At 36.1% G+C, this 941812-nt stretch overlaps 8 protein-coding genes across 13 annotated transcripts; 3 read left to right on the top strand and 5 right to left on the bottom strand.

Moving 5' to 3' along the window:
• The first annotated feature begins 107289 nt into the window (after nt 1-107289).
• On the top strand, nt 107290-627036 carry LOC145668039 (mite allergen Der f 3). Of its 3 annotated transcripts, none has more exons than XM_081735512.1 (10): nt 107290-107769; nt 269570-269732; nt 391093-391290; nt 496836-497015; nt 557784-557860; nt 583438-583538; nt 606407-606506; nt 615224-615392; nt 617578-617735; nt 624568-627036. In XM_081735512.1, the coding sequence occupies exons 2-10, from the start codon at nt 269600-269602 to the stop codon at nt 624721-624723; spliced, it is 1272 nt and encodes a 423-aa protein (XP_081591638.1). In that variant the 5' UTR covers nt 107290-107769; nt 269570-269599; the 3' UTR covers nt 624724-627036. The 3 variants fall into 3 exon arrangements, with proteins under 3 accessions (XP_081591638.1, XP_081591637.1, XP_081591636.1); XM_081735511.1 differs by lacking the exon at nt 107290-107769 and adding an exon at nt 210080-210194; XM_081735510.1 differs by lacking the exons at nt 107290-107769; nt 269570-269732; nt 391093-391290 and adding an exon at nt 430978-431847.
• On the bottom strand, nt 147548-148108 carry LOC145667518 (uncharacterized). The gene has a single exon (XM_081734992.1). It carries the CDS (start codon nt 148106-148108, stop codon nt 147548-147550), a length of 561 nt encoding a protein of 186 aa, XP_081591118.1.
• Nucleotides 148205-149059, bottom strand: LOC145667517 (uncharacterized). Its single transcript, XM_081734991.1, has one exon. The coding sequence runs from the start codon at nt 149057-149059 to the stop codon at nt 148205-148207; it is 855 nt and encodes a 284-aa protein (XP_081591117.1).
• Nucleotides 149675-150163, bottom strand: LOC145667516 (uncharacterized). The gene has a single exon (XM_081734990.1). It carries the CDS (start codon nt 150161-150163, stop codon nt 149675-149677), a length of 489 nt encoding a protein of 162 aa, XP_081591116.1.
• LOC145667515 (uncharacterized) lies at nt 150384-152234 on the bottom strand. The gene has a single exon (XM_081734988.1). The coding sequence runs from the start codon at nt 152232-152234 to the stop codon at nt 150384-150386; it is 1851 nt and encodes a 616-aa protein (XP_081591114.1).
• A 28739-nt stretch (nt 627037-655775) lies between the features above and the next one.
• On the bottom strand, nt 655776-742769 carry LOC145668037 (cyclic AMP-dependent transcription factor ATF-2-like). 4 transcript variants are annotated; one of them, XM_081735506.1, is made up of 10 exons: nt 742375-742769; nt 734731-734792; nt 720363-720456; nt 712080-712225; nt 694963-695312; nt 682851-683169; nt 679062-679133; nt 676940-677067; nt 664209-664396; nt 655776-657030 (listed from the first exon to the last, which is right to left on the bottom strand). In XM_081735506.1, exons 2-10 carry the CDS (start codon nt 734779-734781, stop codon nt 656144-656146), a joined length of 2235 nt encoding a protein of 744 aa, XP_081591632.1. In that variant the 5' UTR covers nt 734782-734792; nt 742375-742769; the 3' UTR covers nt 655776-656143. The 4 variants fall into 4 exon arrangements, with proteins under 4 accessions (XP_081591632.1, XP_081591633.1, XP_081591634.1 ...); XM_081735507.1 differs by lacking the exon at nt 742375-742769 and adding an exon at nt 742090-742334; XM_081735508.1 differs by lacking the exon at nt 742375-742769 and adding an exon at nt 741903-741975.
• A 37253-nt stretch (nt 742770-780022) lies between these two features.
• On the top strand, nt 780023-825564 carry LOC145669142 (nucleoredoxin-like protein 2). The gene is made up of 4 exons (XM_081737487.1): nt 780023-780122; nt 807460-807627; nt 819168-819301; nt 824917-825564. The coding sequence occupies exons 2-4, from the start codon at nt 807469-807471 to the stop codon at nt 825050-825052; spliced, it is 429 nt and encodes a 142-aa protein (XP_081593613.1). The 5' UTR covers nt 780023-780122; nt 807460-807468; the 3' UTR covers nt 825053-825564.
• A 39783-nt stretch (nt 825565-865347) lies between these two features.
• On the top strand, nt 865348-938208 carry LOC145668036 (UPAR/Ly6 domain-containing protein qvr-like). Its single transcript, XM_081735505.1, has 4 exons — nt 865348-865708; nt 888097-888144; nt 911894-912040; nt 926801-938208. Exons 1-4 carry the CDS (start codon nt 865621-865623, stop codon nt 927010-927012), a joined length of 495 nt encoding a protein of 164 aa, XP_081591631.1. The 5' UTR covers nt 865348-865620; the 3' UTR covers nt 927013-938208.
• Nucleotides 938209-941812: the final 3604 nt, after the last annotated feature.

Raw genomic sequence — 941812 nt, 5'->3', positions numbered from 1 at the left:
TTAAGCAACCTTCGTACTCACTCTTGTGAAGTTCTCAATAACTTGATGATTGTTGGTACTTTCGAAGAATGCTGCAATGGTCGTCTTGAATGTTGAGAGTCCTGTGGTTCTGACTTCTTCGGCCAACTCCGATGTTCTTGTATCTCCGGAATTCTGCTTCTGTTGCCTTTCATTATCATTGGAATCAGCACATTGGATAGTATTCAGAATTACACTGATAGTTTGTTTGATAATTCTTTTTATACTGTTATTACTAGTATAGTTCCTAATGATTTTTTAAGCGTGCTAAAGCGCTTAAGAAAACCACTTTTTTTTTTTCTATAGCTTCCTGTAACGTGCTGGTCGATTGATAGAGCGATAAAGAATCTTGGGCTTCGTCTGTAGTCATGCTTATAATCTCGCATTGATTGAGATGGTGTGGTTTCCTCACTGATGGCTTAGCCTTGAATTCTTTCATTGAGTAATGAGAAGGAATTTATGAACAATTTCAGCAAATCATTTTTGCTAGAAATCAATTCTTGCTTCCAACTTACTTACAAAAATAGAGTCCGTTTGAAAAATGACGTTAAGAATAATTTCCATAGACGTAAGCTCTCTTTAGATCTGTATTAGTGTCTTTTCTTTTATTATGCTAAAAACAAATCCATTGCATTGAGACAAGAGAAAATTTAGACAAAATTCATGTTGTTAAGCATCTGCTTAGTAAAGAACTTTTATATTTAAGTCATCCACTTGAGGAAATTAAGGAATTATAATGTGAATTAGCTAGCTTGAAAATACATTAAAATGGAATGTGTGCTGATATATTATTTTGTCAGAGAATAATAAAAAAAATATCTACGAATGAAACTGTCTTTGAACTAATTTTATCCTGCACAGTATATGTATCCTGCAAAGTATGCAAAATGCTTAAAGGTTTGGATCGTTTTAATAAATTATTACATTAAAACATTGCAAATATTCAATTAACTCATTTAGAATGTACAAGAAATAAAACATTAAATTACTGAAAAGCAATAAAAATAATTGATTGAAAATGAAACTAAACACTAATCCATAATAATTGAAAATTGAATGAATAAATGTATTTGAAAAGAGTGTTTGTGTTCTTGTCAATTTACTGTATGAACACAAAAAGGTACACATGTTAAGAATTTTAAAAGTACACATGGCAGTTTGTCACATTCTAGTTATTCAGCCTTTAACAAAACAATAAAATTTACGCCTATTTTGGTAATTCTTTCACTTGTCTCCAGATCTGGTACCATAGCAGATGATGATTTGCAACTTAGACTGGTGGTGTCTTCTGACGAGCAGAGGAAAGCTAAAAATAGTCTCTGTGTGTTTGTGTGTAAGTGCGGGACAAAACATGGGATAAATGGACGGATGGCAAAATATAGCCTCAAATGCAGATAAAGGCCAAAAATCTTAAACGTATAAAAGAAAGAAGTGTAATATTCTTATCTAGTGATGATGTGCTGACTTTTATTATTATTATTATTTTACTGTACGGTAGTGTTAAACTATTACCTTGTCTTTTGGGAATCCATTATAAATATGCTAAGACAAACATTCGGGAAGTTTAACTCCCAACAAACTGTGAAATTGTTGGAGAATAAGTCATTTTGAGTGAGGCAGTTGACATGATATAAAGCGTATGTTAACTGAAAGTTCGATTTTCATTACCTACAAACATTTTTAAGTGAATCGTGAGAGCTAATTGAAGAAGTATCTGCTGGTAATTCCGAGTAAAGTAAAATGTTATACTTTTATTAATCGAACAATATTAAAATTTCACATAAACTATCCGCATTCCGTCTTTCGCTTGTGTTGTGTACTTAGTAGGACAAAAACTAAATTTTAAAAAAATAATACAAACAATGTAAAACTTTTATACCTGATAGATGAAATAAATATATAACTTTCTGCTATCCCTTGCAAATCATAACTTTTCAGTTTTCTTACTTCTTCGTCCATCGTAATCTCTTACATCTGAATTGGATCACTTGGATGCCAAGTAGTGTTACTCCAAAATTGAAATTATCCAGAGGAAAACTTTGAACTTCAACATCTCATGTATATCGCATGAAGTGAATATTATTCACTATCAGCGTTAGAAAATAAACTTTATAATTAAGATCTTGGTTGCAATCATGAAAGATATATGAATATTTCAATAGATATTGAATTCAATGTTCACTCCTGAAAATTTTCCATTTTGGCATTCAAGTGGTCTATTTTTTTTTTTTTTTCGTTTGATGTTACACTAAGATACGGTGTTAACATATTTTACATCCCCGATTCAAAAGAAACTCGCAAAGCTCCTTCGTGGCTAAGCGGTTAACGTACGCGCCTTTGGCGCGGGAGACCCGTGTTCGATACCCGGCGGGAGTTCATGTGGTTCAAATTTCACGTTAATTAGTAGGTCCAATCTCATATAGCTTCGCTGCTGAAAGTAACGTTAAACTCAAAATCAACTCAACTCGAAAGAAATTTGCACCATAGAATGTGTGCATCTATAAGGTATGCTCATGTTGGATCGAAAGTCCCAGTACATCGGTCACGGTAAACGGAGACTGATCGTAGTGTCTGTAGAGGGCATGCTGTTACTAATATAAAGGTTCTTGAATAACAAGACGAATGTAATTAAGTGTTGAGCATTCTGAGGATGAGGCCAACTAAGGTATTGTGCAATTAAGTATTTTCGAGCATAGCCATATTCTGAGACAGTGAGAAATCGGATGTCGTATTGGAAAATACTGTGGTACCAAAGCGAATGGAAGAGAACGGTATTCAGCAATAAGAGTAGTTTGTATCCTAGATACATAGATGATTCTTTGGGCATATGTAAACTTGCAGATGAAAGGGAAGAGTTCAGTGTGTTCTTATTCGTCATATAGGACCGACATTTGATCTCACTCTTTGCTGGTCTTCATTCAGAGATACATGATTAGTACGATCTGCATTCATGATGTTGTCAAACCTGCCCTCCGATCTTATTTGGGTACTTTGTGAGACCACATCTTTCCGTAGCATATCACGCAGCTCCTTACCGCCTTGTGAATCCAGAGTGCTCTACTCGGTATACATCTTCTACTTTAGCCTTCTAGGTCTCCGGATCTAAGTCTTACGAAGTACGTATGGAGCATAATGGGACGGACCATGACCATTAGCCAACTCCTGAAATGGCGGTCTCTCAAGACACGACATAGCCTTCAGCATCTAATCGGCTACGCACGCGAAGAGTTGTAGGGTTAGTTTCTTTAGTTACACGTTCTATTAAGGTGAGTACAGGAACATGTTCAGGATGTGCCATGGGTGCGTGAAAAAAAGTACCACATAACGTTGTCATTTTCTTGTGTAATAACTTCGGACCATATCCATGAATTTCTACTGGATGTTCTTGAATGCGGTTGAACCAGGGTAGTTCTATATTTCTCATATATTTAATTTGATTTTATCTAATGAAGTCTTAACTCTTTGTAAGAAATTTTATGACGACTCTCTCACCATTTGATTACAAATTTCGAATATTGCTTTTTCTTCTTCTTTTCCTATATTCTTAGAAAACAAGTTAGTATGTAGGTTGTATCTACTTCATCATTCTTCATTTCGCAATATATTCTTGATCAGGGGTGTAGCCAGCAGGTTTGTGTAGGGGGGCCCGTCGTTTTTTAGGGGGGGCCAGCTACAATTTACAAAGACAAAAAAATGTGTTGCTGCTAGTGTTTTTGAGGCCTGAAAGAAAAGAAAATTTGGTTTCCTTCTGGAAAACTAAAAACACTATTTTAGCTTATTATTATTATTATTATTATTATTATTATTATTATTATTATTATTATTATCCATAAATTATATTCAAGATAATTTTTATTATGCTTAATCAAGAACTACTGCCCGGGACCAAACGCTATACTTTTGTGCATAACTAGAAAGGTAACCAAGAAAGTTCTGTCCCTTTTCGTGGAGGTCTGTGTTCAATTGGACCTCACACCGTGAGTTGAATGCGAGTGGAGATAAGGCGAACGTCAGTTGTTGGTGTGGGTATATCCAACATACTACCTGGTTGTGGCAATTCAGACACACCGTGAACTTGCGTAAGACAAAGGGAACATGGGACATCCAGAGAGCGTCATAAGAGCATGTATGCTGAACGAGTTCAAATGGAGGTCAAACGCCACTGTAGCGGGACAGAAGATATGCCAGATCTTTGGTGAGGGTGTCGTGACGACGCGGACATTGCAGCGATGGTTTAACAAGTTTAAGGACGATGACGAAACACTCGAAAACACCACGTGCCAGAAGACCAACACATGTACAAAGAGGAACTGGGACTACAATTCAGTGTGTGGAGAAACCATTCGGCAGCACATCTATTAACTTGTGAAGCACTACAAGTTGGGTCGATGGGTCTCTCATATTTTGACTCCGGGCCAGAAGGCAACGCGGCAGTCGCCTGTGTTTATTTACTGTTTCGTTGCTATTTCTGGACAGGGCGTTGACATGTGGTAAAAAAGTGTGTCCTATACGAAGCTCCACCGTGCCGTCATCATTGGTTAGCATCCCATGAACCGATTTCAAAACAGCCGAAACCAGCACTATACCAGAAGAAGGTCCTTCTGTGTGTTTGGTGCATCGTGCATCGGGAACTGCTACCAGCTGGTCAGAGTATCAGTGCAACTGTGAAGTGTCAGCAGTTGAGCTGAGCTCAACAAAAACTCAAAACTCTGGAGCCATCACTTTTGAATTGCAAATGGGTCCTCGTTTACGGGACAACACTAAGTCCCACGTGGCTAGGATGACTCAGGAAACCATTTTTCGCCTTGGATGGGAAACAACATTGCAACCACTATATTCCCCGGGTATTGCACCGTCCAATCATCACCTGTTCCATTCTTTGGACAATCACCTTAGAAGACGCCAGTTCAAATTCCTAGTAAAAGTTCAAAAATGCACCTGATACTTTCTTCGTTTCACGGCCCACCAAGTTCTACCGCGATGGATTCCATGGCCTTCCAGAACGTTTTCAGAAGGTCGTCGATGCTGATGGGGATTATTTTTGATCTTCCAGGTTAGGTGACATATCGATGTTCGAAGGTGGTGGGTGAAAAAGCAACAAAATTTTTCTTGGTTACCTTTATATTTAAATTTAAGACCTTGTATACAGAACCTATCTACACAAGATTGATTTTCTTTGAAATTTCGCTTAATTTCTTTACGGTTTCCTGACAAAAATATTTATTATTCGTGACTAAAAAAACAATTATTTTATTACACTGAGTAGAAATAAAAGAGAGAGCGAATTGAATCCAAATTGAATAAAAACATTGTTTCTCATCAAATTTTCCATCCTCTATGTCTTTTAGAACACTTGTTAAAGCATATAAAAATACTGTACTTACAAATCAGTTTAGTACCTTTGTTTTATGGCTGTATTTGTAGTACCTTGTTAAAATGTTTGTCTTCAAACTGTCAAATATAAATCGCAGTAAATTGTGTAATCTGCTGTCACAAACAACATCCTATTTTTCGATCGGTATAAGGAAGAGATACTATACTATTTTTCGATCGGTATGGAAAAACAATATTTCTCCATACTATTTTACTATAAATTATTAATTGTCAATAAGCTTTGTTACTTTTAAATGAATGAAGTGAGATAATTTTACTATGATGTTTTAAAAGCTGGTCATTTGGGGGGGCCAGGAAACCATTTGGGGGGGAGGCAGGCCCCGATGGGCCCCCCCTTGGCTACACCCCTGTTCTTGATCTTGTTAATATCGCATATTCGTTGAGATTTCCTTTACTTTGTTTTCTTTTCGAATGCTTGAATGCGCACAGCATACAGTTTATTCCTTTTGTCACACTGCGCAGCGTTTTGTTTCCATCGCCTGTAGTTCGCTCTCAAAAGACGCATTTACATATCGTCGTAGTAGTTTTCCTTTGCTACCTATGTACGAGTATTTCTATTGAATTTACCTCCTCGTACGTTCATCTATCCTTTCCCTAGTCACCTTTACGTCTATTGTATACTTCCTGTCTTTGTCGATTTCCCTTCTTAATTAGCATTTAACCTTCTACACATTATTTTACATTCTTCAGTGGAACTTTACACATTTTTCTTTCTCTAGTTCTTAGAAGTTTCTTCTAATACCTATGTTTCTTAGTTGTGCTACGTTCGTGATGCCATATCTTTATTCACAAAGTTCAAATACTCCCACAACTAGTTAGTTCCTGTATTTACTGTCTCGTAACTTATATATTTTTCTTCAAAATTTGAAATAAATCTGTTTTTACTTCTCCATACTTAAACTTTTTAGTATCAAACTTGCTGTTAACTCCTTTTCTTTCTAAATATATTTTACAGTTAGATTTTACCTCAGTCAGCACAAGATTATGATCTAACAACTTTCGCATTTTTTAAATATTCGCGTTCAACAACTTTGTCTGGACATAACTATAGTCATATATGCTTCCATGCTATCCATTAATTGTAATCTTTCTCTACCTCTCGTTTAATTTCATTATATCACGGCACTCAAAAGATAATTCCTTCACAGAAAAGAGTTTCATATACAAAGTAATACTATTTCTTAATAACAAATATAGCATTAATTTATTCATGCTATTCTTTACTCCTTCCATATAAGTACTTTCAGCATTCATCTATTTCCTCTATAGAAAATTTTGTTTCGTAGCTCAGGTAACTAATAGTAAACTTACGATATCAGGGATTTAGAACTGACAAGCCGTCCCAGGATTTTACAAACTTAAAGTTGTACAGCGAAAGGATAATGAGACTAGGACCTGGGTTGCTTTGTAAATGAAAGAGAACATGCTTAAATTAGATGCAGATAGTGATTTATTGAGGATGAAAAAGGGTGAACGTTTTCAGTGGTCCTCCAGTGATGACTCGTCTGATAAATAGTTGTCCTCTCTCTCTCTGCTTCATTTCCTATGATCAGCTGGCTCAAATGGAAGTCCGGCGCGAATATATAGAAAACATGGATTTCAGCGACGATGAACTTTATCCAAATACGAGCGCTCTCTTAGATGTTTAGACATTCTTATCAGATATAAGAGAACGTAACAAAAAGACATTACCTTTTCTTGACTAGGGTAAGATTCCGACTTCTAGACTCAAAATCATGGCCCGCGCGATTTCATCCTCGTCGTATCAAATCTAAACTTTAACTCCCTCGTCTCCACATCATTCAATCGGTTTTGTCTGCCACTTCGATCATTCGCTTCTTAGTTCAATGGATACTACGTTAATGATGAAAGTGCAAGTTGCGTAGATTAACCTCAAACAAAGCGATTATTGGATCGTGAACAAAGGAAACAATCAGCAGTTTTATTAATTGAGAAATGCACATACAGAAACCACTCAGCAGAAAATAGAAATTCTTTTATATCGGCAACGTAACTAAACTCTTAGTTACATTGAAAGGAAATGGAAACTAAAATATAACTTTAATATTAATCTGATGGTTAGAATTTTCTATTCATAATTTCAAATAAATATTGTTTATCATTTTCGCAAAACTAAATCCAATACGTTGTATTCAAAATTTGTAACTATTATTTATTTATTTATTTGCCATCAATACAACAGGCATAAGCCCAATTGTAGTGTTGATGTATTACATAATACATTTACAATAGTTTTCTTAAACATAGAGTTCATATTACATATGTCTATTTCTTTGTGTTCGATACTTATTTTGTTATAAGTAGAGCACATTCTCCACATTGGTGATTTGAATAACACGTTGGTCCTTGCTTTCTTGCAATAGAACAGGCCAGAGTTATTAGGACGAGTTTTAAGTGTGGGGACATGAAAATTTAGTGTTGATATGAGATCCGTACAATGAAACTCGTTTTGTACTATTTTATGGAGAAAAATCATATCTATCACATTTCGCCTTTGTTCAAGTGTAGGGATCCAGAAGTTGTCTATTAATATTAGATAATTTTCATAATATGGATAGGTTCCAGTTCTCTTGTACGTCAAGTATTTGATAAATTTAGATTGGATCTTTTCCAGTTGGTGTCGCTATTGCTGTTGTGGTGGGTTCCAGATCACAGCAGTATATTCCAGTTTTGATCGGACGTAGGAATAATACATTTTTGTTAGTGTGGTAATATTGCTTAATTCCTTTCCAGTTCTAATTATGAACCCTAACATCTTGAGAGATTCATTAACTATGTTCTATATATAGTTATTAAATGTCAGTTTCGTATCAATTGTAACTCCGAGATCTTTGACTAAATTTATTTTATTTAGTAAAATCTGATTCATTGCGTAATTAAACTTTATTTGACTTTTGTTTCTGGCAAAAATAAAATGTTACATTTGTTTATGTTTACACTAAGTTTGTTAACAGAGCACCAATTAGCAATATTTTCCATGTCACGTTGTAAATTGAGACAGCCATGGATGGTCTTTATCCTACCGTATATTTTGAGGTCATCAGCAAAAAGTAATTTGTTACTTAAGAATATATGATCAGGGAGATCGTTAATGAATAAAAGGAACAATAACGGACCTAGATTAGAGCCCTGGGGAATTCCAAAATAGGCAATATAATCGGTTGATTTATATTCTTTGTAGATAACAGTTTGTTTACGATTATTTAAATATGATGAAAAGAACTTGATCAAGGGAGAGGAAAAATTATATTCACCTAGCTTATGCAATAGTACTTTGTGATCGAGTCTGTCAAACGCCTTTTCAAAATACATATATATTATGTAATATATATGTCTTTCATATATACTACATCAACTTGACATTCTATCCTCTAACGAATTTGCTATAAAAATCTGTGATAAGTGCAAGGTTGGTTGTTGATTTGTGTGGGATAAAGCCATGTTGATATGGTGAGATTACGAGTAGGATCTGGTCAATTATCCGTCGGTATAGGATTGGTTCAAATATCTTTGCAAAAGTAGGGAAAATTGATATAGGTCGGTAGTTATTTACTTCATGTTTATTATTGATTTTTGGTATTGGGCAAACTATAAATGATTTCCATTAATCCGGAAAAACGCATGTTATCAAAGCGAGGTTGAATGCAATTCTTAGCAGATAAGTAAATGCATCTATATATCCCTTTATAACATATGGAAGTATTCTATCAGAGACAACAACAGTTCTGGGCTTTAATTTTTTGATTGCTATTTTACTTTAGATTGAATGATTTCTTCAATGCTAAGTGACCCTAGTTTTTTATTTACATAAGTTAATAAATTGTTTGTAGGAATGTTAGTGACACCTGTATCTGGCACATATACTGACGAGAAATATTGTGCAAAAACATTGGCTATTTCATCATTATGATTATAATCAGCATGCACGGCAGTGCATGGCAGCCAAGTTCGGCGAAGAAAATGAAAACTGGCCTGCACTGCCGTAATCATGTTATACACGAACAAGAGTTTTGGGTAAGATCGCCGATATCAAGGCTCTGTAAAAACGATTCTATTAAGACTAGAAATATGAGGTTTAGAATTTAAGGAGATATCAGCGAGATGTACTCATATACCAAATCTCGCATTACTAGTTCAACCATATTCGAGTACTGAACCCCTAAAATATGCAGTTTTCAGGCTCACTGACTCACTCATCAAATTGATTAGATACTACCCAATGAGATAGAGGCGTGAAACTTTGCATAAAGGTACCATATAATGACTTGAGCATGGAAAAAGTCCGAAATGTGAGGAATGTGTTATGGGTAATTTTTATAGGCGAAAAACTGTCCTTAGCCAAGCAGAAATTGGTTCATTCTCTCACTCATCAAATTGATTAAGTACTTCCCAATAAGATAGAGACGTGCAACCTTGCATAAAGGTACCCTATAATGACTTGAGTATGGAAAAAGTCCGAAATGTGAGGAATGTATTATGGGAAATTTTTGATGGGTGTAAAACTGTTCTTACCTAAGCTAAAAATTGTTTCACTCATCAGATTGATTAGGTACTTCGCAAGGAGATAGAGACGTGAAATTTTGCAAAAAGGTACCTTATAATGACTTGAGTGTGAAAAAAGTCCGAAATGAAAAACTGTCCTTAGCCAATCAGAAATCGGTTCTTTCACTCACTCATCACATTGATTAAGTACTTCTTAATGGGATAGGGACCTGAAACTCTGTACATGGGTACCTTATAATGACTTGAGTATGAAAGAGGTCTGAAATTTAAGGAATGTGCTATGGAAAATTTTTTGTGTGAAAACTGTCCTTAGCCAAGCAGAAATCGATTCACTCATTGACTGACTCAATCATTATATTGATTACCTACTTCCCAATGAGATAAGAGGCGTGAATCTCTGCACAGACTTGAGTATGGGAAATGTCCGAAATTTAAGGAATGTGCAATGGGAAACTTTTTATTGGTGAAAACTGTCCTTAGCCGAGCAGAAATCGGTTCATGCACTCACTCATCACATTGGTTCGGTACTTCCCAATGAGATAAGACGTGAAACTCTGCATAAAAGTACCTTATAAGGACCTGAGTATGGAACAGTCTGAAATTTAAGGAATGTGGTATGGGAAATTTTTTATAGGTGAAAAATCGTCCGTAGTTACCAGGTACTTCCCAATAAGATAAAGATGTGAATGTCTACATAAAGGTACCTTATAATGGCTTGAATATGAAAAATGTCCGAAATTTAAGGAATGTGCTATGAAATTATTTTATAGGCGAAAAATTCTCCTTACCCAGAGATCGGTTCATTCACTCACTCATCATTGATTACGTCTTTACTTCCTAATGAGATAGAGACGTGAAACTCTGCATAATGGTACCTACCTTACATAATGACCTAAGTATGGAAAACGTTCCGAATTTAAGTATTTTTTTACGGGTGAAAAATGTTTGTAGCCATTAGGTACTTCTTAATGAGATAAAGATGTGAAACTCTCTATAAACGTACCTTATAACGGCTTGAGTATGAAACTTGAGGAATTTGCTATGGGAAATTTTTCATTGGCAAAAATAAAATAAAAATTGGGAACGATGCCGTTATTCAACACATCATGTGCATAGTGATAATGTTGTCAACCGTCCGAGTGGTCGAGTGGGTGCCCTCCCGGCTGGTCTATTGGCTATCACGTGCGCCTTTGGTGTACGGAGTCCCGGGTTTGATTCCCGGTGGAAGAGCCTTCGGAATTTTAGCTGTCCTCGATGTTTCTGTGTTCATATCCCTGTCGTTTTAGGTTAATAGGAAAACGAGCTAAGCTCACTGAGAAAAATCTGTTATCTGGACAGCGTTATCTTGTACAGATATACGGGATCCTTATAGTGTAGTAGCTTAACGACTGGATCATGCAAAATGTGATACCAACATGCCACTTTCAGGGATAATAGGCCTATTGATAAGAAGTAAATCCTGATATAGAACCACCTCGGCGGGGGTCTTGTTTTAGATATATGACGTCATCAATATGGCCGCCAACGAATTTCGACTTAACTGAGTTTAAAAATGTATAACTCCATTATCATTCAAGGTAGAAACTTCGTTTCTCCTTTATTTTGCAGAGAATACATTGTACCTCTATTGTCATTATAAATACTTGCCCTATATTGCCGCCATTTTTAAATATGGCGTCTCAAACTGGAAAAATGTTTATTTTCAAAACGATTTTCTATGTTTTATAGTAAATAACTTTGAAACTGCTATGATTATGGAAAAATACTTTGAAACAATCGTCAAAGGCCATTTTAATAGCTTTCGAACGCGACCAGAATCATTGATGTATCTCAACAAATAACTGAGATAATCAATTTTTTGTAGGACTAAATGTCGAACTTTGGTGAATAATGTTCGAATGTATCCGAAGATGTAGTTATATGGCATTTGTAATTCCATTGGTCCTTTGATAATAGGAACATAGTACCGCTAGCAGTATGTTCCTTTTAACGTGGAGAATAGCAAATCACAAGTGTTTATCTTCTGTCCGTGCTGAAAACCCTTTATAACGTCATAAATCCAACATGGCCGCCGCAGTTTATCTCCGGTATGAGAAGTGGGAATTTCTCGCCACAGAAAAATAATAGAAACATGCAATAACAGCCAATCTCTTTCTTTGGATGTGAAGAATCTTGACATAACATGTGATTGGCTCCCCTTTGTGTCTAGAAGCCAGTAAATGACGTCATAAACACAGTATGGCGCCATGGTTTACATACGGATTATGAAAATTATTTATTTCTCGCATTAGAGAAACTGTAGAAACGTGCAACAACCACCAATATTTTGTTTCGTATGTAGAATCATAAAGTAACATAAGTTATTGTCTTTTGTTTGAGGCGAAACGCGAGTATATGACGTCATAAACCCAAGATTGCCGTCGACTCTTAAATATGTGTTATTCATAATATTATATGATTTATTTTTCTCGGCCCAATTCAAATTTTGGTACACGGCCATGAACCTTGAATGACTTCTCTTTTATTTGCTGGACAGTATTCGGTCGGCGAAATTTTCCTCCTATTGTAGTGCATTGGATCATATTTGTCCCTGGATGTTGCCCTGGATCATCCCTGGATGTTGCCCTACCAATTACGCCCGTTGGACGTCAGTATTCGTAAGGTCTGGAAGAATTGAATGTACGAAACACACAAGTATATGATGATTTCAGAAAGGTAATTTTGGGAGAAGAAAGACAAACAGTAAATATTCGTACATGTCCCACGACCAGTTACATGAACAATGTGATAAGGATCTAAAATGTGAAGGAGGTGCCATCGGTCTATTTGATAATAAAAGTGCTCTTCTGCGTTGGATGGTTTCGGGGTCAGTGATTGCCGGATTACTAACCGAATTTGAGAAAGAGGCAGGAATAAGTGACGATTCAGATTATCACAGGCATCATGAAGATACAGACGCTTTTTTCTCTAGGTTCAAAAAACATGTGAAAGCTTTAATAAATGCATGTGAAGATGATGACAGAAATCCATTTGCTCAAGAAAATGGTACCCTAATATGCGTTGCCACATATGCTGTTATAAATGAGAAAGCAGATTAGTCTGTCTTCAAAGCAGAAGAATTGGGAAAGCAATAGTACAAAACATTTGTTCGGAAACGGCTCATCAAATGCCAGACGCCTTTAGGAGAACCGATTAAAAGAAATAAACTTTCACTTTTCCACACATCGCAAAAAGAAGGAATGAAGAAAGGACTCAAGGAATCAATTTTAAAGAGTGACTGTAGCCTGTTTTCTCGCTTATACATAGCTTGTCAAAGTCTAGGTGGAGACATCAAAGATTTCTTTGCTCACGAAAACCTTTCGTATCCTCCGTCACTCTCTTCAAATGGTCAATTGCGCAAGGGAACAAAATCAGATGTTATTTCTTGCTTAGAACCACTTGGAACATCACAATACGATGTACTTAGTGTATCGTGTTATATTTGATGGAACAGTATTAGCTCACATGCTGAAGCCTATTCCGGGACAGACGTTTTCTATGTATTCATTTACACATTTCAACACATTTCAACCATATTTAGAAAAGTTTGCGAGTGATGTCGTCAGAATGGACATAGTCTTTGACAATTATGATTCGACAGTCTGAGAAAAAAAAAAACGAGACCAACGAGGGAAAGAACTAAGAATACTTGTGAAAGACTCCACACTCACTCCCAAAAAATGGGCATGGTTTTTGAATAATTCTGAAAACAAAACTGATTTATTTCGACTTCTGTGTAAACACCTACAGAACATAAGTGATTCAGATGGTAAGAGAGAGATTGTGTAAGCATGTGATGGTACCGCATCAGCAAACTCTAATATGGACGTAACAAGCCTTATGCCCTGCAAACAAGAAGAAGCAGACACACGCATGCTCTTGCATGCATTACATGCCAGCAACCACGGACATAAGAATATCTCAATTAAAACTGTCGATTCTGATGTTGTTATTGCCGTTGCTTTATGCTTTGAGCTCAATGTATCACACTTGAGGATTGAATATGGGAATGGTAAAACTAAGAGATCTATTCCTGTCCATGAAATTGTAGCAAGCCTAGGAAAGTCTCGCTCAAAAGCCCTGCTCTTTTGGCATGCATTTACAGGGTGTGACACAGTGTCCGTTTTTGGTGGTCATGGCAAGAAGACAGCTTGGCAGGTGTAGCAAGCATTCCCTGAAATAACGGATACATTCATCAAACTTTCAGTAACTCCTGCTGAAATTTCAGCTCAGGACTTTGCAGCTCTTCAACACTTCACCTTACTTCTGTACGGTCTCTCTAGTTCTTTACTAAATGTTAACAACTGTCGACAAAGATTAATGACGAAAAAGAATTGTTCTTACGAAGGGATCCCACCTACAGAGGCAGCCTTATTTCAACACTGTCTGCGAGCTGCCCTACAGGCCGGGTATTACTGGTCTCAAGCTCTCCAGAAAATGCCCATAATACCTACAATTTGTAAATGGGGTTGGAAGAAGGTGGATCGTGGTTATTATCCTCTGTGGTCCTTACTTCCAGAATTTTCTGCGCACTGTAGAGAACTTATTCGCTGTGGTTGAAAGACTCTTTGTCAACATTCTTGCAAGTGTCAAAACTTGGGGTTAGTGTGTACTTTATTGTGTACCTGCGATGGGCAGTGTGATCGAGAAGATCATTTTATTGTGAGTTGATCTTGTCTAAATAAGAAATGTGATTAACAAAAATTACTTCCCCTAGTTCTCTGAAGTATGTTTCAGATGATAATCACTACTATATCACTAATATTTTCTCTTCTAAATTCTTAGCATATTTAATTGTATAACTGTTTATTGTGTTGTCGCTGATATACTGTTAAATTTATACATTGAGTCTGTTTCATAAGCATTTTAATAAAAACTCCAGAAATATCAAATTCAGCTGGGCGGTGGTTTGAAAATATGACGCCCTGTGCCTCGAGCTATTTTGTAAAATAATATGAAAAGCATAATTTTCAGAAAATTACATTCTCAATGGACTGATTAAAAATGTTTTAAATGTAAAATATATCTTTCGAAATGCACAGTTCCTATATTCCTTGGAATTTTCATTTAGCGCAAATACTAGTGCAAGCCTTATATTTTCATATAGCGCATAATACTTTGTTTACTAACATTAAAACTATTCACTTTCGGACAATTAGTATTAAAGAAAATATATTTCAATTTTTTTTTTTCGAATAATGCATAATTTCAGCTTTGTTAGTTTTTCAGTTTGATGCATAATATAATATTCAAAATACATACAGTGGCTACTTTGTATAACGATGTCATACACTTAAACAAGACAAATACTAATCTTTGGGCGCAAACACGATACACCTTTGTGTTACTTCATGATCCAACTTATTTAAGGATAAAAAATAGTGGTTTTGCACGTTTCTATCACCTTTCTTAGGTGAGAAAGGCATAGTTTTCTTCATGCATATTTAAGAGTCGACGGCAATCTTGGGTTTATGACGTCATATACTCGCGTTTCGCCTCAAACAAAAGACAATAACTTATGTTACTTTATGATTCTACATACGAAACAAAATATTGGTGGTTGTTGCACGTTTCTACAGTTTCTCTAATGCGAGAAATAAATAATTTTCATAATCCGTATGTAAACCATGGCGCCATACTGTGTTTATGACGTCATTTACTGGCTTCTAGACACAAAGGGGAGCCAATCACATGTTATGTCAAGATTCTTCACATCCAAAGAAAGAGATTGGCTGTTATTGCATGTTTCTATTATTTTTCTGTGGCGAGAAATTCCCACTTCTCATACCGGAGATAAACTGCGGCGGCCATGTTGGATTTATGACGTTATAAAGGGTTTTCAGCACGGACAGAAGATAAACACTTGTGATTTGCTATTCTCCACGTTAAAAGGAACATACTGCTAGCGGTACTATGTTCCTATTATCAAAGGACCAATGGAATTACAAATGCCATATAACTACATCTTCGGATACATTCGAACATTATTCACCAAAGTTCGACATTTAGTCCTACAAAAAATTGATTATCTCAGTTATTTGTTGAGATACATCAATGATTCTGGTCGCGTTCGAAAGCTATTGAAATGGCCTTTGACGATTGTTTCAAAGTATTTTTCCATAATCATAGCAGTTTCAAAGTTATTTACTATAAAACATAGAAAATCGTTTTGAAAACAAACATTTTTCCAGTTTGAGACGCCATATTCAAAAATGGCGGCAATATAGGGCAAGTATTTATAATGACAATAGAGGTACAATGTATTCTCTGCAAAATAAAGGAGAAACGAAGTTTCTACCTTGAATGGCAATGGAGTTATACATTTTTAAACTCAGTTAAGTCGAAATTCGTTGGCGGCCATATTGATGACGTCATATACCTAAAACAAGACCCCCGCCGAGGTGGTTCTATATCAGGATTTACTTCTCATTAATAGGCCTATCATCCCTGAAAGTGGCATGTTGGTATCACATTTTGCACAATTCGGCCCTTTTATGCTGCTAAGCTACTAGACTATTATGTTTACTATAGAAATCAGTACTTAGCATACGCTATCCATATGCTACATACATACTGTCCTCTTTAACGCTTAGATGTGACACCATATCGTTGCAGAATGTCTGACATCTAAAAGTCTTCTGTACATTACATACATATACATATACATCACATGTACATATACATCATATATACATATACAGATAGACGTATGTGAGATCCTGACCGTCTATATACACTTCTTCCATTCGTACGGAAAGTACGTTTATTCGGAATACTTATACGGAAAGTAAGAGAGACCGGGGCACATTTGCCAACTTTTTTTAATTGCATGTGTGGTATTTTACCTGAAACCTATTTAGAGGTAAACAGGAAATCATTATATTCCTTATACCTTTATGAACGAAGTGGAACAGGCATTTTTTCACAAAATGAATATTGAGTTTCACTACCAATGTATAAGTGTGATCATGTGAAGTTGGAAAATGTGCCCCTATGCGGGGCAAGTTGGCCAACCTACTAAAACTATACAGGAAAAAGTGTTCCAGCTACTTCACATGCTAAAACCCAGGTAATAAATCATTGCTTTTACTGAAAATATACCTTTTGTTTATTGCTTGGACAGTATAGAGAAGTGAGATTATGGTAGGTCTAATCAACAAGTTAACAAAAGTCATCATTGTCTGAATCACAATGAACGCGAACAAAAAATACATCATCTCCATTTGTACAGTTTTCGTGTGCCCAGTTGTTGCATTTTGTGTACCTCACCCACTTCTCCTTTGCCTGAGAGCTGGAGAAAGCGTTCAAAGCAATAAATGCATAAACAATCTTCATCACTCGAATTAAAATTTTTTACACAATAGACTATATGGTCAATGGCAAGCACGTATTCAGTATTGTTTTTGGGGGAGGGATAGGGCTACAGGCGCTTCGATATTTCGAGGGGGTTGTTCAGACGTCATTTTTGCAACACACACAAACACACACACACACACACACACACACACACATATATATATATATATATATATATATATATATATATATATATATATATATATATATATATATATATATGTGTGTGTGTGTGTGTGTGTGTCAGCATAGAATAACATTAACTTTTTTTACGTTCCACCTGGCTGCGTGCCTGGTCACAGGCTACGTATTTTGTACCATACATTATTATTTCGGAAATTTCTTTACACACTAGGCCCTACATGCATTTGTTGTAGTCCTATAAAATTAGAGAAACTGACTGAGACCGGAAAAATATTGGAATACGTGCCCCGTATGTTGTTGGTAAACCTGCCCCATCGCCATTTTTGAATTTCAACATAACCTTGACGAGTAATGGTGTATATTATTTACAAAACAAACACATCATTACGTAAAGAAAGAACACCATCTTTAGCACATGCAATGTCAAAGCAGTACGTTTAACACTACTACATATATTTTTAGTTTTAATGCAGACCTGCTACTTTACTCATTTTCGAAAAAATGATTTCACAAGATCTCCTGCCTACGTCAACACAGCTACTCAACTGAAACTTGCGTAGATGGCGTGCCAAGCATTGCTGCTTCAACCAGTCCACCCGCAGGAGCGATCTACCGGATCCTTTCAGAACTAAAGCCAGTTGGAAAACGTGCTCCGGTCTCCCCTATATATAAAATATACTTTTCAGTTATACGTTTAGTGTACGTTAAGTTCAAAACCTACAAGATTTACACAGATAACTTACTTTTCTACGTACGCCATACTTTTCTTCTGAGTGTGTGAGTAAAACAAGTGAAACCTAGTAATAAGTACTTAAGCATGTTAATGAGGCACGTTCGGTGAATCAATTAACTTTAAAAAAATAAAGTGGGCTAAGGCGCGTACATACTGCCGTAAATTTCGTGGTTGGAAATCCAGACAAGGAAAGGTAATACTTTTTTTCCTTTTTTCGGTGTATATTTTTTCCTATATTGCAGTCATTGGTATTAAATAGATATTGAAATTAAATTGATAAGAGAATGTAGAGGTGGGGGATATTTAGAATTAATGAAGTTTTGCAAGAAATGAGAAATCGAATTGTTCGACTTTTATATGAGATATGTTGGTTTCAAATATAATTAAGTTTACAAGCTATTTGAAAGGTGTATATCATTGGAAGGGAAACCCGAGGCATGAAACAGCGCAACATGCACGTCGTGTAATGAACTCTATAATTTCGTAATGTGGAAGGGTAGAGAACAACTAAGTATGTTGAAACACTAGCCATGTCTGCTGATATAGCATTAGGATTCATCATCAAGGGGTTTTGGGCCCTGTTGATACTCTGTGAGCGATCGTGATTTTGTAGCTCAGGTAAATGAATTAGAATCTCGTTTGGACATAACTCTCTGACAGATATTTAATAGAAGAAATCCTCCCCGCTGGCTTAGTGGCTAGCATGTGCGCCTTTGTTATACAAGGTCCTGGGTTCGATTCCCGGTGGGAGAGCCCTTAGGAACTAATGTTGAATGTGACACATTATGACTCCTTTAAAAATGTAAAATTCTAAATTTAAATCGAACAATATACCACAGTTGAGAATCCCAATATACGATATTGATGTATTTGGTGAACTACAAAAAGAAGTGAAATCTGAACAAAAATACCAGAGGTGCAAAAAGTTCAGCCAAGTTCGTCACCCTCAGAAAGTGTTGAGATGAGAATGGATGAGCCAAGTTCCTTGACCACTGCATCTGAAACGAACACTGAAATTTGGCGCGAGGTGTCAAGGGAAATGATGTTAAGGAGCCTTAGGGATAGTGGTGGTGGACGTGGTGGGTTTGGGGTCACCACCAACCTTAAGAATATCAACTTCGCTAAGTCGCCAAGGCACATATACAGTGTACTGCAATAAGACTGGTGGTTCGAAACCCAGACCAGGAATACTTATAATCCTCCACAAGGTGTAAAGGAAAATTATGTTGACAAGCCTTAGGGATAACGCTTGTGAACGTGGTGGATTTGGGAGCCACCACCAGCCTTGGGGTGAAATGTCCCGGATGTGAAACTAGGAACAGACATCTTGGTGTATTCGAATATGTTAGACACCTCGCGTCAAGTTCCAGTGTTCGTATCAGATGCAGTGGCTAAGGAACTTGGCTCATCCATCCTCATCTCAACACTTTTTGAGGGTGACGAACTTGGCTGAACTTTTTGCACCTCTGGTGTTTTGTTCACATTGTGAGGGCAGGATACCTGCACAACACTATTATGGTAATATTGAACGCTTATAACTATGCATTCCGAAAAGCTTACAAGACGAAATTTCCGAGCTTCATCATGCAGCTACAATGTTGGGGATTCATTCACTCTGGTACCCCAGTCTTTTCCAATACGACATCCGATTTCTCACTGTCTCAGAATATGGCTATGCTCGAAAACACTTAATTGCACAATACCTTAGTTGGCCTCATCCTCAGAATGCTCAACACTTAATTACATTTGCCTTGTTATTCAAGAACCTTAATATTAGTATCAGCATGCCCTCTACAGACACTACGATCAGTCTCCGTTTACCGTGACCGATGTACTGGGACTTTCGATCCAACATGAGCATACCTTATAGATGCACACATTCTATGGTGCAAATTTCTTTCGAGTTGAGTTGATTTTGAGTTTAACGTTATTTTCAGCAGCGAAGCTATATGAGATTGGACCTACTAATTAACGTGAAATTTGAACCACATGAACTCCCGCCGGGTATCGAACACGGGTCTCCCGCGCCAAAGGCGCGTACGTTAACCGCTTAGCCACGAAGGAGCTTTGCGAGTTTCTTTTGAATCGGGGATGTAAAATATGTTAACACCGTATCTTAGTGTAACATCAAACGAAAAAAAAAAAAATAGACCACTTGAATGCCAAAATGGAAAATTTTCAGGAGTGAACATTGAATTCAATATCTATTGAAATATTCATATATCTTTCATGATTGCAACCAAGATCTTAATTATAAAGTTTATTTTCTAACGCTGATAGTGAATAATATTCACTTCATGCGATATACATGAGATGTTGAAGTTCAAAGTTTTCCTCTGGATAATTTCAATTTTGGAGTAACACTACTTGGCATCCAAGTGATCCAATTCAGATGTAAGAGATTACGATGGACGAAGAAGTAAGAAAACTGAAAAGTTATGATTTGCAAGGGATAGCAGAAAGTTGCAATTAGTTTCCGTTGCATAAAGTAGATGAGAGCTTTCACAGGGAAGGAGGAGTATACAGTATCCGTTACTTAAAAAAGGCTTTTCAAGTACTTGAACTGGGAAATCTGAAAGATGCTTGGGATGAAATGAAAGATCAGATACGGTACGAACTCCACATAAACGCACCATTAAAAGTTGGAATACAAGAAATAACATAATATAGTGATTTTGGAAGAGAAGTTCGACAAAAATTTGACTTTCAATGACACTTATTATCTAGAAAAACAGCGAAGGAGAGTTTGATCAGGAAAGAGTTTAATTTGATATTAACTAGGACTAATATATATTTGCTTTTTAAATGTTATAGCTGAAATTACAGACTCTCAATAGAAATTAATATGATGTCAGAAAAGGTAAAGAGAAATTATAATTATAAGGTGAGATTAAAATAAATATTAATAAGATGAAAGCAGTAGTGAATAGAATTATTGAGGGTGTGATAATCATAGAAATCTGAGCAAAGAAAGTAAAATAATGGCAAATTTTCTATACTTAGATAGTTTCATTATTAAAGAAGATACGAAATGTAAATGATGAATAAACAGCAACGTGCAAAATAGTGAAATATTTTTAAGATGATTGTAATGATAATGATGAGAAGGACACTATGTGGGTTACTGAATAATAAAGAGTTGCAACGAGAAGTTAAGTGCTGAATACTTTGTTGCATGTAGCAGAAATATGAACATTCCGAAAAACAAAATATATTTATAACCGCCACCAGGTTATAAAAATATTTTTTGTGGACGCTCTGTATATTTCGTAAAGACAGTGATTATTATTTTCGATTTCCACTTTATTCAGCGACGCATATAAGTTCTTTCTTCGGTGGTGTAACGTTGCATGCATACACATACAACCGTGGTCCCGTGATTCACTTGTCTACAGGTAAAAGTCAAACCTTGCCCAATAACCAGACACAATTCTTTCCTTTACCTGCATACAAATCAATCACAAGCACACTTGACGGGATAACCATTCCCCGATTCTTGTTTTGGCATTGCAGAGTAAAACCACTGAAAATAATTATTATTTTTTGCTGGTGGCGATTAAGCTTACTTTTTTGACTAGGAAATATAGGTAAACTCTCAAAATTCAACTGGAACAATTTATTACAAACCAAATATATATCTAACAATAACAATAAATGTCCAAACCCCGAAGAAAATCGTTTAAATTTTTCAACTTCTTCAAAAACTTTCCAATAAGTAATAACTCGAAAGATTAACATTAAATTTCCAAAGATTCAAGAAAATATCTAAAACCGTAAACATTAATTTACCTGAAAAGTATTATTACTTCCAAAAAATTCAATATTTCCCGTACACATAGACTTACTGTTCCCAAGTACTGAATTTAACCTCCTTTACGGTTCTCATTGACGAACTGTTTCCTAGTATTGAAAATTTATGGTACTCATTGACAAACTGTTTCCAAGTATTGAATTTTAACTTATTAATGGTACTCATTGACAAACTGTTTCCAAGTATTGAATTTTAACTTATTAATGGTACTCATTGACCACCTGTTTCCAAGTATTAAATTTAACTTATTTTTCCCCCAAAACTTACAATATTTCTCTCGTAGGTAAGGAATTACCAGTAATACGTCCACTCTAGTGTTAACTCGAATATTCATCTATAAAAAATTTCACCTTAAAAATTTCGCTCTGTAAAAGTTTAAGCTCTGTCATATTAAATGATTGTTGGGATCCGAACCCGGCATGCGAGATCCGAACCAAATATAATGGGATCCAAACCTAAGAATTGGGGATTTTATTCACTGTTCCGGGAAATAATGAGAGGGCGAATAAATTTCAAATCACCTTCCACTACCAAAAGAGGTTAAATAATTCGTCCTCCCTTCATTCCCCAGCACAGTCCCAAGTTCAAGCCCAATTCTTCAATTTGGTAGAATAAAGCACTCTACTTACCAAACCAACAAAATTTCCAAGCATATACTATTATTTAAGATATTCTTTTAAAACACTATTCAAAGCTATTGCATTCATAGAACATTAAGCCAATGAATAAAGAAGTCCACACTACGTTTCCGAAAATGAATTTTTAGGTTGTCCCATACCAAACAAAATTTAAGTTAATTCCATAATACTATTAACGACTAACCCTTACCCTTTCGAATCTTCAAGTGACCGAGTCACCAAGCGCTTCCACCCAGCAGGCTGCTGCTTGCTAGTGCTGCCATCTCTTGACATGCGAGGGAACTCCTCGCAACTAGCACTTATAACTGAAGTGGAAGGGCATCTTACGAGTAGAAGCCGTATTACTTAACTCCTACCTTTACATTTAATATACAATATTTCAGTACCATCACAAATCTCTTTTTTTATTTCTTCGACGAAAACGCTAATATACGTTACATATAGATCCGTCTGCCCAAAATTTATTTACAACCTTCAAAAGTATATGCGTTAAGGAGAAGAATCATGATCTTAATTATAATTACAAATTCCATGCATTGCATGCTTATACAAAAATTTTTTCAACTTACAGTCTCCATCCATCTATACCTTGAGGACGTGCTTTATTACAATGGTGAGACAGATCCGCGTACATATGTGTATCCAAATTCGGGTAAATGTTGGAAGATCGTCTTCCCTCATTCATTCGGACATATCCACAAAACACATTAGGACCAAGACCACGGACAGCTCCTGCAGGATACAAAAATTAAGCGACACAAACAATTCATACAAACATATCATATACAGATAACAAAATAAAATAATCTTCCCTACAATTTTTTTCTGAATTACCTTACACATTAACCTTTTAATCTCTAACCTGATTCACGGGTTGCGCATTTCTTGGTAGAATATATCGTTTACAATGCTTAACATGTCTTTTTATTTTGACCTGGGGGTTGTCCACCTTCTCCAACCACAAGGTATTCATAGTCGGTTGACCAACTACAAAATAAGGACCCTCCCAAATTTCAGCAAGTTTAGGGTTAAAGTGTTTCTCCAATGATGCTTTCATGAATCTTTTGGTCGAAACTTGATCACCAACTTTAAAGTTAACTGGCAAATGCCTCTTAGAGTAGGTTTTTTCACATCTTTTCCAGGCGTTCTCTAAATTTCTTTTTATGATTTCATACTTCGTATTCTTGTCTACTTCGTCGTCTAATATACCCAGATCTACTAGCCACTTGACATCAAGCGGGCTATACATGGTTCTTCCATAATAGATATCACATGGAGAGACACCCGTAGTTTCATTAAGACTCACATTGATAGAGAAAGCGATTTTCGGTAATAATTGGGCCCAATTTCTTTGATTCTTATCAATGTACGCCTTCAATATCCCTTTCAAACTACGTATAGTTCTCTCACAAATATTCGGTGATGGGTTATACGGCGAGGTTTTTATGTCCTGTATCCCTAGGCTATACAGGAAATGTGTAAAATACCCTGATACGAAATATGTCGCACAATCGCGAACCACCTTAGAGACAAACCCAGTCCTTAAAAATATATCCATCAATTTCTTACATATAGCTTGACTAGAAAGTTTCCTTAAAGGTTCTAGAAATACAAATTTACTACAGGCATCAACAACAACTAATACATATTCATATCCCTGACTACTTGGCCATTTCCCGGTAATATCAATAAAAAACGTGTTATTTGGAGCTTTAACCTGTCTCGTATAATAATTCCCCTGAGGCAAGGTGTTCCTATCGCGTATCTTTTGGCATTTAGGGCATGATCTTACAAATTCATTGATATCTTTAAACATATTCGGCCATGTCATACGTCTAGCTATGGCGGCAGTTATCTTTCTTACCCCTCTATGAGCACCACTTATCAATTGAGAATGGAAATAGTCTAGTATAGTTGGTACTAAACTTTGTGGAACTACTACTCTATAACCATCCCCAATCTGGCTCTTCGTTTTCTTTAACAAGATACCATCTCTTAAAATATATGAGTCTACACTTTCTTTCTTTTTTATTTTACCTATGATTTCCTGAAGATCTTTATCGGTTTGCTGATATGTTTTTAAGGGTTCGTTTAACAACGGCAATTTCCAAAAATTTACAAAACTTAAGTTGACATTTTTACCATTATTCTTTATAACCTCAGCTGTATTAGGTTCATTAGTATAAAATTCTACATGATTTCCTATTCGTGACAGAAAATCTGCTGCTATGTTAGTACTCGTCCTAATATGGAGAATTTTGAATTTAAATTGACATTTTTTCCATTAATGTACCATATTTTCTTTGCCGTTTGTGGTTATGTAATAACCAAGATAAAGCCTTCGAATCAGTGTAAACTACAAAGAAATTATGCAAATAATATTCAAAACGTTCTAAAGCCAAAGATAAAGCCTTAGCCTCTAACTCATATACATCCTTCCTCCAATCTGATGGTGGTATGGCCTTTGAAAACATGTGTACCGGCATTAAATCGCCGTCTTTATTATACTGAGATAATATAGCACTGTAGTTTTTCAAAGAAGAATCACAATGGATAACAAAACTCGAATTCATATCCGGAACCTTAAGGATTACCTTGTCACAAAACGCATCTTTAAGTTTTTGAATGGCATCATCGTGTTCTCTAGTCCATTTAAATGGAACCTTTGCGGAACGCATCTCCTGTAAAGGTGCAATGAGTTCAGCAAAGTTATGTACAAATTTAGAAAAGAATTGAAAAAATGCACACACCCTATTCAAGCCCTTCCTATTCTTAGGCTTTGGTAGATTTTTATAGTTTCAAGTCGGTTCTCATCTATGGTCATCGTTCCACTTTCAAATTGAAACCCTAGATATTTTATTCTAGTTTGAAACAAAAGAGTTTTGGAAGGTGATACAGTTAATCCAGCTTCCCTGAACCTACTTAGAACTTCCTCAACCAGTTTTTTATGTGATTCCAAATCAGGTGTAAATATTAACACGTCATCATAAAATATCTTTAAGTTATCCCCAATTAAGACGTCTAATATTTTTGACATCAAATAACTCAAAACATGTGGTGAAGTTGATAGACCCATCGGCAGGCGCCAAAATTGATACATCTTATTTTTAGTTACAAAAGCTGTTACCTTTTTACTATCCTTAGTGAGCAAGCACTGATAAAAACTTTTCTTGAGGTCAATTTTTGAAAATATATGGTTATTTGATATACTAGAAATAACATTTTCAAGATTGGGTGACGGAAAATTACGTGTACTTATTTTCTTATTCACAGATCCATAAGCCACGACTAATCTCTTACTGTGGTCTTTATTTTCTACTAAAAAACACGGACTAGAAAATGGAGAAGCATTAATCTCTTCTACCACCTTTTCTTTAATCAAATCTTGAATAAAATTATCCATTTCCTTTTGTTTATAGTTTGGGACACTATATGGTTGTAACTTAACAGGAGTATTATCTGCTAATTCAATTTGATAATAGAAATTCTCACACATCCTAAACGATTGGTAATAACATCTGGAAAGGAAGTTACTAGATTATTTACATAAGTTTGTAACTCAGGATCTTTATCTAAAAGTTCCGAAGAAACTTTATAATTACTTTCTGAAGGTGCTGCATTCTGCCCGGAATCAGTAACCTGAAGCACCTCATGGTCCACATAGGTTTCCAATTCAGCAGCCAATTGTTGCTCTCCAAGCGCCTGCTGTTCTGATCTGCATGTCTGATTTTGCAATGGTTCTAGGGAATCGAGCAGCCTCCTCAGCCCCATTCGAGCATGCTGGAGTGGGATGGACTACGCTATCCCTAGAAGATAAAAAGTTTGTCCGAGGAGTAGACTGTTGCAGGTTAGATGGGGGATTTATAGGAATTATTAACTTCCTAGCTCGAATTTTGTAAAGTCGGTTGGTTGGTAAAATCTATTACTGCTTGATATTTTCGATGGAAACTATTTCCCAATAAGAGGTCAAACTCTGAAGATGGAACTATATAAAAGTTTTCAGAAAACTGTTGAAAACCCATCCGAAAATATAAGCGAACTCGTGATTTAACTGTCACTTGTTCTCCAAGACCTACAACTTGTAAACTAACTTCTACTTCTCTGATTTTACACTGTTTTTGCAGATTTCTAAACAATGTTTCACTCACAAAGCAGGACTCACTCCCCGTATCTAGGATGGTATTGACTAATTTCCCTTTTATATATGCAGGCACGACCAGAAAATCTCGATTCCTTTTAGTCTTTTGTGAAGAATTTACTGTTTGGAAACCAGTCATCCACCAGTGACCCATGTTCCGAATTACTACCAACAGCACTGTTCCTTTTTCGAAAATGTTTATTTGAATCCGAAGAACTAGTCACAATATTTTTCAGAATGGCACCTGTTTTACCTTGAAATTGTTCACTACCTGATGACGTATGAGTATTGTCACTAGCAACCTTTACATTTTGATTCTGTTCATGATTTCCGTCCAAATATCTACCTTCTACCAAATTTGCCGGTTTACAATTTACACCAGGTTGACTAATTACGTTACAAATTGCCGTTTTATTCGTTATTTCCTTATGGGGATTTTTATTTACACTACGCATTACTGGTCCGACAGCATTCCGCAGTTTGTAATAATCATTACTATATCTATACATGTTATCAAAATGTAAAGCTGCGTCCTCAAGTTGTTCAAAAGTCATCGGTACCCCCCTACAGTTGAAAAATTTATGAACAACTGGACTAACCATATTACAAATTAAATTACAAATAACTGGTTCTTCGAAATTCATATCCAAAACATGTATCAATGATAATTTCTCTTCCACAAATTCATACAAGGTTTGATTTCCCCTCATAACTCGGTAAAATTCTAAGCGCATAAACTGCGTTCTAGCCAAAGGTGAGGTGAATTTAATGACAAGTTGTCTACAAATATCACCCCAAACTGAACCTGTACCAATCATTGACTGTAAAAGGTAATTAAATTCCCCTTTAGTACGCGCTAAACTAGCTATTAAAATTACATCACACGGTAAATCTTTACTACGCACAATTTTGTCAAGTTTCAAAATGAATTGGAATGATAATTCTGTATTTGTACCGTCTACCAAAGGTAATTGATTAGTCTCGGCCAATAACAATTTATACACCCCTTCGGTTGCTAATTTATTAAAATCAAAATTTAAATGATCAGAACGCATATTATATCTGTAAATATTTCGTCTATCTAAGCCTGGAACAGAGGAAGAACGTATCCGTGGCCTCCCACGATTAGGTTCGACAAAGTTACTATCAAAATTCGATTCAACATTCCGAAAACGCGACGCATATAAGTTCTTTCTTCGGTGGGAATTGCTTCTTTCCCACACAATTGGACAAAGAAGTCTTTCATCGCTTTTTATATATATATTTAAAACATTGCTTTTGGTGAGAACATTTCAGTTAGTGACGAACCATTTCAGTGTTTCTCCCTGACTTATTATATGCACATATATTATTATATATAATAATATATATGGTTATTATGGTTATTTTTAACTATTACGTTATCCGTTGTGTTGTGTTGGAGGTGGGAGCACCTTGGGGAGAAGGCACAGGGAACAGTGCAGGTATTCAAAATCAGGATGTAGAAGGAACAACATCAAAAACTATTTTGAGCTTGGAATTACGAAATTTATAAGTGTATTACTACAAATAACTTTGAATTAGAAGACAATATTTAAAGTAAATCGTTTTAAAGAAGAGAAAGTATTTGGAACGATGTGACTGGGTGAAAAAAAGCAGGTTGGACTGCGGGACAGATAAGTAAAACAAACTTCTAAGAAGATATTTACTCAAGCGCGAATCGCGGTAAATAAGGCCTACGGCAAAGATATAATCGTACGATTAGAACATGAATAATTACAAAGTGTTAACAATGTTCAGTTGATATATATATATATATATATATATATATATATATATATATATATATATATATATAAATTTCCGTATATGCATGAAACCTTGTGCTTTATTTGATCACCTGTGTGTATGAGAATGAAGCGTTTTAAGTAAACTAGTAACTATGTGCTTTGTTCATAAGTGTATTTAAATACTTAGTGATAATGTTGTAAATACAACTTAATATAGTGCCCTTACACTGAGTTACACGAGCACGTTTTAGTCCCCGAATTCTGGGAAAGTTGGTTGGAAGTGATGGTAGCGACAGGTTAAGTTAGTGGGTGCCACTAGGTGTATCTGTGCGCGGGTCCGGTATGCAATAAAGACGGTACTATTGCATGGTGGATTCGGGCGGGGTGTAGCTGGGGGAGCCCGCAAGGTGAAAAATAGTGCAAGGCTATTAAGACGACAATGTTCCTAACCACTGAAACAACAGCACTGTATTATCACCCACTTATATATTAACAATAAAGTAACGGAATGCATCAGTGTGTTAGGAACAAAATACCGCCAGAAAATGGCTTTCCCGAACAGGAACGAGCAAGCACTGAACCCAGGACCGCCACAAAATGGCGCCCGAACAGGGATTAATGTAACCTTTAGTTACATATATTGTGTTTATGTGTAGCTTCGTGTGGGTTAAATATTGAGTTGGTTTAGTATGCACTAACGGTATTTTTAGTATTAGTATTATTTTTCATAATTGTGTGTATTTAAATTGTCAACATGTCGGAGAGTGAAAATCTTAATTTACAAACATTGCTTCAGGCAATTAAAGAATTGTCAGTGAATGTAAATGAAAAATTTGAAAAATCAAACGCAGACTTAAGAGAAAAATTTGAAAAATCAAATGCGGAATTACACGATAAGTTAGATAGAATTACTGAAGAAAGTTAAGTCGGTTTCGTTTCTATCAATTAGAAAGTTACTGAAGAGATAGAGAATTTACGTTCCGATTTTGAGGGAAAGTTGCAAATTGAGGTAGATAAAGTAAAACGTTCTTGCGAAGAAAGTTTTGCGAAATACACAGAACAAATACAATCCGAAATCAATAAATGTAACGTAGAATTAGTCTGTTGTCGAAAAGTTAAACGTTACGGAAAAACGAAATGAATTTTCAAAATGTATAAACGCTTTTGATGACTCTTTAATTGCGTTTAATCAAAGACAAAATAAGTGTGAAATCAGAATAGGTACATTGAATGGTCAACTAGAATCTCGAGAAAGTCAGGTAGATCGTGTGCGTAGTGAACTAGTTGAAAAGACCGATAAATGTGAAAATTGGATGTCAAAACTTCAGGAGGTAGTTGAATCTAGTATTACTGCATGCGAAACTACGGTAATATCGCAGAAATCAGTGGAAGAAACGCAGGCTGGCATTAGTAGTAGAGTTGAGGCTATTGTTAACGATGTAGAACAAATAAAACAATCTCTTGTAGAAAGTCAGGTAAAAAACTTCCCACATTCTAATCACATTTTTCCGAACTTTCGAGTTAAAAAAGAAAGAATAGGCGATCACATCGACAAAGATAGGTGTAGGGGTACTTCAATGTATTCTGATTCTGGTAGTAGTACTCTTGAATCTAGTGTTCTAATGAGGAAGGTAAATCACGTTCTTTTCAAAACCGGCGGAAAAGATAAAAAACAGAATTAGATAGGAAAGTTTCTGTGAATCTTAGAGATTTAGAAGGATTTGAAAATTTTCAGGCCATGAGAACGGAACTTTTTCCAAAATGTAGTCGCGATAAGTTCAAGATCAGGCTTCAATTATGAATATTCCAAGTAGCCAATACCTAGATATTATAAAGTTTTTGCTTACGGGATTCGCGTACAATTGGTATATTAACAATTGTTCCTCTTTCGATACGTTCAAAAAGTTCAAGAAGAAATTTAAGGCTGAGTTTGAGAACGAACAAGTGCAAGCAAGTAAGTTAATGGTGCTTCAAAATAAATCGTATGATCCGAAAACAGATGGAAGTGCGTACAACTTTGTCTCTTATAGATATAATAAAATACAGGAAATCAATCCTGATATTAGAGAACCACTTGCTATCAGTATGGTACTGAATTTAATTCCTCCTTATTTCAGACGTCAACTCACTACTCTTACCACTTTAACTTTGTCGACCGTGTTACAAGTTATTCAGAAACTGGAAGCCATTCCTAGATCTGATACAAGAGGGGGATCTAACTATAAGTTTGCGAAAATTAATCACGTGACATCCAATAATAGTAATTTCAATGAGAATTAGAAGAAACGCAAGAATAATGGAAACGGTAATAAATTTTCACGTGAAAATACTCAGCAAAATAAAAATAACAAGCGTAAACGCGGATTTAAGAAAAACAAACGCTATAATAATAATAGTGATGAAGTACATTCTGATGCGCATTCTTGCAGTTGTAGTCAGGAAATCCCACCTAGAGTGAATTCCCCAGTGGGTAATTAGTTTTATCAGTCCTCAAATGGAAACAATCAACCTGTAAATACGAATGGTAATGTTAGAATGCATTCTCCTAATGGCCAAATGCCTGGAAATTCACCTGGTTTTCCAAATTTTGTAAATCAAGGAAATTTTAGGTCTCCAAGACCTCCTTTCGTAAATTCTACTCCTTTTAATTCAAATGGACAAGTTCGTTTTCCGCATCCAAACTAAATTCTCCCTGTGTGGAGGGTGCTCATCACAGGGAAGTCAGTAAAAGTTTTGGTAATAACGTAAATGCACTCACTAATGGTTGTCATACTGTATATGTTACTATTGAAAGGAAACTTTTAAAAGTTGTACAATGGGACAGTGATGAAAGTTCATCCGAGGATGAAGGGGAAAGTAATAGAAATTGTAAACAAACTGTTTCGTCACAGGCTACTGCAGAAATAAAGGTAAAAATATTTAATGAAGAATTTTACGCTTTGTGCGACTGTGGAGCATCTGCTAGCCTGCTCAGCTTTAAATTGTGGAAATCTATTTCTGCCATTGTTTCTAATGCTCAATTAAAAACCTCTTCCCGTATTGTAGTTGTTGATTATTCTGGTAAAAGAATGAAATCAGTAAAAGGTGAAATTATCCTCTGTTTAGAAATTGGGCCTTTGGTGTATGACGTAAGGTTTCTGGTTGTAAATGATTTAAATTGTTCTTGTTTGTTAGGCCGAGATTTTCTTACTTTAGCAAATGCAAAGATAGATTTTGCTGAGAAAATAGTTTTGTTAGGCCACGGCCAGCATGTCGTTAGGGTACCTATGAAAAAGGGAATTGACAGAGTCGATTGTAATTCGCTTCCTTCTGGAAATAGCAACCAAGTTAAAATTTTGACAAGGCAAAAGGGAGAAGATCAGGAGTTTGAGTTAGTAAACAATGTAAAAGTCACTAATTTTGATGGTTCAGAAATTTCTTGTGAAAGTGAGTCTGAAGAAGTTAGCCACCCTTTGGAAAGTAAATGTCCCGTAATAAAAAATTTGGTTAAGCAAAAACAACAATGTATGACTGAATGGTTAAACGAAATTAATGAAAGAGATAAAATATACGAGCATTTACGTGAAAGATACCAAAATCCAGTTGTAAATAATGAATTTTTGAAAGAGTTGAATTTCGATTTAGTACAGGAATCAAAATTTTTGTATGAGTTGTATGGAAAACAGATTAGCGATATTGAAAACGAAATAAAAGAATCTCGTGGTATGTACAAAATCAATTGTATAAATCAAACCAATCCAAAAACTGTAGTAGAAAATAATAGTCCAGAAACTGAACATTTTCCTTCTGTAGGTGATATTAAAGAAAAAGTAAATTAAATTGTTGATCTTGATAACCAACAAAAACAACAACTTTATAATTTGTTAATTAAACATAGATGTGTGTTCAGTGATGTGCCAGGTAAATGCAATCGTTTCGAATACACTATCGAAGTTGACACTGGTAAACCTATTTTTAAGAGACAATATCCTTTACCATTTAAATTTAAAGATAACAAAGAAAAACAAATAAAGAAATGGCTTGTAAACGGAGTCGTAGAAGAGTGTGTGTCTATTCACGCTCATCCGTTGTTATGTGTAGCAAAAAAGAATACATCAAAACTGCGTACTGTGGTCGATTTGACTTCCTTAAATAAGCATGTAAAACTTAAACAGTTAAAAGTAAACAAGATTGATGACCTCTTATTAAAATTTCAAGGTGTTTAATTTGTTAGTTGTCTTGATTTTGTTAAATCCTACTTGCAAGTCAGTTTGTCTGATGAATGTAGACCTTACACAGCCTTCTACTGGAACGGCAAGATGTATCAATTTACACGTGTTCCTTTTGGATACTTAAATGGGTCTGTAGCATTTATGAGTTGTTTACAAACAGTGTTAGTTTCCGGATTGTATGATCAATTGGTCTGTTATGTTGATGACGTCTCAGTACCGACAATGTCTTTCAAAGAACAAATTTGTTTGTTAGATAAAATATTTACTAAAGTACATGAAGCAGGAATGACGTAGAATCTTAAAAAATGTTCATTTTGTAACACAAAATTTAATTTTTTGGGTTTTAATGTAAATTCTCAAGGCATAACAAAAGATTCATCGTACGTACAATGTATAAAGGATCTTCCACGACCTAGAAATTGAAAGAATTACAACAAGTACTTGGTTTGTTTCAATGGTGTTCTAAATTTGTTAGTAACTTTGCACATAAAGCTAAACCTTTGTTTGCTCTTTTGGGAAAAAATAAATATGGAATGATGAGTATAAAATTAGTTTTCAACAATTAAAACATAATTTAACTCAAGAAGTATTGTTAGTTCATCCACATTTAGATCATGATTTTTATATCATTACAAATTGTAGTTCAGTGGCTTTAGGAAATATTTTGTTTCAGGAAATTAATGGCAAACGCCCTATTCTTTGGTTTCATAGTAAAACTTTAAAACAAGCTGAAAAAATTACACAACGACTGAAAAAGAGGCTTTATCGATTGTTGTTGCTTTAAGAAAATGGGGTCAATTGTTGTATGGTAGACACACAAAAATTTACACCGATCACCATTCTTTAGTGTACCTTCATAACATAAGAAATTGGAATTCACGTTTAGCGAGACGGAATATTGAAATTCAAGGATTCGAAGTAGAAATAATTTATATCAAGGCTAAAGATAATCAGGCGAGTGATGCTCTCTCACGGGTAATATTACAAACAAAAGTTGTACAACATGAAATTAATAAATTTGAGGTTTCGCCGTCATGTTTTGGAAATCTTACTGTTGAAGAATTAAGAATTAGACAACAAGAACATCCAGAGTATAAAAAAATAATTCAGTTTTTGCGAAATCCCAATGACCCGTATGTAAAAGTGAAAAATAGAAACATTGAAAGTTTTTATAAGTAATGATGTTTTGTTAAATAGAAACTATCATTTTCCAGACTCTTGGAAAATTTGTATACCTCCTTCCATGGTTCCCGAAATTGTTAAGTACTTTCATGAACAAGGTCATTTTGGTGCTGAAAAAACAATTGCATTTATTAAAGAGGTGTGTTATTGGAAGTCATTAAGAAGAGACGTTATTGATTTTATAAGCGACTGTATGGATTGTAAATTGACAAAAGCTGAAACATCACCTCCGGCTAAACCTTTGCAGACTGTAGCAGTAAAAAACATACGAGATATGCTTTCTATTGATATTTTAGGGCCGTATCCAGCTTTTCAAAATGGAAATAAGTTTGCTTTGTCAGTGTTAGATGTTTTCAGTAGATATTATCTAATGTTTCCTATGAGAAATGCAACCGCGAAATGTGTTTTAAAATGTCTAGAACAATATTATTTTTCACTTTTGGGTGTTCCATTGTCAGTCTTAGTAGATAATGGTAGTTGTTTTGTTTCTAGTAAATTCAAGGAAAACATGAAAGAATATGAGATTAAAATCCATTATCTTAGTCCGTGTCATCCAAAGAGTTCTATTGTGGAGAGAATCCATAGGAAAGCTAATCGTTTATATAAATTGTTGTGCCATGATAATCATGTAACATGGGAGAAGTATATTCCCCAAATTGTTATTTTGCTAAACTATTCTGTGTGTAGTAGTTTAGGAGTAAGTCCAGCAAGTCTTCATCTCAATGTAAAACCGCAATATTCTGTATTTCGGCATTTTGGAATAGTTATAAATGATGAATATGATGAAAATGAACCTCTAAATTGGGAAAATAGACTTATAATGGCTGATTTTCGCAGAAAAGAAAACATTAGAAAAAGAAAAGAAAAATATAATAAAACATAAGAAGGCAAATATGTTATAAAAGAAAACGATTTGTTTTTTTTTTTGCTTCAAAGTCATCTTAGTTCAGCTGTAGATAGGAAAATTAGCAAGTTTTTTCATCTGTACAAGGGACCTTTACTTTGTAAACAAAAGGTTACAGATAAGGTGTTTAAACTGATGGACCCACTCACTGGTGAATCCTTAGGAACTCATTCAATAGATCGTATGAAAGTTTGGAAACCCACTTCTAAAACTAAACAACTTTGGTTAGAACTTCCCAAAAAACATGTACATGAAAAAGAATTAGAGTCCATAACTCCAAATTGCCTAAATGTAGAATCGTGTGAACCTGAAACAACAATTCATGTGAATTTTAATGATGTTGTGAATGTAGATTTATCTGTATTTAACCGTAGCAAGAGTCGGAACGAAAACATCGAAAAGTTAGTGAAAATATTGATAGAATGTGATAAATATTTGAAATATTTAACAGATGAACTTAATTGTTCCAGTTATGCTTTGTCGTTTACACTAAACCATCTTGTAAATCCTAAACTTAGTAAGTTGAAATAAAAAAACATATACTTCGATATGTTTATACAATCTTTTTGGCGTTAGTAGGCGTCCGTGACCTACTATGTGACTTCCGGACGGCCGAAGCCTTTTATTAAATAAGGAGAAATATGCCAAATGGCTTCCCAAGGCATGAGACGAGGTTCCCTTCCATTTTGGGTAATTTTATATTTGTTTAAAGCCCGAAGTAGGCTATTTTCGTATTATACCCCTCTATATTCTTTTTAATATTAACCTTTTATTCTATCTTTTAACCCTCATCTCGGGGAGGGCAAACAGATAACAATAACGATAATGTGGGTGGTATCTTCCAAATTTAGGAAGGCAGGCACTGTTAAAGTGTAATGGTCTGACAAACCATCCACTGCTCGGTCCATTTCAGGTTAATTTCTAACCGGAATTCAATAAATGTAGAGTATTACAATTATTAGTATTGTTGTAGTTGTAAGTGTGATGAGGCATTTAATATTTTGAAAAGATTTACTTGTCTTTTTATTGCAATTTGATTTATATGTGATATTTTCGTGTTATGTTAGTACCATGCAATTGATTCTTATGTTAATTAAATTTAATCGTAAATCTCTCGAAATATGATATTGTTTTATTGATAAAAGTTTCATTCAGTTACAAATTAGTGAAATATATACATGCAGTTATGCAAATTTTACTGTTTCAAATGGTGTATTGAAATAATTTCGTTTTATGAATATCATAGAAAAGCATTATTCATTATGTAAAAAAACAATTACAATCGAGATAGGTTATATATGTAATTGTGTTATGTAATAGTATTAAGTATCTTGTAATGCATTAATAATTATTTTAAATGTTTGAGTTAGTGCATACTAAATAATAATACATAATGTTAAATAATACTAAATATTATTAAATAGAATTAAACAAAAGTAATAGCATGTTAAATTTGTAATATCATGTTATGTAGGAAATAATGTGAATGAAAACTATTAGTGAATGTTGATGTGTTTACTATTATACTCGTTTGAAAAAAAAAACATTGAGACTTTATGGCCCTCGTCAGTTCCGAAAACCGTCGTAAAATGGCCCTTGCGTTTTTAATCGTATTTCCGAGTGAACTTTAAAAACTTGTATACATAACCCGAAGTTAAAGACTCGGGATTAACCCTTTTAAAATCAAGGAATAAATGATTTTTAAGAATAGTTTAACTATCTCGTACACTAGTGCAGTGAAGTGATCAGTGTTGCAGGGTTCTGTTTATTTTTCAGTTCCTTCAAAATAAACGTCTTGTCGAGCGGATATATAACATTAAATGATAACTCATTTATTATTAGTTAAAAAAATAATAACTTTCTAAGTAAACCTCGTATAAAGGCAGTTCTAAAAAATTTCTCTTCGCTAACAAAAAACTGTATATATATGTGTGCGTCTTTGCGACGCAGAAACTCCTTTCGCTTCTACAAATATGGTTATAAAATTTACTCCCTCTGCATTCCTAACCACAGTGCTTCATGGTTATTTTTAACTATTACGTTATCCATTGTGTTGTGTTGGAGGTGGAAGCACCTTGGGGAGAAGGCACTGGGAACAGTGCAGGTATTCAAAATCAGGATGTAGAAGGAACTTCAAAACTATTTTGAGCTTGGAATTACGAAATTTATAAGTGTATTACTACCAATAACTTTGAATTAGAAGACAATATTTAAAGTAAATCGTTTTAAAGAGGAGAAAGTATTTGGAACGATGTGACTGGGTGAAAAGAAGCAGGTTGGACTGCGGGACAGATAAGTAAAACAAACTTCTAAGAAGATATTTACTCAAGCGCGAATCGCGGTAAATAGGGCCTACGGCAAAGATATAATCGTACGATTAGAACATTAATAATTACAAAGTGTTAACAATGTTCAGTTGAATTATATATATATAAATTTCCATATATGCATGAAACCTTGTGTTTTATTTGATCACCTGCGTGTATGAGAATGAAGCATTTTAAGTAAACTAGTAACTATGTGCTTTGTTCATAAGTGTATTTAAATACTTAGTGTTAATGTTATAAATACAACTTAATATAGTGCCCTTACACTGAGTTACACGAGCACGTTTTAGTCTCCGAATTCTGGGAAAGTGGGTTGGAAGTGATGGTAGCGAGAGGTTAAGTTAGTGGGTGCCACTAGGTGTATCTGTGCGCGGGTCCGGTATGCAATAAAGACGGTACTATTGCATGGTGGATCCGGGCGGGGTGTAGCTGGGGGAGCCCGCAAGGTGAAAAATAGTGCAAGGCTATTAAGACGGCAATGTTCCTAACCAATGAAACAACAGCACTGTATTATCACTCGCCCATCCACTTATATTTTAAGAGTAAAGTAGCGGAATGCATCAGTGTGTTATAAACGAAATACCGCCACAAAATGGCTTTCCCGAACAGGTCCGAGCAAGCACTGAACCCAGGACCGTCACAATGTTCTAATAAATAAGTATAGTGTTATTTATTCTAGTGTGTTTTCGTTGTCTGTGTGAGTGATGTTTGCGTGCGTTATGGTCTGGATGACCGTTTGATCGTCCGTGAGGTTTACGAGACGAGACACCCGAACCTCTCGGCGCCTAATGCTCATCTCATCATTGAGACCGACTAGCGATTTGGGAACAATTTGAAACTATTCTTGGAGAGGTTCTTCATCGTCCTGTCCAGGTAAGTTCCAGTCTCAGGGGAATACTTATTGGTAGGACCACGAAGCACGAACAGCGACCGATTGATTACACGGATTGGTTACAAATAAATGTCCGCCCAAACAGAACCCTCGAATTGAAATGGTTACAAATAAATGACGCCGGAACTACAGACCCGAATCGAGACCGTTGGTGCTCGAATACCCATAAGATCAATATTTTAATATACCATTTCTCTTTCAGCTCTGTACCAGCAATTTGAAAAAAAAAAAAAACTTCTCTTTTAGATGATTTTAATCATATCGTGTTGTGATATTATATTTTATTCTATTTGTATGTTTTAAGCTTTATCTTGTTCAAGATGCCATACACACAAGAAGAACTAGCTTTATTAAATCGGAAACTAGATTTACTCTTACAAAAAAATGGGTTTAACTAATGAGGATATTAATAAATAAGTAGAAGAAGTGAGAAAGAACCGTAATCAGTTGGTAAAAGTTAGAAATGAAAAGAAAGAGAATTTTGTCGAGCCAAAAAATGAATCGGGTCAGAGTTTGGACACCGTACCGAAAGAATGTTGTGAAAACGACCAGGAAATAGTAAATACTGAAAACAAAACATCGGAATGTGAACCCCAGTTACAGTCAGATGTTCCTACTGGATACGAAACACCGGGATTTGAGCCTCAGTTAGTGCCTGATATTCCTAGTGTAAATCAAACATTGGGATTGGAACGTGAGCTAGATACTAACACTCCTAATGAAAAGGAAACGCAGAAATCTGAATTCCAACAAGAGACAAGTATTCTAAACCAACCTCATAACAAATCTGACAATGATTTTACTTATTCAGAATCTAGTGAAAATTACGAACATATGATTGTAGACGACAGAGGTCGTAAGCGCACAAAAACTACCACAAACCACAGAAAGAAACAGCGTATACGAAGTTATAGTTGTAGCAATAAGCAAAGATACCAAGACCAGATGTTAAACAATACAAAATTTAAAGGGAATCAGAACCAAGATCGCACACGAAAGAATAACAGATACAAAAGGAGTCGTAAATCACGGCCACGTAACCTCAGTTATCACAAATGAGACAGGAACCGCAACTTGTGTGACAACATTAAGCATAGATTTGTACATAGAGGTAACCGCTGTAGGAATAGACGAACAAACCATAATTATCAAGGTAGAAATAGTAATCTAAGGGAAAGAAAAAAGTAACCAAGACTTTGTATGTTGATACAAATTTTTCTCCTAGGAGAGCGACTCATTTCTAGGCGATAAACATTTATTCATATTTCTTCCTTTTTGCTTTTAGTTTTTGATCAGAACTCCTGGATACGAAAAGAAGAACTACGCATTTCTTTTAAAACTCCTTTTTGCTTCCAGTTTTTAACTGTTCAGCAAAGAGCAGATAACACGTTTTTCTTTCTTTATTTTGATAAGATAATCGCTGTATTTTCGACTATCTGTTTATGTCGACGAATAGCGAGCGATACACAGCTGATTGATTCCTTTTCTTTTTTCTGTCTTTGCTCACTGCCGTATCTCATACATTCAACTATTTATTAATGTTGCAAACCTTATTAATAATTTCCTTTTAGTTTAATGTCATTATTTTTTTAGATGTTTGAATTTAGGATTTTTAGTAAAAACGCATTCTACATACGTAGAGAAATTGCATTATCCAAAAGCAATTTGAACTAGTAGCGCAGTTCCGTATCACTAGCTAGTGGGAAGATATTTTGGCGTTATAATATAAGGATTACATGGCCTTTCATGTAAAAAAAGTGCGGGAAGACAATCTCGACATCATATTGTAAACGACATTATTTGTAGAGCCCTCGTTTCAGCGGGAGTTCCTTCAATAAAAGAACCAAATGGTTGTTGCCGCTCTGATGGTAAAAGGCCTGATGGCATGACCTTGGTACCGTGGAAAAATGGAAAAGCACTAGTCTGGGATTTCACATGTTCCGATACGTTTGCTCCTTCCAACTTACCCCATTCTTCAATTCAGGCAGGTCTCGTCGCCGCTCACAGAGAATCAGACAAAAGACTAAAATACTCAAACCTATTGGACAAATATTGGTTTGTAACAGTAGCAATAGAAACCAGTGGGTCTTGGGGTCACGAAGGATTTAATTTAATTAATGAAGTTGGTCATCGAATAGCAATCAAAACTGGTGACCCCCGAGCTACTGCATTCCTTTTCCAACGTATCAGCATCGCCATCCAGCGCGGGAATGTGTCATCGATCTTAGGCACATTACCTCCTGGTAAAGAACTGGACGAGATTTTTCTTCTATAACACACAATAAGACGGAAGGAGACATATCCGAGGAGGCTGACAACCACTTTGACTATGTTCATGAAGAATGTTTTGAATCCAGTTTGGATAAATATACATTGTTGGAAGTCATGGCTAATACCGGGAACTGTATTAGATCGAATAGACTACAACATAGAACAAGTCCAAGTGCAGGTACAAGAAGGACTTCAGCAGCTGCAGAAAGCAGAGAAACATCAGAAAAGAAGTCGGAAAATGATGTGTGTTCTAGGAGTGGCAGCTTTTACAATCTTCTTGATGGTGCTGTTGATTGTGGTGAAATTTTAAAATGTTTTTATTTTACTAATTGTGCTTTGAACAAGACTGAAGAATAATTAATGATTCATTTTTATTGTATTTTAATTTTTTAAAAATTCTTTTTAGAATCCGTTCCCACTTTCCAAATTTTTAAACATGTTATCATACGTATGACTCACAATTAATGTTTGATTTTCTTTTTAGAATTCTTTTTTTTAAAAAAGTAAGTATCAAGATGCCCAGGATAAGAAAATTTTTAGTTGTTAATTATATTTACATTTGTATATTTGTAATTGAAACTTAGTATGTAATCTCATGCGTAGAATATGGAATTTTACACTTATAATCAATGTTAAATTTCTTTTTCAGTGTTAATCTCAGATTTTCGTTTTCATTTTGAAGTGTTTACAGTAATTTTGTTGAACCTCATTTACGTCATTTACCCGATTTTGACTTATTTGAATTTCCAGGATGTGACACCATATATTTCGTTCGAAGAGAAAAGTTTAGAAAGGAAAGTAGGCTAAGCCTGAAACGAGTGAAAACGGGCATTTCCTTGTTGGTTAATAGTATGTGCAGGAATGTCATGTGAATAGTATATCTTCCGAACGAAAACAGTAATCTTTTTATTCAAGAAGGAATTATATGAACAGATATTCTGAAGGTGAACGGTCGTTTTTCTCCCATATTGATATGTATGTGGAAATATGTTTAACTTCTATATTTTCTTGTAATTTCTAATTAACATTCTTTCCGTCTTCTCTAGACCCCTGAACGACCGTAGGGAAACTTCTTCGGGTAGGATATTGTATGGGGGTGAATATATTTTTTTAGGGAGGCAATATTTCCTGGAATTGCAGATCTCTTGCAAAAATGGATGTGGCTAATCCATTGAATATTCTATAGCTAACTGTATTTTCACCATCAATCGCAAAATATAGTTTTTCATTTCTTTTCTTCCTTTATAGTAACCCGTAACTAAGCATGTGTATTCGTACGTTGGATTTTTTGAGTGTGTTTTGATGTCTAGTAACATTTCAGCGAATACTTTAACGTTTATGATTCGTAACTATATTGTGTACTTGTATGATAATGTGTTGTAATGTCTATTTTTCATGTTAATTTTGAGAAAATTGTATTTTAGTTCCAGTATGTCCTAGAAACTATTCGAATTCGATATCGATTCCGAAAATAAACTTATTTTTTTTCTTTTCAACAGCATGAAGCCATAACATTTTATGAAAATTACTTTCTATCAATTATTTCATATGCTCGATGACTTTGAATTTTAATGTGTTAATAAAACCATTTTGAATATTTTTGGCGGAGATGCCTAAGAAAGTTTAACTGTTATGGAATGACAACTGTTTTGTAGGGAACTTAATTTTTTGTTTCAGGCTGACCAGAAAGTTGTAATGTCGTTGACTATATTTTTTGTTTTTATCCCATGTTTTTCTTTTAATAGGTCTCATGTATTTTGTCTTGCAGAGACATTTTACAATGCTACGAGAGCATTTGTATTTTGTGTGTTTACAAATCTTTTCTAGGTGGAAGACGTACCTTATGTTCCGGAGAACATACATGTGTTTTACTGAATATTAAAATGTTGATATTTCAGTTATGTATAGAAACATTTTGTAAGTGCCTACGGTTGCAGGCCTTTTCACGTTTCTAGTTTTGCATCGCAGGAAACGATTGCATATTTTATGTGTAAGTACGTGTAGTATTACACATTTTTCCCACCTATAGTTTTGGTCAATTCATAACGTAATGACCGTTTATTTTCAGGAATGTTTGGACTAGTGAGTCAACTTGCTTGATTCAGACCTTCGAAAAACTTGGATAAACACTGTATAGTTTTCAACGCTTTATTAGTAAGTTCTTTTGCAGATAGTAGCCACCTATTCTAGTAACCCTACAATGTTTACGTTTTTGGAAGTGAACAACAACCATTATTCTAGGCCTAAGCTAATAATAACTTTGTTTCTGAACGAAATCATTTGTTATATTGAGCATTATTGAATTAAAGTCTCGATTTTCACATGGCCAGCAGATGTCACTTTGATCTTATGACGTGCCAAATTTTCTTCATACATGTCAACGAAATCACGATGTTTTTCTTGATATATAGAATCATGCTTGTTTGTTGGAATTACTATGAACGTCATTTTTGACACTTAAGTTTTTTTTTTCTATTTTGGAAAAACGATTTTTCGTCCTTTTCGCTAAACAACACAAGGTACGATTAAAAAAACGAACATACAGGTGAAAACCTTATTTTGTTTCTATATTGTCAGTTTATTATGTGTTTACATTTTCATTCATTTTACTTTTTCAATGATTTTCATACTTTTCAAATATATTATAGTAATATTGAAACTTTGACAATAATTTTAATATTTTAATACGTTTAACACGTTTGCTACTTGGATATTCATTCACATTTTAATATTTTAAATATAGATATCAGTATATTCTAAAAGGAGACACTTACTAATTTTCATTGCAATGTTTGATAATTTTTAAACCGATATTTTCATGAATAGTTATTGAGTGTATATATTTACTTCATATAATATCAAATAAAGTGATCGAAACGTAACACTTAAAACATTTTGCGAAAAATATTTATTAGTGTTTAAATAATAATAATAATAAGAATTTAAATAGCCCTATAAACGCTTTCTGCGCACTTTCCAAAGAAAGAAAAGAAAAGAAGAAAGAAAAAGAAAAAAGAAACCATACAGGTGTTGAACCATATTTCGTTTCTCACACCAGTGTTAAAAAAACTGACCTTCACCCTTCATCAACTCGTCGTTGGAGAACCATGGAGGATACTCAACACAGGAAGACAGCATGGTTTCAACATGTGAAGAAACGGAAGATAATGAAACCCAACTGCACCAATCGTTCAAGAGGATCTTATCACTTCATGAAACATTTGGATTCTATATAGTTCATGCAGGAACCTCATCATGTTGTAGTGAGTGGACAAGTTATTTAACTATTTTAAATAGACCTTGTTCAGGTGAAAAACCATTCATCGTTTATGCACGTGCCTCACACCATATGACAGTGTTGCCAAGTAACTGATTTTAAATTTTTGGTGAAAAACCTAATTTTATTTGAATCTCATTATACGGCCAAGGAATCTCATCCTGTCTACGTGTGCACTTAACAGATCGTTCTCGCTCGGACACCAAATCTATAACCGCAACCAGGTTATAGAAATATTTTTGTGGACACTCTGTATATTTCGTAAAGACAGTGATTATTATTTTCGATTTGTACTTTATTCTGCGACGCATATAAGTTCTTTCTTCGGTGGGAATTGCTTCTTTCCCACACAATTGCACAAAGAAGTCTTTCATCGCTTTTTATATATATATTTAAAACATTGCTTTTGGTGAGAACATTTCAGTTAGTGACGAACCATTTCAGTGTTTCTCCCTGACTTATTATATGCACAGTATATATTCTATAGTTATTGGGAACTGAATTAAGTGCTTTCTTTAATCGCTTATGAAACATTGCAATAGATTAGAACAGACTAGACCAGAACAGGTATTCAAGTGACCATAGTGGCACCAATTGCGTTGCTTTGCAGTCCCTTATCTGTACTTTCTCATGCCCGAGTTATCGCTGTGTCTCGTCCATTGTAGGCAGTTGACTAAAATTAACATAAATTATTTTCCGTATTCTGTTTGCATGGGCATACAGGTGCTTTAACTGAGTGGTTTTTAGAATGAACTGCCAACACTCTTCAGTCGAGCATAGCAGCCCGTACCCTGAGCTTTGGTACTCAGGGAATTTGACTCCGGTACTGTATGCAGCCACCACGCACGTTGCGTTGGGAATCAAGTATTAATTTGCGTTAAGGGGCACAAGCTATTAGCTGGTGAAGGACGTTTTCTTACGGCTACCCCCAACTAGTGAAGTCCCAGGTTCACAAACCTTGTGCGTACATGTCAGTTATATACGCGTCCTCCAACATCAGCATTCTACTTTGGAGAATTTCTTGTTTAATTTGCTGAAGATTCATCTTTACTCTTCAGGATTGTTTGGCGCAGCAACTGGATCGTGGGATTGTCCAGGCAACTTTTCCCCAGTGCTAATCCCCTAAGTGCGTCAATGATGTGAGAGGCAGTCGCAGTGAAATCTGAATTATAATCATATATATGTAAAGGGCTACAGCGCATTAGAACGGCAAAGTGTGATTTTAGTGATGAAAATTATTATACATATTCTGTGTTCAGTGTTGTGTTCATTCCTCTTCGCTATTTTTTTTATAACAGTGTTCTAATAAATAAGTATAGTGTTATTTAATCTAGTGTGTTTTCGTTGTCTGTGTGAGTGATGTTTGCGTGCGTTATTGTCTGGATGACCGTTTGATCGTCCGTGAGGTTTTCGAGACGAGACACCCGAACCTCTCGGCGCCTAATGCTCATCTCATCATTGAGACCGACGAGCGATTTGGGAACAATTTGTAACTCTTCTTGGAGAGGTCCTTCATTGTCCTGTTCAGGTAAGTTCCAGTCTCAGGAAAATATTTATTGGTAGGACCACGAACCACGAACAGCGACCGATTGATTACACGGATTGGTTACGAATAAATGTCCGCCCAAACAGAGACCTCGAATTGAAATGGTTACATATTTAGCTTGAGTTTCCGAAATTTGCATGTTGAGAAGAATGAGAAGAAATAGCCGATTGGAAAGATAAACCAACAAAGCACATTAGAAATGATAGGGATGAAATAATTGAAAAGATATTAGGACATTCTTGGAGTAAAATAGTAGCGTGGATTACGTGGTAGAAAGTATGCTGAAAGGAAAACAAGGAAGGTAGTGAGATACAAAATAAATGGATAGTATAAATGATACATCACACACATCAAGACGAAGTTCCCTAAATCTTAGTATGTAGAAACTTATAAATATGTAGCAAGTGACCTACCAGTGATAGAAGAATATACTAATTAATTATACTTTAGAATTCCACTGGTAGTTTGTTTAATAGTCCATTTTATACAGATGTTACTAGTGTACCTCCCAATGATTTTCTAAGCGCGCTGAAGCGTTTAAGAAATAAATTTGTTTTTCTATCGCTTTCTGAAACGTGCTACTTGATGTGATAGAGCGGTAAAGAGTCTTGAGCTTGTTCTGTGGTCTTGTTTATAACCTCGTATTAATTGAGATAGCGCGGTTTCCTCTCTGATGGCTTTGCCTTGACTTCTTTCATTTAGTAATGGAAACGAATCTCTCGAACAGTTTCTACAAACCATTTTCACTAGTAAACAGTTCTTGCTTTTAACTTATTTACATTGTCCTTTCAGGAAAAATGTAATCGAGAATATGATTGGACGAAGAGGTGGTAATGACGTGGAAATTTAAGTACCTGGGATCAATACTGTAGGGTAATGCAGGATAGAAGATGTAAACAGCAGAACTAGCAGCGGTTGGACAAAATGGAGAGAAGCAGCAGCAGTATTATGTGATCGTAGGGCACTTATGAGCTTTAAATAAAAAATTCACAAAAGAGTAGTGAGACCTACCATATTATACGGAGCGAAATGTTGGACGACGAAGAGAGAGGAACGGAAGTTGCATGTAGCGGAGATGAAAATATTGCGGTGAACGTGTGGAGAAATTTTTAAAAAGAAAACGAAGAAGGGAAGAAAATTGATGAAAGGCGAAACTCTCTCCCTCTTTTCTCTCCCTCTCGAAGAAGAAAAAGAAGAAGAAAAGGAAGAAGACGACACCGATGAAAAGTAACTTTTTCTTCTTTTTTTTAAAAAAAAATAAAGATAGAGGAGAAAAGATGTGGGAAGAAACTTTATTTCCTTCTTCTTTCTCTCTCTCTCTCTCTCTTCATGCTTGCATATAGAGGGCGGCCCAAAAGTAGGTATAGAGACCTACAAAGGATGACATTTTAGTTTATTAAGATAATTAGTTTATTTGCTTCTGTTTGTTCCAAGCTTAAGGTAAGAGTGAAAAGAGATTAAAAAACAAATTATAAAGAAATTGTAAGTCACTGCTTGTATGGATAACAATAAGTAGATTATATAAAATGCCATGAGCCGGTCACTACGGGACTGTATACCTGCTTTTGGGCCACCCTGTATATTGTGCCATACAACTAGTGAAATTAGACAACCAACCATACAGTGAAGTAAATAGGGCTGCCTACATTCGAGGGGTAACAAGCTTACAAAAACAGTCTTCGTATATATATATATATATATATATATATATATATATATATATATATATATATATATATATATATATATATATATATATATATATATATATATATATATATATATATATATATATAATTGTATGGCCTATAAAGCGCGGAGGTTCAATGCCGCGTTCACAAAAGCTCTCCACTGACTTCTATCTTTAGCTAACTGCATCCAGTTTCTACTTCGTATTCCAATCTCTGCGAGATCCATCTTAATATGGTCCTCCCATCTGCGCCTAGGTCTTCCTAATGGTCGTTTTCCGATTGGTCTTCCAGTCAAGACTTTGAAAGCGTTTCTACTTTCTTCCATTCTAGCTACATGAGCCGCCCATCTAAGCCTCCTAGACTTGACGACCCTAACAATCTTGGGTAAACCATAAACTTATGTAGTTCCTCGTTATGAAGTTTCCGCCATTCCCAATTCCCATTCCTCTTGGGTCCGAATATTCGTCTCAGGATCTTGTTCTCAAATACTTTCAGTCTATGTTCTTCCCTCAGAGTAAGCGAACATGTTTCGCAACCATACAGAACAACAGGCATAATTATCGTTTTGTATATTTTAAGCTTCAAATTTCTCGACAGAATTCTCGACGACAAGAGTTTTTGAACCAAATAATAACATGAATTCCCTGCTTTTAGTCGACATTTAATTTCTTCGTAAATATGATTTTCTTCTGTTAATATTGATCCTAGATATTTGAAACTATCCACTTTATCAAAAGTATTGTTTAATATTTTAACGCATCCATAATTTGCTGTATTACGGTCCCGGCGCACTTCCAAGTATTTAGTTTTCTCTGCATTTACTTCTAAAACCATGTTTCTGCAAGCGTTTAATAAGATTTCTGCTTTTATCTCTATTGTTCTCCTATCATCCTCTATTAAATTTACATAATCAGCTTATGTCATAACCTGGTGAATAACCTTCAACTGTAGGCCTGAACGGTAGGAACATCTTTGATTTTCCTTATAACGTATTCCAGAACAAAGTTAAATAATAATGGCGACAACGCATCTCCTTTTTTCAGGCCATTTTCGACATGAAAGCTCGTGGACAAAAATTTTCCTACCCGGACTTTACTTTGGGATTCATTTAAACATATATTAATTAATCTAATTAGCTTTCTCGGTATTCCAAGTTCTGTAAGAACATTGTATAATGTTTCTCTTCTAACCAAGTCGTACGCTTTTCTAAAATCAATACATAGTTGATGTTCCGGGGTATTGTATTCCCACTTTTTTTCGAGTATTTGGCGAATGGTAAATATTTGATCGATAGTTGATCGATTTCGTCTAAATCTACACTGATAATCTCCAATAATTTCATCTGTGTATGGGGTCAATCTTGCTAATAGAATATTTGAAAGGATTTTATAGTATGTTGACAGAAGAAAAATGCCTCGATAATTATTACAGTCAGTTTTTTCGCCTTTCTTGTGAATTGGAACAATGATTGGTTCTTTCCACTCTTATGGCAATTCTTCCTTGTTCCAGATAAGAAGAATGAGTTTGTGTATCTTGTTCCACAATTTTTCTCCTCCAGCTAAAATTAACTCAGCCGGAATTTTATCTAGACCCGGAGATTTGTGTTTCTTTAATTTCTTTATAGCGGTTTCTACTTCTATTCGGTTGGGTTCTGGAATATACGGTTCTGCGGTGTGTATCTCCTTTCCTCCACGCACACTAGTTTTTGGTTGCGTGTTTAGCAAATCGTCAAAGAAATCTTTCCGTCTTTTGAAGATGCTATCCGTATCAGTGAAAACTGTACCGTCAGATTTCTTTAATATATATGCACGAGGTTGATAGCCTTTCTTAAATTCGCTGATCCCCTTATACATGTCCCGGATGTTTTTAGTTTTACTATTATCTTCAAGTGCCTTAATTTTAGCTTTCAGATTATCGCGTTTCTTTGTTCTAAAAGTTATGGAAGTTTCCCGCATGATATCTGCGAAATTTTGTGTAGTTATTTCATTAGGATTTTGTAGCTAGCGTAATTTTGCGTTTTCTCTTCTCTGCTAGTTTTATGCATTCCTGGTCGAACCATGGATTGTTCCTACGTATTTCCGCGTGTCCCAATTTTTCTTTTCCTGAAATTTTAGTGCTACCTCTAATTTCAATCCAGGTATCCTCAACACTAGTGCACTCCGAATCTTCTAAAACCGAGAATCTATTCGAAACTTCAATCTGGTATTCCTCTCTTACCTGGCTCGCTTCTAATTTCTTTAAATTGAATCTCTCCGTTTTCGGCCAATGCATATTACCTTTATTCAACGATAATCTCTCTCGTATTATCGCTGCTACCAGGTAGTGATCAGTGTCACAATCAGCCCCTTTAAACGACCGGACAACAATTATGCTACCTTGCTTTCTTCTATCTACTAACACGTGATCAATTTGATTGTGTGTTTTTCCGTTCGGTGATGTCCAAGTGTATTTATGAACGTTGCGATGTGGGAATTTTGTACTATTCACGATTAGGTTTTTGGATGTTGCAAAGTTCACGAGTCTAACACCGTTGTCATTACTTTCTTTATGCAGACTTTCGTTCCCTATAATCGATTTGAAAATATCATCTCGTCCTACCTTCGCATTGAAATCCCCTAATAGAATTTTCATATGGTATCGGGGAGTTGGTCAAATATCCGTTCCACTTCGTCGTAAAAACTGTATTTTACATCGTCATCCTTATCTTCAGTTGGGGCATATACATTTAAAACAATAATATCACACCACCGTCCCTTAAGGGCAATAAAAGAAAGTCTATCAGTAACAAATTCAACCCGTTTAATTGCTGGTAATATTCGTTTGTGAACGAATATATATATATATATATATATAATACATCTAAGAATTATATTGATTGTATCATGCGAATCACTTTCACCGATACTAGAAGACAAAAGTTAATTTCATATAGCATAAGAGACGTGGAAGTTATCTGGAAACCAATTACTATTTATCAATCTACATTTTTGATCATAATGAGGTGAAAGGAAAAGAAAGAAAAAATCCCAAAAGTGCGAGTTAAAAAAAATTGCTAAGGCATTTTTTGTGTTTGAGCGATTACTTTATTATGTGATCAAGCCTCATGACAAAAGGTTTGGTTAGGATCAATCGGGAGCAAGTATTTCTAATAAAGTCTAACCAAAATTTCTGAATACTGTATTAGCAAATGTAACCAAATGATTAGTAATCAAAGCTGATCTAATTTGTTGATCAATTAGAAAAAAAAATGTTTTAGACAATCTAAACTACACTTGTAGTTTGCATTTAGCAGAAATCAGTAGATCCCAAAATCATCACTAAATAAGGTGTCTTCCGTCTAGTTACCGTCTTCCGTCTGGTTACATAGCTAAATCTTCGATTCCAACTAATTCACAAATTTTCCTCTTTCGTTTAACAGATTTAATGATATATGCCAAATAATAATTTCAAACACATCAATACGAACATTAGGAATATAACTAAGTCATATAGAAACCATTTTAAAATTACATAATCTTCATTTGTCGAACGTTCCTAAAGAAGCATGCACACCGAAGCAAATGATAGAGAATACGAGCAACCAAACACTCCGAGAACACTCGTAGATATTCATTACCACTTCCTAATGCGACCTGTGCGTCGGTTACACCAACGATAACATCGTAATTTGAATCTTGATACTTAATAGACGCATAAAACTAAATTGGAGTGTATTCGGAAGAAACAAGTCATATTGAAAAGTGAAATACCGATATGCCTGAAACGGAAACTTTTTAAGCAATGTATTCTACATGTTTTGACTTACAGATCGAAGACTTGGTCACTTACAAAATCAGACGTTATCGTCTTCAGACTACATGAAGAAGTATGGAGAGATGTATACTCAGAATAACTCGGAAAGAGAGGAAAATATACATGGATCAGAAAGGAGGAGGAGTGACAGGAATGACAAGTATAATCGCAAAAATAATGGGATTAAAAAGACTGTGTGGGAATATATTGGAAGAACTGATAGCACGTGGACCAAAGCAATCCATGACTGGATACAAAGAGACAAGATGAGAACTAGAAAACATCCTAATACGAGGTGGTGTGAGGAAAAGTCAGGAGTATTGTTTATTAACTTGTAAACGGATGCCTAAAACAAATGGCTGTGGAGAAATATTAGGGATATCTTCATCCAGCAGTGGATCAACAACGTTTGACAATTAATAATCTTATTAGATACAAATAAGCCTATGTGAAATTTATTAAATCACTGGTAATTATGGAGACAATTCATTGTGTGTGCAATTAGGGGTCGTCCACATATTACATAACTCGCCAAAGAAGGGGAAGGGGTTTACGTCTTAGTTATGTAACGCAGGTTTTTTATTTTTATTTTTATTTATTTATTTATTTTTGCTGTATTTGCTATTTTTATTCTCAGGTTTATATGCAATATTTTAAACAAATAATTTTATTCAGTTCTTTTCTCTTTTATAAAAAGCAAATAAATATTTCTATTGTTTTGGAAAATTGTGAACATACACCCCATATAAATTAAATCATGCAAAAGGGATTCGAAGACGCTACTCGACACCTGCATGACCAGTGACAAACCCTGCGTGTATTACTATACAATAAAACCGTTTTGTGGCTATAACAGCATTGCGTTTACGGCACATGTTCTTCTTGAGTTAGTTGTTAGTGACCGTAACCAGCGCTTGAAAATGCCCTCGCGTTTCCACTCGTATCGCTATTTCTGAGAATATTTTTTAAAACTTTTGATTTGAATCATTGCCCACTCTATTCTTCTTACGGGTTTCGGATGTGAAACAAACGAAGGTCTTTTTCGTGAAATAATATTTTACGCGACCGAATGATCCAAGGTTTGCAGAGCAAAATAAGGCATTAGAAACCCAATTCGTCTGATATTCATCTCGTATTGATTTTTTTTATTTGAATATTTCTGGAGAAATCAAGTTTATTTGCATTCTGGGACTGATTCAGGACAAGAAGAATTTGAAAAGGAATAAACTGAAGTCCATAGTCTAAAGGAGAGGCTCGAAAGCTTGTTCACAAACTAGATGTCCTTGCTCCTTCACGTATGCAGCCACTTCGAATCTGTGATTGGCGAGGGAGAAAACTTCTTAAACTTCTTTGCATCGTGACACTGGCGAACTTCAAATACACGAAGCATCTTGAGTCTCGAAAAAGGAAAGAAAAGTCGATGTAAGTCTTGATCCTGTTTCACCTGCATCTTCCGGCAGTATTTCCTCATTGGCAATGATCGATTACCTAAAATTATGTGTGCGATATCCTTGGAAAAACAACAGTATGCAATTTCGAAGAATTAAAACTGGTTAATTAAAGAACCTTATGGGTTAAAATATTATTGTAGTACTATCATTTTCTAATAACTTCAACGAAAAAATTAGTCATTCGATAATAAATGACACTAATTTTTTCGTTGAAGTTATTTACTTGTAGCACCTACACAAATGAAGCACTAATGTTAGGTATTGATGCACTAACAAGGGAAAAGAGGGAGATTATATATCGAAGTGGAAGATGGTTTATATACCAATTGAAAGCACTAATGACACCTATTACGAAACTGTAATAAAAATTTTCCGAATGCATATACTGTGCGAGTTATATGAATATACAGGGTGTCCAGAAAATCTCCTTCCACCCCTAGAAATCGCAAACGATGAGACAGATGCCAAAACAGGGCAACACGTGTTGGTTCAGTTTAGAAGTACAACGTATCAAAGCAAAAAGTGTTGTCTCAGGGTCACCCGCGGGGTCCCAGGCGGGTCCAACTCAAAAATTGCAAAAGGTAAGGGGGTCAAGTAAGATATCGTTGGAAACCTGTTCGGAAATGAAAGGAAACGAAACAAGTATTGACTCTCTAAAATTATCCTGTGCAAAATGGCGACCGATCAAAATGTGAGCAAAAACGTCAAGTAAAAAGTCTATGGCCACCAAAAAAAGAAAATTAAACGATGAGACAGATGTCAAAACAGGAAAACATGTCTGTCATCATTTCAAAAGTACAATGATTGACAGTAAAAATATTTTCCCAGGTTCCTCCACAGGGTCGCAGGCGGATTCCTACTGAAAATTTTCAAATTGCAACAGGGGTCAAGTAGCACATCGTTTAATGTTGTTGTTAAATGAAAGTAAATGAAACAAGTTTGGACGCTCTACGATAATACTCTGCAAACATCTTGGGCTTTAGTTCTTTTTTCTGTAGTTGGGTTTTAGTTTATTTTCACTTTAATCTTGTAATCAACGTAAAGGAAATACCCCTACTGTGAGATTCTGCTCTTTGGGCCTAGTATTATTTAAATAAATAAAAACATAATAAAATAAAAGCAAATTAAGAAATAAGAAAAGAAAAGGCATTTGACATTTTTGAATATAGAACTGAGTAGTTAACGTATAATGTACAACCATGAACATAAATAAGTAAGAGATTGGAACCATAAGAAATAAAGATTCTTACCTCTACTTATTTATGTTTATGACTGTACAATAATGGCACTTATGCTCGTTGTCTGGATTATCAATTATAAAATGATTTTTAAAAAATGCTTGCATCAGGAACAGAGAATACCTGCAAATGTCTCACAATGACAACAAGGGCCGATTGCAAAATGGAAAGTGAGTGCACTCGGAGAATCATAATGAAGATTTACATTTTGACCGGAGGCCATTTTACACAGGGTAATTTTAGAAAGTCGAGACTTGTTCCGTTCTGTTTCATTTCCCAACAGCTTTCCAACGATATGCTATTTGACCTTCCATGTCATTTGAAAATTTTGAGTAGTACCCCGCCCGGGATCCTGTGGAGGACCCTTGGACACACATTTTTACTTCCAATCATTGTATTTTTGAAAAGATGACACATGTTTTCCTGTTTTGATCTGTCTCATCGTTTAAATTTATTTTTTGGTGGCCATAGACTCTACAATGACGTTTTTTGGTGACATTTTGACCGACCGCCATTTTGCACAAGGTAATTTTAGAAATTCGAGACTTGTTCCGTCTTCTTATTTTATATATATATATATATATATATTAATTTGTGTTTGTGTTGTGGTTTCGTTTAAAAATCTCTTCCTTCGCCTTGTCCTTCAAACAAAAATGAATGAATAATAAAATAAATAAAGCAAAAAAAAAAAAAAAAAAATGCAACGATCATAGCACTGTTTCCGTTAAACTTTCAGGTGCCGAAATTGAAAGGTTGTCATCTGAGCAATCAAAGAACGTCATCTTTCATTTCCCAACAGGTTTCCAACGATATGCTACTTGACCCTCTTACCTTGTGCAATTTCTGAGTTATACCCCGCCTGGGGCCCTGCGAGTGGCCCTGGGACAAAATTTTTGCTTTGATATGTTGTACTTTTTAAATGATCAAACACGTGTTTCCTTGTTTTAGCATCTGTCTCATCGTTTGCGACTTCTAGGGTTGGAAACGGATTTTCTGGACACCCTGTATATTCATATAACTCGCACAGTATATATATGCATTCTTGAATATTTTTATTCCAGTTTCGTAACAGGCGTCATTAGTGCTTTCGATTGGTATATAATCCATCTTCCACTTCGATATATAATCTCCCTCTCTTCCCTTGTAAGAAGCACTAACGATGCACTAGCAATAGCGTTGTAAAGGCCTGAAAAAAACGGAAATTTTGTTTTTCCCCGAGGTTGAGAAAAACGGAAAAAATGGGAAAAATTGAAATTTTCGAATATTTTACTACATTATGCTTTTAAAATGAAAACTATTTTATATTTAGTAGTTTACAGTTAATAACATTGAGTAGTTACGTTTCTTGTATTAGAATAGGGAAATTTTGTGGCAACAAATAAATTTGCACCACTCCTTTCAAGTTAGCACCGTGATAGAATGGAATTATGGCTACAAAAGATACAAAAATAAAATCTTAGTTAGATTAATTAACATAGACGCATTTAAATTGTCTTAAGAAATCTTACAAAGTTACCGTTTTTTGGCAGGGAAGTGTTTAAAAAAAAAACAGATCCAGAATCATTTTAGTTAATACCAGTATGTTAAAATCAAATATATATATTATAGAGATACGTATCTTCCTTGTGCTGTGTAAAATTTCCTTGAACCCATTAAAAAGATCTTTTGTTCGGAAATATTGGCAAAACCCAGAAAATATAATTTAAAAACTATTTCTTCACCTGATGCTAATCTTATTTTCTGTAACCTGTCTGCAGCTTATATCCAACGTATTTCGCTAGCATGAAAAATACTTAAAACAACAGCTTTTAATTTTACTTTTTAGTTTTCTATCTGATAAAAATCTCTCTTTATTATTTGTATATTTTTCGAACAACTCAAAAAGAGAAATATTCTTATTTACATATTCACACACACACCGCACAAGTACGTAAATTTGAGCAGCGACAAATATATTAAAGAATTTAACATGTGAAACTTCCGTTCCTTATTATTTAAAAAACTAGCAGAATACCCGTTCTCCGCACGGGGAGAATACGTTTCATTTTGGGTATAAAGGGGACCAAAACTGTCACCAATGAACTTAGGGACCCCCAAAACTATGAATTCGACACTCGTATCAGTCATTATCAAATACTTTTACATGTCACCCTTCCCTTTTTGGAGTACTAATGGGGGCTGGATTTGGATTTAAATGGCATCAGAAGTATCACTGTTTATCTCAGTCACCCCGAAAACTACGGATTCGACACTAATATTAGGCATTTTCGATCATTTTTATATATTTACCCTTTCTCCCTGTCCCAAGTTGTGGGACTGAATTTGGATTTAAACAGTATCGGAAATGTTAATGTTCATCCCAGGACCCCAAAAACAATGGATTCGACGCAAATATCGGTCATTTTCGATCATTATATATGTATATATATATATATATATATATATATATATATATATATATATATATATATATATATATATATACAGTGGCGGATCCAGGATATGGTCAAGGGAGGGGCTAAACCATAGTTTGCCGTTTTATCCAGTGTAAAGCAGGATTGAAGTCCATTTTATTTAGTGTACACCTGACCATCAAGGGGGGCTATAGCCCCTATAGCTCCCCCTTCGATCCGCCATTATATATATATATATATATATATATATATATACAGGGGCGGATCCAGGATATGATCAAGGGAGGGGCTAAACCATATTTTACCGTTTTATCCAGTGTAAAGCAGGATTGAAGCCCATTTTATCCAGTGTATACGTGAGCGTCAAGTTGGGGGCTATAGCCCCTATAGCCCCTCCCTTGGATCCGCCACTGTATATAAATATATATATATATATATATATATATATATATATATATATATATATATATATATATATATATATATATATATATATGTATATATATATGTATGTATATATATACCATCTCCCCCGCCTCCAAGTTACGAGGATGAAATGTGATTTAAACGACATCGGAAGTGTAACTGTTCATATCAGCGACCGCAAAAACTATGGATTCGATACTAGTATCGTTCATTTTGGATTATATTTGTACATCTCCCCGCCCCAAGCTGTGGGGATGTATTTGGTATTTGGATTTAAGCGCCATCGGATATGTCACTGCTCATCTCAGCGACCCCCCGATTTGACACTAATATCGGCCATTTTCAGTAATTTTTGTATATCTCTTCGTACCCAAGTTGCGTGCCTGAATTTGGATTTAAACGGCATCGGAAGTGGTAGGCTACTGTTCATCACAGCAACTCCAAAGAACTATGGATTCGACACTAATATGGGTCATTTTCGATCATTTGTATATATATATATATATATATATATATATATATATATATATATATATATATATATATATATATATATATATATATATTTAATATATATATATTTAATATATATATATTTAATATATATATATCCTCTCTCCCGGCCCTAAGTCACGGCGCTGAATTTGGATTTAAATGACATTAGAAGGTCACTACTCATCCCAGTGACCCGAAAACTATGGATTCGAAAATAATATCAGTCAATCTCGATCATTGTTTTATATATCATCCTCTTCCCCTCCCTAAAGTCGCCGTTGAATTTGGATTTACACTGCATCGGAAATGTGACTCTTCATCTCAGGGGCGCTGAAAACTATGGATTCACATTAATATAAATCATTAATATAAATCATCATTTTTATATATCTTTCCCCTCTTCGAATTTACGGGGATAAATTTGGATTTAAACGGTATAGAAAGTGTCACGGTTCACCCCAGCGACCCCGAAAAATATGGATTTGACAATAGTATCGGTTAGTTTCGATCATTTTATATATATATATATTTCCCCTTCCCGCTCCCCTAAGTTGTGGTCCTGAAATTTTATTTAACAGCTTCGGAAGTGTTACAGTTCATCTCAGCAACCCCGAAAACTATGGATTTGACACTAATGTCGGTCATTTTCCATCATTTTATATATCTCCCCTCCCCTTCCTCCAAGTTGCAGTGCTGAATTTGAATTTGAGCTTCATCGGAAATGTCACTGTTCATCTCAGCAACCCCAAAAACTATGGGTTCGACACTAAGATGGGTAATTTTCAATATATATCCGCACTTCCTTCTTCCAAGGTTCACCTTCAAAGTGAAATGGCAAAATCCATCCCAGGTCCGAACCTCTTCATGTTGAAAATTTTTATCGACATCAGTCTGGTAGTTCAAGAGTTGTTAAGTTAGAAGTATAATCACTTTCTTTTTTATATGTATAGATAATTTGTTGCACTAGAAAGTAGGTATTTGTTTACATACAAAATTTTGTACATAAAGTTTATATTAAAATCTGTATTTGAATATTAAATAATTGTAATTATATATCTTAGCGCATGAGTATTAGTGAAATTTGCCTACTGCTCTTTGTATTAAGAAGTAATTTGAAATGAAATGAAAATGTCTTTATTGAAACGTGCGAGGTTCAGCCATGGTTGCTTTACCACCTAACCCTTGTCAAAAGAATACAATATTAAACATTACACATCAAAAGGAACGGAAAAAATAAAAAATACAAGTAAGAGAATAAATCAGAAAATAAACAAGTCACATATGGAATAAAATGTATCGATATTGTTGGATTTAGCTAAGTTGATACATAAAACTGTACATGACGTAAGTGCCAGAGGCGAGTCGTTGGGATTTCATCAAAAGTGATTTTAATGAATTTCGGAATGAATTAAATGACTCTATTTCCGTGAGGGCTTTTGGTATCGTATTCCATACTCTCGGACCTGTTCTAGAAAATGATATTTACACTATCTTCAGCTTAAGTCTTGGTATATTGAATTTCTCACTGTTACGCGTAACGTGAGAGTGAATATGTGACCGCTTTGTAAATTTACAATATAATTATTGTGGGGATTGAGTTTTAAGGATTTCATATATCAGACAACAATAGCGCAGGCATCTTCTTCTTGACATTGTTAAAATATCGTTTCTATTTAATAATGGTAGGTAAAATTAACCAAATTTCACCAGATCAAAGAGCACATTAAGAACTCAGTTAAATTCAAGAGCCCTATTTGTTGCAACAGAAACGCTTCATGATGGTATAAGTGTATGCAATTGTAAAAGTTCTATAATTAATGCACAACTAGGAGTAAACGACTAAAAGCCACATAAAAGAAATGAGTGCAGACTATTAATTTTCATGAATATTTCCAACAGTTTTATTTTCGAGTGCCTCTTTTTTCTTCAATATTCAAAACATTCAAATTTCACACGTTCGAAAAAAAACGGTTCCATCACTAGTAAAACTAACCTAATGCAAAGATTTTTGTTATTTTCCCAATTTCTCCGGAAAGAACTTTTTTTTTACCAGCAGGTTCAAAATTTCCGGAAATTTTACAACTCCTACTAGCGATTGCACTAGAACTGATGATTAGTGCTTTTGAAATAGGTAGGAATTTGAAGCTAGGATTAGTTCCCCATGTATTTCTTATGGGAGTTTCGTGACATGTAATTGTGTATAACTACACTAATATTGAAGCACTAACAAAACTCTTAGTGTTTTCTATAAGCACTGACGATGCACTATCGAATGGCACCAATTTTTTCGTTGAAGTTTTTTTTACTTGTAGCACATACACTAATGAAGCACTAATGTTAGATATTGATGCACAAAGAAGCACTAACGATTCACTAGCGATTGCACTACGACAGATCATTAGTGCTTTTGAATTTTGGGGGATTTGACACAATGAATAATTTCCCGTCTATTTCTTATGGGGGTTTCGTGACATTAAATTCTCCATAAGTACACTAATAGTGAAACACTAACGAAACTGTTACTGTTTTCTAGAAGCACTAAGGATGCAGTAACGAACTGCACTAATTTTTCCGTTAGTACTTTAAGTAGGGGGTTGCAAGTTGACGCTGGCCCCCAAAGGTTTTTTACTTCTAGCATCTACACTAATGAAGCACTAACGTAGTAGTAGGAATCTCGTTAAAGAGACCGTACTAACGATAAATTAAGTAATTGTAATGGGTTTCATCATGTTTTACATTGTATAGAAAGTGTCGTGTTGTTAATTGCTACATGGTTGAAAGTAGGTCTTGATTTCTAAAATGTGTATGACATTTGTGAGATGTTATTGACCTTCGATGCTTGCTGTGGCCTGCAGGACCATGGTTCCTGAAGAGTGCCCCTGTGTAGAGACCTCCTATAGCGCTTGGGCACTGAAAATGGCCTCCAGAAGCTTTTTGAGGGTTCGTATGCCAAAGTATACTTGTTGTTAAAGTGTTCCCTGACTTTCCAGGTTTGATTCTAAGTACAGTATAAAAATTAGTTGTTAAAACTTGATTCTTATGTTCCCTGTAGCCCTGAGACTCCAAATGTAAAAATGACCCCTGTAGGAGAAGAGGAAGAGAATCGCCCTCTGCCCTCTTCAAATTTGAACACTCGGTGATCGTACTAAAATGGGGATCGAACTCGGGATTTCCAGGGCAAAGGCGCGCACGCTAACCGATTACTCACGGAGGACATTGGATATTCATTTATTCGAACACTCTGTGTGCGCTTGCTAAAATGGGAATCGAACTCTGAATGAGTGAGATTAGAAATTCTGTTTCGTAGGAATAAAAATTCCTACGCCAAAGGCATGCATAATAAGGGCTTAGTCATCGCATGCATAATAAGTGCTTAGACCCCATTGAGTGGCATTAGAAACTATGTTACGTACGAATAAAAAGAGTGGGGATCGAACTTAGGATTGCTAGGGCAAAGGCGCGCACGCTAACTGATTACTCACGGAGGAAATTGGATATTCATTCATTCATTCGAACACTCTTTTCTTCGTATCTTTTATTTTCTCTTAATTTACTCAATGAACATTCAGGTATAGCACGATGCGGACCAATCTTCACATACATCAATTTCTCAAGACTTCACGAGACTTATTGAAAGCTAACAGGAAAACTTGCTGTTTTTGAGTGAAAGTGTCTCTGTATGCGTGACGTCAAGGCTTTACGTCAGCCACCACCTAGATCACATTGCCATGTGGCTGGCATTCAATATGCATTACAGGAAACATGTATGAAGCTTCGCTTTGCTGCCAGTGGCCTCTTGTACTTCACCCCCTTCCTCTCTTTGTACTTGTGAACACTCTGTCTATGTGGTTGGCCTGGTTGAGGATGGGAAAGCCGTGGCGCTAGTATGCAGACAGATTTCACCTTCCCCTCTTTATACTTGTGAACAGTCTCTGTGTGTGATTGAGCTGGGCGATGTGGGGCTGAAAGGGATGCAGCGAGTGACTCTGACTGAACTGGATGGCCAACTTTCCTCTTGGTAGAGAGATGATAGAAAATTGTTGTTTGTTGAAAAATAGATGAACATAATTTTTTGTCTTTAAAAGCATTAAGAAAATGACACTATCACCATTTGTAATCAGCACAATTGAATGGCCATGCATTAGAATGAAATCCTATCGCACTGTCAGAACATGAAGTTTAGCTGCGAATCTCAAATTCAATCTATGAAAAACATGTCCGCAATAATACAGAGTACCATGTAGATTGCATCTTGAATTTTTTTTCAGATAAGATATAAATACAATCTCTTATTTGCGTAAAAATTTGTAATATGTGAAAAGTCTCGTGTTGTATGAAATAGTCTATGACTTTTTGCAGAGAAAATGTTAAATAATGCTGGATGAATGATCTCCCAATGTCCAACGTAAGTTTTATAAACCCTGATCTTTTTCCCTTTTTCATTATATTGTGATATTAAGCTGTGTATATACTATGCTAATTACGTGATTAAGCTGTTATTTTCTTCGTCTTAGAAGATACATGTAAGTTGTTCTCTTTTTCTACTTTATTTTATCGTCTTCTTTTTTGTATGAAAAAGGTTAAGAGTGAGTTTACAGTGTTCCAAAATGGTGGGATGAAAAGCGGGAGGACAAGGGAAAGCTCCGGGAAAACCCACAGGAACAAACACATTGTTTTCTACAAAGTTAGCTTGTTGAAAACTGTTATATTTATTTTTCTTTTCTATGAAAAGGCGTTAAGAGGAACTTGTTACGATATGATAAATAATAATAACTTCTAATCTTTGAGATAATGCTGGAATGCAAATGTAGGAGTAAATATTAGAACCCCGGGAAAATCCACGGACAGTTATTTTATGGTACAAACCTACATTGTTGAGAATTATTTTATTCTTTTCTATGAAAGGACTTTAAGAGGGAGTTTACATTGTATGAAAAATGATGGAATGGGAACGTGGAAGGATATGGGAGAATACTGGGAAAAACGACAAGGTCAAACGCATTATATACTATAAACCTACATTGTTGAGAAACAGTTTAGCACTTATTTACACAATAATAAGTTTTAATGTTCGAAAAAATTATGGAGTGATAATGTAGGAGTAAACGGGAGAAACCTGCGAAAACAATAGGGGAAAACTCATTGTATACTATAAACCTACATTGTTGAGAAGCAGCCAAGCTATAAGCTTTGAAAAATTGATAGACTGAAGAAATTGATAGACGGAAGAAGAAAAGGAAACGGGAGAAATCAGGAAAAACATACGGACACAAACGTATTGTGTACTATAAACATTGTTACTGAAAACTGTTATATTTATTTTCTTCTTTTCTATAAAAAAGGGGTTCAGACTAATTTGTTACGATGTGATAAATAATAATAAGTTGGTCTGAAGAAAACGGGAAGAACCCCGAGAAAACTCATGTTCATACAGAATTTCTTGTTGTTTTTAAAATGTATAATTTATAAGATAAATGCAGAATTTAGGAAGTAAGAGTTGAATTATTGTTATATGTAGTTTATTGCTCAACACCATGGATATACGAGACGTGGACCTATACTTTTTACCGGCCATTTTTAATTTGTTAATAGCTTACTACATAGCCTAGAAAAAGAAACTATTGGTAGAAAAAAGCAAGCAAAATATTTTTGTATATTTTCACAAGAATTTGGTCGTAGCGATTTTACCGACAATCCAGGGAGCATAATCCAGCATGTCAGGGTACCGAACCCGATTTTTACATCTCAGGCGTGATCCACGGAACGTTTTGCGCACGCAGACCCTCATTTGCGGACTGCACGTGAGTTTCTAACTTTAAAAACACGATGGATAGACGCTTTTGCTCGGGCTTGAACCTGGGTTTCCCACGCTAGAAGCCCAAACGATACGCGCTATTGCTGGCGTTTTAACGCCAAACGCACCCCAACAGAGACCAACCTACGGCATAGATGCTGACGCTGGGATTAGAACTTAAATCTTCTACTGCAGAAGACACGATGGGTAGATGCTTTTGCCGGGGTTCAAACTTAAAATTTTTGACGGAGATGTGTATAATTACCATTTTTTGTGTTTACGGAGTGATTTCAATTTTTGTTCATTTGCTTCCCGAAGGAAGTTCAGATTATGTACTAGGGTCACCCCTCCGGTATCGCTATGTACCCCCAAAACCTTTGAGAGGAACGGAATAAATTTTTATGTTAGGAGGTGTTCAATATTATAGCTGAAGTAAGAAAACGTTATAAACCTTTTCGGGATCTTATGGTACAAGTTGTACCATACGGGTGTACATTGCATTATAACTCTCCCATTTGAGATTTTTTGTCCGGGATTTATTTTCATGTCCAGAGGACTATAGAAGACGTTATGTGTGTTTTCACATCTTCCTGCGTCGAGACATAGGAGGTGATGACGTCATAGTTTAAAGAATATATATTTTCTTTTATTAAGCCTATGTTCATTATTTTTGGCGGCCTTATTTTCGCACGTAGAAGATTGAAATTTTTGCACAAACATTCAGTCCACCGAGTAGTATTTAACAGATTTTTCAGATTTCTGCGTTAACGGAAGGGGGTCCAGGGGAAAAGAGGGATATGTTTTTTTTAACCAAAAAACCCTTTTTCACTATTTTTACGCCTGAGATAAATGATGGATACACGTAAATGTTACCGTCTGAAAGGCAGTTCTATTCTCAAGAGAATGATGTGGAAACCGCGATCCTAGGTTAATTAGGGATTTTTCAGGGAATTTTTATCAAAATATCCTTCTGTATAGGGGAATATGTTTGTAGGGGAATATGGGGCATTGTCGGTATATTTTTTGCGGGCTTATTTTTGCACCTAGAAGATTGAAATTGTGCAGAAACATTTAGTCCACCAAGTAGTATTTAACAGATTTTTCTCAGATCTGTGCGTTACAACAGGAAGGGTCCAGAAGGGCAAAAAGTTGAAAAAAGGGATATTTTTACCAAGATATCCATTTCTTCGGGATTTTCTCGCCTTAGGTACATGGTGTAGACATGTGAATGTACCGCCTAAAAGTCAGTTCTATTCTGAAGAGAATGATTGGCGGATTATAGTTCTAGGGTAAATAGAACTGAGATCAAGGTTTTTGCGGTAATTTGGGGATTGTGGGGATTCTTGATAAAATTTTTCCCGCCCTTACTATTCAAGATAGAAACTTGAAATTTGGCACACACATTCAGTCTACCGAGTACTATTTATCAGATTTTTGAGATCTCTACGTTCACACAGGACCGTTCCAGAAGGGCCCAAACTGTAAAAAGAACGTTTTCCCTCCGAAATTTTGCCTTTGATATCACTTTTTCCTCTCTTGGTGTATGGTATAGGGATGTGGGACGATTGGAAAACCTGTTTCAATCTGTAGAGATTGAGGTTGAACCATGATCCTAGGATAAATAGTGACGATGCAATAGTTGCTTGACTGAAAGTCTAAAAAATATCCCAAAAACACAAGATCCAGAAAGGGTTAAAATTAGTTTTCTGATAATTATTCGAACACTGTTTTTTACGGATTGATTTCAATGTAATGCCATAAAGAGAAACTGTTTCAAAAATACTAAAATGAGTGAGCATAGTAATTATTTACTGATTCGCTTGTGCAATCTCTGCTTTTGTGTTCTTTCGTTTTTTTATTAAAAATTCAGATAAATTATACTCCGAAAATACTAAAACCTCGTAATAAATTATTCGAGCACTTCGTGTGGACCAATAAAACTGTGTAATTCCATGAAGAATGTTATAGCACTACGATTGGTGCCGTTGATAAGAACTAAATGATTTTTCAACTTGGGCTATTGTATGCAATACGCGGTGGGGGAGCCCCGAAACTGGTGGTACGACATGCAAACCTCTATGATTATTAAATTCGTGTAATTGTTTAAAATGCTCATTAGGTATGATACTTTTTAAAATTGTCATTTATTTACAATAAATTTATATTGTATAGAAGATTACTCACCACAATATGGAGATTCCACGCACGGACTCCGGACCTGAACAACACTTTACAGTAAACTGAACAGAAGTTCAAAAATTTGACACCAGATATCTCTACTAGTAGCAGTGTTGGCATACATGGTGGAACGTGTCGGCATACATGGCACGAGGTGATGTATTAGCTATTTATCTGGCTTTGATATTTCGTTTTACACCGTCATAAATAAAAGATCAAATAGGACTTTCGTCTACCTTTTTAAGCAGTTGTTTTTAAATATATATATAGAATTTTAAACGAGATAATATTTTTATTGAGATCCATTATTATTATGTTACAGTGAGTCAATGTTTTCTTCCGTACATATGAACGCTATGATCAGGCTCAGAGAAAACTTACGTATTTATTATCTTGTGGGGAAGGTCAAGTAGACAGAATAAAGAATACGGAGTTCTCATACTTTTTTGATTTTGGGACGCTGTTTCGGAACAATGCTTAATCCCGTCTGAAAACATCATAGTCGTGACCGCTCAAGAAAATCATAACTTGAGTAATAATAATATAAATAAATTAACTAATGAAGATTTAGCATTTTTGGATGAATCAGATGGGATTGATAACCTAAATTCCGTTGAAGAAGATATGTGGAGATTGGTTGAAAATGAGGACGAGGCTGTGATTACACCCACGCAAGAGGTCCAGGGACAAAATCCTGTATACAACCCCCTCTTGAACATTTTGTACAAGATGTGGCTATGGGAACCAATCTGATACTGAGCCTGGCCTGTCATGTACCCCTGTTCCAATATTGGTCGGGTATGGGAGTAATTATAGTAATAGTACAAGTGGCACTAGTACTAGTAGTAGTAACATAATAATAATAATAGTGAGATGCAAAATAAATAGTATCTTCGAAGTTGTGTGAGAAAGCAGAAAAATTTTACGAAAGTTTCAACTTACGGGCCATGAACTCGCCGTTAGACGTGATGGTAATGAGAAAAACTTTGATAACCCATAGGCCTATATTGAAAGTTTAATTGATTTTGCGTTGGAACATGTGATATCCAATGCGCGTCCAACAGATTTTATCGGGCTATACATAGATAGCAGTAACAGTATATACAACAAGCCTGTGTATTTTCTACGGAGAAGAAAGGGCGATTTCTCTGCTAAAACGGTCATCACCTCAGTTGAACGTGTATTAAATTCAAATGAGTGGTTGCTTTTGGGGCATGACGTACTGTTTCGGTTCCATGTTACCGAGAGCATTTATGAAAGGAGAAGAAATGAAACGAGTACAAGAAAGTATCAGGTCTATTTGGAAAAGCGTTTAATACTCATAGAAAACAAAAATATTTATTGCCTTCCCCTTCCAATTGTTTTGTGGCAAGTAAACCTCCACGGCACAAAACATGATTTGTACAATTCAAAAAGAAAAAAACATTGTTACATGGTTTGTTAAAGCAGAAGCTCTCTGTGAGAAGGCATGAGTTAACGTTAAAACTAAGGGAGGCTGTGACATTACAGATGTTGATGCCTTCCAATGTTATTTGCAAAGGGAGAATCAAATTGTAATTTATGAGGAGCATGAAAAGAAAAACCGGGAATATATAGTTCGTTACCCAGGACAGCCAGCAGAAATTAAGATTTTTATTTACTATCAAAGAGGTGGTACTGTAGGCCATTTCGAACCTATTCATAATATTAAAACATTCCTCAATAAAAGGAAGTATTGTTATTATTGTTTGGAAGGGTATAATAGTCAGTTTTATTAACACAAGTGTGAAACTCAATGTTCTCTTTGCGAACACAAGCACGAACGTGATTATACTAGTCACAAAATTAAATGTGATGCATGCAATAGGGTTTGCAGACGGTATATGTTTTGGGAATCACGTGAAGCGTAATATAGCGGGTAGATCTGTTTGTGATAATGTTAAGGTCTGCGTTGATTGCGGTGTCATGTTTGATAACAAACGTCGAAAATCTGTTCACGTGTGTGGTGAACATTTCTGTTCGACATGTCGTATGTATGTTGATATAAACCACACATTTTTATTCGGAGACAAATCCCTGTACATATTAATAAGTTTATGTACATCGCCTATGAAGGAGAGACTGTTGAAGGCGCCGAATGCGCGCGGTAAAAGGGAACACGAAGTTGTGCTTGTGTGTTGACAGCATATCTGTAACAATTGTATAAATAAAGGTATTGATGATGCTCTTAAAACATGCGGTGATAATGTTGGAAATCGTTCGTTTTTTTAAGACAGTGACGGCGTTTATTAACCATGTGTTAGTAGAGCGCAATGTCATTAGCAGAATAGAAGCCATAGTTCATAATACTTGGCGTTACGATGGTCTTTTCTGCCTTAGAAATCTAATAGAATAGCAGCATCTTATTCGTAATGTACTTATCCAGGATGAGAAAATTTTTACATTTAACATCGGCAATCGTATTTTTTCAGAGATTCTTTTCTTTTCCTTGGTGTGAAATTATCCAAATTACCCAAAAATTTACTCCTTAGTAAAAATTTCAAGAAGGGAGGTCTAACATATTTGTTTAATACAGAAGAAAATCAAAATTATGTTGGTCTCTATCCCACGCTTGAGGTTTACGAACCTGAGTCCCGTTCAACTGAAAGAAACAATTGAAAGCCAGGTACAAAGAACGGGCGCTAAGTGGCGAGGAGTTTAACCTCGAAAATGAAATGCTCTCTTATTGTGAGAATGACGTTAGAGTTCTTGCAGAAGCGATCATCAAATTTAGCGACATTATCGAAGAGAAAACGAATGGTTTACAATGTATCATTACTTCATCCAACATTGGAAGTCTTTCGATGCGAGGGGAGCGCGGTGGCTCAGTTATAGAGCGTTCACCTCCGGTGCTTGGGGTCCGTGGTTCGATTGCAGCTCGCGTCGTGTGGTGGACAAACACCGTGCTCGTGGGTTTTCTCGGGGTTCTCCCGTTTCTTTCCAATTTCTTCATTAAACCATTTCACTCATCTCTCATTATCACCGTCTCCTTTAGCCTAACCGGCATAAGCGTGGGACGCTAACAAAGATTTCATTTCCTTTTCTTCCGATGCGTGCATATCGTAGCTTGCACTTACCTGAAAGTACTATTCCCGTAATTCCCGCGTTGGGTTTGTATCATAAGTTAAAGTATAGTACGAAGGTTATGTAATTGCTTATGTATATGGACGAACAATTAGGGATAGAAATCCACCATGCTGGCAGATGTGGGGAAAAGTGTATTGGTAGGTACAAGTTGGTTGGATGGCACGAAGGACAACGCTTCCTTTGACTTGAATGGGTACTTTTCTACAGTTGTAATAGGTGTTTCACTTTTAACCGCGACGCCATTTTACATGACGCTCATGACTCGTACAATACGATGGAAAAAGATACAAACAAACAATGCTGTGCCGTACCTGAAAGGTATAGGTATAAACTTATATGAAGTGTGGGAATGTTCTTGGGATAACAAGGTAAAAACGTATAACGAAGTACAAAGCTTTATTAAAGAACGTTGTACTAATTTGCCTGATTTTCTTATTCCCAAGAATTGTTACAACAGCGGGCGCACTGTGTTTCGTTCTTACGTCAATTGTGGGGGTAATGACGTCATTAATTATTTAGATATCACAAGTTTATACCCGTGTGTGATGGCATGTAAACCTGTGCCGGTTAATTCACCTAAGATACATACGGAGCCGGATTTTCCAAATGCGGAAAGTATTCATGGTGTTGTGAAATGCACTACATTGCCCCCAAAAGACATATTTTCCAATTCTGCCGTACGTTTGGGGAGGCCGATTACTTTTCGGTCTCTGTCGTACATGTATGGAAGAGGAAAAGTACTAACTATTGTACTCATAGTGACGCTAAGTGTGCTCTTAAAGGGAAATTCTACACTTCGGAGTTGCACCTTGCTCTTCAAAAAGGTTACAAAATACACTAAATATGGGAATTCGAATTCATGGGTCCTGAAGAGAGGAATTCAGGTGGTTTGTTCGGAATTTATGTGAATTCCTTCCTTCAGATGAAGCAGGAAGATTTGTTTTCCCGCTTATTATAAAGCTTAAGAAGACAAATAAAGATATATCGAGGAATATTTTGCCTATGCCTGCATTTAAATTATGATAACATTAGGACGAACCCGGGACTGAGTCAATGTGCAAAACAATACATCCACTCATTTTATTATAAACGGGGACAATGCACTGATATGTCACATTGTGTAATCGTTAGTGATGAAGTAACGTTTCTTAGGTATTTAACAACGGCACGGTATGAAATTTCAAGTGTGGTCCAAATTAATGATAACCATTTAATGATGACTTACAGAGACATTGAAACTTAAACGTTAGTTTTCCAATGTGATACTAGCCTCATTTATTACTTCGTGGTGGGCTAGGCATGAACTGTACGAACTACTGACGACAGTGGGACCAGACAGATTAATCTACTGTGACACCGACAGTATCGTGTTTTTCAGGAAAAAGATGAGGAACTTTTGTTATCGCTTGGAAACTATATGGGTGATCTAACAGATGAGATTCCAGAAGGCTTGAAGTTTACTACATTTGTGGGATTAGGGACCAAGAACTAAACTATGACGCTAATTAATGTCCAAGGGAATGTTCGGGATATAATCAAAATTAGGGGGATTACACTGAATGAAAGGACCTCCCAAAAAATAACTTTGAGACTTTTTTTATAAATTAGTGTCTGGACAATTAGAGTTCACAGTAATAGAAAATCTAAATAGTATCGTGCGTACACCAGGGTTCTGTATCTTTAGCTGTACAGAGACAAAGACACACCATGAACTTAACAAAATACGTAAACGTATTGACGAACATGGCGTGACTGACGATGAACCTATACGAAAACTTGCAACTGTATTTTACGGTTGTAGACCCGTGAACGAGTGAATGTGAGCTTATGTACGTCTCTTTTCGTGCTGTGAACCCTCAAATTATTTATTGTTAGTTTTTTCTTAATTTATTTTTAATTAATGTGTTCTTTTTGTTGGTTCGTTTCTTACAGAAATTCGTTATTTATGTATTGGATTGGTTTCTGTGAAACCTCGAGATCTTTTAAAAATTTCAAGCTTTAATATTCTTATATTCCAGTGATTTTTCTTATTATTTCTTTCTCTGAGTGTGTATAGAAAGCAAAAGCTCTATTGTATGTTTTCATTCGAGTTAGATGTTAGCGTTTAAACATCCCTCTACTATTTTAATCGCCGGTCCGTCAAGGGTCGGAAAAACATGTTTTGTAAATTTATTACTTAATGAACGTGATTAATGTTTGGCATAAAATTTAATGATATTGTATGGTGTTATGGGGCAATAATACAAAAATTAAATGCACATGAAAAATACGTTTTGTAGAGGGAATATCCGACATGGGTAATTTTCAAATTAAATTCATTTTTAATACTTGATGATTTAATGTGAGAAACCAATGATGATGTTGCTAATTTATTTACATCATAAAAAGTTGATTGTAATATTTATTATTCAATATTTATTTCCAAAAGGAAAACATGCATATGATATTAGAGTAAATGCACATTATATTATAGTATTTAAAAATCCTCGTGATAAATTACAAATACAATATTTAGCTAGCAAATTATGCCTCGTTATAGTAAGGAAATCGTGAATGTGTTCGAAGAAGTAACACGTGAGTCTTACACTTATTTATTATTTAACTTAACACAGAAAACACACGATGCATTGCGAATACGTACAAATATTTTTCCTAATTAAATCGTGCACATGTACGCTAACTTAAAAGGTATACATACAATTTTTTTCTCTTTAGTCTAAGTCAAGACGTTGAAGGTGAAACAATACTACATCATGCTCCGTGCTCTGTGCAAATAAAGAGTACAAAAGAAAACAAATTTTTCAAGATGCTTCAGGGAATTTAGTTATAACAATTTCTCAAGTAGCTGAAAACACAATAGAAGGAAACATCCCTTTAAATTCTAGTCAGAAGCAACGTTTACGTAGACACAAAAAGATCTTACGTGCTTTATCTCAACAGCGTACGGAATTAAAGAAGGAGTTGTTAGTACAAAAAGGTGGTGCGCCGCTTCTACCATTAATCTTGGGACTACTTCTTGCAGCAGTAGGCAGTAGCATATTAGTCGTTAATCAAGTCAGAATTACGAAAAATGATTTTAGTTCCTGAAAATGCTGTACATTAAATTCGATCCAATCTTAAATCCATACATTCAAATGAATCACATTTAGATGAAGAAATGAATAATATTTGAATACGTCATGATCTTAGTGTACAACAAAAGTGGAAATTATATCATCAAGCTTTGCATCGTTATTTACAGTATACTTCATCTTCACATAAACCTATAACATTAAATGGTATTCACCAAGAAGAAGAAAAAGAAAAATCATAATTAACTTTCCAACATGATAACAATACTTTTATTTTACCATTTGTATTAGAAATGTTACAATCAGTACTGAAATCACTACGTAGGGAAACAGATCTATTATTAAAACAGTTGACAAAATTCAGTGTGATAAGTCTGGTATAGTACGTATCCAAGGAAAATAATGCCAGGTTCAAAAATTATAAATTTAGAAAATGATGTTGTTCGTACAAGAAAATATTCAAGAAATCCTGTAGGTATAAATGAATTTAAAAATTTATTAGATCTTAATGTTCCTAAAGAATTTATTGGCAAACCTATTAGCACACCAGCATCAAAAGCAAATAGTAGTAGTAGTGATGGTAGCAGTAGTAAAAGACGACGTAGTCGTAAAATAAGAAAATAATCTAGTTCTGTAGCAGTAGCCAATTTATTTAAACATTGGAAGGAATATAGTATGTAAAAATGGCAAAATTATCAAATGTATAATATTACTCTAAGACCGATTCTTTATCAAGTATACAAACATTTCATTGTAAAACAAAGTTGTCTAAAAGGAAAATTAAGAAATGGTTAGCTGCTCAAGATGCTTATACATTACATGCACCAGCTCGTAAAGTATTTCAACGCAAAAAGTATTATGTTAGTGCACCAAATGAATTATTACAAATAAATTTAGCAAATTTGCAAAATATTGCAAAGTATAATAATAAATATAAATATATATTATGTTCTATTGATATTTTGTCACATTATCCATATTGTGTTTTTTTAAAAACAAAGAAAGGTCCTGAAATGGCAAAAGCAATAATATTTTTTTTTTAAAAAATCAAGTTACGCGTGTTTAACATACAAGCAAATTTAGGCGGTGAATTTGATAATCGCTATGTGAAACAATTGTTTAAGGAATATGAAATTAATTATTATAGTGTTCATTCCGAAGTTATATATGCTTTAGCAGAACAATTTATATGAACATTAAAAGAAAAATGTATCGTTACTTTACTGCAAAGAATACTTATCGATATATTAATGTGTTAGATCGAATTGTAATTAATTATAATCATTCATATCATTCAAGTACTAAAATGGCACCTGCACAAGTAAATGATTCCAATGTGAATCAAGTGTGAGAAACATTACACGGAAGTAGATGAATAAAAAGAATATAAGTTGTAGATTTAGTCCTCGTGATTATGTTCGTGTTAGTATGAATAAACATATTAGAAAAAGGATATTTACGTAAATGGTCACAATAAATATTTATTGTAGATAAATGTATTAAATCAAATCCTGTCACTTATAAATGAAAATATTGGAATGTTGAAGAAATTAAAGGAATATTTTATGCACAAGAATTACAAAAAGTAATTATGAATTCAAAGAAAACTTCTTTAATTAAAATGTATTGAAACGTAAAAATGGGTGGATGTATGTAAAATGGTTGGGATATTTGTCAAGTATGAATTCGTGGATTACAACAGATTCTATTCCGTCTGCAAGATGAATTCAAACTTTACACACGACTTTAATGTTACTCTTCCTTTAAATGCAAGTAGTAAACTTTTGGTAATAAAACTACAGTTTCGCTTAGAGTTAAAGTAGCACAATCTATCTATTTTTAGTGATTTGGAATGGGGTGTTAATTAACACAAATTAATATTCTGTGGAGTTTTTATAATGTTGGTGAAAATGAAGAAATTATAATTACTATGGTAACGATGAGAAAGTTGAACGTCATAATGTTCAAATAACAGCAGGATATTCTTCTTCTATTGAACATATTCTTCAGTTGATTCCTGATATTGTTCGTATGTTACAATATTTACAAAATAAAATTGGTATCAAACATTCTTTAAAATTAAAAGATCAATGTATGATTGACACTACACCAAGATCACAACATATTTTTGGATTTATTATTGAAAATACACTTGATATTAAAATGTTGTATACACAAATGTTAGAAATGTTGATTTGATATTAAGACGTGTAAAATTTCCATGTAATTTAGATTATAATATTCCCAATGCAATAAATGTCTGAGTTGATATTGTAAAACAACAACAAAATAAGGGCTGATAGTTCAAAAACTTAGTGTCTATAACGTACAACACGGTCATGTAAAATCTTTTGTGTTTCACACACCGCATTATGTTAAAGTTGAAAAGAAATATTTTGATATGATAAAAGTAACTTTAAAGATGAACGCGAATTAAAATTTCTACTTCATTTTGGGGCTTCCAACTTGACACTTCACTTTAAACGAAAACGATTTCTGAAAGTACTGATGATAGTTTTTACATTACATTAGTTTCAAACTCTAGTACAAATATATATCCTACAATAGTCCAACACATTTTATTAATCAGTTAAAAATAATATACGATTAACAGAATTCGATTGGTACGTGGGGTTAAGTGAAGTACATATTCCATTAATATGTTATAATGTTACCGAAGATGAAAATTTTATATGGTACAGATTTTAAAATGCAGAGCTTATGAAAATTAAAGATATTGTTGGATATAATCCAACCATTCATCAATTAATAGATGAATTAAACACAGTATCAAGATTAATAAGATTTTTTCAAATATTGTACATGTCGAATGTCATGAACGTTTAAAATCAGTTACATTGTCACCTACATTCGCTTTACAATTAGGTTTTTCTGAAAAATCGAATCTTGCTAAAGAATGTCGCGGATTCAAACAACCATACGTAGTTATTGGATATCCACATAAAATTTTTATTTATACAGATATATTAAAATCTGATACAAAAGCACCATTATTACGTATAGCAACAATCTCTGATATTAAATACGGAAAAGTACAAACAATTACCTTTGGAGATATTCATTATATTCCACTTGCAAAGTTTTGTTAGGGTTATTTCATTTTGCTTTACCATTTCTTAAAGAAAGTGTGAAAACTGTGGGGCGTCAGACTTTACAAACAAGTACACATGTTGCAGGCGATGTATTGGAAAATCGTCCATTTAAAGAATCTGTTCGCGCACGTGAGAAAGAAGCTGGTGATAGCTTAAAGGCAAAAGCCATTAATAAAGTTGGACAGTTGCTAACTGGTAGCGGTAAGAGACGGTGACGCAAAAGAAGGGCTCCTGCAATTGCAAAGTTTGGACCACCAACAAAACATAGACATATAAACGATATGTTTTCATAATGGCCCTCCTAAATTCAGATAGTTCTGAATGTTGTACCAGTAAATTTGATTTCTTTTATATGCCTATGACACAAGCAGCTATTAGAGCAACTAAAATGCTGAATATCGTCCTATTTTTACATTAACCTCAGAAGGGCCTATTGAATTTGTTATTCATGGAGAAGCAGGGGACTTTATTCATCCTGCATATCTATATCTCTATGTACGTTCTAAAATTACAAATCTGATGGTACAAACTTAACTGAAGATGATACTGTTGCACCAGTAAATAATTTCCTATATTCATTATTTAGTCAAATTGGTATTTGGTTAAATTATAAATTAATTAGTTGTTCATCAGGATCTTATCCTTATCGTGCATACATTGAAACATTATTAAATTATTCTTATGATGCTTCTCAAACACATTTATCGTGTGCCATGTGGCATAAAGATACTGCAAAACATTTTAATAAAATAGATAATACAAATGGTGGTTTTGAAAAACGTGCTTAATAGGTGAAAAATAGTAAATCTTTTGAAATGCACGGACGTCTTTATACTGATTTTTAAGTTTAAATCGTATGCTTCCAATAGAATAAGTTTACGAGTAAAATTACACTGCAGTAAACATAACTTTTGCTTAATGTCTCCTGAAAATACAAGTTATAAATTTGCACCTGAGGAAGTTATTATTCATGTACGACGCATTGATATAGCTGCAGATTTAGCTATGCAATTAAATACGCGAATGGTTTCGAAAACGTCCAAGTTACCTCTCACAAGAGTAGAGACAGGATCTTATACTATTCCTGAACAAGTAAAGTCTTATAACATTGATACTTTCTCCTAGGTAATGTTCCTAAAAGTCTGGTTATTGGTTTCATCTCCAACACAGCCTTCCATGGAAAATCACACCTTAATCCCTATGAGTTACGAAACTTTAACGTTAACAAACTGCAATTACACGTCGCCTCAAAGTCATTTCTTCCTAACCCCCTCACACCTGATTTTAATAATGATTTATACTTCTAAGTTCTAAACTCTGATTTCAGATACTGGTATATATTATCAAGATTATTCACATACTGTTGATGAATATCCTAATGGTTATGCTCTGTATGCTTTTATTCTGTCTCCAACAGGAATTTTAGATGAGAATACATGGGATGTAGTACGTGATTCCCCTGTAAATTTAAAGATATCATTTTCAGAAACATTAACTGAACCTTTTACATGCATTGTGTGTGCACAATTTGATTCCTTAGCACAAGTAGACAAAGCTACAAATATTTAGATTGAACCTTCTAATTTATTCAGTTGAGTATAATGAGGGTTGTTGTGCACTTCCCTGCTTTCCGCAATAATGATGATAAATTTATTGTAAAGGAGCTAGCAATTGTAAATCCTGACGTTCCCTTTTTGAAAACTGGATTTTAAATTGTCATATCCTTTCAATAAGTTATTTGAGCCGATCTTACTACAAACAAGTATCTAAGTGAGAATGTGTATGGCACTACCTGGCACGAAGGCGATGTAGAGTATTCCCATCTTAAGGAAACATATTGTTCAAATACTACAAGTGTTTAAACTTACGGAATAACTAGAAAGTGTTTTCTTCAAAAAATTCTTAAAAGAAATGTTACAAATTTAGAAGAATTAGACTGTCCAAACTATACTGCATTAAGTTTTTACGTTCACAATTGCGTGTATAATGAACATCGTTTCGGACAGTAGTGTTCATGAAGCATTACTGTATAGTGAATATGTAAAAGTCTATGATTACGTTTTACATGTGAATAACACTTATAATTACATACTTACTACAATTAAGCAAAATAATCTTCATCATTTATAGTGACGAATTGTTAAAAGTGTTACTAGCTGATAAAGTGATTGGTGCAAGTGTTAGTGGAATTCACTCAATTGATAGACTTCCTGTAATGGTAGAACTACCTGCTGCAACTGTAATTAATCTTGATACATCTCATTCAAGTGGATTTTATTGGGTTGCAGTGTACATGGATGAGGAAAAACAAGGATATTAATTTGATAGTCTTGCTATGGACATTCCCAAGGAATTAAAAAAGTTTTAATCAAAAAATAATAAAATATATTTTTCAAATAATCAACAATGTCAGGGGGATGATTCTGTGTTGTGCGGATATTTTGTTTTATTCTTTTTACATCATATTATTCGTACTCAATCATTTCAAAAATGTTTTAAAATGTTTAACAAGAAAATTTTGAAAAAGAATGATGATACCGTTCATAAACATGTAAACAAAATTTAAAAAGAAGACACAAATGTTTATATTTTTATTATATATGTTTACAATATTTTTATTATATATGCAATTTTTAATTACATTTAAAAAAATTACAATATCTTTTAAAATTACATCCCTGATTTTATTTACAATTCCTAAGAAAAAACAATACAATCGTAATAGTGCATCAGTTGATGCGTTGATCTTTCATATTTCCGTCAATTAATCAACTGTTGTGCATTACGATATGCACATCGTGATTTCTTTACGATATTTGTGTGAAAAGAACAATATTCATTAAATGTGTTTTCACACAATTCATTTAATGAAGGATAATGTTTTATTTTAAATCAATGACTTATCTAATGCAAATATTCTCTTAATCCAAAGAGATTTCTCTAAACCTTTAAAATAAAAGGTTTAATTCTTTGCACATAATTGATATACAAGGCTTCATATGAATGATACAGTATATCCAGTTTTGCTATCCCACTTCAAACCCTGTAAATTTAATGATAACCAATCAATTTATTTTTGGCAGCCTAATGAGAATAAATTATATTCTATTGGAGATTTTAGCAAGCAATGGAAATCTACTGTATCTTCGCATGCGGTTACACAAAACTCAAGAATAATAAATTCGTTATCACACATTTTAAAATCTTCAATATCAATAATATATTGATTTTCATATGGTGAAATTTCATTTGGGCGCTGAATGAAGAACGGTATAATTTGTCCAACAAATTCTATATTTTTGAAAAGATCACAAATTCTACGCATAAAACAAATAAATGAGATTTCACTATGTTCTTGTTCAAACACTTCAAAAAGTTCACTACGAGTTTTATCAAGAGATAAGTACTTCGCTGCAAATGTTCCAGTTTTATGAAGATGAGTCCAATCATGAAGAATATTTAATTTTCATACCACGCATTTAATTGGATTATTATTACGTAAGTATAGTTTTATTGTTTTCAATATACAATTGACATTAATATTTTCAGCAGTACATATCACACATGAAACACTAGCACTATTCGAATACTTTTTTCAATCCGGAATGTCCGATTTCCGTCTGTCTTTTCTTAATAAAACGTCCAGTAATTCCGGGTGATAGTCTGTATCGTTTAATATTTCCATATATGTTTCATAGAATTTTTCTCTTGTTAATATTCCAATACATGCATACAATATATGCATATAATGTAGCATACAAATAAAACACATCTACTTCAACACTAGGGCTTGCTATAATACTCCAAGCTCGGGTATCCAATGGCTTTAGTGGTACGTTCATACAATCATGAACATAATCACGATGGAAACCTTTTCTACAAACGTCGCATATTAATGTGTCGTTGAAATCTTATTTTTGAATAGCTTTCTTTATACTTTCTCGGTCCACTTTTTAACTATTACAACAGTTTAAACTCCAAAATCTCGATGTTCGTGATAATACAGACGGAGATGCTTGTTGGGTTTCTAAAACTGTTAGCACTGGTGATTCTATAGCGTTAATATCAAATTCTTCATATGACCATGATTCGTATATTTCTGATTCAGCATCAGATGATGATGTTTCAATATTACTATAGCAACAAAACTTTTTATCATAGGACTGCATGATGTATCTTTATATATTTTTCTCTTGTAATGTATATTTAAAGTATGTATGTATTTTCATACCCACAAGGTAATCATGTGTTCACCTTACGCGGCGCCTAATTTTATATTGCGTCGTCAGTATTCTCTGATGTCAAACTTCTTTTCTATTGGCTATCACGTACCCTACGCTACCAACTTTCACTTCCGTCCATCCATCCGGGTTCCAAAAGCCCGCGAAAACTTCAGTTTGTCTCCTGACTTCAACCAAGAAGAATCTACAACGATCGTGTTCTGTATACAGTATATGAACCAGCATCAAGCATATGAAAAAATGAATAAACAAATGTTCCTTGCCTATTCCCCTTCTCCTTTCCTTCACATTTTCTCCTCCATGGTTATGTGCTTACTGTGCACGTTCTTTACCTGACAGTCCCGGGTTCGATCCACATTCTTTTTATTCGTACCATAGTTTCTAATGCCACTCAATGGGGGCTTTTCCATGGCTAAGCACTTACTGTGCACGCCTTGGACGTGGGAATTTTTATTCCTACGAAACAAAATTTCTAATCCCACTCATTCAGAGTTCGGTTCCCATTTTAGTACGCTCACACAGAGTGTTGAGAATTTAAACATTTTGAACCATTTGAAGAGAGCAGGGGGCTGCATAAGGACCAAAAGTTTTAATATAATTATCAAATGGTTATTGGGACCATTTTAACAAGGAATATGCTACACATACGAATCCTCGCAATGCTTCTGGGGGTCATTTTGAGGGCTCAGGGGGTATAGAAGGTCCATGGGGACCCAGAGCTACAGGGATCATAAGAATCAAGGTTTTTACTGTACCTAGAATCAAACCTGGAAACTCAGGGAAACCTTTAACAACGAGTATGCTTTGGAATGCAAATCCTCAAAAAGCTTCTGGGCGAAATTTTCAGGGTCCAGGCGCTATAGGACGTCCCTACACAGAGGCACTCTTCAGTAATCATGGTCCTGCTGGCCACATCAAGCATCAAAGGTTAATAACATCTCCCAAATATCATTCACATTTTAGAAATAAAGACCTACTTTCAACCATATAGCAATTAACAACACGACACTTTCTATACCTTCTAAAACATCATGATACCCATTACAAGTAGGTAATTTACCGTTAGTGCGGTCTCTTTAACGAGATTCCTACAACATACTACTTAACGTTAGGTTTTTGTGCACTAAGAAGCACTAACGATGCACTAACGAATGACAGTAATCTTTTCGTTAGTGCTTGAATTGGGGCAGCATGAACTTGGCCTCCCCAAAGGTTTTTCACTTGTAGCCCCACACTAATGAAGCACTAACGTTATAGATCGGTTCATCAAAAAGCACTAACGATGCACTAACGATTGCACTAGAAGATGTCATTAGTGCTTTTGAATTTGGCGGGAATTTGACGCTATAAAAATTCCCCCGGTATTTCTTTTGGAGAATTTCGTAACTTATAATAAGCTAAATCTACACTAATAGTGAAGCACTAACGGAACTTTTAGTGTTTTCTAGAAGCAGTAACGATGCACTAAAGAATTGCACTAATTTTTTCGTTTGTACTTGAAGTGTGAACCAGCAATTACCATTGTTTTAATTCTAGAGCTTAAACTAATGAAAGAAACGTTAGAGTTGGTGCACCAGGAACCACTAATGATGCACTAGCGATGCACTAACGAATGGCACTAATTTTTGCTAGTGCTTGAAGTGGGGGAAAATCTGTACTTGGTCCCCAAAGTTTTTTTTTATTTGTTGCACCTACACTAATGAAGCGGTGTAATGTTAGGAGTTGGTGCACTAAGCAGCACTGACAATGCACTAACGATTGACATTAATGTTATCGTTAGTGCGTCATGTAGTGAGGGCAAATTCACGGAATTCTTAGAATAATCTGTTTTATCACTCGGCTCTCAATTCCAAACCACTTATTCTCGGATATATATTTAATTATTCTTGGATTGATCTTTTGTAATGTGTTGATTAAGGCGATATTACATTGCCGAAACTGTTTCCCAAGTATTATTAATATACATTTCCTCCTCTTTTCACTTCGGTTTTCTTAATGTTGAGAATATGACCAAAGCTATTGTGAATAAGATAGAAGTTTGGGTGCAATGTGCATTTTTTATATACTTTTGTTAGTAACTACGCAATTAATAGACAATGTGGTATGATTCAATACATGTAAGGGACAATTTACAAATCATGTAGGTAATATATACCGTAGATCTAAGAAACTATACACATCATATTTTACGAAATATTTCTACCATATCTTATGTTAGTAGTATTTGAAACTAGGGATGCGCTCGAGTCGAGACATGTCTCGAATCTCGACTCGACTCGACTCGAATTCGAGTCGAGATTCGAGTCGAGACACTCTTTGTAAAATTCGAGACGAGTCGAGACAAACGTATTTCTCGACTCGAATTTTCGAGTCGAGACTCGAGTCGAGTCGAGACAGCTGGTAAAAATCTCGACTCGACTCGAATGTCTCGAAAATCTTTCTATAATTTTTAATATTATTTTGAAGAAAGTACTCGCTCAGAAACACTCGGCACGAGAATTTCGGAAACTGCAGGACTTGTCAGGTGTTCGAAGAGTGCTGTGGTGATTGTCTTCAACAAGTGGCGAAACCAAGAGGAAAAGACGTCCAAATGTCGAGGGGTTGGGCGCCCGCTACTTCATTAAAGATGTGGAGAATAAGAACGAGGACAGAAAAAGAGAAAGAGAACACTGACCGTTGGGAATTATCCCTTGTTGAAGCGATGGTTGGAGTAATAAAACCAGTTAGTATTTCCGCTGTTGTATTGTTGATTTCACAGAAATGTTCAAAAATAAGCAAAACGTGACTCTGCACAAGATGTTTACTGTTTTTTTTTATATACCCATAGTTTTATTATTGTCAACTGAACCCTGAGTGTCTGGGATGTTTCTGTCCCTTCTCACTTTACAATTTGAGAGGGGAGGAGGTATTATCATCAGGGTACCACTAGTAGTACACCGCTAAAAGAAATGCTTTAGTGCTGCGTCGGAAGCGGCATGTTTTGTATATATTTCTTAAAATGTTATCCATTCATAAAGTATAAATTCCCCCACCCTCCCCTCATTCTGTTTCCAATACAGAGAACCGACTCTTTAAATGAAGAACGAACCCTGAACCTTCCCGAAAATGCTAAAATGATTGATGCGTACAAATAACAAATCTGTGGATGAATCAGAAAATGCAGATACATGAGAAGATACTTGATGCAGTGCAGTCCAACACATGTAAATAGATTTGAAGTGTTCATATTTGTGTATGTGTACGTGTGTATGTGCTTGTTTCTGAGTATTTATATGCGCGTGTGTCTCGTAATTGTTATATTAATATCCACTGGATTAAGTGAAAGTATAAAATGGATTTGATGACTGCCAAATTGACGTCACATTGATAAGTCATTATTTTTTAAATATTAATAATATTAAATTAGATTATAGTTTAGCGTCGTTTTTAGGAGCAAAGCTCTACAAGACGTGAACGTACGGTTTAATGTCGGATTTGAAACACATGAGCTCCTACCATGAATCAAACCTCGTTCGAGAAAGGCGCATCGCTAACAACATAGCAACGGGGAGCTAAACATTTAGTAATATGTATATTAAGTTGTAAAATTATATTCGTTTAATTTTCACTAATATAATCTTCACAATGTAAAGCATTCGCTAGACACGTTATCTTGTTTAAAAACTGCCTATCTCTTATGTTTCCGTCTCGGGGTTGGACTGCGGGATGATAGAAATCCGAAAGAGATGTTTTTATTATATTTTGTACAGTAGATCTGCTCCTTCATAATCTCCGTGTTTGATAAGAATGAACTTCCCTGGCTCACGAAAATGTATACGTAATATAACAAACCATGCACATTAAATGCCAGACTAATATAGCAAACATTGAAGATGTTCTCCTAGAAAATTTTCTTCGGCCGTCCATGTCTGGAGGTACACAGTTTTGCAACTCAGTGGATACGATGTGGATGTATTCAAAGTCCACTGATTTACCCATCAAATTTAAATTTTATAAAAATATTATCAGTGAATACTAACCTGAGGAGAACTATTTTTTTTTAAATTCGAACGCAAAAGCAGTTTTTTTTCCACCAGGTCTCGGTAATCATCCGGTACGAAAACTGAAGTTTGTACAAGTGTTTCCCCAGCAATTTCTTTGAGAAAGGGGTTCTCCAGGAGCGTTATTTATGACGTAATTCCTGCGTTTGTTATATACATATATAGATATAAATATAGATATACTGTATACATATAAAGATATGTAGGAGCGGGTCTTTAAAATTAGTTCGGAAAGATAATATGAAAATCTGGTATAATTTCCAGGAATCTATCTAATCTAATATAAATAAAATAAACAGTTTGTTTGTGTGTTTGTCTGTCTGTATGCGGCCTGGGGACCAGACGAGTGGACCGAGAGTTACCAAATTTTGGTCAGGGGTACCTTGGCCTAGGCCCGAGATCAAGACGAAAAGTTGTTTTCAAATTTCGAACCACGGGAGTCTCATGGGGAGGCGTTTACGGGAACCGGCTTGGGAACCAGACAAATTGACCGAGAGTTGCGAAATTTTAGTCACGAATACCTTGGTCCAGGCTCCAGACCAGAGTTAAACGATTTTGTCAAAATTCGAACCAGGGGGGTCTCAGGGGTTGTTTACCGGGACATGTAAAAGTAGTATAAAATAACAGATATTAGTGTTGAATTCATAGTTTTCGCGGTCGCTGAAAGGAATGGTGAAACTCCGATCACATTAACTTCCAAATTCATGCTATGCGGCACCGGGTCGGGGGTCAACGGGAAGGGGGAGTTGAGATATCGAGACATATAAAAGTAATCCATAATGACCGATATTAGTGTCAAATCCATAGTTTTCGCGGTCTCTGAGATCAATAGTGACACTTCCATTAGCGATGATTTGCAAATTCAGCTACAATCGCATGTGGGCCGGGAGTCAGCGGGGAGGGGGGGGGCGAGACAAGTAAAAGTAATCCAAAATGACCGATATTAGTGTCAAATCCATACTTTTCGCGGTTGCTGAGATGAATTGTGACACTTTCATTAGTGATCACTTGCAAATTCAGCTACCATTGTATGCGGGCCGGGAGTAAGCGGGGGCGGGGATACCGAAACATGTACAAGTAATACAAAATGACCAATATTAGTGTCAAATCCATAGTTTTCGTGATCGCTGAGAACAATGGTGACACTTCCATTAGCGATGATTTGCAAATTCAGATACCATTGTATGCGGGCCGAAAATCAGCGGGGGGGGGGGATATACCGAGAGATGTAAAAGTAATCCAAAATGATCGATTTAGTCTCAGATCCATAGTTTTCGCGGTCACGGAAATGAGGGTAATACTTCCACAGGCCTTGACTTCCATGCGAAGAATGGGTATATTTATCTATTTATCTAATATATATTGATCAAAAAAATTAGGGAATCAGATGAAAACACATGTAAAACTTCTTACGAATAATGTGATAACACTGTATCTTGTCCAGTTCAGATTAAAATCCTGAAGGCCCAACGTGCAAACGAACCGTTTGAAACATCTGTGCACGTGATCAGTGACGTGGCGCTAACAGATATCATTTTGTAGTGTGGCGCTGCCAACACATTCCAGCTCCAGGATACCTTTGTTCTCATTGTGTTTAGTGCGTCACAAATCTACGTAGTGAAATTGCGCAACAACGTGATTTGCCAGAATCGTTGACATGGCGAGCTGTCTGCAGGTTGGAAGCTGGTCAGTTACAGCGGGAGGTGTCACATGCCATAGGAGTGGCACAAAGTGTGATTTCCCGATTGTGGAATCGATTACAAACAACTTGAAGTGTTCGAAGAAGACAAGGACAGAGCCGTCCACTAGCAACCAAAGCCAGAGACGATCGTTATCTCTTGTTAACAGCCCGTCGAAACCGGCGTCAGAATACAACTCTGCTCCCGCAAGCCTTCCGAACAACAACAGGACGCACAATATCCACTCAAACGGTCCGCAATCGCCTTCGAGAAGGTGGTCTCTACGCACGTAGGCCTATGGTGTGTGTCCCATTAACTGCACGACACCGTTTTGATCGAAGAGCGAAGGCAGAGGAACATCGTGGGTTGGGACGCAATGAATGGGGCAATGTTTTGTTCTCTGACGAGTCTCGATTCAGTGTGGAGCCTGATAATCGACGTGTTTTCATCTGGAGAGATTGTGGAACACGACAGAATCCCATGTTTGTGCGAGAAAGATTCCAGTATCATGGTGGTGGACTGATGGTGTGGGCAGGAATCAGCATTGGTGAGCGTACTGAGCTCCACATCATCCGAAATGGCTCTTTGACGGCTCTCAGATATAGGGATGAGATCATGAAAACTCTTGTTCTTCCCTATGCTGGTGCCATTGGTGATTCGTTCCTTTTCATGGATGACAATACTCGTCCTCACAGAGCTCGGTTAGTGGATGAGATGCTGGATGCTGAGGGTATCGCTCGGATGAAGTTGCCAGCATGCTCTCCGGATCTCATTCCAATTGAGCATGTCTGGGATATGCATGGCAGACGAATTGCCGCTAGGCCAGTAAATCCATTAACCATTCCAGAGCTGGAAGTCGCTCTTCTGGATGAGTGACACAACATTCCCCAAGAACTCATCGATAATCTGATTGAATCCATGCCACGCAGGTGCGAGGCTCTGTTGGCTATTCGAAGTGATCATATGACATATTAAGGAACAATCAGTGTTGTTGCCTTGCCTGTTTGTGGGCAGTTCGAGAGGTACACACATAACCGTCTTGTGTCATGAGCCATGTGAACAAGGTTTTCCGTGCCCCATTTTTCTAGTGTATCTTAAAGCATTCCTTCTTGTATGATATATATGAGTCAAACACAAGCTTATTCATACATTATCTTAAGGTCTTGTGTGATGTTTCAGCTGAACCCCTAATTTTTTTTAGCATTATATACAGTATAGTGCCGTATCCAGGATATGATCAAGGGAGGGGCTAAACCATAGTTTGCAGTTTTATCCAGTGTAAAGCAGGATTGAAGCCCATTTTATGCAGTGTATACTTGAGTGTGAAGAGAGGGGGGGGGCGATAGCCCCCTTGGATCCGCCTCTGTATATATATATATATGATCGAAAATGGCCTCGAATCCATACTCGCTGAGATGAGCAGAAGATGCCGTTTAAATCCACAAATTCAGCCCCATTAGTACTCTAAGGGGGATGGTGACATGTAAAGATAATTGAAAATTATTGGTATTAATGTCAAATTCATAGTTTTGGGGCTCCACAACTTCATTGGGGACAGTTTTGGTGCCCTTTGCGTCCAAAATGAAACGTATTTTCCCCGTGCGAAGAACGGATATTCTGCTAGTCTGTAATAATAACTAACGGAAGTTTCACTTAATATATTTCTCGCTGCTCAAATTTACTCACTTGTGCGGTATATGTGTGTAAAGTAGAATTAAAACCTGTTGCTTTAAGTATGTTTCCGTTAGCGAAATACATTGCATATATAGTAGGACGTCGATAATCCTAACGTCAAAAATTCGAACGCGGTCCCTAGAAGCTTTTTACATTTTGTCTTAACGCTAGCGAGAAACAAACAATAGCGTGTCCATCGACGTTATGTGAAGTCAGTGTTTTTACAAAAGTTCATTTATATGTAATTGTTCGTCATGTATTTTTATTTTTAATTTTTTCTTAGGCCTATAAATTTTAAGTGTGACTTACAAGAACAGTGTTATTTAGAGTACAAGCAGGTTCTTCAGAAACACTAAATGTAAGTAGCCTTACGTACGGTATTGTAATTACTGTATGTACTGAATAACCACTGTATCGATAGAAGAACATACCGTACAGTATATGTAAGCCTAAATGTCATTTTCTTCGTCATTTTCGAAAATCCGAACAATTTTTGAAAATCCGAACTACCTGTGGTCCCAATTAGTTCGAATTTTCGATTTCCCACTGTATATGTTGCAGACATGTTACAGCAAGTAAGATTACTAGTAGCAGGCCAACAAATAGTTTTTAAACTATATTTTCCTGTTTTTGCCAATATTTCCGAACAAATTATTTTTTTCTAATGGTTTCAAAATTTCCGGAATTTTACATAGAACAATGAAGATATCTGTATGAAATATGTTTGATTTAACATATTAACTAAAATGATTCTGTGATTAGCAAAAGTGATGATTCTGATAATACCCAAATTTTCCGTTTTTTCCCCAGCTCGGGAAAACCGTAAAAAAACTTTTTTTCACAGACCTTCACAACACTAGTCTGAACACACAGTGCACCGAACACTCCTACCGATGGCGAATGTTAACACGTCGACATCGGCAACTACAACTGAAATGAATACGTTACCATCGCCACTAGAGCTTGGCACAATGGCAGAGCGTTGCATTATCTGATGAATCCCGATATCATCTTCATCATGACGATGTGAGGGTGCGAATCCGTCGTGTTCCAAGGGAACAGCTCCTTGACAACTGTACTGGGGGGGCGGAGACAAACTGGCTGCGGTTTAATTATTATCTGGGGAACATTCAGGTGAGCATCCATGTGTCTATTGGAGCTCGAGGAAGGCACCATGACGGCCGAGGCGTCACACGCTTCTTGCAGACTACGTACATCCCTTCATGACGGCCATGTTTCTCATCGGTAGTGGCATTTTTCGACAAGATAATGCACCATGTCACAAGTCCAGGAGTGTGATGGAGTGCTTCGAGGAACACAGGAGCGAGTTCCAAGTGATGTGCTGGTCCCCAAACTCTCCGGAGCTGAACCCAATCGATCACATCTGGGATGTGATTGAACGTGACCTGAGGGCGCATCACCCCCTCCCCGGATTTTACGGGAAATAGTTGACCTGTGTGTGCATATGTGGTGCCAACTCTCTCCAGCGACCCACCGAGGAACATTGCGACCACGCCAAGACGCGTTGCCGTTGTTATTCGTGCCAAAAGGTGGACATACTAACAATTAGGTAGGTAGTCATAATGGTCTGGGTGATGTGTGTGCATATTTTAACTCGTATATTTTGTCTCGACTCGAATTTCGAGACGTCTCGACTCGAATTCGAGTCGAGTCGAGACAGAGACTGTCGAGTCGAGACACGAGTCGAGACAGCAACATATTTTCGAGTCGAGACACGAGTCGAGACAACATTTTCTCGAGTCGAGTCGAGACAGGCTTAAATCTCGACTCGACTCGACTCGAATGCATCCCTATTTGAAACTGAATTTAATCCTTGTTATAATTTTGGTTAAGATGTTAGAAAACGTGAGGCAAGGCTGTGAAGAATATGGGATAAAAATAAGTTAGAAAGAAAAAACCATGGTGATTCAAACGAAGGGATTTTTGTCAAATATAGAAATAGGAGGGAAGAAAATAGAACAGGTGTCTAGTTTTCGATACCTGGGTATTATTACTAGTGATGATATGAGGTGCGAACGTGAAATAAAAACAAGGATAGGAATAGCGAAAGAAGCCTTTAGGAGAAAGAAAAGATTATTTTGTGGGACCTTGAATAAAGAATTGAGAAAAAGACTTTAAAATGCTTCGTGTAGAGTATTGTGCTTGTATGGATCAGAAATACAGACACTAAGCAAAAACAACTAGAAGCTGTCGAAATGCGTGTGTGGAGAAGAATAGAAAGAATTAGTTGGGTTAAGTGGAAAACGAATGAGAGGATATTAGAAATGGTGGAGGAGAAAAAAACAATTTTAGATATTATTAAGAAGAGGAAGAGAGACTGGTTGGGACATCGGGTAGGAAGGAGTTGTGTCGTGAGAGACGAGCTACAGGGTCTGGTGGCAGGAAAGAGAGGGAGGAGTCGAAGGACTATTATTAAAGGACGAAATCAAAACAGAGAAATCGTACATGAGGACGAAAAGGTTAGCGGAAGACCGTGGAGCATGGAAACTTCTCAGCTGCAGCAAGTGACTTGCTAATAAGGGCAGAATACCTATGATGATGATGATGATAATTTTGGTTCTGAAAGATCTGTATACACTATCTTTTGGAATACTGTAATATATTGATTCTCAATCTCATCTAGATTTTATTTAGATACTCCACATTATTTAAGTAAGTAAACTAATATATCGTTTCGAAACGAACCTAGTCTAAGTAAATGTTTAAAGTTCTCGTCTAGTAATTGGGAGCTCCTGAGTAATAATTTCGAAAATCGGTTAGCCTGACTGAATGTTTTTCCAGTGTTTTCCTCAATCCCGCCATGTGAATACTAGATGCATCTTACTTTATGCCCTAGCCAACTCCTTTACGAAGTTCCTCTCCACATTCTATTGTTAGCGTTACTATCGTAAATGGCCTTCCGGATGCATCTAGACTATTGTAATAAAATATAATAAACTAGAACTCTGACATTTTTAGAAAAGATGAATGACATCTTTAAACACTTTTTGTGCATGAAGATATAACTTTCCCTGTAAGATTAACGTGTCTTTAGCAGCAATGAAAATGAATCTTTTACGAGTATTTCATTTCAGTAAAAAGTCGGAAAAGTTGTGAATCTAACGTTAGACATTCAATTATGCTAATTTGGTGTGCAAATGACTAGAGCACTTCCATACATAAACGGACAGCTCACAATTTTCATGTAAAACAAATGCAGAAAGAAGAACGGAAATTGGTGAAAGTTGTCGGTATGTGTTGTTTGTCAAAGACCAACATCGAAAGTTGTTCGTTTGCAACTATATATTCTTTTTACATACCAATCACGACTGTCATTTCACTTGAGATGAAGCTTTGCATTTTGATTATGCATTTCTTTCGTGTGGAAGACCTATTGTCTCAAAAAGACTTCAGTCTTAAAGAGCGTTATTGAACTTTCGGTTACTATCAAAATAGTTCATTCTTTTCGAACTACAAGTTTTGGTCTATCTCCTGCTAGTAATCCTCACACAACTTCCGTCGTCTCTAGTTATGTTTTTATTGTTAAGAACTAACTTTTGCTCTCTTTCCTTTCTTTTACTCAGACGAAAAATTAGGTTACTGCTATCTGTCTTACAAAAGTGAAATCCTTCTTGGATGTCTTAGTACAAAAAAGACTTAAATGTTAGCTCCAATTAAATGACAGGTAATTGAAGATTTGACTTACATTAGTGTGTTTAAAGATGAGTGAGTTTGACTTATATACTTAGAGGACTTGATTTAAGTTTAGCGTTCCTTTCAGTAGCGAGGCTATATAAGACGTGGAGCTACAGCTTAACGTGCGATTCGAACCACACGAGCTCCGACCGGGAATCGAACCCGGATCTTCCAACGCTGGATATATCAGGGAAAATTCTGAAAGTATAATAAATATTTCTGCAAAATTGTTAAATCTCTTTTTCCTACAGAATCCACTTGCTCGTGAATATTGGAAGTGTTTGGCCAACATTGATATGTGTCATATCAAATAAACAGTAAAATATAATAATTTGGATAAAATTGTAACAATTACATTAAATAAATTTATGAAATAATTGCGAAAAAAATAATAAATATATTTGAAATATTTTAATGAATATAATCACCGTTCGGACAATTTAATCTATATTTTAGAATATTCTTTTATGATTGAACAGAAAGCTTTCCTGTTTGGAGTTTTGAAACCCTATCATCAGTTAAGAGTTGTGAGATTTAAATCGCATAGACTCCAACTGAAAACTGTATGCAGATCACCTGTATAGAATTTGAGAACGCTACCATTTGGCTGCGAGAAAATTGAAGTATTTTGAAGTTTGAAAAAATTAATTTATTTCCTGTATACATTATCCAGTAACTAACTACAAATATACGAGTACATACAGTATATACATATACATATATATGATGTTACATATATATATATATATATGTAACATCATAGTCATTCCACTGCTGGATGAATCTCTTTCCAGTTCCTCTCCCCAACCATCTATCTTGAGCAATTGTTTTGTATGTTTGTCCACAGTGCTTCTAGATTTCGCAACACTAGCTATTATGAGGACGTTTCCTATGTTATTTCTTGTCTCTTCTTATTCAGTCAAGGACTACTTCTGTCCATCGATCATCTTCCAATACGTCCAACGATTGTTACTTCGGTGTCTTTATTTTCATGATAATATGCGTGACTCCTGTCATTTTTCTAATTCATGTGACTCTTTGAGGGTGGTTCCTAAGATGCATTTCTCTATGCTTCGCTGTGTAATCTGAAGACGGAGAATGTCTGATTTTGTTAGTGTTCACGTCTCTCATTCATATGCCAAAACAGGCAAAATTCGTTTGTAAAAAAAAAAAAAAAAAAAAAAAAAAAAAAAAAAAAAGCCTCGGACAAGGACTGATAACTTGGCACGACCTCAGCAAAGGAAAATGGACATGAGATTTGGAACATGGAATATCAGGAGTCTTTATAGGGCAGGCGCGTTAAATTCCGTAACGAGTGAGTTAGAGAAATACAGGATGGACGTAGTAGGAGTTCAGGAAGTTAGGTGGGAAGGACATGGATCTGAGAATTCCGGAAATTTTACGTTCTTTTACGGGGAAGGAAATAAAAATCACCAGTTAGGAACAGGGTTTTTCGTTCATAAACGTATATTACCAGCAATTAAACGGGTTGAATTTGTTACTGACAGACTTTCTTTTATTACTCTCAAGGGACGGTGGTGTGATATTATTGTTTTAAATGTACATGCCCCAACTGAAGATAAGGATGACGATATAAAAGACAGTTTTTACGAAGAAGTGGAACGAATATTTGACCAACTCCCGCGATACCATATGAAAATTCTATTAGGGGATTTCAATGCGAAAGTAGGACGAGAGGATATTTTCAAACCGATTATAGGGAACGAAAGTCTGCATAAAGAAAGTAATGACAACGGTGTTAGACTCGTGAACTTTGCAACATCCAAAGACCTAATCGTGAAGAGTACAAAATTCCCACATCGCGACGTTCATAAATACACTTGGACATCACCAGACGGAAAAACACACAACCAAATTGATCACGTTTTAGTAGATAGAAGAAGGCAATCTAGCATAATTGATGTCCGGTCGTTTAGAGGGGCTGATTGTGACACTGACCACTACCTGGTAGTAGCGGTAATACAAGAGAGGTTATCGTTGAATAAATGTAATATTCATTGTACGAAAACGGAGAGATTCAATTTAAAGAAATTAGAAGAGAGCCAGGTAAGAGAGAAATACCAGATTGAAGTTTCGAATAGATTCTCGGCTTTAGAAGATTCGGAGTGCACTAGCGTTGAGGATACCTGGATTGAAATTAGAGATATTATTAAAATTTCAGCAAAAGAAAAATTGGGACACGCGGAAATACGTAGAAACAAACCATGGTTCGACCAGGAATGCATTAAACTAGCAGAGAAGAGAAAACAGGCAAAATTACGCTGGCTACAAAATCCTAATGAAATAACTACACAAAATTTCGCAGATATCAGGCGGGAAACTTCCAAAACATTTAGAACAAACAAACGCGATTTTCTGAAAGCTAAAATTAAGGAACTTGAAGATAATAGTAAAAATAAAAACATCCGGGAAATGTATAAGGAAATCAACGAATTTAAGAAAGGCTATCAACCTCGTGCTTATATATTAAAGAAATCTGACGGTACAGTTCTCACTGACAAGGATAGCATCTTAAATAGATGGAAAGATTTCTTTGACGATCTGCTTAACACGCAACCAAAAACTAGTGTGCGTGGAGAAAAGGTGATACACACCGCAGAACCGTATATTCCAGAACCCAACCGAATAGAAGTAGAAACCGCTATAAAGAAATTAAAGAAACACAAATCTCCGGGTGTAGATGAAATTCCAGCTGAGTTAATTTTAGCTGGAGGCGAGAAATTGTGGAACAAGATACATAAACTCATTCTCCTTATCTGGAAAAAGGAAGAATTGCCACAAAAGTGGAAAGAATCAATCATTGTTCCAATTCACAAGAAAGGCGACAAAACTGACTGTAATAACTATCGAGGCATTTCTCTTCTGTCAACAACCTATAAAATCCTTTCAAATATTCTGTTAGCAAGACTGACCCCATACGCAGATGAAATTATTGGAGATTATCAGTGCGGATTTAGACGAAATCGATCAACTATCGATCAAATATTTACCATTTGCCAAATACTCGAAAAAAAGTGGGAATACAATACCCCAGTACATCAAATATTTATTGATTTTAGAAAGGCGTACGATTCGGTTAGAAGGTAAACATTATACAACGTTCTTATAGAACTTGGAATACCGAGAAAGCTAATTAGATTAATTAAGATATGTTTAAATGAATCCCAAAGTAAAGTCCGGATAGGAAAATTTTTGTCCACGAGCTTTCACGTCGAAAATGGCCTGAAAAAAGGAGATGCGTTGTCGCCATTATTATTTAACTTTGTTCTGGAATACGCTATAAGGAAAATCAAAGATAGCGACCAGGTCCTAGCGTTGAACGGTATTCACCAGGTTATGGCATATGCTGATGATGTAAATTTAATAGGGACTGATAGGAGAACAATAGAAAGAAATGCAGAGATTTTATTAAACGCTTGCAGGGACATGGGTTTAGAAGTAAATGCAGAGAAAACTAAATACATGGAAGTGCGTCGGGACCGGAATACAGCAAATTATGGATGCGTTAAAATATTAAATAATACTTTTGATAAAGTGGATACTTTCAAATATCTAGGTTCGACAATAACAGAGGAAAATCATATTCACGAAGAAATTAAATGTCGACTAAATGCAGGGAATTCGTGTTACTATTCGGTTCAAAATCTCTTGTCGTCGCGAATTCTGTCGAGGAATTTGAAGCTTAAAATATACAAAACGATAATTATGCCTGTTGTTCTGTATGGCTGCGAAACATGGTCACTTACTCTGAGGGAAGAACATAGACTGAAAGTATTTGAGAACAAGATCCTGAGACGAATATTCGGACCCAAGAGAAACGGGAATGGGGAATGGCGGAAACTTTATAATGAGGAACTACATAAGTTATATGGTTTACCCAACATTGTTAGGGTCTTCAGGTCTAGGAGGCTTAGGTGGGCGGGTCATGTAGCTAGAATGGAAGAAAGTAGAAACGCTTTCAAAGTCTTGACTGGAAGACCAATCGGAAAACGACCATTAGGAAGACCTAGGCGCAGATGGGAGGACCATATTAAGATGAATCTCGCAGAGATTGGAATACAAAGTAGAAACTGGATCCAATTGGCTAAGGATAGAAGTCAGTGGAGAGCTTTTGTGAACGCGGCATTGAACCTCCGGGTTCCATAGGCCATAAAGTTAGTTAGTTAGATAATATTACGCTTTAGACATATTGACATTTGGCTTTTTAATATCAAGCTGCTCCTGCCGAATGTACTTCACCCTAACTCAATATGTCTATTAATCTCTTCTTTTATATATTGTCGTCCATGAATATCTTCTGTTCCACATATTTGTAGGTATCCATTCCTTCCAATTCCATATTGTCAATTCCCATTCCTGTCTTCTTTCAAAGTTGTTGAGCCTTGCTTTATTATAGAGAATAGCTGAAAAACGTATACCTATACACTAATTGTAAATAACCCTCAAATAGATTGACGGAAACGTCTTATTTTTAATAGTGTTAAAGTTTAATGTTATGTTATTTAATTGCAATGTGTAATAAACAACTTATACTAGCCATGCGTTCAAAGTATCGACCGTTAGCAATAATATACCGGCGATTCCCCCGAACTTCTGTAAGAACTTCCGACTCCAATGTGCCAAGTTCGATATCTGCACCAAAACGTCCGAAGGTTGTTCGTAGGTCATGCAGTGTACGCGGTTTTTGTCCATAAACAACATTCTTGACAGTCCTCATAAGTAAAAGTCTAGAGGAGTGAGGTTTGGGAAACGTGGGGGATACTCGACAAACCCTTTTTACCCATCGATCGGGTAGATTTTCATTGAGAAATTCCCTGACAAGATGGTGGTAGTGGAGTGGAGGGCCATCTTGTTGGAGACAAAAACTTTCCTCAACGTAGAGATCTCTGATGGCAGATAAAATAAATGTTTCACTGGTAATTGCACTGTCCAAGAAGAACGGCCCAATCAAACTACCCACACTACACATTCACACACTATAAATTCATGGTAATGTCTACGTGGATCTCCGGATTTACAGCGTACCAGTACGCAGTCAGTTTACTGTGCTATTAAGTTGGAATGCGACCTCATTAGAGCACACAATTATCTCTGCAAACGTTTCATCTTTGTCCACCATGTTATGAAACCACTCACAGTACGTTAATCTACAATCTTCGTGGTCCTCCTTTATTGGGTGCAGCAATCTTGGAATATTCAAACAAAAATAATTAAACAAAAGTATTTTCAGTAAACTAAAAATGCAAAACGAACATTTTTTATAACTACAAAAGTTTTTTTTAAAAAAATGAAAGATCTGAAATAAAAACATTTTTAATAAACCTACAAAATTATGCAACGAAAAGTTGTTTTTCATCTGTAAAAACTTTCAGTTTAAAATCTTAATTAAAATTTTTAGCAAAATAAACACTGTCAAACAGATATATTGTAGCAAGAAGATACTTCACGGTTAATCGTAAAACTTTATCTATTTGTGTATATTGGACTAACAAAATATACAACTTTCACCTATTTGACTACGAACAAAATCAAATCACTTTAAATATTGTTACATGCTTTGCGCCTTTGAAAATTTCGTTTAGTTACAACTTTCATTTGTTCTTGAAGTATACAATGAATATAAATAAACAAAAATACATTCAAGAATTTCTACATTGCTAAATATTGTTTTTTTTTTCAGTTTGTTCAAAAGTTTGCTTGCTTAAACTAAAATTGTCGTTCAGAGAAATTATGATCACCCAATCAGATTGCCCCGATAAGTAAAAGTCTAGAGGATTGCGCAAAAGATATCAAACCACCAACGACCACAATGCAAACTCTAAAGATCAAAGTGTGAAAAATTGTTGTATATAAATTGGTTTTAATAATTACCAATATGGTCTTTATCATTCCGTTTTAATAATTACCTATTGGGTCCTGAAGTTCAATTTCAAGTCTAAAATTTAAAATTAACAGAGGCCGGGTCAATTTGCACCGACAACCATAGACTATGAATTTTGATTCAATCCCTAATATTCAAAATGTGGAATTGTTGTATATAAATTGTTTTTTTATAATTACCTATCAGGTTTCAAGTCCTAAATTTCGATAAGTAGGTGATAATAGCACATGTATTAGAATACAAAAAAATAACAGGACTCATCACGTTACAATTCATAGCAGTGTCATAAGTTTTGCTATTAAAGAAGAGAAATATAAAAATGCGACGTCAGAACATTTCTTGCTATAAACACTAATGCAAGATCACTTCAAGTATATTCGAATTGTGCATTGAAATAGACTACACAAGACAGTAATACTTGACGTCAGAACATTTTTACATTTTTGTGACGGGATATTTTTCATCATCTCGTTTATCGTCTAATTATTATTATTATTTTCTGCCAAATATTTGAAATAGCGTTTATTGAAATCAAAATTGGAACTTATGCATGGTTGTAAATAAATGTTCTGCGGTAGATCAAAGCACATTTATCAAATATTACAAGGTGGAGTTCTTTAAATTTGTCCTTCAAATACAAAGCAATACTTCAACAGACTTCATATAAAACTGCAAAATGTATTTCTCAAATTCGTAGCCACCAAAGTTAATCCCTAATATTAGGGAACTGTATTTTAGTTCAGGTGTGCGAGTGCAGGATACTGACTACCCTGAGCAAGAAGTATCACTCTCTTGGACCGAGTACTCCGTAATTTAAAAATTAGCTCAAAAACCTTTATACAAGGTACCATAAAACCAATTATTGTTATATAATGATGGAGCTAACTATGTACAGCCAACCGCAAAAGTATCTCCCCTAACTGCTCTAATTCCGTTACTTGGGGTCCAGATAATTTGCAAGTTTGTTAAACGCCTAGACAGATGCAACCCAACTTACACGTAACTTTTCTCGACACTGACAAAATGCATAGCACTGATCCAGGTGTTTATGTATGTAAAATTGTAAAGAAATGATTAACGAAACAGCTCTCCATCCTAAGATGAATCTCTATGTTTTGGATCGTGTTGTCCAATGAAAACCCTATATTAATGTCAATATTGTTGTATACGGAATGTATTATTTTATTATATACTGTATATTGAAATAAAAATACTGACAACGCATGAATCAGAAAATGCTTGAAAGTGGATTAAAATACCAAATCTAGAAAAACTGCTGGAAATAAGTTTGTAAATCATTGCCTCCACTGACAGACCTTCTCCAATTCTCCTCATTCCAACTTCTTTTTCTTTCTGGAGAGGAGATCTTGCTTGTCACACTGAGTATGCATTGAAATTGAAATTGAAATGTTTGAAAAAGTTTGGACATGGCGCAAATTCGAATCTGTGCCCTCAGAATAGATGTTCAATGCACTAACCACATATCTACCGCATCACTTCATCTTCCACCTAAATTATTAGTCAGTTAAAATCGTTGTAAACAATCACTTACTCGAGATTTTCTTCTTTAACCGAAAAACAAGATATACAGACGATTATCTTGAAGTTTTGCTAGCGTCTACTATTAGTCCAATGTTCTCGGAATTGCTGCCAGAAAGAATGTTGCTGCGCTGAGCTTTCGTTAGAATACAACGGAACACCTTCAGAGCTATGAGTTGGAGTGTGTTGGTCGTACAATTTATATTGTAGTCTTAAAGAATTGCTTTGTTTATATTCGTTGTTGTTATTAGCCAATAGCGCGCTGTAATGTTGCCGGTGGAAACTGTTCTCTGTTCTCTGATTGGTTGATGGTTTTTCGTACTGAGAAGCTGACGCCAGATGTCAGATAGATGATAACCTTCCTCTCTGTTGATGGAGGACTTCTGTGTACGAATGAATAGAGCTTCACGTATTTTTCTGTCCCAGAACTGTTTGCTTTTCTTTAGAACTTCAATTTGGTCCCACATCGCCGTATGGCTATATTGTATGCAGTGTTCGGCAATTGCAGATTTTTCAGGTTGTTTCAGTCTGGTGTGTCGCTGGTGTTCTTTCATTCTGTCTTCAATATTCCCTCCCGTTCCGCCTATGTAAGTGGTGTTATATTCATACATGATTCTATAGATGTTTGGTGTCTTTAATCCCAATGGGTCTTTTCGGGTTGGTAGTAAACTCTTCATTTTCGGTGGGGTACATTGTACAGTCTTGATGTTCAATTTCTTCAGTAGTCTTGCTAGTTGATTGGAGGTTTTTCCCATGTATGGAATAATGTAATATTTTCCTTGTCTGCCGTATTGTTCTCTTTTGTGGCGCAATTTCTGTTACTGTATTTTCTCATGGCAGTCTTGATCCGTTTCGACGAATATCCGTTGAATTTAATTACCGTTTCCAGGTGAGAGTTCTATACTTAACGAACGCAGAAGACATACCCTTCACCTTCGATTTGGTTTCTCTCTTCACGAGGGTACCTTTAGAAGATTCTATTAAACTCCTGGAATCCCACTTCAGCAAGGATATAGTACCCCTCTTCACACACTCTAATGTCTACCTTTTCAGTTACTACGGCAGTTTCTATGAACAAAGCGATGTAGTGGCAATGGGTTTTCCTCTCTCTCTCCAGTAATAGCGAACTTCTATATGGAGCATTTTGAGCACCAAAGACTGAAAGCGACAACATATAAACGTAAGTTATTTTACATATATGTAGACGACATATTCGTCATATGGCCCCATGGCAGAGAGAAACACGACGAATTCTTGCATCATCTGAATTCTATAGACCGTAACATTCAGTTCATAATGGAAAGAGAAACAGAAGGAAGGCTCCAGTTCCTGGACGTACTAGTATACAAGAAACAGATGGAAATCTAGGCCACTCAATCTACAGGAAACCTACGCACACTGATCTCTACCTCGATAGTATCAGTTCTCATCACCCTGCATAGAAGGTGAGGGTGTTAAATACTCTAATTCACACCAAATAGCAGATGCAGATAATATAAGTATAGAACTCTCTCTCACCTGGAAACAGTAATTAAATTCAACGGATATTCGTCGAAACGGATCAAGACAGCCATGAGAAAATACAGTAACAGAAATTGCGCCACAAAAGAGAACAATACGGCAGACAAGGAAAATATTACATTATTCCATACATGGGAAAAACCTCCAATCAACTAGCAAGACTACTGAAGAAATTGAACATCAAGACTGTACAATGCACCCCACCGAAAATGAAGAGTTTACTACCAACCCGAAAAGACCCATTGGGATTAAAGACACCAAACATCTATAGAATCACGTATGAATATAACACCACTTACATAGGCGGAACGGGAGGGAGTATTGAAGACAGAATGAAAGAACACCAGCGACACACCAGACTGAAACAACCTGAAAAATCTGCAATTGCCGAACACTGCATACAATATAGCCATACGGCGATGTGGGACCAAATTGAAGTTCTAAAGAAAAGCAAACAGTTCTGGGACAGGAAAATACGTGAAGCTCTATTCATTCGTACACAGAAGTCCTCCATCAACAGAGAGGAAGGTTATCATCTATCTGACATCTGGCGTCAGCTTCTCAGTACGAAAAACCATCAACCAATCAGAGAACAGAGAACAGTTTCCACCGGCAGCATTAGAGCACGCTATTGGCTAATAACAACAACGAATACAAACAAGGCAATTCTTTAAGACTACAATATAAATTGTACGACCAACACACTGTAACTCATAGCTCTGAAGATGTTACCGCTGTATTGTAACGAAAGCTGAGCACAGCAACATTCTCTCTAGCAGCAATCCCGAGAACATTGGATTAATAAGTTATATAGACCTTCATCAATGAGCAGAATTTAACGAAACGTTCTTCAAGTTGATTCTACGTCATCGTTTTCAACGATGGTCCCGATTTACATTACAATTCTTCATAACATTAACTTCTAATTTCCAAAGTACAAAAGATGGCAGACATTATTTTCGTATGGGAAATCGTCAATCATTGCCGAATTTTTTTAGATGCCTTATCCTTATTTCAGAAGGTTGACTCCAACCTTTAGTGTACACTAATATCCTTTGTACATAATAGCTGGAAAGTAGAACTGAAAAAAAATCAGCAATGAATAACAGTTTCCTATGCATCCATTACAAAATTTGATACGTTTTTGCAGTCTACGCCACTACACGTTTTGCAATCTTTGCTTGCATATACATATTACTGAATGCTTAAATTACCCTCTTATTCATTTTGTCTACGTGAAATTTGTATATTACAAAATTTCATGTTAGAAGTAAACTTATTTTAATCCTAGCTCCACATCCTTCAAGTTCAAAAAGTAAAAATTACTGAAATATTAAAACTATATAAACAGCCTGCGTTGTACTGTCAGCAGCAAAAGTATCTCCCCAGTTTCTGTTATATTTCATTAGGTCGGATCCAGTACTTTTGCTGTTTTCAGAAACGCCTGGACAGATTCAATGCAATTTACCTCTAACTTTTCAACCAGGGTGCAGTTCGTATGCCTTAGGACTGGAGTGGCTTTTGCTGTGGAATTGGTGTCTTCACTTTAAGGTTAATCTCTATCGTTTGGAACATGTTGTCCAATAACTGCCATATATCAGTGGTATTGCTATTCGTTGTGAGAATAATGTATTATTTCACAGCATTCTGTACATAAAAAACTGGTCACACATGAATTAGAAAAATGGTTGAAATTAACTGAAAATATCAAATCTGAAGACTGAAGAAAATAATTTCTTAAATCTTTATCTGCATTCATGATCCTACTCAAATTGAATGATGATGAATATGATTTCTAGGCGACCAAACACGTTAGACTGGGATGGATTAACGGATATTAAAAGTCACTTTCTGAGTATATAAAGGCGATAAAACGGTAAATCCTTTGAAATCCCGAATTTGATTCTTGAAATGAAATGAAATTTTTGAGTTTTACGTCCCACGGTTATGCCGGTTAGGCTAAAGGAGACGGTGAAGATGAGTAATGAATGAAATGGTAGAATGAAGAAAGTGGGAGCAAACGGGAAAACCCCGAGAAAACCCACGCACATGGTGTTTGTCCACCACAAAGTTCACTTGGTGGGAGCAGGGTTTGAACCCGAGACCCCTAGCACCAGAGGTGAACGCTCTATCACTGAGCCAGAATTTGATTCTTTCCACGATAATCATATTTATTCTCCTGCTTCACAATAAGTAAGTCACGACTGAGCTTGCGGCGAATAATAGGGACATATAGCTTTTGCAATGTTTAAACGTAGTTTTCGCACACCTTATAATTTATTTTACGTCACAATAACTTAGGTGAAACATAATCCTTGAACTGATGCGGGTTCGGAATGATCGTTCGTAATAGTATAATGAAGCAACAATACAACAAAAACAAACACCTAAATAATAAAATTTGATGAAAAATTTAATTGACACGACGGAACTCGAACCCAGGTCTGCCACTTGTACTTTCTTAGATATCACGACGCTGTAAGTCCTTTGTGTAAGGATAACAAGTTAAAGTACTAACTGCGGAAACAATACGTTTACTAAGCATATTTTATTCTTGAAAAATCTCGAAATCTAACTAATGTTCCTGAACCCGTAAATATAATTTAAATACTACCGAAGTATGTCATCTTTTCTTCTTTCTAGAGTACCTAACCTACATTGAAACCTGAGCCTTAAGTTGAGGAACTTTCCGACACATTTTCCTCACTGAGAAAGGACTATTTGACCAGTTTTTCAGCTCGGTTTCAATGATCGTCTGTTCATACAGACCTTAGTATTTGGACTCATTTACATGCAAGGTTTTCAACTAGCTAACAGCTTTTGTGCATCTTTTCCTAAGTTGTTTACGTAGGTAAGTGGTTATTACATCGACCTTCTACCAAATTGGTCTGGGTTCAAATTCCTGCCGCCCCGAAATTTTTATGTGCTTCATTTTCAATTTAATTCATACTCTGTGTGATTTGGAAGATCTCCTCCGCAGAAGGAAGAGATGTTGGAATGACAAGAATGACAGGGAATTTGAATAAGTCTATGATTGGAGTAGTGGTGGACAAAAAGCAGATTTTTTGGTTCCCGTTTTTTTTTTTTTTTTTTTAGAAAAACCGGGTTTAAAATTTAAAAAACTGTTTTTTACACAAAACGGATTCGGTTTTCTTCAAAACCGGTCTGGTTTTTACAGAAACCGATTATCGGTTTTCTCTAAAACCGAGTCGGTTTTTCACCGGATCCGGTTTGGTTTTTTTCAAAACCGGTTCCGGTTTTCTCCAAAACTGGTTCTACTTCTGACCAGAATAGTGCTTCATTGTTCTCCGGCAACCATAGAAATAGTTTTATGTGTTTTCCAAAACAGTTTTCACCGAAACTAGTTTCGGTGAAAAACCGAAACCGATTTTAGGAGTAAACCGAAATAGAAACCGGTAACTATTTTTTTTATAAAAAAGAACGGTTTTGCAAATCAATAGATTGGAGATAAAGAATTACAAAGTTATTTCTTTCAATCGTTCCAAATTTGATATTTTCAGAACTAAATCTAACTCATGTGTGATCAATGTTTTTTTCTTTCTTTCCACATACAGGATATTGTGAAGTTATACATTATGCATACAACATATTATAATATTATTGATATATAGCACTCATAGAAAAAGTGGTGGGCACAAAAACCGGTTTTTCGGTTTTTGAAAATTTTCTACAAAACCGGTTCGGTTTTTCACCGAAACCGGTTATCGGTTTTCTCCAAAACCGATTCGGTTTTTTACCTGGTCCGGTTTCGGTTTCCTTCAAAACCGATTCCGTTTTTTTTTCAAAATTTGTTCTATTTCTGACCAGAATGGTGTTTCATTGTTCTCCGGAAACCGAATCAATTTCCACAGAAATAGTTTTATGTGTTTTCGAAAAGTTTTCACCGAAACTGGTTTCGGTGAAAAACCGAACCGGTTCTGGAGAAAACCGAACCGGTTCTGGAGAAAACCGAAATGTCGGTTTTTCGGGTTTCGGTTTTTATAAAAACCGGTTTTCGGTTTTTATAAAAACCGGTTTTGCCCATCCCTAAGAAAAACACGCCTCAAACAACAGAGATTTTTCTCAAGCTTGAGAAGCTTTTCGTGCACCAATTCCACAGCAAAAATCGCTCTAGTTCTTCACAGGCATAGCAACTGTTCCCTTGTTGAAATGTTAGATGTAAATTGCGTTGCATCTGTCCAAGGGTTTGTGAGAACAGAAAATGTACTGGTCCCGATCTAATGCAGTTGTATCAGTGAGGGGAAGATATATTTGCTGCTGACTGTATAATACAGAGGTTTACCATAATTTCTTGACACTAATCACGGATACTTTTTTAGAACAAGGTTGGTGTGTGGTTTGAGAAGTAAAAAGGGCCAAGTTTAAATTCGAAAACTGTTTTTACTTATTTTATATACTTAAAGTACGTTTTGTTTACAATTAACCTGGGCGATTGAGTGCAAAATAACTAAAAATTCACTGAAACTACAGCAGAAGTGATCATCAACATGACATTATGATAATTACCGGAACTTTAGGTATAATATTTTTGTTGAAATTGATAGATCTAGTAGACTGATTCGTTCGGTTTTAGTGGTGGTGCTCTTTCATAGCGTCCAGAAGGAAACGCTCAGCCATTGTTGCAGAACGTGCTCCGAGATAAGAAGGCCCCAGAGAGCTAACAGGGAGCATTATATATAAATCAATTCGTGTTCCATTGTTGTGGCTTCTGGGATTAGGATCAAGCTTTAACTATTAAATCTTGAGAATAACATGTTGATTCGAGGTCCCCAAATTCCATTCTGCACTGGAGCGACGGCACTAGGGATGGTTGGAGTGGAAAGATCGAATCATGGTAAGGTAAGATGTACATTTGAAATATGGATTTGGAAAAAAAATGATAAAAGTACCACAGGTATTTTGAACATTGAAGAGCTACATATATGTTTCAATGCTTCATACACTTGGCACACAAATTTCATTTAATATTGATATATTTAAATAGTGGCTGAAAAATTCTTCGAATAATCAGCCTAGTTAATTCCACATTAGTGCCGTTTGTACGAATACTTGCAAATTACACAGCGCTATTCAAGTGTATCAAAATTCATGTTGGTATGAAAATTCATAACAACTGAAAGCGGAAGTTAGGGGAAAAGGTGCAATAGTTAAGATGACAAACTGATTAAGACGTTGTTAGAGGCTGTTATACAGTATTAGGAATGTAATAGAAGGGAGGAAAAATGAACACTATACTTAGAAGAGCAATACTAAGAGGTTAACAGGAGACCCCAGTGGCTGAAACTCCTAACTTGTAGCAAGTGGCGTAATAGTCTATTATTATTATTATTATTATTATTATTATTATTATTATTATTATTATTATTATTATTATTATTATTATTATTATTAATAATAATAATAATAATAATAATAATAATAATAATAATAATAATAATAATAATAATAGCAGCAGTAGTAGTATTTGATTGTGACTGATACATAAGTTGTCTTCATAGTACGTAATATGCCACACTAAAAAATCCGTTCTTCGGACAGCGGTATATTATACAAATATACGGAATCCTCTTCCTTATTACAGAAAGCAATACGGAGCATACGTTATTCATATGCTACATATGCACTGTCCTTAGATGTTACATCATACCGTTGCAGGATGTCTGACATCTAACAGTTTTCCGTATATCACTTGTTTTTTTTCTTTCTTTTGTTAGCATGTCCCTGTGTAAAATGGCAAAGTTATGCTGTATCTGGGAATTTGTTCAATAAATAAATAAATATACGTATGTTACCTTCCGCAGCTATATGTTATATACGTCCATTTGTATGTGAGATCTTGACTGCCTATATTGTTTCGTACGGAACGTACACTCATGTCCAAAATTATTGTCGAGTATCTATAAATATGTTGTAGGAACATAATTTGATAGCGAATTCACCCGGTATTTCTTGTAATGTTAGCATGTGTATAATCGGCAAAGACATGTACAGGGGAGAGACAAAATAAAAAAAAATCTAAAAACACTTCATATAGGGCACGTAAGTTTGGCCCTCCACTGTATAACACGTGTTGCGGTTGCCGATCGTTTTTTGTTTTCAATGTGTGATGTGGACCTCCTTCTTCCGTCAGCAGTAACCAGTTCACCTGTGAGTGTCGTGGTGGGAAAATGGTGCGGTAAAATGAGTGACCTGACAGACTTCCAAAGAAGCACAACACAACAGTTGGTTCCCGTCTGGTTAGAGCTTCAGTGACAACAGTGGCAAACATTGTGGGGGTATCGAAAGGCACTGTGTCCAGTGTCACGAGGGCATACACAATTCATGGGCAAACGACGTCTGCAAAGCACAACAGTGGTCGAAAGACAATCCTGTCAGATAAGGACCGGAGGACATTAAAACGCATTGTAGCAGTTAAAAAGAAGACCACTGCAATGAAAATTACGTCTGAACTCAATTTCGGCCTACAGAACCATGTTTCATCGAAAACAGTGCGACGGGAACTTCATAAAATGAAAATTCATGGGAGGGTCGCTATCGCCAAACCCCTAATCACAACAGTAAATGCGAAGAGGCGTATCCAGTAGTGCAAGGACCACAAGGCGTGGACTCATGGGCAGTGGAAACACGTAATGTGGTCCGATGAATCGACCTTCACCTTGTTTCCAACAGCCGGTCGTGTTTACGTATGGAGAACACCGTCGCAGGCCTATGACACAGACTGTCTGCTTCCAATTGTAAAGCATGGGGGTGTTTCTGTTACAGTATTGGCAGTGATATCGTGGTTTTCCGCAGGTCCCATCATAGCCCTGCATGGAATGATGAATGCAAAGGCGTATGAGGCTATTTTTGGGGACCAGGTTCTACCCATGGCTCAAATATTGTTGCTTGATGGTGATGGTATCTACCAAGATGATTTGACACCCTGTCACCTGCAAAAACGGTGAAATCATGGTTTGAGGAGCATGGTCAGGAGCTATCACACCTCCCCTGGGTCCCACAATCACCAGATCTGAACATCATTGAGCCATTGTGGTCTGAGTTAGAAAGACGTGCTCGGCCTCATTACCCTCCACCAGCATCCCTTAAGGAACTGGAGAATGTTTTGGAGGAACAATGCTAGAATATTCCACACATTACGATTCAGGAGCTGTATACGTCCATTCCACGTCGGATCCAAGCTGTTTTGGACGCAAATGGAGGCCCCACACCAGACACCATACTAGGTATGATTTTCACACTTTTGCAAACGTTTTAGATTTTTTTATCCATCCCCTGTATGTGGAAAATTTAATGTCAAAAGTGCAGTAAATAAGAACAATAAAACGAAAATAAAATTTTCTTGTGCATTTAGCAACATTTTGTTTTACTCATTCTAATTTTCGTATTTATAAATCTTTTCCTATTAAGTTTACCACAAATATACATTTCCCGATTATACACATAGTATTAGTATTAAAAGTATCCTGCAAAATCGCTACCAAATTATATTCTTACAAGAAGACAGTTATAGATATGCGACAATCATTTTGGACATGAGTGTACGTACAGATAGGACACTTATACAGAAAGTATTATAAAACATGCGTTTTCAGTTATACGTCTGCTGTACGTTAAATTCAAAAACTACTGGAATTATTCATTTTACCTACCTTTTTAAGTACGAAACCTACATTTTTTTCTGTGTAGCTGCTAATACGTATATTACTTTATTATAGACCACTTCAACAGTAAAGTAATATTATGTTCTTAAATCAGAAAACTAACAAATTTTTCAGAAACTAATTTGTGAAAAAAAATTCCATCCCTAGAACAGTAGCCTGAATACTAATACAGAGGAAAGCTCACTCTACATGGTTAGGATATTCGTCTTTGCTATGAGAAACCTGGGTCCGATTCCCGGTGGGCGATAATGAGGTTCGGATCCTACATTAAGCTGTCAGCTCTATTCTGCTCAATGGGATGCAAACTGCAATAACATCAACCACTGAGACAGAAGATAATTTGGGAGTGGGAAGATAATTTGGAGGGGAAATAATTTGCTTACCGCAGATTTGCACCACCATAGCGTGCGTGCGCTTTCTAAACTTTATGATTTCGGTATTCAATGTCTTACTGTCACTTCATTTTTTAAAAACAAACTAGATTTAAAATTTATATTCGTGTAGCATAACTTGGTAAATGTAATTCAATTATGATAAATATTTGACTAATGCAGTCTTTTAATGTAAGATACTAATGCTTTCCTACAAACATCTAATAAATCATTCCAGTTAAAAATTGCTTATGGGTAGCTGCTATGCTTTATAAATAAAAAAGAGGAGTTCTGCAGATTTTTTCTTTTAACCAATTGCATGGAAACGTAGATCATTAATATTTTCTAAATAAAGAAGAAAAAACTTTCACACCTATTTGCTTGTTTCTTAAGTCCACATCTGGGACACTGAAACATTTCCCCTCCCTTCGTCACCTCCTTTGTGCCCCTTTCATCTCTCTAAGATTCCACAGCTGCTGAGGCAACCCACCCACCCACCTAACAACATCATACTCCAGTCCACTCCTTCCTTCCATAGCATAGACCCAAATAAGAAGTATAACCAGGAAAGCAAGCACCGTGCTGTTGGGTACAGATGACCTCCTATTGCCTATCGCCAGTAGGATGGTTAGGAGTCAAATAGCGAGCAACAAAAACTCAAACTACATAGATTTAGAAAAAGAAAATATACTTAAGGCAAAGAACAAAATGATAATTCTTTTCAAGGTCATTGAGGAACGAAATCATCCTTAGTTTTGATATTCGTATACAAGAAACAGGATGTAGATTTCTGGAACAGTTGAAAATCAACCACACACTCACACACACCACACATACACATAAGTTTATACATATATTGGAAGTCACACACATACATACATATACATATATATAGCGTATCAATGGTTCTTTCTTATTTTTTTAATCTTTATTCTTATTACATCAATTGCAGCATGGTATCCAGTTCCATACATTATTGGCCGCAGTCGAGATTTGTCCTGTGAGCAGTAATGTTGTTGATAGTGATGAAGTCCCGCTGATGGTCAACTGTTTGTTTATTATTATAATTCGTCTTCGGGACATCACTTTCTCTTTCCCTTCCTCTTTCATCTTCCTCTGTCTCCCTCTTTCTGTGTGTGTGAGTGCTCCCCTACTTTCCTTACTACCATTCACCACTTCCATAAAATAGTTCTCAACTTAGTCTTTGAGGCTTACGAGACATCAAAAACTTATTCCGCGTTTTCAGTTCTCGTCATCTCCTCTTTCTATTATCATCAGTAATCTATTTACTAGAAATTATAACTAGTTTCACATCAACACATTTCTCGGTTATAGTGTATGGTGCTCTTCTTAGGTAATTATTAAACGTGCTGTGTTATCAAGCAAAATAGTGAAAGTTAATGTTTGTGTATTTTAATTTGAAGATCTATTAGTGTTTCTCACAGTTGATTCAAAGGATCTCATCACGTCACTTTCAACAAGGTAAGTCAGGAAGCTATATTAAAATATTTTTACAAATTACGCATTGACTTTTATGGAAATGTAAATAAATTTAGATTGACACATAGTGGAGAACTATTTGTTCTAGTTTCCAAGTACAAATTCCATTGTAACGAGAAAGAAGGAATTTATTAATCCAGTCGCTATATATAATTAAAAAAAAAAAAACTTTAAAAATTGCACCTACGCATCATTCTTTCCTAAAGGTCGAAGGTCGAAGTGAGACGGTATGTGGTGGTATGCCATACCGCCTCTGGTTTCTCACTGCTGAAGCCATACCGCCTCTGCTTTTTCAGTGATCGAGACATACCGTCAAGGGAGAGTAGATGTCAAAAACCTTCAATAAATCCATTTTTATACACAGTGATTGACTAATAGCTTTGCACGTAAAATGATTTTATTTCTTGTATAGAAACAATTTTAAGTTGACAACACTGACTTTTTTGTTTATCTTTTTCCTACCCTTTGTTTTCAAAATGAGGTGTCTTCAAAGAAGTTTATCTAGTTTATATTTTGATGTGCCATATTAAATTGTTGCTTTCGTATGTATGTTTGTGTTCTCTTGTCTTAATTCATATGAATGTGTTTTGAACATGAGCGGATTTGGTATTGTCTGCTATGGGAGCGATTCTTTGGAACACCCCTCAGTCGAGTTGGGAGTCCGGGAGCTTTCCCACAGAAAATTATTAATATAAAAAGTCGGTTTTTGAGCATTTCCATGTATAATTCTCTATAATACAACATAAGGGAATATTTTAATTGTTTTAAAGAAAGTTGTTGAAGAGGGATCAAAGTCCCCCCCCAGTAACTAAAAAGAAGCTCTCCAGTGGTTTTCAGTCATTATGTAAATTGAAATACAATATTTTAGATAATACTGACACACTGTATTTCAACATTTAGATAGACAGTATGTGTGGTGTGTGACGACAATCAAAATCGTAATAAAACATACCGCCTCTGCTTTTTCCCAAATTCGAACACTGGGCAAGACTATTCTCGTCTGTTGGACTTCGCGTGCGAAGTTATGCGAAATGTGTTTCCTCGATTATTTTTCCATATTATAACATTTAATTGTACCGTATCCCTATTCGTCGTTATATTATTTCAATGTTTGTAAAACGATATTGGGACAGCTTATGGAAAGTTATAGTTTGTTCCTTCCCTTCGTGTAAACTGTGACATGTACTTCCTACGACAAAGGTATAATAGTGTATTCTACGAAATTCGGAATAAACAATATTTCAAAGAAAATCTGATTAATAAATGTTCATAACAAATATTGCATGGGAACTTTACTGCAAAGCATGGATGTAATGTTAGTAATACAGAAGTAGAGAGCGTATATTCACCTGATATTTTGATATTCCATCGTATACTTACTTCAAATTTACAAAGTTTGCGGGTATACGTTGAAAAGTAAGTATATATTGTTCTTCTGTGTTTCATGTTCTTTTAGTTATTTTAGCTTTACAAAATAAAGAAAAAAATGTATTGATGGACGATTCATTTATTTGTTTTGACTTTATTTCCAATTGGGAATAAACCCATCATAAACAAGTAAATTGTTCATCAATACAAATCAGGAAACGATCATTAGGAAGAAGACCTAGGTGCAGATGGGAGGACAATATTAAGATGTATTTCGTAGAAGTAGGAATACAAATTAGAAACTGAATCCAGTTGGCTAAGGAGAGAAGTCAATGGAGGCCATAGAAGTAGTTAGTTTTGAGTTTATTTCTGTATAGAAATCTTTGTTTTCATCCTTTACCATGGTAGTCAGATGTTTCAGTTTCATGCTTTATTTTCTATCTCTGTATAACAGCTCAGTCATATAACAATAAGGAACATTTGTGAGAAAGAAAGGGAGAGAGGTACAACTTGTTTCAGTTACTTCGTGGAAGCTGGGGGTTGTCATCACCAATATCTAATTGGAAATATGTCACTACAAAATTCTGATACCAGTGTAATTAAGCATCACAAACTAAGAAAACCAGAACACCAATAATGAAAATCACAAAGTGAAGGTATGCTTAAAGCAGGTGTGGCAGGCGCGTCAACCGGCAAGTCGTAAGAGAAAGCCTGCGTTAATTTGTACGTATCGTTGTTATTGTTTTATGATTCCCTCCCTCGCTACCGCGCTAGTGAATAGATAAGCAGACCACCAGTGAGTCCTAAAAGGCAAAGTAGCCCTCAAATCTAAAAAGGTTGACCAGTCTTAGAGTAGAGCAATTATTCTAATTTGGCAGCATCTCGAGTACATATGTTGCTGGAAGTCTGACATCTTAGCCTCAGTTTTATCCCGCCGCTAATCGATTATCTGGAGTTGCTTTTAATTAAACAATATAGGCCAAATCTGATTATTGGATGAGCTCCTTCGTGGTTAAGCGGTTAGCTGCATGGGAGACCCGGCCGGAGCTCATGTGTTTCGAATTCCACGTTAATCAGTAGGTCCCGTCTCATATAGTCTCACTGCTGAAAGGGACGTTAAGCTTACAATCAACTCAACTCAACTCAACTTATTATTGGATTATACTCAATTAATTCAACCAACACTAAATGCTCCTTGTAGGCTTATTCTCCTATTATCGATTCAAAATCGAGAGGCAATTTTAAAGATGTCGAAAAGGAAGGCTGTTACAACAATATACTGTGTAATGGCACAATTAGTTTTAGGCGACTTTACGGTTATATGTTGTCCTAGAAAAATATTTATATTTTAGTTCGTAATTCGGAAGTTGTTATGTTTTACTTAATTTACTTTATGATCGCTTCCAGTGTGGCTTTTTAGCCTCAATGTGTCTGGTAGAAAATAAAATCCTTTATATTCTATTTCACTTTTCTCATACAATTCCAAAAAATTATAATATATCATTATTACCCAAATAATTCATTACTTCCAAAATACTTGTGATTGGACCTCGCGGTTTATCTTGCTGTCTCCCACCGAATTTTTACGGTAGAACTGTTGCCACTAGGTTCCCATGACGGTCAAATTCGTCATGTTCGATCAATAGGCGTTTGAATGGACAGTCGGCTAAGGCAAAAAATGATGTCAGTGCAAATGACTCAACCAGAGATGAATTTAATAAAACTATCTTTTCATGGAGTTTACAGAATTGAAATTGAAGTCCTTCATACTCAGTGAAAGAAACAACACATTATTGATAATAAGTGGTATGGTTACAATTAGTGCCCTTTGACTGACTGTGGTGTCCAGAAAAGCACCAGAAAAATGATTAAAAAGTGAGCAAGACGAACGAACACCAGAAAAAAATTACATTTAACGCGAAATACATAAGAAGAGAGGAATTGAAATACTTCAACTCATAATTTAGAGAGAAAAGAAATCATTGTTTTTTTATTTCAATGAAAAGGGAAAGTAAGTTTCTCGTCCGTTTTCTATGAACTACTTACAACAGAAAATCTAATAGAAGCCGTGCTTCTCACATGTGCTCCGATTTATGGATTTCTGGAATCTTTACGTTTCACATTTTAAGACCCTAAAGTTATACAAATATACTTCTTGAACATGGGGTAAATTCATACTAAATCAACGATAGTTGCTGACAAAATTTGTTATTTTTTATATTTATACAGAAGGTTGTCCTGTATTTAAACAGTTGAAAACATTAAGATTTTATAAACCAATTTGTATATCAGCGTAAGCCTATTTTGCGCTTTACAAAGGTTTGCGGTAAACGCTGTGACTCCGTTACTTTTGAAGATATTAATTTTTAACAAACCCAATTTGAAAGAATTAAATGTACATCATGTTATATTTACTGAACGCTTAAGTTTACTATACAACAAATACTTTAACAAAATGTTGGAAAACGAAAATGGCGATTTCTGAAATTAAAAATGATTTTTAAACAAGAATTTTAGGAAAACTAAAAATTGATCAAAAGATTGCGATCTTGGCCAATAATTAGTTTTTGGATCAGGGGCCACAACATTTTTGAACGGCTCCTAAATCAAGCTTTCGTATTTTCTACTGAATAAGCACATCATACTGAGTTGAGTAAAAGTTTGGGTTTGGCTGCACTATATGTAGTTCTTCAGATACAAGGCCTGCAAGAAAATTTTTGATTGAAATATATTGCATCTTTTGATGTAAAACTGAAACATCGTTATCTTTTCTAGTCTCTAGATATAGACTTCATGGTATAAAAAGTTATTACCGGTACCTAAAAACTTTGATACCCGAGAGTGTAATTCTTGTTTACTTTTGAGTCACGATAGATAGCGGCGTAACTAGGATATTTGGATGCTGAGCCATTGCCTCTGACTCCTGAAAATTGCAAGAACCTTCTCGCAATAGAATTACAAGACCTCGTTATAATATATATATATATATATATATATATATATATATATATATATAGGGTGTTCGGTTATTGATATTCGTAACCATTATCATATATGGAAAGCTGGAACATTGTTATGTTATTAGAGTAAGTAGTCAGGAAGAATGCTCATTTTTACGGCTTCTAATGAAGCTAAAAACCGGATTCAAATTGGAGATACAATACTATTCCCTAGCATACAAGAGTTCTACATTTCTATGCAAGAACACTAATTACAGTTCTGAACAACAGATGGCAGTAAAACTTGAATTAAAGTTTTCGTACAACATACTACACAAGAATGTCCGTTGCAGTAGGGTGTCGAAATCATAAATAATTACTTCTAATACATAAACAATAGTTACTTCTAATGCACACAGATAGAGACGTAACTCTACTGGCGTCAACCGTCAAAGTAATTATTTTGCGCGTGCAGAAAATGGTCAATCATATCACCATCCTCCTCAATGCACTTTGCACTGCGCGTCCGTACATGCAGTGTTGCCCGACAGATGTCTTCTCGGTGCTCTTTGACGGTGTTGAATGTTTCTAGAATGATCTGAATTAACTCTTCTCGTGAGTTTTTCACGTCCTTCAACCACCCCCACAAGCAAAATTCTAAATGTGTAAGATTTGGGGAGCGGAGCGTCCAGTGAATAATCGACCTCCGTCCTCCGCGACCCATCCACCGATGAGAGAACTTGGAGTTAAGATATTGACATACAGCTTGTGTTGCTTGAGATGGAGCGCCGTCATGCTGGAAGTAGATGGACACCGAGTTTGAAGAGACATCTTTCAACAGTACTGGTAATTCATGTCGCAGGAAATGCAAATAATATTCACCAGTCAAACGCTGGGACAGAGAAAAGGACCAATGATTTGATCACAGATAATTCCCGCCCGAACATTTACAGAAAATCGTTCCTGATATTGTCTTACTGTTATTGTCCTAGGATTTTCGTCACTCCAACGATGGCAGTTGCGGGTGTTGTTTATCTCATTCCTGATGAAAGTTGGCTCATCGGCGAACAAGATGAATGGCAAAACATTAGGATGCTTCTGTACCTATTGGGATAAACCAACACCTAGTTCACTGTCTCCTGGATGAAGATCTTGGACTTTTTGAACATGGAACGGATAAAGCCTTTCTCCTCGCAGTACATCATGTACATACGTACGTGGAAGAGGAAGTTGATTAGAAAGTCTCCTAATGCTGGTGGTTGGACTTCGCTGTGCAGCCTGAATAACGTTGTCTTCTTGTTGAGGGGTGTATTTTGAGGCTCGTTCACATGTTAACTTCACGGTGAGAAGCTCACCAGTTCCCGCAGTTTAATATACATGTGTGTAAAGACCCGTGCAGTATGGACTCTGCGGCGAGAAATTCTTCGTTGGTATTCTTCTACGGCATCTTTGGCATTACCATCACGAAACCTGTAGGCGTACATCATATCTGCATATTCAGCTTGGTTGTATTTGAACAGCATTCTATTACAACACTATCTAACTTCTTTCACAGTCTACACACAAGCACTTTGCACTCCCTCATGGTACCGAAACTCCTGCTATCAGTTGCACACACGAGAGACAAAACTATTATTAAAGGGCCCTTTCAAGTTAATGAGCTGCGGTGCGCCATTTACAGCAGAAAAAATAATCCGAAAACATTTCGAGAGAATTGGGTATAACAGTAGCAAGTGTATGTGAGACAAGCAAAATGTTTGTGTGCATTAGATGTAATTAATTATGATTTCGAAAACCCTACTGCAATTAGTTGTTCAGAACTGTAATTAGTGTTCTTGCATAGAAATGTAGAGCTCTCATATGTTAGGGAATAGTATTGTGTCTCCAATTTTGCATAAAAACATTCGTTTATTAATATTCGTAACTATTGTTGTCTATGGAAAGTTCGAACATTTTGTTATGTTATTAGAGTAAGTAGTCAGGAAGAATGATTTTTTACGGCTTCTAATGAAGCTAAAAAGTTGACACCTCACCTGAATCTTTGGTATACAGTATCATTTTCGTCTAATCAGATACTTTTCCTATAGCGAAAGGGGTTCCACTCAAGAACAGTGCAAAATTGTTGTGAATTTTATAGGGAAATTCGAAAAATTCCCTATGTTACTTCCCTCTTCTATGCAATACTGGGACAATTTGTATACCATCTGCAAGCCTGTTTCATTAGCTTTCAAATGATATGTAATATATAACATAATCGCAACTACAGGGTGTGCTACAATGTTTCAAACGAAAATCGGCAAATGCAAGAGGAAGAAAAGTTACCTCCACCCCTATCTCCGGAACGAGAGGGAATAGACCCTATGTTTACATAAGCATTTTTTGCTTAGAATGCTCTCCCCTATCAACTCCCCAAATCTTTGATTTTCCTCACCAAACACCCTGTATATTTACCTCCAAAGAAGAGAGTCATTTTTTTTTTTAAAGTAGAAAATATTATGTGAGACATTTCAATCAATAGGAGAGGGAGGGGTAATGTAATTCATAATTACCTAGTATGATAAACAATGAAGATACTTTCTCTCGATGAATGCAGAATTAGTATATATATTATATTCAAATATGATTATATATTATATCAGGCGCATACCCAGAAATTTTCGTTGGGAGGGGTTCAAAGTTTGGGAAGTTTAATGCTACAATATATTATGTCTACATAGTATTGCACCTATGTTATTCTGCATCCAAAAACACAATAAGTGTTTATTAAATATTGGCACCTACATTCTCAGAAAAATATATAGTACTAGATTTTTTTTTAAAGGAAGAAATAGGACAGACAAAGTGTACGGTCATATCTTTATGCTACAACAATAATAAATAAGTATAATGTTATTCAGAGTGTACGAGTATAGTCTATACGTAGTTGAGGGAGTTAAAGGGCCAGTCCGGACATTAACTCTCGTAAAGCCTGCCCATTTTTAACGAAACTTAATAAGTGTCTTCCTTCAACATACAGAAATACCCCTATTATTGTAAGTTGTAATCCATAAGGAGGTAAAAACCAGTAAAATGTACTCCATGTTGCAAGTTTGCATGGGCATATGCAAAACAATTTTCCAATATCAACGACTTAAATATTATTCGATTATGATAAAACATAGTGTACACTTTTATATAGTATCATGAATACTACAACAGCTTGCGACTAAATTCGGCCTAGAATTCATCCCCACTTCAATTGAGAACAACCCATGTGTTCCATGATCATTTTCGTTAAAAAAATGTTCGATTTTGGCCTAATATTTAGTACATTTCCTTAGAGGCTTCCCAATCATCCCTCTTCAGGCAACTAAGACCAATAAAATATAAAGCAGTGGGTTTACCTTGCTATCACCCTTTCCCCGCGTTTTCTGTTAGTTTCACGATAAATTTTCTAAACCATTCGGTTTTGATACAATATTCTGTATATTTTCTTTAACTTTTTTCGGAATATCCAGTGCTAGGGATGAACATCAGTCAAAAATGAAGGGTAAATTCAGCCTCCTCGTGTGGGAGGGATTACTTTTTCTCTTCCCATTAAAAGAAACAGTGTCAATGGTAATTTCCGTTAAAACTGTTCGATTCCGGTGTAATATGTTGCACATTTTCTTTAAGGTTTTCCAATCATTCGCTCAGCATGGAGATGAAATTAGTGAGAAATAAAGTAGGGTTATCTCTCCTCGCCCGATTGTTTTAGTGTTACACGATAACATATTTACAATTTCCGTATATTTTTGTTTGGCTCTTTTTCGTAATCCTCAATGCTTCAGATTAAAATCAGTCAAAAATGATCGATGAATTTAGTTCTCTATCGTCGTGTGGATCGTCCCCCCCCCCTTCCCATCCGAATAAAAAATATGATCAAATATATATTTCGTAAAAATTGTAGATTTTCATAGAATATAGCGTATATATTTTGCACTTTGCAATTATTCTCGCTAGTTGGATTCAATGATGGCAATCTCCCCAGGATTTAAAAGCTCATCTCAAGAGGCTAAAAATCCCACTTTGTCGTTGAATTTCCCACGTAATATGTTGGCGTACTGATTATAAGAAAACACACAATATGAAAAATAATAATCAACTGTATATTACTCACTTTTTCAAACTCTGAGTATTGAGTTTTCCATGATATAAAATAAATTGTGAATAAGTTTTCTCCTTAATCGAAAACAAGCATAATTTGTTGTCAGAAATAGAGTTGGCTCTACAATATGTGTTCCTTTGTTCTTGATTTCTGCGCAAACCACATGTACTTTGCAGACAACAAACTACTTCGAGCCAAAATTTGAAAATTAGCATTGATTTCACATTTATTACTGACTCATTATGCCTATTTTTCAACCCCAAAGGATTTTGTTAATTATAAATATGGCCAATTTCCAAAGAAAAAAATCCCTTTATTTCTTTCCGAAAAATTAATGTCAACATTTCCCACAAAATGGGATTTTTCCCACATGTTGTCATCACTGCTTGGATTTAAAATCAATCGAGAACGAGAGGTCTCCTCTCATAGGTTAATAATCTAACTAACTAACTAACTCTATAGCCTTTGGAACCCGGAGGTTCAACCCTTTCGGCATCCGGGGTTTTTGGGGTATTTTTTAGACCTTCAGTCAAGCAGCTACTGCATCGTCACTATTTAACCTAGGATCATGGTTCATACCTCATTCTCTTCAGAATGGAGCTGGCTTTCAAATGGTACTACTGGACATGCTCATACCATATAGCAGAAGAGGGAAAAGTGATGTCAAAGGGAAAATTTCGGAGGGAATTTTTTTCACACTTTGGGCCCCTCTGGAACGGCCCTGTGTGAACGTAGAGATCTCAAAAAAATCTGATAAATAGTACTTGGTAGACTAAATGCGTGTGCCAAATTTCAAGTTTCTATCTTAAATACTAAGAGCGGAAGAAATTTTACCAAGAATCCCCGCAATGCCCCAAATTACCGCAAAACACCATGATCTCAGGTAAAAAAAATTCTGAGGCATCTCTATTTACCCTAGGACTATAATCCGCCAATCATTCTCTTCAGAATAGAACTGCCTTTCAGGCGGTACCATCTACATGTCTCCATCATGTATCTAAGGCGGGAAAATCCCGAAAAAAGGGATTTTTGGTCTAAATATCCCTTTTTCAACTTTTAGCCCCTCTGGACCCCCCTGTTTTAACGCAGAAATCTGAAAAAAAATCTGTTAAATACTACTTCGTGGACTGAATGTTTGTGCACAATTTCAATCTTCTAGGTGCAAAAATAAGCCCGCCAAAAAAAAAGATACCGAAAATGTCCCATATTACCCTATACAGAAGTATATTTTGATAAAAATTCCGTTACACATCCCTAATTATCCTAGGGTCATGTTTCTCCCATCATTCTCTTCAGAATAGAACTGCCTTTCAGACGGTATGACTGACGTGTCTCCATCATGTATCTAAGACGGAAAAATCCCCCCCAATCTTTTTTTTTTTTGGTCTAAATATCCCTTTTTTCAACTTTTAGCCATCTGGACCACCCCTGTTTTAGCGCAGAGATCTGAAAAAATCTGATAAATAGTACTAGGTGGGCTGAATGTTTATGCACAATTTCAATCTTCTAGGTGCAAAAGTAAGCCCGCCAAAAAATAATGAACATAGGCTTAATAAAAGAAAATATATATTTTAGAAGTATGACGTCATCAGCTCCTATCTCTCAACGCAGGAAAGTGCGAAACCATACGAAAGGTCTTCTAGAATGCCTCTGGACTTGAAAAAAAAAAAAAAAAAAAAAACCGGACGAAAAAGCTCAAATACGAGAGTTATAACGCATTGTACCATGAAATACCCGTATGGTACAAATTGTAACATCGGATGCCTTAAAGGTCAATTCCGCGTTCACAAAAGCTCTCCACTGACTTCTATCCTTCGCTAACTGCATAAGAGTTTCCACTTTGTACTCCAATCTCTGAGAGATCCACCTTAATATTGTCCTCCCATCTGTATCTAGGTTTCCTAATGGTCATTTTCCGATCGGTCTTCCAGTCAAGACTTTGAAAGCGTTTCTACTTTCTTCCATTCTAGCTACGTGACCCGCCCACCTAAGCCTCCTAGACTTGACGACCCTAACAATGTTGGGTAAACCGTATAAATTATGTAGTTCCTCGTTATGATGTTTCCACCATTCCCCATTCCCGTTCCTCTTGGGTCCGAATATTCGTCCCATAGGTCTAATAGGTTAATAGTAAATATTATTGTATCATGATATGATCAAACAATAATGATGTATGTGTTTATTGAGGTATTGTATTGTTTATTCCACATAATTCCCATTTTTACTGTATAAGTCAATCAAATGTGAGATCCCACTTATATTCTTCCTACGAAGATTTAATTAAAAATTATGTGATAACTTTCGTTAAGAATACAATTTCGTCGAATATTGTCTAATCTTTTCTTAGTGCATTCCAAACGCCGCAGTTGTTAGCAGCTGAAATGGAAAGATCGTTCTTCCCAATTTTATAAAATACATTTTCCTGAATATTTGTTAAAACATCCGATTTTTAGAGAACAATGTATGTTTTGTCGGAGATTAGAGACTTATCCCTATATTTTGCATTTGTAGTAGGATTTCTTCTGATCAACACTGAATTATAATTATTTTAGTAATGAGGAATTACACCATGTATGTAGGCAAGTTAAGTTTATTATTATTATTATTATTATTACAATGATTTTCTTACTTTTCCTTTTCACTTCTCTATTTGTTAGACACACATCTTGCAACTTGAATTTCAAGGATTTCTATACTAACTAGAGCAATTGAATTTTCTAGAGATATGTAAATCCAACGACAATATAATATTTACATATGTTTTGCTCTTACCTGTCCTTTTACTGTAAAGTTTATGTACTTATTACGAATGTATTTGAATTGCTTATATGTCTAGGGAACGTCAGTTAATTGAAGTGAGCATTAGCGAAGCTTCTACTGTTCGACTCCATTGCATTTGAGTGACTTGTCCCTCTGTCCAATTTTGATGGAAGTTGGTATGTGCCTTCGTTCCATTAGGATAAATAACCTTGCTGTTTGGAGTTGCAATCCATCAAGTACCCTTTGGGGAACTTTTGGTACAATTTGTACCATATGCGTCTTTTCATGGTACATTGCGTTATTTCTCTTCTATTTGAGCTTTTTGGTCCGTTTTTTTTCAAGTCCAGAGGCATTGTAGAAGACATTAAGTATGGTTTCAGACCTTCCTGCGTCCAGACGTAGGAGGTGATGACGTCATCAGTCTAAAATTTATTTTTTTAATTTACTAAGCCTATGTTCAATATTTTTTGGCGGGCTTATTTTTCCACGTAGAAGATTGAAATTTTGCACAAACATTCAGTTCACCGAGTGGTATTTACCAGATTTTTTTTCAGATTTCTGAGTTGAAACAGGGAGGGGGGCAATAGGGGCAAAGGGTTGAAAAAAGGGATATTTTTACCCCCAAAATCCCGTTTTTTCAGGATTTTCCCGCCTCACAAACATGATGAGGACACGTGAGTCATACCGTCTGAAAGGCAATTTTATTCTGAAGAGAATGATGTGCAAAACATGACACTAGGGTAATTAAGGATGTCTCAGGGAATTTTTTAAAAAATCCCTCTGTATACGGGAATATGGTACATTGTCAGTATATATATTTTTGGCGGGCTTACTTTTGCACCTAGAAGATTGAAATTGTGCACAAACATTCAGCCCACCGAGTAGTATTTATCAGATTTTTTCAGATCTCTGCATTAAAACAGGGGGGGGGGTCCAGAGGGGCAAAAATTGAAAAAAAGGGATTTTTAGACCAAAAAATCCCGTTTTTCACGATTTTCCCGCCTCACATACATGATGGAGAACGTGAGTCATACCGTCTGAAAAGCAGTTCCATTCTGAAGAGAATGACGGTCGAATTATTATTCTAGGGTAATTAGGGACGTCTCAGTGAATTTTTTTCAAAATATACTTCTGGTAACATAGGGCATTTTCTGAATTTTATTTTGCGGGCTTATTTTTGCACGTAGAAGATTGAAATTGTGCACAAATATTCAGTCCGCCGAGTAGTATTTAACAGATTTTTTCAGATTTCTGCGTTAAAACAGGGGAGGTCCAGAGGGGCTAAAAGTTGAAAAAAGGGAAATTTAGACCAAAAATCTCTTTTTACGGGAATTTCCCGCCTTAGATACATGATGGAGACATGTAGATGATACCGCCTGAAAGGCAGTTCTATTCAGAAGAGAATATGGGCGACACATGACCCTAGGGTATTTAGGGATGTCTCAGGAATTTTTTTCCCTGAGATCATAGTGTTTTGTGGTAATTTCGGGCACTGTTGGAATTCTTGATAAAATTTCTCCCGCCCTTAGAATTCAAGATAGAAACTTGAAATTTGGCACACTTATTCAGTATGTCAAGTACTATTTACCAGATTTTTTTAGATGGCTACGTTCACACAGGGGGGTCCAGGGGGGCCAAAGTTCGAGAAAAAAATTTCCCTCCGAAATTTTCTCTTTGACATCATTTTCCCCGCTTCTGGTATACGGTATGAGCATGAAAGTGGTACCATTTGAAAGCCAGCTTTATTATAAAGAGAATGAGGTATGATCCATGATCCTAGGATAAATAGTGACGATGCAGTAGCTGCTTGACTGAAAGTCTAAAAAATAGCCCAAAAAGCCGGGATCCTAAAAGGGTTCGTTCCATTCGGATAAATAACCTTGCTGTTTGGAGTTGCAATCCATCAAGTATAATGGAGTAAGAGGAATAAAATCCATCCACGTTGTAAGTTCACGGATTGCAATATTGACCACGTAAAAATAATTCGATTATGACAAAACTTAATGCATATTTTCTTTATGCCATTGTGAATATCTACCTACTAGGGTTAAAATCTGACAAAAGTGAACTAATTTTTCTTAAATTAAGTTTGATTTGGCATAATGTGTTTACATTTTCTTTGCGGTTTCCCGATTATTTCCTCTGAAAGGAATTAAATCTGTAAAGAATAAAGTAGTAAATTTGTCATTCTAGGCCTCCTCTCTGATATCGTTTAGATTTCCTCGATAAATTTTCTAAAATACATCCGGTTTTATAGAATAATGTACATTTTGTTTGACTTTTTCCATAATCTCCAGTGCTTGGGATTAAAATTAGTCAAGAACATGTGGTAAATTTAACTTCCCAATGAGATGTGTGCCCCCCGCCCCCTCTATTAAAGAATATGTTTCAGATCTTCCGTAAAAATATTGTTTTCATGGGATATGTTGCATATTATTTGAGGCGTCATAATTATTCAGACTACTTGGATTTAAAATCAATTGAAAACTAGAGAGTGAACTTCCCAAGTTTTTTTTTTTAATCTCTTTGATAACTAACGTAAATATTATTAGTTTTAACGCTATATAATGTATTTTGGATTTTTTTTTTTTTTTTTGTTTACATAATTCTCACTTTTGAAGATGAAGTCCAGGACTACTTCCCCCTGATAATTTAAATAAAAGATCTGTGATAACTTTCGTAAAATATACAATTTTGTCGAATGTGTACTTTTTCTGAGAATTTCGAATTGTCTCAATTGATTGGAATTGAAACGACGGAGAACGTTCTCCTCAATTTTATCTGACATAATTTCCTGAATATTTAGTAAACATGCCCAGATTTTCATAGAACACTATGTATGTTTTATCTCAAATTAGTTTGGGGTTGAAAAAGAGAGCGGGATTACCGCTCACTTCAACAGTATACAGTTTCTAACATTATTCATTACTTCTAATTAATTCAGTGATAGTTCGAGAACTTTATGTGGCACCTCTAACGGAAAAGTTAGGAACTAATGTATTTCACACAAACAAGTTAAGAAATTTAAAAAGTAAAGCGTTGATTGCATGATTGCTTCCCTAATATCCATAAAATCTTTATCATTCACCCTTACGAAGAACGCCCAATGCTTTCACAGTTAGTCTCATTTCTACATTTAACCATACCAATATGCATATGCCGGATATTTAGCATGAAATATCCCGTACTTACAAACAGTCGAAGATAATAGAACCAAGAAAGAGTAGAAAACGGAAACGGCAGAGAGTGCGTTGAACGGAGCGCTGTGATTTCCTCATAAGACCCCTTTATGTGTCCCCAGCTTCACCCGAAAATGTTAAATAGCAAGATATGCAAATTTTTACGTCATTTAAACAGGGACGGCGCCAGGAACGCTTGATGGGGTGGGCGGAAAGAGGCGGACCTAGTTGCTGGGTGGGCGGACAACGAAAATGATAACTGGGCAATGTAGACATTTTTTGACAATAATTAAATTTCAATTTTTATACTCTTTAGGTAGCTAAGGCTCAGACCGAAATAGGGGAGAAACAAGGAAGTGGAAAACAGCTGTGTTGGCCTTATAGAAGGTGCCATTCCAGCATTCACCTGGTAAGACTGAAGAAATGCAGGACTTAGGATGGGCTGCGGGAGTTCGTGGCAATATGCTCGACCTACCGAATTCCTGCGTGGCACACACACTACCTCTACTTTCAGCTTTTTAAACAATAATAACGGTGTGTTCTGTGTAGTCGAAGAAGTTCAAGACTGCTTTACCTCCTCTCCCTCCAAGAATGCACATGAATGCATAGAAATAAAAGAAGGTTCAAACAACGCAGACAACGCAGACTCTACTTTTCGTTAATAACATAAAATACACAATAAGTAGGTAAAGTAAAACAAGGATAAAATAGGCTGCTGCAAACATTTTTATCTTTGAAGTATTTATTACAAGAAAACAAGAGACAAAAAATATAAATGAGTAACTTCAGAAGCAATGCTGTCGTCTTCGCTCTCCCCAACATCTAGTTCATTTTCACTTTCCTCGAAATCGAACACTTCAAATTGCGAATCCTGGTTGTCACATGTATTTGTATTTCTTGTCTTTTTCCCCATGAAGCAGAAGGATTATCACTAACATCAACGGATAAAAAATCGCGCTTCTTTGAACACGAGAAAAACACCGAGCTTGAGAAGAAATCGCTAAATTTTTTCGACATATTAGCTGAACAAGCACCGACCGCCAAGAATTCTGAACTCAACAGAGATCAACTCAACAATGCTATAATAAGGGTTTTTACAAATCTGTTTAATGCCACACGCGTAAGACATGTGGTACATTGCTGTAAACAATTGCAAGTTGGAACCCTCTTATAAGAAGCTATCGCGCCAACACAAAGCAAGGGCGCCGATTTCTCTGTAAACGTTTGAGGGGGGGGGGGCATTCAGATGCAGAAGGCATGCATGAGAATTTTAAGACAAATTGAATTCAAATTATGCCAAATATTGTATATTCATAAATAAAATGCGGGGGCGCACATGGGCTTTGGGGGAGCCCTGGCCCCCTTGGCCCCCCAGGATCGGCGCCCTTGACACAAAGCACTACTCTCCTCCCTCTCTTTCTCAAAATGAGACAATACTGGCCAGCTCTGACCATTATTTAGTTGTCTTTTTAAAAACCACTTTTTTTTTTTTTCAGTGCAGCACATACAAACACTGGCGTTTCAATAGCACGATTGTGCGTGTGTGTTAAACTTCAATTCATTAATCACGACTTTTGGCATCATTATATTACTACAAGTATCTGTCTTAAAATCAATGTCCATTGCAGAGTAAACAGAGTCATAGAACCTATTACATTACAATCGAAAGTAATACCTATTGCTTGTGAAGTACAGGATGTCACCTTCAGTGCCGGATTTGCGTATAAGCTAAACAAGCTATAGCTCTCTTGGGGGCCCCAAAAATTTTAAAGAAAAAGTGGCTGTAATGTTATTTCCAAATAATAAGAAAAAGCAAATAAGATAAAACGCACATACAACAACGGTGTTCTGTACTGTTATGTATTAAGCTCTCATGAAGCAAGTAATAGGGCCCTGTTTTCCAACCCGCCTGCAATGGGATTTCTGTTGCGCAGCCCCGCTTATAACGGAACCCTCGTTTCCCAGCTCCGCTTGTAATGGGGATTTTGTTTCAGAGCCCCATTTGTAATAGGGACCCTGTTTTCCAGCCATTACACTTAGCTACTTTAATAAGACTTCACAGCATAAGTGATACAGTATCTTGTATGCGGATAGAACTCTAATGCTACCCTTTCTTGTACTATTTGGAATTCGACAAGAAATTGAGCCTGGTAACAGTGGATGCTTAAGAAAAAGGCATAAAACGACAAGCTCGCGAAATAATAGTAAAATATAAAGGAATTACAGCCCTAAGCGGCAATAATCTTTACATCGCGAAATTATAGCTATTTTATTTCGCTGTACGTAAGTATGAAAAATTGTTTGCAACTTTCAGAACTTGGCACTGATTTTCATAGTGATCTATAGAGTTGAGTTGATTTTGAGTTTAACGTCCCTTTCAGCAGCGAGGCCACATGAGACGGGACCTACTGATTAACGTGGAAACCGAACCACATGAGCTCCCACCGGGAATCGAACCCGGGTCTCCGACGCCAAAGGTGCGTACGCTAACCGCTTAGCCACGGAGGAGCTTATATAGTGATCTATAGAGTGCAATAATGAATCACTAAAGGCAGGGGTGGATCCAGGGGGCGATCGCCTCCCAGAATTGAATATGTTTTTATTTTAAAAATAAAACCTATCCTAAGAATTTTTACCTTTGTATTATAAACGTAAAATAAATCCTATTGACTTCGAACGACTGCCCCCCCCCTAAACATTCAAAATGGATCCGCCCCTGACTAAAGGAAAGAATAGGAGCACGAATCGTAGTGATTTCATCCATTCGTTCTAGGCATATGAGTCGTTCGTTTGTATATATTAACAGTATTTTATGTATTGTTACGTTCAGAACTGCCCGAATTTACCTTGTGTAAGTTAGTACGCAACAGGCTGAATCCATTAGGTTATCGGCATTAGTTACTACCAGTGGCGTATTTACGATTTTGTTTCGGGAGGGGCTTTGCTAACTTTCGGTGGGGCTTTGCCTGGAAATGTGAACATTCTGCAAGATATTTCATTTACTTTACTATACTAAGTGATTTCGGGGGGGGGAGGCTTAAGCCCGGAAGGCACCCCCTACATACGCCACTCGTTACTACATAGCAAGGCAAGGTACCAACATCTTTTCACGTCGCAGTAAATATATGCTACCTACATTTATAGGTCTTATAATAATTTTAGTGCAACAGTTAGGTTTTTTAACGATGTTTTTATGATTTTCAGCATTACTTACATATTTTTGAAAGTTTAGAGTAAACTCACGATATATCTATCATAATCTGGATTTTAGTTGCCCTTCTCCATTTTTAACCTTCTAAGTTCGCCTCTGGTTCCAGCGAATTTGTGTCGTATTACACCTTGTGTAATCTTCGAGGGTTGCATTCCATTTTGAGTTACTCCAGTAACCTGACCTGGAAAAAGCTCACACGATTAGTTGAGCTTCAGGCAGTAATTACCAACCCTGGATGATATTTAGACTGTATTTACTTACACGGATCCCTGGAAACGTTTCAAACTTTACCAAACTGAATAGAAACAACTTGAAATGAGAAATGATGCGGTGTCCACATATTGTAGAAGTATGGCGTGGAGCGTTGATCATAGTTGGTGCAAAAAGATCGGCAAGGGACTTTATTGGTACCAAATTAAACTACCGCTAATTTTACAAATTTTACAGTTTTTCTGTAATGTATTCAAAACAGTAAGTTAACGAAATATACACGAAAACGTATTTACTTAATAGATATGTATTAGATCCATAAATTACCATATAGCATATATTCAAACAGAAAAGGCGAAATTTTGTCGCTGAAAAAGAATGCTAGAAATAAATTGGCCCCATTATCTTCAATAGCTTAGGGCCCCATCAAACCTAAATCCGGCACTGGTCACCTTCATTATTCTACTTCTGTTGCAGGGGTGTCATTTCAGACTTCGCTTGAGGGGACAAGAACACCAACAACATAAGTCTTCCACAGTTTGCACTAGTATATTGGTAGACAATCGATAAAGTATATGTATTCCTCAAAATATTGCGGGGGGCAATTGCCCCCTCCTGTCCCCCCTTAATGACACCCCTGTTCTGTTGGGGTGGGCGGATGGGTGGGCGAGGCCATCCATCGGGTGGGCGGTTGCCCACCCCCGCCCACCCTTAGCGCCGTCCCTGCCCACAGTTCATGTCCCACATTACAGTTTACCTTGAGTTACTTACATTTATATTGAATTGCATGCGCCAAACTAACAAGCGACCATAATGTTTTAGTACTACAATAGTGTCGCGAAGTGCAACATAGACTATATTGCATACTCTGTTGTTACACTGCTTTCGGTTGACAGTGTGATGTCGGGTGCCATCATTTTAACCAATAAAGGAATGATCGTCAGGCAGCATCAACCTCGAGATATCGTTGTCGTCAGCCAGTGATTCATGCCATGATGGTGTCCAAGTCAATAAGTACAGTTTTATTTCTGGTAGACTAAAGAAATAAAAGACGAATTAACAGAGTTTGAGCTTACATTCTCGAACGTCCTGTTTACTATTCAGTTTAGCCATGTCGGTCCCGGCGTTCCCCACAGGGGACATAAAATATGACGAAATTATTATTTCTCTACAACTTTAAACTCAGACTGGCAACATTGAAATCTGTTTATAGGGGACGATCATAGATAGATCACCTTCAGTAAACAGTTTTCAATCTTGCCAGTTTGATTTTGAACAGATAAAGAAATAATAATTTCGTCATATTTTATGTTCCCTGTGTGGGACGTCGGGACCGACATGGTTAGACAACAGTGGTTAAACGCACATCAAGTGAAGTTGTTATTTGGTACAATCTATAGAAGAGTATTATGTGCAGAAGGATACTTACGGAAGTGTAACTCAACAATTTGAATGAAACTTTGCATACTTGTAGAACATCAAAATAATCGACACATATTTTTTAATTTTGACAATGATGCAGATTTAAAGGTATAAACCACCCTTTGAATGTTCGGGGTGATCTCCAAGCATAGATACAAAATAATCATTTAATGTAGAAGAAAACATACTGCCGGGAGGGTTAGGAAAGTTAATTCAAAATCTGACATCAAAATTACAAAATTCAAAATGGCGTATCCAACACTGAAAAAAAAACTACTTATAGACACAGTAGGGCACTGTACACATTACCTATACTCTTTGAACACCTACAGATGACACATATTCACCTCTTGTAGATACTGTGTTGTCCAAGTATGTCCCAGATGTATGTACAAAATGTGCAAAATGTATGTCATCACTTTGTTTTCGAACTACTTGCCGAGAAGAAGTATTTCAACTATGTTATACTAGATACTATTTCTACAGACTGAACGCTTTTGGACACACAAAGCACACTTTATAAACACAAACTTGATATATATCTCCCTCAACATCTGTACTAAAAGTGTTTAAATGCTGTTTTATTTTTTACAGTGAATATCATGATTAGGATTATAAAAAGTATTCTTGCTTGAATTGCGCTGCAGGGATTACTGCGAGAAGGTTGCAGACCGATTTGAAACCCCTTTCTGTACTTATTTTAACGGGATGCTTGATTAAAGTGAGTCTCTGCACCTCTCACTATTTGGGGTGCTTATTTAAATTGAATACCCTTGCCTTTCTCCATTCGGGGTGCTTATTTATAGTGAGTCTCATTGCCTCTCACTATTTGGGGTGATTATTGAAAGTAATTCTTCTCGCCTCTCACTAGTGTGGGTGTTTATTTATAGTGATTTCTAGTATATTTGGGTATCGTGTTAAACCTTGAAGAACGTAATAGAAGTAGAATCCAGCCTATCGATGCGTTCTTCTTTAGGTTATGGAGAAACTCTTTTGAGACATTTTTCTGACATTATCCTTCTCAACAGCTACAACATAAATTTACATCTCCGTAATAATATAATTAAGATCCAATCACTGATTCATAATCAGTTTTCTTCTCAAAGATCTGCAAGTCTTATTAGGTATGCATGCTACAAAAGCGGTTATTTGGAAGAAAAAACATCTTTTCATTTGAAAGTCCCGTAACATTTTGTTTCAAAGGTAATGCATCATTTTGCGATTTGTGCACAGTTATTGCCGTAATTAACTGCGTGTGGTGTAAACAATGTTTATGCTCTCACACTTTTTTTTTTTTTTTTTTACGGAATATCATTACTGTAAAACTTTTCTAAATAAATTTATAATTATAACCATGGAACATATATGAAGTACCGACATAGTGAGAGACTAGGGGACTCAATTTCAATAAGCACCCTGACTAGTGAGAGGTGAGGGGACTCATTATAAATAAGCACCCCGAATAGAGTAAGGTGCAGAGATGCACTGCAGAGCAATTAATTCAAGAAGACTTTGGATCCGCTATTTTGAATTTTGTAATTTTGACGTCATATTCCGAATTAGCTGTCCTAACCCCCCACCCGCCAGTATGTTTTCTTCTACATTAAATGATTGTTTCCTGTCTATGCTTGGAGACCATCCCTAACATTCAAAGGGTGGTTTCTACCCTTAAACCGAAGTACTACGCCTATACACACCAATACTAAAATAACTGAAGATTACAGGCATCAGTAGTGATTCAAATAATTGATAAGAATAAACATATTAAAATATATTGACATTGGACGTAGCTGCAAGATGCTATTATAATTCAATTTTTCAATCGGATCATTAAAATTCGGGAAATTACCACAGATTTTTCTCGTGTAGTGTTGTAAAAAAACGTTTTTTTTTCTGTGAAGTTTTTTTTCAATAAAAAACATCGTTCTTTTTCATGTTTTTTTTTCAAAAGTCTGTTTTTTTTCTGGCAACTATTATTTATTGATTTATGTTGCAGATTACTGAAATAATCAACAGAACTTGAGTCGAAGCCTTCGTAACTTACAAATTGTTTGTTTCTTCGAACCTATACGAGCAAAATTGTGTGATTATTCCTTTCGGTCCCAGGCCATTTTTGGCGTTTTCCTAATTTTCCAGTTAGTGACTTATTGCTCAAAAACTATTCATTCGATTGATATGGTTAAGGCCTTGTTTTTAAGAAAATGGATGTGGCTATTTTTTGGTGTAAGTTGCATTGCAGTGTTACCAACGAGTGGGAAATTATTGAGGGAAATGTAGGAGTGAAAATTTACAAAAAATCCCTAACCGAATTTCAAAATTTTTTTTTGTATCTAGCACCACAGCTGCTATATGGGTTCAAGTAACCTAAAGAAATCTTTGGTGTGTTGACAAGGTATAGTGAAATCCTGAAGTCGCTGGCTTCCATTCAAAGAGGGAAAGAAAAAATTCTGTCATACACATGAAATTTTGACACTTTTTACGCCTAAGAGGCAAAAACCAAATATGCCAAGGTACAGCTTCTCTAATTATCCTATTGAAACTTTTTATGGTGCGTTCTGTAGGGCAAAGAGGAAGCTTTCAAGTAGTGGTACGTTTGTTTCAATGTAGCCAGTAAGAGGGTAATAATAGAGGGGAAAAGGGAAATTTTCCGAATTTTTCACCTAATAGCGGGAATTAATTGTTTTGGCTGGAAACGCTGCCACCAGACAGACAAAAACTATCTGAAAATAAACCGTAGTACTCAAAGAATATATCCTACAAGTATCATGGCGATATATAACAAAGTAAGCATGAAATTGAAAAAAAATCTCATTCTACCTCAGAAGTTCACCATTTTCTTACCATTTCCAGAACATGGTTTATTATAAACCTCAACTGTACTTCCCCTAATTATTCTAGTGAAACTTTTTATGGTGCGCTGTGTAGGCTAAGGATGAGGCTGTTAGACACTGGTACATTTGTTCGAATGTAGCCAACAAGAAGGGAATAATAGAAATAAAAAAGGGAATTTTTCCCAAAATTTGCCCCTAAAATCTGGAATTAAAATATTTTGTAGCTGGCAACACTACTATCAGACACACACAAACTATCTTAAAATAAGCTTTGGTATCCCACTAATATATCCTACAAGTTTTGTGATGATATCTAATAAAATAAGCATGTCAATAAAAAATATCTCATTCTACCTTAAGAAAAATCACAGTTATCTTTCCAATTAGAGAACAAGGTCCACTGTAAACCTCAACTGTACTTCCCCTAATTATCCTATTGAAACTTTCTATAGTGCGTTGTGTAGAGCAAAGAATAGACTTCCAGATACTGGTACGTTTGTTCCGATATAGCCAACAAGGGAAATAATAGAGACAAAACATATAATTTTTCCAAAATTTCCCCCTAAAATCTGGAATTAAAATTTTTGTAGCTGGCAACACTGCAACCAGACAGACGCAAACTGTCTTAAATTAAACATTAGTACACCACTAATATATGCTACAAGTATTATGGCGATATTTAAGGAACAAAGCTTCTAATTACCAAAAAGATATTACGGTAAACAGAAAAGTAAGAAAAAACTAAAAAAATCAAGGGCTAGAACCTAAATACGAATTTTACGTGCGTCCCCTAATTAACCCATTGTAACGATCTGTACTTTCGTTTGTTAAATAAGGACAAATGTTCGATTGGCGTAAGTTGACTTGCACTCGAACGTATAGGTACGGATTTATAAACAAAAATTTCTAATTTTTTGCCCAAATATAGGAGAATTTTAATTTCCCTAATTGGCAACACTGCGCGCAGGCCCGTCCAATTGATGTCAACAGTTAGGTATCTATCCGAGGTATCTACCTGGCAAGTCTTAAGGATATATTTCTACAACGAAGGAAGCTACAAGGGAAAAAAAGGTAAAGGAAATTCGAAATTAGAAAATTCTCGATTTTTTTACTGGGGTAAAATTTGAGAAGGAAATTCGACACCAGAAGAAAAAGAAATTAATATGATAAACTATAGTCCAACCACATTTTGCAAGAACAATATCCCGATATCTTAATTAGTGTCCACACTGGAGCGGATTAAACAAGTGACACACCTGTGTGTGCCATTTTGGCCACCTGGGCCACCGAGTACACATTTGATTACATTTTTTTGACTACTAACTCGTGTTGTTGTTGTAGTTATAGTCTCGACTAATAATAATATCGTTGTAAACAATAACTTTATAAGGAAAATTTTCTCTCCTTTTTACATCTTAGTTCCAACACTGTTGGTGAGAAATGTAGAGTGTTTCAAAATAAATTTTGGGGTTTTAAGTCTTCGTAGTACTTACTACATTTTACGTACAATTATGAGCAATGCATCAAGTAAAAGAGCACCTCAAACAGTCTTTACTACAAGTGTTCAATGTGAGATTCATTCATCACACGGCACACATCTAGTCGATAGGCGAGAAAGGCCCATAAACTTTCCGCCATATGGCACAAAACACATTCAATTTAGGGGTTTCGTTTATAATTGTAAGTTAATTGTAGTAGATACTACAAAGTTTCAAAACCCTAATATTAATTTTGAAACACCCTGCATTACTTCAAATTGAGTCGGGGGCCGCGGTGGCTCAGTGGTAGAGCGTTCACCTCTGGTGCTTGGGGTCTCGGGTTCGATCCCAGCCCCCGCCAAGTGAACTTTGTGGTGGACAAATATCGTGTGCGTGGGTTTTCTCGGGGTTCTCCCGTTTCCTCCCACTTTCTTCATTTCATTCATTACTCATCATCACCGTCTCCTTTAGCCTCACCGGCATAACCGTGGGACGTAAAACTCAAAGATTTCATTTCATTTTTCAAATTGAGTCATCCTATATTCAGGTCCTAGTCAATTTGTCGCCTCGTGCAATGGCATAATTTGCCGCCTCCCCCTTTCTCCAGAAAGAACAAATCTTAGAAGTCATGATTTTAAGTATGCTACTCCAGCATGAACAACAAAGGTGAGGGTAAGTGCAGTCGCACACAGAAAGGCTTAAATACTTACTAAAAATGCAATTCCGTTGTGTATGTTTCTTTTTCTTTAAATGTGAATCTATTATGATAGTGAAAGATAAAGCAAACATACCTGCAGAGGATAGATGGTAATCCTTTTTATAGAATTCACTATCGAGCTTCAATCTCAATGTATCAGTTTGCAATTCCAGTGCAACTACATCTTTTATCTTTATTTCTTGATTTTTCTTCTACATCTCCTAACATTTTATTAAAAAAACTTGTTTCTATCTTCAATGATAAGGAACTTGCTTCTGACAAAAACAAGACTACTTTCATATCAAAACTGTGATAACATACGAAATGGAACAGATATTCACTACTATTCGAGAATTGAATTCTTGCATTTGACAACAATCAAGCAATTTGTGCTCGGATTTATTCGACCATTTGCTTTAGCATTGTCCATGTGGTCTTAAACTAATGCAACCTAAAAACATAATTTATGAATGTAGTATTCAAATAGAAGGTCAGCTTAGTAAATGTAACTACCATCATCATGAAGTATGTTTCCAACAAGAAATATTTAATTTAAATAATATACTTATGACAGATTTTGCCGGACCATCCAAGCTTGCCGTTCCACGCAAATGCACGTGTTGCATATATACAGTGGCGTATTTAGGAGGGTTTCCCGGCTTAATCCCCCCCCCGAAATCTTACTTACTATAGTAAAGTATGTGAAAATTCTGCAAGATATTACCTTTACCATATTTACCTTTAGACAAGTTATTGGAATTTTATACTGTTCGTAACATTATTTTCGTACTTATTAAAGGCCTGCTTTCACGAAAAAATAAAATTTCATTTCTACTTTTATTTCTTAGTTGATATTGATGAAAACTGCTTAAACCCGAATAGTTAATAGGTATGGTATTCATGTAAATTGTAAAATATTTGTAGCGTATCAGTATCTAGCGTTTAATTTATGTTGCATTTTACGGTGATTATACCTACATAAAATATTCAATACTTAAATAGACGTAAGATGCATTACAAATGACTATTTGAAAAAAAAACGAAATTTAGAAAAAAACGAGAGGCAATGTTTTTTTTTTCTTAAAAAAAACGTACATTTCTGAAAAAATACGAACCGTTTTTTTTCTATTTACAACACTATTCTCGTGGTAAGCATTATCCAAAACCAATAACTAATACTCCAATGAAATAAATAGAGAATAAATATAGTATTAGGAATGCAAATTAATTCGCTAATCGATAGTAGTTCTCAATTAATAACAGAAAACTGTCTTTTCAATAAATATTTGAATTTACTTTCAAATTATATATTTGCTCAGCGAACTATTGTGGAAAATAACTATAGTTTTTTTCTTTTAATCTAAAGCATGACATAAGAAGAAAATGAAGAGATGAACCACGATCGAGATTTTAATCCGAACACACATTAGCTAGATCCCCATTTCCATTTGAGCTACCATTTCCATAAAGATTGAACGCATATAGTATGTCTTCAAGATTGAGTTGTCCATCATTTTCCGCTAATGTGGTTAATTTTACATCAGTGAAAAAAAAAAAAAAAACAATATAATGTACAGAGAATTTTCAAATATATTAGTTGACACAGACTGATATATGATTAAGGAATTGCTTTTGCATGTAGCTCTATTCATGTGCAAGATAAGACGTGGCGCAGGTCAGGGTCAGCTATAAAGGATCTATATATAAATTTCCTTCTGACAAGAATACAAAACAAAAGCAAATAACAGAAGCATTAACTTACATAACATAGAACGAATATACAACAATCAAACACTTACTGAAATGTCTTAGATCAAATTTATGCTGACGAAACTTTTTGAGCCGCTATGATTTTCCTGCTGTTTAGATAAAAGAGTTAAAATTAAAATGTTAATGAAGAATTTTTTATACGCAAAGAGTTATATTGTTCGATATTTATTCAGTTAGTTTGTCCATTTTTACTCATATGGGTTTAAGATCTGAAAGTTTTGTGTTCTAATGGACTCTCCACTAAGGGTACTTACAGAAAGGCATTACGAAGAATCGTCATGACATATGGGTCAACATAAGGCAAGTCATATTTGGAAATTTCAGACTTAGTCTCTTTTTAGTGTTGCCACGAGACGAGACGAGACGAGACTTCAGGCTGTCTCGTCTCGTCTCATGCTAAGCATGTCTCGTATCGAAAAAATGTGCTCGTCCCGTCTCGTGTCTCGTCTCGGGAGGTTCTGTCCCGTCTCGTCTTGTCTCGTCTCGTTTGTCTCGTTTCGTCTCGTCTTGTCTCGTAAAGAATATAGCAGCATACCATGGGAACGAAAGTAAAATGTAGCAGGCTGCACCATGCTAATCAAGATACAACTAAGTTACAAGTATTACCCAGAACACACAAGACAAGAAATGTCACGGTAGCTACATCGTGAAGCCTTCACCTCTGGTATATGTGGTAGTCGGTTCGATCTCGGTTCGTGCCATGTGAGCTTTGTAGTGGACAAATATTGAGTGTGTGTGCGGACCGCGGTGGCTCAGTGGTAGAGCGTTCACCTCTGGTGCTTGGGGTCTCAGGTTCGATCCCAGCCCCGCCAAGTGAATTTTGTGGTGGACAAACGCCGTGTGCGTGGGTTTTCTCGGGGTTCTTGCGTTGCCTCCTACTTTCTTCATTCCACCATTTCATTCATTACTCATCATCACTGTCTCCTTTAGCCTAACCGGCATAACCATGGGACGTAAAACTCAAAGTTTTCATTTCATTTCATTTCATTTTTCGAATGTGTGTGTTTTCTCGAAGTTGTCTAGTATCCTACCACTTTCTTCATTCCACTAATTTTCCCATCATCATCCATTCGGCCAAAGTTGCCTAAAGGTCTTAGAAAAAAATTCAAATAAGGTCACAAGGCAAGGACAAGTAGTTTACAAGATAACATATCTCTGCTGTTAGTTGTCTGAGGCTTCTCGACACTAGCTTCTTTTTTTTTAAATTCTGAAACATTGAAATTTGTTTCACCAGTTTCAATACACGAATATGCAGTAAATTGCTCATAGGTACGTCGAAGATGAAGACACTAATGTCAAAGAATGTTTACACGACAAGCAAAGTTCGATGTAAAGGCGTCACCATCCCCGACAGTATCGTATAATATCAGCCCACTTGCTTTATAGTGTCTGTATATATATGTATATATATATATATATATATATATATATATATATATATATCGAGAGAAAGAGAGAGAGAGAGAGAGAGAGAGAGATGGAAAGATATATAGATAAATAGAGAGATAGATATGTGTGTACACTTTGATTTCGTATGTTCACAGTGTTAACCCATACCAATCCAAAAACTAGTTTCCATTTTAGCATGTTTAGATTTCTTGCAATTATTTTTTTTTAAATGCTCGGAACCAAATAATTTTATTGAGTAACGGAAAGTATTTGATTGAAATTTTATATGTTACTGCACAGTAAGCTCTACTTAAAGTGCCATAGTAATGGGAGCTGAACGACACATCGGACGAAAGAATGCTTGCGGCCAGTCTTCACCTCCATGGTTCAAATCTGTTCCCATAACCGCGGGGTGTGTGCTACTATGTGGTGGTTGCCCCGTTTATGTAACAAACTCATGACAGTACACCCAGAGTAGCTAGTGGTCTAAAAAGAAAGTTGATTTTTGGGTGGGCATTTTGGATTAAAGTTTCTTATATTGTCGTGATTTATTCGCAATCATACAACGTACATCTTCATACCAAGCCGAGCGGTCTGCGGCGATAGACCATCGGCTTGAAGGCCCCGGGTTGAGTCCCGGAAGGGTCATGTGTATGGATTTTAACAGCGTTTGTTTTTTCGTATTGTGTCAGGGGGGGGGGAATCGTACGTGATAAAAGGATTTCAGTCTGAAAAAATTGGAGATAATATCCTCCTCAGGATACTTTCATTGGAATAAGGAATTATTAAAAATATAAGATATACATTTTATAGCAGGTTTAAAAATATGGTTTGGGTATCCTATTTCTTTTCTGTTAATTATGCTCTTCAATGTTCGAATTTTGATCGTTCTCATGATATTTTCTGCTTTCAACGGAGTTCCATGAATATTATACCAAATGTTCTTTACAGTCTGCAACAAACCATTTTTGAAGATAATTCAGGTCCTACTGAATATTATTCACTAGGAAAGGGAAGTATTCCCCTCCTCTCAACATGGAAGCAGATTGCAATTTCGCACTCTGGTCAGATCAAACATTTACGCGTAACAAAACGAAGGTCCCCCTATAAAACCTCTTCACTTAAAGTGTTATTATTAGTATCATAAATTTGCTGAAAGCAAACAATTTGAACGGTTCGTTGATAATATCTTTGCTTTCTTTGTCCTTCGCCCGCCTTCCAAACGAAGAGGTGAATTTTACAACATGACTGCTGTATAATAAGCGAGCATTGGTAAAATGATAAAAGTGTGTTTTTATGTATATATATATATATATATATATATATATATATATATATATATATATATATATATATATATATATCTACATGTGTGTGTGTGTGTGTGTGAGGAAGGGAGAGAGAGAGAGAAGACAAAATTTTAGTTGCAAATAACATACTTCAATTGCCGTTTTCGGTTCATATAGCAAAAAGAATACCGCCACCAGAGAATAAAGACAAGTGTAGTCTGTTCTGTTATCTTCCGCCATCTCAGCCAGAACTTTCAACTACAGCCTGTAATGAGTGTAGACCTTACCCAGTTTTCAAATTGAATAGATGGTGGTGGTAGTTCGGTTTCTTGACCTTGTAAAAATCTTCCCTGTCTTTGATTTTGTTTGTCATCATTCCAGCCAGAAATGAAAAAATTAGAATTAGTTTACAGCAAGGGGAATTGGGGACAAGACATTAAGGATGATATTCCTGGAAGCTCATGTATCACGATTGTTTCATTCAATAGACAGAGGATACTTTTCTATGAAGGCTTTTCAACATGTTTTCTCACAAAGAGGATTTTGCTTTTGCAATATATATGACCACTGGCAATTTCAATCTTGGCCATTCCCGCCAGCGTTTTCATTTTCGAGACGGGACATGTAGTCTGTCTCGTCTCGTGTCTCGTCTAAAAGGGTTCTGTCTCGTGTCGTGTCTCGTCTAGTGGCAACACTATCCCTTTTGATTTTCGATGGGTTTTCAGTTTGATTAAGTCCTACTCCTTAAGGTGGAAACTATGATTCTCAGCAGGTTGTTTTCTTTCTCTGTGAGTCCACTATTATGTATCAGTTGTCTTAAATGAATATGAACAAGGGTTTCGTTTCAAAGCTTTAGTGCTGAGCAAGATAAAAGTAGCTCAGTTGGACGTTTCTCTGATGATACACATACCGAGTTGTTCAGCACGTCTTGTATCTCCTTTTGTAGTCTTTACTATTGGATATTATCGTTGTTACATTTTAGTCTTAGCAGCCCTTTAATAGCAAAGCTTTTATAATTACTTCTGCATATCCTAAAAGTTAGTTTATTATATGCCTTACTGTTCAGTGATATTAAGTTATTTTTATTACAGTTATTTTCCTCGAAACGTACAGTAAAATACTTTCTACATGAAACGTTAGTGTAACGCTTTGGTTTAAAATTTTGGTATTTGCAGAGGTGTGTCCTGGAGGTCCAGACACCTCCCAAAATCCCGACTTATCTGTAAGTTTTGCCTAATTTTAGGAAAATTTAAAAAGTTTAATACCGGAACGTGGATGTTCAAAATTTTCGAACATGAGAATAAAGAGATTCTGAAAAAAAAAATCGAGAATTCAATAATCAACCTCTGAACTGATTGTCCTTCTAATTATAGTAAAATCTATCTATCTGTTCCACATTCATCTGATAAACTTAGACATGTGACCAAATAATGGAAAATTATGATCGATATATCTTAAAACTTCTCAAGTTATTTGTATATCAATTAATAGCATACTCTGATTGCATAATAATAATAATAATAATAATAATAATAATAATAATAATAATAATAATAATAATAATAATAATAATAACTAAACTACCAAAAGCACCCATTTTATTTTTTAACCATATCATGGATGTGCTACTCAAAAGAGTTTTAAAAGTTTGATAGTTGTAACTTGCGAGCAATGACACAATTTGTAACAAAACTTAAAACTATATTTCTGTACATAAAAAATAATAATTACAAAAATAAAATAAACGCCCTCTTTATTTTTTAACCATACCACGTACATGTTAAGATGAATGTTAAAAGAAAGTTTCAAAAGTTTCATAGTTGTAACTTTTAAACAATGGCAATTTGTAAAAACCCTAAAATTTGCTTTCTATGCTCATTAATGTTTGACAGTGTAACCTTTTGCAAGGTTACTTAAGATCTACTGAAAGAGCAAAAATTAGGCTTTCATTTGACGCTTGGATGACCCCAATAACTTCAAAAATAAGGAAGTTATGCTAATTTAGTTCCATGATGCTGAGTGCCAAAAAGCAAAATTTACATTTTTCACAAATTTCTCCCCAACCCATTTCTCATCCAAAAAATCGGAAAAAATAATTTAGCATAATTTCATTGGTATTTATGTATGAAAAAAATTTTGAAGAGAATCTGAGACACTGAAGCACAGTGCTGTAGGTGATTTGACATGGAATGACCCTATTAACAAAACTCCAGCTGTTAGTTATATACCATAGTGCAGGCCTCCATACCAGAAAATCTACTATTCCTCATCGTCACCACTGAGTGAGTTTTGAATATAAACTTTATTTTACCTTCTGGAATTCAGTTTTCTGCAAATCATTCTTCACTGTAATCCTGACCTTCGCAAAATTTATCGCTTGAATTATTTTCTTCCATTTTCTCCCTCATTTTTTTTTTTTTTTTTTTTTTTTATTCCATGAATGAGGAAAAACTTTTCCGGTAGATTTAACTTCAAGACAATCTTTTCTCTTTGACATTGCTTCACGATTCTCAAACTGTGTTAATGGGATCCTTTCTTCTAATTTCTCTAGTCTTTACTCTTTATTTTTGTCACCTATATTTGACTTTTTCACTTTATTCTGTGCATTTCTTTCACTGAATTCATGGTATTCTACTTTATCGTCCAACAGAGCAGCAGCACTTTAACAACCAAATAATGAACATAATGCCATATAATTATTTAATAATGTAATATATTATTCAATTTTTTAAATTATATTTTTCTGTGGACATTAGTAATTTATCATTACTATAAATCATGAAAACTTACTTTACTATTGAAACTGGACAGAAGTTCGCAATACTTTCAGATTATTTGAAAATTATTCAGTTTTATTTTTTCACGAGTGTTTTGAAATTCTATGAACCTCCTTGACGTAAATACTGTATACCATAAAACATTTACTATAGCTAAATATACAACAAGCAGTATCACGGTCGAAGTATGCAGAATCAGATGGATTAAGAACAGTCTGAATTACATCTCAGACATAAAATGTGAAGAAATTCCATAGTCTAATGGTAATAAAAGAGAAAATACATCGAGAATAGATATGGGCACGAGTCGAGTCAAAGGTAACTTTCTTGAGTCGAGTTTCGAGTCGAGCCACTGTCTTGAGGTCGAGTTTCGAGTCGAGTTTGATAAACGGCTCGCTTGTTCAGCTCGTATTAACTCGTTTTGAAGTCATTGCCTGATTAGACTAGAGAGTGAGACCATGAGAAATGTAAGAAGTTATGTTTAATATTTTTAGTGTTGATTACGAGATTATACGTTTAGTGTTGCTCGCATCTCTTCTCGTTTCGATTAACGAGACGTCAGTGGATTTTTATAATGTGACTGCCTCACATGTCGTGATCACCAATTTAAGTATATAGTTCTTATCATCAAGACTGAGACCTGCACGGTAGAAGTTTCGAACCTAAGCAGAAGCCCAACCCGGGTAGTGAGCGAACCAGCTCAAACCTGCTAGGTTAGGATGAGCCACCGACTCGGTTCAGGTGAGCCATTGGCTCACCGAGTCGGTTGGGTGAGTTGTTGGCTCGGCTCGATAGTGAATGAGCTATCAGCCAAGCCTCTCGAGCCATTGACAACTCTTAATCCGGGCCGAACAGTTTTGAACATGTTTGGCCGGCGCCCTATAACTTTTAACAATTTTTGGCTCGAACCCGAATACTTGTTCCTCTGGAACTTAAACCCAGAACTTCGTGAACGATGTCCTTGCCTCCTAGACTTCACGACTACCGAGGACAGCAGTCAACTAGTTTTTAGTATTCAGATACAAACCACCTGTCTTTCATATTTATACACGGTGTTGTTATATTATTATTATTATTATTATTATTATTATTATTATTATTATTATTATTATTATTATTATTATTATTATTATTATTATTATTATTATTATTATTATTATTATTATTATTATTATTATTAGGAAGAAGAAGTAGTAGTGGTTGTATCAGTAGTATCATTGATAATAATTGTATTGCCTCTGTAGGATGCTTGAAGAAAGTACTTGAAACTACACACAGCATTTGGCTCGATTTGGCTCGACTCGACTCGAACTCGAGTCAAATTCGAGTCGAGTTGGAAGAATTTTTTCGAGCCGAGTTCTCGAGTCGAGTTCAAAGATGTGTGTTTCGAATCAAGCGAACGAAACTACTGTATTTACATGAAACTACAGGTATTTACAAATATCCAGTAGATTTCACCTTTAAAATAGCATATCATTTCCGTGACACAATACTGCAAACAAACAAACGTTTACTCACAACTGAATTCTCAAACAAAACCACACATATATGAGTAGTGACCACACTTGATCATCGTTTGTTTGGATTTTTTTTTTTTTTTTTTTTTTTTTTTTTTTTTTTTGCAGATCAACAAACTCTTCTTTCGTTGTGTGAAATACGTCATTAGTAACATTTGATAAATAATCTTGAATTTTTTACCTTTTCAGAAACTTCAGATGAGTTTGCCACATGTATTTTTACTTCATCGCCTATTTCGTATTTATCTTGTTTGTCATAAGATGATTTTTTTTCTGTCACTCTTCTCTTGTGCCTCCTGATAACTGAAAATCAGCTGAAAACTGCATCCTTATGTTTGCACTCTGTCCAACACATAAAAAATGTATTGTATTACTTCGAATTATCCTAACAAGAGCTTCAAAAGTTCAATTTATCAATGATATTTTACTGTTGTTTACAGTAGAACTTACAAGAAGAATAAACGTGTGTTCGAATTATCCAATATTTTGATTTATCCAAGTTTGAATTAATTGAATGTATGTACTAGCCGAAATAACCGTTCCTCTTACGGGAAGGATAAGGTTTATGTAAAATATCATATTTGAAGGTAAAGAAATGAGTGAAATAAATAAAGCAGAGCAACACCTTGGGCGTTGCCCCTGCCAATGAATGTAATATGTAAATAACGAAGAACAACATCTTCGACCTTACACCTGCAAATATGAGTGTAATAAATACATAAATAATGAATAGCGACGCTTTCCGCCTTGTCCCTCTCAAAATGAGTCAAATAAACAAATACTTTCGGCGGCGTCCCGTCAGTTCCTGGAATGGCTACTATGTGTCTTCTTGTATAAACCTGGTCTCAAGTATCATCGGGTCTGTCACAATTCATTTTATCGCTTCCGAAAACTATGGATTCTTCACTAATATCAGTCATTTTGGACATGTTATTTTTCACGCCCCCTCAATCCTCCATGACGATTGGGGCTAAAGTTGCACTTAAACGGCTACGGAAGTGTTACTATTCATCTCAGGAACCCCGAAAACTATAAATTTGACATTCCAGAGTCTCGTATATTTATTGTTATCTCCATTTATCCATACATTTTCACCCCCGTAAGTGTCCCCGTGACAAACTTTAGAAAAAAGGACTTTGTTGCTGATTATATCTGGCGAAGATATATCTGGATACAAACTTTACTGGCTCTAAACTACTTCTTTCTATGAGAAAAGCTGCTGACATTTGTTTAACACTTGATAAATATTGTTAAATTTTCGATCCTTTTATTATTTAATGTATACACTAGCTGAAATGCACCTTCTTCACACGAGGAGAATACATGTATATGAACTATTTGAATCCTCTTCCTGTTAGGATATGTATTTAAATAAAACTCTAATAATAAAAATTCATAACATGCTTTACTTCTAGCATAAATTTGCAAACATTCTACCCCCATAGAGTACGCACTTTAATCAAAATGATATCGTAAAAACTTATATTGAGGTGGATAAGAACTGTGTTCCAAACTGTATTCATGCTATAAACTGTATTTCAGAAACTACTCAATTCAATGTAATATGCTTAGATTTCTCAAAAGCTTTCGATAAAATTGACATCCATCTGCTTCTGCACAAGCTATCCAACAGATTTAATCTTCATGACAAATTACTGATCTATGCAGCGTGTTGTTCTGCCAGATGCATCATACAAATTTGACCCAGTTCTTTCTGGTGTTTCCTAGGACCACTGCTGTTTCTTTTTACGTGGATGATCTCCCTTCCTTCCTTTCTTTACCACCTACGAACACTCTTCTCTTTGCTGGCGACTGTAGCATTTTCCATAAAATTTCTTCCATAGAGGATGCCCTACGACTTCAACAAATCCTCGGTAAACTTGTTGATTGATGTGCTAATTCGAAGTAAAACTGAACCATCAAAAACGCTTCTGTCTTAGTATTTCTTTGAAGAAAAATAAAATTTATCATATATATATATATATATATATATATATATATATATATATATATATATATATATATATATATATATATATATATATATATTGTATTAACAGTCCTATTGAAAGAGTTGCAACACATAAAGACCTCGGAATATTATTCGATGACAAACTTACATTCTGCTGATCACATCACTATTACTGTGAAGAATGCTACGAAAATGCTGAGTATTCTTTACAGATTTACTGAAATTCACGATCTCAAATCACTCAGTATTTTCTACAAAATTTTTGTATCCCCTAGAATTGGATATTGCTCACCGATATGGAATATGCCCTGAGCTTAAAATTTATCTCGCGTTGATTCTGTTCTTAACAAAGCACAGCCCCTAAACAAACTTAATATACAGACTCCGCATACTCGACGCATGGTGGCAGACTTGCTGTTTCTTCATAAAGTTATCAATGGAAAAACTGACTCCCAATTATTGGTTTGTGTTCTCAATTTTCGTGTATCTTCTGACCTTACTCGCAGTCATAGGTACTAACATATGTAACTCCGAGACTATCAATTATACAACGTTCTTTATACTTCAGACTGCCATCATTGTACGTATAATAATTTACAGTGAAACCTGTCAACTTGGCCACCTGCTTATCTTGGCCTAGTTCGTCTTGAACCTGCATTTTCCCCATAAGACATTCGTTACTTACTACTCTATAAGTTGGCCACCTGTCTATCTTGGAAGTTGGTCACACTGAAGCAATGTTTACCCTATGATGATAATGATAAATTTACCTGTGTATCTTGGCCACGCAAAATACAGTTTTGTTATTTTTCTTAACTTCCATTCCCATATGAGAGGCAGGTGTTCTGTATTTGTGACTGGACACAAAGAAGCATAGATTCGCACGATTTGTTCTTGGAGGTCAATGGCCAGAACACTACCCTCATAAAGGGAAGGTGTGAATAAGAAAAAGCACGTACAGGAATTCAGGAAATGGTTGTACGTATTTGTTTACCCTATCTGTTTTGGTAAAATCATTAGCTATATCAACTCCTCTCATCAGCGAGGAGCTTTAGTAATTCCGGAAAATTCTCAAGGTTAAAACTAACCATCTCAATTGTCAACTATTGGCACCTGTCGGCTTGTCAAAAGATAGTGGAGTTTTTGAGGTATGAATTCCCTGAAGATTTTCTCAAAACACCTTTTGCTCCGAGGGAAACACTTCTAGCTCATTAACAAGACGTAGTTAACTACAATATTAGAATGTGCATATCTGCCAAAAAGAATAAAACAAATAAATCTAGAATGAACCACCATTCAGTAACAACTAAAAAGAAGTCATATAAATTGCATATGAATTTCTCAATTTATAACTTAGCTTTTCTTGTTTTCAATCTGAAAACTCAGTGTGTTATAATAACAATTCCAATAAACTGCGTACATACGCTTCTATTTCATGGTTGTTTGTGTTATTGTGTTTTCAATCCGAATAATCCAATGTACCAGACCAGTTTTCAGGAAGAGAAAGGTATGCACATATATTAAACATACTAGAGTAATATTTTCTAGTACTGTATATTTTTATGATTACTCTATATACATTATTTTATAAGTAGCTATCGTGCCACTGATTATTAAAATTTTACAATCAAATAATACTAGAAATCCTATTCTAAAAATACACAAATCACACTTATTTTCTGTAAGTTGGCCACTTTTCGATGGAACCGATGGTGGCCAACATAGACAGGTTTCACTGTATCTTCAGATATTGACATTTTTGACGCTGAAAGTCATTTTAAAAACAAACTAAAGTCTCTGTAAACGTAGTCTTATATATATATATATATATATATATATATATATATATATATATATATATATATATTGTTCTTATTGTTTTTGTTATATAGGATAATTGTGAGACAGTGATTTTGGGGGTAATTTTGAGACACCTCAGTTTGGTCATTTTTTCCAGAGGTGGTTTTTTTGGCTTTAGTTATTGAGAACAATCTTTTTCTATCCATGTAGCACGATTTGATCTTTTACATCTTAGAAACGTGATGTCAAGTCGATTTTAAAAACGTGTTGAAAAATAAAAGTTATTTCAACTTTTGACATATTACTACAAACTTTTGTGTAAATCTTTGAAGACTGGGAATGTTGGCAAGTTAGAGGTATTAAAATGTAGCCAAAAATAACAGGTATTAAGTCCTACGATGTAAAATGTTTTTGGCCAATACAAAATATGTCAGTGACATCAGAAATTTGAGGTCAATTTTTGAATTTCTGGGGTAACCCTGAGACAGTTCAATATTTTCATTTTTTGCTGTTTATTACTACTTAGTTTTCCTTACCAATATTATTGCCTAATGTTACAATAATTACAGCCTAAAACAAAGTGTGTAAATTTACTGCACTTGTTTTGGTGTGTGTGTTTTGTAGCCAAAATGTAGCTATGGCTACAATTTTTTTTATAGTGAACTTGGGTTATGTGAGCGTTGTTCATAAATATTTGTGTACATTCTTTAAAGTTACCTTCTTTTTATATGTATAAGATTAATCATGTAAATGTTTATCATATGCAGCGTATAGTGTGAGGAACAAAGTAAAATTTGTTTTATTTTATTTTGAAATTTTTGAAGGTAAAACTATGTTATTTAACTAGTCCTTTTCACAGCATTATCAGAAAATGCCAATCTAACTGCTGATGTTTAATATTTATTACAATTTCTTTGTTTATAGTAAATAGTCAATAAAAATGTCCACAATATTCTCCGTAAAACAACGGTTTATACAAGTGCTTGTAATAAAACAATATTCACAGAGTTTGTATGAAGTCTTAATATTCCACCATATCTGGCAGAAGGTAGAAACCCTTGTCTCATAATTACACCTTGTTTCATCCTCATAAGTGCTTTACAAACTGAGAAAATCGTGTGTCTTATAATTACCCTGGGGTGTTCCAAAATTACCCAAGCCGGAGTGGGAGAATTAAGCTGTTCAAGTTTCGTGAGGTTCCGTCCAATAGTTTTCGTGATACATCAAAATTTGATTTTTTTTTGTCTCATAATTAGCCCAGTGCACTCTACTTTGTTACATTGTTTCAGTGTAAAATGAACTTAGATCTCTATCTGAAACAATTATTAATAAATAAATAAATAAAAGTTATTTTAAATGGGTCAGCCGTTTTCTATGCTTCGAAATCTATGGTTTTGGTATTATTCTCTGTCATTTTGGATTTTACTTTTCAGACATTCTCACCTACCAATGCGAACTGAACGTGAACTTGAATGGCAATTGCAGTGCCAGTATTAATCTCAGTGATTCCGATGTCTATGGATTCGACAATAATATGGTTCGTTTCCGATTATTTTTACATGTCACGTCCTTTCCACCTCCACCCCCCTCTGCGGGTGCTAGGGTTGTCTTGGTTGAACTTGGACTTAACAGCGTCGTGAGTGTCAGTATTCATATCAGTTACCCCGAAAACTAAGGTTTCGACAGTAATAGATACATGCCCTTTTCCACTATTTTTATATGTCGCCCTTTTTTTACAGCCACCCCTATCAGAGTTTTAGATGTCTTACTCCATATTGCGGCCCATACACGTAAACACATGCCTGAAGAAACAGCCTCACTTGCATGAAAAATGATAAAACCACAGGCAAGTTGATCGTGTATGGCCTCGTTCATTCATGTTGAAAGTTTTCAAAATCTTCTGAAAACATGCTTGATGTTTTTGCCGTTCTGCATGCATGTTTACCGTGTATGGGCTCGTTCATGCAAGGTGGCTGTTTTATATTTAGGTCCGCCAATCACGACAGCGGAAGAAATCACGTGACTCTCTCCTCCGTCGCATGCCAAGGTCATTGAAGATGGATGATCTTCGTTATTCCTGGAGCATCAAAACATAGAGTGTTTGAGCTTCTTACCAAACGACGGTTTGTCATTTTAAAGCTTTTATTTTAAATATATGAAAAACTATACAACTACAGAAAATTCTGATAAATATGTAAAATGATATACTCAGTTGTCTACTATCCTCAATTTTGAATTGTTCTCAAGTTTCTTAATGTTTTTAGATGGATAATTTTTCACTCGAAGGATGTAAGAACTCTCTCACACACAAAGCTCTTGTCGCGTCTCTCTCTCACACGGCTGGAGGACGCTAAAAACAACCCCCAAGAAAGGGAGTGGGCGAGCGGTAAGCATAGGCCATCTATTGCCAAAAAAAGAAAACTTTCTCACACTACAAATACACAAAAAACGAAAAGAAAAAATGAACAAATTGCCCATGCACAGGCTCGAACATACCGCCCGCCTTGAAATGCTACATTTCAAAAACACAAACAAAGAATTTTATATTTTCACTATTTATACAACGTAAACAAACATTCGTCGCTATTGCGAACAAGTTTTTCTTTTTTCACTAGCTTCTCTATTCATTTCAAAGGGAAGCACACACAACTTTACAATCGGACGTTTAAGTTCGCCGGAGGCTGTTTTTACTGTTACTGCTCGCACTAGTCCATCGGTCCCAGCATGGACTTCCGTGATTCTTCCCATTTTCCATTGCTGAGGGGGGAGGGAGGATTCCTTTAACAATACCATGTCACCCTTCTGGACGTTTTTCCGCGGAGCCAACCACTTAGGTCTTTGTTGAAGGCGTGACAAGTATTCTTGCACCCACCGTTTCCAGAAATGGCGAGTCAGCTGTTGAACTAATTGCCATCTTCGAGGGTTGGATATTTTGCCTTCAAAAGGATTCCTGTCAGGAATGGCAACCAAACAATCTCCAATGAGAAAATGAGCTGGTGTTAACACGGAAAGATCATTGGGATCGCTAGATACTGGTGTAAGGGGGCGAGAGTTTAGTACTGCTTCGATTTGAGATAGAACAGTATACATCGTTCTCTTCGTAACTCAACGTAACATTGCCCACAACTCGTTTCAAATGATGTTTGATCCTCTTCACACCTGCTTCCCACAAGCCACCGAAGTGCGGGGTAAGGGGAGGACTGAAATGCCAAGATATCCCCTGTTCACTTAAATACGCTGAAGTTGTTTCGTTTCCCTTTCTGTGCGCACTGGAACCTAAAAGCTGTTTTAACTCTTTGCTAGCGCCGACGAAATTTGTCCCCCAATCACTATAGACATCAGTGGGGATCCCTCGACGGGAGACAAAGCGCCTAAATGCAGCTAGGAAACAATTAGAAGTTGCATCCGACACAAGCTCCAAGTGAATAGCCTTTGTAGAGAGGCATACAAATATAACTATATACGCCTTATGCGACACTCTCCTTCTTCTCAAAGCGTTCTTAAGAAGAATGGGGCCCGCGTAATCGACACCTACTTGAAGAAAACTTCGACTAAAATTCACTCTGGCTGCTGGTAGGGAGCCCATCATTTGTTTCTCTCCTTTGGAAGCAAAACGATGACACTTTACACATCTTCGCGTAATCGCTCTCACTAGATTCCTAGCTCCAAGTATCCAATACTTTTACCTCAGGCTAGCTGTTACCAATTGAGGGCCGCCATGCAATGTAGCCTCATGTTCGTGTTGAATCAACAGTTCACTTAACTTATGATTCTTTGGCATTAAAATGGGATGTTTGTGATCTGTGGCGATCTCTGCGTGTTGTAATCGACCTCCCACTCTCATTATCCCGTCATTGTCAATAAATGGACTTAAGCACAAAATAGGGCTCTTGGGGGGTAAGGATTTACCGCTCTTTAAATGTTCTAGTTCTCTAGCAAATGCTTCACTTTGCGTTTGTTTCACTAAGCATAACAATGAAGCTTTTAGCTCATTAGCCGTTAATGGCCCACTTTGTCTTGGGGAATTAGCCTTGAAATTGTTGAGGAATCTTAGACACCATGCTAAAACACGCCTTGACCTCGTGAATGACGAATAACGGTTTGTGATGTCATCCGTTATAGTAGAATACATAGCTGTCACACACTTTTGCCTTTCTCCCATCGTAGCGTGGGGGTCGAAGTCCGGACCCGGATCGTCGGATAGCACTGGCTGTGATAGCCACGAAGGACCATTCCACCATAAGTCATGACACAACAATTCACTCGGATTGATTCCCCCCGAAGCGCTGTCCGCGGGGTTTTCTGCACTATTTACGTGACGCCAGCGAGCCGAGGGAATTAAGCTTTGTATCTCGGAGAATCGATTTGCCACAAAAGTTTTCCACTTGTTAGGCTCAGCTGCTAACCACGAAAGCACTATGGTGGAGTCACTGAAGGCAATTATATCTTCTATCTTGAGTAGGATAGCCTTTAACACAGCGCTAAGTAGCTTTGCTAAAAGCACAGCAGCACACAGCTCGAGTCTCGGTAGGGTCATTGTTTTTATTGGGGCAACCTTCGTTTTTGCTGCAATTAATCTGCTTTCCACGTGACCATCTGCGCATTCTGCCCGCAAATAGGCGACACTAGCGTAGACCTTTTCAGAAGTATCACAGAAACCAATTAATTGACACTTGACTGTATTTACTGGTACGATACAGCGCTCCACGGTAAGTTCGCGTAATAGCGGTAACTCGCAACGGTATTTGCACCATACTTCACAAAGCTCGACCGGAAGTGCGTCATCCCAGTCCAACTTGTTTTTCCACAAGGTCTGCAACAATATTTTGGCTTTAATGGTTACAGGAGACAACAAATTAAGTGGATCAAATAATTTTGCTACTTCGGACAGTATAATTCGCTTCGTCAGCACTGAGTGGGGTTTTGAAGGGCACACTCTAAAACCGAATTCGTCCGCGGAGGGAGACCACTCGACACCAAGCGTATTAAGTGTGTCGTCAGTGTCAAAACGAAAGGGCACGCATATGAGGTGGGATAGCCTCTAACACTTCAATCTCATTTGAGGACCACTTCCGCAATTCAAAACCTCCTCTTCTCAGTAGCTCGATCAGTTGTCATTGAAGCTTGATGGCTTCTGGCACCGAAGCCGCCCCTAAAGGAGGTCATCCATAAAAAAGTCACGCTTGACCACTGGAGCCGCCAGGGGAAAGTGCTCACCCTCATCTTCTGCCAGCTGTTGTAGACAGCGTGTCGCTAGGAAAGACGCACTTGCAGTACCATATGTTACCGTCCGTAAACGAAAGTCCTGAATGGGCAAATCCGGCGACTCACGCCACACAATTCTCGTGTAATCTCTGTACACCTTGTTTACTAGCACAGCACGATACATTTTCGCCATATCAGCACACAGGGGAATCTTGTGGCCTCGAAATCGCAGTAATAGTGGCAATATGTCCTCTTGGGGTTTGGGCCCGATCATAAGCTTATCATTTAATGACACACCAGATGACGTTTTGGCACTAGCGTCAAACACAACTCTTAATTTTGTAGTTGAACTACTTGGCTTCATCACTGCATGGTGGGGCAAGTAGCAACTCTTCTCTGGGGAAACGTTTCTCTCTCCTATTGGCACGATCTCCATGTGACCTAGATCAAGATATTCCGCATAAAATCCCGATATTGCTCTTGTAGGACAGGTGACTTTGCAAGCTTGCGTTCACTGTGGAAAAGTCTTCTAACAGCAATGTCTCTAGATGCACCGAGAGTCTTTACACTATCCTTGAAGGGTAGTCTTACCGTGAATCTTCCGTGTTCGTCCCGGTAGTATGTGTCTTTGAAATGTTGCTCGCACCTTTTCTCCTCTAGTGTGAGGTGTTTCTGGCTAGCGGAAGCTCTTCTATTTCCCAAAACCTCTGCAAACTGATTTCAACCTCACAAGCGACATGGTGAGATGTAACTGTAACACTGCGTCCAGCAGAAGCTATGCTCCCTGCGACGATCCAACCGAGAGCAGTTTCTATCGCTACGGGCGATCCAATGGGTCCCACTCGTTTTCCACTACACAATAATAAAGGAAACACGTCTCCACCTAGCAATATATCCACAGGGCCCACCACATTGAACGTTGGGTCCGCGAGCTTGATACCGCTTAAGTGATTCCACAAGCTTGGGTCCGGAACTGGTGCCTTTGGGAGATTAGATGTAACCTTGGGCACAACTACTGCTCTGGTGCTGAAAGTTTCGCTGTCATCACCTACCGCTTGAAATTCTAAATCCGTCACTGCACGAGAAGTGCCCACACCTGCACCCGTTATTCCAGAAATCACTATTTTCGTCTTATGTTTAGTTAGTCCCAGCTTTTGAACACAATTTTCTGTGACAAATGACGTCTCAGAGGCGGAATCGAGCATTGTACGGAATGAGCGCCAAACATCGTTTCTGTCTTTCACCTTTATAATTGCTGTTGATAACAACACATGCGGAGTGTTTCTCTCGGCTGCAACATGTGAAGAAACAGCTTGTTCTCCGTCAGGTGACACCGACGTACTTCGGGGCTCACTACGCTCATAATGAAGTAATGTGTGGTGTCGCTTATGGCACACACGACAACTAGATGAGGAACACTGGGTACTTTTGTGAGAACCGCGTAAACAATTGAAGCATAGCTCTTTACTCTTCACAAACGACACACGATCTGCTACAGAGCGTTTTTGAAAATCAGGGCACTTATGGAGAGAGTGTTTAGCATTACATAACTCACAGGGGTTTAGTTCACTCTGGGTCACTGTATGATGTGTCACTGCTTGCCTCTTTTCTCGTTGCCTCATTGTATCACTCGACGTCGTAGTCTTCCCTCTGCTGTCGCTAGAGACTGCGAGCGCGCGCGCGCGATGATCCAAGAAGTCCGTTAATTCTTTAAATGAGGGTTGCTCATTTGATTTTTGCGCTAGTTCCCACTGCCGACGCGATTCGCTATCGAGTTTTTCGGTAGTGTGGTACACGAGAATAGCGTCCCAATGCTCTACGGGTTGCTCCATCACTTTTAACGAACGCGTACACTCGACCGTTGTATTGATTAATTTACGCAATGCAGTAGCCGATTCCTGCTGAATGACCGGTTGCGTGATTAACCGCTTTAAAATCGAATTCACGATTTCACGCTTGTTTTGATAGCGAGAGTTCAGAATGTTCCACGCTTCCTGATAATTAGTATCAGTAATTTGCATAGCTTGGATTAGTTGCGCGGGTTCACCTTTTAGACTTGTTTTCAAGTACTGCAGCTTCTGAGCTCCCGAGAGCTTCTCGTTGTTATGCACCGATGCAGTAAACAAGTCCTTAAATGATAACCACTCGAATAAGTTCCCACTAAATGTTGGCAACTGTAATTTCGGCAGTTTCATTTCACTACACGCTTGAGTTTCACTATTGGGAGGGGATTGTGTTGTAGCTTGCAGATCCATTAGGGACACACTTAGTTTTACAAGTCTAGTTTCCATTTCTGCGAGCTCTTCTTCTTCTTTTTTAAATTCTTCATCGTTGGAAACTGCAGCTATTTCGTCCAAAAGTTGAGAACAGTCTTGTTGTAACTCGTTGACCTTCCCGCTATGAACCAATATGGCGTTCGCGTCGTTCTGAGACAGCAGGCTCACTGCCTTTTCCTGTCGAGTAATTTTGGCTTTCAAAGTACGTTTTTTAATATTTAAGTTCTCCATTGTTTTAGAATGTCACACACACTACAGAACACACACTCACAAAAGTTCACCAAAGCTGCACTTTTTGCTTCATCCGGCACTAAAGGAGGACCATGGTTGAGCTTCTTACCTAACGACGGTTTGTCATTTTAAAGCTTTTATTTTAAATATATGAAAAACTATACAACTACAGAAAATTCTGATAAATATGTAAAATGATATACTCAGTTGTCTACTATCCTCAATTTTGAATTGTTCTCAAGTTTCTTAATGTTTTTAGATGGATAATTTTTCACTCGAAGGATGTAAGAACTCTCTCACACACAAAGCTCTTGTCGCGTCTCTCTCTCACACGGCTGGAGGACGCTAAAAACAACCCCCAAGAAAGGGAGTGGGCGAGCGGTAAGCATAGGCCATCTATTGCCAAAAAAAGAAAACTTTCTCACACTACACATACACAAAAAACGAAAAGAAAAAAATGAACAAATTGCCCATGCACAGGCTCGAACATAGAGAGAGAGAGAGAGATGCGTTACATGACAAGGGATTCTGTGCATGCATTTATTCAGGTATACAAAGAAGTACCATGTTTTTGGAAGGTAAAATAAAAATTAAAAAAAACTACTGTGTGGGGAATGACGTAAAGAATTCTACATTTGAAGATCTAGAAAAGCTGAGAGAATTTCAACCTCACTCCACACTTGATAGTTGTTAAAAGGAGGATAAATACGTTGCGCTCCAACTACAGAAGAGAGCACATCAAAGTGAGAAAAAGGAAATTAAGTGGTTCTGCCGCTCATGAAGTTTACATGCCAAAGTTATGGTACTACAAGGGTGTAGCCAGCAGGTTTATCTAGGGGGGTCGTTTTTGAGGAGAGACACCTACAATGTACAAAACCCCAAAAAATGTGTTACAGCTAGAGATTTTGAGGGCTGAAAAAACGGATTTTTTTGTTTCCGTCCGAAAATCTAAACACACTGTTTTTTAAAGCTTTTTTCTTCAAAAATATTATGTACCAGGTAGTTTTTATTATACTTAACCAAGAACTACTTCCCGAAGCAAACGTTATACCTTTGTGCAAAACTATTTAAATCCAAGTCCTTGTACACAGAACCTATCTACATAAGACTGTTTTTTTTAATTTCATTTAATTTCTTTAAAATTTCCTGACAAAAATATTTATTTATTATTCGTGACTAAAAAACATTATAATTATTTTATTAACAGCTATATATCACTTCCTGTTTTACACCAAGTGAAAAAAAAGCGAATAAAATTCAAACTGAAAAACTGAATTAAAACGTTGTTTTTCACCATATTTTCCAACTGACAAAAAAATTTGTTTTTTAAAACACTCAGTTTACGGCGATAGTTTTGTAGCAGTATTTATAGTACCTTGTTGAAACGTTTGTCTACAAACTGTCAAATATAAAACAGGGGCGGATCCAGGACGGACTTCTGGGGGTCGATGGGTTATAATACTGCTACTTAGAGCTACCTTTAAGAGCTCCAAACTCTGAGATGGGTTTTATTTATATATAAAATAAGAAATCTTCATCTTCTGGGGGTTATCGCCCCTCTGGATCCGCCTCTTATATAAAATCACAGTAAATCGTGTAATCTGCTGTTACAAATAAGTATATGTATATATATATATATATATATATATATATATATATTTCGAAGTTCATTTGTTTTTTATGAGTTTATGTTGACACAAATCTAAAGAAAAATTACACAAAATATTATAATTTGTGTGGAATAATTTAGTTCCATTATCTAAACCATTTCCATCCAATTTGGACATGTTGGCGTGGGAAACCCGGGTTCGATTCCCAGCGGGAACTAATGTGGTTCGGATTCCACGTTAATCAGTAGGTCCACGTTTCATATAGCCTCGCTGCTGAACGGGACGTTAAATTCAAAATCAACTCAACCAATTTGGAAATGATCCGCACAGGAGCACTAGATCAATCGATTGTAGTAGATGTGGTAGCAACCTGTGCATTTGGTCATTCCTTACACAGAAGATACACCATATTATTTTTCAATCGGTAAATAATTTAACGTAAATTATTAACTATATGTAAACTTTGTTATATTTAAATGACTGGAGCGATATAATTTTAGGATGATATTTTAAAAACTGGTCGTTGAGGGGTTCCAGGAAATCATTTGGGGGGGACTGGCCCCGACGCCCTCCTCCTCATGGCTACACCCCTGTGGTATTACGATTAACCTTAATTTTTATCGGATTAGGAAGAAACACGTGTAAGCAAAAGTAACCTAGATGAATACAGCAGTGATGAAGAGCCTGATGAGTCATCTCCACAGGTAATTAAAATAAAATATTGCAACTAGTTTTATTCTCACACTTATTCCTGTGTACTGACATGTAGAATTAAGAGACCTCGATGGTCACTACTAGTTGTTAGCAATCATATTGTCTTACCATTCGACTCTTCACGGTCTCCGTCCTCCACATTTCTCAAACAACTTCTAGTAAGTTGAACAGCATGTTGGTGCGTGTATGGGCAAAAAATTCTTCCAACATACATGATGAGACAAATCTTTCATGCATGTTGGTCATGCAAGTGTGTACATGTATGGGCCGCATATCATTTTAACCAGATTGTAAATCATTGTACATCAATTTAGGTTCAAATTGCTCCAGGCGTTTCAGTTATGGCAGAACGTGCACACACACACACACACACACACTATCTATTAATCTCTTGTATATATGTACGAACAACGCCTTAGGCGTTGTCCTTCTCAGAAATAAAGAACGTAATATAAGAAATAATGAAAAGTAACGTCTTTGGCGTTGCCTCTGTAAATTTCAGCTGGCATGTCCGTTCTTGCCTAAACTTCAGCTGAATGTTATCGACATTGACACTTAATGGTTAAGCTACCTTGAAAAGTAGGGACTGAATCGAGACTTTAACGATATTGGAATCATGACTATTCATCTCAACGACTCCGAAAACTATGCATTCGACATTAACATGGATCGCTTTTGGTTATTTTTGCTTATCACGCCTATCCTGCCTCCTTGGGGTGATAATGTGGGCTGTGTGGAAACAGTTTCGATGAATTTACATCAAAATTATCTGAAAAGAAACTGAAACTTCATAGCTTTACAAGACGCGTATACGTTATATGCACCAGTTTGTAAATTTTTTGAACGCAAAATGTGTTATGTTACTGCACCGAATGGATTTAGCAGATATGCAAAATATTCCAAACTACGTATAATAATAATTATAAATATATTTATTATGCTCTATTGAAATGTTTCTGCGAAATGCGAATCGTGTTCAGTTAAAAACAAAGGTTTTGAAATAGTAAAAGCAATAACATTTTTTAAAAAATAAATTTTCCTTGTTTAACGTACAAATAGATTTAGGTGGCGAATTTTATAATCAACATGTAAAGTGTTGTTTAAAAAATATGAAATTAATCATTATAGTGTTCATTCTGAAATTAAAAATGCCTTACTAGAACGGTTTATAAGAGCATTAAAAGAAAAAATGTATCATTATTTTATTCTAAATATGCTTTCTTGGTGTTTTAGATGAAATTGTGGAATCGTTCATATCATTTAAATATTAAAATGACAAATGCAGAAGTAAATTATTCAAATGTTAATCAAGAATAGAACACATTACAAGCAGATAAATAAAGTGAAAGAGTTTAAGTTGCAAATTTAGTCTTGGTGATTCTGTTCGTGTTAGTAAATACAAATAAATTAGATAAAGAATATTTACATGAATGATCACTAGAAATATTTATAGTTGATAAAAGTATTAAGTCGAATCCTGTGACTTATAGAGATTTAAATGGTGAATAAATTAAAGAAATATTCTATGCACAAGAATTACAAAGGTAATTATAAATGTAAACAAAAATCATTTCATTGAAAATGTACTTAAGCGTAAAAAGGGTTTGCTGTTTGTTAAATGATTAGGGTATTCATCAAGTAAGAAGTCGTGGATTAGATCAAATTCTGTTCGGTCAACAAAATGAATTCAATCTTTAACATGACTTTCACATCACTCTTCCTTCAAATACATGTACTAGAATTTTGACAATACGTAATTTAGGGCTAAATTAGCACAACTTATTGATTCAAGTAAAGCAGAATGAGATGTTACGTTAACAGAAATTAACCGTGCGTTATCCGCACTAGAAAAGTTTCAATATTACCCGCGCACGGAGTTACAGACCGTGTTTTCCTTTTATTGGTAAAGTTGGGTTATAATGAAACACAAACGTTGAAATTTATGGCAAACTTTAAACTTACATAAAATAGCAATTATGCTAGTGGTAATTACATGTTTCACGTAACTACATGCCTACAATAATAAGTGTACACTCTTATAGACCTTGTAGTTATCTTTCAGTGCAATGTCTTAATACAAAGAGACGCACATATCACAAAAGAAAGACAAGTGCAGATTTAATTAGAAGAGAGAATGGAATCGTGTTTTTTCTTAGAATTACATTTAATAGTTAAATAAATGCTAACGAAAATTTAATTTAATGTCTCATGTTAAGTCATTTAGGCTAGAGGAGCCTGATGACTAATGCAAGTAAAAGCTAGTTAAAGTAAAATTTTAGTGATCTACTAACGGGAATCGAATCCGGGACTACATTTACCAAAGACACATTCACTACCCACGAGACCAGCAGGAAAGGTGACAACAACAGTATACCGGCTCACAGGTCTTACTGCTTTCATGTCACGAAATTAGTACCAGTTTCATCAGTGCTTCCGAATAACAAGTATAATATAACGTTTGTTCCAACATCAACAGCTAAGAACTGGCTCTGATAAGATCCTCTTTTTTTTCTTTTCTTTTTTTTTTTTTTTGTAAAAACGGTGTTCATTTCCAGATAGGAGCTCAAGTGATTCTGACCCAATGTTAAGCTGTAGGTCCATGTCAAATGTAGCCTCGCTGCTGAACGAGACGCTTAACTCAAATCAACTGCAATAACTTACAGATATTCTAGAAGGAACTGTGTAGATCAGTTTCTTCATAAGAAAATTTTATTCGTATCAAACAGAAAAAAACATGTACAAGGCGCAATCAAAAACCACGATGAATGCACAGTGCAATCTACCCATTTCAAGTAGTAAGCCCGGTAGCGTGAACCTTTGGTACAGTCAGTGTTGAGTTTGAACGAGCTGTGACATGTTTGCTTCCAGAGGCAGAAGAGTGAGGACGTATGACGTGTCGCGCGTCAATATTAAGTTTTGTTCTAGGCTGCAAGACTGTGCCAAAGAAGCTCATGAAATGTCAAACTCAAACTCAGTGTGTGGCGATGAAGCAGTGGTATTGAAGACTGTTTACAAGTAGTATGAGTGATTCAAAAGCGGCTGAAGTAGGTTGAAAACGAGCAACGATCAAGACATCCTTCGACGTCAAAAACAGATGAAAACGTGCAAAAGTGGCACAAATGATTTATTTAAACAGAACATTTGAGAGCTTTCCGAAGAACCAAACATCACGGATGAGTCTGTGTAAATCATTTTAACTGCCGATTAAATGAACAAATGCCTTCCTTCTTCACTACGCAAACGTGCCGCACCTTGCTTTTGATCCCCGAGTTTTTGGCCGAAAAATATTCCTTTCTGTTCACATTCGCTGTGCTCTCCAGATATAGCACCATGAACTTCTGACTCTTCCTAAAAATTAAGACCATGCCTAAAAGAAAACGTTTCGATACCATTCCTGACATTGAGAAGACCACTGCAGAACAGCTCAACGTCCTCCCAAAAGAATCCCTTTAGAAATGCTTCCAGTCATGGATTCAACGTTGGGATAAGTGCATTGCTAGCCAAGGACAGTACTTTGAAGAAGATTAAATCAAATTTCATGTAAGCTTATTACTTTGTTTCTAATAACATTATTTACCGTATATTTTGATCGCAAATCATATGCATAACAACAAACATTCCGTTAAACTTTCAAAAATAGTTTTTAAAACTTCCAAAAGTGTTTGATGTAATCACTCCCTTCAAAAATGGGATCTAACAAGCAAACTAGGCCTTTTTAGCATTATTAAATTGGATCAGTTGTTACATTTGCTGATGAAACGTTGACGTTCTCTGTTCTTCCAGGAATATATGAAAAGGAAAACAGCTCTTAAAATCCGACATGTAGTAACAATATTATCCACTATGTTGATTTATAAACAAATCGGGAAACAAGAACTGGTGTAGTGAACCCTTCCAGGATATGTCGCTAATTTTGTGAATTTGTAACGACAATATTATAGCAATGGGACGCTACACTTAGCTTAAAGTTCTTAATACATTCCAGATTCTATCGAGAATCGAACTCAAGTTGTATATTTCAAAATGAAAAGTCTCTATCTATTCAAACAATGTTTTGGCATACTGTATTAGGACAAATATCTTTGCTAACTTCCAACTTATACTTCATTGGAGTTTGTTTTAATATAAATCATTGTTAAATAGGCCTATGTCACAGAATTGGTTCATAATGTTTGTCACATTATCTTCAACATTTTTAAGTATAAATGTATTCGTTTTTTCATTTGTTTTTGTAATGAAATGTAATGGTATAGTGAGATTTTGAACTATGTTCTTTGTTTTGTTTAAAACTGATTATGAATATTATATTTCTAAAGAAAAAAGATTTTAGTTATATTTAGTACCCGAAATAAAGATGATGGAAGTCAACGTGCTGACTACACACAAAATAACTGAAATACATTTCGTTGGCCTTAACTCTTTACGGATAAAAATTTAGTTTTCAACTGTAAACCTATTCCTACTTTTTATTAATAGAAAAATCTAGAACGGTGCTTGTTAAATCCTACTTGATCCTCTTCACTTGACAACAAAAAAAGGATTGTAGAATGTCAAATCACACCTAAAATTGGAATGATATTTTTCCTTTGGTTGTTGTCCTATCTGATCAATGAAAAAACAAAAGCAAAGCGCAACGAAGATTCGAATACCGGATGTGTGGATAGACTCCCGTCCGGATCCATGAGCCAGGGAGTAATATTTAAGAGAACTCATATACTCTGTAAATATATGGCTAATGTTTCTTCTTTTCATTAAGTTTTATGATATTTCTATAGCATCTTTTATGAACTCGATAAAGAAAGATAATACATTTATCGATTTTGTTAAGAATTAGGCCTTTAAAACCTTTAACATATTTAACTAAATCGCGAGGTGGTAGAAAGATACGAGTTCCTATTTCATTCTGATACTAAGGGACAACAGATACTATCCCGCGAAAAACATGCATTTTCTTTTGTAACAAATAATACGTGTATGTACGTGTCTCATTACCTTTACAATTCAGCATCCATACATATAAAAGAGAAAGTTGTCTACAGGGTAAAGGGAATATACCAGAAAAAGCATTGATCAACATTGCCACGTGTGACGAGAAGTGCCTCGTTTACTGCTGCCGAGAAGGCCGCAAGTTCTCCACCCCAGGTTTAGCTGATCTGCGATTCTACGAGAAAATTTTAAGGTTACCTAGTTCCACGGTGTTTCTGAGGAGATCAAGAGACTTGCTGTTGGTCAATGGCCACGGACCTTATTTATCAGTGTTGTATCACCGACAATAAATTTCACGTTTGTTCGCATATCAGATGAGCAGAATGTCCCAATTTCAGCTCGCACAGGAAACTGATTAGGAATTGTGTGTTCTTCATGGTACACCAGCATACCACGCTGTTCAACGACACAATGCTTCCTTCGTTATTGGGCACTTCATGTTTTACTGAACATATAAGAAGTAGACATTAGTAACTTGGCATCGTTTTATCAATTGGTTGCATTCCATCCAAGAAGCTAATGAATCCGTTAGATCCTAGGTGCGAGGGGTCCTGGATTCGATACGTAGTAAAAATATATATTGATGGGAAGATGTATAAAACATTATTCTGACTCTACGGTCTCCTAGTCTCCCTTCGTTTCATAAAAAAAAAAAAATACTGAGATGGTATCATCCATCAATCCTAGGTGACCTCTTTGCCCAGACAATACGTATACTAAGGAACATCTCGATCCTAGACGTCTAATATCCTAAAATATTGGATGCCTGTGATATACTACAATGCAATTCGGAACATTTTTAGAATTACAAGTAAATCCCAGCAAAGACATATGAAGTAGTTCTAACCTATACATCTTACATTCTTATATTTAAATGAAACAAACTCTTTAATGTGCCATCTTGTGCCTGTGTCATTTAGTAAAAATAAGAAACGTGGTTAATAAAAGTGAATGGCTATGAAATGACTGGTAGAATGAAAATGTGACACGAATCGGAAGAATTTGGAGAAAAAATACAGATACAGTATTGCCCAGCACAAATTCCCACGATATGGGTTCGAAGCAGGGAATACACGCACCAGTGGTGACATCTGATCCATCGTGGCTCCCAAAATGCTATGTTACACTTTTTGGATGAAACGAAGGCCAATATGTTCAGTTAGTTGGCAGAAATTGTCACACATTTATTATTTTATAAATAAGCATCGCTTTGGTCAGCGATTTGTATTTTTAGTAAAAGTTATTCAAGGTAGCAAAGCTAGTATGAATCAGTTAGTTACGAAAACTCGATTTAGGGGCCGTTCAAAAATTTTGGTTACGAAAACTCGATTTAGGGGCCGTTCAAAAATTTTGGTTACGAAAACTCGATTTAGGGGCCGTTCAAAAATTTTGTGGCCCCTGATCCAAAACTAATTATTGGCCAAGAGCGCAGTTTTTTGATGATTTTTTTGATCATTTCTAAAATTCTTGTTATTTTGTTTTTCCAGAGACATTCTGGACATTACCGGCCTCTGTGGTCTTAAGCCCAATACGGGAAGAATGGAAGCCACCTGGGTTCTGTATATTGGGTAACATCCCGGCATTTGTCTGTGTGAATGGGGAAAACACAGAAAAACCTCACTCAGCAAGGCTGGTCTGAAAAAGTTGTTACACATTTTCGATTGAGTGTCCCCAACAGGAATCGAACCCGGGATCACTAGGACCAAACACGAAAATGTTAGCGACTACATTACGGGAGGCCACGCACATCTTTTCGATTTATCACTAAGGTATATCTCCAATCCTTGTCTCCCTGTACTTGTGAGTATTTTTATTCAAAATACTTGAATGTTTACTTAATGTTAACTATTTCCGATTGTTTAAAGTTGACTTCACAAATGTTCTTACTGTCTTTGAGGTTAACCTTGCGCTGCTCCTGCTCCACATTCAGTGATACATTAGTAGATTTAGGAATGAAAATAATTGCTAAATCTTTTTATCAAACCTTGATCCGATTTGCTGTTCTGCTAAATTTGCGGCGGCTACAACTATGAATTCACGCAATTTTTTATCTACAGTGGTGTATATATATTGTAGACTATTGTATATATATATATATATATATATATATATATATATATATATATATATATATATATATATATATATATATATATATATAGACTACCTACTTCCAGTACTTAGGCCTCATATGATCTATTAAGCATAGGTCTGGTGTTTACTTTCTGTCTCTAATTTTGGTGGCATTCTCAAGGTATTCCCTAATTTTTTAAGGCCTACGCTTGCGTCCTCCTTGCACCACACCCAACTGTATAGTAATCACATATAAGATTAAAAATCACGAAATGCAACTTTTCATCGCAATTCGATCCAATATTCTTTTCTTGAGCTAACGTTTTTTCAATTTTTTTCAACAAATTTTTGACTGGAGAACATAGAGCCGAAAAGACGTGTTTCTGTACCCAGGTTGCTCTATACTTTTCGCCTTAATTTGGTGCCAGAAATCACCCCTCAAAAGGTATTCCGAATAGCCTGTATATTAACTTTGAGCATGCTATATACAGTACTATCATGCACCTCATTTGCAGAGTAAATGCAGAATTATAAAATCCATCCATGAATGGAATTTTAAAGCTGCAGTATGTTGAGGATGAACGATTGTCTTTGTCATGAGTGATTGAAGTGAAACCGCACTAAAACGCGAAACGTAACATAAAATATGTACGCCTTTTCAGTGATCTCAATTTGTAATTCTAAATGTTGAATTAAGTCTTTCTTCAAAGTATAAAGTTTGAAAATATCCTAGTGTTGAACGTTTGAGATCAAGTTATGTGGGTAAAAAAAAAAAAAAAAAAAAGCACTATTCAGATTACACTGATTTTAGAAAACTACGTTGCATTTTCGGCAAATAATAAATCTTAAAGCTAAGAAAGAAAAATCTCTTTTTCTTTTTTATTGAAGTTTAGTGTCCCTCTTCAGCAACGAGGTTATGAGGAAACCGAATAATGCAACGCATTTATTTTCAATGTTTTTACATGGGAATCGAACCTCTGAACGTTCGCACATACACACATATATATATATCGTGGAACAGCTACTACATTCATATTTAGAGAAAAAATCTATTGCTATTGCAAAATATGGATGATGAAAAAGGTATAAATGAAGAAATCAGAACAATGTGTAGATGCACTTAAGTATAGCTATAAATAGGTATGAAGTACTTGGAGCGGTATCGCATGTACAGCATACATTGAGTAGAAACCAAAAGGGATGGGTATTCCACAGTTAATGTACGAAAATTTAGGTCAAAAGGAATCGGATAACTAAAATAAATAAGGATGGCAACTTTAGTTTCGTAGTCGTTACGAATGAGTGAATTGAGGCAGGATATGGGTTGGGTTCGATTAGGGTTAATGAACGACCATGGCAGTGAACTTATATCTGGATATGTATTGTTTCCGAGATGATGATCACGCACCATGCAAGAAGGGTACATTTACTAAGTATTATCGAAGCTAAGAGTGGTATGTTGTCAGCACATCAGTATGCGAGGCTTTTATATTGTTAGGCTTGTAAATTCATTGTTTTAGGGAAAGGAGAAACACCATGCTTTGGATCACTTGACGAATTTAACAACGATAGACTTGAAAGATATAACACATTTGATACATCTTGTCACGGCAGCACATTCTGGACAGGAAGCGGTCAATACAATCGAAGTGAAATCACTTTTGACAAAAGTGAATTGGAACGGAAGTAGGCCGTTCACAATGGATATCGTAAAGTAAAGCGTAGAAGAAGAAGCTAAGAGACAAAACTATAATTACAGTTGTTTCTTTATCTTAATAAACCTTAGCACTGTTCGAGTTCTCTTCTTTTGTTAATATCGTTTGCAGGAAATTTAGGAACGAAAGCAATATTGTCTAGCAAGTTGTGTTATTTAAACACATTTGAAAGAATATTGAACAGAAAAACTCATAATCTCTCTCGATATCTCTTTTTCGTTGTAGAGCTAGGAAATCTGGTTGAAGTTTCAAAGCAAACTAAAACTAAACTCAGTGGCGCAACCTTAGAGTGCTCAAATCCCAAAGAAGGTTCTCTTGAAATCGCCCCCTATCCCTCACACACAAATACACTCACAGATCCTAGTTACCATACGAAACATACGAAACAGAGTAGAATTCTCTAAACCAGTGGTTCTCAACCTAATTCCTATCACGACCCCCATTTTAACACACCCTTTTCCAGTGACCCCCTTTATAATTTCTGGTTCGTAATAAGCTTGTATGGAATTTTTAATGTATCCATTGCGAAGATCCCACGATATTAATCTATTTCTGAGGCCGCGGTGGCTCAGTGGTAGAGCGTTCACCTCTGGTGCTTGGGGTCCCGGGTTCGATCCCAGCCCCCGCCAAGTGAACTTTGTGGTGGACAAACACCGTGTGCGTGGGTTTTCTCGGGGTTCTCCCGTTTCCTCCCACTTTCTTCATTCCACTATTTTCATTCATTACTCATCATCACCGTCTCCTTTAGCCTAACCGGCATAACCGTAGGGACGTAAAACTCAAAGATTTCATTTCATTTCATTTTCATCTATTTCTATAATAATACAATCCATTTCTTGTATATCGTGGATACAATAACTTCCCTAAAAGCGAATAGATTAAAACCAAATTTGCTCAGTTCGTTCATATTACAAATATCGAATCCGACCCGTCATACTGTTTCAAAATGGGAGCCGTTTGAAAATTTTAAAACTTCATAACTTCCTTAATTTTGGGTCATTATGATAAAAAAAAAAATAAAGCGATTTCTAATTTTCGTTTTAAAAGATTTGGACAGCTGTCGAAAAGTATCTTAAATGACTTAATAATGTGTGTCACGAAGATTGAATTGGACATTGCCTCACTAGTGAAATCACACCATGCTCAGATATCTCATTAGCTTTCAATTTTAATTGTATTTCAATAAGCAGGTTTTGCTTTATTTGTATTTTTCTGGTATCTCAATATGCAGTTTTCATTAGTTTATATAGTATTATCTTTTAAATTGATTTTTAAAGAACTCTGTACGTAGTGCAAATGTTTAGTAAACCTACTTTTGTTTTTCTTAACAGTAAGCCATGTATAAAAATAAAAATATGCCTATCAGACAAAAATTCAAAATAATATTGAAAAATATATTCCTTATTAGATTTCAATTATATCTATCTTTTCCGCTCATCTTCGCGACCCCTATGAAACCCTCTCGTGACCTCAGATTGAGAAACCGTGCTCTACACTATTGCCCTAACTTATTACAACTAGCAAATTGATTAAATATACAATTGGTGTAAAACACGTGTTTAATGAAAATAATAAATTTTCTTGGCAAAGAAAAATTTAGAGTTAAATGCTATAGAAATATACACTGATCACGGCTGAATTAGAGACACCTGCTTAATACCGTGTAGCACCTTCCGCTTTAATAACGGCTGCTACCGGCCGCAGCATTGACTCCACGAGGAGCCTAAACTGTTGTTGTGCATCTCAAATCATATCTGCTGCAAAGTCTCCCACAGAGTTGGTCGGAAGAGGCTCCACAGTCCAAAGGCGTCGTTCCATAGGTCGCAGATATGTTCGATGTTATTGAGGTCCGGTGAACGTGATGGCCAGGGAACGGTTGCCAGATCAGAGGAGTACTCATCAAGTCAGTCTACTGCCACCCTGGAGCGGTGGGCCGGCGAAAGATGAGGTCCATATCCGTATGTTGCAACCAAGCAAATCAAGGGACATGGTCATCCAGAAGATCACCTGTAAGGGAACGTGTCACACGTGTTAGGGGACCCATATCACCCCACGCAAACATGCTCCAAATGGGAATACCACCACCACCGGCCTGCACAATTCCCTGCTGACACGATGGATGCATTACTTCGTGCGGTTGGCAACTCAGCCGTACCCATCCATCAGCATATACCAATGTGAAACGTGACTCATCTGTTCAGGCAACTTTTCCACATTTCCACGGTCCAGTGCCGGTATTCCTCTACCTATCCCAGACGTTGTTTCCTGTGTTGTGAGGTTAGAAGGGGTACTCACGTGGGCTGATGTCTTCTGTACCCCATGGCTATTAGGTGGTTGTGGATTGTGTGGCTGCTAACACGGCATTGTTATCCTGCATTGAATGTCTTCGCGATTTGGCGCAATGTGGCCTGTCTATCGTTGTTACGATGCGGTCCAGTCGGCGGCTAGCCCTGTCGTCAACACGCCGATCACCGCGACTGTTTTTCCGTGCGGGCGCGATTTCACCGGAAGCCTGGTACTCACGATACATTCTTGACACAATTGCCTTTAAAATCCTAGTCCTGGAGCCACTTTTGAAATCGAGCCACCTAGTCATCTTGTCTTTACGATTTGACCACGGTCAAATACACTCACCGTCTTGCTCATCACACACTGTACTGACACCGATACAGAGAAGGGAAGCACACGGGAGTAGTACATGCACGAAGCGCTTCATTCACATGCACTCACATTCACGTGTAGCACCTTTCGCCTTGATAACGGCTGCTACCGGCCGCAGCATTGACTCCACGAGGAGCCTGCAGTGTTGTTATGCATCTCAAGCATTATATGCTGCAAAGTCTTCCACAGAGTTAGTCGGAAGAGGGTCCACAGTCCAAAGGCGTCGTTCCATTGATCGCAGATATGTTCGATGTTATTGAGGTCCGGTGACCATGATGGCCAGGGAACGGTTGCCAGATCGGAGGAGTACTCATCAAGTCAGACTACTGCCATCCTAGAGCAGTGAGCCGGCGAAAGATGAGGTCAATATCCGTACGTTGCAACCGAGCAAATGACGGGACATGGTCGTCCAGAAGATCGTAGTACCGTTCACCTGTAAAGGAACGTGTCACATGTTTGGGGACCCATTTCATTCCTCGCGAACATGCTCCAGATGGGAATACCACCACCACTGGCCTGCACAGTTCCTGCTGACACGATGGATGCATTACTTCGTGCGGTTGGCAACTCAGCCGTACCCGTCCCTCGGCATATACCAATGTGAAACGTGACACATCTGTTCAGGCAACCTTTTCCATATTTCCACGGTCCAGTGCCGGTATTCCTCTACCTATCCCAGACGTTGTTTCCTGTGTTGTGCGGTTAGAAGGGGTACTCTCGTGGGCTGATGTCTTCTGTGCCCCATGGCTAATAGGTGGTTGTGGATTGTGTGGCTGCTATCACGGCATTGTTATCCTGCATTGAATGTCTTCGCGATTTGGCGCAATGTGGCCTGTCTATCGTTGTTACGATGCGGTCCAGTCGGCGCCCACCCCTGTTGTCAACACGCCGCTGACCGCGACTGTTTTCCCGTGCGGGCGCGATTTTACCGGAAGCCTGGTACTCATGATATATTCTTGACACAATTACTTTTGAAAATCCTAGTCCGGAAGCCACTTCCGAAATCGAGCCACCTAGTCATCTGGTCCCTACGATTTGACCACGGTTCTTTGTCTTGTCCATCACACACTGCACTGACAGTGATACCGAGAAAGGAAGCACACGGAAGTAGTACACGCGCGATGCGTTTCATTCACGCGCACTGGTGGAGTCTCTGCAGGGCGGTTTCTGCAATAATCCTGCTGTCTCTAATTCAACTGGTGATCAGTATATATGATATTGTCTTCACTTACAAAGTAGATGATTAGTTACTACAGATATTTTTGTTCAAAATAACTATATAAAACTATATATTGAGAAATCAAAATTTTGTGTTATATTATGACATACTTCCTAGTTTTTTCTTTTATTCTTTTATTTTATTTTAGTTATTTGTTATTTATTTTTGATTGCGATAATTTCTATAGTGTCGATTTCACCGTCCAATTAAAAAAAGAAACAATCTCGAAAGATTAGAGAAATGGATTTTGTTATTATCGGATAGTTTGCTTTAATCGATGAAGGTTTATATTTCAATTCGAATTTCTCTTAACTTTTACAAATTTCATTTGATTGTTGAGAGCAAGTTGTTGTATGGGAGAAAATATGGAAATCTTGAATGCTGCTTCGACATGCGGGTGGATTTGCCAGTGTATTAAGAGGGACATAATGAAACTTATGAAGTCTCCATTTTTGCATCTACATGTATTGCCCCCACCTTTCTGGAGACCTAGATATATCTTTGCAGTACAAGTCCGTTCCAACGCTTCATAGACACTGAAACACTGCGCTTTTGTCGTCCGTCGTCTGGTACCATTGTTCCGTAATTGGTCCTTCACAAAACCGAACACAGGGTAGTTCCAGAATGAAACTATACAGAGGATGGGAAGAACTTTTTTCATTTTCCCTATTGAACGTAATGTAGGCGTCAATTATGGTGCTTAATGATTCTTTTCTTTTAAGGTTGTTAATTGCGCAATAGATGACGAAGATCATGATACCTAACGGCGAGCACATATGGTTCCGCCAGGTTCGAGCAATGAGTCCAAAATGTACCTACCTACCTACGGCCTAGAAAACGGTGCCCATAATTTTGCCAGTAGACGGCACTGTCTGACTTTTCTTTTGGTGTAGAGAGTAATTCCATACTCAGTCTCTTTGCTTCCAATTTACAGTAATACAACCAGTTTTCATTGTTGGTCACAATACTAACTAGCTCATGGCCTATAGAATCCGAAGGTTCAATGCCACGTTCACAAAATCTTACTGTTGACTTCTGTCCTTAGCCAACCAGATGCAGTTTCTACTTTGTATTTTTATTTCTACAAGATCCATCTTAATATTGTCCTCCCATCTGCAACTAGGTCTTCCTAATGTTCGTTGTTCGATTCGATTTCCAGTTAAAACTTTGAAAAACGTTCCTACTTTTTCCATTCTAGCTATATAAACTGTTCACATGAGCCTCCTAAACTTGATGAACCCAACAATGTTTAGCAAAGAGTATAAATTCGCAGTTCCTCTTTACAAAATTTCCATTCCCCATTCCAGTTTCTCTTGAGTCGGAATATTTGTATCAAGATTTTATTTAAATAATATCAGTCTACATTCCTTCTTCAGAGTTAGCGACCATGTCTCGCAAAAATAGAGCACAACAGACATGATTATCATTTTGTAAGCTCCAAATTCCTCGACACAATTCGCGATGAGAAACTAAACTCTGGTACTTAGATGATGGCACTATAGCAGGAGATCCTGACACAGTTATAAGTGAACTACACAATATTCGAACCATGGCAGCAGACATCGGACTACACTTAAATTTTATGAAGTGTGAAGTAGGATTTTTAGGAATTTCGCAAGATCAAATAGAAGTGTTATATTCACAATTTAAAAATTCAGCACCGGGAATACAACTTATCACAACCTCGTCAGCCTTTCTACTTGGTGCAGCCCTTTCACCTGAGGTAACACTTAATTTGTTAGTCGAGAAAACTAAAAAGTTAGATTTTTTCTTGTCACGTCTGACCCTAGTCTCGGCACATTCAGCTTTTTATCTCCTTCGTGCGTCGTTCTCCATACCAAGAATAATCTATTTTTTACGCTGTTCTACTTCTTGGCGTGAAGTAGATTTACTAGAGAAGTTTGGCACCGTTCTGAAATGTGGACTGGAATCGTTACTCAACTGTAACCTAAATAGCAACGCATGGATATAGGCCTCCCTTCCAGTTGATTCTGGAGGTCTTGGTATTCGTCGGGCTGTCGATTTGACGTATCCTTCATTTTTAGCGTCGTTCTATGGCTCCCGGCATATCATTGAGATACTCCTCAACCAACTGAATGAGCCTCACATAGAATCTGATGTGTCTGACTGGTCTAACCTAGTTGGTTTAAGCCCTCCTGAAATAACGGGCAGAAGTTCGCAATCAATTTGGGACAAGCCAATCATCAAATTACATCAATCAGTGTTATTACAAGAAGCAGACAGTCAAGAGGATAAGGCTAGACTTCTCGCCTCCTCATCAGCAAATTCAGGTGCTTGGCTACAGGCATTACCTTCACACACCCTATGACTGCACTTTCCCTAGTTTTCGTATTGCAGTTGCACTTCGCCTAGGAGTAGACATCTGTGAATCACACAACTGCTCTAAATGTGGTGCATCAGTCAAGCAGAATGGTCTACACGGTCTGTCTTGTATAAGTAGCTCCGGAAGACATGTAAGGCATTCGAACGTGAATGACATTATCTGGAGAGCACTCACATCGGCGGAAGTTCCATCTGTTCGTGAACCTGTGGGGTGTAACAGATCTGATGGCAAAAGACCAGATGGCATGACGCTGATACCATGGAAGAGGGGAAGGATTCTTCTCTGGGATTTCACCTGCTCTGACACTTTCGCGTTATCTAATCTCACTCTTTTTTCATCTCGAGAAGGAGCTATTGCAGCCCGCAGAGAATGCGAGAAAAGAAGAAAATATAAAGATCTGCTCAATAGATACATGTTCGTGCCCGTAGCCATTGAATCGAGCGGCATTTGGGGCCTCGAAGGGCTCAGTTTCATCAAAGAAGTAGGCCAACATATAGCACACGTTACTGGTGATAAGCGGGCTACTACTTTCCTGATACAACGTATCAGCATAGCAGTTCAGCGAGGAAATGTGGCTTCCATTTCAGGTACACTACCTCCTGGAAAATTATTAGAAGTTTTTCTTTTATAACTAACTATTCAAAATTTGCTGTTTATCTTGTATATCTTTTAAAATAGGTATAAAGGTCAAGATGTATATTTAATATATAGTAGAATAAATGTGTTATATGAGATTTTAAAAAAAATATATTGGTTAGATATTTATTTTTATAAGTGTCTCACAGTGTGGGTTCCTGTCACCACGGCATGGCGCGTCCTCAGGTTGCGGATCGAGGAGAAGGCCTCTAGATATAGAGGTTAGCTGCGAATATACTGAATAAGCAGTCGCGGACAGACGACTAGGAGTGGTCCTCCAGCTTGGGGGTTTGGGTAAGGCTAACACCCTCATCCTGTAAAAAAAAGGTACTTGTTCAGAAACATTCACAAAAGCCTCGGACAAGGACTGATAACTTGGCACGACATCAGCAAAAGAAAATGGACATGAGATTTGGAACATGGAATATTAGAAGTCTTTATAGGGCAGGCGCGTTAAAATCTGTAACGAGTGAGTTAGAGAAATACAGGATGGACTTAGTAGGAGTTCAGGAAGTTAGGTGGGAAGGAAATGGATCTGAGAATTCCGGAAATTTTACGTTCTTTTACGGGGAAGGAAATAAAAATCACCAGTTAGGAACAGAGTTTTTCGTTCACAAACGAATATTACCAGCAATTAAACGGGTTGAATTTGTTACTGACAGACTTTCTTTTATTACTCTTAAGGAACGGTGGTGTGATATTATTGTTTTAAATGTACATGCTCCAACTGAAGATAAGGGTGACGATATAAAAGATAGTTTTTACGAAGAAGTGGAACGGATATTTGACCAACTCCCGCGATACCATATGAAGATTCTATTAGGGGATTTCAATGCGAAGGTAGGACGAGAGGATATTTTCAAACCGATTATAGGGAACGAAAGTTTGCATAAGGAAAGTAATGACAACGGTGTTAGACTCGTGAACTTTGCAACATCCAAAAACCTAATCGTGAAGAGTACAAAATTCCCACATCGCGACGTTCATAAATACACTTGGACATCACCAGACGGAAAAACACATAATCAAATTGATCACGTTTTAGTAGATAGAAGAAGACAATCTAGCATAATTGACGTCCGGTCGTTTAGAGGGGCTGATTGTGACACTGATCACTACCTGGTAGTAGCGATAATACGGGAGAGATTATCGTTGAATAAAGGTAATATTCAATGTCCGAAAACGGAGAGATTTAATTTAAAGAAATTAGAAGAGAGCCAGGTAAGAGAGAAATACCAGATTGAAGTCTCGAATAGATTCTCGGTCTTAGAAGACTCGGAGTGCACTAGTGTTGAGGATACTTGGATTGAAATTAGAAATAGCATTAAAAGTTCAGCAATAGAAAAATTGGGACACGCGGAAATACGTAGGAACAAACCATGGTTCGACCAAGAATGCATTAAACTAGCAGAGAAGAGAAAACAGGCAAAATTACGGTGGCTACAAAATCCGAATGAAATAACTACACAAAATTTCGCAAATATCAGGCGGGAAACTTCCAAAACTTTTAGAACAAAGAAACGGGATTTTTTGAAAGCTAAAATTAAGGAACTTGAAGATAATAGTAAAAATAAAAATATTCGGGACATGTATAAGGGGATCAACGATTTTAAGAAAGGCTATCAACCTCGTGCTTATATATTAAAGAAATCTGACGGAACAGTTCTCACTGATAAGGATAGCATCTTAAATAGATGGAAAGATTTCTTTGACGATTTGCTTAACACGCAGCCAAAAACTAATGTGCGTGGAGAAAAGGAGATACACACCGCAGAACCGTATATTCCAGAACCCAATCGAATAGAAGTGGAAGCCGCTATAAAGAAATTAAAGAAACACAAATCTCCGGGTGTAGATGAAATTCCGGCTGAGTTAATTTTAGCTGGAGGCGAAAAATTGTGGAACAAGATACACAAACTCATTCTCCTTATCTGGAACAAGGAAGAATTGCCACAAGAGTGGAAAGAGTCAATCATTGTTCCAATTCACAAGAAAGGCGACAAAACTGACTGTAATAATTATCGAGGCATTTCTCTTCTGTCAACATCCTATAAAATCCTTTCAAATATTCTGTTAGCAAGATTGACCCCATACGCGGATGAAATTATTGGAGATTATCAGTGCGGATTTAGACGAAATCGATCAACTATCGACCAAATATTTACCATTCGCTAAATACTCGAAAAGAAGAGGGAATACAATACCCCGGTACATCAACTATTTATTGATTTTAGAAAGGCTTACGACTCGGTTAGGAGAGAAACATTATACAACGTTCTTACAGAACTTGGAATACCGAGAAAGCTAATTAGATTAATTAAGATATGTTTAAGTGAATCCCAAAGTAAAGTCCGGGTAGGAAAATTTTTGTCCACGAGCTTCCACGTCGAAAATGGCCTAAAACAAGGAGATGCGTTGTCGCCATTATTATTTAACTTTGTGCTGGAATACGCCATAAGGAAAATCAAAGATAGCAACCAGGGCTTAGAGTTGAACGGCATTCACCAGGTTATGGCATATGCTGATGATGTAAATTTAATAGGGGAGGATAGGAGAACAGTAGAAATAAATGCAGAGATCTTATTAAACGCTTGCAGGGACATGGGTTTAGAAGTAAATGCAGAGAAAACTAAATACATGGAAGTACGTCGGGACCGTAATACGGCAAATTGTGGAGGCGTTAAAATATTAAATAATGCTTTTGATAAAGTGGATACTTTCAAATATTTAGGATCAATGTTAACAGACGAAAATCATATTCACGAAGAAATTAAATGTCGACTAAAAGCAGGGAATTCGTGTTACTACTCGGTTCAAAATCTCTTGTCGTCGCGAATTCTGTCGAGGAATTTGAAGCTTAAAATATATAAAACGATAATCATGCCTGTTGTTCTGTATGGTTGCGAAACATGGTCGCTTACTCTGAGGGAAGAACATAGACTGAAAGTATTTGAGAACAGGATCCTGAGAAGAATATTCGGACCCAAGAGGAACGAGAATGGGGAATGGCGGAAGCTCCATAACGAGGAACTACATAGTTTATACGGTTTACCCAACATTGTTAGGGTCGTCAAGTCTAGGAGGCTTAGGTGGGCAGGTCATGTAGCTAGAATGGAAGAAAGTAGAAACGCTTTCAAAGTCTTGACTGGTAGACCCATAGGAAAACGACCATTAGGAAGACCTAGGCGCAGATGGGAGGATAATATTAAGATGGATCTCGCAGAGATAGGAATACAAAGTAGAAACTGGATGCAATCAGCTAAGGATAGAAGTCAGTGGAGAGCTTTTGTGAACGCGGCACTGAACCTCCGGGTTCCATAGGCCATAGAGTTAGTTAGTTAGTTAGTGTCTCACAGTTCATTTAACTTATATAGTGGTTTAAAGATCCCGCTTTGAAAAAAATATGTCTGGATTAACAATTGAAAACTCTTTTACAATAGATTTTCATCATTACCTTGAAATATGGAGAAGTGAACAAGAGTCATTTTACTCTCATTTTACTCAACTAATTAAAATTAATTATGTACTATCGGTATATATATATATATATATATATATATATATATATATATATATATATATATATATATATATATATAATTTCTCTATCAATTTCTGTTAAGAGGAATAACTTGTGCGCATACACTGCTTCAGTTAAATTATCTATAAATGGAACTTTTAAATTTACAGGTGCATACGCACAACATCCCATGTATTATCATCCAAAGTGCCAATACGGGACGAAATAAACTCATAAAGAGAATATCTGTATGGATAATCATCAAAAGAAATAGTATGTTAATAATTTTGGTAACATATTCCTGCACCTGAAATGGGAGTGTAGTAAGTTTGGGGATTGGAAGGGGAAAATGGAATATTCATAATTCTATCAAAAATGGTAATGTAACGATAAGTCTATTAACGGTAAAATAACGCTAAAATTTTTTATGTAATGTACGTATGAACTGTTGTATTAGTGCACGTTTAATGTCTGAATTTACACATTATGATATATTAAGATTATGTATCTTAAATGATTATAAAATTCCGAAAGTGATTGTAAAATTCCTTAAGTTTGTACGTTAATTGAAGATAACTTGAAATTTTCGTGATTGGTTTATCCGTTTCAGGACCTTTATTTGTTTTCAAGGAACATAGTACACATCTTGAAATATATCTATAAACGTAAAATATGTTTATTATTATGCTTTCAGTATTTTGCATCTTTGCTAAATCCTTTTGTAATGTTTCATAACTTGCACTAACATATTATTTTACGTTAAAAAAATATTATGTGCTGGGGCAAGCAATGTGTATGCATCTTGTGAAGCTAATATTTCATTTTCTTCTTCGTTAAGTTTGTCTTACGCTATAATGTTCCAATACATGAATAAGAATTAGGATTTGATTAATCATAATAGCTATATTTTTAATAATTTTATCATGTTTTCTTACATTACATAATCTTTATAATGTTTTAAGAAATTATATACTTCCTTAAATGTACCTGATTTTCTTGTTTCCTATTAATACTATTCTTATTAAAACTTTAATGGTTTATGTATTAATATATTCTTTAGGATCTTTAAATTAATTTAGCTAATTTTGAAGTTCGTTAATTGCTACTGAATGTTTGAAATAATTACGTGTACAGACAAAATCATTTGTTACATATTTGAATAATGTTTGAACCCAGAATGGTAGTATACGTATTACACCTGGTTTCTCCAAAAATTATCTGAGCTTATTAGTTGCTTTAATAAAAGATCTGTTTTCCTCGAAGTGCTTTAGGTACTGATTCTTAAATGTGTGGTAAAGAGGGTAAAATAGAATATGCTTCGTATAAACGTTTTTCATCTTCAATTGTAATGCGCCACTAAAATATACCTGTGCATAGCGCATTACTAGATGTTTGTGAACTACAATTTGGATTTTAATCCGTATCTCAGAATTTTAAATTTGGATTGCAATTGGTTTTTGATCTGCATCTCAAGATGTTAAAATTGAAATTACAGATAATTAATAAATTGTTTTCGAAACGAAAAAGATGTATACGTGTATTAGCATAGTGATTTAGAAGTTGGTGCATATTTTGAAAAATATCGTATTAATCTTTGAAAGCCGAGTTTGAAAGATTAAAATAACATATCAGGTAAAACAGTAAATAATTATAAAATTTTATTGAGAAGGAAGGAATATTTAATAAAATGAATTGCTAAAGTTTAAACTATTCGGTAGAGATTCTTCTCTCTCCCCTATCATCTTTTGCCACCATATTATCTTCCAAATGATTTATTTCGGAATATAAAAATAACCAAGTAATTCCAAATTTCATGTGTAATGTTAAATTCTACGACTATTTGAAATGTCAACTTAGAAGTTTTCTAATAAATTATGCAATAGCATTCAGTTACTAGTATATAACTCTCTATCTGAGCATACAGAAACAGAATTGGAATATCTTTAAACTTAATGATTATTGTACAATTTACGGACCAATTGACTCAGAGTAGATAATGTTTGCTTAAAGTGGTAGATATGGAAGCTTCGTAGTATATGTACGTCGATATATGTTATTTAAAAATAATAAAATATAATTTGGTATTTATTAACGTATAAAGGAAAACGAAGTATTTGCTGAATGAGTTATTATGAATGTATTAATAAAATGGTAATTGTGTTATTAAGTAAAGAAGAATAAGAAGTTACTAATAAAAAGATAAAGAAAATATATATAAAGGATCGGTCGAATGAAGAATAGTGAATAATAGTAATAACCGTGTACTTCGTTTGCTTCCGAAACATACCTGCGTTTAAAACATTAAAGGTTTTCTTCCAAATCGAAGAAATATAAATTTGAATATTTAACATTTTTAATCTGTATCTTACTGAGTCTGTAAAAGTCCGTTCTCCTTACTGTTCAGAAGAAGGATGCATGATAATAAATACCGAGAAGAATCCAATTAAATTCTTAATTTTGTCGATGAATTTGTATCTGTATCATTGATGATAAACAGATTTAACCGAAATTACGTTACTTGAGTTTTAATTATAACTATTATAATTACAGATTGTATATTAAGGTCAATCATTAATACATTTTTATATACTTTGGTACTACACTATTCATACTTTCACAAACGTTAACTCTCATGTCCCCTAGAATCTGTTCATCTCTAAGTTTCATTTTCCCTAAGCCATTTGAGCGAGGGTGGCGATTCCGTTGCATCGGGCCAAAGCTTAGCTCAGTTTTCACGAAGGAATCTCGGATGTTTCATCGTAGAACTGCGCTAACTAAAAAGGAAGCTGTTTCAATCGAAGAGAACCTAAGAACTGTTTCGAAGTCATTGAATTGCAAGGAAGTTGGGACCCAAACTAACACCTTATAGACGTCTACTTGCAGAACACGATATCGTTTAACAGTTAATACAGAGATTCCTATCCAGCTAAAATCAATATTTAACATCTTGTAAAAACAGTACACTATAATATTACCATGTAACTTGGCAACTTCCAACCAGAGATTGGAAGTTGATGTGGTGCATTACACAATAACATGTAAAATAATAGGTTTTTGTAAAGATGATTAAGTATAATTTAAATGTTGTTATAAGGCTTGTTGATACAATTTCCACTTTTGTTCCACACTAAGATCATGTCGTTTCAAAATATTATTCATTTCTTCATCTAAACTGATTGATATATTTTTTGATTTTACAGAAGATTGAATTTGGTAGAATGTGTTTTCAGGAAGTAGTATCATTTTACATTGTCCACCACTTTCGAAAATACTACTTTAACAGCTGTACTATTACTTCCGAAAATACTGTTTTCAAAATAAATGGCTAGAACTTTACCAGAAATACACTTGTGCGGTTATATTAGCCCTGAAACAAATCATTTCGGAGTTACTGTTTGTGAAAGTTCCTTAATTATGCTCTTAGGGGCTAGGTTCGCGTTTAGTGGAGGCGGGTGAGAATTTAGTTGCAAAATTTGATTACTATCTCAGAATACTGATGCGAATAAAATCATCTTAAAATTTCGAAAACTAATTTTAAAGCAGAATTTATGTTGTGCAAACTTTAGAATATTTTCTGTAAGCATTATGTAATTGGTGGTTTTAAATCAATAATTCACTGAAGAAAAGTAATATTTGGGGCATTCAGAGCACAATGGATCCAAATCCATTTTCATTAAGGTTCAGGTTTGCTCAACAAATGAATTATATTTGAAAACGGAATATCTTCGCAGTCAAGAATCCAAAATAAATATAACTAACACCACGTGAAAGGGTGTGAGATAGTTTCATATAACAGCCGCTAGACAGGGTCATCAATGGGGCAGGGGGGGCAGCTGTTCTCACAATGAACTTCAGATTTTGGGGGCAGTAAGGCAGTTTTAGAAACCTTTCGATATGTAAAGTCCAACAGAACTAGTTTGAGGTGCTTACACCGAATAAATACGGAGGAAATACAGATAATCAAAACTGGAAAGTTAATCCAAATGATGCCCTTTTTTCTTCCCGTAAAACTCATGTTAAACGATTCCAAGTTGTACGGGGTCTGACCAAGTACATTCCTGAAGGTCCCCTCGGGATTCGTGCAAAAATTGATTCAAAGGCAAAGTTCTCCGTGGCCCAATGTGTATTGCACTAATTTAAGATACCCATTACGGTAATTTGCATATTTATGGACCTTCATATATCCGGAATTCAATCATGCATTGTATAATTCATGGACATAAAATTGCTTTTAGTTTCTTTGGAAGTCACTGGACATGAATGTGGGCATATGCAAAACAAATTGAATCAAGTACTGCTTCTCCGACATGTTACGCACTACGGCCGCCATCTTGGATTCAACTTTCAGTTTTTCAAATTTGAATTGGTGCAGGTGATACATCAAATTAAAGTAACTTTTTTCTCGAAAATTCGTTGGTGTAGTGAGTTTTATCGTAGCTTGTACCGTTGGCAATGTATTGCAAGTTAAATGTCAAACACTTCATGAATATTGAACCAAATAGATGTATTTGCAGAGTCTGGTGTGTATATGTAATCTTTTACTTGATTTATCGTTGATGAAATATTCTCTGAATGTGCATACGTGCAGATACGCAGACGTCAATACGAAAACGGTAGTTCTTCACCCAAATCTTGTCATATCTGGATTTGCATTAGGCATTTTGACCGTAATACAATATTTCCTTATTATAGTATATCTAATATGAAGTAATAACAATCACTCACAGAAGTGTATGATTATGACACCTACGTTATAAAGAGTTTGTTTATATCTACAGTATTTTTCCAGTTAGAAATTGTTTTGCATTGTCAACATCAAAAACGTAAACATAACTAATATTGCTCTGCAATGTCTATTCGCGAAGTACCTGGAGGGATTTAACAATAATACCTTCCAAACGGTACTAGCTACTAGTAGTAAACAGTAAAGTACACTATACCAGTGAATTTCCGAGAAAATTGTACATGAATTTGATGTATCGCTTGCATCTATTCCCATTTGTAAACCCGAAAGTTAAATCCAATTGCAGATCCAAGATGGCAGCCGGAGTTGGTAACATATGTCAGAGAAGCAGTACTTGATTCAATTTGTTTTGCATATGCCCACATTCATATCCAGTTACATCTAAAAAGAACTAAAAGCAATTTTGTATCCGAGCGTCATCGTAGTGTATGATTGAGTTCCGGATATATGAAGGCCCATGATTATGCAAATTACCGGTATGGGTAGCTAAATTTAGTACAATATACATTAGGCAGCGGAGAACTTTGTATTTGAATCAACTTTACACGAATCCCGAGGGGACACTTCTCGAATGTACCTTGTGAGAATCAACATGTAAGCTACTGTATCAACGAATGCCTACGATATTTTAATTTCAGAACCGCAATTCAACAAAGAACTCTCGTACAAGTAGTCCAACCTTCGACTACAACACTTTCTCGCGAGTTAACTAATAAGCATTTAAACAATACAATAAACGTTAAAAACAAGGGAAAAAAGAGACAAAATAAATTGTAGATCACCACATTGACCTGCCGTACCCACCAGAAATCAAAACGTTCACATTGGAAGAAAATAGGCTTCTGATTGGGGAGCACTTTTTGACAATTTTCTTTCTCTGGTAGATTTTTTTAGAAAAATAAAATAAAATAAAAATAGATATGTTTAAAACAAGTCTTAAAAATACATGTGTTTAAAACAAACTGTTTAAAACGTATATAAAATTTGTTTTAAACAAAACCAAATGTTTAAAACAAGTTTTAATTATTTGTTTTAAACACGTTGTTTTAAACAAAACTCTGATTTAAATGTCAATTATTACGTTTCTCATATTAAATAAATATTTTGTATGCAGGTTCTCCTTGATAATGTACTTTAGATTTAGGATATTTAGATTTTTCTCCTCATAAATTTCTATTTGATACCTCTTGTTCAAATAACATTGAAGGAGTTAACATCCTTAAGTCAGTGTTTTAGTGTTAAATTAATACGTACTCAGAAATATACTTTTGGTGCTTAGTTAACCCATGTTTTACGTTCTTCTCGTTTTAGGTTATGCACATGATGTTTATAAACATCAAGTTTAACTTGTCCTCATACGATAGCTTGGGAAGAAGTAATATATCCTCAGTCAGTGTATATTAAATGCTTTTTCAAGAAACTTCCTCTTGGTGCATACTTATTTACAACAGCAGTCTTTCACATCCCACGATAGAGGTCTGCACGGACCAGATTTTTTAACCCGATCCGGCCCGTGAATTTATAATATGAGATCCGACCCGAGTCAAAAATATATGTTTCCGCCTTTAGGCCCGAGCCCATCAAATGAGCCCGATATAAGCTCGAATTACAGAAACTTAATAATTCACGCAAAATTGTATTTTTTTATTTACAACAATTAGAGATTTAATTTTGCATTTCACGTTTGTAACATTTGTTTTCCACTAATACATTTGTTCTCCTTTTTGTAGTTTTGTAATATTTTCGACATCCATTTTGTTGCGATTCTGTTTTGGCAAGATTAGATTTCTCTTTTTACAAGTGTATTTTTTGTGGAAAATTTGAGAAAGAAATGCTTCCGATATCAGCAAAACAAAGAAATAATAATGATAATAAAACTAAAATATAAAGTAACATTGTCTTGTAGAAGAAGAAAATAAAACAACTTATTTTCAATGCTTTTATTCCCTTAATCCAGTGTAAGGAACAGTACTTTTACTCACAGATGAGCTAAGCATGTTTATTTCTGTTACCTTCTGTTCTCTCCACTACACAGTTAGCGTTACTCTAAATTGCATAATGATAATCAGAATTTTAGTATGGGCGTCTCAAGTTACAAATTTAGATATGGTTTTAAAATTCTCCAGAAAGAATGCTCTGATAAATATCGTTGTACAGTATATTTACAAAGTTAGGCCCAAAAAGGACCGAGAAACATGCTTGTATATTTAAAATTTTACTTCTCGTTTTATAAGTATCTTCGAACAGTTCTTCCGCACATTAAGCACACTAGTGGATGTGCTAGGTGGAGGTAAACTTTCTCGTAAGGCTGTAGTTCCCTGGATTGTTGCGTAGATTCAACTAGAGTGTTATCCAAAGTATTTAAAAACTGATCTATGTCTTTCATGTATTCGAGTGTTCTATTACATTCGTTATTATTTATAGAATTTTGATTTGTACCCGTATCTATTAAAATGCTACAAAAGCTATAGAAACTTTTTTTAAACAAGGTTAGACCGTTCAAGGGGTACGCCCTTTCTTCGGGAAGGGCATGAAGGGAAAACAATGGGATATGTGTTAAAAAGGTGAGGGCTAAGTGATTTAAATTTTATTTCTATTTCTATTTTTATTTCATTCCTTTGGAGTTTGCATTTATTCATATAGTTTGGTTTTCATATTATGTATTCAGGACATCCATTTCATATTATCGTACTATGCAAGGAAAGGCATCATTTAGGTATCCATAACCTGCAAGAAATTGAAACTAGGAGTTCATCCACGTGATAATGAGATGATAGATGAATGCAGTGCAATTGGACAGGACAAACACAGGGAAGATGTTAATATAGACAAATGCAGGTTAGCTTCTATTCTGTGGCAACTAATGATCATAGATGAGCCTCTGGAACCACAATGATGAGTATTAGAGCAGAGATGGATAAATGTGCCGTGATAAATGTTGAATGTGGTAGATGGTAAAATCTTGTTTAGTAGGATCATTGTCATCAAGGGTGTTGGAGTACATTGTGAGAAGATGTTGAAGAGGGGTATCAAGATATTGGGGAGGTGTGTCTAGCAGGATGTCTATATGGATGGTGTCAAGAATAAGGGGATTACCTGATTGAATGCCTTCGGTTATGCATTTGGAGCGTGTTTGTTCTAGATGTTGAAGAATGGTAGGAAAAGTAATTCTCTCGTACAATAGTGTTGTAGGGAACGGAAGGCGAATGCGAAAAGCTAGTCGAAAAGCGTGGCGTTCAATGATTTCTAGGCGTTAATACAGTTTTCCGGGGGCAGATATCTATGCAGTATGGCCATGAGTGAGTTCCGGTTGGAGAAACGGTTTATATGTTTAAGAACAGTTTGTGCATAAAGGCCCCATGAGGTACCTACTAAGCTTTTCAGTAATCCTAGTCGTTTAGTGGCTTGAGTTTGGATCTCCTGCAAATGAGGCTTCCAAGTCAGTTTACCATCGAAGATCACTCTGTGATATTTAACATGGGAAGTTGGCAATAGGGGAGTGCCTTGAACTGAAAGACGTAGCAGGTTAGGATTTCGACGGATTTTTGAAGGACTTTTTTAAATAATGAGGGTTTGGGGTTTTGAGGCATTGACGGAGAGCTTCCATATGTTACACCATTTGATAAAAGCGTCTATGGCAGGTTGTAGAGTGCGATTAATATGTTGAATAGATTTTCCAAGAGTCAAGAAAGCGGTATCGTCAGCATATTGGAATAAATGAATATTCGCCGGTAGGGGTGGCATATCGGTCACATAAAGTATATACAGTAACGGTGAGAGACCAGAGCCTTGAGGTACTCCAGTGTATAGAAATATGGGATGAGATATGGTAGAATTTATGAGGATATATGCGAGTCTATTGGTAAGGAAGGAATGTATAAGGCGGACGTAGCTAGTGGGTAAATGAAATTCGTGAAGTTTGAAAAGCAACCCTTGATGCCATACTCTATTAAACGCTTATTCTAAGTCAAACAGTAGAAGACAAGATGGGTGAGAAGAATTATAATGAATGATGATGGTGTTACTGAGAAGAAGTAATTAGTCATTCAGACTAATGCCAGGGCGAAAGCCTGCTTGATGATTAGGAATGAGATTATGAGCTATTAGATGAGCATGGAGACGTGTAACAAGATTTTTTTCAAAAATTTTACTAAGGTAAGAGGTCAGTTGAATAGGTCTATATGAGGAAACGTCATGAACTGGTTTGTAGGGTTTAATGAATAGAAGAACCTTGGAGACTTTCCAATCAGGTGGGTAGAAGTCTGTGCGTAATATGAAGGCGTAGATAGATGCTAGGATCTGTATAAGTACTGGGAGAGCCACCTTGATGAGCTTATACGTGATAAAGTCAAAGCCCGGAGCTGTTGAGCGCTTTCGATGTATGATCGCTTGGATATCTGCAGGAAGAATTTCAGAAGTAACGTCATTGTCAGGTTTCAAAATGTGTGTACAGTCGGGTTTTAGAAATCGATTATGTGGGTCACAAAATCGTGCGATGCAACGATAGATTGGCCTATTGACCAGTTGAGGGGGTGGAATGAAGATTTGCTGGAAATAAGTTGCGAAAGCATTAGCCTTCTCGAGATCGGTGTGAAGAGGGTGGTTATTGAGCATGATGGGATAAGAGGGTTGTTAGAATTTTCCAGTCAGTAATTTGAATTTTTGCCAACATTGAGTAGGATTGGATTGAATAGAAAGAGAAGTACAGGCTCGCCTCCACTGTCGGCGCTTATAGGCAGAGAGATAATTAGAGACCATTCTGTTCCATTGGCGATGGACGCGAAGCGCTTCAGGATTTCGAGTTCGTTGATAGTCCCTAAAGGCTTGTCGTGATGCGGTGATGATTTGACGATAATGAGATGGGATAGATGGTTTATAGGGGAAACGCGTCTTAACAGGTATGTGATCTTGAGCTGCTATTAAGATTGTCTCCTGAATTTTGTCGGTAAGATGGTAAAGTTCTTGTTCAGAAGTAGGAGCAAGTATGGAATTCAATACTCTTGTAATATCTGATTGATAAGCGTTCCAGGCAGCATGCTGATAGTCATAGTATTTGATAGCCTCAGACTGTCGTGTGGGTTGTATAAGTGAGGCTATATCGATCAAAATTGGAGCGTGATCACTACCGAAAGGCGGGAGAACACGAATGTTTGCGATATGGAACGTAGTAGAGGTTATGATGACATCAGGGGTTGTGTAGCTGATTGATCTCGAGGCAGAAGGACGATCTTTAATTTCAGCAGCCATGTGATTTTAGACATATGTTATGAAGTGGGTACTTTCTCGATTTGACCGGCTATGGAAGTTAATATCTTACATAATGATATAATGACGAAAGTGATTGTTGATGTAAGGAAAGAAATCATAGGGATTGGATGTCCTGGACGAACATATAGCCTATAGTAGCGACTGTTATGGTTAGGGATTTAAAGTAGATTGTATTAAGATTATGTTCTGGTAGAGCCCGGAGGAGATTGTGGGGTAAAGTATGAGTGCGGACAGGAAGATGTCTGTAGCAGCCTATTGCTGTTCCGCCTTGCTCTCGTAGGATATTTCTGGTACAGTCAGAACGAAATAATTGATACCCAGGAATATTGAATGATGAAGTGGGGTAAGAAATGTTTCATTGAGTGCAAAGGCACATATTTGTTCTTCACGTAAGAGTTGTTCAAAAACGAGTTTGTGTTTTGAGATGGATCAAATATTTAAGAACAAGAAGGTGAAAACCATAAATCTAAAAGTCCAAGTCATGTTGAGGTTCAATAGGGTGGAATGTGAAGTGAATGTGAGGTCCTGAGTAGGTGGCTTGAAGCTGGACTTTAAAGAGAGACTTGGCAGCGGTTGGAGTAGGATATGGCTCTAAGAAATGGATGAACATTTTGAAGAACTATGGTAGTAAATCATAACATGTCTTCTATGGTGATTGGGTCTCTGATGGAGTTATTAGTAGGAGTTGATTCATCGTTTGTATGGACAGATACAGTTAGATTTGGTTTATCTGGCAGAGGTTGAAGTTTAGCCTTACATTTGTAGGAATAGGTAGCATGAGTTTCGGAGGAGGTGTTGCATTTGGGAGCGGCTTGTATATTGAGGCAGGATTTGGTATTGTGATTGCCAGTGCAGTATCCACAGATAGGGGTTTTGGTGCATTGAGCAGTGATATGTTGATTGTATTCTTGGCAACGTGCACAGCGTTGTGATAAAAGAGCTGGAGCTTTTGAAGGTTCTACTCGATGTCTTTTAAAATAGATGGAAATTTTGCTTTTTTTACGTCCCACGGTTATGCCGGTTAGGCTAAAGAAGACGGTGATGATGAGAGATGAATGAAATGGTGGAATGAAAAAAGTGGAAGGAAACGGGGGAATCTCGAGAAAACCCACGCACACGGTGTTTGTCCACCACTACAATAGATGGAAGCACCAGAAAAAAGTAGTTCATAAATGGTATCCTTAGAGTTGGTGAGCACTTGTATCATATAGTTAGGTCCATTTTGTCCGATGATTCGAATACATTTTGTGATTTCATGTCCAGCATAGAGTAGTTCGTCTTCGATTTCTACATCAGTGTTGTCTGGAGGCACACCTCGAATGACGACTGATAGTTGTGGAGATCGCCGAGGAATAGGTCGTTGTTTTTTGGAGAAAAGTGAAAGGCGTTGAATAGTAGCCTGTGGACCAAAGAGGCCCTATTTCGAAGTTTTGTAGCGAAATTGACGTCCGGAGATTTGAGAATAATCCCATTTCTGGTGAATCCCATTATGTCGGCAATATCTGCTCTCGGTATATATTTTTGAAGTTGAAGATAGACAAGTTTGGGTGTTCTAAATTTAGTATCGTATTTCGTGAGCACGAAATTATTGATGGTAGGTTTGTGAAAAACAGATCCTGATTGTTCATTAGGAACACGTTCAAAGTCCATATCCGTTAGTTGGTCTGCAGTAGAAGATTGGTTTGGTACCTGATAAGAGTAAACTGAAGACCTTGAGCGTGCCCTTTTTCGGAACTTGCTGATTTGTCAGAAGATCCTGATAAGGTTCGTAGTTTGCGTGAGAGGTCGGTGAAATGACGTTTTCCTTTGGGTTCAGGTTTTGTTGAAGGTGGTCGACACACTCCTGGTAGATTATGCATGGTTGAAACAAGAGAATGAAGTTTCAGTAGGAAAACCGGGCACTCAAAGAGTGTTGCCCGTGTAATAGGTTGAGGAAGCGGAGCTTTTCGAGGCAATCGTATGAAATAGATGCTAGGGGAAGCCCAGTGTTGCCCTCACTTGAGGCAGCAATACGTCCTCGCGGACATGTCGGTCAGTGCAAGCAACTGGCCCTCCATAAAAACAGGTGAGAAAACGACTATATGATAATGGCAACGGACTGCAAGGGGATGTGGATTGTCTGTAACAGAACAATCCTCCCTAAATGAACAAAAATTCTTGTAATAGATGCTCGCAGGACGTTAGCAATCGTTCCCAGACCTGTGAATCGATCTGTGATGTGTACAAAAATGCCTGAACTCCAACCTCTAACTTTGGATTTCAAAGCTTTGACTTACGGTTATTTGTGATTTAATGTTTAACAAAGACAATATTTTAAAGTATGTGTACTTTAAATAAATTATTTAAACATCTCTTTATACAGTTTAAGTTTTAAAGCTATTGTTCAAAGCCTTTGTATTTTAATGAGTCTTCTTCAAAATCAATGCAAATGAATTGTGCTGCCATCTTTTGAGTCCTTTTAAACTATATGTTTATGGACATTTGTATGTTTGTGGCCAATCTTTCGACAATGAGATCTCGGAAACTACAGACTGTAGAAAGATGATGTTTTCACTGATCGATTGCAAATTTCATGTAGATTATCCAGTTCTAATTCAATATTTAAAAAACATGACCACTATATCTTTATCACATTTTTACGCGTGCACTGGAAGTGTTGAAATTAAAAAAAAAAAAAGTATCACATCCTACGCATTATACATTCCAACACTACCTTGTTGTATATAGGGGTTGTATATGTTTCAGACGTTTGTTTTATGTCCAAATAATAATAAAAAAGGAAGGATAACCATTTCTCCAGTCTAACATGAACCTTTATTTTTGGAGTGTTTAGCCCAATGAACACCATATATAACTGACATTATAACTAATTGTGTATGTAATGTATTTGCTTATTACAAATGCAAAAAGAGAGAATACACTTGTCATACATGAACTAGAAACTCCAACCGGAAGTAAGCTAAAATCTTGCAACGGTGCGAGATATTGAGTAAAAATAATCGAAAAAATCTCCCCTTTATGATACCCCTTGGCTTTTTTTCTTTTTATCAATACGTCTTTCACTAGTGTCTGTAAAAGTACATGTACAGATGTGAGGAATGACAAGGAGATTAATGCTCTATGTGAATGATGCGCTGTGGAGAAAGCGCATGTTCAGCTAGTTTAATCTAAAAATGTAAGTTCATTAATACTGATGTTCTATGTATTATTCCTACTGAAGTTATGGTTTTCTTCAGGGGTAGAGATCTTCACATACTACCCAGGTACTTCACAATTATTCCGAACAAACTGCGAGCATAAGAATAGAACTCATTCAATTCATTCTGCTATATTCTATCCCACTATACTTTCCCGCTATTCGTTAAATTTACTAAACGTGTGTGACCTAACTCATACATATATTGATCCCTATTAAAATCCATTTATAATACAACCCAAAATGCCTGCAGCAGATAAACTATAATCTAACACCACTTCTAAGTATACTTTGTAAAATTGAGATAGAATTTTTAATAAATTGTCATAACGGTCAGTATGACGTTCTTCTTCCTATTGTGGTTTCATAATTTTATACCAGGTTTCACAAGCTTTCTTCAATGTATTGAATGATCTAATGAATCCCTACAAGTACACTTCATCGATTTTATTCGTCGTATGATCTTTCTGTTTTTATATCATCCATTAATTGTAGTCTCCTTCGCCCCCCCTCTCTTTCCTGCCACCATACCCTCTAGGACGTCCCTCATGATAGAATCTCTTCTTAGACAATGTCCCAACCAGTATCTCTTCCTCTTCTTAACAATATCTAAAAGTGTTCTTTTCTCCCTAACTATTTCTAACACTCACTCATTCGTTTTCCGCTCGACCCAACTAATTCTTTCTATCCTTCTCCACACCCACATTTCGAATCCTTCCAGTCGTTTTTCATCTCTTTTACGTAATGTCCACGTTTCCGCCCCATACAGCACAACACTCTACACGAAGCATTTTATGAGTCTTTTTCTCAACTGTCTATTCAAGGTCAATCGTTCCAATCACCATGGTTTTTGTCTTTCTAACATTTATTTTCATCCCATATTCTTCAAAGTCCATGCTCAGATTTTCTAACATTTTGTTATTTCTTTTTTCCGATTCTGCAACAAGCGCCATGTCTGCAAATCTTATGCATCTAATCATTCTACTCGCTACCGAAATGCCGTCATCATCATGTAAACTCTTTTTCACTATCTCTTCTAGATAGACATTAAATGGTGTTGAAATCTTATGCATCTAATCATTCTACTCGCTACCGAAATGCCGTCATCATCATGTAAACTCTTTTTCACTATCTCTTCTAGATAGACATTAAATGGTGTTGGCGAGAGGCAGCATCCTTGTCGAACTCCCCTTCCAAGTGCATTCTTTTCCGCCAGTTCTTCCTCTATCCTGACACTTACTTGTTGGTTCATGTATAAGTTTCTTATGAGTCTTCGATCTTTCCATTCCAACCCTATCTTCTTTAGAACTCCCAACAACAATTTCCAATTCACACGGTCAAAAGTTTTCTAGATCGATAAATAACCATTACATCTCTTTCCCTTTTTCTATAAATCTTTCACCGATCGCCCTTAATAATCCAATAGCATCTCTTGTGCCCTTACCTCTTCTGAACCCGAACTGCTCCTCCTCAACTTCTTCATTTGTTCTTCCATATAACCTTCTGTTCAGCATTCGGAGCAAAATTTTAGCTGCATGAGATATGAGACTAATAGTTCTATAATCCTCACATCTCTTTGGGTTCGATTTCTTAGGCATCGGTATCATGATCGTCTTCAGGAAGTATTTTGGTCACTCCCCTGATTCATGTCACTCTCCTGATTTATGTATTTCATTGCATAGTTGGAACAATTCTTTCTTTTCCTTGTCTCTCATATTTTTAATGTATTCGATTGGTAAATTGTCTATCCCGGTTGCCTTTCCATTCCTAATCTCGAATATAGCCTTTTCAAACTCATCCCAAAGAATACTAAATCCTTTATCATCCTCGCCTACTTCATTTTCTACTTCAACATTTAGGCTACACGGTCTATCCCTACTCTCACATAAGTCTTCAACGTATTCTTTCCACCTTCCTATGACCACATTTCTGTCGCTGACTACCTTCCCATTCTTATTTTCTACTGCCATCATAATACCCCCTTGTTTGCTCCGAAATTCCATAGATTTCACCTCCTTGTACATTTCCTCATATTTCCCAACTCTTTCTAATTCTTCTGTCCTCGCATTTTTTTTTTTTTGTAAACTCTTCCCTCGCTCTGTCTGTTTCTCTCCGTAATTCATTACTCAACTTTCTGTATATCTTTTTGTCCTCTTCCGTATCACGTATTCCATTCCCTCATTTTCTGCAATATCTGCTCTGTAACCCATGGTTTCTTAGCCGTTTTGTGTTCGCGTTAACCTACTGCTTCTTCTGCATCTGTTGTAAGCAAAGTTTAATGTGTTCCCACTGTGCGTTACTACCTGTGCTTATTCTTTTCTCGTTTGAATATTTTTCTTCGAATTTTTCAACGAAAAGATTTCTTATTTCCTCGTTTCTCAACTTTTCAGTATTCAGCATGTTGTTGCCTACTTTTCTTCTGCCTACATTTTTCAGTTGAATATCTACTTCATCCAGCACAAGCTTATGATCAGAGAAAATATCAGCCCCGGGAAGGGCCTTCGCATTCTTTAAGCTATTCCGGTACCTGTCCTGAGTCATAACATAGTCTATCTGATTCTTCCGCCCTCTAGTGATGATTTCCATGTATATCTCTTGTGCTGACTGAACAAAGTGTTCCCAACTACTAGTGAATTCTGTCTACAGAAATTCACTAGTCTCTCTCTGCTTCTATTTCTTTCGCCTAAACCATATTTGCCTACGATACTACCTTCCTGTTTTCCCCCACAACTGCATTGAAATCTCCCATTACAATTACGCATGCACCCCTTTTCTCTCTATCTATAATTTCTTCTATTTTCTCATAATTTTCCTCTACTTATTCTGTTGCATGCGAAGTCGTCCGTGTATATGTCTAGCATCACTAGATCCTTCGTTTTTCTTTTAAGTCCTAACATCATAACTCTATCATCAATTAATTGTACTTTCACTACCTTCTCCTTTAAGCGCTTTCCAAGAATTATTCCTACGCGATTATGACTGCCCTTTTCATTACATGAGTAAAACATTCTATATCTTTCGCTGTTCAACACCCCATTACCTTCCCATCTAACTTCACAAACTCCTACCAAATCTAGGTTATTTTGTTTCATTTCTTCTTTAAGATTTTCTAATTTTCGTCCCTGTACCACAGTGTTACTTGACCCCCTTACCATTTGCAATTTCTGAGTTGGACCCTGCGGGTGCCCCTGGGACAACACTTTTGCTTTGATACGTTGTACTTTTAAAATGATCAAACACGTGTTTTCCTGTTTTGGCATCTCTCTCACCGTTTGCGATTCTAGGGGTTGAAACGGATTTTCTGGATACCCTGTACATTCATATAACTCGCACAATATATACATTCGGAAAATTTTTATTACAGTTTCGTAATAGGTGTCATTAGTTCTTTCGATTGGTGTATAAGCCATCTTCGACTTCGATATACTGTATAATCTCCCTCTCTTCCCTTGTAAGCCCAGCCGGAAAGAAGACGTTCTTTAAAAAACAAATTAAACTGCACTAGAGAAGTCTGAACAGACCTGTACCAAAACAGTACACTTCATCCAAACAAAACAGCTCCACTAAGAACAATGTAGTGGAAACATGGCCGAAAACTGCAGCTTTAGCAAAGCATACACAAATCAATCAACACACTACCTCGATCATCTCCGTCGTCAAAACACCTACTTTCACTTGCGTGATCGAGGGTGTTCTTACTAGTCTGATATTGCATGTGATACAAGCTGAGCTCACAACAGAAATAAGTCGTTCACAATCTCGCTGGAACTCAGTCAAATTTATTTCTGAAGATAATCCGACTTGGAATAGTCCAAACCAAAATCTCTAAACTCATAGCTACTGGAGTAATACTTCAGAGGAAGTGTTATATAGTCGATCAATCAAGAAAGCACTTCGTTCTATCTTGTGTGTGAATAGTTACCAACACAATCATAGCCAACGGTTTCCTGGATCCACTGCATTGTTGGCTCGAACAGTCAAATATAGAAATGCAATCAACCTTTAAGGAACAAATTCTGTGCACATGTGAAGTTGAAAGACATCACATAGAAAGGGGAACTATCCAAAACTTCCACTTCTTCAAAAATGGTTGTTCAACGAAAAATAGTCACTTCTACGGATTTCATGCACGTGTCTTGCCCTCTACAGAGCCATATTTCCACTGATCAAAGTGGAGAAACCGACGAAAGGCAACCATGAATCATAGAAGATCATTCAGGCTTAAAACCAACCAGTCAGGAACCGACACCAGTTTCACCCAAATATTCAAGAAATCATTAATTCTGTTCTTAAACAGAAAACTTCAGTTAAATTTGAAGATAACAGTTGGACCCTACCACAGAAGGAACTACATATAATGTTACAAATGCCAGAGAATTGCACATAGAGGCCGTGTCCAACATTGGTGTATAAAATGAGCAGAACCATATTAGATATCCCAATGTTCCATGTTCCATGAAAATCTGAGAAATAAAGGCGTATTGTGTCAACTATCAGGGCAACCACCCTCCCAATTTTCAGGGCTGTCTGCAAATTCAACGACGTTTGAAATACCAAACGAAAAACCAAAGAACTATTTCAAGCTGCAAAAAATCCCACTTCAGTTCAAAATCCCGCATCCAGCGCTTGAGTTATCAAAACAAGATGTGAGACAAAACTTTAATATTATAAAGGTTTGCTACCCCTAGAAAAGGTTGAAACAGCTATTCAAAACATTCTTCTACCGCTCCACGATTGGAATTTTGGTTCATTATTAAACCTCTAGTGTAAGGGAGACCGGGGCTGGTTGGCAGCAGGGGCTGGTTGACGAACTGAATATAATTCCTCCGTTAATTAATATGATGCGCTATTGCTCCTATCATAGAAGAGCGACCTGTGGATGTTGCTGTCATTTTAATACGGAATTTGTAACTTGCGGAAAAGGACTTCTATTAGATAAAGAGTGTTTTCGCCAGTCTGAAGTATTTTTTTCCGCTACATCGCAGAATCGTCACTTCTTTGAGTACAGAGGTACCAATATAGCATTAGTTAGATCTGAACTTAGTTTTTATGAATATTCAAATAATAAAACGTAAATCCAAACAATTACTGAGTAATTACGACTTTCTTTCATATGTGCTTGGGTTTAGTTGGCGTATAGCATTTGGGGCTAGTTGACAAGTGCGCCAACCAACCCCGCGTCGAATTTTATATTTTACTTTTATTGTTACGTTCGTTGTTTTATTGTTATGTTGTTTACAGTTCTATCAATCTTTTACTTCCATGTTATACAGGGTGTCCAATATATAATGCAACCCGGAGTTTGAGATAGTAGAACTTTTGAACCTGAAGCGATAGACAAATAACGGTATACCAAAATGAAGCTTTGTTCATACATATATTTTAAAAATAGGAAGCAACGATTGAAGTACATTAGGAACAACACAGTGTTGCCAGATGTAACCGAAGGTGTAAGTAAGTTTTTTGCAAAACATGTAAATTGACTCATAACTCATATGTATGGATGTTCTGTCGTTAATTTTAGTCTTTTTGTAGTTGGAGTAGCTTGTAAACTATGGAGTAGAAAAAAAGAGTTTTTCATTTCCACATATGACTAATCGGATGAGGCCTCAGTAAGGGGGAAAGAGGGAAATCTTAGTTTTCATAAATTAACACTCTGAATTGGCAACATTGCTGATATTTCAGTACATCAAAAGATGAGTTAAGGATCTGTCTACATTATAGAATTCCTGAAAACAATGGAAAATAAACTTTGAAATTATCATGATAAAACTTTTACTTTCATGCACCCGGCGACACTGCTACTATCAGGAAACGAAAAAATCTTTGAATTTTACGTCCCACGATTATGCCGGTTAGGCTAAAGGAGACGGTGATTATGAGAAATGAATGAAAATGGTGGAATGAAGAAAGTGGGAGGAAACGGGAGAACCCCGAGAAAACCCACGCACACGGCGTTTGTCCACCACAAAGTTCACTTGGCGGGGGCTGGGATCGAACCCGGTACCCCAAGCACCAGAGGTGAACGCTCTACCACTGAGCCACCGCGGCCCCCCTATTAGGAAACGAGTTATCAACTCTATAGCAATGTTGTAAGTGCCCCCTCTTTTGATTCAAACATTCGTTCACACGTTTCACCATATTGGCATCAACTTTACGAAGAGTAAAAGTGTTAATGTTCTCAATGGCACTGAGAATGTTCGTTTCCAGGTCTTGTATAGTTCGAGAATTGTTCTTGTATACCTCTTGCTTTACTTAGCCCCATAGAAATGAATAGCAGTGTTGCATGTAAGTAAAAGTTTTATCATGATAATTTCAAAGTTTCTTTTTTATTGTTTTCAGGAATTGCATAGTTCCTTAAGACACCTTTTGATGCACTGAAACATCAGAAATGTTGCCAATTCAGTGTGTTAATTTATGAAAACTATGATTTCCCTATTCCCTCTTCCTGAGGCCTCATCCGATTAGTTATCTGTGGAAATGAAAAATTCTTTTTTCTGCTCCATAGTTTCCAAGCTACTCCAACTAAACAAACTGAAAACTAACAACAGAACATCCATACATATGAGTTATGAATCAATTTACATGTTTTGCACCAAAAAAAAAAAAAAAAAAAAAAAAAAATTACACCTTCGGTTACATTTTGCAACGCTGTGTGGTTCCTAATGTACTTCAATCGTTGCTTCCTACTTTAAAGAAATATACATGAATAATCATTATTTCTTGCTTCATTTTGGTATAATCATTATTTGTCTATCGCTTCAGGTTCAAAAGTTTTACTATCCCAAACTCCGGGTTGAATTATATATTGGACACCCTGTAGAATAATATGCACATACTGGATTACTGTCAAAATTTCGAAATGGAGATAAGACTGGATTTTGGCTTTACTATCTCTAAAACGCAAATGAAGACCGTATCCGGCTTAATGCCTCTCTGTGTGTGTGTGTGTCTGTCCATAAATATTTCGCTAACGATAACTTGTGTAAAATTGAATCAATTTAGTTGAAATTTGGTACATATGTTTATGTTAATGCCGACACAAGACCTATAGTTTTGGATGAATTTGGGACCATTAGGCTACTTCCGGAAATAAAGAGCGCGTAAGTGTATTAACATGGAAGCAACTATGTGGGTCACCATACCGATTAAAAAAAAAAAAAAAAAAACACCTATTTAATTTGTTTGCAGCCACAAGGTCTAAAATAGTAAGAAACTATGGAAGATTTCTGCATTGTGTTCTTGGATGCATACACCAAGAGCCGTCCAGGCGAGAATTGGAATCAGTGTGTGTCTTGTAGAGCATGGGGGCATGTAGAGTTCACGGATGATTAGCCATTGTACACATGCCATACCTGAGACTCTAAATTTTCTGAATAGACCCAATTCTCAGTGTCAGGCATAAGTTGTATGTGCTCTTTTGTTACAAAAATATAGGCCTAGCTATTGTTTACTCTTTCTTTGTGAAAAGTAGGAAATAAACTGCGTTTCTCGATAATTCAGTCAAAAAAATATCTAAGTTTCTCTTAGGTACTTTGTTAACAGCAGGAAATAAACTGAGTTTCTTAATAGTTCAGTTATTTTAATTACATTTTGAAATAATATGAAGAATTAGCCTACATCAAATCTTATCTCAACTGACGTGGTTTGATAATGTAGTTTTCGATGTCGTGACAACCAAGCTAGAATGAAAGAAAGAAGTTTTCATATTTCATAATGCTGATTCCTTTAAATGTTGTGAATAAAAGCCATTTCAAAATTCAAACAAATAGCTTACTTCATTGCAATATATATATATATATATATATATATATATATATATATATATATACACAGTGGCGGATCCAAGGGGAGGGCTATAGGGGCTATAGCCCCCCCCTTGACGCTCAGGTTTACACTGGATAAAATGGGCTTCAATCCTGCTTTACACTGGATAAAACAGCAAACTATGATTTAGCCCTTCCCTTGATCATATCCTGGATCCGCCGCTGTATATATATATATATATATATATATATATATATATATATATATATATATATATATAAAATTTAGAAAAATCACATTTATTACTAATAAATCCACTTGTAGCATACCCTATATATAGGCTACATTTAAAAAGTATGTTAACTGGCTCCACAATGCGAGCAAACCAGCTCCTTACTAGGGGCTGGTTGTCATACTCTATTTTAAAAAAAAAAGAAAAATTTATTTCTCGAAAACCGTAAGCAACAATACACAAACAAAATTGGATTTATTAGAGAATTATTAGAATTAAACTTTGGTCTGGCCATACTCGCCAATTACATTGCAATTACATGCATTATCTGCTCATAAAAAATAAAGAATGAAAAGTTCGCCAATCAGTCCGGTCTCCCCTAAATATCCCTCTTCAAAGAGTCCGAATATGATCCTACCACACTGAAACTTATGTTGACATTTCTACTCTAATTTCTGGGCAAACTCAACGAAAAGGAAAAAGTTAAGTAATGTTATAGTGGAGCACACTCAAGACGATTGATATATTTGATGCTCTTTCCAGATACAATCACCTCATGGCCGAGTACAACAACTAATCAGAAAACATTGCGTCCATTTATTAGATCTTACGCCGGTCATCAAGAATTGTGGCGCAGAGGATCCAAAGTAACAAACCCTTTTCACAGTATTTTGTTTTTCTGAACGAAACAATGTTCCTTTTCAAATGACATATTGAATGAATCTTTCTCCGTGCTACTTTCAGCTCAAAATTTTCACACTTCTTGCATTAAAAATGGTCAGCATTCAGAATAGTGTGACAAAAATAAAATTGACAGTTAGAACCCTTGTACTTTCCTGATTTAATGCCATACTCTGATTCAAATAGGGGCCGCGGTAGATCAGTGGTAGAGCTTTCAACTCTGGTGAATCGGTTCGATCCCAGCTCGCGCCAAATTAACTTTGTAGTGGACAAACACCGTGTGCGTGGGTTTTCTCGGTGTTCTCCCGTTTCCTCCCACTTTCTTCATTCTAGCATGTCCTTCATTTCTAATTATCACCGTCTCTTTTAGCCCAGAAGGTATAACAGTAGGACGTAAAACTTAAAGATTTAATTTTCATTTTTTTTTTATTTAAATACGTGTTTTCAACTGTATAGAAAAAAAAACAGAGAAAGGAAAACACGAAAAACGAATTCTATTGTCACTCAAAAACAGTATATCTAAAACTATTTTCTTGAGGATCAACTTTAAAATTTTCAGAGGAAGACCTCACACCTTCTTAAGTCTGAATGGTACTCTGTACCTGCTGATCCCTCGATTATCAATTGAGAATTAGAGCACTGCCATCGATTTTCAAAACCGGCGCTCGTATTAAAAACTTTTCATTAGCAAACAATTGTAGCATTAACAATAATCAGACAAGTCCTGTACTGTAGTTGCAATCAGTATTCATTCAGGCTGAGAGTGAGAAGCAATACCTTTCAGGTGAACTGATACACATCCAACAGCTACGCTGGATTCAAGATCTTGAGTGGACCTTCATTTTATAGTGCCGGTATTTCACAAGGTCTCAAGTAAAAATAAATAAATTAATGAATTACTACCCATAACAATAATCTCAGAGAAGCAATAAGAAGGCGAAAGAGGTTTACTTTCATTAAAATTTCCCTAACACGTGATAGACCCTCTCTGTTTACCTGTTTTACGTGCGGCTATCGTAAGTGTTGGAAGTGTCCACATTAAGACAGAGGCAGAACCGGAACTTCTGACCTCAAAAGCCCTGTCAGCGTGTCTGATTAAAGAAGAGACTGCCATGATGATCATCTGAAGCCACAAACAACATTCTGGTATACCAGGTCACCGGGCGAAAGTAAAAGCTTCTCCTCTCGTTTGCTTTTACTAATAATCCAAGAAGAGAGAAGGAAAAAGAACATTAGAGGAATGAACGACTGCGAGAGAGGAGAGGAGAGAGTCATCGTTTTAACCTTCACCTTAACCCAGGTAACAGACATCGCCGTCACAGGAAGTTCGACAGGAAGGGAGAGTGAAATACATAGCGGTTTATTCTCTCACAAATGATTTCTAGCTTAAAATACACATTTTTCCTTCTACCAATAAGGAAGAAGCCCCTAGTGACCTAATAAAGTATCAAATGGCCTCAAAACACGTTTTCATCCCGATAATTAATGGATATTTTTTTCCTCAAATAACTGGAATTTAATATTGTTACTGTCATGGACACACATTTATCAATGGTTTCAAAAGATTCCCCATTGAGATATGTTTTTAAACTTGGGTGGAGGTAAAAGTAATGATTGGAAATTATTGGTAACCCAGGTTCGAGGACAATTAGAAAAACGCCCGGAGAGGGTTATTTTCGTATCTCCGGGGGAAATTTCCCTCCGCGCCATCCCTGAAATCATCACTAGCCATCATATTCAAGTTCATATATATATATATATACACGTATATGAACTTGAATATGATGACTAATGATGACAAAGGCCATTACATGCAATCTGTCATTTACTATAATAAAGTCCGCATTCTATGGAGTTCCTAACAAAGTATGTATATATATATATATATATATATATATATATATATATATATATATATATATATATATATATATTTTCGAAGGAACTCCATAGAATGCGGACTCTATTATAGTAAATGACAGATTGGATGTAATGGCCTTTGAGTGAGGCGTCTTCATTTTATTCAGTTTAATCCTATCATGTCAGATAAAGCTAAAGGAGCAAACTTTCCTTAGTTTACTCAGCAAAGTGTTTCAAATGCGATGATTCACTTTGTTTTCCGTGAGTTTTCGATCAGTGGCGTTTAGTGAAATAGTTTAAAGTCAGAAAAGATAACCACACAAACCATTTCAGTCGGAATCAATATTGACTTTAGACATTTTCACCTGGAGAAGTAATGTGATCATGAGGATATTATTTTCTTTAAAATTTTGATTTTCTACATGAATTACACACATAGTGTACCCATGAATTATGGATTTTCTGTCCTCCGTGCTAATAAACCAAATCAAGTTTTTTTTTTTTTTTTTTTAGAAGAAATTACAAAAATATGCCACTACAAAACTAAAAATTGCACATATTTTATTCGTTTATTTATTTATATTAACGAAGAATTTCGTGAGGTTTAGGGTCATTTACATGATGGTATGAAACGCTTTAATATATGAATTTTAACACACAATCAACTCTATTACGAATCCAATACGAAGTCGTTTCTCCCAGGACTACTCTATTGAGGAAAATCTCAAACGTTACATCAAAAGGTAATAAAATAATTAGAAAGAGACGAACTGAGAAAAATCAAACATTCAACTAAAATATCAGAAAACTACATCCAAGTAAATGTTCCATGCAGTGCATAAATAGAAACAATAGCACATCTACCCGTCAAACACATGGCGTCCCAAAGGAAGCTAGAAAATTCATGCAAAAGTCTATGAGAAACCGGTCAGAGAGACAGAGAAAGAAAGAAAGAAAGGCAACAACACAAATCTGCCCAAAGGATGAACCTACACATTAAAAGAATGGGAAAACATATGCTCTACATAAAACATGAGTTTTATTTTTCTTATCAGATCTAAAGTGTATTGAGCTTTTGGAAGTTAAAATTGAGAATACATTTAATGTGATTTAATACTAGAACGGCCAAAGGAGGACAGAGATTTTGCGATTTTCGTTTGTTTACTGGACTGTTAATTTTGAATAGACTATATATATATAAACTCCAACGCTCAACAGTGGACAGTTTGTCCGCCACAGCGAAATTTTGGTTTAATGTTATAAGAAGTAACTTATGCGGGTCCACTTAGTTGTAGTTCGACATCTTCAAATTTGAATTTTTAACTAGCTCAGGATTTTGCCCAATTTTTGTCCATTTTTATCCAACCAAAAAAAAAAAATGTGCCACTCAAATTAACAAAGAAGAGCCATTTCAGAATTTAGGCCACTTCGATCACCTGTAGTGTGATATCTTCAAATTCGAATTTTAATTAGCTCAGCATTTTGTCTAATTTTTGTACATTTTTGTACCACCAAGAAAATATTTTGTACCATTCAAATAAACCAGGGATGATCAGTTTTAAATTTGGCCACTTCGATTACATGTAGTGAGACATCTTCAAACTAGAATCTTTTTCTAGCTTGGCGGTACAAAAATCTACAAAAGTGGCGAAAATTCTAAGCTAGTTAGAATTCGAATTCAAAGATGTCACACTACTGGGGATCGAATGGCCAAAATTTTGAAATGCCCTCTTTTCATGTAGTTTCTCATAGGAGCATATGTAACATTTATTTTGTCATTCTTTAATTTTATGGAACTCCTCTCTCCAGGGATTTTTAAACGCTTTCCACAAAAGCAATCTGAACTCAACACTGTACTCGTGTCTAATACAAAGAGCGTACTTCTGAAACAAAAAAGACTATGCTACTGATATAATTTTAATTTTTCTTTGTCTCCTTTCTATAAATTAAAATTTACTGTTGCCTTAGATACTAAACTAGAAAAGAAAAATGAAAGAGATAAATTAAAAAAAGAAATGCGAATTCATTCAACATTCAGGTATTATTGGAAGTCAATTTTAGTCTTCAAACTATGTTATATGTAAGTATCGAACAGCTATGTCCTTCTGTCCGTCGTCTGTTTGTCAACTGGTGTCAGAACACACACGGTAAGAGATGTCGAGGAGTACGTTTTTTAAAACTGGAATATCAATTCAGTGTCCCAAGAATAGATCCCAGCTTACCCCTTAACTCTGGGCTTCAAGGTTCACCAGACAAATCAGTAGTCAAAGGAGCCACTGGTCACAGACGCGACATTTCAAACACACCACTGGTTATGCAAGCCACATTTGTGCAGTAGTACGAAGATGTTTCACGGACATATGATAGTTAGTACTTTGTAATTACTATGTGGTTGTAGTTCTTTTAATATTACTTGTTCAATTGCATAGAAATTAGACTGAAACAATTATATAACGACCTTGAAGAGAATAGATAATAATATTATAATCTTAATACCAGTTCCTGTGTTACAAACATGAAATGTATGAAGAAATTCATTCATTAGTATATACCTGATCATACGATATGATAAAGCGTATACCAACTTTCACTAGCAATAAAAACAAATTATAGTTTAAATTATGTCATATAGTAACAAATATAAGGATGGTAAACATATTTATTTAAAAAATGAACAGTTTCACCAGAAATTCTTCTAATGCACTGTAGGGGACATATTTAGGAGCCTTCTTAACATCGATGTTATGAACAATATTAGGCCTACAGAATCTCATATTCCCGTGTGTTACATATTCATATATCTTTTTTGTCATAGCAAATGGTGGTGCAGGTTGAGTTAAAGTAGGACTATGCCATAAGAAATGACTACTCACATATTAAAATTATTTCACTACTTATCGATCTACTAACTAACAGTGTTGGGAAGTAACGTAACGCAAGTAACGCGTTACTTTTTAAGTAACGTTTCCTAGTAACGCGTTACTTTTTAAGTAACGTTTCCTAGTACCGCGTTACATTTTTTCCAAAGTAACTGTAACGGTAACGCGTTACAAATTTTTAAGTAACGTACCTAGTTTGCGTTACTTTTTTCGCGTTACATTTCGGATGAGTAACTACAATATATGTAAATATTTTTTTTTCGGAAACAAATGTTCCTTTCCTATAAGCGAATTTCTGAGAATGGAGCATAAGCGTTGTAGGTGACCGACAGTCAGTCACTGGCACACAAAGAAACAGATAAGATCATAGTGAAACTTGTCTTTTTTCGAAGATGTGAACAGCCTCAGTCAAATCACGCGTACTGATTGCAAGCACCTGGAATATTTTGTCGTAGATTCTGACAGCTCCAAATCAATATATTCAGTGAGTGAATTACGAGTACAATGGTACTGGTAGTCTATTTTACTTTGATAGGTGTTGTTTATTATAAAGATGGAGAACGAAAATATTTTATCGTTCGAACATTTGAAAGAATAATTTTCTTAAAAGCTGAAGATGGTGGTGGACAGGATTTAAAAGTAAAGTGGTGCACCGGCAGGAAATATTTATCAACAACTAGGTTGCCATAATTAACGATATACAGTAAGGGGTTAATACGAATAAACTGTTCTGATGAGCAGGCTATCTCATTACTAGAAAATAGTTTGTTGATGGTATGTAATATTGGAGTTCTTTCAGATCAGTTTGCGTATCTTAGAGTAGCGTTGACTATAGAGTTTGGAACAACTAACTTAAAAAAGCATGTATCGATTTTAAAGTTACTGACAAGTTTTGATTCACCCCCCAGTTCATGTGTTCTCATTTTATTAGTTGTAGTGCAATGTTTCTCTATATTCTGTATTTTTAATTTTACATAACAACATTGTTATTATTATATAATTAGTTTAGCAGAATAATAGTAAGCAACCATTTTTTCTAACGCATAGTTATGGGCACGAGTCAAGCTAAAACTCGACTCGAATTCAAGTCGAGTTTCGAGTTGAGTCAAAGGTAATATTCTCGAGTCAAGTTCCGAGTCGATTCACTGTTTCTGGCATCGAGTTTCGAGTGGAGTCGAGTTTGATAAATGGCTCGCTTGTTTTAACTCGTTTTGAAATCATGGCCTGATTAAACTGGAAGTGAAAGCCATGAGAAATTTAAGCTAAGCAGTAATATGGAATATTTTAGTGTTGCTCACGAGAGGGCACAGTGCTCCCACCTCGTCTCGTCTCGATAGCGAGATTCCAAGAGATTTTTTTAAATAACAAGTTCACTCGGCTCGGCTCAACTGAGCCGATGGCTCGAGCCGGCTCGGTTGGGTGAGCTGTTGGCTGCGTGGCTCGGCTCGGTTCGGATCGATAGTGAATGAGCTGTGAGCCGAGCTGCTCGAGTCGTTGACAATTCTATACCCGGGCCTGAGCAGTTTTGAAGATATTTGGCCAGTGCCCTATAACTTTTAACAATGTTTGGCTCGACCCAAATACTCAACCTAGACCCTCAACCCAGATTCAGAAGCTCGTGAACAAAGTCCTTGATTCCTAGACTTCACGACTATCGTGGTCGGCAATGAACTACTTTTTTTTAGTATTTTAATACAAACCCCCTATCTTTCATGTTTATACTGCCTATGTAAAATACTTGAAGAGAGTACTCGAAACTACACACCGGGTTTCGCTCGACTCGACTCGAAACTCAACCCGAATTCGAGTCGACTTGCAGGAAATTTTTCGAACCGAGTTCTCGGGTGGAGCTCAAAGATATCTGTTTCTAATCGAATCGAGTTTCAAAGAAAACTCGTTCGAACTCGCTCGTGCCCGTCTCTACGAGTAATGCAGTACAGCATTTTAATCAATGTTACATTATATGAAAATGTTCATATAGCTGTCAAGTAAAAATTTGTCCTTGCATTTACACAATGCAATTCAGAACGTGCAATAATAATAATAATAATAATAATAATAATAATAATAATAATAATAATAATAATAATAATAATAATAATAATAATAATAATAATAATAATAATAATAGCGGTAGTAATAGTAGTTAGGAAAATTGAAGTAATAAGATTTATTGACATATTCAAAGTTCCGGACCTAAAAGTAACGCTTTAGTAACGCGTTACTTTCGAAGTAAAGTAACAGTTACTTTTTGGAGCAAGTAACGCGTTAGTAACGCGTTACATTTTAAGAGAAAGTAAAGTAACTTGTAACGCGTTACATTTTTACAAGTAACTTACCCAACACTGCTAACTAATTATATATTTATAGTAATTAGTTAGAACTTTTCTATACCAAATAGAGAAAATGTCCTGTCGTTCAGTTTTATTTCAAAAGGAAACAAAGATAACTAGTGAGAAAAATTAAGTTTCGAACATCCATTATCTTAATGGAAGCTGGAAACTATTTGATCAATTTACTTATCATTTTCTACTTCTTAGTTTAATGTCTATATCCGCTCCTTGTAGAAATTTGTTCCTTATAAACACATTTTGTTCTCAAGAAGGGATATCATTTATCTACTGAAATTGAAAGTGGTAGAAATTTAGTAATACTTTCGGTTTTCATATTTATCTCCATAGTGCAAAACGTGTAAGAGATGGCGAGAAGTGATTTTTGATATCGATTCAACACTACAAGACGAGGTTCCATCTTCTGCATTAACTCTTCATTCAAACCAGACTTCGCAATTTTAATCCATAAAATTGTAAGATGTTAAAAGTAATATAACATGATCGTGCTCAATGGGGATTACCAGAATTTCTACAGTACTTTTAACAATGCATATTGAAGTTTTTCCATTCGGGAAACTCTTCTGAAATCATGATTGTCAGTAGCTTTAGGGGTTTAGACCAGTGGTTCTCAAACTTGTTGTTATTGCGACTCACATTAAAATAATAAAAAGTATTTTGTGGCCCACTTACTTTTATTCAAATTCACATTGACATTCTACGTAATGGTGATTTGTTTCAAAGCAATTAAATTTTGTAAATGATATCTCTAATTCCAGTTCGTTCAATAACAGTTCGTACGAGTGATTAACATGGAATTTAAGGGAGATGATGTGAACATCCCGAGCGACAAAGGTTACAAAGTAGAGCTCGACACTTAAATTTTAATAAATCAAAATTTAGTTGGTTTCTTTTAAGTCTGTCGTAAATAACTGACTTTCAAACTAAATTGCAATTTATGAATATAGTGGTCCTGTCGGTACGAGAATATCAGTCGGTGATGATCGACCAAGTGTAATGTAAATTTCTTTCTCAGTATCATACAACACTATACACATGTCCAAAAGGATTAAAGTGTTCCCATAGAAAGGTAACACAGAGTTAACACTGCTCCCGACCAATGCCCTACCCCGTGAAAGATTTTGACTCACCTACTCTCTTTCCGCCCTAACCCAGTATCTCTACTGACTGTATAATAGGGCAGGGCTCTGAGTAATCACTTAGTTTTCAACTCATTGTTTTCTGAATTGTACTTCACAATATATGATTCTGCATCAAAATAAAATTTTCACAATTAAAAGGAAAAAATTCTCGCGACTCACTAAAAAACGGTTCGCGACCCACCAATGGGTCGCGACTCACTTTGAGAAGCACTGATTTAGACTAAAGATGACTCAAAACAAAATTATATCAATAGACATTTTAATTTTATTAACAACTATTTTATTGGTATTGACATCAAATAACATTCGTTAAATACAATATAATTTATAATAAATAGTGATAAAGTTGTAAAAAGCAATTCTGAGGTCGCGGGACACACCTGGGCCGCGGTTTTCAGGTTAAAGGTTGGGCCTGATTTATATGAATTTCTCTGTATTTGATGATCAATTAGTTTCCATTTTGTATTTCTTCGTCTCTTTATTTCTCTTCTTTCCTCTTTTTCTTTCTTAAGTATATATAAACTTATCACTGTCATATAATTTCTGGATTGTTTTATTCCGTGCTCCTATCAATATTTGAATTTCTGTAGCATATACTTAAATTTCGTGTGAATTTCCGTGCACACTTTAACGTGTTTGTAATATAATATATAAAATTGAAAGTCGTCGTGTTTGTGACTTAATAATTCTTGAATCATGCGATAGATCTAGATCAAATTTTCAACATAGACGAGGTTTGGGCCTCGGAGTAATTCTGTTATTTCACTTTGACGGTGCAACATAGGAGAGGGCGAGTATATATATATAACTCTTGAACTACGAGATCGATCTCGATCAAGTTTGTCACATAGATGAGCTTCGAGATTGGAATGTTTCTTTATAATTTCACTTTAATGGTGCAACGTAGGGGAGGAGAGGGGAGGAAGATATTTATAAATGGTCGAAAATGACCGATATTGGTGTCGAATCTATAGTTTTGGAGTCGCTGAGATGAATAGTAACACTTCCGATACCGTTTAAATCCAAATTCAGTCCCGCAACTTGGAAGAGGGAGAGGTGCAGATATATAAAAATGATCGAAAATGACCTATATTAGTGTTGAATTCATAATTCTCGGAGTCTCTGAGATGAACAATGACACTTCCGATGCCGTTTAAATCCGAATTCAGCGCTTTATGTCCAAAATGGAACGAATTCTTCCCGTGCCAAGAACAGGTATTCTGTTAGTAGTTAATTGGAGCTTTCAAATATTAAGATTGACATGTCCATTTGTTACCAGTATATTTGTTTTTTCAAGTATTTGCTTTTCGAAATTCGACGTAACATCATATACGCATTAAAAGCAAGGAAAGAAAAAAATAGTAGATAAACTTAGACACAGCAGTGTAATATTATTAGATTTCTAAACAATGCTATGCATAAATGTCGCAAGCCTTATAGAACGGCTTTGTCTGTTGATAGGTATCAGAGCAAAGACGGTAAGAGATATCGGGATGCGGTTTTTTGCAATCGATTCAACTTTACAAGAGTAGGTTTTATAACATTGTACCAAAACCAAAAATGGTTCAAACTTGGTACTTCCGCTTTCAAGACTGATTTATATAGAGCAAAAATGGCAAAGAGATACCCAGATGCAGTTCTTTGTAATCGATTTCGTTTCCCATAAATGGATTCTATCTTCTCCCATAGCCATCTATTCTATTCGAAACTGGTTCAAAATAACGATTTCCGGCTTGAACCTTTATCGTTATAAAACGAAAATGGTAAGGCATAGCTAATAATTAGCTTTTTGATATGGATTGAGTATCCGAGGAACAGATTTTATTTTTGATATTATTGTTGCAAACAGTAGGTAGATATGTACTACTTCAAGTTTGAGTGTTGAATTCCATAGTTTGGAAGTCTACTTTAGTTTCACATTGTAAAACGAAACTTAGTTGTTGAAATATATGATTGTGAACGTAAATACGAAGTACTTACCTATCATCTTGAAAATGTATATCTCGGTACAAAGTGAGAAGTTAATGTATTTTCTCGAAATCAATCCATATTATTGAACTATCTACAAAATTTTTCTGCGAATCTATCTGACGAATTTTTCTGCGAATTATTGGCTCGAGGGGCAATTATGATATAAATTATATCTCTGACTTTAGAACCCTGTCAAATTGTTTTAACTTCTAGCTTCTCGGTGATATTTCGACCAGTTTCTAACTCTTTGCTTAACCCATGTTGTTAGATTAGTAACTTTTTCGGAATGTGGAGGGGCACACAGAACTCCGTAGGGAAAAAGCAAAAGGTCTATCCAGAAATCCAAGTCATTACTAACTGTGTTTCAATTTAACGGCCGATTGTTTGCTCTTGGATACTTCATGGCGACTCTTTGTACTATGAATGGCTAAACCTCTTTGGCTGTGTTTATTTACATGGGCCTTATTTACATGGTGAAAAATAAATTTAGGAATTTCCTTGGACGAGCCCCGTAAAATGGTTCCATATGGGACCAAATTAAGCCAGGAGAAAAATTAGATACATTGAATAATTTTAAATAGTGCCTCAAGCGACCTAAAGTTTTGAATGCGTTTACAATACATAGTATATTGGGAAAATCCGGAATAAACCCTTTAATATAGAAACGGCTTAAGGAAATGGAAAAAAATCTTGGATAATGGAACTAGAGGGAAAGACCAACCTAATCTTGTATAGCATTGTCATCGTGGCCATCTTGAATTCAGGTCAAAATTTTTAAATAGGAAATGGGTCATGTAACAAATCGTTTTGAGGTAGCATTTCACCAGAAGCACAAATCTGGTGTTATTTTCAAGTTACCTATATTCAAGTAGGAGTTATTACGTATGAAAAACAAAATGCTTCGATGTTATTTCATTGTAGTCATAGACCACAGATTTGAACGAATTTTGAAATTCTTTTACATAAATTGAAACAAACTGCTTGTTTCGCTATAAACTACAAATGAGTTTCCATCCAGATTATTCATAAACTATTATCAGGAAAAAGAAAAATTATAACTTGGAAGAACTTGAAATATCCCTTATTTATGTAGTAGCTTTATGGTAAGTTATGAATCTCATTTGCTACATAGTTCTCTTTTGTCGCATCTAGGAAAAGATTGTCTGTGGGCCGTCACTATCTGGAAAAGAAACTGTTTCTGGTCCTCATTTTTCGTAAGAACGTGGTTGTAATCTTCTATTAGTTACACTCCCCTTTCTGCTGCACCGTTTGTTACGTGGATGAATTTAACTATTGTCTTTCCTTGAAGATAGTCATTATTATTTGGCCATGAAATGGGATCACACTCAACAAACCCTTTGGGTATTTTAAATCTGTCGAGGAAAATTTGTTGTAACAAAATCACTGATTCCTCTTTTCACAAAATTTTTTATGGTATCATCTCTTGCGCCAAGCCTCTTTGCTGCTTCACGGTTTACCCTTATAGTTTTAATTCTTTCAACCGTTTTTTGTTTTACCATTATGGTAACTCGATCATCAAAAAACCCAAATGTTACGTATTCCTCTGTGAAGTACCAGAGATGGCGTGAAAATTTAGAAAGAGCCATTTCATATAATTGTCTATAACTGTACAAATCTTTCAAAATTGCAGGTCTTGTAATTGTGAGTGGGGTGTTTGATCACATTTAAGCCAAGTTTGAACATATAGTCGTATCAGAAAATGCATACTCTTCGAAGACCCCTTTCAATTTGCTTCGTTAAACGAAAATGTTAGCGAAAGAGAAATATTTTTAAACAGTAAATTGCTTTTCCCATCCATCTTGCAAAGAAAACTCCTCGAGGGGGATGCTACCCAAGAATATGATGGCCAGTTCTAAAAGTTCCCTGTAATCTTCTCTGCAGTGTCCTGTTTCTACAAGTTTGATAGCAAAATTCAACACTTCCTTTCTTATATCAGAAATATTGTTCCTTACATCATCATCATCAATTCCTGGAATAAAGTTAGTGCAATTTATTTTAGACCACTCGTTCTGAAAACTTCAATAGGGGAACGTCGGTCCAAATGCAAACGAAACACAACACTTATCAAATACACATTTTAAAACTAATTCATAAATAGGGTGCCTACAAGGAAGGTATAGAAGGTTATTTTGGAGCTTCTGCTCTAGCAAAATGCAAGCACCGTTGACATGGCCCATATTGCAGGAGGTAGTGTCACAATAAACTGCCTGCACGAACTTTACCAAGTTCCAATCTTCAAGCGAATACGCTATAGTAGAAGCAATATGTTCTTCTCTTGATGATGACAAAATGTGAGCACCAATTAGCCTACATGACCATCTCCTGTAATAATTATTGATAACCTGTCGGCAGTCTCTCTGCCAGTAAAATTCGGCAGCAGTTTTCCGTCCCAATGCACAACTAATGCACTTGATGCAATCTGAAATTGTTTTTTGTGGTTCTGTGCAACTTCGCTACGGATTTTCTCTCAGCATCAGTGAATGGAAGACCTATTTATTACTAGTCCCTCTCCATTATGGCCTAATGCTTCTGTAGTCGCTGTAAGAATATGTATTGCTGCTCTATCAGTGACCTTCTATCGATCAAGAGCAACACCAGCCTTTGATTAATAAAATTAGTTTTCCCCTTTTACATCTCTTGGAGAGTCCGGGTATACATGCATCCCTATTTACATTTTCTCTAACATTCTCAACAGTGTTTTTCTCTTAATTACTTGAACGGTTCCATGTCTTTTAATGTATTTCTATAAAATTCAAACAATTCATTTTCAGGAGTGCATTTTGTTTCGCATCCCTCTTTCTTTTGAAGCCGTACATATCCCTTTGGTTCTTTTCGTGCCAAAATCATGTCTTTACTTTTAGTCGTGTAAGGATTATTACCTCTGAAAAGGAAAAACCTCACAGGTAGTAAATCTTACACTACTAAAGCTATCTTTAAAATAGTGTCAGATTTGTGCTTCTAGTAAAACGCCACCTCAAATCGAAATGTCACATGACCCTTTTTCTGTTTGAAAATTTTGACCTGAATCCAAGATGGCAGGTTTCAAGATGGCCGCTATGACAATACTATATAAAATTAAGTATATTTCTTCCTTTAGTTCCATTATCCAAGGTATCTTCGCATTCCTTTTAGCCGTTCATAATTACAAGAGTTTATTCCAGATTTTCCCATATACTATGCGTTGTAATCAGATTCAAAACTTTAGGTCGCTTGAGGCACCATTTAATATTATTCAATGAAGCTAATTTTTCTCCTGACTTAATTTAGTCCCATATAAACCATTTTAGGGGGTTCGTCCAAAGAAATTCGGAAATCAAAAATTAAGGACCACCCTAATATATATATATATATATATATATATATATATATATATATATATATATATATATATATATATATATATATATATATATATATATATATATATATATACGCTGAAACATGTATCTGTACCAAATTTCATGTTTTTACCCTTCACAGATTCGGAGATATAGACATTTTACTATAGTTTTCACCTGCATTTGCCCATTTCCCTTCAAATTCCTTCCTTAGCGGTACCTTACGTCAAAACCCTATTCACTATCAAAATTTCAAGTTTCTAGCTTAAGGGATTTGGTCTGGGCTTTAATCACGCAGTGACTCACCCACTCACTCAAAAGTTCTTTTATAATTAGAGATTGCTGATGACAAGTACCAGCTCCCAACTTCAACTCACCACACCCTGTTGCACTGCTTGAAGAAATAATAGAGCAAATAATTAACTTGCAACACTTATTTGTACTAGCTTAGGAAAATTTAATGTTTCGATTTAATTTTTTTAAATTAGTAGTATCTGTTTAGAAAAAAAAAGAATTGTACAAACAGATTATTTTATTTGCTGTCAATAGCTTGATGCCGTTAACTTGATGAGTTGAACCTTCGAGAGAAAAGCCTTAAGGAAAGCAGATTCAACTAGTTTTGAACCTTCCTTAGAAAATGAAAGTGCATGCCTTTTCCCGTATATTTTCAGTAAAGAAAAAAGGAAGACTAAAGTAGTGTGAGGGGAAGATAACGAGTATCCATGGTGGAGAGTAGCCTATATTAATACTCTTTTCTACCAGGTAGAAGATAACCAATAGGGTCGGACGATTAGAAAGAATTTCTTACATTGAGGTTGTAGCCAATGATTAAATGACTCTTCTACAAGACACCAATAAAATTTTGTTTTCAAACAGGTGAAATTTCTAATTCATATACACTATATATACTGGTATATAAAATATAGGAAGAAGATCAAAAGCTTTTATTTCCGGTACTTTGAAAACAGTACTCAGTTCCTTCTTCATATAAGGCACTAGTGTGGATCAGACTATTCACTTAACATTGTTAAGGTATGTGCATTTAGTTTAAAATTATTATTCTTATAATCAAAATTAATCAAACTCATTTGGAGCTGTTGGTGACGAGCAGTTATGACTAGACCAACGGCACGTGGTTGGAAAATGTAAGGCACTTTTTCATAATAAAGTTTCGAATATTTTCATTTCCTCCCCTGATAAGGAAAACTTTCATTTCGTCCCCTGTGCAGTTTGAATATCTGAAGTAGTATCGTCTACTATCACGTACTCTCCGCTGGAGGCTACGTGATTCAGTTTTTACCATGTCACACTAAGTAACACCTCACCAACCTTTCGTCCCATTTCGTAAGATCTTCCTTAAACTTCTATATTAATATATAACTATATACGCGAATAGTTCATAATAATAACTATTTATTAAGTTGTAAATAGTTTTCTGTAAGTATTCGATTTATTGTAGGCCTGTACATACATCGTGTTGTATGCTCATCACAATATACAAATCTCATAAGTTTTTTTTTTTTTTTTTTTTTAAAGAAAATGAATTTATTCTATATCTACAAAGCATTCAAATGAGCCTAAGTACAGGTATATCTAGTAAACAGAAGGATCAAATTTAAAGTTAATTTGCTTTAGTAAGAAATAGAATTTATCGTATAAAAATATTCAGAAGTTTATCGTAGTCAATAATTACGGTCTGTCATCGACGTCGAAACCTGGGATTCAATCTCATATATTGCGGCCTGATATCTTGACGTGCTATTGAAAATATTCATGGCGTGGGAGAACCGGGTTCGATTCCCGGAAGGAGCTCATGTAGTTTGGATTCCACGTTAATCAATAGGTCCACGTCTCATATAGTCTTGCCGCTGAAAGGGATATTAAATTCAAAACCAACTCAACACAACTCATTGAAAATACTCAAATCTTCCAGTGATAATACACATGTTGGCCATTCGACTGGATAATGAAATACGGATGTTATTCTGCACACTATAAGTTATACATGTAATATTATAGTAAAATATAATTCCAATATATTTGGAGGCTATTAATGAAGGGAAATACACAATATTTTCCATATCCTGTCTTTCTTCTTTTTGCCACTCCCATATAACAACCGAAGCTTCCCCTTTAAAAGAAAGGAAAAAAGAAAATATTTTTTTCAGGTCATAACATTCCTAGGAGCTAGGAAAAGGTGTAAAAGTGAGTTGATTAATTCGAGTTTAACATTTTTTCTTAGCTCTGAAGTTATATACAACCTGAAAGCATGTTTTAACTTAGGGAGTAGGAAAACAACTTCCATTGGGGATCTCCTGAACATAAGAAGAATCATAGTCTGGTCTCATGTTCTCTCATGTTTGTTTAACCTCCGTACGCCTATATGGTTAGGGTACACGTCTTCGGTACGGGAGACCTGGCATCGATTCTCCCGAGAACTCATTTAGTTTGGTCTCATGCTGAACGGGACACTAATTTCCAACTCAACTGAATTCAATGGTTTCATATATCATATATGTGGGATGTATTGCTAATTGTTGCATCTTTCTTTTCTTTCCGAAATAAATTACATTGTCTAAGAAGAAAGAACGGATATGATATTAACACAATTAATAACATGATGGTGTATTGATTAAGAATTCTTGTCTTCTGTGAAAGCTGGTAAGATTCAGATTTCATGCCAATATGTAGAATCCCATGTCTTATAGTTAGTGCATGATTAGACGCTGGCGTGCAAGTATCCATTGCTGAAGGTTAGTAGAATCATGGGTGTCATTTATCATAGCATTATGTAATGCGAATTCTGTATAACTAATTAAATTTGACAATCGTCATTTTACAAAATTGGAAAATGCATAATTATGAGCAAACAGTTTGTTAGATTTCATTATAAATCCAAATCCTCTTTCTCTTTTACACAAGAAATGGTCAGGCTTCTTATTCATGAAAAGTCTTCCAAGTATGTTTACAGTTTTGAAGTTTGGAGGGCAGGTTTGGAACCCAGTAGCCCTCATTATGGGTTCGCCTCTGTCAAGGAAGCATAGAAGATGGAATTGTTGTTGAAACTTCTACTATATTATTAACATTTGCGACAAAATATCATATATATATATATATATATATATATATATATATATATATATATATATATATATATATATATATATATATATATATATATATAAAATACAGGAAGTCCACATAAAATCTCCCTGATTAAAGATCAGTTTTTTTCTTTGGCTATATATGCACTTCTATATGGGCCCCGTTAATAGCTCTCAGAAAGTCCAATCGATATTCAACTCCCGCCATGTGTTGTGTAGGATGTTCGATGTGATCGAGTTGATGGCTTCTTCAATTTTGTGACGAAGAGCAGGAATATCACATACAGGTGTGGCGTAGACTCTATTTTTGACATAACCCCATAGGAAGAAATCCATAGGGATTATGTCGGGAGATTTCGGTGGCCAAGGAGTGGGTCCATCGCCTCTAATCCATCACTGTGTAAGCTTTAGGTCTAAAGCCCTACGAATATCTAAACAGCAGTGAGGTGGGGCGCCATCTTGTTGGAATATCACGTTTGGTCACAAAGGGAGTAGCTGAGGAAAAGCAAAGTGTTCAAACATGTCCAGATAAACGGGACCAATTATTGTGTGCTCCATGAAGAAAAATGGTCCGATAATTCTGTCGCGTCCCAAAGCACACCACACATTCACTTTCCCGCTACCTCTGATATATTCACGAACAATGTATGGGGGTTCGGAACAGCAAATGCACAAATTGTGACGATTCACATTGCCTGATGTGTGGAAGGTTGCCTCATCACTGAAAATCACAATCCCCAAGTAATCGGAATCATCCACGATCTTTTCCAGAATCTCCATTGCAAACCAGGTCCGTTTTGATATGTCATTGGGCTATAGCGCCTGAACGATTTGCACCTTATATGCATACAAACGCAATCTTTTATGGAGCAACTTATTGACCGTTGAACGTGGAATATTCAGCTCGCGTGACTTCTGCGAACTGACTTTGTTGGGCTTCTAGTGAAGGCCTCCCTGACATCATCCACAGTTTCCTCAGACGTTCGCGCTTTGCGCGAGCCAGGCTGTCGTTTGATACACCGCATGGCTAGAAACTTTTCAAATTATGTTTTAATCGTCTTGACGTCTGGTGAGTCCCGTTGGTACTTTCGTCTGAAGTTCCTTAGCACGGTAACTGGTGATTTAGTCTCAGCCAACCACATCACACACACTGCGCTCTCCCTTGTGCTGATTTCATCTTTGTTTATGCACACCTGCAACAACTAGCAAAAAATCATGTTAACTTTATTACAGAACACTGCAACAAATAACAACAGTTAACAATCAGCGACAAAAAAGTGTTGCTCTTGTTGCTCTTCAGGATGCAGCAAACCGTTATTCTCTTGCACTAATAGTTTCCATGCAATTAATATTTGTAATCAGGGACGTTTCATGTGGATATCCTATATATTATCGATAGATCATATTGAGCTGGGCAAAATGATCTGGGTGAGTGCAAAAAGTCATGTGTACAAGAAAAAAGTAGTTTTGGACAAAATAGAAAAAGAGGAATTTGTTTGTAAACCTGTCGTACGAGAATCATGCCAGTTTTTGAGATGAAATTAATACTGAAATGGACCCTCATTGAACTCTTTACTATGACTCTACCAACACGACAGTACACTTGTATACTGTAGTATGAGTAATGATATGTACACTCATGTCCAAAATGATTGTCGCATATCTATAACTGTCTTCTTGTAAGAACACAATTTGATAATAATTTTACAGGGTACTTTTAATAGTGATACTACGTGCATAATCGGGAAATGTATATTTGTGGTAAATTTCATAGGAAAAGAATCATAAATACGAAAATTAGAATGAGTAAAACAAAATGTTGCTAAATGGACAAGAAAGTTTTATTTACGTTTTATTGTTTTTATTTACTGAACTTTTGACATGAAATTTTCCACATACATGTTTCTGCCGACTATACACATATTAACATTGCAAGAAATACCGGGAGAATTCGTTATCAAATTATATTCCTACAACAACATATTTATAGACATGCAACAATAATTTTGGATATGAGTGTACATCCCAAAATTATTATTAACATTTAAACTTCAGCATTTGTTTCCTATCATGTGTAGAATTAACACATATATCAACGAACAGACTACATCGAGTTGAACAAAATGACATGTTTCATGGAAATTCTCATTCGTAGTTTGCAAGAGAATAAAAAAACTAACTTTTTTTGGCGCTAAAAGTCTGTCCTTTGTTGCCAATAATAGCTGACAGTTTTACTTGCCTATAATTGCTCGTTCTTCAGCCCATTATCTTTTTCCCAAATTGCATACTGGCTTTCCATATTTTTTATGATCTTCCTCATTTCTTGATCGAAGCCAATACTTTATTATTTTTAATGTAATCTACATCAAAAGCGTCCATCTTTTAAGTTGCAGAGAAAACCAAAGAGCTGTCTCCTAATCACAGAGAATAACTGGATGGTATAGCTCGACAGCAATCACTCGACGACTGAGACGTCGAAATTCGAGGAAGTATAAAATAACGCAACATCATTAACGTCTATTTACAGCAGTTGATCTATAATGATTCAGTTTTATCGTTATTGCTTTCGTCATTTCTCTATATGATGGTTTATCACGGTATATTTAGCTATAATTCTAATTGGCTCAGCGATCAAGCCAATCTTGTCGTACTATATCTTCAATCAATAATATTGTTTCCTCAAAAATAATACCGGATCGTTTCTATACACGTATATCCTAAAAGGCACATTACGGCTTATCTATTTACACAAATATAAAAACAGTAGCGGGGTAGGGCTTATTCTCGGAGGAGGGCTTATATTACGACAGGAAAAGACGATAGTAGTACGAACAACAACAATTTTTATCTAAGTTTCTTAACCCTCGGACTACCAACGGGGGGAGAGTATTTGGTGCCCATCTCAGTTTATTTTTTGTAATTACTCTTCTAATCGTTTCTTTAAAATTGTAAGAAAATATGTTATTGCTCAACATGTTTAGCTAAAGTGTATGCGTTACGATAGTTCAAATTGAACATATGTGTGTCTCATAAAATTTGTTATTTTAAGTTGTTGGGCATAAAGTACCCTCCTCCTTGTTGGTAGGACATGTGACTGACATTTAGTAGTCTCTCTCCTAGATGGCACTATAATAAGTAGCAGTATCCCGCCTTTTCTGAATTTTTCGGTTAGTCTTATCCCGTGTACTTTTCATTTTGAGAGTTCCACGTTAGTGTGATTCATAAATTTGCTATTTTAAGTTGGTGGGCACCAAGTTGCTCTCCTTCCCCGTTGATAGAAGATGTGACTGACATTTAGAGTTGTTACTCCTAGATGGCAGCATAATTAATAGCTGTTAGTCTCATCCTGAGTACTGTTCACTTCAGTCACTGTAGATTTTTGTGAGAGTTTCTAATTAGTTTCTTTTACGAGATATATTTAATCTTAACAAGTGGGCACAACATATACCTAGGTAGTGAAAGATGTTAATAAATCTCAAAGACAGTGTCATGTAGGATTATTTCGTTTTCAGAAGTTTGGCATCTATGGTTTATACGATTATGTAAATAAGTTATGCATAATCATCATTATTTAAAGATTTAGATACTACTCAATAGCCTGAAATAGGTTCTGCTTTATTTGCAATGTATAAAATTATAATATTCAAATATGCGTTGAAATTTCGTAATCTCGCATGTTACTACAATCTAAGTTTTAAAATATGATTGTATTCGTTAGAGTATTTGGTAACTCTAAGTAAACATACCATGAAAATAATTCCGATATTTAGTGAAAAACGACCAAACGTAGCCACTTTAGAAGGAATGATCGATATATTGTACGTAGGGTAATGCAGGTGTTAGGATACGAAATGAAACCATTAGCTGTCAAAATTTGGTGGAAGACGAACACTGAATCCTTTTTATTTTCCTTTAACAAGAAAAACAAATGAGATGCGTTGATTTATTAATTTACATTCGAGCTGTACATGAAGATAATAAAAAGAAAGAAATAAATAAATAAAGAAAGAGAGAGAGAGAGAGAGAGAGAGAGAGAGAGAGAGAGAGAGAGAGGAAAAAAAGAAAAATAAAGAATAAAGAAGTACAAATATAGCAGAGATTTGCTACTTGGATTGCCATTTCTGCTTTTTTCATGTGAGTTTTACCTTTCTGTTGTACGTCTTACTATGTGAAATTATATGTGATTATCACATACCGCTGAAAATCTTCCTATTTTCTCCCTAAAATCTTGGCAGCCCTATTAACAAGGTCTTTGTCTATAAATTAAATAAGATATAACTAAAATAAGTGGTTTGTAAGATTCAAGTGAGATATGTTTATTCATTGATTAACATTGAATGCGAAATTAAGGGGGAAACTGATAATATAATAATTTCATCAATAATTGATAATTCAAAAATTGAAAGTAGACGTAATTCTATGATATAGCGTTTCAATTAGATCCGTAGCAATGTTGTGACACTCTATATTTGGTATCCCTTCCCTTTAATATGCGTATTTGGGAGATATATTTGGTTTCGATGATTTATGTAATAGTGTTACATACAATGAAGAGATCTTCATTGTAACATACAATAAGCTTACAATGAAGAGATTTCAAACAGAGTTTAATAAATTGCGAAATCAATAATGTATCCAGAATTTTATTTTGGAGGAAGCAATATTATATGACTCTGTGTCTTAACAAACCTAAAGGTGAAACACTGCAGAACAAAAGTTCAACTGACGATAGTATTCTGGTACCGGCCGAACTATCAGCATTCTCCAATTTTTGCTTTGCATTATCTCCTATCTTCTTGGCCAACCAAAAGTGTTTCTGTGAAAATCTATCAACTGACGTTTTCTATATTCCGTGACTCTCCCATCTTTGACTCAATTTAATTTTTTTTTTTTTTTTTGAATCATGGTGGAAATTGGATGAGACAAACTAGGAAAGAAGATTTATAGGCAGAAATGCGTAGAAAATTCTTCTATGACAAAAGGACTGAAAAAGTATTTGGCCGGACTACGAGGAGAAATGGACATTTCAGATGGTAAGAAAGGATTCACAGAAACATTGAATAGAACTATAAAAACATGAAGCAATGCTACTAAAAAGCCAGAAAAAATATGAAAAGAAACACGTTGTCTAATAAAAAAGGGAAAAGAAGTGAAAAAGAAGTGAGTAAGAGACATAGAAATTTCAACTGTATTTTTATGAGAAGGAATACGAGAAGAAAAAACGAACATTAATGTTAGAGCATAAGAATTGGAGGTAATGAAATCAATTGTGCTGAGAAAAGAGGATGACATACACAGTCAACAATCCACACCAAGTTATATTCTAGTGGTGAAGCAGAAGTGAAAGAAACTGTAGAAACAGCATAGATAGGGCCTGTTAAAATTTGGCATTTTCGCGATTTTGGACAACCCTAGCTCTGAAACTATGCACTTTTCACCATAGGTCCATATGAAATTTTTCTCTTATTTTGATTTGAGAAATCACCTCTTACAGTTTGTCGGTATAGTTCATTAATCCCCTGTGCATATATATATATATATATATATATATATATATATATATATATATATATATATATATATATTGGGTTAATCTTTATAGGGTTTACAACTTCAATCAGTTATTATTCTTTATTGGAACCCATACAGACTTGATTTAAATGTCATTATACTGCAAACATTTCAAGTTTGACTCACGTAGTGAGTAGTTGTGGAGTGAACACACGCGGCGCCACCGGTCAGTCGAAGTCGAAAATGCTAAGTGCGACACAGATGAGAAAGAGCTAAGTGCGTGTTTTGGTTTGAAGAGACGAAGTCAGCAATGAGTGTAAAGCGTACGTTTCGCACACAATACGGCAAGGAATCACCCAGCAGACCAACAGTGTACAAATGGCACCAGACATTAGTTGAAACAGGTTAGTTTGTGCGACACACAAAGGCTCCAGGGCGTTCACTTGTGACTGTCGATGTCGTGGAAGCAGTTAGGGAGAGTTTTGTCCGCAGTCCTCGTAAATCGAAACGACATGCATCACAAGAAACTGGTATCCCTCAGACCACTATTTGGCGTGTATTGCGTAGACGTTTCTCCATGAAGATATACAGACTGTCCTTGGTTCAAGCACCGAGTGAAACGGATAAACATAATCGACATGAATTATGTTACCATGTTGGATCGCATTAGTGGTGATGAGTCATTTTTGAACAATGTGGTATTCAGTGACGAATCATCTTTTTACCTTTCCGACCGAGTCAACACACACAATTGTCGTATTTGAGGCACGGAAAATCCATATGCGCACGTGGAGCTGGTTCGTGACGGCCCCGAAGTGAACTTGTTTTGCGCTTTTTCCAGAGCAAAGATGTATGGACCATTCTTCTTTGCTGAGAGCACTACCACCGGCATCGCCTATCTTGATATGTTCCAGAACTTCCTTGTTACACAGTTAGATGAAAATGACCACGATGGTCGCTTATGGTGGCAACAAGATGGCGCCCCGCAGCAATACCTGATAAAGTAAATGAATTTCTTATCAGAGTTTCCCAGATAAGTGGATAGGTCGCGGTGAACCAATTGCCTGGTCGCCACGGTCTCCAGATTATCTGTCATTTGACTTTGTTCTGTGGGGGTTTGTGAAAGATAATGTGTACCATTCCCCTACCTGATAATGTTTATAAACTGAAACATCCCCATACCGTAAACGTCGCCAACACTTAGTGGCCCACTTGCCAGTAAATGTCGATCCTCGCTATAGAACATATCGAAGGATTGCCGCTAGTGTGCCACTGGCGGTACAATTTCGTCAAGTGGAAAGATATATCTAGAGTCGGGTTGTCGGACCGTTTTGCTTCGCGCTACTTCGATTCGTCACGGAGAATCGCGAAGGGACCAACACGAACTATCGTTAGCCATGTGCATGCGGTTATTATTATATATTATTTTTTATTGACGAATTGTTCCTAAACTCAGCTCCAGGGATCAAGAGTAATCCTTGCCTCTAACTCATAAAGTGAAAAATCTTGAGATGAGTGCGTATAATTGTATGAATTTAGATGACAACTGTCGCTGATCATTAGAAAGTGAATATGGGAGAACCATGAAATAAAGTAAATAGACGCGCGTCATTTTGTTATAAAATTACATAGAGAGAGGATTTTATTTGATCCCAAACTGTTATCGTCGAATATACACGGTTACAGGAGCACTATATTAGCCAAATTAAAAAGACCTCAACGGTTTACCTATCTACAAGCGAAGTTTTCTTCATCGCCTCCGTGACGAAATCGGAAGAGCACGCGCCTAGTAATAAAAAGGTTGGTAGTTCGCGCCCACCCTGGGGTACTCTTTTTTAAGTGTCTTTTAGACTCACCTTCATGTAAACAAATCATGCATTTAGGCTACTTAGCATATTTTGGGAGAGTAATTTTCTTGTTCTTTGGCGTTTCGTCGCGTCTCTGTCGCTGGTAGTCTAATTTTAAAAACGGAAGTGGGGCCCCCGCGGTTCCTCGCTGCGGGGCCGTCAAATTTTGGCAAGATGTCGGTAGTTGCCCATCGATGGTCCACTGATGCTTACGGCATGGGGATCGCATCACAACAGCCATCTCGGACGTTACCCCCGAAATGCTGGCTACTGTTTGGCAGGAAATCGACTTTCGTTGGGACGTGTCCAGGATGATCGCAGGTGCACACATTGAGCCATAATGGATTTGTCATTAAAAAAAAAACGAAGTGTTTTGCAGTATAATGACATATAAACCAAGTCTGATTGAAGTTGTAAACCCTATAAAGAATCACCCTATATACAGGGTTTGTCCGGAAAGTAATAGGACTGAGTCGATTTAAAAAAAAAATATTGAGCCAATCGTTACAATTCTTTAAAAACTTTCAAAATAGGCTCCTTCTGCGTCGATGCAGTGCTGCCAGCATTGAAGGCGTCACGGAAGTCATTCTCCGGAATAGCCTTGAGAGCCGCGCTGCAAGCTGCTTGGATCCCCTCTGTCGTCTCAAACTGCTTGCCTTTCATCGGGCGTTTCAGGCGAGGAAACAAAAAGAAGTCCGGGGGCCACATCTGGGCTGTAGGGCGGCTGCGGAAGCGTTGGGATGCCGGCCTTGGTCAGGTAGCTGTTCACAAGAAAGGCGGCGTGAGCCGGGGCGTTGTTGTGGTGCAGCTTCCAGTCGGCTCCGATGGCTGGTCGGACCCGATTGACCCTTCGTTTGAGTCTCTTGAGCACTTCCACGTAAAACTTGGCATTGACAGTTTGTCCAGGAGGAACAAATTCATGGTGGACAATGCCTTTGATGTCAAAAAAGACAATGAGCATCGTTTTCACTTTGGATTTGCTCATTCTTCCATTTTTTGGGCGAGGAGACGCCGGCGTGTGCCACTCGGAAGATTGCCTCTTTGTCTCGGGATCATACTCAAAGATCCATGATTCGTCACCTGTGATTACGTTATTCAAAAATTAGGGGTCACTTTCACACATGTTCTAATTTTCTTGGGACAATTCCACTCGCCGCAATTTCTGGTCGTCAGTGAGCACTTTTGAGATAATCTTCGCGCACACCTTGCGCATGTTCAAATGCTCCGTCACAATTTCATGAACCACAGTTTTTGGTAAATTTAACATCTGGGCAATTAAACGAACACTTAGTCGACGGTCTGAGTTCAAAACTTCGCGCACACGAGTCACATTGTCGGTGTTTGTCGAAGTCGAAGGTCTTCCAGCACGGTCTTCATCGGCGACCTCTTCCCGGTCCTCCGAAAAGGCCTTGTGCCACCGAAACACACCACTTCTTGCTAAAGCATCATCTGGGTAAGTCTGCTTGATCAGAAAGCTGGGGTCAAACGTCTCTGTCGCAGATTTACCGAGTTTAACACAGAATTTAATCGCGTACCTTTGCTCTAACGAACTCTGCATTTTCGGCTTGCACCACTCACAGAAACGCGTCGCTCGAAAAAGCCTGTCCTGACTCTCCGTGTGCTCGGAGACAACTGACCAGCCGCTCGTTCGTTAGCTAGGAACGCCCTCTACCGGATCCAGTCGGTGCGCGCACGCTCCGAAGTACAGTCATGGCGGAATAAAATCAGTCCTATTACTTTCCGGACAAGCCCTTTATATATATAGGGCCTAAATTCAGACGTTCGAAAATTTTTCCGCCCTTTGTTTTCAAGGTACAAGGTTGAAATTTTCATACATATTATGTACATAATAACGTACTTTTAAAAAAAAAACGAAATCAGATCTCTACGTGAACTCAGGGACAGAGGGACAAAGTATTTTGATGGGAATTTTGAAAAAATATCCGGTTTTTCCGGTTAGGTGAATGATACGGACATGTGGGTGGTACCGTTGGAAAGAGCTCGTTACAGTGAAGAAAAATGGCGTTTCAACCATGACTCTAGATCTAATGATGCAGTACATTTTTTAAGTATATATGTATATATATATATATATATATATATATATATATATATATATATATATATATATATATATATATATATATATATATATATATATATATATATGAAAAAATGGGTCACCTTCAGACTTTTAAAAATTTCTTCTGACCTTAGTTTTCAAGATACAAAATTGAAATTTTGCACGTGTTATTTACATAACCGCGTATTTTAAAAAATATTCAGGTTCCTACGTGAACCCAGGCCCGGGCCAGAGGGGCGCAAAAATTTCGATTTTTTTTTTAAATCTCCCAATTTTTTCCGATTTTCCCGTTTCTGGTGTATAATACGGACAAGCGAGTGGTACCATTGGAAAATATACTCTATCTTGAAACAAGCGAGATATGAACCATGATCCTATGATATACAGTAAGGAAACAGTAGCTGTTTTAGTGAAAGTCTAAAATTTATCTCAAAGAGTGGAATTCTAAAAGGGTTAATTGTCCTGCAGATTTCTCTGTTCTTGTCCCTGTTGTACTTGATTAACTAGAAGATTATAGAGAAAACTGTCTTGTTTGAGGCAATATATATATATATATATATACCTTTCTAGATATGTAATCGATGTAATAGAGTGTTACCTGGTTCTGATCCGGTGGAGGGACATCTTAATAATTTTTTTTTGTTTAATTCCATTAGACGAATGGCAGATTTCTTAAAATTTTCTTATACTCTGTGGAGATCTCAACGAAACATGCATATATATATATACAGTGGCGGATCCAAGGGGGCTATAGGGGCTATAGCCCACTTGACGCTGAAGTATACACTGGATAAAATAAGCTTCAATCCTGCTTTACAATGAATAAAACGGCAAAATATGGTTTAGCCCCTCCCTTGATCATATCCTGGATCCGCCCCTGTATATACATATACTACGAATTACTGGTACTGCATGTCGGTCACAAAAAAGACACTAGTGTAGAAGTGGCTGAAATATATTGCAGGAAGAAATTATGTTTAGTTGATAAAACTAATCCCAGACTGAATACAAAGATATAGAAATCAACCAAGAGGTTTGAATATATCAAAAAAACACAGCAGAGTAATAGGAGAGACTTGTCCAATATAGATGTTTATGGAGCCCCTTTATACCAAGTAATAGAAGAGGACAGGTAAGTAAGTAACTATCATTAAAATTTGTGGAGAAAAGTTGAAGAAACCTTCTACCTGTAGGATTGACAACGATTGTTAACATTATATTCTTAGGTGTAGCCAGAAAAATTCGATGGGGAGGTATATATCACAAGTTTAATAATAGTAATAATAATAATAATAATAATAATAATAATAATAATAATAATAATAATAATAATAATAATCGTTCTACTGTGTTTCGTGGAATACGTGTTCACTTCTAAAAGGGGGGGGTGAAGAAATTCTCCATGTTATTTAAATGGGTCTGTGTTTGGACATATAATCTCATGTTTTAGGTACTTGGAATTGGAATAAAAACTTGAAATTCGGTATGCTTGTACGTTTTCGTTAGCGTTAAGTAAGTAAATCACCAAAAATAAAAATTTTCATCTTTGGAGTGGTTTTATGGAGAACTGAAAAATCTATCATCTTATTTGTATGGGACATCATCTACATCTCAAAATGTTTAGGCACTTCCGGCAGGGTTAGAATGATGAAATTTGGCATGATAGTGGCCTTCCAGGACTAATACATAGAAAAGTTGCCAAAGTGAATATTTTTAGTTTTTAAGTGGTGTAAAGAGGGGGATAAAGAAATTCCCATGTTAGTTAAATGGGCATTTTCTTAAGATACAAAATCTTATTTTTTAGATACTTGAAATAGGAAAAAAGACTTGAAATTTGCTAGAATTGTGGGTTTATGAGGTGTGTGGCATAGGCCGAGCAAATGCGGGAATCTGGCGGCTGAGCTCCCAGCTAGCCTAAGGCTAGTCTCTCTCTCTCTCTCTCTGGGGTAGACCTTTGAAATTTGCTTTATAAATTTCTAATAATGCTTTTCACACCGGATTTTTTGCAGTTATTCAAGCATGGAAGCATCAAAGAACATGTTTCATGGGCACTTTGCAGTCACGCATGTGAACCCTGGTGGCACTGATGTCACAAACTTTGACTAAAGAAAAAAGAGGATAAATTTTTAGACTTATTCAAAAAAAATCCTGACAATCCTATTTATCGTAGGATCATGATTCGACCCTCCTTTTGCTCGGAATGAAGCAGTGATTCAAACTGTACCATGTGTCCTTATTATGTACCTGAGACGAGAAGATCCCGCTCATTGCGGGAAAAATGGATTATTTCAGGAAAAATTTCCTCTTTTGAAAATTTCTCTCCTCGGGTACATGATAGGGACATGCGAGTTGTACCGTTTGAAACTTAAAGCCATGCCGAACAAAACGAAGTACAATCATGATCCTAGGATAAATAGGAATTGTGTTTAAAAAAAAAAAGTTCCCGAATTTTTGAATTTTTCCCCATTACATATTTTTAGTCAATTTATTTAGTAAAGTATTTACAATATTTTCATTATTTATCCTAAAGCTTTGAGTCGTACCTGAAATAAATCAGCCTTTCGAACAGTGACACTCCCATGTCGGTATCATGTACCTGAGGGGGGAAATCCCTAAAAAGAGAATTTCTTCTGAGAGGGGCGCAGACTTTGAAAGAAAGGGACTCTTTCAGAAAAAATCACGTTTTAGCGAATCTTTCTCCTCAGGTGCATGATATCGACATGGGAGTGGTATCGTTAGAAAAGATGCTTCATTCGGAAGAGAACGAGGTACGATTCATTGTTCTACGATAAATAGAGATGTGTCGGGGAATTTTAAAATAATATCATGTTCTCCGTCATGATAAAAATAACGTGAGATTTTCTTCACACACAGGCAAATGTTTTCTCGCCCTTAGTTTTCAATATATGAGACTGAAATTTTCCATATTACGTAGTACTTTCCAGGTGATTTTGAGATTCGAGCGATAACACAGGGGCGCCTAGAGAGACGCGAATGTTGTAAAGGGGATTTTTACAGAAAAATCCCCTTTTTAGGGACTTTTCTCCTCAGATACATGATACCGACAACGGGGTAGTACCATTAGAAAGGATGATATTCATGGTCCTAGGATAGTCTTGATGTTAAAGCTTATTGGATAAAAATTGACTGTAAATATATTATTCAAAAACGGTTAGAGAAAATCGGTAAATCTGCTAAAGCATCAAGACTATTTCTCCTATGACCATTCTTAGTATCTCATTCTTTTCATAATAAAGCAAACTTTTTGGTACAATTAGCATGTTCCTGTCAAGTACCTGAGATGGGAAATTCGCGACAAACGGGGGTTTTATTTTTTTTAAATTTCTTTTTCCTCACTTTGGACTAAATTTCCTGCTTCAGGTATATAACAGGGGAAATTGAGTGGTACAATTGGAAATACTGCTTCATTCCGAACAACGTCCAGAGGATAACGTCCAGATAAATTAAACCCGAGATTACATGCTAGATGTCTGTGCCCTCAAATTATGCCACTCCAAATCATAATCCGGGAATCGCCATAACAATCTCGTTCTACAAAATCAGAAGAGTCATAACATGTCTCTGGTTCCCACCAGATGTATTGACGTTGGGAATCACTGTGTAACAGACAAGACCGAAACTCATTAGTGATATGTTTCTAACCCGACTGTTCTTAGACTAGGCTAGATACAATGTTAAGCCGCCTTGTGGTGTGAGTTGAATGACTCAAGCTGGATGTCTTGCATAAAGAGATACCTAGCCAACGTATAGTTCTCTGTTTGTGTCTTCTTTATCAGTGATTCATGAATATAATACGTATAAATACGTTAAATTTGAGTTTGATAAGAGTTTACGCCATTTAAGACCGACGCCACTTGAGGTTCATACCTGGCTTGCCGAGAAATAAAACTCACCTTGGATCAAGTTGTGAAGCCATTCAATTGCACAACGAACATTATTGCCTTTATGTTAAGTTTAGTGTCCTTAGTACCTATGATATTTTTTTGCGTACAACACCTGAAAAGCTGACTTTTTACTCATTCTGATGGGGCAGAAAATTTCATCCATATTTTGAGAGGTTGTGAAGATACGGGTTGTAGAATTGCCCATTGAACTCAGTCCTGAAGTGATTTACGCAACACTAAGCCCTTATGGATCTATTTCTAAAGTACTCAATGAACAATGGTATGATAAATTACATTTTCCTGTGTCTAATGGAATTTGTGTTGTGTATATGACTCTAGAAAACATATTTCCTCTAAATTGACATTTCAAGGTCATCTTGCTACAGTTATGTATTCCCTACTTGCATCAACTGTAGCAGTAGTACATATGTTTATAGTCACTGTAGAAAACGTCAGCCTCGTAATCTACCTGTCCGACATTCATCTGGTACTTTACAGATCACTGAGTTGTTCGTCGAATCTTTACCCCAAACTCCTCAGTATTCAAGCTCTACTTCGTCTTGTCCTAACACTGCCTCGTCAGAAGCTGTAGATACGACCGAACTTGAGCCAGGTGTTCCTAACATACAAGATGTGCAACTTTTTCCCTCCTTACAACCACCTGATTCACAAGTGTTATCCCTTGTTATTACTAGTGCTATTATGCCACGTTCTGATATTTGTCCCAGTGTAAGTCCTCCTGAAGTTTCGAAGAGTCCCCTGCCTGTTCCTGTGCCTCCTCTCCCTGTTACTTCAAGTCTACCCCTCAATAGTGGAGACGTGTCTGCTAATTCAAGTGCTTTCCTTGACAAGTCTATAAGTACTGATAAGTTACTGCTACCTACATCCGAAGAAACAGCTGGCAGAAACAAAAAACGAAAAGTGTCGGCAGCCAAGAAAAAGTCACGTGATCTTCGTGCACTTACTTCAGACGGTGCAAAGTCTTCTTCCGAAGCTACAAGTGAATGTCAATTTCCTCCGAAGGTTACTTCAGCAGTGTCTACTCAATCATAATGTTTATGTTTTTGCAGTTTTCTCTTCGTATTGATATGAATGACTTCCCCGTTCCTCGTTCCCCAAGATGTTGTTTACATATTGGTGTTTGTGCATTCCCCTAGTCTCTTTTATTCCGTATATTACGTTTCCCTTTCATTTTGCAACACTCATCTTTAACATATCTACCAGCGCTCTCAAATTTACTGCTTTACAGGACGTTTCACATTGTCACTCCATTGATGTTTGCTTCTTACAGGAAGTTGGTACTGCATCTTTTGTGAATATTCAAGGCTACAATGTTTATAATAATTTCACTTACAACGCTTCAAGTACAGCCAATCTTGTTCGTCAAGGTATAAAGTTGACAATGTTTTTTACCTTCCATCCGATCGCTTAATTAGTGGTGTGATAGGTGATGTCAAAATTTTGAACTTGTACCCACCCTCGGGAAATAATCAAAGAGCTGCCCGCAAGGAATTTTTGGAAAGAGTTGTTGCCCAGGAACGTGCCGGATATTTTATGTTGGTCTCATTATCGGGGGTGATTTTAATTGTGTTATACATCAATCACAGCAAATTCCGATGGGCCGCGGTGGTTCAGTGGCACAGCGTGCGGTCCTGGGTTCGATCTCAGATCGCGCCAAGTGAAATTTGTGGTGAACAAACATCGTGTGCGTGGGTTTTCTTGGGTTTCTCCCGTCTCCTCCCACTTTCTTCATTCCACCATTTCATTCATTTCTCATCATCGTCGTCTCCTTTAACCTAACCGGTATAATTGTGGGACGTAAAACTTAAAGATTTCATTTCATTTCATTTTTCACAGCAAATTCCGGGCTACAATTATTGAGCTACTGTGCACAGGTTTGTAATAGGCCTTTGTTTGAAAGATTGTTGGCTTACGTCACATGCGGCTTCCCCAGGTTTTACCATTTTCACGTGTACAAGCTCGTCCAGGATAGATTGTTTTTCTTGTTTCTCAACCCCTGCTTCGCGGGCTACATTATATGCAAATTTCCCCACGTGTGCTGCTGATCACTTTGTACCACATTTAAGTATTATGTTTAACGTTAACAAAATACCAAGAGGCAGAAGTCTGGTATCACAATACATCTATTCTTGTGGAACAATTATATGTACAAGAGTTTACAAATACCTGGCACCGAATCGTTCAGCGGCGTTCTCCTCTTAAAAGTATTGCTGACTATTGGAAATGCAATGTTAAACACACGCTTCATTATATGTCTATTTCCTATTGCAAAGATGTGCGGCATCCATTGAAGAGGTGAAGGCAAAACTATTAAAAATCCATCGTCGTCAACGAACGGGACTTCATATTCGTAGTAAAACTCTATCCATGGATTCCGATGAGTGTTGTAACAGATGAACGACACACATATAACCTTTAAATTTCCCCCACTACCCACAGTCCTGCGAGAACGGACGTCACCCCAATTCCCCCTTTAGAATACAAGAATTTTAAAAGGAGAGAGAAAGGAGAATTCCACTCCCCCACGGCTGAGAATAATGACGACGTGGAGTGCGAGGTTCAATACTGGAAAAGGCTTATACTGTATGCAAAGTATCACTATTAAGGTAATCAGGAGAATTTCTACAACTACTTGAAAATGTAAAAAGTTTTCGAACAAATGGAAAATTTTATTATAACAAATCCGAAACGTGATATATATATATGTAAATATAGAAAACATTTAACAATTTGTAGCAAGTAATAATAGCATTAATAGAAATCTCCGTTAGCAAGCAAAATTATTTTTCCAAAAAGGATTTTTTCCAGTAACAAAATGTTTTCTGAAGTTAATATTATAACCAATAGTAATTCCAAATATAGAACTTACGAACCTATACAATAATTTCATCAAAATGTATGGAACTCAAAGTTACTGCCAAGTGGCTTTCATTGGAATGAAAATGTGGGAGGAAAAGATTCCTTAAATATGGGTCAATATGCATGAATTACGAGCAACAGCTCAACTGTAATTCCATAGACTACTTTTTTTCTTTCCTTTTCAAAACGGATCTAAGACATATATCATTCATTTAAAGCCTCTATTAGCCTAAATATTTCCGTATTAGCAATATATTCAACTTCCTGACTAGCGACTTTAAACTAGTTTATCAAAGAAAACAAGAATCAACATGTTTTAACTAAAGCATAAATCTGCCTACACAAAACCATTTACATTAACTGTTCGGTTAACTATTTTTACTTTTCTTTCTTTTTTCTTCCGCAATATTTTTAGAAATAAATGCTTCCAAATACACTGAGTAATAATGATATCTTCTGAATAATAACAGTAGTCAGGATCAGTTATAATTTTCAAAAGAAGTTAATCAAACTATGCGATTATACGGAAAGAATATAATTTAACGACCCATTATTCATTCAAAGGACCAACACACTCACCTCAATTTTATACACTGCGAAGAGCTCCCGTCTTAGAGCAACAACCTCGGTTGCAACGTGACGTCATCCCGAACGACACGACTCGCGCAAAGCAACCGAAGATTATGCAGTGCTTCCAACTCCAAGAGAAATAACCAACTTAACAGTAAGCTGGAGTTTCATCTCACAAATTTTCCTTTACAAATTTTTCATTTTATTATGAAACTTGGGTGGGTTACATAATATCCGAGGGTCGGTCAAAAAAATCCTATCCATAACAAATCTCAAGTTGAGTAATAAAATATTTTCAATACATTACCAAATCTTCCATAAATTTTGAGATGCTAACGCCTTCTTTACAAACTTCTACATTACTTTTCCAATTCCTTACAACAAACACACACAAAGAATGATGATGAGGTATTTACAGAATGAAAAGGGTTGACCTCTCACTTTCTCGGACGAGGCATTCCTGAAGGAATAAAAAAATATATACACAAAAATTTGTTCGAACACACATCCTAATATATATATAAGTACAATATTGATAATTTATTTAACCTCAATTCTCACATCAAATCATTTTTTTTCTGTGTTACCTTATGGGATAGGATGATTAACTTTTCTTGGTGGAAAATATTTCTTACAAAAACGTACATGGCGTTTTATATGTACACATGGTCTTTCAATATTTTCTAGCCAAACTGTATTTGGTGTAGGTTTAGAAATAAGGCGGTATGGGCCTTCCCACTGAGGGGCGATCTTTGGATTGAAATGTTTCTCTGCTGAAATTTTCGTGTACCTTTTAACCAATACTAAATCATCAATGTTTAAATTAACAGGACTATGTTTTTGTGTATAAACCTTCGCACTATGTTTCCAAGCGCGTTCAATGTTATTATTTATATTGACTAATTTTTGCTCTTTATCCTGGTCATCGTCTAAAAGATCTAAATCTATCAACCATTTGACATCTAATGGATGGTAAAATTTCCGTCCCATATAAAGTTCACATGGACTAATCTCAGTAGTTTCATTCGTACTTATGTTAATAGTAAAAGCAATTTAGATAGTAATTGGGCCCAATTCTGTTGAGACTTATCAACATAAATACGAATTAGATTTTTAACCTATTTCACCGTACGTTCGGCTCTGTTCGATTGAGGGTTATATGGGGAGAATTTTACACTCTGTATACCATAGCTATACAAGAATTTCAAGAAGTAATCACTCACAAAATAAGAAGCTCCGTCGTTTAGGACCTTACCAGGAAAGCCGTATCGAAGAAATAATTCCTGTAACTTATTACAGATGATTTTTGAGGTTAGTCGTCTTAAAGGTTCTAAAAAGACAAAACGACTATAGGCGTCAGTGACAATCAGGGACGTAGCTAGGGAGGGGCACGGGGGGCACCGGCCCCCCCAAATCTTGGTTTGGGCCCCTCAAACATTTATTTAAAATTATGTTACAAATTGTTTTTATCCGACAATAAGTGAAAAAATTATCCATAGTAAGCTGAAATTATTCGTACTTCTAAGAAAAGGTTATTTTTTAAACCCATTTATAGGCTATTTCTTAAACATTAAGTGAACGGTAATATGAGTATAAGATCAGTAACTTTGGGGCTGGGAGTCGTCATTTTTAACATTGCTAGGTTCTTCCAGCCCATAGTGATTCCAGCCTTATAGTCGCCTTGAGGTACCAAGGGCTAAAAATCTATGCGAATGCACTTTTTATAACCGACTAACAAGTAAAGGGTCCAAATGGATGAGTTGAGATGCAGGATGAGACACAGTGCACCTGATAGAGTATGTGAAAATATTTTTATATGCAAAATTATAATGGCTGAGCGCCATAAGGAACGGCTGGGGAGGGATCAAAGTTGGTGGGAGAAGGACTATGTTATGCTATAGAAATATATCAAATAAACTGTTGAATCGTAAAAATAGTGGAAGATAGACAATTCAAACAGTGGTAGTTTCACATATTGACAAGAGAAAAATGCTCAAAATAGATCAGGAACCTCCGCCGCTATTTTGAAATCCGTCATTTTGAAATATGTGATATTCTTTGAAATAGAAAGGTAGTCATGTGATATGTCAATTAGGGCCAACATGTTCTCAAAAAGTCAATTATGAAGTTTAGTGATCGTTATCTGTACATATTTGAAAAATTTAGGACTATCCTTATAATTATTTATAAAAATTTAGAAGAACGAGTTTGTGAACGAGTTTATCAGAAAATTCTGCAAGAAAAATATATCTGATTGGTGGCATTCAAGCATGTCATCCTAAAACAAATCTGTTCTTGATGAAGGAGGCAATGGAAGAGTTTGCTTCGCAATTCAAAATAGATTTTCCTGAATATGAATTGATTATTGTAAAAATTACGTGGAATCTCTCATGGAGAAAAAAATTACAAATATCTCGGGCCTGCGAGCTGTTCTGCCCAAGGCAATTTCCCCCCAAATTACGAATTTGCTGGAGATAGTCTTGACGCAACCTGTGTTATCAGCTTCTTGTGAGTGTTCTTTCAGCGTGCATAAGATGCTCAAATCCAGTGGCGTATTTACGATTTTGTTTCGGGGGCTTTGCTAACTTTAGTCCTGGAAATATGAAAATTCTGCAATATATGTAATTTACTTTAATATTGTAAATAAAATTTCGGGGGAGGGCTTAAGCCCGGAGCCCCCCTAAATACGCCACTGTTCAAATTATATCTTCGTTGTAAGTCTGGTCAGGGCAGAACATCAGCATTAGCCGCACTTGAAATAGAACAAGAGATAGCCTCTAAGCTTGAAGAAGATAAAATTATTGACATAGACCTATTCAGATGCGCTACAGTTTGTGTCCAGCAGGTGATTTGTAAATGCAATGTGGCAGAACCTTGTCAGATGGATGCAAGAACAACATAAAAAATGGTGGTGTAATATTAGACCAATATTTTACCAATTATTATTTTATATGTACTTCATTGATTAGATTTTTTTGTTTACGGACGTTCAAGTATTGTAGGCCTCTTTAATATTCATATTATGTTTGAGACGCACGGAAGACGTTAATAATTTTGAGAACAATAAAAATGTACTAATATAGGCCCTATATGAAGGAACTCCAGATCTTTAATAAATGCTAAAGTTTGTTAATGCTTATTAAATTTACACGATAGTCAGTTGAAATTATATTGAAGTTTATTAGTCTAGTATAGGCTATAATGTTTCTTTAACTATGTAGAATACTACATTTTAACGCAAAAATATAAGTCTTGAGAGCCTGTGTGATCAGTTTAGATAACCTCATGGAAGTCATGTCACCTTTTTAGGGTAGTTACTGTATTACATGTTACCTATTATTTACTATATTACTTGTAACTATTTTCTCAAGCTACAAAGTATATAAAGGTACAAGGCAAAAATGTACAGTATATACAGGGTGTTTCAAAACAACACCGACAACGTTTGGGAGGTGATTTCTGACACCAAGGTAAGACAAAAAGTATAGACCAACCTGGGTGCACAAATGCTTCCTTTCGGAGTTATAGGCACCTGAAAATGAATTTTGAAGGTCCATAGCTCAAAAACTATGCGACCTACCGTAGTCGGTTCAAGACTTCACTTAAGAACTAGTATTTGCCCTACCCACATATCTAAGTTTCAGAATCCTGCGGTACTTCCACAACAATTTTTATAGAGGGAGTTTGGCTACGTGCATATAATCTGAATTGCTCACGAACTACATCTACTGTATATAAAAATTGTTGTGGAAGTACCACAGGATTCTGAAACTTGGGCATATAGTAGTTCCTAAGTGAAGTCTTGACCCGACTACGGTAGCTCCCATAGTATTGGAGCTATGAACCTTCAAAGTTCATTTTTTTTATGTTTTCGGCAGCCTATAACTCCGAAAGAAAGCATTTGTGCACCCACGTTGGTCTATACATTTTGTCTTACCTTGGTGTCAGAAATCACCTCCCAAACGTTGTCGGTGTTGTTTTGAAACACCCTGTATAAATGTTTCAAAGTATTTATATGAAGTATTGTGTTTTTTAATGTTCTAGTTGGATATCCTTGCATAAGTAAACAACACTATTAATACATATTTTTTTAAAATTATTGTTTCATTATCGCATTTCGTAGGAGGGTTTCACTTTTCTCTTCTAATCCCCCAAAAAGAGTAGTAAAAGTTTAATTTAAAACAATTTATTGGTGAGTTCTCCATACCATGTTTTCGTGTTGATTATCCGCGGTTGTCGCGCCACCCGATTCAGCGAATTATCGTGAGTACACAATATAATACACACACACACACACACATATATATATATATATATATATATATATATATATATATATATATATATATATATATATATATATGGCTTATTTCATTTGCAAATATGGCCCCCGCAAACTCAGAACTCTGGCTACGTCCCTGGTGACAATTAAAATATATTCAAATCCAGAACTACTAGGCAACCCGCAATATCAATAAACCAAGTATAATTTGGGTGCATTACCTTTTTTGTAAAATATTGGCCCATAGGTTTTCGATTAGAATCTTTACAGGTTTGGCACAAATGACAAGATTGTATAAAATTCTTAATATCAGAATATAAAGTAGGCCAGGTATACTTTTCCGCGACTTTAGCAATGGTTTTTCGATATTCCATATGCCCACCATGAATTATTGGACAATGAGAATACTCAATAATCGACTGAATTAAAGAATTAGGTATTACAATTCTAAATCCATTATTCCCTTTACCTTTAGTCTTTTTAAACAAGATCTTATTTCTTAATACATACGGATAAACTTCTTCCTTTTGCTCTAACCTATTGATAATATCTCTTAACTCAGGATCCTTCCTCTGGTGATCTGTAAGAGGCACGTTAAACACAGGATTTTGCCAAAAATTAATGAAAGACAAATTTACTGTTTTATTATGATCTTTTATAACTTCAACTGTATTATCGTCTTTTGTATAGAATTCTAGATGGTTTCCAACCCTTGAAAGGAAATCGGCTATACTATTTATTTCTGATCTTACATGGACTATACGAAATTTAAACCTCGAGATTTTCACTAACATAGTTCCATATCTCCTTTGTCTTTTATGGTTATTAAGTAACCAAGTTAAACTCTTACTGTCAGTATATACTACAAAGGGATTTGCCAAATAATACTCAAATTTTTCCAAAGATAAAGAAAGAGCCTTAAGTTCTAATTCGTATATGTTTTTACTCCAATCAGATTGTGGAATTGCCCGACTAAACATAGATACAAGTCTAAGATTCCCTTCCGAATCATATTGGCTGAGAACCCCGGAAAAATGACGCAAAGAGCTATCACAATGTATAACGAAGTTGGAATTCATATCTGGGACTTTCAAAATGACCTGACTACAAAAGGCATCTTTTAATTTTTGTACGGCTTCATCATGAACTTTAGTCCATTTAAAAGGCTTTCTTACAGATCTTAATTCTTGAAGGGGAGCAATTAACTCTGAATACCCATAAATAAATTTTGAATAGAACGAGAAAAATGAACATATTCTGTTCACTCCTTTTCTGTTCTTTGGTTTGGGTATCTCCTGGATAGCTTTAATTCTTTCAGGGTCTATTGACATGTTGCCATTTTCAAAACCAAACCCTAAATATTTTATACTAGTTTGAAATAGACAGGATTTCTTTTTTGAAATAGTAATTCCCCAATTTCTTAGTCGAGATAATACCTCCTCTAATAGAGCTTTATGACTCTCAATAACTTTGCTAAATAAAATTATGTCATCAAAATATATCTCTAAATTCTTACCAATTAACCCTTCAAAGACTTTTGACATCAAATTACTTAAAACAAAAGGTGATAACACTAAACCCATTGGTACCGATTTATATCGATAGATTTTATTTTTTGTCACAAAAGCAGTAATATTTCTACTCTCTTCAGACAGAGGATTTGGTGAAAACAGGATTTACAATCAAGTTTTGAAAAAATATTATTATCCGAAATACTAGATATTACATTCTCCATGTTAGGAGAAGGATAGCTATTTACCATCAGCCTTTTGTTCACTTCTCCGTATGAAATTACAAGACGCCTGCTTCCGTCTGAATTTGTTACTAAGAAACAGGGCGATGTGTAGGGAGAATAATCTACTTCCTCTATAATATCGTCTTTTAAAAGCTGGGCAATAAAAGAATCTAATTCCTTTTGCTTATGCGTTGGAAGTTGAAAGGTTGCAATCGAATGGGAGTTTTATCTGCAAGTTCAATTTTGTACGTAAAGTTTTTTACTCTACCAATTTTATTCCCTATAACATCTGAATAGGAAGTTAATAAGTTATTAACATATTCCTGTAAATTAGAATCACATTGTAACAATTGATCAGGAACCATATAATTACCTTGAGATTCCTCCGGTTTAGTCTCCGGTGGATGTAATATGGACTGATCAAAAACGAATTCCACTCCTGGGTCAAACGTGGTGTTAACTCCCTTGTCTCTGGTTACTGATGTCGATGGAGTCGAACTCTGATTAGAATTACCGAAAGTTCTAGGCTGAGGTGTAGCTTTCGGACAACCGAGGTCGCATGGCGGCTGCTTTCCACTCACCCCATTCCTAGAAGTATATGCAGAAGCGAGAGAAGTCTGGGCACACAAAAGTTCATCAGCTCGGATCATAGGAACCACTAACTTTCGAGCTTTTATATTATATACATTACCGGCAACGTCTATAATGGCATTGTACTGCGTGTGAAAGTCATTTCCAAGTAGAAAGTCAAACTCATTAGAGTCCACGATGAAGAAAATTTCACTAAATTGATGTCTTCCAATTTTAAAATATACTCTTACTCTCATACCCACTGTAACCTGTACATTCCCCAAGCCGATCGTTTGAACGTTCACCTTTCCTGCCTTTATTTTACACCTTTTTCTAAGTTAATCATAAAGATGTCGAGCCAGATAAGAGTTCGTACTCCCAGTATCAAATAAGCACTTAAAACGCATACCCGTAATGTAAACAGGAATCGCTAACATTTTTTCCAATTTACTACCATTTTGTTTTACGTCTAAGTTATTTTGAGTTAAGTACTGAGATTCTAAATTATGGTTATGAGAAAATCCTGCCTTATCAAAATTTTTATAGTTAGATCGTATAGAATACATAGCTGGAGAAACTAAATTTTTATGCAAATTTCTTGGTTCACGAGATGCAACACTACTTGCTGTTTTGTGTTCTTCGCTCCGATAAAGGAAGATGATTTACGGGGTGGTACCAAGTCCCGTACGCTACTACCTTGATTACGTAATCGATAATAGTCTTTCCTATACCTATGCAAAGCATCATAGTGTTCTGCAGCTAAATACAATTGATTTAAATCGATAGGCATACCTCTTTCAGCTAGAAATTGAAGGGCAGAAGGCGTTACCTTATTAGCGATTAAACTACAAATGGTGGCTTCATCAAAGGACATATCAAGAACGTGAATAATCGATAATTTATTATCTACGAACTCATATAATGAATGATCCTCCCGCATGGGAACGTAGAAAAATAGTCGCATGAATTGTGTTCTACCAATAGTGGAAATAAATCGCTCCACTAAATGTCTACAAACTGTTTGCCAAGGGAAAGCGTCCCCAATGAACGATTGTATAACCTCTTGCATTTCTCGTTTTGTACGAGAAAGACAAGCTACCAACACAAGATCTAAAGGCAAACCCTTTCCTCTGACAATACTATCAAGTTTTAATAAAAATTGAAATGTAGACTCAGTATTGGTACCATCTATTATAGGTAGACTATTAATATCATGAAACAAAGACTTATAAATTCCCTCCGAAGCAAATTTCTCAAAATTTAAATTTAATGAAGTTGCCATATTAAATGGTCGATTTCTATATTTATTTTGAAAGCTCTGACTCCCTCCTGCTCTTAAATTAGGCGAGGAATTCGCAAACCGTGAACTGTGTCCCACATTACTTTGTGGATTCACGTTATAATTTTGATCCTGAAATGGTCCACTTTGACCACCTAACAAAGGTTCGTGAGGATTCACTTGAATATGGGCGGAAGGCCTTGAATGATCAAACATAGGATTACTAAATTCATAAGAATATCCAAGAAATTCATCCCCACTAGAACTTGAAGAATCCGAAAATCTATACTTTACATGCGTCTCCTTTGATAGTGCCATCTTTACAAGCACACCACAAAATATTGAGCACAAAGAAACCAAAAGGATACTTACTACTATTTTTACAACCTTATCAATAATTATTTGCTTATTACACAATGACCTACTAAACCATAAATTTTGTATCCGACCCCGGCAACATTGTATTAAGTATTTTACGTCAACATTCATATACAACATTTATATTAACTCAACAAGAAAGGCATAATATAAAGAAAATATGTTATTTAATTTAGAGGTTAATTTGACCAAAGAAATACACATAAATTTTAGAATATAAAGGAAAACTCTTTTGGCAGGACCTCCCCGAACCAGACCTCGAAGCCAGCATAAATTTGCCCTTCCAGGGCAGTGTATAAAATTTTATTTAAAAATTATATATGTAACGGATGAACGACACATATATAACCTTTAAATTTCCCCCACTACACACAGTCCTGCGAGAACGGACGTCACCCCACTTCCCCCTTTAGAATATAAGAATTTTAAAAGGAGAGAGAAAGGAGAATTCCACTTCCCCACGGCTGAGAATAATGACGACGTGGAGTGCGAGGTTCAATACTGAAAAAGGCTTATACTGTATGCAAAGTACACTATTAAGGTAATCAGGAGAATTTCTACAACTACTTGAAAATGTAAAAAGTTTTCGAACAAATGGAAAATTTTATTATAACAAATCCGAAACGTTATATATATATGTAAATATAGAAAACATTTAACAATTTGTAACAAGTAATAATAGCATTAATAGAAATCTCCGTTAGCAAGCAAAATTATTTTTCCAAAAAGGATTTTTTTCCAGTAACAAAATGTTTTCTGAAGTTAATATTATAACCAATAGTAATTCCAAATATAGAACTTACGAACCTATACAATAATTTCATCAAAATGTATGGAACTCAAAGTTACTGCCAAGTGGCTTTCATTGGAATGAAAATGTGGGAGGAAAAGATTCCTTAAATATGGGTCAATATGCATGAATTACGAGCAACAGCTCAACTGTAATTCCATAGACTACTTTTTTTCTTTCCTTTTCAAAACGGATCTAAGACATATATCATTCATTTAAAGCCTCTATTAGCCTAAATATTTCCGTATTAGCAATATATTCAACTTCCTGACTAGCGACTTTAAACTAGTTTATCAAAGAAAACAAGAATCAACATGTTTTAACTAAGGCATAAATCTGCCTACACAAAACCATTTACATTAACTGTTCGGTTAACTATTTTTACTTTTCATCCTTTTTTCTTCCGCAATATTTTTAGAAATAAATGCTTCCAAATACACTGAGTAATAATGATATCTTCTGAATAATAACCATAGTCAGGATCAGTTATAATTTTCAAAAGAAGTTAATCAAACTATGCGATTATACGGAAAGAATATAATTTAACGACCCATTATTCATTCAAAGGACCAACACACTCACCTCAATTTTATACACTGCGAAGAGCTCCCGTCTTAGAGCAACAACCTCGGTTGCAACGTGACGTCATCCCGAACGACACGACTCGCGCAAACCAACCGAAGGTTATGCAGTGCTTCCAACTCCAAGAGAAATAACCAACTTAACAGTAAGCTGGAGTTTCATCTCACAAATTTTCCTTTACAAATTTTTCATTTTATTATGAAACTTGGGTGGGGTACAGTGTGTGTCTGTCAATCATGTATTGCGTGAGCGTCAGCCCTCTAGGTCTCAACTTATTGAAAGTATCACTACTGAAAATGGAGAATCTCGTCACTAAGTTTTCTGATATACAAGTTATCATCCGTTGATACTACCAACAATTATTCAATTTGTATGATGTTGTTGCAGCACCACCCATTGACTACTTTGCCCATCTGCTGCACAAATTAACGGCGGAAGAGCAACCGCATACCCAACCATTTTCTTAGGAGGAAGTGAAGCAAGCTGTCCTCATAGCTAAGAATTCTAAAACACTTCTCATCGATGGACTAGGTGTAGAGTTGTGTAAGACCATTTTTCATTTAATGGGGTCCCATGCTTACTGAATGGGTGAATTTGTACTGCAAGTAGGCATTTCGGGAGAATCCTCTCGGACTGCTGTGATTGTGTTAATTCCGAAGAAGCTTATCCTCGTACAGTGGCGGACTATAGACCTATATCTTTACTGACCAGCGTTTATAAAATTATTAGTCGATGTATTAGTGCCCGATTACAAACTGTTCTTGCCCATCTTGTTGGGCCTATCTAATATGGTGTCCTGCCACATAAACGTGCTCAAAATATTCTTGCTGCTATACGCGACACCATCACCTACCATGAACATATTGACCAATCTGACGCGGCCTTAGTTGCCTTGAACTGTTCTAGTGCTTTTGATTAAGTGAACCATATATACTTATTTTCTTGTCTACAAGCCTATATATTCGGAGATATCTTCTGTAATTGGATTAAGCTGTTAAACTGTAATTTGATAATTAAACTCAAAATTAATGGATATCTCAGTTCTGCCTTTCGCATTAGTAATGGCATCCAGCAGGGCGGTCAATTGAGCCATCAACTTTTTATTCTAGGTTTAGGGCCATTTCTATATAGTGTCCGACATGCCGTTCATGGTGTCACTATAGGTAATACTTCTATGTGAGTTTACTCACTTATGGACAATATTACATGTTTCACGACTGGTCACGCCGGCTTAAATGTTTTAATATAGCACGTAAGGCTCTACGAATCAGTATCCGGAGCCAAGCTTAACCCTAATAAAACGTACGTAATGCCTCTGGGTAAGTCAACCACTATTACTACTACTTCCATTAGTCTGCTACAGCAGTCAGTTAAAATCTTGGGAGTGACTTTCAGTTCTAGTGTGTTACTAATAATGTTGGTCTTGCAGTCAATCGCCTAACTTATGTCCTTGACCAACAACGATTTCGTAATCTTAGCCTCTTATCTCCTCTAGAATGTGGGCGTTTGTATGGGTTATCTGAATTATATTATATCGCCCAAGAACTGCCTTTTTCTGTCATCTAGCAAAAGTCAAGGTTATTGTGGGTAATTCTCTGCGGAAACCTATGATTTTTCGTGTATCCTACCAAATCTTGTGCATCGGCTTCCACAACGGTGGATTAAATTTGAAAGATGTCGAATTGCAGAGTAAAATACTATTTCTCCAACGATGTATACATTTACTCCAGGAGCATCCTGATCATCCTACCACTCAGCTGTTCATGAACTTATTACACCGTGTTCCATTAAAATGTTCCTTCTATCTTGGACATCTCCCACCTCAATATACTTATCTGAAACCGGTTCTGTATGAGGTTTGTTATCAACTGTTGAATAATGCATTAGACGAAGTGTCCTCTGTCAAAAAACTGTATTCAGCACTTGGCCAACCTTGTACTCTCATTCCTTATATCGTTGCTAAGCATCCCCATCATAATTGGCAACATACCTAGCGTGTTTTACATGTTTCTTATTTAACCTTATCGTGCAAGATCCGTGTGGTTTATTGTGATGCATCGCATTGATGATACTGTAGCCCGACGACATTTACTTGGCTTTAGTGACTATGATCTTTCTGTTTCTTGCAATGTAAAGGACACTATTCAACATGGTCTTACACAGTGTGGTGAAGCAACAGTGGTGTTTCCCCAGTTTTGTCATGTGGCTCACATGTGCCGCACTACTCCCACGGCTCTTTCAATAGACTTAATTCTTTTTCCTGACTTTACACTTTTTCCGAGAACTAAGCTGTTAATTGGTTGATTGGCAACACTGTTTTATATTTGTTAGCTGAATCTCAGAAACTTGTTTATACTTCCTATACTATGTTTCTATATGCACATCTAAACCAAATTCTTTTTGCCATGCGCAATAGGTTATTTGAATTTTTTTTAGAGTGCTATATGCATAATGTAACTTTTCCTGTGCCTGTCAAATTGTATCATCTTCCTTATTTTGATTATTGGCTTGTACTAATATTAAATTGCAATTAAAAACCGAAATCATAAGGTCGCTGGTTCGCGCTCACCCTGGTGTACTTTTTAAAAGCTTTTTCTAGTGTTTTTTTTAGACTCACCTTGATGTAAACAGATCACGCATATAGGTGATATAACATATTTTGGGGGAAGGAATTTTGTGGTTCATTGGCGTTTCGTCGGTCTGTACCGCTGGTGGTATAATTTTTAAAACGGAAGTGGGGCCACCGCGGATCGTCGCTGCGGGACCGCCAATTTTTGGCGAAATGTCGCTAGTTGCTTCTTACGACAAGGGGTATGTGCATTAGAATTCTCCGAAACCTCCTACATGGTCGCCATTTTGAATCAAAGATAGCGGATTTGTAAAAATCAACAACATTCAGAAAGTATTATGAAGATCGACGATATAAATGTCAAATTAAAGGTTTCACAGGTAAACACATATTTGTCCACTAATATACTCTAAACCTATTCACTTGTCCGCATTTTGAATTAGATATCACACAACGGGGAAAACAAGCAAACCATCATTCTATTGAATGGGAAGTTATTAACAATTATGTAAAAATAATGGATTTTCAATTGAGAAAGACATGTGTAATTCAAACCAGTATAAATCAATTTAAGTGCTCATATTTTTGAAATCAAGACGGCGGATGTTGTGACTTTGAATGTAAATCTGAATAATTCTTTATATGATTTTTAAATACTGTATTGTTTTTTAAATTATAATCATTTGAATTGAAAAAATGTTACCAACAACATATGTAATCAGCAATTGTATTCAAATATAAAGAATTAATTGGCTTAGTCCTTGGATTTGTATAAAGTTTGGGTTTTCAATGGTTCTCTTTGGCTTTCACTAACTATCTAGTAAATTTCAGTGTCAATTAATTGTTCTATCTCATCAAATTCACTGCTATCACAATCACTTGTATTATCATCACTGAAGTCATGCTCCTCTTCAGGTTCAGGTTTCTGCATAAACATTTCGTTCGAAAGTAGTTGAGGTCTATCATACCAAAGAGGTTCCCATGATCCACTCCTTTACCATCCCTTTTCCTCAGGATTTAATTTCGCAATTAATGGTTTCATTGATCTTTTGCAGATTATACAATTAAGTTGACTCTCTTCAGATGCTCTTTGGGTCTGTAGGAAGATTCTGCATTGTTGTGTTTCACTTTTGGTTTTTGTGCAGACGGATTCGAGTTTTGACGTAGTCTTCATCCTCTTTCCCACCATAAGGAACGTGCTGGATGAATTTCTTTCCAATTGCCTTTACTTCGGGTGTAACATGAGGCTCTTCTCCAAATTTATCTAAACCTTGCCTTATTTGTTTTGTGAAGTAACCTTTTTATTACTGCAATTTTCGAAACTTTAAAAAGAAATGATGTCACATCAGAGCCCGTAATAGCTTTCACAGACAATATAGATTCAGACAAATGAGGTTCTAAAGGGGATCTGATCTTCATGACATTAGCGTACCTGTTATGATCAAATTTGAAAAACCATTGATAAACATTGTCTTTTTCTTTGAGTCTGTTATATCATTGATACTAATGACTAACACATCAGTATTTTTAGAGAAAATCACAACAGGTGTCGCTTTGAAAACTGTTGAAGCATGCAAAATCAGCCGAGTATCTCCCTCCTCGTGATAATTTCCTTTCGTAAGTTCATAAGTCCAAGAGTCCTAACAATTTGTGACAACTACTGAATATGGCAATTTTTCTCGACTTGAATTCTTTTTAAAAATTCTACCAAGAATTTTGTAAGGTCAGCTTTGTTCTCACTACTTCGAAGAAAATTTCTCCACTTTCTCCTTTGAGGCATGGGTGTTTAGCGGACCCTGTATGAACTCGTGTTTCAGCCTCTCCTTCTCTTCTTCGTGCGCATTTTTTATGCTTTCCTTGTGGCATACATCAAAAACAATGTGGACAACAACAGCCGAACCTGAGTCTGGTGGAAAACATGATAAGTACTGCCAGGCCATATTCACCCCAAGTTCTTTTCGCCTGGTCATTATTATTGGTTGCCATACTAACAATCAGCCATGTGACATTCCCTGGAGCACGATATTCCTCAGCTTGTCCTCCTTATATCAAAAAATTCGAAATTGAACAGCTAAACTGAATGATATATAAGCATGTAGTAAATTTATTTGTCTACTACTTACATAAGAAAATGAAATATTGAAAAGGATTTCAATAGTTGTTTGATTAAATATTCAGTTGACTTTGATGAAAAAGAATGTGTATGAAAAAATATAATTATTTTACGAAATTTTATTGGATTCTGGTCTATGGAATGGAAATTTGTAGAATTGGAGTATCAAAAGATGGAATCAATATTTAAAAAGCCGATGCTTTTAGCGTAAGATGTATTAGTAAAGAGGATTTATAGACGTTTTCTTCGAGTTTGATTGTTTTTATAATATGAATTTAACATCACTAAAGCCTTCGGATTTAAGTACGAGAGATGACATTTTAATTATTGAACTTATGTTTATCAACATAGAAACCCTTGATATCTTTACCTGAAAAAGTTTTCAACCTTGCCGGCGGTAAGCACGCAGTCTCCGCCACCTAGAACAAAGCTTTTCCAGCCCAGATTGGAAAAGACGGAATTTCAGACATATGAAAGAGAATTTTTACGCGGACCACATAATTTATTTTCGCCGGTGATAAGCTGAGTTTCCCGTCACTTGATTCATTGAGGCAAAAAGACAGAGAGAGTACGACTTGTGAAATAGAAGAATGCCTCCAACACCCTCACCAACAGTGAGTAATTCCCCGGTTTAGAACTGGGAACTGGAGGATTCTTTTAACTTGCTGGGTGAGTGTACAATTGAATGGACATAGCTGGGTTGTATTAATGACCATATAACACATTGGAAACCGGCGTCATATGTATTTGCTTCGCATATGGATTTCGAGATCCCAGTTAGTGGACGTATGATTGTATTGTTTGGCATGTGGAATATCTTGAACGAAAAGCGATAGGGTCTACATACAATAAGAAGTTGAAGTGCACGAAGAATTATTGGGAATATATAGAAGAAATCCAGAATATACGTTTGTGATACCAACACTTAGGCGTACAAGGAAACAATTCTGGAGGAAAGAGCTACTACTTCTTATAACTGGAACCTCTACTTACTTTGGTCGTTGTGTGTACATTTTCGTTGAGACTTCCCAATTATGTTCTCTGCATGGAGTGAAAATCTTTAAATAATAAGGTAGCGGATTTACCCTTCTTCCTCCCTGGGGTGCTTACTTAAAACTCACTTGGTCTTCATACAATATTATGTATTTTTTAAATTGAACTCTTTTGCGTTCATGAATGAGCGGTGAATTTAAATTTAGTTCACTAATGTGGGATGGATACTTGATCTCTTTCTGCCTTTTTTCCACGATTGAAATATGATCCATGATATCTTTCGTAAAACTATTGTGTTGTAAGCAATATAGCACATATCTTTTGAGACTTCACAATTATTCCCGCTAGTGGGATTTAAAATCAATCGAGAACGAGAGACTAACCTATTCGATTTTTACACAATATGGTGTGTTCGTTGAGGTTTTCATAATCTTTCCTGTTTCGAATTGAGTGAAATACGAGGACTCAGTTAATCCCCTCCCATGATTTTAAAAAATAGTTCTATGGTAACTTTTGGAAAAGGAATCGATTTTAATCGAATGTCCATTGAGAAGTTCCAGCCATTTCAACTGCTCAGAGTGGAAATGGGTCAATAATAGGAGGTGTATTTCCTCCAATTTTATATTATATATATTCATTTAAAATTTTGTTTAAAAACACGGAGTTTTATAGAATGTAGTGTGTATTTTATTGGAAATTAACTTACAATCGTCAGTAGAAAGTAGAAGGCCACTACTATGAGCGAATTAGTGTGAGTAGAGGTCATCCAAATACAAGACAAATAGCAGGGGCCTAGTACACTTCCCTAAGGCACCCCTGACATCACAGGTCGAGGGTTAGAAGTCGCCTAGGAGAGAAAAACTCTCTAGGTCCTTCAAGTAGCTTGTGATTAAAGAGAACAATTTACCATGTATATTAAACCTATTGGAAAGCTTGTACAGAAGATGAATGTGACTGACAAAATCAAAGGCCTTGGAGAGATCAAAGTAGATAACATCTAATTGAGTATTGTTATTCATATATTTTAGTGCACAGGAAAGAAGAGTACTTAAGTTTATGAGACTTGAGCTGTTCGGTAGAAAGCCGTGCAGAGAAGTGTGAATGTATGATGAGGTGAATTTAAGTAGCCTGTCCTCGAGTTTTTCTTATTGCAAATAACTAATATTACAGAAAGAAGAGATATTGGCCTATAAAAGGGTACATGATTTTTACGGCCAGATTTATATATTGGGATTGCATGAGCTAGTTTCCAACTAGTGGGGTAATACCCTTCCTTCAAGGATATATTGAATAAAATGGATAGAGGAACAGCAATAATTAAAGTAGTTTTGCTGAGAAAGAGAGAACCAATGTTGTCGGGTCCAAGTGATCTATGAGGAGATAGCAATTGCAAGAGAGCCAGAACTTCGTCGGGGGTAGTAAAGGGGTTGGACAAGGTGTTATAACATATGGGGCGGAGAGGGGGAAGATGGGTTTTAGCGGCATGGGAAGTAATTATTAAAGAGGTCCGGTCTTTGACCATCACTCACTTCGGTATTCTTATCTTGAACTGTTGCCGGTATTCCGGGACATTTCGATCTAGATTTAATTAGAGTCAAAAGTTTCCCTTCTTCCCATGTTCCTCCTCAAAGCAGCAACTGTTCCTGCTGGGTCTTCTCTTAGAGGTGAGATAATTGGTGAGGTACGGCAGGTATTGTGGGGGTTGCAGATGATCTGTACACTCTCAACTGCACGGAATTTATGTCCCGGTCATGGTTCGCAGCCCACGTTAATAGTAAATTCCGTCCTTCGTAACTATCACTTTCCATAACTACTGAGACACGAAGTCAAAGAACTCAAACTCCGCTATTGATTCCAAACTGATTCAATGAGTTGCGCCTCAATATACCCCCAACCCTGGGTGCGGCTTTGATTAAAATTAATGATGTTCTTGCATTAATTTTACTTATTTTAACTATATTTTTAAATTTGTCGTAAATTTCAATTATGTTGTTGTTGAAAGATACCCTAAAATTTCAATAACACATTGTAGGTTATAAACCATTCCCTTTGTCAGTACACCTTGTAATGCTATTTATTTTAGCTATTATATAATTTTATGATTCAAAAATCTTTTTTTTAAAAAAAATCGGTGTTTAATTCCAATCTTTTTTAATGAAAATGAGATTTATACATGCGCAACGGATCTTCTCAGTAAAAAAATAAAACCGTAAAAAATCAACAAATAATCCAGGAACTTGTGGTGAAGTCACTCCACGCGAGAGATTCGAATCGAAATTAACATATTTGATATATATATATTTAATACAATTAAATACTATATTCCGATGTTTTGACAGTTTATTGTTTAATTCAGTCAACAGACTCCTTCCATAAATCATTTAACATAAACAAACATGTAACATAAGCGCAAGAAAAAAAAATCCAATGTATCCAAGAGATAATTCCATAACTGACTTATTTTATCTACGCCTCATACGGCCTCAAGTGTGATTTTATTCCAGTACAATTAGTTATTAAACAGTCAGGCAGGGTTCATATATTATGCTAATTTCGGCGCTTGCATTAAACATTTCAATTGTAAATTCATAATCACCATATTGGTCGACCTCTTAATTAATCATTTCCGACATTTACTTACATCGATATACACATCTTTCATATTAATAACGTACATATTTTCTCTTAACAACTCATTATTACTAAATATCTATATGAATATCTTATACTAAAGAAAAGAATAATAAAGACAGTGAAATATGATGGCCCCCTCTAAGCTAATATACACCTAGCCATGAGATGAGGATGATAAGAAAGTAGAAAAAAATCCACAACAGTGCAAGCCTTCTCAAGATTACAATATACCGTACATCTATAGACAAGAACCTCTGCCACATTTGCTTTGATTCGAAACGATTGAGAAAATACGCTCGGGTTTGGAACCCAGCTGATAGATAACTTTTATATCTTCATCACGTTCATACGCGGTTTGAAGAATGAAACCAACTAATTGAGGTAGAGGCCGAAAAAGAAAGAAAAAAAACAATTTGAGGTAGAAGCCGAGAAAAGGACGGAAATTAATATAAACAAAACTACGAACAGGATCTGGAAATACAATACCAGAACTACGTAAAAAAAAAAAAAAAAGGTTCTCGGTTTAGCGACTTCATAGCTTGAGATGTAAATATAAAATCTAGATTTGGAATTTAAAGGTAATACGACGTACAGATGTGAATTTAAACTTAAGGAAAAATTATCATATGTTGCCTAATATCGAACTCATGGACTTTCTTAGTTCTGCACTAAAGTAATATACGACATGGAATATAAATTATAGTAAACATGACAAACAATTTTTATTATTCAATGTATTATCATTATTATGGATTTCTTTATTTTATTTGTAAAGCTATCGAACTCGAGACCACTGCTAAACTGTATTTATCTAGGGACATAAAGGACAAGTTAGAATAAGAAGGTAACATAAGAGGTTTACACTGAATTTAGCTAATTATTTATATCGAAGCCAAATTAATAAGATATCCCCCTTTTTCTCCCTTCCATTCTGGTGTGTGCGACCAGCGACAAGGTTTAATGACAACACATCATAACCTCTCTATAACCAAAATAAACAACTTGTATTCCCATGATCTATCTTCCAAAACGTACTTGCAAAAGAATTAGTTCATGTCTTATTGAAAAATGTTAATACTTTAATAGTATATTCAATTTGTATCAATCTTTAGCTTTCACATGGATCACTTAGGAGTAAATACCTAAGTCACTGTCTTTACCTGATCGTCTGGTGAAATTCTATGCTCGACGATTCGTGAATTATCCATTTATTAGCTACTGTTCTGAAATTAATATCTGACATAGATTAATTTTAGAGTATTAACATTCATATCCCCTCTTCTTCCAACACAAACACACGTTCTTACACCTAATTGGCTATTATTATTTCCCGATTACATAATTTAATGATTTCTCGCACACCCATTGGCTAGTAACAACTTCCGGGCTGACTTCCGCTAAAATTCAATCATGTCGTCCTTCCTAATCAATAAATGTAAACCATAATTACAAATAATATATCGAAATTTTAACTTGAACGATTATACTTCATTCAACCAGTAAATATTGTTAAAATTTATGTAAAATGCTCTATAAAACTGAATTTTATAAGAATTATACCCTTTATTTGTGCCAAAAGCTATATTTTATATGGAAATATACATGTGTATACTCCTATATACATATGAAAGCAAATTAACACAAAAAGTGTTGTTTTTTTTATAAGATGATCCATGAGTTTTCATCAGTACACAATTCCATCCCTAATTTCTGTCTAAGTAGTAATATACTGTATAATTATCCATAGTTACTTTGTCATAAACAAGGGGGGGAGTTTGAGGGGCACCTTGCCCTATGTCCGTATAAACTTTAATTTATATCCAAGTGTTCTGCCATCTCCAATTAGTATACAGTAACAGTATTTTTTTCTTGTTTCAGCCTAATTATATATAAAAACAGAATAATTAAATGTACAGCAATTTTATTATTGTTTATGCGGGCATAGATTAACAATGCGTACGCCCGCCTTATTAATATGTATTTAATGATACGGCCTACTGTTAAAAGTGGGTCGTAACATTTTTCCCGGCGGCTAAAAGAAAAAAATCTTTCATTGAAAGTTTTTTTTTATTTGAATTCTTTTAATAATTCTTGTCTTTTCTCATCGGAACAGTCAAATAGCTTTATATTAGAAAAATTCTGACTGGATACTTCTCTCCCTTTTAAATCTTTTAAACAAACCAAGTTTCTACTCACTTTCGTCACAACAAAAGGACCATTATATACCGGCATATACTTAAGTGTTATTTTTTTATATGCATCTGAGTGGAAATGGGTTTTTACCATTACCAAATTTCCCTCAGAGATTTGTACGGGTTTTATCGATTTTGAACATAGTTTTCGAACTCTTTTAGTAAACATTCGAGGAACCACTTGTATAAATTTATGTGTAATTTTGTCTTGCTGCAGTTCTACCGGCCATGGAAAGTTTTCTTTGAATTTATGACTAGCTGAGAACGACAGAAAAATCTCCGCTGGCGTGCAATCAGTTGTACTGTTATAAGAATAGTTTAGTAGGTCCTGTGCTGGTTTTACCACCTCTTTCCACTTAGCATGGTTCTCCTGGCACATTAGTCTAATTATCCGATTGAGTTCACGATGCGAACGCTCTACGATGCCATTACGTTTTGCGTTGTATGGAGTTGTTAAAATATGTTTAATTTTGTGTTTTGAACAGTAACTTTTCCACCTGTCTGAGAGGAACTGGGGGCCTTTGTCTGAGATTAATTGGTTAGGGTATGGAATAACATTGAAATATTCTTTTTCTAACGCACGAATAATTTCGGTAACTTTGGAAGTTCGTAAAGGAATATAACAAACGATTCTAGAGTAGACATCTACTACTGATAAGATAAAGTAGTATCCATAACTACATGGAAGTTTCCCAACCAGATCCACACATACCTTCTGGTGTGGTTTAGTGGCTTCAATATGCAAATCCTCTCTTGCTAAAACTTGATTGGAGAACTTAGTTTTAGCACATAGTTCACAATTTGTAATATATCTAGTAAACGTTTGTCTTTGTTTCTTCCAAAAGAATAAGGTCTTCGCTAGTTTTGTGCATTTGTTGACTCCAAAATGCCCCGTATTATGTATACATTCTACGACTCGATTGATTAACGAATTTGAAATTAGTAATAACCAAGATGTAGATTTAGCCTTTCGTACAAAAACTAAGTTCTTTTCTACTTTTATGTTCTCACACATCGGCGAATTCTGCAATTTTCCTTTTAACTGCTGGCAATAAGGATCATTAGTCTGACTATCTGAGATTTCCTGGTAATCGAACCAAGTGTCCGAGTCATAAGTTATAAAATTTACCCGGTACTGTTCCAGACTATCCGACGAATCAGGAGTATTCCTACTCAATATATCAGCAATTTTGTTGTCGGTTCCCTTAATATGCTCAAAACTTAAATCAAAACGTTGTAGCTTCAACAGCATCTTTGTAGTCCTAGTATCTAGGTTTTGGAGGGTGAAGGCATAAGTGACTGCACTATTATCGCAATGAACCGTGACTTTTCGTCCTAAAATATAATAATAAAAGCGTTCACATAAGAATAGAACGGCTAATAATTCCAGTTGGAAGATGGAGTAAGAAACTTCATGTAGCTTTAGCTTCCGACTGGCGTACTCGATCACGAGGATCTCTCCTGTTTCATCGTACTGGGCCAAATATCCAGCCAAATTTTCGATACTAGCGTCGCAGAACAAGTGAAATGGCTTTGTAAAATCTGGTTGGCTAAGCGCTGGTGGTTCACTAATAAGAGTTCGCAGTTGTTTAAACAATTCAATTTGTTCTGGAGTTAAACTATATTTTCTATCTTTCTTTAACAGATCAAATAAAGGGGCCGTTAAAGAAGCAAAATCAGGAATAAATCTTCTTCTCCATGACAGGAGTCCAAGAAAAGATCGTAACTTCTTTTTGGTTGTTGGAATAGGGAAGTTTTTAATAGCTTCATTCTGTTTCGGATTAACTTTCAGTTCTTCTCCGTTCACGACATGACCTAAAAATAGAATTTCTTTTTGGAAAAATTTACATTTTTTGAAATTCAAAGCGAAGTTACCAAAAGTGAAAATTTTGAATACTTGTTCTAAATGGGTGAAATGATCTGAAAGACTTTCTGAGTAACACAAAATGTCATCGAGATATACTATTATAAAATTTCTTGTGTCAAGCCCAAAGTACGAATTCATCACATTCTGAAAAACACTAGGGCTTGACTTCAGACCCATTGGAAGAACGCACAGGACATATTGACGGCCTAAATATACGAAACTAGTACATTTATATGAGTCCGGATGAAGTTGTACCCCATAGTGACCCATTGTTGCATCCATGGAGCTAAAGATGTTAGCTCCCGCAATCCTTGTAATGATCTCATTAATGGGTTCTACTTGTGACCTCGGAGTAATATCTTTTACGTTTAGAAGCCTTAAATCAATTACCGGCCTAACGCCCCCTGAAGACTTTCGTACACAATGTATGGGGTTCCGGTAACTGCTAGGACTTTCCTTAGCGATGCCTAGTTTTATCCATTTCTGAATCTCTGCCGCAAATTCAGTTTGCATAGATTGAGGAACAGGATAAATTTTGCCAACAACTGGTTCATCATCTGTCAATTCAATTCTGTACGGTTCACATTTAATTGGCTTCGGGTACTCACAGAAAAGGTGTTTATATTTTAACAATAAGCTCATTAATTTAGATTTTGTTTCCTCGTCTAAATCATCACGCTTTTTAATATAATCTTTTAGCTCTTGCTCCGAAATTTCACCATAATCGTTCTTTTCAGTAAATGTAGTAGTTCGTTCTATCGAAGGTTTACTGTATATATTTTTACTTATCTGAACCAATAACACTTTTGGATAGGCAATGTCTAACTCCACAAACTCTTGATTATTATTTTGCAAAATCAATTTTTGATTTCCGGTATCTAAAATAACATTAAATTTCCTGAAAAATGGTGCTCCTAGTAACAAATCTGCTTTCATATCCTTTACAACAAATACCGACACATTAAACAAATTATCCTGTATACTTAAAGTTAATTCTATAGATCCTTTTATTGTAAAGCTGTCCTTCCCAGCAAATGCACTTAATTGTATTCTGGACACTGGTCTTAATTTGGCCGATCGAAAAGAATTTTGTATGGTTTGCCAAACATTATAATTTAGGAGGCTTACCTCCGATCCAGTATCCAAAATACAATTTAAATTTATTCCCCCTACCTCACAATTCACAGTTGGAGACGGAGAAACTTCTAAATTCTTTATATTATTTTCCTCTTCTTCCTTAATAACAAATCTAGTAAGAAATTTTAGAGGAGTTATCTCTGCTGGTATATCGGAATCTAAATCGTCCTGTTGTAACGGGGAGAGGAGTTCCGATGAGCAGACGCCGTCTCCCCTTAAGGGCGGCTGCTCGAGATGTTTTCCGAGGGTTGATTATTTCCAGCCGACAAATAATTAGAATTATTCGAATACATCGCCGCGGCTGAATATGGAGGATGTAAAGACGAAGTCACAGAAGTTATTACGGGTATGGGCATGGGCGAGTTAAACAGAGTAACCGCAGGTTGCTAACTGAAGTTTGGTTTCATCCCATAAATATTAGGAGATAAATATGGTGGTGGTACATTAACACATCCCGCTAATGACACTGGAGTAGATCCACCATGCGGACCAGGACCCCAACTTAGTTGTGGAGAACTAAACCGTCTCTGCTCATTCCAGTTCCTGCTGTTACGGTTCCCATTATAATTTCGATTGAATTTAATATTTTGTCTATTATTTCTATTATAACCACCATTAAAACTCCTTCTTTCATCATTCCTACTTGTTTTGATAGGGTCAGTTTGGACAGCATTATCTGTCTTAGTACGCTTGTTTCTATCAACGCCTACCTGCCTAACTGTAGGTCGTTTTATTGACGGTTTTAATAGATTAAAATTTTGCCTTTCCAGATTTGAAGGGTGTCCCTCCATGTCTTCAAGTCTCATGGTTAGTTCTTGAACACTATTCACGGCTCCTAACTTGAAGATCTTTGCTTCTTCAGCAGGTAAACAATCGAGAATCAAATCCTTGAGCTCCTGATCTGATGGAGTACTGACCACGGAATGATAGTTGTCGATTAGGAACCATACGAACTCAGATAATGTAGAGAATTTTGATTTGTCATACCTCAAGGAATAAAGGCGGCGCTTCTGCGCTCTCTCCACTTGCGGAGATATATATTGGAGTTTGAAAAGTCTGACAAAATCTCTGAATGTTCTAATTTGATTTTATACACTTCTATACCAAGTTTTAGCAGAAAGTTCTAAGCAGTTATTAATAATATACCTTTTATCCTTTTCCCTAAGACGATACATACCCATGGTTTGTAATAAATCTTCTAGAAAGATTCTAGCTGATTTTGTAGTTTTCCCATCGAATTTGGGAAAATGATGTAAATTCCTTAGATATTCTCTCGATTTTCTTTCCGTATCACTGTCAGACGATGTATTTCCCTCTGTACTACTTTCTCGAATTCTTTCGCTTTTAGCCGGGCAACGATTTACTCTTCGCGCTCTACCTCGCCTACACCGAAATCGGCGTTTACGATTTGAACTATTATTATGGTTATTATTGTTTGCTTCTTTTTGGTCAGATACAGACATAGTGGCAACACTGTCACTATGTTCCCTTTCAGTTAGTAAAGACTTTAGTTGAGTTTCATTCTCACTTCCGCTCGAATGTCTCCATCGCTTCGGGTTTCTCGGAGAGGAACCTAACTTCATCCTCCCTTCCCCATTACACCTTTCGTGTCTGTCTAGGCGGTTTGTAAGTTTGTTAATCCGTTCACCTAACTGACAGAATTTTTCATTACACTTTTCAGAATTTCTACGAATAGTAACAGCTGTGTCCCGTTCAAAACCCTCTATTCGCTCAAGCATTTTCTCATTCGTTTCCTTCATAATTTTACAATTTTCTTTCGTCAAATTCAGATTAGAGCTACAATTTTCCTTAAAAGTATCCACCTCTATTCTTAATCTAGACATATTTTCAGTTACAGTACCTAATCTACTATCTACATTTTCAATTACGGTCACAATGCTGTCATTTAGTTCCTTTTCTACATTTACTAAGTTTTCTTTCAACTTTCCTACATCTGCCACGATATTGTCTAAATCTTCCGTACATTTCAATCTAACTTCATTTAAGTTTTCAGTAAACTGAGTTTTTACCAACTGAATATCTGACTTTACGATCGACAACTCATTTGACACTTTAGCATCTAAGTCTAAGATAGAAGATTTCATAGAACTAATGTCTGATTGTACGAGTTTAAAATCTGATTTCATAGAGTCAATATTCAAAATCATTTCAGAGCTCATTTCAGTCTTCACCGACATTATTTCAGTTTTAACGGATGCAATTTCAAAACTCATATTAGTTTTAACAGAGTTCACCTCAGTACTGACTGACTTAAGTTCAGTTTTAACACTATTCATATCTCTCGATATGCTTTGCTGAAATCCTTCCATCATATTTTTAAGAGTTTCCAATAACTGTTCACCTCCAATTTCCACTTCGGGAACGGACTTTCTAGTCGCCCGTTTAGCTTTTCGTAAAACTCTAGTACTACTCTGACTACTTTCAGGAGCATTAGCATCAAAACCTAAGTTAAGTTCATCCTGACCGGAGACACCACTCTCTTCTGGCAAACTAGTTTCAGTAGCTAACACGTCTTCCATTAATACGCACTTCAGACACAACCAATCGCCATTCTTTTGCTTAATTGTTTCGAGTTCTAATTCAGATAGCTTAATACATGTCACGTGATAATATAGTCTACATTTATCACAACAAACAGATTCGCCACTGTTTGAAATACGTTTAGCACCACAACATACATGAGCCTGTGGCTCGACGTCCATTACGTTGAAATTAATTAACATTTTTTTTACAGATTAATCGCTTATCGCACACACCCAAACTGAAAAGATAGGAAAAAGGGGTAATATTACGTGGAGTGATATATATTACTTAATAAACATTTAATCTCTCCGCGGAAATAAGCAACCCACTATAGAAGTTGTATACTTCTAATCCTGAAAATCTGGAGTCGCCAATTTTTGTAATGCTATTTATTTTAGCTATTATATAATTTTATGATTCAAAAATCTTTTTTTTTTTTAAAAAAAATCGGTGTTTAATTCCAATCTTTTTTAATGAAAATGAGATTTATACATGCGCAACGGATCTTCTCAGTAAAAAAATAAAACCGTAAAAAAATCAACAAATAATCCAGGAACTTGTGGTGAAGTCACTCCACGCGAGAGATTCGAATCGAAATTAACATATTTGATATATATATATTTAATACAATTAAATACTATATTCCGATGTTTTGACAGTTTATTGTTTAATTCAGTCAACAGACTCCTTCCATAAATCATTTAACATAAACAAACATGTAACATAAGCGCAAGAAAAAAAAATCCAATGTATCCAAGAGATAATTCCATAACTGACTTATTTTATCTACGCCTCATACGGCCTCAAGTGTGATTTTATTCCAGTACAATTAGTTATTAAACAGTCAGGCAGGGTTCATATATTATGCTAATTTCGGCGCTTGCATTAAACATTTCAATTGTAAATTCATAATCACCATATTGGTCGACCTCTTAATTAATCATTTCCGACATTTACTTACATCGATATACACATCTTTCATATTAATAACGTACATATTTTCTCTTAACAACTCATTATTACTAAATATCTATATGAATATCTTATACTAAAGAAAAGAATAATAAAGACAGTGAAATATGATGGCCCCCTCTAAGCTAATATACACCTAGCCATGAGATGAGGATGATAAGAAAGTAGAAAAAAATCCACAACAGTGCAAGCCTTCTCAAGATTACAATATACCGTACATCTATAGACAAGAACCTCTGCCACATTTGCTTTGATTCGAAACGATTGAGAAAATACGCTCGGGTTTGGAACCCAGCTGATAGATAACTTTTATATCTTCATCACGTTCATACGCGGTTTGAAGAATGAAACCAACTAATTGAGGTAGAGGCCGAAAAAGAAAGAAAAAAAAACAATTTGAGGTAGAAGCCGAGAAAAGGACGGAAATTAATATAAACAAAACTACGAACAGGATCTGGAAATACAATACCAGAACTACGTAAAAAAAAAAAAAAGGTTCTCGGTTTAGCGACTTCATAGCTTGAGACGTGTAAATATAAAATCTAGATTTGGAATTTAAAGGTAATACGACGTACAGATGTGAATTTAAACTTAAGGAAAAATTATCATATGTTGCCTAATATCGAACTCATGGACTTTCTTAGTTCTGCACTAAAGTAATATACGACATGGAATATAAATTATAGTAAACATGACAAACAATTTTTATTATTCAATGTATTATCATTATTATGGATTTCTTTATTTTATTTGTAAAGCTATCGAACTCGAGACCACTGCTAAACTGTATTTATCTAGGGACATAAAGGACAAGTTAGAATAAGAAGGTAACATAAGAGGTTTACACTGAATTTAGCTAATTATTTATATCGAAGCCAAATTAATAAGATATCCCCCTTTTTCTCCCTTCCATTCTGGTGTGTGCGACCAGCGACAAGGTTTAATGACAACACATCATAACCTCTCTATAACCAAAATAAACAACTTGTATTCCCATGATCTATCTTCCAAAACGTACTTGCAAAAGAATTAGTTCATGTCTTATTGAAAAGTGTTAATACTTTAATAGTATATTCAATTTGTATCAATCTTTAGCTTTCACATGGATCACTTAGGAGTAAATACCTAAGTCACTGTCTTTACCTGATCGTCTGGTGAAATTCTATGCTCGACGATTCGTGAATTATCCATTTATTAGCTACTGTTCTGAAATTAATATCTGACATAGATTAATTTTAGAGTATTAACATTCATATCCCCTCTTCTTCCAACACAAACACACGTTCTTACACCTAATTGGCTATTATTATTTCCCGATTACATAATTTAATGATTTCTCGCACACCCATTGGCTAGTAACAACTTCCGGGCTGACTTCCGCTAAAATTCAATCATGTCGTCCTTCCTAATCAATAAATGTAAACCATAATTACAAATAATATATCGAAATTTTAACTTGAACGATTATACTTCATTCAACCAGTAAATATTGTTAAAATTTATGTAAAATGCTCTATAAAACTGAATTTTATAAGAATTATACCCTTTATTTGTGCCAAAAGCTATATTTTATATGGAAATATACATGTGTATACTCCTATATACATATGAAAGCAAATTAACACAAAAAGTGTTGTTTTTTTTTATAAGATAATCCATGAGTTTTCATCAGTACACAATTCCATCCCTAATTTCTGTCTAAGTAGTAATATACTGTATAATTATCCATAGTTACTTTGTCATAAACAAGGGGGGGAGTTTGAGGGGCACCTTGCCCTATGTCCGTATAAACTTTAATTTATATCCAAGTGTTCTGCCATCTCCAATTAGTATACAGTAACAGTATTTTTTTCTTGTTTCAGACTAATTATCTATAAAAACAGAATAATTAAATGTACAGCAATTTTATTATTGTTTATGCGGGCATAGATTAACAATGCGTACGCCCACCTTATTAATATGTATTTAATGATACGGCCTACTGTTAAAAGTGGGTCGTAACAACCTGTTACGAACTAGAAACTTAAATATTTGATAAAACATGGCAGTATTCGCTACCTATTCGTACTGCTTCTACCGTATTTTTACGTGGAAGAATTGGCAGTGCTACAAGAGCCAGACGTTGAGCTGATTAGACCTTTGATATTTAGAGCTTGCATAACTAGCTGATTCTTGGGTCTTGTGTCGTTTAGGACTAATGAAGTTTAAGTTCAATATAGTTTAAATCTTTTGCAGTTTAGGGCTAGTCCGCATATCCTATCATGCCAGATATTCATTAGTTGCTATCAATGTCTCACATAATTCACTTAATTCGTCATCATCAGCAGCAGCATCATCACAGGTGTTCTGCCATCATTGGCAGTTCACTTGCTCCAATTGAGAAAATTCCATGCTTCACGGTATTCCGCTAACCTTTTCGTCTTTACGTACGATTTCTCTGTTTTAATATCGTTCGTTAATTGTAGTCTCCTCCGCCCTCTCTCTCTCTTTCTCCTGCTACCATCCCCTTTAGCACATCCCTTATGATACAGTACCTTCTTACCCACTCTCCTCTTATTAATAATATCTAAATCATTCATTCCCCCCATCATTTCTAACACCCTCTCATTCGTTTTCCACTCGACCCAGGTATTTCTTTCCATTCTCCTCCACACCCACTTTTCGAAAGCTTCCAGTCGTTTTTAATCATTTTTACGTAATGTCCATGGTTCTGACCCATACAGCACAATATTCCACACGAAGCATTTTATAAGTCTACTCAACTTTTTGTTCAAGATCCAACAAAATAGTCCTTTCTTTCATCTACAGGCTTCTTTCCCTATTGCTATCATTATTTTTATTTCACGTTCACACTTCATACAATCACTAATAATGCTACCCAGGTATCGAAAAATAGTCACCTGTTCTATTTTGTCCCTTCCTACCCATATATTTGACATCGATCCTTTCTCCAGTCGCCATGGCTTTTAACTTTACAACATTTATTTTCATCCCATATTTTTCACAGTTCTTCCTCACGCTTTCTAACCTCTTACTGATTTTCTGTTTAGATTCTGCAACAAGCGCCATACTATCTGCAAACGGAATACTTTTAATCACTCCTACTGAAATGCCGTCTTCATTTTGTATGCTCTTTTTCACTATCTCTGGTAGATAGATGTTAAATAATGTAGGCGAGAGGCAGCATCCCTGTCGAAACTCCCTTCCAATTACACTCTCCCCTGTTATTTCCTCCCCTATTCTAACTCTTACTTGTTGCTTCATATATAAAGTTATTATGAGTCTTCGATCTCTCCATTTCAACCCAACTTTCTTTAGAACTTCCAACAACAATTCCCAATTCACACAGTTCAAAGCCTTTTCTAGATCAATAAATAAAACATACACCTCTTTGCCTTTTTCTTAAACTTCTCACCGATCACCCTTAACAATCCAATTGCATCTCTTGTGCCCTTGATTCTCCTGAACGCGAACTGTTCCTTTGTTCTTTCATACAACCTTCTCTTCAAAATTCGAAGCAAAATTTTTGCTGTATGAGATATGAGACTAATAGTTCCATAATCCTCTTCTCTTTCGGTTCAATTTCTTAGTCATCGTATCATGATTGTCTTCAAGAAGTCTTTTGGCCACTCTCCTGTTTCATACATTTCATTGCAAAGTCGGAATAACTTTTTCTTGCGCTTGCCCCATATAATCTTAATGAATTCGATTGCTATGGCGCTTTAAATATCCTCTTACTTTTACACCTAGAAGACTGAAATTTTGCAAAAACATTCAGTGCACCTATCAGCATTTTTCAGATTTGTTTGATCTCTGCGTTAAGACAAGGACGGTCTAGAGGGGCAAGAAAGAAAGAAAAAAAAGAATTTTTAAACAAAAATCCCTTGTTTCGCTCTTTCCCGCCTCAGATACCTGATGGAGACGTGTGAGTGATACCGTTTGAAAGGCTCTTTTATTCTGAACAGAATGATATACAAACTATGATACTAACAAGGCAGGGTACCTCGGTGTAACACGCCGATTTTGATAAGATTGCACAGACATACAGATCATCAAAAAAGAAGCGACACGTATTTTTTTATATCGGCCAACAAGCGTATAGAAAGGGTCAAATGGGGGCATAAAAATGGGGTCAAAATGAGATTTTATGCTATATAGCGAGAACGAGAAGAGATATCGGGAAAGGTTAAATGTACGAAATACTACCCATAGTTGACGCAAGCCATTGAGGTAGAACTTACCCATGTGAAGAAAGCAGAACATCCGGAAATGGACCAATAACATGTACAACATATTCATAATGTGCTACAGAAATGAGTGAAGAGGGTGGCAAGGAGCAGGAAGAAAGAAAACACGAAAATGTAAAATACGTGTTTTTGCTTTGGGTGCATACGTTATCCATATGCGAAAGAGACGCAAATTTATCTCACTGCACGAAGATTCATCTCTACAAGCATGAAGGATGCAAACGCCGTTCGTATAGGCAGCCAGTGAGACAATACTGCACAGTGGGTTGCATATATTGTGCAATGGGAGCAACGGTGAGATACATATTGGAAACGGGAATGTTTGTAGCTAGTAACACACACACAAAATGCATTGCACAGTAGAATGTAATAGCAGGTGGTCCACATGTAAGATAAAGAGCAACAGCAATATCAGTTCTACGCATGAGTATCTACATTATATCATGAAAATACGCGTACATATGTACGTACAACATAAAAGTCAGCAGAGGTGTATGCTGAAAACAAGACTCTCACTCCTGATAAGTAGCACAAAAATGATATTTCAGGAAGAAATCGTCCAAACAAAAACAGTATTTGCACCACGAACACTTGATGATGGATGGGTTCTGGCACTCTGCTTCTTCGCAGACCAATGACGTCAACTGATGAAAACAAAACTCCACTGGATTTGGAAAATAATCTGGTCGTGATGAAAGATATCCAGAACAAAACCATGCGTATTGGAATAGATGTATGTACCGTGGAGATGAAAGTTGATTATGCACAAGGGATTGAAGTTTCAGTATATTGTCTCTGCTGTATAGATTGATGTTGAGTTGCTGAAGGCGTACCGCATCAAATACTTTGCGTACGAAGTTCTTCCAAATTTTGAAACCATACACATCCAGAGGTTGTATTAACCCAGGTGTGTGTGTAGGTATCGTCATAATGTTGCACTGCTTGTCCTGTGGCATTATTGTTGCCAAGTCGAATCGATCATAACCCGTACACGAATCGACTAACAGTACCGTTTGCTCATTGACTTGTGGAAGGAACACTGATTAGAACCACGTCTTAACGATCTGTTTTGTCACTTTCCCAGATGATGATGCACAAATATATAAGTTTTGTGGGCGGAACATTGTTTGCTGAATCCGTGGCCCAAACGTACCATGAAGTTCTTTCAAGACTATGAGCATGGACGACAGCAATCTTCCACTGGCAGATATAACAGGCTGTATTGTGTAGCTATGTGTGATGGCAGGTAGAGATTGCATTGTTGCTGTAATATGCTTCTCGCCTCGCAAAGCCAGAGAGCGTCCAGAGTGAAATTCTAAAGCAAAGCCACTCTGATCTGTGTTATATACGTTATCCTCGCCATGAGCAGTAATGAGTGATTGTACATTTTGGACGAAGGTTTTAGCGCTTTCGTGCACTTGTGTGGCCTTCGCTGTAATGCTATGTGTTACAAATTTTGTAACTTTGCGTGAGACGATACCGTGACGTGTTTTAAAGCGCCATAACCATTTCTTCGAAGCTTTGAAATTAGCAACGGCTGTTGTTTGGTTTGCTTCTAACGCCCAACGTTGCAAGTTTGTGTCATGGACAATTAAATGCCGCTGTTTTGCTGTCGCAAATTTTTCATACACAGTTCGGTCTATCACGTTTAGCTTTTCACGTTTGGTTCCACCTTCTGTGATCTGTTTCTCCCATCTATATAGATCTGTTCTGCATTTGACACGCTTGAAGTGTTTCTGTACAGATTTCCAGGACATCTTTCTCTTCTTCCCTCGTTTCCAAAACGATACTGCCTTCCGCTTGTATCCCATGTCCACAATATCTCTGCTCTTGACTCCAGTTGTATGTACGTTGGAGGTCGTTGGGCCATCCCACTCACCCATCTCATCTTCACTTGCCATACTTGGGATGTCTGATCTATTGCTGCATAATAGGTCTTCTTCAATCTCAACATACATGTGCCCATTCGTCTTGAAACTTTCTAGGATGTTAAAAATATAGTCCTTGAGCTCCATTTCCGTTACCGTTCGTGGTGTCCGGACATGTTGTGTTGCCTGATATGCCTCCACTAGCATATCCACCACATTCAGGGGATTCACATAGACCATCTTGCGACCACAAACGTCACAAGCCCACTTACACCTCACCTGAATTTTGTTACACACGCACAAATACGCACAAGCACACACCACCAGTTACACAACAATCAAATACCACTCCAGCTACCACACTGTCCAATGTTCACCACTAGGTCTCACAAGCAGTTAAACGTCGCCTTGCTTGTCTTGTTGAGAATAGTACCTGTGAAAGACACAAATGCACATACACTTTGCTGGCTCTACACCTCGCGTTTGGCAACTTTGTATACTCAAACCAGCTCGTATTGCATACGCCGCGTCCAATACTCTCACTGTTAAAACTGATTTTGTGTACAACGTCAACTTGCTCCTTCTTTCCTTACAGTACCTGCACCTGTCATAATGTGCTACGTCATCTGACCTCGTATTCCTTCATCTATTAGTCGTTTCTACCACTCAACTTGAGGTTTTGATCTTATATGCAACCCGCTGTGCAGTACTGTCTTGCTGGCTGCCTATACGAACGGCGTTTGCATCCTTCTTGCGTGTAGAGATGAATCTTCGTGCACTGAGATGAATCTGCGTCCCTTTCGCAAACGGGTGACGTATGAACTCAAAGCAAAAACACGTATTTTCCATTTTCGTGTTTTCTTTCTTCCTGCTCCTTGCCACCCTCTTCACTCATTTCTGTAGCACATTATGACAATGTTGTAAACGTGATTGGTCCATTTCCGGATGTTCTGCTTTCTTCACATGGGTAAGTTCTACCTCAATGGCTTGCGTCAACTATGGGTAGTATTTCGTACATTTAACCTTTTCCGATATCTCTTCTCGTTCTCGCTATATTGCATAAAATCTCATTTTGACCCCATTTTTATGTCCCTATTTGACCCTTTCAATACGCTTGTTGGCCGATATAAAAAAATACGTGTCGCTTCTTTTTTGATGATCTGTATGTCTGTGCAATCTTATCAAAATCGGCGTGTTACAGCGAGGTACCCTGCCTTGTAAGATAAATAGGGATGTCTCAGGAAATTTTTACGTGAGATCCTGTTTTATACTGGAATCCTAGGTATTATGGAGACATTATTTTTTGGCGGGAAATTTTGCACAAACATTCAGTGCGCGAATTAATCTTTTTCAGATTTGTTTCATATCTCTGCGTTAACACAAGGGGTTCCATAAGGGACAAAATGTTTAAAAAAGGGATAATTTTTTTATTTTTTTTTTTTTATTTTCACGCCTCAGATATACGATGGAGACATGTGAATGGTAGCGTTTAAAAGGCTATTCTGTTCCAAAGAGAAGAGGTATGAACCATAAACCTAGGATAAATAGGGATGTCTAAGGAAATTTTTACCTGAGATCCTATATACGGGAATCTGGAATATTGTGGGGATATTCTTAGCACATTGGTAAATATTTTTTACCTTACTTTCCAAGAAGGAAAGCCTGAAATTTTATACACACATTTAGTATACATTTGCTATTTTAAGTTGATTTTGAGATCTATACTTCCAGAGGGGACCAAACTTAGAAAAAAAGTTTTTTTTTACCAAAATCCCTATTTCCCTCAAAATTTCCCCGTTGGGAACGTGTTAAGCTCATGTGGGTGGTACCGTTTGAAACATTATTCTATTCTGAAGAGTATGAAGTACGAACCATGATTCTAGGATAAATAGGGATGACTGAAAGTTAATAACTTACCTTTTAAAAAAGCCAAAATTTAATTATTGGCTAAATATGACGCTGTTTTGGAGCAACTTATCAGTGGGCCTAAGTTATCTGAGAAGTATCTTAGTCCAAAGTTCAAAATTAAATAATTGAACTTCTGTTCAAAAAAATAAAAGACGGCATATGAAATGAGATAAGACCTGTGGAGTTTTTCTCTATAATTACGGACACTTCTCGCGATATTCCTAACTAGGAAAGGTCGCGGGGTGTTACTCTGACCTCATATCGATACTATGCTCAATTGATTTGTACATATGAAATAATGACGCAAACGGAGAAATTTCTAATATCAGATATTAGGGAACTGTATTGCTGATGTCATTTTTCGATTATTACACATGACAGTAATCGCTCGAAGGAAGAAGTGGGATCCTGAGGCTATGCTCCAGGCTTTTGCTGCAACGCATATCCCATGAGCAACCATTCTTCCATAAATAGAATCATAGATGAAATGTCTTCTTCAGACGATTCATTAAGGCGGATAACGAATGTGTGTTTTGTTCACAGCCGTATAAACTTCACAAATGTGATGAATGATGGATAATTTAAATGGGCACACGAGCTATGTGTAATATCAATGAATTGTCTGTTGGTAAAGGTTTTATTCCTTTTTTCAAACAGTATTTAATATTCGGCACCTTTCCTATATATTATTATTATTATTATTATTATTATTATTATTATTATTATTATTATTATTATTATTATTATTATTATTATTATTATTATTATTATTATTGTTGTTGTTGTTGTTGTTGTTGTTGTTGTTGTTATTCGCTTTTTCTCCATAAATTATATTCCAGGTAGTTTTTATTACGTATAACCAATAACTACTGTTCCGAACCAAACATTGTACCTTTGTGCATAACTATTTTAGTTTAAGCCCTTGTACATAGAATCTGTCTACATAAGACTGATTTTCTTTGAAATTTCAGTTAATTTCTTTAAGATTTCCTGACAAAAATATTTATTTATTATTCGTGACTAAAAAAAACATACTTATTTTATTATCAGGTATATCTCATTTCCTGTTTTAGGGGCCGTCCACATATTACGTAACGCTACTTTGACCAATGTTTACCCTATCCCTCCTCCTTGTCACACTTCGTAACGCAAGGCCGAACCCCTCTCCTTTGTTACGTAGTACTTTTTGTTTTTTGTTTTTTCATCAATTTTGAGTATTTTGGGGGTTATTACAGTAAAAAACTATTTTAAGTAGTAGAACTTTTTATTACAAAATGCTTATATTATTGTGAATATATTGTGTTATTACAATAAAAAAAAACTTTTAAGTGGTAGAACTTTTTATTACAAAATGCTTATATTATTCTGAATATATGTGTGTAGCGTTTCTCGCCAACAAATCAAAGTATTAGAAAATGGTAGACCCGTAATATTATTTTAACTCCATAATGTTCTTTAATTAACCAATCCTAATTCTTCAAACTACTGTCGTTTCCCCAAGGAGATCGCACCCATCATTTTAGGTCACTAGTGATTGGCAAGGAGCAAGTACTACGGAAGATGCAGTTAAAACAGGATCTAAAGAAATAGCATCGACCTCTACTTCCGAGATCGAAAATGCTTCATGCATTTGAAGTTCGCCAGCGTCAACCATGCAAAGTTCTGTTGTGTTCTGTGAACTTTGGACTTCAGTTTACCACTTTACAAATTCTCTTGTCCTAAATCAGTGCGAGAATGCGAATAAACTCGATTTCTTTAGAAACATTCAATTCCAAAAATAATAATTAAAAAATAGTGCGACATTAATATCCGACGAATTAGGTTTTTAATATGTTTTGGTCTGCAAATCGTGGATCATTCCGTCGTGGAAAATACTATTTCACGCAAAAGAGTTTCTTCTGTTTCACATGCGAAACTTCTTAGCAGAAAAGAGTGGGTAATGATTCGAATCAAAGTTTTCTCAGAAATAGCAATACTAGTGGGAACGCGAAGGAATTTTAAAGCGATTGTTACGATCACTAACAACTAACTCCAGTAAAGCGTGTGTCGTAAATGCAATGCTGCGATAACCACAAAACGCAGTTTTATAATATTGTAATACACACAGGATTCCTCACCAGTCATACTGCTGTCTAGTGCGTCTTCGAATCCCTTCTGTATGATCCAATTTACATAGGCTATAATTCGCAATTTTTTAAAATAATGGAAATATTTATTTCTCTCTCTCTCTCTCTCTCTCTCTCTCTCTCTCTCTCTCTCTCCATATATATATATATTAGCCCAAAAGTAGGTATACAGTCCCATACTGATCGGTCATGACATTCTGTATCATTTACTTATTGCTATCCATACATGTATTGACTTAGTTTCTTCCTTATCTATTCCTAATTTATTTTCACTTATACCTTAAGCTCGGAACAAATTTCAGCAAATAAATTCATTATCTTAATAAATTAAAATGTCATACTTGATCGATGCTATTGCATACATATTTTTGGGCCACCCTGTATAAAAATGATCGAAAATGACCAATATTAATGTCGAATCCATAGTTTCCGGAGTGGCTGATATGAACAGTGACATTTTGGATGCCGTTTAAATCCAAATTCAGTCCCCATTAGTACTCTTAAGGGGAATGGTGACATGTAAAAATAATTGAAAATTACCGATTAATTTAAATCCAAACTGAAAATCCGAGTAATGTTGTTATTCACCAAATTTTTCATCTGATATGTTTCTTAAAACACTAATTACAGCATATAAAAAATGTAATGCAGTTCTACTTACAAATCAGTTTAGTACCATTGTTTTATGGTAGTATTTATAGTACCTTGTTAAAACGTTTGTTCTTAAACTGTCAAATATAAATCGCAGTAAATTGTGTAATCTGCTGTCAAGAAAAAAAAGTATACCATACTATTTTCCGATCGGTATAAGGAATAGATACCGTCCTATTTTTGATTGGTATGGTAAAATAGTATTTTTCTATACTATTTTACCGTAAATTATTAATTATATGTAAACTTTTTTACTTTTAAGTTACTGAAGCGAGGTAATCTTACGATGAAGTTTTAAAAGCTGGTAATTTCGGAGGCCAGGAAATCTTTCGGGGGGCCTGGCCCCGATGCCCCCCCCCCCCCTTCCTCTGTGTCTACACCCTTGATCGTCATTGAACTTTTCGGTGTTGCCATCCGGTATTTGTCTCCGAAACGATTTGCCAAGCGTGCGAAATTCAATGAAGAACGTCATGTTAATCACAATTAATCTTGTGACAATCTCTATTGTGATGTTCTTGCTAACTGTAGATGGAAGTGCGACCAATGTTTACTCAATAGGCTCTGTCTCGAGTGTATGTTTTATTTTGCCCGGATCAGCTTTCCAACAAAAATTTTGCACTTTACACACTGGAACATAGTATCATGTGTGGAAAACTAAAACCAGTTTATTGTTAAAATTGAGTTAAAGCAAGCAAGTTATCCACGACAGGCTGCACTGACAGTGAATACGAATTGTAGTAAAACGAAATCTTTGAGTTTTACGTCCACGCTTCGGTGTTTCAATACCTCATCTCTTGCCATGTTATTATTATTATTATTATTTATTATTATTATTATTATTATTATTATTATTATTATTATTATTATTATTATTATTATAGTTATCAGCAAATTATGGGATTTTTCAGCAATTTCAGCCGCTTTTGGGAAAATATTGGTCGAACTCGAGGGAGTATTTGAAGATATTCAGGGCAAAATAGACAGAAAAATAAAAATAATATGAATGATTAGCCGAATGTGCGCTCAAAGCTGTGGACAAGCTGGCTTTTTTCTGGAGAAAACCAATGTTTGCATATATCGTCGTTAGCCGATTGTTTGTTTTGTTTTAGCTACATTTATCGCCAAATAACGTAAAACATTCCCAGAAGTTTAGTCGCAATTAAAATCCGTTGAAAATTTTTAAAAACATTCTAGCGATGTGATATTGAAACACCGTCTTCTACAATAAGCAGAGGTCGACTGGATTTGGAGTCCCGTTCACCTTAGTTCCGCATCAAAACGTTCCGAAAAAAAGTCACTGTTCGAACTGAAGATAGTCACACAGAAAAGTGACATTTGAATGACAATACAGTCAAATAGAGGTGGCAAATACTTTTTATCACCCTATCGACCCGGTGTGCCAAACAGAATGCAATTTGCAAGTTGTATGACGTTATTACTCTTCACCTCATTCCTAATAAGTGCCCATATCTTGCAAAATGCGCACGTTATTACCTCACCATTGTAATGGGCATCCAGGAAAACCGGTGGATACCAAAAATAAAGCGTGTATCTAAAGAAACAAGTCACTTCAAACTTATTACAAAGTCTGTTCAATTTTGAACTTTTAACGCTCATAATTCAAATACCGTACGCTTGCGATCGAGGATTTCTCCGTTTGCGTAATTGTTTCATATGTAAAAACGAGTCAATTGAGCATAGTATCGATATGAAGTCAGAGTAACACCCCGCGACCTTCCCTAGCAAGGAGTACCAAGTATGTCAAATATATCGATATGTTACTATTGAGAGGGACCCATCTGGAAAGCTCTTAGGAATCAAAATTAATGAGAGTTTCCCAATAATACGGCTGTTGGATTAGAAACAGAAATTCTGAAAATGTTGCAGGAAAATGGACTCTCATTGTCAAAATGTCCTAGCCTGGGGTATGACGGGACGACAAATATGTCTGATATTTATGAAGGTTTAAAAACGAGAATTCAATCAAAACAAAAGAACGCTAAGTTTTTACTGCGCTGTACATAATTTGAACTTATCCCTGAATGATGCTGTATCATCTATGCAGGAAAACAAAGATTTTATGGTATAGTTGAGAGACTCTGTGTTTTTCAGTCAGAGTATTAAAACATAGAATTGCTTTCAACGTCTTCATATTCTTACTGTTGGTGTTCAAGGTTTGACTCATTGAGAGCTTTACGTTGTGTATACTCAGTTATTATGAAAGCCTTAAAAAAATTTACGCTTCAGTCCAAAAAAACTAACGAAGTAGATGAGGCGAATGATTTAAGGAAACAATTAGAAAAGTTTGAATTTGTTTTTCAAGTTGTTCTTCATACTAAAATACTTGAAACTTGATTTCAAAATTTTTTCAGACCAATTATGATCTTTACCAGGCATCAGCACTTCTTCAGAATGCTACTGATGCTCTGTCTAATTACATAAATAATTTCCAGGATCCAATGTTGTCAGCTACTGAACTTGCAAAACAATGGGCTTCGGCGTAACATTTGAGAACAAGAGGGTTCGAAGAGTTCAGAAACATTTTTATGAATTAGTTCAGGATGAGAGTTTGACAAACCCGGAAAGACATTATCTAATAGCTGTATTTGATAGTACCCTAGATATCACTATACATTAAATCTAAATTAAGTTTAAATCAATCAAACAACTGAGTGAGCTATTTATTGTACTAACTCCCCAGTTCTTGTCTTCCGCTTCAGATGAAGAGTTACATAGGAAACCAATTCGCTCGTTTTCTACGTATGAAGAGGGCCTGAGAGAGGATTTTGCATATCAAACTTAAACTTTAAAATTGGTGTTACACAATGAGATAAAGTTGAAAACAACAATTTCGGAACTAGATTATCTCCTATTAATAGATAACTATACTTTGGCTTTCAGCATTCCAGACGTATGCACATTTTTTTTTATTTCTGACCTTATCAGTGACTATTTCTGCAGCGGAGCGTATCCAATAATTATCTACTGTATATATTTGTATATTTATAGTATATGATAGTATGTTTACTGTATATATTTGTTCATATGAAATTTCTCTTTTATGTTCAAGGTTCTTCGTTGTGCGTTGCGAAGGTTCACAATGAAACAATGTCTTCCCAAAACAATGCAAGTTTTGTCTTTGTGGATGGCCTCCTTCTTGGTTTTTACTCACACTGAGATCCAAGACAAGAAGCAGGCATTCTATCTGCAGAATGTAACAAGAGCCATTTTAGGTAAGTAAACGAATATCTAGGAGTCTTAAATCGTAACAAATTAATTAATACCCAAAGTATTACTTTTAGGTAAAAATAAAAAATAAATAAATAAAGAGAATTATTTTAACTTTTTGGGGCGCAGAAATGACAATCAACTTTTTCAGCAAAACTCGTGTTTTATTTCGTTTTACAGAGGTTATAATGAAATTATTTCCGAAAATTGCACATATTTTGTCCAAGACGCGTGAGAAAAATGACCATTTCCGGTGGTTAATGTGAATGACCACCACCCATAGAACACACCATTAGATATTACTGTCTATGGTACTCATGAAAGCAGTTTTTCTTGTTCAAGCAAAGCGCAACCTTGCATGCGCTGCATCCCCATAATGTTCTTGCAGGCTTCTTCTTGGTGCTGCAGAGTGCACATCGCCGTGGTGTTGTATTCGAAGGCTGATGCCTATTTTCCTGAAGATGAATTGCGGCATCAACTACTGGCTTATGTTTCTTGATTGGAACAACTAGTTTCTTCACACTTGGATTACCTAATTTTGGACTACTAGCCAAAGTACATGATTAATAATAATAATAATATAATGATAATAATAATAGTAACAATATTTATAACAATAATAATAATTGACAATTATACTGTTAAGATGAACATTTATTATTATTATTATTATTATTATTATTATTATTATTATTATTATTATTATTATTATTATTATTATTATTATTATTATTCGCATACTTTTGAACTTGCACGGCGAAATTACTCCATAATATGATATTTCTGTAATTTTTCCTGGATTTATGTTATTTTGTTTATTAGTGGGCACTATTTTTTCTTCAGGTCGTCAAATAAATAAATTTCTTTATGCATTTTGGTGCAAATAACATTACAGGAAGAAGCCGGTTAGTTCCAAAGATCGGATCTGAAGTTTGTAATATTTGAGTTGTAGTTTCATGTCAGCATGGTAATGTAAGGGTAACTTAGCGGACTTACGAATAATATAGCTAACGAACATAGGTTCGAATCCTGTTCATACCGAGTTGTCTTTACAAAGTGATCGTAAAGAATCGACTTCTCATACTAGACGAGCAATCCTCAAGAATATCGAAGCAAGCACCTGTATCATGATAAGAACGATTTACGAATGTTGGTTGGGAAAGGGCAAGGAAATTATCAGGACATTCGAAATCTTTCATTGATCTGCAGTATGCACGTGTTATCGTTCTCAGAAAAAACTCTAGACCATTTGTTAAACAAAGTTTGGGTAGAGCAATCGGTGGATAGTGGTTTCGTGCAAGACTTCCACATGGAAAATCTAGGTTCGATTCCCCGCCAGGTAGTATCATTTTTTCCTTATAAAATAATGGCTGCAACTATGCGAATTGCAACGTTATTTCCGCAGTAGATGAAATCGACACGGTGTTTGGAACAGATAAATCTTCGGAGATGACAAGAAATTATCCTCATCTTTGGTTATTTCAAAACAAGATTTTATTTATATTAGTTTGACACAAAGCTTGTTTCCATCCTATAATTCAATGTGTTTTATTCACATTTCAAATTTGAAACATGCAAGGTTTCTACAAATATCTGCTACATCTATAAGGAACATCCAATTTTCCTCTTGGACATTTGTAACTTTTCATTATGATACAGTTTAAACTTTTAACATAGGGTGTTTCTGATTGAAATTTAGCAGTAAAATAGCACTCATTCATTTTTCTCCCTTTCTTTTTCTTTTCTTTTCTTTTTCTTGTCCTTTCTCTCTTTCGTTCTTTTTGTTCACTTTGCATTAGTAGTCTGGAATGGAAGGTATGACTTACGATTACTAGTGGGTTTATTACAATGTATTTCGGATCAGTACGTCCAATGAACGCTACCGAATTTACAACAGAACCACGAGGAAACAAAGCATGTGTTAACCTTTTGAAATTATCCTAGATGTGTCTCGGAGACCTAAAGTTCTACTGGAAGTTGAGTATTTTATTTGATCACCAAGTTTCATATTCATTTTGAAAATGACTTAATGAACGTTTCGAGCATCCTCTATATATTCGTATTATTATTATTATTATTATTATTATTATTATTATTATTATTATTGCTTCATTTCTCGGATCTAGGCCTGTATAATATGTCAATATATCGATATCATCGATATCGATATTGACATATATCAACATTCGATATCGCAAATATATCGACATTGATATATCAACATCCTAAATCTTCGATATCGCTATTCGGGGGGCGAGTTATACATGGCCCCTAAGATTGGTGAAGAAATACAACTTAATTTTTACAATAATGTCTTCCAATGACAATTCCTTTATGTAAATAAATGTATTTGCACATTTGCTGTAATTTCTTAGCCGCTATAGAATTTTTCTGTTCCCGAAAAAGAAGAAACAAAAAACCACTTGTCGAAAGTAACTGCTTCGAACTTTGACGTAGAATTTATCATAAGAATTTATCATTTTTCTGTTTCTCTCCCTCGGAAATTTCCATCCCTTTTCGTCTTTTGGCCTTTGGGATTGCTCATTGGCAAAAAGTGCACACATAACCGCTATATGCAGACATGCTCTTAGGTAGAGTCAGAATTTTAAAAAGGAAAAGAGTTTTTAATAATAATAATAATAATAATAATAATAATAATAATAATAATAATAATTATTATTATTATTATTATTATTATTATTATTATTATTATTATTATTATTATTATTATTATTATTATTATTGTTATTATTATTATTATTATTATTATTATTATTATTATTATTATTATTATTATTATTATAACAATTGGGTTTACAACTAGGGTAGCATGTCTCTATCTTGTACGGGAGGGCCGCAAGTTCGCTACGACACTGATGTTCCTTATTCTCTGTTTGTCTCTTTCTTTTCGTGTGGAAGTTTGTTGTTGTGCTGTTAGGATTTTATATTAAGCCTTTACATTATTTAACCTTTTTCTTTTTTATGAGATTTTTTATGGAAAAAGGAGAGAAACTGCTTTCTTCTGATATATATTTCTTAACATTCAACTTGTTTGAATCATTTTGCAACTTTTTATGTGATTCATTGCCCTCACGATAAAAAAAGTCGTCATTCTTAACAATTTATTTTATTCTCTTATTTGCAGTTTGCAACACTAATATATTTGTAACTAAATTGAGGTTTGGTCCAACGCCTTTCTAATTCTTAACTACCCTAACGACTCTGTTGTTTGGGTTGCCTGCTACTGCAGGAAAGGGAGAATTGCAGGTAGTAATGCACTTTTGGAATCATTCAAGTTCAGTGTATACATCATTCAAGTGAGAAGCAGTGCTTAAAGTGACATGAGATGAGGTGATGGTATGAAACAAACATGACCACTTGGAGCATTAATTCTGACAGAACCCTAAAGAGCATCTCTACTCCTGACACATTTGCATCATTTTTACGTGAAAAATCTGTAGAAAGACACACACACACACACAGAGAGAGAGAGAGAGAGAACAAATATGTAAATATTTAACTCCCCATTATCATGAGCCTAACAGAAATAAATATTTTTAAAAAGTATTCAGTGAATATTGTTTTCCGTTTATTTGTGTTTTCTCTTCGCCTCGTTTTCAAGGCTCTGTAGACACTCTCGTTTCATCTCTAGTATGTAGTATTCAATGATTCTTTCCAATCTCATTTCCATTTTCAAAAGCTCTGGTCTTGTGTCTTCTCGTGGTCAATACTATTTTTTTTTTTTATAATTGAAAACACAGGTGTCCAGACAATGTGAAAATATTAATTTTGAATTTAGAAAAGAGTCTTGTCAATGCAGGGCCGGGTCTAAAATCCTGCTAACTACGCGTTCGTAGGAGGTGCCAGATGAAGAGGGCTCTCAAACTACAAGATGAATTTTGTGTTTGAAATGTGAATATTTATTAGACAAAATGAAAAATTTTCTAAACAGCTTCAAATAAATATTTTACAGACTGAGTTAAAACACCCCTTTACAATTGCAACAAACTCGACATCAAAATTGGCATCAATGTCACACTCACAAGCAGTGTTGTAAAAAATAAAAGTTTTTTTTCTGTGAAGTTTTTTTCAATAAAAAACATCGTTCTTTTTCATGTTTTTTTCAAATGTCTGTTTTTTTCTTAAAACTATTATTTATTGATTTATGTTGCAGATTACTGAAATAATCAACAGAACTTGAGTCGAAGCCCTCGTAACTTACAAATCGTTTGTTTCTTTGTACCTATACGAGCAAAATTGTGTGATTATTTCTTTCGGACCCAGGTCATTTTTGGCGTTTTCCTATATTTTCAGCTAGTGATTTATTGCTCAAAAACCATTCATTCGATTGATACGGTTAAGGCCTTCTTTTTAGAAGATGGATGTAGCTATTTTTTGGTGTAAGTTGCATTGCAGTGTTGCCAACGGGTGGGAAATTATTAAGGGAAATGTAGGGGTGAAAATTTACAAAAGAAATCCTAACCGAATTTCAAATTTTTTTGTATCTAGCACCACTGCTGCTATATGGGTTCAAGTCACCTAAAAAATCTTTGGTGTGTTGACAAGATGCAGTGAAATCCTGAAGTCGCTGACTTCCATTCAAAGAGGGAAAGAAAAAATTCTCTGTCATACACATGAAATTTTGACACCTTTTACACCTCAGAAGCAAAAATCAACAGATATACCGAGGCTACAGCCTCTCTAATTATCCTATTGAAACTTTTTATGGTGCGTTCTGTAAAGCAAAGAGGAAGCTTTCAGGTAGTGGTACGTGTGTTTCAATGTAGCCAGTAAGAGGATAATAATAGAGGGGAAAAGGGAAATTTTCCGAATTTTTCACCTAAAATCGGGAATTAATTGTTTTGGCTGAAAACACTGTCATCAGACAGGCGAAAACTATCTAAAACTAAACCTTTGTACTCCAAGAATATACCCTTCAAGTATCATGGCGATATCTAACAAAGTAACCATGAAATTTTTAAAAAATATATCTCATTCTACCTCAGAAATTCACCATTTTCTTTCCAGTATATTGTTTATTATAAACCTCAACTGTACTTCCCCTAATTATTCTAGTGAAACTTTTTATAGTGCGCTGCGTAGGCTAGGGACGAGGCTGTTTGACGCTGGTACTTTTGTTTGAATGTAGCCAACAAAAAGGAAATAATAGAAACAAAAAGGGAATTTTTTCCAAAATTTGCCCTAAAAATCTGGAATTAAAATGTTCGGTAGCTGGCAACACCACAATCAGACACACACAAATTATCTTAAAATAAGCTTTGGTATCCCTCTAATATATACTGCAAGTATTGGGACGATATCTAATAAAGTAAGCATATCAATAAAAAATATCTCATTCTACCTTTAAAAAAATCACAGTTACAGTACCTTTCAATTAGAGAACAAGGTCAACTGTAAACCTCATTGTACTTCCCCTAATTATCCTATTGAAACTTTCTATAGTGCGTTGTGTAGACCAAAGACGAGACTTCCAGATACTGGTACGTTTGTTCCGATGTAGCCAACAAGAGGAAAATAATAGAGACAAAACAGATAATTTTCCCGATATTTACCCCTGAAATCTGGAATTAAAATTTTCTGTAGCTGGCAACACTGCTACCAGACAGACGCAAACGATCTTAAATTAAACATTGGTACACCACTAATATATCCTACAAGTATTATCGCGATATTTAACGAACAAAGTTTCTAATTACCAAAAATATATTACGGTAAACAGAAAAGTAGGGGAAAATTAGAAATATCAATGGTTAGAACCTAAATACGAATTTTTCGTGCGCCCCCTAATTACCCCATTGTAACGGTCTGTACTTGCGTTTGTTAAGTAAGGACAAATGTTCGATTGGCGTAAGTTGACTTGCATTCGGACGTATAGGTACCGATTTATAAACAAAAATTTCGATTTCTTTGCACAAATTTAGGGAAATTTGAATTTCTCTGATTGGTAACACTGCGCGCAGACCCGTCCAATTGATGTCAACAGTTAGATATCCATCCGAGGTATCTACCTGGCAAGTCTTAAGGATGTCTTTCTACAACGAAGATATCTACAGGGAAAAAAGAAGTAAAGGAAATTCGAAATTCGAAAATTCTCGAATTTTTGACTGGGGTGAAATTTGAGAAGAAAATTCAACACCAGAAGAAAAATAAATTTATATGATAAACTATGGTCCAACCATATTTGGCAAGAATAATAACTCGATATCTTATTTAGTGTCCACACAGGAGCGGATTAAAAAGTGACACACCCCTGTGTGCAACATTGGCCATCTGGGCCACCGAGTATACATTTAATTACATTTTTTTGACTACTAACCAGTGGCGGCCGGTGGATTGTGGTTTCGGGTGTTGTAGTAACGAACGATCGGAGTCAGAAGATATAAAGTGGACTCATTGACTAATCAGCAGAACTTTAGATGCAAATGCTATGTGACATGTTAAATAAAATTCTGTTTTTAAAAAATAAAAAATGCAAAACATTTAATCCGATTAATCACCTTATTTAATTACTAAATGCATTCTTCTTTCTTTGATTGGAACAAATCTGCCTAATACATGCTGGTTGAACTCTTGTATTCTTACTGCCTGGTCTTTTTCGATGGAAAGCATAACCAATGGTGATAACCTTTCTTGGGACGTTCAATTTCTTGAAAGTGTCATTTTTTTATGTGAAAAAAAAAACTTTTCTTCTTTTACTGATGCCATAGGTACAATTAATATTAATTTCAGAAGCTTTATAGATTCACTAAATATTTTTTGTAGATTATTGTGAACAATTCATTCTAGCAAACTCAGTCCCTGACAGTGATCCGAATTCCTCTTCAGTGTAGACTGAAGAGAGTTCGTAGCAGAGATTAATGTTATAAAAAAATGTACATTGAACACGCTTTATTCACAATTTATCTAGGAAAATTTAAAATAAATTGTGGAAATGTAAATTTCCTTTCAAGGAATTTTATACATTTATTAAGAGTGGAAAAGGACTTCTTAAAGCAATTTCCTATGGTTGAAGTAGAGATTATATGTTTAAAGAGTGAATTTCATTTTCCAAATCCACAATTGTCACGTAAAGATTATTAAACTTTTGTTCATCTGTTTCAATAATTTTAAAGAAATTGTAGTTACTGGTAAATACAATAAATTGATCAATGCTGATTGATCAATTTTAGTTTCTCATTTATAGCACAATGTATCTATTAAGCTTATTAGTGAATGTTCTAAGGACATACAAAATATATGTGTTAATGCACTTTTGTTCACGATAGTACATTTCCTTTCCATGGATAGGTCCGAACAGAGATACTTCACGCTGAGACCTATATCATAGAGAATTTTGAGGAAGTGCATTTTTTTTATTTTACAGTTGGCAACCCTACTCATATATCAACACACACACACACATGTGAGTAAAAGAAAAAACTACATTTTAAATCTTCCGTCTTGGTTGTTACGCAATGCACGATTAACACAATATACTTCCACATGAAGTGAAACAATGTTTATAAATGTCATACGTTTTGGAAAGCAACCTTGAAACCCGCCAGTAGGAACAACATGTTAGCTGGGAGGGATCCAAAGTATTTGAAGAAGGTCCAATACGTCTACCCAATAACGAACCTGTCTTATACTGTATCCGAAAAGATAAGTAATTCTTAATTACTGTCACCTATATTTTTAGAAAAAATGATAGAACGATTATTTCTATAAGAAAAGAAAGAGTACATGATGAGGCGTAAAATAAAATATCTAGCGTACATCAATCATTTATCTGTTAAACAAGTATAGCTCGTTAGGAAAGTCTATAAATGTTAGTCAAGTTTCGAAATTTTTGGGAAGTCCGGACCCTGTGAACCCCCTCGTGGCTACGCCTCTGAGCATTGCTAACTAGTCCCAAATTCAATGTGGCGTTTCCCACCAAACAGTTTTATCAAGACTATAATATATACTTATTTTATAAAAGAAATATGTATATACTAAAATACTATCCACAGAGGGGGGGGGGGGGATTCTACATATCGACTTATTAATATTTGGTTCATATTTTACCGTAGAAGAAACCTTCATTATCTCTATAAGCTAAGAATTAACTTGCAAATGCGGATCTACTTTCATTTGATTTCTGCTCTACTACATATTTTCTTTCTTATTTTGTAGTTCTGCTATCCTTTTTTTTTAATAGTCATTATATTGATTTGCTTCAGTATAAGTACCGTAATTTAAAAATATGAATGCATAAAAACAAATTCCATTTGTTAATTGCTAGTGAAATAAAATTCAGAAAGCTTACTTAGTGCGAAAAACCTTCTCATTCACTGGAAACCGTGCTGTGTTGCAGAAGCACTGCAACGACCAGACCCTCTAACTTCTGAGATAGGGGAAAGGAGACTTAATATTTGCTCCAATTCCCGCGCTGAAGGAATCTGGTCGTTGTATGCTCGCTGCAACACAATATAAATTAGAGACTCTGTGACGGATTATTTTTCACTTTTTAAAACGGATTAACGAAACGGACAGTTACAGAAGTAAAAAAAATACGTTATTTAAAGTATATATGGGAGTATTAGAAAGTATTTTTTCTGTTCTTTACTACTATTGCTAATAATATTTTTTTCTTGAAATACTTTGGTCGTTGCCCAACGCTGCAACACTAACATTAGCCGCCACTACTACTAACCCGTGTTGTTGTTGTAGTTATAGTTCCGACTAATAATAATATCGTTGTTGTAAACAATAACCTTATAAGGAAAATTTTCTTTCCTTTTTACATCTTAGTTCCAACACTGCTGGTGAGAAATGCAGGGTATTTCAAAATGAATATTGGGGATTTAAGTTTTCGTAGTACTTATTACATTTTACGTAAAATTATAAGCAATGGATCAAGTAAAAGAGCACCTCAAACAGTCTTTGCTACACGTGTTCGATGTGAGATTCATTCGTCACACGGCACACATCTAGTAGATAGGCGACAAAGGCCCATAAACATTACGCCATATGGCACAAAACACATTCAATTTAGGGGAGTCTCGTTTCAACTGTACGATCTCCTGAGGATTTGCTGACGTCCAGATGCAAACATTATGAGTGTTCACATTAGCTCTTAGGTGAAAGATCGATTTATCACTGAAGACGACACGATCTAGAAAATCTTCATTGTTATGCAGCAATATTTTACTTGCGAAATTGGCACGTAAACCGTAGTCTGTAGGCTTTAGACCTGTAGTAACTGCAAACGATAAAGACGTAGTTGCAAGCGTCTCCTTAATATTCTTCACACAGACTGTAGCACTGTACAGATTTAGTCTTCATTAAAACACAAAAAGCTTTCTGCTCTCTAGTCTCCATCTTTGCTACTTGCTGTTTCTAACAGCAGACAGAAGAAATAATGCACGTACAATTATGTCCAAAATTATTGTCACATGTCTATAAATATGTTATTGTAAATATATAATTTGATAACGAATTCGCCCGGTATTTCGTATAATGTTAGTATGTGTATAATCGGCAAAGGCATGTATGTGGAAAATTTCATGTGAAAAGAGCAGTAAATAAGAACAATAAACACAAAAATAAAATATTCTTGCCCATTTAGCAACATTTTGTTTTACTCATTCTAATTTTCTTATTTATAATTCTTTTCCTATGAAATTTACCAAGAATATACATTTTCTGGTCATTCACATAGTATCAGTATCAAAAGTACCCTGCAAAATTATTATCAATTTATATTCTTACAAGAAGACAGTTATAGATATGCGACAATCATTTTGGACATGAGTGTACATACATGCGTACAAAACTTTGAGTTGCTCTTTCATTTGATATAATATTTATTATTGTCTAATAGATACTACAAAGTTTGAAAACCCTAATATTAATTTTGAAACACCCTGCATTACTTCAAATAGTGTCATCCTATATTCATGTCTTTTATATACATATCATCAGGGCCGGTCCTAGTCAATTTGTGGCCCCGTGCAATGGCATAATTTGCCGCCTCCCCCTTTCTCCAGAAAGAACAAATCTTAAGTCATGATTTTAAGTATGCTACTTCAGCATGAACAACGAAGGGGAGGGTAAGTGCAGTTGCACTCAGAAAGGCTTAAATACTTACTAAAAATGCAGTCCCGTTGTGTCTGTTTTTTCTTTAAATGTTAATCTATTATGTTAGTGAAAGATAAAGCAAACACGTTTGCAGAGGGAAGATGATAATCCTTTTTATAGAATTCAATATCGAGCTCCAATCTCAATGTATCAATTTGCAATTCCAGTGCAACTAGCTCTTTTATCTTTATTTCTTGAATTTTCTTCTACATCTGTAAACATTTTTTAAAAAAAAAACTTATTTCTATCTTCAATGATAAGAAACTTGTTTCTGACAAAAACAAGACTAGTTGTCATATCAAAACTGTGATTACTTACTAAATGGGATATTCACTACTATTCGATAATTGAATTCTTGCATTTGACAACAATCAATTTGTGCTCGGATTCATTTGACCATTTGCTTTAGCATTGTCCATGTGACCTTAAACTAATGCAACCTAAACATAATTTATGAATGTAGTACAGTGGTTGTTCAGCCTACGTTTGGCCGATTTCGTTTCTTTCCCCTCCCGGGCAGAATGTACTCACCCGCCCTGGCTCGTGGCGTTCTGCAGTGTTGTGCAGTGGCTTTCTGGGAACGGAGTTGTTTTTACGCGCAGATGACAATAACGCAGAAAACAGGACCATTGTTGTGAGTGTTGTGTTAGATTTGTTTCCAAGTGTGTGGGTTCCACTCTGTTACCAAAATGCCGCCCAACCTAAGCCGGTTTTGGGAAGGCTATGTTGCGGCTCTTTATGACGCCCACTTTAGTGTTTCTGTCATTAGAAAACAATGCAAGAAGAATGGTTGCAACATCAGTTTAAGTTGAATAAAAATGTTATTAAAAAGTACAAAGGCAACGAAGTTCCACCATTTGGATCACCAACGAAGTTGCCTAGGAAGCGGGAATGCACCAAGGCCACCTCCACCATGCAGAGGAAACTTCGCAAAATGGCAATGCAAGAAAATCCGCCAACACAAAGGCGTATGGCTAATCGTCTTGACGTGTCTTTGGGGACTGTAAGCCGGACGTTACACCATCAACTCAAGCTGGAAAAAGTCATGAAAGCTCGCGGCCATCTTCTCACGTATGCCCACCAGAAGGGACGAAAGTGTAACGCCCGGAAGCTGTACAAAAGGCATCTGGCAAAACAAATGTGGATGTACGTCGTAACGCTCGATGAAGCATGGATTTACCTTTCCGACTGCGGCAAACCGAGAGCCATCATGTACCGAGAGAAAGGCGCCAAGAATTTCAGAAGGTGGGTCCGTGTCTGTAAAGAATATTTCCCAAAAGGGTTCATGGTCATTACTGGCTACTGTTACCGAGGTAAAATGAAGATTTGTAGGGTGGCGAAGAACTGCAAAATAAATTCGCAGTATTTTCAGGAGCAGATCATGCGGCCGATCTACGAGCATGAGATTCCAAGAATGTACGGAAATGATGCCAATCTGGTGCGCATTCACATGGACAAGGTCTTATCACATACCTCACGAACGTCCCTCTCATTCTTCAGGGAGATGGAGGTGGCAAGGGGTATACAGGTGACAAATTTCAATGAGATACCTGTTAAATCTGCAGATGCAAGTCCTATGGACTATTGTGGATTTGGATTGCTGAAGCGGGATTTGGGAAAACGACGTGTGACAACTGTGGGAGGACTTTGAAAAGCTGTGCAAAGGGAATGGGACAAGATTTCCCTCCCAGTTCTTCAGAGAAGCCTATTACAGTGGAAATTACGCTGCCGGGCTATTGATAGGAACCAAGTTAAACACATCGAGCACTTACGGACCTGGCGCCATGGATTCTTCTAAATTTTAGGTAATTCGAAATTGGCCAAATGTAGACTGAACAACCTCTGTATTCAAATAGGTCAGCTTAGTAAATGTAACTAAAATCATCATGAAGTCTGCTTCCAGCCGGACCCTCCCAACTTGCCGCTCCACGCAAATGCACGTGTTGCATACATGGTAGAGCCGGCTCTGCATATCATATATATCTAGTCGACAAATTATTTATATATGATATTAGGAAAATACTAGTAGGCAAATTAGTATTAGTTTTTACCTTTAGACAAGTTCTTTGAATTTTATACTGTTCGTGACATTATTTTGGTACTTATTAAAGTCCTGCTTTCACGAAAAAACAAAATTTCATTTCTACTTTTATTTCTTAGTTGATATTGATGAAAACTGCTGAAACCCGAATTGTTAATAGGTTTGGTATTCATGTAAATTGTAAACTATTTGTAGCGTATCGGTATCTAGCGCTTAATTTATGTTGCATTTTACGGTGATTACACCTACATAAAAATATTTCATACTTAAATAGACGTAAGATGCATTACAAATGACTATTTGAAAAAAAAAAACGAAATTTAGAAAAAACGAGAGGCAATGTTTTTTCTAAAAAAACGTACATTTCTGAAAAAATACGAACATTTTTTTTATTTACAACCAGGGGCGTCATTTAGGGGAGGCAGGAGGGGGCAATTGCCCCCCCCAAGAGTTTGAGGAATGCATATACTTTAACCGATTATCTACTAATATACTAGTACAAACGTGAAAGTCTTATGTCGTTGGTGCACTTGCCCCCCTCAAGCGAAGTCTGAAATGACGCACCTGTTTACAACACTACTCACAAGTGATGCTAGTTTGAGGAAAATTTGCACGGCGCAGGAAAGATTTTTTAAAGAGGAAAAAGAGAGATTTTAGGAGTATGAGATAAAATGAAAGGAAATTTAGCTTTTCAATAGATGTTCTATTAAGCACTACAATAGTACGACTAAAGACAATGGCATTATTTCCACAATCTCACCATATGCACAATATACAAATGTAACTCTTCGTTTCTTTTTCAACGATCCTTCTTCGACCTTGCTAGAGAATATCATTGCCAAATATGTCTTTGAAATGGGAATGAATCAACAAACAAAAGGAAGTCAACTGGAAATGTTGCTTGTGGATTGGGTGTCATTATTACAGTTGAAGGACATGTCTTCAAAGGTGCTCAGCATTGTCATAAACAGTGACCACGCATAGTGCTTCAGTTTAATGGCCACAGTTAAAGTTTGAGAGAGGTCAGCATAAATGAAATGCACATTATCGAAGGTCAAGCGACTAGGCTTTTGTTGTCGATTGGTCTACGGAAGAGGGCGAATACTAAGGAAAGACGAGCGGTACAAATGGAATTTTTGATCATTTCTGAGGAAAATTTTAACTTAAGTTCCTAATATCCGTGTCTTACAATCGCTGCCCTGCTCATTTTGGTAATGTCTATTAGTCCATTTGTTATTCGCCAACATTTTCGTTTCTATGCTGAGTCGTTTCGTATTTTTTTAATCTATAATGATATTTGTTTTCACTTTTCAATAGTATTTTGTATTTCATGTAATAATAATGCCCAACGCTAAGAAACCAAGTGAGCATTTTGTCGAAAAGAAAGCTATGAAACTTGAAAGAAGATTAGAGCCAAGCGAAGACTTAAAAAAAAAAGTTTCTTTCGACTTCTGGACAAAATTTCGAAAGTGATAATAATGTTGAGGTGGGGGAGTTGTCAATACCAGTTACTGTGAACGAAGCATTTGCAAGTCAGCAAATGTTTGAAACTATAAGTTTATTTTACTTGATTGTAGTAATTAAATGGAATAGATACAACCTTTTCGATTACGGGTCTAAGTTAAATTTGGTGTACTTGAAAATTTGTTTGGGTACAATGTGTTATCGCGCAGTAAACGCGTATATAACTCGAAACGGTAACTATAATCGAAGTTGAAACTATAATCGAAAGGTCATTAGGATATAGGTAACACATTTTTTCAGAACTCTCACTGTCAATCACGGCAGCGTATGCATATTCTCGTTGTATTGTAACAGTGTAGCAATCATTATCAATCCATTCTCTCATATTACATTTAAATAGTCGCGGTAGTTCAGTGATAGAGCGTTCACCTCTGGTGCGTGAGACCCTTGGTTCGATCCCAGCTCGCGGCAAGTAGGCTCTGCGGTAGATAAACACAGTGTGTGTGGGTTTTCTTAGGGTTCTCCATATTTTCTTCATGTCACTCATTTATTCTTATCATCTCTCCTTTAGCCTAAACGACACTACTTTGGGACGTAAACTCAAACATTTCATTTAATTCTGTTTCAGTTTATCGTTCCAAGATTGTGCTCCAAGGTCAAGGGAGACAGTGATAGAGCTGGATAATAATGGTGTAATGAAAATATGGACATACGTTTCTTGTCAGTTTGTGCATGAATACGGGTCTGTGCACTTGTTTTGTGTAAGTAAGAATATTGGACCGTGATGAGTCAGAGGTGGAACTCGTCTCCGATGCATGGGATCCCTGGTTTGATTCCAGGTCCGTCCGGCTGTGTGAGTGAACGTCGTATGTGTGTTTTCTCGGGATTCTCTCACTTTCTTCATTATACCATTTTCGCTCATTATCATCATAACGTCTCCCTGAGCTTCGTAGCATAATCGTGGGACGTTACACTCAGCGGAAATTATTGTTGGAGTAGACGGATAGTTCTTAAATCTGAATTATCAAGAAGTTGACATAATGTTGGAAGAAATGAGAAAATCTTGGATAAACCCACATCGATAAAAAGGAAAATTCTTCAGAAAGTGGACAGTGATAATAAGGAAAATGTTCAACTGTCTGTTGCAATAGGCATAAGTAACACACTTAAATACAAGTCTTCGTGGAATTTTCTTACTTCGAAATGAAAATTTAAATGTGTTATAGTTTAAACAATATAACTGTAGATGTTTTTTTAAATATAAATTCTAATACTAATAGTTTGTATGTACTAATAGTTTGATTTTTTTTTCGGAAGATTATATTTTGTTTATACCCTTTTCCTTCTCCTTCTCGTATTTGAGAACCTTGTTTCTGTGCACTGTTTCTCGCTTTTGAGAAAAACAATTCTCAATTTTTCTGAGAAATGTGTTTCTCAAAATTCAGATTATATGTCTCATTTCCTCATATGTTACTTTCTTAATTTTAAGAAAATATGCATTTTTTCTCAAATTTGAGAAAGCATTTGCACCCTCAGAAATGAGACATGATTCCTCGCATGTGAGTCATTATTTCTCGAAATGATTTGAGAAAATAGAGATCTCACTTTTAAGAATGTATTACTCGGTGCACAGGTAAGAAACGAATGTTCTGAAATACGAGGATTTTTTCCTCAAATTTAAGAAACCATTTTTAACAGTGCACCAGCGCAGGTTTTCCGAGAGTCTGGATCCCTCAAAAACCTTTTAATTTTTAAGAAAACTTGGACAGTTTCAGATCTCAAGAATGATAAAAATGGACTAGCTTAGATAGCTATTGAAAATGACATACTCAATGAAATGAATACAGATGCAGTAATAAGAGATTTTTGTCAAATTGAAACCCAGAAAAGTGTCTTGATAACACGAACTTTTCAGTAAAAAAGAAAGCGAGAAACGAAGCTACCATAATCGTATCACTAAAAAATACTATGTAAATATGTTTTCTACTCTTTTATTATCATTTAGGAGGGGGCGCTTAAATATTGTTGGTTTATACTTAAGAATTGTCTAGAACCGGCCCTGTGTCAATGACAGGGAAAGTTCCTGGTTAAAATTTTAGGTGAGCGGTGGGTAATTGCCCGCACAAACGTTGAAAGAATCAAAAGCACAAATTCTGCCATTGAATAGGGTGAGAAGGATTTACTTTCGAAACATCAGCAATGAAATCTTTGATAATACAAACATATTTGATGACTCAACGCTACGTCGTACTTATTTCTATGTGTAAAATCCGTTTTTTTTTTTCTACACGCAAATTAGAATTTAAATCAGTTATTTTTACCGGTATGCCATACCGGCCGATTTTCTAACTTTCGAATGTAGAACCGGCTCATACCGGCTCACTTTAGGCACTGGTTAGAAGAACACTAAGAATTCGAAAGAAAGAGAGACACATGTGTAATTCATCTATTTTGTCTCAGCACAAAATAAACGCTGGAAAAAAGAATTTAAATGAAAAGAAGTCTGTAACGTATCTCAGCACGGGCGTCTCTGGCGGGCTGGGGGGGCAGGGGGGACGCGTCCCCATCAATATTTTGTGTAGTTATGAAATGGATTAATGCTGTAAAGTATTTAGTTTTTAATATGGAACGAGTAAAGACAGGCAAAAGAAACGAAAGATATATATGTTCTCAAGTATTAATTTGATGTTATTAAAATGTCCATCTGATGTGTGCCACTTTCAAAGAAAGTTTTTTTTTTTTTTTTTTTTTTTTTTTTTTTTTTTTTTAATGCTACACTGCTTGGTTAGTCAAAGTAGTCTCTGTTGCAGCCACTCAACCAGCAACGATGCAAATAATGTGATCTTACTTAACTACGCTCGCCTTGTTTGAGTACAAACACACGCCCTCTATAGACACTACGATCAGCCTGCAGTTTACGGTGACCGATGTACGTATATCGCTCAAATGAGGAGACGTATACGGGAGTAAAGTAAAATGTGTTTCCACCAGTATCTTATTTTCACGTCACACAACAAAAATTGAGGGTTAAATATGAAAGAGATTCTGTGGACGATGAAGTTGAAGAGTTTAATTTGGGAGGAGACAACATAAAGAGGCAATTAGTTTCCATTGAGTAAAATAGGTGAAAGCCGTTTAGACAAGGGAAGAAAGAAAGTGCATGTAGTTTTCATTGGTTTAGAATAGTTTTAATTGGTTTACTTTGATAATTTGGATGAAGATGCTAAAGAAGCTTGGGAGAGGAGCTCAAAGGTTCGGAAGAAACACACAAATGAACCAAGCATTCAAAATTGGAATGCAAGAAATGATATAGAATGGTGAATAGAAAGAAGTATTTGACAAAAAGAAAAAAGTGCTTCCTTCCAAGTACTATCATGTAATATATAGAAGAGTAGCGAAAAATAGTATGACAAGGAAAACACGATTATAGGAGGACGAATATGGTTAAGGACTATCATAAATACTCTAAAATAAAATGGTTGTTACAGCAGGATATGAATCGAGAATTCGCACGATGCCTGACAACACAAAGAAAGGCTCTGATGGTAATATAAGTGAAAATAAATATGAAAAAGAAAAGCAGCAAGAAAAGCTAGATGATTGAGGCTGTGATAGATGTCTGAGAAAGGCAGTAGAATAGGTGCTTATGTTTAATTTGCTTTGATTTCAGTTTAGTTCAGCGTCGCTTTTAGCAGCGTGGCTCTATTTAAGACGTGGACCTAGCTTACGTGAAAGCCGAACGACATGAGTTCCTGCCGGGAATCGAACACACGTCTCCAAAGGCACATACGCTAACTGCTTAGCCACGAAGCTCTGCATATATTTAAATACCTAGGTAGTATTATTAACGAAGATATTAAATATAAACTTTAAATAGAAACAACGGGGAAAATGGAGAAAATCTTTAAGGTTGTGATTATTAAGGTGAGAAGCAAGATACCAGGAGTCACTTAATGAAGAGTTACAGAAAGGACTCAAACGAAGAGTATCGGATTGTACGAAGCAGAAACGTGGCATTACGAGAAGACCAAAAAAAAAAGTAACCTAGTTCTCGAAATATCTGCTTTGAGATGAACGTAAAACTTGGAACAATGAAGCAATGAGAGACACTGGGAATAATGAATCAAATGAATATAATTGGAAGTAATTAAAGAGATATTAAGACATTGTCAGAGAATAAATTATATTCCGAATGACGTGTAGAAGATATGATAGAAAAAAAACAAGGGTGGTAGGGAAAAGTTAAATTGATGGATAATATTAAAAGTATAATTTCTTTGTCAAGGCGAAGAAATATCTAAGAACCATATTGTATGTAAACTTAAATTTGTGGCAAGTAACCTACAATAGAAGATAATTACGGTGAATTTTATTGGTAGATATAGGAGGAGGATCCCGTTAGCTCATAATACAAGTATATTCCCATGTACTTATCGTTTGACATATATTTAGTTGGGGTCTGCTAGCATTCTAGTCGTCCCCCCTCCCCCCCATTTTAAGATGCCAGAGACGCCCATGTATCTCAGTTATATCTTCTAGGCTAATGGTAACGGATGACAAATGAAAGGCTGCCTGTCCAAGTTAAGAGTGTGTGAAAATGAGAAAAAAAAAGTTTGATCCAGATTAGGTTTTTGACGACTGAGCGTAAGACAGTTCGGCGGCCAAGATCATGTATGATGAAAGAGAGTACAAGGGTTTCTTCACATGATAACAGTGATTCGCACAAGTTACATGAATTAGAGGTCTGCACGGGCCGGAATTTTTAGCCCGGGCCCGGCACGGCCCGGCCCGTGAATTTATAATATGAGGCCCTACCCGAGTTCAAGTTATGCTTTAAAAGTTTTCCAGAAAGAACGGTCCATTAAGTATCGTTGTACAGTATATTTACAAAGTTAGGCCCGAAAAGGCCCGAGAAATATGATTGTATATTTTAAAATTTACGGCCCGAGCCCGGACCGGACCGACGTGATATATGCTTTGTAGGCCCGTGTCCGGCCCGCGGGCTCGTCATGAGCCCATGCAGAGCTCTAACGTGAATATAATTTAAACGAAAGTGAGCTGCATTAAAATATTTCCTCCTCGTAATACATAATTCCGTGGAAGATAATAATTCCTAGCACAGAAGCAATGAAACTCGACGAAGCAAACTGTTGTGCGTGTTGACAATGATACAAAGAAATATAGTTTCAAACTAAAGATTTATTTTGTTTCGTACAAAGTAGGATAATTGTGAAATACTCAGAAGTATATTGTGCAGTATTTATGCAATGCAGAATGTGTACACGAGACAGCTGTGAAAAATAACAGTTCACAGTCTAATATTGTTGATCGTTGTCGTTGACCGCACTTCAAAGATGTCATCGGCGAAGCGAATTTTTCCTCATGCGGCCAAACACACCTGAAATTTCGGATTTGACTCCCGCAGCTGTATTAACTCAAGCAAGTTCTTCGGCTGTCGAGGCTGGTGTTGCATACGCAAGGCCTTTCATACCCCCCCCCCCCTTCCAAAAAATCAAGAGGCGTGTGGTAGGGTGAACGAGACGGTCATAACACAGATCCTTTCCTTCTAATCCAACGATCTGGGAATGTTTCGTTTAGGTAAGTATGCATATTCCTATCAAAATGTGCAGGTGCATTGTCATGCTGGGATCACATCTGCTGTTTTATGCTCAACGGCACATGTTCTAACGATTTTGGGAGAATATTACGTAAAAATAAAAGACACGTACTTCCATACAGGCGGGCCGGTAATAAATAAGATCCTATCACAAAATTATCCACCATACTGCACCGCACGCTCACACTAAATCTCTGTTGCTGATTGATCACTAGAGTTGCATGTGGATTTTTACGCCCTACACATGCCTACTGCTAGTTTCAAGATGGTCTCTGGTCATTCCTGTATGCTGTCTTCAAATTCAACTGTCCACATGGTGCGATTTTCTCCGATTTCACGTAGGGGAAATTGAAAAGGCCCTATTTCTCGAAAGCGAATACGGAGGCGTAGAAAAAAATACAGGGAAAGTTACTCTCCCTTGAGGGTGACGGTCACGATTATAATCACCTCGCCTCTGAGCTATTTCCTCTTGCCTCTCCGTAAATGAGGAGCATACCTGCCAACTCATGGACAGGGTAATCTGACATTGTGCAGGCACGTACAGATTAAATCAATTTTACTTAAACGTCAACGTCTACACTTTTACATGACCGTGAATAAATGGACACAACCCTCTACCGTTGAACGCAACACTTACTATCTTGTTATACAGCAATTCCACACGTAACACCAGAGCATCGGACTACGTATATCACTCACAAGTTGCGTAGATGCCTACTACATACAGCAACGCTAATTGACGCCATTTCAGAACAAAACTGTAAGACAGCCTTCTGCGAGCCACTCGAAATTGACATACAAAGAACGATAGTTCCGTAGTGTGCGACCAAAGCATCACGCCCTTAGTGAAAATGCTGTTAGCTACGTACGTGCTGCTACGTGTGTGCAAAAGTGTCACATTCTCTTTCCTCCGTGTTTAGGTATACTATCCAGCTCCAAAATAAATTAGAACGTCGAGAAAAGGTTTTCCCCTATTTTTTGGATGTAATTTCAACCAACGACGCTGACTTTCCAAAATTTATGCGGGTGGATATCAATATCGCGACATGTAATATGTTTTCAGGCGAGTCTCGACATTTTTTGATAGATTTCCCTATAGTTAAAATCTTATGAATACTGTCATAAAGGACTGTGGTCGATTCTATTCACAATATAGTTCCATTTCTTTATTATTGTGATGACTGCTTTCGACTAGGCCAAAAACAGACAAGGAAGGAGGGAGTGTGTTGCTTGGTTTTCTTTGCAAAACATATTCGAAACAAATGAAAACTTTAGGGCAAAAACCCGTTAAATCCAAAAAGTGAAAGTTTAAAGGAGATAGCTTCATAAGGGTTTCTCGTCGTCCGATTTTCTTCAAACTTAGCACATAAGTTATATACTGAACCGAAAATAAATCAACACTTTTTTTTTTTTTTTGTTTCTTTCGGAAAATTGGTTAAAGGAGGCAAGGGTCCCCATGACTAAAAAGGCCACATTAAAGAAACAAAACTCTTCCGATGCAAAGATGACTTCAAAATAGGAAATATGGGTTTTGTCGTTTTTGCGAGAAAAGAGTTTCAGGGGCCAATGGCTTCCTTCGAAATGACAAAGGACCACGCACAATCCTTACGCAAATTAGATTTCGGTGGAGTTGCTTGAAACCGTGATATGTTGTAGATATTGTGTACCTGAGGAGAAGTCTCAATGGGCACAACCAAAATCACTGACCGTTTAGCCACTACAGGGCCACTTTTTTTTAAAGCAGCCGAAGATAGTGATAATATGTATTTTGATTAAAATGACTGAAACTGTGATATGTTGTAGATATTATGTTCCTGAGAAAAAATCTCAATAGGCAAAGCCACCAATCGCTGACCGTTTGGCCACTACAGGGCCACATTTTTGAAAACAGAGAAGGAAACGGTATTCTGGATTTTGGTAAACATGTATGAAACCGTGATGTGTTGTAGATATTGTGATCCTGAGAAAAAGTCTCAATTTATACAACCATCCATCACTGACCGTTTGGCCACTGCAGAGCTTAAAAAAAAAAAAAAAAAACAGAAGGTAACAGTATTCTGAATTACGGTGAAATTGCTTGAAACTGCGATATCTTGTAGATATTGTGATCCTGGGAAAACGTCTTAGTGGGCAAAACCACCAATTACTGACCGTTTGGCCAGTACGAGGCCACTTTTTGGTAAGCAGTCGAGCCGAAGATAATGATATGCTGGATTTTGTCAAAAGGACAGAAACCGTGATATGTTGTAGATATTTTCATCCTGAGAAAAGGTCTGAATGAACACAACCACAAGTCACTAATAGTTTGGCCACCACAGGGCTACTTTCTTGAAAAGAGCCAAGTATAACGATGTTCTGGATTTCTGTAAGAATGAGTAGATTTGATATGTTGTAGATCTTCTCATCGTGAGAAAAAGTCTTAATGGACATAACCATCAATTGTTGACCGTATGGCCACTATAGGTCCAGATGTTTGAAAACAGTTGTGTATAACGATATTTTTGATAACGGTGTAAATGAATGAAACTGCGATATGAACCTGAGAAAAATTGTCTAGTGCTTTCCAGGGTTTTCCTTTGTCCCTCAAGATGAACATCGGAATGTTGTCTATGCTTAAATGATGTTAGTCGCTACTCTCCCCATGCTTTTTCCGGGTTGTTAGATAGGACTTTCTATGGCTTCATACAATTCCACCAGAATTCCAGAACATCGTTACCTTCTGCTGTTTTAAGAAATGTGGTTCCGTAGTTGCCAAATGGTCAATGATTGGTGGTTGTGTTCATTCAGACGTTTTCTCAGAATCACAATATCTACAATACATCACGGTTTCAACCAATTCCACCGAAATGCAGACCTACCTTCTCCTGTTGTCAGAAAACGTGGTCCTTAAATGGCCAAACGGTCAGTGATGGATGGTTGTGCCCATTGAAACTTTTTCTCAGGATCCAATATTAGCAACATATTATGACCAAGCAATTCCGCCGAAATTCAGAATACAGTTACTTTCTACTGTTTTCAAAAAAGTGGCCTCATAGTGGCCAAACAGTCAGCAACATACAGTAAAACCTGTGAACTTGGCCACCTCTCTAAGTTGGCCACCTGCTTATCTTGGCCAGGTTCGTCTTGAACCTGCATTTTCCCATAAGGTATTCGCTATTTGTTACTCGGTAAGTTGGCCACCTGTCTATCTTGGAAGTTGGCCGCACTGAAGCAATGTTTACCCTATAATGATAATAATAAATTTACCTGCGTATCTTGGCCACGCAAAATACAGTTTTGTTATTATTCTTAACACTTTCGTATTCCCATATGAGAGACAGATGTTTTGTGTTTGTGACTGGAGACAAGACAAATTGATGCCCACGATTTGTTCTTGGAGGTCAATGTTCAGAACACTACCCTGATAAAGGGGTCGTAAATGAAGATGTGAATAAGAAAAAGCACGTACAGGAATTCAGGAAAAGGTTGTACGTATTTGTTTACCCTGTCTGTTTTGGTGAAACCATTAGCTATATCGGCTCCTTTCATCAGTGGGTAGGTTTAGTACTTTTGAAAAATTCTCAAGGTTAAAGCTAACCATCTCAATTGTCAACTATTGGCACCTGACGGCTTGTCGAGAGGTAGTGGATGTTTTGAGATATGAATTTCCTTAACATCTTTCTCAAAACATCTTTTGCTACGAGGGAAACACTTGTAGCTTATTAACCAGAAGTAGTTAACTACAAAATTAGAATGTGCGTGCGTATGTTCCAAAAAAAATAAAAGAAATACGTTTAGAATGAACCATCATCAATAAATGATGTGCCATTTTTCGAAAAGTATCTACAGAAAATGTTTGTCACTGTAGAAAAAAAAACACATAAACTGCATACAAATTGTTCAATTTATAATTTTGCTTTTCTTATTTTCAATCTGAATAACTCAGTGTGCTACAATATCAATTTCAGTAAAATGCGTACATTTTCTATTTTTTAGTTATTTGTGTTAATGTGTTTTCAATACGAATAATTCAGTGTATTAGTGTATTGTAGTACTGTATTGCAGTAATTCAGTGTATTACAGGACTGTATATTGTTATGATTACTCTCTATATATTATTTAAAAGTAGCTGTTGTGTCATTGCTTATTAAAATTTTATAATCAAGTATTACTAGAAATCTTGTTCTAAAAATACAACAATTATACATATTTTCTGTAAGTTGGCCACCTGTCTAACTTGGCCACTTTTCAATGGAACCAATGGTGGCCAACATAGACAGGTTTCACTGTATCGCAATTTCAAGCAATTACACCAAAATACAGAATACCGTTACCTTCTGCTCATTTAACCTTTAGAGGACAAACGGCTCAAAGGTTGAATCAGCAGTTTAAACCCCCATCACTTCGCTCCTAATTAACCTAAAGAGACGATTTAGGTGTCTGTCTCTTTAGGAAGGATCAAACTTTCTAACGGTGTGCATTTTGTCTACATCGGGAGTCCAGCAGCAAAAGGCTAGGGGGAGAAGTTGGAAGTACTAGTTCCCCCTCCTTCAGAATTTGGGGGAGGAAGACTCTCCCTCCAAAGAAGCTACAAGCATAAAAAGTGGTATAAATAAAGATAAATAAACATCCTAACTAATGATAAAATATGTATGGTCATTCTTGCGCACGACAAATAAGTGTTGCCAACTTCGAGAAAATGTGTTTTTATTTCAATTTTTTAAATTTCTTCTTTTTCTTTTACGGGTTGGGCACGAGGGGCACAAAAGTTATCTCGTTGGGATCTGTGTCTCATAAGCTTTCAAACGAGGTATGGCTTATATCTCTGTGCCAATTAAAGGCGCCAGGGTAGACCAAAATATTTCAAAAAATATGTACACTGAGAAAAATGCGTTCTCCGGACAGCGGTATATTGTACAAATATACGGTATCCTCTTGCTTACTACAGAATTGAGTACGGAGCATACGTTATGCGTGTGCTACATGGGCACTGCCCTTAGATGTTACATTATACCGTTGCAGAATGTCTGGCATCTAACAGTTTTCCGTATATCATATGCATATACTTAAGTTACATTCCTCAGCTACATGTTATACACGTCCATTTGTATGTGGGATCCTGACCGCCTATATTGTTTCACACGGAAAGTACGTATAGATGAAACACTTATACGGAAAATATTATAAAACATGCGTTTTCAGTTATACGTCTGCTGTACGTTGTCCAAAAACTACAGGAATTACTCATGTAACCTATCTTTTTAAGTACGCCACCTACAATGTTTTTTCTCAGTGTACAGGGTGATTCTCGTAGGAAACACATTCGGAATTTTTTCTCACTTGGTATTGAACTTTCGCCCTTCTCTTTTTTACATGATTGTACCCAATGTCTGGCGTACAATTGAAAATATTTTTTCCTGTGTACAACAATAACAGTGTTGCCATTTTCTTTAAAATTTCGTCTTCTTCTTCTTCTTCTACGAGTCTGGCACGAGAGGCACAAAGCTAGCTCGTTGGAATCTGTGTTCCATAATCTTTATAACGAGGTATAGTTCATGTCCCTGTGACAATTAGAAGGGATACTAGGGCCGCCAACGTAAAGGTCTACAATTTTCTTGAAATCCGTATCCGTCCTGTAAAAAAAAAAAAAAAAAAAAAAAAAAAAAAAAAAAAAAAAAACAATGGCGCTATAGTGGCCAAACGGTCAGCGATCGGTGCCTGTGCTTATTGAGAATTTGTATAACATATCACAGTTTCAGTCATTTTAATCGAAATCCAAAATATCACTATCTTCGGCTGTTTTGAAAAAAGTGGTCCTGTAGTGGTCAAACGGTCAGTGATTTTGGTTGTATCCATTGAGACATTTTCTCAGGTACACAATATCTACAACATATCACGATTTCAAGCAATTCCACTCAAATTTAATTTCCTTAAGGATTGTGCGTGGTCCTTTGTCATTTCTAAGGGAGCCATTGCCCCCTGAAACTCTTTTCTCGCAAAAACGACAAAACCCGTATTTCCTATTTTGAAGTCATCTTTGCATCGGAAGATTTTTGTTTCTTTAATGTGACCTTTTTAGTCATGGGGACCCTTGTCTTCCTTAACCAATTTTCCGAAATAAACAAAAAATACACGTCGATTTATTTTCGGTCCAGTATATATGTGCTAAGTTTGAAGAAAATCGGACGACGAGAAACCCTTATGAAGCTATCTCCTTTATACTTTCACTTTTTGGACTTGACGTGTTTTTGCCCCAAAGTTTTTAATTATGTTTTAGAGGTTTGAAATGTTAATGTTTTAATTGCGTATTATTTTTTGATAATAGGAAGTCAGAAATATTTATTTTATTTTGATTCTACCAAAGTAAAAATCTTGGGGGTGCGGCGCAGGGAGAGGAAGAGGAAAAGCCCCTCGAAAGTATCTCTGAAAGAAAATTTACCTTTCGGTTAAATCAAGTATATTGTCCCAGTGCATTCCTATGTATCGTTATGCAACGTGTACATCATCTCGTGTTTCGTCCATATTTGTTGTTTCTCTGCACAGAAGTATCATATTCCATGGAATTACATATTACGAGGAGGAAACCCTTTAACGCAGCTTGATTTTGTCCCATATGTATTCACGCAATATTTGGGAATCCATGTGTCATGTGGAGAATCCCTTGCACATTTGTTGATCACATATGATCTTTGCATATTTGGATACTACTACACGTTATGTTTCTTTACATGCCGCATGACTGTCCTATAAACAGTCATTTTAAACCTAATCTGGATCAAAGTTATTATTTTCCATTTTCACACACTCGCAACTTGGATAGGAAGCCTTTCATTTATCATCGACACCATTAGTTTAGAAGATATAACTGATATGTTAAAGACTTCGTTTCATTTAAATTCTTCTTCCGAGAGCTTATTCTGTACTGAGACAAAATAGATCAATCACACATGTGTATCTCTCTTTCTATCGAAGTCTAAGTGTTTTTCTAACTTGAACGATGTACAATTAGTTTTGATTGTTGAAATCGGTACTTGATTGTTGTTCCTTTATTCAACGTTTGATAAAATACTCAAAGGAATACTACAGTTTCTTTGGGAGTCACCCTTGCGCCGCCACTGCACTATATCCGATTGTACACTATTTGTTCTTGAGTTATGGCTGTTTTACATTTTTTTTTCGACAAATTTTGAGGGTAATCAAGGCGCCGGAAGGAGGCAGTTTTACACTCAGGTTGGTGTATACGTTTCGTTTTATCTCGGTGTAGGAATCACCTTCCGACGATTGTTGTATTTATTAACTTACACCCTGTATATATGTATGCAGGCGCCATTTTATGTAGATATTAAAACCACCAAATTTGTTTAGTAACGTAAATATCTAAACTCTGAAAACGTCTTTACTAGAGAAACACTGTTTAGTTCTTGTAATTTTTTTAAAAGACAAAATGAAGCTAAATATATACCAATAAATCAATATATGTAGATATATTTCAGAAATACAATAGACACTGATTATTGGAACACTGCTCTAAAAAAAAAACACAGGAAAAATCAAATTTGTAAATAAAGAGCTTTAAACAACTTGAATTGTTTAAACTGCTCTTAGCTTCTGAAACTTTGTTCTGGCAATAAATTAGTAACAACAGGAAAAACTCCAATATTATCTTAGCAAATCGACCTACATGTTAATAGCTTTACTGTCTTTATTTCTTTTCTTTCTTTTTTTCCTTTTTTTTTTTAAAGTGATTGTACTCTTTACCTGTTCTTTGCCAATAGCAACTGTGAGAATGTATAATATAAAACTGGTATACAGAAGAATTTATATATATATATATATTGCGCAGACTGCTATCAACAGTCTATATCAATTTACTATACCGAAGAACAACTATAATGTGATGTTTCACAGGACACACTGTACCCTTCACGGGTTCTTTATCAACAGTAACAATATGTATTCATTGTACAGAACTGTCCATGCTAAGAATAAATACAACCGTTTATCTTTGATGTGTTTTTTTATCTTGTCGCAATAGCGCCTTATGTAAAGAGCACACTGTACTTGCCACGGGCTCTTTAGCAATAACAACTATAAAGGCATTCGCAGACCGCGCGACTTCGTAATGTGGAAGACGCGACATTTTTTTTTTTTTTTCTATTGCAGGCTTGTCGCGGGGTAATGAATTCCCATTTCTTACAATGAATGTGGCGCGGGACCTTCGCACACTACGCGACAAGCTTGACACTGTCGCAGGCTTGTCGCGGGAACCTGCCACCTGCGACAAGCTAAGACCTTTGCATACTATGCGACTTTGTGTGTCGAAGTCGCGCGATAGCGCAACAATTTATCTTTTCAACAACCAGATACTCATTCTGAAAAATGAGCTCAATGGAAGCTTTCGATAGAGATACTGGATGTTGCATTTTGTTCTTTCTTACATTTACCGAAATTCGGTACCAAGCCAATGAACCGTTTGGTGGAAATTGCAACATAAAACTACATTGTTTATCGTTTCTCATTACTATATCCAACTAGACTCTAAAAATAGTACAAATGACCAGATATTCCCAAATATATTTTACACATTCACAAACTCCGATCTCCCTGTCAATATGTAATTTTATAACATTTCGTTATTTTTTTATATGTTCTGTGTATTTAATGTATGAAAATATGAAAAATAAAGTTTTATAAGCACTTAGGCATAACGCTGATGCCTCATGGCACTCCATAATGAAATTTATAAGGAGAGGCTGCGAGGTATGAAGGTAATATCTCGTAGTCAGTGGCAGATTTAGCAATATACTGACTAGGTTCCCTATTTAATCCGCGGGTCAACGGGGACCGCCAACTCCAAGCTACATACGTACCCTTATTGATGCGCTTACACTTTGTCGTTAAAGAATATAACAGATTGTTTGGTACGGCAATTGCATACAAACCATATAAAGTGCATCGTCTCCTTGTTCTGGCTAAAAAAGAAAAAAAGTGTCACATTCCGTGACACGTGTGCCGAATATCAGCAACGCGGTGTCTGTCGCTCGTCTTCGACACACCAAATCGCATAGTCTGCGAAGGGCCTAAGAATTTATTATTAAAAACTTGTACCTTTATTTATAATGTGATGATTCGGAGAGCGCACCGGGACATGTCCCGGTGGGCCAGCACGGGCCTGGGTACTAGCATCGCAATGCCACAAATCAAGTTGCGCAATTTTCTTCTACAATAAATCAATAATAATAAAAATTAACAATGAACAACTTATATTCTTTTATTAGCATACCATTCTGAATTGTTCAAAGTATTACACAAAGTTCAAGAAATATTACAAAATTAGTAGATGTGTTAGTGTACTACTTTTTGATGCTGTAAGGTCGGTCACCTTTTCATTCGAAAAATTCTCTAACAAGTCCTTTTCAGGAGACATCAACATAATGTTTCCAAATGTTCCTGAGGCATGGCATTGCCTAACCTAGTTGTAATATATTTCAGTTCTGAAAAATTTCTTTCACATCTTACTTGGCTTATGGACAAAGTCAACAGAAATTTGTATGCTAATAGCAAACCTGGAGAGCATCACTGTATAAATTATAATTCTGCAATATTTAAAAGCAGCATATTGGACAATTTTTTTAAACACGTTTGGCACTCGTATTTCTTATGAAGAAATGTTTTTTTTTCTAATCCTGAATCATTTGCGCTATCAGCATAATCAGTCGTTTCTTCTCAATTGTACTCGTCATCAAGATTGACTTTCAACGATTCTCACTTCCTTTTAAAGTCCAATAGTTCTTTTACAGAATCTTTCGGAATTTCTTTACTGATTTCTTTCATAAAGTTCGTAAGTTTATCGAAACTCGTGTCTGAAAGTTCTGGTACTTGATTGAAGTTTCTAGGGTCCAAACACGACAAATCAACCCATAAAATATCTTGCGTCTTGAATCTTGAAGATATACTGGAAGTCACTGCATCTGATGTTGTGTTGAACACTTCAATGCGGTACCTGGTCATTGGACCAGAAGTTGCTTCATCTTCACATTTATAGAGATACACCCTTTTCCACTTGTGAAAGCGAGTTGTCGGCAGGTCAGTAGAAAAAACGAAATCACGTGCTAATTCTTCAAATCTATTATTGACTCATTCTGCAAACCTTAATGCTGCATTTTTAATGGATTCAAAACCGGCTTTCTGCTCCTTCAGTTGGGACAGAGTAGTCTGCAGCATTCAATATGACTGCAATACATCAACATCCTGTGTGTGGAGGTAGATTGACGGGACGTCACTTGAAATATTCTCCTTAACATATTTGCTGTCAGATTTGCTTTGAACTTGAGAAGACGTTCTATGTGCTGTGTCTTCCAATCTATAAGCTGTTTCATTTCATTTTCCTCTTTTATCAATGAGTTCCACCACTTCAACAACTCTTTGCAATACCTGTCTGTTCTTCTCAACCTGATACTGCTGTTGTTTTAGTTGTCCATGAAGAAATCCTTTCCCAACACCATGTCCTCTTTTGTTAGATATATAAGCATCCATACTGGGCTGCAGGCCCGTATCCAGGGGGCTCCTGGGGGGATACATTTTCGCTGTCGCCCCCTAAATTTTTCACGGTAGGCTTGCAAATGAACTATAATATGGTTAGATCGGGGCCCCTACATTTTTGGGCTTCCTACCGGCCTGCTGGGCTGGTGTATTTTAGAAGAGTCGTGTTCTCTTATTCGCTCATAAGCATTCATAATATCACATGAGAAACCTTTAACAAATATATTGGTTCTATCTGTAAAATAAGCTATGCACACTCAAGAAAAAGAGGAAGAAGAAAAAGAAAAAGAAGAAGAGCAGGACAACATCACAGCTAAGCTCTGTTGATAACATCTGCTCGTTAATAAGCAAACTCAGGATTAAAAGGTATGTTTTCTTTCGGTTCATGGGGATGGAAATTTTAAAAATCTTGAGGATATCATTCTCCTGTGGACTGTGTTGGATAAAGGTCTGCAAGTAACCACCGACGAGTACAGTGGTCTAACATGTGACGAACCTGCAGAAGAGTTCGCTGAAACAGTCAGATTGCACCCGCATGGAATAGGAAAGTAATAGAAGTTAAGTAAGTGAGTACCCCACACATTGTCGGCAGCCAACAAGGAACAACGAGTGATTTCCTGTTTATCCTTGCTCACTCGGCACTTTAACCAAAACATCTTTGATCTCTTGCTAACTGATGACAAAACTTGGGTCCTCTATGACACTCTCAAGTGTTCCAGACAATGGTTGTCGTCTGATGACCTTGTTCCTCACACCTGAAGAAAACCTCTGCACCCACGAAAGATTGTACTCTCTGTATGGTGGAATTGCCAGCAAGTAGTGCATTACGAGCTCCTCCTAAGTGTCAGACCATTAATACTGAACTCTACTCTCAGTAATTGAAATGGGTGCATTGAGAAGGAAGACCAGGCATTGGTGAATCACTAGGGAGAGCTGTTCCTGCACGAAGCCACATGTGGCAAAGAGGATCCGGATTACCGATCAGTAACTTGGCTGGAAAACTTGTGCTATGCACCATATTCACCGTATCTTGCGCCAATAGATTATCATCTGTATGATTTCTTCGAAAACCACCTCCATGGGAGATCTTTCGCGGAGACATACGGAACGCACTCAGAGACTTGTTTGCATCCATGACCGTAGAGTTTTATCACAAGGGTATTGTGCAACTGCGGCAACGTTGGCAAAAAGTGTTGGATGCTAATGGTGATTATTTCGAAACCTAAAGGTCCGTACCGACAACTGTATTGCTCTTTGGTTATCAATACTCTAGAACGGCAAACACTTTTATGGTTACCTTGTACTATACACATGGTAGGATGAGTAGTTTTTCAGACAGTACACACCAGGCCCGTAATCAGTTTAAAACTTCGCGAGGGAGGCCATGTTTAAGGAAAGCTAAGCAATCGCAAATATGTATCGCAAGAAAGTAGAAGGAAAAGTCAGAAGAAATATTTCAAAGTAAACAGCATCACATACTACTACGTACGAGAATGCACAAGAGCATACAAAAAATCTCCATTCATGAGATACATAAATGGGGAGGAACTTACGGGCCATTTTATAGCAGGGATGAAGCCATTTTTTCATTATCTGTTCTCAGGTATAAAAAGAATTAAGATTCCTTGAATAATTTTGAACACAACCTAACCTTTACTATTAATTTCGTTAATGTACTTTCACTTGAACTTCTTAAAAAAAATACTATCTACAAGGCCGACTTGCCAAAGCAAATATTATTCTACTCTATAGAAATGGCTTCGAAGTGTTAATCCTTTGATTTTCATTTAGTACCAAGTTTCATGGATATACAGCAGGCTCGCCGCTCACATCATTTCTTCCTCCTTCATCCCTCCCGAACATAGAACACCTACAAAATCTTAAGCATTTAAAGCAGATTTAAAAAAAAAAAAAAAAGAAAGAAATGCCTTCTTTCCCTTGGCCTTATTATTAGAGACTTCATAATTAGTTTCATTACTAAAACTACTCCAGGTTTGTGAGTGTGACTTCCATTTTTTATAACTACACAATCTTATTAAACCATAACAATTTGCGGTGCGATGCGAAATGTGAGTACAACACCCTAGTTTTTTTTTTAAAATAGAAAATGCAATATTAAAGAATAGTTATTAGTTAAAACCTACGGATATATTTCATGTAGGAGTCTATATGTATGCGTGGAAAGCCAAAGAATTGAACGGAAACTTTAAATATTGTCAAGTAGTATTATAAGAATACTGTTATGGTAATTTCAACTCCAAAATAATATATAACAAGTTATGCTTACACAAAGACATCGGAAGTGTTTGTGTTTACGGTCGGGATGGGAAGCCAGATTAAACATTCAGGTAACCAGAAATTCAACCGGTTTTGTACATATGCACCTCACATGAAACAGAAAATTATATATATATATATATATATATATATATATATATATATATATATATATATATATATATATATATATATATATATATATATATTACTACACCGACTTTCTGGATTTCAAGCGTGTTCTGTTCAGTTCAAAATTTACTTCGTATGCTGCATCCAGGGACGCTTGGAAAGGGGAGTGCACCGGGCGCTGCCCGATAGCCGGGTGGCCTTATCCGCCCCTGATTGTATTCACCAATAAAGACTGGACAACGCTCCGGCGAAAATCTTTATGAGAACTTTATACCATGTCTAGCTCTTTATGCATAATAAATGCATTCACAACGGAACAATCCAGAAAATGAAAAAATAGTCTGTGCCACCAATTTTTGCGTTTCCGATCTATTCATAGTCTTCTTTCAGATGATCAAAATTATCAACAAGGTTCACATTTTTATTATAGTCATAATCATGCAAAACTTTTAGACAAGAAACATTTATTTTCCTTCCATCTTTTTGTTTGCTTGTGACACTAATGATTTGACTTCCACAATCATTTCCATATTCATCTACATCACTTTCTGTACAAGAGGGTATGTCTTCTGAAACGAGATCTATTTCTCTCACTGTAAGAATTTTGTGTGCCACAGCTTCTTTATAGAACATTCACTGTTCGTGTACGTGGTGGTTCAACTTTCACATACAAAGTACATAAAACGATAAGATTACTTGTTCTTATAGCAAGAATGTAAACCTTACTATCACAAGAAATATCCCAATAAGGAACGAAACACTTTTATAATATTATACTTGCATGAAAGCACAATTACTAGCCAGAATAAAAAGGAAATGTGCAACATGTGCACAAAATATGTTTTCCCGCAAAATCGTAAATTTCATCACAAAGGCATCGTGACGCCATCTAGTGAACTAACAGTTAGAAACGGTTAGTCTTGAAAACCGCTCACATGTGGTAAAAAGACGCTCAGTAAAAAAGGTGATTAGTGTAAGTAACCACCACTCTTCAAAGAATTAACTATACCTAAACAAAGCAACAGACCATAAGCGACCAGGGTCTACCACTTGACTTGTAACAGTTTTGTCTGTGGAGTGAAGTGCGGTCAGCAAATCGGCTCCCTTGCAGTTAATGTTGGCTTTTTAGACCAGAGTTTGATACTTTTTCGGAAAATGAAATGAAATGAAATCTTTGAGTTTTACGTCCCACGGTTATGCCGGTTAGGCTAAAGGAGACGGTGATTATGAGAGATGAGTGAAATGGTGGAATGAAGAAAGTGGGAGGAAACGGGAGAACCCCGAGAAAACCCACGAGCACGGTGTTTGTCCACCGCAAAGTTCACTTGGCGGGGGCTGGGATCGAACCCGGGACCCCAAGCACCAGAGATGAACGCTCTACCACTGATCCACCGCGCCCCCTTACTTTTTCGGAATATCCCCCCTATCGTTCTCGCGACGCCGGGTGGACGCCATAATACACAAAACCTTCTGGTGAGTGCGAACGGTTATCCATCTTTCTTCTGAGCACAACCGGCTCTAGTTAACCTTGCTGATCTCACGGGAAGTCAGGAAGTGGTATTCCAGTGCAAGGGAATTATTTTACCTACATAGTTATTTTTTAAAAATAGATTCATTTTCATAGGTTACAATTATAAATGGACAGCAGAACAGAACGATAAAAAAAAACTGACTACTGCAAGTTAAACCATTTTGATTTATTTATTTATTTTTAATGTTAATATCATACAAGAAATCTCGTTATCAATTAAAATCTTCTATTCATCTATTTCTATACTATGGAAGATATAACGTCCTTGTCTTCCCGCGAAAAGTTGTAGTGACGTTTATAGGGTGACCAGCTTGGTTACTCGTGGCTCGCTGAACTCAGTACACAGTTGGTAGTGATTGGCTGCCCTCTTGCCACACCCTCAGTGACGAGCAAGTACAAGCGTGGGAAACCAACGATGTTATACCTTCTGGACTTTGGGGACGTGCAGTTTTCGTTTTAACGATAACATCGAAAACTTGAAAAAGGCAAAGTAAAGTATATAGATATATCTAAATATATGAGAGAAAGCCGTTTTTGGTGTTTTTAAATCGCGAAATAACGCGATTTTGGTACTTTTTTCAAAATAAAACACCGAGTGCACTGCATAAAGCGATAGATTCGCGAAATCGCCATGATGGCTAGTAATACTAATAAAATAACACAAGTTTTCTCTGCAACAAAATGTGATTTGCAGAAGACCATGAGTCCTGTTATTTTTAGACCAGTTGGTTAGTGAACGTTTACCCTTGAGATTTTTCTACCTGTGCTCTTGAAGCAGTATCTTTGCCAGCTTCCACCGTTGATTCTGAAAGATATTTTTCAGAATACAACTCCGTAGTTACGGAAAGGAGGCAAAACCTTAAAGAAGAAAATGTGGAAATATTGACAATTTTGTCCTTTGAAAAATAGGAAACATCGCAGGAACTATATAACTTTGCTATTAAATTAAAATGTGTGTTGATATGAATTGCGTTTTAAATAACTATGTGAATTGATTTTTTGAAATGAAGAAAATGTTAAGAAATACTGTGTTATGAATTGCGTTTTAGATAAGTGTATTGTGAATTGATTTTTTTTAAGTGAAGAAAATGATAAGAAACAATGCAACGTGGTTTTTAGTCGATGTAAGTGTTCAAATGATACAATAAATAAATCCAAATGTAGGGGGGATATCGTGCCATTTTTTCTCAGGTGGTAAGTCCAAAAATATAATTTATTCATTATTAATTACATAATATTACGAAGAATATGTTATAATGTAAAATTACGACCAACTAAATACGGTATATAATATATTACATGTACATTCTTGCACTTCAGTAGTTACGTACAAAATAGACTGCGGAACTTATGAATTCTCCAAAACAGAAATGAACATTTTCAGGTACGTTTTAGTTTTAATCATGGTGTTTATATATATATATATATATATATATATATATATATATATATATATATATCCCTTTGGGGATCTTATGGTACATTTTGTGCCATACGCGTTTTTCATGTTACATTGCGTTATTTCTCTTCTATTTGAGCTTTTTCGTCCGGTTTTTTTTTTTTTGTTTGTTTTTCAAGTCCAGAGACATTGTAGAAGACATTACGTATGGTTTCAGACCGTCCTGCGTCCAGACATAGGAGGTGCTGACGTCATAATTTTGAAATAGAAATTTTCCCTTATGAAGCCTATGTTCATTATTTTTTGGCGGGCTCATTTTTTCACGTAGAAGATTGAAATTTTGCACAAACGTTAAGTCCACCGAGTAGTATTTACCAGATTTTTTTTGTTCCGATGTCAGTGTTAAAACAGGGGGAGAACCAGAGGGGCAAAGGGTTAAAAAAGGGATATTTTTACCCCCAAAATCCCGTTTTCCAGGATTTTCCCACCTCACATACATGATGGGGACACGTGAGTCATACCGTCTGAAAGGCAGTTCCATTCTGAAGAGAATGACGGTCAAATCATTATCCTAGGGTAATTAGGGACGTCTCAGGGATTTTTTGAAAAATATGCTTCTATATATGGAAAAATGGGACATGTTCGGTATATTTTTTGTTGGCGGGCTTACTTCTGCACCTAGAAGATTGAAATTGTGCTCAAACATTCAGCCTACCTAGTAGTATTTATCAGATTTTTTCAGATCTCTGCATTAAAACAGGGGGGTCCAGAGGGGGAAATAATTGAAAAAAGGGATTTTTAGACCAAAAAATCCCGTTTTTGACGATTTTCCCGTCTCATATACATGATGGAGACACGTGAGTCATACAGTCTGAAAGGCAGTTCTATTCAGAAGAGAATATGGGCGACACATGATCCTAGGGTAATTAGGGATGTCTCAGGATTTTTTTCCCTGAGATCATAGTGTTTTGTGGTAATTTGGGGCATTGTGGGAATTTTTAATAAAATTTCTACCGCCCTTACTATTCGAGATAGAAACTTGAAATTTGGCACACACATTCAATATAACAAGTACTATTTCTCAGATTTTTTTAGATGGCTACGTTCACACAGGGGGGTTCAGGGGGGGCCAAAGTTCGAGAAAAAAATTGTTCCCTCCGAAATTTTCACTTTGACATTTTTTCCCGCATCTGGTCCATGGTATGAGCATGCAAGTGGTACCATTTGAAAGCCAGCTCTATTCTGAAGAGAATGAGGTATGAACCCTGATCCTAGGATAAATAGTGACGATGCAGTAGCTGCTTGACTGAAAGTCTAAAAAAAAGCCCCAAAAGCCTTGATCTCCAAAGGGATATATATTTTCTAAGCAAATTCGACAGTAATATCAGTGACTTATACTGGTTTGAAGGCATGGGCTACCGCAAACCTTGTATATTATTTTATTATTCTGAAAAATAATATGTGCATAACAATGAACAAAAAGTGGTTCGTATGATTTGTTTGAACTTTTGTTTTGAGACCATTAATGTTTTCGACCGTAAATGAAATTCTATCATACATTTGTGCAGTTAAGTTCTCGTGGATTGCATTCGTAAAAAATTAATTTTTACCAATGTCACATCCCTCAAGAGTCGCCTCTGTTACTGACGTTGGTTGTCATTCCGTACCAGTCTTCGCAAAAATTCTGAGTATAACAACGTAACGCAGACATACAGATATTCATTATAATTGATATATCCATTATCGCTACCTAAATCTGAAATTTTGCGTTGTGTTAACGCAAGCGGTTACGGAATGTGCCCGGCTATCCCATATATTATTTTTCGTTCATCAATTTGCATCACGAAATATGTAGACCTATAGTGATTTAGCTATTTGGTCCTAAATCCATTCGTGTATTGATTTTAGCCTTACAAAAACGTTCTATAATCAATTTACTTTGTAATAGAAATAAAAATTGATAATTTTCTTTGTAGCATTTCATTTTCTCGCTAAATAGTCTATTACTCACAATGCTCACCAGAGTAATAGAAATTAACACATTCTCCAATCTACAATACTGTCTACGGGTCTCCTTTCGTAATGGTTGGTGCAAAATCAGCGGATTCAACTCAATGCAAATAACGCAATAAGTAATAACTACAATAATACGAATAGCAAAGTAAAACACAAATTTTGCATTGCGTTGACGTAAAGCGCTACGAATTGATTCACAGATAGATCCATAATGGCTGCTATGTTATTGTTCTTAACTTCGACTTACTCGCCCCGTCTACATAAACCGCTCCACAGAGAGGAATCCTTCTTCGTTGCCGTCCCGTGCCTCACTATTATACTATTACGGAGGAACCTACGTGGACGCGCAAGCAGTTACTCCTGTACATGTTTCTCTCTGGTGGTACACGAGTGCGGTTTCCCAGGAGTTGTCAAATCATCTACGAAAGTGAGAGGGATTGCGTTCTAAGCGTTAACGACTGCCTTAGTACGTATTCACGTTTGCGAAAATGTAGAGAAACTAGTACCATGAAAAAATATAATAAACTATAAACGTTTTATTTTAAATTAATTTATATGTGATATATTAACTTCCTTTATTAATGTTGCAGAGCTACCGCCGGTAGCCTCGGTTGCCCATAAAATACGCCACTGAGTAATATACTCCTTATTAGTCTGTAAAAACCTTCAATGCTTTAAATTAAATCAGGTAGGAATTAACTAAAAGACACTTTCATTACATTACAGAGAAATGAAAAGTGTTATTTTCTCGGTAAGAAACAACTATGTCATGATTTCTATCGGGAAGAAATTCTATCTGCACCGAAGAAGTATTGTTTCTGGAAGTTTCCAAAGTATTCTAAAATCAATTATTGTAATACCTGATTTGCTAAAATATTTTATAGACGAACACTTTCAAGACAGTCATAAACCAAACATTTAATTATATATACATAGAAATATATCGTCGTTGTTTCCACGAAGTGGCGAATTTATTTGTTCCAAAATATAACGAACTGGCGAATGTACAAAAATATGGTTTTGAGAAAATTGAAGTTAAAAAATGGAAAATTTTATTCACTAGTGAATCTATCTAAAACTTTACATAAATGAAAGATATTAATAGAGATTAATGAATCATATCTTAAAATATAGTTCATGATACATTTGCCTTACAATTGACATTGTCAACTGAGATTTATTGCTTTGAATCTATTCGCCGGTTCGTGAAAATCTTTTTTACAAATTCGCCAGTTCTTCGCTCGTTTGAATAACACGGTTTTCATAATCGACAATGGCAAAATCATATTGTCTGCAATTTGAAGTCACTAGTGACGTAAATTTCGAACATCTAAAAAACAATTATTTCAATTCAAGTGCCTACGTTAGAACTGTACAGAGTGATCATAAAGTCCCGTTACCGCATATCAACATATACATAGATGATCGCATTGTATTAATATGAAATAATGGCAGCGGACACGTTTCAGGTATTTGACTATTTTTTACTATTTATTCCTAGTGTCTGTGTACACCAGTGGAGGTTTCTCTTAATGTTTGCATGTTTGTACAAACTTCCTTCCAATATTTTCATTTTTTATTTATGCTAAATCACTTTTCGTCTTATTGTCAACATAATCTTTCCTTAAAGAAGTGCGTTTGAAACGGGGTAGCTAGTTAGTAGCTTTGTGCTTGGGAGTTTGACAAACTCCCCAGCTGGGCTACTGCGGGGGTTGCGAGGATCCTTATAGTGCCTCGTAGGAATCTATATGTTTGCAGATCTTTTGCAAGCAAGTCTAATAACAAAAACAACTTTTCCAAAACAAACGCTTTGGAACTGGAAATTCTCCACCGTCCCTCCTCCTGCAGTATTGGTTGTCACAGTTCTCGCCTGAAGGGGAATGGTCCGCTCCTCCAAGTGGTACACAGAGGAGGAAAAAAAGCCTTGCGTCTTTCCTAAATACGAGATTGCCAAGTGGTCATAACTATTGGTTCTATCAAGCAAGTAAGTTCAAGGCAGCTGTGGAGACAGTAAAGGCGACCCCGTGAAGAGTGAAGACAGATTGAGGGTATCAATAGTTAATGCACTTGTGTTTCAATGATTAGAAGTTTGGTAGCATAGAGAGAATGTTTTCCTTTTCATACATGTGTGTGGGTGAATGAGTTGGAGAGCAGTTTTTAGAAAAAGAGGGTTAATGGGGGGAAGGGGTGAGATTTTAAAGGGGACTGCAATCTCTGTTCTCAACTCGACTGACCAATGTCCAATATAGGAAACCCTTGTCTTTCTTTACTTTCGTCTTCCACCTACTATCACCCACGCCTTTGGCTGCTTAAATAGGGGTAGCACCCCTCTTACTAAAAGGCCTTTGAGGGGGAGTATTTGGATGGTTTCTTTTGACGCAAAATAAATCACACAGGAAAAAAATCATGTATTTGGAGTCGGACAGGAGTATGTTCACGATCAAATTGTCGTATCTGTTCGTACTTTGTAGTGTTGTGTGTGTGTGTGTGTGTGTGCGTGTGCCAGTCTTTGTTGTTCATTGGAATGGTTGCTGTAATTCCATAATTACGTATCTGTTCCTGATATACATGAAGTGACAATGAATTCTGTAACGTCTCTGTTGAATGATACAAAAAGAACTTAAGAAGCAAAGCTACTTAATAAACATCTACAAGGACGTTCAATCTCAACTTGTACGAACAGCATGAGTGGTTATGTGGATGTGAAATTAAAAATACTTTATATTGTTTTCCATGTTTGTTGTTCGGGGCAGGGGAAGATGCATAGAGTAAAAATGGTGTTGTGGATATCCAGCATCTTCACAACAAAATTTAAAAAAAAAATGAAAATTCGTCAGCTCACATAAAACACGTTAATCTCACTGTGTTGGGAAATGTGAATATTGTTGCTCAACTAGATGCTGGTTATAGTGGTCCATTAGAATTACAATCGAAAGTGACGGAAAACAAGTACGTGCTCAATATAATCAATTCGGTTTTGTGGCGTCTTCGAACTGGCTTTAAGAGGATGATGAAACAGACTCTTCTTCAAATCCATGCGTATTTAGTTGATTAATTAATTTTAGCGCTGAACTTGAGAGCGCTCTCAATCGTCATTTAGAAAACTCAACAATTTTTAAGGATACGTCAAAAATCATACAAAATGAGCTTCTCCATTGCATGCTAGAAGTATACCATGAACAAATCGCTATTATTGTTATACTAACTATTATTATTATTATTAACATTATTATTATTAAATTTTTATTTATAATAACATTAATAATAATGAAAAAACGAGATCATATCTTGTGTACCACCTAAAATTCAAAGCACGAGCCGCCACTGGTGTACACCATCATTTTCATAACAGAGTATGATTCTTCTCCATGTGAGATGTGAAATTCTTCTCAACATTGCTGGCGTGTTTTCAATAAATTCATGTCACACAGCATCGCTAATTTCGTCAACTGTCGAGAAACGTAAAAGCTTTTTCAGGTCAGCCATCCTGAGTGAGGTTTTCCTCATTCCCACCAGGCAAAAGCCGAAATGGTACCTCACATATAGGTTTCAAGCCGCTTGGTTCCTTTCCCAATTCTATCTTCGGATAGTGTGCTCGTCGAGGGACGTCATTCCTCATATGTGATTACTAACATGGGCATGGATGCTGAAAGCCCAGAAATCTAATTCCTAACCTAACCTAAAACATCGTAACTTTGTGACGGTTTCATTAGGATCTTTTGCAAAACCTTCGTGCCAAACATACTCGTGTCCGTTCTTAGTAGCAGCTTCATAGATTTTGAGATTGTAGGTTGATTGCTTTCGTCTACGATGCCCATGCTTGGTACGGGGTAACTGTATTACCTGTTCCATATCAAAGCAAGTAGCGACAATCTTTGGATCATTTGATGCGCGTTGTTTTTCAAAACTGTTAAGTTCTCTTACTCTAGACTTTTGTTGAATGTATCTGTGAAACTTATCTGTCAGTAGCTGAATTTTATTTACGTCTCCTTTGCGAATTATTTCACATGTGGTGTATAAATCCTTCCTTGGTGCACTAAAATTCAGTTTCATAGACGCAAACACTGATCTGTACAAAGAGTACGATGTAAGATTATTAGGAAACTCTGATATCAAAAATCGTACATCTTACAAGAGACATCACTTAAATGTCCGGCTCCGATTTCAATGATTTTTTTTCTGATAGAGGACATGTATGCATTATTTGTGATGACAGAAATGTTTGCCATGGTGCATGTTTTCCCCCTCTCTCTCCATATATATATATATATATATATATATATATATATATATATATATATATATATATATATATATATAATTTTTAAGAGTTGTGATGTGGTTATTAGAGATTAGTGCAGAAGTCCCTTACTACTCTTTGTAAACGGAGTGTTAATGAAAGAACAACCATGTAGATATATATAAGGCCTAGGGCATGGTGGAAAGACTACAAAGGTGGATGCAATGCAGTCTTGTCGCTCTGGCGCATGATGTCATCTTGGTCGCAAACGTGGCCAACGAGAGGCAGGCAGATGAACTTTTAACAAGCGCTTGCTCGCTGGTATCTCACACGCAAACTTCTCTTGTATTTGTAGTGATATCCAACTACAGTCGGCGAGAGCTATCTTGGCAGTGACGTCAACGCTTTCAGCTGCAAGGCTACCAACTTACGCTATAGACTGAAAAAGTGTGACGTTACCCTTTAACAGCTTTGTGTTTGAACTCACCCAAGGAGCTCTCATTCTTGACAGCTTGATAGTCTTAATCGGTGCGTGTTTGTCATACATATATAGAGAAGGTTAGACGAGAGAAAGTCAACCTTTTGGTCAATGTTTCCGATATCCTGTATAAGAGACCAATCAACATTTGCTAGGTCCTTTTCGGATTCAGTTCGGTCGAACATGGAAAAATTTCTTTATGTGACGTACTGAACTTTATCGCGTGCTTTTACCAATCGTGCAAATGTAAGGCAGTGGTCTGATTTACCTGTCGGGAACATGACATGAGATGTATGTATCAACAGCTATAATGTCAAGAAGAGTTTGCGAGTTTTCAGTGATTTGAGTTGGATCAGTTATTACCTGGGATAAGCCGAAACTATCAAATATGGATTTTAAGAATATTGTTTCAGATTTTGTTGGGTCTAAGAAGTCACAATTGCTATCACAATTGCTGTGATTTCTTGGAATAACTAAATTCGCCACTTCGTGAAAACAACGACGATATATACATATTGTAAAGTTTTGTCCCATATAGGTATAGGTAGAGCATTTAATAAAAAGAGTGCCCGGAATCGATCTCCCACTACCAGTTTTATTATAAAACTTCTTCACTATAAAAGCATTTTTACAAAATACTACACTAATAATTTCTCTGATATACATGGTTAGTTATATGTTGTCTTTAACCGTAAGGTCGCAGACAGGATATCCACAGAGCCCCGTAACAGGCTAAGCAGAGGGGAATTAAGGAACCAATGCTCCGTAGCAAGCAGAGGCGGGTTAAGTGGCCAATAGAGCCCCGTAGCAGGCTAAGCGGCTGAGGTTAGTATTCCCAGAAAGAGCCCTGTAGCAGGCTAAGCCAGGAGATAGGATAGGCGTAGTCCCGTAGCAGACTAGAGGCCTGGAGTTAGGTTACTCCTAAAGTCCTGTAGCAGACTAGAGGAGGGTCACCAGAAAACTGGTACTGAATTCAGACTTCAGACTTCAGACTTTTCTTAGAGGTTTTTTTTCTGGTTGCTTTAAGTACCGGGCCTAAGCCCTTGCCTTACATTTGTGTTATTGATTGTCGTTTGGTTTTGCGTGCGTATTTGTTGTGAGAGAGGACGCAACTGTCCCGCTCCTCTTTTGCTGTTCCTATGTTAGATTAGTGGTTGGTGCTTTAGGGGTGCGGCATCTTGTAGATTCGTTTTCTTGGGTTTGCCGTTCCTATGCTGGCTATGTGTTGGTGTGGCGATGCACGGACTGTCCTCCAGAAGTTGGCTGATCGGTGAGTTTGGTAGGCATGTAGAAATGGGAGTTCCAAATTTTCATGTATAGCTCTAGGCGAGTGTCCCTCGAGTGTCCTGTGATGGCTCTGGCTACTCTGTTCTGGATGACTTGTAGTTGTCTCAGGTGCGTGTTTGCTGCGTGTTGCCATGCAGGGTGGGCATACATCATAACGGGACGAATGCTCATCTGATAGATGTGGCGTTTGGTATTCAGGGTGAGGGATGGGGAGAGGAGTAGCGGTAGCAAGGCTTGGTGGCGTTGGCTGGCTTTCTTGGCGATGGAATGTATGTGTGTTGCGAAAGTTAGCTTCCTGTCCAGTACTATTCCGAGATATTTGGCATCTTCTCGATTGTGGAGGGGTGTTCCAGCCATGGTGATCCTGACATGAATCCTTCTTCTGTTTCTCGTGAAGTTTACTACTGAGGTCTTCTGTTCGCTGATTTTAATCTTCCACTCTTCGGACCATCGGTGGAGAAGTTCGGCGTGTCCGCTAAGGTATTGTTGAGCGTATCTAATGTTTCCATGGCTGGCAAAGATTGCCGTGTCGTCTGCAAATGTTGCTACCGCTGTGTTGGGGGTTGTGGGAATGTCCGCCGTGTACATGGCGTAGAGGGTTGGGGATAGGCAAGATCCTTGGGGGACTCCTGCTAGGATAGGTCTGGAGGGTGTTAGGTGTCCTGCATGGGCAACACGAAAGGTTCTTCCATGTAGAAAGGATTTGATGATTCTCAGAAGGTAGTGTGGAGTGCCCTGGAGCATCATCTTGTGAAAGAGGCCTTCGTGCCACACCTTGTCGAATGCTTTTTTATGTCGAGAAAAAGCCCCAAGGTGTGGCCTCCCTCGTTGAATCTGTCACATATCTTTTCTACCACCCGTACCAACTGCTGTTCCGCGCTGTGCCCTTTCTGGAAGCCAAACTGGTGGTCCGGGATGACTCCGTGGTCCTCGCTGAATTGCTGTAGTCTGCTCTGCACTACTCTTTCAAACACCTTGCTGGTGTGTGACAGTAGGCTGATAGGGCGGTAGTTGACCGTGTTTGTACTTGTCGTTCCTGGTTTGGCCAGCATGATTACTTTTGCTTCTTTCCAGGCTTCTGGGAAGTGTCCGGTTCTCAATATTGCGTTGCATAGTTTACAGAGTAGGACCAGGGCCTTTCTCGGGAAGTGCTTCAGTGCTTGCGGCGTCACTCGGTCTAGACCTGGAGCCCTATGTGCATTGATCCTCTTGATGATTGCTTGAATCTCCCGCAGTGTTGTGAGGGCTTCTGGAGGAGGTGGGTCTTCTGTTCGGGTTTGGTGGTAGAATCTGTGTACTGCTGCAGTGGTGGTTGCTGGCGTGTTGGTAGCGTTGATCTGGAAGGTAGTTTCCAGGGTCTCGGCGAAATGTTCTGCTTGTTCTTCTGGTTCTTGTATTATTCCTTGTGGGGTTTGTAACGTGCTTGTTCTGGAGTTGGCTGCTGGTCTTGTGATGCTTTTTACTAACTTCCAGAATTGCCTGCTGGGTGCCTCTAGCTCCTTGAGGTGGAGATTCCAGTTTCTGATTTTTATTCGAAGGAGCCTTTTCCTGACCCTGGAGACTAGATGGCTCCATAGTTTTGTACTGAGGTATTCTGGTGTGTTGCCACTGCTTCCGGGCCCAACGTTTCAGATGGATCAATGCTGCGGTGCGTCGTTCTTCCGGAGTGGTCTGGTGTGTTGGATGGGCCGTCCTTGTGGTGGTAGTCGCAATGGCGAGGGCTGAGTTGATGGCTGCGGTGAGGGAAGCAGTGGTGACCTCTATGTCTTCGGTTGTTTCTATTGTCCGGCGTTTACCTATCATGTCGCTGAGCAAACATCTGTAGTGGTCCCAGTCTGTGGAGCGCAGGGTTGGAAGAGTTCCAGCTGTGAAGTGATAGCTTACCGCTATCGTTTACAGTACTGGAAGATGGTCCGAGTCAAGTCCCTGGATTACTTGAGGCTCGTCTAGGATTGTTAGGTTCGCCGTCAGTAGCATATCCAATACATCGGGCATCCCTCCGTTCCGCGGATAGTGGGTGGGTTTCGTGGGAGCCGTGGGAGTGAAATCTATGGTGGTGAGGGCATGGTGGAGGATCCTTCCATTTGCGTTTGACACATTGGAGTTCCACGCCGGATGCTTGCTATTGAGGTCTCCCCCTAGTAGGATCCGGTGTCCTAGCTGTCGCAGGGCTTGCAGATCTATTGCGTTGAGATTGTTGTTGTGAGGCTTGTAGGCTGCTATTATTACTATCGGTCCGTTTGCTCCGTGGAGGGTGATCCCTGTACCTTCCAGGGATTGTAGAGGTGGTAGAGGGAGAGGGTCATACGGGATACTATCTTCGACTAGAATTGCGGTTCCTCCAAGGGGTCGGTCGGGACGGTCTGTACGGATGGTGGAGTAGTTGCGGATTTTTAGGGTTAGGTGTGGCTTTAGATGGGTTTCTGACAATAGGGCTATGTCCACATTTTCTCTGCGAACGAAGTCCTCCAGGTTGATTTTCTTCTTCAAAACTACCTCAAACATGACGGTGATTTTGCTGAGTGGGTCTGTCGTGTCTTTCACCTTCCGGAGTCCTACTTGCAGCTTTTCTAGCATTGAACGGAGATTGAGGCCCGAGAAGAGTTCTCGGATCTCTTTGAATGTGTCTGCCAGCGATGGTTCTGTGCGTTTGTCCTCGGTGTCTTCTGCTCTGGATTGGGAGTTGTCCTTCTGGGTTTCTTCATTTTGCTTGGTGTCTTGGGTGGAAGGTCTCTTGTTTTTCTGGTTGGTGTTGTTCTTCTCTTGAGGCGTAACTGCACCTGCGTAGGATGTAGTGTTGTTTCTTCTACGGTTGGGTTCAGGTTTTGAGGGAGGGTCTGACAGCTAGTGGTTGGGTTGGCTGTTTCCTCTTGGCTTTAGCCGCCTTGAGCGTGGGACAGACCATGTGATTGGCGGGATGTTCGCCTCCGCAGTTGCAACATTTGGCCGGAGTGTCCCTCGTTTTCTTCGGACATTCCGTGGAGAGATGGGAGTCTTCGCACTTGATGCAGCGAGGGGTCGCCCTGCACGTTTGCGTGGTGTGCCCTACTCGTTGGCATCGGTAGCATTGTAGAATTGACTGTCCTCTGTATGGTTCCACCGCCACTCTGTAGCTCAGCAGATACTTGAGGTCGTATATCTTGTTGTTTGATGGGTCCTTGGGTAGAGTCACAAGAAATAGTGGGAAGAGGGGTCTGTTACCGGAGGGGTCACTGCGTCCCTTCATCTGAACAACATTGGTTGGGGTGAACCCTTGGTCCTTCAGGTCTTGTAGTATGTCAGCTGTTGGGGTGTCGAGTGGCATCTTCCGTATGACTACTTTGATTGGTCGCGTTTGCTTAGGGAGTTCCGTGGCGAATGACTGCCCTGTCTGGATGCAGAACGCTTCCATCATTTCGAAGTCTCGCCAGGTGGTACAATGGATTTTTATGTATGCACTTGGTTGTAGTATTTTGAAGGAGTCCTTGCAGTTTGCAGTTAATGTTTTGATGAAAGTGTGTCTTTTTTCGACATCGTATATGAAGAGTGGGGGGATTTTTCTGCTGCGGACGGCGTCTTCTGGGGTTTCGTCTTCTTCCTGGGGAGAGGTTTGGCTGCCTCCGGTGTTGGGTGGGTCGCTTGATGTGTCCAGCGCAGAGAAGGAGTTCCTGAATTCGACGAGTGAGGTAATGCTGTTTTCTGGTCGCCTTTTCGCTTTCTTCTTGGGGTGCTGAAACTCTCCTGCACTATCGGTTGGGTCGTATTCTTCGTCGCTGGACCCTGCCATCTCAATGGATTGTTCTTGGATCTGGGAAACTTCAGCGGGGTTGGTTGCGCCGGCTTCTATTTCATTCAAGTGATGGGTGGGTGATTTCTGAGCCGTGACGGCTTGGAGTTCCTCCAGGCTCAATTGGCACTAATTTGGCCTGACGGGTTGTTCTGCGGCGTTGAATAGAACCTAAGTTACTAAAGCTCATCGCCTTGAGTTCTTTTGCCAGGCTTGTTTCCGGTCCTGCGGGTGGTTTCCTGACGGGAAACACCTGATTGGTATGCGGATCACTGTTTCTTGGGGGGGGGCGACTTGAGTATTTTGCTTCATTTCTTGACTGAAGCTCTGCGTTGCACTGTGGGGGTCCGCCACTGCGGTTGTGTTCACTGGTTGTTATCACTTTCATAGCCTGGGGGCTCTGAAAAGGGCCGGGCCGTTCACCTAGCACTGTTCGTTTCTGTTAGTTTTGAGTTTTGCACTGCGGGGGTTAAATGTACATATACATATAGTCACTATTGGGTGCACTGTTTTACTGTTTCGCTTTTGCGTTGTATCGTGGCACTTGTAAAGGCCGGATGTTCCCCTTTAAGTAATGGAAGTTTTATCTCTGGGGGGACTCCCTTCAGTATGAGGTCCTGGCTCTTGTAAGGGCCAAACGTTTTTCGCGATACTTGAGTATGAGTCTGTTAGCGTTTGATCTTTATTAAAGATTTTCCTAACTGCCTCTCAACTTTACTTTTGTATCACTGGGGGTAATTGTCTTTATTGGGGAAATTTGTTCCTTATTTCCTATTTTCAGTTTGTTCCGGGCTGTTGCCCGTGCTCCGGTGCACGGGATAATGATGGCTGGAAACAGAAACAGAAAAGCTAGAATACAGAGGGCCCCTTAGCAAGAAAGCTCGCCCCGTGAGTGAAGCACCAACCTATATCTACGTGCTCCTCCTGCATGCGTTAGTAAACCTAAAGCATGTGTCGGTGGGTGTCTTGCGCGGTTTCTATCTATACGGAGACATTTACACGCGAATCTGTTAACTGTGTAGATAGAAAGAAGGGTAAGAAAAAGATAGGAAAGCGCGAGAAGTTTTTTCACATCTTGTGATTTGATAGAGGGATAAAAAAACCTGGAAACCAGAAAAAAAAACAGTATCGGTCATGCTGCATGCAATAGGCTATTTACATGGCAAAACCACACTGAGAAGGGGTATCAAAAATCCATGTAAACTTGTCTGTAGTAATAAATTAATAACTTATCTGTTTAATTACAACCTATCTTAAAATCTGTTAAGTGTTAATACAAATCTGTGTTGTCTGTAAGGGGAAGTGTATTGTTAGTGGGACATCTGTTATTTTTTAAGCATGCATATCTGTACTCATTGTCCATGGACTCGCCAGGTCGTCATCGGTTTGCATCAGTCACAGTTGCGTTGATTACCCCTGCTCACTGTATCCCCGTACTGCTCCTTTTGCTTTGCTGATTGGCTGTCTGTTGTTGGGGTTCTCTTCACAGTATCTGCGTATGTCCTGCTGATGTAAACTTTTCCTGATATAGTTGTGATAGCGTTTATTGTGTTTCCGAAAATTTTTCTTGGTGCTGCTTGCATGGCTATGGTGAGGATTTTGTGCTGTTGTTGGCTTGCAGTTGAAGTAAGAATGTATGATATCCACGTTACTATTTTGTATGTGGCTGTTTCAATTTCTTCTTTTATCCATTTCTTCATACTATTGTCCAGAGTTTCTGCTATGGTGGGGTCGGATGAATCTGCTAGGGTGGGTTCGGATGTATCTGCTGAATGCTGGTCCTGAAAAGAGCCTGTTGGTTTTGGTTCGTCTTCTATTGTAATAAGTGGAGGTGGTCTTCTTGGTTGGTTCAGCTTTGGTCTCTTTGAGCAGCCACTGCCACCAGTACGGTGTGAGTCGCTGATGCATGTGGCACAAAAGATGTTTTTTCGTGGTACCTTACACTCTTCTTTGTGTTGTTTTCCGCATCGGTTGTAAACTCTCTCTACTTTGCACCAGTACTTGAGATGTCCGTACTGGTAGCAGTTATGGCATGGCATCGGCCTAGGGAGCGTCCTGGAAGTTTCTACAAGGTAGTGTTTCTGGTATAAGTTTACTCCGGTTTGTAGCAGACGATTTACTTGCTGTGGGTCATCAGAAAAAATCTTAAGTAGTGGGGTTGGTCCTTTGTCTGTTCTGATTCTGGTCACATTGCGGATGTTTAGTTTTTGTCTCTTGTGTTCTGCTTTAATATCCTGTATTCCTAGGTTGGTGGGTACACTTTTTACAACACAAGTGAAGGTGGTGTCATTTCTTCTGGTTTGCTTCTTCATGTTCTTGGTTTCTTGAACAGCTGAAGATGTCTCTTTGTTGACCGTGAAGCCGACTGCTTCTTCTGGAGCTTCATGTACATTGGAATCTCTAAGTGTGGATTTCTCGCCTTCGGGTGTTTCATTTATTCCTGGAGACTTTTGACATTTCACTCAGTTGCCTTTGTTGTCAGCACCTTATAATTAACGCTGATCAAGGCTCTCATCATAGTGAAATGTTTCAATAGCCTTGTTTATATTATCTTTATTTGGGATAAGGATTAAGGAATTGGATGTGGCGAAACCACAGCCATTCTACAACTACATTAACAAACAAACAACAAAACAAAACAAAACAAAAGAAAGAAAAAAAAGAAAAAAAACATTAACATTGTTTCTAGTCTTCTTTGCTGATGTTACCCTACTGTGCTCAACTCTAGTCTAATTTGTCCTTTGTCCGTCTTATCTGTCTTGCATCTTTTGGTCTTTATTGTCTTTACCTTCTCCCCTCTTCCTGATGTCTCTTCCTGTTTTCTCCTTTTGCTGTGTTTCACCTGTATGAAGATTTTTCCCTGTATGTTATTTCACTATTTAGTATGGTTTTCACCTGTAGTTATATTTTTGCACATTTAATTAACACTTATCACCATCTAACCTATACTTGATGATTTTATACTGTTTTTCACCTGTATGAATTTTATACATTAACTTGTATAACAAAGCCATTTCTCCCTCCCCAACGACAAACACACTTCACATCACATCACTTCTCTCACTACACTATTAGCTCTAGTGGCGTTTAACGAGTCCCGCATAACGATGAATGGGGCTCAGGGTCCACTCAGAGTACTTAGTGCTTCACCTGATCCAGAGTATCCCTCCTCATCGCCCATCAGGGCTCTTCCCATTTACGCCCTTCACCACATTCACACTCACTCTCTTTCACGCTTCAGCCGCATCCGGAACTCCCACCTGTAGCTTAGCCACGGAAGATGCAACTGATCCCACTTGGTGTTCCTCGGTCCGTGCGGAGATCCTGCACTTCCAGGAGCTGATGCTCCGGTCCTGAGGGCACCTCATTCGTCGTCTTGCACGCATTTCACACAGTTCACGCACTCACTTATCCTGAATAAGTATTTATCTTAATAAGTTTCTAGGTTATTTGTCAGTTGTTTCTGGCCACAAATGCCAGTCTTCTAATTTCTGAATATTCTGTTGTTAATGATTTTAGAATTTCATATTCCTCCTTGTTTCTGATTATTTGGTTAATGCCCTTTACCCTGATGAGTTCCCTTTTTTGCTGGTCTATTATAATTCTTGGACACCATAGAATGTGATGTTCTGGTGTGCCTCTTTCGCCGCAATCACAATTTGGTGTAGGTTTTCTATTTATTTTGTATAGTTAGTCCTCATAGGGCCCATGTCCACTGATGAAATGAACCATCCCTGTATTTACGTCCATATGTTGCATTTCCATTCTATCCTTTATCGTTGGTATTATATTCTTCACCCTAGCAGAGTGTGTTACCTGCGTCCATTCTTCATTCCATTTTTCCATAATTATTTGTTCAATATCCTGTTTTGTGTTTGTTTCCTTTCCGACGATTTCTTTTATTCTGTCCAAATTATTCTTCTTATGGTAGTACATCATTGCTCTCTGTCGCACGCATAGGTGCAATGGTTTTATCCCAAGTATTACACATAGTGCCATATGGGAGGTTGTACTGAATGCACCTGTCATTCTTAGCATCAGGTTTCTCTGTGGGCGATTTATTTTTCCTAATAGTTTTTTGTTTTCTCTCAAGCGGTGCTCCCATATGCTTGATGCGTAGCACATTGTTGCATTAACGATTGCTTCCTGGTACAATTTAAAAGTTTTTATGGGGATTTTATACTTGTTTGTTGCAAATGTCATTAATTTGTTGATAACCTTTTGTCCTTTATCTGTAATATACTGTATATGAGAGTTAAAGTTCAGTTTGTCGTCGATTTGCACTCCTAAATATTTAAATTCAGTTACTCGTTCTATCTTTTCTACGCCAATTCTTATCATAGGATTTCGTTGTAGATTTGCTCCTAGGATCATATATTTTGTCTTTTTGGCCGAGACTGTTAGTTTGTTTTCTAGGCACCAATTTTGTATTTCCTGAAGTATTTCGTTTATTTTTCTTTCAATTTCATTTCTCGAATTTCCTGATGTGATAATTGCTATATCATCTGCGAACGCAATGACTCTATCTGTTTGTATCATCCGATTTAGTTTTTCTAGGCATGGTTGTAATTGAATATCCCACATTAGTGGGCCGAGTATCGAACCTTGTGGGCATCCTTTTCTTGCTTCCACTATATGATCTTCTGTTTCTGTAGGTATTCTAATTTTTCTGTTTGTAAAGTAACTTCTAATTAATTCGAGGATATTATTCGATACTTTGATTCTTCTCAAGTTTTCAATAAGTGATGGTATCCATAGGTTATCGAACGCTCCTTGGATATCGACAAATATTGCTACCGCATATTTCTTTTCTGATCTGCTAGTTTTTACTTGTTCGACAAATGATGTTAATGCATCTTCTGTTGAGCAACCCTTTCTAAATCCAAATTGCAGCTTATCGTTTGTCATGTCTCTTGTTCTTTTTATCCGCTCTGCTATTACTTTTTCAAACATTTTACTGACGTTCCTTAGTAAACATATTGGCCGATATGATCCTACTTCTGATGGATTTTTTTCGGCGCTTTTAAGGAGTATTATTAATCTGGACTCCTTCCAATTGTTTGGGAATTCCCTTCTTTTTAGTAATAAGTTGAATAGTCTCGCCAAGTACGGAATCCATACGTCTTTGTTCTTCTTATAGACTTCATTTCTTATTCCATCTAGACCTGGAGCTTTTCCTGTCTTTAATTTCCTTATTATTTCTTCTATTTCTTCGTTTGTTACTAATTTTTGGTCTGTGTTATTTGTGTCCTCTCCATTTTCCATGATTCTTCTTCTTAATATTTTTTGTCCCTTTGTGTCCTCGTCTTCCTTGTCTTCCGGAAAAAACTTTTTTGACAGCATATTCAATGTTTCCTCTTTTGTTTGTGTGTACGTTCCATCTGGTTTTTTAATTGTACATAGTATTAGCGGGTTCAGCTTTTGCATTGCCAGTTTATATGGGGTTCCCCAAGGGTCTACTTGGATTTGCTCATATAGAAACTTCTCCCAGCTATTCTTCTTTGCTATTAAAATCTCTTTTTCGTATTCTTCCTTTGTTTTCCTATAATCTTCTAATCTTCTTTGTCTTAGTGTCTGCGAGATTGCCATTTGGTAACTCTTCCTTTTAGCTCTTACTTTTTTCCTCAATCTTTCCAATCCCAAATTCCAAAATTCTCCATATCCTCTTTTTGTTGTGTTTTCCTTCGTTGCTTTTCTCAATGCTTCTATTGTAGATTTCTCTATTGTTTCAATAAGGTCATTGGTATCCTGTTCTTCATTGATGTCTGGTAGTTTTAGTTTCTGTTTAAAAATTTCCCAGTTTGTCTTTTTATTGTTAATTAGTATGGGTTCGTTTTTTCTTTTTGTTAGTTCTATGCCAAAAGTTATAACCTCGTGATCGCTAGTTGTTTCTTTTTCATGTACTTTCCAATTTGTAAGTTTAGAACTAAGGTTTTGTGTTGTTAATGTCACATCTATATGTGAAGATCCTCTTATTCCAACAAAGGTAGGTTTATTTCCTGTGTTTATTACTTCCAGTGCATGTTGTGCAATGAATTCTTCCATTTTTTCTCCCTTGTCGTCTGTTACAGTTGATCCCCACATTACTGATTTGGCATTGGAGTCCATTGATAATAATATATTCTTCTCATGGTGATTACCTAGAATGGTATTGAGTTTATCTAAGAATAAATTTATATTCATGCTATATTGAAAATATGCGTTTATGTTCCAAAACGTATAGTTTCCGTATGTTATTTCAGTAACTAATATCCAGTTGTCGCTGTATTGCGTGATTTTCAGAATTTCCACATTGTTGTTAAAAATTACCGTTGCTACTTTCGGTTCATCGCCTTCCGTTATTATTCTTGATTTTACTGGATATGCTAAAAGTTTCCCATTTACCATATAAGGCTCTTGTATATTGAGGATATCAATACCGTTTGTTTCTGCAAATCTTCTTAATTCCATGGTGGCAACCTTTGCATGTTGAGCATTGTTTTGTGCTATCTTCAATACCTCTTTGTCATCCTGCATATTTGGTATGTATGTACATATCCGGTCCGCTCTTTGTGCAGTCTAAGAAAACCCTGCCATGCACATTTACTAGTTGTTTATATACGTTATCCAGGCCCCAATAAATACCTCTTCTTTCAAATACTTCGTCTATTAAATCTATTAATTCCCATCCATTTGCTGGCAAGTCGTACGTACGCAATTCCATTCTATCAACTTCTTCCAGCGCAGGATACGTTATCGTTCTAGCCTTTGGGTGAAGATCTCTTATTGTTTGTCTTAAGGCTATTGTCAGTATGTTTTTATCTTCTAATTTGGCGAGTCTGTACATATGGTTCATATTGGTATACAGTGGTTTTGGATCTTCAAAATTTGCTGCTGAATCTTTTACAGTCGAATCTATCTTGTTATCTTGAATCGGTTCTTCTTTTGTCGGAAAAAGAAATTTCTCCTCTCCATGTGTAAATGACTTTTCTATATGTGGGATAGTTCCTAATTTTTGTTCTCTATTTTTATCCTTCCTATTTTTTGCCCTGTTTTCAAGTAGATGCTTAAATTCTCTTTTATTGTTATCCTCTTCTACCAAGTCTGTCTGTATGCTCTTATTCTTGGTTGTTATTTTCCCAATTTTCATTTCCCAATATTTCCTCTTTAGGAATCTTTCTAATCTTTCCTTGTCTCTTTTCAGTTTGCTTGGTGGTTTTTTCCTATTTCTCTTATTTTTATTTATGACTTTATCCATAATTTATTTTACTAATTATCTTTTCTTTTGCATATCTATATGATACACATTCGTCGGAGTTTGGTGTCTGACATCTTTTGTGTCTTAATAAGCATGGGACACAGTTATTTTTGTCCTTTTCATCGCAGTCTTGACTAAGATGTCTCTTGCTACCACAGTATCGGCATCTTGGTGAGTCTTTATCTGTACAGTACTTTGCTATATGCCCTAAGTCTTGGCATATGTAGCATTTGGGAACTACTATGAAGTCTTTGATTCTATTTGCTTCATAGTCGATATAAATTTTTTCCTTGTTCAACAGCAAGTTTCTTATCTGTGGTGTAACTTCTATAACAAGGTGGCATCGTTTTTGATTCTTTTTCCCGGCTCTGAAGCGTGGTTTTATTTTTTTCGCTTCTTCTTGATATTCTTCTTCTAAGTTCTGCTCAATCATTGCCGCGATTACTTCCTCGTCCTTCATGTCTGACGGTATGCTATATATTATCATTAGTGGGTTTTTCTTCTTGTTTTCTTCAAACTGAAAGTCTCTTTTTATTTCCTCTTTTGACGTTATTTTGTGCAAATCTTCTTTCGTGGCTGTTTCGAGCACTACAATGTCTCTTGTTGTTTTAACTCCTGTTATTTTTAATTTTTCTTTCCTCGGATCGATTACGCTTGTTAGTCTCTGCGCCGTTTGTCTGGTAGTTTCACCTTGGTTGGGTTTTATTATTATCGCCGGTTTCGTTTTTGCAGAAACCTCCATGATTGTTTTCTCTCGGTCGGTTATCTTTCTTGTTCCTTTTCTTACTACTTCTGTCCATGTTGGTGAATTTTCTTCGGTGTCCATTTTCTCTTGTTTTTCCTCCATTAGCCTCTTATTGATGTCCTGTAGCTGTTGTAGGATTTGACCCGGTTCAATGTTTTGATTTACTCTAAGTTTTTCTATCTGGGTTCTATAGACTTCTATTGCTTGTTGGTGTTCAATTGTCTGATTTCCAAACCTTTGTTGCACCTCTATTAATTGGTCTTTGAGCTTATCATGTTTCTTTTCTGCGAAGAGCAGTTCTTCTTCCAATTTTCTTATTTTTCTTTCCTTTTCCCTTAGCTTGTCTAATGTTTCCTCATTGGTTTTGTTTAACTTTAGATTTTCCTCCTCCAATCGTTGGTATTGCCTCTCTTTGTCTTGCTTTATCTCTGATTTTTCCAATTTCAATTCCTCAATTTCCTGTTCCAATTTAGCATTTCTTTTTATTAGTTCGTCAATTTGTTTCTTCTCTTCTAGTCTTGTACCTCTTGGTCCTGTCATTACTTCCATCTCCATTATTAATTTCTCTTTTAGAAGCGCCTCGTGTTTCTGTTGTATTTGTTTATTAGTTTCATTTAGTGCTTCTATTTTTCCCATTAGTGTTGCTCTGTCGTTAACCCAAGTCAATACCCGTTTTTTCAATTTCTCCAGATGTCCTCTTCCAGTTTTCTTCCAGTCGAGTAATCCTTCGAGGTATGCCATTTCTTGATCGGCCTGGGATATCGTATCAAAGCTTGATTCTTCAGTTGTTTGTCGTTTTAGTTGTTTCTCCTCGGGTGTATTTTCTTCGCGGCTCCTTTTTCGTTGATCCGTATCTTCCATCCTAACTATCCTAACCGAGGGATTTGCGGGTGATTGATCTCTCGTTGGCGTATTTGTTGGTGATCTGTACATCTTGTTATGTTTATTGTGTTTTTTAAACAAATGTTTTGGCCGGGAGCCATGGTGCCTTATACCAGAGGGCCTAGCCAGAACCAAGTGTGGGCACTAGTTGTGTAAACTGGGTGCGTGTAGGAGATGTAGAGGTAATTTACCCCTCTAGGATGTTTAGGGACGTGGATGGGAAAGGTGACTACGTGGCCTATGGCCCCGCCATGCTTCTGAAAACAAGGATTTGGGAAAGGGAGAGTGACAGGGAAAAAGGGAGAAAGCAAGGGGGTGGGGTGGGGGGTCGAGGTCGATGACCTCACCAAACGCCCGGAGACGAGGACTCGGAAAAAAAAAAGTGGTGGGGTCGAGGTTAAAGAACCCTGCCAAACGTCCGGAGACGGGGACTGGGGGGGGATGCGAACAAAATTTGGGGGGGGTCGAGGTCAATGACCCCGCCAAACGTCCGGAGACGGGAACTCGGGGGGGACGGGAGGGCAGAAGAAAAAAAAAATTTGGGGGGGGGGTCGAGGTCAATGACCCCGCCGAACGTCCGGAGACGGGGACTCGGGGGGGGGCACACATTTTTCCTTTTGGGGGGGGTCGAGGTCAATGACCCCGCCAAACGTCCGGAGACGGGGACTCGAGGGGGGGCAGAAGAAAAATTTGGGGGGGGCGAGGTCAATGACCCCGCCAAACGTCCGGAGACGGGGACTCGGGGGCATGACAAAATGGGGGGGGTCCGAGGTCAATGACCCCGCCAAACGTCCGTAGACGGGAACTCGGGGGGGGGGAAGGGGGGGGGGTCAGTGACCCATCACCAAAATCCCAAGCGTCCAGCCCTCATAGTTCCAGCACCATGGCCACCCAAAGCTATTTAACTCTCCATGCTATACATGCACATGCACTACCAGAAAAATTTTAAGTCCAACACTTGTGAAAATTTTCTGTTTTTTACCTTGTATCCGCCACTGTCACTTCCAGTACATATGCACTCACACTGGTTCAACACACTAGTTCATTCACACTACTGTTCACTCTACACAGGCGGAAATGCTGACTTGTAGTTTTTACTTTTTAGAGAATCTTTCTTCCACGTTTTAATGTTCTAATACATTTATATGGGAGAATTATCCACGAATTTTTGCTTATAACTTTGGAACCACTGGTCCTTTTTGTATACTGTTTTTTGTGTATTGTTCTCCAAACATTCACGGTTTTTTTGGTATGTCGCTCAGCCCGGTACACCTACTTTTTCCCACCTTTTTTAACTCTCGCCGCGGAGCACAGAAACGCGTCTTTCCACTCTGAAAGTCTGGACTGTTTTTCCCTGGAGACTGTTTCTTCTGTTCATCTGTAGTTTGCTCTTTGTGGGCGTCTTCTTCTATGTTGTAGGCTTCTTCAAACAAGGGCTTGATGTGAGCCTGGGAGCCGAATTCAGTTGGTTTGAAGAGTCGCATGAACAAGTCCCTAGTAACAAGGTTGGGGAATGCAATAGTAACTTCTCTGTGTCCAGACTTCTTGAACTTTATGTCTGCAAGGTCCATCTTCTTTGCTACTAGGTTCTTGATGTCCCTGGTTGAGTTGTATCTGCTGCTTATGTTGGCAAGCGTTAAGCTTATGCCGAGTAGCTGGGCGAGGTCTAGGTCGGCTTTCTCGTAGGGATCTACTTCTATTTGCTCCGTGTGGTCACGCACAGTGGGTTCCTTCCTTGTTGGAGTCTTCTTTCTTGGACGCGGCATTGTTAATATCACTATCACTTCTAGGTATTGTCACTAAACACATGGTCCTGATAAGGGCCACACTTGCTGGGTACACTTCACGTCACTATGTCACAGGTTGGGAAGAATGGTCCTTGAAAGGGCCTTTTAGTCACTAATTGCTAGTGTTTTTGCTCCTCTAATGCTATCCCGAGGAGGTAGTATTGGGTTCCCGTCAGCTGACTGTCGCCAAAGGCTGTACAACCTATATGGCCAGCGCGAAGCTTGACTCACAATAGGGTGTCTAGCCGACGGAAAGCAATGCCTATTTCCACAGGAAGCGGTGTGTGTTGTGAGATTTTTCTTTATTAAAAATAAAGCAAGCACACTCTTCTCTAAGAAGACTCTTTGCAGAGTCGTTGTGTATCTCAGTGCTGAGCTCTCTTTCCTGTTGGTGAGCACACCTCAGTTAACACCGCAAGGTTTACTGGTGTGTCACGCCGTTGTCTCTTCTTCTCTCGGCTTCAATCTTCATAATGACGCACATAACTCTTCTCTGCCGCACCTTCAGATGATAATGATCGCTGGAAACAGAAACAGAAAAATTAAAAATAAGGACGCCCCTCAGGACAGCCCGCGTCCTGACAGAGAGTAAGGCATCAACCATCTGTCTACATGCCTCTTCTCACATGCAGTTAGTAAACTATAGCATCTGTCGGGTGGGAATGTATGTCGCGGCTTCTATCTTAAACGGAGACATTTTCCGCGGATCTATAGTTGTGTAGATAGAAAGAAAGAAGGGTAAAGAAGAAGATAGGAAAGCGCGAGAGAAGGTTTATTATGTTTTGAGAGAGGGACAAAAAACCTGGAAACCAGGAAAAGAAACCCTAAATCGGTCATGCTGCATGCATAAGAGATTTACATGGCAAAACCACATATGAAGGGTGGCAAAAATCCATGTAAACATGTCTGTAGTATTGATAGTTAGTTATCTGTTAAGTTAAATCCTGACTTGTTGTTAATTTTACACAAATCTGTGTTGTCTGTAGTGGGGTATGTTTGTTAGTGGGGTCTGTGTTATTTTTTGAACATGCAATGGCCTCTTCTTGATCCAATGTCGGTGCTGTGGTCGTCATCTGTCTGCAGAGGTAGCGGCTGGTCATCTCCCTACATCCTGGGTGTGCGTGACTTTCGCGTTACTTCCCCTGCGTTGTTTCTTAGTGGCTGCCTGCGGCCTTGTGATGTACAGCTGCCCGTTTGTTGTTGGGATGATGTTGATCGTGGATTGGAAAATTTTTCTAGTTGTATTGGAGATTGCTTCAGCTATTATGTGCCTGCTTTCTGGTGGAGTGGTGGAAGTTAGTATTGATGTTACCCAAGTTATGATTTTATTTGTCGCCTTTGCTATTGCGTCTTCTATTTCTTCCATTGTGGGTGAATTTGTGTTTTTTCGCTCTATATCTTTCTTTTGTTTTTCATTCTTGTTTGCAGCCTGGCTCTGAAAAGGTTTGTCTTTTGTAAAATCTTCTTCTGTGATTACAGTGGCTTTCTTCATTTGGGTTTGGTTTTTTGGACGTAGAGGGCAGTCGCTATTCCCCGTCCTGTGTCCAGTCATCTTGCAGGTTGCGCAGAATTTCTTGTTTAGTGGAAGGTCACATGGGTTGGTGTGCGAGTTGCCACATCTATTGCATACTCTATCGTTATGACATTGGTGTTTCAGATGCCCATATGAGTAACAATTCCAACAGGCGATGGGGCGCGGTTGATTTCTTGACTGCTCAACTTTGTAAGTTTTGTTTTCTGTCTTCAATCCGTGTGTGATTAATTTGTTGATGTCTTCTAGTTTGGTGGAGAATAGTCTTACTAGTGGAGTTGGTTCATTGGCTGTTTTTATTCTCGTTATGGATGTGAAATGAACACCTTGTTTGCGTAGTTCTTCTTCGAGTGACTTTACTTCTTGGTTAGGGCAAATCCTTTAATCACACACGTGAATATGGGTTGTTTTTTCGTCTTCTTTTTGTTCTTGGGTTCTTCTCTCTGTGTATCCTCCTTTGACGTTGTGTTGGCTTCTGATTGGTTGCTGTTTTCAATAAAGCTGGAATCTGATTGGTTTTTCTGGTGTAAGGTGCTTGGTTCACTGCTGCTTCCTGATTGGTTGTTCTGTCGTAGGTTGCTTGGTGTGCTGTTGTCTTCTGATTGGCTGCTATGCTTCTGGATACTTAGATCACTGCTACACTGTGATTGGTTGTTCTTGCCGTGATTGCTGGGTTCTGATTGGTTGGTAGCTGTACGTCTTTGCTGGTCCTGGTAAGAGCCGGAGGCCTGATTTACAGTATGTTTAAAGTTGGTTTCCACCTGTGTGTGGTGGTTTTTCACCTGTGTTTGAGTGTTTTTCACCTGTATGTGAAGGGTTTCTTCCCTTTTGGATCCGGCTCTCTCCTGTGTGGGTCTTGGGTTTTCCACTATTGTTGGTTGCTGTTCTAAAGCTTTCTTGTTTTTGCCTCTTCTACGGACTACATGAAATTCTCCGTCTTCTGGGTTTGGATTTCCTGACGCCGTCTCGTTTGGAGCATTGTTGTTGCTGACACTGATTTCTTCCTCTGGGGGCGCTTGTGAGGTCTCTGCCTCGTCATGGGTACTATCTGGCCAGTTGAACGAAGTATCTAGCACAACATGCCTACCAAAATCTTCTGGTTGGAATGCTTTCAGGAATAATTACCGTGTGGCCATATTTCTGAAGGACACTTTGATTTGTGTTCCATCATCTACCACTAGGAAGTCGTTGACTGTATCACTTATATAGTATTTGGCAGTGAAAACTCGATTTGCTATTGGCTCCTCAGGTTGCGCGACTGCGACCAATGAGATTGCTGCTTTCTGAACTGGTGTCTCGGCAGCGCACAACTTCGCCGAACAAAACTGTTGATGAACGTCAATATGGCGCCTTAGTCAACTTCACAAATGCAGTGAGGATTCAAACCCAGAAAGGACCAGCACCCTTACTCAGATTGTTCTCAGAAGATATCGTTCAAATAAATAAATTGATAACCCACGGAATCTCCATAGGGACGACACACCACAAAGTCGAAACATCCAGAGCACCGCCACGGCCGATGCCGTGTTACAAATGCTACCAATATGGTCACCAGAGAGCTCTGTGCAAAAACAGAAGAGTGTGCCATCGTTGCGGGAAGGAACACGAAGACACCTGTAGCAACCCAATTGACAGCAACTTCTGTTTAACCTGCGGAAAAGCAGGCCACAGAACAGGGAACAGCAATTGCCCAAAAAGACCACGTCAAACTCGAACAATTGCTGTGAAAATACTAACTGAAGACCAGATTACTCAAAAAGAAGAAACTGCAAAACAGCAAGTTTTAGGCGATTGCCCTAGTAAGGACCAGAGCAGCAAACAAGAAGAAAGAAGAAAAGAAGAAACGCCCAGAGTTACCACTCAAGAAGAGAAAATTGCTGAAACCCTCCAGAAACTTATTGATGATGCCATGCATATAGTCACGAACAGAGTTATCAAATGGATTACTTCAGTCTTAGCCTTGACAATAGAACCGACAAACCATCAACGACTAAACAGAGCAATACAGGAAGCCACAAAGAAGATCTACCGGCAATCCTTCAACCCCATTTTAACAACAGATGGGCAGTTATACGTTCCTTCTCTGCAGCGCATCACTGGAGCCAACGCAGAATAAAAAAAAAAAAAATTCTGCAGACAGATGACGACACAAGCACCGACCAAAGGATCAAGAAGACGGCCAAACTTGCATGTTAAAAAAATAACAGTCTTCCCTACTAACAAAACACCTCCCAAATACAGACAACACAGATAGCTAACCATATACAGATAGGTTTTAGAAATTTAAATTAAAAGTATAATATAACTTAGTAATTTATTAATACAGACATTTTTACATGGATTTTCACCACCCTTCTCAAGTGGTTTTGCCATGTAAATACTATTGCATGCAGCAGACCGATAAAGGGTTTTTTTTCCTGGTTCCCAGGTTTTTTGTCCCTGTATCAAACACAAATAACTTCTTTCGCGCTTTCCTATCTTCTTGTTTACCCTTCTTTCCTTCTATTTCACACATTGACAGATGCGCGTGTAAATGTCTTTCGTAAAAGATAGAAGCCGCGGCATACACCTACACCCGACAGATTCTTTAGTGTACTAATTGCATGTGAGGAGAGGCATGTAGATAGATGGTTGATGCCTTACTCTCTGTCAGGGCGCGGGCTTTCCCGAGGGGCGTCCTTATTTTTAACTTCTCTGTTTCTGTTTCTGTGCGTGCTTTTGTGCTAGCTACGTCTAACTACGACATGCAGCATGCATACAGAGACACTAACACTGCACTTTTCACGCACTAACTGGTCTGTATTGATCACAACTGTTCTTAGGCACTTTCACTGTAGTTTATATGAGTTTATGAAACGGTTTTTCAATAAAGAAATACTTTATTTCCACTGAAAACACTAAAAAGATGGAGAGCACAAACACACGCGTTCTTCGCTGCTTGTATCACATCTGAGTACGGTACTGAATTGCCTTTGTCCATCCAATTTATAGGGTTCCTTGGGTGGCGCTGGCGCTGCTGCTCCGTAGGAGAGGCTAGAAGCCGTCTGCAACTGATTGTAGATCCATCTGGTGTGAATTCTTCTTGTCGAACCACGTGGTGGTGTTTGTAAACACTGACATGTAGAATTGATTGTTTACAACATCACATGGGATATTACAATATAAATACACAGACATATAAATACACAGACATCATCACGGGTATTATATCATTATTAACAGGTCACTTGCTTCAACTGAGATGCTTCATGTTCCACGGTCTTCCGGTAACCTCTTCGTCTTTACTACGATTACTTTGTTTTGATATCGTCCATTAATTGTAGTCTCCTTCGTCCCCTCCCTCTCTTTCCTGCCACCATACCCTCTAGCACGTCTCTCATAATACAGTTCTTTCTTATCCAATGACCCAACCAGTTTCTCTTTCTCTTCTTAATAATATTTAAATTGTTCTTTTGTACCTCACCATTTCTAACACCATCTCATTCGTTTTCCATTCGACCCAGCTAATTCTCTCTATTCTTCTCCATACCCACATTTCGAAAGCTTCCATCCGTTTTTAATCATTTCTTCTTAATATCCAAGTTTCTGACTCATACAGTATGATATTCCACATGAAGCATTTTATAAGTCGTTTTCTCAACTCTTTATTCGAAGTCCATACAATAATATTTTCTTCTTTCTAAAAGCTTCTTTCGCCATTCCTATCCATGCTTTTATTTCATATTTATACTTCATATCATCACAAATAATACCTGGATACTAATACCGAAAACTGGTTACCTGTTTTATTTTTTCCTCTCTCACTTTTATATTTGACACCGACCCCTTCGGTCCAATCACCATGGCTTTTGTCTTTCTAACATTTATTTTCATCTCATACTTTTCGCAGCTCTTCCTTAAGTTTTCTAACATCTTATTAATTTTCTCTTCAGATTCTGTAACAAGCGCCACAACAAACCATATACACCTAATCATTCTACCTCCTACTGAAATGCCGTCTTCGTTTTGTAGGCTCTTTTTCACTTTCTCTTCTAGATAGGTATTCAATATTGTTGGCGAGAGTCAGCATCTCTGTCGAACACCTCTTCCAATTGTATTTCCTCTGTCATTTCCTCCCCTATTCTAACACTTACTTGTTGCTTTATGTATAATCTTCTTATGAGTCTACGATTTTTACATTCCAACCCAACCTTCTTTAGAACTTCCAATTCACGCGGTCAAAAGCCTTTTCTAGGTCAATAAATACGACCTACACTTCTTTTTTCTTTCTATAAACCTCCCGCCGAAAACCCTTAATAATAGAATTGCATCTCTTGTTCCATTACCTCTCCTGAACCCGAACTATTTCTCCTAAACTTCTTCACTTGTTCTTCCATGCAACCCCTCCTGTTCACAATTGAAAGCTTTTTTTTTTCAGCATGAGATATGAGACTAATAGTTCTAGAGTCCTCTCATCTCTTTAAGTTCGATTTCTTAGCCATATTGATAGGAAACATTTAAAATCCACTTCTGGAGCATGTTGAACGCAATATTTGTTACTTACTATGAGTTCGTATATGGAACACATTGCCAAAGGACAGGAGTTTTGAACTGTGCTCAGTGTTTGAAGATTACATCCCTTTGATGGGCACCACCTTGACGAGAACACCACCTAATAATCACGTTCACCATAGTTTGGTGCAAGGTTTCGCCAGGGATGACTGTTATCTCCCTCTGGTATAGTTAGATCGGGAGATTTGGGTGGTCAGTGGATATCAGTGAATCTGGGGATGATGCGTCCCAGGAAGTTTCGTCGAAGGGTTGTCATTGATACTACTGCAGTTATGACTGGTGGCACCATTCTGCTGCATTCACGTTTCCCTTAGGCCAAGCCGTCTCATTTAGGGTCTAGGTCAAAACCCCCACAGCCAAAACCCCCACACTCAAGAAATGTCAAAACACCCACACAAACGGTCATAACCCCCACACAAATGGACAAATCTCCCAAACGCACGAACGGTCAAAACCCCCACAGCCAAAACCCCCACACTCAAGAAATGTCAAAACGCCCACACGATCGGTCATAACCCCCACACAAATGGACAAATCTCCCAAACGCACGAACGGTCAAAACCCCCACAGACAAAACCCCCACACTCAAGAAATGTCAAAACGCCCACACAATCGGTCAAAACCCCCAAACAAATGGACAAAACAGCCAAACATAGCAACGGTCATAATCCCCACATAAATGGACAAAACTCCCACAAAATCGGACAAATCCCCCACACTCTGAAATGATCGTCATTTCACGTCTTTGTTGCGGCTGTTTATGACGCCCAAGAAGAATAGTTGCAACATCAGTTTAAATGGAATAAAAAATGTTATTAAAAAGTACAAGGGCAATACATGAGTATGGGGTTTTTCTCAATTTGTGTGGCAGTTGTGACTATTTCTGCATGTGGGAGTTTTGTCCATTTGTGTGGGGGTTTTGTCCATTTATGTGGGGATTGTGACCGTTGCTATGTGTGGCTGTTTTGTCCATTTGTGTGGGAGTTATGACCGTTGGAGGTTATGACCGACTACCAGTGTGGGGGTTTTGGCTGTGGGGGTTATGACCGTTCGTGTATTTGGGTGATTTGTCCATTTGTGTGGGGGTTATGACCGATCGTGTGGGCGTTTTGACATTTCTTGAGTGTGGGGGTTTTGGCTGTGGGGGTTTTGACCGTTCATGCGTTTGGGAGATTTGTCCATTTGTGTGGGGGTTATGACCGTTTGTGTGGGCGTTTTGACATTTCTTGAGTGTGGGGGTTTTGGCTGTGGGGGTTTTGACCGGTTCCCCTCATTTACGGAATTAAAAAGTTTGCAACATTGTGTTATAGTGCTCAGCGGTGACTGTGACGGTGTCATTATGTTCGTTCTATCACAGGCATGACTCATTGTACACTGCACAGTGATCTTCGTACTGTGGAATGACGTTTCATGCAATTGTTGCGGATTTTGTCTAGCGTAGAATCGACTGCTTCGTTTATTGACACTGAAGTGAAATGAGCTTCGTCGGACGTGATGAAGTATTGCACACAAAGTCATCAACTTTGATGATTACCCAATCACACAATGTAATCCGTTGAACTTTATCTTGGTAGAACAATTTATGCACCACCTGTAGCTTGTATGAATACAACTGTAAGTCCATTTTTAAATATTCGCCGCACAGTGTCACGTGGAATATGCACTGACGGCACAATTGCCGAGTTGGCTTCTTTAAACTTTGGTGTCTGGCATTGGACATATATTTCATGTTTATTGCACTACATGACGATCGAAGTCTCCCATACCATATTTCATGTTTATTGCACTACATGATGATCGAGGTCTCCCATAGCACCATTTTTTGTTCGTGTTTGCGGTGTCATAAAAATTGTGAACAGCAGTAGCACCATGACCTTTCGAGATGGTGCTACTCGTTTCTTAAAATATTATTTAAAACGTCGTTGTGGTTTGCAAATGGACCTTCCAGTAGTGAAGAAAGCCTTCACGACGTGTGAAACTTCAATGGCGGTCCACATCACGATGATTCCCTGCAATAATGAAAGATACATGTATCAGTAGCTCCCATTCTTACATTTCCTGTTAAACTATATGAAAATATGCAGGAATGTTATTGCTCGCGGTAATCAAAATATAAGTATGGTCCACCTGATATCAGGTGTATCAAAAGTTCTGGGCCAAATGCCAACTCAGTTATAAGTGTAGGTAAATGGAAAGAGAGGAAAGTAGTTAGAAACAGGTGGCTTTTAACTAAAAATGAGGGAGCTTTAACAATTACACTTGCGATTTGAAATCCACATAGTTAAGGCATCCTATGTAAAATGTAAAAGCAACGCTTCCAGTCAAGTAGACTGTTGAAACGGAACATAAGGGCACTCAATAATGATACGGGGAACGTGCACTTTCTGGTGTGAAGGAACGAAAAATACTGCAAATTCATTTCCCAATAATACTGTATTATTGATATAGTGAGAACCCCTATATATATATATATATATATATATATATATATATATATATATATATATATATATATATATATATATATATATATATAGATAGATAGATAGATAGATAGATAGATAGATATAGATATATATATATCGGACCGTTTATCTTCGTACGCCATTCTAACTTTTAAACTAACAAATGAATAACTCTGAAATCCTGTAACGTGAAAGTATCTACAAGCAAGATATCGTTTAACATACCCCACGATATCACCAGGTTGACAGTGTTGCCAACTCAACATATTTCAGTAACTCCCATTCTTTATTAAATTACAAAACAAATGAAATGAAATCTTTGAGTTTTACGTCCCACGGTTATGCCGGTTAGGCTAAAGGAGATGGTGATGATGAGTAATGAATGAAATGGTGGAATGAAGAAAGTGGGAGGAAACGGGAGAACCCCGAGAAAACCCACGCACGCGGTGTTTGTCCACCACAAAATTCACTTGGCGGGGGCTGGGATCGAACCCGGGACCCCAAGCACTAGAGGTGAAATTTTTTCTCTACCACTGAGCCACCGCGGCCCTTTTATTAAATTACACTACATCAGGTTGTTAAATACAGAGTGCCAGAGAAGTTCCTAATAATTTCTGGGAAGGAGCACTTGAATTCAAGTGAAGTGTTTATAATATCAAAGAAGACACCGTAAGTGATAGAAAGCACAGCAGCTCGACATGATCGCCCTATATCTGCAAGCAGAGTTGCCATCTTTTCTAGATGCACTTGTACAAACGCTACAACATTGGTTGGGTAATTGTACGCAACGGTGGTGGTATGTGTTCATGCAGGTGCGCCACAGCGCCAAATCCCCAATCTTGACCTTGTACAACTGATTATTGATGTGACCTCGTACCAAAGAATCCAAGAGTGTTAGATCAGGCGAGCGTCCTTCCCAGAAGCATGATAAGCCTCATTCAATGTAGCGCCCTGGGAACGTTTCCCTAAGGTAATCACTTACAGTGTGCGCAAAGTGCGGTGAAACGCTGTCTTGTTGAAAACCACAAAATCCAGAATGTTATTGGAAAACAATTGGTGCTGCAGGAATTACTAAAGTAAGTCCAGGTACGATGTTGCAGTGATTTCTTGCCTCTGGAAAAAATAATTTACCGTAAATGCGCTCCTAGGTGATGCCTAACCACACATTCACCTTGCGAGTGTTACGTTTTAATTCCATGACAATGTTTGGTTGTTCTTCAAGCCATAATCTGGTGTTATGGTAATTGATGAGGTCACAAAGTGTGAAAAGAAGCCTCAACAGGACGTGTACCATCAAAGTTCCATTGCTGACTGCTCGATTATGTCGTGACACATGACCATGTGTGCCGCATAGTCCCCGGTTGCCGTATGATCTCCATGGTTTCCTGCGACATCGATGGCCGCCTCGTCATGAATATTTTTCGTCATGAACACTTCCAGTTCGCTGTACCAAATCTGAAATTTTTGTTCTATGGACTTCTCTATGGTAACGTCGAAAAAAAAACGTTCTTGGAACTCAGCAAAAAGCAGTCTATTGAATCTCCACCTTACGTAATATATGCATTGTTGTTGGACCATCTTTAAGATTATCTCAACAAAAACAAAAATTAGTGTTTTCTCAGAAATGGTTAGGGACTTCTCGGACACCCTGTATTTCAAATCTAGGAGTCAATCAAAGCGCATAATATACAGTATGTTTATTGTTGCAAGATAGAGACGCTAAAAAACCATACACATTCAAATTTTGGAGGCCTCTGCAGCAGTAGTAACGCATGTCATACGGACGGGACAATTCACATCCGAAATACTTTAATATATATGACGGATTTCAATTGAATAGGAGCAACGTTATAAGGGATTAAATATTTAACTGTTTTCAAAATCTTTTATTTTGAGGAACTTCTTCGATATGTTCATCGTCCAATCATATAGAGATAGGCCTAGTTTTTAATAGGTGTAAAGATCATAATGTCGTTTACAGAAATTTTATATCTCGAACCGTTCTTGAGGTGTGATTAATGTTGTAAAAGTTCGTAACATCGTTCAAAATCATGTAATTCCGATATTTTGTTATTACACTTATCAAAGAGTGTTCTATTATTATAGAAGCAAAGTAAATCAAGAAAAAAGTTCCTGCAAATTTACCATTTTATGAAATATAGTAATCTTTACTATTTTGTTACGTATCTCCGAAAGCATTTAAAATATCGAATTGCTGTAAGTGGTATTATGATCTATTTTTATATTCAAAACTATGTACGTAATTGACTATGACACTTATCAAGTAAAGTGCCTTGAAAAAGTTAAAGTTTCAATTTCTTGTAACTTTGTCATTACTTGTTCGAAATATATGCAATGACTTTGACTTTAACTTACTTTGGATATGTATTGCCTCATTCGTCTCATTTACGTCACTGTTGTAGATGCCTAAAATAAATACTTGTTTTCTATATTTGTGATACTGTAGCGTCTGCAACACTGAGAACATATTTGGTGTTATAAGTTGTTGTTTAGCATACGTTTCAAATAAGTAATAACCGACGTAGTGCCAATTGAAAAAACAAACTTATTCTGCATTGATACCCTGTTAATCTGGTTGCATAGCAGAGTATGTCGGACAATGTCCCCTTTTGATGTTTGCATGGTTTGAAATTTAGCCTTTTGTACCCATTAGGTTAAAATTAGGGATGGGCAAAACCGAAATTCGAAAAAAACGACATTTCTCTTTGCTCCAAAAACCGGTTTCGGCCTTTTCAAAACCTGTTCGTTTTACGCCGAAACTGGTTTCTGTGAAAACTTTTGGAAAACACAAAACTATTTCTGGGGAAACGGAATCGGTTTAAGGAGAATGAAACACTATTCTGGTCAGAAATAGCACCAATTTCGAAAAAACGGAACCTGTTTGGAAGAAAACCGATAACCGGTTTCGGTGAAAAACCGAACCGGTCTCGAAGAAAACCGAAACCGGTTCCGGTGAAAACCGGTTTTTGACAATTTCAAAACCCGGTTTCGTTTTTTCTAGAAACCGAAAAACCGGTTGTTGTGCCCACTACTAGTTAAAATACTGTAGGATGGACAATTTATCTAGAATATCCGTGATAACAGAGAAACCAAAAGATGGAGAAAAGAAAATCTTTGCATGAAGCAATAAGGAGGGGGACATCGTTTTACCTATTAAACAAAGCACCCAGTGAACAATGTTGCCATCCCAGTATAAAGTTATATTTTTCAAATGACACTACGTCAGATTATTAAATATTTCAAATCAGCATATAAAACGAAAACTTCAAATACAACATTTATTATTTAGTGTTGCAAACTAATGATATTATAGTATCACAAAAATCCAAAGATTGGAAGCCTCTATCACACATACAGCACAACGGAAATAGACAAGACAATGCACATCGGAAGTACCTTATGCATACTGTGGATACTATGGTCATGGTGTGACTTGTTTTAAATGAATAGCAACCAAGTTAGAAGGGCTAGAAAGTCTATTTTTTTTCGAAAGGTTTTATTTCGAAGGTATCATATCTAATTACTTGTGTACTTAGCAATTGGCAAACAAATCATTTTACCGTTTACAGCTCTTCGATATCTCAAACCGTTTCGGAGATATGATAAACATTGATAAAGTTCGCAACATTGCTGAAAATGGCGTATTTCTGGAAGATATTTAAAATGATTGTTGCTTTCCTGCTCTTTTATAGCATTGCAGGAATAACTTTCAGTAGCTGTAATTACAACAAGTTCTCGCAATTACATAATTTAAGCAGTGTAGCAAACTTCAGCAATGTTTATCATATCTTTGAAATGGTTTGAGATATCGAAGTGCTGTAAGCGGCAAAATAATTTACATATTCATTGCAAACCACACAAGTAAGTAGATATGATACTTATCTAAGCATTTCCTCGAAATAAAGCATTTCAAAAAAAAAAAAAAACATATTTTCAAAACATGTCATACCATGACAATAGTATCCAACGCTAAGGTACTTCCAATGTGCATTGTCTTGTCCATCTCCGTTGTGCTGTATGTGTGATAGAGGCTTCCAAACCTTGAATGTTTGTGATACTATAACAACCTTAGTTTGCAACAATGAATAAATAGGATATTTGAACCCTAGGAACACCAGGGGGGGGGGGCTCGGAGACCGACAAATAATTTTTGTTACATTTTATAACATTTCTAATTGCATGAAAATTCTGACAAAAATTGATATTGTCAAGTTTGACCCCTTTCATCATAAAACGTACTTGCTTAATTTTTAATGTTTTGTTTTTTTATATTCATAAATAAAGCGCTGTGGGCTTCAGAGGCACCTCCTTGGTATTACTAAGGGGCTATTCACCACAAGTGCTGCTATATTTCAGTGCTTTGACAACTGTTTTGGTTATATTTCTTTCATTTTCCTTTGAAAGAAATTTGGTATCACAACATGCAGGAGCACTCTGAGCTATTATTCTGGTACAGTATTGCCAACTGCACATTATAAAAATTTAGTATTTTTTGGCACCTTAATATTTTATTTTCTATTAGTTTATTCCTTCAAACTTGCTAACTCCTAAATATGTCACTTTATATTATAATCACACATACACACACACACACACATATATATATATATATATCGGGGATGCAAATAAGCAACAAAGTTTTACTAACCCAAGGAAAAAAGCTACTAGTCCACATCCCACAACAGAAATCATTTACTTACATTTGGTATGATACTAAATACTCGCCCGCACCGATGAACCACTCGCCCCGGGCGAGTGGTTATTTACATGCCTGATATATATATATACAGAACGAGAGGGAATAAAGTTTCAATAGTGATTGGAAAGAACTATACTGCTGCACCACTGGTATTATCAAGTATTTTAATTATAGAATCTACAAGCGGCAGCCTGCAACACTGACTGAAGACGCATATTTCATAGTAAATTGTCAGTTCGTTTTCTGTAGCTGTGACTGTATGTGGGAATCTGCAGCAGCCATGGAACAATGGCAAATTGTGCCCTTCGTCAAATTTCAATTGAGAAAGAACTTAAAGAATTTTTAAATGAGTCTGACATAGAAGGTAGTGAGTTCGAATATAGCAAGATGAAAATAACCCCGTCAGATTTTGATGCAAAAGAAAGTTTATTTGATAATGCAAATGGAACAAATAAAAGCAGTGGTACGTTTCTTGCAATGAATCCCTTGTAATATTCATGATGTTGTATTGATGTTAGTTTACAAAACTGATAGACAAGTCGTAGCTTGTTTGCTTACGTTTTACATGTTCATTCCATAAGTGCAAAAACCTGACATTGTGCTACTAGAAAAATTGTAACTTATGTTGTGTTGGTAACACTGCTTCTCTGGTGACATTCCCTATAGTGTGCAATAAGCCTCCCTCAAACTATCTATAGTTTCGCGGAAACAAAATTTGAAAGAATTTCGCCATTCCAAGGATAGCAGGGATGGAATTATAAAAAGATTAATCCCGAATTCATTGGAATGCTGAAGTATACCCCACTCTTTCCCATTCTGCCCCACTTTACTGCGCCACCATCAAAATGGTTTTAGAAGTCGCCTTTGTACACATACTACACTGTACTAAGTTGCTATTGATCTGTTTGATATTTTTTTTCTACACAAGCAAATAAAATAAATGTCATAGTTACTGACATAAATAAAAAATGGTAACTTAAACAACTGCACACACACATAGTTGGCAACACTGTACTTAGAAACCTAGTAATAATAGAGAATAAAAATATATGATGTCTTAGACATCCCAAGTTTATATCAGACAAGATAAATTATTTTCCGTGAGAAATAATGACATTTACTCTCAGAGGCCCCCCTGTTTGTGTTCCATGTAACCCAAAAATATCTTGGTGTTCCTAGGGTTAAGGTTTTGTTTGATATGTAATAATATGACGTAGTGCCATTTGAAAAAAACAACAACAACTTTATACTGTGATGGCAACACTGTTCAGTGGGTGGTGTTGTTTAATACGTAAGACATGTCCCTCCTTATAGTAGGGCTGTTCCGATAATCGAGTAATCGATAACAATTCGATAAAATTTCAAAACCGTTTCATCGATAAAGAATTTTAATTTTATCGAATTATCGAACTTTCGAGACTCTCGAAATGTTTGAGACTCTCGAAATGTTCGGGACTCCCGAAATGTTCGAGACTCTCGAAATGATCGGGACTTTCGAAATGATCGAGACTCCCTAAATGTTCGGGTCTCTCGAAGTGTTCGAGGCACTCGAAATGTAAGAAACATTAGACAACTTCGAGACACTCGAACTGTTCGAGAATCTCGAATTGTTTGAAAGCAGCAAATACAAAAATATATCAATATGATCGCATTTGTCGAGTCTCTTGAATATTTAGAAAAGTTCGGGATTATCTGAGTGTTCGAAAGAGACTATGTATTCGAGGTTATCATAGTTGTATATAATATATATTACATATATGCAGAGTGTTCATCTTAAAACTTCTTTCCTTAGCAATGTAGTGAAGGAAAAGTTTTTCCCCACAGATCTGTACAAGGTTTAAGCAGTCTGTCAGAAGAGGGAAAGAGGAAGAGAAAACATGCATCACCCGAATGGAATTGGAATCCAAGACAACATTCGTTTACTAATAGTCACTTTTCCGATTGCGCCAATGACGGGGCAGGCAGAAAAATAATTTTACATATGATTTCGACAAATACAACTTTGCAATAACTTATCAGATGAAAAAAGTTGTTTGACTAGTTTGACTGCAAGAAGAAATGATTGGAGAGGTGAAGGAACCGAACTGTTCATCACTACTTTTGATAATACCCGAAACTTTGATAATACTCTAAATGTCGATAATACCCGAAACTTCGATAATACTCGAAATTTCGATAATACCCGAAACTTCGATAATTTCAAATACTCGAACGGTTTCGAGTAACCGATGACAACTCGATAAATTTTCACTCCCGAAGTTCGATAAGTCTTAAGCCTTATCGAACACCCCTACCTTATAGTTGTTTCATGCAAAGTATCGCTTTCCTCCCTGTTTTCTTTTCTCCGTTATTACGGATGTTCCAGATAAATTGTCTATCCTATATATTTTAGAGTGTCCCTTAAATAATGTAATTTCGTGTTACGATACGCACACCTGTGAAATGTATTGTATGTGACCTAAAACAGGCATTAGTGAAATAGCAGCTTCGTACGAGAACATTAATCTGTGCCAATGTGATGACAAAGTCATGAAATGACGTTTCCACATTATAGTATAATTTAGAATGTCCAACCGTGATAACGGATAAACCAAAAGAGACAGAGAAACGAAACTTCGCACGAAGCAACTAGAGAAAGGAGGACACCTTCCCGTGTATTGGCGAACATCATGGGATGAACTTTTTTTTAAATTTTAGAAATGTACTTTGCACGGACATAAGAATATAACCCAGGATTTTCGCATTTCTAAATACTTCAGTCACAAGAATCCATTTATGGTTAGAACTAGAAACAGTATTGCCAACTCAGAAGAAAGAGTTGCCGAACAATACTTTATATTTACAAAAGCTACATGTAGGCCTATGACGGAGGGCTTCCATTGTGCCCGTGTGTATTCTCTGTTTAACAGTTCATGCTGGTACCCAATAGTAGGGTCTATCTTTCTCCTTTCGGAAACGAAATATCTTCAGCCAGTATCCTTTCAATTGCTTCTCTCAATTAGACTGTCAACGGAGCTTTAACTCTACTATTCTCTTGTAAACCGTCGACATTTTCAATTATTAGGCATAACAAAGGTAAACCTGAAATGCATTTTTGTTATTTTCGTAATTATTGTTTAAAATAGAAGCACAAATAATTAAATAATACTACAAAAAAGAAGTAAAAACATGTGTATTTAGTATTTATATGCAACACAATAGTATATATAACACTTCACTAACAATATTTCATAGTTCAGCTCAAATCATTGGTCTAAATTAATTTCTTGCGAAGTGCGTCCCCGATGAGAAACGTGTGGCATATATATTGTATTGAAACGTGTGAGAAACGTGAGATTTCATGGCTTGTTCAATGTACATTTTTTTATAACATTAATCTCTGCTACGAACTCTTCAGTCTACACTGAAAAAGAATTCGGATCAGTCAGGGACTGAGTTTGCTAGAATGAATTGTTCGCAATAATTTAGAAAAAATATTTAGTGAATCTACAAAGCTTCTGAAATTAATATAAACTGTACCTATGGCATCAGTAAAAGAAGAAAAGTTTTTTTCACATCAAAAAGAATTGACACTTTCAAGAAATTCAATGTCCCAAGAAAGGTTATCACTATTAGTTATGCTTTCCATCGAAAAAGACCTGACAATAAGAATACTAGAGTTCAACCAGCATGTATTAGGCAGATTTGTTCCAATCAAAGAGAGAAGAATGAACTTACTAATTAATTAAGGTGATTAATCGGATTAAATGTTCTGCATTTTTTTTATTTTTTAAAAACAATTTTATTTAATTTAACATGTCACATAGCATTTGCATCTAAAGTTCTGCTGATTAGTCAATGAGTCCACTTTATATCTTCTGTCTCTTATCGTTCGCACTGCAACACCCGAAACCACAATCCACCGGCCGCCACTGGAGCATATTCTTTAAAAACTTGAAGTGCGTATCTCTACAAGAACTTGACAACAAAATTTGCTACTCGTATTTGTCTCTAGGATATTGTTTTCCTCTTTTTTTCTTGATAAGAAATCCAATACTGCCGATCTTGCTACAGTCCAATCCTCTTCTTTGTAATAGAATAGGAGTCCGCTCTTCAACTCGTTTAGTTCTTCTTCTTTTCCTCTTAATTGGTCGACGATGTCTCCGTTGATCTTCTATAACTCTTCTTCCAACTCTTAGGATAAATACACAATCGAAGATACCTCGCGATCGAAAAAAAAAATTAAATCTTTTGAGACTTACGTCCCACAGTTATGCCGGCTAGGCTAAAGGAGCCTGTGATGATGAGAAATGAATGAAATGGTGGAATGAAGGAAGTGGAAGGAAACGGGAGAACCCCGAGGAAACCCACGCATACGGTGTTTGTCCACCACAAAGTTCACTTGGCGCGAGCTAGGATCGAACCAGGGACTCCACGCAACAAAGGTGAACGCTCTACCACTGAGCCACCGCCACCCACTACCTTGCGATCGAGGTTGAGGTATAAGTCGTGGTCGCTATCTCGATAATGGCACAACACATGGATTGAAATGGGTAAGCGCATGCCGGAGATTTACGCTACATAGCGACCTAGAGGTCGACGGCGATGGTGAATTAGTGGTCGTGATGATAAACAAATGAGTTTGTTTTTACATTGATGTTCAGGGGAAACATCGCTGTGGTTCGTGTTCTCATTGGTTCTCCCTGAATCGCTGAACGGAATATAATCTTCATTTGTTCAGAATTTCGTCTTCAGAGGATACCATCTATGCTCAAGATTTTTTGCTGCACTTAAAATTTGATTATGAAAGATTATTAGTAGAACTAATTAGGAATGTTCTAGCAATATGGGATAAGAAGCACAAACAACATCATAATAGACACGTTTTAAATACAGAATGGAAGAAAATAGCAACTGAAATGAGAATATCAGATAAGTTATTTATGTTTATTTGAGAATTATACTGTAGCATATTATTATATAAGGCAGTGGCGGTTACACGGAGGGAGCTTTCGGACTGAAGTTCCTAAATTCAGGAATTTGTGAAGAAAAAAGAAGCTAGTGTTAATCATATCTTCACGTCTCCACAATTCCGCGATTAATTAAAAAGAATTTCGTCTAAATTCGTTACTGATATAAAGTAAAGGAATGCCTGTAAAGACAGGCACGTATCCATAGGGAGGCGACGTCAAATAATGAAATTGCAGTGACGAAACTTCATTTGGCGAAGTTAATACCCCTCACCTCGAAACTTGAAGACTTGCCTGTTTTTTATTTTTATTTTACTGGAAAATAATTTTTTTCCTGAGTGCTGAAAAAAGGCATTTCTTCACAGAAAATTGAAAAACGTTTTCCATTTATTGATAGAGATGGACAAGAGATGACACTCAAATATTTTTGTGAAACAAGAGACAAGACTTTGGCGCTTCTCATGTCTCGTTTCGCGTCCACACCTATTTATAAGCAGTTTGGTTGTTTCAACTTCAAAATGTTATTTTGCAGTGATTTAAGCACCGACGGAATAATTTCACACGTGTCACAGTAATGTTTCTCCTCAAACTGAGAACTTACAGCGAGGATGCGACCTCTTCGCTATGTGCGGCCTTCATCCATCTAGACCTAAACATCGAGGTAGCGACCGCGACTTAAAACTCGGCTGCGAGATATCTTCGGTATGTCTTTACCCTTAGAATTTTGCTTCCGATGCAAGAGATCTTTCAGTATGCTCAGTTTTAAATGGTGACGTACTCCATAACTCCGAGAATTCTTAACATTCCCTGCTTGCATGCGACTCTGAACGTTGAATTGCCCAGACACAATTCGAGTTCCAAAGGGCCTTGGTTTATGTATCCTGTCACGACTGGTGAAAGAAGATAGAGGTAACTTGGCCAAAATCACCATGCTGACCAGCTGATTCCTTGTTCCCTGTTCTCCGTTCTTTGCGTAGGAATAACATTGCCAAACGTCCACAGATGATTCCTTATATGAAATGAAAATATGTTCTAATAAACAAGGTCGGAAAAATGAATCCTTTCACTTATAAATCACTAAAAATGCGAGATATCCCTTTTAAACCGCCCTGCTTTGAAAACTATGGGACTTATTTCAATCGCTTCAAGGAATAGCATTAGTGTTTCAGAACCCTCCGGCGTCAGGAAACGAAATAATACTCAATTAGTACTTAAAAGTGTACTCCGTACCCCGACTTCCTTGATATAATTCATTTAGCTTGTACCGGAGGAGGGTAAAACATGGATAAAGGAGAGAGCACACACTAGTTTCTACGTTATTCATTGAACCGCTTGCGACAGGTCCCATAGCTTCCAAACCAGGGCCTTTTGGAACATGATTTTTCGAATTTTCGTTTATAATTCTGAAACGACGCATTTTCCACCCATATTTGTCAGAATTTGTCTTCCTTCATTTCGGATAAGGAACCGTCTCCAGGGGTTCCGTTTACCTCAGCCTATATATTTATATATCTTGTAAATTTGTATGTGTATGTATGAATGTAAGTATGTGAGAATGTATGCATACTAGCAAAGACTATTTGATAAAAGATAAACGTCCCAAGAAGTTAATTTCGGACACTTGGAAACAACAATTTTCATTAGAATTGAACACTAATGAGAACTCGCAAACTACTTGTTAAAAATAAAGGAAACGCCACGATTACTGCAATGTTATTTACTGTATTTTTGATAAGGACAGATACGTTGTTTCACTTCACATATGTATGTTGCAGTGCTGGGCAAAATAGGTAAGCAAACCTATTTGAAATACAAAATACAAAATAGTATCACAAAATGTATTTAAAATACAAAATACAAAATAGTTTTCAGAAATGTATTTAAAATATAGAACACAAAATACGTATTTCAAATACATTTGCAAAATACAAAATAGGTATCACTAATTTTATACATAGTCTGCAAAATGTTTGTATTGATTATAGTTCATATAAAAGTTTAGACATCAAACACATCTATTTTCTTTGCACTAACCAACATGAAACACTTCCATTAGACCGACATCAAACACGCTTCTTTTATTTAAGGAAATACTTATTCGCTTTCACCAACAACTGTTTCTCGAACATTTTGTCACTCATTCTATGGATCTCATGAAAGTTGCTCAACATCTGTTGAACTTGGCACACATGTATTGAACTTTCCAAATAATTTGTGAACAAGCGGGTATTTCTCCAGTACAAACAATGAAGTATCTGAATCCTCAAGGCATTGGAGACATTGTAACTGAGAAGCATTGGTTGAGGCACGGATATTCTCCTCGTGATCGCTGGTGTCCGATTCGAACAAATAAGATTTGTTATTAAGATCACCTGCTTTTTCATTTGATGGTACAATCTTCTCAGTTGAGTGTTCATGGCGAATCTCTTCCACAAAGGCATCTTTCACAGATCTGTTTTCCTTGAAAACACTTCTAAGTTTAAAAAAATGATGAGTGATAGAAGAATGGATAACATCATTTACTGATAACTCCAAGGTTAAATATTCATGGAATATTTTTTGTCTGTACCCTTTAACAATGCCTTAGCTACCGGAATACAGCACTTTAATGAACGGAGTTTCAGTTTTTCCAGAACTTTTTTCATGCGAATATGTTCTGGGGTGAGCTCACTATAAAAGATAAATACAATTGAGTGCACCGCAAGCCCACTGTATCCAAGCTCGTCCGAAAGTCGGTTACTAAACGATAGGCAATCTACAATGGTGCCGCCAGGTAATGTTTATAACTGTTAGTTTATAGTATTCTGTGTGCAGGTTTGTAAACTGCGTAATATTTTAGTGCCAAGATCAGACCTATTCTGTATTTTATATATTATGGAAAATAACAAAATACGCTGCAAAACCTATTTCAAATATAAAATACAAAATAGTTTTTGAAAAGGTATTTAAAATATAAAATATAAAATGGTATTTTGTATTTTAAATAGGAATTTGAAATACATTCATTTGAAATAGGTCCCAGCACTGATATGTTGAAAGAAATAAACGTGTGAACATAAAACAACCTGAAGATGAAATTAAGTGTTCAATTTATTTTTTTAATTTTAATTTTTATATTTTATATTATTATTATTATTATTATTATTATTATTATTATTATTATTATTATTATTATTATTATTATTATTATTATTATTTTGTAGCTTATCAATATTCAATCTGAAGTAGTAGAAGTTGAAATAGAATGGCTGAACTAATGAAGCAGTGAGAAGCTTGAATAATTGATCATGTTTACTAAACTTCATACTTCACATCAGTGGCGTATTCAATGAGGAGTCCCACGAAATAAATTTGTTAGTTTTTCGCATTCCACGTACAACAATAATCCTTCTTACCATTTCTATGAATTTAATTGACTTTCCATTTTCTTATGCTCTTTGTTCAGAAATAATACTGTATTTGTCAAATTTCATTCCATGTAAGAACTGCGTTCTTGTTGTTTTCTTTCTTTCGTCCATTCTATACTTCCGTTTCTTTTTCTTACTTATGATCTTCTTTCGTTTCTCCTGCCATACTTTCGACCGTTGTGAGTTGTGATTCAAGTCGGCCGTTGTCAGTAACGCCAAAATTAAGAAGAGATCAACATAACAGGACTTTAGTTATTATAGCAAAAGGATATTTACATCGTTTAGCTATAAAGAAAGATAAAAGTTTGAATTTAAAGAAAATCAAGAGGGGGAATAAGTAGCCCGGGAAATTAGGTAGGCTAAGAGGATGCTTCTTTTTTTATATATGAATAGAATAAAGGTTTAGATTCTCTGCTAAATTTTTGTGTATATCATATCACATAAGATTCACCAGCCTGCAATTCTTGCCATTAAAACTTCAATTTATAGATAAATTAAAATATACTTAATTCTCAAACTCAGGTGGGCAATTGCACTCCCTGCTTCCACGTGTTGTGCATAGCTCCCCGAAAATATCCTAAATACGCCACTGCTTCACATTATTTATTTCTGCCAATAATAACATATTTGATGGAAATAGTGATATAGGGTATAGTCAGTTACATTGTTATCGATTCATATGTACACTTCTGTGGCAAAGAATAGATTATTTCAAAAGTCTCAGTTGTTCACAAAGTTTGATATTATGTATAGATTCCTTTAGTAAATAGTATGTTGTACTCCCTTTAATGTGTATAGCGAACCTTCTGATGATGTTACCAGATTTGCATATTGTCTAATAATAATTTATTCCTAATGAAAGCTTTCCTTTAGTATTATATTTGTTTCATGTGCAGAATTAGATTAGGAAAATTTAGATTACCAAACTAGTAATGAATCAAGTCCTGGCCACCACCTTGCACATACGTGTCCTACAAATGAGTATTTCATATAGCATGTGACGCGGTCGTTTATGCTACATCTAATTCACAAAATAAAATAAAAATACCATAAAAAGTTTACAAAGTAGATGCTTAAAAATAATATATAGAAATGTTGCTAGGGGAGCATTGATGAAATTACGACTGACTTTAGGTTTACTTTGAACGTTGGATGGAAGCTCGCTGACCTGTAATTCACGGTGCGTTGCTATCGCTAAGGATCTGTGGAAAGTGAAACTGGAACAATACAAAGGGAGACTTACAGGAATTATTATTGCCTTGGTTCCTTTCTTTCTTTCTCTCTCGCACTTCTCACAGACAAAAGTGAGCTGCAACACTCTTATATCTTTTATTTCAACTATACATGTATATTATACTTACAGACGCACCCACGGGGGGTATCCACCAGCTCTGACCCCCTCAAAACTTCCTAACTTAAGATAAATTTATACACTTTCCCAATAAAAGTATACTTGTTTAGCAGCGAAATGATCGATGTAGCATAAAAATGTGATCTTACACTTCATCTCTTTCTCTTATCATCACTTTTCTTTGAAAATGTAGGTGGAAAAATCTTACAATTACTTATCGTCTTTTCGGGTGCAGAATAATATCCACTCAGTACTACACAGACATAGTGGCTTGTAGTATTGGAACCCCTCCGAAGCTTCAACTCCTCCCAACAAAAATTTCTGTGTGCGCATCTGATTACACTGCTAGGTTACGATAAATAACTTAACATTAATTACAAGAATGGCTTAAATGAATGTATACACCTGTAAAGTATGTTGATTATTTTTTACCACATCTTTACCAGTTATCTTTTGTTCGGAAAGTACATCAGAAAATCAATATACTCACGTAGTACAATAAATCAATCATTCTTCTTACCTAACATGAGACAATCAAACGAACCTTCTCCCCCACCCTTTTTTTCGGAATTTCATAAATATAAATATTGCTTGGTATTCTTCTTACTTCTAATCATAACGTACACACAAGTTTAGAATTTGTATAAATATATGTAAATAATTAATGGTAACTTTCATAATTACACTATATACAATATTTTAAGATACTTTATTACTATACTGGAGAATGTGCGTTTATCATACAGTAAAAATAAGGCTAATTGAAAATATATGAAAGATATGTACAATTCTGTTCTGGTTTCAAAATAATTTTTGATGTAAGCTTGATTTGACTGGAGTTACATAAATTCTCAGATAAATGATACGAACTATGTTTTCTTTTAATGTATTTTTCAAGTTTCGAAACTTAGACAAATCGATTTCTTTAACGAGATATTCATATTATGTATTGCAAATATATATAAAGGTAACCAAGGAAGTGCTGTCGCTTTTTGTGGAGGTCTGTTTTCAATGGGCCCCCACACCGTGAGTTGAATGCGAATGGGGATAAGGCGGAGCTCAGTTGTTGGTGTGGGTGTATCCAAAATACTACCGGTTGTGGCAGTTGAGTTACACCGTGAACTTTCGCAACTACAGAGTGAACATGGGACCTTCACAGAGCATCATAAGGTCGTGTATGCTGTACGAGTTCAAACTTGGGTCAAACGCGACTGCAGCGGGGCGAAAGATTCGTCAGGCCTTTGGTGAGGGTGTCGTAACTATGCAGACAGTGTAACGGTGGTTTAACAAGTATAAGGACGGTGACAAAACACTCGAAGGTGCACCACGTGCTGGAAAACCAACACATGTGTTCAGGCAGCAATTGAGATGAACAGTGGCCAGACATGTGAGGAACTGGGACTACAATTCAGTGTGAGTGGAGAAACCATTCGCCAGCACCTTCATCAACTTGGAAAGCACGACAAGTTGGGTCGATGGGTCCGACATGTTTTGACTCCGGGGCAGAAAGCTACACGAACAGACACCTGTGCTCCTTTGCTGTCTCGTCTGAAGAAGGAGCCATTTCTGAAGAGGGTGTTGGCATATGATGAAAAGTAGGTCCTGCACAAAGCTCCACGGCGCCGTCATCATTGGTTAGCATCCCATGAACAGGTTACTAAACAGCCGAAACAAGCACTGTACCAGAAAAAGGTCTTCCTGTGTGTTTGGTGGAGTTCTGGCGGCATCGTGCATCGGAAATTGCTACCAGCTGGTCAGAGAATCAATAAAACTGTGTACTGTCAGTAGTTGTGCCGTGTTGAAGAAAAACTCAAAATTCTGCAGCAAGAACTTCTGAATCGCATAGGGGTCTTCCCACTACTGTACAACGCTAAGCCCCACGTGACTAGGATGACCCGGGACACCATTCTACCTCTTGGATGGGAAACACTATTGCATACTCCTGGACTCCTGGACATACTCCTGGACATTGCACTGTCCGATTATCTCCTGTTCCATTCCTTAGACAATCAGCTTAGAGGACACCAATTCAAATTCTAGTAGAGGTGCAAAATGCGCTTTATACCTTCTTCGTTTCACCAAGTTCTACCGCAATGGAATCCATGGTCTTCCAGAACGTTGGTGGAAGTTCGTCGATACTGACGGGGACCATTTTTGATCTTCTAGGTACGTCTTAGGTGACATATTGATGTTTGTACGTGGTGGGTGAAAAAGAGAGAACTTTTTTGATTACCTTTATACTCTATGAATTTTGTGGTTGATGCTGAGAGCTCCAGAAGAAATTGATAATAATACTCGTAATGTAATGCTTTGTAACCATCCTATGTGACCTTCGAAGTGGAAAAAAAATTAAACTCCGTTTAGAATATATAGAAAGTATTCAAATAGTACTCATTCTAACTGGAATTTCTTGTAAAGAGAAATTCTGACCAAAGCGTTACTATCTAATATATAATAACATTACAGTTTCGGCAAAGTATATTTGCCTTCATCAGGATAATTTGCCTGAAAAGACAAAGATACTTTTCCGAAACTGTAAGGCTATTTTTTGTTAGATAGTATATGCTTTGGTCAGAAAAAGTATTTGTACAAAATTTCAACTACCTAGAGCAAGAAAATGTTCTCCCCCTCTTTCCAAACTCTTAGTTCTGAATATCAGAAAATTCCGTCTTATTCACGGCAAAAAGTCTGAGGAAAGCATTAGTGCAATTTTTCATTTACATACGAGAAATTATTTTTGAATATTTTCTGAACTCCGTAAAAAAGTTTCAAACTCGCATTTCCCTTGAGGGGACTGATTTTTTAAATTCTGTCTTATCCACAGCTAGAATTCAATGATAAAAAATGTACAAGATTTCAATTCTTGCTCCCGACCGTTCAATGACGAAAAATCCTTCAAGATACCTTTTTCCTTTTAAGGTTAACTTTTAAAATAACATTCAAGTTTAAGGATAGCATTTATAAAATTTCAAGCTCCTATACTCAACAGTTCAAGAAATCTGGTACAGGACGAAGGGAAACTTAAACACCCATCTTTTATCAGATAGAAAGCGCATTTTCTTAAAGCCGAGACTTATTATTAGCCTAGGGTTCACTGGCAACAATTGAAAAATTTCAGGTTTCTACGAGTAACAGTTTCGGGGATACTTTTGTCATCTCCCATGGAAAGGATATATTCCTCAAATTTTATTTCCATACTAGGGTTCGAGGAGGACATTTGTAAAAACAATTTAAAGTTCCTACAGCTAACAATTTACGATCCGATAATCGGATAAATAATTTCATATCCCGCCAGGGGCGTCATTTAGGGGGCAGGAGGGGGAATTTGCTCTCTCCCCAAGAGTTTGAGGATAGCATATACTTTAATCGATTGTCTACTAATATACTAGTACAAAACGAAAAAGTCTTTTTTCGGTAGTGCTCTTGCCCCCCTCAACCGAAGTGTGAAATTACGCCCCTGTAATCCCGCACCCTCCTTTCCCGTAGTGTTGCATTTCCTAAAACTTCGTGTTGTAGTCAGCCTTGTGTACCAGAAGAAGATCTGTACAGAACTTCAAGTTCTTACTTTTAAATGTTTACAAGACCTGCTGAACGACGAAAACTACATTCAACAGTTTTCCTTGTCTTGGGTCGCATTTCGTATACTTCTGCATTTAATCGAAACTTTTATACACACTTTTAATTTTCTACTTCGACTTCGGTTAGCGTACTGCGTCTTTGGCCGCGTGGAAGAACTGGTTCGGTTCCCGGCGAAAGATCATGTAGTTCGAATCTTACATTAAGCTGTAAGTCCACGTTTCATATTCAAAATATCAAATCAAAATTCTATTTCGAGTTGTTTCACAGAAGCGATCAACAACAAAAATATTCTGAAGGCCCCTTTCTCCTATCAAGCGTCATATTTCGTGAAACTGTTTTACTGCCAGTTTGTGGTACAAAACTTGCAAAATAAAAAATTTTTATATTAATTTCCTATTAGTTTTGGGAATCTTTTAAATTACAAAAATAATTCAAGTACCGTCCCTTAAGGACCATATTTCGCAAAATTCTGCCTTATCTACAAAATTCTGTCTACTCAAGGAGAATATTTATTCGATAGAAAACTTCTACGTGTACTGGTTTCGGATATTTGGTTAATGTCAAAAGGAAGTCTGGATGACACTTCACAGACCGCCGTATCTACAGCCTAGGTCCCAATGATTTTTTTTTTTTTTTTTTTTGAAATTTCAACATTTTACATCGAATGATTATAATAAATGCAAATAAATGAATAAAGTTCTCCTCCTTCTGTTTAGGAATAGTATTTCCTAAAATACCATGTTATTTACAGTCTACGCCCAACAAAAATATTTATTCAAAAATTCAAAATTCTACGCCTAACAATTTCACACATCTGTCGATGAGTGACTCAGTGCATTTATTCTTGTATATATACTAATGGGGATAAGGCGGAGCTCAGTTGTTGGTGTGGGTATATCCAACATACTACCCGGTTGTGGCAACTGAGTTGCACCGTGAACTTGCGCAAGTACAGAGTGAACATGTGACCTCCACAAATCGTCATAAGGGTGTGTATGCTGTATGAGTTCAAAGTGGGGTCAAATGCCGCTGCAACGGGATAGAAGATATGCCAGGGCTTTGGTGAGGGTGTCGTGACTACACGGGCAATGCGGTTTTTTAACGAGTCTAAGGACGGTGAGGAAAAACTCGAAGATGCATCGGGCAGCAATTGAGGCGAACCGTGGCCAGACAGGTCAGGAACTGGGACTACAATTCAGTGTGAGTGGAGAAACCATTTGGCAGCACCTCCATCAACTTGGAAAGTACTACAAGCGGGTCGATGGGTCCGACATGATTTGACTCTGGGCAAGAAGGTAACGCGAGCAGACAACTGAGTTCCTTAGATGTCTCATATGAGGAAGGAGCCCTTTCTGAACAGGGTGTTGACATGTGATGAGAAGTGGATCCTGTACGAAGCTCCATGGCGCCATCATCATTGGCTAGCTCCTATGAATCGTTTTCTGAACAGCCGAAACCAGCACTGCAACAGAAGAAAGTCCTCCTGTGTGTTTGGTGGAGTTCTCGCGGCATCGCGCATTTGGAACTGGTACCAGCTGGTCAGAGCATCAATACAACTGTGTACTATCAGCAGTTGAGCAGTGTAGAAGAAAAACTCAAAACTCCGGAGCTAACACTTCTGAATGGCAAAGAGGCCCTCCTATTACAGGACAATGCTAAGCCCCACGTGACTAGGATAACCCGGGACACCATTCTACCTCTTGGATGGGAAACACTATTGCATCGGCCATACTCTTCGAACATTACACTGCCCACTTATCACCTGTTCCATTCCTTAGACAATCACCTTAGAGGGCGCCAGTTCAAATCCCTAGTAGAGATGCAAATTGTAGTTGATGCCTTTTTCGCTTCACGGCCCACCAAGCTCTACCGCAATGGAATACATGGCTTTCCAGAACGTTGTCAGAAGGTTGTCGGATTCTGACGGGGACTATTTTTGATCTTCCAGGTACGTCTTAGTTGATATATCAATGTTCGAAGGTGGTGGGTGAAAAAGCGACAGAACTTTCTTGATTACCTTTATAGGTACTCACACAAGTATATGAGGGCGCCCGAAGAAAATTTTCAAGGGGGTGGCATTTCCATGGTTGCTATATTACGCTTGGTATTTCTGGTATTTATTATACGTAGTTTGCTATATTACGTATACATTTTCGTGAACCAGGGGGGAGCCCGGGCGCCCATGAGGTAAATGAATACCTGATTGCTTAAATTTCATTATTTGAGGTGAATATGATTTGAACTTCCAAATAGATACATGTGGACAGATAGGAACCCAATGAACACAGAACACTTCTCCAGATAAAAGTCAGTTGTTAACTTTGACCTTTGTGGCTGAAATTAATACTGCTCTTTTAACCCTTGAAGATAGGACGCGAAATTTGATATACCGGTATACAATTTTTGATACACATAATATGAATGTCCCGTTTTACTATCAGGAATTTTGAATTTTCCTCCTTAGGGATAGAATTTTACGAACTCCGATCTTAGCTACACTGTCACTCTATTCTGAAATGTGAACTCTGTAATAAATATAGATTAATTAAATGATGGTTATTTTAACACAAACCTTCATTTATTTGTTTCTGTTATGTAGCTTTTATTATTATTCCCGTGAGGACACTAGGATGTAACAGCTTTCCCACAGCGACCATCCTCAGCGAGGTTATTCCTAGGTTTTCTTTATTCAAACCAAGCAGATATCGCTTCCTCTCTTTCCGATTCCTTTGTTCCTTGCACCCTTTCCCAAATAGTATGCTCGCAAAGGGATGTGATCCCTCAAATGTGAAGGGCTTAAGATTATAGATTGTAAATACATAACATATTATTTGGATGACAAGTAGCATGAGCATGAGGAAACATGTCCCAGTCACATTAATTATGTAATCATTGTTTTCTTCATGGATGTTAGCTGGTGTGTAAAAGGGTTTATTAAAATCCTTGGTATTTGCGTGTGAGAATACATGTCTTTTGTTTTTAAACATAAAAAGAAGCCAACAAGCAGATCAAAGAAAAGGATGTGAAAATGATGACAACATCGTCTCAAACCTTGCGTGTAAATGTTGTAAAACTCATGCATAAGTGGCGCTGTTTCTCATGCAATATATGTATTGCAAGCAGTTGTCATTGCATATGCCAGTGAAAGTGGCAACCAAAACAAGGTTAATTGACGGATACTGAAGATAAAGACCACTCATACACACCTCCATATTAAATGGATGTCACATTGCTAAGGATTTTTAAAGGAAATTAAATTCATGAGCATTGACTAATTTCCGGTTTTGACAACGATGAATATATAGCAGAGTTGAGATTTTGAGGACAAAATTTAATCTTACAGACAGAATCTTACAGACAATAGCATTGTTTAGAATACAATTATTATTATTATTATTATTATTATTATTATTATTATTATTATTATTATTATTATTATTATTATTATTATTATTATTATTATTATTATCATTATTATTATTAATCATTAATTGAAACCATCAAAACCTTAACAAACCAAACCAAAGTATGTTACTTTTAGAAGACATAAAGAAAATGTTGAAAATCATTTCCTATATTAGTTACTTGTACTATCCATTTACTGAAGCAGAATTTATTGTTTTAAGATTGTACTGCATTTCTAAACATCAATGAAAAGTGTCCACTACACTAATTTTAAAACATCAACTTCATTGATCACTGCTCGAATTAGTTTTAGTTATTCATTGCACCAGGGGTGTAGCCAGCATGTTTGTGTAGGGGGGGGGCGTCGTTTTTGAGGGGGGGCCAGCTACAATGTACAAAGCCAAAAAAATGTGTTGCTGCTAGTGTTTTTGAGGAATGAAAGAAAGGAAAATTTTGGTTTCCTTCTCTAAGACTAAAAACACTATTTTAGCTTATTATTACTATTATTATTATTATTATTATTATTATTATTATTATTATTATTATTATTATTATTATTGTTATTATCCATAAATTATATTCAAGATAGTTTTTATTATGCTTAATCAAGAACTACTGCCCGGGACCAAACGCTATACTTTTGTGCATAACTATAAAGGTAACCAAGAAAGTTCTGTCCCTTTTCGCGGAGGTCTGTGTTCGCGAGTGGAGATAAGGCGAACGTCAGTTGTTGGTGTGGGTATATCCAACATACTACCTGGTTGTGGCAATTCAGACACACCGTGAACTTGCGTAAAAACAGAGGGAACATGGGACATCCACAGAGCGTCATAAGAGCATGTATGCTGAACGAGTTGAAATGGAGGTCAAACGCCACTGTAGCGGGACAGAAGATATGCCAGGCCTTTGGTGAGGGTGTCGTGACGACGCGGACATTGCAGCGATGGTTTAACAAGTTTAAGAACGATGGCGAAACACCCGAAAACACCATGCGCCAGAAGACCAACACATACAAAGAGGAACTGGGACTACAATTCAGTATGTGGTGAAACCATTCGGCAGCATATCCATCAACTTGTGAAGCACTACAAGTTGGGTCGATGGGTCTCTCATATTTTGACTCCGGGCGAGAAGGCAACGCGGCAGTCGCATGTGTTTACTTACTGTTTCGGAGCCATTTCTGGACAGGGCGTTGACATGTGATAAAAAGTGTGTCCTATACGAAGCTCCACGGCGCCGTCATCATTGGTTAGTATCCCATGAACCGATTTCAAAACAGCAGAAACCAGCACTGTACCAGAAGAAGGTCCTTCTGTGTGTTTGGTGCATCGTGCATCGGGAACTGCTACCAGCTGGTCAGAGTATCAATGCAACTGTGTACTGTCAACAGTTGAGCTGTGCCCAACAAAAACTCAAAACCCTGGAGCCATCACTTCTGAATTTCAAATGTGTCCTCGTTTACGCGACAACGCTAAGTCCCACGTGGCTAGGATGACTCAGGACACCATTTCTCGCCTTGGATAGGAAACAATATTGCAACCACTATATTTCCCGGGTATTGCACCGTCCGATTATCACCTGTTCCATTCTTTGGACAATCACCTTAGAGGACGCCAGTTCAAATCCCTAGTAAAAGTCCAAAATGCACCTGATACTTTCTTCGTTTCACGACCCACCAAGTTCTACCGCGATGGATTGCATGGCCTTCCAGAACGTTTTCAGAAGGACGTCGATGCTGATGGGGACTATTTTTGACTATTTTCTTCCAGGTTAGGTGACATATCGATGTTCGAAGGTGGTGGGTGAAAAAGCAACAAAACTTTTCTTGGTTACCTTTATATTTAAATTTAAGACCTTGTATACAGAACCTACCTACACAAGATTGATTTTCTTTGAAATTTCACTTAATTTCTTTATGGTTTCCTGACAAAAATATTTATTTATTATTCGTGACTAAAAAAAAAAAAAAAACAATTATTTTATTACACTGAGTAGAAATAAGAGAGACCGAATGAAATCCAAATTGAATAAAAGCATTGTTTTTCACCAAATTTTCCATCCTCTATGTCTTTTAAAACACTTGTTAAAGCATGTAAAATATACTGTACTTACAAATCAGTTTAGTACCTTTGTTTTATGGCTGTATTTGTAGTACCATGTTAAAGCGTTTGTCTTCAAACTGTCAAATATAAATCACAGTAAATTGTGTAATCTGCTGTCACAAAAAAAGTATCCTATTTTTCGATCGGTTTAAGGAAGAGATACTATACTATTTTTCGATCGGTATGGAAAAAATATTTCTCCATACTATTTTACCATAAATTATTAATTGTCAATAAACTTTGTTACTTTTAAATGAATGAAGCGAGATAATTTTACTATAATGTTTTAAAAGCTGGTCATTTGGGGGGGCCAGGAAACCATTTGGGGGGGCCCGGCCCCGCTGGGCCCCCCCTTGGCTACACCCCTGCATTGCACACAATTTTGCCTAACTTTTAGGGGCATGTTCATGAGAGAAATTTCAGATATTTCTCTAAGTTTGGTCTGGTCTTCTCTTTTTAGCTACAATCCCCATACTCGTTTTGAACTAGAGTAGACCGGGCTAACAATATAGCGACGCGACGAACGATTGCCTCTAGTGTGCCATTGGCAGCAGGGTTTCTTCGAGTCGAAACAGATATCTAGATGCGGGGTGTTGAATTTACCACCGGGTAGCAGCGAGGACTTCATTTTGACCCGCGCTCCTTCGATTCGTCACGAAGAATCGCGAAGCGATCGACATGAACTATCGCCAGTCGTGTGCATGCAATTATTATTATATATTATTTTTTCCTGACGAATTATTCTTAAAATTAGCTCCATGGGTCAAGAGAAACCCCTGCCTCTACATCATGAAGTGAAAAATCTTGAGATTAATGCATCTAATTGTATGGATTTATATGACAAATGTCGTCGGTCATTAGAAAGTGAATATGGGAGAACCATGAAATAAAGTAAATAGACGCGCGTCATTTTGTTAGAAAATTACATGGCGAACGCATTTTATCTTATCCCAAACTGTTATCGACGAATATACACGGTTAAAGAAGCACTCTGATTGGCCAAATTAAAAAGACCTTTATCCCTCTATCTTTTTTCTTCATCGCCTCCGTGGCGAACTCGGAACAACAGGTAACTAGTAGTCATATGGTTGGTGGTTCGTCCCTACCCCGGGGTACTGTTTTTGTTTTTTAGACACCTTAGTGTAAACAAATCTCACATATAGACAATTTAACATATTTTGGGGGAGTAATTTTGTGGTTCATTGGCGTTTCGTCGCGTCTCTGTCGCTGGTTTTTATAATTTTCAAAATTAAAGCGGGGCCACTGCGGATCGTCCCTGAAGGGCGCCAAAGATGTCGCCAGTTGCCCGTCAGTGGTCCACCGACGCTTACGGCAGGGAGTAAGCGGTTGCTTTTTAAAAAGTGACCTCATACTGGCAAAATCGTTACTGATTGATGATTGTGTCCATTAAGACCTTTTTGCAGGATCAGAATATCCCTGTTTCAAGCAATTCCACGGAAATTCAGAATACCATTACTTTCTGCTGTTTTAGAAAACGTAGCCCTGTACTGCCGAAACGATCAGTGATTGATGATTGCGCGTATTGAGACTTTTTCTTGGGATCACAATATCTACAATATATCACGGTTTCAAGCAATCCCATCGAAATCCAGAATATCGGTATTCTCGTCTGTTTTCAAACAAGTGGCCTTGTAGTGACACAACGGTCAGTGATTGGTGGTTGTACCCAGTGTGGATATTCCTCTTGATCATAATACCTACAACACATCACGGTTTCAATCATTTTCACCGAAATCCAGAATATCGGTATTTTCGGCTGTTTTAAAAAAGTTGCCCTGTAGTGATCAAACGGTTAATAATTGTGGTTGTTCTCATTAAGACTGTTTATAATGATGGGGAGATCTACGAGATATCACCATTTCATTTATTTTTATCGAAATTCAGAACATCGTTATACTTGGCTGTTTTCAAAAAGTGACCCTGTAGTGACTAAACGGTTAGTGATTTGTGGTTGTGCCCATTGAAACTTTTCTCAAGATCACAGCATCTACAACATATCACGGTTTCAATCATTTTCACCAAAATCCAGAATATCGGTATTTTCGGTTGCTTTCAAAATGTAACCTGTAGTGGTCATACGCTCAGTGATTGATTGGTGCTTTGCCCATTGAGACTTCTCAGGATCACAATATCTACAATATATCACGGTTTCAGTCATTTTCACCTAAATCCAGAATATCTGTATTTGCGGCTGTTTTCAAAATAGTGGCCCTATAGTGGCCAAACGATCAGTGACTAGTGGTGATGCCCGTTGAGACTTTTTCTCAGGATACAATATCTACAACATATCACAGTTTCAAGCAATTCAACCGAAATCCAATTTCCATAAGATTGTGCGGGGTCCTTTTCAACATAATTGGGCTTCGGGCCTGGGATGGTTTTTATCATTTCACTTTGAAAATAGAAAATAGGGGAGGGGAGGAGTGATATATATATATATATATTAAAATTAATAACTCTTGAGCCACGAGACCGGTCTCGGTAAAATATGCCATATAGATGAGGTTCGGGCTTGGAATAGTTTTGGTCTTTCAGTTCTACGGTGGTATATAGGGGAGGTGAATGGGGATGCATATAACAATTAAAATGACTACCTTTGTGACTTAATAACTCTTGTACCACCATTCAGAAATCTCGATGAAATTTTCAGCATGCATGAGGTTTGGGTCTGGGAGTGCTCTTATTATTTCACTTTGCGGTGCAACTTAGAGGAGGGGAGAGGGAGATATTTAAAAATGATCGAAAATGACCGATTAGTTTCGAATCCATATTTTTCCTGTCACTGAGAAGAACATTGACATTTTCAATTTAGTTTAAATCCAAATACAGCCACGCAACTTGAGGAGGGAAAGGGGATTTATATGAATGTGTATGAATATGTATGTATGTATGTATGTAAATGATCGAAAATGACCTATATTAGTGCCGAATCCATAGTTTTTCGGGGTCGCTGAAACAAACGGTGAAACTTCTGATGCCGTTTAAATTCAAATTCTCCCCTTTATGCCCGAAATGAAACGTATACTTTCCATGCGAAGAACGGGTATTCTGATAGTATATAAATAAATGAAAGTGACTATGTAACTCCGTGACTCTTGAATCAACAGACAGATCTTGATCTAATTATTAACAACGATTAGGTTTGACAGGGACGGATATATATATATAGGGAAAAGTTGCTATAATCGCACAACCGCGAAATCGCACTCCCATCCATATTACAGAATCGGCTGCTGATATAAGCCATATATTGAGCGCAAGGAAAAGCTAAATATATTCCCACAGTCCTTCAGTAAGAAGGAGTGCGCATATGGGAAGCGGAAGGTGATACCAACAGTGGAAAATTTTGGGCCATTGGGATAGAAGATTTTGACGTTTGTCGTAAGCAAATTATAACAAGATGTGTTTTGTTTTATGAATTTTGCAGTGCTATTTAAAGTTGTTAAGAATTATGAATGATAGTAATATTCTTGATATCTTTGTGGGTAGCCTACAAAGAAATACAAAAATGTAAATTCGAAAAAAGGTGTGTTGTTCATTACAGGGTTGCTGAAATCGCACGGGTGCGATTTCGGTAATTATTTACATTATGCTTTTATTTTTGTCTTGTTTTAGTACTAAGTTGATTTCAAAATGGCAAAACAACAATATGGAAAAATGAAGTGCAGAGGACATGATTCGAGCTCTCAAAGACTGGTGATAAGAAAGGATGTTTAAATGAAGTGTCAAGAAAATATGAAATACCAAAAAAGACCTTTCGAGGTGAAGTTCAGAGGGCACACGTCATACCTGGACAGATGCAGTAAATGGAAGCACACAGCTATTCCTTACGAGCCTGAAAATGAATTGGTGGATGTAATATTGGAGTTTGAGGAGATGATGTTCAGTCTTACACCATCAGATGTTCGCCGATTAGCATACATTTTAAAAGCGAATCCTCGTCTGCGTAAACCTTTCAATAAAGAAAACAAAATAGCATGCAAAAATGGTATTATGGTTCCATGAAACGTCATCCTATGTTAAGTTTAAGGCAAACAGAAAACGTTTCTATCGCTAGGGCAAGAGGATTTAATAGGGAAAATATGTATAATTTTTTGATATTTTAGAGAAACTAATTGATGAAAATTCACTTAGTGCTACACGAATATTTAATGTTGATGAGACTGGAGTATCCAGCGTGCAAAAACGGTCACCAAAAATACTGACTCAGAAAGACAAACGTCAAGTCGGAGCAATTGAAAGTGGAGAAAGGGGAGTCAATACCACTCTAGTTTGTTGTGCAAGTGCTAGTGGGATCTATGTTCCTCCGATGATCATATTTAAGAGACAGAGAATGCATCCATCGTTGAAAACAGGTGCTCCACCTGGAAGCATGGTTGAGAGTACCGAGACAGGTTACATGAATAGTCCATTTTTCGTTAAGTGACTAAAGCACATTATCGACACCGTCAAGGCAACAACTGAAGAAAATCTTTTGAATCTCCTTAATGGGCATACAACGCACTCAAGAAACTACAAGGTAATTCAGCTTGCTAGATCACACGGAGGTTTGCTTCTTCAATTGCCCAGACCTACCACATATTGCCTTCAGCCTCTGGATATCGCAGTGTTTGGGCAATTTCGAATGCATTATGATGAAGCTGTAACAAAGTTCATGCGAACTCATCAGTCAGCATTTCGACAGTGTGATGTTAGTGGCTTAGTTTCAGACGCTTACGCAAAAGCAGCTATTGTTGGTAATGCAATTAATGGTTTTAAAGCAACAGGAATATAGCCCGTCGATAGACATATCTTCATATATTCAGATTTCGTTCTGGGTGCATTTCATCCATCAAGTATCCGTACTGAAACATCTGAAATCGAGAGCAACCTTGCTGCTGACAAACATTAAGATGTAGATGTTAGCCTTCCTCAGTCTAGCAGACGTTGCAGTGATGCCATTCACGAGAAAGAAAACAGTAACGACCATCAAGAGCAGGACGTTGCAAGCAATCTTTTCCAGTTCATCCGATCCAGGAGCAAAATTCCAGTTCATCTGCAGAGCCCAGCACAGAAGAGACAGAAAACTCACAAGACACAAATGTGACCACTGAAGTGAATAAAAAGCTCACAACGATTGTTCATCAACTAAAGCGTTTGCCATCGACAACAACGAATGATACAAAACGTGCAAAGAGCTGAAGTGTTCACATCAAGTCCGTATAAAAATAAACTTATGAGCACAGTGAAGAATCTTCTAGATACTAAGCATACGACATCATTTGCATAAATTGTACCTGGATAGAGAGCCAATTTAGGGGACCCTTCCCTGGGAAAACGAAAAAAATGTTCGCGAAGATTAATCCGTAACGCATTGGCTTCTTTTGAACTTGTATCACACTTTGATATTCATGTTCGTATTTATGTTCCTCCCTCCAAGATCTGTATAATTTACTTGTGTTCAAAGAAAGCACTCTTTATTCCTTACATGGACTTATGGGTATGATAGCATTTCTTGAACTTGTGGTTATGACACTTACCAAACCAAGGAATTTTCAGTATTCTAAACAGCAGAAGAATAATTTGACATCAGCTTCTCCTTTTTCATGACCACAAGCTTTTCTATTTCATTCGCTGTTTGGTGTTATGATTGGAAAGGCTGCACGTTGCATATGTTTTTTTCTAATCCTGGATCACAGAAACCTGCAGTTAGTTGGTTAGTCTAGTATGCAATAACGGGGAGGGAAAGAGTAAGCATACAAGACCATAAACTGAAAACAACTGCTGCTACGAATAGTACTCTAATCCTGACTAAATAATCCTCTATTAAAGAAAAATATCAATAAGTTATTTTCTTATTATATTGATTCGGTTCTTATTAACAGGAAAATTATACACTTTCTATATTGTTTTATTAAAAAGAAACAAAGATGGGATGGGATGGGGTTCGATGTCAAATTAGTAGAAGACCTAATCCGCTACTCTACCCACCTAACTACGGGGATGTCTGTAGGTTTATATTCTGTTTTAGGTTTTTGTTGTCTTTTATAACCATGGAGAGTGTCACTTCCAACCTCAAGACAAGAGTTCTCCTGTTTGTTTCTATATTTGCGTACGAAATCTTGGTAACAGACCTAATTTATATTTGCACACAAACTAGATACTGGGTTTAAACCAATACATTCAATATTTTACTCCACTTTCTAATTCCTTGCTCCAGTTTTTTTTTTTTTTTTTTTTTTTTTTTTTTTTTTTTTTTTTTTTTTTTTGGTAACTGTCAATTTCCCTTCGCAATCGTGCACTGCTACTGCAAAAATCCCTCAAAAGTATGATTGCCAGGATAGAAAAAACAGTATAATTTTGTTTTTTGATTATATTTTTATTATTTTATTATATATTTTGGAAATATCTCTATAAATTGACTGGTTTCAATGCATGTTATCGCTTGATTCAGTGACGCGTGATGACATTTGTGCATAGGAAAAAGATCTCTCTAACCTACTTAGTGATACAACAGAACTAACTACGAGTTGTTTTCAGTCAAATCAAGTCATTTCGTGCCTGAGTTTGCATGTAAGTGTTGTTTTATTTAAAACAAAATGTTTAAAACAAATGATTGAAACTTGTTTCAAACAATTTATTTTGTTTAAAACAAATATTGTATATGTTTTAAACATTTTGTTTTAAACACGTGTACCTTTAAGACTTTTTAAAACATATGTTTACTTTTATTTTATTTTTCTAAAAGAAATCTGCCAGAGTAAAAAAAAATTCAAAAAGTGCTCCTCTTTCACAAGGATATTTTCTACCCTGTAAATGTTTTGATTTTTTGTGGCTACAGCAGGTCAATGTGGTAATCTACAATTTATTTTGTCTTTTCTATCCTTTGTTTTTAGCGTTTATTCTATTGTTTTAATGCTTATAAGCTAATTTCCGAGAAAATGCAGTCAAAGGTTGACTACTTGTAGAACTAATATTAAAAATTAAAAATAAATAAAAGAATTAGCATGGAAACAAGTTTTTGTGTTGTGTTCAGAAAACAAAGTTTGTTTTTGCTAAATTGCGATTCTGAAATTAAAATATCGCAGGTATTCGCTGATACAATACATGTTGTTCTCTCTCTCCGTACAACTTGTAATCGTTAACACGAGTTTCACGGGAAGGAAAGAAGACATCACTTGGAGCAAATTTTCAAACTCTATCAGATAAGAAAACAACCATACGAGGTCGTTGCAAAAATTTTAAGAAAGAAATATTTGGTTTAGTTCAAAGAATGAAGAATGATTATGAAAAATGCAATGCTGTGAAAAAAAAACTATAAACCCAAACAGATGGTAGGTGTTGATCCGAGAAATGCTTCTGATGATTCTAATGTCAGTGATGTGATAGAGATGCAACCGAGAACTTCAGGCAAGAATTAGTTTTGTATCACCATGTTTTCATTATACTATGAAAATTTTATTTCGTCCCCCTCCCCCACTTCCATTCTAAATTTTCTTAAAAATTTTACACCTTGTCATAGCTTGTATTGAAGGGATCAGACAAGAAAGCGCAAGGTATGGCAGTGGCCCGCGTAACTATCCCTTAAAGCGTGATACTTATTGTCACATCATTGCCGAACGTTAGTGAGGCTCCTGAGACGACCTGATCTACATTTGTTAGTCTGTGTACCACGCTAGGGGACGCAATTTTTGGTCTTTTAACGTTAAATTTTGAGAGTAGAGGTAAAAGACGTCTGGAATTTGCTGTATAGATTTTGATTGCGATCCGACGTAAAATTTCAAAATTAATGTCTCGGATCTAATTTTATGCATTCTCAACAAACTTGGGTTGCAGGATAAATTTGGCTTCAACTTAGGTTTTTTAAAAGTACTTTTAGATATGAGGAGTTCAGACCTCGAGGGATCCAAGTTCATTTTCGAAATGGTTCATTTTTGCTCAGCAAATGTAGTATCTTCGTAGCCAAGAGCCCGAAATAAATGAAATTAAATGGAATCTTTGAGTTTAACGTCCCACAATTATGCCTGTTAAGCTAAGAAAGACGATGATTAAAGCAAGTGAATGATAATAAAACTGTTGATAGAATAATAAAATGGGAGTACCCCCGAGAAAACTCAGGAGCACGATCTTGTCCACCATAGACCTACTTGGCAGGGGATCGAACCAGGGACCCCACGCACCAGAGGTAAGCACTCTACCACTGAGGCTCCGTGATCCTCTCGGAAATAAATGAAACAAAAACCACGTGGAAATGTGTGGGCTAGAGTTTCATAGGACAACGGCTAAACAAGGGCGTTGATGGAACAGAGAAACAGTGATAGATTGTGTGAAATCTTCATCGTAGGTAGATTTTAAAATTTATCTAAAAGGTTTATTACAACAAAGAAAGTACTTATGAGAGTCACTGGGAAGAGGGTGTAATAAAAGTGGGTCGTGATATGAAATAAGTTGAGAATTACTGATCTATACTGAAATATTATGTACCCAACACAGTGTAGTATTAACCAGGATGAAACAAATGAAAACTTCGGTTGCAAGTAAAGAGCAAAATGTCATAAATAAGTTATTACACGATTTGGAAATATAGGTTTAAAATCAGGTTTTAAACTGTTCAAAATGTTTAAAACATGTTTTTTTTTTCATGTGTGTTTTAAGACACGTTTAAAATATTTTGAACATCATTTTCATCTTTTAAACACATGTATTGTTCTTTTTTTAATGTTTCTTTATAACACTGGTAAGTAGGACCCAACCTTCAAAACCTTGTTGTTCCATAAGATTGGAAAGCAAAACAAACTCAATTAGGACCAATGGTTCAATCGTACCCATTTGTAAAATTAAAGAAAATATTTTGAGATTAAATTTCTTAGTAATGCCTGCAAATTACTTGCTATTACTGGGAAAACATCCAGAAGCGTTTCTGGTATTACACTTTTCATTCGGCTCGCTGGATAATTAATAGCTCTAGTTGTTAACATTTGGCATTTTTATTTTCAGTTTACTGAGTTACTATTTGTTTATATTTAACATTTTTGTTTTGAATTTACTCACTCACCATACACTTATGCAATTATTCAAGGACTTGGTTATACAGGCAAGCGATAGTCCCAGGTAGCGACATGTATTAGCGTAATTATTATTATTTGGAATTTAGCGTGACGCATAGACTGAGACGTTTGCCATTTAATATTAGGATATGTCCTCTATATATACTTAGATAAGAAGTTGGATAATAAATATATAATTAACACTAGAAGGACCGGATGGGTCAAAATGACCCATCACCATATTTTAATATTCCACTGTAAAGGTACTTGAAACACTAAGTGAATAATATTTCAAATACGTTTACAGTGGAATATTAAAATATGGTGATGGGTCATTTTGAACCATCCGGTCCTTCTAGTGTTAATATGTAAGGATAAATAGGATAATATAATAGGATGAATTAATATGTAAGCTTGGGCAGTGGACCTAAGATACATTATAAGAATTTAGAAAATATTTTATTTTGTTTTATTTTGTTAACAAGGAGATTTTTCGAGGTTCATTTGATAATAACATGGTGAAAGATGTTAGTGAATTATAGCCCACTATAGTAGAGAGATGTCCTTGTGTGACCTCCCTGAGGCGAAATCATTTTTAATTGAGGCTTTTCACGCTGTAGTATGGCCTTTCAATAGTGCTGTGTTACCAAATTAGACCTTAAAAGGGTTGAAATTCCCTATATTTTGGTTATTTATAGTGTAAATTAGACAACATTGTCACCTATAATTTTAATTAGATTTTGATATCAAACTCTTATCATTTAATTAATTTTTAATCAAACTCCAATTAATTTGATATTGAATTATATGACGCGTGTAAGATGTTTCCGCTGGCGCCATTACTGTCTGGTCCCGTCGCGGCTTTTTTTTTATAGACTTCCGCCTCCGCTTTGTATAACCGCCCGCCCGGTGCACCAAGCGCTAATGCCATTTGACGGCTCTTTTACACTCTAGGCCACGTAAGAAGAGAAAATTATTATATACCTTTTCATTTACCTTTGATGACACGCCGCTACTTTGGTGCTGCCTATTTTCCTGGTTGTTTGTTGTCGCCGCTGCTTCATTGATGTTGGCAATCTTCTTTATGAAGTAGAGGAACTTGTTGCACGAACTCAAAGCGAAGAAATATTGCGATGCCGCATTTGAAATTTCCGGTTTTAGAGTATACTTATAACCTCGGTTGAATATTTTGATTCAGATTAATATTGAATTTAATAAATAATAATTAATTGCGTGAATATACGAATTTGATAATGTAATTTTATGAAAAGTATAAATATTGTGCACTTATGTTTTGAAGAAAAGATTTAAAAAATACGAAATATATTATTGCAATGTGAATATTTTCTATGATACGTGGCGCTTACATGTACACTATTCAAAACTAACTATGCTTACAAGCTGACGTTGCATGCTGGTACTTGCATGTCGCTCTTTTCCGGAAGCATGCCTTATTTGACACTGATTGCAGACACAGCATTTGATTGTAGGATATTTGCTACTCCTTGCAAGTCTGAACCATGTTCTTCTACACAACATTTCGGATTGATAATACAGTTTGAATTGGAATTTCCGCTTATTACGATTTATTATTATTATTATTATTATTATTATTATTATTATTATTATTATTATTATTATTATTATTATTATTATTATTATTATTATTATTATTGATCGAATTATGAAAATACGTATTATCTTACGTAAATAAGATTGGAACTTAGGCTCTTTGAATTACTACTCCGTCATGATATTTAGTGTTTGTCATGATATATATGGCTGGGAGAGAGAGTTAGTTTTTGTATGTTACAGGAAATTATTATAAATATGTGATTGCGTTTTTACTATATGAAACTGGATATAGAAATACCAGTACTTAACGTGTAGATGCGACCGTTTCATTGTATGCCCTAAATCGATTCCAAGATCCGCTTCTCGTTATCTTTGTGGTGCCCACGAGACGAGACGAGAAATAAGGTTTCGTCGTCTTGTTTCATCTCAATTTCCGAAAAGTTCTTCGTCCTCTTGTCTCAATTCTCCGCAACCTTCGTCTCGTCTCGTAATATAAATGAATCGTTAAGTTCGAAAACCAGCCATCTCCATTGAAATCAATTTTACAGGACAGACAAAAAAACTAAGTGATTCAATATGCATCCGACATATAGTTCTGTTTTCATTTTTTGATCGTAGAATATGGATGTTTGCATATTACATCACTTTGATGTGATAGTAACCCGTTTTGTTTAATTAAAAAATAAACTTAAAAATTGAAATGACTTGTTTTCGTTTAAGAATCAGAAAAATAGACTTTACATTATATTAAACAAATGAAAATATTTTTAATTCTTCACTTACAGCTTGAAATAAATCCATTATATATGCCACAGATTACATGGATATGGTTATGTCTGTCACTGTAATAGTATTGACAGTTGATGAAAAGCTAAAATGAGTCTGTAAGTTACATCCTTTTTGTTCGTGGATTACAGCAGGTAACAAACTCAAACAGAGTGCAGATTTAGAAATCCTCTTCTGGATCATGACAATCTGTAGTGGGCCACAAACAAATTTGTTCATAGAAACTCATGTGGAATGACTTTGATCACTTTGTTGATGTCTGTTATTTTCTTCTGGCTTATGGCTACTTTTTCAGATTATGCTTCCTTTACTAGTAGTGAAGCCGCTTTCAGGGTACTTTTTTAAACAAAGCAAACCTGAATGTGCATAAACCACCAATGAAATGAGATACTTTAACTTCACCAGGAGTCTAGCTTTTGTAACTAAAACTGCTGTAATTAGGCACCTGAAATTGCTGTTTCTCATTTCCTGTTTTTTTATAGGAATTTGTTGACAAGACAGTTTGTTATAAATCTCCGACAACCAGCTTTTGAAATCAAGTATCATATTTGTTCTCACCTCCTAAACAGTAAACTTTTGTCATATGGTTGATGATTGTATCAGTGTGACATATTGTTAAGGAATGTATAGGCCTACGCGTATATGGTCTTCCCTTTGGATTTTTCTCTTCACAACCCCAAATTCACGGTCACAAGGTTGAATGAATGCTCACGTGGTAGCAGAAAGTGGTGAATGGCATCAAAACGACCAGTCAGAGACATTAAAAATCTCATGACCGTGTAATTTCGATTCTGTCGAATGTGGTGCCATCTGCTAGCATATTTCCAAGTTTTGTTCGAGAACAAGTCATCTCCAGGATGTATCATGTTTTCATACTAAATATAGATTTCAATGTACAATATTTTTTATAACTAGTGGGGAGAGATGTCTCTTTTTCAGCCTAAATATGTGTCCAAGCCTGTTGAGTTGGAAAGTGCAATAATCTCAATTTGGTAAAAATGTGGAGATCACCGGTTTTCGAATTCATTGATTCAAATATATATAGAGTAGACTCGTGACTATGCAGCCTAGTGTGGGGAAAGGGCAGGCTAGATAACAAAAATGCCGCAGTTCAATGATTATTCATTTCTGGGCCCATCCATAACATTAGAAACACATTGTAGAGACCGCCCAGGCCCTCAAGGAGAACTGGGCCCGGAGCGGTACCACCAGTAAGAATTTTTTAGTGTTTCATATTAATAACACTACTTCTATCACTTGCGTGGAAGGTAAAAGCTCGTCCAATAGTTGCTTCCCCAATCTTATAATTATGTACGAAATTCATAAGGTAATACAAACATGGCAAACACAATAAAAATGATTTAGATGAATTCTCTAAGAGTCACACCGATAGCATTGGCCTGAACTAGGTACGGTGTGGTTTATGATTCTAAGGTTAGAGGATAAGACCTAAACAATAAGTCAGTCGTTCAATCTGAGAGTGGCGCAATAAAGCATCGAACCCGGGAGGAAGTCATGACATAAGACAACAAAAACGATACTGAGAAATTACTTGCCCACCATATTATCACATTATATAAATTTATAGTAAATTAACACATAATAAATTAATAGAAATAAAGTGGGCCACTCGGGTGGAAATAGGAGACACCACACAGGTCTCGTACAACAAAGGAAGTGATTTCAAACACATCCCGCTATCACTAGTTACATCAAAAGGAGAGTGTTCAAGCAAATTAGCAATTGAGAATGTATGTTAATTGAACAGTTTGGACAAAAGAACTTTATCAACGTAATTAATTAAAATAAGAGGCTTAAGAATTATTCATTTACACATCAAATAATAAGCCAATTGAGGAAGCGACTCCACTTAATCATTTACAAATTTAGATCACAACCACCAGATTGATGAACGCAAGGACAGGATTGACGGTAACGTTATGAAAATCAATATTACGAATACAAGATCGCCGTTAAGAGGCACCTTCCTACCAAAACAATCCTAAACTATTCACTGGTGACACACAACACAAACTGCGAATCGAATCACAACACTATTATCGTAGACGAAATTAACTCACACACTAAGAGTTGATTCTTGAAGAAGGAGACTGGCAGTGGTTATTAGTAGCCCGAGCGAATTGACTAAAAGATGTTTAGTTCTTACCTGTAGGTAGATGCGGAGACGTCAACTGCATGCATCTTAGTCGAGACAGAATGTCGGCGTAACTTATCCAGGTGATGTTTCTCGATGTAGAAAGATATCCCCGGAAGTCAACAGGACTCTGATGCACTAGGCAACTTGCAGAGATCACTCTCATGACGGCCCACCGGAAGGAGGCTTATCACTTAATTCACAGCGTGTGGTCCAAAGTAGAGGTGTAACCTAATACAAGCTTACGATGAGGTTTGGGATTTAAATACCGGTCTGTCTGAGCAATGAAGATATTAATACCAGAGCGAATGTGTTTCAGAAAGATTTATTAGAGAATCCAATTTCTTTACAAAAAGTAATTACAGGAGTGTTGTAGAACTATTGGTAAGTCACAAAATAAGATCAAAGTTCACAGGTTTCCAAAGATCAGTTAATTTAGGCGTCGGTGTGGCATTCTGGTAGAAATCAAAGTAGACATAGTGAAGGTTGTTAGATGCGCACAAAGAATCGGTGCGAAGATAAATCACTTAAGTTGCGAAATAGTTCAGAATGCTTAGGGTGGTAGTTAACAAGTAAAACGGTCCTCTGAGTGGACCAGAGGGGATTCAGTACTTACAGCCCAAACGGTAATAAAAGTCCACTTGTCAGAAATGGACATGGTAGCTGCAACCTCACAATTATAGAGTTAGTACAACACAATTTACAATTTCACGTACTTAACAAGGCCAAAGATGTCGAGGAATTTAACAATCACACCATTATAAGTACATGCCTAGACAGAGGCATAAGCCCAACGTCTTATCTAAGTAAAATGCAAAGTATCTTATCCCTGCAAGAATTCCAGAGTCCTGCCTCGCGTGGAGGGAGGGACTAAAGCACGACTTAAGTGCTCATGGCGGACGTCGTTGGTAATGACCTCGAGAGATCTCAGTTCCGAGATTTTATGTGGATCGAATTTAGGTGTGTCAGTATTGAATCAGATGGTGCAATAGTTAGTGGTGATTCTGTACAATTTGGTTGGCTACGGATGGTTTGGACCACTTGGTGAAATCTAATTGCCTGGGAATGATCTCATAAGACGCAGGATAGGCTCGCGTCGATTCTAGGGACTTTGATAATTTTCCAATGCTCACACGCTCACAAAGATACGCATAGTAAAAATAAAATGAATACAGACATGGGTTCCAACTATAACCAGTTGATATTGCACAACATTACACCAGAGGGGATGACGTTTAGTCACCACCAGTGTTCAGTTCAATGGTTAGACTCAGCAGCTATATCAAGGCGTATTGAGTCACCGTTAAATATAGATTCTTATTTAATATTCGGAGTAATACTCTAAGAGAAATTGGTAACATTGGTATCAGGGTGGTGAGTAATAGAGACATATAAGGAATAGACTAACCCAAGTGTTAAGGTCAGGAGGTCGCACCATCGGTTGTACATGGCAAGATGATTCACAGTAAAACAGAGAAGTTATTTTAAAAGAGATGAAAAAAGAATCTTATTATATCATAGTTGGCCGTAACGCTTGGGAAGAATGTCTGAAACGGAAGGGAACTTCTTAACATCTGTGTTCTTTCTACGTTTTTTTAAGAAATAGAGTTATTCCACAGAATTCGTAAAAGGAGAAAAATTAGGAATAAGTCTTGGTGAAACTGATATAACAACTGCTTTAAGTAAATTTTAAAATCGTATGTAGATGAGAACTTGTCGTGGATGTACAGAGTTTGCAAAAATACCACAAAAAGTTTGGTCGAAATTTTAGCCACGATAACATTTTTTATATCAAATCACGCTTTTGCTATATTTTCTTACCTGCTAGTACAGAAGTTGACTAAACATGATCTATAGTGTATATTACGGTGGCAACCAGTTATATGGGGAAATTTCGAAACTTAATTTAACAGAGTCTCACCCCCTAAATTTATTCCTTTTGGTTATTTATGCATGCGTGCAAAATAACATGAAAGTATTTTAATATTTAAAGGTCGCTCAACGCGCTCAAACTTATAGCTACTTTTACGTTCTTAACAATTACATGCGAAACTCAGCGTATCTTAACCTGGATCAGATCAACTTTTTCTCTTTGAGGTACAGTTTTCACACTTACATTATATGCCCTCCGGATGTATTAACGACGTTTTGTAAAGTTTGGTGGTAAAATGTTTAGAGATCTCATATATAGGATGCGTGACAAGTATATTGCATTGGGCGCTTGTGACGTTATTTGACTGCCGGAGTGGATATTCCATTGACAAAGTGAGAAGAAAGAAGAAAAGAAAGAGATAAGATAGAGGAGACCAGGAAGAGAAAGGAAATGGATAGGCTTTCAGCAAATAACTCAATCAAAAATGATGATGATGATAGTAACAATTTAAACGAAGCTGCCAAAAATCGCGACGACTCAGATTATTCAAGTCCTACTTTCCGAAGACTGCCCGATACAAAGAAGCGAAAGTTGTGTCGACCAACCAAGGACGCCAATTTATCTGTAAATTTTGGGGGGCCCATTCAGACGCAGAAGGTATATATATTAACATTTTAAGACAAATTACACTCAAATTATGCCAAATATTGTGTATTCATAAATACAGTCGGGGACCCACATGAGCTTTGGGGGGCTCGGGTCCCCTCGGCCCCCCAGGATCGGCGTCCTTGCGACCAACCAATATTATTACACCAGAGCTGTCTTCAGCACTAGATCGTGTAAAAATGTCATTCACGTTCTAACTGCTACAGCGGAAGCTTTGGGCCACAGCTCACGAGAAATCTGTGTAATAAGGAAGCTACTAGAAGAGCATACAGAAGGAACCGCGAGGAAATCGCTAGTGAAATTGAAGACCTGAATTGCAGAACATCCTAAGTCCACCGGAGTACTTTTGTGATTTTAGAAGAAAGACAAAATTATCCTTGGCATGCTATTCTGTTTAGCTGAAATTATGTTGTATTTTTTTTTTTTAAATTGATTTAGATTTCCTTTTATACAAGTGAATAGCCCTCAAAACATTGATGCTAATATAAAAAACAAAGAACGCAACATACGAAGAAAAAGAGTTTACTTGGCATGTTATGCAATTCAGGTCTTGATTTGTTCGTCTTTTTCATCTGGTGGTCCACTTACAGTGCATTGGGATGAGAACTTTTTACCTGCTCTCACTTCTAAAGAATCAGTTAATCGCATAGTGGTTCTCATTTCTGGGAATGGTCACACGAAACCATTAGGAGTGCTTGCTATTCGAAATGGAAGTGTTGCCTCCCAGTCGGAAGAGTTTTGATATTGCTAACTTAATCACACGTGTGCACAATAGCATGTAACACGGGGTAATAAGATTTAGCATGCACCCTGCTGAAACAGAAAATGCAGAAGGATCTGATTGTATGCATCACATAATGGAATTAATTGTGGCGAGTGTTTGAAATGGTTTTCGGTGCTTCAATGTGTCTTTCAACGTTTGTCTGAGGCATGGAACTCAATTGGCAAGCTGAAGTTCGACACTGAAATGTAGAATCAATTTGTCGAAGAGGTTTTGACCTCAGTAAAGTATGAACTGATTTCTTTTTTTCAAGCATCAACTGACGCACTATCAACCCAGAGATGATTACAGAGAACTTTTACAACTTGCTCTCATATTTTTTGGCGAAACTTTTCCAGAAGGTATAACATTCTACGTTCCTGGAGCCTACCATCATGCGAAATTGATTTATTGCCTGAACATATATCTTTTCCAGTGAGTTTCATCTTACATCTCGTGAGCTGAACAGACCTCACGACTTCAACATATTTGTCGTCACAGTGTAATTGAAGGCATGATATTCAACTCTTGCGGTTTCAGCTCCAAGACGCATTCATTCCTACAAGAATGTCAATGCAAAAATTGCAGAAACAGCAATGCACAGTTTAACACGATATCTGTGCTATTTGAGAAAATCACTTATTGGCCTCACTTTCATTGATCCTGAAGTCCCCGCAGCAGTGAAGAAAGACACGTTTGCAGCGTTATTTAGGGATGGAAGTGAAAGAGAAAGACTAGTACGCTTAAGATATGAGGAGACTCGAAGGATGAAGCTCTTAGTAACTTCGTTTCCAGTAACACCAGGAAGCTGTTTGAAGCACTGGATATCTCCACGGATATTTTACTAGGAAACCCTGTAACATGGGAAGCGAACGGCACTTTCGTTCAGGCACTTTCGTTAAAGAACGTGGAGCTGTGAATGTTGCAAATGATCTGGCAGAACGAGGAATTGCGTTGATTCAAAACTTCAATGGAAAACTGACCAGTTAGGAAGATCAGGCTCAATTTCTTCTTCAAGTTGTAGAACAGCACAGAAAGAAATTTCCTCAACCCAAGTAAATTCATTCTCAGTCAAAGCGTCTCTTGGTTCTTGTGTTGAATATACTTACGAAAACTTAAGTACTGAAAAATATACATTCGTAAAACAAATATTACTAAAGGATGTTTCCAATCGTATTTTTCAGTTTCCTAGTATTGATATGTGAATTTTTACATTTTAGTAGTTTTAAGTAAATTTATGGATGCATTGAGCGACCACTAAATATTGTTTAATTGTTTTAAAATTTTTGTAGCAAACATTTGAGACTAAAATAAATAAAATTTCATCCTGAGACCACTAAAAATGCAAAAGTGAATTTTCGTTGACACCCTAGTGTATATACATACAACTTTAAAATAAACAAAACATTAATATTGATAAATGATTTCACAAGTGTGAAGAGGTAGGCCTAAAATGTCAAACCTTACAGTTTTTAATTTTTGAAAATGTTATTGATAGGTGATTGCTTCTCCTTGCCAGTGACGCGTTTTTATGAAAGAGTTTACAAGTCATATAGATTTTTTTTAAAAAATCCTAATATTTAGTTTTCATATCCTTATCTTTCATTCTTATATTTAGTTTTTTTTATAATTGTAGTCATTTTTTCTTGCACATTCTTGTTGTTTAAGTCTTTTATTCTGTATGTCGATGGATTGGATTGAATAACTTCAATAATAACAAATACTTCTGTCAACTAATTAAGTGTCTATTCTTTCTCAACCTTCAGATTTACTTAGATGAATATAATCACCAATTTCGTATTTAGGTTTAACACGCTTTGACAATACTAACACCTGTCTTATCTTTAACTGGAATAGCAAACACATATTTAGAAAACACACCAATCATCGTTACTAAATAATTATAACCTTTATTTAATTTAGAATTACCTTTTAATACACCACTATCCACCTCCACAAGATCAGCTTGCCATAAATCATCAATTTCTTTTGTAATAATATTCAATCTCGTAGAGTTTTTCTTGTAGGTTGATGAATTTCTTCTATAACGTCTTCTCTAGTACGTATAGAGCCTTCTTCTAGTCAATCTTTTTTACAAATTGAGTTTTATTAATACCACATACGATACATACACTTTCTTTATATATATATATATATATATATATATATATATATATATATATATATATATATATATATATATATATATATATATATATATATATATATTCATTCTTTTCTAATGGTATCTTTCTTCGTATCTGTTGATTACTTACACTTAACACATATATGTATATCATCATTATTATTTATTATGTAGAAAATCGTTACAGTTCTCTTTCTACGTATATAATAGCAAATAATAATTATCCTTCTTCCATAGCTGATTTTTTGTCTGCTTGAAACGTAGGTATATCGCTCTTTCTAATGTCAAAATGGAAGATAGAATATAATTTAGATTATAATTTAAAATATATTTAGAAAGCATCTGTCAAGGCTTAATTCTATATGCATTAGTTTTCCATTATAGAAAAATTTGTTACCATTAGACAGATTAAATATTCTGATGATTGGATTTTTAACGTTCTTAATTCTCAATCGACATAATAAGTTTATAGTTTCTTTCTCCATAATTAATTTACTAGAATCTCTCTTTACCATTTGAAAGTCTTCTTTTGTAACGAACATCTTAGTATCAATTTCATCTTTCTTTATACGTATATGTGTCTCGTAATGTTTTTAATACATCTTCAATTTCTTTTCTATCGGTTTCTACTTGGCTGCTAATATTGTGTTCTATTGGTCTAAGTTGTCTTACGTTAACAACATTACTTAAATTCTCTAATAACTTTAAGTGTTCTTCACTAATGTTAACACCAGCTTTCCTACCTATTACATTACCAAATATACTCATATTTATTATATAGCAAATGTCCATTTTAAATGCTTAAACAATAACTTTACTACTTCTGTTTGCTTATTAAATTTTTTAAATTCCATATCAACATGCACATTATGCTACCTTGATAGACAATACAAGATACTTAACACTGATGAAAACAGTTCTGTTCAAAAAATAAAGGTTGAAAAACCCGTAATACAATTCTTCAAATTCGTTCATAACCGTCTCTTCTATATGTTGTAAATTTAATAATTTTTCATCTATAAAGTGAAAATGTATTAAATAAACATAATATTTTCAGTATTTATGTTTCTTTAGTATTTTAAATATATCTTGCACTGACATTTGATCTTTTGGTATATTTATAAATTCTTCGTCTAACATCGTAAACACTCTTTTGGTATAATTGTACATATCTTGTAAAGCTTCTAAATCTTTTTGTAGTATTATACCATGATTTTCTTATATTCTTTCATGTATATAGTTGATCATATCCAATATCATTTTCCCGTATCAACTGTTCAAAGGTAACTATTAGATACAACCTTCATCTGGATAGAAAAAACTTAGTGATAAATATGTTCCATAGATCAATAACATAATTTGCATTGTTTTTATCGTTTATTTCTCCATTACTAACATATTCACAATACTTAAAATAGTTATAAAATCACTTATAATAATTTTATCCTGATGATTTTCAAAATATTCTTTTATGCTATTATAAATGGCTTCCATATTTATTTAACAAAAAAGCTTTTATGGAAAGAAAACGACAAAAACACAAACAAAAATTTTAGTCATTTTTGTATACATTACACTATTAAAAGAATAACTTTGATTTAAAAGATTTAAAACCTTAACAAATAGATGCCCACAAATGACAGAATTAATGTCTTGTATACGATTATCATTATAAAATAAGTTTTTAATTCCAAGATATTGTATTTAGGGATTAGGTGGTACTACTCCATAAGAATCAAACATATATTTAACTTTGTTATCATAACAAATAACATATCCAATGCTTTCCAATGTTTTCAGATTTATCTAAATTTACAACACTACATTCATTCTATACGGTCCTTAAGTAATTCATCACTCACTAACACCCCTTCAAAATGTTCTATCTTTATTACTTATATTCTATATTTATTACTTTATTACTTATATAACTTAGCACTCTGTGTCAAAGTTGGTTAATGATTTTAGTTTTGACTTTCTCCTCCATCGTGTTTTGTTTCCATTGCTAAATTGTATCGTTTTTGTACTTCTAATTATTGTTTATTCTTTTTCGTACCAATTGTAGTTTTAGCAATCGCTGCTGATCCTTCTGCTAATGAATCAACTGCTCCTAATGATGCGAGAAGTGTGGTTGTTATAAAGATAAAACCTTCAAAATGTTATTTGGGTGAACACTCAATCTTTTCCATTTGTGATGCAGTTAAAGTTAAAAGGCCTGTGACACATCCATAAAGTGTCTGGGCCACAACAACCGATTTTGATGAAACTTGGTAGACTAATAGGACACCTTGCAAAACTAATGCAACTAGCAGAAATTTGTCGTAAAAGCTATAGTTTCTGAGGTACAGTCGATTCATTAAGGAGGACATTTGTCGTGATATCTTGAGAACGGCTCCACCGAGATCAAGCAAACTTTGCAAGCCATAGTAGATACATGATAGCTTTAAAACGAAATTTAAAGGAATTGCCTGCACCTACGCAGAATGCGCAAATAATTGTGGGCATGTGCATATCTCGAAAACGTGAAGACTGCGATATATTTTTCTCTTGCTTAGTTTGAACTATATGACGAGTATAACATAATGCAAGAAGAAAACTAGAATCAAAGGTGAACGTTTAGAAGCAACTGAGGTGAGAAGATGTTGGGGGTGGTCTGTCCCCGGATACCCCCTTTACTGATGTCTTTCAACAGGCTGCGACAATAGTTTATCCTTACGCTCTCTTAATACTGTGTTACTGTTGCGCAACATTGATGACTTGCAGTACTTGATATCACTATGACCTGAATATGGGGACTATTAACGTTAACTATATGACTTCTACATAGGTGTAATGGAAATGTACGACTGAGAAGCCAGACAAAGTTCAGTAACTAAAGGGGGTATCTGGGGACAGACCACCCCCAACATCTTGTCACCTCAGTTGCTTCAAAACGCTCATCTTTGAGTCTAGTTTTTTTTTCTTACATTATATTATACTCGTCATGGAGTTCAAAATAAGCAAGAGAAAAATTATCACAGTCTTCCGGTTTTCGAGATATGCGCATGCGCACAACTATTTGCGCATTCTACGCAGTGCTGCGCAGGTACAGACAATTCGTTTTAATTTCGTTTTAAAGCTATCATGTATCTACTATGGCTTACAAAGTTTGCTTGATTTAGGTGGAGCCATTCTCGAGATATCACGCCAAATGTCATCCTTAATGAATCGACTGTATCTTAGAAACTACAGCTTTTTCGACAAACTCGTGCTAGTTACATTAGTTTTGCTAGGTGTCCCATTAGTCTATTAAGTTTCATAAAAATCGGTTGTTGTGGCCCAGACACCTTGTCCTTTACACAACTGACTGTAGTGTGTAAATATAAACAATTACAAAGAGACTCTCGTTCACAAGTCACCGCTACATTCAGATAAGTTCAAAATGTATTGTTTTATCATAACACAATAGCTTCTAAGGACTGTGTTTATTTGTCACGGTTGGAAACCCTTTTATTGTTGTTACTGTCTAAATAAAACATATTTTCAACGATCAGTTTCATTGTCATACCCAAATAGGAGATTGGGTCGTGTTTTACACTGTGCCTTCCAACGTTTTTTTTTTTTTTTTAACGTGGTTGGTAAACTACATCCAGTTTGCTGTGTGTATGATCTAGTTCTGTGATGGATGAAGAACCACAGACTTCACACATAAAATATTCCACTAAAAAATCGTTAATAAGTAAGGGGTCTGCTGTAGGAGCAGATCGGGTAAGATTAGGTAAGATATCACACAATTGCTTCAACTACATTTTGAAACGGATTGGCAGGATAGTCCTTCGTTGAAATTCTACATGGATATCAAATGTGATGATACCCTTAGAGAGGAAGAAATAGCAGGAAATGATTATGCCGGAGGAAGAATGGAAGATTTGGTATATACAACATAAGTACGAGATGATGGTTTAAACACGTAATCATCTTTAGAAACTGATGTTTATCATGCAAACACACTTTGATCACGCGATCTTTTTTAAGTTTAGTTCTATAAAGTTTTAAGAGGAGTTGTCGTTTGCTTTTAATAATGTTATCTTTTGCTTTGAAGAATGTTTCAAACCAGTCATTGATTTTCATAAGTCATTCTATTTAGGACATTATAATAAATAAATAATTAAATTACATCATTACAAGTTTTTTTGTTTTAGAAACGCCTCGTCTTCATGACAAAATGGTTTAGTACAGTTCCAAAAGTTATTTTGTCCTTCAAAGAGTTCCAAACGAGTCTTGTCCAAATTACTTTTTAATGTTTCCTGCAAACTATTGCACAGTGTTTCTTCAATTTTTTATCAAGCATTTATTTGGAACAGTTCAATCATTCTGCAAAATATAGTACATATTAGTGAAAGTTTTCCGCTCCAGATCGTTTTTTTTTATTTCTGGAAAATTCTGTTTGGTGGACAAGATGTCGTTTGGAATTGGACGACTCATATTTAAAAGAATTTCTTCCCTCTTTAATCTTTGGAGTGAAGTAAGTGCTATGGAAACCTCCTAATCGTATACTTAAATCATTATTACTGTTATCTAATTCATAAAGTAACTTCTTTTTCAAACAGAAGTAGTACTAGCCAACTTATACACTTTAGCTATTTATTATATAATAATAAATAAACTCCATTGTTCTAGATAATCACAATATCATTTTAAAACACATTTTTCTGACCAGAACAAAATGAATTATTTAATAACTATACGATTTTTGTTACAGTTTCAAAGACCTAACGTCCTCTTCATCAGACATTGAGGAAAGACAGATGACAGCAAATCTTATATCTTCCTCAGTCGTTAGTTAGCATATTCATTTATATAATTTTAATTGTTGTCTTTATATATATAAATTCTAGATTTGTAATATGTAACAATATCATATAATTACATTGTTAATACATGTTAATTGTCAATGCAATTTTACAATTCTATTGATCTTTATATAAAATAAAATAAAATAAAATAACAGAAATTTGGAAATATTCAAATTGCACTAATAGTCTTGTGCATTTTTCCTTTCTATCACTTCTAAAATTTCTTCCATTGCTCATGTATATTTATACCACTTGTCCAGTTCATTAAGTTCTCCTCTCGTTCTTTCTTTATTCTTCTCGCTTCCTGCAACAGTGAAACCTGTCTATGTTGGCCACCATCGGTTCCATTGAAAAGTGGTCAACTTAGACAGCTGGCCAACTTACAGAAAATAAGTGATTGGTGTATTTCTAGAATAAGATTTCTAGTATTACTTGATTGTAAAATTGTAATAAGCAATACTACGACAGGTACTTTTAAATAATGTATATGAAGTAATCACAACAATACACAGTACTAGAGAAAATACTACAGTATATTTAATATATGTGCCTCTTATTTTCTGAAAACTAGTCTGCTACACTGAATTATTCGGACGGAAAACACAATCATACAACCATAAAATCGAAACATATGTACGCAGTTTATTGAAATTGATATTGTAGCACACTGAGTTATTCAGATTGAAAACAAGAAGAGCAAAATTATAAATTCAATAATTTATATGCAGTTTATATGATTTTTTCGGCAGTGACAAATATTGTCTGTAGATACCTTTCGAAAAGTAGCAAAGCAGTTACTAATAACAAATTTATTCATGGTGGTTCATTCTAGAGTATCTTTTATTCTTTTTTGCACTTATGCACATTCTAATTTTGTAGTAACTACCTTTTGTTAATGAGCTACAAGTGTTTCCCTTGGAGCAAAAGATGTTTTGAGAAAATCTAAAGGGAATTCATATTTAAAAACCTCCGCTACTTTTCGACAAGCCGTCAGGTGCCAATAAATCACAATTGAGATGGTTAGCTTTAATCTTGAGAATTTTCCGGAATTACTAAAGCTCCCCACTGATGAAAGGAGCCGATATAGCTAATGGTTTTACCTAAACAGACAAGGTAAAAAATACGTACGACCCTTTCCTGAATTCCTATACGTGCGTTTTCTTATTCTCCATTTCCTTCACTACGCCTTTGTCAGGGTAATGTTCTGGCGATTGACCTCCAAGTACAAATCGTGGGAATCTATGCTTCTCTGTCTCCAGTAACAAATACAGAACATTTGGCTCTCATACAGGAATACGAAAGAGTTAAGAAAAGTAGCAAAACGTATTCGCGTGGCCAAGATACGCAGGTATATTTATTATTATCAACATAGGATAAACATTGCTTCAATGCGGCCAACTTCCAAGATAGACAGGTGGCCAACTTACAGAGTAATGAGTAATGAATGTCTTATGGGAAAATGCAGGTTCAAGACGAACCAGGCCAAGAAGAGCAGGTGGCCAACTTAGAAAGGTGGCCAAGTTGACAGGTTTTACTGTACTTCCTAATAATCTCTCTTTTTTCTCTTTCTAAACCTCTAGCCCCTTCCCAATCTATCCTATTCTTTCACATGTTTGTAAATAGCATTATTTTCTCTTTTCATTCAAACATAATCTTTATGTTGTTTCAATCTGTCTATGAGCCTTTTTCCCGTCTCCTCTATGTATTTCATGTCACACTCACTACATTTCACTTCATAGATAACTCCTTCTTCTTCCTCCTTTTCTTGCTGGCTTTCCCTCCTTTTCTTTTTCTTCCTCATACATCTCAACAACGTTTCTCCTCCTTTTCTATATGTCGTAATACCTCCTTCTCTTAATAACTTCTTCTTTAGGACTTCCGTCTTTTATCCTATGCTCTGAATTCCATACCACTTCTTATTTTCTTCCTCTTCTTTCTTTTTTACATTTTCTTCTTTTTTCTTCCTTTTTATCTGTTCTATTCTATATCCATTATTTTTAAGTTGTTTATAGAAATTTTCCAAATCTTTCTTCTTTCCCTCTTCTTCACTATTGAAGTTCTCTATCCTCCTTTCCATGTTCCTAATGAAGTTCTTTTTAGGAAGATATAAGATTTGCTGTCATCTGTCTTTTCTCAATGTCTGATGAAGAGGACGTTAGGTCCTTGAAACTGTAACAAAAATCTATAGTTATTAAATAATTCATTTTGTTCTGGTCAGAAAAATTGTGTTTTAAAATATATATAATAAATGAATGACTTTGATTACGTAAAGATATTCCAGAAGAAAAAGTAATAAAGTTAATAGAAGATATCATTCGAAAATGAGAATATAGTTTAAAGAAGGAAAAGAAGAAATTACGTTTTGTTAAATGTACGCTCATGTCCAAAATTATTGTCGCATGTCTATAAATATGTTGTAGAAATATAATTTGATAACGAATTCGACCGGTATTTCTTATAACGTTAGTATATGTACAATCGGCAAAGACATGTATGTGGAAAATTTCATATCAAAAGAGCAGTAAATAGAAACAATAAAACGAAAATAAAACTTTCTTGTCCATTTAGCAACATTTTGCTTTACTTACTCTAATTTTCGTATTTATAATTTTTTTCCTATGAAATTTACCACAAATATACATTTCCCGATTATACACATTGTATCAGTATTAAAAGTACTCTGCAAAATCATTATCAAATTATATTCTTACAAGAAGACAGTTATAGATATGCGACAATCATTTTGGACATGAGTGTACATATTGCAGCTTAATCTCTTTATCAGTATTATTATCTGCAACAACTGGGTTTATTAATGAATTTATTCCTGTAATTGTTTATTCAATTATAACATCTCTAGCTACAGGAAGTGCTGTAATAATTGGGTTATCACTTAAATTAAACATTAGCAAGAAGAAGATGAATGTAAAGAGATTGTTTATTGTATTAACTCATTTAAAGAACAATTAGAAATGATTATAATATTAAAAGGAGATATGAATGAAGAATGTATTGAAAGTGTTGTCACTAAAATTAAAGAAGCATTCAGAATATCTTCCCTATAATAAATTAGCAAAGTTAAAAAGACTGTTGATTGGAGTATAAAGGTAATTTAAGAAAAGTTTAAAAAAAAGAGATGGAGAACATCTCCAATGATGTACTTTATCTTAATGTAGGTCCGTCTGATTGTGGATAAAACTTTTCTCTTATTTAACTTTCTATTACTGTTAGTTTTGTTAAATAATAATTACTTTATATATGTATATTCTAAAAGCATAAATCAGTCAAAGTATCAACAATTGCAAAAAACGATTTGAAGAAGCAGAATTAAAATTCAAGAAACAAAAAGCAACATTTTAAATCAGTAATGATTCAATTGTACCTATGGATGAATGTCAATATACTAGAGGGAAAAGGGATGTAATTAGAGGGAAAATGGATGTAATTGGAGGGAAATTGGATGTAATTAGACAGCTCTGAAAAGAGCTTTTTAGGTTTGACTAGAAAATTATTCACGGTTTTATTCAAGATTAATATGTTATGTAGTCCCCATTAGCTTCTATGACGGCTGTTTATCTCGTTGGTAAAGACTTAGTTAAACTGGTGACATAGCGATGCTCTTCTTTCCATGCATCAAGAACAAGCTCCCATAAATCGTCAGCTTTCCTTGTTGGATTATCAAGCCAATTTTCTTGCAATGTTCTATTAACTTCTGCTTACAGGTTTTCCATTGGATTCAAGTTAGGAACGCCGTGGACTAATTTAACATTGGATTCATGTTGAAATCAGGCCTCAAGCAAATGGAATCGTGAACTGAGCTACGACCTTTTTGAATTTGTACAATGCCTTCTTAAAATGTATTTCTTACAACTGCCAGCAAACCATATTCAATCAACCTCTATACGGTGTAACTGACCTACTCCATCCTTACATTACCACTCCCAGTAGTGAACAGTGACATGCGCCATTCGATGTGTACGAAGTATGTACTGCGGATCATATCGTTTCCCTACGGGTCTATAAACACCTTTGGACCATCATTCGATGATACAAACATTTTCTCGTCTGTGAATATTACTCTATGACAGTTACGGCATACTATATTTGCCTCAGCAAATGTTTGTCAACTGCTTCTTACACACATTTCAATAGGCCTGAAGACCGGCATCTTTAGAGGCGTCGTCGAGCAGTACTACAAGAACCAGGAAAACAAGATGTCAATACTAACTGTCGAGAAGTATTTGAAAGGATTTTGACACATGAATATTAATCAAGACCTGATCTTAATCCTGGGCTGAGATCCTTTGTTGACCGATGCAACTGTTCCTTTATACTTCCGTCACCAAGTGTATGCTGTAGCTCGAGGAATACCAAGTTCTTCAAAAGCTACAGTTACATTCAACAATCTTAACGAATTCAACCAAAGCAGGGAATTACTCACGAATCGTTTGACAATGTTGTTCCGTGGTGTTTGGGTATCTGAGTAGTAAACTTTGCCAACAGGTTCTCTTCATACCAACTATGTATTCGTGGTGAATCGCCCGCTAGCATTTTTCCCTCAAGATGTAGAGCAAGGCTATCCAACTCGGAGATGATTGGTACCGAATGCCACAAGGCTGTGGTTAAAACCATTTATTTGAATGATATCATAGATTCAAGAAATTGCCAAGGAGATCTTCACAATTATAGCGTATGTTATGAAATCAAGTTCTAACCGTAAGTATTACAGGTATGCAAATTTGAGGCAGAAGAAGATAAAATAGAAATTACAATGGCTGAGCAAACTAATACCTTTCGTTATTCAGGAGAGATTTAACAGTTCAATTAAATCAACTTCTCCAACGGGTAGTTTAAAATAACGACTTGTCTAGTGTTGTGACTTGATGAATGTATTCGACTTCGCTTATTTTGTTTGGATGGTTGGAGTTTATTATGCCTTTTCAGCATTTAGGCTATATGACATATAGCTCTACAGTTTTAGGTAGAACCCGAACCAGCATAATGGGTTCAAATTTCAAAATTGTCCTGCGAAATTGAATCCGGAATTTTATACACAAAAGACGCGCACCAAAGTGACTATATCAAAGCGAAGCAGAGATGCAGTAGGTCAGTGGGACGTGGGACAAATTAATTTGGTAGGTTGCGTACCCAGAAAGTCATCAAGGAAGAGGCCCTCTCTCTCTCTCTCTCTCACACACACACGCACACACACACATAAATAAAACTTAGAGGCCGCGGTACCTCAGTAGGAGATTGATCACCTTTGGTGCGTGGGGATCCAGCTCGGGCCAAGTGGCTTTTGTTGTGGACAAACACCGCATGCGTGATTTTTCTCGTGGTTCTCCTATTTCCTCCCACTTCATTGCTTCTATCATTGCATTCATTATCATCAACGTCTCCTTTAGACTATAGAACATAAGCGTAGGACGCAAAACTAAATGATTTTTAGAAAACACACTGATTAGCAGTTTTCTGTTTCGTAGCATCTGCTTCATTTTTAAGTTGAGTTAATTTTGAGTTTAACGTGCCATTCAGCAGCGAGGCTATATGAGACCTACTGGACCTACTGATTAATCTGGAATCTGAACCACATGAGCTCCTTCCGGGAATCGATCCGTGTCTCCCAATTAAGGCGCGTATGGTAGCCGCTTAGCTACAAAGGAGCTCTGCTTCATTTTTGAGTTCTTACTCATTGTCTAAAGTGAAATATTTTCCTATTTTGGAATGAAAATTCAGCTTTTAATCTTTTTAACTGTCCTATAAAAGGACACCATGGTCATAGCAAATAGATAAGATATTAGATAGTTACCATTTCAGTTCTTGATTTTCACATCAACCCACTTTGATCTACATATTTTACAACTAATACAGCTAAAAGTTGACTCTTCTGATATTTGCAAATATTTCGTGCATATGAGGACGAAAAATTTTATTTGAAGTTGTCATCTATTTTGAGTATGATATTTTCACCCTTGCAGTTCCATTTGAATATCCATGAGGGTAACTACGAGTACAAGCATAGGAAACAACTCTTTATGTGTCGACGAGGTGCTTTTGGTCATTAATTCTCTTGTTGTTAATAATCCAACGATTACCTTGAAGTACGTTATCTTGTGGAGTATTTTCTTTCCTTCAGCTACATCGGTGCTCAATTTTAACTAGAATCTTAGTTGATGCAACGGACATTACTTTCCTAATCATTTATAAGTGTCAAATAGTGAATTTTGTCCATTTGTTTGTCTATAAGAGTTGAAGGCTTGAAGGCTACCTTTCATTTCAGAAATCACTGGCGGTCTACTTATCTGTTCATTTACTCCTAAAGGGAATCACGAACAATAACACTGATTCACAAAAGTTATGACACAGACCAATGAAAGCAACCTCTCACGCCTTTCATTCGAATAGTAGCCCGCACTCGACCTTTTGGACCTCTGCTGCTGTAGAAGTTCATTCACACTTAATACATAGATATCCGAATACATTGCCTTTTGTTTCTTTTTATATGACGCTTATTCTTCTTATTCCATGAATTCGAAGATATAGTTGCTTTAAAACCCAATGAATATATGCTAATTTATTTAAGATACTTTTACGTAATCTTATGGTCGAATTACATTGAAATATTACAAGGGCTGTTCAATAAGTTTTGAGCAAATGGTTATAATACTGTTATTATTTACAATATTATGATGCAATTTTAGGGCAACATATTTTGATCCTTTGGCTACAAGTTCAGTTTTGGCAGGGAGGGGGAATTGTCCACAGACATGAGTTTCACGTTTTTCATTAGTATATTAGTACACAATTTATTTAAAAGTATGTGTGTCTCAAACTCAGGAGAAGCAATTGCCCCTTGCCCTCTCAAATGCCGCTCATGTGTAGAAGCCTCCAAAATTTGGATACTTTTGTGTGTTTGTGATATTGTAATGTATTTAGTTTGCAACACTGAGCTAGAAGTATTTAATTGGATTTTTTCGTTTGACATGTGACTTTGAAATTTCTAATAATATGGCGTAATGCCATTTGTAAATATAACTTTACGTTTGGTTGGTAGCACTGTTAACGTACTAGTATTGCAGAGTACGTCAAACAATATACCCATGCCGATATTTGCATGTTATAAAATTCCATAGTTCTATTTGTCTTGGTTTCTACATTATCACAGGTGTAACTTTTCAGTGGACAGTGTCGTTTACACCATGATAACATTTTGTGTCATGCTTCAGGAATAGAGTCCGACTTCCTGGCCAATAATAATAATTCCCGTCGTACACAATTATCCCTTATTGGTAAGTTCTAACTCCGTGTGAGTTTTTTTTGTTTCCTATACTAAAACCAATACTAGAAGGGGGACGATTTGACATGATTCAAGACATTCAGGATAACATGGCGAGGATGCTCCGGCGCATTCCACAGCAGCCCGTCTTCCACGACGACTTCTAGCGATGACGGCAACGTTGGAGACAGTGTGTAGGTGAAACAGAAAAAACTTTGAAGGATACACAAATGGCTGGTAAGCCATACGAATGATTGTTTACTGCATCAGTTCGGGAATGAAATGAACAGTTCTTGTAATTCGATCTTGAACTCAAGAATATTCGATTTAGGTGTTTCTTTATTAGGCGGAAGTTCATTTTCATTTTATTTTACTTTCGTTGTACTGTGTTATTTTTAAAACTCTGATCAGCTGCTTTTCTTGAAAAAGCTAGATTCTTATTTATTTGCAGAATAAATTAAATATCAATCTTCTTTGGCATGGATCATTCTGGTTTGTTGCTATCACTCACGGTCTTAATTTGCTGATATGACATACTCATAGCTATGAATAAGTACAAGAGATAATTAGGTAATACTACATGTAATGCTTAGTGATATTTTAAGTATACATATAATGCTAATTTATAGTGTTATTTGTTTCAGCTGAGGACCTTGAATTGGGAACAGAGATTCTTCAAACGTATGAAATTCTGGCAGCGAGTCGGAACACTACTCTACAGGCAATGACTTTAGCGGAATTGGAAGAAGCAGCAAAAGATAGAACGAGAAATTCCGAAACTTTACAAGTTTTGAAAAATATTACCAAGAATTCAAATAAAACAAGATTTTTCGAGGAATTGTGTAAGTTTGGACTGTTATTATTTTCTTATTGTCGCAATACGAAGAGTTTCAGAGATAAAAGCAATATCAAATGCCCTTGATGTTTTATGATGGTATTTCTCTTTGTTTCTTAATAATCAAAAGAAGGGTGAATAGAGATATTTAATTAAGATGTGATATAATACCATAATACATTTTGACATCCGAATACTCAATAGAAAATTATCACATTAACAAAGTAAGGAAATCGGGGAAAGTAGAGGGCTAGTGTTACAGTCTGAGTTCAAACTATTCGTGTGTTTAAAATTTCCATAGCAGTAAATGCAATTTTTGTGATAAATGCTGCTTTGATATCTTTAAGTCCTGACCAAAAGTTCTTTTCACAGCAATCACTATCCAAATCTCCTTGATTACTTTTACTCTTGTAAAATAGACTCATGCTGTACCTATAACTACTCGCCTTATTGGGATAGAAGAGGCCTCTCTCTCTCTCAAATTGGTGAGTAGAACATGCCATTCGATCCAGGAATGGTACCTGAGCAAAACATTTTGCACGAAACTGAGTTCGACACGGTTTTGATTTCCTGGTTTCCAGGGGCATCTAAAATTGCATTGGACTTTGCCTAGTTTTGATTATACAGTGGGATTCTATATTCTGTGCTACTTCAACACCAAAAGGTAAATTATATTACCTTAACGCTCTGGCCCGACATTGGAAATGCCAGTAGCCTCCTACTTAACAGTAGATGTAACTGGGAGATGGAGTTGTACCCCATCACCCTCCTGGGAAGGGTTTCTTACGTGAAACAGGTATGTTTAGAATGAGTATTCACCAAATGCATGTGGATCATCTTTAAACTTCTGCCCATCTGCCACGAAAAATAAGTGTGGTATACATTTCTTCAAAAATGTACCTGTAACAACTTTTACATCCTACACTCTTATAGCTAGCAAATTTTGTTTGAGTATTTCTATGGCTGTATATATTGTATTAAAAATGACTTAACAATGCTCATGATATGTGGTAATTTACTAGTTCGGATGCAGCTAGATCTTGGCTTTGACAAAACTAAATTAGGAAGGTCTGCAAGAAAAGGCATTCCGGAACGCCTTACTTATCGTGTGAAATGAGGTAAACGCGATGCAAATGAGATAAAGAGTATCAGTTTCATATCTGTATAATAAAAATAGCATATGAAGAATGATCTAAGAGAGAGGATAATATTTAAACGAGCCTTGTGTTTAAACAGAATATATATTGTACTAAACAGAGATATAATCACAACCTATATTTCTAGATAGTTCTGCCTTTACGGATACATTTTTCTTAACGTTTTGCTATTTTTTTTATGCCGTTCTCGTAGAATAAAGCTGAGTGGGTAGCCAATCAGTTGCTCACGAAGGTTTCCACTTGATCGTTGGTCGCAAATTGCTCGCCCACAAGTGCTTCTTTGAGTAATCCAAACAGGTGAATATCGCATGACGATAAGTCTGGGCCGTGCGGTGGATGCTGAAGCGTTTTCCAGTGCATTGCCACCAGTTTTTGCTGCGTAACACCTGCTTTGTGGGGTCTAGCATTGCCGTGGGGGACCAATACCTGGCGGATGGAACAGCCTCGTCTTTTGCGTTGATACGGCAACTTAACTTGATTCACGAGGCCACAGTAGTACGTTGCGTTCATGGTCGGACGTTCGTGTAAGAAATTCACCAATACTATCCCCTCCAGTCCCAAAACACCATGGCCAACGCCTTCCTCGCACACAACCGAACTGTGGCTTTCACTGAGTTTCCTTCGCCTTTTCCTCCGCCATTCCAGGCTGACACACTTGAACGCCGGGATGTGATGATGCACCTATGTCTCGTCATTGGTAACAATGCGATTCAAAAACACTTCCCCTTCCACGTCAAAAACACGTGTGAAGCATTCGAGCAATGAGAAGTCTTGATCATCTTGGGAACCCACCGAGCTGTGATTTTGCGGAAGCCGAACTGCTTTCTGATTATTGATTGCACGCTTTCATAGCTCATCATAAGTTCCGCCGTAATTTGACGCACGATGACACGTTGATCCCGTTCGATAAGCTCACGAACACGTGCCATGTTGTCATTAGTCACACTGGTGCGAGGACGACGGAGGTGAACTTCACTTGCAACATGTTCACGGCCTTACTTGAATTCATTGCACCACACTTTCACTCCTACCCACAAAAGGGTATCATTCCCGAACTGGGCTTACAGTCTGTGACAAATTTCGGCCGATTTGACGTTTTTCTGTGTGAGGAACTTGCCAATTATGCGTTGCACAAGAGACACTGGTACCCTTTTCTCACTCATCGTGAGGGCTACTAAACGAAGCATGCGACAAGCTGGCTGTTCTAGTTTCTGACCCTTGGCAGCTCCACCTACCGACCGCACCTGCCCAATCAAACCCAGCTACCCATTCCGACGCTTAGCCAACCAAGGCTGGTTCATTTTTGATCCATCTACGTACAATATCTAATCTATTGTCTGAACAACAAACCTTTTCCACTGACCTGATAGTGTTATCCCGCTCTTCAGTCCTCAAAGTGCAGGTGTGGGACTTCATTGAAGTGGCCAAAGCAAAGTGGAACAAAAAAAAATGCACATTTGACTAGAGCCACTTTTTCACATTCAACACCACATCTGCATTCAAGCAGTACAATATCAAACGCCACAGTAATTACATTTTCAAGTGATGATATTGGTATATCAAGATCATAACCTGCCTTTTGCCAAGCACATTGTAACATAGGCTTGTACTTCGGTGCAGAAAGTTGATTGTATAGCTGAGAGTAAAATATGATGATGAAATGACGATCGTGTAATTTTACTTGTGGCTTTTTACATTCTAGTGTTTCAAAATCAACATTTCTTCTCACCTAGAGTTTGTATTATCAAAAGCATACATCAGGAGGTTGGTAATATTTTGTCGTCTTCGCTGGTAATATCTTGAGCATAACATCCTTGTTCGGAAAACTTCCATTTGACACAATATAATTTTCATGGTTTGATTAGGAATCACACATCAATAAGCTTCTCGCATCGTCATGTTCGTGCTTACCAAGGACGGTAGTTAGAAAACTTTTGCAATTTCGTCGCTTCAAGTTTCTTTGAAACATTTGGGCTAAAAGCGCCTTGTGGTTTATGAAAACAGATATAGAGCTTGTTAGCTCATTTGCCACTCATTGATAAAGCCACATCAATTATATAGCTGTGTGTAGAACTATGCACAGAAAGCAACACACCAGCTGCAGTTTTCTCGCTTCTGTGAAGCTAGGCTAAAGGAGACGATGATGATGAGAAATGAATGCAATGGTGGGATGCATAAAGTGGGAGGAAACGAGAGAACCCCGAGAAAATCCACGAACACGTTTGTCCACTACAAAGCCCACTTGGTGGGATCTGGCATCGAACCAGGAACCTCATGCACCAAAGGTGAGTGCCCTACCACTGAGCCGCCGTGCCTCCTTGATTTACTTGAGTTGAGTTGAGTTGATTTTGAGTTTAGCGTCCCGTTCAGCAGCGAGGCTATATGAGACATGGACCTACTGATTAACGTGGAATCCGAAGCACATGATTGATTTACTTGAAATAAACTTATAGCGCCAACTTTAGATACAGGCTCTGCCTATGTTTCAAATGAAATGAAATGAAATCTTTGAGTTTAATGTCCTACGATTATGCCCTTTAGGCTAAGGGAGACAATGATTAAGGCAAACGAAGACGATGGAAGAATTGGTGGAATGATAATGTGGGATGAAACGGGAGTCCCACGGACACAATGTTGTCCATCATAAACTTAATTGGTCGGGATCGAGCTAGGGTCCTCATGCACCAGAGATAAGCTATGAGCCACCGTGCCGCCACCTTGGCCTGCCATTCAAGATCACTATACCTATACAGCGTTTCTTCATGCATTTCTGCGACATCCCCAGGCGCGCATACATAAACTTTTGTTGGGAGTAGTTAAAGCTGGAGGGTGGGGTCCAATATTACAAGCCACTACTTCTATGTCATATTGAACGGGTATTATTTGCACCCGAAAAGATAAATAATTGTAAAATACTTCCACCTACAGTTTCAGAAAATAATATAGAACTAGATTGATTTTATAAGAGAAAGAGTATTAGATGAAGTGTAAGATCAACTATTCATGTTACATCAATCATTTCCCTGTTATTACGAGTATAGGTTTATTGAGAAAGTGTGCATATTTATGTTAAAAAGCTTTTTGGGGGGGTCAGGACCTGGTGACTCCCTGTAGGTTAGGCCCTGGTCCTGCGGTATTTGTGAATTATTATGCTATATAACATATTCGCGAACTTCATATCCTAGACTCTGATTATGTTTCCGTGTTCAGCATGCCCCAATTTTTCCTCTTATAGTTTGACAACATTCTTACGATTAATTTGCCTCATGATACTGACATACACTATTATCCAGAACCAAACACTCCAAAAGAAGCCCTCCTACGGCAGATATACTATTTACTCAACTAAAGTAAATATTTGTTCGTGCAGGTACAATAAGCCACCATCGAATGATGCTAACAGATAACAGCTGTATTTGCATGGGAATGACTCATACCACTAATTTTTGGATCAGCGATTTATAATTTAAGCACATTTTCGTCCGGTTCTGAGCGTCCGATGTCACTCACATCCCTTGTTAGATTTTTTTTTAAGTCTCAAAACAGCTATAATCAATGCGCTCATTCGTTTTGGAATAGGTTGTACATCATTCACGAATTAAACCCACTGGAATTTAATCAAGTTTCGTAATAACTATTCATCTTATGATATTTTCCTTGAAAGCTGATTGCATTCAAGTAATAATTGAATGTATATTTGAACTGTAGGATTTACAGTTTTACATTAGTTGAAATCTGTTTTTAAAATAATTAAAAAGGAAATGAAATCTTTAACTGAACATCCCACATACATGCTCTGTAGATTAAAGAAAGGACTACACGGACTTGCGAATTGAAACCTTGTTTTACAGCATAAATTGGAATAGGCGTACTTACTTAATTTCGGTGTGCAAATTTCAGATCTACCTATCATTTTTCGTATCACGTAAGGATATTGTATCATATGCAGATGAATTACTTAATAGCCTACTGCTTTCTAATAAGTATTAAGTACCAATCACGGTATCAAATTTGCGTAACACTGACTTACAACAAAACGTAGTGGAAACAGGTATAAAACATTTAATGAAGCTTGAAGTTGTGCGCTGTGTCGACTTGGGTTATCTTGCACTAGGCACCAACAGTAATCATTATCGATATTGATATCTCATTTCCATCCCTGTTGTGTCTTGATGGAACCTCTCCACCCTGTTCTTCACTCAATGAACCCAACCTAAGTGAAAAGCAATGAAACTGAGAGTGGAGAACTTCAAACTCTTGTCACATCCCAATCCATATATTTTCTGGAGCATAGTTTCTTACATTGTTTACATCGGTGACGTTTGACATTGCCCAGAAAGTTGTTGACAACATCGTTAAACGAGTTCCATGCCTGAAGCTCCTCGTCGTTCATGGCATTTCTGAAGCAGAATCTTTTATGACTTAAGCCGAATCTAATGACCATAATTTTAATAGACTCTCGGCTTACACCAGAAATTTGGTTTCATTCATAAAAATTTAACCTTTAGAGGCCAGTGCATTTTCAGTGTTAGATAAAGATGATACCGAGTTCATTATAAAACTACCCTTCTTACCCACGATTTCGCCAGGTGCCTATGCCTATGCCTATGGACATTTCTTAATGCTCTTCAAACATGGAAAATATAGTAATATTTCTTACTTGAGCGGTTGAGTGGCCGCAAACTTCTTCCCAATTTTCTTTAGAATTATGTGTGCATGGAATTATGTGCGCATAGATATGAGGGGAAAACTTGTATACCAATACACGATTTTTCCTCATACCTATTCCGTCTATCAATACAAAACTTGGTACACACATTTCTTATTACCTATAGTATATTATGAGACACATTTGGACTGTGTACTTTTACGAAGGCCGACTCCAGAGGGGTCAAAAGTTGATGGAGGGATTTCTAGAAGGAATTTTCCCGACATTCTGCCAATTTTCCCTGTTCAAGTACGTTACGGGTGACAATACATAGCACCTCTGGAAAGTTTGTTTCATGCTAAAGAAAATATATAAACCATTACTTTCCAATGAACAGTTTTGATACAATAGCTATTTCACTCCGAGTCTACGATTTTCTTTATACTAAAAGGGTAATGGGCCACAGGGGCTTACTCGGTTGTCCATGGCACCTAAGTTTTTGTACATGATCATACCTTTGTTATGTTTATTAAATGCACTATCTTTGATTCGGATGTCTGGATGACAGGTTCATGTCCTTTCCTTGTCAGTAGCCTACAAGCAGGAGGATTTCGAAAATTGAATCAAATATCGTGTTAGATGTTGAAGCAAGAGTATGAGTAGCGTGTAGAGCAAGCTACACGAAAGGTTTCTCCCATGTTGTGATCGTGATACAGTATCCTGTAGCTGTGTCCACGCAAACAAGGGAACGCACGCGGTAAACCAGTGGAAAATTTCGTTGAAGTTTTAGAAGGATTAACTTCCTTGAAGGAAAATCTGGTGACTTAACTGTAAAAGTCCAGGTTACAAAATACTCATGTGAGGACTTTTCTAAAATCAAAAATAAATTAGAGTCACCTGTGGCGTCCAGAGGGCAAGGGAATCCAGTCTAATTACGAAAGTTGTAAGGAAAAGAGATTAAAGTTTCCACGGTAGGGTTAAGTGCATGGAAAAGTTAACACTTTTTCTTTTTCATTATAAGAGTTATTTACAATATCTGAACATGAATCTTCCAAGCTCTGAAAGGAGATTCGTCCAATCCCTTGTGCACTGAATGCGACATTTATCACCTTTTCTCTGTGTGCACCTGAAACACAACAAATAATAAGGAACAAAAGTATTCGTTTTTCATTAATCATCCTAAACAAACATGTAGATACTGGTTTCATTCCCAGTCAGAGTTCATGTAGTTCGAATTCCTCGTCTCATATAGGGATGTTCTAGGACTGAAAGGGATGTTAAATTTAAAAAAATACCTAACCTTCTAATCTAAACCACATGAGCTTCTGGGAATCGAACCCGAGTCTTCTGCGCGTATTATAGCACTTGACAAGCTTCAAAGTTAACCCTATGCGTCAAAAGATATTATTGTTATTGTTATTCTTATGCTTCTTCTTCTTCTTCTTCTTCTTATTATTATTATTATTATTATTATTATTATTATTATTATTATTATTATTATTATTATTATTATTATTATTCAGAGATGAAGTGAATCAGTGTGTCGTGATCCACTGCGACCCACACTGGAGGAAATGCATAATCTAGCTCTGTGAAAGTCCAAAATGAAGTTGTTTGGAATTGCACCCATTACCTGTAATGAGTTACAAAGGCACCACAGATGACAGGAATAACAATATTAAAAATATTACGTTCTGCAGAAAAATGGGTTTGCTCTATAAAAGACGGATTGTGAGACAGCAGCAGGCAATACTAATAGTTGTCATATTTAGAGGGTCAAAGTTAACCCATCGTCCTCAACGTTTGCTCGACCGTTAGGAATCGAGAACTGCTGCATTGGCTACTGTAGGATGTACTGTGACTGAAATACAAATTGACTGAAAAATTAAACGAGTTTACCACAATTAGCACACGTACAACATTGGAAGTTGCTGTTCGTATAAAAAGTATGTGATATTGTAATATAATGGAAAATAATACAGATATCCACATATATTCATCTCGAAATATGTTTATATGCAATAATAGTGACATTAGCCACAGAAAACTGCAATCTGATTATGTGTTTAATCATTTCAGAAACAATGTCCATACCCCGGGGAGAGCTGTTTCATATTTGGCGTGAAGAAAGAACCCTAACTACCAAAAATGCTACAGTTGCAACATCTGGAGCAGACTGGGACTGGAGAAGATAAACACAGATGAAAACGATTACACTCAGTAGCAAGTAAACAATTTTCATAGCAAAGTGTATGTAAAAAATAGCAGAAATCGAATCGTGTATTGAAGGCCTTTTTATCTCGAAAGTAAGTGGCTGGATAACAATGTCAGCTTTGTGCCTCAACAGCAATAAGATGAGGTTTCTGAAACGATACTCCGCAAGTTTGGTGCATCTCTTCTTCCAGACAAACGTAAACTACTTCGGGCTGGAAACGTTAATTCTTTTGTTGAATGTGTCCAATAACGAGAAATATTTCTCTTCTTTGCTGATACAGATAGTTGTTCAAATTCCTTCGGTTGCCTTCTGAGTGTGCTGCAGGTTGATGACCCTGGTTCTGTGCAACGATACTCCTGCGGCGTGGACCACCAAATTTATATAACGACCAATTTTATATAAGACGACAAAATCCCAGTTCATGTACATTTATATAACTACAAGGCTACTGTTTCATCAAAAAACATTTTACACACTGCATATCAGATATTACCTTTTATTGCAGTATGGGACATATTAAACATTTACACCTTAAAAATTGTACATATAGTCTTCACAAGATGGGTCTTCAAATATATATATATATACTGTATATATTCTTTGTTGCTATGACAATTAGAAAAGAAATTACATCTATATCTTTTCCTCTTTTCATAATCTTCTTCCTTTCTAGAGCAGCTTGTGCATAATTTGAAAGTACTTCTGTCCACAAATACAAATACAGATATAATAAAGAGTGATGAAATATAAGTATTGTTATATATGGCGCCTTGAATTAAAGGACCTTTTAAAAAACAAAAAAAGAGAAATCCTGGACCGTTAACTAAAATATTACATACACAGGTTGTTCAGTCTACATTTGGCCAATTTCGACTTACCTAAAAATTTAGAAGAATCCACGGCGCCAGGTCCGTAAGTGCTCGATGTGTTTTTCTTGATTCCTAACAATAGCCCGACAGCGAAATTTCCACTCTAATAGGCTTCTCTGAAGAACTGGGAGGGGAATCTTGACCCATTCCCTTTGCACAGCTTTCCAAAGTCCTTTCACAGTTGTCAAACGCCGTTTTCCCAAAGCCCGCTTCAAGAATCCAAATCCATAATAGTCCATAGGACTTGCATCTGAAGATTTAACAGGTACCTCATTGAAATATATCACCTGTATACCACTTGCCTCCTCCATCTCCTTGTAGAATGCGAGGGACGATCGTGAAGTATGTGACGAGGCCTTGCCCATGTGAATGCGCAACAGATTGGCGTCATTTCCGTACATTGTTGGAACCTCATGCTCGTAGATCGGCCGCATGATATGCTCCTGAAAATACTGCGAATTTATTTTGCAGTTCTTCGCCACCCTACGAATCTTCAGTTTACCTCGGTAGCAGTAGCCAGTAACGACCATGAACCCTTTTGGGAAGGATTCTTTATAGATACTGACTCACCTTCTGAAGTTCTTGGCGCCTTTCTCTCGGTACATGATGGCTCTCGGTTTGCCGCAGTCGGAAAGGTAAATCCATGCTTCATCGAGTGTTACGACGTACATCCACCTTTGTTTTGCCAGATGCCATTCGTACAGCTTCCGGGCGTTACACTTTCGTTCCTTTTGGTGGGCATCCGTGAGAAGATGGCCGCGAGCTTTCATGACTTTTTCCAGCTTGAGTTGATGGTGTATCGTCCGGCTCGCAGTTCCCAAAGACACATCAAGACGATTAGCCATACACCTTTGTTTTGTCGGATTTTTTTGCATTGCCATTTTGCGAAGTTTCCTCTGCATGGTGGAGGTGGCCTTGGTGCATTCCCGCTTCCTAGGCAACTTCGTTGGTGATCCAAATGGTGGAGCTTCGTTACTCTCGTACTTTTTAATAATATTTTTATTCCACTTAAACTGATGTTGCAACTACTCTTCTTGCACGGTTTTCTAATGACGGAAACACTAAAGTGGGCGTCATAAAGAGCCGCAACATAGCTTTCCCAAAACCGGCTTAGTTTGGGCGGCATTTTGGTCACAGAGCGGAAACCCACACACTTGGAAACAAATTTAACACAACACTCACAACAATGGTCCCTGTTTTGTGCGTTATTGTCGTCCGCGCAGAAAAACAACTCCGTTCCCAGGAAGCCACTGCACAACACTGCAGGACGCCACGAGCCAGGTCGGGTAACTCCATTCTGCCCGGGAGGGGGAAGGAATGAAATCGGCCAAAGGTAGGCTGAACAACCTCTGTACTTGTTACTTGAGTTTCCGATATATATATTAATTGTAATATATATATATATATATATATATATATATATATATATATATATATATATATATATATATATATTACAATTCATATAAACATATATTTCACTTTTATAGCAATATTATATTTATATTTTATCTTAACTTCTTACTTAATTTTATTTCAAATATATATATCAACGTCGGTAATATAACGGTACATTCGGATTACGGCGTAGATGTTAATTAATTTTAAGGCCATTGATACATAATATAAGTTGTAGTTTAACAAAATTTATATTGTTAGCGGGCAAGAAAAAATGCGGAGAGGATATTACATTTACATAATTGCTATTTTACATAAGAAAGGGTCAAATATAGAATATAGTTAAACAAAATATAAATTAAGATTAAAATATCGACAATATTCATAACATAATACAATAATTAACATTACAACAAGAACTAACACCAGTAAAGAGATTATCATATTAAGAATAAATTCAGAGGTTATGTGTCATCCATGTTAACTTTAGTCACAATCTCAGAAAGAACTAACGTTTTATCTAATTGCATCCATTTACTTTTGGTATACTTTGAAGGATGCCATAACTTAAGTTTATCAATATTACGTAAACCCAAAATTCGAAAAGTTTAGGATTAATTTGTTTGATTGAAATAAAATACAAATAATAAACGAAATTATAACGGTATTTACAGTGAAATAAAGCAAGAATCGATTAAATATATTCTTTCGGACGCCACAACGTTAGGTTAGGTTACATGACCAATGAATTCGTTAAAGTTGCATTGAAAGTCATAAACCAGAATACAGTCTTGCGCGTTATTTACTTCTACAGTTCTTTGTTTCTTACTTTGAGAATTTGTACCATCTATGGAATTTCTACGATTCACTTCGAGGGAAATTGGATCTAGTGATTACATGCTTCTTAAGTGTAAGTAATCGTAATACACTAGGATTAGGTTGTTACACGATTACTATTACTGTTACTACTAAGGTTAGGTTCGGTTATCTTACCGGTAAAATTAGGTTCAGTTCTCATTCGGTTTACTGGGAGGCGAGATGTCATGTCTCCTAACAGATCTGTACCTATTCTTTCCACAATATTCACGGTAATTTGTTTACCACGGTTTTTGTTTCCTCTGTTATTGGGTTCGGTTCATTACCGGTACACATGAATTTAACATCACCTTTTACATTGGGATCACACTTTAATCTCACATGGATGTTTCGAATTTGATTTCGCTTTAGGTTAAAATGGTTCAGGTTAGTACGATATTGCAACATTGATGTATTTTCAAAATTTTGCAATGTCATACTTAGATGATTGAAGTCAACGCACTGCATCACGTTCTGTAAAAGCACCATCAGATTGTTTATTAACATCATTTTGGTCTTTTCATTGAATGAACATTTCAACAGTTTCAACTCAATCACCAATCACTACAAGCATTGGTGAGAACACACGTTCTCTTTCGTAATTTCACGAATATTGGAATCAATTTTCTTCCTGCTACATGAACCAATGTCGGGTACATAACATTAGACGGTTCTATTACCATTACTTCATCTCCAGGATTGATATCATGCTGAATATATCGTGAATACAAACAGTCAATAGCATTCACTAGACGAAGATGACCATAACTTTTCGCACATTGATACATACCAAAATCTTCATTACACGTAATATCAGTAAGGCAATCAAAAACATTAGAACGATGAGAGATGTTGGGATAATCTGATCCAACCAATACCGCAGTATGTTTTTGCGAACATTCAGCAAAGTTCATCCATACATTTAAATCAATGATGTCACACTTCTTCGTAGATGCAAATTCAGGATCTGTATTTTCTGTGTTTGTGAAAGGTTCAGGTTCACTTAAAGCATTCATGGTAACCTGTGATGACATTTCTTTGGTGAATCTACGTATAATACGTTCCATTTTAAGGTCGCTTTGTTCAATTCGCAGAGATTCGTCTGGTCGATTTTATTATCAACTTGTTTCATTTGTTCCATTTGTTGATCCATGCGATCACCAAAATCTTACTTAAGTTGGTTCATTCGATCCGTTTGTTGATCCATGCGATCAGCAAAATCTTGCTTTAATTCTTTAATGAAATCGGCTAGGTCAGAAAAGTTCATTTCCCTGTTACCATTTGATTCCGTTGCATTTCCAATGTCAGGACGACTCATTTTGATATTTCTGAAAATTTTTGTGCCACTCCTTAATAAAGTATACTCCGTTTTGATATTTCTTTTCACAAAATCACTAAGTAGCCTTAAAGTCAATCTGCACACATGGACTTTATTATTTAGGAGATTGTCTATTTAACTTCGTACGAATCTCCTAAGGTCCTGGCGGCAAACTACCAAATATACAACTACAATCCTGCGGCGTGGACTACCAAATTTATATAACAACCAATTCTATATAAGACGAGCTCCCGCCAAGTGAACTTTGTGGTGGACAAACACCGTGGTCGTGGGTTTTCTCGGGGTTCTCCCGTTTCCTCCCACTTTCTTCATTCCACCATTTCATTCATCTCTCATCATCACCGTCTCCTTTAGCCTAACCGGCATAACAGTGGGACGTAAAACTAAAAAATTTCATTTCATTTTCTATATAAGACGACAAAACCCCAATTCATATATATTTATATAACTACAAGGCTACTGTTTCATCAAAAAACATTTTACACACTGCATATCAGATATTACCTTTTATTGCAGTATGGGACACATTAAACATTTACACCTAAAAAATTGTACATATAGTCTTCACAAGATGGGTCTTCAATTATATATATATATATATATATATATATATATATATATATATATATATATATATATATATATATATATATATATATATATATTCTTCGTTGCTATGACAATTAGAAAATAATTTTTTTTGTAATCTTCTTCCTTTCTAGAGCAGCTTGTGCATAATTTAAAAGTACCTCTGCCCACAAATACAAGTAAAGATATAATAAAATGTGATGAAATATAAGTATTGTTATATCTGGATCATCTTGTTGCTGTTGAGGCACAAAGCTGACATTGTTATCCAGCCACTTACTTTCGTGATAAAAAGGCCTTCAATACACGATTCGATTTCTGCTATTTTTTACATACACTTTGCTATGAAAATTGTTTACTTGCTACTGAGTGTAATCGTTTTCATCTGTGTTTATCTTCTCCAGTCCCAGTCTGCTCCAGATGTTGCAACTGTAGCATTTTTGGTAGTTAGGGTTCTTTCTTCACGCCAAATATGAAACAGCTCTCCCCGGGATATGGACATTGTTTCTGAAATGATTAAACACATAATCAGATTGCAGTTTTCTGTGGCTAATGTCACTATTATTGCATACAAAAAACATTCGTGAACTGCATATAAACATATTTCGAGATGGATATAGGTGGATATTGTATTATTTTCCATTATATTACAATATCACATACTTTTTTATACGAACAGCAACTTCCAATGTTGTACGTGTGCTAATTGTGGTAAACTCGTTTAATTTTTCAGTCAATTTGTATTTCAGTCACAGTACATCCTACAGTAGCCAATGCAGCAGTTCTCGATTCCTAACGGTCGAGCAAACGTTGAGGACGATGGGTTAACTTTGACCCTCTAAATATGACAACTATTAGTGTTGCTTGCTGCTGTCTCACAATCCGTCTTTTATAGAGCAAACCCATTTTCCTGCAGAACGTAATATTTTTTCTACTGTTATTCCTGTCATCTGTGGTTTCTTTGTAACTCATTACAGGTACAATGGGTGCAATTCCAAGCAACTTCATTTTGGACTTTCACAGAGCTAGATTATACATTTCGTCCACTGTGCGACCCACCGTGTCCCACTGATCCACTCTGCATTGTAGACAGCATCTTCTGAACACTGGTGAATTTGTCTACGTTTTATTTTCAATACTGCTCTTTTCCTTCCTATTCTATTTGTATTTATTTACTTTCCTGAGATGAGTACATGTGTAAGTGTAAACAGAACTACAAGCACTTTTAGATATTGATATTTGTAATTATAATAATAGAAATAGACTTTCAAGACACAACTTGTGCGATTTCAGAGGCGCTCACTACAGGAAAAAATACAGTTTTGAATCGCCTGTAATATATGAATTATTTCATAAAAATGAATGTAACTATGTTTGTGTGATCAACATGGAAAAATTGCAAAGATAAATAAAATAACTTTTGGTATACAGTTAGACCCCGATCCCAACTCGGATATTATCATATCGTTTTCATTATAATATATATTCTAAGGGAGAAGTGGAAGCCCGATTTTTTTTTAAGAAAAAAACAGTATTTTACGAGCTGTTCAACTTAGGATGCTGAAATTCAGTACATTAACTCTTTATTTAAAATAAACAGAATGCGTCCTAGATTTTTTTAAATTCTCTTTTATGGGAGGGCACTTCCTATATATGAGAAGTTGGTAGTGGGTTGATATGTAAAAATAATCGAAAACGATCGATATTAGTGTCGAACTCATTGCTATCGGGTTCTCTGAGATGCATAGTAACATTCCCAAAGTCGTTCAACTGAAAGTTTAGCTCCCATCGGTATGGAAGGGAGAAGGGCGGAAATCAAAAGTAAAATATTCACATTGACCGAAATTAATGCGAATCCATAGTTTCCGGGGATGGGGTTTGGTGGTTGTGGATCACAGTGGGTCAGAGTGGTCATGATGGATGGTGGGACAGAGTGGGTCACGGTGGGTCGTATGCCTTTAAAATTAATTAGCAATGTTACGTATACGATACGTGAAGAAACTTGGTTTGTATGGCGTGATACTTTTTCTTTTACTACTGAAACTGGTAGTGGTAGTAGATTTCTACCACTTATTGGTTTCAACAGAGAACCAGAAATTGAATGTTTTCTTGGGGAGCTTGATTGCAGAAACTGTTTCACTCCATCTATTCCTGTTTTTAGCATCCAGCAATCACTGTTAAAGTGGTTGATTTTATGCTATTTCTGGTTTTAATAGAGAGACTGTAGTGGAGATGGAATATATTCTTTGAACGTTTAATTAATTGCAGAAAACAGCTTCTCGCTATTTGTGACCGATTTTACTCTATAACGATCAACGTTAAAACCGAAAGTGGTTGATTTCTGCCATTTCCGGCTTTAGTAGAGAGATTAAAATACATTCTTTGGATGCTTAACAGATCACAAGAGATTGCTTCTTGCTATCTACTGTATTATGGTTTTTGTTCTATAGCAATCAACGAATCAACTGCTCTCATTTCTGCCATTTCTGGTTTCAACAGGTGTTAAGATAAAATATGATACTACTATCTGTTAACCAATCTCTGCCACTTCAGGTTTTAGTAGAGAGATTAGATTAGAGGTACAATACATTCTTTAGACTCTTAATTGACTACAGAAAGCCGTTTCTTGCTACCTATCATCGTTCTTGTTCTATGGTGATCAAAGTAAACACTGTAAATGATAGCTTTCTACCACTCCTGGCTTGAAACCAAAAAGGAACTCGGTTCCTAACTATTGGCTCTCTACATTTTGAGTAAATTTGACAGTAATCTATCAGGTAGATCTTGAAGCATTTTGTCTCCCGGACAGGGTAAATATATAAAGGAGCTTGATAAACAAAATTCCTTAATTTAATTCTGTTTTAACTTAAAACGGAACAAAATCGCAGCTGTTTATAGGATTTCGTTTAATTTGATCAAGTAAGCCTGGTGGGATGCAAATGATGCAGCAGCTACCTCAGAAAATGCGAAGGTATCGCTTTTAAAACAAATTTCATCTTCGACAGATCTGCGTTAGTGGCAAGTAACATAAGTACTATATTCTTTTACTTACACGTCACTTATAACTAAATTCCTAATTAAAATATAAATTTGGCATACATTTCACTTGAATTGCAACTAAATGGCTCTCCTTCGGTATAACTTTGGTTTGTATCGCCCCAAGCAACAGTAAAATAACATACAGAAGTTTTGAAATTTCGCAATAAAAATGTTCGTGTCCGGATTTTATTCACTTAAACTTGGGAACACTGCCTCAGAGGGAAACAAAAAACACTTTAGGCATGTCCTATTATGTCTAAGATATTATGTGTTTATTGTTCCAATTGTACCTGAGAAAATATGCAATATATTTTTATTCGTAATAAAAAAGTAAAGCATTACATTTCGTAAAATGGAAGATAATTTATAGATTTTACAACTGGAGTGTAGGTACAATCTATACCTACTCTGAATTGCAATCAAGTGGCTCTTCTTTCGTTAGAACTCTACTTTGAATGCTCCCAAAACCCGAGAAATAACAAAGGGAAAATTTGATATACTCCCGATGATTTTATATTCGTTTCCTGGTCAACAACAGCGTAAGTGTTTCATTTTGTAGTGTTGATGGAGAAACTCTCATTTCCAGCCATTACCTCTGCCGTACTCTACCCGCGCAATTTGCACGAATATGGGTAATATAGTGAGGCAATTTGCCGCACCGTGCAAGGTCATGATTTGGCGCTCTCTTTCCTCCAGAAAAAAAATCTAAAAAGTCACGATTTTAAGTACGCTACCCCATCATGAACAACGAAGGGGAGGAAAACGGCATTGGCATTCAGAAAGTCCTAAACACTGTAAATACACTCTCGTTGTGTCTGTTTTTTTTTCTTTCTTTATTTGAATAATAATCTACTATATTAGTGAAAGATAAAGCAAACACACCTGCAGAGGAAAGATGGTAGGGTGGTTGTGCCAGTCTTCGACCACCTCCTAGTTGCCGACCACTTTTCACTTTAAAACCATATATTAGGCTTATTTTCCGATTAAAAAGCATGCTTTTTCGTTATAATTGAATTGCAGCTTATTCTGAACCAATCACAAAGATACTGTCAAAATAGATTGCATATGCATTCGGTAATAGCCAATCAAATGTGTGCCTACGGAAGACGCACTGAGTTTTCGACAACTTTAATCTGTTGCAAATGGGAACGACAGCGCCCTGTTTTTCGTGCTTTTCCATAGTTTTATCTCACCAGGTAAGAAATGCACATATTATTCTGTTACATGGAACTGTAGAGCACATTTTAGTAATTAAGTTTTAGTGATAACTGTAAGGTATGAAGAATAAATCAATAAAATGTAGTGGTCGGACAATGACTTATGAAATATTCTTTGTTAACAAGTGTTCGACCACAGGGTGGTCGAGCACTGAAAAATTGTAGAAATATCAATAACGATTAACTTTCGATCCATCTGCATGAAATGAGTGCCTAGTTACCAATTCTAAAGTTGTAATGGAATACGAAAACATTTACTAGTGTTCGACCACTACTTTTCGTAATACCTTTGTACTGGTCGAAGATTAGCTGTTTCTTTCTCAGTGTCCGACCATGCTTTGCGTTTGTATTTTCTCGCAGAATTTCTTGATTCAAACAGTAATTCAGTGATCAATTTACATTTGTATAATCATCTGCTGAGTCTTACCGTTAATACATGAATATTCACCGAATGGCCGTGGCTCAGTGATAATGGTGAGGAGGCAATCCACTGAGGGTTCGAATCCCTCTCAGGAGCAAAGGTATTTTAATTGTCCTCGATATTTCTGTGTTCGTGTCCCTGTCAGGATTGGATTACCTCCAATTGGCTCGAGGAGCATTCAGGCTTAATGTCTCGGCTGAGACGAACTTTGAAAAAAATAGTAAAGCGTTGGCTTAGCATTCAGAAGGTCCTCGGTTCGATCCTTGCGGTCGACCATCTTGACTGAGTTCTTTCGGATTTTTCCTCAGTCACACCAGGCAAATGCTGGGATTGTATCTTCAAAATAGGCCCTGGCCGTCTAACTTCCAACATCCTCTCCCGCACCCTATCCCGGTCGGAACCTAGATGCTTAAAGGCCATAAAATAAATTCAAATTCAAGTAACTGAATATTCATGTAGTTTCCCAACATTTTCATGGAAAATTAACGGTACTGTTAGGGTATGACATTTAATTTGAATAATAAATTTATTATATTTGGTCTAATTCGTTTAATACTGAACTACACTATTCTCGCTTTGCGTTGGAACGCATTCAAATATTGTTAGCGGAATAGCTACTATCAGCTTACGTCTGGAATACATCTGTTTTCCTTGCATGTCCTTAAGAATTTTTGTTTCTTTCAGAGATAATGAGTGAGTAGGCCTAAGCTTAAACTGCCAGCTTATTCAAACGAGGATCTACAAAAAGCTCTCGAGGCTTGTCGCAAAAAAAAAAAAAAAAAAAAAAAAAAGCGCTCCATACGAAAGGCATCAGTAATCTATGGAATTCCTTGGGTAACGCTGATGGATAAATTTCATGGTCACAGTCCCAAAAAGCGAAAAATAGATCCAAAACCATACCTAACACAGAAAAAAGAAAAAGGATTAGCAAACTGGCTCCTTAATGTAAGCAAAAGGGCTTTCTACAGAAGAAATACGATCTTCTGAACAGTGTTTAAAAAAATGTCGATTCAGAAAAACGCAAAACGCCGTTCAAAGACAATCGAGCTGGTGAAACCTGGTACTACACTTACTTGAGGAGACACCCACAAATCGTGTCCCTAAACATCGAACAAGGTGCGATACGATGTAACCGAGGGAAACATTCGCTTGTGGTTTTAGGACCTTGAAAAATACTTCAAACAAACGGGACAATCTGATATTCTAAATGATTCCGAGCGAATTAATGCTGATGAATCCAGCTTTAAACTGTGTCCCAAATCAGGAAAGGCGTTGGGGTGCAAAGCGTGGAAAAATACGTACGAGGTGAAGGGCAACGAGAAAGAAACATTAACACTGTTTTGCACTTTTTCCGCAGCAGGAGATATTGTATCCCCGATGGTCGTATATCTGTATGTAAGACATCTTCCAAAGGACGTCATCAGTGCAGTTTCTTCAGAGATTTTCATAGGCAGGTCAGGTCAGATAGCGACTGGATGCGAAGTGAAACACTATGAATGGATAGCAAACGGCTTCCTAAAATGGGTGAATGATCCCTCTATTAAGAAACCAGTCCTTCTGCTAATCGACGGCCACAAGACTCACTTGGCAATGGAAGTCGGCGAATTTTGTTCCAGCCATGCTATAGTACTGTACTGCCTTCCACCAAATAGCACACATATTCTTCAACCCTGCGACGGTATCAGTGTTCAAATCATTTGCGAGAGTTCTACATGGAAACTGAGTAAAATGTTACACGTGTTATTTCTGCACCACTAATTAAAAGAAAATGAAAATGAAATGAAATGAAATCTTTGAGTTTTACGTCCCACGGTTATGCCGGTTAGACTAAAGGAGACGGTGATGATGAATAATGAATGAAATGGTGGAATGAAGAAAGTGGGAGGAAACGGGAGAACCCCGAGAAAACCCACGCACACGGTGTTTGTCCACCACAAAGTTCACTTGGCGGGGGCTGGGATCGAACCCGGAACCCCAAGCACCAGAGGTGAACGCTCTACCACTGAGCCACCGCGGCCCCCACTAATTAAAAGAGTGATATACAAGGTAGCAACACAATTAGTAATTAAAAACTAATTTAGAAGATGGGGTTTCTACTCCTTCAACTCAGAGAAGACGAAGCATGTTTGGTGCTGCATTCCACTGAACCTTAAATGAATTTGGTGGTCCCTTTCTTGACAAAACTATCACAAAATTACTTAATCTCAGCGACTATTGTGCGAAACTGCGAAGTGATACCTGAAAAACTAATGATGTAACACCTACAGATGCTATTAGTTTGGTAAAGTTATGCTTTAGCCTTCATACTGTAATTAAAACCACATTAACCGAGTAGTGGTCGATGACTAAACAGTAGGCGGTCGAACATTAACGAAAAATGGTCGAACACTAAAATAAATCGGTTACTGGTGTTTCTCCGACTAATATTACATAAATGGTATAAGTTATCTCAGTTTTGGATAAAGTATAGATAAAATATAGTTTTAAGAACACATGTGAGCTACTTGCATCCTCCTAAGTTGTTCCATTGAGTGAAAAACGATTAAGGACCATAAGAAAATGAGTTAGGTGGTCGAAGACTGGCACATTTACCCTAATCATTTTCAAAAAACTCAATATCGAGCTTCAATCTAAACATATCAGTTTGCAATTCCAGTGCAACTAGCTGTTTTAACTTTATTTCTTGATTTTCCTTCTACATCTGTTTTTTTATTTCTATTTTTTTTTTTAATGTTTCCAGCCTCAATGATAAGGAACTTGTTTGTGACAAAGACAAGACTAATTTTCAAATCAAAACTGTGATAACTAACTAAATGGAACAGGTGTTCGCTGCCGTTCGAGAGCTGAGTTCTTGTATTTGATAGCAATCAAGCAACTCATCGTGGGATTTGTTTGACCATTTGCTTTAACACTGTCTGTGTGACTAGTGTTATCCAAATATGATTTATGAATGTAGTATTCGTAAAGATTCATAATAGAAGGTGAGCTTAGTAAATTCAACTACTATCATCGGGAAGTCTGTTTCCAACAAGAAATATTTAAATAATGTGTTTATGATAGATTTAGCCGCCCTGTGCAAATGCGTGTTGCATGTATGGTACAGCCGACTCTGATAGTGCTAACATGTTATATTTTTCCTAGTTACTATTACGACTAACTAACTAACTAACTAACTCTATGGCCTGTGGAACCCGCAGGTTCAGTGCCGCGTTCACAAAAGCTCTCCACTGACTTCTATCCTTAGCTAATTGGATCCAGTTCCTACTTTGTATTCCTATCTCTGCGAGATCCATCTTAACATTGTCCTCCCATCTGCGCCTAGGTCTTCCTAATGGTCGTTTTCCTATGGGTCTTCCAGTCAAGACTTTGAAAGCGTTTCTACTTTCTTCCATTCTAGCTACATGACCTGCCCACCTAAGCCTCCTAGACTTGACGACCCTAACAATGTTGGGTAAACCGTATATACTATGTAGTTCCTCGTTATGAAGTTTCCGCCATTCCCCATTCTCGTTCCTTTTGGGTCCGAATATTCTTCTCAGGATCCTGTTCTCAAATACTTTCAGTCTATGTTCTTCCCTCAGAGTAAGTGACCATGTTTCGCAACCATACAGAACAACAGGCATGCTTATCGTTTTATATATTTTAAGCTTCAAATTCTTCGACAGAATTCGCGACGACAAGAGATTTTGAACCGAATAGTAACACGAATTCCCTGCTTTTAGTCGACATTTAATTTAATCGTGAATATGATTTTCATCTGTTAATATTGATCCTAAATATTTCAAAGTATCCACTTTATCAAAAGTATTATTTAATATTTTAACGCCCCCACAATTTGTCGTATTACGGTCCCGACGCACTTCCATGTATTTAGTTTTCTCTGCATTTACTTCTAAACCCATGTCCCTGCAAGCATTTAATAAGATCTCTGCATTTATTTCTACTGTTCTCCTATCATCCCCTATTAAATTTACATCATCAGCATATGCCATCACTTGGTGAATACCGTTCAACTGTAGGCCCTGGTTACTATCTTTGATTTTCCCTATAGCGTATTCCAGCACAAAGTTAAATAATAATGGCGACAACGCATCTCCTTGTTTCAGGCCATTTTGGACGTGAAAGCTCGTGGACAAAAATTTTCCTACCCGGACTTTACTTTGGGATTCACTTAAGCATATCTTAATTAATCCAATTAGCTTTCTCGGTATTCTAAGTTCTCTAAGAACGTTGTACAATGTTTCTCTCCTAACCGAGTCGTAAGCCTTTCTAAAATCAATAAATAGTTGATGTACCGGGATATTGTATTCCCACTTTTTTTCGAGTATTTGGCGAATGGTAAATATTTGTTCGATAGTTGATCGATTTCGTCTAAATCCGCACTGATAATCTCCAATAATTTCATCTGCGTATGGGGTCAGTCTTGCTAATAGAATATTTGAAAGGATTTTATAGGATGTTGACAGAAGAGAAATGCCTCGATAATTATTACAGTCAGTTTTGTCGCCTTTCTTGTGAATTGGAACAATGATTGATTCTTTCCACTCTTGTGGCAATTCTTCCTTGTTCCAGATAAGGAGAATGAGTTTGTGTATCTTGTTCCACAATTTTTCGCCTCCAGCTAAAATTAACTCAGCCGGAATTTCATCCACACCCGGAGATTTGTGTTTCTTTAATTTCTTTATAGCGGCTTCTACTTCTATTCGATTGGGTTCTGGAATATACGGTTCTGCGGTGTGTATCTCCTTTTCTCCACGCGCATTAGTTTTTGGCTGCGTGTTCAGCAAATCGTCAAAGAAGTCTTTCCATCTATTTAAGAGGCTATCCGTATCAGTGAGAACTGTTCCGTCAGCTTTCTTTAATATATAAGCACGAGGTTGATAGCCTTTCTTAAATTCGGCTATCCCCTTATACATGTCCCGAATATTTTTATTTTTACTATTATCTTCAAGTTCCTTAATTTTAGCTTTCAAAAAATCACGTTTCTTTGTTCTAAAAGTTTTGGAAGTTTCCCGCCTGATATCTGCGAAATTTTGTGTAGTTATTTCATTCGGATTTTGTAGCCAGCGTAATTTTGCCTGTTTTCTCTTCTCTGCTAGTTTAGTGCATTCTTGGTCGAACCATGGTTTGTTCCTACGTATTTCCGCGTGTCCCAATTTTTCTATTGCTGAACTTTTAATGCTATCTCTAATTTCAATCCAAGTATCCTCAACACTAGTGCATTCCGAGTCTTCTAAAACCGAGAATCTATTCGAAACTTCAATCTGGTATTCCTTTCTTACATGGCTCTCTTCTAATTTCTTTAAATTAAATCTCTCCGTTTTCGGACATTGAATATTACCTTTATTGAACGATAATCTCTCCCGTATTATCGCTACTACCAGGTAGTGATCAGTGTCACAATCAGCCCTTCTAAACGACCGGACGTCAATTATGCTAGATTGTCTTCTTCTATCTACTAAAACGTGATCAATTTGATTATGCGTTTTTCCGTCTGGTGATGTCCAAGTGTATTTATGAACGTCGCGATGTGGGAATTTTGTACTCTTTACGATTAGGTTTTTGGATGTTGCAAAGTTCACGAGTCTAACACCGTTGTTATTACTTTCCTTATGCAAACTTTCGTTCCCTATAATCGGTTTGAAAATATCCTCTCGTCCTACCTTCGCATTGAAATCCCCTAATAGAATCTTCATATGGTATCGCGGGAGTTGGTCAAATATCCGTTCCACTTCTTCGTAAAAACTATCCTTTATATCGTCACCCTTATCTTCAGTTGGAGCATGTACATTTAAAACAATAATATCACACCACCGTCCCTTGAGAGTAATAAAAGAAAGTCTGTCAGTAACATATTCAACCCGTTTAATTGCTGGTAATATTCGTTTGTGAACGAAAAACCCTGTTCCTAACTGGTGATTTTTATTTCCTTCCCCGTAAAAGAACGTAAAATTTCCGGAATTCTCAGATCCATTTCCTTCCCACCTAACCTCCTGAACTCCTACTAGGTCCATCCTGTATTTCTCTAACTCACTCGTAACAGATTTTAACGCGCCTGCCCTATAAAGACTTCTAATATTCCATGTTCCAAATCTCATGTCCATTTTCTTTTGCCGAGGTCGTGCCAAGTTATCAGTCCTTGTCCGAGGCTTTTGTGAATGTTTCTGAACAAGTACCTTTTTTTTACAGGATGAGGGTGTTAGCCTTACCCAAACCCCCAAGCTGGAGGACCACTCCTAGTCGGCTGTCCGCGACTGCTTATTCAGTATATTCGCAGCTAACCTCTATATCTAGAGGCCTTCTCCTCGATCCGCAACCTGAGGACACGCCATGCCGTGGTGACAGGAACCCACGTTACACGGACTATTACGACTATCAACACAAAATTTATAGGATACCTTTTTCGACAGAGACATGCCTATATAACCGAATATATTATAAACGCGGGAATTTTGAAAGGAAATTCAAAAGTTGCTTCTTCTCTACATTGTGTCCAAGCAAGCCCATATCCAGGGGTTCTAGGGGGCCGCCCCCCCTAAATTTTTGCCGGCTCCCCTAAAATTTTCACGGTAGGCTTGCAAATGAATTATATGATGATGAACTATAGTATGGTTCGATCGGGTCCTCCTAACTTCAGCCGGCCCCCCCTGCATTTTTTGGCTGGCTACAGGCCTGTATCCAAGCATAATCAATATATATAATAAAAGTAAGTGTGGTTTGTCCGTGCGTGCCACAAAGGCTCCGAAACCAAGACCCAGAGCCCCATGGGAGTTATATGGTATTGTAGCCCTGTATCTCCCATCAATGAAGAAGGTTTTAGTTTGCACAAGCAGGGGTCCTAGAGGGAGAAAACGCCCTAGCAACGGTGTTACTGTGCTAAAAAAAAAAAATGCGTTAAATTTTAACAATGCATTTCTTTATTTTCAACTTCAATGTTGTTTTTCTTTCTACACAAATCATTATTGATCAAATATTCCAGAATGTTTTAGAATTATCAACAATCTTGGAAAATGTTACAGACTGTTGTAGAAGTTTTCCAAAGGTTCGAGAATGTTCTAGAATTTTCAGGATGCTCTAGAACCTTCTAGAATGATCCAGGATGTTCTAAAACGTTCCAGAATGTTCGAAATTGTTGTAGAATGTGCCAGCATGTTATATTATTTTCCTATAGTTTCGAAAATCTAGAATGTGTACCACTAGGAAGATACGCATTAAGAATACGGGGTCATTTTTTATTAAAGTTTACAGGTATCATTATTATTATGCTCAGGTTCTTCTCAACCTATTTATTTATTTATTTATTTTGATAGGAAAATAGTGGGGTTATGTCTAGATGATGGGAGCCAGACAACAGAACTTACCTTAACCTAACCTAACCAAATCCGAGCTACTACTACTATTTTTACTACTACTAGCACTATTCACTACTACTACCAACTACTACTACTACTGTTTGTACTACAACAACAACTACTACTACTGTTTGTTCTACTTTTACTTTTTCTACCACGATTACTACCAACTACTACTATTACTATTTGTACTATTACTACTACTTCCACTAAAGGCTGCTTCCCATATCTAAACACAATTATCTCTATGTCGCCCCTGAAGTTTACCTGTTCCAGGTTGTGTCGCCATGCGCCAACACAAGAACAGTCTATATAGAGTAGCGACACTATTTCCACAAAGAAACGTATTTCAGAATTACGGTAAGAATTACTTATTCAGAAGCATAATTAACTAAAATTATAGATTACTGGGAAACAACTTTTCCGGGAGATACATTGACAAAAAGTTAAATATATGTCAGTTTCATTTTCAAATTACTTAATGCTCTTTGGCACCAGTGTGCTCAGATAGCACCAAAGAAAGTTAACAGGCAGCGATGGACCGGAGTCTCAGCAGTAAGATTAGCATTCAGCATCACTATAAATAAGACACAAGGACAAACGTTAACATATTGTGGCATTAACTTAAAAGAATCATGCTTTTCTCACTGGCAGTTATATGTAGCTTACTCTAGAGTGGGAAACCCAAAGAATTTATATATCTACTCACCAAACAATAAGATAGCAAATGTAGTTTATAAGTAAGTATTGTAATAAAATAACTTAATTAAGTATGAAATAAAATGAAAATAACATTAAATACAAACCAGACTTTCCATTCACTACAATTTTCATCATTCGAATTTAATAGCATTATTGTTGTTTATCTTTTTAAATGAATTTCCGTTCACCAAATTTTCCATTCTTGCATAACCGTGCACTTCATACATAAAAATACGAAACTTATTAAATAGTCACAAATCACTTTATAGCGAGTCACCTATATCCTATAAACATATTTCCCCCGTGCGAAAAACGGGCATTTCAGCTAGTATATATTAAAACTAAGCTCACTTGTCTACAACTCAAATGACGTATATATTATACCTACACTCCCATTAGAACAATGGCTTATCTAGGCCGGGGTCGAGGGCGACTAAACTACCCCTTCCCAGTTTTTTGTGACAGAAAGAATTTAAGCTATTATTTATATAATTTTGGAAGTTTATAGTAAACTCATGGTATACCAGTACCTATCATAGTCTGGGCGCTGGCTCCCCTCCAGATATTACCTTCTAGATCCGTCACTGAATTAGAATAAATATTATCTTAGACTTCGCTAAATTCAATTTCATACCTCTACTTTACAAGTGAGAGTGTACAGTATTTTTTCAGATACCATTGGAGAAACACAACATTCACACAGTACGTTTAAAATATAATGAGGCATCCTTGAATTTTTTTCTCTCTGATGCAGTGTTCCCAGATTATAACCGAATAAATAAGGAAACGAAAATTTTGTTGGAAAAATTTCAAAACCTTGCTGTTTCAGCAGTATTCAAACTAAAGTTATACCAAGGGGAAGGCCTTAATTGCAATTCAAATGAGATATAACTCGTATTTTTATTTTAATAAAGAGTTGAGTTGTATACGTCTAAGTAAAAATCTGAGGAAAATTTTAGGGAGGAGGCAAGTTTTAAATTTTTTTCTTTTCTTTTTTTTAAATAGCAGTTGAGTTGCGAACATTTTCACATGCCGAATACAGTTAAGAAGAAAATATTAATGTTTTTTTCTGCCTCATGCGAGCGTTTACTTGTGAGACAGGTCTAAATCTTAAATGAACCAGGTATATTTATTTTCAAGGTGAGGAACGATTTCTGGTGTTTTTCATGGTTAAATCAAAATACGAATGGTTTCTCTAAAAATCAATCTATAGTTCGCTGAAGAGTAGAATTTTTGTACCCCCAACTCGATCTTGAACATCCAATGACCTTTATCCACTTAAATAGCAAACATTGATTTCATTTATTATTATTATTATTATTATTATTATTATTATTATTATTATTATTATTATTATTATTATTATTATTATTATTATTATTATTATTATTATTATTATTATTCGAAGTTTTGCTTCTAACTCCTTTTATATGATGCGGAGGTTAAAATAACAATATTTGTTTCAGTGCAATTAGCGTTAGAACTCAGTGCATTTAATATAATAAACACTGCAAACTAAAGACGAGCCAATTTCGAGCCGACATAGACGAACAATTGCTTTCTAGTTTCCTCGGTTCGTGATTGAGGTCAGAGTTCGAATCTCACTACAAGCAATTCTGCTTTTTTTTAAACGATTTCCTTCAGCTTTATTTTCCGTTTGTTTTCTTTAAATATATAGCTGATTTTTGCTGATTTGTTTTTTTACCAGTTTTGTTGTTAGTGTTTCCAATTTAAAATATTTTCTATCAGTTCAATTTTTTTAAAGGGAAAATATAAATCAAAGATGTAACACTAATTCAATCAGAAAGAAAAATATATTATTCGTTCATTAATGAATTGTTAGATGTTAAATTTTGCAATTCTAAAACTTTTTTGAAAGCCTAAACCTGAAATGAAACACTTATTTCCGAAAAATCCATATACTTAAGTTCATATAGTTATTTCGTACCTGTAACATTTGCGAAAATAGATGAAAAATCGGCTCCTTTAAATAGGGGGAATGAAATAAATAATAAAAGTAAGAAAGCCGTTCTTCAGCGAGATCAGATAGAGCACAACACGCAGGAACGGAATGAAGTTGAATGTGCTTAAAAATAGATTCACACGACCTCCTTGGAATTTAGGATAGCGAAATTTATGAACAGTATAACGGTTGGCAGACACCTCATAGAAACATCACTTTCTAACTGGAAGAATCTCGGCTTCAACTGATTTACTGATAAATATAAATAACTATTGTGACATTTTTACATTTTTATTAGTATTCAGAGGCAGGTTTAATAACCTTTTTTGTATCTTTTTGTGAAAAATATGTTCCTGTAGTAGATACAATGTATACCACATCCGCATAGCCGTAGAGAAGTTTCTTTTGAGGGACGGGAAATCTAAATATTAAAAATGTAATATGACTTGGTTGTAAGGTTAATCCATGCTAAGTGATCGAGGAAGAAGAAAATTTTCTGCTCGACCTTTTGAAAAAATCTAATTTTTTCATGAATGTTTATCCTATATCAGGGTACTTCAAAACCACAATTAATTATTTTTTACAACATCTCACGGCGACGCAGCGGCTGCCGTCATTTTGCGTCTTTTCGATTTTAGGCGTTTACGTTGTTTTGAATATCTCAGAATACCATATACAGTGCCGTATTTAGGGGGCTATCGGGCTCAAGCAGCCCCGAAATAAATTTATTATAGTTTTTCACATTCCACGTACAACAATATTCCTTCTTACCATTTCTATGAATTTAATTGACTTTCCATTTTCTTATGCTCTTTGTTCAGAAATAATACTGTATTTGTCAAATTTCATTCCATGTAAGAACTGCGTTCTTGTTGTTTTCTTTCTTTCGTCCATTCTACACTTCCGTTTCTTTTTCTTAGTTATTATCTTCTTTCGTTTCTCCTATCATACTTTCGACCGTTCTGAGTTTGACTCAAGTCGGTCGTTGTCAGTAACACCAAAATTAAGAGGAGCTGTTAAACGAAACTGGTGTTCCTCACCAATTTGCACAGATATCAACATAACAGGACTTTAGTTATTATAGCAAAAGAATATTTACATCGTTTAATTATAAAGAAAGATAAATGTTTGAATTAAAGAAAATCAAGAGGGGGAATAAGTAGCCCGGGAAATTAGGTAGACGAAGAGAATACAGAAGTAGTTCCTTTTACTTCTATAAATAGAATAAATTGCAATGAAATAATACAATGCAGAATGCAGTGAAATAATACAGTATGTAAACAACAAATTATAATATCAATTATATATGACCAGTGGCGTTTCTAGGATTTTGTTTTGAGGGGACTCTGCACAACACGGGGAAGCAAGGGGGCAATTACCCATCTGAGTTTGAAAATTAAATATGTTTAAAGTTATGCATAAATTGAAGTTTTAATGGCAAGAATTGCAGACTGTGAATCTTATGTGATATGACACATACAAAAAATTAACAGTGAATCTAACCTTTTGTTCTATTTATACACTGTTAAATTATTGTATGTATCAATATCACATAAGATTCACAGTCTGCAATTCTTGCCATTAAAACTTCAATTTATGCATAATTTAAACATATTTAGTTCTCAAACTCAGATGGGCAATTGCCACCTTGCTTCCCCGTGCTGTGCAGAGCCCCCTCAAAACAAAATCCTAGAAACGCCACTGATCATATATTATAATTGATATTATAATTTGTTGTGTGCATACTGTATTATTTCACTGCATTCTGTATGTAAGAAGAAAGAAAAACACTAAATCGCACATGAGTTAGCAAATGATTGAAATCAACTGAAAATATCAAATCTGGAATGACCGATTGAAATAAATTTCTAAATCATGGACCTACTCGTTTTTTCCGTCATTAGACATCTCTTTTCTTCTGCACAGGAAAAGATCTTCCGTATCACACTCAGTATAAACTGAGATTGAAATAGAAAAACGTTAAAAATTTCGGAGCTAAGGGGCTGGGTACAAAACCAATGTGCTAGCCACTTGCTTACGCGGATCATTTATATGATGCTCCACTAAAACTTCTAGCTAGTTGACGGGTAGTCCAGATACTGAGCTTTGTATGAAGAAACGATCATTGGCTGAGTTACTCAGCACTTTCTTCTTCAACTCAGAAACAGGTCAAATAGACCTTTCTCAATGAGGAAAATGTGTTGAATTGTTCCTCAAGTTGAGGATGAGGTTTTAATGTTGGCTCTACAGCCTAGGAAGAAGAAAAAGTGGCAGACGTTATTTTGTACTTACTTAAATTGTATTAAGACGTCCATACTTAGGTTCGAAATATTTTAAAGCACAATATGCTTAGCAAATATATTACATCCATAAGTAATACTTTAGTTTATTACCTTTACGCAAAGGACTTGGAGTGTAGGGAATTCATACGAAACTATAAAGCGGCAGACCCGGGTTGGAGTCCGGACGTTTCAATTAATTTCTCTATCAAATTTTATTGTTTAGGTAATTGCTTTTGTAATTCTATTGTTGCTTTATTATTATTATTATTATTATTATTATTATTATTATTATTATTATTATTATTATTATTATTATTATTATTATTATTATTATTATTATTATTATTATTATTCCAAACTCCTATCACGTTATAGATTCTGTTTTACATAAATTATTGTGGCGTAAAATAAAATGTGACATGTTGCTAAAGTGCGTTTATATTGCAAGAACTGCAATCCATAAATATTCGCCAAAAACTCAGTTTTATCTGACTGAAAAATTAGTTTGAAGCAAGAGAGGGGGTATGACGATCATCTTGAAAAGAAAAATCGAATGCGAAACTTCAACGGATTTACATGTTTCACAGCCTCTATACACCAAAATATGATTTTGAATAACCGTTTGTCCCTCCCAGTTTAACGTGTTTACTTGCCTAGAAATCGTACTGTTGAACAAATCCCCATGAAATTTTAAACCTAAGGCTCTCTATAAGAGTTTCTCAATTTTTTATTCAACCCCAGAAATAAAGGAAGTTTACGCTTTGTGGTGAGTGTTTTTTTTTTTTTTTTCCACAGTTTCTCAAATATGACTCGTGCGATTTTGTTGATAAACGAATGTTTCCTTACTAACCTTAACAAATAATATAGGTCATCTCTTACAAAGATTCAAAAGAGGTAGTTTAATTTTAAGGGTGAGCCTTTTTTCACATGAAGTTCCCGAAAATGCCTTATAATTTGATTCCTTATTTCACAAGAAAATGTTTCGTTAATATATGCAGCCCGTAGCTATTATTTATTTCTTTGAAGTGGTATGAAACTTCGACTTATTTTCACTCGATTCCCTAACTTCAGTTGTGGGAATTTGAAAAATTATAATCGATTTATTCCATATTAAATATATGTTTCCTTTCAGAGAAAAAACAAATAATACTTGGCAAGGATTGAGGGGCCTCCACGTATGCTAATTATTATTTGGATGCTCTGAAATTCACGATTTACTCCCCGTATTCGCAGTAAACCATACATAAGGGATACATAAGAGAGCAACATTGATGGAAGACAGGGTTATTGACATATAAATTGTTTACCTGGCTCTTTTGATTCACGGTAAAGGTACCGTGAGCAATGGTACCCTGACAATACAAGTTTTATTTCATCACTCCTATCTCGTTTCTCCCCTTCTTTCTCATACCCAATTCTCTCCATCATTGTTATAGTATAATCGTCATACCTAGGCCAGTTTGAAAAGCCTTTTAGAGTTTGCAATTCATCAGTCAACCCCTTCCCCCACCCTTTATTTTCGAAGTTTATTTTTTAATTTTAAAAAGCCTGAGTGAATATCAGATCGATAACGGAACGAAGATATAAGAACAAAATCTTTCATCTCCCAAGTGGCATCGAACACGGGCCTCCAACTTAGTAAACAGACGTCTTACCGCCTACGCTACTACATCTACTTTCAACATGTTATGCGTATATTTTCTTAGAAGATAATATTACTCTTGTTCGTGGGAATGGCAATTGGGCAACAGTAAGACCATAGTAATTTAATAAAATCACATTGTTCAAGAGATGGTCCATCCTCCATTTCCATTTCAGCCCCCTTCCGCCCCGTCCACAAAAAATCTTGGATATCAAGTTTAGAGTGTTCAACGATTTACATAAGGTTGAAAACTGACATTAAGACAGGAATACTTGTTTTGAAACGTTTCTTACATTCATCTGCTGCTTCTTTGAACTGTACTGCACCATAGATAAGTTCTCCAACTCTTGCCTTCTTGCGAATCTCACTATTTAGGCCTACTTTCGATTTTTATGTGTTGTTCTTCGCAGAAGCAATATGTCTATTTGCTTCAGTCTATCCAGTTTCAGGTTAAAATTTTGTGTGAAGTATTTCTGATTAAAATGGTAAGTAATAATAGTAACCAGATACTTAATATTAAATAATACGCATAGTTTCAACTCAGAATACGTATGTGAAAGATGTTTGACTACAACAGACGACTAATGTGTCTAGGGAATTAGCTCATATGAAGATGAAGTTTCAGAACTTCAGAATTATTGATAATAATAATAATAATAATAATAATAATAATAATAATAATAATAATAATAATAATAATAATAATAATAATAATAATAATAATAATAATAATAAAGTAATGACAGATGGAAGAAATTAATTGACGGGACGGAAGTTGAAATCGAATTTCTTATATATGATACCGTTATGCTACAAGTCCTTCGTGTAAAGTTGATATATTTTATTCGTTTGAATTACGATAATACTGAAAACCAAAAATTAAGCAATCAAAAGAAAAAAAATTGTTAAATAAAAGGATATTTTTATCCGAGATTTTATATAAAGATATTAATGCAGTGAAATAATAGTGATATAAGACTAAAATATAAACGTGTTCCCAAAGGCGATCAAATTAAATTATTTGAAGAATAAATTCATAGTTTTTTTTTTGAAGATATTGACGTAGCTAATAAGATTACATTTTATGTAGATAATAAATAAGTAAATAAGATAAAAAACGAAACTATTACTTTCGAGAAACTATAATATAATATATAAATAGAACTTAAACAAATGCTCACATATAAGTAACGCAGTTCATGTGCTCGCCAGAATCAGTAAATTCTCGAATAACAAGATGGAGTATCGTCAAAAGTGTTGCCACAGTTCCTTGACATTATTTTGAAGGGGGGGCGCACGGTGGCTCAGTGGTACAGCGCTTGCTTCTGGTGCGCGGGGTCCCTGGTTCGATCCCCGACCAAGTAAGTTTGTAGTGGACAACAGCGTTTTCGTGGGTTTTCTCGGGATACTCCTGTTTCTTTCCGCTTTCTCATTCCACCAATTCATCCGCCATCAGTCATCGATCTCTTTGCCTAAAGGGCATAAGCGTGGGACGTTAAACTGAAAGATTTCATTTCACTTCATGGTTTCGAAAAAACGTTTGATTCCGTTCTGATGTCGCACAGAAGAACAAGAAGAAGGCTAAAAATCGGCTGTTTTTTTTTAAACATCATTACTAATTATTTTAAAATGCTGAACTTAACATGAGTACCTGTCTTCTTCATCAATTAGTTTAAGAAGCAACCGTCTGATTTGCGACCAATTGTTTTATCGCTGCTATCTTCGAGCCTTGAAATAATACACACCCTTTCGTCAATAACTTCGGAACGAGTGGAATTGGTCAATCTGATTCTTTGTACAACACTGAGATCAATTTATTCGCAAGTTATCACCAAATAATTGTCGAGGTTGTATGTACATTTTTTTTTTTTTTTTTTTTTTTTTTTGCAGGTAACTTAAAATGTTCCGGAAATAACTTCCATTCACTAGGTTCATCTAATGTCTTCTCCTCTTGCTTAACAGAAAGATTTCTATGTTCCAATGTTTGTAATGTCAATTTGTTCGAAGCTTGTTCTTTTCTTGAAACCGAGGTAAAAGAAAATGCATTCGAGTGGTGTCTGCAAAATTTCCTGCTTCGTTCAAAACATTATCTAGGATTGCTCAATAGAGGAGACTTAAGACTATGTTGTCTCGAAAAGATAAGCCTTGTCTCCAGTGGCGGATCTAGAAGGTAAAAACTGCGGGGGGCAGCCAGATCCCAGACTATGATAGGTATATTATGAGTTTACTATAAACTTTCAAAAAGGTATAAATAATAACTTAAATTATTTTTGTCACTCAAAAACTGGGGGGCTAGCCCCCCCCCCCCCCGACCCTGGCCTAGATCCGTCACTGCTTGTCTCATCTCCAAGAGTTCTGCCTCGTCTCATTTCCAAAACAGACAAAGCAAGATGTGTCGTTTTGTCGCTTTTCAGAAAAGTGAAGCAAAGTAAAACTCATAATAACAGAAGTAATAAATGAATATCACAACACAACCTTCTAGCTCCCAATTCAATGATAAACCGTATAATACTTTATATATATATATATAATGAAATGAAGGTCTCGGATGGAAAACATGGCAAATGACGGATTCAAGTTTTAAGATATTGAAGCTTGTGTGTATATGTGTGTGAGAGGGATATATACAAACTCTCAATTTAACATTTTAATTTTTAATAACAAATGTAATTCATATAGATGTTTACTATTATAATAAAACTGCATTCCATGCGATATATTTTTTCTGGCAGCGCAGTAAACTATCCATTTGAGAAATAGCACAATTGTCACGTATCCTGTTTTCCTCCTAAGCCCCTTAAATATGAAAAAAAAACTCGTCCGAAGAAACCCCACTACTTCAGTAAACCGTCCTTTGTGAACTTGATTTTATAGCAAATCAAAAGTAAATAACTTTTAGTTTATATGTTAAAGTACCTGGCTTGGAGGAAGTATTGTTAATCAAGTGCTATTAAGATTGGTAACGAAATATTTACTTGTGAAACATAGACAAAATCTTGTCGAAATAAAAATCCTTGCAGTAAACTATTCTTTCTGAATTTTTCTAACATAAGCGGTTATATTACGTTATATCGGTAATGAAAGTTTAGTTTCTAACATACAAACAAAATTATTAGAGCAGTTTGGAGTATATCGGCTTTGAGTTTGGAGTATATCGTATTTGAATAATTATGGATATTCAAATACGTAAACTCTCTATGTCGAAACATTCCAGATGAAAGAGATTTTCTTTTTATACATTCCAACCTCTCCCTCACTTCGACTGTTATGATTTCAAACCCTGAATTTGAACCGAACCAATGAGCATGATTTGTAAGCATCACAAATATATATAGATGTTACAAAATAATCCTGGAGCATATATTTTTTTAAAAAAAATCAACTCCTGCACTCTTCACTCATTATAACTGCGTATATGCACTGTAGATCAATGGGAAGCTTTATAGGAAATATGCGCCATATTGCTTAAAAAGCCAGTATATATTTGTTAAATGAAAATTATCGTGCAAGTGTTCGCAAAAATGATGGAGAGGAAGTTGCATTGTTGATGACTTTAACCCTAAGCAGTTAGTATCATTGGAAAACCCCAGAAAAATATACACCATATTGTATCAACATAGAAGGTAAGTTATCAAGAAAAACACATTTTCTTCTGAAATCATTTAAATAAGGAAACTTCGAAATTTGGAGTTTTGTCCCTTGACTGATTTCAAGCGCAGTCGATAAGCTTCTAATAGTGTAGTTTCTATTATACATTTAAAATATTTTTATTATTATATCTAACTGTAATTAGTTCCTGCACTGCAATTAATCTTAAACTCTGATTTGACTTATGTCTCCTCTGGCTATATTAAAATGTGTTGTTTACGTAGGTTGCGAATATAATATATTAACTTATTTTTTAAATAATGCTAGCACGGAGCCTAGCCCCTAAAAATTTGCACCCTATATTTGATGTATTTACTGGATTAAATTAAAACATATGATTTTCAAAGGTACCAAAGGAGCTTTGAAATTTAGCATATAATCTATGTACTTAAATATTCTAAAGCAGAACAACACCAATGAATTTATTTTCAAATGTTGCGTGAGGGTAAAGCTCAAGACTTATTAACATCCCCTCGTACAGCATTCATACATAAAAATGGTTTCATGTACCGCTTCCCTCCATTAATTTCTATGGAAGAAGTGCTTTTTGGACTATTATTACTGTGTAGCACTTTCTACTTGTAATTCTCTATCTTTCTATTTTATTAGAAGGTATTATTTTATTTAATTGACAACTGAGGTGGCCCCACGTAGTATAGTAGCTAATGCTCTCGCCTTTGGTGCAAGGGTTTCGATTCCCGGTTGGGGCACTCGGTCGAAAAGATGTAACAACTTTTTCAGGCTAGTCATCCTGAATGAGGTTTTCCTGGGTTTTCTCATTCACACCAGGTAAATCCCGAGATAGTACCTAACATACAGGTCACAGGTCGCTTCCTTTCTTCCCTATTCCTTTTTTCCTTCCCCTTCACTCGCCGAGGGATGTCATCAATCATACGGGCTTAAGGACACAGATATCGGTAATGCCCAGAAATATGTGTAAATAAATAAATAAATTGACCACTGATTGGCCTCATAGGAATGCAGCATTATGCCTTTTAAAAAGAGGGAAAACTAAAATCCACTTTTCGGGCAATCGTTTGAATAATCATTTGAAATGACACAGACCATAACAAGTATAGATAGTCAAATATTTGATAAAATATCGTGCTATTATGGACATGGTAGAAGGTAAAAGAGACACGATAGAGAAGACTGCAATTAGTTAACGATATTAAAGTCAACAATTCTTACGTCAAAATGAAGAGACATTCGAAGGGTTGTAGTGCATCGAAGCTGCTAAGTCGTTGCAAGTGCCTACCGTTTATGGCAGGATACTTACGGTGAAAATGATAACAATGCATTTCTTATGATTTTCTATTAAATTCTTTTCCTTTGGGGTGGGAGTGCTGGGTTCGATTTGCGGCGGGAGCTTATGTGATGTACTCAGCAGGTTTCGTCTCATATAACCTCGCTGCTGAAAGGGATGTTAAACTCAAAATTAACTCAGCTCAACTCAATTGACTTCTTTTGTTTGTTTTCCACTTGTGTATCATCTAACTGCCACTAATTTTCTTTATATCATCAAACAATTGTAATTAATACTTTCATACAACCCAGTTGCCAAAAGTAGCGTAATGTTCGAATTTCGTAAGCGTAATTTCGCAACGTTTGAAAAGTAGTGTAATTTTTATTACTACTCTGTCTCACTAAGACTACAAAAGCTTCTTAACTCTTTTGATTTATTCAACATTTCTTTGTAAAGTATTATTAACAATAGTAATGTTTGCTGCTGAAATTCTCAAATGAAAAGTAGAAGCAAATAGCTGTAAGACTCAAATCTTTCACTGAACTTCAATTGCTTTCCCTTATACGTCAATACAACTCAATTCACTATAAGAAATATGGTTTGGCATCTTACTAATGAAAAAAATAGAATAGTTAATGGTTGAATTAGAATAGTTATAACTTTGTGTGGGAACATAAAGAGTTTCCTTCAGATTGAAGGTAAGGTGTGCCCAACTTAAGAACTCACTATACTGAGATATTTAATATAATATAAACACATAACTTTAAAACAAATAAACCCCTTTCCGTTGGTGTAGTGACTGCGTCATGCGTCTTTGGTGCACTGGTCCCGAATTCAATTCCCGGTTGAATGCATTACGATTGTTTAGATTTCACCTTAAACTGTAAGCCCATGTCTCATACAGCTTTGGTCTGAAAAGGGCAGCTAAACAATAACCTGTGTACCGATATAAAAATAAATAGTTAATTATGTAAGTAGCTATTGTAGCAGTATGAGTATTATTTCCTTTATACGTATGTAAGAAAAACATTTTATGACCCTTACAAAAACACTTTAATGTTTTGTATTTGCCTTAATTGGAAAGTTCAACATTTATACATGTCCAGTGCATAAGCATACTTCCTCGTACGGTATAGTGCATATTGCTCAAAGATCTATTTTCAAAACACGTTCTCCAGATTCAAAGTGAAAGTATTCGTACGGTATCAAGTTCATTGTAATAACATTATGATACATATGACGTTGCTAACAGAAAAGTCTTTCTCAGAAACTTTGGCGATCTTCCATATTTAAAATGGAACAATAGAAATATGTAAATATTCAAGTATACGAACAGTCATTGACTTCTTAAATATTACAAGTACAAATATTCAAATCTTGTGATAGCATTATTGATCTGTGCATTTTAAGCTAGCTTTAGGCTCTACTCCAGAGAGTGATGGACTACTTTTACTGTTGCTTAAATATAATTTTAATTTTCCAGATGGCGAACTACAAATAGAAAAGTATTATTGATAACTATGTGATTACACACTTATAGTAGATCCTTGTGAGTACTTCTTTAATAGATCAAACTCAACAACCTATAATGAGCTATAATTATTATTATGCACCAAAACTGTGCTCCTACGAAAGTTACGGTTCTTATACACTGTAAATCAATTTCATCACATGCATTTTCGATACGTCATCACAAACCTATTCACCAATTAATAGCTCTGCAGCACTCTATATTTAAATCCTTCATATAAACATTTCTTAGAAATACTTCATAATTCGCAAAATGTTTACTATCAAAAATCTTAACTGAAAAGTAATCTTCTCTACCCTACCACTTTTTTTTTGTTTGTTTTTTGTTCTTTCGCGTTACAAGACCCTTTCCCTAAGCTTCTTCGTGGCTAAGCAGTTAACGTACGCTCAATTGGCATGGGAGACTCGAATTCGACTCCCGGCGGGAGCTCACGCGGTTCGGATTCCAAGTTAATCAGTAGGTCCCATCTCGTATAGCCTCACTTTTGAAAAGAATGTTAGACTCAAAATCAACTCAACTCAAGGACAATATAATTGTGTGGAAAAGAGAGCCAACGTGGTGAAAGAAAAGCATCTTCACTTTCGTAATTGCTGAATATAAAATATTTGAGCTTAAATGGATTACATCTTGATGCTGAAATTGTATACAACAAAAATCTAGATGTATATTTTTTTGTTCATTTTTGGAACGTAAAATAAAGGCAAGTGTCAAGGTTAATAACTTTCACTTTCATGAGCAAACAGAATTAATCAATTTCCATATTATGTTGTTTGAGCTTAATGGTCTTTACATCCCTAGTTTATTATTATTGTTATTTATGAATGTAATGAAGTTATAGGAATTCTTCTCTGGAACAAACAATACAACACAGTGACTGGGAAATTTTTATTTTCTAATAACAAATTAAAATAAGAAAAAAAACAATATTATTGAATATCGTCCCTAGCATCTGTGCTTCGTTACATGAATCTATCGTCTAGGGAGGAATACGAACTCTCAATGTCCTAGGGTTGCACGGTTGCTTAGTAGTAGAGCGTTTACTTCTGGTGGTGGAGTCCCTGGTTCGATCTCCGACTAAGTAAGTTTGTGGTAGACAACATCGGGGTTTGCTCGGAGAACGTCCGCTTCCTCCCACATTTCATTCAATCTATTCTTCCATCATTATTCACTTGCCTTAATCATCCGTTTCCCTTAACCTTAAGGACATAATAGGGGACATTAAACTGAAAGATTTCATTTGGTTTCTTTTTTCTAAACGTCCCACCAGGATCACATGCAAGAATTAGTAGTAAACATGGATACATGAAGGCCCCGTTATTTAATTTCTTTCAGATTATTTTAGCCCTTTCTTTTGTCCCAATTACGGTTAACAACTGTACAAAAATATTTAAAATAAACAATATCTAGTAGAGAACAAGAACAACGAGATGTACATAGGAATGTCTTTGCGAAACTGTTTTGACCTCTTGGAAAGAAGTATTCAATTTAACCATAAGCTTCTATAGTATATATCAAGGGAGGTGAAGAGGGAGAAGCGGTCGCTAATTGTGTACAACTTTCACCGTTTGCTACCAACTGAAACGGATATTCTTCCGAGTGTAACGGACAACACAAGCAACTAAGGGGAAGGGAGTGAGAAGAAATCCAAAGCCACCGTCAAGGAACAGTGCAAGAAACACTTTTGACAGGGCAGGACATCAGAGTTCTCAGTGTGTGAATAACAGTGTACAGTGTTAATGGAACATCAAGTTACTCGGGTTTGCCGGCTGGTTGCCGTTACAAGCGTTGAACTCACGCACCTCTAAAGTTAAGTTAGTGCTCCACACACATGGTTCAATCACTACAAATAATGGCAATCATTCGATGAAAAACCAGAATTTATAAAATGTTAATGATCACTGTGTTTGTGTATTTCTGAAAGAATAATTAATTTCTATCTGTAATTTGTGAATAACGAAAATTTTAAAAATGGGATTTTTCAGAAGGAAACGACAAAGTTGTTGCTCATCATTTTTTTCCATTACAACAATACTTGTACGCTCCTCTATAGTATTTTTGTATTACATTAGTTGTTGGACTTCAACTAACGGAGTTCGATTTCCTGACGACCAAAATCCAATGCGAATTAGTTCTTCTCAAACAAGATCTTTCGAGGTCGGGCATTATAATCCTAATAGCTTAAAAGGGTCACTTTTAGATACAGCAAGTGGTTCGATTGATAGTAGTGAATTGATTCTATCCAATCATAAACTTCATGGTGCGGGTGGGGATATAGTGTCATCTTCCATTGATCTTGAATCAAAGAGATTGCCATCGTCATCAGTGAATGTGCCAGTTTTAACGCCTCATGATCAAAAGCTTCTGCTCCAACTGCTGAAGAGGAATATGAGTCAATCGCCGTACGAAGATCCAAGAGGTTTTCAAGCTGGTCTCAGCGAAATGCTCGGAGAAAGTAAGTGGTTTTACTTTCTTTACATCATCTCTTGTTTTTAGAAAAAGAACAGTAGTATTTGTTGCTACATTATCTTAATTTGTTATCATCTGTCTTGAGTTTCTGGAGCATGAATGTCTCCAAGAATGTTTATGTTCATACCCTGCAAAGTAAACAACAGTAAAAACTCCTTGACTTAATCCACCAATCGAAGAAAACGAAACAAAAGAAAATTACAGACATTGAATCTATAAATTAAGTAGTATAATTTCAATGTATTATCCCTTTAGGAATTTCTGATTTAAACGAAGTGTCGTCTTAAGTTTTTTGTATGTGCATTGACAAGCACATGTACTCCGCATATACAAATTGCAAAATGCGATGCAACTATGTATTGATGTACGCAGAAGTTCGCGTCAAGGGGTTCCCTCAAGATCCCGAGAGCTTGCCTCCCACGTTATTTCAGTTGAACTGAGTTCAGTTGATTTTGTGTTTAACGTTCCTTTCAGCCGCGAGGCTACATAAGACGGGACTTACTGATTAACGTGGAATCCGAATCACATGAGCTCCCGCCGGGAATAGAACCCGGTCTTCCACGCCAACCGCATACGTTAACCGCTTAGCTACGAGGGAGCTCTCCCTTGTTATTTCATTATTTGTATATACAGGGTGTTTCAAAACAACACCGACAACATTTGGGAGGTGATTCCTGACACCAAGATAAGACAAAATGTATAGAACAACCTGGGTGCACAAATGCTTCCTTTCGGAGTTATTGGCTGCCGAAAACATGAAAAATTGAACTTTAAAGGTCCACAGCTCTAATACTATGGGATCTGACGTTGTCGGGTGAAGACTTGACTTAGAAACTAGTATGTGCTTTATCCAAATATCCAAGTTTCAGAATCCTGCGGTACAATAATTTTTATAGAGATTGTTAGTGAGTACTTCAAATTATATGCTCGTAGCCAATCTCCCTGTATAAAAATTGTTGCGTGATTACCTTAGGATTCTGAAACGTGGATATTTGGATAGGGCACATATAAGTTCCTCAGTGAAGTCTTGACCCGACTAGGGTATTCCCCATAGTATTATAGTTATGGACCTTTAAAGTTCATTTTTTTTATGTTTTCGACAGCCTATAACTCCGAAAGGAAACATTTGTGCACCCAAGTTGGTCTATACTTTTTGTATTATCTTGGTGTCAGGAATTACCTCATGAACGTTGTCAGTATTGTTTTGAAACACCCTGTATATTATATACATGGGGTATTTTAATATGGTAAATGTTTGTTTATCATATTATCTTGCTTAAAAAGGGAGGAGCAGATAAAACTGAAAACTCTTTGAGTGGACAAAATTTCAAATGACTTTTTAGTTTAACGTCCCACGTATATGCTCTTGAAGCTAAAGGAGGCAATGATTAATGAAAGTGAATGATTAAGAAATTAAATTTTTCGTCCTCTTCTACCGGGAATCGAATGCGGGAGCACATCCATCAAGTGTGCATGTTCTAGCCGCTAGACCAGTGGAAGTGCTGCTTGCATACGCCACTGCATCTATGTATAATCTAAGTTTATGACCGAAGTGAACTATTTTTGCAACACAAAACAGTATATCATTTTTTTTCCCTTCACGATAGAACAGTTGTCTCAATCTTCATACAGTTTAAGTTCAGCTATAAATGGCCTATAAATGGCCCCTTGAAAACTCGATATTTCCTTTTAGTTTCTACAGACTTTTTTTTTTTTTTTTTTTTTTTTTACTGGAGGTTGGCTATAGAATTGACGATGAAAGAGAACATGTATCCTTTGGAACGTTATTCCATCTGGAAATAAAGCACCTCGAAGAGCTTTCCTAGATGCTCTTATTTTTCAGACGCTAGATCACTAGAAAATGTACAGTAATTTATCAGTACCCTGTTTCCTGCCCTTCTATTTTTGCACAGTTATTTTTAGCTTTATAAAGCTTCAAAAGTGATACATTTAGTTGTTTCAAAGCAATGACCTAGATGTATTCTGTTTGTAACACACTCATCTTTTATCATTAACATGACCAAAAGAGAGTGTCGCTCGATTTAGAACTTTAAAGATCGGAAAGTGAGCTGGATTCTAGCAGAATTTGGCGAAAAAGCTACAATATAAGCTACAAAGTGAACACTCATGTGAAATTAAGTTATTGTGCTTTTGTCATAAGAATGAAGGTTCACTTCATTGATTGCATAATTAAAATTCCTCAATTCTTAATACGTTAACGAAAAGCTCTGTATGGACACATTCAAAAGTAGCTACTAGCTTAGCTGATTTATAGGATGACAAAGTTATATACATTTTATTTTTCTTTACCTTGCTTTTCATGACCATACCTATTTACGACGCACAAAAGACGTTTATTGTCATTACTTACTGTCAATGTAAAACAATAAAGTAAATAACATAATAATAATAATAATAATAATAATAATAATAATAATAATAATAATAATAATAATGCCTCCGCAGTTGAACATGCTGTATACAAAACTTATAAACTGCCCGTGAATTTAAATTTGTTACATGTATGTACACCCATTCCAAAATTATTGTCGCATGTCTAAAAATATGTTGTTGTAGGAATATAATTTGATAACGAATTCTCCCGGTATTTCTTATAACGTTAGTATGTGTATAGTCGGCAAAGACATGTATGTGGAAAATTTCATGTCAAAAGAGCAGTAAATAAGAACAATAAAACGAAAATAAAACTTTCTTGTCCATTAAGCAACATTTTGTTGTACTCACTCTAATTTTCGTATTTATAATCCTTTTCCTATGAAATTTACCACAAATATATATTTCCCGATTATACACATAGTATCAGTATTAAAAGTACCCTTCAAAATCATTATCAAATTATATTCTTACAAGAAGACAGGTATAGATATACGACAATCATTTTTGACATGAGTGTACATGTAACCGGATTCTTAATATTAGGCACATATAATGCGATGTGGAAACACTTAAATTAAAAGAAATCTTTGAAATCATTTCAATTAAAATTTCATTTCACAGTTTAAAAACTGAAATTACTTTGATTAATATTTCAAATTTATAATTCAAAAGCTGTCTTAATTTAAGCTAGCATAGTGAGCTTTACCATTTGACTCAACGGGAGTTTCTGTCTATTTCACCATTAACTCTCGTGAAGCTCGTCTGGTTTGCTTGACGCTTGGTATGTCCTTCCTTTAACCTTACGAAATAGTTTATTATTGTTTGTGGTTGCAATCCATCAAGAATAAGTCTTGTTATTTCGCATTGCTGTGATGGTTATCCATCGAATGGTATGGTTTGAAACTTAAGTTCGTCCGATATTTATCTGTCTAAGGTCGCGTTTGACAAATTTCTACACCAGTAGAAAATGAAATGAAATCTTTGAGTTTTACGTCCCACGGTTATGCCAGTTAGGCTAAAGGAGACGGAGATAATGAGTAATGAATGAAATGGTGAAATAAAGGAAGTGGGAGGAAACGGGAGAACCCCGAGGAAACCCATCACAATTTTCACTTGGCGGGGGCTGGGATCGAACCCGGGACCCCAAGCACCAGAGGTGAACGCTCTACTAGGCTTATAGCGACAAGCAAGACTTACAAACTTTAATAATAGTAATCTTACACCAAAGGTTTTTACTCCTACTTCACATTTTACTAATTCTGATCACCATTTATAAACAGGGCCTACCAAGGTTGCCCATGTTGTGGTTTGCAAGGGGGGGCAAGTATAAGCGACATTTCAAATGTAGTCTCAAATTTTGCGGTAACTATTCTAAAAAATCAATTGGATTTCCCATCTTCCGAATCACAATTTCCTCTAAGGAGGGGGGGGCAAGCGCCCCACCTTACCTCCCCTGATGAGCGCCCTTGTGGTCTACAATTACATTTCACAACCTCTGATTATATTGTACAACAAATATTTTAGGTTTTCGGAGTACATTAACTTTCTAAATAATATACATACAACTAATCAATAATAATCAACACACGCACTCTCTATGACTACTGTTTATTATATCTACTCTTGTCCTTCTTCTCACAATATTCATACGACAAGAATCGAATAAAATCCATCCCATGTAGTAAGTTTCCACATTTCGAAAGAAAATATTTCTAGAGAGCATCCCGATCATCGCCATTGGGTGCGGTTGAAATCAGTCAAAAGTAAGAGGGTAAAAGAGGATTGCTCTTGCTCAAACAATATTTGAGTTTCATTATTCAAATAATATGATAACTCACTAAGTTTCTTTGAGAACTTTCATCAAAACTTTTTGATTTTGGTGTAATCTTACGAAACATTTCTTCTAGACTGCCCAATCGCCTTACTGCATGGGGTTAAAGTCTGTCAATAAAATAAAAGATAATCACTCCATTTAAAAAAACATGTTTCATGATAATTTTCGTAAAGAAGAGAAAAGAAACGTTTTTTAATGAAATGTGGAATACATGCTTCCCAGGCTTTCATGTTATTCTCAATGCTTGGATTTAAAATCCACTGAGCATGAGGGAATGAAATTAAATCATCCCGAGATTTAGGAAATACGTCCTACGATAGCTTTCAGAAAAATGATTCTACTTTCATTAAATGAATACGGCGTACTGTGTATATGCTTTATGAAGTATTCCCACAATCTTTAGTGCTTGATGTTGCAAAAAGTCATTAAAGAGGTAATAAATTACATCCAAATATCAAGGGGATATTGTTTGACATACTCTATGATACCACCAGGATAACAGTGTTGTCAGCCCAAACACTGGCACTGTCATATTATTACATATTTCAAATCTACATGTTAAACGAAAACTGACAATAAAATATTTGTCATTCAGTGTTGCAAACCAGGGAAGAAAAAGCATCACAAATATCCAAATTTCGGTGACCTCAATAACAGTAATAATGTAAGGAAGATGGACATCGCAATACATATCTAAAGTATCGTAGTATCGAATACTATGACCGTGATATGAATAGGAACAAACATTCAATGGCCTGGAAATTTTAACTTTCTTAAGGTATGTCTTTATTTCGAGAAACTGCTTAGATAAGTACCATATTCAATTCAATAGATCTGATGGTGTTCAATAGATCTGAAGATCATAATACCGTTTACAGCAATTTGATATCTGAAACAGTTCTGGAGATATGGTAAATATTGCTAAAGTTTGCAACACTGCTTACAATTAGTTAATTCGGATAACATATTGTAATTATATCTATCAATCTATTGCTGCAATGTTATAGAAACAAAGATAGTTAAGAATAGTTTCAAGACGTTCCCACATATACTCCACTTTAAGCAAAATATAAGATTTAACGATTATAAAATATATAAAATATAAGATCATAGTCTCTCTCTTAAATAGTTTGAGATATCAAATGGCTGTAAACGCCATTATGATATTTATATATATTAAAAGCTATCTAAGTAATTGGATGTGATACTTATCCAAACACTTTTTCGAAATAAAGTATTTTGTAAAGACGGATATCCAATTCCTTGTAACTTCATTTCTACTTGTTCGAAATACTATGTGAGATGGTAACCGTAATATTCAACACTTTCGTCCGTGTTATTTACGTTATTACTAGAGATCGGATATTAGGCAAAATGCCTATTCTTTAATATTAAAGATATGATCAAAAATAACGTTTTAAAGTTTATATGGGAGGTTATAGTTTCAATTTGTCAATTTTATTTTGCCTACTTCGTCCGTTCCTGTCTAAATAATTGCTTTCGTTTTTAACGTTGCCTATTCTAAACATTTTGTTCGAACTAGGACTTTATTGGAGAAAAATATTTAATTTAGTATTGCAGGAAAGAATTCTGCCTCTTCCGAGAAATACCGTATAATTTTTGTTTGTAGTGATAAGATGTCTTAAACTTTGGAGCGCTATCTCATCTGATAAAGTGCTGTAAAACTTTGGACTACTGTGTGTAAACTTTGGTAAGTGTATAAAATTTCTACTGTCATGTGTAGTGATAAAGTGCTGCAGAAAATGTATTTACCAAATATACATGGAATACATGTCAGCTTTCGTTTTTATATATACACAGTAAAACAAGATATTAACAAACCGTTATGTTTCTATATTCTTTGAACAATATCTATTACTTGAATTTATCTTTTAATTGTACTGAGTATTTATCTTCATAATTTCGAGTTACATTTTAGTGCCTATTTTAATGCCCATTTTTAAATTTTGTCTATTTGCCTGCCTATTTTCCAGGTTTTTAATGCCTGAATATCCGGTCTCTAGTTATTACTGTAGAACCCTCCAAAATTTCAATCTTTGTGATAGTATAGAGTCCTTAGTTTGTAACATCGGAAAATAATCCTGATATTTTAAGTTTCAATTGTACATGTAGATTTGTAATATATAACAACCCGATGTAGTGATAATTGAAAAAAAATAATTCTGTGTTGGGTTGGGACCAATGTTAATCTGGTTGTACTGTAGGGTATGTCAAACAATGTCTTCTTGTCAATATTTCGTGATGTTAAATCTAATAATTTTATGACCATTAATTAAAAGGTGACAAGGATGTATCAACATAAATAGTCAGTCCATCCTATATGCAGTATATACATATATTGTGGACCATATCTTGATATGTCCTTGTTATTTTTAAATGAATAGACAAAAAACGGTGAAATTTTATTCTATGCCGATATTCACAGGGGAACATTATTTAACACACTGCTATTTTTCAAATGACAGTACATCAGCTTATTTTATATTGCAAATCTTCAGTATATGTTAAACGAAAGCATATTGGTTATTGAGTGTTTCAAACGATGGACAGTAATGTACCACAGACGTGCAAAGCTTGGAGCCCTCTACAACAGTAACAAAGCAGCTGAGAGCGACGACGCAATGCATATCCAAATACGATAATCATGATATAAGATATTTCAAACGAGTAGTTTCAAGGGGTTGAAAATTTTACTTTTCCCAAAAGACTTTATTTCGAGAAGCTACTGAGATAAGCACCACATTCTATCAGATACATAGTTTTCAATACATGCAAATACCATAACGTCGTTTTAGGCAATTTGATATCTCAAATCAATCCGGAAATATGGTAAACACTGGTCAAGTAAACAGTACATAACTTATGTAGTTCAGAAGACTTGTAATTACAACCACCAAAAACTATTGTAATGTTATAGGAGAAAATAAAAGCAACAATTGTTTTAAAAAAGTTCCCACAAATACGCCATTTTAAGCAGTATAGCAATCGTTACCGATGTTTTTGATATCTTCAAAACCAAGAGCGGACAGAGGCCGGGCAACCCGGGCGACTCCCCGGGGCGCCGCACTCAGTGGGCACCAAAACGTGCCTCAATAAGTAAATTTTATAACGTATTTTCTGCTCACCTTTTTGGTTTATATTCTTGTAAAGTAGCATCAATTACATCATTTTTTTTTCATTCCACCATGGAAGAAGAGAATTTCATAGTACTAGGGGGGCTGTATCAACAAATGCAGACATGACATATAGAAGAAAGAATGGAGGGGGAGTTGGTGTTGTTTATAGCGTGCCATGTTCTATGTAAACTTTTCTTAGGCAATGAATGTTATTGGATTTTATATATGTTACTCTTTTAAAGTGGTATTTATCATAACATGGAAACTTTATTGTATAATATCCAGGTCCTAATCAGAAAAAAATGGGTGTAGTGGCAAGTATAGAATTACTATTTGACAAACACAAATGCAAAGCTAATTTTTGCATGAACTGACGTAAACTTATTCGTATAAAATTTGAATTCATTAAAAGCAATTCGACATACCATTGTGTGCCGATCCGATCAGAGTAGGGTTGGTAACTTTAACTGGAGCCAAAACCATACACCTCAAAAATATTATTATTATTATTATTATTATTATTATTATTATTATTATTATTATTATTATTATTATTATTATTATTATTATTATTATTAATTGAATCGTGAATTATAAAAACAACGCACAAAGTGGCAACATATGTAATGTTGAGCAATTCGTAAACGCCAGCTGAAATTCAGCGTGATGCAGTTACCAGCTGATTTTAATTTTCTACGCACGACGTGCGAAGTAAAACAATCAGCTTATGCGTGTTTTAAAAATTTTAATTGATTCATAACTTCAACTACAACATTTCAATAACAATTAAAAGTAAAAGTTAATAAAGTAGACTTCAATAAATTGTGTTCGATATTGCTTTTGTTTATACATATCGGTACATAAATAATAATAATAATAATAATAATAATAATAATAATAATAATAATAATAATAATAATAATAATAATAATAATAATAATAATAATAATAAACACAACTTACAGAACTTGGAATACCGAAAAAGCTAATTAGATTAATTAAGATATGTTTAAATGAATCCCAAAGTAAAGTCCGGGTAGGAAAATTTTTGTCCACGAGCTTTCATGTCGAAAATGGCCTGAAACAAGGAGATGTGTTGTCGCTATGAAAAAAATCAAAGATAGCAACCAGGACCTAAAGTTGAACGCTATTCACCAGGTTATGGCATATGCTGATGATGTAAATTTAATAGGGGATGATAGGAGAACAATACAAAGAAATGCAGAGATCTTATTAAAGGCTTGCAGGGACATGGGCTTAGAAGTAAATGCAGAGAAAACTAAATACATGGAAGTGCGTCGGGATCGTAATACGGCAAATTATTGATGCGTTAAAATATTAAATAATACTTTTGATAAAGTGGATACTTTCAAATATCTAGCATCAATGTTAACATACGAAAATCATATTCACGAATAAATTAAATGCATGACTAAAGGAAAAGAATGGAGAAGATCCCAGCTCCAATATACAATCTCATGTAATACTACATCTTAATGTTTATCAATAACGAAAAAGTACGTTATATTGTAATAGAATTATGTAGTATATAAAGATAAGAAACTAACTCTTTTATATACCAAAAATAAAATAAACTGAATAATATGATGTTGCAGCATATAAGAATATACCAAAATCTAATACAATAAAACTTGTTCATAGCAGAACACGGATACAGCGAAAACTTGCCCATTATTAACAAATTCTATGGCCCCAGCCAAGAAAATAACCACATTAATATTTTTGCATAATAGGTTTCTACCCAACTCGGAAACGAAAATCTACAAATTGAAGAATTTACTAGAAACTACGATTCTAAGGTGGAAATATTCTGAGAATAATCCACGATACAGAAATTTATTTTTAGAAAATTATACACTTTTCACGTATAACGGTTTTGAGTCTGTTCGAATAACGGTGCCTCGGTACCTATGGCTTACTGACCAAATTTGTTCTCAAGTTTAAACAGTGAACATCATTGCTACGCCACATGTCTGATTGCTATTTAATAATAAAGTTATTGAAGGTAAAGAAAAAGACGAACTCTTTATACGGGTAATGACTACGCGTTTCAAGCACGGAAAATTTCAAATTTATGACGCGCTAAAACGGAAATATAAGAATAACGGATAAATGGCTGTAAAGAAATGATCTAATTAAGAGCAAAACCAAAGAAAACAGGCAATGAAGAAATTACAAAGTCGTTTGGATTTTTTATTTTTTATTTATTTTTTATTATTATTATTATTATTATTATTTATTTTTTTTTTTTTACAAAACATGTAAAGTGGCATATAACAAGTGTATAGAAATTCTGTCGTTAATTTTCAGTTTGTTTAGGGGAGTAGCTCAGCATCTATAGCAGTGAAACAAGACTTATTCGTCTCTACCAGTAGTCAATCAGGAACCAGGGGGAGCCAGGAAAATCGTTGTTTTTATAAATTATTACTGTAAATTGGCAACAATGCTGATGTTTAAGTAGCGAAAATGTGTTTTAAAACTGTGTACATCACGTAATTACCGAAAACAATAAAAAATATACTTGGAAATTGTCATGAAAATAATATAACTTACATGCACCTGGCAAACTTTCCTATGCAACGCGATTACATTTCCTGCTTGGAAAGAAATCCTTATATATCTTTAGCTCTTTTGTAGCTTTTTCTTCAGTGCCATTCTCTCTCTGAGTCAATAGCTTTAATTACTTAAGTTTCCAACCATTAGTACTCTTTACCTTCAACTGTTCATCACTCTGAGAGAAAAATTCTGGATCGCATGTTTGACATTACAGTTTTTAAAGTTTCTTGGCCGGTAGACGCCCAGACATTATATAGGGATACCAATGTGTCAGCTAACTTAACATGTAAAATTTATAGGAAATTCTACAAATTTATATCAGAACAAATTCATATAAGCCAAGGCACGTAAATTTGAAGTTGATTAAATTCAAGGTCCGTAATCACCTGTCCTTCTAAATACATTTCTGATTGAATAAAATAAATCTGAAAAAGAAAATGGTTAGATTTTATATTGCAAAACTCAGCTATTAGTATCATATGATGTAAAGAGAAAAAAATCTAAAAGAGAGAATTCACATGGTCTTTGAAACTAAGATGTAATCAAAAGTTTGTCTGGTTTCTGTGTTGTGTTATTTATCTGCATTGCTATAGACGCGTGAAGAAAATAAATATTATTATTGTGATTAGTAGAAATATTAACCCAACTGATTGTATTGTAGAAAGAAAAGGCATCGAATACTAGACTACATGAAGTCATATCACAAATGCTGAAAAGGCAAGTTAAACTACAATCAGTAGATTTGGTGTTATTGCTTCTATTTTATACAAATAATGCTAAAATCATGTTGACTGGAACAGGTTCTAATTTCGATCTCGTTGTTCTGTTTAATCAGAAATGGAAATGAAATGAAATCTTTCACTTTAACGTCCCACGATTATGCCGTTTAAGCTAAGGGAGACGATGGCTTAAAGCAAGTGAATGATAATGGAAGAATTGGTGGAATGAGAAAGTGGGCGGAAACGAGAGTACCACGAGAAAACAGATGGACACGATGTTCTCCACCACAAACTTAATTGGCTGGGGATCGAACCAGGGACCCACGTAAGCGCTCTACCACTGAGCCACCGGCCCCCTATTGCAATCACAAACTATAAATATGCTACGTCAAGTTTGAGTATTGAATTCGCACATTTTTTTAGTCCATCGTAATTTCACACTACAAAACGAAACTTACTTATTTGGTAGATGCAATTACAAGAAGCTTTAGGAATTACATAATTACATAGTTAGAATTATATAATTAATATCTAGTTTGAATCTAATCGTTGCACATTATCTGGTCTAAAGTCTAAATTCCCTTAAAAAAGAGCATGCAAATTATATCTATCGAATAAATTCTAACACATCATTGATTAGCAAAAATGTTGTTGTGGAAACTAACACAATATTACAGCATTTATAACTAAATCTAAATCAGAAGGTATTATTATTATTTGTTCGACAGAATCACTCCTTACTTATAAAGTTCTGACACATACAAAATTCAATAATTTGACTGTATAATTTGTACAAAGTCGAAAAAGATTATTTTCCTCATTTAGAGTTTCAGCACGAAGACTTGATGAGACGTATAAGTAACCTATAGTTTAACATGGAATCCGAAACACATGAATTCCCACCGGGAATCAATCACGGGGCTCCCGCACCAAAGGTACGTGTTTCAACCACATATCCACAAAGAAGTTCGAATTCTATGGTCTGATTGTTTTTGTAACCAAATGGTAGCATGCGTCTTCGGCGCGTTTGGATCTTGGATAAGATTTCAATGTATGGTGTTGTGTATTCAATGGCGTATGCAAAGGAAAGTTTCGAGTTTTAACCCTCTGTGAACAAGATATGAAAAGTAAGTGTTCAAAAATAGTGAAGCGATATGAACTTGATGAAATATGGAGTTTGATGAAATTATATGTACACCACTGGTGCTGATTCATGGTCGTGAGATAATTGATGGGCTACTTTAAGATATAACGAACTCTAATTGTGATGTAACATTAGAGAACTAAGTTGCAATAATAGTTACTATAAAAACTTACATATTTAAGTTGTCAGAGATTCCACTCAGGGAAGATCATAAACTTTCGGACATGTACCAGATTTAGATTGTGTTGCACCTCAGATCCGGACATTCTATATTTACCTTCTCATTACTATAATGAGACATCTTTCGGAGCATAATACATAATTATCCATTGCAATAGATCAGTAATTACTAACTGTACATCCCTGCTTATCATTGACTATTGTAACCTTATTATCTCAGCAATGTTAAGAAATGTCCAGTACTATTGAATCTAGTATCTATTGTATCTAGTATTGAATCTATTGTATCTAGTACTATTGACAGGAAAACTTAACATGGTTTCTCCTAAGTCTTCCAGAGTTCCTCATGGCAAAGCGGTTAGCATACGTACCTTTGGCGAGGGGGACCCGTGTTCGATTTCGGCGGAAATACATGTAGTTCAAATTCCACGTTAAACTGTAGGGCCACATCTCATACAGTATCGAAAGGGGCGTTAAACTCAAAATCAAATTTTAAAAAATCCTAAGTGTTCCAATTTCTAGGCAATTAAGTTTCTGAAGTTTGAGATTTCAGTTTTCAGCAGTGAAATCATTGGGCCCGCAATGCTGGGAGCCGCGGCAAATAGGGCAAATTTAAGTTTCAAATATTAACTTTTTGATGCTACGATGCTAAAATCCACTACTCATGTTTCATATTATTTCACACTTTTTCTTAATATTCCTCTGTAGTGGGAACAGTAATAATAATAATAATATTAATAATAATAATAATAATAATAATAATAATAATAATAATAATAATAATAATAATAATAATAATAATATGCATTATTTATGTACTGACAAGTGAGTACTGTAGTAGTAACTGACTAGACTGACAGCCGAAGTAAGAATAAAAGAGTGTTTTATAGTTGTATAAATTGTAGAGCCTTCATGAACATGGGAAGAGAAGAGCTTTCTGACATTTTCACTCGGAGGGAAGGAGCACGCATCCTTAGTTCGCTACTGAGTGAAACTAAAGGCATTAGAATAGAAAATTCAGGGACCGTTTATTTAGAAAGTGTCTTATTAAAATGTACAGTTATGTTGAATGCTAAGTTCATTATTTTGGACTAAATTATAAAATGAATTATATTTTGTTTCATTGCAAATTATTTATTTAACGGTTGAATAACTTAAAACTCTCAAGTCATTGCTATTTCAATAGTACTAGATAAAATTAACATTTCAGATAAATCTGAATAAATATTTACAATGATAAAATATCTTTATTACATTATGCTGACAACAAACACCACCTTCAAGCCTAACCTACGGCCATTAATCTGCTTTCCTTAGTTCTTTTATGAATACTTGAATATGAGTTGCTTATGTTTATATGAAAGTCAAAGGACTTAATGCTGCAGTATGTTGGTGTTGCTACCTTCAAAACATTTAAGTGTAACGTTTAAAATTGATGTTTTCAGACAAGGCCATGGATGCACCTCGCACAGCAGTGTGAAGTTGCTAGAAAAGTTTATGAACCTTGGTTTTAAAATAGAGATTTATACTGTGGTACTATGCAACACTTGCTGCAAAATACTTTAATACAATATAATATTAACATATCATTTAAAAAATGTTTGGTTACTACACTAGCAATAGAACACTGCTCGAAAGAGACTCATCACATTCCTATCAACAATTATCGCTACAGAAACTTCTCAAGAATATCGTAGGCCAGGAACTTGATGTACACAATACTACGAAATTTCGACGAAAAACTCTGGATAAATTTAAAAAGTTGCACACAAATGCCCCACATGGCGCATTCAATAACGCCCCTTAAAATGTGCAATTTACACGTTTCCAGTTCGAACTATTTGTTCATTTTTTTTTTCATTTTTATGTACTTACTATTAGTGTACTTACTTATGTACATCTTGCATCTGTTTCTGTGGGAAAGCTATATCTCAGTTGTACTGACAGATTAGTGTCAAATCAATAGAAAATAAGCGGAAAATATATTCACTTGAAAGAAACTCATAAATAAATACTTGCATGATTACTTTTCATTATGGAGGAGAAACAGATAATAAAATCAACATTTTTAAAAATGTAAAATTAATTTTGTTAAACAATAAGATGCAAGCAAATTATTACTTACTAGTCTTTCATTTTATTTTAAATATTTAAATCAATGTTTTACTCAGACATGTTAGGAAGAGAAATCTGGTCCCCAGAGTTGTAGATTCCACTCTGGCTTCCAAATTGTGAACACACAAGTATAACGTGTAGGTATATACCTAGAAATAGTATTTCTCTGAATCAGAATAAAATTTTACTTACAGTTTATCTCTCTATTTTAAACCTTTCGTTAGTTTTTTTTTTTCATTTTCCACAAAAATTCATATTTTTCAATCATATTATCGTTTCTATAATTATCATTTTCCGTCATGTTACTAAGAGAATGGTTGCTAAAATTCCCTCCAAAATTTGATATTTCCTAACAGACTGATAAGTAAGCAGTATGTAAAAGCAGACGGAGGGACAGAAAGTAATAAGTGTGTTCATGTGGTGCGTTTGTGATTTATGAGGTATAATGCTTGGAGTTATAAGCATTTTTATGTTAGAGTTTCAAGAAGTATAAGAAATTCAATTGAATAAATCATTGCAGTAATGCCTTATTTAAAGATGATGGAAAACACACTTGGTAAAAGCGAATTAACCGGGAAGGGTATACCAGTTATATAAATAAATGAGGGTTTTCGGGTTTTAGTCTCCTCTCCCACCTCTCATTTAGCAAGATTTTATATAAAATATATATATATATATGCACCAACATATTAAGATATGTACACAAAATTCCTGAAACGATATGAACTTCAACCCTATTCATGAAATACTGTGTACGCCACTGCACTAGACAATGATAGTACTCTTCGCTCGCTCATCTCTGCCGAATGGGGTCTCTGGCATTATTCCAGCTCTTGCCAAGTGGGCTTTGTGATCGACTATCACTTGTGCGTAGGTTCTGTCGGCAGTTTCGTCATTCCACCGTTATTATCCATTTCATCATCACCATTTATCTTATGCATAATCATGGAACGTTAAACTAAAAAAGAAAAACTCGTAGCGTTCTTTGTCCAACAAGTAGCACCTTTCTGTAAAGATAGACCTGTTCCAAAAAGTTTTGATGGTATGTTGATATTGAAAGGTTTCACAAACGAATTAAAGTGCAGGCAAAAATTCAGAAGACAAACTTTTCTGATAGTTTAAATGGGATTTATGTCTACTAAAGCAAAACTACACAATGGAAAATATTACAATTTATGTGCAATAGGAAAATACTTTCAAATATCGAACACCAAAATTACTTTTATACCCAAAACATAAAAGGTGTTACTAATATATTCCTTGTCATATTCAATTATTGGGTACATAAATTACCGTTCAAAAAATAGCTTCACTAGAAGGAAGAAAGAATTACTTATCATATTCAGGAGGTTTATACTTGCGATGTCTCCTGGTACATACTATCCCTTGGTTAAGCAACATCCCCTATGCAGCTATTTTGGTTTGAAGAAACTTTGGAACTAAGGTTTTCAAGAACTTTACGCTTGACTGCTCAAAAGAAATCGTAGGCTGTATTTCTACATACTGTAGATATGAATTTGACTACAAATTCACAAATACTGAAAAGAGCATAAGATGTAGTTTGGGTAAGGTACATACTTTGACCGATTCCTTTTTCTTTTTAAAAAGACATCTTATAACTGCAGCAAAACTGAAAACGGTTATGATTATGATCTACCCTTTGAACATTATATTACGATCCTAAATCGAAAAGATTGGATAAAACACTGATTTAAATACAGTCGCAATCTAAAATATAATAAAGAAATAAATCAAATCATTAGTGATAATAATTTTTGGACGTTATAAGATGAAATTTATAATGCTGATAGAAGCTTAGACCTAGCAGAACATCCGGAATATTCAGACCTCATAGAACATTTAGGATTACCCGATGATTTGGGGGAGAACTTTTCTTTTCTAATCATATTCACGCTTTCATTTCCACTATCGAATTTGTCAACATTCCTTATTCTTTTCTTTTTTATTTCTTTTAATTGTAACTCTCATTTGTTTGATTTTCTATTATCATTATTAATTTTATTTAGTGCAATTTACGGGCTTCCAAACTACGTTACGCGTGTGACGAAATCTTATAGAACGACTTTGTCCGTCGTCTGTCTGTCGAAAGATATCAGAACAAAAGGGGTAAGAGATATCGAAATACAGTTTTCTGCATATCTATTCAGTGTCCCAGGTATAGGTTCTATCTTCTCCGTTAACTCTCTATTCAAGTTGAAAGTAGTTCAAATTAGACATTTTAGGTTTCAACATTTACTGCTATAGAATAGAAATAGTAACTGATACCACAAAGCGATTTATTGCAAACGATTTAGATTCTTAAGGTAACATATCATGACTACTTACAACACTCTACCGAAATTAGAAGTGGTTCAAATTTACTATTACTTACAGTTTGAGACCGATTTCAATACAAGAAAAGCGTTAAGATATATTGAGATTCGTTTATTTATTTATTTTTTATTTTATTTTATTTACTTTTATTTTATTTTATTTTATTTTTCAATTGATTCAGCGTCACAGGTATAGGTTTCATCTCCTTCTTTAACCCTCTACTCAGACAGAAAGTGGTACAAATTAGCTATTTCTGGTTTCGACATTTACTGCTACAGAACAGAAACCGTAATAGATACCGTGAAGCTGCTTTCTACAGACAACTCAGCACTTCAAGATAATATATCATAGCCATCTACAACAACCTACCAAAACTTGAAGTGGTTCAAATTTACTACTAGTTCCGGTGTCAATACTGATTTCCACAGAGCAAAAACGGAAAGATATGTGGCGTTCTGCAATCAATTCAGCTTCACAAGAATAGCTTTCATCTTCTCCGTTAACTCTATATTCAAGCCAAAAGTGGTTCAAATTAATCATTTACAGTATTAATCTTTATCGCAATAGAGCAAAAATTTTAATATAATAACGACAGGCGGTTTTCGCCAATAGATTCGGGATCTCAAGAGAATATACGGGTATCTTCACAACCTCCAACACTCTACTGAAACCGGAAGCGGTTAAAATCTACTACTTTCGGTTTTAATACTGATTTCCATAGAACAAGAACAGTAAAGATTTCGCGATGCAGTTTCCTACAATCGATTCAGCTTCCAAAGAATAGATTTCATCCTCTCCAAAAACGCTCTACGTGAACCGGAAATAGTTCAATTTAACCATTTCTGGTTACAACATTTATCATCATAGAACAGAAACGAGAATAGATAGCAAAAGGTTTTTGCAACCGGCACAGTGTTTGGAAAGTACATGTCATTGCAACCCGAAACACTACCGAAATCGGAAGTGGCTTAAATTTACTAGTACTTTCCGTTTCACATCTGAATTTCGTAGAGCGAAAATTGTATGAAATATCAAGAAGTGTTTATTGCAATTGATTCAGCTTCCCAAGAATAGATTATCTCTAATGTTAACCATCTATTCAGACCGGAAGTGGTTCAAATAGCAATTTTCGGATTCAACATTTATCACCACAGAACAGAAACAGTAATGCATAGCGCATAATGACTTTTCCATACAGATTCAACGTACAAGGAATAGGTTCTATCTTTAATCTTATTAATCTACTGCAACCAGTAGTTATAGATTTACTACTTTAATTTGAGTATTAAATTCTTATAGTTTGGAAGTCCACTGTAGTTTCACACTGTGAAATGAAACTCATTTATTATTTTTACTTTTACTTTCAGAACCTTATCTCTATTTGTTAATAATTTATATTTTATCGAGAACAAGTTTAGACCATTGGCTTTTATGGTGAGGGAGACAAATAGCCTTGCTGTTGGCATCCTATTATGTTTCAAATCAATGAAAATAGTCCCACATTTATTTAAATCTGGAATGATTCAGATATAGAAGATTTTGTACTACTACTTAGAAGGTATAATCTTAGGAATAGATTTTTCTAGGTATAAATCTAGACTCGTTATATTATACTCATCTAATAGTATGCATGTATTTTGGTATCTTCCTCTTTAGTTGAAGATTATTATGGGTTTACGCAATTCTTAATATGCTGATTTCCTTTCTTGGAATGGAGATTTGCGAATGTAAATCCCACGAATCTATTACAGAAAGCTCACAGGTACTTTGATATCTGTTCGAAGAAAGGATTCCACACGGTGTCTATAGTGATCGCGAGGACTTGTGAAGCTTGACCTAGATTTACTAATTTCACCACCCAATAAAACGCAAGGGTGTGTCCCAGTCGTCAATCTCTCCCATGAAATGTTGCCAGTGTCATCTCTCGTGCTATACAGAGAACATCTCCTGGGTCGTCAGACAGCCATTATATTTATTTTGTTATTATTATTGTTGTTGTTTTGTATTTTTGCTGTTATTACTGTTACCATTTAATTCGAATAATTGTTAATCTTCGTATTCTAGTTCTTTAAGTGCTGCTTTTTGTCGCTCATTTACCATGTCTTCTAAGTTTGACAGTGTTGTTGGTGCACTTGTGCTGTTTCACTTTTTCTCAAGAAGCAGCTCCACGAATCGTACCGAATTCTTCCGATGCATCACATGTGAAAGAAAGCAGTTCTATGATTCGTTTAGAGCCTAGGCTTCACGAGTTGTCACGGTCATTATAGATAAAGAAATGAAAACTAGAGGCGAGCAGAAGGTGTAAATTTTTGGTTCCTCTTTACCAGAATGACATAGAGTGCATTGCATGCCTATAGACAATATGCATTCGCTGCCACCTTTCTGAAATTAAACATATACACATCAATTTACACTCGACATGTTGTCTGCTTCTTTCAAACTACTAAGGCCCTCTACAGCCTACAGGCACATTCTGGGGGTGCGAATTGGGTGTTATATTCGGGATGTTTCTAAGAGCGTTTCCACCCGTGTATATATTCCATTTAAAAGAATAGAGCGTGTCTGTACATAATTACTGTATTTTTATGTTTCTTTTTCATAGGCGCTCTAGATAATGAGATTTAGATTGTGGTGAAGCCCTTGGAATTCCTTTTTCTTTCTGTTTTGCCTTCATTCATGATCTTCGTACCACCAATTCACAATTCACACCACTTATCGTCTGTCCCTATCGATTTTTATGTGCTCATAAACATCACGAAATGGAAATATAAAATTTCTAGTTTAATGTAGGCCGAAGAGGGCGAATTTTTAATAAAAGGAAGAATGGATGAAATGAGCATATGGGAGAACCCCGAGAGAACCCACGGACACGATGCTGTTCACAAACTGACGTGGTTTGGGATCGAACCATGGACCCCTCGCTCCAGAGACGAGCTTTCTACCACTGAGCCACCGTGCGCCAGTAAACATCATGTATTAACGATAAAAGAAAACAATTATTAAGTCGCTGACCCAGACAGTGTAATTGTCTCTAAATAATATAGGAACTCAATTACGTAATTGAGACATCGCTGTAACAGTGAACATGACATTACACAATATATATATATATACAGTATATTAGAAGAAATACTTACAGAACGTAACGCATTGATTTATCAAGTGTGTTCTCTTACACACACAAAAAAATAAAATAAACAAGAAAGTTGAACGCACGACCGAACAAGTAGCGTCCACCCAATATAAAGTTGTAACATTTCTTTCTCTTCTTCCTATTGCCTAGCGCAGATGTTCTCCTTAGGTGAAGGAATTTAGAGCGACACATGTGATCTCAAAAATACTGCTATTTTTTTCTTCTTGTGGGTTATGTAATGTTTCTCGGAAACAAACAGTTTTTTTTTTTAAGCAGCTATTTGGAGCTTTTGTAACACATATCAAGATTCTTTTAACACTGCCAGTGGTAAATTGTAATGGACTTTTTTCTCCTAAAATTTTTGGTTGTGCCAATTTATTTATTTACTACCTGAAGTGCCCATTCTTCGCACGGTAAAAGGAAAGATGAATTGAAAATAGTTGAAACCAGTGGCGTACACATCATTTCGTGAAGAAGTGGTTGTACCAATTTTATTTTCTTTCAGAATAAGCGTGAATTTTGCATATGTATCATAACTAGACTTCGGATTTTTGCATATTTGCATGTTTTTTCCTGATGTGATATTAATATGCTCTTTAAACAGAAATTCGTTTCAGATGTTTTGGGGTAAAAGAGCAGAGTTTTATAGTGCATATATTTGCATATTTCGGAGGTTAGTGCATGTTTATGTCATTACTGCATATAAATGCATATTTAAAGGAACGACCAAACTGATAATTTTTAACGTCCAACAACTTTCCTCATAAATGGAATTTCAAGTTTCTAATATAAATAGACTCAAGATCTTTAAATGGTTCATTGTTGTCAGTTTAGAATATCTTCCAAGGCCATGTGAAAGGAGAATAAAAAATTGGTGTGTGATTCATCCTCTCGGCAATGATGCATGACCGTCACCTTTTTGGAGGAAAACATAAATATAAATAAACATAAACTTTACCGAGCAAAGTAGCTCAAGTGGTAGAGCGTTGGCTTCGCATTCGGGAGGTCGTGGGTTCGAATCCCGCTGCCGACCATCCTAACTGAGGTTTTCCAGGGTTTACCTCAGTCCTACCAGGCAAATGCCGGGGTGGTACCTAGTAAACAGGCCCTGGCCGATACCTTCCCAAATCCTTTCCATTGTTATTGTTGTTGTTGTTATCCAGTGTAAAATGGCCTCTGAGCTGTATCTGGTGATTGTTAAATAAATAAATAAATAACGGTGTCAAATCACCTACAACAAAATTTCGACGTCACCCATCTCGGAAGTTAAAGTTGCTACTGTTATGTGTGTGTGGATTTGAAATTGTGTAGTACTGTGGCAGTATAAGAATACCAAAAGAAAAATCTGGGTCCATTTAGTTGTAGTGCGACATCTTCAAATTTGAATTTTAACTAGCTCAGAATTTTGTTCAATTTTTGCCCATTTTTTCCACTCAAGAAAAAATTGTACCATTCAAACTAACAAAAGAGGGCCAGTTCAAAATTTCGGCCATTTCGATCACCTGTAGTGCATCTTCAAACTCGAATTTTAACTTACTCAGAATTTTGTCCGTCCACCCAAGAGAAAATTTGCACCATTCAAATAAACGAGGGAAGGACATTTCAAAATTTCAACTACCTCAGAATTTTGTCCATTTTTCTCCACCCAATAAAGAAATTTGAACCATTTGAATAAACAAAGGAGGGCCATTTCAAAATTTGTCCACATCGATCACCTGTAGTGTGACATCTTCAAACTTAAATTTTAACTAGCTCAGAATCTTGTCCAATTTTTTGTTCATTTTTGTCAACCCAAGAAAAAAATTTGTACCATTCAAATAAACGAGGGAGGGCCATTTCAAACTTTCGGCCACTTCGATCACCTATAGTGCGACATCTTCAAATTCAAATTTTAATTAGCTCAGAATTGTATCGAATTTTTGAACATTTTTGTACCACCAAGAATAAAATCTGTACCATTGAAACAAACAATGGACGTTTATTGATTTATTTCAATAGTACAGAATTTGGCCACTTGGATAACCTGTAGTGAGACATTTTCAAATTCGAATTTCAACCATATTGGTGATACAAAGTCTACAAAAAATAGGGAAAATTCTAAGCTAATTAGAATTTGAATTTAAGGATATCACACTGCTGGTGATCGAAGTAAAATTTTGAAATGACCCTCCTTTGTTAATTTTAATGGTACAAATTTTTTGATGGTACAAACATGTACTGAAATATTACAAAATTCTGAGCTAATTAAAATTTGAATTTGAAGATGTCGCACTACAGGTAATCGAAGTGGCCGATCTTTGAAATGACCCTCCCTTGTTTATTTTAATTGTACAAAATATTTTGTTGGTGGTACATGAATGCACAAAAATTGAGCAAAATTTTAACCTTGTTGAAATTCTAATTTAAAGATGTTACACTACGGATGATGGATGTGACCAAATTTTGAAATGGCCCTCCGTCGTTTATTTGAATGGCATAAAAGTGTTTCTTATTTAGAGAAAAATGGACAAGAATTGACAAAATTATGAGCTAGTTAAAATTCAAATTTGAAGATATCGAACTACAGGTGATCGAAGTGATCAAATTTTGAAATGGCCCTCCTTTGTTAATTTTAATGGTACAAAATTTCCTTCTGGGTGGAGAAAAATGGATAAAACTTAGACAAAGATGTCGCACTACAACGAAACGGGCCCGAAAAATCTTGAAGTTATCTTCTGAAACAATGGATTGAAGTTGAGAGACATTAACAATTCAAGAAGAAAATATTTTTTGCAAAGTATATGCTAAACAAGTAATATTTTCAAAGTAAGTAAGCTTGTTTTCAGAAGAGGACATTTCTATTTTGTTCGACAGCAATACCTCAATCTTTAGCAGAACTCAATATTTGGCCTTCTTATATTTTCATAGCAGTTTCAAGTTTAATTAGGAGTTTATACGACTATGAAACAACCCAGATATGGGTGACCTTTTTGTACTTCTTGCATACTCAACAGAGTTCATCCGAAAGAAACCGTTGAAGAATGAATTTCGGGAAGAAATAAACAACCCTTTTGAAAATGCGCTCTAAATTAATTAAACATCGTTACACTGACAAGCCTAGCAAGGTCTAATGTGTGGTACCAGGGCCGGCGCTAGCAGTTTTGCCGCCCTGGGCGGTACTTTCAAATGCCGCCCCTTTAATCCACAAACCTTATTTTGACAGAAGACATTCAGGTATTAAGAAAAGTAAGATACTATATTTAAAACCATATATGAAAAGGAAAAGTAAACAAAAAATTGAACCACCTCTCTCGAATGCTTTAATATTTAAACGACTCCATACATGGCACAATATTCAGTATGATCGATTTCGCTGTACGTGATATACAGCAGGGCATACAGTTTTTTTTTTTTTTTTCAAATATATGCTTTAGTCCGACTAAGAATTTTAATTTTTAAGCTTATTTTATATCAAAAGGTGTTTCCAATAGAGTGTGGAGCAAAAAGATAATATAGTGAATCAAATATTACGGCAAAAGTAAGTAATTAGTTTAAGACTTATAATGTATTGAAACACAATAGAAATACACAAATTTAACATACTTTAATTGAAAAAAACTTTTCCTGCTTTGATATGAGCAAATTCCTTTATCACATTCGCGTAGTCCAATGTTTCAGCCAATTAATGTTTCATTGATATCATCACTAGACCACTTAAACGTGTTTGAGATGTGGAAGAACGTAGATAGTTTTTAATAAGCTTAGAGTAAGTTTCGAAAAATTTCTTTCTCTACTTTGCGCGGTTACTGGTAAGGTAAATAAAATCATAAATGCAACACTGGCATAGGGAGCAAAGTAATATTCCTTAATTAATGTTAGTCTCTTTTGGTGAACTTGTATTCTTAATTATAGCGGTTAATAGTTTCAGTTCGTCTTTCAAATCACTGGGGTTAATATCTTTTGATTCTTCGCGTATTACAATGCAGGCACTTTTCAGACAAAAGTTCAGGTGGCATATCATTCAGATTACTCATATCGTAAAGAAAATCGAAATACTCGCTGTGATGTTTAAGTTGCTCAAACCTTTCTCTTAAATCTAACAGAATCACGTCTAGAAGTTTGTAATAAAAATCGATCTTGTATCTTGTTTGTGGATCTTCAATAGCTTCATCTTCTGCCTTCTATTGAAACTGTCTTTTCTTTCGACTTCTGAGCTTGCACTGTATTACCTATCCATGGATCATCCATATCTAATGCTGATGCCAACTCAATCGCATCAACTAAGTAAGATTGAAACTTTGCATCATTTCTGCTCCTCTGAAAGTTCTCAGATTTGTTTTAAGGAAACCCTACTGGATCAAACACATGAGAATCAATGCGTTGGATACTTTTGTTTACTATGTTTATGTGGAGTGAAAAGTCATACCACATAACGAGTGAGTAAAGAAAGTAAAGCCACGCAGCTGGTTTCCTATACACAGAGCATCATGGGCGATCATTCTATCTATTATATTGTCGTTACTTATTTGAAGTAAGGTATCATAAATCTGTATTTGATATCTAGGTGGAGTCAGAGCATCAACTCGACTCTCCCATCTTGTGGTGCTGAATGGTTTTAAAGTGAGGCTGCTAATATGTTCCTTTAGTATGGCCCAACGTTGAACTGACGCAGAAAAGAAGTCAGAAACTTTTTTTTAACTATATATAAAAAAAATTGAAACGGTGGACTGAGATGATGTGGCTGCATCGTTAACGACAAAGTTTAGTAAAGGAATATAGAAGGCTTGGGAACTTATTTTTGCTTTTCATATTGGAACTATTGTCATATCTTTGGCCCTTCATATCTTTGATAGAAGTTCATTTCTTTTAGCTGTTTAATTATTACTTCTGTCAATTCTAGCTAGACCAGTGATGTGTTTTACTGGTACGAAACCAAGAAAGTATTCGCAAATTTATTTTTATAAGCCATTCTCCATTACTGTATGTAATTTGTACAAAACCTTTGCTCTGTACCAGAAATATCTGGTGTACAGTCTAGCACTATAGTATAATATGTTGCAGCTCTCAACAAAAACAGTATTTTACTTTCAATTTACTCACTAAGAATAGGAATGAAAAAATTTTGGACATCTTTTCCTTAGTAATGGTGGTATTTATTTTGCCCTCCCATGGTTCTTTTAATGTGTTCGGCCATGATTTGTATTGCTTAAATATAAAAACAATTATATATATATATATATATATATATATATATATATATATATATATATATATATATATATATATATATATATATATATATATATATATAGTTGATAAGACATGATGATAGACAATTTGTAAATTGGTTAAAAACTCGCTGCTAGAACCGAAATGTCTCTAGGTGCTGTAGGCTAGAACGGCCTGTCTCAAGTGTGAGTGTACCTTTTGCGTACTTGGAGTGGAGCGTTAGAATATTGCTGAATAGAAAAAATATAAAAGACACTTGACAATCTTATCCGCCCTAGCTGAAAATCTTATCTACGCTGCTGCAAGGGAAATCTTGAACGAGATACCTGTGGCTAATAGTTTGATGATTGAAAATGAGGGGGAATGCTCTGAATTTCCTGAATGTGAGTGAAGTAAGTTTAATTACATTCTCAGGGAACACAATTTTATTTTTTCATGTGGGCCTATTACGAAGCATTATATTTTAATAGTATTCCTTTCTTTTTCAAATTTTGCCGCCCACTAGACGTGCCGCCCTGGGCGGTGGCACGGCTCGACCCCCCCTCGCGCCGGCCCTGTGTGGTACTTAATGGTAGTTAATACGGACATATTTGAATTGTGAATACTTCTGTTCCTAGTTCCTTGAGACGGTCAACGTAAACCCCAAAGGATCGAGAATATGATTCATTCGTTGGACGAACAGCTGTAGGAAGGAGGGTAAGAGGAGGAGACTCTTTGAATTAAAAATGTATATTTTAATATTGTGTCCTAGAAAAAAAAAAAAGATGTGAGGATGGAATTCAAAACCCGAAACTTCAATTATCTTTACTTTGAAATATAGAATGTTCAGCGCTCCTTACCGAAAAGCTCTCTGAATTTGAGATGATACTTTTCGGTTGGTTGATTGATTGATATGTATTTACGTCGTTCGTCAAAAGCGATGCTTTACAGAACGAGAACTAGAGTTTAAAGTTGGATTTGAACCACTGTAGTGCGTTCGATGTTCACTCACCGGGTGTCAAACCACAGAACCTAATGCATCAAAGATCAAAGGTACGTTCGCTAGCTACTACATCAACAAAGAACTGTGACTTTTGGGGTTCAACCCGGAAACATTCATTGTGACTTTTAATGGCATTTCATCTTTTCTTGGGAAATATATATATATATATATATATATAAGAAGTCGTCCTGATCTTCGTACAGGCCAAAACGCTTAAGCTAAGAACTTGAAATTCGGACAGTAGATTAGATTTGTGATCTAGGGTATCACTAAGGAAGGATTTGGGAAATTCAAAGAAAGGAGGGGGGAATGGAGTGGAAATTATTTTAGTAAGATGATCGTCTCTCCGAATCCCTTAAGGTTAGAAACTTGAAATTTGGATCTCTCATTTAAAATAATTTGATACGCGTTTCAACATGTTTTGATACTTTAGTAAAATGGAGAAAAGAGGTGGAAAGAAAAAGGGGCGGGGATTACAATTATTATAATAAGATATCAATATCTAAGAATCTCTGAGGATTAAAAACATGGAATTTGGTATATGGACTTCTGATTTAAAACACTTCAATACGTATTTCAGCGTTTTGGTATTATTATTATTATTATTATTATTATTATTATTATTATTATTATTATTATTATTATTATTATTATTATTATTATTATTATTATTATTATTATTATTATAAGATGCCTATATCTCGGAATCCCTTACGGCTAGAGGCATGAAAGTTGCTAGTTTGATCATTCATTTAAAATAATGAAACATGTATTTGAGCATTTTTTGTCACTTAACGTAGAAGGGCAAAAAAAGAGGTGGGGGTTTACGAAAATACCATGTGTGGTGTTTGAATTTCGCGAGAGCGTTTTAGCTCAATCTAATTCTATATGAAAGACACAGGAGGGAGAACGCGAAATATTGTGCCACAGTAGCACATAGAAGCATTTGCTATATTATGCGAAGCTCTATTCCGAAGGAATTGAGGGTCTGGGAGTGAAATCCCACCTAGGCGAAGGCTACTAGGCTATAATATATTTGTATTGTTGTGGTAAGCATAACATGTTTCTAAAGCATTATACATGTTTCTAAATGCTGCTTTTAAGAAACTACCTAATAGAGCCAATTACCAACCCCCTGTTCCTAGTCTGGTCTAATGCTTTTCTCTTTGCATACTCAATTATACCACTGCATACGGTGCCCATGGTCCCGGGTTCGATTTCCGGTGAGGGTACATTTGAACGAGAAAGGTGGTTCGGATTCCACTATAATCAATAGGTACACGTCTCCTTTAGCCGTCATGTCATTACTGTAGAACGTTAAGCTCAAGCAACAATTCAAAATACCCTATGTATAGAGGTCTACAGTTTTGTAATAGTGTCCTATATTTGTCTTCTTGCTCTCTCCTGTTTAAGTTAAAAATTCCTGAATGTACCAGAAATTGAATTCCTTACACATTCATGTTTAAATGAATCAATTTAGTACAGTTGGGAGTTTTTCTTGAGAAATGAACAATTCCATGGACACATAACATCAAGGTATATCAGTGACTTCCCAACTCCTCGTGAATCCTGGGTTGTATACCAATCATAGAAATGTTTTTTTTTTTTTCATCTTTCATACATCAGAATTTTTTGGTAAGATTTATGTAGCCGCAATCTTAACGCCCACTTAAGAAAATGTCAAAATGTTAACAAACGGAAATCATGGTGAAATATTGAGTTTCGCTAAACGAAACCTAACGGAAATCCAACATCTTGCCCTTAGGGAATGTTCTTCGCATAGCACTATAGATCAAAGAAAAGGTTCCTCTCAGAGAGACATTGAAAAAAAAATGTCATGGATAGAGGTCAACGACCGGAACATACCCCCGCATTCTATTGGATAATGAAACTGATAGATTTATGTCAAGCTTCATGTTTTCTTGCGATCACTTTAGTGAAACAAAGGGAAGCTATATTTATATACACAAAGGAGAAATGGGAGAGGCTTCGTGGCAGAAAACAGATGACAGATAAATGCTATCGTCAATATGGTACTTTCTTTTGTGTAAGTACTGTGCAAGACAGCGCATCTGATATATCACGGTGAATAGTGTGAAGTGAATCATGACACCGCCACACCTCCGAAACGGAAGTGCATATGTAATTTAAATCTAGAGGAAGAATATACTTTCATTTAAAAAAAAAAAAAAAAACTTACAAATTCGGGTCACAAAATATAATCTGGAAATCAGGTTTACATCACCCATCCAGCCCCAGATTTATACGTGTCTTATTTTTGCAAATTAAAATCTGGCCACCTTGAGGCTATGCTCATCTTCCAGGAAGCGAACCGCGCCCTGCAAACGATACTTCTGGATCCGCTAGTCCACCGACTTTTAAGAGTAGTAAAAGAAGTCCAGCATTAATAAATTCAATCCGTTTAATTGAATTATTCGTTTGTGAAAAAAAAAGTATCTTCCTAATTGTTAATGTTTATTTCCTTCCCAGTAAAATTTCCGGACTGTACTAATCCCTTTCCTTTTCATCTAACTTCCTGAACTCCCAGTAGATCCATCCTACATTGCTGTAACTCACTCGTTAGGGATTTTAACGCTTCTGCCCAAGTTATCATTTCTGATCCGAGGCTTCTATAAATGTTTCTGAACAATTGACTTTTCTGCAACATGAGGTTGATAGCCTCGCGCCAAACTCCCACCACTCCTTGTCGTCTGTCTGCGAGCACTTATTCAGTATATTCGCAGCTAACCTTTATATCTAGAGGCCTTCTCCTCGATCCATAACTTGTGGACACGCCATACTGTGGAGACAGGAACCCACATTACATGAACTTGTTTTATCAATAACTGAATAAATATCAATATAAGTATTTTCTCCGATTACCCCCTCCTCAAAAAAAATTCATACATTGTACAGAAATAATATGTTGGTAAACTAATAGTAAAGCAGAAAAGGAGACGGTTGGAAGTTGATTGTTATTTCCGATCAAACTAGAGTTACGATGACAAATTGAAAAACAAATGGATAACATTAAGTTTAACGTCCCGTTCAACAGCCAGGCTATATGAGACGTGAATCTACTGATTAACGTGGAATCCGAACCATATGGGCTCCCACCGGGAATCGAACCCTGGTTTTCCACGCCAAAGGCGCGTACGCTAACCGCTTTGCCACGAAGGAGCTCTAAAATGGATAGTGTTACACGACCTTACAAAGAACATACATTGCATTATGTTATGCATTTCACTAAATGTATTCTTTCTGCTTTTGAGTCTAGAACAAAACACCAACAAGAGATTAGTCACAATTCAGTTGCTTTAATGTACACGTGCGCTGCTTCACAATGCTGAAAGTTTATTCGGTTTGGAGTTTAACGTCCCTTTTAAATACGTGTTACACAATGTGTATAAATATATACAATAATAATATGTAAAGTAAAATTGTTCATTTTTAAGTGTTTACGGATACTTCAGTATAATGTATTCCGGACGATGTGCTGTCATTGTGTATCATTATTTTCAAGTAAGTTAGACATTCTAACAAAACATATTACTATTGCTTGGTTATAAGGTTAAATGATTAACGTCAGCACACTCAGTTCGGGAATTTGGTTCGATTTTAGGCGGAAGCTTGTAAGGTTCAGATTCAACTTTAGCTGGTAGCTCCACATCTGATATAACTCTGATGTTGCAAAGGAATACTCGAATGCAAAACAAGTTAGTGTGAACATTTTAGAAATAGCTGCTCGTTTGGCGGGAAAAAATCGGAAATATCAGTCCGCTGCGAAATAAATAGTGTAAATCACGCTACCAAAAGTTGTCTGGAAAAGAAAATACTTTCAATTGCTGAAAGGAGAGTGACATCTAACACTTCCCAAGTGTAACACTCCGATTTTGATAAAATTCGGCAGGCAGATACTACACATAAAATAAACGAATACGGGTTTTTTACTTTCTGTGGGAAAACGGTTTTACAGGGCAAAAGCCACCCAAAGTTTTGAAAGTTGACGCCCGAAAGGCAAGAAGAAGTAGACCGAAGTGAATGAAATTGTGTGCAGATATTGTAGACGTAAAATGAAGGAATACGTGTTTCGTATTTTCCTGAAAATAAGGGTTGGGTGGGGCACGGACCCCTCCAAATATTTGTTCACGAAATATCAAAAGTGCTAATAACAGTATATCAGAAGTACCTAAACGACATGAAGAACTGCAACGAAACTTTGCGTAGTAACAATACGTAAAAAAAAAAAAAAAAAACGAATATATGTTCTTCATTTTATGCGGAAAAACTGTTTTAGGGGGGCGAAAGCCCTCATCCAAAATTTTGAAAGTTGACGGCTGAAAGGAAAGAAGAAGTGGACCAAAGTGTATGAAACTGTGCACAGATACTGTAGACGTAAAATGAGAAAATGCGTGTTTCGAATTTTGCTTTCTTTAAAAAAATAAAAAAAAATGGGTGGGGCACAGGCCTTCTAAACTGTTGATTACGAATTATCAAAAGTGCAAATAAGTATACGTCAGAAGTTCCGAAAGTATATGAAAAATTGCAATGAAACTTTGCGTAAGGACAATTCGCAAAAAATAAGTAAGTAAATAAATAAATAAAAAGAAAAAATAAAAATAAATAAAAATAAACACTGTTTTTAGTTTGTGCGGAAAAACAGTGTTGGGCCAAGGCCCCCTCCGAAGAAAGTAAATATCACCGTAGTAGCGCAGGAAGTAGACCGAAGCGAATGAAATTGTGTGTAGATATTGTATATGTAAAATAAGGCTTCTCGTGTTTGCCAAGTGTTGCCATCCGATTTGTTTCGAATTTGGCACATGAACAGTAAACAGGAAATAAACTCGACTCTTTTTTTTTTTTTTTTTTTTTTTGTCTATGCGGAAAAAGATTGTGAGGGTTAAAGGCGCCTCCCGAAATACTATAAAATACGCTATACTATTTGTGCTTACTGTTGATGTGCTAAATTTGAAAAAAAAAAAAAAAATCAGATAGGGACACTTGTTGAACACGAGAGGTCTTATTTTACATATACAACATCTACACACAATTTCATTCCCTTCGGTCCACTCTTTCCTCCACCCAACGCTTCGGTTCACTCAACTTTCTCTCCCCCCCCCCCAGGAAAATACGAAACACTTATTCCCTCATTTTACGTCTACATTATCTGTGCACAATTTCATTCAGTTCGGGCCACTTCTTGCCTTTCGGGCGTCAACTTTCAAAATTTTGGATGGATGCTTTTGCCCTGTAGGGCCGCGGTGGCTCAGTGGTAGAGCGTTCACCTCTGGTGCTTGGGGTCCCGGGTTCGATCCCAGCCCCCGCCAAGTGAACTTTGTGGTGGACAAACACCGTGTGCGTGGGTTTCCTCGGGGTTCTCCCGTTTCCTCCCACTTTCTTCATTTCACTCATTATTCATCATCACCATCTCCTTTAGCCTAACCGACATAACCGTGGGACGTACAACTCAAAGATTTCATTTCATTTTCATTTTGCCCTGTAAAACCGTTTTTTCATAGAAAGTAAAAAAAGAAAAACAACACGTATTCGTTTATTTTAAGTGTAGTATCTACCTGAAGAATTTTATGGCGTATGCAAAAAGAATTCATTGTATTTGGGAACTAGAATATATGTATTTCGTGCAGTGGATAAGTTTTAATGCTGTACGTGAGTATTATGTATCCCAGAAAGGAATAGACAATGTGAAGTTTTTATGAATCCTACTTTAACTTCCTTTATTAAAAGATATATCGTAATACAAACAATATCTTAAAGGAGCAGAATAATTTTTAAATACGTGTTACATGATCTGTATCTAAATTCATAAAATGCCTATACCTACTTGAAATGGTGATACTAATAGTGCGTCTCCTATTAGAATTCCATTACTGAGGATTCTAGCTCCGTAACGTCTGATCCCTCATAGAGGTTTCACTTAAATTCAGGATAGATTTAAATAAAAAAGAAGAAAAAGAAGAAGAATATATATACTAGCTGAATGTCCTGTTTTTGGAAGGGAAGAATAGGTTCATAGGGAAGGAAAGTATATGAATCGCTTTGCTCCTTAGGAAAGCACTTCAGTGGACGTGTAACGATCAAAATCCGATATTACTCCTTCCACATCCACCATCAACCTCACCCTCCACGTCTTCGGCGTTGCCATCTCCATGCCCTCGTTAAAAAGAAAGAAACGAACGAGATAAAAAAAAAGAAAAAAAGAAGCGCAGTGCCTTCAGCGTTGCCGCGTCGATTCACAGGCCATCTGACATGGACAGGAAGAACAAGAGTTATGCAATTTTCTAAAATAAAGAAATTAGTAAAACAAATAGCGATAAGTGTAACACAGATGGCGTTGCCGTCTCTACGTCTTCGTTGAAAGTAAATAAATGAATGAAATAAATAACAAAGACAACGCCTTTGGCGCTGCATCTGTCTATTCGCTGGCAATGTCGAGTGAACTGAATAACGAAGACTAACGTTTTCACCATTGACCCTTTAAAAACAGTAAAATGAATAAAGTAAATAACGCAGAGCAACACCTTTGCCCTCTGTTAATTCCCTGGAAATGCCACTGTCGATTCTCAGAACCCCTGACGTGCATAATCTGAGTATCATCATCACGAGTGTCACCAATTATCTTAGCGATTTCAAAAACTATGATTCAACACCAATATCGGTAGTTTTTGATTATTGTTACACGTGCCCAATTTCGTATGAGGGATGATAGTAGTGCCTTACCTCCACAGTTAGTTATTCCACATTGTGAATGGTATGTGTACTATATATATATATATATATATATATATATATATATATATATATATATATATATATATATAGTAGATGCCACCATCCTCCTTTAAAACTGAAATTTTCAAAAGCGTTCGGACGTGAGTGTCTTTTAATGAGGAATTTATATACAAGTTTCATCTTTCTAATTTGACAGGTACATAGGATACTAAATTTTTCGTACAAATCAAGACCCTGCGCTTCATGTTAGGATATGCACTTTAATGAATTCAATATTATATTATCCTTGGGGGACCTCAGGTCGTAAGTATCATTTCAATTGATTCGGTAGTTATTGCCTGATTCTACCAAACAGAAATTCACATTTGCTTTTACATAGTAGATTTCAAATGTGTCATACAGGGAAGAATACATGCTTAAGATAAATATACTTACTCCAAAAAGATAGAATTTCTTAATATTTTTCAGAGATAAGTTTATTTTATTGCTAGCTAAAATACCCGTTCTTCGCACAGGTTGAATAGGTTTGTGTAAAGTATCTGAACCCCTTGCTCGCCTTAGGATACGTATAGGGGATAAATTTGCACTTAAACGGTGTCGACAGGGTTACTATTCATCTCGTGGATTACAGACTAATATCAAACGTTTTCTATTATTTTAAAATATCACTCTTGCCACCACAGCTCATACCGATTTGACTAAACTTGAATTTCGGGAGTGTTACTAATAATCTCAGCTACACCAAAACTGAGGATCGGACACTAATAATATTGGTCGTTTTCAATTATTTTTAAGTGCACTAAAGTCTCAGTCAGGCTAGGGTCCAGTTATCCAGGGTCAGGTACCAAAAATCACCAAAATTGTTAGTGGCCTGAAAGAAGTTAGCCGTCAAACACATTTTTATGTGTTATACCCGTATTCCCTTGCCGAAAATGTGCTAAAAGCATAAGATAACTCAAGGTATACCCATGTACCAAAACTAATAAAAAGCAGTGCGGTCATACACTGTGACTTTAATTTTATATACATAGAAGAATGCCTTTGCGCTCTTAAAACGGGAATTTACAAAAACACTGGGTGACAGGCCTTATTATTTTAAATGAAGAATTTATGTACTAATTTCCATCTTCCAAGTTGAGAGAATTGCGAAATACTAAATGTTTCGCATAAATTTTGAATTTTACGTACGCATTTTAACCAACATGACAAAAACCTAAGTTAGGTTATGGTCCAGTTACATACCGCAAATCATCAAAATCAGTCCAGCAGTTTAGGAGGAGTTCACGAACAAATATCGTTACATTCATTTATATATAGAGTACATATATAAAAGACGTCCCTTAAAACGAGACTTTTATAACGCTGAAGCAGGGTCCTACTATTTTAAATGAAGAATTGATATACCAAGTTTCGTCTTTCTAATTTCAGAAGATCGTCAGTTACACAAATTTTCGAATAAAATTTTCAACATTCCGCTCCGCCTTAATACATGTATATGTATTTTAATCAAAATAATAATAAAAGTTTTAACCAAGTGACAAAAAACATCAAAATCGATCCAGCGATTTAGGAGGGTTTAGGAACAGACATCGTTACACTCATTTTATATAAGCAGAGTCTTTTAAATTCGAAATCCAAAGGGAGACGAAAAGGTTCCAATTACACAATATTCGATCATCCACAAATATGCATGGTTAAACACCTAAACGAATGAAACTACTGTATCTAGATGGGAAAAAGATAATAAGTAGTACACTTTATCTTTAACGAGCACAATTTTGCGTGGAACGATACCCCAAGCAAACGAGATTTAGTCACACATGAATTAAGCCACACGTATCATAGAAAACATAGAAACAGTACATATAGAACATAAGTATAGTACAACATACACTAAATTATCACACACTGTCACATACACAAGTAATAATATTAATTATTTGTTCTCGCTTAGTAAAGTTCATGATTATCGTTTGATTTGAATTGATTGTCTACACTGCCGACGAAATGTTGTTTCATTTATTGTCTGTATAACGTTTGGTTGATACACGCCGTTTCTTTACTTCAACACCGATCTCGTCTTTTTCTTTTTCATCATCAGATAGATTGTGTTTTGTGCCACTTGTCCCCATGGTTGCCTCTGGATAACTGAAAACCGCACACTTTTGTCTGCAGACTGTCTAACACTAAAAACTCCTGCACTGTATTACTTCGAATTATCAAAACAGGAGGTTCAAAATTTCGATTAATCGACATGCAGTTTTCAAGGAATTTGACTTTTTTTTTGAATTATCTAATATTTTGAATTATCCAAATTCAAATAAACAAGGGTCTTCTATACATAGATGGATTCACGTGTTTTTTTTTTTTTTTTTTTTTTTTTAGTTAAAAAACTAAAATCTGGGATTGAAAGCTGGAAACGTATTGTTCAGTTATTCGAGAGTACGATTAAAACCTTGTTAATAATTAACGACAATATAAAACCCAGTTTCTCCTCAATGACAGAAGTACTGTGACATTATATTGTTACGTAGGATTTCTTCCGGAATAAGATGGGTTACAACATTAAGAGGTACAATAGGACAATTTTATCATCATAAAATAAATCAGATATCAGATCCAAAATCGGTTAAATTCGATGCGGACTTCAATAGCAACTAATAGAGTTCGAAAAGACCTGCTTCTGTCCAATCTACTAAGAGAACAGAAAAGTAACAGCGCGCCACCAGATAATGGGAAAGATACTCTAGGTGTAGACAGTGATCAGTTTACCATTCTAAATCCAAGATATGTAGATATAATTATTATAGAATCCCGTTTCTAATATTGAGTCACAAGAATAATGTCATAGGGTTAAGCATCGTGATGGGCATATCTCTTGATTATAAAATTACTCGTGAAAATCAAGCATAAGTTTATTGCAATTTACGCTATTTCCAGGCACTCAATAATCAGACAAAACTTTTGATATTTATAACACCATATAGGTATTATCTATCAATAACAATAGGAGTAAATGATGCATTTCCTTTGATATGATGTCACAATGTTGAGGCCAGGCTCGTCAGATCGCAAGTTTTACATTTTTCTGACACACTTTAGGTTACGGTATATGTTTTAATTTCCTTCGTAAAACGATTGTTCCATTTTTTAATAAATTAAAGAAATCATAGTCCTGGACATTTTCAAAAGGTTTATGTACGATTTTATTGGTGCATTTTTTTAAATTACGGGAACTTATTTCTCACACACTCTTAATAACGCAGTCAAATGATCTAACTTCGTATTTATAGAGAAAATACAATAGGCTGCGGTTTTACATCCTATCTAGCCAGCACTCCAACCCGTATAATCAAAAATAATTTAGTTTATAGTCTGGAGGAAATCCATCGAAACTAAAAATTTCAGTATGTCTAATGTTTCTCGGTGGCTTTTACCTAATTTGAGGGTGCTGAGTCTGAATCTGCCGGGTGTACAAATGTACACCTTGAGCGTTTTGAGTAATTCAATACGGCTGCCAATATGGCGGCTGTAAAAGTGATAGGAATATTTTTGCATATTTTCTCAAGATGGGTATCAAATTATATCTTTTTTTGGTTGCAGATTCGAATATTAATGTCAAAAATATTATGAAATTGATACAAATCGAGATATTCAATATGGCACCCAATATGGCGGCCGTAAAATTGACAAGAATATTTTTGGAGTATTGTATCGACATGGGTATCGAATTATATGTTTTTTGGGTTGCAGATTTCAATAGTTACTTCAAAAATCTTATGAAATTGATAGAAATCAATATATTCAATATGGAATATTCAGATTCGCGACCCTCGAGCTAGGTACATACTTAGAACAATATCTGATACACTGAAATTTTGGATTGGGTGTTGATGCTTTCTCCGTCACCGCAACTCACCTTGTTTGCGCTCCAGAACATTTTTTCCACATTTTGGGCTTCTCTATATATTTACAAAACCATACCTTTCTGTGTGAAAAAAAAAGAAAGAAAGAAAGAAAAAAAAGAAAAAGAAAAAGAAAAAAGAAAAAGCTTAGGTTCGAAGATTTTCTTATATTTTTTTGTTGGACATTTTCTTAATCAAGAATTATGTTGCTGCCCACATTAATGCGAAATATGTATATTTACAATTCAAAATGCCGATGTTTCTATGTTACTCCGCAACAAAATAATAAATATCACAGATAAGTCACTTGTCAGTCTTCGTCAGAAGAAGTATCCATGTTTTCGTCTTCTAGATTCCTAGTATTTTGACGTGTTAAGATATTCTGGCATCGTTTAGAGGCTTCACAATTGCAGAAGTCAGTGCAGCTATTATGATTTGCCATACAGCCACAACGTCCTTTACACATGTTTTCAGAAGAACAGCCGCAACTTACCATCTTCAAGATGTCTTTCGGCGCCATCACAGTTCCCGGTGGTACAGTAACTGGTTCCAATGTTTTGTTCAGCTCATCACGATACCACCCAAAATGTGTCGGATCCATGTCTGGTGGGTCTGGTTTATCTCCTTGTTTCCAAATACAAGCCTGGAAATGAGCTATTTTTACATTTTCAGAGAATGCCTCCATAGTTGGGGCAAGCTCTTCAATTTCGGCATATGTACGGCAGTCTTCTTTGGCAATTTCTTCAGCCAGACATCTCTTCTGACATCAGACATGGTAGAGCCAGATATCCTACTACCATAGCAAGAAGTTATAAGCTCAGTTGCCTCCTGAATCACATCTTCAAGTAGTGATGTCTTATTTCCAAGCTTTTGAAGCTCTTTCCCACTTTGTAGTACTTTCATTGCCTTCTGCTTTCCATTGCCATAAAGAGAAGGAACTGTATCGCAACCAGAAAGAGAATGAAGTGCTAGTAAGTTTGAAACAATATCACGGTGTTTGGGCACAGACAATCCAATGTCAATAACTCCTCTCTGACTATGAGTTGCCTCCATAAAAATGTTACAAGTAAGTTTTTGTGTGTGGTAGTGGTGCATCAGGAGGAGGAAGAACATCCGTGTCATCACTAATTATATTTATTGTACAATTTCTGTCCAGCTGATTGGCTACCATCACTACTTGTGTGATAATTATGACATCAGCCTCTTCGTGAGTGTTTTTCATATCTGGACGTTTCTTGATACAATTAGCAGTTATTTCTGTTGTAACATCTTCTGGTCCAGTGATGAATAGGCTTTTGGTAGAATCTGATGGCAACCCTTCTGTCATTAGATACTTGCAGATCAGCTGTACTAGTTGTACCTTATTCTTCGTAACATTCAGCACAACATGTTGGGAGGGCAAGGACATGTTGAAAGACAATTCATGATACCTTCTACATGTTGATCCTGTTCTGACGCTTTTTACTCCTCCTTTGGTGCTGTACTCCTTGTATTTGTCAAATATCAGGTACACGTTGTATTTGTTCAATTTTCAAGCACATATGACCGATACAATTTTATGAAGTCAAGAACAGTTCCGTTAGATGGCCAGTTGATCACCCACAAAACAGCACAACCATCAAGTATGATAGCATCTTCGTGCTTGTACGATCTCATAGATTTCTCTACATTTAACATTTGTTTCAGTTTTGACTTACTTTTGCAGAACCTGAGAGTCCCATATTCACCAAACAAAGATGTGGGGACAGCGGCAAGCTCATATGAAATCACTTCTTTAGCATCAATATCTCTTGTAGATGTGAGACACATTGCACGCGTGTACAAGAGTTCTGTGTCAATGACACCAATACTAGCTGTTCTTTTGACGTAATCGCAGGAAACATTACAAACCGTTTTTGAGATTGGATCGTGAAAACCAATTGGTACTTTTTCTTCGTAAGAACCCAACGCCTTCTCACCTATCTCAACAGCATTATCAACATTCACTTTCTGGGAACAAATTTTCCCTGTCACAATATTCACAATGGTGTTTGGGTGATCATCGGTCTTCAGAGGATCTATACAATGATACAGCTTTTCCTTTAACTTAATTCGGTCTGCAGCATCTCCTTTTACTCGAGATGGCATTTCTTCCTTATGCTCGTAGTGATTTCCATATCTCGTCCAGCATTTCTCATGACATAAATGTCATTTACTAAACGACTACAGGTGTGAAGGCTAAAAGCCCATCGCTTCACTGCTGATGGATTTAGTGTAAGTCCGATTATTCCTCCTTGTCGTAAATTAAGATATTTACGATTTATTATTACTCATGTCAATAAATATTTTTTTTCAAAAATAGGTTTCAGAAATGACAACAAAAACTTCTTTTGCGGCCGCCATATTGGGCGCCATATTGAACATCTCGACTTGTATCAATTTCATAACATTTTTGACATTATTATTCGAATCTGCAACCCAAAAAACATAATTTGATACCCATCTTGACAAAATATGCAAAAATATTCCTATCACTTTTACAGCCGCCATATTGGCCGCCATATTGAATTACTCAAAACGCTCAAGGTGTACATTTGTACACCCGGCAGATTCAGATTCAGGACCCTCAAATGAGGTAAAAACCGCTGAAAAACATTTGACATACTGAAATTTTTGGTTTGGTTCAAAAGTAGGGTTTTTCCTCCAGACTATTAAGCATGTTAGCGTCCGTTTTCGATCAATCGTGATATATTCATGTCAGAAACAGAAGGTACTGTGAACTAATAAAAGCAGAATATGCTGATATCAGAAACAGAAACTATTATGAACTAATAAAAGCAGAATATACTGATGCCACGAACAGAATCTGCTGTGAACTAATAAAATCAGAAATCCAAGTACTTGTAAATTTCGATATGTCTACCAAATAGTTTTGAACTTATAAAAAAGGATGTGGACTGTTAAGAAATGCAATTATCATTAAAACACAGTTGAAAGGGAACGGATTTGTGTGATTATACTTCATTGGTTGAATTTGTGTGTAGCATCTCTTTAAGCAGCGAAGTTATAGAAGGGAGCCTATTGCTTCACGTGGAACATTTGCCATATCTCGCACCAGAATTTATTATGTACTTTCTTGTGCTTCAGGTCGTGCAATTGTCTTTAGTAAAACTGTTCCAGTTTCGAATCAAAATTATTACTGTGTGAAACTATTTATGTTTATATGTTCATTTACAATATTACACATCTTCCGTTTTCTTTTTTCTTAAAAATCATATTGTCTTATTTTTATCTCTCTAAAAAAAAAAAAAACTTGGCACACCTATGTTACATATTGCTTTCAATTAATTACCTAACATCTACTCATTATTAACGTAAATTGCGAAATAAATATGTTTATTATGTTGTATCGCATCAAAGAATTAGAAAGTAAAATAAAAGTGCCAATTACTAAAACAAACAAGTAGTCTGTTTATATTCAAATTGTTACATGGGAATAGTTAATTATTACAAATGCAAAGAAGCACATACGCAGACGCATTAGCATTAAACGTGTCTTTTTTTTTTCTTTCGTTGCAGTTGTTGATTTCAATAAACAATTTTGCGTGTTCGGTGCTATTTCGTGGATGAAGTTCAATAAGCACGAGTTTTCTTTCTTTTTAATCTCTCGTTGCCGTTGAGAAGGAGAACAATGAAAAACAAGAAGACTTTCAAAGGGGTCAGTGATTATGAAGTTCAGTGTTAAGGTCAATAAAAGTTCTTGTAATTGTGGCTATAAACTGGTGATTGAAGACAGAAACAGGTATAATACATGAAAGTGTACCACGCAGGACAACTTCCGTTCATTGTTTCCAATCTTAATCAATTTTGTTGTTCTCTTACTATTCCCTATATATTCAATCCCTTTATATTGTGTTACACTATGAGATCACTAACCATAGATTGTCTTTACAATTACTACAGAGAACTACATACAACGAGCCTACATTGTTAATTATGAGAAGAGCACTTTTCACTGTTCGAATCATTATGCAAAGAATTATTAGTTTATTTAAACAATTATTCCTCATTCCAATATTCATGCGAGCTCCTTCGTGGCTAAGCGGTTAGCATACGCTCCTTTGGCGTGGGAGAACGGGCTTCTATTCCTGGCGGGAGCTCAAGTGGTTCGGATTCCACGTTAATCAGTAGGTCCACGTCTCATATAACCTCGCTGCTGAACAGGACTTAAAGTTCAAAATCAATTCAACTCGAATATTCATTCGTTTATTTATTTATTTTTATAAAATACACCGTTGAACAAAACTCACGCGTGAAGGTTTCACATGCTGTATCACTCGGAACTCGGAAGTGGCAATGATTAGTGGAACTTCAACTATACATAGAAAGTAGTGCTTAAATAACAGGAAGAGACACGTGATTACCATAAAAACACACTTTTGTAGAGAAACAATAACTTTTACTGAAGTCACTGCGACTCATGATGCACCACAGATATAACCACAAAGAGTGAAATGGTCCTACACAAGTACGTGATTATCACGGACAGCGAAGCACGTTCACTAGGTTGGTAATGATTTGTTGTGGCACGGACTTCCATCCCTTCACGAGCGCTGTTGACAACTGCCGGACGGTCCTTAATGTATCTGGACGTTCTACAAGACTTCTCCCTATACTATCCCACACATGTCGATGGATTCAAATCGAGGGAAGGTGCAGGGTAATTCATTTGCCGAATATCCTCTCGTTCCAACAGCTCCAACACCTGCGCTGTTGGATGCGGTCACGCATTATCATCTATAATGATGAAGTTGGGGCTAACTGCATCTCTGAAAAGACGCATGTAGAGAAAGAGTGCAGTATCACAATAATATTGACATGTGATTGTACAGCCGTAAAAAATTATTGAAGCTCAGTATGCTCATGTTACATTATTCCTCCTCACACAAGAACACGTGGACCACCAAAAGATCATGTTCAATAATGTTTCTGGGTTCACTGCGTAATCCACCTCTCGACAGATAAATGTGCGTCTATTATCACTATTTAGAATGACTCTCCTTTCATCGAAGAAGAGAACGTGAATCAACTCCTTCTTACCCTAGTAATAATGTCTTTGTATCACCGCAAACGCTGCTGACGATGTACGGGTGTAAAAAGAACACAACATATGGCCATCCCTTCATGTAGTCGACGTGCTACTATGAAGCGTGAAATTGGGGACCTTCTAGTCCTAATAACTGTTTTTGCGATTGAACCCGCTATTTGACAGTGGTCTCTTCTTGATTGTTTCACAATGTAGCGGTCATTCCCTCCTGTAGCTGAGCTTGGTCAACCACCTGCTCTCCTTAGTACAGCATGATCTGTGGTTAGGAACGGTCCTATGCACGTGAAGCAAAATTGTGAATAATACTTAACTTTCTGGGCAAACTCGTCACACTTGGTCCTTATACCAGTTTCCTGATTATTCTTCCCGGTGTTAAGTCATCCAAATGTTATCTCCGGGCCATGTTGTTGTCAGTAACACCACCACAATGCACCAACACTCTCTGACCACCAACAGCTCTCTGACTGACACACACAGTTTCATCTCTTTCATTTAAGTGCTTTAGGTTGGAAAGCGGACCCATTTGTCGCTACGGTCACGGTTCCGTCACGTCATGTAATGTCATGTAACGTCTTGTTCTGTGTGTTTGTGTATGAAACCTCTGGCAACATGCTCTCGGGCTTTCATTCATTTCTACTCACTACACTTTGTTTTATGTTAGTTTGTCTGGTTTGTGGTTTGTTCACATACGCTTTGTCCTTCAGGTAGCCCCAAAGAAAATAAGCAAGCTGGGTGAGGTCAGGCGAACGGAAGGACCAATTTATGTCAGTAGTCGAAATCATATTTTGATAGCAATCACCATTCACCGTTATTGTATTGGATTCTTGGTAAGTGATGCGTGACAAACCTAATCTTTCACTTAATGGCTTTGTTAACAAACAAAATTGTTGGTTTTGGCGCAGTGAAAACCAACACGCCATGCATGAGCGCGAGCTGCATTCTGTGAAGTGTACTGTTGTGGTGTGACATGACGTCAGAAAGCATCATTGGGCCATACTCTTTTGAAGATGATGAAGCAAATGTAATAACTTTGATTGGTGATCGACATCGAAAACATGATTGAGACTATTGTGCGTCATGCAGTGGAGAACATGCTTAAGATGTGATTTCAACAAGATGGGACCATAGCACACACGATACGGTCCTCAGTTAGGCTTCTGAGGACCATTTTTGGCCATCGCATCAACTTGAGAAGCACTGACATAAACTGGCTTTCCCGTTCGCCTGACCTCACTCCACTTGATTACTTTCTTTAGAGCTATCTGAAGGACAAAGTGTATGCTAATAAATACAAACAATACAGCAGCTCAAGGACAATATTCATGCAGAAATACAGGCACTTGGAGCAGAAGTGTAGACGCTTGTCATGAATCAATACTTCACATGGCCCATATTTGTGAAGCTCATAATGGGTGATATCAATAAAAATAAGTAACTACTCCTGAGAAGTCCTGCTCGAGAATCGGAGTAACTACACCTGGAGTAATCTCCTCCCTCAATTTCGTATCAATAAAACAAGCCACTACTCAGATCTAGTCTGCTCCAGATTTATGAACGTTTACTCGCGCTTCCTCTGCACGCAGCACTCAGTCGTATTAAATAAAAGAAGTAGTTACTCATTTCTCCCATCTGTTGGGCTGTCATTTCGTTGTGGGTAACTTCTGGCGCAGTATCCTAAACGCCATGGAAGGGGCAAGTAGCAACGACGTTTCAATTAAAGTGCATTTGTAGATATTATAAAAGTTCCAGTGGTACTTTCAAAGTCACAGTTACCAGAAAGTAAACGAAGGAAAGCCGAAGCTTTGAAGGCAATTACAGTGAAATGCAACGAAATATCAAATACATCTACAAATGAGACATAAATACAAAAGAAAATCTTTAATATCCGAGCGAGCATTAAAAAAAAAATGAAAAATAAAACGGAAAACAAGAAAGTAATACTGAAACCACGGGAACGAACCTCTTGGAACTGATGGATGTTGACTGGAATCCAGCAATATCAAGATTAGCACGACAAGTGCATATCACGTGTTGTCCAAGGTCTTGTCCAAGATTGTTTGGCTTTAAGAACGAAATCAGACACGTGGTCCCTTTGTTTCCATTTTTAAATAGTCCATCCACTCTCGTCGTAAAGCACGTCCATCTGATTGCGTTTTCCACACCATACGTGTCCCCTTTCACCTTGGCATAAAAAAATATACATTCTCATGTATACACCCTTCCTATCAGCGTTGAGTTGAGTTGATTTTGAGTTTAATGTCCTTTTCAGTAGCAAAGCTATATGAGACGGGACCCACTGATTAACTTGGAATCCGAACCATATGAGCTCCCGCCGGGAATCAAACGTGGGTCTCTCATGCCAAAGGCATGTACGCTATCCGCTTAGCCAAGAAGGAGCTCTTCCTATTAGCGTATTCGTCTCCAAAATACTAGGTTTCTTATTGCCACGTGTTTATAGTCAAGTGTTCCGATAGCACCCGGAAATGTATATTGTTCTTGCCACTCTGCCTTTGCTGTTTGAATATTACACACACCTCTGGAAACAACCAATTTTCAGATTTCGCAATAATCGCATCCATTACACTTGTAGTAGTCATAGACACAGTACTTTGAGCCACAACAGAATCCCCTGACATTCAGACCTGGAATCCCGGATCACTCACGTAAAGCAAGAAAACCCGCATCTTTTCATCATTACGTAGTGCATCACCCCAAATTTCCGTTGATTCTCCTAAAAAAATGTTGTGCTAACTACTCTACATTTTCTTTTACGAACCTATGTTTTTTTGTAATCTCCATTTGCAACATTTCTGTCTGCCATATTTCGCACGGAGTCACCTATTTAGCTTGCTCCACAAATTTGGAGAAGTTACTAGCATCACAGTAGAGTCTTTGATTTTTATTGATATCAAACGCGGAGTAGTTACTCGGCTCGAGAATAGAGGTGTGGTTACTTCAAAAGGGCGGGGCTTCTTCGAGGTCAGCCGAGACAACTAGTGCTCAGTTCTCTTTTTATTGATACCAATGCGAGTAACTACTTCAAAATTGGGCGTAATAAGTAACTTCTCCGTTTTATTGATATCACCCAATGACTGACACTTAGGCCTACCTGAGATTATGTTCTACACGTAACTGTAAACCATCTTCCATCCTCCGTCTTTAAGTCTGTGAAATATCAATGGTAACTAATGATAAATAAAAAAGTTATTCACAGTTATAACTCCTTTGTGACTTTTTGCCCACCCTGTAGAATGCTTTATGGGGTGGACAGATAAATCAATGAAATGTATGATTTCTCTATCATAGAGTCCTAAATGGTAAACTATCCAAATTTCGGCTTCAGTATCACGAGTTCTATTATTTGCTTTGTGTAGGCTAAGCAAAAATGTCAGTGCTTTTCTTAATGTGTAATCTTAATCCCCAATGTTCCCATATATCATGCAGCGTAGGACGTATGGGTGCGTGGTGTGGAAAGAGCCCACTTCAGTAAATCCATTCAATGTGTTACCTGTGTGAGCAATTCATATTCCTGCAACATTTGGAAAGCGAATTTTACAAAGTAAGTCGGGTTATGGAAAGGCTCTTTTAACAACAGCTGAGATTAAACGAATCCTTTTCTTATAGATAAATTAAAGGAAGTGCATATGGTTAACAAAGTAATGAAGACATTTTAAGAAAATGTAACTTATCTGATCCTACACCATGGGCCAATCATTAACCTGTAGAACAGCTTTCATTGATTGTGGAATCGAGTGATATCAGTTATGAATATTTTTTCAGATAATTATTATACCATTCCTCACGCAGTACCACACTCAGCTATGAGTGCGCGGAAGGAGGAGAATGTAAGCTCTTGAGGCTGAATTTCCGAAGTGACCATTGATGGTCAATAATGTTGAGGTCTGGGGATTGTCAATAATGTTGAGGTGGACCAAAGTATGTGTTGTCGTTATGCAGTGTACACGAAGTCATGTCGCAAGAGCTCCAGCAGTGTGAAGTGGTGCATTGTCCTTTTGGAAAAAATTGTCATTGGTCGGAAGAGAATGGAAGGATCATCTAAATGTCAACATAATCACTAGCAGTAATGCACCCTGTGAACGCACCCACCCAGAGATATCAGGAATTCGCAGCTCATATCATTACAGAACCGCCGCAATATGTCATTAGGAAGGAGTCTGCTCGGAGCAATTACTTCTATGTGCGTCTCCGTCTGTTGTTGAAAATAAGGTAAGAAAAGGGCCCTTCAGACCATATTAAGCGTTTCTAATCACGGGTGGTTCATTTTGTATGTTCTTGGAACCATCTTATTTGTGCTAAGTGATGTTGGCAGTGATCAGTGGTTTGGAAATTGCAATCCCGCATCGAATGTTCAGGTTATACAATTCATATTTGACTGATTGTCACAATAAGTTGTTTCAGGTGCTGATTAAGTTCCTCAGTCACTTCTGTTCCATTCGCTTTACGGTTCTTAGTGTACTCGGTAACTCTTGATAGTGGAGCTTCTCTTTCGTCTACTACTCTGTGCCAATGTTATTTTCCCAGGAGTTCTGTGTGCTGTCATCACATTGGATACTGTTACTCGCGACACATTTAACACAGTGGCCACCTAAGGTACACTTGAGCCAAGTAATCCTGGAGCTACAATTTGGTCTTTTATGACTGAAGAGACATCTCTCTCATTACATAACCATCATTTGCTCTTTCCAACACACGCTCTGTTTTACCTCACCCTCTCATTACTCTACAGACGATCGTCTAACACGCTACTGACAATGGCCAAGGGCTGCAGATGTATAATCATCGTTACCACCTCATATGTGTTGAGACCATGTTTCTATTTCATTTTAATAACCATTTGAAGTTTCATCTCACAAGGGAACATCTTATATTGATAGTAATGTTGCCAAATCAAACAATGTGCAATCGATGGAAGAGTGAAGAAAAGTGAGAAATCCAAAGCTTTACGGGCCGACACCCTGAAACACAAGAGATACAGAGGAAAGAAGACTCTAGAATCATGCAATCTAGAAGATAGCAATGCAAAAGATACATTGCCACAGAAAGAACTTCAAAATGATTAAAGTAATCAAAATGATATTTACACAATAGTATAATAAGCTAACATTGTATCCACAGATATGCTCAATAACATCATATGTAATGCAGTGTTGCCAACTGAGCACAAAACGAAGTTTTATTAAATGTCATGGAACACAAATTATAACATCTAGAAAATCTAATTATGATTAGAACCACACCTGTGAAATCGTGATGTACAGTGTTGCCAACGTTTGAAGATAGGCCTATATGAATTCCTATATGAATATCGGATGTAGAAGAGAACATACAGTACACGATTCTAACTAGTTAAAACCAAAATATGAGATCACAAACAATAATATAATCACTGAAGCACGAAAATAAGGGACGAAGCACAGTGTCGAAGCAGGTTTGCCAAGTGGAAAATCAGAATAGTATCAAGTATCAATTATCAAGAATAGTATCAAGTATCAGATCGAATCAAGTATCAAACACAATACACAAAACTGAAATGATACATGCTCTTGGATTGACAATTGATTAGCAGGCTCACGTTTCTGATGCATGTAATATTGTATCACCTCACACATTATTGGTAGTCAATTTTTCAGTGTTGCTGTTGATAAAGCGCTCCGCAGTGTGTTGATAATGTATGTAATCTTCTACATCCAAAATTCATGTAGGAATTTATATAGGCCTCTCTTCAAATGTTGGCGAAACGATACATCATGTCTTCACAGATATGGTTCTAATCATAATTAGATTTTCTACAGGCTATAATTTGTGTTCCGTGCCATTTAATAAAACTTCATTCTGTGCTCAGTTGGCAATACTGCATTACATATGATGGTATTGAACATGTCTGTGGGTACAATGTTTACTTACTATACTGTTGTGTAAATACCATTTTGATTAGTTTAATCATTTTGAAGTTCTTTCTGTGTCAATGTATCTTTTGCATTGCTATCTTCACATGATTCTAGATCCTTCTTTCCTCTGTATCTCCTATGTTTCAGGGTGTCGGCCCGTAAAACATTGGATTTCTCACTTTTCTTCACTTCTCTATCGATTGCACATTGTTTGATTGGGCAATGCTACTATCAATATAAGATGTTTCCTTGTCAGTATTGATCTTAAATTACGTATTAAAATCGATATTGATAATTAATATTATTGATAATTAATTAATAATATTAAGATTAATATTATTAATCTTAAATTAGATGTTAATATTATTAACGGTGATGATAATTATGTTTAGAAATGTATGCTTATTTTATTATTGTACCGTGCGGTTCACATATTTGACTGATATGTATCATTTTCAATGACGAAAAAAAGTGAAAGCTATCATACCTGGTCACTCATAGCAATTTCCGTTTGCAGTCACATGCTTTTGCTCAAATAGCGATTATATTCCATGACTAAAGAAGGCTGAAATCTGCCGTGTGAAGAAGTCTCCAACCGCATGTTGCCCAGCCATCAGGGAGGTTGCTCCCTACAAAGAATAGATCGAGATGCCAGAAGAGGGATAATCAATGGGTAGAACGTAACGGTTTCATACTGCAACTTATGGAGAGCTTGCATCGTGCTTTAAGCTACATGTGTGCATGAAACATGAGAACACATCTCTATGGTTATTACTAGATGCCTGCTAATAACTTTACTGTACATTCAATGGTGTTTAACAGTATAACGATCCGCAATGGCGATTTCGCCGTACTTGATACAAAATGTCTTCAGAAAATATTATAACGAATGAACTTTAGAAACTTTAATATAACGGCGAAATAAGTTGCTACATTTTATTCGGTTATTAATGAAAAATTTACTTTAGCCAACTTCGTTTTTAAGACAGTCATCCGGAAAAACTTCACGCCCTAGAGTAAACTGCTCCTTATTATTATTATTATTTTTAATAACAGATGACTGATGTGATGTTATCAGTTTATTAATTAAACATCTACTTATAAAATATGAAAAAAAAAATCACCTGTCATTCATGAAAAATCGGAAAAAGGAGCTTCTCCAGGAGTAAACTACCTCTTGTTATTTTTTTCCAGACAAATGCAAATTAATTAACTAACATTGTGGCCTATGGAACCCAGAGGTTCAATGCCGCGTTCACGAAATCTCCCCACTGACTTCTATCCTTAGCAAATTGGATCCAGTTTCTACTTCGTATTCCAATTTCTGTGAGGTCCATTTTAATATTTTCCTCCCATCTGCTCCTAGGTCTTCCTAATGGTCGTTTTCTGATTGGTCTTCCAATTAAGACTTTGCAATCGTTCCTATTTTCTTCCATTTTGGCTACATGACTCACCCACCTGAGCCTCCTAGACTTGATCCTATCAATGTTTGGTAAACCGTATAAATTATGTAGTTCCCGTTATGAAGTTTCCGCCATTCCCCATTCCCGTTCCTCTTGGGTCCGAATATTCGTCTCGGGATCTTATTCTCAAATACTTTCAGTCTCTGTTCTTTCCTCAGAGTAAGCGACCATCTTTCGTAACCATACAGAACAACAAGCATGATTATCGTTTTATATATTTTAAGCTTCAAATTCCCCGACAGAATTCGGGACGACAAGAGATTTTGAACTGAATAATAACACGAATTCCCTGCTTTTAGTCGACTTTAATTTCTTCGTGAATATGGTTTTCATCTGTTAATATTGATCCTAGATATCTGAAAGTATCCACTTTATCAAAAGTATAATTAGATATTTTAACACATCCATCATTTTCCGTATTACGATCCCGACGAACTTCCCTGTATTTAGTTTTCTCTGCACTTACTTCTAAACCGATGTCCCTGCAAGCGTTTAATAAGTCCTCTGCATTTCTTTCTATAGCTCTCCTATCATTTCCTATTAAATTTACATCATCAGCATACGCCATAACCTGGTGAACACCGTTCAACTCTAGGCCCTGGTTGGTATCTTTGATTTTCGTTATAGCGTATTCTAGGACAAAGTTTAGTAATCGTGTTGAAAGATGCAATCGCCATCCCCGAATTGCTCTTCAACAGTGGGAAGCAAGAAGGTGCTTAAAACTCAATGTAGGCTTGCGCTGTAAGAGTGCCACGCAAAACAACAAGGGATGTAAGCCTCCTCCAAGAAAAACACGACCACACCAGATCACCACCACCTCCGAAATTTACTCTTGGCACTACACACGCTGACAGATGATGTTCACTGGGCATTCATCATACCCACACTCTGCCATTGGATCGCCACATCGTGTACCGTGATTCGTCACTCCACACAACATTTTTCTACTGTTCAAGCGTCCAAGGTTTACGCTCCTTACACCAAGCAAGGCGTAGTTTGGCATTTACCTGCGTGTGGCTTATGAGCAGCCGCTCGACCATGAAATCCAAGTTTTCTCACCTCACGCTTAACTATCATAGTACTTGGAGTGGATCCTGATGCAGTTTGGAATTCCTATGTGATGGTCTGCATAGATGTCTGCCTATTACACTTTACGACTCTTTTCAACTGTCGGCGGTCTCTGTCAGTGGACAGTTGAGGTCGGCCTATACGCTTCTGTGCTGTACGTGTCCCTTTACGTTTCCACTTCACTATCACGTCAGACGCAATGGACTTAGAGATGTTTAGGAGTGTGGAAATCTCGCGTACAGACTTCTGAAACAAGTGACATTCAATCACCTGACCACGTTCGAAGTCCGTGAGTTCCGCGGAGCGCCCCATTCTACTTTCTCACGATGTCTAATGACTATTGAGGTCGCTGATAATGAGTACCTGGCAGAAGGTGGCAGCACAATGCAGCTAATATGAAAAACGTGTGTTTGGGGGGTGTCCGGGTACTTTTGATCACGTAGTGTATATAAATATATATATAATCATTCGGTACTCTGCCGTTATCCCATGCTCCACAGTCTTCCGCTAACGTGTTCGTCTTCACGTACCTTTTTTTCTGTTTTAACATCGTCCATTATTTGTAGTCTCCTTCGCCCCCTCCCTCTCTTTCCTGCGTCCATACCCTCTAAAACGCCTTCAATTTCCCAATCAGTTTCTCTTCCTCTTCTTAATAATATCTGAAATTGTTCTTTTCTCCCCTGCCACCCTACCATTTCTAACACCCTCTCATTTGTTTTCGGCTCGACCCAGCTCATTCGCTCTATTCTTCTCCACACCCACATCTCGAAAGCTTCCAGTCGTCGGCCTGTAGCGGAGTTCTTACACAACAATAACATCCCTGTAATGCACTGGCCTGTAAAGAGTCCAGACTTGAATCCTATAGAACACCTTTGGGATGTTTTGGAACTCCGACTTCGTGCCAGGCCTCACCGACCTACATTGATACCTCTCCTCAGTTCAGCAGTCCATGAAGAATGGGCTGCCATTCCGCAAGAAACCTTCCAGCACCTGATTGAAAGTATGCCTGCGAGAGTGGAAGCTGTCATCAAGGCTAAGGGTGGGTCAACACCATATTGAATTCCAGAAGTACCAATGGAGGGCGCCACGAACTTGTAAGTCATTTTCAGCCAGGTGTCCGGATACTTTTGATAACATAGTATATACAAATGGTGATCAGAAAAATGGAAACACCTGAACGAAATTGCTACTTACCAGATTAATATGGTGTCGGGCCACCTTTCGCCTTCAGAACAGCCTTGATGCAACGTGGGATGGAGGCATAGAAGTCGTGAATGGTAGCAAGTGGAATTTTACACCATTTCTCGTGCAGGGCATCGGCCAGTTCTGTGAGAGAGGATGGAGGTGGAAATCGTCGCCGGAGTCGTGTTTCCAAGACGGACCACAGATGTTCAATTATGTTGAGATCTGGGGATTGGGCAGGCCAGGGGAGGTGTTGAAATTCATCCCGATGTTCCTCAAACCACGCTGCAACAACGCCATTAATGGGTGCATTATCATCCTGAAAGATGGCGTCATTGTCCGGGAACAACATCCGGACCATAGGATGCAAGTGGTCTCCTAAAATTGCGACATAATCGTTGGCAGTGATTCGTCCGCTAAGTGTGACCACAGGACCCAATGAAAACCATAATATGGCGGCCCATAACATCACCGATCCGCCGCCATGTTTCACAGTTGGGCGGAGACACTGCAGATCATAAGCTTCTTTGGGCGTTCTCCACACATAGACACGGCTCGTGGTTGGGAATAGGGTGAAGGATGACTCATCCGACCATATCACATGTTTCCAGTCCTCAACGGTCCAAGTTGCATGGTCGCGGCATCATTTGCGGCGTGCGAAAGCGTTATGGTCCCTGATAAGCGGTTTGGCCCGTGCAACACGATCCCGTAAGTTCATGTCATGTAATTCGAGGCGGACTGTGATTGTCGAAACACGGTGGGGGAGGTGCTGATTGAGTTCCTCCGTCACTTGCTCCGCAGTGGCATGACGGTTCTGCGTGATAATGCGCTTTTATACCCGGCGTGACCTGTCACTCATGATTTTCTTCCGCCCACTGTTCCGCTTCCCCGATGTGGTTTTCCCGTGTGTTGTGTAGGTCGTCATCACCTTCGACACTGTCCCACGCGACACACCTAACACAGTAGCCACTGCCGTCACACTCACTCCACATAACCGCGCACCAACAATTTGCCCTATTTGAAAATCTGAGAGGTCTCCCATTTTACACTACCTCCGTCTGCTGCAGCCACTGGACACTGCTGTTCCACTGCGCCTGACGTAGTATGAAGACCGACCTAACACACCACCACCAGCGGTCCGGCGCTGCGGGCGCTACGACACCACTGCCAACCCATACATCTCCATACATCTGACGTGTTGCCAACTACGTGTGTTTCCATTTTTCTGATCACCATATATATATATATATATATATATATATATATATATATATATATATATACATATATATATATATATATATATATATATATATATATATATATATATATATAGGCCCATATATCAGATTTTGGCAAAGTTCTGATAAATTAATAATAACAATTAATCTGTAAGTTTAATTGTTAGTTGCAATTAAAAATTGAAATAGTGATGGTCAACTGTCAATTGTAACTTGTCATTGATCAATGAGGATCAATTTCTATTAGTCAATCAGTGTAAAGTAATTGCAATTAAATTAAGAAAATCAGTGTAAAGTAATACAATTTAAAATTAATTCAATTGCAGTTAATTTCCACAACAATTACTTTCAATTGATTGATTAATTGCAATTGTTTTTATTTAATTAGTAGCCAACACTATAGTAGCGCATATATATTACATCGTACAGCTGTTTTCAAGTATACATATATATATATGTATGTATGTATGTATGTATACTTGAAAACAGCTGTACGATGTAATATATATATTACTTTGCTAAGGTGTTAAAGGTGTTAAAGAAACGTCTAAGTTTTTCGAGTTACAAAGTGCAGCTAGTGAACGCTATTAGACCGTCGGATAGACCCAAACGATTCTGTTTGCTATAGATGTTTTTCAGAAGATTGTGTTTAGCTATGAAGCGACATTCCATATCTGTGGCATGTTCATCACCATAACGTCCGAATATGGATTGCTGAAAGTTCTCGTACCTACGTCGAGTACGAACGTAAGACATCTATAGTGAACGTGTGGTGTGGCCTGATGCATTGTAAAGTGATAGGCTCATTTTTCTTTGCGGAGCAGACTCTGAAGGAAAATATCTACCTTGACATGTTGCAATTGTATGCAATACCACAATTTTTAGAAGGTGTCATCTTTCAACATGACAGCGCTCCTCCACACTACCCCGACATTGTTCATAAGTTTCTGGATTCAACATTCTCCCAGCAGTGGATAGGCAGAGGTTCTGTCAAGGCATGGCCACCATGACCCCCGGATCTCAGTCCTTAGACTTTGGCAATGATAATACTTCACTTCATAACTTAGTCACTCAAGTTGCGGTGGCTGATAAAGCGAAGGAGAAAATTCTCAATATTTGCTTCATAGGTGATTAAATATATAATACGTACAGGTACGTTATGTTGAGAAGACTACTTGCATCTGGGATACTATACGCCACATAAAATTTGGCGACTTTGCTGGGGTGTGAAATCTTAAATTTCGTGTTGTATTTACTGCAAATATCAGTGTAGAGGCAAAAAAAAAAAAAAACCTGCAGAAATTCCTACGATAAGTAAATAATAGAAATGTATCTTCTTTATGAAAAATATTATTGCTAAAAAACACTACTGTCATTTACGTTTACTTATATCTAATTTGCAAGTTAACACTTCGACATGCAGTGCCCGCGGTGGCTCAGTGATTGCCCTCCCCGCTGATCTAGTGGCTAGCATGTGCGCCTTTGGTGTACGAGGCCCCGGGTTCTATTCCCGATGGGAGAGCCTTTGTGATTTTAACTGTCCTCGATGTTTCCGTGTTCGTGTCCCTGTCGTTCTAAGTGATTGGAGAAGCAAGTTAAAACGAGTAAAGCAAGTAAAATTAGTAATAAGAAATTCGAGTAAATAAAAAAATGATAGAGCGTTCACTTCTGGTGCATGGGGTACTGGGTTCGATCCCAGCTCCCGTCAAGTGAACTCCGTGTACTGGGTTTCCTCGGGGCTCTCTCGTTTCCTCTCAATTCTTCATTCCACCATTTCATTCATTTCTCATCATCACCGTCTCATTTAGCCTAACCGGCATAATCGTGGGACGTAAATTTTAAAGATTTCATTTCATTTTTTATTTCACTTCGGCATGCAAGTCATGGCAGGGAGCAAATTCTATTTTTATGCTATGGTTATTGAATTTATCGGCATGGAAAACATACTCTTTGGACATGAATATTGTTACTATAGTATCCTTATACTCGAGACGCAAGGTGTGTCATTCTGCATGCTATTTTGCAAAATGGCGGTGATTTTCGATTCTAATGTACCTTCAATTAATAATCTTGCTTCAAGGACTAGGACACATAGAATTCTGGTAGATTCGCTTCATTTTTAGGTCTTGTAGGATGTTCCATTTGGATACTTTAAACCATATGAGTGTTATCAGGTAGCCATTTTAAATGACGTCATTCCTGTAAGTGTGAAGGTGAGGAGTGTCCACCCAAGATATTTAGCCTTCTTATGCATCCAATTAATGAATCCAACAATAATTTCCTCCCTGCAATGACTTGCATACAAAAGTTTTACTGGTTCCAGGACTACGAGGAAGCGAAGAGATGGTTGTTATTCAGCTATTTCATGTAATTACCTTATTTCAAATATGTGATACAGTCATGACAAGCGGACAACTTAATACACACACGTCATCTTATCTTTATTATTAATTGCTGACTTGAATTGCAATTAACAATTAAAATTTCAACTGCTCCATTGAAATTAACACGTAAACGTTTCAATTGTACCTTTTGGAGTAATAATTAATAATTACAACTTTTAATTAACTTAATTGATCATAACAATTGACTTAAATTTAATTGCAAATTTTATGATTGAATTCAATCACAATTGATCATTTAACTTATTAATGTCACACACACACACCCATACATATATATAGTAGGTATACAGTCCCGTACTGATCAACTCATTGCTTTTTACATCATTTCTTATCAGGTAGACTTAGTTTCTTTATTATGTGTTCTTAATTCTTTTTACTTATATCTTAAGCTCGGAACAGCCGAAGCCTCCTTCCTCAAGGTATTTTTTCTTCTGCAATTTCCTCTATAACAACGAACGAGATTCCTCCATATCTCTAATTTCTCGATTTATTGATAGTCTGCATGTTATATTTTAATATTTTATAACGCATGCATGAATACTGTCTTTTCAATAATTATGTGTCAACTATAAGCTGTAAATTAAGAATTTTAACTGAAGCTATTAACATCGAACTCATAAAATAAATTCCGAAGAGATGTAACCTATTCCTATTTTTTAAATGAGAAAAGTGAGTGATTTAGAATGCAGTTTTATGCAGGTCTGATGAAAGTAATGTTGCATTTGCCGAAATTGTTACAAAAATATTATTAATTCATATTGATATTTTGGCCTGTTTTGTTTTGTTAATATTATGGAATATTTCCAAAGCTATAATGAACAAGATACAAATATAAATTTGGAATATTCTCTGTAGTGTTCCTTTGACAATATCTTCCTTAGATTGACCTTGGATACTTGAAACCCTTTCTTCTTCCATCTTCTGAACAACGTATCAGAAAACTTACCGTTGCAGTTTAAAGAGGCACGCTGGCTCAGAAACGCTTGAATTCGATATTGATACTGGAACATACTACTAAAAAGGAGCTCTAGCTCTATAGCCATAAAGTATAATAAACACAAGCTTACAGTCACAAATTACATTTTTTAAAGAACCTTTTTGTTTTCTTCTCAGTCTAGTAGCCAGAGTGCGTGCTTTTAGTTCATCGGATTCCTTATTGAAAGTACTACAGTCTTGACATCTCATTTTAAATGGAGGTATCGTCTTATATACCTCCTTGCTAATGTGGGATAGAACGTAAATACAACTCAATCAATCTTTTTTTAATTTCGCTCCCTTGTACTTCATCTGTTGTATTTTGGAGGACAATATCTAAAAAGGGGCCAAAGTAGTACCAAATCAACATGTGGAAAACGTAAAACATTTGCAGCTTAAGTATTATATTCTTTCTTTAGCATTTGTGAAAATAGTTACGGAAGAAATTTAACTACTGAATATGATAAAGTATATTAAATAGATTCTATTTGTGTTGGCGGAAACAATATATTTAACGACGTCTGCTTACAGTTTGAAGGGCGTCATCCCGTACAGACTTCGCATAATTGGGGAGCGTAATAGCAATAAGGGTCTACATATTCCTAGGGGGCACTACGACAAGGATATCAGTATTTAAATATGAAATAGTAAATAGCATTTAAGATTTGAATAACCTTAAAATCAGTTTTAAATTAATAGATTATATATATATATTTGAGCCAAGAACTCTTTAAAAAGTCAACAAAAGGTACAGACCACCGCAATAATTTTTTAGCTCTGTTACTCTGGAGTCATTACTGAAAGATTTATTTGTAATATTCGATGAAATATAGAAAACTTTTTGGAAAACTTCGTTCGAAGAAAAATAACCCCCAAAAGTACACTACCTTTCGTAGATTTTTCTTTAAAATTACTTATTCTGTATTTAGTGTTATAATGAAACATTTATTTATGAAACACGAGCAAAAGCGCCTGGGTTTCTTTTTTCTTCAGAAAATTGTTCCAAAATAAAACACCCAAGAGTAAATTATTCCTCGTGGATTTGCTAATAAGAAATGATATCCTGTATTGTAAGGGTAAAATGAAACATTCAGGAAATATGAACAAAAGTCCCGGAGTCGTTTTCGAAAAAGCTTTACCAGAAGAACTTACCCTTAAGAGTAAGCTACTCTTTGTGGAATTTTTCTTTCAAGACAAGTAAGTTATATCCATTGTGAAGTTATTAATGAAGTATTTATTTCTAGCAAATGAAAAAAAAATCGTTTTTGGTAAAATCGTACGGAAAAAGCAGTCTCTAGAGAAAACTATTCCTTATGCATTTTTCAAAACAACTCATTTACGCCATATTGACAGATTATTTATTGAATATTTATTTATAAAATATTAATAAAATCCCCTGAGTCGTTTTCGGGAATATCGTTCGAAAAAAAAGTCCCTTCGAGAGAGAACTATTTATGGATTATTTTCAGGGCAGAAGGGTTGTGATATTATTAATGAATCATTTATTTATGAAATATGAACAAAATACCGTAGCCTGAGTCGTTTTCGAGAAAGCCGTCCGAAAGAAAACAACCCAGTGAACTACCCTTTGTGAACTTTTTCAGGAAAAATGAGTTATTCCGTATTGTCGACTTATTAATGCTATATTTATTTGTGAAATATGAGCAAAATCGCCTCAATCGTATTTGAGAAAATCGATTTAAAAATCTTCCACAAGTTCCCTTCTGGATTTTCCCAGAGAAATAACAGTACAGATTTATTAATGAAATATTGATGAATTAAATATAAAGAAAATCCTTAGAGCTATTTTCGAAAAAATACAATTTTTAGTATTTACTCCTTAGTAAACCACCCTCATTTTGAGAACGAAAGAAAATTCGAAAAAAGAAAACAACTCGAGAATCTCATAGAAACATAAGTACATAAGTGTAGCGGGGATACATTGAGCGGTACGGCTTCTAGGAGAATGAACATGTATCCAAAAATTCGTTTTCAGTTACGTAAGGGCCATTAAATATGTTGAAATTTCGAAGTCTTTTTTTTTTTTTTTTACCATCATCATACTTTTTTCCCTTTTATTCTCCCTCAAAAGTAAAACCAATATCCAAATCAACAAAATTTGATTGGAAAAGATATCTGAAATTGTTTCATGTAACAGTATATATATATATATATATATATATATATATATATATATATATATATATATATATATATATATATAATGTACAAAATTATTACGTCCCTCTCCAAATAACCAATGATCTTAGCTTGGGCCAGGGCAATAAGTCATCATATATTTTATTTAAATAGCAAATAGAAAATCACAAGCCCTAAATGACATTTTAAATTTGCTTCATAAAGTCACGCTCTTTTAATAAGAAAATTCAATTACAAACAGTTACTAATCAATATAATTATATACTGGATTATACTGTTCTATATTGACTAATGTCTGAGGAAGAATTCCTCTAGTTAATGGATGGGATAAGCTGGCTCACAATGGTCGCTATATATAGCAACTAACTACTTTCGATATATATATATATATATATATATATATATATATATATATATATATATATATATATATAGGCCTATATATATATATATATATATATATATATATATATAGGCCTATATATATATATATATATATATATATATATATATATATATATATATATATATATATATATAGGGTGGCCCCAAAAATTGGTATACAGTCCCGCACTGATCAACTCATTACGTTTTATATTATTTCTTATTGTTATCCATCAGGTAAGCTTAGTTTCTTTATTATTTGCTCTTAACGTCTTTTTGCTTATATCTTAAGCTCGGAACAGCCGAAGCGAATAAACCTATAAACTATAATGTTATAAAACCTAATAAACCTATAATGTTATACTTGATCAATGCAGGGGCGGATCCAGGACGGACTTCTGGGGGGGGCGGTCGGCGGTAATACTGCTACTTTTAAGAGCTCCAAACTTGTTATGGATGGGTTTATTTATATATAAAATAAGAAAGTTTCCTCTTGTGGGGGGGCGATCGCCCCGATCGCCCCCCTCTGGATCCGCCCCTGGATCAATGCAGGGTTGTATACCTACTGTTGAGCCATGTACAAACTTTCTTCCTATACATTTCCGGATGCAATCTCGAGCTTAGGAGTTCAAAACTGCCACCGAAGAATGGCTATATGAGACGGTACTACTAGCAGTTATTACACAAAACACAATTGGAATCATTGAAGACTTTTTCAAACTGTGCACGTACGAGAATAATTACAAATATCACAATTATTAATTGAATTTATTGCAAAGATAATTATGTCTCAATATATACTGAACTGTAATGAAATATGACTAGTAAATCTGGAACGTACTTTCTATATGTTATTTCATCAAGAAATATATCTTTTGTCGAATAGCATTTAAAACTCTTTGTACACACTGTGCAGGCAGTGTCACATTTGTTTTACCGCTAATAAAAGAATCACGGCAGAACGTGCATTGAATATAATATGCATGGCACACTTTAATATTCACTCTTTTTAATTCTTAAACACAAAACTTATAGAAAGTGATCACTTCATGTATCACCTCTCCACACACACGCACAAACACAAACACACACACACATACACACATACGTACATACAAAATAAAGTAAAGAAACGTATATTGTCTAAATTATTAACAAAAGCCAGTGACTATTGTAGTAGAAAGAATCGTGTCAATTCTAATTTCGTTATAAATCAAAAGTTTTTGTATTTATACAGTATAATGACAAAAATTTTGCAAAAAATATTTTAGCCCTACTATTTAGGGGAATAAAATTTATTATTATTATTATTATTATTATTATTATTATTATTATTATTATTATTATTGGAACATTCCATGTGAAATCAGCCAATAAAATGACAAAATCTGATCTGATCTGATTTTTCTAAAAAATAGTGCACAGCTTTATTACAGTGGAAGATGAAAAAGTCCCAAATATTACCCCTTTCCTCCTGAAAGTGTCCCCATACAGTGTGTTCAAAAATTTCAAAAAAGGCCATTTTTTCAGTTACAGTGATTATTAAAAATTGTCAATAAAATGGTTAATATGTGCACTAGATAAATGAAACAGACACCATTGGAAAACTTAAATATTGCTCTACAAGTTGTACTATATTCAAAAAAGCTGTACAATAAAATATAGCACTTCAAAAATTCAAATTAAAATTTGAATTTTGAACTTCGCACAGAAATGTCCCTCTGAATTTGTTCAAAATTGTCCAGATTGTAGTCTCATATGTGTACTAAACACCACTAAGTTGCATTTTGGGCACTCAATGGGATCCGATTCAAAATTCAACATAAATCAAACATTACAAGATGTTGACATGTGAATATCTGGGTTCCGATCGATAACCATTTGCCTGTAGCTATTTACCTGCAGCATTAAAGGAATTTATATTCAACTTCATTTGTTTCTTGATGTATGTATTTGAATTTACACAATTATTCACCTTTCGAGTTATTTAGAAAGGTATTACGTTTCCGAACATTACTCAATATAGGTCTTTATTCTTGTTGGTCAGTTTGGATGTTTCTAAATTTGTATTGGCTACATTGATACATGTTATTTTCATTCCTTTCTTTACGATTATTGTTATTATTATTATTATTATTATTATTATTATTATTATTATTATTATTATTATTACGATTATTATTAGAAGCTAGAAACTTTTTTTTAAAAAAAATCGCTTTGTTTATCGAGTTTCAGCCAAAAATTAAAGATGGCTTTTCTCCAAATATTTGGATGGCGAATTTTTGATACATTACTTCTTACATTACAGTGCACAATTTGGCATAAAATAATTTATTTCGCAATAGTTCCGAAAGAAGTCAAAATTTTATCTTCACTCACTCTACTATTACAGGTGTGTGTTCAAAAGTTTTACTGTGTTTTTAAAGATTTCAAATGACCTTAAGAAATATTTTAGCTTTCACTTTGGAGTCTTTCGGTGAACGTTCCTGTACTTCTAGAACACTATTGGTTCTGAAGATATGCTGAGGTATCCTGTAATTAATTGAATTCATTTCATTCCAACTGACCAACTTTACTACCTGAAATCAGGGTTGTGTTAAAAACAACCTGGACATGAAAGCTAACATATTTCACTACACATTTCTTCTATTTATCTAAATTTTTTAAAGAATGTACATCACTGATCCCTTGGGAAATGTATCTTACTCTGTTTTAATGTTTGAGTTGATTTTGTGATTGGCAAAACTGGGTGGGGTTTTCTCGTTTGTCCCACTATCCTCCTTCCATCATTTCATTTATTTCATTATCACTGTCTCCTTCGGCCTACAGAACATAAACGTAGGACATAAAACTGAAAGGTCTCAAGATCTCTATTGTAATGTGATGTAAAAGCTGCAGAAATCAGCTTCATGCCATGTTTGTATATGTAATGGAATAAGTGTACACATGTCATGTAGTGCAGCAATTTGGTACTTATTGTTATTGTTTTTTAAATAATGCTATTCGTTTTGGGCTATTACAAATAATTGGAGACAACAGCGCCGCTAGCTGGTTCTGGTAACTGGAACAAATTTTAACATCGCAGACCAGACCAGGACAGTGGAATTTAACAATTCTATACGCAGCGCAGTAACTCGGTCATATTTTCAGCATGGAGGACAATCAATCTTATGTAAAAGTGGGAGAGGAGCCACGGAAATCAATGCTTGCTTAAGAATGCTTATATATATATATATATATATATATATATATATATATATATATATATATATATATATATATATATATATATATATAACACATTGTCTAGAATAAGCACATTAAGTAGCACAAATCATTTTGTGAAGGCAGGGAATGTTTTGAGAACGACGATAGGAAAAACTTCCAAACGCATGAAGATAGTCAAAACTGTGGAGCCTTCTTGATGACGATAATTACTAAAGGCTTCAGAAAATGAGCACTATCTTCGGCATCAATGAGAAGACTATTAATCATAAAGATCTGAGGAAAACAAACTTTTGTACCATACATTCTGAACGCTGGACAGAAGTAACAGTCAGTGCAAGCTGCAAGGAAGTCATCATGACAACGGATTATTCGCCAGATTTCTTCAAGTATATACGGAGGTGCAAAAACTAGCAACATCTACATACAACATAATAAGCAGAGTAACATCAAAATTGTTTGTATAAAACAACTTGACATTAATGTTTTAGTAAAAACTTACGACTTGTGTATTCGAGCTTCGTTTTTATCAGTCTCATTCCATTGTTTCAAAAAAATGATGTTAAGGGAGTCGTCCCTCCGATGGTACTAAAGTTCTTCTATTCGACCCAGAAACAATATGTAATTTGGATTATCACGTTTAGATTTTATATCACAGAGTCATGTTTAGATTCAGCCACCTACTACCTCGAAGTGACGACTTGTGTTTCTTTTATACATCTTAGTTTTACCTAATGTAGCAACTAGCGTCTCTAGGGAAGCATGTTGTAAACTTCTATCTCTTGATTTTTTATGATTAAATCGGTGCATTAACTTCCAACTTTGCAAGTTTGTAGATTTTCTTTGCAACTGTGAACTTTCGCTTACCTTCTTTGTCCTCTTAGCTTGCGTTTTCCAAATCCAACAAAATTTCTAAGTTAGTTAATTAACAGAAAATAAACATGTGTCAGCATATTTACATCACTTACTCTAGAACACAGCCTTTACGGTATACTGATAATTTCAAACCAAGAGTGCGACTTGCATATTTCCACCGAAACCTGAGGACAACTATGAAAATACGGAATTTTCTTTTCAAGGAAGCAGCATTTTCACATCGTGGACATGAGCAATCGCCTCCCTAGCTAAATGAGGGATTCCGAAGCATCATCGACAAAGAAGGAAAAGACCAACGTTTGCAGGTAGAGAACAACAGTCATGGAACTCACAGAAGTCATGGAACTAAGTGATCGACGTCTCCGATCATCGTCTGGCATTAGGGGAAATGCCCAAGGTGAGGACAGGCGAATTTCCAATTAAGGTAGTTACGATGTGGAAGATGAGCATCATGTGTCAACCAAGTTGTTAGAAAGCATCTGTGAAGAGGATTCAGGAGAGAGTTTTGGAAGAGAGAACTTCGGAGTGTGAGGAAACTTGAGGAACAAACATGAAGAGAAGTCCAATTCATACTGTTTTAATATTGCCTACACTGAATGGTATTTGGAAAACGACGCATCACAACTTTCGTTCATACCTTTTTCCATCCTTTTGGTCTCTAGCCTTGCACCTTTCTATAAAATTACTTCAAAGAGTTCTATTTTTATTCCTGAACAATGCATGCATTTATTGCGTTTCAAGCTTCACCATTCAATCTGAATTAAGAGTCTGTTCTTTTTACAGGTTTGCTTACCTTAGTTTCCATGATTTCCCGACGCCTATTGCTAGTGGAGAGATTTCATCTCTAAGCTTTCTGCCAAAGTTACGTGTTTTATGTGTCATATAACTTTAAATAGTTAAGGTCTATCGACAATCACATAACAACGTACTGTAAGACTGAGGCTTCCGTCTCTGTAGTTCTTCTATCACTTTTAGAATTACCCTTCCTGCCTTTGTCCTCGGTGACTTCACTCCCTCGTTTCAGTTATATTCTTCTTTTCTCTTTCTTCCATTGTTATCTCTAAAATCTGTTATACTTCTGTTTGGTTGATCTTGTTATGAGTTTGTTGCTTTCTTGTTCTTTTCTTACCAACAGTTGCGGTTTTTAGAAACGCTTGCGTAAGGCTACTTTTGTAGTATTTATGTGTCTGTGTAGGGTGTATTCCAAGTAGTTGTATTTTTTATGTTGCGTTGCTTATTAGAGGAATGGTGTTTTAGTGGGGAGTTAGAAGGTTTAGACGTTATTGACTATTTGAACCTATTACTGCGTGTTCACCGAGTAGTATTCATTATACGAGCAATTAGTTTGATAAGATAAAGAAAAAGTTAGAGTTTTTGAGTCTTTATTTGAGATAGAGAATTCTATGGCAGATATATTTTTGTTGAAATGTGATCCCAAAATAATCCGCACGAACAAATACTGTCGGAAAATATCCTAAACTTGAAGCGTTCTACGACAGCGTGAGTGATGACATTACACGACATATTAATCAGTATGAAGTATCGGTGGAAATTAAGAATTGGACTGGAAATAAGATAAAATGAATAATGAGGTCGTTATTGAAAATGCCTACCCAGGTTTGATGAAAGACTTCGTCGAAGCAAGCATACTATGCTGAAGTGATCTATGAGCAGTTCAAGGAAAGGTTAAGGACTGCTTTCAAAGATACGTTATTGCCTCAGTTGTGATACGAAGAAATGTATAATTGAGAACAGGCTAAAAATGAATCGATATTGTCATATGTATGTACCAAACGAAATTTCAGTTTGAAGTGCGATACGGATAAAACTCTGAACAAGCAAATGCAACTTATCAATGATGACTTCCTTCCGGTGTTTATTCGTGTGGTAATTAAAGGTAATTACCTTTGGATGAAGAATTAGTTGGAAATCTGTTGGTTGAAGAGAAGAAGCGCGTGTTATTAGAAAGGATGGTGTTGAAGAAAAATCCAATTTTTCTGTGTTAACATTTAGCTCTTTAATGTCCAGTGATAGTCAACCTTGTTGTGGTGCAGGCAGCGGAATCAAAGTGCAGTTAGCCGACGTTTGACTCCTGCAACCTCATCTTCTTAGCCGGCTGATCAGTTCAAGGATCAGTTTGATCTGCAGAAACAGTTGACTCAGTTGAGTCTCCAGGTGCATTCGATCAATAACATAGGGGACCAAAGACCAGAGAGAGAAAGAATACTAACAATAATAATGAAAGTAGAGTTTACGGAACTAGACAGAATAATAATCAGCGACCGCAAGGGTCGTCACAAATCAAATAGGATAATTCTCAGAACAGATTACTTTACTCTTGTTTTAGTTTGTCACTGTTTTAAATATTGTTACACAAACGTTGTTTTAACTTCTGGAAATATCAACATATTTAAAGATATGTCAATTCGTCAAACCACGATGTTTTCTTTTCTGAATTCTTGGGTTTCTCAACTCTACAGCCTATTTTTGAACATGATTAGTAAAATAAGTTAACAAAATACAACTTTTCACTAAGTTTATAATAATATTTTAGTAACTATCATTTTGTCTTTATTTTATTACAGTGATTCCCCAAACATGTTGGTATAATGGCGATAAATTTGACTGTGGGCTTAGTATTTCATGTGTTCTCTCAGGGGGCAAGCCTTTAGATTTATGCAGTGGAGGCCTTCTGTGGAGTTGTTGTGTGCCCCGAAATAAAGTCAGCTCCTTAGACCCAAATATTGGTGCCCTGGAAAACGCAAGTAAGTAATAATATTATCAGATGTCAATTGAACATGTTTGTATATTAACATAGTATATGTATATTAATATTCTGATGTGGTTTATTGGTATAATTTAATTCAGTAATTTGACATAGAAATTGTCTTTTAATTGTCAATTTAATTTTAATTTTAATTTCATGCAACAGAACAAAAATAACTTTAAAATATAACTAGCTGAACCTGCGCTGTCTACTCAGCACATCGTTGTTATGACCATGAATCTCCTTCCCACTAGGCATGTGTCCTCACTCACACAAGTAAATGATAGGGAAAAAATGAAATGAAATCTTTAGTTTTAAGTCCCACGGTTATGCCAGTTAGGCTAAAGGAGGCACTGATTATGAGAAATGAATGAAACGGTGGAATGAAGAGAGTGGGAGGAAACGGGAGAACGCCGAGAAAACCCACGAGCACGGTTTCAAGTAAATGATAGGAGTCTCACAAAGGAAGTGAATTGCTATGTATAGATGCTGGAGTGAGTTTATAACAAATTTGTAGAAGTAACACGAAATCAATGGTAACAGTTTTTTTCTAATAAACCCATATGGGTCCGAGTACCCCTCATTGCGTCTCCTGCGCCTTTGAAGTTGCAAACATGCAATAGGTTTTGCTATTCAGATTTAAGCAAAGCGCCTGCAATGTCCGTCAACGCACCATACGTAACTTCTCTACTTGTTGCCTAACACCGTAGTTTCGGCCTGCGACAATGTTATTCTTATGGGCTCAAAACGGCCCCTAAATGTTGAATAGAACAATAACGACATGGTTTATGAAAATTTGAGTGAAAACTGGACAATCTAACCAAAATTTTGAATCGACCAGTGAAAACGACACATAACACTGGTGGTTTTCGCTATCTCATTGTCAAAAGAATTGCAGACAAACATATAAACCTAACATTTTAATATATAGATAACTCGAATATCAACTTTAAAGTTGGAATAGGAAATCGCTTAGAATCCAAAATTTACAAGTATCTCTTTTTGCATCTTTCTGTGTTTTCAGACGCTTTTCAGTTGTGGTGTCATGATATATAGCTAGCAAATTTGAAAATAACAAGCGATGAAATGAAAAGGTTATCATGAAACTTCTGTTTTAGGAGATGGAGCCTAAAGCCTTCCTTGGCAAAAACAATAATTAAAAAAAGAGAATATTTAGAAACTTTCATGATGATGTCTGCGATAATCTTAAAGGTTCTCAAACATTACTCCTTAATTCTAATTTTAGAATTGACTATCGTTTTGCAAGCTTTTTTAGGTCTTAGAAATTAGGAGCAATAAAGAAAGGTTGAGCACTGTTCTGCAAAGAATCCGAAGTACTCACTACTTAGCCCCATAATCTAACTCATAGTCTCTATAAAGTAATTTCTATAAAGATTACATGTAAATAAGAGGATTATTAGTTCCCGATTTCCACCACTCACAAGAGATCGAAGAAACAAGATGAGGGAATAGTATCTAATAGTGCTAAAGGAATGAAGGGTGTAAATGAGTGAAACCTAAAGAACAGGTAAAAAGAATCCCACATCTAGATTCTAGCAATTAGTAAAACGGAAGCTGAAAAACGGGGAATATAAACCTCACGATCTCTTTTCGGTAATACAAGACTATGAAGTTGTGTACAATTCGGAATAAGAACGTGTTGAGATTCTGAAATATAGAGTCAGAATTCAGCAGTTATGACTTAAATTTTGAATTGGCCAGATTTGCTACTGTGAAAAAAGTGTTAATAAAGGTCTACTATGCTATTTAATTAATTAATCACGCAAGCCTTGCCCGTGGAGCAATCGATGCAATGCCTCTGCTGTTTCTCAACTAGATCATATGTTTTCAGGTTTTCGAAAAAAGTCACCCTGTAAAGTGTTATGCTCCCAGGCTACACAGGGATGATGCATAGTGTCATCAGTCATATAATTAATCAGATTACCCGAAGGGCTTTAGCGTCCTTCTGCAGCAACAAGTTAAATTCTAGTCACTAGTTTGTGAATATTCGTCATACAACCAACTGGTTTCCCATAAGAACTTTTGGGTCTCACAACAATCAGTCGCGGATGCCAGTATGACGAAATAAAACTAGACTGTGTATATACCTTCCATTGTCACCTACTGCTCAGAGTAGACACTATTTTTTCCACTTGTGCTGACTGCCATGTAACGCTGTCAATAATCACAGGGTACTTAAATTATTAAATGACCTGAGCAATACAACAATACAATGCTCAGCAAAATATTCAAGTACCCAAAATGCAAAGTAACACAATATACAAACTCTTTTTCATCCTTTCATCCATTCTCGGCCGAGTTTGAGATTAGCCATACTAGAATCTGGAATTTTAAAAGAGTGACAACATAGTAAGCACTGTACTATAAAGAACTCGCAGTACTGAGTGTTGGACTTCTCAAATATAGCAAGCAGGCTCCAATGCCGTAATATTCTATGATCACATACGCTAGACGGAATTGTTAGTTCCTGATTTCTAACATTTAAGAAAGGCTATCTATCAGGAAGACTAAGGAAATAGATAAGAAAAAGCACAGGACCTACTAGTGTAACAAGCAAAAAGAGTAAATGGTATAGATGGATAAAACCCAGCAAGCAAGTAAAACAATACTACATCTAGACTCTAACAATTGGTAAAACTGAGGACCCCAACGGACTGAAGTCCAAAAACCCTAATGCGGGTAATATATGATCTCACTACAGGACATATAAAGAGAAATTCTGAACTCAGTTGTTATTAGGTGGATATCTAAATGTATATTTATATTGGTTAATTACTAACGCAAACCTTGTCTCAAAGCAGTAGATTGGAGGGCTTTGGATTCTTTTGTTAATCAAAAAGGCTGCATTGCTTTCAAGTGCCGAGGGAAAGCCACGTAATACGAAAATTGTGCTCTGATGTGAGCTTACATCTCCAGACTACGTGTCAAATTAGGCACACCTTTTAATAATGTCCGAAGCTGTATCACCCAGAAAACAACATAGATATTCTCAATTCTACCTGGGGACACCAATTGTTCACGATCAGTCGATGTTCATCAAGCAAACAGCTGAAGCTCCTCGTTGCCAGGAATTCTTCCCAGCATCCGATTACTCTGGTCCTCAAAATGAATATGACAATGTATGTAGTATTATACAGGCGAATATGTGTGAAATTGAAAATGTAAATTGACTCTAAAGACATAAAAGGAAGTATCGTAAAGAGAATTTAAAAAAAGAACAACTCAAAAGTTACAAATCTCCAATCCCTAATTAAGTCTGAATGTAAACTAAATAGCTCTAATAGGTATATTTTGTGTGACTGTATACAAATCTCCATCAAAAATACGCAAGTTGGTTATTTAAAGAAACTGGCATTCACTTGAACGATTCTTGAGGTCTATTGTATCACTAAGTTTCACTAACTTCAATAAGTTGAATCAAAGTTCATAGGATCACCACGTGATTAGTAGGATCATTAAGTGGGCTTCTGGTCACTTCCTCATTGACGACCACTGACTGCCTGATCTGAATTGATTTCGAGATTTGTCCTGCAGTTTTTTTTTTTATTATAGGTATTGGGACGCTTGTGTCTCGACAACGTGATATTTTCTTCCCTTGTGATTGTGTTAACATAGGGGATTAAACAAGGGAATTTTACAATATTGTTTGAAATCGTATCCATCAATCGAAGAAATACCTTACTGATGGATATGAAATGATAAGAAAATCTCAGATTTAATTGGAGAGAGACGATAGTTTTCCATCTTTTAAGAGAAAGTGTAATTTTAATGCATTTATTGACACTGCACAATCCTACTGTCATTGTCGGCGTTTATTACCAATAAATACGTGATGGGAGCTATTACAATTAATCATACGTTATTTCGTCTTTTGATAATGTCAAGACAAAAGTAGAAAATAGTTACCGGTATTATTCATTGTTTTCGATATTGTATGCATTACTGTGATAGGAGTTTCTATGTCAATATAATGTAAGAAGTTTTTAAAAATTTTCTTAGCTCATAAGCGTACATAAACACTTATTTCCTTTTATTACGTTTTCTCAAGTGGAAGCTACAGAATTATTTGTTAACCATTATGACTCGTAAAGACAGACTCGGTTGCTGCCAATAGTACAAAACTGTTGAATGGTGTAGGCAGTATCATCACACATATGATTTATTTAATTTGGGCAAGACATAGACAGGAGAGACATGAGAGACAAGATTACATTTGATATTCTGACCAGATAATAAGCTTGTACTTAAATTACGTTTGTCATAATATCCAAATGAAATAGTTACAAGTAATCCCAAGGGAAGAGGATTTCTTAAATCCATTATCCTATTTTCTAAGCAACGTATAAGCTAATTTTTCTTATATCACCACGAAGATTGTCTAGATAACCCTAACCAACAAATAACTAAGAGAAAACAATTGGCTGATAACATTTTGTTGCGATTTTTAAAAACAAATCTACCATGTGAGTCCGAAGAGGAAAGTTGGTATTCCTACAGTTAATTTAGCTTCCAAGCGTAAACTTATGCCTAGTTTTTATGAATAATAAAATATACAACTGTCTTTATGCTCCTGGAATTCTACTTCGCTCTCTTGAAAAAAGGTCTGCTGAAATTCCAATCACATCTATTTTTTTCTCTTGCTCTACCTGACGAATGAAGAAAGCAAGGCACAACGCGCAACGAAGAATTGAACACGAGTCGCGTGGGTACAAAGCGAGTTCAGTTCCAATGAGCCACTCAACACCATGTAGCAGATCGCGTAATTACTCTGAAAATATGGCCTAATAGCTGTAAATTTTAAGACATGAAAGAACGTAGTTTTATTTTCTTCTTTTTATTAAGATTTTGATATTTCAGCAGACTTTTCCGTGAACTGCAAAGAGAGAATGATAATGTATGTATAATTATAAAGATAATGGTTTTGTTAGGAATCGCGCCTTTAAAAGCTTTAAAACATTTAATTTAATCGCGAGGTCGTAGAAAGGTCGTGTACCGATTTCATTCTCATACTAAGGGGGAAAAGATACTATCCCACGAAAAACGCATTTTTTGTTTGAAAGATAATACGTTAAAAGAATGCAGTTGGCTGAAGACTGTGGTACTTGGAAGCTTCTCAGTTTACTTCGAGTAACCGGGTAATAATGGCAGAATACCTAATACTGATGGCGAAGATATAAAACTACATCTTATTAATAGAAATTTACATTTTATTTCTCTACATTTTATTAATAGAAAAGTTTAATCTACAGTACATTTGTAAAAGTCTACTTCATTAATTACTTTAAGTCTGAACTTGTGATATTTTTCTTTTGGCTTTTGATCTACCTGAGTAATAAAAAAAGTAGAATTAGTTGAGTGTGGATCCCCTTAGCCAAGTGTGAAATAACTAACTTGTGCTGTCAATATTATATATATATATATATATATATATATATATATATATATATATATATATATATATATATATATATATTTGGTCTAGGAATTAATTCGTGCGGTTGGTACGCACACATTGAAGCTGTAGTACAAACACAAAATACATAAATACCTTAAGAAAAATATTGTCCATCGCTAGCCACCACTTTCGCCCATCTGTCAGGCAATGTACGGATTCCGTGGCGAAAGAAGTCCTCATCCTTGGAAGCGATCCAGTCAGAGACCCATGTTTCGATATCTTCTGAAGAAGTAAACCGCTGTCCAATCAAATCGTTGTTCATGCAATCGAACAAGTAGTAGTCCGAAGGAGCAACGTCTGGTGAATACGGCGGGTGGGGTAAAACTTCCCATCCGACATTTTCTAAATAGGTTTGGACCGGTTTTGCGACATGTGGGCGAGCGTTATCATGTTGAACAATAAGTTTATCATGTCTGTTCTCCCATTCTGGTCGTATTCTGGCCAGAGCTTGCTTCAAACGCATTAATTGTCGTCGATAACGTTCTCCATTCATAGTTTCACCCGGTTGCAGCAGCTCATAGTACACCACACCTTTCATATCCCACCATACGCACAGCATAACCTTTGCACAGTGAATATCTCGTTTTAGTTGTGATGGACCTGGTTCACCTGGTTTCACCCAGGCCTTTTTTCGTTTAGGGTTCTCGTAATGGATTCACTTCTCATCACCCGTAATAATTCGATGCAGAAACCCCTTTCTGCTCTGTCGTTGAAGCAGCAATTCGCAAATGGTTTTTCGTCTTTCAACGTCTCTGTCTTTCAATTCATGTGGAACCCAATGTGACATCTTTTGAATCATTCCCATGGCTTTCAAGCGTTTGGAGACTGTTGTTTGATCAACGCCTAATGCTGCTGCAAGTTGTTCCTGCGTTTGACACGAATCCTGCTCGAGGAATGCTGTCAATTCTTCGTCTTGAAATTTTTTTGGCTGTCCAGCTCGCTCTTGGTCTGCCAAGCCGAAATCACCACTTCTAAACCGTGCAAACCACTTCTGACACGTTCGCTCAGCTAGAGCATGGTCACCATACACTTCCACCAAAATACGATGACTTTCAGTCGCACTTTTCTGCATGTTAAAGTAATGCAGCAGCGCACCCCGCAAAAACACTTTATCAGGCACAAATTGCGCCATGTTCACTTAACTACAAACTGGTGTTGTTGACGCTTTAATCCACTGCCCTATACTACGAAAGATACGCGATGACAGGGGTTTGCAACACATGTGTGGATACACGGAACTGTGGGACGCTCCGTTCGTTGCGCCATCTCTTGTCCACCCGCACGAATTAATTCCTAGACCAAATATATATATATATATATATATATATATATATATATATATATATATATATATGTGTGTGTGTGTGTGTGTGTGTGTTTTGAATTACATGGATAAATAATGTAACAGCTTGGTCTTTTCCTTGCTTATTTATTTATTTATTAGTTTCTAGCGACAATAGAAAGGAAGAAAGTTTGGTGATAGTGAAAAAAAATTGAGATTTGAACAATTTACATGGTTCAGTCTCCTACATACCGAATAAAAAGTACTGAACGTAGTAAATTTTCTCGTTCCCATTTCTTAAATTGAATCATGTCATGCTGCAGTTATTAAGGAAAAACTATTTACGAAATATGAACAAAATTCTAAGAAGTATTTTCGGAAAATTTTGTCCACAGAAAATTCTTTCCCAGGAGCCAACTACCCCTGGTTGATTTTCATGGGAAGGTATTTATGCAACATAGCTGGATTGTAGGTACACTTTCATTTATGAAATATCAACAAAACCAACTGAAACGTGTTTGAGAAATCTGCCCTACAAAAAAGCTCACTCCCCGAGAGTAAACTACACATTAAAAGAAAGAAAAACCACCTGAGTCATATTTGAGAAAATTGTTCCTAAAAAAAAAAAAAAAAAAAAAAAAAAAAAAAAAAAAAAACCTCGGGACTAAATTAATCATTACATACATTTTTATGAAAAACAATTTATGAATCAAGAAAGTACTGCTTTGAATTTTTATTTATGAAATACCGGTAAGAAGAACAGCAACTGAAGAGAGATTTCAGAAAATCGTATAATAAAAGCTTACCCCCAAAGTAAACTACACTTTGTGAACCTCTACATTCAAAATGAGTTATTCTATGCTGTAGGAGTCATAATGGAATATTTATTTATGAAATACAAACATGTTAGTCTGACTTGTTTTTGAGAAAATCGTACGCAACGAACTCATCCGAAGAGTAAATTATCTCTTCTCGATTTTTTCAGAGAATCTACTTATACTATATTACAGGAGTGTTAATGAAGTACTGATTTATGAAAAGTAAACAAATATATTTCGCTCTCCATAAAATTACATTTTCACTTTCACCATTCAGTAAACTAAAACAAATTTGAGGAATACCCCCTGAAATTTCACATTTAGTTGAGTTATGTTGAACTATATGGCCTCTAGGCAAGCGTAAACATATCGGATGAACAGACAAACGTATTTTTCCTTGTAACAAAATACCCTTTTGGTATACGGAAGCCATGCAAAGTGTAGACCCATAGAAATCTCGAATTTGATTTTTTTTTTTAATTTATTTTACTATCACCATACTTTCTCTTCTCCTAAAGCTCCTTCGTGGCTAAGTGGTTAGCGTACGCGCCTATGGCGTGGGAGACCCGGGTTCGATTCCCGGCGGGAGCTCATGTGGTTCGGATTCCACGTTAATCAGTAGGTCCACGTCTCATATAGCCTTGCTGCTGAACGGGACGTAAAACTCAAAAACAATCAATCACTTTCTCTTCTCCTATTGCGGCTTGAAAGTGAAAACGGACCTTTGGATGTTAAGTCCTGATTTAAATATGCAATTTGGCTTAAAGCCGTATCGGTCAACATATCAACAGCAAATTATGAGGATCAGTCAAAAAAATTAGTTGCACTGCTTAAGGAAATGAAACAAAATAGAAAGTTTACAATAACTTTATTTGTATCGGAAAGTTTCGTTCACAGTCTACTTTTCAACGTAATTATCTCCGTTATTTAAGCATTTGTCGAGGCGTGGTACAAGTTTGTCTATGCCTTCTGCAAAGAAATCCCGTCCAATGCCAGATAACCATTCTTGGGCTGCAGCTTTTCACCTTGTTATTCGAGTGATATCATCGCTTCGTCTTTCATGGGACCAAACACATAGAAGTCACGCGGTGAAAGGTCTGGGCTATAAGGTCTTTCCAGCATCGTCAATATCTTTACGTCCGTTCTCAAACATGTTGCACCACTTCGCCATAGTTAGATTGACATTCCATTTTCACCATATACGTCATGCAACTGGCGATAAATTTCAGTGCAGTTACACCTTTTCGCCCACAAAAAGCGAATCACGCGCGAATTTCCAATTTGGACGCCACTTGCAGCTGCCGAGACATGGTTATGACTGATTATCAGAATACCTCCATTTGCTTTCTCATGAAAGCCGCTACGTCACATGTCTTTAGTGTTACCACATAGTTTCATCAAAATAGCCTTTGATCGAAAATATTTACGAAGGAGTTCAACTAACTTTTTGACTGACCCACGTATATATTTAACATTGTAAAACGGTTCTTCAGGGGAGGTTTCCGAATTTTCTTCCTACCCACAAAAATAATAGAAGTTTATTGAATGGTGAAAATCAAAATTTCCACTCTTTTTTTTAGAATGACTCTTATGATTTTGTTCCCATTTCCTAAATCAGTATTCAATTAACAGCCGCATAATGTGAATAATCAAATCATTGGAGAAGTCGCCATCTTGAATACAAAATTGCCATTTTGTTAAATTGGTTTGATCTACCTTGTTATGTGCTACGTTAAGGATAACAGAGCAAACATAAATTAACGTAGTAGCTTGGCTCAGAGATCACGCGTCCGGCTCCTAAGTAGCTGATCTGGATACAATTCCCTTCTTGCATTTTTTCTTATCACCATTGCTTCGTATTAGGAAAGTAGTTTGCGCTTGTATTCCGCGAAGAAAATATTTTCATTATTATATGCGTAGAGGGAAATGATATATTTATACGGCAACTATTGAAATGATCTGGAGACGAGGCAGTATGTTCGTGGGAAGCTTCGAGACGAGACAGAAGTCTTTATATACAAATATATGTTTGGGGATGGGCCATCTCCAGTGTTTCTTTCAGAAACAATGTTCCGGGGGGAACAGTTGGTATTCCGTTGCTAATAATGTTCTATTTATTCCGTTACTTGCGGGCACTGCTAATAATATTCTATTTATTTTTGTATTATAAGAAGTATTATTTTGATGTGCTCCGAGAGGCACTCTCAGAGCTCCGGCGGTACCTCCCCTTCCAAAAAGATACAGGTCTGGAAGAAACACTGGGCGTCACTTGACGATATAGCCTAGTGTCTCGCGTGTGTTCTTCAAACCGGAACTTAGCTTATATCTCCGAATGATGCGAGAAATCGGAAAAAATGATCGCACAAAATCTCCCCTTTTATGCCCGTTGTGAATCTTCGTTAAGATACATGCGTATAGCAAGTTTGAAGTCTATACCACTGCACATCTAGCCTCGAGATCGGAAGTACGTTAGTATCGGAACAACGGTTTGGAAAATAGTCATAATAGATGTTCAAAAAACATAATATTATAACTTTTAACCACATACACACAGATACACAAACGTCTTTTGGCAGTTGTGTGGTCCGCAGCGTACGGTATATAGTTATAATATATGAATACGTAGAAAAGTACCCCTTTCGATTCAACAGTTTCTCTGGCGAGCAAGGTTGGAATGAAATTCCTTGTACAACAGACTCAACCTTACTGGCAATCAATATATGTTATACAAATAAACGTTCGAAAAAAGAAAAAAGTAAGATAATAATTTGTGGAATCGAACCTAAGTCTCCTGCCTAGTAGTCTGACATGCTTCCACTGGACTACTGAATTACTTAAATTTTTACATTTTCAAGTTTCTACTTATAGACAGGTCCAAAATTGAAAGTTTCTGGCTATTACGATCTAATTTGTACTGATTTGTTTTTCTGGTGCTTTTTAATCAACATAATTCGAAAATCAATATTACCACCCGAAAAATAGGAGGAGAGTGGCTGCCATCTTGAATTCAAAATGACGGACATGAATGTTGAATTTTTTTTAAAATAGCCAAAGATAGTCGACATGGGTATCAAATTAAAGGATTTTTATTGGAGAACATAAATATGTGTATTAGAGTTCTCTAGAACCTTCTATGTGGTCGCCATTTTGAATCAAAGATGATGGATTTGTAAAAATCAACAACATTCAGAAAGTATTATGAAGATCGACAATATAATTGTCAAATTAAAGAAGGTTTCACAGATAAACACATGTTTCTCCATTAAAGTACTCTAAACACATTCAGGTGTAAGCAATTTACAAACATCATTACTATTCAACGAAAAGTCATTTAAATAATGTATTTTCAATTGAGAAAAACATTTGTAATTCAAAACACTATAAATCAATTTAAGTTCTCATATTTTTTAATTCAAGGCGGTGGATATTGTGACTTTGTATGTAAATCTGAACAATTCTTTAAGTGATTTTTTTTAATATTGCTTTTAATTATAATAACTGCAATTGAAGAAAATGTTACTAACAGCACATGTAATCGACAATTGTGCTCAAATATAAAGAATTGTTTGTCTTCATGTCATTTAGTTCCTGATTTTGGATAAAGTTTGAGTTGTTAATGGTTCTGTTTGGCTTTCACTACACTATCTAGTAAATTTCAGTGTCAATTACGTACTTCGTCTCATCAAATTCGTTGCTATCACAATCACTTGTATCATCACTACTGAAGTCACACTTCTTTTCAGATTCAAGTTTCTGCACAAACATTTCGTTCGAAGGTCGTTGAGGTCCATCATACCAGAGAGGTTCCCATGATCCACTCTTTTTCCATCCACTTCCCTCAGGATTTAATTCCAGTATTATTGGTTCCATTGATCTTTTCCAGATATACACAAATAAGTTTACTCTCTTCAGATGCTCTTTGACACTTATTGGGTCCGGAGGAAGAGTCTGCGTTGTTCTGTTTCGCTTTTGGTTTTCGAGTTTTGACGCAGTCTCCATCCTCTTCCCCACCGTAACAAACTTGCTGGATGATTTTTTTTTCAATTACCTGTACTTCGGGTGTAAGATGAGGCTCTTCTCCAAATTCATCTAAACCTTCCTCAATTCTGTTTTGTGAAGTAACGTTTTGATTACTGCAATTTTCGAAACTTTAAATAGAAATGATGTCAATTTTGAGCTTCTTTAATTTTTGGTACAGCTCACTATTTTGAGATGGCACGGTTCCGTTCAACTTGAAAAGAAAAAGGGCTTCTAAAATTTGTTTATGAAGCCGTGTACAGCAAACATAATCATGACCTTCCAGAGCCACGTATACAAATCCTTCAGCTACAACTCCTGACTGGATCCACCAATCGCTTGTAAAGAACACTTTGATTTTCAACGTATGCAAACCTCGAAGCAAATTGGTTACTTCTAGATACTTTTCCAGTCCTTCTTTCCACATAATTTGTCAAATTTTAGAGAATACTGCCTGGTCACTGTATACAAAAACGATGAATGTGGAGATATTTTGTAAAACGTTTAATGCAATCAATATACTATTTACAAACTGAATAGTCAGGTATATCCTTAATAACTGGAAGATATTCCAAAGCTGTTTTGGTAACATGCTTGCTTGTTACCTTTTTGTTAAATGCCAAGACAGAGGCGCCTTTTCATCGTCTTGAATAGTACTAGATACAACCCAGGCTATATCTCTTTTCAAATTAAGTTTCAAAAGATCATCTTCGTCCTTATCTCTGTATTTCATGAAATGATCAGTTGGTGGGCCTTTTCTGCTTCTCTTAGTGTAAACATATTCGGGAAAGATTCCTTCATCTCTTACATCAGTAAATAAGGTTTCTTCATCTTCAGGTGGTCCTACAGGTTGTTTGATCTCATTTGTAATTGGAATTTATTTCTGACTGCATTGGAAAACAATAGCATTTGTACGACGTATAATACGCGGTGCCATTTCCAGTAATAGTTCTCTTAATGCCATCTGAATTGTCAATACGTATATGCGTTGGAATACAAGTTTGGAGATTCTCTGGAATCAGTTGTGTTTTGGTCTTGCTGAATCTTGCCAACTGCCTAAGAGTATCTGCTTCTTTAGTGTAACTTACGCCATGACCAGAGTGGTGAAGTAATTTGGAGTTTTGCTTGCTTCCTGTTACTCTGTGAGTTACTTAACTAAGAAGTGTTTGCATCGGAGTTGGTTGACGTGAACCTAGTGATTGCCAATCAGAAGAAATGAACCAGATTTGTGTTGCAGGGGATTCAATAAAACCTTTAGCATACCCAGTTTCTTCATCCAAGAGATGCAAACGTACTCCTTCCAAGAACTGCTTCAAGAATGCTTACGACAAGCCATGTTTTGTGCGTCAAAAATTTGTTTGAAGAAGAAACAGCATGGATCTTGGATAGACTGTCATCCTTTTCGTGTTGAAGTGGAGACGGCTTGTAAATACTTTGATTAAGATGACGGAATATCACCTTCAATACTTGGAAAGTACAATGAAAGATACTGCTGAAAGACTGAGAAATGAACTAAATTCTGCAACAGGAAATAATGTTCCAGCTGCACACATTATGGTACACCATCATTCTTCATAGTATTAACCCAAGAAAATAAATACATGAATTTCCCCCGGGGCATTATAAGGTTATTTAAAATCAAAGTCATATAAATAAATTACGTTGGATAATAAGGTGCGTATATAATCTCTTCATAGAGCTATTTGATTTTGTAATTATATCCAGTTCTTAAATTTCCGTCATTTAACATTCAAAATGGCGGACATGAGAATGGGTTTAGAGTATTTTAATGGACAAATATTTGTTTATCTGGGAAACCTCCTTTACTTTCACAATTATATTGTCGATTTTCGTAATACTTTCTGAATATTGTTGATTTGTACATATACGCCATCTTTGATTCAAAATGGAAGGTTTCGGAGAACTCTAATATACATATTTATGTTCTCCAATAAAAATCCTTTAATTTCATACCCATATCGACTATCTTTGGCCATTAGATAATTTTCAACATTTTTTAATGTCCGTCATTTTGAACTCAAGATGGCGGCCACTCTCCGCCTATTTTTCCAGTGGTAACATTGATTTTCGGATTATGTTCATTAAAATCCGCCAGAAAAACAAAACAGTACAAATTAGATCGTAATAGCCAAAAACTTTCACTTCTGGACCTGTCTATTGCTGCTCACATAGTACATAGGAGGGATTTTGAGTTATTGAGAAATGATTACCTACTAAATTATAGCCTGGATTGAAAATACAAAAATAAATATGTAGGAAGACTGCAAATATTTTCGCACTCTTATATAACAGATATGAATTACTTTTGCTGCAGGTAATAGTATATACAATTAACCCCATGTACACCATAATCCCATCGGGCCGCGGTGGCTCAGTGGTAGAGCGTACACCTCTGGTGCTTGGGGTCCCGGGTTCGATCTCAGCCCCCGCCAAGTGAACTTTGTGGTGGACAAACACCGTGTGCGTGGGTTTTCTCGGGGTTCTCCCGTTTCCTCCCACTTTCTTCATTCCATCATTTAATTCATTACTCATCATCACCGTCTCCTTTAGCCTAACCGGCATAACCGTGGGACGTAAAACTTAAAGATTTTATTTCATTTTTTCATAATCCCGTCAGGATCCTGCCGCCTACAGTCGGATACTTTGTTCATGCCGACCAGATGCCGCGGTCGGATTGCCGGCGCCGGACACCGACGTCTTTCCGCGCGATTTTCACTTGCAACGAATAGTTTCCTTGCCGAACAGTTGGCAAACAGCCGGAAATGAGCATTAAATGTGCCACGCCGCCGTCGGAAAGAGGCTGGCATAAGGAGTCGGCAGAGGGTCAGAAAGAGGCCTTTCCGACTGTTTTGCCGACTCTAACGGTCGGCAACAGTCGGCAAAGAGTCGACAAAGGACATTTTATTTTACGGTTTTCGACCGCTTGCCGCCTCGGCAAAAGGTCGGCAACTTTGAACAAGTAAATCGTCGTGCCGCCGCGGACGGGTACCGGCTGCTTCCGGTGACCTGCCACCGTCGAAGGCGGCAATCCTTCTTTCCGACCGCGACTTCTGATGAGGTTATAATAGATTGTAATATACGTGCGCAAAGCGCACATAATAAACTATGTACATAATTGTCAGTGATCAGAAAATTCGAATATAATAGAATCACTTCGTAATGGAATCGAACTGTCAGAAATTGAGAGTAATTATGAGTAAGATATAAAAAGTTTTACCGGATGACCTGGGACGTTTCGTTTCATTATCCTAATTCTACTTGTCCTTCCTGGTTATGGGAACGTTATGGACGTTTTTAGTATTTAATATAACGTTATGGATTTATCTTGTCTGTACTTATGATCAGAGTTTGAGAACAAAGAATAACGAATACTGCCGAAGAGTTTCCTAGCTAATTAGCATTCAAAGTGCGTTTAAAATATAGTGTGAATCGCAAACTAAGATAGTAATGTACGACCACAGCCGTGGCTAGAGATTTCGGCGCTCCGGGCGAAGTAGAATTCAGCGGCCCCTGCACTTATCTTACAAAGGTGTTTTTTTTTTTTTTTTTTTTACATATAACAGAAGGAACTTTCATTGTTATGCTACACTGAATTTTTATCAAGCTGCTTGACAGACCATTGCAATAGCCAAAAGCGGTCATTATATATTCTTTTACAAATAAAATCTGTATTTAAGAGTGTTATTTTGGACTTTCTGTTAAACTTGACAAACCTACCTTTGGTTGTATACAAATTCACTTGGAGAAATTATGGAAAGAGCATGGTGCAGATTCTTCTACGTCAGGAAACCAATGTTAGACATGAGTTGGTGGCCGCGAGTGGTGACATTGGAGAGGTAGGGTTCCCTTAGCACAGTAGTAATGCCAGAAAATGGCCCCAACCCCCAGAAATGGGGTCCCGAAGTTTTGGGTTCGGTTTTCTTCCATGTAACTATCAAACATGGAATTCTTGGACGCAGGTGGTGGCGTTGGAAAGATCTTGATCCCCTTAGCACACCGGTGATGATGTTAGAAATAGAACCCAGAACCCGAAGCTCTAGAAATGGGGCCCCGAAGCTTTTGGCTCGGGTCCCTTCTATTTGCCTGTTAAACACGAAGTTCTTGGACGGAGTTGGTGGTATTGGAAAGGTCTTGGTCCCTTGAGCATAGCGCTGATGCCAGAAATCGGGTCCAAGAATTCATAGAAATGAGGTCCTGAAATTTTGAGCTCAGGTTCCTTCTATTAGACTAATAAAAATTTAATTCTTGGATGCGGGTGGTGCGATGGAAAAGTCTGGGTCCCATTAGCACATCCGTGATGTCAGAAAAGGAATTCGAGGCTCCAGAAATGTGGTTTCGAGGTTTTGGGCTCGGGTCCCTTCTATTCCCCTTTTAAACATGGAGTTGTTGGACCCTGGTGGCAGCATTTGAAAAGTTCTAGTCACTTGAGCAGAAGATAATATCAGAAATCGGACCCTGGTCTCAAACCTTCAGAAATGGCATCCCGAAGTTTGGGATTCTGGTCCATTCTATTTGCCTATTAAACGTGGAATTGTTAGACGCAGGTGGTGTTATTGGAAAGGTCCTGGTCGTCTGAGCACAGTGATGATGTCAGAATTTCGTTTCTGTCCTCGAAGCCCAAGAAATGGGACCCCGAAATTTTGGGCTTGGGTACCTTATATTCGTCTTTTAAACATAGAGTTGTTGGACGCAGAATGTGACATTGAAAAAGTCCTAGTCGTCTGAGCACAGGGTAATGTCAGAAATCGGGCCTTGGTCTCAAAGCTCCAGAAATGGGGTCCCGAAGTTTTGGATTCGGGTCCATTCTATCTGCCTCTTGAACGTGGAGTTGCTCAACGAGGGTGGCAATATAGGAAAGGTCCGGATAGTCTGAGCACAGCGGTGATGTCATAAATTGGGCCCTGGCTATGAAGTCTCAGAAATGGGGTCCCGAAGTCTTGGATTCCTTCTGTTTGCCAAGGAATGTAACATGTAGTTGTAGGACACAATTGGTGGCGTTTGAAAGGTCTTGGTCCCTCGAACACAGCGTTGATGTCAGAAATCGGGTCCGGACCTTCAATTTTTGATTTATGTCGTAAACCTTTTCTGTGGCTTAATCTCAATACTTGATTGCGCAAGATAAAACTATATTTATAGTTGAATTGATGGTTTTATCTCACGTAATCAAGTTTTGAGATTGAACCAGAGCAAAGGTTTACAACACAACACAAAACTTCGGGGCCTGGACCTGATTTCTGACATCACCGCAGTGCTCAAGGGGCTAAGACCTTTCCAACGCGACCACCTGCGTCCAAAAACACCTTGTTTATATATCCAAATGTGAGAGACTCGAACCCAAAATTTTGAGATCCCATTTCCGGAGCTTCGAACCCAGGGACAGCAATCAGTGCTCAAAACGTCGGAACCTTATTTCTAGGACCTCATGGACGGGGCCCGATTTCTGACATCACTACTGTGCTGAGGGAACCCGAAGCTTTCCAATGCCACCATTTGCATGCAACAACTCCATGCTTAAAAGAGAAATAGAATGGACCCGAGACCAAAGTTTCGGAACTCCATTTCTGGGACTTCAAGGAAAGGGCCCGATCTCTGACAATACCGCTGTCCTTAATCGACTCTGACCTTTCAAACGTTACCACCCTAGTATATCAACTCAAGGTTTAGAGTCAAATAGAAGAGATCCACGCCCAAACTTTTGGGACCTCATTTCTGGGGCCTCAGGTTTCGGGTCCCATCCCTGACATAACTACTGTGTTCAGGGGACCCAAACATTTCCAACGCCATCATCCACGTCTACCAATTTCATGTCCAACATGGCTTGCCTACAGTAGAAAGATTTAAATGGAATTTTCTTCATGCTCTTTACAATTTACAACGTTTCATGCTATCGATAAGAAATAAAATTTCAATTAATTAGAAACTATGTTCTTTTAAAATGTTCTAAATGGGTGACACTATTTATTTTGCAGTAATAAGTGTAAACTTTTATAATTTTATTCTGTATGTGACCATACAAATAGCATTTTAATTTCGATTCTTTTACGGTAAAACAAATATTTTGTGAAAATATAACGGAAATTCTGAAGGAGCCTTCCTTGCAAATTTCTCAACATTGATCAGTGGAGGTGAAGAATGTGTTTAATGATTGTATTTAAAATCTAAAATATGGTTTGGCTATTGCATATGTTTGAAATTATAACAATTACTTAATTTCTTAATAAACGAAAGTTCTGAATTTAAGGTTACTTATTATTAATTAATATATATATATATATATATATATATATATATATATATATATATATATATATATATATATATATATATATATATATATGTGTGTGTGTGTGTGTGTGTGTGTGTGTGTGTGTGTGTGCAAGGTGAGTATATGTTTTGTATGTATGTAGATAGATAAAAATATCACACGACTAGGTACGTATGCACAAAAAATATCCTGGCGATACAAGTAGTTAGAGAAATGATCCCAATAAATTCATTTAAATTTGAATCATTTCGTATGTCGATGTAAAATACAGAAAAGTCAGATGCAGTGATCAGTCTTTATTAAAGACGAAATTCGTTAAATTCTGACATCTTAAGCCCCTATTCTACAACTACTTCAAGTTCGAAAATATTATTATTCCCCTTCTTTACTTTCACTTTTAATATTTCCGCGCACGTGTTCTCTTCACTCCTTCATTTTCATACCTTCATTCTCACCACCGTGATAAATCCAATATGGGTAGAAAAGCGTGATTAACTATGCAAACTCATCACCATCAAAACGCCGAACAAGTATTTCAGACTTTGACCGTTTCTGATTTATTTGAAAACTTTCCTGCATACATTATAAGTCATTACTCGGCATCTTGTATATCACATCGTCATTAAGAAATCATATATAATAACTTTTTTTAAAGTAGTTGTAACTCTTATTGAAATGCTTCGGACGCGAGCGGAGCGAGCAAGAAAATTTTTAACAAATTTATTTCTTTGCAAACCGACAACAATATTGATTTAATAGGACGCCAATACCTTTTTGGAGCGACGCGTCGTTTACTCACTTCCAACACTTTCATTTCTTTTTGCTCGTTCGGCGCCCCCTTGCTATCAGCAGCCGGGCCACCGCCCGCTCGGCCCCCGTAGCTACGGCTCTGTTTATTACATGCGATGATTTTATATTGCAGAAATAGTGTTAACCATTGATAATATATATTTCTAAAATTTATAGAAATTTAATTTATAGCTTTTCTTATTTATAAAATGCAAACTAGAATATGAATATTGATTAGTAACCGTCATGGGTTCTCGAACAAAAATTTTCTAGGGGGGCATGTACATGCATACTGTATTAGGTCTGGCATTTCTGGTATTTAATATACGTGGTTTGCTATTTGACGTCTATATTTCCGTGAGTCCCGGTTCCCACCCTGCCCCTTCTTTGGGCACCCATGGTAACCGTTGCGGCTTACGTATGCAAAAGACATCTTTGATGTAGAGTGATACGAATATTGCCCTTAGATTAAAGTTTCAATGGCATTTAGAATGTCATTGTTATTTTTTATACTAAAAACTGAATTTTTCAGTTTCGTTATGCACTGTTATGATCCATGTATGCTTTCAGCTTTCCTGCGGCGGTGGGAACAAAGGAAAACAAAGCGTGAAATCACGACATTATCTCTTGCATAGCTCTTGGCGTTAACAATTGTCACGTAAGCATTCAACGAGGATATTGCAGCAAGACACGCCTTATTCAGTAGATAACATTCCCTCTCGCGGAATTCCTGTAAACACATAGTTGTTAATAGCATACTAGAAAAAATAATGTTATTATGTACAATTTCATTAACTAAGTAAACGATTATGTTTTAGGCCTACGTATTTCTTTAATTACTATAATTTCAAATTTCTCGATATCACTGCTACTGACACTTTCAACCGTTTACATTTGTATTTTGAGGAAACTGATGATGCTATACTGAATAAGAATAGTGCTACGGAAATTTAGCCTGTTGCTTTTACTTAATACATTATGTGTTCTGGATATGCTACTACTAATACAGTATCCATCACTAATTTCGCAAGTTATATAGGCTCAAGTGTTAAGGGCGGACATCAATAAGGAGAGAATAAGAGCGGAGTTTGACGACGCAAAGCCTGTTACTCGCTCTCCAATGTCGGACAAATAAAATACCATTCAGAAATTGGGTGCTAAGCAAATGAACCTACTGGAAACCAATAAGGATTTTCTAATTTACGTCGCCGATATAGTTTCTCAAGATCCTACCTTTCAAAACTGTGATAAATGTCGAACCCCAAGGCGACTGCCAGGACCATGTGGCCAGGCTGGTAGCCAGCCCAAAAATGTAGGGGGGGACGGCTAAAGTTAGGGGGGTCCGATCCAACTATATTATAGTTCATTTGCAAGCCTGCCGTGAAAATTTTAGGGGGCCATCAAAAATTTAGGGGGCGGCCCCTATACCCCCCTGGATACGGGCCTGCATGTGGCCCTCATCAACATTTGCTGCCTGATGATGTCCGGAAGAAATTTACTCCTCTTACCACGGACAACTTCAATCTCTCATGTGAACTCAAACTGCTTGGACTGGAGATTGATGCCAATTTGTTTTCTATATTCATCACTAACTCTCGGACCGAAGATATTGGCTCTCTTCCGGACCACAACAACTCCACCATAGAGGAAGACCAATTCAGAAAACCTAAACAATCAATTAAATCAAGGCCAATAACGCCTCCCAGTGTACTCGCTATCAATAGTACACCCCTCACGACAACTTCCAGACGAACCGCAAGCAAGGAAGATAATGATAATCAAGACAACAATTGCTCATCCAGGTTACTTCTGCTCCTGCAATCAAATGATATATCAAATCTTGAACTATTTACAACTACCCTGATGACAAGGACTATAAACTTACTCATGATGCAGCCACGATCTGCGAGGACGTCCCATACTGCACAGTCTATAAGACGCGCATTAAGTATAAGCGCCATTCTCAAGAGGATTATCAATCACTGATTAACTTCTGTCTACAATTTAAATTACAGTATACCATGGAACTGGGAAGAATAGATATTATTAAGATTGTTATTCGTCACCGATCGATACTCAGATCAATAAGATAAAAACTGACCTCTTCAATGGACTTTCCCGGTCCTAATGGTACAACAAATGAAAGGACGGGAGGGCCAGCTATTGCCATTATTTCTCGTCACTTTAAAGAAAACTAAAGAAGCAGTTGAAGTCACCAACATAACCTACCTGGAATTTCATAAAATCTAGATCGAACCATATAGAGCCAGACTATATATACACAATGCTATCGATGTCAACAACTTGGACATACCCAATCATCCTGCCATGCCCAAGGCGCCGGCCATCACGCTTCTTATCAATATATTCGAACTACCCGAGATGACATAGTGAAATGTGTAAATTGTGGAGGGGGATACTTAGCCAATTCACCAAGATACCCAACTATCAACAAAATACTCCATAGACGAACTGCTCTCCAGAAGCTTCCCCGCAAAAAAAGGTTTTCCGCCATTACTCAGGGACTCAACAACCGACCTGCCGTCTTCTTCTGCTCGTCAACCTACTTTAGGTCCTACCTTTCACAGAAGATTGGTTCATGAACTATGCCATCATTATCTTCATCAGCTCCAGATTCATCTGATACTTCAAGTTCCATCTTCAGAGAACTCCTGGATGTCTGTAGAGACCTGCGGACATCACAATTTCTTCAAATGTTAAAGCACGGACTTCCGCAAATCAGGGCAGCTTCGGACACTCTAACCAAAATTTACATTATTTTCGACTTTGTGGCAGATTTCCTGAGCGCTGAACAGAATTAAAAAGACAATTTTCACTTATAACCGTTCTCTCACTATACAGGACCAAACTCTTTCAAGAGCCACTGAACTTGGCAACGCCATTGGCTATACCATCCACCCAATCACAACTAACTTTCCTCTTAAACCAACCACTCTCTTCTAATGGACAAATGTCAACTTCAATAAAAACTACTCAAGATTTCCAATGTGCCGACGTCGTCAGTTTCCAGTCATCCTGTACTAAGTTCGCCACTTCACTCATATTCCTCCCCTGTTACAAATGCGAGGTATGGGCAGGGCCGGTTCTACATATTTGTTAAGTGTCAGCAAGCAATATTTTGGCGCCCCTCTCTAAATGATAATAAAAGAGTAGAAAGTTGTAATGGACAAAAATTCCTCAAATGAGTGTTACAATTGCAAATTTCTTCATCTGTAGTCTCCCTATGAATACTAACGAAAGTTTGGGAAATTGTAACTAATTGAGTATGGATGAACACTAAACAAAAATTAATAGCGTTTTTATTAAAGAAGCACAAGACACAACTAACATATATACCTAAGACATTTTTTGACAATTACAATTGAAACATAAGTCGAAACAGACTAGGACTCATGAGCTTTAAGTCTAACATTAACACAGTTTTGATTTTGACAAAGAAATATACTCTTATGCTTCATTAGAAGCAATCTTACATTGTATTTTCCAATGATACGATTATGGTTATTAGCTTAATTTCTCGTTTTCTTTGTTACTGTAAAGTTCATGTTACAAAGATACTTTTCTGGCTTTTAATTTGGCAGAATCTCTTATTATTACATTCGTATTCATTTCATTGAGTATGTCATTTTCAATGGCCATCAAAGCTAGTCTATTTAATCGTTCGTTAATCACAAATAATTCTTTATTAATTTTAGTTGAACTTGTTTAACACACAACAAATGACAAAAGTATGTATCTTAAACGATATTTGTCTCCGATCCAGTGGAAGAATTTCAAAATCAGGTTTCCCCTCAAAAATTCTTAACCTATCACCGAAAAAATCTTTAGACCTATAAAATGATTCGGTCCTTTCATGTTTCTTTCCAACATAGTCATTCGAAATCAAGCAATGGGTAACACAATCTAAACACAAGTAGTGGTACAGCCAAGATTTCTCTTTTTGGGTCCGAAGATGTTTCGGAGTAGTCTACAAGATGCAAATAATTTTGTGTATTTGTCCCCTGAAATTGTACTATTTTTCTTAAAAATTAAAAGTTTTGTGGAATCCAAACTCTCGGATCACTTCCATCGATGCATACTTGATCTAATTTAAACTTTACTTTGTATTAAAACTATTACCAAATGTATATCGCACTATCTAAGTGTAATATGAGAGAATGGATTGAAAATGATTGTTATACTGTTTTAATACAACGAGCATATGTATAACCTGCTGTGATTGACAACGAGAGCTCTAAAAAAAATGTGTTACTTACAATCCTAATGACCTTCCGGTTACAGTTTCGATTTCGATTACATTTACCCTTTCGAGTTAAATACCATATACTGCGTGAAAAATAAATTGTATTCAAACAAATTTTGAAATACATTAAATTGCACTCATACCCGTAACCGAACAGGCCATATCCATTCCACTTTAATTTAACTATTAAATTACAATAATCAAGTAAAATAAACTTACATTTTCAAAGGTTTGTGGACTTGCAGATGCTTGGTTAACAGTAACTAGTATCGACAACTTCCCCACCTCAACATTTGTATGATTATCACTTTTGAAATTTTGTTCAGAAGTCGAAAGAAACTTTTTTTAGAGCCTTCGCTTGCCTATAATCTCCTTTCAAGTTTCGTAGCTTTCTTTTCCGATAAAATGCTCCACTTGTCTTTTTTTTTTTTATCGTCGGCAATTATTACTACATGAAAGAAAGTACTTTCAAATGTGAATGCACACATTCTTATCTATATTATAAAATTGAAAGTGACTATGTATGTGCAGGGGTGGACTGGCTATGTAAAAAGAGCGCGGTCACATACGCTGGGAGGGCGCCGTCCATCTGAGGCTTTCGCTTGTATGGAATACCCCCTCCTAATAAAAGAAAGTGCCGGGGACTTCCCCCGGAAAATTAGTACACAAAAAACAACAAAAGATTAAGTAGCTATTGCAGTTAATCACGATAGAATTATACAAATTCAATATTTTCATGAACAAACAAAGAGACTTTGAGTACTAAATATGAGGCGTGTTTTTAAGTAAGGTTCGTTTTGTTGTAGACACTAGTAGTTCACGTGCATACCGCAACTAGCGTATGCGTCGTGTACCGACATGCCTCGGGAACAACTGTGCTCAGTTTCAACTCTGTAGCTGACCTGTACGGTTGTGTTCTGTGCTTTCACAATGTTTAAGACTATCAAGTCGCCCGCCGCGTGTGAGGTTCGCTCAGTGATATGGTTTTTGTCAGCAAGTAACCTGTCTCTGCAGAAATTCATCGACAGATCTGCGAAATGTACGGTGATACTGTTATGAGTGCAAGCAAAGTGCGTAAGTGGGTACGAGAAATCAAAAATGGCCATGACAACGTCCATGATGAGGACCGCTCCGGTCGCCCTTCTTCGATTACAGACGATTTGCTGCTTCAGTTGAAGAGAGGGTTCGTGAGAACAGGCACTTCACAATAACAGGTCTCTCAAACGAATTTCCTGATGTGTCGAGATCGGTGCTTTACAAAATTATTTCTGAACACCTAAAGTTTAGGAAACTGTGCTCCCGTTGGGTCCCGAAACTCCTAAAGAGGACCACAAAAACCAAAGATTTGAGTGCGCCATGAAGTACTTGACTCGTTATCACGAAGAAGGTGACAGCTTCTTGAGTCAGATCGTAACTGGAGACGAAACATGGGTTTCGCATATCACGCCCGAATCGAAGCAACAGAGCATGGAATGGAGACACACACACTTGCCTGTAAAGGTGAAGGCCAAACAGACTCTGACCCATCGCCAAATCATGGCGTCGGTGTTTTGGGATAGGCATGGTGTTTTGTTGGTCGACTTCATGCAACGAGGAACCACTATCAATGCAGAAGCATATTGCCAAACCCTGTGAAAGCTACGCAGAGCGATTCAAAACAAACGACGCGGCATGCTGACAAAGGGCATTGTTCTTCTCCATGACAATGCAAGACCTCACACTGCAGGTCAGACCCGCGATTTGTTGGACAGTTTTGGCTGGGAAGTTTTAGACCACTCACCCTACAGTCCTGATCTTGCGCCGAGCATTTACCATCTGTTCCTCCACCTCAAACAACACCTCAGTGGCAACCGTTACAATGATGACAACGATGTGAAAACGGCAGTGAAGGCTTGGTTATCGGAGCAGGCGGCAAGTTTTTATGAAGAGGGTATTTTGAAATTGGTTGACAGGTATGATAAGTGTTTGAACAAACTTGGCAACTATGTCGAAAAATAGAGTAAAGTATGTACTTTCTGAAAATACATTTACTTTTTTGAAATAACTTTTCGTTGTGTACTTATGTTCAAACAGCCTTACTTTAAAAAAAAACACGCCTCGTATATTAGGCCTATATAAATCTGCACACTTTAACTGAGACTACAAAAATCACACCAGTTGTTTAAATTCTTCGGCTTCATTTGTTAACAGCCTAATATTAACTGAATATTTGAGCTAAGTTTGGGGCTTATGCTATTTTTCATACTTCTGTCCTTTTAAAGCTATGTTCATCACAACATTAACTTATTTTTTCATCTATTTTTAAAACCGTTAATAAAAAGTATACATGAAACATTTACTATAAATTAACAAAAGTAAATTGAGAATTATATACCTACGTAGCGAAAAAAGAAATTCAAAAACAAAACTGGAAAATAAAAGTAAAGTCACTGCTTTATGCTTGAAGGAGCCTTCGCATCTCCTTGCTTTTTTCACACATTTTGTCAATAATAAGATTGTTGTCTATTTTGGTCAGAATGTCTCTGAGTTCATCAAGAACAACGATTCCAGACGTTCATCTGTAAGTCTTGAACGGAGTCTTGTTTTTATGTAAGGGGCCGCGGTGGCTCAGTGGCAGAGCGTTCACCTCTGGTGCTTTGGGTCTCGGGTTCGATCCCAGCCCCCGCCAAGTGAACTTTGTGGGTTTTCTCGGGGTTCTCCCGTTTCCTCCCACTTTCTTCATTCCACCATATCATTCATTACTCATTATCACCGTCTCCTTTAGCCTAACCGGCATAACCGTGGGACGTAAAACTCAAAGATTTCATTTCATTTTTTTTTGTTTTTATGTAACGCCACTAGTGTCTCTAACGGCGGGAGTGGGAGGGAGAGACATGTAAAAATGATCCAAAATGACCGAAATTAGAGTGAAATCAATATATTTCGAAGTCGCTAAGATCATTAATGGTACCACCAAAGCCTAAAACAGAAAGGGCAAGGCCGTAGGCTGAGTAAAGACGGGATCTGGGGGCGGAGCATTGGGGGTGAGAGTGTTGATATATAAAAATCATCCAAAATGACCGATATTAGAGTCAAATCTATAAATTTCAGGGTCCCTAAGATCATTATAATGATTCCCAAAGCAAAAACAGAAAGAGCGAGGCCGCAGGCCGAGCAAATACCGGGGTCTGGGGTGGAGCCCTAGCTGGCCAAAGGCTAGCGAATTTATAAAATAATTATGTACCTTTGCTTTTTTTTTTTTTTTTTTTTTGAAAAAAAAAATGTGTTCAGAGAGGAAACTGTGCGCCTTCCCGTGGCTAAGACGGGTCTAAGCCTCTCCCGAGGAGGGCGCAAAGGCACTGATGTGAGGAGGGCGCAGCGGCCATCGGGCCGGTACTTGATTATGGCCAGTCCATCCCTGTGTATGTTACTCTTGATCTCTTGAACCACCCGACCGATCTCGATCAAATTTTTGACGTAGAAGCAATTCTGGCCTGGGAGTGTTTTTTGCTATTCACTTTGACGTTAGAACTTCGGGTAGGAGGAGGAGGGGGAATTATAAAATAAATAGAACTTAAAACTCTTGAACCAAACGACCAATCTCAATCAAATTTTCAACAGGGATGACGTTCGTGCTGGGATGAATTTTACCGTTTCTTTTTGACGAAATAACGTAGGAGCTGGAGAGGAGGGGGAATTTTAAAAAAATCAATAAATATAAAAATAAAAGTCACCATCTTCTTGAGTTAATAACCCTTGAACCACCCGATCGATCTTAATCAAATATTCAACATAGATGAAGTTCGAACCTGGGAAGATTTTTATTATTTCATTTTGATGGTAGATCTTAGGGGAGGGAAGGGAAGGAGGGGAAATATAAGAAAATGAATACAACTCAATAAATCTTGAACCACCTGACCGACCTCAATAAAACTTTCAACATAGATAACGTTCGGGCCTGGCTGTTTTTGCCTTTTTGCTTTGACGGCACAATGATCTTCTCTCCTCCAGAAAGAAAAAGATGTTGGAATGAGGAGAATTGCAGGTCTCTCAATGAAGGCAATCATTTACTAACTTATTTCCAGTAGTTGTTCTAGATTTGATATTTTCAGCTACTTTCAAGCATTTTCTGATTCATACGTGGTCAGTATTTTTATTTCTCTAACATACAGTATGTAAAGAAAGAATACCGGTACATTACATACATAGCAATAAGATATGCTGTTCTTTGGAAAACACAATCCAAACCATAGAGATTCATCTTAGAATGGAGAACTGTTTCATTAGTCAACTACTTTACAATTTTACCTGGATAAACACCTGGATCAGGGGTATCAACTGCTGTCAGTTCCGAGAAAAGTTACGTGTACGTTGGGCTGCATCTGTCTAGGCATTCTTACAACTGCAAATTATCTGAACCCCAAGTAATGGAATTAGAGCACTTAGGGGGGGGAGATACTTTTGTGGCTGGGTGTACATTACAAAAGCATACATTCTATGTTTCACAAAGCGTATATTCTTAACGCAGCTCACTATATGGAAACATACATTCTTAGCAACGGGAAGTTACATGTATATTTTTGCCAGTGATGTAAAGTGGAAACTTATTCACTCTTTTCCTGGAAAATGTTCCGTTCTTAATGAAAGATGCTTGAATAAAAATTAATATTGTTTTATTACCGTGCAATTGCCACTTCTGTTTAGTTCATCCAACTTTGAAGATCCATTCTATTCCAATGTTTGAGACCCAACATAACGTAGGGCCGCGGTGGCTCAGTGGTAGAGCGTTCACCTCTGGTGCTTGGGGTCCCGGGTTCGATCCCAGCCCCCGCCAAGTGAACTTTGTGGTGGACAAACACCGTGTGCGTGGGTTTTCTCGGGGTTCTCCCGTTTCCTCCCACTTTCTTCATTCCACCATTTCATTCATTTCTCATAATCACCGTCTCCTTTAGCCTAACCGGCATAACCGTGGGACGTAAAACTCAAAGATTTTATTTCATTTCCAACATAACGTAGTTGCCAATGCTTTCGCCTTTGATGCGAGCAGTCACGATTCGATTTGCAATGGGAACGCTCGGTCACAAAAGTAACACCACCTTATCAGCCCATCCATCCTGAGTGAGGATTTTCCTGAAATTTCCTCATTCACGGCAGGAAAATGCCGAGATGGTACCTGACATAGGACCCAGTCCGCTACCCTTCCTTCCTTATGTCTTTATTCCTTCCTCTTCCCCGAATAGTTTGCTCGCCTGGGATGTCATCCCTCATACGTGACAGTAGTGTTGTAAATAGAAAAAAAAACGTTCGTATTTTTTCAGAAATACGTTTTTTTAAAAAAAAAAACATTGCCTTTCGTTTTTTTTCTAAATTTCGTTTTTTACAAATAGTCATTTGTAATGTATCTTACGTCATTTAAGTCTGAAGTATTTTTATGTAGGTGTAATTACCATAAAATGCAACATAAATTAAACACTAGATACTGATACGGTACAAATATTTTACAATTTATATGAGTAGCGTACTTACTAATAATCCGGGTTTCTGTACTTTTTCACCAATATCAACGAATAAATAAAAGTATAAATGAACATTTGCTTTTTAGTAAAAGTAGGCCTTTAATAAGTACGAAAATAATATTACGAACAGTATAAAATGCAAATAACTTGTCTGAAGGTAAAAACTAATACTAATTTGCCTACTAATATTTTCTGAATATCATATATAAGTAATTTGTCGACTTATGATATGCATTGCTGGCTCTACCATATGTGCAACACGTGCATTTGCACGGGGCTACAATATCTGTCATAAGTATCTTATTTAAAGTAAATATTTCTTGTTGGAAACAGACTTCATGATCATGGTAGTTAAAATTACTAAGCTGACCTTCTATTTGAATACTACATTCATAAATTATGTTTAGGTCGCATTAGTTTAAGTCACATAGTCAGTGCTAAAGCAAATGGTAAAATAAAGCCCAGAATAAATTGCTTGATTGTTGTCAAATACAAGAACTCAATTCTCGAATGCCTGTCCCTTTTGGTTAGTTATCAGAGTTCTGATACGAAAGCTTATCTTGTCTTTGTCCCAAATAAGAACGTTATCATTGAATTTGGAAACAATTTTAAAAAAATAACAGATGTAGAAGGAAAATCAAGAAATAAAGGTAAAAGAGCTAGTTTCACTATAATTCCAAACTGATGTGTTGAGATTGAAACTCGATATTGAATTCTATAAAAAGGATCACCATCTTTCAGATGTATTTGCTTTATCTTTCACTAACATAATAGATTAATATTTAAAGAGAAAAACAGACACAACAATATTGTATTTGTAGTAAGTATTTAAGCCTTTCTGAGTGCGAGTGTAGTTTCCCTCCCCTTCGTTGTTCATGCTGGAGTAGTATACTTAAAATAGTGACTTTTAAGATTTGTTCTTTCTGGAGAAAGAGGGAGGCGGCATATTACGTCATTGCACGGGCGACAAATTGCCAAGGGCCGGCCCTAATGATATGTACACTCATGTCCAAAATGATTGTCGCATATCTCTAACTGTCTTCTTGTAAGAATATAATTTGATAATGATTTTGCAGGGTACTTTTAATACTGATGCTGTGTGTATAATCGGAAAATGTATATTTGTGGTAAATTTCAAAGGAAAAGAATTATAAATACGAAAATGAGAAAGAGTAAAAGAAAATGTTGCTAAATGGACAAGAAATTTTTTTTCGTTTAATTGTTCTTATTTACTGCTGTTTTGACATGAAATTTGCCACATACATGTCTTTGTCGATTATACACATACTAACATTATAAGAAATACCAGGCGGATTCGTTATCAAATTATATTCCTACAACAACATATTTATAGACATGCGACAATAATTTTGGACATGAGTGTACATACAAGACATGAATATAGGATGACATAATTTGAAGTAATGCAGGGTGTTTCAAAATTAATATTAGGGTTTGAAACATTGTAGTATCTATTACAATTAACTTACAATTATAAGTATTATCAAATGAAAGAGCAACTCAATTTTGTACACACGCATGCCACGCATTGTTTCCTCTGTCTGCCGTTAGAAAGAGCAAGTAGCAAAGATGGAGACTAGAGACCAGATAGCTTTGTGTGTTTTAATTTTGCAAAGACTGAATCTGTACTTACAGTACAACCGTCTGTGTGAATTGAATGTTTTGTGCCATATGGCGGAAAGTTTATGGGCCTTTCTCACCTATTGACTCAATGTGCGCCATGTGACGAATGAAGCTCACATCGAACACTTGAAGGAAAAACTGTTTGAGGTGTTATTTTATTTGATGTATTGTTTATAATTGTGCTTAAAATGTAATAAGTACTACGAAGATTTAATTCCCTCGATCTTCATTTTGAAACACCCTGCATTTCTCAGCATCAGTATTGGAACTACAATGTAAAAAGGAGAGATTGTGATTGTTTACAACAACGATATTATTATTAGTCAAGACTATAATTACTACAACAACACAAGTTAGTAGTCAAAAAAATGTAATTAAATGTACACTCGTAACCCTTTCGGACCCAGGTGGCCAAAGTGGCACATACGGGTGTGTCACTTTTTAATCCGCTGCTGTATGGTCACTAATTAAGATATCGGTATATATATATATATATATATATATATATATATATATATATATATATATATATATATATATATATATATATATATATATATATATATATATATATGTCAAATATGGTTGGTCCATAGTTTATAATTTTAGTTTCTTTTTCTTCTGTGTGTCGAATTTCCTTCTCAAATTTCACCCCAGTCAAAAATTCGAGAATTTTCGAATTTTCTTTATTACTTTTTCCCTGTAGCTTCATTCGTTGTAGAGAGATCTCCTTAAGACTTGTCTGGTAGATACGTCGGATGGATACCTAATTGTTGGCATCAATTGGACGGGCTTGCGCGCAGTGTTGCCAACTACTGACATTAAAATCTCTTTGGGCAAAAATTCGAAATTTTTGTTATAAACCGTACCTATACTTCCGAATGCAAGTCAATTTACGCCAGTCGAACATTTGTCCTTACTGAACAAACTCGGGTACATATCGTTACAGTGGAGTAATTAGATTTTCCCCTACTTTTCTGTTTATCGAAATATATTTTTGGTAATTAGAAGCATTGTTTCTTAAATATCGCCACAATACTTGCAGGATATATTAGTAATGTACCAGTGTTTATTTTAAGATAGTTTTCCTCTGTCTGGTAGCAGTGTTGCCAGCTACGGAAAATTTTAATTCAAGATGTTAGGGGAAAATTACGTTTTTTGTCTATTATATCCCTCTTGTTGGCTACATAGGAACAAAAGTACCAGTATCTGAAAGTCTTGCCTTTGCCCTTCATAACGCACTATAGAAAGTTTCAATAGGATAGTTAGGGGAAGTACAGTTGAGGTTTAAAGTAGACCTTGTTCTCTAAGTTGAAAGGTAACTGATTTTTTTAGGTAGACTGAAATATTTTTTAATGACCTGCTTACTTTATTAGATATCGTCACAATACTTGTAGGACATATTATAGGGATACCAAAGCTTATTTTAAGATAGTTTGTGTGTGTCTGCTAGCACTGTTGCCAGCTACAGAAAATTTTAATTTCCGATTTTAGGGGGAAATTTTGGAAAAATTCCTTTTTGTCTCTATTATTTCCCTCTTGTTGGCCACATTCGAAAAAACGTACCACTGGCTGAAAGCCTCGTCCTTAGCCTACACAGCGCACCATAAAAATTTTTCGGTAGAATAATTAGGGGAAGTACAGTTGAGGCTTATAATAAACCATGTTCTGTAAATAGTAAGAAAATTGTGCATATCTGAGTTAGAATGAGTTTTTTTTTTTTTAATTTCATGCTTACTTTGTTAGATATCGCCATGATATTTGTAGGATATATTCTTAGGGTACCAAGGTTTACTTTCAGATGGTTTACGTCTGTTTTACGACAGTGTTTCCAGCCAAAACAATTAATTCCCGATTTTAAGTAAAAAATTCGGCAAATTTCCCTCTTGGTCGCTACGTTGGAACAAATGTACCACTACCTGAAAGCCTTCTCTTTAACCTACAGAACGCACCATAAAAAGTTTCAATAGGATAATTAGAGAAGCTGTAACCCCGGCATATCTGTTGATTTTTGCTTCTGAGGCGTAAAAAGTGTCAAAATTTCATGTGTATGGAAACAGAGAATTTTTTCTTTCTCTCTTTGAATGGAAGCCAGCGACTTCAGGTTTTCACTGTACCTTGTCAACGCACCAAAGAATGTTTTTAGGTGACTTGGACCCATATGGCAACAGTGGTACTAGATACAAAAAATCTTGAAATTCGGTTAGGAATTTTTTGTAAATTTTCACCCGTACATTTCTCTCAGTAATTTCCCACCCGCTCGCAACACTGCAATGTAACGTACACCAAAACATAGCCGCATTACTTTTCTAAAAAGAAAAAAAAAAAAAACAAGGTCTTAACCATATCAATAGGGTAAATGGTTTTCTAGCAATAAGTCACTAACTGACAAGGTAGGAAAACTCTAAAAATGACCTGGGTCCGAAAGGAATAATCACACGATTTTGCTCGTATGGTTACAAGGAAACAAACGATTTGTAAGTTACGAGGGCTTCGATTCAAGTTCTATTGATTATTTCAATAATCTTTAACATAAATAAAAAAATAATAGTTGCCAGAAAAAAACAGACATTTGAAAAAAAACATGAAAAAGAACGATGTTTTTTATTGAAAAAAAACTTCACAGAAAAAAAACGTTTTTTTTTACAACACTACGTGACAGTCTGAAGGCTATAAATGCCGGTTATCCACAGAAATATGTATAAATAAAATAAAACGCATTCAGTGTTTATTATAATATATTGTAATGTACGTTCTTACGTATTTGAACTGTAGCAAAAAATAATGCGTTTATTGAATTAGTTTTCTATTTTCTTTATTAAATTAATTTACAGAAAGCTCGATTCGCTACCAACAAAAAGGATCTTTTCTATGTAATAAAAAGAGGAAATTTAAGTCCAAATCTCTTACGAGACAATAGACAATATTGTATTAGATCATATACTATATAATATGTGAAACAGAAGTATAAAACTTGTCTTTATTAAATATGGTTATTTTTGATAAATGAAAGATACATAAAGATGTTATTTTTGTCAAAAATTTTCACAAAAAATTGTTGGCTCAGGCGAACATAATGGTAAACGCCACCTCTGGTAAAATTGATTTGAGTGTATTTTGAGTTTAACGTCCTGAATAATTCTGAATTGATTATACTAATGACATGACGTTAGTAAAAATAAAAAATAAAAAAGATTAAGAAAAACATTTTAATATTGGAAAATTTTATCACTGAATGTAGTATTTCATAGTAAGCATCACTCATATATCACGTAGATCTTATGATCACGTTAAAAAGTCATTTGAGGATAATATCGCATAACTTCAAATAGGGGAAGAAATAACAGAACCTGATCCATTGCAACTTAACACCTTACTATACACGTGTTGTACGTGTTTGTAAGACGTGATCTTTAAGAAAAATGCGAGTTCCGCTGGGGACACTCGGTCAAAAAGTGTAACAGCTTTTTCAGGCCAGCCATCCTGAATGAAGTTTTCCTGAGTTTTCCTCTTTCACACCTGAATGGCATCTCACACACAGGTCCCAAGCCACTTCCTTCCTTTCCAAATCCTTTCTTTCTTCCCTTTCCTCCGATAGTGTGATCGCCGAGGGACGTCATCCCTCATACATAACCCCGGTGGGAGTTCATGTGGTTCGGATTCCACGTTAATCAGTAGGTCCACGTCTCATACAGTCTCGCTGCTGAACGGGATGTACAAATCAACTCGACTTAACCCCTCATTCGTAACGGACTAACATGGCTATAGATAGCGAAAACTCAGAAATCTATTTCCCAACCCTAACCCCCCGAAAAATGAAAGCCTATAATAAAACAGAGGGTAATGAGCAAAAACAGCACACTTACTGCTTTTCAGCTACAAACGAGCTTCCACGATAAGAAAAAGGAGCAATATTTTCATATAACACTAGCTGAACCTGCGCTCTCTACATAGCGCATCATTCACATATATGCATGAATCTCCTTGTAATTCCTCATAACATCTGTACATGTTCCTTTACAGCATAAGTGAAGGGCGTATTGATAAAAAAAAAAAAAAAAAAAGAAAAGAAAAGAAAAGAAAAAAGAAAAAATTGGCAAGGGGTATTATAAACGGGAATTTTTTCTATATCAGGCATCATTTGCAAGATTTGAGCCTACTTCCGGTTGTAGTTTCTGATTCATATATGATCAGTGTTTTCTCTCTTCTTGCATGCAGTATGTAATTACCAAATACATTACACGCACAATAAATTATAATTATATGCATATATTTGTTTAGGCCGTAACTTTAAAGATTAAATTTTAACAATTATAAGAATAAATGACATGTACATAAACAGAACAATCTTAAACCAAATCACATAGTAGAGATAACTTTATATACAAATCAAATTTCTTCTTCTTCTAGTAAAAATTCAGATAACATAAGAAAAATCTCTTATAATATAAGTAATATAGATCTATGTTGTTCATCGAGCAAAACACTCCAAACAATAAAGATTCATCTTAAACTGGAGAAATGATTATCTTTCATTTTCCATTATAATTTGGCCATGAAACAAACGCCGGAGAGATATACTAACCCCATAAACTACTGTGCTGTGTTGGAATGTATAACTTGTAGGATATGATACTTTAATTTTCAAAATTTCAATATTTTCAGTGTACTCTTAAAAAATGTCATAAAGAAATAACAACCATTTTTTTAAATATTCAATTAGAACTGAGCAATCTACACAAAATATGCAATCGATTGGTGAAAACGGAATCTTTCTAAAGCTTGTTTCCGAGATATCATTGTCAAAAGAATTGCCCACAAACATATACACTTTTCTTGGCCATAAACATATAGACCTAACATTTTAATATATAGATTACATTATTAAATGATATTTCATTATTGTACTGTAGATCATTTTATTACTTTCCAGTGACGAAAAGAGAGAAGAAAGTATAATGATCGTGAAACAAATCGGATTTGAGATTTCAACAGATTTATAGGTTTCAAAGCTTATAGATCGTCTGATCTAAATTCACCTACAGGCCATATTATTGAACGTATCTCAAACACATTTTAAACTTAAGGTTTTCATGTGATTCTGGTGAGGGAGTTTTAGGATTTTCTTTCTACCCCTAAAAATAACAGTAATACTAAAGGCTAAAAATTAAAAAAATGTAATTTTCTAAAAAAAAAAAAACGACTATAACGTTTCTGTTTATATTTCATTAACAATCTCATATTGTGTATAAGCCATTTCTCTGGGAAAAATCGGGAAGGAGTAGTTCACTCTTGAGGATGTTTTTCTCGGAAGATTTTCTAAAAGCAACTTCGGCGATTTTGTTCATATTCCACAAATAAGTATTTTATTAATAATCTGACGATATGTCATGGCTTATTTGTTCTGAAGAAACGACTTGCGCGATTGTCTTCATTGCAATTATTTCGTAAATAGACATGTCATTAATATTTCCATAATGTTCCGTAAATTACTTCCAGGAGAATATCCACAAGAGTTAGTTTAGTCCTGTGGATGATTTATGTTATTTTATTTATTTATTTCTTACAGTTTTGTGACATTGGACTCATACGAATTTCTTAATATTTTATAGACAAATATTTCATTAATGTCCCTAACATATCTTACAAATTATTTTTATGGATAAATCTACAAGAAATACTTTACTTTGAGCTTAGTTTTCTTTGCGTGAGATTTACCGAAAAGGTCGCATAATTTGTTCGTATTTCACAAGAAAATAATTCGTTAATAACTGTAGAACAACGTGGTGACGAGAAAGTTTAGCACGTCGGTCCGTACCTTTTTTCTTTATCACTGAGGAATATTGTTTGGTTTTATTCCTTCTATTGAAATAGTATATTATCATGTTTATTTTCTTTAAAACTCAATTACTTAGCTTTCTGCTCTATTTTAGAACACTGCAGCGCAAAAGTCGTGGGTTACTTCACCAACTCATAGCCAACATCTATTACAGCGTTTCCCAACCGGTGTGCCGCGGCACACTGGTGTGCCGCGAATGGGCCGCTGGTGTGCCGCGAAAAAATCGAAACAAATTATTAATTCTATACGAACCAAATTGCAAGACATAGGGGAAAATGTGTATTTGTATTTCACATTACTATGAACCTCTACTATAAATCTACAATTTTAAGTTTCATACTGTGTTACTTTTCTGTATATTTTTAATGTTGAAAAACGTATTTATCATTGTCATGTCCATTATTACTTCTTTATTGTTGCAGAATATTTCGTAACTTGAAATTTTAACATATCATTCAATAAATTCAACAAAGCAAACATGCATACAAATTACCTACATTTGTGTTTTAAAACTATAGGAGATTTGTTTATTTGTTCGTTATTTCCCTTTCCCTTTTAGTTAGAGGTTAGATACAGTTTTCGAAAGAGAAAGTAGATTTTTAAAAACCCGAGTCCTGTATTTCATTGCTATTTTTTTATATTTTAAAATTAGAATGAAAAATAAGTATAATGATTTAGCACGGGTGAAAATCAGTGATCGAGCTTTCTTCTTTGTAAGAAGGAGATCAGTAATCACACTAAAATACCACGGCATTTCGGTATTTTATATTTACAAATAATAATAGTAATTATATATATATATATATATATATATATATGTATATATATATATATATATATATATATATATATATATATATATATATATATATATATATATATATATATATATATATATATATATATATATATATATATATATATATATATATATATATCTGTGTGCCGCGAGAATTCAAGTTACACCTGTAGTGTGCCGCAAGTTGAAAAACGTTGGGAAACGCTGATCTATTAGAACATGACCGCAGATTGAATACTTACTTTTGAGCACTTAAAAAAAATGGAAAGAGCTGATAATTTAGACTGTTTCCATGACTTTCTTATCACTGTGTTGCAATGTGTGGCAATCCTGAAATTTCTAAATTTGAATTCATGACGCTAAAGTACAGGTTTATTGTTTATAAGTGATTGTTTATTACTGATTAGCATTACGTTTTTCAAGTCAACATTATTCGATGTTAAAACTCCCTTCAGTACTCAAAAATATAAAGTTTCTAATGTATAAAATATTCATAAAATGGAACTAGTGCTTATTTATATAGAGCTTTTATTACTTTCTGTATAGTTTAAATTAAATGAAGTGCCCGTTCTTCACACGGGAAGAACAGTTTTACGGAAAAATTTGAAAGGTATATTTGAATCCTCTTTTCCAACAAATGTTATATGAATTTTAATCAAAGTAAAATAAAAAAAACTCACTTCGAACCAAGTGCTAATTATGTTTCAAAAAATGTATTTCGCACGATGCAGAAGTTAATTTAGCGAAAAAAAAATGTTGACGCCCTTCCTTCGGTTAGGATACGCATTTTAATCAGTGAATTGATAAAAAGTCCAGATCGACCCTTCTTTGTGAAAAATTTAGTGTGTTTTTCACCCCCTTAGGACTCAAAATTCAATCAAAGCGAAATGGTAGGATTCAAGACTATGTTCGACTCAATTGCAATGTTCAAAAATTCATTTTAATTGGTTCAAACATTTCCTCACTTTGGGAATTATATGAATACAAAATGTGTTACTGTCCTGACATTTAGTTAGGACATCAACATTTAAATAATTTTCCATTACTTTTTATTTGAAATAATACTGTATTTTCTAGTTGCGAACAAGTCACAATGATACCCATATCTACGTAATCAGTGAAGGGTAGTAACGCAATTTAGTTACAAAGTTTGTAATAATACAGATGACTTAAGTTTAACTTATCAAATTTCAGAAAATTAAATAGTCAGCCCTGTTTTCGGAGAGGGGCTTCTCACACTATTCTTTATGAATCAGAAATGCATTGCAACAGTGACATCAAATTATCCCCTCCCTCCATGCCCCTCGTCATGGGCAAATTCCCAGGAAGATATTTTTCTGGAATATTCCCTGGGAAGATCCCCCAAAATGGGAATATTCCGGGAATTTATGTACAAACAAAAAATTACGTTCTATTACTATATTATGATTTCAAAGGTAAATTCGTTTTTTAATCACAGTATATTTACTACTGTTGTCTCCAGATGATTCTTTAAAATGTATCACAAATTAGGTTGGGTAACTACCAAAAAATACATGTCTCACCATTTTACCAACATTTGCACATACATATTTATGTTGACAATATTTGCAAGATGCAGACTTATATTTTGAATTTTGTACGTAACGTTGCCACACACGACCTCTCCTCCTATCCATTTCTCGAAATTTCATGCGTTAATTCACATGTAAGAGAAGTCCAAGTACCTATTCAGAAATTCGAGTCAGAGAAAGTAGACAGACCGACGTGTATTACTAACGGTGATTCGGAGTGTATTAATAGTATTTTATCTCTAATTGTACATAATTTCTACATTAATTTACAAACTGTTTCCTTTTCGTCGTTTGTAAATTAGTACTGTGCTACTTTCTACTGCAAATAGAAATGGAACATAAAAGATCGTGTTATTAATTAGTTATATAAAGTACGGTCAACCAATTTTATTTTTTAACCTCCACATCATTTAAACCTAGAAGTAGAGGTTTGCATGGGTTTGGGCTAAGCCCGCGGGCGGACTCGGGTCCGTAAAACATATGTCACTTCGGGCTCGGGCTGTAAATTTTTAAATATACAACTATATTTCCCGGGCCTTTTTGGGCCTAGCTTTGTAAATATACTGTACAATAATATTGATTGGAGCGTTCTTTCTGGAGAACTTTTAAAGCACAACTACAAAATTAAATCTCTAATTTCTGTAAATAAAATTACAATTTTGCATCATTTATTAAGTTTCTGTAATTCGGGCTTACTTCGGGCTCATTTGATTATCACGTGAGCTCGGGCCGGGCTCAGACCTAAATGCTAAAACATATTTCGTACATCGGGTCGGGCCTTACACTATAAAGTCATGGGCTGGGCCTTACACTATAAAGTCATGGACCGGGCTAAAAATTCTGTACCGTGCAGATCTCTGCCTAGAAGTAAATGATAATAAATGAAAATAAAGTAATTAATCATGTAGTTCTTGTAACTTGGAAAATAAAGTAAAGAAATAGAAATTAATTCCTTCCGGGGAATTTATATGCCAGGGAAAATTCCAGGAATATTCCCATTTTTTATTTTCCTTCCCACCGGGAATATTATCACTGCCCATCACTATACGCCCCTCCCCCTACGTCAGAAGTGACATGACATTCCTTACAGTATATACAGTTTCCGTCACTGGAGAATATTAATTTCTATAAAAAATTCAAATAAATATTCCAAGAATCTGTATGAATTCTAATAAAAATGGTATAATCTACGGAAAATATTGTGTGCTGTAACATGTCATTGTTGCTCGATGGTTTCAATCTGAAACCACATATATTTTTAAATAAATATCACATAATTAGGATAGGGTTGTCATATTTTAAAATTAGAAAAGCGGGGGATTTTAAACCATAAGTACTGATGTGAACTTGTGTATTACAAATACTCACGTGGGTTCCTTAAGATTTTTTTTTAGGTATTTCTTTGTTAAGTGACACTTCCTTTTAACGAAAAAAATAAAGTAAAGCAAATTTCGTTTTTGCCTTTAATGTTTTATAAGTGCAACAAATGTGAGTCTCGAATTGTAAAGTAAGTATTAAATAAGTACTATAGTAAGATATCTGTAATTGTAAGGATCTGTAAGGCAAGTTTTCCGAAAAAAAAAAGCAAGCGATAGGCTATAGGGCAGATATTGTTCATATGGTTTTCTCTCTAAGAAACAGAAAATAATTTCTAAATTTTTATCATAAGAAAGGTGAAACATATTAAGGAATCTTGATCCATCTCTTATAAAAATTTCTAATTATTTTTAAAGATTGCTACTTGAAATCGTACTAACATACAAAATTACAATTGTTTGGCAATATATGACACAGCATAAAACTTTTAAAAGAAAAAAATTTAATAATGAATCCAGTGATTTATTTGTGGATTTTGTAGAAGGGGGGAATATTTATGCAAGATTGTGTTCCGTATAACACAACAACTTTAAAGTGGGATTGGAACAACGTTATTATTAAACCTACCTACTTTGAAATTATGGTACTCGTTTGATAGGAGATCCCCCCAGTTCATCATTTTAAAAACTTTATAAAGAACAATTTTATGATAAATACGGAAAGGTACGTTAGATAAGATTTGGATAGGTAGATAGATTGTATGCGTTAGTTATCTTACTACTGCTGAGGACAAGTGTAGAGCATCCAGTAAAAGCCCTATATTTGCATTGCAATCTGCACACCTTGTCATAACAAGTGTCACACTCCTACGTAAAACGGTTTTGCTATGACAAGTAATTCTTTAGTCTGTTCTAATTTGGTCCTTCCTAAGACCAAATTCCCCGCCCGAACAATAAATACAACAAAAGGTAAGAGTTTACTTTGGGCAGAACAGTGATAGGTGCACATATACTAGAGCCTAATTTTATTAAATAGAAGGGAAAAGACGCTACTAAATGTCATTCCTCATTATCATAAATAAGTTTTAGTATCATTTTGCTCCTTGTACTTAATAAAATTAGATTCAGGGTTGTGTGCACCTATCAATGTTCTTCTGAAAGTAAACTTTTGGCCAACAAAACATACTGGCATTAAAATGAATCCAGAATTGAACAAAGACAGGGTTAAGCTGAAGCGTGATTTACGGCATGCTATCTAACACTGTCTTTAGAAATTAACAATACTTTCACACCGTACCTCACTTTAGAATAGTGTAGCAATACGAGGTTGTTTACATCGGATACCGTCTTTTTCCCAGTTGTTTGTTGGTAGTAGCATGATGTCCATTTTTTTTTTTTATCCAGCTGATGTCATACTTTTCTGCATTGAACGAGGTAATATCTGGTCCATTAACGTTTATGAAAAGAATAAATTCGAGAGTTTTTACAGATAAATGGTTTCTAGTATAAGTATGCTGGAAGTTTAAGCTGGAAAAGCCGCTCTCACACTCTGCAGAAGAAACTGGAAGAACACTGATTTCCATGTTAAGATTTTGTAGATTTGGGCCAGTATTAGGTTTCATCTTATGCTCTCGAAATTCCTGCAGAATTTTGGCTGAATCATCAGAGGAAAATTTTAATTCTTTTATTTTTTTATTTAATTTTTGAAATTTGCATTACTTCTTTGTCGCCGATTAACTTTCTTGCAGACAATGCTCGCCAATTGGATTGTAACAAAATCTCGGTTCCACTGAATAGTTCGATCGTATGCTATTTGCTGGACCCTTGCAATCTTATTTTCTGGTACTTCTCAAGAGAATTGCCTAAGGGTTTTGCCAGTGAGATTCCACAAAACTGACTAGTTTCTTCAAACTGACGTAATTGTTCCATGGACATGCTGCCTTTTTCTTTCAACGTTTCCAGAACATTTACAGTTTTTCAATTTTGCTTATTACCTGTACAAGGGATGCAGACCTTTCTTGTAGAAACAGGCTAAGGATATGTAGAGGTTTCAGTGAATCTCGATCATGGACATTTCATAAACAAAATTCCACTTAATGAGTTTTACGTACAGATCTGAAAATATTGCACGCTGCTGAAAGCTTCTCTGCAAATTTGTAAAGCTTCTCGAAAGTGTTCCACTAGCGCAGTGTAGGACTTCCGCAATGCTTCTACTGAACGGTATGAAGAGCCTAACCACAGTACATCAAAAACTTTAGTAATATTAGAGAGGCGAATACTTAGCTCTCCTGATATTAATTCGATTTCTCTCCTGTTCGTCGGGGACATTGATTAAACAGTGTGCAATCGCTCTACAAGGCTTTGAAAATGAGCCATATCTGAAATGGTATTTACAACGTTGTGAACAGCCAGTTCCAGCTTATAACTCATGCAGTGAAACACGAATAAGTTAGTGTCTAATTCTCGCTGGAGTAAAAGAAACAGCACAATTTATTTCGCTTTGCATCTTATTTGCGCCATCAATACAAACTGCTATAAGCAGTGTTCGAAGTGGAAAAAAGCAGAGGCGCTATGTTTTACTATGATTTTGACTCAACATACCGGCTATTTAAATATTGTTTTGAGCACTGAAAAACAGAGACGGTATGTCCTAATTACTGAAAAACCAGAGGCGCTATGGCGTACCACCGCATACCGTCTCACTTCGACCCATGGCTATAAGTCTTTCCCCTAATATCATTTTGGAAAAATTCATACTTTCACATATTTTAACTATGGAATCACAAACTTCTCTGCCTGTTGTTACCTATAACTCAAATAAACCTAAAAGTATGTTGCTACCCACCTGATTAACTACAGTACGGATATACACAATGAGAACAGATTTATGAGACACAGTGGAGGATTCGTCCATCATTAGCGCGAAGGATTCATCGGAATTCTCATGATACTTGGTCATTTTTCTTTCATTTCTGTAGCTACAAAGTCAATAATATTTGAACACGTAACATTAGAGTAGAGAACTTGTTGAGGTTCATTCCATTTATTTCTTACTATTTAATAAGGTGCACGGTAAACGACAAACGATTTTGGGTAATAACATAGACAGTTGTAAATATCACAGTTGTCTTTTTGACATGAATTTCATTCACAATTAACACGAAAGCTTCTTACTTTCTTACTTTGTGTACCGGAATAACTTGCCTTTTAATTGTCAGAAGCTTTTCCTTTATTAAAATATAGTATAATATCCATTTCCTTATGTTCTTTTTAAGGTGCTTGTCAATTAAGAAACTACCAATTCACAACTGTAATGATTGCTCACTAATAACTGAAAATGTTCTATTATTATTATTATTATTATTATTATTATTATTATTATTATTATTATTATTATTATTATTATTATTATTATTATTATTATTATTATTATTATTGTTGTTGTTGTTGTTGTTGTGCTACTCAGAAGAAGTATGATAATCAGTGGTATCAGCTGCAAGATTTTTCTTCGGGAAACAATTCTATAAACAAGACCAGCATAGCTCGCGACAATAAACATACTAAAAAAGTAAAGAATTGTTACTAAAATATGGAGTTGAATTATTGTACTTTGAAACAGATTGTATAGCCTAAGAAAGGTGGAAAATATCTTCCCAGGCTGAGAAGATTGAATTAAACCTAGAGACAGGGAAGCCAAAACTTAGAAGGGGGGAAATTCCCAGGCTTCACTGGCTACAAATAAATCTCTGAATGAATCTAACAAAATGTTAGGATACTGTGATTCAATTTGCAATCATTTCTGCGACTTGTTCAGCTGAACTAGACACAATGGTCATCAAAGAAATACGAACCCATGAGATCATATATTAGTATTCATAGGTTGAACCAAAATGTGTATGATGATGCCACGTTCTTTACGTTTTTTTCACTCCCTTTAACTTTCTTTTAAAAATCTCGATTGCATGAAATTTTATCATAAAATTCTATTGTACAAAACCAGTAGTAATAATTTGACAGTTTCTACGTTCATGTTGTTTCTGTCATCTGTCCACTGGATATTTAGCAGGGAAAATATGCTTTTAACAACTGTGTTGTGACTATAACAACACTTTATCAACAAAGTAATCTTAGATTTTTCACCAACCCAAAAGAGCGGGTAGCTTTTCGTGATTAAGAGATGATTAAGCAGGGGATGAACATAGGAACTGAAAATCGGGTGGTACCCGCTAAAATCGGGTAATATGATAACTCTAAATTAGGATAGGAATTCGACAGAAACAGTGGCACTATCAATAATCTATTATATAATATAGAATAAAATATTCATATGACCTTTTCTCATGAAACATTTGTCCCCAAAAGGAATAACACAGTTGAATTTCTCCCATGACACAAGAAAGCTGTTACAAGCAACAAACTTTGAACTTCAATTGGCTATAGCCTAGTTTCTGTGCTAATGAAAATCGTGGAAATAATTTAAACTCCTGACCCTAGATGGCTTGCAAAGTTCATAATAAAAGGTGGCTTCCTTCTAAATCCAGGGGGCCGCATGGAGGAAAAAGTTAAAAATGTTTTCACACTGAAACCACTGCGCCGGAAAGGGTTATAAATAATTTGCGTAATTAAAAATATGAATGATTGATTTCTTCGTTGTAAAGCAAAATGTAAATGTAGTAATCACCTAACCTGACCTTTACAACCGTCGTAAGCGTCTACTGACTGTGTTTAGATTTCTGCTTAGTGAGTACATTATTTGAATGTAAGTATAAATGCATTGATTGTTTATCGAATAGTTGAATTAAGGTTTAATTTAGGGTATGATCGTGTATCCCCCGAAATAAATGTAAAATGATTTTATTTATATAAGATTTGTTCGCTGGAAAGTATACCAGTACTGCTAATTAACATAATTTTATACCTGATTTATATTCATTTCCTGATTAGTTAGTTTCCAAAGGATCTTTATAATATTAAATTACCAGAAAAGAAAGAAAAAAGACAATCATGTTATAACATTTTCTGATTTATTCGGAATAATTCCAAATGTATTCAAAATAACTACATGTGTTTTTTTAATTTTATTTATTTTCAATCTCAATAAATTATTGAGTTATCATTGCCTGGCATTTGTTAGCAAATGAAGTAAACTGGATTTATCAGCTGATTTTTTTTTCTCATTTATTGAATGAGGCTATGTTGAAATTACGCACTGTTTTGATATATATATATATATATATATATATATATATATATATATATATATATATATATATATATATATATATATATATCAAATAGCAATAGAGTGCCTCAAGTATGAGCGTAACTCCAAAACATATTAAATAATTAATTATATTCAAAGAGTTTGGTTTCCGTGATTTTCATCATCATAGGTATTCTGCTATTATTGGTAGATTACTTACCACAACTGAAAAGCTTCCATTCTCCACGCTCTTCCGCTGACCTCTTCATTATGTTTCTGTTTGGAGTCTTTTTCGTCCTCCCACTCTTTCCTCTCACTATACCCTCTAGCATGACCCTCATGATACAGCTTCTTCTTAGCCAAAATCATAACCAGTTTCTCTTCCTCTTCTTAATAATATCTAAAATTGTTCTTTACTTCTCACCATTTCTAACACCATCTCATTGGTTTTCCTCTCGATCCAGCTAATTCTTTCCATCCTTTTCCAGACCCACATTCTGAAAGCTTCCAGTTGTTTTCCATCATTTTCGCGTAATGTCCATGTTTCTGCCTCATAGAGTACTATACTCCACACGAAGCATTTTGAGTATTTTCTCAATTCTTTATTCAAGATCCAACAAATTAGTCTTTTTTTCCTCCTAGATACTTCTTTCACAATTATTATCGCCATTTCGGCTTTTATTTCACGTTCGCACTTAATATCATTACTAATAACACTACCGAGGTCTCGAATACCAGTCATCTGTTCTCTTTCCTTACCTCCTACTTCTATATTTGATACCGACCACTTCGTTCTTTTTGCGTCTTTTGTCTTTCTAACACTTATTTTCATCGCATATTCATAACAGAACTTCCTCAAATTTTCTAACATTTTATTGATTTTCTTTTCAAATGTCGTAACAAGCGGCATATCATATGCAAACCGTACCAGGGGCGGATCCAGGGGGCGATCCCCCCAGAAGAGGAAAGTTTTTTTTTTAAATTTTATATATAAATAAAACACATCTCAGAGTTTGGAGCTCTTAAAAGTAGCTCTAAGTAGCAGTATTAGAATCCACCGCATCCCCAGAAGTCCGTCCTGGATCCGCCCCTGAACCGTGTACACCTAATCATTCTACCTCCTACTGAAATGCCGTCATCATTTTGGAGGTTCTTTTTCACCACATTTTCTAGATTGATATTAAATATTGTTGGCAAGAAACAGCATCCCTATCGAACTCCTCTTCCAATTGCACTTCTCTCTGTCGTTTCCACCCCTATTCTAACATGGTTGGTTCATATATGTTTCTTATGAGTCTTCCATCTTTCCATTCCAACCCAATTTTCGTTAGAACTTCCAACAGCAATTCCCAATTTACGCGGTCAAAAGAATTATCTAGATCAATAAATACCACATACACCTCCATCCCTTTTTCTATAAACTTTCACTGATCACTCTTAATAATCCAATTACATCTCTTGCACCCTCACCTCTCCTGAACCCAAACTGTTCCTTCTCAACTTTTTTCATTTGTTCTTCCATTTAACTTTCTGTTCAGAATTCGAAGGGAAATTTTTGTTGCATGAGATATGAGACTAATAGTTCTATAATCTACTCTTTGGGTTCGATTTCTTAGCCATAAGTATCATGATCATCTTCAGGAAGTCTTTCGTCCACTCTCCTCTTTCATATATTTCATTGCAGAGTTAGAACAGTTGTTTCTTGCCCTTGTTCCCCACATTTTTAATGAATTCGATTGGTATATTATCTATCCCGGTTGCCTTTCCATTCCTAATCTCAGATATAGCCTTTTCAAACTCATTGCGAAGAATACTAAACCCCTTTTCATCCTCGCGTACTTCATTTTCTACTCGAATACCTTTGTTGTTCAACACCACATACCTTCCCACCTAACTTCACAAATTCGTACCAAATCCAAGGGCGCCGATTACGTTGTAAATTGGGGGGGGAGCATTCAGATGCAGAAGACATATATATGTGGATTTTAAAGACAAATTGCATTCAAATTATACCAAATATTGTATAATCATAAATACAATAGGGGGCCCAGGGCCCCCCAGGATCGGCGCCCTTGACCAAATCCAAATTATTTTGTTTCATTTCCTGTTTAATATGTTCTAATTTTCCTCTCTGTAACATAGTACGTTCGTTCCATGTCCTATTCCTAAATCTTTTGCTCTTGCATGTCTTTTCTTTTCTTATCTATCTTTCCCATGTTGTTACTTTCTTGTCCAATTCGTGATTTTGGACCAGCTTATTTCAAATGGCAAATTAAAATCTTTTTAAAAATAGCACCTTCCCCCCTTCCCTAGAGGTAGAATTTTCGAAAACGTTGAAGTACAGAATCACTTACTTTTAATAAGGAGTTTCTTGTATATTAACTTTATTCTCATTAATATGAGAGGCTCGTGAGGTACGTTTAAACATCAATCATTTTCTTAGGATACATATCTTAATGACAGTGACATTACAAAATCTTGGTCCGAGCCAAATACTGTGTTCAAATATTTATTTCAAGTGGTTCAGTTGTTTTCTTGTGATAATGAGACAGACAACTCCAATGCTATTTTTATAAGTTCAGGATAAATATTGAAATTCCATCCCTTCCTCATTTTGAAAGCGAAATTTTCAAAAACGTTGTAACATGTGTCCACAAATTTTTGAATAATAAAGAGACTATATACTGTGTGTAACTTCGTTAATTATTGAGGTTCCTGAGATGTTCTGTTTTTGACATAAGTTTTGAAACCTTTCTTCCCTCTCAGGATAAGAATTTTAATCAAAGCGGCATGATTGAAATGCAAAATGCAATTGAAGGTAGGTACTAACTGCAATCAAAACTTGTTATAACGACCACCAAATTACGGTTATTACCAGGGTTCCCAAATGTCCCAGATTTTAAGGCACAGTCCCTCATTTTATGATTTTGTCTCGCGTCCCGGGGAACTTCGATACGGGACGACAAAAGTCCTGTATTTTGCCCAAATGAGAAATTTAACTCAGATAACAACTTTAAAGCTCATAGGTTTTAATGAGTCGTCATGAGTGTGGGCAGTAAATGGCAAATACTATTTCAGAAAAGCTCTGTGTTGTCAAATTTATTTATGGTCGTCTTCATTTTCCTAAGCATCCCACCGTCAAATTCATTTGTGGAAAGAATTTTCTCACATATGGATATGAAATGGACTGATGTGTTTAGGCAAGATGCTTGGGGAGCAATGTTGAATTGCTTGGGGGAGTCAAAAGGTGGAGGGAAATTACTGGCAGAGGGGTAATTTCAAGTCCCACACCTTCTTTCGACGTATTTTTTTTCCATTCTTAGTAAATTATCAGGAAACTCTCGATCATGTGTTTAATTATTTAAAATGAAAAGCATAAATATCGAATTTCATTTCTTTAATGTTGTTCCCCAGATGTGGACAAAAACATCTTAATACAAAATAGCAAACTTCAATTCTTTTCTTTCCCAGATTTTTTCTTCTAGGTCAAATATTAAAAAATGCTGAAATACATGTTCATTATTTTAAGTAAAAAGTCTAAAAGAGAATTTCAGGCCTCCAATTTATTGGCCCAAACAGGTATTCGCAGACTGGTTAAAGATTCCGACATATGAACATCATCCCATAATAAGTGTAGTCCCTACTCCTTTGTCTTTCCATCTATTTCTTCCCTTCTAGGTAAATTATGAAGAAACAGTCAACCACCTGTTTAATTATTTTAAATTAAAAATCTAAATACCACATTTCGTATCTCTAATGTTAATACATTCCAAGACATTGACATCTTACTGTAATAATTGCTATCCCTATTCCCCCTACTTGTCGAATTTCCAAAAATGGTTCCATGGTGGTAGTTTACGTCACAAATTCTATGTGCAGTCTAAATTTTAAGTTTCTAGCTAAAACTGTTTAGCTTGGGAGTTGATCAGTCAATTAGATAGGACTTCTTTTGTATATCGAATGATAATTGCTTTGGCTTAAGTCATATAGATTTTGAGCGAAATTACTTTTAAAAATAATCCTACGCTAATTAAAGTTTTTCTATAATTTTCGACTATCACAGATTCTGCAGGTTTATCGATGTTTCATTAGGGTATTCTGTAAAGTGAACAATGGAACCATTGCTCAAAATTATAATTTTTATGCTAATTATATCCTGGGATAGGGAAATAATTGGGCTGAATCTGCAGCTCTGGTGTTCTCTCTACTAAAAATCTTTCAAGTGACGAGCAGCTGTACGGAATGTTTGACCCAATTAACAGAACACACGCTTCTCGGTATGTAATATTTTTTATGAGGTTATGTAAATTACTTCAAGCAAAGAATAGTTACATTTGAATCAGTCATTTCGAAAAGGCCATATATTCAACGAAGTAAATTGTTGAGGAGAAAAAAAAAAAACTTTGGATTGCAAGCTCGACGTGTACAATGGCATCGATGATACTGAGGTAATAGTGTAGGATATGTAACATAATATTACCAGACAAGGGGATGCGCGTTTCTTCACCTACGTCTCGACTTTGCACTAAAATAAAAATGTGGTGGGGATGGATATATGGCCTTTTCGCAATCACTGATTCATTTGAAGATTATTATTAGAAGACTTCAAAGAGAAGATTATTATGACAGAGAATTGTATTAAAATAGATATTACCGCTTCATTGAATCTATAGCTTTTTTAAATTTATGGATTGACGTACTTCATTAAGTAATCTTATATGAGAAATTTTAAAAAAATATATTTTTGTTACTTAGTATATATTGTTAATAAATATTAAAATTCAGTCTGCATCACTTAATGGCCTAAAAATAGTTAAAAAAACACTAGATATTATCTAGATATTATTATGACAACCTGGCTTTCTAAATTTAGTCTTTGGTGTATGTACGAATTATAATTCCTGTCGTTTAGTAGCTCTCGTTTTGCAGCAACAACTTTGATGGTAAGTTCTTTATTGTGATTTCATTGTTTCCCCAGCGTTGGCGTTCTTGAACGGTCGTCCAACAATGAGCCAATCTGCATCCAGTGCCAGTAATTATTACTACAACGGGAATCGGCCATCTTCTAATTATATATCGGACTCAGAGAAACCAGGATCTTATTATTCTCAAGGAGATAAACCATCATACTATAGACCAACAGTGAGGCCAACAGTGTTTAGGCCAAGACCAACAATTAGACCAGATTACTATAAACCGACTTCCAGACCGGATTTCTATAGGCCAACAACGCGGCCATATTATTACAGCAAACCCAAACCATCGACAACGACACGCCCAGGATTTGTTACTCCGATATATTTTCGACCGACCCAAAGGCCTAGTTACAGTCGTCCAAGCACACCGAGGCCACCAGAAATTGTGAGACCTACATATAGGCCAACGCCTAGACCACCGACAGCTTTCGTGGAGTCGTCACAGGAGTTTAACGCAGTTGGATATAAGGGTAGGAAGAAATATGTTGTTTCGTTGCACCAACACCACATCACATTAGGTAGTAGCTTTGCACTTGTTTGCACATTGAAATATATTTACGCATTGCACTGGAAAAATCTGTAGTAATGCACAATTGTAGCAATGAAATGTTATTTACTAGGCTTGGCATGCAAAGAATGTGATTTTAACTACAACGAACTTCTATATGTTGTCAGTATTTAAGGTTATACCCTATTTAGGGTAGATGATATATTTAATTCGGGCCAATAGAAGAAAAGTGTGATATTTACCATAAGTAGAAGCTTTGCTTTGTGTATAATTACATACACACTAATTGTTTGCAGAGCAAAACCATATATTTTCATTAAAAAATAAATGTGTTACAGTTTCACCTCACCTGTGTCTCATAGTGTCTGATGAAGCCAAAGAGTTAGTTGGTGAAACTGTAACACATATTTAATTTTTAATGAAAATATATGGTTTTGCTCAGCAAACAATTATTGTGTATGTAAGAAATGTGCGCAAAAATTATGAACAGTGATGCAATCAGAGTTTTGCACTGCGATGGAAGCGACCTGGAGACAGCTTTTAGAGCTAGGACACGTGGGTTACGTGTCCTAGGAATTCTGAAGTATTACTATTGGTGTCCACGAGACGAGATGAAAGATTAAGGTTTTCTCGTCTCTTCTAGATTTTCAAGATTTCTTTCTCGTCTCCTTTTGTAAATTTATGTATAATATTTATGCCTTGATTTTATTCTTAATTAGCTGAAATGTCCGGGGAGAATAAAGTTTATGTAAAATAATGGAAAATGAAGAATGAGTGAAATGAACAACGAAGAACCCAGGCGAAGAATAAGTTTTCTGAAATTTGAAAATAAATATCGAAGAACATTAGGCGTTACCCCTGTTAATTCTCGGACCAATTAACATCTTCCTACCTGGCTAAACTTAGCCTTAAATGCAAATAACGAAGAGCAATTCTTTCGTCGATGCCATCCGTGTCCATTACCAGACCGGCTAACATGAACCAGGTTCAATTTGGAATTTAAAAATGAGTGAAATAAATAACGAAGATTAACGGGTTTGGTGTTGCCCTTTCGATTCTCAAGCTAGCTCACATGCACGGCAAGAATAAAATTTATGCAATTTAAAAATACAGATGCGTGAAATAATTAACGAAAAGCAACGCCCCGTCAATTCTCGGATCAATTGAAATGCTCCTTCTTGGATAATCTTGAAATCAAATGGAAATAACGAAAACCTACGATGCCGGCGTTGCCATCCCTGTCCATTCCAAGGATTGCTAATATGCGCGGGAAAAATAAGCTTTATATAATTTAAAAATAAAGATATTAGTGTAGTAAATAACAAAAAACAATACCTCTAACGTTCCCATTGTCAATTCCCGAGCCAGAACGATATACTCGCTCTTGCCTGTACATGGACTTAAATATCATCGGAATTGTCAGCGACCCTAATATATATGAATTCAATACTAATACAAACGTACATAATGTCATTTTAGACATTATATTTTTCATACATTCTCACTATCCCTATGCAGATGCGGAACACTTTGGTTCAATCAGCACAAGAAAGGAAGATATACATGGAAATCCTCAATAGACGGACGAAGGTATCAAATAGATTATGATATGATTCAGAATAGATATCGGAACGCGAATACCCTTCCCGGGACCGACATTGTACCTGATCATAATCTTGTGCTGGATGAAGTAGATATTCAACAGAAATATAGGTAACAAGATGTTGAATACTGAATGGTTGAAAAACGAAGAAGTAAGAATTTTTTTCGTTGAAAAACTCGAACTCGAAGTAGGAAAGACAGGTATAGGTAATAACAGGTAGTAGGAACATATTAATCTTTGCTTATAACAAATTGCAGAAGAAATAGTAGGTTACCGCGAACACAAAATGACTAAGAAACCATAAGTTACAGAACTTGTTGCGAAAGATTAGGCTAATACTGATATTTAATGCAGTTGTTACGTTCACAGTCTATAAGTAGAAGCGAACGAAATCATCTTCGCCTACTGCGATGATGTAGACTCCTAAAGTGCTGTTTCGTTCACTTGCGCTCTATTGCTTATTACCTTTGTAGTTTCACCTACGGTAAGGTACCTGCTACAATTCATATGAAGCTCGTCTTCGTACCACGTGCCTACAGCTAATAAGAGTGCCACTACCGACGAGTTGTACAACGGAAGTGTATTCTGTTAATCGTGGTTAATTCTCCCATCATGATTCGAACTTCGGTTAAATTTCCACTCGGAAAAGAATACAAGTGCTCAGAAACACCAACAACAGTTCTTAGCCTCCCGGCTAACGTACAATAAAACAATACCATAATGGTAGTAGTGTTGACATAAGAGCAACGAAACGACTACCCTAAAACAAATACCTAGAACGACAGTTTCTCAAGTGAAGATTTCAGAAGAAGTATTTCAGTCAGAAATGACTAAATGGTTCAAGTGATCTTCCAGAGTGACAAAAAAGTACTAGTCTAGATGATTTAACAAGGTTAACGTTCTTGCAAGATGAGTCAGTGAAATCTGCATTATTATGTATTCTCGACTATAACTATGTATTCGTACACGGAAGGTACAGCAATGATTATGAAGTATGTTTTACTGAAAATGCCATTAAAGAAAAGTTATGCAACCATGCCTTACGCGTTGAGGGAATCAGAGTAAAAGACAGTCGTTTTCTGGAGACGGGATACAAACAATAACTAGGCTCATAAATGAATATTTACAGCATAGTAAATAACAATGCCTCTTAGGTGAGTTCTGAGCAGCAATTCTCTGGCCTGTAGCGAGATCTTCACAATAATGACCCTGGTCAATATGAAAGGTCTAGATATGTCTAGACAACTGCGAAATCAAGTAGAATATTGGCATAAGAAGTGCATTCATTAGTAAACGGTGAAAGGCAAAAGGAAACCGTCGTATCTTTCCCAGAAACATCTAGCATGCGAATGTGGATTTTTAAAATTGATTTTTCCTAAATAGATAAAAGAGAAACTGAAAATTCCATATTATAAACGCAGTCACTCCATGAATTTTGGGGGGAGCAAAAAGTCACTCAGTTATGGAGAGACAAGACTTATTGGAGGATGGAACATAGGGAACCAAAACATATTATGTAAGTTAAAAAGTTCTGAAGAGTAAGATAAAACAACTAAACGTAGATATAGTGACAATCAGCGAAGTAAACTGGAAAGAACAAAATATATTGTAGTCACGTGTATAGGATTATCAACTCAGAAAGGGAAAATGATGTTATTGGAATTGGATTAACAATGAATTAGGAGATAGGATGACGAGTAATAAATTTTCAACATAGTAAGGTACAGAGTCGTAGCAGTACAACTACCTACTAAACCAAAGAAAACGACTATCACCCAATATATACGACAATAGTAATACACAATGATAAAGTACGACAAGTGTATGAAGAAACTGAAAATCTTATGAAAGACGTATTAGAAGAGAATATTCTTCTGATAAGAAATTGGATTGTGATCGTACGAGACAGAGCAGAAGGGAAATTAGTAGGAAAATACGGACTAAAAGAGAGCAGTGAAAGAGAGCAAGAAAGACTGACTGCAGCAGAACAAACTAATAGTAGGAAACAGTTTGTTCAATAAACAACCACAGGATTTATACTTTGAAAATTGGGGAGATCAACAAAAATAGCAGATACTTGTGAAGGAAAAGTTCACAAATCAAATTAACGACTGTGGAAGTTACTCAGGAGTAAATGCGGACAGTGGTCACGATTTGGTCTTGGTGAAAAGTGACGTGAAATTTAAGAAGTTTGAAAAAAATAAGAAAAATCGAAGACTTGATACAGGCAAACTGAAGCATAAAGATATTGAAGAAAATTTTGTAAAGAAGGCAATAGTAACACGAGACCAACGAATGAAGAAATTAACTGGATTGGCCATACATAGGATGTATTAGACCAAGAAGAGAAAATAGGAAGGAAAGGAAAGAACCCACCTTCAAGAGAACTCTGAAGGTATGGGTGAGAGAAGGAAATTGAAAAATATTAACAACGATGAGCCAATGAGCAATATATATATATATATATATATATATATATATATATATATATATATATATATATATATATATATATATATATATAAGAACAAGAAATAAGATTAGAGAATGCAGACTTGCCAAGAAGAAGTGGATAACACAAAAATGTGAAGAAGTGGAAACGGATAAGAATACAAGAATAGTTGATATGGCTTATAAGAACATCGAGAGGCACTGCAAACCACGAAGAGCAAAGAGGAATGTACAAAAAGGCAAAGAAGGATGACTCGTGACTAAAACTGAAGATAAAGCAAAAGTGGAAGAAATGTTTAGGGATCGATAAGCAGCAATTGAAAAACGCAGAAAAAGTAGAAGAGGCAAGCAGAGAGTTCCTACTCAGTACAACGGAGTACAACGAAATATTACAAGACTTGAAATATGAAAAAAAAAAAAAAAAAAACAACTATAGATGAGATACCAGCAGAAATAATACAATGTAAGATAGGTGGTATAAAATAGTTAATAACATTATGAATAAAGAAAGCTCCCTCCCATAATAATAATAATAACAATAATAATAATAATAATAATACAGAAAATAGTGAAAGTAGGAGGTGATAGATTATAATTATTTGTATTGTACAGTCAGGAGCAAAAGTAAGTATCTCCTCCCTGATTGCTATACCTCCATCAGTTTGGGACCAGTTTCGTTGCTACCACAAACGCCTGGATAGAGGTAACACAAATGACAACAGTTTGTAAGCCTGTGGAAAACTACATGACAAAGATACTATTATCACTCTACATTCTTTTGTGTACAATCAATTTCAGTCTCCTCGCTTCACAGGAATGATTCAATATGCATTTTGTAAATTAGGATATATTGATGATCCGATCGAATGGTTCGAGGTGCCGAGGAAGTACGCTTTCAATATTCTCGGCATTAAATTTGTGATATTTGTGACGCTAAATTTTTTATTAGGTGCTCATGGTGCTCTGCAAAATTTTGTTTTCACCATTTTATGAATGCTGAGGACTTGCATTTCTCGCATTGCCGTAACTTTGTTCTGTAAGAATGCTATCTCTGGAGCTATGTTCATTGTCACTATACTATTCTGTTATCTGCTACAAACAGCAAATTTTTCAACATTCAAAGAACTGTAAGTTGTAAATCGTTCTAGATATGGGCAATGAGATTGGGTGGAAAACATCATTGTTGTTTGATACCCCACATGGCCCTCTTTCCATTTGAAAAAGTAGACGTCGATCCAATTTGGCGGATTTCAAGATGGCGGTCATGATCCGGAATGCCATAAAAACATCCCTCGTAACTCGGTTTACATAGTTAAAGTCATAACTATTGTTCCTTTATCTATTTCGAAAAAAAAATCGGTCTTGCAAAGTATTGTACATGGCTTTCCCACATTCATGTTTCTATTTCCTTTTCCCATATTTCTAGTGCTCATTTGCAGCTAAAATTTTTGTCAATATCTTATATTCAACCATACTTTAGGACAGTAGTTGTTTCCTTTTGCTAACGCAACGGCGAAATGGTGAGGTCTACTTGTAAGGTTTCATCCCAGCATTTAACTAGTATTACAGAAAACAAAAGACAAACTTCTATCAAGACGACCGCTTTAAAAAAAGATTTACTACCTTCTCGATCGAGTGTTTCCACTAGAAAAGAATCTGACAGTGAGATTGCTCTCACCAAAGACGACAGTGTTAGTCAATCAAATTTGGTGTAACTGTGACATATTAAGGCACGAAAACTAAATATCGACAGAATGAAGAGAACGCAAGGCCGTCACACGATCACATGCCATAAGTGTCTTAAAATCTTATTTCAAGCATAGGATTGAAATTCACTTCGTCAATGATTTCAAAAACTTTGCTAATTCGGAATTTTCTGACACGGAATTTTAGATCCGGATCCAAGATCCGATATTTCGGATCCGGATCCAATATCCGGATTTTCGGATCCAAATCCAAGATCCGAAATTTCGGATTCGAATCCAGTGTCCAGATATTCAGATACAGGATATCCCAACCCAAGTGGATCCAGATCTGGCCATCCCTAATATGTATCCGTGAGCAAGGGAGCAGGCCTACCCAAAATTTAAATCCTAAAGCCGCTCGTTGGACGGAGGCAACTGGTTGTTCAAAAAAGGGGGAGAGGGACGATTTTGGTGTGACGGAATAAAACTTGTGTCGTCAGGATATTGATACTCATAGAGAGTAGAGCAGTGAATGTAAAACCCACGGAAACTATTTGTACATCAATAACCATTATCTTTCATCAACGCTGGGTTTGCTCTCTTGTTTATGTTTTACTGCCAATCCGACGAGTAAACCGCGAATTTTAGACCATCTAGTTGATAATGACTGGGTTGGAGGGCAGGGGCGGATCCAGGACGGACTTCTGGGGGAGGAGTTCTAATATTGCTACTAAGAGCTACTTTTAAGAGCTTCATACTCTGGGATGGGTTTTATTTATATATAAAACAGGGTTGGCAAAAACCATGGTTTTTATTTAAAAAACCAAAAAAAACGGTTTTTATGGTTTAAACCAGGTTTTTTTTTGGTTTAAACCAGGTTTATTTGGTTTAAATAATTGCTCTATGTATTCATATCATATATGGACAGAAATAAATTGTTTCGCCTTGATGTTATTATGTAACAGCCGGGTTATGCTGGAAGGGGTCACATAAGCTTAAAGCGGAATAAAAACTGCTTCTCGAGTTACATCCGAGAGAAATTGTCCTCCATTTGAACTCGGAACCAGGACTAATTGGCTACAAATGCGATACGTCTGCCGACTCACTCACGAAGAAATCCTGATAAAAATACGTTGTACTGACCTTACATGCTTCTTAATATAACTGTCAAGAGTCATTTCAGGACAAAAAGATGAACAGTTGCACAAGTGAAACCATTATACAGAATTACATATGGACAATTTCAAAGTACTACGGAGTACAGAAGAACTAATTTAGTTCAAGTTAGTTAACAACGACTTTTATTAGTCCAAATTAAAGAAATACAACAACTTAATTTGCATATCAGTTAGAAAAGTGACTAAAGATACGAATTATTTGAGTCCACTTTGGCTCAGACTCATTTATACATAAATAGATACCAAAGATACTTCTCATTTCACTAAATGCCTCTCGTGGGGTCTGTATGACCCCCCCACACACACACACACAAAGTACGATGTATTTTATCAATAGTAAACATTGAAACAAAACAATATTTAGAATTTTTCTTTGATTGCAATTACACAACAATAATAACAGCTACTAAAAATCACAAAACGAACATTTATAAACTTATATAAAAAAGTTGCTTTTGTAGTATAATCTTTTTGAGTAATGAATGAGGAATTTAGGTCTGAATATAATACGAATAATATACGGGAGTGAAAACTGATAACTCACAAATGTGTGTTCATCAAGATTTTACAAACACTTACACTTTTACGAACATTTTTCGTTTTTTGGTTTAAACCAGTTGGTTTTTTTGAAAAAAACAGCTGGTTTAAACCTTGGTTTAAACCATGGTTTAAACCACCTTGGTTTAAACCAGCCAACTCTGATATAAAATAAGAAAATTTACTCTTCTGGGGGATGGGGCCATCACCCCTCCCTGGATCCTCCCCTGATGGAGGGTATATTAATTCATACCCTTATTTCGTGTCATGCATCGTTTCGTTATTCTCTGAAAGAAAAAATACGTTCAATACGGAATAAATGAATTATCTTTTCAAATTTCCCTCGATTGAAGTTAATGATTTTGAGTTTAACGTCCCTTTTCAGCAGCGAGGCTATATGAGACGTGGACCTACTGATTAACGTGGAATCCGAACCACATGAGCTCCCGCCGGGAATCGAACCCGGGTCTCCCGCGCCAAAGGCGCCTACGCTAACCGCTTAGCCACAGAGGAGCTCACCCGATTGAAGTTAAGAAATGGGATCTAAATAAGTTTAACTTTTATGCGGCTTTAAGAAAAATAAATAAACAGGGATCGGCCAGCACACTAAACTTTCCTGTTCCTATTCCATTACACTAAATTATGTGATACTGTAGTTATTAACGAAAATTTCGTTGTGATAAAAGAAACTGAATTATAAAGAAAAATCTCACCTTCACAATTAAACTGCTCCTTTTGGATTTTTCATAAGAGATGAATTGTTTTGTATGTTAAGGTTATTAAGGGAATATTTCTTTATTAAATATCAACGAAATTGCAAGAGTCGTATTTGAGAATACTGTTAAAAAAAAACCTAAGAGTAAACTTCCTATTGTTGATATTTTCGTAAGGAATTATTTATACAACATTATAAAGTTATTAATCAAACATTTATTTATGAAATATGGACATAATCGGCTGAGTTGCTTTTAAGAAAATTGTCCGTAAAAAAAAAAAAAATCATCAACCACTCATCGAGTTTGTCGTATTGCCTATTCTTTCATAGCAATTCACAGTTGTTTAATCCGTCTCCTCTAATCTACAAAGGCAAATTACGAAATTAATGAGAAATATATACTTGCTTAAAATCCTCTCAAATGCATATTTCTGGCACAAAAACTTGTCAATTGCTGATACAGTGTCCAATAATTTAAAAACATACTAGGAGCATATTTTTTTCTTTTTAATTCTTTTTTTAATACTCATAGAGTCAAGATATGAGCGTCTTTCTTAAGAACGCAAAGGTGAAACGGAGCTTTACAAAATGAGAAAAGAGAATAAGCCACCTCAAACAAACTTGTATAAAATAACATAAGCACTTAGTATGTATTACAGGGTTTTAAGAGGAATAGAAACAAAAATCGAACGAAACAATTTTGCTCTGGCGGTTGTTTGTTCTGGAAACTCTTCACTCTCTTTCGCTTACTCTTTTGTCCAAAATATTGCATGGGGACCTACGCAAGGGGTCCTGAAGGCCCGGACTCCCCGAAATTCTGACATTTGTGTAAATTTACTCTAATTTTAGAGTCGACTTTATACATTTTAATATAATTTATCCTTATAATGAACTTGGTCTTCCCGGAAAGGATTGGGCCTTCGAAATAAATTCCTGCGTACATGTCTGGAGTTGTAAATAATAATACTAAAGTTTTTCTACAATTATTTCATATGCAAAAATACTAACTAGTAAACTATTTTGTTCTAGATACACTCGCAATTGTGAAGATATCAATTAGGATGTCATATTGTAAGTTTAGATAGCGAGCTGGTTAATAATGAGCACATTTCTGTGGAGTTTTGTCAGTACTAATATACTTGCTAAAATACGCAGGGAAATTAGTTTCTTATTAATCAATTGTTGCAATATATATATATATATATATATATATATATATATATATATATATATATATATATATATATAAGTTTTTAAGAAATGGTGAAAAAGCTGATAAGCTCATTTAATAGCTACAAGATGTCATTACTTAATAGTGCTTCGAAGAACAATTATAAAATTTCTTCTGTTTCAGAGAACATCCACAATTTTGTCCTCCTTCCTCAAAGAATTAAATTTCTATATATCCGCAAAATGTTATATTGATGTTCTTTCGACAATGAACATGGACTGCATTTTGTAGAACTCATACACACAAATGAATATGTGTTCTATAAAATGTAGTTTTTGTTTATTATCGAAAGAGTTCTGGATTCTGTCACTTATTGTTAAATTATTCGATAATCGAAAGTGTTATTTAGTTCAATTAATGAAGGTTAATTTCAGATCATGATGTATTTCTACATCCGGAAACTCGTTATTAAATTTTGATGGTCTGACCAAGTGCTATCTTTACCGATCTTTGTCGACCGTCCCTGTACTATAGCATTTAGCGTTCTTGTGGTTCTAAAGATTTCATAAGATCTGAGGAGTTAATGAGGTAAAATATCGTCGGTGCTCTTAATTGCATAACATACAACTTAAACACAAAGTGAATTTTGATCTGATAGACAGTGACACGTTGCTCGTTTGAATCCTGTAAATTTGGAGAAGAAATAGTATGAGTTAGCACGATTTAGAGCGTAGAGAAATTTAAGATTAACAAACGGAACTACATTAAACAACCATTATATAAAATAAAATGACTATTTGAGAAGCATTACCAAAGAACAATATAGCAACAATGTTATAATGCTGGTTTTGTCTCAAACAAATTATCTTACTCAAACTGAATCTATTGTTTAATGCTTTCCTTCCTATTGTTATTCCTTTTTCTGCTTCCATGTATTGTGTATATATAAGTATTGTTGATTTTCTTCTCTGACAATGTGTAAAAAAACGTTATCTTTCTTTTTGTTAGATGACGACAATCTTTTCTTCGCTTTGTTGTTTGCACTCTATACTTGGTTACACTCAACTCCAGCTTTGTTTCCTTCTCAAATTTTATTTGCGAAATTAATAAGGCTTATTTCGTAGGAGATGACGTTAGCGGTGTTTCCTTTTATTTTTCCAGGTTGTGGAGAATTATTTCACCGTAACAACAGAATCGTCGGAGGCCATAGTTCAAACTTCGGAAGTCATCCTTGGCAGGTAAGTAGTGACCTAAAATTTAAAGTTTACGTGCGTATACTAGATAGGATTAAAACTAAGGCAATATAAATATACGAACTGTCAAGCAACCAGATTATTATATAGTATTTATTTGAGGATGATACAAGATAATTTTGAATCTCAGTCAATAATCGATTAATACCTCTGGAGAACTCGTAGCTGATAGTTGCACATTCCTTTATTGTTTTCATGTTGGGAATATTTCAGTTTCATAAACTTTTGATATCAGTATTTATTTTTGATCTATTCATAATTTTAGTAGTTCTTGGAAACTCAAATTGTAATCAGTTAATATATTCTCTGTAATATAAATAGTTTTGCTGATCATTTGATTAACTTCAAAGTGTAAAATATAAGAGGATAAAATATGAAGCACAATGATAACCTTATACACTTTTGAATATGTAATGTTCGAGATTATGGACCTGGGTGCAACAGTGAACCAAACAATCATCCACACCCTCAAGTCCACAACACAAATAAAAACCAAATTGCAAAATAAATCTCAACTTCTAGTACAAATCTACAGTGTAGTATAGAAATTGAGAGTATCGTTGTACTAATTGGCGAATGCTGTCTAAAACAATCTTGAGAAGAGAATGGACGACTTTCTCATTATTAAATCATTGTTGATTAGACCACCATGCAGCTAGGTTTACGATTCATTTTTTCTTTATATGTTGTAAATCCAATCGATATTGTTGTTAAGTATAATCGAATTATTATTACATTGAATCATGGGCTGCATTAAAATATTACATCTTGCAAATAATGATGAATATATTTAAAACACAATTTGAAGAACATTTTTAATGCTCAGCTTCTCAACAGTCGCACAGAAGACGAAATTGAAAGGCTTGGAGTTTAATTAGAACCGATTATATTGAATTATGAGAATTAACTATGGTATACCTGAAGCGCGATATCGTTGAGGGGTATTTTCAATATATACGAACTTATATCGAACATTAATAAGAATTTTCAAGTAGACGAAAATATCGTTGGTGCAATGAGCTGTTGATACTAGTGCTTAGCAGGGGTTGTGATGTCTGGATTCAGATATTAAAGATTGAAATGGATAAAATCTCGAAACTTGGGTCGATACATCCAAGTATCAAAATGTGTTAATATTCAATACCTAAATATGAAAAAAATATTCAAACCTTGAAATGAATCAATCAGTAATCTAAAACAGTATTGAACCTATTGCGCACGATATGGCATTAATGTCTCAAACCTCAGGGTATACAAATGGCAGGCCTAACTACAGTTGCGAGACATCCTGAATATAGGGTTGTCCTATATTTTATACTCTATTTCCCTGTCCTGTATGAAAAGTATACAGGACATACTTTTGCCTGTATTTGCTTACTAGTACCAGCAGCATATTTGCTAACTAGTGTTACAAGAGAAACAGCTGCTGAGAAGTACAAAATCAGTGGCTAGACACACTAACGAAGATGATTGTTAAATATAAATTAGCGTTAGAAAGGGTCTTATGAAGTTCATGAAGTTATTAATCTAAATAATTAAATAATTAAGAGTACTGTTTAAAAATAATACACTTTAATTGCCAAAATAACTTACGTAAGTTTAGAAACTTGCTTCCAGTTGTATAACGTGCGTTCTGCATTTCCATTGGAGAAATACGGCAGTTCTAAGTCTAGCATCATTTGACAACTGACAGTTCAAGCTAATATACATGAAAAAAGTGTTCAAATTCTTAGAATTAGACAAAAAGCATAGCGCCGTGAAGCTAAGTGATCTTTCCGCAATACTGCGCTATATTTTGCAATTTTACGTCGATAGAGGCGCAAATGTTGCACATTGTCGCGAAAACATTTGTTCTGTTTATAAACGTAAGCAGCAACCAAAAGATGTTTCAATCCTGGACATTTTGATGTTAAAGATGCTCTTCGCAATGGACGACCAATTGCAGCAAAATTGGATATTATTCTGGCAAAAGTCGTGCAAGAACAGCATTCTTGACATCGTCAATGACCTATCACTAAACAGTGTTCAACCATTTGAAGAAAGGTCGATAGAAAAAGAAGCTCGACGTTTGGGTGCTACTTCATTTAAGTAAAAGACATTTACTCCATCTGATTTCTATCTGCGAATTTCTACTGAAATGTAACGATTTCGAGCCATTTTCCAAAGGGATTGATCATGAGCGATTAAAAGTCCATAATCTATGACAACAATGTATCAAAAAGAAGATCGTGATCGAAGCAAAGAGAAGCTCCATTGTCTGTGGAAAAGTCTACATTGACGTTCAGGAAGAATATGCGGTACGTTTGGTGACATTGGAAGGGCAACGTTCATTGGAGGGCCACCGAGCACGACAGACTCGGGCCTCTAATGTTGAAGATTAGCTCGAGCTAATGGTGTTAACCCAACTTTTTAACAACCGGTTCTGTGAGAGAGAAAGAGAGTAGATTGATAGGTAAATATAACTCTCTTAGGAAAGAAACCACACAAGGTAGACTTTTTACTGGATACCACAAATGACAAATAGAGACCTTCACAGCATTCTAATACAAGGTGGTGTGACGAAATTAGGTAGCACTGCGAATATCTTTGAAACGAATTATCCAAAATAGAAGGTTGTCAATAAGTATTGAAAAGACCTTAATCCAGCAATCGATCAACAATATTGTTGATAATGGTATATACGTGTTTCAAATATAAGTAACCGTCACCCCTATACTCATGTGATCCCAGTTTTCATAAGATTAAGAAATAAACGCTTAGGCTATACCTTGTTCTGAGAGATCATATATTTACCCTGTAGCTTTAAGAATTTCTAAAAAACAAACATAGTTAAACTAAAATTTACTGTTTCTGGGTATAACTGGCTAAAATTTACTGTTATCTTTCGGTATAACAAACGGTTCTGCGAATTCGAAATAGTTTAACAACAGGTTCCAGCGAACCGGCGAATAGCACCACTGGATCGAACGTGTCTAGTTATTCAAAAGAAACTGATGGAACTGGTCAACAGAAAGGGTGCCGTATACCACGTTAACAACGTCAGACCCCATACATATTTAACGATCCGTAGGAGATCGGGAGAACTTGACTGGAAGGATTTATGCATCCACTGTATAACCCAGGCCTGGCACTGTTATACTATCGTTTGTTTCTTTCTCTATAGAACTCCCTAAATAGTGTTAAATTTGTTTCAAAAGAGGCCTATGAAAACCAAGTATCATTGTTTTTTTTTTTCTTTTTCCCAGAAACTGCAGAAGTTCTACAGCGACGGGATTATAGAGTTGACGCAAAAACAGCAGAAAGTCATAATACAAAATGTGCATATGTAATTTCCTAATATTCTTTTCAAACTAGAATAATGTAATCTCAGTTTTGACCTCCAAAGGCTCAATATCTTTAAGACAAAGTAATATCAATATATTAATCAGTAATACTTTTGATATCCATATTTCGACATTTGAAAATATATAGCGATCGATATGCCGAAATATCGCCCAGCCCTATTGCCTCTATTCACTCAGTTCTCAATGAGGTTTCTTCAAGCTCAACCCATCAACTACCTGAAACACTAAATTTCATTTAATACGAGGGCTATCCAGAAAGTAGATTACGTTTTGGAATAAAAAATCAACAAAGTATAGGAAACAAATTTTATTATATACAGATGAAAGCCACACACAAATACTACTTTTCGACATAGTCACCATTCAAATTAAGGCATTTATCGTAGCGATGTACGAGCTTGGAAATTCCTTCGTCGAAAAATTAGGCCGCCTGCGACTTCAACCACTTCCTTACCTCTTCTTGCAGCTGTTCGTCGTCATCAAAACGCTGCATAGCCAGCCACTTCTTCATTGCTGGGAATAGGTGGAAGTCGCTCGGTGCCAGGTCGGGACTGTACGGCGGATGAGGAAACAACTCCCACTGAAAAGATTCAAGAACTTCACGCGTGACATTTGCCGTGTGGGGCCGGGCGTTGTCGTGAATCAACAAGATCTTAGAGCTCAACATTCCTCTGCGCTTGTTTTGAATTGCTCTTCTGAGGTTTTGCAGAGTTTGGCAATACCTTTGAGCGTTTATTGTAGTGCCTCTTTCCAGGAAGTCCACAAAATCACACCTTTTCTGTCCCAAAAAACAGTCGCCATCATCTTCCTTGCCGACATTGTTTGCATGCATTTCTTGGGTTTTTGGGGAGAACCTGTGTGCCCCCACTGCATTGATTGCAATTTCGTTTCACAGTTCACGTGTTTCACCCATGTTTCGTCACCAGTAACGATGCGATCGAGTAAAGAGTCACCATCCTTATTGTAGGCGTCCAAAAAGTGCAACGCTGCAGCCATTCGCTGATTTTTGTGGTCCTCTGTCAAGATTTTTGGAATCCATCTTGCACAAAACTTGTGGTAACCAAGCTTTTCGCTGATGATTTCGTGCAACAAACTTCGCGAAATTTGTGGAAAACTCAAAGAAAGTTCCGTTATTGTGAACTTTCGATTTTCACGGACTTTAACATCGACTTTTTCGACAAGTTCGGCAGTCACTTTGCTGGGTCTTCCACTTCGATCTTCGTCGTGAACATTGGTTCGGCCATTTTTAAATCTTATGACCCAATGTCGCACTCCACCTTCAGTGATAATGTTGTCCCCATACACTTCACACAGCTGCCGATAGATTTCTATCGGTTTACAGTTTTTTGCTGTCAGAAACCTTATTACTGCACGCACCTCGCAGCTCGCGGGATTTTCAATTAACGCAGACATTTCAAACCGTCACAGTATCTTAACGGAGCACAGCACGAACCTCTCACTAGCACGGCTAGATGCCGACTGAGCTGCGCAACGCTCTGACCCCAAGATGGCCGCGCTAGCCCCGCCCCTAGCGGACACAGACGAAAACGTAATCTACTTTCTGGATAGCCCTCGTAATTAAGCACTACCTGTCTCACAGTTGTTTTTTAGCAGTTGCGGCAAAGAGTGAATAGCAAGTACACATTGAAACAATCTTCACAAAAGTCCTATTCTCTTCTCCTGCCAGCAGTAAAATACTCTGAACTTAGTTTACACTATTTTTCTTGATGTACAAATCATATAATTCGACAAAAATATACCGTATTTCTACAACATTGGCTCTGATAAGGAACGTTAACTTCCAATAAATGAACCAAAAATGATAGTATTCAAAAAATACATAATTATATCAGAAGGTTTCTTTTGTGTTTGAATGAAACTGATTCAAAAGAGAAAATGTATTTTCTAAATCTAGTTTCGTTTTATGCAATTGAATCAGGAACTAAAACTACCAGAATTTAGCCAAATACAAACCATGTCATATACTAGATAATCCGAACAAAAATAAGCACCAAAGATTGGGTAGATTACGGATCAAAAGAAAATAAAAATAGTTCGAAAGGAAACCAACTTCCTTTCGAAAGTTCTGTTTCACTTATAAATAGTTTATTTTGATTTATAAGCCGTCAAGATGGGGTTCGACAGAACGAAGAATCTGAGTATGTAAACACTTAGCTGTATGGATGAGTGTATAGTGCTTTTGAAATAAAGGCAAGTGTTCTGAATTCTGTGAAGATGATATAGCACTCGTAATTATTATTGCTTGAGTCCGTTCGGAATGAGAGTACATTTTCGGAATGAGAGTACATTGAGTGCTTAGCGCACACATCATGCATTTGACTTTTTCTAGTTATTCACTATAAACTTATGAGTAGATAATTTCTCATCCAACACAGAATAAATAGCCTGTACTTGAAATGTGGATTGTGCCATTGAAGTTTCTTTATCACTGATTTTTTTTCTGATACAAAATGCTTTTTAAATACATAAATTATTGAATTGTCAATGCATAGCTTGAAAGCAAAATATTTTATTTACGTGAAATATTGAGAGACACTGTAGATAAACAAATGGGGAATAAACAAAGTATCTTGACTCTTTTCACAACGTGTGACAGATGACCTTGAAAGCGAAATCCTTCATGGACAAGAAACGGAGGGCATGTAACTTGAAAGCCTGACGCAACAGAATATGAAAGGTGAAAGCTACTATTTGCCCATGCAAAGCACACTGAACCAGTGACTCCGTTATCTTCTCATAATCTCTCTCCATCTGAGTGTCCATAACATAGGTCAGCTAAATCAAGTCTATAAATGTTATATACAATTCAAAATTTGTAGAAACATTTGCGCGATTGATTGATTGATATCAGGCATGAAGGAACTACATTTTTGATGGGATGGGTAAAATTTCAAAGAACGCTTAGAAACTAACTAAATCTATGGTCCATGATCCCGAAGGTTCAATGCCGCATTCACAAAAGCTCTCCATTGAAGTTCGTCAGCCAACTGGATCCAGTTTCCACTTTGTATTCCTATCAGTATACATACGTACATATTATTTACTAGATCCTAAAAAGAAAGAAAGAAAGAAAGAAAGAAAGAAAGAAAGAAAAAGAAATTTATACTGAGAACACCTCTCATGCAACGTGGAATGGAATTATAGAGTACGTGAAGGGTATCAAATGGAATATTACACCATTCTCTGTGTAGATGGAAATTTCACCGGATTTATGTTTTCAAAACGAACCACAGATATTCAACTGCGTATATTGAAGTCCGGAAATTGGTAGGACAGACGAGGTGCTCATATCGATGTTCCTCAAACCACGCCGCAACAGCTCCAGCTGTGTGAAAGCATATCATCCTGGAATATGGTGTCTTGAACAGAAATGTTTTTACCAGAAGATGCACATGGTCCCCTTAAAATGGAGACATAATCACAGGCGGTAAGCGTCATAGCGTCGCTGCCATGTTTTATGGTTAGGCGGAGATCTGGGAATCGTATGCATCTTTGGGTGTCTGCCACATACAAAAACGGCCCGCGGTTTGAAATAAGGTGAATGATAACCAGGGACGCCCGAAGAAAATTTTCTAGGGGACCCATCTCCATGGTTGCTATATTACGTCTGGGATTTAACATACGTGGTTTGCTATATTACGTATACATTTTCGTGAGCCAGGGTGCTCGGGCGCCCATGATGATGACACATTCGATCATATCATACGTTTGCATTCATCAATTGGTCCATGTTGCACGTTCCAGGCACCATTGAGTTGTGCTAAAGTCATGTGGTCCCCTATTGGCGATTTTGCCCATCCAACTTGACTCCTATGCCCATGTCATGAAATACGTAGCAGACTGTGATTATGGACATAGGCTATGGAAGGCGCTGCTTGAATTCATCCATCAGTTACACTACAGTCGAAGAACGTTCTGAGTAACAATCCGTTCTAATCCTCGATGGATCTTGTCACTGATATACTGAGAAAAAGAATTGTATGTGGCGCACGTAAAATCGTATGTTACATTTGTAAATCCTGTAGGTTTTGGACAACGTACAGCAAACGTATAATTGAAAACGCATGTTTCATAACACTTTCTGTATAAGTATTCCATCTGTACGTACTTTCCGTATGAAACAATATAGACGTTCAGGATCTCACATACAAATGGACGTATATAACATATAGCTGACTACATATATGTGTGTAATATAAGGAAGACTCTTAGATATTAGACATCCTGCAACGTCATGATGTAACATCTAAGGGCAGTGCCTATGTAGCATACGGATAACGTATGCTCCGTGCCGATTTCTGTAGTAAGAAAGAAGATTCCGTATATTTGTACAGTATACCCTGTCCGGAGAACGGATTTTTTTCTCAGTGTAGTTCTCTTCAGAGCACTGTCCTCCTTGCCGATGTAGATTGTCCGTGAGCTTTGTAGACCGTCATCACCTTGAATACTATTCCGAGTACACATTTGCCAATTTCAATACGCTCGTGTCACGTAATCGATTGCCAATAATTTGTTCTTTTTGAAAGTCAGAGATTTCTCCTACTTTATACTGTTGAGATCTGTTCAATTCAGTGCACAGTGTCATTCTATGTCCTTCAAGTAGTACAAAGTTTGCCCTAACAGACCTCTATTAAGAGCCTGACCATTGCCAACCTAGATTTTGATATATTTACAATTTCAGGTGTTTTGGTTAGGTTGATAACTGTCTGTGTATAAATATTGGGAACTACTTTTCTTGATATGCACTTATCGAGAGTGAGACATTAGTTAACATACTTCTCACTACCACCAGATTAACAATGTTGCCAGCCCAACATAAATTTATATATTCTAAAATGGCACTACTTTAAGTCATTATACATTTATTTACATTTGAAATATACAATGTCTCATTTATTGTTCATTGTTAACTAAGAACCTTAAGTAGGCTTCTACAACGGTAAGAACAGAAGGGGCAATATATATCCCAAGTACTTTATTGTAAAATATTATTATCATGATATGACATATATCGAATAAATATATACAAAATTATTAGAAATAAAAAATTTGATTTCTTCGAAATGTTTTATCTTGAAAACGTACTTAGGAAAGTATTATACCAAATTACGTAACTTTTCAGTGTAGGAATTGCTATAATGCTGTTTATAGCAATTTCATATATTACACTGTTCTGGAGATATAATAAATATTATCAATGCTTGCAACACTGCTTAAAATCATGCACTTGCGAGAACATATTGCGATTAAAGTTACCAACAACTGTTCATGTAATAGAAGCCAAGGAGAGCAACATGCAATATAAAAAGATCCCCCGAGCTTCCTCGCGGGAGACCCAGTTACGATTCCCGCTGGCAATTTATGTGGTTCGGATTTCATATGCAATATCTACCCATGTTTTTAAATCTCTGGGACGGTTCCATATATCAAATTGCTGTAAAAGATATTATGGCCTTTACGTTATTTGGAAACCCTCTACGTGATCATATTCAAGTAATTTTTCGAAATGTAGCCTTTCGAGAAAAGCAACATTTTCAGTTCCTTGTAAACTTGTTTGTTCATCCATATTGTAATGTTCTGTAGGTAGAGTCAATAACGGTCCGGGTGTATATTTTATTACAAAATTTGAATACTAATATCTTTTGAATTTACAAAGAATAATTTAATTAGGTCTTTACTTCTAAGCGACCAAGATGAAGAAGAAAGGTGTTTTGCACGGTGCCTCTTTTACTCAAAGCAGCCTCCAGAACACCTGCAGGGTTTTAGGTGAGTCTTGCGGGAAACCTCCTCAGCCCAAAGCAGCTTCGTGAGGTTTGGTTGTAGTTAGGATTCCGTAGTCCAAAGCGACCTCAGGAGCGGGTGTTGGTTATTTGATCAGCGGTCAAACTGATAGCTGGTTCCTTTATTTTTTTTTTGCCAGCTAGCCGACGCTAGCTACTACCCGAAGAGGGTTACGCCCTCTGTAGGGGAAGAGATTTTTAAATAGATTGTGCTGTTCAGGAAGCCGTGGTTGGGATATGGGTTGATACATAAACTTTATTGTTCAATTGTGATGGTCATTATGGCCTTTAACCATAATCATGAGGTAAAGGAAATACATAAGCTTCAGTGAAGGAAAAGCATAACTGTAAAATGATATGAGATGAGAAGATGAAATGAAGTGCGAAACTCACTACAACACATAGGTTCTGTTAGTGGAACAAATGCAGGTTATCTTCTCGCCTAGGGGCGGCGCTAGGCATCAATGAAGACAGAGGAGCCCTGTTAGTACAGAAGGTATTACTGTGCATATGATGGCCATATGTGAGGTAGATGAGCGTCTGTAGAGTATGGTTCGTAATAGGCGGTGTCAGGGTGGTCTGGAGGTAGAGTGTAACGGTATAGAGTAAACAGTAATGAGAGCGGCGGGAAAAGAGCAGCAGTAGGGGAGATGCTTCGGGCGTGGTCTTCAAACGTTTTCTGGAGAAGTGGATGATTGCTGTGCAGGCGCTGGGTGATGTATTTGGTCCGGAGTGTTTCTAAATGATACAAGATGTGTGGAAACGTAAGTCTGTCATAAAGATCTTGAGTGGGACTTGGCAATTTGATACGGAAAGCGATTCGCAAAGCATGACGTTCCAGGATGCGTAATTTCTCATAGTAGAGGATCGGAGCAGATATCCAAGCCGTAAATCCGTACGTGAGAATAGGACGGAGAAAGACCTTGTATGTGTTGAGAATTGTATGAGCATTGAGTCCCCAAGTAGTTCCAGCAAGACGTTTCAGGAGATTGAGGCGAGAGTAAGCCTTCTTGGAGATATCTTTTAGGTGTGCTGTCCAGGTTAGATGCTGATCGAAAGTGACTCCAAGATATTTGGCACTGCGAGTAGGGTTGAGCAATACATCTTGCACTGTGAGGTGCAGAAGTCTTGGATTTCTGTGGACACGGGAACGATGCTTCGGAGCAAGAAAGAGAATTGCTTGAGTTTTTCCAGCGTTTATTTTTAGTCTCCAGTGAGAGCACCAATCAACAAAGGCATTGATAGAATCCTGTAGAGCGAGATTGAGTTGGTGAATGGTTTTCCCTGTCGCAAAGAAAGCAGTGTCATCGGCATACTGGAAGAGTTTAACTGTAGCTGGAACAGGTGGAAAGTCGGAAACAAAGAGAATATATAATAACGGCGACAAAGCCGATCCTTGGGGAACTCCGGAATGGAGAAAAATGGGAAATGAAAAACTGCAGTTGATACAGACGTATGCCAGTCGACATGAGAGAAAATTAAAAATGAATCTGATGTAAGCAATAGGCAATCGGAGCTGTTTGAGTTTATAAATGAGAGCGGGATGCCAGACCTTGTCGAATGCCTTTTCAAGGTCAAACAGAACCAAACATGATGGATTGCCTGTGTTAAAGTGATTATAGATGGAATTGGAAAGGCGAAGCAACTGATCATTTATGCTGAAAGAAGGTCTGAAACCAGCTTGTTCGAGTGGAATGACGTTGTGTAGTGCCAGGTACGGATGAAGACGTTTAACAATGATGCGTTCCAGTATTTTACTAAAGGTTGACGTTAGTTGAATAGGGCGGTACGAGCTAACAGAGGCAACAGGTTTATGTGGTTTGAGGAACATTAGGGTTTTTGAAGTTTTCCAATCAGCACGTATAAAGCCAGTTCTAAGAATAAAGGTATAGATGAGACAAAGAAGATATAAGACTACGTACGGACTTTCTTTAATGTGTCGATATGTAATAGAGTCCATGCCAGGGGCTGTGTTACGTCTATGAGCTACCACTGAGGTTATTTCAGAAATCGAGATAGGTGCAGTAAGTGGATTGTTTTCGGGTAAAGTGTGATGAACATTAGCCTGCAGATGAGGCGAATCCAGATTCAGGTTGTCGACTGGATGAGATCGATGGGGATATTCAGGTGCGAGAGGTGTAAAGATGTCCTGGAGATACCTGGCGAAAGCATTGGCTTTATCTGTATCAGTATGAAGCGGAGTATTGTTGTCGATGAGAGGATATGTTGTGTGAGTATTGAGACCAGTAAGTTGCCGGAAACGTTTCCAATACTGAGTAGGATGTGAAAGAGAGCCAAGATTATTGCATGTTTTGACCCAGCATCGCAACTTGTAAGCTTTAAGATAGTTGTGAACTGTTCGTTGCAATTGTCTGTGATGCTGAAGAGAGTCAAGCTTGCCGGTTGCAGCATAATCTCTATAAAACTGTCGGGATCGTTTTATCAGCGGTAAGTATTGAGGAGGTAATGAGGGTCGAAAATTTGAAACTGTTGATTTGGGGATGTATTTTTCTGTGGCGTTTTGTATAACAGTGACGATAGAGTCCAGAGCATGAGATAGGTCGGATTCAGTGGTCGGTGAAGAAAGATCATTAAGATGATTCTCAAGGTATGATCGGTAGGCATTCCAATCTGCTTTATCATAGCGGTAGGTAATACGGGGCGGCGGCGTTTGAGAAGTGGTATTGCTATGAGTCTGAATAACTAATTTGATTGGAGCATGATCACTACCAATGAGGTCAAGAACATTAACAGAACTACGTTGTGATAGGTTGCTCGAAACAATGACTATATCGGGAGTAGTCTGACTCGTGGGGCGAGTCGGTTTGGGTAGTGGCAAAATCACTCCGGTGGTATGACTGATAATGTAATTGAGGAAACAATCCCGCTGCGTAACTGTCCGGCTATGTAAATTTACGTCTGCCATGATTATGTAAGTACGGAAGTTGTTGGAGATATATTGAAAGAAGCTGAATGGAATATCATGACCCGGACGAACGTAAATGGTTGCCACAGTTACGTACAGTGCTTGATAATATAGAGATGTAATAAGGTATTCAGGAAGATTTGGAAGAACTGGAGAATGGCTTCGAAATGGAATAGAGGGCGAAAACCCAATCGCTACTCCCCCATTGGCTCGTCTAGCTGGCATCGTGCTATCTTGGCGTAACAATTGGAAGCGAGATATGCGGCAGGGCAGTCTATGGGTGAGATGAGTCTCATTAAGGATGAAGGTATTTATGTGTTCTTCTAGTAAAAGCGCTTCAAAAAGCGGCTTATGCTGTGGTAAAGAGCGGATGTTTAGAAATAAGAAAGAGAGCGCCATAATGCAATGCAGAATAATACGGATTGTGACTGGATAGCGGTTAGACTTCAGTTTCAAGGACATTTGAATGATAATATACACTATTGCCTGAATATGTTGGACAGATGTTGGCATGGAAAATTGCCTTGGCCGCGGATTGAATTTGTTGAGCGATGTGATCTCGTAGAAAGGGGTGGATGTTTTGTAGCGAGAGATTTAGAAACGTCAGTAACTGATGAACAGTGACAGGTTGTTGTAAAGCAGGATTGGTCGGGGGTTGGATTTGTTCTGGTATGCGTAATGGTGCCACAGTCTCCGGTTTCGATGGCTCTGGAGCTGGCTTGGAACGACATTTATAACTGTATGTTGGGTGAGAGTGATCTTGACATGTGGAGCAGGTCGGAGGTAGTTTGAGATTTGTACAGCTGCGTGTAGGATGTGGTCCTGAGCAGTAACCACATTTAAACGGGTTTTTGCACTGTGAAGTAGAGTGCTGGCCATAAACCTGACACCGCTCGCAGCGAAGAGGTAGAGGAGCAGAGGTGCGTGATGGTTCAACGCGATGACGTTGTTTGTATATGTATGCGCCACGAGTTAGTAACTCATCGATAGTCTGTTGAGAGTTAGTTAGTACCCGCACCATGTATGTCAAACCATGGTCGTTTTTGATCCTGAGGCATTTAATGACATTATGACCTTCTAGTTTTAGTTCTTCAAAAACTTCCTCGTCAGTGTAACTCGGATCTACCCCTCGTATCACAACAGACAGTGTGGGTGTTTTTCTCGGTGGCGGCGGCTGTTTTGTGCGTTGATCAGTGAGCTTGGTCATAGCTGATTTAGATCCAAAGATCTCAAAACTGAATTTGTTCCTGGTCGTACGCAGAAATTCCGGATCCGGCGTCTTAATAATCATGCCGTTCCGTGTTCTGACAATTTGAGTAATATTAGCCCGAGGCATATACTTGGTAATCTGCACCAAAAGAAGCTTAGGATTCGAAAATTTAGGGTCAAAGTTCTGGAGTAAGAAAGAATAAATTGGTGGTCGATTCGGAGTAGGCAGGTTGGGAAACTGGCGATCATCCTGTATGTCTATAATCATTGATGCTTCAGAGCTTGCATCGCTTAACTTATGCTGGCGTTTAGCAGGCGGTAGCTTGGTGGATGCGATAGGAGAACGTTGACGAGAAGAAGAGCCCTGGCTGGTAGAAATTCGTTCCAGAGAATGGCATCTCCGTCTAATCGGTTTCCCGGAGGAGCAAGAAGGTTCCGGTGCTATAGGCGGTAAACCAGAATGTTGTCCAATGATAGGTTGGGACGCCATAAGTCACGGTGAAGATAATGAATGAAATAGTGTGACGAAATGAAAGATGAAATGAATAAATGATGAAGCTAAGCTTCCAAAAATATGTACACTAATGTGTACGGTAACGCAGTCTCCACTCGAGTGAAACCCTTAATCTCTCCCACTCTCTCGCCCGTTGCTGAGACTTGCCGTACTTGCGTCCACAAATACGTAATAATCACAGCCTGGACTTGACACTGAAAAACAATGCCTCCAATGGGAAAGCTGGAAACCAGCGAAGTATGATGCTGGTTCCTCCTCAGGCTGCGCTTTTATAGATGTTCTCCTGATGGCTCGTTCCTCCTCGGGCTCCGTCGTCTTGGCTTCGTGTCTTTCTTGTTGTAGTTTCTCGTCTGCTTGTATTATTTGTAAATAGTAATACGTGTTGTAGGAACATGTGCTTGCGCTGAAGGTGGGGATCCTTAAAATATTCATTCGAAACGTGTTATATATATATATATATATATATATATATATATATATATATATATATATATATATATATATACAGGGTGGTCGTGCATGAATGTCGGAAAATTCGTGAGATGAATCTACAGGTAAAAACAAGCAAAAAATGTCATATGAACATTGGGTGAATGCGGCTTCGTTTGGACGCTAGAGGCGTCTGAAATGTCACCTTCCGAGGCGGAAATTTGCAATATCTCAAGAACGGAGAGAAATACGAATGTCGGGTCAAAACATATCAAAGGAAACCCCATCCGAGGAATCCAATTATGCATAAGTGGTGGCGAAACAGTGGCGGCGCTAGAGGGGGGCACAAAGAAAGTGAATGAAACATGGAGAAAAGTGAACAATTTACACTGAAAAATTGTAGGAGGGTATGTTACTTGGAATATGCAACAACAAATGTTAATGAACAAAGGCAACAACGGCTAGTCTGTAGGGACTTTATGAGAGGCGGATTGTAGGAATACAGTATCTTTGTAATGGTGAGAAATAGGAATGTCGGGTCAAAAGATATCAAAGGAAATGCCATCCGAAGAATCCAATTATGTATAAGTGATGGCGAAACAGTGGCGGCGCCAGGGGAAGCACAAAGAAAGTGAATGAAACATGGAGAAAAAAGTTGAAATTGGTGAAAACACAACTATTTGAAAGCAATCAGGAAACAAGGAATACAACTCTAGGTGTACTGTATGATACATGTCCGATGACAGAGGGCGCATAGCTACAGTAGGTGGAACAAGGGGGCGTGCAGAGCGTCGCGTAGTAGTGTTAGTTATAGGAGTAGTGAAACCGTGGGTAACGAGAGCGTTCGCATCGAAGGTGGAGAGGACAGCACACAGTTCATTCGTACTGAATGGGGCAATGACAGTAACAGCACAAGTGTTTTAGTGCTACACTCTACAGGCAGGGCAGTAATCCATGTGTATGTGAATGTGGTTTACTTTGTGTCGTGTGAAACAGTGCTGATGTTGACAAGCTCTATGTGTAATGCACCACAATGAATAGGGTAGTATACACTAACGCCGAAATGGCAGATATGCATTTGATGTACGGCTTAGCGGAAGGTAATGCAGAAGAAGCACGTAGGTTATATGCGGAATGCTACCCAGATCGACAAATTCCAGCACCGGGGATGTTTATTCGTATTCATCAGCGATTGCGGGACACTGTGTCATTCCTTCCCAACACAGACATTCCGAGACGACGACGCGTTCGAACACCCCCCCTGGAAGAGAGGGTACTCCGACATGTGACCCGGAACCCGAGTATTAGTACCCGACGAATAGCAAGGCAGGAACACGTTTCGCATCAAGTCGTGCTAAGCATCTTGCATAGTAATAATCTCAGACCATACCACGTACAACGAACGCATGCTTTATACGATGGTGACTATGAAACCCGACGACGTTTCTGTCGTTGGTTATACCGCCGCTGCCGTGTATCACCAGCCTTTCTAACACAGGTATTGTTCTCGGATGAGGCATTATTCACACGGGATGGCATCACAAATTTCCACAATGACCATCGATGGGCACTCAACAACCCGCATGCAATTGTAGAGACGAAGCATCAACAGCGTTTCCAGTTGCATGTGTGGGCTGGTATTATTGGCGACAACGTTGTGGGACCACATTTCTTACCACAGCGATTGAACGCGATATCGTATCTCCAGTTTCTGACTCAGAACCTACCTATTCTGCTTGAAGATGTGCCACTGAGGACACGACAGTGTATGTGGTTTATGCATGATGGCGCCCCTGCCCACTCAGGTCACACCATTCGTGCATATCTGAACAAAACATTTCCATTCAGGTGGATAGGTCGTGGTGGAAGACAAGCATGGCCACCACGTTCACCCGACCTGAATCCCCTAGATTTTTTCCTCTGGGGTTACGTGAAGAGTCTCGTGTATACACGGCCTCTGCATGATGTTGAAGATCTTCGCCAGCGTGTATGTGCTGCATTTGCCACATTACGGCAAACGCCAGCGATATTGGCACCAGTCACACAATCCTTACGCCATCGTGTAACTGTCTGTCTCGAAGAACAAGGAGGACATATTGAACAGCTGCTATAGAATAGCATTATGTTGACTATGGTAAGTACAATACCTCTTGTTTTTACAGTACACTGGGTCTCATCTTCCATACGTGTTTTTTACGATCTGCACGTTTCATAACTAAGAGTGTTTGACAGTTTCTTTGCAGCTCCCAAGCGCCGCCACTGTTCCGCAGTACGTGTGCATAATTGGATTCTTCGGATGGGATTTCCTTTGATATCTTTTCACCCGACATTTCTATTTCTCTCCGTTAAAATGATACTGTATTTCAACGTTCCACCTCTCATAGTGTCTCTACAGCGTAGCCATTGTTGCCTTTGTTCATTAACATTTGTTGCTGCATGTTCCATATAACATCCGCTCCTACAGTTTGTCAGTGTAAATTGTTCACCTTTCTCCGCATTTCATTCACTTTCTTTATGCTTCCCCTGGCGCCGCCACTGTTTCGCCATCACTTATACATAATTGGATTCTTCGGATGGCATTTCCTTTGATATCTTTTGACCCGACATTCCTATTTCTCACCATTACAAAGATACTGTATTCCTACAATCCGCCTCTCATAAAGTCCCTACAGACTAGCCGTTGTTGCCTTTGTTCATTAACATTTGTTGTTGCATATTCCAAGTAACATACCCTCCTACAATTTTTCAGTGTAAATTGTTCACTTTTCTCCATGTTTCATTCACTTTCTTTGTGCCCCCCTCTAGCGCCGCCACTGTTTCGCCACCACTTATGCATAATTGGATTCCTCGGATGGGGTTTCCTTTGATATCTTTTGACCCGACATGCGTATTTCTCTCCGTTCTTGAGATATTGCAAATTGCCGCCTCGGAAGGTGACATTTCAGACGCCTCTAGCGTCCAAACGAAGCCGCATTCACCCAATGTTCATATGACATTTTTTGCTTGTTTTTACCTGTAGATTCATCTCACGAATTTTCCGACATTCATGCACGACCACCCTGTATATATATATATATATATATATATATATATATATATATATATATATATATATATATATATATATATATATATATATATATATATATATATATATATACAGTAGAGCGTCGATTATCCGAAGTAATTGGGGGACATGGATGTTCGGAAAACTGGTTTGTTCGGATAATCGAACTGTTTGCATTATTCTTACATACCCTCAGTACAATCAATTTGTGTAGAAGTCCCAATTCATGCTACATAGGAATACGACGCCATTTGTATTTTCTTCAAGGTTTTTCGACTTTTCTTCAAAAATCGCTGTATACCTCCCCAATGGTAGGGTATACAGTAAAACGTATTCGAATCTGGTTTATTTGAAATGTAATTTGCTAGAATTTAAGCTCAATACAGTATTGTAGCGTTAATAGTTTGTGAGATACAAGATTTTAAAATTTATTTATTTTTTATTTTTATTTTATTTATTTATTTATTTATTTATTTATTTATTTTTGTACTTTTGTTTAAATCACTGAATATCACCCCAATAAGATTTATGGCAAAGAAGTGTTCAAAACTATTTTATTTAAAATTTAATTTGCTACAACTTAAGTAAAGATTTCTAATAAATAATTTTGACCTTTTGTAGGTTGCTATATGAAGCTGTAATATATTGTTGGCAGAATATACCCAATGCCAGTGAAGATAAGTTGAAACATTATAAAATCCCATCTCGAGAGAGAAAAATTCCCATTTTGATTTTGAATTTCCCACTAATTACAATACATAATATAAGCAAGTGCTTAAAAATACAATTTTTTAAATCCAAGATTCCAGTTTTCAAAACTAAGGACCATAATAACACAACTCCAACTTAATACACACATATTTTGCCTTTAAAATATCTAGGTTCAGTCGCCATGGTCACCTGACGCTCGGGCTTTCCGGAGCCCTGTATGTTACTAATTTTTCAGTGCACTTTTTATATGTAACTTTGAAAAGATGTTCATTGTTGGTTCTAGGTTTTTGAGAGTCATACATGATTAAGTCATGAAATGAAATGAAATCTTTGAGTTTTACGTCCCACAGTTATGCCGGTTAGGCTAAAGGAGACGGTGATGATGAGTGATGAATGAAATGGTGGAATGAAGAAAGTGGGAGGAAACAGGAGAATCCCGAGAAAACCCACGCACACGGTGTTTGTCCACCACAAAGTTGATTAAGTCATTCCACAAACTACTTTCACACTGGCATGCACTTTCCCAAAAACAAAGTAAATACTGGATCTTGATTATACGCTTATTGATGATTCACTGTGTTTGGTTTCTGCCTCTAGAGCATTTTGTTGGAGTGCATGATGAGATTTTATATGGGAACTTCCATATACAGCATGTTGCAAATTTCCACACACACACACACACACATCCACACACACACACATACACACACACACACACACACACACACAAAAATCACAAAATTTTTTTCCCCACAGGTTGGGATCATTGCTCAATGCAGTTAATGTTTAGGGGAAAACAGTTCATAATCATTCATGTTCAAAACAATATAAATAGGCTACAATGCGACAAAACGAAGTACAGTATATAATCCTCCAAGCATAAAAATAATAAAAATATCTGGAATGAATTTAACTACATCACAAGGTATAATATGAATAAAGCTGCTTCACAAAAGTGCAATTTCATTCTCATCCAAAGATTTGGAAGAGGGAGAGCTGCAGAATTAATGCCTTTTCTTGGGCCAGGAGCTAGGACCAGTGCTATTTTGGTCATAGTTAAAGATCTGGGAGATCGATTGCATGTTTTGTTTAATTTGTATTGCTGTAATCAGTACAAACAGTACATTAGTAGCCTCACATATACTCCCCATGTGTATGACGACATTTCGTCTCCGGGTCGCATCATGTCATGGGTCTATCCAGATCATACTGGGTTGGACCGTGTCATGGGTAACGAACTTCGTTGCCCATTCCATCACTGGTGTGTAGCGGGAGACTTCTTGGGTTGGAGTGATAAGGAACAAGTAAGGCGAAGATATGGTTTCCGAGGACTTCATCAAACTTACTTGGAGCTGATAATCAGGGACATATGCATAAGTAAGAACGGGGCGAGCAAAAACTTTGTACGTATACAGAATGAGTTTGGTATTAAGACCCAAGTGAGTGTTTTTTAAACTATGCAACAAATACAGTAAATTCTACTTCGAATGTTAGTTCTCAAATTGGAAAGATAGCCATTGCAGCAGAGACGAGAAGATACTTCACACTAGGAGTGTGAAACATAAACGTTCAGGATTGCGAGCAGGATAGTACAGGGTTTGTCCGGAAAGTAATAGGACTTGAGTCGATTTTAAAAAAATTATTGAGCCAACCGTTACAATTCTTTAAAAAACTTTCAAAATAGGCTCCTTCTGCGTCGATGCAGCGCTGCCAGCGCGATTTCCAAGCATTGAAGGCGTCACGGAAGTCATTCTCTGGAATAGCCTTGAGAGCCGCGGTGTAAGCTGCTTGGATCCCCTCTGTCGTCTCAAAATGCTTCCCTTTCATCGGGCATTTCAGGCAAGGAAACAAAAAGAAGTCCGGGGGGCCACATCTGGGCTGTAGGGCGGCTGCGGAAGCGTTGGGATGCCGGCCTTGGCCAAGTACCTGTTCATAAGAAAGGCGGTGTGAGCCGGGGCGTTGTCGTGGTGCAGCTTCCAGTCGGCTCCGATGTCTGGTCGGACCCGATTGACCCTTCGTTTCAGTCTCTTGAGCACTTCCACGTAAAACTTGGCGTTGACGGTTTGTCCAGGAGGAACAAATTCATGGTGGACGATGCCTTTGATGTCAAAAAAGACAATGAGCATCGTTTTCACTTTGGATTTGCTCATTCTTCCCTTTTTAGGCGAGGAAGCGCCGGCGTGTGCCACTCGGAAGATTGCCTCTTTGTCTCGGGATCATACCCAAAGATCCATGATTCGTCACCTGTGATTACGTTATTCAAAAATTGGGGGTCACTTTCACACATGTTCAAATTTTCTTGGCAGAATTCCACTCGCCGCAATTTCTGGTCTTCAGTGAGCACTTTTGGGACAATCTTCGCGCACACCTTGCGCATGTTCAAATGCTCCGTCACAATTTCATGAACCACAGTTTTGGGTAAATTTAACATCTGGGCAATTAAAGGAATACTTAGTCGACGGTCTGAGTTCAAAACTTCGCGCACACGAGTCACATTGTCGGTGTTTGTCGAAGTCGAAGGTCTTCCAGCACGGTCTTCATCGGCGACCTCTTCCCGGCCCTCCGAAAAGGCCTTGTGCCACCGAAACACACCACTTCTTGCTAAAGCATCATCTGGGTAAGCCTGCTTGATCATATCAAACGTCTCTGTCACAGATTTACCGAGTTTAACACAGAATTTAGTCGCGTACCTCTGCTCTAACGAACGCTGCATTTTCGGCTTGCACCACTCACAGAAACACGTCGCGCGAAAAAGCCTGTCCTGACTCTCCGTGTGCTCAGAGACAACTGTCCAGCCGCTCGTTCGTTAGCTAGGAACGCCCTCTACCGGATCCAGTTGGTGCGCGCACGCTCCGAAGTACAGTCATGGCGGAATAAAATCAGTCCTATTACTTCCCGGACAAACCCTGTACTTGTTAAGGCTGAGTTCAAATAAAGTCATTTGAGTTTCAGACGAATTTTATTTTTCATTTTGGGAATGTACTATGAATAATTAAGCTTATATCTGTTCTGTGCGTACCACATATCAATACAGGTAAAGCTGTTCTATTTAGTCGATTTCGAGCTATGGTATAATGTTTGACCTTACGCTGCAATTGGCGCTGAAGAAGTAGAAAGTGATGAGTGTTGATCCTATATTTTTGTACGAAGCTCAAATAGAATGACAAGTTCTTGATTATCTCCTCTACAAATTTATTGAAAGAAAAGTAAGTTTAGTGAGCAATAGTGCTACGCTTGATCCGTAGATAGGCATAAGTGTTGCTCGCAGACTCATTTTTCTGTAATACACGTCCAGAATACTATATATTCTGAGATATTAATATTTATGTATGTGTTTATTAATTATGTTTAGCATATTAGTCTAATTTTAATACTAAAATAAAATATAAAAATTTCGCAAGGTCACTGTATTTTAAAGCCCTACTCAACGACCACTCCTCATCCCAATCACCAGACAGTTGAGGTAATCATGTGTAGCCGCTCTTAAGTGATCACTTCTTGCTTTTATCTATCAAACGAGTCACTGACAGCAGGAAATAGCACAATATTCTACAAAGCAGAACATGAATACACTGGTAAAAAATAAATTAATTCAATGGAGAACATGATAGTAGATAGCAGTGATCCTAACATAGAGTCCGTAGGACATGTCGACCATGTTATAAGAGGTGTTCAGAAGTATACTGAAGTCACCTCAGTAGCACACCCACGGGACGTTCGCTTTAGATCTCGGCGTTTTGGGGACGCTAGCCGTTCCCAGAACTCCAGAAAATTGGAAATTCTGAAATTCTAAAATTGGAGTACTGAAATTAAAATGAATTCGAAAATCATGATCTTCGTAAATTGAACTGAATTAAGCAGAACTCGGATGTCTTTTTTTTCCCTATGTGGTAGCTGTAGTTCCTAAAAAGTTATTATAAATTGAATCATAAGAATAATATACTATTATATTCTTCTTTGGTCTCAGAAAACAGTCAAATGAAAATAACGAGAATAGTGGAGAGAGCTCAGAGACGAGATCCAATGTTATGGTTCGGCGGAGGCTAATTATTCGACAAAAATGTACCAAGCAGGAACAGAATATAATTTATTTCTTCTTTGACAACAGTCAATTTAAATCCAAACTGGGAAAAAGAAAAAAAGTTTTGAGCTTGTAAGGAAATGAAAGATTTAACTGTTTAATTGAAACCTTTTGTTCTGAAAGGAATACCCTATCCCCATTCACATTACTCTACTATATGTTGTACACTCAGCAAGAATTTATAAAGAAAGAAAGAATAAAAACAAAAAAGTATGAAACAACTAAAAACAGCACTAAAAAGCAGATGATAATGATAACAATAGTGCTAAAAGCAAATAATAATAATAATAATAATAATAATAATAATAATAATAATAATAATAATAATAATAATAATAATAATAATAAGAAGAAGAAGAAGAAGAAGAAGAAGAAGAAGAAAACGCCTAAAAGCAAAAAATAAGTTATTACTATTATTTATAAAATAATTTGGAAGTCGTGTCAAGTTTGTACCGTATTGACGTTAAGATTAGTGTTTTTTTTCTTTCTCTCTTCTGAATGAAGTGAGTTAGTTATGCAACCTGGATATATTGATAGTGAGCGCTATATCTGGCAGGTTTATGAAATTGCTATTCAAACTACCTACCTGTGGATGACGTTTAGGCCATTCAGAGTGGAATAGCTGAAGCGGGAGTTCGACTCTTGGAATAGAGGAAGGTTTAAACCGTTGTATAAAGTCATATGGGCACTATAATAACCCTTCCTGATGTTTGCATTTTTGCAAGAATATTATTGAGTTCTGAAAGTATCAAGAGTGATTTGAAATTTTTGTATCTTTGATATAGGGCCTACTTATATCTCATATTTCTACACATAGGAAATTTATATTCTGAAATAGTGTATGTGGTTTCATTAAGGTTGGTGTAAAGGGACAAGTTTTGCCAATAGATGCCACTATAGTCTTCGTATCTCTCTCTTGTATTTTTTACCTTTCACAAAAATTTACAATTTCTCTTACAAATTTCAACCTAGAGACTTCAAACTTTTGGAGAAGGAACTTCATAACCTATCTAAGGCAACAATCCGTGCCTATTTCTTATTTTGAATCTTCTTTATTGTTGAGTTATATTGTTAAAGGTTTGGATATCCCTTTCAACAAACAAGCCATTTCAACAATGAAGAAAATTCTAAATAAAAAATCGGCACAGATTGTTGTCTTCGATAGGTTATGAAGTTCCTTCTCGGAAAATTTGAAATCTCTAGGTTGAAATTTGTAAGAAAAATCGTGAATTTTCGTGAAAGGTAAAAAATACATGAGATATATACGAAGACTGTAGTGACATCTATCGGCAAAATTTGTCATTTTAAACCAACCTTAAGATCGTCTGGTTTATATTTTATGGATCGGTCCGAGTATACATATTTTGTTCCTCCTGAGTGTCAAGAAGGTGAGTTGCTAATTTTGATTAGATCTATTAGTAATGTGTTTAAGCGGCAAGATTTAAACCAAACCCTCAAAATTGAAATAATTAGGAAACACAAAGATATCTTAGTATATGGGCTTTATAGTCAGGTTATCGTTATGCTGGTTACTTGTTGAAGAGATTATTATATAATCCTCGTTAAACGTTTGGGGTTAACTTTACAATGCCCGCTTCAGCTGGTATACTCACTCAGAAACGAGAAAATATACTCTATTAATTTTATGAAATGGATCAAAACTTCCCTAACTTTAAGCTAACCCTTTCCTACCCTTACCTTACTTATCCCTACTTGCTTTACTCTACTCTACCTTACTCTACTATACCCTTTTAAATCGGCCCTGCTTATCGGTGCGCAGCTGGAGCGTGTATTGTAAAGTTTATCCAATATTTGTATTGAGAGATTACTCTTATCTAGTTTATAAAGATAAGAGTTTATAATGTTTACTTGAAAAGAGAATTTCATCTTTTAGTTATTTCGCAAGATTTATTTTCTGCGCAAATATAGAATTGCCTTATATGATTTGGAACAATTTTCCTGTGTAGGAGTATTAGTACTATTATTACTTTTATTATTTTAATAAGTCTAATTAAATTAGCTAGTGCCCCGCGAACGGAGCTTGAGTTTGCTACGAGAGCACGTTACAAGTTGAAGAAACTAATGTCTAATACAAAATTATTTTCGATGGTAATTTTATATAACATTGATATGCTTGGCTTCATTGATATACGACTTCAAAATATTATAGATAATAGAAATAAAATATCTACTTTTAAGGTTTTGTAATTATATGATAATTGTTTGCTTTTTCAGAGCTTTTCTTATTTTTTGTCTTTTAATGTTTTTTTAAATCGGTTTGTTATTTTTTAAAAAAGTTTATTTTCTGCGTTTCAGTGCGTTTTCAAAATCTCGTAATTTTCTTTTAAAAAGTTTTTATTTCTCTCTTTTTAGTGTGTTTTGAAGTCAGTTATTTTTCTTCTAAGTTTTATTTTTTCTATTTTTCGTTACCTCAATAGTTTAGTTAGATACTTAAACTAAAGGAACGACATAAACTTCCTATAAAATGGGTCTTCCTACGACACATGCGTGAACGAGTGCGCAATATCTATCTTTTTTTTTTTTTTTTTTTTTTTTTTACTATGGATAAGAACTTCTCTTTGGAGTAGCTCATTACATTAATGAACACCGTAAAGAAGTTAACCTTTTGGGGTTTAATTAGTATCCCCAATTGCAAAGTATATGAGTTGCAACGGGTCAAATCTAATGCCATTTGACAGCTGACAGTTGAGGGTACTAGACGTGTAAAAAGTGTTGGAATTCTTAGAATCAGGCGTAAGGTGTAGTGCTTTAAAGATGAATGAACTTTCCGCAAAAACGGGCTACATTTTACAATTTTATTTCGATAAATGTCCAAATATTGCGTAAGCTTATGGAGAAATTTGTATTTATGAGCAAACTACGTTATCAAAAGCAAAAGCCAAAAGATAATTTATTCGTTTTCGTTCTGCAAATTTTGGTGTCTACGATGCTTCTCGCAGTGGGCGATCAATCACAGAAAAAGAGGATAATATTCTGGCAAAAGCTGAAAAAAAAAACTGGCATGTAAGCAGTCATTGCATTGCCGATAAAACACTTGAGGAAGCTGGCTACGAAAGACCCCTTGGTTGTATGAAACCCACCCTACCTTGTTGATTATCTGGTTGCAGTATATTTTAGGATAACTTTTTCTTGTTAGACGTAGGAACTATTCTGTTTTTAAAAACAATTAATTAATTACTACTATTTTCAGTTCTTTTTAACGTAAGGACCTTTCTTGGAAATAGCTAATGTGATTAGTGAAAACCCCATCGAAATATGACCAATTGTTTTCGATATAATCGGAAAGATATCTAGCTACCTACATGCATACTATAGTCAAACTAAGAACCTTCTTCTCTTAAAAGGCAGTTAAAAAATGAAGAAAAAAATACAATCCTTAATAGCGACTAGTGGAACAAGTGTTGGTGGCTTGATAGAAGTTCGATTTTTGGGATCCTAATTCGTGATATTTTGTTTCAGGCGGCTATCATAAAAGCAGGTTTTCTATCGAAGCGACTGTCGTGTGGAGGAGCTCTCTTGGATAATAGGTGGATTGTCACTGCTGCACACTGTGTGGCAACGTAAGTATTCATTATTTTTATTTTTTTCTTGAGAATTATGACAGGTAACAAAATATTGTTCTACTTAAGAAGAAATGCTTCAATTGTTCATCTCATTTTACTTATTTACTTATTTTAAATATATACAGCAATAAAAATTGAAATTCATTCCTAGTGTTCCATGAACGAATTTGATGTACAAAAACAAGAGAAATGTTTCTATTAGAAAAGGCGATCTTGGATTGGAGAACCATTGGTTTTAATTCAGGGAGCCAGTATGAGTAAATTTTAGTCTTGATTTACATTATAGTTAGGAACGCACAATTTAGAAAAAGTATAACAAAAAAAAAAAAAAAAACTATAACTTGATTTATGCATTCATAACAGAAGTTTAATTGTAAATAAACTAATAGTTCCTGAATTACATCTCTCCTAGATTAAAAAGAAATAACGAAAGATCAAGAACACCTGCATTTCTTACATACTAGTATGTTAGTAGAGTACAATTCATTTTGTACGTGATGTGAACTTTGTGGTGGACAAACACCGTGTGCGTGGGTTTTCTCGGGGTTCTCCCGTTTCCTCCCACTTTCTTCATTCCACCACTTCATTCATCTCTCATCATCACCGTCTCCTTTAGCCTAACCGGCATAACCGTGGGACGTAAAACTAAAAAATTTCATTTCATTTCATTTTTTCATTTTGTACGTGGTAGCAAGAATAATTCAAGAAAGCAATTATGAATGATGTCGCTGAAGTGTACTTCTCAACTTACTGTATGACATCGGATTTTAGAACTCTGATAAATCGTTGTAAAAATTTAGTCACTTTGATATTATCAGTGTTGGGTAAGTTACTTTAAAAATGTAACGCGTTATTTGCCTCCAAAAAGTAACTGTTACCCTACTTTGAAAGTAACGCGTTACTAACGCGCTACTTTTAGGACTGAAATTTTGAATATGGGAAAAATTTCTTATTACTTCAATTATCCGTACTACTACTAGCACCACTATTATTATTATTATTATTATTATTATTATTATTATTATTATTATTATTATTATTATTATTATTATTATTATTATTATTATTATTATTATTATTATTATTAATTATAACAACACTTTGTATAAACATGAAAAATTGACCATTTGTATCTGAATACTAAAAGACTAGTTGACTGCCAAACTCGGTAGTCGTAAAGTCTAGGAGTCAAGGACACTGTTCACGAGCTTCTGAAATTGGGTTGAGGGTCTAGGTTGAGTATACGAGCTCGAGCCAAACATTGTTAAAAGTTATAGGGCGCTGGCCAAATATCTTCAAAATTACTCGGCCCGGGTTTAGAATTTTCAATGACTCGAGTAGCTCGGGTCACAGCTCATTCTCTATCGACCCGAACCGAGAAGTTAGCCGAGCCAACACCTCACCCAACCGAGCCGGATAGAGCCCTCGGCTCAGTTGAGGTAAACCGAGCAGATGACTCATCCCAACCAAGCCGTCTCGAGCCGATGGTTAACCCCAAGCAAACCGATTCGAGCCATCGTCTCAGTTGAGCTGAGGCGAACTAGGCTCGTTATAAAAATCTCTTCTGGTCTCGTCATCGAGACGAGACGAGATGCGAGCAGTGTCCTCTGTCGTGAGCAACACAAAAATATTCAATATTACCGCTTACATTTCACACAGCTTTCGCTTTCCAATGTAATCAGCCTATGATTTCAAAACTGGTTAGAACGAGCTGAACGAGCGAGACATTTCTCAAACTTGACTAGACTCAAAACTCGACGTCAGAAACAGTGAATCGACTCGGAACTCGACTCGAGAAAATTAACTTTAGCTCGACTCGAAACTCGACCCGAATTCGAGTCGAGTCGACTTTTAGCTCGACTCGTGTCCATTCCTATGCGTTAGAAAAAATGGCTGCTTCTTATTATTCTGCTAAACTAATTATATAATAATAACAATGTTGTTATGTAAAATTAAAAATATTCTATAGTATGTATTGTAGCGTTACAACTAATAAAATGAGAACGCATGAGCTAGGGGTTAATCAAAACTTGCCAGTAATTCTAAAATCAATACATGCTTTTTAAAGCTAATTGTTTCAAACCCTATAATCAACGGGACAGTTGGATACGCAAACTAATCTGAAAGAACCCGAATATTACATACCATCAACAAACTATTTTCTATTAATAAACTAGGTTTGATCATCAGAACACAGTATATTCATGAGCTCATTCGTGGCTAAGCGGTTAGCGTAGGCGCCTTTGGCGTGGGGTGGGAGTCCCGGGTTCGATTCCCGACAGAAGCTCACGTGGTTCGGATTTCACGTTAACCAGTAGGTCACGTCTCATATAGCCTCGCTGCTGAAAGGGACGTTTACCTCACACTCAACTCAACAGTTTATTCATATTAACCCCTTACTGTATATCGTTAATTGTGGCACCTTAGTTGTTGATAAATATTTTCCGCCGGGGCACTTCAGACACTTTATTATTAAATTGTGTCCACCATCATCCTCAGCTTTTAAGAAAAAGTATTCTTTCAAATGTTCGAAGGTAAAATATTTTCGTTCTCCATCTTTATAAAAACAACACCAATCAAAGTAAAATAGATTACCGGTAGCATTGCACTCGTAGTTCACTCACTGGATATATTGATTTGGAGCTGTCTAAATCCATGACAAAATCTTCCAGGTGCTTGCAATCAGTGTACATGATTTCCCTGAGACTGTCCACATCTTCCAAAAACAGCAAGTGACACTATGATCTTATCTGTTTCTATGTGTGTCGGTGACTGATTGTCGGTCACTGACATACGTAGTTCATGCTTCATTATTCCATTCTGAGAAATTCATATATAGGAAAAAAAAACATTTGGTTTTCTGAAAAAAATACCTATATTGTAGTTACTCATCGCGAAAGAAGTAATGCAAACTAGGTCCGTTACTTAAAAATTTGTAACGCGTTACCATTACAGTTACTTTGGAAAAATGTAACGTGTTACTTTCGTTACGTTACTTCCCAAGACTGGATATTACTCCTGCGTTCAGTTGATCTATGATCATTTAATCACATATAATTATTATCTGCTACAAAATTAATAATACAGATTATATATCTTCTGAATTTTAAACATGTAGTGATATGATTTTACACTTTTTCTTCTACCCACACATTTACGCATTTTGCTCTTCAAGAACTATCCATTATTTTACATGGAAATATAGAAGAAAACGTTGATATGACTCTTGTGCTATATAAATATCACTCTTAAAAGACTTGTTAACTTATTCATTTATTTTTCAAGAATATTTCGTATTTTTTTTTTTTTTTTTTAACATGTATCTACAACGCATAACTCCCACTGTATCTTAGAAGCAACAGTGAACGCTGCTCACAGCTCAAAATGGTAAGCCATCATTATAAATGTTTAGAAAAAGTATTTTACCATTCCAACAACTATCTGTGGAGGGTACGATGGCTTAGTTCAGAGCGATGATCTATGATAACGACGGATCCCTATTTGGTTTCAAATTAGTGAGTTTGTTACGGACATCCTCGTGTTTGTGACTTTGTCATTGTTCTAAATGTTTCGTTCATTTTAACTAACACCAGCGAATAAAAAATTGATGGGTATAGCAAAAGGATTTTATTTGTTGTATTCGATGGGATGCCTTGTAGACTATGTACACTCATGTCCAAAATAATTGTCGAATATCTATAACTGTCTTCTTGTAAGAATATAATTTGATAATGATTTTGCAGGGTACTTTTAATACAGACTCTATGTGTATAATCGAGAAATGTATATTTGTGGTAAATTTCATAGGAAAAGAATTATAAATACGAAAATTAGAATGAGTTAAACAAAATGTTTCTAAATGGACAAGAAAGTTTTATTTTCGTTTTATTGTTCTTATTTACTGCTCCTTTGGCATGAAATTTGCCACATGTCTTTGCCGATTATACACATACGAACATTATCGAGCGAATTCTTTATCAAATTATATTCCTACAACAACACATTTATAAACATGCGACAATAATTTTGAACATGATTGTACTTTCCAGAAAATATAATTTGTCTAGATTTTTCTCTTCTTTCGCAATGGGAAGTTTCAAGTTCAAAGAAACTCCGTGACTGATATTTCTTACAAATTTGCCAGGAAATTTTCACAGCTCAACCATATGAAAACTCTGCAAAAGCAAAATATTCTTTACTGTGTTATATACAGTATATTTATTATACGCAATAAGATTAGTGTGATTTTTTTTATAGATATCTGATTCTGGTACAATTGATCTTTACTGAATAATAAAATATTATTATCCTTAGATTCACAGAATTAATTTCTAATGAAGAAACTATTAACTATTCCGTAATTTTACATTAGAAGGTACCTACTCATACAACAAGAAATATATATATATTTGGAATGGATCATAAAATAATTGTTGAGAATAAAGGTTTAGTTTAGTTTGATGTATTAAAAATTCCGTTGTTCAGCTTTGAAATCGATGACGTTTGTTTGTTATATTTTAAAAAGAAGTTTGACAATTTAAGTTCATTGAATTTACATTTACTATGTAGTATGATAATTTACTGAGAAATTGAAGACGACGGAAGACATTATCAGAAGTGACACAGTTTTCATGTCAGAGGCCTTGGAAAATTAGCGAAGAAGCTGATGTAATGACGAATATCTCACAAACCCAGAAAAGTATACTGTACGTCCAAAAAATTACACAGAAAGTCGCTGCAAACAAATGCAATGACATACAGATGGAAGCGGAGAGGGTAACTCACAATGGTTATCTTTAGGGACAAGTGAAGAACTACAACGAAATACGTGTATCAGACATAAAACTGCAGAAAAGGGGAATAGAAAGTGTGGTGAGATCCACAAATAGCGACAATGCACAAACAGATGCAGAGAGATTTCCAAAACCAGCGTAAAACCACACGGAGCCAGAAAGAGGGATCGGTTATATTATTGAGAGACGAGATATTAGCACCACTCATCAATCTGCACACGCCACAAGAGCAATACAACACTCTCACGAGTTACTTGTAGCCTGTGTTGCCAACTGCATAAAGAAAACCGTAGTGTCGGAGCAGGGTCAGATCCAGGAGTTTCTGAGGGGGTGCACCAATAACTACCAGTACATTTGAATTGAATTGGAATTTTCTAAAATGCTTTTAGGCATTTGTGTTGTGAATGAACAAATGAACTGGAAATAAATGCCTGTTCTCGGTGAACCCTTTTCTTTCAGCTTTTAGTAAATTGACTTAAACTATTGATTTTGCAGAACTTCCCTTTGCTTTAAGCCCAAACAGAAATGTGACAGCAGAAATTTTCGGAAAGTATTGCTATTTTGACTGCTAGCATCACACTTTAGGTACTGTATATTAACAACGAAGGGGGGCTGCACGTGCACCTTTGCATATATATATATATATATATATATATATATATATATATATATATATATATATATATATATATATATATATATATATGTGTGTGTGTGTGTGTGTGTGTGTGTAAATTGAGTTTTGAACAATATAATGAAAATTCATCCCCAGGAACAAGATGTGATGAGACGTGGCGCTGTGTAGCGGCGGATGATTGGAAGATTCCTCGGGTCGGAGGTGTTACTCGCATTATTTAGCTATCGCCTGCCTTCTGCCCCAGTACGCGGACAGCAGAAGTTGATTCAGTAATAATAAAAATTGTGTTGTGGAGGTAGTTGAATTGGGAAGGTTACAAGTGTGTACGTATGTCATCATATAGGCCGATAAAATTTTCACATACAGGCACATATATTTCTCATGTATGGATGACCGAACTGTAATATGAGAGGTCACACAACACAAATCATTCATGATACAACTTTGATGTTGTGTACCTTCAAACAGAATAAGACGGGGGCATTGTAAGTGACAGCTCTGAGTCGAAAACCATAACATGCAGCATAAATACTGGAATTGAAGAAGGTATTCACCAATCCTCAGATGAATGGTTAGAGCTCTTAACGTCCTTGATGTGTGTCCTACACGAAAGCATTATGTACCCCTACCACGTACAAAGTGTGCGAGGTCTTTTGCTGCTTGATTATGTACCAGCAGGCTAAGTGCCTATTGTTAGTTTCAGCAGCAGGCGATCAACCGATGGAGCTACTTACCAATGCGATAGCATTTCCAATTTTCATGATATTCATGTATGAAGAGGACAATCCACAGGGAAGTGACCAAACCTACAACTACCAACAATTTCGTAAATAGTACTTTGATCACTTCCCAAGAATTAAGGTTCAGGAATTAAGGGACCAGCATCCCTAAATATTGGCAGTGGGTATATTGGCCCATTCCCTCAAATTTTGGAGACGTGGATAGGACTACTTCTTAAATTTTGAAAAATTCCAAACCAAAAAATCTGAAATGGTAATATAGAACCATAGTATGTACCTTTGTGAGATTGAGTGGTCCATCCCCTGTCCTTTTATGAGTAAGAAGTTAACAAAAATTCTGAATTTGGGGGCTTTTGACATAATATATATCTTTGATGACTGTATATCACGTATTACGATTACATAGTTTAACATAGAGGTTCATTTTCTTTCATAGCTTACATTAACACATCTCTAAAGTGTTCAAAAAGGTACATGCGCTGACCATTTAAATGTGGGAATTGTCAAAAAACAATTTAATAAATTATCCATAGGACTCGATTATATATTTCTGTAAATTTGACTGGTCCTACGTGTTATCTTTATTGGGTAAAGAATTTGAAAAAAATAAAAATTTGAAGGTTTCTCTTCTATTTGAAAGCTGTTTTGAACATGCCCTGACTTTAGCAATAGCGGCCAGAGGTTCATTTTGAAGCTAGAACGGCAGACTTGTTTGGTCCTCTCCCCTATGCAAGGTAAAAACATGTAGGTTTAGAAATGTCCCCAGAGACAAAAGAATGTTTCCCTCTGCATTGATTGTAAAGATTTTTTCCATGCTATGTAAACACCTTTGCTTAGAGAACCATACGTATTGTTTGAAGCATATTGCAAATAACAATATAGAGATGTTTCAGAAAATCTGTGCCTATGCTATTTGCAAAAAACGAAGTGATCCCAATTGATATGTTTATTCTATGCAAGTAATTTGGAACTCTATATAATTTGCTTGAGAAAATAAATTGAATCTCATAATAGTGCAATCAGTGGCGGGTTCATAAGGGGTAGCGCGTTCGTTCTTAAGGGAAAATATAACTCTTTGTGTATTATTTCAACGAGACAAGACAGCAAAAGAATAGCCCAATAATTTGTTCTCATTCTATTGATGGTACAAACTAGCTAATATCCCCAAGTGTTACAATTTGGTTTTATTGAAGTTTATTTGAGGTTAATATTTTTGTTTCTGAATGTCCCATTAAATATTCATTTCATTTTTGTGCTCTGAAGCAGGGATGACCAGACGGATCCGGATCCGGATCCTGTAAGATCCGGACCTCGAATCCGGATCCGAAATTTTGGATCTTGGATCCGGATCCGCAATTTCGGATCTTGGATCCGGATCCGGAATTTCGGATCTTGGATCCGGATCCGAAGTTTCGAATATTGGATCCGAATCGGTTCCTGGATCCACACCCGACATTTCGAAGTTCAGATTCGGACTCCTGATTTGAATATTTTAGGCTTTAGATTGAGACCCAGAACTAAAATATCCATATGTATAAAATTTACTAGGTGAATTTTATCTAACTCAGTGGGAAGACAATTCAATTTAAATGACAAAAGATTACATGAAAATCTCATTTTCACCTTTTTCGGGGTTAGACCACTGTTGCGCACACCCCATCATTTAGTCTTTAGTATATCTTTAAACATACTACAAGTATGCCACTTTCATCTCAAGTCAGTAGTTGTATAGATCTGCCTTTTGTTATATATTAATCGAGTTAGGATTAAAACTCGATTGTTTGTGAGACCTATGATAATATTTTCAGAATGAGTTATAACGTTGAAAAACTGCATAGTAATACTGCATATTTTCTTTGTGCCACATTGGAATTTAATGTAGTCTATCTTATACAGTCGGCTCTTATGATTAATTCAATGATCTGAACTGCAGCATTACGCTAAAATCATGGATGTCTTTGAACTTTCGTCATTATTTCTATTTTTTTATTACAAGCAAAATAAATATCATAAGCGGCATTGTACATAATACATATAGACGCAGATCAGTCAGTAGATTGCTTAAAGTTTACAGCAAAGCTATTACATTTCTAAGACACTGGCGGCCTTAGGACAAAATCCATGGCTTTCCCATAAAATCTTAAATCTCTCTATATAGAAAGGGCAAAGTCCTGAGTGAGTGAGTGACAGATCACCGTACAGGCCAAATCGCTTAAGCTACAAACTTGAAATTTGGACAGTTTATAGGCTTTGTGACGTAGGATACCACTAAAGAAGGACTTTGGGAAATTCGACGAGAAAGGGGGAAAATGGGGTGGAAAATATTGATGATTCTTGACGCTAGACACTTCAAATTTGGTATTTGGGTTTCTCATTGAAAATAATTTGATACTTGTTTAAGTGCTTTTTGATATTTAAATTAGAAGGGGCAGAGAAGATATAGAAAGTAGAAGAACGGGTGGTAATTGCAATTATTGCAATCAGTATAATAATATGCCTATATCTCGGAAACTTAAAGGGTTAGAAACATGGAATTTGGTATTTGGACTTCTCTCTTAAAATAACTAGATACGTATTTTAACGTTTTTTTGATATGTGGCCCAGAAGGGAAGAAAAAGGGCGAGAAGAAATTTAAGTGGAGATTAGAATTATTGTATTAATATGTTCAATCATTTAAGGTTAGAGACTTGAAATTTGGTATTTGCATTTCTCATTGAAAATAACTTGACATGTGTTTCAGTGTTTTTTGACGTTTTAGTAAAAAGGAAAAGAGAAGAGATGGAAAGGAAAGAGGGTGGGGATTGTAATTATTATAATAACATGTCGATATCTGGGAACCTCTGAAGGTTAGGAGCATAGAATTTGGTATTTGGACTTTACATTTGAAATAATTAGGTATGTACTTAAGCGTTTTTTGATGTGTCTTAAAGGGGAAGAAAAGGGGCGGTGAGAAAAGACTTTTATATCTCGGAATCCTGGAATGTTAGAGAAATGAAACTTGTTATTTGAACAAAAATTCGTTATTAAATGAAATCCTTGAGTTTTACGTCCGTCCGTCCGTCTGGCTTATGCCAGTTAGGCTAAAGGAGACGGTGATTATGAGAAATAAATGAAATGAAGAAAGTGGGAGGAAACGGGAAAACCCCGAGAAAACCCACGGGTACGGTGTTTGTCCACCACAAAGTCCACACGGCGCGAGCTGTGATCGAACCAGGGACCCCAAGCACCGGAGGTGAACGCTCTACCACTGGGCCACCGCGCCCCCTCAAAAATTCGTTATGTTTGCAGGCGTATGATGTGCGAGGCCGTAGACCGAGCAAATGTGTGGGCTGGGGGAAAAGCCCCCATGTACCCGCACTGAAATTCGGTATGTCTCGGGATACCGGAATGTTATTACATACAATTTGATATTTGAACTGAGGTTCGGTATGGTTGTAGGTTTACAAGGTACGAGGTCATAGGCCGATCAAATGAGATATCAGAGGGTCTAAGGGCAAATCCCCAGACATTTCTTTTTAAATTGATTTTGGTTAGAGGCTTTTGTGATGCGAGGCCCTAGTAACGGGGGTCTAGTGGCAAAGCCCCCAACTAGCCGAGGTCTATTAAGTATATAAATGTATTTGCGTAATGACTGGAAATTGCATGTATGCCTGTGGACAAAATTGCATAAGTAGCCACGAGAAATGACAATCCTTTAAGATAAAAATTTTAAAAAGCTACCAAAATGTACTACTCTTGAATGAGTTGTATATTATGTTTGCGCAGGGGCGAATCCAGAACGGACTCCTGGAGGGGGCGGATGGATTCTTAGGGGGCGGTTGGGGATGCTAGCAGTGAAAAATTACTTAGATGATCTGAAATTGCCACAAATTACTACTAAAGTACCGTACACTGTTAATGGTGGCGCTGGATAGAGGCGAACGACTTTTCGTCCTCCTCTTGCATCCGCCTATGTGTTTACATGAATGATATAGCTCCTTATGCAACCTATGCAGAGTTAATAGTAGTGGATTACTAATTACAAAGATACGTGTTACTGCTCGAGGCTCCATATGGTATTTTGTATACACATACAGTACATTAATACATTGATTTTGATACATTAATTGCCATTTAGAACTTCATCTCTACTACAATTCTTAATTCTAACTGGAGTGGTACGGTCACAGAGAAACGTATTTTTAAAGAAAGAAAAAAAGCTCATCAAGAGCAAGAAAAGGAAGTTGCTCCTTAATTTGATTTGATCTATATTTTATGGGCTGTTCTATTAGCAATGGCCTAGGCCATCACGACCAGGAAATGGCCTCATTCAATGACCACAATAACTCAGAAAGAATTAAAAAAGTAAGCAGCCTGAGTCTAATTACGAAGCTTGGGCTTGAGACTAAGGTTTCATCCCAGCATTTGACTACTGTTACAAAAAACAAAGGACAAATTTCCATCAGGACGACCGCTTTAAAAAAGATTTACTACCTTTTCGGTCAAGTATTTCCACTAGAATCGAATCTGACAATGAGATTGCTCTCACCTAAGTTGACAGTTTTACTCAATCAAATTTGGAGTAATTGTGACATATTAAGGCACAAAAACCAAATATCAACAGAATGAAGAGAACGCAAGGCTGTCACACGATCAGATACCAAAAGTGTCTTAAAATCTTATTTTAAGCATAGGAATGAAAATCACTTTGTCAATAATTTCGAAAATTTTGCTGATTCGGAACACCCGAATTTTCTGACACGGAGTTTCGAATCCGGATCCAAGATCCGGTTTTTCAGGTCTGAATCCAAGATCCGAAATTTCGGATCCCGATCCAAGATTCGGTTTCTCGAATCCGGATCCACGATCCGAAATTTCGGATCCGGATCCAAGATCCCGTTTTTCGGATCCGGATCCAAGATCCGGATTTTCGGATACCGGATATCCGGATCGAAAAATATCCGGATCTGGCCATCCCTACTCTGAAGCAAGATGCTCATGCCTTATGAGTAAGGAGAAAATAATGTGTGTGTTCCTAAATTGATACACACTTGTCTGAAGAGTGCATTTGAGAAAGTGTCAGCATCAAGACGAGAAATTTCTTGAGTCTCATGGCCAACACTAGTTCATTATAGTTTAACATTGTTTTAATGTTACATGATTCATAGTATAAAACATATTAATTGATAGAATGAATGTACTAACATAATGCAGAGGACTCACTAACATTTCAACATACGTAGATCGTTATACAATACATTCCAATAGTAAATTTAACTGTTATTATATCCTTAGTATGCTTCTCGTAACGTGGAAGTTTTTCTATAATTTATAGATGAAACTAAGAAACCATACCATAATTTTCTTATAATACTGCTTGTAGACGATCCAAGAAAGCTTGAACAAGACTCTTGTTCGAGACCATTCAAGACTATTTTATGAAAAAGGCCTCAGCACTGACGTCATTTTTGTCTTGAGTTCAATAGTTTCGTTCAAGAAATTTCGTTTCGGTCCTATTCTAAACAATCCAATTCAAGAGCATTCAATAGCCAATCAGCGCTCGAGTTGAGTGCAGGAAAATACAAAACAAGTATGATGGCGTCGTGAGACAGAGCTGCAGTTGAATAAATATCTCTTCGTTACTCTTTTCCATAATTATCTGATATTCCAAGTGTGTATTATAATAAACAAAAGCTAATATTTGCGCCGGAAGATATTGTTAGTATTTTTGTTGGTAATAGTCACGATTTATATAGTTATAATGCTTGCATGCTCATAACTTTTGTTAAATTTTGAGGCAATGAGAAGTATAAGTATTAATTTGAGAATTTAATATGCAAGAATACTGGGTGTAGATTAAGAAAGAAGAGTCCATTAAATAAAAAAAGTATAACTGACCTTTCTTGATTTAATAAGACGTTTTGTACTGTTCTTAATCTCTGATAATATCAAATAGTTGCATACAGATTGATAATATGCTCGCAAACTGAAGTATCCTGGAATGAATGATTACATATTATCCTATTGTAATCTAATTATTTTATCACGAAATCCACACGTAGTATTTGAGAAACTATTTCTTAAGGTAGAGGTTGCTTTCACGCGTGCAGATTAATTTTACCAGTGCTTTCTCGTAAGGTACAAATGTGCATCCTAACATATGCTACATACAAGAATGTGCAAAAAGAATAATAAATAAATCGCGATGCTATTTAACAGTGTCGGGGAAGGAGCATTGAAGGGGGTCCACGGGAGAATACGTCCGTACGGAGCAGGCGCGTCATCGACGGAGGTTATAGTACAAGAATAAGAATCATGTATAAATGAGAATAGTGCAACAAACACTTCACATCGTATTCACTCATTTGAACTGAACTATGGCTCTTGTAATGATTTGATAGTGGTAACATTAAACTTCTAAACAAAAAAATACTGGTTTCCTACATTATGCAGGCATGTTTTGACACTGGGAATTATTACGGTATCTCAGATAATTCTCCTTTATACACACTCACACATTTTAACAGTAAAATTACTATTCGTTTGACGGGTTATTCTCAACCAGTACCAAAACAGGGATAGATTTGTGAAGAAAGTCTGATGCAGATATGGGCGATAAGTCCTGTAGCTGAAAAATATTCTCATTGCTTCGTTTGGTTTTCTGTGATTTCAGCCTTTTCTTTAAACAGTCTTCGATGCCAAAGCATAAATAACATCAAGAGGCAGTCATTGCCTCGTGATACACACAATTTTAGGAAACAGATTTTTTTTTTTTTTTTTGAGTGTGGTTCTGTCATCAGCACGCCATTTGAAGAATCAGATTTTTTTTTTAAAAAAAAAAAAAAGCTTAGTATAGGGAACGATTTTATACCTAAGCAGCACTTTACTTTTTTAACGTCAGCTAACCTAACTCGCATTCAAAGTAAAAGGGACAAACTACTTAGTAAAAATTCGATGGGATTGCTGCAAAATCAATTGACCTGTTTTCTAAATTATTTAATATAATCTATTAAAATCTATTACAAATGCCGCAGAAAGTTACGAAAAATATGCTAATATTATAGCTATTCATGCGCAGGTCTGAACTAAATCAGTACGCAGTTTCGCTTTCATTTGTTTTCATAGTTACAGTATCTTGTTTTGGATTGCCATCTATTAACAAGAATATAAAATAAATTCAATACCTCTATGCTCGTGTAAAAGTTGTTTCAAGTCCATTCGAGACTCTTGTTCAAGTGTCTTGAACAATACTCCTTTGAACGTGTAAATTTGAGGTATTGAATGGTCTTGTTCAAGCTTTCTTGGATCGTCTACAAGCAGCATTATATAAGTTTACAAAACGGAAGGGGAATATTTTTTGAAAATCGAGATGAAACAAGGTTTCTATAAAAGTTTACAAGACGAAAGCAGAAAACCTTATCTCTCGCCACGAGAGCAATACTATTGAGAGGATTAGTTTTTCCATCAATTTTGTAATTTATGTCGACATGGATTTTATTCCATTCTATTTACCATAATTGACCTATAATTGTAATGGGTTGTACTTCTAATGTTTAGCTTAAATGTATTTGATATCGTGAAGTTTGTGTTTGATAAAGTATGCAATATGCAGTGTTCCGGCTACAAATATAAGATGAAGCTGAATAACAAACATTCTGTAAGCAAAGCATATTAGGGAAACTTATTAACTTAAAATCTCTGGCACTGAAGCCTATGAAGAGCTATGGTTGGCCAGATGGGGCACGTTCAACTGAGTGATACGTAGTCAGTGCTTAGCGGTTAGCTAAATGGCGTCATTATTTCTGGCTTTCTAAACAGGAGTCTGTATCATTTTATTCAGATAGTTTCCCAATTGCTTTATGATCCTGGGACAATACAGGAAAATCTACGATTCTCCTGAAAGTGAAACCCAAGATCCAGAGCACGAAATCAAGGAAAGAGAGGGAGATTTCTCCCTTACTCAAAATTTTGAGAAACAAATTCCCTCCCCAGAGCACGAAATCAATGCCAATATTCGTAAGGATAGAAGGAAGTTATAATTTCCTAATCTCTTGGCCATGTCATCTCACACTTACACTTTCATTCTCATTCATTCGTTTCCAAAGATTTTTAAAATGCATATAAATACAGCTTGGATACTAGGAATAATATAACCTGTACCTAAAATTATTGAGCCTGGGAATGAACATTACATAGCTAGTAGCAACCAAAAATGGAGATATTCTTTTATTACAACTATTCTGCGATAGTTGACTACGTGTAATCCTTCCGAAACCAATTCTCTATTTTGTACCAAAAAATATTCTCATCGGTCAAGCCGCTTTTGATGATGACACTTTGAATGTTGTGTTCCTTCTGTCACGTGTCCACGTAACGTCCACGTAAAAAACGAGAACAATATAGATATAGATATAACCCTTCTAGCCTGACTGGTGAACGAACAAACGTTAATTTCAGTATATATATTTTATATATTAGCGTGAGACAGGAATTTGAAATAGTGTACCTATTGTCCACTAATATAATGTTTTATTGGAAAATATGATTATATGGATAAATACAAGGTTCCATTTTCTTTCCTTGGACATTTGTACTTCAGACACTTTTTTAAATATCAGGAGGAATACATTTGGCTCGCTTTTAAATTTTGAAATTGTGAAACAACAAAAAATGGTAATTGCTTTCTGTAATTCAGGTGTATATACTTCTTATAAAATAGACTGGAATAGTCATGTCGTCATTTCCTTCCCATTACCATGGTAATCGCCATGTTTTTTTTTTTCTATACAAACGCGTGAAGTTAATGAAGCTAAAGAGCTTATTTCTAAAAGCCCCAGATCCCTAAGTAATAAGGTAGAAATCGAAAAGTTAATGTAAGCACAATTATCATGTAATCCACCATAAGAAGCAAGTATACGCAATATAAACTTGCTGACATGTAGATTGACAAACTGTCGGCACAGAGAAAGCTGTAAAAATATATGATTGTTAGAAAAGAAAAAAGTCTTTTAGAATAATGTTAATTCTATTGGAGCATTTACACTTCTAATGTCTACTGTATATAATGAGAGTGCACAATATTATTTCTAAGTATACATTACAAAAGAAAGAAAAGGCTAGCTAGCCTTTAGAAATATTCAATCAAGACCATCAGGGGATATAGGTAACATCTTTTGTTATATTCTCTATCAACTTTTTTAATTTAAAAAAAGCATTTAGAAAACGTACAATAATTACATATCCAATTATGAATGGTTCAGTATATATTTTAAACAACAGTTAAACAATAATCCTGTTCAAATCTGCAATTATATCATACTTATATTATTGAATCAAAAATTTTTCGGAATTATTTAAAGTTAATATTTGATTATGAACAGGATGAGTACACTTTAAGGTTTAATTTAACCTGAAAAAATAGAAATTCTCAAAATATACGATATCAGAGGGAAAATTTCACAAGACATGTGAACTTGCTGATTTCAGTTTCAACGCTTGTCATGCAAGTAACATTATTTAACATATTTCTTTTCTAATTACCTTTTCTGCCCTTTTTTTTCCAGTTTCAGTTATTAGAAATATTTAAAAAGAAACATAAGTATTTGTTCTACTCTAATGTTTGCAGTTCCGAAATATTTCATCACTGTTTTCGTTTTGCACATAGGTTCTTTAGGTATTTAGGCTACTTGATTAGAAAATAAAATGACGATCACAATGGCAACGAGAAGGATGTGACGTCACACTATTTCAGTCTATTGGACTGTCTAACTTGTATTCTTTAATGTGTATAGAACTGCCAAAACTAAAATTCATATTTGGAAGATTTTGACCTAATTTATCATCTTAATACTTTGAATCTTAGAAGCAACTCATAATCCGAGGTCATTGGTACCTTCTGATTGGTAGATCTCTGCCTGTGATTCAGAATGTTGCACTTTGAAACTTAAGAATAGATTTTAAATTTTTCAAATGTTTTGAAAAATGTTATATAAAATTTTTAGGCGCTGTTTTAGAATATATTAGTTTGAAAATTTTTGAACCTCAAATTTGTAGTTATGACTTGTAGTTTATGATCATTTGTGAGAATTCTTAGAACTTGAAATATGATAGTAATTACTAAAACCAACTGATGTGAAAGAACAACTATCTCAGACTTTGAACTTTAGTCCTAACTCGTGGCTGATCACTTTCAAAATTTAAAGTATCTTAAAATTTTAGAAATTTTTTGTTTAAAATATTTTAACTACTATTGTAAGATTTTTAGTTTGAAAATTCTTGAGGAGTGGTATTGTAGTTACGACTGATAGTCTAGGTTATTGGTGAAAAATTTTGGATTTGGAACCTGACAGTTATTAAAACTGATTGATATATATCAATAACAGTTTCATACTTTGAACTTCCGTCACAACTCATAATTTAAGGTCATTAGTAGAATGTTATCCTTGGTGCAATTTAATTGACTGATCACTTTCAAATTTTAATTTTGACTTTTTAAAAAGATTTGAAAATTTTTGTTTAAGAATTTGTAAATTACTGTTTTAAAATTTTTGAACTTTAGGATTGTAGTGACGACTGATTAGAAAAAGCAAAACTTTTCAAAATTAAACAAGTACTTGAAAGTGATTACGCCAAGGATAATTTTCCACTAATGACCTTATATTACAAGTTGTGACTAAAGTTCAAAGTGTGAAATTATTACATGTAGAAAAGTTTTAATAATTAACTATGAAATTTCAAGTCCTAATTTTTTTCCATCAATAATCTTACTCTGAGTTGTAATTGCAGTTCCACACGCACAACAAATTTTCAAACTAAACTTTTGAAACCGTTTTCAAAACGGTATTTTTTAATATAAAATTTCAAAGTAACCAACCAAACAGATTGTACCAAGGATAATCTTCCATTTCTCACCTTAGACTGAGTTGTGACTGAAGTTCAAAATGTGAAATTGTTTCTGATACGTATCAATCAGTTTTAATAACTATCAGGTTTCAAATCCAAAATTTTTCACCAATTACCTAAGACTATGTGTCGTAATCCAATCTTAAAGTTGAATTTTCAAACAATTTACAACGGTAATTGAAATTTTTTTAACAAAACTGTCGAGAATTTTTAAATATTTTAAAATTAAATCTTGAAAGTGACCAGCTATAAAGTGTGACTAAAGTTCAAAGTCTGAGATTGTTGTTCTTCCACATCAATCGGTTTTAATAATTAATAACTATCCGATTTCAAGTTCCAAAATTTTCATAAATGACTATAGACTATAAGTCATAACTACAATTCAAAAGTTTTCAAAGTAAGACATTCTAAAACTGCCCAAAAATTTTACATGAAATTTTTATTTATTTCTTATTTTTAAATTTAAACACAATCTAAGTTCCGAAGTGTGGCACTCTGAATCAGAAGCATGAGGAACACGCGCCTGGTAATCATGAGGTTGCTGTTTCGCCCCCCCCCCCCGGTAAATTATTTTGGACTTTTAAGACTCACTTTAATAAACAAATCACATATATAGGCGATTTAACATATTTCGGGGAAGTAATTTTGTGGTTTATTGGAGTTTCGTCGTGTTTCTGCCGCTGGTGGTATAATTATCAAAGTGGAAGTGGGGCACCGCCGATCATCGTTGCGAGGGCACCAATTTTTGGCGAGGTTTCGCTAGTTGCCCATCAGTGGTCCACTGATCCTTACGACATGGGGATACTATTTAACTATTAAAGTGCTCCGACTATTTATATTTATATTAAATCATTCCTTATTAAAGAAATTATTTCGATATTAAAAATTAAGGCAGCATACTTTCTACACGAATTAATTTTAACGGAACGAATTTTTTAATATTTGGTTAATTGTATTATTGTTGTTACATTACGTATACCTGCAAGAGATCAGAAATTTAGGTACTATCTTTGTGTTTGAAACATATTCCAGAAGTTGTGTTAAAATCTATTAGTAGTAGTTGTGTGCTATGAACAACATTTCTGTGCGTTTGCGTATGAACATTGATTAAGAAACCTGGTTAATTTGGATCTTTTCAATTAATTACACTACTTAACAAAGGTTTTGTTACATAAAAGGAAATACCTGTTCTTAAAGGAACTTTTTGCGCTGAATTCGAATATACACTCGGTTTTTCTCCATCACGTACGATTTTCCCGTAACAGAGGGATTTTCGGGAAAATCCCTCAAAAATTTCCCTTTTCGTTTATTTTACACCCCAAGATCTTGTCCCCTTGCATATATTAACATAGAAATTATACCTAAGTATACTTTGATTCATATTTAACAAACCCTCCAAGTTTCGTAATAATCGCTTTATTCTTTCTAGAGAAATAAATATGTTTGTATGTATACTGTGTATACTGTTTATTGCACCTTATAGTAATACTTTCAGATCTCTTAAGTTGAGGTAAAACGTTTTGCTTTATTACCACAAACACATATATAAAATATAATACAATATAATTTACAAGTGTGACAATTTACAATAAACAATAATACAAATGTACCAAAAGGTCATGAAAAGACAATCAAAACTATCACAATATATGAAACTTCCATTGGGTTACAAAAACGTACACTACTTCCTTCTATTGTAAGAAATGTTGCATTCTCTAACAAGACCCCAACAATAGTCCCCCATCATTGAAGGATCCCATCGTCCCTGGTACCTTTTCTCCATTGCCATTATATCTTGGTGGAATCTTTCCCCCTGTTCGTCGCTGAGAGCACCTAGGTTAGCAAGAAAAAAGCTGAGGTGGGAGTGCAAAAAGTGGATTTTTAAAGACATCCTACAACCCAACTCTTTGTATTTCTGTATCATGTCCTGTACGATTTCTGTGTAACTCTCAGCTTTGTTATTGCCCAGAAAGTTGCGCACAACACACTTAAATGCTGTCCAGGCAGCTAGCTCAGCACTGTTTAACTTGCTGTCAAAGCTATCATCAAGCATTAATTTCCTAATTTGGGGACCAATAAACACTCCCGCTGAAATCTTAGCATCACTCAGGTTAGGGAACTTATCTCGCAAATACTTGAAACCTTCACCAGATGTGTCCATGGCTTTGACAAAGTTTTTCATAAGTCCTAACTTGATATGAAGTGGCGGTAGTAATATCTTATTAGGATCTACCAAAGGAGCGTATTTGACGTTGCATTCTCCAGGTACGTAATTCACTCTAGGTTCCCATTCCTTCACTTCATAATGTTTGTCATCAGCTCGGCTATCCCATAAACATAAAAAAAACATTGGTACTTCGTGTAACCGCACTGCAGTCCTAATAAAATACCAACTACCTTGAGATCACAACATATTTGCCAACAATGGTCCTTGTAATTTATAAGATTTAGCAAAGTTGACATGGTGTCATAGGATTCCTTAATCTTCACTGAGTGCGCAAGTGGTATAGAAGGTTTTTTTATTTCCATTATGTAAAAGGACAGCTTTAAGGCTGACCTTTGACGCGTCGATAAATAACCTCCATTCTTCTGGAACGTAATGAATTCCTAGTTCCGCCATCAACCCATTTATATCCGTACATACGCACACATTATCTTGCATTGAGAAATAGCTTGAAAATTGAACATGCCTTTTCCTGTACACTGATATGTTCGTTTCTGCATCTAATAAGTTCCACTGCTGGAGCCTTGATCCCAGAAGTTCCGCCTCTTGTTTTGTCAGGTTCAAATCACGGACTAGGTCATTAAGTTCACATTGCCGGATGAAATGTGGCTCACGAACAGTCAGGGATGAACGTTGGATCCTTGGATGTACATGTTGATGTCGATGGTTCATCAAGGTCATGATCATCATCAGAGTCTTTTGGCCATATCTCTTCCCAGTTGGTAGGGGGCTCGGGAAGTGGAAGTTCATCCCCGTGCGGAATAGGTCTAATTGCGGATTTAACGTTGGGATAACTTATTGTGTATTTGCTTTTTTTTAGAATGTCCCTTAACTACTGTGAGACAAAAATAACAATCATCCAGATGGTTGGTGGGTTCTCTCCACACCATTGGTACAGCAAATTTCATGAACCTCCGTTTCCCTTTGGCCCATGCAAGTAAAGTGACGAAGCACGACGCACAAATTATGTTGGGTGCCCAAGTTTTGTCCTGATCTCCCACACGACATCCGAAATATATATAATATGCTAGTTTCACCGATGGCGTAATGGATCAACACTGTCCTTTAACTACAAACTGGCCACACACATAACAAAAACTATTTGGTGAGTTAAGAGCCTGCCTTACTAAAAATAATACGAAATTTACCATTTTTCTTTTGCTTGTTTATTCATCAGTGAAAGGAGATAATGAAATGCAACTTACTGTAAGCATAGATAATGTTATTCTACAACAGAAAATATGAACCTGAAGAATGTTCAGTGTTGCCATCCATAGAATTAACAGTGTTGCCAGAAAAACAATTTCCCTAAAATCTAAGTTAAGACAGCGAGTAGAGGAATGATCTCAACTGCATTTGATTACGTATCTTGTTGTTTTGGTTTCTTGGGAACTACTTTTTAATTAGCATTATTATTTAGTTTTAATAACTGTATGTTAAAACTATTTTGTTTATTACAAACTAAATACAACTATTATTTAAAAAGTAGTTCACAAGAAACCAAAACAATACGATACGTAACCAAATGCAGTTGTGTTTGTTCCTCTACTCGCTGCCTTAATTTAGATTTTAGGGAAATTGTTTTTTCTGGCAACACTGTAATTTCTATGGATTGCGACACTGAACATTCTTCAGGTTCATATTTTCTGTTGTAGAATAGCATTTTCTATGATTGTGGTGACTTGCATTTCATTATCTCCTTTCACTGATGAATAAACAAGCAAAAGAAAAATGGTAAATTTTGTATTATTTTTAGTAAGGCAGGCTCTTAACACACGAACGCCGTCCTCTTGACGCCATTGTACTGATCACAAACTAAACTTCTGGTCTTAGTTGGGTATAATGCCGTTAAGATCAAACATGAAAGCACTCTTAGCAGCAAAGACAACTTTGAAAGTGAAGTAGTGTTAAACCACACGTCAATATAAAAATGTACAAAACTCCCTCACCAGGTGTCAAGAACACAAGAAAGAAAGAAATGCGCGGGGGGAGGGGGGAAACGATACCGTAGTGGAAAATTCAGACTGCATTAGTTCATTGTTGTCAACAATGAGTCTGTATTCCATTCTTTCTTTCTTTTCCATTCCGTTACATTTGATAACAAATATTGATAACCATTTCATGAACAAAACGAAAAAACTTGGAGAATTGTATATATATGTATTAAGATATACATATACTGTACGTTTTAAAAAAATATACGTTGGAAGTACATTCTATTTTTATACACGTTTCTAATTTACAGAGAGCAATACAAGTGTGTTGTTGACTATTGTAAATATTCATTTTTATGTCTGTGTTTGTAGTAATAAAGCAAATCGTTTTCACCCCAACTCAGGAGATCTGAAAGCATTACTATCAGGTGCAATAAACAGTGCACACAGTATACATACAAATATATTTATTTCTCTAGAAAGAACAAAGCGATTTTTACGAAACTTTTAGGGTTTATTAAATATAAATCAAGGTATACTCAGGTATAATTTCTATGCTACTATATGTAAGGGGACAGGAGCTAGGGGAATAAAATATCTGAAAAAGGGAAATTTTTGAGGGAATTTCCCGAAAATCCCTCTGTTACGGGAAAACTGTACGTGATGGAGAGAAACCGAGTGCATATTCGAATTCAGCGCAAAAAGTTCCTTTAAGATCAGGTGATTTTTCTCATGTAGCAAACAAAAAGTTTAAATTTGTTAACTAGTGTTATTCAACAGTTATCCCTATAAAGCATTTACATTTCTTATTACTACGTGCAAAATTGTACGAAAACTACTTCCAAAAGTCAAGTACACTCATGTCCAAAATGATTGTCGCATATCTATAACTGTCTTCTTGTAAGAATATAATTTAATAATGCTTTTGCAGGGTACTTTTAATACTGATACTATGTGTATAATCGGGAAATGTATATTTGTGGTAAATTTCATAGGAAAAGAATTATAAATATTAAAATTAGCAGGAGTAAAACAAAATGTTGCTAAATGGACAAGAAAGTTTTATTTTCGTTTTTTATTGTTCTTATTTACTGTTCTTTTGACATGAAATCTGCCACATACATGTCTTTGCCGATTATACACATACTAACATTATAAGAAATACCGGGCGAGTTCGTTATCAAATTAAATTCCTACAGCAACATACTTATAGACGTGCGACAATAATTTTGGACATGAGTATACATAAATATACAAGACAAGACGAATAATTTTCGAGACGAGACAAACGTAAAAGAATCGAGATAATACTTCTAGAAGATTTACGAGACGAAATGAGAAAACCTTACTTCTCCTCTCACCTCGGTCATGGGTAACACTTGTTTCAGTCCTGGATATAAAGTTGATTTTCTGAAAAAATCTGTTCTGGTTTCAGAATCGAAATTGTTTTTTAGAGAACTTTCTTTCCATTATTGGAATCAATATTACAATGGAAATGAAACTACGAAGAAATAAGTTTTGTAACTAAAGCGACCTTCTGTTTCCATAGGTAGTTCCCTCGAGTTATCATTTCCCAATTTTATCCTATTCTTTCTAACATAAAATATAAAATTTCTTTTTCGAAGATTGATTCGTTTGTCTTCTTATCGTTTATAGTACAACCAACAGCCAATTGCGCGTTCGACTTGGTGAATGGGATATTAGAGACCAAGGTGAGAAACTACAGCATGAAGAATTTGGAGTGGAAAGGAAAGAGGTAGGTATACATTTCATTTGCTATAGAATTTTATTAATTTATCTTTATTTCAGTCGACGTTCCCATTTCTCTTCATACATAGAGGAACCTCTCAATTATTATGACATGCTCCCACTCCTTCAAAACAGATTACGTGTTTTTAAGCATACTCTCTAACACTCCATTTCCATTCCTTGTATAGCTCATTAAAATGTTATTTTTGAATAAATTATACCTTGCATACATTTTTTAAAACTCCTCATTAGTTTAATCTATTTTACGTCTCATAAGTTTTAACCCATTTTTGTCTTGACCTCCTCAAAATTTTAATGACGCGCACCCTTGGGGTGTTTGCTGATTTATAAAAATGGACAAAATAGAGAAAAATCTCCAGTTACAATCTGTAAGACTAACTTGTTTTTTAACCATTAGCCGTCGGCCACAATAGGAACTATGACAATGGAAGAAAAAGTGAAATGAGACAGTGATGCCTATATGTAAAAGTAGTGTGTAGCCTTTATATACCTTCAAATTAGTTTCTTGCTCGATGATCAAACTTCGTTGGGTGTTTAACGTAAGGGAATTTCTTAGTGACTCTCATTAACAATACTTTTATAATTATTATGACTGGTATAATATTTAAAAAGGTAATTGAGAAAATAACTAATATGAACACCCTAACTGAAAAAGTAATATTTGTAAAAAAATAATAATAATAATAAAATAAAATAAAATAAAAAATAAATCTGTTAACAGGTATACAAAATATCACTTTTCACATTTACAAACACTTAATATTTCATATAACCTGCTTTCGCTTTTCACATGTTATTTTTCATCCACTTTAAAATATTTTTCACAATATTGGACCTTGGACAATATTAGTGTTCCCTCTCCAACTCCTAAAACAGCCTTTTTTCGAGCTGCGTAAACTTTTCTGAAAATATTTCTCGTAGCAACAACTCCTTGTATCATACTTTGATGTAATTCTACTAATGAAAAAAAATCCGTTGGATTTGAACTCAAGACCTGACAACTGGGAATTCCACCAGTGAACTAACATTATGACATTTACCAACTCATTCTAAAGGGGAGGAGACAATTTCCGCTATTTGATGACAATGATACTCCGTTGAAAATATTTTAAACTTGAGATATTTCGAAACCCCAGAGTCTTTATGTAGCAAGTATTTGAACATACTTAAACAGAAAATGGCAACAAAAATATTTGATTTTACGTCCATTACTAAATTAGCGAAAATATAGATTTATACATTTTCTTTCCTACAATACTGTAAAGCTTTTGTGCCATGTTTCATATTTTTGATTACGGGATTTTCACTTTCTACAATTGCGAAATTCTTAAATTCCGAAATTTCGACTTTCTGGAATTTGGAAATTGAATTTATAACTTCCTAATGCTATATATTCAATCACCGCTGGTTTTTCTACAAGATAAGTCACAAAACCTTAGATTGGAGGTGTCTAACAAAATACAATTACGTATAATTTAGTCTCTAATAATTTCAAAGCAGTGGAACAAACCATTTTACTTAGATTATACGATAGTGTATTTTACTTTACATAACTTTGATCATTGTGAACATGCGTTAAACGAATAAGGTGCATACAAATACACAACTTTAGTAGTGAATTAAATAAACGTCACATGCAAATTGATCATACTTAAATCTGATTTAAACTACTCGCTGAGTAAGACAATGCGTTTATTGTAAAAATATTAACCTGTAGGAGTTGCGCCAACTATCCAATTTGACTTCATCAGACAGTACACATACCCAGGTAGTGACAGATTTAATATGCGAGACAGCGAAAAAATTTCCTAATTCCTGATTGGCTACCGTGGGCTCCTACAGCCAATTATCTTTCACCACAAACCAAAATATAAATTAGAAATACGAAGCGCGGTGGCTCAGTGGTAGAGCGTTCACCTCCGGTGCTTGGGGTTCCTGGTTCGATCCCAGCTCGCGCCATGTGGACTTTGTGGTGGCCAAACACCTTGCTCGTGGGTTTTCTCGGGGTTCTCCCGCTTTCTCCCACCATATCTCTCATTATCACCGTCTCCTTTAGCCTAACAGGCATAAGCGTGGGACGTTAAACTTAAAGATTTCGTTTTTTCCCACTGTTGTTCCACTAATATATTGAAACAACAAACTCATACTTAAAAGAGCGCGCACGAAGTTCCGTATAGGCCCTATCGTTCGAAGACGGCACGGAGTAAGATATTGGGGAAGTTCTTTCCATCCACTTCTACCTCTTTCAACTTCTTACAAATAACGTTCTTTCTTTACTATTGGACATGTTATATATGTTCAGAAAGTACACAAACAAAATAATTTAAACGTGCAACCCTACCGGCAGACGACAAAGAGTATAGAGGTTATAAGGCTTTAAAGGGGGGAGCCGGTTGCAACAGTAACCCGTTATAACATCCCGTAGTGGTGTTACGTAACACTTGCGCAATGTAAATACAACTCCCAAATCACCACTTACAAGTTCGGACCATGGATAAGTGTTTCTTCCATTTTCCGTAGATTATGACCATGGGTTACAATAGGTTAGGTAAGATCTGGGTCGGTTATGTATATTCTCGTGTCTTTCTTTCAAAATACATTTCTATTTGCTTGTGTGAACATGACCTTACCTAACCTCCGCTAACCCAAGGTCGCTAAAATGCAAGAAAACAATTACTAATAATAAATGTGAACACAGAAATGTATTTTTGAAAGAGACGAAAGTGTAAAGATATATAAACGAACCTGATTTTACCTGACTACAATAACCCATGGTCACCAAGATAATGTACGAAAAATGCAAGAAAGAAATTAATTAGGTATATAATAAATATGAACATATAGAAACATATTTTGAAAGAGAAAAGGAAACCTTTGCCAGAAATGTAACCTTGCCTTTATTCCAGACGCCGACGCTTTACCGTCGGTGGCTTTCGTCGTGTATTTACAGTGCGAACTGGCAAACTTTTAATATGACGTCGGTGACGGTCAATTAGTTGTTAAAAAAATGCATATTATACACAGGCGAATCTCATTCAAGAACACGTCCCAGCCCGGGCAGTAATCCCAAGAATGTTATAAAATAGAGGATCTGCCCATATGTATCTTCATCCTGTTAAATCAATGAAGCCAAGAAACAACCGAGCATCAGCACGTCTGATTGGCTACTTTCGTTTCCGACATGATTGTTGGCTCAAAACATTGCGATCTTATTGGGGGAGTGAATACAGGTGGCGAAACTGTGACGTATGGCTTTAAGATTTTGTTGTAAGGGCAGATCCTCTATTTTATAACATTCTTGAGTAATCCACACTATTGAAAGAAAGAAACAAAAGTGTAAAGATATATGGCCGCACCAAACCTTACCACCCTAACCCATAGTTACTAAAGATAATCTACAAGAAATGGAAGAAAGCAATTATTATTAATAACAAATACGAGCACGTAGAAATGTATTTTGACAGAAATCATTTGCAGCTACCGGGATTTGAATCCGAGTCATTTCACTCAACAAGCCAACGCCTTAGCCACTTCCCCACGGTCGGAATTTACAAACGGACATTTTGAAGTACTATTGTACTATTTCGAAGTAGGAAGACATTTATTTGTACTATAAGTATGTTACTTAATGCTAGATGTCATTTGCGCGTGGATTACTGGTGTGACCACCTCCTTCGAGAACTAGAACTCGTTCCGTAGATTTACGAAATCACTCTTTTTTAATCCTCGATTAATCCGAGATACATATGGTATAACAGTAAGTTCTCAAGATTGTGCATTAATTCATGCTTGATCTTGATCTACAGATCAAATGCCTTTCTATGGAACCAGGAGAGGCTGAGTCATATAATACTTAAAGGGAATTCGAACATCAAATGGAATTGGGGGTAGCTCGTTGAAAATAGGGAAAAACGTACACGTATCCTTACGTGCAAAATTTAATTCATTCCCATGTTTCCCGTTATTTCTCTTTCCCTCTTTCCTTTTCGCTTTTTCCCTCTTTCTCCGTCTTCTTCCATCCCTTCTTTCTCTCTGTGTGTGTTTGAACAAGGTAAGTTTTATTGCACTGCGTAATGACAATTTCTACAAGATGTCCATATTATTATTTTCCTTTTCTTTGCATTAATTCCCATCTTTTAGAACTTAACACGAATGAAATTTCTGCCTATCTATCTCATGGATCTCTAAGTGATGTCCAACTATTATTTCTTGCTTCAAATGGAGAAATATCCAGGATACCATGTTTTGGCGTATGTGTACCAGACCTGTATCCAGGGAAGTCTAGGGGGGCCGGTCCCCCTAAATTTTTACTGGTCTTTCCTAAAATTTTCACGGTAGGCTTAAAAGTGAACTATAATATGGCGATGAACTATAATGTGGTTGGATCGGCCCTCTCAAACTTCGATCGGCCCGTAGGGGCCTGATGTGCACACGTATCATGTTGGTTGTCTAACTATTGCACGTACAGTGAAACAATGCTCTTGGAGGAAAAAGCTCATACTATTTCTTATAATTCCAACCTCCACTTACTTTAGTCGTTGTGTGTATATATATATTGGAATCAGGTTCCTAGTATGAACGTAAGACAACTAAAAACAAATCGATAATGGGGATTAGTCTCATAGAAAGTGGCGCAATTTGCAGTTTTTTGCAATGTCATTTATGTGCAAACGAGAACAGTCACCCTTTTGGTTTGCAGCTATTATTTGCAGAGAACACTTGTACATCAGAAGTTGGCATCAGTTTCTCTTGTGGTGTGAATATAAGATACTAGAAAATTTGGAAATCAGGGTTAGTCTCATACAGTGGCGTAGCGCACTTTTGCGCCCCCCCCCCCCCGCAAAGTAAATAGAAGGGGCCCTAGTTGTAAAGCCGATAGAAGTAAGATTGAAGTTCTACTTCTTTAAATCTTTATTCATAGCAAGACTTCGGGGCCTCCTATATCTCGGGGCCCCCCGCACTGCGGGGGTTGCGGGGGCAGCTGCTACGCCACTGGTCTCATAGAAGATGGCGGAATTTGCACTTCTTTCAATTCATTTGTGCACAAACGAGAAATGTCACAATTCTGGTTTGCAACTATTATTTGCAGAGGACATTAGTGTACATCATATGTTGAAGTCAGCCCTCTGGCATGAACATAAGGTATAAAAGCCGGCAAGAAGCGAAGACTTCCCACATACCTCATTATAAAATTTGCAATGATCTTACATTCTACACTATGCGGAGTTTTGCAATCCCATAATTTATATCTTTTTTCCGAAAAAGGTGGCTTCAAATCTAAATGACTGCATCCAATTTTGAATTTAATTCCAAATTTGATTATCCCCCAAAACTCATTAAGGGGTCTATTAATCTAATTTTAGGAGTTATTTTACAAATTTTAATATAATTTATCCTCATTAAATATCGGCCCCTCCAGAAATTCCTGTGTACGTCCCTGAGAAAAGAAGTAATTAATGTAATACTTAATTAACTTTATTATATCAGTTAATATAAAATAGTAACTAATTATATACTATTAACTATGCTGTCATGTTTGTTTCGCTGAAAATATTCATAAATAAACTCACTGAATCAATTACTCATAGAGCAACCCTAACATCATCAATATCATTTTTATGGCTCAAACCTTTCCCAGTGTATGTATATATGTACATTTGCAACATGGGCTATGCTATCCTCGTATTCTTAATAGACACCAACCTCAAATAATAGTTATTTCTAAAGGTAAAAGGAAGGCATTTGCCAGGTTTCATTAAACTCAGGTAAGTTTTACGAGAGTTGTCGTTGAATAGACGGATGGACAAATATCAATTGAGTTGATTGGTGGTCGCTTCAACAAATATCTAAATACGTGCATTTGTGAATTCTTTTATACTTAGTGTTGCGAATTGAGTGCTTATTCCAGGAGGGACGAATTTGACCTATATACACACCTAGCCATTACATACACACACATTCACTATATATATATATATATATATATATATATATATATATATATATATATATATATATATATATATATATATATATATATATATATATATATATATATATATATATATATCGGGTGTTTAATAAGTAATGGTCATAAATTAAACCGTAGATAGTACACGCCAAAACTAACAAAAAAGTCTTAGTAAACATGTGTCCGCAAACGCTTCGTAACGGAGATAGGGGCTGTCGAAAGTGTGGGAAAATGAGGTTTAGAGACGAATATCTCAAAAAGTATGAATTGGACAGAGGGCGGTCTAATGAATGACTATCTAAGTCAGACCTACGCTATGCAGAAATGCATAGTTGATAACTCTTCATCAGTAAATAGGACTTCATCAGTGAAATGAGGATTGCCAGTAATTTGTCTGCGAAGCCACTAACAAAACTGCATTCTCGCCGGAAAATCTGTGGGGGTCAGAGGTTGGACACGTTGCAGATGGTATGGGTACAAGTGCTGTTCATGGAGAATGTGCCATACGAGCGCATTGGATACGCGTTCGGCAAGTCCCACACGTCTTGTGCTCGTTCCTGGGTTTTTGTCCACTGCTTGTAGCACGCGTTCTACCAGTGTTTCTTTCGGCAATTCCATTCATTTTCGCGCATCGTTTGTTTTACCTTGGTATTGGTACAGTAAAGGACTACTCTGTATATGTGCATTCGTCTTAAGAATGTGCTCTGAAGTAGTTCACAACATGCATCACCACCTTCATTCGATTGCCTCTCTCATTTCCTGCTGGTTATGCAATCGCATTTCCTGCAATGCAACCACACACGGCACGTAAACATTGTCCGCCATTTTGTGTCTTTTCGAGCTTTCGACTTGGTACCACGACTTATGAATTACTGGTGAATAGACTCGCCGTCGATGTTCATCTCGAGCCCCCCTTTTCTTGGACAATTTTCCGGGAATCCCACGCGCGCGCAATGCAGAGTTAGCAACCATGCATTTCTGCATAGCGCAGGTCTGACTTCGATAGTCATTCATTGGACCGCTCTCTGTCCGATTCATACTTTTTGAGATATTCGTCTCCAAACCTCATTTTCCCACACTTTCGACAGCCCCTATCTCCGTTACGAAGCGTTTGCGGACACATGTTTACTAAGACTTTTTTGTTAGTTTTGGCGTGTACTATCCACGGTTTAATTTATGACCATTACTTATTAAACACCCTGTATATATATATATATATATATATATATATATATATATATATATATATATATATATATATATATATAGATAGATAGATAGATAGATAGATAGATAGATACATACATACATACATATATAGATATAGATATATAGATATGGAGTGCAAAACTTAAGGATGAGATAGATTAAGTAGCATAAAATATTACGTAGTTGGTGGAAATGAATATAAAATCGGCAACATATTATCACAAATCTCCTACAAGTACACATAGTACAAGACTTGTAGGACCTGACGTCAACATGAGCATAGCGCCAAATGGGCCTGCTTCCCCAATATGAACCAGTAAAATGAAAGGAATGAGATAATGTGTATGAGAGAGCTTTAAGATGTATTGTGGTGTTACAAGAATATGACCCGGGGATTACATTTGAAGGATTTTATACGGAGAAGAATCATCGGGAAACTGGAAGGAAAATAAAGTGCGATGAGTATGGTTCAGGAGTTTCGTATTGCCTACAGCATTGTTTCACGTGCACGGGGCCCGATCCGAATCAGAGACATTGCTGTGTGAAGGAGAGTTGGAAGGCTACAATTGTCGATTACACCAGTGCACGGCCGTTACATTGTGCAAATGCAATAAAGGACCAACGTCAAACAGCGAGTGCAACTTCAAACCCATTTAACAGGACTGTGAAACGCCCGATGTCACGCATTACAGTGGGATGTCGACTGTATGGGGGGCCTTTTTGCCCGATGGCCATTACGTTGTTCCATTGACATCTATACGAGACTGACGCACAAGAAAATGCGCCGGCTCGCACTAGTTTTCATGTGCGTCCATTTTGGCCAAAAGAAGGGCCACAGTCTTTGAACACTCCCATATTTGCCTGATTTGTTCCCAGTGGACTTCACATTCCTCCCTAAGCTGAAATCTGCCTTCAAGGAGAACCATTCTGTGGATGTTGCATCGATTCAAGCGAATCTGACGGTGGTGCTATCATGAATCGCAGTGACTTCAATGTGGCTTGTTGTTTCTGTATACACTGCTATTTTTGCTCTCCTAATCACGTGTTTCTTCCTGTTGTTTCCTGTATCATACTGTAGCACTACTTTCGATTTATGATTAAAGTTTCACTGATCTATGTCAATTGGAACACTGTTCTATGCCACAGCATCAAAATTTTACTTTTGTGTTTAAGTTTTGAAGACTTCTCAAAAATGTCTAAACATTTGTATGAAACTGCTGAAATCCGTCACTAGAACCGTGAAAGCGACTTCACGAAAGTCCGTTGCTTGTTTTTAATTTGACTGCTTAAAATAAAAGTACTGTTCTTAATATTGGGTGGTTTCTGTTTTCGTTATCATTTGCAAAAAAATAGAGAGAGAATTTTTTTTGTCTCTACCAAGGATGAAAATTTTTCTTCCAGTAATTCGCATACTGTTTATATTTAAAAGCATTCCTTCAAAATGGTTGTTACTTTTATTTCTGAAACATGAAAAAAATTTATAGATGTAACACCGATATTAACATATAATTTCTTTATTATAGGTTCATCCACAATACAGTCCAACAGACTTCCGGAATGACTTAGCACTTATTCGACTAGATAAACCTGTGACGTTTAAACAACATATAATTCCCGTTTGCCTCCCTGATGCCAAAGCCAAGCTGGTCGGGAAGTCAGCCACAGTTGCCGGATGGGGTCGAACCAGGCACGGTAAGATGAAAACTTGGATTTTAATAGTGCAGTCGACAGCAAAGGGGTAACTGTGAAGAACGTGGGCCAATTTATTTACAAAATTTACAGGAGAAGTTTCTATATTTCTTTCATAAGGTATTGCGTAAGTAATAAAATAAGTGAATGCAATATGTATAAGGTAAGTGTCCCAGTATTTCGAGAGCCTAAGGAACAAAGATGAAGACTGTGTAAACGGACTCGCAGTTTATGTGCTCTTCAGAATTTTCGCGAGACGATATAATATTTGAAATGGTTTTCCACTCGGAAATGGCATGAGTTGCAATCTTTGTCTTGCCCTTGAACGACCTACATGATGCAAAATATACTACACCCGTTCTGCACGAATACACCAAGTAATGCTGCAAAATTGATTCAGTATTTACAAGTTTGAAAAAAAAATGCTCTTATTTAAAAATCTTATCTTTGCTGTGAATCTTTGCAATTTAGAAAAAATGTTTTCTGTATTCTAACAAATTCCGCCTCTTAAGAGAATGTCAGTTGTAGACTTAGACAACTTTTTGCAGGATCATCACAAACAAAATTTGCACTAACACTGTCATAATCAGGAAGATGCATCTTCTCAGGAACACTTTCTTCCTCCATTAAAACGAGAGCATTTTGCGTGTAACATTATTACTTTTTCTCGGTTTTCGTTTGCAAACTTTCGATAAGCTGTCTCGCTTAATTTTAGTCGCTTCATGTTGTTGAATTAGCACTGACATTCCACCAAGTCACAAACGCACTATACGAAATCCGGTGAAAGAACAAACCTCATTGAACATTGAAAATATCTTGGTTTGAGCAAGTGAAATGTTACAAAATCCAAGCAGAGGTTGCCAAAATATGTCATGTGTTGTATTGACCAAGAAATGTGCGGCACGTTTTTATTTTTCATTTTTACCGAAACTTCATAAATTACAAGGGCGAAAGAATATTTTCACTCAGTACCACATTACATTGTGTTAGTGGTGAATATACATAAAATGTAATTTTTATATTCTAAAACTATTGCAAAATTTAACGACTGTCTACTCCTTTTTGTGGTATAATGCTTGTAAATATGAATAAGAAGAAGAAGAAGAGAAAAACATTTCTGGAAATTAACAGAATTCTTGTTAAGTTTGAATAGTACTGGACAGCAAATATCGAAAGGTACACTCATTTGTCGTAGACTAAAACACAACGTACCGTGATTTTTCCCCCTCTTTTTAACACTTACATTTAACAATCAAGCGGAAACTTCAATATCAACAACTCGTTGTAAACGATTTTCTACTGGACATCGTTGGCGTATCTCTTCAGCTCAATATATTCTACTTTCATTACTATAAAAAATGAAGTAACTACTGAAAAGTGATGTTATCAAGGCTTGATGATAAGATCTTTCGGTAGCTGTTTAACTTTTCCAATACAGGATAATGTTGGAAACTGTAAAGGTTTTCAACAAGAAAATTCATCCACATTTCTTTGAAAGAAATAGTTTTTGGAGCTGTAATTCTGGAAAATATTCTGTAACAATGATTTGCCACCTCCAAGCATGTTCCTAGTGGGTCTAGTTGATAATTCGCCACTGCCTACACCTCAATTGTTTGTTTGTCTCCAAGACAATGTTGCTAAGTAAAAAACTAATAAAATTAGGATACGAACATTTTTGTCAGAACATTTTCAAAACTTCCCTCTGTTATTTTCCTGCTTTCATGAATACTTAAACTAAATTTATATGAAAGGAAAGGCATCTTACTTATAAAAAGGAAATAACATTATCAACTTAAATGAGATGTATTTCATATTTTTACTTTAATTAGGGGTTTAGGTATGGGTCTATGTAAAAGCGTACGACTTTATGAAGAGAAAACTCATAATTTTTTCAGGAGAGTGAAATTTTAATGAACATTTCTACCAAACCAATGGCGGTCGAGTTGAGAAAATTTGCATGATCACTTATTTTGATATGCTGAATAAATCAACAAAGAAACAATATTTCCTTTTCTTGTCTCCCACCCGAACGTTTGGTTGTTAGCTCCTTTTAAAGTTATGAATTTCTTTTCTTCACTTAATGTAAAATAAGATTGTTTTAAACTGGAATTACCTTAGCGTGATTTTAGCGCAGTCTATTTGAAAATATTTGTGTATATAAAGCTTTCAAAACTTTATCTTCCTAAAGGTGTTACAACAACCCCTTCCGTTCTCCAAGAAGTTGATGTTGAGGTGATCTCCAACGACCGTTGTCAACGTTGGTTTCGTGCAGCAGGAAGGAGAGAAGTTATTCACGACGTCTTCCTCTGTGCCGGTTATAAGGAAGGTGGAAGAGACAGTTGCCAGGTAAAAAAAAAGTCATAATACTAAATTTATTTCACTTTTACCTCTATTTAAAATATACTTTAATCAACAACTTAGACACTTTTAGCTGCCTACAAGGCAAATTACTTCAACTCTTTGGAAAGTGATCTTCAAGACATGGTTACCACAATGTTGCCACGTTAACTGCATTTTATTAATCAAATGAAGCATTTGAATGTCTATTGCTGCAAGCCTTCCCTGTCATGCGCCAAAATACTCACGCAAGTTTAAAAACATTTTTTTTTAATGCACGAGGTAAATTTTGGTGCTAAGTTTGAAACTTAAAAAGAGAAGTGTGACTAAGCACTTTGATCCAATGATGGCTTTAGTATATATTCTGTGAATATTTTCTTTTGTTCAACATAGAAATAGTACAAACCACACTATCCCGATATTAAACATTGATTTTATTACAATGTATTTAATACAATATTGTCATCTGTAATAATTATGATGATAAACTTTCTCACTGTAGGTTTAGGTTTTAAGCCCTCCTCGTAGTTTCTCCAGTGCCTAGCAGTGCTCTTTTGGTGCATGGATTCCGGGTTCGATTTCCGGTAGAAGAGATTCAAAACTTAAACGCATTACAGTGGTTCGGATTCCATCTTAAACTGGTAGTACAAGTCTCATGTAACGTGGATGCTAAAAGATACAGTAAGCTTCAGTCCAACCAATTAAGTTGTGAAGTTTAAAAAGAAAATTAAAGTGAATGCCACGAACAAAGACCAATAGCCCTCATTCAATCGTAACACTTACCAAGACTATCATGTGGTAGTCAGCCAAGCAGCATGATGCGCATGAAGAGGAAAAACTTTGAAAGAGACGTTTATGTTTGTTTTCGTGTATTTATGTAAATTTCGAGATGTGAACAAAGTTCCTTCGCTGCTAAGCGGTTAGTGTACGCGCGTTTGGCGTGGGAGACACGGGTTCGATTCCCGGCGGGAGCTCATGTGGTTCGGATTGCAGGTTAATCAGGTCTACGTCTCATATAGCCTCGCTGCTGAACGGGACGTTAAACTCAAAATCAACTCAACTCGAGATGTGAACATTCACTTCAGTCAAAATTACCTCAGTACCATTTCTATTACTATTATCATCACCTTTTCAACGATCTTCGTTATTTAGATCAAGGTACTCTTACCAGTGAATAAATGTCAATTATCTTATCGTTATTCAAGATGCTATTCGACATGTCAAATTATAACTATCCCTCACTGTATTTATTCTTACTGTCTTTATTCTCCCCTTCATTCCCTCTATTTTTTTTTATCAATATATTCACACATAAATTAAACAATAAACAAGTAAACAAAATAGCCAGATCTTTCTTCCTTCCACATTTAAACGGGAGAAAATTAACTATTTTCTACTCGAGTCCTTTTATTTTTACTATGCTATATTTAAAATAAAAACGTTTATATCTATAAATTCGATTCTTTTTTCTATAATGACAGGATAATTGCAATTACAAGTATAACACAATTATTGTTTCTCTAAATGAATTATTTTACTCTTTGAATTCACTGCTACCAAATTATTATACAATCCTAATTTTTTGTCTTATATTATAATCATACCCGTTTCACATCTTTCCTATTGACATATGCACTAAATGTCTGAAATAATCATCTATTTCTACTACATCTGGGAACACTCACGAAACCGTTCAGAAACTTAGGTCTTAATATCCACAATAAACTTACTGCCACTCTTGAGAAAGAGATCCAAAATAAGCCCAAAAAATTATCCTTGTTAGTACGTTACTAACTATATCGAAGAGTAGGAGTTGCCATTTTACTTTTAGTTATGGCAAGAGCCTTCGTAAGATATGTTCTCCCTTGTCATTATCCTCGCAAATTTTTCAATTGATATCTTCAGTTACAATTGCAGGGGTTTATTGCAGCATAAATAATGAATAAAACCGTAACAGATACGAAATTTCGCTTTGTTCTCATTATTTTATATCCATATTAGCAGTTATATTCTCAAGTCAAAAAACTCAAAATTTTATTCAAGTTCCTTCGGGTGTTTATAGACAACGCGGAGTTTATATGTATATAAATGGGATCAAATATATTTACAACAAACCTAGTTTTTGTCGAGGCTTTAGATTAAGTTTGACTACTAACTCTAACGTTTTGGATGCTTCTCCTGTATGCAATTTATTTTGAATGTCCTTATATTTTATATTTACAACCGAAGTTGGTAAATGCTTTATCTATTTCTAAATCGTTAATGTCTACACTATTTATTAAATATATTAGATTTCATGGGTCACCTATGAGGTATGAGCTCAAACGTTGCACTATTCATATTCCAAAATCTATAGTCAATATTTAAATATTTTCGCACTCTTCCTTCGTGTCTGCCATTAATAGTACGTCCTCACCGTAAGCTAGTACTCTGGAATTTATAAAGCTATATTCATATCCAAGGTTAGTATCCATTATTTTTCTTATCACTATATCTAATACAATGTTAAAAAGCACTGGACTTAATGGGTTCTTACCTTACTCCGTGTTTCACAGGTATTTGTACACTTGTACCGCAAAACTCTGTTACATTGTCTACATATATTTTACAACTGTGCAGTAATTTCGTTAGGTATCAATGATTTCACAATTGCATTTCGGGGAATTGTATCGAAACTTTTTGCGATATAAATCAAGCATCCGTGTACAGACTTTTCTCCTCTACCCAGTTTAAGAACAGCATGATGCAGTTAGACAATGTTGAGCTCCCAGGAATGTCTGGGCAACGTCTAGTGTCAATGATGCCAATAAACAATCTACATAAAATAGATGAAATAGTTAATGTTAATACAATTCCTAATTTATAATGTTGTTTAAGTTTTTATCCTGTTTGAGAGTAAGCACAATTTTATTTCGTTTCCAGGATTTCGGAATATAACCAACCAGCAATATTCAATTATATAATTTTAAGATGTAAGATATGCTGACCGTAGCGCTGCATTGGCCGGATTTCAAACCTTACTTTAAAAACATGCCTCGTATATACAGATGGTGATCAGAAAAATGGAAACACCTGTAGTTGACAACACGTCAGATGCATGGGTTGGCAGTGGTGTTGTGGCGCCCGCAGCGCCGGACCGCTGGTGGTGGTTGTTAGGTCGGTCTCCATACTACGTCAGGCGCAGTGGAACAGCAGTGTCCGGTGGCTGCAGCAGACGGAGGTAGTGTAAAATGGGAGACCTCTCAGATTTTCAAAGAGGGCAAATTGTTGGTGCGGGTTATGTGGAGTGAGTGTGACGGCAGTGGCTACTGTGTTAGGTGTGTCGCATGGGACAGTGTCGAAGGTGATGACGGCCTACACAACACACGGGAAAACCACATCGGGGAAGCGGAACAGTGGGCGGAAGAAAATCATGAGTGACAGGTCACGCCGGGCATTAAAGCGCATTGTCACGCAGACCATCGTGCCACTGCGGAGCAAGTGACGGAGGAACTCAAGCAGCACCTCCCCCACCCTGTTTCGACAATCACAGTCCGTCGCGAATTACATGACAAGAACTTACGGGGTCGTGTTGCACGGGCCAAACCACTTATCAGGGACCATAACGCTTTCGCACGCCGCAAATGGTGTCGCGACCATACAACTTTGACCGTTGAGGACTGGAAACGTGTGATATGGTCGGATGAGTCATCCTTCACCCTATTCCCAACCACGGGCCGTGTTTATATGTTGAGAACGCCCAAAGAAGCTTATGATCTGCAGTGTCTCTGCCCAACTGTGAAACATGGCGGCGACTCGGTGATGCTGTGGGCCGCCATATCATGGTTTTCATTGGGTCCTGTGGTTACAGTTAGCGGACGAATCACTGAAAACAATTATGTCACAATTTTAGAAGACAACTTTCATCCTATGGTCCGGATGTTGTTCCCGGACAATGACGCCATCTTCCAGGATGATAATGCACACATTCACACAGCTGGCGTTGTTGCAGCGTGGTTTGAGGAACATCGGGATGAAGTTCAACACCTCCCCTAGCCCGCCCGATCCCCAGATCTCAACATAATTGAACATCTGTGGTCCGTCTTGGAAACACGACTCCGGCGACGATTACCACCTCCATCCTCTCTCACAGAACTGCCCGATGCCCTGCACGAGGAATGGTATAAGTTCCAGTTGCTACCATTCACGACCTCTATGCCTCCATCTTACGTCGCATCAAGGCTGTTCTGAAGGCGAAAGGTGACCCGACACCATATTAATCTGGTAAGTTGCAATTTCGTTCAGGTGTTTCCATTTTTCTGATCACCATCTGTATATATGAGGAATGTTTTTAGAGTAAGTACAGTTTTAAAATTCGGTTGCTGCAGCGGTGCGGTCAACATCCCGTGCACGTGCGCTGGGCTGAGTACCTATCTGCATATATTGGCAAGCCGCTGATGCCATTCCATGCACTATTAATCTGGCGATGAATTTCAGCCGCGTTCACGTCTTTGGTATTAAGAAAACGAACCACAGCGCGTATTTCACAGTCGGCGGAGACATTTAAACTATTCACAAACACGGTCGAATGTTTTCGTAATGGTGTCTGTGCCTTGCCAATGGATGTAGATACACGGTGCGCATGCGTGGGATGCCGCCTGCAGCGGCAGAATTTCAAAACGATACTAAAAAGACACGACTCGTATATAATTTCTTCGTTGCCCTAAAGCAGAGCTATACACAAAACCTTTTATTCATTCATGTACTTCTTGGAAAACCTAATTTGTGTATTTTTTCAATAGCGACAATTTGGTTACATATTTCTAATTTCTTAGTGCCTTGCCTTCCACACACGGAAGCTCGTTGCAAAATTTATGTATCATCTCCAGCTGTTACTTAACTTCATCTTGTCTAAGCTGTATTGTATGTATGTATGTATGTATGTATCTATCTATCTATCTATCTATCTATCTATCTATCTATATATATATATATATATATATATATATATATATATATATATATATATATATATATATATATATAAAACTATTAACTATTCTATGTATTCCATATGCTTCTAACCTCATCTTCCTTAAATACAATGATTCAAGGTATACTTTTATTTCTTTTCTCTCTGGTTCGTTTATTAATCACCATAAATTAATAACATTACCAGTTTCATTAATATTTTCAATAGAAATGCTTTCGTTTACAGTTTCATTCAATAGTTCCTGTACCACACTCTCCATTTGCTGTGTAGAGGTGGCATTACCACTACTTGCCCTAATTTGCACTATGGGTCTTTGTACCACTTCACTCTGTAAAAACAGTGACACTTCCTGTGGCAACATGTATTCCTTTGTACTTTAATATTATTGTAGAGGCAGTGAAACTTTGTGTGGCAACACCTATTTTCCTTGTACTTATATCATCGTTGACACTTTTTAATTCTTTTCTTGCCACGTCAAAATTTTAAGTGTCATTTTCATACAGTTTAGAGTTTCGTAGTTTCATATCGTGGTTTACCGCTCTTCTTTGCTCTAATTCATTTGAATTTACTACATCTTTTATTTTTATATTTGTCTTCTAGTTCTAACAATTTATTTTCCACAATAACAAGTTTTCCTCATAATTTCTGATTTTGTAGTTTTAACATTTGTAACGTAACCTCTATTTTCTCTAATTCTTTCTGAATGCATCCATTAATGATATTAAGTTCTTTGGTCCATGATTTTTCTTTGACTTTCTTTACTTATAAGCTTTTGTTGAAAATTCCCAAATTTTAACTTCTGTTCTTTAATTTGTGCCCGCAAAAAATAATTTTGGTTTGTAATTCCCTTTCTTCCATTATTTGCTCTTCAAACATTTAAAACATTTTAGACAAGGAACTAGCTTCAATTTTACTCATGTCCTTGTCAACCTTCGTAGCTTTCAATCCCCCGATTTTTTTTTTTTTAAACTTTCGTAATCTACAAAAGACTGTTCAATATTTACACCTGTCTCAGTGCGTTCTAGTCGCTATCTCGAAAGTCCTTAATTCACTATTATATTTTTGGAAATTTTCGTCAATCTGCGTATCCCTTCCATGCTTTAGGGCCAACCTCAGTGAAAGACTCAGTTTGAATGAGAAATCTCTGTAATTTACCTTCAACTACCAGTTTACATTTCTTGTTTCTATACCTTCTATAACTTTACTTGGAAAGTTAGGTGAATGATTTCGTCTACATTGGCCTCTCCAATATTATTAAGGGCTATTCTAATGAAATCATCTATCTCAGTTTCTTTCCATTTCTTTCCTCTTACACTTTCTTTAATTTTTGTTCTTCTTCTTTTGTTCCTTCTATTGTTTTGGGTGCCATTTTGCATTATGTGTGACTAATCCCTCTAGTTTATTAAATAATATTTGGCACTATATGCATTTAAAATGTCCTTCAGATTTTGGTCTGCTACACTTAGGTAAATGATAAATCTGTCGCAGTAGTTTTTGAAGAAAGAAAAGAGTACATAACAACCGCATTTAAGTACATAACAACCGTCCTTACGTTCCTTGTTTAAATGTTTATAAAAACTTTTCTTATTATGGAATACTAATTGTAGATGAGATTCACACTCAGAAGACTCACTTTTTTTTACACTTCTTACTATTAAATGAATCAAAAGAAATCTCCTTCTAATCAGAAACTTTATTATACACATATATATATCATGTACACAAAATGAATAAGAGGGTAGCTTAAGTAGTCAAGTAGTGTGTGCGGGGAGACCCTGGTGCGTTACATAGCTTACATCGCCAATTGTTACGGCTGTGCCTATGATACAACTATTTTCGTTGATCATCTTTTTTCTATATTTATTACAGGGAGATTCTGGAGGCCCATTGACTACTACACTTGATGGGAGGCGAGTGCTGATTGGCCTCGTATCTTGGGGAATAGGATGTGGACGGGAGCATTTGCCAGGAGTATATACCAACATTCAGAAATTTGTCGGATGGATTGAGAGGATAATTAGATAGAAGCGAAATCAATTGATATAGTAAGAAACAATGGACTTTAGATTATCATATTTTAAATATTCACTTATTTATCAAGCCAGTTTTAAGAGAAGACTTGCGTTACATACTTGTGTGTGTCTGTTGACCATATTTCAGTGCCTGTGTTGAAATTCATGTATGAAGCTACATAATAAACCTTACATTATTTTCTAGTTTTGTTTCGAATGTACAATAAAATCTAAAGAAATATCTAGAAGTTGTACATATGTTAACAAAAATAATTTTAATAGCTGTATACTTTAAACTTAAACGGAGTAGTAAATGGTACACTGTATTTAACAACGTTTGCATTTCAGATGTATCTGAACGCGTAGCTAAAGAAAGTTAACACAGTAAATGGATATGAAGTTTGTAGGATATGCTAGAGAAGTGGCAGAAAAATAGTAATTTTGTTTTTATAACCAGTAATCAAACTACATGGTTTATAAAATTATATGTATACTTCATATGAAAATTTAAGTACAACAAATAATCTTATTAACTTCGTAATTTTACAGAAAATAAGTATTATGAGAAACGAACAGAATTATTTTCAATTATATACTTCTAATTAGTTACTACTCAACATATTCTGACCAGATTCTAGATTAAAGACAATACATCCTAGATTAATGGCAATGTGTCAGCCAATTATCATTTTGGTCAAGTCTTCTTTAGAAAATATATTATGATGTGATGAAAAGTTAAGAAATAATATTTTTATGAAAATGAATTCGATTTAAACAAATGACATGGTTGAATAATTTTGTTGACAAAATTTATTTTCTTACCAGAACTTTTCCCTCTAAATTCGTTTACAAAGTCGTAAACTTATACACTCTTAATTTCAAAGATCTTTATAATCGTTTAAGCATAGTGTCCACTTCGAGGTGGTTTTCATGTAAAATATAAAGATATTGTATGAACAAGTGGTCTTCACCAGAAAGTGGAATATATTTGGTATTGTAGTAATTCTGACCAAAATGAGCATTGGTAAATACAATTGTAATTGAACTCCAATAACTTTAGTTTGGTGAACAAACAGTCATTTAAAACAAAAACATGTAGTAGAAGACATATTTTCACTTTTACTAAATGAATTTAACTATCTCATATATAAAACGAGGCTCTATATTACAGCTCATAATTTAAACAAATAACAATCATGTTCAAAATCTTAGATGTTAGTAAGAGAATATTACATTTTGGTTTGATAGTTATATCTACGGATGAATGTGAGAAAAGGTGTTTTCGAGACTTTTCTAGAAAGGTGTTTTCTTTCCTTCTGTGAAGAAAATTCTTATTGTATGAACATAAGTTTTACGATTCTAATCGAGAGATGATTGCATGTGTTGTGTTCAGATTGGAATGTTGCTAAACAATTACTCGAAAAATATTTGTTCTCTTCGATAAAAAATTGGAACAACTGTCATTCAAATGCATTAAGCTTTATCTCATACACTTTTTTCAATTGAAGTACTTATTGTTAATATAAAGATGTTTAAATGTTTGTTTAACTTTGAAATATTTATAAAGATTGATCTATCGATAAAACAAATATAATTTATTCAGTTAGCCATGAATGAATTCGTTAACTGAATTCTGTATTCTCATAAAGAGTGGAGCAGATGATTAACTTACTGTGTAATGATCAGTATTCGACACAGGATAAATATTATCCTAATATACTTAATGCTCATTGACGAGTATATATCAACAAACTTGTAGCTTGTAGAAAATTAACTGTAAGATTTTAATAAACATTACCATAATACTACAAGAAAAACTCGCGTATCTCCAAAGAATTGTACGTTTATATTGATGTAGTGTATTTAAGAAATCTTTTGTATAACTCAACGATATCAATAATTATAGAATTGAAGATGTAGTTAAACTGTACACAGATCTAGCGCAAGAACCAGTAAAAATGGGCATAATATCTTACAAGTTCTTTTGTCAATAACGCCAGGACAAGTATATATATTGACTGATTATTGATGAAAGAATATGTAGGGTTTGTACACCCATTTTACTGATGAATGTACAATTTAAATATATAGTATATTTTGAGATATAAGTGAAAGTGTGTTTGTAGTGTGTGCTCATAATGTATATAGTCAATGACATTTAGATACCAATTAATGTATATACGAAGTGTGTGATTATGTCTGCGTATTATTATTTTCATTAATTATTTACGTGTGAATATATAAACAAGAAATACTGTCATAAGCTAACTTGAATTACAATTTGTAAATGTATCTGTTTGATGCAATTTACATTTTTTTAGTACAATCTTGAGTTTCATTGGTACTTGTAACTAGTAACATTTCCTTTCTTTTCACCGAAGAAACAAGTACTATGCAATATTTTAAATAAGAATACCAATTTTGTCCTCATCTCATGGGTATGACATTGACATAATCAACTTTGAACTGTAAACGAAGATCAGATTTAAGGTCTTCAATACTCTGGGATTGCTAATGTTAGTTGTAATGATCTTTCACTGTTAGGAATTATGTTCATATACTAAACCTGAATGTTACTTCTACGAATTATCTAACCATATTTCACGTACACAACGTTGCTTTGTATTGCATGAAGTCGTCACATTAGATAATTCGACAAAACGATCGTGGTTCGCGGAGATTCTACTCACGTTGTTTTCCAGCTGTTAACATCAACAATTTTGGCACAATACATAATATATCGTATCATAGATAATAATTTCTGTCGTAATTTGAGAAGATTTAAGAGCACTGGATCTCCTACATACTATAAATCTATCATCGTCGGAAACGGATTGGAGCTGAAAAGGTGGCTTCATTTATCATGCGTGTATCGCTCATTCATCTGGATCTATTCCATACCCTATCAGCCCCGAATACTGCTACCAGACTCATAAGTACTTGGTGGGAGACTTGACAGGACGTCTTCCTCCGGCAGAGGTGGTGGGACTCCGTCCTAGCTTTTTCTGCGAGTCCAGTGTTTTTTGTCATTATTACTATTATTTCGGGCCATGTGTTTTGTGGATGGGGATCGTGGTTTGGTGCAACTCTCATTCTACTTGACACATTAGCTCCACGTTGATCCTCCGGTAAGGACTTGCCCAAGGGATTGCTGTGAAGTTGTGGCGTTCACACGTTGCTTTTATTTATAAATGTTTAACAACCACATTTTATGGGTAAACACTCATTGAATAAGGCTCCGGGTTCACCGTTTCGTAAGAAGTCCACACCAAGCGAGAGTTATTCCACAGGTAGGAAATGTGGAAAACACAAGTATCGGGATTCCTGTAGTCCGATATCTTGTAATAAAAGACAAGGATCTAGTGCCAATGCAAAAGCTGCCCGTTTTGTTATTAACAAAGTTATTACCTACAAGGTAAACAAGTTGAAGACATTAGAAAAGTATGAGTGGAAATGGTAGATGATCAGCACATTGCGAAGCTACTTACATTGGATAACATTCCCATATCAGTAGAACATCACTCCCCATTGAACGTCAGTTGAGGAATGATTTTAAGTCGGGATCTCTTGAACGTCATAGGAGAGGAGATTAAACTTGAACTGGCAGAACAACATGTCGTAGAAATAGCTTGAATTAAAAGTAAATGAGGTGAACTGTTTCCAAATTTCAGTCTGCCTCGGTCCCGGTACTTGTGAACGCTGGATATTATCAACTGAAAGTACGATCTTACATTCCTAGTCCTCTTCGTTGTTTTAAGTGTCAGCACTTCGCTCACACTATTCCGTCATGTAGTGCAGCGGCTGCTATTTGTACGAATTGCGGCTACGGAAATCATGGCGTGGATTCCTGTACAGCGACAAAGTCCTTTTGTTTCAACTGTAAAGGTGATCAGAGATTTTCGCAGCCCATGAGAAACGTTATCTAAAAGAGAGCATTCCACCCGCGCTTTCTGTTTCGTTTGCTTCTTTGCTGCTATTGCTCGAAAATCTGTGACTACACACACATCTGACATTTTCACGCAAATTTAGCCCTCTTCAGCTAAGAGCACTGAACAGAAAACTTGTCATCACATTATCTCCTCAACCTTTCAAAACACCTCGCGTTCGTAATGGTATACTGAAGTTAATACAGCTGCAGCGTCACTCACCATACATTGCAGGCATGAAGTTAAGGCAGCATATTCGGCATCGTCTTAATGACTCCATCCTTTCACCGAGGAAACCAAAATTCCCAACAGTTTCCAAGACACTTTCGATTTCACTGAAATATGAAATTTTGAAGGACAAACCAGAGATGTTCACCCTCGCGAGGGTGGCCCTCTCGAGGGCATCCTCACCTTCAAATTTCCTCGCCCACAATGACGCTCGGACGAGGGCAAGCTTCGACAGCGAGGGCGAGGAGAAACTCTTAACACGAGGACGAGGGCCAACTCTCACTTCAAGGGCGAGCAAAAATTCCCAACACGAGGGCAAGCGAGGGCGATGTACAACTCCCTTCGCGAGAGCGAGGGCGAGCAAATATTCCCAACACGAGGGCAAGCGAGGGCGATGTACAACTCCCTTCGCGAGAGCGAGGGTAAGCACGAGGGTGAGGATGAACGAGGGCGAAGATCAGCTGTCACTGCGAGGGCGAGAGTAAACGATGGCGAAGAACGATTTCCTTCGTGAGAACGAGGGCACGTGAGGGAGAAGGACAAGCTTTCTTAACAACTATTATTTTGAATTTGCTGTTTGACCATTTTTGGAGGAAAATAATATTTAAAATAACATCTGCCATGTCCTCTAGATGAAAAGTTGATGTCATAGCAAGATTGTAAATTGGTCATATTCTTCCTTTCATTTAATTGCAGTAGACAATTTCTCTTGTATATTTCTACATAATTATTAAAAATAATAATGCAAATGAATATAATATTTTCATGTTTTTCATGAAAGTTTCCAGATAGAAATAGCGCTCGGGCTCAGTTCGGTTCACGCTCATTTATTTCATTGACGCTAGCGCTTAATTATTAAATGAATAGTTTGTATTAAGTTTCTGGAAACAAGTAATATAAAGTTGATTGAGCAGTAGTTTATTTCTTTACGTTTCCAACTTCTATTGTAGAAATAGATATTAATTGATATACGTCCATTAACGCTCGGATAGTATAGCCTCAGTGCGATTTCTTTATATGTTTTTTCTCTTCTCCCACCAAAAACCAAGTTTTATATGCTCAAAGACACACACACACACATATGCATATTATATATATGCGCGTGTTAGTGTGTGTGTTGGGGTAATATAAAATATGCAATATATATGCAAGTTAGTTGGGAACCTGGGGTCCCGCAATAGTGTTTCCAATCGAGCCCTGCATCTTCTAAGTCTAGTAGATTATTTTTTTTTTCCCCCTTACTTTGCAGCAAGAAAGCTTTAAATTTTTAACTATATGACTTCCCTAAGAAACATCCTTTACTTTTAATTATGTGTTTGAAGACATATTGTCCTATTAAAATACATTAAATATGATAATTTCTTAATTAGTTCTTATGCAGTAGTAATAAAGTTAGGTCGGACACATGGTCTTATCTTTCTTTATTATTATTATTATTAACCTACTCACCAACCAATACACATTTCTTGGAAAAGTCGTCAGAACGAACCTTTAATTTACGGTACCCAAAGAAATGTTATCTGCAGCTATAACGCCTACAGGTAATCTAGAACTGGAATCCAGGGCTGCATTCATGACGGGCTCCTGGGGAGGAAGACAGTGAAAGGTTTTTTCCGACGATCCGAAGCTGCCACAATATGGTGTCGCTACGGGGAGGGGCAAACGACATTTCGTTCTGCGCTGACGCAGAGATTTCTTTGAATTTAGCAGAGGTGCCTTCTTCATCACCTCAATAAAAACTGAAACTAACTTCTATACACAAAAGTAACATTAAAAAATGGATCAATGATTTTTGCACATAAGAAATGTATACTACATATTACACAGGGTGTTATTGCTGGAATTGTAAATGAAATTCGCCAAATTAATTTAGTGCAAATAAATAACTCAATCTTTTACGTAAATCTTATATACATAAAATTTCATCACCTTTATCACTCTAATAATTTGCACTACGAGTCAAGACGAGAAGTTTTTCGAGTCTCGTGAGCAACACTAGTTCACCCAAGTCTTAGATTCTCAAACACTATTTTAGTGCTAAATGATCCGTTTGAGAAACCCATAAATTGATAAAAGTGATTGTACGTTCACAATGAAGAGCATTTATGACCGTTTAAAGATACTCAAATCATTACACAATATATTCCAATAATAAATATGATTTAAATGTTGTTATTTATATACACCATTCTTACTCATCTTGTGACGCAGAAGGATTCTGCGAACTAGATAAGGGAATACATTTTGTACGTAAATTTACAGAACGAGACGAGAAGTGAGTCGTCGAGAAGCGAGACAGTGAAGAAGTTTTCGGGAATTGAGACAAGACGAGACTATAACCTTATTTCTCGTCTCGTCTCATGGGCAACACTAGTTTGCAACGAAAGATGTAAAGGAAACTCTATTGAAATTTTATGATAAAAAGGCCTTGTGTCCATCTTAAACACAAACTAAATACAACTTTCTTACAAGGCTGTCTATAATCTTTATTATAAATTAACTAGAAATAGTAGTTTCGGAAGAATATCACTCCCTTCTTCAGACTTGGAGTAGTAGTCTGAAGAAGGAAGTGATATACTTCCGAAACTGGAACATTTCTAGTTTATCTTATATATAAAAGAGAACGTACAAATCCTTTGTTCCCTCATCACGCTAATACGGCTGAACCAATTTCTTTCATTTTTGGGGGGTTATTAGGATTTGGACCCTAGATGGTTTTTATCATATCACTTTAATTTTTAATTACCAGTGTCTTGAGATAATTGACCATTCAAGTGTCCATAACGTACAAATCCTTTGTTAGTTCATCATAGGTAAAAATAAACGTATTTATATGCAACCCGCATGACCGTGTCACTCGGCGGGTTAACATAAATGACAGGCGATATAATGTTAACATTTACTGCAAGCATATTTCACGGGTATTAAACATATGAGATATGGAGTTGTGCATTTAAATTTTCATTTCAACCCAGCGAAGCGGGTAATATATGCTAGTTTATAATAAAGATTATAGACAGCCTTGTAAGAAAGTTGTATTTAGTTTGTGTTTACCTGAACATATTTATGGTAATATTAAGCGTGGAGTAGTCAATGATTTGTTCCATTTTAGGTGATCCGGAGGAAGTTATACGAGTATGTTTAGTTTTCTTTGTCTAGGATGTATGTTAAGGAACTAATTCAGCAAATAGACTGGAAAATTGAGGATCTGATCCTTCCGGAGGCCCTCGCGAGGGTTTCCTCACAATCGAATAAACTCGCCATCAATCATATGAAGACGATGTACAACTCCCTTCGCGAGGGCCAACTGCCACTCCCAGAGCGAGGGGGCACGAGGGCGAGGAGAAGTTTCCAGTACGAGAGCGAGAGCAATGATCAACCATCCTCGCGAAAGCGAGGGTGAACGAGGGCGAGGGCCAACTTTCACTGCGAGAGCGAGGATGGGTGAGGGTAAACAACACCCTTCGCAAGGTAATGGACAACTACCTTCGCGAGGGTAATGAACAACTCTCTTCGCGAGGACGAGGGCCAACTGCCACTGCGAAGGTAAGGGTGAGTGAAGTCGAAGTAAAATGAACATCTATGGGACAAACTATTGGATAGTGAGTGGGCAGTAACTGGTTCATGAGGAAAGATTCATCTTAAACGTTATGCAACCTTAACGGCTTGAGTAGTCATCTTGAGGGAGTGAAGCAAATAGTGTTTATGTGCTTGCAGGAAAACTAATTTAAAGCCTACCCAGTAATCTGTTTTATCTCGTTAATAGGATTTACAGATGTGACAAACATACTAACGATCGCGCTGCTGGCGGCGTAGCCATTGCTCTACTTTCTGACTTTCATTCTCGGTCTATTAACTTAAGAGTCAGCAAGACCAAGTACACCTAGTATACATTTAGAGCATCGATTAGCATGTGTCATAAACACCTTTCATTATATATATATATATCGGGTCTATCAGGTTTCTTTAAAATAGTGGCACAGTACTTCATTGTAAGCTACAGATACCCTAGTGGTCTTGGGTCTTGCGCACTGAAGTTCTTGGTCTTTGTCTTGCACACCCAGTCTTGGTTTTGGTCTTGCTTGCAAGGGTCTTACAAGTCTTGCTTTCAATAAATCTTGTTTTACATAGGTAAATTTTACACTGAACATAAGAGATAATAAAAATAACGCGTACCATTGCCTGTCGTAATATGTCAATAGGAACGGAAATATGTTTTTTAGATGTAATATTGTCCAGTTTTATGTATGATATGATAGTGCACAAGGTTACCAAAGTTCAATACTATATTTCGCTTTAGTTTTAGAATTTCAATAAGATGTTTTGTTGCTTTCTTTTAAGTTTACCTGCTGTCTTTGGCACACTATTTTTCGTACGATTTCATAGAATCTAGTCATGCGCTATCGTAAATGGATCAAATGATGGTCAAAGTAAATCAGACGTTGAACGTCTTATGTTGTAACAATTCATGGAATTGTGCTCTCTGTCGTCTTTTACAGGCTGTTCCAATTCATTGCCATTCTCCGTGCTCACGTTAAATTCCAGCGGAAGACCAAAGACACATGAAGATTATATTTGATAACACTTACTTCTGCTGTTTCTTTTGACTAAGAAGGACTGTTGCCCACAATCCCAGGCAACTAGTGATAATGAGATTAGTCATGCATGGTTCAGGAGAGGTCTGATGGTAGAAGTGAGTGATCGAAAGTAGAATTCCTTTCGAAATTGTCGAGCAATACTTTGTTGTGGAACGAATATATCAATGTAAACCTTCTGAATTTGAAGATTTTTCATGGTCAATACGCCCATCTGTTACATCTTACTCTAAAGAAATTTTTGTTTTCATTGTACATTTAGTATAAGTATATATATATATATATATATATATATATATATACAGGGTGGGCCATTTTAATTAATCCACGGAAATAACTGAAAAACGATAAAACATAGAAGAAATGTTTCAAGTACACGTTATATATTGCTAAGGGGGAAAACCAATTCCGCCAAAAGTACCCCTCCTCGCCCCCCCTAAATGGGGGTAACGGGGGGTAACTTTGAAATGTCAAATGGGAACATGGGTCGAGTAATACCTCGTTCGAAAGGTCTTGGAAAATTAAGTAACGCTGTACCAAAAGATGTTCCATATTGTGCACCGGTTTCAAAATGGCCGCCATAATATGGTTCGGAAACTCCAGTACCCGTAGTGTGAAAACCATGGAAGGTAAATGAATGGAACAAAATTGAAATACGTAAATATCATAGGGCATATCGAACGGTGTAGTCCCTGTGATCCCAGTGGCCTCCCTGAAGGGGTCTTGTGGGCTAACTTCAAAATTTCAAATAGTAACATGAGTCGAGTGGTACCTCGTTCGATAAATCTTGCAAAATCTAACATATTGCAGGAGAAAACGATTGATGTGAAATGGCAGTGTTCTCAAAAGGCCGCCGAAACATAGTATCCGTGTCAGAGAAAAGGTTTAGTACCCGTAGTATGAAAGCGATTGGAGATAATTCAACAAAAGAAAAACTGGAGTAGCTAACTGACGTAAGGCACATCAAGAGGTCTTGTCGGGGTGACTCCAAGGGCCAACTGAAAGGTATCCGGGGCCAACTTGAAAATTTCAAATAGCAGCTTGAAGCAAGTAACATCACGTTAGATAGACAAATTAATATCAAACAGCTTCTGTAATAAAATTTTCGACATGAGACACCGTTTTCAAAATGATCGCCAAGACATGGTGAGTGTGTCTAAGAAAACGTCTAGTGCCCATAGTATGAATACGGTTAGACATAAATGAAAATAACGAAAATTAAATAGGAAAACCACGGAGGCGTTCCAAGGCTCGAGAATAATACAACAGAGATAAAAATATTAGAGTAAAATTGCCATAATGTATAGAGAGAAATCCAAGTCCTGCAAAATAATCTCTCCCTGTGCTCTGTATGTGAGTGGGGTGGAAAGTAAAGTGAAAGTTCAAACAGAACTCTACTTTAATTCGTAAATTAAGGCTAACCTTACAAATAGGCATGGTGTGGTTGAAATATTTGTTTGTAAGGATGACGCTGTAGTGACTAAAAAAAAGAGAAACTTTTATGCAATGCGTGCTGGTTATTCAGAAAGCATTTCGGGGATATACGTACACACCGTTTCGTCCCTCAAGATCACAATATGACATGAATGTTAATAGTTAATCAAAATGTAACTGTGGCCATCCGCGTTAACTTAGTGCACCAATTCTCTATGCATGAAGTCTGCCTTCCAAACAGCATTGGGTAGGTCAAGCGTACGCCCGAACCGTTGTCCGGTCGGACATTGAAATTTTGAAGTTAGCCCACAAGACCCATTCAGGGAGGCCACTGGGATCACAGGGATTACACCATTCGATATGCCCTATGATATTTACGTATTTCAATTTTGTTCCATTCATTTACCTTCCATGGTTTTCATACTACGGGTACTGGAGTTTCCGAACCATATCATGGCAGCCATTTTGAAACTGGTGCACAATATGAAACATCTTTTGGTACAGCGTTACTTAATTTTCCAAGACCTTTCGAACGAGGTATTACTCGACCCATGTTCCCATTTGACATTTCAAAGTTACCCCCCGTTACCCCCATTTAGGGGGGGCGGGGAGGGGTACTTTTGGCGGAATTGGTTTTCCCCCTTAGCAATATATAACGTGTACTTCAAAAATTTCTTCTATGTTTTATCATTTTTCAGATATTTCCGTGGATTAATTAAAATGGCCCACCCTGTATATATATATATATATATATATATAAAAAGCGGTAAAGGGAATGTACGGCATGAATTTTCCAGAATTGTATTGAGCGAAACGTGAAAGGCTGGAAAGTAATTTCGACACGAATCGTGAAATTTTACTCCTGTTGTGGACAACAATAGTGAATTCAAGTCTTAGATCTCAAACTCTGTTTTCGTGTTATATGATTCATGGAATAAAAACTATACATTGATTTTATGAATATATCAGTGAATTTATATTATGAAATATACAAAGAAAAGCATTTATCAACATTTAAAGATGCATAAGTCATTACATAATATAAATATGAATTAAGTGTTGTTATATCACATCTACCGTGAACCTCTCTTAATGCAGGAAGATTATGGTAACTTTTAGATCAAATTAAGAAAAAAAATTACGAAACAAGACAAAAGGCTTTCGGAGAATTGAGATGAAACTACAAAGGATTATTCGAGAATAAATACTTACAAAATTTTCAAAATCTCGTGGGCAATATTATACGACATTTTGCCTTTGATAGTACATACATAAACATCGTTTTCGAGTCCAACTGTCTTAAAAAATAAATAAATCTACGTAGAGTTTATATAGATATTTGTTGTAATATTCCTTTTATTTATTCTCCTCCTCTAGCATAATATGCTTTGTTTTTCACTATATCTGCATTATCCAGAATTGTTTCGACAGAAAATTTTCTCCACAATTTTTGGTCTTTTACCAAATTTATCAATTCCTAAAGGACAATGTGAGTTGTGACGTTCCTTCTTCTAATAAGTAAATTTTTTGACAAAAGCAAATGATAATCCCTTGCTCTTCCGGTCATCCAAGACTCGCAGTTATAACAAATGAAAGTATGAGAGACAGCCTTTTCAACATGTCACTTCGGTTGATCGGTTAAATGTTGACTTATGGGCTATGGACCATGCGACACCCTTCATTAGCATGGGGATGGTAGATGAATACAGATTATAAACAGTTCCCTCCCAAAGCAGAGCCATTTACTACAATATCAAAAATTTCTCGACGAAAAATGCGACCAAACGACGAAGTTTTTTTCTTCTGGTGCTTACTCTTAAACTCCGTGTTGCAAGCAGTCGCGGTGCGTGTGTTTTTCCCGTCCTGATCACCATCTGTTCGTTGTATATTCCTCATACTGCAACCTTTTTGACACCCGATTTCATTCAATTTTACAATCAACTTCAGCTGTCTATGTTGATTACGAGGGATCTGAATTCGTACCATCCTTATGGGGCTCTATTCGAACTGACAATAATGGGCGTCAGGTGATGGAATTCCTCGATGAGAGTGGAACGCTTGTCCTTAATGATAGGCACTTACTTTTCTACTGGACTCGGTAACTACTTACGCATTGACCTCTCCCTGTATAGTGTTTCCTTTGCGGTTTCCTTCACGTAGAAACTATATCCTGATTTCTGTGACAGTGATCACAGAAAGTCTCTCCACTACTAATTCATGCCATCTTCGACACTTTAACACCAAGCGTGCTGATTGGCCAACATTTGGCGAGGTCAGTGAGTTTCACCCCTATGAATACTTACCGCACATGTAGCTGTAGACCTACTTGAGCAGACTGATCGACACTGCCCTTGATTCCATACCAGAATGAGGAGACGAAGATCCACAACGGCGAGTTCCTCAGTAATACTGCAGAAATCCGTGAAGCTATCCTGGCTCGTCGACGCGCTCTCACCATTCTTATTCGGCATCCAATTACCAAGAATTTTCGATATTTTCGCATTCCTTGTGCCCATTTTAGATACTTGATAAAATCTGCGGAATGCCGAAGTTACAAAGGTAACGTAACATTTGTCAAAAGTAGAATCCCTTTGATTACCGTTTGGCGTCGAGTTCGGTCCATAAATGACCACTGTTCTCTCAGTGTGCCTGCTCTTTATCGGTAAACGGTGTTCTGGAGACTAACCCGATAAAGATAGCCAAGACATTGGGCCGACACTTTTTGTTATCTGACTCTGCACGCTATTCAATCAAATTTAATCGCTTTTGCACTCGCACTATTCTTTTAAATTTCCGTAGCACCAATATTGATTGTTATAATGTTCTCTTCAAGGTTCACTTATTAAACAATGCCTTAAGTGATTAGTCCAACATTGATCCAGGATTGGATCGTATATTTTATATGTTGCGCAATTTCTCAAGGGGATTTGTCTTATTGAGCTGTTTAATCGCATTTAGCTTGAGAAAACATTCTCCTCAGTGGCGTGATGCTCTGGTGCTTCCAATCTTGAAACAAGAGCAAGCTACAACAACAGCCACGAGCTATAAATCCATTGCTCTTCGAGCTGTGTCTATATAGCTTCTTGAACGCATGGTAAACAAGTGTCTCGTTTGGTATTTAGTATCAAACTCTGTTGTGTAAGTTTGAGTGCAACTTCTGACCCACTACAGACATTGAAAATCAGATTGAAGAAGAGTTTTCCCTCAGCACCTAGTAACTACATTTTTTTATTTTATTTCGAAAAGGCTTATGGCCGGAATTTTAAAATAATTACACGATTGGGTCTTCATGGTCACATGGCAGCATTTATAAAACACAACTTCCTGGATAAATGTTACTTTAAGGTGTGTGTGAGCTCTAGTCTCTCAGAGTGATTTCCGTACGAAAACGGTGACTCCCAAGGCAGCGTTCTCGATGTCACGCTATTCGCTGTCGCCGTCAACAGATTCAAGCTTCTGTGTCTGGCCTGCTCTATGCTGACGATCTAATTATTTATTGCCGTTCCATATACCTTTGCGGTATTACTCGGCGGCTTCAAATTACTTCAAATCGTCTTTTGTGGTGGTTGAATAAGACAAAATTTCGGTTCTTTGACAAAAAAATTCATTGTGTGTGCCCTTCTACCGCCAACGAACTTGACTTTTTCATTCGGATTTGGATCTCGATGGTACTCGTCTCAATTGTTGATAGGATTCGATTTATGGGTTTAACCTTTGATCGTCGTTTAAGATTAGCACCACACATTCAGAATCTTAAGTACTCTTGTCTCCGAGCTATACACATCATTTAAGTGCTCTCTCATCGCACCTGGGTGCTGATTTTCTAATACGGTCCAAGTTATGCTATGGTTGTATTACTTATTCATGTTCTCGTTCCTCTGTGCTGAAACAACTTGACACTCTTTATCACGTGAATACTGATGCTTTCGGTACTAGTCCTGTTGTTAGCCTTTATGCAGAAGGAAACGAATCACCGTTAGCCTATCGGTGTCAAGTTGTTCACTATAACAGTGAAGAAATTTTATCTTTAACTTGTGTTACTTCACAGGATATAATGAAAGCGATTAAAATGATAAAATTCACTGTTATAGGTGCAGATGAGTTAAGCATAATTTTGACCAAAAAAATATTATCTTTCGTCCTCTCCCCAATACCAATTTATTTAATTTTTCCCTTACTACCGGCGCCTTCCCAGCCTTGTGGAAAATAGCACGAGTTCTTCCAATAAGATTAAGGGTATCCGATCCGCGGAAGACTTAAGGCCTATCTAAAGCTCCTGTATATATTGAAAGTGACCAAATACATCAGCACCTTCGAAGTTATAACCTTTCAGACATTTTTCAATCTGGGTTTCGTAAACTTTGGCACTTCTTCAGCCATTACCAGTGTTGCTGCTGATATACGCTCTGCTTTGGACAAGAGGGAGATAAACATACTTACCTTATTGCATTATAGCAAAACATTCCAGTCAGTAAACCACGACATTTTGCTGCAGAAACTTGTACAAAAATTAGCTTCTCTACTCCTGCTGCTAAGTGGATCCAAAATTATTTATATGACCGAAAACAGTATGTGGTAGTTTCCAAATTAGTTCCTGGTCAGCGCAACCTCTCTTGTGTGGTTCCTCAAGGTAGTGTTTTAGGGCCTCTTCTTATTTTCTTTATATTAATCACTTATCACAATCTGTAAAACACTGTAACTATCACATTATGAGAAAGATGTTCAATTGTATTTCTCTTCTTCACCAAGGGAAATAGATACGTGTACAACAAAGGTGTACGAAGATTTGAGTAATTTGACTAAATGATCAACAGATAATTGCTTAATACTCGAAATTAGTTCAAATTTATTTCAAACTATTCAGCGTCAAGAACTAAATCTATTGCAGAACGTTTTATAAATATGATCTTTTCTAAATTGGAACATATTTTACATTTTTTTACAGAAAGATAAAACAGCAAATTCTGAACAGTTAGTTATAGAAGGAAAACTCTTCTAATAATTATTATAATTTAATAATTATATACATATAATTTAATATATATATATATTTTACTCAGTAAATGATATTTATTTCATATCACAATTATTCAAATATTGGAATACGGACATTATTTCTTCCTTATAAGCACATCTAAGAATACATAGATTATCTGTAACCATCATATTTGTTCCAAAATAAACATCGGACAGCTTGACAACAATATCTTTCGGGTCTTTAACGATTTTGAGCAACAAAGTAAAATCTGTAGATAATGTTGCTACCACTCCCAAAGTTACCGGTATTAGCCATGACTTCCAAGAATTTATATATTTATCCAAACTGGATTCAAAACATTCTTCATGAACATAGTCAAAGTGGTTGTCAGCCTCCTAGGATGTCTCTATTTCCGTCTTATTGTGGGTTATAGAAGAAAAATCTCGTCCAGTTCTTTACCAGGAGGTAATGTGCCTAAAATCCATGACACATTCCCGCACTGGATGGTGATGCTGATACGTTGGTAAAGGAATGCAGTAGCTCGGGGACCACCAGTTTTGATTGGTATTCGATGACCAACTTTATTAATGAAATTAGATCCTTCGTGACCCCAACACAGAAGACCCACTGGTTTCTATTGTTACTGTTACAAACCAATATTTGTCTAATAGGTTTGAGTATTTTAGTCTTTTGTCTGATTCTCTGTGAGCGGCGACGAGACCTGCCTGAATTGAAGAATGGGGTAAGTTGGAAAAAACAAACGTATCGGAACATGTGAAATCCCAGACTAGTGTTTTTCCATTTTTCCACGGTACCAAGGTCATACCATCAGGCCTTTTACCATCAGAGCGGCAACAACCATTTGGTTCTTTTATTGAAGGAACTTCCGCTGATACGAGGGCTCTACAAATGATGTCGTTCACAATATGATGTTGAGATTGTCTTCCCGCACCTTTTTTACATGAAAGACCATATAATCCTTTATCAACATATGCGTTGCAAGCAGGACAGTAGTGAGGCTGACAAATATTAGCACCTAAGCGCAGAGCTGTAGCAATACGAAAGCTCTCATTAGAAAGGTAAATGAAATCTTTGAGTTTTACGTCCCACGATTATGCCGGTTAGGCTAAAGGAGACGGTGATGATAAGTAATGAATGAAATAGTGGAATAAAGAAAGTGGGTGGAAAAGGAGAACCCCGAGAAAACCCACGCACACGGTGTTTGTCCACCACAAAGTTCACTTGGCGGGGGCTGGGATCGAACCCGGGACCCCAAGCACCAGAGGTGAATGCTCTACCACTGAGCCACCGCGGCCCTATACTCATTAGAAAGGTGTAGGCCGAGTGTGTGAGAGGGTATGGGTTGAAGCCAGGCTCCGTTTTTGGAGGAGGAGACAGCTAACAGCCTGGCTTTGTCATCTGGGTTATTAGTTGATGATAGGAGTGAAGATAAACGAAGCTTGACTATAGGTTCATCCCAAATAGACTGGACATGTCTTTTGTCGTTGGGTGGGGGATCCATTCCAACCAGACTAGTCCATTTATCGACGCATTCTTATACATCTCGAATCGAGTCTAAGTCAACCTCCTGTTGAAGAAGAGATCCAATTAGTTCTCGTGAGCCATAGAATGATGTGAAGAAAGAAGGTATGGCGATATCCATGGCTCGACGATTTCCAAGGCCTTCATTCTCAACTGGTAAAGAAGCTTGTAATCATGAACTGTCTTTCAAAGAACAGTTTAGAATGGATTCCAGTCCTGTTCTAAGAGTGTGGTCGAATTTGTCAAGTAATTTATCATCCTGCCAAGAAGGGGAGCAACGGAGGAAATATAGCAATCTTGGAGGTGAGAGTGAAGCTCGTAGTAAATAATAAGCGGAGTGTGCAGAAAGTTTTCATAATTGAGAAAAGAATTCTAATTTTGATATCTTGTCCAATAAAATTTTGCTCCTTGATTCGGTAGAGATGGCAGCGCCTAAAAGTTCCGCATTGGTAAATGATAAGAGTTTGATACCAGGTGCTACTTCAATAAACTTTTCATAAAGGTCATGGACTTCATCAACTCTGGCGCTCAGAAAACTCACTTCACATTTGGCAGAGTTAAGAAACAATCCAATAGATGAAGCTTCTAGACGAATTTTATTAATAGCGCGTAGTAAGTACTACGTCGATATTTCCAGCTATGATACCGTCATCTTTTATACCGTACCAGATATTTAAATCTGTATTAATATCCTTAATAATGTGATGGATGGTTAGGGCGAACAGTGCTGGCCCAAGTGGTAATTATAATTTGCCAGGAGGTAATGTACCTAAAATGGAAGCCACATTGCCTCGCTGAACTGCTATGCTGATACGTTGTATCAGAAAAGTAGTAGCCCGTTTGTCACCAGTAACGTGTACAATACGTTGGCCTAATTTTTTGATGAAATTGAGCCCTTCGAGGCCCCAGGAGCCGCTCGATTCAATGGCTACGGGTACGAACATGTATCTATCGAGTAGATCTTTATATTTTCTTCTTTTCTCGCATTCTCTGCGGGCTGTAATAGCTCCTTCTCGAGATGATGAAAGAGTGAGATTAGATGACGCGAAAGTGTCAGAGCAGGTGAAATCCCAGAGAAGAATCCTTCCCCTCTTTCATGGTACCAGCGTCATGCCATCTGGTGTTTTGCCATCAGATCTGTTTGTAACTGTACCAAAAATTTGCTTAAAATATTTTCCGTATAAATGCAAATTCTGCGTTGGTGCATTATGTGACGTTCATCTGAATTTGTACACTTTGTGTGGTGTATGCTCCCCGTTGATTGTGCTACCACCTGGTGGTACCGAAGGAAAGGGAGTAGAGGAAGAGGAAGAAGAAAACAGAGAGAACTGCTGATTTGAAAACCAATGTTAGTGTAAGTGTGTGTGTGAACTATGATTCAGCAAGTTTTGCTGATCATAGTATTATCTTGACGCCAAAATTCTATTTTAATGATTTAAATTACGTTATGTTTTAGAAAAACTAGAACTGTCTTCGAAATTCCATAAATGATATGTGAGAATAATAATGCAGATACTAGTGTTTTTCGCAGGTGTTGTGTAAGTCATTATTAAAGTAAATCAGCCCCAAGTAGTACTTTATAACAAGGGGGGCGTGTTCGAGATTACATGTAAAAAAAAAAAAGGACTTGGCAGGTGACTCTTAAAGATAATGGACTCGTGGTAATCAACTACAGTAAAATGTTCGAATAATATAGTATCTTCAACAGTAGTTGCCTCATAATGCAGTTATTACGACAGCCAGAATGGACTGTTTCATAAACTTTTAAAATTGGAAGAAAGGACAATCTCCACCAAAAGATTATTTTGGATTCGCAGTGAGCTTACCAAAACGTGATTTCTACAATAGGCGCCACGACGAACTATACTATCTTGTGAACGATTAAAACGTATTTACGAACTCGCTACGAAAATGGGGCAAAACAAAAACTAGTTAGTATGTTACAGGTATGTTTAATCTTTGAATAAATGGCACTCTAATTTTAGATTTGTTTGTTTTCTCTTTTTTAGAACGCATGACGAATTAAGATTATGGTTGTTATGTCGCTTGTAAGTGATCTACAAAAACAGGTGATGTTATCATCTATTTTTCGTAACACGCCTTAGATCTTCGCCCAGGTGATCCGTCCGAATCTGGACCGTAACGGTGAAGTGTATCGCGCCTTCCTTGAACGATCGTCGTGAAAACAAACTTTCCGAACCCACAAATAAAATAGTGCAAAGCTGTATTATTTGAGGGCGAGGAGTAGGGAGTTCACCACGGAGGCCGGTTAAGGATGGTGTGTACCGAACAGTGCTAAGCTGTACCGTAATAGAATGGCGCCCGGACAGGGACAGATCAATTAATAATAATTCACGTTTTTATTAATTGATTCGTAACGGATGTGATATCTGGGAGAAGATCTAGGTGTTGTAATATTCGATAGGTTTCATTTCTCATGATATGCTATATGCGCTAACTTGAAGATATTATTGGTGTTTGTTGTGTTTGTATATTTGTAACTGGTAATCATGGCAGAAAGTGAAAATTTGAGTTTGCTAACTTTGCTTGAAGCTATTAATAAAATTAACGCTGCTGTTAACGATACTAAAGAACAAATACAATCACTTAATGGTAGTGTGAACGATACTAAAGAACAAATGCAATCACTTAATGGTAGTGTAAATGACACTAAGCGACAACTCAATGATGTCATTAACGAGTCGAAAACTGAAACCCAAGCTCAGATAGAAAAGTTCTCTAACGACCTTACAGGTAAATTAGAAATGTTAGAATATAGGATGGATGGGCAAATTCAGACACTGTCGACTGAGTTAGTACAAATGAGAAGCGAAATAGACAGGGTTAGTCGTACTTGTGCGGATAACTTTGAAAAACTGTCAGCACAGTTTCAAGAGAAATTAAATGTACAAGAAACAAAGGTTGATGAAGTTAAGCTTGCCGTGAAAAATAACGAAGACAAAATACGTTTAGTCAATGCTAAAGCTAATCAGTTAGGAGATCAAGTTAGGGACACCGAGGAACGTATTATAATGATTGGAAATAAAGTTAAGGATTTAAGTTCCGATGTCAACTTAGTAAATGATAAAGCTGAGCGAGCGCAGGAAAAAGTGGGAGAACACGAAAGTAGAATCATGAAATTGGATCAAAGTGTTCGTGAGATTTTTGATGTAAGTATTGCAACACGAGAAATAGCTCATCATACTCAAACGATGATAGACGATGTTAAGGGCGAAGTAGAAAGTAAGTTCGATATAGTAAATCAAGAGGTTAGAAACTTGCGCGTGAGTATGATTGAAAGTCAAATTAGGTCATCAACACTTGTGGGAAACGTAAAATCCGAGATGGAAATTAAAGAAGAAAAAGTTGACACTAGTGTACGTAAAAACACCAACCCTTTTCTTGACTATGATGTTAGTCCGGTGTTAAGTGAAAATGATTCTTCGGACTCTCACAGTGATAATAGCTTTGTTGGGGTAAAAACAATCAAACGGAGGAAAAAACGAGAAAGAAAAGTAGCTTTAAAATTACGAGATTTAGAATCTTTCGAGAAATTCTCTGGTCACGAAAATGAATTGACTGCCACTGCATTCTTACGTAAGTTTGAAGATCAAGCTTCGCTTATGTCAATTTCTCGTAGTCAATATTTAGATATTATCAAATTTTTGTTGACTGGTTCTGCACAAAATTGGTACATAAACAATTGTGGTTTTTTCACTTTTTACGATCGTTTTGCCGAATTGTTCAAATTAGAGTTTGAGAATGAACAGGTTCGTGCTAACAAGTTAATGGTATTGCAATACAAACCATATGATGCAAAAGTCGACGGAAGTGTGTACAATTTTGTGTCATATAGATGTAATAAGATTCAAGAAATTAATCCCGACATAAAAGAATCGTTAGCTATTAGTATGATTCTCAATTTGATTCCACCTTACTACCGACGTCAGTTAACAACTTTGTCCACTATGAATTTGTCTTCTGTATTGTCCGTCATACAAAGATTAGAAGCAATTCCCAGGTCTGATAACCGTAATAACAGCAATAATCATAGGTTTCTGAAAGTCAACCAGGTATCTGTTGATAAGAACGGTAAGCGTAAAAGTAATCAGAATAACGTTAGTGACTGTGATGAGTCAGATCAGGTACATTCGAACGAAAATTCAAACAACAGAAATAATCGGAAAAGAATAAATTCCTTTCGTAGAAACAAAAAGAAAAAATGGAATAACAATAGTAGTTCTGATAGGCATGAAGAAAGTGTGTTTTTTTGCAATCATGGTTCAAATGTAAGTAATAGCAATGCTAATGTGAATCAAAATGAAGCCACTAGCGATGTGACTAATAGGTCAGTGAATGGTTATTCCCAAACAAGAAATTCACCTCAGACTGGTTACAGTAATGGAAATTTTGTAAATCCTTCGAACTTTGGTAATCCTACTGGCTTTAGGCCACCAAGACCGAATTTTACGAATGTCACTGCAGGTAATTTTGGGTTTCAAAATAGATTTCCTCCCCCAAACTAGAAGCACCCTGCCTGAAGAGTGCTCATAGCAGGGAATTAATTCAAACGTGTAGTAATGAGTTAAATAATGCACTCCTTCCAAATAGTCAGACTGTTTTTGTAAAGCTTAATAAAAATTTAATAAACTTAGTACAGTGGGATGATGTTTTCTCATCTGACGAAGAGGAAACTAAAGATTTTTGTAAAACTAATGTAAATTCATGTGCCACTGCTGAAATTCTTGTCAAAATCATGAATGAAAATCTGTATGCTCTGTGCGATTCAGGTGCTTCGGCTTGTTTGTTAAGTTATAATGCGTGGAAAAAAATATCTAATATAGTGTCAAACGCTGTATTACAACCCGCTCCTCAGATTGTTCTAGTAGATTATAGTGGAAAAAGAACAAAATCAGTTAAGGGCGAGGTTACCCTCTGTGTAGAAATTGGACCTGTAACTTGTGATGTTAGATTTATTGTTGTCAGTGACCTTAATTGTAATTGTCTGCTAGGCAGAGATTTCTTATCGCTAGCTAATGCGAAATTAGACTTTGGCGAGAAATCCGGTACTGTAGGTTACAACCCTAACACTTGTAAGGTACCAATGAAAGAGTATGAGCACGGATTTGGTAGTGACCCCCTTCTGAGTAATGAAAGTAAAGGTAAAGTAAAAATACTTACTAGAGAGAGTGTTAATAAGGTTGGTTTTCATTTAAATAATGCGAATTGTGTTGACACTAATTCAGCTATTGAAAGCGAAAACGAAGATGTAGTCGAACCTGTGCTAGAGTGTCCAATAGTTAAGAATTTAGAAATGCATAAGAAACAGTTGACGCAGGAATGGATGGATAGTTTGTTTGAAAACAGTAAAGCATTTGAACATGTAGAAAGGTGTAATGTCAATAATGATTTAAACATAGAGCAAATAAAACAAGCACGTTTGAACGAAGCTGCTGCAGTAAATTTTTTGTATCATTTCTATGGGGAACAAATTCATAAATTGGATGAGGAAATTCAAAAGTCTCATAATAATGTAAAAATAGATCAGGATGTTTGTAATACAAGTAAAATTACTCGTAATAACCAAAGTCACTTTCCTTCTGTTATTGAAATTAGAACAAAAGTTCTTGAAATTGAAAATGTATCTAATGTTCAAAAACAACGACTTTATGATTTGTTATTGAAACATAGATTGGTTTTTAGCGACTTGCCAGGTAAATGTAATAAATTTGAATACACCATCGAAGTTGAAACAGACCAACCGATTGTAAAACGTCAGTACCCATTACCTTTTAAATACAAAGAAAATATTGAACAGCAAATAGCTGAATGGCTAGAATGTGGCGTAGTGGAAGAATGTATTTCTGTGCATTGTCATCCTTTGTTGTGTGTAGCTAAGAAAAACACTAGTAAACTTCGTACTGTCGTAGATTTAACTCAATTGAACAAATTTGTGAAATTAAAGCAGTTAAAAGTCAATAAGATCGATGACCTTCTCATCAAATTTCAAGGAATTCAATTCGTGTCTTGTTTAGATTTTGTGGGAAGTTATTTACAAGTATGTTTAAGTAAAGAAAGTAAACAATACACAGCCTTTTGTTGGAACGGTAAAATGTATCAGTATACTCGAGTTCCGTTTGGTTACATAAACGGAGGAGCTGCTTTTATGTTGTGTTTGCAAACTGTCCTTGGGGCAGGTTTATATGAAAAAGTAGTCTCGTACATCGATGATGTCTCTGTAATTTCTATGACTTTTGAAGAACAGTTACAATTTTTGGATCAAATATTTCAGAAAGTCTACGAGGCTGGTATGACTTTAAATCTACAAAAGTGTACTTTTTGTAATACGAAATTTAGTTTTTTAGGGTTTGACATCAGTCCGCAAGGCATAACAAAAAATCCTTCTTATGTACAGTGCATCAAAGACCTACCAAGGCCTAGAAATTTGAAAGAATTGCAAAGAGTTTTAGGTTTGTTCCAGTGGTGTGCCAAATTTGTTGAAAATTTCGCTCAAAAATCTGAACCTTTATTTGGTTTGTGAAGATAGTTTTATCAATCTTGTGAAGATAGTTTTAACCAGTTGAAAAGCGATTTAGTTCAAGAAGTAATGCTTGCACATCCTTTGTTAGATCATGATTTTTGTTTAATTACAGACTGTAGTTCAGTTGCTTTAGGAAACATTCTTTTTCAAGAAGTAGATGGTAAGAAACATATTTTAGGGTTTTATAGTAGAACGTTAAAACCTGCTGAGAAGAATTACACTGTGACTGAACGTGAGTGTCTTTCAATTGTAGTCGCGCTTAAACGTTGGTCTCAATTGTTGTATGGAAGGCATGTAAAAATTTACACGGATCATAACTCATTGGTATATTTGCACAAAATGAGACAGTGGAATTCTAGACTTGCTCGTTGGAGTTTACAAATTCAGGGATTTGATGTACAAATTGTATATATTAAAGGTCAAGATAATCAAGCTAGCGATGCATTGTCACGTATCATTCTGTTTCCTGAGGTTGAAAAGTATGAAGTTAATAAGTACGAAGTGTTGCCATCTTGTTTTAAACATTTGTCTGTACAAGATTTGATCAGTAAACAAAGAGAGCACCCAGAGTATGAAAATATCATGAAGTACTTAGAGAATCCCAATGATCCTTATGTTAAGGTTAAGAATCGAAATATTGGTGAATTTTACAAAATTGAAAATGGAATTTTGTTGAATCGTAGTTACCATTTTCCTAATCAATGGAAAATTTGTATTCCTCCTTCACTTGTGAACGATGTAATTCAAAATTATCATGAGCAAGGTCATTTTGGTTTTGAAAAGGTTTTAGGCTTTGTAAGTGATTGTTGTTATTGGAAGTCCATGCGTAGAGATATCAGCAATTATTTGCGTGACTGTGTTGTCTGTAAACGTACGAAAGTTGAAACTTCACCACCAGCTAGACCTTTACAAACTGTAGCTGTAAAGAATATAAGAGACATGGTCTCGATCGATTTGTTAGGACCTTATCCACCTTCTCATACTGGAAATAAATTTGCATTGTCAATTTTAGATGTATTTAGTAGATATTACACAATGTTCCCAATCAGAAATGCAACGACCAAATGTGTTCTGAGATGTTTAGAATATTACTATTTTGTAACCATGGGAATTCCAAAATCCATACTAGTAGACAATGGTGGATGTTTTGTATCAGCAAAATTTAAATCTAAAATGGAAGAATATGGTATTAAAATTCATTATGTAACACCTTACCACCCAAAGAGCTCAGTTGTAGAGAGAATCCATAGGGAGACGAATAGGTTGTTCAAATTGTTGTGTAACGAAGAACATACTTCTTGGGAAAGATACATACCTCAGATTGTCATTTTGTTAAATTATTCTGTGTGTAGTAGTTTAGGTGTCAGCCCTGCTAGTCTTCATTTAAATGTAAAAGCAAATTATTCTGTGTTGAAGCATTTTGGCATTGTAACAAACGAAAGCTATGATGAAAGTGAACCTGTAAATTGGGAAAATAAACTCATAATGGCTGACTATCGTAGAAGTGAAAAAGTTAGAAAAAGAAACGAGAAATATAACGCATCCCAAGAAAGAAAATACAAAATAAAAGAAAATGATTTGGTATTTCTGTTGCAATCACATTTGAGTTCAGCAGTAGACAAAAAGATCCGCAAGTTTTTTATGCTTTACAAAGGTCCACTATTTTTGTAAAAATAAAATTTCAGATAAAGTCTTTGAACTTGTAGATCCTTTAACTGGAGAATCTTGTGGCGTACACTCTATCGATCGTATGAGAGTGTGGAGACCCACTCAAAAAACTAGGAACATCTGGTTAGAATTAGCTAAGAAACATATACATGAAAAAGAATTTGATTCTGTAAGAGAAAGTAGTGAAAAAACTGATTCTTGTGAACCGGAAACTTTAGTAAATGTTAATTCTTTGAATATAACAAAAGTTAGTTTGTCTGTATTCAACCAGAGCGAAAGTAATAAGTTCAATGTTCAGTTGTTGTTGAAAGAGCTATTGAAATGTGATACATATTTGCAATATTTAAACGATAAGCTAGATTGTCGGTATCGCACTCTTATGTTAGCTTTAAATCATTTGCTGAATCCTAAGGTAAACAGACGTGACGTGTAAAAAAAAAAAAAGAAAGAAAAAAAAGAGAAGTCACGGACATGATTGTTTTCTAAATGCTAATATGCATGAAACTGTTGCTTATTAGTATTCAGATGTAAAAGAAAAAAAAAAACGTTTACATGAATAATTGTATTGTCTTGTCCATGCTTTGCGATAAGTTATCAAGACTAACTGTAAGATCTTAAACCACCAAACGTACGAGGTGAATTGTATAGCATTCGTGTGTTATTAAGAATGTAAACGATGATATGCTCTGATGTAGTCAGAGTGAGAGTAAGTTTTTATGTGTCAGTGGAACACTGTGACACGAGTATTGAATTATGAATGGCAACTCCCCCCCTTCTCATTTATTTTTAACCTTTGGGTTCACTTTTCTATGTTGTTTTATATTCCTACCTCACTAGAAGGTCTTGTTGCCATTCCAAAGGGGTGGGATGATAATAGAAAGGTAATGGGGAAGGGAGACTTAAAAATTTAAGTGGATAGGCGCTTATTAGCGTAAAAGTGTGGCAGACTTACTTCTATCCGGCCTCACTCTTATTGTTACAGTACAAAAGAGTGGTAATAAACTTGTTTCACGTAGTTATTATGTTTAAATGATGTGTAATCCTTGTATTTGTGAATAACAATTTTGTTTTCGTAACTTCTTTGTCAGAATAACTTGAGAAGTGCAAGTATGTTTTGTTATTTATGCAATTTAAGTATAATGTGTGTAGAATAAGCTTGTTCATTTCCTTTTGTGGAATAATGTTTGTTTTATCTATTTGTTGAAAAGTTGAGTTATTCATAATAATTATTTGTTCATGTTCTATAGTTTTTCGTATAATATCGTAAAGTAAGTAATGTGAATATTTTACCTCTAAATAATGCCATGATTTCGTATAATGTTTGTGTTATTTTAACAATAAGAGCGCATATAGCAATATTGTAATTCGTATATTAAAGGTATATCATGAGAATTATTTGTATATCTATTGTGAGTCATGCACGTATAAATGTTTAACTTGGTGACAGTGCCGAATGTTAAAAAAAAAAAAGGAAAAGAAAGAAAGAAAGAACTTTACAGACTTTACATATAAAAGCCCCATAAAACTTTTATGTAAGTGTATAAATGCCCCACGCGTTTATCGTTTTTCTACGTTAAATGAAAGTTAATGAAACTTTTTCATCTGATGAAGTGAAACGCGACGAAAGTTCTTATAAGCTTCCTTGTGAACTAGTGCTCGTCTTCACTTTGAAACAGTGATGATTGTTGAAGTGGAACTACAGTCAGGGTTCTTGAACGTTTACCATTATCCAATGGTGCACGTACATTCCTTTCGACCGCCAATGTAACTGTACCAAAAATTTGCTTAAAATATTTTCCGTATAAATGCAAATTCTGCGTTGGTGCATTATGTGACGTTCATCTGAATTTGTACACTTTGTGTGGTGTATGCTCCCCGTTGATTGTGCTACCACCTGGTGGTACCGAAGGAAAGGGAGTAGAGGAAGAGGAAGAAGAAAACAGAGAGAACTGCTGATTTGAAAACCAATGTTAGTGTAAGTGTGTGTGTGAACTATGATTCAGCAAGTTTTGCTGATCATAGTATTATCTTGACGCCAAAATTCTATTTTAATGATTTAAATTACGTTATGTTTTAGAAAAACTAGAACTGTCTTCGAAATTCCATAAATGATATGTGAGAATAATAATGCAGATACTAGTGTTTTTCGCAGGTGTTGTGTAAGTCATTATTAAAGTAAATCAGCCCCAAGTAGTACTTTATAACAAGGGGGGCGTGTTCGAGATTACATGTAAAAAAAAAAGGACTTGGCAGGTGACTCTCAAAGATAATGGACTCGTGGTAATCAACTACAGTAAAATGTTCGAATAATATAGTATCTTCAACAGTAGTTGCCTCATAATGCAGTTATTACGACAGCCAGAATGGACTGTTTCATAAACTTTTAAAATTGGAAGAAAGGACAATCTCCACCAAAAGATTATTTTGGATTCGCAGTGAGCTTACCAAAACGTGATTTCTACAATAGGCGCCACGACGAACTATACTATCTTGTGAACGATTAAAACGTATTTACGAACTCGCTACGAAAATGGGGCAAAACAAAAACTAGTTAGTATGTTACAGGTATGTTTAATCTTTGAATAAATGGCACTCTAATTTTAGATTTGTTTGTTTTCTCTTTTTTAGAACGCATGACGAATTAAGATTATGGTTGTTATGTCGCTTGTAAGTGATCTACAAAAACAGGTGATGTTATCATCTATTTTTCGTAACACGCCTTAGATCTTCGCCCAGGTGATCCGTCCGAATCTGGACCGTAACGGTGAAGTGTATCGCGCCTTCCTTGAACGATCGTCGTGAAAACAAACTTTCCGAACCCACAAATAAAATAGTGCAAAGCTGTATTATTTGAGGGCGAGGAGTAGGGAGTTCACCACGGAGGCCGGTTAAGGATGGTGTGTACCGAACAGTGCTAAGCTGTACCGTAATATGTTACACCCCACAGGTTCACAAACAGATGAAACTTCCGCCGATGTGCGTGCTCTCCAGATAATGTCACTCACGTTCGAATGTCTCACGTGTCTTCCAGAGCTACTTATGCAAGACAGACCGTGTAGAGCCTTCTGCTTGACCGATGCGCCACATTTAGAGAAGTTGTGTGCACAGATATCTACTCCTAGACGAAGTGCAACTACAATACGAAAACTTTCGTTTGGAAGGTGGAGTCCTAGGGTGTGTGAAGGTAATGCCTGTATCCAAGCACCTGAAATTGATGATGAGGAACTTGACTGTCTGCTTCTTCTAGTAACATTGATTCATATAATTTGATGATTGGCTTGTCCCAAACTGATTGCGAACTTCTACCCGTTATTTCAGGAAGACTTGAACTAGGTTAGACCAGTCAGATATGCAGTGTTGGACATCAGACTCTATGTGGGGGTCATTCAGTTGGTTGAGGACTATCTCAATGGTACGCTGGGATCCATAGAACGACGCTAAAAATGACGGATACGCAAAATCGACAGCCCGACGAATACCAACACCTCCAGAACCAACTGGAAGGGAAGCCTGTATCCATGCATTGCTAGTGAGGTTACAGTTGAGTAACGATTCCAGTTCACATTTCAGAACAGTATATTGTTTAAATGTAAATCCAGTCAAATCAAAGTCAATTTTAATTACTTCCAAACGTACGACTATGTTATTAGATGTTTCACTTGTTTCCAATGTAACTTTGGACGGCGTAGGTGTTCCCTGCTCTTCCTTTGTGAAAAATCTTTGCGCCACATTTAACAAATATTTAACTTGGTCTGATCAAATTGACACATTGCGCAAAATCGCTTTCGGAGTTCTTCATTCCCTTAGCAAGTTAATATGTTTTTAGCCAATACAGTTGATTATTAAAAAAAAAGACTTGTCCAAACTCTAAAATTCTAGCGGTACCACATCAGGAGTACTACGAGACCGCGTTAACTGACACTGATATACATTTACAAAATCGTTTGCAATGGGTGCAAAGAAAGCAACCAGGGCCTAGAGTTGAACGGTATTCACCAGGTTATCGCATATGCTGATGATATAAATTTCATAGGGGATGACAGGAGAACAAATGCAGAGATCTTATTAAACGCTTGCAAGGACATGGGTTTAGAAGTAAATGCAGAGAAAACTCAATATATGGAAGTGCGTCGGGACAGTAATACGGCAAATTACGGATGTGTTAAAATATTAAATAATACTTTTGATGAAGTGGATAGTTTCAAATATCTAGGATCAGTATTAACAGACGAAAATCATATTCACGAAGAAATTAGATGTCGACTAAAAGCGGAGAATTCGTGTTATTATTCAGTTCAAAATCTCTTGTCGTCGCGAATTCTGTCGAGGAATTTGAAGCTTAAAATATATAAAACGATAATCATGCCTGTTGTTCTATATGGTTGCGAAACATGGTCGCTTACTCTGAGGGAAGAACCTAGACTGAAAGTACTTGAGAAGGAGATAGGATACAAAGGGAAGAACCTAGACTGAAAGTACTTGAGAAAGAGATAGGAATACAAAGTAGAAGCTAGATCCAGTTGGCTAAGGATAGAGGTCGGTAGAGAGCTTTTGTGAACGCGGCATTGAACCTCCGGGTTATATAAGCCATAGAGTGAGTGAGTGAGTTAGTTAGTTATGGGTGCAAAATGCTTCCATACATTTCCTTTTTAACTTAAAATTCTGTGACAATGTAACGCCATTCTTTGAAAAGCTACAATGGCTGAAAATGTAACAACAGCGTAAATTGCACCCGCTGTTACTGCTCTATAAACACTTACCTTTACAGAACCTTCTTACCTAATAAAACATCTTAATTTTTAAAATGATTTACATAACACGGACACAAGATCACGCTTTAACTCTCCACAGATCTACTTATTCCTCGAAATCATACATAAAAATTTCAACATGTCGTGACTATTAGCGTCTATTTCTTTAAAACATATATGATCATTTTATATTTTTACTTTCTAATTTTTCTTGTTGTAAAATACTGTCTTAGAATTTTGTACTATATTTAGGTGGTAGATAAGGCTTTTTATAGCCTCAACCTCAACATGTAAAACAAGTTAAAATAAGTAAATAAATAAACAACGTAGCCATGCAAAAATTTATCTTTGCCAGGCCACTACTTAGGGGCACAAAAGTTAGAGGAGCGTCGCCCCGAACTACTACTTATATTGAATAAATTTCTTTAGCAAAAAGAGACTGGAAAGCTAATGAAGACAATTGCTTTAAGACCTGTTTTCGTTGTAGCGAAATATTTATTATATTGTCATTATTTGCAACATCGATTTAACTTAACACTAAAATTTCCAGAACATTTAAAAAGTTCTCGGACTTTTCAGAAATTTCTGAATTACCAGACTCTTCCAGGCTTTTCAAACCAGAAAGACTCCCTTAACAGCACCCACATACTACAAGATGTAATTTTTGAGAGTTATTAATACTAAACATTTACGCACAGAGACTATCTAGTATTGTGTTGGGTGATACTGAGTAATACGCAATATGGCGCAGTATGGATTCATGCATACAATGGGATAGATATTGATCGTACAAAATCGGAGACTTCTTAATTGCAAAAAGAAGAAATTATGGATGAGCTTGGCAAGTGTGCATAGGATTCCTAGTGTATCAGGTAACGAGAGCAATAGTATCCAAGATGATAGGAGAAACAGAGACTCTGGTAATTCATGGCAAGAGAAATTAACAGAAGAGAAATTGCGATGGAAACCAAACCTAAGCAGCCAGACAGAGAGATTCCCACACATTACAATGAACCGCAGACATAATATAGGGAAAAACTATATTACCCCTCCCATAGGGGCAAAACTATATTATCCCCCTACTGGGATCTCCCATCCCAGTAGAACTCCCATTATCAACTGTTACGACCAGTTTATAGAATTACGGTCTGGTAAGAGCTGCGTAACCTATACATCAGCGGTAGGGTTGCGATTTCAAAACTTCGGTCACCGAAAATGATGAAGTCGAAAACATTAAGTGTAAGTCGCTGATCATTGCAGAGAATAATACGGTCTGACTGGTTATCTCTCTCCTTGTTTCCAATAAGAGACAGAGTTCATTTATGGTGGATGCCTAATAAAAATGTAATACATATTACACGTTAATGTTTGGGTCAACACTTACTTCCGTTGAGATTGTAAATTACTAGAACTGTTTTTTATCTGTAAAACTATATATATTCATCAATGAGCTATCTTTACACATTATGAAGTACTCGTTTTTCGTACAAAAGAATAAATACATACAAACAGAAATGAAGTTCTCAATTAAGGCAAGTGTACAATTGATTCTGGAATCGAAACATAAGCAAGAACTAAAAGCTAAACTCAAAATAAACGGTATCTACATAGAAAATACTTTACCATTTTATATTATTAAAGATGCGGAAACTTTATTGAAGAAGAGGACTTTTTCAGTCAGTCACTGCGAAAAGAATATTGCAAGCAGTCTATGGAGGAAAACGAGGTTTTCTCATACATTCTTCATTCTTTGCTTTTAAATATCTATTACTACGATTCAGAATTGTTTGAAGGTATTTCCATGATCACTTCAACGTCACTATCTTCTTCGCATGCATTTTCAACAACACTAGAAGTATCCGATGTTACGTTTGGGTCAACCTGTATCACGTGCAAACTTTCAGGATTTATTTTATTCTTTACTTTCGTAATTTGGTTCACTGGACATACACCTATCATTTCACTACTTATAGGATAATCAAATTTATCTTGATTCTGGGTTATAATAACCGTTTGAGGATATGGCTGGGTGACTAACGTCAAATTTTTTAAGCCTTGTAGGGCTTCTCCAGGTAATGATATTACCTGTGACGCTATAGGAAACCCTGCAACAGCAGACGCTGAGCTACTAGACTGAACAACACTAATAGGATGGACAACAGCTGTCGGTAATGGATTAACGTTTTTGCTTGTATGTTGCTTTCCGTTTCCATTATCAATTGGCGACTGGAGAACGATTGTCTTTGAAGGAGTCGGATTAACCGATGGAATGGCAAGAGATCCGACTATTCCCGCCTGCTTTTCACGATGGACTACACTACTAATTTTTAATTCTGATATCACCTGAGTCTGACTCTTTGAAGTTGAACGGATCAGTTTTTTGTTCTTGCTGAATTTAGTATTCTTTGGTTGTTCCATTATAGTAGCTGTCTGGTTAGTTGGCTGAATAGCTATCAATCTAGCAGACTCAATGTTTGACACATACATCTGTGGAGGACCACTTGAGGATCCTCCACTTCGCTGAGGTACTGCAACATTTATCACTTGAGCTTCGGAGGTATCTGTGGTGGTACTGGTTGCAGCGTTTAAAGGAGTGATCATAAACTGTGTTGGCAAAGACATCTGACTTCCCAGTGATGCACCGGTCTCTCGCGCTTCTGTAAAGAAAATACTTTTGTTAAGTAGTAGTAACAATCTTATTACATTTGCATCGAACTAAAACGGAATGACTACAATTTCACATACTGAATACAAAATAAAATAAGTCATATTAATATGTTTTTGCCTTTTATAAGGAACTGACATAACTGTATAAAACCTCGGATGCAGCATACAACACAGCGATACACAAGTTTTTCTAACCTCATACAGGGAGAGAACATTCAACGTGATACTGTAGTGACGTGATTAAGTTCCTTCATTTACAGGTTAAAGAAGAAGGAACATCTGTCACACAGATTTACGATGAAATTAAAGCTGTTTATGGGGATAAAGGTCCATTCTCTAGCAGCATTAAAGTATGATCCACATTAAGAATGAGCCAAGTGAAGGGTGTAATGGTTATGTAATTGAAAAAGTACAGTGTTAATTCTCCTGGAAAAAGGAATAGAGCTTGACATTGTACTGGCTGATGCTGGAGTAACTTGTGGCTCAGTTTTTAAAATGAATGTCTTCACCTCTTTAGACAGATTTCCAGTTTGCTGTCTATGCTTCAGAGTACAGATGTCAACGAGAAGGAACTAAGTCAAATTGACAAGGTTGAAGGAACTAAGTCAAATTTATGGCTGTCGAAATTAAGCTGAGCCGATTGGCATTATAAGGAAAGCAATGACAACAGTGAACTTTGCAACATCGTAAAACCTTATCGTGAAGAGCGCAAAATCCCCACATCGCGACGTTCGTAAATATACTTGGACATCAACAGATGGAAAAACACATAATCAAATTGAACACGCTTTAGTAGAATAAAGAAGACAGTTCGGTTGTTTAGAGAAGCTGACTGTGACACTGACAGCTGTGAAGATAATTGATGTTCGGTCGTTTAGAGAAGCTGACCGTGACACTGATAGTTGTGACAGGGTAGCAGCAATATTAACAGAGATATCACTGCTGGATAAAGAAAATATTCAGCATCTGAGAACGGAGAGATTTAATTTAAAGAAATTACAGGCGAGCCAGGGGGCAGGGGAATACCAGATTAAAGTGTCGAATAGATTCTCGGATTTAGATGGTTCAAAGTACACTAGTGTTGAGGATACTTGAGTTGAAATTAGGGACAGTATTAAAATTTCGGCGGAAAGAAAAATTGGGGCACTCGGAATTGCACAGGAACACACCCTGGTTCAACCAGCAATACAATACACTAGCAGAGAAAAGGAAACAGACAAAACTGCGTTGGCTACAAAATACGGACGATATAACTACATAAAATTTTGTAGACATCAGGCGGGAAACTTCCAAAACTCTTAGAAACAAAGAAACGTGATTTTTTGAAAGCTAATATTAATGAACTTGAAGATAATACTAAAAACAAAAACATTCGGGACATGTATAAGGGCATCAACATATTTAAGAAAGGTTATCAACAGGGTTGGCTGGTTTAAACCAGCTGGTTTTTTCAAAAAAACCAACTGGTTTAAACCAAAAAACAAAAAAATGTTCGTAAAAGTGTAAGTGTTTGTAAAATCTTGATGAACACATTTGTGGGTTATCACGTTTCACTCCCGTATATTATTCGTATTATATTCAGACCTAAATTCCCCTTCATTACTCAAAAAGATTATACTACATGCAACTTTTTTTTTTATATAAGTTTATAAATGTTTATTTTGTGATTTTTTGTGCTTATTATTGTCATGTAATTGCAATCGAAGAAAAATTCTAAATATAGTTTCGTTTCAATGTTTACTATTGATAAAATACATCGAAAATGTCGTACTTTTTGTGTGTGTGTGGGGTGGGGGTGGGGTCATACAGACCCTACGAGAGGCATTTAGTGAAATAAGTATCTTTGGTATCTATTTATGTATAAATGAGTCTGAGCCAAAGTGGACTCAAATAATTTGTATCTTTATTCACTTTTCTTATTGATATGCAGATTAAGTCGATGTATTTCTTTAATTTGGACCAATAAAAGTCGTCGTTAACTAACTTGAACTAAATTAGTTCTTCTGTACTCCGTAGTACTTTGAAATTGTTCATATGTAATTCTGTGTAATGGTTTCACTTGTGCAACTGTTTATCTTTTTGTCCTTCTGAAATGACTCTTGACAGTTATCTTAAGAAGCATGTAAAGATCAGTACAACGTATTTTTTTTTTTTATCAGGATTCCTTCGTGAGTGAGTCGGCAGACGTATCGCATTTGTGGCCAATTAGTCCTGGTTCCGAGTTCAAATGGAGGACAATTTCTCTCAGATGTAACCCGAGAAGCGGTTTTTATTCCGCTTTAAGCTTATGAGACCCCTTCCAGCATAACCCGGTTGTTGCATAATAACATCAAGGCGAAACAAACTTATTTCTGTCCATATATGATATGAATATATAGAGCAAATTATTTAAACCATAAAAACCTGGTTTAAATAAAAAAAAAACGCTTTTTTTTTTGTTTTTTTAAAAAATAAAAACCATGGTTTTTGCCAACCCTGGTTATCAACCTTTCGCTTATATATTAAAGACAGTCGACGGAACAATTTTCACTGATGCAGATAGTACATTGAATAGATGAAAAAATTTCTTTGTCGATTTATTTAACACGCAGCCAAAAGTCAATGTTCATGGAGAATGTAAATGCACACAGCAGAACCGTATATTCCAGAGCCTAATCGGACAGAAGTAGAAATCGCTATCAACAAAATTAAAGAAACACAAATCATCGGGTGTAGATGAAATCCCGATTGAGTTAATTTTAGCTGGAGCAGGAAAACTGTGGAACAAGATACACAAACTCATTCTCCTTATCTGGAACAAAAAGGAATTGCCACAAGAGGGGAAAGAATCAATTATTGTTCAATTCATAAGAAAAGCAACGAAACTGATTTCTCGAGGCATTTCTCTTCTGTCAACATTCTCTAAAATCCTTTCAAACATTCTCTTAGCAACATTGACCTCTACGCAGATGAAATTATTGGAGATTATCAGTGCGGATTAGGTGAAATCGATCATCCTATCAACTAGATATTTATTATTCGACAAATACCGGAAATATAATACCCCGGTACAACAATTACTTGTTGATTTTAAAAAGGTAGTAGCAAAATTCTTGTCCACGAGCTTTCAAGTCGAGAGTGGTCACCATTATTATTCAACTTTGTTAAAAGCTCAATGGTAGTCACCAGGTTATGACGTATGATGATGATGTAAATCTGATAGGGGATGACAGGAAAACAATAGAAAGAAATGCGGTGGTATCATATGATTGAAGGGTTCAGAAGTAAATGCAAGGAAAACTAAATACATGGGATTCGCTGGATTCGTGATACTACAAATTAGGGATTCGTTAACATATAAAATAATACTTTCGACAAAGTAATGCTTTCAGATATCTAGGATCAATATTTACTGACCAAAAGCATATCGATGAAGAAATTAAATGTCCATTGAAAGCAAGGAATTTGTGTTATTACGCAGTTAAAAATCTTTCATCATCGCAAATTCTGACGAGAAATTTGAAGTTTCTTGCCTGTTGTAGTGTGGAGTTGCGAAACGTGGTCGTTTACTCTGAGTGAAGAACGCAGACTGAAAGTACTTGAAAATAACTAGGAACTGAATAATTTATACCATTTACCAAACACTGTTAGGGTCATCAAGTGTAGCAGGCTCAGGTGGGTAGATCATATAGCCAAAATGAAAAGGAAGTACGACTGTTTTCAAAGTTTTACCTGGAAAGCCAATCGGAAAACGACCATTAGGAAGACCTAAGCGCAGATGCGAGGACAATGTTAAGATGGATCTCGCAGAAATAGGAATACAAAGTAGAAATTGAATGCAGCTGACTAAGAATAGAAGTCAATGGAGAACTTTTGTGAACGCGGGATTAAACCCCAAATTCCATAGATCATAGAGTCAGTTAGACTGGCACCTTTAATATAGAGCATATCTTTCTCCTTTCTTGACGCATTATTTGATTTTTCTGATTTCGGTACACCCTATGTCTGAGGTCAGGACTTTATTAAGATAAAATGTGTATCAAATTACTTTATACATGTACCGTCTGCGTGTAGACAACAGTCATTCTTGCTGAAAATAACATATTACTAACAGTTAAGTTTTATAAGAGAACTCAAATTTCTCTACAATATGCTTCGTAATACAATATTTATATTTTACCTTAGTTAAGTGAAGTGAAATCTTAAATTTAAGATCATCTGGCTCTTTGACTAAACAATGCAAGTGTCTAACGGTAAAATAAACAGCATTGTGTAATTGGACGTGGACAGAATTTATCCGCATTCCAATAGAGCATGATTGTGGGTACCGGAGCAGTACGTGCGTTAATAGCCCAGACAGCGATACTTGTCGGATGCGCCCGTTCCTGTGTAGTAAAGGTGTACAAGGAGTGGGAAGAAAATGGAGTAACAGACTCCAAGGGACGGAACTGCAGAGGCGTAAGGAAGTTCAAAATGTGAGGCAAGCGTCCCGTCAAACAGCTCGTGACAGCCAAATGAACCATCAGTGTCCAGGATTTACATGATCAATGCAATGATGGATGCACAACACCCATAACTCACGCAACTATACGGCGTACACTGGCACACATGAAGTCCAACAGCAGACGACCTATTCGTAATCCACTCCTTACGACTCATCACCACAGACTTCGTCGCGCTTAGGCACAGGAACACGCCAATCGGACCGTGTATGATTGGAAAAGGGTGTGTTGGTCTGATAAATCACGGTTTGTGCTACTCCTCTCGAATGGGCAATGTGCATGTGTGGCGCAAACAGCCCGAAGCTATGGACTCCTCGTGCATGATGCATACTGTACAGGCAGGTGGGGGCGGTTGTATGTTTTGGGGATGCTTCTGTTGTCATGAACTGGGACCTTTGGTGTGCATGGACTACAGTGAGACATCCGTTGTGTAACTGCAGGTGTTACAGGATCACGTACACTCTGCAATGCAACACTTCTACCCACACGAAGACGGCTTTTTCCAGGATGACAATGTGCGGTGCCACCAAGCCAGGACTGTACTTGCTTGGCTTAAGGGGCATTCCTCGGAGCTGCAGCATATGAACTAACCCGGATCTTAATCCTATAGAACATTTTTGAGATATTGTGGAACAAGCTCTTCGCAACATGACTCCTGCACAGACATCTGTGTGTTCATTGGGGGATACAATCAGGAATATATGGTTTCAGATTCCCGTGGAAACGTATCAGCAACTACTAGAATCCATGCCACGCCGTGTCCAGGCCGTCTTCTGAGCAAAAGGTAGACCAACAAAATATTAGGTAGGTGGTCGCAATTCAGTGCGCACTCAGTAGATAGTTGATAGATTAGTTAAGTGGAATTTGATATCCCTTTGCAGTAAAAAGACAGCGACCTTCGGGAACTTCCATACACTATATTCGTTTTATCACGATGTGTAACATCTAGCGCTTCAGAAGAAGTACGTAATTATGCGTATGATTGTGCGGGGATTTGCCATTGGGCCCTTATGAACCAATCTTATATATGTCTCATCACTGTTATTTTCTCGTGCATAATAATTAGCAGGGGGGAGGGGGTGGCGGTGGCTCAGTGGTAGAGCGTTCACCTCCGGTGCTTGGGGTCCCTGGCTCGATCCCAGCTCGCGCCGTGTGGACTTTGTGGTGGACAAACACCGTGCTCGTGGGTTTTCTCGGGGTTCTCCCGTTTCCTCGTACTTTCGTCATTCCTCCATTTCACTCATCTCTCATCATCACCGTCTCTTTTAGCCTAACCGGCATAACAGTGGGACGTTCAACTTAAAGATTTCATTTCATTTTCATAATTAGCAGTTATTTTCTTGTGCATAATAATAATAGTGACACCACAAGACGAAACTACGATTGAACATCCTTCAAGGAGTTTTAACTCATTTGTTCTCTGAACTTGTATCTAAATTTTACTTGTCCTGATACTAAATAAGATTACGAAATAATAATGGTACGAACTGTTGTAAAGAGCACTCAACGAGGTGCTTTCATATAGAACATCTAAAAGTACTGCGTTATTAGGTGATAAGTAAAAGAGCTAATACATTTAAATGACTTATGTTAACAAAATAAAAGCAATAAATTTATTTATTCTTAATTTCTAATGATTAAAACAAAGGAAAAGAAAAACCAAATAATATTTCCGTTATTACTATTTACTGAAGATTTGTTATTAGTGACCTTCAAAACTATATTACCTACATATTACCCATATTAAAACTGATCATTAGAAATTCTTACCTCCTATTACGACTGTACACTCTGGCTCCTTGACATTTAGAAAGCATGTTTCATTACAGAGAAAAAATTATTTATGCACAAGGAACTACCTGTGTAATGAATCCGTACTGACACGCGATTCCCAAATTCTAATTCCGAATCTGTTCCTCTACTCCAGCTCGTAATTACCAGCTTGGCATGACATTTTCTGAACCAGAGGGAACAAGTACTTACCACTCCACCCATCCCTAACTGACTCACTGGCTTCCAGTGTGTTAGAGTGAGTGGGCTGGAACCTCTCTTTCAGCAGAACACTCGGACAGACCACAATTCTCACGTATTTTATTGAAGTTTTATACTAATATTCACCTTTTGTTTTGCTTTCATTTTCTCCGAATTACATAAATAAATAAAATACAAATTATAATATTATCTGCAACACTTTCTCATAAATAAACAACTACGTAAACAAATGCATTAAGTTTCTGTGCGATATTTCGACAGCCCATATTCCTTCAACTACACAATAAAAAAATAAAATCTTTACGTTTTACGTTCCACGGGTATGCCGGCTGGGCTAAAGGAGACGGTGATGATGAGAAAGGAAGGAAATGGTGGAATAAAGAAAGTGGAGGGAAACGGGAGAACTCCGAAAAAAACACGCACACGGTGTTCGTCCACCATAAAGTTCACTTGGCGCGAGCTAGGATCGAACCAAGGACCCCATGCACCAGAAGTGAACGCTCTACCACTGAGTCACCCCGGCCCTACAAGTAAATAGTTACGTTGTTGGTGATATTGAGAACTAGCTGGTATCTAAATTTACAAAGATGAAGATTTTTTTTGTATTAAACAAGCACTCAATACACATGCAGAACCATAAAATATAAATTAATACTAGTTGCGTTAAGAAAGAAAAAATGATCAAGTATATTTACGTTGCATGGCACGTGTAACTGAACAATCCTTATGAGCTAATAGGAGAGTCTTCAATTCAGCAACTTCGGCTCTTAAAGACACAACTTCCTTTTGTAGCACTGTATTTGATGTCTGGAGATCCTGAGCACGCTTCTCTAAGTTCCAAATCCACTTCTTTCGCTTCTCTCGACACCGAGAAGCTGCAGCTCTAGAAACAATATTACAGTAATTAACTACCGAAATCGTCTGCTTTGTAATGTTCTGATTTTAATTCGTTACTTTAAGAGCAATGCCAATAAAAAATGAAATCTTGTGTTCAATTGTATTCATCAATTCAATTCAATACAGAGTGTTCAATTTACAATGCAACTCGGAGTTGGTACACATAAAACGCTTATGCCAAAATTAATCCTTGTTCATGGAGATATTTTTAAACCAGAAAAGAATGGTTGAAATTAATTAGTATCCACTAAGTGTTGTTTGATATAACGGAAGATGTAAATGATTTTTTTACATAGCATGCAGAATGAAATGTGAAATGACATCTTCGTCAAACACACAGAGAACAAATTAGCCGACGGCGACATCCATGGAGCAATAAGACTACTTATCTCCGAAAAGACCTTAGCTTCAACAGATGCTTCAACTTTGCACTTGTTAAAAGAAAAACATCCGCCACATACTTATGAATTTACACCTCCTGATACATCCAATTTTCAAATCGACATCAATGGAATCGAAACCAACGATTTTCTAAGAGCACTTAAATCCTTTCCCCCAGGCTCATCAGGAAGTATAGATAATATGCGTCCATCTATTCTCAAAGATTCAATTCTCTACAATAATCAAGACTCCAAAGATAAATTGGTTAAAATAATTTGCGATCTTCTCTCTTTGATAATATTAGGAAACGTTCCCAAAGAAGTAAGACCCAGGGTCTTTGGAGCTTCTCTGATAGCACTAAAGAAGAAATCGGGAGCAATCAGACCAATCGCAAAAGGAAATGCCTGGAGAAGACTTTCATCTAAAGTCATTTGCAGCAGAATTACACAACTGCATCTATTCCTATCTCGACATCAACTGGGAGTAGTCATACAGCAAGGAGCCCAAGCATCGGCCGACGCAGCACGTATATATATTTCTCTTCTCCTCACCCAAAACCTAAAGCCTTCCTAAAAATTTATTTCAGGAAAGCCTTCAACGAGTTAGATAGAAACTCAATGCTATCAGCTGTTAAAGATAATTTCCCTTGATATTTCCTTATGTTCATCAGAGCTATTCAAAAGCTAGCAATTTATATTATGGGAAGGACATCATTCTCTCACAAAGAGGAGTGCAGCAGGGAGATCCCTTAGAACCAGCTCTATTTGCAATAACCTTACAACCAATAGTCAATAAAATAAGCACAGATCTAAATACGAGGGCCATCCGGAAAGTGGTACCCGTTTGTGCAATAAAGACACAGTAGTACATATTAACAAATATACACATTTTTATCGGAAAGAACATACTTTACACTACTTCTCCACATAATCACCAAGCAAATTGAGGCATTTGCGAGTTTTTGTATTCCAGCGTCATAGTCCTTCACCGCCAGCGTATTGAAATACGTAGTCACGCCTCGTTTAAGTTCTTCATCGCTGTCAAATCTTTTTCCCGCTAGAAAATCGAGACACATTAGGAAAATGTTCACAGAGTTTATCAATTGTGACGCACCGATCGTTACTCACGCATTCGTCTACTGACCTCAGCAGTTCGTCTGTAATGACAGATGGTCTCCCTGAACGCTCCTCGTTGTGTGTGTACTCCCCCTCCCCAGGTTGAAGTTGCGACACCAGCGGCGAACAGACGACTCGTCCATCACATTGTCTCCATACACTTCCTTTAATTAGCGATGCATTTCACAAGGTCGAACGTTTCGTGCATTAAGAAATTTAATCACGGCCCTCACTTCACGACTGTCGGGGTTCTCAATTCGTTTAATCATTATAATCGAACACAGACACAACACAGGCACTGCTAGCGTCACGCAACCTCGCACAGAGCAGGCAGACAAGCCACTGACGCGGTCTGACCTTGCCCAACGGCTCCGTGAGTCGTCAGCGCTTAATGCGGCGCAAACGGGTACCACTTTCCGGATGGCCCTCGTATTTGGTCTTTAGACGATGGCTGTATTGCTGGAGACCCAGATGACGTTTTAAACGCAATAAACACGGTTCACGTACAAGCTAAAACAATTGGCCTACACTTCGACTTCTCAAAATGTGAGGTTAGTTTTCTCAGAGCAACAAAGGGACAGACGCAGAAATATGTTACATTATACAGTGAAGCAGTTCCAGGAATTGAATTAATACCATAGTCAAATGCTTATCTTCTCGGAGCTCTCCTTTCAACAGAAGCTCGAAGAACACTAATAATGAAGACAGCCAAACTAGAATTATATTTCTCACGATTATCTCTGATCTCAGCACACTCCGCCTTCTATTTACTAAAGTCTTCATTCAGTATTCCAAGAATATTACATTTTCTTCGGTGCTCTTCAATGTGGTAAGATGAAGACCTTCTAGAACATTATGACAACGCCATAAAATCTAGACTAGAGTCTGTACTCAATTGTGCTCTGAAAGATAACAGCTGGCACCAGGCTTCTCTTCCTGTTAGTAATGGCGGCTTGGGCATTCGTCGAACCTTAGATATAGCTATTCCAGCCTTTCTGGCCTTGCTCTACGGTTTCCGAAGCCTCATGGGGGCATTACTTCAACAGGACCTTCACCCATACATAGACTCAGAAATCACAGAATGCTCTTCTACATGGGCTCTACTAGTCAGCTTTGAACTTCCTCCACTAAGCGCAAGGACAAAGCAATCATCATGGGACGATCCCATCATCAAATCGCACCTTGTTTTACCTAATCAATTCAACCAATAATCTAGAGGACAAAGCCAGGCTATTCGCTGTCACATCCGTTGGAGCAGGCGATTGGCTTAAGGCCCTACCATCTTTTTTGCTAGGACTCCATCTACCCAATGAAAGTTTCCGAATTGCTATAGCATTACGTTAAGGTGCAGAGATTTGCGTACTTCATAAATGCTTCGCTTGCAGGAACCCAGTAGATGAAAGAGGACTACACGGACTTTCCTGTATAAAAAGTGCTGGCACACACCCACGTCATTCCATGGTTAACGAGTTAATAATGAGAGCTCTTATCTCAGCAGGGATACCATCAATACGAGAACCAACTGGATGCGATCGATCAGACGGCAAGAGACCTGATGGATTAACATTGATACCTTGGAAAAGAGGTAAAGCCTTGGTCTGGGACTTCACATGTGCCGACACGTTCCCTCCTTCCAATATTCCTTTTTCATCGGTTCAAGCTGGTACCACAGCTAGTAGAAAAGAAACAGAAAAGAGAAACAAATATAGTAACCTAATTGACAAATACCAATTCATACCTATAACTGTGGAAACCAGTGGAGTTTGGGGCAAAGAAGGTCTCAATTTTATCAAGGAAGTGGAGCAAAGAATTACTCTTCTAACTGGAGATAACAGAGCCAGTTTCTTTTTAACACAACGTATAAGCATGGCCGTACAAAGAGGCAATGCTGCCTCAATTCGTGGAACTATACCACCAGGAAAAGAATTAGACGAAATCTTACTCCTATGAAAAATGCATCATTGAACAAACCTATCCATGGAATAGATAAGGAATCATCTTTCGAAGTACACCATGTTTCGTGGAATGAATTCCAAACAATGAGAAAACGGGCGTGTGAGATGTTTCACCGCGAGGACAAACATATATATATATTTGTATGTGTATAAAATGAGATGAAGTCTTTCTATATTTATCTGATATATTTCATTTTGAAGATGATTCAAATTCTTCAAATGTATATATATCTAATATATATTATATAGCATACAAAATGCCATGTAATATATATATATATATATATATATATATATATATATGAATGTTTTGTCGTTAGTTTTCAGTTTGGTTAGATTGAATAGCTCGACATATGTGAATGTGAAACAATAATTGTTCATTTATACCGGTAGCCAAGCAGATCACGCTTCTGTAAGGGGGTAACTAGGGAAATCGTTGTTTTTATAAATTAATACTGCGAACTGGCAACACTGCTGGTGTTTCAGTGCCAAAAAAGGCGTGTTTCGAAACTGAATACATGGAATTACTGAAAAGAATAGAAAAGAAACTTCATGCATCTGGTAACACTGCTATGTGGCGATATTACATTTCCTACTTGGAAAGAAAACAAAGAAGAAAAAAAAACAGTCAAGTTCTGTCGGCAGTGCGTTTTATTATTGAGTGTTGCCAGTCTCCTAGTACGGTTGATTTCGTATTGTGCATGCTTATTAATTTCGTGATAAGTTGTTGTTGTTTTGGTGGAATGAGGTACTCTACAGAAAAAAAAAAGTTTTTATTACTAAACATTACTTCCAGGTTTGTCATAGTGGAAGTACAATTTCAAAAAGAGTTTTGCAATACTAGTCTTCCAAATAAGTCAACAATATGTAGACTTGTTTCAAAACTTCGTCAGACGGGATCCGTACACGAAAAAAAGAGACAGACAATTGTATATTCTTACACAAGAGGTTCAGGAAACAGTAGAACAGAATACTTCAGAATCACCACGGAAATCGGTAAGTGAGCTTGCAGCACAAGTAAATTTACTATGAACAACTACTTTAAAAATGGTGGATTTACGCGTATATACGATACAGGTTGTTCAAGAATTTAAGATGCCAGATTTGGAATCTTAAAGAAAATACTGCCATTGATTCAAATCTTTGATTTGAAGTGAAATGAAATTTTTAAGTTTTACGTTCCACGGTTAGGCCGGTTAGGCTAAAGGAGACGGTGATGATGAGAATTGAATGAAATGGTGGAATGAAGAAAGTGGGAAGAAACATGAGAACCCCGAGAAAATTCACGTGCACGGTGTTTGTCCACCACAAAGTCCACATGGCGCGAGCTGGAAAATCTTTTATTTGAGACCAGGGAATCGATGTATTGGATAAGAGAAAGATCTTTATATTTGGAGAATGAAAAATTAAAAAATTCGTAGTATTCGTATACTGGTTTCGAACCCAGAACTTCTGTATCATGAAGCATTAACGCTAACCTCTCAACCTCTACCCTCTCAACTCTCTCTTCATTCTACGGTTTCTCTCTGCTCCCATGTTTGAATCTATTCTCTTTCTCTCTCTCTCTATGTCGTCCGTCACGAACTTTGATTAAACATATAAGTAAGTAACTGTAGCTATAAAGGTAACAAAGAACTGTCGCTTTTTCACTCACCACATTCGAACATCGATATGTCACCTAAGACGTACCTGGAAGTTCAAAAATAGTCCCCATCAGCATCGACGACCTTTTGCCAACGTTCTGCAAGACCATGGATTCCATCGCGGTAAGATACAGTGTTAACAACACTGTATCTTATGTTTGAAACCAGGACAAAATATCAAATAGTTACTTTAATGGTATTTTAGTTCAGGGCAAAAAGAATCAGCCTGTTCAAGTTTCCCGTCCTTTCCCAGCACCGAGGCTACATGAGATGTAGACCTAGAGTTTACGATGAAATCCGAACCACCATAATACGTTCAAATTTCAATGCTCTGGCACCAGGAATCGAACCCGGGACCAAAAGGTACGCGCACTCGTCACCGAAACAACGGGAAAGGTGCCCAATAAGTCTGAATACATATAGCTATTTACGCATCATTATTTGTAATTCACGTCACGGTCCTGTAACTTTTAAAGAAATCAGTTTTTCTCTGTTTAAAAGAAAAATTACTAGCGCCCTGAGTTTATAGCGGGGTTTTGTGTAACTATCAAAACTTACGTTTTCTGGGACTAACTAACCAACTCTAACTCTATGGCCTATGGAACCCGGAGGTTCAATGCCGCGTTCACAAAAGCTCTCCACTGACTTCTATCCTTAGCTAACTGCATCCAGTTTCTACTTTGTATTCCAATCTCTGCAAGATCCATCTTATATTGTCCTCCCATCTGCGCCTAGGTCTTCCTAATGGTCCGGACACCTGACTAAAAAGGTAGATCTCTTTGAATGACCGAACTGACGATATATTCTTCTCTACGTCGGAAATGCTCCTAGTGTCTGGTGTGAAAGGTTGGTTCAGTAAAAATGGCAATATATAATGATTCAGTATATAATGATTTTGGTTTAGTATATAATGATTTTGAGTGAGTTTCTTCGCCTGAAATACTAATAACTAGTAACAGTTAAATCTGTGTAAATTTCAGAAGTGATGTTTGGAATGTTACAGTTTGAAATTAAAATTTGACAAATAGTAATCTGATACTGAAGTGTAAGCAACACCTCCTTGTTGGAACTCGTGTGAAAGTTTTCAAGGAAAGCTTTGTCGCTCCTGTTAAATTCTTTGTATTACCCAATACTATGGATATTCGGGTAAGCAGACATTTTTTTATATTTAATTGAATTATATGCAACTTATTCTGGCAGTAAAATACAATAGATAACTGTTGTTATTCAGTGAACAAGACTGTTGGAGTTCTATTGCTTGTGTTTAATATTTAGCGTTTTTCGTATTTGAAGAATAATTTTCCACAGTTTCACTTTCAGGACTTAATTAGATTGAATGTAATTTAATGTTAAAAGGTTTATCTTTTCTTGAAAAGATTATTAAACTTGCAAAGTGAATAGTGAAATTTAGTATTTTATTTGAGATAACTACATGAACTGACTCTTAGTGATTCTACAAAAATATTCATACGTAATATTAAGTAAATCAAGAATTTCAGTATCACTCAGTTAAATAAATACTTAATTATTTGTGTGAGTATTCTTACTCGGCACTGGACGTGTTTAACTTTATAGGAAGACACGTTAAAGTCCAGGCCCTTTTACCAAAGTGCATTCGGACTAAGGGCATTTACCAAATTGCAATTCCATATCCATGCAATTTATGGTATGTTCGGGAGCCGCATATAAAACGATAATGATAAATAATAATGAATAATCGAATGATGAATAAATCATCAATAACAACCCTAACTTTGTAACTAGAATGAAATGAATAATTAATCTCTGTATTATATTTTTTCGCAATATAACGTGTCCAGTGGAAGTCTAAAGTTAGCTTTCTTGAAACAACGAAAGAGCAAATGCACATACTCTTCACATCATACAATCAAGTAGCTCTGGGCATTCAATTAATGCTTCCCTCAAATGCTTATCTCCTAGGAGCGGCCCTCTCAACGGGATCAAAGAAATCTTTATTAATTGAGAAGATAGCCAAACTGGCAATGTATTTGTCATTTCTGTCATTAATCTCAACACATTCTGCTTTTTATTTATTAAGAACAGCATTTACTAAGAACAGGCCAAAATTACTATTATTTTCTGCGCTGTTCACCTTCACATGGAAGGAAGAGAGTTTATTAGAACAATTCGATAACACAGTAAAATCTGGTTTAGAATCTATCCTAAATTGGTTCCTGGAGGATAACACATAGCTTCAGACTTCTCTGCCAATTGGTTTTGGTGGATTAGATATCCGACGAGCCACAGATTTGGCTATTCTCGTCATCTTCCCATCATGCTATGGTCCCCAATGTCTAATAGAATCACTTCGCCAGAAGGATCTTAATTTCTACATAGGTTCTCAAGTTAGATTGCGCTTTCGCTTGTTCATTACTTGTTGGCTCTAAATTACTTGAATTTAGTACCAGAGCAAAGAAGTCCACATCAGAACAACCTATCAGATATCATTTCTCCTTTTTACTACGGTCTTGAGACAACCTAGAAGACAAGGTTAGACTAATCGCTGCATCATCCATAGAAGCAGGAGCTTGACTTAAATCTTTTACCTTCATCTCAGCAATGAGAGTTTTCGAATAGCAGTTGCGTCACGATTGGAAGCAAATATTTGTGAACCTCATTAATTCCTGGCATGTAATTATGAATCCAGTAGAAAAAAGGGACTGCATGAACTCTCTTGCATAAAAAGTGCAAGTAGACATTCCCAACACTCAAGTGTCAATAACATTATAATAAGAGCACTCATTTCGGCAAAATACACCGGCAATATGGGAGCAAAATCGATGAAGTAAAACAGATGTAAAAGATTGGATGGGATGACCTTGATACTTTGGAAGAGAGGCAAGTCACTGATTTGGGGTTTTACATGCACAGATACTGTCGCTCCTTCAAACCTTCCTTTCTCCTCGATATCCAATATCCCAAGCGGGCAATGTAGCCATTCGAAAAGAAACACACACACACACAAAAAAAAAAAAAAAAAGAAAGAAAAGAAAAAGAAAATACAGTAACCTAACAGAAACAGAAAAAAGAAGAAAATACAGTAACCTAACAGAGAAGTACCAATTTGTATCCATTGTCACTGAATCCAGTGGATTGTGGGGCAAAGAAGGTCTCAACTTTATAAAGAAAGTAAGCAAATGCATCACCCATTTATCCGGTGATGATAGAGAAAGCACCTTAATAATTTGAAGAATAAGTATGGTAGTACAAAGAGCTAATGTGGCTACTATATTGGGAACCATCCCACTAGGTAAAGAAGAGGATGATATTTTTCTGCTTTAAAACGTCTCCCATCAACTATTTAACTTAAATTCTCTTATCAGTAGAAAGTTGCTTTTTGCGAAATGGGTAATCCAGTTATTTTGGCCAGAGTAATACAGATCCTTGACTGGACAGGATCCCAGGGACAATGCAGTCAGTTTTCTCAACAAGCTCAGGAGAGCGCAACGAAGATGAGCCTTGATGGCCATTGGAGCGAGGAAGAGATCTTCTAACCCTATGTATGGTACTGACAGAGTTACATATGCAAACCTAAAGAGTGATGTGGTGTGCAGTAAAGGAAAATCCAGAACTTTCAATCCTTCATGCAGAAAAATGTTTACAAGAACAAGAAGAATTTCTTTGGGTTCAGTAATTTGTTGGAGGAACAATAAATATTAACTGAAACTAGATGTTAAAATTTTCAGTCATTGACTGAACTAATAATGTGAACTTGAGAGCTTGAACCTCCCTTTATTAAATCTTGCTTAAGTATCCATAATACATGTGTATTATATTGTTCAAAATCTCGATTTATGCCGAAAATAACGCAAGAACCACGAAACTATTTTTCGAGCATTTTTTTTTTTTTTTCAGAAACTGTTGAGTTGACTTTGTTTATATTCCATATATATCACTATTTTACACTGATATACAAAATTTAAGGACGAGATGAATAAAGCTGTGTGTCTCAGCTAGAAAACTGTTAAGATGAATTCTGGTGGCTACTCACAAGAACATGGCCCGGAGACCACATGGGAAAGAATCACCGGGAAACTGGAAGAAAATTAAAGTGCGACAAGTGTGACCAAGAGTTTCACATGCTGATGGTCGACTACAGCACCGAACGACTGCTACATTGTGGAAAAACCACGAGGAGCCCGACGTAATGCAGCGGGTGCAATTGCAAACACATTTAACATGACTGATAGACACCCAATATCCACGTTTTACAGTGGCACGTTGACTGGATTGGGGTAGTCTCTTTTACCAGCGGAAACTACATTGTTTCCATTGACACCGGCGGCATCGTTGCGGTGATACCAAGAACATTAGAACTGGATAGGGAAGCAGAAGGGTCGCCTTCTCTTCTCAGATGAGCGCATATTTAGTATTCCTAGTGATTATGAACTCTTCTGGCGAGAAATAATGGGAACACGCAGTGAACCCAGGAACATTGTCGAACATGATCGTTTAATGGTCCATGTTTTCTTTTGTGGGGATGCATGAAGTTGCATGGGCATACCGACTTCCAAATTTTTGAATGCGGCAAACTCACAGGTTAACGTTATTGTAACCTTGTATTCATTCCTCAAGTGCTCGTTTCACAGGTGAAGTCGGCCCCAACTTATCTTTATAAATGATAAGAGTGGCCCAATCGACTAGCGCACATGACATGGCTCTACGAACGAGAGGATATTCTGTGAATGAACTGGCCTGCTCGTTCTGTCGACTTTATTGCCATCGAGTACGTGTGGAATGCCATTGGGAGACATCTTGCAGCACGTTCACATGCATCAAGGACTATTTAATACCTGTCAACAGCGCTGGTGGAGAAATGGAAATCCATACCACAACTCATCACCAACCTTGTTAACAGCATGGCAGGTACAGAGCATGCATCGCTGTCTGTGGTGATCACACATCCTTCTAAGGATCATTTCACTCCTTCTGTAATGTCTGGGCACCATCATGAGTCGCAATGACTTGAATATAAGTTATTCTTTCTGTACAAAAGTGCCATTTTTATTCTTCTAAGCACGTGTTTCTTCTTGTTGTTTCCTGTACTATACTGTAACGCTACTTTCTATGTACAGTTAGAGTTTCAGCAATCTATACCACTTGGGAGTGACATAGCACACAGCATTCGAAACTTACTTTCGCTCTTAAGTCTTGCACACCAGTAAAGTTTATCGTGTGCTATAGTAGTACGTAGTATTTCCTAGTTCGCATACTTTAGTTTTCTGTCTAAAAAAGACATGAACAAAATTATTCATAAAATATATTTATCTTGTCATATATGCTTCACAAGCTACAGTTCCATAGGCAATTTAATGGAAACAGAGAAAACAAGTGCAAATTATCACATTAATATGGCGTTGGTCCATCTTTCGCTCTAATGTGACATGGAATGGAGTAATTCGTGAATTGTAGGTAGCGGTATATTACACCATTTTGCGTGCAGTGCATCACTTAGTTCAGTGAGAGAGGACGAAGGAGGAAATCTGCGCCGGATTCGTCTCCAGAACGGACCACAGATGTATAATTGTGTTCAGATTGGGCGTTCAGGGGACCTGGAGAGGCAGTCAACTTTATTCTGACGTTCCTCGAATCTCAAACGAACAACTTTTGGATGTGCGCATTATCATCCTGCGATGCTATATGACGCAACTGGTAAGCGTCAGCGCAGAATTCACTGAATCCCGGCATATTGCGATCCAAAGCATCACAGAGCCGCGGTCATGTTTCACGGTTGGGCATAGACACTATGTATCATACTCTTCTTTTGGGTGTCCGCCACACACATAAACACGGAATTTGGTTTGAAATAAGGAGAACTATGGTTCATCCGATTTCCAGTAATCAGTGGTCCATGTTGCATGTACACGGAATCAGTGCTATCGAGCGTTTTACGGTCCCTTATCTGTGGTCTCACTCATGTAACCCGACTACTATGTCCATATCGTGTAATTTGCAGCGAACTGTCATTGTCCACACAGGTGCTTCTTAAGTTCCTTCATCAATTGCAATGTAGTTGCACGACGGTTCTGAATGACAATCCGCTAAAGTGTTTAGCAGGAGTTGTCATTGAGGGTTTTCTTCCGACCACTGTTCTCTTCTCCGTTGAGGTTTATGTCGCGACATATCCAACACACTAGCCACTTTCGTGACGCTTGAATCTCATTTTCAAGCGCCGACAATTTTCCCTCTACAAATCAGAGATCGCCCATTTTATACTACTACCGTCTGTTCAGTTCAACTATACTGCCGCTGTATTCTCGACACATACTTCACAATTTGCCCTATTACACCACCACTAACACGGAAATCTCACGTGTTTCCATTAAATTGATAAGTATTTGTACATCTAAATTTTCTTATCCATGCGCAAAAATTATTCAATTCTCTCTTTTTAGAGAAAAATATACTAATACAGAAATTAATTTTATTTTCTTCCAACCAACTACGCTAGAGCGGTTATACGGATTCATTTATCGTCCGATTATACACAGTTGAAGCTCATGTTATTCTGATCCCACATTAAGCTACGTCCAGGTGTCATATAGCATCGGTGCTGAAAGGCCCTCCAAACCAACCGTGGAATGATTTTTTTTTTTTTTTTAATCAACATACACTACAAACTTTTCTTCCATTGTCTCTGAAACCTTTTGCCGAACAGTTAAAGTAATAGCGTCTGTAGTGGCCTCCTTCTCCTCCTTGATAAATCTAATTATTATACCTCAACTTTATTTTAAAAGGTAAAACTGTAATACTCATTTACTATTCTTACTAAAACCAAAATACCAAAGAGTCTAGTAGTCAAACTGCGACACATCTGTGCTGTAGTCTTAGATCAGATTAATTTCTTTGCGATAATAATTGTGTATCTTTAAATGACTTGTAACATTCATTTTTAATTGTAAGAATCTTTATGAGAATGCGTTGTTACTGCATAAATGATTCACTTACTATATTCTTTATCACTGCGCTTAATATTGTATAGTCTTGATAGAATACGTTAGTCCTTTCTTAAGGTAATAAATGTTGGTTTCTATTTCCAAGCTACATAGCAAGTTTTGAGAGATTTACGATAATTTACGAGAACTTAGTTTATAGTTTTGTGAAACATTCGGATGATCTCGTGAGCATCCCTACTCCCTTCAGTTTTCTCAAAATGAGGGATTCCTCCCATGGAATAGACAATTAAAGCACTTTCCATGCATTACCTTCAGTTAAAGCTAAATATATAAAGCTAATATTACTATAATAGAACGAAAAAAGCTTAACGCAAAATGCATATGTACAAGACGACTTGGAGAGTGAAATTGCTCCTTTTCGTGACTATCCAGTGGCAACTGCAGTGTTATTTGCAGAAAAGAAACGAACCCTGGATGTGACCTATGGAATAAAAGAAGTTGCGTAAAGGTGAGTTTACCTATTTCTTTCCAGGAATCTCTTCCTTTTCTCTTCTCCATCTCTATCTTCTGATAACAACCGGCGTCTCTGACCTGTTGTAACTGAACTAGTAGTTGTAGCCTGAGGTTTTAAAACTCTGGTAACGGTCTGCAAAGTAATAAAAGAAGTACTTTCAAATATGACTCAACAACATAATTCGTGTAATAACGCAATATAGTAATTGCAACTGTCGCATGCGACAAGACACCAAGATACAGTGTCTGACATCAAATAAACGTAAGTAGTTTTTGCATTTCGTATCACGTGAAAAATTTCAAGGACTAACATTTTACCTTTTCAACCGTCAATTTACCAATTATACATATATTTTAAATAAACCTTTAAAGATATTTAATTAAATCATTAGAGCAGTTAATATTTTTTTTTCCAAAATCCAACTGTAATATAAACTTTGTTTGGTTGCCTGTCAGAATGGCAAGGTTTCCATGGCGCATACTTGTCCCATCGTACTTTCAAATAACTTTTGGTCCTTCGATTAGAAGGAAATGAAAACTGTAGTTTAAATACTGTGCTTGTGCTACGTATAAGGGAGAAGGAAATAAATACAAATTGAGAAATTTTCAGAAGGAACGAAAAAGCTCCAAGAAACCTAAAGACACCTTCTACTCCCATTGCCTACGATAGAACCAGAGATCCCTTACATGAGAAATAAGCTATCTGGTTTTGCCTAGCCTTAAGCAAATTCTGAAGCCATATAATTTGGTGTGTATGGTTAACAGTGAAGAACTTGTTTCTATTCTAAATTATAGCATTTTGTAAAAGATAAAAATTTGCGTTGTACAATTCAAATATATGACAGGACACTTTTACGGAGGAACCGATCATATAGATTAGGAACGGGATTCTTCATTACGAACACATTACACACCTCGCAGGTCGAATCTGAAAATAATAGAATGTACGTGTTCATCAACTAAAAATGGTAGTGTACACACACACAGAGAGAGAAGAAAGGTTTCACTCAATGATAGGCACATGACGTAAGTGAAACAACGGAGTAAACAACAGCTTTTCACTATCAAATAATCTAATAACAAAATCCATATATCCAAACATAGATATATCCACAAATATACCTGGACTCTCTGGATGGTTGTACGAGAAACAAATTGATCACGTTTTAGAGAGATCCTAGGGTTATTCTTGCACACCACATTTTTCAGTTAACCTACTAAAAAAAAGTCAGGTACTGTTAAGTCCGGAGAACGGGAGCGTCACAAATTTCTCCGGGCTTAACATCACCTGCCTTTTTTTTATGAGATTATCTAAAATACAATACAAGAATAGCCCCGGACTATTGAGGAACTGAAGACGAACACTGAAACAGGAATTCAATTAATCACCATGAATACTCTTTAAAAAATGTCAAAAAACATGGTGAAGTGTGTAAATTTGTGTTTACATGAACGCGGCAGCCATTTCGAGCATTTGGCGTAAAGCGCCCTTCTCCATCCGCGAGAATTCCAGGTGTGCCAGCTGTAGGGGAGTCATTTTTTAATCACAAATTTTTGCATAAAAGGTCAGGTTATAAATTATGTGCAAATTCTCACTGCTTACTATTAATTAACCTAAAACACGCCTGTTGCAGCAATTTTACGACAACAGTGTTGGCAGGGGCGGCATTTCTGTCAAAAAGCACCCATTTTACAGACTTGCATTAAATAGCCTTTTTAAATGGCAACACTGCATCAACTTCGTCACATTTTCGCACCAATGGATAAATGTTGATGCATACGGCACATATACACAGGGATTCGCCCGCAGGAAATCAGTTTTCTGCAACTGAATATTGGTTTTCTTCATTTTGTACATTTCTTAGTTTACTCTTTCGTTACTACATACAAACGCTACAAATTCCAACATTGGCCATGATCTCAAAAATATCTACATAGAACACGCTTACAATTGTTTCAAGTGTCAGGTCTTTATCGTTCTTGGTTAAAAAGATATACGCAATCAAACTTTGGGTTTCAAAACTTTACGGAAACACTGTAGTATTACTGTTATAATAGTTAATAAAATAAAAAACAACTAGTGTACATATATTAACAATTGATTTTGACTTTCTAATGAATACTTACTTTTGAAAGTGTCGGTTTTGCGTCTTTTGCAGCTACCGTAGTACTGCTTTTTGTTAAAGTCTGCCTCAGTTTCTGAAAGAAAAGAAACATTACATTGATTTGATTCTTTCAAGCTGATTTATTAGTTATAATTTCGAAACTTTGCTCAGCCTTCTAAAAGCAGACCACATGCCCCTAAAAGACTGACAGCGCAGATGGAATAAATAAATAATCTACAATCGGAATTTTCTAGTTAATTGACCTAAGAAGCAAACATTCATTAATAAATCATGTTATAAATATCTTAAAAGAATAACTGTTATAACCAGCAACATGAACAGTTTTTACTGTGTAGTAGTTTGTTTCACAAAATAGATTAATGTTTTATTGTTGAATAAAATTTGATCTGAATTTTTACACTGTTTTTGTGACGCATGAACAAGTATCACATAATTTCATCTTCCATCACACGTATTACAATAGTTGATTGAAGAAAAGCAACCAAATGATCTCTAAATCTACTACGCAAAATAAAGAAGTAAGAACGGAGAATTAATGAGTAGTTAGAAACGAGGTTAAAATAAACATATATTAAGCAACCCAGGCCACAACCCCATTCCCTTTTGCTCTAAACTTTTGATTTACAAAATCCTGAAATGGGCTTGTCAGTTCTGAATCCACACACTCTTAATTCTCTTCTTGTTTTAATGAGCTACAAGCACTGGTGCTATTTAGCCGGTTTGCTTGAACTTGTTAAAATATTTCGAGTTCGCAGAACCATTTGTTATACCCAGACATAACAGTAAATTTTACCCAGTTGTATCCAGGAACAGTAAACTTTAGTTTAACTATCTTTGATTTTAGAAGTTCTTACAGCTACATAGTTAAATATGATCTTCAGAACACGGTATGAGTGTTTATTTCTTAACCTCAAATGCTCAGATATCAAGAATGAGAACTGGGTTCACATGTGTGAAGTGGTGAGGATTATTTGTATTTGAAACGTATATATACTATTATCAACAATTGTCGAATCATTGCTTGATTAAGGTCTTTTCAATACTCTTTGACAACCATTTATCTTGAAAAATTTGCTTTTGTCTACCTTGTATGGTTTGTTTCTTTGTTTGCTAAGAGAGATATCTAGCCATCTCTCTCTCTCTCTTTCTCTCTCTCTCTCTCTCTCTCTCTCTCTATATATATATATATATATATATATATATATATATATATATATATATAGAGAGAGAGAGAGAGAGAACCGGTTGTTAAAAAAGTAGGATAACACCACTGGCTACAAGGGCTGATAAGACCATACTGCACATGGTGAAAATATGTTTTCTTGAAAAATAGCTTTATCCAGAGCATCTTTAAATCCTCTCCCCACCAATGACAAAACTTTATTAAATTTTCTGACTCTGCGAAATCCTCCCGTCTCTACTACCCTGAAGATATTTTATTTTTAAAAAAATGTTGAGTAGATAGTCGGGCCTCCCATTTTTTATCAAAAGTTTTTGGTTTTAGTAGTCTAGTTGATTTGAAAGTTTCTTATTTTGTTATATTCTATGTCGCTTTTGTTTCGATGTTAGTGATTGTTCTCCGCCCCGAAACTTTTATGTACTCTGCCATTATTTTGAAGATGAAGTATGATTTACATAGATCTATCCATCATGACCAACATTAACGCTGAAAAATGTTCTGAAAATGGTGGAAAACAGAAATTCCGCTCATATTGTAACGAAGGAAAGTTTACAAAGAAAAAAAACAGTCTGAAAGAACAAAAGAAGAAAAGGAAGATAGCTGGTGCGGATAGGAGATATATTCATAAGAGGATAATAGAATGGCATTCGAGAGAGAGAGTAAATGAAGCAGCTAGAAGATCAAAAAGAAAGATTATGGAAGAAGACAAAGAAATGGAAAGAAGAGGAAGAAAATGCAAAATATGGAATAAAAGGAAAAAACGAAAGGAAGCTGATGAAATGAAAATAGAAAAAAAAAAGAAAATAAGGAAAAGTATATGGTGTGTGATCACTGAAGGAGGATAGGAAGCGATAAGGAGTTGAGAGCCTTGAAAACTAATAGGCTATGTTGTGATTTTTGTGCTTAAACTTGTATAGTATGATATGATATGATAAGGAGCTTGGAAGGAGATATTCAAGATACGGACTTCAAGCCATTCTCGGCATCCACAACTGCCTCGAACCGTATCCGGAATCTGGCACATCCACCACACATGGCCTCCCGAAGGAGAGCGTTAAATGCTGCTCATATCCTTTCTATTACCTTGGTATTGGCGTCACAGGCCGTACAGTCACGGGTTCATTACTTGTTCAACCAAGTCCCATACATAGAATTGTAATCCGGGGAGTTAGGGATCCCAGACGCTGAGACTGGTGAATTCATAAAAATCTTCTTACTACAACTTCTGAACCCTTCCAGCGATATGGCAGGGAGCTAAAATTGGTGCTACACGTAGGATCTTCCAGCAGCTACCTTTTCCACCCAAGGCTTCACCACGGTGTTCAGCAACTCCAAATAGCCATTCGAATTGAGCCTGAAACCTTGTTTGGAAACGTATGGTGATATCATATTACTCTCACTGGAGATACATCCAAACACCATCATATTTCGAGAACAGTGTGCATGGCGCGACGAACGTCCGATGGACTGTATGGAAATCATCTATTGATCTAGGGTTGTGTATCTTGTCCTGACATTTTCTTTTCCTTTGGAAGAAATTGACCAATTTGAGTAAATTATGTTTTCTTTGTGCCAAAGTAAACTGTACACAAATTCGTCCAATTATTCCTAGGCCATTGAGTAATATGTAGGGGAAAGTATGTACTTTTGCTGGCAACTATACTATTTCCATTGATTAAATAAATACAAATACATCGTATTTAAGGAAAAAACTTAACACAGAGAAAATAGTCAGTAGTTTAATTTAATAATTATCACATTGTAAATACAAGATACAAGCACACAAAACTTCAATATTATCAACAGTCAACATTTACTTTTAATTTAATCTTTACATACTACTATTCCTCACTTTTAACAACTAACATTTTTAGTAACTACCGTGCTTCAGTAATTTTGTGCAGTGATCTGTACAAGAATCCTGGCCTGGGTAATAAATAGATAATGATCTGAGTAATGAGTTATTTTTTGTCCCTGAGTAATGAATAGATATCTATTAATGCGAAAAATAGTCTAAACATTACCGTTTACAATGCAGTTAAGGTGTATTCACAACATGTTGAGCTCAAGCAAAAAGTATATTTTTCGGAAAAAGAAAGATGGCCTAAATTTGGTAAAGTTTAGCTTTTGGTCTATTGCACTACATATTTATTGCTTTTTGCAACTGTTGGAAAGGAACATTGAATATTAGGTGAGAGCACAAACTGTTATAAAATTACCCGAGATAGCCTATTATTAGTTTTAAACCTACGAGTTCATTCTGTATAAATTATGAATATAATAAACGCGTTGTTAGGAGACACTCATTATTGAAGATTTTCACAAACAAGTGAAGACAATACATATCATGAAAATTAGAATATTTGAGCACACAAGAAGGAAATATAAATGGATATATACGAATGAAATTAAATGAATAAATGGAATTATTTAATAATGACACAACTCCATGATTTTTTAAAATACAAAAGTAGTTAAATTTTCCGTTAAAAGAAGCTTATTTAAAAAACTTGTTTAAAACCATGAGTAATATAAATAAGTCAACTTGCTGTTATTATATATAGGAGCGGACTAGAATAATAATTCTTAAAACCAATTACATTTGCTTACCATCTTGGCTAGTGTCATGCTCGGTGCAGTTGTCGGTGGACTCTCGATCTTCACTGAATTCGCATTTTGATCCTGAATCTGACTAGAGAATACGGAGGTCGGATTTTCATGTTGCACATTTGATGAAACTCCTGAAGCAGATAATGCTGAAGATTGTGTCCCTGAATCAACGGAAAACGCAGACAAATGCAAAATTTTACCATCAGGCATTCGAAGTAAGAGTTGCGCTGTGCTCTTTGGAGTAGCATTGACTTCTGATTCAGCACTATATAACTGTATTTGAGGCACAGTAGAACTGTCTTTGGTATTTAAAACTGTGCTGAAATTTCAAACAAATTGCAAGTATTACATTATTATTATTATTATTAAGAAAAAGAAGGAAAATCACCATTACTATCGAACAATACCAATTCATTATTTTTCATTAATTAAAACTAAAATTTGACAAAAGCAAATCACTTTTAATAAGTAATAGTGTTACAGTTTCTACACTGTATCATTACCGAAACTATAACACCTTTATTTATTAACCTTTAAATTACCACTCCGCTTAAAGCCTCAGGACGTTAAATAACAGCTTCTTTTAATCTGATTCGTAGACGGTGATTTAAAGGAGCATTGCTCGTCTTGTAATTACATTATAGCTACGAAACAAATTTTATTCTCCTCCATAAATACCGCATTTTCTAACAATGTCGTTGGCGATATCTTATGCAAATAGGAAAATCAAGAAAAAAATTACAGAATAAAACATAAATAGTAAAATTTAAAATTATTATTATTCCATCCTCCCTAGGTTTTTAAAATGCATAGAATGAACTCGGGATTTTTGTATATTGAAGCTCAATTTATTCGGATGTATGACCTATCAAAACCTTTTTTGAAATTGCGTTCTGTACACTGCAAAAAAATTGCATTTATAAATCAACAACATTGAATTTTCTCCTACTTTCCCTGGTTTGCGTAAGTAACTAATCTCTCAAAACGCTACACATATTATATAGACTTATACAACAATGGGAAATAAAAAAAAAATGAAGTGAAATCTTTAAGTTTTACGTCCCACGATTATGCCGGCTAGGCTAAAGGAGACAGTGATGATGAGATAAGAGATGAGTGAAATGGTAGAATGAAGAAAGTGGTAAAACCCCGAGGAAACCCTCGCACACGGTGTTTGTCCACCACAAAGTTCACTTGGCTTGAGCGGAGATCGAACCAGGGACCCCACGCACCAGACGTGAACGCTCTACCACTGAGTCACCGAGGCTCCTATGGGAAATAAAAGTATTGTATTCTCCTCTGCCAATCAATCTTCTAAGCGCCTCATTTTCCTTGCCTCAGCCCGTCCCTGCCCCTCTAGACTCCCTTCATACTACTGTCCGCGGGCCGTGGTTTGGTCATACCAGGTTTTGCATTGTAATTAGTCTCCCAGTGATCCGAAATTCTTGTCTTTTTGTTGTCACTAAATAACGAAATAAGATAGAAGAAAATATATTTGCTTTGAACATGCTCAAAGCTCAAATTAATTATCTTCATTATACAGAATAAATTTTCCTTTTATAAAAATATGCAGTCTTGGAAGAGACGGAAACAAGGAAAATGAACTTCTGTTTTTTTTTTTTTTTTTCCGAAGCATAGCTTGCCTTCTGTACGACCTCTCTAATGTTTTAAAATCTTTTCCAAATGAGGCATTGTAAAACCTACCATATATATATATATATATATATATGTCGAACGGTCGTAACAAGAAAAAAAAGTTGATAAAATTTCCTACTGAAAGAAATGACAAAGAAGGGAAGGGAAGAGGGTGTGGAAAATATGAATCTCCAGTGGTTCTATTTTGCGCAGTATAGTGCTTGCTTTATCAACAAGGCTCACAGAACTCTGATTTCTGTCTCCTAGTTATTGCCTATACGTCAAAACAAACACTGAGCACGTGTTTGAAAACAAAAGAAGGTAGCTGGGAGTGATTTTTTTCTTTTTTCGTCGCTGGTGGCAGTGAATAAAAAGTACCAGAAAAAAGTGGTACAGTAAGCACGTCAAGTTGAACTCCAAGACCTGAACATGTGTGTATGGTCTGTGACGAAACGAAGCAGTATTACCAATCTTCTGAAAAAATACTCTAGCACATAGTTGAATAAGCCAGTATTGGTATTTGGGCCAAATTACTCATAGTGGAAAAAGCAAGTATTGGTAATTTAAAGTTAAATGATTTGCTTTGGTTAAATTTTAATATTATTTTTCAATCTAATCCTACAAATATATCTAATTACCTACATGAATAACGAAGCTAATACGAATGAATAAGAGACAAAGCTTACAATGAAATTGAAGCATAAAACACTTTTGTTACAATTTTATTACACTGGTTTAAGTTTACCACTAATTGTCAACTAGGATAATTTCATGAAGAGAAAATAAGATGAGCTTTCGACTTTCATCCTATTTTCATGGTATTTATTAGCATGTGACTACTGAAGAAAGAATAATTTAGCAGAAGTCTACTTTCCAAGTTCTTGGTGTGACCAAAAAACGATCGGTTACGTTTTCATTAATTTTTTTTATGGTTATCCTGAGCATTATTTGTTATATTATAACCTACTGCAACTTACTTTAAAAGAAATCACTAGAAACATGAAGCTCTACGAAGTATTCGCACTTCTATCACCACAGAAGCAGCTACAATTTGTCACTCATGCCTTGTTTCCAAAGAAGTACAACTTAGATGTAATTTTCTTCTCTTGTCATGTAGTATCTTCAATCTGCATATATGAACCGAATGAAAATATATATAAACTACGGGACAAGAATAAACGACCAAAGACATAATTAGTTTTAACCATATTTTTGGTCGTTTATTCTTTTCCGTATTTTATATATATCGGGTGTTCTAAAAATGGTGCCCACAGACTACAGACCACTATTCTACAAGTCAAAATAAAGTGAAAAATATACATAATTGTATACCTTACTGATCCTCGTCTGGGGATGCGAATTGCACTATGTGGCAACATCGCAGATAAAGAACCACAGAGAAGATATACCAATCCACTAAATAGTTACACATCGATTCTTTCCAGGTGGCAGTTAAAGTCGATAGACGTTGACACTAGCAAATTTTGATTCCCCATAGCGCACAGTGGGAAAAAGGTCCATTTTAGTGGCTGAAAATTCGAAAACCAACACCTACGTCTAAAATGGCAATACGTAACGAATCAGAGATAGTGAGTCCACGCCATGTCATTGAAAACAATATGATAAATAAGCTAATGGGGAGTGTACGAATTGTTAAGTTTTGACCATATTTACATTTTCTGTTTATGTCCAAATGAAGCTATAAACTTCCGTGTTTGCGAAAACATCTCTTCGCCAGTTCGGTTGAGATGTTGAATATTTTGGGGATGTATCAATCACTTGGTACTTAAGTAATTCTTTACATATTGGTAGTCGTATTATTTTATTATTATGACTGTTTGAAATACGTCTTTAACTAAATAAAGCTCAAAAATATGTTTTTATTTATTATACATAATGTGTGTAGGGGACGCGGCAGAAGTCCTAAAAGGCAGAAGTCCTAAACGGCATTAGACCTAAAATGCACAAGTGCTAAAAATTATTTCGCGGCACAAGTCCTAAATGGCAGAAGTCCTAAAAATCATATCGCGACAGAAGTCCTAAAAGGCAGAAGTCCTAAACGGCAGAAGTCCTAAAATCATACCGAGGCAGAAGTCCTAAAGTGCAGAAGTCCTAAAAATCTCTTGTGGCGCTACCATCGCGTCCGTAAGAAGAATACTATCAATCTGTTAGTCAAAGTTTTAGATATACTGTTTCATATTACAGAGCCTTAGTTCTTACAAGTTATTTGTATAAATACATATTCTATCGTTCTGAAATAATAAATAAATAAATGAATGAAGCCTATTGTCCTTTCTTACTCTTTCCATGATATATTTCTACGTTGACAAAATTTTAACTTTTTACCAAATGTGATTCCCAGATCTTTCATAATGTCTGTTTTTCTCTATTTCCACACCATTGACTTCATATTAGTAACATTATTGTGTTTTAGTTATGTACGTCATAAATTTTGCTTTCCTTGTGTTGTTTTGAAGTAAATTATTTTTACACATATATTTCTTGTACAGAAGTCTTTCTGTAGCAAATAATTGTCATACTCGTAATTAACTACTCCTGGGATACGGCTGTTTTGGTGTAGGGCGTTTTGGTGCAGGGCGTTTCGGTGTACAGATTGCTCGGTGTAAGGACGTTTAGGTGTGAGGCTGGTTCGGTGTAAAAGTTCTAATGTTTACACCGAAACGTCCACTCTTCAAAATGAAAATTATTCGTTAGGGAGAAATAAATTCACGAAGTAGAATATATAAATTAATAAATAAAATAAAAATTAAATGTTTCTGTAATTGGCAAGGGTTACTTATTTATAGTGAGTCCCCTCGCTTCACTCTTATGTCAGAACTTCTTATATCCTCAAATGTCATATTTATTAATTGATTGGGAAAACGTTTTACAGTAATGATATATAGTAAAGAAAGTATGTGATGCATAAACATTGTGTACACCACACACACCTTATTACGGCAATAACTGTGCACAAATTGCAAAATGCTGCACAATCTTTGAAAGAAAATTTTCAAACACAGGTGGTTTTTCTTCCAATAACCGCTTTTATATCATGCATACCCAATAAGATTAGCAAATCTAGGAAAAGAAAACTGATTATGAATCAGTGTTTGGATCTTAATTATATTATTACGGAGATGTAAATTCATGTTATAGTTGTAGAGAAGGACAGTGTCAGAAAAAATGTCTCAAGAAAATTTTTAACAGCCTAAAGAACACAACAAGAGGCTGAATCCTACAGTTGTTCCTGCAGAAATTGTTTCTATTATGAGTTACTCTTTTGTTCTTAAAATAGGTCAAAGTTGAATTGTGACCACTCCACGAAACTAATAACAAAATGGACTTTGCATTAGACGCTTGAAGAAAAATCTCTTGGAACCATGATATTTTTAGGACTTGTGCCGTTTAAGACTTATGAATGTCACCCACTGTATTGCATAATAAATGTTCTTTGCTCAATCTTAAATTTACATCGTTCTTTATGTATACAGTTGGTATTTAATGTTCACTCGTGAAATGTCTAGTGAGCTTTTGTCCTAATTAAGTAAAATTTGGTGGATTTTTGTTCTACTCTTAATAAAATACGCTCCGCACAGTACATATTGCAATTCTGAATGTTTGCTTGGTTTCAGAAGTCTGGTAAAATATGCTTTTTAAACATTTTTTTAATTATTTATTTATTTTTGTTTTAGGAATTTGTCTTGGAATTCTCGTATCTCCATTCGAAAGAAACGAATTTCTTAACTAATTATGTAATTAATTCTTAGAATGAAATAGGTTGTATTATGTAATTCGTGTATAAGTGCAGAACAGATAGTGATAATAATAATCTTAGTAGTACAAATATAGCTGTTACTGTTGGAATTAGATACGTTCGTAACATTATTGCCAACTAGTTGCTGCATCGTCCCAATTTCGTGTGGTGGTGGCGAATTTCAGAACTAAAGCAAGTGAATGAAAAAGGCACAAGTCCTAAATGGCAGAAGTCCTAAAAGGCACAAGTCCTAAAAATCATATAGTGGCAGAAGTCCTAAACAGCAGAAGTCCTAAACAGCAGAAGTCCTAAAAGGCAGAAGTCCTAAACGGCAGAAGCCCTAAAAATCATACCGAGGCAGAAGTCCTAAACTGCAGAAGTCCTAAAGTGCAGAAGTCCTAAACTGCAGAAGTCCTAAAGTGCAGAAGTCCTAAAATTTAGGTCTAGTGCCTATATTTTTAGGACTTCTGCCTTTTAGGACTTCTGCACTTTAGGACTTCTGGATGTCACCCTGTGTGTAAACATTTAGTAACTGATGTATGGAGATGGCGTCTTCCTTTTTATTTCGATTCACATACTATAAAGAGTTAATGGTGAAAAAACTAGCTGCCAAGATCTGCTTATTAATTTTATATTATTTTTTGTAGCAAATATGGCCAAGAGAAGTCGGAAGCTATTTCAAGTGTGGCGTAATGCAGACGTAGTTTCGGATCGAAATACCTCAAAATGTCTTGCGAACAAACTTTGCATACATTGTTGTATTCTTCAGATCCCATAATTTCTTCAACCTCACAAACTACTATTATCTATTGCAGTCATACAGAGCTTCTTTCACCAGATGTAAGAAAATTATTATTAGATCCCTTGCTACCTGAGCCTGATGCAGTAACTCAGGATTCAAGCTCCGAGAGTGAATAGGTACGAATAGTAATGAGTACTATCTATGCTATGTAATGCATAGATACGTATGACATGGCTGAGAGATATTGGATAGAATCCTTGTGAATATAAAGGTGTAGTTCTTGTTGAGTGTCAATCTACCTACATGTCATACTACATATTTCTTTGTTAACTTCATAAAAAAATTCATACTACCAGAAAAAGTGCATCCACATACCAAACTATTACGTTACTTCCTTCTCTGAACAAAGTGGCTATGCATGTATCGATAAGAGCTACGTTTTCCTCGTTAACTTTATGCAAAGTTCATTATACTACAAAAACCAAACATTCTGTTTTCTGTTTTTCTAAAGTAAGTGGCTGTACATGTATAAAAATTGTTCGTTATAGTTGTTAAAAGGTTCATACTACTACAAGAGAACATATGTATGCCAAATTACTATGTGACATCCTTCTCTAAAAACGTGGATATGCATATACCAATATTTGTGATTTCTTCGTAAAATTCATTGAAGTTTCACACTACTACCTTACTTGTCTCAATATATGTGCTTACTTTTGTCTCTAACACACGTGGATACACGTGCAGTAATATAGGTGTTTTATTTAGTAATTTCATAACAAATGTTCAAGCTACTGCAAAGAGTTACATCCGTATACGCAACTATAAAGTTAACTCTTTCTCTGAAAGAAATAAATATACATGTAATAATTTATGTTTTCTTCGCTAATTTCATATCATGTTCATATTAGTACTTTATATCACCATCTTATGTTACTTTTTGCTGTAAAACCAACGGATATACACGTAATACTACTGATTTTCTTCTTCACAAGGTTCGTACTGCTCCAAAGACGTAAATACGTTTGTTGCAAACTTTGCTGCTAGCATATTTCTCTTAAATAAATGTAGAGACTGCTAACAATATGGGAGTTTAATTATTTAATTAACTAACAACATCTTATAATAATACAAAAAGTGTAAAAAGTATATAAAAACATGCTTTGCTAGAGCGCAACGAATTTTTCGCTGCTCGAATTACAATTTTTTTTCTACTGTGTAACGACTGAATGAGGCCCCAGAGGGTATACTATTATATAGTATTTTCGCTTTATTTTGACCTAAAAAATAGTGCTCTGTTGTCCCTGGGCGCCACTTTTAGAACACCCGATATATATATATATATATATATATATATATATATATATATATATATATATATATATATATATATATATAGTGGGGGCGGTGGCTCAGTGGTAGAGCGTTCACCTCCGATGCTTGGGGTCCCTGGTTCGATCCTAGCTGGCGCAGTGTGAACTTTGTGGTGGATAAACACCATGTTCGTGGGTTTTCTCGGGGTTCTCCCATTTTCTTCATTCCACCATCTCCTTTAGACTAACCGGCATAACCGTGGGACGTAAAACAGAAGATTTGATATATATATATATATATATATATATATATATATGGTGTTAATGAACTATACTCCGATAAACTGCAAGAGGCGATTCCTCACATCAAAATAAGAAAAAAATGCATGTGGACCTTAACTCCCAAACATGCTCCCAACAGAATTCTCAGATATAATCTGACTTAAAGGTGGGTCTAAATAGGCAAAACGAAAGCCTTGATATCAGTAAAAATGTAATGCGTCAGCGAAAATCGGAAGTGATAGGAATCGCCAGCTGCATTCCTCACGTTCAGAATAACGCGTGCTCTAACGTATTGTTTCACATTTATGCGCGTCAAAAGCGTGAAATATACCTTGAAACAATATATCGCAGCATACGTTATTCTGGGCGCAAAGAACGATGGGGGTGAAGATCGCTAACACTTCCATTCCGCCAACGCATTACGTATTCACTGATATGACGGCTTACCTTTTGCTTCTTTGCACCCACCTTTAAGTCAGATCATATCTGAGAATTGTTTGGGAACATATCTGGAAATCATGCTCTCAAGGGAATTCCTTACGTACTCACTGCACCTTGCTGAGATACGGCATTTTTGGATGGTGTATGTATGACTTCCTTTATGCTAATACGGACCGACAGTCCATGGTTTTTCATGTTCGAAATAACTCGTGTTGAAAGGTAGCTCTTCCGTGCTTTTTAAGCAGCCTTAGCTCTGAAACTATGCATTTTCCCCCAGGGATCCATATGAACATATTTTCTTAGTTTGATGTGGCGAATCGCCTCCAACAGTTTCTTGGTATACCTCATTAGCACCCTGTACATTTCATTATAAAAAGTGTTCTTGTAAAAGCTGCAACATCGTGTGTAAACGGAATGAAATTTATACCACAGTTTATAACTCTATACTAAAGTTATTACTTATTCTGCATTGTACATCTCTGATACTGATGAATGAATATGACGTGACTGTTATCAGAAGGTCTATATGTGCGGTATCGAATCAAACAGGGATTGGATGTGTTGTTGAGCTTTTCGTATAACGGTGCCCACCATCCTATTTATATGTTAGTCCACACTGTCCGTCACAGGACAATTACGAAAGCGCGACCAACTATATCCCACACATTGTCGATGGAAGACATGTCAGGCTACAATGTCAAGTAACAAAAATTTTTCACTCCTCTAAGGCTTGTATATTCCGGGATACATGAGGCTGGAATTTTTTTCCCTGAAATATCACAGGCCATGTTTCCAGAATTGTCTGAAAGAGTATAATCTCGGCCTCCATAATTTTCGTCTAGCACCCAGAGAAGTTACCCTTAGTACGTAGTAACCGAGATCGTATGTTGTAACCAGTGGGTCAAACACAATTACACCTGCCGTTCGACAGTACACGATGGAAGACTGCACTTACCATCATAACGTCTAATGTGTATGCGGTGAACACTGTAAGGCAAGTTTAAGCGAGATTGACTCGTCCTAAATAAAAAACATGAGACTTCCACTTAGCAAGTCAGAGACAATGATAATGTGCCAATTGTCGCCTGAGGTATTTGTGGTTTTAAGGCAAAGGAAGCTGTCGAGAAAAAAAAAAAAAAAATGCCTACAGTCCAGCACTCAACAGATGTGCCGAACCGTTGATGCACATACACTTACATCCGTCGAAACAGGTACTTAATTTATCAAAGTGATGGAAGTGTGCGCAAATTCAAAGTGTGAAGTATTCCAAGTAAGAAAGTTATTCCTTAATAGTTTTTTTTTCTTCCCTTTCTTCTCCACTCACAAGGAATAAATATTTGTTTTCGTTAATTCATGGAGTTTTGGGGGCGTTTTCATCATGATGTGAGCCTTTAGCAAGTGAAATGACTACTGCCGTTTCATGTATGTGTCTTTCTCTTGCAGGATGATAAGAGTATAGAAGTCCCGAAGTCCCCTGTGTTTCCAGCTATGTTACCAGCTGAAGGTCGGAGGCACGCAGTATAGACTTTTGTCTTTCATGTTTGTGACTGAATACTAAAAATATGAACACACTGCTGAACAAGACTGCACTTATTTAATATAAAAACACATTTACACGTGACGTTTCGATCTTCTAGCCTCTAAGGTACGTCTGATGAGGATCTTGGCTAGAAGATCGAAACGTCACGTGTAAATGTGTTTTTATTATATAAGTGCAGTCTTGTTCAGCATGTGTTTATTTTTCTGATTTTATTTGCAAGACGTATGACTATGATTGTGTGTCAGAATACTAACATCGTAATGGGATAGTGAATGTAATATCGAACTCATTAGTACTTATTATTGTGCAGGTAGCTTAAGTCAAGGGAATTAACCTATTTAATTCTTAATTAACCTTATTTGTCTTGCAATTAATACTTGAAATATGGGGAGTAGATATCCTTTTGGTTGGAATGCAAATCTGTCCCACACTCCTTTGCACTTCTTCAGGGATTCTCAACCCTTGAGCTCCTGCTAATTTACATATTTAGCGTCTTATCATAGAGCGTTTCAAAAGATTTTGGCCGCCGGTGAGGATCTTTTCACACAAGGTAACGCATACGAATTCTAAGAACTTAGATGTTCAGAAAAGAAGTGATGTGCCTAGTAGTCAGAATGCAGTGTGTTGCTGAACAAGGTTGAGTAGCGCGTACCATGGAGAACACACAATTGCTGGTCAGTTTCTTTTTTCGAGTTCAAATTGGGACATTCTGCACACCTGGAATAGTGGTGAATGGTGAAAGAAAGTATTATATCCTGTTGATATGTGAAATTTTTGTCGGTGACACAACATACATAAATGAACTCCGTGGCTACAGACCAATAGCATGTCCTGATGAGATCCTCAGAAACATCATGGAAGTAAAACTTCCGAAAATTGTTCTTGCAATCGCAGACGAATTAGGCATATACTATACCACTGCTGTTCCGCGGCTTTGCGCAATTAGTAAGGTGACACAGCTAGACTCATAGGTGCCACAAGAGTTATCCCAGACTGTAACGATCGCCATCTGGAAGTGCGAGGTTCTTTAAGAGTACGAAATTTTTGGGAAAGATTCCTGCCACTTCTGATGAAAAACTGGGCCGACTATTTCAATTGTAAACGGTCACAGCAATGAATGATAGTGATCAAAGAATAAAACCATCCCTCTACCTGCAGAAGGTGTTGATGCTGATGCAGAGCATTACGATACTGAACTCAATAAAATATACCGCAAACGGTTCGCAAATATCCAGCAATGGCGGACCTTTTGAGGATGATCTCATAAATTTACTTCTCTTTGATGTTAGCCCTCGCACCGCCACTGTTCACAATAGTGGAAAAATTTTCAGTGAACTACAGCTACAAATTGACGCATCTGTGCATCTATGATCTATAATTTCATTTTCATATCTTCATGTAAGGAATAATTTTCCAAAATTTATTGGGGTTACATCCGAACAACTTCTCCTGTATGTGCTGAAGTCAATAAATGTAAAGACAATTTGCATTCAGTACTTGGGTCTCATATGGCCTATCAAGGATTAGGGTGCTCTTTAGATTCTGCCTTCACTTTAGGTAGTATACACACGGAATTCCCTGATTTCTTTGGTGGACTACCCTCGCACTACATCCCATTATGCATTAATGAAATATACGACTAAAAATAACGGGTGTCCCTTTTTATCTAACTACGATGCGACATTTATCGGATTTTTCCGACAAATTCCCGACTGGCCATACAGACGAAAAGAGGGATTTCTGCATCCAGGTTGGTCTCTACTCTTTTAGCCGACTTCAAAAAAAGGAGGTATTCCTGAATTCGAACAGTTTATATACAGCGTCCGGAAAAAGTCCCGGAACGCTCCAATATCTCGTGAAATATACAGATTAGCAAAACAAACAAAAACCGTATTAAATAATTTTGAAAAATCTATCCAATGATACCAAACGCAACTCCCTATCCCCATCCCCTTCGGAGGTACGGGGGTAACTTAAATAGGAACCCACATTTCTTATTGCACATTTGGATTCCCCAGAAAAAGGGACAGTGATTTGACCCAGAATGGAAAACAGGACCTTCATGGATAACGTTCGAATCGAGACACACACACGAGACACGAGTTTTCCAATTTCTTTTTGGGTAAATATTTTAACATTTTATTTTAATTGGAAAATTTCATTCCTCATTTCAACGTTTCGAATAGTAACTTTACTCATCACATATTAATCAAAGCAAATTGCAATTACACTATTTAGAATTAAGATCCAAAATCTAAAGATTTACACGTAATATCCACTCCAACAATAATAGCATCAAAAAGCTGAGGGTTAACGCAAAAGGTAACAGAATAGTATTAACACATGATATTAAACTTAAAAGAATGATATTAAACTCAAATTAATAATAGCTTGACACTTACGTGGCAGTATTCAAAGTAATAATAGGTTTGGCACTCTCTGGCTTTGGCAAAATTCTTGTCACTTTCGCTCCACACGTGGACGTTTTTACGGAAGCATCAGCTTCATTTTTTACTACAATTTCTCCTGAGTCAGTGTCTGGTGTGGTCGATGATGGTTGCAGTATTTGCTTTGTATCCTGACCAAACAAAGATTCCAAGCTTTCCCGGCCAGATTCCGATGAAGGATCACTTGTAGATCTTATAATCGATGGTGGATTTGTAGTTGAAGTAATACTGGTTTCTGCATCAATTGGAGGAAAAATATGTGGAGTATGTAACGTGTCATCTGTTTGTTCCCCTATTGGATCCACCTAGGTAAAATAATATACAAAAAAAAAAAAAAAAAAGTAAGTCAGCAAAGATAGAATGTAGCACAAAATGTATATTTAAAACAAACAAAAAAGTCTACTAGGAATGGAAATTCCTGCCATTCAGACGGGACTAGACAATGGTGCTATGTTGAGCTATGTTTATTACTTTTAAATGAAACACGAGTAATATGGGTAATATGAATAATATGGAACCCATGTAACGTGGGTTCCTGTCACTACGGCATGGCGCGTCCTCAGGTTGCGGATGGAGGAGAAGGCCTCTAGATATAAAGGTTAGCTGCGAATATACTGAATACCGTATACGTACGCGTAATGTCCGCACCCCAACTCCATAGATATTTTTTGGGAAAAAAACTGACCCGCGTAATATCCACACCCTAAAAATCACAGCTTGAAACTCTAAGTTACGTCTTGTGGTATTTCTAATACGGTACCAATTTTCGTACTTCTGGCACCAGACACACTATTTAAAAATTTATAATAAATTACACAAAATAATGTGGATTATTTTATTTCGTGTAAAATACAATTTTAAGCTAAATAAAATAATTTATATACTAGCTACATACTCTTTATGGATTTTGAGTCAATCCCTTGAATCCAACCTTAATAATAATTTCCAGAATAATACTTGAGTACCGGTAGTATATGAGATATAATAATATCTATAATAAAAACGTGCTTTTTTCTTTCCTTTTTAAAAAAGAAAGAAAGCACATTTTCGTACTTCTGGCACCAGACACTGTGTCTGTGAGTCATAACGTCGGCGCCAGAAATCTGGTTAGCAGACGGGAGATAAGAACGAAGTGCAGTCCAAACAGGTTCTCTGCGCACCTGCATCTTGGATTTCCAGGAAACGCTCGCTTTGCAACGACATTCCTTTCCGCTCCTCTAATGAATCGCGTATTTCAAGCTTTGTTTCCATTCATTGTAACAGTGCCGATCAACTGTCTTGCTAGTAAGTGGCGTGTGTAGAATAAGGTATGGGGAACTACAGCAACTATACAGCGGTTTTTAAATTAAAAGTCGTTGAATTTGCGCAAGAAAACGGAAAAAGATCTGCAGCAAGACAATTTAAGGTGGATGAAAAATGGTGAAGCAACTGGTGAAGCAACGCGACGAACTGACGACAACAAACAAAAACAGACGCGCGTTTCGTGGTGGAAAGTGCAAGTTTCCGAACATCGAGCAAAAAGTGGTTTCATATGTTCGTGATATGCGTGCGCAGGGCTATTTGGTGACGCGGGAAATGTACCAAGAGCTCTTGCTGCAGCACGAAAAGAAAAAATTCCTACTTCGCAATTCAAGGAAAGTGAAGGCTGGATGCGAAGAATGATGAAGAGGAATGGGTTTTCCTTTCGCCAGCGTACTATTTGTCAAAAAATGCCTAGCGATTACGAAATAAAGTTAATGAACTTTCAACCCACCATAATCGCAAAGCGCAAAGCTAATCAATATTTAGCCTCGCAAATTGCAAATGTCGATCAAACACCCGTTTGTTTTGATGCTTCCGATAATCTATATATATAAAAGAGAACGTACAAATCCTTTGTCCGCTCATCACGCTAATACGGCTGAACCAATTTCTTTTATTTTTGGGGGGTTATTAGGATTTGGACCCTAGATGGTTTTTATCATATCACTTTAATTTTCAATTACCAGTGTCTTGAGATAATTGACCATTCAGGTGTCCATTAGGTACAAATCCTTTGTTAGTTCATCATATGTATAAAAATAAACGTATTTATATGCAACCCGCATGACCGTGTCACTCGGCGGGTTAACATAAATGACAGGCGTTATAATGGTTTTTATCATATCACTTGAAAGCGAAAAAGTAAAAATTATCTAAGTAACAAAGTTTATTGCGTTCGGGGGTGACCGCAGCGAAGCGGGGCGGGTTAACATAAATGACAGGCGATATAATGTTAACATTTACTGCAATCTTCTATGGTTTTTATCATATCACTTGAAAGCGAAAAAGTAAAAATTATCTAAGTAACAAAGTTTATTGCGTTCCGGGGTGACCGCAGCGAAGCGGGGTGAACGCTGCTAGTTACACAATAAATGATCGCGGGGCGAAGTCTGTACCAATTCGCACGTGTGGATCCGAAAAGCAACGCAAACAGTTATGTTAGCCATAACTGCAGACGGAAAAAAACTTCAATCGTATGAGGTTTTCAAAAGAAAAAAACATGCCGAAAGAGAAACTGCCACCTGGAATTGTGGTACGAATTCAAGAAAAAGGGTGGATGGATGACGCTTTAATTCCGAACTGGTTACAGTGTGTGTGCTGTAAGTGACCTGGCTCACTGTTACGGCTACGTTCTCTTCTTGTTTTGGACAGCTTCAAAGGGCATCTCACAGAGGCAGTGAAGAAACATCTTAAAACTTCGAGAACTGATCTTGCTGTAATTCCAGGAGGCCTAACATCAGTTCTTCAGCCCCTTGATGTTTCCGTCAACAAGCCATTTAAGACTGCATTCAGGCGCAGCTACCGTGATTGGATGGCTTCTGGTGGAGCGGGTAGAACGGCCACTGGACGTCTAAGAGGGGCGTCAATCTCAGAAGTTTGTACGTGGATTCTTGCTGCGTGGAAAAGCAAAAGCATATCCAGTGATCTCATTGTTAAAAGTTTTAAGATAACTGGTATATCAAACGCACTTGATGGATCGGAAGACGATCTCCTTTTGGGAAGATAAAGTGAACGAAGAAAACACCGATAATGACTCGGACTTTACCGACAGTTCGTCAGATGACGAATGAAAAAAAGGAAGGAACAAAAGTACCGGCACTGCTTGTGTATTAACATTTGTTTCTTTCGAATGGAAGAAACTGCTTATAAGTAATATACTCTGTTTTTAATATTTTTACATTTATGATTGTGTTGAGTTTGTGACTTGATGAAAATTATGTTCGAGGAGAAAATAAAGGTAAGCTTTAAATAATTTGTTTCTTGATTTTAAATGAAATAAATTTGTTTCAATTAATGGTCCTAATTTGCTTTTCATTTAATTATTTACCGATATTACGTAGGAAATTCAAAATGAAATTTACTTCGAAAAAAAATTAGACTGCAAATTGCGCGTCTTTTGAACGACTCGCGTAATGTCCGCACCTGAATTTTGACACCGCGATTTTAGTTTTTAAAAAAAAAAGTGCGGACATTACGCGAGAGTATATGGTAAGCAGTCGCGGACAGACGACAAGGAGTGGTCCTCCAGCTTGGGAGTTTGGATAAGGCAAACCTCATCCTGTAAAAAATAAATAAATAAAAAAAAAAAAGAAAGAAAATTGTTTAGAAACATTCACAGAGGCTTCGGACAAGGACTGATAACTTGGCACGGCATCACCAAAAGAAAATGAACATGACATTTGGAATATAGAATATTAGAAGTCTTTATAGGGCAGGCATTTTAAAATCCGTGACGAGTGAGTTGAAGAAATACAGGATGGACTAAGTAGGAGTTCAGGAAGTTAGGTGGGAAGGAAATGAAACTCTGAATTCAGGAAATTTTACGTTCTTTTGAGGAAAAGGAAATAAAACTCACCAATTAGGAACAGGGTTTTTCGTTCACAAACGAATAATATCACCAATTAAGCGGGTTGAATTTGTTACTGACAGACATTGGGTGATATCACTAAAACGGAGAAGTTACTCATTATTTCCAAATTTGTAGTAATTACTCACATTGGTATCAATAAAAAGAGAACTGAGCACTAGTCGTCTCGGCTAACCTCGGAGAAACCCTGTCCCTTTGGAGTAACCACACCTCTATTCTCGAGCCGAGTAACTACTCCGCGTTTGATATCAATAAAAATCGAAGACTCCTCTGTGATGCTAGTAACTTCTCAAAATTTGTGGAGCAAGATAAATAGATGACTCCGTGCGAAATATGGCAGAGTATATGATTGTTTTGCTACGTAGAAAAACTTGTAAACTGCATAGAAATGTTGCAAATAGAGATTACAAAAAACATTATAGGTTCACGAAAGAAAATGTAGAGTGGTTAGCACAACACTTTTTAGGAGAATCAACCGAAATTCGGTGTGGTGCACTTCGTAATGAAGAAAAGATGCGGGTTTTCTTGCGTTACGTGAGTCATCCGGGATTCCAAGTCGGAATGTCAGGGGATTTTGTTGTGGCTCAAGGTACTGTGTCTATGACTACTATGAGTGTAATGTATGCGGTTATTGTGAAATCTGAAAATGGACTGCTTCCAGAAGTGTGCGTAATATGCAAACAGCAAAGGCAGAGTGGCAAAAACAATATACATTTCCGGGTGCTATCGGAGCACTTCACTATACGCACGTGGCAATAAAGAAACCTAGTATTTTGGAGACGAATACACTAATAGGAAGAGCTCCTTCGTGGCTAAGCGGTTAGTGTACATGTTTTTGGCATGGGAGACCCGCGTTCGATTCCGAGCGGGAGCTCGTGAGGTTCGGATTCCACGTTAATCAGTGGGTCCCGTCTCATATAGCCGCGCTACTGAAAAGGACGTTAAACTCAAAATCAACTCAACTCAACGTTGTTAGGAAGGGTGTATACATAAGAATGTATTTTGTTTATGTCAAGGCGAAAGGGGACACGTATGGTGTGGAAAATGCAATTAGATAGACGTGCTTTATGACGTGGGTGGCTTGACTTTTTTTAAAAGGAAACAAAGGGGCCAAGTGTCTGATTTCGTTCATAAAGCCAAACAATCTACTAAGACCTTGGACAACACGTGATATGCACTTGTCGTGTTAATCTTGATATTGCTGGATTCGAATCAACATCCATCAGCTCCAATAGGGTCGTTCCCATGGTTTCAGTGTTACTTTCTTGTTTCCCGTTTTTTTCTTTTTTCTTTTTCTTTTATTGACGCTCGAATATTAAAGATTCTCTTTTGGATTTGTGTCTCAGTCGTCGTTATATTTGATATTTCGTTGCATTTCACTGTAATTGCCTTCAAAGCTTCGGCATTCCTTCGTTTACTTTCTGGTAACTGTGTCTTTGAAAGTATCACTGGAAACTCTTTTATAACAACCACAAATGCACTTTGATTGAAGCTGTCGTTGCTACTTACCCGTTCCATGGCGTTTAGGATTACTACGCCATAGGTTAAAAATAACGAAATGACCGCGCGACGAATGGGAGAAATGAGTAATCACTCTTTTATTGATACGACTCACTGCCACGCGCAGAGGAAACGCGAGTGAACGTTCATAAATCTGGAGCAGTCTAGACCTGAGTAGTGGGTTGTTTTATTGATACCAAACTGAGGGAGGAGATTACTCCAGCTGTAGTTACTCCGATTCTCGAGCAGGACTTCTCAGGAATAGTTACTTATTTTTATTGATATCACCCATTCTCTTATTATTCTTAAGGGTCGGTGGTGTGATATTATTGTTTTAAATGTACATGCGCCAACAGAAGATAAGGATGGCGATATAAAAGGATATTTGACAAACTCCCGCGATATCATATGAAAATTCTATTAGGGGATTTCAATGCGAAGGTAGGATGAGAGGATATTTTCAAACCGATTATAGGGAACGAAAGTCTGCATAAGGAAAGTAATGACAACGGTGTTAGACTCGTGAACTTTGCAACATCCAGAAACCTTATCGTGCAGAGTACAAAATTCCAACATCGCGACGTTCATAGATATACTTGGACCTCACCAGACATAATTAAATTGATCACGTTTTAGTAGATAGAAGACAATTTAGCATAATTGATGTCCAGTCGTTTAGAGGGGCTGATTGTGACACTGATCACTACCTGGTAGCAGCGATAATACGAGAGAGATTATCGTTGAACAAAGGAAACATTCAATGTCTGAAAACGGAGAGATTTAATTTAAAGAAATTATAGGAGAGCCACGTAAGAGAGGAATACCAGACTGAAGTTTCGAATAGATTCGCGGCTTTAGCAGATTCGGAGTGCACTAGTGTTGAGGATACTTGGATTGAAATTAGAATTAAAATTTCATCAAAAGAAAAATTGGGACACGCGGAAATACGTAGGAACAAACCATGGTTGCACCAGGAATGCATTAAACTAACAGAGAAGGGAAAACTTCAAAATTACGTTGGCTACAAAATCCGAATGAAATAACTACACAAAATTTCACAGATATCAGGCGGGAAACTTCCAAAACTTTTAGAACAAAGAAACGCGATTTTTTAAAGTTAAAATTAAGGAACTTGAAGATAATAGTAAAAATAAAAACATCCGGGAAATGTATAAGGGGATCAGTGAATTTAAGAAAGGCTATCAACCTCATGCTTATATATTAAACAAAGCTGACGGAACAGTCCTCACTGATACATATATTATCTTAAATAGATGGAAAGATTTCTTTGACGATTTGCTGAACACGCAGCCAAAAACTAATGTGCGTGGAGAAAGGGAGATACACACCGCAGAACTGTATATTCCAGAACTCAACCGAATAGAAGTAGAAATCACTGTAAAGAAATTAAAGAAACACAAATCTTTGTATGTAGACGAAATTCCGGCTGAGTTAATTTTAACTGGAAGCGAAACATTGTGGAACAAGATACACAAACTCATTTTCCTTGTCTGAACAAGGAGGAATTGCCATCAGAGTGGAAAGAATCAATCATTGTTCCAATCCACAAGAAAGGCGACAAAACTGATTGTAATAATTATCGAGGCATTTCTCTCCTGTTAACATCCTATAAAATCCTTTCAAATATTCTATTAGCAAGATTGACCCGATACGCAGATGAAATTATTGGAGATTATCAGTGCGGATTTAGACGAAATCGATCAACTATCGACCAAATATTTACCATTCGCCAAATACTCGAAAAGAAGTGGGAATACAATACCCCGGTACATCAAGTTTTATTGATTTTAGAAAGGCTTACAACTCGGTTAGCAGATAAACATTCTATAACGTTCTTGCAGAATTTGGAATACCGAGAAAGCTAATTAGATTAATTAAGGTGTGTTTAAATGAATCCCAAAGTAAAGTCCGGGTAGGAAAATTTTTGTCCACGAGCTTTCATGTCGAGAATGGCCTGAAACAAGGAGATGCGTTGTCGCCATTATTATTCAACTCTGTCCTGGAATGCGCTATAAGGAAAATAAAAAATAGCAACCAGGGCGTAGAGTTGAATGGTGTTCACCAGATTATGGCGTATGCTGATGATGCAAATTTAATAGTGGATGATAGGAGAACAATAGAAAGAAATACAGAGGTCTTAATAAACGCTTGCAGAGACTTGGGTTTAGAAATAAATGCAGAGAAAACTAAATACATGGAAGGCATCGAGACCGTAATACGGCAAATTATGGATGTGTTAAAATATTAAATAATACTTTTGATAAAGTGGATACTTTCAAATATCTACAATCAATATTAACAGACAAAAATCATATTCACGAAGAAATTAGATGTCGACTAAAAGCAGGGCATTCGTGTTATTATTCTGATCAAAATCTCGTGTCCTCGTGAATTTTGTCGAGGAATTTGAAACTTTAAATATATAAAACGATAATCATGCATGTTGTTCTGTATGCTTGCGAAACATAGTCGCTTACTCTGAGGGAGGAACATAGACTAAAAGTTTTTGAGAACAAAATCCTGAGATGAATATTCGGACCCAAGAGGAACGAGAATGAGGAATTGCGGAAACTTCGTAACGAGGAACTACATAGTTTATATGGTTTACCGAATATCGTTACAGTCATCAAGTCTAGGAGGCTTAGGTGGGCAGGTCATGTAGCTAGGATGGAAGAAAATAGAAACGCTTTCAAAGTCTTGACTAGAAGACGAATCGGAAAACGACCTTTAGGAAGATCTAGGCGCAGATGGGAGGGCAATATTAAGTTGGATCTCGCAAAAATAGGAATACAAAGTAGAAACTAGATCAAGTTGACCAAGAATAGAAATCAGTGGAGAGCTTTTCTGAACGCGGCATTGAACCTCCGGGTTCCATAGGTCATAGAGTTAGTTAGTTAGTTAATTTCATGAGTGATATTGTGTATTACGTATTCAACCAGATTGTCATTTTCGAGTTCATTACTGTTTCTATTTTGATATATCTTTATTTGGCCTGGTTACATTCGTAACAGAATATCTGACATACACAAGTAATGAATTTTAGAAATCTGATGATAATTTTAGAATGAAGAAAGATATGTTGAATAAACTTCTCCATTAAATATTTTGGTAATTACTTTTCTCGAAATCTATACATATTACTTTCTCTCCATGCAAAAATTGGAATCAGGATTTAAGAGACCAGTTTTGATGGTTACACCCTCTCATTAATATTACAGAAGAAACTGAAAGCCTGTCACCACTGAACAATATTTCGTGATCTTTATTACTTCGCAGACGCTCACTTCGAACATAAGACGAAAATACACCCTGTTTCAAAAAGAATATACGAATTTCGAATGCATATATTTATTAAACTTTAAGACATACGAATATGAAATTTTACACACATATTTACGAACCTCTCAAGTTCAAATTACAGTTCAAAGTTCAAACTACAGATGTTTAATATGTCCTCCATCAGCGACACGAACAATATCACATCGATACTCAAATTCCTCCCATACTCGGGCAAGCATGTCCTGCGTCACTGATGTCGGTTCTTCAACTCTTCCAGGTTCTGTGGGAGTTGTGGTACATAAACGTTGTCTTTAACGAAACCTCACAGGAAGAAGTCACAGGGTGCCAAATCCGGTGACCATGGAGGCCAGCTGAGACATGCTAAGTCGCCAGCTCCTTGACGACCAATCCAACGGTTCGGTAGAGTTTCATTCAGATATTCACGCACTTGGCGACTCCAGTAAGCGGGTGCCCCGTCTTGTTGAAAACTGAAGTTGTCTTCGTGCAGCCTCGGAAACAACCAGTTTTGTAACATAGCGAGATACTGCTGATTGTTAACCGTGTTTCCATTAAAGAAGAATGGGCCGTAAACAGATGATCGGGATATCGAACAAAACACATTGACTATGGATGAATCTCGTACATGTTCAATGACTGCATGTGGGTTCTGTAGGCCCCACATTCGAACATTTTGTTTGTTTACCTGACCACTAACACGGAAAGTCGCTTCATTACTGAGCACGGTGCGTTGTGCAAAAGTGCTATCATTGTCAATAGCATCCAGAATCTCGTTACAAAATGCCACACGTTTGCGTTTGTCATCAGGATGCAGAGCTTGTAACAGCTGTAACTTGTATGGCTTCATAACCAAAACACGACAAATTGTTGTTGTCGGCACTTGTAACTCTTGACTGGCACGACGAGTTGATTTTGAAGGATTACGTTGGAAAGCAGTTTGAATTCGTGCAACATTTTCTTCAGGAACACGAGGACGAACAGGATTTTTTCCTTTACACACACATCCTGTATCTACAAACCGTCAATACCATTTGCGAATGTTCCACTCATTCGGAGGATCAATTTGGTACCTCCTGAAACGTCTTTGCATTGTAATCACGGAATTACACTTCGCAAATTCGAGAACACAAAATGATTTCTGCTGCGGAGTAGCCATTTAAACATATGACGGTTACCAAGCAAAACAGAAGACAACTGACATGTAGCGGCTATTAATATAAACTAGGCTATGTATTCGTTTCTCCAATAGCCGAGCCGAGGCGCAGCGATCGATAGTTTGGACAAAATAATTCTTTGTAATACGTATATTCTTTTTGAAACAGGGTGTATTATACTACACACCAGTCTTTATGGAGGTCATTTTGAATTTTAAACTGCAAATAAAGATTTAAATCTTTGTTTGTTGTTGTTGAAGAAAAAGAAGGAATTGACTTAGTAAATGTGAAAGGATAAGCCCTTAACCCGTTTATGTGTGCTGATCCTAAGTGATCCACACCAGAAAAGCATATTTTAGCCCATTGTGTAAGTTTGCAATCCTTTCGTGCATGTTAGGCTAAATATAAACCTTTGATGTGTTGTCAATAGGTACAGATTATGCGAAGTTGTTTCAGAGTAAACTTAAAGGTTAGGAATGGCGCGTTGCTTTCTATCAAAAAATGATTTTTTTAAAACTATTTTAGAAATATGCTACAAATGTTAAAACTAAAAATATGTCGTGAAAGGCAAATACGTCTAATATCTGAATGACAAAACTTTTCATAATATACGTATAACCTCATGTTACCAACAAATAAACTGATTTATACATGGGCTCTTCTGCATAAGTAGTTCATACCTGAAAACAGTTCAATTCATATATATCCTTCCATGCAACAATAGAACATTATACCTCTCTGTACTATTTCAGGGCTCATAGTGGTCTGATCTCTTGTAAATAGTTGAAGAGTGACCAAACGTACAGGAAAAAGTGACCAAAATCTTATCATGCCCCTTTTTCCCTTTGTCAATTTCTCCATCACCTCTCTCTTTGTTTGTTGTCTTGTTTCATCTTTTCTTTTTTACTTTTTTTGAGCTTCCTCCTTTCTTAGGTTTTCTAAGTATGCTTTGTAGTTACGGTAAGCAGACTTAGCAGATGTAAGAAGCTTCTGAGTAAGTGGAACCAGTTCTGGCCTATTTGTGAATTTCTTCATCCCAGACATTATACAGGGTGGCCCGAAAGTAAGTATACATTCCTGCATTGATCAAGTATAACATTCTAGCTTATAGGTTTATTTGCTTCAGCTATTCCGAGCTTAAGATATAAGTAAAAAGACATTAAGAACAAATCATAAAGAAACTATGGTTAACAGTAAGAAATTATATAAAATGCACTGAGTTGATCAGTACGGGACTGTATACCTACTTTTGTGCCACCCTTATTTAACTTAGCATTGAGAGTTCTCAAAGCCGTGAAATATTCAAATTCATAACCTACTCTTAAGAAGAACATACAAGAAGCATAAAACAAGACGAACATGATGAACCACACACACACACACACACACACACAACGTTGAGCGGAGCGTTAACTATTACGAGAGGAAACTAAAAGACTATTATGATAGAAGAAAGAATAGACACAGAAAGGTTCTCAACCCTACCTTGAGAGCTTAAGCATCCACCAACCATCCACTGTGCTTTAGAAAGAATAAAAGCTGAAGTGAGAATAAAGCTGACTGTTTCACATGTGGCAGCAAGTACTGAAGCTTTCAGAAGAACAATGTGTAACAAGTTTCTGCCTTTTTCCATTTATTTTTTTATTTTTCTTAGAAAACTGCTAATGCAAAACATAAATCACACGAAAAAGTCACTTTACCTCCCAAAAAAGTAACTTTTAGTGATAAATTTGAAAAAAAGTAACTTTTAGTGACAAACTTGAAAAAAAAAGTAACTTTTAGTTAAAAAAAAGTGACTTGCTGTGAGCCCTGGTATTTGGAACTACAAATTAGTTCGGTCCGTTTTTAAAAGATGGCTCTGTTATGAATATTTCATAGTGAAAGCTGATTTCGGTGGAGTCAGAGAGGTTAGATATCTCTCAATATTTAGTTTATATCGCTTTAGCTTTTATACAAAAGCCCTGTATTTTACTGTGTTGAATATCATATTGTGTGTTAACTAAGCAGGATTTCCGAAAGTTTTAGTTTTCTGTCTTAATTGAAAAAAAAAAAAAAAAAAGTGCAGCTGCAGCGCGTCGAATGCTTGTAGAAGTTTACGGTACCAATGCTCCAACTGACAATCACATAGGGAATGGTTTCCACTTTTCAAGGATGGTGATTTCAGCGTTGAAGACAAGTCTCGCCCTGGACAGCCAAAAAAGTCGAAGACAACAACTGCAGGCATTACTCGATGAAGATCCGAGTCAATCGCAAGAGGAGCCTGCAGAATCATTTGAAGTTATGCAACAAATAGTTTCATACGATTGAAATTCATGGGATTGATTCACAAGCAACGCAATTGGGTGTCTTATGAACTGAAAAGAGAGACGTTGAAAGGCGATTGTTTATTTGCGAGTAGCTGATTCAAAGGCAACAAAGAAAGGGCTTTTTACATCGGATTGTGACTGAGGATGAGAAATGGTTATCCTACAACCTCAAGAAAAAATACTAAGCTATGCCCGGACAATCGTTGCCATCAAATTCAACATTAACACTAAAGCTGAATATTCATGGTTCGAAGGTCATGCTGTGTATATGGTGGGAGCAAAAGTGTGTTGTGTACTATGAGCTACTATAATCTGACGACTCCATTACGTGTCATTGGTGTAGGCTACAATTGATTTATTTGAGCCGTGCATTGCGAGAGAAATGGCCGGAACACGAGCAAAGAAATGACAAAGTTATTGGCCTCAAGTCGCAAAAGTCGTAAAAAATATTTGGAAACGCTCAAGTGGGATATTTTACCGCACCCACCATATTCGCCGGACATTGCTCCTTCTGATGTTGTTCCGAAGGATGCAGCATGGTTCATTTCTTTCGCAGAAACCGAAAATTGGCTCGTTACTTGGATCGCTTCAAAACACGAGCCTTTCTTCGAGATGGTGATGGAAAAAAGAAGTAGCCAGCGATGGACAATACTTTGATTAATCTGTTCATTCATTTTGTTCTAAAATAAATGCATTTTTGAAAACAAACAAACGGACCGAACTAATTTGTACTCCCAACAGCAGTGTTGAAGTAGTATGTATGCCGTGAACCATTTTTCATTTTATAAATGGTGTATTATAAGTTATGAGGAAAATATTCAAATAGTATAAATAATATTTATATCTAGCGACAATATTAAAGCGAAATTATCACTTTTCACTCACATGCTCACATGAAAAGTTTTATGTTCATTTGATTTGTGATGTAGGATAACTATCTCACCAAATAGTTTCGTCAAGAGGAAAGATTCAAATATGTCGAATGACGAGGAATACTAGAGTGAAGGATCCATTTTAGCTTCTAGTTCCGAGGACGATGACTAGCGCAACGCATAACGCACGATTAGGAAGCGAAATGTCACAATAATACCTGAAACTGCCTCAAATAGTTCTGAAGTTAATAGAGTTGATGAGTTGATTTTGAGTTTAACGTCCCTTTTCAGCAGCGAGGCTATATGAGACTTGGACCTACTGATTAACGTGGAATCCGAACCACATGAGCTCCCGCCGGGAATCGAACCTGGGTCTCCCGCGTCAAAGGCGCGTACGCTAACCGCTTAGCCACGGAGGAGCTCCTGAAGTTAATAGAAACCGACTCCGTAAATATTTCAACAGCCCTCTATCTTTGATGACATAATAAGACACATTTATGAAAATATTACTTCTTGTAAGACACAAGTTTGCCTCGATCCGTTTCGGAACTAAATTGTCCCTTTGATTTTTCACATCCCCTTTAATCCAGTAATGGGCCCATTATTTTAGGAGGGAACCAAAAAAAAAAAAAAAAAAAAAAAAACTTTAGGCGGGCCAATATTATTCATTAGAAACAACAATGGAAGCTCGTGAGTTTATTCGTGATTAAGAATCTTGTCGCTGCCGATATAACTTTCAGGGAGGCAACATCTGGCCCGCTGGTCGTACTTTGTCCATCAGTGGTAAGTCAATAATATAGTTACGCACATAAACTTGTATGCGATCCAACTGAAAATAAATAAGACAGAGAACTTACGAACCAAGATTCAGTCATCTGCCTGGAGAGATTATTGGAATAAAAAAATTGGACCTATTTGAATATATATATATATATATATATATATATATATATATATATATATATATATATATATATATACACAGAATATTGAAAAATATGTCACAATATGTTTAAAAATGCTCCAGTACTTGCACACCAATTTTTAGAGAGTAGGTGGAGAATGATCAAGTACTTCCAAACAGCCTCAAGGACCGGACGTTTTAAAAGATGGATCTTTGGATAGTTCACATACTAGTTCCTCACTGATGTCTTGACCTAATTACGATCGGTCCTATTGTAGTGGAACTATAGACCTTTGAAATTCATTTCTTCACGTTTCCGGCCCCTTTAACTACGAAACTATGCACTTCCGACTACAGGTTTATATAAACTTTTTGTCTTATTTTGATGTGAGGAATTCTATTCTATTCCTAAAATAATGTGACAAATTTTTGTAAGACACTATATATACCGTTATATATATATATATATATATATATATATATATATAGAGAGAGAGAGAGAGAGAGAGAGAGAGAGAGAGAGAAATAGATATATGTAGATATATTCGGCATTATTATAAATTCTAATATGTGGAAAAAATTGCTCGTTTTCTGCATTTCAGTAACATGCTGTTTATTCCTCTTAGATAAAATAATTCTTCGAAGTTACATTGAAATATTGACGCATACTGTTCCTTATATAATCCAAGCTCCCTCCTCAACTTCCGTCAATGCATGTTGTATCATATTCAAACACAAATTTTGCCAAAATTTTGGAAACAAAAGTATTTTTTAAAATTGTGTTTATTTTTGATGTACTTAAATTAAGACAAGTGAATTAATTATATATATATTGGTAAAAATTCATGAAGAAAGGGATTAAGAAGAAATAACTAATCTATTTTTTTAAACTTATTTGTTGGAAATGATTTTTAATTTATCACCATGTTTGTATGCTCCGTTATTAATTTGGCTTCATGTATTATGCTTCGGAGAAGTTAACACATTGGGTGATAGCAATAAAAATAAGTAACTACTCCTGAGAAGTCCTGCTCGAGAATCGGAGTAACTAGCTGGAGTAATCTCCTCCCTTAATTTCGTATCAATAAAACAAACCACTACTCAGGTCTAGGCTGCTCCAGATTTATGAACGTTCACTCGCGTTTCCTCTGCGCGTAGCAGTGAGTTGTATCAATAAAAGAAGTGATTACGCATTTCTCCCATCCGTCGCGCGGTCATTTTGTTATTTTTAACCTATGGTATAGTATCCTAAACGCCATGGAACGGGCAAGTAGCAACGACAGCTTCAATCAAAGTGCATCTGTGAATGTTATAAAAGAGTTTCCAGTGATACTTTCAAAGTCACAGTTACCAGAAAGTAAACGAAGGAATGCCGAAGCTTTGAAGGCAATTACAGTGAAATGCAACGAAATATCAAATACATCTCCGACCGACCGACCGACCGACTGACTGACTGACTGACTGACTGACTCACTCACTCACTGACTGACTGACTGACTCACTGACTGACTGACTGACTCACTGACTGACTGACTCACTGACTGACTGACTGACTGACTGACACACACACACACACAAATCCAAGAGAGAATCTTTAATATTCGAGCGACAATAAAAGAAAAAGAAAAAGAAAAAAGCGGGAAACAAGAAACTAACACTGAAACCATGGGAATGAACCTATTGGAGCTGATGGGTGTTGATTCGAATCCAGCAATATCAAGATTAACACGACAAGCGCATATCACGTGTTGTCCAAGGTCTTTGTAGATTGTTTGGCTTTAAGAACGAAATCAGACACTTGGCTCCTTTGTTTCCTTTTTTTTTTTTAAAAAAAAAAAAAGTCCAGACAGTCACGTCATAAAGCACGTCCATCTGATTGCGTTTTCCATACCATACGTGTTCCCTTTCGCCTTGACGTAAACAAAATACGTTCTCTTGTATACACCCTTTCTATCAACGTTGAGGTTGAGTTGATTTTGAGTTTAACGTCCTTTTCAGTAGCGAGGATATATGAGACGGGACCCACTGATTAACGTGGAATCCGAACCACATGAGCTCCCGCCGGGAATCGAACGCGGGTCTCCCTGCCAAAAGCATGTACGCTAACCGCTTAGCCACGAAGGAGCTCTTCCTATTAGTGTATTCGTCTCCAAAATACTAGGTTTCTTTATTGCCACGAGTGTATAGTCAAGTGCTCCGATAGCACCCGGAAATGTATATTGTTCTTGCCACTCTGCCTTTGCTGTTTGCACATTACGCACACTTCTGGAAACAATCCATTTTCAGATTTCGCAATAATCGCATCCATTACACTCTTAGTAGTCATAGACACAGTACCTTGAGCCACAACAAAATCCCCTGACATTCCGACCTGGAATCTTGGATCACTCACGTAACGCAAGAAGGCCCGCATCTTTTCTTCATTACGAAGTGCACCACCCCGAATTTCGGTTGACTCTCCTAAAAAGTGTTGTGCTAACCACTCTACATTTTCTTTCATGAACCTATAATGTTTTTTGTAATCTCCATTTGCAACATTTCTATGGTCTACAAGTTTTTCTACGTAGCAAAACAATCATATACTCTGCCATATTTCGCACGGAGTCATCTATTTATCTTGCTCCACAAATTTTGAGAAGTTACTAGCATCACAGAGGAGTCTTTGATTTTTATTGATATCAAACGCGGAGTAGTTACTCGGCTCGAGAATAGAGGTGTGGTTACTCCAAAGGGACAGGGTTTCTCCGAGGTTAGCCGAGACGACTAGTGCTCAGTTCTCTTTTTATTGATACCAATGTGAGTAACTACTACGAAATCGGGAATAATGAGTAACTTCTCCGTTTTATGGATCTCACCCATTACGTCATGAACGACTTTATCAATCATTGATTGGCCCGTGTTCAGTTACCATTGTATGCCTTCCGAGCAAACGTCTCATATAGCCTGCTGCTGAAAGGAACGTTAAAATCAACTCAACTCAGCCTTCCGAGCAAGATCACAAGTGTTTTCCGATTTGAGTAAAACTTAACACTATATATTAAAACACCAAACAACGAGACATGTTGTAACTTTACCAATTAACTTTAAAATGTTTGATTTGCTCTATTATCAATTAAAGAAAACACATACTTGATGTATTGGTGGCACTCCAGTTTTAGCCGCTTCTACAGCTTTACGAAACTGCTCTTCGAACGGATTAACATTCTGAAGATCCTGAAACAGCCCAACTTCTTCGCAGTTGCGTATAAACCGAGTTGGAGTTGGTGTCTGGTCAGCTAAAAATTATATGGTACAAAATAAATATCATTAAATTATCTATAAAAATATATATATATATATATATATATATATATATATATATATATATATATATATATATATATATATATATATATACACCATAGTCACAGCAAGTAATTATTTTTCTTACGAATGAGGAATAACACGAAAAACGACAACAGAAATTGGAAAGTTTATTGCATGTACTACCGAGTGGTGCCACCAGATAGTGTATGTGAACAGAGCTGCGGGTCTGAAAGCATCCCGAATTTCAGTTACTAAGCGCCAATGGTCAAGAATGGAGGTCACGAATGGTGAACAACGTTTGTATATGAAAATATCCACTTCTCCGCGGCAAGAATGCACAGGAATGCCCACGTAGCTATATGAAGACCTAGGTACGCGAGTCATTTACTATCGAACAGTGGTGACTCCTTGAAACGTGGCAGTGTGTCGAATGGCGATCTTTGTCAGCGTAAAAGGATTTACGGGTGATGGTGGTAGAATAGCGCTTACGAGTTAATAGGGTTTACCACAGTTTGCGAGAGACCTGAATATGCGACAAGTTTGTGCAACATCAAATAACTGAAGTACAGAAAGAGACTCGCTGCGAAACATGTTACATCAACATGGAGAGTTTGCAGGAACAAGGCGGCGACACGGTGAATCACAGCCCGGGTCACCATCAAAACACACAGTTGGACAAAATCCTTCACCAACAGTTTATATCATTCTGTCGCATGACAATCACGATGTTCTTGTGTGCCTACCAGTGCGTGAAAAGAACACTGTGCATGTCCAGTATTACAGGTATTCTTTTGTGTCACAGTAGTGCCGTGCAGTACGCACCTAGCGACCAAAACTTTTGAACATTATCGTACACGATGACGTGACAACTAACACAAGAGACAATGTCAAGTGTTTTTTGCAGCGATGGAGATAGGAATGCTTCTACACCCGAGATATTCGTCCAATCTCAGTCCATATGATTATGATCTCATCCCCAAAGTGAAACAGCCATTGGGAAACCTTTTGCTAACAAAACGGACATTTTACCAGAACACGGAAAATTACGGTATGAGATGGGTGACGACAACGAATTGCATGTAGCAGAAAGTATTCAGCGCCCTCCCCATTGCTGGCAATGTGCAGTTGATGAACTCGGAAACTATTCCGAAAGCTGCCACACACCGTGAATAACCCGGGCGATCTGTACTTTGACGAATTTGCAACCACGAGTAAGTAGTTTTGTAACATTTGCACATGAAATAATAAACCAATGTTGCCCAGTTACCTGTATTCCGCTTCTTTCCTGCGAGGGCCTATTCATCAAGCCTTCCTTTGGTGGCACTATTCGATAGTACATGCCATATACTAACCAAAGTCTATAGTCCATTTCTCGTTATCTCCCATTCGCGAGAGAAAAAAGTTACCACAACTTATCCATCTATGGAAAACATGTTCATATTGAATCAATTTTAGTACTACATATATCGCTCTTCATTACAGGGTGGGGCCGCGGTGGCTCAGTGGTAGAGCTCTCTGGTGCTAGGGGTCCCGGGTTCAAACCCTGCTCCCGCCAAGTGAACTTTGTGGTGGACAAACACCGTGTGCGTGGGTTTTCTCGGGGTTCTCCCGTTTCCTCCCACTTTCTTCATTCCACCATTTCATTCATCTCTCATCTTCACCGTCTCCTTTAGCCTAACCGGCATAACCGTGGGACGTAAAACTCAAAAATTTCATTTCATTTTTCTTCATTACAGGGTGACCAATTTCTTGATTACCTCGTAACTTGTAAACTAAGAGATAAAAAACGATAAAACTGTATCACGTATATATATACAGGGTGGACAGTTTATCTTGGTACGCCCTTGTAACTTTTTAAACTAATGAACAAAAAAACGCTGAAATTGTGTACCACGCAAATATCGGCGGGGGGCGGGGGGCATTGTTTGGCATACTCTGTGACACTACACGGTTAATAGTATTGTCAACCCAACATAAAGTTGTAGTTATTCAAATAGCACTATATCAGATATATCACTATATTAAATAGCACTATACCAATAGTGCGGGCAGACATTCACGCCACTCCAGTGTCAACGACATTATCATGAGGGCACTAATTTCAGCAGGCGTTCCTTCTATATGTGAACCGTTGGGATGCAGTCGTGCAGATGGCAAGAGGCCAGATGGTATGACCCTAATACCGTGGAAGAAAGGAAAAACACTTCTATGGGATTTTACTTGTTCCGACACTTTCGCCCCATCAAATTTACATTCTTCCTCAGCACAAGCTGGCAACGTGGCTGCTCGCCGAGAAACAGAAAAACGCAGGAAGTATAGCAATTTACTCGACAAATATCATTTTGTCGCTATAGCTATTGAATCGGGTGGTTCATGGGGTCCCGAAGGCCTTAACTTTATAAAAGAAGTTGGTCACCGCATTTCTTTATCGTCAGGAGATGCTAGAGCAACCTCTTTTCTACTGCAACGCATCAGCATGGCAGTACAAAGAGGGAACGTTGCATCAGTTTTGGGAACGCTACCCTCTGGTAAGGAACTGGAGGAGATCTTTTGTCTGTAATCTCGGCGAAGGTTTGAGGATGCTGTTGCGAGGCTTATCACAATAACGTGTCAAAAAAAGACGATTAATGATGTTTGCGTAACATGAGATAATCATGCTATATGTCACATACTCAATCAGATAACCCACACAAGAAGAATTCGGAAGTTTCCAGATCTTTTCAATGCAGTTCTTTTTCATTTGTGTGCGCGTCTGGGTAGTGTAGTGTTGGAGAAACAGAAGTGGATTTTGAGTAATTTCAGTTTTTAAGCGAAGTGTTTTTAAATCAAATAATGGGACTGATTTGTGCATTTACAATTATCATAAGATTTTCTTTTCTTTTTAATGTAACTGTTTTTCGTTTGTATAGCCTATGTGTAATTACCCAAATGTAGTGTTGAGATATCCGATATACCCATTCTTAGATAGCTCTCAAACAATGTTAATTATATCAGCTTATTATATTTTCCAAATCTATATGTAAAATAAAAACCTACAATACGACACTTCTCATGTAGTGTTGCAAACTAGGACGCTACAGTATCAAACACAACCAAATTTTGGAGGGTTCTACAATAGTAATATCGCAAATGAGACGGACAGGGTAATAAGACATCTAAAGTACCTTAATATCGATTACTGTGGTCAACAATGACGTATTTTGAAGAAGTAGAAAGTAAGTTACAAAGAACTGAAGATTTGACTTTTTTCAAAGGACTTTATTTTGAAGAAGTTTTTAAATAAACCACATCGAATTACGTACATGGTTTCTCATATATATAAAGAACATAATGCCGTTCACAGCAATTGGTATCTCGAACTATTTAAAAGATATGAAGCGCTTAAAATGGCGTGTTTCTATAATTTTTTAAAACAATTTTTTATTTACGTTGCTTCTATAATATTACCGCACTATTTTTTGGTAGGTGAAATTACAATACGTTTTCGGAATTACGTAATTTTAAGCAGTGTTGCAAACTTTAACAGTTTTTACCATAAATCCAGAAGTGTTGAGATATCGAATTGCTGTAAATGGAAATGTGATTTTCACACCTATTGAAAATCATTTATGCAATTGGATGAAATGCTTATCTAAGCAGTTTTTCGAAATTCAACCTTTTGAAAAAAGTCAAATTTTCATGTCTTTTAACTTTCTTCGTATTCATTCGAAATCCATTATATCATGATAGTAATATAGACACTAAAGTACTATTGATGTGAATTAAGGTCACAAAAATTTGGATGTTTGTTATACCAGCGTCCAGAATAATAAATGTAAGTTTGAATCCAGATCTGAATAACTTCTTCCGCAGAATTTGAACTAAATTCCCTGACCTAACAAACTCTCGACAAGTGTGCAAGCTTATTCATGAAGTACATAAATTAGTAGCACCTCTTTCTGAAATAGCTTTAAAAACTTAATGCTTAAAAATGAAATCAAATCTTTTTAAGTTTTACGTCCCACAATTATGCCGGTTAGGCTAAAGGAGACGGTGATGATGAGAAATGATTGAAAGGTGGCATGAAGAAAGTGGGAAAAAACTGGAAAACCCCGAGAAAACTTACGAGCGCGGTGTTTGTCCACCACAAACTTAATGCTTACGTGGTAATGATGTATGTACTAGAAAATGCAACTAGTTAAGAGTTTTCGAAACAGAATCTTTTACACATTGCAGTATCACTTTACATTTCGTCCTAACTTTCGATCTCGTTTCTGAAGCTCTGAGATTTTTTATTATTAATTTCATTGCTGGACGCCTTTTCACCCGCTGGGATCAAGGTCAATCAGTAAGTTTCAACAAAAATGCAGTGGAAACTCCATAAAAATATTACTCGCATATATCTTTTACTGATTGAAAAATAGGATCTACTTCCAAAATTACATTCTTTCTTACTTTTCTACTAAAAAATAAAAAAAGCACAACTTGAACCTGTTTTATTTTTACGAGGGTCGGTCAGAAAGTTAGTTGCACGCTTAAGAAAATTAAACAGGATAGAAATTTTACAATAACTTTATTTGTATCGTAAAGTTCCATTTACAATTTGCTTGTCAACGTAATCACCTCCGTTATTTAAGCATTTGTCGAGGCGTGGTACAAGTTTTTCTATGCCTTCTGGGAAGAAATCCCGTCCAATGCCCAATAACCATTCTTGGGCTGCAGCTTTCACCTCGACATACGAGTGGTATCGTCGCTTTGAAAGTTCTTTCATGGGACCAAACACATGGAAGTCACACAGTCAAAGATCTAAGCTATAAAAAGGGTGATCTCACACTTCCCACCTAAACTTTGTCAGATGTTCGCACGTTTGTTGTGCTGCACGTTGTACCACTTCGCGATAGCTTGACGTGGAACTGCATTTTCACCATACAGTTCATACAACTTCCGATAAATTTCAGTGCATTTACACCTTTTCGCCCACCGTGAAAGCCGCTACGTCACACGAAACAGCTACATGTCTGCAGTGTTGCCACACAATTTCATCAAAACATTTACGAAGGAGTGCAACTAACTTTCTGACTGACCCATGTATTTACTTATTTTTTTAATGTTTAAAAACTAGTAGTTTCCCCAAAATATGAGGCTCCTATGCGAAACTGTCTGCACGCCAGTGATATCTCTGGTGTCAGACTGGAGGCAGTGTTGCTAGCCTTAACTATTGCTCTGACTGTAAACTATTGGGAATTAGTTTGATAGGGGCATCTTGGGTTTATAGTATAGATTAAGAATATATAGATGTTTCACATAGGTTTTTGTACAACCTATAACTCTTAAATGTTTTGAAACCTGGATATTAGCGTTACTCACAGACTTTGTTTTTGCTTTATAATAAGGATATGGATGAGGAAAGAAGAAAATAAAGGGAAAAAGATTAGCACTAACACAACACTGGCACAGATTTACACTTTGTTTATTCTTGTACACATTTATTACTAGTTAGTGTTCCACACTGGTTAAAGTTCACTTGCGTTTTTCATTCATTTTAATGATATTGAGAGATGATGGTGCTTGTTTTTCCTTTCTCTCTCTTTCTCTAAAGTAATAGAAATGGAAACCACCTTCGCCTTCATTTTCTCTTTCCCTCGATTTGCTCCGCACTTCATTTCATGCACACTTTTGCATACTGCTTCTTAAGTGTAATTTTGTTCAATTTAATTCGTTATGTTAGTTTTGCATATTCCAGTGTGACGCTCTGCTGTCATTAGTGTCAGTCTAATCGGGTCATAGCCGCTTAAGAATTGGGTTTCGGTTTCCAAGGTGGTTTCTCCATATCAGTGTATCTTTAATGTTTAGAAACACTTCATGTAGTCTTTTCCCTTTTGCTCCGTTTTCCAGTCATTTTGAAACTAGTTAATTAACATACTGCATATATTTCCCCATCAATGGGTCCATGTTTTAATATTTATGTTAATATCATTATTTTTTAACGAATATATACACGCCTTTTTGACTATTTTAAGTGAAACCTCCGGCACACCTCATATTAACACTTCAAAAGTTGTATATTGAAATGACTGACATTGTTAATGTTACTCTATTTACAATTTGCTTCTGAATTCTGTTCATTTATTTATTTTATTTCTATACTTTCTATTATCCATTAGTCCACATACCAGTTCCATATTGTACTAACATTACAGATTATGTGCACAATATATTTTTTCCAAGTTTCACATTTTTTAAACACATTATCTTTCTCTTCTCATGTCTGTGTTTGGTATGATTTGAAAGGTTTGAAAGCATAGTATATAATAAAAAGGAAAAAAGTTCCCATCTTTTTTGTTATTCTTGTATAACACCCTGAAATTGCAATTTCTTCACTTTATAGCAAACGTGACTCAATCCGGTGATTTTTCAAGGAGCTGTAACATGTTGGAAATCACCCAAGATCAAAAATATTTTATTGTGGCACAATGGCGATGCACATCTTTAACATATATATATATATATATATATATATATATATATATATATATATATATATATATATATATATATATATATATATTTCATACAAATTCAATGGCGAACAGGCAACCCCTGTATGATTTGGAATGAAATGGGTCTACAGTGTTTCATCACCTTGTGGAAAAGAAATTACAGTATATACAGCTTTAATATGCAAGTACCCAGTACTTCCGAAAAATCGACACTGATCTTTTACAAAAAGTAAATACACTAATCTCTTAGCCAATACATACAGCAATATTACATTTTCTTAGCACTCTCTCCAGCAAATTTGCGCTTTAATATTCTATACTCAGACACAATAAATATAGCGTTGAGCCTAATTCATTTCACCTTGCTTTTCTGTAGTTTTGTTTTATCTAAATTAGTTTAGATAAAGAATCGGATTCTACACATACGAAGTTGAGAGTTAACTATTGGAGAAATATTAATACAAGTGAATATGTGTATCAATTTAGCCCTTAACTCACTCGTTAGTGACAAAGTATTTTTTTTCATCTATTCTTCCGGAACTTCATAGTTCATTGGTGTTTCTGACAATTTCTTCAATAACTGTAAATGTAGAACGAGAATTTTGCAAGCTTATTATTAAAAGTAACATAAGTCAGTACCATGATTCAAATAAAGGCTTGGAATTTCTATGTATCTAAGAGTCTGTACCATGGGATAAAGTTCTGTGGCAATTTTCCTGGATTTAGAGAAAAACGGAAGAAATTTTAAGGTAGAGAAATTATTACACTTATATACCAGATCTATTTTGGATTACGTGGTTATACAGTGTATGTACCTTTACGGATATAGAGGACTAATGAATTCTTAAAATATATGATACAGAACTTTTCTGGGTATGAAGAACATTTGTAAGGCTGACAATTTGCAAAATCAAAGAATGAGGGAAATTAACTTGACAATTCGTTAGCATTTAACTTACAGCTACACATGAAAAGTCGATATATCTACTGGAAAATATAAGGTAAAACGTACTCACCATTCGGGACAAGTCACAGGAGGCCTAGAGCTTTGGGTGTATTAGAATGAGAGTAGTACAGAAGAAGTGAACTGGCAGGGAGACAGACCAACTATGCCACCGCGGCTCGATTATTGGGGGAAGTAATGTTTACTTGCAACGTCAGGGAGGTTGTATTTGAAAAATATTGTTATGTTGGAGAGATCAACGATTCTTCCTACCACAAACTTTCAATAATCTTACAATCGCATAATTTATCAATAATAATACACAGTTTCAGACTTCATATTTCTAAGATGCAGATATACGTTTTGCACTCATTCCCTTGATATTTTGTTTCTAGATTATAAGATGACATTTTGTATGACGAACATTCATACTTCTGATTCACATAAATTATATAAATCATAGAAGAAGAAAAGCTTAATTGTTTCATCATTATATTCCTATGGTTTCCAAATTTGCAAACTAAACCTATCTGTTATAGTGAAGCAAAATAATAATAATAATAATAATAATAATAATAATAATAATAATAATAATAATAATAATAATAATAATAATAATAATAATAATAATAAAAATTAAATAACTGTCCTCACGTAATATGAGTCTTCATAACATCAACTTACCAACAAATACATTTGTCTTCTGGCCATTTTCCAGGTTTAATATCATATCATGTTTCTTTTTGTGGACTGTTAAGTGATCTTCGTTGGTGAATGTCTGAAAAGATAAGGTTCTTTTCGATAATACTATACATGAAATTCAGAAGCAGAAAACACACACAAAGATTCACCTTCCAATACAAAACAGTTTGATATGCAAACTAGAATAAAGTTAAAGTACACAAATTGAATCACATTAATGTTTAAATAGTTACACTGAGAAGGAAGAATTGTTCTCGAATTGCTTCAAAGCTGTAAGCTACAAATTGCAACTAAGACTGGAAATTTGCGCTTTAATATTCCATACTCAGACACAATAAATATAGCGTTCAGCCTAATTCATTTCACCTTGCTTTTTTGTAGTTTTGATTGATCTAAATTAGTTTAGATAAAGAATCGGATTCTACACATACGAAGTTGAGAGTTAACTATTGGAGAAATATTAATACAAGTGAATATGTGTATCAATTTAGCCCTTAATTTCATCCTTTTGAATCACTAGGTATTAAAGTGGCCATCTTACTGTTGCCCTACTGGCTTAATAATCCTGTTCTAGCTACCTTACTCAACTAACTAAAACCTGTGTTCGGGTAGAAGACAGACAAGAAATAATACGGCAGTTGTAAAAGAAAAATAATCCAATAAAAGTAATTGAGTACTTTCGTACTGTGATTATCAGACATTATTTTTAAGGTAAGACAAAATAACAAACTGATATTTCTTGTTTAGACTGAACGCTTTCATTCATTCAGCAATGTAAATAATGTTAAATGTAACAGTCAGTACTGTCAGCAACGTAACAGTGTAAAGCCTATGTAATAATCGTTAATAGTCATTAATCCATACGCTAATAAAGGAGTTATCAGATTTTGTACACACATAGATCTTCATCAAGTCTAATCGAATGCGAAACTCATTTTTCAATATTTGGCTCGAGGGGGGAGGGTTGAAAAATGTATGCGAAAACGCATGCATATTTCTCGCGATTTCTACAAACGCTTTACATGTATGCAACCAACACTGTGTTATGATTGTGCGGGCTTAAATTTCAGTATAAGATCAATACAAGGAAATGGAATAAAGAGATTTACCTTCGCTTTTAATCCTGGTTTTGAATTCAGACTCGGTAATAGCAGTCCTTACAGCTAGTATGTTATATAAAAAGAGTAAGACTGAGTCACTCAACCTTACGCACGTCATACTATTACAGCTACAAACGTGAAATTTGGAAAAACTTCTTTTGTCACGGAAGCGCAGGATAAGAAAGGATTAGAGTGTCTCGTGAATCCCTGAAGATAGGGAGATGGAACTCGACATATCGGAACACATGCTTCACAAACGCACTTTTCACTCAGAAAATGACCAATGTGAGGATTCGTTTGGTTTAAGTTGAAATTTGCTACATAATTATCATTAAAAATAAAGGGATAAGTGTTACAGCGTTTTCCAAAATTCTGCTCTTAAAGCGGAAAATGGGAAAATTTCAATAATATTTGAATTTCAATTCTCTACTCACAAAATGCCTGATGTAAGGATTCGCTAACTCGGAGACGTGAAAATTGGTATAGGGTTGATCAAATTAAACCCTTCATTGACTATTAGAATATGGAGCAATATGGAGTCATGAAATGGAAGTGTGGTTGTAACGCTATCATGACATGTCCTTGTTCATGTACAGCAGAAAATTCGTTGTGATGTATGCTTTTTGTAACAAATAAAACACAGTTCTGACAAGAGCAGAATGAAATATATTAAAAACTATACTTATAATGTGTTACAGTTTCAAGGACCTAACGTCCTCTTCATCAGACACGAACATTGAGAAAAGACAGGTGACAGTAGATCTTATATACACGAGAAAGTGAAAGGCCACGCCCTTTCTTCTCTCTCATTGGTCGGAGGGAACCAATGAGGATAAAGGCAATTCCGCGCCAACAGAAAAATATAATGAGCCCTTTCACTTTTTCTAACAGTTCTTTAAACAGATGACATACAAAGAAAAGTAAATAACAAATAGAAAATATTAAATAAAAATAAATAACTAAATATATATGCCTAAACAATCCTGCAAAAGAATAGCATATGGACAGGGAATAGAAATCAACTGGAGAAATATGTTGAAAGTATAGAAGACCAAGAGAAAGGCATAAGGTTAGAATTAGAAGTTGAAGAAAATAACTCTATCAATTTACATGGATATGAAGATAGAGAAGCAAGGTGAGAAAGTGACTACCAGTTGGTATCAGAAACCCTTGTTGGGCAGGTATTTATTGCCACTGGAGAAGTGATGTAGACAAAGCAATTAAGAAGAATTTCATTAGGAACATGGAAAGGAAGATAGGCAACATCAACAGCGAGGAAGAGGGAAAGAAAAAAGATTTGGAAAAATTCTGCAAACAATTGAACAATAATGGATATAGGATAGAGCAGTTTAGGAGAAAGAGAAAAGAAGATAATATGGATAGGAAAGACGAGGAAGACAAGAAGTGGTATGGAATTCAGTGCATAGGCGAAAAGACCAAAGGGCTGAAGAAGTTATTAAGAAAAGGTGGTGTGAAGACTTATAGAAAAGGAGGAGAAACTTTGTTGAAGTGCATAAAGAAGAAAAGGAAAAGGAAGGAAAATCATATAGAGGAGCAGGAAGAAGGAGTAATATATGAAGTGAAGTGTAGTGAGTGTGACATGAAATACATAGGGGAGACAGGGAAAAGGCTTATGGACAAATTAAAACAACATAAGGATGATGTTAGACTGAAAAGAGATAATAACGCTATATACAAACATGTGAAGGAAACGGGACATAAAATAGACTGGGAAGCGGCTAGGGGTTTAGAGAGAGAACAGGAAGATTATTAGAAAGTGGAAAGAGGCTAGAAGAATAAAAAGAGAACAAGAGGAGAACTTAATGAATTGGACAAGCGGTGTGAATATACACGAGCAATGGGAGAAATTGTTGGATGTGATAGAAAAGGAACAAGAAAAGTGCATATAGGCTATTAATATTTATTTATTTATTTAAAAAAGTTTTGATATATACCTATATTTAGTTATTTATTTTTATTTAATATTTTCTATTTGTTATTTACTTTTCTTTGTATGTCATCTGTTTAAAGAACTGTTAGAAAAAGTGAAAGGGCTCATTATATTTTTCTGTTGGCGCGGAATTGCCTTTATTCTCATTGGTTCCCTCCGACCAATGAGAGAGAAGAAAGGGCGTGGCCTTTCACTTTCTCGTGTATATAAGATCTGCTGTCACCTGTCTTTTCTCAATGTTTGTGTCTGATGAAGAGGACGTTAGGTCCTTGAAACTGTAACACATTGTAAGTATAGTTTTTAATATATTTCATTCTGCTCTGGTCAGAACTGTGTTTTATTTGTTACTCTACTTATCCAGAGCCATGGAGTTTGTTCATTATGCTTTTTGTCATTGCAGGAATAACCATTTTAAAATGCCGTTCCGATCCATAAACCGTCCAAACGTACTTTACAACTACCTTAAACTAGGGACATGAAACTTGACATACTGCACGCAACTCATTCTTAGTCACTTAGTGTGATTAAATTATATTGTAAATGTGTAACATAATATAAATAAATAAAATATAATATATTATCAATATTAAGTATGTTAAATTACGTTAAAATACACATCTGGTTTCATAGTTATCAGAAGTTAAGGAATATCTAAGTAGATATTAGCTTAACCTTAATATTATTATTCTATTACTTATATGCATATGTATGTATATGAAAGTGTTAAATCCAATTGATACTCTACTTACAGCTTTTATATACAAGTATATATATATATATATATATATATATATATATATATATATATATATATATTGTAAGGATCCCCACATCACGACTAAAGGACATGTCAACACAACACGTGTTATTGATTGTAAACAGTGTAGCAGACGAGAAGCCGACATGAAAGACACCGAGGAAAGCCGAAAGAAAAAGGACCTCACGAAAGGACCCAAAGAGGACACATAAAAGCCCAACCACCGAGGGACCTGGCATCAGTCGGCCAACAGATCGTAGTCTATCCTAAACCCTGGAGGCTAAGGGGTCATCCTAACCATAACTAATCCCTGGAGGCTGCTATGAAGCTAAGGGGATCAACTTAAACACCATACCTCGTGAGGGCTGCTATGAGCGGAGGTTTCCTAGAACCGAATCCTTGAGAACCCTGGAGGTTGCTATGAAGCTAAGTGGTTACCCGTACGGAAATTATATCCTGGAAACCTTGGTCATTATAGAGACACGTTATTGCTAGAACTTTTATAAACACAAAAGACTTAATTTTATAATAAAATTGAAGGAATAAATTCTCGGTTCATTATTGACTCTACGTATGTCATTAAATGGTCATAGGCACCGTTGTTTTGTACGGGGCGCTCTTTTTATTAACTTTTTAGCAGGCACTGATAAGGTCAGTATCAAAATCCATCCATCCATTAGTATCAAAATTTAATCCTTCTATGACGACTACTCAACCTAATTCTTAAGAATATCAGAGCACGACTCAAGAACCAAAGACCGTTCACCACCACGAGCAAAATCCTCCACAAAATGACTTATCTACCTTGGCCAATAAAATGACAGAATTATCGCTGGTCAGCGCAGACAAGTTATAGAAACCAACCGAAGAACAGAAATCAGGGAAACAGAAAGAGAAATAACAATAATAACGGAAAGAAGAAAGGGTACAATCTCAGAACTGTCAGCAGGCTACATCCACGGAAGATCAAATTGCGATATGCCGGAAGCGGGGACACGGTGCATCCGTTTGTTATAAGCGTCCAAAGAACGTGTAAGGCTGCCCCTTGGCATAGGGGCCGACAGCCATCAACTTCCGGAACATTAAGACCTAGAAGAAACTAGCAAGCACAATAACATAAATTACGAAATTTCTGTGATAAAAGAGAAATGAGGACAATTTGCAGAAAAAAGGGAAAACATTGCCCTAGAGGACGAAAATAACAGGTAACATTTAACAATTAAAACTAAATCAGGACCTCAGAATCCAATAATTGACACCGGTAGCACGATATCCGTCTGGCCGTCCAATTCCTTGCCCCCTGGCATGAGTCTAATTCCATTCCAGACGATAGTAAAAGGAATTTCAGGAAACAATATTTGTTTAAATCAAATAGCACTGATAAAATTTTAAATAGGTCAAACAACATTTACTCATTACTTTCGAGTAATCGACAGGACAATGACAATTATAGGAATTGACTTTCTCCAACGCTCGCATTCCACCATTGACAAACAAGAATATAATGTATTTAAACGTCCACGGAAGCCACAGCTACCAGCTGAGAGCAAAAAAAAATACGCTGTCAGCTTTTACAACTCAGATAGTATCGCAGACAGACCAAAATTGTTTGTACGTGACTATGCAAATAATTTTACCTCCACGCTAACATACGTTCACTCAAGTAGCAGGAAAGAAAAAAACAACTGATGCGGAATTCTTGTATATATCATTGCTTCCTGGAATACTCGAGAAACATAGGTTAAATACTCTCGACCAGAAGATTTTAATATCAAATCCTAATAGTAATAACGTCATTATAAAAAGGAATACCCCAGTGGCGGTTCTTGAGGAAGGGCACGAAATTTCTTTTAACACCTTAGAAGAACCAAATTTTCTAGAAAAGCGTACCAGTTTAAGACAAAAGAAGAAACTGAAGAACGCCTAAAATACACAGAGAAACTTCTCAATAAAGAGCTCTTTGACGTCAACCCCAACTTAAACAAAAAGCAAAAACAAGCAGTTTATGAATTATTGTTCAAGTATAGGGATGTTTTTACGTATGCCCCTGACGACATCAGATATTTTAGGGGATATGTTCATAAAATAAGGATTTTTAAGTCTGCTGCATTTCACGACCATTCCTACCAATTTCATTACATATCAGGGACCAAATAGACAAACAGATTCAAGAGCTTATCAAGGCAAAAATAATTAGACCACAGACAATGAATACTGTTCTTCACTTCTGGTGCTCCAGAAACCTAACACGCAAGAATTCCGGATAGTTCTTAATCTGCAGAAGTGTAACAGTTATACCAAGTATTTATCGGTGTCATTTCAATCAACAGAGGATGTTCTAAACTCTATAAAGGGGAAAACCTTCATAACAACCATTGATCTTTCTAGTTCATACTTCCAAATTTTGCTGCATCCCAAGAGCCAAAAATATATGACCTTTGAGCTCAATCATAACAGAAAATCATACGAATTTTTGAGGTGGACAATGGGGCACAAAACGAGTTTTCAAAGTTGCAGTGTCGCGACGAGGATGATTTTGAAAGGACTACCCGATAGGATTACAAGCTTTGCGGATGATCTTGTCAGCAGCGCATATAGCTTTCCACAGCACTTGCACGATTTAGAATTACTATTTCAGAAGCTTGGAAAACACGATTTTCGGGCATCACAAAAGAAGACACACATAGGTTACTATGAGCTTAACGTATTACGACACCATGTTAGCGGAGAATCCATTAAAATATCTCCAAAGATAATAGTCAAGAAAATACAAAATTTGGAGAGACCGACTACAAAGCGAATTCTCAAAAGTTTTATCGAATTATGTTCATATCTTAGAGCGCATGTCAAAGATGTTACGATAAAAATCGAGCCTTTCCAGCAATTAGTAACCTCTAAATCAAAATTTAAATTGACAGAGAAGAATGATGTTCTTTTTGAACAATTGAAAGTGGACATACTAAAGGCTCTTTCACTCGCTCATTTCGACGATTCGCTAGAAATCCGCGTCTATAGCGACAGTAGTCAAATGCAAATAGCTGGAATACTCGGTTGCTATGACCCAAAAACCGACACTGAGAAGGTGGTTGCTTACTGCTCTCGTAGATTGACGAAAAGTGAACAGAAAGCTAGTATTCGTCAAAAAGAATTATACGCGCTCATATATACTTTGCGGAAATTACGCTATATTTTGCTAAATAGAAGATTCAATCTATATGTAGACGCAAAGTGCATAGCGACGATGAACACACAACCGGATATGGTCGGAAAATATACCAGATACAAACTATTCCTGGCCCATTATGATTTCAATATACAGTATTTACCAGGGTCCAAACATCCAGCAGATATAATTAATAGGCTCGAACAAACACAAGATATCAAGAAGAAGAAAAAAGCGACGAAAAAGGCGAAGATTATCATGCCTTTAGATCCATAGCCTTCAAGGTAATACTTTAGAGGTAGAAAATAACAACCTTCTCCCAACATCGCAAGAGGGCAACGTAAGGACGACAATTACAAGAATATCATTTCTGTTTTAGAAGGGAAAAAACCGGACAAGATCCCTACAGTTAAATCAGCAGGATTTTTTGTCTTAAAAACGGCATATTATATAGAAAACAAAACCATCCTGATTATGGTTTATTATATCTTCTATGCATACCCAAATCGTTAGCCAACTTGTGGTTCACAACCTTCCAACCCCAAGCAACTGGCCCACATTTCGGTTTCTCAAAATCGTATAAAACAGTCATACAGATTTTATATGCCGCATCTCAAACTATCTTGCTCACAAAAAACTGGCAACGTCTAAAGAAGCTACCACAAAAGAAACCGGCCGAACTACTACATCACCCGGTGGGAGAGAGAGCAATAACATGAGTATATGACGAACTCGGGTCCTTCCCAAGTAAAGAAGGAAGAAATAAATACATATTAGTAGCCACAGAATTAGCTACACGTTATGTTATTGTAAAAACAATGACGCAATAAACGCGAAAATATAGAGAAATTTCTGGAATAGGATATCATTCTCATATTCGGAGCATTTACAACGCTGTATTGGAACCAATATCCAGTACATGGAGCGGCTCGTTTGCAACATTTAGCGCAGAAATACGATTTTACCTATAAGTACTCACCCGCATATAATCATGCTTCAATAGGATTAGTAGAGCTAACAAACAAAATTATACAAAATTGTCTCAAATTTTTTGTACAAGAACACTATACGGATTGGGAGAGATGGTTACCGCACGTTATTTTTCGCATCAATACTTACGCACAAGGAGGGGCCAAATATTTAGCAAGCTTCTTATTATTCGGATACCAAGCTAGGATCCCGACAGAATGTACACTCGAATCAAAACAACATATACAAGTTAAGAGATAAATTAGCAGCCATCAGGAAGAGGAAGTAAAAAATAACCTGGAACAAGTATATAACAGACAAAAGCAGTTTTATGACAGACAACTTATACTCCAGGGGACCTTGTTTTAGTATACTACCATACAAGAACAATTGGTTTACTTCAACACTTTACTATTCACTACGAAGGGCTAGCACGAATTGTGGAGAAGCTGAATTCAAATTTATATCGAGTCGAATTACCATCTAAATTCAATCACAGAATTCAGGAAATCGCGGTGGACCGTTTAAAACCATTTTACGAGTACCACACTGAGGAAATAAAACTATAAAATTTGAATGGAACCTAAGATTAGAAAAAAAAACAACTAACGGTACTCACCTAATAAATGCTAAAGAGGATGCTTCTTTTTCCGGCTATGACCGTCTTATTAATCCAAACGATTATTTCGCTCCTTCTTCGATCCTGAGCGATTCTTTTATATTCAAATGATTTTTTCTATTAATCTATTCAATTTTGACTCCCGTATTTTTTTTAAATATTTGAGGCCGTATATGAATTTTTTTCTATTTTCTTTACTCTATTCCTTTTCAAGATTCTATTAGCTGTTTGTTCACTTCAACCATTTTCGACTAAATGAATTATATTTTCTTTTCTCTCCGTAGGATGAATCAAATAGTCAGCTCAGCGATTTACATGTGCATACTTTTAAGTTCTACAACATGTGACAATGAACTCATATTCATCCAGCTGGGACTTACAGTCGCTAGATATAAACCGATCATCAATTATGATGACACCGAATTCGTACCCTATCGTCTACATTTAGACTTTTCTGCTGCACAGCTCAAAAATAAATCTTGTTCTGGATATAAACATTTAATTACTTTATCACATGAAAAAGAGGCAAATTTATTACTAAAATTAATACTATAATCCCATGTGATTTTAGGCAAGGATGCTCTCCTAGACATAAAAGAATGATATTGTCTTCTAATGGAACTTACGAATTTGGCACTTAGTGGCTTAATACGTATTTTTTCTCCTTATACAGGATGTTCCTAAAATCAGGCCCTGGATAACATTATACAGAGTGACTTGAAATTCACATTCTCTATTTTTTTCTTTTTTAAAAGAAAATTTTCCAAATCCTAAACCAACAATTATCATTTTTTAAAAAATCTAATAATAATTTATTCGTGCCTCATCTTTCATTAGCCCCGTTACAAAACAAAAACTTAACCAATTGGCTAATCCTATCTTCACCATTAGAAAGACTCAATTCACTGGCGCCTACTACTACTACTACGAAAGTGAGACTCAACCGATATAGACTATAAACACCAGATGTGACATAAAAAAAAAAAATAGTGAACTAGTATACATTTATCAATTACAGTGATGACACTTCTGCCCACTCTGGGGAAAATGATAGTGACTGCTTTGATCCTGCTTAGATGGGACGGAACTATAGTGTTATTACCACTACCCATATCAGTGTTATCACATCAGTCCGCTTTGCGCTGTTGAGAAGTAAAAATGACCACAGCTCTCTCTCTGTATACCGAAGAACAGCGATTTATTTGTGTGTGTGTGAGAGCAAGAGAGACAGAGAGTATATGAGCGGAAATTCATAGAAGACTTTCAGAACAATACGGGGACAATGTGTTGCCACAGGGAATTGTTTACCAGTGGATTGAACAGTTCAAAACTGATCGAACGAGCGTCAAAGATGTGAATAGAGCAGGGCGTCCAGTTACAACAATAATTGATAACATTATTGAACGATTCTGTGCCTTGATTCTATATGACTGTTGGTGAAGTGGCAACCCATATGCACATTAGTCGCATACTCATATCATGCATAACAAGCTTCACTTTCACAAAGTCTGTGCGAGGTGGGTTTCGAAAAACTAGATGAAGAGCACAAGCGAAACAGTGTGAGAATCTATCACCACCTACTGGACCGTTACGCTAACGAAGGTAAAGCGTTTCTCAGGCGAATCATCACTGGAGAAGAAACGTGGATTCATCACTTTGAACTAGAGAGCAAAGGACAGAGCACTGAATGGAAGCACCCCCGATCCCCCGTCAAGAAAAAACTCAAAAGTCAATCTTCTGCAGGAAAAGTGATGGTGATGCTGAAAGTGTTTTCAGACTCAGAAGGGCTAATCCTGGAACTTTAACTGGAAAAGAGGTCAACAATAAACAGAAAAAGGTATAGTGATATGCAGGTAAGCATGTTGAAGCCTGCAACTCGTAATAAACACAAACGTCAATTGTCGGAAGAGTTCTTGTGTTGCATGATAATCAGCTTCCACATTCCGCCGTCCACACCGCTTACTCTCCACATGCTGCGGTGTTTTATTATTATTATTATTATTATTATTTATTTTTAATAAATAAATGATCCCGAGACGAAATGTCAAAGTTTACAGTGGTGTCCGAAGGAATTGCCAAGACCAAAGAAAGCGTTCATGTCTAAATCAAAGGTGAAATGCATGCTTGCGTGCTTCTTTGACTGCATAATATTGTGCACAAAGAGTGGTTACCTCCAGAACAGACAGTAAACCAACATTGCTACAAACAAATTTTCGAAAGAAAGTGGGTTTGTCGTTTTCGTCGAGACATTGCTGACAACTGGACCCTGCATTGTCTGTTGGGTAGTTTTTAACATCAACATTCATTGCAGTGCTACCATAATCTCCCTCCATATTCACTCGACATGGCCCCGTGTGATTTCTTTTTATTTCCAAAAGTGAAAACAGTCGTTAAAGAACACCATTTTCTAACAGTACAGAATATCCAAACAGCTGTAACAAGGTCTTTTGGTGGTATACCAGCAGATGAGTTCCAGATATGCTACCAACAATGGAAACGCCAGTGGAGTAAGTGTGTGTGTGCAGGCACAACGGAATTACTTTAAAGATGATGCCATTATTGTTTGTTAAAAACGTTAGTTTTTTTTTTTTTTTCTAACCAGTCTCATTACTTTATTGTCCAACCTCCATTCCTGTATAAGAGGTTTCTAGACACACTTGTGATTAGCATATGCGTCTTCCCACAGAAGGTCCAGGTTCATTCCCGGTAGGAGCCCATGGTTCGGATCCCACATTATGCAGTAGGTCCACGTTTCATATAACTTGGTTGCTAAAAGGACGGTAAAGGCCAATAAATTAACCAACCACGAAATACCGTAAGTAAAAATAAATAAATAAATAAATAAATAAATAAATAAAATAAAGATATAATGAAATACTGAATAACCGAAAATACCGGAAGAAGACCAGCAAATTAAAATACGCAACAAAGATGACAAAATAAACGTAACTAGAAACTGTTAATATTATATATATTTAAATAAAGACGGAAGTCTGGAAAGAACAATTAAATCATTCTCTAAAATATTACAGTATGTCTTGAAACTGAAATAGTCCTTCCTTTTTAAGTGGACCAATTTCGTACAATATAGCTTTTCATATTCTATTTAAGAAACATAAACCATAATGTACAAGACGAAATCCTTATTTCGAGCTTGAGTTTCGTGTCCTTCGTCCTTACGCAACGCCAAACGTTCGTTGAAAATACAAAAGTACCGTATATTTAGAAAAGAAAAAGAAAAATGAAATGAAATTTTTGAGTTTTACGTCCCACGGTTATGCCGGCTAGGCTAAAGGAGACGGTGATGATGAGAACTGAATGAAATGGTAGAATGAAGAAAGTGTGAGGAAACAGGAGAACCCCGAGGAAACCCATGCACACGGTGGTTGTCCACCACGAAGTTCACATGGCAGGAGCATGGTTTAAAACCGGGACCCCATACAGCAGAGGTGAACGCTCTACCACTGAGCCACCGAGCCCCAAGAAAAAGAAAGAACTAACAATTGTACTCTGACAAAATGCATTTGTGTACATACAAGCAATACAATAAGATAATATACAAAAAATATAATATAGATCTATAATATACTTGTATGTAAATGTAAAGTAAAAAGGAAAGGTAGATTAGGTTCCCGTTTTAGCAAGAGAGAAAATAAAGAAAAAATCGATAAAAAATCAGATATACATTGGTATTTCCGTATTTCTATACGTTTCAAGATAAATATGTCAAGCGTATAATATCGTATTTCACATCACAGGATCGAAAACTTTCCTTCCCTTTTCCTGTCTCAGCATTTTGAATTTGTCCCCAACCCTTGAGATCAAATTTTCACATACAAATTCGTATTCAGATTTAGAGCATGTAAAAAAGTGACACTACTCAGAATTTCGTGATTTTATATGGTTTAGAAGAAATATATAATAATAGTCAAATTACTCTTACTCTCCATCTCTTCGGACTGATATTTCCAAAATTCCTGACAAGAAAGCGATATTTGTGAGTTTTGTACCAAAAATGATTCTTTACCAATTTTCTGGTCTTAATTAGCAACGGGTTAAAACAAAAAAACTAACAACTGACAAATTTCCCTTTTCCTTGTTCTTTCTTGGCGGAATTTTCAACGTTCACGAAAAAGAATGAGATTTCAATAATGAATATCAAACACTACCTCATAACGAATTTCACTTTCAGCAGTTTTGAAAGATATTTTCTTTTCATACGTCCACTATATTGAATTAGTCTCCCAGCTCTTCCAGACGAGGTTTCCAAATTCGTGAAAGTGAATAAGCTACTCGTATTCTTCCTCTTAGTAAGTCCTTGTAGTGTCACTTCCATCCTCCTACTCTCATTAATTACAAGCGCAAAACCTCAACTAAGAAATCTGATTTCATATTTCTGCATCTTCTTCCAACTGCAGGTTACGTTTAAAGCTCAGATGAGTATGATGTCTGAATCCGCCATCCGTAGATTATAGTGTGTATACAATGCCAAAATGACGCTGGGAAACGTGTACTGTGACATTAAATGATTTCGAAGGAGACTGCAGCTCGCGATGATACTGAAATGCCAGTAGCTAGCTTATGGTGTAAAGATGAAAAGCAGAAGACTCCCACACTAGAAGTGTCCCCAGTGCCCACGGCACACACCTGGAAGTGCCTGGTAGTTCGGGTGGCCTCATTGAAAGGACAATGAGTATTTCAAAAAGATAATGAGACGTAACACTTGGTTTCGGTTCCTAAAAAGTGGCTTGGAGATCATTTCCATCGAGTAATTTATCTCCATTATTTATATTACGACATAAATGCCTTGTTTTTCCGAGGGGGACCACGGAAATAAGTCTATGCTCTATGAATAAGCCACTAGTTTCTATGGCATACTCATGTTTGTTTTGCAGGACAGCAATATTCTGTTTTTTTTTTTTTTTCAGTGTAGTTTACTTGAAAACACATACCCAGAAAACTCAGAGGGACCTAGCTCATAGATTTAAGCTTTCCACGTCTCAATTCTTCTATTTACATTCAACACAAAATCTATATTTCCCTGAGGATTGTGCATGCAATATACTCATATTATTAATCTTGTTAAGAGAGAAGATCTATTTTTCTGTGAGAGCTTTGATAATTTCCTTTACCTCTACAATTCACTTTATTTATATTTTTCTATAGTACGAAACAAAATATCTGTATTTAACTCTACTCATCATACTTATCGCTAATACTGAACAAACACTTTACAAAATTTCGAAAATTACAAAAGTACATGTTACAATGTTGAAAATTGAGCAAAGTGAAAATATGAACAGAAAATGAAGATGGTGAGAACAACGGCAGTTTTTCTCGTTTTTTACGCTGCTATAAGAAAATACAGTTTTCTTTTCTATTTGTTCTCCTTAATTCGCCATTTCGGTGAAAATTAAATGCTGAATTTACTTTATAAATTATCCGTCAACAATGCATATTTCACAAATATTCGGACAGGAAGTAGTTTGAGATGTTTAAAGTCAAATAATGTTGCAACCTTTGGACTTTGAGACCTATGCTCTGTTAAACCAGAACAAATTATGTATCGTGGAAAAATGTCCATAAACTTCTAAATCCGTTGTTCTATTATTTCTACCTAGGTAGTTAGTCGGATTTTTTCTTTTTCTAATAAGCTGAATTTCAGTAATTTTGTGAATTTGAAAACTTATAACTTCGTCTTAAAAGAAAATAGCGCTGGATTCCATAGTTAATAAATCAAGATCTTATATAAATTTTAAGAATATTCCTGGTATAAGAACAACATACTTACAGCACCACATCCTGGAGCCAAACAAGCAAAAGGCTTATTGTTATCTTCCATATCAACATCACCTAAAATAATAATAATAATAAGCATTAAAAGTAGTTTTCTGCAACATACAAAGCTATAAGTTCCTGTACATTTAAGGAAATTATATTACTCAAGCGTATTTTATATCTGTGATAAGCAGCAAGCGAAAGAGCCCAGAGATGGAAACCAAGCTTGCAGTTTTAAGTAAATAAACACAGTATGTGTGATTTTCTTCAGAACCTCTATGCTCTGTCACAATATACTTTCACCTTTTTCCACTGTAACGTACCGTCGGTAAACAAACAAATAAATACACAAAAGCCAATATATTGGGAAACAAATTGCTTTTAAGACATTACAAGATTCCTTGCGATTATTTAAGAATGACCGTAGTTGATAACATTTCACAAGGATAATTTTCGCAAGTTCATGTCTACTGCAAACATTCTGCTAGCTTACGATACGTAAATAAGCATACACCGCACATACTTTCTTTAACAAACAAAAGTCAAAGAAATGGGTAGAGACTGCTCAGATATAGGAGAATGTTTAGTACTAGGTAGTAATATAAGTTTTGTTTTGGAGGATAACTCTGTTTATTGTGACTGTATTTTTTTTCTCGTCGTGAGCCATGAGCTTACTAAGTTTACTACATGAGTTTACTTATTCATCTAATAAAACATCTTCGCTGCTCCTCCTGTATCGGAAAGTACAAGATAGGCAAGACGGTATAGTTTCACGAGATATTTAGATAGGATGAACAATTACTAATATAAGAATTACATAATCATCTCCATTTGAAAATGGGAGAGATTTGTAAAACTATGAATACTATGACATATCTGTCTACGGAGAGTTTCTTATATGAATAATATCAAAAACGAGAAAACGAAATAGCAGTAAGTAATATTAGTATAACGGTAAATAGTTGACATGTGAAAACGAAATTTTCAGGTTCAAACTCAGTCGCTCATAGTTATTTTTTTTTTCTATTAAAATAGCAGCTTGCGATAAATGTCATTACATTTAACAGAACAGACCTTCCTTTAATATTTGTAAAAATTTATTTCATACGAAGGATATTACAAACAAAACAATAATGCGTCAGTACAACTCACCAGTATGATAAAAATGTGCTTTCTATTCACTAAATGTAAAAGGAATGATACTGAAACTTATTCAAATAATCCATAACTATTGATCTTCTGTAATACAACTACTGAATGGACTGAGGTTACGCGTACTATATCATGGTCTAGTCAGACCGGAGGCACTGTATTATTGATTAGGGTAATTTAAAATTGAAGCATGAACATCACACAATTGCAAGTCGTGTTTCTTTAAGAGATCAAACTGAGGCATTCTGAGATCTAGCCGCAAGAAAACTCAAAAGTGGATTTGGGCAAGGAGTGGTGAATGAACGCACCGTACGCAGTTGGTTTGTAGAAGTTCCCGCCGATGGCAGAACATTGAAAACTGGGGTCCACGGCTACAAATCATAAAACGTATTCCGATGAAATCCTCAGGAATAAAGCAAACGGAGCTTCAAAGATATATTCGTGCAATTGCATACCGGTACGAATTATGAATACACCATATGACTGTCTTTCAATCGATCTGTGCAACACATGAGGTGAAAACGATGTACTCATGTTACCACATGAATTGATACCACTGTCATATCTGATGAAAAGTAGATGCACTACGACAATCGTAACCGGTCAGGATAGTCATCAACCTCCAACGGAAGAATGTTTTGTTTCTAAAATGTTAATCTATGATAGCCCCTTTCGAGGTGAAACCATCACTGTCGATCGTTACAATGCTGAACTCTGTTAAATGCACTGCATACCTGTCTGAAAGCATCCAGCAATAATGGTCAACAGATATGGTGATCTAATGTTCACTCCAATGCACGCTTGCAAAGGATGGTACAGACTCTCATGATCTGCAGTATGAAATCTTTTCTCACTCATCATGTTCTCCTGACATCTCACACAGATTACCACATCTTCTGATATCTCGATCACTTCTTGGTCACCTCACAACTTCCTTGATTACTAGCTGGTGCAACATGTGGTTGATGACTCCTTTGCATCGCTGACTCCAGACTTCACAAATCGATGGCAAAAATCAACAGCTTTAGCCTGATACTAACTAACCTGACATTGTAGTTTTCATTTGTTTCAACTTCGAGAGCGACATATGTCCAGCGGAGACTTCCATTACACCAGCACTATTTTAATAACGTAACTTCGTAACATTGGAGTTTTGGTTTGATTGATTGATTAGTTTCGTTTGGTTCACTTAACCCCCCATTTGGGCGTCGATCGGTCGTGTGCATCAAATGAAGTTTAAATAAGCGTTCAATTAAACGAGTTCAAAATTGAACTTTTTAACTTCAGTGTAGTTCAAGGACCTGAGGAAGCACTTTCAAACTTGAACGACCTACGTAAAAAACTGAAAAATGAAGATAAATAAGAAGAAAATTAACGTGATAAAGCGCATAAGAGCAAGATAGGAGGAGCAAACGTACGGCTAAAGGGAGAGAAAACCGAAGACGTTAAGATGTTCTCCTATTTAGGAAGTTTAATATCCTTGGATGGAAGAAGCAAAAAACACGTGTTTCAGAATAGTGCAGCCTAAACAAATATTCAATAGGAAAAGAGGACTGCTAACATCAAGAGATGTGTCGTTGGACGTATGGAAACGATTTATTAAGACCCTGGTATGGAGCGTGGCGCTTTACGGATCAGAAACGTAGAGATTGAAAAAAGCAGAAAAATATCCACGCTGGAAGAATTTCAAATATGGTGTTGGCACATAGCATGGACCGAAAGGAAAAGGAATGAGGACGTACTAAAGGAAGCTAATGAAGGACGACACATCATGAAGATAACTGGGGGAAAAAAAGTAACAGTAGGCTTAGCCATTTTATTCGATACTCCAATTGGATCATCGTGTTGATAGAGGGAAAGGCAGAAGGTAACCCAGGAAGAGCAAGACCAAAGATAGAATATTTAGATGCAGTTACGAAGAAAATACCTTAAAATTTCCATGTTACCCACCAAATTATGGTTGAGGTGAGAAAGAAGAAGTAGTACCAAGGAATTTTGTTGTACCATTAAAAATCTAAGTTCAGCACACCTGGTTCAAGTAAACCAAAATTTATTTGTAAAATGCGCAGTGACTGGATATCGATCTTGTTTTTGATCTGTGTTTAGCAGGAAAATAAGTCACGAAAACATTGCGCGTGCTGAGCTTTCCATGACAACTGTATTTTGTGCGGAAAAAAAAAAAACAATCAGAAAATGAAAAATGTTACTGTAGTTCAAATTAACAATACGAAGCCATTTAATAAAATACTTTAACTATTTCTTTGTAACCACTATCGTAATGCATTGTATAATCTCCCCGGTGGGTCCCACTATTTGTGTACAGATTTATAATATCCCGGCAAATTGATATCTCATAAAAATGAGTAGCTATGCGAGTAACACTTATCAACTATTGTTTGGTATTTACTACAAGATAGATATATACATATTCCGGGGTACAGAACTTCTTTGTGTCTATACGGTTGATGTATGCGTTTTCGGTGCGGGAGACCCGAGTTCGATTTCCAGTGGGAGCTCATGTGGTTCGAATCTCATGTCACGCTATAGATCATTGCTTCCCAATCTGTGGTCTGTGAACGGCTGTCGAGAGGATAAAAGAGGGATTGTGTTTGCATTAAATCTTATTATACTTCACTTGGGATATTTGTAATGTGCCATACGTATTTTTACGTAACATTCTGTTTGATTTTGCTTCGTGCTTCTCTCAATGATGTTACAAGATGTAATAGAGGACTCTCTCCGCAAAACAGATTTAAAGTACTCTCCTCAATTATCATTTTGAGTACTCTTAACGCGAGACTTCAATGTACATTTATCAATCTGTTTTCTGTATAAGCCAAGAGAAGAGAAACAATCAAAAAGTTAAATTTATGGAGCAACCGTTTGAAGAACGGAAAATTGATGTTTATCACTTTCTGTGAACAACCCATTTTTAGTAGTGCTGCTGAAAGTATAATTGAAGATATGACATAACGGGCATCTTAGCTACGTCAGTAATTGCAAATTTGTCCTGAAGAAAAAAACTCACTGGATGAAAACTTCTTTCCTAGACTCCAAATATGAACTTCTTTCTATTGCAGAACAAAGCCACTTCCTTCGTTAACATTACTGGGGTTTTGTTTCAGTCTTTCGTTAAACATATACTAGTGTGATTTTACGTGCGTAACGATACCTTTACGCTAGTCTTGTTAGTAGCTGTCTAAAACTATGGTGTATGGAATACTCCATAACTTTACGCCAGCATAGTTAGAGCTTGTTTAACTTTTGCCATAAAAGCCATGCGAAAAACTGCTCAGATAAGAATTTTCAAGCAGCAGGTGTTCTTTTGCTCCTTCCTTTTTCTGGTCTTTTCTTCTCACAAGATAAATCTTTCTATGTAATTATGTCTCGCGAATCATTTTATTTGTCAGAGCTATGCTCCGGTCTCATTAGCTGCTTTCCTTGGCCTACAGTCGTAAATTTATGCATAGTATATGGGCCATATTACCTACCCGAACGTGTGCGAGCGTCGCAAGCATAAATGTTGCCGAGCGATTATACGGATCCACATATTTTACAAACCAAACGTACAGAAGACATATGTAATATTACTTATCCAAATTTACTTATTAGTAATCCAAATTTATGATATCTTATTCGTAAGATGCGTATGTACGTAGAATAAAACTGAAAGGTGTTAAGCACGGATTCTTCCTTAAGGAAAGCACTACACACTGTATGCGGAGTGAGGTGAAATAACGTATGGTATGAGAAGGCTCTGTAACTCATGATTCCAAAACCACGGAAGTATCAAAAAACTAAATAATCGTACTCTGCGTGATTATGTATATGCTGCAGTAGTGAGTAATGATTGAACTTAAAGACCTCGTATACAAGTATCAGAACAAGCTGAAATGCAAGTTACATATACCGTAAGTGGAAAAGGAAATAGTTAAGTTTCGCTATTAAGGTCCCCAAAACTTACAAAATTTACAGGGAAATTATAAACTTAGCACACAAAGAAAATGGAGCATTACAATTATATGAAATTTATGCATCAAGACAAACGAAAAAGTTAATAAGGATCATCTCTGTAAGGTGACTAATTGCGGAGGGAAATTAAGTTTAATCTTGGACTACTGAAGGCGCGTAGGGAGTCCATATTAAGTAAACTGATAATAAAGCATAATGTATCAATGTTTCAAATTCATTGTCTTAGTAACTTAATGTCTTAGTAATTCATTGTCTAGGAGGTGTAAAATGTAATAGGAGAGAGAAAAATGCCAATTGATTCTAACAATGCTCGACTGTACCCCACAAAGTATCGCCCTTCGGGACTCGGTACTATCCTGTTTTAGTGTGGTACAGAAATTTGTAAAATTTTGAATGGAAGAAATATATCAATAGATTTCACAATAAGATTGCATAAATAATCAAATTACGTCAAGATCTTACATTTCAATGTATAATAAAGTAGAAATACGAAATGTAACGTGTACTCTTTGCCACATAGTAAGACATAATTTAACTCTGTCTTATAACAAACAATGCTTAAAAGAACTAAGAGTAGATTTTGTGAAGAAAATATGTAACTTATTTGTATACGGATACGTACTGAAATATCTGCACCCAGAAAACGGGACTTGTATAGATGAAGGGCGGGGATACGTAAAAAGTATTAGATTTAGAGAAGAAATAAGTTTAAGTATTGGAAACATAATTCATCTGTGATTCATTTAAGAACAGAATAGAAATACATGTAGAAATGGGAAAGGCGTAATACAGCAGAGCGCACATAAAGGTATATGAATACAATAAAGCAAGTAGTTAGCCCTAACACAAATTAGCGAAATTGTAACATTTTTTGAAAAAAAAAAAAAAAAAAAAAAACCCGGCCCCTTTCAACTAAACATAGGCCCAGAAAATACGTAAATAAATGGTCAAGTTCTAATTAACCCCGCGGGGCCAAACCTATGTATTAAATAAGTGAAAGAAACCAAATTAATCTAACCTCATTTACAGTAACTTAATATTTTCATAGTGAAAAGCTGACAGGGCTTAACGGAATAAATGCCAAATAAACAGCTAGGCAGCAGGAGTAGGCAGAATCTGACGTCATTAATGTATGTTTAGAAAATTCAAACAAGATGTGAGAAATAAGTGCAATTTTTTTCCTACCATTTCAAGTACTTTGCGGAAATATATAAAGTGTAACATTGTGCAACGGATCCACAGATTTGTAAAATTTACAGAAGAAATTTGTAGCAATATTTTAGTAGAATACTGTGTAAATAATAAAAATATGGCGCGTTCTTACCTGTGAGATGCGTATGTACATAAATATACATTAATGGAAGTCGAACCTGGTACGTAAGTAGTGAGGGATGGACAATTTCTAAAATTTACACAAAAAATAGTAATAATATTGTAATAGACCAGTATTTGAATAATCGAAGTACATTGTGTTGCTACGTCCGACACAGCTTCAACACAGAAAAACAGAAATTGAAATGTAAGGGTTAAGTTTAGAGTTGCCCCTTCGTTTTTTATAAAAAATTAGGAAAATTTACAGGAGAAATGAGGTAAGAAATGAAATAATGATTTGAGGTCTCTATGTGATGTTTAGATGTGTAAGTTTGGCAGCAAATATATGTTTAATATGAAAAAAGTTATGTAGAAGTGGGTACTATTTGCAACACGCGGAAACTTTCGGTGATTCATTAGCCTGGTATCCGTATGGACGGCGAATCGGTGCGTTGAATCAAATGTAACATGTTGCACACATTATCTTCTTTGTAGCCATTGAGTTGCACACTGTATAAAGAAAAGGAGAGTGATTCAGGGCACACGAAGGCGAAGACTTAAGAAATAGAAGCATTGACGTGTTGGCAAAGTACTTACAAATTTCTGAAATTGTTACAAATCATTAGCACGAAAGAGTATAGTAAACCGTAAGTTATTTCAGGTTTGTAAGTAGGCCTATAAGCGTAAAGGGAGGGACGAATCACCTTTCTTTGTCGTGAAAACAGTGGTTTTGTACAAACGCGTACTCACCATCGCTGACGAGTCTGTTCCCTACGGAAGCATCTCACTGTTCCCGCTTGGCCACCCCTGCTGCTGTCCTGCCTCGACTCGGTTAGATAGCATTTGTGCTTTTAGTGGACACCAAGCATAAGCTGATTGGTGCTTCTGCACAAAACCCAATTAAAGTGAATCTGCACCGAAGAATGCAAATACATACCTCAAAAATGGTTGTTGAAGGTATAAAAAGTGAATGCAGAAAGAGATAGCCCTATATATTTCATGAATTTATGCATGGATCTGTATAATCATTCAGCACGGTGCAGTGTTTCTCTTGTGAAGGATTACGTAGCATTTACCCTTGCACTATATGTTAGTTCTCTCTTATTTATTTATGATGAAATTAGTTAAATATTAATCTTTTTCCGTCAAGTATTTGATTTCACTCTTACAATTTTTTGAATCCATATATTATATAACTACACTCTGACTTTTTAGTACTTGCCTACAGATTATCAAAATAGATGATTCAGTCACTTGTATATCGAAGATTGTCATTGATGACCGTCAATTACACAACGTAAATAAATCATAATTTAGTGCAAAACAGACAACAAAGCAGAACGGTACGTAATTCAAGAATCAGAAACATAACATTCTTCCATAGTTGCCAGCTGCAGTAGAATAGACACCACAACCTTCCAATCACATTAATGAAAGGGACACATTCGTAGTACTTTCCAAAAATCTGCGGAGCGCAATGCAATAGATTAACGCAAAGTAAAACGCATATTTTACATAGCTTTGACCCAATCCCATACGTAATGAAATGTAGACTTTCTCAAAGAACCTTTGGTCCTCAGTGACTCACTGCTTGCAAGAGATTATCTACTAGTAGTGCAGTCAAGATCAGGTTTGAGGTAGACATTTAGAATGAAAAGATGGGACCTTCTGGAATTTCTTCGTGATCTCTTCGCCATTAATCTCCAGAAAATTCAAAAAAATCCAATTGCCGGTTTCCCGCCATTTTGAATTAATACTGTAGTCTGCCATCTTGGATTTCTCACATGCACTTAGTTTATGCCACATAACTTCTAAAGTAATTAACGTAGAAGCAGTGTCGGGTAAGTTACTTGTAAAAATGTAACGCGTTACAAGTTACTTTACTTTCTCTTAAAATGTAACGCGTTACTTGCCCCCCAAAAGTAACTGTTACTTTACTTCGAAAGTAACGCGTTACTTTTAGGTCCAAAACTTTAAAAATCTGAAAAAAAATTATGACTTCAATTTTCCGTACTACTATTACTTCCGCTATTATTATTATTAATTATAATAACACTGTATATAAAAAGCAAGGTAGGCGGTTTGTATTTGAATACTAAAAAGATAGTTGATTGCCAACCTCGGTAGTCGTGAAGTCTAGGAGTCAAGGACATTGTTCACGAGCTTCTGAATTTGGGTTGAGGGTCTAGGTTGAGTATTCGGCCTCGAGTCAAACACTGTTAAAAGTTATAGGGCACTGGCCAAATATCTTCAAAACTCCTCGGCCCGGGTTTAGAATTGTCAACGAGTCGAGCAGCTCGGCTCACAGCTCATTCACTATCGACCAGAACCGAGAAGTAAGCCGAGCCAACAGCTCACCCAACCGACTCGGCTCATTGAGCTGAACCGAGCAAATGGCTCATCCCTACCAAGCCGAGCCAGCTCGAGCCATCTTCTCAGTTGAGCCGAGCCGAGCTGAGCTTGTTATAAAAAAATCTCTTGTCTCTTTATCGGGACGAGACGAGATGCAAGTAGTGTCCCATCTCGTGAGCAACACTAAAAGTATTCCATATTACTGTTTAGCTTACATTTCTCATGCCTTTCGTTTTCCTGTGTAATCAGGCCATGATTTCAAAACGACTTGAAACGAACGAGCCATTTATCAAACTCGACTGGACTCGAAACTCGACGCAAAAAAACTGAATCGGCTTGGATTTCAACTCGAGCATATTACCCTTGACTTGACTTGAAACTCGACTTGAATTCGAGTCGAGTCGAATTTTAGCTTGACTCGTGCTCATCCCTATGCGTTAGAAAAAATGGTTGCTTATAATTATTCTGCTAAGCTAATTATATAATAATAAAAATGTTGTTATGTAAAATTAAAAATAAAGAATATAGAGAAACATTACACTACTCTATAATCAACGGGACTCGAGGATAAGCAAACTGATCTGAAAGAATTCCAATATCACATACCATCAGCAAACTATTTTTTAGTAATAAAGTAGGTCTGCTCATCAAAACAGTTTATTCATATTAACCCCTTACTGTAAATCGTTTATTATGACACCCTAGTTGTTGATAAATATTTTCCGCCGGGGCACTTCAGACACTTTACTTTTAAATTCTATTCACCATCATTCTCAGCTCTTAAGAAAAAAGTATTCTTTCAAATGTTCGAACAGTAAAATATTTTTGTTCTCCATCTTTATAAAAACAACACCAATTAAAGTAAAATAGACTACCGGCATCATTGCACTCCTAGTTCACTCACTGAATGCATTGATTTGGAGCTGTCAAAATCTACGACAAAATCTTCCAGGTGCTTGCAATCAGTACACGTGATTTCCCAAAGGCTGTCCTCATCTTCAAAAAACAGCAAGTGGCACTACAAATTTATCTGTTTCTCTGTGTGTCTGTAACTGTCGGTCACTGACATACGTAGTTCATGCTCGATTGTTTCATTCTGAGAAATTTACTAACAGGAAAGAAACATTTGTTTCCGAAAAAAAACATACATATATTGTAGTTACTCATCCGAAATGTAACGCGAAAAAAGTAACGCAAACTAGGTACATTACTTAAAAATTTGTAACGCGTTACCGTTACAGTTACATTGGAAAAAATGTAACGCGTGACCGTTACAGTTACATTGGAAAAAATGTAACGCGTTACTAGGAAACGTTACTTAAAAAGTAACGCGTTACAAGTAACGCGTTACTTGCGTTACGCTAGTTCCCAACACTGCGTAGAAGGATCATCCTTTCTTTATTATAGTTCTAATATTGAAGGCAATGTAACAGGTTATTATCACTCTTCTCCGAGTAACCATTTTTGCATAACTTTAGGAGGGAGTGAAAAATTGGGATCTGTATTACAGGACATATTCTTTTCATCGCCTCATACAACTTAACAGAGTAGAAATATGAAAATAAAAAGTGCTCGAATAAAAGTTGTTGGAAATTTCATAAGCTTTAAAACAATGTATATATTGTCACTATATAGAATGTCAGAGATGCTCAATGGGGCTTTAAACGTCATCAGGCTGCGCACAATTTCTGTATAAACATATGAATGAATCATTTAAAGTAGTATGATTGGGTTTCTTCTAGCGCACCTCTTCTCTCCACCTCTCACTGACCACAGCGCCAGGCCCGTATCCACGGGGGCAAGGGAGACGGGGTCCCCTAACTTTGGCTGGTCCCCATAAAATTTCACGGTAGGCTTGCAAATGAACTATTATATGGTGATGAAGTATAATATCATTGAGTCGGGACCCCCTAACTTCTACCGCCCCCCCCCCTAAATTTTGGGGCTGGCTACCGGTCTGCACAGAGTTCCTCTATAAATTCTAGCGCACCATTCACTGACCTCCGCAGTACCTTACTTAAGTTAAAGCGCAAGACTTTATAGTTTCATCCATAAAGTATAACTACATCTACAACTCTTCTATCTTATAATGCCCCCATTCCAGGGCCACTCTCCACACACCATCGCTCAATACACTTTGTTAAAGGAACAGTTCGACTTAGAAATGCATTTTTTACAAATTACATTTGCAGAATTGAAAATTCTAAAAAGAATGATGTTTGAACGCGATACGTTTAGTCGTTAGGGTGTAACAGAGGAAAAAAGATTTTGTAATGACGTCATACGTGGGCAAGCTGCGAGAGCAGGCTTCCATACACACAATGTCAAGCATTTCGTTTGTGAGTGGTCACTAGCGGATCCAGAAGGATCGTTTGGGAGGGGCGGTTCGCTTTCTCGAAGGTGAGCCTAGCTTCAAGGTGACCAGAATTTTAATTTGGAAGAATGGGACTGATATGAATCCGGGGCTGGAGGGGGGTGGGTGTAAAAGAGATTCCCAGATTCTACTTTGGGAGCCGAACTTTTTTTTTTTTTTTTGTAATGGAAGTATTTTTTCTGTAGATTTTAATTAAATACATACTTTCGTTTCGGAGGCGTGGCGGTGTCATGATTCACTTCACACACAGTCACCGGAACATATGAGATGCACTTCTAGCACAGTATTGCACAAAAGAAAATTCTGTATTGACGATAACATTCATTTTAACGAAAGAGTGTACAATTTGCTCTAATCATTTATATTTTGAGTAACAATTGCGGGACAGCAGTTAGAAAAATTAATACAAAATTAATCTATCTCTATATTTGTGTGGGGTCCACGAAACATAGTATAATTATAGTTATGCTTACAACAACAGTAAAATTACCTAGGTATATTATACTTGCCTTCGTCTAGGTGGGGTTCGTCCCCAGATCCCCAATCTGCTCGGCATACGGCCTTGCACAATAAAGCAAATGCTCCTACGTGGTACTGTGGCACAATATTTCGCGTTCTTCCTTCTGTCTTTCAAATAGAATAGGAAAGCTAAAACTGTCACGAAATTCAAACACCTCGTAAGGCATTTTAATGAACCTTTTTCCTTCTCTTCTACGTTAAGTGTAAAAGAAAACGTTCAAACATAGGGTGACCAGACATACTCTTTTTAAGAGTATTATACTCTTTTCGTAGTTCATATACTCTATACTCTTTTTTCTTCTCAAAAATATCGAATTATACTCTTTTGTGATATTTTCAATTTCATTTAACGTTTAATGCATTTTCCCATTGAAAATAGCATTTTTTACCTGTAAAAACTAGGATGTTGACAACGCAGTTTAGTACTTCGTAGTAGCAGACCCGCTGCTCTGTGCTGCGTTTCTCGTCCTCGTTGCATTGTAGGGTTGCCAATTTTCTTTTTGCAAAAGAATAATAATAACAACTACTTAAACTATTTTAGACAGCAAAATTAAAGTGATAGATTTATCCAAACTTTCAACGTTTTAATTATTAAATTGATTGAGCACCTGGAATGATTTATATTTTCGGAATTTATATATGGTATTCGTACAGTTCATGGCACGGAGTTTTGTTTTCCCTTCAAAGCGAGTCAGCTCTTGGTAGTGGGAATCGCGCAGTGATTATTATTCTAATTAACGTGCGTACGTACACTCAATCAATTATATTATTCGAGGATTGGGAGGATTTATTTGATTAACAATGTCGCGAGGAAAATGTCAGTATAATCAAGCGTTTGAAATAAGCTATCCTTGCATTAGAAGGGCCCGCAGTAACGATGTTTACAAAGCATGGTGCACGGTGTGTAAGAAGGAGTTTTCTATAAAAAAAAATAAAGGGAAATATGATATAGAACATAGAACAACATATAAAATCTAAGACGCACACTGAATGCTCATCAACTTCCGAAACAGGTAAGTTGGATAGTTTTTTCACCACAGAATCTTCAGAAGAGCTAGATTTAATTCGACTAGAACTTGTGTGGTCATACCATAATGTTAAGCACAACCACTCTTTTAGAAGCATGAACTGCACTAACAAACTTTTGAAATCAACAGTGAATAAAAAATTTGCATGTGCGAGAACGAAAACGGAGGCTTTGTTAACTAGGAGTGTGGTCAGAAAATATTTTAAGTAATAGTGTTAAAAAGGCTCCTTTCGCTGTTATTGCTTGATGCTTCCAATCGTAAAGCAACCAAACTCATGCCTGTTTTAGTGCGATACTGTGAAGTAGATACTGATATTAATGTAAAAACATGTCTTCTAAAAATTCATAGCATATCAAATAAAACCTCGGAAACTATGTCGAACGTATTAATGGGTACATTACATCAGTTTTGTTTGGAGAATAAGATAATCGGTTTTGTAGCTGATAATGCACCAGTAAATTTTGGAAGCATAAAAAATAAAACAACATGAAACATGCATAGCGAACTAGAGTGCAGGTTGAAGAAAAATGTTTTGCCTATCGGGTGTGGGGCTCATATCCTTCACAATGGAATTTCTGTGGCGTGTTCGAGAGTAATGCCGATCGATGTTGAGAATTTGGTTTTTAAATTATACAACCATTTCAGTATTTTTACTGTAAGGACAGAAAATTTGAAAAGCTTTTGTGAGTTCATTGACTGTCATTATGAGGGTCTTTTGTATCACTCAACGACGAGATTCTTGTCTATGCTTCCGTGTGTAGAAAAAATTATACGTCAGTATGAACCACTTAAGCGGTACTTTTTCAGTGATGAAAATGCTCCAGTAGCTATAGTCAATTTCTTTCGGGACGAAACAAGTGAGTTGTGGCTGTGTTTCCTGCATGCTCAGCTAATCTTGTTCACTGAAACAATTACAAAAATTGAGAGAGAGAGGATATAACAGCGACTGAAGTTTCTGTTGAATATTTTGAACTTCTGAGGAAATACAAAGATAGAATTGAACAAAACTTTTTTTCCGTTTTCTGCTAGAAATTTACGTACGAAACTTTTAAAAGAAGGGAATATAAAAGAGGAATATGCTTACTCAGTGTCAAGAAGGTTTTACTTTGAAGTGATAACATACTTAGAGATGTGGTCGCAACGTTTCTTCGAAGAAGTAAACAAGATGAAACATTTACTACTTGACACATCAGTTACCTATGAAGAATTTCAGGAGTCATTTGCATATTTCTATGAGCAGGTAAAACATGTAGACAGTTCGTTGGAATTCAGTGACAATGACATTTTTAACACTTACTGTGCAATATCCAGATGTGTTCAAGAACATCTTGAACAATGGGGAGAGAAAAGAGAGACAATGATGGGCAAATGGAAAATAGTGTACAAAGATTTAGTGCAGGCTGGGTCAAATTTAAAAGTGATTGTGCCACTCGTGCAATTCTTGTTTACTTTACCGGACACTAATGTTGATTGTGAGAGGCTCTTCAGTGCTATTAACATCTATTGGAGCGAGGAAAAAAGTCAACTCACAGTGTCGACACTGGAACAGGTGATGAAAGTGAAGATTAATGTAAGCATGACCTGTGAAGAGTTCAGACTGGCAATAAAGGATAACATTAACTTATTCAAGAAAGCAAGATCGTCGCAGAAGTATGAATGATGGTGAGTAAAACTGTTTTAAGTATTTAACTCATTTGCATGCGCATTGGATAAAATACTGTAATTCATTTTGTCTTCATACTTGTACTGTAATTCATCTTGTCAATTATATATATATATATATATATATATATATATATATATATATATATATATATATATATATATATATATATATATATATATATATATACTCTTTTGGATTTAAAAAAATCTGGTCACCCTATTCAAACACATGTTGAATTATTTTAAATGAACAATCAAACTACCAACTTTCATGTTTCTAACCGCAAGAGATCCCGAGATATGGGCATCTTATAATAATAATAATAATAATAATAATAATAATAATAATAATAATAATAATAATAATAATAATAATAATAATAATAATAATAATAATAATAATAACCCTTTCTTCTCTTCTAGGTAAAATGTCAAAAACGCTAGGATACGTATTGAATTATTTTAAGTGGGAAGTCCATATACGAAATTTCATATTTCTAACCTTCAAAGAGTCTTAGATATTGATATCTTATTATAATATTTGCAATCGCCGCCACTTTTTCTTTCCATCTCTTTTTTCTCCGCTTTACTATAATATAAAAGAAAAACATAGAAACGCGTGTCAAATTATTTTAAATGAGGAATCCAAATGCCAAATTTCAAGTCTCTAGTCTTAACGGATTCGAAGAGATGACCATCTTATTAAAATAATTTCCACCCCATTCTCCCTTCCTTTCTTCGAATCCCCCCCTCCCCGAAAAAAATCCTTTCTTAGTGATACTCTACGTAACAAATCTTATATACTGTCCTAATTTCAAGTATCTGACTTATGTGGTTTGGCCTGTGCGAAGTTACTCACTCAAGATATCGTCTTTTATGTATGAATTACAATAACAGCTTGTAGCTTTTCTTATTTCTCAAGAAAAGATGAAATGCCATTTGAAGTCACAATAAATCCCTGGTCACTTCCTAATGTTTCCGTGTTGAATCCCAAATGTCACGGCTCTCTTTGTTGATCTAGTAGTTAGCGAACGTACCTATGATCTTTGATGCATGAGGTTCTGTGGTTTAATTCCCGGTGAGTGAGCATTGAACGCACTACAGTGGTTCAGATCCAACTTTAAACTCTAATTCTTGTTCTGTAAAGCATCGCTTTTGACAAACGACTTAAATACATATTAATCAATCAACCAACCGAAAAATCTCCTCTTAGATTCAGAGAGCTTTTCTATATTTCTCTTTATTAAAGGTAAAGATAATTGAGGTTATAATTCGGAATTTTGAAATCCATTTCATATCCTTTTTCTAGGACACAATAACACATTTTTAGTACAAAGTAAGCCGTCTTACCCTCCTTCCTACAGCTGTTCGTCCAACGAATGAATCATATTCTCGCTACTTTGGGGCTTATGGTGACCGTCCCAAGGAACTAGCGAGAGAAGTATTCACAATTCAAATATGTTTGTATTAAGTACCATGCCTTTTGATTAGATTCTGCTATGCTTGTTACACAGATTGTATCGGTCGGGGAAAAGACCATATTAGTATTTCCCAATGATAAATGCTGAAAGCTCCAAAAACCCTTTGGAGGGGGCGGTTGCCCCCTCCGCATTCCCCGTGGATCCGCCAGTGTGAGTGGTGCGGTGGCACGTTCTAAAGTGCGATTTCCTTTTCCAGAAGTGATTGCAAAGACTTAAAAATGTCATCTGCATGTAGAAAATAATATCTGATGATGGACTACACAAAAGTTTTTATAATATTATAAAACGTGTTTTTTGCTTCAAGCGTTTTACAAAAAGAGCTAAAAGTTTCGAAACCAATTCAATTTACGTAAATAGATGATTAACTAAATTGCTACAACACTTAAGTACCTTTTCTTTAATGGTGGTTCGATTCCCAAACATAAATATGTTCACTTTTATGTTTTGTTGCAATTTTTAATGATGATCCTATAATTTTGTGCTTCAAGGTATGTACAGGAGCGTGGCATGTGGGCCATAAAAAACATAACACCTTTAAAGTTTGCCAGAATACGAAAAATACTTTATCGGTTAAATTTGTTTTATTCGCATTGCTCTCTGCGGAACAACTCTCGTTACCCATTTCATCATGATTGTCACTTGATACAGAAAAAAATAAACGATGAATCAATGTCCTGAGGAACACTGTAATCGTCACTGATTCCTTCTACAAGCCGGTATATTTCACTTCCAATTCACATTGTATAGCAATTGTGTTTACGTTTATTTCTAAAACAGTATCTTTAAAATCATGAGTGACACCGTCGCTATTAACCTCTCATGCCAGGTCTTGCGTCAGTTGCGTCTTGTATGATTTTTTACGTAGGTAATTGGACATACATCGGCGCTTGTTCAATGGCTCGGATCCTAAACCTTTCAATAATATACTTGGAATAGCATTCTTTCTCATTTCAGGGCCGGATTAAAGGGAGGTCTTAAGAAGGCTATAGCACCAGGCCTCCAGGTGTACAGCGGCCTCCATTCTGATCAAAATCTGTAACTGGCTATCTGAAAAGAATCATGAAGATACAATCATCATCATAAAATAAAATATGATATGGAACATACTTCTTTTACGTCCCTACTTTACTTTCACAGAAATGTATCAGGTGAAGTCAGCAGGGGCTACATATTTTTCTAGTCCCGGGCCTCCAGGTGGATTAATCCAGCCCTGTCTCAGTTTGCGGGTAAATGATTCTCCTGGCATTAGCTTTTCTTTCAGTGAACATGACTGCTCGAAGTCGGATTCTTCAAGATGTTTGGTCCAAAACCTGTCAAATATGGACATTTTCCTATTTCATGCTTTGTACGATACGGACATGGATGCAGACCCCCCCCCCAAAAAAAACAGTCCGTACAAAATACGACATATGGCAACTCTATTTATTAACTATCCACTGAAGAGCATTTTACAGAGGGAATTCAATTAATGAGGATTTTGTAGTATTTAAAATCATGAAGATCGCAAAATTTCGTTTTTAAATAGTTTTTATTTGATATCATCTCTCAATATTTACCGGAGTTATGAAGGAAAGTTTAAAATCCCATATACCAACATTGGCGCACACACACACTAAGACAGTTGCACACACAATCGGGATGAGCAATAACATGCATACATGTTTTGGATTTATACTATTTACTAGAAAGAAAACGTTCAAAGACAATTACAATCCCCATCCTAACTTAACTTTAGCATTCATAGCAGAACCAACTTTCAAAGCTTCGAGTCTTTCACCAATTGATGCATCTTTACCAAACACCCTTTTCCAAGCTTCATTTTCTAATTATTTATCAGCAACGTGTCTTGAAGCTGTATCACTATTATCTCTATATTATACATCATGTTCTCTGCAAACTTCATCTAATGGGTTAATGTCTTTATCTCCTCTTTCTAATCTTTATTGCAGCTTAGTTCCCGGACCACAGTACGAAAATCCCGGAATATGTAATTCAAATGGGATTTTATTAATCAAATTATTCACTAACCCTTTACCAAGTTTCTCATCATTCCGAAATTTTGGGGGCAATGTGTTTATTATCTTTCCAAATAACCTATATATTTTGGATCGTTAGGAATAAATTGTGAAAGCTTGCTATTAATAATACTTATTATGCCGCCTTTCTCACTGTAAAAATTATTATTACTAGCTTTTTCTTTCCCATCTATAACAACCAAACTATTTATTAACTTTCGAACATCATTCATCCAAATATATTCTTTGGGCAGTTCAATATATTAATTCCTTCTCCAGACTTAGAGGTAAGCTTGGTTTAATATTCGTCTCCCAAATAGGTTTTATAATATTTTTGCATTTTGCACTTTTACTACATGCAACTCCTTTATTATCTGAATCATAATTTCGAAACAGAGCATCTGATTTTATTATTATTTGTTCATAAATTTTTAAATCATCTTAATCCTCAATTTTTAAATTAATATTCAAGATTAACAGCTCCCATAAACATTCTGTTCCTTTTTAGGTTTTGCAATTCATTATTAAATCATCACCTTTAACTTTAACATTGGAATTTCATATTTTATTTATTATTTTACCTGCTTCCTCAACACATCTTATTCCAAATACAACATCATTTTTTGCATATCTCGCTGCAATGTTAGTAAAATGAGTTACTAAAGGCTCTCTTCCTTCTACTTTATCTTTAGTTAGTTTTCTCATTTGTTTTATCTCTTTAATTACTGGCGAATCGTCTTTCTCTACAGAATTCCCATACATTGGAGGTGATTCAAAATATTTTGAATCTACTCTCGCACTCTTATTTACAACTGGAACAAGTTTTGTTATTAAGTTTCTGTTCAGTTTTACTACTTGTTTAATCTCACCTAAATTTTCAATAGCATCAACTACAGGTTGTTCTTCCTTTTGTACTTATCATATGTTCCAGCTCTTTCTTTTTTCCAACTTTTAAAACATTTAATAAGGAACTCTTTTAACTTCACGTGCCTCTTAATTTCTATCATATCCATTGACTATAAAGAAATGAACGAACGTGAAGAAAACGTGAAGAAACCTCTAGGGAACGTCAACAAAGGTCTGAAAACATCAAAAAATCTAAAAAACTTCAATAAACGTGAAGTAATGTCTAGAAAACGTCAATAAACGTCAAAAAACGTCTAGAAAACGTCAATAAACATGAAGAAACGTCTAGGAAACGTCAAGTAAACGTCTAGAAGACGCCAATAAACTTGAAGAAACATCTGGAAAACGTCAATAAACGTGAAGAACGTAAAAAAGCGTCCAACCTGAAAAACGTCAAAAAGATCTAAGAAAGGTAAAAAAAGGTCTAGAAAACGTGAAAAACGACAAAGAACATCTAGAAAACGTGAAAAACGACAAAAAACATCTAGAAAACGTGAACAATTTTAAAAACTCGAAAACTCTAAAAAAAAGTGAAGAAACGTTTAGAAAACACCAAAAAAAAAACGTCTAGGAAACTTATAGGAAACATCCAAAAACGTAAAGATAACGTAAAGAAACGTCTAGAAAATGTCAGAAACATCAAAAGACGTCTAGGAAACGTCCAAGAAACGTCGAAAAGCGTGTACCAAACGCCAATAAACGTGAAGAAACATGTAGGAAACGTCAATAAAATGTTTTATCTTGTTTCTATACTTGTTATTATTTACTTTCCTTGTCATATCGATTACTATAACCATAACCATCTTTCCAACAAGTAGAACATATCTCTTTAAATTTATCGGAAGACATATCTCCTCTTAAGAACTCATTGTACACATGCTTTAAATTATATTATATTGAAGAAATAAAGATAAAAAGTTAACATTATCTCTTACTAGCTGTTTAGGTACTTTGGAATATGTTTATGCAAGACATAAACTATCTAAATGCTTATCCGTTTCTCTTATAAAATAATTTCTATCACTATCTTGTTTCTCTAAAATATAATCATCAAATACAACAATAGAGTATTTTTGACATTCCTCAATAGGTACAATCGAGCCATTACCTCTTAAAACTTTTGCTATTTGTTTCATAAATTTTAATTCAGCTTCTTCAAATAGTTCTTGTAGTGGCTAATACTTTGGCTGATTCATGCTTTTAGAATAAAATGTAGGAATGATTATCGTTTAACCAATCTGGCTGTAGTAAAAAGTTAAATAAGAGAAATGTTTTCCCACAAGGAGATGGACCAACAATAAGACAACGTATATCATCAGGTATACGTTCTCCATTTCTCTTCTTAGTCGTTTTCTCCTTAATTATTTCTTGCACATCCCAATTAGTAGTTTTCTTATCCCTACTCATTTATTATATAACAAATCTTAATTAGGGACCCTTATGTTTTTATATTTTTAAGTGTGTGTTTGATCTTATAAACAGTATCTTTAATATATTTGTCATCCATGTCACCATTCATGTTATTATCATCTCTAATTGTTCTTTAAAGGAGATAATACAATTTACAATAGTCTTATATTCATCTTTCTTATTAATATTAAGTTTAGAAGACAATGCTGTAATAACTAGGGATGGACACAAAGTTCCAGTTCCGCCGGAAACAGTTCTTGAAGATCGGGTTGTCAGAACCAGTTCCGGAACCAGCTCCAGACCTGGATCCGAAAGCCCGGTTCCAGAACCGTATCTTAGGAACCGGTTCCAGCCTGGATCCGAAAACCCTGTTCTAGAACCATTATCTTAGGAACCGGTTCCAGCATGGATCCGAAAACCCTGTTCCAGAACTGTATCTTAGAAACCGGTTCCAGCCTGGATCCGAGAACCCGGTTCCAGAACTGGACCTTAGGAACCGGTTCCAGACCTGGATCCGAAAGCTCACAAAGACCAGTAAAGGAGGCTCAAAGTTCACCTTCAAAACACTGCAAAGAGGACCGCGCGCTTGTGCCCTCCCCACCCAGACCCGCTTGTGAGTCCCAGAAAAAAGTTTTGGTCCACCAGTGGGTATTTAACGAAATGAGTTTGAAAGTGGCTGTTTAGCCAATGAGTTTGCCAGTTACCCAGTTTGTTTAGCCAAATGAGACATGTGGCCGCCGGCTGGGCGCCCGCCTTTCGCTTCCACCATTTCATCTAGCACACTGTTCACAGCCTGCCACCAGCTTGGGATTAGCGTAGGGATGGTCACAGAAAATTCCGCTTCCGGCGGAACAGTTTTCAGAACTGGTTCCAGACCAGGATCCGAAAATCCTGTTCCAAGTCCGGATATTGGGAACCGGTTGCACACCTGGATCGGTAAAACCGGTTCCGTTCAGTTCCATACCTGGATCCGTTCAGAGCCGAAAACCGGTTTCACCACGAGCTGGTTCTGGTCATCCCTACTAATAACTGCACTACCTGTAGCTAAAGATGTTATAATTGAATAAACCGTCATAGGGATAAATACATTAATATCCAATTGTTGCTGATAATAATATGGTAAAGTGATTAAGCTGTAATACGAATATTTAATATAACGTAATTTTTTCCTTTTCTTCTTTAAGCTATGTTCTAATTTTCGAATGATATCTTCTATTAATTTGATTACTTTTTCTCTTGAAATATCTTTAGGCAAATCAAATTGATTCATTTACTATATAATGCATGGCTAAGGTGTTGAAGTCAAGCAGCGATACTTCTATTTTGAAAAAATAAACTACATTATGAATTAGATAACAGTAAAAACGGTATAAGTATAGGACTAGTTCCATTTAATAGCATTTATTTAAATCCAAATGTTACAGATAATACATTATTTAAAGTCTCAATCTGTAAATATAACATTAACAGAAGATCAGATAAGAAATAGAGTAAACATACAGACAGGCCATAGTGATTATGTAATAGGAAATTTAAATACTGTTCTTGGATTTGAGGATTTACCAGTATTAGGAAAGAACGAAACATATATTGGAAGTAAATCACCAAAGTTTAATTCTTTCGATATAATTAATGCTCACTGTAATGTAGCTGATGGCATGATCGTTAAAGGTGGTGATTATACTCAGAGAAACAGAAGTAATAGCAACATTTAAAACAAATGCTGCCTTTAAACGTAGTATTATATATTAACCTACTTCTTTATTTTTTCCTTTAACAAGAAACAAGATCGATGAATTTGAAACAAAAATAACAGATAAGAATGATACTTTGATTTTGGTGGAGCAACAACAACCATATTTTTACAAACAAAGATTTTCTATTAAATAAATAGGAAATATGTGTTCTATTAAAGGTTCACGTTTTTTATTGCTCAAAACAAACTGGAGAATTTAAAGATTGATCAAATATTAACAAAAGAACAAGTAATTGATAAAGCTAAGAAGGTGAAAGAAGGAAAAGGTATGAATTTAAGGCTAACTACTGCACAAATGAAAAAGATTAAGAGTTCGCCTAAAGAACATATTGGTGGATTTATATTTACGACACCAGCTATTTTCGCAGTAGTTGAAGCTTTAGGTTCTTTAGCAGGTTGGATCAGCAGCTGTAGTTAAAACTGTTATTGATGTAAAAAGAATAAGCAAGAATTAGAGGAACAAAAACGACATAATTTAGCAATGGAAGCAAGACGAGGTGGTGGTAGAAAATCAAAAATCTAAAACCATTAACTACCTTCGACATAGAGAGGTTGGTGAAAGAATTAAAGATAAAGCACTTTCGAGGAGTGTTTATAAGTGATGAATTACTTAGGAAACTTACAGAAACGAATGTGGTGTTGTTAATTTAGATAAATGAGAAAATATTTGCACACATTGAATATTATATTGGAAAGATAAGGATATTAAGTACGTGTTCGAGGAGTCCCGCCTAAACCGTTAATACAATATCTTGTAAATCAAAATCTATTTTACAATGACGATCGAATACGAGATTCTTATTCCGTTATTTGCGGCCATTTATGTGTTAAGGTTTAAAAATTTTAAGTGATAGATATTCTTTTGGCGATGAAGTGTATATAATAAAAATGATAAAAATATATTTTAATGGCTTTTATGAATATCTTCATAAAAGTTTCTTTAAAATAAATATGGAATTTATACATAATAGAATTAAAGATTATTTTAAGAAACATAAGCGTGAACTTAGGGGTATGTTAGTAAAATATATTTAAATGATAAAAATAATATATATATGGTTCATGATTTATGGAAAATATTTATTCCAAATTTTTGTATTCAGATCAAGACTTGGAGAGGTTATATCCCATAATTACCTTAGAAGATTTGAAAAGAAAATTAAAATCTAATCATCATGGCTCCAAATATATAGATCAAAGAACAAATCTACTATATATAGATGCTTATTATAGTGACTCGAAAAGTAGCCAGATAAATTCAACGTATTATATAGAACCAAAAGGTACAAACGAGAAAGACCTATTAATTTCCGGGACATATGTATACAAGAAAATATTTCTCTCTATTGCTTTATGGATATCTCAAGACTTCCATCATAAGTGTTGTGATATTACAGAAGACTATTTCATCCAAGACTTTAAAACAATATTGTGATGATATTGGAGATTTACAAACAAGATTAGAAGAAGTTGAACAATCAATGGAAAGGTTAAGGATAAATTTAAAAGAAATAGCTGCACCATATACTAATTACAGTTCAAAAGATACTTGTCTGATCATGTAGAAGAAGAAACTAAACGATACTTTCCCTTATTATGCTATTCGATGTCAAAATAGAAATCTATATAGGCCTCTTAATGAAGCAGCAGAAAAAATATCCAGATCATGAGGTAATATACGAAACGTTAGAGATCCCGACATTATAAAGTAGTTCAATTTAATGCAACAAGAACCAGATATTTACAAAGGTGAATGTAATGAGCTTTGGACACCACTATCAGAAGAAGAATTAATTTAAAATATTGATTGTTTACATGATCGGTTAATATCCGTTTAAGATGGTTAGGGTTGCAGTTTAATCTTTTGTCTTTTTATGCAGTAATATTTATAAAAGAAAATTAAATAAATGAGTATAATGGATCATATTTGCTACAAACAGATTAAGGATAATTATTGTTATTTCTTATTTGGTGATTTTAAATTGATTACAGATAAGGAGAGAAAATATTTCAATGCTACTAAATTATGTAAAGATGGCGGTAAAGAGTTTAAACATTGGTTAGAAAACAAAAGCTCTAAAGAACTAATATACTACTATAAGGAAAACAAAAGCTCAAAATCTTCTAAATCTCTGTTTTTCCAATGAATCTTATTTTTATATTGGTGTATAAAACATACTTTAACGGTTTCAATACTATATATTTTATAAGGAGTCCATGATTCTGTTTAACAGCTTTTTTAAATAAATGATCTAACATGTCAATAGAAATGCAAAAGTTAATTAGATCATCATATCATCAACTTTAGCATAATATTCATCATCATATGGGTCATAATCAACATCTATATCATCATATGGGTCATCAACATTTAGATCATATGGGTGTAGCATTTAGTACATTAGTGAAACATTAATAAGTATCTCGACTGATCCAATTTATAATACCATATACCCGCTGGTTCGGAATTGAAATAACATCTCAATTTTTTTAAAAAAAATCTCCTAAGTAATCAACCAGAACTTCATCAAAAAATTTTAAAAAAATATTGACTTGGTTAATTCGAAGCGTCACTTTTCGGTATCGCAATTACTATATGGCTTGAGAAAAATAATTAAAAAAAAACAAAAAGTAATCGCGAGTGACCCTGAACCAGTGAAAATTTACAGCAGCAGCGTACCTGAAAACCTCCCAAAAATAAAAAAAATGAAAGGCAAATCGTTAATATTATAGCACTCCACTCTCTCTCGTTCATACAATAAAAAAACTGGTTGGTGAATGCAAGAACATAGGAATTAAACAGATAAATTAATTTTTAGGGACAGTTTTAATTAGCATCAAAAAAATTTTAGATTTGAGTTACAATATACAATTAAATATATACAAACAATAACAATAGCTAGCAATTACTGTTCTTTCAACGATCTATATACTATCAAGAGTGGAATTCACTGTATTTAAATCAATTTAATTTGGACTATAAAACCAAACATTCAATGACCAATAGAGAATTATAAGCTTGAATTGCGAACACCCTTTCTTCATTACAAATTTATTAACTTTAAATGTAATCGATGTGGAAATTTTTGGCTCAAAAGATTCAGTGTATACTTTAAGATTTTTTTAACGTGTGCATTCAACACCCAGTGACTATTTCTACTGTTTCTAAGTAATAGAAAAAATAAATTAAGTACTTACCACTTCACATTTGGAAAATTAGAAATTGAAAGGAAAGAAATTGAAAGAAGGCTCCAATCATCTGCTGGGTCCACAGTCTAAGACCTTCTCTTTCTTCTACTATAGTGCAACACGACTTAGCAATAAATTTAATTATTTCAGTGCTTATTAATTTTAAACGTCCTGTATAATCTTATTGCGTTAATTTTTCAGTTAAATAATTTCCTTTAATGTCTAAATTTAACGTAATTTCTGCCTCAATTCGATCAAACTGGTACTGTAATTTATTTCCCTACTCCTCTTGAAACTCCCTTTGTAGTCTCGTTAAATTTATTCAATTAGAATTTACCGTTTATTAAATTAGTTTTGACCTCTTTAACCACTACTCCTAGCGAAAACTACCTCATTCAATTTACACCCACTAACGTGTTTAAGCACTCTTCTACGTACTAGGACTACCATTCCACTACGTACTTTAATTCCAATTTTTAAAAACTTAGAAGTAGAAAAGTCATTTAGAGATTATTTAATCTTTACTAGCTCACTTTTTAAAAAAAATCTAATTTTTTTCTCACTTTTAATCTCACTTTTAGAAATTAATCTCACTATTAATTGTTAACTTTGTTAAATTCTAGCAACAAGACGGTATAAGAGGAGTCCTAACTCAACTTCGATTAAATTGAGACAGCCTACATAGCCTAACAATTTTGCCTATGAAACTGTAGAAAACTGACGTTAAGTTACTTCTTCATACATTTTTTAAAGAAAAAAACACTCCACAATCACTACATTAATTCACGGTATTTTATATTTTAGATTTTTGCACTGACAAGGAAAGAGAAAATGTAATACAAATTTCCCGACTTTAACCAAACACTGTTGCATGTACGTAATCTTCCACTAGTTCCCCGTATCGCCTTCAAACCAAGTGACGGGGCATAGCTAGCACGAGGCAACCGAAGCCGCAGAAGGGGGCGTGTCACTCAATTTCTCGTCTTCTCGTGCTACGTCATTCAAACACACAGCTAACGGAAAGAAAAGGTGTTTCGCTTACAACTTCAAGCTTTTACAGAAAGAAGAGCGAAAGAAAGAAAAACAAAACGAATTCCTTCATACATATTACTATCTTTTTTTTTAAAAAAAATACTTTAATCAATTTCTTTCTCTGCTCTTTTCAAACAGGAAATTTACTTCACAACAAAAAATGAAATCTTTAAGTTTTACGTCCCACGGTTATGCCAGTTAGGCTAAAGGAGACGGTGATGATGAGAGATGAGTGAAATGGTGGAATGAAGAAAGTGGGAGGAAACGGGAGAACCCCGAGAAAACCCACGAGCACGGTGTTTGTCCACCACAAATTTTACTTGGCGGGGGCTGGGATCGAACCCGGGACCCCAAGCACCAACTTCAAAACAACAGAATTTAATATATATATATATATATCATAAAAATAATGTAGCGTATTGGAAATCGCTACAAACACCACTGCCCCGAAAAATATAAAAAATACTACACGGAATTTTTTATATTGTAAATTTGCATACTGGAACAATTGAAAAGTCTTTCATTAGTTAGAAACTTTTCTTAAATTCATTATTTAACATTTTATATCAATTGTCTTTTCGGCCGTTAAGTTTTCTCGAGGAACATTTCACAATTATGTAACAAACCATTTAATATTATTCGACATTAAGATCTTCAGGCGAATTTGTACTATTCTTCGTTCGTCCTCCATGGATACGAATCAATGCCAAGCAAAGTAACATGCCTGAATTTTGGAATTTTATAGGTAGAAGTAACTATCTGGACAGGATTTCTAATCTTCATAGCATAAGTAGAAAAACAGCTGTTTACATCAATTTTAGTACATCAACAGATTTTCCTATAATTATACAAAAACAGAATTTATAATACAAATAATTACAAACAATTAATGATTAGCACCAATGGAAATGATTTATGAAAGATGAGATGATTATGGATATGAATGAATTGAAAACATTTAATATTTCTAATTTAATTCTACCAACTTATTCTAATCTAATGTCTAACCTAACAATCTAACTTAATCTAACTTAATCTAATCTCACTTCTATAGTTATCACTAATTACGTTGATGTTGTTTCGAAGGTTGAACTGCAATGAGTAAAATATTGAATCAGTTGTTCAGGCTTAACATAGAATTCAATTTCTACGTGGAAAGAATTTCTTAACATCGGTAACATGACTACGTTTAACCTTTGATGGATCGCTTACATCTTCTGACAACAAAGAATTCGAAGTCAGAAACTTGACTATTTTAAACGGACCAACCCATTGGTAGATTAACGATTTGGTAACTTTATCTTTCAATGAAGCCTTCTCATGATTTTTCACTAATACAAGATTCCCAACGTCCAAATTTACTTCTCTTCTAGTTTGTTCAAACAGTTTCCTCCTTTTCTCCCAGCTTTTTACCATATTTTCCAAGGCATTTTTCCACACGTCCTCTGAAGTTTCAACCCAAATATCAATCTCCATAACTTTCCATTTAATTTCCAAGGGGCTTTTAACAATTCTTCCGAAAAATAATTCTGAAGGTACTGCACGCATACCTTTATGTTCACACATATTAAGGTTAAATTGAAGATCTCGTATTACCACTCCACTGGTTTTGCCGTTCAGCGAAATACGATTTAATGGAGAATTTTAGCGTTTTGATGTAACGTTCCGCCACATTCACCTCCGGGTGGTAAGGGCTAAGTTTAATGTGACGAATTCCCAAACTATACAAAAATTTTTGAAAGTACTCAGACGTAAAAACGGATGCATTATCACTTGATAGGGATTCAATGAATCCATAACGTGTGGATAAATCATATAATTTATTACTAATTATCTTAGATGACAATTTTCTCAGTCTTTTTAGCATACAAAACTTACTACAATTGTCGATCACTATTAACAAATAAGAAAATCCATTTGAAGCCGAAAGAGGTCCTAAGCAGTCCACAATCCAGTTCGAATTAATCCTAGTAACGACACTTGAACCAAGACGACCCATTTTCTTGGAATTCGATGGTTTGCTTTTCTGGCAACGTACTACTTGACATAATCTACTATCCCAGTCCATGTAAATCGTTTCATAATCTTCTGTATCGTCGTGTATATCCCAGAATGCACTCCTGTGAGGTACTGAAGATGATAGTACTCCACTAGGTTCCTTTGAAGTTCCTTTGGAACAATGATCTTCCATTCATTCCTTTTGGCTTTAGTTTTCTTCAACAAGAACCCACTCAAATTTGCATATCTGCAATATTCTCACCTCCTTCGATCCTATTAATGTAGCTGCTTAGCTCTGGGTCCTTACGCTGCAACTCAGTCAAAGGTTCACTCAAGAATGGTAGTTTCCAAAGGTTAACTAGAACGAAACCTTTCCTCTCGGATTTTTCTTCAAGTTTTGGTTCAACTTCAAAATTGAAACTGGAAATGAAACTGGAAAAATTGAAATCATATTGTCTGGACAGAAAGTCAGCGACCTTATTTTCGTTTGTTTTTAGATGGTGGATCTTAAAAGAAAATTGAGACAACTGTTCTATTAAATATCCATATTTAAACAACCTTTTGGAGTTATTGATTATCCAACTCAAGGCTTTATTGTCTGTATAAAGGTCAAACTCTTTAAACAGATAATGTTTAAATCGGACAATGGTTTTTACTAAGCTTAAAAACTCAAGCTCATATATAGAACGATGTCTATCAGCTTCACTTAGTCTCTTAGAAAAAAATCCAACTGGACGAAGTTCATTGCTATCATCTCTTTGAGAAATTACCCCTCCTAATCCTCGACTTGAGGCATCAACATGGATCACAAACCGTTTATTAAGGTCTGGAACCTTTAGAACTAACTCTTCTGCAAAAGGTCTTTTAATTTCTTGGAAGGCAAACTGCTGGGCTTCACCCCACACAAAGTTCTTTTTAGTTGACCTCAATTCTGAAATAGGAGCAGCTACTTCCTGAAACCCAGGAACGAAACGAGAGTAGAAAGTTAAAATTCCACAAAAACGCTGAACTCCTCTACGAGTCTTCGGTACTGGTAAATTTAGAATGGCTTCAATTCTTTTGGGATCCGTAATAATGTTCTCACCATCTACAATAAATCCAAGATATTTAATTCTTTTTCGAAAAAAGAAGGATTTTTCTGGCGAGAGCGTGAGACCATTTTCTCTAAGGCAATCAAGCACCAAAGTTATAGCTTTTATATGCTCTTCTTTCGTACGATTTGCTATTAAAATGTCATCAAAATAAATAAATATTCCATGGTCTTCTAAATCTCCAAGGACATCCTTCATACAACGAGCCAGAATACTTGACCCAAGCTTTATACCTGCAGGCAATTTCTTATATTGATAAGTTCCAATGAGTATGACGATAGTAGTCATGTCTCTGCTCTGTTTTTCAACCTCAATTTGGAAATAAGCTTTCCGTAAATCACAGATTGACATATAAGAACATCCCGCAAGGTTTCCCAAGCATTCTTCCATGTTTGGAGTGGGATACACATAGTCAGATAACATACTGTTAAGTTTAACGTAATTGGCAACTAATCTGTGCGAACCATCACAATTCCTAACCAAGAAACACGAGCTACCAAAATTAGAATGATCTACTTCCTCTAAAACATCTTGAGCAACAAGTTCTTTGATTACATTTTCAAATATCTGACGCTTTTCCCGGGGAATGGGAAAAGGCTTATTCTTATAGTAACCAGATTCTCGAAGATAAAGCTTACACTGAAAATTTTTATAACAGCCCACTCTCTGAGTCACAACATCCGGGTAGGAACGCTTTAACGATTGAACAAATTCCAAAATATCCGAATCAGTCCAAAATTCACTTTCGTCCATTGAATTTTTAACATCACTTGATTCAACCATATTCTGTCTTTCGTTTTTTTCCCTCAGCAATTCTTCCTCAGTGTGCTCTTCAATTACAATGTCACTGGAACTACTCATTCCTAACTGCCTTTTAAGTTCCGCAAAACGATAAGAAAACTCTTCTTCTAAAGACACAGACCACTGGTCTTCACTCCCATTAACTGGATCTATACGGTCAACACCCTTATTTCCTTGATTTGCAGAGCTCTCCGTCATCCAACAAGCGCCTCGATAAGTCTCATCTAAACTAGCTGTCCCACGTGACCTCACATTCTCAAACGCTGAAGCAGAGTCCAATTCACACTGAACAGAAACATCTACCTTCTCCGTACATCTATGTGAAATCCAGTTCTTATTTTCAGTTAGGTAAATACACACAGGTTTCCTGTTAGCATGATCTGGTTTCTCTCCCGGTAAGTCTTTTTCTCTTCGATTAGGTTTCTCTCCTAGTATATGCTGCCTATCATTTTCAAAAAAGTCAGTCAATGATGACATTCTACGTAATATTAGATATCTATTACTGTCTCTAAAACAAATTCTATTCCTAGACACATCCAGGATAGCCCTCGTTGATTTTAAAAAAAGGCGTTCCTAGAATAACATCACACGAAATCTCAGCAATTTCGAAGAGGCTTATGTCGAATCGCAGCACACCAAAATTTACTTCCACAGTCACCATGCGAGGTTCAGTTCTACTAGAACACATCATGGAGTTAATCGCAATTGAGTCTGTTTTCCTACAACTATATTTAGATTCATCCAACAATGAAACTAAACGAAAACTAATAAGATTAATAGTGCTTCCAGAATCTATACAACACGGTACAGTAACTCCTGCTATTGTTGCTAGGACAAAGGTAGCCGAACTGTCATCCATACTTGCCGGAACTTCTAGTTTCTTATCAGTTATAGTTTTATTCAGTCTTAAACACCTTCCGTTTCCTCCCGAATTGCCATGAGTGAGAGAAGTAGGGTTTCCTTTATTATAAAATCTCCCATAATTCGACGAAAATTTCCTATTTTTTCCAGAAAAGGTAGAAGTTACAATTTGTTTCGGATTAAAATGTTTATTATCATTTGATTTACCATAATTACCTTTTTGCTTACCAAGTTGTACATCTTTCAATTTCCCACAAATTTCTTCAACACGCGAAGTTTCAGTAGAATTATCTGAAAGTCTGCCTTTTTTAAGTAATGAACCCATATAATTATAATCTCCCTTAGTAACAAGGCAAGACTTAACATTTTTCCCTTTAAACGAAGTTAAGTTTTCATACTCTCTTTTAGAATGCTTATATCTATCAAAGTTTTCTACCATACCCTTCATTTGCTGAACATTTTCTGGTATTTGATAAGAAAAACACTGAAACCTATATTCTGGGTTCATGCCATGCAATAACAGATTTACAATATCCTTTTCACTATCACTAAACCCAAGAACTTTAGCTGAGTTATAAACAGAATCAATATATTCAACTACATTCTCCGTCTGTTTCATATGACGAAATACTCTGGTAGCAATAAGGTGACCACGCACTGTCATCGATATGAATCTACCCCTAATCGTTTGCCTAATATCTTCCCAAGATTTATTATGTGCTAATCCATCCATAATTTCAGCATATAATATTCCCGAAGTCTTGACCGACATTGAGTATAACAACATTCGCAGGGGATATTTGTAATTCACACCTAAATCATTCAATATTACCATCATGTCAAAAACCCTATAACCATCAGTTCCATCAGTTGGTTGTACCTTACTAAGTTTTGAATCAACAATAGAACTTATTTTCCCAAAGACATATTTATTAATCAAAGGGTCTAGTGAATTTTCTGAAATTCCACAGCAAGGTTGCGTACAAGTTATATTTTTACCCTCTGACATTAAATAGCTGATCACTGAATTTTTTAGATTCTGGGATAGTTTCACCCTGAATATTCGATAAATCCTCCCATTTACTTTCCTTTTTTATTCTTTCATTTATGGAACTTGCTCGCCCAACTTTCCTAACCGTATTTTCCGATTCCATGTCACGACTCAATCTTTTATCCAACCCATAATATAGATGACTAGGAACTCCCTTAACTTCAGTTTCTAAGTCCGAAATTCCCTTGTGGAAACCATACATTTCTGAGAAATTTGGCTGAGAGGTTAATCTAGGATTTACATATTTAACTGAATCGCAAAAATCATTGATAGTTTCCCTGAAATATTTTGATTGAGCTTGACGATCATTATTACAACCAGAATCCGAGTCATTTTCTTTTTTACTCAAAAAATGTGATCTCAACTCATCACTGCGTAAATGAGGAGACTGTTCCTCCAAACTACTAGGCAACAAATTATCAAACTGTACAAAGTCTGTAGAAAAACGCGTTTGATCCCTATTTTCAACTATATCATTATCATTATGCTGAACCACTTCAACATTCCTCCGTCCAGGACTACGTTCACCACTAAGAAATTGTATTTCAGAAAACGGATCCAATTCTAAACTCAAATAATTTGTTTCGCCAGAGTGGTCGGAAAATGCCATCTCTAATATTTTCACAATTTAAAAAAATTCAAACAATTACAACAGATAGTGAAATTAAGAATTATTTCTACTACTACCAATACTAATATTTCCAATACTATCAAGCTACCCAACTTTCATTCACTCACACAACCACACAAAAATATTCACAAAATACGATAAATATACAAATCAAGTCGTAACAAAATTGGGTTTTAATTTCTTTATTGGATTACAATTTAACAATCGGTCCCAATTTTCACTGATAAAGTCACTCACTTATAGAGGTTTCTTCAGATTTTATTCTACCACGGACTACCTTAAAGGGATACTTAATCAAATAATTTTCATAATACTTAATATAACACTATGGTCAAATCCTGAACAACTGACATCTATTCCATTTCCCATTTCTTCGAAAGCAAATTTTAAAAAAAATAAAAAATAAATTTCTCGTTCAATATTCTACTCATCCAGTCGATCCTTACACTAACAGTATTTTTTTCTATTCTGAAAATTCTAAATCAATAATGCTTATTATTACGTTGCAACAAGGAGGACTATTATTATTACTAATTACAATAGCCCAACCTCCAAAACGTCAACAACAGACTTGGTTTGAATTTAATGTTGTAGCATTTAGTACATTAGTGAAACATTAATAAATATTTCGACTGATCCAATTTATAATACCATATACCCGCTGGTTCGGAATTGAAATAACATCTCAATTTTTTTAAAAAAAATCTCCTAGGTAATCAACCAGAACTTCATCAAAAAATTTTAAAAAATATTGACTTAGTTTATTCGAAGCGTCACTTTTCGGTATCGCTATTACTATATGGCTTGAGAAAAATAATTTAAAAAAACAAAAAGTAATCGCGAGTGTGACTGAACCAGTGAAAATTTACAGCAGCAGCGTACCTGAAAACCTCCCAAAAATAAAAAAATGAAAGGCAAATCGTTAATATTATAGCACTCCACTCTCTCTCGTTCATACAATAAATAAAAACTGGTTGGTGAATGCAAGAACATAGGAATTAAACAGATAAATTAATTTTTAGAGACAGTTTTAATTAGCATCAAAAAAATTTTAGATTTGAGTTACAATATACAATTAAATATATACAAACAATAACAATAGCTAGCAATTACTGTTCTTTCAACGATCTATATACTATCAAGAGTGGAATTCACTGTATTTAAATCAATTTAATTTGGACTATAAAACCAAACATTCAATGACCAATAGAGAATTATAAGCTTGAATTGCGAACACCCTTTCTTCATTACAAATTTATTAACTTTAAATGTAATCGATGTGGAAATTTTTGACTCAAAAGATTCAGTGTATGCTTTAAGATTTTTTTAACGTGTGCATTCAACACCCAGTGACTATTTCTACTGTTTCTAAGTAATAGAAAAAATAAGTACTTACCACTTCACATTTGGAAAATTAAAAATTGAAAGGAGGCTCGAATCATCTGCTGGGTCCACAGTCTAAGACCTTCTCTTTCTTCTACTATAGTGCAACACGACTTAGCAATAAATTTAATTATTTCAGTGCTTATTAATTTTAAACGCCCAGTATAATCTTATTGCGTTAATTTTTCAGTTAAATAATTTCCTTTAATGTCTAAATTTAACGTAATTTCTGCCTCAATTCGATCAAACTGGTACTGTAATTTATTTCCCTACTTCTCTTGAAACTCTCTTTGTAGTCTCGTTAAATTTATTCAATTAGAATTTACCGTTTATTAAATTAGTTTTGACCTCTTTAACCACTACTCCTAGCGAAAACTACCTCATTCAATTTACACCCACTAACGTGTTTAAGCACTCTTCTACATACTAGGACTACCATTTCACTACGTACTTTAATTCCAATTTTTAAAAACTTAGAAGTAGAAAAGTCATTTAGAGATTATTTAATCTTTACTAGCTCACTTTTTTAAAAAATCTAATTTTTTTCTCACTTTTTAATCTCACTTTTAGAAATTAATCTCACTATTAATTATTAACTTTGTTAAATTCTAGCAACAAGACGGTATAAGAGGAGTCCTAACTCAACTTCGATTAAATTGAGACAGCCTACATAGCCTAACAATTTTGCCTATGAAACTGTAGAAAACTGACGTTAAGTTACTTCTTCATACATTTTTTAAAGAAAAAACACTCCACAATCACTACATTAATTCACGGTATTTTATATTTTAGATTTTTGCACTGACAAGGAAAGAGAAAATGTAATACAAATTTCCCGACTTTAACCAAACACTGCTGCATGTACGTAATCTTCCACTAGTTCCCCGTATCGCTTTCAAACCAAGTGACGAGGCATAGCTAGCACGAGGCAACCGAAGCCACAGAAGGGGGCGTGTCACTCACTTTCTCGTCTTCTCGTGCTACGTCAAACACACAGCTAACGAAAAGAAAAGGTGTTTCGCTTACAACTTCAAGCTTTTACAGAAAGAAGAGCGAAAGAAAGAAAAACAAAACGAATTCCTTCATACATATTACTCTTTTTTTTAAAAAAAAATACTTTAATCAATTTCTTTCTCTGCTCTTTTCAAACAGGAAATTTACTTCACAACAACAGAATTTAATATATATATATATATATATATATATATATATATATATATCATAAAAATAAAGTAGCGTATTGGAAATCGCTACATGGGTCATCATCAATTTTAGCATGATCTAAAAAGTAATACACACGATCAAATACAGGTTTAAGAGATAAAACTTGTTTAGCATCTACCATATTCGATTACAATTCTTCTGAATGTAAAACTATAAATAATTTTACTTTTATATATAAGCTAATAAAAATGAAATCTTTTACGAATTATCCTATAGATGTGATTGTTGTATCATGTCTCTCAAAGTTGTTTGTTTAAATGCGAATAATATAGTCCCTATAGTTATGGTAAAAGATTCTGCTGGCTATGATCTCTATTCTTCTGAAACTGTAAGAATAAAACCTGGACCCATTCATTTACTTAAAACTGGAATTAAAATGGATATACAAAAAGGATACTTTGATATTTTTCTATATCAAGTTTGAGTTTAAAAGAAGATATAGATGTATGTGCAGGTGTTATAGATAGTGGATATCACGGAGAAGCTATGATGGTAATTAAGAAAAGGACGTCGATAACATGGTCTATTTGCGAACTATTTGGAGTTAAAGCAATGCTTAGATTTTTTTAACTTCCTTCCCTATGATGAAACTATTCTTCAGTGTATTGCACATTTAGTTTTAAAGAATATGATTCATTACCAATTGAAGTGGTTACAGAATTTGATAACGAAACCAAAGAAGGTTCTGGAGGTTTCGGATCATCGGATGCATTTTGATGTAACTTCATGACAGTACAACACCTCTTCTAAGAGAAAATAAGATTAAAAGAAGCTATCTTGAAACACGATGTCCATATTGATGTTAAGACGACTTTCATTATCATCTTAAAACCAAAAGCCAAAGAATTTATACATTAGGTCCACAAGTGGTTAAATAAAATAGAAGATCGTCAGGAATCTTATTTTTAATTTCTAAAACAAGAGGTTTTGATAAACGTTGTCTCGATGAAATCCCTATCGAGTATACTCTATCAGCGTAATCTTTTATAAAGTTCTCAGATAAAGTTTGAAACCACGATATATCATCCCAATTAAATCTATCAGCAAACTCTCCAATAAAATCTTCTGTTAAACGTGAACATGAGCTAACTTTTTCCCAATCAACCTTATCAGCAAACTCTTTTACAAAATCTGATAATTTTCTGTTTGACACAAGCCCCCAATCAAAGTTATCAGCGAACTCTCTTATGAAATCTTCTGATAAGTCATTGCATGTTATACTCAACCTGCTAACTCTATCTGCAAACTCTCTTATGAAACGTTCTGATAAGTCATTGTATGTTAAGTCTTCCCAATTAATCTCATCCTTATATTTACGAATAAAATCTTCTGTAACATTTTCAGTAAAACGCATATAAGACCATTGTTAATCTGTTAGTGTATCTAATATTTCATCTAAGAAATTCATAATATACTTGTCAATAATATTTTGTATAAAGCGTTCGTTATTTTCCTTTACAGCTTTTTTAAATAAATGGTTTAACATGTCAACAGCAATGCAAAAACTAATTAAATCAGGATAATCAAAATTAACTCTTTCATCTAGATCATCTGGGTCATAATAATTATCACTTGGATCATACTCAGAATGATCTTCATCATCATATAAATAGTAACACGATTGAATACAGGTATAAGAGATGATACTTGTTTAGCAAGTGGCATGTTTGATTACGATTTTCTGTTTAAAAAAATACAGTTAATTTCATTTTCTATATAATAAATATGCAGAAACATTGAGATTTGATACATGATTAACTTAATCTTATCCATCAAGATATTAAACTCATAGCAGCACTACTAAAAAAACAAATCTTGTAAAAAGAAAAAATGTTAAAAGAAATAGAGTTAAAAAGAAAAAGAAAATGCTGTATTAGGAAGATACTCACTATTTTCAAATTGGGATAGTGATAAAGAAAATGAATCTGTACAGGGTCATGATGAGGTAGATTCTTAAGTATATAATTTAGAATGTATTTATTTAGGACTTTTATGTGATAATCTCATAGAACCTGCTCTATAATAAATAAGATTAATAGTGCTAAGAAAAATGAAAGCACATAAAATTTTACAAGGACAAAACAACAAGATAAGTTTAAGTATTAATAGTAGAGTTAAGAACGATATAACAAAAGTGAAATCAGATCAAATTTAGCAAGGAAAACAGAAGAAGAATTAGTTAATATACTGTAGTAGAGTTAAGGAGTATATATAAATAGAAGTATATAAGAGGTTATTCCCGACTGAGGAAAGCAGAACTTATTGATCTTATTAATGGAAGTTTTAAGAACGATGTAACAAAAATGAAATCAGATCAAAATTTGCAAGGACAGAACAAGAAGATGAAATCTTTAGTTAAACATACTATCGTAAAGTTAAGGAGTATATGTAAACAGAAGTTGATAAGAAGTTATTCCCGATTAAGGAAAACAGAACTTATTGATCGTATTAATAGATATGAAGATGATCGTATTAAAAACTATGAAGATGAACAGAACAGACTGAAATTAGCCAAAACATTCTCATTTGAAGAAAGTATTTGAAGAACCAAAAGTCAAACCTGAATCACTACCAATTGATGTAAAGCTCCAAGATTCAGCACTTGAATCAAGATTAGAAACATTGAGATTCAAAACTGATTATAAAGAATATGATCTAGAACAATATATCACTTCAACATCAAAAGTTTTAATAAATAGACTGAAAATCAGCGTAGAGAAACATGGTTCGTTAAAGGCTAATCTTTTGATAAACTGTCAATATAAGAAAGTAGAAAAATTCAGAATTTTTACTTTAACTCTAATAGCAAAGAGGTATTCCAATCAACCAATCTAGAAGAGTTCGTAGCTAATGCTAAAATATATGTTAATAACAAGAATGGATGAGTTCCAAGCTAGAGGTTCTGGATGGGCTCTCATGAATATAAACTACCTAGAGCTAGCTCTTTATAAATATGCACCGAATAGAGAGTCATCATACAAAGAACTACCAGGTGAAATTAAAAGGAAAAAGGCTGTTATTAATGTAAATAACAAAGATGAAAAATGTTTCATACATTCTTGCTTCTGCACTATATCCTATTGAAAAAGATCCATAATGACCATCAAACTCCAAGCTTGTTGTTAAAGACTGGGGAGAAAAATTAAAAGATATTGATTGTCCTCTAAAACTAAGTGACATCCCAGAAATTGAAAGAAGACTCGATATATCAATTAACGTTTATGCATAAAACGAAAAATATATGGTGTAAATTTTATATCATGCAGTAAGAAAACTATTTGAATTTATTATATATAAAAGAAGAAAATAAAACACACTATTGCTGGATTAAAGACTTCAATAGATCAGTTAGTAGTCAATTAACTAAAAAGAAAGCTCGAAAATATTTATGTGGTAGCTGTTTGTTATACTTTTACTTACAAGATGCATTAGTTAAACATGAGAAAGATTGTTCTACTCACGAAGCTGTTAAAATAGAAATGCCACAAGAAGATACATATGTTCAATTCAATAGCTATCAATATACGATGAAGATATCATTTGTGATTTATGCTGATTTCGAATGTTTACTGCATAAGGTTATAGGTTGAGAATAATGTTATCTAGAAAACGAATCATATACAAAAAATATCAACAGCATAAACCATCCTGATTCTGTTATTATATTGTAAAAAGTAATGGAATTAAAACAGATCATCTTGTGTATAGAAGTGAAGATGCAGCTAAGAAGTTCATTAGAATGTAAAGAAGCGAAACAAAATTCGAATGTATATAAACAAAATAATGAATTACCTTTAGCACGTAAAGAGTGAAAAGAATTCAATGAATCTGAACGTTGTTCCTACTGCAAAGTAGAATGTACTAAAGAAAATAATAAAGTTAAACATCACGATCATATAACTGGAAAGTTTATATCTGCATTATGTAATAATTGTAATTTAAAAGTTACAGTACCTAAGTTTGTGTCTAGAATGTAATAAAGAACAGATAGATTTAATATCTAATAACGAACAGCGATACATATCATTCAGTAAAAAGGTTGCCACTATCAAATTAAAATTCATAGATTCATTTAGATTAAATTAGTCAAGTTATCATCAACCTAACAAGAGAACAAATGGTTCATACAGAACACTTCTATCCTGGTGAAGAACAATTTAAACTTGTAATAAGAAAAGGTGTTAATATATATAATTATGTTAATGCCTGGAGTAAGTTTAGACATAGATTACCACCAAAGAAAGCATTCTTCAACAAGCTTACTAACACATATATTAGTGATAAGGACTATGAGCATGCAAAGAAAGTATGGGAAAAATTTAAAGTTAATAATCTCGGACAATACCATGACCTATATCTAAAAACTGATGTGTTGTTGTTAGGAGATGTGTTTGAGAACTTTAGAAAAACGTGTCTTAAAGCTATGGTCTTGATCCAGCATGGTACATGACAGCACCAGGTTTAGCTTGCTACACAATGTTAAAGGTGACGAATATAAAACTTCATAGTAGAGTTATTAGCAGATTATGATATGGTCTTGATAATAGAGAATGGTATCAGAGGTTGAATTAGTCAATGTTCCAAAAGATACATAAAAAGAACCAATAACTATATAGAAGGTTATCATGAGAATAAAGATTTCTATCTAATGTACTTAGACGCCAATAATCTGTATGCATGGGCTATGAATCAATATCTACCGTGTTAGAGATTTAGATGGTTAAGCGAAGACGAGATAAGAGAAACAGAATTCACAAGTATATCTGATAATTACGATATTGGTTATATATTGAAAGTAAATCTTCAGTATCCAAAAGAATTACATGACTATCACAAAGACTATCCATTAGGTACTCAAAATATATGCCCACCTGTTTCAAAACAATCAAAGCTATTAACAACCCTATATGATAAAGAAAAGTATGCGATTCCCTATCGAAACCTAAAACTATGTCTATAACTTGGATTAAAGTAAAGAACATACATCGAGAAATAGACTTTGAGCAATCAGACTGGATAAAGAATTATATAGATTTAAACATACAGAGAGAACTAAAGCAACAAATGATTTTGAGAAAGACTTCTATAAGCTCATGAATAACAGTGTATTCGGGAAGACAATGGAAATATTAGAAACAATATTAGATGTAAGCCTATAAAAATAGAATGTGGACCAGCAAGTGTAGATAAACTAATTGCTAAACCAAATTTTAAAAATAGAATTGTTTATACGGAGAACCTATGTGCAATAATAATGAATAAATCCGAATTGACTTTTAATAAACCGATATGTGTTGGAATCGGTATCTTAAGACATATCAAAGACTTTAATGTACGACCACCATTATAATGTGATAAAACCAAAATATCAAGACAAAATCTAAATGTTATACACACACGGATAGTTATATTTACCATATTCAAACAAAAGATGTATACGAGGATATGAAAAATTATGTTGATTACTTCGACACAAGTAATTACCCTCAAGATAATAGATACAAGATACCACAGATCAATAAGAAAATATTTGGTAAGATGAAGGATGGAGTTAAAGATAAAATTATAGAAGAATTCGCGAGTTTAAGAAGTAAGATGTACTCTCTAAAAGCACCTCAAATGGATCTAACAGACGAAGACTTTAAAGGCAAGTTCAATAAAGAAAAATGTTGTAAAAAGCAAAGAGTATTAAGAAAAGTGTTGTATATGAAGATCTTACATTTAACGAATACAAAGACTGTATGTTCAACCAAAGGAAGTACTATAAGAAAATAACTTTAATTCGAAGTTATAGGCACGATGTATTTTGTATAGAAGTTAATATGTTAGCATTGAGTTGTATAGATGATAAAAGATGTGTTTTAAAGGATGGGATATCTGTCCTGCCATGGGGACATTATTAAAAGAGTTGTAGATGTAGTTTTAGATATACGAGTAGTTAGATATAAGTTAGTTGTAGTTAGATATAATTATACTTTATCGATGTAACTTTAAAGTTTTGCGCTATAACTTAAGTACTACTACTTTCAGTGAGGGGTGCACTAGAAAAATGGGCAATCGTTAAACTGCTGCGCTATGGTCAGTGAGGGGTGCACTAAAAGGATAGGGGCGGTATGGTCAGTGAGGGATGGAGGGGGGGTGCGCTAGAAGTAACCTAATCATACTACTATTTAACTTGAAGAAAAAGATATTTAGTGATTTGAGACGGCTTTTGATTGCAATTTCCGGTAGGTATCAACAAGTTTGGAAGTCCGCCTAATTTAATAAATAGTTCGTAACAGTTTCGTTGTTGGGGGTGCGCAAGAACCATGAAAGAAAACTTTCGCACTATCTTTCTGTATGTAGGTCTATGTGTCACTTCTGGTTTCGAAGGGGGCTCCGGACCCCGGACCTCCTCCCATTGGTTATGTGCCTGCGCGTTACCAAACATTCAATGTGCCTTAAAGTTGTATCTATTAGTACTTACGAAGATATAAATTCAGAAAAAAATAAAAATGGTGGTTTAGACAAAGGAAATATAAAATCTTTGAGTTTTACGTCCCACGATTATGCCGGTTAGGCTAAAGGAGACGGTGATAATGAGTAATGAATGAAATGGTGGAATGGAGAAAGTGGGAGGAAACGGGAGAACCCCGAGAAAACCCACGCACACGGTGTTTGTCCACCACAAGGTTTAGACAAGGAGTTAATTATTTAAAATGAAGGAAAATATACTTACCGGAATTATATGAGATGCATTTTGTATCTGATTTACAGCAAGTACCATCATATACAGTTTCATGATTTCCACTATTTCACTAAGTACGTACTAGTTTTATAATTTTCCTTAGTTCCGATTCCGATTGAACACAGCAGCAACGGCCACTTTTACGGCCACTTTTTTCAACCATTATAAAAGACTATGACCTATTTTTCATTCCCTAAATAACATAGTACACCATAAATTTGGTTATTCACCTCACAAACACACACACACACACAAACTGTTTACGGAGCACTTCGTGGCGTATGCGCAGTAAAAATAAAATTAGAATTTAGTGGAAATTACACGCGTGCGCGGAAAATTACAGTTCCAACTCCGGTTCCAGTGCCAGTTGCGGTTCCAATTGAATACAGTAGCAGCAGCCGCAGACTACGCAGCCCCCTAGAGAGGGCTACAACATAGGACTATGACCACATGCAGAAACCTATGACATATTTCGCAACCCGTAGACAGGGTTACAATGAACACGTCTAGAAAGGCTATGACCACATACAGAAATGCTGGATTTGCAACCAATTTAGAAGCGGCGGCATTTTTGTAGCCTTTTACGGCCAATTTTTTCAACTATTATAAAAACTATGACATTACATATTAGAATATCTGCCCGTATTACTCGTTCACTCTGTATGATTTGTGGACTGGTCGTGGCATTATGCATTGGGAACTGCTACCAGCTGGTCAAAACATTAATGCGAAACTCTGGAGCCAGTCCTTCTATTACGGGACAACACTAAGACCCTCGTGTTCAGGATTAAGGGGTAACACTATTGAATTCACCATATTCCCCGGACATTACACCAATTCCGCTTGTGTGAAACGCCAGTTCGAGCACACTCTTCGCAATGGAATACATGGCCTTTCAGTACGTTGTAATCTTTTGCGACTACTTTTTTTTTAAGTTATAAAAGACCATGACTATTGTAGACATACACAAGAAAAGCTATACCAACACAGTTTAGACCTAGAGAGGGCTATGAACTCCTATTGAACAAAGCAGAAATTATACTTAATCTAGAAAGCCTATGACCACATATAGAAATGAAGAAATTAAACGGACTACAAAGACTATGGCATATTTTGCAAGTCGTAGAGAGGGCTATGGTCATACACCGTATATTCCTCTACAAAGCCTGTGAGATTGACGGAGGCGTTTTTGCAACCGATATAAGTGTATGACCCTACGTCTCATCCTGAAACCAGCACGCACTCCGTAGGTCAGGAGCTAAACACAAGTCATACGACTGTGTGGCAGGTTGTGCAGGAGGAACGAATGCACCCTTTTAAGTTTCAAAAGGTTCATGATGTATCCCCTACACACTTTCATCCGCGCGTGGACTTCTGCAAGTGGTTTCTGCAGCGCACTATTGCTGAGCCAGACTTCCAACAGTTATTTTATGGACGGACGAGTGTATATTCACCAGAACAGGCGTGAATTTGGACTCGTTGGTCTGGACCTTAAACGTCGCTCCAATTCATCCTACAGATGTTTCACCGGGTTCAAATGAGGCGATTGAGCAGACCACTGGAGTCGTTATATTGTTCTGGTCATACCACGACATAACGTTCGGAGCTTTATGGCATGGAGCACAGTCATCCTGATAATATCATGGGTCTATTCCAAAGAATTTCCACAATGTGGGAAGCACTGATTTGTCCAAAATGTCCAGATAATTTGCACTCGTCGTGTTGAACAACAACAAGCGGGCCTAGGTCGAACCAACAAAATGCACCTCACACCATTACACCACCACCACCAAATTTCACTGTCGGCAGAATGCAATCTAGTAAGAAGCGTTCCCCAAGTTGTTGCCACACCCACAGCCGACCATCTGACATGAAACACGTGTTGCGTAATTTATCACTCCATAACACATGTTTCCATTGGTCTAGGTTCCAATTCTCTGATGAGAGTTACACCGTTCCAATCTCCGGGCTTTGTTCGTTGGAGTGATGTGTGGCTTTTGGGCAGCTGCTCTGGCATGGAAACCAAGTCCAACCATGCAGTCCTGTTCTGACTGTGTTCAGTGAAACTGATGTACCCGATGCAGTGTTGAACTCGTGCTGGATGGCAGATGTAGTTTGACGGCGATTGCTGGACACCACTCGTTTGAGCACTCTCCGATCCCTGTCCGCCAATTTCTTTGGTCTTCCGAGCCCTTTAGGGCCATTGGTAATACCGTGACATTTCCATTTCAGGATTACATCATCCACGATTACATCACCCACCGTTATTTTTGGGTGGCGTGATTGGGCATTAATGGTATGATTCGACAAACCCGGAATATGACGGCCGATGGTGACTTCCTTATTGAACTCACTAAGTTCTTCTTTGTACGCCATTCTCAGTCAAACTGACTCTTCACATGACGCACGATCACTGATAATGCCTTCTGCACAGAAACAAATGACTGGCGTCGTGCAGGTTGCTCTGGATTTCTTACGGCGATGTCCTAGCAAACTGACCGGTGACTTTTTGGTATATTGTGTATATATATCTTGAAATACAAAAATATTTCCTTCTCAACAAAAGTTTTACACGAAATTGTGTATACATCATTGGAAAAATCATTAACAAGGTAATTGAATTATTGTTACAAAATTCCTAATATTTATCCATAGTTATATTCAAATAATGTCTGTATTTTCTAAACAATAGTATAACAATTTAAAGCAAGAAAATTTCGTCCAGTTCTTTACCTGGTGGTATGGTTCCTAATATAGAGACTACATTACCTCTGTGTACTGCCATACTTATTCTTTAAATTAAGAAGGTGTTTGGTCCATCATCAGTGGATAAATATATGATGTGTTTGCCAGAAAGTTTAAACCTTATATGGATCACGATCCACTGGATTCAATGGCAGTGTTTACAAATTTCTTCTTTTTCTGTTTCTTTTCGACTGGCTACATTACCCGCTTTGGAATTAGGAGAAAGGAGGGTTGCATGGGGCGAAAATATCTATGCATGTAAAATCTCGAAATGAGAGTCTGTTCATCGGATAAATTTTCTTAAATGAAATATTCAACCTATTAATCGTTGAATATAGGAAGTAAGGCCGGGTAAACAATTTGTACTCGTCACAACAAACATACCTTGCATTATTAGATCTGAATATTAAGCTTTGTAGTGTTGTTTGCAGTCATTGGCATAGTAATTATTCGGATATAAAGTTTGTTGGAGTATATTTAAGATACAGACTTTTAGGCAAACTGACAACTGGAAGTAAGGATACCTCTTGTTTTTACACTTTTCACATTTCGATCTGTATTACACTTTTCTTGACGAGAGTCACATGATCCAATTTTGATGTAATAATACTTGATTCACTTATATTGTTGAGGTGAACTTAGCAACGAATTTAAATTCATTTAATATCGATACAACTTGATATGCTAGTGAAATTACGAGTGACATTTAAATCATGATTGTCTTCGTTTAGGTAAATGTTGTATAATTAAATTCTATGTAGTGAAATTAGTATTGACTTTCTACTATTTCAATGTCTCATATAGTGAAAAGACACACGCACATCTCTGAAACATTTCCTCAAAAAGTACGACTAATGAGTGCACCTTCTTCAAGCAACAAGAATAGTGTACCAGCAATCGAACGCTGAGTGATCTGTCGTATGGCTAACAATCTACTGTGAATTCAGATAAGTTCCTTACAAATATATTACGAGGCCAATTGGCAGCAAAAGTGTTTCTCTAATAACCCTGTCAATACTATATAAACATCATATTCCAGTAGAACTAGAAGGGTATGAGAATATGTAGTGGATACATTAGTCACAAGCGAGGTAAAACCGAACAAGGGTGCTAGTGACAATTTTATCATTAGAGAAGGTGATATCGGGTTATTTCTCAATCAAATATATACATTTTTCCATTCAGAGTTAAATGAAGATTATTTGCACAATGATTTGGTGAGAGATTAAAAACGCTATCGAAACAATCCTACGTCAGATGTTGCTGTTCCTGTAGTTCTCTACATTCACGTAGGTATGAGAAATCGATCAAGTTACCTCTTCGAAAATGAAGTCAATTTCAGAGTGGTAATAAATATTGCAATAAATTAGCAGTAAAATTCTCTTTCGGAAAATTTTGTAGCAATTATACGAGAGAGATAAAGTGGTATTGAAATTTTGAAAAATATGGTATTCTGAATTATTTTGAAAGCTGGAAACAGCGTAAAGATATCATTGTCAACATATTCTAACCATCACTATCTGTCACTTACAACATATTTCTCTCGTTCTCTCCTATGATGTTCATTTTAATGTCACATTTCCCCTCATTTATTCCGTCAATTAGCATTAATTAAACATTTTTTTTTGTAAAATGCTATTTTAAACAATTTTTGTTTCTCTTAACTATCTACGTGATTTTCTTCTCTCAATAACACTTTATCATTAGTTTTTGTTGCATCCACTTAATTTTCTATTTTCTTCATAGGCACGATTTGAATGCTTCTTGTTTTTTTAACATTCCACGTTCATAAGTTAGCATTTCCTCCCCGAAGTACTTGTTCATTCGTTTTTCTATATCTCTACTCAAAGATCTCTACTTGTGTTTGTTGGTGACAATCCTATTGCTACACAGCACGACCAACCAACCAGACGAATTAAGAATTAATTCGCATAACCACGTCACATAATTCCTCCTTCCAACGAGCATAACCCGACTGGTAAGAAAAGTAATTCCTTACACCACTTTGCATACCAAAATATAAACAAAATATTTACAGATATTTAATAAAATTTTATTTATTAAAATAATTTAATATAAGATGCAAACAACAAGCAAAATATGAAGTACAAAGGAACTATTTTCTTCAAAACATACCTTCATGGCGCAACGCAGACTTTAATTGGATCAAAAGATCCAATATATTGCAATCAAACATTTTCTTGTAGACCTTATATCTGGAGAACTACATATAGTGTAGCCAAACCCGAGAAAACTAATTATTGGCCAAGATCTCAATCTGTTGATCCATTTCTTTTTGGATCATTTCTAAAATTCTTGTTTCTCATGAAGTCAGTTTTAAACGAACTTCTAATATTAAGATATATGCACACATATAAATGGCATGAATCGTAACCAAAACAGCACTCTAATAAAAATTTTAAAAAATTAAAAAATTGCACCTTAGCTGGTCACATTCCTAAACATCATATCAACATCAATATATATAGCGAGAAAGAGAGAGAGAACTTTGATAACATTGAAATATGTAAACTTAAGGACATCTTGCCAAATTGAGATTCGAATCTGCATCTAATACATTCATACGAGTAGTCAGTGCCGTAACTATTACTCTGCGGACTCGTCTGCAAATATAAATTCTAGGTTCCTTAAAAATATAACAACTTACACAGAAATTATAATCCACCAGACTTACAATTAGTTATGACATATTGTACCAGACAAAGTTGTAAGTTAATGCAGTATTTTTCCTTACTAGGTTATATTATCTGCGGGAATTTTTCGAACATTTACTAGGTATAAGGCTGTCCAATATACAATGCAACCTGGAGTTTGGGATAGTAGAATTTTCGAACCTGAAGCGATACCCAAATAATGGTTATTCCAAAATGAAGCTTTGTTCATGCATATATTTTTAAACTAGGAAGCAACGATTGAAGTACACTAAGAAACATACAATGTTGCCAGATGTAACCGAATGTATAAATAATTATTTTTTTGGAAAACTCGTAAACTGACTCAGAACTCATACGTATGGATGTTCTGTCGTTAATTTTCAGTTTGTTCAGTTGGAGTAGCTTGGAAACCATGGAGCAGAGAAAAGAAGTTTCCATTTTCCCCGGTAACTAATCGGATGAGGCCTCTGTAAGCGGGAACTAGGGAAATCCTAGTTTTCATAAATTAACATCCTGAATTGGTAATACTGCTGATGTTTCAGTGCATCAAAAGATGTTAATGATCTGTCTACATTATGCAATTCCTGAAAACAACGAAAAAGAAAATTTGAAATTATCATGATAAAACTTTTACTTACATGCAGCCGGCAACGCTACTATTCATTTCTATGGGGTTACATAAAGCAAGAGATATACAAGAACAATCCTCGAACTATACAAGACCTGAATACGAACATTTGCAGTGCCATTGAGAACATTAACATTTATACTGCCAACATGGTGAAACGTGTGAACCAGTGTCTGAATTAAATCAGGGAGCACTTCCAGCATCTGCGCACAGCTGATAACTCATTGCGTGTAATAAAACATCAGCAGTGTTGCCAATTCAGGGTGTTAATTTATGAAAGCTACTATTTTCCTAGTTTCCCCTTACAGAGGCCTCATCCGATTAGTTATCGGTGGAAATAAAAAAAATCTTTTTCTGCTCCATAGTTTCCAAGCTACTCCAACCAAACCAATTGAAAATTAATGACAGAACATTCATACGTATGAATTCTAAGTCTGTTTTACAAAAAAAAAAAAAAAAAAAAAAAAAAAAGAAAAAGAAAAAAGATTTACACGTTAGGTTACATCTGGCAACACTGTGTGGTTCCTAGTGTACTTCAATCATTGTTTCCTAATTTAAAAATAATATGCATGAACAAAGCTTCATTTTGCAATAATCAATATTTGGCTATCGCTTCAGGTTCGTATCCTCTACTATCCCAAACTCCAGATTGCATTACATATTGGACACCCTGTATTACTAATACTCTGTATATATAAATACAGAGCACAGAAAACTACTATCAACTTTTATTTTGCTTCTCTTGCAGTGTTGCGAGATTGGGCGATTTTTTAAGTACCAAATTTCAAATTGGCGTTACTTTTTGGGCTAATTTTAATTATTTGTATTCTATAAGTCTTAAGAATGGTCTACTTTTCTTTTCATATTTGAAATCACAAAGTATTAGTTTTATGTAACACAATAAAAGTTTGGTTTCTTGTGTATGCTTTTCCCAATGAGCAATAGCTTCACTGAAACTAACATGTTCGATAGTAGTTTAATTCTTGTTTAGCTGCATTTTAAGATCCAGATCTGGCAACACCAGTCTTTTGTTGAGTTTACGCTATTGTAGTATCACTGACCGTGTTTCTGTCTCAGTTTATGCCTATACCTAATAGTTCTACAAAGCTGTGTAAACGTGAACATCGCAAATATAATTATGTTACTGTATTATCCATTGAGGAATAACATTCAAAGCACATACTGTAAACGTTGTACACTGTATTTCAGAGAACACACACACTGAGAAAAATCCGTTCTCCGGACAGCGGTATATTGCACAAATATACGGAATCCTCTTGCTTACTACAGAAATCAGTACACAGCATACTTTATTCGTATGCTACATAGCCACTGCTCTTAAATGTTACATCATGCCGTTGCAGGATGTCTGATATCTAACAGTCTTTCCTATATTACATACATATATGTATGTTACCTTTGTCAGCTACATCTTATATACGTTCATTTGTATGTGAGATCCTGACCGTCTATTTTCACACGGAAAGTACGTACAGATGGAACACTTATACAGAATGTATTATAAACCATGCGTTTTCAGTTATACGTTTGCTGTACGTTAAATCCAAAACTACAGGATTTACAAATGTAACATACGATTTTACGTACACCACATACATTTTTTTCTCAGCGCAAACATGTCTTCTTGGAAATCAGGTACGTCGCCCACTTAATACTATTATTGTTTGTCTAGTTCACTGTACAATGCAATTCTACTGCTTCTGACATAGTGTGGAGTTTGTCCTAATACACCACCTCCAACAGTCCGATATTCCATCGCCGCGTGACCGTTGTCAACTCAGACATCTGACATATAATATACATATGATTAGTAAAAATGTATAGTTGCAAAATAATTCATTTTTATGTTTGGGATACAAATAGTTCCAATCCGCTACTTTTCGATCACAACCTCGCTTTTTAACCTACAGATCTGGCAACACTGGTCTATGGAATATTTCTAATTTCAGTGCAACGGTTTTTGTTTGTTTGTTGGAGTTTAGTGTTCCGTCTAAAGTACCGAGACTATTTGAAACTGAGCTACAGTTCAAAATGAAATAAAATAACTATAATTTTTTTCAAATATTCTGTTTGCAGCTTTCGGGAATTGAATCTGCTCACGTGCGCAATTCGATACTCAATGTGACAACGCTTAACCCTTTGGGGATCCCATCGTACAATTTGTACCATACGGGGTGTTTCATGGTACATTGCGTTATAACACTCGTATTTGAGCTTTTTCGTCCGGGTTTTTTTGTTTTTCAAGTCCAGAGGCATTGTAGAAGACATTACGTATGGTTTCACACCTCCCTGCGTCGAGACATAGGAGGTGATGACGTCATAAGTTTAAAATTTATATTTTCGTGTAATACTTTTGGGGGGGTTTATGTAAAGTAATTTTGGCGGGCTTATTTTTGCACGTAGAAGATTGAAATTTTGCACAAACATGCAGTCCACCGAGTAGTATTTACCAGTTTTTTTTTCAGATTTCTGCGTTAAAACAGGGGGGTCCAGAGGGTCCAAAAGTTGAAAAAAGGGATATTTTACCCAAAAATCCCGTTTTTCCTCATTTTCCCGCCTTCGATACATGATGGAGACAAGTGAATGGTACCGCCTGAAAGGCAGTTCTATTCTGAAGAGAATGATGTGCGACACATGGCCCTAGGATAATTAGGGAAGTGTCAGGGAATTTTCATCAAAATATACTTCTGTATAGGGGAATTTTGGACATTTTCGGTATTATTTTTTTGCGGGCTTGTTTTTGCACCTAGAAGATTGGAATTGTGCACAAACATGAAAATTTTACCAAAAAATTCCTTTCACGAGATTTTCTCGCTTTAGATACATGGTGGGGACAAGTGAATGGTACCGCCTGAAAGGCAGTTCTATTCTGAAGAGAATGATGGGCGAAACATGACCCTAGGAAAATTAGGGATGTTTCAGGGAATGTTTAAAAATTTCCCTCTGTATACGGGAATATGGGACATTGTCGGTATTTTTTTTTTTTTTGGCGGGCTTACTTTTGCACCTGGAAAATAGGAATTGTGCATAAACATTCAGCCCACGGAGTAGTATTTACCAAATTTTTTTCAGATCTCTGCGTTAAAACAGGGGGGTCCAGGGGGGCTAAAAGTTGAAAAAAGGATATTTAGACACAAAAAATCCCGTTTTTCCTCATTTTCCCGCCTTAGATACATGATGGAGACACGTGAGTCATACCGCCTGAAAGGCAGTTCTATTCTGAAGATAATGATGAGCGAAACATGACCCTAGGGTAATTAGGGATGTCTCAGGAAATTTTTTACCTGAGATCATGGTGTTTTACGGTAATTTGGGGCATGGTGGGAATTCCTGATAAAATTTCTCCCGCCCTTGGTATTCAAGATAGAAACTTGAAATTTGGCACACACATTCAATATACCAAGTACTATTTATCAGATTGTTTTTAGCTGGCTACGTTTACACAGGGCCGCTCAAGAGGGGCCCAAAATGCGAGAAAAAAATCCCTCCGAAATTTTCCCTTTGACATAATTTTCCCCGCTCCTTGTATATGGTATGAGCATGCAAATAATATCATTTGAAAGCCAGCTCCATTCTGAAGAGAATGAGGTATGAACCATGATCCTAGGATATATAGTGACGATGCAGTAGCTGCTTGACTGAAAGTCTAAAAAATAGCCCAAAAAGCCGGGTACCGGAAAGGGTATGGGATTTGATAAAACAAAATCAAGGATCGGAATAACGGTGTTGAATGCTGCACCACTTTTTATCCTGCTGATATTTAGGGTAAATAAGGAATTATTTTTGTATTTCCTTTAAGATAAGTTGGAATTTCCATGATTTCTTTTTTACTGAATTCTTCTATAGATCTATTTAAATGTTCCGTATTGTAACGTGTTTCGCCCTCTCCGATACCCATTAGCTATTGGAGTCACTCAATATGCATTAGTCACCAGGTTTCATGTGAATCTGCACTTAATTGAAGCTTATCGAGCACTGTCAAGACTTGAGAGACCCAATGATCTTATTGGACGCAAAAGTAGACCGAGAACGCACACTAACCAGTAAGACGAAAAAGCTTCCCTCTTCACACTTGGACCAAGAGAGAACTCTTGTCAGTTTCTTTATTATTGTGATGGAAGACACGGATTGTTATGTGTGCCTCGGATAACATACCTTCTACTTGTTTTCATTATGTTGATACGTGGATTATATGTTGGACATTTCACGACCGGATCGAATGTTTTCTCAGGAGCACAGTAAACTCTTCTCAGCCAAAATCAAATCAAATCTTTCAGTTTAACATCTCAAGATTATGTACTTTAAGCTAAGAGAGACGGATGATTAAGTTAAGTGGATAATGGTAGAATGAGAATGTGGGAAGAAATGGGAGTAGATACCAGAGAAAATGCACGGACACGTGCTATCCACCACAAACTTATTTGGGCGGGAATCAAAACAAGGACCCCACCAACTAGAGGTAAGCTCTCTACTACTGAACCACCGTCCTCCCTTCCCATCCAAAAGACCAAGAGTTCGATGCCAGGCCCTGATGTGCGTATTGGGTAAAGACATCTAAGTGTCACTGCAAAGATGCATTTCCGCTTCAAATCGTTTGCACACGACCTACGCAACATCTTATAAGAGGAAAGAAACTGGCAAATATACTCGCGTCTCGTTAAGAAGAGAAATGTGCCCACTGCATCCTAAGTGGATATTTTAGATCTTTCGCAATCATTCAACATCATCTACAGAATGCATGAGACAGAACTTGGATGCTTCCCTAATCTGGATCACCTGAATATAATTGCACTAGAGAAAGAGATGCAAGTGACAAATTTTAGTGTGTGTTTCATTTAAATGTTGAAAGAGAAATTCTAATTTTCAATTTCGCTGTTCCTCTTTCTGGATATACTTCTAATCCTGTAATATCGGCTTCTTACTGTAATTGTCGATTTCATCATTGATCGCCATAATAATAATAATAATAATAATAATAATAATAATAATAATAATAATAATAATAATAATAATAATAATAATAATAATAATAATAAAATGGAAATATGTAATAAAAAGCAGTCTTTTTTTAAAATATATAGATTCGATACTGAATTAATAGATTTCATCTTCGACTTTAATCGTCAATTGTAACGAAAAGTCATGGAAATCTACTAAAACTTATGATTTCAATTTGATATTCAGTATATAATAAACGTTAAGGGATAACACGAAATGTAGATTCTGCGTCCCGAGGATAAGTTTTATATCAACTCCTTCCTTTTATATCTATTAAAACTGAAAGTAGCAACAATAGGGGGGGATTATATTTGACATGTATTAGGGATTCTATATGTAATAACTTTTCCATCTATGACCTTATTTCAATACTGTAACCGGAAGCTATATATCTAATACATCCAGTTCCAGTATTAAATACTCATAGTTTGGAAGATTATCGTAATTGCACAATGTGAAACGAAACTAATTTATTTCTACAACGCTTTCAACAATTTTTATATAAGCAAATTGCAGTCTTTCAATCTTCCCATGAAACACATCCTGCTTTTCTTTAATCTTAGTTGTTCTTCATATAACTTTCTGTTCGATATTTGAATCGTATTTTTTTCTGTATGCATATGAGACTGACACTAATATTTATACAGCCCTTAGGTTCGATTTCTTATAAGCAATGCTATCATTGTTGTCTTTAAGAAAATAATCACACATCCTCCAATCTAACACATTTGATTAGGTTGGTGCAAATGAAATATTCACTTGGACGTATGGCGGGAAACTCACCTCAAAAATACAACACTAGAATCGACTAAGATATCTAACGCCCACTAAACAGGCTGATGTGCCGAGACGCACAGTCAGGAGCGAGTGCGTAGTTGAACAGAATTGTGCACTATAGAGATCACACAATTATGAAAGATTTTTCTTTGGAATTCAAACTGGGATATTTTGCACAGCAAGCCGCAAAGAAACATTAACAGTGCATTTGAGCCATGAATGATGAATGAACGTACCATTCGCCTTGATTTGTCAAATTTCGTGAAACAGACGAGGTAAGGATACACTGTACTACTATTGTTCGGCGGCTTCATGGAATGAGTAAGCTGAGAAAGAAATGAATTTATTTAATTCATTAACAAAAGCGCTAGAAACTAGACAATAATAAAAGTGCTAAAATGCAGAAAACAAAGCGTTTAAGATCACACAATAATTCATTACCATAATCTACCTACAGTATAAATAATTTTTAAGCGTGTACCAAGGCAAAGAAGTTAGGATTAATGCCTAATGTGAAATTAGTGGTATGGATAGTAATTTTATAAGATAAATTCGTTTGACTTGCCACAGACTTCAAAACGTTTTATAGATAATAGTAATGAATTATCGTCTTCTTTTAAGAGCTTTATTATTTTTTGCTTTTAGCGCTTTTTATTATTGTCTACTTTCTAGCACTTTTGTTGAAATCAATACTTTTTATTTTGTTTGTTTGTTTTCATTTTCTGTTTCTTAGTGCGTTCTTAAAGTCGATTATTTTTCTTTTAATTTTTATTAAATTTTCCAGTTTTTCGTTACTGTAGTAGTAGTAGTAGTTTGATACTACTAGTAGCTACAGTAACTAGTAGTACTACTAGTTACTGTAGTAGTTTGATACCTACAACAAAAGTAGGACACCAAGTATCTATAAATTGGTTGGCCTACGAAACATGGGTAACCAAAGCGATCCACGCGTTACGGAATTATACGTGAACATACACACGATATTAACATTATCTTCTCTTGAGATATTCCATGATAAAACTTCTAAGACTTTCATTAAATCATGGTAAAATTTATACGCAACCTTCGAGAAAGGTCGTCTCTTTGAAGCTACAAAAGAATAATAAAACTCGGTTCATCTATGTTGAAGTTATGTGTGAACGTGAACACAATGAAGTCGGTTAATTACGATACTAATACTATGAACCGTTGAATAATTTCATGGTGTAGCTCCGAGGACTGTCATCAGATTCTAATGAAATTTATGCGAAATCAATGCAAAAGGAGGATCCTTCAAACAGAAAAGAATCCTTAAAATCGGTGCACCTGTGTCGAAGTTATGCGTCATCATACAGACAATTATGGTATAAACATTGTTAGCCATTCAGAAGTTCTAGAGTATAGCTCCGATGACGTTTATGTAGAACTACCAGGAAAAAGTATTATTTCAATCAAAAAAAGAACAAAAATCGGTACACCTATGTCGAAATTATGTGTGAGCATGCGATATTAAAATTGGATAATTAAGTTTTTCATACTAGACTCGTTCATGTGTTTCATGATCTAGATCCAAAGACAATCATTACGCTCTAACAAAATTTATATCGGACTACTGGAAAACTATAAGACTACATGCTTTCCAAAAAAAAAAAAAAAAAAAAAAAAAAAAAAAAAAAAATGGAAATCGCTGGAGCTATGTTGAAGTTATGCATGAAGATATACACAACATATATATAAACAGGTCGAATTGAGACCCACCTCCTTTTCTGAAGTCCGCAAAACAAATGAATCTGCTTCTACAATTGCAAACTCTCAGGACAGTCGTTGGATCTCTATCAAGGACGATTACGGAAACCCCACACAAATGTTATTAATATTTTGATCTATGATTCGGGTTGATCCATAACGTCTTTCTTTGTCCAAACGAAACCATCAATGGAGATCATTGCAGTGCTGTGTTACATGAAATGCACCCTAACTTTGTCCAGAAGCATCTAGAAATGTTCAAAAGACATTCTGCCCTCGCGTTGCAAGGCAATACACTTGCAAATCGCGCTCAATGATAGTTGCAGACTCTCCCTAAGTTGCCATTCACCGTATTCTTCTGAAGTTTCTTCCACCGCTTTCCATCTCTTCCGGTATCTCGAGTGTTTCTCGGAAGCGGGGACCTTTTCAAATGATCACGCGGTGCAACTTGCGATTGAGAACTACTTCTCACCACAGACTCCAGACATACTTTATCAGAAAATGCAATCGCTGGTTCAGGGTGGTAAAGAATAGGGATGCGCCCGAGTCGAGATATGTCTCGAATCTCGAACGACTCGACTCGAATTCGAGTCGAGACACACTTTGTAAAATTCGAGACGAGTCGAGACAAACGTATTTCTCGACTCGAATTTGCGAGTCGAGACACGAGTCGAGTTGGGACAGCTCGTAAAAATCTCGACTCTACTCGAATGTCTCGAAACTTTTTCTATAATTTTTTAATATTATTTTGAAGACAGTACTCATTCAGAAACAATCGGCACGAGAATTTCGGAAACTGCAGAACTTGTCAGGTGTTCAAGGAGTGCTGTGGTGAGTGTCTTCAACAAATGGCGAAACCTAGACGAAACGACGTCCGAACGTCGAGGTGTTGGGCGCCCCCACCTCATTACATATGTTGGACGTCGTAGGCTGAGCAGACTGGTAAAATAGGACAGGCAGCGAAATGCGTCGCAACTAACGTCAGAGTTTAATGCTGGGCCAACTACAAGTGTCTCTGAACTGGTGTTGTAAAATTTCGGGAAATTTTGAACCTGTTGGTAAAAAACCTGTTTCTTCGATTTCTTTCCGGAAAAATTGGAAACGTTGAAAAAAATAAAAATGTTTGTATTAAGTTAATTTTACTAGTAATGATATCCTTTTCTTTTTCAAACGCGTAAAAAATATAAGTTTAAAAATTTCAATATTGCGAATATTAAAAAATAGCACTCGAAAATAAAACTATTCCAATTACTATCTGTATTAAAATACTAGATTTACGCGTATATGTTTGTCCCCACAGAAAAATTTATAAGTTTATCTCCAGTCCTTTCGACAATGAGATGTTGAACCCACAAGTGCATGAAACGTGTCGTTTTCATTGATCGATTCCAATTTTTTTTTTTTTTTTTTTTTTTGTAAATTGTGAAGTTCTAATGAATATTTAAAAAATATGGCCATTAGTTCTTTATTAAATTTTTAGGGGTACACTGGAAGTACTGAAATTTTTGAAAAAGTAAAGCATCATACCCTACGAGTTATATATTCCAACATCACATAGTTGTATATCTCTCAGGTGTTTGTTTCATGGCCAAATGATAAGAAAACAAAGATGAATCTTCATTGTTTGGATAATTTTTTTTAATGAACTCCGTATATAACTGACATAATTAATTGTGTGTGCAATTTATTTACCTATTACATAATGCATGCAAAAAGAAAGAAAACACTAGCCATATATGAATTAGAAATTCCAACTACAAGTAGGCTCAAATCTTGCAAACGGTGCGAGATATTGAAAAAAAAAATAGTCGAAAATATTTCCCCTTTATGATACTCCTTGCCGATTTGTATGAGAGTGAGTGAGAGAAAGAGAGAGAGAGAGAAAGATAGATATACACATGATTGAAAATGGCGGTCGACTATACGGGGTCCCTGAGATGCCGTTTAAATCTAAAAAATTCAGTACCATTAGTACTCTTAAGAGGGGACGGGAACAGGTAAAGGTAATTGAAAATTACCGACATTAGTGTCGAATTCATATTTTTGGGGCTCGATAAATTCACTGGTGACAGCTTTGGTGCCCTTTATGTCCAAAATGAAACGTATTCTCCCCGTGCAAGCTATTCGGCTAGTCTGTAATAATAGCGAACGGAAGTTTCACATATTTAACCCTTTAATATATTTCTCGCTGCTCAAATTTACTCACTTGGCGGTATATGTGTGTATGTGTAAAGAAGATCATATCTCTTTTTGACTTATTCGAAAAACATACAAATAATAAAAAGGGAGGATTTTACCAGGAATTCGAAAACTAAAAAAGTAAAATTAAAATTTGTTGCTTTAAGTATTTTTCATGTTAGCAAAATACATTGTATAATGCTGCAAACATGTTACAGCAAGTAAGATTACTAGCATCAGACAAAGAAATGGTTCTTAAACGATATTTTCCGGTTTTTGCTAATATTTCCGAACAAATTGTATTTTATTAATAGCTTCAAATTTTTTGGAAGTTTTACAGATCTCGATAAAATTCTCGATTAAAGAGCGGAAACCCACACACTTGGAAACAAATTGAACACAACACTCACAACAATAGTCCTGTTTTGTTCATTATTGTCGTCCGCGCGGAAAAACAACTCTCTTACCAGGAAGCAACTGCACAACACTGCAGGACTCCACGAGCCAGGTCGGGTGAGTCCATTCTGTTCGGGAGGGGGAAGGAACGAAATCGGCCAAACGTAGGCTGAACAACCTCTGTATTAGTGTCGAATCGATAGTTTTCGGGGTCGCTGATATGAACAATGACACTTCCGGCCGTTTAAATCCAAATTCAGTCCCATTAGTACTCTAAGGGGGAATGATGACATGTAAAGATAATTGAAAATTACCTATATTAATGTCGAATTCATAGTTTTGGGGCTCCAGAATTTCATTGGTGACAGTTTTGGTGCCCTTTGTGTCCAAAATGAAACGTATTCTCCCCGTGCGAAGAACGGGTATTCTGCTAGCCTGTAATAATAACGAACAGAAGTTTTACATACTTAACCCTTTAATATATTTCTCGCTGCTCAAATTTACACACGTGTTCGGTATAGATGTGTATTTGTAAATAAGATCGTCTCTATTTTTGAGTTATTCGAAAAATGTACAAAGAATAAAGAAGGATTTTACCAGAAATCAGAAAACTAAAAAGTAGAATTAATACTTGTTTCTTTAAGTATTTTTCCGTTAGCGAAATCTATATATATAAAAGAGAACGTACAAAATCCTTTGTCCGCTCATCACGCTAATACGGCTGAACCAATTTCTTTCATTTTTGGGGGGTTATTAGGATTTGGACCCTAGATGGTTTTTATCATATCACTTTAATTTTTAATTACCAGTGTCTTGAGATAATTGACCATTCAAGTGTCCATAACGTACAAATCCTTTGTTATTAGTTCATCATAGGTATAACCTGACCAGGATAGCTGTGCGGTTTTGGGAGGATGGCGCTGCTGTTGTGTTTACATTAGTTTCTTGGCAAGCGCGGTGGGACAGGGGAGCGGAGAGTTTCACTTTGCAGTGTATCCAACGGCTTTTTAAAGTTGCAGTTTAGATGTTATGCATAGTCTAATCTCTTTACGCTTAATAAAAAACGCCGTAATTTATGTATGTATTGTAGTGAACCATTTCTGAAGTAATGCAGATGTATTGTGAATAGTGATTTATGAATGGAAATTACCAATTTAAGAACAACATAGCACAGTTGACAATTCAGTGAGCTTCTACCGTGTATTAAGCAAATTGTATTAAAATTGATTACGTTTTATTCGATTTCATTATAAAACAGTAGCAGCCTGTAAAACGCAGGAATGACAATGTCAGTGACTAAAAGATTAATTTTGGGTTGATAGCTTAGAGTTTTGCGCAATATCTTGTAACTGTAAGTTTAAATCAAGTTAAGGTTAAGGCTCATGATGCTGCTGTTTAAGTGTATGTTTATCGATTGACAAATAAATTATTTTTTCGAGTTTTAGCCAGGGAGGAATCTCGAAACGTTTCCTCTCGAGAACTGTGAAAGTCCTTTCCGCTGGTCTATTGGCCAGCGCATGTGCTTTCATTGTATGTGGTTCTGGGTTTGATTCCCATTGAGAGAACAAAATTTAATTTTACAATCCTTCACTTTCATTAATCATCTGTCTCTAGCATAAACAACATAATCATGGGACGTTAAAATAAAGAAATTTCATTTTTTTGTTCGAGAAATGTGAATCCTTTGGGGGAAAAGGAGGTGAAGAATTTTTTCCTTCATTTTTTTAAAGATTTGTGGGATTGGATAGCTTGCCTTTAGGGATTGATTTGTACAATTTGGTTCAGTGCACCTTTCTTTTAGGATCATTATAGAAATCCAGCCCTTTGGTAGAGTTCGAATAAAAGTATTGATAAAACATCAGCGTATGGGTAGTGTAAGAGTAAGTATCATTGCTTCAGCACACAATAAATTTTATTTATGAGGAAAGAAATTACCTCTGGACTAACTCTGAACTTCTCTCAGGTTTTAGCTATCAGGTCATAAAGAATTTAATCTACTAACTGTTTTCACACACAATATAATTTTGAAACTTGGGAGCCTAGTGTTATATTTGTGTCTGTAGTATGTAATAATGCTGATACGTTATTCTGTTGAACATCTTAAAGGTATTTGCCGATTGACTTCAGAGGACTGAGTTTAGCCCGTAAACACAAGTTGCCTATAGTTCAAACATATCAGATGTACGGTCTTGTTTAATAAAACCTGCTTCTCCCTGTCCTCTATCTGAAAAGTCCTATATTGTTATTCACATATGAAATTCAAAGGCACAGTCAATCGTCTTTATTCAGTTGTATTTTTATTTCAAGTGTAAGTATTAAAATGCGCTACGCATGGTTGCAAGAGGTTGGGTGGCTTTTTTTTAAAATACTGAACTGACATATCTAACATTCGCACTCATCTTCTTTATAATTGATGTAAGAAACGGCCGATTGATTTCCAGCCAATTACTTTATCACCGGTATCTTTGAGCAATGAGATAACAATGGAAAACAAACTTCGTTCTTTTCAAACTTGATACTTTGAAAAACTTATGAAAGTGGTTTTGTTATTCAAATACATATTCGCTCTAATCAATTTCAGAAGTAAAATTAATCTTAGAATAACGTAATGGCTGTAAGAGTTACCCTGAAAATGTATTTTGTATGTTTTCTTTTTTACATAATTCAGAGATTTTGTCTGAATTTTACTGGAGTTATACGGAACCTTCAATTATCAGGCACCCCATTTTAATCGCTCCCCCTCCGCCGTCAATGCAACACTTCTAACCGTCTCCCCAGGGGTCCTGGGTCCACCCCTGATTGAGATGGTACATAAAAATAACTTTGCCTAATCTCTGTCATTATTTAGCATGGTTTAGTATTTTTTTTAAAAAAAAAAAAACTATATTTCTGCCACATTTTGAAAACTTTATTTGAAAGTTTTCAAAATGTGGCAGAAATATCTTTTTTTTTAAATTACTAAACCATGCTAAATAATGACAGAGATTAGACAAAATTATCTTTATGTACCATCTCAAGCAGGGGGTGGACCCAGGACCCCTGGGGAGACGGTTAGGAGTGTGGCGGTGAAAGATTATCAGTTTTCTCTCTCACCAAATTTTTGAAGTACATCCGAATATGATGTCAATGCAAAAGAATTTTCTTACTCAAAACCCCGATCGCTCCGCCCCTGACTTGAGCATATGCGTGAAATGGTTTATTACGAACTAGACAGAAAGAACTGATAGATTGATTACGGAACTGTGATAGATTGATTACAGAACTGTGATAGATTGATTACAAGTAGTCCGGTTAGAAACACTGCTGCTTGCATTTTAGTTCCAAAACCGGCCGCCCGCACTCGTTCGCTGGTTGTGTTATAAAAATAAACGTATTTATATGCAACCCGCATGACCGTGCCACTCGGCGGGTTAACATAAATGACAGGCGATATACAGCGGAAAATAGCTTGAATCTTCTGTTTAAAATTTTTTAATTGATTTGCTTATTTTTACAGACACTTTTACAATATGCCAGCACCGGGATGACCGCAGCGAAGCGGGGCGGGTTAACATAAATGACAGGCGATATAATGTTAAGATTTACTGCAATCTTCTATGGTTTTTATCATATCACTTGAAAGCGAAAAAGTAAAAATTATCTAAGTAACAAAGTTTATTGCGTTCCGGGGTGACCGCAGCGAAGCGGGGTGAACGCTGCTAGTACATTGTATATACAGTAAGACGTCGATAATCCGAACGCGGTCCCTAGAAGCTTTTTACATTTTGTCTTAATATAACGCTAGCGATAAACAAACAATAGTGTCCGTCGACGTTGTATGAGATCAGTGTTTTTACAAAAGTTCATTCATACCTAATTGTTTGTCATACATATTTTTATTTTTATTTTCTCTTAGGCCTATAAGTTTTAAGTGTGGCTTACAAGATCAGTGTAATTTAGTGTACGAGCAGGTTCTTCAGAAACATTAAATGTAAGTAGCCTTTCGTACGGTATTGTAATTACTGTATGTACTGAATAACCACTGTATCGGTAGAATAACATACCGAACAATATATGTAAGCCTAAATGGCATCTTTTTGGTCATTTTTGAAAATCCGAACTACCTGTGGTCCCAATTAGTTCGGATTTTCGACTTCCTACTGTATATGCTGCAGACATGTTACAGCAAGTAAGATGACTAGCATCAGGTCAAGAAATAGTTTTTAAACTATATTTTCCTGTTTTCGCCAATATTTCCGAACAAATGATTTTTCTAATGGATTCAAAATTTCCGGAAATTTTATATAGAACAAGGAAGACATTTCTATAAAATACATGTTTGATTTAACATATTAACTAAAATGATTCTAGTCCTGTTATTTTAACACTTCCCTGCCATCAAGGGGGAACCTCATAAGATTGCTCGAGATAATTTTAATGCGTCTATACTAATTAAGCTAACTAGGATTATATTTTAGTTTCTTTTGTAGTCATATCTCCGTTCTATCACGGTGCTAACTTTGAAGTGTTTGGATGAGTTGTGCACAAAATTCCCTATTCTAATGCAAGAAACATAAGTACTCAATTACCTTAACTCTAAACCAGTAAATACAAAATAGTTTTAATTTTGAAAGCATAATATAATAAAATATTCGAAAATTTCAATTTTACCCAGATTTTCCGTTTTTTTCTAAGTTCGGGAAAACCGTAAAAATCTGGTTTTCTACCCAAAATTTCCGTTTTTCCCCAGGCCATCACAACATTAGTTTGAACATACAGTGCACCGGACACTCCTAACAATGGGCCTCCGCAGCAGACGATCCATTCATGTGCTAATGTTAACACCACGATATCGGCAACTACGACTAAAATAAACACATGACCATCGCCACTGGACCTTGCCATAGTGGCAGAGCGTTGCATTGTCTGATGACTCCCGATAACTTCTTCATCATGAGGATGGGAGGGCGCAAATCCGTCGTATTCCAAGAGAACAGCTCCTTGACACCTGTACTGCAGGTCGGAGACAAACTGGCTGCGGCTTAATTATTATCTGGGGAACATTCACGTGAGCATCCATGTGTCTAGTGGAGCTCGAGCAAGGCACCATGACGGCCGAGGCGTATCGCACACTGCTTGCAGACTACGCACAGCCCTTCATGACGACCATATTTCCAAACGGTAATAACATTTTTCGACAAGATAATGCACCATGTCACAAGGCCAGGAGTGTGACGGAATGGTTCGAAGAGCGCATGAGCGAGTTTCAAGTGATGTGCTGGCACCCCAACTCGCCGGATCTGAACCCAATCGAACACATCTGGGATGTTATTGAACGTGACGTCAGGGCGCATCGCTCCCTCCTCCCCGGAATTTACGGGAATTAGGAGACCTGTGTGTGCATATGTGGTGTCAACTTTCTCCAGCGACCTACAAGGATCATTGCGTGCATGCCAAGACGTGTCGCCGTTGTTATTCGTACCAAAGGTCGACAAACTGACAATTAGGTAGGTAGTCGTAATGGTCTAACTGATATGTGCGTATATTTTAACTCGTATATTTTGTCACGACTCGAATTTCGAGACGTCTCGACTCGAATTCGAGTCGAGTCGAGACAAGAGACGAGACAGAAACATATTTTCGAGTCGAGACACGAGTCGAGACATATTTTCTCGAGACGAGTCAAGACAGGCTTAAATCTCGACTCGACTCGACTCGTGCGCAGCCCTAGTAAAGGAATGTGGTTGCATACGGCGATTATTTTGTACTTATCACTCTTATCTTGGCCTTTGAAATTGACACGCTTTCGGAAGATATTTCTTTCACACTAGTAAAATCGATGATTTCTTTCTTTCTTTCTTTTTTGGAGGAAAGGATAGATTAATGTAGTAACGGACGGTGGAAACATATTAAACTTTGCATACAGCAGGCTGCAGACGAACTAGTAGGATATCGCGAACTCAAAACGGCTAAGAAACCATGGGTTACGAAACAGGTATTGCAGAAAATGAGGGAAAGAAAGACGTGGAAACAGGTTGAAACAGAAGAGGGCAAAAAGATGTACAGAAAGTTAAATAATGAGTTACGAAGTGAATCAGATAAAGCAAGGGAAGAGTTTTACAAAAGAAAATATAAGGACATAGAAGAATTAAAATAGAAAGAGTTGGGAAATATGAGGAAATGTACAAGGAGGTGAAAGCTATGGAATTTCAGAGAAAACAAGAGGTATTACGATGGCAATAGAAAATAAGAATGGGAAGGTAGTCGAACGAGAGAAGTGAGGTCATAGGAAGGTGGAAAGAGTATGTTGAATACTTATATGAGAGTAAGGATAGACCGTGTAGCCTAAATGTTGAAGTAGAAAATAAAGTACGCGAGGATAATTCTTCGGGATGAGTTTGAAAAGGCTGTATCCGAGATTACGAATGGAAAGGCAACCGGGATAGATAATATGCCAATTGAATTCATTAAAAATATGGGAGACAAGGGCAAGAAAGATTTGTTTCGACTCTGTAATAAAATATATGAAACAGGAGAGTGGCCGAATGCCTTCGTGAAGACGACCATGATTCCGATGGCTAAGAAATTGAACCCAAAGAGATGTGAGGATTAGAGAACTATTAGTTTCATATCTCACACAGATAAAATAACGAAAAGTTTTCTTACTTCCTCGGTTTTCAATTTTTCAGTATTCATATTTTGTTTCCTATTTTTCTTCTGTTTACATTTTTCAGTTGAATATCCACTTCGGCCAGCACACAAGCTATACCGATACCCGTACTGAATCATAATATAGTTTATCTGATTTCTTCGGCCGTCTATTGGGGATTTCCATGTACATGTTCTTCTCTTGTGCTGATTGAACCATGTGTTCCCTACAGAAATTCACCAGTCCGTCTCCCCTTTCATTTCTTTCGCCTAAACCATATTTACTTACGTTACTACCTACCTGCTTTCCTCCCAGGCCGTAGCTAGCCCAAAAATGTACTGGGAGCCGTTCTGAAGTTAGGGGGGCCGATCCAACCATATTATATTTCTTCATCATATTACAGTTCATTTGCAACCCTACCGTGAAAATTTTAGGGGGGCAACGAAAATTTAGGGGGGCCGACCTCCCTAGACCCCCTGGATACGGGCCTGATTTCCTCACACAACTGCATTGAACTCTCCCATTACAATTACGCATGCACCCGTGTTCCGCCTGTCTATAATTTCTTCTATTTTCTCATAATTTTCCTCCACTTCTTCAGTTGCATGAGAAGTCGTCGGTGTGTATCTCTGTATCACCACTAGATCCTTCGTTTTTCCTTTAAGTCTTAACTTCATAACTATATCATCAATAAATTCTACTTTCACCACCTTCCCCTTTAAGCGCTTTCCACGAATTTTTCCTACGCCTTTATGGCCATCCTTTTCAGTACCCGAGTAAAACATTCTATTTCCTTCGCTGTTCAACGCTCTATTACCTTCCCATCTAAATTCACAAACTCCTACCAAATCTAGATTATTTTCTTTCATTTCTTCTTGGAGATATTCTAATTTTCCTCCCTGTAACATAGTACGTACATTCCATGTCCATATCCTAAACCTTTTGCTCTTGATTGTCTTTCTTTCTCTGTCTGTCTCCCCCCCCCCCATGATTACTTTCTCGTCCAATAGTCCTTCCCAAGCCATCCTTCTCCCGGAGATCCGATTGGGGAATATTTTAACCCCGGAACTAAATTTTGATATGCAAAAACCATTGTACATATGTTCTCTTTTTGCTGCCAGAAAATTAGGGAAAAATACAGTGGTGGCTTCCCGTTGCATTCCACCTCGCACTATCTCCGCCGTTAATCTCTCTGACCATTGCTGGGACTAATATCGAAGTTGATGTACCAATCACTATGATTTCCCTTACTGAAGAACTGCTGCCATCTCCAAGAACACTCTTCGTCTGGCTACTCCATAATATACTTGAGCCTGTCTACTTCAGGTATGCCCTCTGAACATATACGCAACATACTTCGGTCCCATCCTCGCAACTCTCTGACAGATGAAATTCCTTAGATTGGATAACAAGACAGAGCACAGCGATGTCCATGAAATAATCATTGTGACAACTCTTCCGCATCCAACAATTGAAAAATCTTGGCCTCACTAATTTGTCCCTCCTTTTTCTAGGAAGGTGCGGGAAAACACATACCGACAGCAGCGCCAGAAGGTACATGTTTGGTCCCGTTTACAATGCAACTCGCGATGGGGTTGAATAATTGAAGTGGTACATACAGGGCATTCTGAGAATAAACCAACAAACTTCACATATGTTATCTGGAACCTGAATACAAGAAACATGCTATTTGCGGTTTTTATTGCAAACGGCTAATTATGGAGATGAGGCCAATTAAAAGTAATTAGTGGAATTGATCATAGCGTGTCTGCAATGAATAAAACAACCAATAAACTTCATATACATGTTTCGAGTCTCAGTACAATAATAATTGTACTGAGTGGTCTGTGACTTAAGTCGGAAACAGAAACAAATGAAATAATATCGTATGACAAGTATTAAGGGAAGATTTCATTGTTTTAAAGATACTACTCTCATTATTCACACTCTTTCACTGATTATTTTGATGTGGTCAAGGGCCATAGTAACGCTTTTTCATTCTTTAAACTTTGTAATCCAAAATTTTTTTGGTTATTTTTTCAGTGTCACTAGCCTACTAACATGCTTCGTTTTTGTTTCCCGTAATTGCATGTGATAGAGAGTAATGAAATAGACATGTTGTTGCGCACAAACACTAGCAGTGTTGCTAATGCATAATATACATTTAAGAAAGCAAGAATTTAATTAGTTCTCCGTTAAAGAAGCATGCACTGATTGGCTATCTGTAAAAATGAACAACTCTTTCTTGAGCATTACAGATGCCAAGCTGCTTCTGCCATTTATATGCTCATACATGGGTGTTACGCACAAACTCTCCATGCTTTGTAAAATAAAATTTGTAAACTTCATTCGTTGTCAGTGTAAAAAGGTTTAAATTTGGTATAAGGATTATACATGTACCTCTTCCGGTTTAAAAGTTATATTCTCCCACTACGCGTTACGTTGTAAATGGAGCATCCTGTATCATTTCTTTGGGTTCTACGCAAAATTGTTCAAATACAAGGTGCTGAATTTACAACAGAACCCGAAGTTGTGTTGTACCGAAAGTGGTACACACATAATTATATACCTAAGTAAATCAATGTTTATGCAGATATTTTTAAGACGGGAAACACTAATTGAATTTCACTAGTATCTACGCATAGTTGTTTGATGTAACGGAAGCTGTAAATGATTTTTTCTGTACAAAGCATGTAAAACGGCAATACAACATATGTGTGGACACTGTCGTTAATTTTCAGATTGGTTAGGTGAAGTACCTTGTCATTTATGACGATGACAATTGTTCATTTCTATCCATAGCCAACCGGATGAGCCTTTATAAAGGAGGAATAAGGAAAACGTTGTTTTTATAAATTAAGATTGTGAACTGTCAACATTGCTGTTTTTTTTTTTTTTTCGTGTGAAAAAGGTAAGTTTCGTAACTGTGTACATCAGACAATTACTAAAAAAAAAAAAAAAAAAAAACATACAATAAAAGAAACTTGAAAATTTTCATTACAATTACGTACATGCGCCTGACAACACTGTTATGCATTCCATACGCTATGCATCAGAAATTGAGTTGCCATGTGGAAATCCCGATTGTTTTGATCCAAACGTATTTTTACTTCTTTTACCATGTTGGCAGCAAATTTACGAACAAAGAAATGTTAATGTTCTCAATGGCTCCGCGAATGTTGTTTCCAAGTCTTGTATAGTTTGAGAATTATTTTTGTATACTTCTTTGTTTAAATAGCCGCACCGTATCGACTGGGCCATGAGTCTTTACTTACTATCCGCTCACCAAAAAAAAAAAAAAAAAAAAAAAAAACCTTTTGCTCCGTCTTGTTAAAACTATAATCATATTCATTAATATCCAACAAAGAAATGAATTCCTCGCGATATTCTATGCTGAGAGAAGATAAAAAAGGTCGAGAGATGGGCACTTTATAGGTTGCAACTATTGTTCTTACAACACATGTAGATTGCCAGTTGAACAATATCTGGAATTTTGACTGTTGATATAAAAAATAAAAATTGAGACAAGCTTCATCACCGCAGAAAATCATGTCATATACATCGATTTCTTGGTCTTAAATAAAAGATTTGAACGATAAATCTCCTCCGGGATTCCAAGTCCGGCATCTTAAATTCTTGAATAACCTGTGCATGCGCGTAGGTAGCCTACACCATTTCTAAGCCCATGTAAGTGGTTGTTGTGGTAAGTTTAATTGTATTGCAAGCGTATGTACATATTTCCGTGATGATTGTGAAATATGCTGTTCTACTGTTTGCAGAACCTCTTGTGTAAGAATATGCTGCATTTTTGGTTGTTTGTTTGTTTCGTGTACGCATAGTGTTTGAACAAATTTAAAAACAAATCTACATATTGTTGACTCACCTGGGAGACTAGTATTTGAAAACTGTTCATGAAATTCCACTCTCACTGTGGCATGTGAGTACGAAATCAGACTATTATTCAATAATGAAAATTTTCTCTTCAATAGAGCACCTTATTGCACCAAGACAAGAATAACTTGACACGAAATCAATAAACACACACAACACAAAATAAACCTTACTAGTCGTTGAGCCAGGAGGTTTCATGGTTTCATCTCTGTGGACTTGGTGTACCATACATTTTCTGATTCAACACAATACCAGAATGACTTTTATCCATGATACTGTCAGTTACAGGGTAGCTATTGTCCGCCATATTGGAAAAAGGCCGCTAATATTGCAATTTTTGAGACCATTTGTTAACAAGGGAGTTGCATGATTACATCTCTGTGCAATTGGTGTACTATACATTTTTTAATGCTACACAATACCAGAATGGCTTTTATCCATGATACTGTCAGTTACAGGGTAACTAATGGCCACCATATTGGAAAATGGCCGCTAATATTGCAATTTTTGAGACCATTTGTTAACAAGGGAGTTTTATGATTACATCTCTGTGGATTTGGTGTACTATACATTTTTTGATGCTACACAATACCAGAATGGCTTTTAACCATGATACTGTCAGTTACAGAGTAGCTAATGACCGCCATATTGGAAAATGACCGCTAATATTACACTTATTTTACTTTTTCCTTGTTGATAGTTACTCAAATTAACGGAATAAAATTAACAAAAGATATTGATCTTAAAATGTTCTGAAAATAATATTGAAAAAACATAAATAAAGACACACACGGAACAAAAGGTACAACGAAGTTCAGCAAAAGACCTGCAGTAGTTGAAAGATACTATTTAAACTCTGATATGAGAGCAGCATTTCTTCACATGGTTCGTGAAAGAACAAGCTGCAATTCTTCTTCAGGACAATCTTTCTTTGCCTAGGATCCAAAAAGATGAACGTGATGTTTCAGCGTTACAAAACCTGATGACCAATGAATGGTTAAATCCGTTTGAAGAAATAGATATGATCAGTTTATCTACTGGAGTTGTGCCAACTCCAGAAATTGTCAAAGACATGGTCACAGCACATGAAGTAGGCCAAAAAGCTTATGAAAAATTCAAGAAAGATCATCTGTCTGAAGACTCAAAACCAGAAGAATTTTTCAAACCTCTCAAGAAGCAGAAGCTGAAGACGTTCTCTGATTTGAAGAAGAAAGAGAGTGTGAAGATGAATAACACAGAGTTCGTTTTCAAGGCGGAAAGAAATCTGTTTGCTCAGATGGCAATCATTGCTAGCCGAAGAGAGTTGGACATGAGAAGTGTTTTCTCGTACCCTCTGGGACCTCTTCCATGGTCTTTGGTTACTCCTGATGGTTCGATTCGAAAAACTGCTAAGTTCAAACTGGTGGAAATCCTGACCAAAGACTTCGCAACTGATGGGCAAATTCCTAGTGACGCTGTTAACATCTTTGATGGAAAGTGCCTTGTTCAAAAGCAGCCACAGGGACTACAAACATTTGGCGAAGTAGCTGACAAGCTTTTTTCGAGAATATTACAAAAATCCGTATCTTCTCAGACAATTCACGTTGTCTTTGATACGTACAGACAAGTGTCTATAAAAAGTTGCGAACGAAAACATCGAGCTGTCGGTGATTCTATAAAAGTGAAACATATAACTGCTGCCCATTCAGTCCGAAAATGGAAGCAGATTTTATCTGATGACGAGAACAAAAAAGAACTTATACGTTTCATTTGTAAAGAGTGGCAGGGCGAGCAATATCTCAATCAGCTGAATACACGAGATATGTATGTTACTTGTGAAGAAAAGTGCCATAAAATTACAAGCAAACTGGCACAAGAAGCTCCTGAGTTGACATGTTTCCAAGAAGAGGCGGATACCCGACTTCTTCTTCACGTACAACATGCTCTTCTTTCGGGATTTAGAAAGATAATTATTAACTCCGTTGATACAGATGTTGCTGTTATTACACTATTTGCTATAGAACAACAGTTAAAAAGGTACAAGGGATCAATATTTCTAAAATGTGGATCTAGTGACAGAGTAAAGTACTACAACATGAGTGAGATGAGTGCTTTTCTAGATCAAGAAGTGTGTAAAGCATTGCCCGGGCTTCATCCATTTACTGGGTGCGATGCAGTAAGTGCATTTGCAGGCAAGGGAAAATCTGCAGCCTACAAGATAATGACTCAAAATCCTAGACTCAGAACCGCTTTAAGTATTCTTGGAACTCAAGCTGAAATACCAGAGGAAACAAAGAAGCAGCTCGAGTTCTCTGTTTGCCAGCTCTACTCTAGACAGCAAAAGTTCACTGACATCAATGAATTGCGTTACAGCATATTTTCTGCTAAAAAGGGGTCTGTTGAACCTCATAGCCTTCCTCCATGTCGGAACACGCTCTATCAACATATAAGAAGAGCAAACTAGCAAGCCCTCGTTTGGAAGAAATGTCTACAATCTGATCCAGAGCTTCCATCCCCAGTGGACCATGGCTGGATTTCTACAACGGACAGTGAGGGAAGATCTTGTCTGGGAGTACAATGGATGGACTGTTCTCGTGCCCCTGAAGCTGTTTTGGAACTGATGTCATGTTCTTGCCCAAGAAAATGTGCCATGCCTTCATATGTGTGCCTTTCCAACAACCTCAGATGTTCAGACATGTGAAAATACAGACCTGTTCCAACTATGAAAAAGTCACTGATTTCGACGCTGGACCGTCATCTGATGACGACAGCAGTGAAGATGAAGACGAACATGAATAATTAGTACAAATATTAAATACTTCAGAAATATGTATCTCGCTAAAATATTTCCACGGAAAATAACAAATGTTACAATTTAAAACAAGGCTTTTCTCCTTTAATCGCAAATATCTCCTAATCGATTGGTTCTAATAAAAAATATTAAAGAACATAATATGTGCAAAATTTTATCCTCTTCAATTTCATTCCTCTTCATTTTCTCGATAAGAGGAACCGTTTATGAGATAAATGCGCAAAACCTTGTAAATATAGAGACATGGCAGCCATTTTTCAATATGGCGGCTTTAAGCTACCACAAACTTCAGGGTATCATCATTTGATAAACACCTTGGACCGCTGTGAGTACAAAAAGGTACATATCATCAAGTCCTTAGAGATGAAACCAAAAACCTATTTTTTGGATTCTGGCTCAACGACTATACAAGGAGACCGACTACACTCCATAATAAAATGAAATGCCGACCAAACAGAACTACAGGGACTTTCTTTTGTTTTCTTTCCAAGTAGGAAATGTAATCGTGTCGCTAGCATTGTTACCGGGTGCATATAAATAACACTATTTTGATGAGAATTCGCTGGTTTCTTTTTTATTGTTTTGAATAATTGCATCATTATAGTTTCAAAATACACCTCTTTTGGTATTGAAACACCAGCAATATTGCGAATTCACAGCCTTAATTTATAGAAACAATGATTTTCCTACCCCCATTACAGAGGTCTCATCCGATTGATTTTCGGTAGAAATGAATAACTCATGTTCACTGACATAGATACCGAGTCACTCCAACTAACTAAACTGAAAATTAGGGACAGAATGTCCATACAGATATGTTATGTGCCTTTTTTACATGCTTTGTAAAGAAAAAAATATGTACACCTACCGTTGCATCAGGGAACACTGCGTGGATATTAATGGAACTCAATCAGTATTTTCCGGTTTAAAAATATCTGCATGAATAAGGATTCATTTTGGTACATGCATTATATGCATACCACTTCTGTTTCGAAAGTTATACCATTCCTAACTGCGGGTTGCATTGTAAATTAACACCCTGTATATCAGATAGCATATGTAAGACTATAATGTATTTAACACTGCAGTGGTCGCGTAGCCCTCCATTTAAAATTTAATATATTTTACTATAATTTTATACAGTTAACCTTTATTGTGTATGAATTCCATTTCAATGAATTATTTAACAACTAATAAAAGAAATAGGATCTATTAAGGTAAAAAAGAATAATAAATTGTAATAACAACAGCATTTACTGAATAGTGAAAAGAAAGTCTGGAGGACTATTGTTCTCCAAGAGACTACTCCAGTGTTAACAACATTTTCCAATATAAATAACAATAGATTATTTAATTCCAGGGCTAAGTGATGGATATTCTTGGGGGTAAGCTACTCCTGCGATGGCCTGATGAAGTAGTAAGAGCGGATGATGCTCTTAAAGATATATCGGTTGTTCTTTTCTACTTCACTGCCAAGTGGTGTCATCCATGTCAGAAGATCTTGCTGCTGCTGAGGGATCTCTACAAAGTAAGAAACATTAATAAGTTTTATGTTAGATGTTCTTGCGAAGTTACTAAGAAAACATTGAGGCTGGTAAAACCGAGCTTTTATTTTCAAGCAGTTTGCCTTGGTATATCTATACAGTGGCAGCTGGTGCTTATAGTTTTCATAGTTGTGCAACATCATATATATCTTTTGACAACAAAGAATTTTTTTAAATATTAAAGTAGTGTTTCAGTAAAAGTAAACCTTCATTTTCCAATGGAAAATAGTATTCGTGCACCACTAAAAATTCATCTAAAAGTATCAATATTGCAAATTATAAAAAATTCCTTAATTGCCTCAGTGGGAATCGAACCCGGCACCCCGACAGTATGAAACTAACGCTTAAGCCAATGCTGTAAAACATCACTGTTCTGGGAGAAGGAAAAGAACTGGATGTGCATTGAATTCAGTAATTACACACTTTTACGATTCCAATGTAATAATGATGAAACTTTCTGATTTCAGTCATGATAAAATAGTAGATTCTGCAGAAAGAATAGTCCAGGGAATTCAACTAAAAATACATAAAAACCCGCAAGACCATGCAGGAGAAATTAGCCTTTAGCGTGCTTCGAACCCTTGACAGACTTAGTCACTTACTCTCCTATCATCATTAAAACCTTTAGGGTACTTCCCGTAGATATAGAAAGGTGAAATGCAGTATCCAGTCTTGATGTAGAGTGCAAGTAAACAAATAAAAAGCAACAGGATGATATTTCCCTCCCCCAAAACCCTTACAATGGAGTGTGTTGATTATTCAACAAAAAGACTTGAAATCTAATCAGAAAATTCATAAAATATAAAATATGTAGCCAAGTCTGGACATTGCATTAATAAATGCCATGACGGGATTCGAACCCGTGTCTTTGCCATAGAGGATTCATAATTTGCCAATCTACCATAAATTCCTCATACAAAAATAAAAAATAAACTAGTAGTTACAGAAGAAAAAATAGAACTTTTTCCTAGACGTGTTGGTGCAATTTAAAGAATGCGAAAATAGTGTCTGGCGGCTTGCATTTTTGGGGATGCTAAGAGTTTCAGATATCTTCTGATCTCATTGGCCGATATAGATAGGACATCAAGAGTCATGACCCATTTATCGCGGAAGTAAAGATCACCTGCTGCTAGCCTTCGTAGCCGAACGTGGTAGCGCAATATGCAAGTGATGGTTTGGGTACAAAACCTCGCGGACGAAAACCTCGCCTGGCCAAAACCTCGCCTCCCAAAACCTCGCGGGACAAAATCTCTCCTGACCAAAACCTCGCCACCCAAAACGTCGCGGACCAAAATCTCGAGGGGCCAAAACCTCGCCACCCAAAACCTCGCGGGCCAATATCTCGCCGGGCCAAAACCTCGCCTTGCCAAAACCTCGTCTTCCAAAACCTCGCGCCCCAAAATATTGCCATACCCAAAATCTTGCCTGACCAAAACCTCTTTGTAATGATCTCGCGACACAGAATCTCGCCTGGTCTAAATTAAGCGAGATGTAGTGTCGCCTGGGAAGAAATGTCGTCAGGATTAAACCTCTTCACGACGATTTCTTCAATGTAGAATGTTCTATATACTACTATATGTATATATTTAGTAATAACACATAATTACATTAAAATAATGACAAGAAAAATTCTAATGCTTGGGTGATTCACGTTGGGTGCGATAGTAACATTTAAACCATATTTATTATTGGAGTGTATTGTGATAAGAGTTGCGTATCTTTAAACGTTGATAAATACTCCTCACTGTGTTCACACAATCAGTTTATCAATTTATAGTTTCTATAATTTGAATCATGTACCACTGAAACAATGCTTGAAATCTAAGACTTGGCCGAACTTGTGTTACTTACGGGTCCTGAGAAATTTTTCTTCTCGTCATAAATTTTTAAATGTACCTTTCGCCTCGCTTTCGAGGCATGACTAAAAAATTCCCCTCTCTTGGGCAGTATTATCTATCACTCATTCCTAGCCATTTTCTACATTTATTCATCTCGTATCTTCTTAAAGGAATTAAAATGAATTTAAATGACACACATCTATTTTTGTATTAATATAGTACATAATAACACATTGTGGTTTGGGAAGGAAAGGGTAATTTAGGAGGTAGGCTCCGTTGGCCCCCTTGCTTGCAGGTCTAGTTCAGGGCAGTCTTTTCTGGGATTGTTTGTGAACATCTAGTATATAAGAAAGGCTTTAAAAGGGAGAATCATTGTTAAACTTCTGCATTTAGTAGTTTTGAGATTGAATAAGCAATGACATATTTATAGTAGCTTGTTTTACACTCTGAAAATATTTGAAATCTTAAATTTGGATAATAATATGAAGATAATCGTAGATTTGTAATTTCATAAAGATCCTGGACGGACACCCACACGAGAGATAAAAAAGAAACTTGAACTTGTATAACTCACAAGCTCTTGCCTATTATATAGGGTGTCTCAAAAGTCTTCTGACATAGGGTAGCTAGAGTCACAACAATATGTAAGAAGGGAACCCGTCTCCAAATAATATGTTTTCCATCTAAAGTGAAGGAATTTTTTAAATCGGACCAGTCGTTTGAGCTGTACACTTTTTATGCGCCCAATGTTAAATGAAAATGCAACGTTGCCATTTACCGGGAGGTGGATAAATTTTGTAAGAGTATGGTGAATGGGGACATGTTTGAAATCGGGGTGACCATCGACACGTTAGAGTAAAAGATAGTAAGTGTATTTACTTAAGTTCTGGGTCCAGGTAAATGGCAATGTTGCATATTCTTTTAACATTGGGCCCATAAAAAGTGTACAGTCTAAACGACCCGTCCGATTTTTTTTTTTTTTTTAAATCCTTAACCTTAGATTGAAAACATCATATTTAGAGACGGTTTCTCCTCTTACATTTTGTTGTAACTCTGATAATAAGTTACCCTTTTTTAGGGAACTCTTGAGACATCCTGTATCTTATTAATCTTATTATTCAAAAATCTGAATGTAAAATATTAAATTTACCAATAGTTTTTTGAAGAACAGGCCCTTGATTGAAATGTTCAGAGAATACCAATTTTGTGCGGCTGAGAACGGTTCACTAATTTTTAAGGTTGAGGGTCCATTACATGCCATGAAATTCTAGCAAAATACCCAGGGATGTATCATGGGGAGCAAATGAGGACACGGACCCCTAAACAACTTCCTGCCATCCCAAATGGAGTTCCAGTCTTAGATGTTTATTTAAATATGTTTATTAAAGAAAATGACGAATGCTTACAATAGAACAAATAAAAGACCCATTCCTCACATGGAAGTATAAATTAGCCATGTGCAACAGCCGGCCCCTGGACCAGTCCCAAATCATTGAACCCTTTCATCCGACCGACCTGACCCCTTATTAAAAATATGGGATGCTTCTTACATAATCTTAAACTGAGTTGGAATTACTTCCTGGATAACTGAATTCCATCTTGGAAAATATCATCCGCGTTGGAACATTGAAAACACGAAGAATCAAATTCTCCATTAAAATAACAAATAAATAGGTATAATTTTTTTTGGCTTTTCTTTAGTAAATAAATATTTTAGTTACCGTTATAACAGTTTCTAATTTCCTCTGATGTTCGGGTACGATGAACGGGTTTCTATATTAAATATGGCCATTCGATTGTTATTAAAGTGTTATACATTGTTTCATACGACCCTCGACGCCAGTAAGTCCTCTGTGATTGGCAGCCCACGCCCTGTTCCAACTTGCACATACCTGATTTAAATGAATATAAACCTGGAAATTTGAATGTTGTAAAAATTCATACCTTTTTCCGTTTAGAAGCAGAACGCGTGGTAAGAGTTTTATGTCCAACTTTTATGTTTCAAGTAGTATGATGTTTAGGGGTAATTAAGGGTCATTATTTCATGTTATGACTTCTGAGTGACACTATGTGAGTAAGTAATTAAGTACACCTTATTCAAATGAATTTTAAAGTATTTACTACTAAATTTATTTTATATTGAACTACCAAATTCCTATATACACAGGATGCTTCAAAACAACATGGACAACCTTGGGAGGTGATTTGAGACACAAAGTAACAAGAAAGTTCATATGAAACGATGGGAATAAGTCCATAATTTCACAGCTAGTGCTGCACAAAAGCGTGGAAAAGGTACATTGCAACACGCGTTACTTCGAACACATAAAATGTGGAGTGGCGGTCCATATCAGCGTAAAGGAAGTCATACGTATGCTATCAAAAATGCATGTTTCAGTAATGGGTAATGTGTGTGCAAGAGATTCTTTACAGGGCATAAATTTGAAACATACTCTCAACATAATTTTCAGATAAGCTGGTGAAGTATGAGGCAGGCAAAGTATCCAGTCAGTATGCCAGCAGTTGGCAGAATAACGCATGATGTGATGTGTAATTTCACACTTTACGTGTTGAGAAACATGAAATACAACATGGAACAATACATCGCACCACGCGTTATTCAGAAAACGAGGATCCATGGAGTGAAGGTACTCTAACAATTCTGACTTCACGTTGACGCATTCCGTATTCACTACTGTCAAAGTTTGCATTTTGCCTGCTTGGACTCACCTTTAAATCGAAACATACCTGAGAATTCTGTTGGAAGCATTCTGGTAATTATGCCTTGCATAGATCCTTTGCGCTTATATTTCACCTTGCTGAAATATGCATTTTTGGATGATATAGTTGTGTGTGACTTCGTTTAAGCTGATATGGAGTGTCGTTCCATATTTTCTCGTGTTCTAAATAACGCATGCTACAGTGTAGGTTTCCCACATTTTTGCGCTGCCCTAGCTGTGACACTTTTCTCATTAAGTCCACATGAATTGTTTTCTTATCTTTGTGTCAGGAATCACGTACAAACGTTGTCGGTGTTGTTTTGAAACACCTCGTATATACTAAAATTTTAAACAAAATATGTATGAATATGATTAATAATAAAGGAAGTTTCTGCTATTGATTTTTAAAGTAGTCTTTTAAAAAAGAAAGTATTTTTTCTATGTAAAGTGTAAACTAAAAATATACTTAAAAGCATAATAATTTTTAATTATTTTGCAAGGAAAAACTCAGAGATGATTTATGCACGACCATTGCCATTAAGTTAGAATAGTATACAAGAGAGTATATTTGGGGACTGCGGTTACTCAGTAGTGGAGCGTTTTTCTTGTGACACGTGGCGTTCCTGCTCAGATGTTAGTTCCAGCAATATGACTTTATGGTAGACAAACACTATTTGTGGCCCTTTTCTCCCACTCTTTTATTCTACGACTTTATTAGTATTACCGTCGTCCCCCTTAGCCTAGAAACATAATTATGAGGCGTTAAACTACATATATAAATTTATATGTATCCAATTTTCATCTAATATGAAAAATATATGTATTTTCCCGTGGTGCAGAGTCGTAGGAACTGTGATTTGCATATAGAAGAAACAGTGATGGTGAAACAGTAATAGAATAAAAACAGAGAATAAAAACAAATTGGGTGTTATGCAGAGTCTTTTGACGTATGAGTAAAGACCTGACTACTATAGGAAAAATATGTTAGTCGAATTCTTTAGTATGACACTAATCACTCGTTAAGACGACTCTGCATAAGACCCATTTTATTTAAGTTTTGTATTATGAAAATACAAAGTAAATCTTTTAGTCTCTTTTTACGTAAATTGGCGCAATGTATGACAAAATTTGACGCAAAAATATGTGTCAGTATATTTTCAACAAAATTGCCATATTTTGAATCACAGACATAAAAATTAACATGGTTAGTATATAGTAAAAACTCTCCTGTTAAATTAACAAATTAATTGAAGCGAGCGATTTGTGTATCTGTCTGTCCGTCAGCGCTTCTCTCTTTCACGACGGATTTAATATTTGCATTGTCTTGTTTGACTCAACAATCATGTAAATTTTTAGATTCCATATTATGCTACGCATATGAATTAGAATTAGACATACATACATATGCATAGTACAAACTGTGATATGCATAAATGTCGGAAGTCTTATAAAAGGGCTATATCCATTCGTCCGTCTGTCGACAGTTTTCAGAGCAAAAATGGTGATATCGAGAAGTGTTTTTTTAAAAAAAAAAAAAAAAAAAAAGAATCGATTTGAAATCCCAAGAAAAAGTTTCATCTTCTCCGAAAAGCTTCAAATGAAACCGAAAATGGTAGAAATGAAATGGTCACAAGAAGCTGAACAAAAATACTGATCGAGATGGACCACCAAATATAGTCATATTTATTTCCTACTCGATGCGCTACTTGCGCACTAAGTTTCGTTTACAAACGTCCAGTAGTTACTTGCTAATAAAGTACCACATATAAGTCTAATTAAGTAGGCAAGAGTCTGTTGCTGAAAGAGATCGAGCACTAAGTATAAAGTTCCTTGAACGATGACCTATTTGCCGAATAAATTTCATTCAGATCCGGCCAGCAGAAACTGCAAAGTAGAGTAACCACGTAGAAGTCGAGCAATTCTCGGCCACCGATTATAGTGATATTTATTTCTTAGTGGATGGGAATGTTGCACACTCAATTTCGTTCAGATCCGACCAGTATTAAGTAAGAGATAAACTACTACATGCAAGCAAGGGCAAACATGTCCCTAGCCAACTTTGGCCACCAAATATAACAATATTTATTCTTTAGACATTGGACCTTGTTCACAAAATGTTGTTAAAAGCCAGCAAGTAGTTTCACAAAAATAACATTTCACATACCAAAGAACTCTAGCAACCGAGCCTGTTTCTAACTGAGTTAGGTCTCAAAATATAGCTACTTTTATTTTCTGCTACTAGATCACTAACTTACGTTTACAACCAACCAATGGTTACCCTGAAACAAAGTACGAAATTTAAGTTGAGGCGAGCCTGTCCCAGCACAAGGTCAACCACAAAATATAGCAAACTTTATTCCGTAGACGATGGGTTAAAAGTATACCTAATTTCGTTCACATCTTGCACGTTGTAACAAAAAGTAAAGTGATGCATACAAGCCAAAAAGAGTATGTCCTTGACCAAGCTCGGCCACCAAATAAAGGTGTTTTTATTTTGTAGACTATAATATACTTACCACCAAATATTGTTTACATCCAGCAAGTAGTTATCCAGTAATGAAGTATCACATACAAACCCTTTCGAGTCTGTCACTGACCGAGCTCGGCCATGAAATATATCGATATTTATACCTTACTCGATGAGCTAATTCCCGACTAAATTCTGTTGAAAAATGTCCACTAGTAAGCTAGTAATATTGTAGTATATACAAGTCGAGACGAGCTACCCGAGCCTGTCCCTGACTGAGCTTGGCCACCAAATATAGCGATCTTCATTACTTAGGGGATGGGATATTTGGCAAACAAATTTAGCTGATACGGGCAGTAGTTACCGAAAAATTTAGTATCACTTACAAGCTAAGCCGAGCCTGTCCCTGGGCGAGCTCTTCTAGAAGATATAACGATGTTTATTCCTTGGAGAATGGACTAATTACCCACCAAATTTCATTCAGATTCGGCCAGTAATTACCAAGATATTACGTAGCACATTCAAGAAGAGACAAACCTGTTCCTGGCCTATCTTACCCCAAATATGACGATCATTACCTTTTATAAGATTGGCTACTTGCCCACCAATTTTTTTTTTTCAGATCTGGTCAGTAGTAACAATGGGATAATGTTATAATAATTAACTAATAGCATTTGGTTAATTACTTTAGTATCACGTTAAATAGAAAGGCTATATAAAACATAGACCTACACTTAACGTGAGATCTGAACCAGATGAGCTCCAACTGGAAATCTGGATCTTCTGCGTCAAAGACGCATACGCTGGCCATATAACTACGAAGGAGCTCTGTGTGTTAACTAGTAGAAATGTAATGTACCGAAAAAATGTATTTTACAAGTATTGTTCCAAATTTATTATATCAATAATTTTAAAAGTTCTATTAATACTTGATTTTCATTAACATAGGATCCACAACGACGTTTACAGGGCTTTAGTACAAATTGAGTTAGGAACTCTTCCTTGATGAAGTTAATAATTCTTAAATTAATATCTTTCTGAATTGAAATATAAGCGTACTTCAATATATTCCTTGTGTTGTAGGTTGTAGAAATCGCAAAATATATGGAATAAACTGTTACTTTTTAATAAGCACATATTCACAGACAACACTTTTTAAAAAGAATTAGGGGAAAAGGGGGTAATGACACGCGTTTTTTTTTTCAAATTGCTCAGAGCAGCAATGAGAGAGCACCATGGAATCTAATGAATAGTGCTGTACATACCTACGTATGTTTACTATGAAATAACTCGGAACTGTTGCGTAATTACTCTGCGTTATAAGATAGCAGACGGAAATTTGAAACCTTACACTGCCTGCAGTTACTCTGCAGTTGAGTGTAATAGCAGGCAAAAGTTAAATTCGTTTCTAAACTTCCATATGATGATACTACCTAAACGTATTTGCTTTCTTCGCTCTTTTTATTGCAGAAGAACCTTACGACGCATTGCTGTTAGAATTTCTGATCTTTGGTGCTTTCCCTTCTGCTTTACTGACGATGGTTTTTGCCTAGAAATTGGAGAAATTGCTGTTAATGGGACTATTGCGGAGAATTTTTCGGAATTGGTGACTTCTTTTGATGGTCCAGCGACTGACAGTTCAGAAACGTCACTAAATTTTTGTTTCGTCGAGTGTATAGCATCATGAGAAAGGTCTGCTTCCCCATTCTCCTCAGTCTGACTACAGCACTGATCAATTGCAGCAAAATCAGCATCTATAAAAACTTCTGGATTCATGGGGAACGTATTACACTTTTCAAAGCCTGATGAGGCATTTATAATCACAGGTACTCTTATGTTCATGCGTGCTATTATCAAATTAGGACATCTTGATTTTTTTTGTTGTTCTTGACTGGCATGCGTAAATATTACAACAAAATACTAACCCTATATTTATTCTAAATTCACTATTCATACATATTGACTACAAAAATACCGTACCCCAGAAGTAAGTTTGAACTTAACCACTAAAGAAAACTTGTGAAATGTTTAAAGAAAAACAAAGATTTTCAATATATGGTCATTCTCCGCAGTACGTTCTCTGCAGCGCTCTCCCACTCAAGTGAGGTTCGTTGGGCACGTTGTTGGTAGGGTTGAGCATCATGAAGGCCTTTTTCTTCTTCTTCTTTATAAACAGGGATGCGTGCAATTATACACAGCATGCCGTTACCCCGTTTTCCTCTAAATGAAATACATGAGTTGTAAGAATCGGATTAATGCTATTCTTAATATCTATATATTACATATCAACTGCCTGATATGCACTGGAATTACTTTTTAAAAATATTTGTGTTACAGATTAATTTTAACATTAATTAAGTGTGAAAATTTAAAGAAAATCTGTAGCACGTATTTCAGATATTAAAGTTTAATTTTCTCCTTCAGTTTACGGAGTTTAATTGTTGCTAGAGTTAACTAATAAGTGCTTGCGTATAGTCGTGGAGCCTATGATGAAGAAAACAGCTGTAATCAATATTGAAAAGACCGTACGAAAGCACAGTAGATTATCTCTAAACTTCCACCTACGCTTGCGTTATCTGGATCTGACACAGTTACTCTAATATTTAGGTGTTGGAAAATTTTAACTTTTGAAAGTCGTGCAACTTAGTTACTCCCTCTCAATTCTTGGAAACGAAAATGCTTCAATCGATGATGAAGCTAAACAATCTACACAGCATATGTTGTTATACTATGGACATCCCTCTTGCAACTCAGTGTGGTCTGTTCATCTAAGAGTATCAAAGCTACAGCAGATCGGCCATCTGATCCAATGTTAAGCTACCTACTACCAACAACTGAAGTTTTTACAGAAAATGTTAAAAGTGCTTATCTGCAAGTGCGTTTGTGACGATCAGCAACCAAGCCTTTCCTCCAAAATCGTGATCTAGAAAATTACGGATAGAGAAATGATGTACATAACAAAACTTTGACTTGAGTAACAGTTCCTAAATGGTTCCTTCAGCAGCAGATTGTATACTTATAAGTTTATGAGATGTACCTGCTCCAGTCTTGTGCCATGAAATACTTTAAGGTGTGGATATAGGGGTTCTGGACTACGTTACACTTTCATTTGCGAGTATAGTTACGTTGCTGATCGTTGTGATTAAAACTTTCCAAATAAGTAATTATTTTTGCTTTACATGTCATTTGCTATTACAACCTTACGTAATAGTGCATTTTAAAATGACTTTGTTTATAACCTCATACAACTATAAGTATCAATGAATGTGACAATGTACGTACTTTGTTTGACATATTATACCAAATGAATTCAGAAAATTTTGGATATCTGCATCTTGTATCACAGTAATGTTGAAATATAAAATAGCAAATCAGATCTAATTTACATTTTACTTAGTGCCAATATAATTCAGGCAATGCGATTAAATTCCAACTTAACAAGCGATATATGTTATTTTAAAGGTAGAAATGTCATGCTTATTGTTAAACCACTTTATGATACTTTCTGTAGAGCTTTCAAATAATTCAGTAACTACTCCCTTTGTAAACAGTATTAAAATATCAGTCTTGTCTTATGATATCAACTATGCACCTAATATGTACAAATTGCACCACCACCACTATTACTATATTTTACTAAGGCCTGTGACAAACATCTTGGCATTTCAGCTAAACGAATAAAACGCAATCTCTGACGCGATGTTGCCAAATGCTAAGGGGTGTGGTTATGGCTAAATAGACGAACTACAGCTCGATCAGGCGGCAAATGATACACGTGGATGTGTACAAAATAAACGTGATAATACCGCTGGCCTCTCATTTGCTAGCAGCATTTAAAGGGAACTTGGAGCGCCGCCTTCAAATGCCAAGATTTTTATCACACCGCACAATATATAAAACCACACTACGTAGAGCACATTCATTTGCAGCCAATTATTATTATAAAAAGATTTTGAATACAGGTTTCATCGTCGACAATAATTTCTTTAATTTCCGAGTTAACCCTCTATATTACAAAATGCTCAAAGGGGACAAGATGTCACCTACAATTTTTTCCAACCTTACATCAGTACCTGACATGATATAGCTTTAAAAACTATAGACGAAATTTCCCACTGCCTGCGAGAAATGAGAAATTTCTGCCGGACTAGTGCTAATTTATGTCAAGATAAACTATCTAATTTAAAGGACAAGATCGACTTTGTTATTTTTATTGTTGTTATTTTAATATCACATAGTGTGAGGAAATTGAATCTAAAAAATGTAAACTTTAAAACAAATATGTTTTCAAGCACCTGTTTATTTATTTATTTTGAATATTATATTGTTCCAAGTTAAATTATCATTTTTCAACCTCTATTGGGTTTTCTAATATTAATTTGTAGAAGGGCAATTACAGAAGCTAATTTTATCAAAATTAAATTTTCAAGGCTGCTTATACCAGTACTGCAGTAGTAATAAAACTAGAGTAACGCTGAGAAATACTTAATTGTTTTCAGGAAATCCAGGAACGAAAAATGCCTGTTGAAGTTGTTTTCGTGTCCTTCGATCATAGTGAGGAGATAATGATGAAATATTTTCGTGAAAACCATGATCAGTGGTTAGCTATTCGTCATGGAGACCCACTTATCAGGTAATAAAAAAATATGTTTCATATTTTTAGTTAAGATTCTTAAGTACCAAGTATCTTGGATATCAAATACAACTAATTATTTCAATTAAAAATTGGAAGGTTTACTCTTAAAACGTAGAAGAAAAGGCAAAACTAGTCATATAAGTCATAATATTTAATATTCTTTTCTTCTTTTATACTTCTGTAATTTGAAATCTTACTTTAATCCTTTCACTGCGTAAGTCAACTTTTGTCGACAGAAATAAAATTTCCCTAACCAGCAAATGTCAACTATTGTCAATGTTTAAAAAATGTTCGTATCTTATTCTTGTCGAGAGTAATCGCCAAAGATGATACATGCAATTTTTTGCGTTTTGTTTTGTTTAATGTTATTAAACATTATTTAACAAAAATGATTATAACGTATTACATAAAATAGAGAAAAAGATTAGCATTATTTTACTCAATTGCACCCTGTCAGCTGTCTCCCAAAGGAAGTTCATTATTTGCTTTAATCACATATAAAGTCAAAGAGTGTTAATTTAGTTTAATCGTAATCGATATATAGCCAAACAATAATCGAAAAATCACTATTGTAATCAATTTATATTGTACTGTCTAGCAGCCTTCAGTCCTTTTTATAGGAACTTAATCCAACCGAAGTGCTACGAGACCTTGTTCAAAACAACTAGGATAGTATGAATCTAAAGAAAAGAGGTGTTTTCTCGATACAAGGCCGATATCAAACCTAAAGGATAGAATATTCTTTGGGTACTTGGTTGAAGCCTATGAAAAGGATTTTTCATTGACAGCAGGCTGTAAGACTGACAAGTTAGGTAGGGAAATTATCTGATAACCTGTCCGAAGACTCTAGATAAGGTAAGAAGTGTTCTCAAGGAGAGAAGTCCTAAGGGTATCCATATACAGGGTGTTTTGAAACAACACCGACAACGTTTGGGAGGTGATTCCTGACACCAAGATAAGACGAAAAGTATAGACCAACCTGGGTACACAAATGCTTCCTTTCGGAGTTATAGGCTACCGAAAACGTGAAAAAAATGAACTTTAAAGGTCCATAGCTCCAAAACTATGGGACATACCGTAATCGGGTCAAGACTTCACTAAGGTATTAATATGTGCGCTGTCCAAAAATACTTGTTTTAGAATCCTACGGTACTTCTGTAACAATTTTTATAGAGGCAGTTTGGCTACGGGCGTATAATCTGAAGTACTCGCCAACTACACCTATAAAAATTGATGTGGAAGTACCACAGGATTCTGAAACTTGGATATTTGGTTAGGTTACATAATAGCTCCTAAGCGAAGTCTTTACCCGACTACGGTAGGTCCCATAGTTTTGAAGGTATGGAGCATTAAGGTTAGTTTTTTCATGGCAGCCTATATCTCCGAAAGGAAGCATTTGTGCACCCAGGTTGGTCTATACTTTTCGTCTTATCTTGGTGTCAGGAATCACCTCCCAAACGTCGGTGTTGTTTTGAAACTCCCTGTATAAGTAATGCGTACTCCTGCGGGCGTACAGAGTCCAATAGTAACTTTGAGCGCTAGCCTTCCTGGGTTATTCATACATAAACAATTGTATTCTCTTGCCAGTATACGACATCTACTAGTAATCCTTGTGCATAAAACCCGTTGATTTTAACCAGGTGTGAGATTATATTGATTTTAAAGTAAATTGCATAGAAAGAGGCACACGATAAAAGTCGATTAAAGAGACTCACAACAGCACAACAGACAACATATTCGTTTGAGACAACTCGATATTTCAAATTACATTCCGTGACAGTTATAATTTTGTGTTGTGTTGTGTGTGGTTCCATAATTTTCATTAACTACGATACTCAAGAAACAGCATGAATTCTAATTACCAATGAAATGAGTCATATTGCTCGGTCCTATGTATTATATAGACAGATATAATGTAGAGTAACAACCGTGAAACGAAATGAAACGACTAGTGGCGCAACCACTAGAGTGCAATGGTCAATGTCCTCAACCTTTGGCTAGAACCTAATTTAAGGGGGATTTTCTACCAGACTTAATGGAAATTTAAGTATTCTCCCAAAGAAACGAAAACATATGAGGGAATGCAAAAGTTCACCTGTGGAAACTGCCTAGTTACACCATTAATGTCGTTTTCTAGTTTCAGCCGTCAGATTGACAAAAAGCTGCTGGAATGCCAGGCCAAGGAAACCAAACGAAAAGGAGAAATTAGTACTGACTATTTATTATTATTATTATTATTATTATTATTATTATTATTATTATTATTATTATTATTATTATTATTATTATTATTAGTAGTAGTAGTAGTAGTAGTAGTAGTAGTAGTAGTAGTAGTAGTAGTAGTAGCAATAGTAGTAGTAGTAGTAGTAGTAGTAGTATTTTTGTTGAATTATCTACATTTATTACATTCAAATTATCATAGAGTAACTTTATGATGTATAAATTTAGTTTAAATTGAGATGGGATGTGACACTACGTATTGGGCAGCGCCTTTCATGTAGTACCATTTGATCATTATTTCAAGAAATGAGAGAATACCTAAAAACATTCAGGATGAGCGAATTTTGTCCTTAAAATGTGTACCACTGTTACAGAGCAACGGTATCTGAGTAGCAGAGACTTGACTTTGAAGTATGACGTTTGCGTGTGAAAACCCGCAGCTGGCTGCCCTGCCAGGAATTTTCTAGGTTTTCTTTAGTCCCATGAAGTACATACTAGGATAGTACTTGGGAATTAATTCCTTCCGATTCCTTTTCCTGCACTTTTTCTCTCCCTCTTGGGCTGGTTTGGCCTGAACCCTTGATGTTGAAACGAAAAAGTACGTTATTTTTTACTTTTATTGCTTAAAGACTGAAATACATACAACGAATAAACATATCTGTGTGTGAGTGGAATTTCATTCGTATTATACCTAAAACAGCCTTTTCCTTTTTTTGTTATGCTCCGAACGAACACCAACAGATAGCCGATGACGGGTAACGTAGGAGAACACAGAGGTAGTAATGTCTGCCAGTGAAAGAAACTGACAGTAATAGTGCTATCCGGTGTTACAAGTGCCAAGAACCAAAGCTATGTACGGTGTCACTGAGAGAGGTTGCTTTTGACAATAGAAAATCAGTCAAAATGTGCCTAATACCAAGTACAACATAAATAAATATCTAATCACGATCCAGTTACACGCGATAAGAGTTTAGGTTTGTTTTGAGTGTCGTGTGAGCAAAGTTGTTTTAATGAATTTGTGATGATTCGAACGAAGGGGCCGTAAAAGAGTTAATACAGTATTTAATATGACAAGATGGATGGGTACTATTTTAGTAAACTTTGCCGATATGAACTTGATGTGCGGGTGCCCTTGTGTAAAACATTGGCAGCGTAGCGGCTTTATCTCGAAAGATTCCCAAACAGTCGCGTTCCGAACAATTGGACATTTGTTTCCGCTCATAGGAATTTGAGAAAAAGAGGTAGTTTCCGTACAAGAGCAAATCGTGGAGGACCACAAGAAGTTATTCAACTCGCTGCTGAGAAAATGATACTTAACGAAATAGCAGAGCAACCGGAAATCAGCACAAGACGAATGGTTGCAAGAGCAGTGCTTCCCAAATACTATTTGGCGTCTCTTTCACGAACGTCTGTTATATCCACGCACTTGAGATGTTTATATTCTCTTGAGCAGAACGACTCTCCTTCACGACGAAACTCTTGTCGGTGGTTACTAAGGAAGTGTACTTAGAATCAAATACACTTCGTTCTTCGTTCTTTCCACAGATGAAGCTGGGTTCACAAGGTATGTGTCAGAAATCTTCACAATCACCATAACTGGTTTGAGACAAATCCCCATCATATCATCATAGGTTGTCATCAAAGACAATTTGATGTGAACGAGTAGGCAGGCATAATCGAAGACCATCTCTTATTTTTGGTACGACATACACCTTTAGTTTCTACAATTTTTAGGGGAAGCGAGACGTCATATGTGGTTCACGCATGATGATGCTCCATCACATTTTCACAGGACATGTATAGTCTCACTCCCCGCATCTAAATATATTGGAGCTTTGTTTATGGGTCATTTAAAAGATGTAGTTTATGTACATGATGTGCATGATTTAAAACAAAGTAGGCTTCTGGCAATTCGTGCTACAGTTGACGAACTTGAGAATGTATGTCCATCATTAGTGTGTCGCGCCCATTCGTGTGTTCGAGGTGGAGGATATATTGAGAACGTATATCAAGTTGAGTTGAGTTTTGAGTTTCACGTCCCGTTCAGCAGCGAGGCTATATGGGACGTGGACCTACTGATTAACGTGGAATCCGAACCACCTGAGCTCTCACCGGGAATCGAACCTAGGTCTCCCAAGCCAAAGGCGCGTACTCTAACTACTTAGCCACGAAGGAGCTCGATAACGTATATCGAGCACACGGAGATGAGTGAAGAGGACATTTGAAACATATAACTTCTTGTTTATAGTAAGTAAAATGACCATACACTATATCTCTTTCTACTGTATTTATTTAGTTCCTTTACTATATACTACATTTTCTAATGTCTTGCACGCACTGTGGTGTGCACACTCATTTTCTCTTCTACGCCAAGAATATATTAGTGCTCTACGATATGATTTGTACATAAATCCAGTCATCCGTAGATTTCCTACCGACGGATGGTTGGATAGAGGTATTTTAAGTAATATTTTGTTATTCATTTCGTGAACTTAGAACCCCATTTGGCGTGTCATTAGTCAGCAGAGGGCAAGGGGTGTTCTACATGTTATTGGCAGCAGTAGTACGTATAAATATGGTGGTCTACTATGTCTTACAATACCTACGTTTTCTCAAGCATTATTACACACTACTTATACCATGCACTCGTGGTATGCGTGGTTTGTCTTATACTTCAGTGTATCATCCAGCTAATCAGCATAATTCATCAAAAGCGGCGTAATAATACTACGTATGATAAAACAACAGACAGGGTTAAGTACAAAGGTAGCCGTTTCAGAGTAGTAATGGTACGAGTTAAATGTTTGTCCGCTCATCTTCACATCCTCACTGTGTCTCTAATTCCTGTTGAACAAATGCCAAGATGGTACTACATAATCCCTATAATTATTAGATCGCATTTTCATTTAAAATGAATCTGCTTATCATAAAGGTAATCTAAGATAATATAATTGTAATAAATGTAGGTAACTCAACAACAACTACTACTGACTAATAGATAGCCAGTAATACTTTCTTCTTTTCGTTTGGTTTCGTTACGTTGTGTGTCAACCTTCCTTCTAGCTGTAAGTCATAAGTGTTCTGTTAAGTATTAGTACCTCTCAAAAAAGGAACTAAACCCAAACGTTTTACAATCATATTGAAAGGAAGAAAAATGATATACGATGATGATGAAAAATGATAAATGTAACATTTGAAAATTCATTTCCATAAAAATTGAAACAATAATTGTTGTAAATGAAAATTATTTCAGGGCTGAGCTTTTATTTATCGAATATTGTGTAGGCATATTTTTTTCTGTACGTTACTTATTGATTGAACAATACCTAAATACCACTAATTTAATCATTTCTTACAATAATTTAATCATTAAATTGATTGCTTACTCATAGTGAACTTCGATTGGTGTATGGAATAACAGGAATACCAGCTTTAGTTGTTGTCGATATTGATGGTACAATAATAACTGCAGATGGCAGAGCAGAGCTCGAAAATCGAAAGAATTCAGTTTTGTCAACCTGGCTTTGATCTCACATGACAAGAAAGAAAGATTTGGTGCTACTGTGAAAAGATACCTGAAGTCTAACTAAAGAATTAGAAGAAAACTTTTTTGCAGACTAGAAATTTGATACATGGTTAAATCTGGGCAATGAACTGTCTCCTGTAATAAAGATTGAAAGAGATAATTCAGAATTTATTAAATTCTAACATTGTATATAGGATTCATTGGTCTTAATAATAAATGTTGGAAACATCCTCTATTATCAGGCAAGCATATTTGTTCCTGTGTGATCAGACTCATCTAGACCTATACATAGGTTATTTCCTCGGTAGTGATGCTGGATATGATGTTCCAGATGATATTCAATTCCCTAATACTAATGATGTCTCTCTTCAAGAATCCTACGTATAAAAATTTGAAGTCTATGGCAATCGAGAAAGCTAAAAGCTCCAGTTCACTGTCCACTCAGCAGTAAACACTTAATTGAAATGAACAGCTGACCTCTGGGGCGATCAGTGTTCCATCCTACTGTATCAAATGTTACTGATACTATATTTGTCATTCTATAATAAAATTCTTACGAAATAGGTAAGCAGACATTCTTTTTCCATATATGATCGAAGAATATTTAGCCGATAATAGCCGTATTTATATCAGAGACCTCGCATCTATCTATTGATCTTGAAACGATTGATCGTGGAATACAGTACCTGAGCCTCTTTCGTCATCCAGTAACAATACGAGCTGTTCCGGAAATTTATACAACTTGAAACACGTTTTGTTCAGGTCCATAGCCAGCCTGATTTCTTGGAGGAGGCAGAAATGAATAATGAATAGAGTGGGACACCAAGACGTCAAGGAGCACCACTAAACTGTTGAGTTACAATTAGTATGTTCGTAAAGGTTAGGTATTACTGTTAGAAGACATGATCCGGTAGTTACCGGTATTTTTTTTAACATATAGAGTTCATAAATATAGTAGCGTACAAAGAAGCTCATGAGAGAATCAACCTTCAAAGTTCATATATTTTTAGGTGTTTGTTGACGTATCTTAATGCGATTAATATTCATTTTTATATAATTTCTTGTTCAAGGCGGGGTTGAAACCCGAAATCTCCCCTTGCGTGCGCCATTGGATAAAAATATAAATAATCTGTTCCAGCTAATTACTATTAGCAACGAACGACTAGAAGATCATTTTGTCGATTTTGGCTGAACTACGCATTAAAACTTCCCTTATGATTTTGTTAAACTTTATGTACTTTATCGACTGTTTCATCTTTGCAGAATATTTTATTTACATTGAAATTTGAATATAAGATTAATCAAACAGCAGACTGTCGTCCTGCTAGTGTCGTAATTAGACATAGGATTTTTATGCAAATGCATTTTTTTAAATTTTTTTTTTGCTTGAATGCGTCTCTATTATAATTGGTAGGGGTTTCTAACACCAATAATACAGCTCGAATTTGAAGTTTTATAGAACATATAAATGTATATTTCAATGTATATTTCATCCCGCTTTTGGACAAAAATTGATGTCCGGCTTTGTACCGAAGCCGGACGCACTTTTGTCTTCCTTTCCGAGTTTGGACACTAATTAATAAAACAGGTCAACAAAGTTTCAAGATGCATAAAATATTGCCAGACTGGAGATAGAATAAATAATTTATTAGTACCATGACTTTAATAAATACTTGATCGCGGGTTACTTCAGTACTGTATTTGGTGAACCCAATGTATATTTTTGAAAACAGTAGTGGCAACAATAAAATAATATCGATTGTCATTTTAATTTGTTCGTATAATATATTGACTGACGATTACTTCACGTAAATAATTGATCTGAATACCTATAATTGAAGACTCGCTGTAGAGAACAATGTAATTGCCAAAGACAATAGTTACCGTAACAGTAGAAACAAAAGATAGTAAATTGTGCCCAAGCGTCACAAAATAGAAAATACTATTGCTTAGAACTATAACCTAGCATATAACGAAGTATGAAAATTTAACTAAGGCATAAACGTATTTGAAAAATGAAATAAGTGAAACAATTTCAAGGTGGCACTTACATTGTTTTCTACAGCGAGTCTTCAATTGTCGCTGAAGTGCGTCTACGAACTATGATCCAGAATATAATTTTTAGTCCTATTTAACTAACTGGTTCAGACTTACTTTGCTATCTTAAGTAATTTACACTAAAAAAACAAATCGCTGAGCAAAGCAAGGATCATTTTCAAAATAATAAATGAAGGACAGTTTCGCCAACTAACTGAACATATCGGCTTCATCAACTTGACCTGATTTGCTGTCTGCTGTTCGAAAGCTAATGATTGATGATCTTAACATGGATGAATTCTATGGTGAATATTGTTTACTGAAGGAAATAATTTCGTCTGGAAATATTCAGGAACTTGTTTCTGATGAAGAAATGTATGCACGAATTTGTAAAGAATGTTCGTCTCCTAGAAATTTGAGGAATTTCGAACTCGTAGCATTTTCCATTTTCTCCATATCGAATTTTAATGCAGAGTGTGAAAGAATATTCTTAAGAATGAAATTAGTTTGGATGGATGTTAGAAATAGACTTAGTGTTAATACTATGAAGGATGAAATTCAAATCTGTATGAATTATAGCAGTAATGGTGATTCTGAAACATGCTTCTGTGCCACAATGTATAATAGGTTCTTAAGTGACAAATCATTGATAGAAGCAGCTCAAACGGACAAAAAGTGTCATTAATATTGCTGCCTGCTAGTGAGTCATTATTTTGTAGTTGTATTTTTCTGTATTGGTTTACTTTAATAATGTATTAATTTCTATATTATTTTTTATTTTTTTAATGTGCTGTTTGATATAATCTGGAAGCAAACTTAAGTTTCGGTAAAAGCATGTTTTTAGTCATTTTTTAAATTTTCATTTTAGTCATTTTCAAAAGTATTATCTGTCAGGAAAGTAAATGTACACCTATTTTTCGAGTCTGGCATTCCTGCGCTCCATCCGTGGAGAGTATGAGAATTAAATCAATCAAATGTTTACTGAGGGGCAAAAAGAAAAGTTTAATCTGAATAAGACATTGCAGAAAGGCACAAGCTGTGAATACGAATAGTGCATAGTGTAAATAAAGGACGACACCAAAAGAGAAAGCCAAAAACAGCTGTTAAGCTTAGAAAAAAGAGTAAAAATTGACGAAGTGGGAACATAAAACACAAATACAACAAATACGCCGACAACTAAACATTCACCACGCCATGATCTTGGTGTAGTGGTTAAGATGCTGGCTTACAAATGCAGAGGACCCCAGTTCGAATCCCCGTCATGGACATTTTTTAAAATTTTTGTTAATAATATATAAAGCTCATGAGAGATGGTAAAAGAGGTCGTATTTAGTCTTTCGTAGAAATTATTATTGGTAATGTTTAGTACCGATAATACTTTTTGTCTTTGCGTATTGCTTTTATTCTTTTCTTCATTTGGAAAGAGAAGAATATCCGAACAAGTGCCACCAAAATTCCTCATATTTTGAATGTAAACGCCATTTGCAATTAGTAAAGAATAAAAATTGAACGTTCCGATGTAGCTGCAAAAAGTAAAAAAGAAAAACATGGAAATGGAGTGTTCGAATCCATACTCATGGTTATTAAAAATACAATTTCTACATGCCTTACACCTCCCGATCACGTTTCTACGTTAGTAAGTAAGAGGCTTGTGTTTAGGTTAAGCTGGTCAATACGTTTTGCAAAGGGGCTCGGTTTAGCTCTGACGCACCACAGGTGCGAGAAGGGAGCAAAACACTTTTTTTCTCTCTCCCTCTGTGTGTCTATTTATCTATCTATCTGTATTTATATAACGCTATTTGTGAATGTCATAACCACCCTAATTTTCAGCGGATTGAGACGAAAATTGACACAAACATTAATTGTTGAAATATCTTGATGAGTTCTTTAACCAGAATAATCAGATGAAAATGTTAAAAATGGTGGCCCTTCAAACTCTTAAAAACTTCCAAGGGAACCAAATTTCGCCCATAAATAGGTATTCAGAAAGTTTGAATAACTTTACCCCTTTTACTGAAATATTTGTGTGCAGGGACTTATTGAAATATTGGACCCGATTAATCGCCTAAAGAAGGTTCACGCCCTTTCGCTACAGTCAGGCTTTTTTTTTTGCAGGAGGGGGGTTATTTTCCTATCGGAACAAGACGATTACTAGTGATGATATGGAATTACACATTGAAAGTGAAGTAGCTTGTGAAACGTGTTATTTGAAAGAATAGTATAATAAATGTGCTTTTCCTTAACAGAGAGAACTGTAAATAATGTATTTCGAGTTCGGGAGCGTGAATGGCGAGGAGTGTTATTTGATTTGCTTCTTAGTAACACATTGCATTGCAAATAAAGGTAGGTAACACTAGTGGTAAAATAATAATAATAATAATAATAATAATAATAATAATAATAATAATAATAATAATAATAATAATAATAATAATAATAATAATAAGTGCTGTTTGTGGCAAGGCAATATCTTCCTCAATTCTTCTTCAAACGTAATGATTGTAACGCCATATCTCCTTTACAAACAAAATATTAGCAATTTATATCAAGAGAACGGGAAGTTGTACGCTATAGTGATGGGAGCAACGTTGGACAGTATGCACTCATAGTACTCAGAAAAATGTGCGATTTCAATGAAAAATGAACGAAGAGTCATTTTCATGGGTAGTCATAGGGCCACGGCGGAGCCCTCTTTAGGCAAAATGTCAATAATTTATATCGAGAGAACAGGAGGTGATAGTGAGATGGGACCAACGTTGGACACCGTGGACCCACAAGGCGCATCGAAAAAAATTAGGGAGGGGGCGCCAGCCCGCCTTACTTATTTCTATATAATAATATAAAATTATATTGTCGAAATACACACACGAGTTAGCTAGTAATAGTTCATATTACAGTATTATTATTATTATTATCGACAGCGTCTTTTCATTACGTGTGAATGTTTGACATGAAGCCAAAGAGAAGATCCATCATTCGTAGAAAGAATAAGAATAGTCAGTTACTTTAACTGTGAACGACAGCGAAAAATACGAAAAGAGTGAGTGCCTGTAGCGAAAAGAAATAATACTTTCTCTCAAATGGATAAAAAATCAAGCCGAGATAGATTCGAACTCACATAGACGGCGGGACAAGCCAGTGCTTGACCTCTTTTTTTTAAACTGACTCACCGAACGTGTTTCAGTAACTTACTTATTGCTAATATTACTTGCTTCATCGTTTAACTTGCATTTTCTAATAACTTATAACGACAGGGACACGAACAGAGAAACATCGAGAGCAGTTTAAAATCATAGATGCTCTCCCGCCGGGAATCGAACCCGGGACACCATACACCAAAGCCGCACGTGCTAGCCACTAGACCAGCGGGGAGGCCACCGCTCGTTCTCTGTGTCGTTAGGGGTTACGACCACTGTATTGCCAGCTATCACTTCTGTGGGTTGTATACTATGATCACATGTTTCTTCTTTGCTGGAAGAGTTAAACCTACATTCTATGTAATACATGAGGTATTTAGACCTACATGCTCTTCATATAATAGGGTCATGCTGGGAATAAAATAAAGAACATTCCTTGGACAAAACGGAAACTATTGGCATCAGAAATATTTATCTAAGAGGCATGCGCAGTAGTATATTTCAGAATAGTTATTGTTTAGTTCAGTAAACGAAGAAAGGGGTATAGAAAAGCAAATATGTCGCGTCAACGAGAGCGACCAGAGTTGACAGAGGCGGAAGCAGATGTGTAGTAATACAACAACTTGGTTAAATTGATAATTGGTTCTTCATTCTGTAGTAGATCGTATCACAACTTTACGGGAGAGCTGAGAAAGACTTACTAACGCTATCGTATAGTAAGCTTTAATAACACGATCATATAGACACAAATGGATGTAACTGTGAGTACTACAACTTGGATTAAACGAAAGCCGTTTAGATATTCAGTGGTTTGCAGGGTTGTATAAGACACAAAAAGATAAGACACAATACAATTCTTCATACCTAAGCTTCCAGTAGCTAGATACATGCAATTTCTGGTTAGATACTGAAACTGCTGTCGGATTTTAATACATGACGTATTGCAGGATACAAAATGCTTTGCATTACTTGTTTGTTTGTAGACAGCTACTAGCTTAGTGTTCTGAAAGGTTGTGTATAAACTAGGGATAGCCAATTCCGGAATTATTACTTTTCGGACTCCCGAAAGTAAAACCGGAGAAATTCCGGAATTCGGAAAATTCCAGTTTTGGGTTAATTCCGGAATTCGGAAAAATCCGGAATTTAAAAAATTCTGATTTCGTTAACATTCCGGAATTCGGAACAATCCGGATTTTTTTCGAAATCCGGATTTTTTCTCAATTCCTGAATTTTCTAAATTCCGGATTCTTCCCGAGTTCCGAAATTCTTCTGAATTAGGGAGTTTAACTGAATTCCATAATTTTCCGAAATCCGGAAAGTGAAAGTTCCGCTTCCGAACAATGAATTTATTTTGGTTAATATGAATCTTGGCGGAAATAAGTCTTTGACCAGGTAATGGCGACTGCTTTGAAAGAAATGGAGAGTATGAGAATTCAATCTGTCATATTTGTAGTTTCGTGTGGAGAAAAAACAAACTTGTGAACCAACGGTTTAAGAAAAAACTCAAGTTATTAATGTAAACTTTGCCGACATCATAAAAGAAATATGAAAGACATTTTGAATCGAAGAAATATAACATACAAGTTTGCAAGCGGAGACAAAGAAACCTAACGTAACCAGACAAAAAACGAATCGTTTACCGCGTAGCGATCGCGGTTCAGTGGTCAAGGTGCTTGTGCGAATGCACGTTGTAATTTTTTTTTACTTTAGGATTTTTGATGGCGATTGATCGGCGATAACATACGTTTTATTATATTCAGATATTTGAATACTCGGATGTTTGAATACTTGAACTATCAAATCTTCAGGATTAATAATAGTAAAAATAATAAACTAATAATAATTATTATTATCTCGTAGAAGATTAAAAGCTAGGAGCTAATTATAGCTCAGGTCATACCATTACAAGCAGAAACGTGACATTTGGAAAGAATATTTCGGTTTGGTTTAATGTTGCCCACGACAAGAGGAATTTCCCATCTCGTTTCTAAAACAAACAAAATAACATGAGAATTAACATTTTACATTCGAGACGGGACAAGGCTAACTCAAAATTTTCGTCTCTCTTTGGAGATGAGAATCGAGACGAGACGAAAAGTATCGTAAACATTTCCCGTCTTGTCTCGATTCTCGAAATAGTGTATGTCCATTCTTTTAGTAATAATTGCTCCGTAGACTGAATCTCATAGGCTATTTCGTTACATTATATTTCAGAGCTCATTGAATTACGCTCTGTGTAGGTATTTTTGTAGCAATTCTTTTATATTTACCTCTGCATATCCTAAAATTAATTTATTATATACCTTACTGTTGCGTGATATTCGGCTATATTTATTACAATTATTTTCCTTGAAACATACAGTAGAATACTTTCTACATGAAACTTCAATGAAACGTTCTAGTTTAAAATGATGGTAGCAGCAGAGGTGTGTCTTGAAGGTACGGAACCCTTTCCCCGAAATCTACTTTTAAGTAAGTTTTGCCAAATTTCAGGGCAAGTTTGAAACTTTTATTTTTATTTTTATTTTTATTATTATTATTATTATTATTATATCAACACCGTGTATAATTTTTAAAAGATATACGGTTTGTATCTGAATAGTAAAAGCTAATTGACTGTCGATCTCGGTCGTCGAGAAGTCTTTAGGAGGGAACGACATCCGCACGTTCTGGGTTTGAGTTCCGAAGGGGCTAGTACTAGGGCTCGAGCCAAAAATTGTTAAAAGTTATAGGCTTCAGCCAAACATGTTCAAAACAGCTGGGACCGAGTTTAGGGTTCTCAACGGGTCGAGCGGCTCGGCTCAGTAGTATGTAATATAACTATCGTCACTCATAAATATTCATGAGTGAGGACTTTTTTGACATGGTAGCACTTCGTAATACACACTCGGTTGACAGTGTGAAAAATGGATACACCTTTTTTCCCGCATATTAATGACACATAATGTATGCAGGTGCAGCCGGAGGTAACATGACACATAATAAATGGTTTCCGGTCAAAAGAAATGTTAATTGGACAAGCAGAATACAGAAAAAACCTTTTCGGAAATAAAATATGCAGATCACACACGTAGAACAAGGTAATTCATTAATATTCAGCACATGTAACGCGACAGCTGCTGCTGGAGAATTCTAGAAATTGTGATCGTTGGTATGAGTGAAAGAAAGCATTGGAAACTTCCAGATCTTTTTTAAATTTATTATTGTTGGAATAGGGGAAAGAACACACTCGAAACTTCTGGAAAGGTTTTTTGTAGTATACTTGTTTACTTTTACATGGGAAAGGGACATATTGTAATTGTTGGAAGTATAAGGGGGACGGAAGTGTTTGGTTTTATCGGGAATTGATTGCGGATTTTCCGGCATTGAAAAATGATATGACTCGGTGTACTTTTATGGAATTATAACTTGACTAAGATATAGTATAATGTAATATGTAGGGAATCAACATTTTTTCATTGCACCGGGACTGGAATTAGTATTCTCCCACGTGGAGAACCGTACGCTAAATTTTATGCTTGCAGTGCGAACATGTTACTTATATGTAGCTATGAATTGTGTATGACATAACAGGTATATATAAATTATATTGTACAGAAAGTTAGCAGAATGCGCTTCCGGGAATCGAACCAGGACTCTTCCACGTGAAAAGCCATACGACAAACATTTTGCTTAGCAGATGTTGTTACTTATATGTAGTTATGAATTCTGTATGACATAACAGGTATATATAAATTATATTGTACAGAAAGTTAGCAGAATGCGCCCTGGGAATCGAACCAGGACTCTTCCACGTGAAAAGCCATACGACAAACATTTTGCTTAGCAGATGTTGTTACTTATATGTAGCTATGAATTGTGTATAACATAACCGGTATATAAAAATTATATTGTACAGAAAGTCAACAGAATGCGCCCTGGGAATCGAACCAGGACTCTTCCACGTGAAAAGCCATACGACAAACATTTTGCTTAGCAGATGTTGTTACTTATATGTAGCTATGAATTGTGTATAACATAACAGGTATATATAAATTATATTGTACAGAAAGTCAACAGAATGCACCCTGGGAATCGAACCAGGACTCTTCCACGTGAAAAGCCATACGACGAACATTTTGCTTAGCAGATGTTGTTACTTATATATAGCTATGAATTGTGTATAACATAACAGGTATATATAAATTATATTGTACAGAAAGTCAACAGAATGCACCCTGGGAATCGAACCAGGACTCTTCCACGTGAAAAGCCGTACGACAAACATTTTGCTTAGCAGATGTTGTTACTTATATGTAGCTATGAATTGTGTATGACATAACAGGTATATATAAATTATATTGTACAGAAAGTTAGCAGAATGCGCTTCCGGGAATCGAACCAGGACTCTTCCACGTGAAAAGCCGTACGACAAACATTTTTTCTTAGCAGATGTTGTTACTTATATGTAGCTATGAATTGTGTATAACATAACAGGTATATATAAATTATATTGTACAGAAAGTTAGCAGAATGCGCCCCCGCGAATCGAGCCAGGGCTCTTAAACGTGAAAAGCCGTACGACAAACATTTTGCTTAGCAGATGTTGTTACTTATACATAACTATGAATTGTGTAAGACGTATAACCGGTATTTAGAAAGTATATGGTAAGAATTATTATTATTATTATTATTATTATTGTAAACTTGTGTTTTGTTTCATAAACGCTAGTGTAACAATGAGGTTATATGGCGACAGAACGTTTAACGTTACCGCAGATTGAACTTAAAGGTTTTTCATGTTGAAAGCTAAGGCAAAAGAGACCCGAGACTGTTTGAACATATTACCCAGGATGAAATGTAGTAGTGAAGTTAAAAGGGAAACTTTATACTTATAGTTTGTAATTGGAATCTAATACAGCAAATAATTAATTTTTAATTCTTTTATTGTTTTAGGTGGTGAAGGAAATAAAAAAAATTAAATAGAAACAGTGGAGAACAAACCTTATTTTCCTGAATTGTTTGTTGTTGAAATATAGCGGAGGTTTTTTAGTGAAAAGGAGTTATAGATTGGTTTTAAAATATGGATTCACTGAAACCGTTGGATCTTAGTTGTATGAAATATTGAAAATATTGGATAATGTGTGATATGAATATTGAATACTGAAATATCGACATAAAAGTTATTATAAGTGTTACATCCAACGAATATACTGGCTAGACTAAAGGAGACGGTGATGATCAGAAATTAATGAATATGGTGGAATGAAGAAAGTGGGAAGAAGCAGGAGAACTACGACAAAAACCCACGCACATAGTGTTTGTGCACCAAAAAGCTAACTTGAAACAAGCTGGGATCGAACCAAGGACCCCATGCACCAGAGGTGAACACTGTATTGCGTACCCACCATAGCTTTTTCTATGTATTATATTTGGATGAATAAAAGTGCGCATGTATAAGTTGGTGGAACGAGAATGTAGGTGGAAACGGGAGAACTTCACACACAATGTTTAAACTAGAAAATACACTTTGATTGAGGGAAAGCATTTTGTTTTAGAAGTGACTTTTTTATGATCAGCGCTATTTAATGTTTATGAACGAGGAAAGAAACTGTAGCAGTTATTGGAGAATTATACTTTTGAAACTCTTTATACAAAATTATGTGTTTATATAACTTCATACATACTACTAAAGAAGATATATGATGTACATTAAGGATGATTTTGACATTATTTGAACAGTGTAGATAACGACTCTTAAGGCAATACAAGAGACGGACAATTATTTGACAGCGCAGATTGTGATAGTAATGGTGTGCTTGGTTTATTAGGATTAGTCATATGCAGATGGAAACAATTGCTTTAAATAAGAGATAGCACTTTGAACGTATAGTTTGGTTAAAAGTGCTTTACTTTAGAACTCATAACATTAAGTACAAGGTAACCAGCACCATTGGCGATAACTATTAGCAGGACTGTGAGCGATGGGAATTAGCGTGTTGGAGAGACAGATACATTTTGCGTACATAATAATAATGAGTATGAATATTTGACTTTGGCACCTAGAAGATTATGCAACCGACAAGTTAAAAATGTTTTGAGGATTGCATATAATATTTACAGACAGTCTAATACGATTTTGTATTTTATTTGAAGTGTGATGAATGTTTGTTGAACTAAAAAAGGGTATTTTATTTATAGCTCTTGTTTGTAAGTTAGAAAAACAAGAAAATATTCTTGTAATGGTGTTACGACCGCCAGAAACGAAATAATAGCTAACATGTCCTTTTTACAGTTGAAATAGATTTCTGTCAATTTAAACTTTAATAAAAACTAGTCTGAATTTCGACAATTTTAAACTTTGTTGTAATTGTTACAATTGCATAAGAAAATAGTATTTTAATGTTTTAGTTGTCTGCTTATACAGAGCAGATATATTTGTGAGTGAATACATGGCATACAGTTATAACATATCAGAAGTGATGTACTCCCGAAATTAGATCTTCCTAAACCTTAAAGAGATTATATTGTGCAGTTTTCACTTATTGAGTTAAATTTGGTAATTTAAGACGAACTGTGGTTTTGCTTTTTACCCACTGCAGTTGTATTGGATTGAAATACTGAACTTACTATATCTGGATTTTTAGTTACTGTTTTACTGTTTTACTGGTTTTGTATGGTTGCGAAACATGGTCACTTACTCTGAGGGAATAACATAGACTGAAAGTATTTGAGAACAGGATCCTGAGAGGAATATTCGGACCCAAGAGGAACGGGAATGAGGAATTGCGGGAACTTTATAACGAGGAACTACATAGTTTATACGGTTTACCCAACATTGTTAGAGTCGTCAAGTCTAGGAGGCTTAGGGGGCAGGTCATGTAGCTAGAATGGAAGAAAGTAGAAACGCTTTCAAAGTCTTGACTGGAAGACCCATAGGAAAACGACCATTAGGAAGACGTAGGCGCAGATGGGAGGATAATATTAAGATGGATCTCGCAGAGATACGAATAAAAAGTAGAAACTGGATGCAATTAGCTAAGGATAGAAATCAGTGGAGAGCTTTTGTGAACGCGGCACTGAACCTGCGGGTTCTATAGGCGATAGAGTTAGTTAGTTTACTGGTTTTATGAATGATTTGGGAGGGCTGTTGTTTAAATTGGAATTTGAACCATTACTAATGCTTGTAACGAGAAACTATACATATCTATTGGGAAGTGTGGACTTTCTTTTACGCAGATGAGAAGTAGCCTGTGTGTAAGACAGCAATACGAAAACGAATATTTGCACAACGAATTGAATTACTATTGCTTACAACAAGATTTATTTTAACTGTACCTGGGACTTTTGATTGATAAGTAAATTAGTAAATTATATTTTAAGCGGTGTTGAGATTTATTTTGTATTAGGTTATCGACTACTGTTTGGATTATTTTTAATTTATGTTTTATATAACAACAAGGTTATAAAGAACAATATAACAGTAATATGGGTTTTGAACCACAATAGGGATAAATTTAATGCAGTTGCTGTGTACATGAACTGTTATGGAACATTAATCACTTAGTATATAGCATTTTTATATTATTGTAACTGCAAGAGAACTGTATTATAAGACTACCTAACACATGTAAATAATAGTTAGAGCTAAAATACTGAGTTACTGGCAACTGAATTGTCAGTGAGAGTAATGTATTTTTAAAGAAATAAACTGATATTAGAAAAAATAATCTTAGTTGTTTGTATGCTATATGAAGAAACTAGTGTTTAAGAAACAGTGCATTAAAAGAAAAAATAATTGTTTTCGAAGAATATGGTAGGAAACTGAAAATATTTAATACTTTGTTTTAGATTTTAGAGACATTACCAACGTAAGTAAATGATGAACTATTGTCGATTGAACGGGAATCACTGAGGTTGATACCTTGTGTTTAGTTTATGATATGAAGACTTTAACATTCTTGTTTACAGTTACTTTTAAATGAAAACAACATATAATCTTGTATGCAGAATGGATTGAATTAAGGGCATACTTACGCGAGGGATTCATTGGATGCGGACCACATTTAAAACTTTATAACCCAACAAACATTTCAACACTTTGTTAAGAGAATTATGGTTGCAGTAGGAGAGAAATGTGTGATATACTGTAGAAAACTCGATGTTACAGTACCCTTGTACTCTTTATGTCTTATAAAAAGAAGTTAGTGTACTCTTTTGCTGAGGACAATATTGTAAAATTACGTGTCGTTTAATTGCAACTAGAATAATGTTACTTTAATAATGCTTAAACGCAGTCACTGTTAGTGCAGAATCCACCCTCCAACAATTTTCAGGATGTGCAGACCCTTACTTGGTATATGATTTAAAAAGAATAAACATTGTACGGTAACCTCTTGAAACTTGTAGACCCACAGTGAAGTATAGTCGGATATGGGGGAGGGCACGGTGACTCAGTGGTAGAAGAGATTTTGATGTTTGTGATTTAAAAACCGAGCAAGTGAACTTTGTGGTGGACATCTCTTTTCTCCTGGTACTTCCATTTCCTACATTTATTTATTGGCTTAAATAGCTTATCCGATCTTTCTCTTTTGTAATAGAATCATTGCAAGGCTATGATCATACCTTATAATTATTATTAAATAATCCTTATTGAAGGTTTAATTTACTTCATGATTTCTTTGGAACAATAAAAATTTTTTGCTTGAGATGGATTGTTTTCTCAGGGAGGAAATGTTAGAATCATGAGAACTTGCTTACATGCTGTGTGCCAAACATAATAAGCCCTTGGCGGGCTAAGATCGAACCATGGACCCATCACGCGCCAGAGGTGAACGATTTGAAGACGATGAAGAATATTTTATAATCCCACAGTAGTATTAATAATTGTTTGAGATTCTTAGTATACTATGTGATACACAGGTTACACGAATTTTATTTTGTTCTTTTTGAACTAATGTTTAAGAGGACCAGAAGGATAGATTTCAAGAACCACCTATGGTTCAAGGATTACAGTTTTAAATTTTACAGCTTTATACACATGCATTCAAAATTATATGGTCATTAGATGGTTGTATAAGATTCTTGTTGGACTTGATTTGATTTGAGTTTAACGTTTCTTTTCATCAGCGAAGCTATATGAGACGTGGACCTATTGATTAACGTGGAATCCGAACCACATGAGCTCCCGCCGGGATTCGAACCTGGGTAGACTTTTGTTGGAATAAATGTTTTCGCTGGAACCTTTTTTTAAAATTTAATGTAAAACTTTAAACATAATGAAGAAAATAAGAACATACTGAGGTGAAATAAACTTGAAAACTTCCACCGTGCAAAAGAATTAAGGAAAACAGCCTCTGTTTTCAAGCTGAGACTATCCATGGTTGAGATTGACCACCAAATATAACGATTATTTTTCTCAGATGATGAGTTTGTATGCTTATGCCAGTAGCTAAAACTGGAAAAAGTGAACCAGGTAGTGTTTGCAAAATGTATCTCCTCACGTCCAAGTCTATCAATTCGCTGACGACACAGCATTTCTAACAACGGCTCGTACTATCCAACGTATCAACAGACTAATGCAGCCAGCCATCAACACATTTGTCCACTGGTGTGACTTAATCTCAGAACATGTGCAATTGTGATGGACAAAAATTCCATGGGTAGTGGGGCTGGTGAACAACAACAACAACTTCACGAAACATCTGTTGGTATTAAAATTAACGATACATGAACTTTCAAAAGACGAAATGTTTATTTATCTGGACTGTTAATACTTTTTTGAAATTTCATCGGTACAAGCATTCAACTTAAACTATAATAAACGAACGAACTATCTAGTTGCATTATAGGAGGGCGATACAGGTGTGGATGAAAAGTTTATGTATTGATTTTGAATACGAGTTGGGTGCGAGTAATTCAATTTTATTTAACTTTTAATATTAGAGATTATTTTATACGACCATTTAATATTTTATTATTTCTTATACATATTCGCTTTCATCATTTGTCCATTGTAATGTTAGTAGAAAAAATGTTTTATTTCACAACATGAGCACGAAAACCTACAAGAAAAATATTAGACAACACTCATAATTATCACTGTACGGAATACTTCTTTAAATGGAAACAGTTTGATCCATTGGTAGAGTGCACCCATCTGACACGAAGATCCCTAGTTCAATCCCACGACCGTGACAATTTGTGATGGACAACACTCTGTGGATATTCTCGGGGTTCTCCATTTCCTAGCACTTTCTTCATATTCAACATTTTTACAATCATTAACCATTCAACGTTGCCTACTTGTAAAATGTCTCGAGTAGATGAGTATATAAGACTCATGCCAGAACAAAATGTTTTCTCTTTGCTCTCAAGCCAGAAAAAAAGCAGAAACTCATATCTACTTGCCAGAATAAGTGTTTTCGCTTTGCTCTCAAGCCAGAAAAGAAGAAACACGTATCCACGAAGTGAAATTTCTCGAGTTGCTACTCGCCAAATTTCACAAGTTTCGTACACCGAGTTTTTCAATGCCGGAAAATCCGCAATCAATTCCCGATAAAACCAAACACTTCCGTCCCCCTTATACTTCCAACAATTACAATATGTCCCTTTCCCATATAAAAGTAAACAAGTATACTACAAAAAACCTTTCCAGAAGTTTCGAGTGTGTTCTTTCCCCTATTCCAACAATAATAAATTTAAAAAAGATCTGGAAGTTTCCAATGCTTTCTTTCACTCATACCAACGATCACAATTTCTAGAATTCTCCAGCAGCAACTGTCGCGTTACATGTGCTGAATATTAATGAATTACCTTGTTCTACGTGTGTGATCTGCATATTTTATTTCCGAAAAGGTTTTTTCTGTATTCTGCTTGTCCAATTAACATTTCTTTTGACCGGAAACCATTTATTATGTGTCATGTTACCTCCGGCTGCACCTGCATACATTATGTGTCATTAATATGCGGGAAAAAAGGTGTATCCATTTTTCACACTGTCAACCGAGTGTGTATTACGAAGTGCTACCATGTCAAAAAAGTCCTCACTCATGAATATTTATGAGTGACGATAGTTATATTACATACTACTCGGCTCACAGCTCCTTCACTATCGAAACGAACCGAGAAGTGAGCCGAGCCAACAGCTCACCCAACCGAGCCGACTTGAGCAATCGGCTTAGTTGAGCTGAGTCGAAACGTGCGGATGGACTAGTTTCAACTTAGCTGGCTCGAACCGGTTCACATGAGCCGAGTAGGTGACCCATCCCAACCGAGAAAGCTCTAGCCATCGGCTCAATTAAGCTGAGTCGATGGCTCGTTCCAACTGAGCCGGCTCGGGTCATGGGCTCATCCCAACCGAGCCGACTCGAGCTGTTCGGTCATTTGATACGAGCCGAGCCGGTTGATATCAATACCCGGGTTGGTCTTCTGCTTGGGCTCAAGTATTCGACCGTGCAGGTCTCAGCCTTGATTTTAAGGGGATACGGACAAAATCTCGCGGCCGAAACATCGCCGCCCAAAACCTCGCGGGACAAACTCTCGCCGGGCCAAAACCTCGCTGCCCAAAACCTCGCGTGGCCAAAACCTCGCCGCCCAAAACTTTGCGGGAGAAAATCTCGCCGGGCCAAAACCTAGCCACCCAAAACATCGCGCGGCCAAAACCTCGCCGCGAATGAAACTTTTCTTTAACATTTACCCAATAAGTTTCTTAATATGCAATTCCACATTACAAATAATAATAATAATAATAAGAAGAAGAAGAAGAAGAAGAAAAAGAAGAAAAAGAAGAAGATACAAAAATCGTGTGCGTAGGCTTTCTCGGGTTATTCCCGTTTCCTCCCACTTTCTTTTTTTGATCATTTCCTTCATCCTGGTAATCTACGTCTCCTTTAACCTATAGGACCTAATCAAAGGACGTCGTAGAAACTCATATATTATTTCATACTTTCATAAATATTATTAGATTTTTGTTAAAATTTTAAGTTTTTGGATGTTCCAAAGTTCACGAAACTAACCCCGTTAGTTGTCATTACTTCTCTTATGCAGACTTTCTTTCCCTATAACCAGTTTAAAAACATCCTGTCGCCCTAACTTCACATTGAAATCCTCTAATACAGAAATAGAATTTTCATATGGTATCACGGGACTTGGTCAAAACCCGTGATACTTCTTCTGAAACAGCGTCTTTTATATCGTCATCCTTATCATCTATTGGAACATTTACATTTTGGTCAGGCGAGATTTTGGGTATGGCGATATTGTGGGGCGCGAGGTTTTGGAAGACGAAGTTTTGGCCCGGCGAGATTTTGGGCCGCGAGGTTTTGGGCGGCGAGGATTTGGCCAGGGGGGTTTTGGCCCGGCGAGATTTTGTCCCGCGAGGTTTTGGGCGGCGAGGTTTTGGCCAGGCGAGGTTTCGGACCGGCGAGATTTTGGGCCGCGAGGTTTTGGGAGGCGAGGTTTATGGCCAGGCGAGGTTTTGTTCCGCGAGGTTGTCGCCGCGAGGTTCTGGCCCCGAGGTTTTGTACCCAAACCGATTTTAAGAACTACAGTATATACTTATATTGGTGATTACGACATTTGAGGCTGTCTCGTAATAATAAAAAAAACTATTGTCTTCTCGTTATCTAGACGAGACGAGATACACTAAAATTGCCCCACGAGATGCACTAAAATTACGAGACGAGACGCACCCCGGTCATGAGCAACACTAAAAGTATTCCACATTAGTGCTTACATTTCTCATGGCTTTCACTTTCCAGTCTAATCAGGCCATTATTTCAAAACGAGTTAAAACGAGCTGAACAAGCGAGCGAGTCTCCGTTTACCTGCTGTTTCTGGATTTCTCTTTCAGTGTCGTCCTTTATTTACACCTTGCACTATTCTTATTCCCAGCTTGTGACCCGCTTCAATGTCTTATTCAGTTTAGGCTTTTCTCCTTACCTTGACTACACATGTGATTGATTTAATTCTCACTTTCCGCGCAGGACCGATGAAAAAAATTTAATATTATTATTATTATTATTATTATTATTATTATTATTATTATTATTATTATTATTATTATTATTATTATTATTATTATTATTATTATTATACTATTGAACTTGCACGGCGAAATTACTGTATAATACGAGTAGTGAAAGTGCGGAAAGTGAGAATCGGCTCGGTTGGGTGAGCTGTTTGCTCGGCCCACTTCTCGGTTCGGTTCGATAGTGAATGAGCTGTGAGCCGAGCCGCTCGAGCCGTTGAGAAGCCTAAACCCGGGCGCAGCTGTTTTGAACATGTTTGGCTGAAGCCTATAACTTTTAACAATTTTTGGCTCGAGCCCGAATACTTGCCCCTTTGGAACTCAAATCCAGAACGTGCGGATGTCCTTCCCTCCAGAAGACTTCTCGACGACCGAGATCGACAGTCAATTAGCTTTTACTATTCAGATACAAACCGTATATCTTTTAAAGATTATACACGGTGTTGATATAATAATAATAATAATAATAATAATAATAATAATAATAATAATAATAATAATAATAATAATAATAATAATAATAATAATAATAATAATAATAAAAGTTTCAAACTTGCCCTGAAATTTGGCAAAACTTACTTAAAAGTAGATTTCGGGGAAAGGGTTCCGTACCTTCAAGACACACCTCTGCTGCTACCAACATTTTAACCTTTATTTTATGGCTTGTCAGTACACTGCGAGAATAGTAAATCCGTTCTTTCCCGCGTGTCACTGTACTGACACAGGCGAAAGGTCTACTTTGACCCACGAGCACACCGGTTGAGAACCAACGTTTTTGGTTCCTTTCACTCTGGACTATCTCTTCATACAATAAGGCACATCATTTAAAAAAAAATATATGTGCTCGTGGGTCAAAGTAAACCTTTCGCCTGTGTCAGTACAGTGACACGCGGGAAAGAACGGATTTACTATTCTGGCAGTGTAGTGACAGCCGTAAAATAAAGGTTAAACTAGAACGTTTATTGAAGTTTCATGTAGGAAGTATTCTACTGTATATTTCAAGGAAAATAACTGTAATAAATATAACTGAATATCACGCAACAGTAAGGCATATAATGAACTAATTTTTAGGATATGCAGAGGTAAATATAAAAGATTTGCTACAAAAATACCTACACAGAGCATAATTCAATGAGATCTGAAATACAATGTAACGAAATAGCCTGTGAGATTCAGTCTACGGAGCAATTGTTACTTAAAGAATGGACATACATTATTTCGAGAATCGAGACAAGACGGGAAATGTTTACGATACGTTTCGTCTCGTCTCGATTCTCATCTCCAAAGAGAGACGAAAATTTTGAGTTAGCCTTGTCCCGTCTCGAATGTAAAATGTTAATTCTCATGTTATTTTGTTTGTTTTAGAAACGAGATGAGAAATTCCTCTTGTCGTGGGCAACATTAAACCAAACCGAAATATTCTTTCCAAATGTCACGTTTCTGCTTGTAATGGTATGACCTGAGCTATAATTAGCTCCTAGCTTTTAATCTTCTACGAGATAATAATAATTATTATTAGTTTATTATTTTTACTATTATTATTCCTGAAGATTTGATAGTTCAAGTATTCAAACATCCGAGTATTTAAATATCTGAATATAATAAAACGTATGTTATCGCCGATCAATCGCCATCAAAAATCCTAAAGTAAAAAAAAAAAATTACAACGTGCATTCACACAAGCACCTTGACCACTGAACCGCGATCGCTACGCGGTAAACGATTCGTTTTTTGTCTGGTTACGTTAGGTTTCTTTGTCTCCGCTTGCAAACTTGTATGTTATATTTCTTCGATTCAAAATGTCTTTCATATTTCTTTTATGATGTCGGCAAAGTTTACATTAATAACTTGAGTTTTTTCTTAAACCGTTGGTTCACAAGTTTGTTTTTTCTCCACACGAAACTACAAATATGACAGATTGAATTCTCATACTCTCCATTTCTTTCAAAGCAGTCGCCATTACCTGGTCAAAGACTTATTTCCGCCAAGATTCATATTAACCAAAATAAATTCATTATTCGGAAGCGGAACTTTCACTTTCCGGATTTCGGAAAATTATGGAATTCAGTTAAACTCCCTAATTCAGAAGAATTTCGGAACTCGGGAAGAATCCGGAATTTAGAAAATTCAGGAATTGAGAAAAAATCCGGATTTCGAAAAAATCCGGATTGTTCCGAATTCCGGAATGTTAACGAAATCAGAATTTTTTTAAATTCCGGATTTTTCCGAATTCCGGAATTTCTCCGGTTTTACTTTCGGGAGTCCGAAAAGTAATAATTCCGGAATTGGCTATCCCTAGTTTATACACAACCTTTCAGAACACTAAGCTAGTAGCTGTCTACAAACAAACAAGTAATGCAAAGCATTTTGTATCCTGCAATACGTCATGTATTAAAATCCGACAGCAGTTTCAGTATCTAACCAGAAATTGCATGTATCTAGCTACTGGAAGCTTAGGTATGAAGAATTGTATTGTGTCTTATCTTTTTGTGTCTTACACAACCCTGCAAACCACTGAATATCTAAACGGCTTTCGTTTAATCCAAGTTGTAGTACTCACAGTTACATATCCATTTGTGTCTATATGATCGTGTTATTAAAGCTTACTATACGATAGCGTTAGTAAGTCTTTCTCAGCTCTCCCGTAAAGTTGTGATACGATCTACTACAGAATGAAGAACCAATTATCAATTTAACCAAGTTGTTGTATTACTACACATCTGCTTCCGCCTCTGTCAACTCTGGTCGCTCTCGTTGACGCGACATATTTGCTTTTCTATACCCCTTTCTTCGTTTACTGAACTAAACAATAACTATTCTGAAATATACTACTGCGCATGCCTCTTAGATAAATATTTCTGATGCCAATAGTTTCCGTTTTGTCCAAGGAATGTTCTTTATTTTATTCCCAGCATGACCCTTTTATTACATTATATGAAGAGCATGTAGGTCTAAATACCTCATGTATGACATAGAATGTAGGTTTAACTCTTCCAGCAAAGAAGAAACTTGTGATCATAGTATACAACCCACAGAAGTGATAGCTGGCAATACAGTGGTCGTAACCCCTAACGACACAGAGAACGAGCGGTGGCCTCCCCGCTGCTCTAGTGGCTAGCACGTGCGGCTTTGGTGTATGGTGTCCCGGGTTCGATTCCCGGCGGGAGAGCATCTATGATTTTAAACTGCTCTCGATGTTTCTCTGTTCGTGTCCCTGTCGTTATAAGTTATTAGAAAATGCAAGTTAAACGATGAAGCAAGTAATATTAGCAATAAGTAAGTTACTGAAACACGTTCGGTGAGTCAGTTTAAAAAAAAAAGAGGTCAAGCACTGGCTTGTCCCGCCGTCTATGTGAGTTCGAATCTATCTCGGCTTGATTTTTTATCCATTTGAGAGAAAGTATTATTTCTTTTCGCTACAGGCACTCACTCTTTTCGTATTTTTCGCTGTCGTTCACAGTTAAAGTAACTGACTATTCTTATTCTTTCTACGAATGATGGATCTTCTCTTTGGCTTCATGTCAAACATTCACACGTAATGAAAAGACGCTGTCGATAATAATAATAATGATACTGTAATATGAAATATTACTAGCTAACTCGTGTGTGTATTTCGACAATATAATTTTATGTTATTATATGGAAATAAGTAAGGCGGGCTGGCACCCCCCCCCCCAATTTTTTTTGATGCGCCCAATGGGTCCACGATGTCCAACGTTGATCCCATCTCACTATCACCTCCTGTTCTCTCGATATAAGTTATTGACATTTTGCCTAAAGAGGGTTCTGCCGTGGCCCCATGACTACCCATGACAATGACTCTTCGTTCATTTTTCATTGAAATCGCACATTTTTCTGAGTACTATGAGTGCATACTGTCCAACGTTGCTCCCATCACTATAGCTTACAACTTCCCGTTCTCTTGATATAAATTGCTAATATTTTGTTTGTAAGGGAGATATGGCGTTTCCATGTTTTTCTTTTTTACTTTTTGCAGCTACATCGGAACGTTCAATTTTTATTCTTTACTAATTGCAAATGGCGTTTATATTCAAAATATGAGGAATTTTGGTGGCACTTGTTCGGATATTCTTCTCTTTCCAAATGAAGAAAAGAATAAAAGCAATACGCAAAGACAAAAAGTATTTTCAGTACTAAACATTACCAATAATAATTACTACGAATGGCTAAATACGACCTCTTTTACCATCTCTCATGAGCTTTATGTATTATTAACAAAAATTTTTAAAAATGTCCATGACAAGGATTCGAACTAGGGTCCTTTGCATTTGGAAGGCAGCACCTTAACCACTACACCAAGATCATAGCGTGGTGAATGTTTAGTTGTCGGCGTATGACAGTTTGGTTGAAGATGGATTATGTTTTAAGATTATAAAGATATAAAGAAGTATTTGTTAAGAGAATGATTTGAAATATAAATGTGAGTTCAAGGAAGATTAGGTGTTATTGAATTAGAAGAATGATACGGTGAGGATTAAGAATAAAAGGATATATAAGATATTGAGTTTTTTTGAAATTGTAGAAGGCTGTCTTGGTAGTAGTAACATCTTTTGTGATATTACGATTATTTTAGAAACTAACATTGGCGCAGTCGGTAACAGGTTTTGAGAGCGTAGGATTAACCAAACATCTAAGTAACATTATGGCAGCGATTCCAAACTTCTCAATTTTTAATGCTGAAACTGATAAGTTACAGACTTATTTGGATAGATTTGAGCATTTGTGTATTGCGTCGCAGATTCCTGAAGAAAGAAAAGTTTCAACCTTATTTACTGTAATGGGAGCTGAAGCCTATGATCAGTTGTGTAATATATGTTGGCCCATTTCTCCTTCCGAAAAATCATATTCTGAAATTAAGGAAGAGATGAAAAAGTATTATGCCACCAAAGTAAATATAATTTCTGAACGTTATCAGTTTCGCACACTGAAGCAGAAGGCTTATCAAACACTTACTAATTTTGTGTTGGACTTGAAAAGGCAATCATCTTACTGCGATTTCAACTGCTGTCTTGACGATAATTTGCGAGACCAATTTGTTTTTGGAATTGCAGATGAATCAATTCGCCGAAAGCTGTTAAATACTAAAGAATTAACTTTTCAAAAAGCGACTGAAATTGAGTTGAACATGGAAAGCACGGAACATCAATTGAGATTATACAAGCACAATTCTAACAGTAAAATACATGTGGTGCAGTCTTCCAGAAATAGGTTCTCCAAACCAAACAAAGGGAAGGAGTCACATTCCAGTTCCAGTTCTTTGTCATCCCAAACATCACCAAATCGGTGTAGTTATTGTAAATTGCATCATAAAAAAGGAGAGTGTCCTGCATGGGGGAAGCAATGTTTAAAGTGTGGACGAATGAACCATTTCGCATTAGCGTGTCGTTATAATACTTATAAGGCTCAGAAATATGATCAACAGGCTATGATGAGTGAAGACGGACAAAAACAGGAATTGGTGGATAATCACACAGAACAGGAAGAGTTATTAGATTTGGCAAGAATAGTTCATTTAGATACAATATCTTATGGGGTGGATGAGGATCAATCATATTCGAATAAGACGTCGGAGGATGGAATGTTTGATTTATTATTCACTGATCAGAGAGATAAGCAAAAAACTAGGTATCGGGAAGAAAAGAAGGTGTTGGCGAATCTAAATGAAGCTACCGATCCAGTTTCAGCAGAAGATGATCTTGCATCGAATTATATTTCCCACGAAGAAAAGTTTGAGATTATATCAGCCAGGAGTCAATGGGAAGGTAACTTTGAAAACAAATCAACAGGTTCAACTAAGGGAGACAAGCGGGGTTGGACTTATTGGTTTGGTAAACGGAAAAACAGAATGCCAAGGAAGAAGAGCAGTCTTGATAAGGATACAACGTCTCAGGATTCAGCGAAGTTGATGGAATCTATTCGGTATAAATCGGGACGACAAACAGATGAAGTTAGAAGAGGTCTGATAGAGAATCAGAAACACCGAAACACCTCTTTACCGGATCAAGGTCAAGTGAACAATGAACTAATTGTGCGGTTGATAGAGCAGCAAAAGAATATGCAGGCGCAAATTGATTTTCTGATGGCAAAATGGAATGAGAAGCAGAGAAGCCGAAAGTCAGGGAGATGTCATGTAATCGATTCTTATTCTGATTCTTAGATTTGGAATTGTAAAGGGTATGTTTGAGGATTTTCTTGTGTAAAGGGGGGAGAATGTTGGGCAGAAAGTGTTTACAAATGTGATACTGGCGGTTACCAAGTAAATGAGAGTTAACCTGTGCAAATAAAGATTAGAGATGATATAGATTTATGACAGTTTGGTTGAAGATGGATTATGTTTTAAGATTATAAAGATATAAAGAAGTATTTGTTAAGAGAATGATTTGAAATATAAATGTGAGTTCAAGGAAGATTAGGTGTTATTGAATTAGAAGAATGATATGGTGAGGATTAAGAATAAAAGGATATATAAGATATTGAGTTTTTTTGAAATTGTAGAAGGCTGTCTTGGTAGTAGTAACATCTTTTGTGATATTACGATTATTTTAGAAACTAAAAATGTACTTTTCTAAATTTTTGGGAAGAGTACATTGGCTACTCCTCAAATTGGGAAATTGTCGAAAAATTGATAAATGTTCACTAAGACCCGAATATATAACACCGTAAGTTTTGGTGGTCCTGTTTATCCCCTTATATAAGTTATACTACAATATCTATTACTTCCAGCTTCAATATTGAATTCGCATAGTTTGGATTAATTAATTGGTTTTGAGTTTTGTGTCTCATTTAGCACCGAGGCTATATGAGATATGGCTCTACAATTAACGTGGGATTCAAGCACATGAGCTTCCACCGGAAATCGAACCCGGGTCGCATAGTTCGGAAGTCTGGTGCAGTCATAATGTGAAACGAAACTCATTTGCATTGTTTTCTGTCACAAGGAATCTTAAGATAAAATAAAAGGGAACAAAACGAAATCACATTCGATATCGTAAGTATGAAAGGTACTGAATTATATCCCTGCACGTACACACTGGGGTTTGTGGGACCCCAAGGCATATTCATTTTAATACTATAACAATTCTATTTATTTTTGCAGTTTGGGCTATCAATGTAAATTAAGTTTGCAACACTGTCTATGCGGATTAATAGCAGTCTAGCCAGTTTAGTGAGACACATTGTTGGAGATAGACGTTATTTTCGCTCTTGCGTTGATTGGGGTCCAGCACACCCCAGTGTGTACTGAAGTGAATGATTTTTTAAAAAAGAAAAAAAAAAACAATTTAATAAAATGGATTTGGAATCTATACGACATGCATTATTGGAGAGTGAAGATGATATGGAAGATATTTTTGGAGACGATTCAGATGCAGATCCTGACTTTGTTGTGTCTCATAGTGATACTGAAAGTGAAATCAGTGACGAACCTATGGAAGACGGTGCAAGTGACGAACGTGTTTGTGTCAATATCGTAGGGAAAAATGGTTATCAGTGGAAAAGCGACGCGCCTGAAAGACGTGGGTGAAGACGCGCGAGAAATACTGTTGTTCATCTTTCTGGACCAAAACGAAAGGCAAAAAACATTACCACTCCTCGTGAGGCATGGGAGGTTTTGTTCAACGAACGGAGAGATTCCCAGATATGCTGCAAACGAAAGAAGTCTCGGAGGTTGATTAAACAAAAGGAAATGCATAGAGAATACGGTGTTCGTTAGCGGTATAGCCATATCTGAAGAAGTTGCAAGATGGAGGACGTTTGGAGACTAGACTATACGGGGTTGCATAAGTACACCAAGTGAAGAACCGAATTAGACATCGTACTAGTCGTCATTCCGACATAGTCCTGGTGAAACTATGGAAAACCTTGACAATTGTCAGACTGGACGAACCTGAAGGGCGCAACGTAAGCATTGTGTGCCATGTACTCTACATCCCGTGATGAACTGTGTTGGCCGAACTCCAGGAGGGATAACGTCCCTCAGCCAGTACAACGTCCGGGGAAAGGATAGTTTTACCTGGGCCTTGGATAGGTAGCATTAAACACATTCACCTTGTGACACAGTGGATATATTCAGGAAAAACCTGCGACGGAAACAACGAAAAATAATAAATAGGTATGACTGTAAGGCGGGAAACGAGGAGGGTGGACAACAATAATAAGAATAAAAATATTAATAAGAATAACTAATCTCCGGATTTGTATGTAATTACATATTTTTTCCTTCATATGTAAATTCGTCAAATCCTTAAATGTTTGTGATTCACACCTGTAGGGTGCTTCAACTCAAGTTTCATATTACATATTTTTACATATTTTGACCAATATTACATATTTCTGTGGTTTATATATATATATATATATATATATATATATATATATATATATATATATATATATATATATATATATATATATATATATATACATAAAACTGTCTTAAAATTTTGAGTTTACTGAAGTTTTAATTTAAAATAAAAGAAATAAACTCTCCAACTGTGCAAGGCTTGCATCTAGATTCAATTTTGTCATTTCTATCTATTTGTTTCTTTACCGAAAGAGAAATCTCACACTCTTTTTTTTATTTGTCAAACCATGTTTCGCAGAATTTTCGCCGATAACAAAAGATATATATAAAAAGAAACAAGTAAAAATCCTCCTTTCGGGGTACATTAGCAGCGCCCTTTATTCTCAACTCTGGAGGAAGATAGATCACGTGCCTGACAAGCGACTGGCCAGGAAATTCCTAAAATGAAGTCTATTTGATTGTTATAGGAGGTCGGACAGGAAAAAAGATGAAAGCAAATTCTGCAATTCAACTTAAAAATGTACGCTAATGTGCTTCCAGAAATTTACTGCAAGAGTTCGTTCCAAGAAGCTGGCGTCAATGGCAATATCATAACAGGTAACCTAAGCTTTCAAGAACTTCCCTTGTTCAACTGAATGACAGGAGGACAGTACTCTAGTATTGCAGTTGCAAAATGCACGTGTTCTGTATTGACCGTCGAAGTTAGAAATGGCTCCGGTTGCCTCAACTTTATCCACGAAATTGCGGTCGTGGGTAACTATTGATGATGCGTTTACTACGGACGGTAAAGTGGTGCTGTGCCAAGTGTGTGATAAAAAAAAATGGATGTTCAATAAAATCTCAGTTAGAACAACATGTACGAAGTGCACTCCACGCAAGAAATAAAAATTTGCGAACTGCAAAAAAACAAGTACTCTTGACAAATGCATCAAGATACTTCAGTGAGTGAGTTTTTCAAAGACATATGCCAAGCAATGATAGCAGCAAACATTCCTTGGAACAAAGTTCAAGTGCCAAAATACCGTGCCTTTCTGGAGAAGTACTGCGGGCGTCGAATTCCTAACAAATCCACTCTTCCAAAGTGTTATCTCGAAGTTTGTTATAGGGAAGCTATAGATACCATTAGGGCAGAAATAGGTAGTTCATACATTTGGATTTCTGTGGACGAAACAACAGACGTTTTGGGACGTTATGTAGCAAATTTAGTGATTGGAAAGTTAAGTGAAGATGTTCCATCTAAATCCTATTTTATTGCGAGTAAATTGCTGGAACGCACGAATCATTTCACGATTGCTCGCTTTGTAAACGATGGTCTTAAAGTGCTGTGGCCGGGAGGAGTTCAGGAAGAAAAAGTCCTTGTTTTCTATACAGACAGTGCAGTGTACATGTTAAAAGCGGCTAGAGCACTTGCAGTTTTTTACCCTCACTTAATTCATTTCACCTGTATGTCCCATGCTCTTCAGCGTGTTGCTGAAGAGGTGGGAGACAACTTTTACGAAGTAAATCAACTAGTTTCTTCCGAAATCAACACGAAAAAAAAAATGTTTGTTAAGGCGCCACAACGTGTTCAAGTTTACAGAGATGAACTGCCAGACGTGCCACTTCATCCAGAGTCTGTGCTAAGGCGATGGGGCACTTGGATACAGGCAGTACATTTCTACAATGAACATTTTCAAAAACTTAAGCCTGTTGTTCATTCATTTCCATCGGAGTCTGCTGTGTCAGTTGGCATTGCTCAGAAACTGTTTAATGACTCAAAAGTAGCGTGTGATATCGCATACATAGACAGCAACTTTGGTTAGTTACCTACAAGCATTAAAAAGCTAGAGACTGTTGGGCGGCCTCTACCGGAATCCATGGAAATCATAGAGGATGCAAAGAGACTGCTGCAAGGTGTGTGTGGAGATGTAGGAGAAAAAGTTCGAAAGAAACTAAATGCAGTGCTGGAAAGAAACCCGGGTTACGACAGCCTATTGGCAGTGTGTGAGATTCTCAGTGGTGAAACAAGAACCCCCCTGAAGATATTTCCCCCAACTACATCCCCCTGTTGAAATACGCTCCTGTTACCTCATGTGATGTGGAGAGATCATTCTCTACATACAAGAATATTTTATTCGATCGCCAACAAAATTTTACTTCTGATCATTTGGAAATGTACCTTGTATTCCATTGTGCAACAATACACAGTTGAACTGCAGCCACATCTTTTGTAAGTACTTTATTTCAAATGAAAAATGTTCATTAGTGGAAATATTCTTCAATCTTAGTACAGCTGGTATTGTTTAAAAGATATAGGACTGCTTTTCCCTGCATGAAATAAATATATACTATAAAACAATACATTTCGTCTTAAGTTGCTTTTAGTATTTAAATTTGTATATTGCGTATAATTCATTTCAAGATAGGGCCGTGGTGACTGATGAGCTTTAGTGTAAAAGGTTCTAGATTTGAAACGGGATCACACCACACCACATGAGATTTCTGACGTACAAATGCCGTATGCATTGCTTTTCTCGGGGCTTTCCTGTTTCTCTCTAGCCGATTCACATCTTCCTTCATTCCTTCATTTTTATTATCCTGCAATCAGTCACGTCAGTGACGTATGGCTGTCTCAGCTGCTCAAGTGATTACGCGATAGTGCTGTACTAGAGTGACTCGTGAGTGAACGTGTGTTGTGTGTTGCAGTTTAAATGGCCCGTTACTCATATCGAAAACAAACAGAATTGATATTCGCTTTTGACCAACCAGAAGGCAATGGTCGGGCAGCAGCGCGAATTTACCAGAACAAGTATCCTCCCGATAGTAACCAACGTACAAGACGTTTGGTGCCATTTTTCGGCGTTTGTGTGAAACAGGCTCTTTTGATGGAGCGGGTGAATGTGAAGGACGTCCGCCGATTATGTTCGTACACGAGATCTCGACTAATGTGTGCTACAACACATTGCGAATAACACCAGTGTAAGAGGGATATGGCTCTCCAGTATATAAGCCAAAGGACTGTGCTAAATATTCTTCACGATAACCACTACTATCCCTATCAACTGCAACGTGTGCAGACATTATCGTGTGGGGATTTCCCTCCCAGAGAAAGGTTTTGTCGGTAGTTTTGGCACACGGTCACCATTGTTGGATTCCTTTTGTTGATTCTCTTTACAGAAGAGCCAACTTTTCGTAAGACTGGCATCATTAATATGCACAACTGTCATCTGCGGGATACAGAGAACCCCCATGGAATGGTTGAATCATCCGAACAGGAACGGTTCAGCGTCAATGTTCAGACAGGGATTACTGGGGACCACCTAATTGGGCCAGTATTTCTTCCACAGTGTCTCGATGGACAGACGTATCAGGATTTTCTTCAAAACACTCTGCCTATTCAACTTGAAGTTGTATTATTGTATGTACGACGGGACATGTGGATGATGCATGACGGAGCTCCAGCTCACTTCCGTCATACTGTTCGTCAATATCTAAACACACTTCTTCCCGGCACATGAATTGGACGGGGATGTCCTGTTCAATGGCCCGCCCGATCACCTGATCTCAAGCCCCTCGACTTTTAATTGTGCGGACATCTGAAAAGCGTCGTATATGCCAAGCCAGTTCCTGATCACTAGACACGTTAACAACGTATCCGTGCAACATTTCACGCTCTTCGGGTGCAAGATGGACGATTGGAGCGAGTACGGCAATCCATGGTGCGTCGAATTGTCGAATGCATTGACGCCCAGGAAGGACACTTTGAACATCTCCTGTGAAGTTTTCATAAGTACCTCACATTGCTGTGGCATACAACGTACTGTAACAACAAGTTTACATACTATTCGCGTACTGGACTAATGCTCTAATGATAGATTGCCGATAATTATTTGACTACTTGTTAGTATAAAGCGCTTTGTTTCTGTCTCACCCTACTGCACTTATTCCCGGATGTTCCCACTGTTACACAACGTTAATGTGGTAATGATATTTATCCATGACGTTTTTGTTGAAGGTTTTGTTTGTGTGATTTCCTGAGTGCTATGCATTGTAGGCTTACTTTTTTAAACACTGTATGTTGTGTTTTCTTGTATTTGACTGGGCTGTTGCGAGTACATTGGCTGTGTAGTTTTCTTTAGTCATTATTATTATTATTATTATTATTATTATTATTATTATTATTATTATTATTATTATTATTATTATTATTATTATTATTATTATTATTGTCCTCCCACCTCCTTGCCTCCCGCCTTATGGTCATTCCTACGTATTATTTTTCGTTGCTTCCGTCGTAGGTTTTCCCTGAATGTGACCACTAAGGCCCGAAGCGGACTGGGCCGCCCGGATACACGGAAATTTCCGAATGAGCCCTTCCCTCTGCGAAATCACTGAAGATATTGTTCGACTAGTTATAACTAATTCAAAACTCCGTTCTCGTTTATAGTAATCAGTGGCGTAACTAACGAGCTTGCAGTGCTAGCTAAGTGAGAGGAGGCACTAGGGAAAGGGAGACCCTGCCCAACCTGTAGCCTTCTTTGTTGAAATATCAGTAAGACAATAAAAAAGATATCAAAAATGCATGAAAGTTATTAACTCGAAAATGTAATATCGTCTATAATTTATGTATTCAATAATGTGATGTGCAATCAATAATACAAAATGAGCATGGAGCTGATTCCCCTACAGTAAAGAAATCGTGTTAGACATAAGTTGTTGGATGCGAGTGCGGGCGATAAATAATTGTCCCATGAGCAGAGCGGGGATGTCAGGAAACGGACACAAAGCCACAGAAATCGGGCCCCAAAGTTTCGAGCTTGCGTCCCTTCCATTCACCAATGAAATAAGTAGTTATTGGACGGGGAGGTGGTAATGGAAAGGTCGTGGTCCTCTGAGCACGGCGGTCACAAATTGATCACCAGATATCGGGCCCCGAAAGCATAGGGTCGGGCCCCTTCTATTTACCAATGAAGCATGGCGTTTTTGGACGTGGGTGGTTGGATTGGAAAGAGTCTGTTTCCCCTGAGCACACAAATGATGTCATAAATCTGGCCCAGGGCCAGAAGCTCATGAAATTGGGCCTCAAAGGATGTTCATGCCATATTCTCCATGCATTTTGCTCGCAAATTAAGTTTCCATATTATTCTCCCTGAATGTTACTCATACTCAACCGAACGTTACAAGACAATACTGTGATATTGCATGTGAGTAAGGGACAGCGCAATATACTTGATATCGAATAGAAGGGACCTGAGCCCAAACATGCAGGGCCCAAATTCTTGGGTTTCGGACCACGGGACCGATTTCTAACATCACTGCTGTGCTCGGGGGACCCGGTTCTTTCCAACTCCATATCTAACACGATTTCCTTACAGTTGGAGGATTTTCATGGAATATTCTCCATGTTCTTATCTAAGAGTAACAAAGACATTACGAAGCTGTGGGAATTAACAAGGCATTATCGGCATTAGATTGGGACAATTTCTTTTTATCGTATTTATAAAGTACACTGGAAAGAGTGAACCCCAATGGAAACGCACCACTCCTTTCTTGCAAATCTTTATTTTTTAACTTATGATTTTTTTTAACGGGTAGAAGGAGGTCTCCATTGCTGATGCATAGGTTTTTTCTTTTTTATTTTAATTCGAGTCGATAAAGAGGAAGCGGGTAGCAAGATGGGGTTTTCGGTAATAGTGCAAGAATATTAATAGAGGCCCATTTGCGAATATTGCGGGGGTTGGGGGCACGCGATCTTGGTTACGCTACTAATAGTAACATTAAAAATAATATAACTTGAATCGTGTTCATGCGTTTGTTATGTGGAATAATTCACCCTAGGGAAACGTATGGATTACACAGGCCATATGGTTCTTTAATGTGAAGGGGCTCCCGAAGCAAACAGGTTACGGAAAGATATTACAATTAATCATTGTCGTAACTTGGAAGCCGATTAACGATAAGCTTTCTGGTATTTTCTTAATACTTCATTTCACAGCGATTAGCAATAAAGCATAATCTCACCCATTCCAATTCCGAGAAAATAAATTTTACAATCATAAAATCACACTATCTTTTATTAAGTTGCAACATCGATTGATTTCACTGTCATCTACCTAGGTAAAACCTCGAGAAGATAATTGTTGTAACCTGAACTTAAAAAAAAAAAAAAAAAAACAGCTAACGTAAGTAAACATTATTCGGATTATTCTAGTTCAGTTTCAGTATAGTTCCGCTAGGTTTGCGAACCATTGCTAACGGTAAGAACGTACAGTACGCAAATAGCTTCATATCAGCATGGTTTTCTGCCAAAGAGGTCTACAACAACTAATCTTTTTGAATTCATACACTTCATTGCGCAACAAATTGACAGTAGAAATCAAGTTGATGCAATATATACGGATTTCAGTAAAGCTTTTCATATACTGGATCATGATATCTTATTGAACAAGTTTATTTCATTCAACTTCACTCTCAAAGCTAGACAATTTCTAATGTCATACCTCTTTCATCGCAGACAATATACAATATATAAAAATATAACAACTCCAAGTGTCATTGTAACGTCAGGTGTCCCACAGGGTTCAAATCTTGGTCCATTATTATTCTTAATTTTTATAAATGATCTCCCAAATGTGCTACCAAATTGTACTAAATTATTATTTGCTGATGATGTAAAACTCTATCGAAGAATTTCCCAGCACTCCGATGCTCTCGCACTACAAGAAGATCTAAGCGCACTACATACTTGGTGTATAACGAACAAACTTAATCTTAACATAAAAAAATGTAATGTTATTACATTTACAAAGAAAATTGATAATCTAAAATTTAATTACAGTATAAACAACTCTCTCGTACAAAGGGTTGACACTGTAACTGACTTAGGGTTCACTATTAGCTCCAACTTTTCCTTCAATAAGCGTATCAATCGCATTGTTAGTGAAGCCTACAGAAACCTTGGCTTTGTAATGAGACTTGGCTTTCCCTTTTCAAATACCAAGGTTCTTAAAACCCTGTTCAATAGTTACGTTAGATCCAAACTTGAGTACTCTTCAATCATATGGCATCCCAACAGTCAGAAAAACAAAGCACGTCTTGAAGCGATTCAATCTCGTTTTGTGAGGTACTTAACTTATAAGAAAACCGGGCTATATCCAAAATTCGAAAAAATATACCGACCTCCTTCGTAAGCACGATATCTCATCCCTCGAAGAAAGACGTATCACCCAACTCTTGATTTTCTTAATGAAATTATTGCAAAATAATATAGACTCTGAGTATTTACTATCCCAGATAGAATTACATGTTCCAGGTAAACACACACGTCCTAGAAATATTACTTTTCATTTACTTACAGCTAGAACAAATACGCGATACATGTCACCTATTAGGAGAATGTGTTATATTTTTAACACCTATGCTGAAAGTCATCCTGAACTTGACATATTTACTATAAACAATCGTTCTCTAAGAACTATTGTGCAATCTTGCTGATGACTCATTAATTAAAATGGCCATATCTATAAATGTGTATATTTGTATGCATGCTCTAATTATATACAAACTGACTAGGTCACTATCATTAGGTAATATACCTGTTGTGATCTATTTGTAACCATAAATAAATAAATAAATAAATAAATAAATAAATATTTTTGACGCCAAAACTGTAGTAAAGATTATGTTCTGTATGCGATATCCTAAGCGTAGAACTGTTTTTCTTTAAAATCTGAAAGTGATGGAATCGAGAAAAGGTACACGATTAAATAAGAAAAACCGACATTAACACAAAATCAAAAGAAAGAAAAATCTGGATACCAGAAACGTAAAGGTGCAGAGAATAATGCACTTGTCGCAGATGGAAGTGATCCAAACCAGCGAAAGCTGCTTTTTCTACCTTCCCAAGCGGTAAAGAAAAGCTTTATATATATATATATATATATATATATATATATATATATATATATATATATATATATATATATATATATATATATATAAAATCTTTCATTCATTTCTTTGAATTTGTGGAATGTCAGGGAGAAAGCAATTTATCTGAATAGAAATAACAAGCGAAGACGTTACGCATGGTCAGTGCCGGATTAATTTGAGTGGAGGTCTCCAAGCTACTCAAAAAAATCGCCCCTCATCTAAATCGGCCCTGTTCATTCCAAAAAGGTAGTCCTGACTCTAGCCAGACCAACTCGGCATTCATCAAGGCCCTTAGGCATCATCCTCCGCGTGGTTCCTTATACTCCCAGTCCGCCTCTGACTATGCCACAGGGTGAATGTGGTAATGGTACCTATCCAAGGCCTAAGCCGCTACCTGACACCATCCTTTGCTCGGACGTTATACTGGCTGAGGGACGTTATCAAGGGCGCCGATCCTGGGGGGCGGGAGGCCCGGGATCACCCAAAGCTCATGTGTGCCCCCCTAGTGTATTTATAAATATACAATATTTGGCATAATTTACAGAGAAATCGGCGCCCTTGGACGTTATCCCTCCGGATGTTCGGTCAGCACAGCTCATCACGGGATGTACATGGCATACAATAACGATACTTACATTGCGCACTTCAGGTTCGGCAATTCTGACAATTGTCAGGGTCTTCCAAAGTTTCACAAGGACTATGCCGGAATGACGACCAGTACGACGTCTAATTCGGTTGCAACCCCGCAAAGTCTAGTCTCCAAACGTCCGCCACCTTGCAGCTACTTCAGATACGGTTATACCGCTAGCGAATACTGTGTTCTCTATGCGTGTCATTTAATGTGTGTTCTCTATGCGTGTTTTCTATGTGTCATTTAATCAACCTGGGACACTTCGTCTCGGTTCAGGCGAGTAGAAAAGTCTGATGCCGGCCCGTTGAAACTAATTTATTTTATTATAATTTTATCATATGCATGAGGACAAGTTCAACTTCTCATTGCTAGAAGTTTACCATTTTTGGTCTCCTCACCTTAACAATTTTCAACGCAAAGCATTACCGCGAAATCCAAAGGAAAAATACACTATATTTCACTATAATGGAATACTACAGTATTTACGAAAGAGTTGATAAAAACGTAATAATTTCTATTAAAGGTAACTTCTTTTTTTAAAGATAGAGTAAAATCATACCCTGTATTCTGCGTAATTTCAACACTTAACAACAAATATTGGTTTCATTTCACAGTCAAAATACAAACTATGTTTCATTTATGATTTTTACAAAGTTAATCTTACAACTAACTAGAATGCCCGTTTTTTTGAACAGGGAGAATAGGTTTACAAAAAATTGAAATCCCTTTCCCAAAGGATTTGTATTTTAATGAAAGTTTAATGACAAAAATACAGTTGAGACTCTACTTTTGGTATAAATTTTCAAAAACCCTACACCCACAGAACACGTCCTTTAATCGAATTGATATGATCAAAAAGAATAAACTTAAGATGGCTTCTAACTGTGTCACCAAAGTCATTTACAAGGGGTCAGTCGTTTTGTTGACCCTAAAAACTATGAATTAGTCACTAATCTTACTCATTCTTTAAATTCTATTTTTATCTTATCCCTACCTTCCCTTCTGCCAATATGGCTGAATTTGAACTTAAATGGCATTGGAAGCGTCACTGTTCATTCAGCGACTCCGAGAATTATAGATTGCAAACTCGTATGGATCATTTTGGATTATTTTTACATGTCACCTCTACCAACTTCCATCCTTGGACAAGTCCCACAATATTTTTGTCAGATTGCAAATCATATGTCTATCAAGTTTGGTTAAAATTGCTCCAGGAATTCTAGAGCTACGCTAGAATATACATTTATACACAGATTCGACACTAATCTCGGTCATTTGAATTATTTTATTTTTCACCCATTCTTACCCCAATGCCGATGGTTGCTCAACTTCGACTTTAAGGATATAAAGAGTGTTACGATCATCTCAGCGACACCGAAAGCTATGGATTCCACTCTAATATAGGTCGATTTCAGTTATTTTTACATGTGACCTCTTCTTACCCTCTAGAGTTACTGATGAGGGTTAAACGTGAACCTAAACAGCATCAGAAGTATAATAAATTATGCATTTTTTATATTATTTTTACACCTTCCCTACTCTCTACGTCCATAGGGGTGCTAGGACTCTCACCCACATTGGGAGCTGGACTTGAATTTTAAAGGCATCGGAAGTGTCACCAATCAACTTAGCGATCCCGAAAACTATAGATTCTATACTAATATCGGCCATTTTAGATTATTTTTACATACTATCAATTATTTCTTCCATGGGTGGTAATAAGGAGTTGAACTTGGACTTATAGGGCATTGAGAGTGTCACTATTCATTTCAGTGACCAAAAAAACTTTGGATTCTACATTAATATTGATCTTTTTGATCCTTTTCATAGTTTGCAATGGGCGCGTTAAGATTTTCGCTGGCTTGCTGAGTGATAGATAGTCTTTGTGGACAAATCCCACCTCAACCCTTCCTACAGTGATCGTAAAATAAAGGCTGCACGATTTTATTTGAAGTGGAATCTTTCAGAGTTGATTGTGGAGCAAAATAACTGCCGAATCGCAGCAATATGTGTAACACGGAATCTGATCTACTATGCGTCGGAGGTAATCTCCAAGTGACTATTAGATCAAGAGTTCTAGGAGCTAAAGTCATATCTGTCCTTCAGACAACTGCGGACGCAACATTTTAGCAAACAGTGCTGGACCACATGTTCCTGAAATGTGCAATCCTTCGTCGAAAAACGACGAATACATCAGTTTCCATGGCCTCAAATGTCCCTTATAGACAACCTGACAAGTATAGTTAATCGGGGAGCTTGCTAGTGGCTATATGATAAGCTTACGCATCTTCGTCACCAGAGACTCAGGTTCGATTCCCGGCTGAAGCCAGTGGCTCGGACTCCCCGTTAAGCTGTAGGTCCACGTATCATATAGTATCGCTGCCGAAAGGAATGTCAAACTCTAATTCATCCATATAGTTGGTCGGCACCTTATTTGTTATTGCTCCTTCGCAAACAATGAGCCTCATTCCATATGTCTTCGCAAACGTTCCAGATCACAACACAACAGAATAAGTATGGAATGCAATTTCTCATTGTAACCCATATGCTCACTGTAGCAAATTAAAGCACATATTTTGCGTTGTTTGAAGCAAAACGCTATGGAATGAGGTCAAATGTCAACATCTTGTAGATTCGCATATGAGCAGCGTGGCAGAGGCACATCCAACGCCTGTTTCATTCGATGCCACGTAGCTCCGATAGCAGCACGTGGAGGCTTTACTGAGTTATTATGGTTAGAGGTAGTGAATAAAGTTTAGAAGTTGTAATCATTTCTATATAGCAATGTTACGAATCAGTGATTAAAAAAATGTATTTCAATTTCACACACATGTTTTTCCTGGCGTTGAAATGTTCATAAATAGCAGTGTCTGCAATTACATTAAATTTTATCTAACTATAACTAAATATTTAAATATTTTATTCTGTGTTCAAATTTAAGAGTGTGCAAGAGAGGGAGGGAAAGAGAAAAAGAGAGAGTTCATCCATTCTTTAGTTTTATACACATCTATAACAATGGCATATACCTACCCTAGTAGCAAGAAAGCTTTCAGCCAGTTGGCGCGTGGTTGGCTTTTGGCTTTCTACGCTTGCACTTGAAACGCATGCTTTCATACAATCGCCTTTTGTTGTACTTGCAAGTGATGCTTTAGATCGTTCGCAGAGCGTCATAGCATCACTGGCCGTTTATTGGCCATTGACTAGACTTATAAAACGCTTGTCAAGCTTGAATGGAACACTGAATGCAAGATTGCCTCCATGTAACTTCCTTACTGGAATCCAGCTTGCGGCACGCTTGCACGTTTTCCAATAAAACTGGATGCAAGCTTGGCCGACTTGCAATTAAAGTTTCAAGCAAGCGTTTTGCAAGTTGTCTCTGCTACTAGGGTATGCAGTTTGATATTCCACCAAGAGACTGCATAGTAAAGAAAAGCGTAGGGCCAAGTGACCAATTTATCATATTTTTCTAAGTCTTCATATCCAGCCGGACCAGATTTTTGTGTGTGTGTGTGTGTGTGTGTGGAAAATCGAATAATTGGAACATCTAAATGTAATTAAACTGAGACTTCGATCAATGATAAATCTCCTGAAAAGAAATGAAATATTTTGTTTACTCACACGATCATGCCCTTTAGGCTAAGGGAGATGATGATTAAAACAAGTGAGTGATGATGGAAGAATTAGCGGAATGAAAAATTGGGAGGAAACGGGAGTATCCCTAGAAAATCCATGGACACGATGTTGTCCACCACAAATTTACTTAGTGTGGGATCGAACCAGAGACCCCAAGCACCAGAGATAATCTCTCTACCACTGAATGACTGAGCCCTGATGATAAATCTTCTGTTCGTAATTGCCTTATAGTTATATTGTCTACATAAAGTTGATAAGCCAGAAATTTCAGTCGTAATAAGGAAGTCGGGTTGAAGAAATAAATAGTCCGAAATGACTGGGCATTTATCTATTCAGAGGAAGGGATTTCAAACTTTTAAATATACTTACTACCTGCTGAAGAGCAGGAAGCCAAACCATCCATCTAGTTTAATTGTCCAACTTGAAACTAAAACTAACTTTTGGGCTTAAAAACATTTAAGATTTTCTAGCTAAGTAATCACTTTTAAAAAGTGGAACATCCAGATGTCCCGAAATATGTTCTCGGGACACCGGCACATCTAGCAGAAAACGGGACTTCCGTGTGAAATCAGAACGTCTGATGTTGGTCAGCTAATGTTATATCAACATATGGCTTGTTTGACTGTAGATACCTAGTAGATACCTAACTTTCGAGAGCTATGCTATGGAAATGTATAGGATGCATCAGAAAACCATATGCTCTTGGGTGCATCTTTTCTGAATTTATTAGTTAAATTTGTTATTTCGTCTTCCACTCTATACATCGGTACCGGTATATATGGAAGTATTGGGGGGTACCGTGCCTCAGTTATGCCGATGGGTGCAGCCGAGGTGGTCTGAGGCGTAGGCGGATGATTGAGGGGTGAAACACATTGGGGATTCGAGTCCCTTGTAGTGGAATCTTAATTGATTTCGATGTTTCTTTGTTCGTATCCCTGTCGAGTCTAATAGTCATGAGCACTTTTGAAGAGGGAAAATAAGAATTAGGAAGTTTGAGATGTTTATGTTTAAAAGTAGTAGAATGCTTACCTCTGGTTCGTTGGTCCGGGATCATTGGTTCGTTGAATTGATTTTGAGTTTAATGTTACGTTCAGAAGCGAAGCTATATGAGACGTGGACCTACTGTTTAACGTAGAATCCGAACCACATAAGCTCCTATCGTAAACCGATCGCGGGCCTCCCACAACAAAGGCGTGTACGCTAACGGTCCTTTGTTCGATCCCCGCCAAGTAAATTTGTGGTGGACAACAACGTGTCCGTGGGTTTTCTTGGGGTACTTCCATTTCTTCCCACATTCTCATTCCACCAATTATTCCATCATCATTCATTTATCTTAAGCATCCGTCCCCCTTATCCTAAAGGGCATAATCATGGGATATTAAGCTGAAAAAAAGAAAATATTATTGGTTGCGTAATAGAATATTTCTGTCAAATCATTACAGAAAAATTATTCTTTTAGTTATTAATAATATTAAAACAAATTACGTATCTAAATCTTAGCACAATATATTTGTTAATAAAAGAAGCACATAGATGAACATGTCAAGAATTCAATATGTGCAAGCATTCATGATGAAAGAAACGCTTCGCCACTGTGCACAACCTACCTCACTTGACGATGGTCGATCAATAACTAGATTGCTCAACTCTCTCTCTTCCTTTCTTCCACATTTGCACACACACACACACAATGCCACATCCAGAAACACGCCTGCTAATCCAGGCCATGCTCCGCCGATGAACCAGTTGTAGGAAAATGCTCGGCCGCCGGTGCAAAGAATTTCCTATTAGTAGAAGTTCTCATCAGCTTCTCTGCAATAACTCAACGCCTTATTCATCGTCTATATGACTATTTGCAGCATTTAGTGTTCCTCACTCAATGATTGTTCATGTGGAATTGGAGCGGTAGCAATAGCCCCAGGAGGCAGGGCTCACAAGTTGGTATTTTCTCTGCTTTCAGGAGCATTATCCTCGGAGGTAGGCAATACATTGGAATATTGGAATTGCATGAATAGAAACTGTAGTCAATACTTTATATATTTCTCATAGTTTAGTATCATAAAATACAATTCAAGCAGATACGCTCAATAATAGGTAATTGTGAAAATATTATTATAAAAATAATATTTAAGTATTTCAAAAGAGTTGTAAAGAAACAACTTAGTTCAATCCATAATTAATTGATTCCATTCTGTATAAAGGGAGTACATTTATATTGTGAACGATACTTCAGATTTGATATTTTCGAGCTTTGAAACTTAAAGAAAAGTGTTAATTAAATTAAAGAAGTGTATTAACATTATTTCAGTATATAATACACACTTGAATAGTTTAGTTTTAATTAATGTTACATATATGTAATTTGTTCTTCGTCTTATTTAAGATACTTAATAAACTTGAGATGCAATTCCAATACTAGTCTCTAAATGAAATAAAGTGAAACATCATATTAATTGTTTCTACTACTATATTAGCGCGATTTCAAGAGAAGACGAATAAATTAAAATGAGTGACAAAATTAATATTTGAAGGATCTAAAGTGAGCTGAGAAAACTTACACATTATTTAACCAAGAAGTCCATGGGAACTTCGTTTCACAATTGAACGTTCATCACTCAACTATCTTAACCAAAATAGTTTAAATTAAAAAAAAAATCATATCTTTTTCGAATGTTATATGTCACAGCTTATAAACAACTATTGTTGATTGATTGTAATGGGAACGTCAGTAGCTGGCTATTTGTCCCAGTTAGGAAGGAAAGAGTATTGTATTGAGTTAAAATATGCTATATCGATTGTGTTCTTTTAATATAGCTCGTTTTGATGGTAGAAACGTTACAGTGACCTAGTTTACCAAGACGTTGATTTTTTGTTATATTTTCCTTTCTTTCAAACGCAATACTTCATCAGAAGCAATTATATTCCTTTTTCCTCTGACGGAGATGAGAATTATGAAATGAAGCAAAGTTTTAAGTCATTGATTGAGAAGATAAGGTCATTCAACTTTATAGAGGCACGCAACTCATTCACGTAACTTGGCGTGCTTATAATCTTTTATCGTAGTTCAAGAACAAGTAACGTCTCTGCTAAGCAGTAAATATTAGCGTATCTTCTTTAGTTCTCCGTTTGGGCAGCTCGACACTATTTCATACAATACTAGAACAATCCAAGTATCTCACTTAAAAATTAAAACTACATGGAAGTAGTTCCTGAGAGCCTAAATTTACTAATAATAATCTGTAGAAGTTCCTTGTTATTTCTTAAGGGATATCTTTTCTAGAATGAACGTGTACTACGAGCAGCAAAAACAATATGTGATCCTTAAAATCTATCCGTTGCTTGTAGGAAGTCGTTTGCAATTGAATCAGACATAATGTACTCAAAACAGATGGGAAAGAAACCAAATTGATTTAGCTTAAAACAAGTAGGAAGCAGAGAAAAGTAATTTCTCTTTTTTATATCCCTGATGTTCTATCTGCTTCTACTGCTGTCAGCTAATCAGGAGATCAATTACAACATGTCTCTAATGACTCGTATTTATGATTTTTTTTCCTTAGTAGAATAATATGTTACTTATTACGTTATCTTAAACATGTTCAGATGTAGACCCAGTTGACTAGACTTTATGTCCTATCAAGAGTACCTTTCAGTGATAACGTGGTTTTCTGAAACTACTTGGTTAATTTTAACGATCACTTTAACAATTACAGAGTTATTCAGACAATTCAGTAAAGAGATTTCGTAAAACATTTTAAATGTGGCTTCTGTCGGCCTTTGATGTTATTTTCAGTATGAAATATATAAAACCAATTGAATACATTTTGTTGAGCTTTAAAACGTGTACGTACAATTGATGTTAGAGAAATAACGGTACATTCAATAAATATTCATAGTCCTAATTAGCTCAACTGATAGACACAGTCACACGTATATATATAAAATACTTCTGAGGGTTGTACGTTGTCTGACAGAAAGTATGCGGTGCGGTTAGGGCAGGTACTGAGACCGAGCTGAACATTTATCTAAACATAAAAATGAAAGTCACTATGTTTGTGACATAACTCTTGAACCACCCGACCGATCTCTATCATATTTTCAGCATAGATGAGGTTTGAGTCTGGGATTTTTTCCGTCACTTCACTTTCACGGTGCAACTTAGGGGAGCGTTATATATATATCGAAAATGACCGATATTATTATCGAATCCATAGTTTCGGGGTCACTGAGATGAACAGTGACACTTGCGATGAAGTTTAAATCCAAATTCAGCCCCACAACTTGAGTGAGGGGGAGGGGGATATACAGGGTGGCCCATTTTAATCTTTCCACGGAAATATCTAAAAAATGGTTGAACATAAATGAACCGAACAAAAACTCAAATAGGAAATGCCATAAGGCGCATCGAATGATGTTGTCGCAGTACCCGCCCTTCATGAGAATCCAGGGCCCAACTTTAAAATTTTAAATAAAAACATGGAGCAGGTGATACCGCGTTCGGTAGATCTTTAAACACTTAAAAGCATTGTGGCAAAGGATTTTTCATATCAATCACCGTATTCAAAATGGCAACCAAGAAATGGTGCCGTTATCAGATAAAACGCCCAGTACCACTTATATGAAAACGGTCGGAGATAAATGAACGGAACAAAAAGTGAAACAGGAAAATGGCATAGATACGTCGAGTGATGTCGCCGTGACCCCCAGGGCCACATTTCATGGGAGCCCAACTTCAAAATTGTCAATGGAAGCATGGGTCAAGTGATATCTCGTTTGGTGGATCTTTAAAAACTAAACAGCGTTATGGCAAAATAATTTACGTATCGATCACCGTATTCAAAATAGCCGGCAAGACACGGTGCCTGTATCAGATAAAACGTCCAGTACCAGTAATATGAAAACAGTTGAACATAAATGAACCGATCAAAAACTCAAATTGAAAATGCCATAGGGCACATAGAATGGTATTGTCGCGGTGTCAAATGGACTCACTTCATGGAGCCCCAGGGCCTAATTTCAAAAGTATAAATGGAAACATGGGGCGAGTGATACCTCGTTCGATAGATATTTAAAAAGTAAAGAATGCTATGGCTAAATATTATTCATATGGGTCACAGTTTTCAAAATGACCACGAAAGCATGGTACCTGTATCAGATAAAACGTCCAGTGACCAAAGAATGAAAACGGTTAAAGATAAATGAAGAGAACAAAAATTCGAATAGGTATTCATAAAGGGTATTTATCATTCTACAGCTTGAGAATGTTGCAACAGAGGAAAAGATGATTAGAGTATGAATGCCATAATGCAAGGGAGGATATCTAACTTAATTCCTAGAATATTAACGCTCCAACCTTCCTCCGTAAGTAGGTGAAGCTTGAAGGAGCGGTGAATTTTCAAATAAGAACCTTAGTTTTTGTAAATTCAATCTACGCAACAAAATTATCTGAAATATGTCTTTTTTAGAGATAGATGACTCTGTAAGTTGTTCTCTGAACCCCCATTAAAGACGGCTCTGGGTGGCACCGCGATAACACCATTCGATGTGCCCCACAGCATTTTCTATGCTTCACTTTTTGTTCTGTTCATTTGCCTCCAACGATTTCGTATTAGTTTTACTGGGTGTTTTATCTCATACAGGCACCATGTCTTGGTGGACATTTTAAAAACGGTGACTCATATGAAAAAAAAAAATCTTTTGACACAGCGCTGTTTAGTGTTTGAAGATCTATCGAATAAGGTATCACTCGACCCAAATTTCCAATTAATATTTCGAAGTTCTGCCCTGGGCCCCCATGAAAGGTGGTCCTGGAGGTCACCGCTACAAATTCATTAGTAGTATCTCATGCTGTTTTCCTGTTTCACTTTTTGTTCCGTTCATTTATCTCCAACCGTTTTCATATAAATGATCAGTGGCGGATTACCAAATAGGCCCACTAGGCACGTGCCTAGGGGCGGCAACTCTTGGGGGCGGCAAATCTTTTCTCCAGAATACATAAAAAAGTCTTACGTACGCAGTAACAATTTAGACCTTTGAAACCAATGTTTCAAATCAATGGTTTGCAACACTTTCGCTTCATGCGAAAGAAACCTTGGTGTATCGTATATGTGTTATCGAGAAATGTTTCGTCTGCTCTGCCTCCTTCACATTCGGATTGAGGCGTCAATCACTTCGTTTTTTTAACCCGTGCTGTGACTTTTATCGCTTGCAATGACAATAATGCAAGCCACCCACCCAATCTTAATGGTTTGTTTTTGTAAATAAACTGTCGATTTCTCACCACCCTTGCGAAACTAATGACTAGACGACAAAGAAGACTGATTGTTTGAAACTATAAAAGACAGAGCGAAAGAAAATACAGTCGGTCATTTTTGAGACTACTGTTAAGTGAGTTGGTGCATCTTTCGCATGGGCCTAAAAAGTGGTTGTTTCGTAAGTGTGTTATTAATCTATTCGGAGATACTTCTATTATATGCAGACGAGTATTGGTGCTTTGCAATAAATTATTACGCAGATATCTAATTCGATGCAACTAGTTTTTGCCTTACTGTATTTTCTGGTGCATTCAGTTGGTTGTTAGTGTGTTTGAGATTTGGTGGGTTTTTTAATATATTTTTTTACTTTTTTTATCCAGCAACATGAACAAACAAAATTAAGTGGTGCGCCTTATCGTAAACTTGCAAACGAAAAGCATGGAAGAGAAGCAACCTTACAGAAAAAGCATGGTACAGTGGATACATTTTCTTAGGCGAAAGGACAAGTGATTTTCGAAAGCAATTCAGTAACTGAGGTGGAAGAGGTTACATCGGGTATTGTGAAACACCCTTCTGTTCCCCATGTAGACGCAGGCTGAAAGGTGTAACTATCTTTGTTATTTTGTCCTGATCTACTGTTTGGACAACAAACTGTCTTTAAATTTAGATTTTTATTCAGATTGCAAGTTCGGAAACACGACGGTGTGGCCCTCGGAAGAAAGTGAATATAATCGGATGTAGTCGATAAATCGGTTGTATACTGTACACAAGTTAAGTTATAGATAACAATATTTAAAGTAAGTATACTAAGCAAGTGACAGACTGTTATAGCTATGTAGCATGAACGTACCATCCAACGACCATAATATCAATGTGAGCATATCATCTCAGTTGCAATTCATACAATCTTAATCCTTTCCACTTAACCTCACATATATATATATATATACTAATACTATTGCTTCTGTTTATCGTTGCAATACTATAGTAATATACCACTATATAATCATACGTATACTTAATTAATATATATTTAATCTTCTTTTCAGAAACATTTATATTAGCCAACGGAGAAATCTGAATTACAACATAAGTGAATAAGTACATTGATAAGATTTAATGGACTGGTGATAAAACATCAGATGGTCAAGCGCACATGTCTTCAGAAATCATTTCTTGAACTATATATGTTGAATTTAAGCAGTACATCCGATATATTTTTGTACAACAAATGTTATCTTTAGGATTCCGAAAGGATATTATTTTATAGACACATCATTTTCACAGACCTCTTATGCCAAATCAAACAAAATAATTTCAAAGTAATTTGTCGTTATCTTTTCTTTTACGACGACTACACAATGTATCATGGTATATTTTTTATCATTCTTGGTTACAAAACTTTCAAAGGTAATTTATATCTGCTAGAAAGTCCATTGTGCAGTATCCTAGGTGCAGATAAAGAATACCATATCCTATTACCAGAGACATTAATAAAAATGGAATATGAATTTCACTGCACATAATATAAGTTAATTAACAAATAATAAATGAAAATAAACAAGTACAGATTGAGATAATGTCGGCAAATAACAAAAAATAAAATAAACATAAATCAGTCGACATTTGAAAGTTGAAATAAAACTGCACATTACAAAATTATTCTGAAACATTACTCTGTAAACGGATCGGCTGAAACGGTCCGTTACACGGGTGAACTCTGTGAAACGAAAAATGTTGACAATATTGTGGGTTTAGTGTAGGTAGAAAGTGCACTTAAAGTAGTGTCTCCTCAGTTCGTAGGAGTTAGTGATTGTGATAGTGAGAGCGCAAATTTTGTTAGTGAAGATCCTGCCGATTAGTATCTGAATGAGTCTACAATTGACATTCTTCTAAGACATGGAATTAATCAGAATACTGTAAACGATATCTCTAAATTGCAAAGATTCATAGTAGGCAAGTCAAGATTTTTAAATAAGAGTGCTTTTTTCTTTCGTAAAGTTGTAAATAGCGAATCGATTTTGCGGAATTATTTGGTATATTTGTGTAGCACTGGCGCTGTTTATTGTGCAGTATGTAGGTTGTTCAAATCAAGACAAAGATCGAAACTCACGGCATTTCAGACTAGAAAAACATTTCAAATATTCTAGCATCACACGAAAATTCTGAACACAAAAACTGTGAGTTGGCACTCTTAACAATGGAGAAATCTGTTGGGACCTTGGAGAACCATTTTAAATCACACATTCAGACAGAACATACGTACTTGGTCAGTGTCTTAAGAAGAGTTTTTTCTGTCGTAAAGAAGTTGACAAGTCGCGGGCTTCCTTCGTGGTCACGATGAAAAATTCAATTCTCTGCACAAAGGGCAATACCTGATTGCCGAGTTTGATCCATTTCTTGCGAAACACATTGAACTGTATGGAAATCCGGGGAAAGGTCATACAAGCTACTTGTCTTCTACAATTTGTGATGAAGTTATTGAAGTACTTGCTGATAGAGTGAGAAAATAAATTATTAATGACATAAAACAAAGCAAATATTTTTCCATAATAGTTGATTCAACTCCAGATATTTCGCATACTGATCAGTTATCGTTTGTGTTAAGATATGTGAATGAAGAGGATAAACCTGTTGAAAGTTTTTTTTTTCGTTGCTACCAAATCCAGCTCACAAGTCTTAAAATCTAGCCGAAGCTGTAATAGATATTTTGACCAGACATTCTATTAACCTTACTAATTGCAGAGGTCAGTCGTACAATGATAGCAATATGTCGGAGGCATATACAGGTTTACAGGCTCGAATTAAAGGAATAAATTCTAAAGCGTATTATGTGCTCTGCGCAGCTCATTCTTTGAATTTGGTCGGAAGTAGTGCAGCAAGCAGTTGTAGGGAAGCATGTGCTTTTTTCAATATGCTTCAAAATATTTAATTTTTTTCCAGTTCAACAAAACGCTGGAACTTACTTGCTTCTTTCGTGTATCCAGGAACGAAAATACTCACAGACACGTTGGTCAGCACGAGAGGAGGCTTGAACATGTATATATGAAAACTGGGATATAGTAATTCAGACCCTTATTCATGTAAGCGATGATCCTTTTGAGAAACCTCTAGTTCGGCCTTATCCCTCTTGAATCAACTAAGCAGGCTGGAAACAGCTTTCATGATCACTTTTTGGAATGACATATTGCAAAGATTCCAGAGTGTCACCGTGAAATTACAAAGTGTCAAGAATTTACAAGAATTCAACATGTACTACAATAGTACATGTTGAATCACTTATGAACTTTATAACTTCTCTTCGTGACATGTTCGACTCTTATGAGCAAAAATCCATGGAGAAAATTGATATGGATTACGAGTGTAGTTATAAAAGGTTTAGAAAACGTAACATTCAAGCCGATGAAGTAAGAAAAAATGAGGTTGTTCTAACAGGAAGAGAAAACTTTAAAGTTGAGGTGTTTCTTCCTATTCTTGACAAATTGCACGTTGAATTAATTAGAAGAAAGGAAAACTATAAAATGATGTCTGATAACTTCATGTTTTTTAGTAAGTTTCTGCAAAGTTCTTGTGTCATTTCGGAGCGCACAGCCAACCTTCAAGCTGCAAATGAAACTGATCTCGAATCAACATTTTCAAATGAATGTGTGCATTTTGCGGGACTTTTGAAAATTAGAAGAATCTGTGACTCACCAGCAGAAATGTTAGCATTTATACGGAAAGAAAAGTTGCATTCTGTGTTTCCAAATGTGGAGATTGTATTAAGAATATTTTTGTGTACTGCTGTAACAAACTGTTCAGCTGAACGTTCGTTTTCGGTTCTAAAAAGATTGAAGACTTATCTCCGTTCAACGATGTGTAATAAAAGACTGGACGAGTTATCTATTCTCCACATCGAAGCAGACATCTTTATGATGGACACATCAACTTTGAAGAACTTATATACGAGTTTGCAGCAATCAAATTGAGGCGGAAGCACCTTCATTTATGACTCGTGAATTTAATTTCTCAACACATTACATCATTTTAGGTATAGCATATAGTTTTAGGTATAGCACATAGGATAACACATAAAATGAATTGTCTGTACTAGGCCTATTACTTTTATTATTGATTTGTATACTTTGCTTCTTATTTCAGTATGTTCACTAATTTTATATTAGCCTTAAATACTACAAATACTATTTTTCTTTTGAGAAGGGCGCACATTAAATTTGTGCCTAGGGCGCCGACGGAGCTTAATCCGCCACTGTAAATGATACTGTACATTTTATCTGATTCAGGCACCATGTCTTGGCGGCCATTTTGAAAACGGTGATCGATATGAAAAATCTTTTGCCATTATGGTTTTTAGTGTTTGAAGGTTTATCGGACGAGGTATCACTCGCTCCATGTTTCCATTTAAAATTTTAAAGTTGAGCCCTGGGTCCCCCTGAAGGGCGGCCCTGAGAGGCACTGCGATAAGACCATTCGATGTCCCGCACGGCATTTCCTATTTGAGTTTTTGTTCGGTTTATTTGTGTTTAACCATTTTTAGATACTTCCGTGGAAATATTAAAATGTGCCACCCTATATAAAAATGATCAAAAATGACCGGTATCAGAGAGCACTTTAGTAATAATAAAAAGCGACTAGTTAACGGAACACATTACTAATTTTTCTTATTTTAACCTAGAAAAGCGGGTAATTGACGCTAGTTCGATATAAATGGAGACGAGACCGAGACTTAATTGCGATGAAACCGGGGCCGAAACAGAACCTTGTAATTCGACACGAAGCTAAACCTAGTCTCGGTCTCGTCTTGCATATTGACAAAATAAATCTGAAATTACCATAAATCAAAATTCGTAACTTAATAAATTAAATTATATGAAAGATAGTAGAAAGTTTTCCTTGGATAGCTGCAGTCATGGGCATGCATAGGGAAAAAGAAGGGTAAACGTCTCCTCTGATCAGTTGGTGTACGAAAGCAGCACACAATTTTGAATTAGGGATCAATATATTCTCATTTCAATTATTTTAATTACTCAAAAATGCAAAGATAACATATTTTGAATTTTAATTTTGTAAATCAAACACATGAGGTCTTAACTTCCCATCATTATTTTTCTCACACTTCAAGAAGCTAATTTTATTTCTAGTTGTGCTGTATTAAAAGCTATTCTTCAGGGAAAGACAATTTTCGCATTTTTTACTGTAAACATTTGTGTAGGTAATAATACGAACTTTCCTTTGAAACAGAGAATAAAAATAATCAGAATGGAACTGAGAAAGAACAGGAATTCCAAAGAGCATGAAAATCTGAAGAGTATAAGATTAAACCGAAGAATCGGTCACAGCCCTCAAAATGTGCAACAAATTGTATATTAATGTTGCTAAAAATTTTATTTTACTAATCAATAAAAGTGGTGAAAAGTTTCTCTTTCTGTCTACCTGGACTGAACAGGTAATTTGAGATATAATTCCAACATTTGTAGTGAAGTTAGAAATTCTATGTTAGCAACAGCAATATCTTTTGAGAAGGTAATGTAAACTACATCACATATGACTCTACTAGTCTGAGGGTATGACTACATGCATTTGAGTTTCCTCCTATTTTGTTTTCTAGCAACATCGCTTCGTTAACATTTTTAAGCGCATTGTCAACTTCTCTCTGAAGTTACAAAATTATTTCGTTGTCTGTAGGATTTCAAAGATTATGAACTTAATTTCTGGCAAATTAAATATGTGAAAGACAAATACCTGTACGTTAAATTTGTATTACTACATTATTAAACAAATGTTTTATATATTCACGAAATAAGGAAATCTATTCCTTATGTTTACTCTGCAATATTCTTAATGCACTTACTTAATTCGATAGTTATAGTTCAGAACAGTTACATGATTAAAAATATTATATTTTTTTGAAAGTATCCTCCATGTTAGTATAGTGTCCAGCTTCCGCTCCTTTGTTGCGCGAATCCCGGTGGGAGAGCCTTAAAATTTGAACGCACTACAATGGTACAAATTCCAGCTTAAACTGTTGGTCCAAGTACCAATTAGCCTTGGTGCCGAAAATATACGCTAATCTTCAATAAATCGGCCCATTTAATGAGAGTAGAATGTAAAAGTTGGTTCTCCATTGTGGTCAGATCAATATGGCCTACGGGCAGGGGCGGATCCAGAGGGGGGCGATCGGGGCGATCGCCCCCCCCCCACAAGAGGAAACTTTCTTATTTTATATATAAATAAACCCATCCATAACAAGTTTGGAGCTCTTAAAAGTAGCAGTATTACCGCCGACCGCCCCCCCAGAAGTCCGTCCTGGATCCGCCCCTGCCTACGGGTGGTGTGAAGGTAAGACTCTACACTATCATGAAGTGAGGTGGTCAGCACACGCTTCAGTCATTCCCATTGTCATGATTCTCCAGGTATCGATTTAACAGCAGCTGAGCCACATTTGAAACAGGATAAAACGGGAGAATAAACCCTACTCCATAGGATATTAAAACCAAACCTTTCGGTTAGTAGAAGCTCACTTACTGTGTCATCACGGTTATTATTTTATCAAAAAGTTCCGTAAACGGGGAGGAATGTTGTTTTAAACTTTCAAATAGTATATTAATACTTTATCAAATTATTGTATATTCTGGAAGTTTGTGTGCATCTTCTTTTGATCTTACAAGTTAGAGTAAGCTATCACGCTATCACAACCATTGGTCATATGTTCATTTGTACCAGGGGCTTTCTAAAAATATAGCTGGCAGTAATTGACAATTACTTATCGTCCTTCCGGGTGCAGAATAAGACAGGTTCAATATTACATAGACCTATTGGACTTCTTTCAGCAAACATTTCTGGGTACGCGCCAACAACATTACTTTGCAAGTAACATAGAGAAAAGATGTTGTATCGCTTCACCCCATCGAAAGGGGTGAAGTGATACAGATATTTATAAGGTGTATCACATTAATGTAGCAACAAGAATAATATGAGACAAACTAGAAGGTTAAAATAATAATAAAACTAGGTTTGTAAATGTTACATACTGTATTAGTTTATACTGGAAGTATCACATAATATACAATTGAAGGGGATATATATCGGGTGTTCTAAAAATGGCGCCCACGGACTATAGAGCACTATTCTACAAATCAAAACGAATCTATCTATCTATCTATCTATCTATCTATCTGTATACATATATATATATATATATATATATATATATATATATATATATATATATATATATATACAATTATACAATTGTATACCTTTCGGGTCCTCGTCTGGAGACCCGAATTGCACTATGTGGCAACGTCACAGATAAAGAACCATAGAGAAGATCTACCAATCCATCAAAGGGTTGCATCGATTGTTTCCAGATGACAGTTAAAGTCGATAGACGTCGACACTAGCATCACTTATTAGTGTAGGAGTCGATGTAACTGTTTGATGGATTTGTAGAGGAATGCTAATGATTCCAAGTTAATCTGCGACGTTGCCACATAGTGAAATTTTGATTCCCCATAGCTCCTTAAGGAGGTCTAGGAGGGTATTCCATCATATAATATTTCTGCTTTATTTTGACCTTTAGAATAGCGCCTTGTGGTCTGTGGGTGCCATTTTTAGAACACCCGATATATGAGACATTCAGTATCGAAAACTGCCAAATCCATTTTTTTTTTATTTTTTTTTTACCGAAATTGAATTATATGTCGCTTCTTATATGTTTGATCTAAATGAATTCCATAGAAACGGAATTTTGTTTAAAAGCTTGATATTTTATACTAAAACCTAGTTCAAATATGGGACTTTGTACGAGTGTATATGAAGCTTCACTGCACGTTTTGCGACATTATTCGAAACTAAGCGAAATGTATGTGGAGGATTTTGATACTAGGCGCCTCATATATGAAATGGACTTGAAATGCAGTCCTAGACGTCATAAATGGTAGTAAGTGGAACATTACACCATTCCGTGTGCAGTACATTACTCAGTTCTGTGAGAGAGGATGGAGACCGAAATCTACTGAGGTTTCGTGTGTCCAAAACTGACCACAGAGGTTCAATCATGTTCAGGTCCGAAAATTGGACGGGCCAGGAGCAGCGTTTCAACTTCATTCCAATGTTCCTGAAACATTGAGGAGTTATATAGGACCAATTTTGAGCAGTTATATAGGGAAGTGGTATCTGCTAACTGGGAAATGGTAGCTGATAGTTCTTCGGTTGACGAGGCCGTTGGTGTTTTTCAAAAAATAATGAATGATATTTTTAACAAGTGTGTACCACGTAAGAAAATTAATAAGAAATATCCTGTTTGGTTCACGCCTGACATGATCAAATTTATAAAGAGTAAAGAGCATCATCTAAGAATATGGGAATCGGGGATATTACGTATCATTCAAATAAATTTAAAGAACTAGAGGCAATATTTAAATGGGAATTTTCAAGCGCTCATGAAAAATACGTAAGCGATTGCGAATCCAATATTCTTGTGAGTCCAAAATCTTTTTGGACTTACGTTAAAAACAAGAAAAAAACGTTATTCCAGAAATACAACTCTGAACTATGAAGAACGTCAATTAAATACCAAAATAGATATCGCTAATCATTTATGCAACGCTTTCAAGTCTCATATAATAAATCTGAGTATTATCTTGACCCTTTATCACATCATGGTAACTCTGATCTGCTTAATCAGTTCACATTTTCTCAGATTGAAGTCAAAGAGGTCGTAGATGCTATCAAGCGGTTAGGCCTCAAACCTCCCCAGGACCTGACAAAATCCCATCATATATAATTAAGAGTTGCTGCCATTTACTTAAAGATCCATTGCAGGCCATATTTAATAAATCACTAGCTAGTTCACACTTCCCAACAAACTGTAAAGTTGCTGATATCTGTCCAATTCCTAAAGCTAGTAGAAATAATACTGATATGAAAAGTTATAGACCAATAGCTATAATCTCTGCACTTGCTAAAATATTTGAAATTATTATTCAGACAAAAATATATTCCCATGTCTCTCCTATTATTTCGCGAAGTCAACATGTTTTTATACCCAGAAAATCAACGGGAACTTATCTTGCCGAGTTCACTCACTTATTAGCAAGAGAAATTGAGAATAAAAATCAAGTTGACATAATTTATACAGAATTCAGTAAGGCATTCGATATTATTAATCACGATATTCTTCTTAATAAGCTGGTAACTTTTAATTTTTCTCATACTTTACGTAAATATTTTTCCTCATATCTCCGTGAACGCAGACATCGTATTCGCTACAAAAATGTTCTGATCACTGAATTTTTAGTTCATTCAGGTATTCCACAGGGCTCAAACTTAGGACCTTTGCTGTTCCTCTTATACATTAATGATTTACCTGAAGTAATAAAGTCACAAAAACTGTTATATGCAGACGATTTAAAAATTTACCGTGTCATACATTCGGAAAGAGACTGCATAGATTTGCAGAATGACATCAGTAAACTTCATGAGTGCTGTGAAATTAACAAGTGAATACTAAACATTGAGAAGTGCAGTGTGATATCTTATAGGAGAAAAAGATATTACATGGAATTTGAGTATCATGTTAATGACATACCACTGCAAAGAGTTGACCAAATAACTGATCTTGGCGAATCAATAAGATCAAATCTCTCTTTTGATACTCACCTAAATCGAATTGTAAATGAGTCTTACAGAAATCTTGGATTTGTAATGAGACTTAAAGTTCTATATGATGCATATATACGTACCAAACTAGAATTCGCGTCCATAATAGGGAATCCTAGTGCACAAAAATAAACACACCAATTAGAATGAATTCAATCAAAATTTGTTCGCTATTTAATATATAAAGACATGGGGATCTATCCTTGATATTAAAAATGTCTTGAACTGAAACCAAGCTATTCAATGTATTCTCTTGAAGCAAGAAGAGCTAATTTCCTTCTGTGTTTTCTGCATAAACTTATACATAATGAGATAGATTAGCGAATATTATTGTCCGAAATGACCCTTCATGTTCCGTACAGGAAAATGCGCTCGCGGCTACAAATACTTCATGAACCACCCCAGCGTACTAATGCATTAAATGTATCGCCTATTAGCAGAACGTGCAGAATATATAATAGTGTCCAAATAAAGTGCCCTACAATAGATATATTTGATAAACATATAAAAAATACTTTGACTACATAGTTTAGCATGTAGAACAGATATTATGTAATGTATTCGTTTATGTACATTACTGAACACTGTCAATGAGTTCAATGACAGTGTGATGTGAATGAACCTGTTGTGTTCAATATACAGGGAGTCCATAAAGTCCTGCAAAAAAGTAAAACTCTATAACTTGGAAACCGTTACGTTTAAGTGTATAAATTTTTGGGGTTGGAAGAAGGGAAGTTTAAAGTTTTGTTCTGGCCACAATGCTCAATGACGTTTGCGCTAGTAATCACGTGACTTAAGATGGCGTCTATTAAAGAAAAGGCACAATGTGTTTTGTGGTTTGCGGAATTAAAATTTTGTGTTTCAGTACGGAGAAAGCTCCAAACAACGTATGGGAAAACACCTCCAGCAGAAACAGGTATCAAGAGGTGGTACGAGAAGTTCAAAGAAACGGGAATATGCCAGATTTACCACACAGTGGAAGGCCAGGAACGAGTGAGATGTGATTCACACGTTGCTGGACAGCGTAGCCAGGAGTCCAATGAAGTCGCTTAAATGTAGGTCATTGGAAATTGGAATACCGAAGTCACCGTTACACAAGATCGTACGTAAGAATTTGAAGGTCCGGCCCTATAAGTTAAAATTTGTGCACGAGCTGATAGAGGAAGACTGTGACATGAGAATGGAATTCTGTGAGTCAATGCTTATCCGATTACAAGAAGATTGTGACCTTCTGTCTCGATTTCTGTTCTCAGATGAAGCCACATTTCATGTGTCGGGAAAAGTGAACAGGTACAACTGCCGAATTTGGGGGGTGGAAAATCCACGTGAATTCAAGAAGCACAAGCGGGGTAGTCCCAAAGTCAATGTGTGGTGTGCTGTTTTAATGGACCACATTATCGGCCCTTTTTTCTTCGAGGAAGAGACGGTAAATGGTAACAATTATCTGAACATGCTACAGACATTCCTTTTTTTTAGAACTTATTAGGTGAGGCATCGTTAATGAGGTCCACATGCAACAGGATGGGGCATCGTCGCACTATGCCCTTCAAGGTCGACAGTTTCTTAACGAAAAATTTAAGAAGAGATGGATTGGCCGAAGAGGACCCACATCTTGGCCCGCAAGATCACTAGATTTGTAGCCTTGTAATTACTGGCTGTGGGGACATGTGAAGACCAAGGTGTATTCGCAAAAGGCAGCTAATCTGCACGATCTCAAAAACAAAATAACTGATGTGATTTTGAACATTCCAGACGAGCACCGCCAACACGCAATTCTTGATTTCCCAAAAATGGCTGCGAGTGTTTGGACGTGAATGGTGCACAATTGGAGGTTTGGCAATGAACCTTAACTAGCTGAAACAAAGCTTTGAACCTTTCTGTAAGTACACCAAAAAGTTTTTGTTAATACATTGCGTAGCTTCCAAGTTATAGAGGTTTACTTTCCTGCAGTACTTTATGGACTCCCTGTACAATAAATAAATAAATAAATAAATATACCACACAACATCTCCATCTGTGTGAGTGGGGCCATTATCATCCTTGAATATTGCGTCATTGCTCGGAAACAACTTCTAGACGATAGGATACACATGATATCGTGAAAAAGGCGATACAATCACGGACAATGACGCGGCCAGTGCCTTAGTACAGGATCCAATGAAAACCAGGATACACTGGCCGCAAGAACAAGACGGCCTTAGTGGGTGGTAAAGGAACTGTTCTAACAATCGTATCCTCTTACTAGTGACATTATAACTTAATGTGTGTCCACCGATGTTGCTCTAGTTTTCGTGACCCGTGCACTGTGATTAGTGACTTACACAGTTACATTAGTGACTTCTTAGTGGGTTTAAAAAGTCACTTTCCTTGTTCCTATCTTTCTTTCTCCCCTTTGCCGTGGGTTTGGGAGGCCACTTTGCTTTATCTTTTCCTTTTGCCCCCCACACCAAGAAAAGATGGATACTCCATTTTATGTTAACGCTAGTAAATAAATTGAAATAGAAATAAAAGATTTTCACTTACACTACCTTCTTACACTTACAGAATTATCATGCTTTTCGATTTCCTATCAAATGAATAATTAGATACTACCTTTTATTTATTACTTGTCAGAATCCTTTCAATTATTTTCTCCATTTTTCATTGTAAAGTTAAAATGTATTCAAACTATACCTAGATCTCTACTAAATGAACACATCTCAGCAATAATAATAATAATAATAATAATAATAATAATAATAATAATAATAATAATAATAATAATAATAATAATAATAATAATAATAATAATAATAAGAGAACAGTGTTCCGCTCATAACTAGCCATGTTCGATCCTCGATACACTCGATCTCGATATACATTTGGTCTATACATAGCTCTAAACTTCTTTGCTATGTTTATCAAATAACGAAGAAAAAGAAGAAAATTTAATTTTATATCAATGTTTTTCCGGTGTCACGAAGAAAAATCAGTGAAAGAAAATTAATTAAGATGACCTATGCTCTCGTGTAGAATTTTATAAATATAATCGACGTAAGATATAGTGAAATTATGTAATAAATAATTAAGAATAATGTACGAATTTAATAAAATGTAAAATATAATTAAGCTACACTATTTGTAAACTTTTGATCTCTTGTTGCCTTATCTATTATGTAAATGAGAAAGTTAGTTACTTCTTTATCGCGCATTTCAGATATTATTATTCGACTAGAATTGAAATGACTTTTATATAGATTAAAAACTTCTCTTGTATTTTTTTAGTAGATGCATTCATGCTTATCGTCTAAAAAATTGCACAGTCCAAAATGTATTTCTTGCCTTCTTTCTTTCTGTCTATATAGAGAAGGGAAAATGCACAAACATTGACCAACTTGCCTGCATATATGGGTCGTTTTTTCTCAACGGAAGAAGAAAGATATTTTGCTGAAAGTATCAAATAACAAAGCAACACCAAGCACCCGTAGCTTCCAGGCTACGTTTTTCTTTGCCAAAACATTTAAGACATTGCACTCCTTACACCTTCTATTCTAGCCGAGAGCTGTCATGGAATTTGAATTTCTTGGCAACATCGGATTTCGGAGAAAATATCTGTTTCACTACCATGTAGTGGGCGGAGAAGGCTAATAGGTCAATTTTCTGGATCCACACTAAGGCCGTCCTGTTCTTGCAAACAGTTTATTGTCGCCTTCACTGTAAGATTGGGCGACGACTCTGAGGATTATAAGTTTCTTTGGACGTCCATCGTACACGAACACAGTCCATGGTTTGAAATAAGGTGAACGATGACTCATCTGACTATATTACACTTTCCCAGTCATCTGCGGTCCATGTTGAACATTCGAGACACTATTGGTGCCATGCTAAACGTTATGGTCCCTTATCAGCGGTTTCCCCCTGTACAACCTAACCCTGAATATTTCCGTCTTTGCCAATTTGTAAATTAGGAAATCGTCTTTTCAATTGTGCATTATTTTGTTACCGTAATTGTTTCAACACTTAACGTTCAATTGATCTGCTAAGCTCTGTTCTTTGATGCACTGATGACTAGAACGCAGCACACCATGTCTACGAATAGCAGTTTGTTACGAGATAGTTTGCATTAAAATCATTTAGTGAACTATTCCTGTACGAAAATCTGCAGAGGAATAATAAATAAAAGTAAGGTGATTATAAATAAATTGAATAAAGTATAGTTGGAAAATTTTCAATAGCACTAGAAGTTGCTCTTTAAGAATGCATGAATCGTCTTCCAATTTTACTAACAGTTATATTTAGATTATTGTAAATTAGCTATTGCATCAATTTAATTAACAGCAACTTGTTGTTTACAAATATAATACAAGAAGTGAGTTGTTGCGAGTTTCCAAACATTTCCATACATGTTACATATTTTATTAATTCAAGTAATGCACATATTAAACTAGACTTGAGGAACACGTAACTGGTACGGGTTCCATCGGCTTAGGTACCACTTCATTTTCGTGACACAAGTCCCTTTGATTGCATTTTAATAAACAGGGAAAGTTTCAGAAATTAAAAAAAAAAACAAAAAAAAAACGATATAACGAAAACACTACAGTCAGGATTGTAACTTTGTAAAGATTTGTTACTGTTGTTAAAATTGAGCTGAAATACAGGCATACGTTGGCCTATTCTCTTTCGATTCTCTTTCCTGCATTCCTCAGGAAATCACGGAAATTATTCACAACCTTTGACCTTATGGAATGATCTCGACTTTCTCCTGAATCAATGTTCCTTATTGCATTCGTTCTTGTGTCACAGATGATTAAGTACCAGTGACCTTCCATTCTGTCCTTACAGTTTGGTTGGTGTATGAGATCACAGTTAAGTATCACGTCAAGGTTTAAATGCTCCCTTCTTTGTTAACCAAGTAACCCTGGGGAATAGATGCACACGAGTGTAAAGTATAAAGATTCACTAAGGCTTTCTGTTGTAACACATTAACATAATGGTCAACAGCTGAGTGCTGATTGAGTGTTCCAACAGTCATAAATGCGTCCAAATGGAAAGAAGTCACGAAATGAATGTGCTCAGGCTTTTCAAATTGAATATCGTATCTGTTCTCTTTACCATATCTCTTTTGGACTTATTCGGCTGTTTTTCTGAATCACATCTCTAAGCATAAACAGTAAAAAAAGAAGTTGTATACATTCACTACCATATCCGATGTCCCACTTTGGATTCACGTGTATAAACACAACTAAAGTCGGATTATAGCAAGCACGAAGAGTGCGGGATAATTTATTCATCTTATCTTTAAGAGATGACAAGCAGTCAGTGTTTCAATGTTAAAATTAATTTTCTTTAAAGTGTGTGCTCTCTAAATATTCTGTTAATCTGTCACACATTTAGAAATGGGTGGGCTGTGCGTTTAAATACTTTTTGCAACTCCTGGTAGTGACGGTATTAAAGTAAATTGTGAAGGTAAAAGTGAAATGTGAATAGAGGGATTGTTAATTAAGATAATACACAGTTATCATAATATATCTGATCACTTCTACTCGTTTGAGTTAATAAGACTATTGATATTTATATCAATTATCATCTTTGTTTCAAATGCGCATCTGTTCTCCCTTATAAAGGTCAAAATAGGCATCAACCATACAAATCTATATATTGTTCAACTCAGTGAGAAAAAAGTAGAACATTTCAATGTATTACATGTAGGCGGCAGCACCTACGTATGAGTTATAGATTTTCCTGCTATTAAATAACCATTTAGTAACCCATATTCAAATCCTTCCTTTCAAACTTGACACTTCTTAGTCTTCATCTATGAACTAAATATTAGCTCGGTCGGCTGAGTACTTTTTCATGTAGGGAAGTGCAATATTGTTATATTTGTCATTTCATGGGAAGATTCTCCTTACAGGCGGATCATGTCAGAAAATAAGGAACTAAGTAGAATGAATAAAAACGAGTAACGGCTTTCAGCGCCGATCTTATCTATTCCCTAGGGCTGGTATACTCATTCTTGCCTAAGCTTTTCATTAAATGTTGTGAGGATTGTTACTAATTAGCTTTATCCTCTCTCACCTTCATCCTGATTGGGGCTGAACTTGAACTTAGGGACTGTCCACATATTACGTAACGCTATTTTTGACCAATTGTTACACCCTCCCTTCCCCTTGTCACATCTCGTAACGCAAGACTGAACCCCTCCCCCGTTTATTACGTAACACTTTCTGATTTTTTCCCACCAATTTTGCTTATTTTTATACTAAAAATAAAAAGCTATTTTTAGTGGTAGAACTTTTTATTACAAAATGTTTGTATTTGCATTTTTAGCCAACAAATGGTATTAGAAAATAATAGAACTGTATAATATTTTAACCTCATAAAGTTGTTCTTCGAAATTGTTTACTGCCGTTTTCCCAGAGACAAAACCCATGTTTTTTGGTCACCGATGATTGGCAAGGAGGAAATATGAAGGTGAAATAAGATCTAAAGAACTGACATCGACCTCTTTATCTGGGATCCGGGCTGCTTAATGCATTTGAAGTACGCCAGTGACGAAGATGCAAAGAAGTTCTCTTCCTTGTCGACCAGAGATTAGAAATAGCTGCACACATGAAGGAGAAGGGGCATTTCGTTTGTGAACAAGCTTTCGAGCATCTTCTTTGGACTTTTCTTTTCAAATTGTTCTTGTCCTAAATCAGTGCCAGAATGCGAATAAGCTTAATTTCTCCACAAATATTCAAATCCAAAAATAAAAAAAAAAAAAAAATCAGTAACAGAAAATCCGACGAATAAAGTTTTTAATGTATTATTTTGTTCTGCAAATCTTGGATCGCTCCGTCGCGGAAAATATTTCACGAAAAAGAGTTTCTTTTGTTTCACATGCGAAACCTCTTAAAAGAAAAAGGTGGGTAATGATCCAAATGAACAGTTTTAAATAATATTCTCAGAAACAGCAATAAGAGTTAAAACGCGAGTGCATTTTCAAATGGTGGTTACAATCATTAACAACTAATTCCAGAAAAGTGTGTACAAGAAATGCAGAGCTGGATGGCTACAACACGTAGTTTTATAGTATTGTAATACCCGAAAGGTTTATCACCAGTCTTGCTGGTATCTAGTAGCGTCTTCTAATCCCTTCTACATGATTCAATTTATATAGGCTATAGTTCGGAATTTCCCAAAACAATAGAAATTTATTTATAAAAAAGAAAACTGAATAAAATTACTTGTTTGAAAGACTGCATATAAACCAGAAAATAAAAATTACAGCAAAAAAAAAAAAAAAATGCTTTGTGTAACGAAAACGTAAAACCCCTCCTCTCCCTTGTCACACTTCGTAACGCAAGGCCGAACCCCCTCCCTCCCAGTGCCGCATTACGTACTATGAGGACGACCCCTTAAACGACATAGAAAATGTCACGATTTGTGTCAGTGACTCTGAAAGCTGTGGATTTGACAGTAATATAGGTTGTAAGGACTATTTTTACACATCAATTAGGGATGTTAGGAATATCTTACTCCCACAGTTTGACCTCGGAGGTATCACTATTTACCTTCGACCTCACAAATACCATAATAGAATCGACACTAATATAAGTTGTTTTTTGATTATTTTTGTGACCCCCCCCCTTCCTATCCCTAAGGACGACAGGGATGTCACACCCTTACAGTTTTTGTTTCCAGATTCTAAAACATCTATACCAAATTTGGGAAATATCTCCAGGTGTTCCAGAGTTTTATACCTATACACTGGGCCGGATCCAGGATTCTCTGAGGGTGGTGAACTAATAACTACCAGTACATTTGGATTAAATTTGAGCTTTTTAAATGCCTTTAGGCATCTGTGATGTAAATGATGAATTCCTATAGAAATGTTAAGTGTCTGCTCTCGACTAATTCTTTTCTTTCAACCTTCAGAAAATCCACTTTAACTATTGATTTTGCAAAACTCACAGCTAGCTTCTCACATTAGGTAGTATATATTTACAACGAAGGGCGGGGTGCACGTGCACTTTTGCACCTCCTAAATGCGGCCCTGCATATACATATACCTACATACATACCTACATACATACATGTATATGTATATGTATACGGGTGTGTGTGTTTTTCTTGCAATTTATTAAATACTCCTTTAATTTATATTCAGTAACATCCTTTCAGACCTGGTACGTACTGGTTTCTACCTGTGTATTGAATTTCAGTTCGATCGGCTGAGTACTTTTTGCTGCAGTGCAATCGTACTTTTGTACTTTTATGAAGTGCAATCGTTACATTCCTCGTTACGCGGAAGATTCTCCTTGCAGTCAAATCAATACATTTTTATACAGGGGATATGTTATTGAAGCTTACAAGAAGAAAATGAGAGTAGATGTATTAAGAAATACATTTGTAAAATATTGTAATAAAGTAAAATAAAGTATTATAAAATTATTTTTATTTAATGTCATACATTTTTGCTTTCAGTTGCGATATGTGCGTTGACTACTCTTGCCGCAGAAGAATGCAACAAAGGTGAGTAAAATTAATACAAACGCTAAACGCTACCAATGAAAACGAGATACATATATATACAGGGTGTCTCACCTAACTTTGCGACCTGAATATTTCCGAAATGACAAAAAATGTGACAAATCTAGTTACGCAAGAATGTACCATAACAAGAACCTATAAAATTCTGTGAACAACAAATGCCCCCAGGGGCCCCATCATAGGGTTCCAGAGGCCAACTTCAAAATTTCAAATGGAACTCTTATTTTTATTCCAGATTCTGATTTTGCAATCGAAAATAAGCAACTTTTACTTAAAGCAGTTTTTCGTTATTCTACTAGACGGCGCTGTAATCACAATATATATATATATATATATATATATATATATATATATATATATATATATATATATATATATATATATATGTTACCGTCAGAACCCGAAATTAGGTAAAACTAGAATTTCCTAGTTAAAACTAGTTTTCTCAAAGCCGCTTCGAAAGAACTAGTATTAACTAGTCAATACTAGAATTTACGATGTTAGTTAGGTAGTTCTAGTTTTTACTATTTTTGCTTCTAGTTAAAACGTGTTATTACTAGTCAAAACTAGTATTAACTCAAATGTGTTACCGTCAAAACCCGAAATCAGTTGAAACCAGAATACTCTAGTTAAAACTAGTTTCGTCAGCCTTTCGTATTAACTCAGTATTAACTAGTGAATTGTAAAATTGACAACGCTTATTAAGAATGCGTAGTTTACTATTTATTTTCATTAAAATACAATATTACTAGTGAAACCTGAAGAAATGTATTTATTAAGACACTTAGAAATATTTTTTCTTTTGCACAAACATCATAAATGTTTCTATATATTTCTAAAAAGTATTATGGCACTCACAATATCATAGAAATTCTTTGTTTTTGCAGTACCTTGCGAAATATGAAGTACCCATGGCTGAACCTCGCCCGCTTCAATAAAGACATTTTCATTCATTCATTCATTCATTCATTCAAATATAAGCCTTTTGCATGCATAACATGTGAATCCTTGTCGTTCAAATACAATTCTATAGAAACACTTATTTATTAAGAAATACACAGAAAAAACTTCCGTTTTGCAGAAATATCTGAAATGCTTTTGTATGTTAGCACAAGGTAAAATACACACTACTATTGCACTACTACTTATTCAATTCGGTGGTGCCAAAGCCAATCTACTGACGTAATATTGTATATTTATTATGAAATACAAAGAGAAACGTTTTTATTGCTAAAACATCTGAAATGTTTCTATTTGTTACCACAAGGTAAACTATCATGGCATTTTGAGTTGCAGAGAAAACCTTTCTTCTTGCACAAGCATCTTTTCGAAATACATGCTTTCTTGCACACACAACGTGTGAACCCTTGTGGGGTTAATGCTGCTTTCCTGGCTGCAGTTCTCAAATTTCAGTATCTGGTACTTCGACTGGTGTCAGGAACTGCTCGTGGCAAATGTCGAATTCAGACCTACAACAGACACATTTTGTTTAATCACATGGTGTGGGAATCCTGAACCACTTATATAAAAAATAAAAATGACTTTTCAAAACAAAATAATAATGTATTTTAACGCACAATTTCCACACTCGTCATAATTAGTATTTCAGAGAAACACCGGTAGTTAATCTGCGTATTTCCTACAAAAACGCCTATGCACTAAAGCACATTTCACGAGTACCGGTTTCACAAGCTAAACAACAGTCTTTTACCGGGATCAAGTTCGTGACATGTTATCAATCTACTGGTGAGTACACAGCAGACAACAACAGATGGATTACACATTATTAAATCGGTTCCGGAAAAACATAATGGACATTATAACAGAAAATTATTTTGACATAAAATGTTGTGAAGAATCCATCATTATTTCGGTTAATAATAATATTACAGATACGTATAAAACACTAACATCTATGGTTAAGGGTGTTGACCAAGCTCCTCCCCATTAATTTTTCCATTTTTTGAAGATTGTGAGAAGTTGTAGGTCACTATCACCATTTTGGAAAGCAAGCAAGACAGAATTTAAGTAATTCTATGATATAAAAGGATCAGCGCTGTAAACAATTTACTTTCTGTATAGAAATTTGAATAGCTGTGAATAATGATGTCACACGCTGACTACTCAAAAATCTAAACAAAAAAATAAGTTGTTTACAGGAATAATCCTTTCAGATCACAGACTTATTAAATTCTATCTTGCTTGCTATCCAAAATTGTGATAGTGACCTACAACTTTCCACAATCTTAAGAAAAAGAAAGAAAGAAAGAAAAGAAAGTGATGGGGAGCTTAGTCAACAGCGTTAACATATATAATATAGCTCTTAATTACCGAGCGGCCATAAATCAGTTGGTAAAGTGCTGGCTTCGCATTCGGAAGGTCGCAAGGTCGCGTCCAGCGGCCTACCATCCTGACTGAGGATTTCCAGCTTTTATCCCTCTCATACCAATCAAAGAATGTGATAGTACCTATAAAACTAGGCCTTAACCAACTTCCTTCCCATATGCTATCTCGTACCCCATGTCGGCGTGTACCAGAGATGCTTAAAGGCCTTAAATGAAAATGCTTAAGGCCTTCTGCGGGCGTGGTCGCGGGCTCTAAGTCCCGCTGGAAGCCCTCCGCCTTGGATACAAACCCGAGCAATGGTTCGGATCCCACTTTAACCTGTAGGTCCCGTCGTTAGAAGCTCCTTAGCTTGTTTAGGACGTTAATACAAATTCTATCAATAAGGAACACATAAAAGACAGAAAACTTACTTGCAATATAATTTATCCAGCTTTCCATCCTTGGTTCCAATCTTGTGCAGATCTTCATTTTTTTCTAGAACAACTCCAATGACATTCCAAAAATCCGCCTTTGCTCTGTCCACATCCGGGATTGGTATTATGACATTATCTCCCACTTCAACAGGTGGATGGGTGGCATCAGAGATACGTTTCATTTTCTTGGCCTCTTTGACAAATTTTCACGTGCTTCTTTCCTGGATGATGTGATATCAACCGCACTAGGACCAGCCTCATTTTCTCCTTCATCAAATGTTTCATGTTCACTAAGGCGCTCATTCATGTTCTCAATAATACTCACGAGGTCGTTCTCATCGTTTATGTTTTGGAGAACATCTGATGACAGTGCTGAAGTCGTAAGTCCTACTCTTGGCTCAATGCCGAACCTCGCACGGTATGGACACTGTTTTATTCCGGAATGATAAGCTCGATTTTTCATAAACTGAACAAAGCGGAGACCATTTGACCAGTTTGTTGTTTTATTATCATGCGTCCACGAGGCAAGCATATTTTCTATATCTTGATTTGCCCGTTCTACTGACCCTTGGCTTTGGCTGTGCCTTTGCTTTCCGTTGACTAACTTTAACTCAGGCCAGAGTGTCGTTAGTTCCTTGATGACAGAATTAACAAACTCTCTGCCATTATCAGAATGTAAAATGCAGGGGGCACCAAATGTCAAAAATATGTGTGTCAGTTGGTAGGCTACTTCTTCAGCTCTTTTGGTTTGCAGCGCCCGCAGTAAGACAAACTTCGTCAGATGATCCTGGTATACCATGATAAACTTGAACTTACGATCAGGGTGTGCTTGCATGTCTATCAGGTCCACTTGACATCGGCTGTTCATTTCTGTGTGAAGTATTGGCTTAGAAACAAAGCCCTTCTTTTTCATACTTTTCTTCCGTTGACATGTTTCACACATTGACAGAAAAATATTTATCATTTGAGTCGTAACGTTGGCATATTTCCTAGAAGTTTCAGCTTTCATTCTATCTCGACCTCCGTGTCCCAGAACAACATGTGATGCTTCAATAACATCAAAAATCTCCTCGGCAGGTAAGTAGTACTTCACAGGCTCACTTTTCGACACCAGTTTTTTTGTTTCACCAATTTCCAAAACATTAAACCGTTTCAAACGTCTGTACTGTAAAGGTGTTTTCTTTGCAGCAGATTTTGCCTCTTCAACTTCAGTTAAAAGTTTACTGTAAACGTCCTTGGTCATTGCTTTTTCATTTTCCAAACGAATAATTTCTTTGAAGAATCTTTCCTTCAAAATTGTTTCTTTATCGGACTGACTCATTACAACGAATAATCACCTCACACTTCCCACTTCCCGAAACACTAACACGCGCGTAGCCACGACAAGAGAGACGCACCTGCATATTTTACAAAGGCTCCGAACAGACTAAGAGAAAACAAAACAATACTTTTCCAGTAGGAGCAAGTCCGAGCTTGCAGAAACACTGTTAACTGATCCATTTTGGTCAGAACTAGTTTTAACTAGTAAAAACTGTATATGATTCACATTATATAGTCTTTTTCGTTAATTCTAGAATTACCTAACTGACATAGTAAATTCTAGTATTGACTAGTTAATACTAGTTCTTTCGAAACGGCTTTGAGAAAACTAGTTTTAACTAGGAAATTCTAGTTTTACCTAATTTCGGGTTCTGACGGTAACATATATATATATATATATCATCGTACGTACGTTCCATAACTCTGCGACCTCACATACTTCCGAAATAATAAAAAATGTGACAAATCTAGCAACGCAAGAATATATCCATATCAAGGACCTATAAAATTCTGTGAACAACAAGTGCCTCCAGGGGCCCCATCATATAGCCTCAGGAGCCAACTTGAAAATTTCAAATAAAAACTCCCTATTTTTATTGCAGATTATAATTCTGCTGTCCAAAGTAACGAATTTTACTTCAAGCACTTTTTCGTTATTCTACTAGGTTAATCGCAATATATATATATATATATATATATATATATATATATATATATATATATATATATATATATATATATATATATATATATATATATATATATAATCGTGTGTACATGCCCTATCTCTGAGACCTAAAGTATTTCCAAATTGATTTTTAAAAAATGTGGCAAATCTAGTTACGCAAGAATGTGCACATGTATGTGAACAAGAGACCCCAGGGGCCCCATCATAGGGCCCTGGGGACCAATATGAAAATTTTAAATGGAAACTCCCTATTTTTATTGCAGATTCGAATTTTGCGAACGAAAATACGAAATTTCACGACCGAAAATACGAAATTTCACGACCGAAAATACGAAATTTTACTAGAAGTACTTTTCGTTATCCGCGTAGATGGCGCTGAAATCACACACAAACAAAATATCATCGTACGTTAGCTGGGATTGCTAATAAACTAAATATCTCGAGAAATACAAGTGTAATTAAAAAGCACGAAATAAGTGACCAATGTTTTAAAAGGCTTAGCATAAAATAAATTTGCTTTCATTTACATTTCAATGCGACCTTGGTAAACCTTTGCGATATGGAAAGGAAAGCTTTTGTGCTTTGCAACAGGAAACATCTTCCCTAAAATTATAAAGGTCAAGTAGACCAATATATTCGTTAAATATCACGTCACACGGACAGATTAAGTAAAATCGTTATTTCACACAAGTAAGTAAAAACACAAATGACAAAGGAGATTTCACAGGAGAACAAATTTACAAAATGTGGACCAAGCACGAAGAAACTTAACTGATATACAGGGCTATTGTAAATGATCTTCTCGATTTCAAATGTGAATAACTGACGTTTATTTAGTCACAATGATATGCAGCTTATGTTAAATGAGAGAAAACTCAAAGAGTTTTCTTCTTCTTTTTTGTTTATAACACATGCGTGTTATGTTCCTTGTCAAAGTTACTCAAGATGACTGCCGTTTGTAATTCAACATACATCAGTTTGATAGTCTAATTCTTGGCACCTCTTTTTAGATCCCAGAGTCAGGAGATGTACCTGCTTTTTAAATGCGTTCTTATAGTTCAGTTAAATTGCCAGGGAGAGGTGAATGATACACTTGTATTTAACATAACCCCAACTTCATTGAAAATACCGTTTCACATGAAATTCGAGAATAAAAAACGTTGTCCTGTTTTCATTTCCTGCTATCTAGATTTAGCGTTAACCTAGCTGCGGAATGCGTGACTAAAAATCAGCTTTAGCAGCCACATAGTGTCTTCCCATTTTTTTCAAACAACTTAATTATCGTGAATCCCCTTTGCCTCTCACGACTTGGGTGTCTAAAATTGGCAGATGGACAAAGTATAGTTGATGTTTCACAGCATGTGCTCAAACTGCGCACCTTTCTTGGTCTGACAGTGAGCAATTGGATGTTAAAAAAAAAAAAAAAAAAAAAAAAAAAAAAAAAAAAAACCTGCATAACTGATGACTTCCAGTTCAATAAGTGCAACTTCATCAATAACCCTTGGTTGGCATTTGATTGATATACTCGGATTTTTAGATAAACCCAGAAAAAGTAGTCTAGTGGCGATAAATCAGAGGAACAAGAAATGAGCTAATCATCTCTCTTTCTTTTCTCTTCATTATACATATCTACATAAACATGACAAAAATGAATAACGTAGTTCTCTTTTGACACTATGTCCTATTATTAATTGAAATTTCATGTCCCAACGGAGAGCTAGAGTTAATCAACTTTCATAGTGTCCACAAGCTCATAGAAAAAATCTCAGTTCTTGAAGAATATTATTACAAAAGTGTTCAAACTGTATTTGTTTGCAAGTCTTAGCACATCATACAGCATGTCCAGTTCTTGAACCAGTTTTTAATTTATCAACCTCAGGTGACGTACAATATCATTATTAAATTATTATTATTATTGTGATTTATGTATTATCTAGGATAACGAAATAAAAACTTAAAGTAAAAGTTGTGTATTTTCGGTCGCAGAATCCAAATCTGCAATAAGGTAAAGGGTTACTATTTGGAATTTTGGGGAAATGAAGGCAACTTCATTTTATGTTAATTGAATAGTTCTTTTAAAATTATTGACACGCACTTAACTTGCGAGAGTATTTCTCGAGGTATATAGATTATCATCAGCCTCAGCCCTCAGGTGACGTACGTGGGTACGTCGATATTCATTTTTTGCGATTACAGCAACATCTGCTAGAATAACGAAAAAGTGCTTCAAGTAAAAGTTGCTTATTTTTGGTCGCAAAATAAGAATCTGCAATAAAAATAGAGAATTTCCATTTGTAATTTTGAAGTTGGCCCCTGGGACCCTATGATGAGATCCAGGGGTCACTTGTCGTTGACATTTTATAGGTCCCTAACATGGGTATATTCTTGCGTAACTAGATTTGTCTCAATTTTTTTTCTTTTTCTTTTTCTTTTTTCTTTTTTCTTTTTTTATGCCATTTTGGAAAATTTCAGATCACGGAGTTAGGGGACGTACGTACGATGATATTCATTTATTTTTGCGATTACAGCGCCGTCTAGTAGAATAACGAAAAACTGCTTTAAGTAAAAGTTGCTTATTTTCGATCGCAAAATCAGAAATAGGAAGTTTCCATTTGAAATTTTGAAATTGACCCCTGGGGCCCTATGACGAGACCCTGGGAACACTTGTTGCTAACAGAATTTTATAGGTTCTTGATATGGGTACATTCTTGCTTAACTAGATTTGTCACATTTTTTGTCATTTCGGAAATATTTCAGGTCGCAAAGTTAGGTGAGGCACCCTGTATATATATAAACTAGTAAAATGTGCAAACGCTTGGGTATAGTTCTAATTGTGCTCATAGGGGCACGCTGGCTCAGTAGTAGAATTCTTACTTCTGCTGCGGAGGTCCCTGCTTCGATACCCGGCCTGAGGTGGACACAATGGTGTCGGAAGGTTTTCTCCGGGTACTCCTGTTTCCTCAGACATTCTCATTCCATCAATTCTTCCATCATCATTCACTTCCATTTCCCTTAGGCTAAAGGACACAATCCTAGGAAGTTAAAGATTTTCTAATTGTGTTTGCTATACTAATCTGAGAATGATGGATCTAATGGAACTAGAAATAAGTCCTCAAAATTAGGACATTTATATGCCAAACTTTATTGATTTGATTTTGTGTTTAGCGTCTTTTCCAGCAGGGAGGTTATATGAAACATGGACGTACAGATCAACGTGGGCTCCGTTGGAATACTTTTTACTACTGATGTGATCATTTCTTTCCCAAATGTAAACAATACAATTAATAGAAAATATACTTTGTTTCTCCATTTTTGAAAAAAACCTTCATATTTTATATGTCTATATTATCTTCCAGGATGACGTTTTGTAGTAATGTGGCACTGGTATTAGAATGTTTGCAAACATCGTATTGCATTTGTGCTTTTGTCTCATCTTTGTAGAGTGCCGTGAAGAACTTAATCTTGCGGCTGATTATGACAAATTTGAAATGCCGTATAAATATGATAAGTTAATTATTTTATAAAACTTGTTCCGTATATATATTCTACCCCTTTGTTCGGCCTACGGCCCCGCATCTCATGTCTATCAGCCTTTGCATCAAGAATGAATTTCGCTCATTTGCTCTTAATATTTCCTGAATTTGGTCCAGCTGGGGGCTCCGACCCCTGACCCCCGTGTTTACTCGGCCTACGGCCTCGCACCTCTTAAAACCACAATTCTACGAAATTGCAAGTTTCTTTCCGTATTTTAACTATCCAAAATATAAAATTTTGTATCCCAAGAAAACACCCATTTAAATAACATGGGAATTTCTTCATCACACCTTTAGACCCCTTAAAAACTAAAAATATTCACTTTTAGCAGTTTTCCTGTAGGTTAGTCCTGAAACATCCTAATCCTGCCGGAAGTACCTAAAAATTTTGGGTGTAGAAGTTGTCCCATGTAAATAACATGGGAAAGATATTTTACTTCCCCATAAAACCAATATTTAGCTGGAAATTTTTATTTTTGGTGATTTACTTAAGTAACACTAACGAAAACGAAGAAGCATACCGAATTTGAAGTTTTTAAATTCCAATTCCAAGTACCTATAATATGAGATTATAAGTCCAAGAAAAGGCCCATTTAAATAACATACGAAATTTCTTCGTCGCCCCTTTAGACCCCTTAAATTTAAAATTATTCACTTTTGGCAATTTTCCTGTGGGCTAGTCCTGAAAAGCTACAATCATGTCAAATTTAATCATTATACCTCTACAGGAAGTGTTCAATAATTTTGGGGTGTAAATGGTGTCCCGTATAAATAACATGGGAAGATTTTTCAGTTCCCCATAAAACCACCAGAGAGAAAGTTTATATGGACCTATGGCGAAAAGTCCATAGTTTCAGAGCTAGGGCCATCCAAAATCACGAAAAAGTCAAATTTCAACAGGCCCTATATCGAATTCCAGAAACTGTGAATGGTAGTCCTTATCAGCATAAAGGAAGAAATGCATACACAATTCAAAAATGCAGATTTCGTAAATGTTCAATAGGTATACAGGGTATTCCCTACATGGTGTAATCCTCAGATATGCTCTCAATAGAGTATTCAGATATACCCTGATTTCAAGTAGGCAGAAGGTAAGCCTTGACAACAATGGACATCCAAGTTCGGAGGGGAGTCGGAAGTGTTAGGAACCGGCAGCTCCATTTTTTTTTTTTTTTTTGTGTGTGTGTGTGTGTGTGTGTGTGTGTGTGTGTATGTGTGTGTTCAGAATAATGTGTTGCGATGTATTTCGTCACGGTATATTTCACGTTTTCATCACTTATAAGCGTGAAAGAAAACATTACAACATACGTTTTCCCGAGTAAAGAAACCGTGCCTGCTGAGGTTCCTTAATACTTCCGACATCGCGCCAAAGGATTCTGTGTGCGCTGCTATCAAGGCTTATCATATCTCAAAATTCGGTTATCATATCTGGGAATTTCACCCTGTGTGGAATACTTTGTACACCCATTGAAAATTAATGAAATATAATTTTTGGATTGCGTATGCGTGACTTCCTTTACGCTGATAAGGACCACGATCCATAGTTTCTGGAATTCGAAATAGCGCCTGTTGAAACTTGGCTTTTTCGCGATTTTGGACAGCCCTAGCTCTATGCAATTTTCCCCATATGTCCATATGAACTTTATCTCTTATTTTGATGTGAGTAATCACCTCTTACACTTAGTCGATATTGTTCATTAACTCATATATATATATATATATATATATATATATATATATATATATATATATATATATATATATATAAGACCTGCTAGTAATTGTCCTACATCAATATACTTGGGAAGTAAGGCTTAATTTGGGGAAAATCTATTAAGTTCTGTAACACGCTTTTGTAGTTTTAATACATTACAACATCAAAATAGACACATATGCATTGGATGATATTCAATTTTGTTACCATCAAATTACAATGTATGTAATTTCCACTATTCAGAACTATTACGTTACTATAATGTATAATCTTATTAAGCAAAAAGTGCTTCAGTCGCATGCACTAACTGGCAAGAAGAAGAAAGTTAGTTCTTATTCTAATGTAGGAAATAACTGAAGAGGACTCATGGCAGATTTGCTGAATGTCATGTAATCAACTTCATTTCTGTTTTAAAATCACTTGATACATGGAAGCTAGTTTAAATTTTTATAACCTTTGGGGATCTTATGGTACATTTTGTACCATACGGGGTGTTTCATGGTACATTGCGTTATAATTCTCTTATTTGAGCTTTTTCGTCCGTTTTCTTTTTTTTTTTTTTTGTTTTGTTTTGTTTTTCAAGTCCAGAGGCATTGTAGAGGACATTACGTATGGTTTCACACCTTCCTGCGTCGAGACACAGGAGGTGATGATGTCATAAGTCTAAAATTTATATTTTCGTGTAATACTTTTTTGGGGGGATTTATGTAAAGTATTTTTGGCGGGCTTATTTTTGCACGTAGAAGATTGAAATTTTGCACAAACATGCAGTCCACCGAGTAGTATTTACCAGATTTTTTTTCTCAGATTTCTGCGTTAAAACAGCGGGGATCCAGAGGGTCAAAAAGTTGAAAAGAGGGATATTTTTACCCAAAAAATCCCGTTTTTCCTCATTTTCCCGCCTTAGATACATAATGGAGACAAGTGAATGGTACCGCCTGAAAGGCAGTTCTATTCTGAAGAGAATGATGTGCGACACATGGCCCTAGGGTAATTAGGGAAGTGTCAGGGAATTTTTACCAAAATATACTTCTGTATAGGGGAATTTTGGACATTTTCGGTATTATTTTTTGTGGGCTTATTTTTGCACGTAGAAGATTAAAATTGTGCACAAACATTCAGTCTACCGAGTAGTATCTACCAGATGTTTTTAGATTTCTGCGTTAAAACAGGGGGGGTACAGAGGGGCTAAACCTTGAAAAAGGGAAATTTTTAACAAAAAATCCATTTCACGGGATTTTCCCGCCTTAGATACATAATGGGGACAAGTGAATGGTATTGCCTGAAAGGCAGTTCTATTTTGAAGAGAATGATGGGCGAAACATGACACTAGGGTAATTAGGGATGTCTCAGGGAATGTTTAAAAATTTCCCTCTGTATACGGGAATACGGGACATTGTCGGTATATTTTTTTTTTTTTGGCGGGCTTAGTTTTGCACCTGGAAAATTGGAATTGTGCATAAACATTCAGCCCACCGAGTAGTATTTACCAGATTTTTTCAGATCTCTCCGTTAAAACAGGGGGGTCCAGGGGGGCTAAAAGTTGAAAAAAGGATATTTAGACCCAAAAAATCTCGTTTTTCCTCATTTTCCCGCCTTAGATACATGATGGAGACACGTGAGTCATACCGCCTGAAAGGCAGTTCTAAGCTGAAGAGAATGATGGGCAAAACATGGCCCTAGGGTAATTAGGGATGTCTCAGGAAATTTTTTACCTGAGATCATGGTGTTTTACGGTAATTTGGGGCATGGTGGGAATTCCTGATAAAATTTCTGCCGCCCTTGGTATTCAAGATAGAAACTTGAAAGTTGGCACACACATTTAGTATACCAAGTACTATTTATCAGATTTTTGTTATATGGCTACGTTCACACAGGGCCGCTCCAGAGGGGCCCAAAGTGCGAGAAAAAAAAATTCCCTCGGAAAGTTTCCCTTTGACATCATTTTTCCCGCTCCTGGTATATGGTATGAGCATGGAAGTGGTATCATTTGAAATCCAGCGCCATTCTGAAGAGAATGAGGTATGAACCATGATTCTAGGATAAATAGTGACGATGCAGTAGCTGCTTGACTGAAAGCCTAAAAAATAGCCCAAAAAACCAAGTGCCGGAAAGGGTTAAATATGATTTTAATGTATATGTTTTAAATGAACAATTCATCCAGTATCACTGGGGCCGCGGTGGCTCAGTGGCAGAGCGTTCACCTCTGGTACATGGGGTCTTTGGTTCGATTCCCGCTTGCGCCATGTGAGCATAGTGATGGATATACACCGTGTGCGTGGGTTTTCTCGGGATTCTCCCATATCCTCTTCATTTCATTCATTTCTCATCCTCACCTCCTCCTTTAGCCTGGATGGCATAACCTGTTCATCCAATGTTGCTCCAAAAATCTATTTAACCAGTATTTAGTGTTAGAAAATTTGTACAAAATCAAACAACTCGCTCTATCCGTGTCTTTTTGCTTTTGCAATATTCACTGCAATTGGGAACACAATTTATTGCATTAAAACAATTTCTATCCAAAAGAATTTAAGTGACGTGGTCGAATAAAACTGTAGGACAATTGTGGGTATTGAAGAAAGGAAAAAATAACATATTCGAGTACAATGATTCTAATATTAATCTAATCATGAAGCATGATTAATTTAAGAATATTTTAGTTTTCTTTTTTACGAAATGGTGGGTTTTCTAACTACCAATATTCTTAGTCCGTGTGCATTTTTCTGATTAAGTATTGTGAGTCGTCTCATTGTTTTCGTTATGCATTGTAGAATAAGGAAAACGATGATAGACATCTGGGACCCGCGACTGGCAAATATGGCGGCCATTTCAAGATGGCAGACGAATGAAATTTTTATTGCCTCTTTCTCGGTTATTTTGCATCCGATTTCGGTCTTTTTTTTAAGCTCTATACTTTTATTTATTACGACATTGTTCTATCTACTTTAGTTTCTACCCAAAATGCAAAATCCATGTTTTTGGTCATTTTTTGTACTTTTTTCAATATTGTTGCAAGAGAAGTTTGGGATGAGATTAAACTAACTGCGAATATAGAGAAATCAGCTTTATTGGATACTGAAGATGTACGAGATGTGATGGTGAAGGTCTTGGACTCTCCACTGCCAACATGGTGGCCATTTCAAGATGGTAGAGGGAAGAAATTTAAACCCATCTCTGTCTCGTTTATTTTTCATCCATTTTCGATTATCTTTTTTTAACCCTTTAATTGGCAAGCATTGATAGCATTACCATTAAAATATTTAGTTTGCTTTTATGATTGAGCCATGTCTTTCTGATCAGAATTTCGTAATTTTTAAAGTATTTTTGTACTTCCGTTATAAAATACAGGATGTTTATTTCAAAGCAACATTGCCATAAAATAGATCTTATGTGTATCTACTGAGCAGCATTCCCCTATTATGGTCAAATAGGGCTTGTCGGAATAACTCAAAATAAGGAAACGTTAATGAATTTTTTTCTAACAAGTCCAGAGCTAACAAAGATATGTGCTCTAGGCATGAAACCAAGTGAACCGAAAAAGCCTGAAGACCATCATGAAGCAAACTGTGTTGCATCATGTCGTTATAAGAAAAATGTCATTGGTATGATTGAATGTTTGAAAATCCATGTCAATTCTTTCACCTGTGATAGGGAAAAACTGCTTAATATTGTCACAATGACTATTGCACCACCTGATGTGAAACCTGATATATCCAACATGCCAGACCTTGGTTTACAAGAATACCAAAGATTTTTTAGTGAACGAATTATTGGAACAAAGAATTTCTGGAATCCCTTTTCACACAGAAAACTAAAATTGTGGAAAATAATGGTAAAAAAAGTACAAGTTCCAAGTAAAGAAGGTATTCTAGAAATAAAGGATGACAAAAAGCTGTTTAATCGTCTTGTCGTTCTTTGTCGTTCGAGTCCTGACATAAATTTCTAAGAAATTATCGGAAAGTGTAAGGTAACAGCAGTCCCAAAATCCATGTTTGCAAGTGATGGAACAATATACGTAACTCAATCCCAAAGTAAGCTGATGAACAATTTGGATGAACTTTGTACGTACAAAGAAAGTTGCAACAGAGATTCCCAATCCTTCTTCAATAACCAGCAAAGATGCAAAGTAGAATCTACTGACTCTGGAACTGAAATTACAGATGGTATGGCAGAATTACATACATTGATACCTTCAAAAGATACACAAACTGTTGCTCATTTGGCAGATCAATTCAGCAATAAAATTTTAGGCAAGTACAACGAATACGCAGAAATACATATCGTATTTGATACTTACATTGAGAATTCACTAAAAAATGCCACCAGAGAAAAACAGCAGCGTGGTAACACACTTGTTATGTACAAGGTTGAAGAAAAAATGAATATGAAACATGTCACCATGAAAAAACTTTTATCTCGTTATTAAGATAAGGACTTACTTCCTGTTGTATTAAGTTAGATTTTGCTCAAAAAGTCTAGTCATTTTTTTTAAAAAAGAACTGTTATTCTTTCTTTCCGTGGCGAAGTCAAGTCAAACAAATCACTGGCAGAAGATCTCAGCATTTTACGAGGAGAAACTGATACAAAGTTGATCCTCCACGCAATTCTTGCAACCCAAAGAGGAGCTAAAAAATTAACAATTTTTTCACCAGATACTGATATTCTTGTACTGGCGATCACTAAATGTCCAGAATTGTCTGATACCACATTTGTTTTAACTGGTTCTCAGAAGTGCACGATTCGTATAGATTTAATATATCAAGCCTTAGGTGAGAAAAAGCTGAAGCTTTACTGGGAATGCATTCTCTTTCTGGATGTGACACAACTCGTTTCTTCAGTATAAATTAAAAACCAGTTTTTGGAAGAGCTTCATAAATGCTAGCGACAATATTTTCAAAGTTGTTGCCTCATTAGGTCAAACAGATATTATCGAGAATGAAACATACACTGCACTTGAAGAGTACATATGTTCAGTGTACATGCCAAAATTAAACATTAAAACCTTGAGTGAGCTGAGATGGTGGTTATTTACCAAAAACCAAGTTCAGGGATCAAATATGCCTCCGACTCAAGCTGACCTTCACCTGGCTATAAGAAGAGCTCATTATCAAGCGATGATATAGCTAAGAGCTCACATTCCACAACATAATGTTCCACAACTTCTGATTGTGGCTTAATGGTAAAAGAAAATGAATACCTACCTGTCATGTGTGACATGCCTTGTGCTCCTCAAGAACTACTTTCGTCAGTACACTGTTTCTGTGTCAAGTTACGGTGTCTAGCATCCTGCAAGTGTGTGCAAAATGATGTACCATGTACTGAAATGTGCTCATGCTCGGCGGAGACTGATAAATGTGACAATGTTGCAAACCTTGATGAAGTGGATTATGATGACAGTGACATCGTAGATTCTATGCTTTCTGAAGTTGAACTTTTCATTCAGTTTCAAGTTTGACAATTTTTAACATGTAGGTACTGTACATAATATATAGTAATTCTACACCGATAATAATTATGCACTAACATATGTATCATTTAGTAATAAGTTTCCTTTGCCCTGTCTTAAGACTATAAAGCTTCTTTCTTTCTATTCCTGTACTAAGAGATATTCAAAATGTTAACTGTAGACTTAGTTTTATATAGTTCTATACTCGTTTTATTTTATTTTGGATACAATTAAAGCAGATAGTAGAAAAATTGTAGCAAACAAAAGAGTAGAACTGCTAAAACTTTTCGTTTAAAAAAAAGATAACCGAAACCGGATGAAAAATAAACGAGACAGAGATGGATTTAAATTTTGTCCGTCCGCCATCTTGAAATGGCCACCATGTTTGCCGGTGGAGAGTCCAAGACCCTTACCATCACATCTCGTACATCTTAAGTTTCCAATAAAACTGATTTCAACATATTCATAGTTAGTTTAATCTCATCCCAAACTTCTCTTGCAAGAATAATGAAAAAAAAGTACAAAAAAATATACCAAAAGCATGAATTTTGTATTTTGCGTAAAAACTAAAGTAGATAGAAGAAATGTCGTAATAAATAAAAGTATAGAGCTACTAAAGACTTTTTCGTTTAAAAAAAAGATGATCGAAATCGGAGGAAAAATAACCAAGATAGAGACAAATAAACATGTCATTCGTCCGCCATCTTGGAACGGCTGCCATATTTGTTAGTCGCGGATCTCAGATGTCATCATCGCTTTTCTTATTCTACAATACATATGGAAAAAACTGAGACCACTCACAATATTTAATCATCAAATTGCACACGGGGTGTAGTTATGAAAGGCACTAAGAGCACATGAACTACATTTGAATATTGTAGGTTTCTTCTGTCACAATATTTACTTACTGCTACGGTGTTTATAATGGTCAGATTATCTTTCGTGGCTTCTCTCCCATTTGGCATTTTTTTGAAGAGTGTAATTGTATTTTTACATTGTATTTTTAGCTCTCATTTTGATGCATTATTATTTAACGCAAAATCTATCCAGTGTTTTATGTCATGAAATTATTATACTTTACTAACTACAGCATAATTACTAATATTTGTTTCTGAGCTTTAGTTTATATGTACACTGTTAAAAATAAAACAGCATTGAAATACTTTTAGTACAGATGTTGAGGGGGAAATATATCAAGTGTGTGCTTAAAAAGTGTGCTTCACTTGTTCAAAACCGTTCATTCTCCGTAAACAGTATCTAGTATGAGATATTTAAAACACTTCTTCTCGGCAAACAGTTTAAAAACTAAGTAATGACATACAGTTTGCACATTTTGTACATAAATCTAGGACATATTGGACAACACAGATGTTCAAAGAGTGTCGGTAATATATAGTGTCCTACTGTGTGTAAAAGTAATTTCTGTATTTTTTTGTAGTGTATATGAAGCAGAGGAAATTTTCAATCGAAATACGCGAACAGCAAACTTCTTTAGCAGTCTTCCTATATAATCCAGTAAATCAGTCATAATATCAACGGAACAGATAGTCAGTAATAAAATAATAAAACAACTAAAGTGATAAAGCGAAATATCGGGGGTTCCAGTCAACGATAGGAAGAAGTGTTTTCTCTCGAGTAAAATTACGAAATAAGGACAAAATAATCTAGCAACACGTGAGACAAGTCAGAAAAAATACAACATTAAAATAGTTATTCAATGAAATCATACACACCAAGAAATACACCTTGCTTCATATAAAAGTGTCATTTGTGTGAAACAATAGTTATAAGTGTTCGCCTGTAACTCAAAAGTACATAATTCTACGTTAAGAAGTCTAGACATTTGAATGCTTTTCTTGTTCCTATTATTTCGCCATTGGTATAATTGTAAAAGCCTTGGATTGGAAGTGAAACGTATTTTCACATAAGGTTCAAACTAATAAACAATGCCTTTGAGTTATAAATAAGTGTTGATTCGTTTTACAAATATATTGTATTTGGAATCGATCATATGATTTAATCATGAGGGATATGATAGAAAGTATAGTGGCAGGAAAAAGTAGGGGGTTCCGAAAAAGGAAACAGTTAAGTGATGGTATTAAAACAAAAATGGTTGATTAAGAGGAAGAGTTTAACTGAAGACTGATGCATGAAAGCCTCCTGGTTGCGGCAAGTGATCTGTCTATAATGACAGAATACCTATGATGATGATAATTTAATTTAAGGATATCGAAGGATTATCATCCCAGAAACAAATACTTCTGAGTGAATTTATGTTCTACATAAAGTCAACATATTTGGTAATGATTATAATCTGTTTTGTTATGACATCTATCTATACGTGTGTCTCTGCTTATTTCTGGACAAACGAAGTTTTCTGAAAAAAAAAAAAACTTCTCAACTAAAACTCCTCTTCTCACGCCCTTGTCATATCTATCTATCTATCTAATCTACCTATATATATATATATATATATATATATATATATATATATATATATATATATATATGAAAAGAGAGAGAAAAAGGAAAGTCACCATATTCGGCCCCTTATCCTAAGTCGCACTCACCGTTTATTTAGCAAGACAAGTGGGTCTGCCTGTTGGAATGGGTAGGAACCCAATACAAAGGCATAATCGTTACGTTTTGACGGATAGAGCACCAAACAGCAATTAACACCCGCAAAGTTGAGGCATTCTTTGTTTTGGTGTGGAGAGAAGTTTTGACGTCAGTGCAAAAACCTGTCATTTGGGAAAGTTTTAGGGGGTTAGTGGACAGACTTTGTACACTTTAATCTTTATGAAGTACTATTCTTTGTAACTATGCTGGTTTTTCGGTAGCACATACAGTTGAAACTGGTTAAATGTCGAGTGAAATGCAAACAACAGGGGGACCCCTGATTTCTTTGTACAGCGGGGGACACTTCTAAATGGTACACCTTAGCCGTAAATCTCCATATGGCTGTACCATTTAGAAGTGTCCCCCGCTGTACAAGACATTCCTTATTGTCAATGAAGTATTGCAACCTGTTACTGATTCCATCGTACATATTGTTTCAGAAGGCAAAATCAACCTTTGCCATAACATCTTGTCCATACAAACATGGTCTACTTCAATCTGTGGCGAGCTCTAAGGGAAAGGTAAAGAAACCTTCGCCCAAGAGAACAAAACTTATCAAGACAACGCCATTGAGGATGTAGCAATGAATTAGAGATCTTACTTGCACAATTCATGATCGGGAAGACGACAGTTCTGAGAGTGGTCACGTTTCGTTCATTTCTAGTGTAGACAGCGACTTCGATATTTCACAACCAGGAGTGCCAAACGAGAATTATGCTGAGTGCTTCTTATGTGGGGAGAAGTTCTCCATGGATTGTAGGAATGGATTTGGATACAATGTGCAATGTGTGCTTTGTGGATACACGATGCGTAAACAAGAAATTACCGCGGGATATACATTTGTAATTTCTGTCGTAAAAGGGATGATTAATGAGGTTTGATCTTGTTTTCTGTTTTTGTTTTTCGTTTGACTTAGTGTATCCTGTGCTTTTTCTATTGTTCAGAGATTTGTATCACATTTGCAAAATCAAGTTTTGTGTTATTTTGATACTTTGTGGCTTTCATGTCAGTTATTACGGGGAGTCCGAATTTGGTGAGTTTCCTCTCTCTCTCTGTAATATATATATATATATATATATATATATATATATATATATATATATATATATATATATATATATATATATATATATATCTGTAATATATATAATAGTGATCCTCAAGAAACGGGACAACACGTATGAGACTTACTAGTTTTTTTACATTGTCTATTGAAAATAATGTCTTATCTCGGAAATATGAAATGAAAATGAAATATTTCAGTCTTACGCCCCATAGTTATGCTGGCTAGACTAAAGGAGACGGTGATGATGAGAAATGAATGGGGGTGGAATGAAGAAAGTGGTAGGAAACGGGAGAACCCCAAGAAAACCTATGCATATGGTGTTTGTCAATCACGAAGTTCACTTGGCGCGATCTGGAATCGAACCAGGAACAACATACACCAAAGGTGAATGCTCTTTCACGGAGATACTGCGGCCTCTGCGAAATATATCCCTACTTCGTCTTGTCTCAAATTTCCAGGAGAGACGCAAATAATATTGGCTGAAAAACATAATAACAATTTAAATTGTGGGAAATTTGTAACATTCTGATCAACTGATCTCACAAGTTATGGCGGAAGATACTGATAATCGGAAAGGCGGACGACGAACGGACATTTGAAGAGCCAATATTTTTTTCAGGTCAATAGTTTATTTTGTTTTGAGAAATTTTGAAGTTTGCTTGTTCATCAGTAACAAGCCCAAATTTCCAGTTTGGAAAATATTTTGAAAGTAAAAATTATACCTGAATGTAAAGGTAAATTAAAGTATACCTAATCTGCTTAATTACTCAGTACTTACATATTAGAGAATATCCTTTGATGAAGTTGTTTTTGTTGTTTGTACGTTTTACATTCTGAAAGAATAAATGTCAATTCGATTATGATTTTCTTGGCTTAGAGGACAAACTGAGCAAAACCGAAGATGACTTTAGGAACAATGGTTAGTGTACTAAGTAATAGTTTGTATTCTTCAGAAAATTACTCAAATAATTATATTATCTTCTATCATGTTCGCCTCTAGTGTATGGGGTTCCTGTTTCAATTCCAGGTCACGTGAAATGGATTTTGTGGTGGACAAACACTATGCGTGAGTTTTCTGGGGGTTCTACCGTTTTCTCCCACTTTCTTCATTTCGCCATTTCATTAATTTCTATCACCACCATCTGCTTTATCCTTCATGACATAATAATACAATAAAGAAAGAGCAAACCCACATCAATAGCTATACGTGTTTTGCTTTAACACCGGGCTCTTTGAAGATATTCAAACAACCTCTGTTTAATAGACTTCAGTGGCTTATAGAACACAATAACATCTTTCTCTCAAATATGGTTGGCTTTAGGTGTGAGTGGGTTTCCTTGCGGTTCTCCTCTTTTCCCCACTTCCTTTATTCCACTACTTTATTCATTATCATCCTCAACCTCTCTCTTAGCCTCGATGCATAAAGTCATGTTAACTGTAATAATATGCATGTTTTCATATCGTAATTACAAAATGAATTACATTGTTGTTCAGTGGTCCGAAGATCTATACTTGTGGGCCTATTGATGATTGAAGATTGAACTCTCTCGTGGCTATGTGTTTTCGGCGAGGGAGGTCTGGGATCGATTCTTCGGCGGGAGCTCATATGGCTAGATCCCAGTTAAGCTATAAGTCTTAATTTTATATAGCCTCGGTGCTCAACGGGACACTAAACACCAAATAACCAAACATGATTGAACATTAGTCCAAAACATACAGGGAAACAAAATTGGAATGAATTTCATATCGCATATTACCAATGAGTATCTCATATAAATGTTTGAGAGCTATATAGGGAAGCGCCTTTTAGTTATTCTCACAGCCTTTCATTATAAACGGAGAGAAATATTTATTTCGCTAGTTTAGTCCAATATACAATTAAGGTAATTTTAATTAATACTACTCTAATCGTTTTGACTCGCATTATTTCTATCTTTTCTACCTTTACATTATGTTTTTCCTCTCAGATATAGTAACTGATTACATTATCTTGAAATTTCTGATTTACATAAAATGAATACTAACAGAGGTGGAAATTAACATATATAGTCTTTTACTTTATTTAGTGAAGGATAAGGTGGTTTGAATCCATTTGCGGCAGTGAAGTGAGGGTTGCCGCGACACTTGACCGGGAATATAGAAGGTTAACTTATGATTAAAACTATATATTTCAAGGGAACAAAAGTACCGTGGTCAATAGCACTTTCTGATCAGCGCTTGAGGAAAATGTGAGAAACGTAAAGTTACTATTCGTACAATGTGAAAAACGCTTCCCGACGAACGAGTACAATCTTTTACCAATCGTACGTAAATGAACGAAAAAGTACACTGAGATACCACGTTCTTGTTTGGACATGTTATAGTGCATGCATCTACCCCAGGAAGGGTGAAAAAGTAACTCAGAAGTTCCAAAACTGTGACACAGATCTCCTTTTACAAAAACAATCAATTTAAATTTATGTTTGTTAAGCTATGGAGAACTTCTAACAGAACAAGTCAATCTACGTAGCCAAAATAACGGGAATGCATTCGTCCAATATACATTTGCAAGATTTTAATTTTTGTTAACAAGTGTTTACAATATTGAATAATAGAAATATTATTGTTGTACGATCAATGATCTTATCAATGATACAGGCACGTAGCCAAGGAGAGTCCGGACCCCCCTTCGATACCAGAAATGAAAAAAATTATGGAAGGATGAAACAAAAAGAAACAAATAAAAAAAGAATCGGCGTTAAAAATAAAAAGCTACAGCAAGCTTTTGGTTACTCTTTCTTATGAGGAGATTTGTATTATTTGCAATCCATGGTGGCGAATCAGCGGGATATCTTGGAAAAGTAAGGGTCTCAGGGAATCTGAAATTTCTAGAAAAGTTACGGAATTCTCATAATTTCTGCCACTAGTCAGGAAAATTTCAATCTTTCGAAAGCATAATGCCGTTCTGTAAAAGTGTGGACATTTCTTGTAATTTTTCGTCACCGTCTCTCTGCAGTATCGAACATGTTATTTCAGGAAGAGTTTTCTACTGCTCCTTAGTTGACGGAGTAATGAAAACAAATAGGCTATGTGGAAAGAAAGTTCTGTTAACATTTGATTCATCAGAGAATGAAACGCAGATATTGTAAAATCTTTTTCAATGCCTTTTTATATTCTTTTACCCGAGATTTCTTCATAGTTTGTTATTAAAATACGTACTAACATATCCTCATTTTATTCTCCTAACAAACCAATATATGTTGATAGTAAAGTAGTTTAGATTGATCGACGTCTTGGGTCTTCAGTATTTCATGTCTTCCCCCCCCCCCACGCTTATTACGACATCATGACTAAACGAACCAACATATATTCCAGTAAAATTGTTTAGAATGCACGAGCCCTGATGTGGTGACACAGTATTTTATGTCATGGGGCCCCCGCTTTCCGAAATCCTGGCTACGTGCCTGAATGATATCAACCAAATATCAATGATCATATAAATATTCCTTCCTTTACTTTAACATCACTGATTTTTGGGAACTTCTCTTCCAAATATATGAGTCCGCGTGATATTTGGTCCATGGCTTTAACAAAGTTTTTGGTAAGACCCAATCTAATGTGCTGTGGGGGGTTGATACACATTTTTAAGGTCAACAAGAGGAATGTTCACCACATTTTTATGTCCAGGCAGCAGTTCATTCCAAGCAGGCCATTCTCCCACAATAATGCTGTTCTTTGTGTCCCTACTGTTCCACTCGCATATAAGGCAGTCATAGTTTGTGTACCCCAGCAGCATGCCAAGTAGAATTACAATTATCTTTAGATCTGCATATGTATTACATTTGTTTCTTTCTAGTTTGATGAATGTGAGAAGCAGGTAAAAAGTCTTACAATTCCTTAACTTTACCTGCATGAGCAATCGGAAAAGAAGGAAATTTGTTTCCATTGTGGAGAAGTACTGCTTTGCGAATAATTTTACTTGAATCTCTTAACAGATGCCATCTATTTACACTATATTCGTGACCAAGAGTCTCCCTATTGGTTTCGATATTGTTACAAAAATGTCACGTTACTTTGAGAAATACTCAAAATAACAGCATGGCTGTCAGAAAAACACTCAATTTTGCACTCGAGAGAGATTTCCTCCTTTCAATCGCAAAGCTCTCTTTTGTGATAAGTTTCTTGGGATGTGTTATAGATTATTTGCAGTTACCAGTGAAATATCACGATCCACAAGTAACAGAGATTATTGTACTAAATATATGCTAATGATGTAAATTTCGAAAGCAAATTTATTAAGGTTGGACAGTATAGCTTTCTCATAATAAATGGCTGCTTTGGAAGCATAGATTAACTTTAAAAGAAAAACAAATTAATTTCGCTCAATTTTCAATAACTCAGTATGAATTTCTTATTGAGAACTGATTGACAATTACCTAGTCTAACACTGCCATATTAATGTATTGTGGCAAGTTCACTTTCCAATTAATTTATGTTATTTAAATGAGAGGAATTTAAGTGGAAATTTGATAATGGATTGTAAATTATAATCTTGAAAAATTATATTATAAATTCGTATTATGGACTAATAAGAATCCTATTTTCAGATCGTCCTATTATGTGTTACGAGTGCAATAGCTGGAAGGATCCCAGATGCGGAGATCCGTTTAATTTTACCGCATTACCTGAAGATCAGCCACAAATTAAAGAATGCAAGGGGTGTTGTGTCAAGATGGTCAGTCATCTTAAGAAATGTAAGTATATAGGACAGAAGTAGTTCCCAATTACGTAATCTACTCAAAATAACAAGCCAGGATTTTCTTAGTAAATGGAAACATTTTGATTACAGTATGTAATACGAATAATATATTGATTTCTTTTGTTTGTTTGCACTGGTCAGTTCATCAGCTCCCATCGCCATCAATTCTAGCTTCGTAGACTGAATCTGGTCACCTCACAATTCAAGTAGCCCCATACTTGACTCATACTTCTGGGTAAATACTAAATATGGTGTACCCACATCTAGAATCGAACCACATAATATTGAGTAAACTTTAAAAATAATAAAATAGTATCTTTCTAGGTTTCGAAACCACATGAGGGCGTTAGCAGAGAGACTACGGAAGCATGTTTTCCATTCGTGACATTTATTCTTATGATTATTGAACTATCACATTAACACATAAGAGCGTTATTATAGCTACATTATCAGCAAAATACAGCAATAAGGTAAAACATAGCTTTCTTGATATAAGAAAAAATATTTTCTTATAGTACAAATATAATTATTTCCTTTTATGGTTTACATGAAGTATTGAGTATGCCAATTGCTACGTAAGAATAGACAACCAAAATTATAACTGTATTTTCTAATATTTAAACTGTCAGTCCATATAAGAAATCTCAGTCATTATGATTGGTGTTTCATCAGCACGCCTCTTTGCATGGATATCTTTTTCATTCATTTTTGTATGAAAATAGAGTATATGTCATATGTTCCTGCATTTGATATATGTAGAAGATAAGTCTAACTAAATTTTAAACCTCTGTTATACTAAATTCCTAAATTTGTAAGTTATTTTAGAGTTGAATTGATGTTAACATGTGAACTACGTATCTGTACATTTATTTTCAATTAATTTTGTACTTTTTACAGATATATGTGTATTATCTCTACGCTTAAGATTTTTTCTCTTTCTATAAATGTGTTTAATATTATATCGTGTGTACGGGCATTAATGAGTTTCTGTTGTTCTTTAAAAATATTTTTTCTTGCCTGTTTTCTGTCAAATGTCAATTGCAGGCTGTATGTTTTCCATTTAACCGGTGCTCTTCAAGAGGAGGCTATGTGCATGAGGTGTGCCAATTAGCCTGTGATGTATGCTTGGGTATGTATGTGAAACAAATGCAGGTGATGGCCTTGCTGTGTGTAATTGAAAAAGAAAATTGAGACTCAGTCCACGAAGAGGGCAGAAGAGGTGAGGTTTATATTACTTTGTCCTGTAACCTACAACAATCATTCTATAAATAACATCTCTTCACCGTCTACTTAAAAGGCAGAAGATAATGCCCTAATTTTATTTCTCTGTTGATTTGGCACAGTTTAAACATAGTATCATGTCCGAGAAGTCAAAGTACATGTTGCCATTTATTTATGTAACAAAATATATCCAAGGTAATTTACGTCGTTCTTCTCCTGATATAGTTGTTCGTTAATAAATAAATATTAAGATTTTTTCATACGTTAATAGAGTCTATTAAGTTTTGCGTTCACGTGATTGATGGTTACTCTTGTATGAGTGCCTATTTTCTACAATAAATAGATTGTGGTAATAATTGATATAATCTATTGCAACAGAAGGAGCAATTATCAGATATATTTATGGAATCATGAAGCATTTGGATTACCAAATTAAAATATGATTTAAAAGTGAAAACAATCACGCAGTTATAAATATATGTTTGCAGGTTTGTAATATTTTATTTATCGTATGATAAGTTCAACCATGGATTCCATCTCATAACTTCTCATCAATAATACAGAATGAACTCACTAGCTTTCAGATATTCGCCAAAGACTAAGTTGGTGTTTTCGGAGTTCAGACTACATAGCTATATATCTTTAATGATACATTAATTTCTAAAAAGTAAAGCTTATGTTTTGCGGGAAACTGCTTATAATAGTTAATTATGTGTTTACAAGTTAGTTATAATCTAGACGTTTTCTATGTACACATGATTTTCTCAAAAGGAAGGGAAGAGACGCACGATGATAGTTTCCACACTTAAGCCAAAGATGTATTATTATTATTATTATTATTATTATTATTATTATTATTATTATTATTATTATTATTATTATTATTATACACAGTAGAGATTGCCTATAATATACCTATAGAGTCAATCCTTCTAAATGATCAAGCATGTGCCGCTCAACCATCTCCAAAAAACTAATATTTTCATGAATGTTTATCCTATATAAGAGTACTTCAAAACCACAATTAATTATTTTCTACATCGCATGGCGACGCATCGGCTGCCGCCATTTTGCGTTTTCTTGATTTCAGGCGTTTACGTTGTTCTGAGTATCTCAGTATGATTGGTCCTACCACATTGAAAATTCTGGAAGTCCCCAACTTGTGAAGAGCTAAAACTTTGTACTCTTAATATTTTTGCCTAAAACCACTTAAAAGGGGTGAAACCAGGGCCTATAGTAGCAACATTTTTGGACATTGAAAACATGTTTGAGAAGAGGAAGCAACTGACGTAGAGGTCTAAATTTGTGTGTGCATGTAGTCCGGGGTTATAAGTTTATACTAAAAAAATTGCAAACCTGTAGCTGCTCCCAAAGGCCTGAAAACATCGTAAAGTTGGAGAATTATGTCAATTTGTCATATTTCACTGTCCAATAATTCCAATGGGTTTGGATAAAAGAAAATATGAAATTTTGGAAATAGTTACTCCTTTAGTATACCTTGGGAATAGTTTATTTCTTCTAGTTGCGATTCACTGTCTTATCACACCTACAGCAGCACTAGTGAATAATGCCGCTATCAGCAGAAGGCAAGAAAAGTCAAAATGCACACTTGACAAAAAATTCATAAGTATTTATTGTTCTTGCTGCTTTCTATATCAATAATATTCAATCATGTTTATTCTTGTTTTAACTGACAACTCATGCAGGAGACTGTTATCCTTCCGTTTGGTCTACATTCCCCAGTCAGTGTTTACAGTGAGTGAGTGTCAAGGGTGCATTTTGATTTTTCACGAAAAAAATACTGGATTTGTGTTCGGAAATATGCTTGCGTTTGTGCTCTAAAATACAAAAATATGACTTAAATATGACAGGATGATACACAATAAATAAATATTTAATAAAAATTTCTAAGAATAGTTATTTATTAAGAAGTTTGGGTTTCCGTGAATAAATCTCTTAAATATCGATTACAGCACATTGACCCCATAAACAGAGAAACTGAATGGCGTTTTATTAAAAACTATACAAAACTACTTTAAAATTAATAAATAGAAAATACAACTAAATGGTAAGGTACAATATGCAACAAAGAAACTAAACCTAATATATCACTGTAGGGGAATAGAAAAAGAGACAGACGGTCAGGTGGTAATTTCTCTTTTGAAAGGAAATGAAAGATGCTATGCTCTCACCAATTACTCTGTACAGTATTTGTTCAAATTTTCTTACACAAAGCCAAATATTTCTAAGAAAGTAAGTAACAAATAATCTTGCTGCCGATACTGGCAAATATAATCCTCAACTATAAGTGAAACTTGTTTTAAAATATCACCTTTATTTCATTTCTGACTCAAATATTACTGAAGCTAAAATATGATCCAAATCTCCATTTAAATGACAAACACAAAATAAACATATTTTCATATTTACAAGAGTGAGAAAACTGTTTCTATTCAATTTCTGATTCCCTTTATTCAGCAAAACTTCCTTAGTACTCGTTTTGAAGCGTCTATAAAAAGTCATCCCTCATGGGACTCGTGTATTGCCGAGTTCTTGTAGTAGGCCATCTAGATTGCAGTTGTCTAGGCTTTCTTAGACAACTGAAGGATACTGTGAAGGAACACGTTTCTACACGACCAGCTCGGGAGAGCAATTCTCCCGGAAGGACGTTTTAGCCAACTGTTATACGTGCTATTCTAGCCAGCTGTTTTAATTTGGTCACAAATTGATATCATGGGGGTCAAGGTGGAACAAAACGAGCCCTGTGGGGCTTCTAACCCGTTCCTCCTCCTCCTACTAATACTAATACTACTTATCTGCACAAAAGTAAGTAAGTCACTTTTTTGAGTATTATATTCCTTTTATTTTAATAAAAAATGTGTTATGAAAATATTAAAAAAATAATTTAAAAAAACTTTCCTTGGGCCTGATTTGAACCCATGCTAAAAGCGATTTCCGTTACTAAGACGTAGCGCTAGCAAGTTCGGGCAGGAGGACCGACAGCAGCTAGCTTTTGATTTCTGGTATATAAATGCTATGTTGCAAGACATGAATAACGCCAACTATTCAGAACCGTATATTTCGTTCATACTTCCGGGAGCATTACTCTCCCGAGCTAGTCCTATTTATACACAATCTACTGTACCATTTCGAGGCATCAATTTCGTGACGCTCTCTGCTAAAACTTACAAGCAAGGTCCACAACGAGGCACACTCAGATCCAACTCAAACTTCGCCCAGAGGACACATAATGGAAATTAAGAAAAAATACCAAATTGGAGCTGCCCAATACCAGAAACACCGGAGTTATGCTCTCCAACATAACGCACCCCGCGGCAATATGATATAAGGTAAACGTCGCAAGATACCCGTTTAGGTCGAAATCGGAAAGGACGAGAAGCACCGAGATGATACCAAGATATCTGATATGGTATAACACAGACTTGGCCGCCATCTTGAAAGCCGTTATCGTGAATATATCGTAAGGTATTGAAACGTGAAGGATGTCTTGTGAAAGATCGATGTCGGGTAGAATTAGAAACTGAAACCAATGCCTAAACTCTAATAACGTATCGAGCATGGTATTAACATGAAGAGGAATTCATGCGAGGAGAGTATGGAAAAACAGCTGAAGTTATGTTGTTAACGCGATGAAACAGAAACGGCCAAAGGAACCCAGAACACGTGGATGATGCGACAAAGAAACACACACGCACACACATAGAGAGAAACATATACATTTGAGTTGGAATGCTACATACACACACAGATATATATATATATATACATAGATACAGATATATAAGATTGTACCTATTGTTGACAATCTCGGCAGTAGTGGTAATGAGTAAAGAAATGGGTGACACACAGCTCCCGCAAACACCAAGCACATTTGATCACAGAAAGTTCTGGGCACTCGTCTTTACAACATTCACGCTGTCGTAGATTGAAACAAAAGTCAGTTGTGTTGTACTGGAAAGCAACGTCCTCTGCTAATGCAGCTATTTTTTCCACCCGCATTGATGTGTCATATGAGATCGTGGACAACAAAATTGGTTGTGTAGCAGTGAATGCACCTTAAGTAAGGTTCACGTTGGTATGGTCACGCAATGCCTCCAAAATCCGTCGTACCATGTGTTTATACATACAGAAGTAATACAGATCCAACGGTTGGCACTGCAAAGTAGTTTTTTTCAGGTATAATATGGATGCGAATATGATCGGCGGTGAAAGCACTTTCATGAAGTAGCCTTGCAAATGTGTCTCTGTCCTTGTGAAGTCCATATGAATCTGGCAACAGAAGGCTTTCTGTGTTGGGAGCATCTGCTGCTACTCGTGGTATTACGCATTCTTTGATGAAAACCGAATACGCTTCCCTTGTCATTTTCCAGAAGGCGTCCAGAATACAACTAAATTTGGTGCGGCGAACATATTGTCCTGAACCCTAGTACTTAAAGCTACGGGTTCCTGGAGAATGACAAAGAGTTTATCTGCCGCCACCCCTGCTTTCGACAACAACGGCACCACAGTGTACGTATGCGTCGTTGCATGCACAGACTGGACACAGCCCTGAATGTGCGATGATCCTCTTCTGGCTAATGTGCGCCCACTTGTCAACTGTTTCGCAAAACCGGATTCATCAGCATTCCATATACTTGCATTCTCAAACCCCTCCATGATGGTCTTGGTTTCGTCACGCCACCCAGCAATAACCAAATCAATACCCTCCTTGTCGCGTACATACTTCATTGTGACACATGACGTGATTTTACGGCTCACGATATTGTTTTGTTGTTTGAGTGCCCCAATCCATCCGTGACTAGCATTGAACGTACGGAGACTACACTTCAGAGCCTGCTCCTTTGCCCATAATTTAAGATCACTGTCATGGACAATGCGGTTATCACGTCGCGCAGCTATAAATTGTTGCAGCACATGTTCTGTGATTTCGCGATACACTTCGCTTTTTGTTTTCAATACGCCTTTGTCGCGTTGTTCTTTCCATTTAAACAGTATTCTCCCGAGGGACAGTTGCGGAATATGTGTTTCATCGAGCGATATGAACGATGTGCGAATGTTTGACGCTCTTAGCCTTTTACGTCAAGCCAGTAGTGTAACATGTTAACTTTGTCCTCTAGCGTATAATATTTTGTATTACCTTCGTTTCCATTCGGCTCATAGTCACTGTCGGACGAGAACGGTGTTGCCTGTGGTTCGGGCGAAGAATCACTCCAAGGCAGCGTGCTGTCACCACTATCCGCGGCATCCTCTTCACCTGTTTGGGACGGATCGGGTTCGTATTCATCAATGTCGAGAGTCTCATCCACATTTACTTCTGTTACATCGTAGTTGTTCAAAAACTACAGCATGTGTTCAGCTGCTTTTCGTTCCGCCACTGTCGGTTCTGTCGATTGAACGTACCCTTGTTTTGAAAGCTCCCTTTGCATAACTAACACCACATTGAGAGGGTTCATATTGCAGGTCTACACTGGCGTTTTTAGATGAACAATAGTGCGGACAACTTCACTATACAGAATATTGCGCGTTTTGACTCGCGTATGCCACAAACACACTATCACTTCTCACGGGCTAGCACCTGCTGTCACGCTCACTTCGTTCCATCTGTGCCAGTGAAACCCGTAAACACAATTCGAGTGGTCTCACTGTGTGGTAAATTAGCCCTCTCGTGGGAGATTGCAACAACTCATGGAACTCGACTCCGCAGTGCTGCCTTTCACTAATATTGTGATTCTGTTTGGGACCGTCGAAAAAAAAATGAAATGAAATCTTTGAGCTTTACGTCCCACGGTTATGCCGGTTAGGCTAAAGGAGACAGTGATGATGAGAGATGAGTGAAATGGTGGAATGAAGAAAGTGGGAGGAAACAGGAGAACCCCGAGAAAACCTACGAGCACGGTGTTTGTCCACCACAAAGTCCATACGGCGCGAGCTGGGATCGAACCAGGGACCCCAACCACCAGAGGTGGACGCTCTACCACAGAGTCACCGCGTCTCCCGTCGAAAAACAGTGTAGCACATTGCGCAAAAGAAAAGAAACATTCGTAAGGAAATGTCAGCTAGAACATGGCTGGGCCTTATCACCCATGCATACTTTGTTTCAAATACTGTTGTTTAAACAAACGTAGGCCGAAATGTCCTTTGTTCTCACGAAACAGCAGGAAAAGTGAATAAGAAACGTACAAAACGTTGCCCAGGAGTGAGTTTCGATCCCAGGTAGGTCCTGCTTTTGGTAACCAATCCAATATTATATTACCTACTCTCCCGATCGAGCTGCCTTCATGCTATTTCACAATAGATAGCCCTTTGTAGTTCCTGTAGTCTTCAAACGAACGCTCGTATCGCGGGTGCAACTGTGGTTTTTACTGTACCAAGCCGGGTCCCAATATCCTTGAAAGACATAATGCGCCAATGCGGAGACACTTCCATGTACAGACACTGTTACGTTTACTTGTCGCGTACCATTGCCGTGCCATGTTACCCAATGCCGTGGCGTCTTCTGTCCTTCGCATACACGTTTGTTTTACCCGAGTCTTCTACACTTTCATCATTCCAACATTTCATTCATTTCTCATAATCATCGTCTCCTTTAGCCTGGCCGGCATAACCGCGGGACGTAAAACTAAAAAATCTACACTTCGTCACGTCCTCACCATTACACATATGTTTTTCGCGATTACATCATTGATTTTCATTTTGCATTTTACCTTACATTGATATATCACACACCCCACTTATCATTTCAATACCTTACGCTATATCCAAGATCGTGGCTTTCAAGATGGCCGCCAAAACATTGTTATAACATATCAGGTATCTTTTTTATATCATCCCGGTGCTTCTCGCCCTTTCCGTTTTCGACATAAACGGGTATCTTGGGACGTATACCTTAGATCATACTGTCGCGTGGTGCGTTATGTTGGGGAGCATAACTCCGGTGTTTCTGGTATTGGGCAGCTCAAATTTGGCATTTTTTCTTCTTTTCCATTATGTGTCCTCTGGGCGAAGTTTGAGTCGGATCTGAGTGTGCCTCGTTGTGGACCTTGCTTGTTAGCGCACATGATCACTTATCTCTCTACATGTATGGACAATGCAATATGAGTGATCTTAGCTCAATTTTATTGTAATCTAGTTTATTACTTATATTATGCTATTGTAACAATACAAACAATAGATCAATATCTCTGCAACGAGAACGAATCAACTTTTTTCAATGTAATATTTATGTACATCACATTAAATTCATTCAGTATTTAATACTTTCACCTTTACACAAATTTCATTGTTGTTCAATGTTATTATTATTACAGTAGAGCGTCGATTATCCGAACGTCGATCAACCGAACGACCGCTTAACCGAACTGTGTACTCGCTCGCACCTGTTACTCTCCCACCCTACCGCCCATCATCCCCCTCACTCCCAAACCAAGTTTCCCACAGTAGTCGCCGCACTGAGCCACCGCTGGCTAAACATTGCTTCTAATGGGGCCTTCATAAGGCGCTGCTGACCGGCCAAGCCGCCAGTCGCTGTGTTTCAACAATCAGCACACTTCTGTCGGTTTGGCACTGGCTGTAGAAGTACAGTACAGTACAGTTCGATTATCCGAACAAACCAGTTTTCCGAACACCCATGTCCCCCAATTACTTCGGATAATCGACGCTCTACTGTAAAATACATTTTCCCAATTGAGAACAATCAAGATGTATAACAATTATGACTCAGTAGTTCTTTGTCTCTTGGTTACGTGTTCGAAGCTCTCGTTAATCTCGACGGTATGTGTGACGTAGACTTATAACTGATCCTTATGTTATTAGAGGAAATAAAGTCTCCAAAGTTTATTTTAGAACCATATTTTAGAACATCGGAGTTACATCTGTACGAAAATGGGGTTTATGAAGAAAATCTCCAAGGTCGAATCCCCTGTAATAATTGACATAAAAATCACAAATGAAGTATCAAATTAGCACAAAACTAATGGTACGATACACATTCCTTACAATACTGTAGATGTGAACAATAGGGCAAAAGGTACGAAAAACTAATCCAAATAAAAAAAACTGATTAGTCGTCTTTTTAGCGATATTTAACAGATTATTGATTTGATACGAGTTAAAAGACACGTACGTGATATGAAGCAACGTGTAGAACTGCTGAATCGAGGAATGTGATTGAGAGTCTGTAGACAATCTGGTTGAAGTCTGGAAGTTGAATAGTAGCTAGAAGAGTGGGAAACTCTTGGTTAACTGTCTGCAAATCCTCTTCAGAATTGCTGAACTTCTTTGTCCCTATATGGCTTCCTGGCAGAAGACCTTGCTTCAACTCCCGATGAAAGCTCAAATATTCTGGACCCTATATTAAGCTATAAGTCTATGTCTTATTTAGCCTCGATGCTGGACGCGGCATTAAACGCTAAATAAATTATCTTCCGAATTGCTAGTGTTATGCTTGGACATTGACCCCAGCAATCGTGTTCTATGCTAAAAGTTCCTTTTTTTCATATATGTCAGGGATTTTGGCTTATATTTTCTATCGTCTTATATGGTCGTTTATTATTACTTTTCAGATAGTGTGAAGTTGTTACGAATAAAATGTCCGCATTGACGTTTAGTGGGAAACTCTTCTGAGCAATCCAACACAGGGATGGATTAATGTCACGTGTCTAACATCAACAATTCAGTACACATCAGCAAACAGGCTAGGGTACTTAGACAGTCAGGATGCGGTGTGTTTTTGAACAGGGTCGTATGAAAGGACACCATAGAAAATATAAATACCAGTGATATTTTATTTAATCATTCTACCTGTAAGATTGTACACAGGATATCTAAAGATACATTGCTCTATAAATACTGAATTAACGCACCAATCGACTTTGGTTCCAGGGATAGCGTTGGAAAATGAACTTTGTTAGCACTATCAATAGCATCAACGATGGAACTCCTTAGGAACACTGTGAAAGCAGACACTCGAGAACATATTCGTGGCATTGGAGACGACTTAGGTACACACCATACCACTGACATTCGACTTTTCAGTACAATTGTTTAATGAAAAAGTCGAACTCAGGATACCACATGAGTTGAAACCAATAAACAGGAGTCGCCATGAACTCCCTTGCGTTTATGTGGTTATTGTATGTGCCTTTTGCGAGGGAGACCCAGGTTCGATTTCAAGTAGGAGATCATGTTCGAATCCTATTTTAAGCTGTAGATTCATGTTTTATATAGCGTTGATGCTGAAAGAGACGCTAAACTCAAATCCAAATCAAAAGAATAACCATCTAGCGGGTGCAGTTTCCTTAGCGTAAGCAATAACCGGCAAAATCTCTTGGATAAGATTGTCACTTCATATGAAAAATGAGATCAATGATTAGTTCGTGGGTAACGCCTAAGACGATTTCCTAAACCATCTTTACGTTTCTACATCAGTTGTCTACATCTTGTCTTTCTCAGGAAACGCGAAACCATCAATACAGATTGTCGCAATGCTGAACTCCATGAAATGCTTCATTAATTTGTCCGCAAGTACAAGCAATAGCCAATAAATATGATGTCCTCATATTGCATGACAATACTGTCGAGCAAAGGACGATGCTGACCTCCATGAGTAACATTATGAAACCCTTCCTCACCTACCAAGGTCCCCTATATCACAGTAAACCTTTTCCATCATTTTGATCACTTCTTGAAACGTAGACCTTCTCCAATCAACGTATGGTTGAAAAATATTTTGATTCGCAGAGCACAGATTTCCTTCACTACTAAATTCAATACTTTGTGATCAATGAAAAACTATGGTTGGAGACGATAACTGATTTGATTAACCCAGTACTGTAGATTTCACTTGTTTGCCTTTGAAAATAACGCAGCCGGAGCAGATATTTCATTTCCAACAACTTAGAATATATTGCATGCTATCAATGACTCAACCATTTTTGACCAAACTTGGCTTGTTGTCGACTAACTTAGCATGTATATAAAACATTATGATACACATGTTTTATGTTTGCGAGCATTTACCATCAAATTTGGGTTGAACTCAGTGAAATAAAAAAAGACACTAAATCGTAATGAATACCAGTCATCTGATCCTGACAAGATTTGGTACATTGATTGACGGACGAGCTGAGTATGCATGCGAGTTTAGTATTAAATTTACAGAACTTTAGTTCGAGTTATTGGTAATCAACTTTGGGTTTATACTCACAAAGGACATGTTTCTGCTCGAACGCAAGGATCGACATAAAACTTGGTAGACATATGCAAGACTGAATACCGACCACTGTATTGTGAGTAATTTCCGTGTAAAACTCGTTTTCTGTCGACAGCGCTACCTATCCTTCGAAACACTAGCAGTTAGATTCCGCCATTGTAGGCACTGCGTGAAGATCAGTCAGGTGCATCAGTGTGTCGTAGAAAGCTCCAATTTGTGTTAGGTGTTGTAGTCAGTGTGGAAAAAATGGAGCGGGCTGTTGGCATTAACCCTGTTCATGAACTCTTAACAGGCAAACTAAGGTGCAGATTTAAGGATCAAATGTCAGTTGGAGCAGAAGATGAGTCATTTACGACCTTTCTGTGTGGAATTTACTTATCAGTGAGTAAGAAAATGAATTAGAAATGATACACACATCGACACTCCACAGACATGATGAAAAATGGCACGACACAGGAAGACATCTATGATAGCAGTCCAGAGCGGGAACAAGGCAGTAGTTAAAGCGAATACGATGTATCTCCAGCACGAAAACTGAAAAGAACAGATGTTTTATTGCAGTTCAGAGGAAGTTCGGAATTCTAATTCTATAAAGATTATCATAAAGGAGAACACAACTCGTGTAGAAATCTTTTGGCACAACACAAGAAAATTATTTCGTTAAGTAACTGCAAACCTATTTTGGGCTATGAACACGCGCTGTCTACGAATTCCGTTTCATTCAAAGAGAATCGGGAAATGGAACTCCAAACAGTGAACCCATCAAATTATTTGATGAAGCGCGAGAGCATGGAGCATCAGTCCATTACCGACACTTACAGTACTGGGCTTTCAAAGCGGCAAAAGAAGTTGGCTTATCGAAGTTCAAACTGTCGCGAACTTTTATTGAAAATCTTAAACAAGTAGGAATTATTTCATGAACGATTACGTGCTTTTCAACAAAAAAGGAAAAGGACATTGCAGAAGATGCAGGTATTCGTGTAAGTGGTGAAGCGTTTACTAGTGAAATAAAAGATTACATACATTTGCATCATTGGCCTGTAGCCAGTGTATGGAATTGTGACCAGAGTCAGATCAATTATGAACTGTCATCTCGTGCTACTTTATCGAAAAAAGGGGAGAAAGACACTGTTGGAACTATTCAGGCAATGTCCAACACGACTCATAGCTATACCATTGATGTGATATCCATGGATGGGAAACTTGCTAAGAAGTTATACATTTGTTTTCAGGAGCCGCAAGGACACTTTGGTCCACAAGTGTTAGTGAAAGTGCAGCAACGATGCCCCTAAAATCTGTTTGTCTACGCTACAGTAGTGGTAAAATGACTAAACAGCACCTGAAGCAGTTTTTTTTTCAGAGTTCTGGTAGAAAACATGGACGAACACTCTCTATTACTTTGTGATTCGTAGTCCCGTCATAATGCTATTCCCGAGAAGCACATTGATTTGAAAATAATTCCTCCGACAGCACCAAAAAAATGTTCACCACTCACACAAAATTTACACCAGAAGAATCACGGACTATGCTCAGTTACGCTTTGATAAGCCCCTAGTGACGTTGCATGATAGGTGTTTCATAATGAATATGCATTCTGTAGTCTATAGCCCTAATTAACTGTTCGCTCCATTTTATCAACCGATGCTTCGTTATACCTGGCAAAAATCGGGGTATCGGGTTGAATCTCCAGTTGGTAGCTTCCGAAACGTGATTGACGTAGCCTTCAACTTTGGATTTGATCTTTGTGGATATGAAACTGAAGAACACATGCAGTGCGCAGATTTGCCTTTATTGAGGTGTTCTTACTGTAAAATTTCCTTATATTTCACTCATCTTATTGTAGACTCGAATGTACACTTTTTGCTTCCCATTTGTCTTAACAACATAAAGGACTTCTGTAATTACTCGTCTTCTGCAATTGCTATAATTGTCGTCGGGTGCACACATACTTCATATTGTTTTCCTGCCTCAAAACTGAATTGATGCTATTTGCTTATAGATGGCACTGTCTGCGCAAAACTAATTTGATATGGGGATGACTCATCCTACCGTGGTCAGTACTTAGTCCTGTGTGTGTCCAGGAAGTTTTATGTTGATCCTCGCGTTCGAACCGAAACATGTGTCTTGTCAGTGAAATAAAGAAATTTAACTAAGTAGCTATTGAAAGAAGTTATTCGATCCTGTAAGCTTAATATGAAATATTCTAGTGTATACGCCTTTGGCTTTCAAACTATTGCCGTCAAAGTTTAGTTTGGTCTTAGTGAAATCGAAAAATTTTACTAACATGCAATTGGTGGAGCTCATCCAATTATGGAAAAACACAGTGTAATGGTAGAGATTTACAAACATTGTACACGTATGAAATATTATGCTGTGCAAGACTTTGCTCCTAAATTATTAGCTGTCAAAGTTAAAATATTTTTATATCAATTAAAATCATCCGATCATGATCAAAATTGGCGTTGTGGAAACCTCGAAAAACTTAATGCGCATATGAAATATTATGGTGGGCAGGCTTTGAGTCTCAAGAATGCATGACAACTAGCAATATGGACAACAGTACCAAATATTTAAATGGTGATCCTCACACTAGACTTGTTCCTTGCTTTAGGGATCACTGAATTCTAACACAAGGGTTTCATAGTCTGTTCGAGAGTTGGGAACAAGTAATTGGTGATGATAGGCGGATCATCCACGTATATTTTATTTCATATTATCACCTTTCTCTTTGAAGAGCCAAATCCACATAAATATTTTATTACTACTATGTTACTAAAATTTTTATTACACATAAAACTAATATTATTATTATCCGTTTGTATCAGGAGATTTCTTGATCCTGGAAGAACTTTCAGATGTCGTTCCCTCAACTGTCACACCAACTTTGGATTTGTGATTTCTATAATTCTCTTTATCGTGTGTCAACCATCTGCTATGATTCTCTTTGGCTTCTTCATCTGTAACTAGCTATGTAATAACTTTCGAGATATTTATGAGTTATGAACCCTGTCATATACGATTGATTATATTTTCTTAATCGTTTAATACGGTATGAGTTGTCTCCACTAACTAAAAGATAAAGCTTTATTTTTAAATTTAAATACCCGAAACTAACTGTAAAATATCCAGATAATAACTTTAGATAATAAGAATTTGAACTAAATATGATATTTATTTTAATGTTTGTCCAGTAATAAAGAGACTCAAATTTTAAGTAAACAGTAATGATATACTGAATGGAACGTTAATTTTAAATAAAATAGAAAGTTTTATGTTACATTCTTCTCTTGATTTTTCTTACAGCTTATGAATATGTGAGACGAACCTGCACTAGCGAGCTTCAAATCAACCTCTTCATGGTCGATCACGTCTGCATGTTGGAAAGTAGCGGCACGGGTCACATGTGTTTTTGTGAAGATGATAAATGTAATAATGCACCACTGCAAGTCAGAGTTTGCAGTATTCTTCTCCCATTGTGTGTTCTGTTTAATGGCATCAGCATGACGCATAGATAAACGAGTTAAATACAAAAAGATTACTGCTCAGCATCTTAGTGCACACAATGCAAAATTAATATAACATGTTATTACTATTTCCTTAATGAGTTGCAGTCATATTTTAGTTCATTCAATAATATAGTCAGGTTAGCAATAATTCTTCATGACATTGAAAAGGATAAACTATGAAATACAGTTTCCGTTTTTATCAGTGTAATTTATGACTTCCAAACTTTCCTGCCTGACAAGAATTTTCTCTAAAAATAGGAAGGAATCTTTTTGTAATTTAGAAATATAACTTCATGCATAAAATTCACAAAGAGCAGTAGTAGCATATGTGAGGGCAAGTGTGATGAATAACTACTATATATGCACCAATGTTACTTATATTTCAAGGATTATTGTTTTTAACAATTTCTTACTGCATCTAAATATACCTAACGCCACACACACAACTTTAATATTTTATCATATTTTTTGCTTTCACCCTTTCACATAATGTCCTTTGAGTTTTAGAGTTTGTGAATCGTTGGTGAAACATATTAAATAAAATTTAGAAAAGACTGCGAAGATTACAATGGCTGGTAAGACAACATTTAGAAATTATATTGTTAAAAACTACTACAACTGCTAAGTAAACTATTTATTAAGAATTTAGAACCAATATGATCAAAAAGGACTCCGAAAGAAGGTAGCGTGTGACCCTGGTCTATACTTTCCGCATCGCATTCGTCATCTTCCTCTGAAAGTCGGATGCCATTCTGTGTTCTACTTCTATAGTAAAGGCTATCGTCTTTCCAGAAGAATATTTACTCTATTAACAGGTCTTCAGTGCAAGAATGTCTGAATGCTGAGTGACGTACCTAACAAATATAAAAGTCAAGTATGAAACATTTCTTTTAACGTCAATGCGTCGATAAATTTTAGGAAAAGAATAAGAAGATTTATAAGGCCTAGAATTAAATTTTTAAATGTACAAATACATCCCTAAATTATTAGAATGGAATTATATATAAATTAGTAGAGTAAAATATAATTATACGTAATGTAAAGCAAAAGATCTAAAATTGCTTCATTCAAAGATTATCTATACTTTTGATAGAAATAATTCCATAGAAACCGCCTTGTGTTCGTAGAAATATTTTACAAAACGTATTGTTGTAATGCACTTTTATACATGTACAACATATCGTTTAATATACACTTTTCTTGCGTTTAATACCCATTAAATTCACGTTTATTGTTTCGTAAACTTACTTCACTGCCTATATTATACAATGTTAAACTGAAACGAAAGTTGGTAAATGTGACATTGTTACACTTGATATTAATAACGTTGTCACGCCTAGTATTAATGACGCAGACATATGGATTAATATTTCTCCTAAAGCAAATTTTGAACCTGAATTTCAGTTAATTAAGTCCACAAAATTAAGTTATATCCTACTACCTTCTGGTACTATTTTTAAACATACTTCTCCTACTTTCCTAGATATAATTGTAGCTTTGAATGCGGGTTATCACCAAGATAATTCCAAGCAACAGAAACGTGTATTCCATCAAACAGAAGACAAGTTAACAAATCCGCTCTCTTATTGATGATTATTGGAAAATATTGTTTTGTGGAGTATGAATGGATCAACACCACGTCTTACCAAACACAGTGGAAACAACTTATTTACATAATGAAATTCGCGAGAAGTGATCCATATTTCGTATTGTTAGTTTCGTTTCCTTAAGCAGTTACAAACCCCTATTATTCATTTAAACAGTTTCTGATTTGGGCATTACTAAAAGCAAAAAAGTTCGACATAAAAATGATGAAATCATTAACTAATATTTACCAATACCAAGCGTTTTTCTGAAGGATTATATTCTTTCCTCATCGATTCCAATGACTGGGTAGATTGCATCGGTAACTATCTAGAAAAAAATCGTAAAATTCGAAACCCTAGTTGTGATGAACGCAAGAAACTTTCATGTAACCTTCAGTGCCAAAAGTGTTATAGATGTTTGAATATCTCTGCCTCTGAGGAACAACTTTACAACTTTTTCTGCTAAAACTTCGTAATATTGCATCTATGAGTTGCCTTGGTGAGAATCCGATTTAAGGCTAGAAAGAAAGAAAATAATGTCGTTAGGTAGTAAGTTCATACTAAGTGAAAAAACTTAGAAGAACTTAATGTAGTTCAACTGAACGTAATGCGGTGCGTAACGTTTGGTAGAAATCTTTCAAACATTCAATTTGCCCATTTTTCTTCAAATTATGTCTTTCAAAATAAAATAATAAAACAATTTCAAAAATAAAAGGTAAAAGATAATTGATTTTGTGAATATTGTCATATATATCTTTACTAATGTGAGCCAAAACCATTTATGGCAACATTACAAGAGGCCACAATTAACAGATAATTCTCACAATTTATGCAATTGTTGTTCGGTAGGAATTAATCTCACTATGATCTCGCATAGTTATAAGTGTGCAGCATTAATCTTAAGTAAACTGTGAGATAACGCATCGTAAGTATTTTCTATTAGTTTGTTCTTTGTTTCATAGAACTAGAGAACAAATGTGAGTAGAATGTGAATAATATATTACGGCTAATTTCAAGTTAACATAAGGCAAAGGTTCTCAAACTATTGTTCGTGAATGACAAAATTCCCGATGTTTGTCCTGGTGATCCTTTTGGATTGAGTAATAGTCCAAAAAGACAGCAAAATTAAATTCAAGTAAACTGCGTATCACACTACAGTTGAGAACCTTGTACAATGTAATAAGGTAAAGGTTACACAAACGGATGTATTATTATGAAATACTTTTGATATCCTTGAATATTAAATAAGTTATGTATTTTACTATTGCCAATTTAATTAAATTATTATTTACCAAGGGATTTTAAGTCATTTGTTTTCGAATGGGATAAGAGTAAAGTAGTCCCTAGATCATTTTACTTGAAAACAGTTTAAGTAAAGCTGAAATTAAACTATAAGAGGTAAATATAATTTTATCAAATGCATATATTAGAAGCACAAAAATATTTAATTTAACGAGATAATAAAATTTAATTGCACAACCTAATGTTTCGTTCTTTCGAATTTAATAAGTTCTATATATTTTCAGTTGGAAAATGTAAAAAATTACTGTATAATTTGAAGTGGGATTTAGAAGTAATTCACTACTGAAAATTAGTTAAGAAATTATGTGAAACTACTTTTACATAATATTTATTTAAAATGGAACATATTAAATTACCCTATGTATATTGTGTATATTTTAATTCGTCGGTTGTGAGTTAAAGAAAAACACGAAATTACAATAATTATATTTTTCTGTTAGTTTTAATACTAGTTGATTTTTAACCGTTAATTGTAGAATGTACTTCAGTTATTTTGTATTATAAAGTGCAAAGTAGAAAAGTATGGATTACTTCTTTTAGTATTATAAAATTTCAGCAATAAGATCACTTAACCATAAGAGACGTAGAATTAAATTTAAAATAATATCTGGAGTACATGAATACATAAAAAGTAGTTCTAAGTCGAGAGCGGTAAGTTGAAGTGAACAGAAGTAAGTCATAATTCCTTGTTCCATAAAAGAATTATACTTTTAGGCATGAACATTTTGTCATTTATTTCGTAAACACTGGGTCACATTTTTCTCTTGGATACTCCGAAACCTCGTATTTTAAAACAAAAATAAATAATTAATATCTCTATAAAAGGAACGTGCATCAATTTTCCCTCTTTATTTTTTTAAAAAATTGTGGTCATACTTTCGACATCCCCTTATGTACTGTTTTGTATTAAAGGAAAAAACTAAAGTAACTGTATGATATATTCTATTACATTTCCAATAGCTGAGGATTTCATCACTGGCGGTGACCTCGAATTCATGTTATCCAATATTCATTCGTGCGGCTCAAGTTATTCATTATTTAGTATAATATTTAATTTCAATAACAGCATGCATTTCTGAACTTTCGTTTCGTCTATTAATAAATATACCTTAATCGAGATGGCCTCTTAATTTGATTTCATGTTTTACGGTTATAACTTTAACAACTTTGCTACAAATGATAATTTCAATACATTTACAAGCTAGGAAAGGCATAGTTTTTCCTTAAAATTCAATTCTACAACTTCAGAATACATATTTTACCGGTAAAACTAATTATATAGAATATGATGTAGGAAGGCTATTCTTATTTTGCAACAGTTAATATTTAGATATATGCTCCGTGTTCTGTTTAGAAAAATTGATATAATCGAAATAAACAACTAGATTATTTCATACCTGATATATGTATTTGGAATCATTCCCAATATACTTAAGTATAATCGTTGGATTAATTGTTGTTTTAAATCAGTAATTTCCTTTCTATCTTTCAAAAATGCCACTTCCATAGATGCTTAAAGCATCTATCCTTATCAATTCGTAACATTGATTAATATTTGTTGATAATTCTGATTAAAATAACCAAATCCCGAAAAATATGGGTCATATTACAGAAAATATTAGTGATTTTTAAAATCATTTTAGGAGAGCCAAACAATGTGGGACGTGCCAAACAGTAAAACTATTGCACTATTTGTAAATATTGTTATGCAAGTTCGTACTTTAACTATTTCTTGTAGTAAAATGCTCAAGACATGTGTTAATAATGTTCCAGAGTTTCTGCAGGTCAGGTAAGTATTTTAAACCACTTAGCACAAATAGTATGTTTTATATAGTCCGTTCGTGAACAAGCTTTTAGCAAATGATTGTTATTTAGAAACGAGTGTTCTCAAGATAAGTACGAATATTAGACTATCTACGTACATATATGAGTTGTTACTATTAAATGTTAAGAATGTTAGAAACTAGTGAGTGGCCTTTATACATGTAAATATTCTAATATGTACGTACGAGGGATTCATTCAGGAAGTATCTCTCCCTAGAATCTTTGTAATGATTATAAATTTCAGGGAAGAAAGTAGATTTTATAAAAGTATAACAACTAGATGTTATTTTGATTTCAAACACGTTGAACTCTTCTGTTGATAGAGCTTTTTTTTATTTTAATTGTGTTATTTCTATTGATATTACAACTGATTCTAGTAATATATTCTGTAGTTGCAATCGTAGATTCATGATGATTCGTACAGTGTTGTATTATTTTTAAGAATTTGAAACTTTGTAAATAGGTATTTAAATAATTATACTGTAGCAAACCAAATTGCGTTCTACTCTTTTCATTACTTTTCTGAACTCAAATAGATTCAAACTCTTAACATTGAAGAGCAAGAAAGCTTTTTCCTCTATTCAATGCATAAAAGCCCGTGCAATATTAAACGTAAGCAGGTATTGAATTAGTTATGTAGCAAATAAAATGATGAAATAATATGTTATGGTAATATTTATACTAGCATTACACTTCCTTTTCGGATTATGAAATGTAGATGACCCCCCCCCCAAAAAATTATTATTTAAAGGCAAATAATGTTGTTTTTTGTCTATATATATGTGACATTTGTAATTACCATAAGGCTTAATGGTTAAGTATTGAATATCTACGAGCTTATAATTAATGAAACTAAATTTCAAAGTATTCGAAATAGTAATATATGCTCTCAAAAGTTACAACTTGCAACTAACAGAGGTAATATATTGTTAAATTTATTTATGAAGATACAAGTACATATAATTCTTCATACTGTATGAACTAATTGTTATGTTGGGAAGAACGATTGCAAAGAAATAACCGTCAATCATTAAAAAGAAACTTCACAACTTCTGATTATGATACTGAACAATTGATTTAAAATTTTCGTCCCTTTCTTTGTTGTTTCTACCCACAGTATGACTTTTGTCATCATGTGTATCTGATTGCAGCTGCATAACTATGAAATTCACGTGCAGTGAATCGGCTAATTGGAAACTAGTTATCAGTTTAAACTCAATTTATTTAGTTCTGAACCACAAACGTGTGTATGCATTCGGACAATGGTTTAAAGTTAAGATAGTAAAATACAGAATCTTCAAGAATTAATGCTTCTTTTCAGTTATTAAAAGTCAATTAGTAAATATACTGTACTTATTGTTATGTATGCACTTCAATGAAGACAAGGGAGGCAACACTCTGAATAGCCCTCGTATTTCTGTAGAGTCTTAAGATTTCATAAAGTATTAACGAAGGTGCTCTTTCTGTAGAACATAATTTTAAAATTGTCAGTGGGAATCTCGTTTTAAACATTTTTATAACTAATATTTTAGTACGTGGATATCACTTTCTCTTTTCCTCTAATGTCACGCCGTTAGTGTCAAGTACGCTATCAAAGTGGACGTTTTGGAGAATGGAGGTCAAAAGTTCGTTGGAAAACGTTTGAAAAAAAGAAATACAGAAATATACTTTTATTCAACAGAAACTTATTTTACAATGTCAATTTATAAAATTGTAATATAGTACAAACGTTACTGGTTTGTGGAAATGTTGAAATTATAAGTAATGTATGTTATACTTTTTAAGGCAGAAGAATCAAACTTTAAACAGATAATTGCAATATTCGATTTTCTAAATTAGGGAAGTTTTAATTACATCTAGAAGGTTTAGAAATTATCAGAAATATATTTTAAAAGTTATATATATAAAGGGATTACATTCATTGTACTATAGAATAAAACATATATTTACCTAAATTAAAGAGCTCAACTGAATTCATTTCTATTTATGTAACCAAACCATAGTGAAATTAATTCATTTTAGTTTACATAATAAACATTATTGAACCTTATGTATAACCTAAGCATAACAGAGTATTATTAAAATTGATCTGGGAATACCAACATACTTCTTGTAACAAAAGTAATTTTGATTTGTTTCTAGTAAATACAGTAATTTAAATGTATTTGGATGAAAAATAATAACCAACAGTACGTTGGGATCATATACAAATTTGAATGTGTAAGTTACCTTCAAAAAGACGATTACCTTAGACTAAAATTTGCTAGATATAAATACTATAATTTGCTATAATTACTTATTATAAAATAATATAATATTGAACAATTGTATTTTAATTACAAAATTAGTCATACCCAGTTCATTGTTAAAAGAAATCTGGAATTTTCATATCTGCAGATGTTATTCAATTGGCTGTAGATTTTTGTTAATTTACAATGTCGTCTTGTTTGCAGTTTCTTGTTCGAATTATTCCTTCTTCAACAACTTTTATTAAACTCTCACAAAATTCAATAAAAAGTATTATCTTAATGCTTTTCTTAATATTTTCTTAATGCTTTATCTTTACTAGAATTATCTGTTTCCCTTTTCTAAGATATGTAAGGTATCTGGAAAGTTATACATCTTAAACAATAACTGGCGTTTACTACCCTCTTAAAATTCTCAGATATAGATGTCAACTAACATTGCCTTCAATAGTTTTGCATCATTTATACTTTGCTTCAACCCTACTTGTAAATTTCTACTATCATTTTATTTGCAATACGAAAAAGAATCCTGTAGATATGACTTTCTTCAGAAGGTATAAATTCTTAGATACAAACATCTATGTCGTTAACATCTAACAAACGGCATTTTTTATTATATCTACAAATACGGAAGGAGTTGCTAAGTTTTAGTATATTGTATTTAAAGAGTAACAAAAGGCATTTTGTGTTGTCAGTAAACATTAAGTTGTGCTATCTGTTACTGCTATTCGATCATCAACTAATTGTACTAATTAGATCTGTTTTATAAATACAACGTAATATGTACATTTCTAGATAATGTAAATTTGTGAATTGTTTGCGTCAATAATACGGCAGTGTACATAGTGATGGGCAAAAAACCGGGAAAATATTTTTGGGTTTTTCCCTAGGTTTAAACCCGGGTTTTCTCCATTTTGTGAAAATATGAGGGTTTTTCATATAACGACGAGAAAAATTATATATCTTTTATATCTACACTTATTTTTTTTTTATTTATAAGTGTATCTCTCTGGGCACGGAAAAAATTACAGGTTGTTTACGAATATAATAATATAGTTCTCATAAACTTTACTATTTTATGAAAATTAAGAAATATTTCTGAGGACTTATCACTTATGACCCTTCCGAAAATAATCATAAATACGATACATGAAACAAAAAAAAATAGTAGTCTATGGACGTTCCATATGAATTTTGTGTGAAATAAGAGAATACCAGGTATGCTAATAATGGTATATTGTTTATACAACTTGTAGTTGTGAATTGAATGACGAAGTCTATTGTAACATATTGCTTAATGACTAATCAATAATGATTATGAAGGCTAGCTATGGACCTTCAATCACAAATATCAATAATTCCGGGTTAGATTTTGAAGTTAGTGGTTAGCTGGCCCGCACTGCCCGTAACTTCTGTCTACGTCAATTAAAATTACGTTGATTTTAGGGCTAATTGAGCTCATGTAAAACTTCGAACCTCTGGTTGTTACATTCAATGGAGCTCGGACTAATTACTGTCAGTGGCGCTTGGGCTCTCTCGGGATGGTGTTCGTCTTGTGCTCATTCAGGCTCGGGCTCCGTAGCTTCAAATTGGTTCTCGCTTTGGGTCACTGCTTTCAACGGGACTCATGCTCACTATCCTCAGTTCGACTTGCTTTCACTTGGGCTTACGAATAAAAATTTTGTTTGGGCTTGAAATCATTTTATTTATTTTCAAATGGAGTTCGGACTCATTACTTTCTGTGAGACACGCGCACTCGGGCTTGGGCTCACTAACCTCATTTGGTTTCGTGATCGGGTTCACTTCCGCTTCTTTGCTTAATTTTCAAGAAATAGCACGTTAAATATTATAGTTTCTAACTAACTTTGAGCCAACAAAGATGGTGTAGCGAAGCCATGACGTATGTCTCCATGAGCTTGCAGTTTGGGCACATCCTATATTTTATAACATCATTGAAAATTAACGTAAGCTACATTGGTAAAGATTATGAAAATGAAAAGCAATAACACCTACACAAAATAAGGTATTTATGGCTTATTAATACAAACCCATTTTTGGGGTGGAAAAATACGATCTGGGAAAAATCCTGGGTTTAAACCCAAAATATATTTCCCCCTCGCCCATCACTAAGTGTACATAAAAAGAAAACACACACCCAATATGTAGTACATATATGAATTGTGGTAACCACTATATCTATATGAATTATTTAGGTTTAAAGAAACCATATTTACGATTGCAATTTATTGTCAGGAAATGGCGTTGTTGAAATAAATAAGAGTAAGGATTGCCTTACAAGTGCTGAATAGGCTGTGATTACTAGTGTTAAAGAGTGATTATTTAGTTACATACATATATATATCTGAAGGTACTGTTTCTAATCAATTACTACTAGAAATGTGAGTTTCATATGGAATGACCCAAATGCTTGTATACTTGTCAGTTATTGAAGTCCTTGGAAATCTTAAGGTTATTAAGTTCAATAAAATGAGCATCAGAACACTGATGTCAATAAGTAAACTAAACGTACTACCAATATTAAGTTTATACTTTTGTTCCTTTTTTTGTTTGCAACAATAGCCTAAATAGCTAGGCACTAGTATTCTTTGTTTAATACATTGAAAAACAGTGGTTTCACTATGTGTGCGAATACAGCAGACAGATATACTTCCACAGGTGTTTATTCGTATGCCGAAATAATTTGGGTTTATTTACACGAAAATGAAATCACTAGTTAATCATGCTGAGACTGCAATATCAATATGGCCTTTTACGATGTCACGAAAAGCTAGTAAGAATAATAATTTCTCCGATATCCTAGGAAGAATATTCTGATAAAAACAAATGCAGTATGTATTACTAATTTATTTTGAAATGCGACCTAGTCTCTCGCAGAGAAAGATTGACAAAATATGAGTGATTATAGTTTTTGTATTATTTTTATTATTATTATTAGAACGTCTAAATCAAGATTTGGTGCCAAAATTATAGATATTAGCTTCCTAATTTTTACACAGTGATCATTGGATATCTGGGCGATCCATTTAACTACGCTGCCATATTACAATATTATCACGCAAGAAGGTTTCAAACCAAAGAAAGAAATCAAAAAGGCATAAGTCAACCCGTGTTAGAAGGAGCTGGGAAAGCATGTGACAGGCAATTAACTTTTTTTTAATTAAAATTGTTCATGAGATTCAAATATTTCACTTAACAATGCTAAGACTATGGTTTAAAATGTAGTTTAATTTATTATTATCAATATTAGATCTATTTTTCAAAGTGAATTTAAAGTTTAGTGTCCATTGCAGCACCAAGATTATATGAGACGTAGACACAATTTTAAGGTGAATTCCGAACAACCGTAATACGTTCACATTTCAAGGCTCTTAAACCTGGAATCGAATCCGGACCACGTGCTCCAAAGGCTTGTACATTAGAAAATAGACCAAAGAAGAAGACGAAAATGAATTTGAAATAATTTGTCAGATCATTTGTTTAATCTAAATCTATAACCATGAATATTGATCGAAGTTGTTTTCTTTTTCTTGTGAGGAAGGCAAAGTTCTCACAGAGTAGTAAATAACATGAAATTTATTCAACAATAGGACGCTATATTTTCGATTTCTCCAGTTTTTCCGATCAGCTGAATCAATGAGATTAACAAATTTTTCTCAGCCAATGTAGTCTGAGTCTGAGAAGTTTAACAAAAGTAATGCTGAATCAGTGTTCTGATGTAACATTATTTCTAACTAAACTTGTTTATGATTTTTTTTAAAAAAAAAAGAATAAGTAAAAACATACTAGTTCGTTGAAGTAAGTCATTTTTGTGAGTATTTCATAAGTCAGGAAGTAAATTTAGGATTCTTAATATCAACATCAGCACATATTGTTATTGTTGTCATTATCAATACTTATAATTAGCAAATGTGTTGATTTCGCTGTTAATGTGATTGTAATATTACTAAAATACTACTGTCAATAATGCATTTAGAAATTTCTACATATACCTAGGGATTTATAGTGAGAGAAATCTATGTACTTTCAATATAGTATTATGTAAATAAAAGGCATATTGAGGTTAGAAAAGAACTTTTATCTTGACTGAGATAGGTTAATACTAGGAAGTATTAAAAATGAATATTTATATTATAGGAGAATGTATTGTTTATTAAGGTTACTTCAATTCAATCTACTTATAGAAAAGAAGTATGTAGAATCTTTTTTGAATAAAATTCAGTAATGAAGTCAAATAGGATAGATCTTTATTTAAATTCACTTTTAGAAAGAAAGAAAATGACATCCCAGTCAAAACAATAATTTAACTGTACATTCTCATAATTTAGATTTTTTGGAGGGTGAGTTGTAGGTGTTCTCGGTAGATTGGAAAACGCAAAATTTTCGGACTCAGTAGATTTTGGTTTTCTTCATAAGTTCCCATTTTAAAATGTGTCATTGGCTATGTTCAAATATACTGTATGTCTTGAATCACTCCATGAATGGATATTACGATATAGGGCCTAAATGAATTGTTTGCAGATGAATTGTGTAATCTAAGTACATGCTTTTAATGGAACTGGAATATGGGCGCTCAGGGTGTAGAACGTTCACCTTTGGTGTCGAAGATCTTCCTGATTCCCTCTCCGTTTCGATATAACTTTGTAGTGTGCAACATGAATTTTCCAGGGATTTTTTCAGTTTATTTTCAAATTTTCGTTCATTTGTTCTTTCATTATCATTCACCTGAACTTGTTGTGTGCCTTTTACTCTACGGCACATAATCGCGAGACGTTAAACAAAAATTTTGTTGTTCACTTCAAACTGAGTATCGTAGCTATCTTTTGAACCTTTTAATCTTAATTTTCAATACATAAATTTGTATTATATTGCCAGAATCTATAATCTAAAAAAGGTATTTTTTAAAGTTTTCCATGCAATAATCTACCAAGTTGGTAGACCTTCGTTATTCTTAAATTTGCACTTGCAGTTTAAGATCAAATTATATTTACGTTAAACATAAATATTCCTATTATTAAAACTAAGAGTTAGGTCTGAAAATCTCAATGCAGCTGTTTACCATGTTAGAAACTTAGCCAAGTGGCTCGCAATCTGTGTGGGACATGCTATTCTTACGCACAGTTCCATAGGATGTGTCTTGAAATTTTAGAATGCAAAATTGGTGAACCATTTAGTAAGTAGTTAAAATAAATTTCAAAACAGACAGCAGCAATCAACGTCTCCAACGCCAGCAAAAATGTTCAGTATTACTGTCCATAGTTACTACTTCATAAAAGTTATAGCCTTACACTACAATGTTATTATTTAAAAATCAAGTAAGTCTATTGCGATGTAGAAGGCCTTCAGTAAAGCGTATCATCAGTCACAACATATGGAGCCACTGAACTAGACATCTAATTTCCTTCTAGAGGCAGCGTTAACTTAGTACAATTCTCTGATAGATTACACATTCTTAGCTTCTTTTGATTGATTACACATTTCACTGTATTCCCACAAAATCGCGATACGCTTGTTTGATTTTTTAAAAATGTAGATTATAATGGTTTCCATACTAACATCATAGTTTCCATAAAGTAGTGACTCCATAGTACTTTACAATTTGTTTCTCAAATTTCAAGGGGACGCGGTGGCTCAGTGGTAGGAGTTCGTGGCTGGTAGCCGAGTGAGCTGGTTCTCGGCGTGGTTCGCTCGAGGTCACTGGTGTTTCTTTCGAGCAGCTACTACTGCTAGTGTAGTGTGTCGATTCCTCTTTCTTGTGTGTGTGCTATCTGACTGAATTTAATTGTACTTTTCACCTGTTCTTATTATTATCACATAGCAATTTTTTTTTTGTTCTTTTGGAATCCAGTTTTCTGACTTAAGTTCGATATGAACACGATTCGCCTCAATACACTTCGTATCAGTTTTCAAAGTGTGGTAAATGTGCCGACTTCTATTATTTTACATGAGTGGATTAGGGATACCTTTGGGTTGCCGTTGGAAACTGTGCTCAGCATAGAAATGGATTTTCCACGTAAGCTATTATATATTAAATTAAAAACTCAGGAAGATTGTGAACGCATTTTAAATGAATTTACAGATACTGTTAAGTATTCTGATGCGGTAGGTTCGTATAACCTACCTATTGATTCGGCTTCATATTTGATTAAATTGGTCCGCATTCATGCGGTTCCAATGGAACTTTCCGATTTACACCTTAAACAAGTTTTTCTCTCCTATGGGGAAATTCTAAGTCTTACCGATGAACTCTCAATTTTACCCGGTGCGTACCGGGCGGAAATTACTTAAAATCGTCCTCAAAAAGAACATTCCGTCATATGTCACAGTCCATGGTCTTCGTTTATGGGTGACATATCCTGGACAAATTAAAACTTGTGCGCGATGTGATAGTGATCAGCATTTGATATCGCAATGTGATAAACGACTGCCTAAACGTGCTCCTGTGACTGTTCCAGTTTCTGGAGGTTCTCGACTACCTTCCGAGTCAAATTCACGCTTGGCTCCGCCTCCAGTGCAACTTAAAGCTGTTCCAGATGTTACTAACTTCAGTGTTTTTCCTGTACTTTCTACTTCTTCCCTAGTCAAGACTATTAGTGCTGATGGTAATGTGGAAAATACCCCTCCCTCAGTTAGTACCCCTGGAGCTCCTTCTTTAGAGAAATCTACTGTAACTATTTTGCCTGCTGATGTTTCCAGCAAAGGTGTGATACTACCTTCTCTTACTTCTGGATTGAATCAGGTAAGTTCGGATAATACTTTAGAGGCTGCTGCTGCGATGTCGTTAGTAGTGGACTCGTCTCTTTCAACGCCCTCAGTGAACGTTTCAAGTGACCACTCAGTACATGAACAACACGCTGCAGTATCTAGTCCGGAACTTGTTACCTCTCCTAGTGTTTCTGTTATTCCCACCACAAATTTGCCTAGTGTGATGAATGTTGAGATGGTACCTTTGGATAAGTCGAAGAAAAAGAAACGCCCTCTCCTTGACAGTAAAGCTCCTAAAGTTCAGAAAGTGCTTGACTCATCTCTGTCTGATGAACCTAGTATTGCTCTCCGCACGCGATCTAAACAACTTTCGCAACCACAGGTGCCCCCTGCATCTAATGAACATTCCTTTTCGTCCAACCAAAATGCTGAAACGCCGTCTTAATTTTTGGTTAATTTTTTTGGAGTTTAAATTTTTGCGGTGTGGTAATTTATCTGCTTCGTGCATAGGCTTTGCATTTTGTATATTACTCCCGTATGTTTTACATTTTTACTTTTCTATTTTCCATATTATGTATGGTGTTAGGATTGGTACTATAAACTTTAACGGACTTTCTTCCGCTACGAAACAGGATGCAGTTGCTGCCTTTATTAATACTAGAATGATTGATATTTTGTTTGCCCAAGAGGTTAAAATTACTGATTTACACGGTTTATATAATTATACTTTTATTAGTAATGAAACTGTAGCAGGCACAGGTACTGCACTTATTTATCGCAGTGATTTACACCTCGATCAGGTTTATAATTATCCTAATGGTCGCATTATTACTGACAATTTGGAAAATATACACCTTTGTAATTCCTATAGTCCATCTGGCTCGCAAAACCGTATTCAACGTAATATTTTTTTCAGCGATGACGTTGCTACTGCATTGCATGCTGGTACTCGATCTATTATTTGGGGAGGTGATCACAATGAAGTTCCCGGTTCTCAAGATTCCTTACAGAACCATACCCCTTCCACTAATTTGCTTCATGTTCTTACTCAATTTGGTCTCGTGGATGTTTGGCGTCATTTTCACCCTCACGACCCGGGTTATACGTATGTTCATTCTCAAGGAGCAT

The sequence above is a fragment of the Thermobia domestica genome, chromosome 13 (genome assembly GCF_964235325.1).
Source record: "Thermobia domestica chromosome 13, izTheDome1.hap1.1, whole genome shotgun sequence".
Classification (NCBI taxonomy): domain Eukaryota; kingdom Metazoa; phylum Arthropoda; class Insecta; order Zygentoma; family Lepismatidae; genus Thermobia; species Thermobia domestica.
The sequence above is the reverse complement of the archived record's forward strand: the minus strand, read 5'-3'. Positions and strand labels throughout refer to the sequence as shown.

Coding starts and splice junctions, on each gene's coding strand:
- LOC145667518 (XM_081734992.1), bottom strand. CDS start 148,108: ATGGGCTCCCTACCAGCAGCCAGAGTGAATTTTAGTCGAAGTTTTCTT.
- LOC145667517 (XM_081734991.1), bottom strand. CDS start 149,059: ATGACCCTACCGAGACTCGAGCTGTGTGCTGCTGTGCTTTTAGCAAAG.
- LOC145667516 (XM_081734990.1), bottom strand. CDS start 150,163: ATGGAGATCGTGCCAATAGGAGAGAGAAACGTTTCCCCAGAGAAGAGT.
- LOC145667515 (XM_081734988.1), bottom strand. CDS start 152,234: ATGGAGAACTTAAATATTAAAAAACGTACTTTGAAAGCCAAAATTACT.
- LOC145668039 (XM_081735510.1), top strand. CDS start 431,364: ATGGGATTTTTCAGAAGGAAACGACAAAGTTGTTGCTCATCATTTTTT. Junction 497,016..557,783: donor TGGTGCCCTGGAAAACGCAA/GTAAGTAATAAT, acceptor TTATTTTTCCAG/GTTGTGGAGAATTATTTCAC. Junction 615,393..617,577: donor ATGGGGTCGAACCAGGCACG/GTAAGATGAAAA, acceptor ATCTTCCTAAAG/GTGTTACAACAACCCCTTCC.
- LOC145668037 (XM_081735506.1), bottom strand. CDS start 734,781: ATGGAAGATAACAATAAGCCTTTTGCTTGTTTGGCTCCAGGATGTGGT. Junction 677,068..679,061: donor CAAAACCGACACTTTCAAAA/GTAAGTATTCAT, acceptor ATTACTTTGCAG/ACCGTTACCAGAGTTTTAAA. Junction 657,031..664,208: donor AGTTACACGTGCCATGCAAC/GTAAATATACTT, acceptor TTTTCTTTACAG/AAGCGCGAGAGACCGGTGCA.
- LOC145669142 (XM_081737487.1), top strand. CDS start 807,469: ATGGATATTCTTGGGGGTAAGCTACTCCTGCGATGGCCTGATGAAGTA. Junction 807,628..819,167: donor TGCTGAGGGATCTCTACAAA/GTAAGAAACATT, acceptor AATTGTTTTCAG/GAAATCCAGGAACGAAAAAT. Junction 819,302..824,916: donor CATGGAGACCCACTTATCAG/GTAATAAAAAAA, acceptor GCTTACTCATAG/TGAACTTCGATTGGTGTATG.
- LOC145668036 (XM_081735505.1), top strand. CDS start 865,621: ATGTGGAATTGGAGCGGTAGCAATAGCCCCAGGAGGCAGGGCTCACAA. Junction 865,709..888,096: donor CAGGAGCATTATCCTCGGAG/GTAGGCAATACA, acceptor TTTTGCTTTCAG/TTGCGATATGTGCGTTGACT. Junction 888,145..911,893: donor CGCAGAAGAATGCAACAAAG/GTGAGTAAAATT, acceptor TCCTATTTTCAG/ATCGTCCTATTATGTGTTAC.